The 1,153,433-nt window shown below is 39.8% G+C and overlaps 1 protein-coding gene and 2 pseudogenes across 3 annotated transcripts; 2 read left to right on the forward strand and 1 right to left on the reverse strand.

The window, feature by feature from the left end:
- Positions 85,506-949,431, forward strand: PLCB1 (phospholipase C beta 1). 2 transcript variants are annotated; one of them, XM_018056909.1, is made up of 33 exons: positions 85,506-85,724; positions 109,630-109,707; positions 362,513-362,581; positions 650,792-650,929; positions 683,215-683,294; positions 685,545-685,598; positions 686,622-686,697; positions 695,130-695,230; positions 696,449-696,615; positions 728,543-728,689; positions 747,844-748,001; positions 761,349-761,431; positions 768,160-768,244; positions 769,538-769,715; positions 777,823-777,890; positions 780,250-780,346; positions 782,633-782,717; positions 784,556-784,680; positions 789,828-789,982; positions 794,808-794,972; positions 796,683-796,782; positions 797,578-797,682; positions 798,692-798,801; positions 810,803-810,935; positions 812,793-812,846; positions 816,308-816,527; positions 822,820-823,000; positions 843,654-843,730; positions 843,835-843,924; positions 844,339-844,396; positions 845,216-845,302; positions 855,756-855,882; positions 946,140-946,246. In XM_018056909.1, exons 1-32 carry the CDS (start codon positions 85,626-85,628, stop codon positions 855,849-855,851), a joined length of 3,519 nt encoding a protein of 1,172 aa, XP_017912398.1. In that variant the 5' UTR covers positions 85,506-85,625; the 3' UTR covers positions 855,852-855,882; positions 946,140-946,246. The 2 variants fall into 2 exon arrangements, with proteins under 2 accessions (XP_017912398.1, XP_017912397.1); XM_018056908.1 differs by lacking the exon at positions 855,756-855,882 and having other exon boundaries at positions 946,140-949,431.
- LOC102187604 lies at positions 890,388-891,145 on the forward strand (annotated as a pseudogene).
- On the reverse strand, positions 977,120-1,029,348 carry LOC102188417 (annotated as a pseudogene). Its single transcript, XR_001918964.1, has 3 exons — positions 1,029,295-1,029,348; positions 986,001-986,067; positions 977,120-977,981 (listed from the first exon to the last, which is right to left on the reverse strand). The product of XR_001918964.1 is annotated as a poly(A) polymerase alpha pseudogene (transcript).

Raw genomic sequence — 1,153,433 nt, forward strand, 5'->3', positions numbered from 1 at the left:
TGAAGAATTGATGCTTTTGAACTGTGGTAATGGAGAAGACTCTTGAGAGTCCCTTGGACTGCAAGGAGATCCACCCAGTCCATTCTAAAGGCGATCAGTCTTGTGTGTTCATTGGAAGGACTGATGCTGAAGCTGAAACTCCAGTACTTTGGCCACCTCATGCGAAGAGTTGACTCATTGGAAAAGACCCTGATGCTGGGAGGGACTCGGGGCAGGAGTGGAAGGGAATGACAGAGGATGAGATGGCTGGATGGCATCACTGACTTGATGGGCATGAGTTTGAGTAAACTTGAGGAGTTGGTGATGACAGGGAAGCCTGGCGTGCTGCAATTCATGGGGTTGCAGAGAGTCGGACATGACTGAGCGACTGAACTGAACTGAACGGAACTAATACTTTCTAATTTTACAAAGTCTTAATAGGACTGGATGGTCCAAATTTGGGAAGAAGACAATGAGTTTACTGTGAGACTTTTTAATCTGTTAATTTAATTCCTTTGAATTTATTAATGCAATGAGAATACTGATGAAAAAATGTATTATCAAGATCAGAGCATTTGTCGGGGAAATAATAAAATATAGGAAGAAGCAGAAAAGTAAACATAAAATATGGGGTAAATTCATTAGACAAACAAATCTGGACATTGAAACAATAGAGATTCTATATTGATGACATGTTTTATGATAGACATCTAAAACATACTTAGATTTCTCTGTGAATACAAAAATTCTCCTTCATTATATCTTCATTCCAAAATCCCAATTGAATATGGAGTCATCAACACCATAAAAAATGAGTAATTAAGGGAAATCATATTAAGTAATTTCCATATTTTTGAATGCTCTTATATGGGAAACTGGAGGGCACAAACAGAACCTTGTGCACCAGGACCCAGGAGAAAGGAGCAGATCCACAAGAAACTGATCCAGACTTGCCTGTGAGTGTCCAGGAGTCTCCAGAGGAGGTGTGGGTTGGGGGCACTGAGTGTAACAGTACATGCAAGGGATCTTTTGAAGGAGGTCACCATTTCCTTCATTACCTCCACCATCGTGTGTGAAGTGAAGTCTTTCAGTCGTGTCCAACTCTTTGCGACCCCCTGGACACCAGGCTCCTCTGCCCATGGGATTTTCTAGGCAAGAGTACTGGAGTGGGTTGCCATTCCCTTCTCCAGGAGATCTTCCCGATTCAGGGATTGAACCCGGGTCTCCCACATTGTAGGCAGATGCTTTACCGTCTGAGCCACCAGGGAAGTCCCACCATAGTTTGGCCCCAGGTAAACAGCAGCAAGGGAACACAGCTCCAACCATCAACAGAAAATTAAGATTTACTGAGCTTGGCCCTGCCCAGGAGACCAACACCCAGTCCCCTCAGTCAGTCTCTTCCATCAGAAAGCTTCCATGAGCCTCTTATCCTTCTTGATTAGAGGGCAGATGGACTGAAAACCACAACCACAGAAAACTAACCAATCTAATCACATGGACCACAGCCTTATCTAACTCAGTGAAACTATGAGTCATGCCGTGTAGAGCCACCCAGTACGGATGGGTCATGGTGGAGAGTACTGACAAAATGTGGTCCACTGGAGAAGAGAATGGCAAACCACTTCAGTGTTCTTGCCTTGAGAACTCCATGAATAGCATGAAGAGACAAAAAGATGGGATGCTGAAAGATGAACTCCCCAGGTCGGTGGTGCCCAATATGCTACTAGAGATCAGTGGAGAAATGACTCCAGAATGAAGAGACAGACCCAAATCAAAAACAACACCCAGTTGTGGATGAAACTGGTGATGGAAGCAAGGTCCAATGATTGTAAAGAGTAATATTGCATAGGAACCTGAAATGTTAGGTCCATGAATCAAGGCAAATTGGAACTGGTCAAACAGGAGATGGCAAGAGTGAACATTGACATTCTAGGAATCAGCAAACTTAAATGGACAAGAATGGGTGAATGTAACTCAGATGACCATTATATCTACTACTGTGGGCAAGAACCCCTTAGAAGAAATGGAGTAGCCACCATAGTCAATGAAAGAGTCTGAAATGCAGTACTTGGATTCAATCTCAAAAATGACAGAATGGTCTCTGTTTGTTTCCAAGGCAAATCATTCAATATCCAAGGCCCCGACTAGTAATGTTAAAGAAGCTGAACTTTAATGGTTCTATGAAAAACCTTGAACAAGACCTTCTAGAACTAGTACCCCCCAAAAAATGTTTTTTTCATTATAGGAGACTGGAATGCAAAAGTAGGAAGTCAAGAAACACCTGGAATAACAGGCAAATTTCGGCTTTGAAGTACAGAAAGAAGCAGGGCAAAGGTTAGTAGAATTTTGCCAAGGGGACGAACTGGTCATAGCAAACACACTCTTCCAAAAACACAAGAGAATACTCTACACATGGACATCACCAGATGGTCAACACTGAAATGAGATTGATTATATTTTTTGCAGACAAAGATGGAGAAGCTCTATACACTCAGCAAAAACAAGACTGGGGGCTGATTGTGGCTCAGATCATGAACTCCTTATTGCCAAATTTACACTTAAATTGAAGAAAGGGAAAACCACTAGACCATTCAGGTATGACCAAAATCAAATCCCTAACGATTGTACACTGGAAGTGAAAAATAGACTTATGGACTAGATCTGATCGACAGAGTTCCTGACAAACTATGGATGGAGGTTTGTGACATTGTACAAGAGACGGGGATCAAGATCATCCCCAAGAAAAAGAAATGCAAAAAAAGCATAATGACTGTCTGAGGAGGCCTTACAAATAGCTATGAAAAGAAGAGAAGTGAAAGGCAAAGGAGAAAAGGAAAGATATACCCATTTGAATGCAGAGTTCCAAAGAATACCAAGGAGAGATAAGAAAGCCTTCCTCAGTGATCAGTGCAAAGAAATAGAGGGAAACAACAGAATGGGAAAGACTAGAGATCTCTTCAAGAAAATCAGAAATACCAAGGGAACATTTCATGCAAAGATGGGCTCGATAAAGGACAGAAATGGTATGGACCTTACAGAAGCAGAAGATATTAAGAAAAAGTGGCAAGAGTACACAGAAGAACTGTACAAAAAAGATCTTAATGACCCAGATAATCATGATGGTGTGATCACTCACTTAGAGCCCGACATCCTGGAATGCAAAGTCAAGTGGGCCTTAGGAAGCATCACTATGAACAAAGCTAGTGGAGGTGATGGCATTCCAGTTGAGCTCTTTCAAATCCTGAAAGATGATGCTGTGAAAGTGCTGCACTCAATAGGGCAGCAAATTTGGAAAACTCAGCAGTGGCCACACGACTGGAAAAGGTCAGTTTGCATTCCAATCCCAAAGAAAGGCAATGCCAAAGAATGCTCAAATTACTGCACAATTGCACTCATCTCACACACTAGCAAAGTAATGCTCAAAATTCTCCAAGCCAGGCTTCAGCAATATGTGAACTGTGAACTTCCAGATGTTCAAGCCAGATTTATAAAAGCCAGAGGAACCAGAGATCAAATGGCCAACATCCACTGGATCATTGAAAAAGCAAGAGAGTTCCTGAAAAACATCTATTTCTGCTTTACTGACTATGCCAAAGCCTTTGACTGTGTGGATCACAAGAAACTGTGGAAAATTCTGAAAGAGATGGGAATACCAGACCACCTGACCTGCCTCTTAAGAAATCTATATGCAGGTCATGAAGCAACAGTTAGAACTGGACATGGAACAACAGACTGGTTCCAAATAGGAAAAGTACGTCAAGGCTGTATATTGTCACCCTGTTTATTTAACTTATATGCAAAACACACCATAAGAAATGCTGGGCTAGAGGAAGCACAAGCTGGAATCAAGATTTCTGGGAGAAATATCAATAACCTCAGATATGCAGATGACACCAACCTTATGGCAGAAAGTGAAGAAGAACTAAAGAACCCCTTGATGAAAGTGAAAGAGGAGAGTGGGAAAGTTGGCTTAAAGCTCAACATTCAGAAAACAAAGATCATGGCCTCCAGTCCCATCACTTCATGGCAAATAGATGGGGAAACCACGGCAGACTTTTTTTAGGGGCTCCAAAATCACTGCAGATGGTGACTGTAGCCATGAAATTAGAAGGTGCTTACTTCTTGGCAGGAAAGTTATGACCAACCTAGACAACATATTAAAAAGCAGAAACATTACTTTGTCAACAAAGGTCCATCTAGTTAAGGCTGTGGTTTTTTCAGTAGTCATGTATGGATGTGAGAGTTGGACTATCAAGAAAGCTGAGTACCGAAGATGCTTTTGAACTGTGGTGTTGGAGAAGACTCTATGAGTCCCTTGGACTGTAAGGAGATCCAACCAATCCATCCTAAAGGAAATCAGTTCTGAATATTCATTGGAAGGACTGATGCTGAAGCTGAAGCTCCAATACTTTGGCCACCTGATGCGAAGAACTGATTCATTAGAAAAGACCCTGATTCTGGGAAAGATTAAAAGTGGGAGGAGAAGGGGATGACAGAGGGTGAGATGGTTGGATGGCATCACCAGCTCAACGGACATGAGTTTAGGTATACTCCGGGAGTTGTTGACGGACAGGGGGACCTGGCGTGCTGTATACATTGGGTCGCTAAGAGTCAGACATGACTGAGTGACAGAACTGAACTGAAATGATATGAGAAAGGAGATCTTCCAAATAATTTGTCTTTTTATTATTTTATTAGTGCTTGTATCACTGTAGTTCATTCCTCTGAAAGATAATTTTAAATTTCTTAACTGTTTCAGGGATTGTTCTAAGCACTTGGATATAGGAATGCATACAATCGACCGCAAATCTTAATCTTTCTCAAGAACCTTTGTGCGGTTGGTTATCCAAAAAGTAATCCTCCCCCCAAAATCAACATTAACTGATCTGTTTGTTTATACTCTTCCTCCCATTATTAAAGGTAACCACAGCCAAAATCACCCACGATTGTAATGTACAACCTGCAACAGACTTGGCAATCACAATGGGCAGTGTGATATCTAATAGAGATAAATTGGTATTGAGATTTCAGTACAACTATGTTAACTGTAAAATGCAAATAAACATTTAAAGTGCCTCCAGTGATTCAGTAAATGAAGTCAGTATTTTGTGAGTATGTATTAATCTATGTGCATGATTGCTCCAATTTTTCTCATCGTGAGAGCTTTAAACTTACACTGTTCATTTTCCCAGAAAGGACAGTGAGTCCTTAAAACAATTATTTAACTAACCTCTGGGTGAACTGGCTCTGCTGTCATTGTGAAAATTTGGATGTTCTCATTGTATTAATAGGCTTTGGCTCATTTCTCTTCTTTACTTTCATCTTTTAAGTCTGGATCTTATTCTAAGTGGTCTCCTTTACAAAAATATAAAAGGCATATTTTGTTTGTTTGTTTGTTTGAGAGAACAGAATTTATTAGCATGAGAGTTACTGTTAGAACAGCAGGCCTGCTCAAGGGAAAACAGACCCCTTTTGAGGGCTAGCAGCCCATTTCAGTGGTAAAGAACCTGCTAACAAATGGAGGAGATGCATCCCTAGTTCAGGAAGATACCTGGAGTATAAAATGGCAACCTTCTCCAGTATTCTTGCCTGGAAAATTCCACGGACAGAGGAGCCTAGCAGGCAACGGTCCATGGGTCACAAAGAGTTAGACTTGACTGAGTGACTGAGCACAGACACACACACAGCCAATTTCATAGCCTTAAGACAGAGAAAATTCCTACGGAAAGGATGTCATTAGGTGATTGGTTAGGATGCTATACTTTAAATAAACTGCATTGCTGCTTTTTTTTTACTATTATTTCCCTCTTTGAATTTGATTCTGGAATTCTACATCGTTAAGTCATAAAATACAAGGCACTGTGGAGACTTCACTGTCAGAAATCCCCCTATAAAATATTGACTCACACTATTAAAACTGGCTGATGCTTTATCTTAGTCCCGGAAAAGTTCCCAGGATTTGAAAGTAAATATATACTTTCCTCAATTGTCACTAAAAATCAAAATATTTACAAACAGGATGTTAGTAAATACTTATTTTAAAATCATATTCAGACATACTTTTATCCTAGTTGAACTATGGCCTCTGTGTGTTGTAAATCTTGCCTTGAAATTCATTAGTATTGCTACTTATTTTGGGCTGCTTTAACTAACACAGTTCAAGGCTCACAGATGTAAAAGTTGCCTAAAATACTAAAATGTAACTGAAATAAGACAAAACATTTCAAAATAGCCATCTGAAAGAAATCTAGAATTTAAGAGGATATTCTCACCTTGAATGAGCACTATTTTAGACTTAAAAGATTCTGTTCATTGTATTTATAGGTTTTACAGATGTCTTGAAATATGTGTTTTTCCTCTGAGAGAATATAAAGAAAGCCAAATATCTACCAGAAGTCTTGAAAAAGCAAGTAAAAAAATAGAAACTATGTGAAGAGGTTAAAAAAAAATAAAAGTGATGGATACATTTTTTATTTTTCTTAATGCCAACTAGTTTCTCTTGAAAAGATTCCAGCAGGGGAAATCATAAAATAAAACTATAAATAAGATAGCTTGCTAAATTTATTTTGCATGAAAAGCTTCTTCTATAGTGTGTCAGTCATACATTAACTACATAATCTATTCCTTGTCACTACATAATCCAAAATCTTCAGATTAGATCTTGAATCTTTTTATACATTATACCTCCAAGATTTTATTTGGGGTATTGGCTTAATTTTTCAAAACACATGATTAAGTTGGCTTATCTGCATGTTTATTTTTAACACCACACTGATGCTTTTGAACTGTGGTGTTGGAAAAGATGCTTGAGAGTCCCTTGGACTGCAAGAAGATCCAACCAGTCCATTCTGAAGGAGATCAACCCTGGGATTTCTTTGGAAGGAATGATGCTAAAGCTGAAACTCCAGTACTTTGGCCACCTCATGCAAAGAGTTGACTCATTGGAAAAGACTTTGATGCTGGGAGGGATTGGGGGCAGGAGGAGAAGGGGACGACCGAGGATGAGTTGGCTGGATGGCGTCACTGACTTGATGGACATGAGTCTGAGTAAACTCCAGGAGTTGGTGATGGACAGGGAGGCCTGATGTGCTGCGATTCATGGGGTTGCAAAGAGTTGGACATAACTGAGTGACTGAACTGAACTGAAGTATGTCTTTAGAGGCTTAGATGTGATTGTTTCATGAAAAATACTGAACAGTTTTGAGTAAAGGAATGACATGCAGACCATTTCTCTCTCTTTACTGGAGTTCAAAGTTTATTTCTCACCTTACTGAAGTTTTGAATTTATTTGTCACTCTACTGAAGACTGCAAGATATAAACAAATCTTTTAAAAAATTAACTGCCAAGAGTGCAGTGGAGATGAGCAACATTTTGGTATTTCTTTTAGCAAAAGTCAATCGTGTGAATAGAGCTTCCATAGTCTTCAAAAACAAGTGGCTTTCAAGTGTTGTTCGAAATAGCTGAAAAATATTGAGGAACGTACATTTTGGCCATGACCTGGGATTTTAATAGTGAGCTAAAAGCTTCCCTGGTGGCTCAGACAGTAAAGCATCTGTCTGCCTGTAAGGTGGGAGACCCAGGTTCGATCCCTGGGTGGGGAAGATCTCTTTGAGAAGGGAATGGCAAACCACCCCAATACTCTTTCCTGGAAAACTCCATGGACAGAGGAGCCTGGAAGGCTGTACAGTCCATGGGGTTGCAAAGGGTTGGACATGACTGAGCTACTTCACTTTCACTTTTAAAACTATCCTAGTCTTGTAAACAATCAGATTGGTTGACCAAAGCTGCCAGGAAGGTGTTCCTTAGTTTATGGCTCCTGCAAGACCACCATATTTTGAGGCTGCAGGACCTAGATAAGTAGCAATCCAGGTACTTATTTCCATAGTTTGCATCACTGGAGAAGGTAACAGGCTTTCAGCTGGGCATGGGAGGTGGTGGCCGGGAAAAGTCACTTTTATTTTCAGAGAACACTGAGATGTATAACAATTGACAGAAACTCTCAGACTTGGTTTTTACCAAGGCAAAAGAAACATTTTCAGTTTTTAAATGGCAAATAGGTAAAATTCAGTGAATGGTCATGGATGCATTATTTTAGAAGCTTTTGGTAAATATTGCATAGCTCAAAAATACATTTCTACATTCTTAATTTTTAAAAATTATTATTTCTAATAGAAAAGTTTATAATGCTACTACTTATTGTTCACTTTATATTGGCTTCCTTCTTATTTTGTAAGGACCCCAACTCTTTTTATTAAAATCAAAGACAAGTACATTTATAATTCTTAGGTGTTAAACTTTGAGAACCATCCATTTCCTTTATTTAAGGCAAGCAAGATAAGCAAATTACTTTTGGATGTCCACTAAGTGTTAGGTACTGGGCTATAGATATATACATCAAGATGTGAGAAAATGGGTGCACCAATGTATAAATAATATTACAAAGGAAAACATGGCTGTTGCTAATTAGTGGTACAGACAATAAGCACTATGTGGATTTAAAGGAGACAGATTTCTTGATGGTAGGCAGTCAGAGAAGGTTTTATGGGGCAGGAGAGAAAGCAGAAACTAAAGAGAAAATAGATAATTAAAATATGTTGTGACAATTTTCTGTGATAGTGGTATATATATAAGAGTTTTGGCATCGTTGATATGAGAGGTCTTGTAGGATTAAATCTTTAGTGAATCACATTATTTCTCACTTGTATTTATTCTAGGACATCCTGAGACACAACTGGATTGTGGAGCAGATGTCACCACTATGCTGTTACTCCTGGATCACCTTCCAAATATACTTCTTGCATTCAAATCTTTGTAATTGAGCCTGCTAATGCAGGAACCCAGATGAAGAGAGATGGGATGGGTTATGTTTAATTGATTTAGTGTTAGCTGATGGAGTCATGTTTGAGTAGTGCCATGCATATACACAGAAGTGATATAAATTGCTAAAGAACAACTTACTGAAATGCAATCACTTTTATTAACTTTCTGTCTTAAGATGCTAAGTGCACTGCTCTATCTTCACCAATAAATTTAGAATAATATTATATTTTGTGGATCAAGGATATTTCATTTTATCTCATTATCTTAAAATTGAAGCCTACTAAAAGTGATTTTAAAATGTAAAAAGATGTAATCTGAAAAAAACCTACAATTCACATTGTGTTGCCTTTTTTTTGGTTGTTGTTCCAGACATTACAAGCTTAAGGTGGAACATGGTGACAGAAGAATAATATTATTGGTGATAATATTCTGTGGTAAGTGAGCCATTAACATGAAGGGAAGGCTGTTTCCCATGTGTATGATTTGTTTCATAGTCTTTATCTTTTAGCCAGTGGATTTCCAGATAATCACAAATTTCATTTTATAGGAATGATATCAGATTCCACTTAGTAACACTATTAGGTTTATATATTTTTGGTGAAATTCTAATAATTCTCTCATCTCATGTTAGAAGAAAGGAAGTAGAATTAAAGACAGAAGCTATTACAGGGGCCGACCTGAGAAGGCATGTTCAGTGGTCTTACTTAGTTATAACCTAAGGATTATAGATTACACAACAGGTAGAAAAATGGACTTTTATCAAATTATATTCCCAAATCATATTTACTTACCTAGTAAAGCTCATATTCATTTCAAGTCACTTTTATTACCTGCACTTTGCAGCTCTCTTGACATTAGCACACACAGAAGTAGTATACAGTGAACAGTCCAAGCGCTGGCAAACAAATCACTCATTCAAATGACCAAGATGATAAAAAAGTAGAATGTGACTTCTGCCCTCAAAAAAAGAAAGGAGGAGAGGATGATCTATAAAAAGTGTGATGACTTCATTCTTATCCCTGGAACATATTCCTGTCAAAAACTAGATTGATTTCCTCCTTAGCTGTAAAATGTAATGCCTGCCTCAAATCAAATTGTAAAGAAACAATTTGTAAATATTAGTGACTCTTACATAGCATAACCTAATTAAACAAATTACCTTTAGAAGTAAGCTGAGTCTGTCAGAGACCCAATTTTTACAGAAAATGAAATCAAGAAGCTAGCCTAAAATCTCAAAGCTGATAAATCTGGATCTAGAAACTGCCCTTTACCATTATGGGATGGCTAAGGAGAAGTAGGACCCAGGACAAATGTGACCTAAGGTCTGTTTATTCGAAAAACTGGAGATTGAGAACTTGAAGTTCTGCACTCATAAGCAGCTGCAACATTTTTGAACAGAGAAGAAACTAGTGTTAAATTCATTAGAAAATTCATAATTTGTGTACTAGTATCCAATTTACAAAAATAATAAAAATTCAAAACAGACACTGTTATTAGACTTTGAGAATATAAGTAAGTATCTTCACTTCCTTTGCTGTGTCTTTGTTCTGGGGCCAATCACCTATATTTTGTGGGAAACACAAACTAGTGAAGGGAATCTCATTCCAGAAACTCTGCTCAGTTATTTTTCAACCTTTCATTACTTAGGTCAATCTTGAAAGCAAAATCTCATCTGATCATATGGCAGTTTCTCTGTTAATGAATTAACTGTGATGACATCTAAATAGTCATCAAAAGGGACCATAGTTCATATTTTTATTTAGTTCCCATTCTTCTTCTGTTTACTCGCTATGTCTTTGAAATATAAGTAACTGGGAAGGAACAACCCAAGAATGCATTTTTAATCTTTTAGTGATATTATGTAGTTCTTGTGTAAAGCAACAGAAAGTAATAAAACTGTGCCAAATCTACTGATTAAGCTGTATCAGAATTTTCATAAATTCAGGTAACTCTGTCTAGCAGGAGCTACATATGTGTTAAAGAAAAAAGCATATTAAAATCATTTAAAGTAGGAACAATTATGCAGGTCTTGCGGGCTTCTCTGATGGCTCAGAGTTTAAAGCCTCTGCCTCCAATGCAGGATACCCGGGTTCGATCCCTGGGTTGGGAAGATCCCCTGGAGAAGGAAATGGTAACCCACTTCAGTATTCTTGCCTGAAGAATCCCATGGATAGAGAAGCCTGGTGGGCTACAATCCACAGGGTCACAAAGAGTCGGACATGACTGAACGACTTCACTTTCACTTTCACTTTCTCTCCTGGTAACTTTCTTCCCTCTAGTGACAGGAAGACTAGTCATCTCTACTCCGGAGTATGTCTCAAATTGCCTATGGTATCAACAAATGACAGAGGGCCGAAAACTGAGCCCTGGGACGGAAATGAACTAGGTAATGACACTTGACTTAGTGCCTTTGTCGCTATGTCACATGAAGAGAAAAAATACATAATAAGTTTAAAAGTTGTAGAAAATAAGCACTTACAAAATATATGTCCATTCATAATTTTTAAAGAAAACAGTTCACAAAAACTGGAGTAGAAGACAATTTTAAGTTCTGCCAAAAATTAAAAAACAAAATCTAAAACTAGATTAAACATCATTCTACATGAAGCAACATTTAAAATACCCTCTAAAAATTAATTATAATGATCTCTGGCATCTTTACTTTTACATATTATATTGGAGGTCTTGTCTAGTGCAGTAAGAGAAGAAAAAGAAATGAGACACATAAGGATTTGAAAGTTAAGAATTGCATTTTTCACTGTTTACATGGGATGTTTGTTTCACTGTTTACATGGGTCACAGAACCCCATATTATCAGATGTAATAGAGTTGCAGCTCAGCTGGTAAAGAATCCACACGCAATGTAACAGACCCTAGTCCAATTTCAGGTCTCTCACATTGCAGGCTGATTCTTTACTGTCTGAGCTATAAGAGAAGCCCTTAAATACCTAGGAAACATAATTAAAGAAAAAGATACCATATACAATAATGTCAGAGAATACCAAGGACCTAGGAATGAGTCAAGCAAAGGATACGCATGACCACCACAGAGAAAATTATAAAATTGCATTGAGATAAACCCGTGGTGTTGGAAAAGACTCTTGAGGGTCCCTTGGACTGCAAGGAGATCCAACCAATCCATCCTAAAGGAGATCAGTCCCGGGTGTTCTTTGGAAGGACTGATGCTAAAGCTGAAACTCCAATACCAAAGAGTTGACTCATCAGAAAAGACTCTGAAGCTGGGAGATATTGGGATCAGGAGGAGAAGGGGATGACAGAGGATGAGATGGCTGGATGGCATCACCGACTCGATGCACATGAGTTTGGAGGGACTCCGGGAGTTGGTGATGGACAGGGAGGTCTGGCATGCTGCAGTTCATGGGGTTGCAGAGAGTCGGACACGACTCAGCGACTGAACTGAAACCAAAGAAGTTATAAATAAAAGGAGAGAATTTTATGATTAAATTGTTGTTATAAGTATTCTAATCCATCCCCCACCCCAATTACCTATAGAGTTAATGCAATTCCAGTTAAGGTCTTGACAGAGCTTTTCCTGGAAACAGATAAGATAAAGCTTCAATTTACAGGGAAGTATAATAGACTGGGAATACTCAGGACTTGTTTGAAAATTCCTTCTGAAGCAGAAAGAGGCAGCTTGCTGTATCAGGAATCCACATATATTTTGAAGCTATGGAATTTAAAACAAGGAGGTAATGACACAGGAAGAGAAATATTAAATGATGAAATTTAACAAAAATGCAGACAGAGGCCTTAGTAAGCAATGAACTTTGGTCTATAACAGGTGAGAAATGGATAGATCTTTCAATAATAGAACTAGGTAAAGTGGTTGGTTATTTGGAAAATAATGAAGTTGAATTTCTAGCTCATATCATATTAAAAAAATGAACTCCTGCTGGATTAAAGTCTTGAATGTTTGAAAAAGGTTGAAAGTTTGAAAACCATCAGTAACTATGTTTTAAATATTGGGTCAGGGAGAGGAAATCAAAGGAAATTAAGAACATAGGATTTGGGATAATAGTTGTCTATGGCAATGAGAGGTAAAGGTGGGAAGGGAAGGGATCCTATTTAGATAGGTTATGATCAAGAGTTTAGCTTTTGGACTTCCTTGGCGGTCCAGTGGTTAAGAATCTATCTGCCAATGCAGGGGAGATGAGTTCAGTCCCTGGTCTGAGAAGATTCCACATACTGCAGGGCAAATAAGCCTGTGTGCCACGGCTACTGAGGTCATGCTCTAAGAGCCCATGAGCTGCAAATCCTTAGCCCATGGGCAACAACTCCTGAAGCCTGTGTGCACCAGAACCCGCTTATCTCTGGAACAAGATAAGCCACTGTTATGCCCAAGTCACAAAATCTCCCAATGACCACCAAGGAGCCAATATCCGATACAAAAGCAAGAGAATTTTTATTACCAAGCTCGAGCTGGGGCTCCCACCGTTACCGACGCAGCAGTTATAGGGAGGAGCCCCAGGTTTTGGATTACATTGCTTATATAGGGAGTGTTCATGAAGAAAAAAGAATTTCTAGGTAGGGAGACGTCTGATTGGTTACTTTCTTTCGAAGGGTTGTGTGTTGGTTTCTGATTGGTCCCCATTACCTAGGTAGACCACAAGTTCCTGAACGTTAAGTCAGGAGATTCTGGTCTGGGGTCTGATTGGCTCGTGGGTGGTGGGGTGAGGTCAGGGAATTTCCAAAGGCTCTTTTCCCGGAACCTCACAAAATGGAGTTTTTCTGTAAACAAAATGGGGTAGTCCCTGCTCAGCAAAACTAGAGAAGGCCTGTGCACAGCAACAAAGGCCCAACAGAATCATAAACAAATAAGCAATTTTTTTTTTTAAGTTTAGCTTTGGTTTTGGTGTGTGTGTTAATTCCTCAGTCATGTCCGACTCTTAGTGACCTCGTGGACTGTAGCCCACCAGACTCCTCTATCCGTGGAATTCTCCAGGCAAGAATGCTGGAGTGGGTTGTCATTTCCTTCTCCAGGAGATCTTCTGGACCAGGAATTGGACCCAGGTCTCCTGTGTTTCAGGCAGATTCTTTACCATCTGAGCCACCAGGGAAACCCCACTCTTTTTGGTAGTTGGCTGATTTATTAAGTAAACAATATAGCCACAAAGGTAAGCTGTACATGAGAGTGTCACAAATCTGGGTTTGTGATTAATCCAATTCTAAATAATCAAGGTCTTAATACAAAAAATAATACTTTGTCATTTTAAATATTTTTATGCTTTATAATTCAGAGTATATTAGCAAAGGAAACATTATAATCATACAATGCTGATAAGCATGGACTTTAAGTCAAGAAGACATTCTAATTTTATCATTTCAGCCTAGAATGCTAGTTTGTTACCAATTCTAAAGCCTCAGTTTCCTTATCTGGAAAAAGGGTATCCAAAATTGTCTTATGAGATTTAAAATAGGAACATGAGATCACTGATGCCACTGATACCCAAATATTTCATAAAAATTTTCCAAATAGAAAAAGACAGAGAATGGTTATCTCTAGGTAGAAGAAAAAGCACTTTCCACAAGCATGTGTTTTCTTGGGACTGTGGTCTATTACCTCTAAAATTTCATCTAATTTTGACTATTTTAGGTCCTCTTTGTAAAATGGTTTAAATTACTTATTAGCAATAATAGGGAAAAATAAAATTGTGACAGAAGACTCAGCAAGAACTCAATTTATGAATGTGTGTGTGTGTGTGCATGCAGGGATCAAACCTGCATCTCCTGCATTGGCAGATGGATTTTTTACCATTGAGCCACCTGGAAAGTCCCAAGAGGTGGGTACATGCTGCAGATCGAATCCTTGGAGACCTAACTTAAGAGATCCTAGCATCAATCTGAACATGGGAAGAATACAGTATAAGGCTTTGCAGGACCAGGAGAATCCCAGCACAGCATAGCTAAGTGGATTGGTGCATTTTGCATCAAGAACAAACACCAGCAAGAACCAAATTAGAGTTTAAGGTCCCATTATTCCTACCCACACAGGAGAGGAAGTTTGAGCTCCATAGCTCTTTAATGTTCATGAAGCCACAAGGATTTGATTCTACAGCTTCACTAAAGAGGGCCTGACACACATTTTAATTTAATTTTAAGCAATAAATTAAAATGAGACTCCTTGTACTTACATTTTCATGGAATAATTCTTATCTGTTTCTGTCCAATTAATAAGAGAAATTATGCTGACTCAGTCTTCCCATACCAGAAAACTGGGTCAAACTGAAGAGAGCAGATACCTTATACAGGCAATGTCCTTTTTCCATTTTTGTAAGCCAATATTGTGAAAACCCAGATTTACTCAAACAGAAGATTTGGATTATATATATGTGTGTGTGTTAATATACATATATAATCTATATAAAAGATAATTCAAAATGGTAACAAAAATTACTAAGTGTCTAAATAAATTTGAATAAATAATCTGAAACAAAAGCTATATAAGCCCTTTTTGGAGAAAAGTTGTTTTAAAAAATTAAAAAACCAAAAGAGAGACCTTATGAAATGGTGAAATAAATCCTGGATGAAATAATCCAATATAAAAAGATTTCCATTCTTTTTGTTTCTAACCATAACAGAGAATATAGTCAATTCCAATAAACAGTAAACACAGTTTAACAAATAGTTTGAAAAGCTTATTTTAAGACGTACAGAAGAGGAAAAGTAATGGAATAACTAAGATCATTTTGAAAAAGTAGAAGAAAGATGACTGCCTACCAGTTATCAAGATGTATGATAAAGATACCATAACTAAGATAATTTTTTTTAAAGTGTAGCAGTGGTACTTAAATAAATAAATAAACTGAATAAAACAAAAGGAAACAAAATCATGCATGGGACATTGATATGAGAAAAAAATAAGGATTTGAAATTCTGAGTGGCAGGATGAATTGGCATATTTGGTTTCCTATATGGAAAATATAATCCAAAATTCATATCAAAAATATGCTAAGTGGGTAAAGACTAACTTTGAAAAAAGTGAACCTATAACAGTATTATCTTTTCTACCTCAGAATATAGAATGATTTTTTATTATAGAGTTAAAGGAAAATTTAAAACCGTAAACAAGTCATTATTCAAAGCAATAGATTGACAGGTTGAATTACATCATAATTAAAAGCTTCTGTACAAATAAGACATCGAAGTAGGTAATTTCTAGTAGAGTCCCCAAATATTCATTTACCCTGGTATTCATGACCTTGGGTAATCCGCTCCCCTGAAGTAGCTTGCTTCTAACCAACAGTAAGCCCCAAGATACAGGCAACTCATTTCTATGATTAGATTACTAAATGTTCTGACAACCGTCTTGCCGGTACTTTCTCTCCCTTGATTGCTTTGATGAAACAAGTTGCCATGTTGCCTTTTCAACAGCCAGAAAAGAAGTGAGTCCCTTACTCCAGCCCAAAGGGAAGTGCATATTTTTGCCAAAAATCATATCAGTGGGTGGAGTCTTCTTCAGCTTGTCCTTCAAATAAGACCCTGACCCTGTGTGACGTCTTGATTATAGCTTTATCAGTTCTGCATGAAGGCACATCTAGATTGCTGATTCACAAAATTTGTAAGATAAAACACATGTGTAGTTTTAACCTAAGTTTGTGGTCATTTGTTTTACAGTAATAGATAACTATACAGACACCATGAACAAACAGACATGAGTCCAAGTGAGACAAGACATTATAACACACATAACAGTCAAAGATTTAGTACTGTATTCAGAAAGCATAGTACATATGAAAGTTACCTCAATTAACATAAAAATAATCACTCAAAATGTGCAAATGAAATGATCAGGCACTTCACAGAATGGAAACCTGCATTGATAGTAAACAAATGAAACTGGTTATTTTTGCTAACATTCAGGGAAATGAATGAAACTTAAAGAACAAGTAATATCTTACACCTGTTTGATGGACAAAATCTTTACAAGTTTGATAAAGTCAAATATGGCCTAAGTATGTAAAAATGATAATTCATATGCTCTGTTGGTAAAAGTGTAAGTTATCACAACTGCTGTGGAAATCAGTTTAGCACCATTTTGTAAAAATTAAAATATGCATAGCTAGGAAACAGGACTGCCATTTCTAGGCATATTCTCAAGAAGATATGAACAAAGATACATATTTTGGGCTTTTCTGAAATAATGAAAATAGAAAACAGCCCAAACGTCCATCAGTAGCCAAATGTTATAGTTATGCTTTGAAATTATATGTTAAAACATCAAAAATAATGAGATAAATAAAAATATATAATAGTAATTCTATATTATTATTATTTGAAAAATGACCAAATATATACCAAATTCATGATAACCATCACCTTGGAAAGGAGAGAAGAAAGTGATTCCAGAAGAAACCAATAAAAATTTTATTATTTTATTTTTAGGCCTATTTTTATTATTTCTTTAGACACATTATTATTAATATAAAATATAATCATGCTTAAATGTGGGGTGAATGATATAAACATTTTTCTTATCCTTCTATTTTATATTATTTTTCAAAATTAAAAATAAAAATGATTCTGTGTGGCAATTGTTTCTCTGTGAACAATGTTAGCCCAAGAAAGTAACTGGAGCTTCCTAGTGGCTCAGTTGATAAATAATCTGCCTGCAATTCAGGGTACCCAGATTCGATCCCTGGGTCGGGAAGATCCTCTGGAGAAGGGAATGACAACCCACTCCAGTATTCTTGCCTGGAGAATTACATGGACAGAGGAGCCTGGAGGGCTACTGTCCATGGGTTGCAAAGAATCAGACATGACTGAGTGACTAACACTTTCACTTTCTTCCAAGAGAGCAAGAGATTTTCAGAAAACTGCCTAAATTAATATACATGACAACATTTCTCACTGCTGTCAGTAAAAATGTCTATGATGAAAACTCCTTGCTTTGAAATCTTATCACATGTCACATCTCAGGCTGGAAAGCTGATGTGAGTTGGACTATTTGTTGCAGGGTTGGACACAATTAAATGACTAACACTTTCCACTTCTCTTCACATATAAATAAACAAAGAAACTCAAAGACATATAATCCTCATTATCAGCTTTTTAAATGTAACTGATAGCTTTCTAGTTCATTGCTGTAATCTGATTACATGTAATATCACAAATTTCAGGTTAACAAATCACTCCAAATCTTAGTGGCTTAAAACAATAATCACTTTTACTTTGCATGGATGTAGCACTCATCTTAGTAGGTCTGCTGATCTTGGCCGGGCTCACTCATGTGTCTGACATCAACTTCTGGGTTGGCTGAGTACTGGATGATGCAACATGTCTTCAGTGGGACAGCTCAGGTCTAGCCACATGTCTCATCCTCTGAAGCTTAATCCACACGTGTTCTTGAAGTTGTGCAGGGGTCCAAGAAAGAAAGTGAAATACCCAAGTGCTTTTTCAAAGCTCTGTTTGGGTCAATAACTACCTGTCCAAAGCCACAATTGGTGGAGGCAAGCACTACCACAGATACAAGGAAGTGTGAAACCTTCAGGATATTAGTAAGACTCATCTACCATACATACTTATAAGTACTCATGGTTTTTCTTGTAGCCTTATAAGAAAATTTGCTATATTGGTCAACTTCAAAAACCATTTTATTATTATTCAGTTTGTGACTCTACGTTATTTGCGGTACAAATAACATTCTTTATTCAGTTCCCGGACTGTTACATTTTATTCCCCACTGTTAATAATAGAAGTTCTGAAGTGAGTTTACCCAGCTCCACAATTCCAGGAATCTACTGTTCATAAATATCAAACAGACAGAGAGAAAGTAGTCCTATCCACTTTGGCCTTACATGTTGGAGGGATGCTGGCTGTCAGTAGAAGTTCCAACATCCAATTTTGAAGCAAGCATGATTGGTAGGGTTACACTTCTGAGCTACATTTTCCTCAAGATTGAATTGAGATCATGATGGGAGGCTTGATGTTCTTATTCAAACATTTTCTCCAGGTGTCATTAGACTCAGAATATTGGAGAGAGACTTGCTGTTGGATGCTCTTTGATGAAGACCCTAGGAAACCCTACTGAGAGTAAGCAAATGGATAATTTATGTGCAACTCACAAATCAAACATGGTTTGTAGGCCTACAAGGATTTTTAAATAAGAGTTTCAGGACAGAATTTATCAGAAGCAGCCTTATTGCATACTTGGAAGAGATAACCAAGGTTAGTCAGCTTCTGGCTTTTACATTTGATATAATTCAGATGACTGTGATTTTGCCAAAGTTATAAATAACCAACAAAACCGTGAAACACATTTTATCATGAAGTGTAAGTTTTACGTCTTCTACTTTGGTAAATTTTACAAATGCCAACTAGACACAGCCATTAGGGAGAAAACCCATGGACCCAAATAACTTTTTCTTCCTAGTCTCTTGAGTGACCCTTTATATACGGAAAAAAGAATACATTACCATTATTTTAAAGGACTGAAGTGCAGCAGTCATCCTTTAAACGCATATACAAATGCTTCTAGAAAACATGAGACGTTACACAAGAATGCAACTCAAAGCAGAATCAGTTCCCAATATTTAGGGAATTGATTTCAACATGTAAAGAATTGTGAACGGGTATAAGTTTGTCCCCAATAATTAATAATACACTTGGCAAAAATTATTTTTAAAAAGTAAAAAGAAAACGGCTGAGATCAACCAACCATTGGCAACTTTATACGGTCAGAAAAAGCAGTAACTCTTAGGATGTTTAATAGTGAATTAGGCCTGTGTTTTTAAAAAAAAAAATCTAGCAAACAGAATCCAACAATGTATTAAAAAGATCATATATCATGACCAAGTGGACTTTATCCCAGGAATGCAGGGATTCTTTAATATCTGCAAGTGAATCAATGTAATACACCACATTAACATATTGAAAGATAAAAACCATATGATCATCTCAATAGATGCAGAAAAAGCCTTTGACAAAATTCAACATCCATTTATGATAAAAACTCTCCAGAAAGCACTAATAGAAGGAACATACCTCAACATAATAAAAGCTATATATGACACACCCACAGCAAACATCCTCAATGGTGAAAAATTCAAAGCATTTCCCCTAAAGTCAGGAATAGGGCAAGGGTGCCCACTCTCACCACTATTATTCAACATAGTTTTTGAAGTTTTGACCACAGCAATCAGAGCAGAAAAATAAGTAAAAGGAATCCAGATTGGAAAAGAAGAAGTAAAACTCTCACTGTTTGCAGAAGACATGATCCTCTACATAGAAAACCCTAAAGACTCCACCAGAAAATTACTAGAGCTAATGGATGTGAGAGTTGGACTGTGAAGAAGGCTAAGCGCTGAAGAATTGATGCTTTTGAACTGTGATGTTGGAAAAGACTCTTGAGAGTCCCTTGGACTGCAAGGAGATCCAACCAGTCCATTCTGAAGGAGATCAACCCTGGGATTTCTTTGGAAGGAATGATGCTAAAGCTGAAGCTCCAGTACTCTGGCCACCTCATGTGAAGAGTTGACTCATTGGAAAAGACTCTGATGCTGGGAGGGATTGGGGGAAGGAGGAGAAGGGGACGACAGAGGATGAGATGGCTGGATGGCATCACGGACTTGGTGGGTGTGAGTCTGAGTGAACTCCGGGAGATGGTGATGGAGAGGGAGGCCTGGTGTGCTGCGATTCATGGGGTTGCAAAGAGTCGGACACGACTGAGCGACTGAACTGAACTGAACTGAACTGAATCAATGAATATAGTAAAGTTGCAGGATATAAAATCAACACACAGAAATCCCTTGCATTCCTATACACTAATAATGAGAAAATAGAAAGAGAAATTAAGGAACAATTCCATTCACCATTGTAATGAAAAGAATAAAATACTTAGGAATATACCTACTTAATTTTACGTGTTTATTTACTTCCGGGTGAGCTTTGTCTTGGCTGCTGTGAGGGCTTTTCTCTAGTTGTGGTGAGTGGGGCCTACTCTCTAGTTGTGGTGTGCAGGCTTCTCATTGTGGTGGCTTCTCTTGCTGTGGAGCATGGGTTTTAGGGTACGCAGGCTTCAGCACTTGCAGTACCATGGGCTCAGTTGTTGTGGTTTTAGAAGCACAGGCTCTGGGTTTAGTTGATCCGAGACTTGTGAGATCTTTCAGGATCAAGGATGGAACTGTGTCTCCTGCATTGGCAAGCAGATTCTTTACCTCTGAGCTACCAGGGAAGACCTGGCTTGCATTTTTAGAGGCATTTTTGAACACATGGTTTGATGTTTCATATTAAAAGTATTTAAAAATGAATATGGTAATTTTCCAGGATGAAAATTTTGTTTTGTTTTGATACGTTTATTGTAGCAAGCAATAGGAAAATTGGGAATTAAATCATTCAGTTCAGTTCAGTTCAGTTCAGTTGTGTCCGACTCTTTGTGACCCCATGGACTGCAGCATGCCAGGCTTCCCAGTTCTTCACCATCTCCCGAAACTTGTTCAAACTCATGTCCATTGGGTCAATGATGGCATCCAACCATCTCACCTTCTGTCATCCTCTTCTCCTCCTGACTTTAATCTTTCCCAGGTTCAGGGTCTTTTCTAATGAGTCAGCTCTTCGCATCAGATGGCCAAAGTATTGGAGCTTTGACTTCAGCAGCAGTCCTTCCAATGAATATTCAGGATTGGTTTCCTTTAGGATTGACTGATTTAATCTCCTTGCAGTCCAAGGGACTCTCAAGAGCACTTTGAGTAGTCACCAATACCAGCATTCCCACCATATATATACCTCTCATCTGTTTTGTGATGTTTGTATGTGGGCGCATAAGAGTGTGTGGATGTTTGTGAATACATTCAGACACATAAAAAAAATAGAAAACAAGTGTAGTTGAGTATATTTTCCACATACTGGCCATTTACATTTCCTTATGTATGGATTTCCTATTTCCTATGAAATTCAAAGGAAGACCTTATAGAAATATAAATATATAGGGATTTTTGATATATGAATAATTTAATATACTTTTATCTCTCTCTGGGTTACTTAGAAATGCCTCAGAGTTCTTGCTTTTCAGAACATAAAGAATTGTTCATCTTTTTTTAACCACCATGTATAGTTGTTTCAGAGAAGAGACTGGAAATGTTTTATTTAACTGTTCCTTTGTATTTTACGAAAGTAGTTTCTTGTCTAATTGTAAAAATCATTTATATATCCTGAATATCTATTTAATTTGTGTGATATATTGTTTCCCCTATTTTCTGACTTTTAACTTTAATCATCATATATTTTATAATTATTTTAATAATTAACTTTAAAATTGTATGATTAAAATTCATCAAACTTTCTCTGCATAGCATTTTCAGCATTTTGCCAAAGTCTTAAACATATTCTGTCACTTTTGCTATGTTTTGTTTATATATTTAGATGTTAACTCATCTGGAAATAACTTTCGTGAGTAGAAGGTAGGGTTCAAGCTTTATTTTTTCCAGATGAAAAATCCATTTCCCAATATCATTTAGTGACTACTTCATTTCCTCACTGATGAGAGATACCACCTAATTAATACATGAAATTCTCATAGATGTATACGCATTCTTGACTCTCTAGTTTACATGCGTGCACGCTCAGTCACTTCAGTCATATCCAACTCTGTGACCCCGTGGACTGTAGCCCGTCAGGCTCCTCTGTCCATGGGATTTCCCAGGCAAGAATGCTGGAGTGGATTGCCATGCCCTCCTCCAGGGATCAAACCCACAGAAGGATTAGGAATTTAATTATGATTGGCAACAATCATGTTCTTCGTTCATTTAACAGAGTTTACTGAGTGCCCATTATTTGCCAGTCACCCTCTCCTAAGCCCTGGGAGAAAGCAGTGACTGAAACAGGCCAAATCCCTGCACTCTGGCTGCAGTGCCCTGTGTGGGTCAGGGTGCCCCAAGAGGCCACACAGCCAATGGCTGATGACACAGCAGATCTGCAAGAGGTCAAGCTTAACAAGTGGTGACCTTCTCTTAGGTAGTGTTTAACAATATGGATCCATTTTAGCTACACCAAAGTCTATGTAAGGTACTTGTTTGTTTGTTTGTTTGTTTGTTTTAATGACCCCACATATAAACTTCACATCAGTAACAATCAATATGCAAAACTAAAACTACCAAAAAAAAAAAAAAAAAAGCCATGGCAAGTTCTTGACCCCCAAACAACTTAAACTCTATCTTGAGAAATGAGATATAAACAATAAAAATGATATGACATAAATAGAAAAAAGCAATAATAAATGAGGAGCTTCAAGACAGCACAGCATTAATTTTCAAGTAAATAAAATAAACCATAAAAACCATGCCTGTTTGGGAAAGCAGATTATTGTGCTGTGGAAAGATTGAGCTAGACTCTGAACTCTGACAGTAGCTCTGGAAAGGCAAGTACGTGGACACAATGGGCATCTGGTTCCTGATCAGGGGAGTTCCTCAATCCCTTGAGTCAGTTTATCTGAAACAGAATAAATGGAGGATGTGTTATTAAAGAAAAGACCGAAAAAACAGTGTATGTAGATAGAGTTTTAAACAGCTAAGAAAGGACTTTCTTGGTGGTCCAGTGATTAAGACTTCTATGCTGCCAATCCAGGAGACATGGGTTTGATCCCTATTTAGGATACTAAGATCCCACATGCCATGTGCTGTGGCCAAAAGATTTTAAAAATAAAAAATAAATAAATATTTAAAAATTTTTAAAAATAAATAAATAGCTAAGAAGTCGGTCATATGTTATATACATCAAAGGAAACCAAGAGAAAACTTTTACAGAAAGAGAACTTGATCCCCTTGTGATTTCATAGACTGACATACCTGAAAATCTTGAAATCAGGACTGCTCAAGACAAAAGACTCATCTTTCATTTGAGAAAGTTGAAATCCTTACTTCTCCTCAATGTGCTCCATGTTACTGGGCCAACCTTTTCTCCTGCACAGTGGCCTTCCATATTTTGATCGCTCTAGAAATGCTAACTATTCTTCTCTGCTTTTCAACCCTAAAGAAAAGCAAAATGACCTCTGTCACAGGTATAATGAACCTAAAGATGATCTGTCCTCCTAGCTTCTCATGTCTGCTCCTGAAAGTAACTCTCCTGTAAAACACACTGCATTTCACATAATTTGGGGATCAAGAGATAGAAAACTCTTTCCTAGAAAGTATGTCACAATATCAGCTTCTGGGACAGCCTGGGAGAAGAGATGCTTTTTGTCTTAGGGGAATTTCAGGTCCTACAGGAGCCTCTAACATGGTTCCTGATGACCACTCCTTCTGGAGTTTCATGGCTGATGTGATCCTTCTTTTGAGAGTGGGCTGGGCTCAGTGACTTGCTTGCAACTAACTAGGTGTGGCAAAAGTGACAGGATATCACTTCTGAGATTAAGCTACAAAAGATTAAGTTTCAACTTGCTTATCCATTCTGGCTTTCTCTTGCTCATTAGCAAGCAAATGCCACATTGTCAGTTGCCCTAAAATGAGGCCTGAGTGAAGAAGAACTCAAGCAGGACTCTGTCCACCAACCTGGGACAGAATCCTATCAGCGACCATACAAGCAAATTCTCCCCCAATGGAGCTCTGACTCATAACAGGATTGCAGCCCTGTGAGAAATCTTAAGATGTAAGACCAATTAAGCCACACACAGATTCCTGACCCACAGAATCTGTGAGATAATAAAGGTTTATTGCCTGAAGACTTATTACCTAAATTGGGGGTAATTTGTTATGCAGCATAGATAACTAATACAGGCCACCTCACAATGAAAAATTCTGTGGGTATTGTAAAGTATTCAGAATCTTGGGATAGGAAGATACTTTAAAATCAACTAGCTCCATGCCCCATTAAATGTTTGAGAATCTCTATAAAATTTGTGCTAATGATGGCTAAAGCACACTTGAATACCTCCCCTGTTCTGAACATTTTCAGTTGGGTTTGGAAATTCCCCTGTAATAGTTGCTTGATAATGATAAAATTTCATATCTTTGTGGTCAACTGTTATTGCGATAAAGCAAATTATATTATTGATTAAGGCTAATAGAAAAACTATGCTATTTAGGAGAAAGTCATGCATATTTGGTCTAATAAGTTTTTCTTTAGTCATGTTTCCTGTGTAAAACATGTCACTTCCAGAAAATGGAAATGGAAAACGGTAACATAATCATGCTCTGAAAAACATGATAGAGAGTAAAAAATGAGTTATCACCAGAATGGTAATAAATAACCAAAACTATTTTTTAAAACAGATAAAACATATGTGATGTTTGCCTAGATATGTCGATGATTTGGCTTCTTTAGGATGAAAATTTATACAATAATAATCCAGATCAGCCTATTCAATGAACTTGTCTTTGTTAATAACAAGCCTGAGACAGCTGCAATGCATCTTGGAATCCTACAGCTTTTTCCAACTACATTACTAACCAATTGAAGTCATACACCCAAATGTGGTGAAGCAATTCATTCAATAGCGGCTGGAAAATATTGGTAGCCTAAATGGACTCTAAAGATAATTTAACTGGGAAGGACACTTGAAGGAAGGCCACATTCCTGCTTGATTTATGTAGCTGAGGCTGTTGAGAGCCTGCTTTTTCTCCCATGGGACTCTTCTACACTAGGAAAGCTATTTAGTGCAAACACTTGCTGCTCTCTGCCTGTTAGCTTTCATTCTGGCCCATGCTCTTGGCAAGCTAGAAATGCCAGAGGGAGGATAATATTCTGGATGCAAAGTCCAACTGATGTTGGCACAGAGATTGGAAGACAGATGCACAATCTCCCTTGCTGCTGTGTTGGCATAATTCTAATATATATTCTACGCTGTCTCCAAGAGTTCCCCAGCTACACTGAAGAAACAGTTACCCACACGGTGACTTATTTGATGATGTAAGCTTTATTGCCTGATTTCCCACTCTGTGTCAGTTCCCTATTCCACTATCAGTGTTTCCTGAGATAACATCTAATAGCAATCAGTGTTCCCAGGGCCATCCATATCTGGACTCAACTACATGTCTCATGTTCAGTTGCTAGTTGGATTAAAACCATGTCTCAGGAACCCGACTTGACACCTTATTTGGCAATTATGCACATTTAAATCAGACTCTACATTATGAAAGAATTTGGGGAAGTTTCAAACACTCTGAAATGTTTTAAAATAGGGCATACAAAAAGCAGTACGTTCTCTTCATTTAGGAGCCAAATTCAGACTTGGTATGTCACCTTGAGTGTTACTTTACTAGCGTGTGAGATGAGTGCAATTGTGTGGTAAACTGAGCATTCTTTGGCATTGCCTTTCTTTGGAATTGGAATGAAAACTGACCTTTTGCAGTCCTGTGGCCACTGCTGAGTTTTCCAAGTTTGTTGGCATATTGAGTGCAGCACTTTCACAGCATCATCTTTCAGGATTTGAAACAGCTCCACTGGAATTCCATCACCTCCACTAGCTTTGTTGGTAGTGATGCTTCTTAAGGCCCACTTGACTTCACATTCCAGGATGTCTGGCTCGAGGTGAGTGATCACACGATCATGATTATCTGGGTCGTGAAGATCTTTTTTGTACAGTTCTTCCGTGTATACTTGCCACCTCTTCTTAATATCTTCTGCTTCTGTTAGGTCTATACCATTTCTGTCCTTTATCGAGTCCATCTTTGTACAAAATGTTCCCTTGGTATCTCTAATTTTCTTGAAGAGATCTCTAGTCTTTCCCATTCTGTTGTTTTCCTCTATTTCTTTGCATTGATCTCTGAGGAAGGCTTTCTTATCTCTTCTTGCTATTCTTGGGAACTCTGCACTCAGATGCTTATATTTTTCCTTTTCTCCTTTGCTTTTTGCTTCTCTTCTTTTCACAGCTATTTGTAAGGCCTCCTCAGACAGCCACTTTGCTTTTTTGCATTTCTTTTCCATGGGAATGATCTTGATCCCTGTCTCCTGTATAATGTCACAAACCTACGTCCATAGTTCATCAAGCACTCTATCTATCAGATCTATTCCTTTAAATCTATTTCTCACTTCCACTGTATAATCATAAGGGATTTGACTTATGCACAATTGCACTCATCTCACATGCTAGTAAAGTAATGCTCAAAATTCTCCAACCCAGGCTTCAGCAATACGTGAACCATGAACTTCCTGATGTTCAAGCTGGTTTTAGAAATGGTAGAAAAACCAGAGATCAAATTGCCAACATCCCCTGGATCATCAAAAAAACAAGAGAGTTCCAGAAATACATCTATTTCTGCTTTATTGACTATGCCAAAGCCTTTGACTGTGTGGATCACAAGAAACTGTGGAAAATTCTGAAAGAGATGGGAATACCAGACCACCTGACCTGCCTCTTGAGAAACCTATATGCAGGTCAGGAAGCAACAGTTAGAACTGGACATGGAACAACAGACTGGTTCCAAATAGGAAAAGGAGTACATCTAGGCTGTATATTGTCACCCTGCTTGTTTAACTTATATGCAGAGTACATCATGAGAAATGCTGGGCTGGAGGAAGCACAAGCTGGAATCAAGATTGCCAGAAGAAATATCAATAACCTCAGATATGCAGATGACACCACCCTTATGGCAGAAAGTGAAGAGGAACTAAAAAGCCTCTTGATGAAAGTGAAAGAGGAGAGTGAAAAAGTTGGCTTAAAGTTCAACGTTCAGAAAACGAGGATCATGGCATCTGGTCCCATCACTTCATGGCAAATAGATGGGGAAAAAGTGGAAACAGTGTCAGAATTTATTTTGGGGGGCTCCAAAATCACTGCAGATGGTGACTGCAGCCATGAAATTAAAGGACGCTTACTCCTTGGAAGGAAATTTATGACCAACCTAGATAGCATATTCAAAAACAGAGACATTACTTTGCCAACAAAGGTCTGTCTAGTCCAGGCTATGGTTTTTCCTGTGGTCATGTATGGATGTGAGAGTTGGACTGTGAAGAAAGCTGAGCACCAAAGAATTGATGCTTTTGAACTGTGGTGTTGGAGAAGACTCTTGAGAGTCCCTCGGACTGCAAGGAGATCCAACCAGTCCATTCTGAAGGAGATCGACCCTGGGATTTCTTTGGAAGGAATGATGCTAAAGCTGAAAGTCTAGTACTTTGGTCACTTCATGCAAAGAGTTGATTCATTGGAAAAGACTCTGATGCTGGGAGGGATTGGGGGCAGGAGGAGAAGGGGACGACAGAGGATGAGATGGCTGGATGGCATCACTGACTCGATGGACGTGAGTTTTGAGTGAACTCTGGGAGTTGGTGATGACAGGGAGGCCTGGCGTGCTGCAATTCATGGGGTTGCAAAGAGTCAGACACGACTGAGCGATTGATCCAAACTGATGTCACCTGATGTATTTATTAATTTCTGGTACATTTTCTCTTTCTTATCTTTAATTTTGAGGCGATCCCAGAAGGAAAACTCTTTTTGCTTTGGCATAGACTTCCAGCATGGTCTCTAAACTTGCATGAAACTGAGGGTAAACATATGATTCCTCAAACCAAGAGAATTGTGGATTGACAAAAAAATGGTTCACAACACACAAAAAAATCTAACTTGCTAAAAACTTACATGAATCAGGAAATATGCTAAGTGCTTTATATATGACAACCTATTCTATGGCTAATAAATCTTGAACTCTAGATACTGTTCTTACTGGACTTTTTTTTAATATATATAAATTCACTGTTTATATGAAAACTGCACATATTTACAATGTGCAGTATTTTAAGTTTGCGTATATCCATGAAACCATTACCACCATCTAAATACCCACATCCCTAGAAGTTTCTTCAATATTTTTTATAAGGATTATTTAAAAATCCTTTTTTATAAGGATTATTTCCTTCTCCCTTCCTTATCTCTTCTCCTCAGAAAACAGTCACTATAGATTAGTTTGCATTTACTAGAATCTTATATATATGAAATAATACAGAATCTATTCTTCTACAACATGGTGTCTTTCACTTGTGGCTATTTGGAGATGCATTCATATCATTGTGTATATCTATAATTCTTTCCTTTCCACTGCTGAGCTTAATCCATTATGTGAACATCCCACAGTATGTTTGCCCATTCATTATTGAAAGATACTTGAGCTCTTTCCAGCTTTAGATATTCAGTCAAGTTCAGTTCAGTCCCTCAGTCATGTCCGACCCTATGGACTGCAGCATGCCAGGCCTCCCTGTCCATCACCAACTCCCAGTGTTTACTCAAATTCATGTCCATTGAGTTGGTGATGCCATCCAACCATCTCATCCTGGCGTGCCCCTCTCCTCCTGCCCTCCATCTTTCCCAGCATCAGGATCTTTTCAAATGAGTCAGTTCTGCTTATCAGGTGGTCAAAGTATTGGAGCTTCTATTCAGCTTCAGCATCAGTCCTTCCAATGAATATTCAGGGCTGATTTCCTTTAGGGTGGACTGGTTGGATCTCCTTGCAGTCCAAGGGACTCTCAAGAGTCTTCTCCAACACCACTTTTCAAAAGCATCAATTCTTCAGTGCTCAGCTTCATTTATAGTCCAACTCTCACATCCATACATGGCTACTGGAAAAACTGTAGCTTGCGCTAGACACACCTTTGTTAGCACATTTGTTAGATGTTACAAATGTGAGCATTTATGTTGTTGTTCAGCCACACAGTTGTGCCCAACTCTTTATGACCCCATGGACGGCAGCACGCCAGTGCTTCCCCACCTATCATGAACTCCCAGAATTTACTCAAACTCATGTCCATTGGGTCAGTTATGCCATCCAACCGTCTCATCCTCTGTTGTCCCTTTTTCCTACTGCCTTCAATCTAGGGTCTTTTCCAGTGAGTCAACCCTTTGAATCAGGTGGCCAAGGTATTGGAGCTTCAGCCTCAGCTTCAGTCCTTCTAGTGAATATTCAGGATTGATTTCCTTTAGGATTGACTGGTTTGATCTCCTCTCAGTCCAAAGGAATCTCAAGAGTCTTTTCCAACACCACAGTTCAGAAGCATCAGTTCTTCAGTGCTCAGACTCCTTTATGGTCCAATTCTCACATCCATACATCACTACAGGAAAAACCATAGCTTTAACTATAGAGACCTTTGTTAGCAAAGTAATGTCTCTGCTTTTTAACATGCTTTCTTGTTTGCCATAGCTTTTCTTCCAAAGAGCAAGCATCTTTTAATTTCATGGTTGTAGTCACCATCTGCAGTGATTTTGAAGCCCAAGAAAATGAAGCCTGTCACTGTTTCCATTGTTTTCCCATATTTGCCATGAAGTGATGGAATTGAATGCCATGATGTTATTGTCTGAATGTTCAGTTTTAAACTAGCTTTTCCACTTTCAGCTTTCACCTTCATCAAGAAACTCATTAGTTCCCTTTCAATTTCTGCCATGAGTCCTGTCATCTGCATATATGAGTTTATTTCTATTTCTCCTGGCAATATTGATTGCAGCTTGTGCTTCATCCAGCCCAGTATTTCTCATGATGTACTCTGCATATAAGTTAACTAAGCAGGTACAACCTTGATGCACTCCTTTCCCAATTTTGAACCAGTTCATCATTCCATGTCCTGTTTTAACTGTTGCTTCTTGGCCTAAAACAGGTTTCTCAGGAGGCAGGTAAAGTGCTCCAGCATTCCCATCTCTTTAAGAATTTTCCACAGTTTTCTGTCAATCACAGAGTCAAAGGCTTTAGTGTAGTCAATGAAGCAGATGTTTCTCTGGAATCCCTTGCTTTTTCTACGATACAATAGATGTTGGCGATATGATCTCTGCTTCCTCTGTCTTTTCTAAATCCAGCTTATATATCTGGAAATTCTTGGTTCACACGCTGTTGAAGTCTAAGTTGAAGAAATTGAACATTAAGTTGCTAGCATGTGAAATGAGCACAATTGTACAGTAGTTTGAACATTCGTTGACATTGTCCTTCATTAGCATTGGAATGAAAACTGACCTTTTCTCATCCATTAGCCACTGCTGAGTTTTCCAAATTTGCTGGCATATTGAGTGCAGCACTTTAATAGCATCATCTTTTAGAATCTAAAATAGCTCAGCTGGAATTCCATCACCTCCACTAGCTTTGTTGGTAGTGATGCTTCCTAAGGCCCAGATGACTTCACACTCCAGGATGCCTGGCTCTAGGTTAGTGACCATACCACTGTGATTATTTGGGTCATTAGGACCTTTTTGTACAGCTCTTCTGTGTATTCTTGCCACCTCATCTTAATCTTTCTGCTTTTGTTAGGTCCTTACCATTTCTATCCTTTATGTGCCCATCATTACATGAAATCTTTCCCATTCCATTGTTTTCCACTATTTCTTGCACTGTTCACTTAGGAATAGTTTCTTATCTCTCCTTGCTATTCTTTGGAACTCTGCACTCAGATGGGTATATCTTCCCTTTTCTCCTTTGCCTTTCACTTTTCTTCTTTTCTCAGCTTTTGTAAGACATCCTCAGACAACCGTTTTGCCCCTTTACCTTTCTTTTTCTTGTGGATGGTTTTGATCACTGCCTCCTGTGCAATGTTGTGAACTTCCATCCATAGTTCTTCTGACACTCTATCAGATCTAATCCCTTGAATCTATTTGTCACTTTCACACTACAATTTTGACTTAGGTCATACCTGAGTGGCCTTGTGGTTTTTCCATTCTTTCTTCAATTTAAGTCTGAATTTGGCAACAAGTAGTTCATTGGCTAAGCCACAGTCAGCTCCTAGTCTTTATTTTGCTAACTGTATAGATCTTCTCCATCTTCAGCTGCAAAGACTATAATAATTCGGTATTGATCATCTGGTGATGCCCATATGTAGAGTCTTCTTGTGTCGTTGGAAGAGGGTGCTTGCTATGACTAGTGGCATTCTCTTGGCAAAACTCTGTTAGCCTTTACCCTGTTTCGTTTTGTACTTCAAGGCCAAACTTGCCTCTTACTCCAGTTGTCTCTTGACTTCCTACTTTTGTATTCCAGTCCCCTATGATAACAAGGACATCTTTTATGTTGTTGTTAGTTCTAGATGGTCTTGTGTGTCTTCATGGAACTGTTCAGCTTCACCTTCTTCAGTATTAGCGGTTGGCTCATAGACTTGGATTACAGTGATGTTGAATGGTTTGCCTTGGAAGCAAACCAAGATCATTCTGTTGTTTTTGAGACTGCAACCAAGCACTGCATTTTGGATTCTTTTGTTGACTATGAGGGCTACTCCATTTCTCCTATGGGATTCTTGCCCACAGTAGTAGATATAATGGCCATCTGAGTTAAATTTGCCCATTCTGGTTCATTTTGTTTCGCTGATTCCTAAAATGTCGATGTTCACTCTTGACATCTCCTGTTTGATCACTTCAAATTTACCTTGATTCATGGACCTGACATTCCAGGTTCCTGTGCAGTATTGTTCTTTACAGCAGTGGACTTTACTTTTACCACCAGACATATCCTCAACTGGGCATTGTTTCTGCTTTGACTCAGCCTCTTCATTCTTTCTGGAGTTATTTCTTCACTCTTCTCCAGTAGCATATTGGGCACCTACTGCCCTGGGAAGTTCATCTTTCAATGTCATATCTTTTTGCCTTTTCATACTGTTCATGGGATTCTTGAGGCAAGAATGCTGAAGTGGTTTGTGATTCCTTTCTCCAGTTACCATGTTTTGCCAGAACTCTCCATCATGATCCATTCATCTTGGGTGGCCCTACACAGCATAGCTCATGGATTCATTAATGTTAGACAAGACTGTAATCCATGTGATCAGTTTGGTGCATTTGCTATGATTGTGGTTTTTATTCTGTCTGCCCTCTGATTCATGAGAATAAGAGGCTTGTGGAAACTTCCTGGTGGGAGGGACTGGCTTTGGGGAAAACTGGGTCTTGCTCTGGTGGGCATGGCTATGCACAGTAGATCTTTAATTCAATTATCTGCTGATGGGTGGGGCTGTGTTTCCTCATAGCCTGTGAAAGTGAAAGTGAAGTAGCTCAGTCGTGTCTGACTCTTTGCTACCCCATGGACTGTAGCCTACCCGGCTTCTCAGTCCATGGGATTTTCCAGGCAGCAGTACTCGAGTGGGTTGCCATTTCCTTCTCTGGGGGGTCTTCCCGACCCAGTGATCAAACCAGGGTCTCCCACACTGTAAGCAGACGCTTTACCCTCTGAGCTACCAGGGAAGCCCTAGCTAAGGCTTCATAGCCTGTAGTTAAGGCCAAACTATGGTAGGGGTAACAGCGGTAATGGTGACCTCCTCCAAAAGGACTTATGCCAGCACACTGAGGCTCTCAGGACTGTTGTAGTCAGTGCCTCTGACTCCGTGGCAGGCCACTGTTGATCCACACCTCTACCAGACTCCTGCACACTCATAGACAAGTCTGGTTCAGGCTCTTGTGGGGTCACTGCTCCTTTCTCCTGGGTCCTGGTATGCACAAGGTTTTGTTTGTGCCCTCCAAATGTCTGTTTCCCCAGTCCTGTATTAGTTCTGTAATCAAATCCCACTGATCTCCAAAGTCAAATTCCCTGGGGATTATCACTCCCTTTGCCAGACCCCCAGGTTGGGAATCTGTTGTGGGCCCTAGAACTTTTTCAATAGGGTGAGAACTTCTTTGGTATAATTGTTCTCCAGTTTGCGGGTCATCTGCTCAGAGGCTCTATCATGGAGCTCATGACGACCTGCTGCATCTACAGCTCTGCTGCAGCCAGAGCCCCTGCCCCCCTGGCAGGCTATTGCTGACCCGTGCCTCTGCAGGAGACACTCAGATACTCAAAGACAGATCTGGCTCAGTCTCTTTGGAAGTCACTGCTCTTTTCCCTGGGTCCTGGTGCACACAAGGGTTTGTTTGCTCCCTCTGAATGTCTCTGGAGTGTATGAGATTTGATTTTAAATTCAGTTGTGCTCCTCATCATCTTGTTGGGGCTTCTGCTTTGCCCTTGGACCTGGGGTATCTTTCTTTGGTGGGATCCAACAATCTCATTCTCTTGTTGATGGTTATTCAGCAGCTAGTTGTCATTTAGGTGTTTTACAGAAGATGACAGCATGTCCTTCTACTCTGCCATCATCTGAGACACCGTGAACTTTTATGTACAATATCTTATATGCAAGGAAATGGCAACCCACTCCAGTGTTCTTGCCTAGAGAATCCCAGGGATGGGGGAGCCTGGTGGGCTGCCATCTATTGGGTTGCACAGAGTCAGACACGACTGAAGCGACTTAGCAGCAGCAGCAGCAGCAGTTGTGATTTAGGTGTTTTTACAGAAGATGACAGCATGTCCTTGTACTCTGCCATCATCTGAGACACCGTGAACTTTTATGTACAATGTCTTATATGCATTTATGCTTTCATTTCTCTTGGGCAAATAATCAGGATTGGAATAAGTGTATTGTATGACGAATGAATGTGTCATAGTTTAATAAAAGGTCATTTTGTGTTTTATATTCCACCAGCAATGTATGAGCATTCTAGTTTTTTCACATTCTCACCAGTACTTGGTATAATTAGACTTTTTATTTCCAGCAATTCTTGCAGGTGTGCTGTGATAGCTTATTGTAGCTTTAATTTGCCTTTCTCTAATGACTAATAATGTTGAGCATCTTTCCATATGCTTATTTCATGCACCTTCTATGTATCTTCTGTGAAGATACACTTCACTTTGAACTGTATCTTCACTGTGAAGATACAGTTCACTTTGTGTTTATTTCTATATATGTGTCTGTGCAAATAATTTGCCCACTTTAATTTGGTTGGGTGTTTTATAGTTTGGGTTTCAGGATCATTTGCTTATTCTAGATACACATCTTTTATCAGATATATGATTGGTAAACATTTTCTCACAGCCTGTGGTTTAGCTTTTTATTCTCTTAAATCTGTCCTTTGAAGAAAAAAAATTTTAATTTTGGTGAAGCTCAATTTATATTATTTTATAGATTATTCTTTAGGTCTATTATTTAAGAACTCATTGCATATCCTAAAGGCATAAACATTTCCTCCTATAGTTTCTCTTATAAGTTTAAATTTTTTAAGTCTATCATTGCAGTCTACAGTTCACTTTGTGTTTATTTCTATATATGGTAAGAGATATGATTCAAAGTTTAATGTTTGCATATCCAATTCAGCCAGTACTATTTGTTAAAAAAAATGTTTCTCCACGGATTTGTTTTTTCACTTGTGCCTAAAATCAATATGTGTATGGATATCTTTATGCACTTTTTATTTCAATGCATTGATCTAACACAGTTCAGTTCAGTCGCTCAGTTGTGTCCGACTCTTTGTGACCCCATGAATAGCAGCACGCCAGGCCTCCCTGTCCATCACCAACTCCCGGAGTTCAGTGAAACTCAGGTCCATCGAGTCAGTGATGCCATCCAGCCATCTCATCCTCGGTCGTCCCCTTCTCCTTCTGCCCCCAATCCCTCCCAGCATCAGAGTCTTTTCCAATGAGTCAACTCTTCGCATGAGGTGGCCAAAGTACTGGAGCTTCAGCTTTAGCATCATTCCTTCCAAAGAAATCCCAGGGTTGATCTCCTTCAGAATAAACTGGTTGGATCTTCTTGCAGTCAGAGAGACTCTCAAGTCTTTTCCAACACCACAGTTCAAAAGCATCAATTCTTTGGCGCTCAGCCTTCTTCACAATCCAACTCTCACATCCATACATAACCACTGGAAAAACCATATCCTTGACTAGACGGACCTTAGTCGGCAAAGTAATGTCTCTGCTTTTGAATATGCTGTCTAGGTTGGTCATAACTTTCCTTCCAAGGAGTAAGCATCCTTTAATTTCATGGCTGCAGTCACCATCTGCAGCGATTTTGGAGCCGAGAAAAATAAATTCTGACACTGTTTCCAGTGTTTCCCCATCTATTTGCCATGAAGTGATAGGACCAGATGCCATGATCTTCGTTTTCTGAATGTTGAGCTTTAAGCCAACATTTTTGCTCTCCTCTTTCACTTTCATCAAGAGGCTGTTTAGTTCCTCTTCACTTTCTGCCATAAGGGTGGTGTCATCTGCATATGTGAGGTTATTGATATTTCTCCCAGCAATCTTGATTTCAGCTTGTGTTTCTTCCAGTCCAGTGTTTCTCATGATGTACTCTGCATATAAGTTAAATGAGCAGGGTGACAATATACAGCCTTGACGTCCTCCTTTTCCTATTTGGAATCAGTCTGTTGTTCCATGTCCAGTTCTAACTGTTGCTTCCTGACCTGCATACAGATTTCTCAAGAGGCAGGTCAGGTGGTCAGGTATTCCCATCTCTTTAAGAATTTTCCAGTTTATTGTGATCCACACAGTCAAAGGCTTTGGCATAGTCAATAAAGCAGAAATAGATGTATTTTGGAACTCTCTTGCTTTTTCCATGATCCAGCAGATGTTGGCAATTTGATCTCTGGTTCCTCTCCCTTTTCAGAAACCAGCTTGAACATCAGGGAGTTCAAGGTTCGCATATTGCTGAAGCCTGGCTTGGAGAATTTTGAGCATTACTTTACTAGTGTGTGAGATGAGTGCAATTGTGCAGTAGTTTGAGCAATCTTTGTCATTGCCTTTCTTTGGGAATGGAATGAAAACTGACCTTTTCCAGTCCTGTGACCACTGCTGAGTTTTCCAAATTTGCTGGCATATTGAGCGCAGCACTTTCACAGCATCATCTTTCAGGATTTGAAACAGCTCCACTGGAATTCCATCACCTCCACTAGCTTTGTTGGTAGTGATGCTTTCTAAGGCCCACTTGACTTCACATTCCAGGATGTTTGGCTCTAAATGAGTGATCACACCATCGTGATTATCTGGGTCGTGCAGATATTTTTTGTACAGTTCTGTGTATTTTTGCTACCTCTTCTTAATATCTTCTGCTTCTGTTAGGTCCATATCATTTCTGTCCTTTAGTGAGCCCATCTTTGCATGAAATGTTCCCTTGGTATCTCTGATTTTCCTGAAGAGATCCCTAGTCTTTCCCATTCTGTTCTTTTCCTCTATTTCTTTGCATTGATCATTGAAGAAGGCTTTCTTATCTCTTCTTGCTACTCTTTGGAAATCTGCATTCAGATGCTTATATCTTTCCTTTTCTCCTTTGCTTTTTGCTTCTCTTCTTTTCACAGGTATTTGTACGGCCTCCCCAGATAGCCATTTTGCTTTTTTGAGTTTCTTTTCCATGGGGATGATCTTGATCCCTGTCCCCTGTACAATGTCATGAACCTCATGCCGTAGTTCATCAGGCACTCTATCTATCAGATCTAGGCCCTTAAATCTATTTCTCATTTCCACTGTATAATCATAAGGGATTTGATTTAGGTCATACCTGAATGGTCTAGCGGTTTTCCCTACTTTCTTCTATTTAAGTCTGAATTTGGCAATAAGCAGTTCGTGATCTGAGCCATAGTCAGCTCCTGGGCTTGTTTTTGTTGACTGTATAGAGCTTCTCCATCTTTGGCTGCAAAGAATATAATCAATCTGATTTTGGTGTTGACCATCTGGCGATGTCCATGTGTAGCACCTTCACTTGTGTTGTTGGAAGAGGGTGTTTGCTATGACCAGTGCATTTTCTTGGCAAAACTCTATTAGTCTTTGCCCCCTGCTTCATTCTGCATTCCAAGGCCAAATTAGCCTGTTACTCCAAGTGTTTCTTAAGTTCCTACTTTTGAATTCCAGTCCCCTATAATGAAAAAGACATCTTTTTTGGGTGTTAGTTCGAAAAAGTCTTGTAGGTCTTCATGGTCCACTGGAGAAAGGAATGGCAAACCACTTCAGTATTCTTGCCTTGAGAACCCCATGAACAGTATGAAAAGGCAAAATGATAGGATACTGAAAGAGGAACTCCCCAGGTCAGTAGGTGTCCAATATGTTACTGGAGATCAGTGGAGAAATAACTCCAGAAAGAATGAAGGGATGGAGCCAAAGCAAAAACAATACCCAGCTGTGGATGTGACTGATGATAGGAACAAGGTCCGATGCTATAAAGAGCAATATTGTATAGGAACCTGGAATGTCAGGTCCGTGAATCAAGGCAAATTAGAAGAGGCCAAACAAGAGATGGCAAGAGTGAACGTCGACATTCTAGGAATCAGCAAACTAAAATGGACTGGAATGGGTGAATTTAACTCAGATGAGCATTATATCTACTACTGTGGGCAGGAATCCCTCAGAAGAAATGGAGTAGCCATTATGGTCAACAAAAGAGTCCAAAATGCAGTACTTGGATGCAATCTCAAAAACGACAGAATGATTTCTGTTCGTTTCCAAGGCAAACCATTCAATATCACGGTAATCCAAGTCTATGCCCCAACCAGTAACACTGAAGAAGCTGATCTAACACAAGACACTGTCAACTATTATAGCTTTATGAGTATTAAAATAGAGTTAGTCCTTAATTTTGCTCTTGTTCCTCCATTATTTTGACTATTCTACACCTTCTCATATGAGTTTTAAAGTCACTTTGTCAATTTCTCCAAAGAAGTCTGCTATATTTTATTGGTACTGCATTGAATCCATTCATCAAATTTAAAAAAAAAAAACAATCTTAACAATATTGTGTCTTCTGATCCATTAACATGGGATGTCTGTCTGTCTTTCCATATATTTAGGTCTTTTTAATTTCACTTAGGAATATATTCTAATTAAATCTGTAGTTTTCAGTGATTAGGATTTCTGCATATTTTGTCAGTCTTATCACCAAGAATTTAATAGTTTGATCCTATTCTAAATGGTATTATTTAATTTCAATTTCTGATTATTAATTATCAGTATGTTAGTCTTAGTCACTCAGTAATGTCTGACTCTTTGCCACCTAATGGAATGCAGGATGCCAAGCTCCTCTGTTATTACTCATCTAGAGCCAGACTTGGACATGAGTTTGGGTGAACTCTGGGAGTTGGTGATGGACAGGGAGGCCTGGCATGCTGCAATTCATGGGGTTGCAAAGAGTCCAACATGATTGAGCAACTGAACTGAACTGAGAGCCACACTACCTGGAGTGTGAGAGCAAGACTTCCTAGACTGTGAGGTCACCTGAGCCTTAAGAAGCATTACTACACACAAAGCTAGTGGAGATGATGGAATTCCAGCTGAGCTATTCAAATCCTAAAAGATGATGCTGTGAAAGTGCTGAACTCAATATGTCAGCAAATTTGGAAAACTCAGCAGTGGTTACAAGACTGGAACAGGTCGATTTTCATTCAAATCCCAAAGAAGAGCAATGCCGAAGAATGTTCAAATACGGTACACTTGCACTCATTTCACATGTTAGCAAGGTAATGCTCAAAACTCTAGCTCAAGGTAGGCTTCACTAGTATGTGAACCAAGAACTTCCAGATATTCAAGCTGGATTTAGAAAAGGCAGAGGAACCAGAATTCAAATTGCCAACTCTACTGAATCATACAGAAAGCAAGGTAATTCCAGAAATACATCTACTTCTGCTTTATTGACTACATCAAAGCCTTTGACTGCGTAGATCACAACAAACTGGAAAATTCTGAAAAAGATGGAAACATCAGACCACCTTACCTGCCTCCGGAGAAACCTGCATGCAGGTCCAAAGAAACAGAACAGAACATGGAACAATAGACTGGTTCAAATTTGAGAAAGGAGTGCATTAAGGCTGTATATTGTCACCCTGCTTATTTCACTTCTATGCAGAGTACATCATGAAAACTGCCAAGCTGGATGAATCACAAGCTGGAATCAAGATTGCTGGGAAAAATATCAATAACCTCAGATATGCAGATGACACCACCCTTATGGCAGAAAGTGAAGAAGAACTAAAGATCGTCTTGATGAAAGTGAAACAGGAGAGTGAAAAAAATTGGCTTAAAACTCAACATTCAGAAAACTAAGATCATGGCATCTGGTCCCAACACATATGGCAAATAGTTGGGGAAAAATGGAAATGATGGCAGATATCATCTTGGAACTTGGGCTCCAAAAACACTGTGGATACTAACCACAGCCATGAAATTAAAAGACACTTGCTCCTTGGAAGAAAAGCCATGACAAACATAGACAGTGTCCTAGAAAGCAGAGACATCAGTTTGCTGACAATGTTCCATAGTCAAAGCTATGGTTTTTCCAGTAGTCACATACTGGAGTTGTGAGAGTTGGATCATAAAGAAGGCTGAGCGCTGAAGAATTGATGTTTTTGAACTCTGGTGCTGGTGAAGACTCTTGAGAATCCCTTGGACAGCAAGGAGATCAAACCAATCAGTCCTAAAGAAAATCAACCCTAAATAGTAATGGGTAGGACTGATGTTGAATCTGAAGCTCCAATACTTTGGCCACCTGATACAAAGAGCTTACTCATTGGAAAAGACTAATGCTAGGAAAGATTTAGGGCAGGAGAAGAAGGGAGCAATAGACCAAGAGATGGTTTGATGGCATCACTGATCGATGGACATGAGTATAAGCAAACTCTGGGAGACAGTGAAATATAGGGAAGCCTGGCATGCTGCAGTCCATGAGGTCACAGAGTCAGACATGAGTTAGCGACTAAACAACAACCAAAAGGCTCCTCTGTCCATGGAATTCTCCAGGCAAGAATACTGGAGTGGGTAGTCATTTCCTTTTCCAGGGGTCTTCCCAATCTAAGGATTGAACCCAGGTCTCCTGAATTGCAGCAGATGCTTTACCCTCTGAGCCATCAGGGAAGCCCAATTACTAGTATATAGAAATATGACTAATTTTTTACCTTGATCTTATATCCTGCAACTTTGTTAAACTCATTTAGTTTGAGAAGTTTTTTTTATAGATTCCTTTGGATTTTCAATACAGACTAGCTGATCTCTGGAATGAAAGCAATTTTGTTTCATTCTGTCCAATTTTGAGTGACTTAAACTTGTTTATCTTGCTTTACTCAGTAGATAGAATCTTCAGTGCAGTGTTGAATATAAGTGGTGAGAGTGCACATCTTTGTCTTGCTCCTAACTTAAGGGAGAAAGAATTCAGTTTTCACCATTAATTATGATGTTAGCTATAGTTTTGTCATGAGTGTTCTTTACTGGGTTGGGAAACTTACCTTTTATTCCTAGTTTCCTGATTTAGATTTTATCTAATACAAATTTATTGTGGTCCACACAGCCAAAGGCTTTGGCATAATCAATAAAGCAGAAGTAGATGTTTTTCTGGAACTCTCTTGATTTTTTGATGATCCAACGGATGTTGGCAATTTGATCTCTGGTTTCTCTGCCTTTTATAAATCCAGCTTGAACATCTGGAATTTCACAGTTCACGTACTGTTGAAGACTGGCTTGGAGAACTTTGAGCATTACTTTGCTAGCTTGTGAGATGAGTGCAATTGTGTGGTAGTTTGAAAATTCTTTGGCATTGCCCTTCTTTGGGATTGGAATGAAAAGTGACCTTTTCCAGTCCTGTAGCCACTGCTAAATTTTCCAAATTTGCTGGCATATTGAGTTCAGCATTTTCACAACATCATCTTTTAAGATTTGAAATAGCTCAGCTGGAATTCTATCACCTCCACTAGCTTTGTTTGTAGTGATGCTTCCTAAAGCTCACTTGACTTCACATTCCAGGATGCAGGATGCTAGGATGATGCTGGGAAAGATTGAAGGTGTGGGGAGAAGGGGACGTCAGAGGATGAGATGGTTGGATCACATTACCGACTCAATGGACATGAGTTTGAGTAAACCCAGAGAGTTGACGATGGACAGGGAGCCTGGCATGCTGCAGTCCATGGGATCCCAAAGAGTCGGACATGACTGAGCGACTGAGCTGAATTGATTACAAATTTACAGAATTTATCAATGCTTTTTCTCCCTCTATGGAGAAGAAAATGGAGCTCTTCTATTTTAGTCTATTAATATTGATAGATTTTTAAAATTTTATTTAGTTTAATTGGAGGCTAATTACTTTACAATATTGTAGTGGTTTTTCCCATACATTGACATGAATCAGCCATGTGTCCCCCATCCTGAAACCCCTCCTACCTCCCTCCCCATCCCATCCCTCAGGGTTGTCCCAGTGCACCAGCTTTGAGTTCCTTGTTTCATGCATCAAACTTGCACTGGTGATCTATTTCACAAATGATAATATACATGTTTCAATGCTATTCTCTCAATCATCCCACCCTCGCCTTCTCCCGCCTAGTCCAAAAATCTGTTCTTTGTATCTGTGTCTCTTTTGCTGTCTCAAATATAGGGTCATCATTACCATTATTCTAAATTCCATATATAAGCATTAATATACTCTAATGGTGTTTTTCTTTCTGACTTACTTCACTCTGTATAATAGGCTCCAGTTTCATCGACCACATTAGAACTGATTCAAATGCATTCTTTTTAATAGCTGAGTAATATTCCATTGTGTATAGGTACCATAGCTTTCTTACCCATTCATCTGCTGATGGACATTTAGGTTGCTTCTATGTCCTAGCTATTGTAAACAGTGCTGCAATAAACATCGGGGTACATGTGACTCTTTCAATTCTGGTTTCCTTGGTGTGGATGCTCAGCGGTGGGATTGGTGGGTCATGTGGCAGTTCTATTTCCAGTTTTTTAAGGAATCTCCACACTGTTCTTCATAGCGACTGTACTAGTTTGCATTCCCACTAACAGTGTAAGAGGGTTCCCTTTTCTCCACACCCTCTCCAGCATTTATTGCTTGTAGACTTTTTGATAGCAGCCATTCTGACCCACGTGAGATGGTACCTCATTCGGTTTTGATTTTCATTTCTCTGATAATGAGTGTTGAGCAACTTTTCATGTGTTTGTTAGCCATCTGTATGTCTTCTTTGGAAAAATGTCTGTTTAGTTCTTTGGCCCATTTTTTTGATAGGGTCATTCATTTTTCTGGTATTGAGCTGCGTAAACTGCTTGTACATTTTTTAGATTTATTCTTTGTAAGTTGCTTTATTTGTTATTGTTTCCCTCATTCTGAAGAATGTGAAAAAAAGAACTTTCATTTACTATCGGTGGGAATGTAAATTGGTACAGCCAATGTAAAAAACAGTATGGAATTTTCTTCAAAATCTAAAAATAGAACTACTATATGGCCTAGCACTTCTAATCTTTTGCATATATTTGGGAAAAAAAAAAACTAATTCAGACAGATACATGAACCCCAGTGTTCACAGAAGCATTATTTACAGTTGTCAAGGTATGGAAGCAACCTATCTATATCCATCAGTGAATGAATGGATAGAGAAGAAGTGGTGGAATAATATTCAGCCATAAAAAGAATGAAAAAATTTCCATTTACGGCAATGTAGATAGACCTGAAAGGTATTATGCCAAGTGAAATAAGTCAGATAGAGAAACACAAATATTGTATATTATTTATTTGTGTTTTCTAAAAAACACAGCTAACTAATGAATATAATGAAAAAGAAGCATACTCACAAGTACAGAGAACAAGCTAGTGGTTGCCAGTAGGGAACGGGAAAGGAGAAGCACAGTAGCATGGCAAGGGATTAAGAGGCACAAACTATTAGGTATAAAATAAGCTGTAAATATATATTATACAACAGTGTATAGTGTTTTACAGCAACTATGAATGGAGCATAACCTTTACAAATAGAGAATTACTATATTGTACAACTGTAACATATAATTTTGTGCATCAATTATAATTCAATAAAAAATAAAATAAATTTTAAAAGAAAACACAGCAAAAGTTCTTGCTTATAGAAAAAAAAGGTGTTTAAATAAATAAGAAAGATAATCACCATATAGTTACACATATAGTTATCATTTCCAGGATACTTCGTTCTTTTCTATAGATTTATATTTCTGTCTGTAGTCTTTTTTTTTTTTTTCGCCTAAAGGAATTTCATTAAGATTTCCTATAGTGTGGATAAGTTGCAAGAGATTTTTTTCAGTTTTCGTCTATTTGAAAAAAATCACTATTTTACCGTCATCATTAAAAGATATTTTCCTTATGTACAAAACTCTAGGTTGATAGGATTTTTCTTTCCTTTTTTTTTTTTTTTTTCCTTTTCTGACATGGGGATTGGGGTGGGTAGGGAGGCTTCAGTATTTTCAAGATGTTGCTCCATTGTCTACCTTCTTGTGTTGTTTCTGACAAGACATCTGCTAAATTAATTTAGTTTCCTTACACAGAACATGTTCTTTTTTTTCCCTCTTGCTACTTATAAGGTTTTATCTTTATTAGTGATTTAGAGCAATTTGATTATGCTATACCTAGGTATACTTTTAAAAATATTTCTTGAACTTGTTGGATTTGTTTTGTTTAATATTCTTCAAGTTGGGAAAAATGTCAACTTTTCTGTCTGTGAATAGCCTCGCTGTCTTTGGAATCTCTGTTTACACATACAAGTAGGGCAATTGACTTTGTTCCGTGGCCACTGATGCTATTTCCAAGTTTGTTTTTCTTTTCTCTCTTGGTATTTCATTGTGGATAATTTCCATTGTTATATCTTTAAATCTCTAACATTTCATTCTGCAATGGTCACTCTGCTGTTAATCTCATCCATTGTATTTTTCATCTCAGACACTATAGTTTTTATTCCTGGACTTTCAATTTAATCTTTTAAAATCTTTCATTTTTCTACTTACCTTTTCAAATGTGTGGGAACTATGTCTATGTCCTTCTCTACTAATTCTAACACTTGTATCAGTTCTAGATCCATTTCAATGGATTAATTTTTCTTCTTATGATCAATATTACTTTCCTGATCTAAAATGGATTTCTCCAATGAGTTTTCTGCTGAAAGTCACTGTTTTTAAATTTCCTACCTAGGAATTTTAATTGGATGCTTGGTTCTGATTTCAATTTAACTTTTCTGGGGATGCTAAAATGTTTTATATTACTTGAAATATATTTGAATTTTACTCTGGAAGAAAGTTACTTGAAAACAGTTGGATTTTTTTTTAGGGTCTTGCTTTTATAATTTTGTGTATTCATGGGATATTTAGTCTAGGGCTAAGTATTCCTGACTACCAAGAGGAGCTAAAAAGCCTCTTGATGAAAGTGAAAGAGGAGAGCGAAAAAGTTGGCTTAAAGCTCAACATTCAGAAAACTAAGATCATGGCATCCGGTCCCATCACTTCATGGGAAATAGATGGGGAAACAGTAGAAACAGTGTCAGACTTTATTTTTGGGGGCTCCAAAATCACTGAAGATGGTGACTGCAGCCATGAAATTAAAAGATGGTTGCTCCTTGGAAGAAAAGTTATGACCAACCTAGATAGTATATTCAAAAGCAGAGACATTACTTTGCTGACTAAGGTCCGTCTAGTCAAGGCTATGGTTTTTCCTGTGGTCATGTATGGATGTGAGAGTTGGACTGTGAAGAAGGCTGAGTGCCAAAGAATTGATGCTTTTGAACTGTGGTGTTGGAGAAGACTCTTGAGAGTCCCTTAGACTGCAAGGAGATCCAACCAGTCCATTGGGAAGGAGATCAACCCTGGGATTTCTTTGGAAGGAATGATGCTAAAGCTGAAGCTCCAGTACTTTGGCCACCTCATGAGAAGAGTTGACTCATTGGAAAAGACTCTGATGCTGGGAGAGATTGGGGGCCGGAGGAGAAGGGGATGACCGAGGATGAGATGGCTGGATGGCATCACGGACTCGATGAATGTGAGTCTGAGTGAACTCCAGGAGATGGTGATGGACAGGGTGGCCTGGCATGCTGCCATTCATGGGGTTGCAAAGAGTCGGACACGACTGAGCGACTGAACTGAACTGAACTGAAGGCCTACTACTGAGTACCTTCTAAGTACTGAACCAAATGTCTTGTCCTGTGAAGCTGGAGGTAGCTGGTACAGCTACTATTACCAGTCCTGAATGAATGCCAAACAATGTTAATGTTAACCCTTTCGTATGATTTTTTTCTGACCTTGGGTAATTCCTTTTTATGCACATATTGATTGATGCTTGGCTGAATAGTCTAAGGAGGTCCTCTACATATCTCCAGGGTTCTCTTTCTGTACAGCTCACCCGTTTACAGTGCTCTGTCAAGAGATGTGAAGCCAGCTTATTTTCCTTAGACTCAGCTATCTTGCCAATTCACAGAATCTGCTGGACCCTCCTGGGTTTCTCCTTCCTTGTGCTAGAATATGGAAATTCTCTCAAGGCTGTAAACTGGGCCCATTACAAGGCTCATCTCTTCTTTGTTGTTTCATGTCTCTTGAGGATTACCATTGTTGGGCTTCTGATGCCACTGTCTTGAAAACCATCACTTGTCTATTTTTTCCAGTTGTTTTATTATTCCTGATGGAAAGGTAAACCTAGTCCTTTTATTTTGTCTTTGCTAGAAGCAGAAAAAGGAATAAGTAATTTCTCATTATAATTTAGCAAATGAATAAACTGAAACAAAGGTAATAATTTCCTCAAGTGGTAAAGCCAGAATTCAAACACAGATTTTCAGACTCCAGAGCATTAATTCTTGACCCCTACTCCCTACAAATTATGTAAATAGCATTCCAGAGCTTGCCACCTAGTTAGCACTCAACAAGCAGTCCTTATTTTAATATAATAACAAAAACTATTACATTGAAGTAAAAAATTTTAATGGAACCAGAAATATTATTTTAAGGATCAGATTAGTTATACACAGACAAGGAACTTATAAACAAACTGTATGAAATTTGTGAAAAAGTCATTCAAGTGTAGACTTTTAAAAAGTGTTTTGAAGTAGCTAAGTTTGACCAAGAAGAAATAGAGCTAAATCCTAGCACAATGGATTCAGATTAAACTATAAGAAGTTTTTATTTTTGAACATTTAAGAACTCTTGGGTTACTGAAAGTTGTGAATCCAGGATCTCTCTCTCTCTCTATATGCATGTATGTATATATATATATATATATATAGAAAGAGATCTAAAATGGATTTCTTCAATGAGTTTTCTGCTGAAAGTCACTGTTTTTAATCTTATCAGAACTGATTAATGAGACATGGGCCAAAATTTCTGATTAGCTCAGTTTTGCGAAATATGTGAGTGAGAGGCCCAGGTGATTATTAGAGTTAAGACGAAAAAAGAAGGTAGACATCACCAATAAACTATTGTCACATATTTTTTATTTTTTAAAATGGGCATCTTTGTCATTTTTCTGAAGCATGTATATACAAGTTTGTACTGAATTAGTACATACATTTCCCAAACCACAAGAGGCTGATAAACCTAGAAGTGACATCTTAAAATCTCTTCTAGCCCTATGCTTCTATCTGATTAATTCTAACCATTTCTCATGACTTGCTTAGCTGACAGCTAATACTTTGCATTTGGCAGCTGATAAAGTGATGTTTATTGCAAACCTTGAAGTAGAAAAGTATATGAAATAGTTCCTCTGTTTTATCCCTTGCTGCCTCCATATAGCTAGAGAAACGTGCCTAGTGCCTGGTACAGAGTAGGCGCTAGGTGCCTAATATTTGGCCCCTTGTGTTTCTATAAATGAACATTTGAGGGGATAAAAATATTACTGGAGGAGAGTATGATGTGAAATTTGAAAGAAAGGAAAAGAGTAAGGGAGGACAGTGTACCATGGCTCAGAATAATTTAGCATTCACTCAGAAACAAGACCAGTACTCTTGCCTGGAAAATCCCATGGACAGAGGAGCCTGGTAGGCTCCAGTCCATGGGGTTGCTAAGAGTCGGGCACGACTGAGTGACTTCACTTTCGCTTTTCACTTTCATGCATTGGAGAAGGAAATGGCAACCCACTCCAGTATTCTCGCCTAGAGAGTCCCAGAGACAGAGGAGCCTAGTGGGCTGCCGTCTACGGGGTCACACAGAGTCAGATGACTGAAGCCACTAAGCACAGCAGCAGAAACAGGAAAACAGGCAGAAGGTATAGATAAAACAGTGGAGAATATAAGGAATCTGTTTTTCTTTTGGATCAATTTAACAACTTATCCAAAAACCCTAAATGGAAGGAAATATTTAATAAGAATGGTTAGCCACCATATCAACTGACACATGGGACCACCTTTATTTTCAAACTACTTTGGAGGATACTGAATCAAGAAAAGAAATGCAAGGCTGAAGATTTCAACAGGATTGGGGAGCATGAAGGAGAGATGAAAGTGCAAGTGTAGTCGCTTGGTCATGTCCAGCTTTTTGTGATTCCATGGACCTCCAGATTCCTTTGTCCATGGAATTCTCCAGGCAAGAATACTGGAGTGGATTGCCATTCCTTTCTCCAGGGGATCTTCCTGATCCAGGGGTTGAACCTGGGTCTCCCACATTGCAGGCAGATTCTTTACTGTCTGAGTTACCAGGGAAGCCCTGAAGGAGAGATAATTATATTTAAAAGTAGATATTTCTGGATAAATGATAAGTCTGGCTTGGACAACAGATGACTTCCCCATCTTTGGTGATTCTATGTGACTCTAATGTGTGGGTTTTTTTTCTAATTTACTTACCAATGCTTCAAAATTAAACAAAAAATATTTTGCATATTTAACATCACTGAAACAAGAATTGAGTATGTAAAATACTCCAAATAGTTAAAGGATTATCTACATATTTTATCAGACAATTTTATGCAGTGAGCATAAATCTTCTATTACTCTCTTTTCTTTAAAAAAAGTACTACTTTCAAATATTTTGTATCAACATCTCATGATTCTTCAGATGAGATTCACTCTTTCTTTTGGAATTTATTACTAGTTTGTTTGCAAGTCCACTGTACTGAGTGGATTTTAACTCACATCTGTAGTCCCCTTGTGTTTTTTTTTCACCTATTCAGGAAATAGAAATATGATTTTTGCAGGCAATGGTTTTGTTATCTGTAACTCCCAGAAGACACAGTTCCTTAGATATTCTAAGTATTTCATCACAGTCCCAACCAATGCACATTTAGGAGTGAACTGAGTGTCCACTTGAGCAAGATATTTCTGTGGTTGCAAAAATTATTCTGGAGAAATTACATTTTCCTCCTCCTTCTTATCATTTAATAGCATGCTTTGAAGTGCATACACTTTAAGGGGAGATACGCTTTCTATCCAATGGGGTTATTGCTGAAAGGGCCCCCACTGACCTTTTTCCATCAAACTGACATCAACTCTTTTTCTAAACTCATTTTTTTTAAAAAAAGAAATCATAGATGTATTTGACTCTGTATTCGAAAATAAATGGTATCCAAGGCTGAGTGACTTAGCAAACAAATGGTGCGTGGAAATTGCAAAGCCATCTACTCTCTTGAATTGTCCCACAAAATTGGCTTAATGGGAAGGAGATGACAATTAACTTTTTCCAATTATCATTTCTCTAATTCAACATTTGATTGCTGAGTGTCAAAGGGAGCACCACAAATCATTCAGGGGTCAACAATTAAACTCCGTGACTAGAGTTTTAATGATCTCACTTTCTCTTTTTAAAATGAATTTGATAATCTTTTAATGTGCCTACTTCCTTTTTAAAATATCAGGGCTGTGGGCAGTGCCTCTCATTTATCCCAAAAACACAAGGGAAAGATAGCTTTAGATCCTAGAGCTTCAAAGAACTCTTATATCTTTGTTGAGATGAGAAAAACCGCTGAGAACATGGCATTTGAGATCAAGAAAAACTAGATCTGACTCTCAGTTCTTTCCATCCTAGCTATGACATATTAGACAAGCTGCATCATCTCTGGTTCCTGTCCTGTAACTGGCTATTTTCTAGAGCTGCAATGAGGATTAGATGAACATGTAAAGTGCCTGAGAATGAATAAATTAACACATGTAGTGTCTGAGAATGAATATCAGTTCCTTCTGTTTTCATGGTAAAGCACATACTGTGAGTTTGAATCATGTTAACTGTCAATGGTGGAAGAATCAGGGAAGTATCAATACATATCTTCCCAGATTTATGGCTTAAAGTGATGTAAAGGACAATTTAGTATTACAAGGAATACTGTCCTCTCTTAGTAGATGTTTTCCCAAGGAACTTGTATAATTCATCTTAGTATTTCTCATCCATCACAGTCCTAAAAGCAACTAACTGCTGTGATGCATATAGAAAAACTGGGGGAAAAAAATCTATTCCTTGAGCTAGAGCTTAGCAGATCCTTTGAATCTTGCTAGGCTACCTAGAAGCATGCTCTGATTCAACTCTAGGAGGCCCTAAAACCACACCCTATCCTCAAAATTTGCAATATGCAACATTTTGATCCCCAAATCAGTAAAACAGTTTGTGCATACTATCTTTAAAATAAATGTATTTATAAATGACATATGTGCTCTTCCATACTAACACAGTACACACATTTTAAAGTATAGATAAAAAACAAGTAAAGTGGAAGTGTCAGGGGAAACACTAACTGAAACCCACCCATCCTAGCCAGATGCCGCAGTAACCATTTGTGTGTTATTTTACAACAGGAGGTCCTGGTTAGGAACACAGAATGACAAGCCATCACTAACTAGAAGAATTTGGAAAAGATCAAAAGGAGATGCCAGTCCACATTTTCTACCATTTCATCTTTACTGAGCAGTGCTTGGTCCTTGGAAGGAAAGCTATGACAAACCTAGAGAACATATTAAAAAGCAGAGAATACTTTACCAACAAAGGTCCCTATAGCCAAAGCTACAGTTTTTCCGGTAGTCATGTATGGATGTGAGAGTTGGACTATAAAGCAGGCTGAGTGCTGAAGAACTGATGCTTTTGAACTGTGGTTTTGGAGAAGACTCTTGAGAGTCCCTTGGACTTCAAAGAGATCAAACGAGTCAATTGTAAAGGAAATTGGTCCTGAATATTCATTGGAAGGACTGATGCTGCACAGTACTTTGGCCACCTGATGTGAAGAACTGACTCATTGGAAAAGATCCTGATGCTGGGAAACATTGAACACAGGAAGGGTGTGACAGAGGATGAGATGGTTGGATGGCATCACCGACACAATGGACATGAGTTTGAGTAAGCTCTGGGAGTTGGTGATGGACAGGGAAGCCTGGTGTCCTGTAGCCTATTACAAAGAATTGGACATGACTGAGTGACTGAAGTGAACTGAACTGAGCTTGCATACGCTACCAGGAAGAGCCCTGAGTCAGAATGATTGGACAGAGACAGCCTAGAGACGAATCCTGTCACCATAACAGCCAAGATGGTGGGCCGCGTGGCAGAGCAGCCCTCCTGCCGTCCCTTACCCTGCTGCTCTCGTCCCAGGCGCCCTTCCCAATAGTCTCTCACTCTGTCAGCACCTGCTTCTCCTCAGACAGTTCATTTCCAAGTGTTAGACAAGAGCCCGTTCTCAGGCGCCAGAAGGGGTTCCTCTTCCCGCGACAAGAGTTCAAGTCTTTTCTTGCCAAGTTGCAATAGATCACCCTGTGCTCTCCTTGGTGTGCCTTCCGTGTGGTGTGAGACCTGTTGCTTTTCTTGTTGAAACCTGCCGCATGGTGGAGCATGCATGAGCCGGGGCAGTGGACACTGGAGACTAGCACTGCTTTCTATTGGCCATACCTGCAGCATGGCAGATTCTCCTGACTTCGTTTCACAGGCGGCTGAATCAGGTTCCTTTACTTTGTCAACAAAGACTGGAGGAAACTGGACTTTTGGTCCAGGACCAGCCAACTCTTTTGTTGGCTTTATACTTTTCTAATCAAACATTACATCGTGTCCTTTGAGATTTACAAAACTGGCTTGAATTCCCACTTCAAGTCTTGTGTAAATGTTCTTTCCCTCCCTAAGATTTCCACAAGTTTCCAGGGAGGGTTTATATCCTCACAGTTAGCACAGTTAGCCACTTTCTTATTTGTGAAATTCTCTGTCTTAGAGTTTACTCTTGTAACTCAGCAGGGCTTCTCTTCTCTCACCTTGTGCCCCTCAGGGGAGGACAGGGGGCACTAGCATAGAACACAATTGTAACAACTGAAGAGGGTGTTACATCACAGCACGGAAGAGCAGATATTTATAATTACATATTGCCATCATGTGATCTTTATTTTTAGATTCCCTTAGTCCTTATCTAAGGACTGAAGGTCTTAGATATTCAGAGCTGAATTTCCTCTTAGATGTCTTTGACTTTTCACTAAAATGATATGTCAGTCTCTCTCAAGATTATCCATCCAACAAACACTATCTTGGGCAAATTTTTCAGAGGTGGATTACAGGACGGGGGGGGGGGGCTGGGGGGCGGGGGGGGCAGGATGAGACCTACCTGACAATACTTGATATAACAACTGTTGATCCTTGTGTCTTTGATGCTTTTGAACTGTGGTGTTCAAAATTTTGTGGTGTTGGAGAAGACTCTTCAGAGTCCCTTGGACAGCAAGGAGATCCTAAAGGAAATCAGTCCTGAATGCTCATTGGAAGGACAGATGCTAAAGCTGAAATTCCAATACTTTGGCCACCTGATGCAAAGAACTGACTCATTTGAAAAGACCCTGATGCTGGGAAAGATTGAAGGCGGGAGGAGAAGGGGACGACAAAGGATGAGATGGTTGGATGGCATCACCGACTCAATGGACATGAGTTTGTGTAAACTCCGGGAATTGGTGATGGACAGGGAGGCCTGGTATAGTGCAGTCCATGGGGTCGCAAAGAGTCGGACATGACTGAGAGACTGAATGGAACTGATCCTTGTGTCACTACACTGAGGTGCCACAATCTGTTGTGAAGCGAGAGCAAGTAATTTCTTACTATTGTGCTGTGAAAAATATTTATTATCAAGTGAGGATGGATTCAAGATTAATTCTGCAAAAAATATCATTCTTATTTCTTTGCATTGTAAAATAAATTCTAGAGTGGGAGAGAGAGGGGTAGAATTGTAACAAGTATGTTGGGAAGTGTGCATAAAAGTGGTATATCCATGAAAATGTGCTCCTTATGTGAACATCAGCCTCATTAAGGCTTCAGCAGACAAGTGTTCTCACTTATTTAGACCAATGCATCTCCAATGTGGGGTCCGTACCCAAAGACATGAGCAAGATGATTCAAGGGGCAAAAAGAAAATATTACAGCTTATGTTGATATTTATTTTTATCTCATGGTTTTTAAATTTGTTTTTTGAGTGTATGTAATGTCACGTGTAGAAAGGTTAAAGCAAAACCAGAAGTACTTTGACATTTCTCCTATGAAGAGATGATTCCTTGTCCCCTCCTCTGAATTTGAATTTACTTTACATTAACAGAGTGTGACAGAGGGAAGACTATGCAACTCCCAGGCTAGGTCACAAAAGGCCATGCAGCTTACATCTAGTTTGCTGAAACATTTGCCCTGGCAAACCTGAGCCACCGTGGAAACCACTATGCTGTGAGGGAGCCCAAGTTATAAAACACCCTGATCTTTCAAAAGTAGCAGCTAAGCTCAGACAAGGCATCAGGCATGTGATTAAAGAAGTCCTCTGATGATTCCAGACACAGGCAACTGAATTTCCCAATTGAAACTCCAGACATTACAGAGCAAAGAGAGACCATCATTCCCCATCCAAGTTCCTGATGCACAGGGTACATGAGCATAAAAAAAAATGCTGTCTTATATTATTAGATTTTGTGAAAGTTTTTAATGCAATAACTGATCTGAATAAAAATGTATAAATATATTAGTACATAGACAGATATGCTGTGATGGTATATGAAAACAAACAAACAAACAAACAATTTTTACTGATGGAGTGCAAGGCCAAAATATTTGAAGATTACTGAAGCTAGACATTAGATAGTGATCATGGGCATACAGACACTAAAGATAAGAAGTTTGCATAACCAGATAGTCTAGTTTGATCCAACTACAGAGCTGAACAGCAGAGAGAAAATACAGTAAACGCGTCAAATAAGTGGTCAGAAATCACACTGGACAAATGTAAGAATCAAAGTCTCCACAGAGATTAGAAAAATGCAATTATATAGGTGAAGTAGGCAAAATATTTCAGATAATTTGAAATGTAGAAATGTAGAAATAAACATCAGGCCAGTGAGGAAGTGGAAGTCAGTAGCGAATGCACCAAACTGGAAATGAGGACTGAAAATCAGCACTAAGTTAGGATTTTCTTGATCAGAACAGACCTGTTATTTTCTCCTCCGACTCTGCACATTTCCTTCAAACTACTAAGAAAATTCACCCACCATAAAGTTTACCCATTAAAATTCAGTGGTTTTATGTATATTCACAAGTTGTACAATTGCTATCACTATTTGATTCCACAATATTTTAATCACACCCTGTCCCCAATCCACAAAAAATTCATTTGAAAATATTAAAGTGGGAGGAATTGGAATTGATCTGTTTGGTTTTAAAATTTTTATGCAGGTACAGTGTGGTCAAGACTGTGGTATTAACAGAAGAATAGATGTACAGATCAATGGAACAGGATAGAGATACAATATGAATTTGATTTCAACAAATTTGTAAGAGCAGTTCAATGGAAGGTAACCCTTTTCAACAAATGTTGTTAAAGCCATAGGCAAAACATTCGTAAGCGAAAGAAAAATAAAATGATATAAGAACTTTAATTTAAACTTCACATTTTATTATGAAATTGCATCAAAATTGATCACAGACAAACATAAAATGTAAATCTATAAAATTTTAGATAAAAAATTATGAGAGGATCTTTGGGATCTAGGGCTAAGCAAAGAGTTCTTAGACCAAAAAAAACCGCATAAATTTGACTTCATTAAACACTGAAAAACAGTGCTAAGAGGATATAAAGTTAAGCTATATATAGGATGGCAGAAAATATTTGTAAATCATACATCTTAGTCCGTTCAGGCTGCTATAATAAGAAAAACATAGACTGTATGGCTTACAAAAGGCTGAAATTTATTGCTCATAATCTTGGAGGCTGAAAGTCTGAGATCAGGGTACCGATAGAGTACAGTCAGCTCACATATCAAAGGACTAGTTAGTATCTAGACTATATAAAAACCACTAAAAATTCAAAAATAAAAGATCAAGCAATCCAATTAGAATATAGTCTAAAGATATGAAGGAACATTGGTGCTTTGCAGCCTTGGGAGTTTACTCAGTGAAATTTGAAACTGGCTCCTGTTCTAGGAGGTCAAAGAGAAGAGACAGACTACTCTAGACTGGTCGGTGTCAGGGTTTGGGGATTTTTTAAAAATATTTTTTTAGTTGAAGCATAATTCATTTACAATGTTGTGTTAGTTTTATGTATACACCAAAGTGATTCACTTATATATGTACACATACACATGTGTGTGTGCTGGTACACATATATATTCTTTTTCAGATTATTTTGCATTATAGGCTACTATAAGATATTCAATATAATTTTGTGTGCTATACAGTTCAGTTCAGTTGCTCAGTCGTGACCAACTCTTTGTGACCCCATGGACTCTAGCACGCCAGGCTTCTCTGTCCATCACCAACTCCCAGAGCCTACTCAAACTCATGTCCATTGCATTGGTGATGCCATCCAACCATCTCATCCTCTGTCATCCCCTTCTCCTCCTGCCTTCAACCTTTCCCAGCATCAAGGTCTTTTCCAATGAGTCAGTTCTTCACATCAGGTGGCCAAAGTAGTCGGGTTTCAGCTTCAGCATCAGTCCTTCCAATGAACATTGAGGACTGATTTCCTTTAGGATGGACTGGTTGGATCTCCTTGCAGTCCAAGGGACTCTTAAGAGTCTTCTCCAACACCACAGTTCAAAAGCATCAATTCTTTGGTGCTCAGCTTTTTTTATAATCCAACTCTCACATCCATACATGACCACTGGAAAAACCATAGCCTTGACTAGACGGACTTTGTTGGTAGTGTCTCTGCTTTTTAATATACTGTCTAGGTTGGTCATAGCTTTTCTTTCAAGGAGTAAGTGTCTTTTAATTTCATGGCTGCAGTCATCATCTGCAGTGATTTTGGAGCCCCCCAAAATAAAGTCTCTCACTGTTTCCATTGTTTCCCCATCTATTTGCCATGATGTGATGGGACTGGGTGCCATGGTCTTAGTTTTCTGAATGTTGAGTTTTAAGCCAGTTTTTTCACTCTTCTCTTTCACTTTCATCAAGAGGCTCTTTAGTTCTTCTTTGCTTTATGCCCTTAGGGTGGTGTCATCTGTGTATCTGAGGTGCTATACAGTAGGTCTTTATTGCTTATCTATTTTATATATAGTAGTGTGTATATGTTAATCCCAAACCCCTAATTTAGCTCTCCCTCCCTCCTCCAGCTATTCCCTTTGGTAACCATAAGTTTATTTTCTGTCTTTGAGTTTATTTGTATTTTGTAAATACATTCTTTTGTATCATTTTTAAGATTCCACATATAAGTGATATTTTATGATATGTGTCTTTCTCTGTCTTACTTCATATAATATGATAATATCCAGATCCATCCATGTTGCTACAAATGGCATTGTTTCATTCATTTTATGGCTGAGTAATATTCCATTGTGTGTGTGTATATATATACACACAAACATATACCACACTCATCTGTTGATGGACATTTAGGTTGCTTCATGTCTTGGATATTGTAAATAGTGTTTCAGTGAATATTGGGGTGCATGTATCTTTTTGAATTAGACTTTTCACCTTTTCCACATGTACACCCAGGAGTAGTATTGTGTGATCATATGATAGCTCTATTTTTAGGTTTCTAAGGAATCTCCATACTGTTTTCCATAGTGGTTGCTGTATTAATTTACAGTCCCACCAACAGTATAAGAGGGTTCCTTTTCCCTCAACACTCTCTCCAAGTAGGTGTTTGTGTTTAATAACCAAAGAACTTACACATGAAACTTTTCTTGGGCCATCACAAGATAAGTAGGTCTGCACCTGCCTGCCAGAATCTTAAGAATTTATGTAGATGCCTTAACCGAGTTCAATCATGTATCCAGCCCAAATGGTGGATTGTGACCTTAAAGTGGCTTGTAGTGCAGAAATGGGGGGTTAAACTACACTGTAAGCATAAAGGAGGGAGTAAGCAGCCTGGTCCAGTGTGAGTTTGACCTAGCAGTCATGTCCTCTCAGCGACCTCCTCCAGCAGGGCATTGAATTAAAAAGATATACAGATGGCAAATAGGCACATAAAAAAGATGTTTAACATCGCTAGCCATTAGGAAAATACAAATTAAAAATCCAATGGATTATCATTAGAGGACTATCATAGTGACTAAAATAAAAAATATTGATAACACCAAATGTTGTTAATGGAAAGAAGTTAGATCACTCAGCTATTGCTAAATGGAATGTAAAATAGTATATCTACTCCTGGAAAGAGTTTGTTAGTTTTGTAAAAAAAAAAAACCAAACATGCAAAAACTATACAATCCTGCAATTTTATTCTTTGGTATTTGTCTCAGAAAAGTAGACTTATGTGTATACAAAAACCTGTACAAAAATGTATATACGACTTTATTCATAATAGCATAACACAAGGCAGATTTTCAACAAGTAAATGGCTATATTCTTTGTTATATATCCACACTATGAAATGATGCTCAACAATTAAACTATTGATACATGCACCCTTCCCAGGTGGCTCAGTGGTAAAGAATCCACCTGCAATGCAGGAGATGTGGCTTTGATCCCTGCTTAGGGAAGCCCGTTTAGAAGGGAGTGACCACCTGCTCCAGTATTCTTTCCTGAGAAACCCTGTGGACAGAGAAGCCTCCCAGGCTATAGTCCACGGGGTTGCAAAGACTCAGAGACAACTGAGCAGGTAAGCACACATTGATACGTGTTGTGCCATGTATCAGCCTAGGTGGATCTCCATGATATTATGCTGATGGGAAACAGCCAATCCCCAAAGGTTTTACATGATATGATTCTACTATATAATATTCTTGAAAAAAATTATAGAAATGGAGTACAAATTAGTGGTTGCCAGGGTTAAGGAAATGGTGGAGTTAGGAGGTAAGCAGGTGTGTCTATAGCAAGACAATTTGAGGGATTCTTGTAGTGATAGAAGTGCTCTGTATCTTCCCTGTATCAATGTCAATATTCTGGTTGTGATACTGCATTATTGTTTTCTAAGATATTACCTTTGGGGGAAATTGGGTAAAATGTACCAACGGTTTCTTTATATTATTCTTAAAACTGGATATAAATCTACAATGGTGTCAAAATAAAAAGTTAAATTAAAAAATATAAAGATGGGACTGACACTCTTAGTTGAAGAACTGCAGGACACTTGAGCCTGGATTCAATCATGATAACATCAGGATGACACAATGCTCGTCAGCTTGTCACTATACACCTCATTAAGCAAAGGAGGAAAAAGAACTAAACTTTCAGCCTCACAGGTGCAAAGCTTTTGTGTGAACAAAACAAGTATTTTCCTCTTATGATGCAACCCACTGGGACACTTAGCTTGGCAAGGCGAAAACAGAGTAGATTTTTGTCCCCAATAGCTAACCACATGAGGACAACAAAAGCCCTTCTGATCTTAAATGACAGGGATTAGACACAGAAAGAGCAGTCATTTTCAGTCAAAGAGAATGGCCAATAAGAAAACTGTTGCAAAGGAAGCATAAATTTCAGGGGGGTTCTTTAGGATGCCATTGGTAGAAGCCACTTTGCAAGGGCATTTGAACTAGCATAGCTTGTTAAAAATTCCCTCACTAACCAGTGCACACAGGCTGTTGGGGCTTTGCTTCTTTGTGACCCCATGGACTGTAGCTTACCAGGTTCTCTGTTCATGATTTTAGGGTGGAGTTCAGTGAGAAAAATTAGAAAGTGTTTTAACAACATTCACACTCCAGATACTCATGTGGTATTCATATCTTGTTTTTGCTATTTTAATAAATTTATTTCTAAGCCCAGTCTTCCTCCTCTGCAAAATGCCTATAAAGTATTTGGAAAAATGGAAAACATGAAGAAATTCTCTATGAACAAGGATTTATTCCTGTACTTATATGTTCTCATATATCTACTCCTTATCTTCTCTATTCCTGATTTTATATGTACTCAATAATGTTTAGAGTTATTCTCAATGAAATTATCTTCTACAATTAACTGTGACAAGTATGTGTTGGAGTATTGTGTGTATCTTTTAAACCTGTGTTGTTTTAGTTGCAAACTCATAGACTAATTATAGAATTAAAATTTTGTTATTAGTTCAAATAACTAGTTATTTCTGCCCTGATTGCCTATTATTATTGCCTATACTGCAACTTGACTTGGGAGAAAGTTTAAAAGTTGCCTTTTTCATAGACAGACTTTTCTATTTGTGTTGCATTATAACAGATAACATTTCTGGTGTTCATACATTAGATATTGCACATCACCTGTGAAAGTTTTCTTGGATATCTTTTCAAGATATTCTACTTTATTCTTTAAGTTTCAATGAAAATGAGAAACAGAAAACCAAACATTTAAATTTTGCTTATTTCTTATAAAAATGGCATATACATATAGAAACAAAAGTTTAAATACAATGTTACAGTGCAAATGAAAAGTAATTATTGACAAGAATAATGGAAACAAAAGCAAAAAATAAACAAATGGGACTCCCTTAAAACTCTGATGCTTTTGCACAGCAAAGGAAACAATAAACAAAACAAAAAGACAACCCACAGATTGGGAGAAAATATTTGCAAATGATGTGACTGATAAGTGATAGTCTCCAAAATTTACAACAGCTTATGACACTTAATAGCATCAAAACAAACAAAAACTGGGCAGAAGACCTGAACAGACATTTCTTTAAAGAAGACATACAGATGGCCAAGAGGCACATGAAAAGATTTTCAGTGTCACTAGTTATCAGAGGATGCAGATCAAAACTACAGTGAGGCATCACCTCACCAGAATGGCCATCATCAAAAACTCCACAAACAACAAATGCTGGAGAGGGCGTGGAGAGAAGGGAACCCTCCTGCACTTTTGGCGGGAATGTAAATTGGTACACTCGCTATGCAGAACAGTAGGAGATTTCTTAAAATACTAAAAATAGAGCTACTATATGATCCTGCAATCCCAGTCCCAATTCAGAGAAAAACATGGCCTGAAAAGATATATGCACCCCAATGTTCATTGCAGCACTGTTTACAATAGCCAACACATAGAAACAACCTAAATGTCCATCGACATAGGAATGCCTAAAGAAGACGTGGCACATATACACAATGGAATATTATGGAGCCATTAAAAGAATGAAAGAAAGCTATTTTCAGCAACATAGATGGACCTAGTGAAGTAAATGAAGTAAGTGAAGTAACTGAGCGGAGTCAGACAGAGAAGGAGAAACATTACATGACATCCTTTGTAGGAGGAATCTAAAAAGATACAAATGAACTTACAAAACAGAAAGAGACTCACAGACTTAGAAAACAAACTCATAGTTGCTGTGTGGGAAGGGATAGTTACGGACTTTGGGAAGGTCATGTGCACACTACTCTATTTAAAATGGATAACCAACAAGCACCTATTGTATAGCACATGGAACTCTGCTCAGTGTTATGTGCCAGCCTGGTTGGCAGTGGGGCTTGGGGGAGAATGGATACATTAATGTATATGGCTCAGTCCCTTCACTGTTCACCTAAAGCTATCACAACATTGTTAATTGGCTATACCCCGTACAAAATATTTTTGGTGTTTAAATTTTTTTTTAAATTTGATTTCAGCTATTGATCTTTTTAATTTATCCAAATCTCCAGGGTGATTTCAGGTAGAAGACTTGTGTTTTCATTTGGCAATGAGAAGTTTTTGCTATGATTTCTATGATTATTTATTTACCCTGAGGCTCCAACTCCTCATCTTCAATTTCTGCTTTCTTTTTTTGGGGGAACATCTATTATGTAGATGTTATATTTCCTAAACTGAACTTTGATGCTTTTAACTGTGCTTTAAAATAATTTTTCTCCTGTATATTCATGGTTTTAGTATTAGCATTTTACCCAATACAGTAGGCAGAGTGAACTAGGCTTAGCGTAAATCAGGTCATGATGTTCTTACTCAAACGTGTAGTGGGTCCCCATTTCTCTGAAAGCAAACACAGTCAGTCAGTTCAGTTCAGTCACTTTGTCATGTCCAACTCTGTGACTTCATGGACTGCAGCAAGCCAGGCTTCCTTGTCCATCACCAACTCCTGGAGCTTGCTCAAACTAATGTCCATTGAGTCAGTGATGCCATCCAACCATCTCATCCTCTGTCATCCCCTTCAATGTTTCCCAGAATCAGGGTCTTTTCTAGTGATTCAGTTCTTTGCATCAGGTGGCCAAAGTATTAGAGCTTCAGCTTCAGCTTCAGTCCTTAGAATGAATATTCAGGACTGATTTCCTTTAGGATGGACTGGTTGGATCTCCTTGCAGTCCAAGGGACTCACAAGAGTCTTCTCCAACACCACAGTTCAAAAGCATCAATTCTTTGGTGCTCACTCTTCTTTATGGTCCAACTCTCATGTCCATACATGACTACTGGAAAAAGAATAGCTTTGACTAGAAGGACCTTTGTCGACAATGTAATGTCTCTGCTTTTTAACATGTTCTCTAGGTTGGTCATAGCTTTTCTTCCAAGGAGCAAGTGTCTTTTAATTTCATGATTGCAGTCACTATATGCAGTGTTTTTGGAGTCCAAGAAAATAGTATGTCATTGTTTCTATTGTTTTCCCATCTATTTGCCATGAAGTGATGAGACTAGATGCCGTGATCTTGTTTTTGAATGTGAGTTTTAAGCCAGCTTTTTCACTCTCCTCTTTCACTTTCATCAAGAGGCTCTTTGGATTTCTTCACTTTCTGCCAAAAGGGTGGTGTCATCAGCGTATCTGAGGTTATTGATATTCCTTCTGGCAATCTTGATTCCAGCTGTGCTTCATCCAGTCTGGCATTTTGCATGATATACTGCATATAAGTCAAACAAACAGGGTGACAATATACAGCTTTGACGTACTCCTTTCCCAATTTGGAACCAGTCTGTTGTTCCATGTCCGGTTCTAACTGTTGCTTCTTGATCTGCATACAGATTTCTCAGGAGGCAGGTCAGGTAGTTTGGTATTCCTATCTCTTGAAGAATTGTCCACAGTTCATTGTGAACCACACAGTTAAAGGATTTGGCATAGTCAATAAAGCAGAAGTAGATGTATTTCTGGTTGCTTTTTCTATGATCCAGAAGATATTGGCAATTTGATCTCTGGTTCCTCTGCCTTTTATAAATCTGGCTTGAACATCTGGAATTTCTGGTTCATGTACTGTTGAAGCTTGGCTTGGAGAATTTTGAGCATTACTTTGCTAGCACGTAAGATGAGTGTAATTATATGGTAGTCTGAACATTACTTGGCATTGCCTTTCTGTGGGATTGGAATGAAAACTGATTTTTTTCTAGTCCTGTGGCCACTGCTGAATTTTCCAAATTTGCTGGCATATTGAATGCAGCACTTTTATAGCATCACTTTTTAGGGTTTGAAATAACTCAATTGGCATTCCATCACCTCCACTAGCTTTGTTCGTAGGGATGCTTCCTAAGGCCCACTTAACCTCGCATTCCAGCATCTGGCTCTAGGTGAGTGATCACATCATCATGGTTATCTGGATCATTAAGACCTTTTTTTTTTGTATGGTTTTGTGTAGTCTTGCCACCTCTTCTTAATAGCTTCTGCTTCTCTTAAGTCTATACCATTTCTGTTCTTCATTGTGCCCATCTTTGTATAGAATGTTCCTTTGGTATCTCTAAGTTTCTTGAAGAGATCTCTAGTCTTTCCCATCTTATTATTTTCCTCTATTTCTTTGCATTGACCAGTGAGGAAGGCTTTCTTATCTCTCCTTGCTATTCTTTGGAACTCTGCATTCAGATGGGTATATCTTTCCCTTTCTCCTTTGCCTTCCACATCTCTTCCATTCACAGCTATTTGTAAGGCCTCCTCAGACAAACATTTTGCCTTTTACATTTATTTTTCTTGGAAATGGTCTTGATTACTGCCTCCTGGATCACTGACAGAGTGTCTGAAAAACTATGCATGGAGGTTTATGACATTTGGAAGAGGTGGTGATCAATGCAGTCAATAATAGCCAATAAAACCTTACATGATCTTCCCTGGTATCCGGCTTCACATCTTGGTACTCTCACCTTGTTCACCCTAATCCAGCTACGTAGCCTCTTTGCTCTGTCTCTACCTTCCAAGGCACACTCCTGCCTTAGAGACTTTGTGCAAGCTCGTCCCTCTGCCTGGAACTGCCATATCCCCCAGATACTCACTTGCCCCACTCTCTACACTCTCTCAAGTCTTTGCTTATATTTTAATTAGACAGTGAGCTGTCCCCAGCAGTCCTGTTTAAGATGTAAAAACTTCCCCCCTCCCACAGTATTCCCAAGTTTGTTTTCATGCTATTGAAAGTGAAAATCACTCAGTCGTGTTGCAAATTTTTGTGACCCCACGGACTGTATAGTTCATGAATTCTCCATGCCTGAATACTGGAGTGGGTAGCCATTCCCTTCTCCAGTGAATCTTCCTGACCAGGAATCGAACCAGAGTCTCCTGCACTGCAGGTGGATTCTTTACCAGCTGAGCTACCAGGGAAGCCCTTCCATGCTCTTATTTGTTGCCTAATACTCTGATGTTTATCTATTGAAAGGTCAGGGCAAGGTCAGGATGAAAGGTCAGGGCAAGGTCAGGCGTGTTGAGGCATGCCTGGGCATGCCCGGGCATGTCGAGACATGTCCCGGCAGAGAGTGCTGCAGACAAGCCCCGTAGACGGCCGGCAACCAAGCCGACCAATCAGGAGCCGACATGAAGCCATCACTGTCCAATCAGGAGCTGACACGGAGCCCTTGGACACCAATCACCGCTGAGCCCGTGTTTTCTTCCTTATATGGGAGCCCCGGCCGGGCTATAAAACCCTTCCGCACCCCTCACACCTCGCAGACTCCGCAGACTGCCTTTACCCTGCAGACTCCCTTTGCTTCGCAGACCCACCACCCCTCCTCGCTTCCTTGCTTACCCACCCCCGGGAGTTCTGCCCTAGAGCGACCGCCCTATAAAAGGCCCTGATCAACGGTCCATAGGGGTGGCTCCTTCTTCCCGCGGCGTTTCTTACATCTATGTATTATGTTCATATTTATTGTCTTTCTCCAGCAGCTAGAAGGTCAGTTCTGAAGGACAGTGATCTGTATCTGCTTCCACTATTATAACTGAAGATCCTAATATATACTATCAAAACGAGGCACATAGTAGATATTTAATTAATAGTCATTGACTGAATGTGTCTTAGAAAATCAAATGATTTTTGTTCCAGTTTCTCAATGAAACATTTCATTCAATAGTTTTATTTTGAATTTACAGGAATCTTTTCTTTTTCTCAAATTATTCATTGATCATAGTTTCCTATGTTTGTTTTACAACTGCAAAATCATCTCATACTGTTTTGAAAATAGTAATTAGAATATTTCAAAGTTCTTTTTTCTTCAAATTTTTTAAAGCAAAAATGTGGATCTTAATTTCCAATTAATTCAGTTATTTTCATTTTAAGTTATATGGTGATAAGCAATAATTAAGACTTGATTGTCACTGCCAGATACATAAATCAAATTAGCTTAAGCAAAGAAAGGATTTTTATCCTCTTCCTGCTGATATAATTGAAAAAAAGCCCATGTGTTTATCTGGCTTAATTTATGGATGAATCATCTATCTCACTCTCCATCTTCTGAACACTCTCTATTCACGGGAGCAAGATGCCCGGGGTACATGGGAGTCTTTCCAAGTAATCGCATCAGAATCATTTCAGTGAAGATTTGATTGTCTTGCTTCGGGTCACACGACAAATCTTAAGCCAAACTTTGTGGCCATGTATTTGAGATTCTCTGATTCTTTTAGACCTGGATCATGTGTTCCCAGGTGAAAAGAGGTAAAAGATGGGCACCCTAACCTAAACTATGTGAATAAAGTTCTCTCAAAGAGATACTAATATTGCTTTAAAAAAGGGAAGACAAAAGTTGTGCATCAGACATACCATCTGTGTATTTTGAGGAAAACAACAGATTCTTAATTCTTTTGTAAAACAGTTCAGCTAGAAGCTTAAAGTTACAGAAGATCATTTATCTTCATGGAAAGCCACCTGAGTACAACCAGCAAACTATTTCATTAATTACTTTCTAAATTAGTTGAAGCAATGTCTTCAACTCCTATCTGGGCAGATTTATTTGTGGCTCAACAGGATTCCATTTACTTTTTGAATTAATTCTTATCATCCATCATAAATATTGCTCGCTGAAAATGAGACTAAAGTCATAAGGTTAGCTGTTCAAAATGTTTGTTCTTACTTCTTTAAATTCAAGTTAGTCAAAATTTTTCCTGGAGAGAAGTAATACCTAAGTTTCTGATAAAGATGGGGAGGAACTAACACTATAATTATTTCATTTTAAAAGGATAGGGCTTCCCTGGTCGCTCAGCAGTAAATCTGCCTGCAATACAGGAGATACAGCAGAGGTGTGAGTTTGATCCCTGGGTCAAGAAGATCAGGAGGAAGTAGGAAATGATGACTCACTCCACTATTCTTGTCTGGAAAACCTGTACAGAGGAGCCTGGTGGATTACAGTACAGGAGGTCATAAAAAGTCATAAAAGGATAAGGAGTAAAGCAGATGACATAAGGATAACATGATAGTAATACTTCTAATAACTTTACTGTTGAATATTCTTAATTCTTTCCAAGTGTTTTCACTCATAGTACCAAATAACTTGTTTTCTCATCTCATAAAATCAGCAGGACAGATATCATTGTGTTCGTTTACCAAACAAGAATACTGAAGGTCATGTAGGTAAACATAACACGTATAAACCATCATGTATTTGCTCATATTGTATTCAAGATCTTTATGTCTCTACCTCACTTGTTTGGATTATGAGCTTCACAGGGGTGGATATCTTGCATTATTTATTTTCGTATTCCCATATCCTAGCCAGTGCCTGGCATATGTCAGATGACTAGAAAAAAGTTTTCAAAGTAGAATTTAATCGCCTGTGGTCACAAAACTAAGTCACGTAAGACTGGGATGAAAACCAAGTTTTTGTGCTTTTCAGTACAGCATGTAAATGACTCTTTAAATTGCAATCAATGTGTCACATATGTTTCAAAATAAATGAACACAATAACCTTGAGTGGATCTAGAGAGATGCCATCCAACAAAAAGTGAGTCAGGGGTCCCAGCAGGAAGTAGATGACATACTCAAACTGAGTAAATGGGGAAGGCTGATACAAGGACTATTACATTATTATTATAAGGTTACTGAAGAAGACAAGGGTGAGTGCAGGACACTGGGCCAAGTGATCAGAACTCGGAGTTTCTACCACTCCTAGACCTGGAGAGGTAAAAGGGAGCTCCTGGAACCCGTGGGGAGAGCATCGCATAAGGGCGACTAAACAGGAGTGGGCTCTTCGGGAGATGGAGCCAGCTAACTCACGGAGATCTAGGAGGCAGGGGGCAGGAGAATAAACGCCCTGACTTCACTTTCCTTTCTGCCTTGCATCGCATCCTGGTGCATACCATGGCAGAAGCCAGAAAACGAAGGGAAAGGTATTTCTTTCTTTTTTTTTTTTTTTTATTTAAGTTTATTTATCTTAATTGGAGGCTACTTACTTTACAATATTGTATTGGTTCTGCCACACATCAACTTGAATCCGCCACGGGCGTACACGTGTCCCCCATCCTGAACTCCCCTCCCACCTCCCTCCCTGTACCATCCCTCCGGGTCCTCCCAGTGCACCAGCCCCAAGCATCCTGCATCCTGCATCGACCCTGGACTGGCGATTCGTTTCATATATGATATTATACGTGTTTCAGTGCCATTCCCCCAAGTCGTCCCACCCTCTCCCTCTCCCACAGAGTTCAAAAGACTCTTCTATACATCTGTGTCTCTTTTGCTGTCTCGCATACAGGGTTATCGTTACCATCTTTCTAAATTCCATATATATGCGTTAGTATACTGTATTGGTGTTTTTCTTCTGGCTTACTTCACTCTGTATAATAGGCTCCAGTTTCATCCACCTCTTTCTGTTGATAAATCCGTCCAGATTAACACCCCGAGGGCCAGGGCGGAGGGCAGGAAGAAGGATGGGGTGGGGGTCCGAGGGGGTTGACAGAAGACAGCGCGGAGCACCTGTCGCTGCCAGCCTTCCGGGACAGAGTGAAGCTGCCCTGAGTACTCAGCCTGTGCCTGCTGGAGACTGGGGAAGCCAGTGTACTCGGAAGGGTGTGTTGTGCTAATGAGGCTGGTGCCACGCTTTGGAAGAGTGACTCTTCTTGTCGAGGAGCGAGGAGCATAAACAGATGGGATCTGCGGTTTAACTCACCACTTCCAAGTTGTGCGGCTGTCAGTTGCAGCTGCAGTCCTGGGTTCCAGAGAGTTGCAGGCCGTAATCTGCACTGCAGATCTTCCAAAGAACAACTGGCATACTCTTTGTCCAGTAAGTACAATCTAGCCACACTGCTAGTATCAAAGGATATTCTTCATTAATTGAATAGGACAGTGCATTTACCCCTCTTTTTTTAGAGAACAAAATACTTATTCAAAGATTGTTCTGACTATGAACTCCAAACAACACACACCACAGAAGACAATGAATTAGTTTGGTCTATTGCTTCATGAGTAGATTCTTCTGTGTGGTGTGTCCAGATGAGTCCGAGCTTGAAAATTCTAAACACTGCTCATCCAGCAGTAGTTTCCCCTTTAACTTATTTGGCGTGACTTTTCCTCTTGGGCCCTGATGAGCTCAGCTGTGTTGGTGTGCAATGTGTACACACAGAATATTAAGGAAGTGACCTGAATAAATCTCTTTCAAGCAAAGGGTCAGACTCAAGCTTCTGGTAACAATATCTAAAAATTGGGATGAAATGCATCTGGTTCCACCACTGTATGACCCTGTGAACTTGTTACCTCTGCAAAGTTTGGTATTTCCATCTATGGATAGGAAGCATTTATTTTCCCTTCCTGAATCCCCAGGGTTTGGAAGTCTCTGAAGTGCTACCTAATTATAAGATAATATAACTGCATAATACGTAGTTATTAAATAATCTATAGTTATTAAACATAAATTTTAAATATTTGAAAGGGTTTACATTTGCCTTTTGTTTTCTCCAGAATAGTGCCTGGGGTTCATGAAGTAGCAAGGTATTAATTAAAATAAAGGAAATGTGCTTTTATTTTAACTAGTCATGAAAGTTGCATGATAAAGGAAAAATTACTTTACTTTTAAGATTTAGACTTTCTTTCTATGTGAGAAATTAGGGTAATCAGAATTTATTTCCTGAATTTTCTCTAGAACCAGAAGTGCTTTTAAAAAAATGAAGTCATAAAAATGAAAGTTACTTTTTAGGTTAGTGCAGATGATGAGTCATAATATTTGAAACATCAGTTTATTTTCATGTTGCGTAAATACTGTTGTGTTACTCTTGATCAATATTAGAGTCAGGGTTCTAATCTGTGCAAATGGAATCTTTCAGCATTTCTAAAAAGAAAATATGAAATTCATGACCTAAGTGACTTTGGTCAAGTGGAAGAAACCTGGATTTGCAAAGAGAAAGAATACTAAAGACATATATATATAAACATATACATATATTTAAGTTTTTAATAAGTTTAGCAAAATTTTGGTTTATAAGCTAGGGGTATCTGTACTCATAATTTATCTATTGCTGCTACAATTGTGTGTTATAAACTACTTCAAAACCCAGTGGTTTAAAAAAGCAGACATTTATGATTGCTTTTGAGTATGGGGTCAGCTGGCTTGGCTGGACACACTCATGTCTGTAGTCAGCTATGGGTTGGGAGGCAACAGTGTTGACCTTGGCAGGGGTCTAATGCATGTTTGGAGGTGGACTGGCTCTAAGCTGTTTTGGATAGGTTCAGCTGGAATGACTAAGCTTTTCTTCATTCGTTTCTTTCATGCATTTAGCAGGCTAACTGGGGCTTATGTTCATCATGGCTAGACAGGGTTGAGGCTTGGGCTCAAAAGTGGTCTATTGCCACTTCTGCATATTTTTTTGGAGGGGGGGAGGCAAAGCAAGTTACAACGCCAGGCTAGATTTGAGGGGTAGATAAAGACTCCACTGCTGGATGGGAGAAGCTCCAAAATCACATTGCAGTGTACAGACACAGGGGGAGTGAGAGAACTGGAGCCATTTTGGCATTCAGCCTTCCATACTACTCAACCTAAATTGTCCTGTGAGCAATAAGCAAGGGCTTATAAACATCTGGAAGGTTTCAGAATTTGGACATTGCTATGCCAACATGCCACTGCAACAAGCGATCTGCATGCAGCAAGCCAAATTTGTACTTAGAGGGATAAAACATGTCATCTCTTTTTATGGATGTACAAGTTTGGCTGACTTACATTTTCTAACATCTGGAATATTTCACTTGGGCAACTTAAGCAAAAAAATCAGATACAGTAACTGGTGGTGTGATACCTTTCTCCGACACCTTTATGACAGGATAATTCTTAAGACTATTTATTTTATATATTGGATTTAATTTCAGAATAAACATGTCATTTTCTGAAAACTTCCATCTCATTTGCTTATTTTTTAGAGGGAGGAAAGTTATCTTTACTTAATCATATTTGGAAATGCAGGTCTTTGTACAAAGGGTGGTTATATAGTGCAATCATTCATAGCTTAACACTAAAAGGTGTGTGTATAGACGGGGAAGCTGGTGGATTATTTGCAAGCCTTTGCTTCTGCAGTGTAGACACTTTCTTCATTTAACTATGGAGCTTCAAAGAGGAATTTAGGTCAATGGAAATGATATATTTTTGCTTGGCCTTTGTTAATAACAAAGTTTTTTGCCTGCATCTTCATAAATATGGAAAAAATTAAAAATATTATTAGGGTTCATCTATAGACGAATGGGTAAAGAAGCTGTGGTACATGTACACAACGGAATACTACTCAGCCATAAAAAGGAACACACTTGAGTCAGTTCTAATGAGGTGGATAAACCTAGAGCCTATATACAGAGTGAAGTGAGTCAGAAAGAAAAATATAAATATTGTATACTGATGCATATGTATGGAATCTAGAAAGATGGTACTGATGAATTTATTTCAGGACAGCAATGGAGAAACAGAGAGAACAGACCTATGGACATGAGGAGGGGAGGAGGGAGAGGGTGAGATGGATGGGGAGAGTAACATGGAAACTTATAATTCCATATGTAGAATAGATAGCCAGTGAGAACTTTCTGTGTGACTCAGGGAATTCACACAGAGGCTCTGTGACAACCTAGAGGAGGGGGATGGGGAGGGAGGCTCAAGAGGGAAGGGACGTGGGTGTACCTATGGCTGATTCTTGTTGATGTCTGACAGAAAACAACACAATTCCGTAAAGCTATTATCTTTCAATTAAAAAATAAAGTGGTAAAAATATTATTGCTGCTACTGCTGCTAAGAGCTTCAGTCGTGTCTGACTCTGTGCGACCCCGGAAAGTAAAACTAGATAATTATAATAAATTCAGCTAAATCAGATATAAGCTATTATATATAGGATGGATAAACAACAAAGTCCTATTGTATTGCACAGGGAACTATGTCTAACATCTTGTGATAAGCCCTAATTGGAAAAGAATATGAAAAATACATATATATAAAACTGAATCACTTTGCTCTATAGCAGAAGTTAAACACAACGTTGTAAATCAACTATATGTCAATGAAATTAAAAAAAAAACAAATCAAAGCTGAAAATTTTAAATATATAATTGAGAAAACAGTGACTATAACCCCACTGATGGTTTTAGATACTTCAAAATACAGCCTGGCCATGGTCATTCCTAAGAGAAAGTTTGAAATTATAATAAAATATAGCAGCCATAAAGTAGGAATAAAACTTTCATGTTATTCTGCAACCTACAGGGCTTTTACTCATTCTAGTCAGGATTAAAAATGTCAGATAGTGTATATAACATACACTTAGTGGCTTATATGAGGAAACTACTGTTACTCTAATATTTCACTGTCCAAAATTCTAACTGGAATTCTCGTTTCTCTCAAATTTTCCATCTCTTCAGCTTGTTGAACTGCCTTTGAACTCAAAGGCCTGTGACAATCTACAGGCTATGTTTGGGGATTAAAATCTTACGTAGCCTTCTGTTTCAGAGCTCTGTTTGGCTTTTATTTACTGAACATTAACTGATTGTCCATTGTAGCTTTTTGTTCACTGAATTCATGTATTGAGTGAGATATTTGTAACGTTTTAAAATAATAATAACCTTTAAGGATGCAGAGGAGAAAGCTGAGCTTAAGAGTTAAGTCCTAGCTCCTATGCTGCTAATTAGATAACACTGATAAGGGGGTGGGCTTCCCCAGTGATTCAGTTGCTAAAGAATCCATCTGCAATGTAAGAAACCCGGGTTTGACCCCAGGGTCAGGAAGATCCCCTGGAGAAGGGCATGGCAACCCACTCCAGTATTCTTGCATGGAGAAGCCCATGGACAAAGGAGCCTGGCGGGCTACAGTCCACGGGGTCACAGAGCGTCAGACACCACGAAGTGACTAAGCATGAAAACACAACAAGGGAGTAGTTCACCTTCTAAACCTCATCTTCTCCATCTAAATTGGGGATAATAATGTTACTTATTTAATATGATTATCATAATAATACATGAAGTAATATACGTAAGTCATAGTGAGCTTTCAATAAATGACGATATCTAGAATTTATGCTTCGTTCAAAATATACGCATAGTAACATGTGGAGAAATTTTTGCTTAGAAATCTAACTAACATAGGGGAAAGACTAAAAATATTGATACTGAAGTTACACAAGGAAATATTCCAGTCTGATCACCCTACAGAGCAAGCCACATTTCCTAAATTTTGCCCGTGACTTTGGAAGTCTTAATTAGTTTTTATGTTTCTTTGCTGCTGCCTCCATTGTTCAATTTCTAAGTCATGTCTGGTTCTTTGTGACTCCATGAACTGCAGTAAGCCAGGCTCCTCTGTCCTCCACTATATACCAGAGTTTGCTCAAACTCACATCCATTGAGTCAGTGATGCCATTAAACCATCTCACCCTTTGTTGCCCCCTTCCTCCTCCTGCCTTCGATCTTTCTCAGCATCAGGGTCTTTTTCAATCAGTCGGCTCTTTGCATCAGGTGGCCAAAGTACTGGAGTTTCAGCATCAGCCCTTCTAATGAATATTCAGGGTTGACTTCCTTTAGGATGACTGGTCTGATCTCCTTGCAGTTCAAAGGACTTTGAAGAGTCTTCTCCAGCACCACAATTCAAAAGCATCAATTCTTTGTTGTTCAGCCTATTTTAATGGTTCAACTCTCACATCCATTCACCACTAATGAAAAAAAAAAAAAAAAACCATAGATTTGACTATATGGACCTTTGTTGGCAAAGTGATGTCTCTGGTTTTTAGTACACTGTCTAGGTTTGTCAGAGCTTTCTTTCCAAGTAGCAAGCGTCTTTTAATTTCATGGCTGCAGTCACCATCCACAGTGATTTTGGAGCCCAAGAAAATAAAATCTGTCACTGCTTCCACTTTTTGCTCCTCGCTTTTAAATAGACCAGCACCCAGAAATCACCAGATATTTGTGGGAAGTTTCTGTTATGAAAGACAGACACAAAGTAAGCAGGAGAAATAACCAGGCAGGAACAAAGACCAGCCACCAGAAGACTTTAAAGATAAAAAGTCAGCTAATATCTTGGAGGGAATTGGAAACGAAGCCAAGATGCTATAAAAATGATTATTCAGAGAACAAAAAAAGAGCTCCTTAAAACTCACAACATGATAGCAAGAGGGAAACTGAAACAGAAGAGAGAAGGAAGGTAAAGTTGGAAAATACCACCAAATGTAAAACAAAAAGATAAAGCAGGCAGAGAGAAAAGATAAGAAAATTACACAAACAACCCAGAAAGTCCAACATTCCAGACAGGAGGTGTTTCAGAAGGACAGAAATTGAGATGTGGAAGTAATAAATAAAAAAATTTAGAACATTTTTCAGAACTACAACACCGTTTTTTAAATTGAAAGAACTCAATGGATGCCCAGTGTAGTGAATAAAAATAACCCAAACCAAAGTCCAAAATTCCTGTAAATTCAGAACATTGAGGGCAGAGAGAAAGTCCAACAAGTCTTAAGAAAGAAAAAAAAATTATTCATAAGGAAAATCAAGAAAGAGAATTAGCTTTTAATGCTGGAAGCTAAAAGACAAACCCTTCCAAATTCTGAGAGGAATAATTTCTAAATTAGAATTTTCTGTTCAGCCAAAATATCAATTAAGTTTGAAGGGTGGAATGAAAACATCAGTATGTTTATACATATCAGGTCCCAAATAATATATCTCTCTTCCATACTTTCTCAGGAAGCGTATAAAGATAAAATTCTTGAAACCAAAGGGTTAAGCAAAAATGAGGAAGAAAAGAATTGGAAGTTCCAGCACAGTAACAAAGCAAAGGTAATCCACTCTCAACCTTCTGAAGAATAAGTCTGAGAAGATAGTGGAACAAAGATCTGGACAGAGGATTCAGATTGGAGAGCGTCAGAAGTGCCAGGGAAGACATCTTCATGAAAAAGATTGAGAGACTGTCAACATGTTTCCACATGTCATGAGATGTCAGCTGAGGCTGCAACTATATGGAGTTAGCAATAAGTAAAAACACAATCTGACTAAATGATAAAACAAGGTATATGGGAAATAATATTGTGCAGGAAACAAACAGTAATTATGACAGTTGCTTGACTCAGCTATGACTATAATATATATATATATACATACACATATGTATGATTAGTATTCATAACATAAATATGAAATATAACATATTTCATAACATAAATATGAAATATAAAGCTGACCAAAGTTAAGATATACCTACATTTATAGTGGGATAATGAGGGCAGAGGAAAGACGAGGAAAGGATGATGATAAAAAGCAAATTCCTTATCTTCCATATTGAGAAGTCAACAGATAGGGGACAGAGTGAATCAGTTAGTCATGATCAAAATGTACTGTTCAGTGATACGCAGCTAACTGTCAAAAGAATCAGATGACACAATTAAAAGTACTTATATTTGAAGAGAGAGAAATTGGGTGGGGTTGGGACAGGAAGTTGCAACTATGAGAAGCTCTATACATTTGGCACTTAAAAACAGAGTTTGTATAATTCGATGAACATAAAATCTAAATAAAAGCAGTGTATCCATGACATTGCTTTTATTGGAAAATGAAGACAAATATTTCCCCAAATAAGCAGATGCTTGATAGTTTTTAAACATGAACATTCTCTCTCTCTCTCTCACACCCAGAGATATTCAACACTATCACCAAGCAATTACTAGTATTTTCTAGTCATGAAACATATATTCCCCCTATGTGTGAGTACTACAGTTCTTTGCCTAACTTTTGTCTGTAGATTTAATCTCACACTCTTGAGAACCCAAACCTGCCAAGCAACTTTATAGCTAAGGCTAGTCCACAAGAAGCAGTGACCAACCTTCTTTTGCCATTTCTCTGGAATAAAAAATAATTATGCAAATATAGAACATATTTTATTATTTAAAAAATGCTTCCAAAAACGAAACAAGATAATAATTGATCTCATCAAAATTTATATCTTTGCCTAAATGAGGGATCAGAAATTAAACGCATACAAAGGAAAAAAATCATTATGTAAACAGAAAATCTCAATATTTAAAAATTCAAATATCAACTATTAGCAAGTAGTGCATTTTTTGGAGTAGCACTGGTTATTTTACTACCAGAAAAAAATCAATACTCCCAATGCTCAGGGATGAAAAAGAGAGATTGCATCAAGACAAATAATTCTCTGAGCATAGAAATTAAACAGCATGTTAGCTTTCTCATGAGGTGCAACCTTAGTTTTCCACAATAGCACCATTAAACATATTCTAACATCTGCAGCTAGCCAGTTGGTATGTTGCCCATGGAGTGTGGAGTCAACATGGATATGTTGCTCAATTTTAACAGTCCATCAAAGCTTAAAGTGTGACATTATATGAAGTTGACTTCAGCTATTCTGTAAAGAATACATATCTCAGGAAGTGAGGCTATAAAGATGTATGCCTGGAAGGCACTATGATTTAATATTTTAGGTATAATAAAATAGATTCTCCTCAATGCCAAGATATTCCTTGGGAAGAAATTGGTTACTTAGGAAGTTGGAATCAGGACTCCAGGATACTGGGCAGCCGCTTGCCTATGACACTGATACACTACAGAGGCATTTCACTGCATGCATGCATGTCCCGCGTGCATACCAATCCCTTGGGCTTTGGATAAAAGCACACTATGACACAGTGGTCTGAGGTGGGGCCCAAGATTCTGCATTTCTAAAAAGTGCCCCAAGGCTGTTGCTGGTCTATAGAATACAAATTGAATAGTTAGGTGCTAAATGATATCATAAGATTCTCATTGACTAGATAGCTAAGTTTCCTATGCTGCCATAAAAGAGAGAAAAATAAGTATAGAGTTTAAGAGTTTAATAGATTACCTACCACACAGTAGGAACTCAGTTTATACCTTTTAAGAGATTGTGCTATCCTTGGGTAAGTATGGAGTCAAAGAGAAACCCAAGAGAACATATGTTAGCCATATTTAGTGAGAATTGAACTCTGTATCTCTATATGCTGGGTGCATATATTTATTCAAATTTATTTAATAACACTGAGAAGTGTTATTTTAACAACTGAATTTCGCTCATATTTGCAAGAAGGGCTAATCTGAATAATTACCAATTAGATATACGGATATTATTTTATGGGTAACACGATTTTGTAAGATGATTTCCTTGGATTTTCATTATTGCAGGTTTTGCTATCGCCAGTCTTTTTTTGTTGTTAGGGGTTGTTTGGGCCGCATTTTATATTCACTTATATTGACCTAGTTCAGACAGTTGCTTGTCTTCATGTATAGAATATATTTTGGTTTTGATCTGCTTTGATGTGGGCTTACTTCTTTATAGTTTACTAGTAGAATTTATTGGAGCTACACATTCCATGCCACAGAGAAATAAATGGGACATTTATGATGGAATAAATGTTCAATTACTTTCAGGGAAAGTTCAAGAAGTCTTGAATATTTTTCTTCCTATAGAACAGAAGTTTGCAGACTACAGCCTATGGGCCAAATCCAGCCTTCCACCTGTTTTGTAAATACAGTTTTATTGGAACACAGACACACTCTTTTATGTACATACTGTCTATAGCTATTTTCAGTCTACAGGGATGGAGTTGAATAGTGATAAGATCATGTGACCCACAAAGCTTAAAATATTTACTCTCTGACCTTAAAATATTTGCCCATCAATCCTGTCATACAACTAAAGATAGTCTTCTTAATAAATTAATTTGAAAAGTGACAGGAGAGAATATTACTATCTTCAGCTGGTAAGATTAGAATTAGAATACAGAGTGATTGCAAATCTTACGTTGTTTCATCCTTTGGAAGGTGCAGTGGCAACAACATAGCTCAAATAACAAAATATGCATTTTATTTGAAAGGAAGCAGTTCCCTCCATTGTCTATTTACCAGTTAACTTTTCTTTTTAACTGTTTTTCCAAACAAAGGTGACTACTTCTTTTTAGGGCATTTTCATTTTTTTCTCTGTAGTCAAGTAAAGTGGATGTTTTGCATCTTCAAATTTATAATTTGAATATTTTAACCACAATTTTAAGTAAAATATTTCCCAAGTTATTTTTCTTTTAGAATTTGTGACATAGTCACTGCCATTGGTTCCTTGGCTTAGCTGTTCTCTGCTCTTTGTACACATTTGTATAAGGGAATCTGCTATTTAATGCATACCAGTGGAAGTAATCTATATTAGGGAAATGCATATATGTTCACAAAATATCTGTATTTACCCAATAAATACATGTACAATTTGACTCAGTTTTTTATCTGCCTTAAAGTGCTAACCTGGTACTCATTTTGTGAATACAAAATTTCAGCTCAACATTATTCTTAATCTATGATTCAGTTTGGCATTACAAAGCTGGGTCGACAGAGATGTGGGATTATTTATTTATTTATTTATGTCTTTAAAATTAAAAGGAAGCTGAAATGTATTTCTTTCCTTTCAGTCATGCTATTTGTATGATAAAGAATGAAACCCTTATTCTGTCAATTCCCTGTATGTATGCTCAGTCGTATCCAACTCTTTGCAACCCTGTGGACTGTAGTCTGCCAGGCTCCGCTGTCCATGGAATTTTCCAGGCAAGAATACTGGAGTGGGTTGTTATGCCCTTCTCCAGAGGATCTTTCCAAATCAGGGATTGAACTCATGTTTCCTGTGTCTCCTACATTGCAGGTAGATTCTTTACTGCTGAGCCACCCAGGAAGCCCTGTCAATTCCCTAGCATATTATAATGTCAGCATTAAAGTAAAAGATGGTATGCAAGTTAGAAAAAGCACAAATTCACAGTCTCTATAAATCATCATAGCTTGACATACATGGCGATATCCATCTCTAATTATGTAGCTGCTATAGTAGCATTGGGACTTATTTTTAATAAAATGCATCACTATGCTATCTCTCTTATTACTTAACCTCACAAATACTTCGAGTATAATTCTTTTCCACGAAAACTAGTGTTTCTACCCTCATCCTGAATTTGGCGGAATGACTGAAAACCAGCAATTTCTTCAGGAATAGAAACCCCGAGGAAATACATGAAAAAACAAAAGACATTTTTCATAACCTGCTGGCACAGAGCACTGAAAGTCATTTAGAGAACTGATGAGGAACAAAACTAGAGAACCAGAAGCTACTAGCGTGTTCATGTTTGCTTCTGTATCAGTCAGGGCTGGCTGTGGCTGCAGAGGCGGAAACCCATGCCCCCACCCCCAAATTGTAGGGATTTAAACAAGATAGAATTTTTTTTTTTCTGAGTTAATATCTTGGTGGTCTTGGTGATGTGATTGTTGGAAGAACCAAGGACTTCTATCTTTTTGATCTACTTGTCTATTTTCTGACTTCCATTCTCAAGGTTACCTCATGGCTGCAAGTTCAGCCCTCAAGTAGGCATTCAGTGCAGCAAGAATCAGAAAGGAGGGCAGGTGAACAAAGCACACAGCCGTGCCTGATTTGATGGGAGTCTGTTGCAGGAGGTCATCAAGAAGATGTGACCTGTTTACCCACAAGCCAAATCTGAGCAACCGGAGACTTTTTAGCTGTCCCATCTCCTGTCCCTGAAATGTACATTCTGTCCAACTTTCACAGTGGGAGCAGTTGTCAAGAGTGCAGCCCCGGAAGGACTGAGTTGTTGAGACCATCTGGATGGGCCATCTGACTGAACCCCATTAAGTATAAAGTTTACTATTCTGGTGGGCCAGTGGGGAGATCCACTCTTCTTCCAGTGCTGGAGACAAACCAGGTATATGTTGGACTGGACAAAAATTTTGTTTGGTTAGTGAGTATGTTGTTCAATAAAGTTATTGGTGAAAACAAATGTCTATTACAAATGTCTATTGGTGAAAACAAATGTCTATTACTTGGGCCAATCCAATAGGTTCCCTTGGAGTGTCTGCCTCTTTCTTTGGTCTCTTCCTGCCCTCTGGTTTCAAATCCTACCTCCCTACCCCCACCCCCACCCCTGCCACTGGAAACTTTTGAAATTTGGAGCCAAAGAAATCTTTTTGCTTTTGATCTCTAGGAGAAAAGATACTGGATAGGCACTCAGACTCTCTCTAACAGAGACTCCATGAGGAGCATCTTTCCCCACTGTTTTTTTATGTTTTACATAATTGTATGATTGATTATAATGGAAAAGGTTGCTCTTAGACCCCTAAGGTGGAGCAACCATAGTGAAATGAGAGAATGCCAGAAAAGAGAAGTCCAGATGGGAACCAAAGTCATGTTCCTGTTTGTTAAAAGACTGGGAAAATACAAAAAGATGGTTATCCATATTTTATGTATGTCAATGTACCAGTAAATGGTGATTGAAATCTTCCCATAAGAAGAAGAGGCTCAAAATTAGAAAATTTAACTTCAGTTTAATTAGGTGGAGAATTATTATCTGAAACTAGTCAGTAAGCCAAAATATTTTTTAATGTTGATTAATTCATTCATATATTCAAAAGCTCAAAAGTAACACATTTCCTTTAAATTCTGGTGAGATATCCCTAGGGACCTAAAGATTGGTGGTTATGTTGATATTTGAAGTAAGAGAGGATTAGGGGGGTTCTGACATTACTTTATAGAACAGAGAAGATAAAATGATTCACGAGACCTGGGTGTCTCACCACTCTATCAAGGGGTCTGGAGATGGCAGGAGAGAAGCAGGTGAGGTGCAGTGGTCCCTCTTTGATGCTTCCTGTCCTGAGGCATTGCTTCCGGGGGCCATGCACTCTAACACCTGCATCTTCTGTGAAACTGAATTCTTAGACTGTCTCTCTTTAGACAATTTTGGATCTGTGCTTCTAATTTTTTTCCCCCAAAATGCTTTTTAAGATGATCAGACAGATTTCAGTGAAAGTTTTACTTTAAATGAAGGATAAAATAGAGTGTAAATGAATATCAGATCATTTTTCTTGTTTTTCAAGAAGGAAAAAAACCTACCATTTTTGTAACATAACTAAAGCAATCTGAAAGCTTTTTTTTTCTTTTGTGCGATAGAATTTAGAGAAAAACCATTGTGCTATTAAGAAAGGGTTCAAGCGAGAGCCCCTGGGGAAGGAAAAGGATAGTTTTTCTCCAGACACTGGTGATAATTTTAAGCTGTCTTTTTTTTTTTTTTTTTTTTTTGAGTCCTTGCCCCATCTTAGGGTTTTACTTGATAATAGAACTCACTGAGTCAGAACTTGGCAATGTCATCACAATGCCCATTCTTACTTACCATCTAGGATGTTCAAATCTTATCTCATATTGATGTGAAATTTAATAATGGTAATAATGATGGGAATGACATTTACTTATTAGCTTGAGTACTCTAAAAGTTTAACTCTTGTTTGCAGAATTGTACTGTGCAAGTGGTCGCATGACCTTCAGGCTGCATTTTTCAGGGACCAGGCTGGCTGAGGCTCTGTCTCTTCAATGCGTGATCCTCAAGGTCACTGTGGGGGTCATCTTCATTCCAGATAGGCAGGCAGGGGAAGGGCATGGAGCAGCACAGATGGAAGGTTTTGTGTACCAAAGACTATTTAATGTAACCGAGATGTGATTATGAGAAACCTGGTTCTGGCCACTTTTTCCTCCATATCTCTGTGTTATTTCCAAAAAGATAGAGGAACTCAATAAAGAACTGATTCATTGGAAAAGACTTTGATGCTGGGAAAGATTGAAGGCAGGAGGAGAAGGGGACAACAGAAGATGAGATGGTTGGATGGCATCACTGACTGGATGGACATGAGTTTGAGCAAGCTCTGGGAGCTGGTGATGGACAGGGAAACCTGACAAGCTGCAGTCCATGAGGTTTCAAAGAGTCGGACATGAACTGAACTGAACTGAGAGGAACCCTGATGCTTGGAGGCAATTATAACTCATTTATTGGTAATGGAAAAGAATTTTTGAATTCTAGAAGGTTAGAGATGAAAATGGATGTGATTAAAGTTTATAGAATCAGTGCAGGGAGAAATAAGTTCACTAAATCACAGACCACAGAATTAGGATGCTGTCTTTGAATAATGCTCATAAAACGTTATTCTAGAGCACACAAAAGCAATATAGTACAATTTTAGAATAATTATAAGTGCATTAACTATTATTGATTAGTACTGTGTAATAGAGACTAGCATACATGATTTCATTTGATATTCACAATAACTCTTCAAGATAGCATAGTGTGGCATTTAAATGTCTCCTCCAGGGCCAGGTCACCTGGGATTTATTTCTGGTTCTTCCACTTACTAGCTGGAAAAATCTTGTACAGGTACTTAACCCTTCTCTGACTCAATTTTCTCTACTATAAAATGGAGATGATAATGATAACCCAGTTCCTGGGGTTAATGTGAAGATTAATGCATTAAAAGTATAAAACTTTAGAAGTGGACCTGGCACATAGTAGGCTATCATCACCATTATTAATTACTATTAATATGTAAGGCTTCTGTATTTCAGAAGGGGGACGATACTCTCCCATTGTCACACAGCTAGTCATTGGTAGAGCTGGCTCTTAGAAAGAGCCAGCTGTTCAAATCAAAACACCCTTCCTTCCCACAGTGGCATGCCTCGAGTGAGTGATGAACTGCTGAGAGACTAGGCTACATACTAGTTTTCTAGAAGAATTGGGATTATTTACATTACACTGCAGTTCAATAGGGGAAAACTACTCAGATCTGAGTTGTTAGTTCTAGAGGTACCTAGCATGGTGGTTAAGAGTTAAGTTCTGAAGTCAGATATCATAGGTCTCAAACCTGGTTCCAAGTTGGGTAACCTTAAGCAGGTCACTTCACTTCTCCAAGTCTCAATTTTATAACAATAAAACGGCCCCAGGCTTAAGCAATAAAGACACTTAGTGCCTCATTTACCAGGAATTCTAGAGATGTTGAAAGGGTTAACAGTCTCATGAAGGACTGATCAGGCTTTTGCCTGTTTCTAGTTGGCTGTCCTCTTTACAGGGTGATGGAGACAGACAGAGTCAGGGAGAGGAACACACTCTATCTCCCTTAATCCACTGGGCATACCAGGGTCTCCTAATGGCCTTCTAAACCAACCATAGAGAAGGAGAAATGTGATTCTATAATTGGTTTAGACCAACAGACCTATCAGAGTTCATTTCCTGGGAAGAGGAGGAGCCCCTTCCCCTGAACACGTTGCTACCTGACCAAATCATGGTTTGCTTACCAAGGAAAAGAGGGTGGGATGCTGCTGTTGCACAGTAAGTGTTATGCTGTTGAATATCTGCGAAGTTCTTAGCCCAGTGCCCTGGCATATGGAGAATACTCAATAATGGTTAGCTTTGCCAACTCCCCAAGGCGAGCATTCTGGAGGGCAATTCTGTGCTGTCACATAAAACAGACCTTTCTCTTGTTTTAGAAACAGAACAGAGCACTGAACTTGATGGATCACAGGCCTGGCTCACACAATTTTGGATGTTCTTGCTGAATCTTTTGCATGGCAAAAATCCCCACCTTTAGAACTACTTCTGTTTTGTATCTTAAGCAGAGGTGTGGAAAATGAGGGAGTTGAAACAAGTTGCCTCAAGCCTCATCTTACATGTTGAAGAAGGTTATCCCACAGCTCTCCTGGATCAAACTACATCCTTCTGTTGGCAGAAGAAGCTCCCACAGTCCATGTCTGTCTTGAAGCCAAACACTGTTCAGAATTCTACAGCTTTACTCTCCTGACATTCACAGCAACAAGCAATAGCTGGGAAAGATCAGGAATACTAGCTGGATGACTCAACCAGCTACTTCCACAGTAACGGTGCATAACAAATGATCCCATAGTCCCTGGCCAGCTCGGTAGACTCAACAATGAGCATGTACTGTCATGCTCACAAGTCTGCAGTGGCTGGGTTCTACTGGATTTGCCTCCAGGCTATAGGTCGGGCCTATATCTGCCCCATATGGCTCCTTGAGACACATTTATCTCATGGCAATAATCAGAAATCCAAGAGGGCAAGTATACTTCAGCCTATCCTCATGAGTATATTTCAAACCTTTTCTTAGGTCATGTCTTCTAACCTTTCATTGGCTGATATCAGTGGCGTGAATACACAGGTCACTATAAGGTCACATGACAAAATGTGTGGATACAGAGAGGGACAGGGAATACAGAGAGATGATGCAATCGGCCACCACGAAGAGGCTGAGTCTATCTTCTCACTTACCCTAGAGTCTATTTCTAATCCTCCAAACCCCTCTTTTAGAGGGCATATTTCTGATCTGTCTTACCTTCCTATGTCACTCTGGTGTAAAGCCTAATAGACCACTAATCTTTTCAGTAGACAACTGTGAGATTGTGGCAGTCAGTGGAGGAATAACAGACAGAAAAGAGAGAAGAACAAGCCTGGTAGGACGAATTATAAGCACAACTGAGAAGGGCAGGAATGCTGCCAGTGGAGTTGCGCTGCTGTTTTCTAGAGCAGAGACGAGCGATGTGAGAATGTGATGCGGCTTTCTGCATGTGGCAAGCCAAGGCCACTGATAGAGGGTCTTTGGACAATATACTGATGTGAGAATGTGATGCGGCTTTCTGCATGTGGCAAGCCAAGGCCACTGATAGAGGGTCTTTGGACAATATACTGATGTGAGAATGTGATGCGGCTTTCTGCATGTGGCAAGCCAAGGCCACTGATAGAGGGTCTTTGGACAATATACTCAGGTTTCAGTTTAGGGACATATGATCAAAATGAAACAAGTCAGTCTTTAAAGAGATTCTTTGTAGCAAGTGGCTTCCAGTTCAGTTCAGTTCAGTAACTCAGTCGTCTGGGACTCTTCCCGACCCTATGAATCACAGCATGCCAGGACTCCCTGTCCACTACCAACTGCTGGAGTTTACTCAAACTCATGTCTATCGAGTCGGTGATGCCATCCAGCCATCTCATCCTCTGGTGTCCCCTTTTCCTCCTGCCCCCAATCCCTCCCAGCATCAGAGTCTTTTTCAATGAGTCAACTCTTCACATGAGGTGGCCAAAGTACTGGAGTTTCAGCTTCAGCATCAGTCCTTCCAATGAACACCCAGGACTGATCTCCTTTAGAATGGACTGGTTGGATCTCCTTGCAGTCCAAGGGACTCTCAAGAGTCTTCTCCAACACCGCAGTTCAAAAGCATCAATTCTTCGGCGCTGTTTTCTTCACAGTCCAACTCTCACATCCATACATGACCACTGGAAAAACCATAGCCTTGCCTAGACGGACCTTTGTTGACAAAGTAATGTCTCTGCTTTTGAATATGCTGTCTAGGTTGGTCATAACTTTCCTTCCAAGGAGTAAGCGTCTTTTAATTTCATGGCTGCAGTCACCATTTGCAGTGATTTTGGAGCCCAGGAAAATAAAGTCTGACACTGTTTCCACTGTTTCCCCATCTATTTGCTATGAAGTGATGGGACCAGATGCCATGATCTTCGTTTTCTGAATGTTGAGCTTTAAGCCAACTTTTCCACTCTCCTCTTTCACTTTCATCAATTGGCTTCCAAGGATCAGCCAAAACACCCAAAAGAGAGCAGGAGTTAGGAAGCTCGTTCACCAGATTATCCTTGGTGATTATCATAGCATCTAGCATACAGCTGCTAATCAATACATAGCTTTTGAATGCACTGACATATTTAATAGCAAATTTCCCCATCATATTTTGGGTAATATTTTGACCGAGTTTGTAAACACTGGGTCTTGGAAGCCTCAGGGGCAGAGGAAGAAAGAACAAACACTTAAAAGACTGTTTCTCTCCTTCTTTGTTCATATTCTGTTTCTTGTTTTTTAAAATTAACTTTATTGAGATATAATTTACCTACAATAAAACATGCTCATTTTAGGTGTACAGTTCTACAATTCTGTATTGTGTACACACATGATATGGAACATTTCCATCACTCTCAGAAGTCCCCTGGTTTCCTTCCCTGTCAATCTCTGCCCACTCCTGGCCACAGGCAGCCTCCTTGTGTCAACACAGACTGAATGCCTGTTCTGGAATCCCTCAAATAGAATTGTACTATATGTAGACTACTGTGTCCAGCTAGGCTTAGAGTCTGTGTGATTTGTCTGTGTGGTTGTATCCCCATTCCTTTTTTTTTTTTTTAATTACTGAATACTATTCCATAGTTGGACATACCACATTTTGTTTATCCATTTACTTGTTGACTGACATTTGTGATTTCCAGTTCTAGGGTATGATGAAGAAAGCTAGCTATGAGCATTACTGAACAAGTCTGTGTGAAGATACATTTTCATTTATCATGGGCAAATGCCTAGAAGTGGAACTTCTGGGTTTTGTAATAAGTAAATGTTTAACTTCATAAGAAACTGTTTTTCCAAGTGGATTTACCATTTTATATTCTCTGCAGCAATGGATGAAATCTCCAGTTCCTCCTCACCCTCTCAACCATTGGTATTTTAAATCTGATCTGTTCTGAAGGGGGTATCTCTTTCTTTGTTTTAAAAGAAATAAGCCATGTTTGTTGAATGAGTGCAAAAAGCATCTTTACCCCTGTGTTCCTAAATGAGCAAGTTTCTATCTGTAAGACACCTTTCTTTCTTCCGCTGTCTGTCACACACACACACCCACACACACCCCACACACACACTCCACACGCACTCACTCGGGGGCCTTCTGTCATCCTGGGAAATAAAAGCATTGTTTCTCGTAGAATGGGCTTGCTTTCTCACAAGCACAACAACCGGATGCCGGGGCTTCAATACTAGGGCGCTGCAAACTCTCAGGCGCAGCGAGCTTTCCCCAAAGAGCTCTCACTCCAAGCCTCTCAACTGCTCCCTTCTCTACTAATAAATAATAATTGTCTTTTCAAAGAGCTGGTGTGTGGTTAGCGCTGGAGAGCTTCAGCTCGAGAAGAACCCTGTGGGTTGCCTCTCCGCTCCCTCCCCACGGTTCCATTTTCCACCCCATTTGGACCCAGAGACACCCAGGGCTCTGGCGTCCGCTCCTCAGCCAGCCCGCGGGAACCCGGGCCCCCTGACCCCCGGCAGCGCGGGCACCGCGCCACCGGGCACCGGGCATGCTCAGAGGGCGGCGGCGCAGGCGTCGGCTGCAGTGGGGCCCGGGCGCCGGGAGGTGCCGCTGCATCTCCGCTTCCCGGCGCCTGACCCAGCGCGCAAAGTTGGGCTGGAAGCCGCCGGGGGAAGGAGGGACGGAGCGAGCGCGGCGGCGGGGAAAGGGGGCGGGAAGCGGCAGGGGAAGGAGCCGGGCGGGGGGGTGGGGGGCCGCCGGGCGTGTGTCACTCGCGCGCTCCCTCCGAGTCGGGAGGATGTGCTGAGCGCGGCGCCGGGAGGCGGCGGGGGCCGAGGAGCCGTGCCCGGCGGGGGCCGAGGAGCCGTTCCCGGCGGCGGCTGGCAGCCCGAGCTGCCGCTCGGCGGCTCTCCTCCCTCCGAGGCTCCACATCCCGCGTCCCGCCCGGGCATGGTCGGGCGCCTCGCCCCCGCGCGCCCCGGCTGCTGAGTCTCGCGGGAGGCGGTGCGGAGGCCGGGAGGCCGGCGAGGCCGGCGCGGAGCGGAGGCGAGCGCCCCCGGAGCCGGGCAGGAGCCCGCGCCCCGCGCCCCGTCCCTGCCGCGCGCGCCCGGGTCGCCCGGAGCCCCAATGAGCCCTGATGGCCGGGGCACAGCCTGGAGTGCACGCGCTGCAACTCAAGCCGGTGTGCGTGTCGGACAGCCTCAAGAAGGGCACCAAATTCGTCAAGTGGGAGGATGTAAGTGGGGGCGGCCGGCGGGGGCGCGGGCGGCGGGCGGCTCGCGGGGGCGGGGCGGGGGCGAGTTACGCAACGGGCGCCCGGGCCTCGGGGCGCGCGACGGCGGCGCTGGGTACCCGCTCCTGGGCCCTTGGGTCGGCAGTTGGGCGTCCGGGCTGGGTATGACCGGCGCCCCCTGAAGGTCTGGGATCTTGGGGCCAGTGGAGCAGAAGCGCAGGAGGGGCCGGTGTTGCCGGGTGACTGGTCCTGAGAGTTTGGAAAGTGGGGAGGGTGAAGTTGGCACCCGCTGGAAATCGCTGGGATGTGGACAAGTAGCGCCCTTCTCCGCTGGCAGATGCACACCCCGCCCCCGACCGGCACCTCCTTTGGCCCCTTTGGAGAAGGAGCTGCCCCGGAGTCTGAACTGTTGAGTGGTGGCTCACCTCTTAGCGCTGTTCTAGGTGCCCACGCGGCAGAGGCAAGAGGACACGGCAGCCCAGCCGACAGGTGGCTGGTGATGCCAAACTTCAGCTCTGGGCTCCGCAGGGAAGGGCCCCGAGGAGGCTCGGGAGGACGCACCGGGGGAGGGCACAGGGGGTCACTGAGGGGTCAGCGGGGCGCGCTGGGCCTGCAGGCTACACGGGAAGGCGAGTTTCTGAGAACTGAGCTGGCTCAGTCTTCAGTTCGAAATAGACAGAACACGAGACACTCCTTCGATTTACCTTCATCTTTTGCCAGGACGGGCAAAAGCCCAGCCCCGGATCTCCAGTGACCCTGGCTCCTAGGACTTAAAATGAATCCCCCCATTGCTTTCAAACATTTAAGTTAATAATTTTGTTGTATACATAGGGATCTTCAGATGGAGAACAATAAGTTCTAGATTTATGTCTTGAGTGTCATTCAAGGTGTCAGTCCTTAGATCCTTGAGGCGCTGGATCAAAGGGTAGTTAGGTCCAACTGACTAAGGCATCGCTTAAACAGGAGAAATTATAGGAGAATCTTTTCTTGTTGAAAAGATTTTCCACCTAGTAAATTATAGTCTGTTATTCTTCAGGGTATTTTTCTTTAATCTCCTTAAGACATTTTCCAGTGTCTGAAAACAATTTAAATATTCCAGGTAGAGAATCCAATTACTTAGCAGAGCTGGTCTGTGTCTGTATTTTGGAAGTGCCAACAGGACTTAGAGGCTGAGTCCACAGCTTTCCTGAAAGCTCATACCAATTATTAAATGCTGTAGGCAACCTTTTACTATGGACTTTACACCTTTCTCCTCTGTCCTAGTCTAATGACTGGATGTTTTCTGTAAATGGAATATAGTAGAATCTAAACAATAAGTTCAGCCACAGATGAAAGGCTTTATTTGTGTCAAGGAGAAACAAAGACAATGGAGTTCAGCAACAAATAAAATAGTCTTGCCCTTTTGGAGATCCTTAGATAGAGAGCTGATGTGATGATGGGTTTAGTGAGAAAAAGAATGAAGAGTAGAAGGAAAAGAGAGAGAGACTTTGCAGGATAGAGAAGGATATTCCAGTATAAGCTCTGGATTTATTCACAGCCATGATTTTAAATTGCTTTTTAAGTAATGATCCACAATGTCTTGTTTGGAAGAAAATATGAGTGTCATTGGAAGTGACAGTCTTCCTTAGAAACGCATTTTGATACATCCAGGTAGATAATTTTTATTATGTGCATTTATGTCACATATATTTCTTTCTTACCTACTAATGCCAGGCCCTGGACTAGAGCCTGGTGTGATACAGAAAGCAGTAACCCTTCTGCTGACCTTTTAGCAGACCTTATAGCCTAGGTGAAGGAGAAAAAAATGTTTTCGAGAGGACCAGTGATATAGAGAGTGAGGGATGCACGGAGAGTGTTGGAGAGCCTGCCAGTTGAATGCCGCCTGCAGATGCTAAGAAGGGCTCCCTCTGAGCATTGAACAGTGAGTTTCTGGGACGGCCCTGTAGGAGGACTGCGGGGACTAAGGAGAGGGCCGGTGGAATCTCAGAGTTTTCAAAGGCGAGAACCCAGGCTGCACCCAGGAGTCAAGTTATCTAGAATGCAATGATGTCTAGTCAAGTTGTCTAGAATGCAATTCAAGTTCCTTGTCTGGCCTTCTTGGTCTCCATGGTGATCTGTGGAGTGAGAGAACCCAGACTTTCTTAGGATGGTTTTTCCTTTCCCTAGATGTCACCCTTCTCCTCTTCCCAGTTCATATTTGTTCTTCTGGGATCAAACCAGTTTTGATTATCTGGCTAATTATATTGCATATTCATGAGACTGTGTGTTGAAGACAATGGAGAACTAGATTTTTCAGTCCATGAGTACCTTCTGATTCTTTTACCAGTCAGCTGTGTGACTTTAGCTTAGTCACTTAACCTCTCTGAATCTTCACTGTGTCTTGCACAGACTGAGAGTGCTACATTTCCTACCTGTTTCGTCTGAAAGTTGGCAGTAGCTGATAGTGTACTTCTCACACTTGAGCATACTTAAGAAGGCTCTGGGAACCAGCCTCAATTTCTGATTCAGAAGGTTTGAAATGAGTCTGGGAATCTGCATTTTTCATAGGATTTTGAGAATAGGATCATTTCTCACCAGATCTTGAGATCTGGTGCTACTGGTTTGGGGAACCACACTTTGAAACCACTGAGATAAGATTTGTCGGAAAAACAAACAAACAAACTTGGAAAGTATGGTAGAGAGCATAATCTTGTTGGCTTGCATATATTTCCACTGGTTTGTTGATTTCATTTTATCTCTGTGTTTGCATTTTGAGAATTCTTCCAACTGTTACCTTTGTGCCTACGCACAGAGTCGGACACGACCGAAGCGACTTAGCAGCAGCAGGAGGTAGAACAATCTCAGTAACATAATCATGGATAATCTTTTCAGATCTTCCGGGATATTTTAGGAAAGGTCTCTGATGCCCAGGTTAAGTTAACTCACATTCATGCATTTCTTTTGAATTTATTATAGTCAATGAAACGTTTTCAGCATTTTCATCTGCTTCTAGTGGGAGTGTTAGAAAAGGAAAGGAAGCAGAGAAGCGTTTTGAGAGGCTGTCTAGTCTGACTTCCTGCCTTTGAGCAGGGGAGGCTGCTGTGTTTTTCCTTTTGGCTCTGACTTTGGGAAATGCATGCTGCCCCCTTCCCCCAAGGGTGTGCCCCATCTGCTAACGAGGAAAAATAAATGCTGGAAATAATTTAAAATACCTCAAATATCTGACCTCACTTAAAAATTGTAAACCCTCTTCTCTGATCTTTAAGAGTAAGGATGGGCAACTCAGAACAGATTTTCATAACCCATTACAAAGTTTAATGGTACATTTGAAAATGATGCATTTGGAGCTATTTAGAATTGTGAAGAGATTATCCCTTGTTCCTTGAGTGGCTAAAGAACCGCAGTCACCAGTCCTGCTGTCCTGACCCCCATATAGAACAGAAGATGTCACCCAGAGGTTGCAGTGCCCGCATAGTCTGTTGGCTACCTACCAATGTCATGGTGAGGCTGTGGATACTTTAAGAGTGGTAGTTAAAAGGTTTGACACTGGAGTTAACCAATCACAGCAGACAAAAAGTGGGGGTGGAGCTGGAACCGGGTCCTGGAGATATCCTGTTCCATTAGGGCCAGGTATTAACCTTTCTTTTGCCCAATCATGGGAAGGCCTGGGGGTCCCCAGTGTCTCCAGGGGCAAATGGAAATATTTCCATTTTTGAACAACTGTTCTTGTTCAGTCTCTAAGCTGTGTTCGACTCTTTGTGACCACATGGACTGCAGCACGCCAGGCTTCCCTGTCCATCGTCAACTCCTAGAGCTTGCTCAAACTCATGTGCATTGAGTTGGTGACACCATCCAGCCATCTCATCCTCTGTCATCTCCTTCTCCTCCTGCCTTCAATCAGGGTCTTTTCTAAAGAGTTGGCTCTTCACATCAGGTGGCCAAAGTATTAGAGCTTCAGCTTCAGCATCAGTCCTTCCAATGAATCGTTTCATTTCAGTTCAGTCGCTCAATCATGTCTGACTCTGTGACCCCATGGACTGCAGCACTCCGTGCCTCCCTGTCCACCACCAACTTCCAGAGCTTACTCAAACTCATATCCATTGAGCCAATGATGCCATCCAACCATCTCATCCTCTGTTGTCCCCTTCTCCTACTGCCTTCAATCTTTCCCAGCATCAGGGTCTTTTCAAGTGAGTCAGTTCTTTGCATCAGGTGGCCAAAGTATTGGAGTTTCAGCTTCAGCATCAGTCCTTCCGATGAATATTCAGGACTGATTTCCTTTAGGATGGACTGGTTGGATCTCCTTGCAGTACAAGGGACTCTCAAGAGTCTTCTCCAACACCACAATTCAAAAGCATCAATTATTCGGTGCTCAGCTCTCAGTATAGTCCAACTCTCACATTCATACATGACCACTGGAAAAACCATAGCTTTGAATATATGGACCTTTGTCAGCAAAGTGATGTCACTGTCTAGGTTTGTCATAACTTTTCTTCCAAGAGCAAGCGTCTTAATTTCATGGCTCCAGTCACCATCCACAGTAATTTTGGAGCCCAAGAAAATAAAGTCTTGCACTGTTTCCATTTTTTCCCTGTCTGTTTGCCATGAAATGGTGGGACCAGATGCCATGAGCTTAGTTTTTTGAATGTTGAATTTTAGGCCACCTTTTTCCACTTCCCTCTTTCACCTTCATCAAGAGGCTTTTCAGTGTCTCTTCACTTTCTGCCATTAGCGTGGTATCATCTGCATATCTGAGGTTGTTGATTTTTCTCCTGGCAGTCTTTATTCCAACTTGTGATTCATCCAGCCTGTCACTTCATACGATATACTCTGCATATAAGGTGAATAAGCAGGGTGACAATATACGATCTTGACGTACTCCTTTCCCAATTTTGAAGCAGTTTCTTGTTCCATGTCCGGTTCTAACTGTTGCTTCTTAACCTGCATGCAGGTTTCTCAGGAGGCAGGGAAGGTGATCTGGTATTCCCATCTCTTAGAGAATTTTCCTCAGTTTTTTGTGATCTACACTGTCAAAGGCTTTAGCATAGTCAGTGAAGCAGAAGTAGATGTTTTTCTGGAATTCTCTTGCTTTTTCTATAATCCAATGGATGTTGGGAATTTGATCTCTGGTTCTTTTGCCTTTTAAAAACCCAGCTTGTACATCTGGAAGTTCTCAGTTCATATACTGTTGAAGACTAACTTGAAGGATTTTGAGCATTACTTTGCTAGCATGCAAAATGAGTACAATTGTGCAGTAGTTTGAACATTCTTTGGAATTGCTCTTCTTTGGGATTGGAATGAAAACTGACCCATTCCAGTCCTGAGACCACTGCTGAGTTTTCCAAATTTGCTGGCTTATTGACTGCAGCACTTTAACAGCATCACCTTTTAGGATTTTAAATAGCTTACCTGAACAATGAATAATGGTGTATAGGTATATATAGTTGAACATCAAGGCCAGGCCTTGCTGTCCAGAGCTTGGCCAGTAGATAAGGAACTAACCTACGGTGGCGACTTGTCTCATCAGTGTTTTGAAAGGATGTACCTTGCTTTTATTTTGCATTTGTATCTCATCAGACTCTGGTGGTAGGAGGTGTGTGTACAGGACTGGGCATTTGAGAGTGGTCTGTGAGATATGAGTTACTTTCCCCATCACAGCTAGGGAATTTGGGAGATTATGAGCTTGACCCCTCTCATTTCTCCATGTTGGACAGGGTGTGGAGGGAAAGGCAAAGGTTTCCCAGTCTTGGATTTGCCCCAAACTCATCATTTTCAAGTGCGCCATTATGCTTTCTAAGGGGTCATTGAAAATGTGTTTTCTAAGTTTGCCCATTTTTCCTCTTTAAGATCTGTGTCTTTGTTCCACAAACTTTGGAGCATGGAGGGCTGCTCATTTGATTGTTTCCTTTTCTCTACTCTCACCCTCCAGATTCAGAGCTCAGTTGTGGATGAATAGCTTAGCGCATTGCAACCTCGTTTTCCTCATGTGTAAGGCAAGGCTTGTAGTATCTCCTGCTGCAGGAGTAGCTGGTACCATTAAAAGAGCAAGGTACGTGCCCTGCTCTGTGTGGTGCCTGACACACAGCACTCAGTAAAGTATGTTTTAATCTTTATTTTCTGTCAACTTTTATTGGAATATAGTTGCTTTACAGTTTTGTGTTTCTACTGCTGTATGGCAAAGTGAATCAGCTTTATGTTTACATGTGTTGTTGTTGTTGTTCAGTCACCCAGTTGTGTCCAACTCTTTGCGACCCCATGGACTGCAGCACATCAGGCCCCCCTGTCCCTCCTCATCTCTTGGAGTTTGCCCAAGTTCACGGTCATTGCATTGGTGACGCCGTCCAGCCATCTCATCCTCTGAAACCCTCTTCTCCCCTCGATCTTTCCCAGCATCAGGGACTTTGCCAATGATTACCCCTCCTTTTCTGATTTCCTTCTCATTTAGGTCACCACAAAGCTTTGAGTACAGTTACCTGTGCTATGTAGTAGGTTCTTAAACTATCTTTTTAAAGTGATGCATACATACTAAGTCACTTCAGTTGTGTCCGACTTTGTGACCCTGACTGTAGCCCTCCAGGCTTCTCTGTCCGTGGAATTGTTGCCATGGCCTTCTTCAGGGATCTTCCTAACCCAGGGGTCGAACCCACATCCCTGGTGTCTGCTGCATTGGCAGGCAAGTTCTTTACCACTAGTGCCACCTGGGAAAAGTGATGGTCTCCCAATAGTTAGAGGGCCATGAACTTTATCAAGGGGGTCAGTATGTGTTGGATGACAGTTTTATTCTCCAAGTGGGAGGAGCTAGACCTTTCTTCCATTTCCTTTAATGTATGTTTTGATTCTCATGCTTTATAATTTGAAATGGAAAAAAAAATCCATTTTTTACCCTTTTGAAAAATGTAAGTATTTTAGAGAAAATCTATATAAAAATCAGCACTCTTTCTTTAAAGCAAGTCAGTTTCCAAAGTGTTCTAAATTTTTATTTCTACATAAAAATCTTAATATATACCACCCCACGCCCACACACAGAATAAGTACACAGGTTTGATGCCCAGAGGAGGTGGAAACAGTTAACAAAATTCTTGTGATTTAGCAAGAAAAAATTATGTATTAATAGATACATGTAAATCTCACATTGTATATTGTATGTCACAAGAGTAATCTGACATTGGAAAGTCATAATTGCTAGACTGGGTACATTGTTTGGGAAAATGGCTGAAGAACTGAAACAAGTAACACCCTCTCCTTTCTACACCACTCTGCCCTCTGCACCAGAAAACCCACAGCTAAAAGAGGTAACAATAATAAAAAACCTTAGTAGAATATTGCGCTTTTCCCAACATCCTACACAAAAGCTCAGTTAGAACTTTCAGATTATGTAGAATCTGAAGTTTGCAGTTTCCAAAGTGGTGACAAGATGACACTGACGATATTAATGAGGAAGGAGACGGGAAGGTTTCTGAGGTGGGCAGTCAGCAGCATTCACTTGGAGCAAGCTGTGTGAGAGAAAGGGGAGAAACAGTGCTGGTCGGTAGATGGTGGATCCAAAGGTAGTCCCAGAAGGCTGGCAGGTGCCCTCTCAGGGAAAGTCGCTCAGTCGTGTCCGACTCTGCGACCCCATGGAAAGTCCATGGAACTCTCCAGGCCAGAACATTGGAGTGAAGAGCCTTTCCCTTCTCCAGGGGATCTTCCTAACCCAGGGGCCAAGTCCAGGTCTCCCACATCGTGGGCAGATCCTTTACCAGCTGAACCACAAGGGAAGCCCTCTAAACTGTCACTTAAATATGCCCAGATATGTCCACTTTTCATTTCCAAAGAGCTTTTGTGAATTTCTCATTGACAGTGATTACTGCAGCCTTAAGTGTAAGAATATCACTTTTCCAAAGTGAGCAAATAAACCTATTTCAAGCTGTTGATCAAAGTGTAACATTCATGAAGTTAAACTTGCAAATCTTGTGTCCAGCTGGATCAGTTTTCACCAAATGAATGCTGTGATCAGCACCAGATTGAGATAAACTGCTTGCCAGCCCTCCCTTAGGAGCTCCTGAGCTCTCCCTTCCAGCCCTGCATACCCACTCTTCTGACTTACAGCCCTATAGGTTGGTGTTGCCTCTCTTTGATCTAAGAAAGCTATTTTCTTTTTATTTTCAATGAAAACAAAAACCTAAAGCACTTTTATTACTGCTTTAGGACCTTCTTCAGCAATAACAAAAATGACTTATCCTGGGTTTAGATGGACCTTGATTAGGTCCTTATCTGTCCTAAAGCCTGGGAAGTGAAGCAGGTAAATGCCCCCAAGGAGAAAACAGTTAAACAAAACTCTGGTAATTGAGCAAGGAAATTTAATGCCTACAGGCTTTTATTGGCATAGCAAAGCATAGTAGTAGAGTGCTGTTTCTGGAATGTGTTTTTCTCTAGTAGTTTTTCTCTTGTCTTTCCTGACCCGATATTCCCATCTGTGGTACATTAGGATAATTTACTCTGGCTATTAGCATATCTCCAATCCTTCCCAGGAAAGTTTTATCCTATCAGTAAATACCTTCAAACAATGTTTACCTGCAATGACTGTTTAAATGGGCCAGGAACAGTTTGCTTTTTCTATATCAAGCTTTGTTATCTATGGTTACCTGTTTCTTATCAGGATCATTTCATTTTATCATGAACAAGGAGTGCCGGTAGAAAATGGAATGGGATTGATTGTGAACTGTTAACTAACACTCTGGGTCTCCACCTAAACGACAAATCTTTTGTAACTGAAGACCTTAGTTTTCCTGTTACTGGAGCTAATAGAAGGTCTATTCAGCCTTTCTGGATCCTATCATAAATTCCATCTGCTCAGAGAGATTACATAACGCTCTCCTTTCCCCATCTATTCCTTCTCAGACCCCACAGTCAGAGCCAGAGCCCCTATATTGCACGAAGGAAAGGAACTAGGCCGTGTTTCTGAGATTTACACATGAGACCCTAAGGATGCCATCAATTCTGTAATTAAAAAAAAAAGTAAATGAAATAGAATATAAAGAAAGCTAGACTCTTGGAGAATTCTTCAAGTTCCCCTCTGACCACTTTGTGCTCTGAGATTTGATTTTATTATTTTCTTCACATGTTATTTTCAATTTGGGGAAATTTTTGTTTTTATTTTATTTTTTCTGAAAAATGCTTAGGTATATGCTGAAATATAATTGATGTTGATTAAATCCATATGCATTTATCAATAAAATTATTATCAATGGAGAAACATCATTATATAAAATTTTGAAAAATTTAGTGTTAAGGGGCAATTAAAAGCATCCTACATATGGTTTTCATTTCAAGGACTCTTTTTTTTTTTTTTTTCTTAATTCCAAATGTGTGTGTGTATGTGTGTATTAAGTCACTCTTTGCAATCCTATGGACTATAGCTTGGCAGGCTCCTCTGTCCATGGGATTCTCCAGACAAGAATACTAGAGTGGATTGCCATTTCCTCCTCCAGGGAATCTTCCTGATTGGGACTGAACCTGTGTCTCCTGCATTGGCAGGTGGGTTCTTTACCACTAGCACCACCTGAAAAGCCCAATTCGAAGTATACTTTTGTTTACTGTTATTTTTAAATAGGAATATAAGTGCTTTACAATGTTGTGTTTTTGCTATATAATGATGTGAATCAAATACACATATTTGCCCTCCCTCTTGAGCAAGGACTTTTTTAGTTCACAATATTTGCTCTTTTTTTTTTTCTTTTCTTTTCATCACAGTGAAGTTTTATAAACAAGTTCAAGGAGAACAAATTAGTTAGCAAAGTGCTTTTATCTAAACTAGTCATGGTGGCTATTTATATATAACATTGATACATAGATTAAGAAAATCTATTTTCAGCAAAAAATCTTTTTTGCTGTTAAAAATCAATTTTTCTTTGAAACATTTATAAAATAGGTAAAGGAAAGTTAATTTGATTCACTTTGTAGAAGAGGCCAAATAAGCTGAAAAAGAAAGACCCCAGAGCAAGTCAGCAAGTGGCCCAGTCAATTAAAAAATGATGAAGGAGGCTGACCAGGATTCTCTGTCAAGTGTGCTGTTTGGTTGAATGTCACTTATCATCCATCCCCTCATCCTCTTTGTGGGACTTTTTATAATACAGAGTCTGGGAATCTAAAGCCGTATTTACTGGACTTCCTGGAAATATCTACTATTTTGGCTATAAATTCAGCCCCGCTAGTATGAGATGCACTTGTATGGGATGTGGAAGGCTGATCTGTGAAGGAGGCCCCTTCTCTGCCGTCTCTGAGCTGTTTCTGCGGACACGTGAATTGCTGCAGGAAGAAGTGCTGTCTTCTGTGTCCTTTCCCTGTGTCTGATTGCAGAGAGGTGGTGGCCATCATGGCTGCTCCCTGTTCTCGGATTACTCTTCCTTCGTCTTCAGCTAAGCTGCTGTGTGTGTCACTTGAGGAGTTCTGTCTTGATTTCTCACCTTTCTGAATGGGGTGGAGGTAGCAGTTCCACTCTAGGGTCAGCGTATCACATTCTGGGGTCATTCACAGAGGCCCAACCTGAAGCCTGCTTCTCCGGTCCTATTAATGATGCCGTCAAGTGCCTGGGATTAAACTCCTTTGTGTACAAAGCTTCCAGAGAGATTTCTGTTTCCTTTATTAATACCTGCCCAACATGGCCTTTTACGGTTCTAGGATTCCGTGACTTTCAGTCCTGACATGCAATAATCATCCACACAGCCTATGTAATTTTCTCCTTCAATATTACATTTGAGTATAATGAGTTTTGCTATAATACTGCCTCTTAGGTTCAATGTTGAGAGTGAGTCCTAATAACTGGCCCTGATATTTACAAACCACTATCATTTATTTATGCATGCTAAGTTGTCTCAGTCGTGTCCAACTCTTTGTGACCACATGGACTGCAGCCCGCCAGGCTCCTCTGTCTGTGGGAATCTCCAGGCGAGAGTACTAGAGTGGGCAGCCATTTCTTTCTCCAGGGGATCTTCCCAGCCCAGGGTTTGAACCCTTGTTTCTTATGTCTCCTGCATTGGTAGGTGGATTCTTTACCATTGAGCCACTGGGAAGGCCATTATTTATGTATAGTCATGCCCATTCAGTCATGAAGACCACCTCAAGTGGTAGGGAAAGATCAAGTGTTGCTGCTGGTGCTAAGTCATTTCAGTCGTGTCCCACTCTGTGTGACCCCATAGATGGCAGCCCACCAGGCTCCCCCGTCCCTGGGATTCTCCAGGCAAGAACACTGAAGTGGGTTGCCATTTCCTTCTCCAATGCATGAAAGTGAAAAGTGAAAGTGAAGTTGCTCAATCGTGTCTGACTCTTTGCAATCCCATGGACTGCAGCCTACCAGGCTCCTCCGCCCATGGGATTTTCCAGGCAAGAGTACTGGAGTGGGGTGCCATTGAAGTGTTACTATTCCTATTTTATGTAGATGTCAGCTGGGGCTAGTGGGTGGTGAGTTGCCTAACTTGCCCACAACTAGTTAGAGGCAAAGTCGGGTCTTTAGGTTAAATTATGGGCCTCTTCCAGTCTCTGGAGAAGGAAATGGCAACCCACTCTGGTATTCTAAACTGGAAAATCCCATGGACAGAGGAGAGTGGCCGGCTTACAGTACATGGGGTCGCAAAGAGTCAGACACGACTCAGCAACTTCACTTTCCAATCTACTGTGGCAAACAGGTTCGAAACAGGAACCTTTCGGTAACAAAAGGCTTTTAATAGAATTCAAAAGAATACAAGTTGAAAGTGATTCACTGACTTTTCAAAAGAATCCCCCTGATTTTAGGATTCATACAAATGAGGCTAAGATCCTTGCAAACTCATCCCTCTTTGCTAGTGTCTTAATAAACAGCTGCAATATTTTATGATGTACACACAAAGTCCATTTTTATTATACAACATAGGACTTGGAAATGTAGGAAAACTTCATTGCTGCTTTGAGGCACAAAGACAGTCTTCTTCAAATGTTCTACATTAGTTAGTATAAAACATGCTTGTGGAAAGATATTTAAGAATGGTGTTTAAAGCAAAGTTAATTTTTTCATTACCTAATAAGTGACACTTCGTATCTAGCAAGACTCATTACATGTGCTTTTCCATCTTTTTCTCTTCCAAACATACTTGCAAATGCTGTCTTTTGTTGGATTCCCCTAAGGCTGATCCCACGGCTTCCTATAAGAAATTTTTTATCTTGGAAGATGGAAGATAAGTTGGGCATGAGGGAAGTGTAGAAGTTGCCCCATGACCCTAGGCAAGAGGCAGGATTACTTGGAATTCAAGGTGGTGTCAACTGAGAGGTCAGATATAAGCTGCCAGGACAGGAAGGTACCTCCAGGGAGGTGGTGATACCTTAACTGGACCAGGGCCTCTGTGTTATTCATCTTCTTTCCCTAAGACAAAGCAGAGGCTTGGCACTGACTTGGTGCTCAGGGAATGTTTGTAGAATAAAGGACTCATCTAGTGTGTGTCTCCCTCACAGTGGGTTCTTCTCCCTTACAGTGGGTTCACAGTGGGAAGGGAGGCAGGCGGTCTTAGGGAGACTTGGAGGACAGTCATGCTCCCAAGACCCTTTCATGCCATGTCGCGTGTGGTGCTGGGTCCATCTTTCCATTCCCTCTGAAATCTCCCTCTGTGGCCTTCGTAACTTTTGTTTCTCCATGTGGGTTCCAGAAGCAGAATGTTTACTGTCAGCGTGTAGATTGCTGTCACAGGCACACATTTCCTGTGAAGGCTAAATACGGCTTAAGGTTGAGTGTGCACTCAATTGTGATTCAATATTGGTTGAAAAGTACGATGCTTAGTGTATTTACATCTCTTATTCTGGATGTTACCAGTGGCTTCTGTTTTCTGAAGAAGATACACATTTACCCAGATTTTGCAAGGAAAATTGCCCTTAAAGAAACTCAGAAGTGTTGGGAGTGATGAACAAAAGACTGATGGTTGTGAAAACATCCTCTCTATCAGGATAATGATTCACAAGGAGAAAATCGAGTATGTGAGTTTTATTGCCAAAATGAGAAAAATATCAAGTAAAAGACATATAGTTTTAAAATATTATTTATACTAAAAATTCCACCTACACTGTTTCTTCTGTATAGAGGGAATGGAAGTCACCAGGACAATAGTATTGATGTTTCCCCTTCCCCACTCCTGGTTCAAGCACCTGGATCACCTCCGTGGTCCTGCCTTCTCTTCTGTTCCTGGGGAAGCAGCGTACTTTCTCTGTGCCCAGGGGCCCATGCCTGCTGGTTTCTCTGGATCCTGGATTCATAATTACCCTTCCCTTTGACAGTGTCTGTGAAAGATTCTTCTCTGCTGACGCTCTTCTAAGAAAGTGGAAATACGCCTTGTAGTCCCACAAAGGCTGGCGTAGACTCCAGCAGAGTCCTCCGCCCACCTTCCTCTGCAGTTGCCGCCCTGACCCTCCTCCCTTCCTCTGCAGGGAGATGCCGCTCCCCTCACCCTCTCCTCCCCTCCCACCTGTCCTCCTGAGCCTTGTTCTGCCTTTGCCACTGCTTTGAAGTTTCTCTCGTCAATGCTATTGGCAGGTGATATTTTGCCAGCTGATATTTTTCAGAATCGACCTTACTTTTTCTGCAGGTTCCTTCCATCCACTTTTTTGTTCAGAGTTCCTACTTTTAATGTGTATTGATGCCTCTTATAAGCTGGACGTTTTGCTAGTGTTGTGGATTGATGATCATAAATGATTTGGTTCCCATCTTCATGGAGTTGATATTCTGCTAGGGGAGATAGATGCTCAGCAAATAGAGGTAAGGGATGTCACTCTAATTGTGCTAAGTACTACAGAAAAAAGTGCAAAAATACAAATGAGTGTAAGAAGCTTGGAAGGAGTCCCTAGAGAAATTCTGTGTAGGGGAAGACCTGAGTTATAAGTAGTTCTTCAGCTAACAAGAGGATGGGAAGTGTGTAAGGTCAAAGGAACAGCACTGGTGAGCATCCGAAGGAAGGAGGGCACAGGGGACTTTGAAGGACAGAGAAGAATAAGCAGATGGGGAGCTCAATGGCTCGGATAATGAGGAGAGAGGGCAAGGGGCTGCATATATCCTGTGTAGGCCGTTGCAGGATTTTATCATGAAGGCAATGTGAAGCCGCTAAGTTATGTTTCTCAACCTCAGCACTATTTACATTTGAGGCCAGATGATTATTTGTTAAAGAGATTGGCCTGTGCACTGTGGGATGTTCAGCAGCATCCCTGGCATCTATCAACTAGATGCCAGTAAAAAACTTCCAGTATAACAACCAAGATTGTTTCTGGGCATGGCCAGCATTTCCCTGGAGAGCAAAACTGCCCTGGTTCAGAATCCTTGATTAAAATGTAAGCCACTGATTTAAATCTTAACTGATTAAGTGTTGAGCCAGGACCTTCCTGATACTTCAATGGTTAAAACTCTGTGCCGCCATTGCAGGGCCAGGTTTGATGCCTGGTTGGGGAACCAAGATCCCACATGCTGTATGGCACAGGCAAAGAGAGGGAGAGACAGAGAGAGAGAAAGGGAAAGAGGACATTATCATATACAAAAAGTATTGGGCCACTATATGTGCGTGCACATGCACCTGGCTAGCAACCGTGTGAAAAGATGCTCATCATTTGTCATCAGTCATCAGGGAAATGCATTGATATGATAAAACCACCAGTGAGATGCCACCTTACAGCCCCCAGACCTAAATCTATATTTTCCTGAAATGATCGGTTTACTCATCTGATGCCCCCACTAAACAGTGAGCACTTTGGGTGATGGGGGATCTGGATGTTCATTTGAATCCCTGGTACAGACCTGCAGTACCTTGTATGGTATTTGAAGGTGCATGCTTTCAACTGTTTGTTGTATTTTGTTAAAAGAGATTTTTATACTTGTCAGTAAAGGGCAGTTATTTTAATGGCGCTTCTCTCCACTTTTTGCCTGCTCCATCCTGGACTTTCTTCCCTCCTCCACTTTCCTGTTCTTTGGGAAATTTCAGACTGGACAGACCCCGGGGAAAAGCTTCTAATGCATGCTGTTGCACCTAGGTTTACTTCACTGATCCTAGTCTCATACTCAAACATCTAAGACCACTTTTGTTGTGTGTGTGTCTGTGTGTGTGTGTGCGTGCGTGTGCATGTGTATCTCGTAGTCAGGGCTGCGTGACTGACATTTGTTGGGCATCACATCTGATTTTCTGTGACCCTAGAAATTCTTTTTCCCTCACATGACTCTTCCCCATCATATATGTATTTTCCATCTTTGGCTCTGCTGCTTGTCTGAGGGAAGTCTAGGGTGATCCCTGTAGAGCATAGCTGGTTCTTTTCCCTTGCTGACTCTGAAGCATTGATTGGCCTAGAAGCACGCATCTCTTGCTGCTTGTGTTCTCTTGTTCAGTAGCACGAGGACGTGGGCTCACCGTGGAGTCAGGACCATGGTCAGCCGCGGTCGGTGGGTGGGCTTTCTGACAGTGGGGGCTGTGGGGCTGTGGGCTGGCCCTTGACAAAAGGCGAAATGGGTTACAGCCTTCAGGTTGCAGCTTATATCAGTTTTCTGAGGTGTCCCTAAAGTAGCATGGACTGAGAGACTTTAACTACAGAAATGTGTTTTCTTGTTGTTTTGGAGGCTGCACGTCTGAGATAAGACGTTGACAGAGTTGGCTCCTCCTGAGGACCCTGAGGGAAGGACTTGTTGCCTCTCTTCTCAGCTTGTAGGTGGCTGACTTCTCCCTGTGTTTCACGTCATTTTCCCTCTGTATGTGTCTGGGTCCAAATTTCTTTTTTTTTTCATAAGGATGCCAATCCTACTGAGTTAGGGCCCACCTTTAATAAATAATTTTAACTGAATCACCTCTGTGAAGATTGTCTCTAGATGAGGTTGCACTCTGAAGCACTGCATAGCACTTGAACATTTGAATTTGGAGAGGGACGATTCAGTTCATTATGCACCTGGCCTGGTAAAGGAGAGCTCAGAGCAGCAGGGTATTGGTTCTATGCAGATGCTTGAAGAATTGACTCTTGGAAGCAACTAGACTTTGGACTAAGATGCTAAAACTAAATGGTAGCTGCATACATACATAAAAAGTACTGAAACTATCTAGCTAGAATTATCTGACCGAGTTTACTTGTGAAAAAGATTTCCCTATTAAGGAGAATACTTACTGTGAGCTGCTCTGCCCAGTAGAAATATAAAATAAGTCACACTGGAAACTTAAAATTTTCTAGTGCCATATTAAACCAAGTAAAAAGAATAGGTGAAATTAATTTTAGCAATATACTTTATTTAACCCAATATATTGATTTTCATGGGCTTCCCTGGCAACTCAGACAGTAAAGAGTCTGGCTGCAATGCAGGAGACCCAGGTTCGATCCCTGGGTTGGGAAGATCCCCTGGAGAAGGGAATGGCAACCCACTCCAGTATTCTTGCCTGGAGAATCCCATGGATGGAGGAGCCTGGCAGGCTACAGTCTGTGGGGTCACAAAGAGTCTGACATGATTGAGTGACTAATACTTTCCCACTTTCATTGATTTAAATGTATAATCAATATAATAACAATCTTAGCCAAACTTGTCACATTTCAAATGCTCTGTGGTGTCAGGTGAGCCCATATTCAGCAGCATAGGTAGAGAGCATGCCTGCTCAATTGGGACCAAATCATCCCCAAAGAAGTGAAAAATGGTTCTTGAGAGGTAAAAAGCTTAACTCTTTTTATTTTATATAAAGCACAGTATACACACAACATCTAAATAAATATTCAGAACATCTGTGATATTAACATTTCATGGAGGATGATTAGAAAACTAGATGTCAAAAAAAGCTCTTCAGCTGGTCAGTAATGAAATAGCACTGAGTGGCAGTGGTGTAGAGTCTGTCCTAAAGGTTTAATCCAGTACTACACTTACTAGCTTAGCTAGGTTTCCTTGGACAAGTTAGTTAAGTTAAACCTAAGTCTATTTATCTGTAAAATGAGGATAATAACAGTGTCTACCTCTTAAAATTTTATAAATATCAAAAGAGAAAATCCATTTAAAGTTTAAACTGCAGCTCAGACAAAAGTGTTTAGGATGTGTCTGTTATTATTTGGTCAGGGAGCTTTGTAAAGAATACTCTGGTATCAGGAGGGAGTTTGGACTATTTCGTCACTGCTTACCAGTTTCTTTAAGACATTTGATTTATTTATTATTAACGTATAGTTGATTTATTATGTTAGTTTCAGGTGTACAGCATATTGATTCAGTATTTTTATAGCTCATACCGCAGGATATGAAATTTATTTTATAGTTATTCATTTTCATATTTCATCGTTTTAGTGAGATGTAATTGTCATATGGCATTGTATTAGCATATATTATTGCTTTAGATCAGCAGTTGCTGTTTAGTTGCTAAGTCAGGTCTGACCCTTTTGTGACTACGTGGCCTGTAGCCCATCAGGCTCCTCTGTCCATGGGATTTTCCAGGGAAGAGTACTGGAGTGGGTTGCCATTTCCTTCTCCAGGAGATCTTCCCAAACCAGGAATTGAACCCATGTCTCCTGCTTTGGCAGGTGGGTTCTTTACCACTAAGCAGCTTGAGAAGCCCTTATATCAGCACATTGATGAGCAAATCATGAGCAAATATAGCTGTCACAGGATTTTGTTGATTGTAATATTGATTCCAGTGATTTTTTCTTGCTGTGCTAGCTTTCATTTTTTTTTTTTTTCCAAATTGAGGTTTCATGGAGGCCTTTTACTTTGTTCCTTGACTGTCTTTTATTTGACCTAAAGTCTTTTTGGGGAACTCATGTAAATACCAAAACAGCAGCTTCTTATATCATTATAATACATTTCACTTTTGAGGCAATAAGATTGAGAGTGAAATGGTTTCTAGAAGGAAAGAGGTACATAGAAGTTTACTGTACACTATCCACAATTACTAACTTAAGACAGTGTGTTTATTAATTTTCCTCTTTTCAAGGTAGAAGTTTATTGGAAAAATACCCTATAACTTTAAATAAGCAAATTAAAGTTGAATTCCTAGATATAAGCCATTTACTTACAAGAAACAGGGACTTCTACATTTTAACCTCACTGGTGTTTCTTGGCATTTGCATCATTGTATTCCTGACATCACTAAAAACTTAAGTTGAAATGCAGATTCTCAAACTCTATTCCAGTTTGAGATTATCTCCTAAATGAGAAACTTCAGAGAAAGGGCTCAGGAGTCTGTGTTTTAACAAGACCACCTGTAAATCTGATGCACCAAAACTTTGAAAATCACTGTCCTATGGAATAGACATATTATAGTTGTTGATAGAGAAAGAATAAAAACTAGACCATGTGAGAGTTATCTCCATTATTCTGCAGTGAAATGCTGCAGTTGCCTTGGAAATGAAGGATGGCCATGTATTTCAAATTTCAAACTAGAGCAGATATTCTGACAATTAAGGATATTTGATCTCTGCATCTGGTGTCTCTATTTCTGCTTTGCCAATGAGATCATCTATACCATTTCTTTTAGATTCCATGTAGATTGTTCTAATGCATATATGCATTAATATACAGTATTTGTTTTTCTCTTTTTGACTTACTTCACTCTGTATGACACTCTCCTGGTTCATCCACATCTCTACAAATGGCACAATTTCGTTCCATTTTATAACTGAGTAATATTCTGTTGTATATATGTACCACAACTTCTTTATCCATTCCTCTGTTGCGAGTCATTTAGGTTGTCTTCCTAAATGTCTAGGTTGCTTCCTAAATGTTTATAGACATTTAGGTTGCTTCCTAAATTGGCTATTGTAAATAGTGATGTTATGAACATTGGGATGCTGCTGCTGCTGCTGCTGCTGCTGCTAAGTCGCTTCAGTCGTGTCCGACTCTGTGCGACCCCAGAGATGGCAGCCCACCAGGCACTTCTGTCCCTGGGATTCTCCAGGCAAGAACACCGGAGTGGGTTGCCATTTCCTTCTCCAATGCATGAGAGTGAAAAGTGAAAGTGAAGTTGCTCAGTCTTGTTCGACTTTGCGATCCCATGGACTGCAGCCTACCAGGCTCCTCCATCCATGGGATTTTTCCAAGCAAGAATATTGGAGTGGGGTGCCATTGCCTTCTCTGGAACATTGGGATGCATGTGTCTTTTTGAATTATGCATTTTTCTGGGTATAAGCCCAGTAATGGGATCACTGGGTCATATGATAGTTCTATTTTTAATTTTTAAAGGAACTTCCATACTGTTTTCCATAGTGGCTGTATCAATTTTTGCTCCCACCAACAGTGCAGGAGGGTTCCATTTCTCCATACTCTCTCCAGCACTTATGTTGGTAGACATTTTGATGATGGCCATTCTGACCAGGGTGAGGTGATACCTTATTTTAGTTTTGGTTTCCATTTCTCTAATAATGAGCAATGTTGAGCATCTTTTCATGTGTCCATTGGCCACCTATATGTCTTTGGAGAAATGGCTGCATACTCCATAGCACAGGGAACTCTATTTAATGTACTGTGTTGACCTGAATGGGAAGGAAATCCAAAGGGGAGGAGTTATATGTATACATTGACTTCCCAGGTGACCCAGTGGTAAAGAATCTGTCTGCAATGCAGAAGATGCTGGAGACGTGGGTTTGATCCCTGGGTCGGGAAGATCCAGGAGAAAATGGCAACCCACTCCAGTATTCTTGCCTGGAAAATTCCATGGGCAGAGGAGCCTCAAGGGCTACAGTCCATGAGGTTGCAAAGAGTCAGACATGACCGAGTAGCTGAGCACATCCATATAGCCGATTCATTTTGCTATGCAGTAGAAACTAACACAACATTGTAAAGCAATTATGTGCCAATAAAAGTTAATTTAAAAAAGGAATACCTGAGGTCTGGGTTGAGTGGCTACTTCAGTTGGGGGAGAAAATAGACACTTGCTGCTATGTGGGAGGTGGGAAAAAAACCAGTGGAATTGAAAGTGGATATTCATGTATTTCTGGGTAAGATCCTGCTTTGCATGGCAAGAATGCCAAGTCCCAGCTGATCTTGGAATATTAGAGGTGATTATGGAGGAAGTAGGCAGAGAGCCGAGATAAATGATCATTTAGCAGAAGAACTGTGGCAGGAAGAGTGGGGTCAAAAAAATATTGAACAAAGGAACTTTAGTTTTGGAGGAGGAGAAGGAATAAGCTAGAAATAGCAGTATCAGAAGCACCAAGGCAGCCTAACACAATGTTCCAGCATATAAATTTGAGTAGTTTTACTCTGCTAACTTTAAGTATTTGATTGTCTGGGATCCTGGCAGTGAACTGTCACCAAGATTTTGATTAGAATCTTACCTAATACTCTTGTCAGACACCCTGATAAGAAAAGGAACTGACATGAGAATGAGAAGTTACATCTACAGGTTAATTGCAAATTTACCTGGAAATGGGGTTGTGTGTTCTGTGAAGTCTGATGGAAACTTTTATTTTGCCCAACTCTGGAAGAGTAGGTGATATAATGGAACTGAAAATATTGCTATGATTTATTGGAAATATTGCTCTGAACTTTTATGCATGTAATCTTATAGGAGAAGCCTAAAATGTTTTAAAAATTATTCTTGCATTATAATATCAAATTTGCTTCCAAATGTCTTTTTTTTTTTTACATTTAGAAATAATTTTGGAATTTTAAAATTTCAGCTGAAGTTCTATGCAGAAGCACAAAGCCTTGTAAAGGATATTTTCAGACTGCACATTAAGTATGAATCTTAAGAATGTCAGGAAAAAACATAATGGCAGTTCCTCAGAAAATTAAATATAGAACTATCATATGATCCAGTTATTCCACTTCTGAATATATATGGAAAAGGATTAAAAGCAAGGATGCAAACAGTTATTTGTAGACCCTTTTCATAGCAGCATAGTTCACAATAAGAGGAGGTTGAAAACAACCCAGATGTCCATCGATGGATGAGTGATTAAAAATGATATATCCATATAATTGAGGAGTATTCAGTCTTAAAAAAGAAGGGCATTTTGACACCTGCTGTGACATGGATGAAGCTTGAGCACATTATACTGAATGAAATTGACCAAATACAAAAGGGAAAATACTTGTATGATTCTACTTATGTGTGTGTTAGTTGCTTATTCGTGTCTGACACTCTGCAGCCCCATAGACTGTAGCCCACCAGGCTACTTATGTGAGTTATCAAAGAGCAGTCTGATTATAGATATAGAAATGGTGATTATCAGGGCCTGGGGCAAGGAGGGAATGGTGAGTTAGTGTTTATTGAGTGTGGAGTTTGAGTTTGGAAAGATGAAAAAGTTCTGGGGATGGGTGGTGGTCATGGTTGCATAGCAGTGTGAAAACATAAAATACTTTGCTTAATGAACTTAATGAACCTTACACTTAAAAAGGGTGAATTTTATATATGTATATGTATATATATATTTACCCCAATAAAAAAGGATACTGTGATAATCATTTAATATTTTAATAATTCAACTTTTAAAAGTTACTACAATAATCTACTACAATAATAATAAATATTTTTATGTGCCAAGAATTGATCCAGGTGCTTTACCCAAATTACCCTATTTCAGTTCAGTTCAGTCGCTCAGTCTGTCCGACTCTTTGCGACCCCATGAACTGCAGCACGCCAGGCCTCCCTGTCCATCACCAACTCCCGGAGTTCACTCAGACCCACGTCCATCGAGTCTGTGATGCCATCCAGTCATCTCATCCTCTGTCGTCCCCTTCTCCTCCTGCCCCCAATCCCTCCCAGCATCAGAGTCTTTTCCAATGAATCAACTCTTAGCAAGAGGTGGCCAAATTACTGGAGTTTCAGCTTTAGCATCAGTCCTTCCAAAGAACACCCAGGACTGATCTCCTTCAGAATGGGCTGGTTGGATCTCCTTGCAGTCCAAGGGACTCTCAAGAGTCTTCTCTAACACCACAGTTCAAAAGCACCAATTCTTCGGCACTCAGTTTTCTTCACAGTCCAACTTTCACATCCATACATGACCACTGGAAAAACCATAGCCTATACTAGAAGGACCTTTGTTGGAAAAGTAATGTCTCTGCTTTTAAATATGCTATCTAGGTTGGTCATAACTTTTCTTCCAAGGAGTAAGCGTCTTTTAATTTCATGGCTGCAGTCACCAGCTGCAGTGATTTTGGAGCCCCCAAAAATAAAGTCTGACACTGTTTCCACTGTTTCCCCATCTATTTGCCGTGAAGTGATGGGACCAGATACCATGATCTTAGTTTTCTGAATGCAGAGCTTTAAGCCAACTTTTTCACTCTCTTTCAGTTTCATCAAGAGGCTTTTTAGTTCCTCTTCACTTTCTGCCGTAAGGGTGGTGTCATCTGCATATCTGAGGTTATTGATATTTCTCTTGGCAATCTTGACTCCAGCTTGTGATTCCTCCAGCCCAGCATTTCTCATGATGTACTCTGCATATAAGTTAGATAAGCAGGGTGACAATATACAGCCTTGACATACTCCTTTTCCTATTTGGAACCAGTCTGTTGTTCCATGTCCAGTTCTAACTGTTGCTTCCTGACCTGCATATAGGTTTCTCAAGAGGCAGGTCAGGTGGTCTGGTATTCCCATCTCTTGAAGAATTTTCCACAGTTTCTTGTGATCTGCACAGTCAAAAGCTTTGGCATAGTCAATAAAGCAGAAATGGATGTTTTTCTGGAACTCTGTTGGTTTTCGATGATCCAGCAGATGTTGGCAATTTGATCTCTGGTTCCTCTGCCTTTTCTAAAACCAGCTTGAACATCTGGAATTTCATGGTTCATGTATTGCTGAAGCCTGGCTTGGAGAATTTTGAGCATTACTTTACTAGCATGTGAGATGAGTGCAATTGTGTGGTAGTTTGCGCATTCTTTGACATTGCCTTTCTTTGCGATTGGAATGAAATTTAATTCTAACTAAAAACCTCTGAGGGAGGTATGATTATTATCTTATTTTTTTTCCCAGTTGTTATTGCTTAAATTGAAGTACAGGGCGGGCACAGGCAGTGATTTGAGCCCAAGGGCTGGCCTGCAGTTAGGAGTTGACCTGACTCTTCGAGTAAATTTTACCATGTACACAGAGCCTTAGATCCATTCTACCCATCAGGAAGATTACCCCAAATTCCAAAATTATCTCTGCAAGTTCTAAATTTTTTACAGATCTTTTTGATCAAGAGGATATGACATACCACAGTTATAATGTATATGAAAAAGTTGGAATAAACTAGTTATTTATGTCTCTTTAAAAAAAATGCAATCCCTGCAAGGACCTCAGTGTTTCAGTATAAAAATCCATATCCAGTGACATGTGTTTTTTGGTGCAGATGGTATGCCTCTGTGAAAATTGCCAAAAGAAAAGAACACATATTTTAGAAATGTTAAATATTGTAATTACAATGCAGGCAGTTTTTGCTTTGTAATATGCATGCTTAAAACTCAGAAGACTGTCTATGATGTTTTATTTTATTGTGTGAAATTTAAATTTGAAACAATTTTGTTTATAGCTTTCTGAATACGTAGAAGATGGCCTAATTTACTGTTACCTTGGAAATAGCAATACCTAAATGCTGTGTTAACTCTCTTTAGTACAATTAAGATCATTTTATAGAGCAAATGTAGTTTAAAGTAATATCCTCAAGCATGGATTTTAATTAATTTTAATCATATAAAGTATGTAATGTTTAGTGTTATATTTGGAATACTGAATATAGCTTTTTAATAGAAAACATGCCAATGCCTTTAAAAACATGCCTCAATCAATAAATACACGCATCACTGACCTTTTCCTTTTTAAATAGTATTCTAATTGTGAGGAGAGCATCTCCAGTTATGTAATTAATAATCCTCTGATGTTAAAGATATCACGTTTAGTTTTTTGAAAGTTTTAGTAAAAACTGATGGTCTTGGAGAAACTCCTAATTACTAACTTGTTAAGTCATCCCAGGTAAGACTTTCTACTTTGGCACATGTTGATACACACGTGTTTTCTTACACTTCTAGGACTCCACTATTGTCACTCCGATTATTTTGAGGACTGACCCTCAGGGATTTTTCTTTTACTGGACAGATCAAAACAAGGTAAGAGTGAGATATGTCTCTTTTACATTTTCCAGTGAGTTGCTGATTTGCAAAGTATTCAGGTTTTTATCTGTTTCATGGATGACTCTTAGTAATTTATTTAAAGATTCTACTTAAAAAGAATGCCTAAAATGGAAATGTCTGGAGAGTTTCCAAGGACTGTAGCCTGAAGTATTAGATGTGCTAAATCCTAGAACATTTGGCACTTTTCAGGACAAGAGCATGGAACCGTGAATTGCATTTGTTGTAGAGGGAAGTTAGTCGGTGTTACTGCTGTAAGTCTCCCCGCAGCTCTATCCATAGGGAGTGAAGAAAAGGGATGAGAAAGCCCCTGTGACCCCATGACTGTAACTGTGACTTTCGCTTTCTCTTCCTTTTGCCCTTTGTTGCTTATTAGGGTCTCTCAGCCTCAGCAGGAATTTGGCCTTGATAATTGGTTCACATTAGAAAATCAGGAATAAAATTCTTCCCATTTTCAGGAATTTTTTTCCTGTTTTAGCTTTCTGTTCACCATATCATAAATTTAGAATCTCATTTATTATGGAACCAATTGAGCTGATTCCATATTGAATTATTAAAAAGTAGAATGTCTGCAGATCATAAAATTTATTTGGAGTTTAACAGGCAGTTAGACCAGAATATTCATAGAAAGTGGTTATCATTTCAATAGACAATGCTATGGTTCTGCACTTGAACCTCCAAGGCCACCGACCACAGAATATTTTGGTCCTGTAAGTTCTGATATTTGGAAAGATGGGGCAGCTTTTATTGAGATTTGCCAAAATGATATTGAAATGATAAAATATCTGGGCCAAATTGTGAGGCACTATTAACCTTTTCACATCCTTGTGTTACTCCTCTCTGTCCAGGGTTATTGGTTGTCAGCCTAGCTTTCTGCCTTTGGGGGCAACCTGGACTTCATCAGTGAGTAATGGTTCAGAGACTGCTCTGTACAGTGGCTGGTTTGGGGTCAGGCTGGAGCCTGGGGAAATTCTTAGGGGGCTGGAAAGTAATATATGGCCCCCCAGGGTCAGTCCTGAATGTGTCTCTTTAACATATCTTCCAAAGGACAGATTTTACCTTTGTTGTCCTGGAGTTGCTTTCTGAATATGGGTGCCCTATAGTCACCTCTGGTGACAGACATGGGGCCACAGACATAGACCCCAAGCTAATGTCGAAAACGACGTTTGAGTAAGATTTCATACTGACTGTTCATGTTTATTACTGGGTGTGTTAATCACTTTGGCTTTGACATTCTGTTTGGTTTCCTGCTGTTATGTATAAAACAATGGCTTGAAAGGGTTCTTTTTCTTTTTTTTTTTCCTCCTAAAGGCTATTTTTAGAACTGTTGAAGCTATATTCATGAAAGATATATTTATAATGCCTAGAGCATTTTTAAAGTTGGGTATTTGTACGAGAGACTGGAGTGTCAGTTTGATTTTTCAGCTTGTAAATCAAGCTTCTACAAAAGCAGCAGAAGATATTTTGGGGATTTTAAATAATTCATAGCAACTCAGTTAAGCTCCCCTTTAAAACCAATCATAAATATTTCTTTGCTTGAGAAAGAGAAAGTGTTTAGGACCAGAGGCTCTTTGATGTACATCTCTTGTTCCCTGAACCCAGAATTTTGGCTAGTGCTTATTTTCAAATGTAGGAAAAAATCTCAATTTTTGAATGCAGACCGTTTTCTCTTGGTTGTAATGCAGTTTATGACCAGATGAAGCAGATGTTGTGGTAGCAATACTTCTGTCTTTTTATTACTTTCTTTTCATGAGCATCAATCTTTCAGATCCAGCCAAGAGATGGTAGTTTCGTTTTTCACTTTCTAAGTCAACCATCAGTCATATATCAGAGTTTGGAGGTTTGTTTTTTTAATGATCATATATTAATATCTAAGAGATGGCGTAGTTTAAGAAAAAAATGAAACTTTACATGATTCCAAGTTTGTAATCTTCTTCTGGCTTTAAGCCTAGTTCTAGAGCCAGAGAGAGTGATGAGTCCACTTCTAGGAGACGGACCCCTGTGAGTGATATATTAGCAGCTTAAACGCATGTGAGCAGAGACGGTGCTCACAGATGAGCAGTGGCAAGCAAGCTTTAAGTCCATGTTTTTGCATAACATTATTTGAAGGGATGGGCTGAATGTTGCAATCATGATATTGCTTAGAGGCCCACTTTCTTTAAAATATTTTAATTGACAGTTAGTCTTGGTGATGTGAATCTATCACATGTACTACAGAGTTTACATCTCAGAGAAAAAATATGATACTTTTTAAAGTTTATCCCCTGATTCCCTCCTCGCCTCTGCTTGAAAGCTTTCGTTGGTATCTGTGTGATTCACCTCTTCTCCCTGGAGCTTCTTCTTTTGTCTTTGTCCATGTTTCTCCTTGGCCCACGAAGTCTGTGCCAAAGTCCTTTGTTTTTTAAAAATTTTATTCATTTTTAACTGGAGGATAAATTTACAATGTTGTATTGGTTTCTGCTGCACAACAAACATTGGTTTCTGCTGACTCACCTTTCAGTATACATAGACCCTTCCCTCCGGAGCCCCTTCCCACCTCCCCCATCCCCTTGTCTAAGTTATCACCGAACACCAGCTGAGCTCCCTGTTTTATGAAGCTCTTTGATTAGTGATCACTTGAAGCCTAGACTGCTCAGAGGTGAGCTGAATGGCTTAAGAAGTAAAGAATATTGTTACAGGATTTTCTTTTTATAGCCCTAGTGGAGAATCCTCACATTTGATGGGTTCTTATCCAGATCCTCTCTCCTGTCCTGACCACACTGTACCATGGACCACTGATTTGAAGCCACTGATTTTGCTCTCTGTGAACCTTGACACGTGTCCTGTAACCCAGCCTTTGATTTGCCACCATAGAATTGGTAGGTGGCAAAGAAGATTGATAACCCAGATAACAGATTGAAGAACGGAAAAACCAGAGCTGGCTTTTAGGTAGCAGAAATGTGCTTCTGATGAAACATTGAAGGCATGTTTGGGGGTTGGTGGGGAGCAGATAAATAAGAACATCATCTTAAGGGAAATGTTCATACTTGGTATCAGCTCTGGGCTTATTCTAATCACTCTTTCCCTTTTAATGTTGGCTCTGTAAATTTTATTGACGGTAATTTGCAGAAACGAGATTCTGAATATGACTATCTTAAGCATGGGTGTTTTTCTTATGTCAGTACGTGTCATGTGAAGAGGATCAGGTTATTTGTGATCATGAGTGAGAAAGGGCTCTTGTACAGGCTGAGTATGGAAGAGGTTTCCTACATTAAATTATGACTTTTCTTTGGAGCTATGCCATGTCAGGACCAGAAACCAAAGTAGGAAGTATTATGCATGAAAAACATGTGAACTACAAGAGGAATCTGTATGGGAGCTAAAAAAAAAAGGGGGGGTCCATGTAAAAGGCAAACCCAAACATAGTCTGTTAGAATATGAAACAAAGTAGACCTCTGCCTTGCAACCTGAGGCCCTGACCCTGGGCCAAGATTGGTGTAAAAATAAAACTAGTCATCACCAGTTCAGATACAAGAAGTTCAGTATAGTTTATTAAACTCTTCCTTGTATCCCTGAAACAGGAGCTTGGGGAAGGGGAGAGAGGATCACATAATTAAAAAGGAAGAGGAGGAGAGATACGTGTTTTAAAGGAAGACTTCCTACTACTTGATCTTTTTCTGTTACAGATATTTATTTTTCTTTTTGTTGCTAACCCACAAATATTAATAGGTTCTTTTGTAAGAGAGTAAAGCAGTGTTGACGTCCTTGACTCCTTCCCACCTTTGACCACAATCCTGGCCTTGTCCAAAGTCAACTGCTGGTGGGACTTGCCTGGTGGTCCAGTGGATAAGACTCTGCAGAGGACCCAGGTTTGATCCCTGAACAGGCAACTAAAATCCCACCAGCTGTGCAGTGCAGCGTGAAGTCAACTGCTGGTAACAGCTTCATGGTATATTTCCAGGTCTCTCTTTAATGAATTTATGTGTGTATTAACTATGGAAATATTTTGTTTTGTTTATATCCATCTGTGTCCTAAATACCATCATTCTATTTTTACTTTTCCACACACTTGATTTTCACTTTACAGTATGTCTTACAGAACTTTCCATGTAAGTACATGTGTATCTGCTTTATTTTTCATACAACTCTATAATATCCCATGGAATGGCTGTGTGTTTAGTCACTCAGTCATGTCCAACTTTCTGCAACCTCATAGATTGTAGCACACCAGGCTCCTCTGTCCAGGGAATGTTCCAGACAACAGTACTGGAGTGGGTTGCCATTCCCTACTCCAGGGGATATTCCTGACCCAAAGACTGAACCTTAGTATCTTGCATCTCCTGCATTGACAGGTGGATTCTTTGCCACTGTGTCACCTGAGAGGCCCAGGGAATGGATGATGAAATTTTATTTAACAATAAAATATTCTCATTGGTGGACTCTTGGTATTTGTTTCTAGTTTGCGGCTACACGAAAACAATCTTGTACTTTGGAGTAATACTTTGTCTTATGTATCTCTCTCTGAGTATATGGGTCAGGCATCCCTGAGGTAAATTTTGAGAAGTACAGTTGCTGATTGAAGGCTATATATATCCTAAATTTTAGTTAATGGTTGTGTCATTTTATAGCTTAACCAGTCTTGTGTGAGAGGAACTGTTTCCTCAATTCCCACCAACACTATTAAGAAACATTTTAATTTTTGTCAATTTGATGCAACCATTGCATCTCTGCTCTAATTTGCTGTTGCCTTATTTGCTACTGAGCTGTGTACATTTTCCAACATTATGGGCAATTTCTGTTTCCTCTTACATCAATAATCTGCTTAAATTCTTTGCCTTGTGTTGAGAGTTGTCCATTTATTCTGGATGTTAATCCTTTAGCTGTTAGGGATATTTCAAACACTTTCTTCCTGTCTGTGGCTTATCTTTGAATTTCTTAACTTATGCATGACAAAAGATGACTTGACATTTTCAAATTTGATATATTCACATTCCAACTTTTTTTTTGCTTTTTGCTTTATTCAAGATTTTTCTTATTCATTATACTCTTACCCATCAAGTTCAGATTTTTAATTCATGTAAAATTGTCAGTCCATTTGGGCCGCTGTGACAAAACACCGTAGAATGGGTAGTTCATAAATGACATATTTCTTACAGTTCAGGAGGCTGGAAGTCCAAGACCAGGGTATCAGCATGGCCCAGAGAGACCCCTCTTCTGTGCTGCAGATTTCTTGTGTCCTTATTTGATGGAAGGAGCTAAGGGTCTCTGTGTTGATGCTTAATCGCTCAGTCGTGTCCAACTCTTTGCAGCCCCATGGAGTGTAGCCCGCCAGGCTCCTGTGTCCATGGGATTTCCCAGGCAAGAATACTGGCATGGGTTACTATTTATTCCTTCAGGGGATCTTCCCAACCTAGGGTTGAACCCGAGTCTCCTGCACTGCAGGTGGATTCTTTACCACTGAGCCACCAGGGAAGCCTGAGGATCTCTCTCTCGAGCTTCTTTTAGAAGGGTACTAATCCCATGACTCTGCCCTCAGGACCTAATCACCTCCCAAAGGCCCAGTCTCCTAATACCATCCTTGGGTATTAGGTGTTCAACATAAGGATTTGGCATGGAGTGTGGGGACATAAACATTCAGACCATAGAAATCATTCAGACCAATGATATGTATTTTGAGGACTGATGATCTCAGAAGTCTAATTTCTTCAAATGGTTAGTCCTGTCTTTGGATGGTCCCTGTTTTTTCTGGTTGGAACTGGCCCTGATATCACTGTCTGCCATGTAATTTTCTTCTGGCTGGGGTGTGGAGGGTATGGAAAGTGTGAACTGTGATGGCAGGGTGTCCTGATCAGATGTTCCCACTTTACTCCCAGTGCTGACACCTCCACCACCTGGTTTGGGTGGTCCAGATCTATTCCTGTTTTAATGCCTGTGAGTTTCTGGGGTGTCACCTTCTGCTTGTTTTTTATTCCATTTATCTTCTGCCTTCCACGCTTTTGGATTCAAGAAGTACAACCCCTTCTGTTTACCCATGATCCTAGATTATAGACATACATTTACACCTGTGTATTCAGTCATTTCTAGGGAACAGGACATGGGAGGACTCCACCATCTGTTCCATCTGTTGTCTTGTTCTGGCCTATTATTTTGCATGAAACAGTCATTGGGGATCCTTGTAAAGTGGTAAGTTTCTGTTAATGAAAACTATAGACTGCCTTCTCTTTTAGTAACCTTATATTTCTATACCGAGTTCAAATGCAAAGTTCAAAAATTACATCTTTACATAGTACATGGTGATATTTTTCAGCAAAGAAGTCAAGAGTTTGTAAATATTTAAGCTGTTGTATCATAAACCTCTATAAAGAAAAGCTAGCAATATCATCTTAAAAAATAGTCTGGGCTCCATAAAGAACCACCAGGCACCACAGATTTTATTAATCACTATTTATCAACAGCACTTCTTCTTTCACACACACTTCTCTAGAATATACCAGAAACATCAGTTTTGAACTTTCTTGTCTATGGTAATTGGGGTAGGACACTCAACTGTCCATTGAGTGCAACAATGTGATTATAAATTAAAAGATCAGCTCTACACGCTTTTATTTGGGAGCTTCCCCCAAACCCTGAAACAACAACTATTTATCTCAGAAAACAATGCAGAGCATGTGAGTATCACTGCTGGAAGGCCGGTATCTTTGCTAGGCCTGTAGCAGGACACCAGTCATTGCCAACAAGCAGCAGCATCTATGGATTAAGTCTTTTCCTTCACCTTCCCCAGATTTTCTTCACATAAAGAAATTAATAGAAGGAACACAGCCCCAAATCTAAAGCCAAGTCCTTACTGCTCCTGTGGCTGAGAGTTGGACCCCAGTGGCATTTGCATTCCTTTGCTTTTTCTGGCCTCTGGAGCTCATGACACCCATACAAGAGACAACTGTACACATGGATGTCACCAGACAGTCAATACCAAAATCAGATTGATTATATTTGCAGCTGAAGATGGAGAAGCTCTATAGAGTCAGCAAAAACAAGATTGGGAGCTGACCTGTGGCTCAGATCATGAACTCCTTATTGCCAAATTCAGACTTATGTTGAAGAAACCAGGGAAAACCACTAGACCATTCAGGTATGACCTAAATCAAATCCCTTACAAGGATACAGTGGAAGTGACAAATAGATTCAAGGGATTAGATCTGATAGACAGACTACCTGAAGAACTGTGGACGGAGGTTCCTGATGTTGCACAGAAGGCAGTGATCAAGAACACTCCCAAGAAAAAGAAATGCAAAAAGGCAAAATGGTTGTCTGAGGAGGCGTTACAAATAGCTGAGAAAAGAAAAGCCAAAGGCAAAGGGAAGATATCCCCATTTGAATGCAGAGTTCCAAGGAATAGCAAGGACAGGTAAGAAAGCCTTCCTCAGCGATCAGTGCAAAGAAATAGAGGAAAACAATAGAATGGGAAAGACTAGAGATCTCTTCAAGAAAATTAGAGATACCAAGGGAACATTTCATGCAAAGATGGGCTCGATAAAGGACAGAAATGGTATGGACCTAACAGAAGCAGAAGCTATTAGAAAAAGGTGGCAAGAATACACAGAAGAACTATACAAAAAAGATCTTCATGACCCTGATAACTGCAATGGTGTGATCACTCAGCTAGAACCAGACATCCTGGAATGTGAAGTTAAGTGGGACTTAGGAAGCATCACTACGATCAAAGCTAGTGGAGGGGATGGAATTCCAGCTGAGCTATTTCAAATCTTAAAATATGATGCTGTGGAAGTGCTGCAGTCAATATGCCAGCAAACTTGGAAAACTCAGCAGTGGCCACAGGACTGAAAAAGGTCAGTTTTCATTTCAATCCCAAAGAAAGGCAATGCCAAAGAATGTTCAAACTAGTGCACAATTGCACTCGTCTCACAAGCTAGCAAAGTAATGCTCAAAATTTTAAACATTCTTTGGCATTGTTTTTCTGGACCTTTCTTGCTTTTTCTATGATCCAGCGGATGTTGGCAATTTGATCTCTGGTTCAAAAAGCAAGAGAGTTCAGAAAAAAAATCTACTTCTGCTTTATTGATTACACCAAAGCCTTTGACTGTGTGAATCACAACAAACTGTGGGAAATTCTTCAAGAGATGGGAATACCAGACCACCTTACCTGCCTCCTGAGAAATCTGTATGCAGGTCAAGAAGCAACAGTTAGAACCAAACATAGAACAATGGACTGATTCCAAATCAGGAAAGGAGTACATCAAGGCTGTATATTGTCACCATGCTTCTTTAACTTATGTGCAGAGTACATCATGCAAAATGCCAGGCCAGTTGAAGCACAAGCTGGAATCAAGATTGCCAGGAGAAATGTCAATGACTTCAGACATGCAGATGACACCACCATTGTGGCAGAAAGCGAAGAGGAACCAAAGAACCTCTTGATGAAAGTGAAAGAGGAGAGTGAAAAACCTGACTTCAAACTCACTGTCCAAAAAACAAAGATCATGGCATCCAGTTTCATTACTTCATGACAAATAGATGGGGAAACAATGGATACAGTGACAAGCTTTATTTTCTTGGGCTCCCAAATCACTTCATATAGTGGCTGCAGCCACGAAATTAAACACTTGCTCCTTGGAAAAATAGCTATGACAAACCTAGACAGCATACTAAAAAGCAGAGATATTACTTTGCTGACAAAGGTCCATCTAGTCAAAGCTATGGTTTTTCCAGTAGTCATGTACGGATGTGAGAGCTGAATCATAAAGAAAGCTGAGTGCTGAAGAAATGATGTTTTTGCACTGTGGTGTTGGAGATGATTCTTGAGAGTCCCTTGAGCTACACGGAGTTCAAACCAGTCCATCCTAGAGGAAATCAGTCCTGAATATTCATTGGAAGGACTGATGCTGAAGCTGAAACTCCAATACTTTCGCCACCTGATGTGAAGAGTCAACTCATTAGAAAAGACCCTGATGCTGGGAAAGATTGAAGGCAGGAGAAGGGGATGACAGAGGATGAGATGGTTGTATGGCATTACCTACTCGTTGGACATGAGTTTGAGCAAGCTCTGGGATTTGGTGATGGACAGGGAGGCTTGGCATGCTGTAGTCCATGGTGTTACAAAGAGTCAGACATGACTGAGTGACTGAACTAACTAACACCCATCTGAGCAAACAAGTTTGATGGGCAAATACCACAAACTTCTGGGTGGCATAACTCGAAGGTCAAGCTTTCTGTTTTATCCTAGCGCACTCCAGGGGCAATAGGCCCCTTTTACCCTCAGAGGTAACTGGCTTGAGAACACACGCTTCATGGATTTCCTTCCTTTCCTGTCTCTATTCCACATGTGTCCTGGAGACACCTCTAAAAAAAACTCATTTTAGTAGAGTCCTCATTTAGGAACTGCCTAACATGGATCCTTAATGTCTAACAACTTAATGGAGATGCCCCATAATTAAGGGAATTAAAAGGATTTCTTACTAAGAGGCACCGTAACTGGAACCTGTTAGGTAAATATTTTATTTTAAGCCAGGGAGATTTTTTAGTTGAGTCTTCGTCTGAGAGGCCAGAACTTGAAATCTGACTGATGTGGATTGGAGTTCTAGTTCTAGCTCACATCCAGTGAGTCATATCTGGCGAATCTCTTCAACCATCTGAGCCTCCGTTTCCTCATCTGTAAGACTGAGTGTTAACTTTCTCAGAGTTGCTGTTAATTATGATACACAAAGTGTGTAGCACAACGCTTTGTTGTTGTTTAGTTGCTCAATTCGTGTCTGTTTGTGACCCCATGGACTGTAGCCTACCAGGCTCCTCTGTCCAAGAACAGTGGATACTGCTTTGTAGACTCAGTCTTTGTGGTGGCTTTTTTAAGATTTAATTTTTAAATTAAATCAAAATTTAAATGTAAGTTTTCCTGAAGTATGGTTGACAAATAAACTTGTAAGATATTTAAAGTGTGCATTGTGGTGATTAAAAAAAAATAAAAGTAAAGAAATTTATCCATTGTGAAAAAATTCCCTGCATCTAGTTAATTAGCACATCCATCACCTACCTTACTTATTTTCTTCTTTTTTGTATGTGTGAGAACATGTAGATTCTATTTTCTGCAAATTTCATTCCTATAATACAATATTATCAACTATATTCGCTGTATTACACATTAGATTCTCAGACCTTATTCATTTTATAGTTGAAAATTCATAGCCTTTTACCAACCTCTTCCTAGTTCCCCTGGCTTCCCAGGTCATCAGTGGTAAAAGAATCTGCCTGCTAAACAGGAAGACTCGGATTCATTCCGTATCAGGAAGGTCTCCTGGAAAAGGAAATGGCAACCCACTCCCTTGTTCTTGCCTGGGAAATGCCGTGGACAGAGGAGCCTGGCAGGCTGCCGTCCATGGGGTTCCAGTCGGTCACGGCTCAGGGGCTGAACCACCATCCCCCTGGTCCCACTGTGCCCCAGCCTCAGCAGCCAGATTTCTACTCTCTGTTCCTGTGAGTCTGACACCTCCCCACCTTTGAAGGTTTCACATATATGTGATGCCATGTCATATTCATCTCTCTCTATTTGGCTTTATTTCACTTGACATAATGCCCTCAAGGTCCACTGTAGTAGTTTGTATTATTGCTATATAATTAACAGTTAGTCTCTGACTAAACAGTTAGTCCCTAACTAATTTTTAGGGACTACAAACATTCTGTTTTGAAAGCCAAGTGACTTGTCTGTTTACATATATTTAAAAATATTTTTTCTTCTTCTTCAAGGCAATAGATTGTTTCCTCTCTAGACTCTGTTGTGGTCTTTGATCTAAAGCATTGAGCCTTAGGTCTGTTGGAGCAAACAAGATGTTTATGTCTTTCATAACATTTCAGGAGCAGAACTACAGAAGGCAAAAGAAGGGATTTATCGTTGAGAAGACTTTCCCACTGAGGGTAATCCACTAATAAATACTGCATCATAGGTGAAAAGTTTTTGACCCTCAGGAATTGAAAGTATCTTGTGGAATGAGCTTAAAGATGATTTAAAAGTCTTAGGTAGGAGAAATGCTATTATTCACAAGCAGAATTGGTTTCCACCATGGTTGTCTGTGTCTTTTTTTCCTAAGATAATCACTTTGGGATTTTCACTGCTGTATTGGCACCAGGCAGCTCCTCCTTCTCCATTCCAATAACATCCTGAGAGAGTAAGCTTGCAGTTATTTGTGAGTATAATTTAGATAGTGGTCTGTTGGATTACTGAGGAGTAAGCCACTTTTCATCAATTTTGCTTCCAGATTAAGCTTTATTTATTTCCAACCTTTCTTTCACTGCCACAAGTCCCAGAGTTTTTGCCTCAATGAGTTCGAGCTAGTGTAGGACAGCCAGATGCTATGATTGCTTAGCCTGTGTAGATACAACAGAAGAACGTGTTGTTAGAATGGAAGCCTTTACCAGATTGTGATTCGTGGTCTTTTAGTAAATGTATTTTAAAATCAACCTGATTATTATGAAATGGCATCACTGTACTTTCTTTAGAATCCTTTTGAGGGTGTTAGTGAATTAATCTGATTTTCATGTCTCTATCATAGCACTTCATCAGGCTGATACCAACAGCAGTGCTCATTTGAATATGTTGTAATATGAGTTTAGAAATATATAGCATCCTGGCTTTAATTCAAACTTCATCACCCCTAATATAATTTAATTACAAAATTTTGCCTCAGTTTTATGTGTTGCTTATATTTAGCTCTTCCTAGTCTTGTCAGTTCAGTTCAGTTCAGTTCAGTCGCTCAGTCGTGTCCGACTCTTTGCGACCCCATGAATTGCAGCACGCCAGGCCTCCCTGTCCATCACCAACTCCCAGAGTTCACTCAGACTCACGTCCATCGAGTCCGTGATGCCATCCAGCCATCTCATCCTGGGTCGTCCCCTTCTCCTCCTGCCCCCAATCTCTCCCAGCATCAGAGTCTTCCAATGAGTCAACTCTTCGCATGAGGTGTCCAAAGTACTGGAGCTTCAGCTTTAGCATCATTCCTTCCAAAGAAATCCCAGGGCTGATCTCCTTCAGAATGGACTGGTTGGATCTCCTTGCACTCCAAGGGACCCTCAAGAGTCTTTTCCAACACCACAGTTCAAATGCATCAATTCTTTGGTGCACAGCCTTCTTCACAGTCCAACTCTCACATCCCTACATGACTACTGGAAAAACCATAGCCTTGACTAGACGGACCTTAGTCAGCAAAGTAGTGTCTCTGCTTTTAAATATACTATCTAGGTTGGTCATAACTTTTCTTCCAAGGAGTAAGCGTCTTTTAATTTCATGGCTGCAGTCACCATCTTCAGTGATTTTGGAGCCCACCAAAATAAAGTCTGACACTGTTTCTACTGTTTCCCCATCTATTTCCCATGAAGTGATGGGATCAGACGCCATGATCTTCGCTTTCTGAATGTTGAGCTTTAAGCCAACTTATTCACTCTCCTCTTTCAGTTTTTAGCTCCTCTTCACTTTCTGCCATAAGGGTGGTGTCATCTGCATATCTGAGGTTATTGATATTTCTCCCGGCAATCTTGATTCCAGCTTGTGTTTCTTTCAGTCCAGCATTTCCCATGATGTACTCTGCATAGAAGTTAAATAAGTAGGGTGACGATATACAGCCTTGACGTACTCCTTTTCCTATTTGGAACCATTCTGCTGTTCCATGTCCAGTTCTAACTGTTGCTTCCTGACCTGCGTACAGATTTCTCAAGAGGCAGGTCAGGTGGTCTGGTATTCCCATCTCTTTCAGAATTTTCCACAGTTTATCGTGATCCACACAATCAAAGGCTTTGGCATAGTCAATAAAGCAGAAATAGATGTTTTTCTGGAACTCTCTTGCTTTTTTGATGATCCAGCGGATGTTGGCAATTTGATCTCTGGTTCATCTGCGTTTTCTAAAACCAGCTTGAACATCAGGGAGTTCACGGTTCATGTATTGCTGAAGCCTGGCTTGGAGAATTTTGAGCATTACTTTACTAGCATGTGAGATGAGTGCAATTGTGTGGTAGTTTGAGCATTCTTTTGCATTGCCTAGTTTTGTAGTAGCAATTAAATTGGATGCTTTCCATGCTATGAAGTTATTATGATGGTTTATTTGTACCTTTTGATAAAAAATTAGTTTGAGACACTGGATTACAGGAATGTGTAGAGGAAAGACTTCTGTATTGTTCATAATTCTATTCCTTGTTATGTGGAAAACCCATTTGCCCTTATTGTGAATAGAATTCCCAGACACTTGGTATTGACCCAATGTCATGTTTCTTTGCTTGAATTATAGATGTTGTAGATAGAAAAGCATATTTGGTTGTCCTCTAGGTCATTTTCTTACAAATGCAAAATTGTTTGATTCTACTGATGCAGTTCTTGTCATACTCTTTCCATATTTAATCAGCATGACAAGCCTCTTTTTTCCATCTGGTAAAATAAATAAAGGTGGACAATTGTAATACTTAAATTGTCATTTAAGTATTTACCAAAAATAGACCAAGATAAAAATTTTCCATTTTTCACATTTTATCCTTACTTTGTTTAAATAATTTTAAAAGGTTAAACAACCTGATTATTAGGAATTTGTTATCACATAAATTGCTTTTCATATGCACTAGTTCAATTTGCACACACCTTTTATCTATTGTTATTATTACTGTTATCATCATCACCAAAAATAGCATCACATATATGGAGTTTTCTGCACACCAGTCACTGCTGTGGTATATGTGTGCATGTGCATGCCGGGGTGTGTGTGTGCGTGCACACATACACATTCAGTCATTTCCATGAATCCACGAGGCCAGGCCTCTTATCACTCCCATTTCCAGGTTAGGACATTGACATGTACACAGAGTGCTGACCCTTGTTACACAGTTCATGAATAGAGACGGGACTAGAATCCAGGTAGCCTGGGTGTGTGTCCTGACCCTTAACTTCTTGCTTTTTAAAGATCTTGTTTAATTTGTAAAGTTGTTTTTCTCAGATTTTTCCCCCCTTAGATCTGTCTGAAAAGAAATCTCAGTAGGCATATTGCATGTGCAAGGAAAAGGCAAACAGTGTGAAGTGGTTCTCAACTTGGACTGCACAAGGAAACATTAAAATCACTGGGGGAGCTTCAAAAATTGTTGCTGCCTGGGTCCCATCCCCAGAGCATCTGATTTAATTGCTCTGGGGTGCGGTCAGGACCTTGGATTTTTTTTTTTTTTTAAACGCTCCTTGTTTGATTCTAACGTGCAACCAAGGTGAACACTGATAGGAAGCAAACTGACATTGCAAATCAATTCAGTGAAGCTCCTGAGGGCTTGTGTTCACTCTGCCTTTCCTTCTGTGGCCTCATTTCCATCAAAAATCAGACTCAGCTTAAGCACCCAGAGGCCCTACAAGACTCTGAATTATTTAGCTACAATTGAATAATATTCCCTATACTGTACTTAGGAAGGCAGGAAATTACTAACATTTTTTAGAAGGAGTCTTAGTATCCAAGATTGAATCAAAATAGATACTTTTGTTATATTCAGTTGATTAAAATTCATTTAATTTTCCATTCCCTGGATGTTCTAAGTACTAGGTATTCATTTTATTTTTGCTGAACATGTCGTCAGCATTCATGCCTGTTTATTAACCTTTATGTTTTTCTAGATCTTCTGTTAAACCAAGTTGCTATTTGAACATATTTAATTAAACTAGCTATACTTTTGAATGAACAAATGTGGTTTCAAAAATGATTTTATATAATTATATTATACCTTAAACTTATGGATACAAAGCAGGTATCATCTTGGTAAATTATGACATCATGTCATTTTTTTATTAATTTGTAGAAATTATTTCTTTATTGACACATTAGCCCAGCAGGGAAACCAGAGACAATGAGGTCATATACAGGGGTGATAGGAAGCTGTGATATAATCAGTTCTAAATAATATATTTAAGTGGTAAAAATCCATATTTCTCCCATAAGAATACTTGGTTTTTACTTCAGTCTTCAATATGCATTGTTATGAGAAAGATTTTACATGAGATTTCTCTTTAGTGTTGTGCATGGTGAACAATGCACCTGGTGAAGTGAATGCCTCAATGAAAAGTTTTATGGGGCAGAACCGTCTGCTATGCTAAGAAACTAAGTGTTGTGCTGATATACATAATGGATTCTATTTTTAGATGAACATGTGTTCCTATAGCCTGTCTTCCTTATGCAAGAGGCCAGCAGTTTCAGCCCCACATTGTGAATACTGAGACTTCGATGATCAGAGGAGATGGGACTTTAGGTTGTGAAATTTTCATCTATTTTAGCCCTAATATATTTCATGACTGGGGGAAAAATTAGAAACAAAACAGATTAACATATACACCCTACTATATATAAAATAGATAACCAACCAAGAACTACTGTATAGCACAGGGAGCTATAGTCAATATTCTCTAAAACCTATAAAGAAGAAGAATCTGTAAAAATATATATGTATAACTTAATCATTTTGCTGTACACCTGAAACTACCACAACACTGTAAATCAACTATACTTCAATAAACAAAACAAAAATCTAAACAAACAAAGTTCTAAAACTGTTTCAGCTTTTTGGTGTTTGTAGGGTGAGTTCTTCCAGAAGTTGACCTCAAAACAAAGATTCAAGTTCAAGTAGTTTATTTGGAAGGTGAGCTCCCGAAGCATGGACCAAGCAGTGGGGAAGTGAGACAGGCAAAGGAAGGCAGCGATAGAGGGTGAATTATCAGATACCCATGAACACTCTGGGCAACTAAATCTCCATCCCAGTGGGAGCTCTGGGCATGGAGCACACCCCAGAATTATCTCGATTGAGGTAAGAGAGCTTGGTATCTACCACCAGTTCCTATGTGTCTCTGAAGACAGCTTTGCCCAGGGCTATTCTGTTCGCAGCACCTCTGCCAGCTCTTCTCTGTGGCCAAGGAGCCTTCAGACTGGCGTCCCCAGACTTTGAGAAAGCGCTCAGACAAAGTTGCCTTTGGAAGCTGTCAGTGGGCATGCATGGATATACATGGCCACCAGCAGCAGCGACTACTCTGAAGGCTTTGATTTTAAGTGAGACTTAAAAAGTCTCTACCATGGATGCAGACAGAAGAGTAAACCAATTCACAGACAGATCTTGCTTTGTTTGCATAACATATTAAAATGTAAAAGCCAGCGTTAAAAAATCTGGAGAGTTCATATGCAAATCTGAATTTCTCAGAAAATCAGAAGGCTTGGCAACATTGGTCAGCATACCACCATGGCCACATGTGGCTACCTGCATCAGACAGGGCCTGTGGGATCCAGCCTCTTTCATTTCGGCTTTTGGGTGTACAATATCAGGTGTCTATGGCAATATCCTTTACTGGAAGCTTCAATAAGCTAATGATTATGAAGGCTCCTGTGGAATGCAGTCAGTTCTGCTACAGTGGGCTTGTTGGATTGCTATGGTGTAAAGACTGATTTTACAGTAGAAAATGGCTAAAGGTCAGCAAATCCAGGCCTTACTCATAACTGCCAGAGCAAAGTAATTGATGCCCCAAGCCCATTTCTTCTCTGTGAGATATGGATTTGAAGTGTGTGAGCTCTGAGGTCACTCTGAGCTTTAAAAGGTTATTATTCTAAAATGACTTTCACATGGCATTGTGCTGTGTTAGATTTATCAGTAAGACTCCTTGGCAAAAGATTTCATGTGGAGTCGAGCCATCAATCTATAGGAAATAAAAATGGTGGGCTATAGGACACCAGGCAGAATGACTTTCCTTTGTGGAATGAATGGGGTTTAATTCCATCACCAGCTCAAGGCAGTGGACACTGAGTCGCTAAGTCAGCTACACCCACCCATTCCCCACTGTCTATCTGTACTGTCCCATAAAGTGGCATGTTGAGTTTTAAACTTGAATTTTAATTAATTAAAATATGAAATGCATTTCCTCAGCCACACTCGGCCACATTCCAAGTGCTCCATAGCCACCTGTGGGCAGGTAAAGTTAAAGAACATTTCCATCACTAATAGAAAGTTCTGTTGGGTGTCACTGCATAGAGACTGGGTCAGGAATAGTCTAATCAAAGCCAGTGAAAAGTGAAAGTTTCTTTGAGTTTATGGGGAAAGACCTTTCTTCTCTTTTGTTGAATCATGTCCTGTAAAGATGTTTTGTAGACATGACTTTCATATTTTGTTCCCTTGGATGAAGACATTCGGATGCTTCAGATACTACTTTGGGAGCCTAACAGGTAGGCTGATCCCACAGAAGACAAACCAGTGAAGGACCAGATCCTCAGCGATGTCATTTGAGACATAAATCAGACCGTCTCAAATCCATGAGCGAGTGAATCTCCTTCATTGTCTAAGCTGGTTTCAGAAGGGACGTTGTCCCTTTTCAGTCAAGATTGCTAACTGAATCATAGGACATTCATGTATTTGAAGGAAGGCAGGGACTCAGATATCTAGGATCGAGCTGCATCTGGCCCATAAATGTGAAAGAGGAAAGAGAAGACAACACTTCTGCAATCTTCTCTACAATCCCCTGTGCAAGACATCATTGTATGTTGTTTTGTGCATTTTTCTGTGTGGAGCTGTAGCTCTCAGGAATGGTTGTGGTGCATAATTAGAGAAGAATATATATTGAGAAACAAGGAGAACGTGAAAATTTGTGCAGCAAATGGAACTTTGTATATTAGTCTAATATACAAATTGGATTTTGTAATTGGTTTCAATTGTACCAGAAGGGCTTCGAGGGAAGGAGAGGAGAGCTTATTGGTAAACCACTGTTTTGCACGCATCATGCCTGTGTGCCTTCTGAAGACTCTGTTGTTAATTACTCGGTTGGTTTTCCCCATTTTGCACTGGGAAGCCTAGGCTGTGGCAGTGTGGCTGCCCCAAGAAGACATCCCATGCTGCCAAACTAGATTGGGGCCCTTCCTCAGCCCCCCTGGTGTGCCTTGTGCTCCCATTCAGCTTAGCTGTCATTATGCTCTGCTGTTTGTGTCTCATTCATTATACTTGCCTAATACATCAGGAGGAGAAGGCAATGGCACCCCACGCCAGTACTCTTTCCTGGAAAATCCATGGATGGAGGAGTCTGGTGGGCTGTGGTCCATGGGGTCGCTAAGAGTCAGACACGACAGCGACTTCAATTTCGCTTTTCAGTTTCATGCATTGGAGAAGGAAATGGCAACCTACTCCAGTGTTCTTGCCTGGAGAATCCCAGGGACAGGGGAGCCTGGTAGGCTGCTGTCTATGGGATCGCACAGAGTCAGACACAACTGAAGTGACTTAGCAGCAGCAGCAGCAATACGTCAGGAAGTCTTTAAATTTAAGTACTTTATCCAGTAAGGTTGGCATGTCAAGTCCATTGCTAGCATACAATGATTGCTCAATCACCGTAGATCAAATGAACGAGGTCTAGCAAGGCTGTGCCACTAACCTAGGATCACAACAGGTGGGAAGCCAAGTCTATCAGGACCCAAAGCCAGTGGTTTTCCTGGCTCTTTCTTGTTTATTAACACCTTCTCCAGCTGCCTCACCCCCAGTAGTTTTTGTGACTAGCTTCCTGGAAGAGAGAGAGAGTGTGGCGGTGGGGGGTAGGAGGGAGAGTCTCTCTCTAGCTCCTTCCTGCCATGAGTCCCCAGAACCCACCTTCACCTTCATCTGCTCTCTCCTCCCATTTCCCTCCTCTTTCCCAGGCAGTTCCTACCTCTTTGGTCCTAGACCCTGACTTCCCAAAGATTTTGAACTAATATTTATCCCTTTTATTTCATGTATTATCAATATTCCCTCTTTCACCAGATCCATACAATCAGTCTCAAGCATGACAAGCCTGTCCCACCTCTAAAGAAAGCTTTAGGCACTCTCTTGACCCCAACTTTCTTTCCTTCTTCCTTGTCATTCACATGAGCATCTTTAAAGACTTGCCTGTATTCTCTGCTTGCCTTTCACTGCCTCCTCTGTCCATAGCAACCTGGATTCTGCACCCATCACTCCAAACTGTTCTTTCCGAAGCTACCAGTGACCTTTATGTCAGCATCAGTTCAGTTCAGTCGCTCAGTTGTGTCCGACTCTTTGCGACCCCATGAATTGCAGCACGTCAGGCCTCCTTGTCCATCACCAACTCCCGGAGTTCACTCAAACTCATGTCCATCAAGTCAGTGATGCCATCCAGCCATCTCATCCTCTGTCGTCCCCTTCTCCTCCTGCTCCCAATCCCTCTCAGCATCAGTGTCTTTTCCAATGAGTCAACTCTTCACATGAGGTGGCCAGAGTACTGGAGTTTCAGCTTTAGCATCATTCCTTCCAAAGAACACTCAGGGCTGATCTCCTTTAGAATGGACTGGTTGGATCTCCTTGCAGTCCAAGGGACTCTCAAGAGTCTTCTCCAACACACCACAACACCACAGTTCAAAAGCATCAATTCTTCAGCGCTCAGTTTTCTTCACAGTCCAACTCTCACGCCCATACATGACCATATGGAAAAACCATATGTCAGCATATATTGGCCATTTTTAGCTCTTTGTGCTTGAAGTTTCATCAGAATATTATTAGTATTGTTGATTGCCACATTTCTATGAAACATTTGATTTTCTTGGCTTCTTTGCTTTCATATATTTTCCTCTACCCCACTCAGTTTTCATGGTTGGCTCTAGGTCACCATTCTTTTCTACTCCCAGAATCACATCTGTACTTGCAGCTTCATTTACCATCTGGACACAAAGACTTGCAGATTTATGTCATCATCCAATATCTTATCCCCTTGAAACCCAGAAGACAGCATTTCTAAGGTGGGTAGTGATCTTTTCCTCCCTTCACCCTTGACCTGGTCCTGCTGCCTTACTGAAGGTGCCACCCCCTTAAACCTGCACCATCTGGACCCTGGAGAGCTTCCTCTCCCCTTCCTTCTCCACCTTCCAATCAAGCTCTTGGCCTCTTGCTTTCTGTGTTGCAGTCACACTAGCCATACTGGTGAGTCTACGCCTTCCCACTTCCTTCCACCTAGAGCCATCACAGTACTTCCCCTCTCCTTGCAGGATGTGTTCTTGCTGTTTGCATCACTCCCTGCCTTGCTTTGCCACACTCCTCATAGCTGTCACAAAATATTTTGCACAAAGTTATATGGTGTCTAGCACCCCTGTTAGAATGTTGACTCAATGAGAGAGGTGTCCATGTTGTCCTGGTAAATGTTTTAACAACTGGATCTCCTGCTGGGAAAAATGATTTGTTGGCATTTGCTGATTTCCATGGTGTAAATTCTTCCACTGTATTTTATTTTAAGCTACCATTACATCACCACTGGACGCAAATTTGGGAAGAGGTTACAGTTGCCTCTTATAAGCTTAAAAGAAGATTCTAGCATAGTACTCAGATATGGCCATCCTCTTCACTGCTGTGCGTGTCTTCATGCCTTGGGGCTGTGCTAGGCACCTTGGTGATAGTGACTCTTAATTGGAGGGTTAAATGCAGTGTCTTTATGTCATCATAGAAATGTAGTGGTAAAAATGCTAATATTTAAGACAAACCAGCATAAAATCTTTCATTTTAGAATTGGACTTGGCCTTAATTAAACTATCAGCTATCCCATCATTTTTGTCTCTTGTAATTGAGGGTCAGGGAATGGAATCTGGCACAATCATATAACTAGCTAGTAAAGTTACCCAAGTTAAAGTGCACATCTCTTAATTACCTGTGCGCATTCCTTCCAAAAGAAGTAAAATTTTATCATTCAGGTCATGTTATTATATAGTGGCAGAGTTGAACATATCATAAATAAACCTACTTTACAAGAGAAAAGGCACTGTTTGATTTTCTTATTAAATTTTAGGTTGTCTGTTCAGAGAGATTTCCCCTTTATCATTCCCCCCTTAATTATTTCTTGTAGTTATATGCAGATTAAATATATTAGTTAGCTTTTGCTGTGCAGTAAACCACTCCAAAATATATTGGCCTTTCTTTCAGCCACTGCTGTGTGGGCTGACAGTGTGGTGTAGACCCCTTTTCTGGTTTACCCAGGCTTCCCTGGCAAATGCAGGAAGCTGGGAATGGGTATGAAACTGTTGATCATGGCTGCCTCATGTCTGAAGCTGCAGCTAGGATGCTGCTGACTTGGTCTGATCTAGGTGGTCCCTGATCCTTCATCTTGTTTTTGTGTTGGGTTGGCAGAGTTCTGAGAGGGAACGGAACTTACAAGACCCTAGAATCAAAATTGCTATATAGGTACTTCTGCCCCAACTTACGTGTGAAATAAAATCATTCCTAGGGTGAGGAAATAGATGCCAGCTCTTGATATCAAGGTCTGCAAAGCCATACTGCAAAGAGGCCTTGAAACACAGAAGGGGATGATTTGTAATGGTTTTTGCAATCAAGTACAGAAAAGGAATCTTTTCCTCAAATGATAGGAGACTCTGTAATAGTGAAGTGTCCCAGTGGGGCAGAACTGACAAATGGCTTCCAAGGCTTCTTGAGATATTGAGGCAGTGCTAAATACCCTAGCCAGACTGTTGTGTTGACTGCATGCATGCAGCACTGAATCTTATACTGCTGTGAGGTGGGAGTCTCTCTTCATACCCTAGACTTTGGGTCTGCCATTGGTGTTTGGAGATGAAAGGATCCCTGTGAGGTGATGGAGCCACATTTCAACCCATGGTGACTTGGGCAGCACCCTGTTAGTGACAGTTGTCAAAATCTGGAAGAACACTGGGGAAGTGGAAATTAAACCTCAGGGTTCTTTACTGCTGGAAAATGATTGTGGGGGAATTTCCATAGTGGAGAGGTGGAAATCTTTCCAGATCACTTCTGTCCTAGGCTGCAAATGCATTTTTCTGGAATGAGAAACACATGAGTTTGACTGAGGACGAGTTAATTGGTTTTGAGGACGAGTTAGTTGGTTTTGTCAATGAAGCATGAGAAGGGATCAGTCCTTACTCTGAGCTCATCTTTTTTTAAGCTGAGTGTGCTCTGGGAAGATGCAGGCATCAGCATATTTGTATCCAACTGAGCCAACAGAGCCTGCAGTGAAAGGCAAGGAAGGCCATTATCCAGTGAGTGTATATTGGGCTGGGAGCCACTGAGGTTAAAACATTCACTTTATTGCCATCTCTTTATCTGTACTTTATAAAATTAGTTCACAATCTCCCTAATTGTTCTTTGGAGTAAGATCTTTGAAACTGTTCTTTGGAAAAAATGCCCTGAGTAAGATAATGGACTCTGAAATCCAACCCCCTGGGTTTGAAACCCATCTCAACATTGTGTGTGTCTCTGAGGAAGCTATTTAACCACTCTGAGCTTCCGTTTCTTCTTCTCCACAAGGAGAATAATACGGCTGCTTCATAAGAATCTGGTGAGGATTAAATTAGATCACACACCTGAAATGCTTGGTATAGCGCACAGAGTAAATGCTCAATGCTTCAATTCAGTTCAGTTCCGTTATGTTTGACTCTTTGCCACCCCATGGACTGCAGCACGCCAGGCTTCCCTGTTCATCACCAGCTCCTGGAGCTTGCTCAGACTCATGTCCATCAAGTCAGTGATGCCATCCAACCATCAAATTCTCTGTCATTCCCTTCTCCTCCTGCCTTCAGTCTTTCCCAGTATCAGGGACTTTTCTAATGATTCAGTTCTTTGCATTAGGTGGCCAAAGTGTTGAAGCTTCAGTCCTTGCAGTGAATATTCAGGACTGATTTTCTTTAGGATTGACTGGCTTGATTGCCTTGCAGTCCAAGGGACTCTCAAGAGTCTTTTCCAATGCCACAGTTCAAAAGCATCAATTCTTTGTGCTCAGCTTTATGGTCCAACTCTCATATTCGTACATGACTGCTGCAAAAACCATAGCTTTAACTATACAGACCTTTGTCGGCAAAGTGATGTCTCTTCTTTATAGTATGCTCTCTAGGTTGCTCATAGCTTTTCTTCCAAAGAGCAAGTGTCTTTTAGTTTCATGGTTGCTGTCACCATCGGCAGAGATTTTGGAACCCAAGAAAATAAAGTCTGTCACTGTTTCCACTGTTTCCCCCATCTATTTGCCTTGAAGTGATGGGACCGGATGCATGATCTTGGTTTTTGAATGTTGAGGGTTTTTTTCTTTTTTTTTTTTTGGGGGGGGTGTTATTTATTTATTTTTCCTTTCTTTTTATTTTTAAATTGTACTTTATTTTGCTTTACAATACTGTATTGGTTTTGCCATACATCAACATGAATCCGCCACGGGTGTACATGAGTTCCCAATCTTGAACCCTCCTCCCACCTCACTCCCCATACCATCTCTCTGGGTCATCCCAGTACACCAGCCCCAAGCATCCTGTATCCTGCATCGAACCTGGTCTGGTGATTCATTTCTTACATGACATTATACATGATTCAATGCCATTCTCCCAAATCATCCCACCCTCACACTCTCCCACAGAGTCCAAAAGTCTGTTCTATACATCTGTGTCTCTTTTGCTGTCTCATATACAGGGTTATCATTACCATCATTCTAAATTCCGTATATATGTGTTAGTATACTGTATTGGTGTTTTTCTTTCTGGCTTACTTCACTCTGTATAATAGGCTCCAGTTTCATTCACCTCATTAGAACTGATTCAAATGTATTCTTTTTAACGGCTGAATAATACTCCATTGTGTATATGTACCACAGCTTTCTTATCCATTTATCTGCTGAGGGACATCTAGGTTGCTTCCATGTCCTGGCTATTATGAACATTGGGGTACATGTGTCTCTTTCAATTCTGGTTTCCTCAGTGTATGCCAGCAGTGGGATTGCTGGGTCATAAGGCAGTTCTATTTCCAGTTTTTGAAGGAATCTCCACACTGTCCTCCACAGTGGCTGTACTACCAGCATTCCCACCAACAGTGTAAGAGGGTTCCCTTTTCTCCACACCCTCCCCAGCATTTATTGCTTGTAGACTTTTGGATTGCAGCCATTCTGACTGGTGTGAAATGGTACCTCATTGTGGTCTTGATTTGCATTTCTCTGATAATGAGTGATGTTGAGCATCTTTTCATGTGTTTATTAGCCATCTGTATGTCTTCTTTGGAGAAATGTCTGTTTAGTTCTTTGGCCCATTTTTTGATTGGGTCGTTTATTTTTCTGGAATTGAGCTGCATGAATTGCTTGTAAATTTTTGAGATTAGTTGTTTGTCAGTTGCTTCATTTGCTATTATTTTCTCCCATTCAGAAGGCTGTCTTTTCACCTTGCTTCTAGTTTCCTTTGTTGTGCAGAAGCTTTTAATTTTAATTAGATCCCAATTGTTTATTTTTCCTTTTATTTCCAGTATTCTGGGAGGTGGGTCATAGAGGACCCTGCTGTGATTTATGTTGGAAAATGTTTTGCCTATGTTATCCTCTAGAAGTTTTATATTTTCTGGTTTTATGTTTAGATCTTTAATCCATTTTGAGTTTATTTTTGTGTATGGTGTTAGAAAGTGTTCTAGTTTCATTCTTTTACAAGTGGTTGACCAGTTTTCCCAGCACCACTTGTTAAAGAGATTGTCTTTACTCCATTGTATATTCTTACCTCCTTTGTCAAAGATAAGGTGTCCACAGGTGTGTGGATTTATCTCTGGGCTTTCTATTTTGTTCCATTGATCTATATTTCTGTCTTTGTGCCAGTACCTTACTATCTTGATGACTGTGGCTTTGTAGTAGAGCCTGAAGTCAGGCAGGTTGATTCCTCCAGTTCCATTCTTCTTTCTCAAGATTGCTTTGGCTATTCGAGGTTTTTTTGTATTTCCATACAAATTGTGACATTATTTGTTCTAGCTCTGTGAAAAATACCGCTGGTAGCTTGATAGGGATTGCATTAAATCTGTAGATTGCTTTGGGTAGTATACTCATTTTCACGATATTGATTCTTGTGATCCATGAACATGGTATATTTCTCCAACTATTAGTGTCCTCTTTGATTTCTTTCACCAGTGTTTTATAGTTTTCTATATATAGCTCTTTAGTTTCTTTAGGTAGATATATTCCTAAGTAATTTATTCTTTTCGTTGCAATGGTGAATGGAATTGTTTCCTTAATTTCTCTTTCTGTTTTCTCATTATTCGTGTATAGGAATGCAAGGGATTACTGTGTGTTGATTTTATATCCTGCAACTTTACTATATTCATTGATTAGCTCTAGTAATTTTCTGGTGGAGTCTTTAGGATTTTCTATGTAGAGGATCATGTCATCTGCAAACAGTGAGAGTTTTACTTCTTTTCCAGTTTTGATTCCTTTTATTTCTTTTTCTGCTCTGATTGCTGTGGCCAAACTTCCAGAACTATGTTGAATAGTAGTGGTGAAAGTGGGCACCCTTGTCTTGTTCCTGACTTTAGGGGAAATGCTTTCAATTTTTCACCATTGAGGATAATGTTTGCTGTGGGTTTGTCATATATAGGTTTTATTATGTTGAGGTATGTTCCTTCTATTCCTGCTTTCTGGGGAGGTTTTTTTTTTTTTTTTTTAATCATAAATGGATGTTGAATTTTGTCAAAGGTTTTCTCTGCATCTATTGAGATAATCATATGGCCTCTTTTTTCAATTTGTTAATGTTGTGAATTACATTGATGGATTTGCAGATATTGAAGAATCCTTTCATCCCTGGGATAAAGCCCACTTGGTCATGGTGTATGATCTTTTTAATGTGTTGTTGGATTCTGATTGCTAGAATTTTGTTAAGGACTTTTTCATCTATGTTCATCAGTGATATTGGCTGGTAGTTTTCTTTTTTTGTGGCATCTTTGTCAAGTTTTGGTATTAGGGTGATGGTGGCCACATAGAATGAGTCTGGAAGTTGACCTTTCTCTGCAATTTTCTGGAAGAGTTTGAGTAGGATAGGTGTTAGCTCTTCTCTAAATTTTTGGTAGAATTCAGCTGTGAAGCCATCTGGAACTGGGCTTTTGTTTGCTGGAAGATTTCTGGTTACAGTTTCAATTTCCGTACTTTTGATGGGTCTGTTAAGATTTTCTATTTCTTCCTGGTTTAGTTTTGGAAAGTTGTACTTTTCTAAGAATTTGTCCATTTCTCCCACATTGTCCATTTTATTGGCATTTAATTGCTGATAGTAGTCTCTTATGATGCTTTGTATTTCTGTGTTGTCTGTTGTGATCTCTCCATTTTCATTTCTAATTTTATTGATTTGATTTTTCTCCTTTTGTTTTTTGATGAGTCTGGCTAATGGTTTGTCAATTTTATTTATCCTTTCAAAGAACCAGCTTTTGGCTTTGTTGATTTTTGCTATGGTCGCTTTTGTTTCTTTTGCATTTATTTCTGCCCTAATTTTTAAGATTTCTTTCCTTCTACTAACCCTGGGGTTCTTAATTTCTTCCTTTTCTAGTTGCTTTAGGTGTAGAGTTAGGTAATTTATTTGACTTTTTTCTTGTTTCTTGAGGTATGCCTGTATTGCTATGAACTTTCCCCTTAGCAATGGTTTTATAGTGTCCCACCGGTTTTGGGTTGTTGTGTTTTAATTTTCATTCGTTTCTATGCATATTTTGATTTCTTCTGTGATTTGTTGGTTATTCAGCAGCGTGTTGTTCAGCCTCCATATGTTGAAATTTTTAATAGTTTTTCTCCTGTAATTGAGATCTAATCTTACTGCATTATGGTCAGAAAAGATGCTTGGAATAATTTCAATTTTTTTGAATTTATCAAGGCTAGATTTATGGCCCAGGATGTGATCTATCCTGGAGAAGGTTCTGTGAACACTTGAGAAAATGGCGAAATTCATTGTTTTGGGGTGAAATGTCCTATAGATATCAATTAGATCTAACTGGTCTATTGTATCATTTAAAGTTTGTATTTCTTTGTTAATTTTCTGTTTAGTTGATCTATCCTAAGGTGTGAGTGGGGTATTAAAGTCTCCCACTATTATTGTGTTATTGTTAATTTCCCCTTTCATACTTGTTAGCATTTGTCTTACATATTGTGGTGCTCCTATGTTGGGTGCATATATATTTATGATTGTTATATCTTCTTCTTGGATTGATCCTTTGATTATTATGTAGTGGCCTTCTTTGTCTCTTTTCACAGCCTTTGTTTTAAAGTCTATTTTATTGGATATGAGTATTGCTACCCTGCTTTCTTTTGGTCTCTATTTGTGTGGAATATCTTTTTCCAGCCCTTCACTTTCAGTCTGTATGTGTCCCTTGGTTTGAAGTGGGTCTCTTGTAGACAGTATATATAGGGGTCTTGTTTTTTATCCATTCAGCCAGTCTTTGTCTTTTGGTTGGGGCATTCAACCCATTTACATTTATGGTAATTATTGATAAGTATGATCCCGTTGCCATTTACTTTATTGTTTTGGGTTCGGGTTTATATACCCTTTTTGTGTTTCCTGTCTAGAGAATATTCTTTAGCATTTGTTGGAGAGCTGGTTTGGTGGTGCTGAATTCTCTCAGCTTTTGCTTGTCTAGTAAGCTTTTGATTTCTCCTTCATATTTGAATGAGATCCTTGCTGGGTAAGGTAATCTGGGATGTAGGTTATTTTCTTTCATCACTTTCAGTATGTCTTGCCATTCCCTCCTGGCCTGAAGAGTCTCTATTGAAAGATCAGCTGTTATCCTTATGGGAATCCTCCTGTGTATTATTTGTTGTTTTTCCCTTGCTGCTTTTAGTATTTGTTCTTTGTGTTTGGTCTTTGTTAATTTAATTAATATGTGTCTTGGGGTGTTTTGCCTTGGGTTTATCCTGTTTGGGACTCTCTGGGTTTCTTGGGTGATTATTTCCTTCCCTATTTTAGGGAAGATTTCAACTATTATCTCCTCAAATATTTTCTCATGGTCTTTCTTTTTGTCTTCTTCCTCTGCGACTCCTATAATTCGAATGTTGGAGCGTTTCATATTGTCATGGAGGTTTCTGAGATTGTCCTCATTTCTTTTAATTTGTTTTTCTTTTTTCTTCTCTGATTCATTTATTTCTACCATTCAACTTCTATTTCACTAATCCTATCTTCTGGCTCTGTTATTCTACTGTTTGTTGCCTCCAGACTGTTTCTGATCTCATTTATTGCATTATTCATTATATATTGACTTTTTTTTTTTTTCTTCTAGGTCCTTGTTAAACCTTTCTTTCATCTTCTCATTCCTTATCTCCAGGCTATTTATCTGTGATCCCATTTTGATTTCAAGATTTTGGATCATTTTCACTATCATTATTTGGAATTCTTTATCAGGTAGATTCCCTATCTCTTCCTCTTTTGTTTGGTTTGGTGGGCATTTATCCTGTTCCTTTACCTGCTGGGTATTCCTCTGTCTCTTCATCTTGGTTATATTGCTGCTTTTGTTGTGTCCTTTCTGTATTCTGGCAGTTTGTGGAGTTCTCTTATTATGGAGTTTCCTCACTGTGGGTGGGGTTGTATCAGTGGCTTGTCAAGGTTTCTTGGTTAGGGAAGCTTGTGTGGGTGTTCTGGTGGGTGGAGCTGGATTTCTTCTCTCTGGAGTGCAATGAAGTGTCCAGTAATGAGTTATGAGATGTCAGTGGTTTTGGAGTAACTTTGAGCTGCCTGTATATTGAAGCTCAGGGCTGTGTTCCTGTGTTGCTGGAGAATTTTCATGGTATGTCTTGCTCTGGAACTTGTTGGCCCTTGGGTGGTGCTTGGTTTCAGTGTAGGTGTGGAGGTGTTTGATGAGCTCCTATCGATGAATGTTCCCTGGAGCCAGGAGTTCTCTGATGTTCTCAGGATTTGGGCTTAAGCCTCCTGCTTCTGGTTTTCAGTTTTATTTTTACAGTACCTTCAAGACTTCTTCTTCTATACCACACTGTTGATAAAACATCTTGGTTAAAGATGAAAAGTTTCTCCACATTGAGGGACAGCTAGAGAAGTTCACCGAGTTACATGGAGAAGAGAAGAGGGAGGGCAGATTTAGAGGTGACCTAAATGAGATGAGGTGGAATCAAAAGGGGAGAAAGCAAGCTAGCCAGTAATCACTTCCTTATGTGCGTGCCACAGTCTAGACTGCTCAGAGATGTTCACGGAGTTATACAGAGAAGAGGAGAGGGAGGGAGGAAGTAGACAGAGGTGGCCAGGAGGATAAAAGAGGGGAATGAAAAGGAGAGAGACAGATCCAGCCAGTAATCAGTTCTCTAAATGTTCTCCACCATCTGGAACACACAGAGATTCACAGAGTTGGGTAGAGAAGAGAAGGGGGAGGGTGGAGACAGAGGCGACCTGGTGGAGAAAAAGGAGAGTTTAAAGAAGGAGAGAGCATTCAAGCCAGTAATCTCATTCTCAAGTAAAAATGGGTGTTGAAAATTGGGTTTTTGAACGTACAAAATTGATAATAAATACCAAAAAGCAAAGATTAACAATCTAGAATAGAGGTTGGATTTTCAAAAATACAATATTAAAGAAAAGAAGAAGAAAAAAGTCACAAGAATTATTAAAAATATATATATATGAAGTTTGCTTTAAAAAGTCTTTTTATTGAAAAGTAATAGTAGGTTATAAAAATGAAAATTAAAGGAGAAATAGAGGACTTAAAAATTAAAAAAAAATGTTAAAAAAAGAAGGAAAAGAAAAGAAAAAAACAGACAAAAAAAAGAATGATTGTAAAAATATTAAAGATATATCTAGGACTTTCTCTGATGTTGTTGTGGGCAGTGTGGGGTCAGTTCACTTTCGGATAGTTCCTTGGTCCAGCTTATATTTCTCAAGATCTATAGGCCCCTTTCTATGTAGTCGGTACTGACGACAGGGTTTTAATCTATTGCACCTGTGACTTCCAAGGCAGTTCCCTCTGTTTTAGCTTCTTCTGTTTGCTGGTTTCTTCAATGTCTGATTTCTGCCCTGACACATGGCGGGCAGGGGGAGGGCGGGGGGCGGTGGTGGACACTTTTTTTTAGGCTCACTTGTTCAGTCACACTGTGGGGAGGGAGGGGTGCTGCAAACAAATAACGCTGGCGTGTGCTCGCAGTGTCTCAGCCCCGCAGGGCCTGCCCCCGCTCATGATGCACACAGCTCAGGCTCCAGGTTGCTCCGCCTGGAACCGTCTGAGGCCGGCCCTGGGCTGCATGCGCCTCCCAGGTCTAAGCCGCTCAGGCGCAGGCACTCAGGTAGTCCTCAGAGGCGCAGACTCGGTTGGGCCTGTGTTGTGCCCTTCCCGGGTCCGAGTAGCTCGGGTGTTTGGCGAGCGCGGTCGCTGCGACTTACGCCTCTCCCGTCCCTGCAGCTCAGTTCTCTGGGTGTACTGCTGGCGCCCCTTCTCAGGCGGATGGTGACCGTCCAGAACCCCAAGAAGTCTCAGTTAGCAAAGAAGCCTGCTTGCAGTTTGGCAGTTAATGTCTCTCTGGGGCTGCCATTGCCCTTCCTGCCCTTCCGGCTCTGGCTGCCTGTCACCAGAGGGGTTGGTCTGCAGCCGGCTAATTCTGTCCTGTCCTTTGTTCTGTGCGCAGTCCTGGTGGTGTCTTATGTTCAAGCTTTTCGCGTGGTAGCTATCCCACAGTCTGGTTTGCTAGCCCAAGTTAGTTCGCTCTGGTTACCCTCGGGGCATTCGGGCCCGATCCTTAAAAAGCACTGCAGCCCGGGCCTCCTTGCCCAGCCCCTGCTTGCTAGTGGAGGATGCAGGCATCTGCGCTGCTTCTTCGCTGGGAGAGTTTCCGTTGGGCTCCTAATCTGTGTGTCTTAATTATTTATTTATTTTTCCTTCCTGTTATGTCGCCCTCTATGCTTCCAAGGCTTGCCACAGACTCGGCAATGAGAGTGTTTCCTGGTGTTTGGAAACTTCTCTCTTTTTTAAGACTCCCTTCCCAGGATGGAGCTCCCTCCCTACCTCTTTTGTCTTTTATATTTTTTCCTACCTGTTTTCGAAGACAATGAACTGCTTTTCTTGGTGCCTGATATCCTCTGCCGGCATTCAGAAGTTGTTTTGTGGAATTTACTCAGCATTGAAATGTTCTTTTGATGAATTGTGGGGGAGAAAGTGGTCTCCCCATCCTATTCCTCTGCCATCTTAGGACCGCCCCTCTGAATGTTGAGTTTTAAGCTAACTTTTTCACTATCCTCTTTCACTTTCATCTAGGGGTTCTTTGGTTCCTCTTCACTTTCTGCCGCAAGGGTAGTGTCATCTGCATATCTGAGGTCATTGATATTTCTCCCGGCAGTCTTGATTCCAGCTTGTGCTTTCCAGACCAGCATTTCACATGATGTACTCTGCATATAAGTTAAATAAGCAGGGTGACAGTATACCACCTTGATGTACTCCTTTCTTGATTTGGAACCAGTCCATTGTTCCATGTTCGCTTCTAACTGTTGCTTCTTGACCTGCGTACGGATTTCTCAGGAGGCAGGTCAGATATTCTGGTATTCCCATCTCTTGAAGAATTTTCCAGTTTGTTGTGATCCACACAAAGGCTTTGGCATAGTCAATAAACCAGAAGTAGATGTTTTTCTGGAACTCTTGCTTTTTCTGTGATCCAGTGGGTATTGGCAATTTGATCTCCAGTTCCTCTGCCTTTTCTAAATCCAGCTTGAGTATCTGGAAGTTCATGGTTAATGTACTGTTGAAGCCTGGCTTGGAGAAATTTGAGCATTACTTTGCTAGCCTGTGAGATGAGTGCAATTGTGCTGTAGTTTGAACATTCTTTGGCATTGCCTTCCCTGGGATTTGAATGAAAACTGACCTTTTCCAGTCCTGTGGCCACTGCTGAGTTTTCCAAATTTGTTGGCATATTGAGTGTAGCACTTTAACAGCATCATCTTTTAGGATTTGAAATAGCTTAACTGGAATCCCATCATCTCTACTAGCTTTGTTTGTAGTGATGCTTTCTAAGGCTCACTTGACTTCGCATTCCAGGATTTGTGGCTCTAGGTGAGTGATCACACCATCATAGTTATCTGGGTTATGAAGATCTTTTTTCTATAGTTCTTCTGTGTATTCTTGCCAACTCTTCTTAATATCTTCTGCTTCTGGAAGAAACATGGGTCTTCCTTTCATGGAAGGAATATAGGAATATGGGTGGAATTATTTTATTTATTATGCCTTTCATATTCAGACTTTCTTATGATGACTTTGTATTACTTTTGAAAACCGAAAGTAATACAATAAATAGGGTTTTGTTTTTTTTTTAAAGGAAAATGCCAGAGCAAACAGAAAACTAGGGTATGGGGTGGGGAGATGAATTTGGAGGTATAGCTGGTACACCAAAAAGCGCCTGCACAATAACTCAAAGAAATTTACTGTTTTGCAGTTTACTTAGTTTCTAAGCAGGACATACAATGATTCTCAGTGTTGATTAAAGCCAATAGACTGGCCATTCAGAAGCTTTATGGTGACCGTAGCTAATAATATCACTGCCATTGGTATGGACTTTTCTTCAAGTGTGTCCCTACAAAGAAGATCATGCCATCTCTTTGTTAGTGAGTGATACCTGCAGTGAAATCTCTGTAAGCATACAGAAGCAGTAGTATTCACTCACAGTAAATATGAGTATTCACTCATATCTTTCTGAAATGTAGGTCAAAAACTACTCAGCACTAGCAGTTCTCTGAGAAATAAAGCATGTGAACCATGTATATAACAGCTACACTGTTGTGGAGGATATGTAGCCTCAAATTTTCCCTTGTCTTCACACCTCTGTAATTTCACTTTGTAGGTTCTCCCATTAAAAAAGTGGAGATTACTCCCTCACCTCTTGGATTTTGGCTAGCATTGTGACTCTCTTTGTCCAATGGAATGTGATAGAAATGATGCAGTGTTATATCTGATCCTAGACTATAAGAGTTCTTTTGTGCTTCTGCTTCTTTGTCAAGAGAACAAGCTCAGGCCTGCCTGATAGAAGCCAGCAGACAACGTGGAGCAGAGGTAAGTCCTGCTGGACTGTTGGCTAACCATGTGACTTGCTAGTTGATTGCATGTGTGTGAGCAAGACAGCTGAGCTCAGCTGAGGTTGGCCCAGATCAGTAGGTCCATTCATCTGGCCTATACCCTTATGAACAAAGTTAGATATATATTCTGTTGCCTTGAGGTTTTATGGTTGTTTCTTATGCAGCATTATTGCAGATAACAGATACAGCTGTCTTTACCCATTACAGACAAAGAAATGGACTGTATAGCCTTTGGGGTTCTAGTTCTCCATTTAACTAGATATTTGACTTTCAGGAAATATTTTAATATCTCTGATTGGCATATGTAAAATGGGAAAAAAAGACTTATCTAACTCACGAAATTGCTACTGTGAAATGAAGAGTTTGTCAAAGAATTTAGTAGCTATGAATTATAATTCAAATTTAGGTTAACTTGAAATTCTGTACTCTACACTTACATGTACACCATGTCTAAATTTTCTCCAATGCAGTTGATCTTTCACCTGCTAAATAAAACAAACAAGCATAAAGAGTATTTTAAAGCCATGCCAATCAGTTTTAAATTAATGCAGGTATGTTTTGATATACTGTTCTCAAATATGAAGTTAGCAAGAGAAGAAAAATTTTGTGTTTTTGTAAATATGGCTTATAGAAGGGGGCCTTTAAATAAAATGAAACAAAATAAGCTTTGATTTACTTTTTAGTTCAGAATGTGAAATATGACTATAAGGCTCCAGGTACATTAGGGTAAAATTTGCATGCTCTAGTCAGGTAATGGCATGTGCAAAGAGAGAATTAATTATAAATTGGCTTTTTAAAAATACATTTCAGTTTTTTTGCTTCATGGTCCACAGATCACTGTATGATTTTGAAGTATAGGAAATAATTTCTCAAATTAAATCTAAACAACATTCAGTTGTTTTATTTGTAGCCACATAGATAAAAGTGACCCTTGGTATCTGATTTATTTACTTTATTTTAAATAAAAATTAAATAAAATTTTAAGATAAATTTTTATTCTAATTAATTTAATTTATTTATTAGTATAACAAAAAAAATTACTGTTTTATCTTTATCTTTCCAAGAAAGGAAGATGGTTTTGTTGGTTTGACTGTAAATTACATATTTTGCATATATCATCTTGAAAATTCTGACTACTTCCAGTTTTTAAATAACAGCTTTTTTTGAATAATGGTATAGAATCATTATAAAATGTAAAATAATAATAAAATAATACACTAAAATAAAATTTTCTTCAGATACCTTCACCCAGAAACACATTAACTTTTGGAGAATATATTTCAGATACTGACTTTTTTATACTTATAGAAAAGTAACACATAAATAGGAATTCTTTTTAAAAAATGGACCATATGGTAATTATAATTCAATTAACATGTTAGATTTCATTTTACATAAAATTAGCATGAAAAATAAATCTGAATATAACCTAAAGAGTTGAACTCCAGATAACAATTTCACTGCAAAGCAAGTTGTTTCTAAAGGATCTCTCTAAAATTAAAGAAAAAATGTTATGAAAGAAATTGAAGTTCAAGTCAGTACTTATGTAACAAAAGTTTTTTCCCTTTAGCCGTGTGTAATTATTGCCATGAACAATTAAGATATTAGATAAATGTTGTATCTTTTTCACTTTACTCTCACAATCCCTATCTGTATTAGTTATAATATTAATTCTTATATTTTTAAGCCTTCTCCCATGCCACGGTACTCCATGGTCATTACTCCTGAAATTATTTAAAGTTAAAGACCAGTAATCAAATTAAAATGGGAATTGTAAAAAGTGCTTAGATATGACAAAGAAAACCCAAACATATTCATAATAGTAGAAATGCAAATTGTAACTGCAGTGAATTTCCATTTTTTACCAATTGTCAATAATGGTAATTGTCAATAATCAAGATTGTCAGTAATTGTGAAGTCTGCCATAGGCCTTATCATGTATTGCTGGGAAAAGTGCAATTAAGTGCCACTCTTATGTAGTGTAATTCAGTACTATCTACCAGAACTAAAACTGCATTTATCTTTCAATCCAGTAATTTCTCTTCTGGGTGTTTACCTTTTTTTGTATATCTCTGGTGTGTATGTGTTCCAGTCACTCAGGCTTGTCCACCTCTTTGAGACCCATGGACTGTAGCCCACCAGGCTCCTCTGTCTATGGGCTTTTCTAGGCAAGAATACTGGAATGGGTTGCCATTTCTTTCTCCAGGAGATCTTCCTGATCCAGGAATCAAACCTGTGTCTCTTGATTCTTGTGCATTGGCAGGTGGATTCTTTACCACTGCACCACCTGGGAAGTCATGTATATCTGTACATGTACAAAATGACATATGTACAAGGTTTTTCATCTCAGAGTTGCTTATCAAGTCTATCTTAAAACATCCTAAGTGTTCAACCATAAGGGACTAGTTGACATAATTTATTCTTTTATGTTTTGCAGCTAAGGAGGAGATGGGAGGAGGAGGGGAAAGGAGCAAGGAGAGCTCTTTGTATTTACTTAGAAAGATCTCTGAGATATGCTGATCAGTAAAATGTTCATGTTTAGAAAGTGTGCAATAAACAGAGATGATAAGAATGTTCCTTGTCTGTATTTGCATGTAGACAGTTATATGACATTAGTGAGTGTATTTGCCTGATGTGTGAATGGCTGGGCAGGAGAGGCACTAGTGGACTCTGAAAGTGAATTCGTTCAGTCGTGTCTGACTCTTTGCGACCCCATGGACTGTAGTAGACTACCAGGCTCCTCCATCCATGGGATTTTCCAGGCAAGAATACTGGAGTGGGTTGCCATTTCCTTCTCCAGAAGATCTTCCCGACCCAGGGACTGAACCCAGGTCTCCCATATTGTAGGCAGACGCTTTACTGTCTGAGCCACCAGGGAAGTCCTGTAGTGGACTCTAGCTCTTCAAAATCATTGTGATTTATTAGTCAGTGACCGTTAGTTATTCCAAAAAGAAAGTTAAAGCGTTAGCTGAATGGATTCAATTCTCAGCATCACTTCTTTTTTCTCAGACTCTTCTTTCCTGCCTTTTATCTTTTGGTTTACTTTTTGGTTAGCTGCATTTTTGTCATGCAGCTAATTTAAAAGGAGGATTCATGAGGATTCTAGGTCTTAAATTGCTGCATGAATGAGAATATTTACCTATCACAATTTTGTTTGTGAATCCTTACTTGAAAACACTTTAAATCCTTTGGTCTCACTTGTTTCTACCTCAAAATGTTTTTGGCATCATTTCACTTTCTTCTGGAATGAGATTGCGGTGTCTTTACCAAACTGGATTTTTTTTCTTTTAACCTTCTACTTTTCTTTTGTTGCTGTAGTTTTGGAGACTTTTTTAAAGATGAAATAATTCACTAAAAATGGCTCATATCCTTTAATTTTACCCAGAAGTTTGGATTTCTTTTTTAGGGTGTTTGGTATTGTTTCTTTATTTTGTGAATCTTACTTTTAACTTTTGAATATGAAATTTATTCATGAAAGAATTTTAGTTCTCAAGTGGTTTAATTAATATATTCTTTGTGAAATTATATATATATTATATATATATATAATATATATATATATATTCCATGAGTATGTGAATGAACTACAAGGATAATCTGAGTTTTTGTACTTGTTTGTATTGCATGTATCATGAAACTGATGCTAATATTCTTAACTCTTTACCATATTGTTTAGGTTTAGAATTGTATGAATGTTCTTTCAATAGAGAGGTAGGTTACTTAATAACTTTATTCTTTATTGACTATGAGATAAGCAGTATAGATAATTTTTTTTTTTCTGTGTGCAGAAGGTACAAAATGTCTTGCAAACCTCTTTGCCTGTGTGATGCTAAAACACTCTGATTGAAACAACAAGGGGAGGAAAGTCAGCTGGGTGCCTCCATGTGCCTGCAGTGGCCCAGATCTGAGAAGCAGATGCCAAGATGGGATTAAATCTGAAAAGGTTTAATTAGGGGAAACACCTCTGTGAGTAAAACTTGCAGAGAGCTGGGGAGGTTGGGAGACCCTTCAGCCTGTGGTGTAAGTTTGACCCTGAGTGAAAGAGAGAGGGAGAAGGGGTTGGTTGGAAGTATCCTAGACTGGCGTGGCTTTTAAGGAAGGTACAACAAACTTGAAGGAGTCAAAGGCAATTGTCAGAGGAGTTTCCTCTCCTAGGAAAGGGTCTGTATCCATCTCTAGGGTCAGGCATTGGTTGGGAGCACCAGCTGGGGCTGTGGCCTTAGCATAAGTATGAATGGCTTTCAGAGGATCTAAGCAGGCTGAGTCCATCTGTCCCAGGCTTACACTGAGCCTCTTCATTTAGTGTTTGTTCGTGGATGACCTCTTCCATTCCTAGCACATGGACAGTCATTATTTAGTCTCAGTCTGTAGTTTCGATCACGTGCCAAATTTATTTTCCCATTGCCTTTTGTATATATCCACTTTGCTGCCCTCTAGGCCCTCCAAACTCAACCCCTCACAGTGAACTCATATTGCTTCACCCCTCCCCAATTCTGTGTCCCTATATCCCTGTTTCAGCTTATTGCATTATCTTATTTTCCTTCCCAAGTTAAAACCTTGGAGTTATCTTCACCTTTTGCTGCTCTTCATCTCAACTATCCAACCAGCTGTCTGGACCTTTTTTGTCATGACCAAAATTCTAGATTTTGGTTCCTTCTTCCATTTATTCTGTCACAGTGCTGATGTAGTCTAGAAGTTTCTCTTCATGATTAAAAAGATTTAACTTAATTTAATTTCAGTAATTTGATTCACATTTTGGTAAGCTAGACTTTTGTCATCTAGCTAATTTTAAAGGAGTATTTATGAATGTTTCATTACCCAAAACACTGCTTAAGTGAATAAAATTGAATGGATAGGGCTTGCCACTCCGTTTCTTTTATTTATTTGGAATACAATTGTTTTACAATGTTGTGTTAGTTTCTGCTGTACAATAAAGTGAATCAGCTATGTGCATATATCCCCTTCCTCCTGACTCACCCTCCCACCTTCCCATCCCACCATCTAGATCATCACAGAATACTGAGCTGAGCTCTCTGTTTTATACAGCAGCTTCCAACCAGCTATCCATTTTACACATGGTAATGTATGTTTGTTTTTGTTCAGTTGCATTACCCTGTCCAACTCTTTGCAACCCATGAACTGCAGCACACCAGGTTTCACTGTGTTTCACCTTCTCCCAGAACTTGCTCAAACTCATGCCCATCAAGTCGGTGATGCCATTCAACCATCTCAGCCACTGGCGTCCCCTTCTTCTCCTGCCTTTAATCTTTCCCAGCATCAGGGTCTTCTCCAATGAGTCAGCTTTTGGCATCAGGTGAACAAAGTACTGGATCTTCAGCCTCAACATCAGTCCTTCCAATGAAAATTCAGGACTGATTTCCATTAGGATTGATAGGTTTAATCTCCTTACAGTCCAAGGAACTCTTAAAAGCCTTCTCCATCACCACAGTTTAAAAGCATCAATTCTTGGGCTCTCGGCCTTCTTTATGGTCGAACTGTCACATGCATACATGACTGCTGGAAAAACCATTGCTTTGACTATACAGACCTTTGTTAGCAAAGTAATGCATCTTCTTTTTAACATGCTGTCTAGGTTGGTCATAGCTTTTCTTCCAAGGAGCAAGTGTCTTTTAATTTTATGGCTGCAGTCACCATCTGGAGTAATTTTGGAGCTCAAAAAAATAAAGTCTGTCACAATTTCCACTGTTTCCTCATCTATTTGCCATGAAGTGATGGGAGCAGATGCCATGATCTTGGATTTTGAATGCTGAGTTTTAAGAGGCTCTTTAGTTTCTCTTCACTTTCTGCCACAAGGCTAGAGTCATCTGTGTATCTGAGGTTATTGATATTTCTCCCAGCAATCTTGATTCCAGCTTGTAAGTCATCCAGCCGGGTATTTCACATGATGTTATTTGCATTTAAGTTAAATAAGCAGGGTGACAATATACAGCCTTGGTGTATTCTTTTCCTAAATTGGAACCAGTCTATTGTTCCATGTCTGGTTCTAACTGTTGCTTCTTGACCTGCATACAGGTTTCTCAGGAGGCTGATAAGGTGGTCTGGTATTTCCATCTCTTTAAGAATTTCCCACAGTGTGAAGTGATCCACACAGTCCAAGGCTTTAGTGTAGTCAATGAAGTAGAAATAGATGTTTTCCTGAACCTCTCTTGCTTTTTCTATGATAAAATGGAAGTTGGCAATTTGATCTCTGGTTCCTCTGCTTTTTCTAAATCCAGCTTGAACATCTGGAAGTTTTAGTTCTTGGTTCATGTACTGTTGAAGCCTAGCTTGGAGAATTTTGAGTATTACTTTGCTAGCATGGGGAATGAGTGCACTTTTGCAATAGTTTGAACATTCTTTGGCATTGCCTTTCTTTGGAATTGGAATGAAAAGACATTTTTCAGTCCTGTAGCCACTGCTGAGTTTTCCAAACTTGCTGGCTTGAGTGCAGCACTTTAATGTATATATGTCCATCCTAATCTCCCAATTTGTTCCACCATCCCCTTTCCCTCCCCTGTGCCCACATATCTGGTCTTTCCACCTGTGTCTTTATTCCCACCCTGGAAATAAATTCATCTGTACCATTTTCCTAGTTTCCACATATATGTGTTAACATTTGGTATTTGTTTTTCTCTTTCTGACTACTTCACTCTGTATAACAGACTGTAGGTTTAATAATGATCTCATTTTGTTATTTTTTATGGCTGAGTGATATTCCATTGCATATAGGTACTGCATATTCTTTATACATTCCTCTGTTGGACTTTTAGGTTTTTTCCATCTCCTGGTTATTGTAAATAGTGCTGCAGTGAGCATTGGGGTGCATATGCCATTTTGAATTATGGTTTTCTTAAGGTATATGCCCAGTAATGGGGTTTGTAGGTTATTGACAGGTATATCTCTCTTCTTCCTAGAATTGTATAGCTGATCAGCTCCTTTTTGACAATTCCTCAGCACTTATGTCTGTAATAAAGGCAAAGTCTGCAATGATGAATGAGGCAGAGTTGTGGCAGATTTTCTACCTGTCATGTTGTTGTGAATGATAATTTTTCTGTGTCATGGGAAAGTTCCCAGTGCTAGAGCTGACAGTGCCTAATCCATATGTAGAAATACAGAAAATATCAAAAGTAGGTAATTAAATCAGTAAATGTATAGTACTGTTGCACATTTTATAGTGATCGTGGTACTGTGCCTGTGTATAAATATATGGACAAGATAAAGCATTGAATAATTGATTTCTGTATTAATAAGGTATTTATGTAACAAGCAACCACAGATTCTTTGTTGCAGACAGCTACAGTCAATGTTTCTAGCTCTCCTCTGTTGGTTGCTGGAGTTTAGCTGATTTAGGCTTGACTCAGCTAGGCCTTACTTCAAGTCCACTCCCAGGGCTTTCCTGATAGCTGAGCTGGTAAAGAGTCCACCTACAATGCAGGAGACCCTGGTTTTATTCCTGGGTCGGGATGATCTGCTGTAGAAGGGATAGGCTACCCACTCAGTCTTCTTGGGCTTCCCTTGTAGCTCAGCTGGTAAAGAATCCACCTGCAATGTGGGAAACCTGGGTTCAATCCCTGGGCTGGGAAGATCCCCTGGAGAAGGGAAAGGCTACCCACTCCAGTATTCTGGCCTGGAGAATTCTGTGGACTGTATAGTCCATGGGGTCGTAAAGAGTCGGACACGACTGAGCAACGTTCACATGCACTCACAGCGAGCCTTGACTTCAAATCCACTCCCATCCTGGCTGTGGGTTAGGCTCTGGTCTTTCCTGCATGTTTTCACTGTGGAGCCCAAGCTCCGGAGCCAAGCGCACAGACATCTAAAGAAGGCTCTTCTCAGAGTGAAAGCACAACCCACCAAACAAGTACATTTGCAGTCTTTCCTTATGTCATGTGCACGAACATTCCTTTGGCCAAAGCACATTACATGACAGACGTAACCTAGAGGGTCCAGTGAGAGGAACTGCAAAGGAAATAAACGGGGAGGGGTGAAGTACAGGAAACAATAATGCAGTCTAACACAGTTACAGTTATTGCTTTCCATAAAAAGAAAACAGTTATAAAAGACCTGGACTCTGTTGTGTGCACATGCCTTTCATGCTATATGTTTAATCTCATTAGGAGAAGAGATTCATTTTCCTGTGAAAATTAAATTGAAAACTAAAAGAATGTCATTTAGGTTTTTATACGATAGATTTATGGCATTATTACATGCTAATTCTCTGATAAGAATAGCCACCAAATGACAAACTAGTTTCACAGTTCTTGTGGAAACTTCCTGGGAATCATTCATTTTCATTCACATTTGTAATCCCAGACCAATTCAGAGATAGAATTGATTGATAATATGATGTTTTTCACTTTTCAAACTAGTCTCAGCCAGTTATGTTAGTGTCTCAGAAAATGAGATAAATAGTCAAACATTAACACATAAGCATTGGATATTGATTCCCAGGAAATGGATTCTCAGAAGGTGAACTCATAATTCTTAAAGTATTATATGGTTAGCTGTTACAGTTAGTATATGACTAGTGTGATTGTGATTTGATTGGTAATTAAAATATTTTTAAGTGTTTCAGAGAAAAACTCTGCACATCAAATGATTTAGAAATTAAAATGAGATGTGTCCCAAGAGGTGAGTGGTTGTAATATTTAAAAATAAGGTTACCTAAATGAGCATGATTTAAGTTTCCTATTAGTAGTATTAGGAAGAATTTTAATTTTCTTTGTAGGCAAAAGACACTTTCATTTGCATTTTATATGGAAGGAAAGACATTACACATAGAAAGTGTCTCTTCCTTCTATACCAGAAGTGTTGGCAGGTATACTTTTATCCAGTCATAGGAAACACAATGAACTTGTGGTTGAAAGTACTAGAATTTTCTATTAAGTTATGAAATTTGTCAGAATTGCAATACATTTTCATCTGTGTCTTCTTATGAAACATGGATATAATAATGTCATTAATTTTCACTCAGATTTTCTTCAGTCATTCATGGTGAAATTCATTCAATAAACATGTTTTTTTTTTAATGAGAAGGATTCAAGAAGTGACAACTTCATACCTCTTTGGTATTTGTCATTCTCCTCTTTCATAACTCATTAGCCTCAATACATAACTGTTTACTGTGCTGTCATTGAATGTTTTATTAGGAAAAGAATTGTACAGGTGTAGAATAGAAGAAAATATAAATTTTATCAAATATTTAAGAAAGGGTCATGATGTGAAAACCAAGTAACATGTCCTGAATTAATATGAGGAAGTGGCTTCACTGATCTTCTTTTCCCCGTATATGGATATATAAATGTATGAAAAATATAGACCCCATACAAAGCAGTAAAGTCAGAGTACTTATGTAGGTTAGTTTTTTAAAAAACTAAATTCTGAATGGCAGCTGACACTAGTACTGCTGTGTTCTTGAAGTGTGGTCTGCATTCCCCATTTTGTTTGTAACACATATTCCTAATCCCCTTTTTGTGAAACCTAGTTAATTATTAAATAGGTCAGAGTGTACACATTACTTGAAATTCTCAGATAAGTCATTTCTTAATATTTCTTTTGCATTTACTGTTTAAAAGTTAGCAGTTTTTGCTTGATTCTATGAAATTGTTCACTTTTACACTTTCTTTTTGAACTAATTGTTCCTGATTACTAATATTATAATTTTGAAGTTTGAAACACCCTGGGTCTCCCTGTCATGTACAAATTCTGTGCTCAGTGAGCTCAATATCCACATATAGCTCTGTGTTTATGAAGGCACAGCAAAGTGAAGGTTTCAGACAATCATCTTGACAGTAAGGCCTCTGGGCTGGCTGGCCGCTATGTTTATAGGCAAACCAAGTTGGACACTGGGTTACCTACAAACAGCCTGGTAAGTACGGAAACTCCAATGGCTTTCTGTTCTCAGTTCCTGAGTCCCTGGCTGGTAGAAGTTGGATATTTAAGGGTGAGCATTAACTCTCCAGGGTCACCACACAATCATTTAATAAGTAACCAGAGACCTGGAGATGTTCATGTAGTTCTTTAAATACCCAGGTTTTGTTAAGGTGCAGTTCACTGAAGGTCATTCCACAGTTTCAAATATTTAATGTTCTTTCCCAAGTGAGTGACCTAGGTCTGGTAGACAAGCTGGTTGATTGCTTATTTGTAGCCGGCCAGTACATAGTCAGCAAATCAAGTTGATGACTATAATAATTTGGCAGGGAAAAGCTGATCATTGGATGAAATAGAAGCTCAGAGAGGCTGAAATAAATCTAAGGTATAATATAGCAAACTCATTAGATCAGAGTATATACACACATAAGAATTTTTGAACTGAATATCTTTTGAAGGAATATCTTTCCAGCTGAATATCTTTTTGGGTAACTTTTAATTCTGATATATTTCAAATTTACAGCAAATTTGCAAGACTAAAACAAGGAACAGTTCCATATCCTTCATACATATTCAATGATGTTTTAGAATTTTTCCCACTGGTTTCATCATTCTATCTACCAAGTTACCAATCCACATATTTTTCTTCTCTGAACCATTTGAAGGTAAGGTGAAGGCATAATACCTCTTGACCTCTAAATGATTCCATTTATATACATATATATATACACACACATATATGTATATATATATTAAAATTACTAGAGTGTATAATTTTCAAAATCAGAAAATTTAATGATACATATCCAATTGTGTTTTTAAAATAAATTATATGATATATAGAGAAACAAGAAAATGCAAGTGAATGGCTTCAATTCTGACATTAGTTGCACTGGGGCAAATTGTTATGCTATATCACTGTGAAATAAAGTGAACTTAATTATTTAATGGTCACATACTAGGCTAAATTTCAGTTATAAACTTGCTAAATGGCCCAAAAGCTGATTAGATGAGAGTCACTTATTCAATAACTCCTTTGCTTCTCTTAGTCACTTAGACGTTTTCTCTTTTTTCCCAATGATTTGCCAAGGAAGTGATTATTGGCACGTAGTCAAGCACAGTTTTTACACTGCATTTGTAAAGCAGGTTCGAATTAAAGATCAAGGAAGGTTGACTTTGACCTTAATATCCAGCCATAACTGTTGTACCTCTTCGAAGCTGAATTTTCAGGTGAACTTCATTGCCGGTGTCCTGGAATTTGATCACTATATTGGATTTCTAATTTTAAGTATAGAATTTAGTGCAAATACAATTAAGATACAATAAAAAGTTGGCAAAATCTATCTAAAATAAAGAACATTCCTAACTTAACAGTACAACCTGTGGGAGAGTCAGTATAGCAATATTAAGTAGTACAAACTAACTTTTAGGAAATCAGATTTTTTTAAATGTCACAAATGTATTTAGACTTTCTAATGTAGCACTATTTTAGTAGTAATAAAGGTTAAATCCTTCTACCTGATGACTTTAGGGAGATGCCTGCCCATTAGAATCATCTGTTTCTACTGACTCTCTCACGTTCATTTTTTAAAGTCTGTTTTTCAAAAATGGTATTATGCCAAGTGGAGGTCTTCTGCCTTAGAGAGTAATTAAAAAAAAAAAAAAAAAGACTGAAGTGTAGATGCTAAGTGGTGGGGTTAAGATGAACAATGAAGCATCCCATAAAGGGCAGGTGTAGCCGGGAGGACTGGTTTGATCCCTGGGTCGGGAAGATTCTCTGGAGGAGGGCATGGTCAGCCACTCCGGTATTCTTGCCTGGAGAATCCCCATGGACAGAGGAGCCCGGTGGGTCACAGAGAGTTGGACATGACTGAGCAACTAAGCACAGCACAGCCGGGAGGATTACCCACCTGTGAGGATGGGTTAGAGGTGCAGGAGGAGGGCTCACCATCAGCTGTACCTCTAGAGTAATTAACATGAAAGCCTCTTAGTTGGCATTTGGAGTTTTCGGAAAACAAGTGTAGCATCACCTGGATGATCAGGTGGGCTATGGAGATATGACATGCATCAGTCTCAAGGCAAGTATGAAAGCAGAACTCATATCATGGACTGGTGGAAATGCCACCTGCCTAGCACCAGTGCAGTAACTAAGGGTTCAGGGGATGAAGACAGTGTCTTAGAGACAAACAGAGAAGACTTGGGAGGAATTGGACATGGACAAAGGGGAAGAAAACTTTCTAAGAAACAGTGTAAATAAAATGATATAGCTATAAAGAAGCAGGTAACTACTGAGTGTAGCCAAATACCATGGGAACTGGGGATGAATGTGTATGTTGGAGATCTCCAGTTTGCTCTCAGTTCTAGTGAAAATAGGGTGGAAAAGGAAGTGGTCCCTAACATCCTTTAACTATAATAGTGAAGTCGCTCAGTCGTGTCCAACTCTTTGCGACCCCATGAATTGAAGACTACAACGCTTCTCCGTCCATGGGATTTTCCAGGCAAGAGTACTAGAGTGGGTTGCCGTTTCCTTCTCCAGAGGATCTTCCCAACAGGGACTGAACCTGGGTCTCCCACATTGTAGGCAGTTGCTTTACCATCTGAGCCACCAGGGAAGTCTATAAGTATAATAGATTATCCCTAATGGGTGAGTGACTTCCAAATATCCATTTTTAGTACCTTATGTATGTACATTTTATTACATCTGTAACTCTGCTAGGATTTTTGTGCATGCCCATTACCAAAGCGATGTCCAGCCTTTGGAATTTTTGCCTTTGCATATAGAATTTATGATATAATAACAGGATACAGTAAGATGCTGACAAAAAAATATCCAGGATAAAGAGGACTGTTAATTTGACACATGTTTTGTAGAAAAGGCTGTGGGAAAACAGACACATTCACATGTTGCTAGTGGGAGTGAATCATAATGAAACATATGGAGAACACCTTGGTTATATCCATCAAAATTACAAATATGCCCTGTGTGCTGGAAGTTTAGCTTCTATAATTTTTCTTGCAGATTCACTTATGCACAGTGTAGAAAAAAAAATGCACTGTAGTCCATTGTAACAGAAAAGATAGCAGCTCAAACTAAGTTTAAGTTTGAAAATGAGGACTGAACAAATCAACCCTGGTAGATCCAGCCATGCAATACTATGAGGTTGTAAAAGAAAAATTTTAAAGGGAAGGAATTAAGACATGTATTACGTACTGTACATGTTTTGAAATAGCTCCTAGAGGGAAGGCAGGGATAATCTCATTTGCATGTACTTGCATGAAGAAACTGGAAGTAAATATAAAAAAATGAATAAAAGTGTTGTGTGGTAGGTGGAAACTGGCAGATGGAGCCAGGGGTGGGTGTGAAAGTTTCCACTGTGTAAACCTTATACTTTCAAATTTTGGAACTGTGTTCACATATTAGTTATTGAGAAAAAATTAAAAAGAGGACTATAGGATTCTTATAGGAATGGCAGAAACTGCTGATTTTCTGTCTAAACATCTATTCTGGTTGCTTTGATTTTAAATCAGAACATTGTCCTCTAGGGTTAAAATAATGTTTTCCCAGCTTCCCTTGCAGCTAGATGTGGTTCTGTGATTAGTAAGATATCATTAGAGTTGCTATGTACATATTAGTACTTTTACATGGATCTCTTCATCCATGAGGGAGGGTCTTTCTCCCTTGCCTTTTTCTTCCTAAATATAAGTTTGGTGTCCAGAGCCTCAACAGACATCTTGGACAGTGAGATGACCTTGAAATTAGAAACCATACGCTAAGCCAGCAGAGCAGAAAGATAGAATCATGAACCCCTGTGGGCGCTGTGGGGCCAACAGCATATGAGCTGCTTCCTGTTTTATGTTACATGCAAAAGAAAAAAACATCAAAACTAAAAACTAGCTTGTATCTTGTGTGCATCACTCTTACTTTGACCGTTGTGTTGTGGAGTATACGTGACAATCTAATCCAGTATTCACCCTCAATGTAGGAAAATCATGTTTTCCTTAAGATCTTTTCTTTTGTGAATTTCATTGGGGCACTCTCAGTTTCTGCCCTTGTTCCTTTTTCAAATTTTGTCCCTCTTTGGATTGAAATAATATGGTTTGTGATAAATCTTTCCAGAGAATCATGAGATGTGACTCTTTAAAACAATTTTTTTACTGAAGGATAATTGCTTTACAGAATTTTGTTGTTTTCTGTCAAACCTCAACATGAATCAGACATAGGTATACATATATCCTCTCCCTTTAGAACCTCCCTCCCATCTCCTGCCCCATCCCACCCCTCTAGGTTAATACAGAGCCCTTGTTTGAGTTTCCTGAAACATACAGCAAATTCCTGTTGACTATCTCTTTTACATATGGTAATATAAGTTTCTGTGTTACTCTTTCTGTACATATCACCCTCTCCTATCTATCATTGTGTTTTACAGTCTGAAGTGCTGGTCTTGGAAAGATTCCCATAAGTGCATCATGTCATTTTTTAAAATATAAATGTACAGCTGCATTTTTAATATTTAATGGCAGTTAAAATAACCATGCTTGCCATGTCAGAATAAATGTTCAGATTCTCAATCATGGACTTAAGGATGTGGAAATACATTGATTTTTGGAAAGGGACATGTCTGTGTTATTACATACCTATAATTCAAGCAAAAAGTATAGTGAGTGATAAAGAAAAATACATGGAGACATGGATGAAATTTATTTCTTTGATTCTTAGGATGTTTGTTTGATGGCGTGGAGGACTGATCTATTTTCACCAAGACATCTGTTAATGAGACTAAATATCTATTAAGTAAACATTATCTATTAAGTAAACATTAACCTTTTTTAAAAAGGTGTATTACTATGTCATTGCTGGAAAACGCATAGTTTTTTTCATATCAGAAGGGGCAGGCAGTTCTATCAGTGGTTGCACAGAACCGTTTGTCTAAATCAACTTCTGCTCACTAAAAAGTGTTGCAATAACTTCACTAAAGAGAAATCTAATAGATTGAAGAAGTAAACAAATTCAATTGGTATTTCATAATTTCTAATTTTCCGTAGACCTTGAATGACTTCTTCTGGGGTCCTTATACTGATTGTATTTTGTACATACTATTTAGAAGCCACTTTCTCTGCTTTAAGTAGGAAAAATATTCTACAACACATTCTTACATAATTATTCAACATTATGGAGATGGGCTTTCCCACATGCTATTAAGTGAAAAATATTTTAGGAAAGTAAAGAAGAAAGTATGCAGAAGGAAAATAGTTTGGGGAAAAGAAGTTTAGAAGATATAGTAGTCATTTGTCTTTATATCATTGAAGATAAGGCTTCTTCTCATTATAACACAATAACTTACACAGATAGAGGTGATATGATCTTTATATCAAGGATATTCTTTATTTATTCATTTCTGTATTCATTATTCTGAAGATACTTACTGATCATCTACTCTGTGCCAGAACCTTGGAGCTGGAGATAACAAAGTTGGTCTCTGATGTCATTAGAGCTATGTAAAGGAGTCTTTATCATTCAGTGAATGAATTCCTCAATAAATACTGGTGATTATAGACTGAGATAGGTGTTGGGGATGATAGACCATACTATAATAGTGCATAACAAAGGAACCTGAGTCTGCGGGCTCAGAAAGCATTGAGCAGGTGGGAGCTGAAGTCTAGGTAAAATGTGGCTCGAGGTGGGGTGCACCCCTGTGGATCTTTGCTTTGTAGGGAAGCTTTACTCTTGCCACACGTAGAGCTTACAGTATGAGGCCAATGAGGCTAGAGCTTAGAGAGCAAGAGAAAGAAGCAAATGAGATAAAGAGGGAGAGAGAGACTGAGCTTTAAAGACTTCCTTCATTATCCTACAACCTTATATATTTTGTAACCTTTTACTTGCACATAATTTTAGATCTACATAGATCTAAAGTTGCAAAGGTAGTACAGCCTGCTCTCATGTTACATCTCACATCATCATAGCATAATTTTAAAAGCTAGGAAATTAACATTGATTCAATACTATTAACAAATCTACAGACCTAATTTGAACATCACTGTATTTCAACTGTTTTTTGTTGTTCTTGTTCCAGAATCCAATCCAGTATTCTGTGTTGCATTTGGTTATCATGTTTCCTTAGCCTCCTGCAATCAGTGACAGCTCCTCTGTCTTCCATTGTCTTTCAGGTCCTTGACACTTTTGAAAAGTATGGGTCAGTTATTTTGCAGACTGTATCTCCGTTTGATTTTGGAGATTTGGGATGTTTTCTCATGATTAGATGGAAGTTATGTGTTTTTGACAAGAACATTACAGAAGTGATCACGTGCCCTTCTCATCATAATCAGGGAGAAAATTATCTTTTGCAGTATCATTTGACAAGGGGCTGTTTGACCAGTTTTCCTCTAATTCAATTTCTGCATCATTATTGAGCAAGCTTTTGGTGACCTGTAATTTTAGCTGCCTACTCTCCATTTTACTCACAAAAGAATAGAATAAGGGGGGGAAAGATGGAATTACAATTTAGCATTTTAGTCTGGTATTTTTTCCTATACATGTTGAAATAAGAAATTAAAATTTCATACCCAAATATTGCAAAGTGTTCTTATAAGAGGAGGGGTAAAGACAGTTGCTCGGAAGTGGGCTTGGGGAAGGGGGTGCCTCTCAAGTGCACCTCCCTTTGCAAACAGCCTCCAAGACATTCCTTGTAGTCTTGCTGTAGGTCAGAGCATTTTTTCCTTTTCTCAAGGACTCCTTTATCCATCCTGTATTGCCAACATTGTGGCCCCTGGGAGGAAGCAGTGGTAATGGACAAATGGATAGGTACAGACAGACAGATGCACCAGAACCCACTGTCTGGACAGAAACATGTTAACTTTTCAGTATATTTTGAGATTTTTTTCTATGTGTTTATGTAATTGTTTATACAATTACATTTGCCAAAAGTGAGATAATTATATATACCCACACTATTTATTTGCTTTTACTAATAGGAATATTTTCCTTGACTATGAATACAGAACAATAGATCATTTTTCAAGGCTCAGTAATGTTCCCTTCTGTATTCTGTATTCCATACTGTCTTGAATTGGTCACATATTATTGAAAATTTCACCATTCTCAACATTGTTGCAGTTGGCATCCTTGTATATTGATTTTGTATTCTGCCCATATATTTCCTAGGGTTGGATTATTAATGCAAACATATACATGTTTGAGTCTTTGGTTGCATATATTTAAATTGGCTTACACAATAAGATTTTCTCAATTTTAACTCCCACCAATAGGAAACTGTCCACTTCTGTGGACATTTGCCATAATAGGAAAATTTCAACAAAATGAAAATAACTCGTTGCTTTATTTTATTTCTTTGATTACTTTGAAGTTGAACCTCCTTGTTTATATTATACCTATTATCATTTTTCATAAAGTGTTGGTTATAGTTTACTACTTTTTTAACTAGGTTGTATATCTTATTCTTATAAAGTTTATAGATTTATGTTTTCATGATATATCAGTTATATTGCCAAAAATCTTCTATTTTGTAACTTATCTTTTAACTTCATAATTACTTAAATATTACTTACAGAAAAATTAAAAACAAATGACAGACATCTTTGTACCTATGACTCGTATTTAACATATAATAATGAAGCAATACTTGTACTTACTGTGACAGGTACTTCTCCAAGAATTTATGCATATTAGTTTATTTGATCCTCATAAAACTTTTTTAAGATAGGTCCTGATTTTATATCCACTTTATAAATCGATATACTCAGGTACAGAGAGACTGAATAAGTTGCCTAAGCTCACATAGCTACTGAATGGAGACATGGAAATTCAAAGTCAGACAATTGTTTTTAAAGATTATGATTTTACCACTGTATTCTATTATGAATTAATAATATGTTCATTTATGATAGATACTAATTTTTGTTGAATCATTTGCACTGTGAATCTCTTATCCCATTTGGAAGTCTCTTTAAAATTTTTTTTTATGTTATTTTTTGACATGAAGAAGTATCTTTTAACCATTATATGATCATAATAATGAGATGAGTTTTATGAATCTTTTCCTTTGTGGATTATGCTTTTTTTTGTGACATGCTTAAGAAATCCATCCCAGCTCTTGTATCATGAGGATAGGTTCCAATACTTTCTTCAGAAAATCTCTAATATTTATTTTTTAACATTCAGAGCCTTAATCAATATGGAATTAATTTTTTATTTGGTATGAAACAGGAATTTCATCATTTCACTTATGTGGTAGAAAGTATAGTTTCAGCAGTATTTGTTAATCTAATTTCTTTATAAAGGTCTTAGACTTCATATTTTATTTACTTCTAGGTGTTTTTAAAGTCTTCTTGTGAAAGAAAACGAACTCATTTTGTTTTTTACCTTTCCAAATTGGTTATTCTAGTGTGTAGGAAATGCTATAAAGTCTTAGAATGTTGCTTTACTAATCATGATCAGTTGTCTTCTACATTCTAATAATTTTTTTCTGAATATTTTCTTGGATTTTCTATGTAGGGAAGTAATAAGTATATAATCTATACATAGTGACATTTTTCTTTCCAAACCTTTTTACCGTATTTTTTTCTTGTCTCCTCGACTTAGATCTCTGGCACAATACTGAGTAAAGGCAGAGCTGCCTGGATCTGTGTTTTCCTTCGCCTCAAAGGAACTGCTTCTCATGGTTACTGTTAAGCATGATGTCTGCTTTAGATCTCTAGGAGATACTCCTTAACAAGTTAAAGAAATTCCCTTTTGTATCTGGTTTGCTAAGGGCTTTAGAACAGTAATAAATATGTGTTAATTTTCGTAAGAGAGTTCTTTGCATATCTTAAAATCAACTTTTATTATATGTTAGGAAAAATCTACTGCTCACTGCTAAAATCTGCTTGCTAATACTTTTGCTTCTATATTCACAAGTGAGACAGACATAGAATTATTCGTTCTTGTACTGTCCTTTTCCAATATCAAGATAATATATTTCATAAAATGTTTGAAATATTTTCTTATTGGTTTCGTTATTCATTGTTTTTTAAATATTTCCAAATCTTCTCAGTTATTTATTTTTTAGCCCCTGGTTTGAGTGTTATTAAGAAAGGGCTCCCTTGCCAACATGATAAAGAGTCACCTCCCTTTTTCTTATATTTTAGATACTGTATTTTACTGTGTTAACCTTTGAAAGAAAGTGAAAGTTGTTCAGTTGTGTCCAACTCTTTGTGGCCCTATGGACTATACAGTCCATGGAATTCTCCAGGCCAGAATACTGGAGTGGGTAGCCTTTCCCTTCTCCAGGGGATCTTCCCAGCCCAGGGATTGAACCCAGGTCTCCCGCATTGCAGGCAGATTCTTTACCAGCTGAGCCACTAGGGAAGCGTGTTGACCTTTAAATTTTAAGTAATAAGCTTTGCTTCTTATCTGTTATAGAATTTCCTTCTTTATATACATGACCAAGACGAGGTTATGCAATTTTTATTTTAAAACCAGGGAAAAAGTCCAAAGCCATTTTTAGCAGAAGCCTCAAATATATTCTTCATGGCACCAGCTGGGGTGCCCAAGAGAATTGCTATAGTTTCAGGCTCAAAATAAATCTAGGTGTCTACCTAACTCAACAATATGATTCCATACTTAACACAGAAGTAAGCCTTCATTTCAAAATATATTAAAAACAGACAAGAAAATTTGCTTCAGGAATCTTCCTAATGCATACAAACTATTACTCAGGTAGAGTTAAAGATTTACTTTGCAAGCAGTTAGAATTCCCAAGTTTACAGAAGCAAGGTGAATAGCTCAAAAAATGTGAAGTTTTGCACATCTAGAGCAGAATTTACTTTAAGGAATTGCAATAGCTGACACCAATGACATTATTTTAGGTTAATGTTGAATAAATTGAAAAGTGTAACTTAAAAAAAAAAGAGCAGATGCATGAGGAACACAGTTTACCTACAGCATGAATAAAAACTCAGTTTTACCTGTGCTGGGTTTTATAGGTCCTTTTTTTTTTAAAAATTAATTTATTTTTTTAATTGAAGGATAATTGCTTTACAGAATTTTGTTGTTTTCTATCAAACCTCAGCATGAATCAGCCACAGGTATACATATATCCCCTCCCTTTGAACCTCCTTCCCATCTCCCTCCCCATCCCACCCCTCTAGGTTGATTCAGAGCCCCTGTTTGGGTTTCCTGAGACATAGAGCAAATTCCTGTTGGCTATCTATTTTATATATGGTAATGTAAGTTTCCATGTTTCTCTTTCCATACATCTCACCCTCTCCTTCCCTCTCCCCATGTCCATAAGTCTGTTCTCTATGTCTGTTTCTCCATTGCTGCCCTGTAAATAAATTCTTCAGTACCATTTTTCTAGATTCTGTATATATGAGTTAGAATATGATATTTATCTTTCTCTTTCTGACTTACTTCACTCTGTATAATAGATTCTAGGTTCATTCACCACATCGGACCTGACTCAAATGTATTATTTTTTATAGCTGAGTAATATTCCATTGTGTATACGTACCACAACTTCTTTATCCATTCATCTGTTGATGGACATCTAGGTTGCTTCCATGTTCTAGCTATTGTTAAGTAGTGCTGCAATAAACAATAGAATGCATGTGTCTTTTTCAGTTTTGGTCTCCTCGGGGTATATGCCTAGGAGTGGGATTGCTGGGCCATATGGTGGTTTTATTCCTAGTTTTTTAAAGAATCTCCATACCGTCTTCCATAGTTGCTGTATCAATATACATTCCTGCCAACAGTGCAAGAGCGTTCCCTTTACTCCACACCCTCTCCAGCATTTATTGTTTGTAGACCTTTTGATGATGGCCATTCTGACTAGTGTGAGGTGATATCTCATTGTAGTTTTTATTTGCATTTCTCTAATAATGAGCAATGCTTTTGATCTGTGGTGTTGAAGAAGACTCTTGAGAGTCCCGTGGAGTGCAAGAAGCTCCAACTAGTCAATCCTAAATAATACTCATTGGAAGGACTGATGCTGAAGCTGAAACTCCAATACTTTGGCCACCTGATGTGAAGAAGACCCTGGAAAAGACCCTGATGCAGAAAAAAATTGAAGGCAGAAGGAGAAGGGGATGACAGAGGATGAGATGGTTGGGTGGTATCACTGACTCGATGGACATGAGTTTGAGTAGGCTCCAGGAGTTGGTGATGAACAGGGAAGCCTGGCATGCCACAGTACATGGGGTCACAAAGAGTCAGACACGACTGAGTGACTGAACTGAACTGAATAATGAGCGATGTTGAGCATCTTTTCATATGTTTGTTAGCCATCTGTATGTCTTCTTGATCGTTTATTCTATTATTTCCTACAGAAAGAGACAGACTTGTTTATTGAGCATACCCCAGGATACTCTATTCACCCTTTGTGTATGATTATTATTCATTCAACAAATACTATTTATAAAGCACACACTATGTGACACACTGTGATTTTCTGGCTTAAGAGACAGGTTCCCTTTCCATCTTTTTTCTTTTCCTTACCATTTATCTGATAGCACTGGTTGCTTCTACTTTTCTGACACTGAACTCAGTTCAACTTTTTCGACTTTTACCACCTATGATAATAAAGTATTATCTTGGAAATATTTTTTGCATTTAAATTGAATAGCCCTCTTGGAATTTCCTGTAAATTCTTTGTATTAAAATCCATTGATCATAATAATCAGGAAAGACAAAACTAAAAAATTAAATTATTTAAAATAATTGATTTATGAGTGTTGCTGTGAAATATAGCAGGACCTTCAGTTCAGTTCAGTCACTCAGTCGTGTCCGACTCTTTGTGACTCCATGAATCGCAGCACGCCAGGCATCCCTGTCCATCACCATCTCCCTGAGTTCACTCATACTCACGTCCATCGAGTCCGTGATGCCATCCAGCCATCTCATCCTCGGTCGTCCCCTTCTCCTCCTGCCCCCAATCCCTCCCAGCATCAGAGTCTTTTCCAGTGAGTCAACTCTTCGCATGAGGTGGCCAAAGTACTGGAGCTTCAGCTTTAGCATCATTCCTTCCAAAGAAATTGAAGGCATTAATATTCTAAAATTTGCCAAAATAAAGAAAAATAATTTTTTTTCTTGTCTAATTCTCTTATCTGGTTCTTCTCTGACGTCTAACATTATTAGCACACACATATTACCTTTATATAATTGAAAGACTTGTTGATACACTACCTTTGAAGTAGTCTTGCCAAAAAAAAAAAAAAAAAAATCACACCTGACATTTATAACACCTCTAGGTCCAACTATTGATTTTTTGGAAATACTAAGAGGAGAAGCATGTGACTAGTCCTTGGGGGATATAAAGGCACAATACATACTACAGAAAATAGGAAACTCTTCAGGACAATCAGCCTGGCTTAGTGAACAAATAAATTGCAAGAAGAAAGATAACAGAAAGAGAAATTATAGGTTAAAGTACTTAAAGGAAAGTAAGGGAAAGTGAAGTTGCTCAGTAGTGTCCAACTCTTTGTGAGCCCATGGACTGTAGCCTACCAGGCTACTCTGTATGCATAGCCTTTATTTAGATTGTAGTTTAAAAAGAAAATTATGACATTTATGAGATAATTTGAACATTGAGTACTTGATGGTATATAGGAATTATTACTAATTTGATGGTGTTTTATTATGTTAAAAGATAGAGTCCATTGCAAACATTATCCTCAGTGGTGAAAAACTGAAAGCATTTCCTCTAAAATCAGGAACAAGACAAGAGTGGCCACTCTCACCACTACTATTCAAAATTGGTTTGAGTCCTAGCCATAGCAATCAGAGAGGAAAAAGAAATAGAAGGAATCCAGATTGGAAAATAAGAAGTAAAACACTCACTGTTTGCAGATGACATGATCCTCTACATAGAAAACCCTAAAGATTCCACCAGAAAATCACTAGAGCTAATCAATGAATATAGTAAAGTTTCAGGATATAAAATTAATACACAGAAATCCCTTGCATTCCTATACATGAACAATGAAAAAATAGAGAAATTAAGGAAACAATTCCATTCAACATTACAACAAAAAGAATAAAATACTTAGGAATAAATTTACCTAAAGAAACAAAGAACCTATACATAGAAAACTATAAAACACTTATGAAAGAAATAAAAAATGAAACAAATAGGTGGAGAAATATACCATGTTCATGAGCTGGAAGAATCAATATAGTGAAAATGAGTATATTACCCAAAGCAATCTAGAGGGTTGAATGATTTGAGAGAATAGCATTGAAACACATAAATTAACATATGTAAAATAGATGACCAGTGCAAGTTCAATGCATGAAACAGGGCACTCAAAGCTGGTGCACTGGGACAACCCTGAGGGATGGGATGGGGAGGGAGGTGGGAGGGGGGTTCAGGATGGGGGACACTTGTACACCCATGGCTGATTCATGTCAATGTATGGCAAAAACCACCACAATATTATATAGTAATTAGCCTCCAAATTAAAATAAATAAATACATATTTTTTAAACAAGTGTACAAATAATAAATACTGGAGAGGGTGTGGAGAAAAGGGAACCCTCTTACACTGTTGGTGGAAATGCAAACTGGTACAGCCACTATGGAGAACAGTGTGGAGATTCCTTATAAAACTGGAAATAGAACTGCCATACGACCCAGAAAGATGATAATGACAATCCTATGTGCAGGACAGCAAAAGAGACACAGATGTAAAGAATAGACTTTTCGACTATGTGGGAGAGGGTGAGGGTGGGATGATTTGAGAGAATAGCATTGAAACATGTATATTACCATATGTAAAACAGATGACCAATGTAAGTTCAATGCATGAATCAGGACACACAAAGCCGGTGCTCTGGGACAACCCAGAGGGATGGGGTGGGGAGGGAGTTGGGGGTGTTCAGGATGGGGGGACACATGTACACCTGTGGCTGATTCATGCTGATATATGGGAAAAGCCACAATACTGTAAAGTATCCTCCAATTAAAATACATTAATTAATTTTAAGAAAACTAAAAAAGAAAAAAGCTGGAAATAAAAGTATTATTGTGAAAAAAAGAGTCCACACCTTTAGAGATGCATCTTAAATTATTTACAGATAAAATTACATGATATTTGGGATATAATTAAAACAGAATAGAGCAGTGGGGGAAGAGGATGATCTGTATATATGGTACAGATGGGCCATGGTTAGTAATTTGAGGATGGTTTATGGCTATGAGTATTCCTTATACTATTCTGTGTACTTTTGTGTATGTTGATAATTATAAGATGAAAATTAAATTAATTCTATAAGAATAAATCACCTTTGATGTTATATCTCTATGAAAAATGTCTTATCATATAATACCATGGATTTTTAAATTTTCTGTTTGATAGAAATAATTTTTAGTAGTTCAAGAATCAATTACAATCATACTATGATGTTTCATTGCAAATCCAGCTTTGACCTCTGTTCATAGAAGAAAAGAATATGAAAAGAACACATCGGTACATGTTCTTTCCCCTACTCATGGCTTGTATAGATATTAGTGATTTTTTTTTTTTTTTTGGCCGAAGGTATTTCATCCCTCTCACATCTTCCTGTTATCTTTCTTTATATTTTAATCATTACTATATATTGCCAGTATTTTGAATTAAGATGTTTAAATCTTATATATTGCCCCTCCATTAAATTTGCTTAGTTTTAGAATTGCCAAATTCAATAAAATGAGGTAGAAATGTTGGATGTTGGGTAGTTTAATAATAGAATGTAGAAATCTTTGTTAAATTTGTAAAGGAAATGTCCATATCTTGAGTTGGAAATTGTTACATTCGCTTGTGTAATAGAGCAATTTGGCAAAATTAATATAATTTATTTTTGGAGCTGCATCTAGATTTTGCTTCTACCTAAAATATGAGATACAAAATAAATAATGCATTGTACCATGTCTTCACTAACACACTGTTTTAAACTATTTTTAGTCCTAAGTATGGTAAGAATGCAAAATTATCAGAATTGCTATGCTGAATCATATAAATGTATCCCAAGAAAATATTTCAAAAAAGAAAAAATGTAAATACACATGAAGATAGTCACTACAGTATTTTCAAGACCAAAATAAGGAGATATGAGTTGAATAGTAAAAAGTTGCAAAAAGCAAATGTAATTCATGGTATTTCAGCAAAATTAATTAGTGAACTACTGTGAGAAATATATTTTAAAAATGAGGCAATATGGAAATATTTAGATATGAAATGAGGGGGAAAGACAAACAGAAGAAATATTGTGCTTTCACCCTGATAATAAATATATGAAATATGTTAATTTATAGATAAAGAGTGGGAGGGTATATTTACTAATGAAGCCAGCTTTTGCATTAGAGTTGTGGTATTAAGAATGATTTATTTTTTTCTTTAAAATTCCCTTCTGTTGTTATAATGAAAAAGAGTTGAAGTGAAAAAAATGTGTATAAAACAACCAATTCTACCATGAAAATCTCTAAGTTTTGCAAATAAAGTTCTAAAGGGAAGAAAATGGAAGATTAATCTTAAGTTAACACTAAGAAATACAATACATAAATTGCAATGGACTGGCTGGGTTTTAAATCTAGCTTGTATTATAAGAGACAGTGCAGGACTTGTAATACATGGCTCTGGCCTTAAATAGAAAGGGAAATGCTCTGCAAATTTTGAACTCTGAATGAATCACTGAATCACTATAAAGATAAACTCCATCCATTTCCCCTTCTGCAGTGACCCAGTACCTCTGGCCCCAGGTGGGCACTTGAACACTAGTGGGGAGGCTGAAAGCTTGGTTTTGAGGCTTTGCATCTCAGAGTCAGTGCTTCCCAGAACCAGTATTTTCTTCAACAATGTCACATTTTATTTCTCTTTAAAATTGCATTCCTTTTTCAATAATTGCCTTCTTTCTCCATCTACGTTACAACTTTGGAATTGTAGATAATGTTTTCAAGTGCTAGCCTTTGAGTCCTACTCTCCCCATAGTTTTGAGGGGTATTTGCAGTGCTGATGGATGGAAGAGGTTGGGGACGGATTTGGCTCTTTGTTGGGGGTTATTGTACTCCTCCAATGTTCTTGCCTGGAGAATCCCAGGGTCGGCGGAGCTTGGTGGGCTGCCGTCTGTGGGGTCGCACAGAGTCGGACACGACTGAAGTGACTTGGCAGCAGCAGCAACAGCATTGTTGTACTCCTGGCATTTACAGAACATTTGGTGGTTTGTTTCCCCTTGTCAGGATCCCAAAGAGTAGGCAGACATTGGAACCAAACTGTAGAAAACTATTTTTCTTTTTGTCTTTCTTTCTTTTCCCCTCTGAAACACTGTAGGTGGTGTTCTAGGAGCCAGTGGCTTGTTCCATTGACTTAAAGAAATTCTTGGAGTGTAGGATCATAAGGCAAGATCATGTTTTGGAGTGTTTCTTTGGCTAATACCTTTTTAAAAAATTTAATTTATTTTTTAATTGAAGGATAATTGCTTTACACAATTTTGTTGTTTTCTATCAAACCTCAACATGAATCAGCCATAGATATACATATATCCCCTCCCTTTTCAACTTCCTTCCCATCTCCCTTCCCTTCCCACCCCTCTAGATTGATACAGAGCCCCTATTTGAGTTACTGAGACATACAGGAAATTCCTATTGGCTATCTATTTTATATGCAAGTTTCCATGTTACTCTCTCCATACATCTTAGCCTCTCCCCCCGATCCCCATGTCCATTTAGCTAATTCATTTTTCCTGTACAATTAATTTAAAATTATTTATATTTAATATCTATACAACAACCATATCAAAAAACGTGTATGAAGTCCTTGGGACAGAGACCATATTTTTATACCCGAAGAAGAGTACACCCTAAAATGGATATAATGATATTGTCTATGTTTTATTAAGTCTTCTATGTGTGTAAGTGGGCTCACTCAGTTGTGTCTGATTCTTTGAGAACCTGTGATAAGGATTGGCAATGGAAGGGGAAGGGAGTAGGTGTCATTTTCCCATATATTAGCAAACACAGACATGCTTGGTTCATTCTACCACTCACATATTGCTGCTAGGAAGCAAATAGTTCCCTGTCTCTTGTTTATGTAGTGTATTTTAAAAAGCTAATGAAAGGATTTAACAGGCATTATTTTACTAATATACAGGAAGGGCTTCCCAGGTGGCCCAGTTGTAAAGAATCCATCTCCCAATGTAGGAGACACAAGAAACTCTGGTTTAATGCCTGGGTCAAAAAGATCCCCTGGAGAAGGAAATGGCAACCTACTCCAGTATTGTTGCCTGAACAAATCCATGAACAGAGGAACTTGGTGGGCTACAGTCCACAGGTTCTCAAAGAATCAGACACAACTGACACACATAGAAGTCTTAATAAAACATAGACTTAATATCATTATATCCATTTTAGGGTGTACTCTTCTTTGGGTATAAAAATATGGTCTCTGTCCCAAGGACTTCATATGCGTTTTTTGATAAGGTTGTTGTATAGATATCAAATATAAAAAATTTGCAAATCAAATTAGCAGTGAGGACTAAAGCAGTGTTTTTCATTTATTTCATGAAATTGTTGAAAATAAGGAAAAATGAAAATACTGTTTAAGATAAGTTAGTGTGCAAAATAAACATTTTTATCCATGAACTTAATTTATTTAATCAAATCCACAGATCAATTAAGTAAAATATACAAGAAATTTTGGTCCTGCTTGATATGAACATTTTTCTCAGCTTTTCTTGGCTTTTTCAGTGAAGATTATGATCAGGTAGTCAAGATTGAATTTATGTGTTTGTTTCTAAAAGTGCTTTTCTGGTGGTTATATTTGGAGAGGATGATTAATACTGGCAGAGATAATATTAAAGAAAAACTGGTTCTATGGACTGTACAGATGGTCTTCGAGGGGCAGCCGCCTTGACCATAGGAACTTTGATTACTATTTTAATTAAACTTGGAGGGCCGAAGAAAAGAACCTTTAAAAAAAATAGTATTGAGGTTACACAATGTGTTTAACCTTGAGGTTTGTCAACAGTTGTAGAATAAAATGAACAGTTCACAGGAAACAGTATGCAGTTTTTCAGTTCAGCAACCAACTGACTTTTCCATTGTAAATAAAAGTAGAAAGAACTTTCCTTGGCAAATGTAGCGTTTGCTCTCAGAGGAGTTAGTTATTGTCTTAAAACAATGAGTGTATGGAAAATGTAATTTTGGAAAATAAAAAGGATGTGTCATTTTATGGTAATTTTACTGTGATGTGTTGTATTATTTTACTTCTATAAGCATAAAAATGCTTTTGTCATTTTTTAAAAATTACAAATGTAGTACTTGCTTAATGAAAGTAGTTGATGATAGCCAAACTCCAAAGTCAAAATCTCTACTGGAAAAGAAAAACCAAATGTATCTATATGTGATATAAAGGTATAGTTTGTCTTTATTTCCTGACCTTCCCAGAAGTCATGTTTGGAGTCAGTTTGGTGTGTTGCTATACAGAATATTTTATTTTAAGTAAGAGGAAAACTTAGAAATACATATAATCATTGTATTTAACATTGATGAGTGTTTACCCTAGCCCTGCCTCTACTTGAATGCTTTTGTAAACATTTATCATTTAAATTTTACAACCTTTTATGATATAGGTGCTATTATAAACCTCCATAATATACAGGGGAAAACAAGACAGGGAGAAATTAAAAGTAATTTGTGCAAATTCACATGGTGAAAGCCTGAATTGGAATCCAAACCTGGGAGTATGTATGCCAAGTCAAAATGCTTAACTATGACACAGAACCCTAAAAAAATAAACTGAATAGCTGTGTATGTCCAGATGTAAAATATTTGTTTTTGTAAAAAAAAAAAAATATGGTCATTAAGTGCATCAGCTGCATCTTCCTTTTTTTATTTTACAATAAGTCAAGCCCCACTTTCCAATGTTTGTATACATAGCTCTATTTGTATTGTTCCTAAAAGTTTTATGACTTTTTAATAGTTCCATAGTTGGTATACACTATAATTTGTTTTAGGGATCTGCTCTTTCTTTAAGACACCTATGTTGTTTCTCTTTGAGTTCTATTAAAAAAGTGATGGGCTCTTTATTTTAATATACATCCTGGTGCTCAAGTTGGACCATAAAGAATCTGAGCATTGAAGAATTTATGAATTTGAATTGTAGTGTTGGAGAAGACTCTTGAGAGTCCCTTGGACTGCAAGGAGGTCAAACCAGTCAATCCTAAAGGAAATCCGTCCTAAATATTTGTTGGAAGGACTGCTGCTGAAGCTGAAACTCCAATACTTTGGCCACCTGATACGAAGAACTGACCCCTTGGAAAAGACCCTGATGCTGGGAAAGACTGAAGGAGGGAGGAGAAGGGGATGACAGAGGAAGACATGTTTGGATGGACTTGAGTTTGAGTAAGCTCCGAGAGTTGGAGATGGACAGGGAAGCCCAGCGTGCTGCAGTCCATGGGGTAGCAAAGAGTTGGACACGACTGAGGGATTGAAGTGACTGAACTGGTTCTCAAGTGGAGATATTGCTATAGTACTGACTCTTAGAAGTAATGTTGTTGAGTCAAAAACTGTGTTGAGGGATTTCATGGTTAAGAATCTGCCTTGCAGTATAGGAACATGGGTTGGATTCCTAGTTGGGGAACAAGATTCCATATGCCACACAACAACTAGGCCTGTGCACCAGAACTAGAGCATCTGTGTTCCACAATGACAGATCCTGCATGCTGAAGCTAAGACTCGACTCAGCCAAATAAATCAATTTTATAAAACTGTGGTGACTTGAAATTTGTGAAAGATACTCTAAATACTTTGCCAGTTTACACTGTCACCAAAGGGTAATTTGTAATAAAGTAGGAAGGACCATCCAAGAGAAATTTAATCATTTATTCAATAAGTTAATTGCCTCATATGCCATGCATTCAAGAGTACTGTCAAAGAAGAACAAAACATGATTCTTTCTGCCTGGAAGCTTCTGATTTACACAGGGCAGAAATGTAGTCAAACTGACACAGGCAATTTTTTCAGGAACGCCAGTCCATAGTTAATGATGTCTCACAGTCTCTTAACTTTGACCTACTTTAGAGACAACCATTATTGGTAGCAGAGACTTGAGCTCCACTTTGCCTGTCTTTTAGATCCAAGGTGACCAAGTGTTTTAGCTAACATACCCTTGAAAGAGCCTTCTTGTGCAGACCCTCAGTCATGTCTGACTCTTTGCAACCCCATGAACTGCAGAATGCCAGCCTTCCCTGTCCTTCATTGTCTCTTGGAGTTTGCATTGAGTCGATGATGCCATCCAGCCATTTCATCGTCTGTTGCCCCTTCTCCTCCTGCCCTCAGTCTTTCCCAGCATCAGGATCTTTTTCAGTCAACTCTTCCCAGTAGGTGGCCAAAGTATTAGAGTTTAGCTTCCAAAGAATCAGTCCTTCCAATGAATATTCAGGGTTGATTTCTTCTAGGATTCACTGGTTTGATGTTCTGGCTCTCCAAGGGACTCTCAAGAATCTTCTCTAGTTTCATGCCTGACCAGGGATGGATCTTAGTTCCCATACCACGAATTGAACCTGTGCCCCCTGCATTGCAAGGCAGATTCCTAACCACTGGATCACCAGGAAATACCTCAAAAGAGCCTACTCATTAGAAAATATCCTGATGATGTGAAAAATTGAAGGCAAAACGAGAAAGAGCCAGCAGAGGATAAGATGGTTTGGTAGCATCACAGACTCAATGGACATGAATTTGAGCATACTCCAGGAGATTGTGGAGGACAAAGGAGCCTGGTGTGCTGCAGTCCATGGGATTGTAAAGAGCTGGACGTGAAATACCCACTGAACAACTACACCACTCTTGAAAATAACTTTGATAATCCGTTTGTCTCTTTACAAGTGTTTAAGGTAATGTCTACATTTTAAAATCTGAGCTTAAGTAGCTGCAAAAGATGTAAATTCCACCTTTGTTATAAATACTAAAAAAATTGATCTCCCAAAAATTGACCCTCCTGCTATCTCCCATGGAATCCAAAAACATTTTTTTTTTAATGCCAACATTATCCAATTAGAAAACACTTAAGCTGGGACTTCTCTGGTGGTCCAATGGCTAAAACTCTATGCTCCCAGTGCAGAGGGCCCAGGTTCAAACCTTGGTCAAGGAACTATATCCCACATGCCACAGCTAAATATCCCACCCGCCTACAGTGACGATCAAAGATCCCATGTGCTGTAACTAAGACCTGGTGCAGCCAAATAGATAGATAAATAATAATACTAAAAAATGGAAAACATTGAAGTCCCCTTCTAATAAGAGATCTCTGATTGGTTTTTGCTTTAACTTGAACTTCTATACCACTCCTATAGAATTTTAATTAAGATATTATATTTGAAATGCTTATATTGATTAGTTTATTATTTTTTTCTGCAGCAAAGGTATATATATATATGTGGGTATTTCTATGTGAATTTAAAAAATTCTGTGAACATAGTCTCCAAGTGTTGAAAACATTATACTGGATGGAATAGTTTAATTATTGTTATAATTGACAAACACAGCTATTTCTTGATAAATGATGATTAAATACCTATAATTATATATTATAATAATTCTAAAATAAAAAGTAAAACTTTATTGGAATTATACCTATTAGTGAGACAAACAATGCTGTCTTTAAAAAATTCATGTTTATGCAGTGAAAATTATGATTGCTAAAATGAAATAAGTTCCAGCATCAAGAGTATTCCTTTTATTAACATACATACTGATAAGTATGCTCATAGATGGACGCTAATAGAAATACTTTTCTTATAGCAATGCCCCTCAATTCTTTGGACTCCTATGCTATATATATAAAAAAAAGTTACTGATATATCACTAAAAGTCATTTTATTATTCTCTTGACTGACAGACTCTTAGTAAGACTCTCTCTAAATTTTGTTAAATTATTGGAAACAATTTTACTTGTAAAATGATTTATTTGCCAATTTTAAGGTCTTTTACTTTCTGAATTTAAGGGAAAGACATCAAGAGATAATTCTCTCTACCAGTTAGACTTTCACTTAGAGGCAGCAAGTGTAACTTTTGCAGGTTTTGGAAAGTCAGCTTGTTGGTAATCTCAATACACTTTGAATATATAATATTTTCTGAGAAAAGCTTTTATCATAATTTTATTTCTACCCAAAGCTTGGTACTACAGTCTTAACTCATTCAATTTATGGGAAATGTTCATCATGTAGTCTAATTCAGAAACCTGGCCATCATTGTCAGAAAAAGACTGATTTAATTTTATGATTCAAATAAACATGTTAATACAAACTGCCATGATATGCATCTAATTTTTGAATTCTGAGTGGGAGACAGAAAAGGCGTAAAGCTTTGCTGTGCATTTTTGTCTTGGTGAAGGGGCCCTATGCTGCTGTTTAGACGTATTTCCACTTTGTTTCCATTTGTTCTCGTGGGACGCCTCCTCAGGATGGGTGCATTGATTCTCTCGGGTAGGGATGGGAGAGACACGTGTGTTAAATGAATATTGTAGCCCTCAAATTGCCTTACTTGATTGACAACATATCTGAACTTAGAGTGTACTCATGACGGACGGTCCAAAGCACCGTTACAAGCCTATGAATGATGTCTTGGATGCAGGAGCCTGTTATCATCCCTTTGTTTGGGTGCCTATGGGATAATACCTTTTAGTAAGATTCTGACTGGATGAGGAGCAGGCTTTGCTTGCTAAACAGTGCGTTTCTCTTGGAAAATGTTGATTTGTTCACACATCTCCATTTGAGCAACAACATGCTAGATCACATGTCAGACGAGTTGGTTATTAAGAGGAAAATGCCAGGGATGAGCCTTAATATATTTTCTTGAAGTTGAACTTTCAGATTCCCTATGCATAATTATATTCAAATGAAATAGTCAAGGGTGTGGACTGGTCTATAAAAGTCTTCAAAAAAGGAAAAGATGCAAAACTGTGAATATTAATGATGAAATGAATTTGGAAAATATTGACCAAGTTGTCTTTGCTTGCTGAAATTTTTTGTTTGTATTTTATAGTGGTACATATTTTTATTCCAATTCTTACTGAAATCTATTGCAGTTCTTTCGTGAATTATTATTGGGAAACATTGAAGAATCTCTTATATCAATTTTCCTAAAATAAATTATTCAAAGCAGTTCATTATCTATAGTTCTATCCTGAGTTAAAATAAAAATCTGCTTTCTAGGTCAATCTTCATTAAGCTATTAATATCCTTTTCATATTATAAGACTTTTATTTCCTTTATTAGCAACTAAAAGCTGCTGAAATAAGAATGTTGTTGCTTTGGGCATTAACTGAGACTTGAATCCTCTTCAGCAGATTTGCTCTGATGTTAGCAGCCTTCAGTCTGGTATGCATGGGCACAAGATTTTTGTTTATTGAACCATTTTTTAATTTATTGAATCATGCTTTTATTTAACTTCTGATGATGGATGTGCCTCTCTTGTATAATTTTCATGACAGCAAGATTTAGAATTGTTACAGAGACACTTAATTATGGGTACATTAGAAAAAGCTGCAATTTTATTACCCTACTTTATGTTCAAGAACATCAAAACCTTGAGCATAAATAAGTGAGAAGCAACTTGCAAAGTTTAGAATGGCATCTGATTTTTTGGCTCACTCTGTTAATTGATATGTAGTTTCTTCAAAAAGAATATCTATACACTTTAAGTATATTTTATTCTAAACAAAATTTATATCAGGGAGATATGATTGGTGTAAAGAGCACTGGAGTGAGAGTCCAGCTTTTCTTTCAGTTTTGTGGCCTTTGCCCAACAAATCCATCTTTATGTCTGTTTGCTGAGTCTCTTTGTCTCAGTTTATAAAATGAAATGATTGAATGATGCTGATTATTCTTATAGCAAGTTCTTATTTTAGGACCTCATGGAGTGGCAATTTTAATTATTATTGTGTCTTAGGCTTATACGTTCAATTCAGTCTCTCAGCCATGTCCGGCTTTTTGTGACCCCATGGACTGCAGCACACCAGGCCTCCCTGTCCATCACCAACTCCCAGAGCTTGCTCAAACTCATGTCCATTGAGTCAGTGATGCCATCCAACTATCAAATTCTCTGTCATCCCTGTCTCCTCCTGCCTTCAATCTATCCCAGCATCAGGGTATTTTGCAATGAGTCAGGTATTCACATTAGGTGGCCAAAATGTTGGAGTTTCAGCTTCAGCATCAGTCCTTCCAATGAACATTCAGGACTGATTTCCTTTAGAATGGACTGGTTGGATCTCCTTGAACAGTCCAAGGAACTCTCAAGAGTCTTCTCCAATACCACAGTTCAAAAGTATCAATTTTTCAGACTCAGCTTTGTTTATAGTCCAACTCTCACATCTATACATAGGATTATATTTACGATTATAAAACTGATATCAAGTAGAAAACACAAACCATATAGACAAGATAACACAAAAGGCAAAATATCTCTACAGTTTCTAACCTTGGATAAAAGGTTGTTCACTGTTTGCTTATGACAGACAGATGTGTCCTTGCATGAACACACCATTGCTTATTTACCTAAGAAAAGACATTTAGAGCACTTTTTAAAGTTTCAGTTACACCCCACATACAGAGATTCCTAAAGAACATTCTTTTATATTGTTTGGAGTTCTTATGTGAATTTTTTTCTTCAGAATATGTGAGAATTTAATTTTTTACATGTGCTGCAACAAAAGCCATTCTAAAAATCAACATTATGAACTTTTTATTGTTTGCAAATTTGAAAATTGTAAAGCAAGTCACTTCTTGTGTTCCTTTCTCCACTCTCTAAAGGCTCTTCAGCTGCCCTTCAGATACCATGTTTGCGCATATAACCTCTATATTATCTCAAAACTGGGTAGTGATCAAAACTATATTCAATAATTCACCCAAGAATTTATTGGGTCCAGAATTGCACTGGAGGCTGAAGCCACAACTGTGAACAAAAGCAGTATCTTCCCTAGCTTCCTTTATGAAACTTACAGTCCAGGTGGTCAGGGACACAGATGGTATGGAGATAATTGTAGGAAGGCATGTGTATTTCTTACCTGTGGGAAAAGGCCTGGGAGTACAGAAGGAACTGGCTCAGTCTGATGCTGGTGGCTGGCGGGGAAGGGCTCACTGGGGACAGATCCTACCTCTGAAGATGCCTTAACAGAGAATTGTCCATCATGGTGGGGGGTGTGGGAAGAGCTCTGTAATCAAAGAAGACTAAAGGTGCAAAGGGAAGGAGGCAGCCAAGTGAGTTTGGGACTGAGCTGAAAGTGAGCTGAAAGCATGTTTGGGACTGAGCTCAGAACACCAGATGAAGGTTGGTGCAAGGCCAAGCCAGAACAGGGACTAGAATAAAGACTGCCTGATTGGCCATGTTTATTTCTTCGGTGCATAGGAAGCCAGGGAAGAATGTAAGCGAAGGTGGAGGTCAAGGTGGAGTTGATGCATATCTGCGTGTGTTTTCATAAGCAAGTAACATGATTCAGTTCAGTTCAGTTCAGTTCAACCGTCAGTCGTGTCTGACTCTTTGTGACCCCATGAATCACAGCACACCAGGCCTCCTTGGTCCATCACCGTCTCCCGGAGTTCACTCAAACTCATGTCCATTGAGTCGGTGATGCCATCCAGCCATCTTATCCTCTGTCGTCCCCTTCTCCTCCTGCCCCCAATCCCTCCCAGCATCAGAGTCTTTTCTGATGAGTCAACTCTTCTCATGAGGTGGCCACAGTATTGGAGTTTCAGCTTTAGCATCATTCCTTCCAATGAACACCTAGGACTGATCTCAATCAGAATGGACTGGTTGGATCTCCTTGCAGTCCAAGGGACTCTCAAGAGTCTTCTTCAAAATCACAGTTCAAAGCATCAATTATTCGGAGCTCAGCTTTCTTCACAGTCCAATTCTCACATCCATAAATGACCACTGGAAAAACCTTAGCCTTGACTAGATGGACCTTTGTTGGCAAAATAATGTCTCTGCTTTTCAATATGCTATCTAGGTTGGTCATAACTTTCTTTCCAAGGAGTAAGCGTTTTTTAATTTCATGGCTGCAATCACCATCTGTAGAGATTTTGGAGCCCCTAAGAATAAAATCTGACACTGTTTCCATTGTTTCCCCATCTATTTCCCATGAAGTGATGGGATCAGATGCCATGATCTTAGTTTTCTGAATGTTGAGCTTTTTCACTCTCCTCTTTCACTTTCATCAAGAGGCTTTTTAGTTCCTCTTCACTTTCTGCCATAAGTGTGGTGTCATCTGCATATCTGAGGTTAGTGATATTTCTCCCCACAATCTTGATTCCAGCTTGTGTTTCTTCCAGTCCAGCGTTTCTCATGATGTACTCTGCATAGAAGTTAAATAAGCAGGGTGACAATATACAGCCTTGACGTACTCCTTTTCCTATTTGGAACGAGTCTGTTGTTCCATGTCCAGTTCTAACTGTTGCTTCCTGACCTGCATACAGATTTCTCAAGAGGCAGGTCAGGTGATCTTGTATACCCATCTCTTTCAGAATTTTCCACAGTTTATTGTGATCCACACAGTCAAAGGCTTTGGCATAGTCAATAAAGCAGAAATAGAGGTTTTCCTGGAATTCTCTTGCTTTTTCCATGATCCAGCGGATGTTGGCAATTTGATTTCTCATTGCTCTGCCTTTTCTAAAACCAGCTTGAACATCAGGAAGTTCACGGTTCACGTATTGCTGAAGCCTGGCTTGGAGAATTTTAAGCATTACTTTACTAGCGTGTGAGATAAGTGCAATTGTGCGGTAGTTAGAGCATTCTTTGGCATTGCCTTTCTTTGGGATTGGAATGAAAACTGACCTTTTCCTGTCCTGTGGCCACTGCTGAATTTTCCAAATTTGCTGGCATGTTGAGTGCAGCGCTTTCACAGCATCATCTTTCAGGATTTGAAATAGCTCAACTGGAATGCCATCACCTCCACTAGCTTTGTTCGTAGTGATGCTTCCTAAGGCCCACTTGACTTCACATTCCAGAATGTCTGGCTCTAGGTCAGTGATCACACCATTGTGATTATCTGGGTCATGAACATCTTTTTTGTACAGTTCTTCTGTGTATTCTTGCCACCTCTTCTTAATATCTTTTGCTTCTCTTAGGTCCATACCATTTCTGTCCTTTATCGAGCCCATCTTTGCATGAAATATTCCCTTGGTATCTCTGTTTTTTTTGAAGAGATCTCTAGTCTTTCCCGTTCTTTGTTTTCCTCTGTTTCTTTGCATTGATTACTGAGGAAGGCTTTCTTATCTCTCCTTGCTATTGTTTGGAACTCTGCATTCAAATGAGAATATCTTTCCTGCTCTCCTTTGCTTTTTGCTTCTCTTCTTTTCACCACTATTTGTAAGGCTTCCTCAGACAGCCATTTTGCTTTTTTGCATTTCTTTTCCACGGGGATGGTCTTGATCCCTGTCTCCTGTACAATGTCATGAATCTCCATCCATAGTTCATCAGGCACTCTGTCTGTCAGATCTATTCCCTTAATCTATTTCTCACTTCTACTGTATAATCATAAGGAGTTTGATTTAGGTCATACCTGAGTCTAGTGGTTAGATATATATTAACATATAAATTATAATAAAATAGGAAAATAATGCCTAAAGTTTAAAAAGTTACTGTCTTGCTCACCTTGTCCCAGTTACCTATGTTAGCTGATAGTTCATGATTGTTTTGGAAATAGTTCTTTTCAACAATGCAGTAATTTTCCAGAGGTTAGCAAAGAGATAATGCTAACATCAATTTCCTCCTGGGCAGAGAGTCCCAGTCCAATTTAGTGTCCGCAACTAACAGTGTCAATATAATTTAATCCTTAAGTACTTGACCAAAGCCAGGACATTGGTAACCATGTTTTTAAAATCCTCCTCCTTAAGGCTGTTAGAAAGCAAAAGTTAAGCAAAGGTGGTGGGAGGAAAGTACCATTTTGGATGGAATGTTTCTACTTTGTGAACAGTATGCAAATAATATTGGTAGAAATAGGTCCAATATCTGCTGATGGAAGTAGCTGTGTCTTTATTCATTAAAGGGCTCCTGAAATGTACCTTGTACTTCATTTTGCAGTATTGCTTTCCTCCAATTTAGGGCTAATGTTTTTTGGTTTAAGGACTAAAGTAGCCTCATTCCTATTTATGTGATAGTATTCTCTGATGTGGCCTTTTTGTTGACAATTAAGTGATTATGGGGTTTGGATGCTGGTTTGGGAATAATGTGCTATTTAACTTGTTTTTTATTTTCTCAGATACAAAGGGCCCAGCACTGCTTCTGAATTATTTCAGAGACTCTTTGCACTTTCTTGCTTAAGGATTGTGTCTGTGGGATTGCTAAGCCTCTTCAAAAAAAATAAGCCAATTTGAAAACGGTGCAGTTATGGATGAAATATGTCTCTCAGCATCTAATTTATTTGTTTGCTACTAACTAATAAAGTCTTTTGTGAATCCAACTGCACTTCAACTACTTCAGGACTGATTTACATCTAATCTACTAGGCCTAATGCAGCAGCTAGGGTTTCCCTGGTGGCTCAGTGATAAAGAATCCGCCTGTGACGCAGATGATGAAGGAGATGTGGCTTCAATCCCTGGGTCAGGAACATCCTCTGGAGGAGGGCATGGCAACCCACTCCAGTATTCTTGCCTGGAGAATCCCATGGACAGAGGAGCCTGGGAGGCTACAGTCCATAAGTTCGCAATGAGCTGGATATGATTGAAGTGATGGAGCACACACTCAATGCAGAAACTGTGTGCTTGCCATGTGTGTTTAAGGCCACTTAAATGGCTGTTTTGTTTTCGTGATCTCTTGACTCCCAGAAAGCTCCCATCCCCGTTTTTGCCTCCTACCTACTGCCACCAGATTATGAGTAGAAGCCAGCCCATAGGCTTTTTACATTGATGAATCTTGTGAATCTCAAAAGGCTATAAAAATCTGAAAACTTCAACAGCTACCAGAAAAACGAAAGCTAAATTCCTGGATGACTTTGAAGCTAGGATGTTTGGGGAGCATCTTTGTTGTTTGTTGAGGGCCTAAAGGTGACAGGGTCCTGTCACTGAGTAGGACATACGGTCCCTTTGAATTACAGCCATACTGTGTTTTGTAAGGTGGTGAAGTCCAGTTTTTTTCCCTTTCAAAGAGCTGACATTTCACTGCCTCTGTTCCCCTTGGAGTACTAGATTGTGCAATCTGTTTGGAATTCTCCTTCAGCAGTCCTAGTTTGAGGCTCAGGCAGGCCTGTGAACACCGAGAGATCTGGGCCTGTCTTGACAAACTTGAATTTGCTGGATGCTTTGTGACTGTCAGCCTTGTTTTGATTATATAGACCAAGTGCTCTGGGCACAGATCCAAAACTTGCACAAAATGATCAACCCTGGAAACAAGTTTGAATATCTTAGAGAAGGACTTAAATGGGGCAAAATATTGAATAGTCTGCTGTATTTTAAATTTTATATGTAGTATATGCTTACATAGATATACTTACACTTATATGAGGGAGTAATACACACACCATGAATATAAGAGAAATATCTACTTTATGTATGGTTAATGTGATAATACTCTAAGCACTCAAAAATTCAGTGTTGAACTTTCTTTTATTCTTATCATTTAAACAGCTATTTACATGATTTTGAAGAGTTTGTTCAAATTAGCTGATATTTTAAGATCCTTTGACATTTTGCATAATTCTAGGACATGGGGACATAAGTTCAGAGAAGCTGGAAGGCTCCCACAGTCACAGAGCTGCCATATTTGGGAGTTCTTGCAAAGTGTTATGTAAACTGTATGTTTTTGACCCAGGGAGTCTCTATAATGGAGCTAAGTCCGTATCTTGTACATAGACTTCTAGCCAGAGGATGAGTATAGGAAATTTATTGGGGAAGATAGAATTTGAGGTTAGAGAATGAGAACACTGCACAGACCTAAGGGTGTCGTGTGTCTCGAGCTCAGCATCAGGCTGTAGGACTTTTTCTTGACACTGGAAACAGATGGGAGCCTGGGGCTGCCCTGGAATGGTGAAACTGTCTTCCAAAGAGCCAAAGCAGAGTTTATTGTGTTCTGTTTTGGTCTCCACAGTTTGAGAGGTATTTCTAAAACTGGGTTAGGGTTCAGAGATGCATCTGAGTTTCACAAGAAAATTTGGAGAAAAGATATGAAGTGGGTATATTTAAGTAGGAATAGAAATCTGATCAAGATTTATGGTGTCCACTCTGCTCAAGATAGATTTCTGGGAAGTAGAAGATCCTTGCTATCAAAGAGGTCAATGTATACTATAGAACCATGCATACGAAAGATAGCATAAAAGAGAAATTGAGATGATCCCCCTCATTATACATGGACACAAAAATATCTGTGGTGAGTATGCACGTACTTGGAGTTCTCTCTGCTAGTGGAACATTCAGAAGCCAGAACAAAATGAAATGGTGTTAAAGTCAACCCGTTTCTCTGACCTGGCATGATTAGGAGTGGATCCTCCACATCCTCCTCCCTCCCCAGAGACATTCTTCATGACATGTCACTGGTACACAACTTGCCTCCAGTGCGGTTTGCCTCACTCTCTTTCTCTGCATAACCTCTCTAATCATGTTGACATGATGGTGAGCGACTGCTGTGCAGCCTTGGTCTACCTCTCCTAAACCTTGTTTTAAATACACTGTGCTTTACTAAAGGTGACATTATTCCCAGTCATTCCCAGACCACATCCCTTATCCACATCTCCTTTCTAAAGTAGTTGGGACCTTGACCCAGAAGCGAAAGTATGTTCTGTAATTCTGAGTAAAGACCCCTTCTGATGCAAGGGGGCTAGGATTAGTTATTAGCAGAGGGTCTCCGCCACAAGTGAGGGTGAAGAGACTGGGTCATGGTGTTCAGAGATGGAAAGAGCTGACAAACAGTAAGCTGACTGATCAGTTCACAGGGAAGAAAGCTCAGAGGAGGCTGAAGGGATGTGGTTCCAGAAGGAAATAGGTGGACAGAAACTGGGTGGATAGAGAGCAGCACAGTGGGACCTGCAGGTGGGAGAGTGGGTGGAGCTACGTGGTAACCTAGAGGTGATGGGAAGGACTTATGGGCTTTTGATGTCCATGACCCCAAGTTTCTTACCAAAGTAAGAGATAAAGACATCTGACCAGAGCATGAGTCATAAAACTGAGGATTCTGAGGAAGGTTGGAAAGAGTTGGATTAATTGTTGAAAGAGATGAACTTCTTCCCATTTACTCGCCCATCCATTCAGCAGTATTTAGATTGCTCATCGTATGGCCAAGGTTCCGAGGGGCTCACGTGGTGAACAAGGCAGGTGTGTGTAGTCTTTGCTGACATCAGTGGGGAGTGCAGTGTGGTACCTTGCTATTCCAAGTCTAATAAACAGATGAGCAGCATCTGCTTCCCTGGGAGGATGTACAAGATGAGCAATTTAATGAATGTTAAATATGGGCAACACTGGTGCAGAGTATTGATTCTAGGTTCAAATCTCAGTTTCTGCTTCTTACTAGTTGTGTGGTCTTTGTCAGGTTTCTAAATCTTTTTTTCCCCTTACCTAAACTGGCAAGAACAATAATACTTATTTCATAGAGTTTTGAAGATTAAATGAATTAGTGTTGATATTTATAAAAATGTCTTGGCACATAGCAAGCATAATGTAAGTATTGGTAAATAACAATAGGTAGTTAGCTAAACAAAATCTGGAAAATAACAGAGAACACGGAGTGTGAATTAGTGGGTCTGAGATAGTACCATGGTCTAGAATGTGTTTCAGGATTTTGTGGAGGGTGGTTGTTCTATTGCTTGGGGAATATGATGGGAAAGGGCTAGCATATCCTGTACAGTTTTCAAGTTTCCTAGCAGACACGCAAGTAGGTAAAAAAAAAAAAAAAAAAAGCTTAGAATGTTCTGAAGTTACATATAACTCCATCTTACATATAATTGCAAGAGTAAGGTGTTACAGAGTTTTATTATACACTGAGCTTTCCAGGACTGCAACTACCTTGTGGATTGAGGGATGATCATACTTTATTTGGTTCAGAGCATTACCAAGAATTATTCACCATTTCAGAATGTCACTAATGCAACATCAATCCCAGCATATGAATCCCGATGCAAGGCAGCTCCATCAGCCTGAAGCACTCAGTGTGAATCTCCTTATTTGTACAAAAATCCAAAGACTTCCCGTGTCGTCTAGTGAAGCTGTGCCAAGCACTGATATATTGAAATGCATGTGCTTTCAGAGTAACTCACTTTCTTTTTATTTATTTGTTCTTAAGCCATTTGTAAGTGGATGGCTAGATAATGGTTACATTCTAAGCAAATTTTATTTTATTGCCAATATTTGTTAGATGGTGGCAGAACTGGGACTTATATGGGTGGGATCCACTGGTACAAGCAAGTGCCCTGGGGAAGCGTCTGTGAGAGGTGTGGAGCCTGGGCAAGTGTTGGAGGCTGGACGGTGGCCTCTGTCCATGAGGAAGGTATTTGTTAAATGGGCACAAATTGTCCCATGAGGGATTTAATGTAGTCTTAGCTTGCCAAGCTCTGTTTATTTGAGGATGATGTTGATAATTCTCTCTGAACTTTCATAAAAAAGGTAGAGGTTAGTGTCTGGTGGAGAATAGGCACTTCACCTAAAGTAGGCTTGAATTTATGTCTAAACCCATTCACATACTCATGCACTTCTGTATTTAAGCTCAGTTGCTAAAACAAGATTGTTTCCCTAGATACTTTCCTTCTGCCTAAGAGTGTGACATTAGACAGATAGATAAGAATTTGAATCGTTATATGTTAGAAACTTACTCTTTCACAAATGTAATACATTGTTACTTCTAATGGGTATGTATGGTCAGCTTAAAAAATCTGGATTTCACAAGTGATTTTTTTTTTTTTTTTGTCTAGATTGCAAACTGTTTGCAGACAAGTAGTCAGCTTTGAATATCATTGTGCATCTTGTGATTAAAACAGTGCCTGGGGTAGAATAAGAATGTAGTTTATCTTTGGGGAGTGGATGAACGCTTGCATGGGGCACTGGTGGGTTTGGGGAGGTAAAATGAGTTGGAGCTATATATTATAGGTATCACTTCCAGATATGACACTGAACTGAGTGTTGGACTTCGAGTGACTTAAAATTTTGTTTTCATCATCTAAAAGCTGAGGTATATATATTTAAATATATTTCTTGCCCAGTTTATGTATAAGATTTTTAAAATCAAAAGAAATCAGATAAACCATAAAGTCCTAACCTAACTTGAAAACCATAAAGTCCTAACCATTCAGTTCAGTTCAGTCACTGAGTCATGTCTGACTCTTTGTGACCCCATGGACTGCAGCATACCAGGCCTCCCTGTCCATCACCAACTCCTGGAGTTTACTCAAACTCATGTCCATCGAGTCAGTGATGCCGTCCAACCATCTCATCCTCTGTTGTCCCCTTCTCCTCCTGCCTTCAATCTTTCTCAGCATCAGGGTCTTTTCCAATGAGTCAGTTCTTAGCATCAGATGGTCAAAGTATTAGAGCTTTAGCTTCACCATTAGTCCTTCCAATGAAAATTCAGTACTGATTTCCTTTAGAATGGACTGGTTGGATCTCCTTGCAGTCTGAGGAACTCTCGAGTCTTCTTCAACACCACAGGTCAAAGTCATCAATTCTTCGGTGTTCAGCCTTCTTTATAGTCCAACTCTCACATCCATACATGACTACTGGAAGAACCATAGCCTTGACTAGATGGACCTTTGTCAGCAAAGTGATGTCTCTGGTTTTTAATATGCTGTCTAGGTTGGTCATAGCTTGTCTTCCAAAGAGGAAGAGTCTTTTAATTTCATGGGTGTAGTCACCATCTGCAGTGATTTTGGAGCCCCCCCCCCAAATAATCTCTCACTGTTTTTATTGTTTCCCCATCTATTTGCCATGAAATAGATGAGACAGGATGCCATGATCTTAGTTTTTTGAATGTTGAGTTTTAAGCCAGCTTTTTCACTCTCTTCTTTCACTTTCATCAAGAAGCTCTTTATTCCTCTTTGCTTTCTGCCATAAAGGTTGTGTCTGCTGAGGTTATTGAGGTGTATCTGAGCTTATTGATATTTCTCCTGGCAATCTTGATTCCAGCTTGTGCTTCATCCAGCCCAGCATTTCACATGATTTACTCTGCATATAAGTTAAATAAGCAGCATGAAAATATATAGGCTTGATGTACTCCTTTCCCAGTTTGGAACCAATCTGTTGTTCCATGTCCAGTTCTAACTGCTCCTTCTTAACCTGCATGTAGATTTCTCATGAGACAGGTAAGGTGATCTAACTAAGCATAAGGTTTAATAATTCCCATGGAAAACATGGAATAGAATTTGGGTTTATTCACAGAGAAATGTTGCATTCATAAGGGGTATAGTGGGCTTAATAGTTACAAAATTCACACATGCCTGTAACCTCAGACTCTAACCTTATATAGAAACCTTATATATTATTGTTTTTTGCAGGTTAATTAGTTAAGATGAGGTTATCCTGGATTAAGATGGGCTCTAAATCCAATGACTGGTGTCCTTATAAAGAGGAGAGAGAGCAAACAGGGAAGGGTCCCATATAAAGACATCATAGAGATTGGCATGATTCAGCTACAAGCCAGGGAATGCCAAGGTTGTCACTGACCTCCAGAAGCTAGGAGGACTTCCTCTCTAGAGCCTTCAGAGGAGCATGGCCCTACTGACACCTTGACTTTGGGTCACTAGCGTCCAGAACTGTGTGAAGTCACCCAGTGTGGAGTACTTTGTGAAGGCAGCTCTAGGAAACTGAAACAAGGTGTGGTTGTTTTTTCCTCCTGTGAAGAACAGGGCAGGACCAGAGGTGACTTCATGCTTCTGGAAGTTTACCTAGCATCTTTGGCACCATTATCATTAACCAGACATTCATAGAAAGAGAAGCAGTAAGCATAAGATTTAAAAGCACGAGCATTTGAGACTGACATAGATGGGATCTCGGTTCTACCATTGGCAATGCTGTGGGAGCTTGGGTATACTCCACCTCTCAGCTGTAAAATCCAAGTGGTAATAGCTGTATCCTATTAAATGATCTGAAGATTAAATGAGGCTTGGAAGGTATGTGTACATGTCATTTGGAATATTTTTTTGAGATTGCTGGTTATTTACTATACTAGGTAACTTGAGACAAAAATGAAAGCGAAAGTCAATCAGTCATGGCCGACTCTTTACAGTCCCATGGACTAAGATTCTCCAGGCTAGAATACTGGAGTGGGTAGCCTTTCCCTTCTCCAGGGAATCTTCCAAACCCAGGGATCGAACTCAGGTCTCCTGCATTGCAGGCAGATTCTTTACCAGCTGAGCTACCAGGGAAGTCCTATAGTCCAATTCCATATATTTCTTCTCTACCAAGGTATCAAAAAAGAGCTTAAACAAATGACATTTTCCATTTTGATTTCAGTGTTCTTAAACACCTTGCCTTCAAAGCATCAGAATATGCCTTTGTTGTGAGGATGATAACCCAAACTGGTCAATTAAACTCATTTGATTGACTTTCATTTAATTCTGGATGTATTTTTCATTACATTTTTAAAGTAATTGCAATAGCTTTTTGCCATTATTGAGTAGGAACCCAGGAATAGAAAGTTAGGAGGAATTTTAAAAAGTCCTTGCCCTTGCAGTTGCTTTGAAGTCTTGGTTTATGTTTCAAAATAAAAGCAAGACTTTAAATGTCAGCTCCCAGAATGGCTTTTTCCAGCATTTTTAATTGAGAGAGGAGCAAGCCAGACCCTCCTCATGTACTCTCACTACCTTCTGTGAGTCAGGCCAGGCTCTCCCATCTCTCTGTCAATGAATTGTTCTCAAACAGCAGTAAAGTGTCAAATAGCAACCTGAATGCATTTACAACATAAATATTATGAGAAACTTGCAGAGGAGATTAAAGTCAAAGTTCAGATTCACAAAAAGTTTCAATATTTAAAGAGACCTGAAAATTCCATATTCTGCAGGCTTGTATATTTAGCAATACTTCTCAGACATCTGTTTGCTTGGTTTGGTAGGCTGAAGAGAAAAGACCAAATGTCTGGAAATTTAGGCTTAGCTTAAATTTTTTTTCATTATTTTAATATTGTGCCATGTTGTATAGATTACCTTGCAACCCTATAGGCCCATTCATGTGGTTCTTGGTTCCCTAGTATCAATAGTTGTGTGCTAATTACATCTACATACATTCTGATCCCAACAGGATAATGTTATAATTTTTCTTGAGCAGTATTATATATTTTAAAGAAATTAAAAAAAAATTATCTTAAGAATTTACCCCCATATTTGCTGCTTCCAGTGCTCATTATTCATTTCTGAAGATTCAGGGTTTACATTTTGTGTCATATCCCTTGACTCTGAAGAGCTTCCTTTAGGATCCATCCTCCAAACATCAGAATTAGCCTTTGTCGTATGGACAACGAGAACTGGTCACTTAACCTCATTTGACGACTAACTTTCCATTTCAATTCTAGATGTCTTTTCATTACATTTTTAAAGTAAGATCTGAAGAAAAAAATCTTAGTGTTTTTGCTTTGGAGTGTCTCTATTTTCCTTTCATTCTTGAATAATACTCTTCTTGGATTTAGAATTCTAGAGTGACTTTTTTTTTTTCCTTTCAACACTTTAAAGATGTTTGTCCAGCTCTTGTCCACATGATAGTAATTCAAATCATTGTTCATCTGTAGGTAGTATCTTGTTTTACTCTTGTAGCTTCAAGATTTTTTTTTTCCCCTCTATCTCTGCTTTTCAGCTTTTTAAAAATGAAGAGTCTAAGTGTATTTTTCTTTGTATTAATTCTGCTGAGGTTTTGTTGGGTGTCTAACTGCAAATTCATAACTTCACCAAATTTGGCAAATTTTAGCCTTTTTTTTTTTTTTTAATGTTTTGATATTGATTCTTTCTTCTCTCTCGCTCCTTTCCTTCTGGGGCTGCAATTGAATATATGTTAGACTTTTTTTTTTTTATATTGCCCCACCTTACATTATTTTAAGTTTTTTTTAAACTTATATCTTCAATATTGTAATCAGATACAAAAAACTGGTCTTTCTCAACCTGGGTTACTCTGCCCTTCTTGGTGAAATAAGTTCAATGCTTTCACTATATTCTTTTCATGTTGGGTTAATATTTGTTTGTTTTAAAAAATACTGTTCAACTGTCCAACAAGTATGTGTGACCAGTCATTTATATAAACCAGCTAAACTACCACTTTACTCATGAGCAAAATATATGTAACTCAATATTTATTGACTTTCTCAAGCAGATTCACTCAATTACATGATCAAGCTTCCACTAATAGGTAAATGTTCCAATCTCACTGAAGCACTGAGCAGTGCTTCTTTTAAGTGGCATTCTCTTCGACTCCATCTTCATTAACCTTTCTTGTTTTTGTTCCATATACAGACTTAGTTGCATTTCTACTGTAGAAAACAGGGCAGTTCTCAGGAGACTTACCCTTTTAGGATACTTGTCAGTCAAGTAAAATGTCTTCTTTGAACATTTGTATTGTCTCACAGCTCTATTTAGAAGGAGGCTATAAGACTGTCCTGAACAAGACTTAAAGATTCATTCTTACCATCACATTGGCAAATACCCTGGAGGCCAGCCATTTGGAGGAACCCAAGTTGAGCTTTCAAGCCTGAAGGCTTGGTAAAGTCCCAACACTGACCTTTCAGTCTTTCTTTCTTTTCTTAAGGAAAGAGATGAATGGCTTACAATTGATTATAATGTGTATCAACTTTTAAAATTCAGCAGTTGAGCATTAAACTTGTTTTACTGTGCACATTTGCTTTTGTTGAATTAAGTCCAGGTCTCTTCATTTCCCAGGGTATAAAATCTTGGTTAAATTCCATGGGAAAGGATTAAGTTCTGGATATATAAATATCCAGTCAGATACTTGTAAAATTTGAAAAGAGCATACATTCTTAACAGTGACTCAATTCAAACACATGCATGTAGATTAAACTTCCTTTTCAAGGAGGCGTATTGTGTTAATAGTTTTGAAAGTGACTTTTCCAAGTCTGATTCAAAGAACTCCCATTCTTTAGAATAAAATGCATGTTCAGTTAAGGTGAGGGCATTGGCATCAACCCTAAAGTACTTGCTTGGAGAGAGACAATTAAATTTTAGAAATTACAAGAGGCCTAGAGTCAGTACATGAATTTGGGAGACTCAGAATTCATGATTTGCATGTGTGAGGTTGATGGAATTTTTTAAACCAAACTATTGCTTACAGTTTCAAATTGTTTTCATTTTGAGTTATTTCACTTAAAAACAGAAACCCAAATTTAAACAAACATTCTGCTTAATGTAAAATAAACATGTAACTTAATTTTCACATTTGATGGATGCTTGTTTTGGAAATCATTGTGGTGAAATGGAAATAGTCACATAGTTTTCTGAGCCAGGTAAGTGTGGGTTTGAATTCTGGATGACTAACTCTGCGGCTTTGATCAACTAACTTAACTCCTTCGAGTCACAAATTCCTTTTTTATATATGAAAAATAATGCTCACATCCTGGGTGGATTGAGGGGTTAGAAATTCAGCCAGCACCTAATGGGTCTCCAATAAATGCTATCATTATTGGGAATAGATAAGACCAGAACATGAAAGCATTTTGTTTATGACTAACACTTTTTAAGTTATTTTGTTTTCATAGTTATGATGTTAGGTTGAAACAACTGAGACTATATATTAAAATTTCTTAGTGAACCATGTACATGCTAAGTTGCTTCAGTGGTGTTTGACTCTGTGACCCTAGGGACTGTAGCCCTCCAGGCTCCTCTGTCCATGGAACTCTCAAGGCAAGTGTACTGGAGTGGATTGCCATTTCCTCCAGAGGATCTTCCCAACCCAGGATTGAACCTGCGTCTCTTATATCTCTTGCATTGGCCGGTGGGCTCTTTACATGTAGTGCTACCGGGCAAGCCCACATAAACCATAAATGTATGTTTATGGATTGAATGGTAGCCAATACTCAATGTTTCAGATTTTTGAGGAAATTTTAAAACATTTTAATGGAGTTATACATACAGAAGAGTATGTGGGTCATGAGTGCTCAATTCAGGATAATTTTTACAAAATGAACAAATCTTGTCCAGATCAAGAAATCGACATTCTCAGCACCAACCAGAGTCCCTGACTGCTCCCTCCATTCCATCTTCTCCTCACCAAGAGTATTGTGACTTCTCTTACATAAGATTGGTTTTTCCTGTTTTTCAACTTTCTATTTGTGGAATCATATCATGTGTACTCTCTGATGTCTGGCTTCTTTAGCTTGGTATCATATGTTTCTGATATTTATTTATTAAAATGTTTTTTTACTGAAGTATAGTTCATTTACAATGTTGTATTAACTCTGCTGTATAGCAAAGTGATTCAGTTATATATATATATTTTCATTATAGTTTATTGCAGAATATTGAATATAGTTCCCTGTGCTGTACCATAGGATCTTGTTGTTTATCCATTCTCTGATATTCATTTTTAAAGACTTACTTATTATGAAAAGTTTCAAATGTACTCAAAGAGAAGCACAACAAACTCTAACATGTTCAGTTCAGTTCAGTTCAGTTCATTTCAGTCACTCAGTCGTCTCCGACTCTTTGCGACCCCATGAATCGCAGCATGCCAGGCCTCTCTGTCCATCACCATCTCCTGGAGTTCACTCAAACTCAAACATCCATCAAGTTGGTGATGCCATCCAGCCATCTCATCCTCTGCCGTCCCCTTCTCCTCCTGCCCCTAATCCCTCCCAGCATCAGAGTCCTTTCCAGTGAGTCAACTCTTCACATGAGGTGGCCAAAGTATTGGAGTTTCAGCTTTAGCATCAGTCCTTCCAAAGAATACCCAAGGCTGATCTCCTTTAGAATGGACTGGTTGGATCTCCTTGCATTCCCAAGGGACTCTCAAGAGTCTTCTCCAACACCACAGTTCAAAAGCATCAATTCTTCAGCACTCAGCTTTCTTCACAGTCCAACTTTCACATCCCTACATGACCACTGGAAAAACCATAGCCTTGACTAGACGGACCTTTGTTGGCAAAGTAATGTCTCTGCTTTTCAATATTCTATCTATGTTTGTCATACCTTTCCTTCCAAGGAGTAAGCGTCTTTTAATTCCATGGCTGCAATCACCATCTGCAGTGATTTTGAAGCCTCCAAAAGTGAAGTCTAACACTGTCTCCACTGTTTCCCCATCTATTTGTAAAAGTAAACACTACCTTTTAAAACCCAAATTTAAGTCATAAATACTTTGTTTCATCAGAACAGCCACCTAATTTCTGCTGCCCCAAAGCACTAGATGACTTTATTGAACTACCCTATCATTTCATCCATAAATATTTCAATTTGAGTCACAAGAAGAGGATTCTTTTTGTCACACCTAAAAGTGTTACAGTAATTACATTAGATCAGTATCCTATTAGGAATCAAATATTTCCCCATGGTTTCAGGAGTGATTTTTTTTTCCCAGTTGGATTTTTAACAACAGGGTCTGAATAAAGTGTGCATAAATTGTTTTTTAAAATGCCCAGTGTAAGGCTGGGAATTGTGTTTTATTTATATACACTGAATATTTGAGTGGTTGTATGGTTCTTTTTTTTTTTTTTGCCACATCTTCTTAATGTCTTCTGCTTCTGTTAGGTCCGTACCATTTCTGTCCTTTATTGAGCACATCTTTGTATGAAATATTTCCCTGGGGTCTCTATTTTTCATGAAGAGATACCTAGTCTTTCCCATTCTATTGTTTTCCTCTATTTCTTTGCACTGATCACTGAGGAAGGCTTTCTTATCTCTCCTTGCTATTCTTTGGAACTCTGCATTCTGATGCTTATATCTTTCCTTTTCTCCTTTGCTTTTCGCTTCTCTTCTTTTCATAGCTATTTGTAAGTCCTCCCCAGACAGCCATTTTGTTTTTTTGCATTTCTTTTCCATGGGGATGGTCTTCATCCCTGTCTCCTGTACAATGTCACGAACCTCCGTCCATAGTTCATCAGTCACTCTATCTATCAGATCTAGGCTTTTAAATCTATTTCTCATTTCCACTGTATAATCATAAGGGATTTGATTTAGGTTATACTTGAATGGTCTAGTGGTTTTCCCTACTTTCTTCAATTTAAGTGTGAATTTGGCAATAAGGAATTCATGATCTGAGCCACAGTCAGCTCCCAGTCTTGTTTTTGTTGACTGTATAGAGCTTCTTCATCTTTGGCTGCAAAGAATATAATCAATCTGATTTCAGTGTTGACCATCTGGTGATGTCCATGTGTAGAGTCTTCTCTTGTGTTGTTGGAAGAGGGTGTTTGCTATGACAAGTGTGTTCTCTTGGCAAAACTCTATTAGCCTTTGCCCTGCTTCATTCTGTATTCGAAGGCCAAATTTGCCTGCTACTCCAGGTGTTTCTTGACTTCCTACTTTTCCATTCCAGTCCCCTATAATGAAAAGGACATCTTTTTTAGGTGTTAGTTCTAAAAGGTCTTGTAGGTCTTCATAGAACCGTTTGGAGAGTAAAAAGTTGGCTTAAAGCTCAACGTTCAGAAAACTAAGATCATGTCATCTGGTCCCATTACTTCATGGGAAATAGATGGGGAAACAGTGGAAACAGTGTCAGACTTTATTTTGGGGGGCTCCAAAATCACTGCAGATGGTGAATGCAGCCATGAAATAAAAGACGCTTACTCCTTGGAAGAAAAGTTATGACCAACCTAGACAGCATATTCAAAAGCAGAGACATTACTTTGCCAACAAAGGTCCGTCTAGTCAAGGCTATGGTTTTTCCAGTAGTCATGTATGGATGTGAAAGTTGGACTGTGAAGAAAGGTGAGCACCGAAGAATTGATGCTTTTGAACTGTGGTGTTGGAGAAGACTCTTGAGAGTCCTTTGGACTGCAAGGAGATCCAACCAGTCCATTCTGAAGGAGATCAGCCCTGGGTGTTCTTTGGAAGGACTGATGCTAAAGCTGAAACTCCAATACTTTGGCCACCTCATGCGAAGAGTTGACTCATTGGAAAAGACTCTGATGCTGGGAGGGATTAGGGGCAGGAGGAGAAGGGGACGGCTAGAATGAGTTGGCTGGATGGCATCACTGACTCGATGGGCATGAGTTTGAGTGAACTCCAGGAGTTGGTGATGGACAGGGAGGCCTGGCCTGCTGCACTCATGGGGTTGCAAAGAGTCGGAGACGACTGAGAGACTGAACTGAACTGAACTGATGGTTCTTTTTGACACATATGAAGAGAGAAAAATTCTTAATCTAATCAGATTAGATCAGTTACTGGGCTTTATAATAGCTTGGAGTCCTAAAAATTGAGTAGGTCCTTAATTTCCTGACATCTTATGTCTTTGCATAAGATACCTCTTTAGATACCTCTTCATCTTTGGAGGTGAGCTTTCAGGCAGATCTGTGGTTTTTTTTTTTTTTTTTTTTTTGCCTTTGGTATTGTAGTGTCTTTTTTTTCTCCCCCCTCCTGTTTTACTGCTTTGATTTACCTACAAAGTGATAATTACAATGGACTATTTTAGCTCTGCTTGTCTGGAGAGATTCTTCACTGATCCCTGAGAAGGTTCCTTGAAAGGAACTCTGTAGAGATAGCCAATGTGTTCTCACCTTAAGTTCTCACTTCTCCAAGTGGGGCTGGAATTTAAAAGTAAACCTGAGTAAATTTTATCTTATTTTCAAGCTGTTAATATCCCTGAACACAGAAAACATTTGAAGTTTCCAGGTAAATATCTCTCAGTTTTTTTCCAGTTGAAACTTCAGCTCACTCATTGGTCTTTTAAAGTTTCTACTTCATCACCTGTCACTTGTGTGAGAATTTGGCTTTTTGTCCCTCCCATCACAAGATGATACTTGGGTGCACAGGGAGGGGCATCTTCCCCTTAACAATATTCACAGGTTGGTGGAGGGACCTTCACATCATCTTGTTTGATGTGAAGCCAAGTCTCTGTGGTCACTGAGAACTCAGTATCTTTTGGAGGTCACCCTGGCCCCCGTTGTTAATGACCTTCTCAATTGCCTCTAGTCACAAGCTCCCCTCCGGATCTGGTCTTCCCCGACCCCAGTCCTTCATCTGTGCACTGACCCTTGGAACTTGTGTGCTCTTGGCTGCTGTCTCCTCTCCCTGTGTGGTATGCTGGGCTCTGTGAGGTCACCCTTTGCCCCAGTCATCTCTCTCACCTTTGCATTGCATTGTGCCTGGGTCATGCTGAGAACACTGTCATGGGGATGGCTTGTTGCTGTTCTTCAGTTACTCAGTTGTGTCCAACTCTTTGCAATGCCATGGACTGCAGCACAGCAGGCTTCCTTGTCCATCAACAACTCCCCAAGCTTGCCCAAACTCATGTCCATTGAGTTGGTGATGCCATCCAACCACTCATCCTCTGTCATCCCCTTCTCCTCCCGCCCCCAATCTTTCCCAGCATCAAGGTCTTTTCCAATGAGTCAGTTCTTTGCATCAGATGGCCAAAGTATTGGAGTTTCAGCTTAGCGTCAGTCCTTTCAATGAATATTTAGGATTGTTTCCTTTAGAATTGACTGGTTGGATCTCCTTGTGGTCCAAGGGACTCTCAAGAGTCTTCTCCAACATCACAGTTTAAAAGCATCAATTCTTCGATGCTCACCCTTCTTTATGGTTCCACTCTCGCATCCATACGTGACTACTGGATAAATCATAGCTTTGACTAAATGGACCTTTATTGGCAAAGTAATGGCTCTGCTTTTTAATGTGTTGTCAAGATTTGTCATAGCTTTTCTTCCAAGAAGCAAGTGTCTTTTAATTTGATGGCTGCAGTTACCATCTGCCAACTCTTTTTTTCCGTCTCCTCTTTCACTTTCATCAAGAGTCTCTTTTGTTCCTCTTTGCTTTCTGCCATAAAGGTGGTGTCATCTGCATATCTGAGGTTATTGATATTTCTCCTTGCAATCTTGATTCTGGCTTGTGCTTCATCCAGCCTGGTATTTCACATGATGCATATAAGTTAAATAAACAAGGTGACAATGTGCAGCCTTGATGTACTCCTTTCACAATTTTGAACCAGTCTGTGGTTCCATGCCCAGTTCTAACTGTTTCTTCTTAACCTGCATACAGGTTTCTCAAGAGGCACATAAGGTGGCCTGGTATTCCCATCTCTTGAAGAATTTTCTAGTTTGTTGTGATCCACAGGGTCAAATGCTTCAGCATAGTCAATGAAGCAGAAGTAGATGGAGATGACTAAGCTTAGATTATACACTGTGGATTATACAAATTACTACTTAGATTATATACTTATACTATATTATTATTATATACATTATTACTTAGATTATATATTTATATTATACTATATTATTATTATTATACACATTATTATTTAGATTATACACTTAGTTTCTACACTATGGAGAAGCAGTATGTGTATATATATATAATGTATATATAGATATAGTGTATATATATATATAGCAATAAACTGTAATTGGGTGCTTCTCTCACATCTTCTAGGTTATACTTGGAGAAGTTCCCAGGACTCTTTGAGCTTTTTCCTCTTTATCTTCTTTACATTATAGCCTCCTACTTCTTTCTTCAGGGCTTACTGTTAAACACTGTGCATTTAAGTCTTTCAGGATTGGTTCGGTGCTTTCCTTAAAGTTACATGTGCTTGCTGAGTCGCTCCACTTGGGTCTGACTCTGCTTCCCTATGGACTGTGGCCCGCCAAGCTCCTCTGTTCATGTGACTCTCCAGGCCAGAATACTGGAGTGGGTTTCCATGCCCTTCTCCAGGGAACCTTCCTGACCCAGGGATTGAACCCACATCTCCTGTGTCTCGTGCATTGGCAGGTGGGTTCTTCACCACCAGGTTACATAAGTAATATTAAATATTCTTGTTGCCACATTATAAAAAAATTAAAGGAAATAAGTGAAACTAATGTAAAAACATTTTTGGCTCAACTCCACACCTAAAGCACTTGTAACTTCAGATGAAGATGATATACACTAAGGTTGAAGCATGCTACGTTTCCTTGAACAGAGGCTTTGAGTTCCAGTGCGTATGCTTTACACAGATGGCGAATGTCGATTTGAACCAGCAGCATTCAGGGCTAATGGCCAGCAGCTTAGACAGCCGCGGGTCAGGCGGCCCAAGGTCCCCTAGAAATCCTCCAGATAATCTAAAAGAAAAACGAACAATACGTAAACTAAACAATTTGAATAGTGCTGTTTTCACTGCCTAACTTGACTTCTGAATGAGTACATTTTAGTTATTTAACCCTAGATTCCCAATTCTGTACCTTCCCTTTTTTTGGTTTAAGGTTCATACAGCCACATTTGGAGAAGATTTCATTATGCTGCGTTTGGGAGTTAATATAGAGAACTTGAAGTTGTGCAATAAAGGTGGACATTTTAGGGCTTGAATGAAGAGTGCCTCAAGGATTCAGAAGTCAGAAGCGGTCCCTCAACTATGTATAAAATAGATAACTAATTAAAACCTAGTGTGCAGCACAGGAAACTCTACCCAATGCACCGTGGTGACCTGAATGGGCAGGAGGACCAAAAGGGAGGGATTGTATGCATATGTGTGGCAGCTTCATTTTGCTGTACAGCTGCTGCTGCTGCTAAGTCGCTTCAGTCATGTCCGACTCTGTACGACCCCAGAGACGGCAGCCTACCAGGCTCCTCTGTCCCTGAGATTCTCCAGGCAGGAACGTTGGAGTGGGTTGTCATTTCCTTCTCCAATGCATGAGAGTGAAAAGTGAAAGTGAAGTCACTCAGTCGTGTCCAACTCTTTGGGACCCCATCGACTGCAGCTCACCAGGCTCCTTCGTCCATCAGATTTTTCAGGCAAGAGTACTGGAGTGGGATGCCATTGCCTTTGCTGTACAATAGAAACTAACACAACATTGTAAAGCAACAAAGCTCTACTAAAACTTAATTAAAAAAATAGTCACTGACTTTACCATTCACAGAAATTCAAGTAAAATAAATGGTATCAGCAAACAACTCACTCAAAAAGATGACTTATCAATAGAAGGATGAGACTGGATTAAACCTTATTTAAAAATAAGATATGATGATATATGAAAGTGATAATTCTAATTAAGTACATTTCAATATGACTGAGTTACTTTCACTCCAGTAAGTCAGCTACATCTGGTGGTTTAGTGACTAAGGCCTGTCTGATTCTTTGTGACCCCATGGACTATAGCCTTTCAGGACCCTCTGTCCATGGGATTTTCCAGACAAGAATACTGGAGTTGGTTGCCATTTCCCTCTCTTCCACACTCGGGGATTGAATCTTGGCCTCCTGCGTTACAGGTGGATTCTTTACCACTGAGCTAGCAGGGAAACCCCACATCTCTTATGAGGTATTACTCTTATTACAAAACAGATTCTGCCCCTGTAGAGGATGCTGGGTTCAGTGACCATACAAGCACATGCCCTCCACCCACACTCATGTATTCAGTCACCAAATCTTGGGGATTATGCCCCTTCCATTCCTCTTGGAACTGCACTTGCTTCTCTATCCTCACTGTCCACCTGGATTTCTGGAATGGCTTCTAAAAATCCCTGTGACTTCTGTTTGTATCCCTTCCTCCATGTTTGTCCTCAGGGCTAGTGATTTGCAAATGCTCACTGGAGAAGACCACTCTGTGGAGGAAACTTTGATTGGACAGTGCTAGTATAGTCTCTAGTTCAGCATCCAGAGGTCAGCATCATCTATCCCCTGCCTACCTCTCAAGCTCCAAATGCTGCAGTGCCCCAGCTTGACCTTCTCTCTGTCATGAATGATTGTGTATAAATAGTTGAGTTCTCATGTGTCTTCATACCTGCTGATCCTTTGTCTTGAGCACGATTGTTTCCTTTTCTTCTCTCTACTGAAGTCCCCATATTCTTCAATTAACCTGTATGTTCATCTCATGGGTAAACTGCTCCAAAAAGCTTTTCTAGAAGACATCCATATATCCGCACCACCACACACATGCACAGTTTTAGATTGCCCCCTTTCATTTCTTAGATATAAGGCTATGTATGCAGATGTTGCATTCTTTATTGTGGTTGATTTGTTCTCTCCCTTTAGATCAGCATTTCTCAGTGTTGATACTTTTAACATTTTGAGCCAAAAGGAGGGAGGTACTCTGTGTATTGCGCAATGTTTAGCAATGTCTTTGACCTCTACCCACCATGTGCCGGGTAATACCCCCAGGTGCAGCCACCAAAAATGTCTCCAAGCATTGATGTCTGTTTCCTGAGTGACAAAATTACCAGTGATTGAGAAGCACTACTTAGATTTATAAACTCTATAAAGGAAGTCTCTCAAGGTGTATGTGATACTTTGAATCCATAACACTTCAGTTTCTGCATGTGACTGGTGCTGTGTTGGTACGAACATTGAATGAATGATTGTCTGTAAAATCTACCATCAGGTCTTTCTTTACTTTCTTCCTCTGTCCCCTTCTTCCTTTTTCTTTTATTCTATTATTTGCACAGTAAGCAATGTATTCTCATGTCTATAATTTGATATCCTGAGTGAACTCACCAACCCAGAGGGAGGGTCCCACAGAAAGGATCGTCTCTGGTCAGATGTATCTCCCAAAGTCAGTTAGTTTGGTTGGCTGATCCACAGTAGAAAGATGGACAGTCATCAGTCTCCTAAACTGAAGACAGCCTGAGAGTGAATCAGAGGTGACAGTCCCCCTGTGATGCTCAGTTTTATTGTTTTGACTATGATCCAGTGTTGGCATATCTGTTAGCTTTTTAAGCAGCTATTAGCTAAAGAATTTAGAATTTGGAGGAACCTCAAAAATCATGCATTCCAATCGCCTCATTTTATCCTTGGATGTATGGATGTTTTGTTAGGTCCTACTCTGGTCACCAATAGCATCCTAGATGAACATAGAGTTTTGTGGCTCCATCATTATAGCTAACTAATACAAAGTTACAGGACAGTGAAATTCATGATCCGAAAGTCCCAAACATTGTATTCTGCTGCTGGTCTGCTCTCCAGGAAGGGCCCTGGCACTGGAGAAGGGTTATGGGATGGTGACCCAGCTTAGCTCTCTGGTACTGCTCCAGCCAAGCAGAAGGGACCCAGGAGTTATATCCCAAGTCTCCACCATCGCTGGGGTCTGCTTTTCTGCTTTGCTCTTCTTTCTAGAATCCTCTGAGAAGACTGAATCAGCCCTTCTCAACATTCTGAAAACCTGGGCTTCATAATGTCTGCCCTTCAGGCTGGGCACTGTTTCTCCCCAGAGGTCTCCCATGTCTTTATGCCAGGCTCTGATGGGCACGACATTGCTGGTCTCTTGTTCTGGACTGGGAAGATGATGAAGTCCTCTTCCCATCTTAGATCCTCACCCTTGCCACTGCCTGTCTTTCATATTTGATCCTAGCAGTCTACCTGTTGATCATATTTGATCCTAGCCGACTCTGGGATCACCTTGCAGCATCTTGTGTTGGCATCTCGCTCTGACATTGCCTTGATGCTATGGTCAGAGCTCTAAATGGAAATGTATCAACATTTCTTTTTCATGTGTGGTGGGTAAAATACACATAATGTATAACTTACTATCTTTATCCTCAGTTCAGTGGTATTGTTGTTCAGTCACTGCCTTGTTTGACTTTTTGCAACCCTATGGACTGCAGCATGCCAAGCTTCCCTGTCCTTCCCTAATTCCCAGAGTTTGCTCAAACTCATGTCCATTGAGTCAATGATGCGATCCAGCCATTTCATCCTCTGGTGCCCCCTTCTCCTCCTGCCCTCAACCTTTCCCAGCATCAGGGTCTTTTCCAAAGAGTCAGCTCTCTGCGTCACTTGGCCAAAGTATGGAGCTTCAGCTTCATATCAGTTCTTCCAATGAATCTTGAGGGTTGATTTCCTTTAGGATTAACTGGTTTGATCTCTTTGATGCCCAAGAGGCTCTCAAGAGTCTTCTCCAGCACCACAGTTGAAAGCATCAATTTTGGGGCTCTCAGCCTTCTTTATGGACCAACTCTCATATCTGAACATGACTACTGGGAAAACCATAACTTTGGCTATAAGGATTTTTGTCACCAAAGTGATGTCTCTGCTTTTTAATATGCTGTCTAGGATTGTCATAGCATTTCTTCCAAGGAGCAAGTGTCTTAATTTCATGGCTGCAGTTCCCATCTGCAGTGATTTTGGAGCCCAGGAAAATAAAATTTGCCACTATTTCCAGTTTTTCCCATCTATTTGTATGAAGTGATGGGACCAGATGCTGTGATCTTATCTTCTGTTTTTTTTGAATGTTGAGTTTCAAGCTAGCTTTTTCACTCTCTTCTCTCACCTTCATCAAGAGACTCTTTAGTTCCTCTTCACTTTCTGCCATTAAATTGGTGTCATCTGTATATCTGAGGTTGTTGATATTACTCCTGGTGGTCTTGATTCCAACTTGCAATTCATCCAGCCCAACATTTTGCATGAAGTTAAATAAGCAGAGTGACAATATACAGCTTTGATGTACTCATTTCCCAATTTTGAACCAGTCTCTTGTTCCATGTCCAGTTCTAACTGTTGCTTCTTGACCTGCATACAGGTTTCTCAGGAGACAGATTAGGCGGTCTCGTATTCCCATATTTTAAGAATTTTCCACAGTTTGTTTTGATCCACACAGTGAAAAGCTCTAGCGTAGTTAATGGAGCTTCTGATAAATCACCATTCTACTTTCCATTTCTTTGTATTTAACTCTTTATGATTTCACATGTAAGTGAGATCAGGCAGTGTTTGTCTCTCTATATCTGGCTTATTTCACTTAGTAGAATATCCTCCTGGTCCATCCACATTGTTTTAAAGGGCAGAATTTCCTTCTTCTTTTTTTTTTTTTAAGGCTGAATAATGTTCCACTGTGTGTGTCTGTGTGTGTGTGTATTCTTTTTCCATCCATCTGTCCATGGACTTTTGGGTTATTTCTGTATCTTGGTCATTGTGAAGGTGGCGATGCATATGACAGTGCACACACTGCTTTGAGATCCAAAGGAAATAAAATCACTATCTTGAGGAAATGTGTATACATTTCCTCATAGCAAAGTGAACTTCCTCTCCAACCCAGGATGTACCTTTCTCAGCCTGAGCACACTCTCATTTCTGGATGGCAATTTTTGCTTCCTTTGTAACTCAACTACATGGTCAGTTAAGTGGACTGAGAAAATAACTCACATGTCACCTGGGACCTGCTAAGCAGTCCTGGAGCTTTGTTACAGACTTTCATTCTATCCCATCAAATATTTATCAGATACCCACTCTGTTCTAGCCCCTGTGGGTATGGTGAAGATGTTGTCCTGTGCTTCAAGCTGCTGATCATCTAGTGGGAATGGAAATGAAGTAAAAACATGATTACAGCACAGTAGCAAATAATTATACAAAGTGATGTGTAACACGGATAAGGTGGGAGTTAGAGAATGATAAGAATAAATATACTTTGGAGGGGCAGTCTTTATGCCAGGGTCTGTACTAGTTATTTTATACAATATTTACACTTCTGTTTAAACTCTCACAACCTTTTGGTAGGTGGACAGGTGTCTGAGATAGGGGAAACCCCCTTGAGAAATTGATATCTGTCTGAGCATTCATCTTTCTTTCTTGTATATATTTTATTAAGATACAAAATACAGTTAGAAAAATACACAGTTCTTGAACTTTTACAACCTGAGTACGTCCATGTAATCTCATTCCCAGCATACCAGAAGTCCTCACTTCCTCCCAACCTAACCCTCAGTACCCCCGCCCTCCTTGCCCTGCTCCCTTCCAGATGCTCCGGCCCCTCTGCCCAAGGGTCACCTCCTGCCTTGAACAGCACAGACTAACTGTGTCTGCTTCATACTTTATATCAATGGAAACATAATGCAGGACCTCTGTTGCTCTGGGTTCTTTCACTCAACATACTGCCTGTAAGACTGATCCATATTGTCATATGCAATTGTAATTCTCATTGCTGAAAAGTATTCCATGGTGTGATTGATCCAATATTCATCCGTCCATTGTAAAGTTACGGGCATTTGGCTCGATCTAGTTTGGAGCTGTTGTTAATAATATTGCAGTGGATTTCCTAGTGCATATCTATGTTGCACATGTGGAGAAAGCATGTCTTCTGGGCATGTCTGTAACTCAGAGTGAAATTACTGAGTTATAAGCAGTCATGTACTCAAACATAGAATGGAGAGGCATGTGTACAGTGTGCTCATGAGCTGGTGGATGCCAGCCTGCACACCACTAATAAATAGACAGTGCGTACATACAGTTTCAGTAAATATTAACAGTTTTCCAAAGTGGTTTTACCTAGTGCTCAGTTTCAAGAAGCAAGAGCCATAGGGTTAAAAAAGAAACAGGAAAGAGTTTTCCAGCAATGCACAGTGTGTGATTGTCAAAATTGGTTGTTACTGGTTTAGCCATGTGCATGAATTTGAAATCCTGCCATGAGTTTGCCTTGCTTATTCTGGCCTGAAATTTCCAGCCATAATGGAATGTAACACTTTACCCTTTTTGAACTTCTTCCTTCTCAACATAGTACTACATTAAAGGTCAACTGTAAAATTTCCACATCCTACTAAATCTTGTTCCTGGAGCCTGATATAATGTTTCACAATGCTACTCCATTCAAAGACATACACATACTCATTGTCATGGAAGGATCTAGTGAATGTGAAGTTTTTTGTTTGAAAATCCAGGGGTTTTTTTGGCCTCTGTTGTTATTCCTTTGACTTTGTGGATCTGGCAACAATTGGTAAAGTTTTATGGAGTAGTGGTTTATTAGGTTGAAAGCAGTATTTTACTAAAAATAGACCTCTTGGCTGATCCTCAGTGTCTCAAGAGATAGTGTGAGTGAGTGTCTGCCTCTGTATACCACGATATTAAGAATCACCAGGAACAGAATCCTGACAGCTTAACCCGTTTTTGTCTACGATGTCATGGTTAGAACTTATTTTTCTCTTTGTTAGAATCTATCTTTGGGAGGTTCAAAACTACCTAGTGAATGTGTCAGATGAATAATGATTTCTGAGGTAGTCATTTATAATAGAAGTAATTTCCCCTAAAAGGAAGCACGCCTTTAGTGCTATTTCACCAAGTCCAGTTTGTGTAACTTCTTTTGGGGCTAAGAGACTCATTATTGGACATTTCTGAATATGTACTTTATTTATGATTTTCTTGGAAATCATTACCTATGATAATTTTAAAGCCTTTGTTCCAACAATGTTGAAATATATGGGGAGCATTGAGGAAATGAAAATATTACCTGTGTTACTTCCTGTTCATTCATATAATGTATTTCATTTGTAAACCATGATGCAGAATTAGTCTATTAGGTGAATAAGATTGAATGTGTCTATACATACAATCTAGCAGGATCAGAAAAATACGATATAATAAAGTAGAGATTGATCCTGAAGTGTAAGAATATTCTAATACTGGGAAAAGTATCCATATTAGCACTACCTCAACAGACAAAAGGAGGAAAATGATGAGATCATACTGTACTGTGCTTAGTCGCTCAGTCGTGTCTGACTCTCTGTGACCCCATGGACTGTAGCCTGCCAGGCTCCTCTGTCCATGGGGATTCTCCAGGCAAGAATACTGGAGTGGGTTGCCTTGCCCTCATTGAGGAGATCTTCCCAACCTAGGGACTGAACCCAGGTCATACTGATAAAGTGACAAAAAGATGGAATAAAAGTCAACATCTACTCCTGATAATCTTTAAGAGATCTTACAAATTAAGAATGGTAAGATTCTATGTCAAACTAGCAACCAACATCATATGTGATAGTAACATTCTGGAGATATATTCCCATTAAATTGATAAGGAGCCAAGTTTTTAACTGTCATTCATATTAGTGAACATTGGCCAATAAAATGAAATTGAAAATTATAAATATTAGAAAAAAATCCATTTTATAATTTGCATATAGTATGATTATCTACTCTAAGAATACAGGAACAAGTAAAAAGATTAATGCTAATGAAGAATTCAATTAAGAGAATATTTCCAAAATAAATTTATGAAATGAGAAGCTTCCTTATGTTTGGTAATGAAAATTTTTTGAAGATGATAGTCAAAGCAGCAACCCAACCCCCAAAATGAAAAACCTACATTAAAAAAAAAATCTTATGGAGTGGATGGAATCTATACATTAAAAAAAAAGAGATTCCTTAAACAATTGCAAATAGAACTGCCTTATGACCCAGCAATCCCACTGCTGGGCATACACACTGAGGAAACCTGAATTGAAAGAGGTACATGTACCCCAATGTTCATCACAGCACTGTTTATAATAGCCAGGACCTGGAAACAACCTAGATGTCCATCAGCAGATGAATGGATAAGAAAGCTGTGGTACATATACACAATGGAGTATTACTCAGCCATAAAAAAGAATAAATTTGAATCAGTTCTAATGAGATGGATGAAGCTGGAGGCAATTATACAGAGTGAAGCAAGCCAGAAAGAAAAACACCAATACAGTATACTGACACATATATATGGAATTTAGTAAGATGGTAATGATGACCCTGTATGCGAGACAGCAAAAGAGACACAGATGTATAGAACAGACTTTTGGACTGTGAGGGAGAGGGAGAGGGTGGGATGATTTGGGAGAATGGCATTGAAACGTATACTATCGTGTAAGAGACGAAGCGCCAGTCTATGTTCAATACAAGATACAGGATGCTTGGGGCTGGTTCACAGGGATGATCCAGAGAGATGATATGGAGTGGGAGGTGGGAGGGGGATTCAGGATTGGGAGCTCGTATACACCCATGGCGGATTCATGTCAATGTATGGCAAAACCAATACAGTATTGTAAAGTAAAATAAAGTAAAAATAAAATTTAAAAAAGTAAATTAATTAATTAAAAAAAGAAACAAAAATGAAAACATTTTCAAAGGAATAAAAAACAGTTTTAAATAGAGATACCACATTTATAGATATAATAAAATGTTAAAGATATACACAATTCCCAAATTAAATGAATGCAAATTCAAAATTAAAAAGTTATTTTATAAATTTGGAAAACAACTCAAGTGAACATGACATATTTTGGAGAAGCTACTTGAGAAACACCAAGAGGAAATGTTGGTGATTAAATTTTCAAACAGTGTAAGACAGCTAATGCAGCATTTTATTGACAATGGAAATCAGCACACCAGTAAAACAAAATGGAAAGTTCATAAACACACCTAACAACTATAAAACAAATAGACAAAACTAACATGTAATAAAGACACTAAATCAGTTGGTTAATAGTAGATTATTCAATAAAAGGTAGACTCTACAAAAAGAAAGTTAAATCTGACAGCATTGTAGATTTGAATTCAGAATTTACTCCTTCTCTGAGGACATAAAATCTTTCTCAAAAAGAAAGTGAATGATCCAAAGACTTGACAAAATACTTTCTGAGTTATGCCCTCATGATGACCCTGGTAGGATTGAGTTGAATGAAGTGAATAAGTGATGATTTGTGCTCTTGAGAAACTTATTGGAAAGAAAGGTGACTTGAAGTGTGTAGGTGGGACTAAGTGATGTAAGACTGGGATTTCAGTTAAGTTGACTTGAGGAGCTGGCAGACTACCCAGGTGATATCCAGCAGGCATTTGGGATTATGGAATTGGCTCTTGAGTCAGAAGTAACAGGGCGATGATCCTGATGTGGGAACCAGTTGCCAAAAGTGACAGTGGACGCACTGGGGAAGCAGGGGATCCACGTGGGTTCAGAGACCCCTGATTGCACAAGTCCAAGTCCAAGGACAGCTCTTCTCATTCTCGAGGGCAAGCCACTTGGATAAGCTATAGTAAGATCAGTGTCCCTTTCTGCCTTCTTCATGCAAGGTGGCACATACTAGATGAGTTCTCTAAACAGAGCAAGACAGAAGATGTGTAAGGACTCTCACATTACATGAAAGATGAGAGAGGGGGAGACAGGAGGCAGTGAGCTCCTGGGAAGAAGGAAATGGGGCAGATTTCAGGGAGTGTTAGGACCATGGTGTCAAATGATTTTAGGCAGTAAGGGATGAGACAGGCCACTGGGCCTGAAAGTATAAAGAAATGGACAATCTTGGAGCTAGTGGAGTCTACGGAGTAACAGGAAAGAAGCCACCAAGGCACCCAGGAGCAGAAGCCAGTCCCTGAGGAGGGAGAAGGACGCTGTATTCAGAGGGGAGTGTCCTTGATTGAAGGGCCTTTATTTCCGTTTAGAGAAGCCTGAGCGTTCCCATGAAGAACAGAAGGAATCAGGGGAAAGGGGAAATTGGAGGTGCAAGAGAAAGAAAGGAAGTTTCGTAATTAAAGTCCTGAGGAAATCAGGATGGGATTGGATTATTATGTCAAGCTCAGTATTGAACCTAGAAAAAAGGAGAGACTCTTTCTCAGGATGAGACTGAGAGGGACAGGGAACTAGCTTCTTCCAGAAGAGAAATCAGTTAGGTCATGGAATCCAACTTAAAACCTAGTTGGAATGTGAACTAAAGTCACGAACAAGGTCTCTCACAAGTTCTCAGACACTTATATTTCTTGTGATAGATGCAGAAATACTTTTAAGCCGTTGCTTGCAGTACTAATAATACTCTTTCATAGTGTCACCATCATCAGGTGTAAAACATAGGGGACCAATTTAGAGAGTTTCACAAATGGGCCGGTAATGGGCATGGAGACATCGGAGATTGTGCCAAAGGTAATTTGCAAAAGTCTTACATTTTGCCTCCAGTAAATTGTACTTAGTTTTACCAAATAGTGCTTCAGTGTTTTCTATAATTGTGTTTCCTCTCTCTAATACTTGGGGAAGAAAGATAAAGTCAAGTTAGGTATATTCTGAGATAAATCTTGAGAAAAGAATATTGATTGTTTTATTGAGTTGATTGGTTAACACTTTAGAAAGATATGATGCTTTATAGCAGTCCTTTTTCTTAAACACAAAATAGCATTTCATTCTCTGTGTTAGTAATTTGTTATAGAATTAGCAACACCAGTGTACTTTGAGCTGTTTCAGTCCAGAAGAGCCCAACACTGTAGCCACTAATATGCTATAAAGTGGGTCCTTTGTTGATGCTAACTTGGAAACTGTGTTAAAAATCCTGTCCAAGGCTCGAAGAATTTGGTTACAAATCTATAAAACTATTTCACATTTATGTCACTTCCTTTTGAAATGATAAGTAACTATCTGCAACTGTTTGCTTATAAATCAGATATGGTTTTACAAAATACTAGACTAACAGATGTTAAAGACTAGTTAAGTTTGGTGTTAGTTTCTTAGTTGTGTCTGACGTGTGACCTCGTGGCCTGTAGCCCATCAGGCTCCTCCATCCAGGCAAAAATACTGGAGTGGGTAGCTGTTCGCTTCTCCAGGGCATCCTCCCGACCCAGGGACCAAGCCCTGGTCCTTACATAGCAGGCAGAGTCTTTACCATCTGAGCAGCAAGGGGAGTTCAGGTATGTTAAGATGTGAGATATGTTAAGATTTCCAACTAAGAAATATCCGTACTTTCTCAACAAACATGGGACTCAGAAAGGGCTTTGAGATTGTCTAGACTAAGACTTTAATTTAAAAAAAATGGATTGTAATTATACATAGAATCTATGAATGCCTTCTTCATCTAAAAGCCGAAAGCAACAAAATGAAGTCAGTGTCCACTTTGGCACTTCTCAGCTTCCCAAACCAGCACTGGCTATGTGATCAGTCTACTCTGCAACCTTCTGAACTTGTCTTGAACATTGAGATACGAATAGGTGTATCTACAGAACATACGTATTACCATTTAGTCTGTGTGTAATAAATAGCACCATGTTTTATGTAACTTGCTTTTTATATTTAATGATATGCCTTAGAGACATTAACTGCGTATTAACAGACAGAGCTGTTTCACATGTTTTATCAGATGTGGTGACAAATGTTACCCCTTGTTTTAACACTATATTTCATCATATGGATGCCCCATAGTTTGTTTCATGTCATTCTGTCAGATGGATATTTGGCTTGTTTCAGAATTTCCCCTCTTACGCATAGTGCTGGAATGCACAAGCCTCTTTGCACTGGCTTTTTTTAGGATACCAAAGAGAAGGGAGATGCTGATATTAAAATGTAAGTAGTTTATATGGACTTTACATTTTAATAGACATTGCCCACTCCATTACTCTTGCCTGGCAAATCCCATGGATGGAGGAGTCTGGTGGGCTGCAGTCCATGGGGTTGCTAGGAGTCGGACACGACTGAGCGACTTCACTTTCACTTTTCACTTTCATGCATTGGAGAAGGAAATGGCACTCCAGTGTTCTTGCCTGGAGAATCCCAGGGACGGGGGAGCCTGTTGGGCTGCCATCTCTGGGGTCACACAGAGTTGGACACGACTGAAGCGACTTAGCAGCAGCAGCAGCAGCAGCAGCAGCAGCAATTATCTTTTAAAGGGCTTCCCTGATCGCTCAGTGGGTAAAGAACCTACCTGCAATGCAGGAGACCTCGGTTTGATTCCTGGGCTGGGAAGATCCGCTGGAGGAGGAATAGGCTACCCACTCCAGTATTCTTGGGCTTCCCTCATGGCTCAGCTGGTAAAGAATCCGCCTGCTAATTTTCTCTCCCACCAGCAATCTTTTTATTTTAGGAATGAGGAAAATGAGGCACAAAATTATATAACTTGGCAAATATAAAAGTCTAAGGAATAGGAATCAGGTGTCCTATCTCCCTGATAGATTTTTAATGCCTGCACTAGAGAAAGAAAGTGAAAGTGAAAGTCACTCAGTTGTGCCTGCTCTTTGAGACCCTATGGCCTGTCGACTGTCAGGATCCTCTGTCCATGGAACTGTCCAGGCAAGAATACTGGAATGGGTTGCCATTCCCTTCTCCAGGGGATCTTCCTAACCCAGGGGTCAAACCTGGGTCTCCCACATTGTAGGCAGATTCTTTACGATCTGAACTACTAAGTAAGTGCACCAAACTGCCTCCAAATTTATAAAAGAAGAAATGTATGTAGGAAATTATTAATGTAAATGTATGTTCAGTTCAGTTCAGTTCAGTTGCTCAGTCGTGTCCTATTCTTTGTGACCCCATGGACTGTAGCACACCAGCCCTCCCTGTCCATCACCAACTCCCAGAGCTTACTGAAACTCATGTCCATTGAATCAGTGATGCCACCCAACCATCTCATCCTCTGTTGTCCCTTCTCTTCCTGCCTTCAATCTTTCCCAGCATCAGAGTCTTTTCCAGTGACTCAGTTCTTCACATCAGATGGCCAGAGTACTGGAGTTTCAGCTTCAGCATCAGTCCTTCCATTGCATAGTCAGGACTGATTTCCTTTAGGATGGACTGGTTGGATCTCCTTGCAGTCCAAGGGACTCTCAAGAGTCTTCTCTAACACCACAGTTCAAAAGCATTAGTTCATCTACAAAAGAAGGAATGTATGTATGAAATTATTATAGGAATGTATGTAGGAAATTATTAATTCTTGTAGGAAATGTGTATATGAAATTATTAATATGTATTAAGCTGCTGCTGCTGCTAAGTCGCTTCAGTTGTGCCCGACTCTGTGTGACCCTATGGACAGCAGCCCACCAGGCCCCTCTGTCCATGTGATTCTCTAGGCAAGAATACTGGAGTGGGTTGCCATTTCCTTCTCCAATGTATTAAGCTAGCCTCCTTGAAACTTTGCTCTATATTTGTCTTATTGTTTGCTAACTTACAAAACCATTTCTGATTGGTCATTTAAATCAACAAGTTGAAGAATAATATAATTAGTTTTCAATTTAGGAGTTATGGGAAACTATTCAAAACAAGATTCTTATTGGTTTTATGTTTTCCAGGTTGTGTGATCCTGTAATCTTGTGTCTACTAAAATTTTCATGGTTGGAGTATTTCCTAATGTAATTGAAATTCTTCTGGTTTAGAAATTTCATTTTCATATACTTATCAACCAAGTCATCTTTATTTTTTCACTTGATGTGTTTCCAAGTGTAAGAAAATCTGAAGAATGAGTTGATGGGAAAAATACAAACAAGTAATATACTTGAAAAATGAAATCTTTAGCTTCTAGAAAAAAAACCATTTTAATGGAGTGAGGATTTACTCTCCAGAAGTCCTTTCATATCCTGGGGTCAGGATGGGTCATAGACACCTAATGATCCAGGGTAGGCATTCAGTCAACCTCACTTGGGTTCTCTTCACTTCTTGATGTGGAAGAACATATCACTTGAACTTTCCAATACTGGAAGAAAATTGGGCCTGCATCATACATATTTCTGAAGAACTGATATGTCTTTGTTGCTGCCTAGTGGCAGCTTGATGTTGAACCAAAAGTTCAACCAAAAAATGCAAGGCCAAAAAATGCAAGAAATACAATGAACTTTTCAGTAGACCCTGAATAGAACCAGGAACTGACTAGGCATTTTCATGTATGTTGTCTAATGTAGGCTCACAAGAGACTCATGTAGGGAATTTTATTTTATTCAAGTTCTGTATTAGGAAATAGAGTCTGAGAGAAGAAAGGAATATATAACAAGTAAATATAAAAGTTCTTAAGCCTTTTCTCCTTCTTTCTACCACCTTGCCTCCCATCTCAACAGAAATCAGTGAAAGCTGGAACAAAGAGTGCCTCTAGGAAGAAGTGGAGTGGCGCTTGAGTTAAATCTGAAAAGGCGCTGTTAAGAGTCTGATGAAGAGGGGTGGGTAGCAGTTAAGGCAGAGGAGGAGTCTTTACAGAGACACACAGCTGCAAGCAGGTATGGTGTCAAATTTGGCTTACTCAGCTTTAACAATGAGGATCAGAACCCTGTGCACCTGGCTTTGGGCAGCATGATTTTGGAGGACAAAGGACTTTGGCGAGAAACCCAGTGGGGACTGATGAGAAATAGCAGCTAGAAATGCGGAATGCAGAGCTCACATAACTACCTGTGTCTCTCGAGGGAATTAGTGTCTCTTCCCTCCTTCTTCTGACCTTGCTGCTGCTTTCTACTTTGTCTCTCTAGGAGAGCTCATTTGCTTTGCCCTGAGTATGGCTGCCCCACTGCAGCAGAGGTGCACTAGCATCGGTGGGCCTCGGTGCCGGATTCCAAGGGCCAGAGGTCCACCTTGAGTGCAGTCAGCTTCCAGTGCTCACTTCCCTTTCCTGGGAGCAGGATCTTGTATACCATGGCACGGGCAGCTCCTCTAAGAAGGCGTTTGAACTACAGGAGTGAGAGATGGGAGGTCAGTGTGGTCAGACTTATGGAGGATCTTGAAAGCCGGTGAAAACACATGCACTTGGCTCTCTAACTGAGAGAAGAAAGTGTGCAAGGTGAAGGAGTTTGGTGAAGGGTAATTTGCAAGGGTGAGAGACTGGCACAGAGATGAGCTAAGAGATAACAGAATAGGGCGTGGCGACTAGCTTTGGAGAGATGGGAGTGGAGCGGGGATGGCAAAGCAGACAGAAGCTACTTCGAAAGGACAAGCAGGATTATTATAAAGAAAAGGCAGCTTTCAGGTCCAAGTATTAGACAAAGTTGTGAGCCTTTGGGAGATAAAGGAGTAGACGGAGTGCAGTTTTGAGGAGAGGGAGAACACATCTGTCAGGGGAATGTGGTCTCAGATCTGTCTGTGGTGGGTGAGCGCTGGCCATAGGCTACAAGTGCAGTGGGCAAAGGGGATTTGGTAGGGTGGGAAGCCATGGTAGTTTGAAGTGAAAGAGATGAGATGGGGGATGGGTTTTGGCGGACAATGAGGAACTGAATCAGAGGCCAATTGCCTTCCATCCAAATCTGCATCATTTTGTGCTGTCTCTGCATTTGTTGACTGAGCTTCCAGGTGGACAGGTCAGTCTTGAAACACCTGAAAAATATCATGACCTAATATTGTACTGAAACAGTGGTGATAAATGAGGTCCCTCCAGTAGGGAAAAATCTGGAAGCAAGTCCAATGTTACTGTGAATAAGACCGGGAGGTGAGATGGTGGGGATGTGAGGCAGGCTCAAGAAGGAGGAGGTATATGTATACTTAAAACTGATTCATATTGTTGTACGACAGACACCAACACAGTTTGTAACAGGGTAAAGCAGTTACCCTCCAATTACAATAAAATGGCCAATGGCCAGTGGTTCCCAAACTGTGTCTTAGACTACAAAGGCAAACAGGAGATGGTTAACTTTCAAATACAGGGGTAAACATTTCTTCCACTTCTACTAGTGGGACTTAGCCTAACGCAGATAACATTGGTCTCAAAAAATGATTGTGTTTTGGCCAAGACACGAATTCCCTTTTGAGATTCTGCCAGTTCCTGGTGCAAGCCAGGAAATATATTTTTAGATCTCTATAACTCGAGCTAAGAGGACTATGTACTGCTTAATGGTTGTCATCCAATGTGTATAAATAGAACCTTTACGGAGACAAGCCATATGCTTTGTAGTGGTTACCTTATTTAACTACAGATCTGACTTACAATCACTTTAATTCCTAAAACCACTCAATTTTATTCATTAAGAATATGATTGCACAGAGGAATGCTTTGTAATTTGGCTGTGGAATCAAAAACCAAGAATATTTTCCTCCCCAAAACTTGTAATAAGGTCAAACACTAAAGGCTTATAATAATTGTTTTTAGCTGTTCTCTTAGAATTGAAAACAAATGTCATCTAGTTTCCAAAGAGCAGTGTATTGCTAATCATTTATTTGTATAATATAATTTCAGTTTCTTCAACCTTTTTATGCATTACCTCAAAATTAAATGGGGTAAATGCTTTAGTTCTCTAATTTTTGAAGAATTAAAACAGTAGTCTTTTACACATTAAGATCAGATTTATCCTTTGTATCTGAGATTTGTATGGATTTTGTATGGTAAAAATTAATATAGCAAACTAATAATGATATACACTTTTAATCAGTATAAAGATATGCTGCATGACCACCAAAATGACAAAAAAATTGAAAAGACCAACAGTACCAAGTTTTGCAAAGATGTGGATAATTGGAACTCTCATGCATTGCTAGTGGGAGTGTAAATTGGTTAGGACCACACTGGAAAACTTTTTATTAGTATTTGTTAAAGGAAAGCATATGTCTGTCATATGAATTTAAGATAAATGAACATGTGTTCTTAAGGAGACATTTATTAGAATGTTCATAAGATTTTTTATTTGTAGTAATCCCAAACTGCAAATACCTAATCATCTATCAACAAGAGAAAGAATAAACACATTGTTAGAATGAACTATTAATACATGCTATATTATGAAGGAAATCTCATAAATGTCATATTGAATGAAAGAAGCCAGATGCAAAAGATACAGAAAATTCCTTTTGTGTGAAGCTCAAGAAGAGGCAAAACTAACTCTGGAGATAGAGATCAGCATAGTGATTTACTTTCCTTCTGGGGAAGATAACGTTGGCAAGTGGCACCTGAGCAACTGGGAGTGATATAGAGATGCTGCGCATCTCAGTTCAGATGGTGTCTCCATGAATGTAAACATATGTAAACATTCACCCAGCTGTGCCTTAGAGAATTTCACCACATGCATATTATACCTCAGTAAATGTATGGAATTCATGATGCATTTTCCTCTTTCCAGTTCTGGTCAGCATGGACAAGCTAATTCTAATGCAGAAGGTTGCTGCTTGGCTACATTGAGGAGATGGGTGCAAATGAGACAAATACAGGAGGCTTTAACTTCCTTGTATTTATTGCAAAGAAGTACATTGGTTCTACTGGGAAAGTAGCAAAATGATGTGGCTTTGGAGATATTATAATTTTTTTTGGCCTGTAGAATAAGTAATAATATTTTTATATTTTATACCATATTACATACATTCAATAAAAGAGTATTTTCAATTTTCAGTATATTTTTATTAAAAAATTTTATATCTATGTATACATACATACATACATACATATCTATATACCATGTCATGTAAATAGGATCATATGCTTACTTGTAGGATTTTTTTTTAGTGCAGTTTATTTGAAGTGTTTCTTCTCTCCATGTCACTTCCTCATTTGGTGTCACAATCTACTGTGTATCTTACCTAATTTTCTTATGCTTATGTGGCAAGGCACATTTATTTTATATATATACTTAGATGTGTATATGTATATGTATGCATATGCCCATAGGTACAAATTTCTTTGTCCTTGTGCTGCAAAAATAGTATAATATCATATACATATTCTTACATCTTGCTTTAATTCTCCCAATAAAACTCCATGAAAATGCCAGCAAATCAAGTGATATATCATGGTGCCTAATTGTCCATAGGGTGGATATGCCATAATTTACTCAAACAATCCTGTGTGCCTGGGCTTTGGTTGGGCAAGGTCTTTTGTGCACTGTGGTGAGAAAGTCTTGACTTCAAAAGCAGTGAGTAGGATTATGTCACTTACATTGTCTGAGCCTGTCTCTTCATCCATCAAAGGGGGAAACATTTATATCTGCCCCCCCCAACAATACAGGGAAGATAAAAGAATAAAAACCATGGTATATAGGAGTTTACATGTTTGATGTGAGCACCAAGTGAGGTGCTCTATGTTATTATTTTCCCATTTTCTAGATAAAAAAGTTGGGGTAACTTATACAAGGTCAACAGGAGATGTCAGATTAGAATTGTACATGTCCCATTTTGAGAGCCTATAATTTTAGCTGCCATGAAACACTGCCTCTCAAATGTAATGCTCACTAGACATTTTATTTTATACATAAATATCTACAGAAAACATAAAATAGAATGGTTCTCAAAAAAATGTTGGAATTACACTGTCAGTTGTCAATGTTCATAACAAAAGCAGAGGTTTGTATCACATAACTATTTATGTGTAGGAAATCATCCAAAATTCAGTGGCTTAATACAACAGCCATTTATATTGGTCATGATTCTGTGAGTCAGCAATCTGGGCTGGGCTTAGCTGGATGGTTCTTCTGGCTTAATCTGGGCTCACTCAAGAATCTGTGTTAGCTGCTGGGTCCGCTGAGCAGTGCAGCCTAGAGATTTCCTGACTCTAACTAGGACTGTGGGAACAACTGAACCATGGGGTGTCAGAGTTTGTCAGGCGTATGCAAACAGTTACAGTGTAATTTCAGGAGGGAGAATGGGAACACAAAAAAAACTCTTGAGGCCTATACTTAGAACTGTATCACCATGGTTTCTTCCAAATTCTCTAAATCAGAGCTAATCACAAGCCTATCCCAGATTCAGCCACTTGATGGGAATTGCCACCAACTCACAGGGCAGGAAGACTAAGATCTAGGGTGATGAAAAATTTCTCTCATCCAAAATGGGGAAAAAAAGGAAAAAATAAGTTTTACTCCATTTATCCCATAGCACTTGGCACTGATTTCTTATCAGTGCTGTGTTTGTGTTTCTGCTGAAAATGAGATGTGTATTCTTTGGCTTGCAAACAGCTGGTTTTCTTTTGGCTCAGTCTGTATATCTAAGCTTAATCAAATCTCTCAGGCTTTAGAGCCATCCTCATGTTCTTGATTGAAGTCCATCTATATTGAATGATTTTAATTTCTATTTCTCAGGAAGCCAGAGTACATGCCATTATTTATGGCTTTTCAAAAGAATGTAACTATTTGACTACATAATCGTTATATCACAACCAAATTCTCTAATTCATGTGGCTTATAATGTATATAAGTTGTGCATTTCCCAAAGAGCACTGTCATGCTTTCTTTGCAAGACAGGTACCCTTCCTACATCTTCAGCATCCTCTCGTAATACTGTCAGTTCCCAGCATCCTTGCCCCACTGTTCCAAAAAAGGACATGCATTTAACAGTTAAATAACCTGAAGTATAGGAAAATATGTCAGTTTCGTATAGCATTCATTGATTGAGATGCAAGATTTTCTCACTTCTTGGTTGTTGGCCATATACACTGTCTAATTGGATTTTCACATTGTTTGAGGGTTTTCTAGGAACCATCTCTCTTTTTCTTTTGGAAGCTTAAAATGAGATATTTGTTAACTCATCCTTTCAACATGATATTTCCACTAGCTGAAGTGAAGTGATGGAGGCATAGAAAACCATGTAAAATTTGTTGTTTTAGTAAATGTTCCTTTTTTGTTTTAGTCACATGGTATAGTAGATGAAGGTATGGATTCAGGAATTGACCAGACTGAGATTCATATTACAGATTTTCCACTTATAAGATGTGTGACATTAGGCAACACACACACGTATTAGTCTGCCACATTGTGGTGAAAAAAAAATTAGTAAATGTTTATCATTATTATTATTACTCTCTTATTGAGAAGTAGTTAATGTTATTCCCTGGTGGCTCAGAGGTTAAAGCGTCTGCCTGCAATGCAGGAGACCTGGGTTCGATCCCTGGGTCGGGAAGATCCCCTGGAGAAGGAAATGGCAACCCACTCCAGTATTCTTGCCTGGAGAATCCCATGGATGGAGGAGCCTGGTGGGCTACAGTCCACAGGGTCGCAAAGAGTCGGACACGACTGAGTGACTTCACTTTCACTTTCACTTTTCATAATATATAACACTGTTAGTTATATATATATATATGTATAGCATTATATCAGTTTCAGTATACGATATAATGATTAAATATTTGTGTATACTAAGAAATGATCACCATATTAAGTCCATCCGTCATCATATATAGTTAATATTTTTTTCTTGTGGTAAAAACTTTTACAGTTTACTCTGAGCAACTTTCAAATGTGCAGTGCAGTTTTTACTATATTAACTATGATACACATTACATCCTATGACTTTTATAACTGGAAGTTTAGATCTTTTGGCTCCCTTCACCCATTTTTCCCACTCCCTGCCCACTGCATCTGGCAAAGAACAATCTGTTCCCTGTGTTTATGAGGTATTTTTGTTTTTCAGAGCAAAAATATGTTAGAGTGTATTGTCTGACTTATTTCACTTAGGTCCATCCATGTTTTCACAAAGGGCACAATTTCCTTTTTATGGCTGAATAATATTCCGTTGTATATCAGTGCCATATTTTCTTTATCTACTCGTCCATCAGTCCACACTTAGGCTGTTTCCCATACCTCGTCTATTGTAGATAATGCTGCAGTAAACCTTGGGTGTGTATAGCTATTTGAGCTAGTAGGGTTTTTTGGCTTCAGATAAATATTTAGAAGTGACATTACTAGATCAGACGGTGGTTCCATTTTTAATTTTTTGTGAAAGTTCCATACTGTTTTCCATGGTAACTAAACCAATTTATATTCTTACCAATAGGGCAGGAGGGTTCTCTTCTCTTCACACTCTCACCAACATTTGTTGTCTGTTTGATGATAGCCATTCTAACAGGTATGAGATGATCTCATTGTGGTTTTGATTTGCATTTCCTTGATGATTAGTGACTTTGAGCATCTTTTCATGTACCTATTCCCATCTGTATATCTTTATTAGTCTTACTCTTGAAAACCAGGAGCAGAATAGATGTATGCCCTTCTCATGTCAGGTATGGAGGCCACAGGACAGTGGATCACTTGTGCAGACTTTCTTGTGCTTCTCTATCTTAGATTTAGAGTTTTCTTTTACGTGTCCAGACACTCCATGTATCATATTTTGGTAAGATCCAATGAAATAATGCATATAAAGCACCTAGTGCAGGGTCTATAAATACTGACTTTCTTTCTCTTTTACTCCCTCCCCTCCTGGCAACTGAACAGCCCTTACATCAGCCTTTTGTATTAGTTTGGGTTCCCCATATTCAGACTCTGAGATGTGGGTTTTGTGCAGGGGAATATCAGGGAAGGATCCCAGGAAACAATGCAAAAGTGTGGTGGCCACAGGCCAGGGGTGGGGAAGAAGCCAAATAACGGCTTCATTTCAGGGGTAGTTTGAGCCTTAGCATGGTCTGTGGGGTGCTCTAGAGTGTACATGTGTCTTGGAATGTGTCCTGCCTTGAGGTGAGAAAGCCTCTTTTCATTCTCCTGCACCAGTCTCTACTGGTCATGGGTCATCCTGGTGTAACTTCCAGGCCCTTCCAGTTCTCCATACTGCATGGGCAGCCCTAGTGACCCTGGGGAAACCCCCGAGGAAGGCTATGGGCGCAAGCTTTAGAAACAGAGCAGATAGAAGCTGGAGGCAAGTGCGTGGAAGGTACAGAAAGGATGGAAATGGCAGATCTTGGTGGGCAACAGCAGTGTTCACTGCACCCTCTCTAGGGAACAGGAAGACAAATCTCTGGTTAGATGGTGGCCCTCCAGTGGCAAAGGCAAGGTTATTGCTTAGGTCAAAGTCACACAATATTCTGGGGAGCAGCAACTAAAGCAATATCAATCAGTAGGAACAAGTCCATCTCTGAATATCAAGCACCCAGGAAGTCAGTGTCAAGCTTCAGTCTCCCTTGTTAATCTTCTGGCAGGTGTGATCTGAGTGTGGCTAGTGATATTTGATGAGGGGATTAGAGATGAAGGAAGATTGTGTTCAAGAATCAGCTTTCTTACTATTCTTTTTAAGGAAATAACTGGTGATTAGTTTTCAGGTCATATTGGGCTCTTCCTCCTAAAAGAATGGCTAACCTGAGAGATTTACTTCTGAAAGAGTGAACTTTTAACTAGAGCTTTTAGGAATGGGCAGCTTAGAAAGCAAAGAAAGTTTTAGGATTGAGAAGGAATTCTAAAATTCCTCTTTTAGAAAATGAAATACTAAGTTTCATGAATATTTGTTAAAATGAAATATTCTAGTTACAGAAATTTTCCATTATAGTCTTTTAGTTGAGAAAATTAAATAATAAAAAAATCTGAGGGCTGATTTAAATAAGAGAATTATTAGAAATAGGAAATTGCCAAAAAGCTGCTCATGGTGTTTGACATATTTAAAAAGGCACTTATATTTGTGAAAAAAAAAAAGAGCTATTTAAGATATAATTATTTCTAATGATCCTTATCTTTGGCTCTCATGATAAAAATTGCCAATAACCAATTTTGAGAATTTTGGAGATAAGTTAGTAAAACACTTTATCTGTGACTCATGGCTTTTGGCCCATAAAGAAGGTTGAGTACCAAAGAATTGATGCTTGCCAATTGTGGTGGTGGAGAAGACTCTTGAGAGTCTTGGACAACAAGGAGATCAAACAAGTCTATCCTAAAGGAAATCAACCCTGAATATTCATTAGAAAGACTGTTAATGAAGTTGAAGCTCTAATACTTTGGCCACCTGATGTGAAGAGCTGACTCACTGGAAAAGCCCTTGTGATGCTGGGAAAGATGGAAGACAAATGCAGAAGTGGGCAGCAGAGGCTGAGATGGTTAAATAGCATCACCGATTCGATGAGTTTGAGCAGACTCCGGGAGAGGACAGGGAAGACTGCAATGTTGCAGTCCACTGCGGTTGCAGAGTCAAGCATGACTTAGCAATTAAACAACAACAACATGGTTTTTATTCCTTGTACATTATTCTTGTCTGAATTAAGAACTTGTCTATCACTGGAAGCAGCTGGAAAAAAATACTTTGGCTAAAGCTGCTTGAGAACTGGAATCAGAATCTTAAATAGTGAATGGTGGCAAGATTCCAAAATTAATTATGAAGGTTATTGAAATGATGTGGCATTTTCAACCTATTTTGATTGACAAAAGGTATCACAAATGGAGAGCTCATTTTCCACTTCCCCTTGTTTCCTGTGATTTTGGGTCTCACCCACTCTGAAATCTGAGCCTCCATGGAAGCTATATCTTCATGTATGTTAGTCTGAAACAACAATGATGAGATGGCTTGTCTAAGTATCTGACTCCATCAGTTCTCATACTCAGAAGGCCTTAAGCTTCAATTTATTTCTTTTGATTATTGGCAGATTGCTGTCTGTGCCATCTCTCTGATGTGACTGCTTGAGTGTATTAGCTATGCCCTCCCTAATTATTCATGCTTCCGGTGTTACCCATTCAAAATTTATGACAATGAGGACAGTGGATTAGGAGCCTGAGGAACCGAGGCTTAAGTCTGCTGCCAGAGAGTTACCGTCATTGTTTTCGGTGCAGAGTACTAACAGACAGGACAAATCACTCCAATTTCTGGCTTGATAGGTTTAGTGTAGAATTATCTAAAAAAGAGTGCATTTTCTCTGATACACCAGAAAATCAAACAAATCAGGAATTGTTGAAAACTAGGATTTAGGTCTAAGCCTATTATTCTGTATCTGATGGGCATCGCCCTGTATATGTAAGAATCTGAAGCCAGGGATTTGACATGCAAGCTTAGACAGATGTTTCAAGGTATGTCTCAAAGGCTGTCTTAATCCTTTGTGTTCCCCATTTAACACTTGGCAATTATTCATTATTTGATTAAAAAGAAAATTATTGACTACTCATATAGCATCAGTTCTGTGCAGTCACTCAGTCGTGTCCAACTCTTTGTGACCCCATGGACTGCAGCACACCAGGCTTCCCTTTCCATCACCAACTCCTGGAGCTTACTCAAACTCATGTCCATTGAGCCAGGGATGTCATTCAACCACCTTATCCTCTATTGTCCCTTTTTCCTTCTGTTTTCAATCTTTCGCAGCATCAAGGTCTTTTCTAAGAGTTGGCTTTTTGCATCAGGTGGCCAAAGTATTAGAGCTCCAGCTTCAGAACAACTCCTCCCAATGAATATTCAGGATTGACTTCCTTTAGGATTGACTGGTTGGATCTCCTTGCAGTCCAAGGGACTCTTAAGAGTCTTCTCCAACACCACAGTTCAAAAGCATCAATTCTCTGATGCTCAGCTTTATGGTCCAACTCTCACATCCATACATGACTACTGGAAAAAGCATAGCTTTGACTAGGTGGAACTTTGTCAGCAAACTAATGTCTCTGCTTTTTAGTATGCTGTCTAGCATATAGCATAAATCACCACTATAAATACTTCACCTTCTGTGATACAGTCTGATTTATTTTACTTTATTATTGTATTTATCAGAATTGCCAGGAGAAATATCAATAACCTGACATATGCAGATGACACCACCCTTATGGCAGAAAGTGAAGAAGAACTAAAGAGCCTCTTGATGAAGGTGAAAGAGGAGAGTGAAAAAGGGAGTTGGCTTAAAACTCAGCATTCAGAAAACTAAGATCATGGCATCCAGTACCATCACTTCATGGCAAATAAATGGGGAAACAACGGAAACAGTGAGAGACTTTAATTTTGGGGCTGCAAAATCACTGCAGATGGAGACTGCAGCCATGAAATTAAAGACTTTTGCTCCTTGAAAGAAAAGTTATGACCAACCTACACAGCATATTAGAAAGCAGAAACATTACCAAGAAAGGTCCGTCTAGTCAAAGCTGTGGTTTTTCCAGTAGTCATATATGGATGTGAGAGTTGGACTATAAAGAAAGCTGAGTGCCAAAGAATTGATGCCTTTGGACTGTGGTGTTGAGGGAAACTCTTGAGAGTCCCTTGGACTGCAAGGAGATCCAACCAGTCTATCCTAAAGGAGATCAATCCTGAATATTCATTGGAAGGATTGATGCTGAAGCTGAAACACCAATACTTTGACCACCTGATACAAATAACCGAATCATTGGAAAAGACCCTGATGCTGGGAAACATAGAAGGCAGGAGGAGAAGAGAACGACAGAGGATGAGATGGTTGAATGGCATCACCTACATGATGGACATGAGTTTGGGTAGACTCCAGGAGTTGGTGATGGACAGGGAAGCCTGGTGTGCTGCAGTCCATGGGGTTTAAAGAGTTGAACACAACTGAGCAACTGAATTGAACTGATTGTGGTCTGTTGGCTTTTGTGACCTAGTGCTCCAACTGCTTTTGCATCTGTAGCATACTTAGTAATTAGATACTCTTCATTATAGCTTTTGGAGAAGGCAATGGCACCCCACTCCAGTGCTCTTGCCTGGAAAATCCCATGGGCAGAGAAGCCTGGTAGGCTGCAGTCCATGGGGTCGCTAAGAGTCAGACATGACTGAGTGACTTCACTTTCTCTTTCTACTTTCATGCATTGGAGAAGGAAATGGCAACCCACTCCAGTTTCTTGCCTGGAGAATCCCAGGGATGGGGGAGCCTGGTGGGCTGCCGTCTATGGGGTCGCACAGAGTTGGATGCGACTGAAGCGACTTAGCAGCAGCAGCAGCGTTATAGCTTTTGTCATCTTTAAATGGCTTTTTAATCCTTAAAAAAAAAAAAAACCCTTAATCTATAGTCTATGCAAACTAGGAAAAACTACCAATAAAATACAGTTGCAGAAGTTCCACTCAAATTTTTTCAGTGAACTATTTAATCTTCCTTTCTCTGTGTCAGTCAACAAATATTCATTGAACCCAACAATATACTGGAGGCATTGCTAGACGCTGACACATTTCATCTTACTTTGAGGTTGTCAGTCTTCAAATATTTATTGAGCCCTAACATATGCCAGGGACTTTGTTAGGTGCTGGGGATTCAGAACTTGAAAGACACAGTTCCCTTTAGTCACTTACAGCAGAGACAAAAATAAAACAATGTAGACTTAAGGTATATACTCTGATGAAGGGCTAGGCCAAGTACAGTGAAATTCTCACGAGGGAAGGTTTATATCTGTCAGGGAGAGTAGGAACATAGGCTTGGAGCTGAGACTTGGTAGATGTAGAAGAGTTCACCAGGTGGATAAGAGCATGGGGGTCATATCAGGTATGGAAGCAACACCTTCCCTACCAGATCAAAAGAGCAAAACCCTCCAGAGCTGCCATAGCTACCAGTGACTGCTTTATTGAAGAATGAAGTGTATGTCAAGGAGCAGCTCCCCCACCCCCCCCCAAAAAAGTTAAGCAAATCTAAAAAAAAATAAATAAAGAGTAGATGCAGTAGAGAATAGGTGGAGCTCAGATCACAAAGAGCTATAAATGCCGTTGCAAGCGGTTCCTATCTTCATTGCCTGGCAGATTTTGGAAGGATGTGTCTCCTTCTGGAAGGCATCTGTTATGGTTCAGACAGGAAAGAGAATGTGCCAGTAGCAGAACTTACATACTTATACTCAAACCCAAACCTGTAGAGGTCGAACAGATTTTGTGATGATGAAGTTTGAGCTCATTTTTTTGTTTCAGTAGCAATTATTGGAGTTGAGAATGGCCATAAATGAATGGTAGAGAGGAAGGTAGTCCACAAAATATTGATGATGAGAGAACAAGGCTAGAGTGATACATCCACCATAGACTGGAAAGGGAAAAAAGAAACCTAAGGTGAACTTGGGGCCTCCATATACAGCTGCTCAAATAAACAAGGAGATACTATCTTTGGCTATGCTTAACTCCCAAGGGGCAATACTTGGAATCAGGCATCTGGTGGTCCTATGTCCAACGGGAACACAGTACTTTCAATTTGTAAGGAGTGATATCCAGGTCTTGCAGATGGCATGAAATGGCTGGCTTCATTTGGGAAAACTATGTCTAATTCAACACAAGTTTTAGTGTTACTAACACCAAGAACACCTTACATGGTGCACACATGCTGTGCTTAGTCGTTCAGTTGTGTCTGACTCTTTGTGACCCCACGGACTGTAGCCCGCCAGGACCCTCTGCCCATGGGATTCTCCAGGCAAGAATACTGGAGTGGGTTACCGTTTCCTCCTCCGTCTTATATGGTACCTCCTTTCTGTTATGCCTGAAGAGTGTTGAGGAAAATAGGATGAGAAATGGGTCTTACAGATCTGTAATGGCTAATTCTGATCTAGTGATCTCATGTATCGGTAGAGAAAATATGAGCTTCATTTTGAAGACATTTCAGATTTATTCAATAGCTGTTTTCATGTGTAAGCAATGCAGCTGGACCACACTATTCCTGAGATCGCTTTAATCATACCTCATTGACACACCGAGGCAGATAAAATTCTCACTTGATTAACTCTCCCACCACCCTTCATTTAACTCTGCAGCACAAAGCTCTGAGTATTGAATTCCACGAGCCAGTACACTGTGTATTTGATGGAAAAGCGCATGAAGAGAATGCCCTTCGTCTACATCCTGTCTTCCTCTCAAGGCTAAAATTAGTATCAATTCAATAGGTATGAGATAAAACCATATCTATGGTGCCATTGTAGTTTCTGTTTGACTTGTTTGTATTTAGGTGACCACATATTTAAATTTATTGGGGACAGTCCCATTTAAGTGACTTTATATGTGTGAGTTTATGCACTCCCTTCTATTATATTGAGCTGTGTCTTTTACATTGATACAAGATGACTGTATTTATCCCCACATGACTATAATAAGCCATCAAAGTTAGACAAGTCATGACTGATTGCCTATGGCAGAATGCATTGCTGATCTAACTGAAATTGGGATTTTATTCATCAAGTAGGGATATCGAGTTGACAGATAACAGGGACTGCTGCATATATATTCAAGTCAAAGTTTGTATTTAAGAAAAAAAATTTTATGTATAATGCTTTTATTCATTTCACAGAACCTCCCCCACCCCCCAAATTGTCACATGACTTTTTGGAACATAGCCTTTTTTTTTAAGCCACTGGAGCATCTTTTGGAGTCCTCTACTTGAGTTTTGAGCTTCCCGGGTGGTTCAGTGGTAAGAATCTACCTGTCAATGCAGGAGCTGCTGGAGATGTAGGTTCGATCCCTGGGTCGGGGAGATCCATTGGAGGAGGAAATGGCCTCCTGCTGCAGTATTCCTGCGAGGCTGACCCTGTGGGGAGAGGAGCCGGGAGGACTGAGGTCGCGGTGCTGCAGAGAGTCAGACACTGAGCAGCTGAGCGCACACGCACGCAATCAAGTTTTCCAGGGTGAATCTATCCAGTTCTTTTTATATTATTTGAAATGCAGCAGTTTTTGAAACCTCAAATGATACAGCCACTGGAAATTTTAGCCCAAGCCATAAATATCATTTGCAAAAATTAGGATAGATGTTTTTGGCCATTAATCCTGCATATATTAGAGGAGATCTGTGAAACTACTTTATGTGTTTATTTTTAAAATGATCCTGAAAAGGCCCCTTTAAATTATATACAATATTTGCAGTTGTCACATCATGCCCACCTGGGAACAGTCTCCTTACTTTCTGTTATACTAGTTCTATTTACAGAAACCTCTAAAGGTGTCAAAACTAGGATTAATAAGAGGAAATTACAGGCTAAGTCATCATTCCCATATATTGTACTATTATTCAAGTTAAAGTAATTAAGAACCCATGGTAGCATTAATGCCTTTATTCAGTTCCGTTTAGTTCAGTCACTCAGTCGTGTCCGACACTTTGTGATCCCATGGACTGCAGCACAACAGGCCTCCCTGTCATCACCACCTCCTGGAGTCCACCCAAACTCATATCCGTTGAGTCAGTGATGCCATCCAACCATCTCATCCTCTGTTGTCCCCTTCTCCTCCTGTCCTTAATCTTTCAGAGCATCAGGATCTTTTCAAATGAGTCAGCTCTTCGCATCAGGTGGCCAAATCACTGGAGCTTCAGTTTCAACATCAGTCCTTCCAATGAACACCCAGGACTGATCTCCTTTAGTATGGACTGGTTGGACCTCCTTGCACTCCAAGGGCCTCTCAAGAGTCTTCTCCAACAACACAGTTCAAAAGCAACAATTCTTCAGTGCTCAGCTTGCTTTATAGTCCAACTCTCACATCCATACATGATTGCTGGAAAAACAACTATCTTTTACTAGACAGACCTTTGTTGGCAAAGTAATGTCTGCTTTTTTATATGCTGTCTAGGTTGGTCATAAATTTCTTTCCAAGGAGTAAGTGTCTTTTAATTTCATGGCTGCAGTCACCATCTGCAGTGATTTTGGAGCCCCCCAAAATAAAGTCAGCCACTGTTTCCACTGTTTCCCCATCTATTTGCCATGAAGTGACAGGACTGGAGGCCATGATCTCAGTTTTCTGAATGTTGAGCTTTAAGCCAACTTTTTCATTCTCCTCTTTCACTTTCATCAAGAGGCTCTTTAGTTCTTCTTTGCTTTCTGCCATAAGGGTGGTGTCATCTGCATATCTGAGGTTATTGATATTTCCCCCAGGAATCTTGATTCCAGTTTGTGCCTCACCCAGCTCAGTGTTTCTCATGATGTACTCTGCATAGAAGTTAAATAAGCAGGGTGACAATATGCAGCCTTGGCATACTCCTTTTCCTATTTGGAACCAGTCTGTTGTTTTGTGTCCAGTTCTAACTGTTGCTTCCTGACTTGCATACAGGTTTCTCAAGCGGCAGATCAGGTGGTCTGGTTTTCCATCTCTTTCAGAGTTTTCCACAGCTTATTAGGACTTGACTATAAAGTAGGTCCTTTGTTTCTGAGGGACACTTGTCAAGAACAAATTTGCCATTTATATCTAGGCTTATTGTTTTCTAACTACAGACATTTTTTAATTGGAAGATAATTGTTTCACAATGTTGTATTGGTTTCTGCTGTACAACAATGCGAATTAGTCATAATTATATATGTCCCATCCTTCATTATATAGGCTCCCATTGGGAGCCTCCCCCTCCTCCCAATGTTCATTAACAGATCTTTTTTTAAAGATTTTAAAATTTAAAAAATAAAAAAAAAAATTAAAAAAAATAAAAATAAAAAAATTAAATTAAATTAAATAAATTCTGAGCCCATAAAAAAAAATAAAAATCTTTATTGAAATATAGTTGATTTACAGTGTTGTGTTAATTTCTGCTTTATAGCAAAGTGATTCAGTTATGTTCACTGAAAAATAATTTTCTTATTTTTTTCTATTATGGTTTATCACAGATTGTTGAATATAGTCCCTGTGCTACACAGTAGGATCTTGTTGTTTATATATCCTTTATGTAGTAGTTTGCATCTGCTAATTTCAAACCCAATCCTTCCCTCCCTTATCCCCTTCCACTTTGGTAAACACGGCTTGTGACTATAGGTCTTTGACTTTGAGAATTCTTTTGACCATGGCTCAAAGTAGTTACTGCTAAACAATTTGAAAAGTGCAGTCTAACATGGTTGACTTATTTTATATGGCTATGAGAAACAGAAAGTGAAGAAGAAGTAAAGAGCCTCTTGATGAAAGTGAAAAAGGAAAGTGAAAAAGTTGGCTTCAAACTCAACATTCAGAAAACAAAGATCATGGCATCTGGTCCCGTTACTTCATGGCAAATAGATGAGGAAAGAGTGGAAACAGTGACAAACTTTATTTTTTTGGGCTCCAAAATCACTGCAGATGGTGATTGCCATGAAATTAAAACATGCTTACTCCTTGAAAGAAAAGCTCTGACCAACCTAGACAGCATATCAAAAACAGATACATTACTTTGCCAGCAACGGTCTGTCTAGTCAAGGCTATGGTTTTTCCAGTAGTCATGTATGGATGTTAGAGTTGGACTATAAAGAAAGCTGACAGCCAAAGAATTGATGCTTTTGAACTGTGTTGTTGGAGAAGACTCTTGAGAGTCCCTTGGGACTGCAAGGAGATCCAACTAGTCCATCCTAAAGAAGATCCATCCTGGGTGTTCAGTGGAAGGTCTGGTGTTGAAGCTGAAACTCCAGTACTTTGGCCACCTGATGTAAAGAGCTGACTCATTGGAACAGACCCTGATGCTGGGAAAGATTGAGGGCAGGAGAAGAAGGGGACGACAGTGGATGAGATGATTGGATGGCATCACTGACTCAATGGACATGGGTTTGGGTTGACTCCAGGAGCTGGTGATGACAGGGAGGCCTGGCGTGCTGTGGTTCATGGGGTCACAAAGAGTCAGACACGCCTGAGCACCTCAGCTGAACTGAAGAATGGCGTTTTGGTTCAAAGACCTTGTATTTCTTCTAGAAAATCCCTGTGCATCACACATTCAAATCTAAATTACTATGACATGTGAAAATGGTATGAGGTATCTTACTTACTGAAGCTTCACTTTATCTTGAATAATAAAATTACAAGATCTACCACAATTAAACTTAATGGCAGAATATTGTGTTTCATTTGCCAATTAACCCAACTGAGGTTTGAAGTAATATATATGAAAATGCTTTCTAATCACAAAACCACTAGACAGTTGTGTTTTTTAAATTTATTTATTTTACTTGGAGGTTAATTACTTTACAATATTGTACTGGTTGTGCCATACAGCAACATGAATCTGCCACAGGTATACACGTGTTCCCCATCCTGAACCCCCTCCCTCCCCATACCATCCCTCTGGGTTGTCTCAGTGCACCAGCCCCAAGCATCCAGTATCATGCATCGAACCTGGACTGGTGATTCGTTTCATAAATGATATTATACATGTTTCAATGCCATTCTCCCAAACCATCCCACCTTCTCTCTCTCCCTCTCCCACAGAGTCCAAAAGACTGTTCTATACATCTGTGTCTCTTTTGCTGTCTCGCATACAGGGTTATTGTTACCATCTTTCTAAATTCCATATATATGTGTTAGTATACTGTATTGGTGTTTTAATTGTTGTCATTACTGTGTTGAAAAAACTGCCCATGGCCACTCAGAATAGAGAAAAAGTCTTAATTGTGAGCAAAGAACAGCTTAACCCTTAGGCAAGTACTTTATCATGAAAATGTTTCCCAGTGACTGTGATTCATAGCAGATGGAAACTAACTCCTGAGACAGTGTTTTTCAAACCAGAGGTCTTGAGTAGGTTGTAAAATCAGTTTATTGGTTAGAGATCAGCATTAAAAGAAAAAAAAAAAAACAGTAGAATAGAATACAAGTATAACAGATTTTAAGTATAGATATTTTTTTGAGAAATATATACATATTTATATACATATATTTATTTATATCTCACCAAAGAAACTAAATTATCATTTTACATATAATATATATAGGGGGGCTTCCCAGGTGGCACTAGTGGTAAAGAACCCGCCTGCCACTGCAGGAGACATAAAAGACATATTTATATAAATATGTATAGATTGTGTAAATATATATATGTTTACCCAAACACTGGATGGAAATTAAAATATCCTTATTGAAAATCATTGCTCAAAAGTAAAGCAAAACAAACCCAATAACAATGAATACAATTGCCATAATCTTTGTTTAAAAATTTTTATTTTTAGATAATTATTTTATTAAATGTAAATTGTGACAAAAAAATCTTAAGGTATTTGTAGGTCATAAGCCTATTATTTCTGAATCCAGAATAAAGGTTATTGTCTTTCTTTTTTATACCTTTTTAAAATTTATTTTTAATTAAAGAGTAATTGCTTTGTAATATCTTGTTGATTTCTGCCATATATCAACATGCTTCCCTGGTGGCTCAGATATTAAAGTGCCTGTCTGCAGTGGAGGAGACCCAGTTTTGATCCCCGGGTTTGGAAGATCCCCTCTAGAAGGCAATGGCAGTCCACTCCAGTAGTCTCACCTGGAAAATCCCATGGACAGAGGAGCCTAGTAGGCTATAGTCCATGGGGTCACAAAGAGTCGGACATGACTGAGTGACTCCTTCACTTTCATAAATCATTGAGTGATTGACAACCAGATATCCAGTTCAGTTCAACACATTTTTTGAGAATTAAATATATATAAAAGTTACATCAAGCAAATGAAATTGAGATTATATGATTGTTTGCATGCCAAGTCACTTCAGTTGTGTCTGACTCTTTGTGACCCTATGAACTATAGCCTGCCAAGGTCTCTGTCCATGGAATTCCCAAGGCACGAATATTGGAGTGGGTTGCCTTGCCCTCCAGGGGATCTTCCCAACCCAGGGATCAACCCTGCGTCTTTTATGTCTCCTTTATTGGCAGGCAGTTTCTTTACCACTAGTGCCAGCTGGGAAGCCCCCCTATATACTATATGTAAAATGATAGTTTAGCTTCTTCTGTGAGATATAAATATATCTTAAATAGATGATATTTAAAAGGCTGTTATAGATTTTGAAATATCATTTGAATTATTTTTACATGTATTTTCCTGTGTCAGTTATTGCTGTGTAGCAAACCATCCCAACGCAAGCCACTTAAACAACAGCCATTTATTTAGTACCAGCTCAGCGGGGCCATGCTTTAACCTCGGCTATCCTGGGTTGCTCCGGTCTTGATTGGCTCCCTTGTGTGTGTGGTCAGCCCTGAGCCTGCTAAGCTCTGGTTCTAAGGGTTGGCTGGCTGTTGACTGGGGTGCTTCAGCTCCTACCCACCCCAGTTGCCTCTCATCCTCGAGTAGTCTGTTCAGAAGTCAGAGACAGGGGTGTGAATGAGAGAGAAAGAAAGAGGAAGATAAATAATGGAAAGCATGCTGAGGCTAAGCTGGATCTGGAACAGAATTACCTTGACTACATCCTGCTGGCTAAAGCAAGTCACAGTTCAGCCAGTTTTAAGGGAAGAGCGAACAGACTACCTCCTCATAAGAGAAATGGCAAAGCAGTCACAGGGCAAAGGACAGAGACACAGAACGTCATTAACTGGAACCATCAGTGCAACCGACCTAACATTGTTTTTCTCTTGCTATCCTCTTCTTTGGAGCAAGGTAAACAGATTTTCAGATAATTGTCCATAAGGACCAACTTTCCTGCTTCTGTCTGAACTTCTAGTAGAAAGAAGATAAATGTGGAAATTAATGTAATTGATGCACTAATAAGTAGCTTATTTACTTAAACTGGTCAGTTTTTCCTCTCAGTTTGATCGCAATAAATACTGTGCTTTAAAAGTTGACTGTTTCTAATGGAAGGACTGTGTTTATTCTCAGAACATTATAAAGCGTGCCTTACTGAATAAATGCTTTCTTAAAAGAGTGTGGGTAAATAGGATGTAAGTCAAACCAGATTTTGATATTGAGGCTAAAATTTAAAGAGGTCCTTTTACATATGTTCTCTTCCCACAGATGTATCTGGAAGTCCTAGTTTTTGCAATGACACGTTCTCCAAAGTGACCTTCACCTGTTGAACATAATTGCTATATATAGCCCAAAACTTGGGCCAGAAAGGCTAATGTGTCATTTAAAACTTGCAGATAAAATGAATATAATCTGCTGAGAATAGTTTCATCAACTAAGTCTAGAAATAACTAGGTACTCGAGTGATTTTTACATAATCATTTGTTTCATTTTGAACAAATTAGAAAGGAAATTAGAGGCAACTAGAAGGGAAATTAGAAAGGGTGGTGCTAAATGCCTATTTATATGGCAACAATTTTATAAGGAAAACAAGCAAAATATGGCATTTGTGTATACTTTTCTTGCCTGTGACTATTGTATGTAGTCTAATATAATTAGCAAATTAGTCTTATGAAGTAGAGGAAGGTGACTGATTCCAAAGACAGACTGCTTGGATTTGAATTTGAATTCTATCACGTGTTACCTGTGTGTCCCACGTTATCTTATACACCTCCCAGTAGAATGGGGATTATACTGGTGCCTGGTTTATAAGTTTTTGTGAAGATTCAACAAGAACAGTGTAGTGACCATGTGTGGTACACATTCAATAAATGTTAGTTCTCACTATCATTTTATTTCAACCCTCATGCATTTTCACTGATTCATTCCAGACTTGCTTGAACTCATGTGTTCTGTCCTGTATCAGGAGTCTGAGAGACAGAAACAGAAAACAAAGGTATAGGAGCTGGAAGCATTCGATGAGTGCCCCCGCCCCCAACATGGATGCGCTCGTGGAGCTGCCACCCATAAAGGGGATGCTAGCTTGAAGGTCATTGAGAATGTCCATGAAACTTGTTTCTTTCTTAAAAAAAAAGATTTCACAATACAGTTCTCTGAACCAAGGTGTGTGCTCTCAGCCGTTAGCTAAAGTATCTTGAATTAGCTGGATTTACTGAAGTTTACCCTCAGCCTCTATATTTCTCAGAAATATACATAAAGTATATCATTATATTATTAAATATTACATTGTTAAGTATCTTAAATCATTATGAAGAAATGTCTCAATATTATATAAGGCATGCTTTTTACATAGAGTATATTAAGCCTTGGACACGTGACTCATTCTTCACTCTTGCAGTGTTTAAGGACTTTAATCTTCATTTGGTGATTTCTAATTATCCCCTGAAAATGACCCCTCCATACCGAATTTAATATTGACTGAACTCTGCCGCAAAGAAAAGGAAGTGATTATAATTCTCTTCATAGATCCTTCAACCCCAGAAAATGCATTGGTTGGTTGTGGAGCTGGCCTGGATAACAGGTTATGTCAATACCATAAAATTTTTACTACTAACTTTGCTACTCTTGATTTGGTTCCACCGCCTTCCCTGCTGTGGATTTGTTTTGAGAGTGGTGAGCTATGTGGTAGGAAAAATTGTGGAGCATGACTTTCATTTGCTGTTTGAAGAAATGGGTCTCGAGGTCAGCCTTTTCCTGCCATATACCGTCTCTGCATCAGTCCCCAAAACATAGAGCCGACAAAGACCTCCCGTACCCCATGCCTGTGGAGAAATCAAAAGATGCATTGACTTTGGCTTTTATCTGCTCCTGGTCCATGAGAACAGCAAGCAGTGTCTGAACAACTTCCTTGTCAAAGAGATATAGTGAAATAGGTATTTAGATGGGATTGATTTTTTGGAGGGCTACTTTAAATGTTTTTTCAATAAATACTCCAACAATCTGATATGCAATGGATTAGGATTAATTAATTATGAAGAAATATGCATTATAAGTTACAAGTAATTTTTGAGGACCCAATGTTTTGGAATGTCTCTTAGAATTCAAGATTCTGATGCTCACAAATTGAAAATGGGCAGAGATTCTTAAGGCTATAAATAAGTGAATGAATTATGTTTTTAATTTAATTGTGTTATTTTTTGCTTATATAATAAAGAATTTATTGGTAAACTGTGCATTATTTTTAAAAATGTAGGTATAATTTACATAGAGTTAGATTTGCCTCTGTAAGTCTACATTTCCGTATGTTTTAAAATACTAAATGTTAAGTTCTTGTAACTGTCACCACAACCAAGATATTGAACAGTTCTGTCATCCCTCTCCCCAAATTCCCATGGACCCTTTCGCAGTTAGCCCTTTCCCCTCAGCCCCAGGCAAAAGCGGCCTGTTTTCCTTCCCCATAATTTTGCCTTTGCCAAAATTAGAATAAGCGGAACCATACAGTATGCAGCCTTTTTAATCTGGCTCCTTTCATAAAGCATAAGGCATTTGTGATGCATCCATATCATTCCTTTTGTCAGTAACTCATTCCTTTTCTTGCTGAGTAGTATTTCATTGTATGGATCCAGCAGGGTTGGTTCATTCATTTTCCCATTTGAGGGACATTTGTTATTTGTTTCTGATGTTTTTACTCATTTTGGAAGCAGTGAAATAAGATGGTAAAAGAAGTACTAATACTTTTTGTGAGGGGAGTGAGGGTTCTGGTGAGGAAGTGTTAGTCCAAAGGTGTTATAAGAACAGTGTATGTTTGCCAGCTGGTGTAATCAGGCACATCAACAGTTCTCAAACTGTGCCCAACAATCACCACTGCTCCTTTGTTGCTTAAGTTCAAAACTTGCTTCTCTTTTTCTGATTTTCACAATGTACTTAAAATGTTGCATTTTCAAAATATTGTTTATCTCTAATGAACTATGTGAAATACTTTTGTCTGTCACAGAACATAAAATGATACCAGGTTTGACACAAAAGCATTACATCGGTTTTACTGCAATTGCATCAAGGAATTTGGGGGTATAACACATAATCATGTAACTGCCAGGTGCTCTGTCCCTCAACAAGAGGATGTCATGTGGAAAATATTCTAGTTCATCAGGATGTTAAAATAGGACTCTTCTTGTGGCCTCTGATGGAGAAGGATAAGAGGCTTATGGAAGCTTCCTGATGGGAGAGTCTGACTGTGGGGAAGACTGGGTCTTGTTCTGATGGGCCGGCTGTGTTCCTGCCCTGTAATTTGACCTGCGGCCAAACTATGGTGGAAGTAATGAAGATAATGGCACCTCCTTTAAAAGGTCCCATGCACGCCCTGCCACACTCAGTGCCCCTACCCTGCAGAGGCCACCGTTGAGGCACACCTCCTCCGGAGACTCCTCGACACTCACGGGCAAGTCTGGCTCAGTCTCTTGTGAGGTCACTGCTCCTTTCTCTTGGGTCCTAGTGTACACAAGGTTTTGTATGTGCCCTCCAATAGTCTGTTTCCCCAGTCCTGTGGAAGTTCTGGCAGCTCTCTGGTGGGGTTAATGGTGACCTCCTCCAAGAGGGCTTGTGCCATACCGAGGTCTGAAACACCAGAGCCTCTCCCCTCATGGCAGGCCACTGTTGACCAATACCTCCACAGGAGACACTCAAAGCCCAGTCTGACTCAGTCTCTGTGGGATCTCCTGGTGTGCACAAGGTTTTGTTTGAGCCTTCTGAGTGTCTCCGGTGGGTATGGGATTTGATTCTAAATGCAATTTCACCCCTCCTGGGCCATAAGAAGCATCACTATGAACAAGGCTAGTGGAGGTGATAGAATTCCAGTTGAGCTATTTCAAATCCTGAAAGATGATGCAGTGAAAGTCCTGTACTCAATATGCCATCAATTTGTAAAACTCAGCAGTGGCCACGGGACTGGAAAGGTCAGTTTTCATTCCAATCCCAAAGAAAGGCAATGCCAAAGAATGCTCAAACTACCACACAATTGCACTTATCTCACACGCTAGTAAAGTAATGCTCAAAATTCTCCAAGCCAGTCTTCAGCAATACGCGAACCATGAACTTCCAGATGTTCAAGCTGATTTTAGAAAAGGCAGAGGAACCAGAGATCAAATTGCCAACATCTGCTCGATCGTCAAAAAGGCAAGAGAGTTCCAGAAAAACATCTATTTCTGCTTTATTCACTATGGCAAAACCTTTGACTGTGTGGATCACAATAAACTGTGGAAAATTCTGAAAGAGATGGGAATACCAGACCACCTGACCTGCCTCTTGAGAAACCTATATGCAGGTCAGGAAGCAACAGTTAGAACTGGACATGGAACAACAGACTGGTTCCAAATAGGAAAAGGAGTACGTCAAGGCTATATATTGTCACCCTGCTTGTTTAACTTCTATGCAGAGTACATCATGAGAAACATTGGGCTGGAAGAAGTACAAGCTGGAATCAAGATTTCCAGGAGAAATATCAATAACCTCAGATATGCAGATGACACCATTCTTATGGCAGAAAGTGAAGGGGAACTAAAAAGCCTCTTGATGAAAGTGAAAGAGGAGAGTGAAAAAGTTGGGTTAAAACTCAACATTCAGAAAACGAAGATCATGTCATCTGGTCCCATCACTTCATGGCAAATAAATGAGGAAACAGTGGAAACAGTGTCAGAATTTATTTTTTTGGGCTCCAAAATCACTGCAGATGGTGACTGCAGCCATGAAATTAAAAGATGCTTGCTCCTTGGAAGGAAAGTTGTGACCAACCTAGATAGCATATTCAAAAGCAGAGACATTACTTTGCCAACAAAGGTCCGTCTAGTCAAGGCTAGTCAGTGATCATGTGTGGATATGAGAGTGGACTGTGAAGAAAGCTAAGCGCCTTAGAATTGATACTTTTGAACTGTGGTGTTGAAGAAGACTCTTGAGAGTCTCTTGTACTGTAAGGAGATCCAACCAGTCCATCCTAAAGGAGACCAGTCCTGGGTGTTCATTAGAAGGACTGATGCTAAAGCTGAAACTCCAATACTTTGGCCACCTCATGCGAAGAGTTGACTCATTGGAAAAGACCCTAATGCTGGGAGGAATTGGGGGCAGGAGGAGAAGGGGATGATAGAGGATGAGATGGCTGGATGGCATCACTGACTCGATGGACATGAATTTGGGTGAACTTTGGGAGTTGCTGATGGACAAAGAGGCCTGGCGTGCTGCGATTCACGGGGTCACAAAGAGTCAGACACGAGTATGCGATTGAACTGAACCATCTCACTGGGGCTTCTGCTTTGCCCTTGGATGTGGGATATCTTTTTTTTGCTGAGATCCAACGTTCTCCTGTCAATGGTTCTTCAGCAGCAAGTTGTAATTTTGGAGTTCTAGCAGGAGATGAGCACACATCCTTTACTCTGCCATCTTGTAGTCCAGCCTTGTCTAACTCAATGAAAGTATGAGCCATGCCCTATGAGCCGTGCCCTATGAGCCATGCCCTTGGGTGTAGAGCCTCTCAAGGCCAGTGGGTCATGGTGGAGAGTTCTGACAAAGCATGGTCCACTGGAGAAGGGAATGGCAAACCACTTCAGTAATCTTGCCTTGAGAACCCCATGAACACTATGAAAAGGCAAAAAGATAAGACACTGAAAGATGAACTCCCCAGGTCAGTTGGTGTCCAATATGCTACAGGAGATCATTGGAGAAATAACTCTCGAAAGAATGAAGAGATGGAGCCAAACCAAAAACAACACCCAGTGTCTGATGTGTCTGGTCCAATGCTGTAAAGAGCAATGTTTTATAGGAACCTGGAATGTTAAGTCCATGAATCAAGGTAAATTGGAAGGGCTCAAACAGAAAGCAAGAGTGAACATTGACATTTTAGGAATCAGTGACTAAAGTAGACTGTAATGGGTGAATTTAACTCAGATAACCATTGTATCTACCACTGTGAGCAAGAATCCCTTAGAAGAAATGGAGTAGGCCTCATAGTCAATAAAGGGTCCAAATGCAGGGCTTGGATGCAATCTTAAAAATGACAGAATGATCTCTGTTTGTTTTCAAGGCAAACCATTCAGTATCACAGTGATCCAAGTCAATGCCCCAACCAATAATGCTGAAGAAACTGAAGTGGAATGGTTCTATGAAGACCTTCAAGAACTCACACCCCAAAAAGATGTCCCTTTCATTACAGGGGACTGGAATGTAAAAATGGGAAGTCAAGCGATACCTGGAATGACAGGTTAATTTGGCCTTGGAGCACAGAATGAAGCAGGGCAAAGGTTAACCGAGTTTTGCCAAGAGAATGCACTGGTCATAGTGAACACCCTCTTCCAACAACACAATTGAAGACTTAACACATGGACATCAACAGATGGTCAATGCTGAAATCAGATTGATTATATTCTATATAGCCAAAGATGGAGAAGCTCTATACCATCAGCAAAAACAAGATCAGGAGCTGACTATGGCTCAGATGATGAACTCTTTATTGACAAATTCAGACTTAAATTGAAGAAAGTAGGGAAAATCAGTTGACCATTCAGGTATGAACTAAATCAAATCCCTTATGATTATACAGTGGAAGTGACACATAGATTCAAAGGATTAGATCTGATAGAGTTCCAAAAGAACTATGGATGGAGTTTCTTGATATTGTACAGGAGGCAGTGATCAAGACCATGCCTAAGAAAAATGCAAAAAGGCAAAATGGTTGTCTGAGGAGACCTTACAAATAGCTGTGAAAAGAAGAGAATCGAAAAGCAAAAGAGAAAAGGAAAGGTATATCCATTTGAATGCAGAGCTCTAAAGAATAGCAAAGAGAGATAAGAAACACTTCCTCAGTGATCAATACAAAAAAAAAAAATAGAGTAAGATAATAGAATGGGAAGTCTAGAGATCTCTTCAAGAAAATTAGAGATACCAAGGCAACATTTCATGCGAAGATAGGCTCAATAAAGGACAGAAATGGTATGGACCTAACAGAAGCAGAAGATATTAAAAAGAGGTGGCAAGAATACACAGAAGAACTATACAAAAAATCTTAATGATCCAGAAAACCATGATAGTGTGATCACTCACCTAGAGCCAGACATCCTGGAATGTGTAGTTAAGTGGGCCTTAAGAGGCATCACTGTGAACAAAGCTAGTGGAGGTGATGGAATTCCAGTTGAGCTATTTCAAATCCTTAAAAGAGGATGCTGTGAAAGTGCTCCGCTTAATATGCCAGCAAATTCAGAAAACTCAGCAGTGGCCACAGGACTGGAAAAGATCAGTTTTCATTCCAATCCCAAAGTAAGGCAATGCCAAAGAATGTTCAAACTATCACACAACTGCACTCATCTCACTCGCTAGCAAAGTAGTGCTCAAAATTCTCCAAACCAGGCTTCCAGAGTTTGTGAACTATGAAATTCCAGATGTTCAACCTGGATTTAGAAAAGGCAGAGGAACCAGAGATCAAATTGCCAACATCTGCTGGATCATCAAAAACACAAGAGAGTTCCAGGGAAACATGTACTTCTGCTTTACTGACCACACCAAAACCTTTCACTGTGTGGATCACAAAACTGTAGAAAATTCTTAAAGTGATGGGAATACCAAATCACCTGACCTACTCAAGAAGCAACATTTAGAATTGGACATGGAACAGACTGGTTCCAAATTGGGAAAGGGGTACATCAAGGCTATATATTGTTACCCTGCTTGTTTAACTTATATGCAGAGTACACCAGAGCCCACCAGGCTCCCCCGTCCCTGGGCTTCTCCAGGAAAGAACACTGGAGTGGGTGGCCATTTCCTTCTCCAATGCATGAAAGTGAAACGTGAAAGTGAAGTCGCTCAGTCCTGTCTGACTCTTAGCGACCCCATGGACTGCAGCCCACCAGGCTCCTCCATCCATGGGATTTTCCAGGCAAGAGTGCTGGAGTAGGTTGCCATTACCTTCTCGGTATGACAAACCGAGACAGTATCAAAATCCGAGACATTACTTTGCCAACAGAGGTCCATCTAGTCAAACCTATGGTTTTTCCAGTAGTCATGTATGGATGTGAGAGTTGAACTATAAAGAAAGCTGAGTGCCGAAGAATTGACGGTTTTGAACTGTGATGTTGGAGAAGACTCTTGAGAGTCCCTTGGACTGCAAGGAGATCCAACCAGTCCATCCTAAAGGAAATCAGTCCTGAATATTCATTGGAAGGACTGAGGCTGAAGCTGAAACTCCAAAAATTTGGCTACTTGATTGGAAGAATTGACTCAGTGGAAAAGTCCCTGATGCTGGGAAAGATTGAAAGCAGGAGGTGAAGGGAAAGACATTTCATGCAAAGAGGATGAGATGGTTGGATGGCATCATGGACTCAATGGACATGAGTTTGAGCAAGCTCCCAGAGTTGGTGATGGACAGGGAAGCCTGGTGTGCTGCAGTCCATGGGATCTGCAAAGAGTCATACATGACTGAGTGATGGACTTCTTGTAAGCCAGTGTAAAAACAATGTAAAAAACGTAAAAAAACAAGGTGTAAAAACAATGGTTGCTACATTGCTTCATGTAGATCACCAGGAATAGCCCAGATGCTTGGAAATGGTGAGAAAGTAGAGACTAGAGCTTGGAAGAAAATTTGTGTGAGAGCTCTTAATGTTCTCTGATTCCAATCATACATATCTAGTGTCATGAGACAGGATTCAGTTGGGCTTTTTTTCAGAATAACCTGTGGCTGACATGGGGTCTCTCTCTATCTTTTCCATGGGGGCTGTCAGGAGGGGCAATTGGAACCCAGCAGAAAAGAGCTAGGATTATCTATGCTTAGGGACTTCCCTGGTGGCTCAGACAGTAACGAATCTGCCTGCAATGCAGGAGACTGGGTTTGACTCCTGGGTTGGGAAGATCCCCTGGAGGAGGGCATGGCAACCCACTCCAGTGTTCTTGCTGGAGAATCCCCATGGACAGAGGAGCCTGGCAGGCTACAGCCCATACGGTAACAAAAAGTCAGACTCGACTGAAGAGCTAAGTATAGCTCAGCATGTCTATGCTTAATGTCAGGGAGGGAATAGAAAATGAGCTGCTAGATAATACGTCGTACCCATCTACAGAGTTGCAGGTAGAAGAGTTCTGGGCAGGGAAGAGAGGTTAGCATGTGCTCTGGCCTCATCTTTACCTGAGGAGTTGCATGCATCGGCAGGCGACTGTGGGTGCCAGCTGCTAGCAATTCAGTTGCTCTTATGCTCTGAAGGACCGCCCTGGCTGACAGGAGCCTCCTTGCCCAGAAGTGCCTTGTGGTTTATGGCTCCCATCAATCTGGAAGCTGCCCATGGCCATTGACTGAAAAATACAACAGTGTGAAAACTCAGCATCTTTGCCTCAAGGCATTAGAGCCGTGCTCCAGAGCCCTCCAGGGACCAGGCTGATAATAAACTTCAGCTGAAAAAAGCTCTTTACCAACCTCCTTCTTCTGTCTCATCTTACTCTTAGTTGTTTAGAGGTTTCTTTTGAGAGCTCTCCCTCGAAAATCGGTGCACAAGAATCCCTGTCGCAGGCTCTACATCGAGAGCACCTAACCTACAATAGGGATCTCTGAAGAATCCACAAAAGCATGAGAGAGAAAGTGAGAATGAGAGAGACAGACAGAGATGTAGATTGTGTGTTTTGAACATGTGCAGAGTTTACAGAAGTTAATTTCAGCCTACTACTAAAGCAGTTAGGGAAGAGCTGTCCGGCCTCCCCCAAGTCTTTGCCGTTTCTCAGTTGTCAGGAACCATGATGGAAAGGCAAGAAGGCAGTGCCTGACCAAGCTGCTCAGTGAAAGAGAACATCACGAACCTTTCCTTCCTCCAAGATTCCAGTTCTGTCACTGGCCTTGTACCATGGGAGGTGAAGCCTTGACATGAAATCAACGTGACATTTTTATGATCCGAGGTACTGATTGGGTGCCCTTGGAAAATGTAACTGAAAGTCCGTGGAGTCTGCCTAAGTTTTCATCTAGCAGTGAGAGAATAACCCACTCTGTTTGCTTAAGGAGGTTGTGGGGAAAAGTGAATCTTGACCATTTGGTTACTTGTTACCGTGGAATAATTGAAAGGACAAAGTGTAATGAATTGCTGGACCCTGACAGATGAAGGCAGAGAACTCGCTTTCCTTCTTAAGCAGAGGGTATGAGTATTCTAATTAGTACTAACGTTAACTATCAGTGAGATATATTCTATCAAACACACAAGTCTCTATGTCTTGGTCATCCTGGCAGACCCAGAGGCCTCTGACAGGGAACTCAGTGGGTGTGGGGAGAATGCCTGGGATCTACCCAGCACCCTCCAAGTGTACAATGATGCATTATTAATTACAGTCACTCACAGGGCACTCTTGGTTGCTCTCTTCTTGATAGCAGCTGGATCTTTTCCTTCCTCTCTTATCAGAAGAAATACCTAGACACCTGGAGGAAAGAAAGAGTGGGGAATGCATAACCATGAGGTCCTTGCTTTATGAAAACCTTAGTGAAGGAAACAGGAAGACAGTTTAGAGCACAGAACTGAGCAGAAGAAGATAAAATTTAGAATTGCCTTCAATCATTGGAAAACCTTTGGTGTGACTGATGCTCTTAGATACCTAGAAGCCCAGTTTCATTTTGTGAATTTCTTATGTTCCCCTGTATTTCTGGTTTTAATGCAGTATAGAAATAATAGAGTCAGCATTCCAATCATATACATTATACAGTCATAAGTTGACTACCTGAGGACCTTGAATAAGTTAATCTCTCTAAGACTTGATCCATCCTCTGTTAAATGGGGAAGAATTAGTAAATGTCTATAGCAACTAAACGGAGAAGGCAATGGCGCCCCACTCCAGTCCTCTTGCCTAGAAAATCCCATGGACGGAGGAGCCTGGCAGGCTGCAGTCCATGGGGTCGCTAAGAGTCAGACACGACTGAGCAACTTCACTTTCGCTTTTCACCTTCATGCACTGGAGAAGGAAATGGCACCCCACTCCAGTGTTCTTGCCTGGAGAGTCCCAGGGACGGGGGAGCCTGGTGGGCTGCTGTCTCTGGGGTTGCACAGAGTCGGACACGACTGAAGCGACGCAGCAGCAGCAGCATAGCAACTAAGATTGTGTGTGACACATGCTAAACATTCAGTGTTACTGCTGTTACTGAGTTGTGTCTGACTCTTTTGCGACCCTATGGACTGTAGCCTTCCAGGCTCCTTTGTCCATGGATTTCCCAGGCAAGAATACTGGAGTGGGTTGCCATTTCCTTATCCTGGGGATATTTCTGACCCAGGGATCGAACCTGCATCTCAAGTGGCTCCTGCATTGGCAGGGAAATTCTTTACCACTGAGCCACCGGGGAAGCCCTGTTGTTACCTTAGATTAAATCCTGGAGTAGTTAACTGAGAGATATTAATAACAATTATTTCATCTTTAAGGAAATGCTGGACATCATATTGTCAACAAAATATTCAGTTGATCCAATATTTCAAATTGTGACATTAAATATCCTGAGATTGTTTCCTTAAATACAACATCAGTTGACTCAATAAATTCAGAAGAAATTTGACTGCCTACACTATGTAACACAAAGTTGATAATTCAATTCTTGCTTTACATTTATAAATATATAATATATATATATATATGTATATATATGTATTTCTTCAGTTTAGTCGCTCAGTCATGTCTGACTCTGTGTGACCACACGGACTGCAGCATGCCAGGCCTCCCTGTCCATTACCAACTCCGGGAGTTTACTCAAACTCATGTCCATCATGTCGGTGATGCCATCCAACCATCTCATCCTCTGATGTCCCCTTCTCCTCTCACCTTCAGTCTTTCCCAGCATCAGGGTCTTTTCCAATGAGTCAGTTCTTCCCATCATGTGGCCAAAATACTGATGTTTCAGCTTCAGCCTCAGTCCTTCCAAATGAGTAATCAGGACTGATTTCCTTTAGGATGGACTGGTTGGATCTCCTTGCAGTCCAAGGGACTCTCAAGAGTCTTCTCCAACAACACAGTTCAAAAGCATCAATTATTTGGTGCTCATCTTTCTTTATAGTACAACTCTCACATCCATACATGACTACTGGAAAAATCATAGCTTTGACTAGATGGACCTTTGTTGGAAAATTTGTGAATTTGTCTCTGCTTTCTAATATGCTGTCTAGGTCAGTCATAGTTTTTCTTCTAAGGAATAAGCATCTTTTAACTTCATGGCTGCAGTCTCCATCTGCAGTGATTTTGGAGTCCCAAAAAAAAAGTCTCTATCACTATTTCCACTGTTTCCCCATCTATTGGCCATGAAGTGATGGGACTAGGTGCCATGATCTTAGTTTTCTGCATGTTGAGTTTGAAGCCATTTTTTTTCACTCTCTTTCACTTTCATCAGGAGGCCCTTTAGTTCTTCTTTGCCTTCTGCCATAAGGGTGGTGTCATCTGCATATCTGAGGTTATTGATATTTCTCCTGGCAATCTTGATTCCAGCTTGTGCTTCACTCAGCCCAGTATTTCTCATGATGTTCTCTGCTTGTAAGTTAAATAAGCAGGGTGACAATATACAGCCTTGACATACTCCTTTCCTGATTTGGAACCAGTCTGTTGTTCCATGTCCAGTTCTAGTTGTTACTTCCTGACCTGCATACAAATTTCTCAAGAGGCAGGTCAAGTGGTCTGGTATTCCCATCTCTTGAAGAATTTCCCACAGTTTGTTGTGATCTACGCAGTGAAAGGCTTTGGCGTGGTCAGTAAAGCAGAAGCACATGTTTCTCTGGAACTCTGGAGCTTTTCCAATGATCCAATGGATGTTGGCAATTTGATATTTGGTTCCTCCGCCTTTTCTAAATCTACCTTGAACATCTGAAAGTTCATGGTTTACTATATAGAAGATTAATATTTATTGGCATTAAAGGATGTTTCATCTTAATAGGAGTCAGATTTGAAGTCTCATGCTAAAGATTTTTGGTATTTTCTTCATATTTTCCTAGGAAAATCTAGCAGTTCTTCATGAGTCACCAACATCTATGATTGTGATGCATTATGAGAAATGATTAATAGGGAAACCTTGAAATGTGGATCCAGATTCTCAACTCCTTGAGCAGAAACTCTTCATAAGGCCAGGACCTGGCCATGTCAAGAATTACCAAAATTCAAAATATCAAAATCATGTCAAGAATTGTCAAAAACTTATCATTTGTCTAACTTTATATATAATTCTGAATGTTTAAAAGCAAACATACTTGAGTTCAATTCTACCAGTTATTAGCTGTGTGATTTTGGACAGTGTCAGTTTTCTCATCCATAAATTGGGAATAGCAGTGCCTAGCCTATAGGACAGTTGTGAAAATTAAAAGAGTAATGCATATGGAACAGTTGGTCTTGAATCTGGCATATGGTGGGACTAGGATAGTTATTGTTGGAATTATCTAATTTAAAACATTTTCATTTTAAAAGGGAATGACTAAATATCATTTGAGATTTGCCAAAGGGTGGGAGAGCTATTTAATATCCAATAATGATATCACTGATAATTTCTAAGTTGAGGTCATTCCATAATTTTTAGTACCAGGGATCTTTGCTGGAATGTAGAGCTAGCTCTTTCATAAGCATTTTCGTCCTTTCATCTATGCTTTCAAAAATATTTTCAGAGCACCTATTACTGTTGGTAAATCCCAGGTTTACATCTTAATGTTATCTTGTACTTAAACTTCTTTGGTTCTGTACTGCCTATACTTTTGTAATTTCTAAAACAGAGAATTGTGGAGCATAAATACGATTTTCAAATATGTTGCTATGTTATCACAATATTATTAACAAAATCATAAACTTTTCACCATAACAATGACTTAACAGGATGAGCATTTGCCAAGATAGAAGTAACAGGTTTTAATGATTTTTGAACCATTTTTAAATTTTTTTCCACAATAACCATTAGGAAATCATGTGAATGTCATCATAAAAATAAGTCATTAAGATTAGAATGGAGAATTCATTTTTTAATTGTAAAAATAGCCATATTGACCTGGATGTTTATGTACAGTTTAAATAAGATTGTGTAACTTTTAAAGTTCCTTACTTTATTGAATGCTGTCTTAACATGCTGACAAACTTCTGAATTCTCCTTGGTCAATGCTAATGCCGAGGCTTTGTGTGTTGGCAGTTGAATTGTGTATCAGTTTGCTATTGCCTCAGTAATGCTGTGTAACAAGCTACCCCAAAACTCAGGGCTTAAAACAACAACTACTTGTTGCTTCTTGCAGTCCAAATGTGGTGGTCCTGCTGATTTGAGCATGTTTCAACAGCATATATGCCAGTGTCTGCAGTCAGCTGTCGTTTAGCTCTTAATATGTGGTACCATTGAACTTGGCTGGGCATTCACATGGCCTAGCCTGACACTTTTCTTGGTACCACATCAGTGATAAAAGTTATGTGTACTTGGAGTCAAAGTAGGGTTAAATTGAAAATAATCTTCAGGGTTGTGGCCAGAATGATTGGTAAACAATTTACCAAAAACAATTGTTTCTCCTTCATGAAAATCAAATGCTAATGAGGATTTTTCAAAACACTGTGCACCAAATTCACATACTCAGAGTGCCAGTGTCTGCAAGCAGATCTCCTCTTAAAATCACTTTTCTAATTACATTGCATTGGCTTATTCATTCTTTCTTTTCCCTCCCTTTTACTTGGTGAAATGCACACTGTATGTCCTTTCTTAAATACCTTTTTTGTTCAGAAATATTTTTTCAGAAATTTGAAAATTTCAAGAGAAGGGAAAAGTGTTAGCAGACTTAGATTCCAAAAAAAGTTGACACTGATTATGACCTAATGGTGGATATGACATAAATGGGCTTGAAAATCTCCAAGATTGTTGATACTGGCTAATATTTGGGGGTCTTTGGACACAATTGTCCACATGTAGTACTATAGCTTCATTTAAGGAAGGAAAGATATATGTTTAGATCAAGCAATAGATTGATTAATCTGGGGAAAAACAAGAGAATGCAATTTTGCAAAGGAAACCTTGGATTGAGAATTATTAAGGTTAAGATTTTAAAATTCTTTTTCCTTGAATTTGCTGTCTGGTGTGTGCTAATCTTGATGTCTATGATTAAAACCCAATGTTCTTCTTCTTCTTCTTTTTGAAAGCGAACACTGGTGGAAGATTTTTGTTTCTTTGTCAATAATGTTTGGAATAAGTAATCTGTTTTTGGATGAAATGCCTCAGTCATTTAAAATTTATAGAACTGCTGTTATATAACTGACTTCAGTCTCATCTTGTACCACTTCTGCTGATAGAGCAAAACAAACCTACGCAAATATGGAAGAAATTATCCACAGCGGACACCAACCCCTGTGCCACACAATAGAATGCATTGTACCTAAACACTGAACATTCTTCAACCAGGACCATGTGTTACTTGCCATACCATTGTGTTTTGTTTGCTATTTAAATTTTTTTCTTTACAATAAGTTTCACTGAAGGTGGTAGGAATCATTCCCTTTGAAGCTTTGGTTTGCCTAGAAGAAGTGTCAGGGAAAAAAAAAAAGAGAGAGAGAGATGGAAATAATAACATTCTGGCTAACTCCCATTTACCCCCTGGGATTTGGTCTAATCTTCTCATCATTTTTTTGTCAATTGTATAACATGAACATTTAAGGCATTCAGTAGCAAGTTACATGGTTGAAATTTCTGGCCATCTGTTGTATATGTCTTGAGCTTTCATGAAGACTTTGCTGCATCCCTCCCCAGTATAGTCACAAAATCACATTGCTTTATTGCCACCCTTGAGAGAATTAACCATATTCTAAAATTAATTAAAACTTAAAAATTAGGGTTAAATTATTTTAAAGAAAACAATGCATGTTGCCTTAAACTATGGTTTGTCCTTGTTTCTTACATTGTTATTACTTTCTGACTCATTTGATCTAAGGTAGAGACATTTCTGCATAAGATTATTTAAGAACTATAGCATATAAAATAGCTGGGGTATAAGAGAGCTTGGCTTATGAATTGTTTGATTGATAGAAAAAAAGGCAGGGCAGAGTGTCTTGTATTCAAAGAAAGTTGTCCTTAAAAGTGTAAAATTAGAGCTTGAAAGCCTTGGAATCAAAAGACAGAAATAAAACTAATATTAATGTAGATGTATGGGCTTAAGTAGATCTTCCCTGGTGGCTCAGATGGTAAAGAATCCACCTGCAGTTCAGGAGACCTGAGTTCGATCCCTGGATTAGGGTGATCCTCTGGAGAAGGGAATGGCAATCCACTGCAGTATTCTTGCTTGGAGAATCCCATGGACAGAGGAGCGTGGCGGGCTGCAGTTTGTGGGATCTCACAGAGTCGGACGCGACTGAGTGACTTAACACTGCTGCCACTGCTATGGGCTTACATATCCTACAACTCGCTTACAAAACAGGGGAGAAATGAGGTGACTCTGGTATAACATCTTGTAAAAGGAGAAGTGTAGTTATATAATTAGTCTACATTTATCAAGCAGCCCATGCCACCTACCTAAGCTCTGAAGATGGAGGAGGTGGATAGGGAAGAATTTTTAAGGAATGATGACTAAGAACAGTTTGTTATGTGCCTTGGTTTCTTTCAAACTTTTTTTTTTTTTTTGTATCCTGCATAATATCACTCAGTTGCCTGGTGATCTACAGTTTTATTCTTTAAAGTCCTTGATTAGACAGCATTTGAAACAAAAAAACAAACAAAAAAAAAATGAGCTCAGTGATTTGAGAAACACCCAATACTTGCCCTTTAAGATCTGAGTCTAGGGAAGAAAAGCAAGAATCTCTACCTAAGAATATATTTTATTTGGATAGATTGATTTTTGTACTGGGAAGGAGAGTACTAGGTATATGGAGAGCACGTTATTGTGCTTTGGCATGTGTGAGCTAGAAAATTGGACTAATATATGATTAGCACAGTAAAAAATAATGCAGGTAATGGCGTATGTTTTGTTAGTCAGACAGCATCTTGGGAAGATAGAAAAGAGAGGGAAAAAGGAAGATGATAATAAGCGGTTTTATTGTAGGAATCAACAGTCCTGGTTCAAAGGGGCAATTGGTACAGCAGAATGATTCCAACTACCATGTTTATAGTTCTCCAATTCAATAGCAGTCTTAATAAGACTTTTCTCTCTCCTGTGCTCTTAAGTCGGAAACAACAGTAATTCCTGATGAAAATATGTTTTCCTAATAGTCCTTGAGTACACTCAAATTGGAAAAATCTGAACTACTTTCTAGATTTTTTTCTACTATTTTCTCCAAAGTTAGAGTTTGTTGACAGCGTTGAACGATTTAGAAATATGTCCCGATACCATTTCTGTCAGATACCAGGAGTTTAGTGCCTTATGTTTGCCTCAAATTTGGGGTGACAACTTTTAGTTTAAGAAATAAAAAATTAAAGTGTCTGATGAATTAAATGCTGAAACTGACAGTGTTGTAATTCATACATAGCCATTTTGGTACCTTATGCATTTGTGCTCCTCTGAATGCCAAACATCTGGTGATGAAGATACAGTGCATCTGTGACTTCCCTGTTTTCAAGGGAATTATTCACTCAGTGACAGAATTTTGAAACTCAAAGGAGAACAAATAAGAGTTAAGCAATGACAATAAACACATGAAAACAGTTCCAGAAACCAGCTAAAGAGGTAGTAATAAATAGAAAATAAAGATGATCAAACAGGTAAGAAAAATTGCCTCAATTTCTACCCTTTAGAAATTACCATCATTAGTGTTGGATGAACTAAATTTTAATAAGGGAGGTTGGCAAATAACCAAATTCATATTTAAAGATATTTGGTGGGTAATATAATCATTTCCTAGTATTTATCTCTCATTTTATGACTTGGCTTTTTATTTCATTAATATTAATGAACAGCTACTTACTTTTGGCTCCAATGGACTTCAATCTGAATGTCTCAGAAATTGAAACTGGCAAGAATGAATTGCTTTTTAAACTCATTTCTGATTGTTAATTTGATTCATTTCAAAATGGGGGCTATATTTTCCATATATGCCATTTGGCAACAGTAATTTGCTTATAAACGTTCACAGTAGAAAATAAATTACCAACTTGGTGGTAATGTAGGGAGGCCCTGCTCAGTGAAATGCTCCCACTCTGCTGCTTCAAAGCATCCAGACTGAAAATGTTTGTTGTTGTTGAGTTGCTAAGTTGTGTCCGACTCTTTTCTGAGCCCATGGACTGTAGCTTGTCAGGCTCCTCTGTCCATGGGATCTCTTTGGCAAGAATACTGGAGTGGGTTGCCATTTCCTTCTCCAGGGGATCTTCCTGACCCAGGGTTCAAACCCGCGTCTCCTGCATTATCTGGTGGATTCTTTACCACTGAACCACCTGGGAAGCCCTAAGACTGTTTATAAGCAGGCAAACTGCCCCGTGGCTGAGCCAAGTCAAAGAATTGCCTCCCATGTGCTCCCTTCTATACGAATTTTTCAAAGCTCCTTCAAAATACTGGATTTTAGGAATATTAAAATTTTCCACTTATTTCATGAATTTGATTTTCAGTAGATTTCAAAGGTATTAGCTTTCTACATGGATTCATTAGAAAAAATAGAGTAAGATAATAAATTATTTCTAAAATAATATGGTAAAAACACTATGGGTTGAGACAGATCTGGGTTCTGACGTCACCTCTTCTGTATAAGATGTACTTGGACAGGCCTGTTTCCTGATCTGTGACATTCAGATAACAACAGTTCAAGGGGTAACAACATAGAAGATGTAAATATATCTCCATATATAAACACTACTGAAAGTGATAGAAAAGGAAATACAAGACAAATAATCCTATATTAATAGATGTGACGAGTGAAGACAGGAGAAACTGATTGAGATTTTTCATATAAAAACTTATTTTAGATGATAAAGAGCCAGCATTAACAACTTTCCACAATAACTTCAGATACGCAGGTGACACCACCCTATGGCAGAAAGTGAAAAACTAAAGAGGCCCTTGATGAAAGTAAAAGAGGAGAGTGAAAAAGTTGGCTTCAAACTCAACATTCAGAAAACTAAGATCATGGCATCTGGTCCCATCTCTTCATGGCAAATAGATGGGGACACAATGGAAACAGTGAGAGACTTTATTTTGGGGGCTCCAAAATCACTGCAGATGGTGATTGCAGCCATGAAGCTAAGACACTTGCTCCTTGGAAGAAAAGCTATGACCAACCTAGACAGCATATTATAAAGCAGAGACATTACTTTACCAACAAAGGTTCATCTACTCAAAGCTACGGTTTTTCCGGTAGTCATGTATAGATATGAGAGTTGGACTATAAAGAAAGCTGAGTGCCGAAGAATTGATGTTTTTGAACTGTGTTGTTGGAGAAGACTCTTGAGAGTCCCTTGGACTGCAAGGAGACCCACCCAGTCCATCCTAAAGGAAATCAGTCCTGAATATTCATTTGGAAGGACTGATGCTGAAGCTGAAACTCCAGTACTTTGGCTACCTGATGTGAAGAACTGACTCTTTGAAAAATATCCTGATGCTGGGAAAGATTGAAGGTGGGAGGAGAGGATAACAGAGGAAGAGATGGTTGGATGGCATCACCGACATGATGGACATGAGTTTGAGTAAACTCCAGGAGTTGGTTATGGACAGGGAGGCCTGATGTGCTGCAGTCCATGGGGTCGCAAAGGGTTGGACATGACTGAGCGACTGAACTGATATTTACTTTCAGTCCTTTTTTTAAACATGGCATTATATTTGTATTGCACACACATATATTCATGTATGTATATATGTATATGTTTGTCAGATAATAAAATAAGACAAAAATGAAATTTTAAAATATCACCTGAAATCCTAACGCCCAGAAATAGCCATCATTAACATTAGGTTAATGTCATTCCAAATATACATCTAAGCATTTATATATAGATAAAAATATAGTGAGAAGGATTAAAAATATTTGTATAAAAATAGGATCATTTTGAAGAAACTGTTTTAACATGGAGTCTTAAAATTTCGATCTTGTACTGAATGCCTGTCTATGAAGCATGAAAACATTCACCCCCAGTGTGTCCCTCCCTTTCCACCTGGCCCCATCTCTGTATTTGTTACTTGTGTCATGTTTTCATTGAAACAATCAGACTTTTAAAAAATCACATTGTCCTAGAACTATAATTTCCATGTCTGATTAGTTTTAATCCTGTATTTCAGTGAAATCAATATTGTCCATCCACCATTGACCATGGCTTTGCATTTCTAAATTGTTTACTGTCCTCTCTAAACTGGCTCTCTTTCATGGTCAAAGTCTATGTAAAGATGTATTTCAGAAGGGTTCAGAAGTGGATGTGTTTCATGAGGGCTTCCGTTTTTTCCAGTGTCACTCTTTTATTTAAACTACACCTTGATGTGAAATTCTTGGGTCACATTTGCAGCCATTATTCCAGTATCTTCTAGCACTAGATGTTGCCTGGCAAAAAGTCTAAGGAAAACCTGATTTTCCCCGGCAAAAGGATACAGTATTTGTTTTTGATGCCTAGATGTTTTAAACATTCTTTTATTTACTTGTATCCTGGGATATTTTGCATAGTTCCTTTGCTCTTTTCTTGATTGAATGGTCCTTTTGAGACTTTCTGGTTTTTTCCTAATAAAGTATTGGTGATGTCTGGACTTCCTTCCTTTATCTGAGACCAAAGTGTTTTCCCTTCACAGGCTATGGTTTGAGAGCTGAGAGTTCTGAGTTCTTTCTGTTTTTCTTCAAAAAGAAGGCTGGATGAAGTACTGATGGGCCTGTACATTCTTTCTTTGTATTCTCAGGTTTATTTTCCCTTCTGACACTTTGGTAAATGTCCTGTATCAAGGACAAGGGGTACCTCCCTTTCCTATAGGCAGGCATCCTCAGTCCTGAGATAGCTTTCTCAATTCATTCTGCAACACTTGATGGATTCCTCCCTTATTTCAGGGAGAATCATTCTCTATCGTGTTCCTCACCCAGAGGCATGTCTGTATTTCTCAGACAAGGGAAACTATAAGGAAAACTTATTCAGCCTCTTTCTTTCTTGATTTGTGGGTATGGACACAAATTCCCAGTAAGTTTGGACTCCCCCATCGGCTTGTGGGAAGGATTGGTGTTTGAAGCTTAACAGTGACTCACAGCAACGCTCTGCACCAGAAGTTTCTCTTATTTTCATAGCTGTATGAGCTGTTGCACTGGGTCAAGTTTCATTTCTTGTTTATTTGCTTTGGTTGTATCTTGTGTTTATCTGTTTTTGTTCTTTTAAAATAATTTGTTCTCCAAAGCAGCTTTCATCCTTCATCTTAACCTGAAAATCAGTACAGGATTTTGACCTAAGCCCAGAAAGCTGCTTCTCTGGCCTTTGAAGGTGGTGTGTTGTCTCTGTGGGGAGGCAGTCTGGACGAGTAGAGTCTCCTGTGTGAGCTCAGCTTCTGAGAAGGATATTTAACTGAACAGCCTCTTTCATATTTTTACTCTTAGCTCTTGACAGTGTCAAGGGTCTCATATCTTTTCCAATTTCTCTCTTTTTTTTATTGTTGTTGCCTCTAAGAAGCTGGATAAGAAAGAAGATTCACACCTCCTTGACTTTTCTGTGGTTGGAAATTCTTATTTTTCCCTCTTGATTTATTTTTCTTTGCTGTGAGATTTGTAACCCTAAAGGGAAATGGTAAGCAGTCAGATAAGACACATTATCAAGATGGTTTAAAACTCCAGCACCTTTAATGCTTTGAAAGGAAAACTTTAGAAAAGAAGTAGCTATTGTCATATAATAGGAAGTTACTGAATCAAAGGTTTAAAGAAATCAGTGGCCCAAATCAAATGTAGATGCTGTAACAAATCCATTGTTAGATAAAGAATCAGAGTACAGTAAGTGCAGTGACCAGCCACACTTAAGAGGCAGAATTCTTAATCACAGTTTTACAGAAAAGATGCAGTAGTTTCTATCTGTACTGTTTTATCAGCTATAGTACTTTATGTTTGCTTCTCATTATTAGTTCATCAGAAGAGGAAAAGCTCTTTCTAAGCAGAAGTCTTACTGGCCCTTGTTTTGCATATGTTATAGGGGCCACTCCTATACACTTAAAAGCATTTTCTTAGCCAGTTAAGGTAATCACCTAGATGTGGCATTTACCTCATTTTAAAAAAGCCTCAGAGTTGGGAAATCTAAGTTCCTATTCTCCCAAGAAGAATAGAGAGAAATATATAAGATGAAGGGAAATATCTCTCATTTTGTACCACTTGATTATAAATTATAGATGAAACCATCATTGTCCCTGGATATTATTATTGCTTATTAAGAATTCAGCAGTACTAACCAACTGTACTCAGGTTTATCAGTTGATTGTTTTTAACTCTTACATGACATAATATTACAAGTGGGTGTAGCTTAAAAATTCTGTTTAATTCATTATACTAGTACTTGATTAAGACATGATGGCAAAGACTATACTATAGGGTTGTTCACATATTGAGTGTTGAAACTTCTGTAGGTTTTCAATTCTTATTTCTTTTATCTGAAATTTTCAAAGATATTGATTCAGCACGTAATGGTTTTTCAGTTGAAATTTAATAATGCACAATTAGTGTTGCTCAAATGCTTTATACTTATGAACAGACACAGCCATATTAAATGAGTATTGAATACTGTGCTGAGTATATATAATAACGATTACAATTAAAGAAAAAAAAAGAAGTAGCTAAAATTAAGTATGTCTAAAATTGGAAGATCTTTTTCTTTCTGAAATATATTCTGCAGGAATTCTCACTGATTTGAAAGGCAGAATGACACTGGATTAGTATCTCCAGGTGAAGAGCTAGGACTTTCTGTACTTTCAAATGCTAATTGATTTTTTTTTCCCCCTTGAGTATCCATTTGTTTACATGTGAGAATAACAGGATACAGTTAGATTTTCTTCTCTTCTTCTTACTCTGTGTGGAGCGCTGCTTGAGAAACCTGCCTCAGACTGCAGCTATGAGAGTGAGTGAGCAGATATATAAAAAGCACTTGGTAAGGGCTTGATGAGTATTATCTATAGCAGCAACAACTGTAGTTTCCTCATTTGGCTTTGTTATAATAAAAACATTCTCTTTGAGGAGTTTTGGCCTTCAATGAGATTTTGCATAATATTTAAAGTGTAAACTCTATGTTTTCCATTTGAACTTTTGTCTGGAACATGTTGGTTTCACTGGTTAAAACATGATGTAAGTAAAGTCAATGGATTCTGTTGGGGACGGACCTCAGATGCACTTTCTATCAATACAGTGGTCCCCAGGAACAGGTTTAGTTTTCTCAACCTGTGTCCAGGCCCGGGGCAGTAAGGAAATCCCATATGTGACCACACACCCTTGGCCCTTCCATGAAAGGTCTCTAGAGTTGAGCATTTGGATTGCTAGATCCTTGCCTTGATCTCAACTGCACTTAAGCATAGCTCACTGTTCATTATGTTGCATTTCTCCAAGAGGTTATTCCCTTTGCGCACATGGAAACTATACATAGAGTCATTTTTTATGAGGATGCCATCATACTTAGCTACATAAAATGATAAGGTATTTTGAGTGTTGTCTTCCCTGGTTTGGGAAGATACCCTGGAGAAGGAAATGGCAACACGCTCTAATATTCTTACCTGGGAAATCCCAGGACAGAAGCTCCTGGGGGCAGGGCAGGGAGCTACAGTCACTGGGGTCACAGAAGAATTAGACATGATTTAGTGACTAAACAACAAAATTTTGAGTGCAGCATCTTAATAAATCCGGATTATTTTAAATGAATGACTGTTTTACTTGATTTGCTGTGAATTGCTTCTCTAAGTTGCTTTGAATGTTTTGTACCATTTATGCTACTCAGCTGGGCACTTAGATCTGCAGTGTTAGCACTTCCTGAGAGTGTGTCAGTAATACAGAAGCTCACACCCCAGCCTAGATATTCTGAATCAGAATTTACATCTTTCCAAGATTCACGAGAAATTCACATATTATAGTTCAATATTATAGTTCCCATGTATCTAGACGTTCTTTGATAAGGGAAGTCACATCACTCAAAAGAAACCTGGATATAAAAGACTTAAGTCTATGATATAATGATATGCTCATAATGATATTGAATTTTATACTTAAAATGGTTAAAATAGTCAGTGTTATAGTGTGTATGTTTTTACCATAGGAAAACCCATTACAGTATATTCATAGAAGAGAACAGAGATGAAAATAAAGGTGATACAGCTGTAACTCAGTATGATGGTGTTACAGCTGCACTCAGTATGATGAATCTTTCAAACCCAATGTTGCATACAGGGAACTCTACAGGACATATGCATAACATTAAATGTACATAAGTCCATTTATATCAATGACAAAATGGGAAAAGCTAAACTATAGAGTGTAGGGGTGGAAGTGAAGGGACGCGTGTAACGCAGGCTCTGCAGGAGTTGCAGCAGCAGCAGGGTGGAGGCTGCCTGTTATGAGGGGGTAGGGTCAGGACGAATGACGGGTCCTTCGAGGTGCTGGCAGTGCTCCGTTTCTCTGGGCACTCACTTTATAAAATTTTAACTGTACATTTTGAATCCAGTTTTCTGTTTGTGTTATATATCACAATAATTTTTTAAAAATAATAAAAGCGGTTATGTGGTAAAGATAACAGTGGAAGAACTGGATGGAGTGAGTACAATTTTCTTAATTTTATCCCATTCTATTTACTATTTTAGCTATGTGATTATTATGTTTAATTTTTTAAAATTTAAATAGTATATCAATAAGCAATCAATAACCTGAATTATTAGGATAATAATTTATTGGGATAATAATTATTGGGACTTCCCTGGTGGCTCAGATGGTAAGCATCTGTCTACAATGTGAGAGACCTGGGTTCGATCCCTGGGTTGGAAGATTCCCTGGAGAAGGAAATGTACTCCAGTACTTCTTGCCTTGAAAAATCCCATGGACAGAGGAGCTTGGTGCAGGCTACTAATCATGGGGTCGCAAAGAGTCCGGGCATGACTGAGCGGACTTCACTTTCACTTTCACTTTAACCTGAATTAGATAACTGCAAAAAAAATTCTTGATTTTACATATTCAATCTCTATCACTTTCCAGAAAACATAAACACTTGTGCAAATATAAAAAAATATGTATCTCAACTATAAATATTAAATTTTATTTCTCTTCAGAATCCAACTTTCTGTATTAAGTTCCCCTTGGAAACCCTGTTTGACCTAAGTCATTGAACATTAGGCATTTAATTATTACAAATAAAAAAACTGTGAAGGAAGATGGATTTCTTTCTTTCTTTTTTAGACTCAACACTATTTGGCCAGGGCCTGAACCAGAGTAGCAGTTCTCCCCACAGACAGGCCGCAGAGCAAGCCAAATTGACTTCTTTGTTTGGATCACACATTAAATTTCTGAATAAAGTCATTTTCCCCACTGAAAATGTCTCATTTTGCAGTAAGATGGCATTGTTGAATTAAAAAATCAAGGTAAACAATGTTAGCATCTTTCTTTTGAAAATATACATTTAGCTCTGAAAGCAACATCCTGTTGGAAATCTACAGAACAGCTTATCAAGGACAGTCAGTTTAAGAAGAGGTGCGGTACTTTAGGAAGCTCAAGGGTTATATGTAGGCAGCCATTCTTAAAATCACTGGGACTTTTTATTTATGTTTTTTAAAAAGTCATCTAAGTAAACCTAGGACTCTTTTTTTTTTTTTCTTTTTTAAGTGTAGTTGATTTACAGTGTTTCAGATAAAATGATTCAGTTTTATATATATATTCTTTGTCAGATTCTTTTCCATTATAGATTATTACAAGACACTGAATATTGTTCCCTGTGCTATGCAGTAGGCCCTTGTTGTTTATCTGTTTTATATATATAAGTACGTGTCTATTAACCCCAAAGTCCTAGTTTAGCCCCTCACCTTCTTCCTCTTTAGTAACCGTAAGTTTGTTTTCTCTGTAGGGATCTTGTAAAAGCAGTTTCTTCCTGTTTTTCTGAGAAACCTCCATTTCTCTTTATTCTCCCGTTTGATTAAATTATTTTGGAAAATCATTTTGTTGTAGACACCAAGAACTCTCCTCAGTAAATAATTCTGCAGCAAAGATCAGATTTTTAAACGTGCATGTGAAGTGACGATGTTTGTTTACTGGGTAACTTTAAACTGTCAGACTCATTTTACCAATAAATCTTCACACATCCAAAATTAAATATCTACACAGAGATTTCAATTAGGTAGCCCTTCTTTTTTCCCCTCAATTCATTTCCAAATAGACTTTGTGTCTTTGGCCTTAAAAATTCTCAAAAATATAGGTAGAATTTGGATGAAGATGTTGCCTGCTGTTATTTTATTTTATTTTATTTTGGTATGCTTGTTTTCAATTATTCCCTTTTACTTTGTCCTATTTTTCTTTTAAGTTAACAAATAATAACTGATATGCTTGTCTCCATTTAGAATACTCCCTTCCTTTAATCCTTTACCATTCTAATTGTGGAAGGTATTGCATATATATTACTGTAACAGGCAGTATTCTAAATGCTATCTACTTAATAATTCAGAATTTAGAGATGTTTGATTTTTCACTTTATTTTTGTGTTTTCCTAGTATGTTTGTTGTACAGCCACTAATTATTTTCATTAAAAAGAAAATTTTAGGTAAACTATCATAGTAAAATCTAACCAGGAAGTTTTAAAAAGCCATTTAAAAATTTGGTGTTCAAATGCTCAGGTTTTCATTTCATATTTAATACCTTGTAACTGTTATGTACATTGGTTTGCATTTGATGTGGGTTGCTGTGATCTCCTATCAGAATGTATCATTTTTATGCAGCAGTTTCTCTGGCAGCATAGATAATACCTACTGTGGGAATCAACTGTATGTCAAGCATTAATGTTGTCCTTCCTGCTGTTTTTAGTTATAATAAAAGGGAGAAGAGGATAAAGATGAAACATAAGCAACCTAAAATCATGTAAATCATGCTTTCTCCCTTATGATCTTAATCTTGGTTTTTATTGCCTCTTTTGGGGACAAGGTTATATGTATATATACATATATATATCTCCAGGCTATTTGACGTAGGTTAGGTCAGCTAGCCATGTTGGGTAAGAGAGCTCTTTGGCTGTCAGCTTTAAAGTCATCTGATATTTTAAATTTGCATTGACAGACAATCACGAAGTATAACTCATATTCTCTTTTCCTTTCTTCATCAGGAAGCTATTTTGTCAACTCTTTGTTCATATTTTTGGTTATCAATGAAATAACATTTATTTTCTGCTATATCCAGCAAAGAAAATGACATCAACAATATGGAGGAAGTATGTAGATAGATTTTACTACCTCAAATCTACTTGTTTAAAAAATAAACAAGCAAAGTAAAAGAAAATAATCTATCATAAGTTTATAATTTGTTTTATTTTTTGACTATGTGCATCCAAGTTGTCAGACAAGCTGCTTTCAATTAAACCTCCATTTCTCTTTATTTTGAAACTATATTTTCTCCCATAAAATTAATAAGGTTTTCTGGTAGAAATTTTTAAAAGTGTGAATATTGGTAAGAATATCATCTAGTTGCTATAAAAAAGATTCAAATGTCTTAGATTAGAATTTATTTCTGTCCCACATTACTCTGAGATAAACAGTCAAGAGCTGATGTGGTGCCTTTGGTACTGAGGACCTGGACTCCTTTCATGTATTATGTTGCCCTCATCAAACACTGCTTTTGCCTCATGATCTAATACGGCTGCTTCCACTCCAGCCTTCACAGTTACCTTTCAGCGAGGAGTAGAATAGAGAGAAGAATATTCTGGACATTCTTAGAGGTATTATACATTGCTTCCATGTAAATTGCATTAATATATGCTCAGTCACACAACAGAAACTGGAAAATTTAGTCTTAATTTCAGATAGTCATGTACTTAGGTACAATTAGTGGTTCTGTTACTACGGGAACAGCTGGTGATCTTTGCCACCATACATAAAAGTATAAAGAAGAAAATAAGCATCTCTCATAAACTCACCACCAAAAGATAATCTTGCCCTTAACTTTTGAAACATTTTTTTTCATTACTTTAATGAAGTCGATATTGTAAAACAGAATTGTACTACATGTTAAAATATGCTGTGTTCATCTTTTTATAATAGCTTATTATGAACACCTCTCCCCAAATTTAATGAACTTCACTATATTCTCTTAATGACTGCATGATATTTACATACAGATATGATAAATATATCATATATTTAAATGAAGTCATACTTTTGAATATTTATATTTTTTAAGATCATCCACGTTTATAAATCTTTTCATGTCAAAATCATTAGAGATGAAATGACCATTTTAAACTTATTAATAATTTCCAACTTGTGATACAAAGTTAGACTCTCACAGTTATATCTAAGAGTATATATTACACCAAGTGTTTCCTTCTACTAACTAGTATAATTTTTTAAGATTGAAAGTTAATAAGTGATCTCTTATTATTGTTTTAATTTCAAATGCCTTGATAATGAACAACACTGAACCTTTATAAAATATTTCATAGTAATTTGAGAATCTAGTTTAAATTTCCTCTTTATGGCCCATATTTCTGTTTATACTTAAATTAGGAAAGTTCTTTGTATAATAAAGATATTAACATGTCTTTGCTGCTGCTGCTAAGTCCCTTCAGTCGTGTCCGACTCTGTGCGACCCCATAGACAGCAGCCCAACAGGCTTTCCCGGCCCTGGGATTCTCAAGGCAAGAACACTGGAGTGGGCTGCTGTTTTCTTCTCCAATGCGTGGAAGTGAAGTTGCTCAGTCGTGTCCGACTCTTAGCGACCCCATGGACTGCAGTCTACTAGGCTCCTGCGTCCATTGGATTTTCCAGGCAAGAGTACTGGAGTGGGGTGCCATTGCCTTCTCCATAACATGTCGAATAATTTCCCAGTTTCAGTTGCTCTTTTGTTTCAAGTATTCTTCGAAATGTGTTTTGTCACCATATTTACAAGTCTTTATTCACATTTAGTAAGCAACTGACAAATGTTTATTTAGAAATAATGCCATTTGCAGAAACATGGGGGACCTGAGATTATCATACTAGGCAAAGTAAGTCAGAAAGAGAAAGACAAATACCATATATCACTTATATGTGAAATCTAAAATACAATGCGAGTCACCATATCTATGGAAAAAAATATATGCAGATTTGCAGACGACACCACCCTTATGGCAGAAAGTGAAGAGGAACTAAAAAGCCTCTTGATGAAAGTGAAAGTGGAGAGTGAAAAAGTTGGCTTAAAGCTCAACATTCAGAAAATGAAGATCATGGCATCCGGTCCCATCACTTCATGGGAAATAGATGGGGAAACAGTGGAAACAGTGTCAGACTTTATGTTTTGGGGCTCCAAAATCACTGCAGATGGTGACTGCAGCCATGAAATTAAAAGATGCTTACTCCTTGGAAGCAAAGTTATGACCAACCTAGATAGCATATTCAAAAGCAGAGACATTTCTTTGCCAACAAAGGTCTGTCTAGTCAAGGCTATGGTTTTTCCACTGGTCATGTATGGAGGTGAGAGTTGGACTGTGAAGAAAGCTGAGTGCCGAAGAATTGATGCTTTTGAACTGGGTGTTGAAGAAGACTCTTGAGAGTCCCTTGGACTGCAAGGAGATCCAACCAGTCCATTCTAAAGGAGATCAGTCCTGGGTGTTCTTTGGAAGGACTGATGCTAAAGCTGAAACTCCAGTACTTTGGCCACCTCATGCAAAGAGTTGACTCATTGGAAAAGACTCTGATGCTGGGAGGAATTGGGGGCAGGAGGAGAAGGGGACGACAGAGGATGAGATGGCTGGATGGTATCACTGACTCGATGAACGGGAATCTGCGTGAACTCCGGGAGTTGGTGATGGACCAAGGAGGCCTGGTGTGCTGCGATTCATGGGGTCGCAAAGAGTCAGACATGACTGAGCGACTGAACTGAACTGATGGGGGGAAAAAAAAAAGACTCACAGGTACAGAGAACAGACTTGTGTTTGCCAAAATGAAGAGGTGGTGGGGAAGGGAAGGGTTAGGAGTTTAGAATTAGCAGAGGTAAACTATTATGTATAGGAAGGATAAAAGCAAGTTCCTACTCTATAGCTCAGGGAAGTATATTCAATATCCTATGGTAAAGCACAATGGAGAAGAATATGAAAAAGAATACATATATATAAATAATATATGTATTTTATATATATATATATATATATATATATATGTGAAAGTTACTCAGTCGTATCTGACTCTTTGAGACCCCATGGACTGTATGCTCAGTCGTGTCCGACTCTGCGACCCCATGGACTGTAGCCTATCAGGCTCCTATGTCCATGGGATTTTCCAGGCAAGAATGCTGGAGTGGATTGCCATTTTATTCTCCAGGGGATCTTTCTGACCCAGGAATCGAACCCGGGTCTCCTGCATTGCAGGCAGATGCTTTACTGTCTGAGCCGCCAGGGAACCCCCGGACTATATAGTCCATGGAATTCTCCAGACCAAAATGCGAGTGGGTAGCCTTTCCCTTCTCCAGGGGATCAAACCCAGGATTAATCTGCCTGCAATGTACAAGATCTGTATTCGATCCCTGGGTTGGGTAGATCCCCTGGAGAAGGGAAGTATTCTGGCCTGGAGAGTCCCCTGGACAGAGGAGACCAGCAGGCTATAATCCATGGGGAAGAAAAGAGAGTCAGACATGACTGAGCAACTAACTATATATATTACACTCATCTCACATGCTAATAAAGTAATGCTCAAAATTCTCCAAGCCAGGCTTCAGCAATATGTGAACCATGAACTTCCAGATGTTCAAGCTGGTTTTAGAAAGGGCAGAGGAATCAGAGATCAAATTGCCAACATCTGCTGGATCATGGAAAAAGCAAAAGAGTTCCAGAAAAACATCTATTTTCTGCTTTATTGACTATGCCAAAGCCTTTGACTGTGTGGATCACAATAAACTGTGGAAAATTCTGAGAGAGATGGGAATACCAGACCACCTGACCTGCCTCTTGAGAAATCTGTATGCAGGTCAGGAAGCAACAGTTAGAACTGAACATGGAACAACAAATTGGTTCCAAATAGGAAAAGGAGTACGTCAAGGCTGTATATTGTCACCCTGCTTATTTAACTTCTATGCAAAGTACACCATGAGAAACACTGGGCTGGAAGAAGCACAACCTGGAATCAAGATTGCCAGGAGAAATATCACTAACCTCAGATATGCAGATGACACCACTCTTATGGCAGAAAGAGGAACTAAAAAGCCTCTTGATGAAAGTGAAAGAGGAGAGTGAAAAAGTTGGCTTAAAGCTCAACATTCAGAAAATGAAGATCATGGCATCTGGTCCCATCACTTCATGGGAAATAGATGGGGAAACAGTGGAAACAGTGTCAGACTTTATTTTTTTGCACTCCAGAATCACTGCAGATGGTGACTGCAGCCATGAAATTAAAAGACACTTACTCCTTGGAAGGAAAGTTATGACCAACCTAGGTAGCATATTCAAAAGCAGACACATTACTTTGCCAACAAAGGCCGGTCTAGTCAAGGCTATGGTTTTCCAGTGGTCATATATGGATGTGAGAGTTGGATTGTGAAGAAAGTTGAGCGCCAAAGAATTGATGCTTTTGAACTGTGGTGTTGGAGAAGACACTTGAAAGTCCCTTGGACTGCAAGGAGGCCCAACCAGTCCCTTCTAAAGGAGATCAGTCCTGGGTGTTCATTGCAAGTACTGATGTTGAAGCTGAAATGCCAATATTTTGGCCGCCTCACGCAAAGAGTTGACTCACTGGAACAGACCATGATGCTGGGAGGATTTGGGGGCAGGAGGAGAAGGGGACGACAGAGGATGAGATGGCTGGATGGGATCACTGATCAATGGACATGAATTTGAGTGAACTCCGGGAGCTGGTGATGGACAGGGAGGCCTGGCGTGCTGCGGTTCTTGGGATTGCAAAGAGTTGGACATGATTGAGCAACTGAACTGAACTGATACACACTTATATATATGTATGTATGTATAACTGAGTCACTTTGGCTTTAGAATCAAGTAACATAAAATCTGATAATAAATCTAATTGGTTACTCTTTCAGCCTTTCATTAAACAAACATTTATATTTTAAAATCTTATTCAATATAGTTGATTTACAGTGTTGTGTTAAATTTCTGCTGTACAGCAGTTTTTCATCTTTTTATCACAATTCCCCCATTCTGAAGCTGTAATTTTGATTTGTATCTATTGACTAGAATATAGATTTTAATACTTTTGAGAAATATTTCATATATATTAAATTTGATGTTCTCATGCATATCAAAATATCATTCTATTAATTTTGCCAAAGTACTTGGATAATTCTATAGACTCTTTCATTACAGGCATTTCTCTCTGAAACTTTGTTGACCTGTTATGTGATAAAAGAAGTGCAGCTATCCTGATTTTTATTTCTTTGTAAGAAATTCTTGCTGCTTTTACCTTCCTGAAAGTTCTAAGGACTTTTTTTTTTAATCCCCTTGAAGTATTTTTGTAAAAATCAAGTCGTTATCATATGTATTGACATTGATAATATTTTATAACTTTCACTTGGAATCTCAGGAATTATTTTAGATGGACAGATTTGGAAACGTTTCCATCTGCTTTTTCCTTAATTCTTAATCCTGCTGGATTTATCTGGCCTTAGCCTCTGGAGTATCAGTTTGCACTATTTGGGTGTACTTTTCATATTTGTTATCTTCTTTCCCATTGATTTTATCTTTTTAAAATAAAAACACTCTGAGTTTAAAAGATTTTTTTTTCTGTATCAGTGGTTTAATTTTTCTGCTCTGACAATTAGGCACCCTATTTGTAGCAAAGACTAATTTTGCTATGGTTCTTTCTTTCTTACTGTTGTCTTGTTTGACTATTCAGCTCTGATATTATTTCTGCCTGTCTGTTTTATCTCATCCTCTGGCCTTGTCTTTTCATTATTTATATAGTTCTGTTTCAAGGAATTTTATTGATTCATTATTTATATACTTCTGTTTCAAGGAATTTTATTGATGCCATAAAGCAGATGCTTCACTTGTTTTGCTCTGTTAATGTTTCCCCAAATATACGTTCTTGTTTGTTTTATATGTATATGTGTGTCTTTACCACCTGAGTCAGTAGGGAAGCCCTATAATGACCATACTTCTATATTATTTGGTATTCTGGCAAAAATTATTTGAATGATTTCTTTCTAGTCTATGAAAGTACCATACATTGTTTTTCTACCTCCTCCTGTTGCTTGGACATCTTTCACCCAAAAGAGTCACTGATTAGCTGAAGTTCTGTTGGTTCTGGGTGAGGCAGCTCACATTTGGTTGAAGGCAATTTTCAGAAAGGGCCACTAGGAGCTGTCAGCGGGCAACACTCAAGAGCTGGGTGATGGGGATCAGCAGGGGCACCCACGGCACCCCACATGTGGATCCTGCACATTGCCTTCCCTGTGAATTGTATGTGTGTGCTCTCTACCCATTTCCTTGTTTGTTGGTTAAGTGTTAATTATTGAAAAAATAAGTATATAGTACCTATTATATGTTAGAGATCGTGAATATTCCTAAAAGATTTACTTCAGTGCAACTCCAGAGGTCCAGAGCTCTTTATATTGAGAGGATCTCTTCACAATAATAATAACCCTTTTATCTATTAGATTTGTAGTAAAACATCTTCCTGACTTCCTGTTTTCTTTTTAAGACATACGATGGTTTAGCCTAAAGAATTTGAAAAACCTTTTCCTGTTGAAATTATCCGTGGCTTTCTTTATAATTCTTCCATTTGTTCTATGTATGAAAAAAATATTCAAATGACCTATAAGACTGATATATATCCAGATCTGTATTTTTCATCTTTTGTTTTAATAGTTACCTTTAAAAAAGTTCTACAGGACTTTATTAAATTTTTGTGATAAGTAAGATTCAGATGAATGTATTTTCTTCAGAAATCAGTAGCCAATTTTTACTGTGCTATTTCTTTTTTTTTAACCTGTTCATGTGTGACTTTCCTTATCCTGTACTCCAAAGGATCACACTTCAATATTATATATATATATATTTATATTTATGTATGCATATATTTCTGAAGAATTCCATGGACAGAGGAGCCTCATGGGCTACTGTCCATGGAGTTGTAGAGTTGGACACAACTGAGCAACTAACACTATACACTATGCATATATTTGTGTATTATTTATAATACTGACATATACTATACCTATGATATAATATTATTTAATGTAATACGAACATAAATTTATAAATTTGTGTACATATATTTAGCATTGTGTTACAGGTGTCAGGAATGTTTAATAATATAAAATTTGTGATGTGAATAAAGAAGGAGATAGGGTATCCCCAGCTTATTGATGAGCACTGCCACCCAAAATGTTCATCTGTCCCAGGAGGCTTGCTGGGCGTGGACGGAAGAGCCTGGTAGGCTGCAGTCCATGGGGTTGCTAAGAGTCAGACATGATTGAGTGACTTCACTTTCACTTTTCACTTTCATGTTTTGGAGAAGAAAAAGGCAACACACTCCAGTGTTCTTGCTTGGAGAATCCCAGGGACGGGGGAGCCTGGTGGGCTGCTGTCTATGAGGTCGCACAGAGTCGGACACGACTGAAGCGACTTAGCAGTAGCAGCAGCAGTCACCTAAAATGCTTCATCTGTCCCGGGAGGCTTGCTGGGCATGTGGGGAGGGCAGGGAGCCAGATGGCACCTGTGGTTCTGTGCCTCTGATCCTTATGGGGTGGAGAGCAATCCCTCAGCACTGGTCCCCTGGGAAGCTGCTGGCAAGGCAAGTATGTTCCCTGTGTGTATCTCCACCATGTGTAAGGAGCCAACAGAATCATAGCATCTGTTTGATGGATGTACAGAAAATCAGCCTGGACCCTCTCAACCTGTTCATCATCTCAGCATCACCTATACAGACTGGTAATTGATTAAGGAATTTATCGCATTGACCTGTGACCACGAGTTTTGCCTCCCAGCTGCCTCAGAAACCTAAAGTACTCTGGACAGTTAAAAACTTGTTAGTGACCAGTGAAGCTTAAGCATTAAGGGTTGAGATCTTCCCATCCTTTGAGAAAAGGGCCACAGGTACGTGCTGCCTTTGGTGTTTTGGTATGTGTAATTGGCACCTGTGTGTGTTGAGCACCCTGTAAGCTAGAGGATTCCTCTATTCACACTGTAATCGTCAGTTGTCTGTCTCTCCATGACTCAGGCTGGTCTCCAGTAAGCTGGACAGCAGCGCACCCTCCCAACCAGGACGTCAAGAATTCTTGGCGGACCTTGAGGTCTGTCTTGTAGGTCTGCCCTTCTCCGCTCCTGCCTTTCCATCAGGAGGCCAGTGCGAGTGGAAGTGGGGCCTTTCGCTACCCTGATTCCTCTCCTGGAGGGCCTGGAGGCCGTAAGCAAGTGAGATCAGTGGCTGCTTATTTACGGCTGGGACTGTTGCCCAGGGCTGTGTAGGGAAAGAGAATTCTGGGGAGAAGAGAGGTGGCTGTCTTATGTCGGGTCCCTTGGAAGCAGAGTGGGATTCCCCCATAAGCTGTGTATTGAGGGGATGCTCTCAGGGGAAAGAGAGTGAGGGAATCCGAACAAAGTAGGCCTGTAAGGAAGTGAGGAAGGCATCCCACCTCAGCCTGGTCCCTCAGCAAGCTCCGGAGTAGGAGTTGTCCCTCATGGACTGCAGCCCATCCTTGGCTCCCCACAGCCTCTCTGACCCAGGGGTGGGTTGCAGCTGCCTCCTCCCAGAGTGGTGCTCTTCTGCCAAGGTGTACTCCTCAGAAAGGGACCATTCTCCCCAGCAGAGTGTGGGTGGGGCTGGTAGCAAAAACCCGCCGCGTCTGTGGAGTTGGGGCTCCTGTCCAGCAGAGGGGATGCGTGTGGGGTGCTGCAGTTCCAGCTTCACTTCCTCTCCAGGCCCCAGAAGTCAGTCTATTACTCTGCATATGCAATCTTGGCAGGTATGAGTGGTGGGAAGTATCTTGTACATCTGTGTGCTTGCTGCTTATTATTGTCTGTTCTCCACTAGATTTCATACGCCCCATATTTCATCACTGCTCTATCACCGGTTTCTAAAACAGTACCTGGCACTCAGTACATAATCGGAACATAATTTGTTGACTACATGAATGAGTGGCTGGGGGTGGGGCGAGGTAGGGTGTCAAAGGGGCCCATCTGGGACCATCCGACGTCTGGGTAGTGCCTGGCTGTTTTGGACCACGTCAGCTTTGTGCCCAGATGGTCTTGGGTCCCTGCTTCTCGGTCCTGGGTTCCCATCCCCCTCCTTTCACATGCTTCACTCCCAACACCTGCTCCCTGTTCAGAAGACAGCCCTTGACTCCTCTTCAAAGGTGCCAGGAGTGCCTGGGAGTTTCCTCCTGGGGACGTTGTTGGCCAGCAATTGACTGGGGTGTGAAGATGAATGTCCAGCTTCCTCGCCTCAAAGCTAGAAACACTGATATAATCTACACTCTGGAGCTCGCTATAGGATCAGGCAGAAGCAAACTCAAAATGGCCTCCCTATCCTCCCTCCACTATCTGTTTCTCCTTTAAGTCAACAAATCACATGTCTAAGTACCTTCCCCTCAAGATTTCGTTTTAGGCAACTGGATCTGTGACACGAGGTAATAAGTTAATGAGAAAGACGTGAATCAAGTAACTGGAAAACATGTGACAGGGTGACTGTAGCATGTGCCGTGAAAGAATGGTTTCACAGAAGCACTTACGTAGTTTTTGGAGATCACTAAAGACTTTCCTAGGGTAACATCTCATTAGCTGAGATAATAATAGTGAAAACTGGGCACTTTTAGCCTGTTGAGCTCTGCTTCAAGCACTTGACATGTGTTAAGTCAGTGCTTCTCAGGCTTGAATGTGTACGCAGCCAGTCCCCTCGTGATTGTAAAATGCAGCCTCTGGTGTAGGCGGTCTGGTGTGGGGCTTAAGGAATTGTATTTCTATTCAGTTCTCTACTGCCAATGCTGCTGGATGTAGCTCAACTCATTAATCTTTATAATAGCTCCATGATGTCGATTCTATTATTTCCATTTTATAGATGAGAAAAGTAAGGCACAGAGAGGTTAAGTAATTTGCTCAGTTACACAGCTGGTTAGAGGTGGAACCATGGTTTGAACCCAGGCATACTGACTCCTAAATATGCCATCTTAAATGCTATTAAAAGGAAAGTCTCTGCTGAAAGATGAAGTTCTGAGTAGGGTTGATCAGGCCAATAAGTGAAGCCTGTGTGTCTGATCTCAAGATGAATGAAGCCTTGATATGGCCCCGGAAGCTCTGACTCATTGAGTGTGTGTGACTCAAAGAAAGAATTTCCAGCACTGTAACTTCCAGCCTCCATGACTTGAGCCCATTAGGTGCTGGGTTCTGATAGTGTTTCCCAGCTGCTTAAAAGTAACAAATGAGTGAGCGCCAGTGCCTAATAGAGGTGAATGATAACAGTTATAAATAAGTTCTCCAAGATCATTTGATTTGTCTTCTGTGATATTTCAACATGTAATGTTAAACAGCAGGCAACTGGAGATTTATAACCCGATTCACTCTAATTGATTTCTTGGCTTCCTTGTGTCTCATTAACTTTTTCTGTGTACCTAAAATGGTGCAGTAGGCTTCCTGAAAGCTGTTAGAAGGCAGCTATATAACAGTTATGAAAAATTGAGACTTGCCTTTTATTTGAAAAGTAAATAGAAATTGATTTTACTATTGAGGTACAGACAAAAAGGAAGAAAATTGACTCCAAAACCTCAACAGTGCACCCTGGATTACCCCCATCCTGGTTTAAGTTTCTCCAGCAGGGTGGAGGGGGAGGAGATTCTGAGATAAGGATCTTTGTGTGTGTAGTTTTTTTGGAAGGCAGTGCCAGGAAACCTCTGTAAGTAGTGGGAGGAGAGAAAGGGAAAGAAGACTCTGTAACACTCATTCATGGTGGGTTCATTGTCAAACTAGTCACCACTATGGGAGCTCCATCTCTGGGCTTCTCTGAGAGACAGCATAGGTCTTCCACTTTAGAGTGATTCCAACTAAGGAACAAGTCAGCTAGGATATTCATTCACTGCTCCCATCAGCCATGTGTGGAGGGCTAGGTCTTGGGGGAAAGGTGTGAAGCCCCAGCCCTTCTGGGCATAGGCCTGGCAAGCTAAGGCAGCCAGAGAAAACCATCAATCGAAGAGATGGAAGTGCTTTGGCACTTAGGGCAGTGGCCTCGGGCCGACCTGAGGATGGTTAGTGTCGAGGGGGTGTGGGCAGGGCACCTTCAGCATCTGTTAGTGTCTTATTTTGTGTACCAGCAATGCCCTGCCTCCAACACCAGTCCCCAATCTCTTGCACCTAACCTTGCGTAGTACCCAGAGTCTGACTGTGTCACTGACTCGGAGATATTTAACTAGGGCTGTTACTTATCTTACATTTTATAATACAACTCTGTCTCCCAGTCTAGAATAACAGAGTTAGACTCCGTCTATGGGTGAGATTATGTAGACTATAAAGTGCTTTGGGATTTTTATTTCATCAGTTTATTCAGAAAGCTATTATGATGGCAACTTGGCTTCAAGTGGACCCTTGAAAAAACAAAGTATTTCCAGCCAAACTGAAAATTGAATAGAAGCTTCTATGTTGTAATATTTTTAATGGGTTTAAAAATTAATCTTGCAAATGCAACATTTATGTTTAGCACTGTCAGAAGAGAAGGAGGAAGAAGAAAGTACATTCCAGGCCAAGGAGAAATAAATTCAGCTCATTCCTAGGGACTGCCAGGCCTGTGGTGTCATTACCGGCTCTCCTGACTGGCACCACATGGGCAGTCTTGCCACCTCTCAGACCCAGCTGCTGTTTGCCCACCTGTGTGCCTCTGTTCTGCCCACAGGAAGAAAATAAAACAGAAGCAGTGTGGTCTGGCACCAGACTCAAGGTTCGGGGAAGTCTCTCCCCTCTGACTGTATTGCCCCCGCTGTGAGGGTGCTCAGGCCCGGGAGCACTCGTTGTTGACCTGTATGCCCAGCCACCCCCTAAGAACACGTTCCTGATGGGCCCGACAGGCCCGGAGGATTCACGACCTCTCTCTGATTTACTCTGAGATAGGAGAAATGTATGTTCACTTTTGTGTGCTTCATTGTGTAATTCAGTAACACAATTTCATTTTCATTATATTTTACTCAACAAACCACAATTGTGCACCATATGCCAGACAAATATCCCAAGCATTTGTCGAATTATCCTCATTTCAACTTCATCACTTTGCCATGACGTAGGTGCTGTTTTTACCCCCATTTTACAGTCGTGGAAATTGAAGCGCTGAGAAGTTAGCACTCTGGTATTCTCATGAAAGCAGCATTATGACTGATGAAATGTATTTTTTAAATAATTCTGTTTTTGTTGTTTAGTCTTTAAGTTGAACCCAACTCTTGGTGGATTGTAGCCCACCAATCTCCTCTGCCCATGGGATTTCCCAGGCGAGAATACTGGAGTGACTCGCCATTTCCTCCTCCAGGGATTTTCCTGACCCAGGGAGCAAACCCATGTCTCCTGCGCTGGCAAGCAGATTCTTCACCACTGAGCTGCCACGGAAGCCCTTAACTCATTTTGACTACTCGGTTAATCCTCTGTCCCTCCTTGCTGCCACCCCACATGGCTTTAGGAGTGTTTTTTTGCTATAGATATTAAAGGGTTTTTCTGTGTTCTCTCTGGATTATTGTAAGAAAAAATGTTGCTCTGATTTAGTTACAGTGAAGGATGATTGTAAAGTCAGTCCATGGGGGAGAAAATGCCACATAGTCCAAATTGCCCTTGAACATGCTCCCAAATGTCTCCAAGCCATTTCTACGTAATTTTAAGTGCACAACCCTCTGCTGAAGCTCTAAAACAACAGAGCTCGACTAAAGAAAGGAACAAAAAGAAAATCTAGAGAGACTTTTGCTGACTTTCTCAGATCAGCAAATTTTAAGGTAACCATCAAATCCCTAAGTATCAATGAAGGTTGGATGAATGAATCAACAAAGGTTTTGCTTGCCTGCCAAGCTGATTCCTTTCTATTTTCACATCAAGCTTCTCAAATCTTAATAACTGGTAATTGGCTTGTCATTTCTGAGAATGTGAACCCAAGAACAATTGGACTTTACAAGAAAGTATAGCCGGCTGCTGCTGCTAAGTCACTTCAGTTGTGTCTGACTCTGTGCGACCCCATAGACGGCAGCCCACCAGGCTCCCCCATCCCTGGGATTCTCCAGGCAAGAACACTGGAGTGGTTTGCCATTTCCTTCTCCAATGCATGAAAGTGAAAAGTGAAAGTGAAGTTGCTCAGTCATGTCTGACCCTCAGCGACCCCATGGACTGCAGCCTTCCAGACTGCTCCTTCCATGGGATTTTCCAGGCAAGAGTACTGGAGTGGGGTGCCATTGCCTGCTCTGAAAGTATAGTCTAATGGTTAACAAAAGGATCTCAAGGGGCAGAAGGGCTGAATTTAATGCTCATCTTCTTATGTATTTAACACCGACAAATTACATAAAGTTTTAAACCTCAGTTTCTTCATCTGAGCTATCAGGGCTTCCCTGATAGCTCAGTTGGGAAGGAATCCATCTGCAATGCAGGAGACCCTGGTTCGACTCCTGGGTCTGGAAGATCTGCTGGAGAAGAGATGGGCTACCCACTCCAGTATTCTTGGGCTTCGCTTGTGGCTCAGCTAGTAAAGAATCCACCTGCAAAGCAGGAGACCTGGGTTTGATCCCTGGGTTAGAAAGATCCTCTTTAGAAGGGAAAGGCTACCCACTCCAGTGTTCTGGCCTGGAGAATTCATGGGCCGTATAGTCCATGGGGTTGCAAAGAGTCGGACAGGACTGAACAACTTTCACTTTCACTTTTCACTTTCACTTCTTTGTAAAAAGGGCACATAATCTGCACTTAACTTCCTAGGATTAACTTCCATTAAGCTGTTTAAAGGGTACCTAGAACTTGCTAAGGATGCTCTGAATGTTTGGTGTTATTGTTTTTCTAAAGTCAGAGGGTAATTTAAAGCATTTGTAATGAGATTAAACTGTATCATATTGTCCTGCATAATAGTACTATGATGAATAGACTTAATAAGCTCTTGTTTCCATTCCCTGAAAGCTTGTGACCTAATCAAGATACTCAACCTCCCTATGGCTCATTTTCCCCAACTGTAAAATGAGGTCATTAATACTGCTTTTCTCATAACATTATTTTAAGCACTAACTTAATTAATATTTAAATAATTACAGAACTTTTCTGAGGTTTCTGGAATTTTTATCTTTTTGTTATTACTAATCTATACCAGAACCTAGCTCAATAATGAATGGATGGTCAATAGCCACAGTAGAGATGAACTTTCCATATTAAAGTATATTCTTTGGTTGTTGCTGTAGTTCCCAGGACATATTATTTGGTCTTAGCATGAACTGATTTCATATATGAACCCATTCGTTAATATTATTACTACCACTGATCTCATCAGATAAGTGTATATACACTGAAAGCTGTGAAGCTCATGGTGGTGGATACAAGTTTTTCAAAATACTTTTTGTTTAGAAGCTTGCATTTTATCTTTGGCAACAAATACTGTCAGTTATTTACCTCGAAGTGACAGACTCCTTTCATTTTCAGGAAAATGTCTGCTATGTCCTCAAGTCTGAATAACCATGATTTTCCTGTCAGGCATTTTTTCAAGTAAAAGCAAGGTTTCACATGGGAAGAACAGCTTTATTTTGCAATTCAGTCAACCCCGTTATGCTTCAGTATCCTACAGGAGTAATATTTCTGCATACTTCCTGTTTGCCACACAAAATATTTTTTAAAACATACTTTAAAGAGTCAAGTTTTCATAAAATTGGTAAGTGTTACTACTTCAAGAAGGACATATTTTCTAACAGTGTGTGAGAAAGAAGAATCCAATGACTTCTGGTACCCTAGAAGCTGGTGCCTTCATCTTGATTCATGTGACGTTACCAGCAGTATTATCCACTGTTGCTTTTGTATAAAAAAAAAAAGGAATGACCTCTGGGGATCCATATGGAATATTTTTGACCTCAGGGATGCTCCAAAAGGGTCCTAGGATAACCCAGTGTCTATGGACCATGCTTTGAGACTCACTGAGATTCAGATGCAGTCAGGAGGTAAAACTGTCAGGATTCCACCTTTAATAAATGGTATAACAGAGTCAAGGTTATATGAAAGGTATATGAAAGGCATGAAAGGTATAACAGAGTCGAGTGTGACTTAGTGTTCCATTCTGAGAATGTGTGTCGGCACAGACAGCACTGCAGAGAAAGCAAAGGCTAGAGGAAGGAAAGCAAAGGCTTGGAGCAGAAAAGATCATTTCCACTTTGGAGCCTGAGGTGGTTGGAAGATATCCTTTTTGAGTTGCTCATCTTAGGGCCTCTTATGCAAGTTTTCAGTCATGAAAGATTTCATGACAGAGCAGCCACTGGTGCTGGGGACAATAAGAATGTACTTCATTCTGAACCTTGTTCATGCAGGAGTCATTTTCTTAGTGAGATTGTAAGCTTCCTTAGAGGATGACCTAAATTATATATTTAGAAAAAAAAATATTACCTGATTATGGTGCAAGGCAATGACAAGGTATCCCAGTTTACCAAAGACAGCATTCTCCTCCCTACCTCCCCACAGTGATGTAAATTTTTCCTCCCTCCTTTGTCGCTAAACAGATCAATATATAGTCATTCTAATCTCATCATCAGTCAGAGAAATGCAAATATCCCAGGAAATACTGTCTACTTAATAGAATGGTGAAAATGTAAAAGGTGGTCAATCCCAAGATGGTGTGCATTATCAAGACTGCTTTTAGTCTTCCAGTTGTGTGAGGGGATCACTCTTGCAATTTGGAAAACAGTTCCACAACATTTTGTGAAATTGAACATTATATTCTGTACAATCCACAAAATCCACCAGGGATAGACTACCAAAAGTCTGGCACAGGTTCACCAAGATAACTACAAGAAAATGGATAATAGCATGCTCATGATGGCAACAGAAAAAAAGATGGTAAAAATCTAAATGACCCTCAGTTAGAGATTAGTGGTATATTCCTACACCAGGATACTACACTACAGAGAAAATGAGTGAACTGCTAAATGCAATAATATCTGTAAATTGAAGAAATACAAACTTGAAAAAAGAAAATTCTAGAAAACCACATACTGTAGATGCACTTTTTATAAAGTTCAAAGCAAACAAAGCTTAAGTATGCTATTTATGGGTATGTACCTATTTGATAAAACTGTACAAGAAATAACACAGGCCTGCAATCAACTCAGAATTTTAAGGAAATGTTTTCTTCTGGCAGTTGTGTAGACAGAAAGTTGTGATATGGAAAGCAAATATAGGTCGTGCAATGGTATTGGTAGTCTACATTTTCAGTTGGGGAGGTGGATAAATGGGTGTTTATTTTAATTATTTAGAGTATATGCATATATATAATATATGTATTTATAACAAAACATATACAAATTTTATACATATATATTTGTAACACAGTATTACATCATGTTGGAGAAGGAAGTGGCAACCCTCTCTAGTATTCTTGCCTGGAAAATCCCATTGAGAGATGAGCCTGGCAGGCTACAGTCCATGGGGTCGCAAGAGTTGGACTCAACTTAGCAACTAAACCACCATTATATCATGTAACATGTCATTTCAGATAAATATATATATAGTAACAAAATAGTATTAACATGTAAAAAAAGAAAAGTTTCCTTATTAAGGTTGTCCCTCACTGTTTAGTCATTTCATGTTTTTTGCATTGTATTGTGAATTTGAGTTTATCTGCATGTTTCCTGATAATTTCCAGAGCTTCCAGGCAAAACGTGACCTTATTTTAGTCATGTTTATGTCCTGCCTTAAAATAAAAAATATTGTTAGGATATATAAGGCACCAAATCTGTTTGTAACCAAAAATAATTAATACAGTATACATAAATACATAAATGCATAAATAAATAAATCTAATATATTTTTCTGGGTTGATCTGTAAGTACAAGATTCACTGGTTTTTCAATTATGTCTTTGACCTAAAGACATTAGCTATCATTTGGCTGCATTCAGAATATATATAAAATCCTCAATTATTTTTCCCACATAGGATTTCAGGTACATATTCTGTGGGTTACATTTTACATGCATTCACATAAGAAGGAATGTCTCTGTGTTTGGTTTAATACGATTAAATAGTTGTTCAACATACTGAGACGATGAATAAATTTTAACTTTTTTTTTTAAATAGGAGAAAGATTGCTGAACTGATTTTGACTGTTTACTGAATAAGTTTGCCTTGACCGACTAAGTCAGGGAATTGACATCTATGCTAAGATAGTTACTATAGTTGTTTTCATGGTAAGACCATCTGTCAGAACAATGCCATATTTTACAAACGAATATGTGTTATAGTAACCAGCCATTGAATATGTCAATCTAATTGCATCCGCTAAGCCTTGGTGCGACTTGACATGAGAAATACACAGGTTTATTTAGTGCAATGCTGTATCTTAAATAATGTGTGTATATGTGTAGCATGTCCAGCTATCTGGCAAAATTATCTGCAGTCATTCCCCATCGCCCACCAGTGTTATTCGGGCCTTGTAAGGATTATTGCTGTCCTCACTCCTCTGTGCCCTGCCCTCTTAACCTTCATACAGTAAGGACAGTGGGGCATAGAAACAAATATATACTCACCAAGAGCCAGGAGTTCTCTACATCTTGTCCAGCTGAGGCAATAACACAAGCTTATTTCCCTAGCAAAGTTCTAGGTCCTTTTACCTGTTAAACTTCGGAGTTATAAAGACCAGTGTTGCGGTTAGGAGGAAAGGTGACTTGAGGAAACAAGGGAGAGGATGGAGGGAAGACATGAATAGTCATTTTCTCCTGAATTACGTCTCCTTGTTTTGTGTTCCTTCCTCTGGGTATTTTGTTAAGTCAGCCAAGGTGTGTCCAGCCTTTATTATCGTGTTCTTCTACCACCAATCATGGCACAGAGGGAAGGTCTCTGGTGTAGTGAGGGCTCTTCATAAAGTGTGGGGCAGGTACAGAGAGAGGTTGTGAGAGTGTGTAGTAACGCACGTGCTCCAGCTTCACCTAGACATGAGCTGTAGGTGATGGAAGTATCATATGTTTGAGTAGCCATTTATATAGAAAATGAGAGAGTTTAAATGTTTTTTTTTGTATAGCAGTTCTATTGATTTGGGAACCAGTTAGAAGTGTCCTATTCTTTTCATTGTCTGATTATTATCTCTTGGGTTGACTTCCCCTACCCCCAGATTTATTAAGGTATAGTTGACAAGTAGAAATTGTACATATTTAATAAAAATGTGTATATTTAATATTTAATTATATATATATTTAGTTGTGTGATGATTTAATATGTGTATAAATCACTAAATGATTACCACAATCAAGCTAATTAATATAGTTATCACCTTATTGGTTCCCATTTGTGGAAACATTTACTTTTTGATACAAAATAATTTTTATTCAGATATAGCCTGTGTTATATTAGTGTACCAACTTTTCCCTTACTTTGAACAGACATGGGTAAAATCAAGGATTAGATGGCCCTGGTATTGAACTATATCACTTGAGGATTTCTTTCTTATATTAAAAACTATCAGCCTTTTTCATTATCTGCAAGGAAAGATGAAGCTAAATTCAAAAAAGGAAAATAGCCATGTGAGTGGTAATAATGTCCAATATACAGAGATCAAACGAGTATACTGATGTTCGAAATTATCAATACCTAAGTACTAGGAAAAAGTATGCTAAGTAATGTGTCCTCTTTAATTGTGTATTGATAAGAAATTCCAAAGAGGAATGGGAGAAGATGGGGAAGAGCAATTTAAAGGCAAATCATAATAATGATGACCACTGAGGGATGGCTGAGAGAGGATGCTATTGATTGGCCAAAAAAAGCTTTCCTGGGACTCAGGATGTCGGTATCATTAGTACATGACCATGGGGAAGGAGTTTTGACATTGTTCAGGAAGTCTGAGGCATTCTGGTCAGTAAAGACCTGTTAATTTCAGTACATGCTGCCGATGTTATATGAGCAGCTCCCATATGGGGCCACCTTTGATTTTTAACCTCCACGTGCATTCTCTGTCTCACTACCTAGGGGTGTCCTTTTTCATTTTGTTGCCCAAAGCTTCTCTGTGTGATTTGGCAGGTTCTCCCACTCTTCATTTGTCATTTTGAAACACAATCCCACCAATCGCCGGTTTTCTTTAATAAGGTGAAGTAAGAATTTGAATCAAGATTGTAAAGCTGAAAACACAGAAGAGTCTTCTGTTTTCCATTCAACAGTCCTTGAAGCTCACAGGTACTGAGGAAAAAGTACATATGGTTTTCCTGTTCCTCAAAGTATTCATTATTTTAAGAGATAGGACTCAGTCATAGTTATAATATTTGTTGTTTAAACTGATATACTTTAAAGTACTGAGAAAAGGCTTTATTCAGTGACTGAACAGGGACTTTCATATAGAAGTCTGGAATCTGGGTTTCTTTTTCCCCATGGCATGAACCAGTGGGAAACACTGATTCTTTATTTAAGTATTTGAATTTTGTTCTTTTTACTCTTTGTATGTGTTATAATTTTTTACTCAGAAAAATAAATCAATTCAGTTCAGTTCAGTTGCTCAGTTATGTCTGACTCTGCAGTCCTCAGGATTGCAGCACACCAGGCTTCCCTGTCCATCACCAAATCCAGAAGCTTGCTCAAACTCATGCCCATTGAGTCAGTGATGCCATCCAACCATCTCATCCTCTTTGCATGAAGTCTCTTTCCCTTCGTCTCCTGCCTTCAATCTTTCCCAGCATCACAGTCTTTTTAAATGAGTCAGTCCTTTGCATCAGATGGTCAAAGTATTGGAGTTTCAATTTCAGCATCAGTCCTTCTAATGAATATTCAGGACTAATACCCTTTAGGATTGATGAGTGTAATCTCCTTGCAATCCAAGGGACTCTCAAGAGTCTTCTCCAACACCACAGTTGAAAAGCATCAATTCTTCAGCACTCAGCTTTCTTTATGGTCCAACTCTCACATCCATACATGACTACTGGAACCGTAGCATTGACTAGACGGATGGACCTTTGCTGGCAAAATAATGTCTCTGCTTTTTAATACGTTTTCTAGGTTGGTCATAGCTTTTCTTCCAAGGAGCGAGTGTCTTTTAATTTCATGGCTGCAGTCACCATCTGCAGTGACTTTGGAGCCCAAAAAATAAAGTCTGTCACTGTTTCCATTTCCTCATCTATTTGCCATGAAATGATGGGACAGGGTGCCATCATGTCTTAGTTTTTTGAATGTTGAGTTTTAAGCCAGCTTTTTCACTCTTCTCTTTCACATCCATCAAAAGGCTCTTTAGTTCCTCTTCACTTTCTGCCATAAGGGTGGTGTCATCTGAGTGTCTGAGTTTATTGATATTTCTCCCGGCAATCTTGATTCCCGCTTGTGCTTCATCCTGTCCAACATTTCCCATGATGTGCTCTGCATATAAGTTAAATAAGCAGGGTGACAATATACAGCCTTGACATACTCCTTTCCCAATTTGGAATCAGTCTGTTGTTCCATGTCCAGTTCTAACTGTTGCTTCTTGACCTGCATACAGATTTCTCAGGAGGCAGGGAAGGTGCTCTGGTATTCCCATCTCCTGAAGAATTTTCCACAGTTTCTTGTGATTCACACAGTCAAAGTCTTTGGTGTAATCAATAAAGCAGAAGTAGATGCTTTTCTAAAACTCTCTTGCTTTACCTGTAATCCAACAGATGTTGGGAATTTAATCTCTGATTCCTCTGCCTTTTCTAAATCCAGTTTGAACATCTGGAAGTTCACAGTTCATGTACTGCTGAAGCCTGGCTTGAAGAATATTGAGCATTATTTTGCTAGCATGTGAGATGAGTGCAATTGTGTGGTAGTTTGAGCATTCTTTGGCATTGCCTTTCTTTGGGATTGGAATGAAAACGACCTTTTCCAGTCCTGTGGCCACTGCTGAGTTTTCCAAATTTGCTGGCATATTGAGTGCAGCACTTTCACAGCATCATCTTTCAGGATTTGAAATAGCTCAACTGGAATTCCATCACCTCCACTAGCTTTGTTGTAGTGATGCTTCCTAAGGCCCACTTGACTTTGCATTCCAGGATGTCTGGCTCTAGGTGCGTGATCACACCATCGTGATTATCTTGGCCATGAAGATCTTTCTTGTACAGTTCTTCTGTGTATTCTTGCCATCTCTTCTTAATATCTTCTGCTTCTGTTAAGCCCATACCACTTCTGTCCTTCATTGTGCCCATCTTTGCATGAAATGTTCCCTTGGTATCTCTAATTTTCTTGAAGAGATCTCTAGTCTTTCCCATTCTATTGTTCTCCTCTATTTCTTTGCATTGATCACTGAGGAAGGTTTTCTTATCTCTCCTTGCTATTCTTTGGAATTGTGCATTCAAATGGGAATATCTTTCCTTTTCTACTTTGCCTTTTGCTTCTCTTCTTTTCTCAACTATTTGTAAGGCCTCCTCAGACAGCCATTTTCCCTTTTTGTATTTCTGTTTCTTGGGGAATGGTCTTGATCCCTGCCGTCTGTACAGTGTCCTGAACCTCTGTCCATAGTTCTTCAGGCACTCTATCAGAAAAATAAATAATTGCATGTAAAACCATTGCTTCCTTAATTTCAGAAGTATTTATTCAGCACTAATTGTATTCCAAGCCTAGATGATATTACACAACACATGGAAATTTAAATGCAGTGGAGCATCCCAAAGGACCCAACAGATGCATGGGGCATATGTTCTGCTAAAAGAAAGAGATATCTGAAGTACCATTCTAACTATAAACATGCTTCATTACAATTAGAGAAACGCAGGGAGAGAGAAAGAATAAAAAGGGAGAGTGAAGGAGGGAGGGAAGGAGGGAAGGTGAGGGAGGGTAGACAAACCTCATTTATTCATTAACTTTTTACTGAAGAAATAGCAAAAGAGAGACTAAAACTTCCTCAGTTATCTTAGACAAAGTCCCATTGTTGGAGCAGCTGCTCTTCCCCTGATTCAGTCCCACTACCATGGCTCTCTAGATCTGTTTTCTTCCAGGAGTGTCTCCATGACTTTTCTGAAAGAAATCTGTTTGGACTCTTTCCTTAGACTATGCTTTGCATTATGCTGACCAACTGTAATGGCTAGGAGGAGCCAAGCAACCCAATAACTGTGCCTTAGAATGGTTTCTTTGAGCTTTTGGGTTTTGTTTCTGATTGAAGTTGCAATAAAACATATTCCTCAATGTACCTCGATGTACAAATGAACAACAACAATACATGCGTGCATGTGCGTGCACACACACACACACACGCACACACACACACACACACACACACACACACACACTTCTCTCAGGCCCAGACATTCCTTGATTTTCAGCCAGCAGTTTTGCTCAGAGGCGTGTCGTTCGGTCTCACAGTGGAGATAAACCTGCTGTCCTCTCGCAACCACATTTGTAGCGCCTTCCTTCTCGGGCCTCCTGATCCTGAGGCTCCAACACTGCCACCCCTTGTCTGCCACTCTCCCTGGCTCCATGTCTACGCTGAACCCATAGTCTCCACACACCCCAAATGGCTGCTCCTCGATCCCCCTTCTAGTAAATTCCATGCCTGTCTCCTGAGTGGCCTACCCTGGATACATAGGGTCCTCCCCTGTCTTCCACTATCTGATCTGTCACAACGTCCTGCTGATTTTACATCCAATATCCATCCTGAATCCACACATGGCCCTCCATGTGCACTTTCTCTGAATGCCAAGGACTTCCGGTGGATTTTCCTGGCTGCCCCTTCCTTAGAGCTCAGCACCAGTGTAACCTTGTGTGTCAGTGATCTCTTGCCACTTAACGCTGTTTCATAACCGTGAAGCCTCCCTGGCATGCAGTGCAACAGTGGGCATTTGTTGTGCACGTCTTTTGGGGGTGGTGTTTGCCCTGCTCACTCTGCCAGGCTTAGCTGAGCTCACTCGCCTGTCTGGTGCCTGGCGATGTGTTGGCTGATCTAGGATGGCATCCGCTAAAAGACTGGGTTGTCTTGATCCTAATCTATGTCTCATCCTCCAGCAGCCCAGCTGGAGAATATTCGCCATGTGGATAACAGAGCTCAAGTAGAGACCCCAAATCTGTTACTCTGGGTTATCACATCTCCTAGCATCCTATTCCTTAAAGCAAATCACATTTTTGAATTTGAGATCAAAGGGCAGGGTATCAGACTTTGCTTCCTGTGTAAAAACCTGCAGATTCCATGGCGAGAGGCATGGATGGCGAGAGGAGAATGAAATGGACCCATTAATGCATTAAATCTGCCATACCAAAGTCAGATGCCCTTTCCCCCAAATTAGAGTCTTGCCTCTCTAGGACACCCTTTCAATTACATCATAGCCATATGTTTGGAAGTGGTTATTTTAAAGTACCCGTTTACTACTTGCGTTTATGATCCCTGAGACAACGGGCAGAGATGAGCTTCCTTTTGTTTCTTCCATCTCAGAGTCTAGCACAATGCCTAGTTCATGGTTAGTGCTTGTTGATGTGGAATATGTTCCAGGACAGAATCCGCAGCGAGGGGTGGGTCTCATCATGCCCCAGAGTAGGGTGCTGTCACATCCACAGCTAGAGATAAGGACTTCAGGCCCAGGGTGAATTGGCCCATTTCCCATGAGACCCTTCATCATGAGCCTTTGAGAAATGCCCCACTTCCTGTGGCTGTAACTGTGATGTCTTTTCTCCCTGGACCAGCGATGCGGGCAGGAATCAGTACTATAATACTGAACTCAGAGGAGTCTTCCCTGTCTTTTTCTGCCTGTTATGCTCCTGGCTAAAATCACAGGAACCAGTCAAGGGAGCTGGAGAAACCCTACTGTTATCTGGAAATTCGACTCTCCTTTCAGGGAATGTATCCTAAAGAATGTACACCCTGCTAATGGTGAGTGAGGCAGTATCATCTTCCACTGAAAGGGCAACATTTTTGTTAGTAAAACTTTCTGGCAGTTCAAAAGCAAGCCATTTTCCAGAGCTGAGTTTGGTAACTCATAATTTAATAGTTAAGTCATCCTCTGTCTATTGTAAAGGGTTTTCAGAAGAATTCATTAAGAACTAAGAAGCCCTTGAAAGATCCATAATACTCATTTTTTTTTTAACAAATAACCAGTGCAAATTTCACAAGTGCAATTGAGCAGTTGCATGGATTCAAGAGGAATCTAAATCCTTTAGTCTAAAGTCATCGAGAAATGTGGTACTTGAGCCCCATCCACTGCTCTGCCAACCAGCCACTACGCATCCCATTCCACCCTCTGTACACTGAGCAAATGAAGCTCCTATTGCTGCTGGATCCTGAGCCCCATCATCCTGCTGCTCATGCTGTTTCCGCCATCTGGAATACCCTCTGCCTCCCTTCCTAGTCTATGCGACAGGAAGCACCAGATATTATGAAAATTCTGTGCATATGCTTTGAGCCAGTGGATTTGTTTTGAAGGATAGAATTGAGTCTGTTGCTTTGAGATTTCATGGTAAGACTCCAGAACATCAGCAGTTTTTCTATCATTTCCAGAGTGGAAATCTGTCAACCAGGGATGTGACTTTGGCATCACATTGCCTGGGTTTTTCCAGTGGTCATGTATGGATGCAAGAGTTGGACTGTGAAGAAAGCTGAGCGCTGAAGAATTGATGCTTTTGAACTGTGGTGTTGAAGAAGACTCTTGAGAGTCCCTTGGACTGCAAGGAGATCCAACCAGTCCATTCTAAAGGAGAACAGCCATGGGTGTTCTTTGGAAGGAATGATATTAAAGCTGAAACTCCAGTACTTTGGCCACCTCATGCAAACAGTTGACTCATTGGAAAAGACTCTGATGCTGGGAGGGATTGGGGGCAGGAGGAAAAGGGGACGGCAGGGCATGAGATGGCTGGATGGCTTCACCGACTCGATGGACGTGAGTCTGAGTGAACTCCGGGAGATGGTGATGGACAGGGAGGCCTGGTGTGCTGCAGTTCATGGGGGCGCAAAGAGTCAGACATGACTGAGCGACTGAACTGAACTGAACTTCCTGGGTTCAAATCCTGACTCTGCTATTGGCTAGCTGTGTGACCTTGGGCAAATCACTTAACTTTTGCCCCAAATATCTTATACTTAAAATGAAGTTAATATTAGCATCTTCCTCCCAGGAACAGTTGGGAAGATTTGACGTGTCAGTAAACATGATATACTTTGAATGGTGCCTGGCACACAATAAGAAACTTTGCACATGTGAATACTTATTGTTTTCAGATGTGTTTTCAGTATTTGTGGATCTTTCTACTTTTTTTTCTTGCTGCAGTTACTACTACTAACAGAATTACATCCTACTCTTTGTATTCTCTGAAACATTTTACCTGGGGCTTTGGCTAGTATACATGTTCTACAAATAATTCTTAATTTGTCAAGAAAAATAATGAAGGTCTAAAATTAAACTAATTTCTCTTAGAGGAATGCATGCCAACTCTCTAATTTGAGGAAACTACTTATCTCTTTTTTTTTTTTGAAAGGTCCTATGAAGACCTACAAGACCTTCTAGAACTAACACCAAAAACGATGTCCTTTTCATCATAGGGGACTAGAATGCAAAAGTAGGAAGTCAAGAGATACCTGAGTAACAGGCAAGTTGGGTCTTAGGGTACAAAATGAAGCAGGGCAATGACTAACAGAATTTTGCCAAGAGAACGCACTGGTCATAGCACACACCCACTTCCAACAACGTAAGAGATGACTCTACACATAGACATCACCAGATGATCAATACCCAAATCAGACTGATTATAGTCTTTGCAGCCGAAGATGGAGAAGCCCTATACAGTCAGCAAAAACAAGACCAGGAGCTGACTGTGGCTCAAATCATGAACCCCTTATTGCAAAGTTCGGAATTAACTTAAAGAAAGTGCTTTTTCTGTGAAGACAATACGTCATTCCTACAAACCATTCAGGTATGACCTAAATCAAATCTCTTAGGATTATATAGTGGAAGTGACAAATAAATTCAAGGGATTAGATCTGTTAGATAGAGTATCCAAAGAACTGTGGATGGAGGTTTGAAACATTGTATAGGAAGCAGTGATCAAAATAATCCCAAGAGGAAGAAATGCAAAAGGGTTGTCTGAGGAGGCCTTACAAATACCTGAGAAAAGAAGAGAAGTGAAAGGCAAAGGAGAAAAGCCATCTGAATGCAGAGTTCCAAAGAATAGCAAGGAGAGATAAGAAAACCTTCTTAAGGGATCAATGCAAAGAAATAGAGGAAAACAATAGAATGGGAAAGACTAGAGATCTCTTTAAGAGAATTAGAGATACCAAGGGAACATCTCATTCAAAGATGGGCACAATAAAGGACAGAAATGGCATGGACCTAACAGAAGCAGAAGATATTAAGAAAAGGTGGCAAGAATACACAGAACTATTCAAAAAAAGATCTTAATGACCCAGATAATCACGATGGTGTGATCACTCACCTAGAGCCAGACATCCTGGAATGTGAAGTCAAGTGGGCCTTAGGAAGCATCACTACAACAGAGCTAGTTGAGGTGATGAAATTCCAGTTGAGGTATTTCAAATCCTAAAAGATGATGCTGTGAAAGTGCTGTGCTCAATTTTGGAAAACTGAGCAGTAGCGACAGGACTGGAAAAAGTCAGTTTTCATTTCAATCCCAAAGAAAGGCAATGCCAAAGAATGCTCAAACTACCGCACAATTGCACTCATCTCACATGCTAGTAATGCTGTAATACTCAAAATTCTCCAAGCTAGGCTGGAAGTGAACTGAGACCTTCCAGATGTTCAAGGTGGATTTAGAAAAGACCGAGGAACCAGAGGTCAAACTGCCAACATCTATTGGAGCATAGGAAAGAGAGTTTCAGAAAAACATCTGCTTCTGTTCTATTGACTATGCCAAAGCCTTTAACTGGGTGAATCACAGCAAACTATGGAAAATTCTTCAAGAGGTGGGAATACCAGACCACCTTCCCTGCCTCCTGAGAAATCTGTGTGCAGGTCAGGAAGCAACAGTTAGAATAGAATATGTAACAATGAACTGGTTGCAAATTGGGAAAGGAGTGTGTCAAAGTTGTATATTGTCACCCTGCTTATTTAACTTATATGCAGGGTACATCATGAGAAATGCTGGACTGGATGAAGCAAAAGTTGGAAATAAGTTTGCAGAGAGAAATATCAATGACCTCATATATGTAGATTATACCATTCTAATCGTAGAAAACAAAGAAGAACTAAAGAGCCTCTTGATGAAAGTGAAAGAGAGTGAAAAAGCTGGCCTAAAACTTAACATTCAAACAACAAAGATCATGGCATTAAGTCTGATACGTTATGGCCAGTAGGTGGGGAAACAATGGAAACAGCAACAGACTTTATTTTCTTGGGCTCCAAAATTACTGCAGATGGTGACTGCAGCCATGAAATTAAAAGACGCTTGCTCCTTGGAAGAAAAGCTATGACCAACCTAGACAGCATATTAAAAAGCAGAAACTTTACTTTGCCAACAAAGGTCCATCTAGTCAAAGCTATGGTTTTTCTGATAGTTGTGCATGGATCCGAGAGTTGGACCATAGAGAAAGCTGAGTACCGAAGAATAGATGCTTTGAACTGTAGTGTTGGAGGAAACTCTTGAGTGTCCCTTGGACAGCAAGGAGATCCAACCAGTCCATCCTAAAGGAAATCAGTCCTGAATATTCATTGGAAGGACTAATGCTAAAGCTGAAACTCCAATACTTTGGCCACCTGATGTGAAGAACTGACTTATTTGAAAAGACCCTGATGCTGGGAAAGATTGAGGGCAGGAGGAGAAGGAGACAACAGAGAATGAGATGGTTGGACGGCATCACCAACTCAATGGACATGAGTTTGAACAAGTTCTGGGAGTTGATGATGGACAGGGAGCCCTCTGTTGCTGCAGTCCATGGGGTGGCAAAGAGTCGGACACGACTGAGTGACTGAACTGAACTCATCTTCTCTTTTATGGTACCATCTGAAGAGTTTATGACAGTTTTTCAAGGCCCTGGTAACTTGAAATTAGGCCCAGATAAGTGGTCAATTTAAATAAGCTATGAGTCCAATTTAAACAGGCTAGGTTAAGTCAAAATTAGCCTTTTAAGTATACTGTATGTAACATTAGAAGTCAGTGTTGTACTTTATGTATTTGAAACTTTGGCTTTCCATGAGAAATGTAATAGTAATGCATTGTATCTTCTTATTGCATGTGCAGAATATAGCTTTCTAGTTTTTTTCCCCCTTCCATTAAAGAGAATTCAAATCACAGCTGCTGGCAGAAGTTGATAGTTGCATGCTGTAATGACTCTTCAATTTTTAACTTTCATTTCATTTCATAAACTCTTTATTCATATATAGGTTGGTGCTATATGGGCACCAATATTTGGAACGTCTTCCTAAAAAACCCCAAACTTATTGCCAACCAAATATGAACTCTTCAAGACAAATTATTTCTGTCTTCTCTTTCAGCTAAAAAACCTAGGGTCTTTTTTTACCCTAAGCAACAATTTCATTGATCAAATACTGTACTATGTCATTAATATAGTATCTGGACAAAGGGATAGAGGCTTGAAAGTGGTAGGAGACAGTCCTGGTATCAAAAGATGAAAAAGATAAACAGATATATAGAATTATAACAGATTACTTGGATTGCACCGTTATATTGTGAGGTGGGTACACATGGCTTGGTACTTGTGGAGAGAGTCAGTGGTCTCTACAAGGAGAACAAATAGAGAATGTTCTTTCCTGGAGCAGGCAGGATTGGTCCATCTCAGTATCCTGTGTACATGCCTAAAGTGGAAGGTCTGCTTCCGTAGACACCCCCTGAAAATAGAAGAGTGTCTGGGCAGAAAGAAGGGTTCCTGTTCCCTTTATGTTACATTACTCTTTATATAGATCTGGGATTTCAGAGGAAAGATCATGATTTTATTTCCTGGGTTGTTTTGTCTCTTGGTCAGTTTGTCTTTGCAGCAAAGGAGCTGCTGCTTCCTGACCCTGCCAGGAAGGCTGGGCTTCTCCTCCTGAGCAGATGCACATAAATTTTAAAAGGGGTTTGGAAAAAAAATGAAATAAAAGGGATTTGGGAGAGAAATGAGGGAAATTCAAAGCAGATAAATCATTAACTTTTTACCACCCTTCTTATACATGGTACATTACTTCTTTCATAAAAGAACTAGAGAAGCATAATATTAAGAGGGTCATTTTAAAATTTGCAAATGGGATGTTCTCATATTTTGTCCTCCAAATTGGCCTTTTATGTCCAGTCTTAGGTAGACTTTTTTTTTTTTTTTTTTTTCTGGCAAAATCAGCAGGAACTTCCAGGTGGCTAAAATCCACCCTGCGCATTGTCTCTGAGAACATTTATAGCACATTGTTCGGAACAGAATAGCTGAGAGCGACAGGGGGCTCTTGAAATGCCTCTTTGAGTCCTAAATTGGAGACATGTTTTCGTCATTTCAAACTTTCAATGGTGGGGTCTAGTATTCAAAGCAAATACCACTCCTGTGGAACACCAGCTTTAATTAATTTCCAGCAGGAGATGAGCGATTGCCAATAAGCCATGAATTAAAATGGAATGGTGCACCGAAGGCCAGGTTCTCATCTCAAATGAATAGCATTTCTTGCTGTTTTCTTGAAAGATCGTCTCAGACAGAGAGGTGAGCAAGCTTCCACGCCAGGTCCCCAACTCTGAGGGGTGAGCAGTAAGTACCAGCAAGCGCAGAGAAACAGGTTCTGGTTCCAGCAGGAAAGGGGGAACAAATCTGACGGGCTCAAAGGCATTTTGTGTCTGTAACATTAATCGCTGGGGTATTTATGGAGCATCTACGTTCCTGGACTCATTATTTCTAATATCATCATAAACCTCAGGCTCGGGAGGATTTGTGAAAGTTGTCTGTTCCCATCACTCTGTTGATGCTTGCGGGGACCACTTCTGCCAAAGGCGTATCCAGTGCTGCTTGGATTCTCCTGTGACCTGAAACTCCCCCTCCAGGAGCAGCCTGTTTCATCTCTGAGTGGCTAGGCCAATTTCCTTTTTTTTTTTTTTCTTAAACTGGAGCCAAAATGAATCCCCTGCTGCTTTAATCCACTGAGGCTGATTTATCCCTGAGGGCCAAACACAATGAATCAAAACCGTTGTTATGCCCAATAGCTCTTTAATAAAAGGGAAGGCATGTCTCACACTCCCTCTTCTATGGGCAAAACATCCCTGAATCTTTCAAACAGGCTTCATGGGGCATGGATGTGTGTGTGTGTGTGTGTGTGTGTGTGTGTGTGTGTGTGTGTGTGTGCACCTGGTCTTGTGCAAATGATAATAATTATTATTATTATAATAAATAGTACATACAGTGGTCCAGATAGTGTTCAAAGAGCTCACATAAATCCCTACAGCAATCTTCTGAACTGATTACTAGGATTATCCCATTTTACAGATGAGGAGAAATGAGACAAGGGTTTGAATCCAGAATGCACACATTTCAACATTTCCTGTGCTCTTATCTGTCTGTTTCAACCATACCTTTTCAGAAGACAGAAACCATTTACACTTTCCTGTGGGAAACTCATGTTTCTAAATTTGTTCCACATGAACATGTGCTTGCAACTTGCAATGTGTTGTCCTGATTAAGCCTCTCAACACTCAGCAAACACTATCAGCCCTGTCTGTCCTGCTGAGAAATAGACTCAAAGTGGTTAAAGAATAACAATTCAGTAGAGGGAAAAAAAAAAAAAAAAAAGATTTGAATCAGGCACTTCTGGGTCAAAACCGTCCTTGGAGGTTCCATTCTACGGAGGTTTGCCCTGGGCTCCAACTACCTGTGGTGAATGAATGAGGAGCCCCTTCCTACACTGTATAGCCAGGCCCCCCATGACTAGTGACCGCTAGCGGTATGAGAATGGGGCAAGGGGCTTTCTGGTTTGTGGTTTGTTCTCAGGCATTCAGAAGAAAAATCACCCCCAAAACTGGTTCCCTGAACCTCCTTCAGCCTTGCTATTTATCTTTTCCTTAGTCCTAAGGTCCTCAGCTCACATGCACTGCCATGTAGATTCTGCCTTTAGAAGCTGTCCAAATCATTTACTGAAATGCTCATTTCTATTCCAGTGCAATGGGTAGCTTTGATTTTTTTATAGCTGCTTACAAAGAGAAAATCTGAATGTAGGAATCTTGATTTGTGGATTGCTAAAGTAACTTACATAGGGGTCTATGCAAGTGGCCCCCTAATGATGAGGGACCAGAAGTGGTGGGTAGGGATGCTCCCTGGAGTGAACCCCAGGAGTCTAAGTGAGGAGCTATTCTTCCATGTCTACCACCAACAGGTTGGATAAGGGTTTGTTGAGATTAACACTTTTTTCTTTTGAGGTGTAAACACTTTCAGACAGTATAAAGCAAGTGGATAAATCTTATAGAATAAGTTGCTTTATTGGGTTACAGTTTACAGAGACAGACTGCAGGGGAATAAGTGATTTGTTGGAAAAGGAGGAATCAGAAAGGGTGGAAAGTGTCTCAGGCTTGTCTTCTCTTGGCTTTCTCCAGCTCTTTCCTCTCCATCTTAACTATAAATCATTAGGTCTAGAAGGTTCCACTTGGATTCCTGGACACATTTAGGTGCAAGTCACTAGTCACTTGATCATGCCAACCTGTAGAATCTTGTATATAAGGCAAGTGTAAGAAAGACACTCATTATCTTTTGATCAAATTTACCCAAATATTGGATTGAATGCTATGTCAGTTTCTCACTTTGGGCAAATTCTTCAGTGTCTGCAGTCCACAGTGTTTTCTTCTGAAAGTGAAACTAATAGTACTGACTTTTTGAGACTTGGGAATTGGGCTAATGTCTTACATTGTCAGAGAAGGAGTAACGCTTGGCACATGGTAGATGCTCAGTAAAATACAACACCATTACAATTATTGCTGTTTATATTAGATTGTGGATATTAGATTGTGTATTTATTGAAAAGTGAATGAAGAGTTGTCCTTTTACATAGTTTCCTTTTCATTTTAAATAAATATTTGATTTGGAAACAGAGAATCCTTAAAAATTATGTTGAAATGGTACATCAGAGAACTGCCCCTGCAGTTTACAAGCATTAACTAATCCTCAAGAATTAAACTAGAACTGAGTGGTTTCTTAGCAAGGAGGTTTGGAGTTTTCAGACACATCGTTTTTCTTTTACCTCATTTGCAAATACTTATCTCTGATTTAAGTCATTCAAATGACTTCAGAAACACAATGGAAGCAGAGCAGGACTAAGTGTTTCCAACTGTCAGGTCTGGTGAGGGATGATGTAAAATGGGACATTTAGCTGGCATCCTGCAATGATCTGTAAATAGAATAAACAAAGCATCCACATTTAGTGGTTAAAAATAGTGTTTCTTGTAAATGCAGTGTGCCTGGAGACCTCAGGGTTGACGTGGGTGCCCGTGGGTCTGGGCAAATGTGCTTGCAGGCAAGGGCACTCTGATGGGTCAGGTAAAAGGTTCTTAGTCTCTGGATTCAACTTTACTTTAATAGGATAAAATGAAGTAAAACTGGCCTTTCTTCTTTCTCCGATGTCATTTTCAAATGAATTAGGGACTTAATCTGCAGAGGCAAATCTAGTGGAAGAATTGAACAATCCATTGCTTTACTACCAATTATCAATTGAAATAGTCCACTGAAGACTTGACTACAAAGGCAAGACTGCTCCCCTTCATCCTGCAGACAGTATTTCTGTGTTAATAAGGTTTTGAATTTTCGTTGTGTGTGTGTGTGTGTCTTTAGCAGACTCCCTTCACTGTCCTGTTCATCGTTAATCGTGTTGTTAGTTAAGAACTCATGTAGTCGACTTATGGTGCTTTATTTCTTTTCTACAAATTATACAGGAGAGCTATTTATTGTCTGCTTTACAGGGAGCTTTAAATATAAAAGTAGTTAATCCAGAAACTTTTGCTTTGATTCAATAAGCAAAATACATTACTACTTTATGCATGAGACCTTCTTTCAACAAGGGGACAGTGTTTCACAGCCAACAATGAAAAGCCACATGAGATAGGAAGGCCATATCATTTTTTTTTCCTGAGTAAAACATTTGCTTTTAATTTATTATTCCATGCATGTATATATAGCACTTACCATCTTCCAAGTAATCTCTGCTCTTTGCAAATACCATTTAATCTGCATAATGATTAAATGAATAAAACACTGTAAATTTTCCCATTTTACATACGGGAAAACAAAAACACAGAGTGAAGCTGAGTAACTTGTCCAAAATTGTACAGATACTAAGTGGAAGAAGTGACATTTGAACCCAGGCAGTGTTCATGAGCTCAGTCAGCACTCTACGAGTACCTTTGTTCATACCTCTAAATTTAGTCTAATAAAAGCTATAATAATCACAGTAATAAATCCTGCCAATGTAAACATTGTCACTCTTGTGCCTTTATAATGCTGTTCATTTTGAATCCCATATACAGATTCTCATCCATGGTTTCTTTTTGATATGAAAATAGCATCAAATTTGGTGATTTTGAATAAACATCCAAATAGGAAATTTTGAAAAGGTGGACCTAAAAGCAAGTAGTATTGGGAAAAAACACTGTAGACTTAGAACTGGGTGTTATTGGGAATCGCTTTATGTTTGGATCTGTACGGAAAGAACAGATTGGCCAAGATGGCCTTGGTCAGGCTCTCTCGCCCCACGATTTGTAAATACATGGTAATGTAACAGCTGAGACCACTTATCGCACTGTGATGCACCTCACGTGTACCTGCTTGGCCACGGGCCACTTTTGCTCTGTAAACATATGTAAGCTCCACCTGAAAAGCCCTTGTGGCTGCATTATGGCCGCATTATGGCTGTGTTATGGCTATGTGTCCAATGGGTCAACCGCAAGAGAATATAGCATCTCTGCTTCTACTACAGCTACTGTGCCAGCCTGGAGAGAATAAACATGTCTGTGGTTCCTATGACTCTGTAGTTTTCTTTCAGCTTCCCCGCTCATGCCTTGCCTACCCAGAGTTCATAAACAGTGAGATACAGCGATACCTGGTCAATAGTGTGGCCCTTGGGATCATCAACCTGATGGGGCTGGAGGCTCAGTATTTTTTTAACTTTTATTTTTGGAGATGAAGAACCCGAGGTAGGGAAGGGGGAGTGACTGAACCAGAGTCATGCATCCCCCTAGAGACAGAGCTCCATCTGGACACATGACTTCCAGCTCCTAAACCAGCCTTTCTGTTGGACCATTCTCCTGAAATAGCTTCAGACATCACAGCCCAGAAGACAGGTCAAAGACATGCTGAAGGCTGAATCCAACAGATGCCCTTGGTCTTTTCCATATTCTCCAAGCAGTTTAACAGTTTTTCCATAGAATCTAGAACACTATGTGTGCCAGGTGCACAGGTTGTCTGGCTCTTGGGCATGGAGGAGACATCTATCTTTTGAAAAGATAAACAACTGGTGATTATCACCTGGATTTGTCTTCTGTTAATTGATGATGAGTGTTTTCAGTTCATTTCAGTCACCCAGTCGTGTCTGACTCTTTGTGATCCCATGGACTGCAGCACACCAGCTTCCGTGTCTTTCACCAACTCCTGGAGCTTACTCAAACTAATGTCTGTTCAGTCTATGATGCCACAACCATCTCATCCTCTGTCATCCCCTTCTCCTCTTTCCTGCAATGTTTCCCAGCATCAGGGTCTTTTCCAATGTGTCAGATCTATGCATCAGGTGACCAAAGTATTGGTTGTAGCTTCAGCTTCAGCATCAGTCCTTCCACTGAATATTCAGGACTGATTTCCTTTAGGACTGACTAGTTTGATCTCACCACAATTCAAAAGCATCAATTCTTCAGTGCTCAGCCTTCTTTATGGTCCAACTCTCACATCCATTCTCACAGGCTTCCCTTGTGGTTCAGCTGGTAAAGAATCTGCCTGCAGTGCAGGAGACCTGGGTTTCACTCCTGGGTTGGGAAGATCCCCTGGAGAAGGGAAAGGCTACCCACTCCAGTATTCTGCCCTGAAGAATTCCATGGACTGTATAATCCATGGGATCACAAAGAGTCAGACATGACTGAGTGACTTTTTCTTCACTCACATCCATACAAGACTACTGGAAAAACTATAGCTTTGATTATACAGACCTTAGTCTGTAATGTCTCTGCTTTTTAAATATGCTGTCTAAATTTTGAGAGAGTTAATTCTTAGGTAGATTGATAAGAAGTCTGGGGTCCCCGCGGAGGAGAAAGGGGTCTGGGCTCTCAGAGAGGAGAAAAGGACACATATTTTTGCTACATTGCTTTGTCTTAGTCAATATAGCGATGTATCTTGCTCAAGGACATGTTTCTCCTTCTTTACAGGAACCTTCTGACTAATCTTGTTATTTTAAGACTATGTTGTGAGAATGGGTCTGGTAAAACCTTTCTATTGTCAGTTCTAATCTTGTTAACTTAAGATATATGTTGTGGGAGTGGGTTGGTAAAAGCGTATAAGGTCTTGATAAGACTAGTGAGGGGGCTCTCTTGCCCCCCTTCTGTGTCTGTATCTCTGTCCCTTTTTATACTTTAATAAAACTCTGCTACACAGAAGGTCTTGAGTGATCAAGCCTGATCCCTGGTCCCAAAGCTAAATCTTCTTCAGAGATCACGAATCCGACACCATTCACCGTAAGGTATCAGTTTGTCATAGCTTTTCTTCCAAGAAGCAAGCGTCTTTTAATTTCATGGCTGCAGTCACCATCTGCGGTGATTCTGGAGCCCAAGAAGATAAAGTCAGTCCATTGTTTCCATTGTTCTCCATTGTTTCCATTGTTTTTCCATCTATTTGCCATCAAGTAATCCTTTGGCCACCTCATGTGAAGAGTTAACTCATTGGAAAAGACTCTGATGCTGGGAGGGATTGGGCGCAGGAGGAAAAGGGGACGACAGAGGATGAGATGGCTGGATGGCATCACCAACTCGATGGACATGAGTTTGAGTGAACTCCGGGAGTTGGTGATGGACAGGGAGGCCTGGCGTGCTGCGATTCATGGGGTCACAAAGAGTCGGACACGACTGAGCGACTGAACTGAACTGAATAGGACCGGATGCCATGATCTTAGTTTTTTGAATGTTGAGTTTTAAGCTAGCTCTTCCACTCTCCTGTTTCACTTTCATCAAGAGGCTCTTTAGTTCTTCTTTGCTTTCTGCAATACAGGTAGTGATAAGTTTTTTAAGGTGGTTGGGTCCGTCTAGTCAAGGCTATGGTTTTTCCTTTGGTCATGTATGGATGTGAGAGTTGGACTGTGAAGAAGGCTGAGCGCCGAAGAATTGATGCATTTGAACTGTGGTGTTGGAGAAGACTCTTGAGAGTCCCTTGGACTATAAGGAGATCTAACCAGTCCATTCTGAAGGAGATAAACCCTGGAATTTCTTTGAAGGGAATGATGCTGAAGCTGAAACTCCAGTACTTTGGCCACCTCATGCAAAGAGTTGACTCATTGGAAAAGACTCTGATGCTGGGAGGGATTGGGGGCAGTAAGAGAAAGGGGCGACCAAGGATGAGATGGCTGGATGGCATCACGGACTCGATGGACGTGAGTCTGAGTGAACTCTGGGAGATGGTGATGAACAGGGAGGCCTGGCGTGCTGCGATTCATGGGGTCGCAAAAAATCGGACACGACTGAGCGACTTAACTGAACTGAACTGAACTCAATTCAGTTTTCTCAACCGTCAGTGATGATGTCAGATGAACTTCTAGAGTGAGCCTGACTGGAATTTGATTTTGAAAAATCAGAGTGAAGACACCCTTTGGTGGAACACAATTATCAGTGTCCCTTACCATTTTCCAGAGGTGGGAAGATCATTACAGCATTGGGGGCTCTGCTGCGCCAGGTCTCAGTGTGGGATGTCACTTGCCTTAGCTGGAGGGGGGATTTTCTCTCAATCCACCGTGGCCTTGCAATGTGTCCAAGCATCCGCTCCCATCTGTTTTGGGCTGGGGGGTGTGTGGAACACTGAGTTTGAAGATTGTTCATGCGGAGTGGGCTAATTGGATGGGGGCCTGGAGAGACTCTCTGAGCAGGGCTGTCTGTGGGTGCTAATCCTGGGTCCCTTATGAGGTCTGGGCAACTCAAGGGCCAGTTTGATTCTGATGTGGCTTTCCTGCAGCTCCAAGACACTGTTGGGAGATTAGGGATTGTTAACCTCTTCTGAGTTGTTGGCACCTTTGATGAAGCCCCTGGAATAATATTGTTGTTGTCAGCATTTTATTAAGGTAAATTTTCATATTGTAGAATTAACATATGTTATGTGCAGTTGTGACAAAGGTATGCTTAATCACACCCTACCTTAGAGACAATCACTGTTGATTTCTGCCACCAAAGATAGTTGTGAACTGCATGCTGTCTGCAGTCTTTTGTGTGTTGCATTTTTCCCTCCTTATAATGTTTTCGGGCTTCTTCATGTTATTGTGCATATAGCTGTTTGTTGTTTTTATTATGGCATAATTCAATAAGATTTTTAAATAAGATTTTTAAGTATATAATTTTATACATGAACAGGAAACTATTCTGAAATACAGTTGTCAGCATATTTTTGGAAAATATTAATTATGCAATATTTGGTCATTATACCTCTTTCCTAGTGCATCTGGTATGTATTTGGTATGTATGCCTCTTTATTAATGCATTAATAGTAAGCTCTAGCCATGGGTCTAATAGTCGAGTAACTACTGTAATCGTGAAGTAGCCCTGAGCATGTGTGGTGGACATCTGGCAAATCTGTAATATCATATGAAAACATCTGTCATGGTTTTATTGGTGGCAAAATAACAAATATTACCAATATTAAAGTGGTTTATTATCTACACCCTTAAGTAAAGAAATTACTTTGTTAGAGGCTACTGGAAAGAAAGCTGTTTCCCTCCTGACCATGGGCCACTGACTTCATGGACAGCATGCTGTAAGCCCTGGTGACTCATGGTTGGTGCACGCGCTGGCTGTCTTGGCTGCACTGTCCCTGTCACTGTCTTTTTGGCTTTTGGAATCTCTGATACAGTCTTTGGCGGCTGGACGGCTGTCTTCACCACCTCTTCTCTTATGTGTGGAACAGAAGCTTTTAGTCAAAAGGTCTGTTCAGGTCTCTGGTTTCATACCGCAGTAAGTTGCCCATGCAGTCTAGGTGAGTGGACTCAGGGAGGCACTAGGGATATGAGAAATACTTCTGTCAACAAGAGGGTCACATACGGTTTTCTAAGAGAGCAATGATTAGTCCTTGGAAATATCTCTTCATGAGGCAAAAAGAGAGAAATTCTCTCTGCCCGCAGAAGAATGCCCAAGACATTCTTAGACCACAAGGGTCATGCCAGTAGAGCCAAGGACAAGAGAATTCCTGTTGCCCACATAACAGCTGACATAGAAAAGCATTTATTTTATTGTTTGAATGCAAAGCATAACATTATATTTGTACAAATATGTTCCTTAGATCTGGAAATAGTAACTAAAATAATGTCACACTTTGATGTCTATATTCTAAATGACTAAGAATTTTGTTAGCTGAGGCTACAAATGAGAAATAGATGCCCCATAATGATCTAGTCCACTGAAGTGTCAAGTTTAAGTTTCCTAGTTCAGAATTAAGGGAGCCACAGGGTGAGAAGCAATCTGTGTCCCTAATCCTGTTGACAGCACTTTTCTTCAGGCTCTGATTCAGAGCTCATCTGCTCCCCGCAGATAGATAGCCCTGAGCTCAGCATTGCTAGGCTGGTTTCCATGGTGCTGATTTGCATACCAAACCAGGACTTGTATTTTTGTGTTTGCCTCACACATTTCCAGTGCTAAGTGTTCTTCTAAGAAAGGGATTAGCGTGCTAGCCAATTAAGAGAGTATGCCAGAAATAAAGCACCCAGGGAATTATTCTTCAAGTTATATTACTGCTGTTATGCCCAAGAACAGAAAAACAGTTGGTTGGCTTTCTTAGGCCAGCCCTGAGTCTTAAAGATAAAATGTCTCCGGTGAGATCTGGAGTGGTGTTTTTTCTTACTGTATGTTTTAAGCCATTTGCAAATGATTAAAACAGATTGTGTGTGTGTGTGTGTGTGTGTGTGTGTGTGTGTGATCTTATTGTGGAGCAGGAGTGGATTTATGGAAGGTTAACTTTCAAGATTTTGTTTGTTTTTGCGGCTGTGGGTCTCTCTAATGGAGACATATTGCCCCATTCACTTTGAGATATTTTCTTAAAAGACATCATGTTTTTTAGAAATTTCCCAAATTCTCTGAATCAGCATTTTAAATCAGCTTTAATCATCAGAACTATCGCTGGAAAATGTTTGGTTCTAGAATGTCTCTATTGAATACTACCCAGCAACACAAAAGATTGAAGATCTGATACAACCACATGGATGAATCTCAAAAACATGGTGCTGAGTGAAAGAAGCCTTTGACAAAAGAGTATATACTGTTTGATTCCATTTAAGTGAAGTTCTAGAACACGGAAAACTAATTGATGGTTAAAAAAAAAAAGGAGCAGTAGTTGCTTTTCAGTGGTAGGGGCAAGGATTGGGGTGATAAATATGTTTCATATTTGGATGGGGTTTGAGTTACATGTGTATACATTCAAAACTCAGGAAGGTATAGTTAAGATTTGTATGTTTCACTATATAATGTATATTCAGTTTTATCTCAAGAGTATGCTTTCCTCATAGCTCAGTTGGTAAAGAATCTGCCTGTAATGCACGAGACCTGGATTCAATTCCTGGGTTGGGAAGATCCCCTGGAAAAGGAAATGGCAATCCATTCCAGTGTTCTTGCCTGGGAAATCCCATGGACAGAGGAGCCTGGCAGGCTATAGTCCATGGGGTCGCAAAGAGTCAGGCAGGACTCAGCGACTAAACCACCATCATGAATTAATAAAATCTTTTATTGCAAAATCTGGGGTTATTGTATCAGATATCTAGAAAAACTAAGAGCTCCATGGTGCAGTTGTTTAGCATGCAGTACTTAACACACAAAAACTGGACTTTGAACTAAAGTAGCAAAATTAGTGGCAGTTCAAGCAACAGTACTTGGAAATCATGTGTGGATATGTTGATTCTGTCACTTCAGATATTTACCTGAATCTGTAGATCCCTGTAGAAAGGTGTCTGCTTCCAGAAACACTACCTTGGTTTATAATTTTTATGTGCTCAACCATGATTTGATTGGATTGGAAAGTGGACCATTTGGCCTTCGTTTTGATCCATCTTCCTTAACCCTGTTTCTCAGGGAAAGCTTAGTTTTTAATCTCTGTAAAGTGCATCAGTTCTCAGACAGTGAGCTGATTGATGGTTCAGAAAATCTTGGCTTTCTAAAATGCTACTATAACTCTGGAGTGATCTTTTGCTTTTACCAATGCTTTGGCTTTGAAAAAAGCCACTTGAACTTGGCAAGGAACCTGAGGAAGTGGGACATGAGGCAGATGGGTCTGATGGAAGTTGGCTCTGAGTTCTTGCCTTGAAGTTACAGTTGGTCCTTATGACATAGTTGATAGAAACATGAACGCACTGATGAGGGCTAGGAAAGTGAGCAATGGAACACACCGTAAGTAATGTCGAGGTGCAGAGAGAAGGGCTCCTCACTGTCCATCTCCTTGGTGGCTTTTTTCCCTCTGCTGATGCCTCTCTCTCCTCTTACTTCATGCTGCTGGAGGAATCACAGGGTAGCTCACCCAGATTTCCTATACAAGGCTGTGCGTTTCCCTCCCAGCTGTGATGCTTTCTGAGGCTTCCTCCCTCCGCAGAGAATTACCCTTGTCTGATGGAGCTGTCTTGTCAGAGAAATACAGATCCACCCCCAACACACACACACACACACACACCCCTCTCCCCACACCCCTTCCCTCAGCCAACAGGCCTGTTCAAGTAGTCCAGCTCCAGAGTTCCCTTGGGGATCAGGGCAAAGGCTGTGCTCAGACACTTGTTTTCCTATTTATCTTCCCCATGAGAATGGTGAAGGGCCTCAAAGGAACTCTAAGGGAACTGATAATAATCAGGCTTCTTGGCCTTCTCCAGTCAATATAAATTGATCAGAGGCTAGTCAGGAACTTCAGGCAGGGCTTTACTGGAGCTACTGCACCCACAGGAGGGAGTAAAAATAAGTCGTTTCCTTTCTTAGCTACCCAAGGCAGGCGTGGGAGAGCTCCTTATGTGGGATGAGGTAGAGGTGTGTCCAGGGTTGGAACGGGACGGGGTGCTTGGGTGGTTTGCCCACCTCTGTGGTGGTGTTGAGTGCAAGGTGCGTGTGCAGACCCTGCTTTTGCTCCCAGATTTTCAGAAGTGGCAGTTGGCCTTTTTGGGTCCTTTCATATCTTATTGTCCATAATTTGTCCCGAATGTTCACACACACAGTAATTTTTAGTCGCTTGTAGTTTCTTTGTATTTTGTTGCTTGAGGAGATGTTCTTCCAGGTGCAGGCACTGCGGCCAAGGGTCCCAGGTTCCAGCCTGTCTCAGGACCAAGGGACCCACCTTGAGGCAGCAGTGCTGACTGCCTCTAATATGAATTGGCATGTGGTGCTTAGGTCCGTGTAATTAGGTATTGGCCATTTTCATCTTTTCCTGCCCTGAAGCCAGCTGCATCTTATACTTGGGGAGAGTGACTTTTCTTGTATGAAACAGAACCAAGAATAATCACCCTCCCACATATTATTAATAATAAGTGAGAGAAAAACAGGAAAAGCATGTTTTCAACATTTGACTTGTCTCCCTTCCTTACACCATCTGAAAAGTCTTCATTTACACTCATTCCATCTGTAGAACTTTCAACAGGAGGGACACATACAGAAGTATAAATCCTTGAGTCATTAGCATATTCATTCCAGACACTTTGTAATTCCTGGGAGCCAAGAGCCTCTATGTTTTCTCTCTGGGGAAAAATGACTTCATCCTTCAGTCACCTCTGCTGTGTCTGAAAGGGCCACCATTTGTTGCAAAGTGACTGTTCTCTTCAAAATAACTGATGATAGAGTCATGGAAAAAATTTAATTTTACTCTGCTTACTTACTTTACATTGAAAATGATGTTTATGCTCATTTGTATTTTAATGAAATGTGAAAGGAAGGGAAATCCATTTCTTTGTCTCTAGAGTAAAAGTTGGGGTGCCCTGGAGGGCTTCTCAGCCTACTTGCAGCATGAATTTTGTTTAAAGCAGAAACCCTAGCAGTTTCTTTTTAAGTAAGGAGAATCAACAAGAACAGTAAAAGACTGTCTCAAATAGCTACAGAACAGTGCTGCGTGATGATTGCAGCGTCTGCATTTCACCAGGAGGGACGACGCTCTTCCGGCTGTTCTTCCGGTCCCGGCGGGCTCACTCGTGTGCCTGGTGGTCAGCTGGTTATTGTTGGGAGCCATCGGGACGGCTGAACCGTCTCTCTCTCTCATTCTCCAGCAGCCATGTTCTCCTGAAAAACAAGGATGAGAGCAAGCAAGTTATCCACTCTTCATGACTCTGCCTGGGTCACATTTGATGAGATCCCACTGGCCAAGCTATGTAACATAATCAGGCCCAGGGTTACTGTAGGAGAACCTGCAAGATGAGTGGGCAAAAGTGTGAATACTGGGAGGGATTAATAATTATAGGCATTGATTCATCAGGTTTACACAACTCTAGAATTTTATCAAGTGAAATGCAAATCTCCCTAGTTGGAACCTTAAAGCTCCAGTTTTAACTTCATATTTTCTTTCTGTTTTTTTTTTTTTCGCTATCCAGACACCTGGCTCCTACTCATTTTGATCTTTTTCATTTACCATTAGAAATTTTGCACAAATCATTTCTCTTCTTGGAATATCTTTCCCCATCTTCTATTTATCTATACAAGGCCCAAGTACTTCTCAAAACCCAGCTCAAATTCACACTTTCCTGGAAACCAAATGTCGGTATCATTGCTCAACACTGACATACTACCTGATATTAATGATCATTTTTATGTGTGTAAATGTCTTATTACTTCAATATAAGTTCCAGTAAGTTTTTTAAATTCAGTGTCCATGTCTTATAATTATTTGTGTCCCCAAAATGTGTTTATTCTATGTTGTTGTTCAGTCACTCGGTCATATCTGATTTTTGTGACCCCATGGACTAAAGCACAGCAGGCTTCCCTGCCCTTCACCATCTCTGGGAGCTTGCTCAAATTATAGTAGTGAGTAGTGAAGTTGCTCAGTCGTGTGACCCCATGGACTATAGCCCACCAGGCTCCTCCATCCATGGGATTCTCCAGGCAAGAGTACTGGAATGGGTTGCCATTTCCTTCTCCAGGGGATCTTCCCAACCCAGGGATCAAACCCAGGTCTCCAGCATTGTAGGCAGATGCTTTACCATCTGAGCCACCAGTAAGAGCTTAATAAGTATGTTGATTAACTGGAGGTCTGTTCTCCATATTCAATGCTGATTTCCTCTTCCTTGTCTCTACCTACATTATATTCCTTCTCTAAGCCTCTTGAGTATCACCTTCAGTCAGTACCAGCTGCCTTAGCTATGATATTGAGAACAACTCTACAGTTATACGCAGAGTACGTCATGTGAAATGCCTGTTTGGATGAAGCAAGCACAAGCTGAAATCAAGGTTGCTAGGAGAAATATCAATAAACTCAGATACGCAGATGACACCATGCTTATGGCAGAAAGTGAAGAAGAAATAAAGAGCCTCTTGATGAAAGTGAAAGACGAGAGTGGAAATGTTGGCTTAAAACTCAACATTCAGAAAACTAAGATCATGGCATCCAGTCCCATCACTTCATGGCAAAAAGAAAGGGAAACAATGGAAACTGTGACAGACTTTATTTTTGGGGGCTCCAAAATCACTGGAGATGGTGACTGCAGCCATGAAATTAAAAGACACTCGCTCCTTGGAAGAAAAGCTATGACCGACCTAGACAGCATATTAAAAAGCAGAGACATTACTTTGCCATCAAAGGTTTGTGTAGTTAAAGCTATGGTTTTTCCAGTAGTCATGTGTGGATGTGAAAGTTGGACTATAAAGAAAGCTGAGCACCAAAGAATTGATGCCTTTGAAATGTGTTGAAGGAGAGTCCCTTGGACTGCAAGGAGATCCAACCAGTCCATCCTTAAGGAAATCAGTCCTGAATATTCATTGGAAGGACTGATGCTGAGGCTGAAGCTCTAATACTTTGGCCACCTGATGTGAAGAACTGACTCAGTGGCAAAAACCATGATGCTGAGAAAGATTAAAGGCAGGAGGAGAAGGGGACGACAGAAGATGAGATGGTTGGATGGCATCACCGACTCAATGAACATGAGTTTGAGCAAGCTCTGGGAGTTGGTGATAGACAGGGCAGCCTGGCGTGCTGCAGTCCATGGGGTTGCAAGTAGTCTGACACAACTGAGCAACTGAACTGAAGTGAACTACAGTCATAACCAGAAAGAGCTGGAATGAGCATCATCACTGTTTACTAAAATCTGTTATGGATGCAAGAAGAGGATGAGCCATTCATATTTGGTACCAAAGCAATTCCTACTTCTTCTTTGAGTAGCTGTATATTTTCTAAGCTCTGGAGGAAAGTGGTGATGATAATCATTAAAATCATTCAAGCAAAGTATCTTCATAAGAGGCAGTAAAGTGCTAAGGGTGGGGCCTCAGTTGACCAACCTGTCTATAGATTTTGGTTTTGCTGATTTTTAACTCTGTGTCTTTGGGAAAACTATATAATCTTAGGTTTCTGGAGTTTCCTTATGTACTAAGAAATAATACTATATTACACATGATTAATAGGGTTGTTCTTGGTCCCTGAGTGAGTGAGTGAAGTCACTCAGTTGTGTCCGACTCTTTGTGACCCCATGGACGGTAGCCTACCAGGCTCCTCTGTCCATAGGATTCTCCAGGCAAGAGTACTGGAGTGGGTTGCCATTTCCTTCTCCAGGAGATCTTCCCAACTCAGGGATCGAATCCAAGTCTCCCACATTGTAGGCAGACGCTTTACCATCTGAGCCACCAGGGAAGAGCCCTCTTGGTCCCTAGTAAGCACTCAATAAATACTAGCTACTAATTTATTAGTAAGCAGCAGAAAATTTTCAAATGAGGAAAATGTACGTTTAAAATAAAAATAAATACAACTCCTAAGTTGGAAGTCTTAGATGATGATAATTGATGAGAAGGATGGAAGATCGTTGAACCTGGGTCTAATGACATGTAAACCACCTGCAAGATACCTTTAACTACTTTGAGCAATGATTCTATCAGCACCTAATTTCAGTCAAGTTTAATTCCAGATGGAGCACCACCAACTCAGATTTGTTACAGGGATTTATAGCAATTGTAACTTGGACAATTGTGGGGGCTACTAAGCAGTGTCTGTCGGTCTGTCATTTGCACATCTGAAGCTGGACCTTGAAACCTACAAGGAAGGGAAGACAAGTGTAACATGGGCAAGAACAGTACAGGCTGGAACTCATGACCAGGAATGGGACAGATGCCACCAAAACAGACTGAACCTGTGACAGTTCTCACTGCCTCTGACCTTGATAGGCAGGTATCCAGGAGAAGCCTCTTCATGGAGCTAGACACATGACTGACCAGGAGGCGTAGAATGTAGGAGCAGAAAAAGGCAGAATCATTGCCGATCCATTAAGTGACCCATCAAGTAAGTGGCAATGGACTTGAACTAGAAACATGGTGTGTGTGTGACCTTCTGAGTGTGAGGAACAGTATGGTTGTCGCTCACTTCTTCCAGCTGCTGCACAGCATCTCTTGGGACCCACCCTCATCAGACATATGCAGGGAAGGAAGCTGGGACTTTCATTCAGCTCAGCTAAGCTGACGCATGACAGAGTGGCCACTAGTCACCTTGTCCTACAACAGGAGGAGAACCAGCTTCAGCTTAGGAGATCTGTCCATGTGACCTTAGGCACAACCATGTAACCGCTCTCTCCATTTTAGGTCTTAATACTCTCATGTGTAATAGGGAACACAAGGGTGACTTTTTCAACCCTCGAGGCCCCTTCCAGCTCTAAGTCTATACTTTTGTCATCCTGCCTTTGTTCCGTTTCTTGTATCTGTCAGTCTTGCTTCCACACTTACTGCAATTCTGTGAGCTCAGCCGGGGGAAAGCCAGGCAAGAACAATGGAAGGAGCCCGTGTGCTAGTCTAAGCTCTCAGAGCCGCTGAGGTAAACGGTGGGGTCAGAGGGCAATTGTCAGTGCTGGAATTAAATATTTACTGCGTTAACCGTGACCACTCATGGGTTTCTGGGGGAACTGACCATATTGACTGAGACGTTTCACTCCGGTTTTTCTAATGATTAGCAATCCTGACTCAGTTTGCCAGCTCTCAGGGGACTGCATGGTATTCATCTCCATTAATTTCTTTGCCTCCCTCCAGTTATAAGCGATGATCATCCTGGCAGTTTTGCTCCTTGAGTAAGCACTGGCGCACCTCTTGACGTCCACAGGGCTGGTGCCCTCCATGCAGACACTCACTTAGGTTCTGACATGAACTCAGCAGAGTGCTCCCACCGCACAGCTGCCCCAGGGTCGGGGGGTGGGGTGGGGGCGGTTCTGGGGGAAGATGCTATCATGGAATACTCTGGAGCAGAAGATTCCAGGAAAGCTGAAGGAACTGTTTTGGGGGCTTTTACTTACATCTTTCCCCTCTCACCCCAAAATGGTGAGTTAACCAGTCCTAGTTACTGGTTCACAGTCTCCCCCTGGCAGTCCCCTGTCTGGGGATGGGTGTTGTGCAGAGAGAGCTGTCTTGCCTATCATTACATCCTTTCCTGCTGCAGACAACCAGTAAGTGTTGGTTCCATTACAGGAGGCCCCACCCCCCTCTCCAGTTCAGGACAAAACTCTGTAGGGTCATCTCAGTTCAGAGCTCCAGTAGGATTGGCTGAGACTTCTTTAGCGACTGCATCACAGACTAAGTTCTCCCTCCTGGACCTGCTTCCTTCCCTTCCTACTTTTTCTCCTTTTCCCTCCCTTCTGTAGGTGCTGATCCCATAGGTATCTCATAATAAATGCTTGTGTAGATATCTCTATCTCAGTGTCTGCTTTCCAAGTAAGCAAAGCTGCAACTGCTATAGCATGGAGAGACATCAAAGTTGGGGAGGCAGAGACACATGGGATGGAAGCTACCTAGTAACTCCTGGTTGCTGGATGTTGAGTTTCTTTTTCCATTTATAAATTGGCTTTGTTGAGAGGATTAAAGGCCACTTGCTTACTAAACAAGCACTCCGCTTATAAACACTCTCCTTTTAGCCCCTCACAACACTTATCACCTTCCAGCCTATCTAATTTGCTCAGGTATTGGACAAGGATCTTTGTTTTGTTTGCTAATATGTTATAAACAAATAGTAGGTGTTGAGAAATACTGAACGAATGAATGAGTAACTGAGTAAAAAGACAGAGGCAGTGAGACGCTGTGAAAGTGAAATAGGGGAGAGGCCGCAGAGGCTGAATGACACAAGAGAATGGAAATGAGAAAAAGCAAAGTCTCTGAGGATTTGGGGGAAGTACAGTACACAGAGGGCTTCCCAGGCGGCGCTGGTGAAGGAACCCAGCTACCAACGCAGGAGGCACAAGCGACGTGGGCTCAATCCCTGATCAGGAAGATCCTCTGGAGGAGGGCATGGCAACCCACTCCAGTATTCTTGCCTGGAGAATCCCTTGAACAGAGGAGCCTGGTGGGCTGCAGTCCATGGGGTCGCAAGAGTCACACATGACTGAGCGACTAAGCGACCAGCACACATGCAGAGGACACTGAAGGGCTTTAAAAACAACCTCAGTTTCTCAACTTTAAGGTGCATCCAATTCCCCTGGGCTCCACCCCAGAGGGTCTGATTCTAGAGGTCTGGGTGGAGCCTGATGATTTTCATTTCTGATGCCTTTCCAGGTGAGGTTACTGTGCTGGTCTGTGTTCACACTGGCTGAGAGCTGGCCTCTGGCTTCCCCCACAGTTTCCAGCCTTGCCCTCTGCTCTTGTCCGCTGTGCTTACCCTGCTCCACTCACTAAGGTCTCCTTCTGGTTCCTTGGACTCGTCAGTGTTCTCACTTGGCAGAGGTTGTGTCTCCTAATCTTCCTTTGGCTCTGAGGCCTTCCCACTGTTGAGATCTCAGCTCACTTGGGGAGTTCTTGGGAAGCCTTCTTGAGACTCTCAGACTAGAATAGACCTTCTGTGAGTCACTGCAATAGGCATTCTGTAATCACGACCTCATTTCAATAATGATGTCTTTAAGGAAAGTCCACCATCATGGACTAAGAGCTCCATGGTGGCGGGGGCGGTCATGCTTACCACACTCTGTCTCCTGGTACCTACTGGAATGCTTGGTGTAAACTGCTTAAATGAGCGGTTTTACCACCCCTCCCCCCAAACCCGTGCAAGTATGTGAAATTAGAGAAATTGCAAATCCTTTGTATCACAAAATTAAAATAACAGTTCCTATACCCCATTTGATCCCAAAATTGATATATAAGAGCTAAAAACCAACCCAGGTTATTGTTAAAGCTGTACAACAGGAGAGGATCCTCGGCTTCTTCTGGTACCTGCTTTCACTGTTAATTGTTTACCCATCTTGATTCAGTTTAATTTTGGTTGTTTTGTTCATTAAAGACATAAAGCATAAAATGTTAGTATTCACCTTGTAACAATAAAACCATAGTTTTAAAGATAATTATTAATAACTCATTCATCTGTTCTCTTTTAGTCTGTTTGAAACTCTGATTTCTTATTTCCTCTCAAGCATTATTAGCATTTTTTTAATTCCAAGGAGACTACATTAAGAGTTATTTCTATTGTTTTCTTCTTTTTTTTTTAAATTTAGTATCTCAACTTCTATATCAGAATGCACAGGCCAACAATGAACTTAGAATTCATAAATAAAATGGCAGTTACAACCAGGCATTATTTCTCTAAAGCCTGAGCTCTATCATAATACATCCTAGTATTCATTCCAGAACTTAATAAAATTTTTTTTTATAATTTTTATACAGTTTATAAGACCTTTAGGGTTTTTATAAAATTCTTTAATCACGTCAAAGATAAGTATTTGTATTTTACAGTAACTCAAGTTCATTATTAACTCCTCCTTTGATGTTCCTGGAGAAAATTTTTACTGAATACAGTACATCTGAATTAAGACCATTTGACTAGTCAAAAGCAGATCTTCTGAACCTTTCATTTTGGAATATTTTTAAAGTACTAGGCTAAATGTTATTTTTTAGAAACTCCCCCTTCTTTTTTGTAAAGTAACTTCTATGTTGCTACTCAGTTACACAGAAAACTCAGGAAAGGACTAAAGCTACTTTATTCATCCCTGGGGTAGCACGGTGCCTTCCACATGGCACATGCCCGGTCAATGTTTGACGAGTGCCATTAACAAAGTTTCATTGTTTTTGCTTTACCCAAGGGCACTGTATATTCTTATGTGTGTATTTTGTGGGTTTGCATGACAGTATTATGTTCCTTGAAGAGCAGATAAGAAAAAGGTAGGAAAATGATGTTTTTGATAAACCAATAAAATGCTTATCTTTGTATATAATTCTGTGGTCTGATTTTCAAATAATATTGAGTCAAATAGTAAAATCCTTAAATTTAATGCTTTATAATCTGTTAAGTATTAAAAGTAAGAGTTATACGCTCTCGTTTTTAAAAAATTGTCACTTAATTTTTGTTTGGCCAAAGTGATATATTTTTATTCTCCTTCCCGCAGCTAATCCACCCCACTTCAAGTAGGTTTTGTTTAGTTGTATGCTTGGTTATTTTTATCTGCTTGTGTGTTAAGCTGCTTAGTCATGTCCATGCCCATGTCTTTGCAACCCCATGGACTGTAGCCGGCCAGGCTCCTCTGTCCATGGGGATTCTCCAAGCAAGAGTACTGCAGTGGGTTGCCATGCCCTCCTCCAGGGGATCTTCTCTATCCAGGCATCGAACCCATGTCTCCTATGGCTCCTGCATTGCAGGTGGATTCTTCACCCCTGAGCCACGGGGGAAGCTGTTATCTGTGTCTACTCAATGTATACTTCTGTAATGTATGGTATTTTATATATACATGCATGTACACATATATTTTAATTATGCAGTGACTGTTTTTGTACAGCTTCAAGGACGTAGGTCTTGGAGTTATAAAAGCTACTATCAGAATCTTACCTTCACTATTGTATCAGTTATCTATTGCCAAATAATGCTGCATGACAACTTATTCCAAACCTTGGTTGCTTTAAACAGTAAGCATTTACTTAGCTCCTGTACGTGCGGGTTGGAGTGGGCAGAGGCCAGCTGGGCAGCTCTGGCCTTCTGGGGTGGCTCACCTCTGTGTCTGGCTGTTGACCTCTGTCTGTCACTAGTTGGCTGACTACAGTGGCAGGGGTGAGTGAGTCACGGGTCTCATCCTTCAGCAGGTTGGTCCAGGGACGTTCACACATTAGCTAGGCTGGGCTCTGAGAGAGACAGAGACAGAGACACAGGAAGATTGCAGGTCTAGGCGCCACATGACACGCTGCCACTTCTGGTGCATTCTTATGACCAAAGAACATCACAAGGCTGGCCAGATTCAAGAACTGTTGGAAAGAGACCCAGTTTCTTGCTGGCCAAAGGTGTGGGTACAGAGAGGCTGCTGACCTGGGGCCATGCGTGCAGTCTTCCAAGCTGTTCATGAGCCAGTTGGAGCAATGTCCTCACACCTCTTCTGGGTAAGGAGGAATGGTTAATGCTTTTCTTTTCCATATAGTGGTGCTTTTCCATCATGGTAATGCATTACTTTGATGAAATAAAGACCCTCTCACTCACCACTAAGGCACAGAGTGAGCCCCATGCCCAGGGTCACTGCCCATGTGACGTGAGGAGGGGAGGAGCAGCTTATTGAAAGTATTAGCACCAGGTTTGCAGTGACAGGGTGAGATGCGTGACTTGGTGTTTTGGCTACCTGTGTGCGCCTGGATTTAGATCAGTGCAGGGAACTTTTCTCAGGAGTATACAATGCATGAATGAATGTGCTTCTCTTTATATTATTATTGTGTTGTTATTAATAAAGTAAATACATTTTCACTTTAGGATCTTTCAAAAGAACATGGACACACATACATACAAAACTGAGGATTGTAGGAATCAACCCCAAATATCTGAAAGTCCACACAACAGCAGTTAATGCTTATGGAGTATCTGTTATATGCCAGGCTCTGTTCCAGGAACCCCCTGTATTAGCACATTTGAGTTTTAGGAGATACATATCAGGCATCATGAGTGTTCCCTTTTTGCAGATGAGGAAATTGACGTTCATAGACACTGTGTTGTTACAAGTTACACAGCTTATAAACGGCAGTGGCGAGATAGTCTCTCAGACAGGATCGTTCCAGGCTCAGAGCCCTAAGCCCTTGCTCCAGGGAGGACTGCCACACGTGGTCCCCTCACTGTTCCGGCCATTTTCCTTTAGGTCACTGCTCAGGGAAACCCAGCCATGACTGCCAGCTGATTCCATGGGCACTGTTCACCCGGCTCTGACTCTACCCTGTTACCCGCTCAGTACCTAACTAACAAGACTTTCCTTTGCCATCCATTCACATGTTATCATGAAATGGAAAAGGATTTTAATGAGAAATAGTTTCTTTCACCTTTACTGATTTATGAGTGACAAATAAAAATTAAATATACTTTAGTGTATAGCATGATGTTTTGATATACAAAGAAGTGTTTACCATAATCAAGCTAATTAATAAATCCATCACCTCATATGCCTTTTTTATGGTGAAAACATTTGAAATCTAATTTCTTTACAAATTTCAAGTATATGTTAGTATTGACCAGAGTCACCATGCATGCAGTAGGTCACAAGAATTTAATTTTCTTGGAACTGAGTTTACATCTTTTGATCCACACTTTCTCTTTTTCCCTGCCTCCTAGTTTCTGGTATTCTCCATTAAAAAGAAAGAAAGGAAAGAAATAAGGGAAAAAGAAAGAAAATAAAAATAAAAGGACAGAAGGATAGGAAGAGATGGAGGGAGAGGAAAAGACAAGAGAAGAAAAGCAAACAGAGTGGATTTCAGTATTTTTCTATTGTCCTCAGTTTGGGGTTCATCCACCCATCACTCTGAGCTTCTCTAAAAGCACACATCATTGCAATAAATTTTTTAGGTAGTAAGCTGGTTTTCCATGTTCGAAAGAAGATGGTATACCGTCTTGCAACTTGCAAAAGTATTCTCCTTGGTTTATTTTGTTTTTATGGTTCTGTACTTATTTCATTTTATAACAGAATGTAAACACATGTGAAAAAATTGTAATTTAAAACAGATTTAAAATCAAGCAGCCCTTTGCCTGCTCCCAGTTGTTACTCATCAAACCCCTTATTGTTATTGTCCAAGTACTTCATAAATTTGTTTTTCAGTCCTCTGTTTTCCTCATATAAACTTTTATGTTCTGCTGCCTGTGTGTTTGGCATATTTGTTAGTAAAAATAAACTTTTTCAATAAACAGTTTTGCTGCCCTGGAGGTTAGGAGAGACTCTGAAGCAAGTGGAGGGGTGATATGCGTCCTGGTATGGAGACAGTAGGCTTCTGATAATAAGCCAAAAGGGCAAGGGATCCTTTAAATATTTCTATCAATACTCCCTGGTTCTTAGAATATCACATAAAATATGCTCCATTTGTACTGGATTAACAATAAAATTAAACTGACTTTGGTAGCAATAGAGCTATGTTAACCAAGTCATCAAGATGTCTCCATGGAAGTGAAAATTCCTAGTTAATGATCACCACCATACTCTGGTCTACCTTGCATATGGGGTTGGGGAGGAAAAGCGTTGCTGCAGCAGAGGTGTTGGTTCCCCCGCCCATGGTCCCTTGGCAGTGTTGCTGCTTCTTGCTGTAGGTACTTGTGACTTCCTAGCTAAGAGATCTCTCTGGCCTCCGAAATGTTCTCAGCATGTGCTGGACAGGCCGAAAGTGTATAGTTAAAGCACTTGGAAGCAGTCCTCTGCCAGTACAAATGCGTTTGGTAGAAGCCCATGTCCCCAGGCTCTGAGCTGGGCAAACCCGTGGTGCTTTCTCCACTCACCTCCCTGCCCCACAGCCCCACTTTCCTAGACGAACTCCTGGCACGTCAGGGTTTATCTCAGGTGTGTTTCATAGGGAGCCCTACTGAAGACATCTACCATAAGATTCCAACAATTAAATGAATAAACCATCCTAATTTTTCAATTAATTTTTCTATCATTTTTTTTCCCTCTGTCAACCTTCTCCTTTTCTCCATTTCCCTTGCATTCTAAGGTTACTTAGCCTCATCCTATAAGGTAAAGATCATTGAGATAATGTGTAAGAACACTACCTGTGAAGGGATAATATATAAATTGAGACAGTAGGCAGGTAGAATACAATGCTGTATATAGAATGTGACGCTGGAATCTTAATAATTCTTATGGATGATGCCCTTAAGAAAAAACATAACTCATTAAATTATAAGATGGTTATAAAAATAGAATAAAGAGATAGGAGATATTCTACAAGCATTTCTTAAATTACTTTTAAAGAGCTTTTATGCCATCAGACATAAAGTAGAAAAACACTTATACTTAAGATCAAAACATGGTGTTTCTCAGAATGTAGAAGTGCCCATAAATTTACTTCCAGTGTTTTGAATGAAAAATGACAGATGAAGGAGAACATTCGGGAAGGTTTCCTCAGAATTCTCCTACACTGAGTAGGGTGGGCAGCCTCTGTGGTCTGTCAGAGGAGAGGGAGTCTCTGCTACTGACCAGACAGATGTTGAATTGTTCAGGGCTGGACTGCATGTCAAAGTCTGGCAGACCTGACATAAAAAATATACCTTGTGATGTGTCAGAATTGAAAGGAGCTGTTTTTGTTCATTAGAGAAGTGAAGCTTTTCTGAAAAACTTGCTGCAGTCAAATGTCCATCCCACCACGTGAAAAGAGTTTTCAGTCCACACCAGATCACCAACTGCTTTGGAAACTCAGTCCCAAGACTGACTCAATGCCAGAACTACCTTTGTTACACATGCATTTGAAAAGTCTGGCCATTCTTTTCTTTCTGATATTTGGCATCCTTTCTAAAATATAGTCATGGGTACTGTAAAGTAGGACAATTTATTTACAGGTACACAATGTGACTCTTAAAGGAAATAAACCCTGAATAGTCACTGGAAGGACTGATGCTGAAGCTCCAATACTTTGGTCACCTGATGTGAAGAGCCAACTCGTTGAAAAAGACCCTGCTGCTGGAAAAGGTTGAAGGCAAAAAGAGAAGGGAGCAGCAGAGGATGAGGTGGTTAGATAGCATCACTGATTCAATGGAAATGAACCTGGGCAAATTTGGGGAGATAGTGGAAGACAGAGAAGCCTGGCATGCTTCTCTGGGGTCACAAAGAGTTGGAAACAACTTAGCCAGTGAACAACAACACATAATGTAACAGTTATCTATGGGTATGTAATTGTATTGTATATGGATATATAACATATCATCTCAAATGTAGTTCTGTAAAACAGCAACAATCATTTGTTACTATTATTTATTATGATTCCAGGTCCAAGTAGTTAATAATCGTAGGAAATCTGTAAGGAATCCTCACTCAAAAGGTGTCTGGGGCCCAAATTACCTCAAAGGCCTCCTTTTCCACTCATACATTTTTCATGACTCGTTTTTATTTACTTGTTCTTATTTATCTTTAAAAAGTCTTTACTTTTTGTCTGTGCCATATGGCATGTAGGATCTTAGTTCCCTGTCTAGGTATTGAACCCATGTGCCCTGCGTTGGAAGCTGAGAGTCTTAACCACTGGAATGCCAGAGCAGACCCTCCACTCAAACGCTGGTTGTCTGGCAGGGAAGACACCAGCAGCTGGGGCTCCTGGGCGTGAGCATCTCTGTGTCTGTTCTTTTCATGTGGTCTTTGAGCAGTGCGGATTCAGGAGAGCTGGGCTTCTCACCCGGGGCCCCAGTGTTCCAAAGGGGCAATGTCAAGAGTGAAAAAGAGAGAGAATCAGGCAACCAGCTGATTTATGACCTCGGCTTTTGTCAGTTAGAAGCAAATCATTAAAGCCCCATGTATAAGGAAGAGACTCCACTTTTTTTTTTTTTTAATAATAATTTATTTATTTTGGGGCGTGCTGGGTCTTCGTTGCTGCTTCTCGCTGCGGTGGCTTCTCTTGTGCAGGGCACGGGCACCGGGGCCCTCCGGCTTCAGCGCTTGTGGCACGTAGGTTCAATAGTGGCAGCTCCCAAGCTCCGCAGAGCCAGCTCCGTAGCTGTGGCACACAGCTTAGTTGTTCCATGGTATGTGGAATCTTCCAGGATCAGGGGTTGAATCTGCATCCCCTGCATTGGCTGGCAGATTCTTTACCCCTGACTCACCAGGGAAGCCTGAGACTCCACATGCTGAGGAAAGGATTATCAAAGAATTTTAAGATTCTCAAAACCCTGTGTGCAGTGCTCTTTCATCATTACAGGGCCTTATCAGTTTTGCAGTCCCATTGCCTCTGGCCTAACGCTGTGCTTGGTCATTGCTGAAAAAAAAAAGGCTAATTTATCAAAATTATTATACAGCAATACTTTTGCTAATTTGAATGTGGTGTCTAGCTGTTCTTTTAAATATATTTATCTAGAGGGCAGTGTTAAACAGGAAAACTGGAGATTCAGAAGTAAGATGTTGACTTCTAAATCAAGAAGAAACACATACTCTTGCTTTCTCCCTTGAATTCAGCTGACATCTACAGTGGGTGCGACAAGCATAACACTGTGCCAGGCTGCTGTGATGAAGACAGCTATCTAACACTGCAAATCAATATTGAAATAATTTTTTAACTCAAAGAACATTTATAATATAGAGGAACTAAACATGAAGGAATGCTGGTGGGGACTAAGGAAACAGAAAGAACAAATAAAAATAAGATAAAACTATGAATAGAAGTAGTCCAAGGTCTTTCAGGAGCTCACAGTTGTTTGTCAGCTCATTAACAAAGATTATTTACTCATCACTGCAGAAGTCACACTAACAGAATATTGCAGAAAAATGAGTCTTAATATCCTGTAGAAGCACCAAGGAAAACTTCCCAACATTCTCCCAAATCCATAATCAACCCAAAGGATGCTCTAAACAATAGACTTTATTAGAGAGGGTACGAAAAAGGCTAATCACATCTGCCAACAATTACTTGGCTGATATTTTTCTGTCCTGTAAATTATAATTTATGTATCACAAATATCAAGCAAATGTTTGCTGAATGAGTGAAACTTTGCCTAGTATTATTGGACAAAAGCTGCCATTGAGAGGTCTTCTACCTGGGGGTCAAGGAGTCCTGAGATCTCTTGAGAAAGAAGTGTTGAAACAGAATAAGAGCACTAATATCCTCTCACTTTATTTTATTAAAGTGTAATTGATGTGAAGAGGCATTTTCTCATTGGTCTTCAGTGTAATTTTGGTCTCAGGGGTGGGTAGGCATCAGCAGCCCAATCCATTTCCGGAATCACTTTCTCAATGAGCAGACACAGGTTGTGTTTATTTCTTAGGTTCTTTCTCCTAATTATTAAATTATTTTCCTTCTGGCACTTATAAATGGACAGAGGACTGACCAGGCATAGTGGATGCCATCAGCACCTGCTCCCTTTCCCCTCAAACTTGTCAATGTGCTCAGTCCCTTTCCAGCTGCTTGGATATACAATGTGTGTCTGAGTTCTGCTCCTTTTATTTTTTCTCAAAATTCTGAATTGCTCTGCTAGAATGTGTAGCAGCTGGATGTGCCATTGAGTGTTGATAACCACTGGAGCAGGCCTCAAACAGGAACTTTTGTAAATGGATGTGCAAGTGCCTGGCTCCCTCCAGCCTTGGGCGTGACAATTTGACACGTTTTACTCTGGCTCTGAGAGTTCTAATGAGATCCTTCCAAAGGTCTGCAAAACCAGTCTTTCTTGATATCACACGTTTATTGGCTTTCAGCCCTCCCTCCCTCCCTCTCTCTCTTCACATTCCAAGAAAAAATGACTGTGCTCAAATCCTTGTCACAATCACTGCTTCTAGAAGAAAACCCAAACTGCGATGCTATGACTGGGGTGCTAGGTATTTGCCAGGTACTCATAGGGACTATCTATATAAGAAGAATTTCCTAAATGATTTTCAGAGAGGGAAAATACCATTTTTTAAAAATAATATTAGACACTGACATAATAAGGAGACATGCTTTCAGTTACTTTTCCTGTGAAACTTTGCCTTTAAACAGAAGTTTTTCATGTAACAATCATGATATGAGCAGTTAGAAGATACTCACTATTCACAAACGATTCATAGAAGTGGAAGTCATGAGAGTTAACAGGAGAGGAGAAAAAGAAGAGAGATTTCAGACTTTCTCTGTAATAAGTAAATGACTTAAAACTACTACAACTTAATGTCTTGGTTAGATATATTAATGTTTTAAAGATATATTCTTTAAAGCAGTGTTTTAGATTTCAATCACAGGGCTTCAAAGGAAGGACAGACATTCTGAGCTCAGATTTTGCATTTCAGACCATCCTTCTGGAATCTACTCTTGAGATAATTTTGTTGGGTTGTGGCCATCCCAGTGTTTCATGGAGTTGTGTTTCCATTGGAAAAGTTTTAAATATTTGAACAGTAATACTTGCTTGTAAGATTCATATTATCCTTGAAGCTAGCTTGCTTAATCTGCCTTTGTTGTTTTTAGGCATTTATGAAATCAGGAACTGATTTAAAAAAAACACTTATATGGCACTTACTATGTGCCAGTAATTTGTCTGAAATATTTATTATTAATTCATTTAACCACAGACTTGCTTGCCAATTTAATAATGTTACCTGTTTTAGAGATCAGGCTGTGGAAGGTAAGGTAACATGCCTAAAGTCACATGCATATGACTTGATGTAGCTAGGATTTGAATGCTGGTTGTCTTAAAAGTCCATGCTCTTGAACACCTAGAGCTGTTTTCAAGGAAGTCCTAGTTAAATGGGATGGTGGTGGACAAACAAATAATCACTCAATTAAGTGGTATAGCATAATGTTCAGAAAGAGCTTGAAAATGCAGATGATGGAAGGCTGACTTTGCCTGGGGATTTGTGAGCTCCAGGAAGGACAGCACCCTTGACCTGAATTGCAAAGGACACACCATCTGCAGTGATTTTGGAGCCCAAAAAAATAAAGTCTGTCACTGTTTCCATTGTTTCCTCACCTATTTGCCAGGAAGTAATGCATATAAGTTAAATAAGCAGGGTGACAATATGTGTTGGATCATAGAAAAAGCAAGACAGTTCCAGAAAAAACAACTACTGCTTTATTGACTACACCAAAGCCTTTGACTGTGTGAATCACAATAAACTATGGAAAATTCTTAAAGAGATGGGAATACCAGACCTCCTTACTTGCCTCCTGAGAAACCTGTATGCGGGTCAAGGAGCAACATTTAGAACTGGACATGGAACAACAGACTGGTTTCAAATCGGGAAAGGAGTATGTCAAGGCTGTATACTGTCATCCTGCTTATTTAACTTATATGCAGAGTACATCATGCAAAATTCTTGGCTGGATAAAGTACATACTGGAATAAAGACTGCAGAGAGAAACACTAATAAACTCAGATATGCAGATGACACCACCCTTATGGCAGAAAGCAAAGAAGAACTAAAGAGCCTCTTGATGAAAGTGAAAGAGGAGAGTGAAAACGTTGGCTTCAAACTCAACATTCAGAAAACTAAGATCATAGCATCCAGTCCCATCACTTCATGGCAAATAGACAGAGAAACAATGGAAACAGTGACAGACTATTTTTGGGGGGCTCCAAAATCATTGCAAATGGTAAGTGTAGCCATGAAATTAAAAGACACTTGCTCCTTGGAAGAAAAGCTGTGACCAACCTAGACAGCTTATTAAAAAGCAGAGACATTACTTTGCCAACAAAGTATAGTCAAAGCTATAGTTTTTCCAATAGTCATGTATGGATGTGAGAGTTGGACTATAAAGAAAGCTGAGTGCCAAAGCATTGCTGCCTTTGAACTGTGGGGTTGGAGAAGACTCTTGAGAGTCCCTTGGACTGTAAGGAGATCCAACCAGTCCATCCGAAAGGAAACCAGTCCTGAATATCCATTGGAAGGACTGATGCTGAGGCTGAAGCTCCAACACTTTGGCCACCTGATGTGAAGAACTGACTCATTTGAAAAGACCTTGATGCTGGGAAAGATTGAAGGTGAGAGGAGAAGGGGACAACACATCATGAGATGGTTGGATGGCATCACCGACTCAATGGACACGAGTTTGAGTAAGCTCCGGGAGTTGGTGAGGGACAGGGAGGCCTGGCTTGCTGCAGTCCATGGGGTCTCAAAGAGTCGGGCACGACTGAGTGACTGAACTGAGCAGTTTATTAAAGAGGCTGTTTTTTCCAAGGAACAAATCATTTTAGAATATATTTAAAATCTGTATGAAGCTATAAAGTACTTCTACTTGCTTTTCTACTCTAGTTAAGAGTAATTAAAAGTTAATTCTTTTAAAAGCGATTTACCTTTTTGGATAGTGTAGGTAAATATTTTGCTCTCTGTTACATGTTCCTACTTGGAAGTGTAAATATCTCCGCGTGTGTTTACATGGGCCTCTCTAACTTCAGAAAGATTCCTAAGCTATTTTCTTAAAACTCTTGACACTAAGAATTAATTCTCTGGGAAATGGTGGAGTAAATATTGACCTCTATGTAATAGATTTTCAATACAAAGCAATTTATGTGGTTTTAATTTTGTATTATTGCTCATTTGTCAGCTTATAAATGTTGACCCATGTACCAAGAATAAGACTGCAGGAGGGCTGGAAGATTTGCCTTCCAGACCAGCTCCTGAAGCAGAGAAGAATGATGGCCAGAGCTGGTAATTTGCAAGTGTTCTAAGGCTTTCTAGGAATGACAGGTTATGGTTTTCCTTGGCCTATGGTTTAACCAGTCCTTAAAAATATATTTCTTTCTCATGATTCAGAAAATTGTTCTTGGTATAGGCTGTTTACTTCAAATTTCTACTCTGACTTAATTCAGCTACCAAACAATGACATTTTGAAGGCACAGAGTACCTGTTACTAGACATATCTTCTCTCCAGGTAACCCTCAATGTCTTCTCCTTTTAAAAACAAATTTTAAAAAGAAATCAAGAACCAGGTCACATCATGTTTTTATTTGCTTCTGTGCCTTTCCAGAAGTTCCTCAAAAGTATACCGGATTATCGAGCCTGAGACATACACTGAAGCAAAAGTTAATATTTGATATTGAGTAAACATTGAATGTTGGTGGCTCAGATGGTCTGTCTACAATACGGGAGACCCAGGTTTGATCCCTCGCTTGGGAAGATCCCCTGGAGAAGGAGATGGCAATCCACTTCAGTACTATTGCCTGGAAAATCCCATGGACAGAGGAGCCTAGTAGGCTACAGTCCATGGGGTTGCAGAGTCAGACACGACTGAGGGACTTCACTTTCACTTTCACTTTTCAAACATTGAATGTTGCCATGGATACTTTCCTGGGACCCAAACAAAAGATGTAAACAAGATGGAAGGTTTCTTTCTTTTCCATGTTCTTTCCCATGTGTGAACCTATGGGCAGTTGAAGGTGACCCTGCCCCAAGTAGTACAGATATGCTGTGTACTTTTACCTGGATTCTGCCCTATGTGTGCTGGAGTAGTTATGTGGCTGAATATGGGTCACAGCACCATATGCTTGTTCCAGCTGTGGGAAGGGAGAAGAAAGTGGAGGACAAGTGGTTGTCTTTTAGAGGCGTGATTTAGAGTCTTAATAGATCATGGTGTTCACATACTATCAGCAAGAATAGAGTCGAATGACCAGGCTTAGCTGCAAGGAAAGATGGGAAATGCAGTCTCTAGCTCAATGGCCAAGAGTCCAACCAACACTAGACATTGCATTTGCCAAATAGAAGAAAAGCAGCCTGTGTATTGGAGACCAGTTAGCAGTCTCCACTAGAGAAAGCTTTCCCATCATAGTTTAGGTTGGTGGATAAAAGGGTTTTCCTAATTCGGCTTCATGCACAATTCTATATTCCAATTTTGAAATGCTCTTATGGAATACTTAGGCCTCCAGATACTTTTCTGAGGCTTTTCTGTGGGCTTCCCTCTTGCCTCAGTAGTAAAGAATCTGTCTGCCAATGCAGTAGACGTGGGTTCAATCCCTAGGTTGGGAAGATCCCCTGGAGAAGGAAATGGCAACCCACTCCAGTTTTCTTGCCTGGGAAATCTCATGGCCAGAGGCAGGCTACAGTCCATGGGGTTGCCAAAGAGTCAGACATGACTTAGCAGCTAAACAACAGCAAATTATTTAATAGATAGTTGAAAAGGTTATTGTGTTCTAGGTTTCACCATATAAAACCAGTTATCTTTAATTCATTTCACTAATACATATTGTATTATAATAACTGGGATTTCTTTGGAAGGAATGATGCTAAAGCTGAAACTCCAGTACTTTGGCCACCTCATGCGAAGAGTTGACTCATTGGAAAAGACTTTGATGCTGGGAGGGATTGGGGGCAGGAGGAGAAGGGGACGACAGAGGATGAGATGGCTGGATGGCATCACTGACTCGATGGACGTGAATCTGAGTGAACTCCGGGAGTTGGTGATGGCCAGGGAGGCCTGGCGTGCTGTGATTCATGGGGTTGCAAAGAGTCGGACACGACTGAGCGACTGAACTGAACTGAACTGAATACATATTGTATATAATACATAAATACTGGTGTATATATATGCATATGTGGTAATACACTTGCATGCACACATAACCACACACATGAGAACATAATTAGGGGTAATTTTCTTATATTGTTCACCAAAACCCTGTTCCTCTCATTCCTTTTGCTGAACTTCTTTGTCATAGCTAAAATTTGAATTCTGCTGCTTATGCAGAGTGCTCAAAATGGAAAGAGGAGGCAGATGCAGGAACTGCTGGTGTCTGCAGCCATCCTTTCTTGCCACTGTGTTGGCTTTTCTTATCTTAATTTTGAAGCATATGACTCGTGTTTCTTTCTTTCTTTTTTTTTTCTTGGTGCATTGCTTGATAGTGGTCTTAGCCATTCCATTTTAATTTTTGTTGTTCTGCATAATTTCTCTTGGTTTGCTTTACTTATTATGTCTTTATTCTAGGAGGACATATATTTTGTGCCCAGTGCCCAATCATGTTCAACTGTTCACGACCCCATGGACTGTAGGGTACCAGGCTCCTCTCTCCATGGGATTTCACAAGCGAGAATAGTGGAGTGGGTTACCATTTCCTCTTCCAGGGGATCTTCCTGACCAAGGGATTCAATTTGCACCTCTAGTGTCTTCTATGTTGGCAGGCAGGTTCTTTCCCACTGTGCCACCGAGGAAGATGAATATACTTAAGCATTATTATATAGGAATTATATAATTTATGAATTAAATAAGTACATAGACATGTAAAAGCATAGCCTACTACAATTCTACTGCTTTGCTACCTTGGGGACATTAAAGTCGATGCTATTTTGAGTTGTAATATGCTCTGAGGTAGACTTCCCAAAATAAAATATCTCAAGAGAGTTCTTGCTGCTCTAGGGTTCCTAGAAGACTCCCTGGGGAAGAAGCAGAGAGATTGCTTAGAAAGAAAAATGAGCCATAAGCATAATATTATATTATGATATCACCAACTAATAATGAACATCTATTCAACTAATTGGGCTTCCCGGGTGGCAGTAGTGGTAAAGAACACACCTACCAATGCAGGAGATGTAAGAGAAGCAGGTTTGATCCCTGGGTTGGGAAAATCCCCTGAAGGAGGGCATTAAAACCCCCTCCAGTATCCTTGCTTGGATGACTTCATGAATAGAGCAGCCTGGTGGACTACAGTCATGAGGTTGCAAAGAGTCAGTCATGATTGAAATGACTTAGCACACAGCATGCATTGAACTAACTAACTAGATACAAATAAAACAGTCTTGAGTGCAAAATCAGGAAATGCATTCAACCTTCAGTTCAGTTCAGTTCAGTCTCTCAGTTGTGTCGGACTCTTTGCAACCTCATGGAGTGCAGCACGCCAGGCCTCCCTGTCCATCACCAACTCCTGGAGTTTACTCAAACTCATGTCCATTGAGTCGGTGATGCCATCCAACCGTCTCCTCCTCTGTCACACCCTTCTCCTCCCGCCTTCATTGTTTCCCAGCATCAGGGTCTTTTCAAATGAGTCAGTTCTTCGTATCAGGTGGCCAAAATATTGGAGTTTCAGCTTCAACATTAGTACTTCCAATGAACATTTGGGACTGATTCCTTTAAGATGGTCTGATTGGATCTTCATGCAGTCCAAGGGACTCTCGAGAGTATTTTCTAACACCACAGTTCAAAAGCATCAATTCTTTGGCCCTCGCCTTTCTTTACAGTGCAACTCTCACATCCATATATGACTACTGGAAAAACCATAGCCTTGACTAGATGGACCTTTGTTAGCAAAGTAATGTCTCAGCTTTTTAATATGCTGTGTAGGTTGGTCATAGCTTTCCTTCCAAGGAATAAGCGTCTTTTAATCTCATGGCTGCAGTCACCATCTGCAGTGATTTTGGAGCCCCCCAAGATAAAGCCTGTCACTGTTTCTATTGTTTCCTCATCTATTTGCCATGAAGTGATGGAATCGAATGCCATGATCTTCGTTTTCTGAATGTTGAGCTTTAAGCCAACTTTTTCACTCTCCTCTTTCACTTTCATCAAGAGGCTATTTAGTTCCTCTTCACTTTCTGCCATAAGGGTGGTGTCATCTAAATATCTGAGGTTATTTATATTTCTCCAAGCAATCTTGATTCCAGCTTATGCTTCATCCAGCTCAGCGTTTCTCATGATGTACTCTGCATAAGTTAAATAAGCAGGGTGACAATATACAGCCTTGACATCCTCCTTTCCCTATTTGGAACCAGTCTATTGTTCCATGTCTAGTTCTAGGTGTTACTTCCTGACCTGCATACAGATTTCTCAAGAGGCAGGTCAGGTGGTGTGGTATTCCTATCTCTTTCAGAATTTTCCGCAGTTTATTGTGATCCACACAGTCAACCTTGAATGGCTCCAAACTTTTCAAAATCCAGAGTCAAATAAGAATGCAACATTCAAGTGATATCCTCACTCAATACTACTACTTAGTTGGATAGCTTTGGGATACTTTAAAGAACATTTAATTCTGTGTTCCTGCACTTATAGCCAGTATTCTATAAAGGGAGAAGTTTGGTTTTACATGTGTCCCTGTTAATATTAGTGTCTTTCAGAGATGACTTCTAGAATGTTTACTTGCCTTTCTACCAGATGTTTTTGGAAATGATTGAAAGTCTCTCAACTAGAGCTGCCAGATGTGGGGTCAGGCAGCAATTTTCCTACCAGCCTAAAATAAAGACTCATTTCTATCAGCCACATTTGCAGCCATTGTTTTCTTTCTACCTTGCATGCAGATAACAGTATCATTCCCTTCTTTCAACTGCAAGAAAAATCTCAGTGATCCAGCTTCCTCTTGAAGCTACCATATTTTGTCATATATACAATGATAAAGGCAATGACATCATTCTCTACTGGTGGAGCCCAAAGCTAGATTTGCAGTGAGACTGTTTAGCATCATTTTTTTTGTGTGTGAAAGTCACCATTTGAATGGGTTGTGGTTCACTGATAGAGTTTGCTTCAGACTTGACCTGAACAATAGTCAGAGCTGTGTCCCAGCATATACACTAGAGTTAGATCTCTTTAACTTTAGACCAGCTCAACATAGTGCCAAGTCATTAGGACCCAACATTATGAATTTCTTGAAACCTCTGACAGCAGAAACGGGCATTAAAATAAGCATTACTTCAGTGTTTGTAAAGGAACTGTGTTTCAGATTTCTTTCTTGTCATTAAATGCTTTTTTTGTATTTAAAATAGAAAAATAGGTAAGTGACAAGGTCTTCAGGAATAATTCTTTCTTGGTTGCGAAACCCACTTAATTAAAGACCCTCTCTCACTCCTGCTGAAAAAAAAATGTAGGATTCAATTTGGGGCCTTAGAATGAATGGAAATAGTGATATCAAATCATTAATAATAGCAATCATTTATCAATTGCTTATCCTGTGCTGAGTTATGTTCTTAGAACTTTACACTGTATTAACTCACTTCATCATTGCAGCAACCAGAGGGGGCATACCTTACTCTCATTTTCAGTTTTAGATGGGAAAGTGGAGAAAGGAGAGATTAAGTAACTTGCACCAAGTCTCACAGCTGCAACTATAAAGCTGATATTTGAACCCAGACAGTCTAATTCCTGAGTCTATATGCTTAACAAGGACTTAGTTCTTTCTTGTTGCATGTAAATATTCAAGAGGATGAATCTTCTAGCCATAGAAGAGCCATGCTGCCTTAGTAAAGAGGGTCCATCAGAAGCCTCAGGAGTGTTGCTCTAGGTGACTGGATGGGGCTAACCAATCTCCTTTCATTGGTTCAGCTGCATCAGACCAATGCTCATATCTTATATCCACTGATTAGCTCTAAGTTCTGTGATTCTGATGAACATGTCATTGTTTAGAGCTTTCCTGTTTCTGTAGAAAAGACTAGTTCAGATTTCTATTTTCTCAATAGTGTTCAAAGCTTCCTGAAGTCAACAGAGCATTCTGTAGGCCTACTTTAAGGATAAACTCATTGTCACGTAACAGATTTTGAAAGCCTGTGTCTGGGCATTTTGATGGCATTTGTTATTGGTTGAGTCTGAGGAATATTATCTGGATCTATGATAAAAAACCTTTAAGTTCTTTGCTGTGTCATAAGGGATGGATGTAAAATAGAATGAACTATAAAGGAGAGAAGTAGGAAGTATGATGTCATATTCTTCTAGGGCATGAAGAAGGTTTTCAGTGTACATTGAATTTTTCATATGTATTAGGCATTTCTTGAATATGTGGAGTTGAGCCCTAAGAAATAGCCATTTTTGTAATTCAAAAACAGTGGACTAGCAGAAATTTAACTCACATACACATGCACACATATACACAGACCCACATATACATACACATCAAAAGATATTTATCCTGTAAACTCAGTCAATAAAACAAATAAACAAAGCTCAAATACACCTACTGGGATTTTCTTGACTTCTAGACGATATTAAAATCTTGCATAGCTGAAGTTAGGAGTTGGCCCTGAGAACCAATTCTTAGGGTTTTATCTGAGACTTGCTTTTGGAATATTATGGTTGCTATCATACTCTCAAGGCCAGATTTACACCCTAAAAGAGTGAGACTCAATCCATGTGAAATTGTTTCTTATTAAAATCAGTGGAAGCATACTACCCAGAGCTGACATTTGAGATTTTTCTTTTTTACACTATTCTGCTGAAGATGAAGCCTCTGTTCTTGGCAGGCTGATGCTGTTCGTGAGGTTTTGTGGTTGGGGGAATGTGTTTGCCAAACTGATGAGAGCTGTTTTTCATGTCCATCTTTTTGACAGAAGTTACTGAGGTGTGACGTCCACATCCACCAGACCATTTCATTTTTCATTATCAAGCCTCCAGTGGAAAGAGGGGCTTTGGAGTACTTTGATCCTTAACAAAGAGGTTGTTATTGGAGTAAAGTTGCTGGTTTCTGTTTTGTTTTGTTTTTATTAAAGGAATAAGGTCAAATGCTCACAGAAGGTGGGGACTCACTGTATTTTGGAGAAATATCTCTTAAATTGGAAGAGGTGTTTGTGTATGGGAAAAACTGACAGCTTCTGCAAAGTTACTCTGTAGACCTCTGTATTTGCCTCATGTGGCTTAATATAACTTTCTTCTGTAGAACATGGAATATAAAGTAACATAGATATGAAAGCAGCATAGATAAGGCAATTGGCCCAAGAATTAGCAAACGTGAGTTTGGGATTCTTGTCTCTTATTTAAGCACCGTTCTATCTGGGCCTTTGTTTCCTCATCTGCAAAATAAGATAATTCAAAACCACGAACTGGAAAGTGAGGTTGGGTGCGGGGTTTCTGTTCTCAGCCCTAGAGTTTCTGGCCAATTAATTGACAGAAGAACACACAAAGCATTTGATCTTGCTTGCATCTTTCATAATGCTGAGTGCTGCCCTTGGTATTTAAATGAACATGATTCTACTGCCTTGCCATCAGTGGGGCTTGTACTCTGGGCTGCATTCCAGTGGGGGGAGTGAATTTGCACTGATTCATCTGCACTTTCTTTCCCAGTTGCCTCCTCTCCTGGTTTCTACTGTAACTAGCAAATCTGCCAAAGTCAATGAGCCTTTACTTGTTCTTTGTAAATGTGGGTGAACCTGAAAAGTGAAAGAGAAAGTCGCTCAGTCGTATCTGACTCTTTGTGACCCCATGGGTATACAGTCCATGGAATTCTCCAGGCCAAAATACTACAGTGGGTAGCCTTTCCCTTCTCCAATGGATCTTCCCAACCAGGGATCGAACTCAGGTCTCCCACATTGCAGGTGGATTCTTGGATTCTTTACCATCTGAGCCACCAGGGAAGCCCAAGAATACTGGAGTGGGTAGCCTATGCCTTCCCCCTGGGATCTTCCTGACCCAGGAACTGAACTGGGGTCTCCTGTATTGCAGGGGGATTCTTTACCAGCTGAGCTGCAGTAGAGAAGCCCTGTGGGCAAACCTAAATAGTCTTCCAAATTCATAGAACTAATGTGTGATTTGTATTGGCTAGACGATTCTGTAAATTTATATATACATCATGTATTATTTCTTGTGGTATAAAATCAATAACCAAAATTTTAGGCATTGTATTAAGTACTTTCTATATATCATCTAATTTAAAGTTCATCTCCACCTCTGTGATTATCCCTAGACGTGGAGATGGAAGTCTGAGGGACTAAATTACGTGTCTGATGGCACATGTAGCCGTTAATGGCACAGACAAGTCAGACTCCAGTGACAGTGCTTGTAACACCGTTCCTCTTTTTAGCTAATGCCACTCTCTGTTATTCTTAATACACATCACCTGTCCTGTAGTTGGAAACCCTCCACTGAGACTCAGATTCTGGGGTTCTGTCTCTATGATATCACCCTCAAGTCACAGGAACTACCCATGTCTAAACTTTACCATATATAAAATGCAGAAATAAGACATATACAAGTCCAGTCATATTTGTCTAACTTACTGGGTTCTTATTAGGCTGGAGTATTTATGTGGCTGCCTTTGGAAAATACAGAATTGTGGCACAGATGGCTAGAAAAACACTAAAAATACATACGCCTTTTCACGATGTTGGAAAAAGTTTTCCAATAGTGCAGGACTGCCTGACCATTTTCCCCCTAAAGATGTGAGGGCCTATGTGGATGTTTCCTGGTTGATGTGGTTGCAGAGGATGTGCCCTCCTCACCATCCCTTGCTCACTCTCACTGGCCAGATAGAATGGAGGGGGTTCCAGTCATATGTTAAAGATGATGGGACCAAAGACATCCGAAGATGGGGGTCCTGAGTGAGCACCTGGAGGAACGCCATCTGACAGGCACACCTCACTGGATTATAAGGACGAATCTTGCAATGAGATGAGATACTGAGATTGTGTCTGTTATGGCATCTGGAGTCACTTAGTCTATCTTCTATGAAGGCCCAGTACAAGGGCACTGTTGCCTTAATCTAGGTCCAGAGTCAAGAACCAACGATTCTGTTATTGTCCACCCCTTTAAATTGCTGAGCAAGTCATTGAATTTAGCAATGTCTTATGCCACTCTTCTTAGAGAAGGGGCTTCCCTGGTGGCTCAGTGGTAAAGAATCTGCCCGTAATGCAGAAGACTCAAGTTCGATCCCTGGGTCGAGAAGATCCCCAGAGAAGGAAATGGCGACCCACTCCAGTATTCTTGCCTGGCAAATTCCACGGACAGAGGAGCCTGATGGGATACAGTCCAAGGGGTCACGGACAAAGAGTAGGACACAGCTGAGTGACCAACACTTTCCCTTATGTTGCTCTTCAATGAAGAAGATGTTTGTTTCGTGTCTTCAGGGCAGTGTTTCTCCAATCAGAGCAATTTCGCCCTCTCCTTCCCTCTGCAGGAGGCATTTGGCAAAGTCTGGAGACATTTTTTGTTGCCACAGCTTGAGGGAAGGCATGTCATGGGAGCCAGGGATGCTGCCCAGCACCCCACAGTGCATGTGACAGCCCCTTACAACAGAGAGACCATGCGGCCCACGGGTCAGTAGTGCTGAGACTGAGACAGTGTAGAAGCGCATTTCTTTCCAAAGAAAAACTAAATTAAACTTAATATTCAGCTGCAACTCATATGGTTCCAGGTTTTACTCTAGGCCCTTGACCAAGAAGTAGGAAACCCTCTATCAGCAGTGACTTGGAAACATGTTGCTATCCTGCCCACTCCGCCTGTGGTCCTTCTCGCTTGTGGGCTCTGGCTCTGTCGTTTCTCATTCACATCCTAAGCTAGCCTGTGCCCGTGCGTCTGCTCTGTGCTTTTCCATGTATGGCTGCTCCTGTCCTTACATCATGGTTGCTAAGGCCGCGCAGACCGTGCCCAGGTGCTCTTTGCAGGGGCTGCAGGTTCAGGCACTGGGTTAGAATCCTCACCTGCTTCCCACAGCCACTGCTATTTCTGAACGCAGTGGTGTCAGCCCAGATTAACACAGTATTAGGCCTTAATGAGTCTTCTCTGGTAGCTCAGATGGTAAAGAATCCGTCTGTAATGCAGGAGACCCGAGTTTGATCCCTGGGTCAGGAAGATCCCCTGGAGAAGGAAATGCCAACCCACTCCAGTATTCTTGCCTGGAGAATCCTATGGGCAGAGGAGGCTGGCGGCCTACAGTCCATGGGGTTGCAAAGAGTCAGACACGACTGAGTGACTAACACAGGCCTTAATGAACAAGAGTCTACTCATCAAGGCTTGCACTATAAATGTGTCTTTCTGTTGCTTGGGGCATATTTTCTTTGCTCCACTGCTATGATATATGTTTTCAAAATAGCCTTGAAAGTTGACAGGAAAAAAAATATCTTTTTATACCAGGGTTTCTGAATAAATATTTTTGTTGGTGGCAGGGGGAAGGTGGATCAACACACACAGGAAAAATATAATGTGTCTGCAATTCCCTTGGTGCTAGAGGTGACCAGCTGGGGTCTTCAACTGACCAGGCCTCACCAAGTTATAAGAGGCAGACCTGTCACAGCCCATCTGTGTCACGCTGACTTGTTCGAGATTTCCTCGACATTGAATTACGAAAAGACAGTTTCACACAAAGTTCTACGTACCCACTTCTAACCCTTGGCCCCCTATTAAAGTTTTTTTCTTGGTTTATATTTTCTAGGCCGTTACATCAATTGTCACCTCATTTGTAGGAACTCAATTAAATGTTCTCGACTGTTCTTGTTGGCTAACCTTGAGTATGTCTGTGTGCATATGACCAGATCTCCCCCATGACACCCCAATTCTTGCGCTCTTCCTGTCTAGGGCTCTTCCTAGCATTGGCAATACATTTGGAGCATCTCAAATGAAAATGACTCAAATCATTTATGTTATTTAGGACTAATTTCTGTCATGGCTTTTAAAAATGACATTTCCAAATGAAGAAGTTATTAGCTAAGAAGAAAGCACTCCTGGATATCAGCTGATTGCTAATGCTTGTCAACATGACCTGGATTCTGGCATTGCTTCTAAGAGACCTGTTTTCAGCATGGAGGGATCTAGAATGGGGAGGTAAGGATGTTGCAACAGCAGGAACCACTGAGAACATTTGGAACCTTTAGTTTGGAGAGAAGAAGTCCAAGGGGAAGCAGGGAGTTATTTCAGCTCTCTGAGAAAGAATTAATAGAAAACTGATCTTGAATTTTCCAATGGATAAGAACTAACAGTATAGGGTTAAAAAAATGTAGTCACAGTTAGAGATTCAAACAGCATATTTAAAAGTTATTTACTAGCAGCAACAGTTGGGTGATATCTTTCTAGAAGTTTTTTTTTTTTTTGCATAAACTTAAACCTACATCTATTTACTTATGCTGCTACTGCTGCTAAGTCGCTTTAGTCGTGTTCGACTCTGTGCGACCCCACAGACGGCAGCCCATCAGGCTCCGCCGTCCCTGGTATTCTCCAGGCAAGAACACTGGAGTGGATTGCCATTTCCTTCTACATATATATATATTATATATATAATATATAATATATATATAATAAATATAAAATATATTTATAAATATATATTAGGTTAAAATATATTTAACCTAATGTATGGATCTGTGAAATAGGCACTATTATCCCATTTTATAGCAAAATAAAGTGAGGTAGAGAGAAACTAATAATTTGCCCAAGGTCACCCAGCTCTAAGTGGCAGAATTAGGATTTGAACCCAAGAAAGCTAGCTCTGCAGCTGGTGATCTCAATCATTATAGCCACACTGGGATAATTCATTAGGATGATCTGAAATAAGATGTATCACAGTGTGAATTTTCATTTTATTATCAATAGAGTATATTTTTGTGATAACTCAGTCTTTTAAATATGCTTTGCTTAGCCTTTGAGAGATCTGTGATGTGTTTTGTAAATTCTGATTTATTGGTGAAAGGTCTTGAATGCATGGGATCTTTTGGACTAATGGTTCATGAAATAAAACTTAAAATAGCATTTGTAGGATGCCTATGAGACTTTTGTAAATTTATAGATATAATTTTATGACATTTGCTAAAACTAAAGGATATCTGCATCTCAGCATTGGTTTGAGTAATTTAATTTTTTTTGGCAAAATTACACATAATGCCGGAAGTATTCTATATCATCTTTAAGAAAGAAGTTAATTCAGATATGCAATTATTTTTCCAAAGAGGCTTATTTTCTTAGTAAGTTAACTATGCTTAAAATTTAGTATTCACTCTTTAATTTTTTTTTTTTTTCCTGTAAGCAAGATGAAAAGGAGTAATTAAATAAGAGTGAGTTCCTGGTACCATAGGGCTTCCCAGGTGGCTCACTGGTTAAGAATCTGCCTGCCAATACAGGAGATGCAGGTTTGATCTCTGGGTTGGAAAGATCCCCTGGAGTAGGAAATGACAACCCATTCCAGTATTCTTGCCTGGAAAATTCCATGGACAGAGGAGCCTGGTGGGCTACAGTCCATGCGACTGCAAAGAGTCAGACATGACTGAGTGACCAGGCACAACCTGATATCTTAAGCCACAAATGTGTCCATAGCAAGAAAGTATCCCCATTTCAACACATTGTGGCCACTGCTAAAAGTTGGAGAGAAAGATGAGACATGGAATAAGGCCAGTGCCCCAAAGGTGCCCATGACGAAGGTTCTCATGCCCAGCTGTGCTGTTGACATGGGGACATCGGTGTTCCTTGTGGAGTGAGTCATGGTTCTAGGAATTAGCGGAGGCTGTTGGTTTCTATTTTCCAAATGCTGACGTTTATTAAATTTTAATAACAGATAATACATTCCCATGATTCCAAAACCATTTAAGGCAGGATTTTAACAATGAGAGGCATGTTGATTGTTCATAGAGCTTGGCCCATTCTCAGGAATGCTCATGTACCGTCCTGTTTCTCTGCAGGAGGGTAACCCGCCAGTGGAGACCCAGCATGATCATTCGATTGTTAATGTTAATGGTGCATATGTGTTTTTATCAATACCGTCATATAGGGAGAAACCGGTACAATGATCCAGGGCAAGATTAGTTGTTGCTCTGGTGCAGGTTCCGTGATGCGTTGGTTTCTTTGCATTTTCTGATGTGTGATGATGCTGTGAACTTGATCAGCAGGCCTGAAAAAGGATTATAAGGTCACCAGGGAAGTCACTTAAAAGTCACCAGGGAAGAGGTTTTCTTTCCCCAGTTCCCTGAACAAGGACAGTTTTTAATATTTTTATTTTACATGCTAATGGTCCTTCTTTGGGACATAATTTACATATAGTACAATGCACAAATCTCAAATATGTCACTGAATTTTGACAAACGTATACACCTGTGTAACCATCGAGTAGCTCAAGAAAGAAGACTATCTTGACCCCAGAAATTTCTATCTTGCTCTTTCCAGGCAGCGTCTCTCCCACTGCTCCCACACATTCCTAATAACCACCCAGCTTCGTTCTACCAATTCTTAACCCTCCTTCTGAATGGAATTACACAGCATATTTTTATGGGTCTGGCTTCTTTCACTGCACACATTGTTTTCGAGATTCATCCATGTAGCTTCATGTTCTGTTGCTCATATTTTTTGCTGTGTCATATTCCTTTGTGTAACTTTGTTACACAAAGTTTGTCAATTCTCCGGTGGATGGCTGTTTGGTTTGTTTCCAGTTCTGAGCTATTATGAGGAAATTTGCTATAAACAATATATACATACTTTTTGTGAAATACAGCTTCACTTCTTTTGCATAGGGGACTTGTTGAGTCATAGGGTGGGTGTCTATTTAACTTTATTAGAAACTCCTAGTTTTCCAAAGAGTCTGTGTCACTTGTATTCTCACCAGTAGTGTGTGAACATACAAGGATGGTCCTGATCACAGTGATAAGCTCCCTTTGCTCCTAATGTGGGAGAAGGTGATGGCTACCCACTCCAGTACTCTTGCCTGGAAAATCCCATGGACGGAGGAGCCTGGTGGGCTGCAGTCCATGGGGTCGCAGTCAGACACGACTGAAGTGACTTAGCAGCAGCAGCAGCTCCAATGTGGGCAGCTCCTCAGCCTTATGTATCCCTGAGCTGGACAGAGTAGGAAAGAGAGAAGGCTGGGATGGGAGACATGGAATGAGAGTTAGTGCCCAGGAGAGGTAGCTGCCCTTTCCCATCAGCAGAATGAGCTCGTTTGCTTCCGTAATCTCTTTGCAGACCAGTGATGCTTGCCAACCTTCCATTAAAAATGACACCATTGGCAGACTGGCTGTGTTACAGAATTAATTCTGGGACTGGTTTTCATTCCACTTGCACCTTGACCTCATCTCTGCTTGTTCTCTCTCCACACCCACATTGCATTCTTTCAGCTTCACAAAATCCCTGTCCTATTTTTGGTGATTAAGTTCATTGGCCCTTTAACCCTGAAGCGCTGGAGTCACATGGTCACAGAAGCATGTAACTTTAAGTGAGTCACTGACCATCTCAGTGGTTCTGTGCCTCACCTGTGAGACAGGGCTGAGGATGCTGTGAGTGATGGACAGTGGGTCCGGGGTGCTGCACGGGCTCTGGTGACACAGCCTCTGCTCAGCAAGTGCTGAAGGCGTTGGTCCCTGCCCGACCCCTGCTGCTCTGCTTCTTATGTGTGGCCTCTCCAGTCCCCTGGGTCTCCTTAATGATCATTCCTGTCAAAATCCCTCCTCGGAACTGCTCTATGAATACTTATCCAGGTCCCTTCCCTTTTCAAGGCTCAGCCAGAAACTTACTCTGAAAAATAAGACAAAACAGGAACCATTTCCACTGCAGACTTTCAAGTCCCTGCCTGTTTGATCTGGGGCCCTTCAGAGTTCCTCTTCCCTATTTGCCAGGATAAGGATTAAGTTTTAAGCACCTCAGGCTAAATATAGATCTCTCTTTTGCATTTTCTAGGATTTTAATACATCGGTTCACTCTGTTCTTGACATGTAAAGAGTACCTCCCATTGTTAGCACATGCTGAGCACATACACACGGTTACCCTACGTTATCATCATCCTAGGATCACACAGATGCTAAGGCTGCCTTACAGATGATGGCAGAGGGCACTTGGTGAGTCCTGGGGACAGAGAGGTCATGGCTTTTATGTTAAACTCTGCCATCTAACAGCTGCTCACTTACCCAAGCTCTTCATCGTGCAGCGTTCAGGCAAGAGGCCTGTCCCCAGTCTGGCTCATGTGCTCACGCCCTGCTGCCTCCTACTTCAGCTCTCCGGAGTCTGCTCGTGGACATCCCTCCTTCCCCTGTGATCCCCGCACCCTGGGGACACAGTCCGGCCCTGTGATTCTTGTCTCTGTGCCTTAGGTCGCCTCACCCCATCTCTGGTTAATGCTTCCTTCTCACCGTCTTGGAGTCAGCTGACTTGCCGTATCCATCATCTCAGGACTCCAGTGTGCCCGTCTCTCACCATTTCTTCTTGTTCCCCTTCTGTTTCCCTCCCAGCTCTGCTGAAAAGGTTTTTTCACAGTCACCCTTTCCTACGCCTTGTCATCTGTTTTCCTCTCACTTGACTTCTTAACATCACTTGACACCTTAATATCACTTGACATGGGATGTGGCTCAGGGACCTACTTCTTCCATGAAATTCTCTCTTCTTTATCATTTCTGAGGCACCATCCTTGCCAGTTTCTCCTCCTGAATTCTTTTCTCCCAGATTGTCATGGCGATGTTACTTCTTGTCCATTTAACCTGCTTGCGGAGGCTTTCTTAGTTCTGGACTGTCCTAACCAAAGCAGCTTCTGTTGTTTCTTTGCCCCACTTTCTACCTATAAAAAAACAGCATTTATCTGTACTTGGCACTCTCATTGATTGATATGCATGCTAACATTTCATGGCATACTTTCTGTCAAATTGCATATCTGGCAATACTGATAGGTGACATTTATGACCTGCTGCATGGAGGTTACTATTCTTAACACTTTGCATACTTTCATCTATTTCATATTCACAATGACCTTGGGAAGTAGGAACTATTATCTTCATTTTATATATGTGGACACTGAAGTACAGAGAAGTTCAGTAACTTGTCAATTAACTGTAGGTGTCAGAGCAAAGATTCCCATCTCGTCATTCTGAGTCCAGGATCTATCAGCGGAGTCGCTGCCGTGAAAATCCCTGCATCATGCTGCTTCCACGTGCTTTCTGAGAGGACGGGGAAGACTTGGTGGGTCAGAACATCTTCTGTGACAGCAACTGGGGAGAACCAACATTTTATGTTTCCTTGGGAGTGAGCGCTGAGAATTTCAAGGTTTGGCTTTATAGTGACTCAGAAAGGAGTATATCAGACACTGAGAGGCATTCATCTCATTTTGCACTGAGTGTGGCAAAGAATCATTACATGATGAGGCAGTGCATTATAAGTCCTGTAATAAGTTTTCAAGTAAGAATATACATCTGTGAAAATTGCAGCTTATGAATTACAAGACATATGTTAGTTTACTTGTTAATGAATCAATAATCTAGGATGAACTGGAAGTAGCTTTTAATTAAAGCAAAGAGAGGAAGATGAGCCAATCTCCGTTTTCTTCCCTCTGACTCTAGTTAATCATGAGATCCATACTCTCTGTGAATTACTGGCATGGAGCAGCTGGCTGTAAGACACTCTGTGGCAAGAGAGAGCAGGTGTTTTCCCTATCAGGTTCTGTCTCCCAGGCTGGACTTTGCCTTCTTTACCCGAATGTGCAGCACACTCCCCTGGCTTGTTCACGCTCCTGTGAACTGTTGGCCTGTGGCTGGCAAGCGAAGGTAGCTCTGAGTCATGGCTCAGAGCTCTGAGCTGGCACCCCAAAACCTCAAACTGGGGCTCACCTGATCACAGCAAATCCCATCTCTGCCTCTCTGGTGGCCCCACATGGCACCCTCACCTTCTGCCTGTGCTTCCCAAAAGAGAGACAAAAAATTCTTTGTCTCAGATGCGTTATATTAATGAATTCATATGTAACTTCCCCTAACCCCAAAATGTTTGCATTTCAGGCAAAGAGGACAATTAGAAAGGCTGATTGTGGAATCCCACAGGAGGAAAAATTGCTGTCATACAGCTATGGTAGACCCTGGGGATCCTCAAGTCTCAACAGGCCAGCAAACCCAGTCCTCATGGGTATCTGAGGGGTAGTTTTACATTTTGTATTGAATTAGATTATAAATGAACTATCAGTGCTGTTCACTAACCTCCCAAGGCATTCTTCCAATCTGTGTGTCCTCCCCACACCTACAGCGACTCCTTCTTCTAGGATCTTATTTACTACCTGGTCCAGGTTTTCAAACTAATAGACCACAAGCACCTGGACTCGGGATAAGACAGAGATGATGACTCAGCAGGTGTGGGGTAGTGCCTGAGATTCCCCATTTCTAACCATCTTGCTGACTGGAGCCCACACATTGAGAGCCACTGCCCTCAATTATTGTAGCAGCCCCTGTCTTGTCTCTCTGCCCCCTCTACTTTCTTCATCAAATCACCAGAATGCTGCTTAAAATCCTAAAAATGAGGATTTTCCCACCTTGTTTATACAACTGCCAGTGAAACTCAGTGGGCCATTGAATGCATTTCTAGACACTTCAGCGTGATGTCACATATGGCTGGGGACAAGCATCCCGAGACGGGATTTTGTCAGAAACCTGCTTCTTGGGCTCTCTATTGGCAGCGGTAGCCACTGTCTGCTGGGCATTCATGCCTGTATGTATCAGGGCCTCAGGCAATTCTTTATTTCAGAATAAAAGAATGTATTCTGCAGACAACAGAAGACTTTGTTGAGAATGAATAAACATACGTAAAGAATGATGTCTGTAAACGTTTTAGCAATCTGTAATAAAAACATAATACCAGTGATGGGCTCATCAGACCATACTTCAGAATTTTACTGCCAGCCCTGAGTCCAGTGTCTTGGGAAACTGACAAGTGTCAGCAAGAGACACTTCCTCCCTGGCTCCTGACCTGAGCTGTTCTATGCTCTGCAGTAGTTTGGCCAGTTCTCTCCTGTGAGACCCCAGCTATTACTTTTCCAGACTGCTAGATGTGAGGCTTATTTGTTGCTGCTGCTACTGCCTGTTTTGTTGTGGGGATCTTGGTTCTAATACCTTTTCTCTGAATCTGTAAATACTCCAAATGCAGCCCATAAAGAGGCTTGACTGGCCTCCAGGACGCACTGCCAGATGCAGGCTTCCAGCTTTCCTGACCTACCGGAGAGCTGGATTTCGTGGGTTTGTTTGGTCTTGCAGTCTGTGCCAACTGGGCACCCTGTCCTCGGTCCAGCTTCTTCTTTGCACACAAGTAAAAGGGAACATGTTATTCTTTCCTGTGGGTGGAAACAGTCCCTTTATTTATGGAGCCGTACTAAAATTTGGTTTCCTGATGGCTTTGTCTGTCAAATGACTTTCTTTCCTAGGTTTCCATTTCACGGCCAGGTTCTTCTAGGCTTCTGAGAGCATCTGAGCCTGTGGCTCTGGTCTTCCCCCAGCCCCTGGCACTGGGGTTCTGCTTCCTGGGACCCCAGATGTCACAGACTGATAGCTCCCTTGCCTCTGCTCCGGTTCCCACCTCAGCCTGCTGATGCCCACACGTGCAGGCCTCCTCGGACAGGACACTAAGCTCATTGGAAATCATGTGGTTTGCCCCAGAAGGCGATAGCCTCTGACGTGTCCCCGTTTTCCTTTGGTCTGGTTTTCCTAGGAATGTGGGAGGGAGGAAGGAGGTATTCGCTGCAGGCGAATGTCTGACCATCAGCAGACTGAGGGGAGCAGGATGTGGGGGTCTGTCACTGTGGGCACAGCTGGCGCAGTCTTGGCACACCGGGAGGACCGTCTGCTGCTTCGTGATCTCCACGTTCTGTTTGTAAGACCTAAGGCAATTAAAGCGGGAAACTGCTCTAACCAAACTGACGTTTATTTTTCAGTACATGTGGTTCACTCTATACTCATTCTGCATATTTTGTAGAGTTTTTGGAAAGTAAACACTTGAAAACTGTCGAGAGCTGACTCTCCGTTTACTCTTCACTGGGCCTTAGAAGGAAAAAGGACAGAGCTGGGCTGTTTGTTCTGGGTTTTTTATGCATTGACACAGATGCAGTTGAAAGATTTGAAATGACTCGCAGGTTGAAATTTGAGTTTCTTTTGCTCTTTACATTCTTCTGCGTTTTCGCCCATCAGTACCCTTGTCGTACAGTCTCTCAGGCGTGTCTGACTCTGCAGCCCCGTGGACTACTGCACGTCAGGTTCCTCAGTCTTCCAGTGTCTCCCGGAATTTGCTCAGATTCATGTCCATTGAGTCAGTGATGCCATCCAACCATCTCATCCTCTGTCGTCTCCTTCTCCTTTGCCTTCAATCATTCCCAGCATCAGGGTCTTTACCAATGAGTCAGTTCTTCGCATGAGGTGGTCAAAGTATTGGAGCTTCAGCTTCAGTGTCAGTCCTTCCAATAAATATTCAGGGTTGATTTCCTTTAGGATGGACTGGTTTGATCTCCTTGCAGTCCAAGGAACTCTCAAGAGTCTTTTCCAGCACCACAATTTGAAAGCATCAGTACGCTTGATTAATATTATACATTGTTCATGTCAGGGAACAGACTATGTGCTTAGGACTTTGATGTTTTTAAGGAAACAAGCAGAATGTCCTTACCCCCAAAAGGGAGCTAAACATCTTCACATCTGAGGTTTTAAGATAGTATTTTTTAAATTATGCACATATTAATGAGTAGTATCTTCACTCTTTAGGACTATAAATTGGGAAGCCTTGAGCAGCTGATGACATCAGTCTCCTGACCAGACCCTTTGGGGTCAGTGCACCATCCGTCTGCTGGTACAGGTTCTGGTCTGGGCATTTGAGGAAGGGCAGCCATACCCATGTCCTTTACCCAGAGATGCCAGTATCATGCTGGCAACCAAACTGTCTCCAGGCTTTGCTAAATGCCCGCAGCTCGAGGTGGGGGAGCAGTGAGCAGCAAAGCTGTTCCCTATGGACAACCACTGGAGAAGGAAATGGCACCACTCCAGTATTCTTGCCTGGAGAATCCCATGGACAGAGGAGCCTGGCAGGCTCTAGTCCACAGGATAGCACAGAGTCAGACATGATTTAGCGACTAAACCACCACCAGCACGGAGAAGCACTGGTCTACTGAGAATCTAAAAGTGAGCTGGACAAAAGTCAGGTCTTTCCCTAAAATTTTTCCGAGAACAAAGGACAGAAGAGATAGTCTGCAATTTCTCTGCTCTTCAGTTTTAACCAAGCTTTAACAATGATGATTTCCTCACACATTCAAAATGACTGGAGAGAGAAAGTGGATGCTTTCTAGTTTAATGAGTATAAAGAGGTTAAAAATGGTCCTGATATAAAGTAGGGAGGCCAGGGATATTCATGTTTTATGTTAGATTGTGGCAGGGTACAAAATTGTAAAAGAGCTTTAATAGTGTCACATACTTCTACGATATTTTTTCAAAGAAAAGAACTTACTGAACATAATTGCCTGATGTTATAAAGATGGAGACACACTATTCAATGTTACCCCCAAATCATGGGCCTGACTAAACTAATCTTAACCTTTTCCTGCTGATAAATTTCAACCTTCCGTGTTCTTCTTTAGTTTTTATCTGCCCCTGCAACTCAGTCCTTCACGTATATCCTGATGGAAGGCCTACACGTGGTAGAGATAATTAAGCCAATCTGATTTTCAAGGCTTGAATAATTAATTACTACGAATTTGACATTTTAAGACTGTGATGTTGACCTTGTACTTTGCTCAGTAGTGAAATTTAAATCTAAGAGATACGCATCAGAACAAGGCCCTTCGCATAATAAAGATTTAGTTTATATTGTTTCCTGGTGTTCTGTTCTTTTTGGTTTGCACGGCCCACATTGTGCCTTTTCCCAAGGTAATCATTAGTTATTGTTCGAACTGTTAAGCATGCACCTCTGTCATTTTGTATTATGTCATTACATTAATCAAGGCAGTAACAAGCAAAATTTTCGTCCCCAAATCCTGGAGAAGGCAATGGCAACCCACTCCACTACTCTTGCCTGGAAAATCCCATGGATGGAGGAGCCTGGAAATCCTAACCTGCTTTAAAGTAAAACTGATGTTCACTTTTTAAATGAGCCATTAAGCATATCCACTGATTTGGGGGGTGAAAAGTATTCTTTCTTGGGAGCTCAAATTGCACTTGACAGTTGCCTTTGGAATGTGTTCCTTCTCCCAAAGAGACAAACAACAGTAGGAATTGTGTCCTTGGAACACTTCTTCGGTTCCAAAAGGCAACTTCTGTCCTCTCTAGAGAGAAATCAAAGAGGAAAGGCAAGAATCATCTGGAAGAGAATTCAAAACGGAAATGCACAGCTTGGTAAAAAGCTGGCCAGTGAGAGAGACAGAGGGAAGATACAAGATTATAAGAGAAAAGGGAATTTTCAAGTTTTTGTGGGGCGGAGGAGAGAAAACTATAAACAAAGCCAAGACTCTAAATATAGAAACTATGAAAATAAATAGCCTGTGCTCCCTGGATAGTCTTAGCTTTGATGTTAAGCAGTAAAACAACTCTGAATGGGCTCCTGTGTAAAGCTACAAATAGGAAAGTGTTAAGAATATGCTGATTAAGAAAAGCAAACATGTCTTACCTTTGAATTTTGCTATTTATTAAATAAAAGGCAAGAATGTCCAAGCAAGCGTTTTTGTATAGTTAAAATTCTAGTGTATGCAGGGTCAAAGTATACTGTCCATTGTCTTGAAATGTCTATTATGCAATTTGTTGCAAAAGAGTAGGTGTCTTATTTTAATTGTCTGTGCTGACCAGGAAAGAAACCATGGTTGTGATCTCCGAGGAGCAAGGCTGAAGCCAAAGCTGCAGGCAGAGCTGGACTAAAGGGAATCTAACTGGAGCTAGATGACGAAGCTAAAGTACATGTCACGCGTGCTTTTTTATTGCCTTGGATTGGTTTTCATGGAAATTTTCATTAGTTGGATGATACTGGGTACATAATGGATACAGGCACTTCTTTATTTGCTGTTAGTTGAGAATGTGGCTATTTTAGGGGAGTTGGAATGATTGAAAAATAAATAGAACAGCTCATCAAAATATTGTTACACTTACTGTTTCTTTTAGAGCTTCTTCCAATGTTTACTGACAGTGTTACTATTACAAGGGACTGACTTAGACATTAGAGTTAAGACAAAGCATAAGGATGATGAATTTTAAAGTTAAATTTCCACTTAATTCTATGATGAGAGATTTATGAAATCTCAAGTTTCCTTTAGTTTCAAGTAGTTCAAAGACATAAAAGTCATAGGTCCTTAAGAAGCCACGTGCTAAGATGGTCAATTTTTCGCCCAAGAGAAAAAGATTGGGAGTACTCTGGCGGGGAGATGTAGGCACATTGCAAGTTTCTATTGGAAAAGAGGTGTTTGCAGTCATCTCTGAGAGATCATGTACTTGAGAAGGTCATAGGACAATCCCAGAGAAAGGGGATTCATGCATGATTGTTCATGCACTGACTCTATTGTCTTTTAGCAAATGCTTATTTCATTACTGTTGAACACACAAGTTGTGTTAACACACACATGCACAGAAATGTCCTTCTTCCAGACAGAGGAAGTCAGCTAGTAACTGAGCTATATACATCCCCTCTTCACACTTCCTGATGTCTCTAGCAGCTAGTGTGTGCCCGTGAGAGTAAATTCTGGCTCAGAGGTGTAAGCAGAAGCCTGTGAGCCTTCGCAGATATTTTCTTAGAAGAAAGGGCATGTACTGTTTAACCCTCCTTCTTTGCTGAAGTGGGAGGGTTGAAAACTCCATCACATATTGGCTGAAGTGTTGCCAATATAAATTGTGTTTGAGCAGCTATCCCTACCATGAGGTCTATGTCACACACTGAGGACTGAGACACTGTCAGACAGAAAAGGTGGGACATCAGCCACCTTGCGGTGCAGCCCTCCCAGACTGTGCTCCCAGACTTCTTTACCTGAGGAGGAAGTGAGTCTCTAGCCTGTCTAAGCTAAACTGTTATTTTCACCAGTTTTTTTAACTTATTGCTGAACATACATTCATTATGATTAAAAGTAGGATTAAATGACATTTATACTCAGAAATTTACATGATTTTCCCAGTTCATGCTAAAATTAGGGCAGAATCTTGGCTTAGAAACAGATATTAATCAATTAAATGTATTTGTATATGGATTGAAAAGAAGTGTGAAATGGAATTTTGGCCTTTAAGAGATTTTCTTTAAGGTGAAAAAGCACTGAAAAATGTGCACACACACGCACACACACACGCAGAGCAATAGAAAGCATCCCGCTGTGTAACAGTTCAATCCAATAGAACCAGTGGAGCAAAGAGCAAAAGATTAGCACAGGAAATGAAATCCTCAGCCCTTCAGAGGAAACAGAGGAAAAAGACTGAAAGAGATCAGGGAGTTTGGGCAGAGAACTAGATGTTGAAGATTAAAAGGAAAGATTAGATAGGTGACAAAAAGAGGAAATGGGATACAGTGAATACATTGTCAACAGAATGAAGGGGTTTTAGACGTTTATCTTAGTGTGATATGTACTCCGCCTACATCCTGGTGGAGGACCTCCTGCTAATGCTCGTTTCCTTCAGCTGCTCTTGATGGAGTGTCACACAGCCATGATAGACCATGCAGTTCCCCTGGTGGTATTTTCAGGAAAACTCTGCAACTGGTGTCTGGATTCTTTCTATGAACAAACCTTACTGTTTGCATTTCGACTTGCAATTCTGTGGTCAAAGAAATGAGTGGATGATTGCACTGTGATGACTGTGTCTGCAAAGTGAAGCAGGGTGCTTTGGTGGGGGTTGGTGGCATTTCTCATGGAAATTGGAAAGCTGGGGCATTTAAAATGATCAAGTGGGAGGAACAAAGAGAGATGGAGAAATGTGGCAAGCTGGTTTGAGGGGACCAGGTGGAGAGACAGTACTCTGAGGAGAAATATGGGGTTGCTGGTCAATAGAAGAAGTACCATTGAAGTTTGGGCAAGTATTCTCTGATACCAGTGTCGTAATTGCTATAGCTTTATAGTAAGACTTGAAATCTGGCAGTGTGAATTTTCCAACTTTATTCTTTCCTTTTTGTGTTGTGTTCGCTAATTCCCAGTTCTTTGCTTTTCCGTAAACTTTTTTAAGTGTGTTGATATCTTTAAAAAAATGGTTTTTATATTTTTAGTTGGGAATACATTAAATTTGTAGTTTAGTTGGGAAAAACTGTCATCTTTACCATATTGAATTTTCCCATCCATGGGCATGAAATATTTCCCAGTTTATTTACAACTTCTTTGACTTCATTCATCAGTATTTTGTAGTTTTTCACATGTAAGATCCTTGACATAGATTGTCAGACTTAACCTGAAGTGTTTCAATTTTTGGTGTGACTATAAATTTTATATATATATATATATATATATTTAAACTTTCAATTTTTATTGCTGGGATATAGACTTCTTATACATTGACTGTGTATGCTACAATTTTACTGGAGTCCTTATCCAGATGTAGTTTTTTCATAGCTTCTTTGGGGGTTCCTGTTTAAAATATCTTGTCACTTGTGAGTAAAGACAATCTGAGTTCTTTTTTTTTTTTTTTAATTCAATTTTTTTTTCAATTTTCTTCTTCCTCAGTTGGGCCATCATTGGTACTGTTTCCAGGCCCTTAGAGGATTCAGTGATACCCAGCCACATGGGGAGGGCAATCTGCTTCTCTCAGCCTGTGTGTGTTAGTCTCTCAGTCATGTCCAACTCTGCGAAACCATGGACTGGGGCCACCAGGCTCCTCTGTCCGTGGATGTCCCAGGCAGGAGTACTGGAGTGGGTTGCTATTCTCTTCTCCAGGAGATCTTGCTGACCCAGGAATTAAACCAGGGTCTCCCACATTGCAGACAGATTCTTTATTGTCTAAGCCACTAGGTCAGCCTACTGATTCTAATGCTCACGTCATTCCAGAAATACCCTCACAGACACACCGAGATGTTTGGCCAATATCCAGGTATACTATGGCCTGGTCCAGTTGACAGCACATGTGATTAAAATGACAATGTGTCTCTGATGTTTTATGATCTGAAATGGTTGGGTTTGTCTTTTACTTTTTTTAGATAAAAAAGTTCATATGAGCCTTATATTACCTGGAGTATCCTAACTATTCAGTTCAGTTCAGTTCAGTTGTTCTGTCATGTCTGACTCGTCGCAACCCACGGACAGCAGCATGCCAGGTTTCCTTGTCCATCTCCAATTCCCAGAGCTTGCTCAGCTCATCCAATCAGTGATGCCGTCCAACCATCTCATCCTCTGTCGTCCCCTTCTCCTCCCACCTTCAATCTTTCCCAGCATCAGAGTCTTTTCAGATGAGTCAGTTCTTCGCATCAGGTGGCCAAACTATTGGAGTTTCAGCTTCAGCCTCAGTCCTTCCAGTGAATATTAAGGACTGAGTTCCTTTAGGATGGATTGGATAGATCTCCTTGCAGTCCAAGGGACTCTCAAGAGTCTTCTCCAAAACCACAGTTTAAAAGAATCAGTTCTTCAGTGCTCAGCTTTCATTATAGCCCAACTCTCATATCCATACTTCACTACTGGAAAAACCATAGCTTTGACTAGACGGACCATTGTTGGCAAAGTAATGTTGCTACTTTTTAATATGCTGTCTAGGTTGGTCATAGCTTTTCTTCCAAGGAGCAAGCGTCTTTTAACTTCATGGCTGCAGTCACCATCTGCAGTGATTTTGGAGCCCCCAAAAATAAAGTCTGACACTGTTTCCACTGTTTCCCCATCTATTTGCTGTGAGGTAATGGGACCGGATACCATGATCTTCGTTTTCTGAATGTTGAGTTTTAAGCCAGCTTTTTCACTCTCCTCTTCACTTTCATCAGGAGGCTCTTTAGTTCTTCTCTTTCTGCCATAAGCGTGGTGTCACCTGTGTATCTAAGGTTATTGATACTTCTCCTGGCAATCTTGATTCCAGCTTGTGCTTCATCTGGCCTAACATTTCTCATGATGTACTCTGCATATAAGTTAAATAAGCAGAGTGATGATATACATCCTTGATGTACTCCTTTCCCAATTTGGATCCAGTCTGTGGTTCCATGTCTGGTTCTAACTGTTGCTTCTTGACCTGCATACAGATTTCTCAGGAGGCAGGTCAGGTGGTTTGGTATTCCCATCTCTTGAAGAATTTTTCACAGTTTGTTGTGATCCACACAGTCAAAGGCTTTGGTGTAGTCAATAAAGCAGAAGTAGATGTTTTTCTGGAACTCTCTTGCTTTTTTGATGATCCAGCAGATATTGGCAATTTGATCTCTGGTTCCTCTGCCTTTTCTAAATACAGCTTGAACATCTGGAAGTTCACGGTTCCTGTACTGTTGAAGCCTGGCTTGGAGAATTTTAACCATTACTTTGCTCCTGTGTGAGATAAATGCCTGACTTGGAGAATTTTGAGCATTGCTTTGCTAGCGTTTGAGATGCGTGCAATTGTGCAGTAGTTTGAGCATTCTTTGGCATTGCCTTTCTTTGGGATTGGAATGAAAACTGACCTTTTCTAGTCCTGTGAGCATTGCTGAGTTTTCCTAATTTGCAGATGTAGTGAGTGCAGCACTTTAACAGCATCATATTTTAGGACTTGAAATAGCTCAACTGGAATTCTATCACTTCCACTAGCTTTGTTCGTAGTGATGCTTCCTAAGGCCCTCTTGACTTCACACTCCAAGATGTGTGGCTTTAGGTGAGTCATCACACCATCGTGGTTATCTGGTTCATGTTGATCTTTTTTGTATAGTTCTTCTGTGTATTCTTGTCACCTGTTCTTAATATCTTCTGCTTCTGTTAGATCAATTGTGCTCATCTTTGCATGAAAAGTTCCCTTGGTATCTCTAATTTTCTTGAAGAGATCTCTAGTCTTTCCCATTCTATTATTTTCTTCTATTTCTTTGCACTGATCACTGAGGAAGGCTTTTTTACCACTTCTTGTTATTCTTTGAAACTCTGCATTGAAATGGGTATATCTTTCCTTTTCTCCTTTGCCTTTAGCTTCTCTTCTTTTCTCAACTATATATAAGGCCTCCTCAGACAGCCATTTTGCCTTTTTGCATTTCTTTTTCTTGGGGATGTTCTTGATCCCTGCCTCTTGTACATTGTCACGAGCCTCCATCCATAATTTTTCAGTCACTCTGTCTATCAGATCTAATCCCTTGAATCTGTTTGTCACTTCCACTGTATAATCATAAGTGATTTAATTTAGGTCATATCTGAATGGTCTAGTATTTTTCCCTACTTTCTTCAATTTAACTCTGAATTTGGCAGTGAGGAATTCATGATCTGAGCCACAGTCAGCTCCTGGTCTTGTTTTTGCTCACTGTATAGAGCTTCTCCATCTTTGGGTGAATGTTTGGGTACTATTATAAAAGATAAAATCTGGAATGTCAAAGTAGTAACGTAAGTATTCTAGTATTTCTCATTCACTTCAGAGTTCAGCATCAATGTATCTGATCTAAAGATGCCTATTCTCTACTGATGACCAGGGACATAGGCTGTGTTCAGTCTTGTGGTTTCAGTATCTCTTAGGCTCTCTTTGACCTCTGTGTAACATAAGAAGGGGGAGGAAAGGCTCGAAAATGGTCCTCATCCTTTCCATTTATGTTCTGCTTATGAAAACTTCTCATGTGACCCTCCTTAAATTAAAAGGGTGCTCTGAAATGTGATTTATGATTAGGTGGTGAATTTTCTGCAATAGCCTGCAATTTGTAAGGCAGAGTGCAGACTTTCAGTGGACAGTTATCCACACTGCCTTAGACCCTGCACTGCCCATTAATGCTGATCTTCTGGAGCCCACCCACCTGGGTACAGGGAGCAGTCAGCACTATGAGAACACAGTCCTTCAGAATTGCCAAGTGGCATGGTGCAGTTAACCCTTTAGTTCTGTGCCTTGTAAATGACTTAATAATAATTCTATCAGAAAGTGTTGTTAAACCTCTTGGGAATGCTTTCATATTACTAAAATAATATTAAGGAAATCACTCACTCCAGTCTCAGCATCAAATGATAATTTATGTAACAAAGAACCTCTTTGCGCTGTACTTTTCTTTTTTAAATACAGACTCAGAATGAATGTGAGATAAATGAAGACTGCCGTGTCTGTAACATACTTCCCTTTGAACTTGAACTGGTAGATTTTCTTTCCTCTTTCTCTTACTTCCTCTCTTCCCTGGCATCTCAATTTTCAATTATTCGCATATTTTTATTTTAAAATAGCATCTGATCACTATTAACATCAGTGATTTTCTTTAACGAACATGAGGCACTTTTTCTTTAATTGGTGTGCTTTAATTTGAATATGAGCTTTTATAAGTGAAGCAATACAAGCAAGAAAGCCACATGCTATTTATTTCTGATCTATGTGTGGCCATGTCACAGTGTTCCTAAACCTTGAGAGTATATCAGGATCATCTGGAAGGTTTGTTAGAACACAGATTTCTGGATCCTACTGCCAGAGTTTCCTCTTCAGTGAGTCTGGGATGGGACCCACAGATTTCTTTTTCTAGCAAGTTCCCAAGTGATGCTGCTGCTGCCAGCCTAGGGACAGTACGTTGAGTAAAATGATCTTTCTATCAAGTAATACCAAAGAGGGAGGGATAAAGTTACTGAATTTATGCAGTTTCTTGAGGGTTGGAATATTTGATATGTCTCAGCTTTTGTACTAAAAATAATAATAATAATGCCAAAAGACATTCAGTGCTTAAGACTAAGGTTAATTTAATTCCATAATCATAAGATAGAACAGTACCAAATTCGGTACATGGAGATTTCTGTACTTAATTTTGACTGACCCACATAGAACAAATGTGATTCATCTGACTTAAAATTGAAAACCCAAATAAGCTAGGTTGGAAAACACGACACATTTTTATTATGGGGCCTAAAAGGAGACAAACTGGTTATTAGAATTGTAAGAGTGATTGGACCAAAGCTACAGGTGAGTAAGTTGCTCCGACATTAAGCAAAATAATCAGAAAATTATGCAAATCTTATGAACAAGCAAGCTAGAATATTTTCCATCAGCATGAGTGCAGGGTCTGAGCTATACAGATTTAAGAATTTTCTCCTAGGCATTTACTTTCTTAAGTAATTCTGAAGACAATTTATTTTTAAGGCTTTCACCTAAGCAAGAAGAAATCTGTTGTACAATAATGAAAAAAGAAAAAGAGCTCTGTTCTCTGGATGTTCAACAGTTCCATTAAGGGTTCATAAGTTATTTATTTGGAAAATCATATACCCAGGGGCACTGAACCTGGTCCAGGTGGTGCTGGTGGGAAAGAACCTGCCTGCCAATGCAGGAGACATAAGGTGGGTTGAATCCCTGGGTCAGGAAGGTCAGCTGGAGGAGGGCATGGCATCCCACTCCAGTGTTCTTGTTTGGAGAATCCCATGGACAGAGGAGCCTGGCAGGTTATATTCCATGGGGTTGCAAAGAGTTAGATATGACTGAAGTGATTTAGCATGCATGCATAGAAGATTATACAATTCAGTTGGAGAAGGAAAGGGCAACCCACTCCAGTGTTCTTGCCTGGAGAATCCCAGGGATGGCGGAGCCTGGTGGGCTGCTGTCTATGGGGTCGCACAGAGTTGGGCACGACTGAAGCGACTTAGCAGCAGCAGCAGGATACTCTAGAGAATCGAGTAGTTTAACCTAACATGAAAAACTGTGGAATGAAAGAATAAGAATTACATTGGGTTGCTTTTTAAAGTATGAAGCCTGCCTAAAGTCAGCATATAGGACTCGCTTCAAAAGGTGACCAGTGATGACGATCAATATGTGATTCTTCAAGGAGATGATCTGGAGCAAAAAGGCAATTTACACACCAGAAAGGTAACATTCAAGCAGCCAAGGATAGTCAGAATATTTCTTCGGACTTTTTTCTTCTCATAAAAAAATGAAAATTTTTATATAATTATTTTTCTCAATTGTATTTACAAAAGAGGCATTAGCAAGGAAAATATCTTGATTTGAAGGAAGGAAAGGATACTAAGAAATTCTGCCCTGCCTTTTGCCAGTTTTATTTGGGATCTATTCCATTCTCCCTTGCTTCTTCTTTTATCACCTGATTTAACATTTCAGGGAAGTCATCCCAGGAAGGGTTTTTATGGTTGTTTTTCTTGGCATGAGTCTACACTTCCTCTGTGTAGTCAGAGTGTTCTGCCTTGAGGAGGTGAACCTCATGCCAAGGCATGGACAGAAACCCAGGACCCAGTGCCCCTTAGTGCCTCAGAGTCAGTTTTCAGGGAGTCAAATTGGCATGCTTGCTATCATTACGCAGCTTCATCACGCAGCGAGGTTGTCCTGGGCCCCCTGCTTCTTTCCTCCTTCCCGATTTTAGTCTGGGGTTTGCCCATTCTGCTGTGACTCTGCCCGGTAATGGCCAGCCTGGGAGCTGACCCCAGCACATCTGATCTCCTGAGATGAAATGCCACATGAATTTCATATGAAGGTCAAGACAAAGATGAGTTGGAAAAAGACAGCGTCTTCTATTAATTTTCCTTCCGTCTTGTTTCTACCTGCTGTTCTGAAGCTGTAATTGGAGTAAACATTAGGCCTTGTGAAAGAAATTTTACAGAGTATGAGTACCTTTTTTATGTCATGGAGTGCAAATGCGGAGGATATAGGTATGTTGCTCCAAGCTGAAAAGGTCCAGCAAGTTCATTTACTCAAGCTTCCTTTGAACAAGTAGCCTACTTCCCACCTCCCAATGCTGTCCACATCTGACTCTGGTAATTTAAAATTCTATAATTCCTCCTTAAAACATTTTAATGTTTAGTGACCTTTTAGAGTTCATTAAACTTTATGTTTAATAGAATTCCCTCTTTCCATGTTAGCCACTAAAGTCTGATTCCTATAAGTGTGTAAATCCCAATTTTATTTCCCTTCTAAATCTGTGCTATCTCCATGTTATCCCCAAATTTCTGCGATAAACTTCATGTAGCCACTTGCCTTCTTCTTGATCTTTATCCTTGTCTGACCCCTTAATGGAAGTTAGGTCTTTTCTTTCCCCTCCTGCAGGGGTCTCCCCTCAAGAGCGGTAAGTTTTCAGTTTAACAGTCTTCCCTACGTCGTCTTTCAAATCTGCCCCATACTAGGTCTTACTGTGCTTGCTCTTACTTACTCCCTCACCACTTATAGAGAAGCAGTAATACCAAAATAATAGGATTTGTGAAAATAGCTAGAAAAGTGATGTTGTTTATAGAAAGGTTTTTTTAAAAAAATTCATCTTTATTCACATTTAAAATTTTGATAAAATTATGAAATGAATTATTTGTATTCACCTTTGGAATAAAGTGTGTATGTTCTCCCTAGGGATATATATTTTTTAAAGAAGGGAAACCATAGTAGGTGGTTGAAAATAGAATAAATCTTTACCAAAAAGAAATTGACCTAAAATATAGTGGATATGAATATATTTCTTTTCAGCCCTAAATGTGACAAAAGGGAACTCTAGTTTGGAAATTAGGTAAGCTGATGTTTTTTATAATCTTTTTCTCACTAGGAAAAGAGAAAACTATTTACACATTAGATTAGATGATATATACTCATATAACTATTTCCAGGAAATAATCAAAATATTTTAACACTGGATTAAGGATGATACAAGATAAAACACAGTGTACAGTGACCAAGAACTCACTGTCTCAAAAAATGCTCATTTTAGTAGATGTATCATAATAGTTCAGCCTGTTTTCAAAGAAAATTTAAGAATTCCAAAAGTACACTGAATATATCAAAAGTCAAAGACAATAATAAATGTAAAAATGTGATTTTAAGATTTGTATGCACATGATTCAGAATGCTTCTAACATTAATTTCTAAGTTGATTATTTGGAAACGATAGCTGTCTTGGATCATGTCCTCCAAACAGACCCAAATACAAGTGGTAGTGAGCAAGAGATTTATTAAGGTAGGGCTTCCCCAAGACAACAAGAAGAGAGAGGGAAACAGGACCGTGAAAGAGCAGACGCCAACCCAAGGAGAGCCTTGGCCTGGGAATGTGCTCGATCGGAGACAAGGTGGCTGGGCTACAATGCTCCTGTCCCTCCTGAGCTCTCACCCTCTGCTGCATTGCCCCTCAGGCTCTTCCAAGTCTCTATGCAGATGGGCCGAGTGCTCCAGGAGGCCGACAACAGTCAGGGTCAGTGCTTAAGAGAGAATCACACAGGCACTGGGAATGGTGTCCAGTCAGGAAAGGGAACTGGCGAGCATCAGGGTGGGCATCAATCAAGTTTCCTACAGGAAGTTTACTAGAATTTCCTGGTAAGCAGGACATGACCCTGAATTTAGTGAACGTTTTCTGTTATTTGGGGGCTTCCCTGGTGGCTCAGAGGTTAAAGCATCTGCCTGCAATGCGGGAGACCTGGGTTCGATCCCTGGGTTGGGAAGATCCCCTGGAGAAGGAAATGGCAACCCACTCCAGTATTCTTGCCTGGAGAATCCTATGGACGGAGGAGCCTGGAGGGCTACAGTCCACGGGGTCGCAAAGAGTTGGACACGACTGAGCGACTTCACTTTCACTTTCACTTTCTGTTATTTACAGTTCTCAATATGAATACCTGGCTTCTTTATGTGTACTTGCATTAGGTTGATCAACAGGCAAATAGAAAGGAGTTTACCTCTGATGAACTTAGAGCACACAGTCAAGACCTTAGGAATGATGTGTTCACTGACTCAATGACTATTCGTCTTCTAGGGACAATTCATTAAGCATGTTACTCCTCATTGGACATACCCACACCTTATCCCTACACATGAACATTGGAAAGAGCTTTGTTGGCTTCCTTTTGTCTTGCCAGAAAATGAAAAGTGATCTTAAGAAGGAAGTCTTCTTTGAAAAGAAAATGACCTGTTATTGTATACTTGTCAACTTCAAATATCTCATTTTAGAAGCTACATTAACTCCTTGCATGTTCAGGATGTCACATGAGATTAAAAGATCACCAAAACCCTAGGGTTGTTGCTTTTCCCACATCCGATACATGCTGATATGTTGTGTTTTCCTTCTGTTTGTTTTAAATATTGTCTATTTTCACTTTTGATTTTCTCTTTGATTAAATTGTTTTTCAAAAGCGTGTTGTTTAATTTCCATGAATCACAGATTTAAAAAGGCTTTAGAATATCCTTCATGAACCCATAAAAATTTTATTGAATCTTAAAAAAGCAGATGTGTGGTTGCCAGAACACTGGGAGAGTCATAACAAGATAAAAGCAGACTTTTGGACAGAAACATTTGTGTTTCTGTGATAATGTGTTGGAATGAATAGCTGAGGGAGAAAACATGAGACTGTGATTTAATATTGTTAATACAGTGTGATTGCTCGGGAAAGCAAGGACAAATGACGTTTTTGTATACTTCAGAAAATTTAAAAGTCATCATACATGCCATGACTGTGTGATTGAAAAGAAAAGGAAGTATTTCCATTTCCAACCTTGCTACAGGGCTGAATCACAACATCTGGCAATAGGCCACGCATCTTTAGAACCTCTCCTTGACTTTGTCCAGTCTCTAGGGCATGATAAGGAAATCACTGCTTTAATCTGTAATGATGCTGATGCTATGGATAAGCTCAGTAGTCTGAAGACTTTTCTCAAACAGTCTTATTATCAGTTCTCTCATTGCTTTTGGGACTCTGATGTGGTTATTTCATATTACATGGATATAGGCAATTTGTCCAGCATTCTACAGAATGTTTCACAAGTTCCAGCCCTGGTGAAGTAGCCTTCTCTATGGGCAGCTGTTGTCTCCATTTAATACCTAGGACAGAGGTTCTCAAACTTAAGATTACTTCTGAATCACCCCAAAGCTTAATTAAAATACAGATTTCTGGGCCCCACCCCAGAGGTTCAGATTTAGTAGGTCTAGGGTAGGGCCAGAGAATTTGCGTTTTGCACATATTCCAAGGTGATGTTGTTGCTGATCCTACTGGTCCAGGAACCACATTTTAAGAACTACTAGTTTAGGGAAATGAAAGAGTTTAGTTCATGAAAGCAGATAAATGGTATGCTCAAATATTCTAGTATGGTAAGATTAAGAGACTAGAAGCAGCTTGAACTACCAGATAAAAAACTTGGCTGGCTGTTCAGCCATAGGGAAATAGGTGTAGACCAGAGATAACATTTTAGATGACTTAACGGAAAAATCTGACTATCTTTAAATTATCTGGACTTTTCAAGTGGAAACAGCTTGTTTGCCTGATTAATCTATATCATTTTGGTATTTCTTTTTAAGAGATATTTTATGGAGATTGGATATTATGCTCACCTAAATATCCATAAAGATAGTTTTCTACATTTATGAAACTATTTGCCAAATGATAAATGCTGTTTCTAGTTCATCCGATTAGCCTGAAATTAGGACATTGGCTGAAAAAGAGCATAATAGAAAAATTTGACAATGCAATATTTATCACCATAATATAATTTTTAAAAAACCCTGAGTCTTTAGCAAATGCAGTATCATTATTTGTCCATAAAAATGCCATGAATCCCTCCTTGGGGATTCATATCCTGTTAATAGATATGAGTTAGGAAAATAAAACATATTTTCATAAACTTTCATTATACTCCTGAATGTATCTTTAGTATATGTATAGATTTTCCCTGTTGATTATAGTCTTTTTCTCAGTTTTTAAAATAATAAACAAATAAGTTAAAAATAAATCCAGTTACTATCCATTTAAGTCTCTCCAGGTTTTCATCCATCATTTTAAAAAATTGCCAAAATATATTTTCTGATATTATAAGCTCTAGATCTCTTTTCTCCCATAGTCTTACATGCATGGAGTTATACATGTGTCGTTATAAACATGTATGCTGTTAGAATTGAGTTTTATTAATGTTATATTATAATATAGGTTTGGTGCTATGGATATAATTTTATGTTCAGTTGCATTAACTTTCAACTTAAGCAGCTTTTTTATTATTAGATGAATATATAAAAGTTTTTCAGAGAGTTGAAGAAGGAAGTTAGAAGGAGGAAATGCGGCTGTTGCTTAACAAGGGACTGAACTATCCTTCTGGTTATGTACAAAGGAAAAGTTAAGTAGGTATTTGTCAGAATACTTCACGTATTTGACCCAGCTTCACAGCCTCTTTAAAATTCTGTTACATTGGAGATATTTATCATGAGAATCATGATAAAGAATCATTTATCATGAATTGAACTGAACTGAAAGACACATGTTTGTTTTCTACTTGTATTATTCTGTTAATATTCCTGCTATTTTTTTAATACTGAAAAAGATTTCTTTCAGTTCAGTTCAGTTCAGTCGCTCAGTCGTGTCCGACTCTTTGCAACCTCATGAATCGCAGCACGCCAGGCCTCCCTGTCCATCACCATCTCCCCGAGTTCACTCAGACTCACATCCATCGAGTCCATGATGCCATCCAGCCATCCCATCCTCGGTCGTCCCCTTCTCCTCCTGCCCCCAATCCCTCCCAGCATCAGAGTCTTTTCCAGGAGTCAACTCTTCGCATGAGATGGCCAAAGTACTGGAGCTTCAGCTTTAGCATCATTCCTTCCAAAGAAATCCCAGGGTTGATCTCCTTCAGAATGGACTGGTTGGATCTCCTTGCAGTCCAAGGGACTCTCAAGAGTCTTCTCCAACACCACAGTTCAAAAGCATCAATTCTTCGGTGCTCAGCTTTCTTTACAGTCCAACTCTCACATCCATACATGACTACTGGAAAAACCATAGCCTTGACCAGATGGACCTTAGTTGGCAAAGTAATGTCTCTGCTTTTGAATATGCTATCTAGGTTGGTCAAAACTTTTCTTCCAAGGAGTAAGTGTCTTTTAATTTCATGGCTGCAGTCACCATCTGCAGTGATTTTGGAGCCCCAAAAAATTAAGTCTGACACTGTTCCTTCCACTGTTTCCCCATCTACTTCCCATGAAGTGATGGAACCAGATGCCATGATCTTCGTTTTCTGAATGTTGAGCTTTAAGCCAACTTTTTCACTCTCCACTTTCAGTTTCATTAAGAGGCTTTTTAGCCCCTCTTCACTTTCTGCCATAAGGGTGGTGTCATCTGCATATCCCAGGTTATTGATATTTTTTCCAGCAATCTTGATTCCAGCTTGTGTTTCTTCCAGTCCAGCGTTTCTCATGATGTACTCTGCATAGAAATTAAATAAGCAGGGTGACAATATACAGCCTTGACGTACTCCTTTTCCTATTTGGAACCAGTCTGTTGTTTCATGTCCAGTTCTAACTGTTGCTTTCTGACCTGCATACAGATTTCTCAAGAGGCAGGTCAGGTGGTCTGGTATTCCCATCTCTCTCAGAATTTTCCACAGTTTCTTGTGATCCACACAGTCAAAGCCTTTGGCATAGTCAATAAAGCAGAAATAGATGTTTTTCTGGAACTCTCTTGCTTTTTCCATGATCCAGCGGATGTTGGCAATTTGATCTCTGGCTCCTCTGCCTTTTCTAAAACCAGCTTGAACATCAGGGAGTTCATGGTTCACGTATTGCTGAAGCCTGGCTTGGAGAATTTTGCGCATTACTTTACTAGCATGTGTGATGAGTGCAATTGTGTGGTAGTTTGAGCATTCTTTTGCATTGCCTTTCTTTGGAATTGGAATGCAAACTGACCTTTTCCAGTCCTGTGGCCACTGCTGAGTTTTCCAAATTTGCTGGCATATTGAGTGCAGCACTTTCACAGCATCATCTTTCAGGATTTGAAACAGCTCAATTGGAATTCCATCACCTCCACTAGCTTTGTTCATAGTGCTGCTTTCTAAGGGCCACTTGACTTCACATTCCAAGATGTCTCTCTCTAAATTAGTGATCACATCATCATGATTATCTGGGTTGTGAAGATCTTTTTTGTACAGTTCTTCCATGTATTCTTGCCACCTCTTCTTAATATCTTCTGCTTCTGTTAGATCCATACCATTTCTGTCCTTTATCGAGCCCATCTTTGCAGGAAATGTTCCCTTGGTATGTCTAATTTTCTTGAAGAGATCTCTAGTCTTTCCCATTCTGTTGTTTTCCTCTATTTCTTTGCATTGATCGCTGAAGAAGGCTTTCTTATCTCTTCTTGCTATTCTTTGGAACTCTGCATAGAGATGTTTATATCTTTCCTTTCCTCCTTTGCTTTTCGCCTCTCTTCTTTTCACAGCTATTTGTAAGGCCTCCCCAGACAGCCATTTTGCTTTTTTGCATTTAGATCTGGGGGAACATGAATTCTTTTGCTGTCCTGTATTCAGTCTCAGTGATCTTTGGCAGTGAATATATGTTTCTCTGAAACTCAGTTTCCTCATCTATGATCTCCTCCAGTACCAAAAGTCTACAGTTACATTATAGTCATTGCTTCCTGTAGGATGTGTCAAAAATGATGACAGCTTTGCAGTCATTTTTATGCTGGGGAGAGTGCCAACATATGTAAAGTTATTTAGATTTTAATTAAATGCCTAGAATGTGTAAACAATGCTATAGTATATTAGTTATCCACTGCTGCATAGCAAATGACCACAAACTTAGTGGCTTGAAGCAATTCACGTTTTTTAATATTATCTCAAAGTTTCAAGTGGGTCATGGTCTCATCTACTTAGGGTCTCACAGGCTGCAATGAAAGTGCCTACTGGGCTGTGTTTCCATTTGGAGCTAGAGTTCCTTTAGCAAACTCATTCATGTTGTTCCCACAGCTGATGAAGGTCTGTGGTTCTTTGTCACCATAGGACTGAAGCCCTTAGCTCTTAGAGGCCTTCTCTTTCCAGAGACAATCCAGAACCGAGCCAGCACGTGAGCATCTCTGTGGCTTCGAGTCTATCACTGCCGGTCACTTCTGAAGGACTCACCCAAGATGTCTTTGTTTTAGTTAAATTTAAGTTATCTGTTCAGAGATTTCATGACGCCTGTAAGATTCCTTCACATTTGCCACATAAGGTAACATAATTGTGGGAGGGAAGAATAGCCTTTGCTGTATTCTGTTGCCTTGAAGCAAGTTTTAGGTCCTGACCACAGTCAGTGGGAGAGGTTTCCAAAGAGACACAGAAGTCAGGGGCAGGAGTCCTGGTGGTCAGCTTGGAATTCGGCTTGCTACAGGTGGGCAAAAAGTTGAGATTCGTGATGCAGTTATTCATCTGATGAGCAGTAGTCATTTAAGGTCTCCGTTAGTTCTCCTGTCTTCAAAGTAGAGGAACACAGTACTGATGTTTCAGTAGTGCAGTCAAGACTAACGAGATAATGTGTACAAATTATCTTACGATTTTTGGCACATCGTCGGCTCTCTGTTATTAGTTAAAATTATTATTATTGTTGTCGTATTAATTATATTACTTGATTTTGGTTCCTTTTATCTCATTCAATAATTTTTAAGTTTTATTCGATTGGCTGAAAATTATGTCAATACTTATAGCACGATTCATAAGACATGCTAGTTCATGTGTTCTCGATTTCAAATATTAATTTTGCTTTGCATTTAACTGTGACACTGAAAGTAAATCCAACTTCCTCTCCAAGCTGACTCAACATTCAATGAGCAATATCTCAGTTGCTAGATTTCCATTTTTGCTTGTTTTCTGGCTTGGTTTCTGTGCTTTTCTTCTAGGTGCTTTACGTACACGTTGCTGGCTCTTCTCCTGGGGCCCTTTCCCTTTCACCTGGCATGGCAATTATTGCCAGCATAAGAATTTATATAGATGCAGGAGTCCCTGCTAGCCAAGTGGAGATCTCCGTTTGGTATCTCAATAGGTTAAAGAACAGCCCACTGAGAAAGATATTGATAGCATTGGCATCTCTGTTTGACACAGAAGGACTGAAGGAACAGGCATCTGTAGTAACTGACTTAATAGTACACAGATTACAAAAGGTAATTCCAAGAGACAGCTTAAGGGTTCCGCCTTCTAGTTCTATGAAATTGGCACGATATTAAACCAAGAATTGTTAAATAAAGAAATGCAGATGTGTCATCTTTCTCTTTCCTCTGCTGTGGCTGGTATTGGTGACCTGGGCATCTCATTTCCTTGTATGGTTCCTACTGAGGCTCCATTGCAGACTGGGGAGGGAAAGACACCTGAGGCTGGGGAGCAAAGAAAGCAAGAGACCAGGTGAAGGTGGGTGCAGGGGATCTTTTTTTGAGAGGTATACTAAACAGATTTTCACTCCCTCAGGAGTGAAATCAAGTTAAAGAACACAGAGTCTATTTTATCTGCTTGTCTTTAAATTTAAACACTTCATTAAATGATGCTCAAGTTGCTTTATTTAAACATTGGACATTTTAGGGGGTTGGCAGCCAATAAAACATAGTAATGTCTTCTACTTTTGGTAAATCGAGGTTGAACAACTTAATGAGTATAACACATGGGGAAGTACACATACCCAGCCATTAATATCTTCCCTGTGTAATATTTATGACTTTAATTGCTGCTCTGATTGTATATTGTGTGAACTTGAAGCACATTAATGTATTGGATGACTAATAGAATTTGGTGGCAATGCACAGTAATTGGTATTCTGGAAGAGGGCTGAGTTTTAAATTGCATTCTTTCCTGAGTTTGCAGTGCATTTTATGACTCATCTACCTCACAGTGTGTTGGTGGCTGACAAATTGAAGTCTTTTTGCTGAATAGTAAACATCAGAAACAGTTTGGTCTTCTCCTAGCTTTTCTGTTTGAGTTTTCTCATCATTCATTGAAAGTATCAAAAATAAATCATTGATTACTGTTAATTGACTTTTGTCCATTCTGACCTAGAGAGAAGGAACATTTGTCAATACGTCACTGTATGTATTGGGGGTGCTAGGAATGTGGTCTCTAAGCTCTTCAGGGGCCATTGTATGCCTTGGAATAAAAGGGGGTCTATTAATTCATTCTTCATTGACTGTTCCAGGTAGATCACAGGTCTTTGGGCACCCCAACCCTCTTTCCTTGTTGGGTGGGCTTAGAGGTAAGAGAGAAGGACATATTTTGTTCTTTTACTTTGCTAAATGTCTTTATTGTTACAAAGTGTAACACAAAAGTTGTATAGTGTAGCAATTTTCATCAAAAATCAATGATTGCTTAAATTTACAAACAGGGACACTTATTCTGTGGAGTAAAATCTAATGGTAAGGACACATTAGAATAGGAGAGAGTGGCTTTTGTCATTCAATAGTTCATCTTTAATAAATAAAATCTGAGCCTAGGTTAGTCACCACTAGTCACACTTTTGCTTTTAATAAGTGTACATTTTAATTTGCCCATTCCGTACATAAAGAAGTAAGCATTTAAAATTTTTCATGCAACATAATATAGCATATAATGCATAGTTTTATCTCTCATGTTCACCTAAAAAGCCTTATAATAGCAATTCTATGAATGAGTACATCAGCATTTTCCATTATGGTCCATGGAACAGCATCACAGGAGAGCATGTTAGAGATGTGGACTTTTAGGTGTACCTAAGTCCTGCTGAACTAGAAATGCTGATGACTGGTGCTCAACTGGTCTATGTTTTACACGTGTTCTAGGTGACTCCAGTGTAGTCTATGAGAACCATTGATGTAGAAAGTATTATCATACTCATTGTAGAGATGATACAGTTGATGCTCACTGTGGTCTGATGATTGCAGAAATAAATGGCTAGTTCATTTTAGGGCCCTTCCTCAAACCCAGAAAATAAATAAAGAATTAAATAAATAAAATAAATAAATAACTAAAGAAAATAATAAAGAAATAGTGAATTCCATAGACCTGGAAAACAGTCACTCGTAAATGAATTGAGAAAGGGGCCATTTCCTTGCTTTCTCATCGTGAAAGTGGGTTTTAAAACTATTAACGCCAGAATATTAACCTAGAAAGAGTTTTAATGATGCAAGTAACATTTTGCAGTCCCTCCATTGTGTTCCTCATTTTCTTTTTAGTGGAGTGCAAATAGGATGTAGTTAAATCCCAGAGAGGTGGCGGTTGCATGTTAATAGAAGTGGGAGACTGTTTTAATCATGTCTTCCTAGCCCAATGAGTCTGTGGATAGATTTCCACCAGGGCCTTTCGCACACCACATTACCCATGCTCAGAGTGCCCTGTGGTGGTTTTCCTGCATGCACAATTTTACACACGCGAAGTTTCTTAGTTGCTGTGGTATCAAAATGAATGTTAACTACCCCTCTGTGACTTAGGCAATGAATGTTTCCTCTTGCACTGAAAGCAGAAAACAGTGGCCGTTATCTGTAATAGGAAAGTCTGTAGAGTGCTGCCTGCTGAGGCCTGTTTCTCTGTGAACTCAATTTGGGCTTTGTGTGAAAAACAAATAAGTAGAGTTTAAGTCTATTGTTTATTCAACTAGGAAGAATTTCCTTGAATAGAAGATGTTAGTGTGCAATTAGGTGAATGTACCATGTATTTGGGTATGATTTTTATTCTGCATATATATAAAACATGATGCTACCTTTATGGGGAAAGAAAGCTTGATAAACATGTCAGTATTTCATGAATAATTACAAAGAGAACATGCAGGTAACAACTGCTAAGTTTGGAAGGGATTGGTGACTCTCTACGCACTTCTGCTGTGTGTCCAGAGTGACTTGTTTTCTGTTCAGGACTTCTGCCTCTTTGCATTTGCAATTGCGGTTTCCTTTCCCTGGAGCCCTCCCCACAAAATGCAGAATTATAAGGCTGGCAAACTCCTTTTCATCCTTATGTGTTGGCTGAAAAGATGCCTTAGCCCTTTCTGGTTCATGCCTGCAATGCACTTTGAAATGTCTCCTTCAGAGGATAATCATTAGCTATGTGCATGAGTGTCTCTTTATATTTTCAGGTGTCACTCCTCAGTATCTAGTCTGTACCTGACATATTGCAGGATTCAATAAATAATGCTTCTGTGAGTTAATGACGGGCATTTCCAAATGGATAAAGTCCTCAAACCAGCATCTCCTCTATGCACTGTCATTTTTGCCCAAGCTTCCGAGTCCCAGTGAGGAAGCTGGAATCCCTAGAGCTGTCAATGCCTTCTCTCTTTACTTTAGTCAGTTCTACCTCCTATCGTCAGTTTGGCTCAGTTCAGTCCCTCGGTCGTGTGACTCTTTGCGAGCCCATGGACAGCAGTACGCAAAGCTTCCCTGTCCATCACCAACTCTCAGAGCTTGCTCAAACTCAGGTCCATCGAGTCGGTGATGCCACCCAGCCACCTCACCCTCTGTCATCTTTATTCCTAACACCCTGACGTTTATCTGATGTCTGTCTCTCAACACTCCACTCAGTTCTTGCCTAAAAGATTAAGTTTCTTCGAGCTAGGTTCTTTTCCTGTTTCTCCTCTTTCAGTAAATGTTTTGGCTGTTGTTGCCATGAAGATGAAACCTGGGCCAGTTGCCCCACCTCCTATCTCCTGAATCCTCTGTATGCCTTTGCCTGGGTGAAGTCTTAAGTCCCGCATTTGAGAGCTGTTGGTTCCTAACTCTCACCAGGTGACCTTCGATACTGTGGCCGGTACATCCTTGGGGGAAGGATGACTCCCGCTACTCTGTCCTGCAAGATCCTTGCTGGTTTTGCTTCCTGTCACACACCAGGGTATGGGAGGTTCTCCACAGAGTCATGCACAATAATGGGTTAAGGAATTCACTAAAATGGGGGAAAGCAAATTGAGAAGGCCAGTGTGAGTGAAAGCAGAAAAGGCATTGTTTGCTGTGCTCTCTTCCGCTCGTGGAGAGCTGTGAAGGGCCCGGGGTTCTGTTGTACCTGCTGTGGGGTTTGCACCCCAATGTAGAGAGTCCATCATATCTTTGACCCTTATTGTCCTGCAATCATGAAATCAACCTTCAGTTCAGTTCAGTTCAGGAAAATAATCAGACCATTTTGCACCAAACGTTTGGGGTTGGGGGCTGTTTGAAGGAACTGGCTGGGAATCCCATGTGCTGGTCCTCATAAAAGCCAGGGCCTGTGAGAAATTACCACCCCTCCTGTGAGGGTGCAGCACCTCCCGCTGGGAGAGGGGGCGCGGAGGAGCCATCCCAATGGCTCCTTGTCTAGCAAACAGCTTGGATGTCTCTGCTCACTGCGCCAGTCTCATCTGGCTGGTGGCAGAGTTCTCTGTGTAACTCGGTGATGTGCATGTCCCAGACGCCATGGTTCAGTGTCCCTGAGCAGACTTTTAGGGTTTCTATCCTTTTGCCCAAATCCATTTCTGGTCTTCTCGCCCCCTTTTCTTCATATGCTCTGTGCCCACAGTGGAATTCTGCACGCCGCCTGTGCGCGCCCCTTCCTGCGCTGCCACTGTGTCTTCCCATGTGCCTTCCCTCACTCACTCGTTTTTTTTTTTTTAATTAATTTAATTTTTTTAAATTGAAGGATGATTGCTTTACGGAATTTTGCTGTTTGCTGTCAAACCTCAACATGAATCGGCCGTAGGTCTACACAGATCCCCCTCTCATCCCTCTCTTTCTTTGCGTCTCCCCCTCCCACCTGCTTCCCACGCACTGTCCTCCTTCTCTGAGCAACTAAGAGGCATGAAAACCTCAAGGTTCTGCTCAAACCTCTGGTCCTCTCTTCGCTGGATGTTTGCCCATGAGGGACCTCCAGATGAGGGAGACCTTTATCTCCTCACTTCTCTTCTCCAGTCTCAATGATGCCTCCACAGAGTATTTTTTCTGAGCCTCTAGGGGAAAAGTAATCTTTCTTTTTAACCCTCCTCTGTCATAGCAGTTAACTTTAAAGTTGGCATTAACACACTATCCCTTGTCTTATGCATATATTTATTTCTTTACTTTGCAAGTTCATTCAGAGAAGCTGCCATATCTTATGTGTCTTATATCCTGGAGTAACTTGAGTATTATAGACATTCAATAATATATAATGAATAAATGAAAAGATAGGTGCAAGGGGTGTGTGCAAAAGGCTTGAGGTGCAGGTATGGGAGGCATACCCATCTCTTTAGCTTGGCCACGTGGGCCGGGTATGCTGCAAGCTGGGGGTGACACCTCCTCCAAGCCCCACTCTAACCCCTCACCCCACTCACAAATCCTCAAAACACTCAGAGTGACTCTCAGGATTATATTTCAGCAAGGGAACAGGAAGGCCTGACTCATCATGACTTTGGAGTGGGTTATAGGATAGACTGGGGACCCAAAGCATTGTACTTTCAGAATGCATTATGATATATGAAGCTGAGAACTAGCAGGTAGGTATCTTTTCGTTTCCACTCCCATTCCATTGACAGGCAATGCCTGTAAGAGGAGAAAAATATCCCAACCGCAGGGAAATTTTCAGGCAAGTCTCAAGATAATATTATTTTTAAAGTGATGTCAATGCTATGAAACAAAAGAAAAAAGATCTGTGTGGATGCTTAACGATCTCACACTTTTGCCTTCCAGGAGACGGAACTGTTAGATCTCAGCCTTGTCAAAGACGCCAGATGTGGGAAGCATGCCAAGGCGCCCAAGGTAGGAAGTGGAGCATGCTATGCACACCAGATGCTGCCTTGATTATTTAGCTGTGTCATGGTATCAATTAATTGCCCCAGTTAAAAGTTTTTTCTGTTGTAGATGTTGTAAAATGCAATAAAACAGCCAATCCTTCCAGAAGCCAGTACGTCCAAACAGTACCATTTTTGATAAAAAATGGAAACAATGAGCAAATATAGAATCAGTGGACATAGGACTTGCTTTATGCCCTTGGATTTTTTTTTAATAATAATGCAAAAGTTATTGGATAATTCTAAACACTCAAAATGTGCTTTGAAGTATTTGAAAAATTCCCTGAGCCTTGTAAGCATACGTGAACCTACCTTTTAGACAGATAAACAGGATCTTTTAGCTCAAATGTTTTGCAGTTGGAGTCATTTCATCCCTGAAGCCAGAGTGTCAAATCTTTTTGCAAATGTTCCCAATGAACACCCACAAACATTGGGATCAGTTATACGGAATGTCAACTTACTTGCCTTTGAAAAACTTACTGAAGAAACATCTATAGCAGTGTTTGCAATTTATTTAGTTTTGGAAGATTGTTTTAAAATGTTGAATATAGGACTTCCCTGGTGGTCCAGTGGTTGAGATGCCATGCTTCTACTGAGGAGGGTGCAGGCTTGATCCCCAGTCAGGGAACTAAGATTCCACATGTCATGTGGTATGGCCCAAAAAGTGTTGAATAAAACATTACATATATTTTAAAAATTTAGATTGTCTAGTAAGGTATAGTAGCAGGATGTATTGACTTGTTATCAAACTGGGAAACTATGCTTTAGTGTATTTAAATTTTAATACTTTAAGGACTTCTTCTGTAGCACAGAGAGAATGTTGGCAAATAGGGAAGTACAGGTGCCATTCAGGGACTCGCCTCCTTCCATAATTGATATAAAACCAGCGATTTTCTATTTGAATATCTACCTGCAACTTTTGCTTTATTCCTTAAAAGTCAAAACATATACTTTGACATCAAAAATTATCTGTTGCTGTGGAGATGCGGCGTGAAAGTCACCTAGAGTGTCTTCAGATACCTAGCAATGTGGTAGTTGCTGGCAAATTGTGTCATAGAGCAAACAGCCAAATACAATACAAATTTTATTGCTGAAGATGTTAAAATACCTACAGAAAAATGTGGTAAATGAAAAGAAAGAAAAATCAAAATTATTTTCAGAAAGATTTCTGTGCTTCACCTGAAAATGGTCCATTATTTGCATCAATCACTTAGAAATATGCTTGCAATGCAGAAGACCTGGGTTCGATACCTGGGTTGGGAAGATCCTCTGGAGAAGGGAAAGGTTACCACCCACTGCAGTATTCTGGCCTGGAGAATTCCTTGTACTGTATAATCCACGGGGTCACAAAGAGTCGGACACGACTGAGCATCTTTCACTCACTCGCTCACTTGAAAATACAATGGTGTTTCACTGACTTAGAAATACGATGGTGTTTCAATAGTTTGGTCTTTCATTTTTGTATCAAGCTTATTGTCTTTAATGTTTTGTTGCTGATTCAGAATTGTTCAGTTTTCAGGGTAGACATTTTATTCTTCTCCCAAGATTTTAGACAGGTTTCACATAAGCCTATTAGTTCCAAGAACTATATTGATAACAATTACAAATGTTGTCTTTTAATGCAAATTCATTGGCCTAATTTGAAGTTTCCTAGTCATTATTGGCTAAAGTCAGTTGCCTGCCCTCCATTGGACCCTTTTTGTTTCCAGGCTTTGGGTGTTCAAGTCAGTTCCTCTGGCACACGGAGACCTTCTTTTAGGTTTGATTCTTTTTCTACAGCCCACAGCCTACTTAAGTTAAATATTTCATATATGGCACAGTTTGATAAATGTCTACTGAATGTTGAGAAATGAACAGCACTAGGGTATGTACTCTGCTTGGTTGATAAACCACTATTTGATCCTAAAATGCTACCCTTCAGGACAGATTTCAACCTCAGAATACTCTGGCTTTTAAAGTTTGTTCAACCTGGTTTGTGTTCTCTATTTTATTATCCACATTATTGATTTTTTTTTTTTTTTTTACTTTACATTCCTTGCTGGAGTTCAAGCATCTCAATATACTTTAACATTTTCAAAGCCAGTTTCTTTGCATATTGTTGTGGTTGTTCAGTCACTCAGTTGTGTCCGACTCTGCAACCACATGGACTGCACCATGCCAGGCTTCCCTATCCTTCACCATCTCCGGAAGCTTGCTCAAATTCATGTCCATTGAGACAATGATGCCATCCAACCATGTCATCCTCTGTCATTCCCTTCTCCTCCTGCCTTAAATCCTTCCCACTATGAGAGCCTTTTCTATGAGAGTTGGCTCTTTGCCTCAGATGCCCAAGTACTGGAGCTTTAGCCTCAGTCCTTCCAATGAATGTTCAGGACTGATTTCCTTTAGGATTGACTGGTTGGATCTCCTTGCAGTCCAAGGGACTCTCAAGAGTCTTATCCAGCACCACAGTTCAAAAGCATCAGTTCTTAGGCACTCAGCCTTCTTTATGGTCCAACTCTCACATCCATATATGATATTGGAAAAACCATAGCTTTGACTATACAGACTTTTGTTGGCAAAGTAATATCTCTGCTTTTTAATATACTGTCTAGATTGGTCATAGCTTTTCTTCCAAGGAGCAAGTGTCTTTTAATTTCATGGCTAAAGTCACCATCTGCAGTGATTTTGGAGCCCAAGAAAATAAAGTCTGTCACTATTTCCATTGTTTCTCCATCTATTTACCAGGAAATGATGGGACTCGATACCATAATCTTCATTTTTTGAATGTTGAATTTGAGGCAAATTTTCACTCTCCTCTTTCTTCTTCATCAAGAGGCTCTTTAGTTCTTCCTCACTTTCTGCTGTAAGGGTGGTGTCACCTGTATATCTGAGGTTATTGATATTTCTCCCAGCAATCTTGATTAAAGCTTGTGCTTCATCCAACCTGACATTTCACATGATGTATTCTGCATATAACTTAAATAAGCAGGGTGACAACATACAGCCTTGACATACTCCTTTCCCAATTTTGAAACAGTCCATTGTTGCATATCTGGTTCTAACACTTGCTTCTTGACCGACATACAGGTTTCTCAGGATGCAGATAAGGTGGTCTGGTATTCCAAATTCTCTTGAAGAATTTTCCACAGTTTGTTGTGATCCACACAGTCAAAGGCTTTAGCATAGTCAATGAAGCAGAAGTAGATGTTTTTCTGAAATTCTGTTGCTTTTTTGATGATACAATGGATGTTGGCAATTTGATCTCTGGTTCCTCCGTCTTTTCTAAATCCAGTTTGAACATCTGGAATTTCATGGATCACTTACTGTTGTTGAAAGCCTGGCTTGGAGAATTTTGAGCATTATTTTGGTAGTGTGTGAGATGAATGCAATTGTGCAGTAGTTTGAGCATTCTTTGGCATTGCCTTTCTTTGGGACTGGAATGAAAACTAACATTTTCAAGTCCTGTGGCCATTGCTGAGTTTTCCAAATTTGCTGGCGTGTTGAGTGCAGCAACATATCAGCATCATCTTTTAGGATTTTAAGTAGCTCAGCTAGAATTCCATCACCGCCACTAGCTTTGTTTGTAGTGATGCTTCCTAAGGCCCACTTGACTTCACCTTCCAGGATATTGGGCTTTAAGTGAGTGATCACACCATCGTGGTTATCTGGGTCATCAAGATCTTTTAATAATTCTCCTATGTGTTCTTGCCACCACTTTTTAATAGCTTCTGCTTCTGTTAGATCCATACCATTTCTGTCCTTTATTGTGCCCATCTTTGCATGAAATGTTCCCTTGATATCTCTAATGTTTTTGAAGAGATCTCTAGTCTTTCCCATTCTTTGTTTCCCTCTATTTCTGTGCACTGATCACTGAGGAAGGCTTTCTTACCTCTTGCTATTATTTGGAACTCTGCATTCAAATGGGTATATCTTTCCTTTTTTCCTTTGCCTTTCACTTCTCATCTTTTCTCAGCTCTTTGTAAGGCCTCCTCAGACAACCATTTTGTCTTTTTGCATTTCTTTCTCTTGGGGATGGTTTTGATCACCACCTCCTGTACAATGTTACAAATCTCCGTCCATAGTTCTTCAGGCACTCTGTCTATCAGATCTAATCCCTTGAATCTATTTCTCACTTCCACTTTATAATTGTAAGGGTTTTGATTTAAGTCATGCCTAATGGTCTAGTAGTTTTCCCTACTTTCTTCAACTTAAGTCTGAATTTTACAATAAGGAGTTCATGATTTGAGCCAGTCAGCTCCCAGTCTTGTTTCTGCTGACTGTATAGAGCTTTCCCATCTTTGGCTGCAAATAACATAATTAATGTAATTTCAGTATTGATCTTCTCATGATGTTCATGTTAGGGTCACCTCTTGTGTTGTTGGAAGAGGGTGTTTGCTATGACCAATGCATTCTCTTGGCAAAACTTTCTTAGCCTTCCCCTGCTTCATTCTGTACTCCAAAGCCAAACTTGCTTGTTACTCCAGGTATCTTTTGACTTCGTACTTTTGCATTCCAGTCCCCTGTGATGAAAAGGACATTTTCATAGAACCATTCAACTTCAGCTTCTTCAGCATTGGTGGTTGGGGCATAGACTTGGATTACTCTGATATTGAATGGTTTTCCTTGGAAACGAACTGATATCATTCTGTCATTTTTGAGATTGTACCCAAGTACTGCATTTCAGACTCTTTGTTGACTATGAAGGCTACTCCATTTCTTCTAAAGGATTCTTGCCCACAGTAGTAGATATAATGGTCACCTGAATTAAATTACCCATTCCAGTCCATTTTAGTTCGCTGATTCCTGAAATGTCAGTGTTCACTCTTGTCCTCTCTTGTTTGACCGCTTCCAATTTCCCTTAATTCATGGACCTAACATTCCAGGTTCCTATGCAATATTGCTCTTTACAGCCTCAGACTTTCCCTTCACCACCAGCACATCCACAACTGGGCACTGTTTCTTAGATACTAGATAATAATAATAAAAATGAATACTTCATATACATTGTTGTAAGGGTTAAATCAAATAATTCATTAACAAACCACTAGCAGCAGAGAAGTTCTCAAATTTAAGTGCTTATAGAATTAAAGGGTCAGCCCTGGGGAGTTTTAAAAAATGCTGACCCTTGTTTTCTACTCCGAGAGATGCTACAAGAATATAGTTAATATGTGTAGTGTGGACACTGGGTTTTGAAAAGTAAATTTGTCACAAAATTTGAACACCACTGCCTGAAGTTATCATTACTATATAATCAGTACTCATTAAATAGTAACCACTATCATCACTATTATCATCATTATTTTTTTATTTATCATTATTTAAATTTCAAATTTCCAGAAATCAGTTTCATTTCAATCAAACCAGAAAAGCTTATGTTGTAAAAACAGTTTGGAACAGACACTTGGCTGAAAGGGACTTGGTGGATGGACAGGCAAGAAAGAAGTAGGTTATTAATACCAGATTTAAGATCTTTAAATTGCAAAAGAAAATCTTTTCTTGAACTGAATAAATGAAAAGTTAATTTATTAAAAATGATTGGAATGTGTTGAACAATTCAATGAAATTTCTGAGTTTGCATCGAGTCTCATTCAGCTGCTCAAGAACTGTTACCAAATAATAGATGTCTTTTTCTTTCACCGGACTGGCTTCTAAGGTGCTGGAAGGAATTCCTTTTTTATCCTCAGGGTCCTCGTGGTGGCCATCTCTACACACCACCCCTGGCAGCACACAGCTTCCCACACTGCAGCAATTCTGTGTAGCAGGCAGCAAAAGAGAGGTTAGCTTCCTACAGAGTACTCCAGAAAGACTGAAGCGTAACCGCCTCATAGAAGGAGGTGTCTGGTCCGGAGGAAGAAACCTCAGTAGGAGGGGACCATTGTGTTGGTGAGACTAGATGCAGTGGGATGATGATTAGTGAGAAAAGTTGGGAAGCTTAGGACAAGAAGGTGGTGCAACATGGAGACAGACTGAGTGGAAGACTTCCTGTGGACACAATGATCAGAGGAAGGCAGAACAGTGGAGCAGATAGTGTTTATCAAATACGCAAGAACCCCGCAAGTATTTATCCATATATTCCTATTATTTTTGTTTTTCACAACAAAACAATTATAGAAAAATTCACAATCTAGTTGAAGATGAACTGTTTCCTATGCCTGCTGTGATATGAAATAACATTTATAGGACATGAAAAAGCGTCTATGTGTTAATGAATTTTAAATGTCTACTCCTGACACAATGCATTCAATTCCAGATCTGCTTTGCTGTATACAGCTTTTGTTCAGGTTAGCAGGTCTGCAATTTCTCACTGGAGAGAAATTAGGAAATGTTTATTCAAATAGAAAAGCTAAACTAAAAGTACCTAATTTTTTGAGATATAAAATGTGTTTATGCTTCCCTTTTTGTCCTCTCCCTCCCCCCCCTTTTGCCTCCTCTTCTGCCCCCTGCACCCTCAGGTTTATGAAGCGTGTGTAAGAGAAAGAGTCTATGTTACATGCGTCTTATCTATGCTGTATACACACACTGGATCTTCATTTCAAAAGGAGCTTTGATTTTTAAAGGAGAGCGTATCACTATGGTTTCTGATCTATTAGTGGTATAGCATTAATTAAATAAAATAGGCTTGACTAGAATGATAAAGATCAGTCTTGTGCAGAGCAAATTTTGTGATACTTTTTTGTGTGTGTGAGTGTATGCTCTGGAACAGAACAGAAAGTATATTTTTTGTATGGGCTACCCCAAATCCTGATTGCATGCATGCTCAGTAGTGTTTGACTTTTGCGACCCATGGATTATAGCCCACCAGGCTCCTCTGTCCCTGGGATTTCCCAGGCAAGAATACTGAAGTGGGGTGCCATTTCCTTCTCCAGGGATCTTCACAACCCAGAGATTGAACCTGCATCTCCTAGGGTATTCTTTACTTGTCCCAGAAAGGTTTCAGAAATGCTGCTTAAAAAGGTAATTCCTTTACCTCTTAGGAAGTATCTTTCCTTAGGAGTGTTGAAAAGTAGATGGGCCTAGGGAAGTGGAGTTGTGGTCTCGATGCCTGCCCTGCCATTAACGAGCTCAGGTTGTTCCATGCCTCTGCTTTCTCATCGAAGAAATCAGTGTCAGGGGAGCACATGATTTTATGCATGTAAGTTTTGTTCACTGCTTATTCCAACATTTAAGGGCAGTTAATCAAGCCAAGGCACTCCATCTTACAGATTATAAAACTGAGGTAAAACTTCCTACCCTGGTCATAGCAAATCATGAACTTAAAAAGAAGAAAGACATGTCAAATTTTGTGCGTGTCTTCTTGGAAGCAGTTCTAAGATTGCCCTGGACTCCAGAAGGAGCAACACCACAGTTACATGCTGCCGGCTTTATTCAGGTCTCGTGATACCTATGCAGCAGTATCACTGACAAGGATTTCTGTGGCTGTACTTTCAAACTGTTTTATGCAAAGTAACCTGCTTCTCTTGCTCAACGGATAATTACCCAGGAGATGCAAGAGATGTGGGTTTGATCCCTGGTTGGGAAAGATCCCCTGGAGAAGAAAATGGCAACCAACTCATTTTCTTGCCTGAACATTCCATGGACAGAGGAGCCTGGCGGACTGCAGTCCATGGGTTTGCAAAGAGTCGGAGACGACTGAGCACCGCAGAACCTTGTATATATCCAGGTTGCAGTTAAATTCTAAGTGGTACGGGGGTGCTGGCACTGCAGCGCAGTAGCCCCGTTCAGTGGTACCGTGGCACAGCCCAGGCGCACAGCAGCACAGAACAGGGCGCAGTGGTATATGACATAGTCAGCAGTGAAGCGGCACAGCACCGCACCGTGGCGCCGCGGCACAGCAGAGTGCAGCAGTATAGGCACCCCACGCTTTTCCAAGGTTCGCTTTACACTTCATTAGACCTACATTAGCACCTGCTTTGGCTCAATGAAAGACATCTGAAGAGGATTTTCACTTTTACAAAAAAGAATAAAAGCAAAAAGTGGGAAAATACCGCTCAGCACTTGTTTGCAGCAGAGGAGCCTTTACAGAGGCAGTATACTGTGAACTTTGAGGGGCACCACCGAGCTCCTTCCCTGGGAACCGTCCTCAGCAACTCAGCAGGCTTTGCACTGCCTCTGTGAGCACCAGTGCTTTATCTCGATTTATTTTGTGCCTGGCTTAGCAAGATGTGTCTGAAGACAACTGCTTCTCCACTTTATGCCATTTCAGCTTATGAAAACTTTCACAGGAATGGTCTACTTTTGGATAATGCAGGAAACCTGTGCATATATCGCCACAGTCACATAAGGTAGGTTCGAGTAAAACTAAATACAGAAAGCTGGTCGGGTGTTGTTTTTCTAATCCTTATAGCAGAATGATGCCTTTTCAATTTCACTGTTGCTTTGACACATGACCATTGACTTTCTGCTTCTGCCAGGCACTGTTCTGGGCACTAGGGGAAAAAACAACTCTGTTCTCAAATAACATTCTTTTTAGGAGCAAGAAACATGTGGTGGTGGTAAACTGGCTTTCCAGGAAAAAAGCAAAAGAAAGAAAGACAGGGAGGGAGATAGAGAGAGAAGGAGGGAGGGACGGAGGGGAAGGAAGGAAAGAAGGGAGGAAGGGAGGAGGAAATCCCTGATCTGCTGTGTTTCTTCATTTCCTTTGGGTGAATATTCCAAACCTGGGTAGTTTCAGACCAGATCCTGCTATCACCTAGAGCTCGAAAGCAATGTGCACGCAGCCTAGAGCCCTGTGAGCAGGCTCCCTCCAGCACCCCTCGGGGTCCGGAAACGGATGGCAGATACGTCCCACTGAAGTGAATCAAGCAAGGATAAGGGACCACAGATCATGAGTGGCAGAGAGGGTTGCTGGTTTTTTGAGCCCTGGCAGAGTAGGCTCTCTTGCTGAGATCAGATGAGCAGAGACATGAATTAAGGGAAGGGGAAGGATTCCATGCAGAGGGTGCAATAAGAGCAAAGACCCTGAAGTAGGAACAAGCTTGGCATGTTTGAGGAACCAACTCTGTGCCCAGTATGGCTACAGCAAAGTACAGCAAAGAAAAGCAGAAGTCAGATAGGTGGCTATAGGTGGCTGGGGGCCACATATTTTGGGCTTCATAGGCCATGCTAATGATTTTGGCTTTTCCTCTGAGAGACATGAGCAAGGATCTGAATGTTCTGAGCAGAGGAGTGACAAAGATCTGACCTAGCTTTTAAAAAGCATCACTGGCCACAGCCTTGAAAACAGACCACAGAGGACAAAGGAAGAAGGGTACCAACCAAATGGCTGTTGCCAGTGCCCAGGCAGTGTTGATGACGATTTTTGACTAAGAGGTGTAGACAAACGCCGGAATCTAATGTGTTTTAAAGACAAAAGGTTTTGCCAGTGCCTTCGGTGTGAGGGATGGGGTAAAGAAGGGATTCAAGAACAACTTTTAGTGTTTTGACTTCAGAAAGTGAGGGAATTGGGTTTTCATGCAGATGGGAAGGAAGAAGCTCATTTAAACAGAAAAATTTAGTTTGGTTTTTGGATTTTTAAAGCTTGAGATGCTTATCAGACTTCCACCTGGTATCGTATTTGAATATATAAGGAAATGTTGGCCATGGAGTTAATAACTTTGATTCTTCAAAACTCAAAGTCAAGGGAGGCCTTTAAGGAATATAGGTATCAAAGAAACTTCTGATATCTAAACCATGCTCTCTCCAGCATTTAGGCTTCAAGGGGATGAGGAGGAGCAGTGAAAGAGACTGAAACTGGTATATTCCCCAAGGAATGGAATGCAGGAACTGTAAAGGTACTTATATGCCAGTGTCCATGGTGACGTTACTTACAAAAGGTGGGAAAACCCAAATGTCCATCAGAAGATGAATGGATATACAAAATGCCCTACATACACACAAGGAAATAGTATTCAGCCCTAAAAAGGAATAGAATTTTAACTGCTACAGTAAGGATAACCCTAGGAAAAGATATGCTAAGTCCAATAAGCCAGACACAAAATGACAAACATCATGTGATCCCTCTTAGAAGAGGTACTTAGACTAGTCGGATTCATAGAGTCCAGAAGTAGCATTGGCAGTTTCCAGGGGCTGGATTGAGGGAGCAAGGGGAGTTCCTGTTTAATGAGGTCAGAGTTTCAGTTTGAGAAGATGAAAGATTCTGCAGATGAATGGTGGTGATAGTGTATACCAATGTAAATTTGTTTAATGTCACTAAACTGCAACACTTGACAATCACTAAAATAATAAATTTTATGGTATGTGTATTTTGCTACAATAATAAAAATAGAGACTGAGAAGGAAGCAGAATGAGAAAAAGGTATACCTTGGAAGCCTAAGAGCGTTTAAAAGGAGGAAGGAGTCATCATTTTAATAAAGTGGTAGTTTCCTGCTACTCGTTTTCTTTTTAGTTTTGCTTACTTGTAACTTTATTGAAGATAAAACTTTATATGCACTTTTAATATTTTCCCTGTATGATTAGCATTCCTTGCCAATATTCAGAATAGGCTATTTATTTAAGGGTTGTCAAATCTTAAATAGCTCATCATAGAATCTGGATGCCAATATATAAAATCTCATAATGAGCTGTTATTTGGATGTTATACAACAGTGGTTTTAATTAATCATCCTTGAGGCCCGGAATTGTGCTTTCTTTACTGTCTCCCTTTGCTGATTATATGCTATTTCCCTGATTTGTGAAGATTCCACCATTATTTGAAACCACAGTCATGATGTGATGCAGATATTTGAGGTTTACTAAAGAATAAGAAAACCCTTTATACAACAAGATAAAGGTTTCTCTCTTTCCACTCAATTGCTGAGGAGATTTACCTTTGGCCCATAATCTTGGTTCCAACTGTTTCGTAATTTACCCGACATGGTGCCACAGCTGATTTGGGGTAAAAGGGGTACAAGATTTTCTTCTGCCATTTTATTTACATAAATGTTTATTTACATCTTTACCAAATGGAGAGAAAAAGGGTTAAAACTTCACAGAATTATCAATGTGTGCGTAATCATTTTGACAGCTAATCACATTTATCTCCAGATGTAAATTATATGGCATAGCTCCTTTTTCATGTTCATTAAATTCCATAGATGTCAGTGGTTTCCTTGGAAACAAAAACCTTTATGTAACTAGTTGGAGATTTACTAGCAGAAATATCAGGATGCTAAGGAGGATAAGGAATGGTTCCTTTGGCAGATCTTTCTGTTTAAAACTCTTCGGTCTCTTCCACCTGCCCCTCAACCTCATTGACATTCTATAATGAATAAGTGAAGGCTTTTAAAGCTACCATTAAATTACAGAATATCTTCTCTAATGGTTACAAGTTTTTAACTTCTTCATAACCAGTCACAGATAGGCTAAGTCTCTTCTGGGATGTTGGTATAAATCACTAAATTTGCAAAGGGATTGGTGTGTCTCTTATCAACAATTAAATTTGAATATTTGAGTGATGCCTCCATTACTCGGTGTACATATGTGTGTGTCCATCTGTAAGATATGGTGAACTAAATATGTGTATGGCTGAGTAAAGATTCTGTTTTTAAAAAATAATAGCAAGCCTCTGTCTTAGTATCTACTGCCAAAGAATTCCAAAGGCCCCTGAAGAGTTCCTGAGGGGCCAGGGAGAGGTCACAGTTTTGGCAAAGGCTAATAGTGGGTGAGAGACTTGACGGCTAGGAGCGTTCTCCTTCTGGCCTGCGTGGACCTCCTGTTGAAAGCAGGGGGACAGGATTAGTATCATGAGTTAACTAAACTTCAGGTCTTTTTAGAAGGTTCTGACTCATTCCGTCATTGCTCCTGTCTTGTGTAACTGCAACCTAAATGCAGTCTGCTTTACATGCAATGGTACAGAGTTGCATTTTGGAAACATTTCTCAATTCTAATTCTTTCAAATGCCATAATACGCCACCTTGTGGATTTAGCTGATAATACTTTAATGCTACACAGTGAATTTCTCTCTAAACCAGGGTTTTCAAACTTTGTTTCCAATATAGAGATGTGAGAAACACTGGGGAGTTTTAAAAATCTCAATGTCCAGGCCTCATCCAGATAAATTAAATCAGAATATCTTATGTGGGGCTCAAGCACTGATAGTTTCTTTAAAGCTCCCCAGAGATTCCCATGTTTAAGTTTCCTTGGTTAAAGTCTACACTGCTCTCATTAAAGAAAAAAAAATCGGCTTAAATAGATGTTTCTCTTTTTCAAATAAGGACTTTACACAGTAAGGTTCTGAGAACTTTCCTATAATATTCCCTCATTAAAAGTCTGGTTTTCAGTCTAGTCTTCCCTCAACTTTCCCAGCTGTACTTAATATAACAAAAAGTGTGCTTCTTGTAGGAGTGTTTTCCAGGTGCCTAACAACGTTCCAAAGATAGGGTGAATTAAACAATGGAAACTTGTATTCTCATTATTCTGGAGGTTTGAAGCCTGAGACCAGGTGTTGGCAGGCATGGTTTCTTCTGAAGCCTCTCTTGTCCGCTTGTAGATGGCTGGCTGTTCTCTCTCTCTTCACACGGGCCTCTCTCCCTGTACTTACCTGTGTCCTGATCCTCTTCTTGTAAAGACTCAGTGTATTGGACTAGGACCCAACCTAATTACCTCATTTTATCATGATTTCCTTGAAAGATTAAGGACTTTAATGAAGTGAAGTTGCTCAGTTGTGTCTGACTCTTTGCGACCCCATAGACTATACAGGCTCCTTCATCCATGGAATTTTCCAGGCAAGGATACTGGAGTGGGTTTCCATTTCCTTCTCTAGGGGATCTTCCCGACCCAGGGATTGAACCTGGGTCTCCTGCACTGCAGTCAGGCTCCTTACCATCTACATTCTGATTAATAGATATCTGTGGTGAGGGTGGTTACGAATACAGGGGAAGGGTGGAAGACACAATTCAGGCCATAACAATATTTTCTTACTACATGCAAAGGATTATTTCATAATGGATCTAATATAAATAAGTAGACTCTTTCTTTATAATCAATTTGATTGTTAAAGTGCATAGAAATGTATAGTTGGAATTATTTCAGAAATACACATTATTTATTGCTTTTACAGAGGCTCCGTATTGCAGCTTGCATTATTTTTGTATCATTACATTTGTGCCCGTTCTTCTATACCCCAGGCCCCCAACATGTGTCTTTGCACATCTAAGTGCCTACTATAGTGTAGTCATTACTTATACAAGCTTTGAGTCAAATGGTCAAGCCTCAAAGCCAATTACTAGCTATATATAACCCAGGAAGTGATTCCACATCCCTGAGATTTAGTTGCCCCATATGAATTATGGAAATAATCTCTATGTTTATCTTATTTGGTTGCTGTAAAGACTCAATGGTAAAATGGGTCCAAAGCAGTTGACACAACTCTCATGTCCACTATGTACGTTAAATACACTTTAGCTTTCACCCTTAATGACTTTAAGTGAGTCAAATGTAGAATTGATGTTCATGCCATGTATTGTAGCAGGTAAAAGCAAGTTAGTTACCTATTTACAGCAGAATTCAGGTACTGCTGTGGCTTACTCTACATGAGAGATTTATACCTTTGTAGCTCTACTTAAACCTATCTGTAAACATCTAGTTTTATATATTAACTGTAGAAAAATGAACTTGAAGCATACTTATCCTTGCAGCCAAACACCTGTCTCTAGTGGACCATCACAGCAACTTGTTGTGCTAAGACTTAAAATTCTTATTTAGAAAACTGCCTAGGTTTGTAAAGAGTTAAACAGATTTTCTCAACAATCAAAATAATATTCAGTTCAGTGCAGTCACTCAGTCATGTCCGACTCTTTGCAACCCCATGGACTGCAGAACGCCAGGCCTCCCTGTCCATCACCAACTCCCAGAGTTCACTCAAACTCATGTCCATTGAATCGGTGATGCTATCCAACCATCTCATCCTCTGCCATCCCCTTCTCCTCCACCTTCAATCTTTCCCAGCATCAAGGTCTTTTTAAATGAGTCAGTTCTTCACATCAGGTGGCCAAAGTATTGGAGCTTCAGCTTCAACACCAGTCCTTCCAATGAATATTCAGGGCTGATTTCCTTTAGGATTGACTGGTTGGATATCCTTGCAGTCCAAGGGACTCTCAAGAGTCTCCAACACCACAGTTCAAAAACATCAATTCTTTGGCACTCAGCTTTCTTTATGGTCCAACTCTCACATCCATACATGACTACTGGAAAAACCATAGCCTTGAGTATATGGACCTTTGTTGGCAAAGTAATGTCTCTATTTTTTGATATGCTGTCTAGGTTGGTCATAAGTTTCCTTTCAAGGAGTAAACGTCTTTTAATTTCATGGCTGTAGTCACGATATTAGAGCAATTTACTTTCAGTTAAGAACAGTTAAGAACATATTGGTATCTTTTTCTGTACTTTGAAACCACTGAAGTAAAATTGGAAGCACTGTTTGGAAAGGGAAGACCAAAGTTATTTAAAGAAACCCAGATTCAAATCCCAGTGCATTATCTTAACTGAGAGATCCCGAGAAGGTTTCTTAGCTTCTCTGTGAGAATAATACCGGTTAGATATAAGGTTGTCTGGGGAGTTGAATTATCACTGGTAACAAGACACACATCCTAATGTTGGATACACTCTAGGAGTTCACTCCTTGTGACTTAATTGCCTGCCTGCCTTGGGTTCAATGTTGGTTTATTTTTCTTAACTCTCAGTGAATCTGAAGGATAATTAAGCACATATATTACTTGAATTACCTTCTTGTTGGAGATTAGCTTCTAATGTGCTTTTCATGTAATTTAACATGTGCACAAACAGGGTGAAAAAGTGGAATGTAATTTGACCCATGATGTAAGAGAAGAAAAAGTTGAGGGAGTGAAAGTAATGTTTATGACTACCACGGAGTCATTGTGAGAATTAAATGATGCGTATACCTGAAATGACTTTGCCAGCCACAGTCACAAGCAGCTTGGTATAATGGAAGGAATTTGAAAATATATACAAGATAGATAAACAAGGTCTTATTGTATAGCACAGAAAATTATATTGACTATCCTATGATAAATCATAATGGAAAATTGCTATATTTAAGATTGATGACCAACAAGGAACTCCCTGTATATAGGATAGGGGACTTTGCTCAATATTATATAGAAACCTAATAGGTAAATAATTTGAAAAAGAATACATACATGTATATGTATAACTGAATTACTTAGCTGTACAACTGAAACTAACACAACATTGTTAACCGACTATACTGCAGTATAAAATAAAAGTTTTTAGGAAGGTCATCCTGAAGGTTAAAAAAAGAATGTATATAAATGTATAACTGATCACTTTCCTGCACAGCAGAAATTAACACAGTATTGTAAATCTAGTATATTTCAATGAAAATAAATGCAAATAAAAAAGAATATATAGTAAAAACTCACTTTTATTACCCTTCATTGGAAAATGACTGAAAATTCCTTAATTCCTTTTGTCTACCACAATAGCACAAAATCCCAGATTGCAAATTTTTTTTTAATTTATTGTTTTAATGGGAGGATAATTATTTTACAATACTGTGTTGGATTTCACCATATATCAACATGAAGCAGCCGTGGGTATACATGTGTCCTCCCTTTCCTGAGAATGAGATACCTGACACTAAGGTATTTTCAGGGATGAAAGATTGCTTTCACTGTAGTTTTCTCTTGTTCCTGAATATGAACATAATTAGCATTCTTGCTGTCTAAAATATAAAATTTCAAGTACCTTAAGAAATAGCCTTGATTTTGTGTAAAAAGTGACATTTAAAAGACAAAATAACATAGTGAACTATTTGCTACTTAACAGATCATTGTTAATGGCAGAAATGAGGTTTCCAGAGGCTATTGAAATTAACATCCATAGAGGTTTATAGAAGGTAGAATAGCCTAACTAATTAAGCAAAATATTTGTTGTTTACCTGTGAAACAGGACCATTGGTCCTAAGAGGTCAGGAAATTCACCTTTTATTCTCACACCAGCACATCTTCTCAGTGCCATTTCATGTTTTAGCATCCAGGTGTTTCCTGATACTGTAAGTTGCATCCAAGCTTTACAGATTTTAAGAAGACCAGTGGAGTTGGAAGAACTTGTTGATCACTGTTGGCCGTGAATGGATAGATGTAACTTTGTGAAGATTATGTATTTTATTTTTTCTTAGACAGAAAATTAAAAAAAAAAAAATAGGACCGTGTTTCTCCACGTGAGTTCTGGGATACTAGCAGTTGTTATGAGTAAAAATGTCGGCCTGGATGCCACGATCTTAGTTTTCTGAAAGTTTAGTTTTAAGCTAGCTTTTTCAATCTCCTCTTTCACTTTCATCAAGAGTCTATTTAGTTCTTCTTTCCTTTCTGCAATAAAGGTGGTGTCATCTGTGAATCTGAGGTTATTGATATTTCTCCCAGCAATCTTGATTTCAGCTTGTGATTGATCCAGCTCAGCATTTCATATGATGTAGTCTGCATATAGGTTAAATAAGCAGGGTGGCAATATACAGTATTGATGGACTCCTTTCCCAATTTGGAGCCAGTCTGCTGTTCTATGTCCAGTTTTAACTGTTGCTTCCTGACCTGCATACAGATTTCTCAGGAGGCAGGTCAGGTGGTTTCCTGTTCCCATCACTTGAAGAATTTTCCAGTTTGTTGTGATCCACACAGACAAAGGCTTTGGCATAGTCAATAAAGTAGAAGTAGATGATTTTCTAGACCTCTCTTGCTTTTGCAATGATCCAGCGGATGTGTCAGTTTGATCTCTGGTTCCTTTGCCTTTTCTAAATCCAGCTTGAACATCTGAAAGTTCACAGATGACTTACTGTTGAATCCTGGCTTGGGGAATTTTGAGCTAGCGTGTGAGATGAGTACAGTTGTGTGGTAGTGTTAGCATTCTTTGGCATTGCCTTTCTTTGGGATTGGAATGAAAACTGACCTTTTCCAGTCCTGAGGCCATGGCTGAGTTTTCCAAATTTGTTGGCATATTGAGTGCAGCACTTTCACAGCATCATCTTTTAGGATTTGAAATAGCTCAACTGGAATCCATCACCTCCTCTAGCTTTGTTCGTACTGATGCTTCTTAAGACCCACTTCATTTCATAAATCAGGATGTCTTGCTGAAGGTGAGTGATCGCACCATTGTGGTTATCTGGGTCATGAAGATCTTTTTCGTATAGTCCTTCTGTGTATTCTTGCCACCTCTTCTTAATATCTTCTTCTTCTGTTAGGTCCATACCGTTTCTGTCCTCTATTGCACCCATCTTTGCATGAAATATACCCTTGATATCTGTAGTTTTCTTTGAGAGATCGCTGGTCTTTCCCGTTCCATTGTTTCCCTCTATTTCTTTGCATTAATCGGCGGGGGAAAGACTGTCTTATCTCTCCTTGCTATTCTTTGGAACTCTTCATTCAAGTGGGTATATCTTTCCTTTTCTCCTTTAATGTTCTCTTCTCTTCTGTTCTCAGCTATTTGTAAGGCCTCCTCAGACAGACATTTTGCATTTCTTCTTCTTGGGGATTGTCTTGATCACTGCCTCTCCTATACAATGTCGTGAACCTCTGTCCATAGTTCTTCAGGTATGCTGTCTATCACATCAAATCCCTTAAATCTATTTGTCACTTCCACTGTATCAACACAAGGAATTTGATTTAGATCAAACCTGAAGGGTCTAGTGGTTTTCCCTAATTTCTTCAATTGTTATGATTATTATTCTTCAATTAAAATGATTATCTTTGCCATAGGCAAATCCTTGCTGTCTAAAATAGGAATTGAAAGAAATTTATTTTTATTGAAGACTCTGAAAACACTTCCACTGTATAATCATAAGGGATTTGATTTAGGTCCTACATGAATGTTCTAGTGGTTGTCCCTATTTTCTTAAATATAAGTTTGAATTTGGCAATAAGGAGTTCAATACAAATAGCTGTGGAAAGAAGAGAAGTGAAAAGCAAAGGATAAAAGGAAATAAATTCCAATTTGAATACAGAGTTCCAAAGAATAGCAAGGAGAGATAAGAAAGCCTTCCTCAGTGATCAGTACAAAGAAATAGAGGAAAACAATAGATTGGGAAAGACTAGAGATCTCTTCAAGAAAATTAGAGATACCAAGGGAACATTTCTTGCAAAATGGGCATAATAAAGGACAGAAATGGTATGGACCTAACAGAAGCAGAAGATAATAAGATGTGGCAAGAATACAGAGAAGAACTATACAAAAAAGATCTTCACTACCCAGATAATCACGATGGTATGAATACTCACCTAGAGCCAGACATCCTGGAATGTGAAGTCAAGTGGGCCTTAGAGAGTATCACTATCAACAAAGCTAGAGAAGGTGATGGAGAAGGCAATGGCACCCCACTCCAGTATTCTTGCCTGGAAAATCCCATGGACAGAGGAGCCTGGTAGGCTGTGGTCCATGGGGTCCCTAGGAGTCGGACACGACTGCACGACTTCACTTTCACTTTTCACTCTCATGCATTGGAGGAGGAAATGGCAACCCACTCCATTGTTCTTGCCTGGAGAATCCCATCGACTGGGGAGCCTGGTGGGCTGCCGTCTATGGGGTCACACAGAGTTGGACATGACTGAAGCAACTTAGCAGCAGCAGCAGCAGAGAAGGTGATGGAATTCCAGCTGAACTATTTCAAATCCTAAAAGATGATGCTGTGAAAGTGATGCACTCAGTATGCCAACAAATTTGGAAAGCTCAGCCATGGCCTCAGGACTGGAAAGGTCATATTTCATTCCAATCCCAAAGAAAGGCAATGCCAAATAATGTTCAAACTACCACACAATTGCACTCATCTCACACGCTAGCAAAGTAACGCTCAAAATTCCCAAAGCTAGGCTTCAACAGTACGTGAACTGTGAAATTCCAGATGTTCAAGCTGGATTTAGAAAAGGCAGAGGAACCGGAGATTATATTGCCACCATCCGTTGGATCATCAAAAAAGCAAGAGAATTACAAAAAAATATCTACTTCTGCTTTACTGACTATGCCAATGTCTTTGACTGTGTGGATTACCTCAAACTGTGGAAAATTCTTCAAGAGATGGGAATAACCTGACCTGACTCTTAAGAAACCTGTATGCAGGTCAGGAAGCAACAGTTAGAAATGAACATGGAACAATAGACTGGTTCCAAATTGGGAAAGGATTACAACAAAGCTGTATATTGTCACCCTGCTTATTTAAGTTATATGCAGAGAAACGTTTCTCTTACATCATGAGAAACGGTAGGCTGGATCAATCATAAGCTGGAATTAAGATTACTGAGAAAAATATCAATAACCTCAGATATGCAGACACACCACCCATATGGCAGAAAGCAAAGAAGAACTAAAGAGCTTCTTGATGAAACTGAAAGAGGAGAATGGAAAAATTGACTTAAAACTCAACATTCAGAAAACTAAGATGATGGAATCCATTCCCATCACTTCATGGCAAATAGATGGGGAAACAATGGAAACAGTGACAGACTTTATTTTGGGGGGCTCCAAAATCAGTGCAGATGGTGCCTGCAGCCATGAAATTAAAAGACATTTGCTCCTTGGAAGAAAAGCTATGACCACCCTAGACAACATATTAAAAATAGAGATATCACTTTGCCAACAAAGGTCTGTCACGTCAAAGCTATGGTTTTTCCAGTAGTCATTTATGGATGTCAAAGTTGGACTAGAAAGAAAGCTGCGTGCCAAAGAATTGATGCTTTTGAACTGTGGTGTTGAAGACTCTTGAGAGTCCCTTGGACTGCAAGGAGATCTAACCAGTCCATCCTAAAGGAAATCAGTCATGAATATTCACTGGAAGGACTGATGCTGAAGCTGAAATTCCAATCCTTTGGCACCTGACTCGAAGAAATAACTCATTTGAAAGGACCTTGATTTTGGGAAAGATTGAAGGCAGGAGGAGAAGGGGATGTCAGAGAATGAGATGGTTGGATGGCATCACTGACCCAATGGACATGAATTTGAGTAAGCTCTGGTAGTTGGTGATGGACAGGGAGGCCTGGCATGCTGCAGTCCTTGGGGGTCACAAATAGTCATACACAACTGAGCGACTGAAGTGAACTGTACTGAAAACACACTTCTATATTAATCTAGTTCCACCCATGTCATTTTATTTGAAGATTGAAGATTCTTTAGAAGTCATTGTCTACATATTTATGCTTACAAATATGGATACCAGATAAAAATTAAGTAAAATTAAGATCTCATGTTAGTTTGTTTCACACATACACCTAAGAATGTGGAATAGCTGAACAATGAAAGAAAACTTCTTTACGTATTTTAATAGTTAGTGATGATTTCAAATAAATTATCAGTGCCCAATATTGAAAGAGAAAGTTCTTAAAACATCAAGAAAGATGATTGCATGAGACATTTCATGAATTAATGATTGACAGATATTTGGGAAAATATGTTAAAGAATAAATTGTGTCAATAATAGCAAGCTAGATTGGATATCTAATTTTATGGCTAGCTGCTCAAAATTTCATGTTTCTAGTTGATAATTCTTAGTCATATAATTTGTTTGAAGGATACTGTAGAGCATAGTGGAGATGTACAAAAAGATCTCATATTTTTTCCATGAAAAAAGCAAAATAAATTATTATTCTAGTGCATAAATTATAAGAAATCATATAGGTTGATTCTCTGCTCTGTACATTTTTTGACTGATACTTAGCTTTGCTACATTACCCTATATTATTTAGCTAAATTTTCAGAAACGCTCCAAGAACTGAGAAATTTATCAAGCTTCTTTTAATTAGATTTTAAAATGTTTTGGTTTTAATTTAGCAATATCTGTGCCCAATTTGAGATTATGAATTGAGAAACTATGAAGTTGCGAGAGTAAAGTAATATGTTGTACTGAACCAGGCCTTGCCTTTGTAAACTGAGCTAGCTTATCTGGCAACAAGATGTTAGATGATAAATAATGCATCAAAACCGTGCAGTCTAGGAGGCAGGGAGGTGCAGGAAGTTCAGGGCTGTTGCTTGGCTTATGTTGATGGTATCTTTGCCACAATGAATAAGGTGTGGTCTGATTAGCTCAAGGGCAGAAATGCAGACAGTGGTGAATCAAAGTCCATCACAGTATTTTCTTTAATCATAATAAAACATATTGCTTTAATAGAATTTGTTGCTATTAGTTGCATGAGGCAAAAAATTCATGCACCATTAATTCTAGCACTACACTGAAACACTAGAATTATGCTGCCTTGACTCTAAATAAATCCTCTTGGCTCTGAGTGAGGAGCGAAAGCCAATTATTTTAGGGGCCAGTTCTAAATTATTGCCTTAATAAAGACTCAGTCACCAACAATGAGAACTTGCATAAAGAATAATTTAAGAACAAGCTAGAGAGAGTGATGGAAGGAGATTCTGTCTTCAATTTTGGCAACACTGAAGCTATTACAAAAATGTATTTAAAAAAAAAAAAAACTTAAGTTACCTTAAGGCTTGAATAATTCCAAATATGTAAAAAGAAAAACCCAATCATGTGTTTATCTTCCAAAAGATCACGCTCTGTTCATCTACGCATTTGCATACATGACATAGTAAAGTTCTTTTATTTAACATGACAAGGTAGGTACAGCCATGGTGCTAAATACTTTTCATACTTATCACTTTTATGGCTGAATAATAATCCATTGAAATGTAAAATATTTACCATCAATTCACTATGTAATAATTACACAATTTCCATTTTATTTCTGTTATAAATAACTCTGAAACAAACATCTATTATTTTGTGTCTTTATTGTTATTTCCTTAAATTGTAGTCCTAGCAGTGGACTTACTTGTTCAAATACATCTGATCACACCTGTTATCATGGAGTTCTTCATTTTCTCTCCTTCCACGTGCGTGTGTCTTTTTTCTCACAGTGGCAGTTCTGTTTCCTAAGGGCACCCTGTGGTTACCCACACCCCCTGGTGTACAAGCAAGGAGGGCACTCTGTGCTCGTCCTGGGGTCTTTCTCATTCCTTTGTACAACAGTGTAGTACTCCACTGTGCCGTGCTCTGTAGTTTATTCAGCTGGTCTTCTGTGGATGATCATGTAGGTTGTTTCCAATAGTTTACTGTGTGAAGCTGCAATTTCAAAAACAAAACCAACAAGCCCGCAAAACTTTATGTGTGTCTTGCCATACATATGCAGAGGTTTCCTTTCAGGAAAAATTCCTAGGATTGATTATTTTGCTAAGCTCTCCTTCATAGGATTTTTACTTTGTTTCATTTGCTTTATACCCCCTGTAATGTATAAGGATATCTTCCCCCCCCTACCCTCAGCCTTAACACAACATATTTTGTTAAGTTTTATATTTTTGTCAGTTTGATATGATATGTTATTAATACAGTTTTAACTTGTATTTTTCTTACTCTGCTTGAAATTAAGCATTCTTTCGTATGTCTAAGAACCATATTTATTTTTTCTGTCAACTTCTGTTCATCTATTTTGCATTTTTCTACCTGCTCTTTTAGCCTCCTTAGTTTTTTTTTTTTTTTTTGCAGTTCTTTAAGATAGTTACCTCTATCTATGATAAAGCTGCAAAAATGTTCTCCTGCTTTGTCTTTTGCCTTTTGCAATTGCTTATGATTTTTTTGCCATGCAAGTAAGTCTTCACTTGTTATTTTCATGTAGTCAACTTGTTAAATTTTTATTTTATTGCTTTTGGATTTTGAGTCACAGAAAGTCTTTTTCTGTATCTAAAAACATTCACCTGTAGTTTTCTCCTAGTATGGTTTCGTGTTTTTACACTTAGATCTTGGATCATCTAGAAATATTTTATGTTGTATTTTTTGAGGTATGGATCCAATTTTATCTTCTTCCAGCTTGATATCCTTTTGTTAAAACACTGTTTTTTAAATTTTAAATTAAGTAATTTATTTTAATTGGAGGCTAATTACTTTACAATATTGTGGTGGGTTTTGCCATGCTTCGACATGAATCAACCACGGATGCACATGGGTCCCCATCCTGAACCCCCCTCCCTCCCACCCCATCCCTCTGGGTTGTCCCAGCGCACCAGCTTTGAGAGCCCTGTTTCATGCATCAAACTTGCACTGGTCATCTGTTTCACATATGGTAATACACGTTTCAATGCTATTCTCAGAATCCTTTACACTGTTTGTGCGAATGCAAACTGGTACAGCCACTATGAGAAAAGTGTGGAGATTCCTTAAAAAACTGGAAATAGAACTGCCATACAACACTATTTTTTTAAGTCCATGTTTTGCCTTAATCTGGTGTCAAGGTGTTTCAATACCATTTAAGAATCCAGTTGTATCTTTTTTCACCTTGTTGTGCACTTGTGCCAACACCATTTATTATAAAGGCCATGTTTTACACAATTTATTTAGCTGTCTAACTTTTGTCCTGGTGAGTTGAGGTTCTACTCTTTTCATATATTAATGTAATCTTTTGACATGTGCCTGAGCCTATTTCTGGACTATATTCTATTTCACTGTTCAGTTGGACTGTTATGTATACTGGAGTACTTTAAATTCGGATTCTACAAGGGAAAAGTGAAATATCAGTCCAAAATGACAAAAAAAAGGAAGTTATAATTTTTTTTTTATCAACCCATATGTCTGCTGAATTTTGCACTCAATACTATTCTCTCCTTTACTCTAAACTTCTCATAGAAAAAATACTTTGCCCTTAGGCAATTCTTGTTTGTTTTATGTATTTTGTGTAGTTATGACATGACTTTGCTAATTTAAAAATGTTTAATTTTTTATTTTTATTTTTTAATCCCTAGAAATCAAAAACAAAATCATTATCAGATAAGCAATTGATATTGACATCTTGTAAATTTAACCACGAGATCCAAGAAATGAAAGCAAGAGAACATGCGTGGTTTTCTGCCTTACAATTTTGGCTTTTAGAAAACTATGCCGTCCTCGAGTTGTCCGTTCTATAACTTTTGAGCACGTTTTATGTAAAAATAACTCCTGCGCACTATTCATGTTGGCAGGCCCTTTAAATAGCCATAAAACACGTGGGAGCAGATGAATGCTGCATCTGCCCTGTGCTTTTTAAGTCTGTCAATTTTATGGAATACAAATCTTACATAAAGTCTTTTTTACATGCCCTTTTGCTTCTGGTGGCCCAGGGAAGTACTGGAGCTGCATTACGTAGGTGAAAATGTCACATTTTCTGATTGGATTTTCATCTAAGGAAGGTGAGAGCTGTCAGTTTCCCTTTCTAACTGTTGAAATGATGTTCCAGGTTGACTAAGTTTTCCTTTCAAAGAATAATAGGAGTAGCAAGTGTCTGTGACCTGTTTATTTGAGTCAGAATTTTTCTAAACAGTGATCACCAGGAACATAACCATTCTTACCATTTATAACCTTTGAGATGTCAGCATTCAAATTATATTAGTCATTTGAATAACAGTAGAATTGGTCTAGCTTAATGTATTTAAATTGTTTTTATTTTTGGAAAAAAAAGCAATACATGCATCTAACTAAAAAAAATGTTACATGCATCTAACTAACAATGTTAAAGGGTTCATTAAAAAGTATACATTCTACCCTTATTTCTTCTGCTCCCTTCCCAGAAGCAACAGTTCATACTTATTTCCTTCCCACCAGTGCTCCCCCCTCCCCCGCCCCACACCCCACTGCCCAGGAAATCTATGCATCTACCAGCCCAATTAAAAACATTTTACTCTATATAAATGATGGCATACTATCAAATGTTAAACTCCAACAATATGTCTCAGAAATTATGCCTTATATCTACTTCATTAGAAACTCTATTTTATTTTATAGATGCACCAGCATTTATTTTTTGAGTTACTTCTTAATAAGTATTTTATTATTTCTAAGTTTTTGCTGCTCCAAATAATGCTTCAATATGGATTTATTAAATATATTTTGGGATATAATATGGGTACATTTGAATTTCCTACAACTGAAATTCTTGTATCCACCTGTATTTTAAATTATAAAACATATTACCAATTTGCTTTTGAATCATTTATGCTTCCATCAATAACATTCAAATTGCCTATTTATTTACATTGTTAATAGTGTTTTACTAACCTTTTTTGATTTTTGTAAATATGCTAGATGAAACACTGATAGCTCTTTATTATTTAAATTTGTGTTTCTCCCATGATGAGTGAAGAACTTTTTCTTCTCTGCAGTATATTTGTATTTCTTCCTATAACCTTTGGCCAACTCTATGGGCATGAGTTTGAGTAAGTTCCTGGAGTTGGTGATGGACAGGGAAGCCTGGCGTGCTGCAGTCCATGGGGTCGCAAATAGTTGGACACGACTGAGTGACTGAACTGAACTGAACCTTTGCCCATTTTCCAGTGGATTATTTACTTTTTTAAAAATTGCTTTATATTTTGATATGTTAAGAGCTGTCTGTCATGTGTTATTTCCAACTTTTTAATTTGATTTTGTGGAATTTTTGCTTTCCAGATTTTTTTGGTCATATTTGTTAATCATGTTCTTTATGAGTTTCCGATTTGGAGTGCTACTTGCAAGAGTCATCCATTCTAAAATAATAAAGAAAATTTTGTGATTTCTTCTGATTTTTTTTATGTTTTAATTTTTTATGATTGTCCTTTAAGCCATCTGGACCTTATTTTATGACAGTGACAAAGGGATCTTCATTAGTCAGGATGGGCTAAGATAGGCCTGAAAACAAACAACTGCTCAATGTCAGTGGAATAGCACATCAGAAATTTCTTACTTCCTCTGTTTGCTGGAGGTCTGAAACCTTCCAAACTACCCTCAGCAATATAGGCTACTTCTATTTTGAGCTCTGCCATCTCAACAGAAGGCCTTTGCTTTTTCTGGGTAAGGAGATGAGAAGCAGCTGTGGAAACAATGGAGACTTTTCAGTGGGTCAGCCCAGAAGTGACCCATATTCCCTCTACTCACATTTCATTGGCCAGATCTAGTCACATGGTCCAGCTCAACTGCATGGGGACTGGGCAATATAGTTTCCAATATTCCCAGAGAAGAAAGGAAGACCGAATATGGTAAGTCCACTGTGTACAAACCTTCAAGTTGCTGACTTTCAAAGATCTGACCTTGTGTTGGCATGTCCAATCACGTAAGTTAGTTCATGCGTCTCACACAAAACATCACGTGCATGCATCCTGTACAAGCGGTTGTGCTTTCGTCTACTTTGCAGTACTGTATACAACATAGTATTACAGTATCTTGATTTCAAGCCCAGGAAGTCCAGAAGCAAGCATAAAAACAGCGGTGATGTAAGTGGTACTGCTAAGCAATATGTGTGCTTATGGCTGATTCATGTTGAGGTTTGACAGAAAACAGCAAAATTCTGTAAAACAATTATCCTTCAATAAAAATGATATAAAAAAGTGAAAATAATTGAGAGATTGAAGTGAGGCAAAAAGATGGTAGGCTTTACTTGTTCTTATAACATAAATCTTTCAACCATTGGCATGATTCTAAAGAACAGGGACAAAATCATGGAGTGTGTGAAGTTTTCCATGCTGATTATGTCAGAAATAACACTGAAGAAACATGGAAAAGGATGGAGGAGATGGAGAAGGGTGGAGCAGATGGAGAAGCTTCTCAGTGTGTGGAGGCAGAATCAGTGTCACTGGTGAGTATTGTCCAGCTTAATGCTGATTCAAGAGAAAGCGAAAAGCCTTTACAAAGACTTGAAGAAGAAGCATGGTGAAGAATCAGACTGTGCATCTTTTAATACAAGCCATGCAGGTTTCATCAGTTCAAGGCTAGAGCCAAACTTCATTATGTAAAAGTAAGTGGCAAGGCAGCAGGTGCAGATATGGTTGCTGCCTGGGAATTTCCTGAAATGCTTCAGGAAATTTTTGATGAAGGCATGTATTTACCCAAGCATATTTTTTATGTGGTGAGACAAGACTGTACTGAAAGAGTATGCCAGCGCAAAGTTATTCTATATCAGTAAGGAGGAAAAGTTGATGGGAGGGTATGAAGCAGCAAAGGATAGGGTCAATCAGCTGTTTGGTGGCAGCACTTCTGGCAATGTAAAACTGAAGCCTGTCTTGGTTTATCATTCAGAAAACCCAAGAACCCTTAAAAATATAGCCATGGGCTATTTTCCTATTGTGTGGGAGAGTAACCCCAAAGACTCAGTTACATAGGCCATTTTCCAAGACTGGTTTTTCCACCACTTTATCCCAGAGATAGAGAAATATTGCTTGGAATAGAACATCCTATTCAACATTCTTTTGCTGCCTGACAAATGGGCCACACTCCCGACACATGGCTGACTTTCATCCCAGTGTCAAAGTAGTACATCTATCACCCAGTGCTACATTGCTCAGCCAACCTATGGGCCAGGAAATTATAGTGACTTTTGATAAATATTATTTATGTCACACTTTTCATCAGTCAGTAAAGGTGAGTGACAGATCAGGAATAGCCTTGCAACAATTTTGGAAGGACTGTAACATCTACAAGGCTATAAAAAACATTGGCTTTCCTTGGAGTGAAGTTATGGCCATCACCATGACTGGAGTTTGTAAGAACCTTTGCCCACAGCTTGTTCATGAGTTTCATGGATATGCAAAGATTGACAAGGAGTCCGAAGAAGTCTTCAGCGACTTAGTGACCTCCAGTGAGAAGCTGGAGCTAGACCTCCAACAGGACAGCTTCACTGAACTCCTTGTGCAAGGTGAGGAGCTTATGAATGAAGACCTGATGGAATTGGACCCTAGAGAAGGGAAGAAGAGAGACAGGAGGGAGAAGTAACTGAAGCACTGAAGAGATTCATGGTACAGGAAATGGCAAGCGGATTTTCTTTATTTGAGAAGGCATTGTTAGATTTTGTGACACGGGACCTGAACTTAGAACAATACACAAAGGTTGCAGCAGCCATTGAGAATGCAGTCCACCACTACCGTGACATCTATGACAAGACGAAAACAAGAGCTGCTACCTCGATATCACTGGATCATTGTTTCAAAGGGGTAGATGCAATTGGATCCAGCAGAACCTATGTCGTCAGCGTCAGGTGTGAGTGAAACCCCAGCTCACTTCACATCCTGTTGCTGCTGGTCTCTCAGCTCCACCATCTCCCGCCTCCTCCCCCTCCTCTGGGCAGAAACTCTTCCTGCCTGTCGCTCAGGGTCAGCCCCTGTGTGCCAGCTGTTGTACTTTGCAAGGCACTGTACTATAAAGTTAAACATGTTTTCTTTATTTTTGTGTTTGTTTTTTATGTATTATTTGTGTGAAAATTATTATAAACCTGTTACAGTACAGAACTATATAGACAATTGTGTTAGTTGGGTACCTAAGCTGACTTTGTTGGACTTACAAGCAAACTGAAACAGAACTCATTTGTATAATCTACAGGGAACTTACTGTATTACTGACCTCGTAATGTCTACTACAGTATCAATATTATTGAACTCTATATGGCTACCTTGTTGTCCAACATTAATTATTGCATAATCTCTCTTTTTCTCACTGGTTTTAAATGCTATCCTGATTATATTCTGAAAGCCTCTCTATGTTCTGGTATTTTTGAACTTTCTATGTAGTTTAGACTAATACTGAAGTGTTTTAATTTTTATAGCTTTCTAATACATATTATTATTTAATGGAGGTAGTCCTACTTCATTAAGTTTTTTTCACTTATTTTTATTTTCATATGAATTTCAAGATCAATTTATATTATTTTCCTAAAATTCCCGTTGATTATTTATTCTGGTCTAGTCTGCATCCATGCTGAGTCATGTCCAGCTCTTTTGCAACCCCATGGACTGTAGTCCACCAGACTCCTCCGTTTATGGAAATTTTTAGGCAAGGATACTAGAGTGGGTTGCTGTTTCCTTCTCCAGTGGTTCTTCCTGACCCAGAGATTGAACCTGACTCTCCTGTATTCCAGGCAGATTCTTTATCACTTAAGCCATCGGTAAAGATTATTTATTGGTATTACTTAAATGTTTAGATTAATATGCTGCTGCTGCTGCTAAGTCACTTCAGTCGTGTCCAGCTCTGTGCGACCCCATAGATGGCAACCCACCAGGCTGCCCCATCCCTGGGATTCTCCAGGCAAGAACACTGGAGTGGGTTGCCATTTCCTTCTCCAATGCATGAAAGTGAAAAGTGAAAGTGAAGTTGCTCAGTCATGTCTGACTCTTAGCGACCTCATGGACTGCAGCCTACCAGGCTCCTCCGTCCATGGGATTTTCCAGGCAAGAGGACTGGAGTGGGGTGCCATTTCCTTTTCCATTAGATTAACATAGTAACAGTTTATGTATTTAGCATACTGAGTGTTTCAAGTAGAGCATGTCTGTATTTTTATTCAGGTTGTCCGTTACATGCCTTCTTAATGTTCTCAAGGCTTCATTCAGTGGTCTCCAATATTTCTGGCACCAGGGACTGGTTTTGTAGAAGACAGTTTTTCCGCAGGTGCAGGGTGGTGGTTTCCGGATGGTTCAGGTGCATTATACTTATTGTATAGTTTATTTCTAATATTATTACATCAATTCCACCTCAATCTTTAGGCATTAGATCCCAGAGGTTGGGAGCCCATAGAACATGCACATTTACGTTGTTTTCTTGGATATTCCATCACTTTGATGCTTTTCTAAGTAGAGCTTTCTTTCATATTTCTAAGTGCCTTGTATTTAATGAAGAAAAACTGATTTGGAGTATATTGTTGTATATCCAGGAACTTCACAGAACTCTTTGCAGTCTTTTTCACTTGATGTTTTTCTGTCTAACAAGTATATAACGATACCATATGTAACAAATGATAATGTTGTCTCTTCATTTTCAAATTTTATATCTATTTTTCTTTATATTTGTTTTGTTTTCTCTTTTTTTCTCTCTTTTTTTTTCTCATGGTGTTTATTGTTTTTTTTTTAATTTAAATTTTTATTTTTACTTTATTTTGCTTTACAATACTGTATTGGTTTTGGCATACATTGACATGAATCCGCCACAGGTGTACATGAGCTCCCAAACATGAACCCCCCTCCCACCTCCCACCCCACATCATCCCTCTGGATCATCCCCGTGGACCAGCCCCAAGCATCCTGCATCCTGTATCAAACATAGACTGGCGATTCGTTTCTTACGTGATAGTATACATGTTTCAATGCCATTCTCCCAAATCATCCCACCCTCTCCCTCTCCCTCAGAGTCCAAAAGTCCGCTCTACACATCTGTGTCTCTTTTGCTGTCTTGCATACAGGGTCATCATTACCATCTTTCTAAATTCTATAATATGTATGTGTTAGTATACTGTATTGGTGTTTTTCTTTCTGGCTTACTTCACTCTGTATAATCGGCTCCAGTTTCATCCATCTCATTAGAACTGATTCAAATGTTTTCTTTTTAATATATTTGAACTTAAGCATGTATTTTGATGATTTGATAAAGTTCTCCTCCCTTTATTGCTGGGAAAAATTTAATCAATGTTGTATCCAATATTTTACTAGATTCTAAACTCTTTTTGAATTAGAACTGTCTAATTTAATAAAGGCTTTCTCTGGTGGCTCGGGTGGTAAAGAATCCGCCTGCAATGCAGGAGACCTGGGTTGGATCTCTTGGTCAAGAAGATCTCTAGAAGAAGGGAATGGCTACCCACTCTAGTATTCTTGCTTGGAGAATTCCATGGACAGAGGAGCCTGGTGAGCCACAGTTTATGGGGTCACAAAGAGTAGGACATGGCTGAGCAACTAACACACACACATACACAATTCAATAAAAATTTTAAACACCTCCCACTGGAAAATCCCTATGATTTGTCCCAAATGATATAAAAAGAGAAATGAAGCAAAGTCCTTGCTCTCATAGTTCTTATGCTTGAAACAAGAAAGCCAGAGGTAGTATGCAAATGTCCATAATTCAAATTCAGATATGGAAAATGATAAAATAGGAAGGCAAAGAAAGCATTCAGGGATAACATGATTTTAATTTTGTCCTTTGGGGCTGGGAACTGAGATGGCAGGAGTGGGAGAAAGCAGGCAAGGCTGCACTGCAAACATAGCATTTAAGTGGAATCTCAATAGATGCTTGAGAAGGAGACAGGGGTGCATTGCTCTGGCGGCCAATCTAGGTCCAGAGGTCAATCAGGACTCATTTCTGAAGGATAATTTTATTCAGCACCTAGAAACGGTCTGCCAGTGCACATTCACGATCATCTGGAGACTGCATCTCCGTGGGGATGAGACGCTAGTGGCTCATTTTTCTTAATTTGGATGGCCATTCTATTGGAAATTAGAATAATTTCTGTTTCATTAATTGAGAGCCAGAGATTGTCTATAATTTCATTTGTTGTTCAGAATCCATCCTGAACTTTGACTTGTAAATCAGGCTAATTTGGTCTCATAGATATTTATGTATGAACAGAAGTTTTCTACTTTTTACCTGTTTTTAATAAGTGAAAAGGGCAACATTCATTTTGTACGAGTAAAATTGTTGTTTTCTTTGCAGACAAATTTTAGTTTAAGGAATATTGCCAGTCTACCATCATTAAGGTATGACCTAAATCAAATCCCTTATGATTATACAGTGGAAGTGAGAAATAGATTTAAGGGCTTAGATCTGGTAGATAGAGTGCCTGATGAACTATGGAATGAGGTTCGTGACATTGTACAGGAGACAGGGATCAATACAGGGAAAAGAAATGCAAAAAAGCAAAGTGGCTGTCTGGGGAGGCCGTACAAATAGCTGTGAAAAGAAGAGAGGTGAAAAGAAAAGGAGAAAAGGAAAGATATAAGCATCTGAATGCAGAGTTCCAAAGAATAGCAAGAAGAGATAAGAAAGCCTTCTTCAGCGATCAATGCAAAGAAATAGAGGAAACAACAGAATGGGAAAGACTAGAGATCTCTTCAAGAAAATTAGAGATACCAAGGAAACATTTCATGCAAAGTTGGGCTCGATAAAGGACAGAAATGGTATGGACGTAACAGAAGCAGAAGATATTGAGAAGAGGTGGCAAGAATACATGGAAGAACTGTATAAAAAGGATCTTCATGACCCAGATAATCATGATGATGTGATCACTAATCTAGAGCCAGACATCTTGGAATGTGAAGTCAAGTGGGCCTTAGAAAGCATCACTACGAACAAAGCTAGTGGAGGTGACAGAATTCCAGTTGAGCTATTTCAAATCCTGAAAGATGATGCTGTGAAAGTGCTGCACTCAATATGCTAGCAAATTTGGAAAACTCAGCAGTGGCCACAGGACTGGAAAAGGTCAGTTTGCATTCCAATTCCATAGAAAGGCAATGCAAAAGAATGCTCAAACTACCACACAATTGCACTCATCTCATATGCTAGTAAAGTAATGCTCAAAATTCTCCAAGCCAGGCTTCAGCAATACGTGACCCATGAACTCCCTGATGTTCTAGCTGGTTTTAGAAAAGGCAGAGGAACCAGAGATCAAATTGCCAACATCCTCTGGATCATGGAAAAAGCAAGAGAGTTCCAGAAAAACATCTATTTCTGCTTTATTGACTATGCCAAAGCCTTTGACTATGTGGATCACAATAAGCTATGGAAAATTCTTCAAGAGATGGGAATACCAGACCACCTGACCTGCCTCTTGAGAACTCTGTATGCAGGTCAGGAAGCAACAGTTAGAACTGGACATGGAACAACAGACTGGTTCCAAATAGGAAAAGGAGTCCATCAAGGCTGTATATTGTCACCCTGCTTAGTTAACTTCTATGCAGAGTATACCATGAGAAATGCTGGACTGGAAGAAACACAAGCTGGAATCAAGATTGCCGGGAGAAATATCAATAACCTCAGATATGCAGATGACACCACTCTTATGGCAGAAAGTGAAGAGGAGCTAAAAAGCCTCTTGATGAAAGTGAAAGTGGAGAGTGAAAAAGTTGGTTTAAAGCTCAACATTCAGAAAATGAAAATCATGGCATCCAGTCCCATCACTTCATGGGAAATAGATGGGGAAACAGTGGAAACAGTATCAGACTTTATCTTTTTGGGCTCCAAAATCACTGCAGATGGTGACTACAGCCATGAAATTAACAGATGCTTACTCCTTGGAAGAAAAGTTATGACCGACCTAGATAGTATATTCAAAAGCAGAGACATTACTTTGCTGACGAAGGTCCATCTAGTCAAGGCTATGTTTTTTCCTGTGTTCATGTATGGATGTGAGAGTTGGACTGTGAAGAAAGCTGAGCACCGAAGAATTGATGTGTTTGAACTGTGGTGTTGGAGAAGACTCTTGAGAGTCCCTTGGACTGCAAGGAGATCCAACCTGTCCATTCTGAAGGAGATCAGCCCTGGGATTTCTTTGGAAGGAATGATGCTAAAGCTGAAGCTCCAGTACTTTGGCCACCTCATGGGAAGAGTTGACTCACTGGAAAAGACTCTGATGCTGGGAGGGAATGTGGACAGGAGGAGAAGGGGACGACCAAGGATGGGATGGATGGATGGCATCACGGACTCGATGGACGTGAGTCTGAGTGAACTCCGGGAGTTGGTGATGGACAGGGAGGCCTGGCATGCTGCGATTCATGGGATTGCAAAGAGTCAGACACGACTGAGCGACTGAACTGAACTGAACCATCATTAAAAGCAATGAGTTCTATGATTTTATGGAAAGAATACTCTGTGCTAAGAGTTTATTGGCATAAGTTTTTATTTCGGGGAAGTATTTGTGGGCATGAAACCTGTTGCCATCAGGTTCCTATTGTGTTCAATAAAGAGATGGAATCATAATGTTCCTAGGTCTCGTCTCTCCTGAATGGTTTTAACCAACCCCGATTTTGCCTTGTACGTCCAGTGGTTTGTATTTTTCTATGCAGAGAAATGCATAGAGAAGTTCTGGTACTGACCTAAATATAAGAGATTGAAAAGAACCTTATACAAAGGACAAAAGGATGATTCCCAGGATTATTTTCTGTTATCGTCCTTCTTTGCTTTTTATCTTACTCCTCCCAGAAGCAAGTTATTAAGCAATTTGGGAAGTTAAAATGTTTTGACAGATTATTAAACCTCAGTTTATCGTACACATGACAATCTTCTCCACAGCACCTGTATCTCTTAGTACTTTTTTTTTCTTAATTGGGGTATAGTTGCTTTACAGTGTGTGTTAGTTTCTGTTGTACAATGAAGTGAATCAGGTTTTTTGTATATGCCCTTCCTCTTGGACTTCCCTTCCACCCCCAATACCATCCATTTAAGTCTCTTAGTGTTGTTCGAGACATACTTTGCCTTTCCATAAATATGTCTTAGCAAGACAATGCATAAGAATCTGCAAAGATCCAATCATAGAAGGGAGTTTGAGTATTCTAAGACTTTGCTGTTAGATATTTGAATTTATTCCTCATCACACTGTTTATTTCAAAGCTTAAGACATCTAATCTTCTTTGTGATCAATTAAAATCACTTGTTACTTATTTCCCTTTCCTTTTCAATACTCTGCATGATAAGAAAATGTATATTATAGGAAGAAAATCTAAGAAGTCTTACTCTTCAAAAATCTTACCACATTAAGAAAGAATGAGTGAGATATTTTCCTGTTATTATGTCATTTTTACTACTAATGAGGGAAATGGTGCATTTTGAACTAACATATAACCCAGCATTCGCATATCTGGATGTATACCCTGAGAAAATCATAATTTAAAAAGAGACATGCGCCCCAGTGTTCACTACAGCCCTATTTACGATAGCTAGATCACGGGTGGTGCGTGTGCTCCGTTGTGTCTGACTTTGTAACTCCATGGACTGTAGCCCACCAGGCTGCTTTGTCCATGGAATTTTCCAGGCAAGAATACTGGAGTGGGTTGCCATTTCCTATTCCAGGGGATCTTCCTGACCCAAGATTGAACCCACATCCTGTGCCTCCTGCATTGGAGATAGATTCTTTACCACTGAGCGACCTGGGAAGCCCCTAGCCAGGACACAGAAGCAACTATATATATACACACACAACAGAATGTTACTCAACCATAAAAGTAATGAAATTGGATCATCTGTAGAGACATGGATGTACCTAGAATCTGTCATATGAGTGAAGTAAGTCAGAAGGAGAAAAACAAATATGATATATTGATGTATATATGTAGAATCTAGAAAAATGGTAGAGATGAACCTCTATAGGGCAAGAATAGAGATGCAGACATAGGGAATGGACATTTGGATGTGGGGAGGGGGCATGATGAATTGGGAGACGGGGATTGGTGTGGGGACACTGCCATGTGTAAAACAGCTAGAGGGAGCCTGCTGCGTAGCACAGGGTGTTCAGTTCAGTGTTCTGTGGAAACCTAGACAGCCGGCTAGGGGGAGGGTGGGGCAGGAGTGAGACCAGAGAGGGAGGGGATATATGCATGCTGTGCTTGGAGCTCTTTCACTTCATTGTTCAGCAGAAACTAGCACAACATTGTAAAGCAACTATACCCCAATTTAAGAAATACATATCCTTTTAATTACCCTTCCCCTGAAATACTAGTATTTACTAGTGATATTTCTTAAAGAGCAAGTCTTAGTTTTCACAAGCTATTAAATTATATCAATTTTAAAGAAAATGCATTACCTTGAAAGAAGGTAAATTTACTAAATAAAAAAAAAGTAAGTACCCCCTTCCATGTCCTGCTTATTTTTATTTTTATCTATGCTCTCAGTGTTATTTATAATTATAATATCTAGATAGTGGAAATGCTATATAATGGATCACTGTTGCATATCACTGCTCAAATCTGTACCATCATGTTGATAGCTTGACATTGGCCACCAAAGTATTTACAGGTCTAGAATTAACAAACACTACTAATCAGGGCCCTTCTTTTTTTTTTTTTTTTGTTTTTTTTGATATATGCTTTTTAACATTAATCAACACATCAGTGACTGGAAGTGTGATGGAGGATTTGGAGGCTTAAGTCAAGTCCTTCCTTTGTAGCATGAGTTATAAATTCACCTTATCCTTTTTTTAAATTGAGATATAATTGACATAAACATATTAGCTTAATATTTGTATGTATTGTGAAATGATCATCGCAATAAGTCTTTTTAACATTCATCGCCACATGTAGCTACAGAATATTTTTCTTGTTATCAGAACTTTTAAGAGATAATCTCTTAGCAACTTTCAAATGTGCAATACAACACTGTTAACTACCCTCTGCAATAATCCCATGACTTGGCTATTTTATAACTGGAAGTTTGTACACTTGACCCTCTTTACCCATGTCATCCGCCTCCCAGCACCACCACCCACCTCTGGTAAGCACACTTCTGATCACTTTTTCTAAGTCGGGCTTTTGTTTAGTTGTTTTAGATTACAAATACAGGTAAGATCATATATGGTGCTTGACTTTCTCTGTCTGATTTACTTTACTTAGCATAATACCTTCAAGGTTCACCCAAGTTGCCACAAATTCACCTTATTTATTCCTATATGTTCTGTTGCTTCAATTTAAGAAAGCAAAAATACAGAGTAATTGCAGAAACTAAATCTCCTAAATGTGCAGTTTAAAGTCAATGAGGACCATAGTGGGAAAAGATGCTTTTGTCTTTCTTTGGTGAACTCTAATGTTTAGAAATGAAAACGTAAATTAATTCAAGTTACTAAGGTACAAGCCTAACATTAAGGTTGTGTGGAGGAATAAGATGGCATGATTTCACATGATAGCCACGGTCATAGCATAGGGTATGCACATCCAGGAGAAAATTGCCTTATATGAAGTGTTTTCAACACATTATTTTAAGATGAGTTTTATGCCTTAAGAATCAACAAAAAGCAAGTTACTATGTTTTATCTCCTTGTGAATAGAGACCAGGTCTTATTTATTTTCCCGAGTCAGATGGGTTGACATTTGCCTTCCAATATTCCTACACAGCAAAAGGTCATTCCATCTACACAAAGCCTGTCAAGCAGAAAGCCTTTTCAGAAAGAAAGCTCACTGAAGAAGCACTAGAAAATAGATAAAATACAAAAAGTAAGGCTACTCAAATCCTATAGTTTGATTGTATCGACTTCATTGTGAATCCCCAGAAAAAGCAAGAATTGCAGCAGTTCTGTGTGAGGATCAGCTTCACTGGGCTATTCATTCTTTTTTAAAATCCTTTTATTAAGAGTGCTTTGATGAGTTGTTGGACTATGGTATTGCATGGTGAGAACTTAGGATAAATGATATAATGTTTTAGAGTAGAAAAATAAGAGACTGGTAACTAAGTAAAGAATCAAGATTCAGTTTCTAGCCTCTAATAGCTCTTAAGAAGGTCATTTTAACTTTAAGTCCATTGCATCTCATGTGTTTGCTCAGTTGTGTCCAACTCTTTGCAGCCCTATGGACCGTAGACCACCAGACTCCTCTGTCCGTGGATTATCCAGGCAACAATACTGGAGTGGGTTACCATTTCCTTCTCCAGGGGATCTTCCTGACCCAGGGATCGAATTTGCATCTCCTGTGTCCCCTGCATTGCATGCAGATTCTTTACCATTGAGCCATTAACTTTCAGTCCATAATCTCCTAATATTTTCATTGCTACAGATAGCCAATGGCTGGAAGGTAGAATGAATCTTGTGATACTAGAATGAGACATTGGTATGAACCCATGTTTAGCTTAATATAGATACACATGACTAATAGGTAAATAATATAGATATGTGTACATAAACAAAGTGTTATATATATATGTAAGTTGGGAAGATCCTCTGGAGAAGGAAACGGCAACCCACTCCAGTTCTCTTTCCTAAAAAATCCCTTGGATAGAGGAGCCTCATGGGCTACAGTCCATGGGGTTGTAATGAGTTGGACACAACTGAGCGACTTCATTTTCACACAAATGTGTGTGTGTGTGTTAAAAGAATCCACCTGCCATTTCAGGAGACATGGGTTTGATCCCATGGTTGGGAAGATCCCCTGGAGAAGGAAATGGTAACCTACTCCAGTATTCCAGCCTAGGAAATTCCATGGACAGAGGAGCCATGTGGTTGCAAAGAGTCAGGCACAACTTAGTGGCTAAACAACCACCAGAACAACATATGTATTTATATGTATACACATACACACATATATTCTCAAGCTCTGCCCACTAACAAAACTTAGGAGCAATAATACCCGCCAGAAGCAATAAGAACATCAAGTTGCCAGAACTTGGTTTCTAATACCATTCTCTAATAACTAGAACAGGGCTCCTTGGAGAAGTGGCTGATCCTGGAGCTATGACAGAGAATTGACATGATAAGCTTGGCTCATTTCTGAGTCCATAAAGTAAGCAGTCAAAAAATTAAACAATGAGGGTGTATCAAAGGAACACCAAAGCAATCTGAAATAGCTCCAAGGGAACCATGTGAGCAAGAAAATAAATATTGTAATATTGGTTTATAACCCAATATATTAAATAAATTTCCATGAGTATATAACTATATGATTGAATAAAATTTTAGAATGGGAAATAATAGATAATAATAGAAAATTCTCCCATAGAGAAGAGTCCAAATAATTGATATAAATAATGATCCCTTAATATGGTAGAATATTAAGACTTTAAGTGTAGGCTTCACATGTTGCCTGCATTCCAAAGAGAAAACTATGGAAAGGGGGAGAAAGAGAAACTTTACGTTAGGGCAACCCACCAACCACTGCCTCAAAGTAGCCAGGGTCAGGATATCAGCACTGAATCAGGTTGATGACTGCTATTCTATAGTCACTCAGCTGTGTCTGACTCTTTGAGACCCCCCTGGACTGCAGTATGCCAGGTTTCCCCATTCTTTACTATCTCCTGGTTCACTCAAACTCATGTCTTTTTGAGTCGGTGATGCCATCCAACCATCTTATCCTCTATCCCCTTTCTCCTCCTGCCCTCAAACTTTCCCAGCATGACGGTCTCTTTTGATGAGCTGGCTCTTCGCATCCGGTGGCCAAAGAAGCATAAGTCCTTCCAATGAATACTCAGGATTTATTTCCTTAAGGATGGACTGGTTTGATCTCCTTGCTGTCCAAGGGACTCTCAAGAGTCTTCTCCAGCACCAGTGTTTGAAAGCATCAGTTCTTCAGTGCTGTGCCTGCTTTATCGTCCAAATCTCACATCTGTACATGGCTACTAGAAATACCATAGCTTTGACTATACAGACTTTCGTTGGTGAAGTGATGTCTCTGCTTTTTAATATGCTGTCTAGGTTTGTCATAGCTTTTCTTCCAAGGAGCAAGTGTCTTCTTTTAATTTCATGGCTGCAGTCACTGTCTGCATTGATTTTGGAGCCCAAGAAAATAACATTTGTCACTATTGCTGTTTTCCTCCCATCTATTTGCCATGAAGTGATGGGACCAGATGCCATGACCTTAGTTTTATGAATGTTGAGTTTTAAGCCAGCTTTTTACTCTCCTCTTTCACCTTCATCAAGAGGCTCTAGGCAAAGCAATCTTGAGAAAGAAGAATGGAACTGGAGGAATCAACTTGCCTGACTTCAGGCTCTACTACAAAGCCACAGTCATCAAGACAGTATGGTACTGGCACAAAGACAGACATATAGATCAATGGAACAAAATAGAAAGCCCAGAGATAAATCCACACACATATGGACACCTTATCTTTGACAAAGGAGGCAAGAATATACAATGGAGTAAAGACAATCTCTTTAACAAGTGGTGCTGGGAAAACTGGTCAATCACCTGTAAAAGAATGAAACTAGATCACTTTCTAACACCGCACACAAAAATAAACTCAAAATGGATTAAAGATCTAAATGTAAGATCAGAAACTATAAGACTCCTAGAGGAGAACATAGGCAAAACACTCTCAGACATAAATTACAGCAGGATCCTCTATGATCCACCTCCCAGAATTCTGGAAATCAAAGCAAAAATAAACAAATGGGATCTAATTAAAATTAACAGCTTCTGCACAACACAGGAAAATATAAGCAAGGTGAAAAGACAGCCTTCTGAATGGGAGAAAATAATAGCAAATGAAGCAACTGACAAACAACTCATCTCAAAAATATACAAGCAACTTATGCAGCTCAATTCCAGAAAAATAAACGACCCAATCAAAAAAATGGGCCAAAGAACTAAATAGACATTTCTCCAAAGAAGACATACGGATGGCTAACAAACACATGAAAAGATGCTCAACATCACTCATTATTAGAGAAATGCAAATCAAAACCACAATGAGGTACCACTTCGCACCAGTCAGAATGGCTGCGATCCAAAAATCCGCAAGCAATAAATGCTGGAGAGGGTGTGGAGAAAAGGGAACCCTCCTACACTGTTGGTGGGAATGCAAACTAGTACAGCCACTATGGAGAACAGTGTGGAGATTCCTTAAAAAATTGCAAATAGAACTACCTTATGACCCAGCAATCCCACTTCTGGGCATACACACCGAGGAAACCAAAATTGAAAGAGATACGTGTACCCCAATGTTCATCGCAGCACTGTTTATAATAGCCAGGACATGGAAACAACCTAGATGTCCATCAGCAGATGAATGGATAAGAAAGCTGTGGTACATATACACAATGGAGTATTACTCAGCCATTAAAAAGAATTCATTTGAGTCAGTTCTGCTGAGATGGATGAAACTGGAGCCGATTATACAGAGTGAAGTAAGCCAGAAAGAAAAACACCAATACAGTATACTAACACATATATATGGAATTTAGGAAGATGGCAATGACGACCCTGTATGCAAGACAGGAAAAAAGACACAGATGTGTATAACGGACTTTTGGACTCAGAGGGAGAGGGAGAGGGTGGGATGATTTGGGAGAATGGCATTCTAACATGTATACTATCATATAAGAATTGCATCGCCAGTCTATGTCTGACGCAGGATACAGCATGCTTGGGGCTGGTGCATGGGGATGACCCAGAGAGATGTTATGGGGAGGGAGGTGGGAGGGGGGTTCATGTTTGGGAATGCATGTAAGAATTAAAGATTTTAAAATTAAAAAAAAAAAAAAGAGGCTCTTTAGTTCCTCTTCACTTTCTGCCATATGTAACCTTTATATGATGTCATAAAGGTGACACTTTAGCTAGTGGTCTTTCTCCTTAAAATTGACAATTTCAGTCCAGTCGTAAGCAAAACATCAACAAAACATATTTTTCAAAATGCCTGAACGGTACTCTAAACTGTGAAAGTCATCAACAAAAAGGAAAATCTAAGAAACAGTCACAGTAGAGTACACTATGGAGACTTATAGGCTAAAGATAATGTAGTATCCTGGGTGGAATCCTGGAACAGGAAAAAAAAAAAAAAAGATAAAAGTTAAGAAAATTTCACTGAAGTATGTACGTTAGTTCAAAAAAATGCATCAGTATTTGTTCTTTGCGTCTGTGTGTGTGTCATTCGCTCGTTTGTGTCCAAGTCTTTGTGACCCCATGAACTGTAGCTCGCCAAGCTCCTCTGTCCATGGAATTATCCAGGCAAGAATACTGGAGTGGGTTGCCATTCCCTTCTGCAAGGGATCTTCCCAACCCAGGGATCAAACACAGATCTCCCACACTGCAGGCAGATTCTTTACCATTTGAGCCACTCGTGAAGCCCGTTGGTTCTTTAGTTGTAACAAATGTATCATGCGCTTATAAGATAGTAATAACTGGGAAAACTTGATGTGGGGTATAGTGAGATTTTCTCAACCATCTTGGCAATAGTTTTTGTATGGCCATTGACTAACATAGTTGCTGTAAAAATATACCAAATTGGAAATTTATTATTTTTATATTATTGATGTACAATTGACATATAACATGTTATTAGTTTTAGGTGTATAGCATAATTATTTGAAATACCTATAAATTCTGAAGGAATTTTTATTAAAAAATTACAATGACATGTGGGACTTCCATGGTAGTTCAGTGGCTGGGCATCCACCGTGCAGTGCAGGGGACACAGGTTCAATCCATGGTCAGGGAACTAAGATCTCACATGACGTGGGGCAGCTAGCCTGCATTCCGCAACTTAGAGAGCCTACATGCAACAACTGTGACTCAACCAAAGTAAACAAATAAATATTTCTTAAAATTGCCATGATAAAAATGCTAGGCTTCCGTTACCAATGTTCTTATATTTTAAAGAAGATGTTTGGATATATTATCTTATTCAATTTTAAAGTTAAGTGTATTATAAACCTGTAGGTAGTAGATGATAAGACATCCTCAATACAATGATGCTTAATTTGGAGAAGCTTTACACCTTGAAGCATATTAGCACTTTAACCTAAGTAGCTGAAATCACACTGTAAAAAACACAGCTTTGTTTCAGTCTGTTTCTAGCTGTGCCACTACCAAGCATGGCAGCTGAGACAAATTTCTTAGTCTCATACTCATCAGCTTTTCTGCTCACGTTGTTGTTTTTCAGTCGCTCAGTCATGTCTGACTCTTTGTGACCCCATGGACTACAGCCCGCCAGGCTTCCCTGTTCTTCACCAACTCCCGGAGTTTCCTCAAACTCATGACAATTGAGTCAGTGAAGCCATCCAACCATCTCACCCTCTGCCGTCCCCTACTCCTCCTGCCTCCAATCTTTCCCAGCATCAGGGTTTTACAGATGAGTCAGCTCTTCACATCAGGTGGCCAAAGTGTTGGAGTTTCAGCTTTAACATCAGTCCTTCCAATGAACACCCAGGACTGATCTCCTTTAGGATGGACTGGTTGGATCTCCTTGCAGTGCAAGGGACTCTCAATAGTCTTCTCCAACACCACAGTTAAAAAGCATCAATTCTTCAGCACTCAGCTTTATTTATGGTCCAACTCTCACATCCATACATGACTACTGGAGAAACCATAGCTTTGACTACATGGATCTTTGTTAGTGAAGTGATGTCTCTGCTTTTTGATACACTATACATGTCATAGGTTTTCTTCCAAGGAGCAAGCAAGTATCTTAATTTCATGGCTGCAGTCATCATCTGCAGTGATTTTGGAGACCAAGAAAATAATAATAGTCTGTGAAGCAGTGGTGGGTGATTTTTGGAATTCCCTTTGCTTTTTCTATGATCCAACAGATGATGGCAATTTGATCTCTAGTTCCTCTGCCTTTTCTAAATCTATCTTGTATATCTGGAAGTTCTTGTTCACGTACTGCTAAAGCCTAGCTTAAAGGACTTTGAGCATTACCTTACTAACATGTGAAATGAGCCTAAAACTCAACATTAAAAAAAATAAGATCTTGACATCTGGTCCCATCACTTCCTGGCAAATAGATGGGGAGACAGTGGAACAGTGGTGGACTTTATTTTGGGGGGCTCCCAAATCACTGCAGATGGTGACTGCAGCCATAAAATTAAAAGACACTTTCCCCTTGGAAGAAAAGCTATGACCAACCTACACAGCATATTAAAAAGCAGAGACATTACTTTGCCAACAAAGGTCCATCTAGTCAAAAGTATGATTTTTCCAGTAATCATGTATGGATGTGAGAGTTGGACCATAAGGAAAGCTGAGCACCGAAGAATTGATGCTTTGAGCTGTGGTGTTGGAGAATACTCTTGAGAGTCCCTTGGACTGCCAGGAGATCCAAACAGTCCATTCTAAAGGAAGTCATCAGAGGGACTGATGCTGAAGCTGAAACTCCAATACTTTGGCCACCTTACATGAAGAACTGACTCTTTGGAAAAGACCCTGATGCTGGAAAAGATTGAAGGCAGGAGGAGAAGGGAACGACAGAGGATGAGATGATTGGATGACATAACTGACTCGATGGACGTGAGTTTGAACAAGCTCCAGGAGTTGGTGATAGACAGGGAAGCTTGGCGTGTGGCAGTCCTTGGGGTCGCAAAGAATCGGACATTACCGAGCAACTGAACTGAACTGTATGGTAGTTTGAGCATTTTTTGGCATTGCCTTTCTCTTGGATTGGAATGAAAACTGACCTTTTCCAGTCCTGTGGCCACTGCTGAGTTTTCCAAATTTGCTGGCATATTGAGTGCAACACTTTCACAGCATCATCTTTTAGGATTTGAAATAGCTCTGCTGGAGTTCCATTACCTCAACTATCTTTATTTGTGGTAATGCTTCCTAAGGCCCACCTGACTTTGCACTCCAGGATGTCTGGCTTTAGGTGAGTGACCACACTGTCTTGGTTATCCAGGTCATTCAGATCTTTTTTGTATAGTTCTGTGTATTCTTGCCACCTCTTCTTAATCTCTTCTGCTTTTGTTAGTTCCTTGCCATTTCTGCCTTTATTTTGCCCATCTTTGCATGAAATGTTCCCTTGGAGAATACAGGCCCATTATTTAACACCTTCTGCTTCCTCATCTTTAAAGCAGAGATAACACAGTGCCTGTCTTATAAAGTCCTCAGACGATTCGTGTGGTTAGACCTATGTGGAATGTGCATAGCACCTGACACAAAGATTATAGTCCTTGTCTGCGTCTATTTTCTTGTTCACTTAGCTAATTAGTTTGCCCTTAATTTAAAATAATGAAATATATGTATATGTTTATGAACTTTTCAAAGAAAACCAATATAGAAGACATACACTAGCATGTTAATAGTGCCTATATTGGGTTTTAGCATGATTTTTTTAAATAAATTTAGATAGTTTACAAAATTTCCACAGTGATCTATATACATTTTAACAGATAATTTACCCAGTGTATTGACTCACATGGGGAAATTCCAGCTCCAATTTTGTTTACTTCCTAAAGAATTTCACCAAATTATGTAGATAATCATGCAAACACTGAAGCTTGTTTTGTTTTCGTACATTGGATTCTCTAGAAAACTTCTATTATGTACATATATATGTGAATTTGATTTCTAATAATTGATTCAAAGTTTTATATTACATCTTTTCAACTGTGTAACCAGTAATATCATCCATTTCTTTCTTGCCTTACCCTCTTGTTTAAAATGATACAGGGTTGCTTGTTTTCCTCTCTTGGGCAAAGATGGGTATACTGCCACAGTAAACCTTTACTATAAGCAGATACTCTCAAGTTTGTTTTAATTATTAAAATTTAACAGCAGTAACATAGAACAGTGAACAGCCTGGGTTTTTCTTTTTTTCAAGTTGTCAATATAAATAAATTAGGACCTTTGAAAACATGAGGTTCTGCTTCCACTACCAATCTTTGTAATTAATGTGCAGGAAGTTTATCAAACACTTGAAATAGGCTGAGGGTTTTGCTGAATTTGCTCCAGATCTTGGAGTTGAGTTGATACCTACTTGCTACTTTTCACAGGCTCTTTCAATGTACTCTAATCAAATATGAAAGGACTAACTTTGGCAGGTTCCCATCACTGCTGTTTGACCATGAAGGTTAAGGACAACCAGGAGACAGTGCAGTTCTAGATCCTTCTCTATTTGCAGGATCAGAAATATTATGTTCTTTTTTTTTTTTTTTTGAAACGCTCCCTGTCTCCAAATTGATTTTAGAACTCAAGAGCTAGAAGGATTGAACTGGTGCCGTTTCAAGCACCTGCCATAGAAGAGTTGCCTACAGCGTATTCTGCTATCTACTGTAGTTTTCTAAACCTAAGTGCTTTTCATTATAATCAGGCAATTCATGCTGCATCTAAACTTTGGGTGTATCTATATATTCTAGAAAAACTGTTATCCAACAGCCAATCCTAACTTTCTGAGACATTAACAGATTAACCGAGAAACAAACAAGTTTATTTCTGAAGCATTTTCAGCTTAGAGAGATAAATTACAATATGAGTCAATTACAAGTATCATTTTTATGAAAAGGCAGTTTGAGAGAGCACTATCAGGACAAAGGCAGAAATCTTTCCTTTTTGATTAGAAGTGCTTTATCTTCTCAGTCTTGACACTAAGACATGAATGGCTTGTACAAATATTGTAATTTGGTTAATAAAACTGAGAAAGATTATTGCTGTGGCTAGTATTCTGAGATGACATTTAAGCCATATCATATTTAGTGTGTTTGCCCCAAACTGTCTAACTGAATATGCCATTCACTAAATCTTAAAAAAACAGACTAGAAATACGATAGTTATGGAGGGTCCATTGTTTAGATGGCCTGTGGAGTTTCAACCAATTCTTTGAGAAGAAATGAATTCAGAGAATGCCTCTGAGTCCCCTATTGCAGAATTTTTATGAAAGTGTAAAAAGCAAGAACAAAAACTCCACAGTGTAGAAAACTGGAGGGGAGTAGGGAGTGGGGAAGGTAGGAAAGAAAGATTAAAAGAGTGATAAATAAAAGATATCTGAGAACATCTCTCCAATGTTTAAAGTAATGAATTCAATGAACTTTTTTGCACAGCTGGAAATGTTCTCTGTTTGTGCTCTCTAGTATGGTAGGGCCACTTAGCCTCATGTGGCTATTGAACACTTAAAACATAATTAATGTTGTGGGATGATTTGAGAGAATAGCATTGAAACATGTATATTACCATATGTGAAATAGATCACCAGTCCAGGTTTGATGCATGAGACAGGGTGCTCGGGGCTGGTGCACTGGGATGACCCAGAGGGATGGGATGGGGAGAGAGGTGGGAGGGGGGTTCAGGATGGGGAACACATGTACACCCGTGGCTGATTCATAGCAATGTATGACAAAAACCACTACAATATTGTAAAGTAATTAGCTTCCAATTAAAATAAATAAATAGATTTAGAAAACGTAACTCATGTGACTGAGGAAAATGAATTTTTAATTTATTTAATTTCTAATTTGAATAAGCACATGTAGCTAGTGGCTGCCTTAGGGGAAGGCACAGGTTTACAGCTTTGCAGCTCAATGTGTGGTCTTTGCATCAGAAGTATCAACATCTGGGAGCTTATTAGAAGTGCAGAACCTTGGCTCCCAATCAGTCCTACTGATTCAGAATATGCATTTTAACAACACCCTAAGGCAAGTAGTATGAAAGCTTGAAAGGCCCTGCCCTGGAGCAATTTTCACTTTGCTATAATCACCCATTCAGAAAGAAACTCTATTCTCTATTTTACCACAGGCTAAGACACATTAGAAACATGCTCATTTTACCCACAGAAGAGTGAGGCCGTAGGGGTGAGCTGTAATAGTGCTGCAACTGCTTACTTTAAATCTTTTCCAAACGTGAATAAAATGTGCCCCCTTGAATGATCCGTTGATTTATCCATTTATGAGAGAAACACAAAGTCCTTACATAGGAGGTGCTGTCAGATATTTACTGAGCATCTTCAGTTAAATCTGAGCGTGTTCTTAATTTCTCTGAAGTGAGGGGAAAGGCGGGGAGGGATAAACAGGTTACCAGTTTCATTCTTGGGACTGAGATTTTAAAGTTATCATTTAAAAATTCAAATATTTTCTCCCATTCAGAAGGCTGTCTTTTCACCTTGCTTATATTTTCCTTTGTTGTACAGAAGCTTTTAATTTTAATTAGATCCCATTTGTTTATTTTTGCTTTTATTTCCAGAATTCTGGGAGGTGGATCATAGAGGATCCTGCTGTGATTTATGTCAGAGAGTGTTTTGCCTATGTTCTCCTCTAGGAGTTTTATAGTTTCTGATCTTACATTTAGATCTTTAATCCATTTTGAGTTTATTTTTGTGTGCGGTGTTAGAAAGTGATCTAGTTTCATTCTTTTACAAGTGGTTGACCAGTTTTCCCAGCACCACTTGTTAAAGAGATTGTCTTTACTCCATTGTATATTCTTGCCTCCTTTGTCAAAGATAAGGTGTCCATATGTGTGTGGATTTATCTCTGGGCTTTCTATTTTGTTCCATTGATCTATATTTCTGTCTTTGTGCCAGTACCATACTGTCTTGATGACTGTGGCTTTGTAGTAGAGCCTGAAGTCAGGCAAGTTGATTCCTCCAGTTCCATTCTTCTTTCTCAAGATTGCTTTGGCTATTCGAGGTTTTTTGTGTTTCCATACAAATCTTGAAATTATTTGTTCTAGTTCTGTGAAAAATGTGGCTGGTAGCTTGACAGGGATTGCATTAAATTTGTAAATTGCTTTGGGTAGTATACTCATTTTCACTATATTGATTCTTCCGATCCATGAACATGGTATATTTCTCCATCTATTAGTGTCCTCTTTGATTTCTTTCATCAGTGTTTTATAGTTTTCTATATATAGGTCTTTAGTTTCTTTAGGTAGATATATTCCTAAGTATTTTATTCTTTTCGTTGCAATGGTGAATGGAATTGTTTCCTTAATTTCTTTTTCTACTTTCTCATTATTCGTGTATAGGAATGCAAGGGATTTCTGTGTGTTGATTTTATATCCTGCAACTTTACTATATTCATTGATTAGGTCTAGTAATTTTCTGGTGGAGTCTTTAGGGTTTTCCATGTAGAGGATCATGTCATCTGCAAACAGTGAGAGTTTTACTTCTTCTTTTCCAATTTGGATTCCTTTGATTAGCAAATGAAACAACTGACAAACAACTAATCTCAAAAATATACAAGCAACTTCTGCAGCTCAATTCCAGAAAAATAAACGACCCAATCAAAAAATGGGCCAAAGAACTAAATAGACATTTCTCCAAAGAAGACATACGGATGGCTAACAAACACATGAAAAGATGCTCAACATCACTCATTATTAGAGAAATGCAAATCAAAACCACAATGAGGTACCACTTCACACCAGTCAGAATGGCTGCGATCCAAAAATCTGCAAGCAATAAATGCTGGAGAGGGTGTGGAGAAAAGGGAACCCTCCTACACTGTTGGTGGGAATGCAAACTAATACAGCCACTATGGAGAACAGTGTGGAGATTCCTTAAAAAATTGCAAATAGAACTACCTTATGACCCAGCAATCCCACTTCTGGGCATACACACGGAGGAAACCAGAATTGAAAGAGACACATGTACCCCAATGTTCATCGCAGCACTGTTTATAATAGCCAGGACATGGAAACAACCTAGATGTCCATCAGCAGATGAATGGATAAGAAAGCTGTGGTACATATACACAATGGAGTATTACTCAGCCGTTAAAAAGAATTCATTTGAATCAGTTCTGCTGAGATGGATGAAACTGGAGCCAATTATACAGAGTGAAGTAAGCCAGAAAGAAAAACACCAATACAGTATACTAACACATATATATGGAATTTAGGAAGATGGCAATGACGACCCTGTATGCAAGACAGGAAAAAAGACACAGATGTGTATAACGGACTTTTGGACTCAGAGGGAGAGGGAGAGGGTGGGACGATTTGGGAGAATGGGAATTCTAACATGTATACTGTCATGTAAGAATTGAATCGCCAGTCCATGTCTGACGTAGGGTCCAGCTTGCTTGGGGCAGGTGCATGGGGATGACCCAGAGAGATGTTGTGGGGAGGGAGGTGGGAGGGGGGTTCATGTTTGGGAACGCATGTAAGAATTTAAGATTTTAAAATTTAAAAAAAAATTAAAAAAAAAAAATTCAAAATAAGATAATGTCCTAAGAGCTAGAACTGGAGAATGATGTTGGTTAAACAGTTTATTGTATTTGAGCCCTTACTATATGTCTTACTTTGATTTCCCCTAAATCTGATTCTGAGACAAGAACTTGGGGACGTCTGTTTGCCAGTGATCCCGAGAACCACTGTGAGCGCAGTGGGGGGAGCCAAGCAGGGATAGGAAGGAGGGCAGTGCAGGGCACACTGCCACCTGGGTCACGGATGTGGGTAGCTGGGGTTCAGTCCCTCTGGGGGACATCTGAGAGGCTGTGGGTGTTCGAGGGAGGAAGACACCAGCATATCTGGGAACTGTATGCCTCAGATTCTGGTGACTTCCTAAGTGGTGATGATGGGAGGGGCCTGCAGAGTCTTGACCATAGTGGACATTGCTTCTGTAATAGGCTGTTACCCTGGAGAAAGATAATGAGAGCTACTGGGGAGTGAGGACTAAGAACCAAGACAGTTGAATGTCACTTAGGTCTCCTAGTCTTTAATTATTTGGCTTAGGTACGTTGCTCTGGGCCCCAGAGCACAACAGTATTCCCGGCTGTAATGTCACTATTCTTCTGTACCCTTCCTCATCAATATCTGTGTTATCTGTTATCTGAGATATCTGTTATCTGAGATAACCATCAGTTATCTCTGTTTTACTGAGACTAACCCTTTCCATCTCTCTCCCTACTCCTCCAGAGAACACAAAACAACCTAGATGCTAATGAATGTCAAAAAGCATAGGCATGATTTGGGTTGAAGTTCCATTTGGCCTGTGTGTGGTTTAGCTACTTCTAAGCTCAAGATATTGTATTTGAATTATACTTGCAGAGTCAAGAGAATGGACATGCATGGTATGGTAAAGGAGTTCTTTATTCCTTGTGTGCCTTCATTTATGTTTATCTCAAAAATTACTGAAAGCCATTTGCATAAGTTCCTAGTACAATAAGTTCTGGATGGGTAGAAAATAAGGGCAAGTATTTATAGAAAAAAAGTCCTTTAGATTTAAAAATATTGCATAAAATCAGATTTAGCTATATATTATCAGGTTGACTTTCCTACATAAAACAGAATTCTGAAAGCTCTACAATAAAACCCAGGACAAGTAGTCATACTAATTGCAAAGGATGCGAAGATAACATTCGCTTCCTTTAAGTAACCTATTGTCCCTTTGGGAGGTAAGATATTAATATATCCCTAAGAAGAACAACCTGGATAGCATATTCAAAAGCAGAGACATTACTTTGCCGACGAAGGTCCGTCTAGTCAAGGCTATGGTTTTTCCAGTAGTCATGTATGGATGTGAGAGTTGGACTGTGAAGAAGGCTGAGCACCGAATAATTGATGCTTTTGAACTGTGGTGTTGGAGAAGACTCTCGAGAGTCCCTTGGACTGCAAGGAGATCCAACCAGTCCATTCTGAAGGAGATCAGCCCTGGGATTTCTTTGGAAGGAATGATGCTAAAGCTGAAACTCCAGTACTTTGGCCACCTCATGGGAAGAGTTGACTCATTGGAAAAAACTTTGATGCTGGGAGGGATTGGGGGCAGGAGGAGAAGGGGACGACGGAGAATGAGATGGCTGGATGGCATCATGGACTCAATGGACGTGAGTCTGAGTGAACTCCGGGAGTTGGTGATGGACATGGAGGCCTGGCATGCTGTGGTTCATGAGGTCGCAAAGAGTTGGACACGACTGAGTGACTGAACTGAGCTGAACTGAACTGAAAGAAGAAGAAACATAACCTTTGAGTGAATATATTTTACCCACAATCACGAGTGGGACCAGAAGGAGATTCTGTGGATATTTGGGAGAGTGTGTGTGTGTGTGTGTGTGAGAAAGCCCAGGGGAGCACCATAGCTGTCTTTTTTAGCATCCTCGGTAAGGACTCTTCTGGACATGGGAGTGTTTGAACCAATGCTTGAAGAATTAGAAATAGATAATAGAGACTTCCAAGAGGATCATGCAAACTGAGCTGGGTTTGATTATGTTGGGTTTAGAGGGCTGTGTGTAGATAGCCTGACTGAAGGAGACTATTTGGCAGAAAAGGCAAAGTTGAGCATGCCAGGGGAGCACGAGTGCCAGGAGTAGGACTCGAGTGCTGCAGTCCTCGGGCCCTCTTCCACAGCTGAAAGGACCAGGTTCACTGCACATATAGTTTTTGCAAGGTGGTCTTGATCGTGGCAATAGGACGTTATTGTCTCAATAGTTCTTTTTTTTTTTTTTTTTTTTTGTCCTCTATAAGACCAGTGTTTGGGGGTTATTCATTAAAGAGTTCATCCATTTCTTTACTTTTGTTGAGTCCTTGAACTAGAACTGCAACACTGAACAGAAGAGCTCACCCTACAGGTTGACAAATGATTTCAGTTCAATGCAATAAACCTAAAAAAACAGTGCCCATGAAACTGTATACAGCCTAATTAGATTCTCTAATTGATTTGTTATTTAATTCCTATTTTCAATGGAATCCCACATACTTTCTAACAAGACAGAATGTCTGAGCAGAAAATCTTACAAGAGAAAATCCAGTTTATCAGATACTAAAAGCACATTTTTATTCTTGCATAATAGTTCTTCTAGAAGGATGTTCTGAGGCATGCTTAAATAGCCTGCAGACCTACCTGTAGGAAAGCCAGGCTGCCCACGAGCATGATACATGGGTGTCACTAGTCTGCAGTTGCCCAGTTGGAGTGGGTGGCAACTTGCCGTCCTTGAACTCGGGGTGGATCCTTTTCATCAAGTTCAAGCCTGAAGCTCATGGGCGTTCCCGTGAGGGATGCTGGGGTCTTCTGCAGGTCCGCTGAATGTAAGGTTGAAGGTGCTGGGAGTCAGACATAGATTCCTGGTTGCCCTCACTGTCTCCCGCTTCATTCCCATCTGTCTTTCTAAGTTGCCTGATGTACAGCCATGTGGGTCCCGCCAATAAATGCAAAAGCACGAATCTTCCATAGACCTCTTCACCAGCTCCCACAGTTTTGTGAGATAGACTTGCTCTAGTAACCCTGCTTCCCTGTCACTCTGAGTGGCTCTGCCTCCTGGATCTTGTGCCAGCTTCATTAGCATCTGTTCCCTCCACCCCACTCGTCAGGCCGCCTCCAAGCCTTAAAGCATCATGTGATCAGGGACACTTACAAAGTCAGAAACTCTGGGATTGAATATCTTCAGAACATGTAGATCATGGCTTCTGTCCACATGCCCTAAAAGAACTTAGAAATGAGCATATATAAGTTCTTAGTTTATTGAAATCTGTAGTGAGTGATGAAGGGCAGTCTCTTAGTGAAACACCTTCTGAAAGCTTTCTTTGTTCTTTCTATTTTCTTTGTTTTTTCAAAGATGATCTTTGGGTTTTGAAAAAGTAGGCTATAATGAGAAAATAAAAATCTACATTTTAGAAAAAGGATAACTACTTTGTGACCTTCTTCTCTAATTATAGTCTAATTTTCATACAATGACTAAGTGTTTTTGATGTCTGGGTTGACTCAAACACACTGATGATTCTGATTATCTTAACCTAGTCATCCTGGAGAGAGACTGGAAGAAATGGTTCTGGGTTTCCCCAAAACCCCCAAAGCTACCTTGCCTACACAGAGAGGAGGGAACAACACTGAGCTTTCTAAGGGTCCCATGAACCTTAAAATCCCCATCAGTATAAAATACTTTTAAGATATTTCCATTAGCTCACTAATACAATTTACACATGATAATTGCAGTTAAGCTCATTAGTGTAATTTTCACATGATTATTGCAACTATTATTTATGTAAGCATCACTGATCATGTGGAAAATTAAAGATGTTAAAATATTGACATTGATGATAGTAAGTAGTGGTTGTTTATAAGATGTCTAAGTTTCGAAAGCTTTTTCATATAATCTTTTAAAATCAAAGTTAACGTGTCTTTGATGTATAAAATTAAACTTGTAACACTTACTCTGAACTTCACACAATGTTTACCAGCTTCTGTAATGCTTTTTTCTTTTTTCTAAAGTTGAACTACAGTTGATTTACAGTGTTGTGTTAGTTTATATATGCAACAAAGTTATTCAGTTACATGCATGTATATATGTATATGAATATGAATATATATGTATCTGAATAACTTTGTTGCATACATATATATGCATATGTATATGTACATATACATATATACACACATATATATACTTTTTTCAGATTCTTTTCCATTATAGATTATTACAAGATATTGACTATATTAAATAGTTCCCTGTGCTGTACAGTAGGTCCTTGTTGTTTATCTGTTTTATAGATAGTAGTGTGTATCTGCTAATCCCAAACTCCTAATTTATGCCTCCCCTATTCACCCATTTGGTAACTATAAGATTGCTTTCTATGTCTGTCAATCCATTTTCGTTTTGTAAATAACTTAATTTGTATCATTTTTTGATTCCACATGTATGAGATATCATATAATATTCATCTTTGTTTGAATTACTTAGTATGATAATGTCTAGGTTCATCTAGTTCAGTTCAGTTCAATTCAGTCTCTCAGTTGTGTCCCACACTTTGCGACCCCATGGACTGCAGCACACCAAGCCTCCCCGTCCATCACCAACTCCCGGAGTTTACTCAAACTCATGTCCATTGAGTCTGTGATGCCATCCAACCATCTCTTCTTCTGTCATCCCCTTCTCCTCTCTCCTTCAATCATTCCCAGCATCAAGGTCTTTTCCAATGAGTCAGTTCTTCACATCAGGTGGCCCAAGTATTGGAGTTTCAGCTTCAGCATCAGTCCTTCCAATGAATATTCAAGACTGATCTCCTTTAGGATGGACTGGTTGGATCTCCTTGCAGTCCAAGAGACTCTCAAGACTCTTCTCCAACACCACAGTTCAAAAGCACCAATTTTTCGGGGCTCAGTTTTCTTTATAGTCCAACTCTCACATCCATACATGACTACTGGAAAAACCATAGCTTTGACTAGACTTTGTTGTCAAAGTAATGTCTCTGCTTTTTAATAAGCTGTCTAGGCTGATCATAACTTTTCTCCCAAGTTGCAAGTGTCTTTTAATTTCATGGCTACAGTCACAATCTGCAGTGATTCTGGAACCCCCCAAAATAATGTCTATCACTGTTTCCACTGTTTTCCCTTCTATTTGCCATGCAGTGATGGGACCAGATGCCATGATCTTAGTTTTCCGAAAGTTGAATTTTAAGCCAACTTTTTCACTCTCCTCTTTCACTTTCATCAAGAGACTCTTTAGTTCTTCGCTTTCTGCCATAAGGGTGGTATCATCTGCATATCTGAGATTATTGATATTTCTCCCAGCAATCTTGATTCCAGCTTGTGTTTCATCCAGTCCAGCATTTCTCACGAGGTACTCTGCATATAAGTTAAATATGATGTTAAATAGGTTCATCCATGTAGCTGCAAATGGCACTATTCTTTTCATGACTGAGTAATATTCCATTGTGGGCTTCCTTTATAGCTTAGGTGGTAAAGAATCTGCCTGCAGTGCAGGAGACCTGGGTTAGATCACTGGGTTGGGAAGATCCCCTGGAGGAGGGCATGGTAACCCATACTAGTATTCTTGCCTGGAGAATCTCCATGGATAGAGGAGCCTTGTAGCCTATAGTCCATGGGGTCACAAAGAGTCAGACATGACTGAGCAACTAAGCACGGCACAGCACAGTATTTCATTGTATATATCACATCTTCTTTATCCATTCCTCTCTTGTTGCACATTTAGGTTGCTTCCTTGTCTTGGGTATTGTAAATAATGCTGCTATGAAGTTGGGATGCATGTATCTTTTCAAATTAGATTTTTCATCTTTTCCACATATATGCCAGGAGTGGGATTGCTGGATCATATGATAACTCTATTTCAGCTGTTTAAGGAATCTCAATACTGTTTCCAGTGGTAGCTTCCTCAATTTATATTCCCACCAGCAGGGTAAGAAGTTTCCCTTCGTTTCAAACCCTCACCAGCGTTTATTGTTTGTAAACTTTTCAATGATGGCCATTCTGATCAGTGTGAGGTCATACCTCATTGTAGTTTTGAAGTGTGTTTCTCTAAGAGTGATCTTGAGTACCTTTTCGTGAGCCTGATGGTGCTTCTCTAACACCGTTCTGTAGCTTTTGTGTCTGTTATCGGAAACATCTTTTTACTAAGTAAGCTTGTATTTTCAGAAATGGGACTTAAATAGGCCTGGGACAGTGCTTACCTTATAAAAAATATCCAAAAATGTTAGTGATTGTTAGGGTAATTTCACAGGGAAGTAATAGTAGAAAAATGGACGATTTGCTCAAAAATATAGTTTATTTGTAACTCAGATATTTATGTATTCAGTTTGCTTATAATGTTTGTAAATTCTGAGATAACTATTCTCTTAACACTGTGGTAGGTTTGTCATTGTCTTTGATTTGTAGGCCTTGGTTATCTATGTGAGCATCAGTTTGTATCTGAAATTATTATGAATGTATTTGCATATTAGAAATGAGCCTGTCGAAGTTCCATTATTTAATAAGGTCACAGCAGTAATTCTGATTAATGGAGCTGATTCTTGAGAGCTCTGAGGATACTGCTAAGACATTTATAAATATACATTTTCATAACAGAAAATGCCCTTCATTTCCTTGCCTGAATTAGCTCAATGAGAACAAGCAAGCAGAGCCGAGCTGCAGGTAGTGGGCCATCAGCTGGTCACTTTCACTGGTCTGCCTGTCCTGTTCCTGCCCCTGATCGTTGCAGAGGACATGACTCCAGTTTATAATTTTTAAATATTCTGTGACCTCCCAGGTTTGTTTGGGAGTATTTGAAATATAAATATGAAATCTTAGAGTAACCAGAGTTTACTGAATAGCTTTAGTGATGTTTTTAATGTTATCTTCAGTAAATACAATTTTGAAAGCCTGTACATTAAATCAGTGCACTTAGGTAGCTAAAACAAGACTGTCATAAGACAATGCAAGGCTGTACTTCAGAAATCCAAGTGTGTCTGTGACAGCAATGGAAAGATTCCAGTCAGAAAGAGAAATTTGCCATCACAATTCTGAATTTCTTAAATTTACTAGAAGTGCATATTTTAAAAGTTTGTTTGTGTTTTAAATACCTCAATAAGATAGACCAGTTTGACACTCTGAAAGAAATTTAAAAACTCAGCTGTCGTCTGAGTCATGTCCCAAGTAAGAGGCATACTGAGGGAAAGTCATTATTTAGAGAAATGACAGAGGATTCAGTTTCCCAGTTGAGCTAGTGAGAGGAATGAACAGCATTGTTACAATGTGGGGAAAATGAAGCCCATAAGCTAACCATTATTTGTGAAGCTCATTGATGCCAATAATTTACTTTCATAGGTTATATGTTACACAGCTTTCTAGGTACCCACTTTTATTTGTTTTTAGGCATTAAGTTGCCAGCAATGTAGAATCTTAGCCTTCTGGTTCTGAAAGTTTGTGGAATCTGTAATTTCAAAAAGGCATAAAAAGAAATAAGGAATATGAAACAATGGGAAGTTTTTCATTGTATTTACTTTGTCAAGATAATCAAATCCTTGAGAGAGCTTCCTTAGAAATAATAGAAGTTTAGGTTCAGAAGGATCTACAAGGTCCTTTCACCCTGCTGGATAGGCAGTGGACCTATCAGATGCTCTTCAAAAAAAGTGCTCCTTGATCTAATAAACGTGGAAAACTTCATATACCATAAGTCACAATTTGCATTAGCATGTTATGGGTTCTATGAGTCCTATCTTAAAGAAACCATTTTAAATTTAACCCAATAACCCCTAAATTTATTTTAGCATAGTCCCTTTTATGCCCTAGAACTTGGCTCATTGGTAAATGTTTATTTAATCTGACCTTAAATTTGTCCTGAGTACTCAACTTGTGGTCTTTGGACTACTAGCATCAGCATCACCCAGAACTTTTTAGAAATTCAGTCACAGGCCCAGCCCCAACCTGGTAAATGGTACTTTGCATTTTTATTTTTTATTTATTATTATTATTTTTTAAGTTACAATATGGTATTGGTTTAGCCACACATCAGCATGATACATTGCATTTTAACAAGATCCTTAGGTAGTCCATAGGCATATTCAAGATTGAGAAGCACAGGCCTATTTCATTCTGATTTACCACCTTCACTTCCATGAGCATGGCATCCGGTCCCATCACTTCATGGCAAATAGATGGGAAACAGTAGCTGACTTTATATTTTGGGGCTCCAAAATCACTGCAGATCATGATTGCAGGCATGAAATTAAAAGCTGCTTACTCCTTGGAAGAAAAGTTATGACCAACCTAGACAGCATATTAAATAGCAGAGACATTACTTTGTCAGCAAAAGTCCGTCTACTCAAGGCTATGGTTTTTCCAATAGTCATGCATGGATGTGAGAGTTGGACTATAAAGAAAGCTGAGCACCAAAGAATTGATGCTTTTGAACTGTGGTGTTGGAGAAGAGTCTTGAGAGTCTCTTGGACTGCAAGGAGATCCAACCAGTCCATCCTAAAGGAGATCAGTCCTGGGTGCTTCATTGGAAGGACTGATGCTGAAGCTGAAACTCCAACACTTTGGCCACCTGATTGAAGAGCTGACTCATTTGAAAAGACCCTGATGCTGGGAAAGATTGAGGGCAGGAGGAGAAGGGGATGACAAGGATGAGATGGTTGGATGGCATCACTGACTCAATGCACATGGGTTTGGGTATACTCCAGCAGTTGGTAATGGACAGGGAGGCCTGGCATGCTGCGGTTCATGGGTTCGCAGAGAGTCAGACACGACTGAGTGACTGAACTGAACTGAACTTCCATGAGTTAGAGATCTGCTGAGAAAATACCTCATGTGCAGATTTTAAATAGTTTGGGAACTTCAGGGAAGGTGTGGAACCCAAATAGTATCTGCCTGTGCTTTCTCTCTAGATTTTAGGATGGTAGGACACATCTTCAGTGGGCTGTGCATGATGAGTCTCTAGATTACCAACAGTGGACAATGGAGCCCAAGCCTTTGCCCAAGCACCATGTCAGCAGGTGGAGTGTATGGAAACACATGTACTGAACCAAAATCAAAGCGCAACTAACACTTCTGAAGAAAATATGCTTATGAATATTATGAAATGGCAAAAAGATATGATACTGAAAGATGAATTTCCCAGGTCAGTAGGTGCCCCAGTACGTTATGGGAGAAGAGTAGAGACATAACACCAGAAAGAATGAAGAGATGGAGCCAAAGCGAAAACAACGCCCAGTTGTGGATGTGACTCATGATGGAGGTAAAGTCCGATGCTTTAAAGAGCAATATTGCCTAGGAACCAGGAAAGTTAGGTCCTGAATCAACTTAGGAGATGGCAAGACTGAACACTGATATTTTAGGAATCAGTGAAATAAAATGGACTGGAACAGGTGAATTTAAGTCAGATGACCATTATATCTACTATTATGGGCAAGAATCCCTCAAGAGAAATGAAATAGCCATCATAGTAAAGAAAATACTCCAAAATGCAGTACGTGGGTGCAATCTCAAAAACGACAGAATCATCTCTGTTCGTTTTCAAGGCAAACAATTCAATATCACAGTAATACAAGTTTATGCCCCAACCAGTCATGCTGAAGAAGCTGAAGTTGAATGGTTCTATGAAGACCTACAAGACCTTCTAGAACTAACACACAAAAAAGATGTTCTTTTCATTATAGGGGACTGGAATGCAAAAGTAGGAAGTCAAGAGCTACCTGGAGTAACAGGCAAATTTGACCTGGGAGTACAAAATTCAAAGTCAAAGGCTAACAGAGTTTTGCCAAGAGAACGCACTGGTCATTGCAAACACCCTCTTCTAACAACACAGGAGAAGACTCCACATGGACATCACCAGATGGTCAATACCAAAATCAGACTGATTATATTCTTTGCACCCAAAGATGGAGAAGTGCTATACCATCAGCAAAAACAAGACCAGGAGCTGACTGTGCCTCAGATCATGAACACCTTTTTGCCAAATCCAGACTTAACTTGAAGAAAGTAGGGAAAATCACTTGACCATTCAGGTATGACCTAAATCCCTATGAATATACAATGGAAGTGACAAATAGATTCAAGGGTTTAGATCTGATAGACAGAGTCCCTGAAGAACTATGGATGGAGGTTTGTGACATTGTACAGGAGGCAGTGAACAAGACCATCCCCAAGAAAAAGAAATTCAAAAAGGCAAAATGGCTGTCTGAAGAGGCCTTACAAAGAGCTGAGAAAAGAAAAGACATGAAAAGCAAAGGAAAAAGGGAAAGGTATGCCCATTGGAATGCAGAGTTCCGAAGAACAGCAAAGAGAGATACGAAAGCCTTCCTCAGTGATCAGTACAAAGAAATAGAGGAAAACAATAGAATGGGAAAGACTAGAGATCTCTTCAAGAAAATTAGAGATACCAAGGGAACATTTCATGCAAAGATGAGTACAATAATGGACAGAAATAGTATGGACCTAACAGAAGCATAAGATATTAAGAAGAGGTGGCAAGAATACACAGAAGAACTATACAAAAAAGATCTTCATGACCTATATAACCATGATGGTATGATCACTCACTTAGAGCCAGACATCCTGGAATGAGAAATCAAATGGGCCTTAGGAAGCATCACTATGAGCAAAGCTGGTGGAGGTGGTGGAATTCCAGCAGAGCTATTTCAAATCCTGAAAGAAGAGGCTGTGAAAATGCTGCACTCAATATGCCAGCAAATTTGGAAAACTCAGCAGTGGCCACAGGACTGGAAAAGTCAGTTTTCATTCCAATCCCAAAGAAAGTCAATGCCAAAGAATGCTTAAACTACCGCACAATTGCACTCATCTCATATGCTAGTAAAGTAATGCTCAAAATTCTCCAAGCCAGGCTTCAACAGTATGTGAACAGTGAACTTCCAGGTGTTCAAGCTGAATTTAGAAAAGGCAGAGGAACCAGAGATCAAATTGCCAACATTTGTTAGATCATTGTAAAAGCAACAGTGTTCCAGTAAAACATCTACTTCTGTTTTATTGACTACGCCAAAGCCTTTGACTGTGTGAATCACAAGAAACTGTGGAAAATTCTTGAAGAGATGGGAATACCAGACCACCTTCCCTGCCTTCTGATAAATCTGTATGCAGGTCAGGCACAAACAGTTAGAACTGGACATGGAACAACAAAATGTTTCCAAATCAAAAATGGAGTACATCAAGGCTGTATATTGTCACCCTGCTAATTTAACTTATATGCAGATTATCGTGCAGAATGCCAGGCTGGATGTAGCTCATACTGTAATCAAGATTGCCGGGAGAAATATCAATAACCTCAGATATGCAGATGACCCCACCCTTATGGCAGGAAGTGAAGAACTAAAGAGTCTTTTGATGAAAGTGAAAGGAGAGTGAAAATGTTGGCTTCAAACTGAACATTCAGAAAACTACGATAATGGCATCTGGTCCCATCACCTCATGGCAAATAGATGAGGAAACAATGAAAATAGTGACAGACTATTTTGCACCAATCTCTGCAGATGGTGACTGCAGCCATTAAATTAAAAGACTTTTGCCCCTTGGAAGAAAAGCTATGACCAACCTAGACAGCATATTAAAAAGCAGAAACATTATTTTGCCAACAAAGGTCCATCTAGTCAAAGCTATGGTTTTTCCAGGAGTTATGTGTGGATGTGAGAGTTGAACTATAAAGAAAGCTGAGGGCCGAAGAATTGATGCTTTTGAACTGTGGTGTTGTAGAAGGCTCTTGAGAGTCCCTTGGACTGCAAGGAGATCCAACCAGTCCATCCTAAAGGAAATAAGTCCTGAATATTCATTGAAAGGAATGATGCTGAAACTGAGACTCCAGTACTTTGGCCACTTGATGCGAAGAACTGACTCATTGGAAAGGACCCTGATGCTGGAAAAGATTGAAGGCAGGAGAAAGAGACGACAGTGGATGAGATGGTTGGATGGCCTCCCCAACTCTATGGACATGAGTTTAAGTAGGCTCCGGGAGTGGTGATGGACAGGGATGCCTGGAGTGCTGCTGTCCATGGGCTCGCAAAGAATTGGACACAATTGAGCAACTGAACTGACTGATATACACAAAAAAGGGCAAGAAATACAGAATTTCAGCTTGCTTTTGAAAATTGCAATGGATATTGTAACTTTCAAATATGACTATTGGCTTGTACTGGCAGGTGAAACATTGACGAGAAATCTAAACACTGTTTGGATGCAAAACATCAGCAGAAGCAACTAAAATGGATACAGTTGATTGAGACGGGACAGAATGGACTTTTCTTAGATGATGGAAATGGTATCTTGATAGATGTTCCATGCGTATATGTATTTGTCAGATTTGGTAATTTTTTCACTTAAGGCCTGTATATTTTATTATATTTTAATTACTTTTGAATAAAAAAGTAAAAGATTTTGTCTTATGAAATTTAAATACAGTTAATATTAGATTCAGCAATGCATTTTTCCCTTGAAAATGTGCATTTGGTAATCCCCATTACTCGGTATAGGGAAAGTATTTCATTGCAGGGCATAGTCACATGGGTTGTGTAGGCTGGTTTATGTTAATGTTATAGGCAGGCCAAGTGGGGTGCCAGTTCTCCAGGGAAGCCATGCCTAGGGGTTAGAGTTCATGTATAAAATGGCAGTGATAAATGTATTTTTTGGTAATCATATTTTCAAGAATGAATGATTTAATATTTTTAAAGAACTTAGAGTAGTCCTTGTTGTATTTCACTGGCCAAGTTGTGTCCAGCTGTCTGTGATCCCATGAACTCCAGTATGTCAGGCTTCCCTGACCTTCACTATCTCCCTGTGTTTGTTCAAACTCATGTCCAGTGAATCAGTGATGCCATCCAACCATCTCATCCTCTGTCACCCCGTCTCCTCTTGCTGTCAATCTCGTCCATCATAAGGGTCTTTTCCAGTGAACTGGCCAAAGTATTAGAGTTTCCACTTCAGCATCAGTCCTTCCAATGAATTCCAATTCAGGGTTGATTTCCTTTAGGATTGACTGGTTTGATCTCCTTGTTGCCCAAGGGACTCTCAGGAATCTTCTCCAGCACCACAATTCGCAAGCATCAATTCTTTGATGCTCAGCTTTCTTTATGGTCCAACTCTCACATCCATACATGACTGTTGGAAAAACTATAGCTATGACTATACGGACCTTTGTTGGTAAAGTGATATCTCTGCTTTTTAATACACTCTCTAGGTTTGTTATAGATTTTCTTCCAAGGAGCAAGAGTAATCCTAGCACATAGCAAAGGTTATATATGTTAGGTAAGTAAAATGGCTCAAATAAAGTAGCTACTATTAACACCATTTCTCTCATCTTCACCAGTTTTATTTTCTTAACAGCACTTTGCACTGTTTAAAATGATCGTTTGTGAATTTTTTTGCATGTTTATTGTCAGGTATGCGCCCAGCTATTCCATGAGCCTCAAGATATAGTGAACCAATCTATATTGTTCATTGCTGTACCTACCACCCCCATCCCCTATAACCACAACTTTGCACAGAACAATGCCTGACACATAGTAAATGCTAAATAACATATTGAATGAATGAATATGTGAATAAAGTTTAAACCAAACCAGTTCTTAAAGAAGTTAATTCTGAGATGTAATCTCATTTTCTTCAATAGTGAATAAATTATTATGGACCTATCACATGTACTTAGTGATAATGGCTCCTGAAGCTGAGGAGTCTGTTCTGATGGGATTAAGAAAGCATCAATGAAAGAGACAACATTTTGAAAGGCCAAGAAATGGGTGTTTCAGGTAGAGGGCAATGCCATTGCCAAGCCCTGAATCTCCAGTGATAGTAGCTCATTCTAGAATCTGAAGAAATTGTGTTTATCAATATTTAGAATAAGATTTTATTTGTCTCAGAGAAACAAAAACTTCTGCTTTTCAGAATACATAAAAACTTAGCCCAGACATTTATTATAGCATCTAGTTATGCTAGATTTACTTTTTTTCCCTTTAGGATAATACGCCATCTAAGATTAGGTGGTTGATACTATGATTGGCAGTAAAGCCAAACCAACAACGGAAACGTTTTGCCCTTCAAATTTGGCAAGGACTATATTTCATTAATCTTTGCACTTGGCTTCAGACTCCAAGGGTCATTCCTCTGTGTACCGTTTAGAAGCTTCCCAAAGTACTTTGTACATCATAAGCACAATTAATATATAATGAATGTATATGAATTGAATTTGAAAATGTAGACCACAGGCCCAAGAGCTTGAGACCCAGGATTTGCAAAGAAAGGTTTAGTGTTTTACTAAGATTCTGCCTACTGGGAGGACAGAAGCGTCACCCTACAATCCAGGAATTAGACACACTCGTTATAGCTTACAATTTCTTATTGACCCTGCTTGGCCTACGGTTTATCCCCCTACTCTCAAAACACTGACCAAACATAGTAATGAGCATGGAGTTGATTCCACAGCTGTGAGTTATAAGATAAACTGCAAGATTTTACAACACGACAGAATATGTTGTGAAGATCTATGTTTGAGTCAAAGATCAGGAACTCAAACATTTATTTCCACGGAGCTCAGATAACACACTTATGTTTCAAAGACAACAAGACATTTGTTCAGTAACACATTTATTATTTTGTTGAGATGAACTTAATTTCTCTGATTTTCACTGTGACAGCATTGTTTTAATACAGGTGGTGGAGGGGGCTCTTTTTAGCATTTTTAGAATGTTTTAGGAAAAAAAGTATTTGATATAAGACCAAATCTCCCTTTTGACTCTCTCGTCTCACCTGAATTTCTGAATATTTTTATGGTAAGAATACATTAACCCTCTAGGCTGTCTTCCAGCTTCACCAATATCATTTTTAATAGCCTGAGTTAAGCACAGATGGTTTAGTTTAGCAGAACTCTTCCACCTCTATACTTACCAACACTCAGAGAGACCCAATCTAGTCAGCTGAGATAACTACAAAGTGTATCCAGCTACTCAAGCTACAAAGTGCATCCAGATCCCCTGGAGAGCCTTTTAAAAGGTCTTTCTGCTTCCACAAGTCTGGGCTAGACCTGAGATTCTGTATTTCTAACAAGGTCCCAGGTGATGCCATGGACCAGGTCTAGAAGGAAATACATCTGTCACTTATCTGGAACTGATCCCTTTTTCTTTTTCATTTTTTAAAGAAATCTTGTATCTTCATCTTTGAAACATCATTGCATATTCTTTGCCTCTGAAATGGAAGGATATAAAGCTCCTAAGCAATGTATGCAAAAGTCTTACACACCATCAGCAGCTATGTCCAGAAGAGCTGAGCCCTTAATTTCTAGACTTTCCATTCCACTGAGCTGGTGTGTTATGTCTATACTACACAAGTTTAGAAAAAAAAAATAGTTTTTGCAAGTTTTTCAAGAGAGAGCCCTTCTGTGCTGTTTTTAAAACTTCCTTCTCATTTTTCTGGTATCTTCCAGCAAGCAGTGGGGAAACCTGCTTAAGCTCATCCCTCTTTCACTTTGAATTTCATGGTGACACTTTTCTGGCACGACTGTCAGGAGAGTCTGCTTTTATGCAAAGTTGAAAAGACATGGAAAGTACTGCTTCTTCTCTGGAAAAGCAAGAGGCTTGGTGACAACGTGATTTCTTTCCCTGAAATGTAGAAGGATGATTGGAGAGAATGAGACAGAGCACAGTGATCATTCTTCCCTGGGGCCCAGGCCATGAGTCTGTGCTACTTTAGCTCAGTAGTTTCTGGACAAGGCTTAAAATAAATCATAATACTCAGGAAGGAAGAGTTCTATTTCTTTCCAGTGGTATTTAAGAAAATAGGAAATCTATGCAATTTGATTTCCACTCTATTCATGAAAACCAAAGAATTTAACTAGTTTCCTTGGTACACACACATGCTTGTGTATGTATACACACACACACACACACACACACGTACACATACCAAATATGAAGCTCAAAAAAGAAATGATGAGGAAAATGGAATTTAAATGTAAGCCCATTTACAGTTCTAAGCTTCAGACTGTCAAATAGGCTGAGATGTTCAGAACACAGAGGAAAATAATAAGGATGAGAAAGTGCCCAAAGTGGAAAAAAAGATTATTGTCACAAGAGAATAATAAAGACCAGGAACGTGGATACACCCAGATTCCCAGTGTAGACTCATGAAAGATGAAAGTCCAGTCTGTTCCCCCAACTAAAGGGTCTAAAAGGAAACCTGGCATCTGAGCACCTTGAAATTTGATTCGCTAATCATAATTGATCTTCACTGAGTTAGAGAATAAAGGGGGACAGGGGTCAGATAGAGCTTGAGTGGGAGTGAGGGGTTCACAGAAAGCTGTCTGAAGAGGGAGGTGTTTAAAAACTGTTTGAATAGGCAGAAAACTCAATGACATAAATCAAAATAAACATAAAGCAAAATCTTCTTTGGCTTACCTCCTAAAATAATGGAAACAAAAACAAAAATAAACTTGTGGGACCTAATTAAACTTAAAAGCTTTTGCACAGCAAAGGAAATTACAAACAAGGTGAAAAGACAAGCCTCAGAATGGGAGAAAATAATAGCAAATGAAACAACTTACAAAGAACCAATTTCCAGAATATACAAACAGCTCATACAACTCAATACCGGGGGGGGGGGGGGGGAAAGCCCAATCAAAAAGTGGGGAAAAGCCCTTAAAAAAGACATTTCTCTAAAGAAGACACACTGATTCTTGTTGATTTATGACGGAAAATAACAGAATTCTGTAAAGTAATTATCCTTCAATTAAAAAAAAATAGTGGCAAAAAAAGCAACAAGTTCCAAAAAAAAAAAAGAAAAAAAAAAAAACAGCTCAATCAAAAAGTGGGGAAAAGACCTAAAAAAAGACATTTCTCCAAAGAAATTCTTGTTGATTTTTGTTGATATATGACAGAAAATCACAGAGTTCTGTAAAGCAATTATCCTTCAATTAAAAAAAAATTTTAGTGGCAAAAAAATGCAACAGGTTCCAAAAAAAAGAAAAAAAAACTGTTTGAAATAAAACTGAGGCAGGAAGATAAGACCAGAGGTGGGCCCAGATGGACATACTCAGCTGAAGCTTTCATGGCCTGAGTCTCAAAAAGTAAATCTGAGGTCAGTGGTAAAGGTTTTTATGACTATGTTTAAATTTTTTTGAAAAAGAAAGAAATTGCACAGTAAAGAAATGTGTAGGGTCAGTAGAATGTGCAGTAGGATTGTTCGTCTCTGGTTTGTATTCTGTATCCTCCCAAAACACTTAAATTGCAAAGACATACTAAGCATTATGAAGAGGGAAGTGTGACACATTAAATACTAAAGATGAGTTCAGAAACCTTAGTGAAGGGGTGACTGCAGACTCAGGCAATCCACACTGTCTTTGAGAAGTGATGGAGAATAGGAGTGTGTCAGAAGTTAGGCGCTTCTTTGACTTCCATCTAGAATTTTGCTTGGCATCTTTGTCAAACAGTTCTCAAAAATATTAGAATTAAAGAGGAAAAAGTTTTCATTCTGTGCCGTGGCAGTTAATAAAGAATTTGTGTACTGTGGGTTAGATTTTTGATTCAGCCATCAGTGGCTCCTCAAAGAGAAACGGTCATAAAAGCCTCCAGGACGTGACACCCAGCAAGAAAAGAGGAGATCCGTGTCTATACAAGCATTGTCTGTGGATCAAAGTTGTAAACAACTCTACTCATTTCTGTCCTTTCCTCCTCTGACCTGGGAACGTGCTTCAGATAGGAGATGTCTGGATATACCTTCCTGCTTGTCTTCAACATTTTAGGAGTTTGCTAGTAACATCGAGTAGGTACCCAGTCACTTACTCATTCAATTTTAATTTCCAGAGAAGGAACAACTGTCTTGGATTTTTTTTAAACTTTCTAAACTCTTTAATAACTACACAAAATAGCTGAAGGTATGAAGACAAGGTATGAAGACTTCCTATAGCTTTTCTGAAGTAGCATCATAGATTTCAGTGCCATCCATCTCTAAGGTCATACAATGAGGTTATCTGTCAGAGCTTTTCAGATCCTGACCTATCTGTGGGTTATAAATTCAGTTGTGAGGGCTGTCTTTTAAAAAATGAAATAGAATACAATGGAGTATAATATAGTAGGAAACAACATAGTGTAACACAGCTTATAAGGTTAAGTGCTAGTTTGTGTATGTTTCAGGTACATATATATCTGTACGTATCAGTGTACTGAGCGATGATGTGCATTTTGACTGAGAGGGATGATCAGAAAAATGTAAAACCTCTGACAAACATCAATGTATCTCAGTTAGGAAGATTTTTAAATGATGCTCTTTAGAGTAAAAGGAAGGAACACCAAAAATGGGAGGATCTCTTCTACAGTCCTTTTAACCTCTACTCTCTAATCCTCTTAACCTGGGATTGTTAGGTATTATAATACCTAATAAATACTAAATGGACTGGAATGGGTGAAGTTAACTCAGATAGCCATTATATCTACTACTATGGGCAAGAAACACATAGAAGAAATGGAATAGCCATCATATTCAACAAAAGAGTCCTAAATGCAGTACTTGGATGCAGTCTCAAAAGCAACAGAAGATCTCTATTCATTTCCAAGGCAAACCATTCAATATCACAGTTATCCAAGTCTATGGCCCAACCAGTAATGCTGAAGAACCTAAACTTCAATGGTCCTATGAAGACCTACAAGACTTTCTAGAACAAACACCTAAAAAAAGATATCATTTTCATTATAGGGGACTGGAGTGTAAAAGTAGGAACTCAAGAGCTACCTGGAGTAATAGGCAAATTTGGCTGTGGAGTACAAAATGAAGCAGGTCAAAGGCTAACAGAGTTTTGCCAAGAGAGCGCACTGGTCATAGCAAACATCCTCTCTCAAGAACACAAGATATGACTCTACACATGGACATCACCAGATGGTCAGTACCAAAATCAAATTGATTGTATTCTTTGAGCCAAAGATAGAGAAGCTCTATGCAGTTAGCAAAAACAAGACCAGGAGCTGACTGTGGCTCAGATCATGAACAGCTTTTTGCCAAATTCAGACTTAAATTGAAGAAAGGAGGGAAAATCACTAGACCATTCAGATATGACCTAAATCAAATCCCCTAAGATTTTACAGTCGAAGTGACAAATAGATTCAAAGGTTTAGATCTGATAGACAGAGTACCTGAAGAACTATGGATGTAGGTTCAACATTGTATAGGAGGCAGTGAACAAGACCATCCCCAAGAAAAGAAGTGGAAAAAGGCAAAATGTTTGTCTGAGGAGGCCTTACAAACATCTGAGAAAAGAAGAGAAGCTAACAGCAAAGGAGAAAAGGAAAGATATACCCATCTGAACGCAGAGTTCCAAAGAACAGCAAGGAGAGATAAGAAAGCCTTCCTCAATGATAAATGCAAAGAAATAGAGGAAAATGGTAGAATAGGAAAGACTAGAGATATGTTCAAGGAAATTACAGATACCAAGGGAACATTTCATGCAAAGGTGGGCACAATAAAGGACAGAGATGGTATGGACCTAACAGAAGCAGAAGATATTAAGAAGAGGTGGTAAGAATACACAGAACTATACAAAAAAAGATCTTTATGACCCAGATAACCATGATGGTATGATCACTCACTTAGAGCCAGACATCCTGGAATGTGAAGTCAAATGGGCCTTAGGAAGCATTGCTATGAAGAGCTAGTGGAAGTGATGGAATTCCAGGAAAGCTATTTCAAATCCTAAAAGATGATGCTGTGAAAGTGCTGCACTCAATATGCCAGCAAATTTGGAAAACTCAGCAGTGGCCACAGGACTGGAAAAGGTGTTTTCATTCCATTCCCAAAGAAAGGCAATGCCAAAGAATGCTCAGACTACTGTACAATTGCACTCATCTTACATGTTAACAAAGTAATGCTCAAAATTCTCCATGCCAGGTTTCAACAGTACGTGAACTGTGAATTTCCCAGATGTTCAAGCCAGATTTAGAAAAGGCAGAGGAACCAGAGATCAAATTGCCAACATCAAAAAAGCAAGAGAATTTCAGAAAAGCATCAACTTCTGCTTTATTGACTACGCCAAAGCCTATGAGTATGTGGTTCACAAGAAACTGTGGAAAATTCTTAAAGTGATGGGAATACAAGACCACCTTCCCTGCCTTCTGAGAAATCTGTATTCATGTTAAGGAACAACAGTTAGAATTGGACATGGAACAACAGACTGGTTCCAAATTGGGAAAGGAGTATGTCAAGGCTGTACATTGTCACCCTGCTATTTAACTATGCAGTGTACATCATAAGAAACACTGGGCTGAGTGAAGCACACGCTGGAATCTAGATCAAGATTACTGGGAGAAATATCAATAACTTCAGATATGCAGATGCCACCACCATTATGGCAGAAAACGAAGAAGAACTAAAGAGCCTCTTGATGAAAGTGAAAGAGGAGAGTGAAAAAGTTGGCTTCAAACTCAACATTCAGAAAACTAAAATCATGGCATCTGGTCCCATCTCCTCATGGCAAATACATGGGGAAACCGTGGAAACAGTGACAGACTTTATTTGTCTTTGGGTTTCAAAATCACTGCAGATGGTGACTGCAGCCATGAAATTAAGAGTCACTTTCTCCTTGAAAGAAAAGCTATCACCAACCTAGGCAGCATATTAAGAAGTAGAGACATTACTTTGCCAACAAAGGTCAGTCTAGTCAAGGCTATGGTTTTTCCAGTAGTCATGTATGGATGTGAGATTTAGACTGTAAGAAATCTGAGCACTGAAGAATTGATGCTTTTGAACTGTGGTGTTGGAGAAGACTCTTGAGAGTCCCTTGGACATCAAGGGGATCCAACCAGTCCATCTTAAAGGAAATCAGTTCTGATTATTCATTGGAACGACTGATGTTGAAGCTGAAATTCCAATACTTTGGCCACCTGATGTGAAGAACTAACTCACTGGAAAAGACCCTGATACTGAGAAAGATTGAAGGCAGGAGGAGAAGGGGAGGACAGAGGATAAGATGATTGGATGATATCACCAACTCGAACATGGGTTCGGGAGTTGGTGATGGACAGGGAGGCCTGATGTGCTGCAATCCATGGAGTCACAAAGAGTCAGACACGACTGAGCGAATGAACTGAACTGAACTGATTAGGTATTATGTTTGGCTACATTTATGTGTGAACCCTTAATGGCTTATAAAGGTGAATTGATGTCTGTGGCTTAAAAAGTAAGTTAACTTTAGTCTCTTTGTTGCTTTTGTCAGAGCCTGAATTCAAACATGTATCTGCATTAGCCGCAGTAATCGGTTGTTAGAATTCAAGATTGGGCAACAGAAGCACAGATCAGACTGAGAAACTGGAAGCCTTTGATGAGGGCTGAGAGTCTAAAACCTAGAGTAAAGCCAAGGGCTATTTACTTTATGATTGGGCAATTAAAAGTGTGAATCTAAAGACAGGTCTAAACTAGAACGTAAGTCCATGAGAGAAGCAGAAAAACGTGCAATGTGTTTTCAGTTAAATTTGCAAAAGAGCCAAGTTGGGTTCAAGATGGAAGAATTTCTAAAGTAGAGAGGGTAGAGGTGATCAGCAAAGGTTTAGGTCACTGGAGAGAGGCTGAAGTTGATTTGGAAACCAGACATAGAGGCAAAGGAAACAGGAGGTTCTCCCAGATCGCTTTTAAGGCTGAGATTATACTTCTCAGGAAAACTGGGTGCATGGCTAGAGCAGGCTGAGCTGGTGCACCTGTGCACAGTAACCTCGGGACCACCTTGCCAGGGAGCAGAATGGACACAGAGCTGGGCTGAGAATACAGGTTGCAGGTAACATGTTTGATGAAGCTAACTGAGAACAGTAGGGCACCAAGGATGTTAGCACTCAAACTGACTCTGATGTAAGAATTTACTTTTCAAAAACTAAGCTATTAGAACTATAGCAGTGCTGATCAGGGAAATTTCTATTGTACTTTTTCATCAAAAGAAAGATGAGAAAATGGAAATTAGGGGGAAATATTTTCCCACAATTTCTCATTGTTTGCTGATTGTTGTGGTTTAGTTTCTCAGTGGTGTCCGACTCTTTGCAACACCATGAACTGCAGCACACCAGGCTTCCCTGCCCATCACTATTTCCTGAGTTTACTCAAACTCACATCGTTTGATTTGGTGATGCCATCCAACCGTCTTATCTTGTCATCCCCTTCTCCTCTGCCCTCAATCTTTTCTAGCATCAGACTCTTTTGAAATGAGTTGGCTGTTAGCATCAGGTGGCCAAAGTATTGAAACATTCAGCTTCAACATCAGTCCTTTCAATGAATATTCAGGACTGATTTCCTTTAGGATCGACTGTTTGGATCTCCTTGCAGTCCAAGAGACTCTCATGTGTCTCTTCCAATAGCACAGATCAAAAGTATCAATTTTTTGGTGCTCCGCCTTCTTTATGGTACAACTCTCACATCCATATATGACTACTGGAAAAATTATATCTTTGACTAGACAGATCTTTGTCAGTGAAGTAATGTGTCTGCTTTTTAGTGTGCTATCTAGGTTTGTCATAGCTTTTCTTTCAAGAAACAAATGTTCAATTTCATTGCTTCAGTTACCATCTGCAGTGATTTTGGAGCCCAAGAAAATAGTCTGTCTCTGTTTCCATTGTTTCCTCATCTATTTGTCATGAAGTGATGGGACTGGATGCCATGATCTTAGTTTTTTGAATGTTGAATTTTAAGTCAGTTTATATAATTGTGTATTGATTTAATATGTATTGTTTTATTCAACATTAAGCTTATATATATTTTTTTAAATACAAATTTATTTATTTGAATTGGAGGTTAATTACTTTACAGCATTGTATTGGTTTTGCCATACATCAAAATGAATCCACCACAGGTAAACACGTGTTCCCCATCCTGAACCCCCCACCTGCCTCCCTCCCTGTGCCATCCCTCTGGGTCGTTTCAGTGCACCAGCCCTAAGCATCCAGTATCATGCATTGAACCTGGACTGGCAATTCGTTTCATATATGATATTATACATGTTTCAGTGCCATTCTCCCAAATCATCCCACCCTCTCCCTCTCCCACAGAGTCCAAAAAACTGTTTTATGCATCTGTGTCTCTTTTGCTGTCTCACATACAGGGTTATCATTACCATCTTTCTAAATTCCATATATATGCATTAGTATACTGTATTGGTGTTTTTCTTTCTGGCTTACTTCACTCTGTATAATCGGCTCCAGTTTCATCCATCTCATTAGAACTAATTCAAATGTATTCTTTTTAATGGCTGCGTAATACTCCGTTGTGTATATGTACCACAGCTTTCTTAGCCATTCATCTGCTGATGGACATCTAGGTTGCTTCCATGTCCTGGCTATTATAAACAGTGCTGCGATGAACATTGGGGTACACGTGTCTCTTTCAATTCTGGTTTCCTCGGTGTGTATGCCCAGCAGTGGGATTGCTGTGTTCCAAACGAGGTAGAAAAGAAAACCAATCAAAAAACCTACTCAGTTTGAAGCATTCTTCCAAATGTTTAAGTTCTTTAATGTGAATAACAAAACCTCTAAAATTCTTATCATTAGGCTATTTTCACTGTCATCAGATAGACATGAACAGTGGGTTATGATCATTATCAGAATGCTATACTAGAAGAATGTTTACCTGAGTGGGAATGTCACTACTTTTTGCTTTTCTAAAAAGAAACAGTGGAAAGGCAGATGGAGAGGGAGGAGAAAAAATAAAAATTATTTCCAACCAAATGCAATAGATGTATGGATCCAAGTGTGATTTTTAAGTACCGTAAATTGTTTTTCATTCTTTCTTGATAAGTTTTGCCACCAAATGAATTTACTGCAAACTCTCGGCCATATTTGTGGCTCCCAGGGATTTTAGAATTTCCAAATTTTAAGTGGTAGACTTCCGACCTGTATTTGGTGCGTGCAGTGTGGGGAGGGCTTCAGTGTTCTTTGCGATATCCCCTTTCTGGGTTTTTGTCCATGTCAGCACATTCTGCACAATGGTATGAAGATCTCCTGATAACAGTGTCAGTAAAGCTTACTTTGGAGTTCAAGTTTTCATGTGAAGGTTTTGCAAAGAACAAATTCTTAGATGGAGTTTAATTTAACAGTTTGATTTGAAAAGGCTTGGATGCTGTAATTAGTCTGCTTGGGCTGCCAAAACAAAATACCAGAGGATGGATGATTTAAAAACAGAGATTCATTTCTCATATTCTGGAGGCTGGGAAATCCAAATTCAAGGTGCCAGCAAGGTGAGGTTCATTTACAGGCTCCTTACCTTGACTGGCAGATGGCCGCCATCTCCTGTGTGTGCCTTGTGAGTACAGAGAGAGAAAGAGGGCCTTCTCTGGTGTCTCTTCATGTAGGACCACTAGTCCAACAGCCCCGATACTGCACTCTTACATTCATTTGATTTTCATTAATTCCCTGTTTATCATCACGTTGGCGCTTAGGCCTTCAATGTGTGATTTGGGGAAGTCACAAATCAGTCTGTAGCATATGCTAAAATTCAGAAGTGACTTTCACTGTTTGTCAGATGATTAGGGGCTGTGGTTAATGGTAGTCTTTTTAAAATCCTATTTTCTTTCAATTCCATGTTTGCTTCTTTTCTAAGAATCTCTTTCCTGCATGATCAAAGAGACAGGAACCCAGAAGTGTCATTTGAAGTTGCCAGCATTAAACCTGTGATGAATGGTGCCTATCTCTCAGTAGAAAAAGGAGGAAAGATAATCACTTGGCCTTCTAAATTCACAGCTGTTGCTGCTGCTGCTGCTAAGTCGCATCAGTTGTGTCTGACTCTGTGCGACCCCATAGACGGCAGCCCACCAGGCTCCTCTGTCCCTGGGATTCTCCAGGCAAGAACACTGGAGTGGGTTGCCATTGCCTTCTCCAATGCATGAAAGTGAAAAGTGAAAGTGAAGTCGCTCAGTTGTGTCCGACTCTTAGCGACCCCATGGACTGCAGCCTACCAGGCTCCTCCGTCCATGGGATTTCCCAGGCAAGAGTGCTGGAGTGGGGTACCATTGCCTTCTCCGAAATTCACAGCACAGAGGCACAAAAATTCAGCTGGCATGGAAACTACTTCCTGTCTTGAGTTAAATTTAGTGCTGAACCCACCATTTCTGACTGATTTCTCCCCAGAGTGTCTGCAGGGGTGTGCGCTGTGATTCCCCTTGCCTGTGCCATCTGCAGGCTTTTCTCATCACACATGGGATCCGTTCACCAGCCCTGGCTAGAACCAGTTTCCTGGAATGAATGGGTTCAGCATCATGGGTACAGTCAGCTGAGGTTAACCAAACTTCTAATGTGACCCAGAATGGTTTATTAACACAATTAACTTTCTGGAGGACAGTTACAATAGGAAGTAAATTTCTTGCAACATACTCTCCTTTTTTTACACAATGTTAGTTGATCAAGAGAGAAAACCTCAAGCTTCAGAATCAGGAGTGCAATTGTTAACATCTGGGAACTTAACTTTTTAATAACTGTAAAATTTTAACTATAAACTTTCTAGTAACTGTAAAGGAAAATCTAAGTTTCTAAGAACTGTGGAGTAAGAATGGATTCTAGAAAAATTGCCTGGAAATTAATTGTTAAAGTGCTGATGGTTTTAAATTTGGGGAGAATATGGTTATTTTGATTTGCAACATCGAAGAAATTTTTGCCCATGCTTTCTGAAGGTCTCTCTAAAAGAGAGGACCTATGAATTCCAAAGTCAAGCACAAGTGGTGTGGAGTGACTTTGCTGTTGTCGTATTCTGTCTGTGTGAACTTTGGCAAGTTTTCTAATCACCTGTGCCTCAGTTTCCTAACTTTTAAATTCAAGAAATAAAAGCAACTGTCTCCCAGGATTGTTGCAAGGATTAAATGAGAAAATATACAAGGAACTTAGAGGAAGAGTTGGCACTGAGTGAGTGATCAGTAAATGATGGATACACCACCATCATCATCATTATCTTCTGTACCATCGGCATTACTATAATAGGTGGGTTTTATCAGATGATAATGGTTGTATCCATCTTATAATAGTCCACTGCTCATTGTCCCAGGAAATAGTGTGAAAGAAGCCTGTATATAGATGCTAAAAGTGTTTAATTCTAACGCTATGAATCTAGGACAATTGTGGGTGGCACCAGGGGGTAAGCTGATTCTCTGCAAGAATAGTAAACATCCGCCTATTGAAAAAGATGTATTAGTCAGCCCATCATGTTTTTTATTCTTTCTCTTATTACCAGAAAATTACAAGATGATCTTCAATCACAGTGACTATTAGTTTATGTGATTAACATGCTTATTTCTTCTCCTTCTTATGAATTTGATTTTCTATTCATAAACTAACAAACAAGCACACACATTCTAAAATGTGTGTCCCTGGAAAAGACAGAAAGTTAGTTGACAATTATTTAATTCCTGAATTTATTCCAGTTAGTTAGTGTCTGCACTTCCTCCTGAAATGTAAATATTTTTGATAGCATGGTCTTCATCTTGTGTTTTTTTTTTTCATTTTTTCATTCATATGAAATTTGGATGAATGTGTTCGAAACACTAGACACTAAGGTTGCACAGTAATGAAGTACCAAGCCTCTATCTTTTATGGTATAGCATGTAGCAGAGGACATAGTTAAAAAAAAATAGTAGTTATAATATCTAAACTCTCTATGTGAACATGTAGGATCAGGAAAGTGGGCAGTTCTTTCTTATTAATTGCTTTATCTCTACTCCTAAAACAGTGCCTTGAATAGATTAGATGCTCAGTTAATATTTCTTTAAAAATTACGATACCAAGCATTTTGTATATATTAAAAATATAAGAGCTAACATTTATTGTGTAATTCGTATCTATACACTATGCACTGTATGTGGCATTTCAGCAATACTATGAATCAGAAGCCATTATTAGTGTTATAAAACAGAAGTGAGCATCAAGGTCTTGAGAAGTTGTATAGTTCACGCGTGGTCATCCAGCTCATAAGAGGAAGATATCACTTCCTGGTTCCAGAGTCTGTAGCCTTAACCAGTACTGCCATCTTTCACACTGTCTTACCCTAGTAGCACAGAGGTGGAGGGACTGTCCCCTCCCCTTTATGGGTAATGCAGCTGAGACTTCCTAAGGCAGGACTGTTTAGTGGAAAGGATGTTCACACTGACAATGTCAGGACTCCAAATGTGCACTCTATCTACCTAGCCTCTTAAGCACATAGACAGTAGACACACACACATTCTAGTGAAACTGTGTACATGTTGTACTGGGACTTTGTCATGTAGTCACAGCTCTTGATCCCATGGCATGTGACATGTCTGCGGTCGGATACCTGTGGAATTAAGCTACATAGTTAACCCATCGGGGATGGAATTTGGTGTGAAACTTACAAACTACCTGCTGATTTGAATTGGGCACCGTTTGCTACTCTGCTTAGTTCTTGTGTAGTTATCCTCTAAACAGTAAGACATTTTGTATTCTCATATAAAACTGTAGAACATAGATGTGGTAGGTGGAATTCTAGATGGCCCCCTGTCCCCCACCCTCTGTTTCCAAATCTTCCATAAATCTTCCCTGGCCCCTGGAGGGTGGGCAGAATTAAGGACTTGGTTGTAAAATATGACAAAGATGAAGGGATTCTGAAGACATAATTAAAGCCCCAAATCAGTTGACTTAGAGTGATTTAAAATGGAGATCACACTGGGTGGGCTTGACTTAAGTGGAAGCCCCCAAGAAAGAGACTGGGCCATCCCTAAGGTCATAGACTGTCCTTAGAGAGTTGATGAAGATTGTGGCCATGTTGCAGGGGTCCACATGGCAAGGACCTGGCAAATTCTAGGAACCATGGGCAGCCTCTGGGATCTATGGAAGCCAGAAAAAATCCAGGCCCTTTAAGCACACAGGTTACTCTTCTTAATAACTTAGCTTGGCTGATACCTTAGTTGCAGCCTTGTGAGCCTCTGACAGAGGATTCAGCAAAGCTTTTGCTCATGCTCAGACATGGAAACAGAGAAAATGTGTGTTGTTGTAAGCTGCAAGATTTGTGGTAATTTCTTACACAGCAATGGAAAGCTAATACTTGTGGTTTAGTAACACATCAGTTGTAATCCACTATGTTAGCAAATATCACCATTATGTCACTGTTTTTTTCCCTATGGTTCTATTTCTCACAGGTAAGCTTTTGGATTCAGAGAAGTTAATATTCCATTTCTCCCTATCAGATAGACTAAAATTCAAACAGTTTTTTTTTTTTTTCCAAAGAAGCTGTTTTTCTTTTTAATTAATTATTTTAATTGGAGGCTAATTACTTTATAGTATTGTAGTGGTTTTTGCCATAGATGGATGTGAATCAGCCATGAGTGTACATGTGTCCCACATCCTGAACCCACCTTCCACCTCCCTCCCTACCCCATCCCTCTGGGTTGTCCCAGAGCATGAGCTTTGAGTGCCCTGCTTCATGCATCAAATTTGCACTAGTCATCTGTTTTACTTATGGTAAAAATACATGTTTCAGTGCTATTCTCTCAAATCATCCCACCCTCCCCTTCTCTCACAGAGTCCAAAAGTCTGTCCTTTACATCTGTATCTCTTTTGCTGTCTTGCATATAGGGTCATTACCATCTTCCTAAATTCCATATATATGTGTTAATATACTGTATTAGTGTTTCTCTTTCTGACTTATTTCACTTTGTATTATAGGCTCCAGTTTCATCCACCTCATTAGAACTGACTCAAACATGTTATTTTTTATAGCTGAGTAATATTCCATTGTGTATATGTACCGCAACTTCCTTAAGCATCTGTCTGCTGATGGACATCTAGGTTGCTTCCATGTTCTAGCTATTGTAAACAGTGCCGCAGTGAACATTGAGGTAGATGTGTCTCTTTCGATTCTGGTTTCCTAGGTGTGTATGCCCAGCAGTGGGATTGCTGGGTTGTATGGCAGTTCTATTCTATTTTCGTAAGGAATCTCTAAACTGTTCTCCATAGTGGCTGTACTAGTTTGCATTCCCACCAACAGTGTAAGAGGGTTCCCTTTTCTCCACACCCTGTGCGGCATTTATATTTTGTAGACTTTTTGATGACAGCCATTCTGACCAATGTGAGATGGTCCTTATTGTGGTTTTGATTTGCATTTTGCTAATAATGCGTGATGTTGAGCATCTTTTAATGTGTTTGTCAGCCATCTCTATGTCTTCTTTGGACAAATGTCTGTTTAGTTTTTTGGCACATTTTTTGATTGGGGCATTTATTTTTTGGTATTGAGCTATATGAGATAATTGTGTATTTTGGAGATAAAATCTTTGTCATTGTTTCATTTGATATTATTTTCTCCCATTCTGAAGGCTACCTTTTCACCTTACTTATAGTTTCTTTTGTTGTGCAAAAACATTTAAGTTTAATTAGGTCCCATAGGTCCCATGCAATATGCCAGCAAATTTGGAAAACTCAGCTGTGGCCACATGACTGGAAAAGGTTAGTTTTCATTCTAGTCCCAAAGAAAGGTAAAGCCAAAGAATGCTCAAACTACCACACAATTGGACTCATCTCACATGTTAGCAAAGTAATGTTCAAAATTCTCCAAGCCAGGCTTCAACAGTATGTGAACCAAGAACTTCCAGATGTTCAAGGTGGATTTAGAAAGAGGAACAAGAGATCAAATTGCCAACATCCATTGGATAGTGGAAAAAGCAAGAGATCCCAGAAAAACATCTACTTCTGCTTCATTGACTATGTCAAAGCCTTTGACTGTGTGGATCACAACAAGCTGTGGAAAATTATTAATGAGATGGGAATACTAGACCATCTTATCTGCCTTCTAAGAAACCTGTATACAGGTCAAGAAGCAACAGTTAGAACCAGACATATAACAATGGACTGGTTCCAAATTGTGAAAGGAGTAGGTCAAGGCTATATATCGTCACCCTGCTTACTTAACTTATATGCAGAGTACATCATGGAGAATGGAGGGCTGGATCAAGCATAAACTGGAATCAAGATTTCAGGGAGAAATATTAATAACCACAGATATGCAGATGATACCACCCTTATGGCAGAAAGGGAAGAGCAACTGAAGAGCCTCTTGATGAAAGTGAAAAGGAGAGTGAAAAGCTTGCTTAAAATTCAATGTTCATAAAACTAAGATCATGGCATCTGGTCCCATCACTTCATGGGAAATAGATGGAAAGCATCTGTTTGTGGCAGATCTTATTTTCTTGGGCTCCAAAGTCACTGTAAATGGTGATTGCAGCCATGAAATTAAAAGATGCTTGCTCCTTGGAAGAAAAGCTATGACCAACCTAGATAGCATATTGAAAAGTAGAGACATTACTTTGCCAACAAAAGTCCATATAGTCAAAGCTATGGTTTTTCCAGTAGTCATGTATGGATGTAAGACTTGCCCATAAAGAAAGCTGAGCACTGAAGAATTGATGGAGAAGACTCTTGAGAATCCCTTGGACTGCAAGGAGATCCAGCCAGTAAATCCTAAAGGAAATCAGTCCTGAAAATTCATTGGTAGGACTGATGCTGAAGCTCTAATACTTTGGCCACCTGATACAAAGAACTGACTCATTGGAAAGACCCTGATGCTCGGGAAGATTGAAAGCAGGAGGAGAAGGGGAAGACAGAGGATGAGACGGTTGGATGGCATCACTGATGCGATGGAAATGACTTTGAGCAAGCTCTGGGAGTTGGTGATGGACAAGGAAGCCTGGCATGCTGCAGTCCATGAGGTTGCAAAGAGTTGGACATAACTGAGCAACTGAACTGAGCTGAACTGAAGTCCCATTTGTTTATTTTTTTAAATTTCCATTACTCTGGGAGGTGGGTCATAGAGGATCTTGCTGTGATTTATGTCAGAGAGTGTTCTACCTATGTTTTCCTCTAAGAGTTTTATAATTTCTGGTCTTACATTTAGATTTTAATCCATGTTGAGTTTATTTTTGTGTATGTTGTTAGAAAGTGTTCTCATTTCATTTTCTACAGGTAGTTGACCAGTTTTCCCAGAACTATTTGTTAAAGAGATTTTTTTTTCTCCACTGTCTATTTTTGCCTCCTTTGTCAAAGATAAGGTGTCCATAGGTATGTAGATTTATCTCTGGGCTTTCTATTTTTTTCCATTGATCTATATTTCTGTCTTTGTGGCTGTACCATACTGTCTTGATGACTGTAGCTTTTTAGTATAGTCTGAAGTCAGGAAGGTTGATTCCTCCAGTTCCATTCTTCTTTCTCAAGATTGCTTTGGCTATTCGAGGTTTGTTGTATTTTCATACAAATTGTGAAATATTTGTTCTAGTTCTGTGAAAAATACTGTTGTAGCTTGATAGGGATTGCATTGAATCTATAGATTGCTTTGGGTAATATACTCATTTTCAGTACCTTGATTCTTCCAATCCATGAACATAGTATATTTTTCCATCTATGTGTGTCATCTTTGATTTCCCTCATCAGTGTTTTATACTTTTATATATATATAGGTGTTTTATTTCTTTAGCTAAATTTTTTGTGAAGTTTTTTGTTCTTTTCATTGCAATGGTGAATGGGATTGTTTCCTTAATTTCTGTTTTCTCATTGTTAGTATATAGGAATGCAAGGGATTTCTTTGTATTAATTTTATATCCTGTAATTTTACTATATTCATTGATTAGCTGTAGTAATTTTCTAATGGTGTCTTTAGGGTTTCTTCGTAGAGGATCATGTCATCTGCAAACAGTGAGAGTTTTGCTTCTTCTTTTCCAATCTGGATTCTTTTTATTTCTTTTTCTTCTCTTATTGAGGCTGTGAATTTTGAAATACCATTATTGTGATTGACTAACTCCAGGTGAAAAGATGAACTATGAGCAATCCCACTGCTGGGCATACACACCAAGGAAACCAGAACTGAAAGAGACATGTGTACCCCAGTGTTCATCGCAGCACTGTTTATAATAGCCAGGACATGGAAGCAACCTAGATGTCCATCAGCAGATGAATGGATAAGAAAGCTGTGGTATATATACACAATGGAGTATTACACAGCCATTAAAAAGAATACATTTGAATCAGTTCTAATGAGGTAGATGAAACTGGAGCCGATTATACAGAGTGAAGTAAGCCAGAAAGAAAAACACCAATACAGTATACTAACACATATACATGGAATTTAGAAAGATGGTAACAATAACCCTGTATGCGGGACAGTGGAGCAGATGCGGATGTGTCAAACGGTCTTTTGGACTCTGTGGGAGAGGGAAAGGGTGGGATGGTTTGGCATTGAAACATGTATAATATCATGTGGGAGCCGAGTCACCAATCTAGGTTTGATGTGGGATGCGGGATGCTTGGGGCTGGTGTGCTGGGATGATCCAGGGGCGTGGTGTGGGGAGGGAGGTGGGAGGGGGGTTCAGGATTGAGGGTATGTGCGCACCCATGGCGGATTCATGTTGATGTGTGGCAGAGCCAATGCAATATTGTAAAGTAAAAAAACAAACAAAAAAAACTGTTCACTGTTACCAGATCTTTTCTGTGCTCATCAATCTCACTTTGGACAGTATCATTCAAGGGGGAGGGGGACTCGAAAATGAAAAAAAAAAAAAATCAGAAGCCTTAACTTACAAATAAGTGAATAAAATGTATTCATATATTAAAAAAAAAAAAGATTTCAAGCATCTTTAAGGATAAATTAGCAAAATGCTAGATGATCCCTAGATGAGTTGGGTTAAATTTCATTTCCCTATGAGAAAGATAATGATGTGTGATTCTTTACTTCTTTTGAAAGCTCCTTCATTAAGAATATTGAATATGTGAGTACATGCATTAATTTTTTTGATCAATGCCTATTTCTGCTTCACTAAATCTAGAAACCTCACTTTGTGTTCCAAAAAATGAGCATGCAGGCACTTCAAGGCAATGCTTTTGCTTTGTTATTACATGGGAAGAGGTTTGTAATTTTTTAAAAAATCAGTTATCTATCATCTAATATGTTTCTGTTCCTTCTCTCCTTCTTCTCTCTCCCCTCCCCCATCATCTCTCAGATCTTAATATTTGTTAGCTCCCCTCCATGCAGTCCTCCTCAGTGCTAGACTTACATACTTCCAGCTCCAAATTCAAGAAAGAGCCTTGGTTCCTTTTGCTCCAACAAGAACCCTGGTGTTCCTTTCCTTGGACCAGCTTATATCATGGACCAACCCTTGACCTAGTCACTCTGGCCATGGGCTTTGATGATCTGGTAGCCTGGCTTGAAATCTAATCCCTTCGTTGTAGCCAGAAGCAAGGTTGGTTAATCAGAACCATGTGGACTGCAGTTCTATTTGCAAATAAAGGGAAATAAATGATTTTTTTTTTTTTTTTACTGAAAAGACTTCAAAAAAATAAAAGTTTTTTCAAGGAGTGGAAGTTGGAAAACATATTTAGAATCATCTGAAGGTTTTGAGGGAGTTAGGGTTAGAAGAAAGAACATTCCAAAGAGCTTATTTACTAAAATATTGATATCACTTACTAGTATAGGAAGAGAAAACTAGAATAGTGGAGTAGAAGAGATTAAAACCTATTCAGATAGGCATGACTCATTTAGAATGGCTGCACTGAATGCTAATTCATTATAAAGCTATTGTTTTAGAAATGTTTTTTAATAACCTATATACAGACACATGAACACACATCTTGTTGTCCTTAGTGTGTTTAATATATATTTCTCAAATAACCAGTCATCTAGTAGAGTGAAAGCCTATTGCATTCACATCAATTTATTCTCTCTGATGTGGTGTCTATTTCTAGCAGTATTTTTGTATTATCATGAACATTTCTGAGCCAAGATGGCTAATAAAATGTGCATATGTTAGCTATGGCAATGTGCACAAAAATGGAAAGAAAAATATCCAATTTGATGTTAAATACTACTTTTACTGGGCCCTTGGGTGCTCTCAAGATGATTATCAGGAAATATTAGGTAAAATTACCAATTATATAGTTATTAGGTATTAGGAAGAATCTTTGAGAACTTAGTAGGTCATATACACATTGCTGCAGCCCCAGAGGATTGACAGCTGGGGGAAAGGAATTACCCATAAGGGATACTGAGATCGCACCTCTTTATAGACTATACAACCTATGCAATGTTTGAACGCCATGCATTCAAACATCAGTAAATTGCACGAATAATTTAATGCACTTTATATGTTGATAAATATCTTACTTCATATATTTATTTGTTATTTATAGAATTCTTTTATTTATGTATTTTATACCTTTATGTCACATTTTATTTTGTATATATTAGTATTTTATATGGGCATGCATGGAGAGGGAAATGGCAACCCACTCCAGTATTCTTGCCTAGAAAATCCTGTGGATGACGGAACCTGGTGACCCCATTCCATGAGGTCACAAAGAGTCGGACACGACTGAGTGACTAACACAACATATGTATGCATAATTTCATATATGTTTAGTTTTGGTAATTAAGCATGAGCTGGTTGGATGGCACCACTGATTCAATGGACACAAGTTTGAGCAAACTCTGGGAGACAGTGAAGGACAGGAACCCTGGTGTGTTTTAGTCCATGGGATTGCAAAGTGTTGGACATAACTGAGCAACTGAACAACAACAACATAAGTGACATTTCCAATTATTTGGGAAATTGTATCTTCTGTAAGGGTTTTGGGCAAAACTTCTATATTTTGTTAGATTTATATGTAATTCAATTCATTTTGGCACCCTGCCTTACACTATGTAAATAAATAAGTTCCAGAAGGAATAAATTTCTAAAACACTGGGGGAAATCCAAAATTACTAGAATATGTAGAAAATATGCTTTATATTTGTGGAGGGGAAGAAGACATTTCTAGACATAATATAAAACTCAGAAATCCGAAAGGAAAACGCAGGCAGGTTGTCTGTTTAGGACCGTCGAATCTTTGTTTGGCCAGTCATGCTCAGTCGTGTGCTCAGTTGTGTTCGACTGTTTGTGACCCCGTGGACTGCAGCCTGCCAGACTCTTCTGTCCATGGAATTTTATAGGCAAGAATACAGAAGTCAATTGCCATTTCCTATTTCAAGGAATCTTCCTGACCCAGAGATCAAACCCACATCCCAACCCAGAAATTGTCTCCTGCATTGACAGGCAGATTGTTTACCACTGAGCCACCTGGGAAACCCAAAGATGCAGACAAAGGTAAAAGATAAGTTATAGATTGAAATAAAACCTTATGTGATATATAGATAGATACAGATGTTTATGGCTTATATCAACATGAAAGGAGGTTCTTGGGCATCTCAGTGCAACCCTCACTGTCTTCTGGCCACAGGGTCTTTCAGCAATCAGTTCCTTCTGGCTCTGGCTGGATGCTCTGAGGTCTGCCTTTCCGTGGCTTCTGTACAGGAATCCTTCCCACAGGGTCCTTGGGACCCAGCTCATCTCCTTGCTTCTTCAGTTCAGTTCAGTCGCTCAGTCATGTCCGACTCTTTGCGACCGCAGGAATCACAGCACGCCAGGCCTCCCTGTCCATCACCAACTCCTGGAGTATACTCAGATTCATGTCCATTGAGTCTGTGATGCCATCCAGCCATCTCATCCTGGGTCATCCCCTTCTCCTCCTGCCCCCAATCCCTCCCAGCATCAGAGTCTTTTCCAATGAGTCAACGCTTCGCATGAGGTGGCCAAAGTACTGGAGTTTCAGCTTTAGCATCATTCCTTCCAAAGAAATCCCAGGGCTGATCTCCTTCAGAATGGACTGGGTGAATCTCCTTGCAGTCCAAGGGACTCTCAAGAGTCTTCTCCAACATCACAGTTCAAAAGCATCAATTCTTTGGCGCTCAGCCTTCTTCACAGTCCAACTCTCACATCCATACACGACCACAGGAAAAGCCATAGCCTTGACTAGACGGACCTTTGTTGGCAAAGTAATGTCTCTGCTTTTTAATATGCTATCTAGGTTGGTCACAACTTTCCTTCCAAGGAGTAAGCGTCTTTTAATTTCACGGCTGCAGTCACCATCTGCAGTGATTTTGGAGCCCCCAAAAATAAAGTCTGACACTGTTTCCACTGTTTCCCCATCTATTTCCCATGAAGTGATGGGACCGGATGCCATGATCTTCATTTTCTGAATGTTGAGCTTTAAGCCAACTTTTTCACTCTCCACTTTCACTTTCATCAAGAGGCTCTTTAGTTCTTATTTGCTTTCTGTCATAAGGGTGGTGTCATCTGCATATCTGAGGTTATTGATATTTCTTGATTCCAGCTTGTGTTTCTTCCAGTCCAGCGTTTCTCATGATGTACTCTGCATAGAAGTTAAATAAGCAGGGTGACGATATACAGCCTTGATGTACTCCTTTTCCTATTTAGAACCAGTCTGTTGTTCCATGTCCAGTTCTAGCTGTTGCTTCCTGACCTGCATACAGATTTCTCAAGAGGCAGGTCAGGTGGTCTGGTATTCCCATCTCTCCCAGAATTTTCCACCATTTCTTGTGATCCACACAGTCAAAGGCTTTGGCATAGTCAATAAAGCAGAAATAGATGTTTTTTTGGAACTCTCTTGCTTTTTCCATGATCCAGCAGATGTTGGCAATTTGATCTCTGGTTCCTCTGCCTTTTCTAAAACCAGCTTGAACATCAGGAAGTTCACGGTTCACGTATTGCTGAAGCCTGGCTTGGAGAATTTTGAGCATTACTTTAGTTGCATGTGATGAGTGCAATTGTGCAGTAGTTTGAGCATTCTTTGGCATTGCCTTTCTTTGGGGTTGGAATGAAAACTGACCTTCTTAAGCAGCCACAAAATTCTCAGTCCTCACCCCAAACCACAAGGAGAGTGCTGCTTACTCAGTGACCACTGGCTGTCTCATCTGGCCCTGAGGTGAAGGAAACCAAATCCCCTGCTCTTCCTAAGGAACTTGGCACAGCACTCCTGACATTACCTGTGCCCTCCAGACGCTGGCTGTTTGCTCTCTGGTTGTTGAATTCACTCCAGAAAGAAAACTAGGGAAATAAGAGGGTCAGAACACACACTCAGAAGACCATGTTCTTCAGATCCCCCTCTCAACAGTAATTTCTGAGCATCTCCTGAGAGCCTATAAGGTTCCTTTAAACTACTTAGCATCCCCAGTTCTTTGCATAGAGCCGACATGCAGTCAATATTTTGGCAAGACTGAGCACACAGTGTAACCCTTACCAGAGAGAAAATTGCTGGCTCCCTCTGTCTTTTCTATCCACAGGATTCAGAGTCAGTGGCTGAAGCAGCTGTGGTAGAGATGTCGGGCTTTGAGGTGAACATTGGCACACTAGCGTGTTTCTTAGGACCAGGGAATTCTTTTACTGACCCTTTCCAAACAATACCTAAAACAGAAAGCTCTTCTCTTATAGCCTGCAAGAGATGGCAGGATGTGATTTTTCCCTAAATACATAAATACAATCAACATAAGCTTACTATTTCAGAAGAAAAACTGTGCTACATAAATACTCAGATACTTAACCAAGGAAGCTGGATTCTCTGTCAGAAATTTTTTTCAAAGGTGTATATAGCTCATACTATTCAGACACATCCCAAGCAGGCCTTTATTACTCTTTAAAATCACAACTTGGCATTTGGATATTTAGATGTATGACATTTAGATATTTGGGTAGATGATATGTGGATAGGGGATCTGTAAATGAAACTTGAATCTTTTCTGATATTATCCTCTTCTACTATGTTTTCTAAATTCTGCCTTAAATTTGATTTAAATCTTTCCCCAATTCTTTTGACTGGCTAGATTTTTTTTCTTTCCTTTTTTATGTATCATGTACCAAAGTTCTTAAAGTTTTAAAAATTTACTTTGACTAAATCATCCCTTGTTCATTTTTGAAACTATCATGACCTTTACTTTCTATTTTATTTTACAGTGTCTTAGAGATTTGCTAGTTTATTTGTAGGGACATATATATTATCTTGTTAAATGTACAGGACTGATTCATATAAAGGATTATGTTAGTTTCAAAGCATGTTGTGCAAAAGAAGCAATGGGATCCTGAAAAGCAGCATTTCACATATTCAGAGCTTTCATTAGAGCATTTGAAATATAAGCTGATCACATCAAGGTCACCATGAAATAGGATGATTTAAATTAGCTGTATTTGGATAGAAATGCCTTGTACTTGAAAGCCAGAAATCAATCAGTGACTGGAAAACATATCTCTAAAGCTGGAAAGTCATTTTAATGGTGACCAATATTTTGCTGGTGAGAAAGCCTTAAACATTTGAGAGTCCTATAGTTAATATTGTTATAGATGATGATAAATAAGAATTTATCACTTTTATCTTTGTTTTTATTCTTCAAAAAACTTTGAACTATTTTATTCACATTTTATTGTCTAAGAAAACTGCTTAACAGTTAGCTGGTTCACTGAAAAGAGAAGGTGAACTCAGAGCAAAGGCGTCCCCAGAGATTACTTGTTTTCTGGACTTTCCTCAGGAATTGACTGCTATTGTTGCTTCTTCTCACCCTTTTAACCAGTAAAATACTTGTCTCTTCAGGGCTTACTTGTGTTGCCAAATATCTGGGAAGTCTGTGTATTACAGCTAGCACACAGCTAAAAAATTAACACCTTTGCATTATTTTACAGTAGAGAGACTTTAAACAGGACAAATTCAAAAGTCTTTGCTGTCATTTAATAGTCTTTTCAGAAAAAGCATCTGATACAAGAAATCTGATTGTATCCCTGCAAATAAATAGCTACATCTCTTGATTACCATCTTCCAATTATTATTATTGTACACAGTTCAGTTCAATCTCTCAGTCGTGTTCAACTCTTGCAACCCCATGGAGTGCAGCATGCCAGGCTTCCCTATCAATCACCAACTCCTGGAGCTTACTCAAACTCATGTCCATCGAATCAGTGATGCCATCCAGCTACCTCATCCTCTGTCATCCCCTTCTCCTCCTGCCTTCAGTCTTTCCCAGCAGCATGGTCTTTTCTAGTGAGTCAGTTCTTCGCATCAGGTGGTCACAGTACTGGAGCTTCAGTTTCAGTATCAGTTCTTCAAATGAATATTCAGGACTGATTTCATGATTGACTGGTTGGATCTCCTTGCAGTCCAAGAGACTCTCAAGAGTCTTCTCCAACACCACAGTTCAAAAGCATCAATTCTTCTTCGGCACTTGGATTTCTTTATAGTCCAACTCTCACATCCATAACATGACCACTGGAAAAATCATAGCTTTGACTAGATGGACTGTTGTTGACAAAGTAATGTCTCTGCATTTTAGTAAGCTGTCTAGGTTGGTCATAGCTTTTGTTTCAAGGAGCAAGTGCCTTTTAATTCCGTGGCTGCATTCACCATCTGCAGTGATTGTAGAGCCCAAGAAAATGTTTCTCCATCTATTTGCCATGAAGTGATGGGACCAGATGCCATGATCTTAGTTTTCTGAATGTTGAGTTTTAAGCCAAAGATAAGTCCTTGTTTCTAACTGTTGATGATGCAATTAAGGCAGTATCACCATTTGTTCATTGGTTTCAAGCATGGTTAGTTCCGAATTTGAGTGAAAAATTTTACCCATGTGATTCTCTTTAATAAAAAGAATAAATTCAGAATTAGATGGTAGTAGTTGAAATCTATAGGAAAGTATCTATTTCAAGCTTACAGACCATAGTAGGATACTTACAGAAGAGTCTGATAATAAAGGCCATCAACCAAAGACTTCCTGAATATGACATAAATTTCTAAAGGGTAGAGAGATTGACTATAAGAAAGAATTGCTTTGAGTTCATTTTCTAACCAACACTTTTGATATCCTGCAGTGTGCTGGTTGCAAGATAACCTGATCACAGAGTAAGGAATTTAATCAGTGTAATTCCAACTCATGTCAATAGGAAATAATAAATACTCCTTAATCTGGAACTCTCTTGCTTTTTCCATGATCCAGCGGATGTTGGCAATTTGATCTCTGGTTCCTCTGCCTTTTCTAAAACCAGCTTGAACATCAGGAAGTTCACGGTTCATGTATTGCTGAAGCCTGGCTTGGAGAATTTTGAGCATTGCTTTACTTGCATGTGAGATTAGTGCAATTGTGCGGTAGTTTGAGCATTCTTTGGCATTTCCTTTCTTTGGGATTGGAATGAAAACTGACCTTTTTCAGTTCTGTGGCCACTGCTGAGTTTTCCAAATTTGCTGGCATATTGAGTGCAGCGCTTTCACAGCATCATCTTTTAGGATTTGAAACAGCTCAACTGGAATTCCATCACCTCCACTGCTTTATTCCTAGTGATGCTTTCTAAGGCCCACTTAACTTCACATTCCAGGATATCTGGCTCTGCTTTATTGACTATGCCAAAGGCTTTGACTTTGACTGTGTGGATCACAATAAACTGTGGAAAATTCTGAAAGAGATGGGAATACCAGACCACCTGACCTGCCTCTTGAGAAATCTGTATACAGGTCAGGAAGCAACAGTTAGAACTGGACATGGAACAACAGACTGGTTCCAAATAGGAAAAGGAGTATGTTGATGCTGTATATTGTCACCCTACTTATTTAACTTACATACAGAGTACATCATTAGAAACTCTGGATTGGAAGAAACACAAGCGGGAATCAAGATTGCCAGGAGAGATATCAATAACCTCAGATATGCAGATGACACCACCCTTATGGCAGAAAGTGAAAAGGAACTAAAAAGCCTCTTGATGAAAGTGAAAGTGAAGAGTGAAAAAGTTGGCTTAAAGCTCAACATTCAGAAAATGAAGATCATGGCATCTGGTCCCATCACTTCATAGCAAATAGATGGGGAAACAGTGGAAACAGTGTCAGACTTTATTTTGGGGGGCTCCAAAATCACTGCAGATGGTGACTGCAGCCATGAAATTAAAAGACACTTACTCCTTGGAAGAAAAGTTATGACCAACCTAGATAGCATATTCAAAAGCAGAGACATTACTTTGCCGACTAAGGTCCGTCTAGTCAAGGCTATGGTTTTTCCAGTGGTCATGGATGGATGTGAGAGTTGGACTGTGAAGAAGGCTGAGAGCCAAAGAATTGATGCTTTTGAACTATGGTGTTGGAGAAGACTCTTGAGAGTCCCTTGGACTGCAAGGAGTTCCAACCAGTCCATTCTGAAGGAGATCAGCCCTGGGATTTCTTGGAAGGAATGATGCTAAAGCTGAAACTCCAGTACTTTGGCCACCTCATGTGAAGAGTTGACTCATTGGAAAAGACTCTGATGCTGAGAGGGATTGGGGGCAGAAGGAGAAGGGGATGACAGAGGATGAGATGGCTGGATGGCATCACTCACTCGATGGATGTGAGTCTGAGTGAACTCTGGGAGTTGGTGATGGACAGGGAGGCCTGGCGTGCTGCGATTCATGGGGTCACAAAGAGTCGGACTCGACTGAGCGACTGAACTGAACTGAATGAACTGAATCTGAAGGTTTGCTAAGTAACTGAACATTTATCTAAATATAGATGGTTATGCATGAACACTTGGAATTAAGTTTCCTTACTAATTAATGAACCAAGTAGATATGAAACATGAGCAATGACCAAACAGGACAGAAGATGGCTCTGAAAATATTCATGTTTCCATGGCAGTAAGAATTCCTAAAGGGGAGGTGGGGGATGTGATCGTCTTCAAATTCTGGTTAGGAAGAAGGACCATTCCCCTTGGCTTGCTCAGCTATGAAGCTCTTTGTGTTGGAAATTTTTCTTAAACCAATTTAATAATCAGTACAGGAGGATTAGCTGAGCAGTAGCAATAAGGTACCTTATCTTTACCTGTTATATAATTAATATAAGGAAGCACTGTATCAAGGTAAATAAAAGTAGAAAGAAATAAAGATTTGGTTTTAAGAAATACACTTTGTTCTAGTTCTGATTTCATGTAGAAGAAAAGATAAGACACACTGAGTATAACTGAGTTTTATTTTGAGAATTTTCTAAAGAAGTCTGTATGTATCTGAAATACTTAATTTTTCTCTTTATTTTAAAAATAATTTCCTAATTTTAAAAAAATTAAAGTCCAGTTCAATGAATAGCTATATTAAAATTTAGTGAAAGCCCCAATCAAAATTATCTTCTTTTGCAACTAATTTAGTAGATATTTCTTGACATCAGTTATCAAAATATATGATATTATCTTTTCAGTTCTTCTTGGTTTTATTGATGAAACCCAGGAGATTCAAGTAGTTCTGCCATGCTGTAGAAAAACTAGTAAAACAGCCAAATATCAACAAACCAAGCATGCTGGGATAATGCTATTTAATTATGAAATAGCTACTGAGTCATCTTTATTTTCTTGAATATTAGTACCACCCAAAATGACTCAATAAAGCTGTTTTCCAGAGGACAGGAAAAAATTGCATTTGACATTTTGGTTCTAAAAGTGCATTGTGAAGTTTAATGCAAATGGCACTTGATGGTGGGTCCTGGCCGTAGCCTCTATTTTTCCCTAGAATTGTTGGCTGGTGTGGAAGAGGCCAGTTCCTGCATCTTGATGAGGTGAGACCCCTGATTTTTACCTGGTAATGGAAGAGTATGTCATTCAGTATCAATTTAAAAATCACATTTACCAATGTGATAAAGAAATTGGCAAGAAAGTTTTTGACCATTAGCCAAAAGTAGAAGGGACAGATGCTGATTTTTCACTCTTTGCTGCCTCCTACTCATTTCGCCTCCCCTGAGGTCAAGTCTCCACCATTGCCTTCTCGGCTGCTTGCCCTGGGATGGTGACTCTTGGGGAAAGTTTGAGTTTGGCCAGGAGGAACCCCTCAGGCTATTGGAGGGCAGGGGGAGGGAAATGCAGGGTGTTTATCGTCTACTCCTCTCTCCTTCAGCACCGCATTTCTGGCACTGGTGGAATATCTCCTCACCTGTATCTCCCCAAAGGCAGCCCGTCTTTTATGGCTGCAGCTCTAACCACAGACAGTCCCTCTTTTCCCATCATACCTCTCCTTCCACTTCACCCCATCTGTTCTTACCCAGCTCCCCACAGGGGCTCATCCTGCCTATACCAGCTTCCCTTATTGGCTTTCCTAACCTGCCTAGAACACTGTGTTCTATACCTTCATTAAAGTCTCTTTACTTCATGTATATTCTAATTAAAATTGGGAGGGGCGCATGAGTGGGTGGGATCTTGACTGATATGGGGTTTTTAAGTCCCTTGTTTGGGAATACTTAGACAAGAACAAGATGACCATTAAGAGACTGCAAGAGTAGGTCATTTAGCCAAGTAAATTAGTATCTCTTTGTATAGTCATCTCCAATGAATGGGTGTTTATGATGGCTTATATCTCAGGAGTATAACCTTCTTCTTCTGATCAATTATTTTTACCAAGAAAGTCTATGAAGCCATCATGGAAGATGTTATTTTCAAATGTTATGTGATACACAGTTTTGGAGATGCAGTTTATACAATGAAGATTCAAAGAGGTCTCAATGTTATAGAATCCTGGATATGTAGAATTGGAGTTGCATTGAAATTGGACACAAATTACAATGTGCATATATGACTGACAACAGACTGAGTGAATTGTTTTGATCATAAATCCAGTGTCAGGTAACTGTGATTTGGCTGTTTAGAAGTATTCATCACATTCTAGGTCTCATTAAAAGAAATCAAAAGCCAGCTATACACAGTACCAACCAGACCACAGCTAGAGACATACTTCTAGTTTGGCACACTCCCATGAACAGGTAAACAAACAAGAAAGCTGTATAGCAAATGGTTCCAAGCAGAGAATTTGAGTGCTGGATTTTGGTAGCCTAGATTTTACTCTCAGCTCCCTCACTTACTGGCTGTGAAATTTGGGACAGAAGGATACCTCATATTCCTCTTCTCTGAAGATCCCAAGACATAATGATTATTCAGTGAGAAAAAAGTTACATAAAGCTGTGCTGACGACATACTCTGCAAATTATACCTAGAAAACTGCTGATAATCACTAAGGGTGTGAATGGTCTGCAAACCAAGTTACGTGAGAAACAGTCCAGGATATTGGGGAGAGTTTTGTTTCTGGTTGAAAAGACATACTGATGAGTGAAGTTGGCTTTATGAAAATGTGAAAGATTGTTCAATAGGAAAGATGTTCTAGAGAGTCAGAAGGAGACACAGTGGAAATTACAGGGAATGTCATTTTGCCTGTCATCACAAATACCTTTCTAGTTTCCTGATGTCCAGCAAGAAACAGACTAATGAAAGTCTTTTTGTCATTGTCAGTAAAACTGGATAATTACTATGTGGAATATGATTTTAGCAGAAAATCCTGCAATAAAGATAGGACACGGAAAGATGAACACCCCAGGTTGGTATGTGCCCAGTATGCTACTTGAGATCAGTGGAGAAATAACTCCAGAAAGAATGAGGAGATGGACCCAAAACAAAAACTATACCCAGTTGTGGATGTCACGGGTGATGGAAGTAAAGTCTGATGCTGTAAAGAGCAACATTGCCTAGGAACCTGGAATGATAGGTCCATGAATCAAGGCAAATTGGAACTGGTCAAACAGGAGATGGCAAGAGTGAACATGAATATTTTAAGAATCAGCGAACTAAAATGGATTAATGGGTGAATTTAACTCAGATGACCATTACATCTACTACTATGGGCAAGAATCCCTTAGAAGAAATGGAGTAGCCATCCTGGTCAACAAGAGAGTCCACAATGCAGTACTTGGGTGCAGTCTCAAAAACAACAGAATGATCTCTGTTTGTTTCCAAGGCAAACCATTCAGTATCTCAGTAATCAAAGTCTATGCCCCAACCAGTGATGCTGAAGAAGCTGAACAGTTCTATGAAGACCTACAAGACCTTCTAGACATAACACCCAAAAAAGATGTCCTTTTCATTATAGGGGACTGGAATGCAAAAGTTGGAAGTCAAGAGCTACCTGGAGTAACAGGCAAATTTAGCCTTGGAGTACAGAATGAAGCAGGTCAAAGGCTAACAGAGTTTTACCAAGAGAACACACTGGTCATAGCAAACACCCTCTCTCAACAATACAAGAGAAGACTCTACACATGGACATCACTAGATGGTCAATACCAAAGTCAGATTGATTATATTCTTTGAGCCAAAGATGGAAAATCTCTATACAGTCAGCAAAAACAAGACTAGGAGCTGACAGTGGCTCAGATCATGAACTCCTTATTGCCAAATTCATACTTAAAATGAAGAAAGTGGGGAAAACCACTAGACCATTCAGGTATGACCTTAATCAAATCCTTTATGATTATACAGTAGAAGTGGCAACTGGATTCAAGGGAGTAGATCTGATAGACAGATGCCGGAAGATCTATGGACAGAGGTTTGTGGTATTGTACAGGAGGCAGTGATCAAGACCATCCCCAAGAAAACAAAATTCAAAAGGCAAAATGGTTGTCTGAGGAGCCCTTACAAATAGCTGAGAAAAGAAAAGACATGAAAGGCAAAGGAGAAAAGGAAAGATATACTCATGGGAATGCAGAGTTCCAAAGAATAGCAAGGAGAGATGAGAAAATCTTCCTCAGTGATCAGTGCAAAGAAATAGAAGAAAACAATGTAATGGGAAGCACTAGAGATCTTTTCAAGAAAATTAGAGACACCAAGGGAGCATTTATGAAAAGATGGGCACAATAATGGACAGAAATGCTATGGACCTAACAGAAGCAGAAGATATTAAGAAGAGGTGGCAAGAATACACAGAGTTCAGTTCCAGTCACTCAGTCACGTCCAACTCTTTGTGAATGCACAGAGGAACTATACAAAACAGAAACTCCTGACCCAGAAACCACGATGGTGTGATCACTCACCTGCAGCCAGACATCCTGGAATGTGAAGTCCAGTAGGCCTTAAGAATCATCACTAGGAACAAAGCTAGGGGAGGTGATGGAATTCCAGCAGAGCTATTTCAAATTCTAAAAGGCGATGCTGTGAAAGTGCTGCATCAATATACCACCAAATTTGGGAAACTCAGAATTGGCCACAGGACTAGAAAAAGTCAGTTTTCATTCTAATCCCAGAGAAAGGCAATGCCACAGAATGTTCAAACTACCACAGAATTGCACTCATCTCACATGCTAGCAAAGTAATGCTCAAAATTCTCCAAGCCAGGCTTCAATACTGTGTGAACTGTGAACTTCCAGATGTTCAAGCTGTATTTAGAAAAGGCAGAGGAACCAGAGATCAAATTGCCAACATCCGTTGGTTTATTGAAAAAGCAAGGGAGTTACAGAAAAACATGTAGTTCTGCTTTATTGATTATGCCAAAGTCTTTGACTGTGTGGATCACAACAAACTGTGGAAAACTCTTCAAGAGATGGGACTACCATACCACCTTACCTACCTCCTGAGAAATCTGTATGCAGGTCAAGAAGCAACAGTTAGAACTGGACATGGAACAGCAAATCAAGAAAGAAGTACAAATCAGGAAAGAAGTTCATCAAGGCTGTGTATTGTCACCCTGCTTATTTTATTTTTATGCAGAATACATCATGAGAAATACTGGCTGGATGAAGCACAAGCTGGAATCAAGATTGCTGGGAGAAATATCAATTTTATTTATATGCAGAGTACATCATGAGAAATACTGGCTATATGAAGCATAAGCTGGAATCAAGAATGCTGGGAGAAATATCAATAATCTCAGATATGGAAATGACACCACCCTTATGGCAGAAAGCCAATAAGAAGTGAAGAACCTCTTGATGAAAGTGAAAGAGGAGAGTGAAGAAGTTGACTTAAAACTCAACATTCAGAAAACTAAGATCATGGCATCCAATCACATCACCTCATGGCAAATAGATGGGGAAACAATGCAAACAGTGACAGACTTTACTTTTTTTGGGGGGGGGGGGCTCCAAGATCAGTGCAGATGGTTCCTGCAGCCATGAAATTAAAAGACACTTGCTCCTTGGAAGAAAAGCTATTACCAACCTAGACAGCATATTAAAAAGCGAGACATTACTTTGCCAACAAAGGTCCATCTAGTCAAATTGTGGTCTTTCCAGTAGTTATGTATGGATGTGAGAGGTGGACTATAAAGAAAGCTGAATGCCAAAGCATTGATGCTTTTGAATTGTGGTGCTGAAGAAGACTCTTGAGAGTCCCTCAGGCTTCAGGAAGATCCAACCAGTCCATCCTAAAGGAAATCAGTCCTGAATATTCATTGGAAGGACTGATGCTGAAGCTGAAACTCTAATACTTTTGGCCACCTGATGGGAGGAACTGACTCTTTGGAAAAGACCCTGATGCTGGGAAAGATTGAAGGCAGGAGGAGAAGGGGATGACAGAGGATGAGATGGTTGGATGGCATCACCAACTCAATGTACATGAGTTTGGGTCAACTCTGGGAGTTGGTAATGGACAGGGAGGCCTGGCATGCTGCAGTCAGTGAGGTTGCAAAGAGCTGGACCTGACTGAGCTACTGAACTGAACTGAACCTTAGTAAAGGCTGGCATGGGGGAGCGGCATGATAGAAGGAAAAGGTGACAAGATGACCTTTAATTTCCCTTTGGGACTCTGTGATTTACGAGTTTAGTGTGTTGGACAGAATATCAGGAAAATGGCTGCAACCTTTGTTTGTATTTATGTTGCGTTCTTCACATGGGCCCTTTGGCAGTTGTCCTGAGACATGTTGTCCCAGCAAGTCCTGACTGTCCTAGTTATATTTTCCTGTAAAGAGGATTTTTCCTTCTGGATTTTGCCTTTGGGTGGCACACAATGGCTTCTGTGTCACCACCTTTGCAGACTTCTTCAAGAAACTGTATTTGGTACTAATATCTCACTGACTTGGAACAAACCCCTTTGAAAAGGGATTTCTTTTCTTGACCAGAACGAAAAATATATTGAGTGGGAAAAATACCTCACAATGTTTGTGTTTTCCTTTTGGCCTCACCTGGTATTTTTACCCTGATGGAGCAGCCTCTGGAAACCTGTGGCTCACATCAGTCTTGCATCTATTTCTGTTTGTACCATTAGGAATGGATAATTAAAGCTTTTCAAAGATACTCAACACATGACATATTTTTGGTGAAAGCAGACTTTTGTTTGGAAAAGTGGCTAATATACTTTCAAGCAAATCTGTAGATGTGTTGTGTTCAGGAGGCAGCAGAAGAGATCTGAGCTGGCAGATTAATTGCTGTGCTAGGGCACCACTGAAGACAAGCAGTGGATCCAAGACCATGAAAACCCATCTTATATAGACTTGTTTCATCATCCAGGTGGAAATAGCATGCCTACCATTTCTGAACAAATCTGGAGAAAATGTCAGTGTAATATCTCAAGGGTAATTCATTTTTGAAAAATGAGTGTCCTTTCTACTGACTACTTCTTTTTGGAAGAACATTTTTAGCTTTTCAAACTGTGCTTTCCTGCCCTGTCTGGATTTTAGCTGTTTGTATGAGAGGTGATGAAAACAAAGTAAAGAAATGGCTCTCACCCAAATCAGTCTCAATTATTGAGGTCAACAGTCTTCTAGTTAAGAAAGGAATTTTCATCTGTGGAGAGGCAGGGCACAAGCCTCTGGATGGGCTGGTCTTGGTGCTCCCTTTCTTTTCTAGTCTTTTCTGATTCCATAGCATAGCAACTTCCAGGGGGTGTGACATTTCATAACCCATCAATAGGCTATTTCAAATGCCAACTAAAGGGAAAAGGAGCATAGAATAGACTTCAGGGAAAATTAAAGTAAAAACATTAAAAGAAATTGGATACATTTTCTTGGCTTGGTGAGCATTTCTGGTGATCAAAAAAGATGTTTAAAAATATTTCTTTAGGAAAATGAAAGCAATTCATTTCCCTTGACTGCTTCCTATATGCTAGGTCCTCTACCAGACATTTTATGTGCATTGTAGACTCTAGTATTATCACCATGTTATTGATGAGGAAACTGCAGAGTATAGATAATCTGTAACAGTGTCATGGAACTGACACTGAACAAACACTATTTCAGCTACTATTTCATCCTTCATCTCTATAACTGATGGTAGTGATTCACCATTCATCCTTGGTGCAATGTCCATTGCACCGTGGTGTCGACTACAGAAAACCTAAGTTAATTATTTCTGATTATTTCTGTGGCATCAAATCTCTAATTATATAATAGTGAATATATTGAATTTTGCTCTTTGGAATTCAGTTATTCAATAAAATAAAAGAGAATCTTTACCCTGTGAAATCTTCAAAAAGCCTAATGATTTAGCAGGAATATCTCAAGATCATTTTTCTAGGCTTCCTATCAGCCCCTTCCCAAAACTGTCTGCTATTTATTTCCTTTGTGGTCTTAGATGAGTCAGAGATTGTAGGTGAAATGATTATGTTCTCATTTCTTTTGAAAAATTGCATGCCAAATCTCTTTCCACATACTTCAAACCTTGATCTAATAGATTAAAACAGCTATAAAAAGTTTTATTGAAAGTAGTGAACAAAATCATCCTATATATTTTTCTTTCAATTTATTGTCAATCTCTGAAATTAACGAGCAGGTAGAAGTATCCATTGGGACCATTTCTTTTCTTCTGCATTTCTGGGCTCTGTGTTGTCTTCCGTTGCATTGGGACCATTTTTAGATGTTGTTTTCTTTTTCTTTACATGAAAAAAGTACGGTTCTGGAGTGATGAAGCTTGTCCACATTAGTCACATCAGAATTCTGCAAATGTACCACTGTTTTTATCTTTTCTTTCTTTAGCCTCTGCTCCTCTGGTATCTGGGGACTTTGCTTTATGCTTCAAGAAGAGTACTGGACTATGCATACCTTTTTCCTTAGGCTTTAGGAAGCATGCTTCTTTCTAAGGACTCTGTTTTTAGTAAAGCAGCCACCAGAGATTCTACATTTTGTGCCAACAATGAATCTAGCTGGAAGATTTTCTTTGAGAAATTCTACCATCCTCCACTAATCCTCCACTAATGTCTCAGTGAAAGTGAAAGTGTTAGTCGCTAGCCATGTCCTACTTTTTGTGACCCCATGAACTGTCAGGCTCCTCTGTCCATGGGATTCCCCAGGCAGGAATACTAGAGTGGGTAAAAATAAGAACTGGTTCCTGGTATCTATGCTACCTCAGACAGTTGACAAACATTTTGTGAAGGAACCCCAAACTAATAGAAGTCCCCACACTGGACTTCATCACTTCGCTGCTAAGTTGTAAAGAGAGAGTTTGTACCTAAAGGAAATACTCTACAGATTTGGATGCGATGCCCGTGGGAGATATGTACCAAAGGGCAAGGTGAGATAAGGTCCTCATGCCCCCTGCCCTAGACCTATCCCAGCAGTTGGATGAATACTAAACTTTGCAATAATACAGAAACCATAAGCTTGCTTCTCATCAGTGGTAACACAGTCTTCATTTTCGAAACACGGTATTCATTTATGGATTCTGTATTCAGCTATATCTTTTCGTGTTCGTATCAAATGTTATTTTCCTTTTAATAATGCACTCTAACCTTGTGATAACTAAAAGAGTTAGTTACAAGAAACTATTGCAATTTGTATTTAGATACAAATTTTAAGTGGACTCACTTATTTCTGACTCATCCTATAAACCTGCAAGAGCTTGCCTTCTTTAAAAAAAGCTTATACTTCTTGTGAGAATTTCTTCCCTTCCTTCTTTCCTTATTTCTTTCCCTCATCTAAAAAAAAAAAAAATTCTGTGATATAGATGTTTGGGGGATTTTTATCCTCTGCAAAGTTTCCCCTTGCAACTCAGTTTTAGAGTTCTGTCGTATTTTTAAAATTTCTACCAAGTAAAGTGAGATCTACTAGGAAAATTTAAAACCATTTCAATGGTGAATTTTTGCTTAAATGGTAATATTCATGAAACAACTGTACTTCAGATGGTTATTAGTTTGCAAAACATCATTCCATTTAACTTGAACTCTCTTTTCTTATGCCTTTGCTAGGAAATAAATATTATCTGGTAGAAAGAGATTATTCTTTTTAAGTTTTCTTTTCTGAAGATGATTTTCACTCAACTCTTAATCTTCTTTGCCAGAGCTGGAAGTTCAAGGTAAAAGGTGAGTAGGACCCTCCTGGGAATTTGTTAGCCCTGTGAGAACATATGCTGAAATGACTTAAAAAGATGCAATATAGCATATTGGAAAAATATTGAAATTTTAGGGAGAGGAATTAGATTCATACTCCAGCTCTGCTATTAGTTAATTATCTTGGGCAAGTATCAAGATTCTCATTTGGAAATTGAAGTTCAATTTCCGAACATTTATGGTGTTTCTCAAAAGTGCTAAGCACATGTTGGCATGCTGAAGATGTGAGTTGAATTAACATATAGGTGATGTATTTCAGCAATATTACAGAAGAGAGTCTGAGCTAAAACAAATAATGACTTATGTGCCAGAACACAGCCAGCTTCTACAGTGGGAAGTTCTGTTAACACAGTTCAGTGAACCCTGGAAGAGTAGCACTTGTTTCTGTACAAGATGAAGAGGCAGAAAAAAACAAAGAGAATAAATATTTCTAAGGCCGCAGTGTCCACCTCTGACTGCACCCTGGTTGAAATTATCTCAGACCTGTAACTCTTGGTTCTGTGGCTCTGGGGTGTGTGGTGGGGAAGCAAGCGGTGAGGGAAGTGGCTGTGGATGGTCTTTGTCCTTGGGCAGCCTCCACTCACCACCGTCACGCAGATGGATGCTTATGCAGATTGCCTGCTTCCTTCCTAAGTGCTCATCCTTGTGCTGAGTATTAATTCTCATATGTGTTCAAGGATTGTAATCAAGCCAGGACAGTAATCAAAATGATGTCTACATCAAAATCAAGGCTTTTTACATCAAAATCAAAATTGCACGGTAAATTAGAGGAATACATATTATAGTTTAATCAATGATTCTGATCTTGCTTTCACGATTGATGCAGAAGGAACAAAAGATTAGGTTTAAAAGTGGCCAAGAGGAAAGTATTAAGAATTTATCTCATAATCTTAGCTTATTAAGACTTGTTTATAAGCAGGAAAAGTTTTGCTGTATGTCTTACCATGCTATCCTTCTCCTTTGAAACATGGGCCCCCCCCAAAAAAAATCCATAAAACAAAAGAACTTTGAGTATCTGCCTTTACTCAGTTTCTTACAGAATAACCTGCACCCCCAGGGCAGAAAAAGTTCTTTACAAGTGAAATGATACAGGCATGAGATAAAAATGGCTAATATGCTTATTCACAGTGTTAAGTAGATTCCTGTCTTTGCTGTGCTTTTTGAGCAAAAGATTTGAGGTGAATTTTTTGCTTCTTTCTGGTAAATGACAGTGTTGTTAGTTTGCTCCCAGTGCCTTATCTTCACAAGGCACTGTGATTTTCTTTTTACCTGATCACGCCCTTTGAAGTAGCAGTTAAGGAATAGGTTTCTCTGCTTTTAAAAGCATGTACTTCACACAGGGAAAATTGAATAAATTCCAATATGAAAGAAAAGAATTAACATGCATAGAAGGGAAAGAAAAACATCTTACTATCTTTATATATGGTACATTTTATCCAGAATTATCCTCCTTGTAGAGGGCATTATTTCTTAACCGATTACTCTCTTATACAAGAACATGTATTTATGTATATATCACCTCCACCAGCAAAGGGAAAGAGAGTTGAAGTTGAGCACTGTCCATTGTCAGTCAGCATCTAAGTCTGCCTGGAATGTAGCATGTTCAGGGGTGATGTGAGCTTTCCAGGCTTCCGTCATCTTGACCTTGTGCCCCACCTCTACCACTTAGCAGATGTACGTAGTTATTGTTGGGCTTTACTTCATAAGTTCTTATTCTCCGTGAGCACGTGGCCTAGAAACCTGGAGTTATTCTTGGTTTTCTCTGGTTCACTCTGCACCGTGGCAGTGGTTTGTCTCTAACATAAGTGTCATTTCTATCACTACTGCCAGTGTTTAGGCCTTTAGCCTCTGTCGTCTGGACCACAGTGGTGATTTCCTAGGCATACTCACCTCATGGATTCCCTGCCATTCATCCATCCTCCATCCTGTTGCTACAGTAACATTTTATAAATTCAAATGAAATCCCATTAGTTCCTATTTAAGTGTTTTCACTGTTCTTATAATTAGAGGATAAATGTATATAGACTTGCACGTTTGTCATTAAAGTCCTTCACGGTCTTCCTGGCTTCTTTGTTCAAAGTCATCTCATGCTTATACTCTCAAGCATACACACACACACACACCCCTACACAGCTCTTTACCCTCCAGATACGCTCAGCTATCAGTACTGTCCTTAGCATGCCATCCTGTGTGTCACTCCGAGTGCCTTCCCTCTTTGTAAAATCACTCTCTTCATTCACTTTCTGGATCACTTTTTAAGGTTGTTTTAAATATGAGTCTGTGGAAATAAATGAAGACCGTGCAGATGTGAATTAACAACACTATTCATTTAGACCTGGCGAGGGTGTCAGCAACAATTACTTGTATTTGGCAGAGACTCCAAGGCAGGCAGAAGAATAGGAAGCCTTTACAGTAAAACAAAGAAGTTTTCAGGTAGGGTTTTCTGGAAGGATCTGAGCATGGGGAAGCTGGAGGTCAGCTGACTAGAAGTGGGCATCTGATGTGCTTGAGGAAGCACACTTGGCTTCCTCTGGTTGGCCCTGAGTTGGAAGGATGGTGGGGACGTAAGTAGGAAAGATGAAAGTCATTGGCCAAATACCGATTGCTTGTAGCCAGTTGTTGCAGAGCATTTGGGTTTGCTTCATGGTCTGGTCACCACAGAGGTCATGGTCAGAGTTGTCTTGTCATATATGGTCTGGCTGTTGTCTGTTTGTATGTTCAGTTTCTCTGGTCAATCAATATCTACTGAATAAGCAGATGAACATTTTAGCTCATTAAGTGTTCATTCTCTCCACTTCCAACTTAATGATAAATTCCAGTGTTCCAGCTTCTTTATCTGTCAACAATTATAAGTCCTTTGCTTAATGTATAGAAAGGGAACCTCCGCATAGGTCTGGACATGCTGATTCCAAGGGGAAGGAGATTTCCTTGCCAAAGAAATGTCTGAAGCTTTTCCCTTAAGCACTAGGCGACCCCACCATTCTCGGATGAAATGGGAACTTGAGTTCCACAGTCCATTACTGCCGCTTGTCCCGTTTGGTCAGTGATAACCTCACTGACATCACTTGCCTGAGATGAAAGATGTGTAAGATTGTAGTTCTCTATTCTTATGTAACTTCTTCCTTTACAGATTAAGAATTTGACCTTCAAAAATAACTTTTCTTACTTAAAAACTGTGATAATAATGTGCCATTCACTCCAGAAAGATCACTCAGTTGCATGAAATGTTTGTATAAAGCTTGACACTCTACCAAATATACTAATAACATAGTGTCTACTCTATGAAATGTTTAGATTCTGTTTCAACAGAATTAAAAGTCAATGTAGGATAAAATGTAAATTGCTTGTCAAGATTTTGCATGGAGGTATAAGGCTACATTGATGTTGTTGTTGTTGTTTTTCAGTCGCTAAGTCGTATCTCTTTGTGACTCCCTGAACTGCATCACACCATATAGAGATAGTCCTTCACTATTTCCGTGAGTTTGCTTAAACTCACGTCCATCAAATCAGTGATGTCACCCAAGCATCTCATCTTCTGTCACTCCCTTCTCCTCTTGCCCTCAATTTTTTCCAGCATCAGGGTCTTTTCTAATAGTCAGCTCTTGGCCTCGAGTGGCCAAAGTATTGGAGCTTCAGCTTCAGCTTCAAAGCTAAGTCTAGCAGTATCTCTGAAGAATGTGATTGGTTTGAAGGGAAGGAGGTGACAGTGGTATTTATTCATATCCATCTGTGTAGGAAAACAATGGGCTACAATGTGAACCAAGAAACCCCTTATGCAGCTAAATCATGGAAATCTGTCTACTTATCTCCAAGAAAAAGTTTTGGCTAAGCAAGTTAATTTTATCGTAAGGTATTTGCATAGTGATTGTATTGGATCTGAGTGTGCATCAGTCTGGAAGTCATCCTTTGCTTTTCAACCATATTCTTTGGGCAGGGATTAATATAGTTCCTAGAGAATTGTTCTGTAATAAATTATGGATGTTGAGTACTGATTTACTTTGGTGGTTTGGTCCTGTGTAATGTGATGCTTAAGACTCTAGTCTGCTATGTGTTGCAGCTGCCTTTATTGTTGCTACCAGGTTCTGGTCACTTGAATTTTGTGTGCAGACTTGATTTAGGGTCACTAATAAATGCTCTTATGTAGTATAAGGTTTCAGGTATTAAGAGAATGATAGTTAAGTCTGCTTTTATGAAATAGGTGTGTGATATTGTTTAACATTTTTAATGTGGCTACCATGATGCTCATGAAAAATGTGACCATGGTAATTATCTATTGAGATTGTTCCAGGAACCTCAGATGACCTCAGATCATTGAAGCCATTGCATCCCATGGTCTGCCCTGCAGGTCACAACATTTCTACATGCCCCCACTCTATTCAAGGTTATTTCACAAACCACTACTTTGAATGGTACAACTCTTAATCAAGGTTTCTAAAGATTACCTTAGAGTGATGAATGAGAGTACATTCACCAATAGGATTTCCTAGAATTCGTGAAAGACGTGTAATCAACTTACTATGTAATATCTTCCCCAACTTTAATGAATGTAAATATCAGACAACTGAATTACATTCATATTATGCCAATTTCATTGGTAATTCTTGGTTTAGAAGATGTTTGTGAACTAATGTATTGTGTTCCTAAGCCAGTTTGGTCTCTATGGATAGAAAAGACTTATTTGTGCAGATCTTCTTTGTTAACAGGAAAGTGGTAGAGATTTTCTTCCATACTCAAGATTAGAATGAGGCAATAGCAGAGACATTATCATGGTGGGTTGTGATTTCCAGTACATCCTTCTTAATCACAGCATTCACAGCATTTTCTAGACCTCTTGGCTATAGTCACAGTTGACATCACCCAAGAGCAATCAGAAGGGGCCCCACAACTACTTTCCTGGCCTTCCCTCAGAGCTGGGAAGTGATCCTCTTCTTACTCAAGGCTTCGAGCATAATTTTTAGATACATGCTTGCTGACCCTCAGTGCATCTACCTCCAGTACACCCTGCTCAGACCCCTGTGGATGCCTCCTGGAGATTGTTCTGCTTGCTCAAGTTTCATTGAAAATATTCCATCTTCTCAAACATTTATCAGAACACAAGGTGGATATACTATCTGCACCAAACACAGTTTAAAATTCTGTCCACAAGAAGTGATTGCTTTTGACATGAGCAAAGTTTCTGTTTGCTGCTTGATATGTAGGTTATCCATATTTGATGACCATTATTTTTATTATTGACCTTTAAAAAATTTTATTTATTTATTTGGCTGAGCTGGATCTTCACTGCTGAGCACGGGCCCCTCCAGTTGCAGTGAGAGGGGGCTGCTCTCCAACTGAGGTGCTCAGGCTTCTCACTGTGGTGGCCTCTCCTGTTGCAGAGCATGGGCTTTAGGCATATGGGCTTCAGTAGTTGTGGTGGGTGGGCTCAGTTGTTGCGGCTCACAGGATCCAGAGCACAGGCTCAGTAATCTTTGCACACAGGCCCAGTTGCTCTGCAACATGTGGAATCCTCCTGGACCACAGGTCGAACCCACATCCCCTGCATTGGCAGGTGGATTATCAGCCACTGGACCACCAGGGAAGCCTGTTATTATTGACCTTCTAGTGTTTGTTCTGGATATAAAATCCCCTATAGTCTTCTAAATATTCCTCACTGCTGCCCTCTTCCACCCACTCACCATCTCACATATTTTACTTGGTTTGAGTGGGGAAAGATTCAAGCTTTTCTATAAAACACCCCATTTAAGATTTGAACATTCATAGGAACCGCTGGGGCCTTTTGCAATTGTTCTGATTCAGTAGGTTTGGTTTGGGGCCTGAGATTTTTCATGATAAACCAGCTCCCAGGTGACGAGACGATGCTCAGAGCAACTGTGAGTCCCAAGGCCCTCGAGCAGTGCCTTTTCATAGAACTTTCTGCAGTAGTTAAAATATTCCATATCTGCGTTGTCCAAAGCAGTGACCACTTCCCTGTGTGAGTACTGAGCACTTGAAATGTGGCTAGTGTAACTGGGAAACTGAAATTTTATTTTACTGAATTGTAATTAGTCTGTATTTTAATAGCTGCCACAGTATTTGACTACTTCAGAGGACTTACAATAAGGTCTTTACAGTTCATTGATTTTGCCCAGTCTCGAGAAGGGTGATCTCAAGATTGAGGGCTTTTTACCTAGACAGCATATTAAAAAGCAGAGACATTACTTTGCCAACAAAGGTCCATCTAGTCAAGGCTACGGTTTTACCAGTGGTCATGTATGGATGTGAGAGTTGGACTATAAAGAAAGCTGAGCACAGAAAAATTGATGCTTTTGAACTGTGGTGTTGGAAAAGACTCTTGAGAGTCCCTTGGACTGCGAGGAGATCCAACCAGTCCATCCTAAAGGAGATCAGTCCTGGGTGTTCATTGGAAGGACTGATGTTGAAGCCGAAACTCCAATAATTTGGCCACCTGATGCAAATAGCTGACTCTTTTGGAAAGACCCTCATGCTGGAAAATATTGAGGGCAGGAGGAGAAGGGGACAACAGAAGATAAGATGTTTGGATGGCATCACCAACTCAATGGACATGGGTTTGGGTTGACTCCGGAGTTGGTGATGGATAGGGAGGCCTGGCATGCTGTGGTTCATGGGGTTGCAAAGAGTCGGACACTACTGAGTGACTGAACTGAACTTATCTCTGAACTTCCATAATCTTGCATAGTGCTAAGAACATTATGTGTCCATATAAACAGCATCCCTAGTGAAAGATCTATCTCCAGTTATGAAAGCAGGTTCATAGAACTGTCATACAACAAAAAATTATTTTACTTTAAAGCTACATGGCATAGCATGTAGGTAGTTCTGCCTCCACCAATTACAGGATAATTTCTGACAAGTCACTTAATCCCTCTAAGCATCAATTTACTCATCTCAAAATAGTAATCATGATTATGGTAATACCTATCACATAGGGTTGCTATTCACAGGTGTTATTCACATGGAATTTTTGTCAAATCACTTTTTCAAGTGATATTTATTCTGGAAATGCTAGTTTTTGTTGTTATATTAGCATGTGTTCTTTCCCTCCCCTAAATATTTTTATTTCTAGTGAACTAACAGAGAAAGATGCCTTATACCACAAACTCATGTGCAGTTGGTATATTTCTTCATGTGGAGAAAACAGGTCAGATGGTCAAGGAGGAAGGCTTTTACAAGTTTCTCTCACTGTATGGCATTGCATTGCTTTTTTTGTGGAAATGGGTGTAGTATTTTTGCTTGGGAACTGTGTGCTCTTTGATTAAATTTGCTAATAAATATGGGTCATAAATGTCTTGCTAAGTGTAATTGAAGTTGTATGAATCCATTTCATCTTAAATATACCCCACTCCAATTTGCCAAAAACCTAATGTCACGCTTGTTTATAGTGATGAAATGAACAACAGATATATTTTCTTGAGCAGATGGGCTTTGGAATAGCCTTTTTTTCCCACATCCTTTTTTGATAAAGCATTGTTTGCTTCATGAGCATAAGAAAAATCATAATAGCTAACATTTAGCAAGTATACAGATTATTTTAAACACTTTACATGTATAAACACATTGAGTTGCCATTGAGACAACTTTTTAAGCTCTTTTTTTTGTTTGCAAATGTGTTGAGTTCTGAAAATATTGATGGCTTTCTTACTACTGGTGGTGGCATGGAGCAGCCATCCAGTGACCTTTGTACAATCATGATTTATAAATGTGTTGAACTGAGAGCTTCAGCAGAATGATTTAAGAATGATTGATTAAGACAAATCAAGGCATTTCTGAAATAGGATGGATTGATTTTATGTTTCTCAGTTAAAGTGTTTATAGCTTATAATGCAGCTGTCTGATTTTATATATTCTTAAATAAGCTCCATGAACGTGAAAGTGAAAGTTGCTCTTTGCGACCCCATGGACTATACAGTCCATGGAATTATCTAGGCCAGAATACTGGAGTGGGTAGCCCTTCCCTTCTCCAGGGGTTCTTCCCAATGCAGGGATCAAATCCAGGCCTCCCACACTGCAGGCAGATTCTTTACCAGCTGAGCCACAAGGGAAGCCCATAGACCTTATTAAATAATTTAAATGTTTTGTTTAAAACTTGATATTGCAAAATTCATCTTCCTCTTTGCCTTCATCAGCGTTTCTTTATAGACATTTTACCTTCACTATAGATTACATTTTAAAGTAAATCAGCCAGTCTGGATAAAGTAAAAACCAACATGATGTGTTAACTGTTAACAATTTCTCAAGACTGAATCAATACTGTCTTTGGTCTGAGTTTTTATGGCAGGAAAAAGGACCCAAACTCTGTCTCATCACTGCAGTGTGTTTTCTTTCCACCTCCCTCCACAGTAAGACTTGAATGAAAAATACTTTATTTTCCTAATCATGTCTCAAATGTGATAGACCATGAACTACTACTGGTCAATAAGCAGAAAACACTATGGAGAACCTCTTTCCATGAATGATAAAAAAATAAAGAATTCTGAGAATACCTTTCTGTGTTATTCCAATCTCATTCAAATGAAAAAATGGAGGTCTGGTAACCATCTTGTGATCATGGAGACAAAATCCACAGTGTGAAAATATCAGAGCAGAAAAACCTAAAACCCAGAACCCTAAACAACTGTAACAGCCCTACAAACCTGCAGACATTGTTATGTAAGAAAAAGAAAACCCTATATGTTTGCTGTTTTTTCTGCATCAAGCATCCATAATTAGGAGTTCCACCATCAAAGAGGAAACCAGAGAATTGCAGGCTATTGTAGAAATATCATGTGAAAAATGACCATTTGGGTATAAAACATGACCATAAAAATGTAAAACATAGTTCTGGACAGCCTCTGAAAGCCTGGTATCTGTAAAGCAAGAGAGATGTTTCCATGAAGTGTAAAGTGACCCAAAGGGAAATTTTCGTATCTGAAGATTGGCTATGCATGCGTGCATGCTAAGTCGCTTCAGTCATTTCCAGTCTTTGCAACCCCATGGACTGTAGCCCGCCAGGCTTCTCTGTCCATGACATTCTTCAGGCAAAAATACTGGAATGGGTTGCCATGTTGCCTCCAGGAGATCTTCCTGACCCAGGGATCAAACCCGCATTTCATATATTTGCAGGTGGGTTCTTTACCACTAGTGCCACCTGGGAAGCCTGACCGTTGATTATGTGCTCAGTCTCTTAGTCGTGGCCGACTGTTTGCAACCCCATGGACTGTAGCCCGCCAGACTCCTCTGTCCATGGATTTCTCCAGGCAAGAATTGTGGAGTGGATTGCTATTTCCTTCTCCAAAGACTGACTATAAGGTGTTTCAAAAGTTATCTATCACCAAAAATCCCATAAGAAGGCTAAATCTGTCCTTATGCAAATATTTTAACTCTTCCTGAGTTGCTGAATTTCAGCTCTGGACCGTGTCTGAGACAGAGAGCAGAATGTCTGCCCTTTAATAAACCCGAATCTATATGACTTCATAAATTGCCGTGGATCACTACTAACGTTTTCCATGGATCCATCTAACCAATTGACTATAAAAAGCACCTAAATGCTATAAAAAGCATCCTGACGCCGTTTTACTTCTCCATTCTTTGATGGAAAAACTGCTGTTAGTTCATGTAATGATATTTCCAATGCCCTCTGATTTCTAGACACCTCCCTGACATGATGACTTTTATTTTTCCAGATTGTGTTCATTTGTCTCCTTAAACTAAGGTTTCTACAAATAAAGGCATTTTTCTCCAGGAACAATCTGACCTGGCACAGAACAGCATATTAGTGTGTGTGTCTGTGTGTGTTTGTACTTGCACACACATGCTTTTAATTTTGTTTTGAATATATACTGGAATGTTTCTAATACATATAAAATATTCAAAGAATAATAATAAAATGGGGCTTCCCAAGTGGTGCAGTGGTAAAGAACCCACATGCAGTGCAGGAGATTCAGGAGTTGTAGGTTCAGTCCCTGGGTCAGGAAGATCCCCTGAAGAAGGAAGTGGCAATCCACTATAGTATAGTTGTCTGGAAAATTCCATGGACAGAGGAGCCTGGCAGGCTACAGTCCATGAGGTCACAGAGTTGGAAACGACTGTGTGACTAAGCACACACATGAACACCACCAACTTGCCCTATCTTGAAAGCTGTCTGTGTATCCCACCCCATCTCCAGCTTTTCTTCCCCAGCAATCACCACTGTTATGAGTTCCATGCTTATTTTTCCCATCCTTCTCTTTATAGTTGTACTACAAACCAAAAAGCTCTAAAAATATGTTGTTTAATTTTACATGTTTTAGGAGTCTTTGACAAAAAATCACGCTGAATATAAATGAAATCATATTGTATACATTCCTGTGAAGCTTGATTTTTCATTCAGTAGCGCTACTTGCAATTTATTTATGTTGATGCAGTTAGCTACAATCATTCATATTTGACTGTTCTATATTTGTCTCAGTTTTTCCAGGTTTGTTCTTTTTCTTTTCCCTGTTGAGTTAGTTTGAATTTGCATATTATATTCTTTAATCTCTTGGTTATCCTGGAAATTTTAACCTAATACTTAATTCTTATTTAATCAACATCTTTATATTTGTCTGAAATAATAAAAATGTCAAACATTCAAATTTCAGCTATTATCCAATATTTATTTATTTTTATCTTCTTTAGCCACACAAATAGGTGTTTTAATATAATCAATGCTTATTTAAACTACTTGTATATTTACTGGTTTCTTAGTTTGCCTCTCTATGTGTCTCTGATTTTTCATTTGCATTTGGAATTATTTTCCTTCTGTCTGGAACATTCTGTACAAATTTCCCTAGTTAGGATCTGTTGTTAAACATTTACCTTTTCTTTTTAATGAAAATAACTTAATTTTATCCTTTATACTGAAAGGTTCACTGGGCTCTGGTTCTGGGTTGACACTGGTTAGCTCTTGGCACAATGACACGGATCTCCCAGTCTGGGACCCACTGAAGCTGTTGACAAGTTGGCTATCAGTCCAGTTGCTCTACCTGAAGTTGCCTTTTCTTCTGGTTGCTCCTTAGGAGAAAAGCTATGACAAACCTAGGCAACATATTAAAAAGCAGTGACATCAGTTACCAACAAAGGTCTGTATAGTCAAAGCTGTGGTTTTTCCAATAGTCATGAACAGATGTGAGAATTGGGCCATAAAGAAGGCTGAGCGCTGAAGTATTTATGCTTTTGAACTGTGCTAATGGAGAAGACTCCCTTGGACAGAAAGGACATCAAACCAGTCAATCCTAAAGGAAATCAATCCTGAATATTCCTTGGAAGAACTGATGCTGAAGCTGAAGGTCCAATGCTTTGGCCACCTGATGCAATGAACCAACTCATTGGCAAAAACACTGGTCCTGGGAAAGATTGAGGGCTAGAGGAGAAGGGGTCGACAGAGGATTTGATGATTGGATGGAATCATCGATCCAGTGGACATGAGTTTGAGCAAGCTCTGGGAGATAGCAAAGGACAAGGAAGCCTGGTGTGTTGCAGTCCACAGGGTCACAAAGAGCTGGACACAACTTAGTGACTGGAAAACAACCTTTTTATGGTGTCTTGCTTGTTCTGCAGTTTCACTGTTATGTCTCCAGATGTGGGTTTCCTTTTAGGTATCCCTCAGGATTTGTTCACCTTCCTAAAATGAGGAGGGGTCAATCAGTTCTGACATTTACATCTGTGGTGTCTTTGTTGCCTCTCTCCCATGTCATTTCTCTCTGCTATATACCAAGGAAAGTGTCATATGGTAACTCTGAGTTTAAATTTTAAGGAAGCTCCAGATTGTGTACACAAAGGATTGTATTTTTTACTTTCTTATCAGCAGTCAGTGGGGTCACAAAGAGTCAGACATGACTGAATGACTAACACACACACACATCAGCAGAGCATTACAATTCCAGTTTCTCCCTATCCTCAGCAACACCTGTGATTATTTGTCTTTTTGTTTATAACCGTATGCTAGCTATGAGTTGATGTCTCATTTGCATTTACCCAGTCTTAGAGATGGGGAGCATCTTTACATGTGCTTGTTGGTCATTCTGTCTTTCTTTTTGGAGAATATTTATTCAGATCCTTTTCTCATTTTTTTTTAGAACTGGGTTAGGTATCTTTATAATTGAGTTGGAAAAACTGAGTCATGGTTTTTGTAGGTTTGTTTACTTTGCTCTGGTTAACCATTTGCTTTTGTTTGAAAGTGAGTAATTAATGAAATGACTACAGTGAAATAATAAAGGAAGAGGTAAGGGGAGGGGAGAGTTCTCCTTTGTAGCTCAGCCAGTAAAGACTCTGCCTGCAAGGCAGGAGACTCGGGTTTGATTCCTGGGTTGGGAAGATCCCCTGGAGAAGGAAATGGCAACCCACTCCAGTATTCTTGCCTGGAGAATCCCATGGACAGAGAATCCTGGGGCGGGGGCTACAGTCCATGGGGTCACAAGAGTTGGACACAGCTTAGCAACTAAACAACCACCACCAAGGGGAGAAGAGAGAGAACTAAACAGTGTGGGACAAGTGCAAGCAGGATAACTTTGTTGCTGTTCCGTTGCTGGCTTATGTCCGACTCTTTGAGACCCCATGGACTACAGCACGTCAGGCTCCTTGGTCCTCCAGTCTTCTGGAGTTTCCTCAAATTCATGTCCATATTGTAAGTGATGTGATCTAACCGTCTCATCCTCTGCTGCACCATTCTCCTTTTGCCTTCAGTCTTTCCCAGAGTCAAGGTCATTTCCAGTGATTTGTCTTTTTGCATGAGGTGGCCAAAGTACTAAAGCTTTAGCTTCAGCATGAGTCCTTCCAATGAATATTCAGGATTGATTTCCTTTACGATTGGCTGGTTTGATCTCCTTGCAATCCAGGGGACTTGCAAGAGGCCTCACTGGCACCACAACTCGAAGGATCAATTCTTTGGCACTCAGTCTTCTTTATAGCACAACTCACATCCATATGTGACTACTGGAAAAACCATAGCTTTGACTATACAAACTTTGGTCAGCAAAGTGAAATCTCTACTTTTTAATATGCTGTTTAGGTTTGGGGCTTCCCAGGTGTCACTAGTGGTAAATAACCCGTTTCCCAATGCAGGGGACACAAGAGACATAGGTTTGATCCCTGGGTCAGAAAGATCCCCTGTAGGAGAGAGAGCATGGCATCCTACTCCAGTATTCTTGCCTAGAGAATTCCATGGACCGAGGAGCCTGGTGGGCTATGGTCCAAGGTTGCAAAGGGTCAGATATGACGGAAGTGACTTAGCATACACACAGGTTTGTCATAGCTTTCCTTCCAAGGACCATAATCTTTTAATTTCATGGGTACAGTCTACAATGATTTTGGAGCTCAAGAACATAAAATCTGTCACTGCTTCTACTGTTTCCCCTTCAATTTGCCATGAAGTGATGGAACTGGGTGTCATTATCTTAGCTTTTTGAATGTTGAGTTCAAGCCAGCCTTTTCACTCTTCTCTTTTACCTTCATCCAGAGGCTTTTTAGTTTCTCCTCATTTTCTACCATTTGAGTGGTATCATCTACATACCTGAAGTTGCTGATATTCCTCCCATCAGTCTAGATTCCAGCTTGTGATTCATCCAGCCTGGCAGTTCGCTTGATATAGTCTGCATGTAAGTTAAACAAGTAGGGTGACATTATACAGGCTTGTCTTACTACTCTCCTGATTTTGAACCAGTAAGCTGTTCCATGCCCAATTCTAACAGTTGCTTCATGACCCACATACAGGTTTCTCAAGAGACAGGTAGGGTAGTCTGATACTCCTGTCTTTTTAAGAATTTTCCACCATTTGTTGTGTTCCACACAACGACTTTCAGTTCAGTTCAGTTCAGTTGCTCGGTTGTGTCCTACCCTTTGATACCCCATGGACTACAGCACACCAGCTCTCCCTGTCCATCACCAACTCCCGGAGCTTGCTCAAATTCATGTCCATTGAGTCGGTGATGCCATCCAACCGTCTATTCCTCTGTCGTCCCCTTCTCCTGCCTTCAATCTTTCCTAGTATCAGGGTCTTTTCCAATTAGTCACTTCTTCACATCAGGTGGCCAAAGTATTAAGTTTCAGCTTCGTATCAGTCCTTCCATTGAATATTCAGGACTGATTTCCTTTAGGATTTGCTGATTTGATCGCCTTGCAGTCCAAGAGACTCTCAAGAGTCTTCTCCAACACCACAGTTCAAAAGCATCAATTCTTCAGCACTCAGCTTTCTTTATAGTCCAACTCTCACACCCACACACGACTACTGGAACAACCATCGCTTTGACTAGACAGACCTTTGTTTGCAAAGTAATGTCTTTGCCTTTTAATATGCTGTCTAGGTTGGTTATAGCTTTTCTTCCAAGGAACAAGCATCTTTTAATTTCATGGCTGCAGTAACCATCTGTGAATTTTGGAGCCCCCAAAATAAAATCTGTCAGTGTTTCCATTGTTTCCCCATCTATTTGCCATTAAGTGATGGGACCAGATGCCATGATCTTAGTTTTCTGAATGTTGAGTTTTACCAACTTTTTCACTCTCCTCTTTCACTTTCATCAAGAAGCTCTTTAGTTCTTCTTCGCTTTTTGTCATAAGGGTGGTGTCATCTGCATATCTGAGGTTATTGAATTTCTCCCGCAAAGACTTTAGTGTAGTCACTGAAGCAGAAGTAGATGTTTTTATAAAATGCCCTTGCTTTTTCCATGATCCAATCAATGTAGGCAATTTGATATTTGGTTCCTCTGCCATTTCTAAACCCAGCTTGTAAATTTAGAAGTCCTCAGTTCCTGTACTGCTGAGCATAGCTTGAAGGATTTTGGAGCATAACCTTGCTAGAATGTGAAATGAGCAGAATTATATGGTAGTTTGAACATTTTTGGCATCGTTCTTCTTTGAGACTGGACTGAAAACTGACTTTGCCAGTCTTTTTGCCACTGCTGAATTTTCCAAACTTGCTGACACACTGAGTACAGCATTTTAATAGCATCATCTTTTAGGATTTTAAATAGTTCACCTGGGATGCTATCACCTCCACTAGCTTCATTTGTAGTAATGTTTCCTAAGGCCCACTTGACTTCAGACTCCAGGATGTCAGGCTTGTAGTCTTCTGTGTATTCTTGTCACCTCGTCTTAATCTTAATCATGATAACTAAGATTTGCCAATTAGTAACAACAGGTCAATATTTGATCTACTAGAGTAGGGGAGGAAAGCATTTTCTTTGACCCACTTAGAGTCCCTGGCTAGATCTGAAAATTAAAGTGATAGAGACAGATTAACAGGAGAAAAGCATACAAATTTATTTAATGCAAGTTTTACATGACACAAGAACCTGCATAGGAAAAAAAAAAGACCCAAAGAACTAGCTGATTAGTATTTTATGCTAGATTTGCTGAAGAGTGACAGCTGTAAAGACATATGATAGATCCAGGGGTACAGGTAAGTGTTATAAACTGGGGCAAACTTAGGAAGGCCTGTTTGTTCAGAATCTTCTGGACATCTCTTTGTCTTTGGATATAAGGATGCTCCTTTCCTCCAGGAGAAGGGCACTTCCCTCTGGATGTTTCTAAAACCTGTTTCATGGAAGAAGAGCAGAGGAGAAGTCAGAATTACCATCCTCTTTATGCTACTTTACAACCTCCTTTCATTTAAAATATTTAGAATGTCATGGTCCCATATTTTGGTCTGTGACCCCATGGACTGCAGCACACCAGGATTCCCTGTCCTTCACCAACTCCTGGAGCTTGATCAACCTTATGTCCATTGAGTCAGTAATGCCATGTCCTCTGTCAACCCCTTCTCCTGCCCTCAATATTTTATTTTTTTAACTTCTATGATATATTCAGAACAACATTAATATGACCTACTGTTTAACACATGAGAGTTTTTTCATTTTCATAGCTGTAGTCTTGGAATGTTTAAACTGCGAACTTTTTGTATAGTTACTCTTGCAGTCTTTAAACTTCCACTGTAATATCAGAGCATCAGTTACAAAGAAGCAGGTTTTACTTAATGTCATTATCTAGAAGGGGAAGTAAATATTCCATAGATCTTATTTTTAATCATCCCCAAATAAGAAGCTTGTGATTTTTGTACAAAACTTCCTTCATAAGTCTTTAGAACTTCTGCAAGATTTTAAATAAAGGAACAAAATAGGTAGAAAATTTCCATAATATAAATAGTTTAGATTCTGATAACTTCTGTTGATGCCCCAAACACTTGATAATGATTCTGGAGCCAATGGGATTGATTATTGTTGTTATTCAGTCTCTCAGTTGTGTTGGACTCCTTGCAACACCATGGTCTGCAGCACACCGGGCTTCCCTGTCCTTCACCATCTTCCAGAGCTTGCTTAAACTCACATCCATTGAGTAAGTGATGCCATCCAACCATCTTATCCTCTGTTGTACCCTTCTCCTGCCTTCAGGCTTTCCCAGTATCAAGGTCTTTTCCAGTGAGTCAGTTCTTCTCATCAGGTGGCCAAAGTACTGGAGCTTCAGGTTCAGCATCAGTCATTCTAATGAATATTCAGGACTGATTTCCTTTAGGATTGACTGGTTTGATCTCCTTGCAGTCCAAGGGACTCTCAAGAGTCTTTTCCAACACCAGAGCTCAAAAGCATCAATTCTTCACTGCCAATTCATAGTTCAAAAGCATCGATTATAACATTGATAATTGTATGGAACTGAACTGTGGTGTTGGAGAAGACTCTTGAGAGTCCCTTGGACTGCAAGGAGATCCAACCAGTCCATTCTGAAGGAGATCAGCCCTGGAATTTCTTTGGAAGGAATGATGCTAAAGCTGAAACTCGAGTACTTTGGCCACCTCATGTGAAGAGTTGACTCATTGGAAAAGACTCTGATGCTAGGAGGGATTGGGGGCAGGAGGAGAAGGGGACGACAGAGGATGAGATGGCTGGATGGCATCACTGACTCGATGGACATGAGTCTGAGTGAACTCCGGGAGTTGATGATGGACAGGGAGGCCTGGCGTGCTGCGATTCATGGGGTCGCAAAGAGTCGGACATGACTGAGCGACTGAACTGAACTGAATTGTATGGAAATAGCTATTGTCAGTCTTTCCCAGCATCAGGGTCTTGTCTAATGAACCAGGTCTTTGTATCAAGTGGACAGAGTATTGGAGTTTCAGCTTCAGCATCAGTCCTTCCAATGAACACTAAGGACTGATTTCCTTTAGAATTTGCTGTTTGGATCTCCTTGCAATCCAAGGGACTCTCAAGAGTCTTCTCCAATAACACAGTTCAAAAGCAATAATTCTTCAGTGCTCAGATTTATTTATACTCCAACTCTCACATCCATTCGTGACTACTGGAAAAACCATAGCTTTGACTCAATGGACCTTTGTTGGAAAGTAATGTCTCTGCTTTTTAATGTGCTGTCTAGGTTGGTCATAGCTTTTCTTCCAAGGAGGAAGTGTCATTTAATTTAATGGCTACAGGCACCAACTGCAGTGATTTGGGGGCCCAAGAAAATAAAATCTCTCACTGTTTCATTGTTTCCCCATCTATTTGCCATGAAGTGATGGGACTGGATTGCAAGATCTTAGTTTTCTGAATGTTGTACTTTAAGACAGCTTTATCATTCTCCTCTTTCACTTTCATTAAGAGGCTCTTTAGTTCCTCTTCAAATTCTGTGATTCAAATGGTATCATCTGCATATCTGAGGTTATTAATACTTCTCCCAGCAATCTTGATTCCAGCTTAGGCTTCATCTAGCCTGCATTTGCATGATGTATTCTGTATGTAAGTTAAATAAGCAGGGTAACAATATGCAGCCTTGAAATACTCCTTTCCCAAATTGGTACCACTCCATTTTTCCGTGTCCAGTTCTAACTGTTGCTTCCTGATATGCATACACGTTTCTCAGAAGGCAGGTAAGGTGGTCTGGTATTCCCATCTCTTTAAGAATTTTCCACAGTTTGTTGAGATTTACACAGTCAAAGTCTTTACAGTAGTCAATAACGCAGAAGAAGACTTTTTTCTAGAAGAAGTAGAGTAGCCATCATAGTCAACAAAAGAGTCTGAAATGCAGTATTTGGATGCAATCTCAATTCAATAACATGGTAATCCAAATCTATGCTCCGACCAGTAATGCTGAAGAAGCTGAAGTTGAACTGTTGATGAAGATGTACAAGATCTTCTAGAACTAAGACCCAAAAAAGATGTCCTTTCATTATAGGTGACTGGAATGCAAAAGTAGGAAGTCAAGAAATATCTGGAGTAACAGGAAAATTTGGCCTTGGATTACAGAATGAAGCAGGGCAAAGGCTAATAGAGTTTTGCCAAGAGAACGCACTGGTCATAGTAAACACCCTCTTCCAACAACACAAGGGAAGACTCTACATGGACATCATAGATGGTCAACACTGAAATCAGATTAATTATATCCTTTGCAGCCAAAGATGGAGAAGCTCTATACAGTCAGCAAAAACAAGATCAGAAGCTGACTGTGGCTCAGATCATGAAGTCCTTATTGCCAAATTCAGGCTATAAATTGAAGAAAGTGGGGAAAACTACTAGACCATTCAGGTATGACCTATATCAAATCCCTTATGACTATATAGTGGAAGTGGGAAATAGATTTAAGAAACTGTATCTGATAGATAGAGTGCCTGATGAACTATGGATGGAGGTTTGTGACATTGTACAGGAGACAGGGAACAAGACCATCCCCAAGAAAAAGAAATGCAAAAGGGCAAAATGGCTGTCTGAGGAGACCTTACAAATAGCTGTGAAAAGGAGAGGCGAAAGGCAAAGGAGAAAAGGAAAGTTATAACCATTTGAATGCAGAGTTCCAAAGAATACCAAGGAGAGATAAGAAAGCCTTCCTCAGCCATCAATGCAAAGAAATAGAGGAAAAGAATAGAATGGAAAAGACTAGAAATCTCTTCAAGAAAATTAGAGATACCAAGGGAAAATTTCATGCAAAGATGGGCTCGATACAGGACAGAAATGGTATGGATCTAACAAAAGCAGAAGATATTAAGAGGTGGCAAGAATACACAGAAGAACTGTTCAGAAAAGATCTTCATGACCAAGATAATCATGAAGATGTGATCACTCCCACTCACCTAGTCCCGGACCTCCTGGAATGTGAAGCCAGGTGGGCCTTAGGAAGCATCATTACGAGCAAAGCTAGTGGAGATGATGGGATTCCAGTTGAGCTATTTCAAATCCTAAAAGATGATGCTATGAAAGTGCTGCACTCAATATGCCAGCAAATTTGGAAAACTCAGCAGTGGCCACAGGACTGGAAAAAGTTAGTTTTCATTCCAATCCCAAAGAAAGGCAATGCCAAAAAATGCTCAAACTACTACACAATTGCACTCATCTCACATGCTAGTAAAGTAATGCTCAAAATTCTCCAAGCCAGGCTTCAGCAATACATGAACTGTGAACTTCCAGATGTTCAAGCTGGTTTAAAAAAGGCAGAGGAACCAGAGATCAAATTGCCAACATCTGCTGGATCATCGAAAAAGCAAGAGAGTTCCAGAAAACCATCTATTTCTGCTTTATTTACTATGCCAAAGCCTTTGACTGTGTGGGTCACAATAAACTATGGAAAATTCTTCAAGAGATGGGAATACCAGACCACCTGACCTGCCTCTTGAGAAACCTATATGCAGGTCAGGAAGCAATAGTTAGAACTGGACATGGAACAAAAGACTGGTTCCAAATAGGAAAAGGAGTCCATCAAGGCTGTATATTGTCACCCTAGTTATTTAACTTATATGCAGAGTACATCATGAGAAACACTAGGCTGGAGGAAGAACAAGCTGAAATCAAGATTGCCGGGAGAAATATCAATAACCTCAGATATGCAGATAACACCACCCTTATGGCAGAAAGTGAAGAAGAACTGAAGAGCCTCTTGATGAAAGTGAAAGAGGAGAGTGCAAATGTTGGCTTAAAGCTCAACATTCAGAAAACGAAGATCTTGGCATCTGGTCCCATCACTTCATGGGAAATAGATGGGGAAACAGTAGAAACAGTGGCCAACTTTATTTTTCTGGGATCCCAGATCACTGCAGATGGTGATTGCAGCCATGAAATTAAAAGACGCTTACTCCTTGGAAGGAATGTTATGACCAACCTAGACAGCATATTAAACAGCAGAGATATTACTTTGCCAACTAAGATCTGTCTAGTCAAGGCTATGGTTTTTCCAGTGGTTGTATATGGATGTGAGAGTTAGACTAAAGGAAGGTGAGTGCTGAAGAACTGATGCTTTTGAACTGTGGTGTTGGAGAAGACTCTTGAGAGTCCCTTGGACTGCAAGGAGATCCAACCAGTCCATCCTAAAGGAGACCAGTCTTGGGTGTTCATTGGAAGGACTGATGTTGAAGCCGAAACTCCAATACTTTGGCCACGTGATTGAAGAGTTGACTCATTTGAAAAGAACCTCATGCTGGGAAAGATTGAGAACAGGAGGAGAAGGGGACAACAGAGAGTGAGATGGTTGGATAGCATCACCAACACAATGGACATGGGTTTGGGTGGACTCCAGGAGTTGGTGATGGACAGGGAGGCCTGGCGTGCTACGGCTCATGAGGTTGCAAAGAGTCGGACATGACTGAGCAGCTGAACTGAACTGATACGTTTTTCTGGAATTCTCTTGCTTTTTCTGTGATCCCATGGATATTGGCAGTTTTGATCTCTGGCTCCTCAGCTTTTTCTAAATACAGCTTGTACATATGAAATTTCTTGGTTCATACACTGTTGAAGCCTGAACTGGAGAATTTGGAGCATTTCTTTACTAGCGTGGAGATTAGTGCAATTGTGTGGTAGTCTGAACATTCTTTGGCATTGCCTTTCTTTGGGATTGGAATAAAAACTGACATTTCTAGGCCTATGGCCACTGCTGAGTTTCCAAATTTGCTGGCATATTGAGTGCAGCACTTTCCTAGCATCATCTTTATGATTTGAAATAGCTCAATTGGAATTCCATCACCTCCACTAGCTTTGCTCGTAGTAATGATTCCTGTGACCCACTTGACTTCACACTGGAAGATGTCTGGCTCTGAGTGAGTGATCATACCGTCATGGTTATCTAGGTCATTAAGATCTTTTATTTACAGTTCTTCTGTTTATTCTTGTCATGCCTTCTTAAAATTATCTGCTTTTGTTATGTCCATACCTTTTCTGTCCTTTTTTTGCTCATCCTTGCATGAAATATTCCCGTTATCTCTAAGTTTCTTGAAGAGTTCTCTAGTCTTTCCCATTCTATTGTTTTCCTCTATTTCTTTGTATTGTTCATTTAGGAATGCTTTCATATCTCTCCTTGCTATTCTTTAGAACTCTGCATTCAGATGAGTATATCTGAATGAATGTTCCTAGGTGTTAATAGCAATTCTGTAGCTTGAAAGTCTGTAGAACCGTAGATTCAATAAATAGAATGTAATGTCTTAGCTAAAAAGCTTCCTAAAAACTTTAATATGTAAATGAGCATCATAAGTGTTTTCGGTGGGGGCTTGCATCTACAATAGTCTCCCCATATCTTGGGGAATATGTTGCAAGATCCCTAAAGATACCTGAAAGTTATATATATTCTTTTCTCCTATATATACACATTATAGTTGTTAGTCTCTTATGATGTCTTATTTATAAATTATACCATAGGTATAATTTCCTACTGTAGATCTTAGCAACCTCACCATACATATATTTTCCCTTTCTTTAGGAAGTCAAAAATTTTTATTAATACCTTTGCATGTAAAGGAAGCACTTTACCATATAATTTATATATAAATTATATGACAAATATAAATATACCTATGGTGTAATTTATAAATAATACATTATAAGAGACTAACAAGAATAATAATAAAATATGACAAAGCAATATATTATAGAACAATATATTGTAATAAAAGTCATGAGAATGCGATCTTTCTCACAAAGTATCTCATTGTCCAAATTTAATTCCTTTTCTCTTTTAACTATGCAATGACCAAGCACTGTGGCTATTACTTTTGCATTGTTATAGCAAAATTAGCAAAGATTTGTTTTTCCTTGTTCACAATATCACAGTTAGCAGATATCTTCCTAAAACCTGAAACTGTTAGTCACTCAATCGTGTCCAACTCTTTGTGACCCCCATAAACTGTAGCCGGCCAGGCTCCTCTGTCCATGAGGTTTCCCAGGCAAGAATACAGGAGTGGATTGACATTTCCTTCTCCAGGGGATCATCCCAACCCAGGGAGAGAACCTAGGTCTCCTGCATTGTGGGCAGATTCTTTACCATCTGAGCCACCAAGGCAGCCCTTAAAGATACTAGATTCTGTGATAGAAAGGGACTTGCTATTGGGAGCTCTGATGGTGATGATAGGACAGGGATGGCAGCCAGCTGGAGAAGCAGCAATTGATAAGTTGCCTGCTACATTATCATAATTAATATTGGAAGGAGCCTGAGATTTTACCAAATGAAAGTTAATATTAATTAAGCAGAAAGGAAAACAACCAGGAATTTTTGAGACAAATAGTTTGTGATTCCTCTCTGCTAGCTGCCATGTTGATTTTTCACTAAAGTTGTGATTGACCTCTTGGTAAGTGAATTGGAATTTGCAGGCCTTCTTTGTTAGGTATGTCAAAGAGCTTGAAATTCAACACATGCTGATTTTCAAGGTGTGAGCTTTGACCAGCCTTCCACTTATGGGCTGTAGTCTAGCTGGGAAAGTTTCTCTGTCCCTATTAAATTAGACCAAAAACTTCTTTTCAGTGAAGCCAATGTAATTCTGGGAAATATCATTTACATATTATTTTGGTGAACCTGAAATTTTCTCATAAATGTGTAGGGAATAAAGCTATTTCTGGAAATAGGAATTGAGAGTTTATTTGTTCCTGACTCTCTTATTGCCCTCACCCAAACCACAAAAAAATAGCTTTTGCCAGTTACTGTTGCTTCAGGTTGAAGATATAAAAGATTTTTAAATGATCCGATGTTCATAATACTTGCAAAAATGATCGTTTAACAGATTTCCCCTAAGGATACGAGTGATGGGCTCCTTAGGAAATTCAGCTTTTAATTTTTGTTTTATGTTTGGCAAAGTAGTTGAATTTTTGTTTCAAGGCAAATTAACCATAGATAACTTGATTCTAAAGATATTATTGTTTGCAAACCTCTAGGATTTCTTTCTTTCTCATTCTGAATCCCCCAGGGTATACCATTGGGGGCAGGTGCCCTGGCTGCAGGCTTGGCAGCTGGCAGCCCATTTTTCTCCATACTGAGTCCCCTCAGGGCTCACTCTGGGAGAAACTGTAGTGAATTGATGGCGGTGACATTCTTTCTTTGTAGAATTTATTTTCGGCCAAAATAAATTACTGCATATAACTCAGCAAAGTTTTTTTTTCTCTCTCTTTTTGTTATTTTATTTCATTTAACTTTAACGTTTTGCTTATTTCATGTGTTATTCATTTTATTTTTGCGCCCATGGTACTAGTGATGGTGTTCTGGTGATTAGTTTTATTATTACGTAGAAGGTAGATGTTGTGTAAACCAAGTTCTGATATAATAGTTAAAGCCATCTCAACCAGCTACACTAATGCCAGGAATACCATCATTTTGTAGAATGACTCTCTGAAATAAAAAGTTATCTTAATCATTGGGATTTGTTGATTGAAAAGAAAAATCACAACCTGAAATTTGAGAATCATGTTTTATTTGGTGGACTTTCTGAGGACTCTAAGCCCCAGAGACAGCTTCTAGAATAGCTCTGAGAGACTGCTCCAAAGATGTAAGAGGGGAACCAGAATGTGTAGGGGGTTTTGCAACAAATACCAGGTAGCTGGAACATCAAAACATTAAGATTAAAGAAAACTAGACATCTCAAGTTGATGAATTTAGCACGTTTCTGTGTCTGGGAAGATGCAAGAGCCTGGGCTCCTTGAAATCATTCCTTTGATCTGCGCCTCAGCTGTCTGGGGCTAGGATCTCTTCTTTCTCATTCTGAATCCCCCAGGGTATACCAGTGGGGGCAGGTGCCCTGGCTGAGGGCTTGGCAGCTGGCAGCCCATTTGTCTCCATACTGAGTCCCCTCAGGGCTCACTCTGAGGGAAACTGTAGTGAATTGAAGGTGGTGACATTCTTTGTTATGGCAGGCAACAGTTTTCATTTACAGATCTTATAGTGATTACTCAATTATTCTGGATGATTAAAGGATGACATCAAAGCACTAGATTATAAAGACAGGGTGTAGGTAGAAGAAGGGTAAGGAGGGAGTCCATTGTCCTCTGTGATGCCAGATGCTAGAAAACATGAACCTCCAAATCTCAGGAACTTGACACATGTGTTGTTTACAAAATGCCCCAGATGGTGGATTGTTCTTTTCAGGCCATGACTTACAGACCCAGGATTCTTACATTTTATAGCTCATCACCTTCAAATAGAGACTTCCAGTTTACCCTGCTAAGCTGCAGCAGGCCAAAAGGGAAAGGAACATGGAGGATCACCAATGGAAGTTGGTTGTGAGCACACACTTTAGGTCTTATTCCACTAGTTAGAGGTCGGTCACTTGACCACATCTTCCCTCTGGAATATGTACCCCATGAGGATTCCTAAAAGAGGAAATGCAGCTATGTTTGCCTCAACTCTCTCTGGATGTTTGCTTTTTTGTATTTTTTCATGGTGTTGAAATTAATTTGAGTCATGAAAAGGAGTTAGTTATCTAGAAAGGAAATAAAACATATACATTAATTATGCATTTAAAATTCAGCCTAATAATTAATATATACCATTTTAAATAATTTCCTAAATAAGTTTTTTTCTAATTGCTTCAAAGTTTTTTTTTTTGTTTTTTTTTGTTTTTTTTTTTACATTCCTGGTAAGGCAAATTTTATTGAGCAAAGGATCTAGTTTCAATTTACAAACAAATAACCAGCTCATTTTTATATCTCTGGAATCCCTTACATCAGACTGAGTAGCTGAGCATCACACCTGGCTAGAGAATGGATTTTGACAGCCCAGCCTAGTTATGATCATTCAAACAGCTGCCATTAGCAGGAAGATCCCGCCACCTGCCATATCTCCAGTGTGCTAATGGAAGTAAAGACCTACACAAGCACCCTGGCCTCCTTTCTGAAATAGAAAATGACGTCATGTAATTGGTTTTGTCTGAACTGCCCAGTGGCTGAAAATGTGATTCTGAGGAGTTAAGACATGATGTCATTATTCCCAAAGCAGATTCTCAGGGAGACTGGGCACTCAGCAGCCTGATTGTTGGAGCCAGAAGCAGTACATAAACCTTGTGAAGAACTTTAATCTCTTTTGTACAATGTAGTGACTTTTCTCAAACGGAAATGTTACCAAATCCACGGTTTGTTGACTCACCACATGACTGGCCAATAATCAGACGAGGTGTTGAGGCAAGGAATAGTAACTTTATTTGGAAAGTCAGATATCCTAGAAGATGATGGAATCATGGCCTAGGGCACCCTCTTACTGGGCTCTGGATGACAGTTTGTTTCATAGACAGAGAGAGTGAGGAGGTGAGACTATTAAGTAAAAAGGCCATAATCTTGCAAAACATCTCCTGGCTTGGCTAGCATTGGGGGAGGGGGTATACTGAGTTCTTTTCTGCAGCCATTCACAGGTGAGCAGGGTCAGAATGTCTCCCTGTAAGCTGGACAAAGGCACTTTAGCTTAACATTCAGGCAGAGGGGCAGGGTTTCTGAGGCATGCCATTATATGCTTACAGCTATAGACAGAATCCTGTTGGTGACTGTATTAACAAAAGCAATGAAAAGCAAATGTTAAAGTAAAGGAAACAGATACAACATGTAGTCAGGTTTTGTTCCTCCCTATTACAGAAACACGGTGGGTTATTTTTAAACACAGGAAATGTGCTCCAGAGCACCACTGATGCCTCTAAGAGAATTTGTTGGATTGAAAAATTATGTTATGGTGCTGACTCTGGTCAGTGTCTCACCTGAGCACATAGTGAAGACTAGGTAGGCACATCATGACAGCCTTCCTCTCATTCCAATCCCAGCTGGCAAAGAAGGACAGAATATGGAGATGGTTTTTAGTTACATATTTAGCAATACTGACCACCTGCTATGTGTCTGATAGTAACCTAAGTGCTGGAGATTTAGCAGTGAATAAAATAAAATATCTCTTCTTATGGATAATAAGCAAATAAAGCTGTTGTCTAATGCCAGGTCAGAGGTACATGACAGGAATAAAAAGTGGTCTGAGTGTATGACATTGAAGCAGAGAGAGAAGCAAGGAAGTGAGGGGAAAATTATGTGGAAATCTAAGGGGAGAAGGTTGCAGGCGGTGGGAACAGCTGGAAGACAACTCCGTGGGCTGTCAGTGTGCTTGACAAGTTTGTAGAGCAGCAACAGGGAAGGAGAGGGAGAGGGGTCGGGAGTCTGCTTGGGTGAGGTAGGACACAAAAAAAGCCTGTAGCTGCTGCTGTTGACCGCCGTAAAGATCCACAGTGCTACCCCACTGAGGCTTCTCTTTGATTATACTTTGTGCTGACATGGCTGAGGACTGCAGTTTGTCATTTCTGGGCCTTAGGTGATTGGAGAAGATGGAGAGGGATTGCGTTCAGGCAATAAGGACGTACATGATCCATGAAGAATTTAAAACAATTAAAAGTGGTCTTAGAGTTGGTCTACTCTTTATTATCATAATGCTTGAACAATTTCAGGGATAAAATACTCTTCCCCTCATGGCCAGACTGCCGGGAGCCAGCACAGGAGATCCCACCCATGACAAGGTCATGTGGAGGAGACCTGACAGGCAAGGCGGATCAGGACTCGAGGGACTCCCTGGACCTGCTTGAGCATCTCCCCCAAAACAAAATCTGTCTACCACATTTTGCCTTTCACCAACTCTTCTGACATTAACAGGGGGCTATCTCTGACCACCTTTCTCTGGAGAAAATCAGCTTTAGGGCTCTAGTTGATAAGTCTCCTGGGCATGAAAGGAGCATTTCAATTCAAACCCCCCTGTTAGAATTCTAGCTTGCTTGGCAGGTTTATCCAGACTCTTGCAACTCTTGATTATTCACAACATCCCAACCATGACCAGGAAGCCTAAGTATTCTAAAAATACAGAGCCCTTCAAGGGGTGAAAAAGTTTTATTAAAATAATATTGGTGAAGGGTTTCATTGTTGAGCCAATGCTTGCTGCCAAGTCACTATATCCCTTATCCATTGTGTGCCTGGGAGTGCATTAGTTGATATAGTTGGAATGTAAGAAAAACAAGTAGTAGCCTTGGTATTAACCACATCAGACCTTTGAGCTAATAAGTTCTTTTTTTGTTGTTGTACCCCACTGCACCTTTGCTCCATGAGAATGTAACTCTGTTTAGTACTTTCTGAGGCTGACACAGATTAGAGGTATAAAGAAAAAACACTTCGAGGAAAAACAAGTTTTCTGGTTGATCAACCTTTATAAAAAAAAAAAGGGGGTGGTCATAAAATGTCAACAGGCCTCCAAGGCCAGAAGATAATGTACACAACATAAGAACCTTGTTTATGGGAAAGGTATGCAGAAAAAATCCTGGTTTTGATAAGGGCAAAACTGCTGGAATGTTTGAGCTGACTCTGCATGACCTTGCATCTTTCATTTTCCTCTATGTAGAAGTCAGGGTATAAAAGCTATTTTTGAAAATAAAGTTACGGGCCTTGCTCACTGAAGCTTAGTCTCCCTGTGTCAGTCTTTCACCAATGGCATTCATCCTGAGGGTATCCCTGGACTCTGCTGACACTGGACCTCAGCACAAGACCACCGCCATCTCCCCGCATCCTTTGGTATGTCACTGCTTTCTCCTGAAGATTCCTGTCATAATCAAACATTGACTAAACAAAAGCCTCCATACATCTAACAACAATATATAGTTGTTTAAAAAAAGAAGACTATATGCACATGCACATATACACACACACACATACATATATATTCTTTAGCATATGTAGCAAGGACAAATCATGAAGTATTAATATAGAAATTTAAAATGAAATTTAAAATATTTGAAATCAAAAGATCTTACATGGAAGATATGAAATTATTAAGATAAACTAATATTTACTCAATACTTAGGATGTTCTAGGCAGGCTTTTCCTTACATTTTGATTTGTTCAAGAACCATTTTGTGACCTGTGGACATGGGGAGAGGGGAGGAGGGAGAGGGTGTGATGTATGGAGAGAGCAGCGTAGGAACTTGCAGTCCCACTTGTGAAATAGACAGCTGACAGGGAACTTGCTATATGGCTCAGGGAACACATGCATGGCCTCTGTGACCATCCAGAAGGTGGGACGGGAAGGCAGGTGGGAGGGAGGTTCAGGAAGGAGGGGACATGGGTGTAACTATGGCTGATTCTTGCTGATATTTGACTGAAAACCACAAAATTCTGTAAAGCAATTATTCTTCAATTAAAAAAACAAAGTGGTGGAAAAGGAAACCATTTTGTGGAACTTACCTGAGTTTCTGAAGAAATAAAGAACAAAAGCAAGGTGCTTGTATCACACCACAAAGTATGGCTTAACTATTCCAAATTTACAAATGAGGAAACTGAGATTTGGAGGACTTCAATCTGTACTCAATCCACAGAGCTAATAATGAAGAGTTGGAACTCAAGTGCCATTTTTTCTACATGTTTTCTTCTGAAAAAAAAAAACAAAACAAAACAAAACCAAAACAAAGTTCTGATACTTGCACTAATTGCACTAATTTAATTTTTTGAGATAATTGGCATTGTGAAATATCACTATCCATATGGAATGGGTGTATATTTGGATGGGTGTATAACATCTAAGAAGATATAGTTAACATCCATTTGGGAGCATTGTTTATATGCAGTATATAAACATACAGGATAATCCAATACAAGTAGAATCAGCTCACACAGAATTAATTAATACTGGGATATATGGCAAAGCATACATGATTTTCTTCTTTAAGAACAAGTCTTCATCCCCCTGTGATAGCTTCTATTAATTCTGTGACTCACAATCATACATATGGCTGCTTCACCACACTTCTACCTGGATAGTATCTAACACTGTATCATGTACCACTGCTTCTCAAATTTTAAGATATTTATGACTCTCTTAGGGATCTTGTTAAACTGCAGATTCTGATTTGCAGGACTAGGCTGGGGCCTGAGATTATAAATTTCTAACAACCTCCCAGGTGACACAGACGCAATGGTCTGGACACTTTGAGCTTAAGGTGGTTGCAATCACTTCTGGCACCAACTAGAAGCGGTGTCTGGGTGCCCATCTCCTCCACTGGTTACTTTTTCAAGAGTGTTTACTGGGAAGACTGTCCAGTAGAGCAACTTCTGAAATTTCAAGAGAGTATGGAGTAATGGGAAAGGGTTAAAAGAAAAGGTGTAAGTGTGCAAAAGGAAGCTGGACCTCTCTCCTGAAGGAACCACACCCCAGTCATTTACCCCTTGTTATGAGAGTCAGCACAGCCAATCTGAAGACATATGCCCTTAGGTAGAAAAGCTGTATGTAACCTTGAGGAATGAATATTCTGCTCTTTGCTGTCACCTCAGTTTTATTTTGCTGAAGCAAGACAAGAAGAAGCCAACAGTGCATTCCTCGTATTACTCATTCTGGCTGGATGCTAAAGTTAATTTTCTTAAGTGCTTTGGTCCCTATATTAAAATCATCCCATTTGTGAAATTAATTAATGTGAATCATTTGAAAACATGCAGGATAATTTCTTCATTTGAGCACTGTTTCTGAAATTTTAATGAGCAAACCTATCACCTTAGAATCTGATTAAAAATATAAATTTTGATTCATTGGGTTTGAGGTGGAGACTGAAATCTTGCATTTCTTAGAAGCTCCTTGGTAAGGCTAATACTGTAGACCCTTGGGTCACTATGAGTAGAGAGGTCTTATTTGACCTTGTCTTGCATTAAAATGGCTCATGTATCTATATATGTGTATGTGTGAGGTAGTTAAAGTGGTGAGGAAGTTATATACTGTCAAATAGTTTGAAATGTTAGAAGGGAGGCATCCTCCTTATCACACAGAGAAGTGATCAGAAGTTTCACAATCACAATATTTTCTTACCATGAAGGACTGTTCAAATACCAGTGTTACAAAAAAAAGATTTTTGTTAGTAAGATGAGAATGCATTCCAGTTTTTCTCAGTTCAAGATCTTCTTTAGATCACTCAGCATGTTCTAAGAGCATAGACACTCAGGGCCCCCCTGAGACCTCTAACTCAGAATTTTTGGGCCTGGATCTAAGAAGTCATCTCTAGACCTGCAGCAGCGGCACCTGCAAGCTTATCACGCGTAGAGACTCTCACACCCCATCCAGATCTACTGAACATGAATCTACAGTTCAAACAGTCCCCCAAGCATTCTAATCCATGTTCAATTTCCAGAGACACTACTGAGTGGGAGGCAAACCTGGATAGTTGCCACGGCAACATAATTGTAAGGTATTAAATGCCTCCTTTCCTGTCTGATAGTTTGGGCCTCTGCCTGATACTAAGACTAAAAGAAGACAGACAGACATAATGGTACTTTGACCTAACCTGAAGCTTCTGGGATGGTGTAAAATAATAGGAAGAAGATATGGAAAGTGCACCCAGGTCACTGTAACTAGTGCTTTTTATCAGCAATCCATCTCTTTTTAGCTCTTGTTTTTCATGATTTTTCCTCAACTTTTTCACAAACATTTTCATCACTTGCTTTCAGCTTCAAATCTACTGAGTAGAAGGTAATCTGAAGGAAACTGAATAGACAGTTGAAGTCTGGAATTTCTTGGCGTAAAGACAGCTATGCTCATATTCTTGCTACTTTGCAGGGAGGCAGTTCCTGTCACTTGGCTAAAACCCAGGAGAGGCAAGGAGCAATTTGGTGAGCGTTTGCTGAGGAACTACTTTATGCCTGGCCTCATACTAAAGATGATGGAGATAAATGGGAATAGTAGCCTGCTTGAAACTTGTTGAAGTCATGAGTGTTTAACTAACAAATAATGTGTAAATAATGCATTATTAAGTTCTGGAGTAGTGAAAAGCATCAAGGAAAGGCTTAACAGCAGAGTATAGATAGTCTGAGCAAAAAAATAAAATAAATTAGAGAAAGACAATGTCATGTTCTTTTGTTTTTGTTTTAAATACCAGCGGTATTTTTCACAGAGCTAGAACAAATAATTTCACAATTTGTATGGAAATACAAAAAACCTCGAATAGCCAAAGAAATCTTGAGAAAGAAGAATAGAACTGGAGGAATCAACCTGCCTGACTTCAGGCTATACTACAAAGCCACAGTCATCAAGACAGTATGGTACTGGCACAAAGACAGAAATATAGATCAATGGAACAAAATAGAAAGCCCAGAGACAAATCCAACATAAATATGGACATCTTATCTTGAACAAAGGAGGCAAGAATATACAATGGAGAAAAGACAATCTCTTTAACAAGTGGTGCTGGGAAAACTGGTCAACCACTTGTAAAAGAATGAAACTAGAACACTTTCTAACACCATACACAAAAATAAACTCAAAATGGATTAAAGAGCTAAACGTAAGACCAGAAACTATAAAACTCCTAGAGGAGAACATAGACAAAACACTCTCCGACATAAATCATAGCAGGATCCTCTATGATCCACCTCCCAGAATACTGGAAATAAAAGCAAAAAAAACCAAATGGGATCTAATTAAAATTAAAAGCTTCTGTACAACAAAGGAAACTAGAAGCAAGGTGAAAAGACAGCCTTCAGAATGGGAGAAAATAATAGCAAATGAAGCAACTGACAAACAACTAATCTCAAAAAATATACAAGCAACTCCTGCAGCTCAATTCCAGAAAAATAAACGACCCAGTCAAAAAATGGGCCAAAGAACTAAATAGACATTTCTCAAAAGAAGACATACAGATGGCTAACAAACACATGAAAAGATGCTCAACATCACTCATTATTAGAGAAATGCAAATCAAGACCACAATGAGATACCATTTCACACCAGTTAGAATGGCTGCAATCCAAAAGTCTATAAGCAATCAATGCTGGAGAGGGTGTGGAGAAGAGGGAACCCTCTTACACTGTTGGTGGGAATGCAAACTAGTACAGCCACTATGGAGAACAGTGTGGCGATTCCTTAAAAAACTGGAAATCGAACTGCCTTATGACCCAGCAATCCCACTGCTGGGCACGCACACCAAGGAAACCAGAATTGAAAGAGTCACGTGTACCCCAATGTTCATCACAGCACTGTTTATAATAGACAGGACATGGAAGCAACCTAGATGTCCATCAGCAGATGAATGGATAAGAAAGCTGTGGTACATATACACAATGGAGTATTACTCAGCCATTAAAAAGAGTACATTTGAATCCGTTCTAATGAGGTGGATGAAACTGGAGCCGATTATACAGAATGAAGTAAGCCAGAAAGAAAAACACCAATACAGTATACTAACACATATATATGGAATTTAGAAAGATGGTAATGATAACCCTGTATGTGAGACAGCAAAAGAGACACAGATGTATAGAACAGTCTTTTGGACTCTGTGGGAGAGGGCAAGGGTGAAATGATTTGGGAGAATGACATTGAAACATGTATACTATCATGTAAGAAACGTATCACCAGTCTAGGTTTAATACAGGATACAGGATGCTTGGGGCTGGTGCACTGGGATGACCCAGAAAGATGATATGAGGAGAGAGATTGGGGTGGGGGGGAGGGTGGTTCAGGATTGGGAACTCATGTACACCTGTGGTGGATTCATGTCAATGTATGGCAAAACCAATACAGTATTGTAAAGTAAAATAATTAATAAATAAATAAGTAAATTTTAAAAAAATGAAAAGAAAAAAATAATAAATTTTTTGTCTGCTTTGGGTCTGTTCATAGCAGTGACTTGTCTCTTGTTGCCAAGTACAGGCTCCAGGGTGCATGGGCTCAGCAGTTGTGGCTCAACTGCCCGTGTGTAATCTTCCAGGGGCCCTGGATCAAACTTGTGCCCCCTGTATTGGCAGACAGACTTTTAACCATTGGACCACCAGGGAAGTCCAGGGCAATGTCAGTTTAAGCTGAGCTGGTGGGCCTTGACTTGAGTAGATACAGGGTGGAGGACATTCCATTTAGAGGCAACAGTTTTAACAAAGGCAAAAGAATTAAGCAGCACATGATGATAGGGAACAAATAGTATGATAAATTACTCTTAAACATGTAACATTAATTCAGCACTCACATTTTTAATTGTGGGTGCAGAATTTTACACATATTGGGAAAATTGTAGCTGTTTTTCTAATTCTTATTAAGGAAGGGAGTTAGTTCTGAAATTAAATATATTTTCAATAGTTATCACTTTCATTATTTTTTTCCTCAAGGGTATGGATTATGGTGTTTCCTGGTAATTTTTGCTAACTTCAAAATGGAAAGTATAAAGATTCAATGAAATATTAAATTTTTTAAAAAGTTTTTGTCTAGTAATGATCTAAAAAAACTACAAATGTTAATTTAAGCAGGTTCTTTATATAAATTAAAATTGCCCAAGATTGCATGGATGTTATGGGCTGATATTTCATGAACTTCATTCTGTTATACTTGTAAAATCTTCACTATGTGGTTTATAGAGGCAATTTTGCAGTCTGGCAGTTATGCCTAATTCTTTAAATAAATGCTATTTGAAATCTCTGTTGTCGTCAACTCTACTATGTAGAGAATGGGATTTATAATTCCAATATAAATAAGTGTTCTCTATTTTGCGGTAATAATGTGTTAATAATAGTATTCAAAATAGTACAGAATGATATGATGAATAAATTCACATTTTTAAAATATCTTTACTTTTTTATTATCAACTGTACTTATTTTGCCTTATCTACTTTAGAACGCTAACAGTAACAAAGTATACTGTTTATAGAATAGATGTAGGCCACCAAATTGTGTATTTATATGCAAACATTTTATTTAGGCTGTAGAAAAATGCAGTGTGGAGAAGGAAATGTCAGCTCACTCCAGTATTCTTGCCTGGAGAATCCCACGGACAGAGGAGCCCGGTGGGCTGCAGTCCATAGGGTTGCGCAGGGTCAGACACGACAAACGACAGCACTCACGCAAATGCAGTGTATTCTCAACAATAAGAGTGCTGGAACGTATTTCAGGAGATACAGGATTACTAAAATACACAAGAACTTGTAAAATACTGGCTTACATGAAATAATTTCTGTGTCTGATCTTTGATCAAATAGCTTTTTTTTTTTTTTTTTACTTTATTTTACTTTACAATACTCTATTGGTTTTGCCATACATTGACATGAATCCACCATGGGTGTACATGCGTTCCCAAACATGAACCCCCCTCCCACCTCCCTCCCCATAACATCTCTCTGGGTCATCACCGTGCACCAGCCCCAAGCATGCTGTATCCTGCGTCAGACATAGACTGGCGATTTGTTTCTTACATGATAGTATACATGTTTCAATGCCATTCTCCCAAATCATCCCACCCTCTCCCTCTCCCTCTGAGTCCAAAAGTCTGCTCTACACGTTTGATCTTATAAAAATCTGTGACTATAAACTGGCAGTGGAAAGTTGTGGGAGAAAAAAAGTTGTGTGCTGTATCTCTGCCTCCACTAACAGAAGATGCTACAGAATGTACATGGTGGCTCACTAGACTGCAGGCTTGCTTAGAACAGACTTGTTTGTATGGTTCTTACTCTCACAGCCTGAATACCCATGTAGACAATATCATGAGTTCGCAATTCTTTTGCTCCCCATCTTTGCTATGGTTGGGTGGATGGAATAAATAGTAGTGGATCCCACCATAGTGCAGGTCCTGCAGACACCGGTCTGTACCCAAAAAGCACCTGTATGCTGTCATAGTTCTGGGATTTCTGTGAACGGGCATCCTCTAAGCTGAGCTCTAGCATGTGATGCTGGTAGGGAAATAGCCAAATATTGGTTTCTAGAGGTTTTATGCATAGTGAGACAGTAGCCAAGAAACAGAGGAGAAATCAACCAGCAGCCTTCCCCATCTCTGGGGCTCCTAAGTACTCAGTGATACAAAGGGAAAACATCGGGGTCAAGCACTTGCTACGGGAAGATTCCACAGCTGTGAACTGGTACTTGAGTGGGTGGCAAGTCAGAGTCCCTGTCCAATGCCCAAGCTGGGCCAAGGATAAAAACTCAGGGATGAGATCAAACTCATATTCAGCAGTGCAAAATGAACAGGAAACTACCAATATAAGTTGAGCTGACAATTGGTAGTTCAAGTGATAAGGAACAAACTTTAAGCACTGGGAAAAGGTTAGTCCAGAAACTGGAGGTGGAGGAGGTGGAGAGGGGCTGTTCCTAAGGAGATTACTGAGAAAGGCATGTTTATCCTTGAAGGAGTCCTCTGGGGCCTCCCTGCGATTGTGTACAACCTCTGTCACAAGTGGAAAGGGGAAGGTTCCATATCTACTGATAACTGCTATACAACGGGGGTTTCCTATCAAGTCCTCCAAATTGTAACCAGACAATGATCCCTGGAGTGGGACAGTGGCTGGGTGAAGGGAAGTTTCTGAAGATAGCTGAGAACCACAACAGGAACTGTGTTAAAGCTGGCTTTATAAAGTAAAACCAGGGAACTCTGCTCAATACCATGTAGCAACCTAAATGGGAAAAGAAGTTGAAAGAGATTAGATACTTATATATGTGTAACTGAATCACTTTGCTGTATACCTGAAACTAACATAGCATTGATAATCAACTATATCCCAATATAAAATAAAAGTTTAAAATTAAATTATAATGTATTAAGGTTTTGTGCATGTTATGTACAAAAATATTCACACATATTGCTTTCAAAGAGTCTTGTAGCATCTTCTGATATTAATTGCTAACAAATTCCTAGTGAAATTGAACTAATTTGAAAATACTAAATACTGTGAATTTTTGGATGACTTCTGATAAGTATATTTTAGTTTGAAAGTATTGTTTTCTTTCGTTTGTTAGTGTTAATAATACTAACACTCAATATTCATCATTTGTAGCTGATTAGTGCATGCTGTTTGCCTTGTACTTAAAAGGTAATGCTTTAGGAAACCCTAATTAGTTTCTGCTAACAGGGGTTGCATTTAGTCTGACGAAACTGAATCCTTAGTAAGCATTTCACATTGTTCTTTCTTGGCTGTACAATGAATTCAGTTCATTTTTGTTAAATTTTTGAAATGGAATCATAGACTACTTTACATGTGCACGCATGTGAAGTCTCTTCAGTCGTGTCTGACTCTTTGCAACCCTATGAACTGTAGCCTTCTAGGCTGCTCTGTCCAGGGGATTCTCCAGGCAAGAATACTGGAGTGGTTTGCTATGCCCTCCTCCAGGGATTGAACCCATGTCTCTTACTTCTCCTACATTGACAGACACTTTCTTTACCACTAGCAACACTGGGAAGCCCACCTTATATGTAATAGTCCTTAATTACTATTTTGGATGGAACTATTTTTTATTCTATTTGTTTTTGCCCCCACTAGATTCTGCCTTATTTGTCCTTTTTCATCCTTTAGTTTGATAATATTACTTTGAATGTAGTAGGCAGTAAACAAATAATTTGAATTGGTTCCTTGATCTGAAATTCATAGATAATAAAAGCAATTGAAAGCCAGTGCTTCTGTGAATAATATTTTACTTTAAGAAAGTAAAAGTTGGTGTCTATTATATACCCTTCTCTTATGAAAGAGGAAAAATTAAATATCAGGAAATCTTTCTGGCTTAGAAATAAAAGAAAAAATAAAGCTTAATAGTGATATGAATTTTCATGAATGGCCACAGCTAAGAAATTATTTGAGTATGTCATTTATTCACAGTTCAATAAAAACTGTTTTTCTGCAGCTCAATTTATTTTGTGCTTGAAGGAAATGATTTTAAAACTGTGATTCTGTAAGCCTAGGGTGAAATGTGTGTCTTTTGTCAAGCTTCACAAAGCAGTATGCCCATTAACCTAAGGTTATTTCTCAATATATTTGTATAACATTCTATAAATCCCCCTAATTGAAAGTGATAAGAGCAGTATTTTCAAAATTATTTAGCTCTCCAGTCAACCACATATAGTCTTGATTGTAGAGAAATGTTTGAGAATACCACCTGCAGATCTCATTTATACTCAGAAAACCAGAAAGCAATTTAATTACAAAGGACTTGATTTTATATATTGGGATATATATATTTATTTATTGGAATATATTTATATAAATGTGTGTGTGTGTGTGTGTGTGTGTGTGGTGTGTGTAGCTGCTTGCCAAATGGGACTGTACATAATAAAGTGGGTTTTGAAAAATTATGTTCAAAACATAATCAGAAAGTGACAGAGTATGAAACTGCTATAAAAGGCAAATAAATAGTTTGCCAATGGAAACAGAGCAGGATGTTTAACTTTCTTTTTTACCACTTTTTCTAAAGGCTCTCTACTAACTGAGTGAGTTATCTAGGCTGAGGAAATGGTGGTGGAAGGAGTGTGGGAGAAGCTTTCCCTCCACTTGTCTGAAGCCTATCAGTTCAGTCAGTTCAGTCGCTCAGTCGTGTCCGACTCTCTGGGACCCCATGAATCACAGCACACCAGGCCTACCTGTACAACACCAACTCCCGGGGTTCACTCAGACTCGTGTCCATTGAGTCAGCGATGCCATCCAGCCATCTCATCCTCTGTTGTCCCCTTCTTCTCCTGCCCCCAATCCCTCCCAGCATCAGAGTCTTTTCCAATGAGTCAACTCTTTGCATGAGGTGGCCAAAGTACTGGAGTTTCAGCTTTAGCATCAGTCCTTCCAATGAATACCCAGGACTGATCTCCTTTAGAATGGACTAGTTGGATCTCCTTGCAGTCCAAAAGACTCTCAAGTCTTCTCCAACACCACAATTTACTTATTTTATTATATTATTATTATTTTACAATATTGTATTGGTTTTGCCACACATCAACATGAATCCGCCACAGGTGTACATGTGTTCCCAATCCCGAAACCCCCCTCTCACCTCGCCCCATAACACCATCCCTCCAGGTCATCCCAGTACACCAGCCCCAAGCATCCCACACCCTGCATCGAACCTAGACTGGTGATTCATTTCTTATATGATATTACACACGTTTCAATGCCATTCTCCCAAATCATCCCACCCTCTTCTTCTCCCACAGAGTCCAAAAGACCTTTCTATACATCTGTGTCTCCTTTGCTGTCTCACATACAGGGTTATCATTACCATCTTTCTAAATTCCATATATATGCATTAGTATACTGTATTGGTGTTTTTCTTTCTGGCTTACTTCACTCTGTATAATCAGCTCCAGTTTCATCCACCTCATTAGAACGGATTCAAATGTATTCTTTTTAATGGCTGAGTAATACTCCATTGTGTATATGTACCACAGCTTTCTTATCCATTCATCTGCTGATGGACATGTAGGTAGCTTCCATGTCCTGGCTATTATAAACAGTGCTGCGATGAACATTGGGGTACACGTGACTCTTTCAATTCTGGTTTCCTCGGTGTGCATGCCCAGCAGTGGGATTGCTGGGTCATAAGGCAGTTCGATTTCCAGTTTTTTAAGGAATAGCCACACTGTTCTCCATAGTGGCTGTACTAGTTTGCATTCCCACCAACAATGTAAGAGGGTTCCCTTTTCTCCACACCCTCTCCAGCATTGATTGCTTATAGACTTCTGGATTGCAGCCATTCTAACTGGTGTGAAATGGTATCTCATTGTGGTCTTGATTTGCATTTCTCTAATAATGAGTGATGTTGAGCATCTTTTCATGTGTTGTTAGCCATCTGTATGTCTTCTTTGGAGAAATGTCTATTTAGTTCTTTGGCCCATTTTTTGATTGGGTCGTTTATTTTTCTGGAATTGAGCTGCATAAGTTGCTTGTATATTTTTGAGATGAGTTGTTTGTCAGTTGCTTCATTTGCTATTATTTTCTCCCACTCTGAAGGCTGTCTTTTCACCTTGCTTCTAGTTTCCTTTGTTGTACAGAAGCTTTTAATTAATTAGGTCCCATTTGTTTATTTTTGTTTTTATTTCCAGTATTCTGGGAGGTGGATCATAGAGGATCCTGCTATGATTTATGTGGGAGAGTGTTTTGCCTATGTTCTCCTCTAGGAGTTTTATAGTTTCTGGTCTTACATTTAGATGTTTAATCCATTTTGAGTTTATTTTTGTGTATGGTGTTAGAAAGTGTTCTAGTTTCATTCTTTTACAAGCGGTTGACCAGTTTTCCCAGCACCACTTGTTAAAGAGATTGTCTTTTCTCCATTGTATATTCTTGCCTCCTTCGTCAAAGATAAGGTGTCCATAGGTATGTGGATTTATCTCTGGGCTTTCTATTTTGTTCCATTGATCTATATTTGTGTCTTTGTACCAATATCATACTGTCTTGATGACTGTGGCTTTTTAATAGAGCCTGAAGTCAGGCAGGTTGATTCCTCCAGTTCTATTCTTCTTTCTCAAGATTTCTTTGGCTATTCGAGGTTTTTTGTATTTCCATACAAATTGTGAAATTATTTGTTCTAGCTTTGTGAAAAATACTGCTGGTAGCTTGATAGGGATTGCATTGAATCTGTAGATTGCATTGGGTAGTATACTCATTTTCACTTTGTTGATTCTTCCAATCCATGAACATGGTATATTTCTCCATCTATTAGTGTCCTCTTTGATTTCTTTCACCAGTGTTTTATAGTTTTCTATATATAGGTCTTTAGTTTCTTTAAGTAGATATATTCCTAAGTATTTTATTCTTTTCATTGCAATGGTGAATGGAATTGTTTCCTTAATTTCTTTTTTCTACTTTCTCATTATTAGTGTACAAGAATGCAAGGGATTTCTGTGTGTTGATTTTATATCCTGTAACTTTACTATATTCATTGATTAGCTCTAGTAATTTTCTGGTAGTCTTTAGGGTTGTTTTCTATGTAGAGAATCATGTCATCTTCAAACAGTGAGAGTTTTACTTCTTCTTTTCCAATTTGGATTCCTTTTATTTCTTTTTCTGCTCTGATTGCTGTGGCCAAAACTTCCAGAACTATGTTGAATAGTAGCAGTGAAAGTGGGCACCCTTGTCTTCTTCCTGACTTTAGGGGAAATGCTTTCAATTTTTCACCATTGAGGATAATGTTTGCTGTGGGTTTGTCGTATATAGCTTTTATTATGTTGAGGTATGTTCCTTCTATTCCTGCTTTCTGGAGAGTTTTTATCATAAATGGATGTTGGATTTTGTCAAAGGCTTTCTCTGCATCTATTGAGATAATCATATGGCTTTTATTTTTCAACTTGTTAATATGATGTATTACATTGATTGATTTGTGGATATTGAAGAATGCTTGCATCCCTGAGATAAAGCCCACTTGGTCATGGTGTATGATCTTTTTAATGTGTTGTTGGATTCGGATTGCTAGAATTTTGTTAAGGATTTTTGCATCTGTTTTCATCGGTGATATTGGTCTGTAGTTTTCTTTTTTTGTGCCATCTTTGTCAGGTTTTAGTATTAGGTTGATGGTGGCCTCAGAGAATGAGTTTGGAAGTTTACCTTTCTCTGCAATTTTCTGTAATAGTTTGAGTAGGATAGGTGTTAGCTCTTCTCTAAATTTTTGGTAGAATTCACCTCTGAAGCCATCTGGACCTGGGCTTTTGTTTGCTGGAATATTTCTGATTACAGTTTCAATTTCCATGCTTGTGATGGGTCTGTTAGAAATAGGTGTGATGGGTCTTTCTATTTCTTCCTGGTTTAGTTTTGGAAAGTTGTACTTTTCTAAGAATTTGTCCATTTCTTCCACATTGTCCATTTTATTGGCATATAATTGCTGATAGTAGTCTCTTATGATGCTTTGTATTTCTGTGTTGTCTGTTGTGATCTCTCCATTTTCAACACTACAGTTTAAAAGCATCAATTCTTTGGCACTCAGCTTTCTTCACAGTCCAACTGTCACATCCATACATGATCACTGGAAAAACCATAGCCTTGACTAGACGGACCTTTGTTGGCAAAGTAATGTCTCTGCTTTTTAATATGCTATCTAGGTTGGTCAAAACTTTCCTTCCAAAGAGTAAGCGTCTTTTAATGTCATGGCTGCAGTCACCATCTGCAGTGATTATGGAGCCCCCCAAATTAAAGTCTGACATTGTTTCCCCATCTATTTGCCATGAAGTGATGGGACCAGATGCCATGATCTTAGTTTTCTGAATGTTGAGCTTTAAGCCAACTTTTTCACTCTCTTCTTTCACTTTCATCAAGAGGCTTTTTAGGTCCTCTACTTTCTGCCATAAGGGTGATGTCATCTGCATATCTGAGGTTATTGATATTTCTCTCGGAAATCTTAATTCCAGCTTGTGCTTCTTCCAGTCCAGCAATTCTCATGATGTACTCTGCATATAAGTTAAATAAGCAGGGTGACAATATACAGCCTTGACATACTCCTTTTCCTATTTGAAATCAGTCTGTTGTTCCATGTCCTGTTTTAACTGTTGCTTCCTGACCTGCATACAGGTTTCTCAAGAGGCAGGTCAGGTGGTCTGGTATTCCCATCTCTTTCAGAATTTTCCACAGTTTCTTGTAATCCATACAGTCAAAGGCTTTGGCATAGTCAATAAAGCACAAATAGAGGTTTTTCTGGAACTCTCTTGCTTTTTCCATGATCCAGCGGATGTTGGCAATTTGATCTCTGGTTCCTCTGCCTTTCTAAAACTAGCTTGAACATCTGGAAGTTCATAGTTCATGTATTGCTGAAGCCTGGCTTGTTGAATTTTGAGCATTACTTTACTAGCGTGTGAGATGAGTGCAATTGTGCAGTAGTTTGAGCATTCTTTGGCATTGCCTTTCTTTGGGATTGGAATGAAAACTGACCTTTTCCAGTCCTGTGGCCACTGCTGAGTTTTCCAAATTTGCTGGCATATTGAGTGCAGCACTTTCACAGCATCATCTTTCAGGATTTGAAATAGCTCAACTGGAATTCCATCACCTCCACTAGCTTTGTTCATAGTGATGCTTTCTAAGGCCCACTTAACTTCACTTTTCAAGATATCTGGCTCTAGGTGAATGATCACACCATTGTGATTATCTGGGTCATGAAACTGTTTTTTGTACAGTTCTTCTGTGTGTTCTTGCCACCTCTTCTTAACAGCTTCTGTTTCTGTTAGGTCCATACCATTTCTGTCCTTTATCAAGCCCATCTTTGCATGAAATATTCTCTTGGTATCTCTAATTTTCTTGAAGAGATCTCTAGTCTTTCCCATTCTGTTGTTTTCCTCTATTTCTTTGCATTGATCACTGAGGAATGCTTTCTTATCTCTCCTTGCTATTCTTTGGAACTCTGCATTCAGTGGTTATATCTTTCCTTTTCTCCTTTGCTTTTTGCTTCTCTTCTTTTCACAGCTATTTGTATGGCCTCCTCAGAGAGCCATTTTGCTTTTTTGCATTTCTTTTCCATGGGGATGGTCTTGATCCCTGTCTCCTGTACAGTGTCACGAACCTCCATCCATAGTTCATCAGGCACTCTATCTATCAGGTCTAGTCCCTTAAATCTATTTCTCATTTCCACTGTATAATCAGAAGGGAATTTTTTAGGTCATACCTGAATGTTATAGTGGTTTTCCCTACTTTCTTCAATTTAAGTCTGAATTTGGCAATATGGAGTTCATGATCTAAGCCACAGTCAGCTCCCGGGCTTGATTTTATTGACTGTATAGAGCTTCTCCATCTTTGGCTGCAAAGAATATAATCAACCTGATTTCGGTGTTGATCATCTGGTGATGTCCATTTGTAGAGTCTTCTCTTGTGTTGTTGGAAGAGGGTGTATGCTACGACCAGTGCATTCTCCTGGCAAAACTCTATTAGCCTTTGCCCTGCTTCATTCCATACTCCAAGGCCAAATTTGCCTGTTACTTCAGGAGTTTCTTGACTTCCTACATTTGCATTCCATTTCCGTATAATGAAAAGGACATATTTTGTGGATGTCAGTTCTATGGGGTCTTGTACGTCTTCATAGAGCCATTCAACTTCAGCTTCTTCAGCCTTCTGTTTGGGGCATAGGCTTGGATTACCATGATATTGAATGGTTTGCCTTGGAAATGAACACACTTTTCATCTACACAAACAAAGATAAATGAGACTGGCTAAATCAAACTTTAGTTGATTAACCAGACCAGTATTCTTTGAGAGTACAATCTTCTGCACCAGCCCTCTTTTCTCATCTAATATACATTAAATTCGAACACATTAAAGCATGTTTGCTCTCTTTCTAATTCTGCTGTAAGCTCAAGATAAAAAGTCTTCTACTTTGTCCTCTTGACCAACAGCTGATACAGTATTTTATCCACAGAAGATCCTCCAGAAATACTTTGTGCTAAAATTATTGATCTTACTCTTCCTAAACGTGTACCTCTGAGCATTTAACCAGCCTCCCACCTCAGTCTGTTCAACTGTACAATGAGGATAATAAATTTCACCTGCAGTTAGCATTGCAGATAATGGGTGCAAAGTACATGGTGTATAGTAGGGCTCTATGAATGACTGATGGACCCTCTGTCTCAGCATAAAGTTTTCTGATTATTCTTGTTCCATCATTTCCTGCTGTTTCATCTTCCCTGCTCCATAATGTGGCACACAAACATTATATAAATATACATATAATTTATTTTTTTAAATTGTATTGTATCAAAGTATAGTTGATTTACAATGTTGTGTTGATTTCTCCTGTATAGCAATATTGTGTTATTTGATGCTTTATTAACAAAGTGATTCAGTTATATATATTCACACACACATTCTTTCCCATGTTCTTTTCCTTTCTATATTATAATAGGATATTGACTATAATTCCATGTGCTATACAGTAGGATCTTGTTTATCCATCCTATATATAATAGTTTGTATCTGCTAATCCCAAACTCCCAATCCATCCATTCCTCCAACCTTTTCCCTTTAGTAACCATAAGTTTGTTTTCTGTATCTCTGAGTCTGTTTCTGTTTCCAAGATAAGTTTACTCATGTCATATTTTAGAATCCACAGATGAGTGATATCTTACTCATATGTTTTCATAGTTTCATTAATTACATGCCACATGCTAATATACTAGCTTAAATTGTTTCATCAAATTGTTAAAGTTAACATTAGTGATATGAAGTTGGTCCTCAAAAATGTGGAACACATTTTTTCCAGTGATTTGCTGTTCAAGATTATCCTTCTAAATTCCTGCCAAGTGATTCACCTGATCAAACCTTCTCTGCTTCTGATCAAAGCACTTGAACAAATAGTTCTTTGAGGTCTTTCTGATTAAAATTATGGAGTTAGTACGTTAAATTTATAAGCAACTTTGGGCCATTTGATTTGAATAAGGTTAGAATAATACTTTACTTCATGGGAAATAGATGGGGAATCAGTGGAAACAGTGTCAGACTTTATTTTGGGGGGCTCCAAAATGACTGCAGATGGTGATTGCAGCCATGAAATTAAAAGATGCTTACTCCTTGGAAAGAAAGTTATGACCAACCTAGATAGCATATTAATAAAGCAGAGATATTACTTTGCCAACAAAGGTTTTTCCAGTGGTCATGAATGGATGTGAGAGTTGGACTGTGAAGCAAGCTGAGTGCCGAAGAATTGATGCTTTTGAACTGTGGTGTTGGAGAAGACTCTTGAGAATCCCTTGGACTTGAAGGAGATCCAACCAGTCCATCCTAAAGGAGACCAGTCCTGGGTGTTCATTGGAAGGACTGATGCTGAGGCTGAAACTCCAATACTTTGGCTACCTCCTGCGAAGAGTTGACTCACTGGAAAAGACTCTGATGCTGGGAGAGATTAGGGGCAGGAGGAGACAGGGGCAACAGAGGATGAGATGGCTGGATAGCATTACCGACTCGATGTACATGAGTTTGAGTGAACTCCGGGAGTTGGTGATGGACAGGGAGGCCTGGTGTGCTGCGATTCATGGGGTCACAAAGAGTCGGACACGACTGAGCGACTGAACTTCACTGAAAATAATACTGTCCAATAGAAATTCAGTGCCAACCACACATTCAAGCTAAAATATTCTAGGCATACAATGTTGCAGAAAAAGTAGTAGGGCTTTGAACAAAGAATTGTGTCTTGTTAAAACCATTTAACTCCTTTAGCAATCTTTCTTCATTCTATAAATGATCAAAGACAACTGAGGGAAAGTATATGCAATAAAATAACTATGAAGCAAGAATTAGAGCCCCTCCAAAAATAAATTAGGAAACCGAAAGCAAGGCAAACAAAACCCAGATACACAGACCTAACAGCCACGCTGGCTCACTTCTCAGAGCCTTTCCTCTTTCCTGTTCTGGGATCAGTCAGTTTCCCAGATCTTTTGATCACTCCTTTATGTGCTGTGGGTCTTTTTTCTGAGATATCAGTTTTTCAGAGATGGTCTCACTGACCACCTTGTCCGTATAAGCTTTTCAGTCACCTCTGTCACCTCCCTTTGCTTTATGTTCTTTGGCACAGTCATCAAAATCAAGTAATTTCTTGTTCACATATGTGTTTATGTGATGTTATCATTCTTCCACAATTGAAATACCAGCTCCAGGAGAGCAAGGGCCTTGCTCACTCCAACTTTGAAAAATGTGCCCAGGGCAAGAGGATTCTTTATAAATAATGTTAAGGGAAGGAATGTTCTTATGAAGCTGTCATGTGGCCCTAAACTTTCTGGAAGTCAAAACTGAGAGAAGGATGCTTCCCAGAGCTCCTACTGCATGGGACCCCATTCAAGGGGAACTGACTGAGGCAGTTAGATTCCTACAGTAAACGTGGAAACAGAAGCCTCCCGGCTATTTCTTAAGGTTTCTTCAGATAAAAAATAAAAGGAATGTGAAAGGCATAACTGTCACATAGAATGTTGCCTTGGAGACAAATTTACATATCTGCATCTGAAACTTTCTGCTAAGTTGGCTTTGTCTGAACATAGAACTTGGATTAAAGGAGTAAATAATCCATAAATCTCATTTCTCACCTCTGCAATTGTGACAGGAGCTGGAGAAAAAGCAAACAATAACAACTGAAACAAAAGAAAAGCTATTCAATATTTAACTTTTTGAAGTTTCCTTTTCTTCTTGCATTCATGATTCATTTTAATGCCTCAAATAAATTGTAGGCTGAGTAAGGGCAGAAACTATATCATATTTTATATTTCTTCTTATTCCTAGAACATAAAATAGTCCCTATACTTGACCAGTATTAGTTGAGAATCAAGGTTTGCTTTAGCTATTATATGCATTCATTAATCACATAGAAATCCGTTATATGCATAAGCAAATTTTATCATCTGTACCTTTTCAAGCCAAGTTCTAAGAAACAACATGAGCCAGAGTTGGGCACAGAACTTCAGAGCCAGAGGGCTTCAGCCAATGAATCTGGACCTGAACAAGCACAACTAGTTGTTGACAGAGGCTCATTCTGCTATGCCAGTGTTAACAGACAACATGGAACATATTTTAAAAGTTAAGATTTTATGAGCAAAAATCGTTTTGAATCAGCCGCATCAACTGAAAACGGTTAGGAGTACTCTACTAACAGGGGCTGGGGCAAGGAGTTTTATAGAGAAGACATGGAAGGAAAGTGAGGAAATTATTTGATTGGCTGTAGTGTTAGTGGTTGCCTTCTTTGGGAAACTCTGTTTGGTATTTGTCATGGGTTGTAATTAGGTTTCAGTTTCTTAACTTTGAGGCATTCCAGGCTTAGGTCTTTGGTTTGCTGGTAAGGCATTAAGGACACTTCAATCTAATACCCTTATTGTTTAATTAACTTAATACCAGTGATTCTCCAAAGTTAATGTACATCTAAGTTACAGGAGGAAAGCATTAAAAATGTAGATGTCTGGACTCTACTCCATATTCACAGATGCAGGATGTGCAGAGATAGCCTTTAAATTCTCTCCAGATCTTGGCAGAATACACTGCAATTCAAGGAAAATAGATAAAATATCTAGGAAAATTAGAGAAGCTTAGCTAGAAGGATCTAATTAGCTACTGCACATAAAAAACTACTCCAAAACTTAAAGACTTGAAACAACTGTTTTATTATTGTTATTACCATGGCTGTGGGCAGAGTATTGTGGGTAGAGACTTGTCATAGCTCCGCAGTGTTTGTTCCATCCTGAGCCAGAGTGGAAACAGCTGGGAATGGTTAGCATCACTGTTTTCCTGGAGAAAGAAATGGCAACCCACTCCAGTATTCTTGCCTGGAGAATCCCGTGGACAGGGGAGACTGGTGGGCTGCCATCCATGGGGTCGCACAGAGTCAGACATGACTGAAGCGACTTAGCATGCATGCATACATTGGAGAAGGAAATGGCAACCCACTCCAGTGCTCTTGCCTGGAGAATCCAAGGGATGGAGGAGCCTGGTGGGCTGCCATCCATGGGGTCACACAGAGCCAGACACGACTGAAGTGACTTAGCAGCAGCAGCAGCAAGACCTCTCTAGATGTTTCTCAGGTGACACTCCCTCCCAGCATGGCAACTTCAGATAGTCTGACTTCCCTTGGCTCAGGGTGTTCTGAGACAGGAGGAGGAAGCTGTCAGTCTCCTAGGAAGCTCGGTCTCAGAAACTAGTGCAATATCACTCCCACTGCATTCTGTTGGTCACAGCAGAGGCCACTGAGAACTGTGGGTGGGAGAGAGAAGAAACACCTCCTCTCCTTGGGGGTGGTGTCAAAGATTTCCTGACCTTCAGTCTACCACAGATACCTTAAACAAGCATAACTTTGGGAAACCTTAGTCCGACTTCACAGTTTTAACAGGACATTTGTTTTTCCACCTCACTGAATCAAGAGCAGGAGCTGAAAAGTTTTCTAACAATACAAAATATTGCTTTTACACCATAAACCTTAAAATATGTGGGACTGCAGACACTGTTAAAATTAGACTTAAAACGTGTGTTAAATTTTTTGGACTGTATATAACATAGGATTAGTAGGATAATTAGTCCTGTTTTCATTTATTATAGATTAGGTTTTTATTTGACTTGGTAACACAGAAAGAACCATTTAAATGATAGAGAAAATGTTTCAGTGTTGTGTTAGGAAATAGAGGTTTTGTTAAAGTAGCTATTTTAAGAGGTTTTTTTTTTTTTCAGTTGTTGTTCAAGCCCAAAAAATGTTACATTGTTATGAGGAAAGAAAATATAAAAATTAAACTTTACTGAATTGAATGCAAATGTCAACACATGCAGTGTTTATAGTATAAGTGTCAAGTGGAAAAATAATCTGGGTGGAGTTAGAAAATTTAATTTCAGTGTAGGCATAAAAACTCTGGAGTGTTTTATGCTCAAAATAAAATGCCAAAACATTTCAAGGCCAATGAGAATGTTAGTGTTGCTTGCCTGTGTTTTCTGTCCTACCCAGCCCCCTCCCTGTCCCTTAAACCTGTACACTCAGAGTTTTCACAGGCATGAATAATCATGTATTGTCTTAAACTTGCAGGATACTTTTAACTCAGCAAGATGTTTTAGTAGGGGTGGTTTCCCTGGCCATTGCACTTTAGGTAACTAAAAATTAGTCCACTTTCTCACACTTTAATCTCTTATCAGATTAGTCATCTATAATGGGAGATTTTGCTTTGATTTTTGGTGATGATATTTCATCTCTTTCATTAAGAGCATGTTTTAGAGCACCCTGAAATTCCCAATTAAGTGCCTGACTCACTGCTTTCATACCTCTCCTGTCTTTAACTGTAGGTGACTGTTATGGTGCATGGTTGTTTTGTTTTGTTTTGAATAATGATGGTTTTGTAACTGGCAGAGGCTCCCTATGTGGTTTTGGGATTAGAATGAGATTATAAAAACACTGAAGTAGATTATTTATATGAGTTAGACAGAAACAATCACTGCTTCCACTGGAAATGCAATAGTTGTAGACTTTTATGAGAAGTTTCTGTGTACTGTTTAAAAGTGGCTACACACTATTTCCAAATTCTCATCATTTGGAAATAAATGACGTGCTACTTGGTAATACAGATGGCTTTTTAAATGAGGACATATGACTTGGATTTAGGAAGAGTCAGTGTGAACTGACTCACTGTGCAATAATAGATGCCAAATACAGTAAGATCTTGATTGTTCCCTATTGGAGCTCAAATTATTGCTATTATCTGAACACATTCATTTTCTCTAACTGGCTTCCCCATTTTATCAAAAAATCTTTTGCATCGTATATTTGCCATCAGTTACTTTGTAATAGCCAAGTAAACAGTTATTATTCACCCTTATGGCATAAACTAAACATGTTCTTAAAAGATGTACTATTTTCCCAGATAGTAACAGATGGAGATCACATATAATTTGATGATCAAACAATGCCATGAGCTCTTAATAGTCAATCAGATTATGATTAAGACCTTCCCTCTAAAACATTAAAGGAACTATAGGCTTTTAATTCTAGAGTTTGTTATTAGTGGCATATTTAGAAGGATCTTTCTTTTGATGACTAATAAAAGATTAATTTCCATAGGAATCAATAAAAGAGAAGTAGCTTGATGTTGTCTATATGCCCATTACTTTGAGTTTCTGAATATTTTCTGGGCACACAGGAATTTGTTATGAAATTAAATAAATAGTCAAACCTGTTTTGAACAAGCCACTGCACGTACATTCCAGAAAAGCAGGATGGCCGGGAGCAGTGTGTTTCCACTGTGGCATCTCCAGAACCTAAACAAACGCCTGGCATGTAAGTGCCCGCTATCTGTTGGATGAATGACACTTAATGTCCTGGCAGTGGCAAAATCTGGGTGTTCCTATTCTAACTCTATAATTTAGCTACGATATGAGGAAGCACATTAGTTGATCAAGCTGTTCTTGTCCACTAATTTAAAAGAATCTTAATCTTTTCAGGAAAGATAAAGCAGAGAAAAGGCAAACTCCAACCGAGTATCTCAGATATCTATGATTCTAATCCATCCAAATCTATACCTTTGTTCAATGCGATAGTTACTTTCCTAGTTTAGACTTTCAAGGTTAAAAAAGAATTGAGATTCAGTAAGATAAAATAGCCATATAGCAAACTCATTTTTCATTTTTTCCTCTCAATTGTTTCTATTCTAAAATCTCCAGAGTTGCTGACACCTGTGAAGGTATATGTTAATAAAAGACAAATGGTATCTGTTTATGAACATTCTCTTTCAAAGTGCCTTCTAGAGCACTTTTGTCATTGTGATATGAACAGTAGAAATAGATCATTGCATCCTCATCAGGACTGAATGCAAGTGACTTTGGCTTTGCTATTTCAGATAATCCTTGCCGTCTAAACTCTACATGGAAACAAATCTTGTTGCATTTGCAGCAGTAGACATCTTTACAGAAATGTGAGCATTTCAAATGCTTTATGTTCACAAGTCCTTCCTAACACTTCTCTTTCATATTAAAAACTGAGCCATGTGACTTTGTATGCATGTGGATACATTTGCATGTGCACATGTGTGTGTGAATTCAAAATCTTATCAGTTACAAGATATTAATAGAATCAGAAGATGGAGTCTTTGCTATTCTCAGGTTTTTTTTTCTTTATTCATATATATTTTAAAAATTTAAGTAGAAATACTTATGCAGCACATGTTAGAGATGTTTTGTGACTGCTGCTGCTGCTGCTGCTAAGTCGCTACAGTTGCGTCCGACTCTGTGCGACCTCATAGACGGCAGCCCACCAGGCTCCACCGTTCCTGGGATTCTCCAGGCAAGAACACTGGAGTGGGTTGCCATTGACTAAATCCCCCAAATTGCAAAATAGGTCCAGCATGACATTTTTTCCCCCCTTTGGGTACTGGTTTGGCCATATCTGATTGCATTTCTGGAAGAAAGGAGTGGAGGATTGCAGCTACACCTTTATCAGTGCTTCCAAAATACATAGCAAAGACTCCAGATACTCTTGTACTGGACTTCTCCAGGAGATCAGGACTTGCCCTGCATCGTCTGTGGTGATGACCCAGATTCATTCAGAAGGGTTTGAATAACTACTTTGTAAGATGAGATTGGCTGTCTTCTACTTCCCCTGGGGTGACTGGCATTTTTCAACATAGGATAGGCACCAAGTCTTTCTTAACAGGTTTGATCAGATGCAGGTGGATGAGCAGACATATGGGACTTCCAAGCCAGAGCTCTTCTTATATTGCTGCAGCAACCCATGGCCCATCTCTTTGGACAAAGGAGACACGTTGATGAAATTATCTGTTTCAATAGATGACCCATTTCAGAGGTTGGCCTGGAAAAGTGGAGTGGTTTTTTAAGTATGGAACTGGCACAAAGACAGACATATAGATCAATGGAACAAAATAGAAAGCCCAGAGATAAATCCACACACATATGGACACCTTATCTTTGACAAAGGAGGCAAGAATATACAATGGAGTAAAGACAATCTCTTTAACAAGTGGTGCTGGGAAAACTGGTCAACCACTTGTAAAAGAATGAAACTAGATCACTTTCTAACACCGTGCAGAAAAATAAACTCAAAATGGATTAAAGATCTAAATGTAAGATCAGAAATTATAAAACTCCTAGAGGAGAACATAGGCAAAACCCTCTCAGACATAAATCATAGCAGGATCCTCTATGATCCACCTCCCAGAATTCTGGAAATAAAAGCAAAAATAAACAAATGGGATCTAATTAAAATTAAAAGCTTCTGCACAACAAAGGAAAATATAAGCAAGGTGAAAAGACAGCCTTCTGAATGGGAGAAAATAATAGCAAATGAAGCAACTGACAAACAACTCATCTCAAAAATATACAAGCAACTCCTGCAGCTCAATTCCAGAAAAATAAACAACCCAATCAAAAAATGGGCCAAAGAACTAAATAGATATTTCTCCAAAGAAGACATACGGATGGCTAACAAACACATGAAAAGATGCTCAACATCACTCATTATTAGAGAAATGCAAATCAAAACCACAATGAGGTACCACTTCGCACCAGTCAGAATGGCTGCGATCCAAAAATCCGCAAGCAATAAATGCTGGAGAGGGTGTGGAGAAAAGGGAACCCTCCTACACTGTTGGTGGGAATGCAAACTAGTACAGCCACTATGGAGAACAGTGTGGAGATTCCTTTAAAAATTGCAAATAGAACTACCTTATGACCCAGCAATCCCACTTCTGGGCATACACACCGAGGAAACCAGAATTGAAAGAGACACATGTACCCCAATGTTCATCGCAGCACTGTTTATAATAGCCAGGACATGGAAACAACCTAGATGTCCATCAGCAGATGAATGGATAAGAAAGCTGTGGTACATATACACAATGGAGTATTACTCAGCCGTTAAAAAGAATTCATTTGAATCAGTTCTGATGAGATGGATGAAACTGGAGCCAATTATACAGAGTGAAATAAGCCAGAAAGAAAAACACCAATACAGTATACTAACACATATATATGGAATTTAGGAAGATGGCAATGACGACCCTGTATGCAAGACAGGAAAAAAGACACAGATGTGTATAACGGACTTTTGGACTCATAGGGAGAGGGAGAGGGTGGGATGATTTGGGAGAATGGGAATTCTAACAGGTATACTATCATGTAAGAATTGAATCGCCAGTCCATGTCTGACATAGGGTGCAGCATGCTTGGGGCTGGTGCATGGGGATGACCCAGAGAGATGTTGTGGGGAGGGAGGTGGGAGGGGGGTTCATGTTTGGGAACGCCTGTAAGAATTAAAGATTTTAAAATTTAAAAAATAAAAAAAAATAATAAAGATAACCATTTTTTTTACAAGCTTTCTTAAGGTATTATTTATTTATTTATTTATTTATTTTAATATAAATTTATTTAATTGGAGGTTAATTACTTTACAATATTGTATTGGTTTTGTCATACATCAACATGAATCCACCACGGGTGTATATGTGTTCCCCATCCTGAACCCCCCTTCCACCTCCCACCTCCCACCTCCCACCTCCCACCTCCCACCTCCCTCCCCGTACCATCCCTCTGGGTCATCCCAGTGCACCAGCCCCAAGCATCCAGTATCATGCATTGAACCTGGACTGACAATTCATTTCATATATGAAATTATACATGTTTCAATGCCATTCTCCCAAATCATCCCAGCCTCTCCCTCTCCCACAGAGTCCAAAAGACTGTTCTGTATACATCTGTGTCTCTTTTGCTGTCTCACATACAGGGTTATCATTACCATCTTTCTAAATTCCATATATATGCGTTAGTATACTGTATTGGTGTTTTTCTTTCTGGCTTATTTCACTCTGTATAATAGGCTCCAGTTTCATCCACCTCATTAGAACTGATAATTTAGACACATTTTTGTAAAAACATTTGAGGACTGAAGACAAAGGACCTATTCATTATAGAAAATTTGAAAAGTACAAAGAAATATAAACACAATTTTCAGATAATACCCTCTTAAAAATTTTATTTATTAACACCACTTTTTTTCTCTATAAAACTATATGTGTGTGTGTATACACACACACACATTAAAAGTTATTGGGATAGCATTTTGTATAGATTTTTGTAATCTGAGTTTTCATGTAAAACATGGAATTTAGAAAGATGGTAACGATAACCCTGTATGCAAGACAGCAAAAGAGACACAGATGTATAGAAGAGTCTTTTGGACTCTGCGGGAGAGGGAGAGGGTGGGATGATTTGGGAGAATGGCACTGAAACATGTATAATATAATATAAGAAACGAATCGCCAGTCTAGTTTCGATGCAGGATACACGATGCTTGGGGCTGGTGCACTGGGATGACCCAGAGAGACGGTATGGGGAGGGGAGTGGGAGGGGGGTTCAGGATTGGGAACACGTGTACACCCATGGCGGATTCATGTTGATGTATGGCAAAACCAATACAGTATTGTAAAGTAAAATAAAAAAATAAATATGAACCTGTTATTTGAATAAAAAATTAATAAAGTTTAACAGTTCATCATAAATTCTTCAAAAATCTTGCATTAATGTTTATGATGAAAACATTCAGCTTGACATTTTCTTCAGAATAATCAGAGAAGGGGAGTGAGGCCAATGAAACAGGTCGAGAGAAAACAGGCTAGCACTTGCTTGATATTTGTTGAGTGCAACTACTTATGGGATCTTTATGTGCTTCTTCTGTACACGTGTGGGCTTCCCTGGTGACTCAGATGGCAAAGAATCTGCCTGCAATGCAGGAGACCTGGTTTCAGCTCATGGGTTGGGAAGATCCCCTGGAGAAGGGAATGGCTACCCACTCCAGTATTCTTGCCTGGATAATCCCATGGACAGAGGAGCCTGGTGGGGCTGCAAGGGTCAGACAAGACTGAGCAACTAACACTTTCACTTTTCTGTACACTTGCATAAGTTTGATATTTTCTATGATAAAACAATGTAAAGCCTTGTTTTGAGTAGCTATGCTATACTGCAATTTGGATGTTTATTAGAGATTTAGATTGTTGATAGTTCCTTACTATTGAAAACATCACTATCATAAACAGACAAGTTTTTTTTAAAGCAGCAAATGTGTTAGTGTCCAGCTCACATCCCTTTCACTAGGCTGATGTTCCCTGCTTTCAATTAGACCCCTCAGATCTTTTAAAACTTCATGGTTCTATAAGTAACCAATGAACATTTTTATAGTTTTTCTGTCTTCTCATCATAACATAGTGTCAAAATTTATTGAACTGCATTTGGTAACTATATTTTTGGTGTTAAACACAGTAAACCTCCAAATAAAGGAATTCAGTGAATCTATGTAAATTTCCTAGATTTAATGACTCTGTTTTAAACAGTGTTGTCATTGACATGAAAGTTTAATTGATAGCTCATATAATGACAAATGCAACACGACCAAGACTCATAGTCCTGTTTAATCTCAGCAGTGGCATGTTAAGAAGACAGATGGAGATTAGGAAATGTTTTCCTAAATAAAATACCTCATTTTACATGGTTCTGATAAGCAGTGTTTATAACATTAAATAATTTGGTGCTCATATATTTATTGAATACCTTAAAAGTATGTACACTCTGGTAAGGTCTGGGGGAAACCAGAAGAAGTAGAATATGGATCTTACTCCCAAGAAAAAATGCACAGTCTGTTGGGGGAGAGTAGGGGGGTGATTGAGGGTGATCTCAGATCTGTAAATAATTTATAAGTAAACACCTGTACATCAGACCTGTCTATAGCATGGCAAAACAGAGAATCTGAGCAAAGTGCAAAAGGAACTCAGAGGGAAGTTCTGCTATGAACTAAATATTATTTTTCTCAAGATCAGTATTACATAACTAAAATATTTCAGCTGAATGACCTAGAAAGATAAATAGTCATGGGAAATGAAAATGTCTTCATATCTTTATATAGCTGCTCATTTTGTAAAACACATAACTTGGCACACCTTTTCTATTTACCCTCTTCCTCCAATAAATTCTTGAAGTTCAAAAGCTATCTTTGATTTAGTAGGTTTTTCAAAATGTTTATATTGTATCAAGTTATGGATTGGATCAGGGAGGTGGTAGAAAACATAACTGCCTCCAGAAATCATGTGGGCCCTAGCCGTGGACTGGTGGGGTTCTGGGTGAACTGAGGTTGGCCAGAGCACAGATGCAAGGCCGCAGATCATATTAACAGCACCAGGGTATCTCCAAAAAGCTCTTGCTTTGGGGAAGTACTGATTTGAAGAGAATTTTGTAGGGTTATCATGTTTACCCTGGAACCTTCCATATCTGAATCTAAAGAGGAGCCCTTTCTTCTTTGCAGATTTGGGACTCTCAGATGAGGCTGCAGGAGTTCCACTGGGGTAATTCAGTTCAGTTCAGTTCAGTAGCTCAGTCGTGTCCAACTCTTTGCGATCCCATGAACCGCAGCATGCCAGGCCTCCCTGTCCATCACCAACTCCCAGAGTTTACCCAAACTCATGTCCATTGAGTCGGTGATGCCATCCAACCATCTCATCCTCTGTCATCCCCTTCTCCTGCCCTCAATCTTTCCCAGCATCAGGGTCTTTTCAAATGAGTCAGCTCAAATGAGCCTACCCCAATGGTGCTGCTACCACTGGGGAAGATGTTTGGCTTATTTGATTAAGAGTCTTGCCTCCTTGCTGGCATGCGAGGACTCATTCACAGTGATCCAGTCACCTCTGGAGGTAAAATAGAAGGAATCCAGGGAGAACACTCTGGAAAATGCCTTGAACCAGGCAAGAGAGGATTCCAGTTCTGTGGTGAGTTAAATTATTGTCAGATATTTGCTGCTCCTTCCATCTGTCTTCCCTGTTGAGTCCCTCCATGCTAAAGGACTATTCTCCATGCCCCATTGCTGTAAGGCTGGGACGCATGTCTTGCTTTGAACTCTGATATGTGGGAGAAGCAATGTAAACCATTTTCTCACAAAAATTTTAAGAGACAATTAGTGATTCAGCTGTGCAGTTTCGTTGGTCATGGATTTTGATTGGGATTGTGCTAACTATATAGATGAATTTAGAGAAAATTTACAATTAAAAAAATATTGAGTTACCTGACCCATGAACATGGTATGTCTTTCCATTTTAGTTCTTCTTTTTCAAAAAATTCTCTATTTACTTCAGGCTGTGCTGAATTTGTTGCTGCACTAACTTTTTTCCAGTTGCAGAAAGTGGGGACTACTCTGGCTGCAGTGTGCAAGCCTCTCTTTGCGGTGGCCTTTCTTACTGTAGGGCACTGACTCTCTAGGGATCGCAGTAGCTGAAGCCTGTTGGCTCAGGCTCTAGACAGAGGCTCAGTAGTTGTGGCGTCCTGGCTTGGTTGCTCCGCGGCATGTGGGATCTTCCCGGATGAGGGATTGAAAGCTAGTCTCTTGCATTGGCAGGTGGATTCTTTGCCATTGAATCACTAGGGAAGTTCCTATTTCGTTTTTCTTTAATTTTTTTCAATGATTTTTTTAGTTCTCAGTATACACATTTTTGCACCCTTTTTTTTTCCCAAGTTAGTGCTGAAAATTCCATGCTTTTATGCTTTGCTTTTTTCATTTCAATTATATGTTCTCATATACAGAAAAAAAATTTATAGAGATAAAATTGATTTTTATATCAGTTGTGAGTACTCCAATTATGCTAAACTTATTTGTTTGTTACAATAATTTTTAATAGATTCCAGTAAATTTTCTACAATCTTGTCATTCTTTCTTTCTAATCCAATTGCCTTGCTTTCTTGCACTGGCTAGAATGTCCAAGACAATGCTAAATAGTAGTGGCAAGAATGGCAATGTTCATCTTGTTCTTGTTCTTAAAGGGAGAGTATTTAGATTTTCATGATTAAATATTGATAATTACATGTAGATGCCCTTTATTTAAGAGATAAAAATCCCTATTTTGCTGAGGGTTTTTTTTTTTAATCAAGAATGTATGTTGGATTTTATCAATTTTTTGCATCCATGAGGTGAGCATATGATTTTTCTTTTTAGTTTGTTTTTATGATTAATTGCATTGATTAATAAGTCTACCTTTGCACTCCTAGAATAAAGCCCTCGTTTGATCATTCAGTATTGTTTTTTGCATATATTATTAGATTCAATTTGCTAATATTTTGCTTCCAAATTGGCATCTGTACTGATAAAGCATATTGAACTATGATTTTCTTTTCTCATGATTTTGTCTGATTAAGGCACTCAGGTAAAGCTGGCCTATGAAATGAGTTGGGGGTGTTCAATTTTATTTTAATGTTCTATAAGAGTTTGTAAATTATCAGTATTATTCATTTTTTGAATACTTGATAGAATTCACCAGTAAAGACATCTGGGCTTCAAGTGTCATTTGTAAGAAGATTTTTCATCTCACATAGTGTAATTTTGTTTCTAGAAGTTTTTTTTCTAATTTATATTTTTAAATTGAAGGATAATTCCTTTACAGAATTTTGTTGTTTTCTGTCAAACCTCAGCATGAATCAGCCATAGGTATGCATATATCCCCTCCGTTTTGAATCTCCCTCCCATCCCCCGCCCCATCCCACCCCTCTAGATTGATACAGAGCCCCTGTTTGAGTTTCCTAAGCCATGAAGCAAGTTCCTGTTGGCTATCTAATTTACATATGGTAATGTAAGTTTCCATGTTACTCTCTACATACATTCACCCTCTCCTCCCCTCTCCCTGTGTCCATAAGTCTGTTCTCTATGTCTGTTTCTCCATTGCTGCCCTGTTAATAAATTCTTCAGTACCACCTTTCTAAATCCATGTATATGCATTAGTATACAATATTTATCTTTCTCTTTCTGGCTTACTTTAGTCTGTATAATAGGTTCTGTGTTCATGCACCTCTTTATGACTGACTCAAATGCATTATTTTTTATGGCTGAGTAATATTGCATTGTGTATATGTACCACAACTCCTTTATCCATTCATCTGTCGATGGATATCTAGGTTGTTTCCCTGTTCTAGCTATTGTAAATAGTGCTACAATGAACAATGGGATACATATGTGTTTTCCAGTTTTGGTTTCCTCAAGGTATATGCCTAGGAGTGGGATTGTGCTGAGTCATATAGTGGTTTTATTCCTAGGTTTTTTTAAGGAATCTCCATACCATCTTCCATAGTGACTGTATCAATTTACATTCCCACTAAGAGTGCAAGAGTATTCCCTTTTCTCCACACCTCTCCAGCATTTATTGTTTGTAGACTTTGATGATGGCCATTCTGACCTGCATGAGGTGATATTTCATTGTAGTTTTGATTTGCATTTCTCTAATAATAAACAATGTTGAGCACCTTTTCATGTGTTTGTTAGCCATCTGTATGTCTTCTTTGAAGAAATGTCTGTTTAGGTCTTTCTCCCACGTTTTGATGGGGTTGTTTCTTTTCCTGCTATTGAGTTGTACGAGCTGTTTGTATATTTTGGAAATCAATCCTTCATCAGTTGTTTCATTTGCTATTATTTTCTCCCATTCTGAAGGATGTCTTTTTTTCACCTTGCTTATAGTTTCCTTTGCTGTGCAAAAGCTTTTAAGTTTAATCGGGTCCCACTTGTTGACTTTTGCTTTTATTTCCTTTACTCTAGGAGGTGGGTCATAGAAGATATTGCTTCGATTTATGTCATCGAGTATTCTGCCTATGTTTTCCTCTAAGAGTTTTATATTTTCTGGTCTTCCATTTATGTCTTTAATCCATTTTGGGTTTATCTTTGTGTATGATGTTGTGTATGGGTCTTTTTAAATATCTTCCATTTCTCTACTTGAGTGGCTCAATGGTAAGGAATTTACCTGCAAAGCAGGAGACACAGGTTCGATTGCTGGGTCAGAAAGATTCCCTGGAGAAGGAAATGGCAACCCACTCCAATATTATTTTAGCCTGGGAAATCGCATGGACAGAGGAACCTGGCAGGATACAGTTCATGGGGTTGCAAAAGAGTTGGACACAACTTAGCGACTCAACAATATGTCTCTACTTAACATTTTGCACATGTGTAATATAGTCATGAACATTGTTTAATATGTCATTGTATGCTAATTCTAACATTTGTATGTGGTCTGGATCAGTTTCAGTTGCTTGACTTTTCTCCTCTTTGGGTACTTTATATTTCTACTTATTTGAAAATCTGTCAAGGTTTAACTGGATTTCAGACATTGTGAATTTTACATTGTTAGCTGCCAGAAAATTTTCTATTCCAATGGCCATGACTTTGTTCTAGACACAATTAAGTTACTAAGAAACTATTTAGCCCTTGCGGGTCTTGCATTTAAGATTTTTTAGACCACAGGAGTATTCATCCAACCTACTGTTAGATATTTCTTATTATCAAGACAAAAGCCTTCTTGCTTTGCTTCTCTCTGCAGCTCTCCTTTCTCCAGTCCTCTTGACTTAGTCTGCCTGTTTACTCAGCCCTGCGTCCTCAATTCAGAGAATCCCCGGAATGTGCGTAGGTCCCTTCTCCTTGCACCACAGACTGCCAGCTCTCTCTAGACAATAGCTGGGTTATAATAAGACTCACCTCGTTTGTTTACCATCACCCAGATACCACTGTTCTTTATTTGATTTTCTGTGTCTTAAAAAGAGTGGCTTCATGCATTTTGACTGTTGTTGTTTCAAGTAGGAGGATTATTCTGATCTCTGTTACTCCATTCTGCTTAGAAGTAGAAATAACTAAATTGATTTAGAAATCAGTACATAGTCTTTATTTTTTAACACCAAAAATATTTTGTATTGGCGTATTGCCAATTAACAATGTTGTGATAGTTTCAGATGAACAGTGAAGGGACTCAGCCATACATATACATGTATGGTGGATGAAAGATAGGTCCAAATTGTATTATTTATCTTAGCCACACCATTTACTAGCAAGCCTTCTCATTTTTAATGAATAATTCCTTTGCCGACCATTTTTATCCAACCAGCACCTTAAACTTGTTGCCCACTTTCTGTTGACTTACATAGAGCTCCATTATTTAGAATTCTGAAAATAGTCTTTCTGTCATGTGACTGTGTGTGTGAGTTACTCACTTTTGTGTAGTTTGGATAGTCAACTGCATCTTCCAAATGGTGATGCCGAATGGAATTCTGATGATGTTGATAAACTGTTCAAATAAATCTTTTTAAAGTTTGCATCAAAGAAAGTTTTATGGATGTGTTTGGCCTAACTGTCTTTTCTTGCCTTTTAAAAAATAGCATGGCATAACAGTAAGTAATTTAAGCAGGAAGTTTTTTTTTAGTCAGATTTCCTCCTGTACCAGTGTTAAGGAATAATTTTAGCAGCGTATAGTTTCAGTGTGATAAAAAGGAGGAAAATGATGCATTTCCTCTGGGCTCAAATTATAACATAGACATAAGTCAGGATCTAAGAATATCTGCTTTGGAATACATAATAGGATTAAATTTAAGCACAGATATTCCCAGAAGTAGATTTTTTTCATGTAATGATTTAGTCTAAGTTGGGACTTTGTTTTCATGCCTTAATTTCCATAAAACAAAGGTTATTTTATATGTGCTCTCATTTTTCTGTTTATTTCTTGAATTACATTTTTGACTACATATGTACATGAGTAATAATAGCATTCTCATTGTAAAAAAGTCAAAAAATTCAGATAAAATAAAGTGTATTTTCTTATCTCCAATATCCTTGTATTTTCTTATCTCCAATATCTTTCTTTCCCAGGAAGTCATCATTGAAATGAGTTTGCTGTGAATGACTCCCAGTGGTAGTCCCCAAATCCCATTCTTCATCCACACCTGCCACCTTTGAGGTGTGAATTCTCATAGGCAGCTCTCTTCTTTTGTAAAAGTCTGTTCCTGCATTATGATTTTTTGTTTCAGTCAGTTCTATATGTCATTCATCTTTCACTGATTTCTTGATGTTTCTGATCATCAAGGGCCCTACATGTTCTATTGCTTGGAAGAGAAAGTGGCCAAAAAGGAACACAAACTTGGATTATTACAAAAGCAAGTTTTGAATTTAGAATGAAAGTAAATATATCATTGATTAAATCTTCTCTTTAAGTTGTACAATGAATTAAATTTTTATCTAATCCAAAGATTATGCATCATTAGAGTTTAATTGATTTTATGGCAGTTTCCAATTGTGGCACAGTTTAGGGTAGTTGGAGGACTCTGGTTTATTCTAGGTGTCTGGATAAGTTCTTAAATCTCTGAATGATTTTCAGGACCTAGCAAATAGGTAGCTTTTGATAGTTCATTTCTCGTACAGTTTTCAGCATTCTACGTGTTTTGGCATGATTAAAAGGTGAACATCAGGTAGTCCTTACCTTGATCTGCCTTTCTACTTTAGAAGATTTTGAAAATGAATTAACAATGATTTGAGCATTTGATACACTGGACAATTAATAGCGTTTTAGAAAACTGTTTTCCTTCTACTTTTTAAATGTTTCTATTTTGTTTTCTCTAGATTTTTCAGTATATATTCAGAAGTATTTTGGTTTGAATTATTGTACGTTCAAGGAATTCTAAGATGATAATTATCAGGAAATTAAATAATATAAGAATGCATTCGAGACAGGATAGGTCTTGTATTGTTGTAGTGGGGGAAATGCCAGGATCCATCCTAACATTTTAAAATTAGTAATGTATTTTAAGTACTTGAATATTTTCTTTCATCTCAGACGCTAGCTTGCTCTTAAATCAGAAAACAAAGGCCAGCTGCCAGAGTGAAGGAAGTACTTTAGGAACTAAGAGAGGAGGTAAAATAGACCATTCTCAGGCTGTGATTCCGGGAGTTGTTTCAACGTGTCACAATGCTCCCCTTGCTGACTTTTTACGTAAGTTTCTACTTCTTTCTTTATTAGGCAGCGTTCAATAATGCTTTTCCCCCAGGACAGTTGGCTTCCACCCTTTGGCTTTCTGGCCCTCCCTTCCTCCTGTCTCCCTCCGTCTCTCCCTCTCTTTCCTCCCTTCCCTCCCACATTTCTTTCATTCTTTCTCTTTCCTTCCTTCATGGCTTCCTTCCTTCCTTCCCTACCTCCTGTGGTTTACAAACCAGCTCTACTACTAGGTTCTTTTGGAGCTTGAACAATAACTTAACTTTTCACTTTCAGCCTCCTGATCTGTAAAATGCAGATGATACTTTTCTATGTCAGAAATTTCTTGTGATAATGATTGAGCCACAAAAAGTGAGAAAGCCCACCATGATATTTAGTACCTAGTCCATTCTGAAGGAGATCAGCTCTGGGATTTCTGGAAGGAATGATGCTAAAGCTGAAACTCCAGTACTTTGGCCACCTCATGCAAAGAGTTGACTCATTGGAAAAGACTTTGATGCTGGGAGGGATTGGGGCAGGAGGAGAAGGGGACGACAGAGGATGAGATGGCCGGATGGCATCACTGACTCGATGGACGTGAATCTGAGTGAACTCCGGGAGTTGGTGATGGACAGGGAGGCCTGGCGTGCTGTTATTCATGGGGTCGCAAAGGGTCAGACACGACTGAGCGACTGAACTGAACTGAACTCAATAAATATTGTTTTTACTTTTCCTTTCTCTTTTTTTTAACTCTGCGATTTTTTTCCCCTCATCTCAGATTTAGTTCAAAATCTTAAAAAAAAATGTTATGGAGAAGAAGAGGTATGAAACCATGAACAGAAGGAAAAGAAAATCACCAGCCACTGAGAATTGAACACTGACACACCATTTTAAGCCCTTCGCTTGCATAAATTTGTTTTATCATTGTCTGTTTTATACTGAAGGAAACAAGATCTTAGAGGGAGTAAGCCAGCAATTAGTGGAGTCAAATGTGGCATTTTGGTTTCAGACCCTCCAGTCTCTGTGCAGCTGAGCTTGGGAAGCACTGATATCTCCGTAAGGTGCTTTTGCTCTCCTCATCAGGCCTTACCTGCCTCTCCTGACAGTCATGCCACTGACCTGCACTGGCCTCAAAATCCAACTTCTTTCCTGCCTCAGAGCTTTTGTATATATTTGATTCTCACCACAAATTTTCCAGATCTTTGCAGCTCAGCAAAATATTATTTTCCCAAAACACCTTCTGTGATCACTCTCTTCAGAGTAACAGAGTCTCTTCCCACCAACCACTCTTATGCATGGTTTGCTTTATTCAGAATACTTATCACAGTAAGATACTATTGTCTGTATTTACTAGATTTTCTTCCTTGTCTTCTGTCTGCCATCTGAAGGAGGGTGTTACAGAGTTTGGACATTGCTTTTTTGCTTCCTGATTTCTTTTCAGTGCCAAGTATTGTCCCTGTCATATAATAAATGTCTGCTGCTGCTGCTGCTAAGTCATGTGCGACCCCATAGATGGCAGCCCACCAGGCTCCTCTGTCCCTGGGATTCTCCAGGCAAGAACACTGGAGTGGGTTGCCATTTCCTTCTCCAAATAAATGTCTGCTGCTGCTAAGTCGCGTCAGCTGTGTTCGACTCTGTGCGACCCCATAGACGGCAGCCCATCAGGCTCCCCCATCCCTGGGATTCTCCAGGCAAGGAAACTGGAGCAGGTTGCCACCAATGCATGAAAGTGAAAAGTGAAAGTGAAGTCACTCAGTCGTGTCTGACTCTACTATGAATGAAAAACTGAGAAGCTTGTATTTTATACTGCAGTGATGATTTGTCCTAGACTTAAAGCATTTAAGGAGAATTTACTCTTAAAAATATGGGGTCATTTATACGTATCACAACTTTGCCATAATTAATAACTAGCGATTGTCCTCAGTTCTGTCTTTCTTCTGGGCCTTTTGAAGAGAAGCTGATGTACAGTGTCAACAAACACCTTAAGGCCACTTATAGAAGTAGATTTTCTTCCAGGGTTAATTTTTGGCACAGAGTTGGCTAATGACATTTTCAAATGCTATCTACATTGATGTAACTTGGAAACTGGTCAATGACAGCCTATGGTAGAGTGGACCCTAAGTAAAAGAATGAACCCTGCAACATATAGTCTTTTGTTCATACCAAGCCTTCATACTGAAATGGATGCCTCAAAAATTATCCTTCATTTTTGAGAATAATACTAAAGGTTAGGCTAGAGGTTGAAGAGATTGAAGGCAAAAGGGGAATGGGGCAGCAGAGGATGAGACGGTTAGATAGAAGCACTGACTCAATGGACATGAATCTGAAAACACTTCTGGAGATAGTGGAGAACAGAGGAGCCTGGTGTACCGCAGTCCATGGGGCTGCACAGAGCCAGGCACAACTTAGAGATGAAGCAACAATTTAGAGACACAGTGTAGAGTACAGAAGTGTGGACATGGCAGGGTGAGAGGGTGGGTGAACTGAGAGACTGAGATTGACGCATGTTCTCGGCCAGGTGTGAAACAATATATAGTTGGTGGGAACCTACTGTAGAGGGCAAGAAGCTCAGCTCAGTGCCCTGTGATGACCTGAATGGTTGGGATCGGGGGTTTTGGGGAGGGAGGCTCACGCGGGAGGGGATATATGGATACATATAGCTGATTGACTTTGTTGTACAGCAGAAACTAATACACCATTTTAAAAGCAACCATACCCCAGGTGGAAAAAGAATAGTGCCAGGCACAAAACAAAAAGTACATAAATGTTAGCTCTTAAAAAAAAAAAAATGCTAACCTGTATGAGATCTCTGTGTACTTGGTCTGAACTATTTTGAAGATACTAGAAGCTTGCTTGACATAAGGTTGTAAAGGACCATTCTATTTCCAGGGATATTATATATATGTAATATATATGTCTCTGAGGAATCTGATACCTATTTATACATTAGATGTGCTAATGAATGTAATTGCTTGGAAAAAGGAAAGGTCTACAAAATTTTTATTTAAGCTCATGCATTTTATGTAGAAAAAACATTTAATTTTGGAAGCAAATAGAAAATATGCATATTACTTTGTATATACCTTCTGCTCACTTGTTAAGAGCAAAATATTTTAATTTATTCAGTGCATTATCAGATATTTGAAATACCCATATATTTGTTACTGAACTTAAAAATGATATGTAAGGATTAATGTAAATACTGTCTATCCAAAAGTAATTTTGGAAAGTAATTTAGAAGATAATAGTTTGAATACAGTTCTGGCAACAGTTACTAAATATGTTTTGAGGAGAAATTACTATCCAAATTATCCATCTTATCCTTGGCCTTTTCTGAAAAGCAAGGCAAATTTTTTTTTTTTTTCCATTTTGGAAGGCTGCTCACAGCAGTAACAAGCCAATTAATTATAAATGATTCAACCATGCACTTGACCATAGAATGGATTGGTTGTGACTGCTGGATTATACTTTTAGATGATTTTATGACGATCCAAGCATCACTTTGACTTTCTGATGAGTACAGTGATTATCTGTGCGTGCCCACTCAGTCACTAAGTTGTGTCCAGCTCTTTGTGACCCCATGGACTGTAGCCCGCAGGCTCTTCTGTCCATTGGATTTTTCAGGCAAGAATACTTGAGTGGGCTGCTTTTTCCTTCTCCAGGGTATCTTCCTGACAGAAGGATCAAACCCGTGTCTCCTGCATTGACAGGCAAAGTCCTTACCACTGAGCCACCTGGGAAGCCCAATTATCTGTATGAATGATCAAAAAAACTCAGTAAGATTAATAAGATATTTTTCCTGGTAAACAAACTATGTTTGAATAAATAAAGTTAAATAAATAAGGCATGGAAAATATCTAGGCTTCTTATGAATTTTTAAAATTAGTTAATAAATAGTAAACAGGTGAGAAGATCATTACAGACATTTAGTCTTATTTCTTAGGGAGTGTTTCTCTTTAATCACTACATTCATTTGTTCATCTAGGGCGTTATATTTTTCACAAACATGTAATTTCTGTCTGCATTTGTCTTTTTATGTGATGGTGACTGTCGTGTGTGTGTGTGTGTGTGTGTGTGTGTGTTTCCCCTTGGTCACTAATTATCTTTTAGGAAGACCATGAAGTCTATAACAAAAATATATTCTTATAGTAAGCTAAATGCCAAGAATTGAAATGTTCATTTTATAGGTTATTTCATTTAACCTTCAAAATAATTGTATGAAACAGATTCATTTTTTTTCACTCCACAAATGCTTATTGAGCTACTAATAATTATGAACTCTTTTGAGACTTTGGGGCACATGGTAAAATAAGGTTGCCAAAGGCCCCTGCCCTTATAGAAATTACGTTCTGAAGGGAAGAAACATCCAGAAGGAAGAGAGTTAGGACATATGACCGTGTGATAGTGACCAATGCAGTTATGCCTTACTGCATCACAAGCTGTCTCAAAATTTAGTGACTTAGGACAACTCTTCATTTAGGCTCATTTTCAGCTGGTTGCAGTGTGGCTAGGCTTAGCTGTCTGGCTCTGCTGATCGAGGCTGGGCTGAGTTTATCTCAGTTGGAGCAACTTCTGAAAGTGCTCTCAGCTTCCAGATCAGCTGGAGACTGGCCAAGAGTATCTTCAACTGAAACGGTTCATGTGTGCTTCTGATGGTCTCTCCTGTTAGATTTTTCACATAATGGTGGTTAAAGGGGTTTCAGCTGCAGCAGAGATCCTTGGGGAAAATAACATTCTTGCCTCGGTTTCATTCTTCTGAGTGTATGCTGAACAAAAGTGATCAGATTATCCACAAATCTTCCTGTTTCATTTGTCAGGGTTGAAAACTCATGAGAAAAACAAGACTCATTCTGCTGAGGGAGTGGTAGAAGTAAACTTTTGAAATCTACCCTTGTGCCAAGATGTATATTTGTTGAACTTCAAACCAGTTATGTGATTCTCATTTAGAGAAAAGCTATTTTACTACGACCACTCTAATGAGTCAAGTCTATAATAACGGACTTATGTGATATTCCAGGTAAGGGTAAAAGAAATAATTTGGGGGAAAATACAGATACTGCTTTTTTATAATATTCTCCTACATATTTCTCTTACACTTGTCTCAGTGAGATGCTTTCTCATCTATCCACCTGGCCTGTCAAACACTAATGCAATATTAAAAAAACACAACATTGAGCAGGACTTACATTGGGAGAAGTCAAAAAACTATGCAATTTTTATTATCGTAGGGAAGCAAGAAAGATATACAGATATCCTTAGAGATACTGCAGATTTGCTTCCAGACCACCACAATAAAGCAAATTCAAAATAAAGTGAATCACATAAAAATTTTGGTTTCCCAGTGCATGTTAAAGTTATGCTTAGACTACACTGTAGTCTATTAAGTGTACAATATCATTATATCCAAAAAACAATCTACCTAACTTAATTTTAAAATATTCTAGGCCAAAATATGATAACTGTCTTCCTGAGCTTTCAGTGAGTCATAATTATTTTACAATGGTAACATCAGAGATCACTGATCACAAATCATCATAACAAATATAACCAAAATGAAAAATTTAGAATAATGGTGGGAATTACCAAAGTGCAGCACAGAGACATAAGGTGAACAAATGCTGTTGAAAGATAGTACTGATAGAAATTGCTTGACAGAAGGCCATCACAAACTTTCAATGTGTAAAAAGGCAGTAAATTGAGATACAAGGAGGTATACCTGTACAGAATCAGCGCCAGACCTTTCATATAAGGTGTTCAGTGAAGAGAAGGTACAGAAGATCATCATATAGGGAAGAATCATATAAACACTCTAGAAAATTTAGAGTTATTTTGGTCCTTATTTTAAAGTGTTTTAAAATAAAATACTTTATTTTGTTGTGTGGAAATGCTACAATGTAGAAAATACTATAACGTTACATTGGAATTAGAAGTATCAATATTCACTCATGTACAACAAAATTACTTCTTTGTTCTGTTGAATAATCATCGTATTCCAGCAACAGCATCATGCCTAGCACGCAGATCATGGTTTCTCATATTAGCCACTTGGAAATCTTCCATTGTGAAATGTCTGCTCAAATCTTTTCCCTGTTTTTATTAGATTGTTCCTGTTTCTTGTGATGGAGTTTAAGGACCTCTTTCTGTATTCTAGGTAAGGGTTCATTATCACATTTATGTTTGGGGAATTAATAATTCTTAATTATGATGAAGTCCAGTGTACTTTTTAAAAATGTTATTTGTTGTTCAGGTGCTAAGTAATGTCTGACTCTTTGAGACCCCATGAACTTCAGCACCCAGGCTTCCCTGTCCTTCACAATCTCCAGAAGCCTGCTCAAACTCATGTCCCTTGAGCCAGTGACATCATCCAGCTGTCTCATACTCTGTTGCCCTCTTCTCCTCTTGCCCTCCATCTTTCCCAGAATCAGAGTCTTTTCTAGTGAGCTGGCTCTTCACATAACGTGGTCAAAGTATTCGAGCTTCAGCTTGAGCTTCAACATCACTCCTGCAATGAATATTCAGGGTTGATTTCCTTTAAGATTGACTGGTTTGACCTCCTTGCTGTCCAAGGAACTCTCAAGAGTCTTTTCCAACACCACAGTTCAAAAGCATTAGTTCTTTGGCATTCAGACTTCTTTATATTTTAATACTCACATTTATACATGACTACTGGGAAAACCATGGCTTTGACTATATGAATCTTTATCAGCAAAATGTCTCTGCTTTTTAATTTGCTGTCTAGGTTTGTCATAGCTTTTCTTACAAGGAGCCAGTGTCTTTTAATTTTGTGGCTACAGTCACCACCACAATGATTTTGGAACTCAAGAAAATAAAATTTGTCACTACTTCCACTTTTTCCCCTTCTATTTGCCATGAAGTGATGGGACTGGATGCCATGATCTTAGTTTTCTGAATGCTGAATTTTAAGCCAGCTTTTTCACTTTCTTCTTTCATGCTCATCAAGAGGCTCTTTAGTTCCTCTTCACTTTCTGCAATTAGAGTGGTATCATTTGTATATCCGTGGCTGTTGGTAATTCTCCCAGGAGTCTTGATTCCAGCTTGTGATTCATTCAGCCTGGCATTTTGCATGATGTACTCTGCATATTAGTTAAATAAGCAGGATGACAATATACAGGCCTGGTGTACTCTTTTCCCAGTTTTGAACCAGACCATTGTTCTTTGTCTATTTCTAACTGTTGCTTCGTGAGCTGCATACAGTTTCTCAGGAGACAGGTAAGGTCTGGTATCAACATCTTTTAAAAATGTTTTCCATATTTTGTTGTGATCCACACGGTCAAAGGCTTGGCATAGTCAATGAAGCAGAAGTAGATATTTTTTCTGGGATTCCTTCACATTTTCTATGACTGGTGAATGTTGGCCATTTGATTTCTGGTTTCTCTGTCTTTCTAAACCCAGCTTATATATCTGGAAGTTCTTGGTTCATTACTACTGATGTCTAGCTTGGAGGATTTTGACCATTACCTTGCTCAATGTGAAGTGCAGTTATACCATAGTTTGAACATTCTTTGCCATTTCCTTTCTTTGAAATTGGAATGATAACTGACCTTTTCCAGTCCTGTGGCCACTGCTGAGTTTTCCGAATTTGCTGGCATATTGAGTGCAGCACTGTAACAGCATCATCTTTTAGGATTTGAGATAGACCACCTTGGATGCCATCACCTCCGCTAGCTTTGTTTCTTATAATGCTTCCTAAGGCCTACCTGACTTCACACTCCAGGATATCTGGCTTTTGGTCTGTGACCACACTATCATGGCTTTCTGGGTCATTAAGACCTATTTTGTACAGTTTTTCTGTGTATTCTTGCCACCTCTTCTTAATCTCTTCTGTTCCTATTAGGTCCATACCATTTCTGTCCTTTATCATGTCCATCCTTGCATGAACTGTTCCTTTCATATCTCCAGTTTTCCTGAGGAGATCTCTAGACTTTCCCATTCTATTGTTTTTCTCTATTTCTTTCCACTGTTCATTTAAAAAAGCCTTCTTATCACTCCTTGCTATTCTCTGAAACTGCATTCAGTCGAGTATATCTTTCCCTTTCTCACTTGCCTTTCACAGCTCTTCTTTTTGCAGCTGTTTGTAAAGCCTCTTCAGATAACCACTTTGCCTTCTGGCATTTCCTTTTCTTTGGCTTTATTTTGGTCACTGCCTGTTGTATAGTGTTATGAACTTTAGGCCATAGTTCTTCATGCACTCAGTCTATCAGATGTAATCCCTTGAATCTATTTGTCACCTCCGCTGTATAATCATAGGATTTGCTTTAGGTCCTACCTGAATGGTCTAGTGGTTTTCCCTACTTTCTTCAATTTAAGTGTGAATTTGGCAATAAGGAGTTCATGATCTAAGCCACAGTCAGCTCCTGGTCTTGTTTTTGCTGACTGTATAGAGCTTCTCCATCTTCAGCTGCAAAAAATACAATCAATCTGATTTCAGTGTTGACCATCTGGTGATGTCCATGTGTAGAGTCTTCTCTTGTGTTGTTGGAAGAGGGTGTTTGCTATGACCAGTGCGTTCTCTTGGCAAAACTCTGTTAGCCTTTGCCCTGCTTCATTCTGTACTCCAAGGCTGAACTTGCCTGGTTACTCCATGTATCTCTTGACTTCCTACTTTTGAATTCCAACCCCCTCTGATGAAAAAGTCATTTTATAGGTGTTAGTTCTAGAAGGTCTTGTAGGTCTTCACAGAACTGATCAACATCAGCTTCTTCAGCTTTCGTGGTGGGAGTTCTCGAGGCAAGAATACCGGAGTGATTTGCCATTTCCTCCTGCAGAGGACTACATTTTGTCAGAACTCTCCACCATGGCCCATCCATCTTGGGTAGCCCTGCATGGCATGCCTCATAATTTCATTGAGTTATGCAAGCCCCTTAGCCATGACAAGGCTATAATCCATGAAGGGTGTCCTTTTATAGTTATTGCCTTTCTGTCTTCTGCACAAAAATCTTTGCCTACCAGTAGGTTACAGATATTCTTCTTATGTTTTCTTCTAAAAGCTTCATAGTTTTTCTTTCATGTGCAAGTCTAAAGTCTGTCTAAAATAAGCTTTGAATGTATTTCTTTTATTAAATACCATCAAGTGCTTAATAAAAAACCTAATAAATTCATATAATCTTGTTTTCTTGGTATGTGTTCCACCATCTGTCCTTTAAAGTCTGCTGTATTAAAGTATTTCAAAGAATGTATACAACTACCCTATACTTGTAATAACTGAATAATTATATAAATTTGCTGTGTTTTAACAAATAGAAATGCACATAAAAGTAAACATTTGTGGAGATTTTCGTGTGATTCACAAAGATTTTCTCTTTACTGATATTTTTCATTAAGTCTCTCAACAAATATGTGGTAAATGTTTATTATATACTTAACATTGTTTTAGGTGCTAGAGACACTTGAAAAATCAGGCAGAAAATGTTCCTGCTCCCCTTAGCTTACAGTTCAGTTCAGTTAGTTGAGTTCAGTCACTCAGTTGTGTCTGACTCTTTGCAACCCCATGAACTGCAGCATGCCAGGCCTCCCTCTCCATCACCAACTCCCAGAGTCCGCCGAAACCCATGTCCATCGAGTCGGTATTGCCATCCAATGATCTCATCCTCTGTCGTCCCCTTCTCCTCCTGCCTTCAATCTTTCCCAGCATCAGGGTCTTTTCAAATGAGTCCCCTCTTAACATCAGGTAGCCAAAGTATTGGAGTTTCAGCTTCAACATCAGTCCTTCCAATGAACACACAGGACTGATCTTTAGGATGGACTGGTTGGATCTCCTTGCAGACCAAGGGACTCCCAAGAGTCTTCTCCAACACCACAGTTCAAAAGCATCAGTTCTTCAGTGCTAACCTTCCTTTATAGTCCAACTCTCACATCCATACATGACCACAGGAAAAACCATAGCGTTGACTAGATGGACCGTTGTTGGCAAAGTAATGTCTCTGCTTTTTAATATGCTGTCTAGGTTGGTCATAACTTTCCTTCCAAGGAGTAAGCGTCTTTTAATTTCATGGCTGCAATCACCATCTGAAGTCATTTTGGAGCCCCCACAAATAAAGTCAGCCACTGTTTCCACTGTTTCCCTATCTATTTGCCATGAGGTGATGGGACCAAATGCCATGATCTTAGTTTTCTGAATGTTGAGCTTTAAGCCAACTTTTTCACTCTCCTCTTTCACTTTCATCAAGAGGCTCTTTAGTTCTTCTTCACTTTCTGCCATAAGGGTGGTGACATCTGCATATCTGAGGTTTTTGATATTTCTCCCAGCAATCTAGATTCCAGCTTTTTCTTCCTCCAGCCCAGTGTTACTCATGATGTACTCTGCATATAAGTTAAATAAGCAGGGTGACAATATACAGCCTTGACGTGCTCCTTTTCCTATTTGGAACAGGTCGTTGTTCCATATCCAGTTCTAACTGTTGCTTCCTGACCTGCATACGGGTTTCTCAAGAGGCAGGTTAGGTGGTCTGGTATTCCAAATCCTTTTCAGAATTTTCCACAGTTTATTGTGATCCACACAGTCAAAGGGTTTGGCATAGGCAATAAAGCAGAGATATATGTTTTTCTGCAACTCTCTTTTTTTTTTTTTTTGATGATCCAGCAGATGTTGGCAATTTGATCTCTGTTTCCTCTTCCTTTCTAAAACCAGCTTGAACATCTGGAAGTTCATGGTTCACATATTACTGAAGCCTGATTTGGAGAATTTTAAGCCTTACTTTACTAGCGTGTGAGATGAGTGCAATGTGCGGTAGTTTGAGCATTCTTTGGCATTGCCTTTCTTTGGGATTGGAATGAAAGCTGACCTTTTCCAGTCCTGTGGCCACTGCTGAGTTTTCCAAATTTGCTGACATATTGAGTACAGCACTTTTACAGCATCATCGTTCAGGATTTGAAATAGCTCAGCTTGAATTCATTCCATCACCTCCACTAGTTTTGTTCATGGTGCTGCTTCCTAAGGCCCACTTGACTTCACATTCCAGGATGTTGGCTCTAGATGGATGATCAGAGCATTGTGATTATCTGGGTCATGAAGATCTTTTTTGTACAGTTCTTCTGTGTATTCTTGCCACCTCTTCTTAACATCTTCTGCTTCTGTTAGGTCCATACCATTTCTGTCATTTATTGATCCCATCTTTGCATGAAATATTCCATTGGTATCTCTAATTTTCTTGACGAGATCTCTAGTCTTTCCCATTCTGTTGCTTTCCTCTATTTCTTTGCATTGATCACTGAGGAAGGCTTTCTTATCTCTCCTTGCTATTCTTTGGAACTCTGAATTCAAATGGGTATATCTTTCCTTTTCTCCTTTGCTTTTCACTTTCCTTCTTTTCACAGCTATTTTTAAGGCCTCCCCAGACAGCTATTTTGCTTTTTTGCTTTTCTTTTTCTTAGGGATGATCTTGATTCCTGTCTCCTGTAGAATGTCACAAACCTCCATCCATAGTTCATCAGGCACACTCTCTATCAGATCTAGTCCCTTAAATCTATTTTTCACTTCCACTGTATAGTCATAACGGATTTGATTTAGGTCATACCTGAATGGTCTAGTGGTGTTCTCCACTGTCTTCAGTATCAGTCTGAATTTGGCAACAAGGAGTTCATGATCTGAGCCATAGTCAGCTCCTGGTCTTGTTTTAGTTGACTGTATAGAGCTTCTCCATCTTTGGCTGCAAAGAATATAATCTCGTGATGTCCATGTGTAGAGTCTTCTCTTGTGTTTTTGGAAGAGGATGTTTGCTATGACCAGTGCATTCTCCTGGCAGAACTCTATTAGCCTTTGCCCTGCTTTATTTCATACTCCAAGGCCAAATTCGCCAGTTACTCCAGGTGTTTCTTGACTTCCTACTTTTGCATTCCAGTCCCCTATAATGAAAAGGACATCTTTTTTGGGTGTTATTTCTAGAAGGTCTTGTAGGTCTTCATAGAACTGTTCAACTTCAGCTTCTTCAGCATTACTGGTTGGGGCATAGACTTGGATTGCCGTCATAGTGAACAGTTTGCCTTGGAAATGAACAGAGATCATTCTATTGTTATTGACATCCAAATAGTGCATTTCAGACTTTTTTGTTGACTGTGATGGCTACTCCATTTTGTCTAAGCGATTCCTGCCCATAGTAGTAGATATAATCGTCATCTGAGTTAAATTCACCCCTTCCAGTCCATCTAAGTTCACTGATTCCTAGAATGTCGATGTTCACTCTTGTCATCTCCTGTTTGACCACTTCGAATTTGCCTTGATTCATAGACCTAAAATTTCAGGCCCATGCAATATTGCTCTTTACAGCATCAAACTTTGCATCTATCGCCAATCCATTCACAGCTTACCATTAGTTGAATATTAAGTGGATGACTCAGATTTTCTACTTTTTAAAAACAAGGTACTGATAACTTTTTTTTTTAATTTTATATTTTTTTTATTTTTTAAATTTTAAAATCTTTAATTCTTACATGCGTTCCCAAACATGAACACCCCTCCCACCTCCCTCCCCATAACATCTCTCTGGGTCATCCCCATGCACCAGCTCCAAGCATGCTGTATCCTGCATCAGACATAGACTGGCGATTCAATTCTTACATAATAGTATACATGTTAGAATGTCATTCTCCCAAATCATCCCACCCTCTCCCTCCCTCTGAGTCCAAAAGTCCATTATACACATCTGTGTCTCTTTCCTTGTCTTGCATACAGGGTCGTCATTGCCATCTTCCTAAATTCCATATATATGTGTTAGTATACTGTATTGGTGTTTTTCTTTCTGGCTTACTTCACTCTGTATAATCGGCTCTAGTTTCATCCATCTCATCAGAACTGATTCAAATGAATTCTTTTTTACGGCTGAGTAATACTCCATTGTGTATATGTACCACAGCTTTCTTATCCATTCATCTGCTGATGGACATCTAGGTTGTTTCCATGTCCTAGCTATTATAAACAGTGCTGCGATGAACATTGGGGTACATGTGTCTCTTTCAATTCTGGTTTCCTCGGTGTGTATGCCCAGAAGTGGGATTGCTGGGTCATAAGGTAGTTCTATTTGCAATTTTTTAAGGAATCTCCACACTGTTCTCCATAGTGGCTGTACTAGTTTGCATTCCCACCAACAGTGTAGGAGGGTTCCCTTTTCTCCACACCCTCTCCAGCATTTATTGCTTGCAGATTTTATGGACACCTTATCTTTGACAAAGGAGGCAAGAATATACAATGGAGTAAAGACAATCTCTTTAACAAGTGGTGCTGGGAAAACTGGTCAACCACTTGTAAAAGAATGAAACTAGATCACTTTCTAACACCGCACACAAAAATAAACTCAAAATGGATTAAAGATCTAAATGTAAGACCAGAAACTATAAAACTCCTAGAGGAGAACATAGGCAAAACACTCTCAGACGTAAATCACAGCAGGATCCTCTATGATCCACCTCCCAGAATTCTGGAAATAAAAGCAAAAATAAACAAATGGGATCTAATTAAAATTAAAAGCTTCTACACAACAAAGGAAAATATAAGCAAGGTGAAAAGACAGCCTTCTGAATGGGAGAAAATAATAGCAAATGAAGCAACTGACAGACAACTAATCTCAAAAATATACAAACAACTTCTGCAGCTCAATTCCAGAAAAACAAACGACCCAATCAAAAAATGGGCCAAAGAACTAAATAGACATTTCTCCAAAGAAGACATACGGATGGCTAACAAACACATGAAAAGATGCTCAACATCACTCATTATTAGAGAAATGCAAATCAAAACCACAATGAGATACCACTTCACACCAGTCAGAATGGCTGTGATCCAAAAATCTGCAAGCAATAAATGCTGATAACTTTTTTAACAAAAATCATCATATAAGAAATTTACCAGGGAATTGCATGACAGTTGAGCTGGATCAAGTATTCCAGTGCTTTTTAAAAAGTAGTTTATTCATTTAGGAAAAGGTTACTTTGATCTAAAACATCTATTAAAATCAGGCCATGAGCTATAAAGAAGCTAAGGAAAAAGAAGCAGAGTCTAAGCATTTACACAGAACATGTTAGAGATTGTTCAGTTTTCTTTCTTGTCATACAGATTGTTCTCTCGAGAGTTCAAAAATTCAGATATCTTAACCACCAATACAGCCAATGTTTGGGTATAGGTTCTATATACTCTTCTAGGCTTTAGGATTTAAAGACATTTAAGATACATGAAAGACCAGTCCTTGGTGACATATAGAGCTTTGTACGATCCCTTGTCCCGTGGGTAGTAATGGTAGCTGCATGCCAAGTCACTCAGTCATGTCTGACCCTTTGTGACCCAATGCACTGTAGCCCGCCAGGCTCCTCTGTCCATGGGATTTTCCAGGCAAGAATACTGGAGTGGGTTGCCATGCCCTCCTCCAGAGGGATCTTTTGGACTCAAGGATTGAACCCATGTTTTATGTCTCTTGCATTGGCAGGAGGGTTCTTTGCCACTAGCCCCACCGGGGAAGCCCGAGGAGTGATGGGAGAAATGACAAAATGAAAGGGATCATGGAAGTCATAGTTAGAATTCACTATGTGCACAATATGGAGAAGGAAATGGCAACCCACTCCAGTGTTCTTGCCTGGAGAATCCCAGGGACGGGGGAGCCTGGTGGGCTGCCGTCTATGGGGTCACACAGAGTCAGACACGACTGAAGCGACTTAGCAGCATGTGCACAAAGAGTTCATAGTCTTTAAGTATTGTTTTTTCTGTCAATTTAGGAAAGTAAACTTTCACCAAATCATTTATTCCTTTATTATATATCTCTTATTAGTGATTACAAGCCCATATGCAGATCAGATGTTATTTTTTTTTTGCCTGAATCCAAGTTTTTGAGTCATTTTTACTATTATTACCACTGTGGACAACTGGCTTAACCTCCCTAAGACTTAGCTTTCTCCTCTGTAACATGCAATTCTTAGGGTTGACTCTAACTTGCTGGTAGAGTGAATTTGAGGCTTAAAGGAGATCATGCCTGAAATAGTTTACAACAGGGCCAGGAGCATCACAAGCTAAAACTAACACAACTTCATAAATTAACTATATCTCAGTTTTAAAAATTCCAAGATATCCTAACCTTCAGGTCCAGACAACAAATTGATACCTAGAGCTGATCCCGGGCCCTCCTCTTCTCTCTCTCACACTGCCAGCTGCTCTGAGAGAAATGTAACGTGGACCAACCAGACAGAGGGCATATTCCCTTCAGGGCCTGGGACAGATAATGCCTTTTCCATGGCAAAGACCAACCTCTGCCAAACCAGATCACTTGGCACAATTTCCAACTCAAAATTCACTTCTTCATCGATTTGCTCAGGAACTCCCTTCTCGGCAGACAGCCTGGGAGAGACAGTGAATGTGCCTTGTACACAGCAGGTGCCTAGCAGAGGCCCTTAGTGTGCTGCTAAGAAACCAAGACAAAGGGCACGCTACAGTCGGATACAGTGTGCTCCTCCAGGCCACCTGCACTGTGCCCCTGCGAGGGCTTCTGGACGCTGCCCGCCTTCAGGGCTTGCTCTGCAGAGAAGGCCCTGCCCGCCTGCTGCACAGCCCCTCCTACACTGTGGGGCATCAACCCCAGCCCCACAAGATTTTCAGGCTGAAGCAAGTGGAGTGCCCATCTGTGGTCATGTCCCTGCTGTGGTCCTAGGCTGCTCCGTGAGTCTTCTGTGGAGTTGAGCTTCCCCTACACGAGTGCTTTTTGCTTGGTAGTGGACATGCTTACTGTCTTAACAAGTATTTCCAGACAGTCTCTTTTCTAAAAGATATTAAAAAGTACTGCAGTGTTTATCATATGCTACTATTTGTGGGACAAGTTATATATATATGTATATCTCCTTTGGGTTTCTCTTCCTTCTATAATGCCTGTGTTTTACCGCTTCTAAGGTTGGCACTTTCTTCTAGGGCATGAAGAATACAATTCAAAGATAAATAAATAATCAAATATAAAAGGATATAAAATTTATAATCAATGACTTCCCTTCCTTTGTTGAATGAATTTAACATTTATCTTCTTTATTACTGACTGCTCTCTATTTTTAATATATATAATGACTGCTGCATAAAAATACCGCTGCATAAAAATACCGCTGTATAAACTGAAATTAACAATGCTTATGCTAAAGATAGCATAACTATGAATATATGTATATATTTAAAGTATTCCAAAAAGGAAAAATACTTGACATGAACTGTTCTGACATTTAAATCTTTTCTTACTCCCGTCAGCTCTGTCACAGTGAATGACAAAGTTAGTATTAATAGCCATACATTTTTCTGAAAATTAATTTCCTAACATATTTCTAACATTGTCTAATTTTCTAACATTGACAAGGCAGATGTATATGTTTACACTTTAAAAATCTTTAATTTACAGTTAAATATCATATTTTACATGCATATGTGTCCTTATTTATAGGAAATAAAATGTTTATTTATTTTTTGACCAACTGATTTGAATTTAATTTAGTTTTTCCATATCTAAGTGCATTTATCCACTGAACATTTTCAAGTTCCTGTTATTCTTTGAATAATTGCATTCTCATAGATTATAAAATTTGCAAAGTTTCGGTTAATACTAACTCTGTTGTTTTGGTGAGTAGTTTTTCAAGTGCTACTCTCTGGACCTTGGAGAAAATATTTTGTTCTGTGTGCATTTAGCAAAATTCCTGGACTATTTCTTGGTGAATGTGTACAGATCCCAATCCAAGACAATATTTTTCCATTTTGTTGGTAAATCTTAGAAGACGTTCACAAAACTAATTTTATTTTATTACCATGTCTCATGTTTTCCTATTTCCTTTCTCCAAGTTATAGAAAATCCATAAATGTTGGGCATATTCAATGTCCTCTGCAACTCAATTTCAGTCAGTCTCTATACTTCCGCAGTCCCGGGCAGGGCTAAACAGGAAAGAGTGTGTGACCCTCTACTGACCAACTATGTGCTGGGAAATCTTGGAACCTGAGTTGACCATTATCTGAACAATGACAAATTGAGATCCACCGTAGAGCTTAATATGAAGATCAAGTTAGTTAATAGAGAAGAGGATACACTGGACACTTAACCATGAAACCCACCAATAGTAAAGGAATACTAAGAAGTAATCTTTCCAATCTCCAATTGATGAAATGTTTCCTTCAACACACCTCGAGTAATACAATGTGTCAAGACTCTTAGAACAACATTCAACTCTCTAACCATGGTGGTAGCTGCTCATATCAGCTATTTCTTTTATTTCTTCTAAGATGCTACCTTTCCCTGGGACACGTGCAATTAAAACTATGCCTTTGAAGTAAAGCTTTAGTTTTACTAAAAACTATAGCCTCTTCCTTTTCCTGGGATTCCTGGCAAGATGCTTCTGTCCAACTCCTACAGGTAGTTCAATCCCAACCCCTCCTTGACATCACTTCTTCCCTCCAACTCCGTTCATTTCTCTCTTACCTGAAGGGTCAGTAGACACTCTATCTGCTACATCAATATACATGAAAAATACTCCACAGACCAAATCTTAAGAATATCAGTTTTTGTCCCTTCTCTTTTCTTACCTAATGGACAACTTTTTGGATGAATATGGAGAGAAAAGAACGTTACTTAATTTCTTATCTCATAAACTTTTAATCAAACTCTATTGGTTTATTTTCCTTTTTTCCTCATAAATTACAGTGATTTAGATTGCTTATTTACAAATAGTCTCTCTTTAAAAAGATATTTAATATGACATTGTGTGGGCATTGCAGGCTGATTCTTTACCTTCTGCACTCTCAGGGAAACCCTGATACTACCACAAACATAAAAAGTAAAAGTCTCTGGAAGGAAACATGTGTATATTTAAAACAAACAAATGAACAAGGACTTCCCTGGTGGTTAAGACTTCACTTTCCAAGGAAGGAGACGTAGATTTGATGCCTAATTGGGAAACTAAGATCCCACATGCCGCTTGACCAAAAAACCAAAACATAAAACAGAAGCGATATTGTAACAAATTCAATAAAGATTTTAAAAAGAAATAAAAAGGAATTGAGGGTTAGGATTTGGCTGATAGAATCAAGGATTGGAGACAGACTTCACTGTTTACATTTTTAAAATTTTGAATCATGGGAGTATATTTCTCATTTAAATATTAAATAACAAACATTTAACATAAAATTTTAAAAGTCCAGGGGAGTCTAGTATGAAACTCATTCATCAAAAAGCCTGTAAACTCGTAAGTGTGCAGGAGAGAAAACGATGTAGCCGGTTTTGTCCCTGTTTACACCCTGACCTATTTTTCCTACATTACGCAGGATGACACTCTGACATCTCTGAAGGGCTGGAGCTGGGACAAGGAGGGAAAGAAGGGACATGAGGCTTTACTTCAAAGGCATAGTTTTAATTGCATGTTTGGCAGAAGAGTTTAGTACAAAGCACATTTCCCAGTCGAGCTGCACTGCAGTCGGGTTCCGCCTGTGCACAGGCAGGCGCTGTGCCCCGCGTCACGCTCACTCTGAGGACCCTGGGACGAGCAGCCCCCGTCTGTTGCATCCAGTCACTCTGCCAGTTTACTATAGCAGAAGGAAAGGACCAGTGACAAATCATGTCGTAGCTCTTGAAAGTGTCCACTCAGAAGTCACCCCGGCCACTCCAGGTGACATACCCTGGGTGGAGACTTGCAGTTCTTCCGTGTGTCCAAAAATATCAAACTGATGGCAAACACACTGATAAATATTTTCTGAGGAATATCAATCAAAAGCAGAAGTCTTTTTAAGTTTTAATTTGGTTGTTTCCTGAGCCCCAATATTTTGAGGGTTTCATATGAAATTCACATAACTAAAAAATAATATGCCTCTGCCTCAGCCCCTGCTCCAGACTTTCTCCTCTGCCTCTCTCCTTGTTCTCCTTCTTTTGAGTTTCTCTTACCTTTTTCTTTGACCTCATCCTGAAAACAGTTTTTCCCATAAGTCACCAGGAAAATAGAAAACAACATAAAATGGTACTATCTGGAGGCCCCCTAAAGTCTGAATTGTCCAGTATTGCCAGAACAGCATTGAGACCTGAGCAGCTCTGCTCTTCTGTAGCTTTTCTCTCCAGAAGGAGCTTACAGGGTAGTTCTTGCTACGAAGATGAAACTACAAGCCCTTCCTCAAGGAGGACCGGTGGCAATTATTTTTGCCCTATGCTTTCTTCCAGGGTCATTTCTTTTTCTTGTGTCTGTTGCCTCTTCTCTAAGTGAGGAGAAGACACTCTTGAGACTCAGTAACTTGCACTGTGTCAACCCTCTGTGACTATGAGGGGAACATGGGCTAGGATGTATGGAATATATATTGATTTTAGTTATCCCACCAGAGACATTTTGAATTAATGCAGTTGGTGAATAAAATAGAAATTAAATGTTTATGTCCTTTTCCAGTTAGTGGGAGAAAGAAGTAGAAAGAATAAAGAAATAGAACCTTGGTGTCTGTCTGGTGTGTTTCAGATATAAATTTAAAAGCCTATAAAGTCTTTACAATGCCAAATTTCTCATTGCTGGGATATCAAGTGAAATGCTCTGTAAAATATATCCTGTTTTGCTAGATTTGATGGAGACAATTTTCTGAAACTGTCAGATTGCTCAGTGAGATTAACTCTTCTCCAAGAAACCATGGAAATTTTAGCATCTAAAAAAGAGAGGAGGGGAAATACAGTGGCTCAGCTGAGAAGCAATCTTGGAGCTGGTAATTATGTCACATCTGTCTGGAGATACAAGTTGGCCTTTAAGGGAGTGAATGGGATAACAACTTAATTAAAGATGGGTTAGATTACATGCAAATTACTTGCTATTATTACTGGAGAAATCTGTTAAAACAGACAACTGGGAAAGCACTGTTTTTCATTTTTCTTGAGGGAATAACTCGACACAGCAGGAGAATTTAACTAGCTTTTCTGGATATAAGTTTTAACTCTGATGTGTGGATGGATATCATCTGCATATCTGATGTTGTTGATATTTCTCCTGGCAGTCTTGATTCCAGTTAGTATTTCATCCAGCCTGGCATTTCACATGATGTACTCTACATGTAAGTTAGAAGAACAGGATAACAACATACAGCTTTGTCTTAACCCTTTCCCAATTTTGAACCAGTCGGTTGTTCCTTGAAGGTCTTTAACCTTTGCTTACAGTTTCCCAGGAGACTGGTAAGTGTTCTGGTATTCCCATCTCTAAGAATTTTCCACAGTTTATTGTGATGCTTTCACATAGTCAAAGGCTTTCACATAGTTAATGAAGCAGATGTTTTACTGGAACTCCCTTGCTTTTTCTATGATCCAACAAATATTGGCAATTTGATCTCTGGTTCCTCTGCCTTTTCTGAGTCCAGCTTGTACATCTGGCAGTTCCCAGTTCATGTACTGCTGAAGCCTAGTTTGAAGGATTTTTAGCGTAACCTTACTAGCCTGTGAAATGAGCTAGTAAGATAGTTTGAACATTCTTTGTCATTGCCCTTCTTTGGTATTGGAATAAAAACTGACCTTTTCCAATACTGTGGTCACTGCTGAGTTTTCTAAATTTGCTGACATGAGTGTAGCACTTTAACAGCATCATTTTAAATATGATGTTATTATTGAAATTTATCTTTAAATATCTTCAATACAGCTGTTATATATGGCTATTAATATAATAAATCCTGCTCCTTAGTCAAAATCCTTTTAGTCTCACAAGTGTCATGATTTCAACCATAAATTATAAGATCATGGTCATACTAGGCAGGAATTTGTTGACCTCAGTAAATCTGATGTTACTTCATGGCTGATCTGAGAAAGTAACAGTAATATGTTGCAAACCCTTTGGGACAGTGAAAATGTTAGGGAGTATGTTTTCCCACATGCTGCAATCCATAGTAAGCAATTATTAAAGTCAAGGTAGAATGAGAATATATAGTTAAATAAATATTATGATCACATTATGGAACACTATTCACCATCATTTGTGGCTATGATTATAAATTCTGACCCACAGCTGAGAGCTGCATAATGCTTTATTTGATTGACTAATTAATGTAGATCTCATGGCCAACAAGGGGCAAAGAGTCTGAGAAGATTATCTAGGAATGTAAAAGTCATCATTTTGTCATCATTTTGTTGAGACCCAAACAAATACATAGAGTTATATATAGAGAGAGAATTGTATTTCATATGTGTCTTATGAAAATTCAGTAGGAAGCTCAGCAATTGTTTGAGCCAACAGACTTTTCTTTGTGGAAGAAGGGAGGAGGTGAGAGGGAAGTATTTTATCACTGACTTTGTTAAGAATTGCCAGGAAAGGATGATAGTAATAATAAAAAAACTTGTAGTTATAGATGTCTAGAAATTCTTTCAGATAATCCATTCCTCAGTTATCTGCTCCTGGGGCAGACAACTTCCTCCAATTTACCCTTGTCTACATGACTGCCTAAATATTTATATTTTAGTATTTTCTTTTAGGGTCTATTAAAAATTACAATTAATTGACTACCAAAGTTTTGCACTTTTTCAGTAGCAGCAATTCAGAGTTTAAACTTCACTGGTTATTACTAACGTTTGGGGTCTTCATGCTATATTGTAGCAGAAACATCATAGGAATCCTCGGCCTGGGTCTGGGTAGACAACGACGATGGCATCTTGCTTCAGAATGCCTCCAAACATATATTACAAGAACAAACACTAATCCTTGTAAGACAACTGGAAATGAAGTCATCACTTTGAGCTGAAAGCAGGGAGGTTATTGAATGCATTTTCCATGTGCTTTGTAAATAAACACAAATTCAAATGAAAAATCCTTCAGTGAGGTCTAATCAAAGGCAGTTGATGGTTACCATTTTGCTTATATTCTAACAGAAAGCTAGTTAATGCTATTCATTGAACTATATTATTATTTCTGCTTATAAAATATAATGAAGAAAAAATGACAGTAGCTGTAGAGTTAATTAACATTAAGTTGGTTTAGTTTTTAGACAGTGGCACCCTCTACTAAAGACACTGGCATGAGAAAAACCATTAAAAATATTAGATGTCAGTAAAAAAAAAAAAAGAAAATTTGTTTTGTCAGTATTTAGACTGTTGAGGTGACTTCAGTCTAGCTTTGCTTCTGAAGACCCAGGAGTAAATGTACATTTTCAGGTGAATGCTTGGTACACCATTGCTCCATTAAGCCACTTAAGGTCTGGTGGAGGCATGAAAAAGCATTGCCATCTGCTTTGTTGCTCATCTCTTTGTTTATATTTATGCTTTCTTTTGAGGAACTACATTAGGGAAAACTTACTCACCATTATTTCTGGCAGTGACTATAATTTTATGATCCACAGTGCAGGACTGAATAATATTTGACTAATTGATTAATACAGATCTTGTGTATAACAAGGGACAAAGAGCCTGAGAAGATTTTCTTGGTATGTAGACGTCATCAGTTTGTCTACTGTGTCTGATCCCTAAAGATTTGGTGATATTAGAGGGAGTTTAGTGTCGAGTATGATGAGGATCTTGTTTGTTCTAGTAACCAAATGACTTCAGAACTGGGACAGGTTGCTTCCAAGTGAGAAATTTTCACTAGTCAAAATGAATCCTCTATATTCATAACAAAATTAATTGTCTGAATTGTATTTTGGGGGATAATACTGATCTTTTTAATCTGTAATTTTTAAATTTACTCTTCTCACAGAAGAAGCGAATTAATTTTTAATTACTGTTCTGCAGAAGTTAATTAAACCTCAGCTGGACTACTTCTAAAGGAGAGGATTTTTACCATGTATGCACCTAAATTCTTTTAGATAGAACAACCATTATTTTAAGTAGAAGCAGAAAAAATGTTTTGTATTCTAAAATTTCAGTCCATATGACTTAAATTTTATTGGATTTGTGGTTAAGTGATCGATTATTTTGGAATTAAAAGAATGATGTTCTAATCACAAAACTATAAAGTATGCAATCACCACTTTTAAACTATTTCTTATTCATTGAGATAGTGTGAGCATTTACAGAAAAATATGTAAATATAAACAAGTTACTGTTTCCTAACAAAAATCACAATTTAGACATGGGTGATATAGTTGCAGTTTGTTGTTTATTCAGTTGCCGCGTCATGTCCAACTCTTTGTTACTCCATGGGCTGCAGCCAGGCCTCCCTGTCCTTCACCATCTCTCAGAATATGCCCAAGTTCATATCCATTACATCGGTGATGCAAGCCAACGATCTCATCCTCTGTCGCCTTCTTCTTCTGCCTTCAATCTCCCAGTATCTGGGTCTTTTCAAGTTATTTTAATCATTTCATAGAAGTTAGTGTTACTAAATAGTTTCTTTTCTTCGCTGTGATTGTGTTTGGGGAAAGTATTGAAGCTGTGTAAATATAAACTGACTACAACTTCTCTAAAATATTCTTTAAATGAATTGTTTTCGATTTTTGAAGGATTTATATCAACTTTTCTCCCCCTTTTTACTTTGTGGCTTCTTTCTTTAAATGTTGAAACAAAAGGGTTTAATATTTAAATCTGACATAAACAAGTCCATATGTCACAGCTGTGGTTTTTCCATTAGTCATGTGTAGATGTGAAAGTTGGACCATAAAGAAGGCTGAGCACGGAAGAATTGATGCTTTGGAACTGTGGTGTTGGAGAAGACTCTTGAGAGTCCCTTGGACTGCAAGGAGATCAAACCAGTCAATCCTAAAGGAAATTGACCCCGAATATTCATTGGAAAAACTGATGCTGAAACTGCAGCTCAAATACCTTGGCCACCTGATGAGAAGAGCCAAATCATTGGAAAACACCCTGATGCTGGGAAATGTTTAAGTCAGGAAGAGAGGGGGATGACAGAGGATGACATGGTCGGATGGCATCACTAACTCAAGGGACATGAGACTGAGCAAGCTCCGGGAGATGGTGAAGGACACAGAAGCCTGGGGTGCTGCAGTGCATGAGGTCACAGAGCCAAACACAACTGAGTGACTGAAATGAACTGAACTGTATTATTCTATGTATGTGATGGACAAGAACAGGCAAAATTAATCAAAGAGAAGAGACCAGAGATATTTTTTCATCTAAGAGAAAGTCACATGAGCTATAGATGGGGACAAATTTCTTAAGCCATGAACTCAGTCAGTATTAGAGTCTGGCCGTAATGAAGGGCATACACGTATACTCACTCATTTACCCCAGGAAAAGGAATCTATTAAATGACAATAGGGTACAGAATGCATTTCATGTTAAGTTTCAGTAAGACAAATTACATTTTATAAATATAAACAGTTATCTTTGTTTTAATGCACCAAGTGTGTTAGAATATCCTGAATAATTCAAAATGTTTGAATTGAACTATACTTACAGCAAGTGCTGAAAACAAGAGTTATATCCCCATTAAAGTCTTGTAAAAATTCTGTTCCCTCTACTGCTAGTTGCTGTCATTAAATAGCATAGTGTTTTCTAAAACTTACTGGGTGAGGATAGGGCCAAATTAATAGTTTCAGATGAATGTAAAGGATACAAGAGGTGAAGAAGCAAAATCATTTTAAATTTCATTATTAAAAAGAAAGATAATTTCATTATTAAAAAGAAAGATAAAAATAAGAAATCCTATCCCTAAGCAATATTATGCCTATTTTCCCATAATGTTGTTTCTGCCCTAACAAAGAAAACTATGGTTAAATATTAAAACAATAAATTTTAGTTTATTCATGATATAGCCCATATAGTATGGATAAATGAATATTCTTATAGTATTATATTTTGCTTCAGATGTAAAGAAATTCTTTAGAAAGGAAACATAGAGCTCAGCTTCTCAAACTGTAATATTCATACAAATCACCTGAGTATCTTATTAAAACTGAGCTTGTTCTACAGTCCTGCAGGGATGGGCTGAAGTGCTAGGTTCCTAACAATTCCCAGGTGATGCTAAAACGCTGCATAGACCACATTGTTACTATTGACTTTGATTCAATTATATAGAAATAAACCCTGGATTTTACCATGTAATTTTGGACATTAGATTTTAATACGTTTTTGTGATAAGGAGCTATTTTTACAGCAGTTTTGCATATTTTAATGTGCATATGAATCTTGCTGTAGTCAGACCCTGGTTCTGCAATTCTGGGTTAGACCTAGAGATCACATAGCTAGGTCTTAGGTTAAAAGATAATTTCAACTTACTGACATGAATTAACTTATAAAAGTCAGGGATGGCGGTGAGGGAGAACCAAAGGCAAACGTTAGTCAAGACAGAAAATGCAGTTGACCTTTGAATAACATGAGTTTGAACTGCTTGGGGCCCACTTATGCGCAGACTTTTTTTCAATGAATGAATAGCCACTACAGCTCCACATCCTTGGTTCCTTGAATCTGTGAATGCAGAAACACAAATGGGTGCCACTAACCCCCACATTGGTCAGGAGTTAACTGTGTATTGCTATGTTAAAAATGGTAGATGTTTAAATATATTCCGCCCTGGAGAAACAGTCCCCCACTCTAGCAGTACTGCCACTTCTTTAATGTTCCTGTTTTAAGGTGATTGTAATAATAGCCCTTCAATTAAAACACTGTTTCAGTACTAGCATCTGCTTTATTAGAGCAGTGATTTTATTAAACTAATAACTGTTAGCATGAAGACACCATTACTGTAATTGTATTTGTAATTATGACAATAAATATATTCAGGTCATATATAATTATTAGAAATGTTACCCTGATCATTTACCTCTCCCACAACTTTCTTCCTGTCATACACTCTGAATTTGTGTCAATGTTGGCCAGCTTTCAAATGTAGCTATTTTCCTGTGTCCCATAGAGTTATGCAAATTGATGCATGCTCTGTCCAGAAACTTATATCACCCCTTTAAAGAGTAGTTAATTAGAACTTCCTTCCCAACTTCTACTTCCCTCAGTGTGGATCAGGTCAGTGCTTAGGGCCTCAATCAGAAATAATTTGCTGTCTAGCTGGGCATGTCTTTGGCTTTGAGGGAGGCACCATATAAAAAAATGTCTTTATGGAAAATGCACATATTAAGTGTTAATGTGTAACACACACCCCTAAGTGCAGAGGTGTAAACAACATTTATTCTCACTTCCGTCAGGTGGGGAGACTGAGGGGCCATTTGCTCCTCATGCGCCTCCTCTGAGCCTTGCCCTAGCAATGGCTGCTGCATAGAAGAGGCACATTGCAAGCCTCCTCCGCATCTGCGAGTATTATTATATTGGTCAAAGCCAGGCTCGCAGTTCAACCCAGTGTTTAACCCCTCTGCTCCTGATGAGGTTAAACCAAGTCACATGACCAAGCCCAGATTATATGGAGCAGAGAGATGTCATCCTTTCATGGGTTTAAAGGATAATGAGTGATCCTTTCAGGACAACAATCTAACCCACGAGGGGCAGTTTTCCTTTTACATGTGTTAAGTACAAGTCATGTCTAAAGTCTCTGAGTCATTTAATTTTATAATATGCCAAATAGCCATAGCTATATTTAGCCAACTTGGAACACTGGGATTGAATTGTTTCTTTAAGAATCTCAGGTTTGTATAGGCAGAAAGAAATTAAGGCCCTAACATCCATTTATGCATTATTTTTTAGTTTAATTTTCTATATTACTAATTACAAATAAGGGTTTTAAATTTCAAAACTCTGGTAACTAAAATCTCAAGTAAGATGGATGTAATAGTCAAGTCATAGTCAAGGTGGCAGGTCATTCATTCAACCAGGAAACCATTCCTCAAAGCTTTTCCACGTCCCCTTTATTATGGCCAGAGAGGAATTCAACACAGTTCCAGGCTTCACAATTCTTACACATGAATGAGAAACACATTCGGTAAAAGGTGACAGGTCCTGTATACTGTGTGTATGCCACTTCTCACAGAGAGTGAGTTTAACCACTGAAGGGTGGGGACTGGATCCAAATCTTGAAAAGGAAGAAAAAAATCCATCAGGAGGTCAGAGGAGTTAGGCAATTTGCATAGAGAGATAGCATCACACTCCATTCAGGAAACTGCAAGGAGTGGATCAGGAGTATTTTGTTAGGACTAACAGTCCCCAGTCTTTTTGGCACCAGGGGCAGGTTTCATGAAAGACGATATTTCCACGGACTAGGGTGGGGTGGGAAGATTGTTTCGGCATGATTCTCATAAGGAGAATGCAGCCTAGATCCATCACATGCTCGATTCACCATAGGGTTCAGGCTGCTAAGAGAATCTTGTGAACCCACTGAGCTCAGCCGGTCATGTGAGTGATAAAGTGGCTGTAAATGGAGATAAAGCATCTCTCCCTGGCCCACTGCTCACCGCCTGCTGTGCGGCCAGGTTCCTAACAGGCCATGGACCTGTACCGGGGGCTGGGGACCCCTGTGATACCTTCTCCCTGGCATCTTGTCCCGAGGGTGTCAGACCTTGAAGGGACCTGTGTCAAAAGCCTGGAGCCTAGGGTTGCCAGAACATGGGAAGACTTGAAACAGAGATAGATCCTCTCAGAAGCATTGTCTAGAACTGAAACCAGTGTCAGGCTGATGAGACCACAGGGTCACCGGTCAGAGCCATGGGGTCTGACAACCAGTGAAAGTTCACCTTTCTATGAGTGGTATTAGTCCAGTTCAGGATGGAGAGCAGTGAAGTCTGTGTTGCAGAAATAGTTTCAGCAGCTCCAGCAGCACTCACATCCTGCCCTCCTCTTCCTAGGCTCACATTAGGCTGCATTTCATGCCTGCCAAGTAGTTATGGTTGTTGTTCAGTCACCATGTCATGTCCTTTTGTGATCCCATGGACTGCAGTGTGCCAGGAATCGCTGCCCTTCACCATCTCCCAGAGTTTGCTCAAACTCATGCCCACTGAGTCAGAGATGCCATCCAAACATCTCATCCTCTGTCGTCCCCTTCTCCTCCTGCCCTCAATCTTTCCCTGCATCAGGGTTTATTAGAGAGTCAGCTCTTGGTATTAGGAGGCCAAAGTATTGGAGCTTTAGCTTCAGCATCAGTCCTTCCAATGAACACTCAGGACTGATATCCTTTCGGATGGACTGGTTGGAACTCCTTGCAGTCCAAGGGACTCTCAAGAGTCTTCTCCAACACCACAGTTCAAAAGCATCAATTCTCAGTTCAGCTTTCTTTATGGGCAACTCTCACATCCATACATGACTATTGGTAAAACCGTAGCTTTGACTAGATGGACCTTTGTTGGAAAATTCATGTCTCTGCTTTTTAATATGTTGTCTAGGTTAATCATAGCTTTTCTTCCAAGAAGCAAGCATGTTTTAATTTCATGGCTATAGTCATCATCTGCAGTGATTTTGGAGCCCAGAAAAATAAAGTCTGTCACTGTTTCCATTGTTTCTCTATTTTGCCATGAAGTGATGGGACCAGATGCCATGATCTTCATTTTTTGAATGTTGTGTTTTAAGGCAACTTTTTCACTCTCCTCTTTAACTTTCATCAAGAGGCTCTTCAGTTCCTCTTTGCTTTCTGCCATAAGGGTGCTGTCATCTGCATACCTGAGGTTATTGATATTTCTCCCAGCAATCTTGATTCCACCTTGTCCTTTATCCAGCCCAGGATTTGACATGATGTACTCTGCTTATAAGTTATATAAGCAGGTGACAGTGTACAGCTTTGAACTACTTCTTTCCCAGTTTGGAACCAGTCTGTTGTTCTAGGTCCTGTTCTAACTATTACTTCTTGTCCTTCATACAGCTTTCTCAAGAGGCAGGGCAGGTGGTCTGCTATTCCCATCTCTTTAAGAATTCTCCACAGTTTTGTTGTGATCCACACAGTCAAAGGCTTTAGCTTAGTCAATGAAGCAGAAATAGATGTTTTTCTGGAACTCTCTTGCTTTGTCTATGATCCAACCAATGTTGGCATACATACAATCTCTGGTTCCTCTGCCTTGTCTAAATATAGCTTGAACATCTGGAAGTTCTCAGTCCACGTACTGTGGAAGCCTGGCTTGGAGAATTTTGAGCATTACTTTGCTAGCGTGTGAGATGAGTGCAATTGTGTGTTAGTTTGAATATTCTTTGCCATTGCCTTTCTTTGGGACTGGAATGAAAAGTGACATTTTCCAGGCCTGTGGCGATGGCTGAGTTTTCCAAATTTGCTGGCATATTGAGTGCAGCACTTTCACAACATCATTATTTAGGATTTGAAATAGCTCAGCTAGAATTGCATCACCTCTGCTAATTTTGCTCGTAGTGATGCTTCCTATGGCCTACTGACTTCGTACTCCAGGATGTCTGGCTCTGGGTGAGTGATCATACATCGTGGTTAATCTCAGACTACTGATTTATATCCCTCCCTCCTTTCCCCTTTGGTAACCATGTTTGTTTTCTATGACTGTGAGTCTGTTTTCCAAATAAGTTCACCTGTATAATTTTTTTTTAGATTCCACACATAAGTGATACACAATATTTGCCTTTTATTTAGTATGATAATGTCTAGGTTCGTTCATATTGCCACAAATGTCAGTATTTCATTCCTTTTTGTTTCTTAGTAGTATTCCATTGTGTGTGTGTGTGTGTGTGTGTGTGTGTGTGTGTGTGTGTATACCACATTTTCTTTATCCATTCATCTGTCAATTAAAGGAATTATTAGAAAAACCAGTTGGGTTCCTCTATTCATTCATATCAATGAAGTTTTACACAGACTTCAAATTTTACTTAAGTATTGGCTGCTTCATTTTAATTGATGATGTCATGTTTTCTAGGTGCATGCATTTTTATCAAATGTATTCTAACATTTTCTCAGTTTTTTTTTTTAACTGGGGCCTTGTTTCTATAATGTAAAACCTATTTGTAATTTCTAATATGTTATACATATTAATATCATCTTACCAGTTGGGATTAGAAAATCTCTTGGTTTATATGGTGCCCTAAGCTTCCAGGTACCTTCACCTCTAAGCCTTAGCTCTGATTTATCTTTGTATCATCCACTCCTGGGTAGTGAACATCTTTATTGTCCTCCAATATGGTAAAATTGTGTGAGAGTTGTCTTTAGTCAAAGTATATTTTTGAATTCATGCTGTTCTTCCAGGATACTCAATTCATTACATTCTGTATAATTTTGTATACTGATGTCTTGGGGGCAATAATTACATTTTAATGAAAAATGGCCCCAGTTAGCAGTAATATGATAAGTTGTGTTAACATTCACCCACAGTTTCAGTTTTCTAGTAAAGCTTGTAGTGACTGAAGAAAACAGTTTATTCTGAAAATCGTGCCTGGTAATTACATCTGTCATTAAATTGGCCTTTGATCCTTCATCTCTGGCACCTTGGCTTTAGCTTTTATTGAAGAGTGGAAAAAAGCAGGGCTAGTGCTAGCATCCTCTGATAATTGTTTAGATTTTTACCTGGTGCTCAAGCATTTGCAGTTCTAAAGGACTGATCTCAGATAATTGTTAAGCCATGGACAGGGATATTAGAAACAGCTGCTGCTGCGTCGCTTCAGTCGTGTGGGACTCTGTGCAACCCCATAGACGGCAGCCCATCAGGCTCCCCTGTCCCTGGGATTCTCCAGGCAAAAACACTGGAGTGGGTTGCCATTTCCTTCTCCAACTCATGAAAGTGAAAAGTGAAAGTGAAGTCACTCAGTCGTGTCCAGAAACAGCTAGATGATGTCAAATACACCTGGGTATGCATTCTTGCTGCGTCACATACTAGCCTTGTGAGATGTGCAATCTAGTTTCCACTCAGCCTCAGATTTGTTATCAGAAAATGGACATAACTGTCCCTTTCTTATTGGGTTATTGAAAAGATCAAATGAGATTATGGATGTAAATTTCTTAGATAGCACCTGGTAGGCAGCTCTGAGCTCCACAAATGATGACCATTATTTTTATGAAATACTAGGTGGTAGCTCATTCCAATCAAATTAAAAATTAAGCTCTACTTTTTCTTTTAAACCTTGCATATGAGAATAAATATGAATAAACATTTGGTTTAACTTATACGAAGTTTAAACAGAAGCACAGTCATTTTACAGGGTCAGTGTCAGAGTAGCAGTTGCTTCTGTGAGCCCTGGTATAGTCTAGGAGAGATGTAGTTTCTAAGGTGCTAAAAATATTCTTTCTTGATCTAGGCCATAGCTAGTGAATTTTATATTTGTAAAAAATTCATTGAGCTGTATACTTCAGTTCTATCCTTGTGAAAACCCATTAAAATAAAAACAATAGATTTCTCAAAATTTTGAGGCAGTGTAAATTACTGCAGATTTTTGTAAAGTAAAAAGTCATGATAATGCACTAACTCTTCCCCTGTTGTCTCAAATAAATATCCCAACAGCAGATATATTCCAGCCACAGATAAAAATTAATTCCACCAAGGCATTAATTGCAACATTGTCTATTTGTTTTAAGAAAATAGTATTGAAAACAATATAAATTAATTGTCTAACAATATAGAAAAATTACATATTTGATGATGCATCAATTCCAGAATTATGCAGTCATCAAAAATAACTGCAAAATAGTGCTGTAGCCATTTTAGAGGAAGCAGTATTTTGTAAAACTACACTGGACCTATGACCCAACAATTCCACTTCTGGATTTTTACCCAATAGATGTATGAGTGCACACAAAGACTTGCACATGAATGTTCATAGCAATCTCATTTCAACAGTAGCACAAAGCTGGACACAATCCAAATATCTATCCATAGGAGAATGGATAAAGAAATTACAGTATATTCATACCATGTGATACTATTCAGCAATTACTGTAATGTGGATGAATCTCCAAAAAAAGGTAAAGAAGCCATATATAAAAGATTAGATACTGTGTGATTCCATTCATATGAGATCCAGAAGAGGCCAAGTTAGTCTATAGTAATAGATGCTAGAACAGTGATTGCCTGTAAATGGAGAGCACGGAATTGCCTGATGATGCAGATAGTCTTTATCTTGTTTCGCAGGGTCTGCAGCAGACATACTGTGACCTTGAGGGTCTGCCCAGTAGAACTGTAAAGATGCCAGTCCTGAAATTGCTAAGCTGATAAACCAATGACAGAATCCATATACTTTCATACTTCTCATGTAAAAGAAGATAAAATCCTATTTGTTTAATCATTGTAGCTGATAACATCTTGTAAGAGAAGACTCAAGGAAATGCTGCTTTGATTTATGTCAGTGTAAAAAGGAGTTATTAATGAGAGTTGCAGGAATTCTAGAAGCCTCTAGTGGTCACTCTGGCATTATAGAATGATAGGCATAGAAGGGATGTTATCATTTACAGAAAATGACACTAAAACCCAGAGAGGTTATGTGTCTTCCTTGTGGACACATATGGCCAAGATTAGATCATGTAGTATTCAATTCTCATTCTCCCTAATGAGAAAAAATGGAGATTAAAAACTGTGACAATTCCTATAGAAACTGAAAGGGTATTTCCTATATAACTCTTAAAGATCACAACAGACAAGATAAAAAAGTTTGAGGAGATTCTGCTAAAGTTGTGATGGTTTGACAGTGAAAATAGAGCTCCACACACCAACCTCTTAATGATTTCTCATTGTGGAGGCACAGGTAGGTCCACATGTAGATATTTGCATGTCCAGTCTCTTTAATAATAGATTTTTATCGTATCTCAAGTGCACATCAGTTCAGTTCAGTCACTCAGTTGTGTCCAACTCTTTGTGACGCCATGAACCACAGCACGTCAGGTCTCCCTGTCCATCACCAACTCCTGGAGCTTACTCAAACTCATGTCCGTTGAGTCGGTGATGCCATCCAACCATCTCATCCTCTGTTGTCCCCTTCTCCTCCCACCTTCAGCCTTTCCCAGCATCAGGGTCTTTTCAAATGAGTCAGCTCTTCACATCAGGTGGCCAAAGTACTGGAGCTTCAGATTCAGCATCATTCCTTCCAAAGAATGTTCAGGTCTGTCTCTCCCCTGAGGAAGCTTCCATAAGCCTTTTACCCTTCTCCATCAGAGGGTAGACAGAATGGAAACCACAATCACAGAAAACTAACCAATCTGATCACATGGACCACAGCCTTGTCTAAGTCAATGAAACTATGAGCCATGCCATGTGGGACCACCCAAGACGGACGGGTCATGGTGGACATTCTGACAAAATGTGGTCCACTGGAGAAGGGAATGGCAAACCACTTCAGAATTCTTGCCTTGAGAATCCCATGAACAAACTCACATACTTGATGTTTTTACTTTTCACTGATTTATTTTGCCTGTTTGTTCTTGTTCTATTTTAAGAAGTGTTGATAAATTTTAAATTGTGTTCTCATCAAGAAATTTATGAAAATCTTCAGTAATTTCATGATTGTATTTAATTATATCTCCATTTATCATTTCCAAAAGACTAATATATACACAAATGTCACCTCTGTGTTCTTTATGGCATTATTAACAGTTTCTTGTATCTTTGAGAAAAAGATAATTTCAATTTTCTGTCCAGTTATTTTAAATATATGTTACTCCTTCTCCAAGACCCTATGAACAGCAACACTTCCTGCATAACTTCTGACACATGCCCAGGGAACATTTGTAGGGGTTTTCAGTAACCCTACTGCTTCTTGTGATTCCATTTCTATGGTATTTGGCTAATCATTGACAGATTTTTTGGTTCAGTCTCTTAACAGAGTCCTAGTGAATGAGAACTGGATGGTTTTATTTTTATTTTTTCATGGTCTTTTATTTTATCAATAGTTCATATTAGTGATGTATTGCAGTCACCAAATTCAAAAGGAACAAATAAATGATGGATGATAAAAAGCATGAGTCTCTCTCACACCCTTCTCCAGTCCATTCTGTCCTCTTCTCCAGAAATAATATCTTCAAATAGTTCAACATCCCTTTGTTGTCTGAAGCTATCAGAACACTGTTAATAGGCTATATTCCAATATAAAGTGAAATGTTTTTTACAAAAGGAAAAATGTGTAAAATGATGCAGAATAAAAAGCCCACTCTTAGCTGTTTCCCATCAACCCTGTTACTTTCCCTTCGAACAATTATCTTGATTTTTCACATAGTTTAAAATAATTTTAAATTTACAAGTCTATATATTTTTCATCCTATTTTATGCATATGCTGTTGACATATTATATACAATGCTGTAAATCTTTTGTCAGCAGTGCCTTTGAAGTCTTCATGCGCTAAGTCATAAGGCACTGGAGCGATCTTTCCTTTGGCCCCCGTGTATTTCATTGCGTAGCTGAACCGCAGCTGAGTCAACCAGCCCTCTAGGATAGGACTTAGAATGTTTCCAATATTTCACTGTTAAAAACAGTGCTGCAGTGAATTACCTTAGATGCACATTATTATGTATGTGTGGGGTTATTTTTGGTACTTGGTTTTATAAGAGTATGTGCTTTGGTGATTTTAGTAGATATTAGCTTGCTCTGTGGGTCAGGAAGATCTCCTGGAGGAGGAAACGATTCCAGTATTCTTGCCCAGGAAATCCCATGGACAGAAGAAACTGGTGGGCTCCAGTCCGTGGGTCACAAAGGGTCGGACACGACTGAATGAGTGCGCGCAGGCGCCATGCTCACTGTAGGGCGATTCTGTGCTGTTAGAGAATGTCCCTGGCGCCTGGACAATCCCCGCGGGCCCCTCCAAACCCATCCCGACGCTCCTCCCACCCCAGGAGACAGAGGCACTGTCCTGAAGGTTTATTTGTGATCCCCTGTTTTTTCTTTATATCTTTACCACTTCTATATATGTGTATATATTTATAAGTAGCATAGTGTAGTGTTAGTCACTCAGTCGTGTCTGACTCTTTGGGACCCAATGGACTGTAGCCCACCAGGCTTCTCTGTCCATGGAATTCTCCAGGCAGGAATACTGGGGTGATTTGCCATTCCCTTCTCCAGAACAGGTAGAGTAAGTATACATATATATATATACACACATACATATATAGGTTCCTAAATAATGTATTATTTTAAAATATAGGTACCTAAATGGAACCATTCAGTATAAATTCTTCTGCAATTTGCTTCTTCCTCAGAACATTATATTTCTGAGATCATTCTTATTGATCCGTGTGAGAGTAGTTCTTTCATCTTTGCTTATACGATATTCCATTGTAAGAACACACTGCAGTTCATTTATTCATTCTAGCAGTAGACATTTTTGTACCAATTAACATTTTTACTATTTCTGTATTGCATTAATCTTCTTGTCAACTGAGTGACTCACACTTTCACTTTTTTAAACACAATGTTCTTTTCCTCTAAATTGAAACTCAAGATTGTACTTTTTTTTGTTTATGTTTCTTTCTTTTTTTTATTAGTTTTTTATTTTTTAAATTTTAAAATCTTTAATTCTTACATGCATTCCCAAACATGAACCCCCCTCCCACCTCCCTCCCCATAACATCTCTCTGGGTCATCCCCATGCACCAGCCCCAAGCATGCTGTATCCTGCGTCAGACATAGACTGGCGATTCAATTCTTGCATGATAGTATACATGTTAGAATGCCATTCTCCCAACTCATCCCACCCTCTCCCTCTCCCTCTGAGTCCAAAAGTCCGTTATACACATCTGTGTCTTTTTTTCTGTCTTGCATACAGGGTCATCATTGCCATCTTCCTAAATTCCATATATATGTGTTAGTATACTGTATTGGTGTTTTTCTTTCTGGCTTACTTCACTCTGTATAATCGGCTCCAGTTTCATCCATCTCATCAGAACTGATTCAAATGAATTCTTTTTAATGGCTGAGTAATACTCCATTGTGTATATGTACCACAGCTTTCTTATCCATTCATCTGCTGATGGACATCTAGGTTGTTTCCATGTCCTGTCTATTATAAACAGTGCTGCGATGAACATTGGGGTACATGTGTCTCTTTCAATTCTGGTTTCCTCGGTGTGTAAGATTGTACTTTTAAACAATTCTACATCTTTACTATTAGACCAATTATTAAAAAGTCTTATCTGTCTGTTAGTAGCATAGCTAATGCTTCCAGGTTTTATATAAAACATATTTGGTTGTTCTGGATTGATTGTGATATAAAGTGTGAGTTTGAGATCCAGCTTTTTTCCCAGATCCTAATAATGACAGTAACTTTTATAATATATGTATTTATACAATAGAAAATATAAATGTATACAATACATAGTTATTTAATATATTTATGTATAAATAATACATGTATCTAATATAATAAATACTATTTTATAAAATATATTTATACAGTAGTGGAATAATTCATCATTTCCACTACCTACTTGTTATGTCAACTTTATTATGGACCAAATAATTGCATTTTGGTTTGCTTGTGGACTTCTATTCTTTTCTACTGATCTATTAATATAACTATGAATCTTTTTGATTAGATGACAGCAGTAAAAATTAAAACTGAGCTTTGATGGAATGATACACTGAAGGGCTAAGGATGGACAAGTGAAGTAAAGACTTTAGAAAGATAGGTAGGATCATAATCTTTTTGCCTAAAGAGGAGTGAACCCAGAATGGATGAAAATGCAAGTTTCATCAGAGGAAAGTACACACTGTCAGCAATTTATTTAAACTGTATAAAAAGGACTCTGCAATGCTTTCCCCTATAAAAGGCATGATGTTAGGGAGATAAACATCATACTAAATTACACTTGCAACGCATATTTGTGTCTCCAGAGAAACGGTGAATATGGTTAATGCATGTTTTATGCTGTTTTGACTCTAGTCTAAACCAATCAGATTAAAGAAATTTACGAACAAAAATGGCAAGACATAGTAGCTGCAATTAGAATGTTATGTTGAACTTAGTACCTGTAGTCCTCATTCCTAGAACACACCCGCCTAGTAAATGAAGCCGACATTCCACGTTTGTATTTATAACCTACTCTCTAGGATGTGTCAGAGAAGGCAATGGCACCCCACTCCAGTACTCTTGCCTGGAAAGTCCCGTGGATGGAGGAGCCTGGTGGGCTGCAGTCCGTGGAGTCGCGAAGAGTCAGACACGACTGAGCAACTTCCCTTTCACTTTTGACTTTCATCCACTGGAGAAGGAAATGGCAACCCACTCCAGTGTTCTTGCCTGGAGAATCCCAGGGGAGCCTGGTGGGCTGCCGTCTATGGGGTCGCACAGAGTCGGACACGACTGAAGTGACTTAGCAGCAGCAGCTAGGATGTGTGGAGCTCATGTAAAATTAATGCTCACTTATGTAATTTCATCAATGCTTCTTAAACCTCTGTTTCTCCCCTCATGCATTAAAGAATTCATCCTGACCACCCCAGTAGGGGCTTCCCTGGTGGCTCAGTCGGTAAAGAATCCACCTGCAATGCGGGAGGCCTAGGTTCAGTCCCTGGACTGGGAAGAGTCCCTGGAGGAGGTCATGGCATCCCACTCCAGTATTCCTGCCTGGAGAATCCCATGGACAGAGGAGCCTGGTGGGCTACGGTCCCCGGGGCCGCAGAGAGTCCAACGGGACTGAGCGACTGAGCGCACACGTGCAGCACCCCTGGGTATGGCCGAGTCCCTGCATTGCTCACCTGAAACTAGCACAGCACCCGAGCAGACTGTGGAGAGAAGGGAAGGGATAGAAAAAGGGGTCGCCAAGAGTTTACAAAATTTTCTAGACTAAAAAATATGTATCTTGAAAATGTTGTGATGATGTTATATCAAAAGCAAAATCATTACCACTTATCCAAGATTTTAGGACCCATGAAACTGTTAAAGCATAAGCCACTTTTTAAAAAAAAGCTTCAGTTTAATTTTATTTGACTTTATTTTTTAAAACTAAAAATTAAAAATTTTATATATATATATATATATATATATATCAATGTTCAAATAATAGTGGATTTTATGGTAAAGTCTGATCTACTGGGCTCTGCTTAACCTGTAAGTCGGGGTATGGAGAGACCCATTACCTTTTCTGAGACATTATTATTTTGTTTCCTTTCTTACTCTAGAAAGTGCCTTATTTGCCAATCTAATATGTTTTGTGAACCAACTTTACATTGCCTGCATTTATTTCTATTTAAATAAAACAAAATGAGCATCTAAACTGGAAACTTAGTGAGTTCTTCTGAACTATTGGTAATATTAGATTCTTCAGCAAGAAAGCTGTTTTATCAGTATGGCTGGATGGCATCACGGACTCGATGGACGTGAGTCTGAGTGAGCTCCGGGAGATGGTGATGGACAGGGAGGCCTGGCGTGCTGTGATTCATGGGGTTGCAAAGAGTCGGACACGACTGAGTGACTGAACTGAACTGAACTGAAATACACAGACACTGTATAATCTCTCCCATTAAAAGGTGGGTGAGGTACAAGCTTTGGTTGCCAGGCATCAGTAGGAGAAGCAGGTCCTCCCAGGCCCATGGCTCACAGGCCGGCCCTTCACACCAGGCTTCCCAAACTGGCCAGAGAGTCGCTAGCGAGGTCCTGGTGTCCCTGCCTTTGTTTGTCATTTCCCTGGCACAGACACACCATTTGTGTATCAGCTTTTGTCAAGGACATTCCTGGGTGAATCTACATGGTAAATTTATATTAACTGATTAGGAAGACTCACAGTGAAAAGAAATAAAATAAAGCCATAAAGCCATTTGTGGAATTTGAGAGTATGGATGAGAATATATTAGGATTTAAAGACAATCTATGTTTCACTTCTATTTTCATGAAATTTGGCAAAAAGTCTTCAGAAGGAAAGGAAAAAATGGGACAGTGAAGGGGAGAGAGGGAAAAAAAAGAAAAGAGATTTGGGGAAAGAAGAAAGGAAATACAGGAGGAAGGCAGGGGAGGTAGAAGGACACACCACCCTGATCAGTCCTGTATGTGAGCGTGGCCTGCCATGGAACATTCTCACGTGCAGACTTTTATGCTGCTTGTCTGCCTATACTATGTCAATTCCTTTCTTCAAAACACACTAAAAGCCATTCAGTTTTATGAATAAACATATATTAATTTCCCATATAGTCTAAATAAAGTCTTTTACAATCCACTGTATGATCCTCAATCAAAATTCAGATCACAGGAATTCAGAATCATTCTTGTTCCTCTGATACAATAATCTGAGAATTGTGAATTTTATGGTTTACATAACAGAGGCTATTCATTAAGTAAATTTGGAAGTGTACATTAATTTTGTGATCTCTTAGGGAAGGATTACCTATACTTTTCTTGGCTATCTGTGAATATGTCTTTATTTCAACAATGTTAACTAATATTTATGACTTCTATCTATTGCTTCTATGAGTATTTGTCAGAAATTTGATGAACAGTCATCTTTTCATCTTAAAAAGTAAATGGCACACTCTTTTAAAATTTAAACAGATCGTCTGTGTGCAGGCTGCAGTCCATAGGGTCACACAGAGTCAGACACAGCTGGTGACTTAGCACGCATGCACGGCCTTACTTTAATACAGAGACTGATTCCTTGAACTCTTACCTAATATTTACCTATAGAAATATTTTAGATCGATGACGACATCATCTCTGCTTAGCTTTTCACCTGACAACCCCACCTACCCAGTGGCTGAGGGCTTTGGCCATCATAGCTGAGCAGGAGTGGAGGGCGAGGCAGGCCTGTGGGAGGCGCTTGTGGCCTCCTCAGAGACAAACCCCACTGGGGCAGGCAGCTCAGAGAGGCGTGCCCTGCTCCTTCAACACTGGGCAACTGGCGTAAAGCAACAGGAGGTAATGTTTCCAACATGTGAGAAAGGGAGTCAGGCTTGAGAGATTTCTGTCAGAGACAGATGTTCACAGCAGGCATCAGAAAGAGCAAAAAAGCCATGCTTTAGATTCTCTTCCCGACACATAAAGAGTGAAATCTTTGTTGATCTGTGGGGTTGGGGGTTCAGGGGGACCCCAGAGCTGCAGTTCATTTCATTTTAGCAAACTAATATTTGGATTGAAAATTTTTGAAAGAGAAGATACAAATTATTTTCCACTGAAGATAAGTTTCTCACCCTTTAAAACACTGTCTTTCCATGATTGTGGAGTGCCTGGGAAAGTAGGTGAGGAAGCAGAGCTCACTAAAGGCCACCTGCATCAGCACTGACTCAATCAAGACTAGTTACTAGTGTTCCTCTTTGCAGGATCACTGGAGATTCACATTATGTGTCTAAATGTATGAGTAAATGGTATTTTGTTTGCATTGGGGATTGATATTCCATGGATTCAGTTAGTCTTACTTGTAATTAATGAGCAAACAGTCAATTAAAATATGTACATGTGGTGAAACAGACAATTTGCAAGTATCAACACAGAAGGACAGACTCAATCCACTTATTAGAAGCATGCTAGTACACCACAAATAAACCAGCACTGAGCTGTATTTTCGCTTCTTTGTACCATATTTCATGCTACATCTGATATTTTGTCAAAGCTCTCTAACAATCCTGTTTCTTGATATCAAAGGACAGTGCCTCAATTCTGGGACTGTAAGAGAATACATTTAAAATATCTTACCCTTACCAGTCCCCCACTTCATTTCATGGCTAACTTCTTAACTGCCTCACCCTAAACAAAGTCATCAAATATTTTCACCATACTCTTAATTCTCACAGATAAAGCAGAAGTACCATTTGCAAAGAACAGACAACCATTTCTTTAGTCAATTTTATGGCAAAAGAAACCATTTAGTAAAGTGCTAGGTCTGATATCATGAAGACTCTAAAGAAATGCTCCTGGGAAAATAATTTGAAATCATATTTCTCTGATTTTTGATGCATTTCAAATAAACTTGTGAAATATGTTTTCCCAGCCTGTACCATACCAGTTCATGTTCATTTATTCAGGGACCCAGTGAACACATATTTAGGTGCAATGCTGATGCTGAGGATAAACAGCACTAAAGATAATAAATTACAATCTCTGCCTTGGAGAGTAGGAAAAGACTCACCTGTCTTGTTTGCTGTTATATTGCCAGTGCCTGAGATTATACTTGACACAGAACAGATGCTCACAATGGTCTTTTCTTCCTCTCTCTCTTCCTTTCCATCTTTCTCTCTTTCCTTCTGTTTGTCCTGTTTTCTTTTTGTTGTTTAACTGAGTGACATTTTAAACACACAAACACCAATGGAAATAAACAGAGATAAGAATGTAGCAAGCTTATCAGACTGAGAGTTGACCAAATGGTCTTCCGTATCTTAGCAGCCCTGATGGAGTCGAGGTCATGTCAGTCTTATTCCCTACTGAACCTCCAGCATTACTTCAGTGCCTTGATAAAGAAGTAATCAATTAAAATTGATAGTAAAAGGGATGATTCAATATATTTTCCATCTAGGACAGCATACTCATGGATGCTCATAGAATGATATTAGTTTATTTTTTTTAAATGTTAAGTGCTCTTTACACTCTACTCAAGGCAGAAAAGAAAAAGGTTTACAGATTTTTTCATTCATCTGAAAAATTCATTTATATTGAAGTCCTTGTTTAACTTTGGGGTCCAATGAATGAGCGATTCCTTGATACTCTCTTTCTTCGTCAATAACCATTTCATCCAGAGAGCAGGGTGGGATTTTTCATCTCTCTAGCTTTCTTGATGTGGTGAAGCTTCTGTCAAAACATGTTATCTCACTGGCAACACATGCCACAGTTTGCAGAGGCCCACAGGTGGTTGAAACCTAACCCAGTTGTAAATCACAACATGGAAAAAGTCTTGCATATTTTAGAAGACAGAAAAGGAAATAACTTTTCAGCCAGCAATTAGAAGCACATTGTGTCTCAGAAAGCCTGTGCCTTGTACCTGTCAGGCTCAATGGCTCCTTTCACACAAACTTTCCTCCTGATTCATTTGGAACCTCCAGACAACTCCCTCCCTCTCATCTATCAAGTAACCCCCTCAAGCCTTAATGACCCCACAAGGCTGTTTTCCTTAAAAATGTTTCCAAACCACTGGAGCGCACCTGGTCATAAACCCCCATTGATGAAAAGTGGAATGGAGGTTGTGTCAGATACTCTCTGACTGGAATTATTCCCACCTTCTCCACATTGTTGACAGAGAGTGAATAAAGGCAGCATTGTTACACCTTCAATTGAGCTATTGAAGTTAGTACTTGGTTTTGGCTCATGAAAATACCACTTTTTTCCAGGGCTATTACAAGCCAATGATTTAGAACCCTGATTCCTTGTATTTATTTGTTTTTTTTTTTTTTAATAATTCTCCTGCTCATGCAGTGAGGCGTGCTATTATCACTTGGACTGCCTGGCCTGGGCAGTGCACGCGTGTCATACGTACAAACACATGACAAGAAAAGGCATGACAGACCCCACGTTCAAACTGAAAAGGAAAGTACAGCAACATTGCTTTTGTTCTGTCTCTTCTATTTGAAGTAATGAGGTTCTTGCCTCAGTCGTGTAATCACTCAGTCGTGTTTGACCCTTTCTGACCCCATGGACTGTAGCCCGCCAGGATGTCTGTCTCTGTCCATGGAATTCTTCAGGCAAGAATGTAGGAGTGGATTGCCATTCCCTTCTCCAGGGGATCTTCCTGACCCAGCGATCAAACCCACATCTCCCACGTTACACGCAGATTCTTTACCATCTGAGCCACTTTAATGGATCCCTTATCTCAGTTAAGCACTTCTAGAGTAAACACAGATTGTATGATAAGCTGTGTGATTAGAAATTACTTGTTAAGGCTTTAGAACCAACCCCATGAGGGATAGTATCTGGGCGCCATCATTTAGCAGTAATATGACTTCTGGCAAACTGCTAACTCTCTTCAAACCTTGAGGGAGGTTTTGAAGGTCATTCCAAGATGTTTAGACTTTCTTGAGAGCTGAGCCTTTGGTGGTCATGGGACAGAAGAGTAACATGCTAAGAGCGAAGACTTGCAATGACTTGCAAAGGGGAGATGTCAATGCCAGGGGTCACTAAGCCCCACTCTCCTGGACACACAAGTGTGCTCTGTTTCTGGCACTGTTGTTCTCCTCATTTTATAAACAAACAAATAAAAAGTGCTGCAAATGATTGTGATGGTTGAATAATTAATCAACAAATCCAAGTGAAGAAAGAAAGATGATGAAATGGGGGTGTGTACTGATGAGCATTCAGGACAAGGCCTATAATCTACTGTTCTTTTGGATGATTTATATTCGTTTTTTGAGAAGTAGCTGAGTAAAAACATAATTTGCTCCATGCCTCATGTAATGGTTTAATAATCCAGTACTGAATCAACACTGACCTTTAAGCAGGGTCTCAAATCCAGAAGCCACAAAGACTTCTGAGATGTAATTTCCCCTTCAAATTTCCCTCCCTTTATATTTGCATAAGATTTTGAAATAGCAGTACAGTTCAGATCAGATAAATAGGAATGAGGTGGTTTCAGCTAGCTACTGAACACAGATGTGACTTTGTTACCCAGCTGTGAGTAATTTTCCTCCCAATCAGAGGTAGAATTTTAAATAGACTGAAAGCACGTTCTGTAGTAGGAGCACTGCACGCAAGATGCCCTGTCAATGCAGGCACTCGTCTATTTCACTCATATAGTAGTCTCAGACGGCCCCCCTGCCTCTTCTTTCTGCCATGCTGAACATGCATATGAATGGCCAGGTCAAGATTTCAGAAGTGAATGGTCTCCAGGCTTCTATGTTTGCATGACATTTTCTAGACAAGAATTTGACCATGTAACAGTCCATTTGTGCCTCAGGTATTCACCTAATCTTTGCCTAAATGGAAAGGGTATATTTCTTAACCCCTAGCATGTAAAACACAAAAGCAAGCGTCAGTGGGAATACTGACAGTGAGCTAGTGAAAGTGGCAGCCACTTTGGATCATTCTGACCACAATAGATGTGTTCTTCCCACATTCTCCACATTAATGGATCACTTTTGTCAAATGTCTCAGTGGGTATTATGTAGATTTGCCTCAGTATCCTTGTGGCTGTGAATATGGTCTAGGACCTTTTTCTTTTTATAATCTTCAACAGACACCTGTTCTGAAATCACATGATGGAAGCTTTTGACCAGAAATGGTGGCGTGCAGGGGAAAGAACAATGGAATAGAAGGATTCAGTGACATGAGCAAACTTGCCTTTCTTTCTGATTTGGTTGGAAAATTATTTTTCAAATTCTAGGGAGTTATTGTTCTCTAATACTTCATATAATAACATACTTCAAATCAAAAAAGTCCTTAGAGGTGATGTTCAGTGTCTTTTGTGCAGATCAGTACATTGAGACCCAAGGCTAATTGACCTGCCCTACAGTTACAAATGCAAAGCACAGCTTCAAAGGTTAGGTAGACAGAGAGCGGATCAGTAGTGGCCTGGAAATGGGGCACGGGCTACAAAGGGTGATGGAAATAGTCTATATCTTGACTGTGGTAGAAACATGCATATTCGTTTGTCAAAATCCATCTATGCATCCATAGAGTGAATGCATTCTATGAAAATTATCCCCAAAAGTTAAAAATAAAAAAGTGTCAGGCACATCCTACCAAGGATAAATTTAAATAATGTAAAATAAAGCGGTGAGATAAAACCTTTTATGAAGCGTTACAGTTGAAGCCACACTTCCCTCCAAACTTGGGGAGAAACAGCATGTGTGGCATGTATAAGATTGTATGCTGCAAAAAAAATCATTCCTGGATCCCCTAAAGCTTAGGAGCTGGCAGAGTAATAGAAGAGAGACTCCAGTGAGATACTGAAATGAAGAAACACGTAATCAGCATCTAGAAGGCAGATTCTATTTCTGTTTCCACTTCTACTATTTCACAGCTTTGTGACCTTGGGTGAGTCACCTCTCCTTGGGAAGACACTTTCTTCTCTCTCAAGTAGTGATCAGAACCCCTGTTCCCACGTTACTCTTAAGGGTCAAGTGCAGCATCAGAGCTGGGAAAGTGCTTTGAAAGTTCAAAGTGACCATATACATGTGAGTGGTTACTAACATTTCCATCCCTGTTTACATTCATGTCAGTGAGACCAAGAAGCTGGAAATGACTCCAAATATAGGGTACTAGTGACAGTGACAATTTCAGGATGTGGTCAGTTTTTATTGATGTTCATGTACATGTGCCAACCCACTTCTAATACATATTTTAGGTAGATTCTTCTCAATAAAAGAAAAAAATAGTGAAAGGCAAAAATGTGTTTAGTAAAGAAAAGACACATGTAACAAATTTGAAAGTCACTAAGTAGATCTGAAATAGATATTTACATTCATGTATTCAATGACATTTTTTGAGAGTCTAGCATGAGCAAGTCCTGGAATTACATGCAAAGATAAATAAAACACAGTCAAGGAAAAGATAAATAAAACACAAATTCAGTATCATCTGGAAGGATGGATCATATATGTCTAAAAGTAATTTGAGTGCAAAACCATATGTGGAAAATATCATGAGAAAAAGTGTAGCACAATGGTGTTAGAAAAGGGATAAACACTTGTTTCTTGGAAGACTTCATGAGAGAGGTGGTGTTTGAAGTGAGCATTCAAGAGTGAGTAGGGATCCCCTGAGAACAGGAAAGGAAGCTCTGGTGGAAGAGTAGATTGAGATAGGTCATGGAGTCCAAGAAGTACAGGGCATTTTAGTATGGTGTTCAGGGCACCAGTGCGGGAGACCAGGCTGAAGAAGGGGAATTGAGGACAGGACCCTGGAAGGCTTTATGCGCCAGCCTTTCTTGGCTGGAAATGAGAAACCACTGGAGATTTCTGAGCAGAAGTATGACTTGAAGTATGCCAGTGGAAAATGAATTTGGCAACTTGGCTGTGTGTGCACTCGTGTTGGGAGACACCAGTGCTAGGGAGGCCAACTAGGAAACTAATGCAATGATCAAGGGGCGAGAAAGTGAAGCTTTGAACTAGTACAGTAGGTAGGGAGAGAAGGTAAGTGCTGCAGGAAACTGAGGTGCCAGAGGAGGGTCAAGTCCCAGGTCGCAGGTGAGTCCCTGGGATGGGCCACCACATAAGGGGCCTTGGTCTAGTGCAGGAAAGAATTCAAGAGTGAGTCATAACAAAGTGAAAGCAAGTTTATTCAGGAAGATACATACTCCACAGACAGAGTGGGGGCCATCTCAGCAGGAGAGAGTGGTCCCGAGGTGAAGGGTGATTGGATTGTATGGGCTGGGTTGTTTCACAGGCTAAAGAGCAGGAGGAATATTCCAACTGCTATGGGGAAAGGGCGAGGATTTCCAGGAGCTGGACCACCATCTACTTTTTTGGCCTTTATGATTAGCCTCAGAATAATCATGGCCCCCGTGGGTACATCGTTTAGATTCTAATGTATTAGAGTGAATATATAATGAGGCCAAAGGGAAGGGAAAGGGAAGTCGCTCAGTCATGTCTGACTCTTCGTGACCCCGTGGACTGCAGCCTACCAGGCTCCTCCGTCCATGGGATTTTCCAGGCAAGAATACTGGAGAGGGGTGCCATCACTTTCTCCAATGGATGAGTCTACCTATTTGTAAAAATGTGACTGATGAAAACAGTGCAATCACTAGGTTATCACCACTGTGCGAGTTCAGTTGTCAAGAGGGAGCAACTCGAAGGACATCACACAATCTATAAACCAGCTGGAAGGAGCCATCCAGACTTTGCCCTGCCGAACCCTTTCTGGGCGATGATTAGACAAGTCCTCATAGATGATATACTGTGTGCAGAGGCGCTGATCAGAATCAGGTTTGGCATGGTGCACAACTGGATTAAGGTCTCCTGGAAATCAAATCTTCTGCCATCTTGGGCCTAGTAGGTTGTAACTGGTTTTTGTGGTATTCTGTTTTTCTTAATGGTTGTATAATATTTTTTAATGGTTGTGCCCTGCACATTTCCTGTCTCATAAGCACAAATACAAGTAACATTGATATTAAAAAGGGGCTGGACTTTAAAACTTCCTGAGGGTGGGAGGTAAACAAGAAGTATCAAAGAAGATGTTCAGATTTCCAGCCAAAATGAAAATCCTTGAAAGAATGCTTTGGGTGAAAGATAGTATATTTATTTTTAACATGTACCAAGTTAGTTGTGCCAGTGGGACAGCTAATATTATTGGGTATTTTTTCTATACTGAATACATATGCATCTGTTATCCTATTTAATCTTCAAGATGGCTTTGTGAGAAGAGTAAGGTCATGTCAGTTTTACAGATAGAGGGATTTAAGCTCAAGAGTTAAAGTAACCTACCTAAGGTGGCAAAATTATCAAAAAAATAAATCTAAATGTTGCATTCTTTGTATATCACCATCGCAGAAAATCTAGCAGACAGCTGTATGTAGAATCCACATGGTGGCTTTACTGGAAATTATTGAGAAAATGCAGTTTTCTCCTTCCTGACACAGTGCAGAACACTAGAAAATCTGTTCAATAGATCTGCGTAGTCTTAACACAATCTAGAAAATAGAGATGATTTCCTGGTCCAGTGATCACTTTGGATGGATATCAAAGATCATTCCAGTGCCCTTCTCGGTTGTATTTTGTTAACATACGATACATTCACAAATTAGTTCCTAAACTGTGTATTGAGAGAACACTGTGATTCAGAACATTCTTATAATGCCAAGAATGCCACTCTGATTATACACACAAACTCATATCATACACTTAAGATGTGGGAGAAAGAGAATATAATGCAAACTCTGTATCAAAGCTCAAACACCCCCTAAACAGACCTTACTACAAAAATAAGTGTATTCAGAACATGGATGACAAATCTCAGATCTGTGGCTGAAATTAGCAGTTGATGATATTTTAATAAACATCATTACCATTGTTGTGGGCTGGCTGCTTCTTGTTCAAGTGGTGTGTTTGTAGGGAATAACTAGTACCATAAAGCTTCCTGACAAAAATCACATTTCTGTTTTGCAAATAAGAGGTTTTTATTTTTTTAATGTCGCAGCAAATGAGTTCTTCTTTGGAATTTGGCTGTGCTTTTCTTAATATTATCTGCTGGCAGTGGCTTTGTATACGTCACTGTTTCCACAGAACATATTTTGCTATATGTATCTGAAGCTGTATAATTGCATCTCCTGGTTGTAAATCAAGAGTTGGCATTAATTAACAGTTAGTGCTGTAATGCCCCACTGATAAAACAAATGTACTCATTTCTTCTCTGAAGAATCAGAAGTGGCAGGCTGTCACTTTGCAGAACTTTCTCATTTCCCTAAACCTGTAGCAAAGCCAGCCCATTGTCTCTTCCGGCTACTCAGTCAGCATCCAGCAGTTCGTGTTCTGTGCTCATTCTGTGTCTGCTCCCGCTCTTCTGTTTGCTGAAGCTCTATAGCTGACTTCAGGATCACTTTTTAAAACTAAAAAATGACAGTGCTTTCAAATTTTGGGTCTTACCCAAAAGAGGATCTAGTTACCCATCACAGATTTGGACCAGACAGTTATTCCTTATGAAGCCTAAGGTTGATTCAAAGGAAATTATTCCTGCATGGGGAAATGTGTCAAGTGCATTACAACAGCGCCGCCTCCTTGGTTTATATGGTGTCCCCTCCTTCCATCCGGTTTTGTAGGCTGGGGATTTAAGTGTCATCTTTTATACTTTGTCCTTCCAGTGCATTTCCAGACCGTTCAGTGTTCTTGAATGTTACCTCTGAAATCTATTCTAGCATGTCCTGGATGCACTCATTTTTCTCTTTTCCAACCATCCCCACTTTGTCAGTTAGTGTTTCACAGTGACTTCCTAACTGGTCTACCCGCCATTCACTTGTGCTCTTGTCTAGCATTTTGTCCACATTATAGTCAAAGTGATATTTTCAGATTAACTAGTATATCAAGTGAGCCCCAGATTTAAACCCCTTCAATAGCTTTCATTGCTCTAAGTACCAAGACCAAAGTCTTGCTCTAAACCCACTTACTTCTCCAGACAATCTGTTACTATTCTCCTCTCCTCTGAGAGAAGGAGAGCCCCTCTATCAAGCCTGCATTTTCTCTCCCATCTCTTCTCTTGGTTCATTCTTTTCCTTCACCTTTATATCTCTAGTGCCAGTTCCTCAGAGAAGTCTGTGTAACCGCCGAGACTCTGCCTCTAGGATCAATCTTTATCTGTGTGTCTGTCTATTTATCTATCCTCTATTTATCCTATATGTGCATGTTCAATGGACTGACTCATTGTACTTCAGAGCCTTTATTTTCATTTGTAAATTTATGTGTATTTGTGTCCACAGTCTCCACTACTAGACTGTAAATTCCATAAGAACATTGGTTGTATCTATTTAACTTTATATATTCAATATCTAATTCAATATCTGGCCCAGGTGGGTTCTCATGAATATTTGTAGAACAAGTTAAAGTGTTTTGCTGTGCCTTGAATGTTGATCAAGAAGACTTAACCACTGGAAAATTATTGGATTCCAAGAAAGTAAAGTATTTTACCATTTCTCAACAGTCTTCAGTGATGCAGAAAGGAAAAGGAAGACATATTTCTTGAAGATCAAAAGAAATTAAAAGGGATATGAGGAGATAAATTAAGCACATAAAAGTGAAACCCTTCCTTCAGCTACTCTCATATTTGAGAAAAAGTGGAATTAAAGAAGAAAATCTAGGCCCAGTTGTCAGTGGTTGCTTTTATGTATTCTTATTTTTTTAAGCCAATTAGTAACTAAAAACAGTTTAGGAGCAGTTCAGGATGCACTGGGAAGACCAGATGGCAAAGTGACATTTGACTTTTTAAATTTATTTCATTGAAGTATAATTGATTTACAATGTTGGGTTAATTGTGTAATCTCTGTAAAGCAAAGTGATTCCATTATACATACCATTTAGCTCTGATTACTAAAGTAAGCCCTAGCTCAGACTCTTTCCAAACCTCCCTTCATTCTCTGGACCATCACAGTGCCTTGAGTTATTCTTTAAATAACTTTAAACTTTAAAGTGTCAAACTTTAAACCAATGCTTTGCTTTTAAGTTTTTTCTATGGTTTCTTGTGCATCTTACATGAAATTCATGATGTATAATGAATTAAAAGAATAACCCTGAGCAGTTAAGATGTTGGAGAATCCCAGCTTACAGCTTATCCATTCTTTCTTCCCCTCTTTCTTTCTCTGAATGATGAAATTTTTACCAGGACCAGACTAAGAGCTTTACCAATTTAGATTCTAAAACAGAGAAGTGGGGTGGACAAAGAACAGACATTTAGACTTTGCATTAAATAAGATCTGGGCTGATTAAGAGGAATAATTTGAATTGAGTGTAATATCAAAATTGTCTTGAATGTAAAATATTAGTGACTGCATTTCACCACAAATCACTCATAAATTCCTTTCTTGCTAAATTGGGATTTTTTAGTTTTATATTACTGAAGGGTAGAAATTTTACCTTTAAGTTGGCTCTAACAAATGCTACCCAAAAAAAATCTTTATATGAGAAGAGATCTACTGTAATATTTTTTTATGAGTAAATCAGAGCAGTAAATAAATATCTGCTTTAAAGAGAGTAAATATCCTCAGACTTTTATTCTAATTTATGAGAATCATTTTTTGTATTTCTAAACACTTGGTCACTTTTCTTGGTTCCAACTAAAATGTGTACTCAGCTTTCCTCGTTCATGGGCCTCATGTCTTCTAAAGGCCTGATGGAGGCGTTCTGGGTGGTGGTGACCCTTCCTGTCTGTCCTGCACTCCCTGCTGTCTCCCACCTCGTAACTGGATGTTTTTTCCCAGGGCTTTCTCTGATGGGCAGTCCATTTGGGCGCTGAGGGTGAGCACTCCCAGAAGCAGCCTGCAGGCCGTGCTATCCGGGGGTTAACACTCGGTTCCTCTGCCCCAGCTGGCCATGGCATCGCAGAGGGCCCCAGTGACGAAGGCCTGTCGTCCAAGTGCTCGCTGCTGCACACCACCGCCTCACTGGCCCCCTTCCCTTCTCACTTCTGTTGCCCATCAGTATTTTCTGAATAAATTACTTGTCTTAGAATCTTTGTCTTGGACTTTAGATTTTTCTGTGAGAGGGAATGACTTTGGATTTCTGTAAGAAGGTCTACTTCTGAAAGAACAGTCCAAACTGAGAGAGAGGCCTTGGTATTCTTGAAAAGCTGAGATTAAGTTGAGATTTGAGGCTTAAGGTTAGGCTTATCAGACTATTATGTCCAACTAATTGTTAAAATATTGAAGTACTTTTATATCAGTTAGTAAAGAGCTGCTTCTCCAAAGTCTCTAGAGGACTTGGCCACTGCCCTGGTACCAGTTCCTACCCATGATTCCACAAATGAGGGTCAACAAAGGCCACAACAGGAGATTCCAAGACCCTCGTCTGGTGTTACAGACACCAACTGTTCTAGATGATGTGTATGCCTGTCTGTGTGGGTTACCAAATATTTTAATATTATTTGTGATTAATTTGGCACCTGCCCAACCCAGATTCAAAGTACATTTCTTCTGAGGACTTCCCTCATGGTACAGTGAGTGGCTCCGACTCCGTGGTGCCAATGCAGGATTGCCAGGAACTCAATCCCCACCTGTCACAGCTGAGTCCTCGTGCTGCAACTTAAAAATAAATACAGAAATAAAATCCCACATGTCTCAGGGAAGATCCTGTGTGCCATGCCAGAGACCCGGTGCAACCAAATAAGTAAATAATCGATAAAATAACTATTAAAAATGTAAATGCGGTTTAGAAAAAATAAAGGTAGATTTCTTCCTTTGCTTACTGTGTAGAGAAGACTTTGAAGTTCTGTTTCCCTAACTCAATATTTATTACTTCTCTCAACAGACATCCTTGGCTCTTGGTGTCCCACCATATCTGCTAGATTTTTAGGAATGTGGATAGAGGAGAGAAATAGAATGAAGGATGGGGAAAACAACCAATACCTGATTAACTTCTGGGAAATCGTGTCAGCATTTCAGGTTGAACTTCCCTTACGAAAAATAGGATGCTGACTAGAATACAATAGATTGGACTTTGCTGGGATTACATTTCTGCCTCTGCTTTGTTTTCTAAATTAAAAAAGTTCATGGGGAAAGAAATGGAAGGCCAACTCCCCCCACCACACACATACATATACAATTCCATAGTGAATTGACCAGGTGAGTGTGGTGGACTAAGTTCCAGGTGCATAGCCAGACGCCACTCCCCGCATCGCCACCCCCAGGCAGCAGACATTTCACATGTGGCCCAGCACTCCCAGTTCCCCATCCAGGTTGTAAGTTTTATACCTGGAAAAGCATTTTCAAGCTGATTTCATAGTGATTATGTGTTAATCACCTTGGGGAGTTACTAAGAATCCAGGATAATCTTGGGTTGGTAAGCAAGGAGCATGTGTCTAAAAAGCTCTTCCTGAGCTGCACACTCATAGATACAAAGCTGAACAAAGCTCAGCTTTGTTCCCAGTTCCCAAGTGTAGGCCATAGTTATGTCAGATATCAGGACCAGGGTGATTTTATAACCTGTGGGCATTCAATAGTTTCTCATGACACACACAGTAATCACAAAACTCTAAAGGTACACTCGTTACAACTACAAAAAAGGCAATTTCAGGGTTCCTTTGGGTTTTTGCTGTAAGGCAGAATGTGGACAGTTTCTCACTGTTTAGATTTGCCATTGAAGTTTTAGTGGAATGCCAGAAATCTCAGTTAGCGAATGTTGGAAAGTGAGGGCAACACAACTACAAGTTCAAAGTGAAATAACTTCCTGAAATAAAACAAGAATTTGATGCCTATAAATCTTTTTAAGATCCACAGAGTTCTCAATCTTTGAATGCTTTTTATTAAAATAACAAAACAGCCGAACTTCCCTAGTGACTGTACTCTCCCACTGCAGGTAATGCAGATTCAATCCCTGGTCTGGGAACTAGGGTCTTGCATGCCTGGAGGTGCAGCCAAAAAAGAAAAACAAAAAATCAACCGCCCCCCCCCCCACAAAAAAAAAAAAAAAACAACTCCAGATTCTTATACATATACAGGTATACTTTCTGTCATGTGCCTGTTTCTGATATTTGTACACATAAACAATGACATGTTTGTTTTTCTAATCTTGTGTGCATAATGTTTTTCTTATTCTTGTGTGCAACTGTTGATAGCATTTGGGAATGTGGAAATGTTTTAAAAACCAAAAAACAAAAAAGTAATCAAGCAAATGAATCTAGAGAAAAATACGAGCCTTAATAAAATCATTTTTAACCCCCTCAATAAAAAACTATTCTACAAATATATATTCACTAAAGTGGCTTAAATTTTTAAAGATACTAACAAGATTCAGTTCAGTTGCTCAGTTCTGTCTGATTCTTTGCTACCCCATGAACCATAGCACACCAGGCCTCCCTGTCCATCACCAACTCCCGGAGTTTCCCCAAACCCATGTCCATCGAGTCGGTGATGCCATCCAGCAATCTCAACCTCTGTCGTCCCCTTCTCCTCCTGCCTTCAATCTTTCCCAGCATCAGGGTCTTTTCAAATGAGTCAGCTCTTCAATCAGGTGGCCAAATTATTGGAGTTTCAGCTTCAACATCAGTCCTTCCAATGAATATTCAGGACTGATCTCCTTCAGGATGGACTGGTTGGACCTCCTTGCAGTCCAAGGGGCTCTCAAGAGTCTTCTCCAACACCACAGTTCAAAAGCATCAATTCTTCTGTGCTCAGCTTTCTTTATAATCCAACTCTCACATCCATACATGACTGCTGGAAAAACCATAGCCTTGCCTAGACAGACCTTTATTGACAAAGTAATGTCTCTGCTTTTGAATATGCTGTCTAGGTTGGTCATTACTTTCCTTCCAAGGAGTAAGTGTCTTTTAATTTCATGGGTGCAGTCACCATCTGCAGTGATTTTGGATCCCCAAAAAATAAAGTCAGCCACTGTTTCCACTGTTTCCCCATCTATTTCCCGTGAAGTGATGGGACCAGATGCCATGATCTTCATTTTTTGAATGTTGAGTTTTAAGCCATTTCTTTCACTCTCCTCTTTCACTTTCATCAAGAGGCTCTTTAGTTCTTCTTCGCTTTCTGCCATAAGTGTGATGTCATCTGCCTATCTGAGGTTATTGATATTTCTCCCGGCAATCTTGATTCCAGCTTGTGCTTCATCCAGCCCCATGTTTCTCATGATGTACTCTGCATATAAGTTAAATAAGCAGGGTGACAATATACAGCCTTGAAATACTCCTTTCCCAATTATTCCATGTCCAGTTCTAACTGTTGCTTCTTGACCTGCCTACAGAATTCTCAGGAGGCAAGTAAGGTGGTCTGGTATTCCCATCTCTTGAAGAAATTTCCACAGTTTGTTGTGATCTACACAGTACATTATCTGTATATCAATCACATCTCAATAAAGGAATGTTAACATTAACTAAAGATATTGCCCAGCTTCTTAGTTCCTGATTGACAATACTGATATTATCTGTTTTTTTTTGTTTGTTCGTTTGTTTGTTTTCTAGTTTAGCTTTTGGAGGCTAAATTCAAGTTCAGCCTATGGTGTGATCTAATTCATGTGAGATTACTGGGATCAGTACTGTTCCATTTAAGGAAACTCTCCAGAAATTTGACACTTTCCCTGTCAATGGCCAAGTTTAAAAAAAAAAGCAGTTTCTTGGTAAAATCTGTGGTTGCTTTTGTTTTGTTCCCCTTTAAAATAAGGCCTCATATTAAATATCTAAAGTTGCATTGAGAAAATTTTTCCCACATTTTAATATCCTTCAAAGTAGCCAGACGAATAAGTTCTACACACTAAGACATTTCATACATCAGAAAGACTGTCAATATGTGGAATATACCACATTTCCCTTTACTTGTGTCTTTCTCTAGTCCTATTGTCCTATTGCTTGATATTAATGAATAGGCAGAATTGTTTGTGATTTGAAAAAAGCAGAATGATTAAACTGGGAGAAGAGAGATGGGTGTGATCACAGGGTCAGGTTGACGGAATCTGACAGATACCCAAAAGATTAGACACATTACTAAAAGAATTTGTCTTTTTTTTCTTTAAAAAAAAAATAAACCTTATTGAAGTATATTTGATTTATAATGTAGTGTTAATTTCAAGGGTACAGCAAAATGATTCACGTATTTATATACATATATCTAGTCATTTTTAGACTCTTCTCCCATATAGGCCATCACAGAGTGCTGGGTAGAGTTCCCTGTGCCTTAATTAGGTCCTTGCATGCGTGCCTGCTAACTTCCTTCAGTTGTTAACCCCACTCTTTGTAACCCTATGGTCTGTAGCCCACCAGGCTCCTCTGTCCATGGGAGTCTGCAGGCAGGAATACTGGAGTGGGTTGCCATGCCCTCCTGCAGAGGACTTTTCCAGACTCAGGATCGAACCTGAGTCTCCTGCACTTCCTGCATTGCAGGCAGATTCTTGAGCCATCAGGGAAGCCCAGCACACCCTTACTAGTTATGTCTTATATATAGTAGTGTGTATAAGCCAATCCCAGTCTTCCCAGTTTTCCCTCTCCTGTTTACCTCCTATAACCATAAGTTTGGTTTCTACATCTGTAACTCTATTTCTGTTTTGTAGATATGTTCACTTGTACTCTTTTCTTAGATTCACATATAAGCAATATTATGTGATATTTATCTTTTTCTGTCTGACATACTTCACTCAGTATGAAAACCTCTAGGACCATTCATGTTACTACAAATGGCATTACTTTGTTCTTTTTTATGGCTGAGTATATGTGTACCAAGTCTTCATCCATCCCTCAGTTGGTAGACATTTAGGTTGCTTCCATATCCTGGCTATTGTAAATACAGCTGCAATGAACATTGGGGTGCATGTACCTTTTCCAATTATACTTTTCTCCAGATATATGCCCAGGATTGGATTGCTGGATCATATGGTAGCTCTATTTTTGGTTTTTTAAGTAACATCTATACTGTTCTCCATAGTGGCTGTACTGGTTTACATTCCAAGCAACAATGTAGGAAGGTTACCTTTTCTCTGCACCCCTCCAGCATTTATTGTTTGTAGATTTTTTGATGATGGTCATTCTGACCAGTGTGAGGTGATACTTCACGTACTTTTGATTTGCATGTCTCTAATAGCATCTTTTCATGTGTTTTTTAGCCATCTGTATGTCTTCTTTGGATAAATGTCTATTTAGATCTTCTGCCCGGTTTTGATTCATTTTTTTGTTTTTTAATATTGAGCTGCATGAGCTATTTATAAGTATTGGAAATTAATCCCTTTTTGGTTGCTTTGTTTGCAAATATTTTCTCCCATTCGGAGGGTTGTCTTTCATTTTATCGTTTCCTTTGCTGTGCAAAAGCTTTTATATTTAATTGGGTCCCATTTGTTTTTACTTTTATTTTCATTAACAGTCTCTTCAATACATGGTGCTGGGTAAACTAGACAGCTACATGTAAAAGAATGAAATTTACTCCCTACCACACACACAAAAAAGCTCAAAATAGATCAAAGACCTAAATGTAAGGCCAGACACTATAAAACTCTTAGAGGAAAACATAGGCAGTACACTCTGACATAAATCACAGAAAGACCTTTAATTCAAAGAATTTTTCAATCATAACATTAACCTAGATGTTTTGGTTATTATCAAATAGACCTTTGATCATGCAGAGATGGGGTGCTCAGCGTATCCACAGACACTCATGGTCACTGATTAAATTTCTCTTTAAAGTTCATTCTTATGACTGACTCACTGTTCTTTCATGTAATTTTAGTCGGGTCTAGAAATTACTCAAAAATTCTTTCTGAAAATAATATGCTAATTTTTAATGGAATAGAGAAAGTTGGATTTATCTTTATTGGTAAGAATTGTCTGAGTTGTCAGTAACTGATTATTTGAGGCAGACATGGAAATTATAGTCTATTCCCCTCCAACTTAAGCAATTTTCTGATGCTTGTAATGAAGCCCTGACAACCAATAGCTCCTGTAGCATTTATGATGACAGCACGTGCTATAACCTACCCTAATATACACACGGGATCCAAACTTACCATTAAAGCAAATTGTTTCCGCTTGCTTTTTACTTATCAGATTTAAAAGAAACACTTAAGAATTAAAATACAGCCAGAAATTTATAGAAAATGCAAGTGTGTGACCTTGCCAGAGAAGTCTTAAGACCAACTAGGAGGGAAAAAGTGTGTTTTAGAAGTACTTACATCATAAAAGCTGCCTAAAACAGTGCAAGCTAAGTTCTTACATTCAGTGAGGTGCCACCCTCCAGGTGGTGGTGGATGGTCTTAGACTGTGTGTTGGTGTTTACCTCATGCTTCTGAATTATATGATGTAAGTTGAGAGGAAGGGGGAAAAGGAGGGGATGTGTGTCCAGACTGTATCAGAACTGCCTCTTTTACGTCAAAGCTCATACCACTGGCTTGACATCATGATCCTTTGCTTGACCTGCCATGTGAATCCGATTCAACCCTATTAAAAAGGTTAAAACTGACTGGAAAAGGTCAGTTTTCATTTCAATCCCAAAGAAAGTGAAGTGAAGTCGTTCAGTCGCGTCCAACTCTTTGCAACCCTGTGGACTGTAGCCCACCAGGCTCCTCCATCCATGGGATTTTCCAGGCAAGAATACTGGAGTGGGTTGCCATTTCCTTCTCCAGGGAATCTTACCAACCCAGGGATCGAACCCAGCTTTCCCGCACTGCAGGCAGATGCTTTACCCTCTGAGCCACCAGGGAAGACTTCAATCCCAAAGAAAGGCAATGCCAAAGAATGCTCAGACTACCACACAACTGCATTCATCTCACATGTGAGCAAAGTAATGCTCAAAATTCCCCAAGCCAGGTTTCAAAAGTATGTGAACTGTGAAATTCCAGATATTCAAGCTGGATTTAGAAAAGACAAAGGAACCAGAGATCAAATTGCCAACATCTGTTGGATCATCAAAAAAGCAAGAGAGTTCTAGAAAAACATCTATTTCTGCTTTATTGACTATGCCAAAGCCTTTGACTGGATCACAATAAACTGTGGAAAATTCTGAAAGAGATGGGAATACCAGACCACCTGACCTGCCTCTAAGAAACCTGTATGCAGGTCAGGAAGCAACAGTTACAACTGGACATGGAACAACAGACTGGTTCCAAATAGGAAAAGGAGTATGTCAAAGCTGTGTAGTGACACCATGCTTATGTAACTTATATGCAGAGTACATCATGAGAAATGCTGGGCTGGATAAAGCACAACCTGGAATCAAGATTGCCAGGTGAAATATCAATAACCTCAGATATACAGATGACACCACCCTTATGGCAGAAAGTGAAGAAGAACTAAAGAGCCTTTTGATGAAAGTAAAAGAGGAGAGTGAAAAAGTTGGCTTAAAACTCAACCACCAGAAAACTAAGATCATGGCATCTGGTCCCATCACTTCATGGCAAATAGATGGGGAAACAGTGGAAACAGTGACAGACTTTGTTTTCTTGGGCTCCAACTTCACTGCAGATAGTAACTGCAGCCATGAAATTAAAAGACACTTGCTCCTTGGAAGAAAAGCTATGACCAACCTAGACAGAATATTAAAAAGCAGAGACATTACTTTGTCAACAAATGTCCGTCTAGTCAAAGTGATGGTTTTTCTAGTAGTCATGTGTGGGCTTGAGAGTTGGATTATAAAGAAAGCTGAGCACCAGCATTGATGCCTTTGAACTGTGGTGTTGGAGATGGCTATTGAGAGTCTCTTGGACTGCAACCAATCTCCCTTGGAGATCCAACCAGTCCATCCTAAAGGAAGTCAGTCCTGAATATTCACTGGAAAGACTGGTGCTAAAGCTGAAACTCCAACCTGATGCAAAGAAGTGACAAATAAAAGACCCTGATGCTGGGAAAGATTGAAGGCAGGAGGAGAAGGGGACGACAGAGAATGAGATGATTGGATGGCATCACTGACTCAATGGACATGAGTCTGAGTAAACTCTGGGAGTTGGTGATGGACAGGGAGGCCTGGCGTGCTGCAGTCCATGGGGTCGCAAAGTCGGACACGACTGAGAGACTGAAATGAACTGAATAACCCTATTAAAAGTATAAAGTTATGAATGTGAGGTTTAGTGGTAAAGGCAGCAAAAATAGCAGATTGGAAACTCCAAGGGTCCATTCCTCCACAGAAACACCAATAAAACTAGTAAAACTTACCATAATTAAATCTGAAAAATGGTCAAAGATTTAAAGGAACCAAAAAAAAAAAAAAAAAGATTTAAAGGAACCAAACAAAAAATAAATCAAGGCAAACGCCCCTTAAACACTATGAGAGCTCTGTGACATTTAACCTAGCCTTGCCCCATACCCCTCCTCAGCATGGTGGCAGTGGTAAAGATAGCAGCCCATGTTCTCAATATGGGTTTCTGGTTCTAGAAGGAAAAAGTGAATTTTATTATCAGAGAGTTATCCTTGTCCATTTTGGTATGTCTGGAAGTTTCCTGAAGGAATGACACAAGGCGTCTGCCTATTTTTGCTTAATTTGGGGTTCTCTCAGGACAGAAAAGAAGATATACAGGGGACATTCCTCAGAAATACTGAAAGAAAAATGAACAAGCTGCCACCACCAGGGGCAGTTGGGAATTCAGTTGGGGAAAACAGTAGCCATGCCCAAAGCCTGGGAGGAAACCATGCAGAGAGAGTTACTCTGAGGAATAATAGTTTTAAAAGTACCCCAATATAACAAGAAATCTAAAAAGCCATGAAGATGTCCAGGGTAGGATGCATGCTCAGAAAAGATTCAAGAAGATTCCATAACTTTCACCTCCAACTGATCTTTAGGTTTCATGCCAGCAGGAAGTCATAGCTGAGATAGAGTTGTATTTAGCGATCCAAATATTGAAAAAGTGTCTCAAAGGACTTGAACAGAACTTTCTCAAGAAGAAAATATGCAAATGGCCCATAGGCACATAAAAAGATGTTCAACATCACTTATGTGATGGTGCCTCACTTATGTGAGGTAGCACTTTACACCCATAGGAATGACTGCTGCTGCTAAGTCGCTTCAGTCATGTCCGACCCTGTGCAGCCCCATAGACGGCAGCCCACCAGGCTCCCCCGTCCCTGGGATTCTCCAGGCAAGAACACTGGAGTGGGTTGCCATTTCCTTCTCCAATGCATGAAAGTAAAAAGTGAAAGTGAAGTCGCTCAGTCATGTCCGACTCTCAGCGACCCCATGGACTGCAGCCTTCCAGGCTCCTCCATCCATGGGATTTTTCAGGCAAGAGTACAGGAGTGGGGTGCCATTGCCTTCTCCTGTAGTCAAACAGAAAGAGAAAATAACAGGTGTTGCTAAAGATGTAGATACATGGAAACCCTTGCACATTGCTGGTGAAAATATAAAATGTTGCAGTCACTATAGAAATAGCATAGATGTTTTGGAAAAAGATAAACATAGAATCACCATATGATCCAACATTTCACCTTCTGGCATATACCCCAAAGTGCTGAAAGTTGAAACTATAACAGTTGCAACTTTGTACAGTCATGTACATTTGTACAGTCATATTTATAGCACCATTATTCACAATAGTCAAAGGTGGAAGTAACCCAAGTGTCCTCTGATGGATGAATGGATAAACAAAATGTTGTGTGTAAATACAATGGAATATTATTCAACATAAAAAGGAAGGAAATTTTGACTTGCTACAACATGGATCATTATGCTATGTGAAATTAGCCAGACACAAATTCCACTTATATGAGGCAACTATAGTCAAATTCATAGAGGCTGTGAACTTAAAAAATATTCACAACCCAGAAGCTGAGAATTATGTTTTCTTCAGTGGGAATTTTTAGGACTTCAAGCCTAGGAGACAGCATCTCAAGTAACCCTGAGAGAACTGCTCCAAGGAGGCAAGGGGGGAAGCCAGATTTTATAGAACTTTTACAACAAAGGACAGGTAGTCCGAACTTCAAAAGGTTATTGTTAATTAAAGAAAACCAGATATCCCAAATTAAGGAATTTAGCACTTTCTTATGTATGGGAAGATGCAAGAGTCTGGGCTCACTGAAATCATTCCCGTGATCTGCACCTCTGCTCTCTGGGGCCGGTGTCCTGTGTTTCCACATCCTGAGTTTCCTCGGGGCTCACCCTAGGGAGTGGCTGCAGTCTGATGGCTGCTGGATGGCAGGTGTTCTTTCCTTCCTGTTCCCTCAGGGCTCACCAACTCACCATCTGCAATGGCTGTAATTGCTGATAACTGTGCCATCTTTGGTTTACTGATACAGCAGGCAATATCCCATTTCTCAAGGCAAAAAGTAAAGTGGTAGTTTCCATGGGCTGTCGAGGAGAATGAGGAGTTATTGCTTAATGAGGACAGAGTTTTGGTTTGCTAAAATAAAAAAGTTCCGGAGATGATGATAGTGATGATAGCAGAGCACAACAATATGAGTTCACTTAATGCCACTGGACCATATACTTTAAAATGGTTAAAATGGGAAATTTTACCACAATAAAATGGTATATTTTACCACAAAACAAATGCTTTATGAAATTCACTAAACAAAGAAACAATTCCAACCCATAACAGGCAGCAACAATGAATGCTGAAAAGGGAAAAGAATCTGATTTTCAGAGTCATCACATAATAATATTCAAAAATATTTAGTTTTCAACAAAGAGTTATGAGGGAGGCATGCAAAGAAACGAGAACATCTGACCATTCACAGGAAAAAAAGAAATTACCTGAAATTCTTCTCAAGGAAGAGCAGATATTGAACTTATTAGAAAAAGACTTTAAATCAACTCTTAAATATGCTCAAAAATATAAACAGAACCATGGTCAAAATGTTTGGCCATATGCTTATGTTTTATCCAGATCATACGTGTTGAAGTTTCAAATTCTGCAAGAATATCTTTAAGTAAGCCACAGGATGGTGTTTTTTTCACTATGTTCATTGAGGAATGACAATAAGAATAAACTCTCGTAACAGCAGGATAATTAGGGTTTTTCACTAGAAAGAGGGAGAAGGCAATGGTAACCCACTCCAGCACTCTTGCCTGGAAAATCCAATGGGCGGAGGAGGAGCCTGGTAGGCTGCAGTCCATGGAGTCGCTAAGAATCAGACATGATTGAGCAGCTTCACTTTCACTTTTCACTTTCATGCACTGGAGAAGGAAATGGCAACCCACTCCAGTGTTCTTGCCTGGAGAATCCCAGGGCCAGGGGAGCCTGGTAGGCTGCCGTCTACAGGGTCTCACAGAGTCAGACATGACTGAAGCAACTTAGCAGCAGCGGCAGCAGCACTAAAAAGAGCTTAATGGTCAGTAGAGTTAAGCTGTCCAAGAGATGAATGTGCTGATTAATCAAGTTATGGAAGACATGAGCACAGTCCTGTCTAAGAGGCCAAGTAATGGGGAAATTGCCATGGAGAGATGATCTGGGATTTGTCAAGGATGGTTTCATGTGGAGTGTTAAACACTATGGGTAGTAATTATTTGCCTATTCATATATCTTTTAGTTAGATAGACTTCTGTGTATACTTTCCCATCTTGTGGTGTGTGACTATATCTTCTAGCCTAAAGTAATGGAACTAGATTTACATTTTCTATTATAAAATTTGGTATCTTTAACACAGAACATAATATAATTATGACTTATGTAAATAAGATTTGTATTGAGCAGTGGAATGATGTATAATTCTGGACCCTCATTCTTGGTCTGTACTTCTAAGACAGTTGGGACATAAGCAGTTTGAAAATATGCCTATTAGTTAGCTCAAGTTGGTACCAAGCCCCCAAAACACTGGAAACTAGAAATCTAATAGGTTTGACATTTCAGGTAGATGTCCAAAAACACTTTCTGTTCTGTCATGTTAAAATAACTGCTAAGGCTTAATTCTGTCAATAAAAGTAAAGTGTTCTCTTTTTTTAAACTTTTTTCCTCTACTCATTACCTTTCATCGTTTGTGTTCATAAACTTGTTTCAGTGCCTCAATTTGCACAAAGATTAACTTTCATTAACAGATGCAATTAGAGACTGGAGTTTATAGAATAAACATGCTTTATATTGTAACCAAATTGACATCAAGATCATCAATGCCATTGATAAGAAATCCCTTAAAGAAAGTCCAGTCTACAGTTAATGGAATTTTTTGTATAAAATGAATAACATTCACTACAGTCAACACACATGAACTAATATGTCACCCTCCCACACATACTGCATCACTTGAAATTATAGAGCCAAGTCAATTTGGTATCCTTGCAGCAAGAAATTCTCCCTGGTACGAGATTGAAACAAAGTCTTCAGCATGCTTTCTGATTTCCTTTTAACAGATTTTCCCCTGGGTGAGGAAAGATGGAGGGGAGGGAGAGATCTTTGCTCAGTTAGCTCTTAGCCTGTTTAACCACACTCCATCATAGCTAAGTAAGGAAGGGCTGCCTGAGTGGGATGCATAAATTAAACCCACATTCTACACACATCCTGAACCTTGTCCTTTTATAGCAGTGGTGCTCGACCATGGCTGCACATTGGAATCAGCTTGGGTGCCTTAAAAGTTTTAATGTCCAGCCCCACTCCAGGAACGTGACGTACTTGGGATGGAGTGAAACCCAGGGACTAGGAATCTGAAAGGTTATTCAGTGATCCAAATGTATGGTCGTGTTTGAGACCTTCTACTTTATAGAAAGCAGTGCTTTATCTGTGGCCTGGTAAAGCAAGGGTGTATCTGAGAGTTTGGGAAAGGAAAGGCAGTTGTTTCAGTAAGAGCAAAAAAGCAGACTAAGTGTCCCTGCTCATTGAAATAGTTTTCGCTTTTGGTGCCTATTTAAGTAAAGACCATGCCAAAGCAATCTCGTTTGCTCTGGCTGCGTTAATTTGTATGAAGCCAACTCTCCCAACAGAATGGTATGCAGTCTTTTAGCCAAATGGTACACCGACTCCTCTGTGGACAGGAAGTAGCTCTTCAAAGAAATGGGTGGCATTTTTAATAAGCGTAACATGGATTTAAATTAGGCAACATTGGAGGTAATCTTAATATTAAAAACCCCTGAAATGAAGTAATTTCTAAAATATTTCTAATCTCAGATGACTACGTTTGGATGGCACTCTATTTTTACTTACTAGAATAAATTCTAAATCAGGAAAAGTACGTCATGGAGATCTGGATTGTTAAAGTAAACATCCTCTCACCTTTATGAGAGACACATTGCTGGCCAATCTGTGTACCATTAATGACATTACCTCTCCCACTTGCCTGAAACTGCACCTTCCTGGTGGCATATAATGTAGACCTCTGAGGCTGACAGCCGAAAACAAAGGAGTGTACATAATATATTAAACCATAAGATAGGAAAGCAGATAGTTTGTAAATGATTTTCAGTTGTAACCGTCCTTCTGTGAATTGGAAAATAAGACTCATTCACTCAATGAATTGAAACGTTGCTTAAGAATTAGAAAGCAACTACTTGATTTTCTTAAAATAGTATGGGGAGGGGTGGTATAACTTTATCAAAGGAAGAAGACACATCGAGTTAAAAGATCTCATTTGAAGAATAAGGAATTTCCATCTGTAAGGGTTTGGACTTAGCTTGAACAGGAGGAATAAAGGCTCTTTCACTTCCCTCCCCCCACTTTCAATCTCCCATTGGGGTGTCTCATTGTCCAAACTCAAAGGGAAGCCAGAGAGTGAAGGCTGGTGGGTATACTTCATTGATGTCTCTCTCCTGGAGCCCATAGCAGGATGAGGAAGACTGGAAAGCAGGTCTGAATGGGCACACATATATACACAAATATACAGTGTATTTGCTCAGCCAATATCCTTTCCCTCCTTCTTTTCAGTAACCTTCATGGTGGCAATGTAATCAGCTGAAAGACTGGGTTTGGTTGTGTGACTAATTTATGATCAACGTGATGTAGGCAAAAGCATAAGGTGGAACTTTAAAGTTTTTTCCAAGAGGGTATGTCTACCAAGGCCAGGTTGTGCCCTTTGTCCTCCCTGCCTTTGTTTTTCCTGATGCCCGTAGGACAGAGATAAAGGTTGAAGCTCCAACTGCCATTTTGGACCATGAAGTGACTTTGCAGTCAGAAGTCATTGCTAAGGATGGTAGAGCCGAAATTTACAAGGGATTTGCATGCCTACTGAATGAAGCCACCACATCAGCCTGAATCCCAATTCTGGGTTTGCTTCATAAGAAGGAAAATTAATTCTTATATATTAAAAGAAAACAAAAACAAACTCAACAGTTCCAAAGTTTCACCTCATTTTTTGCTATCAACTACATAACTTAAGTAATCAGCCTGCAAGGCAGGAGACGCCAGAGACATGCGTTCGATCCCTGGGTTAGGAATATCCCCTGGAGAAGGTTATGGCAACCCATTCTAGTATTCTTGCTGGGAAAATCCCATGGACAGAGGAGCCTGGCAGGTTAAGGTCCATGGGGTTGCAAAAGAGTCGGACACAATTGAAGTGACTTAGCACACACACACATAATTAAAATATGACATAGATATTTTTAAATAATTCTTTTTACATTTTTATATTAGTTTTCAACCTCCAAATTGTTTCTAATATTACATAGTATATTTGACAACCTTACAATAGCCACTGTCTACTCGTGAGCTTTATTTCTTTGAGATGAAGCCTGTACCTCATTAATAGATGGAGACATCATTATATATAAAGAACGTTTGGAAAGGGTGGGATGATTTGAGAGAATAGTATTGAAATACATATATTACCATATATAAAATAGATGACCAGTGTGAGTTCCCTGCATAATACAGGGCATCCAAAGCTGGTGCTCTGGGATGACCTAGAGGGATAGAGTGGGAAGGAGGGAGGTTCAGGACACATGTATACCTGTAGCCAATTCATGTTGATGTATGGCAAAAACCATCACAATATTATAAATTATCCCCCAATTACAATAAGTAAGTTAAAAAATATATGCCAAGTGAATGGGTGAACCCACACTTACAGTTTTTTTAGTCTATGAATCAAGTGCATACTTCACCTAAAAGTTGCTTTTTACTAATAAACAGAACAACAGATATCCCAACACCTTCAAAGTCAAACAGGGCTGAGAAATAATGGAATAATGTGTGGTTTATCCTTGGAAATGTGAAGCATAATGTTTCTCCAGAATCATGTGACTATGAGTGAGATGATGATCATTATTTAAATATCACCAAATAAATATAACATTTCCGTTGGCTACCTTTTAAGCAGTTGAAGTTCCCATAGAATCTATTTTAGCTTTGTTGTGCTTGCTTGATAATCATAGCATGAAATTTAATAAACAGGCATTATTGAGTTTCCTTGGACTATTCCCAGGGATGTAACATAAATTTAGTGCACAATTAGCTATGATACGTGACTATGTAGTACTTCAGGGTGCTGGAGCCTGTTTTAGAGTTTCTGGACCTCAGGTATCTAGCTTGAGCTATCTTGAGAGTATAATTCACTTCTGATTTTTAAAAACCACACATTCAGGAAACGTAACATCTATATAGAAGATCCTTTCTGTGATCCAGTCAGAATATGCTGATACTCCAGTTTTGATAGTGTCATTTGTACTTGGGGATTCCTCAGATTACTCTGCGATAGACAGTTTAGATTTGCCAGGAGGGCTGGAGCAGGAACAACAGCACTTCTGACTCTGGCTCTACATCGGGCAACTTGATCAGACTACATCCAGTTTTTCACAATGAAGGTATTATTGGTATTTGGAGCCATTATGTGATATGGACCTAAGAATTTGCTTCATAAACATTGGAAGGGAGTAGACTTTTCAGCCAGCTACGCTGCTATAGGTTTCCAGGAAGCCTCTTGATTGATGTGTTCTGAATCTTGAGCTCTGATTAGGATGGGGCAAACCTGGGATCAAGTATTGCAGTTACAAGATAAAGAGCAGGACTGTTAAAACAGCGGCTCTGGTGGAGGTCTGCGGTGATTTCATTCTGTCTCCCCCCTCTCACTTGAAGCCTTTCACTCAATTATACTAACAGCGTTTAGCTTAAATTATTCAGACATCCCAATCTTTACACCTCATTTTGGCCTTGTAGAAAGCCCGAGCCCTGAACACATGATGTTTATAAGTGCAATATTCTACAACAATTTAAGATCTGGATGGGACATCTCTCCAAATTATAATGTCAAAATCTTCCTTACAGGTTTCATACATTTTGAGTGTATATTGTGATGTCTATAAGCCTGTAACTTCACTAGTATACATCAGAAACAATTTCATTATGCTTTGAAATAAGTTAATCAATAATCATTATTAGTAGGTGGTACATGCTCCTGTTCACCTCAAAAGCAACAAGTGTTGAAATGCCCATTGAAGTTGTAAAAATTTCTCTAAAAATATTATTTAGAAGTTGTGGCTTAGCAATCAAAGACATGACTTTGAAGTTAATGTGTACTTTAAAGGGAATTTAAGATCAGTTGAATTATGGATCTCATACTGAAATATCCAAAGAAGTTGGAAGTTCTAAAATGCAGTATTTGGAAAGGATACACATGTAGAGCTGTGATATTGTCTTAGCAACAAACTATCTTTTGAAAGGAGAATTTCTTTTTATGTTATGAATCCTTAGAAGAGTAGGTCATATATACCTGGATAACAGACTCTTCATAAAATCTGTAAAACACCATCTAAATTCCAGATGAACTTCAAATAGGACAAACCAAATATATTCTGGAAAAAAGTGTATTGTGGTTGTTGGAAAACGTTAAAATATGAAAAGTTCCCATTACTCTTGCTATTTTACCTCTGAGAATTTCCTAGCCAAAGCTCTATTTGAACTGAGGTCAAAAATCTGTTACTGTGAGGACTTTTCTTACAGGATAAATTTAATGAAAGGGCCTACTTATTGCAACAGATGCTGCCTTCATTTCAAAAGATTTCCTTAAAGCATGATGCTTAAAGCCTAGGGAGAAAGAAATTTGTACTTATCAAAGACTCTAAGAATTCCCCCAGAGGGGGAATACAAACAAACAACTAAATCCCAAAGCTGCTGCTGCTGCTACTGCTGCTAAGTCGCTTCAGTCGTGTCCGACTCTGTGCGACCCCATACATAGATGGTAGCCCACCAGGCTCCCCCGTTCCTGGGATTCTCTAGGCAAGAACATTGGAGTGGGTTGCCATTTCCTTCTCCAATGCATGAAAATGAAAGGTGAAAGTGAAGTCGCTCAGTCGTGTTCGACTGTTTGCGACCCCATGGACTGCAGCTACCAGGTTCCTCCGTCCATGGGATTTTCCAGGCAAGAGGACTGGAGTGGGGTGCCATTGCCTTCTCCTAAATATTCCTTTTAGATTAAAAATCATAACAAATCGTTATCTATTTTTACTTTTTTTTCTTGAATGTGTTTTAAGAATTTTAAATAGCCAATGTACATTGTACAAGTACTTCTGTTTATTTTAAAGAAAAGTGAACTGCTTCATTTTAAACTTGCGGAGTTCTAATGTAGAGCAGGGAAGATTTCATATTCTCTTTAAGTATTAAGTTATTTTACCACAGTAAATCTCACCTGATGTGTGTCTTAAGTTGCATACCCTAGAAAGAGACAGACTGGGAGAAGGTTTTGAGCACAGAATTTATTTGGAAGGTGACGTCAATAAGCACCAATATAGGAGGGAGAAATGACGCAGGAAAGGGAAGGCAGCCAACATGATGTGAATCACCAAGAAACTAACAATATAGACAGCTGGAACTCAGTCCCACTGGGGTGCTCTGAGCGAGAATGTAGACTTGGCCTCACTGTTTTCCACGTGAAGGAGAGGAAGCTGGGGTAGTTATACGCCAGCTCCTATCAGATTTTGAATGATGGATGCTTCTGCCTCGTGTAAGGGCACTTGCCCTTCATGCTCGTCCCATTCTTGGATCAAGTGAGCACCAGCAACAAATCTCTTACGCAAAGAGCTTCTGTTGTTTTCTGTGAAAGTCATTTATCTGGGTACATGGGAGTGATGAGAACTCAGAAGATATCTCTAGGATACTGATAGCATTGGCCACAGTGAGTCTGAAAAGTTGACTATAAATTCCAACTACGAAGTGACAAATGTTTCCCAAAGGAATAAATATCAATAATAAAATATATATGAGAAATTATCCAAATACTAATAATCAGAGAAAATGCAAATGAAAATGTACAGGAAATCAAATATTAAATGCATTTAAATTTTTGTAAAAAGTAAAATTGTGACAAAGTCCAATACAAGCACAATGCTGATGGTATTAAATATTTAAATCATTTTTAAAAGCAATTTGGCATTGTCTTTCAAGAGGAAAACCAATTTTCATACATTATGACCTAATAATTAAATTTCTGAGAAAAAAGCATTAAGAAATTAAATTCAGTTCAGTCACTCAGTCATGTCCGACTCTTTGCGACCCCATGGACTGCAGCATGCCAGGCTTCCCCGTCCATCACTAACTTCCAGAGCTTACTCAAACCCATGTCCATTGAGTCAGAGATGCCATCCAACCGTCTCCTCCTCTGTCATCCCCTTTTCCTCCCACCTTCAATCTTTCCCAGCATCAGAGTCTTTTCCGATGAGTCAACTCTTCGCATCAGGTGTCCAAAGTATTGGAGTTTCAGCTTCAGCATCAGTCCTTCCAGTGAATATTCAGGACTGATTTCCTTTAGGAGCGACTGGTTGGATCTGCTTGCAGTCCAAGGGACTCTCAAGAGTCTTCTCCAACACCACAGTTCAAAAGCACCAAATCTTTCAGCACTCAGCTTTCTTTATAGTTCAACTCTCACATCCATACATGACTGCTGGAAAAACCATAGCCTTGACTAGACGGACCTTTGTTGGCAAAGTAATGTCTCTGCTTTTCAATATGTTGTCTAGGTTGGTCATAGCTTTTCTTCCAAGGAGCAAGCATCTTTTAATTTCATGGCTGTAGTCACCATCTGCAGTGATTTTGGAGCTCAAAAAAAGTAGTCTCTCACTGTTTCCATTGTTTTCTCATCTATATGCTATGAAGTGATGGGATCGGATGCTGTGATCTTAGTTTTCGGAATGTTGAGTTTTAGGCCAGCTTTTTCACTCTCCTCTTTCACTTTCATCAATAGGCTCTTTTGTTCCTCTTTGCTTTCTGCCATAATGGTGGTGTCATCTGCATATCTGAGGTTATTGATATTACACCCAGCAATCTTGATTCTAGCTTGTGCTTTATCCATCCCAGTATTTCACATGATGTACTCTGCATAGACATTAAAGAAGCAGGGTGACAGCATACAGCTGTCACCTTGACATACCCCTTTCCTGATCTGGAACCAGTTTGTTTTTCCATGTCCAGTTCTAATTATTGCTTCTTGACCTGCATACAGATTTCTCAGGAGGCAGTTCAGGTGGTCTGATGTTCCCATCTTTTTAAGAGTTTTTCACAGTTTGTTGTGATTCACACAAAGTCTTTGGCATAGTCAATAAAGCAAAAGTAGATGTTTATTTCTGGAACTCTCTTGCTTTTTCGAAGATCCAGCAGATGTTGGCAATTTGATCTCTGGTTCCTCTGCCTTTTATAAATCCAGCTTAAACATCTGGAAGTTCATGGTTTATGTACTGTTGAAGCCTGGCTTGGAGAATTTTGAGAAGAAATTAAAGCATAAGTGATAATACCCCTTGTGTCTGAAAAATGAACAAATGGTTAAGTTATAGTAAATGCAATCAGTGGATATTTATATAACCAACAAAATTATGGTTGTGAAGATAAGAATTAGCATGAAAGTCAATACCTATGCTATAACAATAATTAGAAGAAAATTATGCGAAGCTATATGTGCATTCTGGTTACAACTATCTTACCTTTTAACAGCTTTAAAATTTATTGGAAGAAAATACACCCAAAAATACTAATGGTAATTAGAATTTAGTACAAGTGTTTTATTTGCAAGTAATAGAAAATCCACTTTGTACTTGCTTGAGCAGTGAATGAATGAATCCAATGCCCTGGGTAACTGGAAAGCCCATGGTTGGGCTTCAGGCTTGATCCAGCACGTCAGTAAGTTTGTTGAATCTAGTTGGTTACTTTCTCTTCACTCTGCCTTCCAGAATGTCTGCTTCACATGCAAGCAGGCTCTTCTCTTGGTTGTCACTCTGATACCAGCAGAAACTAGAACTAGATGCTGCTATGGTCATGCTGAGTCTCAGAACAGGACTTCTCTTCCTCAAGCATTGAACAAAATCCCAAAGTTCTGAGTTATATGCCCACCACTGAGTTATATGTGAGAGTCGGACCATAAAGAAGGCTGAGCATCAAAGAATTGATGCTTTCAAGCTGTGGTGTTGGAGAATACTCTTGAGAGTCCCTTGGACTACAAGGAAATCCAACCAGTCCATCCTAAAGGAAATCAACCCTGAATATTCATTGGAAGGACTGATGCTAAACCTGAAACTTCAATACTTTGGCCACCTGATACAAAGAGTCGACTCATTGGAAAAGACCCTGATGCTAGGAAAGACTGAGTGCAGGAGGAGAAGGGGACGACAGAGGATGAGATGGTTGGATGGCATCACCGACTCAAATGGACATGAGTTTGAGCAAACTCTCGGAGATGGTGAAGGGCAGGGAAGCCTGCTGTGCTGCAGTCCATGGTGTCGCAGAGTCAGACAGGACTGAGCGACTGAACAACAACATGGCCATCACTGAATCAAAAGTATGGCCAGATGATAAGACTGACTTTAAGGCAATCAGGACACTGTTCTACAAGTATAGATGGGTTGATTCCATTCTAAATTGGTGGCTATTAGACAGTGAGCATAAGTGCTGAGGAGACAATGCCAATACCTACTATGGTATGCAAATATACATGTATACATGTAACATATATGCACAGATATAGACACACATACACACCCATCTCCAGAGGAAGCACAACTGAGCCACCAAGCTGATTCATTTGTTCGTACACATTTAGTATATACAGATTCACTATGTACCAGTCTGATTCCCGATACTATTCTAGACACTACGTACACAGCATTAGATAAGACAAGTAAGGTCCCTGATCTCATGGAGCTGATATCTCCATGGGAGAAAACCAACAATAAACAAATAAATGCATAAACAAGACACACAATGTGGAGGAATTAAAGAAAGATGCCTGTTAGAGTAACAAGATGAATTTCTTCTGTTTGGAGAGGTTGGTTAAAGGACTCTTGAGGAGAAAACATTTAAGTTGAGGTCTGCATGAAGAGAAGAGCTTTCCAGGCAAACATCTTGATCATGGTATAGATCAAGAAGGTCCATTGGTATTTTTTTTTAATCTTTTTATTTGTATTGGGGTATAGACGATTAACAATGTTGTGATAGTTTCAGGTGCACAGCAAAGCCACTCGGCCAGACATATACATGTATTCATTCTCCCCCGAACTCCCCACCCATCCAGGCTGCCACATAACATTTTGCCAAGTTCCCTTTACACAGAGACTTTGTTGGTTATCCATTTTAAATATAGCAGTGTAAGAAGGTCTATTAGCATAAGAGGCCTTCCCTGGTGGCCTTCCCTCAGATGGTTGCAGTAGAGAATCTATCTGCAATGCAGGAGACCCTGAGTTCAAACCCTGGGTTGGGAAGGGATCCCCTGGAGAAGGGGATGGCTACTCTTCCCAGTGTTCTTGCATGGAGAACTCCATGGAGAAAGGAGCCTGGCAAGCTACAGTCCGTGGAGACACAAAGTGCTGGACACAGCTGAGCAACCATATCTTATCTGACCTCTTATCTTAAAGTTCAAAAGAAACACAAATGTAAAGAACAGACTTTTGGACTCTGTGGGAGAAGGTGAGGGTGGGATGAATTGAGAGACTAGCACTGAAACATGTATATTACCATATGTGAAATAGATCACCAGTCCAGGTTCGAGGCATGGGACAGGGTGCTCAGGGCTGGTGCACTGGGATGACCCAGAGGGATGGGATGGGGAGGGAGATGGGAGGGGGCTTCAGGATCGGGAACACATGTACACCCATGGCTAATTCATGTCAGTGTATGGCAAAACCATTACAATATTGTAATTACCCTCCAATTAAAACAATTTTTTTAAATGCAAAGGATCCTGAGTTTCTGGAGAAACAACAGTCCTGTGAAACAAAGATACGGGGTATGAAAAAGAGTGTGGGCTGAGAAGAGTTTGGAGCAGTTCATAGATACCAGGTTATGTAGAACTTTGGAAACCATAGTAATTTCATCTGAGTTTCATGCAAAGAACAATGAGACATACTGGATTATATAAATATAATTGCAGGGAAGGGCAAATCTCTGTGTATGTCTTTAAAAGATCTCTTGAAACTACTGCAAATTTTATATATCTTTTCTAAACCATTGGACATTTAGACTATTTCTAAATATAATTTTTTTCTATTTTAAAACAAATATATGTATGGATGCTTACAAACACATCTGTGTTTCAAAGTGGTTGTACCAGTTTACATTTCCATCAGCAGCAAAAAGAATTCCCAGTTACTTACATTCTAATTCATGAGTGTTAGGCTCTGGCCACGTAATCCTTATGATCCCTCTGTAAAAAGATCAACATTTATATGGTTTCACTTTGAGCTTCATGTCAATCTCTGCTAATCAAGCCTTGCTCCTAGCTCCCAAAATCATGAGTTCTTTTTTTTTTTTTTAATTTTTGTTTATTGTTTCTGTCTGAGTGGAACTCTGGAGTATCAGTGGGTGATTACAGCAATATTTGCTGTCACGACTTTCAGGGAATGATCAAAGTTAGACAAGGCAAAAGGCCAAGAATTCCACTCCTTTTTAAGCCTATTTTTTCATGATAATTGAGCACTTACACTTTGTTGTCTGTAGTTAATGATCATCATTTAGTGGGCAAAAGAAGAGTAAGATAAGTGTGGATCTTTTTAAATTTCCTCTAAGAATTTGTTTTTATAGTCTGATTCATGTTTGAAGCATACATTAATAGATCTCAGAAATTAATAGCAATCAGTGTACACAGAAAATGCTAAGGTTAAGACTAGGGAATCTTCAGATCATAGAAAATAGAAAAATAAACATTTATGATTCTGAATTATTTTTCACTGCAAAACACTTAGTAGTGGAAAGTATCTTAGTTTGTTGTAGGTGCTAAGTCAAGGATTTGAAAGGAAATAGTTTATTCTGAAGGAATTCTCAAGAAATAGCACTGGAGGTTTGGGAAAGTGAGACAGGGAAGTGAAATAGGGAAGGAATATAGTCAATAAAGGATGTGTTATTGAGCTAGTTACCACCGTGGGCAACCAGAATCAATCCCACTGGAAACTGGGAGCTGGGATTGAGTACAAAGCTCAGGTTTCCCACCTGAGATGCAAGGGAGCTAGAGTATTTATCCACCAACTTCCGTCAGTCACTGGTTGAGGGTGTTTCTAGGGGATATTAATTCTGTGACACTCCCAGGCTGCTAGAAACTAAGCAGTCTCTGGACACAGAAAAATCACTCCAGCCAAAAAGATACAAAGGCTGGCAGTTGAGGTCAAGTCTAAACACACAATAAAATGGTAACGGGGGAATGATCAGGATGCCAGCAGAGGTTTGGTGGAAGGAGACACGTGGAAGTTAAAACAGAGTTCCTCCAGTGCTTGTTGCTAATAGTCCAGATGAGGCCTCCCACGGCCCCATTGTAAATCAGCCACTGAGGGACTTCCTTGGGGGTGCAGTGGCTAAGATTCCACCTGCCAGTGTAGGGGACGCAGGTTCAATCCTTGGTCACGGAACAGGATCCTTCATGCCACAAGGCAACCGGGCCAAATGGAGAGCCCATACCACAGCTACTGAGCCCACAGGTTACAACTAGGGAAGCCCATGCACCACAACGAGAGAGAGCTCACACACTGCAATGAAGACCCAGTACAGGGGAAAAAAATCAGCCATTGAGTCTAAATCACTGATCGACATATTGAGGTCATAGTGACACTTAGTGACTTGCTCCAAGATGCACAGATGTGACAGAGAAGTCAGACATCCTGATTTTTAATATATGAGTCTTATGGAAATCAGTGAATTATGCATCTTCAAATATTTAGAGACGAAGAAATTAGCTGTCTTGGGCTTTCAAGTGAAGCATTCAATGTGGGAACTGCTTAACTTATATTTATTCCCAACCAGAGTCAGAAGCAGACACGGAGACCTGAGTAGACAGCATCAGGACCCCATGGGGAGTTTTCAGTTGTCCTCTTACCATGACAGCTGATTATTGTGCCCACAGCATGTGTCTGGGGATAGACAGATTTCCTGTGACTGCCATGTTTTTGTTCTTGACTCTGACATAAATTGGGCAAAGAAAAGTTATAGGAAGTGGGGCTAACATTCCTTTTGTCCTTTGAACTAGACCTGGACCAAGTGGTGACCCCATCTTGGCACTTTCTCTGGAAATAAATTCTCCTGGATTGGTGTTTTGGTCATCACTTTGGTGGACGGAACTGATTGACCATAAGTAGGGAAACTCTTGGTTGTTTCTCAGCTCACCTGAGTGCTCACAGAGGGGCTCATGTTCATCTGCGCATAAGGATTTCAGTTTGAAATTTTGATATTACAAAGTAAGGCTGGATTTCAGGTGGAATTCTGACCTGTAATCATCTTGGTTTGATTTGCCTTTCCCCCAACATTGTATAAGAGTTGATATTCAACCCACCTTCAGAAATGGTCCCTGCTATGTTTTATCTCTTTATTTTACACCAATGACAAGTTTAGAGATGTGCGTCAAACACCATTTGAAACTGATTGATCAAACTGAGTGGGGACCAAATCTTCCTGCTTCATGGGGGATACCCATAATTCAAATATATGCATATTAACTAGGTCATTAACAGACTAGACTAATTTATACAATACAATAAAAATATCATCCCAGTTAAAATCACACATGCTCACATATATTCAGGGGCAGAATGCTTTTTTTAAAAAAAATTGTTTAAGAAATATAATTTCTTTATTTTATAAATGACTTCACAATTGTAATATTTGAAGAACATCTGATTGTTGGTGGGGATTTCTATCTAATTTTCATGAGAGGCAAGTAGCTTAGCTTGTCCTCCTGAAGCACTTAACCTGATTTCATATCTTAATTTTTTAAAATGCTATTTAGGAGTTCAAAGACGTGCCAGACTGTTAAAGGCATTCCTGTGAGCCTATCTTCATTATTGATGCAATTCCTCCAGTCTGGGATGAGCAGAGTATAAAGCAATAAATAAGATACGAAGGAGAATAAAAGAACTCTCTCTGACTAGATATTCTTAATTTTAAAACAGAGATTAAGAATCTCTTTTCTCAGTTTTAGCAAAAGGTTTGGAAACAACATAACACTGACATACCTTCAAACAGTATTTCCGGACAATATTTAAATTTATGGTTTCCCAGTTTTTCATGTAAGTACATGTATATTTATTTTCATAAGTATATATGTATATACATGGACACATAATGTATATACATATATATACACACTTAAATAATGGAAACTCATTTTAGAAATTTGTATAACATGGATCTATAAGGCTCAGAAAGAATTCATTACTCATTTTTCCTGGTAATATTTTTAGGCAGTCACTCATTTTTAACTTTATCTAGCCAAACTAAAATTGAATTGTGGGATCATGTTTCCTGCCATTTCTTGTTTTAATTTTTTAAGTGTTAGTCATCAATGAACGACATAATATTCTATACACCTCCTAAATTTCTGAGATTTTAAAAGCTATGTGTGATGGTGAATGATACCTCTAGTTGAGATGAAGACCAAACAGAGGTCACTATAGGAAGTAAATAATATTGCAGAATTTATCTTAATTCTATAAGACCAAGTCATGGAAAGAAAGTAGAGAACCTTAACAGAGGAGATGGGGATAAAGAATGAATGGTAAATAAATTCTGTTAAGGAAATACCAGCAATCAAATCATGTATTATATGTAGATGTATCACAGATAAATATTTTTCAGTCTTGAAGGTATAAGACAGTTTCACATATTCTTTGATGATCTTCTAGCAAAAGAAAAAATTAATTAAAATTATCTTATGATATAGTGTCCTAGTTTAGTATTTAAAGAGAATGAGGAGAGCTGGTATTAAAAAAAATGCTTAAAAATAAATTTAAAAGACTAAAAGTAAATGCGTATACAGAAAACCATGCTAATTCTCTTCTCTAAACTAATTTATAGGTTATGAATTACTTTTGGCTTTTTCCCTGTGTCGTCTTTGTTTGATTTTGTTTTCAAAGTTAAAATGCCAAGGAGCTCATTATTGCTAACTGTATTTAACTGCCCTGTGAAAACCACTAGTGCTTTTATATATACCAGATTCTCATTACAACTGGGTCCATGCAGTGTGGGCTGTGGGGCCTCTGCCTTTGTAACCACTTCTTAAAAATTTGCTCCAGCAACTAATAAACCTGGTCCTTTAGGCCATAGAGAGTTCTTTCATCTCTTTATTCTAATAAAACTTACCAACACTATAATCTTAACCTTTGTAAGCCTTTGTAATTTACTTTGGTGTACTCATTTCTTTGTCTTCACTGATGAATAGCTTAGTCAGGGCAAGGACAATGCCAACATTGTGCATGTATGTGGGTGTTTTCCAGAGGCCAGTCCAGTGCTTGGTATATATATTGGTTATATTATATCTGCCATTAATAGTTTTGCTGAATGAACCAACTTTCTTTGGATGGACTTGAGACAGTCACTTCTGTATGATACCTTTTTCTCTCCAGGACGATTAAAGCTATATTTCGGTGAAGGTTATGCGTGATCAGAACTGAACAGTCTTCAGTCTGTTGAAGCACAGTGAGTGAAGGGAACAAAGATATTGACCCATAAAAATTAATTAACAAGAAATAACTTCTCCTAAATAAGCAATGGAAAACAAAGGATGTGTTGACTGGTCAAAAGGACCATGATTAGAAGTTATGATAGAGAACATATCTAAGTTATTTGTAAGAGGAGTAAATATATTACAAATTTGTTCCAACCAGTATTGTTTAAAGGACTATCCAGAGTGTAGAAATGAGATTAAATTCTTAGGTAAAATAGCCCTTTCTTACTCTTCAGTTTTCTCTAGGTTTTTAAACAATACGCTTTTCTTCTATGTCCATTACCAGTCAGGGTCATCAAAAAAAGAACTCAACTGTGACCTGGATTCCTGAGAAATAAATCACAATTTCATGCAATGAAGCTCTTGATTCAAACTGTTCTTTAAGCAATGATTCAAGCTCTCTTTAAGCCTCTCATATATAATCACAAGTGAGTAGATCAATAGTAAAATGGAGCAGTCACAACATCTTGATAGGAATAAATATTAGTTCAGTGGAATTAATTTAATAAACATATGTCTGCATTCCCAAGCATTCGTGACAGATGGTAGAATATTAATCTAGTTTGTTTTCAGAGCACCTGTTTTCCTTTAGATATTCTTGCTGCTGTTTGCTTTGTTGGGAGATTGATTGCTTTCCTGGCCCCAGCTCTTCACTGCCATGCGCTCCCTCCCCCTGCAGCCATGCCCTTAGACATGTAACTTTATAACTGCCTTCTGCTCTGACTTCCAGCTTAACCAGTGTGATACATAGTGGCAAGTGAAATGCTGGCTAATGTGACATTCACAGACATGAATTCATAGTGCAGTCAGGCTTTACTCTTAGAGTTGCCCTCGGATGCCATAAGAACTTGCCCAGGCTAACCTGCTCGAAGAGGAAACATGTGGAGCAGAGCTGGTAGCCACAGCTGTCTCAGCCAAGGCCAGCCTAAGTCAGCTGACAGCACTTCTACCTGCAGGCACGTGGGCATGCCAGGTCGGGGCCAGCAGAACCACACAACCCACCCGCAGAAGTAAGAGCCAAAGAGCTGCCTGTTGTTTTAAGCTGTTCTTTGTTGCGGCAGTTCATTCCATGGCATTAATATGATAATTCCTACCGGATACAATTTGATTTCTCAATATGCAAATATATAATTAATTGTCACTTGTTAATTATAAGTATAAAAGCACCTGGGCAATGAACAGAAATTCTTCAAATATGCGCATGATTCTATTTTAAGGATATGGTATCAAATTAAAGTAAAAAATGCAATAGATTTTTGTTTAAGTTCTGAGACTGCTCAAATTATGATCTCTTCATTTTTTTTCCCGTAACAAGAATTGAGCAACTACAGAGGAATCCACCTGGCCTGCCTCTTGAATTCTCTAAAATTATATAAAGTTTTTCCATTTGCTAGTATGACAATAGACTTTAGTAATGCTCTGGAAGGCAGTCTCCTCAGCTGCATGGAATAGAATGGGACAATAAATACTTATTATTTCTCACTATTCTACAGGTTGACTAGGCAGATCTAATCTGAGGTAGCATCTTGCCGGTCGGTAATGACCTCACTCACATGTCTAGGCTCTCAGCTAGCATAGCTGAGGCCTCTTGCCAAGAAATCTTTTGTCTCCCAGTGGCCACCTTGAGTTTGTTCAGATGGTAGCAGAAGCATTCCCAGCAGCAAGGGAGGGTTTTAAAACCTCTGTTAGCTGTCCCATTGGCCAAACCCAGAGTTAGTCTTTGGGGTGGGAGAGACATGAGGGAAGGGAAGCTTGCATTGTTACAGAGAGCAGAGTCATGACAGCCATTCTGCAGATAATCTACTTCTTACATCACGCCTGTGTCTTCTTGATGAGGGACTAGAACCCTACATGCCCTACATGCCTATATGTCCTTCCTACCTTCTGGCTCATGGAAGATGATCCCACCCCTGTCTTACAATGAAGGTTTTACTGTTCATAGTTATGGTGAGACCGACAGATCAAAAGACAGCTGCCACTGGAAAGACAGTTTGCTACTCATAGCGCCTGAAAGGAGGGCACACACCATGGCACAGTGGGTCTTATGGAGAAGCAGCAGGGTCAGTCAAGAGGAGAAAGCAGAAAAGGGAAAATGTAGACAAGAGCCATTACTGTGGCTTGTGCTGGAAGGAATCGGCGAGGTGGGGTCAGCAGGCCAAGGATTGGCTGGTTTGAATAATTTCAGTGGGAGCTGGGGTGTAAGTGTTAGCCCTGGGTGGTCAGGGCAGGGAGTAGAAGGGCCCAACAGAGGAAGTGGGGTGGGCTTGGGTGGGGAGGTGGGGGGGTGGCTCTGAGTTGGTTGGTTTGTATATGAACCTTCAGCATGAACTGCTTACTCTTCTTGGTAAACTCTACTGGCCTGGAAGAGGCCAGGAAGTTAGGCCGGGAAGTTAGCCCTGGAAGGGGGACTCCCTTCAGTGCCATCAAGGCCGGAGGAGATGTCAAACATCAGAAAAGTAGAAAATAAAAAAGGCATGGTTAATACAACCCCCATTTGAAAATTATATTCCTAAAGCAATAATATATTAATGTTCTGAGAGAGTTCAGTAAGTCTCAATTTTATTTCATAAAATCATATAAACTGGCCCCCTGGTGATACAATGACCACAGCATTCTCAAAATATTTTTAAAGTATTTCTCAGTCCCATTTGACTTCTGGTATCCTGTCTTTTTTCTGGGATTTTTTTTTTCCAGTGTTCAACATTAACACAGGACCATCTTAGCATTCTGCTAAATACGTGTGAAAAATATATGACACACTCTCTGAATGGACAAAAATGTTTTCAGGGGAAGCTATCTCAGATAAGTAGAAGGCAGTGTCAGCTAAATACACTTTAATGATGATTTATTTAGTACCTGCTATGTGCCAGGCACTATGATAAATGCTGTAGGATTTTAATCAAATGGCACTTAGACTCTCAAGGGGCTCACAATTTACTGAGCACAAATTATAGGAAAACAAATTATTGAGCTACAATTAGAAGTCAACTCTGTTGAAATGAGTCACAGCTTCAGATAGATCTTCAAGATGGACCTTCAAGGATGAATTTGACACTTGGGTGTGGGTAACATCTCAGGCAGTGAAAACTATATATTCAAAGGCACAGAAGTGGAAATGAGCTAGTCATAAGGAGCTAAAAACACTTTCTGTATGACCAGACCCTGGGATGCCTATGGAAAAGTGGTGAGAAATTAGGCTAAGCAGGAGGTTCATGATCAAGGAGGGTCTTAAATGCTGTACTAAGAAGTTTACCCCACCAACAGTAGGGGACAATTTATGAGTTTTAATCGGAAAAAATGATGTGAAAAAGCTTCATTTTTTAAAGGTTTTGGGGGCTCTACTATAGAGGATCCTGTGCTCACTTAGGGTAGGGATTCTATCTGTCTATTTCACATCTGTTTCCCAGTACCTAATGAAGCGCCTGGTCCTTAGTACACATTCATGCAGTTGAGACCACTGTGCTAATTACATATCCCACATGCTTTCCTGCATTTCCCAGTTTTCCTTGCAGTTAAATTGGAGCCTTGTAATTAGCTCTGGCCAATGACTGTTAACAGAAGTGATTTGGTGACCATTTGGATATGGAAGGTGAAGATGAGAGATGAACCTAGAATGACTCTCAAAATCTTGCTTGGATCATTCAGAAATGATTATAAGGAATAAGTTTGGAATAAAGATAATTGGCTCCGTTTTGGATATCTTGAATTCAAATAACTATGAGATGAACTTTTCATCAGAATAGAGCTAAATGTTGCAATGCATAATATAGACAACTTCTATGGGCAATCAGAAAGAACAATATTAAAACATATAGCCCTTTATGGGGAATGCTAGCGTGGCCCACCAGCCAAGGTTGCCTGTCCAGGACTGAGGAGTTTCCCTGGGATGCAAGAGAAAATTTCTGTGCCAAAACTGAGATAGCCCAGGTAAACAAGGATGGCTGGTCACCCTTAGGTCTGCTTTGCTATACCACCTGAATTCAGAAATCTGGATTAGAGAGATCTAGACTCTTCCAAACTTCTGTATCTCAGCTACCATTCAGTTCCAAACACCATGGATCTTGATTTGGCAGGATAAGGAATAAAATGTGAATGCTGTAAGCCAGAGTCATGCTGGTACCAACTCGCATCAGCTCACAAGAGCGAATTCTGCTCATTTCTTCCCAACTCCATATGTAGGGAGTCAGGCTGGTAGGTCAGAATTGGCTATGCTGGTAGAATTCCTATGCTAGAAATTGGCAAATAGTACTACAAATCAGGGCCACCCCAGAACTGGGTTTTAAATGTTTACAAGCACACCACTGCCCAAGGCTGAGTTGAAAAAGTGTGGCAGACATTGCATCATGGGCTCGGTCATTGGAGGTGCAGCTGGTGCTCCACACCATCCGTTTCCTAAGGCAGTGCACCTATCCTCCAGATGCTGTGTGTCCTGGCTGCCAACAACTCTTAGCCACCCTCTTCATCTGAGAACTGTCCTCAGCTGACGGGAGCTGCCTTGCCTGGAAATGCATGGATGGTAATATCCTGCACCCAGTGGTGGCCTGTAGCCAAAGACTGACTCATAGGCGTAGCATCCAAGGTCAGCCCTCCTGCCACAAGCTGGGACAACGCTGTGGTACCCTGTGTGTGCCAGTACTCCCTCTGGGATCATGCTGAGACTAGCCACAGATGGAATCACATCCTTGCCCACCTGCTTCCCCTTCCCCATCTTGCTTCTCTTATTTCCTTATGTGTTTTTTCCCAAGAGTCTCTTTTAAAAAATCACTGGCTTAAGAGTTCCCATCTTGACCTGGAGATTTTCATACTCAGTGAAGTAAGCCAGACTGGGAAAGACAAATATCATATGATATCACTTGTATATATAAAATCTTTAAAAAAGGATACAAACGAACCCATTTACAAAACAGAAATAGAGCCACAGACATAGAAAACAAACTTATGGTTACCAAAGGGGAAAGAGGCAGGGAATAAATTAGGAGTCTGGGATTAACATAGGTAACTCCTATATATAAAACAGATAACCATTAAGGACCTACTGTATAGCACAGGGAACTCTGATCAATATTTTGTAATAACCTATAAGGGAAAAGAATCTAAAAAACAGCATAAGAGACTCCCTATTTTAGGCTCTGCTTTTAGGGAACATGACTTATCATACCCAGTCCAGAAGAACCTCCATTGAATGAACATATGATCCCTGGTATATCTCATGTGCTAACTAATGAACTGTCGAGAGAACTTTTGATCTTCATCCTTCCTTTGAGCAAAGAGCATCCCTTAGATTCTTGAGCTTTCTGGAATCTCATTTGTAATTCTCCCTCCTTCTTTGTACATATCTAGTAGTAACCTCAAAATGTTTTTGAGGGGAATTTTCAATTTTGCACTTTGAACTTTGGATCCTCCTTTGTTTAACTAAGTTGAGAAAGGAGAAATGAAACTCCAGTGTATTCGCATGACATTTAAGGTAGAGCAATTCAGTGGCAATAGGCAATCACGTGGAGCAGCCATTAAGGGCTGAATTATACCATCTGTAGCTACTTAACATGCTGAACCATTCCTCTCCGTCTGGAAAAATCATAAAAAGGGGCCTGTCAGCACTCTGAGTCACTGCTAAGAAGCTTATGCATCCTCACACCTGCATTTAAATGAGTGTTTCCGGGGCAAAATACAAAGACCCTAGAGAAATGAAATGAAGCACTTTAGCAGTGAAAAATAATATTAGTTTCCATCTGCATTTGTAAATTAACTGCAGGAAGAACACTTCTGGAATTAGTTTATTAATAAGAATCATTTTGAATAACTTTCTAAAAAATAACATGTATTTTAAAAACATGAATAGATCATATAAGGATTATAAACAAGGGGCAAAATTTGATGATATCCAAAATACAAAGGAATAGTAACTGGTAGGATGCCTTGCTCCATTCCAAATAGGAATTCTATAAATATGGAAATACATAAATCATATCAACAGTAGGATTAAGAACCAGTAATTGTGAATATCTCATCTTTAGTTTCCTCTTTCTTAAATTTTGGGCGGAGGAACCTGCTAGGCAACAGTCCATGGGGTTGCAAAGAGTTGGACATGACTGAGCAACTTCACCTTCTTAAATTTTATATTTTATCAGGGTATAACCTACATTGAGTATAGTGACTAAATCTTAGTGGTATGTCTTAATAAATTTATAGACACATACACACACACACAATCATCACTTATATAGAGATAGAACATTTCTAGTACTCCAGAAAGCTCCTTCAATTATCTCCCCACCAAAAGTAACCACCATCTGACCTTACACTGCAGATTTTCCTAGATTGTCATTTATCTGTGGAATAATTGTTTCCCTTAATACTATGACTAGTAAGTCATAGTAACCATTCATTGCCTATTTCAAGCATCTCTTTCATCCACCATTATCTCAAGACTCATTAGCCTTTTGCTTCGTGGAAGAGCTCACCCTCTCATCATCCCCACTGGGCACCCTTACCCATGTGATAGTCACAGTCATAAGGTGATCCTTGGAGATTTTGCCCACTTTCTGGAGCAAAACACATCCCAGACTCTTGGCACTTCTGTTCTGGATGCATATCTGCAAATTGTAGGACCCAAATCTAGATCCTTTCAGGATCTCTTAGCTGCCAGAGGTAAGTCACACCTCAAGCTAGTGCCACCATACCATCATATGAGCAAGGGCCATAAGGGATAGACGCCATTGCCACTCCTCAAGTTTACTGACTTGAATACGCACACCTCAGAAGACATCACTGTTTGACTCATCCTTAGACCAGCCACGTGCAGAATTGTTCAGGATGAGACGGAGTGGGAAAAAACTGCAACCTCTTCTCTTTGCATGGTGCTGTATACACGTTTTACTCCGTTACAACCCAGCAGTTTCTAATTTCTGGTATACCATGTTGGTTCATATCTCCACACCTTTAATCATATTGTACTTCTTTTTAGAACTACCAAGTTTTTACCTTTCTTGACTTCAGTTCTTTTCCTTTCCCTCAAATCTTGGGTGAATTGTCACAACCTAGAATGCCAAGTTTTTGCCTTTTCATACTGTTCCTGGGGTTCTCAAGGCAAGAATACTGAAGTGGTTTACCATTCCCTTCTCCAGTGGACCACATTTTGTCAGAACTCTCTACCATGACCTCTCCATCTTGGGGGGCTCTACATGGCATGGCTCATAGTTTCATTGAATTAGACAAGGCTGTGGTCCATGTGATCAGATTGGTTAGTTTCCTATGATTGTGGTTTTCAGTCTATCTGCCCTCTGATGGAGAAGGATAAGAGGCTTCTGGAAGCTTCCTGATGGGAGAGACTGACTGAGAGGGAAACTGGGTGTTGTTCTGATGGGCAGGGTCATGTTCAGTAAATCTTTAATTCAATTTTCTGTTGATGGGTGGGGCTGTGTTCCCTCTCTGTTGCTTGACCTGAGGCCAAACTATGGTGGAGGTAGTGGATGGCGACCTCCTTCAAAAGGTCCCATGCACGCACTGCTGCGCTCAGTGCCCCTGACCCTGCAGCAGGCCACCGCCAACCCACGCCTCTGCCAGAGACTCCTGGACACTCATGGGCAAGTCTGGGTCAGTCTCTTGTGTGGTCCCTGCTCCTTTCTCCTGGGTCCTGCTGTGCACAAGGTTTTGTTTGTGCCCTCTAAGAGTCTAGTTCCCCAGTCCTGTGTAAGTTCTGGTGGCTCTATGGTGGGGTTAATAGCAACCTCCTCCAAGAGAGCTTATAGCACACCCTTGCAGTTCTTTTGCCCCCGGAGTCCCTGCAGCAGTCCACTGCTGACCCGTACCTCCACAGGAGGCACACACTTCTGGCTCAGTCTCTGTGGGTTGAGCATGCGTTTTGTGGCTTCCCAGCTCTGAGCAGCTCAGATGACCCGGTGCTTGGCGAGTGCACTGTTCCTGGTGGGCCGTGTGTCTTAATCACTTTCCTGGTCCTGGCCACTCAGTTTCCTGGTGGGCCGCGAGAGCACCATCTCAGGTGTACTGTGTGTCTCCTCTGGGGAGCTGATCTCAGGCTGCTATCCTCCTGGAGGATATCAACCATTCAGGATCTGAGGAATATGTGGTCAGCAGCTGGGAGCCTGCTCACAGTTTGGTGGAAGATGCCGTCTCTGGGACTGAGATTGTAGCAGTCCCTTGTCTTCTGACTCTGGCTGTCATAAGTCTGCATCTCTGCAGGCAGGGGCCAGTACCAGCTGGCTAGCTCTCCTTCGGGAGTCACTCAGTCCTTTGTTCTGTCAGTGGGCCAGGCTACCCATTAGGTTGTTAGGTTAGAGTCTTTCATGGGAAATTTCTCTTTTCTTCAGTTGTGGTTAGCTGTGTATTATGTTGGTTTTTTGTTTTTTTCTTCCAGTTATGTTGCCTTCTGAGATTCCAAAACTCCCCACAGACCTGCCTGTTAGAGGGTTTCCTACTGTGTGGAAACTTCTTCACAACTCCCTCCCCAGGACAGGTTTCCATCTCTAACTCTTTTCTCTGTCTTTCTGTCTTTTATATTTTGTCCTACCTCCTTTCAATGGGAAGGCAATGGCACCCCGCTCCAGTACTCTTGCCTGGAAAATACCATGGACGGAGGAGCCTGGTAGGCTGCAGTCCATGGAGTCGCTGGGAGTTGGACACGACTGAGTGACTTCACTTTCACTTTTCACTTTCACTCATTGGAGAAGGAAATGTCAACCCACTCCAGTGTTCTTGCCTGGAGAATCCCGGGGATGGGGGAGCCTGGTGGGCTGCCGTCTCTGGGGTTGCACAGAGTCGGACACGACTGAAGCGACTTAGCAGCAGCAGCAGCAGCCTACCTCCTTTTGATGAGAATGGGCTGCCTTTCTAGGTGCTTGGTATACTCTGTAAGTGTTCAGAAGTTGTTTTGTGGAAGTTGCTCAGCATTCAAATGATCTTGTGATGAATTTGTGGAGGAGAAATTAGTCTCCCCATCTTATTCCTCCACCATCTTGGCATGAAAAGGTGAAAAGGTATGACACTGAAAGATGAACTCCCTTGGCCTGTAGGAGCTCAATATACTACTGGAGAAGAGTGGAGAAATAACTCCAAAAAGAATGAAAATAAGGAGTGGAAGCAAAAACAACACCCAGTTGTGGATGTGACAGGTGATGGAAGTAAAGTCCAATGTTGTAAAGAGGAATACTGCATAGGAACCTGGAATGTTAGGTCCATGAATCAAGGCAAATTGGAAGTGGTCAAAAGGAGATGGCAAGAGTGAACGTCGACATTCTAGGAATCAGCAAACTAAAATGGACTGGAATGGGTGAATTGAACTCAGATGACCATTATATCTTCTACTGTGGGCAGGAATCCCTTAGAAGAAAATGGAGTAGCCATCCTAGTCAACAAAAGAATCCAAAACACAATACTTGGATGAAATCTCAAAAATGACAGAATGATCTCTGTTCATTTCCAAGGCAAACCATTCAATATCTCACTAATCCAAGTCTATACTCCAACCTGTAATGCTGAAGAAGCTGAAGCTGAATGGTTCTATGAAGATATACAAAACCTTCTAGAATATTCATACTACCACACAATTGCATTCATCTCACACGCTAGTAAACAAATGCTCAAAATTCTCCAAGCCAGGCTTTAACAGTACATGAACCGTGAACTTCCAGATGTCCAAGCTGGATTATAAAAGGCAGAGGAACCAGAGATCAAATTGCCAACATCTATTGGACCATCAAAAAAGAAAGAGAGTTCCAGAAAAATATCTACTTCTGCTTTATTGACCATGCCAAAGCCTTTGGCTGTGTGGATCACAGCAATCTGTGGAAAATTCTTCAAGAGATGGGAATACCAGACCACTTGACTTGCCTCTTGAGAAATCTGTATGCAGGTCAAGAACCAACAGTTAGAACTGGATGTGGAACAACAGACTGGTTCCAAATCGGGAAAGGAGTACGTCAAGGTAGTATACTGTCACTGTGATTATTTGACTTATATACAGAGTACATCATGAGAAACGCTGGGCTGGAGGAAGCATGAACTGGTATCAGGATTGCCAGGAGACATATCAATAACCTCAGATATGCAGATGACACCACCCTTATGGCAGAAAGTGAAGAACTAAAGAGACTCTTGATGAAAGTGAAAGAGGAGAGTGAAAAAGTTGGCTTAAATCTCAACATTCAGAAAACTAAGATCATGGCATGCAGCCCCATCACTTCATGGCAAAGACAGTGAAACAGTGGAAACAGTGACAGATTTTATTTTCTTGGCCTCCAAAATCACTGCAGATGGTGACTGCAGTGGTGAAATTGAAAGACACTTGCTCCTTGGAAGAAAAGCTATGACCAACCTAGACAGCATATTAAAAAGCAGAGACATTACTCTACCAACAAAGGTCCATCTAGTCAAAGCTATGATTTTTCCAGTAGTCATGTATGGATGTAAGAGTTGGACTATTAATAAAGCTGAGCACCAATGAATCGATGCATTTGAACTTCGTGTTGGAGAAGACTTTTGATAGTTCCTTGGACTACAAAGATATCCAACCAGTCACTCCTAAAGGAAATCAGTCCTGAATATTCATTGGAAGGACAGATGCTGTAGCTGAAACTCTAATACTTTGGCCACCTGATGCAAAGAACTGACTCATTGAAAGAGATCCTGATGCTGGGAAAGATTGAAGCTAGGAGGAGAAGGGACGACAGAGAATGAGATTGTTGGATGGCATCATTGACTAGATGGACATGAGTTTGAGTAAGCTCCAGGAGTTGGTGATGGACAGGGAGGCCTGTCTTGCTGCAGTCTATGGGGTCGCAAAAAGTCAGACACAAGTGAGCAAGTGGACTGAACTGACCTGAGAATGCCAAGTTAAGTCTTTATCCTCTGAGTCCTCATGCTATTTTTTTTTTTAAGTATTACTTCCACTGTTTCCCAAACTTGAGGCAACCCTGCTCCTTAACATCTCCTGCTCCTTGACAGCTCCATGTGTTCAATATTCTCAATTCTTTAAATTCAATTTTGGACACTACCTCTTATTTCCAGTTCCTATCGAATCAAATTTATTGCTTCCTCTCTATGCAAATTTGACAGTTTGTTAATACCTCTTCATGGTTTTCACATTTTATATTTCCTTCCAAATTGTAAAAACTCCTTGAGAGAAGGAACCATGTCTTATTCAATATTGTATTTCAATCCACTCTAGCACCGAGCTCAGCACCCCCAGATTCAGTTAACACCCCCTGAATGCATGCAGACCTAGTGAATAAACATGACTCATTGATTAATCACCTCAATTAAACTGGGTCAAAGACATTTTATGATATTGTTTCCACTGTCTGAGTTTAGAAAAGCAGTATGACTTACAGAATTGCCATGACCTTGATATCACAGAAGATGTGTCTTACGAGTCAACTTTCTGGGTCATTTCACCAATCTCAGTCTTTGTCTTTTATTCTAGGCACATTTTTCACAAACAAAACATGTTAAACAACTAAATGTAACAATGGAATATTTCTTGTCAACATGAAACAGAGTAGAAAAGGAAATTTGCCTTTAAAAGCAGATGATGTTTTCTTGGTGTGCATGCCCAGCAGTGGGATTGCTGGGTCATAAGGCAGTTCTATTTCCAGTTTTTTAAGGAATCTCCACACTGTTCTCCATAGTGGCTGTACTGGTTTGCATTCCCACCCACAGTGTAAGAGGGTTCCTTTTTCTCCACACCCTCTCCAGCATTGATTGCTCGTAGACTTTTAGATTGCAGCCATTGTGACTGGTGTGAAATGGTACCTCATTGTGGTCTTGATTTGCATTTCTCTGATAATGAGTGATGTTGAGCATCTTTTCATGTGTTGTTAGCCATCTGTATGTCTTCTTTTGAGAAATGTCTATTTAGTTCTTTGGCCCATTTTTTGATTGGGTCATTTATTTTTCTGGAATTGAGCTGCAGGAAACTAGAACTGAAAGAGACATGAGTACCCCAATGTTCATCGCAGCACTGTTTATAATAGCCAGGACATGGAAGCAACCTAGATGTCCATCAGCAGATGAATGGATAAGAAAGCTGTGGTACATATACACAATGGAGTATTACTCAGCTATCAAAAAGAATACATTTGAATCAGTTCTAATGAGGTGGATGAAACTGGAGCCGATTATACAGAGTGAAATAAGCCAGAAAGAAAAACACCAATACAGTATACTAACGCATATATATGGAGTTTAGAAAGATGGCAACCATAACCCTGTATGCGAGACAGCAAAAGAGATGCAGATGTTCAGAACAGACTTTTTGACTGTGGGAGAGGGAGAGGGCGGGATGATCTGGGAGCATGGCATTGAAACATGTATAATATCATGTAAGAAATGAATCGCCAGTCTAGGTTCGATGCAGGATACAGGATGCTTGGGGCTGGGGCACTGGGATGACCCAGAGGGATGGTATGGGGAGGGAGGTGGGAGGGAGGTTCAGGAGTGGGAACTTATGTACACCCGTGGCAGATTCATGTTGATGTATGGCAAAAACCAATACAGTATTGTAAAGTAAAAAAATAAAATAAAATTAGAAAAAAAAAAAAAAAAGCAGATGATGTGCCAGTGGCTAGGCCAGGTTTGCTAATCTCCCTACTCCCTGATGGCCTTGTATAGTCTAATACTCACCATGACAAATTCCAATGTGCCATAGACCCTAGTGATCACTCTCAAATAGGAAAAGCTTGTGATATTAAATTTGCAGGTTCAACAGGTCTCCTTTTCACATTTGTTGCAATATTTGTTTTGATGAAGATTAGATTAAGAGCAATTTAAGTTTTCCTCTTTACCTTTTAAGCAAATAGCATTCAAAAATTTAATTTGTGAGTCCAGAAATCCAGAACCATGATATTAACTCAAAAGTCTGAGCTATAAAAACAGAGACCCTTATATAAACACACTGTGGAATCTTTGAGACATATGTCTTCAGCATCACATGGTTTGTTTTAGTTTAGGAGTTCCTAAAAGTATAGAAGATGAGCTTTCAGAAGTTATATAATGGTGATATTTTTATTCAATTTGCAGGCCTAAAAATATCTTTTAGTAGATGAAAGTATTTTTACTTAGCAAAAGCATTATATAGTTTGTAAAACTGTGCCAAAATTTTAAGAACAAAAAGTGATCTGCTTTCTTTTCTATTTTAGAAGACTAATGTCAAAGCTAATATAAAAACTGTTGGGAACTCTGAAAGGGGAATGATGAAGGATCCACTTAGCTCTGAGCATTACCAATAGAGAATTCTCCTAGGGCTTATACTAAATGAGTTGGGTTATTATTAATTGGTAGAATCTAAAACAATTATCTGACCATGCACAGCACTGTTCTTACTCTATACCCTGCCAGGGACTCTCTCGAGAGGGCGTGTGGTAGTTTAATTCTATTCTTTCTTATGTAATAATATCATTATGGTTCAAGTAAGGGGGAATTCCAACAAGAATATATCCCAGGGATTTCCCTGAAGATCCAATGATTAAGACTCCACACTTCCAATATAGGGGGTACGGATTTGATTCCTGGTTGGGGAAATAAGATCCTGTGTGACTGAAAAAATATATATATTCCAGCCCATCCAAGGGAGAACTCCATGGCATTCCAAGGAGTTAGGAAAAACCAAACATGAAGTAGCAAAATAAACCTGAGAGCAGAGACACCCCTTATTGAAGACCTCAGGAGTCTTTTGTTTTTCTATTTTCTAATTTTTCTTTCTGCTTGCATGGGGGAGAAATAACATAGTTGTACATTTTCACCATTGTGTCCCATGGCGTGCTGCAGTCCATGGGGTTGGGAAGAGTTGAACACAACTGGGCGACTGAACAACAACGACATTTGCAACCACTGTGTCCCAGTTAATAACACTCTTACCTGAGGTTGTAAGTTGTTCAAATTAGCGGAGCAGTAATACAGAATTGCTTATACTGGCATCTGTGTATGTAACATAATAATTAAAACCCAAGAAACAAGTTGCACATGAAGCCAGAGGTCCTGAGTTCTAGTTTTCCCAACCAGAGTGGCCATGGACTAATTATTAAACATTTCTGAATGTTCCAGTCCATGACTGTAAAACAGAAATGTTGAATCAGGTGACTTTTCAAGTCACTTTTGAAACTGTAAGATTTCACATAACCACTTCAATCTCCACCAAAATAATTTCAAAAAAAAAAAAAGATCGAAACTAAATTTACTTGTCCTTTTAAACAAAATTCCTTCTAGTCAAAGCTATGGTTTTTCCAGTAGTCAAGTATGGGTGTGAGAGTTGGACCATAATGAAGGCTAAGTACCAAAGAATTGATGCTTTTAAACTGTAGTGTTGGAGAAGACTCTTGAGACTCCCTTGGACAGCAAGGAAATCCAACCAGTCTATCCTAAAGGAACTCTATCCTGAATATTCATTAGAAGGACTGATGCTGAAGCTGAAGCTCCAATACTTTGGCCATTTGATGTGAAGAACTGACTCATTGGAAAAGACCCTGATGCTGGAAAAGATTGAAGGCAGGAGGAGAAGGGGATGACAGAGGTCAAGATGGTTGGATGGCATCAGCGACTCAGTGGACAGGAGTTTGAGCTAGCTCCAGGAGATGGTGAAGGACAGGGAAGCCTGGTGTGCTACATTCTCTGGGGTCAAAAAGTGTCAGACATGACTGAGCAACTGAAAAACAACAACAATGGGACAAAGCCAAACTCACCCAGGGTGTCATTTCTAAACCAGATGACTCTGAGCTAGTTTCCTTTGTATCAGAGTAAAGTGGAGGCATCCATATTTGTTGGAAAGCTTTTAGATGTTGATGGAGAGCCAAGTTTGAAATGACAAGTCTTCTAAACCTCTTTATGCTAACTGGTGTGATCTCCCCTTACTTTGAGACAAGGTTTGTTCTGAAAAACTTGTTACTTTAATGGTTCTATTTATGTCTCTCACCCTCCTTCCCTTTTTCCAGATCTACCACCATTGCCACTACTATTTAATCTCCTACAACTGTATGAGTTCAACTTTAAGGAGACCTGAAGTTCATCTAATTTCACATTCTTAAAAACACATTTTAGGGACTTCCCTGCCAGTCCAGCAGTTAAGACGTTCCCTTCTAATGCAAGGTGGATGTGTTCATTCCCTGGTCAAGGAGCAAGGTGGATGTGTTCATTCCCTGGTCAAGGAACTAAGATCCCATATGCCTCACAGCCAAAACAAATAACAAGAAAAAATAGAAGCAATGTTGTAATAAATTCAATGAACATTTTAAAAATGGTCCACATAAAAATATTTTTTAAGTTGTAAACACATTTTCAAGTGGAGCATCACATTTTCTAAGATAAAAATTCAATTTGTCTGATGAAACTGGTTTGGAAACTGATCATAAAAGACAAAGCACAGTTTTCTAATATCCATATGGATGTTCTATATAAAGGACAGTGTTTGACACCAAGTTTTGAGGCTTTTTTTTTTTTTTAATTAGACAAAGGCAAGTTTGACTGTCAAATCCCAGAAGAAAGCTTCTTAAAACAGACCTTAAACACCCTTAAGTTAAAGCTGCTGCTGCTAAGTCGTTTCAGTGACGTCCGACTCTGTGCAACCCCATAGACGGCAGCCACCAGGCTCCCCCGTCCCTGGGCTTCTCCGGGCAAGAACACTGGAGTGGGTTGACATTTCCTTCTCCAATGCATGAAAGTGAAAAGTGAAAGTGAAGTCGCTCAGCTGTGTCCGACTCTCAGCGACCCCATGGACTGCAGCCTACCAGGCTCCTCTGTCCATGGGATTTTCCAGGCAAGAGTACTGGAGTGGGGTGCCATTGCCTTCTGGTATATAAACTACAAAATGGCATTTAAAGAGGGTTGGAGATACTAATTAAAATAGGTTTACTGAAATGCCAGGAATATCATTGCTTCTAAAAATGGAATTAAACACTGAATGTCAATGGTGAATTAACATGAATAGACTTATCTATCCCTGTCCAAAAGTATTTTATCCACAAAATGTGTAATACACAACCATTAATCAGAGATCATGGATTCTAGCTGAAACCAAATCAAAATTTTTAGAATTCTAATAGAGGAATGCATTCAGGTCAAAGAATATTAACAGAAAAGCTTCCATTGCTGAAAGGGCAAACAGAGAGAGTCTTTAAAGAATCTTAGAAATTATGCTTAATTGTCCTCTTGATCTATTGTTCTCGATGATTTAGAAAACCTGTGTGCTGTGAGTTACACTACATTAATTACAGTAGTGTCAAATATGTAGGCCTTTCTTTTTCAAAAAAGAGCTTAATTTCTATGGCTTCTAAAAGTGAACTGAACAGTTTAAAGCTGGTATCTCAGTTGAGATCTTTCCTTGCTCTTCCCAAGCAATAGAATTTTTCTAAAGGCTTGCCTATTGGAGAACCAGGCTCCAAAAGCAGTTAAATCCCCCATTAGAGGTCCAGCATATGGCTTTTGTTTTGTTTTTTGTCCATAGCACACCTTGGCTTCAAACACCCCAGACATATAAAACTCAACTGTTAAAGCACTACATTGTTGGTATTGTAGGATCATTTGAACTGTATTAAGAACCCTGAAACCATAAAGAATGAAAGATTTATTGTCTATGGAAAACAGGATAAGTGCTCTAGCAAGAACCCACTCCAGTGTTCTTGCCTGGAGAATCCCAGCGACGGAGGAGCCTGCCGTCTATGGGGTCACACAGAGTCAGACACGACTGAAGCGATTTAGCAGCAGCAGCAGCAGCAGCTCTAGCAAGAAAGAAATTTTGATTTTCACTTATTTTGGAAAACTGAAATATTCCAGATGCTTTTGTTTATTTTTTATTATTTTTGCTCATTGACTTAACTCACTACGAAAGGAACTTGTCACTAAAAATACATTTCAAGAATCAAGTGCCCTTTTTCTGGTATACATTCCTCTAAGTCTATGATTAAGCCCAATGTTTAAGGTTTTCAAAGTGGCTCTAATCCAAAATCAAGTTAACATTTGCACTTTCCCTGAAGTGGAACTCCCAAGATAGCTTTTTGAGCTATCCCTGATGGTGGGTTTTAGCATCACCAACTGGCTCCAACTGGGCGATTTGCTCTCTCTACGAAGAGGAGGGAGTCTTAAACACTGAAACAAGAGTCAAAATTTGTCAGTTCAACTGTTTCTGAATTCATAGATCAGTGGTTATCAAATTTTGGTCCCAAGACCAGTATCCTCTAGGAACTTCTTAGAAATGCAACATCTCAGGTCTCACCTTATTGAATCACACGCCTGGGATGGGGATCAGCAATGTGTATTGACAAACCCTGTAAGTGATTCTGATGCACATGTAAGTTTGAGAGCCACTTTTGCACTAATAGATACTTGAGTTTCAACTTGATACTAACCAATAATTCCATCGTTTAGAATTAGCAGCTTTCACTTTTGCTTTTTCTTTAATTTTAATATTTTATTTAACCTGGCATATCCAAAATATCATTTCAGCATGTAACTACTTTTCAAATAATTAGTGGGTATTTTATATTCTTTTTTATAGAGTTTTCAAAATCCATTGTGTATTTTTTTTAATTTATTTTTTATTGAAGGATAGTTGCTTTACAGAATTTTGCTGTTTTCTGTCAAACCTCAGCAAGAATCAGCTGTAGGTATACATATATCCCCTCCCTTTTGAACCTTCCTCCCATCTCCCTCCCCATACAGAGCCCCTGTTTGAGTTTCCTGAGCCATATGGCAAATTCCCATTGGCTATCTAGTTTACATATGGTAATGTAAGTGTCCATGTTACTCTCTCCATACATCTCACCCTCTCCTCCCCGCTCCCCATGTCCAGAAGTCTATTCTCTATGTCTGTTTCTCCACTGCTGCCCTGAGAATAAATTCTTCAGTACCATTTTTCTAGATTCCGTATATATGAGCTAGAATACGATATTTATCTGACCCTCCTTCTGATACTGTAAAGCAATTATATAAACATCTATATATATTCTGTGAGTAGAGTTTTATTCCTTATGGAATCTACTTTTTTATTCTTTTCCATAGTGATTGATCACAGCATGCTGAATATAGTTCACTCACTGTGCTGTAGAGTAGGACCTTGTTGTTTATTGTTTTTAAGGACTCTAATATAGATGTTATCTTTTATGATATGCTCTCAGAGTGTGCCCTGCAGTTATGCATCACAAAATTCTTGAAGCATTGTCTTTTGTGGGTAAAGGATTTGTTAGCTACTGAGCAATATCAGTTTCATTAGATTTTTTTCAGTAAATAAAAAAATCTTATGAAGATTCACTTAAAGTGAAAAACAAAGATTAAGTTTTAAATTAACATTTTATTATATAAACCTCCCAACTATTTATTTATCTATCTCTAATATAAAAGCATATTTTATATTAGAAATATTATAATTTATATGTTAGAAATATTATAGAGACAAATTTAAAAAAATAGAAAACAATTTTCCTGAATCTTCACAACTAAGAAATGACCCCCGCTATATCTTGTGAGCACAGAGCACACGTGCACGCAGTACACTTAATAATGCACAACATATTCCAGTTTGAAACCTGTTTTCCCCTTAGCATATCGTATTTCCCTTGACAGGAAGTGTTCTTCCATATTATCAGTACCACTTTAAAGGCTGTCTAGTATTCCAGCCTACAGATTTAATGTACTAGATTAATTGATTAATTCTCCACAAATGAATATAATCCTTAGTTGTCATTGTTCAGTTGCTAAGTCATTGCCAACTCTTTGTGACCCCCACAGGCTACAGCATGCCAATCTCCTATGTCCTCCACTGTCTCCCGGAATTTGTTCAAATTCACGTGCATTGAGTCAGTAATGCTATCTAACCATCTCTTTGTCTGCCACCACTTTCTCCTTCTGTCCTGTCTTTCCCAGCATCAGGGTCTTTTCCAGTGAGTCAGCTCTTCGCATCAGGTGGCCAAAGTGTTGGAGCTTCAGCTTCAGCAGTAGTCCTTCCAATGACTGTTCAGAGTTGATTTCCTTTAGAGCTGACTGGTTGGATCTCCTTGCTGTCCAAGGGACTCTCAAGATTCTTCTCCAGCACCACACTTCAGAAGCATCAATTCTTTGGCACTCAGCCTTCTTTATGGTCCAGCTCTAATATCCGTACGTGACTACTGGAAAAACCATAGCTTTGACTATAAGGACCTTTGTAGGCAAAATGATGTGTCTGCTTTTTAACACAGTGTCTAGCTGTCTAGGTTTGTCATAGCATCCTTATACCTAAGTTTTTGTGCTTTTACTGATTATTTTTCCACTATATTGATATGTAAGGTCTCTGTTTACACTAAAAATATCAACCTTTCTCTTTATCTGTCAAATATTTTTTCCAATATTCTTTTTAATATTGTCTTCCTATCTGAATATTATATGAAAATATGTCTGATGCAGAATAAACACTTGATCAGCATTAGATCACCACTACTGCAATGAGAAGTAATATTTAATTATTATTGCCCTCTCCAGCTCAAAATGCTACTATTCTTTCTAAGAGATTTATATACATATATTCAGAAGTCAGTGGTCTGTTTTTTGTTTATGTTAGCTTTGTCAGGCTTTTAATAAGGAACTTGGTAATTTCATTTTTATTTCTAATTATTAATGTAAAATTGATTTTACATTACATTTGACAGAATTCCTCTCAAACTTGTATGAGCCCTGAAACTTTCGTTAAGAAGTTGAAAACTATTTCAGAGTTTTCTTTGATTTGGAGATCTGTTTTCTTTGATTTTTTAGATCAGCTTTGGTAAGTAAGATTTTTGTCTAGAATGAGTTGCTAGAAACATGCTCAAAGGTAGGCATCACTAAGGAAGTTTTTCTAACAGTCTATTCAGGCGATATTGGTCCTGTCTCCTAAATTCATCCCTTTTTTGTAATCTCGGTCTCAGTAAATGGCAGCACCTTCATCCCTATTAGAAGGCTCCCTGGAAACCTCCCTAATTCCTTCCTTTCTTCAGCACCACCTGCCACTGTGACTATATCCCTCAATAATGCCTGTTGCCTCTTGTCCAGATCACATCCAGAATGACTCCACTGCCATCCCTATTGATTCCACGTTAATCCAACCACCATGAAATAGACTGAAATAGCTTCCTAATTGGCCCTCCCGTTTCCAGCTTTTCACATAGCAAAGTGAATTTCCAAAATTGTAAATCAAATCATGTCAACCCCCTGCATTAAGCTTAACAGCTTTCCTGTGTTCCATACAAATGGACTTCCATACAAATCCAAACTCCATCCTGACAAGAGCCCACATGATGGCCCAACCCAATTAACCTCACCATAGGTCACTGTGCCCTTCTCCTGCTGTGTTCCAGCCTTTTTGACCTTTATGTTCCTAGCATAAGCCAGTGCTTTCCCACCTCAGAGCACCGCCACTGCCTGGAACATCCTTTTCCAGACTTCTGTGTGGCTCCTTCTTGTGCAGTCTGGGCTTTGCCATGGATCCCTCACTTGTCACTCCATCTAAAATTGGCCCTGTAACCTCAATCTACTCGCTATTTCACCTTGTCTCACTTAATTTTCTTCATACAGTTATCTCTTTCTGGAATTTTCTTATTCATTGTGGTTGTTTGTCCGTTGCTCGTCTATCTATAAACATTATATGTGTTGTTCACATGTCCCTGGCACACGTTTGCCTTCAATAATATGCACTGAATGAATGACTGAATGAGTGCAGTCAGGATGATAAAACACGAGTAAATTTGAGAGACTGAAAAAGGAGAATATTTTTAAAATAGATATAAATGTGACTAGAAAATAGGTATATCAAGCTGTAGACTTAAAATCAGTGCACTCTGTACTCTTTAATGTGCATAGGTTATCTCTTAAAATAAATTCATGAATGTTTCCTTAAAATAGTTAGAGAAAGCACGAAACATAAGTAACATGCCTAACTCAGAAGATTCCATTTTCACATACTCTAAGACCTAATACCCTCCTATACAATGTCACGAACCTCCTTCCGTAGTTCTTCAGGCACTCTGTCTATCAGATCTAATCCCTTGAATCTATTTGTCAGTTCCAAAGTAAGGGATTTGATTTAGGTCATACCTGAATGGTCTGGTGGTTTTTCCTACTTTCTTCAATTTAAGCCTGAATTTGGCAATAAGGAGTTCATGATCTGAACCACAGTCAGCTCCTGGTCTTGTTTTTGCTGACTATATAGAGCTTCTCCATCTTTAGCTGCAAAGAATTTCATCAATCGGATTTTGGTATAGACCATCTGGTGATGCCCATAGTTGAGTCTTTTCTTGTGTTGTTGGAGGAGGGTGTTTGCTATGACCAGTGTGTTCTCTTAGCAAAACTCTATTAGCCTTTGCCCTGCTCCTTTCTGTACTCCAAGGCCAAACTCACCTGTTATTCCAGGTAGCTCTTGACTTCCTACATTTGCATTCCATTCCCCTATAATGAAAAGGACATCTTTTGGAGGTATTGTTTCTAGGTCTTTTAGGTCCTCATAGAACTGTTCAACTTAAGCTTCTTCAGCATTATTGATAGAGGCATAGACTTGGATTACTGTGATATTGAATAGTTTGCCTTGGAAATGAACAAAGATCATTCTGTCATTTTTGAGATTGCATACAAGTACTGCATTTCGGACTTTTTGGTTAACAATGATGGCTACTCCATTTCTTCCTAAGGGATTCTGGCCCGCAATAGTAGATATAATGGTCATCTGAGCTAAATTCACCCATTCCAGTCCATTTGGGTTCACTGATTCCTAAAATGCAAATGTTCACTCTTGCCATCTCCTATTTGACCACTTCCAATTTATCTTGATTCATGGGCCTAACATTTCAGGTTCCTATGCAATATTGCTCTTTACAGCCTTGGACTTCATTTCCATCACCAGTCGCATCAACACTGGGTGTTTTTTTAACTTTGGCTCTGTCTCTTCAATCTCTCAGGATTTTTCAGACCATCCCCAAGGTAAAGAAATGCTAAAGGGCAAAATGGTTGTCTGATGAGGCTTTACAAACAGCTGAGGAAAGAAGAGAAGCTAAAGGCAAAGGAGAAAAGGAAAGATATACCCAACTGAATGCAGAGTTCCAAATAATATCAGGGAGAGATACAAAATGTTCCTCAGTGATCAGTGAAAAGAAATAGAGGAAAACAACAGAATGGGAAAGACTAGAGACTAGAGTTCTCTTCAAGACAAGATACCAAGGGAATATTTCATGCAAAGATGGGCTCAATAAAAGACAGAAATAGTATGGACCTAACAGAAGCAGAAGATACTAAGAAGAGCTGGCAAGAATACACAGGAGAACTATGCAAAAAACATCTTCATGAACCAGATAATCACGATGATGTGGTCACTCACCTAGAGTCAGATATCCTGGAATGCGAAGTCAAGTGGGCCTTAGGAAATATCGCTAAGAACAAAGCTAGTAGAAGTGATGGAATTCCAGTTGAGCTATGTCAAATCCTAAAAGATGATGCTGTGAAAGTGCTACGCTCAAGATGCCAGCAAATTTGGAATGCTCAACTGTGGCCACAGGACTGGAAAAGGTCAGTATTCATTCCAATCGCAAAGAAAGGCAATGCCGAAGAATGCTCAAACTACCGCACAAGTGCACTCATCTCACACTCTAGCAAAGTAATACTCAACATTTTCCATGCCAAGCTTCAACAGTACATGAACTGTAAACTTCCAGATGTTGAGCCAGATTTATAAAAGGCAGAGGAACCAGAGATCAAATTGCCAACATCCACTGGATTATTGAAAGAGCAAGAGAATGCCAGAAAAACATCTACTTCTGCTAAAGCCTTAGACTGTGTGGTTCACAACAAATGGTGGAAAATTCTTCAAGAGATGGGAATACCAGACCACCTGATGTACGTCCTGAGAAATCTGTATGCAAGTCAGGAAGCATCAGTTAGAACCAGACATGGAACAACAGACTGGTTCCAAATTGGGAAAGGAGTATGTCAAGGCTGTATATTGTCACCCTGCTTATTTAACTTATATGCAGAATACATCATGTGAAATGCTGGGCTGGATGAAGCACAAGCTGGAATCAAGATTGCAGAGAGTAAGTAATATCAATAACCAACCTTGGATTTGCAGATGTCACCACCCTTATGGCAGAAAGTGAAGAGGAACTAAAGAGCCTCTTGATGAAAGTGAAAGAGGAGAGGGAAAAAGTTGGCTTAAAACTCAACATTTGGAAAACTAGATCATGCCGTCCGGTCCCATCACTTCATGGCAAGTAGATGGGGAGACTTCGGAAACAGTGAGAGATTTTATTTGAGTGGGCTCCAAAATCACTGCAGATAGTGACAGATCCATGAAATTAAAAGACGCTTGTTCCTTGGAAGAAAAGCTATGATCAACCTAGATGGCATATTAAAAAGCAGAGACACTGCTTTGCCAACAAAGGTCCATCTAGTCAAAGCTATTGTTTTTCCAGTGGTCATGTATGGATGTGAAAGTTGGACTATAAAGAAAGCTGAGCGCCAAAAATTGATGTTTTTGAACTGTGGTGTTGAAGAAGACTCTTGAGAGTCCCTTGGACTGCAAGGATTTCCAAGCAGTCAATCCTAAAGGGTATCACTTCTGAATATTCATTGGAAAGACTGATGCTGAAGTTGAAACTCCAGTATTTGGCCACCTGATATGCAGAACTGACTCAATGGAAGATACCCCGATGCTGGGAATGATTGAAGGTGGGAGGAGAAGGGGACCACAGAGAATGAGATGGTTGGGTGGCATCACCAACTCAATGGACATGAGTTTGAGTAAGCTCCAGGAGTTAATGATGGACTAGGAAGACTGACATGCTGCAGTCCATGGGGTCACAAAGAGTCAGACACGACTGAGTGACTGAACTGTACTGAAGACCTGATAGCACATGCAAATTAACAATTTCTTTGAGAATAAGCTTGTGGATTTTGTGAAGATTTGGGGTTCTAACATAGGGTTGATATACAAAATTCCTCACCTTATTCAAGGTAGTAAATGGGCCTCAAAATGTAATCATCTCTAGCTTAAAATAAAAGGATGTACCCACAGGACAAACTTGTTTCAGCCCCAAAAGGACTTTATCGTGCTCACCTTAAATTAGATAGCTCTACATTACCATGTGACATTTGCTAAATATCCAAGTGAAATATTTTTCTGACGTTTAGAAAATGATACTTTGATTTAGTAGAGTGGTTTGTTGCATGAGACACTGATGCTTTTCATATGTCGTTTCAAAAACATTTTATAAAAACATAAATATGAGTCATTTGGCATAGGGAAATGCACACTGTAGAAACTCAAATATTTTCTGAATAAATAAGTAAATGAGGGTAAAAAATTTTTAAACTAGAGGTAGTTATTTGGGGTTCCTAACAAAGCTTTGTTTTATTTAAAGATTCAAATATTTGAATGAATTCAATTTTCACTTAATCATAACTGGAAGACTGCCACAATTGTTGATCAATTGTACAAGAGTGGTGAACTGTGTACTTTGGTAAATTTGCTCCTAAAATATTTTGAAACATAAATAGACACCCTAATCTTTAAATATACCTTAAAGAACTGACCTCAGCATTCCTAGGACTTTTAAGTTTAGGGAAAGTTAAATGCCTTTCTCTGATTCCCTTCCCAATGAGAGAAACTTTATTGGCTGGTAAGTGTTCTTTTCCTCCAACTTTTTTGCATTTTTTCATTCATTTACAGAGCAGGCTGGACAGTAAAACAAAAACAATGTTGGTTACTGGGGATTAGATTCCCAGTAGATAGACATAGTCTGTGACTATATATTTCGCAAAGAAGTTAGTCCTAGTTTGAGCATTTTTACCTGTGGCTTAGAGCTTAAGTATGAGGAGACTGACAGTTTGGAAGCTTCTCAGTTCAGTTCAGTTCAGTTGCTCAATCGTGTCCGACTTTTTGCGACCCCATGAATTGCACCATGCCAGGCCTCCCTGTCCATCACCAACTCCCAGAGTTCACTCAAACTCATGTCCATCGAGTCAGTGATGCCAGCCAGCCATCTCATCCTCTGTCGTCCCCTTTTCCTCCTGCCCCCAATCCCTCCCAGCATCAGTCTTTTCCAATGAGTCAACTCTTCGCATGAGGTGGCCAAAGTAATGGAGTTTCAGCTTTAGCATCATTCCTTCCAATGAACACCCAGGACTGATCTCCTTTAGAATGGACTGGTTGCATCTCCCTGCAGTCCAAGGGACTCTCAAGAGTCTTCTCCAACACCACAGTTCAAAAGCATCAATTCTTCCTCAGCATTTGGAAAAAAAGTGGGAATGGTGAAGATTAGCCTGAGTTGTCATTGAGCCAGGCTAACAGTATCCATCAAAATTGTAAAGTAATTAGCCTCCAATTAAAATAAATAAATTTATATTTTAAAAAATAAAATAAATTAATTTTTTTAAAAAGCTGTGGTTGTTATAAGTGCTGACCCCAAGGCATCTTCCTAGTTAGCCTCCACTGTTTTAAGCATCTTCTTTCCCTTCAATTCACTATTAGTCCAAGAAAACTCTTCACTTACCAAGAATAACAATATTTTGACACCTTCTCCAAAAACACTAAATTCCGTATTTACTCATGTCTTCTGTCTGAGAGATAGAGCCGATTTTTTCACAGCATCGTGGAGGTACACAGATACTTTAGGGGGCACCTGGGTGAACACTTGTATTCTCACACCAATTACTTCACCCCAAGAATATTCTGATCATTATAAAAAGAAATTCTGTGCTCATGAACAATCGCACCCTTTCCTGCCTCCAACCAGACCCTGATAATTATTAATCTACTTTCTTTCACTATAGATTTGACTATTCTAGAGATTTAATGTAAACGGAATCATACAATACATGGTCTTTCATGACCCGATTCTTTAGCTTAGCATAGCGTATTTTCAAGATTCACCCACGCTGTGCTGTATAAAATACTTTGTTGCTGTTCATTGCAGTATACTATTTCACTGTGGAGACAGACCACGTTTTACCAGCAGATGGACATTTACTTTGTTTCTACTTCTTAGCTGTTTTGAATGATGCTACTATGAGCTTTTATGTACAAGATTTTGTTTGTACATGTTTTTATTTCACTTGCATAAGTACATAGGAGTGGATTGCAGGATCACGTGATCATGTTATGTTTAGCAACTTGAGGAACTGCAAAGCTGTTTTCAAAAGTGATTGCAGGATTTTCCATGGCCCCCAGAAGTGTATCTATTAAATTTCTTATCATATAGCATTCACAAATATTTTCTCTCCATCTATCAGTTATCTTTTTACTTTTATATAGTGTTCTTTGAAGGACAAAGTTTTCAGTTCTGATGAAATCCAAATTATCTCTTTTTTCTTTTGTTGCTTGTGCTCTCAGTGTCTAAGAAACCAGTGCTGAATCAAGGATCACATAGATTTTTCTTCTAAGATTTTTATAACTTTATCTTTTACATTTCAGTCCAGTTCAGTCACTCAGCCATGTCCACCTCTTTGCGAACCCATGGACTGCAGCACACCATGCTTCCTTGTCCATCACCAACTCCTACAGCTTACTCAACCTCATGTCCGTTGAGTCGGTGATGCCATCCAACCGTCTCATCCTCTGTCCTCCCCTTCTACTCCTGCCTTCAGTCTTTCCCAGACTCATTGAGTCTTTTCCAGTGAGTCAGTTCTTCACATTAGGTGGCCAAAGTATTGGAGTTCCAGCTACAGCATCAATCCTTCCAGTGAATATTCAGGACTGATTTCCTTTAAGGTGGACTAGTTGGATCTCCTTGGGACTCTCAAGAGTCTTTTCCAACACCACAGAGTCCCTTGGGCTTTTGAAGGGACTCTCAAGAGTCTTCTCCAACACCACAGTTCAAAAGCATCAATTCTTTGGCCCTCATCTTTCTTTATAGTCCAACTCTCACTTCCATACATGACTACAGGAAAGACCATAGCTTGGACTAGATGAACCTTTTTTGGCAAAGTAATGTCTCTGTTTTTAGTATGCTGTCTAGATTGATCATAGCTTTTTTCCCAAGAAGCAAGTATCTTTTAAATTCATGGCTGCAGTCACCATCTGCAGTGATTTTGGATTTAGTGATTTTACATTTAGATCTCTGAGTTATTTTGAGTTAATATTTTTTTATATAGTGTAAGTTTTAGGTACAACTTCATTATGAGCATGATAATAAGTTTCATTTTAAAATACTGTATTTAAGAAATTTGACAACCAATAAAGAAAAAACCTTAAATGAAAGCTAAACCATAAGCATCCAAGAAATATATCATATTTTTTAAGCTTTATAGAAAAATCAATCTTTGTTCCATATTACTGAGGGAATTTATACTGAAATTTTTACTTTATTTTAATTTTAATTTATAGAGGGCTATGGCAGAATATAACCCTCTATATTCTTGAGAAACCTGTATGCAGGTCAGGAAGCAACAGTTACAACTGGACATGGAACAACAGACTGGTTCCAAATAGGAAAAGGAGTACGTCAAGGCTGTATATTGGCACCCTGCTTATTTAACTTCTATGCAGAATACATCATGAGAAACGCTAGGCTGGAAGAAGCACAAGCTGGAATCAAGATTGCCAGGAGAAATATCAATAACCTCAGATATGGAGATGACACCACCCTTATGGCAGAAAGTGAAGAAGAACTAAAGAGCCTCTTGATGAAAGTGAAAGAAGAGAGTGAAAAAGTTGGCCTAAAGCTCAATCACCAGAAAACTAAGATCATGGCATCTGGTCCCATCACTTCATGGCAAATAGATGGGGAAACAGTGGAAACAGTGTCAGACTTTATTTTGGGGCGCTCCAAAATCACTGCAGATGGTAACTGCAGCCATGAAATTAAAAGACATTTACTCCTTAGAAGGAAAGTTATGACCAACTTAGATAGCATATTAAAAACAGAGACATTACTTTGCCAACAAAGGTCCATCTAGTCAAGGCTATGGTTTTTCCAGTGATCATGTATGGATGTGAGAGTTGGACTGTGAGGAAAGCTGAGCACCGAAAAACTGATGCTTTTGAACTGTGGTGTTGGAGAAGACTCTTGAGAGTCCTTTGGACTGCAAGGAGATGCAACCAGTCCACTCTAAAGGAGATCAGCCCTGGGTGTTCTTTGGAAGGACTGATGGTAAAGCTGAAACTCCAATACTTTGGCCGCCTCATGCGAAGTGTTGACTCATTGGAGAAGATTCTGATGCTGGGAGGGATAGGGGGCAGGAGACGAAGGGGACGACAGAGGATGAGATGGCTAGATGCATCACTGACTCGATGGACATGAGTTTGAGTGAACTCTGGGGTTGGTGATGGACAGGGAGGCCTGGCATGCTGCAATTCATGGGGTCACAAAGAGTTGGACATGGCTGAGTGACTGAACTGAACTGATGGTGGAATAGAGAAGTATATATACATTATATATATGTGTGTGTTTGTGTGTGTGTGAAGTCTGTATTACTGCATAATTTTATTTTAAAATAAAAGCCCTTGTGTTTTAAAGGTTAGGAGAACATGTATGCAAGATGGCCTCATCAGGCTCTATCTTCTTGAGTTATTAGTTATGAAATAAAGAGAGAGTTCCATGTACTCATTTCATTCACATCAAGTTATGGCTACCTGATTATCAGAACCTTGAGAGCAAAGAGTATGCCATGATACTAACATAACACTGCTGCTGCTAAGTCGCTTCAGTCGTGTCTGACTCTGTGCGACCCCATAGATAGCAGCCCACTGGGCTCCCCCATCCCTGGGATTCTCCAGGCAAGAACACTGGAGTGGGTTGCCATTTCCTTCTCCAATGCATGCAAGTGAAAAGTGAAAGTGAAGTTGCTCAGTCCTTAGCAACCCCATGGACTGCAGCCTACCAGGCTCCTCTGTCCATGGGATTTTCCAGGCAAGAGTACTGGAGTGGGGTGCCACTGCCTTCTCCAAACACTAAGACAGAGTAAACTCCAGGCGATAGTGGAGGAAGGGAAGCCTAAGTGCTGCAGTCCCTGGGGTTGCAAAGAGTTGGACAGGACTGAGTGACTGAACAACAAAAGTATAGAGAAGGAAAATAGAAGCGTAAAGTTTGTTAAATTAATGGCGGGAGTACAACTGAAAGAATACCTCAAAAAAAGCATTTTTGTGATTATTCTAAAGCTCTCAGAATATTGATTTGTACATAGGTGAATCAACTCTTATACTAAAGATCACCAGAAGTAAATACTCACAGGTTTCCTAGGATTCTGTGATATAAAGATACAGAAAGCGGTTTTGAAGAAGGCTGACCAGAAGGCCTCATCTTTGTTGCTCATTGGATGGGCACAGTAGAGAAAAGGTGGTGGGTAAGCCAAAGCTAGCTGACCCTACTCAACCCAGTACGCTATACATTCCAGGTCCTGTCTTCTTGTGGCCTTATTTTCCTGTAGCCGAGAGCCCTGTCCTCTACCATGACCGAGCGGAGTTCTAGAGTTGCAGGAGGCCCATCACCTTCTGCTTATAGATCCTGGAGGCATTACACGGAGCACCCTGTGTTCCCTGAGTGCCCTGGGATATCGCAGACCCACTGAATACCGCAGCTCTGCAGGTTACCACTGACTCCTCTGCCCCAGTTACAGCTGGGTCTCAGCATCTGTGGAACCCCATAGCCTGCCCTGTGAGCTTTAAGCCCCTTCCTGGCAGAGCTCCATTATGCAAAAATGAAACTACCAACTGAGTTAATGAAAAAGCCACCCTTCCTTCTGAACAAAGGGCGTTTTCTGAGACGATCTGGAGAAAGTTACCTTCTGTTAAAGACCTTCCAGGAAGAATGTGTGGGTCCTACATGGGTGGTACAAGTGTGTCAGCCAGACAGGTTAGGGCTTCACAGAGAAATCAAGTAGAAGTGAATCTGGATGTGAGGTGGGTGCAAGGCCATTCTAATTGCTTTCTTTTTAACCATAAAGCAATGAAGCTTGAAACTGTGAATACTGGCTCTACTGTATGTATTAAATGTCCAAATATGAGTCTCTTTATTTCTCTAAAAGAAAAAAGATGTTTAAAGGTCTTCAAGTTATGTCCAATACTATGTTGAATTTGTAATTTCCCCTGTACATTATAAAGCTGTGTGCCACACACATAGGAAAACCAGCAGTCATGTAAAATGACCACCATCAAGTATTTTTTTTTTCAGCATACCATCTAATGCTTAAAAGCTCTGTATATGCATACATGTATATACTTCAAGTACTCAGATATTAGAGCATGATCATTGCAGAGCCATTTCAAGGACTTCTAGAAGTGATATATTCAACAATGATGACATTTGGGTACTGACTTCAGGGACATTAGCTGTATTCATTAAGCAACCCTAAGAGTATTGCAATAACCTCAAAGGGGAAACTCAGAATGCATGTTCACAGACTGCTCCCTTCTATACTAATATGTAACCTTCAGTCAATAGCAAGATTCTCTTACAAAGTCTAACATTTGTAAAACCCCATCTATCAATGGAAAAGAAAATGGTAGCACAAGTTCCCATTTAAAAGAAAACTTGATTTTTAGTTTTTTTAAAAGTGTTTTCCTCATTATATTTTTCTTGTTATTTCAGTAATGTATTAAGAATGCATGATTCTTATAAACATTTTCAAATTACAGAGAGGATAGAGAAAAAACAAATTCTTATAAACTGATTATTTCTGTAATATCACACATGATGATATATCAGAAAATAAACGAAACGACTGAAAGATATGAATATCAGAATCTGAAAATTTTCTATCAAAGAAAAATGCATCATGACAAGCATTTATGACAAATGGCACATTTAGAAAAAGAATATTGGAACATATATACCAGGCAAGTGTCAATAAAAGCAAGATCTTCTTATAAATTAACCAGAAAGAGAAGTATCCTACTAGAATGAGATAACAGCCTGGACAAATAGTTCATACTATAAAAGACATCTGAATAGCCAATAAATAGATAGATACTTATCCTCACAAATAATTTTAAAAATAAAACAATAACAATATATTTTTCCAGTAAACTATCAAAGATGAAATTGCCAACAACCTGTGTTTGAGACCTCATCAGGCATTTATGGCGTTATAAGCTAGTAAAAACTTTAGAGGGCATCTAGCAATATGCATCCCAGTACAGATTTTGTATTGCAGATACCCGTAACCCTACCTCAAGCAGATCTTCAGTCAAGTACATGATAATGTAGATACAAAGATGTTTGTTAAAGTATTGTTCATAAAAGTAAAACCTATCCAGTGATGAAAGATATACTAAATAAATTATGGTAATTTATATAATGGAATATCGTGGGGTCACTTCCTCAGTGGCCCACTGATAACGAGCCCACCTGCAATGCAGGAATTCTAGAATTGTCCAGGCAAGAATTCTAGAGTGGGTTCCCATACCCTCTTCCTGGGGATCTTCCCAACCCAGGGATCAAACCCAGGTTTCCTGCATTGCAGGCAGATTCTTTACTGACCACCAGGGAAGCCCCAAGTATTCAGTGCTTGAATACTAATTGTGGCTAATGGCAACCCTACTGGACAGCAGAGACACATAACAGTGCCATCAACACAGAAAGTTCTATTAGGCAACACTGACCTAGAAAGGTGCTTTCTGACATATTTTTAGTGGTTACTTCAAGCTGGTGGAATTTACAGTTAATTTAGTTTCATTACCCTTTTCTGAATTACTTGACTTTTTTATGAGTATGCAACATCTTCACATTCAAAATTTATTTTCATCTGAAAAAAAATAGCATCTCAATGTAGGCATGAGCACTGCTAACACTGGGTTTGCCAAAAAGGTCATTAGAGTTTTTCTGTAACACCTGATGGAAAAGCCCAAACAAACTTCTTGGCGAACCCAATCAGTTCAGTTCAGTTCAGTTGCTCAGTGATGTCCGACTCTTTGCAACCCCATGAACTGCAGCACGCCAGGCCTCCCTGTCCATCACCAACTCCTGGAGTTCACTCAAACCCATGTCCGTTGAGTCAGTGATGCCATCCAACCATCTCATTCTCTGTGGTCCCCTTCTCCTCCTGCCATCAGTCTTTATTAGCCTCAGCTTGTGATTCCTTCAGCCCAGCGTTTCTCATGATGTACTCTGCATGCAAGTTAAATAAGCAGGGTGCCAATATACAGCCTTGACGTACTCCTTTTCCTATTGGAACCAGTCTGTTGTTCCATGTCCAGTTCTAATAGTTGCTTCCTGACCTACATACAAATTTCTCAAGAGGCAAGTCAGGTGGTATGGTAGTCCCATCTCTTTCAGAATTTCACACAATTAATTGTGATCCACACAGTCAAAGGCTCTGGCATAGTCAATAAAGCAGAAATAGATGTTTTTCTGGAACTCTCTTGCTTTTTCCATGATCCAGCGGATGTTGGCAATTTGATCTCTGGTTCCTCTGCCTTTTCAAAAACCAGCTTGAACATCTGGAAGTTCCAGTTCACATATTACGGAAGCCTGGCTTGGAGAATTTTAAGCATTACTTTACTAGCATGTGAGATGAGTGCAATTGTGTGGTAGTTGAGCATTCTTTGGCATTGCCTTTCTTTGGGATTGGAATGAAAACTGACCTTTTCCATTCCTGTGGTCACTGCTGAGTTTTCCAAATTTGTTGGCATATTGAGTGCAGCACTTTCACAACATCACGTTTCAGGATTTGAAATAGCTCAACTGGAATTCCATCACCTCCACTAGCTTTGTTTGTAGTGATGCTTTCTAAGGCCCACTTGACTTCACATTCCAGGATGTCTGGCTCTAGGTGAGTGATCACATCATCATGATTATCTGGGTCATGAAGCTCTTTTTTGTACAGTTCTCCTGTGTATTCTTGCCACCTCTTCTTAATATCTTCTTCTTTCTTTAGGTCCCTACCATTTTGTCCTTTATTGAACCCATCTTTGCATGAAATTTTCCCTTGGTATCTCTAATTTTCTTGAAGAGATCTCTAGTCTTCCCCATTCTATTGTTTTCCTCTATTTTTTTGCATTGATCACTGAGGAAGGCTTTCTTTTCTCTCCTTGTTAGTCTTTGGAACTCTGCATTCAAATGGGTATATCTTTCCTTTTGTCCTTTGCTTTTCTCTTCCCTTCTTTTCACAGCTACTTGTAAGGCCTCCTCAGACAGCCATTTTTCTTTTTTCCCTTTCTTTTTTTTGGGGGATGGTCTTGTTCCCTGTCTCCTGTACAATGTCACAAACTTCTGTCCGTAGTTCATCAGGCACTCTATCAGCTCTAGTCCCTTAAATCTATTTCTCACTTCCACTGTATAGTCATAAGGGATTTGATTTAGGTCATACCTGAATGGGCTAGTGGTTTTCTCCACTTTCTTCAATTTAAGTCTGAATTTTTCAATAAGGAAGTGATAATCTGAGCCACAGTCAGCTCCTGGTCTTGTTTTTGCTGACTGTATAGAGCTTCTCCATCTTTGGCTGCAAAGGATATAATCAATCTGATTTCAGTGTTGACTATCTTGTGATGTCCATGTGTAGAGTCTTCTCTTGTGTTCTTGGAAGAGGGTGTTTACTATGACCAGTGTGTTCTCTTGGCCAAACTCTATTAGCCTTTGCCCTGCTTCATTCTGTACGCCAAGGCCAAATTTGCCTGTTACTCCAGGTATTTCTTGACTTCCTACTTTTGCATTCCAGTCCTCTATAATAAAAAGGACATCTTTTTTGGGTGTTAGTTCTAGAATGTCTTATAGGTCTTCATAGTACTGTTCAACTTCAGCTTCTTCAGCATTACTAGTCGGGGCATAGACTTGGAAATTCGTGATATTGAATGGTTTGCCTTGAAAATGAACAGAGATCATTATTAACATCATGTGTATAACTTCTTAGATTTGCTCTTACATATAATATTGAATCATAAATATGACTTCTAAAAGCTGCATAAAATTCCATTCTATGTGCTTAAGTGATTTTTGTTTTACATGTTGACTTGAAATACCACTAAAATACTTAAGAGTTTTGCAAATCACTTGGACTTTGGAAAATCAAATTCATAATAAAAACACTAATTCATAGTTCTTTTGTTATAGTTACATAAATATCTAATATATCACTCTTTGAAGATGCTTTGTTTATTCTAAATCACTATTCAAAATGACCCTCTTAAAATATAATGGCCTTAGAAATCAGTATGTTTGATGAAGTGCTTTATAATTCAATCATCCACTTCCACTAACTAAATGTAACAATGCGCAGAAATCTTTGTTAACCTCTGTCTTGTGTGGAGACCTATTCAAAATGTGTCACCTCTCTTTAAGTCATTTAAAAATTGTTCTTTAAATGTATCTACTTCATTTGGTTTCCTTAGGCTACATTTTGATAAATATAAAATGCTTTTAATGATATGAACCAAAGGAAAAAAAAAATCTATTTGACAGGTTAAAGAACAATGATCTGAAAGCCATGGATGAGGAAAAGTATAACAAATCCATTTGACATCTTGCTCTGCAGGTTGTTTTGCTGTATTTAGAATCTAATCCAGGGTAAACCTGAAGTCAGGGGCTTGCTTTCTGTAACCATTCTCTGGTAGAGAGGACTCTGGCAATCAGATTCCTTCACAAAGAGGAATGATCTCCAAGGCACCTCAGACTCACATACTAAAAACCCAGTTCATGACATACCAGCTACTCCCCCCAGACCTAAATTTGTTACTGGTTATTAAACATAGCCATTATCACAAATTTAAAAAGGTGAATTTATAAGCAAAGAAATTATATTAAAAACAAAGGTAATAAATGCTCAAAACATTGCTTTCTATTTATTTTGTTACATTGTATGATTATCTGTGATCTCGAGGCTATTTGTAGCTCTTATATCTGTACAGTGAAATATTATATAACAGTGTGCTGCTTGTTATGCCCAAGTCGCAAAATCTCCTAATGACCACCAGGGAGCCGATATCCGATGCAACAACAAGAGAGTTTTTATTACCAAGCTCCAGCTGGGGATCCCACCGATACCGACGCAGCAGCTATAGGGAGGAGCCCTGAGCTCTGGGTTACATTGCTTATATAGGGTATTATCGTGCAAAAAATTCGAAAAACGGGAGTCTCCGGGTCTGATTGGTCACCTTCTGGTGAAGGGTTAGGTGTTGAGTTCTGACTGGTTCTCCTTTCCCGGGCTTGATTCGAATTTCCCGGGCTGGCCAAGGGTTCTGATTGGTTTGCAGGTGGTGGGGTGAGGTCAGGGGATTTCCAAAGGCTCTTTTCCCAGAACCTTACAAAATGGAGTAGCTTTGATTCTTCACTGCTGTACATCTCTTTCCATGTCTGACTTCAATGGTGTTATTCAGGCAGCTCACATATGCTGTGGTGACAGTATTCGCACTATGAAAGGCAGGAAATGCCACAACTCAGGGCTGTGGGGGCTTTGTTCTTGTTTTTGTTTCTTTTTTACCTTTGAAACCCTTAAATCTGTAGCAGCATACCATGAGAGGCGACCGATTTCTGTATGCGTGTGTGTTAAGTTGTTTCTGTTGTGTCCACTCTTTCCAACCCTGTGGACTGTAGCCCACCTGGCTCCTCTGTCTGTGGAATTCTCCAGGCAAGAATACTGGAGTGGGTTGCCATGCCCTATTCCAGGGGATCCTCCCAACCCGGGGATTGAACAAGCATCTCTTATGTCTCCTGCATTGGCAGGGGGGTTCTTTACCACTAGCACCACCTGGGAAGCCTAACCTATTCATGGTTCAGTGTAATTCATTTTTGTCCTTAATTGTTGAAATTTCCAACAATGCTGGGAAATCACTAGACTGAAATGAAACTCTGAAGAAATCGTCCAGTATTGTCTAAAGCATATTTTGTACAAAAAGTAGTGAATGGGAATCATTAAAGAAAAATAAAAAGGAAAGTGCATGAATCAGTCCTCTTGATTCCATTTTATATACTGCTCTATTTTTGAGCCCCCAAGTCAGTTTGTTATGAATTAATCATAAAGCAAATATTTGAATGAATTAATTGGAGAACTCAAGAAGTGTAATAATTTGAGCTAATCCTTGACAATAGGATGATTTCTCTTGATATGAAACTGGGTTACTTTAAAATTCATCCTAAAACAGTCCATGCATTAAATGTTAATCTTCTTAAGATAATGTCAAAACATTTAGTTTGCCAGTTTCCAGAGGATTTAAAAAATCCCCCAGGGCCTACTTTGATAGAGGAGAGAAAAGATGACTGAAAAGAGTAGGAAGGAGCAGAAGAGATGAAAAAGAGGGTAAGTGATATTTGAGAACAAAGTTAAAGTAAATTACTTTAAAATTGATCAAGCGGGGCTGGCAAAACTGGTCAGCCACCTGTAAAAGAATGAAACAAACCCTTTCTAACACCATACACAAAAATAAACTCAAAATGTATCAAAAATCTAAATGTAAGACCAGAAACTATAAAACTCCTAGAGGAAAACATAGGCGAAACACTCTCTGACATAAATCACAGCAAGATCCTCTATGATCCACCTCCCATAACAAATGGGGCCTAATTAAACTTAAACGCTTTTGCACAATGAAGGAAACTATAAACAAGGTGAAAAGACAGCCTTCAGAGTGGGAGAAAATAATAGCAAATGAAACAACCAACAAAGAATTAATCTCACAAATATACAGGCAGCTTATGCAGCTCAATACAAGAAAAATAAACAACCCAGTCAAAAAATGGGCCAAAGAACTGAACAGACATTTCTCCAAGGAAGACATACAGATGGCTAACAAACACATGAAAAGATGCTCAACATCACTCATTATCAGAGAAATGTAAATCAAAACCACAATGAGGTACTATTTCATGCCAGTTAGAATAGCTGCTATCCAAAAGTCTACAAGCAATAAATGCTGGAGAGGGTGTGGAGAAAAGGGAACCCTGTTACACTGTTGGTGGGAATGCAAACTAGTACAGCCACTAGGGAGAACAGTGTGGAGATTCCTTAAAAAACTGGAAATAGAACTGCCATACAACCCAGAAATCCCACTGCTGGGCATTCACACCAAGGAAACCAGAACTGAAAGAGACACGTGTTTTCCAATGTTCACCATAGCACTGTTTACAATAGCCAGGACGTGGAAGCAACCTAGATGTCCATCTGCAGAGAAATGGATAAGAAAGCTATAGAACATATACACGGTGGACTATTACTCAACCATTAAAAAGAATGCATTTGAATCAGTTCTAATGAGGTGGATGAAACTGGAGCCTATTGTACAGAGTGAAGTAAGTCAGAAAGCAAAACACCAGTACAGCATATTAATGCATAATATGGACTTTAGAAAGATGGTAATGATGATGCTATATGCGAGACAGCAAAAGAGACACAGATGTAAAGAACAGACTTTTGGACTCTGGGGGAAGGTGGGATGATTTGAGAGAATAGCACTGAAACATGTATGTTACATATGTGAAATAGATCACCAGTCCAGGTTCAATGCATGAGACAGGGTGCTCAGGGCCGGTGCACTGGGATGACCCTGAGGGATGCGATGGGAAGGTTCAGGATGGGGGACACATGTACACCCATGGCTGATTCATGTCAATGTATGGCAAAAACCACTACAATATTGTAAAGTAATTAGCCTCCAATTAAAATGAATTAATTAATTTTTAAAAACTGAGTGCATGGACAAGTAAAGTGCAAAGAATTGGCTAATAATGTCCTGGGAATACTTAATTGCTTGTTTGTACAATTTTTGTAAAGTTTTGAGAGCATCAAACTCATTTAATTCTCTTTTCAATCCTGTTTAGAAATGTACTAACAATCTTGGTGATATCATAATGGCATGGACATATTATTGACCTGCCTAGTATTACTGACTAGAAGCATTCAAATAACTCTCAAGATAACTGTTTTCTCTTTGAAAGTTGTAGTCTTAGAGATGACAACTTTGGGCTTCAGGGAAAATGTTGGATTATTTTGAAGGATAGATAGCAAAGAGCTTTAGAAAACATTTTATTACTTTCAAGGAGAAGCATGTACATAAAAAGGCATGTTTAATATGGACTTGTTTAGATGCTATTAGTTATTTCTTGTAAAAGTAGTCATCAGACTTCCTCCAGACTTTGAATTATAAAGAGCTCTATAGCTCTATGTTCCTGAATGAATAATACATTATTGATCTTTATTCATTATGGAATGTAGTTAATTTATCTAGAATAATGGAAAAGAAAAGAGATATGAATAAAACTAGGTTATAAATCTGAAAATTTGAAATATTTTTAGATTCTTTAATAGACACATATTCCATCTATTGGATTGGCCAAAAAGTTCATTTGCGTTTTTCTATAAGGTGCTATGGAAAAATCTAAATAAACATTTTTGCCAACCCAATATATTTGGGTTCTAGATATATCATCCAATTTACTTCAAACTCCTTCAGTTTCCTATAACAAATTGACAGGAAAATTTCTCTCCTATAAACTTCTATGCATGCATGCTAAGTCGCTTCAGTCATGTCTGACTCTGTGCTACCCCATGGACTGCAGCCCGCCAGGCTCCTCTGTCCATGAGATGCTCCAGGCAAGAATACTGGAGTGGGTTGCCATGCCCTCCTCCAGGGGATCTTCCCAACCCAGGGATCGAACCAGTGTCTCTATGTCTCCTGCACTAGTGCCACCTGGAGAGCCCCTAAGCTTCCTATTGCTTTATAATTTTAATAAGGAGAGATAAGGAGATAAGCAGCTTACAGTCTTTTCACTGCTATTTTTCATGCGATACTTGAAATAAGTTTATCATGTCAGTCATCACAAGAAATATATAAATTATTTCTTTACATGTGACACAGTACAGTTGCAGATTTAATTTTGATCACCACACTAATACTTTAAGGTGAGTAGGCATCATTATTGAGTAAAAATTAAGCTGAAGCTCAGAAAAAATAAGTCAAAGCTGGTTATACATAGGAGTCAGAAATGCAATAGTTGTAGAAGTGTCTTTTAGCACTCTTTAAATTATGCTTCCTGTGGAAGAGCAAGTTAAGGAAAATATACAAGTTAAGTGTGTGTGTGTTTAAATATAGGTAGAAGCTGTAAGTATATAAATATAAATATAAATATAAATATATGTCTTTCTTGGTAAGTCACAAAGTAGGTAAATATATATATATATATATATATATATATATATATATATATATATCCTATATATAGTAACATGTTCTGGTGCCCTTAAGAAATTAAATTATCCAGTAGATACCCCCATATTGTATTTCATTTTCAGGCTATTGATTTCTTTTTCAAGTATTGATTTCTTATTATGTGCTGCCCTGAGCACTTAACATATAGTTATTCATTTATTCCTGTAACGAAGAAACTGAATCACAGAAGGGTTAAGAAAACTCAAGAAGTTGCATTACGTTTAGTTGACTCACCCAAAACTCAGTCAGTGAAACAGGATACAATTTCCGCGGTCTCCCTCCAACTGTCAGAAGTCCTTAGCATCTATGCTAAGCACCCAGATTTTCCAGAAATGGCAAAGGGAGCATTGTTTGTATTTGTCATTGGTAGGGAATTGTTGGACCTTCTGTTTTTATATGCTTGATTTAAACTTACATTCTGAGGTTTCAGAAACCCCATGGGTGCCCTCTAACTGTGTCAAATGCCATATAAGGAGGCAGATCCCACAACAAAATAGGAAAAAAAAAGTCTCACCAATAAAGTACTCATGGCCTAGAGACAACTTAGTAAACATTATCTGCATTCTTTTAACAAACAGGCCTCATTATTCTAAAACTTAGGCACAGTGGTATTGAAACTGACCTAGAAGCAGCTCACACGCACAAAGCTATAATGCATATTACCTTTCTATGGTGGATTTTAAACGGGAAGGAAGATACCAGGGCTAATTGCCTGATTTGCACAGACCACTAGCCCTCCGGACAGGTGGCTCTTCATGCATTGGAGTGAAAATGGCTGTGCATATGAATTTAGCTGACAGTTAGGTGGTAGCTGCATATGTCAAAGAAGGCCATGGGGAGAGTTTGAGGAATGAATGACAAGCTATCTATACTTCAGAATTTTTCAGTTTGACAAATACTGACTAGATGAGGTGGAGGAAACTGACTACTTTTCCCACTGACTTTTCAAAAAAAAAAACACTGCTATATATTTCATGCATTCGACATTCCATAAAGATGATTGACAGGGAGGCCTGGCGTGCTGCAATTCATGGGGTCGCAAGGAGTGGGACATGACTGAGCGAGTGACTGAACTGAACTGAACTGAAAGATGATTGTGCTAATAATGATTGAACTTGGCTGTTGAGCTTCCATTCTTTCCGAGCAAGGCAAGAGGTGCCATTAGACCATATTTCTTTCCTATTTTAATTTCACATTTGGATTATTTTGTATTTTAAGGAGTTGCCTAAAATATCACTACGAAACATGACTTGAATGGATGCCAGTTTATTTCAGTTTGTTCTGCCATCTGAACTATTTGCTCGATTTTTATATCAACTCCATCAAATTGTATTTATATTTCAACAGTTTGTTAGTTTTTAGCTCAACAAACTAATATCTGGCATCTTCAAGGCACTTTATTTTGGATGGATATGCATAGCCGGGCCAACTAAACTTTCTCTTCACCACTGAAAGACTTCTTTACTCGTACATGGAAGTCTCCCATATGCAGTGGAGATTGTATGCAACTTCATCACCACTATATCCAAACAAGCATAAGGATTCTTGCTATGATAATGCCTCTGTAAGATAAGGAGGTCAGTATCCGTTCTTTTTCTTTCTAGTATTTGCTGATAGTCACTTTCCTTTGCTATAGTCAATCTATTCTCATCTAACTCTTCCTTCTATCTAAAAGAATAGCTGAAAATAGTCAAGCTCCCCCATTGTCACTTACAAGAAAAATTGAATAAACAACATCCACCTTCCCTGGTGGCTCAGAGGTTAAAGCATCTGCCTCCAATGTGGGAGACCTGGGTTCAATCCCTGGGTCAGGAAGATCCCCTGGAGAAGGAAATGGTAACCCACTCCAGTATTCTTGCCTGGAGAATTCCATGGATGGAGACGCCTCGTAGGCTACAGTCCACGGGGTCGCAAAGAGTCAGATACGACTGAATGACTTCACCTTCACCTTTACCTTCACCTTCACCTGGGCTTTCCAGGTGGTACTAGTGGTAAAGAACTCACCTGCCAATGCAGGAGACATAAGAGATGCAGATTCGATCCCCGGGTCAGGAAGATCCCCTGGAGGAGGGCATGGCAACCCACTCCAGTATTCTTGCCTGGAGAATCCTAGGGACAGAGGAGCCTGGGGGTCTACAGTCCATAAGGTTGCAGAGTCAACCACACTGAAGCAACTTGGCACGCACGCACAGCTCGAACATACTCCAAGTCTACCCCTCTGTGGAGGGGGGTGTTCACGGCACTGCATTTTGGTGTTCAGTCCACACATATGGTTAGTGTTTATCCAAAAAGCCTTGCTGGCTGTGTGAGCTGCCTAAACTACTGGTATATCCTGAAGAAGAGAATGGTATTCCTCATGACATTTGTAAAAAAGAGAACAAAACCTTACAGTGAAGAATAAGTACTGATTCCAAGGGGATTCATTCATCTATTTTTTTATTTTCCAAAAGTCAAAAATTAAATTCCTGACTTTGATGGAAAATCATCCTGGGCATAAGTTTATATCTTTTCTTCACAACAGATTTAAATAAAGCATAAACATACTAACATCACTTTAGTTTAAAAACTAATCTCTCTTTCATTTCCAATTGCTGTGCTGAGTTTTAATAGACTTTTACACACCTGGCTTTTAAGTAAATGATGGATTAAAGTTACATCCATTTAACTGTAATTCAGGTTGAAAACCCTGTATTAAGTGATAGGAATGAAATTAGCCTAATATGCAAATTGCCTCCATAAGCCTAACATCCAGTCAAGATGTATTTTATGGGGGTAAAAAATGAGTGAGGTACGTTTTCTGCACCAAGAGTGTTTTCTTGTGTCAAAATGAAATCTAAAGGTATTGAAAAGACTTTTTATTTTGTGAATATCTGAACTACAAATAGTTTTTCTTTAAAAGTCATATAAATCAAAGAATGAACATTGAAACTCTTTTAAAAATCATCCTTTAGCTTGTGATGCTCTCTTTTATTAATTTCAACCATGTTGAATGATATAATTATAGTAACACACAGTATCTCAGGTGTAGACTAGTCTTGACTTTTTCAGTTGCCTTTTACCTGGAAATGGGAATCATTAATCTGAGCGATTTAGCTTTCTTTGCAGTAGAACTGAAGTAATTTAATCATGAATCCTGATGATTGAGAGAAAATGAGTTTATTTGGTAGGTCTCTATTTTATAACTTTTGTGGCAACAGAGATGATCCAGTACTTAACTTTAAAAGTACGCTTAACTGCCAGGAGTCTTTGTTGGTCTGGCTAATTCCAGCTGTGGAGACACATGGGGGCTGTTCTCTGGGGAGAGTAGGCCTGAGTGACAGATTCCTGAAACTAGAAATTCCAAGTTCACCTCACCTGATTTTTTTCTGAGCTATACTCTTTCAGGCTCTGCAACAGAGAAATTTAATATTTTTATAGAGTTGTGGAGATAGCTTGTTTTTTTTCTTTGTGAAAATTTCAAAGAATGTTTACCATTTCAGGAACCAAGAAATATGTTTGAATCTCGTAGTAACCCATGTAGGTAAATCCTTTTCTGAAAACTGGTCAGGAGATTCCACCAATGAGAAGCAAGATAAAAATTTCCTTAGTAGAATAGGTTTGGGGGAGGGGTTTTATGCAAATTGTCTGTAGATTTTTGTTACTGTTACAGCATAGTTTTATTTTGTTTGCTTTTGATATGCAGCCACTCATGTCCCCAGATCTGAGAAACAGTCCCCCAGAGATAACCACAGTTAAGACATGCTTATTTTATTTTTTGTTTGTTTTTATTTGTTTGTTGGCTGTGCTATGTGGATCTTTGTTCCCAGACCAGGGACTGAAACTGGCTGGGCAGTGAAAACACCAATTCTAGCCACCGGACTGCCAGGGAACCCCCTAGACATGTTTACTTTTAATCCCTTCCACTTACAAGTTTCCGCGAACACTGGGTGCTTTGCTCTTTATTCTTCTAGATAATTTCCCTCTTTTGCCTATTCTCCTAGGATTTCCTCTGCGGAAAACAATAGAGGGCAACTTTTGGTACTTGAAAAGATAAATATCTTTTTCGAGAATACCCTTCACATATCAATCTGCTTAGGAATGAAGAATGAGGCTTGAAGCCACCACGTCAGATTGGGCTGTTGTGTTCAAAATGAGAAAACTTTGAGTTTAGGGGAAAAGAAAAGTGAAGTCATGTCTTAAGGAAGGTATTTCTAATATAACGAAGTTTGGTGTTGATAAAAATGAAATAGATGAAGAAAAGGGTCCATTTTAAAGAGAAATAAAATGATTAAGGATGGAAAAGAAAGATACAGTTCAAAAATTCTGATCCATCACCAAGAAGGGGTATTAGAAAGAAAGTTGCTTCTTATATATTTAAATGATTTCTCTGTTTACTTTCAGAATGACGTAACTCTAAACTAGTGTGGTTTCCCTTGAAAAAATAGCTCCAAAATGTCTTGCTTCTCCATGTCATGCTCAGTAATCTTTCTTTAATTTATTGTATAATTGTTAACTGGCTTCCCTGGTGGTTCAGCTAGTAAAGAATACGCCTGCAATACAGGAGACCTGGGTTCTATCCCTGGGTTGGGAAGATCCCCTGGAGAAGGGAATGGCTACCCACTCCAGAATTCTGGCCTGGAGAATTCCATGGACTGTATAGTCCATGGGGTTGCAAAAAGTCATACATGACTGTGTGACTTTCACTTTCATCTCAGATACATAGAGATATAATAATAAATCCTCAAATAACTACCCCTCATATTCAATCATCACTGTCATTTGCCAGCCTGCATTATCCTCATAATCCTAGATATCACTTCTAAATACTTCATTAGTTACATAAAACCAATACTTTTTTAAAATATATGTGAACAGTCACTAGTGGGAAAACTGATGGAAATTCCACAGAGTCATCTTTCTTATAATTCTGTACCTAACAGTATTGTTAGGGAGAGTGGCAATTCTAGAAGACTTTTTCCAGGATTATTTTCTATTCTGGGCACATTCTCTGGATGCTTTCTACTTGCCTGTTTCTCAAGGGAAATTCTGATGAATTACATGAATCAATCATCTATTGATTGATTTAATCAATATTCAACTATTGATTTAATAAGTGGGCAAAAGTATTTTTAATGGACATGTGAATCAGGCAGGAAAGTGTATAGAAGGAAGAGAAAATACTTGAGAGAGGAAAGAGCCAGAGGATGGATAACGTGGCTTTCACTGGAAGGAAGCAACGGTACAAAGTCAGAGCCCTTTCATTTCCCCAAATTGTCCCATTCAGTGTAGAAATAAGGATATCAATGAACTCTACAATCACTGATTTAACACTAGAGATTTATAATTACAAGTTTCAGGTGGTTTCTGAGGATTATAATTTTCTTCAAGTATACACAAAAAAATTTAAGTACTGATCAATGTGCTTTCTGTCTGAACCTTGCCTCAGTGGTGTTCAAAACCTGGGATGCAGTTAATTGTTTCACAGAACAGCTGGTATCATTCTTTAATCAACCTTCAGAAAAAGTTCATTCTTTCTGAACATTTTTCCTTAATCTTTCATTAATGGTAAAATGATTAAAAATTTCCCTTTTTGCTATGATTGTTTTGTTTAGTATTTTTTTTTTTACTGTATTCCTTTCCTTTTCTAGGTCATGCAAATTATGCTTTTGTGATAGCATTTGATCTTTCACAGAGACCTGATGTTCTTGATAAAATTATCAACGTGTTAGTCAAGTTGAAGTTTCTGTTATATGGAGTGCAGCTTTGAAATGGGATTTTCTCTCTTCTTAACTTACCTGAAAGGGCTCCTCTTCATGCAGCCAAACAGAGGAGAAAGTTTATTAAGTAAAGGGAAAATTAATGTAACCAAATAAAATAACTCAGCTGGAAAGATATCGCTTTCTTCTTTTTTGTTTGTTTGTTTTTCTAGTTCTCTATTTCTTTACAAGGGCCTGTGTATAAAAACCTCAGAAGGGAGATCAGAATAACCAGCCTAAGTCATTAAGCTGTGTTGGTCCAGCATGTAGCTAAATAAATAAGAATGTGAGTTATTCCTTGCTCAGAAGCTGGCTGCAAATTTGCTAAGTGATTCATTTGAGGCTAATTTTCTGCATGACCCTCTCATTTTCTTCAGGACCTGTCTTATGAGCGGAAAATAAATTCAGCCAAACCAACAGAGCCTTATGGTAGATTTTATTATGAATTCAGAAACTTTGGAAACTTCCTTTTCCCAGCAGGTCTAGGTCTCCAAAAAATACATGCTTCTGATGTCCTAAAGAACATCTGCTCTGCAAAGACTGCAGAATTTCTCTATCTCCAAATCCCAGTATTTGTGAGGCTAGAATAGAGATACCAAGGGAACATTTCATGCAAAGATGGGCACAATAAAGGACAGAAATGATATGGACCTAACAGAAGCAGAAGATATTTAGAAGGAGTGACAAGAATACACAGAAGAACTATACAGAAAAGATCTTAATGACCAATATAACCACGATGGTCTGATCACTCACCTAGAGCCAGACATCCTAGAGTGCGAAGTCAAGTGGACCTTAGGAAGCATCACTAAGAACAAAGCCAGTGGAGGTGATGAAATTCCAGCTGAGCTATTTCAAATCCTAAAAGATGATACTATTAAACTGCTGCACTCAGTATGCCAGCAAATTTGGAAAACTCAGCAGGGGCCACAGGACTAGAAAATGTCAGGTTTCATTTCAACTCCAAAGAAGGGCAATGCCAAAGAATGTTCAAACTGCTGCACAATTACATTCATCTCACGTGCTAGCAAAGTAATGCTCAAAATTCTCCAAGCTAAGCTTCAACAGTATGTAAGTCAAGAATGTCGAGTTGTTTGAGCTGGATTTAGAAAAAGCAGAGGAACCAGAGACCAAATTGCCAACATCCGTTGGATCATCAAAGAAGCAAGAGAATTCCAGAAAAAACATCTACTTCTGCTTAACTGACTATATACTAAAGCCTTTGACTACATGGATCACAACAAGCTGTGAAAAATTCTTAAAGAGTTGGGAATACCAGACCACCTCACCTGCCTCCTGAGAAACCTGTATGCATGTCATGAAGCAACAGTTAGAACTGGACATGGAACAACAGACTGGTTCCAAATAGGGAAAGGAGTATGTGAAGGCTGTATATTGTCACCCTGCTTATTTAATATATATTCAGAGTACATCATGCAAAATGCTGGGCTAGATATGTACAAGCTGGAATCGAGATTGCCAGGGGAAATATCACTAATCTCAGATATGCAGATGATACTACCCTTATGACAGAAAGCAAAGAGGAACTAAAGAGCCTCTTGATGAAAGTGAAAGAGAATAGTGAAAAAGCTGGCTTAAAACTCAACATTCAGAAAACTAAGACCATGGCATCCAGTCCCATCACTTCATGGCAAATAGATGGGGAAACAATGGAAACAGTGACAGACTATTTTTTGGGCTCCAATATCACTGCAGATGGTGACTGAAGCCATGAAATCAAAAGACGCTTGCTCCTTGGAAGAAAAGCTGTGACAAACCTAAAGAGAGTACTAAAAAGCAGAGACATTACTTCGCCAACAAAGATCCATCTAGTCAAAACTACGGCTTATGGAAGTGAGAGTTGGACCATAAAGTAGCCTGAGAACCGAAGAATTGATGCTTTTGAACTGTGGTGTTGGAGAAGACACTAGAAAGTCCCTTGGACTGCAAGGATATCAAACCAGTCCATCCTACAGGAAATCAGTCCTGAATATTCATTGGAAGGACTGATGCTGAAGCTGAAGCTCCAATACATTGGTCACCTGATGCGAAGAACTGACTCATTTGAAAAGACCCTGATGCTGGGAAAGATGGAAGGCAGGAGGAGAAGGAGATAACAGAGGACGAGATGGTTGTCTGGTACCACCAACTCAATGGACATGAGTTTGAGCAAGCTCCAGGAGATGGGGAAGGACAGGGAAGCCTGGCGTGCTGCAGTCCATGGGGTCACAAAAAGTCAGGCAAGGCTGAGCAGCTGAACAGCAATAATCGCTTGTGTTCGCAGCCTCGCTTTCACCATTGCTGAATGCTGGAGGCGGCCCGCGCTGCGCCCTCAGCTAGCTTCCTGCCCCCCCAGATGGCAGTGCTGTGCTCTGATCCTGCCAGAACCACCTTTTTCATGTAAAATGTGTTCATGAGGAGAGGGATGAGATTTTTGCATTTCAATTCATGGGTTGATTGGAGGAAATAGATGTGTTACTAAATGACAGTATGATCTTAACTGCAGACGTCTTTCTTCAGTTCTATTGAGATATAACTGACATAACCTTGTGGAAGCTTAGGTGCACAGCATGTTGGTTTGTTACACTTATATATTGCAAAATGGTTACCAGCAGAGTGTTAGCTAACACCTCCATCACCTCACATAATTATCACTTCTTTTCTTCTGGTAAGAGCATTTAAGATCTACTTCCCTCCTATTTTTCAAGTATGTAATACAGCATTATCAATATTAACTATAATCACATGCTGGACAATAGATGTTCACACCTTATATCTGGAAATTTGTACCCTTTGACCAACATCTTCCCATTTTTTCCCATCCTCCAGTTCCTGGTAACTACCACTCTATAGTCTCTGTTACCATGATTTCAGAACTTTTAAATTACAGGTAAGTGATATCATGCGGTATTTGCCTTTCTCTTTCTGACTTCTTTCACTTACCATGATAACATGAGGATCATAAATCTTGATCCAGAAATCCTTTCTCCAAAATCTTTGGGCAAGCTATTTCACCTCTCTGGACTTTTCTGGGGTGAGAGACTTCAAGTCATACCAATTTCTGTTAAGAATAAAAGGCAACTTTGTCCTGAGATTATCATTCTAAGTGAAGTAAGCCACACAGAGAAAGACAAATATCATATGATACTGCTTATATGTGGAATCTAAAAATATGATACAAATGAACTTATTTACAATACAGTCATAGAAAACAAACCTGGTTACCAAAGAAGAAAGGAGGGAGGAAGGATAAATTGGGAGTTTGGGATTAACATATACACACTAGATATTCTGTAATAATCTATGAGAGGAAAAAAATCTGGAAAAGAATATATACATATGATAAGTGAAAGTGTTAGTCGCTCAGTCATATCTGACTGTTTGCAACCCATGGACTGTAGCCCAGCAGGCTCCTTTGTCCATGGAATTCTCCAGGCAAGAATACTGGAGTGGGTAGCCATTTCCTTCTTGAAGGGATCTTCCTGACCCGGGGAATGAACCTGGGTCTTCTGCATTGCAGGCAGATTCTTTACTGTCTGAGCCACCAGGGAAGCTTTATATATATATATATATATATATATATATGTATATATATATATGCCAAATCACTTTACTATACACCTGAAACTAACACAACATTGTCAATCAACTATACTTCAATAAAAAATTTTAAAATTAAAAAAAATCAAAGAATAAAAGGAAACTTTGTTTTGGGGCATTCTAGCTCTAATTCTTTTGAAATTATGCTGCCATGTTGGGATCTCTAGCTGACTAATTTTTTCAATCTTTGTTTATTATCCAGGACCCTAAATTACGTGAACTTCTGGATGTGGGGAACATTGGGCGCCTGGAACATCGCATGATAACAGTAGTGTATGGGCCTGACTTAGTGAACATCTCCCACTTGAACCTCGTGGCTTTCCAAGAAGAAGTGGCCAAGGTATGGTGGACTGAAATCTTTGAAGCTGATCACCTCAGTCTGAATTCGTATTATATTATCCTGATTCCTTTGAAAGACTTTGAGTTTTCAACATATTTATCTTGTGTTAAAATTCTATCTAAAAATCAACTCGTTGCCAATTAGAAGTGTGATTCAAATGCTTTCAAATCATGGTGTTAACTTAAAATTATGGATTTTTTCCTTAGAAATTAAGCATTTGATATCATTTCTTTTCAAAAGAAAATACAGATGAAACCACATTCCATTTCATCTAAACATCTTATCCCAACTCATTTTCTCTTAGCCTTACCATCTTCTTTCCATCTGTCTCCTCAAAGGCAGACATTTTCAATACCTATTCAATTTCTTTTACAATGGACAGCACCTAATCTATGATTATATACATAACTGCTCAATTAATATAAGAAAGATGAAAAATTCTTAAAAATTTAAATAAAAATCTTAAATAATAAAAAATATTTATTCAGCTATGTACTAGAAAGATGAATTAGATAAGGATTCTTCATTAAAGAGTTGCTAATTTACTAAGATAGTGGGCCTTTTAGACGAATACAGAAATAATCAGAAGAAAGGCAGGATATATCAAATAAGAAGCTATGAACTTCTGGGCAACTTGGACTCAAGTAATTTGATGCTTTCTCTAAAACTGTTCAATTGCCATTAAAAGAGCTTGAAATGAACATATCGAAAGGGAAGGTTTCTTTTTCCATGATTATAGTTTGTAAGAAACTAATCATAGTCCTGGGTCTTTCAGCTGGTAAAAAATCTGCCTGCAATACAGGAGACCCCAAATTGATTCCTGGGTTGGGAAGATCCACTGAAGAGGCATAGGCTATCCACTCCAGTATTCTTGGGCTTCCTTTGTGGCTCAGCTGATAAAGAATCCACCTGCAATGCAGGACACCTGGGTTCAGTCCCTGGGTTGGGAAGATCCCCCGGAGAAGGGAAAGGCTACCCACTCCAGTATTCTGGCCTGGAGAATTCCATGGACCATATATAGTCCATGGGGTCACAAAGAGTTGCACATGACTGAGCGACTTTCACTTTCAGTGTTGATCCTGACCCTCATACAGTTTCTTTCAAGAGGGGACATGGCTGTAACTATGGCTGATTATTGTTGATGTTTGACAGAAAACAACAAAACTCTGCAAAGCAATTATCCTTCAATTATAAAATAAATAAAGTGGCAAAAAAAGTATATGAATCCAAGTAAAAGTTGAAGTCTGCATGTCATATCTGTGGCCTTATATAGCTTCTCACATCATGGATGACAACTATGGGGTCATGTCAGGCCAGTGTTCATTGTCTGAGCATTACGATCTATAATTTTTTGACCTTCAGTGCTCTGGCATTTTTCTGAGCTACATACACCAAATAATATGTCCTGACCTCTAATTTATTAGTGATTATTTGTTGTTGTTCAGTCACTCAGTCATGTCCTACTCTTTGCAACCTCAACCCCGTGGACTGCAGCATGCCAGGCTTCCCTGTCCTTCACCATCTCCCAGAGTTTGCTCAGGCTAATGTCCACTGAGTTGGTGATGCCATCCAACCATCTCATCCTTGTCATCCTCTTCTTCTCTGCTGCCGGGGTCAAGCCCCGGTGGATCCAGGGAATTCGAAGGGTGGACGGCGTTGGCGTGGAAAGACTTGTTTATTTATTAGTATAAGATTAGATTAGGAAACTATAGTGTAGTAAGAAGATTAAGTGGAGGAAGAGGGCTGAATAGCTTGGTTTACACGGAAGGCCAATAAAATTCCAGACAAGGAATTTGCACCATCTACGTTGGGCCACCGGCGCCCGCTTGAATATCTAAGGGTGCCTCGCCTTAAGCTCCCTTTCGTGCGGGTCTTAACAGCCAGGGCAAGTAAGTAGACCTGGCGAGCCTCCGCGCCCCAGATGGAGATTCAGCCTGAAGTTAAAGTAAAGAGCAGAGAGAGGGAAAGGGAGAGAAGAAGAAAGAGAGAGAAAGACATGGGGGGAGCCAGAGTCCCAAGAAACCAGGCCGAGAGACTAGTTCGAGAAGCTGGTCCGAGAAACTGGCCCGAGAAACTGGCCCCCTCCTTTATTGTTCAGAAGGCCTTTTATACTTTTGATAAAACACGGAGATCAATGGGTAATACAAAATTATGTAGCATTCGCAACCCAGATTCTTTCCGTATATCATTTTGTATACAAAAGGTCTCAGGTGATTTACATTATCTTCTGGCCAAGAGGCCTGTTAACACTTTTTGGCTCTCTTCCTTAATAAATGTTAATTTTGTTTCCCCTGAAGTGTTTTTCTTTAATCTGCATCTCCTTAAAGCATTAAAGTTACATCTCTATAGAACAAAGGCAGTGGGATATAATAAAGAAGGTACTTAACTCAAAGATCTAATGTTGCTAATACCAGGTCTACTACTTGTTTTTCTATATACCAATTATATCTAAAAATAAAGGATATGAAAATTTGGCAGCAAGCATTGACTCAACAAATGAAACTTTTAATCAGTCCTATGCTAAAGATTTTGACTCCTCGGAAGCCCCTACATTCCTAGGATGTTTTAAGCTTCCTGTGCCTCCTGCGGTCAGGAGGCCTCAAACAATCACACTCCAGAGTCCTGCAGCAGGCTAGAAAGCCATCGGAGGGGTTGTTGGATTGAAACACTCTTTCAAATGCAGAAGACTAAAGCCCTGAATTGACTTTTTCCAGAAAATGTCAGAAGAGTGGAAAAGCAGAGCACAAAAGCCGGCAGATTTTTGTTGGGGTACATGCTTAGGAATTTCCAGAGGGGTCCCTGAAGTCTGAGCACGCCTTGCGTATGTCAGCTTCCTTCCTCATGACCTTGTCACGGGCGGGATTCCTCACACTGGCTCCCGGCACTCTGCCTTCAATCTTTCTCAGCATCAGGGTCTTTTCTAATGAGTCAGCTCTTCGCATCAGGTGGCCAAAGTATTGGAGCTTCAGTTTCAATATCAGTCCTTCCAATGAATATTCAGAGTTGATTTCCTTTAGGTTTGATTGGTTTGATCGCCTTGCAGTACAAGGGATTCTCAAGAGTCTCTTCCAACACCACAGCTCTAAAGCATCAATTAGTGATTATGGTAGAGGTTTATTTCCAAAAGTTGCATAATAACAACTTCAATTCTTACAATGGAATGAATAAAATGCTATCTAGCTTTGATACTCTGAAGTCTTGAGAAGCTATTTTTTAAGGCTGTTTTAAAAACTCAATCTATTTTATATCTTCAAGAACTAAGTCACCCGTTTACGTCTATGGTATAATTTGTGCTTAGAGATGCTTCAGTTCAGTGAAACACTGTCTGTGTGGCCACATTGTACTTGCTTTGCAATCATTCTTATTCCGGTACCAGCTGGTAATCTGTTGAGTGTATACACTTCACTTCTCAGTATAAGTATGTATGATTGGATGGGTGAATGAACATAGATAAATAAACACTAAATATTTCTACAGTAATTTTAAAATATCACTGCTAGAATACAATCATATTCAGTTCTTAGTAAAATTACCAACTTATAATATTCATTAACTCTCAATCAGAAGGATTTACTAAATGAGAGTAACTTACAGGGAGGCTTTTACTATGAGTGAATATAGATATCATATTACAAACCAATCTGCATATTTTATGTCACAATAAACCTTTGTGCGCTTATGTTCTAAACATTTTCATTTTCTCCTCTCTGTGGTCTTCTGCTCATTAATTTCCTTTAGAGATTGTGATTAGCAAGCCCTGTAGTATTCCCTGTCAGAACTGCATCTATAGACATTTTTCCAGCAGCTACTTGCCTGGTACAATTAATGAAGCTACAGAATATGTTTTGCCTTCCCTGACTGTGATATTCTGTAGGGTATTTTTCCCTCATTGAAATTGCTCATCCAGAAGGTTTAGATTTGCAAACACCATGTGCTCGGAAAACTTAATTTCCACCCTTCTAATTGTCAGTACTGTCTCATAACATCACACCTTCTATTTAGTCTTGGGAGCCAACATACATAGTACCTTGTATAGTGGCCACACTGAAGGAGACAGTTTACCTCATTGTGTAGAATGCCCAACAGGAACCTGAGCTTCTCCAAAAGTCAGATGTCTCCAGAAGAAATTGTTGACAAAGGGATTCGGACTCATTCATTCATTCAACACACGTTTGCAAGTGCCTTCTCTGCACCAGTGTCAGGGACACAGCATTCTGTAGAAAATAGAGAAATCATGATGATGAATCTGACTGATTGTGGGTCAGATGGAGGCCTGTGTGTGGGGATAAAGCAGACGAAGAGTGTGTGATGGTGGAGGAAGGGGATCATTTCTTGATAGAGTGCTCAGAGAAGGCAAAAATCTGAAGGAAGTTGCTCAATGGAAACAGTGTCATCAATTTCTGAGAAATCTGTTCAGTTAATTAATTTTTTTGTCAGAACCAGGACTTCAACTTTCCTAAATATATTTGTCCAGATTTTCATGCTTTCTTTCTTACATAAATCACTTGAGATTGAATTTTTTATTTATTCTTTTAGACAAGTGACTCCTTTCAAAGATGGATTGGGGAGAAAACTGTGTCTTTCAATTTTTCCCTCTGTGGTTGGACTACAAAAGTGGTATCTTTTGTAGTTAAACAACAGTATTCCTCTTGATAAGTGAAAGTGAAGTCACTCAGTCGTGTCCGACTCTGCGACCCCGTGGACTGTAGCCCACCAGGCTCCTCTGTCCATGGGATTCTCCAGGCAAGAATACTGGAGTGGGCTGCCAACAATTTGCCTACCCTGTGTGTCCTAAGGATCAGATCTCTCTGCTCCCTCAAGGGATACCTCCCTTTAATAGACCTGGAAAATAGGGGGTTTGTTTCACATCTGTCCGCTGAGTCTCACACTTCTTCCTGCATCTCCTACTGCCTCGAGGACCAATGAGCACATCCGTGCTTGTTGTCCCTGACTTCAGCACCCCTCTCTGGGATGCCCTGACTCCTCCTCAGAGCTGCAGAGAGATGCAGGGCATCATCATCCTTCCCTTTACCCTCCACTGTTAGCTCCCAACAGTCCTCCACACACTCCACACACAGGCATTAATACAGGACTCCTGGCAAAGTTGGAGGTACCAGCAAAGGAAACTAGCAAAGGCAATAGAAGTTGATTTCTTATTTTGTGGTGTAAGCTTTTGAAGGACTCTGGCTTTTATTTTAAGGGATATAGAAGCCCCTGGAGGGTTTGGAGCAGGTGATAGACATGATCTGACGACTCTTCAGTCAGTGATTGACTGAAGGGAAGAGGCAATAATGGAAGCAGGAAGATCAGTTAAGAAGCTATCGAAATATTTTAATTAGATTGTTAGTGTCTTGAAGGAAAAGGGAGCTTGTAGAGATAAGATAATAGATAATAAGATAATAGCTTGTAGATAATCTGATTATCTATATCTGCATCTACTTAAGTGTATCATTGAGAGCATGGACCGTTGTGATTGTATGTTGCGTGTAAGAGAAGGAGAAGAATCAAGAATGATGTTAGACTTTTGACCCAACAGACAGAAAGGATGGAAGTACCATGTACTCCATAGGGAGAATTTAAAGTAGAGCACATTTGGTGGTGTACAGCAAGGGTTCAGCTTTGATTGTGTTTGGTTTGAGATTATTATTAGATACCCAAGCAGATATGTTGAGTAGGCAGTTAAATATATGAGCCTGGCATTGAATGCATCAATTTGGAAGTCATCAGATTATAGATAGTATTTAATGAGCCAGGATGAGATCATCCAGGAAGCAACTGTAGATGGAGAAAATTTTCAAGGCCTGAGTCACTGATACTCCAACTTGAAAAGATTGAGGGGATAAGAGAGAATGAGAAGAAGCAGTCTAACAAGGAGTGGTCAGTGGCCTGGCAGTGAGGCAAGTCTGTGAGTTTGGAAATCAGGGGAAGACAGCATTTCAAGAAGAGAGTGATCAACAGGGCCAGCTGTTGCTTTCACGTCAAGTAAGATGAAGGCTGACAACTGACTGTCGGATTCAAGGGTATGGAGGTCACTGGTGACCTTGATTAGAGCAACTTGGTGGAATAATGGAATCAAAAGTCTATTGGAGTGGGCTATGCAGAAGGAAATGGCAACCCACTCCAGTATTCTTGCCTAGAGAATCCCATGGACAGAGGAGCCTGGTGGGCTGCCATCTGTGGGGTCGCACAGAGTCGGACATGACTGAAGCAACTTGGCAGAAGCAGCAGCAGCTCAGGAATCAGTGGAGAGAAATGAAGAAGACAAAAGAGATTGTTCTTGTGCGAAGTTTTGATGTAAAAGGCAGGGAAAAGATGAGAAGATTGCTGGAAGAGGGAAGCAAGATCAAGAGATAGTTTTAAGATGGGAGAAACCACAACATGCATGTATGCTGGTGGCAATGATCCTGTGGAGGGTAAAGAATATAAGAGAGCTGGAGAACTGCTGGAGCGTGTCCTTAAGTAGGCAAGCATGGCGGGATCTAGTATAGGATTCAGGAAAGTATAGCCTGAGGTCAAGCCTGACCTATCACTTGTTTTTATATAATTTTATTGAAACGCAACAAACCCATTTATTTACATATTGTCTATGGCTGCTTTCTCTAGACATAGTTGAGTCATTATGACATAAACCATATAGAGTACAAAGCCTAAAATATTTACTCTCTGGTCCTTTGTTAAAAAAAAAATTGTGGAATCTTAGTTCACAAATAGAGGGACTGGGCTCAGACAGGAGCAAGGACCAGTAAGTAACTGATAAGAGGAGGAAAAGTGGAGTCCATCAGTAGAGATGCTGGTAGGTGGTCCATGTCGTAGAGGGAATGATAGAGGTTTTCTGGTTGCCTCTGTTTTCTTGGTGATGAAGGGGATAGAAGTCAGTAGCTAAGCATAAGTAAGTTTCCTAAGTAACTTTTAAATCCTCAAGACTTTTTCTGCACCAGTTGGTGAATTTCTTTAAAGAGCTGGCTGGTGAGGACTTTGCTAGTGGTCCAGTGGTTAAGACTCCATGCTTCGAGTGCAGGGGATCTGGGTTGAATCCATGGTCAGAGAACTAAGATCTCACATCCTGCAGAGTAACTAAGCCCACGGGTCACAACTACTGAGCCTGTGCACAGCAACTAGAGAAGCCAGGTGCTGCAATGAAGACCCAGTGCAGCCAAAATAAATAATTGAAAGAAAATTATATATAAAAAAGATCTTACTGATAAGGTTAACATGGACTGCAAAAGACAGATCATTTACATCAACCCAAAATCTATATCATGTGAACAAGTTAATCATTTATCAGGTCCATGCAAATTTTTCCATTGGTCAAAGAGTCTGAAGATAAAATAATTCTCTTCTTCCCGCCCAGTGTTAGTGCCTCTTTCTAATATTCTGCTTTCCTTTGAGGTGGGAGGTGACACAGGGGCATCTAATTCTGCTACTTCTTCCTGCGGTCATGCAGCCTAAACACCATTGTGTGGTTTGGAAAACAGATTGCTCTGAACCAGGGGCAGGATTCACAGGATTGCAATATGTTGGTGTTTACTATCAGGTCTCAAGGATTCAGTGGGAAACCTCTCTTCATCAAAAAATTTCAATAAGAAATGGAATCTGTCTCATAATTAGTGAAGAAGAATCTCTGTGTGCAAAGGCAGCAGAAGTGAAGCCTTCCCTATTTGGATTAAGAAATCTAAAATTATTTTCTGCATGTCTTCCTCTGGGTTCAGGTCCCTTTCCATGGCTGGGTCCCTGGACGCTCATCCGCCTGCCCATTTCCTATCTGAGATCCTTGTTCAGTGCATTATAATAGCGAGATAGCCCATCACCCCAAGAGACAGGATTCAGCTTTGGCATGAATACTGGAGTGGGTAACCATTCCCTTCTCCAGGGGATTTTTCTCAACCCAGTGATCAAACCTGGGTCTCCTGCATTACAGGCAGATTCTTTACCATCTGAGCCACCAGGGAAGCCCAAAGCTTAGATGGATATTGCCAATTTTCCAAACTGTTTGAGTCAGTTTTTTAAATGTTAACTCCCTCGTGCAAAAAATAAAAAAGTTTAATAGAGGATCTCTGTTAAATTGTTAGCTATTGAAGTAGCTGTCACAAAATAAATGAGCTGTCCAAAAAAATGTTTTATATACTGACATCAGCCTTCAAGGTATATTTTAGAATTTGGGGGTAACATCTGTTACTTCAGCAGGTATGAATATCATAGAGAGTCTAGTTCAGTCATTTGGGAAGTGTCATCTGGAAGCTTGCCTTAACTTCATCCACACCGGTTGGTTCAGTTCAGTTCAGTTCAGTTCAGTCGCTCAGTTGTATCCGACTCTTTGCAACCCCATGAATCGCAGCACGCCAAGCCTACCTGTTCATCACCAACTCCTGGAGTTCACTCAGACTCACATCCATCGAGTCGTTGATGCCATCCAGCCATCTCATCCTCTATCATCCCCTTTTCCTCCTGCCCCCAATCCCTCCCAGCATCAGAGTCTTTTCCAATGAGTCAACTCTTCACATGAGGTGGCCAAAGTACTGGAGTTTCAGCTTTAGCATCATTCCTTCCAAAGAACACCCAGGGCTGATCTCCTTCAGAATGGACTTGTTGGATTTCCTTGCAGTCCAAGGGATTCTCAAGAGTCTTCTCCAACACCACAGTTCAAAAGCATCAGTTCTTTGGTGCTCAGCTTTCTTCACAGTCCAACTCTCACATCCGTACATGACCACTGGAAAAACCATAGCCTTGACTAGATGGACCTTGGTTGGCAAAGTAATGTCTCTGCTTTTCAATGTGCTATCTAGGTTGGTCATAACTTTTCTTCCAAGGAGCAAGAGGCTTTTAATTTCATGGCTGCAGTCACCATCTGCAGTAATTTTGGAGCCCAAAAAAATAAAGTCTGACACTGTTTCCACTGTTTACCCTCTGTCCAAATATGTTGCAAGCTCTCTGAATTTCCTAATTAGCTCCCACCTCTCTTTCCTCATCCTGCTACCCTCTCCCATCTTGTTCAAATCCATGACAGGTCTTCTCTGTAACTACCTTCTACCTCCTTTTCTAGAATTCTCTCCTTTTTCTCCAACTCTGTGTGTCTGTCTGCTAGCAATGATCCTTAAAAAGCCTCAAACCTGATCAGACTTCAAATCATTTCTGTGGCATTATTACCTACAAAATGAAGTTTTCTGTCTATTTAATTGTCATTCATTTAGTGAGTAAATATTCTTTGAAGGCCTAGTAAGTGCCAAGCACTAGGGAGTTACCAGTGGTGAAAACAAACATAGCCTGTGCCCTTAGGAGCTTCTGAATCACCATCTGGACCCCAGCACCATTCCACCTCAGCAATTTCTAACCACTTGCAATTCCTCCTGCCTTCATAACCTGAGTGCATTCAGACTTACATGCTTTCCTGATGTCCTTTCTACACTCTGTCCGTCAGCAGAATTTCCAAACCTCCTTTAGGGACTCACCATGTATACAACTCACCTGTCTCCCCTCTGTCCCATGATTTCCATGAATAACTGACAGTTTCTTCCTTTCCTTTGATCATCCAGGCCTGTTTTCTATTGCATTTATTACACTATAATTATCTGTCACTATGTCTGACACCCTATCCTGGATTTGTGAGCTTCTCAGTGAGAAAATATAGTTTAGTCATTTGTGTTCCCAAGATCTATCTTAGTCTCAACTGATAATAGGTACCCAATAAATGCGTCTTCTGCAGGGGCAGAGGAGGGTGTTTAAAAAAGGAAAGAAGAAAGGGAAACAGGAGAGTTCAGGAATGGAAGGACCAAGAAAGGAAGAGAAAAGCTTATGGGTCCTTGAAAACAGTTAAGAGCTCATGGAATATTATAGAGCTCCAGAGACTTTGAACATCATGTGCTCTAATCCCCTTATTTTTGAGTTGAAAATATTGAGGCCCTTGAACTAGTTGTTCCAGATTTCTTGCTCTGAACAAGGGCCTTTTCCAAGGTCTGCCAGGATGCCCAGTGGCTTCCACCTTCTTCGTCCTTCCAAGCACAACTCAGAGTCACTGTTATTGTCCCCCTCCTCCTCTGCCCATCAGTTACCACATTTTTCTGAAGAAAAGGAAAAATATCTTCAACTGGCCAAATAAGTTGAGATGGTTCAGGGAAAGGAATAAGAGATTGTGCCACAAAAGGGGCGGTTTTTAAGAAAAAGAAATTATAGGCTACTAAATGAAATAGAAAAGAGAAAGAGGGACTAGTGAATGGTCCTGCCTTAGTCCTCTGACCATCCTGATAGAGAACTTGATTCCTCAAAAACTTTCCACTTTTCTTAGACTTCCCTCCAAATTAATAGTATAGATATTTAAAAATAACCTCAAGAGACAGGAAGTTCATATATTTCTTTTTATTCTGGGGACATATATGTTGAGATAGAATTTTCAAACACTAACAGATTTTTTTGTACACAATTAAGTCTATCTCACTTTCTTTTTGAATTTAGCACCAACTTATGGTGGATGAGCAGTGGCTATAAGTTTGACTTTTTAAACAAAAAATGATGAAGAAAAAGAGAATAAGGTGCCATATATTCTTTTCAGCAATATACTTTGGAACATAATGGAAAACTGTGCTGATCTCCTTGGAGGTAGAATATACATGCCAAAAATATTACTGTATTGAATATATATTGTTTTCTACACATGTGAAAAGTTAGCCCTCTGGGTTATTGTATTTCATAAGATCTTCATTTACTGGCATTCTCACCTTCTCATATTAATAAGACATACCTATGTCATCTCAGGATAGTCCTCCATCCTGTCATAAATAAGGCCCAGGTTCTTACCAGGTCCATATATTGCTCTGTTAGTGTTAGGGTTTGATAGTCATGGGTGTTCTTTTTTGGAAAATGAGATCCACCCCACATTCTGCACTTGAATTTTGGATGATTATGGGGCAGATAAAGGATATATATTTTAAACTTCTAAATTGTGAAAATGTCACCTGTTTGGAACACACATATAAAGGTTTAAAAGTCACCTCCTCCCCCCAAAAAAATTCATTTTAAAAAAGGAGGGAGAAAAAGAGGCAGTTCAGAAATTAATCTCTTCTTACATCCAGATAAGAACAACCAATTGCTATCCTGTTGACTGTGGCAGAAATCATACCTACCCACCTTCCCCAAGTGGCTTTCCTGATTCCTTAAAGGAGAGCTTCTTTTGAGCCAGGCAGGGTTCAAGGGTGCCACAAAGAGAAATCAATGCCCAACTTAAGGGAGGATATATATTCCAAGACTCAGAAATAATCATGATTTCAGACTGTGGGCTACTGCGTGCAAGTCTGCTTTTCCCCAGGAAAAATTTAGAAACTGATTAAGCAGCAGCATCTTCCCTTTCTTTCCAGTCACCCAATAACACAGAAATAAGCTGCTTCCTCATTCCTCTGCCTCTCTGGAAGCTGAAAAAGCCCTAATTGTATTTCCTGTGTATCTAGCCTTAAAGAAGGCACAAAAATACTTTTTAAAAAGCTATAATTTTTGGAAAGGAAGAAGAAATCTAAGAAAATTTGGCTTCCATGCTTAATTATTGTGGAAAAATATCTGACACCCTTTGAAAGTGGCAGGTTGATCTGTTTCATCTACTGCCTTAATATCAGTTGTTATGTTTCCAATGCATCAAAATGCTCCCAAGGAATAAGCTGCCCTTAGGAATAAAATTTTTTTAATTATATATTAATGTATTGGCTATATAATAATAATCATTCACTCATTCACTTAACAGATACTTCATTGCCTACTCTGTACCAGCCACAGTTTTGAATGCTGGGGATAAAATAAACAGACAAAAATGATTGTCTTCATGAAGCTTACTTAATGGTGGGGGAAGGGTGATGATAAACAAAATAAATAAGATGGTAATAGGAGCTAGGAAGGAATAAAGCAGAGAATGGAGATAGGAAGCATTTGGGGGGATACATATTCCAATTTTAAATCAGTTGGTCAGATACAGTCACACTAAGACATGGTGGTCTATGAGGGAGACCATGCGGATGGTGGAGTGTGTCAAGGGGTCATCACAGGGGAGAGTGGTGCTGAGGCAGGTGTGACCTGGCACACTGGTGGAGGGAGTGATGAGCAGGGAGAAAGCAGCGGGAGAGCCTGGGTGTGTCGGCAAGTGACCCAATTAGCGGTAGGTGGCCACTGTGAGAATGATTTTACTCTCAGTGACACAAGTATTACATTGTTTTGAGCAAGTGATGGATTTGGGCTGACATATTTTGACAGGATTGTTCTAGTTCCTCTGTTGAAAAGCTGTAAGTACAGGTATAGAAACAGAGATAGGCAGAGCAGAGGGCCTGGAATAGAGGTGGTGAGAAATGGTTAGGTTCCTGATACATTTTGAATGTGAAGCCAAAAGATTTACTGAATGAACCAGATATATGACATGAGGGAGAGAGCTAAGGATGATCTCAGAGGTTCTTTTAATTTAATTTACTGAAGTGAAGAACCAGACATTCCTATCTGGGAAGATCAGAAATTTGGTTTTGGACACAAATTTTAATATAGTATTAGCCCAAAACAGCAAAACAAGCGCAAGTATGACATCTTATCTCTCTTGAGGTACTGTGAAAATAATGATAAAGGAACATAAATACACAATGATGAAGAGGACAAGATAGGTCTCTAGGACATGACATATTTCACTAAGTTTGCCAGGGGGGTGAAAATGAAGAGATGTCATAGTAGAGAAAACCACAGTCTGGGTTATATAGAGAGTAACAGATGAGAAAGCCCCTGACCTGCTCAGAAACAATCAAGAGATGCTCCAGGCTTGAGTTCTACCAGCCCAGCAGAACATGGAGTAAGATGTGGGAGTGAAAAAAACAGGCTTTCATTCCCTACTCCTGATCCTCATATAGAATAATCAATAACCAGTTACTTTCTGCATCAAAAATTTGAGTGGTGTGTCTTTTATGAAATTGAATAAATGATTGAAAAGTATCATTGTGGGTGGCACCGAAGTTCAGGATCCAGAGTAAAGTTCTTCTCATTCTAACATTTGTGGATACCACACCATGGTGGCTGGAACCCACATGCTCACTGGAAAAGAAGTCTGCTAGCTGGTCAACCCCACTCCCATGCTCAGGGCTCCCAGCCAGCACTTCTGTTGCCCCATCTAAGATGGGGACTAACAAATTCTCCACAAGCTATTGAAAAAAGCTACAATACTGATTGATAAGGGATGCAAAGATGAACAGAAAATAGAAGTAATAATGAAGTGAAGTTGCTCACTCATGTCCAACTCTTTGCGACCCCATGGACTTTAGCCCACCAGGCTCCTCAGTCCATGAGATTTTCCAGGCAAGAGTGCTGGAGTGGGTTGCCATTTCCTTCTCCAGGGGATCTTCCTGACCCAGGGATCGAACCCAGGTCTCCCACATTGTAGGCAGACACTTTACCGTCTGAGGTACCGGGAAAGCCCCATTAGTATATGTAAGTAAACAGTTTAAAAAAAACTGGGAAGTATCTTCAGAGAGAATATATTTTACCCTTAAGAAAAGAACAAGATGCTATGAAAAATGGGTAACAAATATAAGACATTTCTGTTAGAAATAAAATATAAGATAATGGAACAATAATAAAAATTCTCCTGAACTACTGAAAGAGGAGGTAAAGGAAATCTCTCCGAATGTGGAACCAAGCAAAACAACAATGAAGGCAGCAAACAAACAACTAGAAAGTGAAAGATTAAAAAAAAAGGGTAAGAAAAGTGAAAATATAAGAAATACAGGTATAGTCAGTCCAGCTAGGGTGCCAATGAAAAGAGAAAGCCGAAGAGAGGAAAATATGAAAAACATAATACAAGAAAATAAGTTAGAGCTAAAGGAAGGTGTATTCTTGAGGCTGACATAGAAAGTGTAGGATTGGAATAGGTTCAGAAAATATGAGTAGGAAGCTAGAAGATACTGGAGAAGGCAATGGCACCCCACTCCAGCACTCTTGCCCATGGACAGAGGAGCCTGGTGGGCTTCAGTCAATGGGGTCGCTAAGAGTTGGACACAACTGAGCGACTTCACTTTCACTTTCCACTTTCATGCATTGGAGAAGGAAATGGAAACCGACTCCAGTGTTCTTGCCTGGAGAATCCCAGGGATGGGGGAGCCTGGTAGGCTGCCGTCTCTGGGGTTGCACAGAGTCGGACACAACTGAAGCGACTTAGCAGCAACAGCAGCAGCAGCTAGAAGATATAAGATAAATGCAAATGGCTTAAGTTTCTTCTCCCTAAAAGAAAATTAAGGTTGAAAAAGAGATAAATGTATAAGAAATGCATTATTTAAACTCAAGCCATGCTGAGAATATCAGGATTTTCAACAATAGAAGGAGCAGTCAAAAAAGATCCATATTCTCTTGGTATTAAGAATGTTCTCTTTTGAAAGTCATGTAGTTCATGGTGTTATAACTACAGCAAGTAAAATAATAAAAGTCTAATATATGGCCCAACAGAAAAGTATATTTACTTTTTATACAGTCATGTAAATTTTTATTTTTATTAGTTTTAAACTTTTAGAATCAATCTATATGCAAAATATTAAAGTCAATTATGGATACTGGATAAGACAAACGTATTTCAGCTTTGACAAGTTAGAAAGTAAATTTAAACAAGAATCACAGGTGAAAAGATTTGCAGGTAAATGTCCTCCTTTCACAAACAGAGAAGCCAAATGATACTATCTTTAACTGTGGATTACGAAGTGGTTTGAGTATGTTGCTTGAAGTTATAGTGATGGGGAAAAAGAAGACTAGTGATAAGAATTCTATCAGGAGGAAGGAGAAAGGGGAGATGGGAGATATGGTAGCAGATTTAAACCCTCATCAACCTCATCAGTGCAGAGTGTGTAAGTCAAAGAGAGAAAGACAAATACTGTATATGAACACATATATATGGAATCTAGAAAGGTGATACCAGTGATCCCGCATACAGGGCAGCAAAGGAGACGTAGATGTAAAGAACAGACTTTTGGGCTCAGTGAGAGAAGGAGAGGGCGAGAATAGCATTGAGATATATGCATTCCTGCTAAGTCACTTCAGTCGTGTCCGACTCTGTGCAACCCCATAGACGGCAGCCCACCAGGCTCCCCCGTCCCTGGGATTCTCCAGGCGAGAACACTGGAGCGGGTTGCCATTGCCTACTCTGAATATATCCATTACTATACGTGACATAACTGGCCAGTGGGAGTCTGATGCGTGAAGCAGTGCCTCGGGAGCCTGTGCTCCGTGACAGTGTAGGGGATGGGGTGGGGAGGGAGGAGGCTTCAGGGTGGAGGAGACACGCATACCTACCGCTGATTCATCCTGATGCATGGAAAAATCATCACAGCGTGGTAAAGTAATTACCCTCCAATTAAATAAATTAAGAAAACCTCATCAACCAGAGTGAAAATCAATAGTTAAGTTCTAAAACCAGTCAATTAAAAAAAAGCACTGCAAATATATTATTTATAAATATGAAAGAAATCCCACAAAATTTAAGAAGGAATGCCTCTGCCACTCCAGCTATTTGTGTCCCCAGCAGCAAGACGACAGGACCCCTACCTCAGGAACCACACTTTCCCAGAGCCTCTCAGTAGACTCCTGATGGCATGAGACTCACCATGTATCACCTTGCCACTTTCACTGCTGGAGACATTGGGAAAAAATAGATTTTTCAGTTATATTTTCTGGCCTGAATAATGTCAGGTTTCACTCAGGACAGAAGGAGAAAATGGAAATTTGGTAGCTCTCAGTAGGGGGTTCCACAGCTAGACAGTGGCAGAATAGGGTTCTGAAATCCAATGAAATATATGTTTAAGTAAACTAGTAAAAGCATAAACAATATGAGTCAATGAGAAGCATTAAATAAACAGGTATCAGTAGTGTAAATTTAAATCAAAAGACAAGCACAGATTGTGTTTAAGACTCACCCTTCCTTAGCCTTCATAGGCAGTGAGAATTGACCAAAAGTGAGTGAGGCCATCAGAACCAAGGACGAAGACTAGTTATCAGAGAGAAAAGACTAACAGGTGGAGTCAATTACCAAGGGCCAAATACTCCTTCATTAAAAAAAGAAGAATCTGGCTTGAAAAAAGTTAACGTGGAGGTGGGCATAATTAAGTTTATTTAAAACAAATTGGTTTCCAATTGAGAAAATTATATTTTAAAATTATGTGTACTAAGTTTTAATGAGCAAGTACCTGTGTGTAGTTACTAATCAGTTTCATGGAATGCAGTTTTGATTTTGTCAAACAAATTCCATTTAATGAAAAGCAGCACCACTTAACTCCCAAGAAATTGTGATTGCTCCTCTTTTTCCAGCCTTGATATGCATCTTACTAAAGAAATTAGCAGTTGTTTTTTTCTTTTAAATTTTTTTCATTTGATCTCCTCAAGTAGACTTGCTTAAAAAATATAGTATCAATTATAATTTCAGAACCTGGTTACATACGTTTTTATTGTCTACAATACATAATACCTTGGTAAATGCAATCAGAGTAGTAATTTGCATGGATGCTGCTAGGCTTAGGGTTCATAATAGCAAATGTTTCTGTAAAAGTGAGATGAGCATTTTGGACAGAACCACTTCAAGAATATGGTGGAGTGACATGAACGCCATGGAAACAGAGCTTTGGAAATTTCATCTGAGGCATTTGATGGACATTTTCTCAGTTATACAAATAAACAATGACTCAGGAACTAGCTGGAGAGAGAGGTGGATGTCTCCTCAGCTAATGCTCAAAAATGCATGAGACTCACAGTGGTACAACTGAAAACCTCTCATCATGAAACATAACAAAACCAAACATTTTTCTCTTTTTCCACTCTGTAGCAAGTATGTTGCTCTTTTCCCCCCTTTGAAGAATTCTCTTAAGATTTTTTTCAATTTGCTGTTACCACATTAAGCTTTTCCCATTGCTCAGGAGAATGTCAAAAGGTATAAGAGCAGGATTAGGAATATACTAGACTATTAGCTCTCAAAGTGTGGATTCTTGTATCCATATCTTGAACACTGCACTTGAACACTGAACTCTTCCTTAGACCATCAGGGTACCATTTATTACAGCGTGCTTCACTTATCCAGGGAAAAATAATTGAGCAACAAGTCTTCAGAAAGCAGCCCCAAACAGAACAAAGCATAAAGCATATCTATGAAGCCAATGCAGATGCTCTAAGCCCTAAAACTAAAGCTTCTGTACTTTATTAATTAGAAATCGCTACACACAGGACTCAGTTCTTATAACCTATTCTAGCACAGTCCATGGGGTCGCTAAGAGTTGAACATGACTGAGCAACTTCACTTTCACTTTTCACTTTCATCCATTGGAGAAGGAAATGGCAACCCACTCCAGTGTTCTTGCCTGGAGAATCCCAGGGATGGGGGAGCCTGAAGGACTGCCATCTATGGGGTCGCACAGAGTCGGACACGACTGAAGTGACTTAGCAGTAGCAGCAGCAGCACAGCTCAAATTACAATAGGAAATGCGTGAAGCTATTATCCAAAACACCAGAGCAAACCATGGTGGTTTAATACTTATAGCAAGGGAGACATAAAAATTAATTTCACAAAGCATAAATTATATAGCATGGATGTAACCCCTTTCATTTACACATTCATTCACTCATGCAGTCAACTCAGGTCATCAAGTGCATATCTATTTCTTGGGATAGAAAACGAATGGTTACAGAGCTATGAGATCCCGCACAGGTTGTGGGAATACCCATATCCTTTTTCCCACCTGCTTTTTCATATACTCCCGTGAATGGCTATATGCAGTGTTTCCTATACTCTTCATGCTTCTACTCACTGCTCTCGTCCAGGCCCAATGATCTGATTCTCATGGACATCCAAATGGATTGTTCTAGAGGTAGAGGAACCAGGCAGAGACCTTCCCCAGGATTTTTCATACTAGAAGTAGGAAATCAGTCAGACTCTCTAGTGACAAGAGGAGCCATATGTGACAATTCTTGGTGCAGTTGGTGACTATTGAGAAGAAGCTGTTCAATCAGGAAGAAAGTAATGATATCAGGAAGAGAGAGAAGTGAAAAAGCAATGAAGAAAGTCTTTCTGCCATTCAGGCCCCTGGTTCCTTGTGACCTTATAAATACACAATTTTTTGCTGCAGTTTGTCTGATGTTTCCTCCAGTTACAGGAACGATCCAGTGTCCTTGGCAAATTCTCATATTTCCTAGGCTAATTTGAGCTGTGGTTTTGGCAACTATAGACTAAAGATATTTGAATCACATGGTCTGAAAATCACTATGCACCTTTCCTTGATATTATGTCATTTGAGTAATATGATTTTTCTAGTGTCCCAACTCTGATAATATTGGGTTGTTATATGCTCCTTGGTTTTTGTTTTGTTTTGGTAATTATATTTGTATCAGGTAGACATTTTGAATGTAAGATATAAGATCATCACTGCCACCTAAAACAGGGGAACTGTATCAGAAATTTTGCCAAAATTCTAAATACTCAATGTAGACCCATAAACTTGGCTACTACTCAGACAGTCTTTTCTGCTTTTAATGAAAGTCTTTGCAGCTCATATACCATCTTTCATGATGAAAACATTCTTTACTGTGCCATTAAGACAAATGCATGGCAAGATGAATTCTGATGCCTGCCAGCAGGTAAGAGAAACATGCTGAGCCAGGCAATGCAACCCTGAATGAGCCATGCATTGTTCTTTCTTACTCAAATCCCAACCTGCTGCCTGCTGATGAGCAGAGGTAATGGAAATGACATCATTATCAATTATGGCAATAGGAGTTTGCCAACAAACTAAAAAATAACGGAAAGCTATTAAAATTGTTAGGACTTTCATATATCTCACAAATATTAAAATATTCCACTTTAAATTATCATTTATTCCAAGAATCTTTTATTTTAAAAAATAGATTGACGTTTCCAAATAAGGTACTTTGAAAATACTTGCTTTTAGATTATCATTTGTGAGTCCTTTTATTTCATTAGGGTAACCATTGGCTCGTAATTGGTTATATTCAATATATACAGAGAGATTGATTGAGTATTCCTTTTAGAATGTTTTTATTTCCCCAAAGATCTCACAGAACAAATACATGCTTCTGAGGACAGAGTTCACACTCTGCCTTTTCTTTGTAACTCCTGCTGCTTGGTATCAGGAGCCATAAACTGGGAACCTGGCATGACACGATCGTAGGTGGTATTTACAAGATGTGTCTCTGTTTTTGTCAGTAAGACTGAGACTATCACTCTGTGTTTGAGCACAAGCCTCAAACAAACAAAACTTTCCTCTTTTTAAAGACAATAAGCACAGATAACCAAAAGAAAAATGAATGTTAACAGGGAATTTGCAGAAAAGATAAAGTGGAACAGCCCTGACAGGAATTAAACAAAGCCAACCAGACAGGTAAATCAGTGATGAGAATTCAGGCCAACCCAAGGTCCCACATTGCGTCTATCAGATTTGCAAACATTTTCTGAAAGGCTGATAATAGCAAGTGTTTTTTAAAATGTAGGAAAACACAAGCTCTCCTACATTGCCAAAAGGAACATAGAAGGTCCTTACTGCTTTGGTGAGCAAGCAGCGGCATCTGGTACTGCTGAAGATGCCACATCCAGAGAAAAGATCACGATAGTAGTTACCCAAGAGAAACCTCTAGATGTGGCTTGAGGCAGCAGGAAGTTGGTTTGTGCAAATAAACCATGTGTGTCCATCAACAAAAGAAAGGATTAATAAAGAGTAACTGAACATTGTGAAACAATTGTTAGTAATGTTAAACAAACACATAAATCCTGTGACAAGAATGACAGAACTGAAATAACTTTAGAAATAAAAGCATAGTAACTTTGTGAAGCAAAAGGCAATGAAAAATGGGAAAGGTGTACCAAACCGAATGCAGAGTTCCAAAGAAAAGCAAGGAGAGATAAGAGAGCCTTCTTAAGGGAGCACTGCAAAGAAACAGAGGGAAACAGTAAAAAGAGAAAGAGTAAAAATCCCTTCAAGAAAACTGGAGATATCAAGGAAATATTTCATGCAATGATGGGCACGATAAAGGATAGAAACAGTAAGGAGCTAACAGACTCAGAAGACATTAAAGAGAGATGGCAAGAATACACAGAATGATGTAGAAAAGGTCTTAATGGTCCAGATGACAATGATGTGGCCATCCACCTAGAGCAAGACATCCCAGAGTGTGAAGTCCAGTGGCCTTAGGAAGCATGACTACAACTCACTGGAAAAGACCCTGATGCTTAGAGAGACTGAAGGCAAAAGGAGAAAGGGGCAGCAGAGGATGAGATGGTCAGATAGCATCACTGATTCGATGGACAGGAATCTGAGCAAACTCCGGGAGACAGTGGAGGACAGAGGAGTCTGGTACACTGCAGTCTGTGTGGCAAAGAGTCGGACGTGACTGATCGACTGAACAACAACTTTGTGACAGGTTTGGAAAATTTAATAATGTCAAGACTGGGATCTCAGTAACGACTCTGGGGTGAGGGAACTGCAGAAGTCATCTTACAGAATACATGCATTTAAGCTCCAGAAGAAATTCCATTTAGATCTGTTTTCTCTAGTTCAGGCCTCTGTAGTCCTCATCAGGAAAAGAGATTGATCCTAAGGCAGAAAACTTAAAGAGCTTCAGGATTTAGACAGCAGGGGCTGAACCCAGCTTAGTGGTAATCATCAGAACTTTGCCTTTGAAAGTTGAAATACAAATCCTCCAGATTAAATAAGAAGCCATCCTTCCAAAGCTATACTAACTAGGGCCCAGCACTGGATTTATGAGACACTGTCAGCGTAGATAGATCCATCTACCCTGAAGCAAAGACTATGTCATAATCTCATGATAAGCCAAGGCTGCTCTAAGCTGCTTTGCCCACACTTCTTAGCCACATTGTTCTTAATACAGCTGGAAGGGCTTTTGGGTTCTTCTAAAGCTAACAGCCAAAATAATTTCCTTCTTTGCTTGGGAAGCAAGTAGACAAAGATTAGAATAATGCTTCCTAAGTCAAGTCCTGGAGCAGGTTGCTCCTCAAAGTGCTGCCCCTGGCCCAGAAGAATGCTTAAACCTTAACATGCATGAAATATATACAGGTTTCTTGGGAAAATGCAGAGTTTCAGTCAGATGATTTGGTGTGGAGCTTAAAGTCCAACATTTCTATCAAGTTTCTGGTCAGGGCTGTAAATCCTCCTGCTTCCAGCATGGCCCTCCCCTGGGATAAGGATTCTCTTCCTCCAGTCCCCAGCATCCGCGTCCGCATCTATCTACACAACACGAATCATTGTTTAAGTGATCTGTGTGCACATGGAAGTCTGAGAAGGCTGGTTCCAGAACCTGTGTGAACCAGTTCTCCGATCCTGTGGTTACCCATCTCCCACTTAACACAGTGTAGTTACTTCCGGTACACAAACAAACCTCCTGGAATTTGTTATCCTGCTGCTGCCCATAGCAGTGCTCTGTCCAGATCCCCTCCAACCGTTTCACCGATTCACACACAACACCTCTGTGGGGACTGGCTTAAACTTTCAATAACCTGCACCATGTCTCTTTGTTGGCTGTGCCCTCTGGATAGCAGAACCCCCTTTGCTATGAAGGAAAGCAGGAAAGGCCTGGGGACTGCCATCCCCTTCAGCAGCCCTGACCCAAGACTGACAGGCACAGTTCAGTTCAGTTCAGTCGCTCAGTTGTGTCTGACTTTGCGACCCCAAGGACTGCAGCATGCTAGGCCTCCCTGTCCATCACCAACTCCTGGAGCTTGCTCACACTCATGTCCATCATCAAGTCGTTGATGCCATCCAACCACCTCATCCTCTGTCGTCCCCTTCTCCTTCTGCCTTCAATCTTTCCCAGCATCAGTCTTTTCCAATGAGTCAGTTCTTCCCATCAGGTGGCCAAAGTATTGGAGCTTCAGCTTCAGCATCAGTCCTTTGAATGAATATTCAGGACTGATTTCCTTTAGGATGGACTGGTTGGATCACCTTGGTTGGATCACTCACCCTTACAGAGTCCAAGGGACTCTCAAGGGTCTTCTGCAACACCACAGTTCAAAAGCATCAATTCTTTGGCACACAGCTTTCTTTATAGTCCAACACTCACATCCATACATGACTACTGGAAAAATCATAGCTTTATCTAGATTGACCTTTGCTTACAAAGTAATATCTCTGATTTTTAAATATGCTGTTTACGTTGGTCATAGCGTTTCTTCCAAGAAGCAAGTGTCTAATTTCATGGCTACAGTTAACATCTGCATGTGATTTGGAGCCCCACAAAAACGAAGTCTGTCACTGTTTCTATTGTCTCCCTATCTATTTGCCATGAAGTGATGGGACAAGATGCCATGATTTTAGTTTTCTGAATGTTGAGTTTTAAGCCAACTTTTTCACTCTCCTCTTTCACTTTCATCAAAAGGCTATTTAGTTCTTCTTCACTTTCTGCCATAAGGGTGGTGTCGTCTGCAAAACTGAGGTTATTGATATTACTCCCAGCAATCTTGATTCCAGCTTGTGTTTCATTCAGCCCAGAGTTTCTCATGATGTACTCTGCATATAAGTAAAATAAGCAGGATGACAATATACAGCCTTGACATACTCCCTTCCCAATTGAGAACCAGTCTGTTGTTCCATGTCCAGTTCTAATTGTTGCTTCCTGACCTGCATATAGGTTTCTCAGGAGGCAGGACAAGTGGTCTGGTATTCCCATCTCTTTAACAATTTTCCACAGTTTGTTGTGATCCACACAGTCAAAGGCTTTGGCATAGTCAATAAAGCAGAATTAGATGTTTTTCTGGAGCTCTCTTGCTCTTTTGGTGATCCAGTGGATGTTGACAATTTGCTGGTTCCTCAGCCTTTTCTACATCCAGCCTGAACATCTGGAAGTTCGTGGTTCACATATTCTTGAAGCCTGGCTTGGAGAATTTTGAGCATTACTTTGCTAGCTTGAGATGAGTGCAATTGTGCGGTAGTTTGAGCATTCTTTGGCATAGTCAGTAAAGCAGAAATAGATGTTTTTCGGGAATTCTCTTGCTTTTTCAATGATCCAGCGCATGTTGGCAATTTGATCTCTGGTTCCTCTGCCTTTTCTAAAACCAGCTTGAACATCTCGAAGTTCACAGTTCACGTATTACTGAAGCCTGGCTTGGAGAATTTTGAGCATTACTTTACTAGCATGTGAGATGAGTGCAATTGTGCGGTAGTTTGAGCATTCTTTGGCATGCCTTTCTTTGGAATTGGAAAGAAAACTGACCTTTTCCAGTCCTGTGGCCACTGCTGAGTTTTCCCAATTTGCTGGCATATTGAGTGCAGCACTTTCACAGCATCATCTTTCAGGATTTGAAACAGCTTAACTGGAATGCCTTCACCTCCACTAGCTTTGTTCGTAGTGATACTTTCTAAAGCCCAATGACTTCACATTCCAGGATGTCTGGCTCTAGATGAGTATCACACCATCGTGATTATCTGGGTCGTGAAGATCTTTTTTGTACAGTTCTTCTGTGTATTCTTGCCAACTCTTCTTAATATCTTCTGCTTCTGTTAAGTCCATACCATTTCTGTCCTTTATTGAGCCCATCTTTGCATGAAATGTTCCCTTGGTACCTCTAATTTTCTTGACGAGATCTCTAGTCTTTCCCATTCTATTGTTTTCCTCTATTTCTTTGCATTGATCTCTGAAGAAGGCTTTCTTATCGCTTCTTCCTATTCGTTGGAACTCTGCATTCAGATGCTTATATCTTTCCTTTTCTCCTTTGCTTTTTGCCTCTCTCCTTTTCACAGCTATTTGTAAGGCCTCCCCAGACAGCCATTTTGCTTTTTTGCATTTATTTTCCATGGGGATGGTCTTCATCCCTGTCTCCTGTACAGTGTCACGAACCTCCATCCATAGTTAATCAGGCACTCTATTTATCAGCTCTAGTCCCTTAAATCTATTTCTCACTTCCACTGTATAATCAGAAGGGATTTGATTTAGGTCATACCTGCATGGTCTAGTGGTTTTCCCTACTTTCTTCAATTTGAGTCTGAATTTAGCAATAAGGAGTTCACGATCTGAGCCACAGTCAGCTCCTGGTCTTGTTTTTGTTGACTATATAGAGCTTCTCCATCTTTGGCTGCAAAGAATATAACCAACCTGATTTCAGTGTTGACCATCTGGTGATGTCCATGTGTAGAGTCTTCTGTTGTGTTGTTGGAATAGGGTGTTTGCTATGACCAGTGCATTTTCTTGGCAAAACTCTATTAGTCTTGCCCTGCTTCATTCCGCATTCCAAAGCCAAATTTGCCTGTTACTCCAGGTGTTTCTTGACTTCCTATTTTTGCATTCCAGTCCCCTATAATGAAAAGGACATCTTTTTTGGGTGTTAGTTCTAAAAGGTTTTGTAGGTCTTCATAGAACCGTTCAACTTCAGCTTCTTCAGCATTACTGGTTGGGGCATAGACTTGGATTACTGTGATACTGAATGGTTTGCCTTGGAGACGAACAGAGATCATTCTGTCATTTTTGAGATTGCATCCAAGTACTGCATTTCGGACTCTTTTGCTGACCATGATGGCTACTCCATTTCTTCTGAGGGATTCCTGCCTACAGTAGTAGATATAATGGTCGTCTGAGTTAAATTCACCCATTCCAGTCCATTTTAGCTCGCTGATTCCTAGAATGTCAGCATTCACCCTTGCCATCTCTTGTTTGACCACTTCCAATTTGCCTTGATTCATGGACCTGACATTCCAGGTTCCTATGCAGTATTGCTCTTTACAGCATTGGACCTTGCTTCTATCACCAGTCACATCCACAGCTGGGTATTGTTTTTGCTTTGGCTCCATCCATTCATTCTTTCTGGAGTTATTTCTCCACTGATCTCCAGTAGCATATTGGGCACCTACTGACCTGGGGAGTTCCTCTTTCAGTATCCTATCATGTTGCCTTTTCCTACTGTTCATGGGGTTCTCACGGCAAGAGTACTGAAGTGGTTTGCCATTCCCTTTCCAGTGGACCACATTCTGTCAGACCTCTCCACCATGACCTGCCCGTCTTGTGTTGCCCCGCGGGCATGGCTTGGTTTCATTGAGTTAGACAAGGCTGTGGTCCTAGTGTGATTAGACTGACAAGTTTTCCGTGAGTACGGTTTCAGTGTGTCTGCCCTCTGATGCCCTCTTGCAATACCTACCATCTTACTTGGGAAATCTGTATGCAGGTCAGGAAGCAACAGTTAGAACTAGACATGGAACAACAGACTGGTTCCAAATAGGAAAAGGAGTACGTCAAGGCTGTATATTGTCACCCTGCTTATTTAACTTCTATGCAGAGTACAGCATGAGAAACGCTGGACTGGAAGAAGCACAAGCTGGAATCAAGATTGCCGGGAGAAATATCAATAACCTCACATATGCAGATGACACCAACCTTATGGCAGAAAGTGAAGAAGAACGAAAAAGCCTCTTGATGAAAGTGAAAGTGGAGAGTGAAAAAGTTGGCTTAAAGCTCAACATTCAGAAAACGAAGATCATGGCATCTGGTCCCATCACTTCATGGGAAATAGATGGGGGAACAGTGGAAACAGTGTCAGACTTTATTTTTCTGGGTTCCAAAATCACTGCAGACGGTGACTGCAGCCATGAAATTAAAAGATGCTTACTCCTTGGAAGGAAAGTTATGACCAACCTAGATAGCATATTCAAAAGCAGAGACATTAATTTGCTGACGAAGGTCCGTCTAGTCAAGGCTATGGTTTTTCCAGTGGGCATGTATGGATGTGAGCGTTAGACTGTGAAGAAAGCTGAGCGCTGAAGAATTGATGCTTTTGAACTATGGTGTTGGAGAAGACTCTTGAGAGTCCCTTGGACTGCAGGGAGATCCAACCAGTCCATTCTAAAGAAGATCAGCCCTGGGATTTCTTTGGAAGAAATGATGCTAAAGCTGAAACTCCAGTACTTTGGCCACCTCATGCAAAATATTGACTCATTGGAAAAGACTCTGATCCTGGGAGGGATAGGGGCCAGGAGAAGGGGACGACAGAGGATGAGATGGCTGGATGGCATCACTGACTCAATGCATGTGAGTCTGAGTGAAGGTGATGGACAGGGAGGCCTGGAGTGCTGCGATTCATGGGGTCGCATAGAGTCGGACACAACTGAGTGATTGAACTGAACTTGAGCATTCTTTGGCATTGCCTTTCTTTGGGATTGGAATGAAAACTGACCTTTTCCAGTCCTGTGGCCACTGCTGAGTTTTCCAAACTTGCTGGCATACTGAGTGCAGCACTTTCACAGCATCATCTTTTAGGATTTGAAATAGCTCAATGGGAATTCCATCACCTCCAGTAGCTTTGTTCACAGTGATTCTTCCTAAGGCCCACTTGACTTCACATTCCAGGATGTCTGGCTCTAGGTGAGTGATCACACCATCGTGATTATCTGGGTTGTGAATATCTTTTTGTATAGCTCTTCTGTGTATTCTTGCCATCTCTTCTTAACATCTTCTGCTTCTGTTAGGTCCATACCATTTCTGTCCTTTATTGAGCCCATCTTTGCATGAAATGTTCCCTTGGTATCTCTAATTTTCTTTAAGAGATCTCTGGTCTTTCCCATTCTGTTGTTTCTTCTATTTCTTTGCATTGATCACTGAAGAAGGCTTTCTTATCTCTCCTTGCTATTCTTTGGAACTCTGCATTCAAATGGGTATATCTTTCCTTTTCTCCTTTGCCTTTCACTTCTCTTCTTTTTTCAGCTATTTGTAAGGCCTCTTCAGACAGCCATTTTGCCTTTTTGTGTTTCTTTTTCCTGGAGATGGTCTTGATTACTACCTCTTGTACAATGTCACAAACCTGCATTCATAGTTCTTTAGGCACTCTGTGTATCAGATCTATTCCCTTGAATCTATTTGTCACCTCTACTGTATAATCATAAGGGATTTGATTTAGGTCATACCTGACTGGTCTATTAGTTTTCCCTACTTTCCTTAATTTTAGTCTAAATTTGGCTCATAATCTGAGCCACAGTCAGCCTCTGGTCTTGTTTTTGCTGACTGTATAGAGCTTCTCCATCTTTGGCTGCAAAGAATATAATCAATCTGATTTTGGTGTTGACCATGTGGTAATGTCCATGGTTGTCTTTTGTTGTGTTGTTGGAAGAGGGTGTTTGCTATGACCAGTGTGTTCTCTTGGCAAAACTCTATTAGCCTTTGCCCTGCTTCTTTCTGTACTCCAAGGCCAAATTTGCATGTTACTCTAGTATTTCTTGACTTCCTACTTTGCATTCCATTCCCCTATGATGAAAAGGACATCTTTTTTGGGTATTAGTCTGGTAGGTCTTGTAGGTCTTCATAGAACCGTTCAGCTTCAGCTTCTTCAGTATTACTGGTCAGGGTATAGACTTGGATTACTGTGATACTGAATTGTTTGCCTTGGAAATGAACAGAGATCATTCTGTTGTTTTTGACATTACATCCAAGTATTGCATTTTGGACTCTTGTTGACTATGATGGCTACACCATTTCTTCTCAGGGTTTTTTGCCCACAGTAGTATATATAAATGTCATCTGAGTTAAATTCACCCATTCTAGTCCATTTTAGTTCACTGATTCCTAAAATGTCAATGTTCACTCTTGCCATCTCCTGTTTGACCACTTCCAATTTGCCTTGATTCATGGACCTAACATTCCAGGTTCCTATGCAATATTGCTCTTTACAGCATCAGACCTTGCTTCCATCACCGGTCACATCCACAACTGGCTATTGCTTTGCTTTGGCTCCATGTCTTCATTCTTTCTGGTGTTATTTCTCCATTCTTCTCCAGTAGCATTCCTTTTCATGATGTTCATGGGGTTCTCAAGGCAAGAATACTGAAGTAATTTGCCATCCCCTTCTCCAGTGGACCACGTTTTGTTAGAACATTCCACCATGACCCATCTGTCTTGGATGGCCCTATATGGCATGGCTCATACTTTCATTGAGTTAGACAGGGCTGTGGTCCATGTGATCAGATCAGTTAGTTTTCTGTGATTGTGGTTTTCAGTCTTTCTGCCCTCTGATGGAGAAGGATAAGAAGCATATGAAATCATCCTGATGGGAGAGACTGACTGAGGGGGAAACTGGGTGTTGTTTTGATGGGTGGGGCCATGCTCAGTAGATCTGTAATCCAACTTTCTGTTGATGGGTGGGGCTGCGTTCACTCCCTGTAATTTGACCTGAGGCCAAACTATGGTAGTGGTAATGAAGATAATGGTGACCTCCTTCAAAAGGTCCCAGGCACTGCTGCACTCAGTGCTCCTGACCCTGCAGCGGGCCACCACTGACCCATGCCTCCACCAGAGACTTTTGGACATTCACAGAGAAGTCTGGGTCGGTCTCTTGTGTGGTCACTGCTCCTTTCTCCTCGGTCTTGGTGTGCACAAAATTTTGTTTGTGCCCTCCAAGAGGGTTAGGCACAGGGATCTTCAAACTCCAGCTCCCTTTCTGCTCATCAGAAAGTTCAAGTTTTATAGTGGTCTGCACAGGGAAGAATTATACCAAAATTACCATCTGCAGAGTTTTCTTGGTACTTTACCATTCTGCTTCTTCCCTTCCCAGTCCTGCTCACTTCCTGATATTGTTGCCCAAGAACACTTCATAATAAACCCATTTCTCCTAAATCCTGTCTCAGGGTTTGGGGAGCCCAAACTAAACACATGCTCTTTTTTTGTTGTGCAGTTGTTAAGTCATGTCCCACTCTTTGTGACTCCATGGACTACAACATACCATGCTGTTTTAGCTCCATATAATATGAACTAACACCAGTACATAGCCAAGGATTGTGTTGTTTCTAAAGTTGTCTTGGTCACTGCTTGAGACCTTGAGTCTTTGATTCAGGCTGGATCAGATCTTCTGCGTACCTCAAAAGGCTACAGGAAATCAGTGGAGTCTAGGAATTCCATACTTGGAAATTTAGATGCTCACATTCTAAGAATGTGATGAAATAAGCTATGCCTTACTTTCTGAATGAGCTGTGGCTGTTCAGTGAATGTGATGATGATGCAGTCCTTCAACTGGCTTTATAAAGAACCCATAGAAAGAGCAAAGGATCTAGAAGACATGTCCTGACCAATAATGCAGCCGCAACTCCCAACTATGTGTGGCTGTTGAACCCTTGAAAGGTTGCCAGTGCAAATTACGATGGGCTGTAAGTGGAGAATGCACACCTCATTTCAAAGATCAAGTGCATAAGAAGAAAAGAAAATAGCCCAGTAATCTTATGTTGATTATATGGCAAATAATATGTTTGAAATATTGGGTTAAATAAAATTTATTATTCAATTTATTTCACCTGTTTATTTCTACCTTTTAAAACAGTGGCTACTGGAAATTTTAAATTATTTGTGCACCTCCCATTATATTTCTGTTGAACTGAATGGAATAGAGGTCATAGCTTTCAACTCTCCCTAGTTCTTCATAGTATCTTCACTGTACCTATTTCTGGTGTGCAATTGGCCCCCAGTAAATATACAAAATGGTACACTGCCCTCAATTATAAATACTTTTATCAATGCATAAGGTTGTCATGGACTTCCCTGGTGGTTCAGATGGTGAAAAAGAATCTGCCTGCAGTGTGGGAGACCTGGGTTTGATTCCTGTGTGGGAATATCCCCTGGAGAAGTCCATGGCAACCTACTCTAGTATTCTTGCCTGGATAATTCCATGAACAGAGGAATTGGCGGGCTACAGTCCATGGGGTTGCAAAGAGTCAGACATGACTGAGCAACTAAAACACACACACACACTCAAGGTTGCCTTGGAGTTGGAAAAGTCTGCAGTTTGAGCCCTAACCTGAAAAATATTAAGTATTATAACAGAAACATATTTTGAAAATCAGTGCCAGTAGTTATTATTCTTAGTTTAAAATAATCTAATCTGAGGACATTTTATTTTAAAGCTATTAATAGTTATTCCAAAGTTTTCCTCTGTGTCCATCAAGTTTACTTCACTGACAGCTCTTCTGTCCTGTCTTCCCCAAGCCCTCCACCAACAATCTGTAGAGTGCCAGTACTTCTCACCTGGACTGTGACAGCTTCATAACTGAGCCCCCATAATTGAGCATGGAGTCTTAACCAGCGGACCACCACAGAAGTCCCCAGACTCTACTTTTCTTGTCTTTTTTAATTTATTTTTTCCCAACTCTACTTTTCTTGTTACAACTTCCCTTCTTTTTTCCAATTCATTTTAGGCTACTCCCCATTCTCACTAAATTCTGCCAGTAAGTTATAACCCACAGAATAATGTGAATCTTTTTACAGAACATATAGTGTTGTTATCTGAGATTTTTCTTTGAAGTCCAAGGTATTTCAGGTGATAATTTAAGTGGCTTGATTACACTTATTTGTGCAAACTTGATCTGTGCTTAATGTGAATGTTTTTTGCTTAATTTTATATAACCCCAGAATTTATAAGTCTTCAGGGAAAATTCAGTTCAGTTCAGTTGATCAGTCAGAACCAACTCTTGGACTGCAGCACACCACGCTGCAGTCAGTTCTTTTCCAGTCAGTTATTTCTTCATATCCTGGAGCCAAAGCATCTGAATCAGAGCTTCAGATTCAGCATCAGTCCTTCCAATAAATATTCAGGACTGATCTCCTTTAGGATGGACTGGTTGGATCTCCTTGCAGTCCAAGGGCCTCTCAAGAGTCTTCTCCAACACCACAATTGAAAAGCATCAATTCTTTGGTGCTCAGCTTTCCTTATGGTCAAGGAAAATTCAGTTCAGTTAAGTTCAGTCGCTCAGTTGTGTCCGACTCTTTGCGACCCCATGGACTGCAGCACACCAGGCTTCCCTGTCCATCACCAACTCCTGGAGTTTACTCAAACTCATGTCCATTGATTCAGTGATGTCATCCAACCATCTCATCCTCTGTCATCCCCTTCTACTCCCACCTTCAATCTTTTCCAGCATCAGGGTCTTTTCCAATGGGTCAGTTCTTTGCATCATGTAGCCCAAGTATTGGAGTTTCAGCTTCAGCATCAGTCCTTCAAATGAATATTCAGGACTGATTTCCTTTAGGATTGACTGGTTGGATCTCCTTGCAGTCCAAGGGACTCTCAAGAAAATGAAAGATCTTTAATCTAAGGAGTTACATATCTATATTTGAATGGATAGGAGCATCTGTCATTGATAACTATTTGTGTGGCAGTTTATATTGTGCTGATTTTTCTAAACAAACTCAATATTTTAAAATAAAACACACAAAACTCTGCTTAGAGTGTCCCTTTCCCTCCCCCATCACTTGGTACCCCAAGTTTTACCTCAATTATTTCTGTATTACATGATGGCATATTATTTGCATATTATCATAAACCAGGAGGCAAAACACAAAATAACAATAAAAGCTATAGTAGAAGTAACAAAATTAGATGGAAAAGCTGTTGAACGTTGAAGAGGGAGCCAAGTCAACTACAACATCAGATGATTACATTACTTAGCTCTTATCTCATCTTCTCTTAGAGACTTTTTTTCCAGCCCAGAATGTTGAGTGTTCCAAATCATCATTTGTTATTTTGCAGTTGTTTTTTTTTTTGGATGCCAAGAGAAATCAGAGGTGGATGGTGTGAGGCAGGGGTTGGGATTAGGGCAGCAGTAAGGAATGGACAGAGCTGAGGGGAGGGAACGGTACTGAGTATTGTGTGACACTGGGACTGCAGCTCATTGAGAGACTTCTAGAACATAATTAACATTTAAAGATTCCCTGGTGTAGCTGTTTTGACTTGAGTAGTAAAATAGGAAGATCTTATTTGCAGATGTGTTGAAAACACGCATATGTGCTAAGTCGCTTCATTCATATCCGACTCTTTGCTACTGTACGGACTGTAGCCTGCCAGGCTTCTCTGTCCATGGGATTCTCCAGGCAGGAGTACTGGAGTGGGGAGCCATTTCCTCCTCCAGGGGATCTTCCCAACCCAGGGATCAAATCTGCATAGGCAGGTGGCTTGTTTACTACTGACGCCACCTGGGAAGCTGTGTCGGAAATATAATTGACTATATTTTAAAATTCTCTATGTGTTTATAATGCAACAAAAGGAGTGATACATACTTGGTTATTAAAGGCAATATACCAGTTCTCTTATCTGTAGGTATTTTAAAAAGCAGATAAAATTTTGTTCATGGATAAAGAACATTTCCTTAGGAAAAGAATAGTCATTCAGTGATTTAAATTTAATTATTTCATTTTAACAGAGGAAAAAAAAGGGAAAAAACCCTTAGGCATACAAATTGAACTAATTTGTCTTCCTAGTAGCCTCGCTAAAAACATATGTCTAATGACTGCACAGTATTTAAGCTGATGAAAGTGTGATTCACATTTTTCAGGAATGGACAAATGAGGTTTTCAGTTTGGCAACAAACCTGCTGGCCCAAAACATGTCCAGGGACGCATTTCTGGAAAAGGCGTAAGTAGCTCTAATTTTATTGCAAAGGGTGTTGCTTCATCTGAGTCAGTTTCCTTTCTCCTTTGTGAGTCTTTTGTTTATGCTGCACTGGCTTCTCACATTGATAAACATAAATTTCCCTCTGGGACTTGTTAGAGAACTGATAGATTCACTGCTTGGAATTGGAATACTTCCAGTAAAGATTGCTCTTTCCTCTGAGCTCTACATCTGTGTTACACTGAGCTTGCCTGAATGTCAATGCCTTTGACACGCAGTAAGGAGATGCTTCTAAATCCTGGCAACTATGCCCAGAATCAAAAATTATTCATCTCAGAGAGTCTTCAGCCCTTCATCTGCCTGCATTGTATCAATTATTAATCTGAGGAAGAGAACGAACAACATATGGGACTGAATTTTCCAGAGTCTAAGATCTCTGATAGATGCAACTTAAATCAGTAAGCTGATGTCCAGATTCCTGTGCTTCTAGACAATCATAGCAACTGTTAGTAAGAAAGGAGAAAAAGAATGTAAAGGAAAAAGCAGAATGAAAAGGAAAAAAAAAAGCAAATCAGAGGAGTACCTAGTCACTCTTGAATTACATAGTCTTTCTGAAATTTATTTGACCAAGGAAAATAATGATTTCTGCCAGATGAGCAAGTAGGAAAGCTGGTTGTGATCAGCTTGGACACTGGATGTCCAAGAGGTTGGAAAGCCTTGAAATCAAAACCACAAATGGAAACATTACTAGGTGGTCCTCTATTTTTATTTAATAACTTTCTGTCTTCCCTCTTCTGTAAGACATACCCATCATTCCAAACCAAAGACTCCAGTCCACATTGCTTTCCTACTCTTCCATGAATTTCTTTTGCGGTTAACCAGGACCTCATGGGTTTACTCAAATGGTCTTTCGTGTCATCCTCTCATCTCATTACTTTGTCACCTTCAGGATCCTTCCTACATGCCTTCCCCTCTCCTCCTCCCTTTATTCTGCTTTTTTGTTGTTGTTTCAATTGTCTTCTTACCATTCTTCCTCTAACAGACTTTCTGGAAAATCTTCTGTGCCACACAGAATGTTAGTGGAAAGTGACACATAGATATAGCACATTACAGCTAGAAAAACAGCTAGTTGGCTCATCATACCTATTGGAGATGTCCACTTCCAACAGGCATCTCCCTATGAATAGCTGCTATGGTCATTCTAGAGCATGCCTTTTGGGGAACACACTGTAAGCATTTCTGTTGCATCGACACCTAGGAATGGAATGGCTGTGTGCATGAGCAGTTGGTGGTCCCAGTTATATATTCATCAATAGAGTTTGTAAGCATATTAAAAAGCAGAGACATTACTTTGTCAACAAAGGTCCATCTAGTCAAGGCTATGGTTTTTCCAGTGGTCATGTATGGATGTGAGAGTTGGACTGTGAAGAAAGCTGAGCACCAAAGAATTGATGCTTTTGAAGTGTGGTGTTGGAGAAGACTCTTGAGAGTCCCTTGGACTGCAAGGAGATCCAACCAGTTCATTCTAAAGGAGGTCAGTCCTGGGTGTTCTTTGGAAGGAGTGATGCTAAAGCTGAAACTCCAATACTTTGGCCACCTCATGCAAAGAGTTGACTCATTGGAAAAGACCCTGATGCTGGGAGGGATTGGGAGCAGGAGGAGAAGGGGACAAAAGAGGATGAGATGGCTGGATGGCATCACCGACTCGATGGACATGAGTTTGAGTAAACTCCGGGAGTTGGTGATGGACAGGGAGGCCTGGCGTGCTGTAATTCATGGGGTCGCAAAGAGTCGGACATGACTGAGTGACTGAACTGAAGTGAACCGAACTGAAGCTCTCCTGCGCCTTCTCTTTGTCTACACGCCCAGAAGCAGTGAAAGAGATAAGTGCAGTTTTATATTCACACAATGGAATACCATACAGCAATGAGAACGAAAGATTCACAGTGAAAAGCAAATACATGGATGGATCTTGAAAACATAATATTGAGTGAAAGAAGCTATAAAAGACTGTAATTCTATTTTGTAAAGTGCAAAATTAATCTGAATGTTTAAAGGCAGGATAATGGTTTGCTCTTGGGGGACCAGCTCTGGAAGGGGCATAAGAGGGGCTCCTGGGATTCTATCTTGATAGGGGTGCTAATTGCAGAAACTTGGACAATAGGTGAAAATTCAGCCAACTGTACACATGAAAACGCCTTTTTCTATGCATTTGATTCTTCAATAAAAAGCTTTTTTAAAAAAATTAGACACTGTTCTCTGCTTCTCCAACAGGTATACTAAACTTAAGCTGCAAGTCACTCCAGAAGGACGCATTCCTCTGAAAAAGTAAGCCGAGCGAGCAATTCCCATTATTTTGTATTTCTGCTTCCTCAGAGACCTGAATGTGTGCCGTGGCTCTGCTCTGGTCCAGGGGAGCCTGGAGCTGTGTGGTCGCCAGGCCCCACATGCACCGTGTGTGTGGCGGTGCAGCTGCTTTCCTCACAGAGGCTTCCTGGGCTTCCTCCTTCCCTGTGGCATCACTTTCAAGGAACACCAAAGCAGGAAGGGGGTGGAGGGGATGGGAGACCTGCGCTGTTAAACCTAAAAGAAGCTCTGAAACCCAGATCTAGTCTAGGAATGGGAATTAGGCAACTGTGATGCCTCTTTCTTCTAAGATGACACTACCCTTGAAGAAAGGGTTGCAAACTCAAATGTCAACAGAAGTTAGGCAGGGAACATCCATGACAAAGCAGGCCCAGGGGCAAGAAGGAAAACTGAAGAATGAAATCTGTCTCAAAGAGACAAGGATAACTCAGCTCTACCAGATTCCCCATGGGGCTGGTAGTTTCCGGGTGATAGATTTCCTAATGTTTCAATAGAACCCATAAATCCAAATTATTAAACTGTCCATTATTTAAGTTATATATTTTAAAGCAAAGTCATTGACCAAAAAATGTGCATTTTTAGACCTGTATTCAGTCAAAAGCCTTCAACTTTTGACAGCTACCAGTGAGCTTCTGCTCATAAAAAGTTGTTTATTAATAATAACATTAGCAGTGTACACTTTCAGAGCAGTGGGTAGCAGCTAGGAAACAAAACTGTTAAGATATTTATTTTAAAGCTTAATACTAGAAGCATTTTTAATGCAATGTTTTTTAATCGGGTCATCATTGTCTCAAAATATTAATTTTCTGTTAGACACTTTGACTTTGAAAAGCACACACATATATGTTTCAGAGCACAGATGCTGATACTGGAGCAAGTGTTATATTTTAAGTCTTTGCAGATGAGGGATGCCGAGGTTTGAGGGAGTAGGGTGTTGCGGCTGGCATCTGCAGCTCTCTCACCTGGCCTGCTTTCCCTTCGCAGCATATACCGCCTGTTCTCAGCAGACCGGAAGCGAGTCGAGACAGCTTTAGAGGCTTGTAGTCTTCCATCTTCAAGGGTGAGCATGACGCCTTCCTAAAATTACCACTGCTTAATAGCTCTGGATAATCATACTAAAATATATCATGCCCCAATATTACCCAAACATTTTTAAAGTTAAGAATATGACTTATTTGTTAGTATTTACAATATATGGGTCTCTATATATCTTTTTCAATCCTGTAATCCCAGTATTTTCAATAAGAAAGCCCCTTGTTCTTTGTAAATTTTTTAAAAAATAACCAACTAATGCCAAAAATGTATTGGCAAAAAAATATTAACATTATCAAGAATTTAAGCTGCTCATTAATAACAAATCCTTTCTTGATTTTCCTTGAGATATTAACTGATGATTAAGAATTATGATTAGGAGAATTTTAAAATATTAATTTCATTTTATCCCCCTTTTAAAAGTCTAGGTTTAAGACTGATAAGTTAATAAACAGAATGGCAGTACATTTTTATAAATAAATGTTATTTATGTACTATGCAGGGCAGTGCTTAAAAAGCTTTGTCTCGGAAAGGTGGAGAATCAAAACATTTTGGATATTGCCTACTTTGCACCTAAGTAACAGATAGATGAGAGGACAAAGATGTGAGATGCTTTTGGTTTTTTGCCTTGAGGCACTTAGTATACGTTAACCTCCTAACAAAAGTAATTTGCCTTCCTTTAAATGAATTTCTACATACCTGGTTCTAAAACAATTTACTGTTGTTTCTGGGGTAACTGGGTATAGTGCATAAAACCTTTTTCTTGTCCTCTATGCAAAACACCCCTTTCTGTTACAAATTATTTTTATCCTGGTATCTAAGCAACAAGTAAGCAAAAATAACACTTATGCCCAAGGAAGAACCTCTGAGTCTCTTGAAACATACTGGCAACATTGAAGCTGCACTGAATGAAGCTGAGAAAACATTCTTAAATTGTGAATAAGTTATGAAAAGTGTCGAGAGCTGTTGCATTGACCAGTTCTTATTGAGAATATTTTTGAAAAAAATAAAACATATTAAAGACTTTTGTAGGTAACAGAAAAGAAAAGAGTGACTGTTTGCTGTCAGTTTTTTGCTGTCTGGAAAAAGTTGCTGATGCTGCAAACACTGGGCAGAACTATGGAAGGGCTCCCCAAACATTTCCCCATCACTTTAATAAGCAAAAGAAAATGATCAAGCTTGTTATTATTGTTCTTTTGTTTCATGCTTTGGAGCCAGAAAGCTGTAACAGTTAAGATCCTGTCCTTGGCTGAACAAATATTTCTTTTTTAAAATTTGACCTGTAGTATTTTTTATTTTTTTAATTGAAAAATCATTGATTTATGTATGTTGATTATGCTCTACAGCAAAATGATTCCACTATGAATATAGATTTTTCCTATGCTATAAGTAGAGCATTGTTATTTATTTATCCTGTATATTAATATAATAGTTAGCATCTGCTAATCCCAAACCACTAATCCACCCCTCCCCCCATTTCCCCCTCACCTCACCTTTTCCCTTTGGTAACCCTAAATTTGTTTTCTATGTCTCTGAATCTGTTTCTATTTTGTAGGTAGATTTATTTGTGCCATATTTTATACTCCATATATAAGTAAAATCATATAGTATTCTTTCTCTGTCTGTTTTATTTCACTTAGCATGACGCTCTCCAAGCCTATCCATGTTGCTGCAAATAGCATTATTTCATTCTTCTTTAAGGATGAATGGTATTCCGCTATATATACCACATATATTCCACTATATTTTTATCCACATCTTCTTTATCCATTCAGACTCAAGGAGTATCTCTTGAGCTCTTACTGTGGGCCCTCCATCCCTGAGAATATGGTAGTGAGAAAAATGAAATTCCAGTCCCAGATTCAAGGACACATTCTCTAGGGGTGCCAATTAAAAACTTCAACTGACACATGTAAATTGGGGGAAAATGCCATGAACAAATGGAATGGAGCTTTGCTATTGAGAATAAGAGAAATTCGTTCCAGAAAAAGAAGACTGTGTGCGGCACCCTGAGGCTGGAAAAAGTTTACCAGTTTAAGTAACTGTAAAAATATCACTGTATTTAAGCATGAAAAAATAGCATGAAACATGAATTTAGAAAGAGGTGCAAAGAATTTGTTTCCTCTAAAGTTGCTCCTAATTTGACTTTTACCTGATTTAACCTAACATCTTGTGGTGGGGGAGGAGATAAAAAATGTTAACTTGTTACTATAAATCTAGCTAAGGGAAAAAAGAAATAGAAGAAGCTGAATAGAAAATCAAATCCATCAATCAGTTCTCTGTAAATTACAACTTTCTAAACAATTGGATTGTGAGAATTCAGTCAATAATTACAAGTTGAGTCTTTATAATCCACTGTGTCTTTTATTTATAGGTTTGCCCTTTCAAACAGTGTCAACTGGAGACATTTTTTAAAGGAAAATGAGATTCAAATAGCAGGAGTTGGGTTTAAATTGAAATGATATTTATCTTTAGTAAATCAAATGTTATGACAATTTTCTGCAAACAAATTGGAGATTTAAAAAAAAAATCAACCTCCATCATAAAGTTTTTAAAGCTCATTATTCATAGTAAAGTATACTCTACTTGGAGGAGTGGTAGAATTAGATGCTGTGAAAAGATCTATATGGGGTGGGAGGTGGGAGGGGGATTCAGGATTGGGAGCTTGTATACACCCGTGGTGGATTCATGTCAATGTATAGCAAAACCAATACAGTATTGTAAAGTAAAATAAAATAAAATAAAATTTTAAAAAATTAAAAAATTAAAAAAAAAACAAACAGAAAAAACAAAATCAGTTTCAGAGTGAGGAAACACATGTTTCCTGGAACTGGCTATATATGTTGAATCTTTGCTGTAATTTCATATCTACAGAACAGTGGCTCTAGAAAATATCTACTAATTACCAAAGGTATACTGAAAAGGGGTGTTTTAGACACTTCACAGAAGAAAAGGTTACACAAATGGTAGGTGTATTAATTACAGTACATATCGGGGAGCCTCATATAGCCAGTGGTTGTGCAAACTCATTTGAAAGGAGCCTGATGCTGGGAAAGGTTGAAGGTGGGAGGAGAAGGGGATGACAAAGGAGGAGATTGGTTGGATGGCATCACCGACTCAATAGATATGAGTTTGGGTAAACTCTGGGAGTTGGTGATGGACAGGGAGGCCTGGCGTGCTGCAGTCCATGGTGTCACAAAGAGTCAGACACGACTGAGTGACTGAACTGAACTGAACTGTTCAACTAGGTTTAATTGTGTTCTGTAAATAGATAATTACCAGAAATACTGTGGACATCCTGTTGTGATTTTTTAAACATTATCTTTGTGCACATTGTTAGGGATAATTAATGTGCTTGAACTTGTATCCTGACCAACATGATCCATTGAAATAACACACTCCTTAATGGGTACTCCTTTAGCTATTTCAATTGCTTGTTAAAGTTACCTTAATTGTTAAAAAGTAGTACTGTATGTAAAAAGAGAGGTAAAACAATGACTATCTTCTATTAATAATCCAAATATATATTTCAGTGAGAACTTTGAGACCTTTCCATATTCATAAAATTGCTACTTTGCCCACAAGCTTTCTGAGAACAGAAAATAATTTACTTGCACCAAATTCCCTTTGATTTAAGGCTTTTTTAACTTGAAAAAAAAGCTCAGTGACATTTGGAATCACATTATAACCTTTGCATAGCACTGGCCTTTTAATGAAGAAAATAGGAATAAATCTATGTATTTTTTTAAATAATAAATTTTACTATAGCTATCAATATACATGTAATACTACCCCCCAAAAAAGTGATTATTTTGGGTTTATAGAATTTGATATATTTTAGTAAAGAATAGTATGAATGAAATTTACAAAAGAACTTCTCCCAGAATAACTGCAATATGTTGCGTTTCTCCTATACCTTATACCCAGAATGTAAATCAGAAATATAGTTACTTATTCAGCTGTGAATCTTAAAATCACTAATACACGATTCCATTTTAGAACCACATTAAGTATTTGGTTCATTATCAGTAGCTTACTTGTAATTATTTCATGTCCTCTCTGGCTATAACTTTTGTTTTATCTCTTTAGAACAAAAATATTAAGAGCAGGTTGAAATACTGAATTTACTGGAAAATGATTCATTTATTAGGCAAGATAAAATGTGCATGTGGACTCTTTATTCATTAGAGTCTGCTGAAATTAATATGTTTTAGAATAACACTTCTGAATGTTAAATACTTATTTATTACAGAGTATAAATAAGAAAATACAAACAATATCCAGAAACTGGCATGAAATTTAGTTTTCTGGATTACAGCATGAGTTGAGGAATCAAGAAACCTTAATTTAAAACATAGCAAACCTGCCCCCACCAACTTGATGTCATAGACAAGTTTTGTAAACTCCCATCTCCTTAATGTTTGTATCTGTAAAAGGGATCACTAACCATTCCAACCTCATAAAGCTGACAAGGTGTTAAAGCATTCAAGTAAAGCTCCTGGAACTATATGCTTAGCATATAGTAAGTGCTCAATAAATATTTATTCTTATTATCCTCTGAGAATTATTTATCTGCATATACATGACTTTCTCTCTTTTTTATGTACATGTATTTTTTTCCAGATTTTTTTTTCCCTTATAGATCATCATGAAATATTGAGTATAGTTCTTTGTGCTATGCAGTAGGTCCTTGTTGGTTATCTATTTTACATACAGAAGTGTGTGTATATTAACCCCAAGCTCCTAGTTTACTCCTCCTTGCCTTTCTCCTTTGGTGACCATAAGCTTGTTTTCTATGCCTCCAGGTTTATTTCTGTTTTGTATGTAAGTTCATTTGTATCATTTGTTAACATTCTACATATAAATGATATAATATTTGTCTTTGTCTGGCTTACTTCATTTTGTTATTTTTAATTTGGCATGTAGATATTTCATAACCTGTTTTTGGAATCTGGAAATGTAAACACCACCAGTACTACCTTCAAGTTGAACTGAAGGTAGATTCTTTGTATTCAACCATAGGATTGAAGGAACTTCATTTTTAATGAAAATACTTTGTAGTTTCTGGAATAAATTGGCCTGATTCAGACTGTATTGGCCTTCTTAATCCTTCCTCCAGTAAAGTTTGATAGTAATGGCAACAAATAATCATTGATAATCTGTTTTGTCTTGGAGGCATGATGAGGTAAACGAAGTCCTGGACCATAAGACAGATCTAAGGTCTGGTGCCATATCCCGAGTGAATTCAACAAACATTCATTAGGTGTATATTATCTGCCAGGCATTATTCTGGAGACACAAAGGAATTAAATAAGATAGTGCACTTTATTCAAAAACACACAGTCTAGTTGATGATCAGAAATATAACAACTACAGGAAAACTGTGTAGTGGATTCTATAGAGAAGGTATATGAAGGTGGACTGCAGACACACAAAGCAAGAATGTATCATCTCTACCTGGTTGGTTAAGAAGTGTTCACAGAAGAGTATTTGACGTTCTGGTATGCTCTTGAGCATCATCCTTGGATTTCGTCCTGCTCAAACTTGGCACAATGAGTCTGTTCTATCCACTTTACCAAACCATGAGATCCAGGAAAATAAAAAATGTGAATGATCTTTGCACATTCCAGCCTTATTTAAAATGTAAGGAATTGTTAACTGACCATAGCTTTTCCCTCAATATCTCCTCCATATTCTTTCACTTTAGCTTTCAGCCATGCTCATTTCAACTTATTCCTCCAAAATGTTTTTCCCTCATTTTCACCCACTGACCCCAAAGGGTATCCTCATCATTCAAGTTGGGCAAAAGAAAAATGAAACTGTATTGAAACATTTTCCATTTTCTAGGTACTAACATCTGACTGGTAATAAAAGTAATACTGTGTTTATTCAGATTATTTCATCAATGTGTCCCCTCTAATAAGAAGTTCTAATTTTTAGATAGTAAATAGAAAAATAGAGTTTTAGTAAAGCATGTCATTTTATGAGATGATGTGTATGGACTCTTTTGTAAATGGCTTTAGTTGAATCTGATGTCTGTGGGAAGCATATTTGCTATCAACTTCCACCTTTTTCAGAAATTACATTCATTCATTTAGTAAATATTTACTGTGGACCTGCTATATGTTACAGAGACTGAGCAGCTAACACGTAACACACAGGTCCTAATTTGTGTCGGTCTGCAGGTTAGCAAGTAACACAGAAAACTGTGCAGTTGGAAGCAAAAAACTAAGAACTGAGACAGGAGACAAGCATGGTGTGATAGTAGCACAGACTGGAAATTAAAACCTGGTGTAGGAGGAAGAGGTTTTAAGCTAAGACAAGAAGGGAGAAAAATAAGAAAAGGTAAGAAAAGGAAGACAATGATTGATGCCTTAGACAAAATCTGCTTGTATGCTTTTAGTGAGATCAGGAGGAAGGGAAGTTGAGTGAGCTCTAAATAGTAACTAAACAGTGGGGAGTATAAGAGAACAAATTTGGGGTTCATCAACTCCAGTAAAGCCTGATGCTTGAGTTGGCCAAACGAGGCACTGAGTATTTCCTTGAGATTTGTTTTTATTTTTTTTTTAGTTTTTTATTTTTTAAATTTTAAAATCTTTAATTCTTACATGCGTTCCCAAACATGAACCCCCCTCCCACTCCCCTCCCCATAATATCTCTCCGGGTCATCCCCATGCACCAGCCCCAAGCATGCTGTATCCTGCGTCAGACATAGACTGGCGATTCAATTCTTACATGATAGTATACATGTTAGAATGCCATTCTCCCAAATCATCCCACCCTCTCCCTCTCCTTCTGAGTCCAAAAGTCCGTTATACACATCTGTGTCTTTTTTCTGTCTTGCATACAGGGTCGTCATTGCCATCTTCCTAAATTCCATATATATGTGTTAGTATACTGTATTGGTGTTTTTCTTTCTGGCTTACTTCACTCTGTATAATCGGCTCCAGTTTCATCCATCTCATCAGAACTGATTCAAATGAATTCTTTTTAATGGCTGAGTAATACTCCATTGTGTATATGTACCACAGCTTTCTTATCCATTCATTTTTAAATCTCTCTTCCCTGTATCTCTCAGCCAGACAATATGATAGCAATGCTCATTGTTGGCTATTTTCAAAGCTACTTATAAGAGACTCAGAGAGTGTGGCAATTAAAAAAGTGTACATTATCCAGTCAAAAGGATTTCTCTCACTTTGTAAATTAAATGGAATTTTGGAAACTTATTCATAGGTTAAGCTTTTCCCCATTTTATGAGTGGCAAAACATCATGAAACAATATGTTGGAATTTCCTTCTTGGAACTGGCTCCTTGTACTCATGATTTCAAAGTTAGTGTCCAGGTAACTGAACTTAACCATATAATGCTTCTTGCTATATATAAATGATATGAATTATTTGATTGTCTCAAAATGCTATTTTGCAAAACGGATTTTTTTTCCTGCTCTATAAATCAATTTAATAAAGAAAATGTTATTTTATGTGTTCATTTCTCAAATATAGGACTCCTGCTGTTTGCCAAGTGGCAAGCTGTTTTCTTATCTGTTAGCAAGCAGTGCGGTCTCAGACAATATTTTTTAGATACTTCTATAAAAGTATATTTACAAAAACATGAATATGGTAAAAGGAAGGATGTTTTCTTTAAGGGCTTAAAAATAAAAATAATCACATAAACACATACCCGAAATAGGAAAAGCGGCATGAAGAGTGTCCTTCCTGTTAACAAATGCTGGAATACATGCTTCCAGTTTCCATGGCAGCCGCACTAAACAGAAAGTTAAGTCACAGAAGTCAGTTTTTATATCAGTGACTTGCTTTCTAAACAGTAGAACTGAGAGGAATCAGTGACAAATAATGACTGGTGTCCTACTTATGAAAACTGTGTTGCAACTTATCAGTTTACTTAAGAAAGAAAGAACACTGTTTAAAAAAAAAAAGACACAAAATTGGAATCTTATGTTTTCATTTTGAAAATATCTTTCTTCAGGTTCTTGAAAGAAAAATACATTCATTCAAATGTCTCCTAAACAGCACATAAACAATGTGAATGTTCTTCATGCCACTGATCTGTACACTTTAAAGTGGGGAAAATGACATATTTAAGTTCTGTATATTTTATCACAATTAAAAATGAGATTAAAGTCACCAGGAAAAGCAACCTAAAAAAAAAATTGCTGAACAGATCATGTTTCACTAGGTCTAACTTACTTTAGAAATTGCCTTAACATCCCTTCAGAAGGAGAAAACTCTTAAGCTTACAATATAATGAGAAAACAGAAAATGAGCTTTTAATACCTCAAAAACTAGTGTCCCTATAATCCTAGCCCCATAGATGCTTTTTGAATGCTTACCCTGAGCTCTTAAAAGAAAAGAAAGAGGGAAGGAGGAAAGAGAGACAAAACAGGGAGGAAAGATAATGAGGAAAAAGACCATTTACTGACCCTCTTATTTTATTCCCCAGAATGATTCGATACCTCAAGAAGATTTCACTCCTGAAGTGTACAGAGTTTTCCTGAACAACCTTTGTCCTCGACCTGAAATTGATAACATCTTTTCTGAATTGTAAGAGAATACATTTTAACCCATTTGTTCCTGCTTACAGTGGTACTCAGTGGTACTCAGTGTGGCTGTAGCAAAGTGGTAGAGGGAGATGTCATAAATTCTTTGTACAATGAGTAACAGCAGTGTTTCTGCGTCATTTGTTGGAGACAATCACGCATTCCTACCTCTGAGGTTCAATCACTGCTTGTAATGAGTGAAATTTGCTGTGACTTATTGCAGGGTGTCATTGTCTTAATATTCTCGGGGTCTCTGCATAGTTTGAAGACTATGGCTAGAACTGAGTGGCATGTAGGCAAGAGTCTTTGCAGAGATAAACTCATGTTGTAGAAAGAATGCTGAACCGGGAACGGGTCATCATACTTCTCTGCATTGCATCAGTGAAATGAGAATTTCAGATCACTAAAACCACCCCCCGGCTGAATTTGCTTTTATATTAGAAATTATACAGACATTACTTTTTGTAAATGATTTTTTTTTAAGAAACAAATCAAAACACCAAGGCAAATATGGGGAAGTAGCAATTTAACCTTAATAGAGTGAAATCTACATGCTGACAGACCAATCCAAAATTGATAGGCTAAATAAAGATTTTTTTTCATATGGAAATCAAGCACAGTACTTTGCTGAGTTCATTGCCATCAGTTATTGATAGAACATCTGCAACATGTGTGCCACTGAACTTGTCTTTGGTTGTCAACAGGATTGAAATGGGAAGTTTGAATCATACGACACTGCAGAGTTATAGACTCTTGCTAAAGCATAATTTTAATGAAAAGGAGAATGTGCCCAATCATATTGGTTCTTTTTAGTAATGAGTAATAAATAAATCTTTAGGTTGATTAAGCAGAATATGAGAAATTGATGACTAAACCAGTTTAGCATCATAATCAAAACAGCAACCCATAACCTGTGTTCCCTTGAGAGTGCCGCACCTTCACACACAGAACGCATGCTCCCTACTGTGGTTTTCTTTTGTATCTGGTATAGTTCAAGGGCATTGGGATTTGGTGGCAGTCATTGCAAAGTGTTTGCATCCCACAGAGATACGGCGGTTGTGATGGAGCAACGCAATGTGTTTAGGGCAAGATAGGAATTCCAGTATAGCATGCTCTTGCCAGGTATGGCAGGCGATTATTTCTACAGCGCTGCTAAATGCAAATACATGCATGAGACTTGACAGAAAAACCTGCTAATTTCCTGGTGTTTAACTGTTTTTAGTGGTGCCAAAAGCAAACCATACCTTACAGTTGATCAGATGATGGATTTTATCAACCTCAAGCAGCGAGATCCCCGGCTAAATGAAATACTTTACCCACCTTTAAAGCAAGAGCAAGTCCAAGTGTTGATTGAGAAGTATGAACCTAACAACAGCCTCGCCAAAAAAGGTCAGTTCACTTTTTCCCACACCAGAATGAGGCTTGAGTTCTAACTGTGAGTGGGCCACTCTTCATAGTCACGGACATCAAGGGTCATTTAGGTTTTTGTTTTTTTTTCTAAGTTTGGTATGTGATGTTTATCTGGTGGCTCATTTGGTAAAGAATCTGTCTGCACTACAGGAGAGCTGGGTTTGATCCCTGGCTTGGGAAGATCCCCTAGAGAAGGAAATGGCAACCTGCTCCAGTATTCCTGCATGGGAAATTCCATGGACAGAGGAGCCTGGTAGACTACAGTCCATGGCGTCACAAAGAGTCAGCCACAACTGAGCAAAAAAGCCATCACCATCACTATGTGATGTTTGTGTTGTTGTTATGTATACATGTGTATGTAACATTATTTGGGGGACTTCCCAGTTGGTGCTCATGGTGAAGAACCCACCTGCCAATGCAGGAGACTTAAGAGATGCGGGTTCGATCCCTGGGCTGGGAAGATCCCCTGGAGGAAGGCATGGCAGCCAACTCCGGTATTTTTACCTGGAGAATCCCCTGGACAGAGGAACCCGGTGGGCAACAGTCTATGGGTTCGCAAAGAGTCAGACACAACTGAAGTGACTTAGCGTGCATGCAACATTGTTTTTTAAATGTCTAATCATTTGTTTTGTTTTAAATTTTGCTCATGACTGAATGCATCTTTCTTCAGAGAGGAAACTCACTATCTTAAAAATTACCCTTTTGGTTCTGTTTCTAGTTCTGTGACATGACCCACAGGTATTTCTAAATCACTAAAACTGAAGAGAATATTCAGTCCATTAGAACCTTATCTTATTCTCGCTTACACTATTGAATTTTTCCACTTGAAACAATATTTTAAACTTTGTCCTTTGGTGCTTAAAAAAATTAGTGTTTGTAAGGGGAAAAAACTGGTATCAGATAGATGAACTAAATTGCCTGAAAGTTATTGAGATATTTCTGTCTTTGATTCTGGAGAAAAGATTTGCAAAAATAAGATCGTGAAAATTCAGTTTCAAGGAGTTTCCAAGTGTATTACTATGTGGCCTCATTGTCTCTGAACTGGATCATCAGTTCTCCCTTTATCACTAGTGACCAAGTCTCATCTGGATTGAAATTCCTTCCCTGAGACAATTAGTATGTTATTACTGCTGTTACTGTAAATTTCCTAGGTATTTTCCAACTTGGACAATATTCCATAAGGAGCAAAGAAAATAAAGTGAAATTAAATAATTATTAAAGAGAAATAGATTGCCTATTAATATGCAAGTAATTCATAAGTAACAGTCAGCTCTGGCAAGCTTATGGTCATTAATAAGAATAGTTATCATAAAAGTGAATTAAAAAGTTATTTTAGCATATTGCATTTTTTCTGGAACTAGTCCTCTAAATGAGAAATGGAAGTATTCACTAATATCAAAGTAATATCTTATCATGAATTCTATTCTACATGTTATTAGTTGAGAATTTAGAGATGATTTACTTTAGTTTTTAGTTTTATTACTTTACATATTTTCATTCTAGTCTAAGTCTCTTTGTCAGGCACTTTGCCTTTGTTGTAGCATCATTCTTACCGTTGCTGACGTCGAAGGAAACGACTGACCCAACAGCACATGCTGGTGTTGCCAGGCCAGCCCTCCAGCCTCCTCAGATCTGATGCTCTTTCTTCCCTGATGCCATAGAGTTGGGAGTTCTCCCTATCATTAAAAAAGAGACGACTCGGAAATTTCTCATGGATAGCTTGACAGTTCCCTTCTGAAATCCAAACTTCACCAAAAATAACTAACAGTGTTTTAACAAGTCCAACAAGACTTCTAAAAACAACCCATGACACCAGGAAAACAAAAAGCTTTTGTGAAACCAATGAGGCACTTCAGAATCTAAACTGTGCCCTTTTTTCATCCCCTCACACCACATTGCTGATGGTCCATACTTCATCTAAGGTGTGACACCCCCATACGTGACTCAGACAAAGTAGAGGATACAAAGGAAAACATTCTGATAGGTTGTTGTAAAACTCTGTCATCCGGGAGAAACCAATTTTGATTCTAATGGAAATTAAGATTAGACTCTTGCAGATGCAAGAGTGTTTAGTCCTGTTTTACAGCCATACTAGATATAAATTCCATAATCATGCAGACATATATAGTTCAGGTATATTTAATCCAGCAACTCTGGGGACTTACCTGGTGGTCCAGTGGTTAAGACTCCATGCTTCCACTGCAGGGGGATTGTGTTCAAAGTCTGGTCAGGGAATTAAGATCTCACAAAACAAAACCAATAAATAAATAAATAAAATTTAAGAAATAAAATAGCAATTTAATTTATTTTTCTACAACTTTATTTTTTCTACACCTTAATATGGTAATTGATTGTGAGTCTCCATGTCAGCCTTGATGTGATTTTTTTTCCAAGTAGGAAAGGAGAATTTAATATATTAATAGAAGAGTCTTTTGATCTAAATGAAAATTTATGCTTTACAGAGTGGTAAGTAAACACACTTTTCTAAAATACAGACGATAAATTATTTTTCATTTCACAGTATTCATTTCTCAATCCCAAAACTTCAATAGGAAGATAAACTTGTAATGTCTCACACCAAGTCATTTTGTTTGCTGCTTTGGCTCTGTTTATGTGAACAACAAAGATTAGAGAAGATTGTTTTGCTTTTCTAGCAACTGTTGTAACATTGTCAAAAGGATAACAATTTTGAAATATGTGTCTGTAGTAATAAGAAATAGTTGGATTAGACCTCAATTTTTTAGTAACCAAGACTTTGAGAGATTTTTCCCAAACTTTTTCAAAGTTTTATTTGACTTTGCAGTTCATATTATTTGATGTTTGACTTTTAACATATTTTTAGGAACTCCTTTATATGTCCAACAAAGTACATTTTAATAAAGTATTTATTATATGGCTTCATTGATTGATATGCAAGGAAATTAGCTTTCATTTATTATGTGACTTTCAGAATATACATTATCATTTTGCAAAGAAGGAAACCAAGTCTTTGAGATCAAATGACTTACTTAAGATCTCATACCAAGATACTCTTCAGAAAAGCAGTTTTTAATTTTCAGTCAATGAGCTAATATCTTTTGTTAATTAATTAATTTTTTATTGATGGATGATTACTTCACAGAATTTTGCTGTTTTCTGTCAAACCTCAACATGAATCAGCCACAGTTATACATATATCTCTTCCCTTTTGAACCTCCCTCCCATCTCCTGCCTCATCCCACCCCTCTAGGTTAATACAGAGCCCCTGTTTGAGTTTCCTGAGCCATACAGCAAATTCCCATTGGCTGTATATTTTACATATGGTAATGTAAGTTTCCATTTTAATCAATAAACACCTAAGAGAATAAGTAGTGAAATTTAATATTATATTTTTTTCTGTTGTGCTTCACATTTTGCCTAGTTCTTCAAATGTGTTCAAGCATTAATTAAAATGACCCCCAAACTCAGTCTCATTAATCTGAAAAAATACACTTCCATATTTGTCTATATTTGATATAAAATGATGGGAGTAAGATACATGCACACTATTCAAGCATGCATGCTAAGGTGCTTCAGTCAGGTCCAGCTGTTCGTGACCCTATGGACTGCAGCCCATCAGGCTCCTCTGTCCATGGGATTCTCCAGGCAAGAATACTGGAGTGGGCTGCCATGCCCTCGTCCAGGGGATTTTTCCCACCCAGAGATCGAACCCGCATCTCCTGCGAATCTTGCATTGGCAGGTTGGTTCTTTACCACTAGCACCAACTGAGAATACACTTATACTCTCTGATATCAAGAAAGCATTCTAAAGTTAGGTGTGAAACAAATAGGCAACACACAAACTTGACATATGCTAATGTTTAGTATTATGTGCATTTTATATAATTTCAACATAGAGGGTAATTTTTATTTAAGTGAAAAATTTTAAATGTAGCTAAAAGCCTAATGGTTAAGACTGAGCATATGTAAGCTGACTGATGGCACAGCACCTGGAAGCATGAAATGAAAACCTGGAAGAGCTGACCATTGGTGATGCTCTGTGCTGCTATCATCAGTGTGTTATCCACATTCCACGCTGGAGTTTTGGTCTCTGTGGATATGCACTGGTTATAAATAATTGGAAGGTTTCTGTGCTGTCTAAGGCCAAACGTTCATGTGTTTGGGTTGCACAGAGTTGGAATCTTGTTGCAGAAGCTACTGTTCTCAAGGGAGTTAGATTAATTTCTACAATTTAAAATCACCCACTAAAAAATTCATGCGACTCCAAGTCAGCAAATGTTTCTTCCTTACCATGTTGTTTGTACTTAAGGCCTAACTATGCTTAACATAGGGCTACACAATGACCCCTGCCTCTAGTGAACGGTCATGAATGTAAGTTTGAAGACTAATGTTTCTTAAACTGTTAATTTTTTTTATCACTTCAATTCTTTAAAAGGAAGGCAGTGAGTAAAATTCATATGAACAGACCTCTAGATTCAGCAGTTATGTCTGTGAAAGAAGACCAAATACTGTTTAAGCTGCCAAACCAAAAGAAAACAGTTTAATTTGCTCATAATTTTATTCTTCTGTGAAAAACAGTTGTTTGTAAGTATTTGTTAAGCAATTGAATTAATATAGTAGATTATAATATTAGCAAATGTTTCAAAGTAATTTTCTTTTTTAACATGTTCTTTCCCTTAAATTTTTACCAGGTGTGGCATATGAAAGCTTCCCTGCTTTGTTGCAATTAAATTATTAATATACTCTGAGTTAATAGCTTAATAGGTGAACTCAAAATGAATAATAGCAGAGCTATTTTGTTTTAAACCAAGCAAATAGAAGTTCAGATATAGAAAGCATTTTTGTTCCAAATCCACCTACACTTAGAAAAAACCTCATTGTATTTTCCATATCATTTTAAGAAACTCCTGCAAGTGAACTATATTGTGTCATTATTATCAGCAGCAAGAAGCACTCAGAGTGTGCTAGATTGGGCACTGCGTTTGGGAGTCTTGCTGACTGCAGTATTAGGTGGAACTCCTTTAGCTGAAAAATGACAAAGTTAACTGAAACTGAAGCACAGAAAGAAATTAGTGCATATAAACATATATGCTTATAATTAGTGCATAAAGGCGAAAAGCAAGTGTGTTAATGACTTGCAGCATAACTATATCCAGGGACTCAAATGATGTCCTCAAGACCCATCTTTCATCTCCCAGTGACGTTCTCTGTACTGACTATAATTCTTGAGCAGACTCCCCTGGCAAGATAGCCACCAGCAGCTCCAGGCCCACCAGTCTCAGTATGTAGAAACTCCTCTTATGCATAGTTCCATCAAAATCCCAGAAACCAGAGCATGGCTTAACAGCCACCCAGGACCACTCCTGAACTAGGACCCCTGGGGGATGGAGTATACCAATTGGACAAACACTGGTCACATGACTCCCCCTAGAGCCAGTAAAGAGTCAGATACCTGAACTACTTGGACTGAGAGTGGGAGAGAGGTGGTTCCCTGAAATTCAGCCTGAGTGTGCTACCTGGAAAAAAGACTACTCACCAGGCAGATAAAACAGCTGGTCTCACTAAAACTGGGCAGAAATCAACAACTTATCATCACTGTTTATCCACCTATTATGATACCTTAAGAAGCCATTAAAACCTTTGACCATTTCCACCCCCTAGTTTGCTCATCTTTGAAAATATTCTGAGAGATTTACTGGAAGAATTAAAAAAGTTGCTAATGATAAGAAGGTTGCATATCTTAACTGTTGCCCATTGAATTCTTGTTGGTCTGAACTAATGAAAAAATAAGAATTAGTATTTATGCCAAATAATTTCAACCCATTTATGGGTCTGAAAGTGAGATTCAGTGCACTGGGCAAGACTTTCCAGAATGCTGCTGTGTCTTGGCTAATAGGCTTATTTAACATTGCAATTAATAATAAATTAGACTCATTTGATGATGAAACCTGAAAAAATATGGCAAGTCATTTCTGTGCAGAAATGTTCATTTCTGACTCAATAAATATTTTATCTATATTTTTATTAAAGTTAAATTATAATTATAAAGTATAAGGATTTATACTGGAATCTTACTATTTACTTTATCACTTAATTTTCCTGCTAGAATTTTAAAAATCATTATTTTCTCAGCACCATTTCTCTTTACTAGGTAGAAGTTATCAAAATGATGATTATTTTTATAAATGTGGATTATTTATCCTCAAGAAGTAAAACATGCCATAATTTAAAAAAGAAGCTGGTGTTGTGTTATGGTTAAGCCAGTTAAGTGACTTTGACTTGCCTTGTTGAACTTCAGGTTCCTCATCTATAAAATGGGATGATACCAACACTAGTAAACATCAGTGCTCATCCCATATCCCTTGGCATTCACGGTTCCAATTTAGTCCACAGCATCTTCTGCAACTCTCCAGGTCTTTCTCTCAGCCCAACTACAGCCAGCCTCCAAGTGTCCAGGACTTCATGTCCCCAGGAGTAAGTTTCCCCCAGGAAGTAGTACCTCTCTTCCTCGCCCACTGTGTGGGACAGTTGAATAAGTATTCTCCGTATCCTCCAAAGCTCTCAAGTAGGTTTGAAACCCAGTTACCAACAACTGTAACCTACTTTATAACATTCCCTTTATTAGCTGCCTTTTCTTCCCTTCTCGTTTCTCCACTCCCCTAACTGTTAGTTCCTAGGTTACCTGCCACTATTGCACTCAAATTCTTATCTCAAAGCCTACTTTTAGAAGAACCTAAACTAAGGCAAACACTTTCCTCCAAATGGCCTTAACAGAATCTAAAGTGAAAGATGGGTAAGGTCAGTGTAGCTGAACACTGAGAGGAAAAATAAATAAATAAAGGCTGCGCTCATGGCTCATCCTTTCTCACCTGTCACTAAGGTCTTAGCTGTTATCACTCCTGAAGTCCTGGCTGGAAGCCTCAAAATTACAGGATCTCTTGTCTACAAGCAACTTATCCTTTTAGCCCCATCTCACAGGTGGTAGAAGAGGCAGCTAAGGAAGTAACAATGTTGAGAGTAGAACTGTATTTTCTGTGTCCCAGTGCAGACTTCTCTGCACTATTCTGGATTCCACGTGGAGCCCTCTGTTAGGACTTGCTCAGAAAAGGCAGTGTCATCTGTTTAGAAGTTAGTAATTTGCATCCGTAGCAGTAGTTCTCAGATCGCCATTGACACAGCATACTTTTATTTGTGTCTGTTTCTTCTAATAATGGCTCACTCATTGGTCAATGTGTAAAAACACCCTTCAGTTTTTCCAACCAGTAGAAGGAAGCACTGTTTGGTTGAATTGGGGATCATGCATTGCTACTGAAGACAGCTGCCCTACTCTTGTTTCCTCTTCTGCTCCATATCTTCCTCGGAAGGCACTTCTGCCAAACCCCAGGAGATTCAAGATGCTCAGTTTAAAACCATTCATCTGGAGGAGATATTGACTGGCCTATTGATCTGTCTCACCATTAAGGTGGCATTCACTTAAATATTTTTATATGGATGATCTGTGCAGCACTACAAGAAATAAAAGAGCAGAAATCAACTCAAATAAGATAGTTTTTCTTCCCAAAAGACAAAGACAGATAAAAACTGTGTGACAAAGCCAGTTCTTTTCATGCCTTAATTAAGTTCCTATGCTGAGAAAGCTGCTGAAAAGCCACTCTAGTATTTTACTGATTATGATCCCCTTTAAATCCCACCTATTGACTTTCTAGCCTCTGTGGAAGGTCATAGAAGAATGACATTAGCTTCTGTGAGTATTCCAAGCTCCTCTTAACTCTGTGTTTCATCTGTTCATAGACTTCTCTGAAATATTTGAGATTGGCAGAAATGAAAAAAATGTTTTTTTTTTCTAGAGAGCCATTATGAGTCCATTGTTTGTTGGTTCACTTGGTAACTTCCTTGGATTTCCTTTTCTGATTGCATTTCCTTGTTTCCCAGGAGGCAGGAAGTGGGCTTGAGGAAGGCAAATGCCTGGTCCAGGAGTCCTGGTCTTTTTCTCTCAGTAACCTCAGTGTCTGCTAAGAATCACAACTCTAGCCAGAAAGCCACAACTGGGTTCATTCACAGCTGAAATGGCCTCTGTTCAGAAAACAACCAGTCTGGTTGTTTATATGATAAAAGACAAAAACAAATGCAAGTTTTAAAAGGTGGGGAAGGGAATTGGTAGTGTATTCCACCCCAGTCTGCCAAGTCTTTTTAAAAACCTCTTTCCCTCATCAGATTATGCCTTCCCAAGATATGTTGCCATTGCATGTGAGAACTATTGGGACAAAGCAGATAATGGCTGTTTTCCTCTAGATCTCTAGCGCTCCCATCTCAAAAAAGCATTAGCAGTCAGTATTACATCTTTTCCCTTCTCAGCAGGGGTAGGGATGGAGGCCAATGACTCAGTTAGAAGAAACAGCTTAGCAGTCGCACTGTGCTGTAGAAAGGCCTTGAAGCCACAGGCACTTGGCTCCAAAGTGTGCCAGAGCTGGGTTTGGCTGATAGTTGATTTTATACCAAATAAGTGGGAAGGAAATTGAATGCAAAGGGAATCAACTCCATGGAAAATATATGATGACCACAAGGAAGCCAGATGAAGTGAGCTGTGTGCTGTCTACCCTAATGCTTCACAAACAAGCTGAAATATATGCCATGGCAAAGGGTGAATTAATGTCAGAAAGCTGAGACTGACCAATAATTTCATTCATTCATTGGAGAGATGGTAGGAGGCCTGTCTCTCTGAACAAGTGCCATCTGTAGGACTCCAGTTACAGAAGCAAAATGACCTGCAGAGTGGGGATAGCACAATTTTAAGAAGACAAATGAGGATGTTTGTAAAAAATCAAACTCCTCACCTAACACTCTACCTTAAATGTAGAAAAGGACCCTAAAATGCTTGTTATTCATGTTGCTACTTCTCTTTGTTTAGATTCTTCCAGAAGCTGACTCTGGGAAAAGAATCGAAAGAGTTTATTTGAGATGTGATCCCAGATAGCACAAATAGAGTAATATAGGAAGTGAGAATGAAGAGAGTAGGCAGCCATTAATAATGCATCATCATCTCAGTCCTGGGCAAAACCAATGTCCATCTTAACCAAGGAACATGACTTCCTGGTGGAGGATCTAGAACATTTTGGTTTCCTTTGTGTTATTGTCAGTGGGCTTCCCTGGTGGCTCAGATGGTAAAAATTTGCCTGCAATGCAGGAGACCCAGGCTCGACCCCTGAGTCAGGAAGATCCCCTGGAGATGGGAACAGCTACCCACTCCAGTATTCTTGCCTGAAGAATCCCGTGGACGGAGGAGCACGGCAGGCTACAGTCCATGGGGTTGCAAAGAGTTGAACATGACTGAGATTCATTGTGAAGGGTCTCCTCTGATAGAGCAATGTGACGGTGCACTAATAAAATGTGATAGACTACCCTCTGTGTACCTCTAGCTTTAAATGATCAATCAGCCCTTATATAAATTTAGTGGAAAAAAAAAAAAAACCACTCCAAACCCATCTTTAAGAATGTGGAGTTTTAATCTGGATTTTGTTCTTATCTAATCATGTCAACTTAAAAGAACTGTTTAATCTCACTCAGTCAAAATTTATCTGTCCTGTTAAATAATAAAATGCTGTCTTACCTACCAAGTAGAACAGTGAGATGAAAAGAAATTGCAGATGTAAGAATACTTTGAAAAAGGGAAAGTGCTAATTCAAAGTGAGGTGTTATTTATTATTAAGAACTTTCATACAAACCACATTAATAAGTTCAACTGAATGCAAGTAGAACTACATACGGGGGCACAGAAGCCATGAGAGCTGGGTCATGAGGTTGACCTGCAGAACACATATCCGTTTAATGGATATTATCATTGGTATCTTGGGCTTATATTTTTATATTGTTATGGTTATAGAGAGAAGGAAATGACAACCTGCTCCAGTATTCTTGCCTGGAGAATCCCATGGACAGGGGAGCCTAGTGGGCTACAGTCCATGGGGTCAGAAGAGTCGGACATGACTGAGCGACTAGAGACAGAGAGAGAGAGCAGTTTTTGCCATCAAGATAGATTAAGAATGCATGACACTTTCCAACCTAAGATAAAATAATAATGTGTGAGGACATTCATAGAGTATAGTAACTCCAGGAATGGAAAGAAATGGGTAAAATAGACAAAGAAGCCAGCAAAGTTCACGTACTACCTAAAAACACAGCTAGTTGGCAAACAGAAAAGTTTGTGCCTGAGTAAAGATAATTAAACAGGGAGCATTTAATAGATTATTTCTGAAATCAGGCAAATAAATTTTGGTGAGCCCTGGGATATTGAACCATCTGCACTTATTTCCTCCTAGCTGGTCTAGCAGAACACACATCACAGTCACAGCACTGAGAACCAATATGAGCCAAGGAAATTAATTCTGAGGGCTCTGCTTGGAAATGGTTTTAGGAGGTGCTAAGCCGTTGGACCAGTAACTTTCCAACATGCTCTGGTATCATTACAGTAAGAGCAGGGGTTGAATGATGATGAATGGATTTTCAACTCCCTAATCCCAGTGACATCCAAACATGTGAGTGCCAGATCCTGCCCAATTGGCATTTGACTCAAAAAAGTGAGGCTGGTGGCCACGCTAGCTGGCAGACATATTGTCCAGTTTGCCCAGCTCAACTGTGTGATAATGCTGTGAGGATTCTTAGGCCATCTGTCTTCCAAAGCATAATTTGTAGAGATTTCTCTGTGCTTCCAGCCTTGAAAGATATTTGCAAGCATTTGGCTATTCCTTTTAAAAAGGTTACCTGCATATTTTTTTTCAAAACCCACAAAGCAATATCACAGCCTCTGTTTAGCACTTCTGCTGTCCTTACCTTGGCACAACATGTTTTTTTTGTGTTTTATTTTTCTTTCTAAGAGTTAGACTCGTGAGTGGGAGAATAAAAATGCTAGCGGTTGCCTCTAAGTTACTTGCAGAGAATAGAATGTAAATTAAGTCTGGAAAAGAATTTTAGACCTTGATAGACAAAGCCAAATCAAAGAGCTAATCCTTCCTTATGCCTCTGCCAGATGGGTCATTTGTCCTGCCTGAGCCCAGCTTCTTTTAACAGAAAGATTAAAGTCACACGTTTTGGAGAGATAAGTAAATCACAGGAAAAAATGCTTCCTTGGTCACATTTGGAGCTATTTTTAGGACTAATCTGTGGTGCCCAGATTGAAGCCAACTGCTACAGAGGCAGGGTTCTCTCCTTTTCATCATCCTTGTTTCTCATCCAGGCCAGTGCTGGGAAAGTTATGGAGATTAAGCATCGTCAGTCACACTCATTACCATCTGCCTTTTTGTTGCCCTGGCACTGCCTCCAGCACTCACATTGAGTACCCCTGTGACCTTAGACAAGTTGCTAACCTCTCGAAGCCTCAGTTTGCCCAACTGAAAATGGGAATTAAAAAGTACCTTTCTTATAGGATTTCTGTGCCTGGCACATGATCACTACCCAGGTAATGCTAGCCCTTCCTGTTGGGATGATGATGATGGTGATGATTTTTTGATGCCTTTTCCCAGTACTAGAGTATGTGCTCTACAGCAGGATAGCATAGTAGTTAAAGGCATGGAACACAAAACCTGGCTTTGCATTCAAATCCCATTTTATTCACTTGTAAGCCACGTGACCTTGAGCAAGCTACTTGCCTGGAGTTTCTCATTCATAAAATAAGCATGAAAATAGTACCCACTTCATAGAGTTACTGTGAGGATGGAATGAATATTTGCTTATAGTAAACAGTATATGGGGTTCCCTGGTAGCTCAGACTGTAAAGAATCTTCTGGAAATGCAGGAGACCTGGGTTCAGTCCCTGGGTCAGAAAAATCCCCTGGAGAAGGGAATGGCAATCCACTCCAGTATTCTTGCCTGGAGAATTCCATGGACAGAGGAGCCTAGCAAGCTACAAATCCATGGTGTCACAAAGAGCTGCACACGACTAAGCGACAAAGCACACAAACAGTATATAAAGATTTGTTAAGTAATATACAAGAGATAGACTAAATTCACTAAACTCTTCAAAAGCTGGTTCTCTTTTTCTTTACCATCTTGCTTGCATATATATAGTACATTTCCTTTTAAGTCAGAATACATTCTTTTTTTTTAGTGTTTTTATTTATTTTTTTAACGCAGACCGCCATATCGTCTTTTTTTAGCCCTTCACAGCATTATCATTGTTTTTTACTTTAGCACTGTGCCACTGTTCCCTTATGTCTGCTTTCAGGATGAACTCAGCAGCAGTCCCATGTTGCTACCTTGATGCCATGATGAGGTCATTTCCAAGGTAACCATCCCAGTAAAACACATACACTGAACAGGAAAGAGCCTGACCAGGAACTTTCAAAACAAGGCACCTTAGTAATGAATCCTGAATTCTGTTTAGAGATTAGCTTACAACCATTCCCTGCTGTCCTTTTCCCTCCTGGTCAGAGAGCCCATGTAAAGTATCATGAGTGAGTCTGGTGCTACAGACTTGCCATCAGCCTCCTCATCATTTCAAGGAGGACCATCAGCTTTTGTTATCTAACATCACTGAAAGTCACTTTTATAAGCTTCTGGGTAGAAGACAAGGGCCTATGGATTTTTTCAAATAAACTTCTTGTGAATTTCAAAAGAAATTCTAGCAATCCTGATCAAAGAAGTTAGGAGGAGAAAGTATTAATAGAGCAGCTAACTATGGCAGTGTCAGGCAGGACAATCAACTCTTTTATTGTTTGAAGACTGACTTACTCTATTGTGAATTATTTTAGTCCCCTGCTTCTATTTTCATGGTTTTAGACTTTTAATGCTGTCTGATTAGTGCTTCCCTCAGGGGCTAGGCAGAGGGAAAGAATAAAGATAAAACTTTCCCTGTGGTCCAGTGGTTAAGACTCCATGCTTCCAGTACAGGGGGTGCAGGTTAAGTCTCTGCTCTGGGAACTAGGTCACCGCCTTGCCAAAGGGCCAAAAAATAAAATACAACTCTTCTGCTTTTCCAGCTGCTGGGGAATATGAGGGCCTGGAAATTTCTGGAGCATCTCTGGGGAAAGGAGTCATAAGCTTCTTTCTTCAGGACTTGGGATGTCCCCTAGACTTGGGGACAAGGAACCCAATAGAATATCCTCAGAACCAAATAGAAAAGATATTCTTTAGTTTCCCTTCTCCTCTGTCCCTCCATTCCCTGAGACAAAGTTTTAATGCTTTGTTGCCATCTGTATTGGAGAATGGTAAGAGGGTCTTAGAAGAAAGGAAATATCTCACCTGTTAAATACTCCCACCTGATAAGTACCTGGGAGCTCAGGCTGCCTTTGTGACTGACCTCCTACCTGGGAAAAGATACAGCATGGAAAATATGGCTGACAAATTATCCATACAATGCCATCTGTGGTGATAGGAATCACTGCATACTTTTCACCAAAAATAGATGAATTAAAGAAAACCAAGGAGATTCATCATGAACCCCTGGCTAGGTAAAGCAGGTCTGTGACAGAAAGCCTTCAGTTTTTCTCATTTTATTTCTTTTTGCCTAAAAATAGTAGGATTAAAGAACAAAGCATATGAAATCTAACTTTTTAAACTTCATTAGCAAAAATTTGCAGTCTGGTGTAGTAGAAAAATCATGAAACAGGATAAATAGAATGGTCCAGACATATTCATATAATTAAATTCTCTCTTAAAACTACATGAAAATTGCATTTAAAGAGATATTTTAAGGCATAATTGAGCAAGGGTGGAAATAATAATAGGATGAGAGACAATAACCTCATAATTTTGGCAGCTACATATAGGTTTCTAGCTATATCGTATCTGAGAAAACTGATCATAGGTTACTGTGTGAGACTTTGGGGACCAACCTAAGTTATTCTGTGAAACCTTAAAAATCTCAGAAATTGATCATGTTAATTTCCTCTGAATTCAGTTTAGAGCCGCAGTCTAAAATAAGGAGTATCTGTTGAAAGCTATTTAAGGAATAATCAGAACTCCCTGAACTTGCCTGAAAAATTCCGTGGACAGAGGAACCTGGCAGGCTATGGTCCATGGGGCCTCAAAGAGTCAAATAAAACTGAGCGACAAAGCATGTGCACGTGTGTGCATGCGCACACACACACACACACACACAGAATTCCCACCCAGAAGGAAACTAAAGGTTCACTTATTGGAGACAAGAAAACAGAGGGTCTGGGGAAGAACCCCAGGTGAAAGCAGAGCTACCTATCATTTGAAAGCAAAGCAATATAAGGATCATAAACATACTGGCTACCTCTTCCCACATTTGGCTCTGGAAGGCTGGCCTCCAGGGTTTTATTCTCCCTGCAAATAATTAGACAGATTTCTCAGGACTTGATCAGCTCAAGGTATTGACATTATGGGTTACTCCAAAGAGACAAAGACTGATGATCCCTCTACAATAATGCCTTATTAGCTCTCATACTTTTAACATTCACTTTCAGATATATTGATGATTTAAAAATTCCAATTTACTTAATAGTCCACCGATTTGAAATATGAATAGACAATTAAAATCACTAGATATATAAGGAAAACTTCCTTAAATAGTAGAAATAAGTAGGAAAAAAACTACCTTGGGGAAAACAATGAATATGTAGTGAGAAGAAAACTTCAAATATACATATATCATTAATATCCTTAGAATGATAATAGAATATATTAAGCCATTGGGGGGAAAAATGCTATTTTTAAAGGAAATGTCAGAGAACATAAACTGACTTTTGGATATTAAATAGAGGGTAACAGAAACAAAGCATTCAAAGAATTGGAAATAAAGTTGTGGAAAGCTCCTAGAGAGTAAGACAAGGAAATAAAAAAAACTTGGAGGGATATGTATAAAAATGTAAAATTTGATCAAATATTCCAGAAGAGAGAGATCAGAAATAAGTACAGAGATAATTTATAAAATGTTCCAAATAGGAAAATAGCTTTCCAACTCCAAAGGCTCCAAGAATATCCAGCACAGGGGATAAACCGATAGCAAAGCACATCAATGTGAGTTTTAAGAAACTGGGACTGAATAAGATATTTGAAATTTCCAAACAGACAAAATAAACAAATAAGAAAACAGGAAAGTGAAAATGAAGTCACTCAGTCATGTCCTACTCTTTGCCACCCCATGGACTATAGTCCACCAGGCTCCTCCATCCATGGGATTCTCCAGGCAAGAATACTGGAGTGGGTTGCCATTTCCTTCTCCAGGGAATCTTCCCAACTCAGGAATCGAACCCAGGTCTCCCGCATTGCAGGCAGATGCTTTAACCTCTGAGCCACCAGGGAAGCCCCAAGAAAACAGGGCATATATATTTTCAGGATGATTGATCAATAAGTCTTTAAATCTCTTAATAGCCATACTAGAAGTTAAAAGACAATGAAGCAAATTTTCTGTCAAAAATCTAAAAGAAAATTTTCTCCAACCTACAATATTATACCCAACTAAACCATCAGTAAAGGATGCAAAAGTCATGAAGTGATTTTTAAGGCATCCAAGGCTCAAAAAATTTAAAAGCCAGGAACCCTTTCTCAGGAAGCTACTGACAAATGTGCTCACACTAAAATGAAAAAACTAACTATGAAGGAGGAGGACATGGTCTAGAAGAAATGAAAGAGATTCAACAAAGAATAGAAGTGGGAAAAAAGTGACTGAAAATGAAACTGAGAGAACACTTATTGTGTTTGAACAAATTGCAAAGAGGTTTAGATAACTATGTCTTCTTGATGTAGAGACTTAAGCTGAAATATCTTTTCTTAGATGCCTGGAACAGGAAGTCAAGCTTGAAAGTTCTGTGGGAAGTAGGTTTCTAGGGGTTAATATATAATGAGTGTCAGAACTTGAGAAAATAAGAAAAGAAGTCCACAAAGCTCTTTAGATTGTTCCATTCTGTTCTCCAGAGCTCCCTTTTCTGGACACAGATCTTCCTATTCTTAATTGTTCCCAAGGTCCACAGGATGCTTCCAGGTTTAAAGAAGGCAATTGAATAGCTTGTTCCCCAGTATATAAACATGAAATGCATCCAGCTGAATGTCTTAGATTTACTGTAAGATATAGAAGCTTCTCTGGTGGTCCAGTGGTTAATAATTTGCCTTCCAGTCCAGAGGACATGGGTTCAATCCCTGGTCCAGAAACTAGGATCCCACATACCATGGCTCAACTGAGTTCATGTGCCACAACGATTGAGCCAGCACTTTAGAGCCTGCAAGTCACAACTACTGAGCCCACGCACTACACCTATGGAAGCCCATGGCCTAGAGCCTGCTCTCTGCAATGAGAAGCCACTCCCATAAAAAAAGCCCTGCAGCTAGAGAATAGCAGTGCTTGCTGAAACTAGAGAAAGCCCTAGAGCAGCAACAAGGAGCCTGTGCACCACAACGAAGGCCCAGCAGAGCCAAAAAAAAAAAAAACCAAACACTTTTTTTAATTAAAAAATAAATAAATAAAAGCATCCCTGGAAGGTCTCCTTTAGTCACAACAGAATTTTAAATTTCCGTCTTCCTGACATGTTCAGGAAGACACCAGTGGAGCCTCAGTCACTATCTACAAGGGGACAGAGAGAGGTCAAAGGAGGCAGAGGTCCAGTTCCTGGCCATGGCATTTGACATTCCAAAGCCACCTGACATTTGCCAGTTTCTTTGCAGTAAAGATATTGCTGAGAAATGACAGGTTGTATAAATGGCCATTAGGGACCATCATTTTGTCATTCCACTTTCCTCTCATATCCCTTTATAAGATGGTTCCTCCCCATTGAAATCAGATCTTTTCACTTTTGATCACCAGCCTTTTTTCTCAATATACGTGAGAACGTCTTTTGAACCAAAAAGCTTTGTAGAGCATTGTTTCTACATTCTGTGAGAGACATATTTTTCCTACTTTGTTCTAAGAAGTTCAAATAATGTATATGCTTATAAAGGTCTTTAGGTGCCATTATAAGAGTGATATGTCCACTTGGAAGCATGTCAACCTCTTATTAAGAAAATATGTAAAGCGCTTTATTTTTAGCCTTTGCCAGCTGGCATTATCCTTCTGAACTTCTTTTCCTGTTGATTTTAATCCAGAAAATCATCACATTGCTTTTAATTTTGATGTTTCATAATCTCATTCTAATACATGACATTATGTTTTATCTGGTAATTATCACTAATATATTTAACCACTTGAATTCATAGAATTTTAGAACTGAAAGAAACATACGAGCCCATCTAGTTTTCTCTCCTGTAGTTGAAGCATTTGTCACTGATCAGTTACCGCTGGCAGGAAAGGAAGCCACATATCTTGTTCTGTTACTAATTTTGACAAATTTGTTTAGAAAAGCACTGTTTTCCCCATCTTAATTCACAAGGCTTTTCTTTTTTCTGCGTGCCTCAGTGGACCTGAAAGAAAAAATCGTAAACAGCTTTGCAAAAACTGTAAGACATTGGTGGAAAAGTACTGGTGCATTTAAGTCAACGGCAACAGCAATATTCCAGCTGTTAGTTACATGGAACGAAAGAATATCCTCTAAGGGTGTGTTTTCTTCTGAAAGCCTTTACTAGTCAGAACTTTATTTTTAGGCTAATTCATTATGCCAAACACATCTACATTTTTGCAAATGAACTTTTGACCCCTTTAGCTGATGCCTTGTAACTTACAAACCTCCAACTCCCTATCTTTACTTTTTCATTGGCTTTTCTTGATTTCAACATATCCCTGTCTAATTATTTGACACATTAAAAGTCTTGCATATTTGCTCTCTTAGTTAGCAAGACAAAGCGTTGGGGTTGAAAAGTTACTCCCAGGTGTCTGCCTACTTGCAGTCTGCAATCATATTCTGAACTGTCCTCCAAACTAACATGTCCTTATTCAGTGAAGGCAAATTCCTTCACTGAGGCTGTTGCTGCTGCTGCTAAGTTGCTTCAGTCGTGTCCGACTCTGTGCGACCTCATTGACGGCAGCCCACCAGGCTTCCCCATCCCTGGAATTCTCCAGGCAAGAACACTGGAGTGGGTTGCCATTTCCTTCACCAATGCATGAAAGTGAAAGTGAAGTCATTCAGTCATGTCCGACTCTTAGTGACCCCATGGACTGCAGCCTACCAGGCTCCTCCGTCCATGGGATTTTCCAGGCAAGAGTACTGGAGTGGGGTGCCATTGCCTTCTCTGAATTCCTTCACTGGGGATTTTTAAATTATTTGATATAATTAATTGTAAATAATCCTTACAAACACTGACTCACTTAACTCTGTTTTTTACTGATGTCAGTCTATACTAAAAATTATGTTAAAATCTTTGATTTCCAGGAAACAATAAAGGTAGAGTAGCTAACACAAAGGATTCATTTAATTAACCTGTAGAACTTTAACCAAGTTTATATTAAATTTAGCAATATTTTTATGTTTGTTTTTGGTGTTGTTTGTTTGTTTGAGGGGGGTGCTGCCATACATATATGTATGTGTCAATATTTCATAGCCTCTTTTGAAATGGATTAATCATGTTTCTGATTTCCTCATTAATGAACTAAATAAAATTTTCACACGTGTTCTTTGGCATGTTTCAGAGCACAAATTGACCATAATGTTAATATACTCACTTGGGCATAACTTTTCTATCCTGTACCCATTACTGTCATAAAAAGTAATCACAAGCATGGTTCAGAATCTTTCTCAACATAAGGTACTAGAGGCAATACATAGAAATTGAAGCTAAAAATTTAAAATTAACTTATTACCTGTACCATATTGGCATACAGTTTGTTTTAATTCCTTTTACAAGTTGCTGATCAGATCAAAGAATGTTTATTCTCAAGATATCAGACACAAACACAGCCTCAGGGTCCACTGCAGCACCATAAAAAGTAATATTTCTGGCCACACCATATTTGCATGCCTTTAGAAGAAGTGTACACTTGTGAATTTTCCTTGGGGCACACTTTATTCAGGGAGTCATATTACTTTCCTTCGTTGGCCCCAAAGACACCTGCACTTACTGTGTGCTTTGAGGAATAGCAGTAGAGATTGGGTTGTATGAAACTGTCATTTACGTAGGTTAAAAATGCCAGATTTTAACAATTTTGTATGATTCGACCTAAGCAGATAGAAGAATCAAAATTATGCCATCCTTGGTGATCTTCCAGATTCAAAACCATTTCTCTTCTATTTTGAATCACTAATTATCAAAGTAAGTCCTGACTTTGTACCAACTGTGCACAGAGAATCATGGTAGTTCCCAAGGATGACAAAGAGACATGAATGTCCTACTCTGGAGTAGTGTATGCCTGCTGTTCAAGGGGTGAATGGTCTTATTTTCTGTTACATTATGATCTACTTGAAAGCAGAGGCTTTGCTCTGCTTTATATTTCTCTGTATTCGTTACATTGCAGAGATTCAATAAATGTTAAGTGAGTCGAAGGTAAGCAGACAGAGGAGAAGGAAGAGATGAGGGAGAGAGGAATGGAAACTCATTTGAGAAGAAGCTGGCAAAATGGCATTAATCAGAGTAAAATGATTATTGTACTCAATGCAGATGAAGGATGACCCCAAACTTCAAATGACAAACTGAAAATCACTTTACAAAAAAATAAGTAAAAATAACACCCATTTTTTTCTATTTTAAAAAGTCCTAGTGAGGCAGAGCATGGAAAGACCCAGGACCTGGCGCCCCAGTAGCCCTGATCCTAGCAAGGCTATTTAACCCTGGCTTCTAAAGCTTAATTTAAGCATCCCAGATCTTTATCTTTTGTACTCCTGCTATATGATCTTTATTCCTACTAATAAAAGGGATGAAGTAGAAAACTAGGAAGAAATCCAATTATTTAAATAAATGTTTTATCTCTACATGTTTTAAGTTTCAAAATATTGTTGGAAACTACCTACTGAAATAACTATGGTCCTAAGTGGCATTGACTTTAGTTTGCTTACAAAAATTGAAACCAGTCTGAAAAAATATAGGCATTCCACTGTAAATGAATTTCAAAGGAAGGCTTCAAAGGTAGTAACTGAAGAGTACTCATCAATCAGCATGATTGAAATGATCACCCTGGTAGGTGACGGTTATTTGAAGATACAAACTATTGCCTCTATTAGGAATTGGTCACACAAATACACCAGTGTGAGGAATGTTGTGTCACATTTCTCATTTCTAATGCAAGAGAAATATCTTAGCACTTTTTCCTCTTGTAATTATGGATATTAATCAAGGTGCATGTTAGAGTAGATTTTTATGCAGTTTGTAGATCAGATAATTGTTCCTATTTAAGATTTCCATTTAAATAGCTCCACTCATTCAAAGCCAATAACCAGATTTCTTCTTTTCATTTATTTATTAATTCCTGGAAAATATAAAAGATGATTTAACTATACTGTTTCTAGAATTAGGGAATGTACTGATCAGTTATTTTGAGAAATTTATTGGATGTAAAAAGATTTACACTGTGAGTAAACAGTTTTTCCATTTACAGGTGATGTATCTCTTATCATTCAAGGATAGTTCAGTTCAGTTCAGTTCAGTCGCTCAATCGTGTCCAACTATTTGCAACCCCATGAATCACAGCACTCCAGGCCTCCCTATCCATCACCAACTCATGGAGTTTACTCAAACTCATGTCCATCGAGTCGGTGATGCCGTCCAACCATCTCATCCTCTGTCATCCCCTTCTCCTCCTGCCCCCAACCCCTCCCAGCATCAGTCTTTTCTAGTGAGTCAACTCTTTGCATGAGGTGGCCAAAGTATTGGAGTTTCAGCTTTAGCATCACTCCTTCCAATGAACACCCAGGATTGATCTCCTTTAGAATGAACTGGTTGGATCTCCTTGCAGTCTAAGGGACTCTCAAGAGTCTTCCCCAACACCACAGTTCAAAAGCATCAATTCTTCGGCACTCAGCCTTCTTCACAGTCCAACTCTCACATCCATACATGACCACTAGAAAAACCATAGCCTTGACTAGATGGACCTTTGTTGGCAAAATAATGTCTCTGCTTTTGAAAATGCTTTCTAAGTTGGTCATAACTTTTCTTCCAAGGAGTAAGCATCTTTTAATTTCATGGCTGCAATCACCAACTGCAGTGATTTTGGAGCCCAAAAAAATAAAGTCTGACACTGTTTCCACTGTTTCCCCATCTATTTGCCATGAAGTGATGGGACCAGATACTATGATCTTAGTTTTCTGAAGGTTGAGCTTTAAGCCAACTTTTTCACTCTCCTCTTTCACTTTCATCAAGAGGCTTTTTAGTTCCTCTTCACTTTCTGCCATAAGGGTGATAATGCTCAAATCAATAAAAATGAGAATTATTTGCTATGTGTTTTTTTCCAAAAGAAAAAAATTTAATGAGTGGCGTTTGTTTATAATTTTGTTAGTCTTTTTAATTTGTAATATTTTATAATCTGGATTCTCACCTCTGCTTATTTCCTCTTCTTGTTTGTTTCGATAAATTTATTTATTTTAGTTGAAGGCTAATTACTTTACAATATTGTAGAGGTTTTTGCCATACACTGACATGAATCAGCCATGGGTGTACATGTGTTCCCCATCCTGAACCCCCCTCCCACCTCCCTCCCCATCCCATCCCTCAGGGTCATCCCAGGCCACCAGCCCTGAGTGCACTTTCATGCATCAAACCTGGACTGGCAATCTATTTCACATATGGTAATAAACATGTTTAAATGCTATTCTCTCAAATCACCCCACCCTCCCCTTCTCCCACAGAGTCCAAACGTCTGTTCTTTACATCTGTGTCTCTTTACTGTCTCGCATATAGGGTCATCGTTACCATCTTTCTAAATTCCATATATATGCGTTAATATACTGTATTGGTGTTTTTCTTTCTGACTTACTTCACTCTGTAAAATAAGCTCCAGAACTGGATCCTCATTAGAACTGATTCAAGTGCATTCCTTTTAATAGCTGAGTAATAGTCCATTGTGTATACATACCACAGCTTTCTTATCCATTTGTCTGCTGGTGGACATCTAGGTTGCTCCCATGTCCTAGCTATTGTGAACAATGCTGCGATGAACATTGGGGTTCACATGTCTCTTTCAATTCTGGCTTCCTCGGTGTGTATGCCCAGAAGTGGGATTGCTGGGTCATATGGCAGTTTTATTTCCAGGTTTTTAAGGAATCTCCACACTGTTCTCCATAGTGGCTGTACTACTTTGCATTCCTGCCAACAGTGTAAGAGAGTTCCCTTTTCTCTGCACCCTCTCAGCATGTATTGTTTGTAGACTTTTTGGTAGCAGCCATTCTGACTGGTGTGAAATGGTAGCTCATTGTGGTTTTGATTTGCATTTCTCTGATAATGAGTGATGTTGAGCATCTTTTCATGTGTTTGTTAGCCATCTGTATGTCTTCTTTGGAGAAATGTCTATTTAGTTCTTTGGCCCATTTTTTGACTGGCTTGGTTATTTTTCTGGTGTTGAGCTACATGAGCTGCTTGTATATTTTTGAGGTTAAGTCTTTGTCAGTTCCTTCATTTGCTATTATTTTCTCCCATTCTGAAGTCTGCCTTTTCACCTTGCTTATAGTTCCCTTCATTGTGCAAAAGCTTTTAAGTTTAATTAGGTCCCATTGGTTAATTTTTGCTTTTTTTCCCATTACTCTGGGAGGTGTGTCATAGAGGATCCTGCTGTTATTTATATCAGAGAGTGTTTTGCCTATGTTTTCCTCTAGGAGTTTTATAGTTTCTGGTCTTATATTTAGATCTTTAATCCATTTTGAGTTGATTTTTGTGTATATTGTTAGAAAGTGTTATAGTTTCATTCTTTTATAAGTGGTTGACCAGTTTTCCCAGCACCACTTGTTAAAGAGATTGTCTTTTCTCCATTGTATATTCTTACTCTTTTGTCAAAGATAAGGTGTCTATAGGTGCATGGATTTGTCTCTGGGCTTTCTATTTTGTTCCATTCATCTATATTTCTGTCTTTATTCCAGTACCATACTGTCTTAATGACTGTAGGTTTGTAGTATAGTCTGAAGTCAGGAAGGTTGATTCCTCCAGTTCCATTCTTCTTTCTCAAGATTGCTTTTGCTATTTGAGGTTTTTTATATTTCCATGAAAATTGTGAAATTATTTGTTCTAGTTCTCTGAAAAATACCGTGGTAGCTTCATAGGGATTGCATTGAATCTATAAATTGCTTTGGGTAATATACTCATTTTCACTATATTGATTCTTCCAATCCATGAACATGGTATATTTCTCCATCTATTTGTGTCATCTTTGATTTCTTTCATCCGTGTTTCATAGTTTTCTATATATAGGTCTTTTGTTTCCTTAGGTAGATTTATTCCTAAGTATTTTATTCTTTTTGTTGCAATGGTGAATGGAATTGTTTCCTTAATTTCTCTTTCTGTTTTCTCATTGTTAGTGCATAGGAATGCAAGGGATTTCTGTGTGTTAATTTTGTATCCTGAAACTTTACTATATTCATTGATTAGCTCTAGTAATTTTCTGGTGGAGTCTTTAGGGTTTTCTATGTAGAGCATCCTACATCTGCAAACAGTGAGAGTTTTAGTTCTTCTTTTCCAATCTGGATTCCTTTTATTTCTTTTTCTGCTCTGATACCTGTGGCTTAAACTTCCAAAACTATGTTGAATAGTAGTGGTGAGAGTGGGCACCCTTGTCTTGTTCCTGACTTTAGGGGAAATGCTTTCAATTTTTCACTATTGAGGATAATGTTTGCTGTGGGTTTATCATATATGGCTTTTATTATGTTGTGGTATGTTCCACTATTCTCGTTTTCTGGAGGGCTTTTATCATAAATGGATATTGAATTTTGTCAAAGGCTTTCTCTGTATATATTGAGATAGCCATATGGTTTTTAATCTTTCAATTTGTTGATGTGATGTATCACAGTGATTGATTTACAAATATTGAAGAATCCTTACATCCTTGGGATGAAGCCCACTTGGTCATGATGTACAATCTGTTGTTGGATTCTTTTTCCTGGAATTTTTTTTAAGGAATTTTGTATCTATGTCCATCAGTGATATTGGCTTGTAGTTTTCTTTTTTTGTGACATCTTTATCTGGTTTTGGTATTAGGGTGATTGTGGCCTCATAGAATGAGTTTGGCAGTTTACCTTCCTCTGCAATTTTCTGAAAGAGTTTGAATAAGATGGGTGTTAGCTTTTCTCTAAATTTTTGGTAGAATTTACCTGTGAAGCCATCAGGTCCTGGGCTTTTGTTTGTTGTAAGATTTTTGATTACAGTTTCAAATTCCATGCTTGTGATGGGTCTGTTAAGATTCTCTATTTCTTCCTGGTTCAGTTTTGTCCATTTCTTCCAAGTTGTCCATTTTACTGGCATATAGTTGCTGAATGTAGTCTCTTATGATCCTTTGTATTTCTGTGTTATCTGTTGTGATTTCTCCATTTTCATTTCTAATTTTGTTGATTTGATTCTTCTCACTTTTTTTCTTGATGAGTCTGGCTAATGATTTCTCTATTTTGTTTATCTTCTCAAAGAATCAGCTTTCTGTTGATTTTTGTTATCATCTCCTTTGTTTCTTTTTCAATTATTTCTTCCCTAATTTTATGATTTCTTTCCTTCTACTAACCCTGGGGCTCTTCATTCCTTCTTTTTCTACTTGCTTTAGGTGTAAAGTTAGGTTATTTCTTTGATTTTTCTCTTGTTTCTTGAGGTAAGCTTGTACTGTTATGAACCTTCTCCTTAACACTGCTTTTACTGAATCTCATAGGTTTTGGATTGTTGTGTTTTCATTTTCATTCATTTCTATGCATAGTTTGATTTCTTTTTTTATTACTTCTGTAATTTGTTGGTTATTCAGAAGTGTGTTGTTTAGCCTCCATATGTTTGTATTTTTAATAGATATTTTTCCTGTAGTTGACATCTAATTTTGCTGCATTGTGATCAGAAAAGATGCTTGAAATGATTTCAATATTTTTGAACTTACCACGGCTAGATTTACGGCCCAGGATGTGATTTATTCTGGAGAAGGTTCCATGTGCACTTGAGAAAAAGGTGAAATTCATTGTTTTGGGGTGAAATGTCCTATACATATCAATTAGGTCTAACTGGTCCATTGCATCATTTAAAGTTTGTTTCCTAGTTGATCTATCCATAATTGTTAAAGTGAAAGTGAAGTCACTCAGTCATGTCCAACTCTTTGTGACCCCATGGACTGTGGCCTACCAGGCTCCTCTATCCATGGGATTTTCTAGGCAAGGGTACTGGAGTGGGTTGCCATTTCCTTTTCCAGGGGATCTTCATGACCCAGGGATTGAACCCAGGTCTCCTACATTGCAGGCAGACGCTTTACCATCTGAGCCACCAGGGAAGCTGGTTTATCCATAGGTATGAGTGGGGTATTAAAATCTCCCACTATTATTGTGTTACTGTGAATTTCCCCTTTCATACTTCTTAGCATTTACCTTACATATTTGCAGTGTGCTCCTATGTTGGGTGCATATATATTTGTAATGGTTATATCTTCTTCTTGGATTGATCCTTTGATCATTATGTAGTGTCCTTCTTTGTCTCTTTTCACGCCCTTTATTTCAAAGTCTATATTATCTGATTTGAGTATTGCCACTCCTGCTTTCTTTTGATCTCCATTTGCGTGAAATATTTTTTTCCAGTCCTTCGCTTTCAGTGTGTGTGTGTCCCTTGTTTTGAGGTGGGTCTCTTGTAGACAGCATACATAGGGGTCTTGTTTTTGTATCCATTCAGCCAGTCTTTGTCTTTTGGTTGGGGCATTCAACCCATTTACATTTAAGGTAATTATTGATAAATGTGATCCCGTTGCCATTTACTTTGTTGTTTTTGGCTCGAGTTTATAAACCTTTTTCTGTGTTTCCTATCTAGAGAAGATCCTTTGGCATTTGTTGAACAGCTGATTTTTCCTGACCAGGTTCTGAATTCTCTCAGCTTTTGCTTGTCTGTAAAGCTTTTGATTTCTCCTTCATATTTGAATGAGCTCCTTGCTGGGTTGTAGGTTTTTCTCTTTCATCACTTTAGGTATGTCCTGCCATTCCCTCCTGGCCTGAAGAGTTTCTATTGAAAGATCAGCTGTTATCCTTATGGAGATCCCCATTGTGTTATTTGTTGCTTTTCCCTTGCTGCTTTTAATATTTGCTCTTTGTGTTTGATCTTCATTAATTTGATTAATATATGTCTTGGGGTGTTTTGCCTTGGGTTTATCCTGTTTGGGACTCTCTGGGTTTCTTGAATTTGGGTGGCTATTTCCTTCCCCATTTTAGGGAAGTTTTCACTATTATCTCCTCGACTATTTTCTCATGGCCTTTCATTTTGTCTTCTTCTTCTGGGACTCCTATGATTCAAATGTTGGGGCATTTAACATTATCCCAGAGGTCTCTAAGGTTGTCCTCATTTCTTTTAATCCTTTTTATTTATTTTTTTATTCTCTGCTTCATTTATTTCCACCATTCTATCTTCTACCTCACTTATCCTATCTTCTGACTCAGTTATTCTACTGTTGGTTCCCTCCAGAGTGATTTTGGCCTCAGTTATTGCATTATTCATTATTGATTAATACTTTTTTATTTCTTCTAAGTCCTTGTTAAACAGTTTTTGCATCTTCTCAATCCTTGTCTCTAGTCTATTTATCTGTAATTCCATTTTGTTTTCAAGATTTTGAATCATCTTTACTATCATTATTCTGAATTCTCTTTCAGGTAGACTCCCTATCTCCTCCTCTTTCGTTTGGTTTGATGGGCATTTATCATGTTTCTTTACCTGCTGAATATTTCTCTGCCTTTTCATTTTGTCTAGGTTGCTTCTATATGGGGTGGTGTTTCTGTATGCTGTAAGTTTGTGGTTCCTCTTTATTGTGGAGTTTTATTGTGTACTAGTGGCTTGTCAAGGTTTCCTGGTTAGGGAAGCCTGCATCAGTGTTCTGGTGGGTGGTGCTAGATCTCTTCTCTCTGGAGTGTAATGAAGTGTCCAGTAGTGAGTTTTGAATTGTCTATGGGTTTGGTATGACTTTGGACAGCCTGTATTTTAATGCTCAGGGCTATGTTCCTACTGGAGAATTGGTGTGGTATGTCTTGCTCTGGAACTTGTTGGCTCTTGGGTGTAGCTTGGTTTCAGTGTAGGTATGGAAGCTTTTGGATGAGCTCTTGTTGATTAATGTTCCCTGGAATCAGGAGTTTTCTGGTGTTCTCAAGTTTGGGGTTTAAGCCTACTGCCTCTGGTTCTCAGTCTTATTCTTACAGTAGCCTCGAGACTTCTCCATCCATACATCACACATGTTAAAATATTTAGGTTAATGGAGAAAAGATTCTCCACAGTGAGGGACACCCAGAGACGTTCACAGAGTTACATGGAGAAGAGGAGAGGGAGGAGGGAGATAAAGGTGGCCAAGAGGAGAAGAGGGTAAATCAAAAGGGGAGAGAGCAATCTAGCCAGTAATCAATTCCCTATTTGCTCTCCACAGTCTGGAACACTCAGAGAGGTTCATGGAGTTACATAGAGAAGAGAAGAGGGAGGATGGAGATAGAGGTGACCAGGAGGAGAGGAGGGGGAGTCAAAAGGAGAGAGACAGATCTAGCCAGTAATAAATTCCCTAAGTGTTCTACATAGACTGGAACACCCAGAGAGATTCACAGAGTTAAGTAGAGAAGAGAAGGGGCAGGGAGGAGATATAGGTGACCTGGGGAGAAAAGGGAGAGTCAAAAGGGGAGAGAGCAATCAAGCCAGTAATCACACCCCTAAGTAAAAATGGGTACTGAAGATTAGATTCTTAAAGGTACAAAATTGATAACAAATGCCAAAAAGCAAAGATTAAAAATGTAGAGTAGAGGTTAGACTCTCAAAAATACAATAATAAAAAACAAAAGAAAATTGCAAAAATTATAAAAATATATATATGAATTTGCTTTTAAAATGGGGTCTTTTTTTAAACAAGGTAATAGTAGGTTATAAAAATGAAAACTAAAGGAGTAATAAAGAACTTAAAAATTAAAAAATGATAATGTTAAAAACGTATCTAGGAATTTCTCTGGATCTATTGAGGGCAGTGTGGGTTCAGTTCAGTTTCAGATAGTTCCTTGTTCCAGCTTATACTTCTCAAGGTCTATAGGCCCCTTCCAATGTAGTCAATGCTAACTACAGGGTTTTAATCTGTTACACTTGTCACTTCCAGAGCGGTTCCCTCTCCTTTATTTATTTTGGCTTCTCTGTTTGCAAGTCTCTTCAGTGTCTAATTTCCACCCTGACACAAGGGGCAAATGTGGTCACTTATTTAGGCTCACTTGTTCAGTTGTGCTGTGGGGAAGAAGGAGCACTGCAAACAAATATACTGGCGTGTGTCGGGGGTGCTCGCAGTGCCTGGGCCACACTGGGTTTCCCCTGCTCATGGCATATGTGCTTTCCCAGTCTACACTGCTCAGGCTCCAGGTTGCTCTGCAGAGAACTGTCTAAAGTGGGCCCTAGGTTGTGTGCACTTCCAGGTCTAAGCTGCTCAGGTTCAGATTTTTGGGTACTCCACAAAGGCACAGATTCGGTTGGGCCTGCAATTTGCCCCCTTCCCAGGTCCTAGCAGCTCAGGCGACCAGGTGCTTGGTGAGTGCAGTCTTCCCAGCTGGGTGGGGCATTTTAACACCTCCCCTGTTCCAGCCTCTTGGTTTCCTGGGTGCATCGTGAGAGTGCCGTCTTAGGTGTGCCATGTGTCTCCTCTGGGAAGCTGATCTCTGCAACCCTCCTGGTGGATGTCAACCATCCAAAATCCCAGGAAGATGTGGTTAGCAACTGGGAGCCTGCTTGCAGTTTGGTGGAGGATGCCGTCTCTGGGGCCAAGATTGCCCCTTGCCTTCTGCCTCTGGCTGTTGCCCACCTGCCTCTCTGCCTCTGGCATGGGGTGGGCCAGTCTGTAGTTGGCTGGCTCTCCTCTAGTGATCACTCAGTCCTTTGTTCTATGAGCAGGCCAGGCTGTGCCTTAGATTTGAGCTTTTCACAGGAAAATTCTCTCCCTCTCTCTCTCTCTTTTTTTTTTCTCTCTCTGGCTATCCCACAGTTTGGGTTGCTATCTCACATTAGTTCCCTCAGGTTGTCCTCAGGGCATTCATGCCCAGTCCTTACCCTAAGCATGCAGACTGTGTCTCCCTGTTCAGCCCTTGCTTACTGGTGGTGAACGCAAGTGTCTGGGCTACTTCTCTGCTGGGAGTTGTGGTCAGGCACGAAGTCTAGGTTTGTTTGTTTTTTTTCCTTCCCCATCCCAGTTATGATGCCCTCTGAGATTCCAAAACTCCCCACAGACCTGCCAGTGGGAGGGTTTCCTGATGTTTGGAAACTTCTCCTTCAGGTTTCCCTCTCCAGGACAGGTCTCCATCCCTAACTCTTTTGTCTCTCTTTTTATCTTTTGTATTTTGTCCTACCTCCTTTCAAAGAGAATGAGCTGCCTTTCTGCATGCCTGGTGTCCTCCGCCAGCATTCAGAAGTTGTTTTGTGGAAGTTTCTCAGCATTCAAATGATCTTTTGATGAACTTCTGGGGGAGAAAGTGGTCTCCCTGTCCTACTCCTCTGCCATCTTAGGACCGCCCCCCTGCTATCATGTTTTTACCTCTGAGTTTGACATCTGGATGAAGAGAAGACAAACCATTGGTGAAAGAGTAAATTGCTAGAACTTTTAACAGAAAGCAAATTGATTATGTATATTAAAAGTCTGAAAAATATGCAGTCTTTGAACCAGCAATTCTATTGCAGAGGACTCACTCTGAGGAAAAAGTTTATACAAAGATTCAGCTACCAGAGTATTCAATACAATATTATTTATACTAGTGAAAAATGAGAACTCAAAAGATAATGGAATATTAGTTAGTCATGTTATAGCTGTATATATTTTATAATACAGAGATTTAAGCCTCTGCCTACAATGTGGGAGACCCAGGTTCGATCCTTGGGTCAGGAAGATCCCCTGGAGAAGGAAATGGCAACCCACTCCAGTATTCTTGCCTGGGAAATCCCATGGATGGAGGATCCTGGTGGCCTACAGTCCACAGGGTCGCAAAGAGTTGGACATGACTAAGCAACTTCACTTTCAAAATATTAATATTATATGATGATGTTCATAATATATTTTTCAGTGTATATATATATATATGATTGCATCTTGATAAAAGAACTATACATACATATGCATACACACATTTCTTCCTCTGGAAGTGTATATACTAAGATTTTAATAGTAATTCTCTCTGAATGAAGAGTTAGGCATGTTCAGAAAAGTTTCAGTTTTCTTCCCTCTCTGCTCATCTCATTTCCTAATTTTTCTTCCATAAACATATACTACTTTTATATTAATACAAAACTTTTTCAACAAGGAAAAAGAAATACTATCCTCAGATATGCAGATGACACCACCCTTATGGCAGAAAGTGAAGAAGAACTAAAAAGCCTCTTGATGAAAGTGAAAGAGGAGAGTGAAAAAGTTGGCTTAAAGCTCAATATTCAGAAAATGAATATCATGGCATCTGGTCCCATCACTTCATGGGAAATAGATGGGAAAACAGTGGAAACAGTGTCAGACTTTATTTTTCTGGTCTCCAAAATCACTGCACATGGTGACTGCAGCCATGAAATTAAAAGATGTTTACTCCTTGGAAGAAAAGTTATGACCAACCTAGATAGTATATTCAAAAGCAGAGACATTACTTTGCCAACTAAGGTCCGTCTAGTCAAGGCTATGGTTTTTCCAGTGGTCATGCGTGGATGTGAGAGTTGGACTGTGAAGAAAGCTGAGAGCTGAAGAATGGATACTTTTGAACTGTGGTGTTGGAGAAGACTCTTGAGAGTACCTTGAACTGCACGGAGATCCAACCAGTCCATTCTGAAGGAGATCAGCCCTGGGATTTCTTTGGAAGGAATGATATTAAAGCTGAAACTCCAGTACTTTGGCCACCTCATGCGACGAGTTGACTCATTGGAAAAGACTGTGATGCTGGGAGGGATTGGGGGCAGGAGGAGAAGGGGATGACAGAGGATGAGATGTCTGGATGGCATCACTGACTCGATGGACGTGAGTCTGAGTGAACTCCGGGAGTTGGTGATGGACAGGGAGGCCTGGCTTGCTGCGATTCATGGGGTCGCAAAGAGTCGGACACGACTGAGCGACTGAACTGAACTAAACTGAACATTTACCAGAAAGATGTTCTCTATTCACAAATGCACTGGTGGTTGTGTTTGTTTTGTTTCTTTGGTTGGTTGGTTGGGTTTTGAGGCTTTGATTGTTAATGAAGAAACAAGCTATGATGATGAACCAAAATCAGGAAGATGGCTCTCTCCATGTATTATTTAAAGACTACTTTAGTAACGATAAAGAATTATCTCAATATTCTGTATTAGTCACCTCAGAAATATTACAACAAAAGAAAAATTCTAAATAGAATCTGAGTAAACTAAAGTGTGAGTCATATTTCTTTCATTTGAAGTAAAGTCATTCTAAATAAGAAATGTTAAGGACCTTCATTTTTATGAACATTCAGATTTTTATTCCTTAGTTATGGTCATATTTATTTTCCTTTTCAGAGGAAAAAGATTATTATTTGAAAACATTTTCACTTTATTTTAAATAATAAAACCATGTGTGAATAAGTCTTTTGATCATAAAAGTAACATGTTTTTATGAGAGAACATTGGGAAATGTACCCTTAACTTTACTACCCAGAGATAAGCACTAAAAACAGTTTGGTGTCCATGCATAGGATTTTAACCGTTCTATATTTTAAAAACAGTTGATCCATGTTTAGGTATTTAAATTCTCTCAAAGTCTGTGAGACTCATGTAATTACATTTTTCTCTATTATTTCTGGCATTTGGGGATAAATATAGTAAAGCAGGATGATGCTAGACTACTGTTTATCCATATCAAATTGCAATTGTGGCTAATGTTTTCCATCTTGGATGCTACCAGAGTTTTCTTCAAACTAATAATAATAATATGATATCAGAAACCCATAAAAATAATACATTCACATTCCTCTTAACTCTTCATTTCCTCTAGGACAGATATCAGTGGATGGATTTATGCGCTATCTGAGTGGAGAAGAAAATGGAGTCGTTTCACCTGAGAAACTGGATTTGAATGAAGATATGTCTCAGCCCCTTTCTCACTATTTCATTAATTCCTCACACAACACCTACCTCACAGGTATGAGTTACAGTTCTTTGACAATTATTGTAGTCAGTCTCACCGAATGTCACCAACCTCTGCTTTCTGTTGTTCAGAAGTACAGGTGGATTTCCTTTCACTTCCTGTGAGACCTGGGGGCTCCATGACTAGAGGCTCTTCCCAAAAGTAACAATATCATTTATTCACATGTCCTTCTTGCCTGGAGATCACCATGGACAGAGGAGTCTGGCAGGCTACAGTCCATGGGGTCACAGAGTTAGACACGACTGAGCAACTAATACTGTAACACTTCCTATGTTTTCAACTCATCTGAAATGTATCCATGTCTGATATCTTCAGACCAATGGAATTTTTATGTAACTGAATTCATCTTCAATGGACTTCAATCCATTTATTATCCTGTCTAGTTCCCTGGACTGTTTTCATCTACAGAAAATTTCCAAAACCCTAAATAACTTCGGCTTTAAGGTAAATTAATAATTTTGCTCGAAGTGGACAGGGCTTTATTATTGCTGTTGTCTAGCTGCGAAGTTGTGTCTGACTTTTGTAACCCCATAGACTGTATCACAACAGGCCCTTCTGTCCACGGAATTTCTCAGGCAGGAATACTGGAGTGGGTTAGTGGGTTATCATTTCTTTCTCCAGGGCATCTTCCCGACCTAGGATCAAACCTGCATCTCCTATTTGGTTGGCAGATTCTTTACCACTGAGCCACCAGGGAAGGTACAGAGTTTTAGACATAAACAAATTTCTTGTGAGCAACAACTTATACTTTGTTGTAAATATTATAATAAAGGAGAAAAAAAGCAACACTCTGTTTCTTAACTTGGCCCTAAATTGAGGATTGTCAATTGAGTAGACTGACAATCTAGTTTTTAGTAGATTGTTAAATAGAAAAAATATTAAAACGTATCTATATATTACCTCTACATAGTTTAGAATTAAAAGTTTAATAAATACCAATTTCTATAAGCTAAAAATGTTTTTATAATCAAAATATATTTCTTGCAGAATACTCTCTGATTACTAGCTTTGGAAAAACTTTAAAAAAAAAAGACCTACTAGTTAAAAAAAAAAAAAAAGACTTTTAAAAACCTTACATGCTCTTGCTTCACACAATCCATTATCCAAATGAATATAAGATAGACAGACCTTAAGACCCATAATGCAAACAAAGTAAAGTCTGGGGTCTCATTTGGTATCTGTACGTAGTAGCTGCTTGCCATGCCTTAGGGGTGGTTCTGGTGCATTTATGGCTTACTGTCTGGGGGCATGTGGTTTGTGTAACAAGACAGACCAGCAATGCCATGCACATGATGGCAGTGAGATCCAGGCACTAAATGTGTGTGGGATTTTCACAGGGTTCAGGCATCTGACAAATAAGTAGTTCTTTCTTCTAAATTCCTTAAAGGAATTCATTCCTCTAGACACAAATGTATGTTGGCTGGAATCAAATCCAGCGTTGGCCTGGTAGCCCATACTTGGTGAAAATAGCTTAGAGTAGAAATGCCTCTTAGACAGATACGTGGCTGCTGGAAGGCTGGAATGGGCACTCTCAGGATGGTTCCATATGATCCTAGACCATTTGTTGGAATCATACCCTGAGTTCTGCCATCAACTGAACTGGAATGGCATGATTTTCTTGAAAATTGGGTGGCTCTCAGACTATTTGTGTGGCCTGTTTTGTTTCAACCACATTGCCTACTAAGCGAGATTCATGGTATAAAACTAATTAGATTCATCATAAACCCATTCTGGTCATCTCTTCTTGTATAACAAATCACATAAAAACTCATGGGCATAAAAGAGCCACCATTTAATTTTGGTCCATATTCTATAGGTCAAGAACTCAGACAAGGCACAGAGCAGGTGGTTTGTTTCTGCTCTCTGTCATCTTGGGCTCCAGCTGGGAAGCCAATGCCTGGGGTGATGCAAACACCTTGGTTGTGGGAATCATCTGGAAGCTTCTCCACAAGCATGTCTGGCACCTGGGCTAGAGACACAATAGCTGAGCTCAGTTAGGACTGCTGACCTAATCGCCTGTAAGGCTTCCCTGTGTGGCTTGGACTTCCAGGTTAACTGGGCATCTTACATGGCAGCTTATAGCTGCCAAAGCAAGTGTCCCAAAGAACACGGAGGAAACTTAATTGTCTTTGTGCCCTTAGCCTCTGAAGTTCCATACTGTCACTGCTTTATTTGTCAAAAGAGTCACAACCCTACCCAGTTTCAAGGTAGGGGACGTAGACCACAGCCCTTAATGGGAGGAATGTTAGAATATTTTTAGTCTTCTTTTAAAATTACTACAGGTTTCACAGCTTCAAGAAGAGTCTCCACTTAGCCCACTTTCTTGGATTCAGTTTCCTAGGCTTATTACAAAAGTTTTGCAGCTCCCACTCAAATTGCTAACACTTTTGTAAAGGTTTTTTTTTCCCTCTGAGATCCTTAATCTTATTTGGTGTCATTGATGTATATGGCACTCTGGTGAAGCCTGTGAATCCTTTTAAGGATGTTAAATGCATAAAATAATGTATGTAAAATTAAAGAGGAAATAAATTCCATTGAAATATTTTTATCAAATATTAAAAAACAAATTTGTGATACAGTTGTGTACATTTTATTAACACAATTTAAATCTCATGTATTTTATTACACAATTTTTAAGAATCATAAATAATGCATGTGATATTTGTAACTGTTGAAATACGATATGAAAATGTCTGTGATTTCTAGTAGTTACAAAGTCACAGTACCACTAATACTACAGTGATTTGTGACCTACATTCATACGTTAAACTATGCATGGTGGTTTGCATTGAAGATATAATCATTTTTCTCATCTAAGTTTGAAGAGGTCTATAGAAGCTCAAGAATCAGCCTGCAATGCAGGAGACCCCAGTTTAATTCCTGGGCTGGGAAGATCCACTGAAGAAGGCATAGGCTACCCACTTCAGTATTCTTGGGCTTCCCTGGTAGCTCAGACGGTAAAGAATCTGCCTGCAATGTGGGAGATCTGGGTTCAATCCCTGGGTTGGGAAGATTCCCCTGGAGAAGGGAAAGGATCTACCCACTCCAGTATTCTGGCCTAGAGAATTCCATGGACTCTATAGTCCATGGGGTCACAAAGAATTGGACAGGACTGACCGACTTTCACTTTCACTTTCATGGAAGCTCAAGTTAAGAGTCTAGATCTTTGACTTAATAGGATACTAAGAAATGTAACTGTGAAGACTTTGACACGATTGAATCTTGCATTCATCATGTACTTAGGACCACAAAACTCATAAAAATGTATGTTCAGGTGAATTCTAGACGTTGTTTCATCTAGAAGTCACAATATGCAGTAATTTTACAGATAGCCCCTTTTAAGTCCAAAATTGAATATATTTATGTCCATTAGTATCTATATTATTTGCCATATAATAAGAGAGGCAATGGTACCAAAACAATTTGAGTTGCAATATTGACTGGTGGTGTGTGTGTGTGTGTGTGTGTGTGTGTGTATAGTATTATGGACTTAAAGTTTTCAGAGTTTATGTAGATTCACTCAACCATAGCCTCTATTCTCCTTTTGATGTCAGATTGTCTCAGCTGTGGTCAGTGGGAACATTTTTTAGGTTGGCTGCTCTCTCTTCTTAACATGACCCATTGATCTTTGAAGATGTCCTTGTTTCCTGGCACATAGAGGTCTTACAGACTCACCTTGTTCCTTCCTGCACCATGCATGGAATCAGACTTTTCCCTCAATAAGCCCTTGTTGCTTTTAGTGTGAAAAATATGTGTATGGGTAATGGCTCCCCACTCCAATACTCTTGCCTGGAAAATCCCATGGATGGAGGAGCCTGGTGGGCTACAGTCCATGAGGTCGCTAAGAGTCAGACATTACTGAGCGACTTCACTTTCACTTTTCACTTTCACACATTGGAGAAGGAAATGGCAACCCACTCCAGTGTTCTTGCCTGGAGAATCCCAGGGACAGGGGAGCCTGGTAGGCTGCCGTCTATGGGGTTGCATAGACTCGGACACGACTGAAGCAACTTAGCAGCAACAACAGCGGCAACAGCAATTTGAACGCTGTGCTATGGAATGTTGTTTCTGGACCATTTCAGTGAACAAAGCAAGAATAGATACTTTTTGTTTTCTTGTGAAGGCACAAGAGTTCACCATTTCTATTCCTTCCAATTTAAATTTTTGATTCTATAGCTGTGCTTCCTTTATCAGTCTTGATTCCTTGCAAATTACACATAATCACTCATTTGCTTTACTGGTAACACAATAATAACTGTAAGAAAATTGTTCAATATCAATGCAAACAATAAAACTACAAAATACGGTTAACTTTTTCTCAGCAGCTATGTTTTTTTTTAACTGCTTTTTACTAAGTATTTTTTTTTAATTTTTATTTTTACTTTATTTTACTTTACAATACTGTATTGGTTTTGCCATACATTGACATGAATCCACCACGGGTGTACATGCAATCCCAAACATGAACCCCCTTCCCACCTCTCTCCCCACAACATCCCTCTGGGTCATCCCTGTGCACCAGCACCAAGCATGCTGTATCCTGCATCGGACATAGACTGGTGATTTGATTCTTACGTGATAGTATACATGTTTCAATGCCATTCTCCCAAATCATCCCAACCTCTCCCTCTCCCTCTGAGTCCAAAAGTCAGCTATATACATCTGTGTCTTTTTGGCTGTATTGCATACAGGGTCATCATTGCCATCTTTCTAAATTCCATATATATGTGTTAGTATACTGTATTGGTGTTTTTCTTTCTGGCTTACTTCACTCTGTATAATCGGCTCCAGTTTCATCCATCTCATCAGAACTGATTCAAATGTATTCTTTTTAACGGCTGAGTAATACTCCATTGTGTATATGTACCACAGCATTTTTAATCCAATTAATTTCTTCATTTGCCCTCCCTCTGATTAACTTGTTCAAGCACATATAAGGTAAAGAACTTGGCTTCTTTGTTTCAATTGGGTTTGGGATGTTAGCATATTAATGGCCAATAGTTTTCAGAGAGTGGGTCTTTCAGGTACTAAAAAAGTGAAGGGTCCACTCTATTTTTCATTGAAGAAAGAACTCCAATAGCTATCTCCAAATTTCTGAACAATGATTTCATATCACCACCATCTGATATACATGATTTCTGACCAAGTATACCAACTCTCCTCAATTTTTAAATTTCTAGTAGTATTAGAATTCACATATTTTTAAATATTCAATTTTTAGAACTGTTACCTATGTTAGATCGTGTTTTGATCTTTAAGGTTGTTTTTAAACTTCTTCACTTTTCAGAGCCATATATTGTCAAACTAAAGTTTACATTATGTAAATTTCCATGCTTAAAACATTTTGTCCCACTACCAGTCAAAATTTCTTATTTTCCTTCTGCAGAATTAAGGAGAATTCCATATTATTAATTTTTAAAACAGCATATAAATTCTAATATAGGATCTTGAGATTTTGACTGAAATCCTCTTTTGAGGTAAAATTTGGTTTTACCTTGTATGATATTCATATGATATTATTAGTGTCCTTGTTCTAAATATAGATAAACCTCATGTAGAAATCATCTTTCAGAGATCTTTGGGTAAATGTGAACACCTACAATATAGATATTCAAACTTCCAAAAGCCAATCATGAATATTATAAAATTTTAATAACATCATAGAATCCAGCTAAGTGTTAAAATCAGTATCTAGAAAATGAGTTAGATTTTATAGTTTACAAGCAGTTCCAGAACAAGTAGAAATATTTTCTATAGAAACATTATTTCATACAAGGTGTATTTGATGGAAAAAGAAAAGTTTTTCTATTCACATGAGCCTTTAAAATGCTAGGCACAAAGAAAGTTTGGCACCTACTGCAGTGTTTCAAATATAGGAAAAAAGACTTACAGAGACACTCTCACTAAGGTTAAGATCAATCCTCCCCCCCAGTCATGACCACACTACTTATTTCCTTGGAACATTTTAAGAACTTATCTCCTTGGAGTATTTCCTGAGAAATGCCAGTCTAAATTCAAAGGAGAATTTCAATATTTCAAATGTTTTCTTTTGAGCATTCAAAGGAAGTGTAAAAATTAAATATACAGTATAAAAACCAATCTATTTAGCAGTGCATTATTAATTATTATGTCTATTTCCCTGCTCATTATTGCCCCTTTGTTGACTATCAAGACACCCAGAAGGAAAAATAAAATTGGATCACTAAGAGAAATACACACATGAAATAAGTAGATTTTTAATTACAATGGTCATTTTCTAGGGTTTTGGATAGGCTTGGCAGTACATCAAGTAGTGACCATGGTTTAAATTATTATTTTTCCTTGAGGAATCTACCCTTATGACTCAAAACAAGATTGTTTCAGGACTGAACTGGAGAAGGCAATGGCAACCCGCTCTAGTACTCTAGCCTGGAAAATCCCATGGACTGAAGAGCCTGGTAGGCTGCAGTCCATGGGGTCACTAAGAGATGGACACGGAGTGACTTCACTTTCACTTTTAACTTTCATGCACTGGAGAAGGAAATGGCAACCCACTTCACTGTTCTTGCCTGGAGAATCCCGGGGACGGGGGAGCCTGGTGGGCTGCCATCTATTGGGTTGTGTAGAGTCGGACACGACTGAATCGACTTAGCAGCAGCAGCAGCAGGACTGAACAGTGTCCATTCATTTCAACCTAAAATTTTTCAGCTTTAAGTAAATCTTTCCATACTCCAAACAGTTTGGGAGATGTTGTTGTTCAGTTGCTAAGTAATATCTGACTTTTTGAGATCCCATGGGCTGCAGCACCCGAGACTTCCTTGTCCTTCGCTATCACCCTGAGTTTGCTCAAACTCATCTCCATTGAATCGGTGATGCCATCCAACCTGTCGCCCCCCTTCTCCTCCTGCTCTCAATCTTTCCCAGCATCAGAGTCCTTTTCAGTGAGTCAGCTCTTTGCTCAGTTGTCCAAAGTACTGGAGCTTCAGCTTCAGCATCAGTACTTTCAATTAATATTCAGGGTTTATTTCCTTTAGGATTGACTGGTTGGATCTCCTTGTTGTCCAAGGGACCCTTGAGTCTTCACCAGCGCCACAATTCAATAGCATCAATTTTTTGTGCTCAACTTTCTTTATGGTCCAGCTCTCCATCCATACAGGACTACTGGAAGAACCATAGCTTTGACTATACGGACCTTTGTCGGCAACATGATGTCTCTGCTTTTTAATACATTGTCTATATTTATCATAATTTTACTTCCAAGGAGCAAACATCTTTTCATTTCATGGCTGCAGTCACTGTCCACAGTGATTTTGAAACCCAAGAAAATAAAATCTGTCACTGTTTCCACTTTACCCCCATCTATTTGCCATAAAGTGATGGGGCCAGATGCCATGATCTTTATTTTTGGAATGTTGAATTTCAAGCCAGCTTTTTCACTGTCCTCTTTCACCCTCATCAAGAGGCTCTTTAGTTCCTCTTCACTTTCTACCGTTAGAGTGGTATCCTCTGCATATCTGAGGTTATTGATATTTCTCCCAGTAATCTTGATTCCACCTTGTGGGAGAAAATGGCTCCATATACTCAGGAAAAGCAAAGTGATGTTATCTCTGAATAATTAGCATTTTTTTTATTCCACTTAGGAAATAAAGCATTACATTGGAGGTTTTAGCTATCAGTCTAATGAATTAAACTATCTGATTATTCAACTCTCGAGGTGTATGTTCTTGACTGCAGAAAAGCTCTAAAAATATACCTATACCCTTTAAAGTAGTTTCAGTCTTGTCAGAATCAGTCATTCCAACCTTGGTTGGTTGTCAGTCACTGCCAACCCTGGCTTACTGTCACTCTCTCTCTTCATCTCTTCTACTCATTTAGTCCTTGGATATGCAACCTTTCATAATTTATTTTTTCTTTAAAGAGCACATATGTCAATTGAAAAAATGCACAAGATGGAAGTTGTGAATTTTTATTGGGAGCAAAATCAGGACGATAGCCTGGGAAACAACATTTCAGATAGCTCTGAGAAATTGCTCCAAAGAGAGAGGGAAGACAGTATTATTTATGACTTTATTGAAGATGTATGTGTGGTCAGAGGCTTATGGAGGCTTTGACAGAGGCTTGCTGCTAGTCACAAGGAGCTCATGTCACTGTTAGACATTTTAATGGTGTTCTAGGGATGAGAAGATGCAACAGTTGGGCTCATAAGATCTTCTCCTGAAGATATCTAACTATCTGAAAACCAGTTCTGCCAGTTTTTTTTTCCCAGAGCATAGAGTCGTCTCCACCCTGAACTCCTTTCAGTGTGTATTGAAGGTCTACAGTGACTAGTGACCTAATTCTTAATAGAGGCAGGTGGCAAGTGCCAATTTTTAGTTAGAACACAGACCAATGAAAGTTGGATGATAGAATGTAAAGAGTTGAGCTTAGCAAATAAACAGACCAAGTTTAATTTTGTGTTTAAGTAAATGAACTGTTCTAAACTTTTAACTTCTTCATTTAGAAAATGAAAGGAAGTTGAAACAGCCATTATGATTTGGGCGATAAGTGTGTACATGTGTGCCAAGTCGCTTCAGTCACATCTGACTCTTCATGACCTGATGGACCAAGGCTTACCTGTCCATCCCATGGGATTCTCCAACCAACATTACTGGAGTGGGTGGCCATGCCCTCCTCCAGGGGATCCTCCTAATCCAGGGATGGAACCCATGCTTCTCATGTCTCCTACACTGGTGGGTGGGTTCTTTACCACTGGTGCCACCTGATTACATAAAAGGAAACTATTACTCAGTGGTTTAAACATTAAGGAATTTATTACCTCATACAACAAGAAATCCAGAAGCAGAGTGATTGAGGGTTGATTAAATCAGGAATTGTTGGTGTAAGAGACCCAGATGCTTTCCATCTTTTCGTTCCTCTTACAGTTTCAAGATGGCTGTGCACCCGGGGCATCGCCTCCTAAGAAATAAGCTCCATGTGTGGCCTAGGGACATCTCTGTCTTGTGGCCCTTTGTGTGAGTGAGGTTCCCCACACCCCACCCAGTAGACTTTCCTTTATTCCCTACTGGATGTAGGGCAGAGTTACACCGTATAGCAATGACATACAAATAGCATTAGCAGGGGCTGCAGAATGGCTATGATTGGCTGAGAAGAATTAAGATTTACCCCAGACCTGGGAAGGAGACCCTAAAGCTTATCAGAACCTAAACAGATTATTCTGTTGCCAAGGAAAGAGAGAAAGAAATGACAACCAGAAGTGTGATAGTGGGGTGAGAGTTTAAATTCTCTGACACATAAGAATGTTCTCCTTTCTTTATACAATACTTACCTCCCTGCCTAAACGGTAAGGGTAAGGAATATGTCCTGTGTCATTTTTGTATCCTAAGCCACCAATATTTGCCTCCCATGGAGAATGTTTGAGAATATGCATAGACCCTAGTGGTGAGGCTCCTATAATCAATAAGGAATATGCTTAAAGTTGTTTTCCCACTTGCCTAAGCCATCCCATGGCAATTGGATCTATTTCAAAAGAGCTTCATGATGATAAACCATAATGGAAAAGAATGTAATAAAGTATATAAATACACATTGTGTGTGTGTGTGTGTGTGTGTGTGTATAACTGAATTACTTTGCTGTACCATTAACATGGCATGATAAATCAACTATACTTCAATTTCAGTATAAGTTGGCAGATAGATAATATGGAAGAGAGAGATCACATCAAACCAATAGTCCTAGAGATGGTCAGGATGAACAACACTTCCTGTGTATTTTGAATATTTTCCTCAAGTGTAGCTGTTGGTTTCACAGAATTTAAAGCAAGGAGAAATGGTCCCATCTCCATTTTTTGAAGGAGACAGTGTTTATTGAAGAAAGCCACTGAATTAACAAATGCATCACATTCTATAACCTTCTTTCCCTGAGGCTGAAGAAAAGACAATAAATAATAGTAAATATAAATATAGGCAATCAATCATCAAAGTCCACAAGATGAGAAATTTCTCAGAAGACTGTGTTAATGGAGGAATTGTTATTTTCAATTTTTGGTCTCTTCCATCTATGGATGCCTTGGATAATCTGAGAGAAAGCTCAAGTGAATGGAACCAGCTGCCCCAAATTAATGCAGTCAAGTGAGAAGTTGCAGAGCTATGTCTCCGGGTGGTATTATGAATTAATCTGAGATAGAGTTTCAGCTCCAAAGTTCAATCATGGGCTTGGAATGTACTCCAAAATATGTTCACAGCCAGGCAGAGATGATGTCAGATACTAGTTTCAGAAACAACAAAGGTTGAGTGACTCATGACATATCATTAATCCTAACCCACAGCAATCCCCTGGACCCAGAAGGTCAATTTATTGGATCTAATCAAATGAAAATATAATGAGTGGATGGAATATAATAATGAGGAGTTACAAATTTTAGAGAAGAACAATAAACCAGCTTTGAGGCTTTAAGCAGAAATGGAGTAGGGGAGAATATCAGTAATGATTCATATATTTGGAAAAAAGCTCCATAAATGAAGGAAAAGATGGAGAACCAAATATGCATTCCAAGCAATAAGACAACTATGGATAAATGTATGCTTTTTAATGCTTCCTTTGAGAAGTTTCCATTACAAATACAAATTGTTCATTTTGAGAATGAACCAAATTACCTTAGAGAAATTTTGGGAGTCTTAGATATTGAACAGTAAACACCACACAGACACACACACTCACACACAAACGAACACATATACACTCTCCCCCTTCCCTTTCTTTGTTTTGATTTGTTTTACTTTTCAGAATCTTTCTGTCTCACAAACTCAACTCCATGCCTTACCATGTCTTTCAAAATATTAACTGGTCAACATTCAAAAAGTATATCAAATCCCTTCTATTTGAATGATAAAAAATATATAGGACATTTCACCCCAAAACAATGAATTTCACCTTTTTCTCAAGCACACACAGAACCTTCTCCAGGATAGATCACATCCTGGGCCATAAATCTAGCCTTGGTAAATTCAAAAAAATCGAAATCATTCCAAGCATCTTTTCTGACCATAATGCAGTAAGATTAGATCTCAATTACAGGAGAAAAACTATTAAAAATCCCAACATATTCAGGCTAAACAACACGTGCTGAATAACCAACAAATCACAGAACAAATAAAAAAAGAAATCAAAATATGCATAGAAATGAGTGAAAATGAAAACACAACAACCTAAAACCTGTGGGACCCTATAAAAGCAGTGCTAAGGGGAAAGTTCATAGCAATACAGGCATACCTCAAGAAACAAGAAAAAAGTCAAATAAATAACCTAACTCTACACCTAAAGCAACTAGAAAAGGAAGAAATGAAGAACCCCAGGCTTAGCAGAAGGAAAGAAATCTTTAAAAATAGGGCAGAAATAAATGCAAAAGAAACAAAAGAGACCATAGCAAAAATCAACAAAGCCAAAAGCTGATTCATTGAGAAGATAAATAAAATTGGCAAACCATTAGCCAGACTCATCAAGAAACAAAGGGAGAAAAATCAAATCAATAAAATTAGAAATGAAAATGGAGAGATCACAACAGACAACACAGAAATACAAAGGATCATAAAAGACTACTATCAGCAATTATATGCCAATAAAATAGACAACGTGGAAGAAATGGACAAATTCTTAGAAAAGTACACCTTTCCAAAACTGAACCGGGGGAAATAGAAAATTTCAACAGACCCATCACAAACACGGAAATTGAAACTGTAATCAGAAATCTTCCAGCAAACAAAAGCGTAGGTCTAGACAGCTTCACAGCTGAAGTCTACCAAAAATTTAGAGAAGAGCTAACACCTATCCTACTCAAACTCTTCCAGAAAATTAAAGAGGAAGGTAAACTTCCAAACTCATTCTATGAGGCCACCATCACCCTAATACCAAAACCTGACAAAGATGCCACAAAAACAAAAAAATCTACAGACCAATATCACTGATGAACATAGATGCAAAAGTCCTTAACAAAATTCTAACAATCAGTGAAGTCGCTCAGTCGTGTCCAACTCTTTGCGACACGTGGACGGTAGCCCACCAAGCGCCTCCGTCCATGGAATTCTCCAGGCAAGAATACTGGAGTGGGTTGCCATTTCCCTCTCCAATCAGAATCCAATAACACATTGAAAAGATCATACACCGTGACCAAGTGGGCTTTATCCCAGGGATGCAAGGATTCTTCAATATCTGCAAATCAATCAATGTAACACACCACATTGACAATAAAAGACATATGATTATCTCAATAGATGCAGAGAAAGCCTTTGACAAAATTCAAAATCCATTTATGGTAAAAAAAAAAAAAAAAAAAAAAAAAAAACCCTCCCAAAAGCAGGAATAGAAGGAACATGCCTCAACATAATTAAAGCTATATATGACAAACCCACAGCAAACATTATCCTCAATGGTGAAAAATTGAAAGCATTTCCCCTAAAGTCAGAAACAAGACAAGGGTGCCCACTTTCACCACTACTATTCAACATAGTTTTGGAAGTTTTGGCCACAGCATTCAGAGCAGAAAAAGAAATAAAAGGAATCCAAATTGGAAAAGAAGAAGTAAAACTCTCACTGTTTGCAGATGCCATGATCCTCTACATAGAAAACCCTAAAGACCCCACCAGAAAATTACTAGAGCTAATCAATGAATATTGTAAAGTTGTGGGATATAAAATCAACACACAGAAATCCTCTGCATTCCTATACACTAACAATGAGAAAATAGAAAGAGAAATTAAGGAAACAATCCCATTCACCATTGCAACGAAAAGAATAAAATAGTTAGGAATATATCTACCTAAAGAAACTAAAGACCTATATATAGAAAACTATAAAACACTGATGAAAGAAATCAAAGAGGACACTAATAGATGGAGAAATATACCATGTTCATGGATCGGAAGAATCAATATAGTAAAATTGAGTATACTACCCAATGCAATCTATAGATTCAGTCCAATCCCTATGAAGCTACCAATGGTATTTTTCAGAGAACTAGAACATATAATTTCACAATTTGTATGGAAATACAAAAAACCTCGAATAGCCAAAGCAATCTTGAGAAAGAAGAATGGAACTGGAGGACTCTACCTGCCTGACTTCAGGCTCTACTACAAAGCCACAGTCATCAAGACAGTAAGATACTGGCACAAAGACAGAAATATAGATCAATGGAACAAAATAGAAAGCCCAGAGATAAACCACGCACCTATGGACACCTTATCTTTGACAAAGGAGGCAAGAATATACAATGGAGAAAAGATAATCTCTTTAACAAGTGGTGCTGGGAAAACTGGTCAACCACTTGTAAAAGAATGAAACTAGATCACTTTCTAACACCATACACAAAAATAAACTCAAAATGGATTAAAGATCTAAACATAAGACCAGAAACTATAAAACTCCTAGAGGAGAACATAGGCAAAACACTCTCCAACATAAATCACAGCAGGATCCTCTATAACCCACCTCCCAGAATATTGGAAATAAAAGGAAAAATAAACAAATGGGACCTAATTAAAATTAAAAGCTTCTGCACAACAAAAGAAACTATAAGCAAGGTGAAAAGTCAGTCTTCAGAATGGGAGAAAATAATAGCAAATGAAGCAACTGACAAACAACTAATCTCAAAAATATACAAGCAATTCCTGCAGCTCAATTCCAGAAAAATAAACGACCCAATCAAAAAATGCGCCAAAGAACTAGACAGACATTTCTCCAAAGAAGACATACAGATGGCTAACAAACACATGAAAAGATGCTCAATATCACTCATTATCAGAGAAATACAAATCAAAACCACAATGAGGTACCATTTCATGCCAGTCAGAATGGCTGCTATCCAAAAGTCTACAAGCAATAAATGCTGGAGAGGGTGTGGAGGAAAGGGAACTCTCTTACACTGTTGGTGGGAATGCAAACTAGTACAGCCACTAGGGAGAACAGTGTGGAGATTCCTTAAAAAACTGGAAATCGAACTGCCTTATGACCCAGCAATCCCACTGCTGGCCACGCACACCAAGGAAACCAGAATTGAAAGAGACACGTGTACCCCAATGTTCATCGCAGCACTGTTTATAATAGCCAGGACATGGAAGCAACCTAGATGTCCATCAGCAGATGAATGGATAAGAAAGCTGTGGTACATATACACAATGGAGTATTACTCAGCCATTAAAAAGAATATATTTGAATCAGTTCTAATGAGATGGATGAAACTGGAGCCGATTATACAGAGTGAAGTAAGCCAGAAAGAAAAACACCAATACAGTATACTAACACATATATATGGAATTTAAAAAGACGGTAATTATAACCCTGTATGCGAGACAGCAAAAGAGACAGATGTATAGAACAGTCTTTTGGACTCTGTGGGAGAAGGCGAGGGTGGGATGATTTTGGAGAATGGCATTGAAACATGTATAATATCATATAAGAAACGAATCACCAGTCTAGGTTCGATGCAGGATACAGGATGCTTGCGGCTGGTGCACTGGGATGACCCAGAGGGGTGTTATGGGGAGGGAGGTGGGAGGGGGGTTCAGGATTGGGAACACGTGTACACTCGTGGCAGATTCATGTTGATGTATAGCAAAAGCAATACTATATTGTAAAGTAAAGGAAAAAAAAGAGAGAGAGAATGTGTCTAAGATATGGTAACTTTTTCAAATTATGAATGAACTGCACATGATAAGGCACAAGTAATACTTAATTGAAAATCTAATGAGTATAGTGTTCATTGTTAAGGAGATAATAACTCAGGTAATTAAAATGCTTAATATCCATTTAAAAAATATATGCAGCAAGCAAATTTAAAAAAAAAAAAACTGTTTTGGAAACATTTTGAATCTTTTATGACAAACTCTCTGCTGTCGGTTAAGTAAGATATACCTTCAGTGTGAAACTATGCAACTCAGGTTGGAATTTGAGCCCACAGTCTTTTAACTGAGATCACACACCTGGTCTCAAGACTTAATGAAGTTCTGGTTCTTGATGTCTCATTGTAGAAAGAATTCAGTGAGAGACAAAGTGATAGGTAAGAAGTGGACTTATTTAGAGAGAATTACACTCCACAGACAGAGTGTAGACCATCTCAGAAGGCAAGAGCAGCCCTAAAATGTAGTGTGGTTAATTTTTGTGGGCTGGGTAATTTCATGGGCTAATGAGTGGTAAGATTATTCCAACTATTTGGGAGAAAGGGCAGAGATTTCCAGAAATTGAGCCACTGCCCAACTTTTTGATGGTCAACCCTGGATTTTATCATGCAAAGTGCCAGGTTGGATGAAACACAAGCTGGAATCAAGATTGTGAAGAGAAATAACAACCTCAAATATGCAGATGACAACATGCCTATGGCAGAAAGGGAAAAGGAACTAAAGAGCCTCTTAATGAAAGTGAAAGAAGAGAGTGAAAAAGCTGGCTTAAAAATTAACATTCAAGAAAAGAAGATCATGGTCCCATAACTTCATGGCAAATAGATGGGGGAAAAATGGAAACAATGGAAACAGTGAGAGACTTTATTTTCTTTGGCCCCCAAACTACTGTGGATGGTTACTGCAGCCATGAAATGAAAAGACACTTGCTCCTTGGAAGAAAAGCTATGGCAAACCTAGAGACATGGACTTCCCTGGTGGTCCAATGGTTAAGAATTGGCCTGCCAATGCAGGGGAAATGGGTTTGATCCTTGGTCCAGAAGGATCCCACATGCTATGGAGCAACTAAGCCCTAACCACTGAACTCATTCTCTAGAGCCTGTGCCCTGCAACAAGACAACCAATGAGAAGGCTCTGCACCACAACTAGAGAGTAGGCCCCACCACCACCACAACTAAAGAATGACAACACACAGCATCAAAGACCTGTGCAGCCAAAAATAAATAAATAATGTAAAAAAAAAAAAAAGGCAGAGACATAACTTTGCTGACAAAGGTCTGTATAGTTCAAGCTATGGTTTTTCTAGTAGTCATGTAAGGATGTAAGAGTTGGGCCATAAAGAAGGCTGAATGCCGAAGAATTGATGCTTTCAAACTATGGTGTTGGAGAAGACTCTTGAGAGTCCCTTGGACTGCAAGGAGATCCTAAAGAAAATCAATCTTGGATATTCACTGGAAGGACTGATGCTGAAACTCCAATACTTTGGCTGCCTGATATAAGGAGCTGAATCATTGGAAAAGACCCTGATGCTGGGAAAGATTGAAGACAGGATGAGAAGGTGACCACAGAGGACAAGATGGTTGGGTGGCATCACCAGCTCAAAGGACATGAGTTTGAGCAAATTCCAGGAGATGGTGAAGGACAGAGAAACCTGGTGTGCTGCAGTCCATGGGGTCACAAATAGTTGGACATGACTGAGTGACTGAACATCTACTTGGAGCTGTCATGGTGCCTGTGGGTGTGTCATTTAACATGCTGATGTGTTACAATGAGTGTATTCTGAGGTTTGAGGTATAGTGGAAGTGGACTTGTCTACCATTTTGGATGTGAACTGGTTCTAATCAGTTTATGTCATGTCCTTGGGCTATGTCACTCTTCTAAAGGTTGTTTCCCACCAACAACTTCCTTACCAAAGTTAGTAACACTTAACAAAATATTAATGAAATTGCACATTATGTAACAGTATTGGATATAGTCAGTAATATACTTAAAGAATATCCTAGGTAGTACACAAGAAAATCTGCTCTACTGTTGAATAGCTGTGCAATTGTCTGCAGGAGCTAGCATTTTTAATGAGTCAACCTGATTAATTATTTGAATTCTTCACTTTAGCTAAAGTAGCCCTGCTTAAGTTTAACATGTAAATGAACATCAGTTCTCCTTCACTCCCACTTTCCCTTTTTTGTTTAGGCAGAAAGCCTTTATCACAACAAACTTTGAAGCTATTATAAATAGCAAATAAATTATCTAGCATCAGAAACTTTCTAGGTTATTTTGTCAGCATTTCTGCTTTTGCAAATATTGTGTATTTAAAATGCCTTATTTTTTCCAGTAAAGAAAAGTGATTTTGCAAACCTACTTAATCAGCCTTTCCAGGCATAAGGGCTCTATAGAACTGAAAAATGTCACCCTATTGCTATGCTGATACTGGATGTTGTGAGATGCATATAAAACTAAAATTAAGTCAATAGGTTTAATCCCATTTTCTCTGTCCTGTGTGTCTCCACTGAGCAGATCTTGTCCATTTCAAAATCATTTTGACAGTTTTCATTGATATATCAGTTTTAAATTACTGCTGAAAAAATGGAGGCATATAGAAGATAACTCACAGGAAATCTTAAATGTGGAAAGCCAAAAACTTCCATTTGTGTGCTGATGGTAGTGGGCTTGCCTCAAAACTTATTTATTATTAATCTTTAAAAAATTTTTATCAAAGAAATTTCCTGGTAATCCAATTGTTAGGACCTGGAGCTGTAACTGCCATGAACCGAGTTCAAGGCCTGGTCAGGGAACCAAGATTCTGCAATCTGCAAGGTGCAATCATAAATAAATAAATAATTTATCAAGAAATTACAACCTTCCATTGACTTCTTAAGTGAAACAGAAATAGTTGGGCTTCTGCTCCTGCCCACAGATTTCTCAAGTGCTTGTGACTACAATTCATATCACTTTACTAGAGAATTTCAGTTCTGTTTCCAAGGGTTTTTAATTTTGGTAAATTTTGTCTATTTTCTTTCTTTCCTATTTGTACTTTTGGTGTCATATCTATGAAACAATTGCCTAAGTCACAAAAATTTACCTCTACATTCTCTGTTTAGAGTTTTATAATTTTAGCCCATACAGTTAAGAGCTTCATTGATTGTGTGTGTGTGTGTGTGTTCTGTGTATGATGTAATAGGAATCCAACTTCACTGTTTTCCATATGGCAATCCAGCTGTCCTAGCACCATTTCTTAAAAAGATGATTTTCTGCAGTGAATTGTTTTAGAACAATTCACTAGCTGTCAGTCAGTTTAACATAATTGTGAGGGCTTATCTCTGGAGTCTTAATTTTATTCCATTGACCTATGTGTCTAATCTTATGCCAGTACCACTCTGCCTTGATAACTGGAGTTTGTAGTTAAGTTTGAAGCTGGGAAGTCTTCCAACTTCATCCTTTATTTTTTACAATCATTTTTGCTATTCTGGGTCCTTTAAATTTCCATATAAATTTTGGGATCAATTTGTACAAAAAAGACAGATATGATTTTTATGGGAATTGAATTTGTAAATCAACTTGAGACGTAGTGCCACCTTAACAATTTTAAGTCTTGAACATGGGATGTCTTTCCATTTACCTGCTGCTGCTGCTAAGTCGCTTCAGTCATATCCGACTCTGTGCAACCCCATAGACAGCAGCCCATCAGGCTCTCCCATCCCTGGGATTCTCCAGGCAGGAACACTGGAGTGGGCTGCCACATTAACTTAGGTCTTGTTTAATTTTGTTAAACAGTGTCTTATAGACTACAAATTTTACACTTCAGTTGTCAAATTTAAATTCATTTCTACGAAGTTATTTCCATTTTGCAAAGATAATGTTTAGCTATGCTAAGTATTTGTGCCTTGGACAAAAATGACAGAAGGTTTGACTTGTATAATACAATAGCCTGTCAATAATACTTATGCATAGGGAGGGCCAGAATGACAAGACTGAGTTTTATTTTTTTTATTTTTTTTTTAATGTTTTATTTTTTATTTTTTTTTAAAATTTTAAAATCTTTAATTCTTACATGCGTTCGTTTTAAAGTTATAATCCTGATCTTCCACTTACCAGCTTTGGGAACTTGGACAAATAAAATGTTCTATGCTATTTTTATTATCTGAAAATAAGCATTTAATAACAAAGATAGTTATATTGGGCAGATTTTTGTGAAGATTGAATGTAGTGATATATATAAAGTTCAAAGAATTATAACTGGCACATGGTTAGCAGTTAATAAACATGAGTTGCCGTTATTGTTACATATCCTTCTAGTCTCTCTTCTCCAAACCACTGCTAGGGGGCCCCAGTTCCATTTGGGATTATGGTACTACCTTCTGGTATGTTGAGACAGAAGAAAGGCTGAGAACTACTCAAGGTCTTGAACTCTTTGTTTTCCCATTGTTGAAGATCTCTTCTAGGAAACCATCAGTGTGTTCCTTGCTTTGTATGAGTCTGACATTCATTTTATTGACATTTTACAGCTGGCCAGCTGGCTGGAAACTCCTCTGTCGAGATGTATCGCCAAGTGCTCCTGTCTGGTTGTCGCTGTGTGGAGCTGGACTGCTGGAAGGGACGGACTGCAGAAGAGGAGCCAGTCATCACCCATGGGTTCACCATGACCACAGAAATATCCTTCAAGGTAGAGTGAATATTACTAAGAGAAGAAGCTAGAGAGACCTGACCCCCGTTTTCGGTAAAATCTCATTCAGCAGGTTTAGCAGTATAAGGGTCACAGTTAAGTCCATAGGTTATTAATCATATTTGCAATTTCTGAGGCTAAAATTTAGCAGTTTTTACATGAGTGATTGGCATCAGATGAACTGGTCACCAAAACCTAAGGAAACTGTCTTATAAAAGGTAATATCAATTTATTTGCCTATTTAGCATATTCTCTTTTTTAATTGTATTTTGTCATTGTGAAATACAACATATATAAAGAATGTGCTGCGCTAAGTTGCTTCAGCCATATCTGACTCCTTGCAACTCCATGGACTGTAGCCCACCAGGCTTCTCTGTCCATGGGATTCGCCAGGCAAGAATACTGGAGTGGGTTGCCTTCTCCACATTGGGAGCATTGGGAGCAAAAAGTTTCCAATTCCCAGCTTTTAGCCCTGGAACACTTGGGATGTGATAAAATGAACATCTATAATTTGAGAGGGAAGCAAAAAGAACCAAGATTTTCAAGGGACAACCAGGATTCAGTTTAGACAAGTGGATTTCCTGATATTTTACTTGACAGCAATATATATATATATATAGATAGATATAGATATAGATATATGTTCAGAAGGAATATTTACACCTTAAAATGTATTTACTGTTATGAAATTGACTTTTCATGATTTCTGAAACTTCAGTTCAGTCGCTCAGGTGTGTCCGAATCTTTGCGACCCCAGAGACTGCAGCAGACCAAGCTTCCCTGTCCATCACCAACTCCTGGAACTTGCTCAAACTCATGTCCATTTAGTCGGTGATGCCATCCAACCATCTCATCCTCTGTCGTCCCCTTCTCCTGCCTTCAGTCTTTCTCAGCATCAGGGTCTTTTCCAATGAGTCAGTTCTTCACATTAGGTGGCCGAAGTATTCTGAAACTTCAGTTCAGTTCAGTTCAGTTCAGTTCATTTCAGCCGCTCAGTCGTGTCCGACTCTTTGCGACCCCATGAATCGCAGCACGACAGGCCTCCCTGTCTATCACCAACTCCCGGAGTTCACTCAGACTCACGTCCATCGAGTCAGTGATGCCGTCCAGCCATCTCATCCTCTGTCATCCCCTTCTCCTCCTGCCCCCAACCCCTCCCAGCATCAGAGTCTTTTCCAATGAGTCAACTCTTCGCATGAGGTGGCCAAAGTACTGGAGTTTCAGCTTTAGCATCATTCCTTCCAAAGAAATCCCAGGGCTGATCTCCTTCAGAATGGACTAGATGGATCTCTTTGCAGTCCAAGGGACTCTCAAGAGTCTTCTCCAACACCACAGTTCAAAAGCATCAATTCTTCAGCGCTCAGCTTTCTTCACAGTCCAACGCTCACATCCATACATGACCACTGGAAAAACCATAGCCTTGACTAGATGGACTTTTGTTGGCAAAGTAATGTCTCTGCTTTTGAATATGCTGTCTAGGTTGGTCATAACTTTTCTTCCAAGGAGTAAGTGTCTTTTAATTTCATGGCTGCAATCACCAACTGCAGTGATTTTGGAGCCCCCCAAAAATAAAGTCTGACACTGTTTCCACTCTTTTCCCACCTATTTCCCATGAAGTGATGGGACCAGATGCCATGATCTTCGCTTTCTGAATGTTGAACTTTAAGCCTACTTTTTCACTCTCCTCTTTCACTTTCATCAAGAGGCTTTTTAGTTCCTCTTCACTTTCTGCCATAAGGATGGTGTCATCTGCATATCTGAGGTTATTGATATTTCTCCCAGCAATCTTGATTCCAGCTTGTGCTTCTTCCAGCCCAGCATTTCTCATGATGTACTCTACATATAAGTTAAATGAGCAGGGTTACTATATAGCAATTACCCACTCCAGCATTCTGGCCTGCAGAATTCCATGGGGTCACAAAGAGTCAGACATGACTGAGTGACTTTCAGTTTCACAAAATTTTACAACAATGTTTAATATGGGGTTGACCTTAATTCTGATGAAAATCTTCAGAAGTTTTATCTGCTCCTGAAGTTGAGCACTCTTTCTTTCTTTCTTTTTCTTTTTTTTGGGGGGGGGGGTATTGCACTGCTCAGACTTTATTGAGCTGGTAATCAAAGAAAAGCAATAGAAAACTATTCAATTCTATCTCACTGTGGAGCTATGAATTTAGGCATCAACAGAGCTAAGTTCGAATCTTGTCTTTGCTTTTATCAGTTGGGTGTCCTTAGACAAATTATATTAATTGTTCTGTAAGTTAACTTTTCATCTGTAAAATTGATACAATATTACCTTTGCTAGGTCATTCATGGGGTGAGCACTCAATGTCTTTTGGGTTTTCTTTAATGGAAGATCCATGTATTTTGGTTCCATTTCTGTAGTCCCCCACCCTCCCATCTCCCGCCATGGTCCCTTGTCAGCTAAGATACCAGCCTTAACTGTTGGGCTCTTTAAAAATGGGGGGACACACAACTGTTGTGTGGAGTGCATGCAATTTGGGTTCATCCATCTGTTGATGATGAAGAGGATCATGCAGTGGGAGACAACATATCCAGATGGAACCCTTGTGAGCTAGGGGACCAATGCACGTGTGCACATACCCACTCCAGGAGGGCCACTCACAGCCCTGCCCACCACCCCCTCATGAGTCTATGTGAGGAACAATTTTATTTTCTTAAACATTTATAATCCTCAAGGTTGTTTGAGTTCCTTTAGGGGTAAGGGGGACTACAGGGGTAATATAAACACCAAGCACATTCTAAGGCATATTTATTTTATATGAAGCTTTTGCTTCTTGCCTCAGCCATCAAGTCAGCTTGGAATGACTCTCCCTGTTCACCCGACCTTACAAGTGGTCCTTCAATCACATTTGTGACCCCAGAGTCACGGGCTGGTGAGCATCTATTCCTGGGCTCCAGAAGCACAGTTTTTCAACCACATGCACACACTTGTTGACAGATTTAGAGACTAAAAAAACTAAATCTAGCTCAGAATTCTGCTTCCTCTTTCTGCCTACTGCAGTTGAGGGTGAGGTGCGGCCAAAAAAGAGCAGGAAACTCGTCATCCTGGTGGCTGATTGGCACAGCTCTGCTTCCTGCTATTGTGTGTTTGCAGGATAGATAATTCTGTCAGAGATGTGAGTGAGTGTGTGGTGGTGGTGCTGGGTGGGGATGAGTGTGAGCAATAGAAATGCCAGCCTGTTTTGTAGAAACAGAGCAGGAATTCTCTGCATCAGGATTAGGACTAGAGGGAGGTGAGTGAAATGCCTTACATGCAAAATGTATAGAGGGGTCTATTCTCACTGGTGTGTAAATGCAGAGGTGGCACCTGAGATTGAGCATCTCTTTAAATTTTGTACTTAGGCACCTCATCTGCCTCACCCAAGTCCCAGCTCCGCTCTGCCTAATTGTCAGCATGCAGCCTGCTTTTCCTGAACCGACTGGGTACAGTGACTTTTTCATAAAGGAGAAGAAGAGAAACGGGGCCACAGCCCTGTGCTCTCTCACCCTCAGTACCCCTGCCCTTGATTCCCTGGGCTGCAGCTCCACAGGCCTCTGTGCCATTTCCTGACCAAGCTAGGCAGAGATACCTCACAGCCTTTGCCAGTTTATGCCTCTGCCTAAGACAGTCTTCCCCCAGTTATCCGCATGGCTCACTGCTTAACTCCTTGAAAGTGTTAGTAGCTCGGTCATGTCCGACTCTTTGCCAGGCTCCTCTGTCCTTGGAATCCTCCAGGCAAGAATACTAGAGTGGGTTGCCATTCCCTCCTCTAGGGGATTTTCCTGGCCCAGGGATCAAACCTGGGTTTCTTGCATTACAAACAGATTCTTTACCATCTGAGCCACCAGGGAACTCCTTGAAGTCTTTCTCAAATGCCACCTTCTCAAGGAGGCCTCCTGGGACCTATTTAATACTGTAACCAGCCATCACACCCACTCCCACCTTCCTGGTCTGCTCCCCATCACTGTATTTCTTCCATTTACCAAGTGGCACCTTCTAACACTCTGCTTAATTTACTCAGTCATTTATTGAGTTCCTTCTTTATTGGCTCTGTGTGTGTGTGTGTGTGTGTGTGCGTCCACTCAGTCATGTCCAACTCTTTGTGACCCATGGACTGTAGCCCACCAGGCTCCTCTGTCTTTGGAATTTTCCAGGCCAGAATACTGGAGTATGTTGCCATTTCCTTCACCAGGGGATCTTCCCAACGCAGGGATCGAACCTGTGGCTCTCATATCACCTGCATGGGCAGGCAGATTTTCTACCATTAACGCCATTGGCTGTGTCCTTCTAATTGCATTGAGCACCATAAAAACAGGGATCTTTGTTTGGTTTTCTGCTCTTTCCCAAGCACTTTAAAAAGAGTCTGGCAAAGTGCCTTCCCAGGCAGTACAGTGGCTGAGACTTCACCGTCCTACGCAGGGGGCATGGATTCAATCCCTGGCTGGGGAGCTAAGAGACCCCCATGCTCATGGCCAAAACACCAAAACATGAATAGAAGCAATATTGTAATAAATTCAATAAAGACTTTTAAAAGTGGTCCATAAAAACATCTTTAAAAAGAACTGGCATATAATAGGTACTGGTGAAGGGAAGCCTGGCATGCTGCAGTGGGGTCACAAAGAGTTGGACATGACTGAGTGACTGAACAACAATAAAAATTTTTTATTAATTTATTTTTATTGAAAGATAATTGCTTTACAGAATTTTGCCACTTTTTCCATCCCTGGTGGCTCAGACTATAAGGAATCTGCTTTCAATGTGGGAGACCTGGTTCGATCCCTGGTTTGGAAAGATCCCCTGGAGAAGGGAAAGGCTACCCACTCCAGTATTCTGGCCTGGAGAATCCCATGGACTGAGGAGCTTGGTGGGCTACAGTCTATGCGGTCTCAAAGAATCAGACACAACTGAACAACTAACACTTTCTCACTTTATTTCTATCCCCAAGCAAATAGACAAATTATAGTGGAGACTTCATCTTTAGTCTTCCTTGTCTCTGTTCATCAGGTACATGAACTTTGTCTTTCTCCATTTTTGCTGTAAAATTCCATATGTTGATAGGTGGTGAAAAAATTCTCTCAATGTTTGCCTGTCTGGGCTATCCTGTATGTTTGGACCTGATCTGCATGGTGTAATTAGACTATATTCTATAGCCTCAGTGTGTATTGCAGCAGTGAAATAAACCAAGTGCAAAAGTCCATCATTTTTATGTCACACAGTTTATCTGCTCTAAGTCTATGTGATCTGGAAAGCTTTGTGAGGTCTATGATATATACCCACAGCAAAAGTTCCTATTGGCATTTACCACCTATTTATTGTTGAGCCAAAATAAAAAGGTGTGTTCTGGGAAAGTGGACATGCTGTAATTCAGCCTCTTTATGGAGGACTTTTTATTTTGCATTCTGGATTTATTTATTACACACCCCATATATCTGCCTGCTGGTGTCTTTGCCTCACTGCCTTAGTCTCTCCAATGGTCATGACATAGTAACTCGCCGTCTGGTCTGCATTCTCTCTGCTCCCATGCAGTCTCCTTCCTCCCACACTGGACGCCCACCTGCCTCCTCTACCCCCAAGCTGCTCCTGCCCCCTGTCCCCGCCCAGGCAGCTCCTTTGTAACTACCAGCAATTATATAAGATGGAAAACAGAGTCAAGTGATGAAGTATATAATAAAAATATATTAAATATGAGTATGTGGTTAAATGGAGCATTTCTGGAAATAAAGCATCATTATCTAAGATAAGTAATAATAATTTAGGATGCAATTTAACTGCTACATAAATGCTCACATAAAATGGATATCCAAATACACCCTGCTATTGTCTGTCAAGGATAAAGGATTTCAAGGGCAGTTTTCCCACTGGAAGCTAGTAAGTGAGACATATAGTGTTTAGATTATTGGATCCAGTATTATAAATCTATGAAAAAAATGATTTTGGCTTAATAAGGGGCAATCAAGCAGTAAGGTACTTTCAGGCCCATAGTCCACTAAGGACAGCTTATGTGAAAGAACCAAACTTAAAAATTATGACTGGTCTCATCCTCAGCAGAATCCTCATCCTCAGGTGCTCCATGCAAAGTATTCCAAAGGTATGAAAAACCAAAAGCCCTCTAAGGGAACTTTTTTTTTAAGTTCTCTCAAGTAAAATTGTTAGGGTTTCCCAGGCGACTCAGGTATAAAGAATCCTTCTAACATGCAGGAAACACGGGTTCTATCCCTGGGTCCAGAAGATCCCCTAGAGAAGGAAATGGCAACCCACTCCCAGAATGAAAATCCCATGGACAGAGGAGCCTGTCAGGCTACAGTCCGTGGGGTTACAAGAGTCAGACATGAGTTAACAACTGAAAAATAACTAGTAAAATTGTACGATGAAATTCGGTCAATGTTTAAAGGTTCAGAAAGGTTTCCAAGACTAGAGTTATGGTGGAGACGGGGAGAGGGAGGAGGGCGAGGCTGGGAGGAAGAGAGCAAGGAGACTGTTGAGGTTCAGAGTGCAGTTCTGGAGCTGCCAGCTGGGGTTCCGGCACTGACTGCCTGCACGACCGGGGGAAGCTCCCTTACAGATCCAGCCTCTTTCTCAGGAGAATATGGGGGTGATAACAGTGCTTACCTACCTCCTAGAGGTGTGCTGAGCGTTCAGTGCTGTGCTTAGTCGTTCAGTCATGTCTGACTCTTTGCGACACCATAGACTGTAGCCCACCAGGCTCCTCTGTCCATGGAATTCTCCAGGCCAGAATACTGGAGTGGGTTGCCATGCCCTCCTCCAGGGTATCTTCCTAACCCAGGGATCGAACCCAGGTCTCCAACATTGCAGGTGGATTCTTTACTGAGCCACCGGGGAAGAATTCAGTGACCCTACTTAATATACAACATGGCTTAGAATGATACATGGTACATAGTGAGTACTCTATAAATGTTAGCTACTGACATTATAATTGAAACTTTTAAAGCCATACTTTTAAATAGTAGCAGTATTAAATATGCAAGGCGTTATTAAGTCAGGGTGAAGGTGGGGGGTTGAATAAAGTCATTTGTAAAGCTGTCATGATAGAGGATGTGAGGAGTGCCCAGACACAACGTTTGGCCTCCACTTCACCTCTAGGAAGAGGCCAGAAGGCCACACCACGTGGCAAATGAAACACAGCCCAGTCTTGGTAAGAGGCCCAGTGAGAGCTGAGAAGGGTGTGACTGGTGCATTGGGAGGCTTCAGTGTGAACATGGGGCCCTCAGTCAAATGCAAAGACCAAATGTGTACAGTATCAGGGCAGGAAAGGGGCAGGCAGGATACACAAAGGGCTTCCCTGGCGGATCAGTTGGTAAAGAATCCACCCCCAAGGCAGGGTTTGATCCCTGTATGGGGAAGATCGCTTGGAGAAGGGAATGGCTACCCACTCCAGTATTCCTGCATGGAGAATTCCATGGACAGAGGAGCCTGGTGGGCTATGGTTCATGGGGTCGTGAAGAGTTGGACACAACTGAGTGACTAACACTTTCACTTTCTCAGGATAAATGAGTCAAGAAGGTCTAGGAAACCTTCAATTCAGCAGCATTTCAGGGCACACCAGAACCTCTACTGTGGGAATAGAGAGAACGCCACCCAGAGAACAAGAAAGACAGGTGGGGACATGGATGCTACAAATGTGTGTGAGAGCAGGCCCAGAAAAAGACACGGGCATTTCATTGGTCAAACACAAAGAGAGATAGGCCCTTGGGTTTTCACTCACCTTCAGGCCCCTCATTGGCCTAAATGGTGATACACAGCTCTGGAATTCAGTTCAGTTCAGTTGCTCAGTCGTGTCCGACTCTGAGACTTCATGGACTGCAACACACCAGGGCTTCCTGTCCATCACCAACTCCCAGAACTTGCTCAAACTCATGTACATCGAGTCAGTGATGCCATCCAACCATTTAATCCTCTGTCGTTCCCTTTTCCTCCCCGCTTCAATCTTTCCCAGCATCAAGATCTTTTCTAGTGAGTCAGTTCTTCACATCAAGTGGCCAAAGTATTGGAGTTTCAGCTTCAGCATCAGTCCTTCCAATGAATATTCAGGACTGATTTCCTACAGGATGGACTGGTTGTATCTCGTTGCAGTCCAAGGGACTCTCAAGAGTCTTCTCCAACACCACAGTTCAAAAGCATCAATTCTTTGGCGCTCAAATTTCTTTATAATCCAACTCTCACATCGATACATGACTACTGGAAAAACCACAGCTTTGGCTAGATGGAACTTTGTTGGCAAAGTAATAATGGCTCTGCTTTTTCACATGCTATCTAGCTTGATCATAGCTTTTCTTCCAAGGAGCAAGCATCCTTTCGTTTCATTCTGGCAGTCACCATCTACAGTGATTTTGGGGCCCAAAAAAATAAAGCCTCTCACTGTTTCCATTGTTTCCCCATCTATTTGCCATGAAGTGATGGGACCAGATGCCATGATCTTAGTTTTCTGAATGCTGAGTTTTAAGCCAACTTTTTCACTCTCCTCTTTCACTTTCATCAGGAGGTTCTTCTTCAGTTCTTCTTCACTTTCTGCCATAAGGGTTGTATCATCTGCATATCTGAGGTTATTGATATTTGTCCCGGCAATCTTGATTAAAGCTTGTGCTTCATCCAGCCCAGCATGTCTCATGATGTACTCTGCATATAAGTTAAATAAGCAGGGTGATGATATACAGCCTTGACATACCCCTTTCCTGATTTGGAACCAGTCTGTTGTTCCATGTCCAGTTCTAACTGTTGCTTCTTGACCTCAATACAGATTTCTCAGGTGGCAGGTCAGATGGTCTGGTATTCCCATCTCTTTAAGAATTTTCCACATTTTGTTGTGATCAACACAAAGGCTTTGGTATAGTCAATAAAGCAGAAGTAGATGTTTTTCTAGAACTCTCTTGCTTTTTTGATGATCCAACAGATGTTGGCAATTTGATCGCTGGTTCCTCTACCTTTTATAAATCCACCTTGAACATCTGGAAGTTCACAGTTCATGTGCTATTGAAGCATGGATTAGAGAATTTTGAGCATTACTTTGCTAGTGTGTGAGATAAGTACAATTGTGCAGTAGTTTGAACATTCTTTGGCATTGCCTTTCTTTGGTAGTGGAATGCAAAGTGACCTTTTCCAGTCCTGTGGCCACTGCTGAGTTTTCCAAATTTGCTGGCATATTGAGTGCAGCAGTTTCATAGCATGATCTTTTAGGATTTGAAATAGCTCAACTGTAATTCCATCACCTCCACTAGCTTTGTTCGTTGTGATGCTTCCTAAGGCCTACCTGACTTTGCACTCCAGGATGTCTGGGTCTAGGATAGTGATCACACTATCTGGGCCATGAAGATCTTCTTTGTATAGTTCTGTGTATTCTTGCCACCTCTTCTTACTATCTTCTGCTTCTGTTAGGTCAATACCATTTCTGTCCTTTATTGGCTCATTTTTGCAGGAAATGTTCCCTTGGTATCTATATTTTTTTTGAAGAGCTCTCTAGTCTTTCCCATTCTGTTGTTTTCTTCTATTTCTTTGCATTGATCACTGAGGAAGGCTTTCTTATCTCTCCTTGCTATATTATCTGTAATCCATACAGAAAAAGCAGTGCCAGTCTGAGATATCACCAGGCTCATTGCAATCAGAAAAGAAAAATGGCAAAAACCAAGATGGCTCTTTAAGACCCTGTTCAACAAAACCCTGTGCCATTTTCACATGCATTTCAGCAACCAAAACAAAACATAAGGCCATGCCCACTGTCAACAGATATCACAGGAAGGGGAGTGAATATGTGGGGATGACGACAAAATCTATCCCAGCGGTTAGTACAAGGACTTTTGACCAGGATGATAGAGGTGGAGGTGCTAATATTTGGTTATATTCCAAATATATATCTGGACAAAATTACATATGAATTAAAAGATGTGATAGAAGGAGGAATCAAGAGTGGCTCTCATGTGCTTTGCCTGTAGCCAATAAACAGTGCCAAACTTAGGAAATAAACAAAATCTAGCCTCCTTTCACCCCATATATGCTACTCACTTCTCTTATGATATCTATTTGCAATTCTTTTTTTTAATTGAAATATAGTTGATTTACAATATTTTGCCAAACTCTGTCATACAATTTGACTCAGTAATATACATATATGCATTCTTTTTTTATATTCTTTTCCATTATAGCATATCCCAGGAGATTAGATATAGTTCCTATGCTACACAGTAGGATCTTGTTGTTTATCCATTCTATAAGCAATAGTTTGCACCTGCTGCTACTAAGTCGCTTCAGTCGTGTCCAACTCTGTGCGACCCCATAGACGGGAGCCCACCAGGCTCCCCCGTCCCTGGGATCCTCCAGGCAAGAACACTGGAGTGGGTTGCCATTTCCTTCTCCAATGCATAAAAGTGAAAAGTGAAAGGGAAGTTGCTCAGTCGTGTCCAACTCTTCGAACCCCATGGACTGCAGCCTACCAGGCTCCTCTGCCCATGGGATTTCCCAGGCAAGAGTACTGGAGTGGGGTGCCATTGCCTTCTCCGAGTTTGCACCTACCAACCCCAAATTCTCAATCCACCCCTCTCTCTCTCTTCTCCCCTTTGGCAACTACAAGTTTCATCTCTAAGTCAGTGAGTCTGTTTCTGTTTCATATATAGGTTCATTTGTGCCATATTTTAGACTCCATATATAAGAGATATCATATGGTATTTGTCTTTTTCTGATTTATTTAGTATGATAACCTCTAGTTGCATCCAGGTTGGTGCAGAAGGCATTATTTTGTTCTTTTTATGGCTGAGTAATATTCTATTGTATATATATACCACATCCTCTTTATCCATTCATCTGTCAACAGACATTTAGGTTTTTTCCATGTCTTGGCTGCTGTGACTACTGCTGTGTGATTCTTTCGAGGCCTTTGATCTTAGGTGGCTAAGGTCATTAGCTGCATGCTGCTGCTGCTAAGTCACTTCAGTCGTGTTCAACTATTTGCAACTCCATAGACAGAAGCCCACCAGGCTCCCCCATCCCTGGGATTCTCCAGGCAAGAACATTGGAGTGGATTTCCATTTCCTTCTCCAGTGCATGAAAGTGAAAAGTGAAAGGGTAGTTGCTCAGTCATGTCCGACTCTTAGTGACCCCATGGACTGCAGCCTACCAGGCTCCTCCATCCATGGGATTTTCCAGGCATGAGTACTGGAGTGGGGTGCCATTGCCCTCTCCAATTAGCTGCATGGGAGTTAGCAAAATAGTTAAGCGCACAAACTCTAGAGTCAGACAGATTTTCCTGGGGTTTCTTGGACTCTCTTCTCTGTGATCTTGGGCATATTGGTTAATATCTCTTGAGTTTTCATTTTATAATCTGTAAGATGACATATAGTGTTTTCCTTAGGGAATGTTTATGGCACGAGATAAGATCTTTGTCTGGAATGTAAATGCTCATCTAATGGCAGCTATGTTTGTATTAGTTGGGTTTAGGGTGAATGGAGAGGCAGGCATCAGCAAGGTAAGTAACACAAGCTGCATCCTTTACCTCCTCTCTCTGCATCCTCACAACAAGCTTGTGGAATGAGGCTTATTACTCCCACTTTGCAGGCCAGCAAGCTAAATGGACAGAGGTATTAAGTGATTTTTCTCAAGGTCACACAGCTTGTAAGGCTAAGAAGAAGGATTCAAATACAAGCCTGTTTGAATCCAAAGCCCACACTCAAATAAATCAAATAAAGAGTTTTAAATCTGACCAATGCTTGCTATTTATAGCACACTTATTTTTGATGGTATCAACTAAAATAATGTATGAAAGGCAATCTGTGAATTCACTGTTAAGAAACAGTGAGTGATTCTTTTGCTCCATGCAGTCAATTCCTTCTTAGAGGGTATATGCAAATGCAGTCTAGAATTAGAAAGCCTTATTTATACTCTGCGGCCAGAGAAATAGCTTTCTGGCATGGATAGAAAGCAAGCTATGAATTCTTCAAGGAAGGTAGAGAAGATAATGGAAAGGCTCAGGCATAAGGAATCAGAGTAAAAATTCTTACTTGGAAGGAGAAGATGTAAAGAATAAATGCAAACAAAATTTAAAAAAAAAAAGGATGTGAAGCCACAAGAGTATTAACAGTGATATAATTAAAAATAAATGAGATCCATCCTTTAATACCAGCTCAATAAGGAAAACATTTTGAAAAACTAATGTCCAAAGTTGGTGAATATGCATTGAAAGCTGCTCCATTATTCTAGGTAGTCTAAGATGAAAAGTAATTTGGAGAAACACAGGAGACTAGAAAAATATTCTTATTTTTAATTTGATAATTCTCCTTCTGAGAATTCATTCTTTAAAAATAACTCAAAATTTAAGGGAGAAAATGAAGAGTTTCTTTGGAGAATTATTTGAATGATAGCTCTTAAAATATGTCTATCTAATAATTTGATAGTGGTTAAATAAATTATGATACTGCCACTCCCTAAAATTGTATACAGATATTAAAGCTGTGACCTATACATTAAAAAAAAATAGATTGGAAAATGAAGTACTGACACATATTACAGAATGGATGAACCCTGAAAGTAGGCTCAGTGAAAGATGCCAGACATAAAAGGCCGCATGTTGTATGATTCATTTATTCGAAATGTTAGGAGTAGGTGAATCTATGGAGACACAACATGGGTTAGTGGTTGCCTATGTCTGAGTGTGTGGGATGGGGTTGGGAAAATGCAGAGTGACTGCTAATGGGGACATAGCTTTGTGGGGGGTGATTAAAATGTTTTAACTTAGATTGGGGAGATGATTGCAAAGTGAGAAATTAAAATTTTTCAGCTGTATACTTTGGATTTAAATATTAACAATACATAGCAATATTAAACAATATAAACAATAAACATAACAATAAACAATATCCATAACAATATAAACAATATAAAATAAACTAAACAATATACACAATATTAAAAATACAAATAAAATATTTACTAAGTTATGCAAATACACGAGAAACGTGGAAATAAATATAACAAAATGTCTGCAGTGGTTTAATTCAACAGGTGAATTTATGGATGAAAAATTTTGCCTTCTCTTTGTCCAAAATTCTTATAATGAGATTAGAATTCTTTCATTATTAAAAAAAAAATGGAATTACCAAAGAGGAGAACCATTCCCCTTCACAATTATGACTCCCCTCCACCCAAATCCAGTTTTCTTTCTTTTATCTTGCTAAGATAAGAGTAATAAAATTTACAATCCAGCAGCCTGCAAACCCCCTCTAGCTATTTCAGGCCCTTTGATACAATTCTATGAATGAAAAAGACAATGGTATTAAAGAGTTTAACTCAAAAAAATAGACACATTAAACTTCTGGCTTATTGAATATGTATGTTCTCATTTTTAGGAAGTGATCGAAGCCATTGCTGAGTGTGCATTTAAGACTTCACCTTTTCCAATTCTGCTTTCATTTGAGAACCATGTGGACTCGTAAGTATTCAGCAGATTCAGTAGGGAGTCTTTTCTCCAGATAGAGCATGTTTAATCATTGTTCATCAGATTTAAGATATTTGACATTATTTATGCTATTCCTCAAGCTGTATATTAAGTGGCATATGTTCATCTGTATATGATGGGATTCATTGGTTTAAATTTCATTAATATTAGAATGATCCATTGGACTTGTGGAATCTATTTTCTTGCCATGATAGGGTTTTAATTTAAGGACTCCTCTTTTTACAGTGAAATGAAACCCATTTCCTTATATAATACATGTCTCTATTTCAGTGGCTGCTCTTATAACCCTCCTTCGTTAGCTCTTTCTGCTGCTGCTGCTGCTAAGTTGCTTCAGTCGTGTCCGACTCTGTGTGACCCCATAGACGGCAGCCCACCAGGCTCCCCTGTCCCTGGGATTCTCCAGGCAAGAACACTGGAGTGGGTTGCCATTTCCTTCTCCAGTGCATGAAAGTGAAAAGTGAAAGTGAAGTCACTCAGTCGTGTCCGACTCTTCACGACCCCATGGACCACAGCCTACCAGGCTCCTCTGTCCATGGGATTTTCCAGGCAAGAGTACTGGAGTGGTACTGTGTGCAAATTTATAGTCAGGTTTGCCACCCTAAAATGGCCAGTTCTGTACACACTAGAGCTGATGGAGGGTGAGTTTAAAATATTAATTATATTTTGCCACTTTGTACTTACACATAACTCAGACCACCAAATTCTTCCTCCTTCCTATTTTTGTTGGTTTCCCATTTGTTAATATTTGTATTTTATTTCAAAACAACGTCAGTTTTTTGCTGAGCCACATAAAAAATAGGTAATTTTTACTTACCTCTTTCATTCATTTTAAGGCAAAGGATCAGAGTTAGGCACATTTACATCAGATATTACATATTAATTTATCATACAGTTACTCAATCTAAAGAGCTTCAACATGAACGATGCTCATCTACATTGAATCAAAATTCAAGAAACTAAAATTCTAGTCTCTGGCATTAATGTCTGAAGACTAGTCAGACACTATGGTCACTAGCACTGACCATCACTGCTCACAAGAGTGTTTGGGAAGCTCTCTGTTTCATTCAAACATCTAAGCTACCACCTAAGCCAGTTTTCTCCACTAAAAGCCTACAACACCTATCCCAAGTTGGCCCACAGATTTCTTAGATCCCTTTTTATCCTGCTTTCAGTAGAAAATCTTTTCCAGGCCACTGATTCCCTTTGTCCAACTAATTTGCAACACAGGCTTCAATTCACTAGTTCTTAAAGAATGCACTAAACCTTAAAGAACCAGTTAGGTAGTGACCAAATTTCAGCTTGAGCAATTTCAAAATAGTTAAATCATTTGTTTACATATACGTGGAGAGAGACCTTATTTAGAAGTAACCAAATTATAATTATTTGTATTTCTAGTTTGCCCTCGGGAAATCTATACTACATTTACCAGCTCATGACTCTATTCCATTAGGAAACAACCAGCCAGTGAATAATGTAATCATTTGGCACATAGTTTTTCTAGCACTCCTGCACTCCCAAGGGGCAACTGAAGAGAAAAGCATTTATTCTGTTTCATTGCAATTTCTTTTCTAATGAAAGGAGAACCTCTCTAGTTGCTGTATTTAGTACTTCCTTTGCTGTGACAGCTCTGATGTGCATGTGACTTTCCTCATCTCGGCCCATCTGTTTGTAATTGGGCTCTAACAATGCCTTAGCACCTCTTTTTCAAGAACCGTACTTCCTGGAAAGACTGACATGTCACTTCTTTTTGCAGAAATATCTCCAAGTCTAGTGCACTCATTTGCTTCAAGAAACATTTCTATATGAATTAGACAAAAGGAAAAATTCCTGTATCATCCTTGAGTGTCATAACCTTGAGTGTCCACCCTTGAGTGTCACTGGACTTTACCATGTAGCCAGAGAGGCATCAACAACCACCAGCACCACAACCTAAACAACAGCTCATGTTTACTGACTATATATTATGTGCCAAGCAAGGTTCCAAGCCTTAGTTCATGCAACCTCACCACAAACCCAGGTGCTCCTAGAAATAAATATTTTTATCATTATCCATATTTTACAAGTGATGAAACTGAATCCCAAAGAGGGTGAGTACCTTGCCCAAGGTCATGCAGCTAAAATATGAGAGTGGGGACTTAAATTTGGCTAATGTGGCTTCAAAACTCATCTGTTTAAGCAATACCACCCCCAAGCCTCAACCAAAGGATCATGAGCATTCCAAACATGGATAAAGTCAAGCAGAGCATCCCACAAGGCAACAGCCTGCAAGTGGTCATGTTTTTGTGGCTCATGACCTTAACCACAGCATATTTTTTTAGTCTTCAACCCCAATCATACAGAGAGCCAAACTGAGCATGAAAACTAAATCTACAGTGGACATAAAATAAAAAAGATTGTCCCCTAATACAGCCCTTTCAGGTTGAAAAAAAAAAATGAGAAATTGAGCTGTTAAAAGTTCATTAATAATGCATGAATAACAAAAGAAATCAGGAAAATGGCCTTCCTAGGATGCTATGATATTGATCCCAAACCACTGAGATGATGGAATGGCAGTGAAATCCTGAGATGGTAAATTCTATTGTGGGAGGAAGTTTTTTGCTTCCTATTTCCATTGTCCTTGAGCCTCACACACATATCAACACCATTCAGCTGCAGTTCTTTCCTGGGAGGACTGTCACACACCCAAAGAAAATTGACAAGCTTCCCCTTTGCCGGTAAAATGTTATGCTTGACTCATGGGCCATCCCACCTCATTGCTGAACAAACCAGTGGTGGATACCATTCATCAGTTATAGCACTCTTCTCCACTGAACTAGATACACTAGATACAGAATCTTACTCAACACAGGACACACACACCCAAAACATCTGAAACCTATATACCATCTCTAGCAACAGTTATTTTTTTCTCCTTCGTGCTGTGTATACAAAATGCCAGAATCAGAACCCTAGTCCCAGCCCACTTGAGCCATGCCTTCAAAACAAACCCACATTGGAAAAAAAAGAAGGAAACCTCTAAATTTTTTCATTTTCTCTCCTAATATTTGAAACTACCTATCAATGAGTGACAAGGAGAAATCTGCAGTGAGCAGCTGACAAATTTTCTTCCACCTGCTATATCACAGCCCCATAAAATGCAGAATTCCTGAGCTTCACCTCCACACCTGTATTTGAATTTGTATAGCGAGACTTTGAATAATATTTTTTACAAGTCTCAGTTAACTGATGAGCCACCTACTTTTAATTTGTAAACTAGCATTTCACTACAAGAATTCTCCACTACACTCAAGTGAAGAAACCACTACATCTGGTTCAACCACAGAGAATGTAAGATTTTGGATGAAGTCCTTAATTGCCAGCAGCTGTAAATCCTTCCTACATATTTCATATATAGAGAAGGAGGTTGGTTTAGTTCACCTTGGATGATGTGGGCTTGCTCCTTGGTCAGAAAACTGATCTCCTTCCCAATGTTTTAACATGTCCATATGGGTCTGGTGTGGCCTGAAGCTCAAAATGTATTTGTGAATAGTTTCCTCTCGCTGTATCTCCTTGGTAGCCAGTGTTGATGTTCTAAATGCTTTAGGATTTTTGTTTTGTTTTGTTTTGTTTTTTGTTCTCTCATGGCAAATGTAATGTCTTGTTTCTGCAATGATGACCCACAATTAAAGTTGCTTTGTTCTCCTCTGACTTCTTCTGTTCAGCTTGCTTTCTGTTCTAGTTAGGTCCCCTCTAGATGTGCATGTGTGTTTGATCTTCAAACACATTTTCCTTTATCCGTGGACACTGCCTTTTGTTCTCCCCATCTTGGCTCATGGTGAAGCAGGTTTTAGAGTTTAGGTCAGACACAGATCCTTGCTCTCCAAAGTGTGGTTGATCCATGGACTAGCAGCATCTACAGGATCAGGGAGCTTGTTAGAAATGCAGATTCTCAGGCCCCACCCCAGTCTTTGCCTTGGAGTCTTCATTTCTTAAGACCCCAGGTGATTTGGTAAAGTGTTAGCGCACTGCTCTAAACACTGAGGTTCATTAGCAGCTGTTTATTACCTGCAGGTTTGTTACAAATGCAAGTTCCAAGGCTCCACTACCAGCTCAGTGAATCAGGGGCCTGGGGACAGAGCTCTGACACCTGCAGCATTAAAAGCCCAGGTGATTCTTTAGTGACTTTACTCTTTACTTGAGTAAGATTTTGGTTTAGCAAAATCCTCCCCAGGGTCTGATTTGGGGACCGCATGACAGAGAACAGAATCTACCTGTCACCTGTTTAGGGGCACCTGGAACATCACCCTGAAGTTCCTCTAAGAGTGAGAATACAGCTCACTAGAAATTTCAAAAGTGGGGTGTTAGGGAATAAATCCTTCCTTTTCACTCCAGGCTTCTGAGCAAAGACACTTGGGGCTCTCAAGTTCGAATCCTCAAGGAAAGTGACATCTTTGAGGAACCTGGTGAGTTAGTTCACCCATCACATGGGTTCACCAACTTGAGTGTATATGAGAATCCTCCAGAGGGGGCCTCTTGAGACCCCTGAGCCCTGCTCCCTTCTTTCCTTCCTTTCTGACTCAGAACCTGAGATTCCAACATGGAACTTGTCCGTCTTCCCAGGAGGCCTTGAATCTGCTTTTCTAACCAGCTCTAAGCCCTGTTGATGCTGCTAATCTGTGGACCACATTTGAAACAGAAAAACTCCATTTAATAGCATCATTCCATGAAAGTGAAGTGGAAGGGTTGGACAGTTTCTTTTGTGCAACCTGGAAAGTAGTTGTTGTTGTTATTCACATTGTTGTTGTTGTTCATGGGCCACAGCCTTGCCATGGTGAAGAGGCTTGTGTAACTCAATGAAGCTAGGAGCCACACAGTGAAAAGGGCCACCAAAGATGGACAAGTCATAGTGAAAAGTTCTAAGAAACTGTGGTTCACTGAAAGAGGGGATGGCAACCCACTCCACTTGCCTGGAGAACCCTGGGGCAGAATGGAACATGTAGGCCCAGGCTCAATGGGCTTTTCTAATCTACAGCTGCAGAGCCCACTGGCTTGGTGGAGCCCTGGGACCAGCTGTCTTTTGGGCAAAGATGTCTGAACTGTGAATGCCCAGGGACGCTCTGCCAAATCAGCCACTTCTGCTTGTTCCTCAGCTATAACACATTATCCTTTAACAACCACTCTCAGTGCTTTCAGGATCAGTTCTTCAGTTGGCAGGGTTTCCTCCATCAGTGATACTGCTGGGAGAATTGCAGGATATTCCAAAGGCTGCATGAGTCGCACAGGATAAATCCAACTGGTCAAAACGGGTGTCATGAGAATTTGGGAGTTGTCGTGTAGAGTTTTGCAAGTTCTGTGAAGCTCTGCTTTGCCTCCCCTTGCAGTTCAAGAAGGTAGTGAACTTGGGTTTGAATGTGAAGCCCAGAGAACTCATTTGACACCTCCTCTAAGTATATGTTTTTTAGAAAGGGGATATGAAGAGTGCTTTCCCTATGGATCCATTGCAATATGATTTGAACCCCCAAAACATCACCCTTTTGGAAAAAGCACTGTCCATGATCCAGGTATAATAGTCATGGTAAAAGGAATAAAAATTAGAATTACATTTGTTAATCAACTTGAACTGTAGTAAAGAAGTTTTATCACTTACTTATTCTTACTACAGCCCCAGTTCTGCTAATATGTATTAACATTGCAGCACGTAGAGACAACTATTGGAAATCGAATCCAACAGCCTATAGATCAAAATCACAGTCCATAAAACCTGATGGAATTGGATACCTTTATAATGATATTTAACATCCTACAGAATGAGAATGGCTTTTTAAAAGGTCAAGGGAAGCAGTTTTGAAAGATTACGGCTGTTCCCTCGTATCAACTCTGTTTATATATGAGCAGGCTCTCATTCCTCCTGTCTAGCTGGCAGAGGCTTCCTTGCAGCACTGGGATCATCTTCCACTTCAAAGGTGTTTGCATCTATTACTTCACTTCATCTCCTCAGCATCCTCTGCCCCTTTCCAAGAACAATTATTTTCCTCTACTTTTTATAGATCCTGAGAGGTTGAGAGCCTGGAACTCAGCTCCACCAACTCAGCTCCAGCCTTTTCCCATCAGATCGAGTTCCCCTGGCATCTCATTAGGCTGACACCACCTTTGCACCCCTCTTGTGCACAAAAGGGCTGCAGACACCCTTCCCCAAGATGCCTGCTTCACTTGTCTTTCCTTCAGTGCCCTTTCCCAAGCGGACACACTTCTGCCTGTCAGCCTTTTCGCTTCTGCATTTTTAGATTCTCTCTTTCTCTCTGTCCACCTTCTTCCCTCTCCTGTTTCTTCACCTCCTTGTAAATACTTCTTTGCAGTGCAGCTCTGTCTGGTAGACAAATCTCACCCAAAAATTCACAGAGTCATGAATGAGTTCTACCCCCAAGTATCTGGCATTTGACTTAGAATTGGGAAATTAACCAAAAGGGACTGAGTCTCTAACCCTGGGACATTCAAGCATCCAGGGATAGGCAGGTGACCTGCTGTCCCCTCCATCTGTGTCCTCGGTGGAAGAGCCTCCTCCCTCCACCTGCCTGTGGCATTCGCACCCACACAAGTGGGAACTGCAAGCAGGAATTTAGAAAGATGAAAGGGGAGGAACGCCGTCTGTCTGTGACCGGTACGGTGCAGCCCTGCTGAGGCTCTCTTGCATCACCCGCCCGCCTCCGCATCTCTCCCCTCAGGCCGAAGCAGCAGGCCAAGATGGCGGAGTACTGCAGACTCATCTTCGGCGACGCCCTCCTCATGGAGCCGCTGGACAAGTACCCGGTAAGTGTTCTGAGCCCATCCCGCAGGGGCGCACGCCTCCCTGTGACCCGGTTCGCGGGGCTCCCTTAGCCCGCTCCGTGTGTCTGTCTTGGTGTGAGTCACGCAGTGGACCGTGAGCCCTCGGGAGGCTGGCGGGGAGCCCCTGAGGGGGCAAATCCCCGTCTGATTCCTCCTCTGCCCTCACCCTCCTCCGCTCCCTGCCCCTCGAGAGCCAGCCGGGGCTGCAAAATCCCCACCACAGCATCCGCCCACAGAGGGAGCCCGGGGCACAGGCTCTGAGCACGTCCAGGAACCTCACCTCTGAAAGACGCGGGACAGGAAAACAGCACGCTGAAGGCGGTGCGGGAACATTCCAGCCTGTCCCTGCTGGCCACGCTTCTCTTTCCTGCATATGCCCAGCACAGTCCAGGCCGCCCGGTAGCTGTCGCTCCCTGCTTTGGGAAGGAAAGCAGCAGAAAGATGGTCTCATAGCCTCTTCCCTCCTCAGCCCCTGCCCCAGTCTCCACCCGTCTCTCCTGTTTTCACACCAGTCCTCAGACTGGTTGCAAGTGAAGAATTGAGGACCCGCTTACAGGAGCCCATAGACTGTCTAAAAATAACTTGTCTTGAGACTTGCACACATGCTCTCTGATAAAATATATAATATCCTTCTCATGGGAAATTGAGTTTTCCCATTAGATATACAAGCTGAATACACTAGAAAGAAGGCTTGCAAACAGCTTGATCTCAGGGCAGTGGGTAAATCTGAGGCCACCCAGTCCACTTCTGCTGAGGCCAAGAAGATGTGCCACTCTACAGTCTCCTGCCAGGATGGGGACTTTGCTGCTTTTAAATTGCATCCTCTGAAAAGTCGATTCTGAAGACTTTCCCAGAAGCTCCTGCCTGTCTTTGCCATCTTCCTGGCAGGAATCACACTGTGACAAGTTTCTATCCTTTGATAATCCAAGCCAAGGCCTTCCAATCTGTTCTAAATCAAGATGGTTGGATTCATAGGGCCCAATAGAAAACTCATGAAACTTTAGGTTAGCAGGCCAAATCACCCAATACATGTCTATGGCTATATTCATGTATACTTCTGGTGGAAAAATAAAGGGTACAGTATTTAAAATATACCTTTAATGTGAAAAAAGGAAGAGCTAAGAACCAGCCCCTATATTAAGATACTTTAATGAGCTGTGTTGAAGGTAGTAAAGAACAGTCTAGAAGCTTGTGATCTAATGCAGTCCTTGGGTTTGGGGATAGACTGAAAGGAAAGGTCAGTGTTTTTAAAGAATGTGTTTTTCTTTCTGTTAGTTGGAATCTGGAGTTCCCCTTCCAAGTCCTATGGATTTGATGTACAAAATTTTGGTGAAAAATAAGAAGAAATCACACAAGTCAGCAGAAGGAGGTGGCAAGAAGAAGCTCTCAGAACAAGCTTCCAACACGTACAGCGACTCCTCCAGTGTGTTTGAGCCCTCGTCCCCAGGAGCCGGTGAGGGGCTGGTAGACTCTCATTCCTCTGTTATGTGTGGGTTTAAGAACGGCTGCTCTGGAAGGAACTTAGAAGGACTTTTAACATTTCCACCTGGGCACAGTAAACTGTGTTTGTTTTCTATTTCTGTTTTAAAGCTGGTGGGTTAAAACTGCACAAATATGAGCCCCCAGTTCTGCAAGGCAGAGGCCCATGTGATCTCACCAGGCTAAATTCCAGGCATCAGCAGGGCTGCTTCTCTTTCTGGAGCTTGAGGGAATCATTCCTTGCACTTTCAGCTCCTAGAGGCAACCCACATCCATTGGCTCATGGCCCCCTTCCTCCAAGTTCAAAGCCAGCAAGGTCCCATTTCACTTCTTCTGTCACCAACAACAGTTGGAAAGGTCCTCTGCTTTTAAGAACTCACGTCATTAAGTTGGACCTATCCAGATAATCCAGAAAAATCTCTCCCACTTCAAAGTCCTTAACTTAATCTCATCTGCAAAGTCTCCTGTGCCATGTATTCACAGGACACAGGAGATGTTCACAAGGCATGGACATTTTGGGGAGGTCGCCATATAAGCCAAATAATCTCTGGAGGAGCAAGGTGATTTTAAGCTTCTCAGGACATTGATCCCTTGACATTAACAGCAGATCTGGACCCAAGATGTTCACCAAATGCATTCTCATTGTTGAAGAGTTCTGAGTCATTAAGTTCATCCATATTTTCCAGAACTCTTTTAAAATGTAAATGGTAAGTTACTTGAATTATATACCAGAGCTACTAGATGATGTTTCAGTTCAGTTCAGTCGCTCAGTTGTGTCCGACTCTTTGTGAACCCACGAATCGCAGCACGCCAGGCCTCCCTGTCCATCACCAACTCCCGGAGTTCACTCAGACTCACGTCTATTGAGTCAGTGATGCCATCCAACCATCTCATCCTCTGTCGTCCCCTTCTCCTCCTGCCCCCAATGTCCCCCAGTGGCAAAGTCTTTTCCAATGAGTCAACACTTTGCATGAGGTGGTCAAAGTACTGGAGTTTCAGCTTTAGCATCATTCCTTCCAAAGAAATCCCAGGGCTGATCTCCTTCAGAATGGACTCGTTGGATCTCCTTGCAGTCCAAGGGATTCTCAAGAGTCTTCTCCAACACCACGGTTCAAAAGCATCAATTCTTCAGCGCTCAGCTTTCTTCACAGTCCAACTCTCACATCCATACATGACCACAGGAAAAACCATAGCCTGGACTAGACAGACCTTTGTTGGCAAAGTAATGTCTCTGCTTTTGAATATGCTATCTAGGTTGGTCATAAGTTTTCTTCCAAGGAGTAAGTGTCTTTTAATTTCATGGCTGCAATCACCATCTGCAGTTATTTTGGAGCCCAAAAAGATAAAGTCTGACCCTGTTTCCACTGTTTCCCCATCTATTCCCCATAAAGGGATGGGATCAGATGCCGTGATCTTCATTTTCTGAATGTTGAGCTTTAAGCCAACTTTTTCACTCTCCTCTTTCACTTTCATCAAGAGGCTTTTTAGTTCCTTCCTCTTCAGTTTCTGCCATAAGGGTGATGTCATCTGCATATCTGAGGTTATTGATATTTCTCCCGGCAATCTTGATTCCAGCTTGTGCTTCTTCCAGTCCAGTGTTTCTCATAATGTGCTCTGCATAGAAGGTAAATAAGCAGGGTGACAATACACAGCCTTGATGTTCTCTTCCTATTTGGAACCAGTCTGTTGTTCCATGTCCAGTTCTAACTGTTGCTTCCTGACCTGCATATAGGTTTCTCAAGAGGCAGGTCAGGTGGTCTGGTATTCCCATCTCTCTCAGAATTTTCCACAGTTTATTGTGATCCACACAGTCAAAGGCTTTGGCATAGTCAATAAAGCAGAAATGGATGTTTTTCTGGAACTCTCTTGCTTTTTCAATGATCCAGCAGATGTTGGCAATTTGATCTCTGGTGCCTCTGCCTTTTCTAAAACCAGCTTGAACATCTGGAAGTTCACGGTTCACGTATTGCTGAAGTCTGGCTTGGAGAATTTTAAACATTACTTTACTAGCATGTGAGACGGGTGCAATTGTGCCGTAGTTTGAGCATTCTTTGGCATTGCCTTTCTTGGGATTGGAATGAAAACTGACTTTCCAGTTCTGTGGCCACTGCTGAGTTTTCCCAAATGTGCTGGCATATTGAGTGCAGCACTTTCACAACATCATCTTTTAGGATTTGAAATAGCTCAACTGGAATGCCATCACCTCCACTAGCTTTGTTCATAGTGATGCTTTCTAAGGCCCACTTGACTTCACATTCCAGGATGTCTGGCTCTAGGTGAGTGATCACACCATCGTATTATCTTGGTCATGAAGATCTGTTTTGTACAGTTCTTCTGTGTATTCCTGCCACCTCTTCCTAATATCTTCTGCTTCTGTGAAGTCCATACCATTTCTGTCCTTTATCTAGCCCATCTTTCCATGAAATGTTCCCTTGGTATCTCTAATTTTCTTGAAGAGATCTCTAGTCTTTCCCATTCTGTTGTTTTCCTCTATTTCTTTCCACTGATCGCTGAGGATGGCTTTCCTATCTCTTCTTGGTATCCTTTGGAACTCTGCATTCAGACGCTTATATCTTTCCTTTCCTCCTTTGCTTTTCACTTCTCTTCTTTTCACAGCTATTTGTAAGGCCTCCTCAGACAGCCATTTTGCTTTTTTGCATTTATTTTCCATGGGGATGGTCTTGATCCCTGTCTCCTGTACAATGTCATGAACCTCCATCCATAGTTCATCAGGCACTCTATCTATCAGATCTAGTCCCTTAAATCTATTTCTCACTTCCACTGTATAATCAGAAGGGATTTGATTTAGGTCATACCTGAATGTTATAGTGGTTTTCCCTACTTTCTTCAGTTTAAGTCTGAATTTGGCAAGAAGGAGTTCATGATCTGAGCCACAGTCAGCTCCTGGTCTTGTTTTTGTTGACTGTATAGAGCTTCTCCATCTTTGGCTGCAAAGAATATAATCAATCTGATTTTGGTGTTGACCATCTGGTGATGTCCATGTGTAGAGTCTTCTCTTGTGTTGTTGGAATAGGGTGTTTGCTATGACCAGTGCATTTTCTTGGCAAAACTCTATTAGTCTTTGCCCTGCTTCATTCTGTACTCCAAGGCCACATTTGCCTATTACTCCGGATGTTTCTTGACTTCCTACTTTTGCATTCCAGTCCCCTATAATGAAAAGGACATCTTTTTTTGTGTGTTAGTTCTAAAAGATCTTGTAGGTCTTCATAGAACCGTTCAACTTCAGCTTATTCAGCATTACTGGTTGTGGCATAGACTTGGATTACTGTGATATTAAATGGTTTGCCTTGGAGACGAACAGAGATCATTCTGTCATTTTTGAGATTGCATCCAAGTACTGCATTTCGGACTCTTTTGTTGACCATGATGGCTACTCCATTTCTTCTAAGGGATTCCTGCCCGCAGTAGTAGATATAATGGTCATCTGAGTTAAATTCACCCATTCCAGTCCATTTTAGTTCACTGATTCCTAGAATGTTGATGTTTACTCTTGCCATCTCCTATTTGACCACTTCCAATTTGCCTTGATTCATGGACCTGACATTCCAGGTTCCTATGCAATATTGCTCTTTAGAGCGTTGGACCTTGCATCTATCACCAGTCACATCCACAACTTGGTATTGTTTTTGCTTTGGCTCCATCCCTTCATTCTTTCTGGAGTTATTTCTCCACTGATCTCCAGTAGCATATTGGGCACCTACTGACCTGGGGAGTTCCTCTTTCAGTATCCTATCATTTTGCCTTTTCATATTGTTCATGGGGTTCTCAAGGCAAGAATACTGAAGTGGCTTGCCATGCCCTTCTCCAGTGGACCACATTGTGTCAGACCTCTCCACCATGACCCTCCCATCTTGGGTGGCCCCCTGGGCATGGCTAAGTTTGAGTTAGACAAGGCTGTAGTCCTAGTGTGATTAGATTGACTAGTTTTCTGTGATTATAGTTTCAGTGTGTCTGCCCTCTGATGCCCTCTTGCAACACCTACTGTCTTACTTGGATTTCTCTTACCTTGGATGTGGGGTGTCTCTTCTCGGCTGCTCCAGCAAAGCACAGATGCTGCTCCTTACCTTGGACAAGGGGTATCTCCTCACCACCGCCCCTCCTGACCTTGAACCTGCAATGGCTCCTGGGCCCTCCTGCGCCTGCGCAGCCACCGCTCCTTGGATGTGGGGTTGCTCCTCCCGGCGGCTGCCCCTGGCCTCGGGTGTGGGGTAGCTCCTTCTGGCTACCACCCCGGCCTCGGACGTAGGGTAGCTCCTCTCGGCTGCTCCTGCACTGTCGCAGCCTGGCACTCTCGACCACCGCCCCTGAACTCGGACGTGGGGTAGCTCCTCCCGACTGCCACCCCTCACCTCAGACGTGAGGGGCACGGGCGGCTGCGACGGCGCACATAGCGCGGGCAGCTACGTTGGCGCACCTAGCTTGGCCGAGAGGAGCTACCGCACATCCGAGGCCGGGGCAGAAGCCAGGAGGACCTCATGCCCAGGAGGCTGTGGCCGGGAGGAGCTACCCGGCGTCCGAGGTCAGGGGCAGCAGCCGAGAGTGTCAGGCTGCGACAGCGCAGGAACAGCCGAGAGGAACTACCCCACATCCGAGGTCAGGGGCGGCGGCTGGGAGGAGCTACCCTGCATCCGAAATGACGTTTAGTATCATATTGATTTTCATATTAGATTTAAGTTGAAATAGACTTTTGTGATTGGTTATAAAAGAATTCAAAGCGGTCACCCATTTCCTTTGAATCATTTGCCATTTAGTCTTAGTCCTTTTCCAGTTCTAGGCAGTATCTTGGCAGTCTCAAAAGGTCTGACATGATGGCATTATGAAGAGCTCCTGATTGGAGGCTGAATATGTGAAGCAAACTTTAAGCTTGAATCTAGAAAGTTCTTCAATAAAAAATTAGCTAACATTGGGACAGTGGCTTTGGAAAAGTATTTGGCAGCATCTACAGAAGCTAAGCTGAACAGATGCATATGAGGCCCCTGTACCCCCGAGAATTCTGTTCCTAGGTATATAGCCCACAGAAGTGCATGGAGATATTCATCAAGAAGTATGGGCGAGAACTGCTTAAAGCAGCACTACTCAGAATAGCACATCAACAGATAGATACATTGTGCAGCATTCTCCTCATGGAATAATGTGTAGCAGTCTTCAGTGCACACAACAACATAGATGACTCTCATTTAGAAATATAGTGTTGAGGAAAAGAAGTCAAATGCAAAAGTAAGTATCCACTGTCTGATCCCATTTATATACAGTACAAAAATGCCAGAACTAACCAGGACTTTAAGAGGTCAAGAGAGGGTGACTCCTGGTGAAGAGGTGACTGGAAGGGACCCAAGGAGGCTTCTGAACACTGGTTATATTTTGTTCGCTGATCTGGGTACCATTGCTGTACACATGTGGCATGCATAGTTCTCTGTATATCTATCATATGTCAATTAACAGATTTAAAAATAAAATTAAAAAATTAAAATATAAACTCTAGGTAAATCAGAAAAAAAAAAGATTCATCAAGAGCCTGATTTATCTTTTCTTCTATTTTTCCATCATAGTTACCAATTACTTTTATTGTTTACATTAAAATCCTTGTCCACAGATATTATGTAATTCCTAGAAAGATTTTTTTGGTAGTTTTTAAAAGTGTGTTTAAAACATAACTACACAATTCTGATTCTTTTTTCAAAAATAACTTCTATTCTCAGTGAGAATGTTCTTTTTGAAGTTTTGGAAAGCAAGTCAGTGACAGGCCACCGATTTCCCAGCACAATTCTATCCCTTGAGTAAACCAAGCAAACCAAGTCTTCCCTTGTTGTGGGAGCTTGTTGTTTTACCATCTGCCTTCGCCAGTTCTCTCCCTCTTATTAACGGGATGCGTAAGACAAATGATGATTTTTATAGGCGATGAACGTTATTGCTTAATTCAGAGAAGGAGCCCCAATCTGTTAGTAATTCAGCGGATTTCCTAAACTAGCCCAATTCTCTGTTGTGCAATATTTATTTATCGTGATGGAAATTTTTTGACATTTATATATGTAAGTAGGCCCCTGAATAAAGACCGCTACTAATTTGCCATTTGGCTTGTTGATGTGCTCAGTATTGGGAAATCAAGTAACTTGAAAAATGGAATATTTCTTATACAAAAGCTAATCTACTTTTCTTAGCACCTGTTGGTGAGATCTTCCCCCAAGAGATCCAGCCCTTTGCCTGTACACTTGTTTAAAGAACTAGAATAATTTATTATTATTAATATTATGCAACAGGATTTCTTCAAGTTCCCTCCAAAATCTAAGGGAGAAACCACATCCCTGCTCATAGAGTAAAGGATGACAAATTCTTTCTTTCCCACATAAAGCAGAGAATGGCATGATTATTTGAAATTCTGGTGTGTTATACCATGAAGCACCTTAAATTACTCAATAAAAAGAACCTCCTCTCTAATTAAAAAAAAAAAGTGGTTACCAAAACTTGAGACAATAAATTTGACTCTAAGAAATTTTGCATCGACCTCTTAAAAGAATGTATCTCTATAGAATAAGCAGTGTTTTCTATTCAAAGTGGAATTGATTCACCCTTATTAACTAACACAATATTAGCTTCATAAAACAGTTATATGTGGCTCTCTTTAACAAACAAGCCGTAAATAATAAACCATGTTGGTCCCAGACAACTTTTTCCTCTAAAGATTATTTCATGAATACTTTGCCCGCTGCTCTCCTTGTCAGCCAAATGAAAACATTAATAAGCTTCTTGGAGGCAGTGGCAGTGCCCTTTACAGAGCCCGAGCAGGGGAGTTAATTTATAGATGGCAGGAAGGGGAGGTACTGGCCCGTGTAAGCTGCCTCGTTGTTGAGCCAAGGTTGCCATCTACTGGGCTTATTATGCTATTGCACTGTCTGGATACGGGAAGTCAAATCAAACAATTTAGAAGTATGCTTTTTGTTACTTTTTACTTGAAAATCTTGTTATGTAACTGATATCACTGGGTCTAACTGAATCCCAGAGCTGTGAAGAACAGATTGCTGCATGCCAATATGACTCTTTAAGTATGTAATGATGATTAAGGATGTAAACATCCACCTAAACTTTGGAGACAAAAACAATCTACTGAAATGCCAGCATATTGGCTAAATATGAAACTGCATGAGATCTGATTGAGGGAGATTCCCATGCATAATTATTTAAGATTCACCCAGTTTATTCTTCCCTTTTAAATAGAATATGCCATTTGTAAAGATACATGCACTGTTTAGACAACAGTTCATGCCTGTGTGCCTGCTAAGTTGATTCTGTCATGTCCGACTCCTTGCAACCCCGTGGACTGTAGCCCGCCAGGTTCCTCTGGCCGTGGGATCTTCCAGGCAAGAATACTAGAGTCGGTTGCCATGCCCTCCTCCAGGGATCTTCCCACCCGAGGGATCAAACCTGCATCTCACGTCTCCTGCATTGGCAGGCAGGTTCTTTACCACTAGTGCCACCTGGGAAGTCCTTAGACAACAATGCCTCCATCAAATAAGCCTGCAGGCAAATCACAGGATACAGTCAGTACCTTACAGTTCTGGAGAGTCAGGTTGCTGCTATAGCCCCTGATCCTGTCCCATCTCTTGTCCTCTACTTCCACTTCCATGAGGTCCTCTCTGGCCAAGGTCACTGAGCGCTGGCCAAGAATCACATGAAGAGTTAGGGCTGAGAAGAAAAGGGAAAGATGGAAAAGTAATTGTTTATCTATTTTAGGTCATAGAGACCCTGAAAGAGGATATACCTCAAGAAAGGATATGTGGACTAGAGAGAGCTAACTGTAAAAGATGCCATATGCTTTGCAAAACATAGATAAAAATGCTAAGACAAGCATCTTTTATAGAGTTTGGAAATTTCACACATCAAATTTAGAAAAAAAGATTCAAGCCCAGTATAATGCTTTACAATTAATAAAATTTAAATATCCGAAAGGATAATTTTAGTGAAAGGCCAACTTTCAAGGAAATGTTTGGTAAATATGCATGTCACTTGTGCTTCAAACCTGTAATTGCTTGTTTACTTCATGATCTGTTGTTAAAATTTGACAGGAGAAGCTGATACAGAGAGTGACGATGATGACGATGATGATGACTGTAAAAAGTCTTCCATGGATGAGGTAGGTTTCCAGGGCTTGACTTCTGGTCAGAGATTTTTCACCAACTTGCCATTCCAGTCCGCTCGCTCTGAATGTAGTTCTGGTCACCTTCTGCCATCTAGTGGTAAAAATAGTTTAAAACTGAAAATGCAAAATTGATCACTAAACCAAGTATTGTGTTAAGCAAAGTTATCTCTAAGGAACAGTTTTGCTGAGGCTGTCTTTCATCAAATGTAGTATCTTGAGGATGAATTCAAAATTTGTGATCTCCATCTTCCCACTTCAGTTTTTGAGGCAGTTAAATGGATGTCATGGTCCAAAGTCCAGAGAAGACATGAGGTTTGGAAAAATGTTTGTAAACTTGGCATTAATTTCCTCGTGATGATTTTGACCTTTGTTTGGCTGCCTGGCTTGTAGGATCTTAGTTTCCTGACCAAGGATTGAATCCAAGCCCCAACAGAAGAAGCCTGGGGTCTAACCTTCATGGAATTCCCCATTCTTATAATTTTGGAACCACCAGAGATTTCTACTGAATATTTATGTATATTTAATATTTAGAAGTTCAAGATTCCCCAAATAACTCAGAAACATTAATTGCACAGACTCTAGAAGAAAATCAAGGATAGGTCAATTGACATTTTAAAACATTTAGCAGGAGTCCTGTTCAAAAAATGTATACCAAATCTGCTTTCAAATATATTGAAAAGTATGCCTCAGTAATTGTATCTTTACAATTTAATTAATAAAGATAAATAACAAATAATAAGCTGTTCTGACATGGAGTTCTTCCTCTTATAATTATTTCCTTTAATGTAGTCTAAATTCTTAATTATATTTTCCCCACAAAATTTCAACTTAATACCCAGAAGAAAAACTATTACAAAGTAGCTTTTCCTGAGAATTATTTCAATTGTCTAAACTTTTTATCAGTAACTTTGATCATTTTAAAACTATCTTACTAATTGGATAACCATTTACAATGGATATTTCCTAATTAACATTTAATCTTAATCTTGCTACAGAAGTTTTCAAAAGAAACCTTGTCTCCCTTGTATTCTGCCTTCTGAAAGTGGGAGAAAATGTTAAATCAGCCTACAAAGATCTGCCCATATCAGTACTTCACTGTAGGCTTTCTTCTTTATAAAAAGCTTCATCAAAGTGGTATTTATATAATAGCTAATATTAGCTAAAGTAACATGAAGCTTTAATATGCCAGGTACTCTTCTGAGCTCTTTCATATAAGTTAACACATTTAATAATCACAATAACTCTATTTGTTATTGAGACTAATTTTTTCCTAATTTTATAGGTGAGCAAACTGAGGCACAGAGCAGTTAAGTAACTTGCCCCAGACTGGCTCTAGAACCTGAGCTCCTGACCTTCTATGTATTGTTGTATAGTCGCTAAGTCGTGTCTGACTCTTTGTGGCCCCACCAGGCTCTTCTGTCCATGGGATTTCCCAGGCAAGAATACTGGAATGGGTTGCCATTTCCTTCTCCAAGGGATCTTCCCAACCCAGGGATCGAACCTGTCTTTTCCCACACTGCAGCCGGATTCTTTACCACTGAGCCAGCGGGAAAGATGCATTGTGCTGCTTGCTTAATCAGCGCCCAGGAGCTAGGAAGGGAGGCCGAGTGGAAAGGTTCTAAAGAAAAGCAATATTTGTTTGTCCACCCCAACCCACTTTCACTGGCGACCCTTTTCAATAACAATTTTCCATTCATCCAGTGGTCACCTACATGCTCATTTTCGTATTGTATGATGACTTCTTTTTTAACTATTTTATTGATTTACCTGGCTGTGTCAGGTCTTAGTTGTGGCCTGCAGGATCTTGGTTGTGTCAGAGGGACTGTTCCCTGGCAGCACACAGACTTTGTAGTTGCAATCCAGGAGCTCCAGAGTGAGCGGTCTTCGGTAGTTTCGGGGCACAGGCACAGTGACCCCCCGGCATGCCTTGTCCAATGAATTCTCGATATATTAACTTCAGACATCACCTGCAGACTCCCTGTTTTGACAGATGGGACACAGCTCGAGGCTTCTTTGACTTTGCTGTGCGTTTGGGTCACCTTAGTACATTACAGATCCTGGTTCAGGAGGGTTGGGAGGCTGCTCTCCCGCGAGCTTTCGGGTGGTCCTGATGCTGCTGGCACTGGGTGCTCAGGGAGCCACCCAGAGACCTTCCTCCTCCCACCCCTCACCATGTAATGCAAGGTGCTGCTTTTCCTTTCTCCTCTGATCCATTTTCTGTTGGCGATAACTGTTTTCAGAAAAGGAGTGATCCTTTTCTGCCCTCATGGGTCATTTGATCATTGCCCTGGGAAAAGAACCCTCACTAACATAATGCTGACTCTGGGAACATTGCTTTTACTCCTGCTTCCAGGGGACCGCAGGGAGCGAGGCCATGGCTACAGAAGAGATGTCTAATCTGGTGAACTATATCCAGCCAGTCAAGTTCGAGTCATTTGAAATTTCAAAAAGTAAGTTTGCCCTGGAGAAAAACCCCTGGTGTAGTATATAATGAGTATATTATACCCACAGGATAATTAGACCAAAAAAATCACCCTTATTAGAACTATTCTATGAAGTTTTTAATATATGTATGTCTTTACTATCTGATTTTTATATATCTAAATAAACATACATGGTAAGTAGCTTCATCATGTCCAACTTTTTGAGACCCTATGGACTATAGCCCACCAGGCTCTTTTGTCCATGAGATTCTCCAGGCAAGAATACTGGAATGGGTTGTCGTGCCCTTCTCCAGGCGACCTTTCCAACCCAGGGATCAAACCAGAGCCTCTTAAGTCTCCTGCATTGGCAGGCAGGTTCTTTACCACTAAGGCCACCTGGGAAGCCCCAGATATACATAAGTATATATTTATATGTATTGTATATATCTATATAACCATATAAGAACATATTCCACGATATTTTCCCCAAATTCTTTATAGACCTACAGGCTGTACATGATTATCTAAAAGATACCTGATCAGAGTACAGTTAATTGAGGATTTTACATTGTTTTTCATTCGTGACCACACAGGGCAATTGTATAAATGACAGTGTTGAAATAAACTATTTCGCCATCCTTTAAAAGGAAGCAGAGACTTGATCGATCCTGATAAATAGAAATGGAACCAAATCAATTGACCCACATTTCATTTGTTCAGCCTATGTTTTATATACTTAGGGGAATATATAATTAGCTTCACATCACTTGATGTTTTACTTCATCCGACAACCCATCCATACTGGATGCAAGTGCTCAGTCCTATCTGACTCTTTTTGCGACCCCGTGGACTGTAGTCCACTGGGCTCCTCTGTTCAGTGAGTTCTCCAGGCAAGAATAGTGAAGTGGGTAGCCATTCCCTTCTCCAGGGATCGAACTGGGGTCTCTTGCACTGCAGGCAGATTCTTTACTGTCTGACTTACCAGGGAAGCCTAACTTTCAATAAGGTTTAGACATAAAAATTTCAACAGTTTGTTTGATGTTATAATTACTAGTCTTCTTACCACAAGCTATGAAACATCCTATAAAGTAGTTATTTTTATATTACTATGACTGTCTTTGGCTGTTAAATGTTTGCTTAATTCATGATTCAAAAGCTCCCAGACAAGTAGCCAAACTGGGAAGGAGCTGATACATTTAGGCCCTTAAGAACCTCATAACAACAGCACCAGCCAAAGATTTACAAACAAGTACTTTCTTCTTGTATTTTACACCATTTTCTCACTTTTTTCAAAAGAACACTGCACATAGTTTATAAAGAACCTATTAAAGCCACTTAATTTTAATTAACAGCTGTGCTTACAATAGTCATATGAAAGTAGAATTTTGATGGACCAAAATAAGAGAAGCAAGCGTTTCCTTTAGAGTTGACTAAATAGGGGAAGGTGAAGAGGTGGATAAAGGAGGAATGTGGGAATGACTAGGAAGAAAAATGAGGCTTTAATTCTGGAAAATGGGCATCAAAGAGGGAACAATGCCTGACAGTAACTTGGTTTAAATCACTGAGCTCCAAGTGACATGTCTTCATATGTAGCAGTGTGATTTCTAGTTGGAAAGGGGTCAGAGAAGCTCTTTGGCTCTTTGCCTTTCTAAACTAAGATAACTTCTTTTGGTTTCTCTCACTCTAATTGGAAGCTTGACTTCCGGTTTCAAGATGTTGCTCCATGTCCAAGAATATTGAGACCTTCTAGGATACTCACCTCTGTGGCCCCTGACATGTAATCTGAAAATGAGGCCATCCAACTGGAAAATGTTCAAGGATCCTTCTGCTTTAAAATAACAAAATTCTAAGGTCACATTAGTTCTTTCAACCAGAAGGGTACCTACAAGCTTGAGGTGATGACAATGTGGGTATAGTCAAGTGGAGATAATCAGCATCTGGCAGGAATGTACATGAGGTCGTGGTCTGTATTGTTAATTATCAGTGATGGCTTCAAGAAACCAATCTAAATGGATTTAGAACAAAAGGTCCTTCCTCTTTTGACAGATCAGCATGCCTAGCCACACTCTCCACGTCTAGAATTCATCTTCTAACATTGAGGCCACCATGTCCCTAACTTGCACAACACCTACCCAGGTAGCAAATATTAGAAGACACAAATAAGACTGAAAATTAAAATTAAAACAAAATTAAATATAAAAGTTATTTGCTGGTCTTTGCCCTCAGTTTCGTGGGACATTTGCCTGCTTCTTATATGCTATTATTTATAACACTGAATTTTATTTCTCACTTTTTTTGCTGTCGTTAACACAGAAAGAAATAGAAGCTTCGAGATGTCTTCCTTTGTGGAAACCAAAGGTCTTGAGCAACTTACAAAGTCTCCGGTGGAATTTGTAGAGTATCCTTGATTTGACGGACGTGTGCTGAATTGACATTAATGAAGTCTTGTGCTATTGGTTTAATTTTTGTCTTTAATAAGGAAAAGGTGCATGAAATGGCTAAAGTCTGTCACTTGGGAGTGACAAATAGTTTCAGGTTTCATATGCAGTGGTGAGAGGGATAGTCTGGCCTGTGGAAGAGAACTAGCCTTGGAGTAAAGGACGATTTCAAGGTTACCTTCACAATATCAAGCTCTTTATCCCTTGGCAATCCCAAGTTTTCTCACCTGTAAACAGAAATGACGATACCAGCTTTGTTCTTGCTGTTTGGGTTAGGGATCACATGTATAAAATGCGTGTGTATACAAAATGTGTGTGTGTAGTTTATACATACATAAAATATGATGTGTGTAAAGTATATATTATATAGATAATAGAGACACCTTTCTGGTGTCTCACATGCTTACATGTAATAGACATCCAATTGGAAAATAGTTGGGATGATAATATAAATATATATTACTAATAATATATAATATATATCATAAATATATATTACTAATAATGGCTTTGTTGAGATTCCTGATGACAATTTTTTTATTTTATTCCTGAATTAAAATAAAATGGCATAAACATTAGAATTTTTTTCATAAAATTAATATTAAATGTCCTAGTTATATGAAAGAAAAAATATCATCTTTAAAGTTCATTAACAATAGGAAAGGAAACAGAGGTAAACTCCAAAAACAAAGTGCCGATAGACATACTCATTAGCAATCAATGAGTACTAACTACATGGTAGACCTTTGTTATGTCTTACTGTAATCCTCACAACAGCCCTATGATGTATGAATCATATATCTTTTATAGATGAAGAAACTGAGGCACAGAAAAGGGAAATAACTTGTCCTGGATCATACAGCTAACAAGTTTCAGAATTAAATTTCAGACCCTCTTTGGCCTAAGTCCCCTGTCAAGCCCAGAACCTGAGCTAACCTCTGCCAAACTTGGTAATTGTGTGTGTGTGTGTGTGTGTGTGTGTGTGTGTGTGTGTGTGTGTGTGTGTGTATTCAGTTGCTCCACTGTGTCTGACTCTTTGCAATCCCATGGACTGTAGCCTGTCAGACTCCTCTGTCCATGGGATTTTCCAGGCAAGAATACTAGAGCAGGTTGCATTTCCAGGTTGCTCTCCCCAACCCAGGGACCTAACTTGTGTTTCTTGCATTTCCTGCATTGGCAGGAGGAGTCTTTAAAGCTTGGTAATAGCAATAGTTAATTGTGTTTTAAGAACATAGCATCATTCAATAACCAAAAGGTTCTCAGGATGGAAAACTGATGATGGTAGGAATCAAAATATGAGTAAAAATCTTCTGTGCTATATTAACCTTGTTATCAATCATAAAGAGTACCATAGTTTTGGCAATGAGCATTCCCTGAGAAGGTTAAGAAAATGAGCAGAGAGCATTTCAAAAATAGCTGTACAGTTCATGCTATCTGCTTCTGCCAAGCACAATATCATCCTGTCCCATGATTTGCTCCATTCGGATTTCCTTTTATGTCCTTAATCACTAGGCCAGTCCTTAATAATCTCCAAAAAATTGCATTGACTCAACCATTTTTGCTGCTTCATTAGTTTTTACCCACAAGGCTCTGCAAAGATGATGCTCCATTTGTATTATAAAAGCACATTTATTCTGTTTATTCAGAAAGCTTTTTACATATTTTACTCACTAGTTCAATGAGATCATCCATCTTTAATTCATTTCCCCCTCAGAGAAAGATGGGAAGCAGCTTCTCAGTTGGTATTATTGGCTAATTCTTTTTGTAATTGTATTCACTACTTAACATGATGGCCCAGATATAACAAAATGCAGCTTAGCAGGATATATCCAAAGGGAACACGCGTGGATTCATCTAACTATATGCCTCAGCTTTTCTGGAATGCAGGCTGCCAAATGGTTGCCCTTAATTTCCAAACAGTGGGTAAGTCACACAGTATTCATTTCCATCCTACAAAAGCCACATCTCCAAGTGCCTGAAAATCATCCTAAGGAGGAGAAAGACTGCCAGACTGGATTGAATAAACAAACAAAATACATTTTCATAAAGAAAATATCACTACGAAAAAGGCAAATTTTGAATATTGAGGAATTATCTCTGATAGTTTATAGATGTCTTTACTTAGATTTGTTTTACTTATTTTCAAACATTAGAAGTAATACACATTTATTCTAAAAAAATATTATAAATTCAAAATAAGTATAAAGAAAATAATAAAACTTCCAGGAATGTTACCACTCAGAGATTCTCTCAACATTGTTAACTTCTGGCTTTGTGATCTGTATTTTGGCAATGCATATACATGCTTTTTCACTTAATACCTTATTAACATATATATCTTCATATATATTTATTATATGGAAACATGAATTTTAATAGCTATATATTAAGTACATCTCAGAATTAACTAAAGCACACTTCCTATCACTGAACTTTAGGACATTTTTTTTCTGCTATAAATAATGCCCTGAGAACAGGCTGAAATATAAATTGTCACGTTTATCTCCTAATGTTCTTTTGGAAAAGTTCCTAAAATAGAATTAAGTGAAAGTTTTAAGAGCCTTTGTACAATGCCAATTTGTACATCAAAAATGCGGCACGAGATTTCTTCTCAATCAGCAATGTATGGTATGTTTTTCCCTCACATTTGTGTTCTTGGTTAAGTATTATTATTAAATAATGGTAATAATTCAGACAAATATCTCCTTGTTCTTTTTCGTTTCATTTCTTTGAGTGTTGAAGTTGAGCATTGTAAGTTTGTGTTTTTATTTTTGTTGTTAAGTCACTAAGTCTGCAACTCTTGGCAGCCCCATGGACTGCAGAACCCCAGGCTGTCCTCCACTCTCCTCACTGTCCACTGTCCTCCACTATCTCTGGGAGTTTGCTCAAATTCAAATTCATCATAGTCAGTGATGCTACCTAACCATCTCCTCCTCTGCTCCCCTTCTCCTTTAGCCTTCAATCTTCCCCAGCATCAGGGTCTTTTGCATTGAGTCAGCTCCTCCATCAGGTGGCCAAAGTATTGGAGCTTCAGCTTCAGCATCAGTCCTTCCAATGAATATTCAGGACTGATTTTCTTTAGGATTGACTGGGTTGGTGTCCTTGCAGTCCAAAGGACTCTCAGTTCTTTGGCCCTCAGCCTTCTTTATGGTCCAACTCTCACATCCATACATGACTACTGTAAAAACCATAGCTTTGACTGTAGGACATTTGTCGGCAAAGTACTGTCTCTGCTTTTGAATATGCTGTCTAGGTTTGTCATAGTTTTCCTTCCAAGGAACAAGCATATTTTAATTTCACGGCTGCAGTCACCATCTATAGTGATTTTGGAGCCCAAGAAAAGCAAATATGTCTCTGCTTCCACTTTTTCCCCTTTTATTTACCATGAATTGATGGGACTGGATGCCATGATCTTAGTTTTTGAATGTTGAGCTTCAAGCCAGCCTTTTCAGTCTTCTTTTTCACTTTCATCAAGAAGCTCTTTAGTTCCTCTTCACTTTCTGCCAGTAGAGTGATATCGTTTGCATATCTGAGGCTGTTGCTATTTGTCCCAGCAATTCTGACTCCAGCTTGTCATTCATCCAGCCTGACATTCCACATGATGTACTCTGCATATACTTTAAATAAGCAGGATGACAATATACAGCTTCGTACTTCTTTCCCAAATTTGAACCAGTGAGTTTCCATGACTGATTCTAACTGTTGCTTCTCGACCTACATACAGGTTTCTCAAGAGATAAGATAGTCTGGTATTGCCCATTTTTTTTAAGAATTTTCCAGTTTGCTGTGATCCACACAGTCTAAGGCTTCAGCATAGTCATTGAAGCAGGAGTAGGTGTTTTTCTGGAATTCTCTTGTTTTCTCTATGATCCAATAAATGTTGACACTTTGATCTCTGGTTCCTCTGCCTTTTCTAAACCCAGCTGGTACATCTGAAGGTTCTCAGTTCACATACTGCCGAAGCCTAGCTTGAAGGATTTTGAGCATAAACAGACTAGCATGTGAAACGAGCACAGTAGTACAGTAGTTTGAACATTCTTTGGCATTGCCCTTCTTTGGGATTGGAATGAAAACTGACCTTTTCTAGTCCTCTGGCCACTGCTTAGTTTTCCATATTTGTTGACATATTGAGTGCAGCACTTTAACAGCATCCTCTTTTAGGATTTGACATAGCTTACCTGGGATGCCATTACGACCACTAGCTTTGTTCATAGTAATGCTTCCAAAGGCCCACTTCACTTCACATTCCAGGATGTCTGGCTCTAGGTGAGTGATCACACCATCGTGGTTTTCCAGGTCATTAAGACCTGTTTTCTACAGTTCTTCTGTGTATTCTTGCTACCTCTTCTTAATCTCTTCTGCTTCTCTTAGGTCCTTACCACTTCTGTCCTTCATTGTGCCCATCCTTGCATGAAATATTCCCTTGATATTTCCAGTTTTCTTGAAGAGATCGCTAGTCTTCCTCATTCTATTGTTTTCCTCTGTTTCTTTGCATACTTCATTTAAGAAGGCCTTCTTATCTCTCCTTGCCATTGTCTGGAACTCTCCTTTCATTGGGTATATCTTTCCTTTCTCCTTTGTCTTTTGCTTCACTTCTTTCCTCAGCTGTTTATAAAGCCTGCTAGACAACCACTTTGCCTTCTTGCATTTCTTTTTCTTTGGGATGATTTTAGTCACTGCCTCCTGAATAGTGTTATGAACCATTGTCCTTAGTTCTTCAAGCACTGTCTACCAGATGTAATCCCTTGAATCTATCCATCCCCTCCACTGTATAACCATGAGGGATTTGATTTATGTCATACCTGAATGGCCTCATGGTTTTCCCTACACTTTTCAATTTAAGTCTGAATTTTGCAATAAGGAACTGATGATCTGAGCCACAGTCAGTTCCAGGTCTTGTTTTTGCTGACTCTCTAGAGCTTCTCCATCTTTGGCTGCAAAGTATACCATCAATCTGATTTCTGTATTGACCATCTGGTGATGTCCATGTGTAGAATCCTCTTGTGTTGTTGGAAAAGGGTGTTTGCTATGACCAGTGTATTCTCTTGGCAAAACTCTTTTAGCCTTTGACCTTTACCTTTTGTACTCCAAAGCCAAACTTGCCTGTTACTCCAGGTATCTCTTGACTTCCTACTTCTGCACTGCAACCCCCTATGATGGAATGATATGATTTTTATTTTTGCATTTCTGCTTTTATTCAGGACTGCTGTCAATTTTTCTGTTCATTTATAGCCGTACTTTTAATATAAAAGTCATGTTGTCTTATTTGGGGGGACAGATGAGATCAGATTGATTAATGTTTTATTTTATGGAATCTTAGTTTACTCTCACAATTACAAGCTCCACATCTGAAACTCAATCCATGCTTACTCCCATTTCTTTCATAGTTTCTTTTTCACATGTAATTTAACCCTTTCATCTACACAGATTTAGTTTTCATGTATAATCTTGGTAAGAGACCAGTCTTTTATACTAGAGGTTGTCTTTTTCATTGTTAATTTGGGTTCATTTTTTCAATTTATAAGTCTTCTCCATTAATAAATTGTTTACCTTCCTGGAGCCAATAACCTTGTTATTATTATAATGTTTAATAATATGGTTTAATATGTGGAAAATGAAATTCTCCTTTTCTATTACCATTCAGTGTTTCTTTGCCTTGGACTGGCTGTTCTAAAATAATATTAACTAATACTATTAAGAATCATCTTGACACTTCATTTGATACTAATGAGAATTTCACATCATGATGCCAATGAGTAGATGCTGGCTGTGACTTTGAGACAGTCTTTTACACACTAAAGGAATCTACTCTTGGCCTAAATGACAACACTGGTTTTAGGAATTTATGTTGAATATTATTAAATGTCCCTTTGGCATCTATCAGGGTGATCATATGTCCATTTCTTCTTTGTGAGAAATGTGATAAATTTTATTAATATATCTCCTAATATGTAAGTATCCTTTTGTTCCTGAGAAAAATTCTACTTGCTTATGTATTGTTTTTTAGAAAATATGACTTGGCAATTAATTTTTAGGCTTTTGAAGTTAATTTTTTCAAGCTTAAATTTGGTAGTTTATCCAATTTTGGTAGCACAGTCATAATAACTTATGAAATGATAAATAAAACTTCACTTTTTTTCCCTGCTCTAAAAATGACTTGTTACATGAAACTTTGAAATAGTTCTACTGTCACTTCTTTATTGTCCATCTAAATAGAGATGAGTCGTAACTCAGACAGTCTGGAACAAATTGATAGCTTCTCAAATTCATTATGACTTTAAAGCTTGTTTGTTTAGCTCTAGCAATTGCAAATAATGTAGACATTTATTTCATATATTGATCAAGTCTTAGCAAACTTTGACCAGGAATCTTTGTCCATTAGAAACGGGTCAATGAGTGATTAGTAATCAAACAAATAAAAAAAATTAAAGGAAAACCTTTTTCCTATAAATTAAAAAAAGAATTATAGTATCTACTGTGGGTTAAGTATGAAGAAGTCTATCCTCAAAAACAAGGATTGGAGATTTAAACTTTCTGAAGGGTATCTTAGTAAGAATTATCAAAAGGCTTTTCCAATAAACATATTTTCTGACCTAGAAAATTCACTCCTAAGAGAATCGTTAATGATATCTTCAAAGATTTCACCACAACAATGTGGTAAAATCAAAACATTATATGTAATGATAAAAATTTGGAAGAGACATAAATATGTCCAGAGTGGGGCCTGGTATAATCTGTGTTTGGGTATATTTATCCAAAAGTATTTTATACAGTTATTAAAATTAAAGCAGATGAATATTTAATGAAATGGACATACTGCAAATAATTTATATATTCAAATATATGAATATGTTTTAAAAAGAAAAACAGAATATACACCAACCTGTTGGCAGTCGTTTACCTCTGAATTTGGAGATGACAGCTTGGTTTTTTTTTCTTATCTGTTTCCTAAGTTTCTATAATAAGTCTTTCTTCTTAAAGAGGGAGCAGAAGTGTACTGTAATAAAATCTTATGTTCTTGCTCCAAATGTAAATACAGTCCCAGTAAGGTTTGTGTCTTTTATTCACAGACCTGGCTATGCAGATAAACATGGGGATGTATGAATACAATGGGAAGAGTGGCTACAGGCTGAAGCCGGAGTTCATGAGGAGACCTGACAAGCACTTTGATCCATTCACAGAAGGCATCGTGGATGGCATAGTGGCCAACACTTTATCTGTTAAGGTATATTCATCCCATCACACAACTGTACCCAGCAAATGTCTTCAACAACACCTATTTTGTGTAAAGCAGTTTAGTCATTAAGCGTTTACTTCCCAGTAAAGTCTTCACTTCCTTTGTATTTTTTTTAATTTGAAGACTGAATTCATATTAAAAGTTTTCAAAAGGTATATGCACAAGATGCCCCACTTTTAATGGGCTAAAAATTAGATCCAAAATCAGTGAAGCAAGTTGCTGAGATTCACCATGGCTAGTCCTTTCTTTAGGTGCAAAGATCCTACAGAGAAATGTACCACGAAAACTCGTGTGTGTGTGTGTGTGTGTGCGCGCGCGCGCGCGCACATGCACTTAGTTACTCAGTCGTGTCCGCCTCTTTGCAAACCCATGGACTGTAGGCTACCAGACTCCTCTGTCTATGGGTTTCTCCAGGCAAGAATATGGAGAGGGGATTCCCTTCTCCAGGGGATCTTCCCGACCCAGGGATCAAACCCAGATCTCCTGCATTACAGGTGGATTTTTTATTGTCTTAGCCACCAGGAAAGCCAAAACCACAAAAATTAGTGACTCATATTGGAGAAATCTGGTCTTCCCTCCCACTGTTAGTTTTAGAAAAATAGCCACACTGAGAAAAATTAGAAAAAATAAAGATATTCTCTAAATAAATTATTAAATATTGAATAAAAGTTCTCCAATTACCATAGCATGGCTTTTGAAAATCTATCAGAGTATTCAGGAATTTATAACACATAATGAGTAACGATATTAAGGCCTTCCCTCATGGCTTAAATACAAGAATCACATCATTAAACATACATCTGACCCTCAAAAAATTAATTGCAAATGATTTCTGCAGTCTTTGAAATTGATTTTACAGGCGACACAGGGTATTATTTTAGCTGTGAGAAAATATACTATAAATGGGAAATCATTTTTATAAAAAACTTTTTACGTGAACCTTATAAGCCATTGGTTGTTGTAGCTAAGTTTCATTTACTTTTTAAAAGTTCCATTTCTTTTCTGTTTAACTGGATAATTGCAGCACTAAGAAACCTTTTTAATAAAGCATAAATGCAATTTTCCAATTGCATATAAAAAAATGTGTTAAAAAAGTACTCTATATAGTCCACGAGGTCACAAAGAGATATGACTTAGTGACTAAATAATAACAATAACAATTTCACTAATTTATATCTATTCTAAGCTTGTTGAACCCTTTTTTACTTTAAAATTTATGTTACACCAGAGATTAAAAATAAAGTTGCACTGGAGTGTCTCTCAATGATATCATTTGAAATTATTTCACCCCATATATCTGCCAAGTGGAGTTGGCAGAATTAGAGCTTCAAGATTATATTTAGTTTAGGAAATTGTTTTCAGCAAAGGATGTTTAATTCCTGTCAAGTTTGATTAAGATAAACTCAGACATCACTCACAGATAAAATGCTGTTTAAGAATTGTTGTTAACTATAGTTGTAGTCAGGTCAAACTGATAGTAATATTTTATCAAAATAATCTTTTGTCCTTGTTTGCCGATTCATCTCATTTTATATGTTTGCTTTGCTGTTTATTCTTTCTTGAAAATTCTACCATGACAGTGTAAGTGATTATAGACAATCACATAGAGAAACTGGGGAAAACAGTTGAGTCCCAGACAGGTGTACACTGCTGCCCGAGTCTGGAGTGGAGACACTGCTCTGGAGATGTCAGTGTCCTCTGAAAGGACAGGCCATAATGCCTCAGAGACCCTGCAGAGAATCCTGCCTTCACCATGACGGCTGGAGCCAAAATGCAGCTCACATGACCCAGTATTGCCTTTGTTTCGATCCCCTGACATAGACTTTATAATGCCAGAGTAGACCTCTGAGCTCTGGGTTCCATGATCCTGTTTTACTGATGAGAACATTGAGGCTCAGTGTTATTAATTTAGTTAAGACGTCTGTTTTAATCAAAATCTTGAGCATATTGTCACTTCCCTGGGGGACCAGTGGTTAAGATTCCACACTGCCAATGCAGGGAGTGCGGGTTCAATCACTGGGTGGAGAACTAAGATCCACATGCTGGGCAGGTAAAGATAAAAACAAGGAAAAGAAAAAATTTAAACTCAATTCTAAAAAATCTTAAGCACACACCATCTTTGATGCATCTGAATTCCCAGCATGACTCATTTAACTTGGAAGTTTCAAACCTGCTATAAAATGTCTGCTCATTGTTCTCATGTAGAACCTCAAAGGAAACACAGAGATTGTTCCTTGCAGGACTCATGCACTCAGGCACAGAGAACATTCAGGAGAAATGCATTTTCCCAGGGTAAATGCGGACACCCTCCTCCTCATAACTTTCTTTCTAACTTGTGTGGCATCTCTAACCACATCAGCGTGCAGCTGCCTTTGGCCTCCCCAGTCGCCATGGCCATCCCCAGGCCGCCGTTGTGTCTGTTTCCAGCCCACCACCATCTTGGTGATTCTGTCTCCTTTCACCGACTGGAGCTCAGAAAGTGAAGCTTTGTCAATCAGATAACACAGATCACTGAGTCTGCTCCACCAACACTTGATTTCCACGTTTCCGTCTCTGTTGTTAAAGCAGAAGGACATTGTGTCTGTCTCCATTAACTTTTTTTTTTTAATTTTTATTTTTACTTTATTTTACTTTACAATACTGTATTGGTTTTGCCATACATTGACATGAATCCACCATGGGTGTACATGCAATCCCAAACATGAACCCCCCTCCCACCTCCCTCCCCCCAACATCCCTCTGTGTCATCCCCGTGCACCAGCCCCAAGCATGCTGTATCCTGCATCGGACATAGACTGGTGATTCAATTCTTACATGATAGTATACATGTTTCAATGCCATTCTCCCAAATCATCCCACCCTCTCCCTCTCCCTCTGAGTCCAAAAGTCCGCTATACACATCTGTGCCTCCTACACTGTTGGTGGGAATGCAAACTAGTACAACCACTATGGAAAACAGTGTGGAGATTCCTTAAAAAATTGCAAATAGAACTGCCATATGATCCATTAACTTTTATAACATTCGAGAACCTCTCAGATTCTGAAAATTATGAATGTATAGTTATAAAATCTCATTTAATTCCACAATATTCATTAGCTTTATATCTAGGCAAAGGATACCACAATCATGTGGATGGTTAACCAGTGCGGTTAGGAGTGATAATAAACTGAGTTTAATAGTTTAAAATTGGTATTTGTTTTTACTTTTATCATTATTGTGGCTTTTTATTAAACTGTAACAACTTTGAGAATTGGAGTAGCATGGTATTATAACTACTCTCTCAAGTTGAATTTTATGAACAAGATTTTTTTTTTAAATGCTAAACTTTCTACTATGCTATGTGTTAAATTTGTACTCTTAAGCAACCTTTTAATTTCATCTACAACCACAGTTCAACATCAGTCCTTCCAATGAATATTCAGGACTGATTTCTTTTAGGATGGACTGGTTGGATCTCCTTGCAGTCCAAGGGACTCTCAAGGGTCTTCTCCAACACCACACTTCAAAAGCATCAATTCTTCAGTGCTCAGCTTTCTTTATAGTCCAACTCTCACATCCATACATGACCACTGGAAAAACCATAGCCTTGATTAGACGGACCTTTGTTGGCAAAGTAATGTCTCTGCTTTTGAATGTGCTGTCTAGGTTGGTCATAACTTTCCTTCCAAGTAGTAAGCGTCTTTTAATTTCATTTCATTTTCATTTTCATTTTGGAACCCCCAAAAATAAAGTCAGCCACTGTTTTCACTGTCCCCATCTAGTTGCCATGAAGTGATGGGATCAGATGCCATGATCTTAGTTTTCTGAATGCTGAATTTTAAGCCAACTTTTTCACTCTCCTCTTTCACTTTCATCAAGAGGCTCTTTAGTTCTTCACTTTCTGCCATAAGGGTGGTGTCATCTGCATATCTGAGGTTACTGATATTTCTCCCGGCAGTCTTGATTCCAGCTGTGCTTCATCCAGCCCAGCGTTTCTCATGATGTACTCTGCATAGAAGTTAAATAAGCAGGGTGACAATATACAACCTTGGCATACTCCTTTCCTATTTGGAACCAGTCTGTTGTTCCATGTCCAGTTCTAACAGTTGCTTCCTGACCTGCATACAGATTTCTCAAGAGGCAAGTCAGGTGGTCTGGTCTGATGTTGAAGGACTGAGGTTGAAGCTGAAACTCCAAAACTTTGGCCACCTGATGCGAAGAGCTGACTCATTTGGAAAGACCCTGATGCTGGGAAAGATTAAAGGTGGGAGGAGAAGGGGACAACAGAGGATGAGATGGTTGAATGGCACCACCGACTCAATGGACATGAGTTTGAGTAAACTCTGGGAGTTCTTGATGGACAGGGAGGCCTGGTGTGCTGCAGTCCATGGGGTCACAAAGAGTCAGACACAACTGAGCGACTGAATTGAATTGAACTGAACTGAACAATCATGCTAAATTGAGAATTTTTTTTCTCTTATGAAGTTATTAAGTATTAGAAAAATCCTTATATTCAGTTGGCTCTAAAAATCAACCTTTAACTTTTAATAGATAGTATGTCTCAAATATAAAAGCCATAATCTCAAGCTTTCATGCTTGTTCATGTATTTCACCCTATACAACTTTGTCTTATTAATTAACCCTTAACCCTGGCATTATCATTATTCTTCTAACAATTCTTTAACCAGAAAGGAAATAATATTTGTACTGTTGTTTCTGTTTTACTTTGATTATTGCTCAATATTCATCATTAGCATTTGTCCCTCTCAGAAGTTTTCTCTTGTATAATTGTTATTCATTTTTTAGAGGTTTTTTTTTTTTTTAACTTTCTAGATTATTTCAGGTCAGTTTCTCTCTGATAAGAAAGTCGGGACTTACGTGGAAGTGGATATGTTTGGTTTGCCTGTGGACACAAGGAGGAAGGCATTGAAGACCAAAACATCACAAGGAAACGCTGTAAATCCCATCTGGGAAGAAGAACCCATTGTATTCAAAAAGGTTGGTCTTGTGTTCTTCACGTCAGATGTTAATGCATCTTCTAGGTGTTTTATGACTTCCCTGGTAGCTCAGACGGTAAAGTGTCTGCCTACAATGTGGGAGACCTGGGTTCAATCCCTGGGTCAGGAAGATCTCCTGGAGAAGGAAATGACAGCCCACTCCAGTATTCTTGCCTGGAGAATCCCATGGACGGAGGAGCCTGATAGGCTATAGTCCATGGAGTCGCAAAGAGTCACTTTCAGGTGTTTTATACTGGAAAAAATATGAAATGAGGACTTACTTATTGTTTCATTTGGGAATTTACACATTAATAATATAATAGCATTTTCAAAACCATCTTGAAAACTTCAAAATTTCTGTGAATTGCTTGTTTGGATTTTTCATAATTATGAATCAATTAATTCTAGGATACCTCATTTGGAAGACCAGAATAATATGTAATTTTAACTCATAGCCTCTCATAATACAAGTGATAAATGATATGTCTTCACTATAATTCCAATGAAGTAGAGTGGTAAATAGGGAGTAATATGGTAGCCAAGAGAAAGGAAGTCCATGCTTCCTTTAAAAAAGCATAGCAATTAAACTCCCTGGAATCTCCAACCACTGGTGTTGGTCTTTGTAACCTGTCTGGATTCTATCTGATAGTTAATACCTTTCACATTTGACTTGTCTTTCCCTCTCCTTTCACAAAAAAACAGATCTTTTTCACTTCTTTTTTAAATAAAAAGGAAGACATTAAATGCAGTGGAAAGTAGAGCGCACTCTTATCACTTTGCTTTTATCTAACCAAAATATCTACAAAGGCAGTCTTCTGCAAAGGGGGTATCCTATCTGTGGTAAAGATCTCTATACTCCAGCTTTTTTTGTCTTATGTTAATTGGATTTAGTTATACTTAAAGTTATAAGACTTTAGTCTTATAAGCATTCTTATATGAGTATTTTCTAATATACTGAAAACATTTAGAAAATACCTAACCCATTGAAAGTAGTCAATAAATGTTAGTTTTCTTATGTTCCAAAGAAATACATATTTAAGGTATAATTGGCCTCATGGTCTTGACATGTTGATATAGTATAGCTGCATATGTACTCCAGATGTTTTACACTGAGAGAAAAAAAAGTAAGCAATTTTTTCTTTTTAAGTTGCTCAATCTTGTCCAACTCTTTGCGACCACATGGACTATAGCCTACTAGACAGGCTCCTCCATCCATGGGATTTTCCAGGCAAGAGTACTACTTATGGCTAATTTGGGAATTTACAAATAAATAAAGTAATCTCATTTTGAAAGCTATCCTTGAAAGCTACTTTATAATTTTTGCATTTGCTCTGAAATACAAAGGTAGTTTGCTTTGAAAATATAATAGTGAATGCTCAAACTGTGATTAAACCATTAACTCACAGTATTTAAATGTAGAACTTTTGTCATTTCTGCCTTGAGAATGTTCATGTCAAAAGAAAATGGTCTGTTTGTTGAACAGATTCCTCATTTTGAAAAGGTGATAAAACACAGATGAAGCCGTATCTCTGGAAATCCTTCTCTTTTTGAAAATCTAAATTATAGAGCAGTAACTTAACTTTTTATCAATTTGCTCAGCAGAAACTTCTACTTGGATTTGGAAAAGTAGGGCCTGTTTGAATATTACCTTTCTAATTCTTTCTGGGAGTCACTCCTTCTTGTAACCACATGTATTCTTAATGTCCTATAGGTGGTTCTTCCTTCGCTAGCCTGTCTGAGGATAGCAGTTTATGAAGAAGGAGGTAAATTTATTGGTCACCGAATCTTGCCAGTACAAGCAATTCGGCCAGGTATGGATAGCATTGTGGGAAACTTTTTAGCAGAGTTGTAAAGAAAATCATCACTGCCTTATAAGATTATTAAAGAACAATATAGGAAGCTATTTGTTGTTTTGGTGTTTTACTCTGTAAAAAGGATTATAGGATTATATATTTAAACCTGGCAATATTATGTTTTTGTGATGCGCTATGACTACTAGGCCAGTCAACTCTTGCCAGATGTTATGTGTAACAAACTACCTGAAAATTAAAAGGCTTACAAGAGGTGTTTCATCTTCGTGCTCACAGGTCTGTGGAGTGGTAGGGCTTGGTGAGGTTTGGCTGTGCAACTGTGCTTGAGGCTGTGGGCTTCCCACACCTGCTCACTTAGGGGCTCCAGGTGAAGAAGCAGTTGCACTCCCAGGCATCTCATGGCAGCCCAGTGGGATGCACGCTTGTATCTGCAAGTGTGTGTGAAGACTCTGCTTGTACACATCTAACATCCCATTGTCCAAACAGGCTAACCCCCAAATCAAGAAATCATATACAGGATACAAATTTGGACTGATAATTCAGTCTATGACACATGGTTTCAAATTCTCTCTTGTGGGGAAAAACATGGTTGGAAAGGGAGAAAAAAAATCAGAGTCAACATTATTTTCCTGTTTGATGAGAAAAATAATACCCTATCACTCAAGAGCATATGATTAAGATGAGGTAGAAGTAAGCTGTTGGTCATCCAGAGTTACCTGAAATAAGTACTCCGATCGAGTAGATGTTTTGCATTATAAGAAACTATGATGCACAGTATCATGTCACCCCCCCCAGGCTATCACTACATCTGTCTGAGGAACGAGAGGAACCAGCCTCTGATGCTGCCAGCCCTCTTTGTCTACATAGAGGTGAAGGACTATGTCCCAGACACATATGCAGGTAAACCACCTAACCTGGAAGGATATCTCCATCTGGGGTCATCCATATTTTTGTGACTCAGTGGAAAGAAAACTGGACTAAACAAAGGCAAGAGAGTGTGACCTCAGAATCACCTCTGTTTGTATGCATGTTTAGAAGTAATTCATCAAACCTTTGTAAATAAATTTTAGTTTAAATCTCAATAAACTATTGAGCATTTTTATCCATTGGTAATATTATTCTCATGAGTTCAGTACTGTGTAGTATCAGGTAGCTGATATACAGACCTACTATCTAGGTCTGTGCAGTGAATTTGCCTTCAGCCAGTTTTAGAATCCTGACCTTTTCTATGAGTGAAATCGTAAACTATAGAAATTAACTTATGATGATGTCAGCCTGGAATCATACATTTAAATTCTTGTGGTGCCAAGGTACCTGAGTGGAAGATCCTGGGAAGTGGTGGAGACTATGGCAGTCTTGGAGCGGGTGTCCAATCTGAAGACGACAGCCATAACTCATTCCAGCTAGACAGCATCATGTTCAAATGATACCCATATTGCCAAATCATTGGGTTGTTTCAACAGTCCATAAAGCAGCTTTTGTTATGGGAAATGTCTCCCCTGTGAATCACCAGTGTGGGAAACAGGACAAATTTATGGGCCGTTTCTGAATTGGATGAAATGCTCAAATAAAACTTAAAAATTTGGAGCACTGACACATCCTGAGTTGGAGCTTGTCCAGTTTGACTCAGAGATGACCTTTGAGTTCTCTCTTCCTGAGGTTCAGCCAGTGGACTCTTGTCCATTTCCAAAGTGTTGGCTGGATAAGTAGATAGTTATATGGGTATATGGAAAGATAGAAGATGGATGGTGAATCAGTAAATGGATGGACAAGTAGAGAGATGATGAACAAATACATGGATGGATGGGTGATTGGATGGGTGGATGGAGGGATGGATGGATAGACTGATTCATGGTGGATAATCAGTATCTCCAGGACCATCAATCTAAAATGTCTCTTTCCTATTTAGACGTGATTGAAGCTTTGTCAAATCCAATCCGATATGTGAATCTGATGGAGCAGAGAGCTAAACAACTGGCTGCTTTGACCCTGGAAGATGAAGAAGAAGTGAAGAAAGAGGTGAGAGGGTTGTTCTAGTCTTGTGTGTGGCATGAAGCATGATTTCCGAATCTTGTTGCTAGCTTTTCCTACATAACTTCACCCTCAGGAAAGGAAAAGAGAACACTGGAAAACCACTTTGGTGGAGTTGAGCCTCATCTCCCAAAACATCTAGAAGATACCCTGAATTTTTCATATTTCATTCTCTTTTGGCATTCTGTGGCCACCACCAGCATCGTCTTTTGTGACCACATTAAACAGTAGACATCTTGCTGTTTCAGGGGAAATTTTCTAGATCATTTCATGTTGATTAAAGGTGAATAAAACATGTAGAAAAGAAGTTGATCATCAAGTCATTTGTTGTTTTCTTTTGTCTTTAAAGTGCAGGGTTTTCAAAGCGCTTTTGTGATTTCTTACAGTACCAAAGTTACTTAACACAGTACCTGTTGTGTAGTATAGGCTGCAAAGTGGCAACTATTATTACTGTATATTTCTGTATTATAATATATATTCCCAAAATAATTGGTGTGTTATTCTAAATTAGATGCCACAATGCAAACAATAAGTAAGAAAGAGCTTAGAAATATTAGAAGTGAAGTTTAAAAATATGAAGTTTCCTCAAGATCCTGGTGAATTTGCCTTGTCATCTGATTGACTTAGTCACTAATCAATGAGTTGAATAAAATTTTTGATGTGTTTATTTTAAGAGAAAATATGAAGTTTCCATGTAGACCGAAAAATTTCATGATTATTGGGGATGACATAAACACTATAAATAGTGATAAAAACTAGCTATTTTCATACTTCACTTGAATATTCAGAGGATAGATTCAGGGAAACAGATGAGAAAATTGGAGAATTATCAGTATAGGAAAAAACCTTGAAAATTGTTTGGATGACTTTAATAGCAAGTCTACTCAAGTTGATATTACTAAATCAGCTTTTTCTTATTCCAAAAGAATAAAGAAACCTAGGCTTGTCACAGAAAATTTTTTAAATGGAAATGAGAAATGAAAAATCCCAAATACATCACCTTTAATCCAAACACCCAAGCCAGACAGAGATAACACTGTACATGCGTGCACGCATGTGTGCTAAGTCACTTCAGTCGTGTCTGACTCTTTGCAACCCTATGGACTGTAGCCCTGCCAGGTTCCTCTGTCCATGCGATTCTCCATACAAGATTACTGGAGTGGGTAGCCATTTCCTCCTCTTAGAGATCCTCCCGACCCAGGGACCGAACCCATGTCTCTTATGTCTCTTGCATTGGCAGGTGGGTTCTTTACCACTAGTGGCACCTGGGACACCCAACACTGTACATATAGGGTGTACATGCAGCTAGTCTTTTTATGCACAATTAGTACTTTTTCATCTAATGGGATAATATTCACAATCTGTGTTTTAACCTTTTATTTTCACTTAATGCAAACAGTTCCATGTCATAAAATATTCTATGACATGACTTTTAATAACTTTGTAATCTTCCATTACATAGCTGCACATTATCTTTCTAATCTCTATTATTGGATGTTTTGAATACTTTAATATTTTAAATAGATCTTCAGTAAACATCATATAAGTATGTTTTATAGCACATTTATGATTATTTCTTCGTTTATTTTGTATAGAACTTTAGAAATTTGTGATCTAAGATGTCGAGTTAATTGAACATGAGAGAAAATGAAAGGAAAAAAAGAAAAATATGGTTTTCCCTGGTAGTCCAGTGGTTGAGAATCTGCCTTGCAATGCAGGGGACACAGGTTTTATCTCTGGTCAGAAAACTAAGATCCCACATACCTGAGGAGCAATTAAGCCTGTGTTCCACAACTAGAGAGTCCATGCACTGCAGTGAAAGATCTTTCATGTCACAATGAAGATCCTGCATGTCAAATAAATAAATATTCTTTAAAAAAGAAAAATAATGTCAAAATAAAAATTTTTCAGGCTCTTATTTACACTGCAAGCATCATATTCTATAGAACCAATAAATATATTGTCCTGTTTGATGAAATTTAAAGTTAGCCTGGAAAGTTTCATAAATAATATTTTTCTTTGTATGCAGAAAATGGAGTTACAGGGAAATTTTACACTTCTGGAAAAGTACATCTAACAGTAGACATGAATTACTTCCAACGTTGTATATTTGACACCTATGCTTAGCATATGTTTCTTTTTCATATGTTAAAAGCCACTTAGCTTTTACCTGTCTGTAAAGCTTTTCCTTGTATACCTGTGGCCAATTCATGTTGTTGCTGTGCTGTGCTTAGTTGCTCAGTTGTGTCCAACTTTTTGCAACCCCGTGGACTGTAGCCTGCCAAGCTCCTCTGTGCATGGGGATTCCCCAGGCAAGAATACTGGAGTAGTTTGTTAGGCCCTCCTCCAGGGCATCTTCCCAACCCAGGGATCAAATCCAGGTCTCCCACATTGCAGATGGATTCTTTACTGTCTGAGCCACCAGGGAAGCCCAAGAATACGGGAGTGGGTTGCCTATCCCTTCTTCAGGGATCTTCATGATCCAGGAATCGAACCAGGGTCTCTTGCTTTGCAGGCAGATTCTTTACCAGCTGAGCTACCAGGGAAGCCCAGTTCATGTTGATGTATGGCAAAAACCATCACAATATTGTAAAGTAATTATCCTGCAATTAAATAAATTAATTAATTTTTTAAAAAACTGAATAAAAAAACACCACTTAAAAAAAAAAGACACCACCAGTTAGGCCTACTGCTTGAATTTGAGCAGTTAGTCTGAGCACTCACTGCTTGGCTGGTCCAGAGAGCACAGAGAGAGCAAGCATGTCATCCATGCTCTAAGCAGATTTTGCTGGTACCAGCCCAGAGTTCCTTTGCAGGGCTGCTGCAGGGTGGGCTGAAAACAGCTCACAGCCGCACATTTCTCCAGAAGCCTGGCCTAGGCTGATAGGAACTGCCTTGCTTGGGGATGTCTAGCAGATTCTTCTTTCAAGGAGGTGACTGTATCCTGTGACTGTCGCATGTAGAATAACAGCCCAGGTCTTTCACTGCTGGATGGGCACCTTCAATGCTGCAGTTCAAGCTCCCATGCCCCACCCCACCCCCCACGCTATAGGATCAGGCTGAGGCTAGACTCCAGCTGAAACCACTCTGGGTTTATCTTGTTTCCCTGTCTCAGCCTGTTTTCTTTACTTCCCTGCAGTTCTCGCCTGAGAACATCCTCTCAACTTATCACGCAGACAAGAATCCCAAGTACAATTCTGCCAATAAGGAATCCCACAATGCTAAATAGCTGCTGTTTTAGAATTAAAGATTGAATACGCTTTCTGATTTTTTTTGTTTGTTTGGGAACTAGAATTTAAATGTTTGACAATAGTTACATCTTTAATTTCAGTGTTTCTTCAAAGATAATAGTGTTTTTTTTTTCTTTGTAATGGCCTTTGAAAAGATTAAGACTAGAGATTTCAGGGAATTTCTTGTTTTGCTCATATAAACCCCAATATGAAATTAAAGGCTCTCCTTAGATATCAATGGGTTTCCAAGTTCTGAAACTCTTTTCTATTCTACTGACTTTAACTTAATAACATATTTCATAAAATATAATTCACAGTAAAGATAATTTATGGAGATATAATTAGATTACTATTAAGCCTTCTCTAATTAGAAAATAGGAATCTCTTTAATCAACTGGATGCAGTTTATTTTCTAAAAAAAATAGGTATTTAAAGAAAGCATTTTCAGATAAAATTATGTTTTGCTACTATTTCAAAACAATACTTTCTATATCATCGACTTGTACCTAGATATTGGCCATCTTCTCCAAGGAGTAAGCTCTGACTTGAAGAGATTTCAAGACACCACCAATTTCAGCTTATATAATGTAGCAATAGAGGTAAAAGCCTTGTAATGAAACAGAGACCATTTCTCTAATGAGAAAAATGTCACTTTGCAGAGTAGGAGACCTAAGGCCTTTGAGACTGCAGATCTTTTACGTCACTGTCCTTTCAAAGCATATAAAAAAGCGATTTGGATTCCACGTATGTGTGATATCATGTGATTTTCTATTTTTTCTGTCTTACTTAACTAAAAAGTGATACAAATGAACTTATTCACAAAACAGAAATAGACCCACAGAGGTAGAAAACAAACTTATGGTTACCAAACAGAAAGGGAGGCGGGACAAATTAGGAGTTTAGGATTAACAGATACACACAACTATATATAAAATAGATAGACAACACAATAGCAAACAGAACTGTAACAGCCTATAATGGAAAAGAATCTGAAATATGCATGTATATAATTGAATGCTTTACTGTAAGCCTGAAACCAACACAACATTGTAAATCAACTATACTTTGATTTTTTGAAAAAATAAAAGCTATTTGTGGAGAATGTAACAGTAATGGATACAAGAATACAGAAGTAGAATTTTAGGTCAACATTACTTTCGTTTCTCGTCTAAAATGATGGTCATAAGGATTTTCAGTAAATGTATACTGTTGGTTACACGCAAATAATATTTGAACATTTTCAGTTTTAGAAATAATTTTAGAAACATTGAATCGCATAAATTTCACATTGAATTGCATAAATTTGACATGGTCCTGTAGAAAATACATTTATTTTTTTCCTTTGAAATGTCTAAACCCTTAACTGACCTCATTTCTAAAGCTCAAGAAGAAAAATTATTTGCCCTTACCATATAATGCTGGGAGAAAAATGGCATTTCACACCTTTGAACACCAGCATGCCCTTTATCTTGTCTTGCAATAATGTAAGTTTGTTGAACGAGGCCACTGAAAAGAAGTAACTATGGTTTTCTCAAAAGAAAATTCTATCTAGGACATGGCAGACACTGGAGACACTATTTTAGCAGCAAAGACTTTTTTAGTATAATCCTTTTAACTTGGTAGTTATAAAGGTCATTTCTATTTGAAAATGAAAGACATTATTGAACTATAAAATATTCCCAGAATTGTAATAGTCTAATAAATTATCTTCATAAGTAATTGACAAACCAAAAAAGTAGGAAATTTTAAAATTCCCCCATTGCTTTGAACAATAGACATTTGTTTCAGATCATGTGAAAAAAATATATATAGTTACATATATATATAATTCCAGTATATAATTGGAAATTAAGGAATAATAGATTTGAGTTGCTGAATTTATTTTGTCTCTTTTAAAGTCATAAATCAGGATCGTGGGTGAGTAAAGTCGTAGAAAGTTACCTAATCTGAGTCATTACAAGGCTTTATAATATTTTTAGTTACTTCTCTAAATAAAATGGTGTATAAAAATTTTAAAACATAATAAAGAAACAAAAAGTCCTCTCAGTAATCTTGCAGCTCAGGTTAACATTTTTGGTGGTCATCATTGTAGCACATTTTCTATGAATGTATAGTATTCCTTTATAAAAGTTCTTAATTAAAGATAAATTTTCCACAGCTCTACCAGTTTAATGTGGTTATTAGAGATGACTAGTGAGCTCAGATGGTAAAGTGTCTGCCTACAATGCAGAAGACCTGGGTTCAATCCCTGGGTTGGGAAGATCCTCTGGAGAAGGAAATGGCAACCCACTCTAGTACTCTTGCCTGGAAAATTCCATGGCTGGAGGAGCCTGGTAGACTGCAGTCCATGGGGTGGCTAAGGACTGAGCAACTTCACTTTCACTTTTCACTTGCATGCATTGGAGAAGGAAATGGCAACCCACTCCAGTGTTCTTGCCTGGAGAATCCCAGGGACGGTGGAGCCTGGTGGGCTGCCCTCTGTTCTTTCACTATTCCATCTGACTTTTGATGCATTTAAAAGTAGGCTGCAAATATTAACATACATCATCCCTTCAGTGCTTTAGAACACATACATCAGGGTACAGGTTTTAGAAATGTAGGGCAGATACATAATCTAATTTTACTCAGGCAAGATAAACTTAAGATACCAATTGTACAGATATTTAAGAAAGCTCTTTCTTAAGGGAAAGACTGGTTTTGATGTAGCCACTTCCACTGCCTGAATTAATCCTGAGTGGACTAGATCTCTATATGGTGAAATTATGAGCTTGACCTAAATATTCTAGAGACACTAATGACTTTGCCCTTGCCGTCACCCATCCGGCATCCGAATGAAGATAGTATTACCCTAACAATGACATGGAAGGCACTGTGTTTTTTTTAATTTTTTTAATTAATTGATTTATTTTAATTGGAGGCTAATTAATTTTGTATTTTTAGATGACTCAGGCAGAACCCCAACACCACCAATAGCCCAGTCACACATCTGGTATTTGGAAAACCTTTTACTTTACCATAAGAACCTCCTCACTAAATTCCCTAAATCCTAGTTCTCTATTGCTTCATCGTCAGACCCAATTTTTAATGCCTGGGACTGAAGTCTTTTTAGCTAACATTCCACGTAGCCTTTCCTCCTTCTCTAAAACTTGTAAAAATGGTCTTTCTAGTTATATTTCTTGCTGATCCACTTATGTTATATTTTAAGGTTTTTCTGTTCATATTGGAAATAGGAAGGATACAAATATTTTTTATAAAATCTTGGCTTTAAAAACATCTACTATTTCATGTTTTTAAAGAAAAAATAGTGTAATGCTTCCACTTGGTCACTGGAGCTGTAACTCATTTTTCTCTACTCACCTAAGCAAAATTTAGTGCAACTGAAATAAACTTCTGAAACTTCTTTCCTTGAAAATTTAATTGATCCCAAGAGTCCTGCCATTAAATTGAGAAAATATTTCTAGTTCTTTTGTTGCTATTGTAATTTCCAGTGCAGTGAGAAAGGATTGCAGGTTTATTTCATTCTAACTCATGAAAAAGAAGATTTGGACTGGGGAGAAATAAAGTCACAAGTATTGCCTTCCACTTATGCTTGTGAGTGGAGCAAGGGATCTGTTTTTGGCATTTCATCTCATGTGAATTATTAAACCTTTCAATGATATTGGAAATTATAGTATTGTACTGGGGTCCCCCCCAATTCTTGTGTTTAGCTGCTTTATTTAACATTTTTAATACACAAATGATTTTTTACTGCAACAGAGTAAGCTCTTTGAGAATAATGTTTACATTTATACATCTCTGTATCTCATCAATAGAGTAAGTTACTATTATGGTTGCTTAAGTTGCTCTTAACAGAATAGAGGGTGAACTAATGCAGTAGAAAAACCTAGACTTTAGACTGTAACATATATTCAAACATTAATGCCCCTGTTAACAGTGTGGCTTCCAGCAAGTTACTAATGACTTTTAACAAAGTCTTAATAAAGACACTTACTATGACCAACCTAGATAGCATATTCAAAAGCAGAGACATTACTTTGCCGACAAAGGTCCATCTAGTCAAGGCTATGGTTTTCCCAGTGGTCATGTATGGATGCGAGAGTTGGACTGTGAAGAAAGCTGAGCGCCAAAGAATTGATGCTTTTGAACTGTGGTGTTGGAGAAGACTCTTGAGAGTCCCTTGGACTGCAAGGAGATCCAACCAGCCCATTCTAAAGGAGATCAGCCCTGGGTGTTCTTTGGAAGGAATGATGCTAAAGCTGAAACTCCAGTACTTTGGCCACCTCATGCGATGAGTTGACTCATTGGAAAAACTCTGATGCTGGGAGGGATTGGGGGCAGGAGGAAAAGGGGATGACAGAGGATGAGATGGCTGGATGGCATCACCCACTCGATGGATGTGAGTTTGAGTGAACTCTGGGAGTTGGTGATGGACAGGGAGGCCTGGCGTGCTGCAATTCATGGAACCGCAAAGAGTCGGACACGACTGAGCGACTGAAATGAACTGAACTGAACTGAATGCCCCTGATGGTTTGAGCAAGCTATGGGAGATGGTGAAGGACAGGGAAGCCTGCATGCTTCAGCCCACGGGATCGCAGAGTCGGACACGACTGAGCGACTGAACAACTAATCTCTGCCGTCTGATGGAGTTGAACTACCTCCCCTGATGGCTGAGATGAAGCTGGCATATGTGGCAGTGTCTGGCACACGGTGATCTACAGTCGCTTCTACGATCAGTCTTCATCAGGGAGATACCAATTCAAATCTGTATATACTGCCCTTCGTTGGCAACATATTTTAAGCATCAGTCTGATGCTTATGCCACTATAAATTCTCACTAAGCTTATAATCAGTTTCCAGGAAACCCTAAGAGGTCTCTGACCAGAGTAAGTCTACACAAGGGGCCTCGAGTCCTTAGCGTTCAGTGTTCTGCCCTTTGCTGGCCCCATGAGGAAAGTGGGCGGGGACCGCAGGCAGGTGGCCCCGCCCCCTCGGTTTCCAGCCGTCGTGTGGGCCCACAGCTGACTCCGGCGATTGAAATCTGGGCGAGCTCTCTCCTCCGAGCGCAGGGCCCAGGTGCGCAGCTTCTCATCCAAAAGCACTCTGAGGATGAGCTTGTTTGGCTTCTCGGTGGTTTTAAGATGGGAGACACCTGACAAAAATGCAGTTTTCCAACTTTCCTGGAAGCCCGGGCTGAAAGCAGCCGCTGCTCTAAGCGGCTCCTTCTCCAGGTCTGGGCACAGCCTCGCTTCGGCCTGTGGCATTCCATCTCGTCTGCTTTGCTCATTTCCATAATTTCTATCAACTGCTTGTTACATGCGAGGGGCCCCACGTGACCCTGGGATTATGTATGCGATGCAGCCTGCCCTGCCTGGAGCAGGACCCCCTGACCAAGCGTTTATCCAGAGCTTGCCCCAAATCCAGCTCCAGGCTTTGACGATCTCTTGATCCTCAGTTGTAACTACAAAATTTTTGTCAGTTATATTTCCTCAACGTTAATCTGCTTTTTTTTTTAATCTGTTTATTTTTCAGCTGTGCTGGGTCTTCCTTGTTGCACACGGGCTTTCTCTAGTTGCAAGGGGTGGGGGCTTCGCTTCGTTGTCCTGTATCTGGGACCCACTGTGGTGGCTTCCCCAGAGCACCGGCTCCTGGGCGCGTGAGCTCAGTCATTGCGGTGCACAGGCTTAGTTGCTCCAAGGAATATATCTTCCTAGATCAGGGATCCAACCAGTGTCCCTTCCATTGCAAGGTGGATTCTTAAGAGAAAGCCAACATGTATCTGCTTTTTAAAAAATGTCTTTGAATTCATACATTATATCAATTTCTGGAATGTAAGGGCTTTGGACACACCCTTGATAAGCAGAGGTTTCTATTTCCTGCATCTCAACTAGAGTTAATTATTGAACTTGATTTCCCAAGGGCACGCATCTCCATGGAATACTTGCAAACTGGATATAGGTGAAATAGCCTTCTGCGTTCATTTTGAATATGCCTCCAGCCTGAGTGCCCCTGACACTCCTCCTAATTGCCAAAAAGCAGCCACACATGATTGCCTTCATGGAAACTGACTTCCCACTACCTCCATTCTTTGCTCCATCAAAATTGTCCTCCTACCTGTCTTCCTCCAGACGGCTGGTATCAGCCAGCTGTCATACCGGAAAAAATCGTTTATTCCCCACATGGTTCCAGAAACCTGCCCGGATATAAACAGGTTCCAGATTGCCCATGGAACAGAGCACCTTCTGTCCCTACTTCCCAGGTGGCTGAGTTTGATGACTGTGGAGACTCCCTACAACTGGGAGGCGGAAGAGTTTCCCTCACAGTATTCAAGCCAGAGGACAAAGCTGGGGGTAACTTTGCTGATGACCCAGTCCTCTTTCCAGCACTCCCTTTACTTCAGCTCTCTTCTGTGCAATGTAAATACACTTTCTCTAGGAATTTTGTGGTCAAACATCTCTGATACTTCATTCTTCTCAAGTGTCTCCTGCAAACCCAGTGACTACAGGACCAAGGCAGGTAAATGAGTAAGATGGAATTGTGCTAAAGGAGCAGAAACTCCTCTGTTCTCACCCAGATTGACATTGCAGGTCCAGTGGTGCCCTATATGATTTTTCAAGTGAAGTAGGAAATCCATTTTATTAAGGTAAAATCTCCTTCATTTTAAAATCTGGCAACACTTAGCATTTCCATGCACTCTAGGAACCATAATCCTTCAGGTTGCAGTCTCTTGCTGAACAAAAAATATGCAATCCCCTCCTGAGCATCATGATTCTAATGAGAATTTTCCTGATGGATGTAACTGAATAACACAAACACACCAGAACTTCCCCATTCGCAGCAGCTGTCTTTCAGAAGCCAGCGTTCTGTATCATGAGATCCACAGGCCTAGGCTCTTGCCTCCCTGCCCCATCGTCACCACTGACCCCAGCACATCTCTTGCACCTCAGCGTCACAGCTCTGAGCAGAGCAGGCTGTGGTAGGTAAACAGGGATTGTTCACTGAATTAAAATAAGTTCGCCATCCATCACCAAAAGCAGTGTTGGAGCATGTTTTAAAGATGCTTTGGGGGGACAGATTAAAAGCCACTTGTATGGCAAAAACCATTACAACATTGTAAAGTAATTAGCCTCCAATTAAAATAAATTTTAAAAAGCCACTTGTTACAATGAGAGTAATTATTTTCATTCTCATCTTACATTTTCTAAAAATGCTATTGTAAGACAACCTGCTTTCTGTAATTACATGACAAAATATCATAACATTGGGCTCCAAATGACTTCTGGCCATTTCCTAATTATATTTTTAATGATACTACAAAGTAGAGCATTGGGGTAGCCTCATTGTCAGGAAAATCTGCCCTGAACTCAGAAGGTAATTCTGAGAAAAGAACTGTAGAACCCCAGAAAGCACCACTGAGATGGTACATAATTATGGAGGCAACTGTTTTATTAAGATCAACATTTATTCATCAAACATTAAATGTTTGCTCTACACAGTGCATAGCAGACTAGCTGCTACAGGGAATGCAGTAGAGATTTCATAGAAAGTGAAAGTGAAGTCATTCAGTCGTGTCCGACTCTTCGCGACCCTGTGGACTGTAGCCTACCAGGCTCCTCCATCCATGGGATTTTCCAGGCAAGAATACTGGAGTGGGTTGCCATTGCCTTCTCCAGGAGATCTTCCCCACCCAGGGATCGAACCCAGGTCTCCTACATTGTAGACAGACCATCTCAGCCACCAGGGAAGTCTCGAGATTTCATAGGTGTTAATGTATTTGTTACTATTATTCATTAGTAGTGTTATATAAGCTTAAATGTTTTGTCTCTTTAACATGCACATATATGCTCTGTGCCAGGAATTATTCTAAGCACTTTATAAATAGTAACTTATTTGATTCTCTAAACAACATTACAGTGTAGATAATATTATAATCCCCAGTACATATTGAGTTGGCCAAGAAGTTTGTTTTTTTTGTAAGGTGTTTCAAAAATGCAAATGAACTTTTTGGCCAGTCCAATACATATTCTCATCAATAAACATGAGAAAAATGAGTGGCAGACAGTTAAGTGACTTGCTCAATATCACACCATTAATAAGTGGCAGAGCCTGATAGCCCAGATAAGTCTGACTCTAAAATCAATGCTTATAACCACTGTCAATTGGTTACTGCTGCATAACAAATAGTCCTCCAATTTAGTGGCTTACAACATCAACTGCTTATTATTGTTCATGAGTCATTTGGTTAGCTGCGCAGTTCTGTTGATCCGGACTAGTCTCAGCTCATCTGAGCTGGACTCACTTAAGTTTCCATGGTCAGCTTGGGGCTGCCTGGTCCAGGATGTCCTTGCCTATGTGACTCAGCTCACCTTCACGTGGATTCTCATGCTCCATGACTATAGCAGGAGTCTGAGAAAGAGAAGGAACATTTGCACATGGCTTTTCAATCCATTGCTTACATTAAGTTTGCTACTCTTTCATCTGACCAAAGCAAATCACATGCTCAATTCCACTGTCATGTGGGATGACACACTCAAGGGCCAGAACACAGGAAGGCATAGATATTGGGACTTTAATACAATTAACCTACCACAATCATGGTTCAAAACCATGCTGTTTTTACCCTGCTTTCCACAGTTTCAAATGTGATATTTCAGAGTCCAAATGAGTTGCGGAAATGGCATCAAATGTAACTTTGTGGGTTTCAGAAGGTAACAAAAGAACAGGAAGAGGTGTGGAAAATGAAAATATGTCTATTATTTTAGGCTGATCCTGGGGAAGCACCATCAGAAGCTCCGAGTGAAGCCAGGCCAACTCCAGCAGAAAACGGGGTGAATCACACGACGTCCCTGACACCCAAACCACCCTCCCAGGCTCTGCACAGCCAACCGGCTCCAGGTAAACATTCCGAGGAAAGAGCTGCACTGCGTAACCAGCAGCCTCTAGTTTGTCCACACTAAAAGCGGGCAGCATGACTGGGTTAGCATCATCAGGCAAGGGAGACACAGGGGCTTAGGAGGCAGTCCAGAAGTGTTTGCTGAGGGATGAATAGCAGAAGGAAGAAAGAAGGACTCGTAAGTCCCTCTAGGAGACTCGTAAGTGCTCATCTAGCTCTGCCGGTAGCTTGTGAAACCAAAACAAAATATCACCCAGATTCCCCGTGTCTTCATTTAGTGATGGATGTTGGTCCATCTGCTGGCAGGGTGTGTGAGGGGTTCTTCAAACACCTTATACTTTATGCTTTAGAAGCACCTTCTTAGTTGTGCTTCACTAAATTAAGTCTCTACCAAGAATTCCTTCCCGTCTTTCTCCAACTCACTTTTCACTAATTTTAAGTGCCAACCACGTGCTGAGCGTGCTCAGCCCTTCACATGGATTATCTCATTTCACTCTCAGAACTGGCCTCTGAGGGCTGATTCCACCATCGTCCCCACAGTACAGATGAATAAACTGCAGGTTTAAATTGCAGAAATAAGTTCCTTCTTGAAGGCCACGTTGCTAATGAAGAGTGAAGGCAAAACTGACACCATTCTCCATGATCCTAAAATTCTTCCCTTTAGCTCCTTGCTCCTACTGAGGCCACTTAAGAAAGGAGACTGTTGAGATTAATAATATTAAGGAGTGACTTGAGTATAAACAAGACGTGATATTTTCAAATGGAGATTTTATGTACCAAACACAAACACTGTGTGTTTCTAGAATATGAATAAGTCATTTAAATAGCGAATAACCTTGTGCTTTTGAGAGTAAGAGAGAACTTAGCATTTTAGCATTTGACTTTTTTAACTGGATGTTTTAGAATCATTTGACTTACAGAATCATTTTTAAAATAACACAGAATACATTACAAAAATGGATCCCTCTTCTCTGGTGTTAACATCGGTCAGAGTCGGACCAGGAAATTAGCATTGGCATAATGCCTTGAATTAAACCATAGACTTTGAACTTCGCCTGCCTTCCACTACTGACTTTATTGTTCCAGGTTCCAACTCAGGATCCCACACTATATTAATTGTCATGTGTCCTTAGCCTCTTTGAATCTGCAACAGTCCCTCAGGCTGTTCATTTTTCCATGACCTGTGCACTTTTAGAGTACTGGTCCGTTATTCCGTAGATGACCCCTCAATTTGGATTGGCCCAGTGTTTTCTCACGGTTAGATTGGAGGTGTGCGTTTGGGACAGGAATGTCACAGAAGCGATGCTGTTCTCAGAGCATCATGTCAGGAACACCTGATGTTGCTGTACCTCATGGTGGGTCACTTGATTAAGGTGCCACCTGCCTGATTCCTCCACTTAGAGTTGTACTTTTCCCCTTTATAGTTAATAAATATCTTAGGGGGAGAGACTTTAAGACCATGAGACTATCCTGTTTGACCAGTGACTTTGGCACCCAGTAGGTCTTGCCTGCAACTTTGTTCCTGCCCGCTGACCTACCAGTGGTAAAAGACCACTTGTCACTCCTGATTTTGCCAGAAGGTGGCAGTAGCATTGTCAAAACCGAATTTGTTGACAGAGTTTTGATTCAAAGTGGAGAGATGTCCTTTCTCTCTATAAATGGAGCATATAGGTTCACATTTAACTTGTTTGACCCAAAATTACAAAATGAAGACATTTCTTAGAATGTTTTTAGGATAATTGTCTTCAGGAATTTGTAATCTGTAATAAAGAAACTTAGAGACCAGAGCCAAACGTTTTACAGGAAGAAGATAATTTTAAAAGTTATAGGAAGCTATTTATTTTGTCTTTTTATTTTAGGTTCTGTAAAGGCACCTGCCAAAACAGAAGATCTTATTCAGAGTGTTTTAACAGGTAAATACCATCTTCCCCTCTAAGGATTTAGGCACCTGAATATTACACAGTGTAAGTATTTAGAGGGGAGGAAATTTTATCTTTGAAATATAACATGATTGGTATTTCTTTTCTAAAACCATCTACAGATATATCCTGGTTCAACTCATGTTACGTAATGTAATCACAGAGACGTAACCATACTTGGCAGATAGGACCTTGTTGATATAAAAAATAACATACTTTCATATATTTTGGAATCAAGGAATAGTTTCATGTTGGAAATGTGACCCAATGAACAGGAGTGCAGTCTTCCTGAAGTACCCACAGTAAAGCATGTTTTAGAAATGCAGAATATGGACTATTTTTGACCATAGAATACACAGTGTTTAAGAATGATGATACGGTTTGGAACTACTTTATAGTCAGTAAGTTTCTTAAACTACTAGGACTAAAATTGGTATGAGCTTTCTTTAATAAAGTGAGCAGTATGTAGCAGTATGTAGCATACTGGCCCCGATATACAACAGAAATGTACACCAAAAGCGGAACTACGGGTCAGAAGCCCAAACTGTAAACAACCCAAATATCCATAACCAAGAGCGTGGAGAAATAAGTTGTGGTTTAGTGACAGAATAAAATAGGATTCATCTGTAGCTGTAAACTACAATTACACAGAACTACATGGATAAAATTTATAAGCATAGTGTTGGAGAAGGGAGGACAGGCACAAAAGGGCACATTCTTTATGATCCCAGCTACATAAAGTTCAAAAACAGGCAATGGTGATTTGTGTCTTAGAAACAACGGTTTGGATTCTACATTGAGGGTGGGTGCAAGGGCAGGAGTCACAAAGAGGCCTCTGGGGTCTGATAATATCCTGATTTGGGTCTAAGTGGTAGCTATAGAAGCCTGTTCACTTTGTGAAAATTGAAAGGAATGTGTATGTATGATTTCACCAAAATAACACATAAAATATGCATCAAAAATTATTTTAGTGATGTATGAAAAGAAAACATGTGTTTATAGACTTCATTCCATAAGACACAATAAAATGTTCGCACATGAAACGAGAAAAAAATAAATCAGAGCATGATTGCAATATTATTTAAAAATACACAAATGCATAGATGAAAAGTGGGTATTTGTATTGATATATTAGCAGTGATTATATCAGGATGGTTTGCTTATGAGTGCTATGTATTTCCTTATATAAATGGACATTTTCTTTATGTTCAAGGACATATTCAAAAAGTAGCCTTTTATCCACAGATTTTTTAAAAAATAGTACTTTCAGTGGGATTGTTTTTAATCATACGTTAGAACACCTGGAACCTTGTCCCTAAACTTGCCATAGCTGACACATTGCACATCATTTTTTAAAGAAGTGGGGTTGAATATGTCACCAAAACAGCAGTGATTCCTTAGAATTATAAATTTTAACATAATAAGTCATTATGCAACCATAATGAGTCCACTCGGGCCTGAGGGAAACCGTTAAACAAATGGACCTGTTTCTCTCCCTGGCCTCCTTCTCAAAAGGAATTGAATGTCAGGAGAATAGATCCATTATTAAAAGGGAAGCATATTTCAATTCCTTAAAGACCTTAGCATTTAAGAACATAAATTATTACTCTGATATCAATGTTTATCCACTAGACATTCCATTTCCTATTTAGGTCTGTTGTTATTCATGGCATATATTATATCTGAATCTCTTGACATTGCTAAATATTTATAATAACTTATTTTTGTTCCCAGAAGTGGAAAGTTCACATGCAAGGATTGGAAACATGTGAACCATGACTTAATCTAGGTCTAAATAAATGATAATTCATTGAATTTAAGGCACCATCCATTTTCAGGTATCCCGTTACTCATGGAGTGCCAAAAAGGAAAAGCACCAACAAACTGTGACTATCCATTGACTGTATGATGCATCTTAGTTTTAGAATATTAACATATTTTTAAATGCATATTCTAAAATTGATTAAATAAGTCCATAAAATGCAGACTGTTTTAAGATCGAGCTCTGTCACATTAAGTGTTTCCTTAGCATTAAATAAAATACTATGTAGTCATGTAAGCTACCACTAACCTCATGGTGCGTTTGGGCAAATCACAGTAAGGACCTTCCTTCATCTTACTGATTTATACTGGAGCAATGTTGTGAGAAACATACAAACCTACCACGTCCATCCTGTGAATAGTGCCCCTGAGAAATGGTGTTCAAGAACCTGTGCAAACATTTGTTAAGCGAGAAACTGTTAAAAAACTGCATTAATTCTTTCATTTCATCATCACCATAACCACCTTAAGAAATAGACATTGTGTGATCCTTAAAGTGAATCCTTTTGGTGCCCACCCAAGTTGCTTCTACCGTCTGGTGCACCCAGTTCCCAGCTGTAGTGAACGATGGTTGCTAACAGCTCAGAACTTCCTCTGCTTTTGAAAACTGTCTTCATAAAAGGAACACTGATTGGGAAGAGGGATTTCTCATCTGAGAAATATCTAGGGGCTGTGTCAGGTACTGGATCATGCAGCATGTCTCATTATGTCTCTTTGAGCTGCTTGTTACACAGTTGTGTCTCTGACAATGCCCTGATGCATTTGATGTTCTAGGCATCAAAGATTTGTATCAAAGCAGGTGTAGTGCTATTTGCAAGCATTCGGAGAAGGCAATGGCAACCCACTCCAGTACTCTTGCCTGGCAAATCCCATGGATGGAGGAGCCTGGTAGGCTGCAGTCCATGGGGTCGCTAGGAGTCGGACACGACTGAGTGACTTCACTTTCACTTTTCACTTTCATGCATCGGAGAAGGAAATGGCAACCCACTCCAGTGTTCTTACCTGGAGAATCCCATGGACGAGGGAGCCTGATGGGCTGCCGCCTCTGGGGTCGCACAGAGTTAGACAAGACTGAAGCAACTTAGCAACAGCAGCAGCAAACCACAGGGAGAGATGAAGATTGTGTAGGAGGTCTTTCATTAAAAGAAAGAAAATTGCCCCCAGCTGAAAGGAAGCCCCCTCTCCAGGGAGCTTATGCCTCTCCCACTGACATTGCCAAGTATGCTGCTTCAAGGTGAAACTGACCCTATAGTACAGTTCACAGCGGCAGAGCGCCCCCTGGGGTCAGGCAGAAACAGACCCCGGCCGAGACCGCATCAGCTGCTGCTGCTTCCGTACCTGCTGCCCTCACTCCCCTCCGGAGGGCCCAGCGGTAGATCACACAGAGCCTTGGGCTCTGTTTCTAGGGAACTCTAACCTTTAAAAAACTTACCAGTAAAGAAACTGAGTCTGAGAAATTTGGTAACATAGTCACAAAGTTAGCAAGCAATAGCCAGCACCCGGGAGCACCGTCCAACCTCCAAGCCCTGTCCTGCAGCCGGTGGGCCAGGGTCAGACAGATAACTGCTCAGCAGCCGCGGCTCTGCCCACCCAGCCCTCCCAGCCTTCTCAGCTCTCATATCCATTTGTTGCAGAAGTAGAAGCGCAGACGATTGAAGAGCTAAAGCAGCAGAAGTCGTTTGTGAAACTTCAAAAGAAGCACTACAAGGAAATGAAAGACCTGGTTAAGAGACACCACAAGAAAACCACCGACCTCATCAAAGAGCACACTACAAAATACAATGAAATCCAGAACGACTACTTGAGAAGGAGAGCAGCTCTGGAAAAGACAGCCAAAAAGGACAATAAGAAAAAGTAAGTTGAATGGGTATTTTTTCTGTGTTTTATAGTATAAAGGAAGAAAGTCATTTGCGTGGATTTTCAGTGTTTTTTTTAATGGACAAACTACAATTTATCTAAATGATTTTCTATTGTTGAACATAAGGGTTATTTTTTATTATTTGCTGTTGCAAGAAATGTAGTGATAAATATGTATGGATAAATCTTTCACATATTCTTAATTATTTTCTTAAAATTCTAGAAATGAGATCCCTAGATCAATTTAAAGACTTTTCTGTTTCAGTTTGTAGCTATCAGCAAGATATGAAAGTGCAAACCGATCGAGGAAAAATTGATGCTTTTAGTATCTTCATCTGCACTTCTTTGTTAAGTTGAATTTTTGGCATATTTATTGTCAATTTATTTTTCTTCCTTTGCAAATTGTCGTATTGTGGTCTTTACTTGACTTTTTAAATTGAAATATAGCTGATGATTTTCAGTGTTTCGTACCATGTTTTGCATCTATACCGCTGCAAGAAGGAGAGCCACCCAACCCCCTCCTCTCTCTACGGCTCTGGTGTCCCCTCAGTTTGCTTTTGCTTGTGAATTTCTTTATTTGACCAGATTTTGAGACTAGATTCACAGGAAGTACTGCCCTTGAGTTCTAGCCTGTAGGCCCAAGACCAGCTGGTTGACTAGCCATACTGCAGCTGATATACAATGCAGGAGACACAAGGTCGATCCCTGGGTCGGCAAGACCCCCTGGAGGAGAGCATGACAACCCATTTCAGTATTCTTGCTGGGAAAATCCCATGGACAGAGGAACCTGATGGGTTACATATGGTCCATGGGGTTGCTAAGATTTGAACATGACTGAAGCAAGTGAGCATGCAACTTGCAGCCTGGGGGATATGACATTTTGCTGTGGTCCAGAACCTCACTGAAGAGGCAACTGGTCTTATTGAAAAGAGAATCTCTACTACCCTTTGCTGCCCTATCTGCAACCCACAAACCTCTGTCCAGATAATGCCTTTTCAGGGCCTAAGCCCCACAGTTCCAGGTACTCAGATAGTTCTGGGGAGAAGCATCTCTCACATATTCATTCAACCAATGGGGGCATAGCAATGAACATGACCTATTCAGTTATCACCCCAGCGTGCCTAAGATGGTAATGTGGGAAAATATGAGAGCATGAAAACTGAGTCAGGAAGGCTGTACCATTCCTTCCTTTTACTTCCTTACTCCATATTCCAATCCCGTTGCCAAGTTAGAGCGAGGTAAGAGGCCTTTTCCAGATGCATCTTGTGACATATGCTTTAACATGTGCTTAACTTTAAAACAATCGAGATCTAGTACATGGGTTTTAAAAATCTGAAAAATCATCCCTTTTTTAGGCCTGGAGCAGCCTTAGAAGCCATCTAGGTGAACTGCTGTCAATTCTTCAAGGAGGAATCTGAAAACTAAAGGCTTAACATTTACCCACAGTTACAAACAGTTCAGGCAAAGCTTGGCCTAAAACTTCTCCTGAATGTCTATATTAGTGCTAAATATTTAGTCATTTGTTTATTCTTATATTTATTTACTTATAAGTCATATCATGCAAACTTCCAATAGAATACTGAAGTAACTTATCATAGAAGACATAAAAAAGCAAATCCTATAAAAGTAGGAGAACAACCCAGAAAGTACACACATGCGCATGCACACAGCCTGTCTACCAGCTGCCAGACCTGCTGCCAAGTGCGTGAGTCGATAGCCGCAAACAGTGACGCACTGCAATTAAAGTGGTTTTCAAGGGCAAGATACACACCAGAGTTCAAAGACTTCACTAAGAAACTCATGTTTTAAATTAGCATATATTGATTTTACTTTAATTCTATACTGAAGTGATCAAGCTATGCAAAATACATTATTAAACTCTATTTTACCCATTTCTTTTTTCTTCTTAAGATAGCTATGTCAAAAAAAATCAAATACATGGCCCATATTATATTTCAACTGGACAGCACTAACCTTTTAATGTAATTTCTGTCCTTGAACCCCGACGTTAGCTCTTAGCTTCTGAGAAAAGGAAATGTGGGTTAGATAATTCTCCTTATCTGGTTAAACGAAACTGGCTTTCTTTTCTAAGAGGAAGAAACATTTTCTTGGTATCACTAATAAATCACAAAGAAAAAGATTCAATGCATCACTTGGATCATATGCAGGCAACATTAGGCAACAGGGAATAATGTCTTCAACCTTGTTTTTGAGGATGATGCAGAAACATCATCCCTTGGTTATTTTTCTATACTTTCTTTCAACAAACAAACAAAAATTCTTAAGCATCAAGCATCAGAAAATACATCAGGAGAAACTTTTTTTCCAAGAGGCAAAGCCACTGAGATCTGATTATGTTTGTCCATCTCCCTATGATACATGCGAAAATCCTGAGAACACCTCAGAGTAATAAATGGACATAATGTCCATAAAATCCCACTGACTTTGTGTTTAGAAAGTATAGTTATTTTCACAAAATATATTAATGTGTGTGTGTGCTGTGCTGAGTCACTCAGTCGTGTCCGACTCTTTGCGACCCCACCAGGCTTCTCTGTCCATGCGGACTTTCCAGGCAAAAACACTGGAGTGGCTTGCCATGCCCTCCTCCAGGGCATCTCTGCAACCCAGGGGTTGAACCCAGGTCTCCCACAGTACAGGCAACTCTTTACCATCTGAGCCATCAGGGAAGCTCAGGGAAAGATATAAGCATCTGAATGCAGAGTTCCAAAGGATAGCAAGAAGAGATAAGAAAGCCTTCCTCAGCGATCAATGCAAAGAAATAGAGGAAAACAACAGAATGGGAAAGACTAGAGATCTCTTCAAGAAAATTAGAGATACCAAGGGAACATTTCATGCAAAGATGGGCTCGATAAAGGACAGAAATGGTATGGACTTCACAGAAGCAGAAGATATTAAGAAGAGGTGGCAAGAATACACAGAAGAACTGTACCAAAAAGATCTTCACGACTAAGATAATCACAATGGTATGATCATTCACCTAGAGCCAGACATTCTGGAATGTGAAGTCAAGTGGGGCTTAGAAACCATCACTACAAACAAAGCTAGTGGAGGTGATAGAATTCCAGTTGAGGTATTTTGAAATCTGAAAGATGATGCTGTGAAAGTGCTGCACTCAATATGCCAGCAAATTTGGAAAACTCAGCAGTGGCCACAGGACTGGAAAAGGTCAGTTTCATTCCAGTCCCAAAGAAAGGCAATGCCAAAAGGTGCTCAAACTACCGCACGATTGCACTCATCTCACACACTAGTAAAGTAATGCTCAAAATTCTCCAAGCCAGACTTCAGCAGTACATGAACCGTGAACTTCCAAATGTTCAAGCTGCTTTTAGAAAAGGTAGAGGAACCAGAGATCAAATTGCCAACATCCGCTGGATCATGGAAAAAGCAAGAGAGTTCCAGAAAAACATCTATTTCTGCTTTATTGACTATACCAAAGCCTTTGACTGTGTGGATCACAATCAACTGTGGAAAATTCTGAAAGAGATGGGAATACTAGACCACCTGACCTGCCTCTTGAGAAACCTACATGCAGGTCAGGAAGCAACAGTTAGAAGTGGACATGGAACAACAGACTGGTTCCAAATAGGAAAAGGAGTACATGAAGGCTGTATATTGTCACCCTGCTCTTTTAAATTTATATGCAGAGTACATCATGAGAAATGCTGGGCTGGAAGAAGCACAAACTGGAATCAAGATTGCCAGGAGAAATATCAATAACCTCAGATATGCAGATGATACCACCATTATGGCAGAAAGTGAAGAGGAACTAAAAAGCCTCTTGATGAAAGTGAAAGAGGAGGGTGAAAAAGTTGGCTTAAAGCTCAACATTTAGAAAACGAAGATCATGGCATCTGGTCCCATCACTTCATGGCAAATAGATGGGAAAACAGTGGAAACAGTGTCAGACTTTATTTTGGGGGGCTCCAAAATCACTGCAGATGGTGACTGCAGCCATGAAATTAAAAGACGCTTGCTCCTTGGAAGAAAAGTTATGACCAACCTAGATAGCATATTCAAAAGCAGAGACATTACTTTGCCAACAAAGGTCCATTTAGTCAAGGCTATGGTTTTTCCAGTGGTCATGTATGGGTGTGAGAGTTGGACTGTGAAAAAGGCTGAGAGCCGAAGAATTGATGCTTTTGAACTGTGGTGTTGGAGAAGACTCTTGAGAGTCCCTTGGACTGCAGGGAAATCCAACCAGTCCATTCTGAAGGAGACCAGCCCTGGGATTTCTTTGGAAGGACTGATGCTAAAGCTGAAACTCCAGTACTTTGGCCACCTCATGCGAAGAGTGGGCTCATTGGAAAAACTCTGATGCTGGGAGGGATTGGGGGCAGGAGGAGAAGGGGATGACAGAGGATGAGATGGCTGGATGGCATCACTGACTTGATGGACATGAGTTTGAGTGAACTCCAGGAGTTGGTGATGGGCAGGGAGGCCTGGCGTGCTGCGATTCGTGGGGTCACAAAGAGTCAGACACGACTGAGCGACTGAACTGAACTGAACTGAGTATGTAATGGGATTGTTCTTTCTAAATGAATTAATAACTACATTTCAGATTTATTTTTTACTGAGGTAACATTGGTTTGTAAGTTTCATGTGTGCAATATTATATTAGATTAGTTTCTTATTCAAATACCCATCATCTCAACTGAGCTTCCACCTAATGCAAAGAGCAGATCATTCAAAGACAGTTTCCACCGGGCACTGTGTTGTTCCCAGAGCATAGACTGCAGTTTCCAGATGGCTGTCCTATGGGAAGCAGCACTGCCGCTCCCTCATACCGTGTCCTCAGAAAAACTGCCTCACTGAACCTGTTTCCTCAGATACAAACTGGAGGTGGTTGTGCCTTCTAGTTGGCTTATCGTGAAAGCCAGAAGCCAAGCAGAGCATCCCTGTTACCTGCTAGGTGGTCACGAAATGTAACCCTGGTGCCTCTGCTGTGGTGGCTGTCCCTCATTCAAGCATCACCTTTCTCTTCTGGCTGCACCAATTTCCTGCTACAGAAGATGACAAATATATCTCACGTTCGTGCCAACACAGAGGTCGCCCCAGCAACACTCTGATGCTGATAAATAGACTTATATTCGTGCAGACTAGAGGGCCACTTCAATCCTGCCATGCGATGCCAATGTTTAGATCTTTGAGGGAATTCTGAGTGCTTTATTTGACAAATTAGGATCTTAACACTAGCTTCTACCAACTGCTTCTCCATATGGCACTATTGTGTTGGCCTAATTCAAAGAGAAAGCAAGAGGAATCAGTACCAGCTGATCCAAGAAACCTCTTCCACTTGGTCACAAGTGAAAGCACAGAGACAGAATCTGATGTTCTGGGTGGTTCTTCCTGCAGAGGTTTCTATGTAAATTAAAAGAACAGACCTGCTCCTCGTACTGTTTCCAACACTGCCTCTCTTTCTATTTGACCTAAAGAAGTAAGAGCACAAAATTTGAAGGAACCACACTATATACTTTAGCACAATAATAAGTTAGTGAGAATTGCTTTGTTTTGTTTCAACATTAGTCCTAAACTTCTAAATATCTGTGTAATTCTCTATGAATAACTCAAAGGAACTCCCCTTGCACAGAGTGAGCTCTTGACAAATATATTATAATGAACTCAATTCATCCTCCTTTCTCTTGGAACCCAAGTGACATTTGGGTGGAGATATCAATGAAGTTGGTTCAGCTCCCAGAGAAAACTATGTTAATGACAAATCTTTGCTATTAAAAGATGTCAAGAAACAGAACATGTCAGGTGGGAGTGTTGCCGTGCCGTCTGTGTATGCTTTCTGTTGTCAATCTGCATCATCTGGAAGCAAAATTCAGCACCTTTTTAACTTCCCCTACAGCATTATCAATGCTGTATGGGAGAAATGTATAGGAAATGCATACAAGAGATGTAGCTGGGAATTGCGTTATACATTCTATGTTAAAAAAAAACAAAAGCCTCAAAAAGTCCTTATTAGACATTGTCTTTCCCAAAGAGGCTTATCCTCTTCAGCACCACCATGAGGAAACCTAGCTACCTGGCTTTACTTTTCGGCCCCTACCTCTTTGTAGAACAACCCAGATTTCATCTACTTTCCGTGTTTGGAGACCCTCTGTTGCTAACCTTGTCCTTGGGGTATCAGCCTCTGTCTCAAGTGGTTTATTGACTATTTATTTCCAAACACATTCCTCTCTCTAGGAAGGACTTTGCTGAGCAGCCCTCTCTCTACCTTGCTCTGAACTGCACATTTTGTGAGCCGATTTCTTTGTCTCTGCAGATCAGAACCCAGTAGCCCTGACCACGTCTCATCAACAATTGAACAAGACCTTGCTGCCCTGGATGCCGAAATGACCCAAAAGTTAGTAGATCTGAAGGACAAACAGCAGCAGCAGCTGCTTAATCTTCGACAAGAGCAGTATTATAGCGAAAAATACCAGAAGCGAGAACACATTAAACTGGTAAGCCTGAAAAATGTGATTGATGTGTCTATACCCAAAACTTTTTTTCTATAAAGAATATTGTTAAAATTAATTTATTTAATTGGAGGGATAATTACTTTACAATATTGTGATGGTTTTCGCCATATGTGGATTGGCCATAGGAATACATGTTTGATTCTCTTGGATAATGTTAACAGGAGGCAGCAGCAAGTTTGGCTGGCACTTTCATTTTGCTTCCTTATTGAGTAATCTTATTTTGTTACCAGGTTATGGAGAGAGGTAAGATGCATTTCTCATATCCATATTGTGACATGTGACTTAACACATGCTTGACATGAAAGCATAATCAAAACTTAGGAGCTAGATTTTAAAAAGCAACAAAGTCATCATTTCTTAGAAATGGAAATTACATGAGGCAAATAGCATCTACTATACTAATATTTTGCAAATTCCATTATTCTAACATCTTTTCTGAACTCTTCTCTGTTCTCCAGTGAGGCTATCCTTTATTTTTATTTTCACTAATTCATTTTTTGGCTATAATCATTTGGGGGGATATTTTTAAAATCTTACAAGGAATTGGAAAACACTTATATTCAAGAAAATTAAGAACATACTGCAAATAAAGGTTCACTTTTTATGCAGTAGTGTAGTTTTGCAGTGGTATAAAAAGAGCAGAAAAGTTTATACAATCCACTTGCCTAGATTTAGAATCTAAAAGACAATATTTAAGTGGCCAGTATGGAATGTTGTCCACTCAGTTTCTGAGGCTCCCTATAAAAGGAAATGCCATCATTTCCATAAATGATCAGTTTTGTCCAAACATTTTCTCAGTAATTGTGACAGTCCATTTTTTTCTTTTTTTTAATGAAAGTGAAAGTGTTAGTTGCTCGGTCATGTCCGACTCTTTGCAACCCCGAGGACTCTAGCCTGCTGGGCTCCTGTGTCCATGGAATAATGGACAAGAACAGTGGAGTGGGTTGTCATTCCCTTCTCCAGGGGATCTTCTCAATCCAGGGATGGAATCTGGGTCTCCAGCATTGTGAACAGATTCTTTACCATCTGAGCCACCAGGGAAGCCCTTTATTGAAATATAGTTGATTTACGATGTTGTATTAATTTCTGCTGTACAGCAAAGTGATTCCATTATATATCAGTTCAGTTCAGTACAGTTGCCTAGTCGTGTTTGACTCTTTGCGACCCCATGGACTGCAGCATGCCAGGCTTCCCTGTCCATCACCAACTCGCAGAGCTTGCTCAAACTCATGTCCATCAAGTCAGTGATGCCATCCAACCATCTCATCCTCTGTCATCTCCTTCTCCTGCTACCTTCAATCTTTCCCAGCATCAGGGTCTTTTCAAATGAGCCAGTTCTGCACATCAGGTGGCAGAAGTATTGGAACTTCAGCATCAGTCCTTCCAGTGAATATTCAGGACTAAATATTCTTCCTTTAGAATTGAATGGTTTTATCTCCTTGCAGTCCATGGGACTCTCATGAGTCTTCTCCAACACCACAGTTCAAAAACATCAATTATATATATACATACATGTTTTAAAAATTCTTTTCCATTATAGCCTATCACCAGATTTTTTTTTTGAATTTAGTACATTTGTTTTTATTATAATTACCTATATTGGAGAGTTTATTATTTTTTGAGAATCTTTTTAAAATTTTACTTTATTTTACTTTACAATACTTTATTGGTTTTGCCATACATCAACATGAATCTGCCACGGGTGTACACATGTTCCCAATCCTGAACTCCCCTCCTACCTCCCTCCCCATACCATCTCTCTGGGTCATCCCAGCGCACCAGCCCCAAGCATCCTGTATCCTGCATCCTGCATCAAACCTGGACTGGCGATTTGTTTCTTATATGATATTATACATGTTTCAATGCCAGTCTCCTAAATCATCCCACCTCTCCTTCTCCCACAGAGTCCAAAAGACTGTTCTATACATCTGTGTCTCTTTTGCTGTCTCGCATACAGGGTTATTGTCACCATCTTTCTAAATTTCATATATATGCGTTAGTATACTGTATTGATGTTTTTCTTTCTGGCTTACTTCACTCTGTATAATAGGCTCCAGTTTCATCCACCTCAGAACTGATTCAAATGTATTCTTTTTAATGGCTGAGTAATACTCCATTGTATATATGTATCACAGCTTTCTTATCCATTCATCTGCTGAGGGACATCTAGGTTGCTTCCATGTCCTGGCTATTATAAACAGTGCTGCGATGAATATTGGGGTACACATGTTTCTTTCAATTCTGGTTTCCTCAGTGTGTATGCCCAGCAATGGGATTGCTGGGTCATGAGGCAGTTCGATTTCCAGTTTTTGAAGGAATCTCCACACTGTTCTCCCTAGTGGCTGTACTAGTTTGCATTCCCACCAACAGTATAAGAGGGTTCCCTTTTCTCCACACCCTCTCCAGCATTTATTGCTTGTAGACTTTTGGATCGCAGCCATTCGTTGGTACCTCATTGTGGTCTTGATTTGCATTTCTCTGATAATGAGTGATGTTGAGCATCCTTTCATGTGTTTGTTTGCCATCTGTATGTCTTTGGAGAAATATAGTTTCCTGTGCTATACAGTAGTACTTTGTTGCTTCTCCGTCCTCTACATAATACTTTGAATCTACTAATCCTAAACTCACAATCTGTCCCTCTCCCACCTCTTCTTGGCAAACACAGGTCTGTTCTCTGTGTCTGTGAGTCTGTTTCCTAGACAGGTGCATTTGTGTCGTATTCTAGATTCCATATGTAAGTGATACCATGTGGAATCACACAGTATTTGTCTCTCTCTGACTTACCTTCGTTTAGTATGATAATCTCTAAGCCGATCCATTTTGCTGCGCATGGCGTTAGTTCGCTCCGCTATGGCTGAGTAGCACTTCGTCGCATACGTGTACCACATCCTCTTTATCCATTCATCTGCAGATGGGCACTTAGGTCGCATCCCTGTCTTGGCTGTTGTCAGTAGCCAATGTGCTGCTGCTGTGCTGTGCTCAGTCACGTCCAACCCTTTGCCACCCCCTGGAGTATAGCCCATCAGACTCCTCTGCCCATGGAATTTTCCAGGCAAGAATATTGGATTTCCTACTCCCCGGGGTCTTCCTGACTCAGGGATTGAACCCACGTCTCTTGTGTCTCCTGCATTGGCAGGCAGATTCTTTACCACCATGCCATCTGAGAAGCCCCATTAGCCAGTAGCCACTGCTGTGAACACACGGGTGCATGTATTTTTTTGAATTATGACTTCGTCCAGATATATGCCCAGGAGTGGTATTGCTGGATCACACGGCAAGTCCCCTTTTACTTTTTTGAGCGACCGCCAGAAAGTTTTCCATAGTTACTGCACCAGCTTGCATTTCATTGTTGTTGATGGCTTGACACATAATAGGGACATGATAAATGTTTGGTGACAGATAAATTAAATGAATCAAGTAATAAAGTAGCCTTGAAAATAAGTTCATGCCAAAAACAAAACAAATGAGTAAGTGTAATAAAAATTAGTGTACCTAGGGTAAATGGATTCTAAGAGGCGTTTATATGTTTTGTTCATTTCATTGCTGGAGGCCTCTCCATGTAAGAGAATTCTGAAGCTTTCTCTGCTGGTAGGTGGTAAACAGTGAATAGTTTAGTCATGACTGTGTCTTAGATGATTCAAGGTAATGCTCTTGTTCTATTACTAGTCTAGCTTGCAATGCTAGTATGTGAAAGAGGAGGTCAAAATCACAAGAGGAGCTTGTCAAAAATCAGACTCCACTTGGTCAGCTAGTGTCAACCTGAGCAGGCATCAGAATCACCTGGAGGGTGGTTAACTCACAGATTGTTGGACCCTATGCTGAACTGTCAATTCAGCAAGCCTAGTGTGGGGCTGGCAATTCTGACGCTTCTGGTCCCAGGCCCCCCTTTTGAGACCCACTGCTCTAAACCTAAACATTGGGCTCAAGGATTTATTTTTAAAAGCTCCACATGCTGCTGAGGGGCTGCCTTATCTTTGAACTATTGAAATAAGATCAAGCAGTGAAATTATGGTTGGGTGGAAGTCAGGTTTCCTGTAAGCTAGAGATTGCCTTGCCGGACCTGAGAAAGTACAACTGAATTTTAACAGGAGAGAATGGCTTTGGGAGCTACAGTCTACTACCATTGTTCTTCTCAGTCCCCCATATCTAGGACTCCAGAAATAATAACAATCATAAAAATTAAAGTAGCAACTGTGTATTGAACACTCCCCATGGGACCATACGCTGTGCTAAATCATTTACAGAAAGTATCCAATTTAATCTTCAGAACACTACCAGTTGGCACTATTGTCAGCCCATTTTGCAGTTTAAAAACTTAAGAGAAATGTAGTGACTTTCCCAAGTTTCTGTGATGAACTAAAGTAGTTAGTTTTTGAACCACAAAGACTAAGCAATGCAGGCGTAATCATTTGGAGTTTCCTCAGAGCACCAGTCCACAGCAGGATCCTTTTCCCAAGAAACGAAACATGGCTATTCAGAAGAGATATGATGGAATAAGAGGGAATCCCAGGATTCATAGCAGATTCCTAAAATAAAAATTAGGGGTGTGAGTAGAAACAGAAACCCAAACATTCCAGAAAGGCCTCCTGGGGATAAGGAGACTTGAGTTTCAGAAATGAGGTGCAGAAATCCCAAGAAACAGCTACACAAGCTCAAAGTCCCAGGGGTAATTTTACGTGAGTGTTGACACCACATCAGATACCATCAGATGGAGCATAAAAAGCTGCTGGACAGACTTTCCCCTGAAGGAGAAGGTTGGCAGGAGCTGTAGAAGACCAAGCTGAACTTATAGGAGGGAAAAGCCACCGGAAGGGCCACTGGAGCAGGAGAGCTGGTGAGACTCCCAGTGCAGGTGACAATCCCAGAGCACGTGCTTCTGCCTCCTTCTCCCCAGGAAGGAACGAGTGAGTCCATAGTGAAAGCTTTAAAGGGTTTTCAGAGAAGCAAATGCATGTGTCCAGGCCAATCTGACCTTTCAGGCCAAATGTATGGAACCTACTTGAAATGCTGCCTCATTCACCACTGTGATTGTGGATCTGGGGTTAGAGAATGCCCCAGTGCCTTTGAACACACTTGTGTGGGCCCTTTTTAAGAAGGCTAAGATCCAAACATCTAGGATTTAGAGCAACACAGAGTTTATTTTAAAGCCATTTCAGAGCATCCTCCATTTATATGACATGTCCTTAGCTGACATGTGGATTAGAACTTTGTATTAACCCCACTTGTGGTAACTAGAAATTGTTCTACCAGGAAGTATTTTGATTGAAAGATACCTGGAAGTGTCAATTCTATCTTTGGTTATGGTTCTGAATTAAAAATGTCCTTTTAGGCTAAATGAGACTAATGGAAGTGTAATTAAACAGCAAGAAGGCCGCAGGTAAAAAGGAGTATTTGGGTGATGAGGAAAATTAAGCAGAAGATATTTGATCTCCTAAAATTGCTTTGGGAATTAAATGCAAATGTAAACCCACAGTTCAAGGATTGAGAAAGAAACCACATCTATAAACTCCCTGCCAAATATTCATTACAACTTAATATCTGCCAAACCCTCTGATAGACGCTGGAGATACAGATGAGAAAGACGTGATCAGCACACACGCAGGGAACGTGTGCTCCAGTCATGACACCACGTGAGAAGTGACGCCACAGAGATATCAGCAAACTGATACAGAGACACAGGTGTGAGGACAGTTTGCCTAACCGTAAAAATTGATAAAAACCAAAAGAATATTCTGAGGTGACTGTTCATGTTTTCATAGGAGGCACACCAAGCTTGATACACTCTGTAGCTTCAAAGGACTTATTCTACTGTCCAAATAGGAATCATTAGCCTTAAAATCCTATGTGCAAACAGCTCTGTAGCCTAATTACTCACAGTGAGATCCCCAAATCACCTGAAGCCAGCCTGTTAGACATGCAGAGTCTCAGGTCCCACCCCAGGCCTGCTAAATCACAATTTGCATTTTGATAAGAAGCCCAGATGACTTGCTATACATTAAAGTTACAGAAACAGGTTTTAGAGCCTTTGCTCAAAATGTGTTTTTGAATAAGCATAATGTTCTTGGCTGAGATAGAAAATATGTCTGTACTCCTCACACCTTGACCATCAAGCGGAATAGTTATCTCTTAGTTATAAAAGGGACAGATCCTATGGAAATCCCCTCTGTGATTTCCTGCCTGTGTTCATGATAGAAGCACTTTCAGTTGGGCGTAAGTGAAAATAAAGATGTCAGTTCCCTGACCCCAAGCAAGTATTTGCACCCCCTGAAAAATTTTCATAACTATCTTGGGGGTTTGTGGAGCCCAGTGAAGGCTCTGTGTTCAGGAAAGAACTCTTATGTTTGGGGAATCTGCTCTAACTTACCTGTTTTTCATCAGCTGCCATAGGCTGACCCTGATACCATTAGGAAAAGGTCTTAATTTTAAATATGAGTTTGGTAAGAGAAATTCTTAGGGGGTCCCTCTGAGGGTTCTTGATTACTCTCAGAATCAGCCCCAGCATCACATTCAAGGCACAATACCCACAGCTCAAGGAGAAGAGGTTTTACGGTGACATCCACAGGGTCGCTTCTCAGTTGCCACAGGGTTAGACCCACTGTTCCGTCTTCCATCCTCTCTCTCCCTCTCAGGGGCATCCCCTCTCACAGCACCCTTCTCTTTACCCTCTGCAGAGGCTTAGTGCGCTTTCCTCCGCACCTTTCCTCCACTTTCTCATACTCTGTTTCCCACGTGTTCCAAGCCATGCATTTCTCCTTCCTTCACGTGGATCTCCTGGTGGGGATTATTCTCATATACCCTCCTGTCCGTCCCATCGGCAAGCAGTCTTGGGCCTCAAACCCACAGTAGCACCTGCTGAGTGTTCACTGAGTGCTCCAGTTCCCTGTCAACTCTGGGGAATGAGGGTTATGTTTCACAGTGAAAGCCCTGGGTAGATACTGACCAGCTGCTAAGGGAATGGCCCATCAAGATGTAAGCGATGATGAGTGAGGGTGTGGGGTCAAATGTCATCATTTCTGGCCACCAGTCCCCCACCGAGGGCTTCTGTTTTCTCATCTGTCCAGTGAAGATAAGAATATTGATGTCCTGTGACTGAGGGAGCTCAGCATCTTCTTTTCTGATGATTTCTATCAGCATTATTTGCTGCGGCAGCCTTTCTGGAAGCCAATCTTGAATTTTCTGCTGTCTCTGGTTCTCTGTGTACCAGGAGTAACTTCAGTGTCAGGAAGTAACTCATCTACTGTGGTTGTGGTGGTGTGATCTGTCTTCTTCCAATATTCTGACTTTGATGTAGGTCATTTTTCTGGGGGAATAGATGATCTAGCTTTCCTGAAAACTTTACTTTCTCTACCAAAAAAGAAATGACAAATAAAAGGCTTTAGTAGTGAAATAAAGAATGAAATAATTGTCAACATGTGTTCTGATTTGTCAGTCTTCCTGATCATCATTGCATAACTCATTGAACTGACGTTGTCTAGGTTAGACAGATTGATTGAGCGAGTGCGTGTGAACTAAGAACACTGGAGTGGGTTGCCGTGCCCTCCTCCAAGGGATCTTCCCAACTCAGGGATTGAACCTGAGTCTCTAAGTCTCCTGCACTGGCAAGCAGGTTCTTTAACTCTAGTGCCACCTGCGAAGCTCAGATAGATAGATAGCTATGGATAAATATATAGACATTATATTTATTGTCATTTCTATTGATTTAATTATGAAAAAATGAACATATTTCCATGTGTGTATTGCCCATTTGTATTTCTTTTTTCTACAAACAGTTTATATCCATTGCCTAGTTTTCTGCTGGACTGTCTTATTCGTTTGACCTACAGAGGCTATGCTATGTCTTTTAATTGATTATTTTGGGAAGTTGGGCAAATTAGAGAGTGTAAAATATGCTTATGTAATCATATAAGCTAAAGTTACTGAAGGCCTACCACAGCTCTTATACTGGTGGGGGAATTCCCGAGGCCCCAGCCTAAATGTAGTCCCTACCCTCAGAGGCTCACCATGGTTAAGAACACAGTTGCGAAGACAGACAAACCTTCTAGTAGTATGCCTGTCCATATTCTTTAGCTATGTTGCATAATACACACCTCAAAACTTAAAATAACAACTATTTATTTAGCCCATGTTTCTTTGTGTAGCAATTTGAACTTGACTTTTCTAGAAGGATCTACTCTTGGCTGAGCTCATTCATGTGTCTGTGATTCACTTGCCAGTTACCTAGAGACTCTGCTCCTGAAGTTTGGCTGACTGTCAGCTGGTCCGGGCAGGTGACTAACACACATCTCTCATCATCCAGCAAGGCTATCCTGGGCTTGTCTGCATGGTAGTTGGAAAGGATTCTAATTGAGAGCAGCAGAAGGGGGCAAGTTTTTGACAGGTCTTATAATGTCTTCCTCCAAGCAAGTCAGAAGGTTCACCCAGACACAAGGGGTAGGGAAATAGACTGTATCTCTTTCACGGGACCTGCAAGTCATTGCAAAAAGTGAATGCAGGGAATGGTGGAGAATTAGGGCTATTTTTCTTTGCAAAAATCAACACATAGCCCTCATAGTTTGGATGTGAGAGTCAATAAAATAATCCACGGAAAACTTAACACCGTGCCTAGAACATAGTCACCATTCTTTATCAAAGGACAGTTTGTACAAGATTTACAATGAGAAGACATGGCTTCTATTTTTAGTTATGCAGCTTGAGCTAAATCATTTCACCATTTCAAGTATCTGTATCCTTATTTCTAAAAGAAAAAGTTTGTATAAGAATACTGGTTAAGTTTCCCTCGGACTTCTATAGACTACAGAGAGAATTCAACTCTCATATCTATTAAAATGATGATTAGGGATTTCAGTTTAAAGCAATAAGCAAATGTTGTTGTTGTGTGTGTGTGTGTGTGTGTGCACAGTATGTCTTAGTGTATTTTTTGTGTTAATTGATAACTATTTAGGTAAGATGAAGGGAAAAGAGTCAGTAAACAGAACCCATCCCCAAGGCAAAGAAAATAATAGCCCTGTCTAGTACCAACTTAAAGGAGCTTAGAGAACGGAAGAAATTTTGCTGAAAGGATAATTCCAAAATAGAATCCACAAGTCTGATAATTTAGTTTGTGCCCTCTGGAATTACAAGACTCATTGCACTCCATCTGGTAAGTGAGAGATGTTTGAAATGATGTATTTTGCATTAAGGAAAAAAGGAGCTGACATGCTGTGCTGTTTATCTTCATGGGCAGATCTTCTGGGTCTAGCTTTCAAGTGGACTACTGAAATATTAAGGGCTTCGCAGGCAGTGCAGTGTTAGAGAATTCTCTTGATAATGCAGAAGACGCCAGAGAAGTGGGTTCAACCCCTGGATCAGGAAGAAGCCCTGGAGTAGAAAATGGCAACCCGCTCCAGTATTCTTGCTTGGAAAATTCCACAGACAGAGGAGCCTGGCAGGCTACAGTCCATGGGGTCACAGAGTCAGACACAACCAAGTGACTATATATGAATTATTTTTAATGAAACTTTTTATCATAAAATAAATTCCCTTTATCATTAAAATAAATATTTTATGGCCATAAATATCTACTTTTATTATTTTAGGACATTTTAAAATCATCATTGTATTCTAAAAAAATATTTATAATGATAGAATAACATAATTTTATAATTTATGAAAGGAATCTTAGAGATCATTTAGATGCCATATTTTACTGATGAGGAAACAAGGCTCAAGAGTTAAGATAGAAAACGTAAGCATCATCTACGGTGATAAAACATCTCAACTTCATTCAGAGTTTCGTTTACCAAATTTCTTGATTTTTTTCTTTCTTTTTCTTTTTTTCTTAAATTATTTATTTTAGTTAGAGGCTAATTACTTTATAATATTGTAGTGGTTTTTGCATACATTGATATGAATCAGCCATGTGTGTACATGTGTTCCCCACCCTGAACCCCCCTCCCACCTCACTCCCCATCCCATCGCTCTGGGTCATCCCAGTGCACCAGCCCTGAGCACCCTGTCTCATGCATTGAAACATTTCCAGTTGATAGCCTTATAAAAGGATACCAGAAATATCATTCAAGGGAGTATGCTACATTGACCCATTTACATTTCCCAGAAAGCTAAGAAACTGACATTTACTTTGGTATATTTCAAAAGTGAAAAATAATTTTAAATGTTATAGATTCATTAGGCCAACTTATTGACATTGATTAGGAGTTGCAGTCAGATTTTCATTTTCACTTTTTGCTTTACCCAGCAAGTAAAAAATAAAATTTCAAGGATTCTTTAAATCTTTAGATTCAAATAGGCAGCTCCAAATTCTGTTTAGCTATGGAAATGTAAAGTGTAATTTCATAGGTATGACAGACTGCCTCAGAAATGATCAAGATGGTTGTTCATTTAGTCCAAGACTTTCTCCTCCTTTGGAGAAGAGAAGAGAGCTGGTGGGTGAAATGAGCTCCACCTGGACAGGACTTGTCTGCCAGCTCCTAGTTGGAGCATCACACAGTATCCAGCACATCATAAGTGCTCAGAAAATATGAGTGGAATGAATAAATGAATATTTCTCAATTTGAAAAGCCAGTTTACATCCCAGTATAAACATTCCCCTTGTTTTTAAATTATCAATAATGTGTTTAATACATATATTGTTATTTAGTTTAGAAGCAACATAAATTAATTCTTCATAGAAAAAAAAAATTATGGTGAGAGCGCAGCATGGATGCTTTGACTAGCACAAAAGAAAGTGCTCTCCAGGGAGGACTGCTCAGCCTTATGTGGTGGCCTGGTCAGGAAGGGAATTTGGGGGAGAATAGATACATGTGTATGTATGGCTGGGTCAGTCTGCCATGGCCTGAAGCTATCACAACATTGTTAGTCAGCTATACTCCAATATAAAATTTTAAAGTGTCTAAAAAAGCAAGAGTACGTGCTCTCTCTTCCAGCTGTGAGTGGAAGGAGAAGGGAAATGAGTTTGCCTGAGGATGAACATTCTATTGGGCTTCTCAGATGGTTCGGTGGTAAAGAATACACCTGTGATGCAAGAGACACGAGAGATGTGGGTTCGATCCCTAAGTTGGAAAAAACCCCTGGAGTAGGAAAGCTGCTCAAGTATTCTTGCATTAAATTCCATGGACAGAGGAACCTGGTGGGCTGCAGTCTATGGGCCACAAAGAGCTGGACAAAACTGAATGCAATCATGAACATTCTATAATTGGCTCTTTGCCCACTTCCCCAAATTATCCTTCTTAGAAGAGTTTCCAAACAGGGCAATTTCTGTCCACATACTTTTTACTTTTAATCCCTTTCAAGTTAGAGTTAAGGAGTTATTATTCTCCTTGGAAACCATTCTTTCACCCTCAAATGACTAAACCAAATGAAATTCAGCATGGAGCTGAGAATAAGCATGACATTATATTCCCAAGGGCTTTTCTTTTTCATTCCTTAGAAGGTTTGGAATACTTAGCTAGGAGAGTTGTCAAGAGTGGTAAATAAATAAGAAAAATAATTTAAATGTGCCTATTCCTTTGGGTCAGAAAAAAAATCATATTAAAAGTTAAAATTAAATGTTATTTACTGCATTTCAGTTTACTGTGTACTCTCCTGATTTTTCTCCCCTAGGAATTCTAAACTAATCTTTTGTTCTTTTCTATCTTTGGTGAGTTTTGTGACTAATATATGATGTAACGGCTCTTTGAGTAGAGCCTGTCTGCTTAAAAATACATTGAAATGAGGGTACCCTTAGGTTAGTTAAAAAGCACTTCAATTATTGTGTGAAAAATCCTTCTGGGTTCAGTTTTCATGCCTTATGCAATAGAAATCCTAGGCCTAATACTCAGAGATTCCTTCATCTTATTTAGGATTTAAGAGGTGAAATGTTTATGTATTTATTTATTTTTGTCAAGATTCTCTCAGTTGCAAGTGTTGGGAACCTATATTGGACCTGGACAAGATGAGCATATGCTATAAAATTACAGAAAGTAGATCACGTGAGAAAGGACTGACCATTCACAAGGGAGGAGGGAAGGGGTGGATAGACAGTTGCCAGAAATCACTCGCAGCTCTTTCTATGTCTGTCTGCCTATCTACCTCTCTCTCTCCTGATTTTCTCTGTATATTAGTATTATTGTTGCTGTTGTTTAGTCACTCAGTTGTGTCCAATTTTTTGTGACCCCCATGGACTGCAGCCCACCAGGCTCCTCTCTTCATGGGATTTCCCTACAAGAATTTACTGGAGTGGGTTGCCCTTCCCTCTCCAGAGGGTCTTCCTGACCCAGGGAACTAACTTGTCTCTCCTGCATTACAGATGGATTCTTTACTGCTGAGCCACCAGGGAAGCCTGTATATTAGTATTATTCCTTTCCAAAGAAGCACACAGGCTTCCCCTTACCAGAAAATATATGCATAGATGTAATCTCATTGCGAGTTTAATGGGAGGACAATGTTGTGGTTGTTGAGTTGCTCAGTCATGTCTAAACCTTTGTGACCCCATGGACTGCAGCCTGCCAGGCTTCTCTGTCTTTCACCAACTCCTGGAGCTTGCTTAAACTCATGGCCATTGAGTCAGTAATGCCATCCAACCATCTCATCCTCTGTCGTCCCCTTTTCCTCCCACCTTCAGTCTTTCCCAGCATCAGGGTCTTTTCTTATGAGTCGGCTCTTCACATCAGGTGACCAAAGTATTGGAGTTTCAGCTTCAGCATCAGTCCTTCCAATGAATATTCAGGTTGTATTTCCTTTAGGATTGACTGGTTTGCTCTCCTTGCAGTCCAAGGGACTCTCAAGTCTTCTCCAAGACAACAGTTCAAAAGTATCATTTCTTCAGTGCTCAGCTTTCTTTATAGTCCAACTCTTACATCCATACATAACTACTGGAAAACCAGTATTGTTAACAAATTTATGATATTAATCACTCTGCCTCCTGGAGTTTAAGTAGAAGAAGTTTAAATGAACACAGTAAATGCTATAAGGGGAGAATTATAGTAAGAGTTTTTAAAAATAGCTGGAAAAGGCAGAATGTTACAGGGAAGGGTCTATAGTATGGGAGTGCTGGGGGGACACAGGGGAACTGAGCAGAGTGGAAGGACATTTGTCATATTAAACACAGATATTATCCTTTTTAAAACATTTTTGGGATGCTAGGGAAATACTATTTTCATTAGTTGCATACAAAAGCCGCATTAAAAAAAAAGAAAAACACATGCCTAGATTTCACAATAAGGCATTTGTTCCTAAAGGAACAAAGCTTAGGTTGTTAAATATCAAAATTATGTAGCTTTAAAAGTATTTTCAATAAGACAGACCATGGCGTGGACATGATGCACCAGAGCTATCTCCAAGCTCAGGGTCAGTACAGTTCAGTTCAGCCACTCAGTCGTGCCCAACTCTTTGAGACCCCATGGACTGCAGCATGCCAGGCCTCCCTGTCCATTACCAACTCCCAGAATTTACTCAAACTCATGTCCATAGAGTCAGTGATGCCATCCAACCATTTCATTCTCTGTCATCCCCTTTTCCTCCTGCCTAAAATCTTTCCCAGCATCAGGGTCTTTTCAAATGAGTCAGTTCTTTGCATCAGGTGGCCAAAGTATTAGAGTTTCAGCTTCAGTATCAGTCCATCCAATGAATATGCAGGACTGATTTCCTCTAGTATTGACTGGTTGGATCTCCTTGCAGTCCAAGGAACTCTCAAGAGTCTTCTCCAGCACCACAGTTCAAAAACATCAGTTCTTCAGTGCTTAGCTTTCTTTGTAGTCCAACTCTTACATCCATACATGACTACTGGAAAAACCATAGCTTTGACTAGACAGAACTTTGTTAGCAAAGTAATGTCTCTGCTTTTTACTATGCTGTCTAGATTGGTCCTAAGTTTCCTTCCAAGGACCAAGCATCTTTTAATTTCATGGCTGCAGTCACCATCTGCAGATGATTTTGGAACTCAAAAATAAAGTCTGTCATTGTTTCCACTGTTTCCCCATCTATTTGCCATGAAGTGATGGGACCAGAAGCCATGATCTTAGTTTTCTGAATGTTGAGTTTTAACCCAACTTTTTCACTCTCCTCTTTCACTTTCATCAAAAGGCTCTTTAGTTCTTCTTCACATTCTGCCATAAGGGTGGTGTCATCAGCATATCTGAGGTTATTGATATTTCTCCCAGCAATCTTGATTCCAGTTTGTGCTTCATACAGCCCAGCGTTTCTCATGATGTACTCTGCATATAAGTTAAATAAGCAGGGTGACAATATACAGCCTTGACATACTCCTTTTCCTATTTGGAACCAGTCTGTTGTTCCATATCCAGTTCTAACTGTTGCTTCCTGACCTACATACAGATTTCTCAACAAGCAGGTCAGGTGTTCTGATGTTCCCATCTTTTTAAGAGTTTTTCAAAGTTTGCTGTGATCCACACAGTCAAAATCTTTGGCATAGTCAATAAAGCAAAAATAAATGTTTTTTTCTGGAACTCACTTGCTTTTTTGATGATCCAATGGATGTTGGCAATTTGATCTCTGGTTCCTCTGCCTTTTCTAAATTCAGCTTGAACATCTGGAAGTTCAAAGTTCATATACTGTAGAAGCCTGTCTTGGAGAATTTTGAGCATTAGTTTTCTAGTGTGTGAGATGAGTGCAGTTGTGCGGTAGTTTGAATAAACTCTGGCATTACCTTTCTTTGTGAAAGACAGACTGAAACCACAATCACAGAAAACTACCCAATCTGATCACATGCACCACAGCCTTGTCTAACTCAATGAAACTCAATGACCCGTGCCATGTAGGACCACCCAAGATGGATGGGTCATGGTGGAGAGTTCTGACAAAATGTGGTCCACTGGAGAAGGGAATGGCAAACCACTTCAGTATTCTTGCCTTGAGAACCCCAGGAACAGTTCAGTTCAGTTCCGTTCAGTCCCTCAGTCCTGGCTTGGAGAATTTTGAGCATTACTTTACTAGTGTGTGAGATGAGTGCAATTGTGTGGTAGTTTGAACATTCTTTGGCATTGCCTTTTTGGGATTGAAGTGAAAACTGAGCTTTCCCAGTCCTGTGGCCACTGCTGGGTTTTCCAAATTTGCTGGCATATTGAGTGCAGCACTTTCACAGGATCACCTTTTAGGATTTGAAATAGCTCAGCTGGAATCCCATCACCTTCACTAGCTTTGTTTGTAGTGATGCTTCCTATGCAGAGTACATCATGTGAAATGCCAGGCTATATGAAACACAAAATTGAATCAAGATTGCTGGGAGAAATATCAATAACTCCAGATATACAGGTGACACCACCCTTGTGGCAGAAAGCAAAGAGGAACTAAAGAGCCTCTTATGAAGGTGAAAGAGGAGAGTGAAACAGCTGGCTAAAACCCAACATTCAAAAAACAGATCATGGCATCCGGTCCCATCACTTCATGGCAAATACATGTGGAAACAATGGAAACAGTGATAGAATTTGGGGGGGGTGGTTTCCAAAATCAATGCAGATGTGACTGCTGCCATGAAATTTTAAAATGTTTGTTCCTTGGAAGAAAAACTATGACAAACCTGGACCACGTATTAAAAAGCAGAGACATTACTTTGCTGACAAAGGTTGGTCTAGTAAACTAGGGTTTTTCCAGTAGTCATGTGTGGATGTGAGAGTTGGACCATAAAGCTGAACACCGAAAAATTGTTGCTTTCAACTGTGGTGTTGGAAAGGACTCTCAAGAGTCCCTTCAACTACAAAGAGATGAAACTTATAAATCTTAAAAAAAATCAATCCTGAATATTCATTGGAAAAACTGATGCTGAAGCTGAAGCTCCAATACTCTGGCCACCTGATGCGAAGAGCTGAGTCCTTAAAAAGACCCTGATGCTGGGAAAGATTGAAGTAAGAGAAGAAGGGGATTACAGAGGATGAGGTGGTTCAATGGCATCCATCCAAAAATGGATATGAGTTTGAGCAAGCTCTGGGAGATGGTAAACGACAGGGAAGGCTGGCCTGCTGCAGTCCATGGGATCACAAAGAGTCAGGTGCTACTAAGCAACTGAACAACAACAACAGATAACAGTTGAGGATAGATAGCCAGTTAAGACTCTGGGACCTATGAAAAATGCAATTTGGTATGCAGTAGAAAAGTTCAGAAGAGACTGAAGGCAAGGAGAGAATGCTTGCCCCCCAGACAGAATTAATGAGAATCTGCAGAGTATTGTGAACACAAAGCTCAGAGATACATGATGACGAGATAAATGAACAAATTCCCATGACTCACTAGATGGGAAAATCACTCAAGGGGTCAGTCAAATGTGATGTACACTTTTTAAACTAAGTGATGCTACCTAATGGGAAAATACAATGATTTGTCTTCTATGAGAGATGTTGAGATGCTGGGGAGCCGTCCTCAGCTAGAGATGCTCAAAGGCCATTGACACAAAGATGTACTGAAGCAGTTAAAAGAGTCGGAGAAGACTGATGTGAGAAATGTTGAAGATCTTGTAAATGAAGAGAAGAGAGTTTCTTATGAGAGTGGTTGGCAGCTGAGATACTACCAAGAAGATAAAGTCGTGATTCCCAAACCATGTGCCGTGGCACCATGAGATACTGTGTTAAACTCACAAGGGCATTGTGAGATGTTTTGCATTTTCAAAAGAAACAGAGCAGCATCTATTGGAATCTGTTCAAAGTACTTCTATTGAGTTATTTGAACCTAATCTTTTGATAAATGGAACTGGTTCCTTCTTTCTTTTGGCTTAGGGATGCCATGAAAAAATTATTGAGATCTTAAGGGTACAGTGAACTAAAAAAACTTGTGGATCTCTAGAATAATAAAAAGTTCACTACTGAGACTTGGCCAATGGGTTCAGTAACAAAAGAGTTTTTGTAATCTTAAAGTGAAATCAGGTAAATGCCAGTGGTTGGAGTGGAAGCGAGATGGTGGGGTTGAAGGGAGTAAGTAGGGTGAGGCATTACAGTTGCGGAAGCAGCCGCCGGTCTTCCATTTTAGGCACAGAAAGAAAAGGAAAGTCAAAGATGGAACAAAAATTCAGTGCTCTGAAGGATAAGAAAATAGAGATGTGTTTTTAGGCAAAAGGAAAGAATGTGTCCAATATGAAGAAAGTTTGAGAGAAGAAAGTGAAATGGTAGTCCTCCTGCAGGAGGGGGAAGATGGGAAGCAATGCGAGGGGCGCCCCTTTTTCAGGGAAGGCGGGGTAAGGAAGCCAGGCCAAGAACCTGTGACGTGGTGCACATGGAATCGCATATCTCTCTCCAGCTTTCACGGCCACCCAAGGAAGAAAGCATTATCCCTGCCTCAGAGGTGAGGAAGCTGAGTTTAGGGTAATGAAGACAATGAAGATAAAGTTTCACAGCTCTTTTGAGACAGAGAAGAGGGAATTTGAAAGGGTATCTTAGAGCCTGGGTGGCTTAAACAACGCACATTTATTTTTCACAGTTCTGAAGGCTGAGAAGAACAACATCAAGATACCAGTAGATTTAGTATTTGGGGAGAGCCCAGTTCCTGGTTCATAGAGAGCTTTATTCTGTGTCCTTATGTGGTAGAAGGGGTATGGGAGCTGTTCGGGTGCTTTATAATTATGGGCACTAATCCATCCATGAAGGCTCCTAATCACCCAAAGTTCCCACGTCTTACATTGAGGGTCAGGATTTCAATATATTTATTGATATTTGGGAGGGACACAACATTCAGTCCGTAAGTTTCTATACTGTTTCGTCTTCTTCAATAACGTGCACATGAATCTCCCGGGAATGTTATTAAAATGCAAATCTTTATTTAATCCAAAGTGGTCGGGGCTGAGAACTTGCATTTTTTGTTGCATTCTCTGGCAATGCCAATGCTGATGAATCCTGTCCCACACTTCAAGTAGCAGGATCTATAAAGCCAACGCATAGCTCAGAGTTGCTAGAATAATGCCAGGTATTAAGTAAGCATTTGACAAATATTTGCTGAATTGTGGCTGATTTGAATAGTTTAGATGAATGTGTGTGTTCTGGGAGCACAGGAGGTGGGAACCAGCTCTGAGAAGAATAAGCAGCAAGTGCAGCTGGTCCAAGGGAGGGGCAAGGAGGAAGGCCAGGGTGTGCGGCACATGGGAAACTTCTGCGGAACTGTGTGGGAGGGTGGTGCTGGCAGCTGTGGGGGTGCTGAACACAGATGTAAGTCAGCCTCAGAACTGAGTGAGCTGAAGGGCTGAGTGATCTCAGGCTCAGTGGCTTCACTGCCTGGGTGTTGATGTTGCTGAGAAAGAGGGTGGGAGGGAGCTGTAAATGTGAGCAGGAGCTGGCAAAATCGAGAAATGACCCTGGACGACGCTGAACGTTGGAGATGAGAACATGGAAACAGAAGCATGGATATCACTGAATTCAGAAGCACTGCTGAGAGACTTAGCAGGAGCTGTAAAATGAGAGACCACCGAGACCCCCTATGTCTGGCAAAGAATCCAGAATCAACGGAAGAGGCTTTGAAAACACTGATTCCCCAGCCCTGTCCCTAAACATGTAGAGGCCATAGGCCTAGGGACAGGCCCTGGAATCTGTGTTTTCAAGCAGTTGCTCACAAGAGATTCTGGTGTTGCCACCAAGGTTGGGGATCCCTGGATTACCCTCTGTAATTCCTTGGGCTGAACTGGGGAGGAGGAAGGTCACCTGTGGAGGGGAAAACCCTGTGGGTATCTCTCAATTAGAATAGAGGTGCTGTGAGAATCCTCAAGGAAATGGCAAGAGTCTGCACAGTAGAATTTTACATCTAACTCATTTGATAAATAGCATTAGCAGGATATAAATATTTCTTGATTTCTTTAATTGTGACAGTCATGATCAGGTACTGTCTTTTGAATGATCAAATAGGTTTTCTGCTGCCCTAAGCTCCAGTTAATATTTGTTCAGATTTAATCTGCCTCACAGATGAGTGCATTGAATTTCATGTTAATGTCAAGTTAATGTGGATTCTTTATGGCAATTCTGTAAAAGAATTTCTCCCTCAGCTTCTTTTATTCTCTCAGATAAGAAGAGGTTATTAAAAACAATTTCTAAAATCATAACAAAAAGGCAGCTTGGGAAAGTGGTAGCAACCACAAAGTGAGGAGCCTAATTTATCTGGGTTTGTACAAAGTTCTGGTCTTCCCAGGTGGTTGTTCTGGTGGTAAAGAACCTACCCGCTAGGAGAAATAATGAGACACAGGTTTGATCCCTGGGTCTGGAATATTCCCCAAAGGAAGGCCTAGCAACCCACTCCAGTATTCTTGTCTGCAGAATCCCATGGACAGAGGAGCCTGATGGGCTACAGTCCATAAGGTCTCAACGAGCTGGACACAACTGAAGCAACTTAGCATGCATGCACACACACATACCCAGTTCTGCCAAGTACTTCTCTCATGTGTCAATATGACCTCATAGGACAACTCTTAGGACTGAATAAGTTAAATATTATGTTAGTACATTTAAACTTATCAAACTGTGCCTGGCATGTGTAAATTATCAATGAAAGTTTGCTAGTGTTGTGATTATATTGCCTTGGTACTGTTGTAGCTACCACATATATGTAACTGGCAGCTGTATATGAGAATCTCCATCTCTGGGGGACAGGGTGAATGAATCTCCATCTCTGGGGGACAGGGTGAATGTTCAATAGGAAGTCCACACCATCTGTTTGGTGCACCAGTAAGAAGGCTTAAGTCCGGTTGCTAGTGCTGCCTAAGCAATGGCAGAAGGTTCCATAGGTTCTTCATGTAGAATAAAGAAAGAGAAGTGCTTGGAAGGCACAGTTACTCTCCCATAATTGACAAGCATTTATTGAGCACCTACTGAAAGCTAGAAATTGTGGAGAGCTGGGGATTTGAAAACATAGTCACTGCCCTCTTGACGCTTAGTCTGGTAAGCAAATAAATGCAAGACAAAATACTTGCTATCATAGCAATGTGTCCAAAATTCAAAATGGTAGCACAGAAGAGAATTTCCAGCGCTCTTTGGAAGTTACCCACATAGGATACAAAACATCAGTTTCCAAGATGGGTAACTCATGTCATCCTTGAAGTGATTAAGCAATGAATAATAACTGGAAACCAAGAATTATAAATCACAGTTGATTATAACTTACATTTGTATCACACTCATTTTTATTTTAAACTTCATAGTACCTCCAAGATAGAAAGGCATTGATTATCTCATTTATAACCAAGAAAATGTAGGTTCAGGAAATGTAGGCTCTATGACCAAAATCATAGTTTTAGTAAGTCATAGAGTGGGAATTGTTACCTGGGTCCACACTGTTAGCTATCATTGCATTTGGCAAAAGCAAGCCCAATAATCTAAGAAATCCTGTTCAATTAGAAAGAGATAGTAAGAATTACATATTAAAACCTACATAATGTATAGTCTAAAATTATTTCCTTATTACGTATGTGTTGTAAAATGTCTGACGATTTTACTCTTGCTAACCTGGAGAAGGAAATGGCAAGCTGCTCATATTCTTACCTGGAAAACCCCATGAACAGAAGAGTCAGAAACAACTAAAGCGACTTAGCACACACAGCACAGAAACATCAATCACAGATTTTTCTAACCTCAGATACTGTTTGATGTGGCGTGGGAGAGGGAAAGGGTGCTTTGCTTGTGATCATGTAAAATAGCCACCTGGCGTTTTTTGTTTTTTTTTTTCCTCCCCCCCCCCCCAGCTTATTCAAAAATTGACTGATGTTGCTGAAGAATGTCAGAATAATCAGTTAAAGAAGCTCAAAGAAATCTGTGAGAAGTAAGCCTCCATTTTCTTACAATGGATTTGTACATGTAAATGTATTAAGTACAAATTGCTATTGGATTGATCATTTTTCCCTTTTGCTTCCATTTTGCCTTCAGAGAGAAGAAGGAATTAAAGAAGAAAATGGATAAAAAGAGGCAGGAGAAGATAACAGAAGCTAAATCCAAAGACAAAAGCCAGATGGAGGAGTAAGTAGAAAGAACCCTTTTCTCTCACCTTTTACCCGGGGATTGTCCTATACAGAATAACAGCAGCTCAACTGTACAAAGACCTGTCTGTGAAATTTCTCCTCAAATTAACCTGCCAAAGACCCACTTTGTAAGGGTTTTCAGTGAAGCACTGAGGTACCCACAGGCCCTAAGGAAAAAGCTCTATCTTCTCTTCTGATATTGTCAGACAGCCTTCCTGCCATTTAGTGAAAATAGAGCTTGTGCCTTGGGTAGAACCTGACCTCTGTCAGAGCTGACAAGTTGTATCTCCCTTGCTGCAGCAGTAAGAAGGAAGTTGAGAGTTCTATAAACTTTCATCTGGAAACCTGCAGTTCCCATGTTTGTCGAAGATGGATGAGTTCATGTAATGATTTCTTTGTCATTCATTTTCAGGGAAAAGACGGAGATGATCCGGTCATACATCCAGGAGGTGGTGCAGTACATCAAGAGGGTATGTCATGTTCATGAATCCCTCTCTCTTTTGCAAACCATGTTTGATGAGTACTGTATGAGTCTCTGGAGGGAAATGCCACACTGCATGGTGACTCTTTATCTCCAGCCCCCAGCCGAGCAACTGCCCAGAGCAGCCAGTCTGTAATCAGTGTTTCTGCAAGTTTAACTGCAAACCTCTGTATAGAAAGGTTCATCTAAAGATGGATGTTAAGAATCTTTTCTAGAGTCAGGAACCTAGCAACATGATGTCAAGGGGACCTCCCTGAAAAGAACCTTTTGTTACTGCTGTTGTTAAATTGCTAAGTCGTGTCTGACTCTTTCGCGACCCCGTGAGCTAGCCTGCCAGGCTCCTCTGTCCATGAGATTTCCGATGCAAAGACACTGGAACAGGTTGCCATTTCCTTCTCCAGAGCATCTTCCCCTATCAGGGATCAGACCCGCATCTCCTACATTGGCAGGCAGACTCTTTACCACTGAACCAGCAGGGAAGCCTCGAAGAAACTTTAGTCGTCACCAATGGTAGATGACAACTTCTAAAGGCTTTTAATTAATTTTAATTGGTATTATGGACATTTTCAGACATTAACAAAGCTGTGAGAATGGTATATCCAGTGGTCATATCACTCTCACGCCTGTGTGCCCTTCACCCAGCTTCAGCACTCACATGTCTCCTATACTTATAAGGACAGTTCTTGACCAGGATGTGAAATGGTTAAACGCATGCCATAAATCTGAAAAGGTTGTTTGTTTGTTTTTTTCTAAAAACATTCACTAGAATATTTAGATGAAAATGACTTTTTCTGTAAATGTCTTACAGTTAGAAGAGGCACAAAGTAAACGGCAAGAAAAACTCGTGGAGAAACACAAAGAAATCCGCCAGCAGATCCTGGATGAAAAGCCCAAGGTAAACTGAGCCAAATAATCATACACAGTAACTTCATTTTCTCTCCATTTAATTAGAATAAAACCTCCCTAGTTCATATCCCTCTTATACAGTCTCAGACCAGTTCTTGCACGTGAAAGTCATGTAACTTTCTCAATTATGGAAAAAAATCTTGACAGCAGTATTCAGTAAGCATTTATCATCACTGCTGCTGCTGCTGCTAAGTCGCTTCAGTCATGTCCGACTCTGTGCAACCCCATAGACGGAAGCCCACTAGGCTCCTCTATCCCTGGGATTCACCAGGCAAGAACACTGGAGTGGATTTCCATTTCCTTCCCCAGTACTGGTCAGCTTTAAAAACTGCAAATACATGAAACTCAGATCCTAAAGTTTGATTTTAGTTAGTCTTGGATGTAGCTCAGGCATAGATATTTTTAAAGCACACCTTCCCCCTCCACCCCCTCACCCCCTACCTCCCTTCCAGGAAAGAAAAGAAGTTAGCTAAGCCTCTTTAGCTCTAAACAGATGATGTAATATTGTAATGTCAGGCTTTGTCCAGCAGAGGATGTCTTGTACCAAAATCACCCTGGTATTTAATCTAACAAAATATCCTCTTAAACCAAAACAAAAAAAAAAAGAAAGAAAATAATTTTTCCCCATAATAGTTTATTGGGGCTCCACTTTAAAATAACCTTATGTTTATTTGGTGAAAATCAATTGTTTCATGAATATTAACTTTAAATGAACTAAATATATATAAATCAAATACTCTCAGGTTACCAAAACCTCAGTTTTAGATCATTCTATTAATTTTGATTTGTCATTGACTATTGTTCTGTTTGTGAAAAGTGTGCTTTTCAGTTTTCCTGTTCTTCCATCTACAATTTAAAATACCTTCTTTAACAGGCTCTGCTGTTAAGTACCTACAAAGATCAAGTGTCACTTTTGTTTTGTTGTATAGTCCATTCATCAATCTACTTCTTAAAGGTTTCTTGTGGCTAATTTAAAATATTAATACATTTTTGTCATTGTTTCTGATCTTATCCTTTCATACTTGTTGGATGGAAGTTTTATTTAATGTTTCTAATTCAAAGTTTTTTGACTTGGGAATATAGATTCTCTAACTGTGAGGAAAATCCAAGAATTAATCATTTGAGGCATGCTGTTAATTTTTATATTTTTATGTAAATGTACAATTTAATACTGTTTCAGACAACAAGGATTGAAAATGTATGTATTTGAATATATAACTGTGGAATCATCATTGTTAAGGTGTTTCTGAAATTTCAGCCAAACCTGGATCTCTTGCTCCAAACATTTGAGCATTTAACAAATAAAATCAATCCTAAATAGAGAGCATTGCAATGTCTAAAATTATGTTAAAATGTATTCCACCTTACTAATGCATAATCAAGAGGTTTATGAATATTTATGTTTTATGTTTAAAATTTATGTTTAAAAATATTTATGTTTTTGTTCAGTTGCTAAGGTGTGTTCAACTCCTTGCAACCCCATGAACTGCAAGTATTTGGAACAAAAGATCAAAGTTCAACTGAAATTTCAGAAATGCCTTAAACAAGAATGAGTCCCCAGTGATATATTCAAATGCATACATTTTCAATCCATGCTGTCTGAATTCCAGTTTGTCATTGCTTTGTATACTTGTATGATATACTTAGCTTAAGATTGATATTTCACTAGCCAGTTTTTATATTTCTAAAAAATCTCCCTTGGAAAACATTGTTCTTCCCATATAGTTTTGCTTCACTTTCATTTTTGTCCAAAAATGTCAACTACTCTACGTGTGTGTGTGCGCGCGCGCGCGCGCGCACGCGCGTGCTCAGTCACGTCCAACTCTTTGCATACCTCTGCCTATGGAATTTTGCAGGCAAGAATACTGGAGTGGGTTGCCATCTCATACTCCAGGGGATCTTTCTGATTCAGGGATCAAATCCATCTCTTGTGCTTCTTGCACTGGCAGGCAAATTCTTTACCCCTAGTACCACCTCGGAAGCCCACTTTACTCATAAATAAAACGCAATCACAAATGTGTTTAAGTTACATAAATCTCAGTATGAATAACCCTACAAAGGTTTTATGTTACTGCTCTGGTTCACCATGATTAAAATCAACTTCAGTAGTAAATGTCTTCATTAATATAACCACACATTAGACCAAATAACTGTTGGATAATATATCAGTCAGTGTGCATACAGCAGCAACTTTACAGAAAACCCAGTTAAAACTGGATTAAGCAATAATGTTTAGTAAATCACATTACTGGAAGTTCAAAGGTGGTGAAAGTTCAGGAATAGTTAATTTAGTGGTTGAATAACCTCATCAAGAATCAGAGTATTTTCAGAATTTTCACTGTGTTATCTTATATTGTTGCCTTTCATCCCCAGGCTGCAAACCCACAGTTACAAGATAGCTGCCATAGCTCCATGCATTACAACCTTACATAAAACTATTCAAAGGCAAATAGTCTTCATCTTGTAACTGATTATAGGTTTGAAGAAAACTTCCTAAATCTCCTCAATAGGCCTCCCCTCATTGGCTAGAATTGTGTCATATACCCATTCCTAAACTAATTACAAGCAGGAGAGTGTAATTTTCACGATAGGCTTAAAGTAATTAGAACTTACCCAGAAGGGGAGAGGAAGTTCACTTTCTCCTCAGTTCCACACTCACTAGGCTCCTGAATAAAACTGATGTTTTCTTGTTAAGAGGAGAGACACCAGTTGGGTAGGTAATTAACTGTGGGTGTCCTACCACATGTATAGCAAGTTTCCATTTCTTTATTGGCCCCTGAGAAAGAGATCTGAAGTGTTTATGAATTTTTAGTCATTCTGTTTTCTTTATTTTTTATTGCAAATAGGTACCATCATGGTTTCTCTTTGCTTTTCACTCATGAGGTTGCTCTTAATGACCATCCTGTTGTGTCTGGATTTGAAGGTTGCCCTTGAAGATCATTGGTTCTATGGCAAACTAAAGCATTTATTGAGAAGTGTTCTTCAGGGCCTAAAAAATTTGTGCTTTGAAAGCATGACATGTGCTTTGGAACCATACTGTAATAAGAAACCATGATTTTTAATATTGTAGGACACAGTGACTAATAAAGGGAAATGACCATGACCAGGAGCACTAATAAACAGTGGAATAAAACAATAAGGTCAAGTGCCTGTCAAATGGAGGACCAAAACACAGGATGGCAAGCCGAGCAGGTGAAAGGCCAGGCCAGAGGAGCAGTCCTCCTTGCTCATGTAACTGCTGGATGTGGACCAAAAATAGAATGGCACTGGCTTTGAAATAATCCCTGCTCACATCTGGTATTGGAATGGCCTTTAAAACCTGACATAGATATGAGGGACACTAACAAAAGTAGAAATGAAATAGAAAGAGAGGCAACTCAAGGAAATGAAAGTGACCAACAGTGTCTAAGAGAAAGGTTAATTGACTGAGTTCCATTCAGTCAGAAAGATGAGAAGACAGGGTGATTTTATGACATGTAGAAACGTATAAACTGTTTCATCACTCAAAGTTGGACAAGGAAATTGAGTTGACAATGTAGTAGATAATAGTAAGATAGCTGCAATTTTATGAATCCAATTCGATGGACGTGAGTTTGAGCAAGCTCCAGGAGTTGGTGATGGCCAGGGAAGTCTGGCTTGCTGCAGTCCATGGGGTCTCAAAGAGTTGGACACGACTGAGCGACTGAACTGAACTGAATTTTATGAAGAGGAAAGATGACAAACTTTGCCAGAAGTTGCCGAAGAGAATAAAGTTCCTCCTTCAAGTGTTTTTTTCAGGTGGGATAAGCAATTTTTAATTAGAAACCAGGAAAGGCTAATCTTTCACTTAGAGCAAATCATACACTACATGGCATCATATTTCTTCCCATTCATTAGTGTCTTTTGCCGTACTGTTGATTACAATCATTTTCTTCCTCTTCATCCACTTATTCTAATGATTGTGATCATGTTTTTTCTGTTCTTAACCTCCACGTAAACAAGGAAGGTGCTCTGTTTCCATTCCTACTTTTCTCCTACTGCCACTATTTGCAGTTTTCCTGAACCGCAATCATGATCTGTGTGATTTTCCAAGTGTTTGGTAACCAAGTAGTTCCTTTAAAAGTGAACTAACAAGTATAATTTTTTTTTTTTTTTAACCAAAGAAATTTGAAAATCCAGTTGCTCAAAGACAACCATTCTTCAGAGGCAAGGAATTCCGGCTAGATTTAGAGCTAGTTAACAGATGTAGATTAATTGAAAATATAGCCTTTTATTCAACCATGTACTTATGATCTTGAAGGATCAATTCAAGTTCCAAACATTTTTACCGTTGCACAACAGAACAGAATAAGGTGCCTCAGTCAAAACCAGGTTAAAAATCCATTTCATTTCCATTCATGGGCAAGAACTTTCATCCTGCTGATATGTATTTGGTAGGGGACCAAATTTAGCAAGCTTCCTCTGCCCCCGCCCAGTGTGAAAGCTTATGTGTAGAATCCATTTTTTCATATTTAAAAGGAGATGCAATAAGTCTGTTTCTTTCGTATGTAATTTTTGAGAGAGTTGAGGAAACTGGAAGTAAATGATCCCTAGAGGCAACTTATATAATAGATAAACATTTTGGCTCTCAATTGGGTATAACATTATATTGTACATTCCTATATGTAAATCCCATGGAAATTTATTAAGTTCTTAAGAGAGAATACTCAGCTCCTTGTCAATGGAGTTCTAAATTCTGGAGAAATGCTCAAAGTGAAGTCTCTCAGTAATGTCTGACTTTTTGCAACCCCATGGACTGTAGCCCATCAGGCTCCTCCGTCCATGGGATTCTCCAGGCAAGAATACTGGAGTGGGTTGCCATTTCCTTCTCCAGGGGATCTTCCCTACCCAGGGATCGAACCCAGGTCTCCCACATTGCAGGCAGACGCTTTAACCTCTAAGCCACCAGGGAAGCCAGAGAAATGCTCAACTGCATGTTTATTTGCAGCCAGGTATTTGATTCAGTCTTTGAATGTCTGCTGTTTTCAGATTTGTTCTCTTTTTGAAATCTATACCTTCAGAATTCTTAAGATGAGTGCAATAAACCCTAACTAGTCTTTCAACTCAGTGACATAACTGGTTTCCTTGGGATTTCCATACTTGGGTTTGACAAAGTCAGCAGGAAAGGGCTTATGTGTACAAACAGTGTCAGAAACAACTCAAGGACCCAACTGCCAGTGCAAAGAAATAACACCTTTATTGCGTGTGACGCAGAATTGATTCATTCTGAAAAAGATATCTGCCTTTTTCTTGAACACTTGAAAGAGATTTAGTTTAACTTGTTGAAGCATTATTAATCAGGAGTTGCCCTGAATCTGCTGTGATTCCTCCAATGTCTATTGATCATTTTGCAGCTATGGGCTATCATTATGAGAAAAATCATCTTTTCAGGGGACTTTTTAATGAACCATCTCCATAACCTCATAAAAGTCGATAAATGTGTAATTTACTTTTTCTCTGACACTTAATTTGTTTTTGATGCTTCTTAGAACACAGGTTTTCTGTTTTAATTTAGCTCATCAGCAAGACAGAATTCCAGGAAGCTTTAGGGCATTTTAATTTCTACCCAAAGAACATTTCATCATGCAGCTACTGTTGTCCCCCCCACACACACACACACCCCTTCACCAGGGAATATAGACTGATTTTCCTCATTTCTCCTCTGACATCTTTGTAACAGGGTGAGTGACTCATCCCTCTGGGTGAAGTTAGTCTTGTCAGACCCACCACTGGTTCCTGAGGTAGAACCGTACATGCAGTTATTTCAGTCTGCCTTCCCAGTGTTCAGAGAGAGACCAATTTAGGGATTTAAAGTAGATGCTCCTAAATTCCATGATTCATTTGTGCCTTCTCTGATCCTCTGGAGAAATGTGCATTCTCTCTGCCAGCATTCATTGGGCCCTCTCGTAAAAGCCAGGCCAAAGAGTGCAAACTGGCTGCTTATCAGTTTTACTTTTTGTCAAGTACTGGATGATCCATCCGTTGGTTTGGTTTTTTTATTTTTCTAGTTGGAAGAAATTTCCTTTTCATTTTTATCAATGTGAAGACTTGACTTTTAAAAATATATACAGCTATTCATCATTTTCTTTAAAGTAAAGCTTAATCATGCTTTATTTCCTTTGGGCAATATTCAAACATTAAAACAGTTTTTTAAACTCCATTTGTCTCCTCTTGATTTATTTTTGAAATTTCATTATATTGATTTCTACACCCACAAGACATTATTATTTTGTGTTATATAGGCAGCATTCATTTAGATTTATCTTTATTTTTTTAACTTTTTATTTTTACTTTATTTTACTTTATAATACTGTATTGGTTTTGCCATACATTGACATGAATCCACCACGGGTGTACATGCGATCCCAAACATGAACCCCCCTCCCACCTCCCTCCGCACAACATCCCTCTGGGTCATCCCCGTGCACCAGCCCCAAGCATGCTGTATCCTGCATTGGACATAGACTGGCAATTCGATTCTTACATGATAGTATACATGTTTCAATGCCATTCTCCCAAATCATCCCACCCTCTCCCTCTCCCTATTCACAAACTTCTTAGCTGGATACGTGTGTCTCAGATCATCCATTTGGGATCATTATCTGCCACGTCCTTTAGAAGTTCCTTTCATAGAGTCTACTCATGATAAACTCCTTGGTTTTGTTGTTCTTTGTTTTCATTTCTCTGTGTTAATGTCTTTATTTTACCTTCATTCTGCAGCTTTCACTGGGTATAAAATTTTCACTGGGTATAAAATTTTAGGTTGGCAGTTATTTTCTTTTAGCACATTGAAAATAAGATTCCTCCAGTTGCTCCTGTTACTGAGAAGTTAACTGTAAATCTTAGTGTAATTCTTTTGGTGATAACCTGTATTTTTCCTCCTTTGCATGCATTTAGACTTTTTTTAATGTTTTATGTAATTTTCTTTATGTTTTATGCACATTCCTTTAATGTGTCTATATAAGCATTTGAGGGGACGGGATGGATAGCTTTCACTAGTCCTGTAAGAGCTCAGCTATCATGTCAGTAAAATGATTTCTGATACATATTCTAAAAAATTCCTTCCATCACATTATTTACATATAAGATAGAATGGACCTTCTTAGTCTGTCTCCTTTTTTTAACTCTTTCTAGTATTTTCCATCCTTTGTGCTGTGGACAATTTTATCTCTGGTCCTTTTTCTAATTCCCTAATTCTTTGTTTATACTGCTATTTCACTCATCCACTCCATAAATTATAGCTTTTGTATTTCATTTAATTCTAGAAATTCTATTTGGTTTATTTTCAAATCTATGATTCGTGTGTCTGGCTTATTGTAGGAAAGGTTTCCTGTGAGATTCCTCATTCCTGCAAGCCACAGGCTTTCTTTGAATTTTGTCCTTATCCTAGAAGGCTGTCAAAAGATGAATTCAAAATTTCCAACAGTAGAAAAAGCCCCTTAGGAAAAAAGCAACTTCCCTGCTAATTACCTATATAGGTTTTGACATCCCTTGGAATTTAGGCCTTCCTTAAATTTTTGTGATTCTTAGTTTCTTTAAAGAATATAGTGTTAATATATAAAGAATATAGTGTTAATATCAAATTCAGCTTTTCTAGTTGTTTTTCAATGAGAATAATGGTCCAAATAACCTAACCATTACTAGAAATAGAAATTTTCCATATAGTGTTTCTAAAATGCATCAGATTTAGTATCAGTTTGGATATCATATGAGATTGTATTATATGATTACAGGGATCCAACATGGAAACACATTTCTAGAACTGAAAGGAACCCTCTCCTCAGACCTGCAGGGCATTCCCCAGGTTGGCCCCTACAAGACAACTGAGTTTGAGATTTAAACAGATTTGAAACTGAGATTCTCCTGAGCACCATTGAGTACTCCCCTTTTCCTCCACCCTATTACCTTTCTTTTCCCTTCCTTTGTCCTTATTTTCCTTTCCTAAGGATGAGAAAATGTGTGGGAGTGTGGTGATGGGTGTAATGGATGGAGGAAAGTGGATCCGAAGACAACACTCAACACCTGCGAGAACAGACAACATTTATATTGGTGGGGTTGAGTCTTCTCAACAGGCACTGAGTTTAGCATCAGGAACAGGATGAGATGGACTTCAACCCCACTGACTTTCTTTTACCCACCTGCCATAAACCAGAAGTCCAAAACCATGGATGGCCCACAGAACCTTTTGGATTTACTTTTATTTCTACACTGTGTGCCTATCACTGTGCATGATTGACATGAATTTTGCCAACAGTCATTAGATATTTTGTTCCTAATTTAGCTCTAGTTTGTTTTTAAAGCCCTGCTCTGATATAACTAGCATAGTAAAAATAATCAAATAGACTATTAAATGTAAAATTTAATTGATCTCAGGATACTAATATCTGATCTTTCTATGACCTTCAACATTTTCAGGGTGAGAATGGCCAAACTCAATCCAAGAGAAATATTTATTTGTAGAAGTTCCAAAAGGAATTGTGTTAGTGCTTTGAAATTTTTGATGAAGTGGTATGTGGAACCAGAGAAAAGGCGAGTGCAAAAGGGCACATACTGAAGAAAGTTTCTGTTCAGATAGGAAAGCAATTTCTCAGAACAAGAAACTAGAACTCTATTTCCCACATATTAAGGCCAAATTAATGTAACAAATCTACCTACTACTTAGAGTCCTGCTTATACATTCCCTGTCAACAAAAATCAATTGACATAAGCTCCTGCATTTATTATAATCATTTGCTGAGAATAATCTTTGAATTTGACAAGATCTTTGATTTTGTAATTGAAACCGAGACGAATAATATTTTATATTTCAAATTTTATCAAAAAGTTTTAACTTTTTCTGACTCTACAATAGAATAGTTAAACAGTTTATCATGTTTCTGATAGTTTGGATGGATTTTCCACTAAGTACTTTTTATGGCCATTTCTCACACACATATACAACTTGATGCACGTAGGGGGAAGCTTAGTGTGCCTAATCATTTGGGCATCAAAACAGATTTTGACCTAATTATGCTAAGACATGGAAAAATCACATTTAAGATAGTAGTCACAGCATGTAATATATTTGGTGACAAATGAAAAATAAGTATGTTGTCTTCTAGCTTTGGTTGAAAATGATTTCACTAGGTTTGGGGAAATATGTAATAAGCTGTTTCAAGTCTTAACTTTTTATGGAGTCTCTGTTTTTGATGGAATGAAAATAACCCTAGGACTTGAAAAATATTATAAAATCAGTTAGGACATGTTTATAATCATTAAGCTACTAACTGCAGATCAATCATCCAGTGCAAAGTCACTGCCATCTCTCCCCAGGATTTCTTAATAACCTCCTAAGGGGTCTTCCTGCTTCCATGTGTGCCCAATCACAGTCAGTTCCCAGCACAGCAGCCAGAGTCACCCTCTGGGAACATAAACCAGACCACTCTTCAAGATCCTTGCACAGCTCCCTGTATATCTCAGAATCAGAGTCAACAAGGTGTGACGTGATCTGACCCCGCTTAGCTGCAGCCCTGCTTCTCCTGACTGACCTCCTCTCTGCTCAGGCCATCCTGGGCTCCTTGCTGGCCCCCAACAAGCCAGGCCAATTCCACCTTGGACTACTGCACAGGTTCTTTCTGCCAAGAATATTCGTTTCTCACATGTCTGCTTGGATAACTGTCCCCTGTCTTTCAAGTCTTGGCAAATCTGTCTTTTCAAAGAGGCCTTCCGTGACCACTTTAAGTTTACACTCCCTGTCCACTCTCCCATCCCTGGCATCGCCTCTCTCCTTTATTCTGCTGCACTTTCTGGTTTTTATAGCATTTATTACCTCTCTTTAGGTCACCGACTTCTTTCTTGTTACTCAGTATGGGTTTCTCTTCATTAGAAAGTAAGCTTCATGGTGGCAGGGCTTTGACTCACTGATGCTCTTGAGTTCTAGGCATCTAGGAACAGTGCCTGGCTCACAGCTGGTGCTCAATACATAATTTTTTAATCCAACTTATGCTGATGGATAACGAAACTAATTTTGCATATTAAAAAATAGTTCTGTCTTTTCCAGAGGCAAGTATAGTCCCTAAATGTATAGCTCTTAAGCGAAGACTCACTGGACTGTATTGTTCAACTACTCTCTGGGACTCAGTGCAGTCTTTTCTCGGGTTTCTCGACAGTAGTGGACTTTCATGGAGAATTTCTCAAAAACAGTAGTTGTGATCATATTTAATATCTAATTCCTACAAAGGGAGGGAAGAACCAAAGAAAATTCCACTGCCTATTCCATTGCATCTGTGACAGAAGTGCTGAAGCATAAAGGCACTGGAGGTTTTAAATCTCCATTCTAGAAGGCACTCCAACAGAGCTCCCAGACAGAGAATTTGAAACAGCAGATGACGCAGAAAGCAGTTTCAGTGTCACAAAAATGACAGCCTCGCTTTTTTTCCACACAGGGGGACGGTTCCTCCTCATTCTTGTCGGAAACTTGCCATGAGGATCCCTCTGTTTCCCCCAACTTTACTCCCCCCAACCCTCAAGCTCTCAAGTGATGACCAGTGAGACCGGTGTCCTTCCGGCCAGGTAGGACACGATGGGAGGGGGCACTTTCAAGAGAAGGATGGCGTGTGGCCGTCCGGGTTACAGGCGCTGTGCGTGGCCCTGCACCTCTGCTCCGCACTCTCTACACTCTCACCACTTTCCTGCCGTGGTCGGGTGGGTGCTGTGTCTCTCATCTTCGCCTGTCTTCCTTGGGTGTTTACTGCTTCCTCACTGTTCTCTCTTCTGTCGTAAATTCCCTTCTTCCATATTGCTGTCTTCTGTCATCCTTTTGTTTTTCTCTTTGCAATACTGGCTCCCCCTTTGTCCTTGATCTTTCCTACGCTCACACTATTATTTCCACTTTTGAAACATGTTTTAAATTGCTCCTTCTCAAAGCACTGGTTTCCAGTCTTATGACCTTAAAATCCAATGGGGTTAAATTAACTCTGAGGAAATCTTGACTCACTCCACTCAATTCATCACACCTCTCCTTTTAAAACTCCAGTAAAAGTCGTTGTATCCCTGCATGGTACTTTGACTTAAGGGGATATCTCAGGATTTACTGATTCTTTAGAATCAAGAACTCTTGTAACTCTCTCACCAATAGGGAGCTTGGGCCAGGAACTTCTAGTTGGAACAAACTGAAGCTTGAAAAATTAAAGAGGACTTTAACTTGCTAGAGGAAATACATAATGATATCTATTTGCTAATAAGAAAATGAACTATGCCATTGCAACGGGTGTGCATTTCAGGGATAAAAGAGGCTTTGTTATGATTACAGAGAAAGCAAACTTCTATTCTGATGCGTTGAAAATAGATTTGTAGTGAGATTTATAAGAGTTTTGTCTTAAAGTACTTGTTGATCTGTGAAGCAGTGCAGTTTAGAAACATGTTGAGGAATTAATGAGAAACAGCTATTTTACTGAGAAAGAGGTAAAAGTTTTTGGTCATCCTCTACATCAATTGCCACATACAGTGATGCTGTAGCTCAGAGCATCATGAATTACCTGGAGGTCCTAAAAAAAAATGCAGATTCTGATTCAGGAGGTCTGGATGGGATCTGAGATGTGTATTTCTGACTCACTCCCATTGGTATCCTGGCTGCTGCATCTCCAGGACCACATTTGAATAGCAGGGATCTAATGCTTCTGGCTGAAGCACCTGGAAGGAAAAGCTTTAAGCTGCCTTCATGATGTTTTATCGTGTTTTAATTTTGGGGCCGAATCAAGAGTCTGACCCTTTGATATCTTTTTATTTTGTACTATTGACTGTGACTGTGTAAACATCAATAACCTCAGATATGCAGATGACACCACCATTATGGCAGAAAGTGAAGAGGAGCTAAAGAGCCTCTTGATGAAAGTGAAAGAGGAGAGTGAAAAACTTGGCTTAAAGCGCAACATTCAGAAAACTAAGATCATGGCATCCGGTCCCATCACTTCATGGCAAATAGATGGAGAAACAGTGGCAGACTTTATTTTGGGGGGCTCTGAAATCACTGCAGATGATGACTGCAGCCATGAAATTAAAAGACGCTTGCTCCTTGGAAGAAAAGCTCTGACCAACCTAGACAGCATATTAAAAATCAGAGACATTACTTTGCCAACAAAGCTCCATCTAGTCAAAGCTACGGTTTTTCCAGTAGTCATGTATGGGTGTGAGAGTTGAACTATAAAGAAAGCTGAGCGCCAAAGAATTGATGCTTTTGAACTGTGGTGTTGGAGAAGATTCTTGAGAGTCCCTTGGACTGTAAGGAGATCCAACCAGTTCATCCTAAAGGAAATCAGTCCTGAATATTCATTGGAAGGACTGATGTTGAAGCTGAAACTCCAATACTTCGGCCACCTGATGAGAAGAGCTGACTCATTTGAAAAGATCCTGATGCTGGGAAAGATTGAAGGCAGGAGGAGAAGGGGATGACTGGGGATGAGATGATTGGATGGCATCACCAACTCAATGGACATGAGTTTGAGTAAACTCTGGGAGTTGGTGATGGACAGGGAAGCGTGGCATGCTGCAGTCCATGGGGTTGCAAAGAGTCAGACATGACTGAGCTACTGAACTGATTGACTGTGACACTAGAGAGGCAGAGAATGTTATTTGGGAGTCAAACCATAGCATGGCTATGAATTCTGTCCATGTCCTCCCAGCAGTGATGATTTTGTCCCTGTAGTGACCTTGTGATAAAGTTCACATTGGAAGATGGGGTGTAGGAGGGGTGAATAGATTTCCCCAGGAAGGTGTCTGGGAGACCTTTAAGAAGTCTTCCTCATTGGGTTTTCAATGTTTAGCTGCCTTTAAAGTCATTTATTATAAGCACTGGATTGCCTTTTTGTTGCACTTGCTGGTCCTGGTATTTTTGAGTTATTGTGAAACATTTAATACCCCAGGTAGAGTATTGAATTCTCTCAGAATGACAGTGAATCACAGACACATGACTTAGGTTTTGTCTTTCAAAACAAATGCAATAGAGACTTAAAGGTTACAGTGTTGTCACTGTGCTCCATCAGACTTGTAATGGCTGGTTCACAATTTGATTTCCCTTCAGAATGTGAGCTTCCTGCTTAGCAACAATAATTATTTTCAAAAGAGAGAGAGATTCCCACAATACTTGGACATTAAAAAATTATCTAATCACATAGTTTGACCCCTTTAGCTTCCCACATATAAAAAGGCAACATAAAAATAAGCCAATTTCATACTTTCCATAGAAAAATAGATCTCATTGCTAAAATTTAAAACAACCACACCTTTTCTGTTTGGAAAAGAGCAAAATTTTCTTCTTTTATAGCAGTATATGGAAAGTATATTTTGTACTGATAGCTTACTGTGAAGAATATCAGATTCATGGTCTCTGAAGAAGATTTAACTTCCGAATCAAGGACCAGGCTTGACCTCTCAGAGCTTTTGTGTGGCAGAAGTTTTGTTAGTGAAAGAGGACAGAGGAAGCTTCCAACACAGATGTCAGAGGGGAACGGAGAGTGCCCTGTCACTAGCCTTAGCAAGGGAGTTCTATATTTTTTCTATCAGTTATTAACAATAAATCAGAAGAATGTCTCAAGTTTATAAAGGTCTTACTAGACCTGCTTCTACAACTTACATTTCAAGACGACAGGACTAGTCGGAAGGTTCTTAAGAAGGACTTCCCTGGTGGCTCAGATGGTAAAAGCCTACAAGGCGGGAGACCCGGGTTCAGTCCCTGGGTTGGCAAGATCCCCTGGAGAAGAAAATGGCAACCCACTCCAATACTCTTGCCTGGAAAATCCCGTGGACAGAGGAGCCTGGTAGGCTACATACAGTCCATGTGGTCTCGAAGAGTAGGACACTGCTGAGCGACTTCACTTTCTTAAGAAGGAGAAACATGTCCTCAAGCAGAACATATTATTGTGATATAATCATTGGTACAGAGTTTAAGGAAAAACATACCCTCGAGCAAGATGAGTTGTTTTGCTGTGTAATCATTAGCTCTTGGCTTAAAGAAGAAAAAAAAAAAAAAAAGAAATGTCTATGTGACTAAGGTGAGTGAATGTAGAAAAAAAGTTTGTCCTTTTCTCTCCCTTGAGAGCCCCAGACCCCTTTTTCCTTGAACTTCTTATCAACCTACCTAAGTCTCTCAGGACCAAGTTTAATATTTCCCTAAATGTTCCTTCTTCACCTTAAATGTATCTCCACTGATAGACTAAAGTTAAAAACAAAATGAATAATGAAAAGTAATAGTACTTAAAACTATCATATATTTGCTGGAAAGGAATGAGTTTTTTTGGTATGAAATTGATCCCAAGAATATTCATCATATAAACACTTGAAATTTCACATCTTTTAATTTGTGAATGCAAACCTTCAGGGATAACAAATATATTTCTTGTTATCGACTAAAGACTAATAGGTGAAGCTGACCAGGTTAATCATTTTTTTAACCCTGTTAACGATTTTTTTTTCAATAAATATAAACCACTAAATAGGGCAAGATTAAAAACAAAAAAGGATGTTTTCTCATTGTATGTATGCATTAACCTTTAGGTAGAGTTATAAAATGATCAATTTAAATAATAATGAAAACAAAAATAAATAAGTTCAGTTCAGTTCAGTCGCTCAGTCGTGTCCAACTCTTTGCAACCCCGTGAATCGCAGGATGCCAGGCCTCCCTGTCCATCACCATCTCCCGGAGTTCACTCAGACTCACATCCATAGACTCCGTGATGCCATCCAGCCATCTCATCCTCTGTCGTCCGCTTTTCCTCCTGCCCCAATCCCTCTCAGCATCAGAGTCTTTTCCAATGAGTCAACTCTTCTCATGAGGTGGCCAAAGTACTGGAGTTTCAGCTTTAGCATCATTCCTTCCAAAGAAATCCCAGGGTTGATCTCCTTCAGAATGGACTGGTTGGATCTCCCTGCAGTCCAAGGGACTCTCAAGAGTCTTCTCCAACAACACAGTTCAAAAGCATCAATTCTTCGATGCTCAGCCTTCTTCACAGTCCAACTCTCACATCCATACATGACCACTGGGAAAACCATAGCCTTGACTAGACGGACCTTAGTCGCCAAAGTAATGTCTCTGCTTTTGAATATGCTATCTAGGTTGGTCATAACTTTTCTTCCGAGGAGTAAGTGTCTTTTAATTTCATGGCTGCAGTCACCATCTGCAGTGATTTTGGAGCCCCCCAAAAATAAAGTCTGACATTGTTTCCACTGTTTCCCCATCTATTTCCCATGAAGTGATGGGACCGGAGGCCATGATCTTCGTTTTCTGAATGTTGAGCTTTAGCCAACTTTTTCACTCTTCTCTTTCACTTTCATCAAGAGGCTTTTTAGCTTCTCTTCACTTTCTGCCATAAGGGTGGTGTCATCTGCATATCTGATGTTATTGATATTTCTCCCGGCAATCTTGATTCCAGCTTGTGTTTCTTCCAGTCCAGCGTTTCTCATGATGTACTCTACATATAAGTTAAATAATCAGGGTGACAATATACAGCCTTGACATACTCTTTTTCCTATTTGGAACCAGTCTGTTGTTCCATGTCCAGTTCTAACTGTTGCTTCCTGGCCTGCATACAGATATCTCAAGAGGCAGGTTAGGTGGTCTGGTATTCCCATCTCTTTCAGAATTTTCTGCAGTTTATTGTGATCCACACAGTCAAAATCTTTGGCATAGTCAATAAAGCAGGGATAGATGTTTTTCTGGAACTCTCTTGCTTTTTCCATGATCCAGCGGATGTTGGCAATTTGATCTCTGGTTCCCCTGCCTTTTCTAAAACCAGGTTGAACATCAGGGAGTTCATGGTTCACGTATTGCTGAAGCCTGGCTTGGTTTTGAAAACAAAAATAAATAAGTAAATAAAATGAATTTCTAAAAATGACAATGGTAAAGCTTTGGAAAACCATAAATTTGCATTAAGTGTCTGCTTTATGCCTATTTTAATGCAAACTTATGGTTTTCCAAAGCTTTACCACTGTCAATTTTAAAAATTCATTTTATTTACTTATTTATTTTTTGTTTTCATTATTATTATTATTTAAATTGATCATTTTATAACTCTACCTAAAGGTTAATGCATACATACAATGAGAAAACATCCTTTTTTGTTTTTAATCGTGCTTAAAGCAATCTTGCTTTAATCTTGTTTAAACCATAAATTTGCATTAAGTGTCTGCTTTATGCCTATTTGGACTTCCCTCGTGGCTCAGACAGTAAAGCGTCTGTCTACAATGTAGGAGATCTGAGTTTGATCCCTGGGTTGGGAAGATCCCCTGGAGAAGGAAATGGCAACCAGCTCTAGTACTATTGCCTGGAAAATCCCATGGACAGAGGAGCTTGGTAGGCTACAGTCCATGGGTCGCAAAGAGTCGGACATGACTGAGCAACTTCACTTTCTTTCACTTATGCCTATTTTAATAGGGAACACAAAAACCACAGTTCTTACACACTCTTAAAAAAAAAAGAGCAATTCAAGGCCATAGAAGCATATTAACATTTTTTCCTGACACTTAAATAATAAAAACAAGAACAACCAGCATTTACTGAGTACTTACGATGTTGCCAGCACCTTCAAAATGTATCTCATGTGTCCTCTTATTCTTGCCATTATACAGTTGAGTGAAGTTTGGAAAGTTTAATTACTTTATTAAAGTCATACAAGAAGTGTCAAGCCTTGGAGACTCCATGTTTTGAATCTTTCAGCCTCCCCAATGAATATCAGAAACTATGATTTTGTGATCTAGATATTGGGGTGTGATATCACTTTCTAACATCTCATGGACAGGCAAGCAATAAGAGCACACCATCTGTGCCTCAGTATACACATCTGTAAAATGGATAGACTCCCAGCCTCTCTGCTGCAAGAAGTATGTCTCTGGGTGTTTAGAAGGGCCAGATGCCAGTTACATGGAACAAAGCCTGTTTTGTTTGCTGGTGGCACACCCCAGCCTCTACAAATAACCACCAAATGTTGCCAGGGGCTTAGTCCCCAAACTGGTCACAGCAAGAGGAATTGGCAGGACATTAAGTTTCTCAAAATCACTTGTTGTTAACAAATGTCTTGGAGAAGAACCTCTCCCAGGATTAGATGTTAGAAAACTTCCAGCCCAGTGAAAACAGGCCTCATCTCCAGGAAACCTGTCCTTGAGGTATGGGTAGCTGTTTTCTGTGTCTGATGCATCCAGTGGGAATGGTAGCAGGGGGTTGTGGGAGGGAATCAGACATGGTGGGGCCTGCATGAGTGCGTTCAAAGGATCCATGCTTGCTGAACACCCTCCACCCTGCTCCTTAAAGCACTGGGATTGAGGTCAGACATCCTTACCTCCTCCCAATCTTGTCTTTCCTCCTCCTCCCCATATCTCCACTCACAGTCACCCAGCTTGTGTGTGTCGATGCTGAAACCAACCAGAGACTGAGGGGCCTTGCTTCCCTTGACAATACCTTTCTTCTCATCTCTTCACACTCTCTGCTCTTAAATCCTTCTCTTTGCCCAGCTCTAGAAGAGCATCCTTGTTAACTTACCTACTTCTCCCACTTGGAAAGTCGTATCCTGGATTATGAGAAAGGAGTTCAGGTCCACACACGGCTCTGCTCTGTGGTCTATTTGTGTTTGTTAAAGAATTATTTTCATGGCTTTCAGTTTTTTATTCAAATAATATTTCTACTCAGTCCTACTATTTACCCTGAGATTACTAAGAAATCCAAAGCAACATATTGGAAGGGCAATATCTCCTTTCAGATTGTTTGGGTTGGCCAGAAAGTTCCCAAATGAACTTTTTGATCAGACCAATGTTCATGTCTGAGTTAAAGCACAGAAAGGGGTTTCTCCAGAGCATAGGACAGGGGGCTCTTGTTTTCCTTTTGCCCTGGAGTTAGAGTGAGGAGAACTGCTTTGGGCTAAATTATGAAAGATTTAAGCAAGAAAGAAAAGTTTCTGAGAGGTAGAATATCTAAATACCCAAAGAGATTCCCAAGGGTTATTCCGTGTCTTTTTGGAGATCTTCAAATGTGGCAGCAAAGAGATTGTCTGAAAGTTGTGTACCAATTGCGTGACTTTTTATGGTCTCCTTTAGTCCATGAAGAATACAGTTAATTAAACTCAGAAGTTTGCCACTAAAATAATAGGTATGAGATCCAGAGAATTCAAGGTGTTGGAGGACTCATTAAATAGGTTTGCATAAATATCGTGCTGAAAGATTTAATGAGTCCATAGGGTCAGTTATAGAACAATGGAGCATAGATGACCTAGAAAAAAGAAATTAGAATCGATACTGGGCTTCTGAGTTAACAGCTATAGATTGCTACATGAATACCTGAGAGAGAAATTCTATAATTATATCTTAATGCTGCATATGGGTGTTCTCATCCCAGGGAAATGAAATTGCTTAGTTTTCATTTACTTGTCAGTAATAAAAATAAATGTTTGTATGTGTGTTCATTTCTCTGGTCTCTAGGGACCATGAATACTTAAGGAGCTGCAACTATGAAAATAGCATCAGTTTTTTTCTTTTAATTCAATTATTTATTGAATGCTACTGCATAGCAGGCACCGGGCTACATGCTGGGAAAATAAAATGATGTAATAAGATTGAAGCCTTACCACACACACCCTCATTGGCCCCACCACGAATTGCTTACAGTCTAGTGCAACCCTATCCAATAGAACTGTCTGCAGCGATGGAAACGTTCCATGTCCCAGAGTTCAGTACAGTAGCCACAGGTGTTAATTAATGTTTAAAATGTGATTAGTGTAACTAAGGAATTGAATGTTTAATTTTATTTAAATTTAATCATAAACAGCTGCATGCTGCTAGTGGCTAACATATGGACAGCCCAGAAAGGTAACATGCTGAATCTGGATTTCTAATGTATAATCTACCTTTCTACAAAGGATTTGTGTTGGGACCAAACTCTTATTATCATCATAACAGAGCTGTTTATAGTGGAGGAAGGGCTGACTCTTCCTGGGGAAACCTAGGAACGTTTCCCAGAGCTGGTAATCCCTGACCTACAGGATGAAGTCAGAGTTTATTCAGCAGAGGAGCAGATGGGAAAGAACTCCTCATGACATTATGAAAAAGCCTGTGGTGCAAGGATCGTGCAACTGCTGTGGAGTTGCACATAATTTCATAATTTAATGTTGTATTCGTTAGCTTAAGCTGCCATCACAAGATATTTCCAACAGGGTGGCCTGAACAAGAGAAAATAATTTTCTCACCGTTTTGCAGTCTGAAGTCCAAGATCAAGGTACCAGTAGGGATGGCTCCTGTGAGGCCTCTTGGCCTCTCATCTCCTTGTAGGCAGTGGCTTCTTGCTGTGTCCTTACCCAGCACTCGAGAGAGAGAAACTCTGTACATCTTCCTCTTTTTATAAGAACACCAGTTCTGTCAGGTTAGGGCCCTATCCTTATGGCTTCGTTTAACCTTTGTTGCTCCCCTGTGGTTCAGACAATAAAGCGTCTGCCTGCAATGCAGGAGAGACCCGGGTTTGATTCCTGGGTCGGGAAGATCCCCTGGCGCAGGAAATGGTAACCCACTCCAGTATTCTTACATGAAAATTCCATGGACCGAGGAGCCTGGTGGGCTACAGTCCACTGGGTCACAAAGAGTCGGACTTGGCTGAGCAACTTCACTTCACTTCACTTCCTTAATGGCTCCATTTCTGAATACAGTCAGTATGTTGGAGGCTTCAATATATGAATTTTGAGAGGACACAGTTCAGTTCATAAAACACATCATTCAGAAAACAAATATCTTTTTTCTGTTTTTTTTTTCCCCTGAGAGGAGATATATACCTCACACTCAGTTAATATATGCATGCAGAAAGCTATCACCTACTGATCTAGCAACCCATGATTTTAATTCCTGTATTTTATTGGTCTATTAACATATAACATAGGGTCCTGGAAAATTAACAAGCTAAAAAAACATCTAAAGCAAAGTGTCCACCTCTCATAACTTGAATGCAATTAAATATTGCTTCAGTTCAGTTCAATCTCTCAGTCATGTCCAACTTTTTGCAACCCCATGAACCGCAGCACACCAGGCCTCCCTGTCCATCGCCAACTCTAGGAATCCACCCAAACCCATGTCCATTGAGTCAGTGATGTCATCCAAATATCTCATTCTCTGTCGTCCTCTTCTCCTCCTGCCCTCAATCTTTCCCAGCATCAGGGTCTTTTCAAATGAGTCAGCTATTCACATCAGGTGGCCAAAGTATTGGAGTTTCAGTTTCAACATCAGTCTTTGCAATGAACACTCAGGACTGATCTCCTTTAAGATGGACTGCTTAAGCAATATTACTTAAGCAAATATTAATATTAATTTTCCTGTTTTCTCTGAGGAAAAACCATCAGTGAGCTAGAGTTGATTATACTAGCTCACAGGAACGCACTTAAAATTTTTCCAGGGATTCCATGAGCTGGTTGTTAAACACAAACACTATGAAAAAGTGAAAAGAAAGTGAAAGTGAAGTTGTGAAATTGAAGTTGTTTAGTTGTGTCTGACTCTTTGTGACCCCGTGGACTGTAGCCTACCAGGCTTCTCCATTCGTGGGGTTCTCCAGGCAAGAATACTGGAGTGGGTTGCCATTTCCTTCTCCAGGGGATCTTTCTGACCCAGGGATCAAACCCAGGGTTCCCACTTTGCAGGCAGACCCTTTACCCTCTGAGCCACCAGGGAAAAAATAAATTATATAAATTTACAGTTAAATCATACTAAAAGCAAAGGGATCTACAAGGGAAAAGATTCTGAAAAAGAATATACATATACATATATATAAATCACTTTGTTATACACCTAACATAATATTGTAAACTAACAATGTTGTACTTCAATTTATAAAAAAGAGAAAAAGGAAAAGGACAAAAAACAAAAGAAATAAATATGCCAAAGTCACCATTGCTAATTAGGTAACACATTTCATTGTCGTTTGTGCCCTGGAGATAAGTGACATCTATGGTGGCTGTAGCATCACTACACAGGATTCCTACCACACACCTCTTCCTAACTCTCAGTTCAGGAGCATCATGCTGGAAACTTGAAATAGGCTACAGGGGGTATACTTACACCACAGAAATCAACAAATGCTACAAATCAGGCTATTTTTCCCCCAGGAGAATGGCCTATTAATATTGACCAGCATACCACTGACACAAATCTTAACTGTTTCGGGCATAAGTTTTTGTCAGAATTATGCAGAGCTCCTTTTGCAAACATTCTTACTCATCTTTTGTAAACTAAACTTTCTACTAAAATGTAATATTGATATTGTTGCTGTTCAGTTACTCAGTCATGTCCAACTCTTTACAACTCGACTGCAGCACACTAGGTCTCCCTGTCCTTCACCATCTCCGAGTTTGCTCAAACTCACATCCATTGAGTTAATGATGCCATCCAACCATCTTATCCTCTGTCGTCCCCTTCTCCTCCTGCCCTCAATCTTTCCCAGCACCAGGGTCTTTTCTAATGAGTCAGCTCTTCACATCAGGAGCTTCAGCTTTAGCATCAGTCCTTCTGATGAGTATTCAGGGTTGATTTCCTTTAGAATTTACTGGTTTGGTCTCCTTGCTCTCTAAAGGACTCTGAAGCATCTTCTCCACAGTTTGAAAGCACTCAGCCTTCTTTATATATATTGATCTATTACCTTTTAAAACCTTTTTTCTATATTTCCTCCACGAGAGTTAATGCTGCTTTTTGACCTGTGAACTCTCAGGCTCTGCACATATAAAAAATTTGGAGAGCGACAGAAAAGGCCCCTCAAAACTAAGCCAAGCATTGACAACATTTTTTCTAACCCACTTAGAAATGTCTTCCACTGGAAAACTGCCTCACCTATAACATAATATCCCCCCCACTGCTAATACTGCACCATAGTGAATACTAAGCCAACACTGGCCTCGTTTATTTTAAAGAGGCCATTTTTGTCTCTACTAACAGTTTTAAGTAACAATAAATGAAATAAAATAGAAAACTACTGGGGTAAATAAACAGCTTTCAGATGAAGTTTTATTTTTTGTAGTAAACATTTCACTCCAATGTTATCCTTTTCTTCCAAGCCAGTAAGAAGTAGCTCAGACTTTGAAAATGAAATGTCACTTGGCACAATTCTCATTCAGTCTTTTATTAAAACTAAAAATAAGTCACACCTGTGGCCTCTAAACTCTGCAGCCCAGGAGGCAAACATGGTTTGTCCAAGTCACAGAGGAACAGTACTCATTTCTTCCCACGTCTTTCACTCCAAATTGACGCCCCAGTACATCTTGTTTTCCGACTACAACCCTGTTCATTTACAATTCATTTTATCATCAGCATATTGTATGAGGCTATCACGAGGGTGGTGAGAGAAGAAGGCATTCAACCAGAAAAGATTAAGTGACTTGAAGTTTTCACCCTTTCTCCAGTTAACCTACATGTGCAAATGTTTGAGAATTGTGAATCTAGGTTGAACTGAACTATAGAATGGATAAGATCCTTGGCATAGAGAGGGAAAAGAGAAAATACCCTAGGACTTGGGTTCCAGACAACTCTTCATTTTAAGAAATTTGGTAGAGGAGAAAAAGCTTGAAAGGGACAGAAAATATACATCCTGTGAGTTGGGAAGGAAACCAAGAGAAATAAAAGGCTTCCCTATGAAGGGAGTCACCCATAGTGTTTACGGAACTGAGTAGACGCTACTTCAGTGACCAGGTGTCACGAGTTTAGTGACCAGAAGGTTTCTGGTGCCCTGGGTTTGAGGTAGGGATCACAGGAAAGGTGGGAGCAAAGTGAAACAGGAGTGGGATGAGCCGGAGGCAAGGAACAGTAGACAGCTTGTCTAACCCTCTTCTCAAAGCCCAGACTTGAAGGTACCCAGAAATCTGGAATAGTAACAAGGGATGTCAGGAATCAAGGGAAGAGACACTTGAGATGAGTGAGCACATGTAACCTGTGATCCAGGCTAGTTAATCATGAGATTACTAAATAAATGACTGCCAAGGAAGTGGTTGGCAGGGTTATGTTTTCATCTGATGAATCAATATTCAGCAGAAGAAGGATATCTTAATGAGTGTGCAGCACCAATTCAGTTCAGTTCTGTTCAGTCGCTCAGTCGTGTCTGACTCTTTGAGACCCCATGGACTGCAGCAGGCCAGGCTTCCCTGTCCATCACCAACTCCTGGAGTTTACTCAAACTCATGTCCATCAAGTTGGTGATGCCATCCAACCATCTCATCCTCTGTCGTCCCCTTCTCCTCCCACCTTCAATCTTTCCCAGCATCAGGGTCTTTTCTATTGAGTCAGTTCTTCGCATCAGGTGGCTGAAGTATTGGAGTTTCATCTTCAACATCAGTCCTTCCAATGAATAGTCAGGACTGATCTCCTTTAGGATGAACTGGTTGGATCTCCTTGCAGACTAAGGGACTCTCAAGAGTCTTCTCCAACACTGCAGTTCAAAAGTATCAATTCTTCTGCACTCAGCTTTCTTTATAGTTCAATTCTCACATCCATACATGACTATGGGAAAACCAGAGCTTTGACTAGACGGACCTCTGTCAGCAAAGTAATGTCTCTGCTTTTTAACATGCTGTCTAGATTGGTCATAGCTTTTCTCCCAAGGAGCAAGCGTCTTTTAATTTCATGGCTGCAGTCACCATCTGCAGTGATTTTGGAGCCCCCAAAAGTAAAGTCTCTCACTTTCCATTATTTCCCCATCTATTTGCCATGAAATGGTGGGACCAGATGCCAGCAAGGAAGAAGACCCTAATTAACAAGGCGGAAATTTTGGAAAAGAGAGATTTCAAGACAGAAAGGAATTTCTCCAAATTCCTTTAGTTTCTTTTAACTCCAGGCCTGAAGGGCCAGAGCCTTACTAACCACCCACCCCAGGACTCAGGATATGGCATGGGGAGAGGAGGGCCTGCCTTTTCCAACCCTAGGAATTGTGGGGAAGGAAAGGGCAGTGAGGACAGAGCAGGAGGTGAGATGTGTATGTACCCTCTCTGATTTCCTCTCTCTGGGCCAGCATCTGGAAGATTCTGGGCAAAGCCCTTGGCTCCCATATCATGTGTGCCTTGGAAGGACTGGGATGTCTCTGAATGCCCCAGTGATGGGAAATGGTGGTGGTGGGAGTGGCCGGTAGAAGCTTAAGAACAAGACAAAGTGGCTCCCCCAGGTCAGTTAGTCCAGACCATGGACTAAAGCAGCAGCCACCAATCAATCATCCCAAATGGGCAGTAGCCATTAGTCCATGGAAAAACCTAGAGCAGCCGCTTCACAGCAGAGACCTGTGGGATGTAAGGGAAGCCTAGTGGGTCTCAGCCACCACCTACTCTTCCCCTACTTTGAAGACCCATGATCTATAGAGATTTAGCCACCATCTTGGAGAATTAAAAATAGGAAGAACATCTTGAAAGACTGCACTTTAGCTAAAGAGAGTGATACATGCAAGAAACATAAGACTAACCCTATAGGGAACTGGACTTTTGAAGCAACTCTAAGGAAACTGACATTTCCTTTAATGGAAAGGCTAGCACAGCTCCTCTCAGCGTCATTGGAAGAACAGCTCCTATGCCTCCAGGGAGAGTGGTTTGGGGAAGTGCCTCCACTGTGACTTAAATGACAGCCACGTCACAGGCAGGGAGCTCAGGCGCTGTGCTGTGCAGGGCCAGCCGCTCAGAGGCATTTGAAAAGGAATGGGTCACCTGGGAGTTTTCTAACCTGTTTGCCGGTTTCCTGGACACCATGTCCTCTCCTGACCGAGCACTTGCTGTGACACAGAGATGTTTGTAGTGAGGTGGATGACAGACAGTTTCATGAAGGTTAGGTCACACAGGAACAAAAGGCACCCGTGCCTGGGTGGCGCGAGCCTTTCCCTGTTCTCGCCCGTCAACTTCTCTACCAAACTGAACTCTGCTCAAATGCTTCAGCAAGATTTGTAGTCAAAACCTTTTAAATGCTTATTTTAGAAGAAGAAATGTTTACTGTTTCGGGGCTGAAAATTATGCTCAATTCTGCTGAATTTAATTCTGCAGAAATTTATTTTTAATACCCATTTCATATGTAAGAGCTCAGAATATCCTTCTGTTAAGAGCAGCTCTAAAATTAGATATTCCTAATAGATTAATAAGATTGGCTCTTGACAGCCACTTCTCTGCTGTTATTTCAAGGGGTTAATCCTGTAGGTGCATCCATAGGTGAAGGTGTGTCCCAGCAAGGGCACAAAGCCAGCAAAGCTTTCGGTCTGGCCTGCCAGTCTCCTCTCCATGCTGACATAATCCCCAGAACTGTGGCTCAGCTGCAACTTTCAGAAATAATCACTTCTTTTTTTTTTAAGCTTTGTACCTAAATATACAAAGTGTGTTGGCCAGAGTTTTATCATGATCATTTACATACTTACAATTCCTGCATATTTAAATACTATTGGCAAACTAACATGGGTAAAAGCTATTATGTGAGATTTTATAAGAGCCCAAGATGAAGAATAAAGACACTTGGGATGGGTCCTCAATGCCTTTCTATCATTGTGTTACCAAGATTCTGGCTTTCAGGAACATTCTCTCTAAGGATTAGAGCTAATTTAGTTGAAAAACCTCGGAACTGTTTATTGAGAACTGTTTTATCATACAGATTTCTAATCTAGGAATTATAGTACTCACATGTCAAGGAGTAAAATAGAAAATGGGTTTTCTTTTTAATATTTTTTTTATCTCTTGAAACTGGAGGGCAGTGGATTTGAAAGCAGTCCATTTGTCCATCCATCCATGATGCATGCTTATACATATAATTATTTATTTATTTAAATATGTTATATATATTTAAAATATTTTCTCTACATATATTGCATGTATTAGTATATATAAGCAGAAGCAGACTTACTCATTGTTTGGGTACATATCTCTAATCTAAAGAAGCCTGTGTTGGAACTTAGTAACCTATTATCAGTGGAATTGTATTATAATACGATGAGGGTATGAGTGCCCCTAAATAACCTCTTACTCAGTTTGAGTTTTGTACCATGTGTATTACCTGTCTCTTAAACTGGTTAGTCCATTGACTTTTTTAAACATGTGTAAATGTTATTATACACATATTTCTACTATGGCATCAGCAAACATGTTCTAAAATGAGCGCATCTTGCTGTGTCCTGCTACACAGCTGTATCCACCCTGATTATACCCAGGTATAATGCCCACTGCTTGAAAAATCCAGCTTCCTTTGATTTCAGATCACGTTTCCCTTCTCTGTCGCGCAGATGTCAGATAAATGTGATTTCTGCTCTATTTTGTTGTTTGTTCCATTCTTCTTCCTTCTGTGTTCTTTTCTGTATTCATTCTCAGCTGCTATTAATTTATACACAATTAAAAGGACAGAGAAGCATATTAATTGAAAAATTGATTACATAACCTTGAAGGCTTGCTTGCAGTGTCCAGGAGCAGCATTTTCCCTGATTGATTAATCTGCCCTGACTTAATAGAGGAGTTTTCTACCAACCTGACAACATCTTGTGTTCACACTCTGGTGTCATGCTCTGCTCTTCTCATTATTCACGGAAACATGTGTTCATGGACTGTGGACAAATTGAATTTATAATCATTCAAATGTGGGATAACAGAGCTATTGCTAACTCTGGTGATCCTAAGGTAGAAAATTTTAGAAAATTACATAGACAGCAAGAAGTGCAAGGGGTTTTGAAATAAGCTGAGCTGACACCTTCACTTAGCAGATGTAAAAAGAGGCCCAGAGGGTCCTCTTACAGGTAGTGAAGGGACCAGGCCAGAAATCAGCCTCCTGCTTCCTTACTTTGTCTTCCTGAGCCCACTCCTTTCTTCTCCCAATCACGTTGCATCTTAGTGAGTTATAGTGAGACCATACATTTTGAATATTAAATTATCTGTTGATCAGAGGACAGCTGAAAACTTACATAAGAAAAAATATTTTTTGCATCCAGACAGGCACTGGATGCAATTTAATTATTACAAGTCAACAACTTTCTTCTGTAGTAGCAATAATCACATATACCTATGTACATACATATAATAATCATGTAAAATATAAAACAGCAGAAGCCATAAGATATGGTTTTACACACATACTTATGGAAACTATGTATAAATATTCTTAAGGAGGCTTGTATATTTCTGTGGGACAGATTCCTAGAAATGATGTTTTAAGTGATTTCTCATAAATGATAGTGAAAAAAAAAGAATACAAAGGAGTAGATAATGGTGGTTAGAAGATCAATATACAGTTGGAAGGTGGAAGGAAAATAGAAGGGAGGTGACTGATTTTGCGGGAAAAAAGAGGGAGAAAACTAAGCACCCAGAGCATAGGACCCCCTTGTAAGACAAACCAAAAGAAAACCAAGGGAAGCAAATTATCAAAGAAATCCAATAGGAAACCTTTTCACAGCTGAAGGACATTAGTTACCAGATTGAAGGGCTCAGCAATAAGAAAGGAAAACTCAACAGTAAGTTCCAAAGCTGGGAAGTTTTGGAGCACCAATAACAGAAATTTCTGTTTACTGAAAGAAAACTATAGGTCACAAGTTGAAGGTCAGAATGGGATCAGGCTTCTCTAAGAAAATGTGTAAGTTTGGAGGGAGTGAAGCAAAATCTCCATTAAGTGATTTAATGCAGAATTATATATCTGGACTATTAAGCAAGAGAGTAGAATTTTAAAATATGTGCAGACACCACCTATATATTTTTTAAAAGCAGAACAAACTGTATTTCTTTCTGTGTATACGTATACATATGACTATGAAGTATAGATATAGAAGTTCTGGACATTTACACAGCAAACTTTTTTTAAATTTAAATTTATTTATTTTAATTGGAGGTTAATTACTTTACAATATTGTATTGGTTCTGCCACAGAACAACATGTATCCACCACAGGCATACACGTGTTCCCCATCCTGAACCCCCCTCCCACCTCCCTCCATGTACCATCCCTCTGGGTCATCCCAGTGCACGAGCCCAAAGGATCCTGTATGGAACCTGGACTGGCGATTCGTTTCTTATATGATATTATACATGTTTCCATGCCATTCCCCCAAATCATCCCACTCTCTCCCTCTCCCACAGAGTCCAAAAGACTGTTCTATACATCTGTGTCTCTTTTGCGGTCTCATATACAGGGTTACCGTTACCATCTTACTAAATTCCATATATATGCGTTAGTATACTGTATTGGTGTTTTTCTTTCTGGCTTACTTCACTCTGTATAATAGGCTCCAGTTTCATCCACCTCATTAGAACTGATTCAAATATATTCTTTTTAATGGCTGAGTAATACTCCATTGTGTATATGTACCACAGCTTTCTTATCCATTCATCAGCTGATGGACATCTAGGTTGCTTCCATGTCCTGGCTATTGTAAACAGTGCTGTGATGAACACTGGGGTACACATGTCTCTTTCAATTCTGGTTTCCTCGGTGTGGATGCCCAGCAGTGGGATTGCTGGGTCATAAAGCAGTCCTATTTCCAGTTTTTTAAGGAATCTCCACACTGTTCTCCCTAGTGGCTGTACTAGTTTGCATTCCCACCAACAGTGTAAGAGGGTTCCTTTTTCTCCACACCCTCTCCAGCATTTATTGCCTGTAGACTTTTGGATAGCAGCCATTCTGACTGGCATGAAATGGTACCTCACTGTGGTCTTGATTTGCATTTCTCTGATAATGAGTGATGTTGAGCATCTTTTCATGTATTTGTTAGCCATCTGTATGTCTTCTTTTGAGAAATGTCTGTTTAGTTCTTTGGCCCATTTTTTGATTGGGTCATTTAGTTTTCTGGAATTGAGCTGCAGGAATTGCTTGTATATTTTTGAGTTTAGTCGTTTGTCAGTTGCTTCACTTGCTATTATTTTCTCCCATTCTGAAGGCTGTCTTTTCACCTTGCTTATAGTTTCCTTTGTTTTGCAGAAGCTTTTAATTTTAATTAGCTCCCATTTGTTTATTTTTCCTTTTATTTCCAATATTCTGGGAGGTGGGTCATAGAGGATCCTGCTGTGATTTATGTCAGAAAGAATGAAACTAGAACACTTTCTAACACCATACACAAAAATAAACTCAAAATGGATTAAACATCTAAACGTAAGACCAGAAACTATAAAACTCTTAAAGGAGAACATAGGCAACACTCTCTGACACAGCAAACTTTTAAACTGTGTTTAACTTGAAGAAGGGGCTGAGATTGGAGAGGGCGGTCAGGGTGCTATACGCTCTCTATATTATGTATTTGCATGCATTTCTTAAAATAATCTATCTCTATATATTATGTGGGTGATCAAAAATATTTTGAATTTTAATGTAAAAGACTCCATTACTGGTAAAAGTTAGTTCTAAATAGGAGATGGTTTGAAACTGTAAGCCTTTCTATAAGTGTTCATCTGGATCCACTTCTTTGTAGTGCCCTCTTTGTCTCATTTTCTAGCTTTAAAAAAGCCAGTTTAAGCTAAAAGGAGCCATTATGGTTTCTGGATATCACTGTATTTCTGATAATTAGCCCTTCAAACTTGATTAGTTTTTAGTAGAATTACAGTGATTCTGAAGCAATCCTGAAGCCACCTGTTTTCCTCTGCCATATAAAAACCTACATCTGCTGTTGATAGGATCTAAAATGTAAAAACATCACAAAGCAAGTTGGAGAGTCCTGAGTTTCCAATGAAAACAAAGATTCTGCATAACTTTTAAAATGTGTTTAAATAAGCCAGTGAATGGAAAAGAAATCAAGGAATGCTCAAAGAACAAGCTCCTAGTGAAAGCAGGTACCCAGAGGGGTGCACAGAGCAATAAAGCTGTCTTTCGTCTTGAAGTTATCTGCCAGTTACTGAGCTTAGATTTTTCATGATGCATGAGGAATGGGAAAACAGGAAATGAAGCCAAAGTGAGAAGTCTAGTAATAGACTCACCACGTAAACCTGGGACTACAAGAAGCCACATAATCTCAGGGAAGGCAGGAATAAAGAAGTCATCATCTCATGATACTGGATGCTTGGGGCTGGTGCACTGGGAGGACCCAGAGGGACGGTATGGGGATGGGGGAGGGAGGGGGGAACACGTGTATACCTGTGGTGGATTCATGTTGATGTGTGGCAAAACCAATACAATATTGTAAAGTAATTAACCTCCAATTAAAATAAATAAATTTATATTTTTTTAAAAATTAAAAAAAAATAAGCCATCATCTCAAAGAACTGCAAGAAAATTGTTACTTGCACAAGTAGGTTTTTAAACAGAGGTAGAAAAAAATCCTTCCTGAGAATTTGTGATTAAAAGCTCTCCCTCATGTGAACTTGAAGCCTGAATTCAATTCACACCACCTGACAAATTCAGAATTTAGTGTAAATCTGTCTCATGTTGGAAATCCTCTGGTGTCCTGGTATAACTAATCAGTTTGTCTATAAAAAAGGCTGTTTTCAAATCAGGCTTTAAGTTATTACTACCTTTAAAGTTCCAAGAAATGTCAACCCATCAAAGCAATTACAGTGAATATAGAGAAAGTTCATGAGTGAGAACCACAGCAGAAACAGAAGACTGTAGAATGAGCCCTATAAAAACTTAGTATTTTGATATTATGAGAACAGGATGTTAAACAAGTACTTTTAAGACTGACAATATGAGTGAAGATCAGTCGACTAAAAACAATGATGTATGTTTGAAAACAAACTGAATTTCTATAATTGAATAGATAATTACATTTAAAATTTAATGCAACATGTATACTATCATGTAAGAAATGAATCACCAGTCTAGGTTTGATACAGGATACAGGATGCTTGGGGCTGGTGCACTGGGATGACCCAGAGAGATGATATGGGGAGAGTGGTGGGAGGGGGGTTCAGGATTGGGAACTCATGTACACCCATGGTGGATTCATGTCAATGTATGGCAAAACCAGTACAGTATTGTAAAGTAAAAAAAAATAAATAAAGTAAAAAAAATTAAAAGACAAAAATAATAAATAAAATAAATAAATAAAATTTAATGCATCATTCCAGCAATAGAGAGAAAAGTAGTAAATTTAAAAAGAGGTCTATAATATTACTCAGGAATGTAGAAGAATGTCAAAGAGTAAATAAAATAGAGAGATTAAGAGGCATGAAAGATAGAGTGAGAAGAAGAGGTGAGCAAAAATGAGGATAGTAAAATATTCAAAATATGTCATGGACAGAATTGATGAAAGACCCAAACTCATAGATTCAGAATCCTAATCAAGAAGCATTTTAAACATTTCTATATCTAAATACATCACATGGATATTTCAGCAGGGAAAGGAAAAAGTTTAAAATCTTAAAGGACATATCTTAAAAACAACTCAAGAGAAGTGAAAATTAGACAATTGATTTCTTGGCAGGAAAAAAAAAAAAAGAAAACAGAAAAAAACACCAGTGGGATGATATCATCAATGTGCTGAAGGAAAATCTTTGCTAATCTAGCAATTTATATCTAGGAAGAGTATCACTTAGAGTGAAAGCAATAAACGCACCTTCAACCCGACTCAAGATGATTGTAGATGTTTAGGTGAGAGTGTGGCAGGAAGGGCTGAGTGTTTGCCACAAGAGGACCTTCACTAAAGGAAATCACAAATCTATATCCTAGTTAGAGGAATTAAATAAGTATGTCTGCTAAATTTTTCCATTTATAAACATAAAAGATTTTCAGCTCAGCTTTTTTGTTATGTTACTGTTGTTGTTATTTTTAGTTAGTTATTTTGTTTAATAAGAACATAGGTGAAGGATGAGGGCTAGGAAAGGAAAAGAAAAAATATACCAGGAAAATGCTAATCTAAAGAAACCTGCTTGGGCTATGTTTGTATCAAATAAAATGAATTTTAAGGCAGAAAGAAAGAGGGATGTTATGTCATGGTAAAATTTTCAGTTCTCTAACAGACTATAACAATTTTAAATTTCTGTGCACAAAATAATGTGCACTCTTATAATGGATAAAGCAAAAATATTGGCAATATTGAATCTACCTCTCTAGTAGAAAATATTCATATTTCTTTTAGCAATCAATATTTCAAGCAGACCCCTCCAAAAATATCATTAAAGTATACAAAATTCAGATAAAACAACACAATTGGAAACTTTAATAATGTTTTTATGTGCATGTACAATAAGACAAAACTCAAATCCAAGGGAAATTTCATACTTAAAATATTCCTCTTAGATAAAGATGCCCACTGTTATTCCCTTCTATCAAAGAAAAAGAAAAAAAAGTGGTATAGCAATTAGACATTATGTGAAGAAAAATATAATTTGCAATTGCTATGACTCTCTATAGGAGAAGGCAATGGCACCCCACTCCAGTACTCTTGCCTGGAAAATCCCGTGGGCAGAGGGGGCTGGTAGGCTGCAATCCATAGGGTCGCTAAGAGTCGAACACGATTGAGCGACTTCACTTTCACTTTTCACTTTCATGCATTGGAGAAGGAAATGGCAACCCACTCCAGTGTTCTTGCCTGGAGAATCCCAGGGACAGGGGAGCCTGGTGGGCTGCCGTCTATGGGGTCTCACAGAGTCGGACATGACTGAAGCGAGTTAGCAGCAGCAGCATGACTCTCTATTAAAAAGGATTTCCATATAAACTATTTTAATCAATAACAGTTTAGCAAATTTACTGAGTATAATATCAATATACAAAAATCAGTTGCCTATCTGTAAGTAAGCAATAGGCAGCTAGCATAAGTTTAAAATTTCTAATACTGTAGCAGATATACAGTACCCAATAATAACTTTAGCAACATGTATTAAATAAAGATCATGAAAAAATATATAACGCTCTATTCAAAAACATCAAAGAAGACCTATTATAATATGCTAATGAATTAGAAGAGTCAATAGCATAAAAAATGGGTTCTTCCAAATTGATCTATAGATTAAACGCAATGCCAAAAAAAAAGTCCCCTCAATATTTGTAGAATTGGACAAACTGATTCCAAAATTTACATGGAGAAGCAAAAGCCCAGAAGTTGCTGAGTCTCCTAAAAGGAACAAAGTATGAGTATAAAGACTTATCATATACAATCATCATGAAAATATAGTAATTAAGATATTGGTGGAATTTGGCAAGTTGAACACTGACACAAATAGGTGGTCTATAAACAAATGTACTGAGAAAATTTGACTTATGATATAATTGGCACTCAAAATTTTATCTAAGAAACTAAGGGTTTTTGAGAAATGCTGTCAGGGCTATTGGTTACTGATATGCACAAAAAAATATTGGATCCTTACCTCACATCATACACAAAAATCAAGTCCAAATACATTTAAGACTTAAATATGAAATATAAAACTATGAATCTTTAGAAGGTAATGGAGAGTACGTTTATGAACTGTGGAAAGGGAAGGCTTTTTCAAACAATATCAAGAAAAAAGAACAAGACATAAAAGGAAATACTGATAATTTGGCCTAAATTAAAAGATATTTTGTTCATCACAATACTCTGGAGGGCTTCCCTGGTGATTTGGTGGTGAAAAACCCACCTGACATTATAGGATACATGCGCGCTATCCCTGGTCTGTGATGATCTCACACGCCAAAGAGCAAAACCAAGCCTGTGCTATTGAGCCTGTGCTCCAGAGCCCAGAAACCGCAGATACTGAGCCCAGCACCACAGCTCCTGAAGCCCCAGAGCCTAGAGTGCATTCTCCGCAAGAGAAGACTCTACAGTGAGGAGCCTGCGCACCACAGCGAGGAAGCAGCCCCCACTGTCTGCAGTGAGAGAAAAGCCCACGCAGCAACCAAGACCCAACAAAGCCGAAAATAAACAAGTGAAATTCTGGATATGCATACATATATATATATAATCCTTTAAAGAAAGTGGAAAAATGAAACAGCAACACATAACATCGAAAATTAATGTCCATAAGATATATAAGATTTCTATAGGTTAAGAAAAAGTATGTCAATTAGACTTCAAAAATAAATAAATTATAAAATTAAAATATAAGTACTATTGAAAAAATCATGACAACTATATAATCAAAATTTTAAAATAAAAATATAAACTGAATTTCTATTAAAAAATGAAAAACACAAACAATTGGAAAATGTGCAAGAACTTCCATGCTTCTGTTGAGAGGCACAAATGGCCAATAACATAAGTAGGCCAAACTTCACTGGTAACTGCTGTGCTGAGTCTCTCAGCCGTGTCTGACTCTCTGTGACCCCATGGACTGTAGCCCACCAGGCTCCTCTGTCCGTGGGATTCTCCAGGCAAGAACACTGGAGTGGGTTGCCACGCCCTCCTCTAGGGGATCCTCCCAACCCAGGATCACACCCAGGTCTCCCACATTGCAGGTAGATTCTTTACCATCTGAGCCACCAGGGAAACCCTCTTTGGTACTTAAGGAAATGCAAATTTAAGCCATAACATTATATTACTGTATACTGTCAGACTGGTAAAAGTTTTATGTCTGCTGATGTCAGGTGATTTTCAAGCAAATGGTGCCCTCCAGGACAGTTCTAGATTGCTATCACTAGCAATGTAAACTGGTCCAGATACACTGGGGAACAACTTGACACAATCTAGGAAAGTTGAAGATAATACATTCCCAGGACCAGAAATTCCTGGCCAAGGTAGAAACTCTCTAGAGAAGTTCCCACTTATATGCATCTGGAGAACTGGGCAAGAATTCATAACAATACTCTTTATACCAATAAAACACTGGAAATAACTATGCTTCAAGAATAGAATGAAGAAATTTTAATAGTATGTACACAAGAATATTACGTGGCAATAAAATAAATATGAAGGGGTCCCCGATGGCTCAGTTAGCAAAGACTCCGCTGGCAATGCAGCAGACCACCTGCAATGCAAGAGACACGGGTTCAATCCCTGGGTCAGGAATTCCCCTGCAGAAGGAAATGGCAGCTCACTCCAGTATTCTTGCCTGGGAAATCCCATGGACAGAGGAGCCTGGGGGGATGCAGTCCATGGGGTAGCAACAGTTGGACTAAGCAACTGAACCACCACCACCAAATAAATTTGACTTAGAGCCACAGACAGCAACCTGGACCACAGTATTTAGTGGAAAGCAAGTGGCCAGAGAACATGCTTCCACTTTTATGAGTTTAAAAACCTGCAAAGCAGATTAGTATGTTGCTTAGGAATGCAGACTTGGTAAAATGCTTTTTAAGTGTGGGAATGATAAGCAAACAACGAAACACTAGACTGCTTTTCCTTCTGAGTCATCAGAGAGGAGATGAGATCGTGGAGAACTTGAAGCCCAATGTTTTATAAACTGGTCAGTGGGTATTTATTAGTAATAAACTGTTCTTGGTATCTTATGAGTATTTTACCCACTTTTATATTTATTTAATATTTAAGAAACACCGGTTTTAAATAAAAAGGAAGAAAGAGAGTAGTCATGATGTTTTGGTGCACTAAATTCAGTTTGACAGGTGAGATTCTTCATATGCTGCCATCTTTAGTATTTTTCCTGGGATTGAAATGATTTGCCATGATTCCATGTAGAAAGTGGAAAATAAACTCACCCAGATCAAGTCGCTGCTTTGCTAACCGCCCTGTGGGCGGGTCGGAAAGTATTGAATGAAGCCCGCCTCCTCCACGGCCTTCTCCGCGGCCTCGCCCCCTCTGCAGTCGGCCCCCTCCCTCCTGCTGCGGCGCTCCGCCCAGCGCGCGGGTCCCCTCTGTGCCTTCTGCTGCCAGCCACCACACCTCCAGACTTCCCTGTGGCTGCTTCCTTTTTCTTCAGTCCTCAGTGCAAATAGCAACTCCATACAGAGAACTTCTCAGACTACGTAATAGACTCTTATTGCTTCTGTCTGTCTGTTTCCTTTTATTTGTGGCACTATCCCCTATCATGTTCACGTGGTTACGTGTTTGTTAGCGGCCTTACTTCCGCGCAGGGGCCACATCTCTTTAGTCTTGCCCTATGCTTGGCAGATTCCCGAGTACCTCAAAAGGTAAAGAGTCTACCTTCAATGCGGGAGACTTAGGTCAGGAAGATCCGCAGAGAAGGGCGTGGCAACCTACTCCAGTATTCTTGCTTGGAGAATTCCATGGACAGAGGAGCCTGGCAGTCCCTGGGGTTGCAAAGAGTCGGACTCCCCTGAGCAACTTTCACTTTCACTAAGGTTGGCATATAGCTTGTCAATTAAAAATAATGGGGACTTGCCTGGTGGTCCAGTGGCTAAGACTCCATGCTCCCAATGCAGGGGACCTGGATTCGATCCCTGGTCAGGGAACTGGATCCCACATGCTCCAACTAAAGATTCCCAAGTGTCACGACTAAGACAGAGCATAGCCAGATAAATAAATACTTCAAAAAAATAATGGCAGTAATTAATATTTTTGCTAAATATTTTGGGCAAAAAACTTAGCCCTTTTTATTTTTATTGGAGTATATTGATTTACAATATTGTGTTAGTTTCTGCTATACAGCTAAGTTATACATATATTCACTCTTTCTTAGATTATTTTACCATACAGGTGATTCTAGAGTATTGAGTCGAGTTTCCTATGCTATACAGTAGGTTCTTATAGATACCTGTTTTATATGTAGCAATGTGTATATATGAATACCTATCTCCCAATTTAACCTGGCCCCTTCTTCCCTCTTTTGGTAACTGTAAGTTTTTTCTCTACATCTGTGACTCTATTTCTGTCTTGTAAATAAGGTCATTTGTACCATGTTTTTAGATTCTACATATAAGGAATAACATGATATTCGTCTGTCTCTGGATAATTTTTTTTTAATTTGGTAAACATTAAATTTCAAAGAGCCATTTCCTTCCTTCATTCATTCAACAAGTATTTGTCATCTTTAATGTGTTAGACATTATACTAGATGCCAGGATGTAGGTTAAACAGGCAGGTGCTACCAGGAACCTCATGCTGGGGATGGACAGGGCTCCAGCTGTTAGGTGCAAAGGCTTGTGGAGGTCAGTCTAAAATTAAGAACAGAGTAATTTAGAGGCCAAGATACTGAAGAACTAAGGACAGGATTCTGGGTATTTCCGTTTAACGGCATTTGGGGGTATTTCCATAGTGACACCTCGAGACATCATGAAGATTAAAGGATGAGAATATCAGAGAAAATGAAAGCTTTAGGACAGAAAGGCCATCATAGCACCAAATGCCAGAGCTTCCACCAGAAAGCAGAAAATAAGAGGCAACAAAACATGAGTCACTGCATCAGTTTCTGAATAATGGTCCTACGTCTCTCTAAACATTTCCTCATAAATGTCATTGAAAAACCCAGCTGAGAAAACCCTTCTGAATTCCAAGACTGATTAGTGAAATCATGCTTCTACTTTTGGTCTGTTGCAAGAAAGATGAGAAATGACCCAGGGAGAACAGAGAAGTTGCTGCAATATCCCTGACACAATGCTACATTAGCTTCCTAGTCAATACACTCTACCCAGTTTTATATCATGCTAAAATATTACTATTTGATTAGAGATATTTGTGTCCAGTTTTGAACAAAGCCATTTTTGAACATAACTGGTTCACTGGTTGATGTAGGGACACTTGCCCCAACTGTATCTTTGTTTTTATAGAATGCTCTGATTCCATTCATATTTTTTTTGTTATTTACACCCTTTCCAACAGAGAACATGCTCAAAGCAAGAGGGCTCTCTATATAAAGGGTACAGTTACCCTCTACAATCTCTGTGAGATAGATCAGAAATTCCTTGAGGAATTTTTGCTCTCTAACTACTGTAGGACACTACTGACACTGCCATAAGGTTATCACAGTTGTCTGCTAGTGACCTTTTGCTCCTTAGGTGCTAAAATGTACACTCTTGGTTATTGATTTTTGTTACCACCACACTAGATTGGTAATGACACCTACCAACACATCCCATCACTCAGATGTAAAATTAGTTTTACATCTTACCTCCTTGCTTATTGAAACCGATGCATTCAGCATTCAGACTATTCATGCTGAGTATAAGATAACCACAGACCAATCTGCATTTTTAACTCAAAAGCTCAAGCCTTTTATTTAATATTAAATCACAGATTGTTCAACTTCTAAGTGGGTCACACATTGTGTTAAGTGATCCAGCTCTGTCCTCTGCCATCTGGCTACATGAATCAATGTCAGATGGATGCAAATATATCTCTGAGAGGGAACCTTGGGAAAGAGTGCTGATATACCAAGCATAGACCCTAGGACATTTACCCGCTCCCAGAAGAATGCACTGAAGGTAAATCCAAAGATCACGGCACAGGTTTAAATACTGGCTGTATGATTTCACTATTACTTTCATTGGATGCTATGAGTCTGAGTAAGTCCTATCTCTGCTTCATTTACCTTAATTTTGTTGCATGCCCAGAAATTCAGGGACACTCAAGGACAGCAGGGAGCAGATCAGAAAGAGTGTGTGATAAAAACTACAAGTAGCCTCAAGGACAAAAATAATAATAATAATACTAAGACAGAGAGGCTTGTGTATCCAACTGGCTACCGGGTTTTTCTTTGACCATCAGAACTGGTTCCCAATTTGAACTTCAGAGCTTTACTGATACAGTAAGGACTGAGATTAATAAGTATAATTATAAATGTCATTTTATTAAAAGGTTCCAATAAGATGGAATACAGATTAAAATAGTGTGTTCATAAATAGAAAGACAAAAATCAATAGGAAATAAATGAGGGAAATAAGATCAAGGGAAAATAAGAAAGGTAATTTAGAGGCAAGAAGGATTGAGTTTATAAACTGTACACAAAAGCACACACCATAATAACCTGTATATTAATTGGTGTTGGGCCACAGAGTCCACAGGTCAAAACTAGCTATAGAGGAGAAAACCCCTTGAAGACTTTGGGCTTGCAAAGAAGGTTGATATTATACACTGTCCCGTATCCAGAGCCCTCCATGTGCTCAGTCACACTACCTCCAGGTCTTCATTGCTGCACGTGCTCATCCACTCAAACATTTCGTAAATGTATTGACGTGCCAACACCATGTCAGGTTCTTGGGAAACCATGGTTTGTAAAAGTAGGCATGATCCCTGCTCTAGTGGAACTTCAGAGACGTGTCAGAGATAGACAAAAAGCAGATAATCACAAAAATGTATGAGACAAAATAATCACATAAATGAATGAGACACCTCTGTAGGAAAGAAACATGGTTCTAAGAAGAAAAATACAGAATGATCTAATAGAAAGATAAAGATTAGGGGGAATTTCTTGAAGCAAATAATGTTTAAACTGAGAGCTGAAGCTCAGTAGGACGTAACTGAGTAAATGTTGTAGGATCCGTGGAGCAAGGGGGCGTGTGTGGATGGAGGGAGGCCCTTGCTGCTGCTGCTGTTGTTCAGTCCCTCAGTCGTGTCGACACTTTATGACCTCATGGACTGCAGCACGCCAGGCTTCCCTGTCCATCACCATCTGCCAGAGCTTGCTCAAACTCATGTCCATTGAGTCGGTGATGCCATCTAACCGTCTCATCCTCTGTTATCCCCTTCTCCTGCTGCCTTCAACCTTTCCCCAGCATCAGGGTCTTTTCCAATGAGTCGGCTCTTCACATCAAGTGGCCAAAGTATTGGAGCTTCAGCTTCAGTGTCAGTCTTTCCAGTGAATATTCAGGATTAATTTCCTTTAGGATTGACTGGTTTGATCTCTTTGCAGTCCAAGGGACTCTCAAGAGTCTTCTCCAAAACTGCAATTCAGAAGCATTATTTCTTTAGCGCTCGGCTTTCTTTATGGTCCAACTCTCACATCCATACATGACTACTGGAAAAACCATAGCCTTGACTAGACAGACCTTTGTTGGCAAAGTAATGTCTCCACTTTTTAATATGCTGTCTAGGTTGGTCATAGCTTTTCTTCCAAGGAGCAAGCATTTTTTAATTTCATGGCTATAGTCACCATCTAATTTAATTTAGGTTTCATAGCTTCAGTGATTTTGGAGCCCAGGAAAATAAAGGGAAGCCCTTCTAGAAATAAGAAATAGTACATGCAAAGGCACTGTAGCTGTAGGGACCATAGTGTGTTCAAGAAACTGAACCAGTAGGGCACAGAGAACAAGGAGGAGAGTGTATGATGAGAAAAGAAATGTTGACCGAAGTGAAACCCATACAACCTTGGTTGCTGCCTTAACAAGGTTGGTTTTTATTCTAATAAGCCTTAACCCTGGGTAGAGGTAGTGATATGATCAGATTTAGGTTTTGAAAAGGTTTCTATTGACTGAAGTGGAGAACAAATAGAAGGGTGGAAAGATCAAACAGGATGCAAGAGATTAGTTAGGACTCTTAATGCATCAAGAGACATTCACAGTATGGACTTGGAGATGGAGAGAGGTATAAGAATGTGAGAGTGAGAACTTAGTGCTGGGTTGATGAGACAGTGTAGCGCAAGGAAGAAGTCAAGGAGTGATGTGGGTTAGTAGTGTGTGCAACAGGGAGAGTGTTGTCATCTAACGCTGGCCTAGAGAATGGCAGGATACAGCAAAACTGGACATGAGGAGAGGGCAATACTGGACATGGTATGATTGAAATCTAGGTAGAGAAGTTAAGGAAACGGTGAGATACATCCATTTGGAATTGAGAGAAGTCTTCTGGAGAAAAAAAAAAAAGATTTGAAAATCATATATAATATAAAGATGGAAGAGTGCCTGAGCATGAAACGAAGTTTCCAAGAGAAAGACTATGAAAAGAGAGAAGAGACCACAGATGGAGCCTTGAAGAGATTTTAAGATGCTCCTTGGGTTGGGGTTATTCTAAAAACAACACAAGATTGCAGGAGCAAGTCTTTTTCTTTTTTTTTTTTTTTCCAAAACTAACTTACACCTCTTTCCTATTATTTTGTTTTATTTTGTGTTGTTTTACCAAGGATGGACAACTATCATCCATCTCTCACTCTAGAATTTCCTTAGTTAGCCATGAATTGCCTCTTCCAGGGATGATAGGAGAAGTTTCACCATAAATGGGTTTAATCAAAATAAAGGATATTTTATAATTGGGTTAGAGTTTCATGAATAGGACTTTATAATATGCCTGCTAAATGATGCTTGTTATCAAACCCATGTGAATGTTAGTGACTTTATGCTTTCGTCTTTTAAGGGTCAATTGCTCTCTCCTTGATCTATCTGTGAGATCTGCATGAGGTGCTGCCCAGAGACGCTCTGAGATTTTATTTGAGATGACCTGGAGTTTTCACTGTCATTTACCTAGAAATGATCCTTTTGCATATTTTAGAAGAGGACACCCATTCAGTCAGTTTTGCAAGTTCATTATTGCAAAGTACAGCTAAAGAAAGTATAGAATTTTGTGACAGATAATTGAAGAAACCAACAGAAAAGCTTAAGTTCATGCTATAGAATGGTTTTCATTGTCCAATATTGTATTCACATAGTAGGCAGTGCATGAGATGGAAAGATCCTTATTGATAAACATGGTTTTCTTTCCATGATTATTTATTCACTGAACATGATAGTAATGTCATGCCAAGAAAGCTGCATTGTGTTCATGTGTGCACAATGGATATTCACATGTTCTCTGTGTGTTTGCCCATGTTTACTATGTAATTAAAACCAAAACACCAACCTGTGATATCCCCAGAAGAGCACTAACTGTATAACTTAAGCAGCAGGTAGGATTCCTTTTCTTTTGCTGTTCATTTTAATATAGGTAAGAGGAAATAATGTTTTTTCAAGATAGTAGGAAAGAATATAATGGAACTGCATGTCCAACATGGAAGCCACTAATCCACAAATAGTGACTTAATTTTAAATTAACTAAAATTAAAAATTAAGTTATTCCATCATACTGGCCACAATTCAATAGTGTCTACAGTATTGGACAGTGCCAATATCCAACTTTTCCACCATCGCAGAAAGTTTTATGAAACAGCTCTGAACCAGGGATCCAGGCTGCTGCCAGTTTTTGCAGAGCCCACAAACAATGATTTTACATTTTGAAATGATTGAAAAATAATCAAAGGAAGAACGTTTTAATTTTTTAAATATGTATTTATTTACTGTGGTTGCACTTAGTTAGTTGCAGCAGGGATCTTTGATCTTCATTGTGTGGCATGCAGGCAAGATCTTTAGTTGTGGTGTGGGAATGCTTAGTTGTGGCACGTGGAATCTAGTTCCCTGACCAGGGATCAAGCCCAGGGCCCCTGCAATGGGAGCAGAGAGTCCTAACCACTAACCGCAGGGAAAGTCATTCGAAATTCAAAGTTGAGTGTCATTAAATAAAGTTTGTTGAATACAGCTGAACCCCATCCTTTTCACTCTGTTTATGACTTTTCCCCTGGCAGCAGCCCCACTGAGTAGCCATGATAGAGACCTTAAAGCCTGCAAAATCTAAAATATTCACTCTGGCTCTTCAGAAAAGTTCGCCCATGTTTGAGTTAAAGGAGGGAGGGTAATAGTGTTGTTACCAAGTCCAAACTCACTCTGCTCACCACATGACAGGCCAGTTCACTGGAGACGAGGTATTGAGGCATGGAATAATGACTTTATTTGGAAAGCAGGCTGACTGAAAAGATGGTAGACTAATCATCTCAAAATCACCATTTTTGGGGGGTCTGGATGCCAGGTTCTTTTATAGAACCCAGCGGGGGAGGAAGTGGAACAGTAAAGTAGAAAGGTCACAAGTCTTGCAAACATCTCCTCGAATGGCCAGCCTCAGGGAAGAGACATGTTAATTTCTTACTTCCTGTATGCATTCACAGGAGTAGGGGTCAGGATGTTACCCTGAACAAAAGGCATTTTGGTTTAACATTCAGGCAGAAGTGCAGGGCTCCCTGAGACAGGTCATTGTGTATAGACAGTGTCCTTGCAGTGAACAGAAGCAATGAGTAGGAAAGGTTAAAATAAAAGAAACAGATCCAACATGTAGTCGGATTTTGTTCTTCTCCGTAACAGTGTCACAACCCACTTTACTAGAGACTGACCTGTATGGTTTGAAAAAGGACATCAGAGGAAGAGAACACGTGTGCAGAACCCATGTCTTGACTTGATTGCTGTAGGACACCACCCTGCCTTTTAGGATTTGACTGGAGTGTTAAGCCTCCAGAAATACTGGGAGGTCACCTTTAACATGAATCCTAAGGGCTTCATGAAACCCTCAGCTTTCTCAGTGTCTTTTTGTAATTAAAAAAAAAAAAAATACTGTCTAAAGCTCACTTCTCTCTGTGGTCCACTATCCTCCTCATTGTCAAAAGGCAAATTATATTCTCTCAAAGGCTTGACAATATGAAACAAGGAAATTCACTTACCCTCTTGACAGCAATGCCAATTATCTTTTTAACCTTTTCTTAGGCTAATGGCTGAGACAATGAAAAATTAGTTTGCAGTGGGACCTGAGCCAACTCGGCATCCTTCAGCTCTTATTCTATCCTCTCTTCCCACCTCTTGAGAATAGTACGTTCACTAAGACGAATTTGTAATCTCTTATTAGGCCAGGCTTAAATCCGTGCAAGAACTTAATAAAGTCATTCTCTATTAGAAATGCCACAAGGCTATCGAGCATTTCTGTAGGAGTAGGATTGTGTCTTCTATACCTGTGAGTTGACTGGTCTGTTACAAAGCACCCTAGGGAGCCCAGCCTACGCATTTGATATGTTGCTGGACAAGATTGTATCTGAGGGGCAGAGGAAATCCTCAGCAAATGTATTTCTTGTTTAAGCCTCTAATTCGTTAGCATTAGCTTTAAGCCTAACTGACTTCACAGGAATAAATCATTAAGAAAAGTCCATGACCCCAAAGATTGCTGTCTAGGTTTTCCTGGGCATGACTCAAGTTCAGGCATGCGTACAAGTCTCCCCTTAGAAATGTGCGCCCACTGACCTCTCATGTCAGTTGACCTCAACCTGTCCTTGGCTGCTGGAGGAAATTCAGGCTAAGAACAAAACACTTATACTTCAGTCTCTAAGATTTCAGAGCCCAATTCCTGTATACCTACCTTAGTTTGTACTTTCTTTATATCCTCCGGCCAACAGATATATCCAGTGTCCCTGATTCATTAAAATGTTAAGAGGAACACTCGCAGAAGGAATCATTGATCCAACATTTCCATAGTAAAAGGGAAGTTGTAAATATCATCCATTTTGACATTTAAATTTCCCACTGACACGCATCTGATTTATTTGATTTAATATTAAAGAATGGGGAGAGTAGAAGAAACTAGATATGTATAAGCTATTTGGCTTTATTTTAGCCATTTGATTTTTAAATAAAAACAAAACAAAAACCTTAGCATAAAACTTTTTATTACTGAAAGCATTTTGAAATTATTATCGAGATCCCTGGAGCACAGAGTATGGACATAACAGGACCTAACAGAAGCAGAAGATATTAAGAAGAGCTGGCAAGAATACACAGAAGAACTATACAAAAAAGATCTTCATGACCCAGATAACCAGGATGGTGTGATCACTCACCTATGGCCAGACATCCTGAAATGTGAAGTCAAGTGGGCTTTAGGAAGCATCACTACAAACAAGGCTAGTGGAGGTGATGGAATTACAGTTGAGCTATTTCAAATCAAAGTGCTGCACTCAATATGCCAGCAAGTTTGGAAAACTCAGCAATGGCTACAGGACTGGAAAAGGTCAGTTTTCATTCCAATCCCAAAGAAGGCAATGCCAGAGAATGTTCAAACTACCGCACAATTGCACTCATCTCACACGCTAGCAAAATAATGCTCAAAATTTTCCAAGGCAGACTTCAACAGTACATGAACCATGAATTTCCAGATGTTCAAAGCAGATTTAGAAAAGGCAGAGGAATCATAGATCAAATTGCCAACATTGCTGGATCATTGAAAAAGCAAGAGAGTTCCAGAAAAAAATCTACTTCTGTTTTATTGACTATGCCAAAGCCTTTGACTGTGTGGATCACAATAAACTGTAGAAAATTCTGAAAGAGATAGGAATACCAGACCACCTGACCTGCCTCCTGAGAAATCGGTATGCAGGTCAGGAAGCAACAGTTACAACTGGACATGGAACAACAGAGTGGTTCCAAATGGGCAAAGGAGTATTTCAAGGCTGTATATTATCACCCTGCTTATTTAACTTATATGCAGAGTACTTCATGCAAAATGCTGGGCTGGATGAAGCACAAGCTGGAATCAAGATTGCCAGGAGAAATACCAATAACCTCGGATATGCAGATGACATCACCCTTATGGCAGAAAGTGAAGAAGAACTAAAGAGACTCTTGAAAATGAGAAAGGAGAGTGAAAAACTTGGCTTAAGAGTTGCAGACAGTAGCGCCCGGTGGGAGTCAGTATGGCGGCCGAGCACAAAACTAAGTTGTCCAAGAACTTGCTGTGCATGAAGTTCATGCAAAGGGGACTGGACTCGGAAACCAAGAAACAACTAGAAGAGGAAGAAAAGAAAATCATTAGTGAAGAGCACTGGTACTTGGATTTGCCTGAACTGAAAGAGAAAGAGAGTTTCATTATAGAAGAGCAGAGTTTCTTGTTGTGTGAAGAACTTCTCTATGAAAGAATGTCATTCAGAGGATTTAATCCTAAGGTTGAGAAATTAATGCTTCAGATGAACGCTAAGAACAAAGCAGAAGAAGCTGAAGAGCGAAAAGTGGAGCTCGATGTGTCAGATGAAGAAATGGCTAGAAGATATGAGACTTTGGTGGGGATAATTGGGAAAAAGTTTGCCAAGAAAAGAGACCGTGCCATTTACGAAGAAGATGAAAATGGAGACCTAAAACCAATTAAAGTAAAGAAGATGTTCTTAAAGCCCCAAGGTTAAAGTGGAGGCCTTAAGATATGGTTCAGGGATAAGAGCATATTTTGGAACTCAACTCTGTAGGTTCCTCTATAGTTATTAATGTCATAATGTGTATTTGTAAAGAAATGTATACTTTTGGAAACATCCTGCTTTTGGAACAGACGTGTGATGGATGTTATACATCCTTTGCTTAATGGTGTTCATCAAGAGTGGACTTTTAACCCTTGATCTTCAAATGTACATAGGTATGTGGTACCTTCCTAAAGAATATTTTATCTCAGATTTTTTTTTAAAATATAACTCTCCAGTCATTGACCTTAAATTGAACTCATGAAAACTAATACCAGTGTTTAAATTGCCCTCATGTTTATAAACATGTCAAGTCAGTTCATACATATATTTTGGAATCATGTTATGAGAATTTATGATATGTTAATTCATCAAGAACAAAGTTGCCTCTTCGGGCTAAGGATTTTCATGCCACAAAGTCAATGTCAATGTGTGGAATTATGTTTTTCATTGTTGTTTAAGCCTTTAATTATTTTTTAGACATTGTTCTATAATAAATACCTGTTTTCATATTTTTAAAAAAAACTTGGCTTAAAACTCAACATTTAAAAAATGAAGATCATGGCATCTGATCTCATCACTTCATGGCAAATAGATGGGGAAACAATGAAAACAGTGAGAGACTATTTGGGGAGGTAAGGGCCTCCAAAATCACTGCAGATGGTGACTGCAGCCATGAAATTAAAAGATGCTTGCTCCTTGGAAGAAAAATTATGACCAACCTAGACAGCATATTAAAAAGCAGAGACATTACTTTGCCAACAAAGGTCCATCTAGTCAAAGCTATGGTTTTTCCAGTAGTCATGTATGGATGTGAGAGTTGAACCATAAAGAAAGCTGAGTGCTGAAGAATTGATGCTTTTGAACTGTGTTGTTGGAGAAGACTCTTGAGAGTCCCTTGGACTCCAAGGAGATCCAACCAGTCAATCCTAAAGGAAATCAGTCCTGAATATTCATTGGAAGGACTGATGTTAAAGCTGAAACTCCAATAATTTGACCACCTGATGCGAAGAACTGACTCATTGGAAAAGACCCTGATGCTGGGAAAGATTGAAGGCAGGAGGATAAGGAGACAACAGAGGATGAGATGGTTGGATGGCATCACTGACTTGATGGGTCCATCAAACTCCATGATGAGTTTGAGCAAGTTTGAGATGGTGATGGACAGGGAATCCCGGCGTGCTGCAGTCCATAGAGTCACAAAGAGTTGGACACGACTGAACAACTGAACTGAATTGAACTGGAGCACAGAATGGCAGTTTTGGAAGCACTAGGTGTTTTTTTACCACGTACAGTACCTGAGACCAGATATATGGATGGCTTTGTCAGAAAATATCATGAAGCCAAACTGTCTTTCATAATTATTTCAAATTGTCTATATTTATAACCCTAAGTCTCTGTTTAAATGCTTATTGGACCAGTGGTCTTTGGCATATAACTGTTGTATCAAGAAATAACCTGTTAATATCAATAACGAAGCAGAGTCTTAGCTTCACCAAGTGTCATTTCTAGAGGATGTGAATGCTGAGGCACTAGCAGGTGTGAGTAAGAGTGAGGACTCTGGAAGTGTGAGAAGAGGTCCCAGGTAGAGGGAGAGCAGGTGTGGCTGCCCAGAGGCGAGGGGACTGCTGGTGGAAATGAAAGAAGTCCATTAGGATGGCGATGAGGCTGAGGAGGAACATGGACCCAGAACAGGCAGATCATTGTAAGAAGCCATAAGGGCTTTGGAGTTTTACTCAGAGGACAATAGCAACCATTGAAGATACATGGTCCAATTTCCATTTTAGTAGAAAAGAGAACCAGGAGACTAGTTAGAAGGCTATTCGCGTCTATGCCCTTGAGAAGAAAGCAGAAGTAAGGGTCACCCAATATATCTTTTGTAGAATAAGACTATTCCACAACCAATGATGAAGAAAGATAAAGAACATGTTAGGGGACTGCTAACTCATTACTTTTGCATTCCTTTATGTAACAAAACAACCATCCTTTTTAAATGAAACAAAACTGTATAATTGCTTTTTAAAAATATCTAAGTCTCATGGTTACCTCTTAAATGTGAATCTCCGCCTGTTATTGCAATCAAATGTATCCAAAGGCTTGCATCAGTATATTCTAGCCCAGATTCCACAGGGATGACCCTGAGATCAGATGCAACCTTTAGAAGCAATGCTGTTCTCCGCAGGTGGGGCACTCCACGCTCAGAGTTTATGACATCTGCTCAAGTTCAGGACAGCCTGCGTAGGGAGAGGGTGGCCCGGCTTTGTCACTGGCTCACACACCTGCCTGCCACATGATAAGCCATCCCGTCAGGTTTCATCCTGATATCGACCGCAGGCTAACCAGTGACCTTTCGTCTTCTCAAGACTTATTTAGACTCTCTCTGCTGTTTATCTAAATCACTACACGGTTTGACCTTGGCTTTCAGTGCCTTCAGGTTATCAGCATGAAGGTCAGGTCATTATGAAAGAGTGAGGTCCATCACTAATGACCTCAGGACATATCTTAGATATTGGGATGTTGAATAAATCTCACCAGTTCCTTTTATTATAATGTGCCTCTTTTTCTTAAAAGCTAAGCCCTGAAATAAGAGAGTTTAAGTCAGAATTTATTTTTTGATAAATGAATTTTGTGAAGTAAATTTCACAAATACTTCCCCATTCTTCCAGTTAAAATGTAATTTTCAAAGTTCAGGCTAATGAATTCACTCGGTAGCTATTACTTGCCATTTGTATATGACCTTGTAATAAACATGTTATTGACCTAGGGATGATGAGGACTAAGACTTAGGTGGTTCCATTTCTAACAGCAAAATAAAAACTATTATTGGCTGCAATAAAATTTAGTGGTCTTAAAATTTAAATAGAACTGTTGTTTATACTTAATCAGAGAAATGGAGAGTTAGTTATATACGATACTTAAATTGTGGAACACTTGATCCTAAAAAATATCCATTATAATACTTTAAACAAATTAAATTCTATTTAAAAGTTTCAGGTCTCCTGAATGTCAGGGGAAGGTGAAAATGCAGTCAAGAGATATAAAGGCTAGCACCAGGAAATACAGCCAGAAATTCTGAACTTGGATTTCTTTGCATGTCCTTGTACGGTATCATGCCTTGAAAGATGATCTTGACAACTACTGACATTTTGTAAACTTGAGTGGAAAGTGCAATGTATTCCTTTTCCATGGACTGAAGCACATGATAGCTCTTGAGCCAGATTATAAGAATCCCTATCATAAGATTATGGAAAATAAGTGGAAAGAATCCAGACTGAAAGCCTGACCCACACTTGACTCCTTGTTTTAAGGACAACGTTTGATAATGCTTTCAACACATGGCTTCCTGAGCAAAGATCTTCAGTATGTAGTTGTTTAACATTTAACCATATGAATTAATCTGAGTCCTTAGGGAAATCCGAGCAGATGTGGACAAAGACTCACATCCCTCAGAAAGCACCCCATATTGGCAGCTGGAAACAATAAAGAATTGTTGTGTAATCATAGCAAACTCCAATTCTTTTCAAAACTATGGTGGCCTGAAGGGTGGTCCTCTAAAAGATATGTCCACATTCTAATTCCCTGAATCTATGAATATTACCTTATTTGGGAAAAGGACCCTTGGAAAATGTAATTAAGTGAAGAATTTTGTGATGAAGAGGTCATCCTAGATTTCCCAAGTGGGACCTAAATCCAATAGTACGTGTCCTTGTAAGAGTGAGGGAAGGATAGGTTTGACACATAGAAAAGAGGAGAAGGCAATGTGACCACAGAGGCTGAGACTGGTGTGTTGAATGCCCAAGTCAAAGGAAGCTGGCAGCCACAAGAAATTGGAAGAGTCAAGGAACGAACCAGTTCTCCACGAGAGCCTTTGGAAGTGGGGTGGTCTTCCCAACATCTTGATTTCAGACTTCTGGCCTCCAGAACTGTTAGAAAATAACCCACTTAATGTATGATAATTTGTTACAGTCCCCACAAGAAACTAATATGCTATCAGCGGATGCTACCCTCCACCCTATAGGAGGTAGGCTCTCCTAATGTCTGCTTTTCTGGGTGAGATATCTTGAAGGTCTTTCTCCCTTCCTGCACTTGCACATCCCTGTCTGGAACATTCTCTATGCAGTAGTCTAAACCATTACAACCTCATTTCTTATAAATTGTATGTGTGAAATCTCTAGAGCTCAAAAAACAGTATTTGGCAAAAAGCAACTCTTGTACTTTTTTCTCAAGTGCATTCATTCAACAGATATTTATTGAGCATCTACTGTGTGCTAGGCATAGTTCTAAGTGGTGGGGATACAGCAGGGAAGAAAATGGACAAAAATGTCTGTTTCCATGAAGTGTTCATAAGCAAGTAATAAGTAAAATAATGAAGCAAAATATATAATATGGATGGAAACAGAAACTACAGAGAAAATTAAAGGGAGAGACGGGATGGGGAGTGGAAGTTCTCCATTCTTACTAGGATGGTCTATTGTTGTTGTTATCCGCTAAGTCGTGTCCGGCTCTGCAACCCCATGGACTGTAGCCTTCCAGGCTCCTCTGTCCATGGGGTTTTTTCAGGCAAGAATACTGGAGTATGCTGCCATTTCCTTCTCCAGGAGATCTTCCTGGAACAAGGGATTGAACCTGCGTCTCCTACAGTGGCAGGCAGATTCTTTACTGCTGATCCACCTGGGAAGCCTGACTTCTAGGATGGTTGGGGAAGGCATAACAAAGACGGTGACCTGGTGAAGGTGGCTTTCCAGAGAAACTGAACCAACAGGAGATATAAAAGGATTTATTAGAAGGAATTGGTTCACATGTTTATGGAAGCTGGCAAGTCCAAAATCTGCAGAGTAGGTGTCTTAGTTCAAATTCAAAAGCCAGAAGTTGCTGTAGAACCAGGAAGATACTTCAGTTTAAAGACCATTAGACAGGAGAATTCTGTCTTACTTGGAGGAGGGTCAGCCTTCAATGGATGATCCAGCAGGATCTGGATTTAACGTGCCATGTCCCAGTAAACCAGGGAAATAGATATTATCACAACTACGCACACACACACGCACACACACACGCACGCACGCACACACACACACACCATGAAGAAACAAAGAGCTCAAACCAGCTAAGTGACTGATCTTACAATACACAGGTAGTCGGAGAAGACATCAGACATGATTATAGCAGGCTCCAAAGACTACTTTCTTTTCATTATTAGTTGTTTTTTTTTTTTTTTTAAGTACTTCTAAAAGAAACTGCTAGAGCTGTGAATTCCAACACATTCAAGGCTGATGTGTGTGTTGCTTTTCTTACATACTTTGCCAAGTGTTTTGTTCTCATTTCACTGCTGAGAATTCTTCAGCATTTGCGGTGCTGTCATAAGGGCGCAAAAGTATCTCACAGACTATTCTGAAGCAGCATTAATAGGCCTTCTCCTGTCTGAGCCCATGCACAGCCCTGCGCCTCAATCAGCCAATCCAAAACTAGTGTGAGCATCTAAAGATGAAGGACCTGGTCCCTGCTTTCAGTTGGCTGGTAATCTCATTATGGTGATATAACAAAGTGAAATGATGAGAAGAGATAAGAGCCAGGCTGTGTGACTCTGACCTTAGGTAGAGAAAAATTTAATAACAGCAAAAGAAAGAGTGATTAGTCTATGGACGCTGCACAGGAGAAAGGGCATTGCAAGCTGGGTGGAGGATATTGCAAACATCTAGGGAAGGTGTGAAGTCTTCAAAGAAGTTGAGTGAATTATCTCAGAGCAAAGCATGGACTCTGTCTTTTAAACTTCCAGGCTTTCAAAACTTCCCAATAACTTTGGTCAGTATTCTTTTTTTTTTTTTTTTTTTTTGGAGCAATAAATTCACAAATGCGGTAAGAGCAAATTGAACATGAAATCCTCAGTTGATTTCATTTTCTTTTTTAATTTAGTAAGAGACCTCTTCAGAATGAATCTCATCAAGAATAATGTGACTTGAGCCACCCATTGTACTGAATGACTTCCCCTTCTTTTTAAAATGGAAATCAGTTTTTATTTTATATGCAGCTATAGCATCCACAATTATAAGTAAAAAAAAAAGAAAGCAACTAATAAAAACCTTTCTATCAGCATTGCTAGGATAGCAGTCTATATGCAGAAGTAACCTGTTGTTAACTCATGAGGCAGTTTCCTTAAAATAAGTGAGTAATGGCAATTAAGTCACTATATGGAGTGATTTCTCAAACAATACACTCCATCATGTTACCTTAATTACCTTAAGCTATGGCTGTATTTTAAAGAAAGGAACCTCTTCTCATGACTGTTACAAAAACAGACAAGTTATTTCTCCCCTTGTGGGAATCATGAGGCTAATGTTCTCACCTTTTTCCTTCTAAAACCAATCTTGATTTTTAAAAAATCGGAGCAATCATAGTAACTGGGATCAGCAGTTCTGTTGATTCTGTGTTCAGGTGGATCCCGAGTGTTTTCTGCCTTCATAATTCTGTTCTTCCATAAGACAAATCCTTTTGCTGGCAAGGGCTTTTCAGCAAGCACCTGGGTAAACGTGTGCAGGCAACTCTTGGTTTGTAATTTCCATTCTTAACACCTGTGCCAGTACACATTAAGACCAGGATTCCAGGGTAAATGTCACTAAAGGAAATAAATCTGAACTATGCAGGTCATGATATCTGTTGGTTGTATATATATATGTGGGAGGCTCTCAGGTTCTGCAGTTTCAAATTCAAGTTCTCCACTGACTGAGCCAATGCCCTTTAATGTGTGATTCATGCTTGTTGTAACATCTTGGAGTCATGTTGTAGGGATGTTGAACTTGTTTGGAGCAGCTTTGACTGGATTCTTTTGCTTGGTGCCAAAAGCTAGTTATTTGATGTGGTCTCTGTTTTAGAGTAACAAGGGGGTAAATGTAAATAAGACATTAGCATTGTCCAACCTTTCTCATAGCTGGAATGAATACCCTTTGTCAGTAGTTTTTGGCTTGTGTGGCCACTATTGCCAACTGTAATAAAATAAGGACAAAACAAGGAAATGATGACATCAGTGTAAAATAGAATGAAATTTGACCACTGCAAATACCATACTTTACAACATCCTCAAAGCCTGAATAAAATGACCAGGGCCAGCTTCCTCATGGCTGAGTAATATTCCATCATGTAGGTGTGTATACATATATACATGCATATGCATACATATATATGTATTAAAAAGAAGAAGAAACTTAATTCTCTAAGCGTCCATCTTAAGAAAGTAAAAAGGAAAGAGCACCTTAAACCCAGAGAAAGTAAAACGAAGGAAATACAAAAAATGAAACTAGGAATCAGCAAAATAGAAAATAAGCAATAGTCAAGAAAGTCCACAAGGCTAAAGGGTCGGTTCATTATTCTAACATGCTTAATGAAACTGATAAACACACCACTCCAAGACTGATATCTCTCTAATGAACTTAATTGCATTGGTTGCCCAGATACCAAGAAGTTTACTTTGAAATTGTAGTTGGCTAAACTTTCATCCAAGTCAATTTTCTTTCCATTATGCCAGGCTTCTGAAAGCCTGTTTTTCATCAGTTAAGTTGAATCATAAGATAAGAGCATGATCCGGATAGCAAAGGTGCTGAGAGCTGGAAGAATGCTTGGGAAATAGAGTGAACACTAACTGTGAACATGCTGTGCGCAGGGAGCAGGACGTTTAAAACAAAGCCTTCTAGGGGCCTCAGTGGACAGTGCAGGGAAGGAGGAACAACTAAATGTGAATGTTTTAAAGATGAAAAAGAGCTTCTCTTACATTTCACCTTTCAGAAAAGTAGGAGAGCAACATGAGCACCAGACCACGAATACCGGTCTTAACAGCGGAGACAGAGCAGAGCCGTAGGTGCCGTCTGATGCCCAGTCCCCTCCCAGGGCAGGCGCTGGTTGTTGAAGTAATGCAGCAGGAGGTATACGATTCTACAGCCAGGAAACTCGGGCAAACTGGTGGCACATAAAGGAAGCAGTCCTACACGTTGGTCTTTGCTGTCACCATACTGTTTAAGCTGCTCATCAGTGTTTCTCAAACTTTAATGTGCATGCAAATCTCCTGGGCAATCCTATTAAAATGCAGGCTCTAATTTAGTAGGTCTGTGTAGCTGCTGCTGCTGCTAAGTCACTTCAGTCATGTCCGACTCTGTGCGACCCCATAGACGGCAGCCCACCAGGCTCCTCCGTCCCTGGGATTCTCCAGGCAAGAACACTGGAGTGGGTTGCCATTTCCTTCCCCAATGCATGAAAGTGAAAAGTCAAAGTGAAGTCACTCAGTCGTGTCCATCTCTTAGCGACCCCAGGGACTGCAGCCTACCAGGCTCCTCCGTCCATGGGATTTTCCAGGCAAGAGTGCTGGAGTGGGTTGCCATTGCCTTCTCCAAGGCATGCATGCACGCTAAGTTGCTTCAGTCGTGTCCGACTCTGTGCAACCCCATAGACAGCAGCCCACCAGGCTCCTCTGTCCATGGGATTCTCTAGGCAAGAGTGCTGGAGTGGGTTGCTGTTTCCTTCTCCAAGGTCTGACTTTATAACAAGCCTGCTTTTATAGTCTGACTTTATAACAAGCTCTCAGGTGAAACTGATGCTACTTTTTGGACCACACTGCGAGCAGGAAGACTCTAACTCAGACGCCCAAACATCAGATCATGACAGTAGCTGTTTCACTACTGCTGTGTAGAATTAGCTACTAACATATCCAAGGTGTGAAATAGCATGTAAGCACCTGGAGCTTCCCTTGAAAATTGGGACGAGCTGGCCAGAGCAAGCCTTCTTCCTGCCTGGCCTCAGTCAGCTGGAGCCAGGTGGAGGCTGCCACTTTAGGGATGCTATGATTTACCCTCTAAAATAATCCCCAGCTCTGTCACACTGAGCCTCAGCCCACAATCCATCTAATCTTACTAACCTCAAGGGCTCTCACCCTTGGCTAAATACTGCAATCACAGGCGAGCTTTGAGAAGGGCTGATGCCTGGGCCCCACCCGCTAAGAGCCTCATGTCATTGGTGTGGGATAAGGCCTGGTCATTTTGAAAGCTTCCAGGCAATTCTAAAGTGCAGCCAAGGTTAAGTACTTCTGTTTAAATCAATTTAGCAACCACTCCAGAAAGGTTCTCAGCCACCATCCTTAGATTGTGATTCAGAAGGTCAAGACCACCCATTTCATAATATTGGCAGGACCCAAGACAAAAGGAGACTCTCAACCCATGGCCTTCTCCCTTCCCTTCCACTGCCTCACTACCCACTCAACTCATTTTCTTATATCCCAGAGGATCTTCTGTCCACAAGAGGGGGCACCCCAGCACATGTGTCCAAGATCCGTCCTTACTCCCATCAAGCATCCTCCCTCGGTGATAGCCCAGACTTAGGTATATGCAAAATGGCAGCAAGGTCTGCCCTCAGGAGGACTAAGGAAAGAAGACTGTGTGGGCCTGGAAAGGGCACCCAGGGCCACTTGGGAAGGAAAGCCTGGTTTCCCAGTGATGTGTTTCATGACACCAGCCAGTTTTCTGAGAGCAGCTGGGGTCCTCCCATTCAGTTCTGACCCTAACTTTCCCAAGTTAGCACAGACTCCACAGCTTAAGATTCTGTCCGCCAGTTTGCTCCAACTTGAGATGCTCATCCCCAGTCTTGAGCTCCCCATACTTCTGACCGATGAGCTATAAATTGGGAGTTTCCTCTTCAGGGTTGACAGTTTGCTAGAATGGCTTATAGAATTCAGAAAGGCAAGTCACTTTCGTTAACCAGTTTGTTTAAAAGGGTACAGATGAACAATGGATAAAGAGGCACACAGGGCAAGGTCAGGAAGCACCTAGACTACAGGACCTTCTGTCCCCAGGAGCTAGGGTATACCCTCCTCCCAGCAAGGTTTCTCCAATGCAGAAACTTTCTGAACACTGTTGTTCGAAAGTTTTTGTAAACCATTCTCAAGCTAACTCCTTCCTTCCCTGGTGGTTGGTACTAGGGCCTGAAGTTTCCAACCCTGTCATCACTTGGTCCTTCTTTTGATTAGTCTCATTCAGAGATTACCCAGGGGCCCTACTCTAAGTTACCTCATCAGTATTAACTCAGATATAAAGACACTCCAATCACTTGGGAAATTCCAAGGGTTTTAAGAGCACTGTGTAAGAACCAAAGACCCACTATATTTCTTCCAACACACCACCTGAGTGTCCCAACACTGAGGAGGCCACATGTGGAATGTCACACCAGGAATTCATCATGCTTTTTGCAGATGCATCATGTTTTGGGGGCTTGGTAGCCAAAGAGCTAGAGTTTCCAAACTATTTATTTGAGGAGAGTGGCCACAGGCTTTGAGAAAATTAGAGATTTAGGCTGGCAGCACCCTCAGCTTATGGGAGCTCTTTCTGCTAGAATGTTGTTATCACATGTGACTTAGAAATACAGGAGAAGCCAAACAGCCAACTGGGCACTGCCTTCAGCTGGATGTTCCCCTGGAAAGTAAAGCCTACCTTGGCTTCAGGATTTTGAATAAAGAGGGCTGAGTTCTTTCTAGGGGCTTAAGCACTGCGACATCTCCTGTGACCTTCCACTCTGTCTGTGGGGCTGATTCAGCATCTTCATGTTATGCATGGAAACTGAGACTGAGGCTCAGAGACTGGCCACTGGCCCAGGCTCCTACAGCTCCTCACTGGCAGAGGTGAGATGTGAATCAAGACACCTGGAACCTGGAAGTCCTTCTCCAAACCATTCCCTTCCATGGCCTCCTAGAACTCACATGTGCAGTAAATCTGCTGCCGTTTTCAACTGGGAGCTGTGTGACTCCCAGCAGAGTTTCTGTTCCTTGAGACCAAAGGAGGTGACACTGTGAATGTTAATGTTTGTCACAGCAAGAGCAGACCCTGTAGCTTCAGGGTGACCAAGTTGCTCAAAAATACCCACAAGACACATTTTCTCCCTGAGCTTATAGAGCCAAGAAATGTGCTTGGCATTTAAGAGGCTATAGTTGTACCAACAGCCCTCATGAATCATGGATGAGGCAAATGTTCCTTAGAAACAAGGCTAGGCTCCCTTTCCTTGGTTAGGAAGAGATGAAAGGCTAAACTCCCCAGGGCAATTGATTGGTGAGTCTCATCCTAAGTATCTGAAGAAATTACCCAGCCTGCTGTCAAAGTTTGTCTCTGAAAATCCTATTCCAACCAAAATCCATGAGCCAGATATTGCAGACAGACAACCAGGCTGAAATAAACAGCAGAAACAATTTAGCTGACTCACCGTTGTCAGAGTACTTTTTCTTTACTATAATTTTCTCTTTGAACGGGTTTCTAACTTCTAAAAATCAAGGGATTTCTTATTTTAAAATGTTTTCTGACTTCTTTTGAAATATTGGAGGTCACAGCTGCATTGAGTCAGTGTCACCAGCTGGCAGTGACTGGCTGGACCAGAGCAGTGGGTTCCCACTTTAGATGAGCATAGGAGCTCCCTGTAGCCCAAATCACCATCTTTCATTGTTGCCTTACAGACACATACCACCACCACCATCACCACTGCTTTATACTCCAAACTTTCCATCTCCTCCTTCTATAGAAATTCATAGTTAATAACTGCAAGTTTCCTGTTGTTCAAGATCCCTTGTCATTTATGATATGAGTATTTCCTTATGTATGAGCCTTGCTTCAACAGGTCACACTAGCCTGAGAGATAGTCATTGCTTGGCCACTGCTATACTGGGTGGCAAATAACCCGAAGTGCCCATCCAACCTTTAGTCCCCAAGTGTCTTATCCTGACAACATGTTTCTTCTTCCTTACCACCTCCAACATATCGTGGTAGATGTCTGGCACTTTATGTTGATGAGGATTCCGTGGCTTGCAGACTCACCCAGAAAGACGGCCACAGTTGATTAGTACTGTCTGCCCTGATCACCACAGCTGTGCTATCAGAGCCATCAGCTCTTTGCACTTTTTCCTGATTTTGTGCTTCTTCCCTGCCTCTCAATTATTCTGCCACTTCAGCCACACCTGCGATTACCAAGTGTCATTTCTACATAGTAACTACTGACATTGGCATCTTCTCATTAGGTCTCCCGAAAGAAAGGCTGATTATTTTTCTAACTGCTAATTGAAGAGCTTGAGCAAACTGCCCCATCACAGGCTGTACTTCTTCATTGACAACAGGGCCATGCTCAGGCCAGAACCCAGAAACCCTCACCCCCTCTAACTGGGAAGAGGCTGCTGCCGGCCGGCCTGGGCTGCTCCCCGGAAGTGACGCCAGCTCTCCTGTCCTCTTGTTCTATCACCCTTTTCCCCTTCCTCTGGAGACTCATCAGGCCGAGAAGCGGGGACCCTCACCCACGCAGGCGCAGCTGGCTGAATCTCAGCGTCCTCAGGGTGGGCCTGTGGGTCCTCACCTTTCCCTTGCTCTCAGAAAGCACGTCATCAAGGGGTCGGTCCTAGACAGATAACGAACCCCAAGTTAAGAGGCATTCCTTGTTCTGGGAAGTGTGAAAAGGGTCACTTTAAGAGCCTAAGAAGGGAAAGGGCCAGAAGTCCTCACAAACCTGCAGAAGCATTGTTGTCTTTCTGCTTTCCTCCACTCTTTCCTCTCTGGGTAATGTTTCTTCTTTTCTTATACTCTTTGCCTGTCATTTCTACCTCTCCAGTGCTAGATATCCCAGACAGAGGATGCTTAATATGCAAGCACTACATCCAAGCAGCCCCTGGGCCACCCCAGTGTCCGGGAAGTGAGCTCTGGTTTTAGCATGGCCCCTGGGTGGTGACCAGAAGTCACAGAGTCATTTACGGTGCAACAGTCCATAGGCCAGTGGGGAGATAAGGACCAGGGAGGAGAGATGAGCTTCCCTCAGCAGGGGAGTGGGAAGGAGCCCTCATAATCACCCCCACCAACCAGACGCATTTCAAGATGGCACAAAAATATGTATACACTTTGAAGTTTCTGAAAAGTAGCTCATCTAGGAAAAAGCATTTCAAATAAATGATGGACATATTAAAAGTAAAATAGATTATTTCCATGTTCACCTGTTTCCATAGGGAATAAACATGGGAAGAAACATTAAATGTCCAGGCCATAAGTGAACAGCTTGACAAATTTTTTTTAAATTAATGAAATTGCCACTCATATCAATATAAGATATTATAATGATATCATAATATATATAAGGTATATAATGTATTAATAATATATACAATACCATATATTAATATAATAATTATATTAATAATATAATATTGGTATAATATATTATATATAATATATAATAAAATTCTAATATAATATATATCAGAATATTATCAGTGTCCTAGAAGTCTCCTTTATTCTCAGCTCCAATCAATACTACCACCATAGTGAAGTAACCATTCCAACTTCAGTCAATTTAGTGATTTTTTTTTTTGAAGTTTTGAAACCCTACATTAGTAGACTCATGCAGTCTGTAAAAGTGATAGTCGCTCAGTTGTGTTTGATTCTTTTATGACCCCATGGACTGTAGCACATGAGGCTCCTCTGTGCATGGAATTCTCTAGGCAAGAATACTGGAGTAGGTAGCCATTCTTTTCTCCAGAGAATCTTCCTGACCAGAGATAGAACCTGGGTCTCCTGCACTGCAGTTATATTCCTTACCATCGGAGCCACCGGGGAGGTCCGTGAAGTTTGTAGTCTTCTGCATCTGGCATCATTTATTTGTTGTATGTAGCCACAGTTGGGTGTATTTGAATACATCACAATTTATTTACCCATTTCACTCTTGATGGTCTATTATGAGTAGTGCTGCTCTGAATACTTTACAGCAGAGAAAAGTGTAAAGACTTAAGGATAACTGCCTCTAAGTTATAAATTCAATACAGGCAAGGGTGTGAAATTTCCCTGGAAAAATTCTCTTACTTCTGTGTGAATCTGCTAAACAATGGCAGCCAGAATGGGATGTTTTCTGCCCCTTCAGCAATCTGCTGTGCTGAGACAAAGTATGAGTGGGTGGGGTCCAGCCAAAGCATTCTTCAAAGATAATGCTAACATTCAGTTCAGTTCAGTTCAGTCACTCAGTCGTGTCCAACTCCTTGCAACCCCTTGAACTGCAGCACACCAGGCCTCCCTGTCCATCACCATCTCCTGGAGTTCACTCAGACTCATGTCGATCGAGTCTGTGATGCCATCCAGCCATCCCATCCTCGGTCGTCCCCTTCTCCTCCTGCCCCTAATCCCTCCCAGCATCAGAGTCTTTTCCAATGAGTCAACACTTCGCATGAGGTGGCCAAAGTACTGGAGTTTCAGCTTTAGCATCATTCCCTCAAAAGAAATCCCAGGGTTGATCTCCTTCAGAATGGACTGGTTGGATCTCCTTGCAGTCCAAGGGACTCTCAAGAGTCTTCTCCAACACCACAGTTCAAACGCATCAATTCTTTGGTGCTCAGCCTTCTTCACAGTCCAACTCTCGCATCCATACATGACCACAGGAAAACCCATAGCCTTGACTAGACAGACCTTAGTCGGCAAAGTAATGTTCCTGCTTTTGAATATACTATCTAGGTTGGTCATAACTTTTCTTCCAAGGAGAAAGCGTCTTTTAATTTCATGGCTGCTGTCACCATCTGCGGAGATTTTGGAGCCCCAAAAAATAAAGTCTGACACTGTTTCCACTGTTTCCCTGTCTATTCCCCATGAAGTGATGGGACCAGAGGCCATGATCTTCGTTTTCTGAATGTTGAGCTTTAAGCCAACTTTTTCACTCTCCACTTTCACTTTCATCAAGAGGCTTTTTAGCTCCTCTTCACTTTCTGCCATAAGGGTGGTGTCATCTGCATATCTGAGGTTATTGATATTTCTCCTGGCAATCTTGATTCCAGCTTGTGTTTCTTCCAGTTCAGCGTTTCTCATGATGTACTCTGCATAGAAGTTAAATAAGCAGGGTGACAATATACAGCCTTGACATACACCTTTTCCTATTTGGAACCAGTCTGTAGTTCCATGTCCAGTTCTAACTGTTGCTTCCTAACCTGCATACAGATTTCTCAAGAGGCAAGTTAGGTGGTCTGGTATTCCCATCTCTTTCAGAATTTTCCAGTTTATTGTGATCCACACTGTCGAAGGCTTTGGCATAGTCAATAAAGCACAATAATAGGTTTTTCTGGAACTCTCTTGCTTTTTCCATGATCCAGCGGATGTTGGTAATTTGATCTCTGGTTCCTCTGCCTTTTCTAAAACCAGCTTGAACATCTGGAAGTTCACCGTTCATGTATTGCTGAAGCCTGGCTTGGAGAATTTTGAACATTACTTTACTAGCATGTGAGATGAGTGCAATTGTGTGGTAGTTTGAGCATTCTTTGGCATTGCCTTTCTTTGGGATTGGAATGAAAACTGACCTTTTCCAGTCCTGTGGCCACTGCTGAGTTTTCCAAATTTGCTGGCATATTGAGTGCAGCACTTTCACAGCATCATCTTTCAGGATTTGAAAGAGCTCAACCGGAATTCCATCACCTCCACTAGCTTTGTTCATAGTGATGCTTTCTAAGGCCCAATTGACTTCACATTCCAGGATGTCTGGCTCTAGATGAGTGATCACATCATCATGATTATCTGGGTCGTGAAGATCTTTTTTGTACAGTTCTGTGTATTCTTGCCACCTCTTCTTAATATCTTCTGCTTCTGTTAGGTCCATACCATTTCTGTCCTTTATCGAGCCCATCTTTGCATAAAATGTTCCCTTGGTATCTCTAATTTTCTTGAAGAGATCTCTAGTCTTTCCCATTCTGTTGTTTTCCTTGATTTCTTTGCATTGATCGCTGCAGAAGGCTTTCTTATCTCTTCTTGCTATTCTTTGGAACTCTGCATTCAGATGCTTATATCTTTCCTTTTATCCTTTGCTTTTCGCCTCTCTCCTTTTCACAGCTATTTGTAAGGCCTCCCCAGAGAGCCATTTTACTTGTCATAAACTGTTTCTAGTACAGGATCCCCCGCTTTTCCAAAGTTCACTTTATGCAACTACACTTTTATGAAAGACCTTCATTAGGACCTGCTTGGCTAACCTAAAGAAATCCAAGGAGGATTTTCACTTTGAAAAAAGGGGAGAATAGTGTCCAGCAGCATCTGTTTTGCAGCAGAACTCAACTCAGGAGAGAGGTACCACCAAGCCACTTCACGGAACTACACTCAGCATCTAAACGCCAGAGGTGTGAACTGTGTCTGTGAATGTCTGTACTCTATCTCGGTTTATTTTGTACCTCAGTTAGCAAGATGTGTCCTAAAGTAACTGCTTCTTCCTTCGCTGTATTCCGTTTATGCTTACAAAAATCTCATAGGATCGCTCTCCTTTGAGGATAACCGGGAGACCTGCACGTTAAGGTAGCCTTTCACCACTAGAGGGCGAGAACAACTCCGCAGCACTTCCCTTTGCCAGACCTGAAGTCAAAATGATTTATCGCAAAACAAGGCGAAAACATGAAGTCAGAGAGGAAAGGAGAGAGCTGCTGCTGCTGCTGCTGCTAAGTCGCTTCAGTCGTGTCGGGCTCTGTGCGACCCCATAGACGGCAGTCCACCAGGCTCCCCCGTCCCTGGGATTCTCCAGGCAAGAACACTTGAAGGCAAAATATACACCCATAAAGTGAAACTTTTTTGGAGGCGGCGGTGGGTATGAAAAAATTCACCTGTGAGTCACCTTCTAACTTTCTGTCTTTTCTTCCATCCTCCTTTTAAAAAATCAATGCCACGATTCTCAGTTGTTGAAACTACAGCTCAGTAGGGTGGGACTGAGTTGGACAGATCTCAGCGGGCATTTTTCAGCTCAACTTAGAGCCCTGATGAGGGTTAGAGGGAAGTTTATGAAACTTCCAAAGCGCCAGGGGTTTCAGCCAGCTGTAGGAAATCCTGCCACCTCCTCTTCTTTGTAAGTGATATTTCTTCCAATAAAGCCACCGTGTTTACTAAAATCGAGGCACTGATGGGTAAGGCTGCCGCGTCACACCTCTCCTCTCTCCATCCTCTTTACCTCCTGCAAAGTTAATCAAGATCACAGCCCAAGATGTGTTGTTTTTGCAGTGGGAGGAGAGGTTGGGAAATTCATTATGAAGGCGAGTTGCCTTGAGACTATTTATAATAAATTTCTCCTAGAAAAGGACATTTGGCTGACAACCGTTTTCTTCTGCCTTCGCATGACCAAATACAGTAAGAATTCAAAATGCGAATGGTAAAGCAAGGAAGAGGAGCCTACAGCTGGAGCAGTCTGCTTTCACATTTCACCCTGGCGAATGACAAACTGGGAAAGGAGCCCCCTGTGTATTCCCTGTCCCCATTAGCTCTCTCTGCTCCTCCGAAGGGCTAAGACGCCTTCTCTGTTAGCCAAGACTCCTTTGTGCTGCAGCTTAATTTTCCTGGCATAATTTTAAATACAGATCGTGTCTACAGTGCAGCAATTAGTGGATAGCCTAAAGACTTATTATTTCAAACTAATTGATATGTAGGAAAAGTTTAAATAACCTAACAGGGAGGGGGGATTTTAAATGCTGTGTGCATGATGAAATTTAGAATTTCTCTCTGCTTTGGAAGTAGCAAAAACATCAGATTAAGAAGGGAATGTGACAGAAGTGTAAAATTGATCTGGAAATCTTTCTCTATTGACATTCTTGAGCTTGTGATTAGAAGAGAGAAAGATTCAGACATTTCATAAAAGGGGGGAAGAGAGGCCTGGTCCTCCCTGAAATCCACCCCCACAAATTCTAGGGGATTGTCTGATAAGAGAAATGAAGGCCAGAGTATACTTTGAATTGTGCTCTTAGGTAAGCAATAAGTAATGGAAAAACGATGCCAGTTTTCCATTGAAACTCTGTGGTCAAATCTTCCTCTTGATTTAAACTTGAAGAGGGAAGTCTATAAAGGCCAAGTTTGTCCAGCTGCAACAGAACTTACCCCAAATCATCAGTGCTTCCCCAGGCAGGATTGCCTCCAACTTCTAAGAAATGTAAGAAATGTGATGCAATTAATGACATTACTGGCAAAAGAGAACAAAAAGCCCACTTTTATAATTTCCTCATTCTGCATTCCAGCAAGTTTGATAAGAAAGTTCAGAAAATTTATCTGAAGAAAGAATACACTTCAAATGGAAGAAAGCAGGAATATTTTATTTTAAGAAACAATTGAGACCTCCGATGCTAGATTATGTTGGCAACACTTTCAACATCAGAACTTGGCATTTGCAAGGAAACAGAATTCATGCCATGCATAAACCATAGAGGAAGAAAACCAAACTGTCTTTACAGTGTTGTTTCACAATGGATTCATGTCGTGAAAAATATCTGAATGACTTTGGCCGAGTCCTTTAAACTTCATGGTTTTCAATCTTTTCAAATATAAAATTGCCACATAGATTGGTGACTTTTGGGGAGCCCTTCTGATCAAACTGTATCCTTCATTTAGGTACCTCTACACATTTTTAAATTGATACTGTTCAGGTGTACAGAATTGTGTACACCTGATAATAATCCTTAGTTCACGACACACCCTTCTCGGTGGCTCATACAAGACCATACTGGTCTATTTGTTGTTTTTGCTTTTAGTTGCCAAGTCATGTCCAGCTCTTTTGAGACCACGTAGAGATGCAGCCCAAGAAGCTCCTCTGTCCTGGGACTTCCAAGGCAAGAATACTGGGGTGGGCTGCCGTTGCCTTCTCCAGGGGGTCTTCTCCACCCAGGGATCAAACCACATCTCCTGCATTGCCAAGCAGGTTCTTTACCACTGAGCAACCAGGGAGGCCCCATTGGTCTGTTTATAATATAATACAATATAATATATGCAGAAATGTGCACATATAGTCCCGAGAAGACAAATACAAGAATGTTTGTAGTTGTACTGTTTGTCCCAAGTTGAAAGCAGCCTGATGTCCATCAAATGTTATATGGATAAATAGAGTGTAATATAGTCACGCCATTGGCTACTGCACAGCCACGAGACTGGATAGTCTACAGTGGCACACAACATAATGAATGCTTTTTACAAGTGCTATATTATGTGAAAGGAGCCAGATACAAAAGCATGCACAATATTATTACATTTAGATGAAGTTAAAAGGATAGTTACTTTCAGTGGGGGACAGGGTGACTAGCAATTGAAAGGTGGTAAAAGGGAAACTTCTCAAATGCTGTTCTTGTTCTCCTGATCTGGGCACTGGTTAAATGAGTGTGCTTACTTTATGAAAGAGAAAGCACAAATCCATTGACTTATTGTATTATCTGTGGTTGCATGACAAATACCAGTCAAAAACTCAGTGCCTAAGCAATAAGCATTTAGCATTAGTCACAAGTTTTGGAGTTGGGACTCTTCTGGTCTTTCTCGATGTCACTCGTGTGTCAGCTGAACTCTACTGAGCTTGGCTGGACACTCTTTCAGGACTGGGAGTCGACTGGCTCTAGGCTGGTCTAGGTTGACTTCAGGGAGCTCAGGGTCTCCCCACCCAGCCTCTCATCTGACAACAGGCAAGCCCAAGCTTACTCATATGCTGGTGACGGTGTTCAAAGAGCAAGAACGGGCGCACGGGGGGCCTTTTGAGAAATAGAGCTAGTATACAGTGTCACTTCTGCCACCTTCTATTGACAAGAAATAAAAGGCACAGGTGAAGAATGAAGAAGTGTGGCCTTTTAAAGTATCCATCTATCACACTTAGGATATATGTACTTTTCTCTGTGCACACTATGACATCACTGGCTCAGTGGACATGAGTTTGAGCAAACTCTGGGAGATGGTGAAGGACAGGGAAGCCTGGGGTGCTGCAGTCCATGGGTCACAAAGTGTTGGACACGACTGAGCAACTGAACCACAACTATACATAATAATAAGAATTTTTAATAAAATGAATTAGATCTGCATATGTCTGTTTATACTGTTGAATGTGGCTCTAGTTTGTTTTGCAGTCCAACATTTTACTCCATGAGTATATTACAGTTTATCCACTCTCCTACTGAGGGGCACTTTAGGGATTTTTCATTTATTACTGTGATACACAGGTCTGCTATGAACATTCTGCACATGTACCCTAATATAAGTTTTTCTTTATATATATATATATATATATATATATATATATATATTTGAGCATGTCAGATCGTAGTTGCAGTATGTGGGATCCATCATTGCAAATCTCAGACTCTAGCTGCCACATGTGGGCTTGGGCTATGTTGCTCCACAGCATGTGGGATTATAGTTCCTGGAACAGGGATTGAACCCTCATCCCCTGCACTGCAAGGCAGACTCTTAATCCCGGGGTCACCAGGGAAGTCCCAAGAGTTTTTCTTGATTGTATACCAAACACTGAAATTGCTATGTCATAAGGAATACAAATCTTCAGTTTTACAAGAAAAAGCCAAATGTCTTCCAAAATAACTCTATCATTTTACACTTCCCTAAGCAGTATATAAGGAACCCTGATCCAGACACTTGCCAACAGTCAATATTCAAGTCAGATTTCTTAAGAGTTCCCATTAAGATGGGAATGCAGTGACATCTCATGGAGGTGTTTGCCTTACTCTAAAGAGTAAAGAGAATGAGCGTATTCTAATTTCTGTTTCTTTGCTGTAACTCTGGTTTTGGCTAGATGCGTTTCTTAAGTAAAATGCCTTTCTTATACTCATTTTAAAAACTGGTTATATTTTCTAATCTTATTGCTTTATAGAAATTTTTATATATTCTCAATACTATATCTTTGTCAGGTGTCTATTGTGAACATCTTTGCCAAATTTATAACTTGTTTCTTGCTTTGCTGACAGTGTCATTTGATTAACAGATTTCTTAATTTTCAGTGTTAAAATTTTTTTTTTAATGCTTAGTGTTAGCTATTGAGGCTTGTTTAAGCAATCCATAACTACCCCTACGGTCTGAATTATATTTATTTATATTGTCTTCCAAAAGACATATTTATGTCTCAGTTCCTCTTTTTCCCAATGATCTGTCATGTCACCGTGTTCATATATCTAAGTTGCATGCATACCTGGGCCAGTTTCTTAGCTACCTGTCCCGTTCCATTGGTTAACGTGTCTATCCGTGTGTCTGCACTAGCGTCTTGGTTACGATAACTCCATAACACCCTGTGTCTGGTAAAATACCCCTTCCTCTTCGTAGTTGGTTCATCCACTTCTAGGGCCAGCACTTAGGAAGAAAGGATTCATCCTTAACTGGCTCAATACCTTGAATTTATCTAAAAAAAGCCCTGTATTTGTAACTTTTTTATAAATAACATCTGTTGAAAAATAGAAAATATTTCAAAACAGCACAACTTAAACATTTTTCAGTTTAACCCTTCATATTCATATTTTAAAAATAATAACATATATTTAAATCCATGTTTCTCAAACTTTTGTGTACATATGAATTACCTAGAGATCTTGTTCAGAATGAAAATTCTTATTCTCTTGGTCTGGGGTAAGCTTGCTAAGATACTTTGAGTAGCAATGTACTTTGAGTACAAGCAAAAAAGTACTTTGAGTAGCAATGTTTTATAAGGTGATTTTATCCCACATAGCTGAGTTGGAGAACTTTTCCTCCTAGAGATGACATTCTGGCTTTCTTTGGAAAACCTCTTGAATTTTTTACCTCAGACCTATATTCAAGAACCTGCTTTTTTTTTCTTTATCTGTCTGGTTATTTGCAGAATCTCTAATTCTGAGGTATTGGTCAGATATTTCTTACTGAAGTATTTTTTGCAATGTAGACTCCAAGTTGAAGTCTATTAGACCATGTAAAATATTTTCAAAGATTATGGACTGTTCAGCAGAATAAATATCTACTTGAATGTGGTAAGACCTGGATAACACAGTGGGAACAGGAAAGGGAAGAAAAAAGAACATAATGTCCTGTCTCCATTCCACCTACCATGATCAGTTCAGTTCAGTTCAGTCGCTCAGTCATGTCCGACTCTTTGCGACCCCATGAACTGCAGCACACCAGGCCTCCCTGTCCATCACCAACTCCCGGAGGTCACTCAGACTCATGTCCATCGAGTCAGTGATGCCATCCAGCCATCTCATCCTCAGTCATCCCCTTTTCCTCCTGCCCCCAATCCCTCCCAGCATCAGAGTCTTTTCCAATGAGTCAACTCTTCGCATGAGGTGGCCAAAGTACTGGAGCTTCAGCTTTAGCATCATTCCTTCCAAAGAAATCCCAGGGCTGATCTCCTTCAGAATGGACTCGTTGGATCTCCTTGCAGTCCAAGGGACTCTCAAGAGTCTTCTCCAACAACACAGTTCAAACACATCAATTCTTCAGTGCTCAACCTTCTACACAGTCCAACTCTCACATCCATACATGACCACAGGAGAAACCATAGCCTTGACTAGACGGACCTTAGTTGGCAAAGTAATGTCTCTGCTTTTCAATATGCTATCTAGGTTGGTCATAACTTTTCTTCCAAGGAGTAAGCGTCTTTTAATTTCATGGCTGCAATCACCATCTGCAGTGATTTGGGAGCCCCCAAAAATAAAGTCTGACACTGTTTCCACTGTTTCCGCATCTATTTCCCATGAAGTGATGGGACTGTATGCCATGATCTTTGTTTTCTGAATGTTGAGCTTTAAGCCAACTTTTTCACTCTCCTCTTTCACTTTCATCAAGAGGCTCTTTAGTTCCTCTTCATTTTCTGCCATAAGGGTGGTGTCATCTGCATATCTCAGGTTATTGATATTTCTCCCAGCAATCTTGATTCCAGCTTGTGTTTCTTCCAGTCCAGCGTTTCTCATGATGTGCTCTGCATATAAGTTAAATAAGCAGGGTGATAATATACAGCCTTGACATACTCCTTTTCCTATTTGGAACCAGTCTGTTGTTCCATGTCCAGTTCTAACTGCTGCTTCCTGACCTGCATACAGATTTCTCAAGAGGCAGGTCAGGTGGTCTGGTATTCCTATCTCTCTCAGAATTTTCCACAGTTTATTGTGATCCACACAGTCAAAGGCTTTGGCGTAGTCAATAAAGCAGAAATAGATGTTTTTCTGGAACTCTCTTGCTATAGCATATATATCAATTTTGCCTTTGTTCTTCCTCCATTCTATAAAAAAGCTCCTACCAACTTTCTGCTTTAGTGAATCATTAAGGAAATACACATATGTGGCTTCTTCAGTTCAGTTCAGTTCAGTTCAGTTCAGCTCAGTCGCTCAGTCGTGTCCGACTCTTTGCGACCCCATGAATCACAGCACACCAGGCCTCCCTGTCCATCACCAACTCCCGAGTTCACTCAGACTCACGTCCATTGAGTCAGTGATGCCATCCAGCCATCTCATCCTCTGTCGTCCCCTTTTCCTCCTGCCCCCAATCCCTCCCAGCATCAGAGTCTTTTCCAATGAGTCAACTCTTTACATGAGGTGGCCAAAGTACTGGCTTCTTGCTCATGCTTAATAGAAGAGACGATTATTATAAGAGAAACTGTAGTGTAATAATAACAGAGTTTGAATTCTGACTTCATTATTTACCAGCTGTGTGACATAGCCACATAGTAGTATTTACCTCATAGAGTAATGTAAGAATTCAAAGTAAAATAGATGCAGATAATTCATGTTAGTCATTTAACCAGTACCCAGCGTATAATAAAAGCGTCATAAATATTCATAGTAAGTCATTTTTATTTAACAATATTACAGGAAAATCGCTAAAGGCCTAGTGGAAGGAAACTTCTCTGTGCTTAAGACACTGGTGATTATTTCATTCTCATGGTAACTAGAAGCTTTAATTTCATGGATTAGCTCAGAGGCAGGTCTCCCCACAGTGATTCACAGTTCCCAAATCAATAAAACATAGTGAACGGGCAGTTCATCTTGTATGAATAGCTCATGTTATTTTGTAACTTTGTCTTGGCTCACCAATTATATTTTAAGTTTCTAACCCTTAAGAGACAACTGTGAAACACTGTTCTTGATTCCTCAAACCAACTACCTCAAGCCAACCATTTACATTAGTAGGTGCTCAATAAATATTCATTAGCAATCCAATGATTAACTGAAAAAATTCATACATCTCAACAGGGACACAAGTGGAAAAAGCAGGAAAAGCATCTGCTTGAATATAACGCACTTCAAGACCAGTTAGATCTGTGTAGTTTCAGAAAGGAATGGCTGTTTTTCTGGCTAAATCTAGGCATTGGATGATTTATGGTAGATCTTCAGCTCAAGTCGTTTATAAGCAAGTCAAATAATATCAATGTGCATTAGACATTGGGACACATCAATCTCAATATTATAATAAGCCCCCTGCAGTTTTTATATGTTGTTGCTGTTTAATCACTGAGTCATGTCCAACTCTTTGCAACCCCATGGACTGTAGCCCATCAGGTTCTTCTGTCCATGGGATTTCCCAGGCAAGAAAACTGGAGTGAGTTTCCATTTCCTTCTCCAGGGGATCTTTCTGACCCAGGGATCTAACTCTCATCTCCTGCGTTGACAGGCATATTCTTTACCTCCGAGCCACCAAGGAAGCCCACCTAATATATGCCAGCTAATAATTCAAAAGCTAAGCTAATGTCTTAGTTTGGGTATCCGCAGAGGCAAACCCTGGGACATGGACTTAAGTACATGCAGTGATTCTGAGAAGTGATTCCAGGAAACTGGTGGAATGTAGGGAAGGGAGGTGGGGAAAGGAAGGTAGCAGTATAGGGTGTGTGTTTGTTAGCAAGTTAGACATCCTAGACAATGATGGAGCTGCGTAATGAAAAGGATATCATTCTCTTAAGTTTCCATGTGGAAGTATGCTGTCTACCAACCGGAAACACTCACACTGAATTGTTACATGACAAAGAAATAGAATTCTACTGTATTTTGGTGCAATTTGTTACAGCAGCCAATGTTATGCTAACGAATACATTCTCACATACATAATTTGTGTTGCATGATTTATGTTAAAGTTAAGGGAATATGTGTAGATATGACAAATGTTTCTCCTATTTATGATTCATATTTGTTAGGCAATTTTATACTGTAAAGATAGCCTCTTAAAGTTGCTTGAGAAATATTTGGTTATTCTGTATTTCAAGTAAAATTAGAGAATAATCCTAACAATAAATCTTGAGTACTTTATTTACCTACTTTAACAGTTAAAAGAAAGAGCTGATGTTATGAATCCCAAAGGCATTATCACTTTCCGTCAATCTTTGTTTCTCTTCTACAAGGAAATTATAGGAGTGAAAAGTCTCTATTTTCTTCCATTGTTACCACTGTATTAAAATGTATACAGAACATAGAGTCTATGGCTATCATGAAGCTATGCTTGTAAGGACAGAACTGAGTGACTTCCCAATTAAGTAGTATTATTGCAAACCAATGTTAAAACATTATTCTTTTTTTATCTGCTTGGAAAACAAGCAGAGCTAATTTACCTAATCTTACTTTCTGTTTCCACCTTCCCATGAGGTAACCATCTCCTCGTGTGTATAACCCTGAGGCTACTTTCAAAAACCTGGGTGATTTCTTCAAATCACCCAATCGAGGGGATTAAAAGCCCTTCTGATGGGTCATGGGCATCTTTATTTACACAGGAATAAGTGGCTATTTAGGGAAAGCCACTTGGTTCTACCAATCCAGTTCTAGTTCTCAGTTGACCTTGCCAGCCAGTGAGCCATCCTAATCCCAAATACGTCATGCAAAACTCAGAACTGGGGATGAGGTGGGGCCCCGGCCAGCTTAGCCCCCACCCTAGACTGGACTAAGGAGCCGCAGCTTGGACCCAACCGAGAGTCAGGGGCAATCTACTCCAAAGGAAGATTATAATGCTGCAGCCTCCATAATCCAGACTCCAATGGTATTGTATCGGGTACTTTACATCTGACATTGTACCTGAGGACAGTCCAATGTGTTTAGGTTTACAAAGTAGTTTCCAAATCTAATGCTACTTTCTAGCAAGACTTAATCATTTAATATATCAATGATTCTCAACAATAGTAGACAGCATGATTCCACATGGTAATTTAGATAACCATATCCTTTTCATTATGTAGATCCATTATTGTCTAGGACTCTGCTGGAAAAGGGAAAGAGACAGTAGAGATGCCCCTATATGCCTGGAAGAAGCCAATCCTTATATTTCATTTGCAAGAGCAGGTCAAATGCTTCCCCCCATCCCAGGGGCAAAGATGGTGAAGAGGGCCTGTAAGCACTGTCCCTGTTGAGGCAGCTGTCATCCAGGCACAGCAGACACTTTGGAGGGTGACTGTAAATTCAGGGGATGGCTGGTCATTTTCTGTGATGTAGACCAAGCTCCACTCTGAATTAACTGCCACTCATGTAAGGGCTTCCCTGGTGGCTCAGGCGGTAAAGAATTTGCCTGTAATACGGGAGATCCATATTCAATCCCTGGGTCAGGAAGATCCCATGGAGAAGGAAATGGCTGCCCTCTCCCTTATTCTTGTCTGAAGAATTCCCTCGACAGAGGAGCCTGGTTGGCTACATACAGTCCATGGGGTCGCAAGGAGTCAGACACGACTGAGTGACTCTCACTTTCAGTTTTTGCTTTTCATGTAAGACCCCAATTGTAAAGTTAGCAGAGTAAACACTTTGTGTTCCAAATCACTTCTGTAGACTTCATGAACAAAAAAATAAATAAAAGAAAGAAAGAAAGAGATCCATCAGAGAAAGAATCTGGCCCTAAAGACTTTAGAAAGAGGATTTCTATAAAAACACCTTGCAATTAGTTTTATCAGATTCCATATTCCAGACCCCATGGGTTTAGTAGTCATATCACCAGCTTTTGATAAAGAAGGAAATAGCAAAATAGACATCGAATTATTTAGCAAGTTCCTTCTGGAGAAGCTGCCTAGAATAGGGTCAAAAGCTTATCTCATATATAAGGATCTTCTTTTTCCCAATGATGAGCATCCTGCCACAGATTCAGGACACCAGCATAATATGATTATGTCTCCATTCATGCAGCAAAGAGGGTGGTAGCCAGTTCCTGAGTGGGGAGGCCTTGGTAGACTTCTGGATAGTTACCTATCAGGTCCAAAGACATACCCACAGAATATATTACCCAGATAGTCTAGAAGTTGCAAATTGACCTGCAAGGTGTTTTTTAAATTTCTAATATAGATGCTAACACTGACAAACCAGAAGATTTAACAGGACGATCCAGACTGCTAGCTTTCTTTGAAAAATCAGATGTGCCAACTTTGAGTAAACATGGAGCAGTCTAGTTGGCAAGATTGGGCGGCTCTCTTTGTAACCAAGGACCTGAGGACCACTGTCTGTGATCGTAGCCTGGCCCCAGCTTCTTATTTACCTTTCTTCTTGGCCTTGTTTCAGTTTGCTGTCTCTAAGAAAATTCATCATAGTTTCCAACTTGACCTTTGGTAGAGAATTCAGGAGTGACAACCAACTTCTCAAAACCCCTTTGAGGCCAAGAGATCAAATGTCTAGTTTCTTCTCAGATTGAGTTATAAATGGTCAACCTAAAACCACAGCCTTTTGAGGCAGAAGACATAAACATCATGTTTAGAAGGCGTGACTGTCTAGAAAATACTCACTCCCTAAACATTAAAATCAATTATCCTGATAAAACCCAAGTACAGCTAACCACTTGTGAAATACACATTTATATTTAAAAAAAAAAAAAAACCAAACTAATTTTAGGTGATCAGGAGAAGAGCATTCTCCAGGGACGTGGCTGAGTTCATTCAAGGACGCTTGACACAGTCTGTCTCTTGCTTTTTAAATGCACAGGCTTTAAGTCAAGAGAGAGCATTTTTAGCTGGAGATCAAGTGGGGCTAATTATGAATTAAAAGAAGTTAAGACAGAAGTGTGTACAGGGGAAGACACTGATCCGGAGAGAGGCCCATCAGGGCAGGACCTCCTTGAGAAAAAGCCTAGGGAGGCCACTCTGGCAGGTTTTAAGGGCTCCTATCCCAAGACTTTGCCAGGAGGACAAGTCCCTGGGACTCCCACTTATCTGAAACAATTACAGCACCATCTGTACCATAGACATTTGTTTCTAGTATGACTCAGCATAGGAATTGAAATCATAATGCAAGTTCAATTCTTCCCTGCTGGTGGCATTCCACTTGATAGAGAAAATGTACACACTTCATCTAAAAATAATTAGCCCTTGAATGGCCTTATATTTCCATTGACCAGAGGTTTTTATTGATTCAGGGTTTCTGTGGTTGAGAGAATGAGATTCTCCTGATGGTGTCTTCTTAGCATCCCTCCAGTAGACAGAAAACACCCTTTGTTGTCACGCCCTTGCTCTTTATAGAGCAGCTAAATCAGGAGCCACAAACTGCAGACTAAATTGAGCCTTCTATTGGGCTTTTGGTACATGTTACCGTTTTTTAATTTCAGTATTTTACACAGGAAATACAATTCCATTTGGCCACAGGTGTTGGTATTTCTCTATTGTCATATACCAAACTGCTTTATGCCATATACCAAACTGCTTTATGTAGCTTTATGTTGTTTCTGAATTTAGAGATTTTGAAATTAATGTTCTTGTATTAAATCGATTCATACATGAAAAGTCCTAAGAACTGTGCATGACAAACAGTAAACACACAGTAAAATTGCAATTACTACTTTCACTGTGTTACCATCATTATTTTTGTGGTTCCCTATTTCATTGCAATTTACTAGCTATATATACTGGATAGGTTCTATCCCAAGAGATCTTTATTTTCTCTTTTAAACTAGAATTTTTTAATTATTCCAATTTTCCATTTGCTTATCCTTTCTTGGAGTAGCTGACTCTTTACAGAAATAGTCTGATTAAATTAGACTGCACTTAATGGCAAACAGGAAAATAGCCAGCTGACCAAATAAACAGATCCTAAACTGAAAAATTGCATAGGGAAAGTGAACAGCCAGTGTCTTCCAAGCATGACAGACACAAACAGAAAAGCCCAGTGAAGGTTTAGAAATAAATCAGGCTAATTGCAGCCAGATTGGAGCCGTTATTATTTTCCATGAACCCATACAGGCATACCTTGTTTTATTGCACATCACCGTATCACTCTTTGCAGATAGCGATTTTTAATTCTTTTTTTTTTTTTTTTACAAATTGAAAGTTTGTGGCAGCCCTGTTTCAAGCAAGTCTATCAGTACCATTTTTATAACAGCATTTGCTCACTCTGTGTTTTTGTGTCACATTTTGGTAATTCTCGTAATATTTCAAACAGGTCACCAGCAAAAAGATTCTGCTTCATGGAACGTTTAGATGACTGCTAGCATTTTTAGCAATAAAGTATTTTTAATTAGGGTATGTACATTGTTGTTTAGATACAATACTTTTGTATACTTAGTAGACCATAGTATTGTATGAATGTAACTTTTATATATACTAGGAAACAAAAAGTTCATGCCACCTGCTTTATTGCAATATTTACTTATTGTGGTGGTCAGAGACTGAAACCACAGTGTCTCCAAAGTGTGCCCCTACTCTGTTGTTATTATTTTTTTAACTTTTTATTTTCTATTGGAGTATAGCCAATTAACAAGGTTGTGGTAGTTTGAGGTGAACGGTGAAGGGACTCAGACATACATGTACCAGGATCCATTCTCCCCAGTGTACTCTATTATTAAAAGAGCATGTCAGTTAGACCCTATACTATGAAACCCCTCCTCAGCATCACTTTTCTGTAAAAGACACTGCCCAGTTATTTGTGACAGCAACTTTAAAATCCTAGGCACATAAGGAAAATATGCTGAAGTTATTTGTTATACTTCTCTCAACATGCAGAATACTAAAATCTTCACAAACCATGTTTTTACAGAGGGAGGAGGTTGGCCTGGAATGGTAGGGATGGAGCCTAGGTTAGAAGGCAAGAATTTGATGTTTAGACCTTGAATCTGCCCTAGACCACTTGGATGGTAGGCTTCAGTTTCCTTATTTAAAAAATATTGGTTAATAATGTACAGAATGTGTGTTCATTCAAGTTGCTTAGCTTCCATAGCCTGGAGCACAGGTCTTCAAAGATTTAGACCATCTTTTGGTATTTTAAGTACAATAGCATCTTTCAGTTTGACAGAGTGTCTCTGGACCATGATTAATCATTTTGTTAAAATCAAAATTGTTTTTCTCTTTCACAGTCATTTTTATTCCCAGCTGTGATAGGCCCCATTTGAGTCTTCCTACAGAAAGCAGCAAACTGAAAACAGAAAATTCCTAGTGTTACCAAGCACACTGGGATTCACTTGCTTGCTGCACAGCAAAGCCAATCTATTAACACTGGGTTGTACTGAAGGAAAGTACAGCATTTATTTGCAAGGCACCAAGCAAGGAGAGTGTGCAGCTCAAACTCAAAAGGCCCAAACTTCCCAATGACTTTCAAGGAAGGGTTTTTTAAGACAGTATCTGAGGTGAGGGCTTCAGGTTAAGTGACTTTCTTGATTAGTAGGTGATGAGGTAACAGGGATCTTAACAAGAAACTTAACCATGAGCCTTCTAGTTCCAATCAGTCTGGAGTCTCTGTGCTTGTGATCAGCATATAGTCACCATCTTCCACTTGGGTGGGGGTATCTTACTTTTTACAGAACAACTCACAGGTATGTGTCAAATCATGTGTATATCTCTTGAGCAGAAACTAGGACTCTGTTTTGTCACTGACTATTGTTCAAATGATCATTTCTTTTCTTATTTAAATATGTTTCCTTCATTTCTGCATTCCTTTACTTCTCTAATTAGTAACTCCTTGTGCCTGCTCTTTACAACTCAGGAAGATATAGGAAACTAAAGGCTTTTTCTGCAAGCAAGAAACAGGGGACCAAGAGGGGCTTTTATATCCAGGAGAGCCCAGCAGGGTCCTGCTCAGTTTCAATCTCCCCTTTTCTTTGGTACTCCCCAGTCTTAAAGGGAACCAGGGTGGACAAGAAATGGAATAAAGTTTTGAGTAGAGAGATTAATCATAAACTCAGCAGGGGAACTCTGTTTTAGGAAGTGTCAACTTCACTAGGCTTTAAGAGCAGGCATTCCATAAGGCAAGAGTACCAAGGAACGTTCAAACTACTGTACACTTGCGGTCATTTCACATGCTAGCAAGTCATGTTCAAATCCTTCAAACTAGGCTTCAGCAGTACATGAACCAAGAACTTCCAGATGTACAAGCTGGGTTTCAAAGAGGCAGAGGAACCATAGATCAAACTGCCAACATTTGTCAAATCATGGAGAAAGCAAAACAGAATCCCAGAAAAACATCACTTCTGCATCATTGATTATGCTAAACCATTGGACTCTGTGGATCACACCAAACTGTGGAAAATTCTAAAAGAGATGGGAGTACCAGACCACCTTACTTGTCTCCTGAGAAACCTGTATGCAGATCAATAAGTGACAGTTAGAACCGGACATGGAACAATGGCCTGGTCCAAAACTGGGAAAGGAGTACTGTTGTACTTATATGCAGAATATGTCATGTGAAATGCTGGGCAGGATGAATCACAAACTGGAATCAAGATTGCTGGGAGTAATATCAACAACCTCAGATATGCAGATGATACCACTCTAATGGCAGAAAGCAGCATGGAACTAAAGAGCCTTTTGATTAAAGTGAAAGAGAGTAAATGGGCTGGCTTAAAACTCAACATTAAAAAAATTAAGATCATGGCAGCTGGTCCCATCACTTCATGGCAAATAGACAGGGGGAAAGTGGAAGCAGTGATAGATTTTATTTTCTTGGGCTCCAAAATCATTGTAGACAGTGACAACTATGAAATTAAAAGATGCTTGCTCCTTGGAAGGAAATCTGTTACAAACCTAAACAGCATATTAAAAAGCAGAGACATCACTTGGCCGACAAAGGTCTATCTAATCAAAGCTATGGGTTTTCCAGTTGTCATGTGCAGACATGAGAGTTCAACCATAAAAAAGGCTGAGCACTGAATAATTGATATTTTCAAGCTGGTGCTGGAGAAGACTCTTGAGAATCCCTTAGACTGCAAGGAGACCAAACTGGCCGATCCTAAAGGAAATCAACCGTGAATATTAATTGGAAGGACTGATGCTGAAGCTGAAGCTCCAATACTTTGGCCACCTGATGTGAAGAGCCGTTTCATTGGAAAAGACACTGATTCTTGGAAAGACTGAAAGCAGGAGGAGATGTCAGGGACAGAGGACGAGATGGTTATACAGCATCACTGACTCAATGAACATGAGTTCGAGCAAACTCCAGATGCTGGAGGACAGAGGAGCCTGGTGTGCTACAGTCCATGGGGTGGCTAAGAGTCAGACACGACTTACAGACTGAACAACAAAAACAACTCCAATTCTAACACAAAAATTTCAAGGTCTAGAACGCACAGGTTAGCTGGGATGAAGTGGCTTACCAAATGGCATAATTATTGCCTTACATTTTTGTATAGTCAACCCTTTATATCCATGAATTCCATATCTGTGGAGTCAACCAACTTCAAATTGAAAATCTTTGGGAAAAAATTCCAGAAATTTCCAAAAAGCAACAGTTGAATTTGCCGTATGCCAGCAACTATTAGAATTTACATAGCATTTACATTGAATTTACAGCATTTACATAGCATTGACATTGTATTAAGTGTTCAAAGTAATCTAGAGGTGATATAAAGGATATGGGAGAATGGTCATATGTTATATGCACCATTTTATATAAGGAACTTAAACATCCTCAGATTTTGGTATCCTTCACCAGAGTTTCATGAACACTTTTGAGAGAAATTATGAGGGTCATGGGGAACTGCATAACAAACCACAGATCTTCACTGACATGCAATATTTATTTAATTCATGACTTTGCAGAGTTCAGCTGATCTGGGCTGAACATAGCTGATCTTAGTTTGGCATGTTCAACATCTGTGATTAATTAAGTAGGTCATGTAGGTGACTCTACTAATCTCAGCCAGACTTGTTCACATCTCCGGGTACCAGTCAGCTGCTCTTTGATCTTTGGGCTGTGTGACTGGGATGATTGGGGTGACTAAGCTCTATTCCATAGGCCTCATCCTCTCCTAGACTAGTCCAGGCATGCTCCCATGCCCATGGCAGAATAACAGGAGTGAAAACTTTTCCAAGTGTCTGCTTGGGTGGTTTCTGCTAACATTCTATTGGCCAAAAATGATGTTTGATCACCTCATATTCCATTGGTGGAGAGGTAGATTCTATTTCCTTCCTAAGAGAAACTTAGAGTTATAAGGCAATGACTGTGGGTGGAAACAGGGGGAGGTAAGTATCAGGCCATCAATCCAGTCAGTCTATTGTAGAATCAACTAGGTTCTGGTCCTGCTTTCGCTATCAGCAAACTAAGTCCTTGAGAAAACGCTTAACTTCTTTCAGTCACAGGTTTGTACTAAGGGGTATAAAGGTTTGACTATATAATTTCTAAAATTCCTTTCCAATACTACCTCATCTTAGGAGAGCTGACTAGATAATTGCTAATGTCCCTTTCAAAGGTTTCTACAATAATCTGTTGACACCTGTAAATTGCTTACAAAAGAAATTATGAAATACATTTTAAGAATCAAAAAAGATATAAATTACAGGTTAATTGGGAAATTGCAGCATTTCAAGAGACATTTATTTCAGAAAGGACAGTGAAGAAGAAATGAGGTTGGAGCTAGGAAAAAGTCAAAGGAATCCATGGGCAGTTTCATGGAGCATATGTATGTATAGAGGAGTTAATACACAAAAGAATTACCAACTCAATGGACACGAGTTTGAGCAAACTCCAGGAGACCGTGAAGGACAAGGAACCCTGCTGGACATGACTCAGTGACTGAACAACAGCAACACATAAAAGCTATGCATTTGGCTTTTGGTTTGAAATAAAATTTAAAATGCAAATACATGTTTGGAACTATGCTTAGTAAACCACAGGATCTCTAGCTCCTGTCTTTCCTCTTTTATTGATTCAGTGTTTGGATCTACTGCTTGATTCAGTTTTGTTGGTGGGGGTTTTTTGGGGGGGAGGAGCAGGGAGGTGGTTGGCCATGCCACACAGCATGTGAGATCTGGGTTCCCTCTCCAAGGATCAAACCCATGCCTCTGGCAGTGGAAGCACAGTCTTAACCACTGGACCTTCAGTGAACCAGGGAGGCCCCTGATTCAGCACTTGGATCTGTTGCCTACTTTGTCCTTGATCCCTCCATCTTTCCTTTCTATCCAGTGGAAAATCCTCATTCTGCCTTTACTCAATAGCCACCAACAAATATTTTGAATCCAAATCTGAACACTGGCCAACTTCAGAGATTCAGAGGTATGAAATTTACAAAAAGAGGGTTTTTTAAAATATAAATCCAGATCTTGAAATAATATTTGAGGAGGGAAACCCAAAAAAGAGCCCTTTGTTGGACATCCTTTGTCTAAAGTGGTACTATTCAAACAATGGTCCTTAGACCAGAAACATCAGCACCACCCCAGAACTCGTTAGAAATGCAGAATCTCAACACCTCCACACCAGATCTACTGAATCAGAATCTGCATTTCAACAAAATCATCAAGTGCTTTGTATGTACATTAACTACTGAGAGGCACTGACCTGAAACTTGCTTATCATGTCGCTTCTAACAGGCAGCCATCTTTTTAAAAAGTGTTCTCAACCACAGACCATGAGATTCCTCCATTGTAATCTGTGGCTAATTACATACACTGAAGAAATTTGGTTAAGATTTAATTTATATATTAGAGCAGACTCAAAGATATAGATATATAGAGAGAGATCTTTATCTACTTACAGATGTATCCATATATAAATAAACTTGTACTTATACAAGAGAAGTTATAGCTAGAGAGCTCCAGCACCCTACCCTGGAAATTTCACCTATTATATGCTCCATGGGGAGAAGTTTGAAAGCTTCTGCCCCAGGATAGTGATAATACCAAGTGTATTAGCAGACTCCCGGAAAGCCCAACAATTTAAGCCCCACTTCCCTTGTGGCTCAGTTGGTAAAGAGTCTTCCTGCAATGCGCTTCAAACCCTGGGTTGAAAAGATCCCGTGAAGAATGAAAATGCTACCCACTCCAGTATTTTGGCCTGGAGAATTCCAAGGACTGTATAGCCTATGGGGTCACAAAGAGTCAGACATGACTAAGCGACTTTCACTTCCTTCATAAAGTATTTCTCATGTCACTTCAAGGCTCTGATCCACTTTTCATGTTTAACACCCGTAACACATCTTATGGAGAAGGCAATGGGACCCTACTCCAGTACTCTTGCCTGGAAAATCCCATGGACGGAGGAGCCTGGTAGGCTACAGTCCATGGGGTCGCTAAGAGTCGGACACGACTGAGCGACTTCACTTTGACTTTTCACTTTCATGCACTGGAGAAAGAAATGGCAACCCACTTCAGTGTTCTTGCCTGGAGAATCCCAGGGACGGGGGAGCCTGGTGGGCTGCCGTCTATGGGGTTGCACAGGGTTGGACACAACTGAGGCGACTTAGCAGTAGCAGTAGCAGCAGCACATCTTATCCTGGCAGCCATTCAGCCTGACTTATGTTGCATCCACATAGCTTGTCTCTCTGGAAAGATTCTAAGATTTTCATTCTTCACAGCATGAAACACAGGACCTTGCAGCAATTAGGGTGCTCAAAAATTTTGTTCGTTGATAGATGCTTCAAAAATCAATAGCAGCCCATAACACAGTCCAAAAAGAGAGATTTAACAAGTACCATAATTATCTTGCATTGACCAAATAATGCTCCAATGATATAAATGGAAACATCAAAGACCACTTAGTAAACAGGGTACTGGATGTCTTCATCTGTGAGTTCTTTTCTCTCTCTTCAGAGATAAAGTTACACAAAATTAATTTACAAGCAAGCACAATATGCTAGTTATTTAACATGCATTATCTTATTTAAACATTCCATAACAGCCTTGTCTATGGAAATTGTTATTATTATTCCCATTTTATATATGAGACTATTTAAATTCCAAGAGATTAAATAAATTGCCCAAGGTCAATAGTAAAATGCTACCACCCTATGTGGCCAGAGGATCTTATCTATCCATCAATGAAGAATCCACTTGTGTAGATCTATGGCATCAGTTTCATTTGTTGTTGCTTTCCTTGCCCTTTGCAACAGGCTCTATTGTTTGTTGGTGTTTGTTCAAAAGATGAAAATTCATTTTGACATCATTTTCAAGAAGATGTAATTAGTTAGGAAAGATCTGCCAAAAATATAAGCATGCACCACAGTCCAGCGCTTGATTAAAATCATCAGGAATATATACCCATTATGAATTAATTGTATTCTTTGACATTAGTGTGAACTATTCCATTTATTTGTATGTTGGTCTGGAGTACTTTCCATTTTGACCTAGAAATAAACGGATCACCATTTACTCATTTTCTTTAGATTTCCGTTGCTGATAGCAACCTTGATTCACAAGGTTGAACAAATGCTGCATTTTACCTGAGTGGTTTGTAATTTTGAACTTTGTGTTCAAGTTCAGTGGGAATTCTTTATCTACAGGGGTTATTCCTATCTTGGGTTGTAGAGAATCCAAATAGTCTGAACTTGTTGTGCCTCTGCTCTGAGACTCTTGGGTTTTATTAATTTTTGAATAGTTTTTAAAAAATATTTTATTTATTTATTTGGCTGTGTTGGGTCTTCGTTGCAACATGCAAGATCTGGTTCCCTGACCAGGGATGGAATCTAGGCCCCATGCACTGGGAGCGCAGGGTCTTTACCAATGGACCCCCAGAGACATCTCAATTTTTGAACAGTTATTTCTTTGTTTTATTGACACTGAGTACCCTTACACAGGGGTAAGGTGAATTTGGAAATTTCTCTCACTACTGTGCTGGTCTAGGTTATTGATTCCTTGTTGCTATCCACCATTGAGCCCCATTAATCATTAGCTTCTTTAACTTGCCCCCAAGATTACAGATTGTGTTTTCTGAGTCTCCATTTCAAGTGTGGAGACTCCAAGCTTTCTACAGGGACTTCAGTTTCAGCACTTCAACATCCCAAGTTCTTAGGCCTTCTCCCCATCACCTTAAAACATGAAACCACCCAAAATAGCCAATCTACTTTGCCAGCCATGGGCCTTTTGGCTTTGAGTTCCTCTGTATCCCCATGACTTTGGGGTTTCCTTTTTTCATATGAGAAATCATTTACAAATTTAAATAAATGAATATACTCTGTTTCATTTAGAATTTCCCTGTGTTTGGAGCAGAAAAAGGAATTGCTCAGCCATTTTTACTCAAAGTCCCATTGTAATTTATTCTATAGAAATTTAGAGGAAAACAAATAAACACAACCAAGAATGATTGGGATATATAATGTAGTCCCATTTTCCCATATCCCATTTTCTGACTATCCTCTGATAACCTGACTGACCTCACTCTGTAATTTTTATGTGATTCTGTTATTTCTATTCTTGGTCAAAGTATAAATTCATGAGATTATTCTAAAAATAAGACAAAACTTTGCAAGGTTGTTCAGACTAATTTTGAAACCATCCACTCTGAGTATGTACGTTTTTATGCTTTTGTTTTCGGTAGCCTCTTCGCTAATTAATTGATGTCGTTAAGGTTAAAATACCATAGTCTCTGTAATAATTTTTCATCAGGTTTTTCTGTTCACTCATCCACACTCAGCATTTTGTGTTTTTCTATTTTGTATTTTAAAGTATATATTAAATTTTGTTTTTCCTTTATAATGTTATTTTTGTACTAAAAATAAATAATCACATTATCATAAAATGAGAAGTAAAAAATAAAAATCTTCATAATCCCACCATAATTTATATATCAGGATTTCTTTTCAAAATCATTCTATATTCTTAGAATATATTCTCATAACCACAGTACATATACTCCTGTATGTCAACTTTCTTCATTTATCACAGTAACATAATTATATATCCTTGTTTTCAAGAAAATTTATTGGTGTACATTTATTGGATAAATTACATTTCTTTAAGTGGGAGCCTTCTGTTGTATTTTACACATATTCTAAGTTTCATTGATTTTTATTTGCTTGTTTACTTGTTTTATCATTTTCCTAATTTTTAGCATTAAATTTCAAAATACATTGAGCAAGATAATTGTAGTACCATACTACTGTATCTATTTCCTAAAGGCCAGAGATATTTTTAAAAGGTAAAAAGGCTTTGAGCACTTAAATGTTTAAAATATAGCAGGTGCTCTCAAAGAAAGAAAAAAGCAAAGTAATCTAAAATGTCTAATGGAAAACAAACTGAAACAATGACCTTATCTATGTATCAAAGCAACATAACTGTGCAAAGAATATAATTGTTTCAAGTGAATTTAGGAGTAATGTAATTACATTCTTAATGGGATGTATTCTGTGGGGGGGAAAAAAGCCTTCAAAAAAATCACAAGTTTCACTTCGTCATTTTATTCAGTCAGTTCAGTCACTCAGTTGTGTCCAACTCTTTGCGACCCCAGAAATCGCAGCACACCAGGAGTTCACCCAAACTCATGTCCATCGAGTTGGTGATGCCATCCAGCCATCTCATCCTCTGTCATCCCCTTCTCCTCCTGCCTCCAATCCCTCCACGCATCAGAGTCTTTTCCAATGAGTCAACTCTTCGCATGAGGTGGCCAAAGTATTGGAGTTTCAGCTTTAGCATCAGTCCTTCCAATGAACACCCAGGGCTGATCTCCTTTAGGATGGACTGGTTGGATTTCCTTGCAGTCCAAGGGACTCTCAAGAGTCTTCTCCAACACCACAGTCCAGAAGCATCAATTCTTCGGCACTCAGCTTTCTTCACCATCCAACTCTCATATCCATACATGACCACTGGAAAAACCATAGCCATGACTAGATGGACCTTTGTTGCCAAAGTAATGTCTCTGCTTTTTAATATGCTGTCTAGGTTGGTCATAACTTTTCTACCAAGGAGTAAGCATCTTTTAATTTCATGGCTACAATCACCATCTGCAGTGATTTTGGAGCCCCCCAAAATAAAGTCTGACACTGTTTCCACTGTTTCCCATCTATTTCTCATGAAGTGATGGGACAAGATGCCATAATCTTCATTTTTGAATGTTGAGCTTTAAGCCAACTTTTTCACTCTCCTCTTTACTTTCATCAAGAGGCTCTTTAGTTCCTCTTCACTTTCTGCCATAAGGGTGGTGTCATCTGCATATCTGAGGTGATTGATATTTCTCCCGGCAATCTTGATTCCAGCTTGTGCTTCTTCCAGCCCAGCATTTCTCATGATGTACTCTGCATATAAGTTAAATAAGCAGGGTGACGATATACAGCCTTGACGTACTCCTTTTCCTATTTGGAATCAGTCTGTTGTTCCATGTCCAGTTCTAACTGTTGCTTCCTGACCTGCATATAGGTTTCTCAAGAGGCAGGTCATGTGGTTTGGTATTCCCATCTCTTGAAGAATTTTCCACAGTTTATTGTGATCCACACAGTCAAAGGCTTTGGCATAGTCAATAAAGCAGAAAGATGTTTTTCTGGAACTCTCTTGCTTTTTCCATGATCCAGTGGATGCTGGCCATTTGATCTCTGGCTCCTCTGCCTTTTCTAAAACCAGTTTGAACATCTGGAAGTTCACGGTTCACACATTGCTGAAGCCTGGCTTGGAGAATTTTGAGCATCACTTTACTAGCGTGTGAGATGAGTGCAATTGTGCAGTAGTTTGAGCATCCTTTGCCATTGCCTTTCTTTGGGATTGAAATGAAAATTGACCTTTTCCAGTCCTGTGGCCACTGCTGAGTTTTCCAAATTTGCTGGCATATTGAGTGCAGCACTTTCACAGCATCATCTTTTAGGATTTGAAAGAGCTCAACTGGAATTCCATCACCTCCACTAGCTTTGTTCGTAGTGATGCTTTCTAAGGCCCACTTTACTTCACCTTCCAGTATGTCTGGCTCTAGGTGAGTGATCACACCATCGTGATTATCATGATCATGGAGCTCTCTTTTGTACAGCTCTTCTGTGTATTCTTGCCACCTCTTCTTAATATCTTCTGTTTCGGTTAGGTCCAGACCATTTTGTCCTTTACTGAGCCCATTGACAGAACGTGGTCCACTGGAGAAGGGAATGGCAAGCCACTTCAGGATTCTTGCCTTGAGAACCCCAGGAACAGTGTGAAAAGGCAAAATGATAGGACACTGAAAGAGGAACTCTCCAGGTCAGTAGGTGCCCAATATGCTACTGGAGATCAGTGGAGAAATAACTCCAGAAGGAATGAAGGGATGGAGCCAAAGCAAAAACAATACCCAGTTGTGGATGTGACTGGTGAGAGAAGCAAGGTCCGATGCTGTAAAGAGCAATATTGCATAGGAACCGGGAATGTCAGGTCCATGAATCAAGGCAAATTGGAAGTGGTCAAACAGGAGATGGCAAGAGTGAACGTTGACATTCTAGGAATCAGTGAACTAAAGTGGACTGGAATGGGTGAATTTAACTCAGATGACCATTGTATCTACTACTGTGGGCAGGAATCCCTTAGGAGAAATGGAGTAGCCATCATGGTCAGCTAAAGAGTCCAAAATGCAGTACTTGGATACAATTGAAAAATGTCAGAATGATCTCTGTTCATTTCCAAGTCAAACCATTCAATATCATGGTAATTCAAGCCTATCCCCTAACCAGTAACACTGAAGAAGCTGAAGTTGAATGGTTCTATGAAGACCTACAAGACCTTATAGAACTAAAACCCCAAAAAGATGTCCTTTTCATTATAGGGGACTGGAATGCAAAAGTAGGAAGTCAAGAAATACCTGGAGTAACAGGCAAATTTGGCCTTGGAGTATGGAATGAAGCAGGGCAAAGCCTATAAAGTTTTGTCAAGAGAACGCACTGGTCATAGCAAACACCCTCTTCCAACAACACAAGAGAAGACTCTACACATGGACATCACCGGATGATCAGCACCGAAATCAGATTGATTATATTCTTTGCAGCCAAAGATGGAGAAGCTCTCTACAGTCAGCAAAAACAAGACTGGGAGCTGACTGTAGCTCAGATCATGAACTCCTTATTGCCAAATTCAGACTTAAATTGAATAAAGTAGGGAAAACTACTAGCCCATTTAGGTATGACCTAAATCAAATCCCTTATGATTATACAGTGGAAGTGAGAAATAGATTTAAGGGACTAGAGCTGATAGATAGAGTGCCTGATGAACTATGGATGGAAGTTTGTGACATTGTACAGGAGACAGGGATCAAGACCATCCCCAAGAAAAAGAAATACAAGAAAGCAAAATGGCTGTCTTAGGGGGCCTTACAAATAGCTGTGAAAAGAAGAGTAGCAAAAAGCAAAGGAGAAAAGGAAGGATATAAGCATCTGAATGCAGAGTTCCAAAGGTTAGCAAGGAGAGATAAGAAAGCCTTCCTCAGTGATCCATGCAAAGAAATAGAGGAAAACAACAGAATGGGAAAGACTAGAGATCGCTTTAGAGATACCAAGGAAACATTTCATGCAAAGATGGTCATTTTGTTGATAGATCATAATTTTCTAACTATTTCAGTGTATTGCATGCAAATCGAATAAGTAAATAGCTTAATGTTATCAGAAAGCCAAATATATAGAGTACAAAATTTAAAAACCACAAATAAAAAATCTAAGTTAAAAAACTCTATTATGTAACATTTAAATTTGAAATATGTAGTAATGATTTTTTCAAAATACACATTCTGTCCCCTGAGATGGCCTAAACACAGTGAGAATCCAGTCGCAGTCAACGTTTTAGCACCCAGAGCTTGGCTTACCCACTGCACAGGCTCCTTCAAAAAGTGCCTGATACCAGGTCTGAGGCAAGGAAAATACACATGATGTCCGAGGTACCTTTTAAACCTCAAAAATCAAGCAAGTGCTCAAAAACTAAGAGGGGAGGGTGCATGGCAAAAGCACCCAGGAGGCAGCCTGAAAGGAGCCCCCTGATCACATGTGGCAGAATTTGAGCTTCAGAAAGAATGATGGCTGCAACTGACTTGGACAACAGAAATTAAAAATTAAAATATTATCTCCTGTTATTTTCAAAGGAAGAAAAGAAAAAGAAAAGTCAATTGCCAACTTTTGAAATAATTATTGTTCCAACTCCTTAACCACAATATATGTAATTAAACAAAAATCATTAAAAAATTGTCCTGCCTTTTGAGGAGGAATTCTAGTTCATCTCCACATCTTCCTTACAGAAAAATGCTAGCTAAATAAGGAAGAGTTTACCTCCAAAGAGATAAGCAAGACTCATCACATTCATGAAAGGGTTCTAAGGAAATTTTAGGTGGATTGAATTTTACCCCTCAGAATAACTGTTGATTTCAAAAGAAAAAACATTAGACAAAATTGAGGTCTGTTAGTTACTACTTTTAGCCAAGTGATAAGTCTTAGAACCAGATAATGCAACCACCTGGCACTTGGTGCCCCGAGGCAATGCGAGATATGTTGGGCTGGCCAAAAAGCTCACCCAGCTGTATATAAAACAGGTATTTAGTGGAGCCTGCTGTATAACCCAGGGAGCCTGGCCTGGCCCTCTGTGATGACCTGGCTGGGTGGGACGCAGAGGGGTTTAGTGGAAAGGCTCAAGAGGGAGGCTCCATGAAGCTACAACGGATTTGCTTTGTTTTACCCCAGGGGACAACACATTTGTGAAACAATTACCCTCCAGTTAAAAAAAATTTTTTTAATAAGTTCTTTTAGGCTTTTCTGCCTGAATAAACTTTTGGCCAACCCCCAAAAGAGTTCCTACTGACTATTCTTCCCCAAACAAATGTTTAATCTTTGTCTAACCAAGCCTATATTCTTAACTTCCAGTTTACAGACAATTTAGGGTTTCTAGGATCAACTTAAATGACACCATAAGGAAATAATCAGACAAATTCAGAATGTGGGAATTCCACAAGGAAGTTGAATAGGGTTCTTCAAAGAAATCTAAAGTCATAAAAAATGTAAAACAATAAATAATTCAAGTGTTAAGAATGAGAAAGACATAACAATCAAATGCAAAATGAACTTTGAATTTTATTAAAAAAAACTAGAAAAAACTAGGAAGAGTAATAATAGGGAAAATTGAACATGGATGGGTGTTAGCTAATATTAAGGAATTATTAATTTCTTTAAATGATTAAGATATTGCCACTAGGTAGGAAAATTTTCCTTATTTTTAACAGTAAATGCCTTGATGTCTGAAATTTATTTTCAAATGATTCACTCCCAAATATAATGATAAACAATGACAATACACAGGTGGCAAAAGATTAAAGTAAATTGAGGGTTTTTTCTGGGTATTTTAGGTGTTATTTTTTCAGTTTTTGGCTCTACATTGCTGCAGTAAGTAGGAGAAGGTGATGGCACCCCACTCTACTACTCTTGCCTGGAAAATCCCATGGACAGAGGAGCCTGGTAGGCTGCAGTCCATGGGGTCGATAAGAGTTGGACAAGACTGAGTGACTTCAATTTCACTTTTTACTTTCATACATTGGAAAAGGACATGGCAACCCACTCCAGTGTTCTTGCCTGGAGAACCCCAGGGACGGGGGAGCCTGGTGGGCTGCCGTCTATGGGGTTGCAAAGAGTCAGACATGACTGAAGCAACTTAGCAGCAGCAGCAGCTGCTGCAGTAAGTATGTTAGTGTTTCCATCCTTACAAGTTAGTATTTTTATTTCTCTGGGCCAGATTCCCAAACGTGGAGTCCTGAGTCGAGAGCTATGTACATTTTCCTTTTTATAAATATAATCAGATTATTGTCTAATGTTTGAAAGTGTCAGTTACCCACTAGATGTTATTGCTTCTCTCAAAAAAAAAAAAAATTTACCATATAATGCCCTTTAAAAAGACGTTGGGCTATTGCACATCCCTGATTGCTAGTGAGAGTGAACATCTTCTCATATATATATTGAATATTTGCTTTTCTTCTCCTATGAACGCTTGGGTTTTGCCCATTTTCCAGAAAAGGCTATTTTCACTTAGATGAATATACCTATAATACTTGCAGCTTATGATTTTTCTCTCTTGCTTAAACTGTCTCTGTGTGTGCATGAGTGCTAAGTCACTTCAGTCATGTCTGACTCTTTGCAGCACTATTGACTGTAGCCTGCCAGGCTTCTCTGTCCATGGGATTCTCCAGGCAAGAATACTGAGTGGGGTTTCATGCCCTCCTCCAGGGGATTTTCCTGACCCAGAGATTGAACCCATATCTCCTGTGGCTCCCGATTTGCAGGCAGATTCTTTACTACAGAGCCACCTCTGAAGCCCCATGGTTATACAATTATTTCCCTAAGTCTTCTCTGCAAATTCTTATTGCTTGATGTTTTATGTTAAGGTCTTTGATATACTTCATTGGGTAAAATGACTTGAATTGGACGTGAGGTCAAATTGTGACTATCTTCTTAATATCTGTGAATTTTTTGTAGCATTTTTTTTAAGCTTCAGTAGGTCTTCTATCTTCATTATCCCACTGTAGCTCATTATTCTCTGATTTTGATTTGTTTCCTTAAAAAATTGGTTTTGATTATATCACTTTAATAACTCAGTCATCTGGCTTATTTTTTATTTATAACACAATTATGCTATACTGAGTTTTTGAATTCATTTGTAAACGAATCTTTAAGAGTAACTTTGCTTTCTCCTTGGTTTTCACTTATATTTATGTATCTAAAAACCTTGCTTAACTAGATCAGATCTCTATTTCTTAAGGCAGATGAAAAAAATACCAGAGACAGAAGAGCTCTGAGTTTAAAAATGTTGGACAATATGATCAGGGAGCACCGAACACATTTGAACTTGACTGTGTTGCCTTTTCCTGCTTAACTTTCCAGAGTTCACAGAAGCAATGAGTGGGCAACATCTTTTGAAAAATCAAGTTAAGTAAGAAATTTAGAAATTGAGTCTAGCTAGTCAAATTGGAGAACTCAGTCTATAGAACAAACTCTGACTATGCCTTTATGTATTAATATCTGAGTATAATGTAACAATTTGCCTTAAAATTGGAGGTTAAATCTGACAGTGTTCTTCCCTCTTTTTTCCCATTTTCTAAAACTAGATCTTACAAACCTAAGGTCAAGGGAGCTCATGTTTACTAATATAGACAAGCTCCAAGGTGTATCCTGCAAAATCAACCTTCTCATGACGATCTGTTCTGTGGTGATTTTTCCCTCAACAATGTGTTTAGAGATCATAGCAATAAAAAGATGGCACCGACTGAATAAAATTGTGTGTGATTCATGGATTCCCCCCACTATATGTTATCGTCATAATACTGTTGATCTAACAAATAACCATGAAACTTTAAGGGGTATAAAGCAAGCACTTCCTGAGCTCATGAGTCTGTGAACTGGCACGGCAGTTCTAATCTGGGCCAGCTGATCCCAGTAGCCTGGCTCTAGTCTTTGTTTGGCTGAGGGGTCAGTTAAGGGCTGGTTGGTTTATAATAGCTCCATTTTTATGTCTGGTGTTTGAAGTGATGGAAAAGAGTATAACTGGGCCATGTGTCTCCTCCTCCAGCAGGGTAGCTTGTGCTTCTTCACAAAACACCTGAATAAGCTTCCAACAGTGAGAGTGAAAACACACAAAGCTTTTTGAGGTCTAGGCTCAGAACTGCATACTGTGTCTCTGACTTATTTTACTGGACAAAGCCAATCACAAAGCTTCCCCAGACTCAGGAAAATGAAAAATATGCCCCACTTTTGGTGGGAAGAGCTGCAAAGGTTATGACTACAAGGAGGGGTGAAGAATTGCTGCCCATTTGTACAGATCTATGCAGAACACAAAACTTGAGTTGCACAGAATTGAAGCTCAACATATTTGAGTACATGAACCATAAGGTGGCAATTAGATGGGAGATCATCCCCCTGGACACGAGCAGGGAGTAATCAAGAGCAAATGGTGGTGATCAGTGGAGCTCATGATTGTAGGGAGAAAAAAATGAAGAGGGATCCAAACTGAAATTCCGCAGTGGGGACCCAAGCTCTCAGGTCCTCTGATCTCAGTCACATTTAAGTCTGTGAGGAGAGAAGTTAGAAACTCTGCACAATAGGACTCATGAGTGTGAACTGAATTGATTGCCAATAATAAAAACTCCGGAGATCTTACATGAAAATTTGCATGTCTGACTTCTCTTGAAAATTAGAATCTGGCAAGCTTCTGTCTGAGCTGAGGGCCTGGCACCCCTGTTAGACCTTTTAGACTGGTGTGTCCTCCCCAACGCCCACTTCCTTGCACACAGCCCACTTCTCTTATTTTCCTGACTTGCCTTTTCCCCTTGAACACCTGACTGTGAAACCCTTGGACCAGAATAGCTCTAGATTCCTAATCAATGGGGCTTTTAGGAAACAGAGCCGGATCCTGCACTGCATAGTTTTCATGTTTTCTTACAATGAATAAGTGTTCCATTTACAAGAAAAATAAACAAAAAAAGGAACGCTCTAAGTTGAAATTCAGTAATAAATGCACTTTTGTAATTCACTAATAAATAAAATGACTTTTAAAAAGTGAAATATATGGCATTTAATATACATTTAATTTAGTTTATAAATTAACCGTTTTAATTTATTACAATAGTTTAGAGCATAATAAAATCTACTACTAACCCATGATAAAAGGAAGAATCTACCAAAATTATAGTTTAGCCACAATTGGATCAATTTTTAAATTTAAAAAATTATTACAATTAGATTATTATTATTAACATGATATTGTGATTTATAATAAGGAATATGCATTTGGTCTTCATCCCAGTTCCTGGCACAGAACTCCTGAAATCCTTGGAATTCCTAAGTATTAAGAGCAATAAATGTGTCTTCTGTTATGTTGTTGCTGCTGCTGCTGCTGCTGCTAAGTCGTTTCAGTCGTGTCCGACTCTGTGTGACCCCATAGATGGCAGCTTACCAGGCTTCCCCGTCCCTGGGGTTCTCCAGGCAAGAACACTGGAGTGGGTTGCCATTGCCTTCTCCTTCTGTTATGTTAGAGAAGTAATTTAGGGAAGCACCTAAGGATGGGACTAGTTATCAGGGGAACCATTCTAGTGATTGGAGGGTTGATACTTTCAGGTACTCCTCCCAACCTGTGCAGAGAGAAGAGGGTCTGGAGATGGAGTTCAATCACCAAAGGCAGGGAGTGACATCAGTCATGACTACATAGGAAACCTCCACAAACCCAAAGGACTGGGTTCAGAGCTCTTCAGGCTGGTGAGCAGGTGGAGACTGGGCAGAGGGGCCCGCCTGGAAAGGTCATGCAAGTTCTGTGCCTTTTTCCCATACCTTGTTCTATACATCTGGCTGTTCTTGAGTTATATCAGTTTATAATAAACCTATGATCTAGGAAGTAAAATGTTTCACTAAGTTCTCAAAGAAACAGATCCCAGTGAGGGGCTTCTGGGAGCCTCCAAACTAGAGCAGGTCAGGCAGAAGTACAGGTGGCAACCTGGACTTAAGATCGGCATTAAAGCTGGGTGGGGGTGAGGGCAGGTCACAGTCTTGTAGACTGGGCTCCTAAACTGTGTAATCTGATGCCATCTCCAGGTAAATCAGGTCAGAATTGAGTTTAATTGTAGGACACCCAGCTGGTCACAGAGAACTGCTTGGTGGCGTGTTAAAAAATAACCACATGTCTGAACTGGGTAGAAAATATAATTATTAAAATTAGATTATTAAACTATTATTAGAAAATGTTAGTTTAAGTGTTTTTTTGGCATTTTCTCACATTTCTTTTTTTTTTTTTTTCATAAATTAAAAAAAGTACCAGCCTACCAGGCACCATGGGGTCTTGTCTACCAGTCATCTAAGAGAAATCGGTTGCTAGGTCAGGTACAATATATTTATAGCTGAAGGCTGCCCAAACTAGCCTAAATGAAATCTGCTGTTTCTTAAATGCAGGGCTCCATGCTTTTTCTCCCTTTCCCTACATTCCTTGGAAGCAAAACTTTAATTGTCTGTGTTGCTGAACTAAAACTGAGGCAAATCCATGATAGGTCAGGACGGAGGTAAATGGAAAACATCAGACTCCGCACTGAGATTTCACTTATGCCTGAGTGTGACAGTGTAAAAACCCCAACCTGGGGAGGAACTGGCCATGGTCTTCTTGCGTCTGATCCTCCCACGGTTTGTCCCCTGACCCTGAGGGTGGAGCTGTGTGTGAAGGTGACTTGACCCATCATGGCAATGTGATTCTCAAGGCCCTATGGGTATCACTGTCATAGCACGTTTCCTTCCTGGCTTATTGGAATTCATATGCCAGCAAAACATACTTATAAATGCCCAACATTTGATATTTGAGGAGGATAGAGAACTTTCAATACTCAGGCCAAGCAACTTTATTAGGCACTTTTTGATATGAAAAGAAAAAAAAACAAGTCATTGAAACATATCCACAATTCAAGACTCTTGGGTCCTCTTGTTTTTCAAAATTCATAAATTTGCTGATTTTAGAAAGAATATGATGCATATACCATAAGCATGATATACCCCAAGGGGGCCTGGGTCACCCTCATAATCAAGCAAATTAATATAGCTACAGTACCATGTATGGATATTCACATGAAGTGGGGTTAAACAATGATTACAAATAGCCTTATGATTATAAATACCCTTACAATTATAAAGTAGAAGTGACCAATAGAATCAAGGGATTAGATCTGATAGACAGAGTGCCTGAAGAACTATGGATGGTGTTTTGTGACATCGAACAGGAGGTGGTAATCAAAACCATCCCCAAGAAAAGAAATGCAAAAAGGCAAAATGGTTGTCTGAGGAAGCTTTACAAATAGCTGAGAAACGAAGAGAAGCAAAAGGCTAAGGAAAAAAGGAAAGATATATCCTTCTGAATGCAGAGTTCTAAAGAATAGCAAGGAGAGATAAGAAAGCCTTCCTAAGTGATCAGTGCAAAGAAATAGGGGGAAACAATAGAATGGGAAAGACTAGAGATCTCTTCAAGAAAATTAGAGATACCAAGAGAACATTTCATACAAAGATGAGCACAATAATGGACAGAAATGGATGGACATAAAAGAAGCAGAAGATATTAAGAAGAGGTGGCAGAAGAACTATACCAAAAAAGATCTTAATGACCCAGATAACCATGATGGTGTGATCACTTACGTAGAGCCAGATGTCTTGGAGTTTGAAGTCAGTGGGCCTTAGGAAAAATCACTACAAACAAAAATACTGGAGGTGATAGAATTCCGGTTGAGCTATTTCAAATCCTAAAAGGTGATGCTGTGAAAGTGCTGCACTCAGTTCAGTTCAGTTGAGTTGCTCAGTAGTGTCTGACGTTTTGTGACCTCTTGAACTGCAGCACGCCAGGCCTCCCTGTCCATCACCAATGCCCGGAGATTACTCAAACTCATGTCAATCGAGTTGGTGATGCCATCCTACCACCTTATCCTCTGTCGTCCCCTTCTCCTCCTTCCTTCAATCTTTCCCACATCAGGATGTTATCCAGTGAGTCAGTTCTTTGCATCTGATGGCCAAACTATTGGAGCTTCAGCTTCAGCATCAGTCTTCTCAATGAATATTCGGGACTGATTTCCTTTATGATTGACTGGTTTGATCTCCTTGCAGTCCAAGGACTCTCAAAAGTCTTCTCCAAAACTACAGTTAAAGCATCAATTCTTTGGCAATCATCTTTCTTTACAGTCCAACTCTCACATCCATACATAATTACTGGAAAGACTATAGCTTTAACTAGATAGACCTTTGTTGGCAAAGTAATGTCTCTGCTTTTTAATATGCTGTCTAGGTTGGTCACAGCTTTTCTTGCAAGCAGCAAGAATCTTTTAATTTCATAGCTGCAGTTACCATCAATAGTGCTTTTGGAGCCCCGCAAAATAAAGTGTGTCACTGTTTCCATTGTTTTGCCATCTATTTGCCATGAAGTGATGGGACTGGATGCCATGATCTTAGTTTTCTGAATGTTGAGTTTTAAGCCAGCTTTTTCACTCTCCTCTTTCACTTTCATCAAGAGGCTTTTTAGTTCCTCTTCACTTTCTGTCATAAGGGTGGTGTCATCTGCATATCTGAGATTATTGATATTTCTCCCGGCAATCTTGATTCCAGCTTGTGCTACATCCAGCCCAGCATTTCCCATGATGTATTGTGCATATAATTTAAATAAGCAGGGTGACAATATACAGCCTTGTTGTACTCCTTTCCCGATTTGGAACCAGTCTGTTGTTCCATGTTTGGTTCTAACTGTTGCTTCCTGACCTGCATACAGATTTCTCAAGAGGCAGGTCAGGTGGTCTGGTAGTCCCATCTCTTTTAGAATTTTCCATAGTTTGTTGTGATCCACACAGTCAATGGCTTTGGCATAGTCAATAAAGCAGAAGTAGGTGTTTTTCTGGAAATCTCTTGATTTTTTCTATGATACAACAGATGTTGGCAATTTGATCTCTGGTTCCTCTACCTTTTCTAAATCCAGCTTGAACATCTGGAAGTTCTTGGTTCATGTACTGTTGAAGCCACACTTGGAGAATTTTGAGCATTATTTTGCTAGCGTGTGAGATGAGTGCAATTGTGCAGTAGTTTGAGCATTCTTTGGCACTGGCTTCCTATGGGATTGGAATAAAATTGACCTTTTCCAGTCCTGTGGCCACTGCTGAGTTTTCTAAACTTGCTGGCATATTGAGTGCAGCACTTTCACAGTATCGTCTTTTAGGACTTTAAATAGCTCAAGTGGAATTCCTTCACCTCCACTAGCTTTGTTCATAGTGATGCTTCTTAAGGCCCACTTGACCTCAGACTCCAGGAAGTCTGGCTCTAGGTGAGTGATCACACCATCATAATTATCTGGGTCATCTTTTTTGTACAATTCAAGTGCATACTTGCTACCTCTCCTTAATATGTTTTGCTTCTGTTAGGTCCATACTGGTTCTGTCCTTTATTGTGCCCATCTTCGAAATGTTCCCTTGGTATCTCTAGTTTTCTTGAAGAGATCTCTAGACTTTCCCATTCTATTGTTTTCTTTTATTTCTTTTATGTTGATCACCGAGGAAGGCTTTCTGATCTCTCCTTGCTATTCTTTGGAACTCTGAATTCAGATGGATATATCTTTCCTTTTCTCCGTTGCCTTTAGCTCCTCTTCTCTTCTCAGCTATTTGTAAGGCCTCCTCAGACAGCCATTTTGTCTTTTTGGCATTTCTTTTCTTGGGGATGGTCTTGTTCACTGCCTCCTGTATAATGTCATGAACTCCATCAGTTCTTCAGGCACTCTGTCTATCAGATCTAATCCCTTGAATCTATTTGTCACTTCCACTGTAAAATCATAAAGGATTTGATTTAGGCCATACCTGAATGCACTCAATATTGCAACGAATTTGAAAAACTCAGCAGTGGCCATAGGACTTGAGAGATCAGTTTTCATTTCAGTCCTAAAAAAAGGCAATGCCAAAGAATGTTCAAACTACCACACAATTGCACTCACCTCACAAGCTAGGGGTCACAAAGAGTCAGACACAACTGAGCAACTAACACACACTTCACACGTTGGTAAAGTAATGCTCGAAACTCTCCAAGCCAGGCTTCAACAGTACATGAACCGTGAACTTCCAGATGTTCAAGCTGGATTTAGAAAAGGCAGAGGAAGCAGAGATCAAACTGCCAACATCCATTGGATCATCAAAAAAGCAAGAGAATTCTAGAAAATATCTACTTTTGCTTATTGACTATGCCAAAGCCTTTGACTGTGTGGAACAAACTATGGAAAATTCTAAAAGAGATGTGAATATCAGACCACTTTACCTACCTCCTGAGAAATCTGTATGCAGACCAAGAAGCAACAATTAGAACTGGACATGGAACAACAGACTGGTTCCAAATTGGGAAAGAAGTATGACAAGGCTGTATATTGTAACCCTGCTTATTTAACTTATATGCAGAGCACATCATGCAAAATGCTGGGCTGGATAAAGCATAAGCTGGAATCAAAATTGCCAGGAGAAATATCAGTAACCTCAGATATGCAGATGACACCACCCTTATGGCAGAAAGCAAAGAGGAACTGAAGAGCCTCTTGATGAAAGTGAAAGACAAGAGTGAAAAAGCTGACTTAAAACTCAACATTCAAAAAATGAAGATCATGGCATCTGGTCCCATCACTTCATGGCAAATAGATGGCAAAACAATGGAAACAGTGACAGACTTTATTTCCCTGGGCTCCAAAATCACTGCAGATGGTGACTGCAGCCATGAAATTAAAAGGCGCTTACTCCTTGGAAGGAAAGTTATGACCAACCTAGACAGTATATTAAAAAGCAAAGACATTACTTTGCCAACAAAGGAGCATCTAGTCCAGGCTACGGTTTCCCAGTGGTCATGGATGGGTGTGCAGGTGTGCTGCAGTTTCAGGGAATCATATGAGTCGGACATGACTGAGCAACTGAACTCAACTGAATGTAAGGATGTGAGAGGTGGATCTTAAAGAAAACTGCGCACCGAAGAACTGATGCTTTTGAACTGTGGAGTTGGAGACTATCTGAGAGTCCTTTGGATTGCAAGGAGATTAAGCTAGTCAATAAAAAGGAAATCAGTCCTGAATATTCTTTGGAAGGACTGGTGCTGAAGCTGAAGCTCCAATACTTTGACCACCTGATGCAAAGAGCCAGCTCATTGGAAAAGACTCTGATGGTGGGAAAAATTGAAGGCAGGAGAAGAAGAGAATGACAGAGGATGAGATGGTTGGATGGCATCACCGAGTTGATGACCATGAGTTTGAGCAAGCTCTGGGCATTAGTGATGGACAGGGAAGCCTGGTGTGCTGTAGTCCATGGGGTTATAAAGAGTCAGACATGCCTGAGCGACTGAACTGAACTGATAAATAGCCTTATATCAATTAGTGTCACAAAGACCATTTGTGACAAATTTTTAAGTTTCTTAATTTCAGAACCTTGGAGATTTTAGAATTGCAGATAAGAGATTACTGATCAGTATTAAATAACAAAGTCTGGCCATACTTCCCTGGCATAGAAGCAAGAACAAAAAGCAAGTGAGCTAAAGGGGATCTTTTCAAGCTGCTGGCGCTGTCCAGAATATGAGTGAGAAAAGGGAATCAGGACATGGTGGGCCAGGTGCCCTGAGGACTGTCTGTGCCCTTGGCGTTCCAGGGTTCAGACTGCCCTGAAGTTGGAGATGGAAGACATACAGCCAAATCAAGACCAAAGCAAAACTGGGAGCTCAGAGTAGAACCAAGACAGGAAGACCATCAGGGTGTCTGAATCAGGGATCAATCAGTCACATCCACATGGGAATTACCCGTGAGTTGCTGAGAAATGCAAGATTTGGGGCATTTAGAAAAAGCATTTGGTCTCACACGTGGCTTCCAAGATTAAGCCCCCTGCTTACCATTCAATAAACAAAGGGAACTTTATTCAAGATTCTGGGTTTCAATTGAACTCTGCTCAGCAGAGCTTCCCAGCAGGCAGCACCCGTCTCCCCTCACCCCACTTCAGCCAGACTCCAGGCTTTTACCTGTTTTATGGCTGAGGCCACCGTACGTCTGCATTTGAAGAAAGGTTCTATAATTTTGAAATACTGAAAGTTCTCCAGAACATTAAACAGATAAATCTGAAGGCAGTTTAAAATGCAACAGAAACAGTTTACAAGGCAAATAAAAATTAGAATTAAAAAAGGAATCCGAATAAAGAGATGATAAAAGAAGTCACTATAGAAGTTCAGGTTGGTTGCCTAACTATGCCAGGTTTGTGAGATGCACTGAGCTCCTGTTTAGAAGTGTTGGCTCCCCAGCCTCTGGGTGAGGCTGCACGTCACACAGCCCGCTCCTTGGCCATCTGTTGACTCCAATTGACTCCTTGGCTCTCACAGCCTGACTTCTGGCTGACTTTGCAACCCCAGCTACCAGTAGTTGCCAGTCTCTAAATTTAAGAACTTCACATCATGGCAGATTACCTCTGTAAACTTTTTCAACAGACCCATCTCTGCATGTATGTATTTATATTAAATAAATGGCCTTTAACTTTATTTTGCCACACAACTCAGACTTGACTTTTAGGTAAGGACAAATGACATGTCCAACTCACCTCGGTTTTACATCTTCTCTGTAGGTAACCAGTTGTTATTGTTGCTATTCAGTTGCTAAGTCATGGTCAACTATTTGCAACCCCCTGGACTGCAGCAAGCCAAGCTTCTCTATCCTTCACTATCTCCCAGAGTTTGCTCGAACTCATGGTCCATTGAGTCAGTGATGCCATCCAACTATCTCACCCTCTGTCACCCACTTCTCTTGCCATCAATCTTTCCCAGCATCAGGGTATTTTCCAATGAGTTGAGCCTTCACATCAAGTGGCCTAAGTATTGGAGCTTCAGCTTCAGCATCAGTCCTTCCAGTGAATATTCAGGACTGATGTCCTTTAGGATTAACTGGTCTGATCTCCTTGCAGTCCAAGGAACTCTCGAGAGTCTTTTCCAACACCACAGTTTGAAAGCATCAGTTTTTCATTGCTCAGCTTTCTTTATGGTCCACCTTTCACATCCATATATGACTACTGGATAAACCATAGCTTTGACTAGATAGACCTTTGTCAGCAAAGTGATGTATTTGCTTTTTAATACACTACGTAGGTTTGTCATAGCTTTTCTTGCAAGGAATAAGCGTCTTTTAATTTCATGGCTGCAGTCACCATCTGCAGTGATTTTGGAGCCCAAGAAAATAAAATCTGTTAGTGTTCTCACTTTTTCCTCTTCTATCTGCCATGAAATGATGGGACTGGTTGCCATGATCTTCATTTTTTGAATGTTGAGTTTGAAGCCAGCTTTCTCACCCTCTCCTTTCACCCTCATCAAGAAGCTCTTTAGTTCCTCTTCACTTTCTTCCATTAGAGTGGTTTCATCTACATATCTGAGGTTGTTGGTATTTCTCCCTGGAAATCTTGATTCCAGCTTGTGATTCATCCAGTCCAGCATTTCACGTGCTGTACTCTGCATAGAAGTTAGACGAGCGGGGTGACAATACAAAGCCGTGACATACTCCTTTCCCAATTTTGAATCAGACCATTGTTCCATGTCTGGTTCTAACTGTTGCCTCTTGACCTGCATACAGGTTTCTCAGGAGACAGGTAAGGTGGTCCGGTATTTCCATCTCTTGAAGAATTTTCCATTGTAGGGAACCAGTGGATGACATTAAAATTAATTGATTCCTCCCCAGTCTTTGTCCATCTCTCAAAGAGCTCCTCCATGGGTGTTCACAGAAAGCTGCTAAGTCACTTCAGTCGTGTCCGACTCTGTGCGACCCCAAATGACATAAAATCACCTTCTCTCTCTTGCTGTCTCCCAGCTACAGGTGGAACTGGAGCAAGAATACCAAGACAAGTTCAAAAGGCTGCCCCTGGAGATTTTGGAATTCGTGCAGGAAGCCATGAAAGGGAAGATTAGTGAAGACAGCAATCACAGCTCTGCCCCTCCCCTGATGACCTCAGACTCTGGAAAACTAAACCAGAAGCTTCCTTCCAGTGAAGAATTGGAAGGAGAAAACCCAGGAAAAGAGTTTGATACCCCTCTGTGATCATTCCTGCCAGGCCTTCAGAACACGCATTGTCGCTCCAGCTCCATCAAACTCTCTCTTCTTACAAAGATCACTGCCCAGGAGCATCTTCCTGAGAGGCATCCCTTAGATTAAAATCCACCTGGAGGGAGAGTTCCAGAAGGATCCATGCAGCTTCCTGTGCCCAAGCTCCATGTGTCATGTGGAAACTACTGCAGATCTGCTAGTAAAGAGTGCATGTATGTGGGCTTCTGGTTTTCTTTCTAATAGTCCATTCAAAGCAGGTAACTTCCAGGCTCCATGGAACATGTAATGAAGGATAGTGTCTTCTTTGAAGAAAAGCAAGCTCATGTTTTTATTTGAAGCTCTGTTGTAAAGTATGTCAAAGTAATAGAAATAGTTGAGAAATGCATAGCATTATTTAACACTATTGCACAGCCAAGTTAGAGCTTTTTTTTTCCCTAACTGCCCCTCAACTACCATATCTTTGGGTTAACATGCATATTAAATTGTTTCATCCTTTGCTTTGCAAGCACTGGTGGCTTGCTGTTTGCTGATTTATTTATCATAGAAGCATCAATCTACTTGTTGCTGACATGGCTTTATTGGATACCACAGTGACTTAATAAGCTGGCTTTCTGCCTTGATGGTCAGTGAAGCCATCTCCAGACTTGACAACATGGCTTGTACATTTGGCTGTGTGAGCAAGGTGGCCGCACACTTCCAGGCAGTGTGCTATCTGAGTCAACTATTGCACTCAGAGTCTGGATATTCATTGGTCCTTGGCCTAAAATCATTAAAAAACTGCAAAGATCTGTTCAATTGAATAAAACCCATTGAGCCAATGTCTGTTGAGCAGAGATTCAATCAGAGTGAACAGGTTCCAGCAGTTATTTTGCTGTCTGATTTCTTTATGGTTCCTTTATTTTAATACAGAGATAAAGATTGAATATTTATCTAGAGACTACACAGATCTACATATAAATGTTACAAGTTAATCTCCATGTAGATATATATGCACTCAGCCATATAAGTGCGTACACATGCACAACACACACACACATTCCTATGAGTTTGGATATGAGTTTCTTAATTGGCAATGACCCAAATCTCTTCCACAAGACTTCAAACCAAATTCAACATAGAGAAGAAAATGGTCAAACATTTAGATTATATGGTATTAAATTATATCAAAATTCTAAGAAACAGTTGACGGAGATTTTGATGCAAGTTGAGGTAGATTGAAAACTTATGATTTTGATGTGTATTTTGCAAGATCAAAAACTGGATTTTAAGTATTTTAAGCTTGTTTTAATGGAAAAAATATACAAAAATATATAGGACAGCAATATGGAAATGTATTAGTATTGTCCATAACTTTTATGTCTGACAGATTTCAATTTATTTCTCACATTAAAAAATCTTTCATTATATATTTGCTATGTACATTTAATTCACTTAACTGTTTTTTAATTAAGTTCCTATGTTAAGTGGTGTAAGAGAAACATATTATAATAAAATTGATCAAAAACATTATTGAAAAGTCTTAAGTAAGAGAGAATAATTATATAGAGGAAAATATAATTAAGAGAGTAACACAAGTAACATTGAAGTTAAAGCCCTGAAGCAAGATGCTCGGTTTTATTTTACTTAAAAAAAAACAAAAAACAAAAAACAAAAAACCTGCCTGATTGTAGCTTAGCAAAACATTTTAAAACACAAAAGCTAGTTGTGTCCTGAAAATTGTGTTTTAAGAATTTCATATTTTTATGAAAATTATTCTATTTAACTTTAAGCAATAACTAGGGATCACAATTAAGTTTTAATCAAAATGAAGGCTTAGTTCAAACATTAGGAAAGAGTATTTGATTAAAAAAACACATCTAGGGAGACACAAGGGGAAAAAAATCCCATCCCCTTTGGAGATGATTATATTTTGATCTGAAGGATTTGGGGTGTTAATTAGACACTTAATAAAGCTTCACTTCTACTGAATGAGAACACTTTTGTAAATCATTCAACTTTTGCACTTTGAAAGAAAGGCATAATCATAAGGAAGCAAGAACGGTCAAAATAGAATGCTGCATTTTTATAAACAAAATTACAGACTGTATAAAATTGCAGAAGAATGAACTAACAATAGCATTAATAACCAAAACACACAATGGTGATCATTACAGAACATCGTATCACATTTTAGTCCAGAGACAGACTGAAGTTGAATAACCTTGATTTACACAAAACTGTCTTAGTAGTTGGATTTCATTATCTTAGTGACTGTAATCATTTTGCAATACGTTTGTATTTGGCCATTTCCTGTAATCACATTTTTAAATCTGTACAGTAACACTTTTTGCAGTTGTGGGGGTAGTATGTAACACTGTCCATCTTGCATCATTGAAACTACTACAGTGATACTATCATTTAATAATATTAATATTACTTGAAATAGAGTAAGATAAAGAAAAAGGGTCTATATGGTGTGCAGTTTGTGCCTTTCTGTATTTGCCTTGTTCCTTGTTGAATGTGTGAAATTCTGTACTGTGGTTTTCCTATAATAGAGAGTGGAACTGTGTATTAAATTAGACTGTGCCCCTCTGATCCTCTGCACTACTGAGAATAGCGTGGTTTTGGCAGTGTAAACCAATTTTCAAAGTTCTAATGACATGCCATGTGGTTTTGGTTTTTAACAGTTCATTATAACATTTCAGGATCGCCATACATTAATTAATACTCCTGTGATAGATAAGTAGTCATTAAATAATTCCAAAAGAAAGGGCCATTGCTTGCATTACTTTGAATTTAATGTTCCGCTTGTGCACTGTATAAATATTGTTTGTGATGGATTGGACATTGTGACTTTTGCCTTTTCAGAAGAAAAAAAAAGATAGGACAAAATATTTGAAGCTCTTATAATGTACATATTTTGGTTCTTCTATCTCAAATTATTTAAAATGCATAATTCACATTTTTGTAATAATTCTATGCAATTTTGTGGCATGATGTTTCTTCCACTTGTAATTTTATGTGCTTTCATCACAAATCCAAAGGAAACAATAAAAATTTCTTAACACAACCCAGCTATTATTTCGTGGTGTTGGGAGCAAGCTTCTTTTGATGGGCAGGAAGGTGGGAGCAGCTCTGATGCCAGTTTTTAGGGCCATAATGCCCACCCTCATGGGGGCGCTTTAGTGCCCTTGCAGGAAATCCAGAGGCTGCAATGCCTGTACTCAAGGGCCCGGTTGTCAGCACTCCGTCAGTCCACCCCCTCCATCCGGAGAGGCACTGAACTTACCGATTGCTCCGATACTCAGGACTCTCCCTTATTCCCTTCCTTCCTCGACCAAAGGTAAGGAAGGCGAAACTGCCAAAGGATTTTTGAAAAATACAGGATGTGACAAGCACTGACAGGGCATTTGACATAAGTTTTCTTATACAAAAGATAAAAAAGAGCCTGCCACATTGATTTTTGAAAAAGAAATACACATATGAGCTATGAGAATGTCCCATAGACCTCCTAATGCTTCCCAGGTGGCTCAGTGGTAAAGAATCCGCCTGCCAGTGCGGGAGACGCAAGAGATACGAATTCAATCCCTGGGTTGGAAAGATCCCCTAGAGGAGGAAAGGTCAATTTGCTCCAGTATTTTGCCTGGAAAATTCCATGGACAGAGGAGTCTGGTGGACAACAGTCCAGGGGCCACAAAAAGTCAGACTGAGCACCTGCACGCAAGCATGGACACACACACACACCCATTTCACTTTGCGAGCAATATCACTCACATTGAAGTACATGAAAATATATGCACGGCCATCTGTGGAAAATTCAACATGCCACATACTGTATGCACCAAACCGAATTTCTTTACACTCAAACCTGCTCTATAGCCTTTGTTTTCTACATCAAAGAATAAAATCATTATCAATTCAGTTGCCCAAGAAAAAGGTGGCCATCATCCCTGACAGTCCCCTCTCCCTCATCCCCTTTCCAATAATCCACCAACCTGGGTCAGTTCTGACCCTGTGGAATAGCCTGCAGATCCATTCTTTCTATCCCCTCTGCTAATGCTAGTTTCAGCCTCCATCTCCTCCCACCTGCCAAGGTTCTAAATGGTTTGCAGCCTCTGGTTCTAAATCATGTAACCATTTCTACATGTTGGAGCCAGACTGATCATACAAAAACAAAACTGAAATTAACAGCCTTTAAAGAACCCCAGCCGTCTTCAGGATAAAGTCTAAATTCCATAATAAATGTTTAAGATCTTACATGATTTGGTTTGTACGTAACTCTCCACTCCTGCCTTATGGACAATCACCTTCTGGGCTTTTTAAATACTATTCCCTCAACTACTTAGATTCGTACTTTCTGTTTCTCTTTTCCTTGAACCCCCTGAAAACACACTTATACACACACTCAAGTTCTCTCTTTTTCCTAACTCTAATTGAACTTCAGGTTTATAAAATAAATGTCACTTCTAGGAAGCTTTTGTTGACCTGCCCAAGCTCCCCCTCATCTGTGCTTCATCAGTTATCACTTGCTGTATTACAAACATCTCCAACATTCAGTGTTATATTTTTAAAAAATGTTCTATTGATCGTGAGTCTACAGATAAGTACCTGATTCTGCTCACCTGGGCTAGGCTGATCTCATCTGGGCTCATCTGTTAACCTGCAGTTAACTATGAGTTCCTGGTGGTTAACCCTGGCTGGGCTATTTTACATGTCTGGAATGTTGGCTGGAACAACTAGACTGATTTGGCTCTTCTTTATGTGATTTTTTTCACCCTTCAGCAGGCTAGCAATGGGTTTTTCACGTGTCCAAGACAACAAGCAGAGAACAAGCAAAAGCCTTTCAAAAGCCTTCAAGGCTTCTTGAAGTCTAAACTCAGAACTAGCACACCATTACTCCCAACACATTCTGTTGGTGAACATAAGCCACAAGACCAGTCCTGTTTAAGATTAAAAGGATACTATGGTGCTATAGAAAAAATGATGTGGACACAGCGTGGCCACTGACACAAAAAATCCATCAAAACCATGTAATTTCTCTCACACATAGAATATGTACCAACTGCAATGCACTGGCCCATCCTCCATTGACAACCTTTGATATCAGAAGTCACATCTCATCCCCAAACACACCATAATTAAATCCCTCAGTAAATATTGCATTTATTGTGAATAAATTTGTTTACTTATCCAGTTAGTAGTGCTAATGTAGAAAGAATAATTTATATATGAAGAATAAGAGTTACTAACTCAAAACTACAGTATTATTTATTCACAGCTCTCTGATAACAGGGCTAGACTACACAGAACCACCCTTACTTGCAACACCAACCCCAAAACACAACACTGCAAGAGAGAGATGAAAGTACATCAGTCACCAAATAGTAGATTCTGGAACACAGATGGAGAAAGCTAGTCTCACTTTGCACTCCAGTGCATATACCAACAGCTCCGTTTTGCCCACAACTGTGAACTCAAGAGCCATTCTTTGTCCCCTGGAATTCACGTTCAGTTCAGGTGTTTCTTTGGGCATTCTGCATATATTTTTAATTACAGTTTTATTTAGTAGTTTATTCACATACACAAAGTTCATCTTTTGAAAGTATACCTTTCAATAGCTTTTAGTGTAGCCAAAAGTTATTCATCAATCACCACTCTAATTTCAGAACATTTTCATCTCCCCAAAAGGAAACCCCATCTTCATCAGCAGTCACTTTCCACTCTTCCTTTTCCCTGCCTCCTCTCTTTAACCCCCAGAAAGCATTAGGCTATCTTCTATCTCTGTGGATTTATCTACTCAGGACATTTTAAATGATCAGATTTATATAATTTGTGGCCTTTTGGATCTGGATTGTTCCATTTAACACAAAAATGTTAAGGTTCAGTTTACAACATGAATCAGTAGTTCTGTCCTCCTAATAGTTGAATAATACACCCTTTTATAGACATTTCATTCCTTCATTCATCACTTGATAGACATTTTAATTATTTCTACTTTTTGACTATTATAAATAATGACTTATAAATAAACAGTCATGTACAAGTTTTTGCATGGAAATGTTTTCAGTTCTCTTGGGTATATACCTAGAAGTAGAATTGCTCATTTGTATATTAACTCCATTTAACTTTTTGAGGAACAGCCAGAGAGTTTTCCAAAGTGGCTGCACCATTTTAGAACCTAGCAACGTATGAAGATTCCAGTCTCTCCTCATCCTTGCCAATGCGTGTTGTTCTCTGTCATGATGATTGTCACCATTCTAGTAGATGTGAAAGGATTTCATTGCAGTTTTGATTTGCATTTTCCTGATGACTAATGGTGTTGTGTGTCTTGACCATATCCATATCTTTTCTGGAGAAATGTCTATTCAAAACCTTTGTGAATTTTTAATTGGGTAAATATTTTAAAATCTAGGTCCTCTTTCTTGATTTTTGTCCTCCAATCCCTTATGTGCTTATCTATTCCAAAGCTTTTCTAAGAAGCCTTTCTCAATTATCATTCCTTCCTTGGTTACTGAATACCTGGAGTTAATTTGGAATATGCTCCTGGTTATTTTCTATGTGAAGCCAAAAAGCAATTGGTCTGCTTATTTTTTTTTTTTCACTAAATCTCATGTATTTGTTTATTTTCCAAGATTTGCCTCTGCCTTTCAAGAACAAACTAAAAATTAAGTCCCATAAATATGGGTTGAATTCACTGGGATTTAGTGAATTTTTTATGGAAGGAAATTTATTAAGGACAAGTGAAAGTTTGACTATTGCTAAGGAAATATTTACCACAGAACCTTTGAGAATTGAAGCTAACAATTTATGTTATCAAATTTATGAAATCAAAAAACTCAATGTGTCAATAAGAAATATATCAATAATCTAGAAAAATCTTGCCAATAAAACTATGACTTTTCATCAAACATATAGGCACACCCCAACACACCCCAAAGTTAAAAGTAAAAGTGTATCCCAGCATACTACTCAAGAAAATCATCAAACCATAGAGGAAGAAATAAAAAGAAGAAGAAATAAATGGAGAACTATAAAAACAAAGAGAAAACAACAAAATGCCAAAAGTACATATTTATCAATCCCTTAAGTGTCAATGAAATAAACATCCCAATCAAAAGACAAAGGGTGGCTTATTGGTTTAAACGAAAAAAAAAAACCATCTATATGCTGGCTATAGGAGACTAATTTCAAAGCTAAAGACACACACAGAATTAAACTGAGGAGGTGGAAAAATATTTCAAGCAAAGGGAATTTAAAAGAAAGCAGAGGTATAACTGAAGAGAACAAAAAAACCTCTTGATGAAAGTGAAAGAGAAGCATGAAAAAACTGGCTTAAAACTCAACATTCAAAAAACAAAGATCATGGCATCCGGTCCCATCACTTTATGGCAAAAGATGGGGAAACAATGGAAACAGTGACAGACTTTATTTTCTTGGGCTCCAAAATCACTGCGGATGGTGACTGCAGCTATGAAATTAAAAGACCCTGCTCCTTGGAAGAAAAGCTGTGACATACCTTAACAGCATATTAAAAAGCAAAGATGGCACTTTGCAACAAAGGTCCATATAGTCAAAGCTATGATCTTTCCAGTAGTCATGTATGGATGTGAGTGTTGGACCATAAAGAAGGCTGTGTGCCAAATAACTAATGCTTTTCAACTGTGGTGCTGGATAAGACTTTTGAGAGTCCCTTGGACTTCAAGGAGATTAAACCAGTCAATCCTAAAGGAAATCAACCCTGAATATTCACTGAAAGGACTGATGTAAAGCTGAAGCTTCAATACTTTGGCCACCTGTTGAGAAGAGCTGACTCACTAGAAAAGACCCTGATTCTGGGAAAGATTGAAAGCAGGAAGAAAAAGGAATGACAGATAATGAGATAGTTGATAGTATCACTGACTCAATGGACATGAGTTTGAGCAAACTCTGGGAGACGGTGAAGGACAAGGAAACCTGGCGTGCTGCAGTCCATGGGGTTACAGAGTCAGACACAACTGAGCCACTGAACGACAGCAAGCAAAATTGGTCATAGCTTTCTGGGTTCCCTCATAGCTCAGCTGGTAAAGAATCCACCCGCAATGCAGGAGACCCCAGTTCAATTCCTGGGTCAGGAAGATCCACTAGAGAAGGGCTAGGCTACCCACTACAGTATTCTTGGGCTTCCCTTGTAGCTCAGCTGGTAAAGACTCCTCCTGCAATGTGGGAAACCTGGGCTTGATCCCTGGGCTGGGAAGATGCCCTGGAGAAGGGAAAGGCTCCAGTATTCTGGCCTGGAGAATTCCATGGACTATACAGTCCATGGGGTTGCAAAGAGTTGGACAAGACTGAGCGACTTTCACTTTCTTTCCAAAGAGCAAGTGTCTTAATTTCAGGGCCACAGTCACCATCTGCAGTGATTTGGAGCCCAAGAAAATAAAACCAGTCACTCTTTCCACTTTTCCCCCTTTTATTTGCCATGAAGTATGGCAAGATGCCATCATGACATCTTGATTACAAGATATCATCATCTTAGTTTTTTGAATGTTGAATTTTAAGCCTTCTTTTTCACTCTCTTCTTTCACCCACATCAAGAGGCTCTTTCATATCTGCATTTCTGAGGTTGTTATTTCCTCTGGCAATCTTGATTCCAGCTTGCAATTCATCCAGCCCAGCATTTCACAAGATGTCCTCTACATAGAAGTTAAATAAGCAGGGTGACAATATATAGCCTTGACATACTCCTTTTTCAATTTTGGACGAGTCCATTATTCCATTGTTTTGTTTCATTATGTCCAATTTTTGTGACCACGGGGACTATAACTTGCCAGACTCCTCTGTCTGTGGGATTTTCCAGGCAAGAATACTGGAGTCTGTTGCCATTTCCTCCTCCAGGGAATCTTCCCGATCCAGGGTACAAACCTGCATCTCTGTATCTCCTGCATTGTAGGCAGATTCTTTACCCACTGAGCATGGGTTATAATTGTTGTTTCTTGAGCCACATAGAGGTTCTCAGGAGGCAGGTAAGGTTTTCTAGTATTCAAATCTCTTTAAGAAATTTTCCACAGTTTGTTGTGATCCACACAGTCAAAGACTTTAGTATAGTCAATGAAGCAGAAGTAGATGTTTTTCTGGAATCCCCTTGATTTTTCTATGATCCAATGGATGCTGGCAATTTGATCTCTGGCTTCTCTGCTTTTTCTAAATCCAGCTTGTACATCTGGAATTTCTCAATTCACATATTGCTGAAGCCTGACTTGAAGGATTTTGAGCGTTACTTTGCTAGCATGTGAGATGAGCACAATTGTACAGTAATTCAAACATTTTGAACATTTTGGCATTGCCTTTCTTTGGGTTTAGAATGAACACTGACCTTTTCCAGTCCAGTGGTCATTGCTGAAGTTTCCAAATTTGCTATCATATTGCAGCATTTTAACAACATCATCTTTTAAGATTTTATAAATGGCAATCCACTCCAGTACTACTGCCTGGAAAATTCCATGGACAGAGGAGCCTGGTAGGCTACAGTCCATGGGGTCGCAAAGAGTTGGACACGACTGAGAGACTTCACTTCACTTTACTGGAATTCTATCAGCTCCACTAGCTTTGTTCATAGTAATGCTTCCTAAGGCCCACTTGATTTCACACTCCAGGCTGTCTGGCTCTAGGCGAGTGACCACACCATCATGGTTCTCTGGGTCATTAAGACCTTTTTTGTACAGTTCTTCTATGTATTCTTGACACCTCTTAATCTTTTCTGCTTCTATTACGTCTTTGCCATTTCTGCCCTTTCAGTTTAGTCACTCAGTCATGTCTAACTCTTTGTGACCCCATGGGTGGCAGCATGCCTGGCTTCCCTGTCCATCCCCAACTCCCAAAGCAAACTCATGTCCATCAACTCGATGATACCATCCAACCATCTCATCCTCTGTTGTCCCCTTCTCCTCATGCCTTCAATCTTTCCCAGCATCAGGGTCTTTTCCAATGAGTCAGTTCTTCACATCAGATGGCCAAAATATTGGAGTTTCAACTTTAGTGTCAGTCCTTCCAATGAATATTCAGGACTGATTTCCTTTAGGATGGACTGGTTTGATCTCCTTGCAGTGAAAGGGGCTCTCAAGAGTCTTCTCCAATGTGGGAGACCTGGGCTTGACCCCTGGGTTGGGAAGATCCCCTGGAGAAGGGAAAGGCTACCCACTCCAGTATTCTGGCCTAGAGAATTACAGTCCATGGGGCCGCCAGGAGTCAGACACAACTGAGTGGCTTTCACTTCTGTCCTTTACTGTGCCTATCTTTGCATGAAATTTTCCCTCAGTATCTCCAATTTTCTTGAAGAAATCGCTAGTCGTTCCCATTCTATTGTTTTCCTCTATTTCTTTGCATTGTTCACTTAAGGCTTTCTTATCTCTCCTTGCTATTCTCTGGAGCTCTGCTTTCTGGTGGGTGTATCTTTCCCTTTCTCCTTTGCCTGTCACTTCACTTCTTTTCTCATCTATTTGTAAGGCCTCCTTAGACAACCACTTTGTCTTCTTGAATTTTTTTTTCCTTTGGGAGGGTTTTGGTTACTGCCTCCTCTACAGTGTTACAAACTTCCATCCAAAGTTCTTCAAACACTCTGTCTACCAGATCTAATCCCTTGAATCTATTCATCACCTTCAGTGTATAATGTGTAATCCCTTATAAGGGATTTAAGTCATACCTGAGTGGCCTAGTGGTTTTCCATACTTTCTTCAATTTAAGCCTGAATTTTGTGATAAGGCATTGATGATCTAAGCCACAGGCAGCTCTATACATTTTGCCTAATGTATAGAGCTTTTCCACCTTATGATCTATGATATGATCTCTATCATATGATCTACCATATGCTCAAGCACTTTTACTACTGGGTATATAACCAGAACAAAACAAAAAACACTAATTCAAAAAAATTGCATGTTCTCCAATGTTCATAACATCCTTATTTACAATAGCCAAGATACAGAAGCAACCTAAGTCCTCTCAACAGATGAATGAGAAAAGAAGATGTAGCATATTATTCAATCATAGAAAGAATGAAATTCTCCTGTTTGCAACAGTGTGGATGGACCTAGAGAACATTATGCCTAGTGAAGTAAGTCAGACAGAGGAAGGCAAATATTCTATGATATCACTTATTCTTGGAATCTAAAAATAAAACAAACAAGTGCATATAGCATAAAAGAAACAGACTCAAAAATATTGAAACCAAACTAGTGGTTACCAGTGGGGAGAGGAAAGGGAGGAGGGGCTAGATAGGGCCATGGGACAAGGAGGTATAAACTACCCTGTATAGAGACAGGTAACCAACAAGGATATATTGTACAGTACAGAGAATTATCTCCATTACTCTGTAATTACTTTTTTTAAGAATTTATTTTTTATTGAAAGATAGTTGCTTTACAGAATTTTGTTATTTTCTGTCAAACCTCAGCATGAATCAGTCATAGGTATACATATGAACCCTCCCTTTTGAACCTCCCTCCTATCTCCCTCCTATCCCACACTTCTAGGTTGATTCAAAGCCCCTGTTTGAGTTTCCTGAGCCATACAGCAAATTCCCATTGGTTGTCTATTTCATATATGGTAATGTAAGTTTCCATGTCTGGGGAGGCCTTACAAATAGCTGTGAAAATAAGAGGCGAAAAGCAAAGCAGAAAAGGAAAGATATAAGCATCTGAATGCAGAGTTCCAAAGAATAGCAAGAAGAGATAAGAAAGCCTTCTGCAGCGATCAATGCAAAGAAATCAAGGAAAACAACAGAATGGGAAAGACTAGAGATCTCTTCAAGAAAATTAGAGATACCAAGGGAACATTTTATGCAAAGATGGGCTCGACAAAGGACAGAAATGGTATGGACCTAACAGAAGCAGAAGATATGGCAAGCAGAAGAGGTGGCAAGAATACACGGAAGAACTGTACAAAAAAGATCTTCACGACCCAGATAATTCATGATGATGTGATCACTAATCTAGAGCCAGAAATCTTGGAGTGTGAAGTCAAGTGGGCCTTAAAGAATCACTACAAACAAAGCTAGTGGAGGTGATGGAATTCCAGTTGAGCTCTTTCAAATCCTGAAAGATGATGCTGTCAAAGTGTTGCACTCAATATGCCAGCAAATTTGGAAAACTCAGCAGTGGCCACAGGACTGGAAAATGTCAGTTTTCATTCCAATTCCAAAGAAAGGCAATGCAGAAGAATGCTCAAACTACTGCACAATTGCAGTCATCTCACACGCTAGTAAAGTAATGCTCAAAATTCTCCAATCCAGACTTCAGCAACACGTGAACTGTGAACTCCCTGATGTTCAAGCTGGTTTTAGAAAAGGCAGAGGAACCAGAGATCAAATTACCAACATCCGCTGGATCATGGAAAAAGCAAGAGAGTTCCAGAAAAACATCTATTTCTGCTTTATTGACTATGCCAAAGCCTTTGACTGTGTGGATCACAATAAACTGTGGAAAATCCTGAAAGAGATGGGAATACCAGACCACCTGACCTGCCTCTTGAGAAACCTTTTTGCAGATCAGGAAGCAACAGGTAGAACTGGACATGAACCACAGACTGGTTCCAAATAGGAAAAGGAGTACATCAAGGCTGTATATTGTCACCCTGCTTATTTAACTTCTATGCAGAGTACAGTACGCTGGACTTGAAGAAACACAGCTGGAATCAAGATTGCCGGGAGAAATATCAATCACCTCAGATATGCAGATGACACCACCCTTATGGCAGAGAGTGAAGAGGAGCTAAAAAGCCTCTTGATGAAAGCAAAAGAGGAGAGTGAAAAAGTTGGCTTAAAGCTCAACATTCAGAAAACGAAGATCATGGCATCTGGTCCCATCACTTCATGGGAAATAGATGGGGAAACAGTGGAGACAGTGTCAGACTTTATTTTTGGGGGCTCCAAAATCACTGCAGATGGTGACTGCAGCCGTGAAATTAAAAGATGCTTACACCTTGGAAGAAAAGTTATGACCTACCTAGATAGTATATTCAAAAGCAGAGACATTACTTTGCCGACTAATGTCTCTCTAGTCAAGGCTATGGTTTTTTCCAGTGGTCATGTATGGATGTGAGAGTTGGACTGTGAAGAAGGCTGAGCACTGAAGAATTGATGCGTTTGAACTGTGGTGTTGGAGAAGACTCTTGAGAGTCCCTTGGACTGCAAGGAGATCCAACCAGTCCATTCTGAAGGAGATCAGTCCTGGGTTTTCTTTGGAAGGAATGATGCTAAAGCTGAAACTCCAGTACTTTGGACACCTCATGCGAAGTGTTGACTCATTGGAAAAGACTTATGCTGGGAGGGATTAGGGGCAGGAGGAGAACGGGATGACCCAGGATGAGATGGCTATATGGCATCACGGACTCGATGGACATGAGTCTGGGTGAACTCCGGGAGATGGTGATGGACAGGGAGGCCTGGCATGCTGTGATTCATGGGGTTGCAAAGAGTCGGACACGACTGAGCAACTGAACTGAACTGAACTGAAGTTTCCATGTTACTCTCCCCATACATCTCACCCTCTCCTTCCCTCTCCCCATGCCCATAAGTCTATTCTCTATGTCTGTTTCTCCATTGCTGCCCTGTGAATAAATTCTTAAGAACCATTTTTCTAGATTCCATATATATGTGTTAGAATATGATATTTATCTTTCTCTTTCTGACTTAATTCACTCTGTATAATAGATTCTAGGTTCATCCACCTCATTAGAACTGACTCAAATGTGTTCCTTTTTATGGCTGAGTAATATTCCATTATGTATACAACTTCTTTATCCATTCATCTGTCAATGGACGTCTAGGTTGCTTCCATGTTTTAGCTATTATAAATAATGCTACAGTGAACAATGAGATGTCTTTTTCAGTTTTGGTTTCTTCAGGGTCTATGCCTAGGAGTGGGATTGTCATGTCATATGGTGGTTTTATTCCTAGTTTTTTAAGGAATCTCCATACTGTCTTCTATAGTTGCTGTATCAATTTACATTCCCATCAACAGTGCAAGGGCATTCCCTTTTCTCTACACCCTCTCTAGCATTTATTGTTTCTAGACATTTTGATGATGGCCATTCTGACCAGTGTGAGGTGATATTTCACTGTAGTTTTGATTTGCATTTCTCTAATAATGAGCAGTGTTGAGCATCTTTTCATGGGTTTGTTAGCCATCTGTATGTCTTCTTTAGAGAAATTTGTTTTAGGTCTTTTCCACACTTTTTGATTGGGTTGTTTTTCTGGTATTGAGTTGTATGAGCTGCTTGCATAGTTTGGAAATTAATCCTTTGTCAGTTGTTTCATTTGCTATTATTTCTCCCATTCTGAGGGTTGTCTTTTCACCTTGCTAATAGTTGCCTTTGCTGTGCAAAAGCTTTTAAGTTTAATCAGGCCCCACTTGCTTGTTTGTTTTTATTTCTGTTCCTCTAGGAGGTGGGTCATAGAGAATCTTGTTTTGATTTGTCATCAACTGTTCTGCCTATGTTTTCCTCTAAGAATTTTATAGTTTTTGGTCTTAAATTTAGATCTTTAATCCATTTCAAGTTTATCTCTGTGTATGGTGTTAGGAAGAGTTCTAATTTCATTCTTTTACACGTAGTTGTCCAGTTTTCCCAGCACCATTTATCAAAGAGGCAGTCTGCCCCATTGTATAGTCTTGCCTCCTTTGTCAAAAATAAGGTACCCATGGGTGCATGGATTTATTTCTGGGGTTTCTATCTTGTTCCATTGGTCTATATTTCTGATTTTGTGCCAGTACCATACTGTCTTGATTACTGTAGCTTTATAGTATAGTCTGAAGTCAGGAAGGTTGTTTCCTCCAGCTCCATTCTTCTTAAGATTGCTTTGGCTATTCAGGGTCTTTTGTGAATCGATATGAATTGTGAAATTTTTTGTTCTAGTTCTGTGAAAAATGTCATTGGCCATTTGATAGGGATTACGTTGAATCTGTAGATTGCATTTGGTAGTATAGTCATTTTCACAATATTGATTCTTCCTATTAAGGAACATGGAACATCTCTCCATCTGTTTATGTCATCTTTGATTTCTTTCATTAATGTCTTACAATTTTCTGTGTACAATTTGCTTCCTTCAGTAAGTTTATTCCTAGATATTTAATTCTTTTTGTTGAAATGATGAATGCGATTGATTCCTTAATTTCTCTTTCTGATTTTTCATTGTAAGTATATAGAAATGCAAGTGATTTCTGTGTATTGATTTTGTATCCTACAACTTTGCTAAATTCAATGACTAGATCTAATAATTTTCTGATATTATATTTAGGGTTTTCTATGTACAGTATCATGTCATCTGCAAACAATAAGAGCTTTACTTCTTCTTTTCTGATGTGGATTCCTTTTATTTCTTTTTCTTCTCTGATTGCTGTAACTAAGACTTCCAGAACTATGTTGAATAATAGTAAGTGGACACCCTTGTCTAGTTCCTGATCTTAGAGAATGCTTTCACTTTTTCACCACTGAGAATAATGTTTGCTGTAGGCTTATCATATATGGCCTTTACTATGTTGATGCTGGGAGGGATTGGGGGCAGGAGGAGAAGGGGACGACAGAGGATGAGATGGCTGGATGGCATCACTGACTTGATGGACATGAGTCTGAGTGAACTCTGGGAGTTGGTGATGGACAGGGAGGCCTGGTGTGCTGTGATTCATGGGGTCACAAAGAGTCAGACACGACTGAGTGACTGAACTGAACTGAATTGATGTTGAGGTAGGTTCCTTCTATGTCCATTTTTTTAAGAGTTTTAATCATAAATGGGTGCTGAATTTTGTCAAAGGCTTTTTCTGCGTCTTTTGAGGTTATCATATGGTTTTTATCTTTCAATTTGCTAATGTGGTGTATCACATTGATTGATTTGTGTGTATTGAAAAATTCTTGCATCTCTGGAATAAACCCAATTTGATGATGGTGTATGAGAGTTTTAATTCTGTTTGCTAAATTTTGTTGAGGATTTTTGAATCTATGTTCATCAGTGATATTGGCCAGTAGTTTTCTTTTTTTGTGTTGTCTTTGGTTTCAGAATCAGGGTGATGGTGGCCTTGTAGAATGAGTTTGGAAGTGTTCTATCCTCTACAATTTTTTTTGAAAGAATTTTAGAATGATAGACATTAGCTCTTCTCTAAATGTTTGGTAGAATTCTCCTGTGAGGTCATCTTGTCCTGGGCTTTTGTCTTTTGGGGAGGTTTTTTAAATCAAAGCTTCAGTTTCAGTGCTTGTAATTGGGTTGTTCATAATTTCTATTTCTTCCTGGTTCAGTCTTGGAAGATTGAGCTTTTCTAAGAATCTGGCCATTTCTTCCAGGTTATCCATTTTACTGCCATATAGTTGTTCATAATAGTGTCTTATAATCCTTTATATTTCTGCATTGTCTGTTGTAACCTCTCGTTTTCATTTCTAATTTTGTTGATTTGATTCTTCTCTCTTTTTTCCTTGATGAGTCTGGCTAAAGTTTGTCAATTTTGTTTAGCTTTTCAAAGAACCAGCCTTTAGTTTTTTTAATCTTTACTACTGTTTCTTTTATTTCTTTTTCATTTATTTGTGCTCTGATTTATTTCCTTCTACTAATTTTGGGGGCTTTTTTGTTCTTCTTTTTCGAGTTGTTTCAGGTGTAAAGTTAGGTTGTCTATTAGATGTTTTTATTGTTTCTTCAGTTAAGATTGTATTGCTATAAACTTCCCTCTTAGAACTGCTTTTGCTGCCTCCCATAGGCTTTGAGTTGTCATGTTTTCATTGTTGTTTGTTTCTAGAAAATATTTTATTTCCCTTTTGATTTCTGCAGTAACCTGTTGGTTATTTAGAAATGTATTGTTTAATCTCCATGTGTTTCTGCTTCTTGCAGTTTTTTGCCTTGTAATTGACATGTAGTTCATGGCGTTGTGGTTGGAGAAGATGCTTGATATGATTTCAGTCTTCTTAAATTTACTGAAGTTTGATTTGTGACCCAAGATTTGGTCTATCCTGGAGAATGTTCCATGTGCATTTGAGAAGAAGGTGTGTTCTTCTACATTAGGATGGAATGTCCTAAAGATATCACTTCCATCCCATCTAATGTATCATTTAAGACTTGTGTTTCCTTATTAATTTTCTGTTTTGATGATCTGTCCACTGGTGTGAGTGGGGTGTTAGGTCTCCTATTATTATTGTGTTACTGTCAGTTTCTCGTTTTATGTTTGTTAGTGTTTGTCCTATGTATTGAGTTGCTCCTATGTTGGGTGCATAGATATTTACAATTGTTATGTCTTCCTCTTGGATTGATCCCTTGATCATTATGTAGTGTCCTTCCTTATCTCTTTTAATATTCTTTAAGGTCTATATTAACTGATACAAGGATTGCTACTCCAGCTTTCTTTTGCTTCCCATTTGCATGGAATATATTTTTCCATCCTCTCACTTTCAATCTATATGTATCTTTAGGTCTAAAGTGAGTTTCTTGTAGACAGCATATATATGGGTCTTGTTTTTGTACCCATTCAGCCAATCTGTGTCTTTTGGTTGAAGCATTTAATCCACTTACATTTAAAGTAATTATTGATAAACATGTTCCTATTGCCATTTTCTTCATTGTTTGGGATTGATTTCATAGATCTTTTTTCTTCTGTTATATTTCTTATCTGTATAAGTCCCTTTAACATTTCTTGTAAAGCTGGTTTGGTGGTACTGAATTCTCTTAACTTTTGCTTGTCTGAAAAGCTTTTTATTTCTTCATCAGTTTTGAATGAGATCCTTGCTGGGTAAGGTAATCTTGGCTGTAGATTCTTCCCTGTCAGTACTTTAAATATATCCTACCATTCCCTTCTGGCCTGCAGAGTTTCTGCTGAAAGATCAGCTGTTAAACATATGGGGTTTCCCTTATATGTTACTTGTTGCTTCTCCCTTTCTGCTTTTAATGTTCTTTCTTTGTGTTTAGGCTTTGTTAGTTTGATTAGTATGTGTCTTGGCATGTTTCTTCTTGGGTTTATCCTGTATGGGACTCTTTGTGCCTCTTGGACTTGAATGACTCTTTCCTTTTCCATGTTAGGGAAATTTTAAACTATAATCTCTTCAAAAAATTTCTCATACTCTTTCTTTTTCTCTTCTTTTCCTGGGACCCCTATAATTTGAATGTTACTGCATTTTATATTGTCCCAGAGGTCTCTGAGACTATCCTCAGTTCTTCTCATTCTTTTTACTTTATTCTGCTCTTCAGAAGTTATTTCCATTTTATCTTGCAGCTCACTGATTCATTCTTCTGCTTCAGATATTCTGCTATTGATTCCTTCTAGAGTATTTTTAATTTCAGTAATTGTGTTATTTGTATGTTTATTCTTTAATTCTTCTAGGTCTTTGTTAATTAATTCTTGTATTTTCTCCATTCTGTTTTCAAGAGTTTTGAAAATCTTTACTATGATTATTCTGAATTCTTTTTCAGTTAGTTTGCCTATTTCCCCTTCATTTATTTGGACTTCTGTGTTTCTAGTTTGTTCCTTCATTGATGTAGTATTTCTCTGCCTTTTCATTGTTTTTTAACTTATTGTGTTTGAGGTCTCCTTTTCCCAGGCTTCAAGGTTGAATTCTTTCTTCCTTTTGATTTCTGCTCTTCTAAGATTGGTCCAGTGGTTTGTGTAAGCTTTGTATAGGGTGAGATTTGTGCTGAGTTTTTATTTGTTCATTTGTTTGTTTGTTTTTCCTCTGATGGGCAAGGCTGAGTGAGGTGGTAATCCTGTCTCCTGATGATTTGGTTTGTATTTTTGTTTTGTTTGTTCTTTAAATGAGGTGTCCTGCCCAGGGTACTACTTGTCATTGGGTGATGCTGGGTCTTTTCTCTATGTGAGTTCTCACTATTCAATACTCCCTAAGGTTACTACTCTGGCTGTCTAGGGTCTTGGAGTCAGTGCCCCCACTCCAAAGGCTCAGGGTTTGATCTTTAATCAGGAACAAAGATCCCACAAGTGGTTTGTTATGGCATTAAGTGAGATTAAAAAAATACCCAAAAATGAGAAACCAAAGATGAACCCCAGACAAATGGCAGTTACAAAATCAGGCAAATAATAATTAAAATAATGGAATATACACATATACATATACCCTCATAAGCAAAGTCAAAACAGTCCAACAAAAATAAAGTACAATAGATTGAACCAGTGAACAAAGGAAATAAAAAATTATATTTACCAGTTAAGAACAAAACTCACTAAAGCACAAACTGGAAAAAGAAACTAGAGCAAGGTGCCAAGTGGGGAATAAAGCAATGAAGATAAAACTAACATATATGTTGAGAGGAAAGGACAGAAAAAAGAATAGCTATTAAAAGTTAAATAGAGGTGGATAAAGAAGATTTATATACATTAAAGATTAACCGCAAGGGGAAAAGAACAGCAGCAAAAGCAAACAAAGGAATAAATGCAGAAAAAAATCATAGATTTAAAAATTTAAGATTAAGAAAAGAGGAAACTCCACAGAACTGCAAAAGCCCAATGTAGAGGCAGAGGTTTATAGCAGCAATAAAAAAAATGTGACTGAGCGGGGAAAAAAGCTCAAAAGCTTAATTAGATTTCATAGTGCCAATAAAATCGACAACTACAATGTGGGGAGTGGGGGGGGGAGGGGAGAAGGAAAAAATCCAAAACAATCTACAGAACAAGTCAAAACATCAGAATAATAAATGTTTTTCTTGAGTCACTGCTGTCAGAGTCCCTCTCTGGGAGTCACAGTCCACCTCACCTCCATAGGGCACCCTGCAACACTGTGCTGATCTCTGGACCTGCTGCAGGGGCAGCTCAGATTCTAATCTGGTCCTACTCCTGTGTGTTCTGGCCTGCAATGACCACAGCTATCAGAATTAGTGTGTTTTCTTTTGTCTGAACTTTTCTTTTGTCTCAATGCGCTTTTATATAATCCATAGACACAGAGTCTGCCTAGTTGATCATGTGGTTTTAATCTGCAGTTTGTACAGCTGGTGGGAAGGTTTGGGGTCTTCTTCCTTAGCCACACTGCCCCTGGGTTTCAGTTGTGTTTTTATTTCCACCTCTCCATGTGGGTCATCCAATGGGGTTTGCATCTGAAGCTGCCCTGGAAGACTTGGGTCTGCCCATCTGAGGTCCAGGTGTGGAGGTGGTACAGCTGCTTGGGTCACAGGGTTTCTGGCAGCACCAGGTACTAAAGAGAGTTGGCGGCTAGGGCAGCAGGAAATACAGTGCTCTAGAAGGATATGAAGCACAGCAGCTGTGATGGACCTAGCAGAAGCGTGGCCAAGAGGAGCTACACAGTGTCCGAGGGGCGGCGGCCAGGAGAAGCTACCCTATGCCTAAGGAGTGGTGGCTGCAGGAGGGCCGAGAGGAGCCACGCCACGTTCAAGGTCAGGAGGGGCAGCGGTGAGGAGATATTCCTCATCCAAGGTAAGGAGAAGCAGCTGCACTTTGCTGGAGCAGCTATGAAGAGACACCCAACATCCGGGGTAAGAGAAACCCAAGTTAGACAGTAAGTGTTGCAAGAGGGCATCAGAGGGCAGACACACTGAAACCATACTCACAGAAAACTAGTCAATCTAATCACATGGAACACAGACTGGTCTAACTCAATGAAACTAAGCCATGCCCTGTGGGGCCCTGAAGATGGGCGTGTCATGGTGGAAAGGTCTGACAGATTGTGGTCCACTGGAGAAGGGAATGGCAAACCACTTCAGTATTCTTGCTTTGAGAACCCCATGAACAGTATGAAAAGGCAAAATGATAGGACACTAAAAGAGGAACTCCCAAGGTCAGTAGGTGCCCAATATGCTACTGGAGATCAGTGGAGAAATAACTCCAGAAAGAATGAATGGATGGAGCCAAAGCAAAAACAGTACCCAGCTGTGGATGTGACTGGTGAGAGAAGCAAGGTCCAGTGCTGTAAAGAGCAGTATTGCATAGGAACCTGGAATGTCAGGTCCATGAATGAAGGCAACTTGGAAGTGGTCAAAGAGGAGATGGCAAGAGTGAACGTCGACATTCTAGGAATCAGTGAACTAGTGGACTGGAATGGGTGAATTTAACTCAGAAGACCATTATATCTACTACTGTGGGCAGGAATCCCTTAGAAGAAATGGAGTAGCCATCATGGGCAACAAAAGAGACTGAAATGCAGTACTTGGATGCAATCTCAAAAATGACAGAATGATCTCTGTTTGTTTCCAAGGCAAGCCATTCAGTATCACAGTAATCCAAGTCTATACCCCAACCAGTAATGCTGAAGAAGCTGAAGTTGAACGGTTCTATGAAGACCTACAAGACTTTTTAGAACTAACACCCCAAAAAGATGTCCTTTTCATTCTAGGGGACTGGAATGCAAAAGTAGGAAGTCAAGAAACACCTGGAGTAACAGGCAAATGTGGCCTTGGAATGCAGAATGAAGCAGGGCAAAGACTAATAGAGTTTTGCCAAGAAAATGCACTGGTCATAGCAAACACCCTCATCCAACAACACAAGAGAAGACTCTACACATGGACATCACCAGATGGTCAACACCAAAATCAGATTGATCATATTCACTGCAGCCAAAGATGGAGAAGCTCTATACAGTCAACAAAAACAAGACTGGGAGCTGACTGTGGCTCAGATCATGAAATCCTTATTGCCAAATTCAGACTCAAATTGCAGGAAGTAGGGAAAACCACTAGCCCATTCAGGTATGACCTAAATCAAATCCCTTATGATTATACAGTGGAAGTGAGAAATAGATTTAAGGGGCTAGATGTGATAGCTAGAGTGCCTGATCAACTATGGACGGAGGTTTGTGACATTGTACAAGAGACAGGGATCAAGACCATTCCCGTGGAAAAGAAATACAAAAAAGCAAAATGATTGTCTGGGGAGGCCTTACATATAGCTGTGAAAGAAGAGAAGCAAAAAGCAAAGGAGATAGGAAAGATATAAGCATCTGAATGCAGAGTTCCAAAGAATAGCAAGAAGAGATAAGAAAGCCTTCCTCAGTGATCAATGCAAGGAAAGAGGAAAACAACAGAATGGGAAAGACTAGAGATCCCTTCAAGAAAATTAAGAGATACTAAGAGAACATTTCATGCAAAGATAAAGGACAGAAATGGTATGGACCTAACAGAAACAGAAGATATTAAGAAGAGGTGGTGAGAATACACAAAAGAACTGTACAAAAAAGAGCTTCACGACCAAGGTAATCACGATGGTGTGATCACTCATCTAGAGCCAGACATACTGGAAAGTGAAGTCAATTGCACCTTAAAAAGCATCACTACGAACAAAGCTAGTGGAGGTGATGGAATTCCAGTTGAGCTGTTTCAAATCCTGAAAGATGATGCTGTCAAAGTGCTGCACTCAATATGCCAGCAAATTTGGAAAACTCAGCAGTGGACACAGGACTGGAAAAGGTCAGTTTTCATTCCAAACCCAAAGAAAGGCAATGCCAAAGAATGCTCAAACTACTGCACAATTGCAGTCATCTCACACGCTAGTAAAGTAATGCTCAAAATTCTCCAAGCCAGGCTTCAGCAATATGTGAACCGTGAACTTCCAGATGTTCAAGCTGGTTTTAGAAAAGGCAGTGAAACCAGAGATCAAATTGCCAACATCCGCTGGATCATGGAAAAAGCAAGAGAGTTCCACAAAAACCTCTATCTGCTTTATTGACTATGCCAAAGCCTTTGACTGTGTGGATCACAATAAACTGTGGAAAATTCTGAAAGAGATGGGAATACCAGACCACCTGACCGGCCTCTTGAAAAACCTATATGCAGGTCAGGAAGCAACAGTTAGAACTGGACATGGAACAACAGACTGGTTTCAAATAGGAAAAGGAGTATGTCAAGGCTGTATATTGTCACCCTGCTTATTTAACTTCTATGCAGAGTACATCATGAGAAATGCTGGGCTGGAAGAAGCACAAGCTGGAATCAAGATTGCTGGGAGAAATATCAATCACCTCAGATATACAGATGACACCACCCTTATGGCAGAAAGTGAATAGGAACTTAAAAGCCTCTTGATGAAAGTGAAAGAGGAGAGTGAAATATTTAGCTTAAAGCTCAGCATTCAAAGAACAAAGATCATGGCATCTGGTCCGATCACTTCATGAGAAATAGATGGGGAAACAGTGGAAACAGTGTCAGACTTTCTTTTTTGGGGCTCCAAAATCACTGCAGATGGTGATTGCAGCCATGAAATTAAAAGACGCTTACTCCTTGGAAGGAAAGTTATGAGCAACCTAGATAGCATATTAAAAAGCAGAGACATTACTTTGCCAAAAGGTTTATTTAGTCAAGGCTATGGTTTTTCCAGTGGTCATGTATGGATGTGGGAGTTGGACTGAGAAGAAAGCTGAGTGCCAAAGAATTGATGCTTTTGAACTGTGGTTTTGGAGAAGACTCTTGAGAGTCCCTTGGACTGCAAGGAGATCCAACCAGTCCATCCTAAAGGAGGTCAGTCCTGGATATTCTTTGGAAGGAATGATGCTAAAGCTGAAACTCCAGTGCTTTGGCCACCTCATCAGAAGAGTTGATTCATTGGAAAAGACTCTGATGATGGGAGGGATTAGGGGCAGGAGGAGAAGGGGACAACAGAGGACGAGATGGCTAGATGGCATCACTGACTCAATGGACGTGAGTCTGAGTGAACTCTGGGAGTTGGTGATGGACAGGGAGGCTTGGCGTGCTGCGATTCATGGGGTTGCAAAGAGTCAGACATGACTGTGCAACTGAACTGAACTGAGAAGGATAACAGCCAGTGTTGGCCAATACGTTCCAATATTCTTGCCTGGAGAGCTCCCATGACAGAGCAGGCATGCAGGCCACAGTCTACAGTGTTGCAAAGAGTTGGACACATCTGAAGCGACCCTGTACACATAGACACAGACTTTTTTTCCTGTGGCAGCTCTGCCCCAGTGAGATTTGAGTGTGCAGGTGGTGCAGCTGCTTGGCTTGCAGGGACCCTGGCGGTGCCAAGTGTGCAGGGATACGGACTGCCTCCACCACAGGAGTTACGGCCCTATCAGAGTCTTTTTGAAGCCCCTTGTAGCTGCGGATCAGAAGGCCTCTTTGGCCAGTCTTTCTCCATAGCTCTGACAGTTCGGGGACTTCGAGGGCTCCCTTGCCTGGAGTCCTTCTCTGTTGTTCAGTCCATCAGGAACATAGAGGCCTGCCCCCTGGGTGGGGTCCTCCCCTTCAGATGGATGCATCAGTCACTTAAAGCGGCACCCTGGGTGGGGTCCTGCTCTGTGGTTCAGTGCATCAGGCATTTGAAGGGCCAGCCTCTCTCTTGTTCAGCTCCTGATGCTGGTGTGTGGGGAGAGAGAGACTATGGTGATGGCTCCACCCTCTGCATGTGACTCAGCAGTATCACCTTGCTTCCATGGCTGCCTGGCTTCCCTCCACAGGCATTTCCCACCACAGTCTCCTCCCTCACATCCCCTTGATTCGTCTCTCCACAGTCAACAGCTACCTTTTCCCTGGGACTGCTCCACAATCCCCAAGATCCAGCTCCCAGCCACTGCACTTTGCACAGGACCTGCACCCCTGTCTGGGGTATGCAAGGCTGAGGCAAGGACTGTCTGATTCTCATTCCATTTAGGCTGCCACAGATCAGCTGTTTCACTCTCAGCCTTAAATGACTTCTCCTCTGACTTAGACAACTGCCCTGATGTGGGGATCGGACCTCTGCTTCAGTTCCCCGCCCCCTCCCCCACTGAGGGCGGATCCAGTCCTACTAACACTCCTGTTTTTCCCCCTAGTTCCTTCATCCTACCAAGTTTTCCATGGTTCTATACATTCTTTTCTGCTAGTCAGGTACTCCTGTCCACTCTCAGCTGCTGTTCTGCATGCAGTTCTGTGTCTAAAGGTGTATTCTTGATGCATCCGTGGAGAGAGATGTACTCCACATCTACCTACTCCTCCACCATCTTGCTCTCTGTAATAACTTTTGAAGGCAGTGGCACCCTAATCCAATACTCTTGCCTGGAAAATCCCATGGACGGAGGAGCCTGGTAGGCTGCAGTCCATGGGGTCGCTAAGAGTCGGACACGACTGAGCGACTTCACTTTCACTTTTCACTTTCATGCATTGGAGAAGGAAATGGCAACCCACTCCAGTATTCTTGCCTGGAGAATCCCATGGACAGGGGAGCCTGGTGGGCTGCTGTCTATGGGGTCACACAGATTGGGACATGACTGAAGCGACTTAGCAGCAGCAGCAATCTATAAAAATAATGGATCACTGTGCTGCATACCTGAAATCAGTATAATACTGTAAATCAATGAGACTTCAATTAAAAATGTTAGCAATTTTTAAAAAGTAAAAGTGTGTTCTAGAATCAATAAGACATCATAATTTCTTTCTTTCACTTTATTCCAAAGAAATTTCTACTTCACAAGAACCTACAGTTGTACATTTCATTTATTTAAAATTGCTAGAAAGCTCAATCTCCAGAGAGCACTGCATTCAAAGCAGCAACAGTCCAAGATCCAAAAAATAGCTGCAAAGGAAATAAATTTGTTCTGAAATATCTATAAAACGTACCAAAATAGGATTTGGTTCATAACATGCTACAAAGTCTCTTAAAACTCTTTCTGGAAGTTCCCTGGTTGTCTAGTGGTTAGGACTCAGTGTTTTCACTGCTATGGCCAGAGTTCAAACTCTAGTTAGGAAACTAAAATCCTGCAGACAGCATGGCACTGCTTAAAAATTAAATAAATAACTACATGCATACATATATATGTACATAAATTCAAACTGAAAAAGAAAAAGCATTTCTCTCCAAATTTCAAGCTCTTGCCTTCTCTCCTCCATACCTTCATCTCTGGATTTATCCTATTTTCTTTAACCTTTTGAGTAATCCTTTAACCTTCCCAATGTAAATCATCCTGTCCTTCTTGAATGCTCCAGTCTTGCTTAATTCAGCCCCCAAAAGACTCATAAGTGAAGTGGGCAAAAATGGAATTATTCTTATACTGGGAGAGGCTTTAAATACTTCAGTAGCAACATTTTTCATACATTCAGTTAACACAATTTAATAAACACCTACTATGTTCCCAGGAACCAGTTCTGCCCCAGACTCAATTGGATTGGAAGCTCAGCTTTTTTGTTGATTGTAATTGTTCCAAGAAAAGTATATCTTTAAGGTTATCTCCTAAAAATGAATCATATTGTATGGCTGTACCCCAGTACAGATAAAAAGGGAAGGTTTACTTCCCTTTTATTGTGAGAGTGCCCCACATATGCATACGCACTCACACTCACCCAAACCGGGCAGAGGGTCTTCAGCATCAAATGGCATTTAATACCTTTTGATCCTCCAGGAGTTGCTTCCCTAAGTGGTTCCCCAGTTACCTACAGCAAAGGGCAGACCCAGACCTGGGCACACCTGAATTTTCTTTTGAATATGCTTGATACTATACTTTGCCTTTTCTATTCCAATAGATGTAGACTTTGGCAAAATGTAAATAATGTGTAAAGCAATCTGTTTTGATTAAGGAATCAAATTTATTGAATTTTATTACTGAAAGTTAAGACAACAGGTGTGAACAGAAATAAAAGAGTATATTCTTTTCATAAAAAATTCAGTATATTGAATTATTCGTATTATGTGCCAGATTCTAATTCTGAGGTTATAAGGTTATGCTTTTTGCTATTTGTCTTGTTACCTCCCTTGCCTCCACATAGTTCAGTTCAGTTGCTCAGTCGTGTCCAACCCTTTGCAACCCCATGGACTGCAGCAAACCAGGCTCCCCTGTACATCATCAACTCCCGGAGCTTACTCAAAGTCATGTCCATCAAGTCGGTGATGCCATCCAACCATCTCATCCTCTGTCATCCCCTTCTCCTGCCTTCAATCTTTCCCAGCATCAGGGTTTTTTCCAATGAGTCAGTTCTTCCCATCAGGTGGCCAAAGTACTGGAGCCTCAGCTTCAGCATCAGCACATCCAATGAATATTCAGGACTGATTTCCTTTAGAATTGACTGGCTCGATTTCCTCACAATCCAAGGGATTCTTAACAGTCTTCTCCAACACCACAGTTTTAAAGCATCAATTCTTCAGCACTCAGCTTTCTTTATAGTTCAACTCTCACATCCATACATGACTACTGGAAAACCATAGCTTTGACTAGATGGATTTTGTTGCAAAGTAATGTCTCTGCTATTTAATATGCTCTTTAGGTTGATCATAGCTTTTCTTCCAAGAAGCAAGTGTCTTTTGATTTCATGGCTGCAGTCACCATCTGCAGTTATTTTGGAGCCCAAAAGTAAAGTCTGTCACTGTTTTCCCATCCATTTGCCGTGAAGTGATGGGACCGGATGCCATGATCTTAGTTTTCTGAATGTTGAGTTTTAAGCCAATTTTTTCACTCTCCTCTTTCACTTTCATCAAGAGGCTCTTTAGTTCTTCTTCACTTTCTGCCATAAGAGTGGTGTCATCTGCGTATGTGAGGTTATTGGTATTTTTCCTGGCAATCTTGATTCCAGCTTGTGCTTCATCCAGCCTGGCATTTCTCATGATGTATTCTGCATATAAGCTAAATAAGCAGGACGACAATATACAGCCTTGACGTACTCCTTTCCAAATTTCTTCATTTCCCAATCTCCTCATTACCTGTAAGCAAATATTTTGGTTTCTACTTTATCTAACATTTTAGTTGTTCTCTGCAGGAGAGTTACTCAGTTTCTATTGGGTATATTTTGAAAATCTTAAGCTATTTGCCTAAAGAACATCCTCAGTCCTGCCTAGACCAGGTCCTACATCTGGATAACATGAAAATATTGTTACCAATAACCAGTTCAGTTCAGTTCAGTTCAGTTCAGTTGCTCAGTCGTGTCTGACTCTTTGCAACCCCATGAATCGCAGCACGCCAGGCCTCCCTGTCCATCACCAACTCCCAGAGTTCACTCAGACTCACGTCCATCAAGTCAGTGATGCCATACAGCCATCTTATTCTCTGTCATCCCCTTCTCCTCCTGCCCCTAATCCCTCCACGCATCAGAGTCTTTTCCAATGAGTCAACTCTTCGCATGAGGTGACCAAAGTACTGGAGTTTCAGCTTTAGCATCATTCCTTCCAAAGAAATCCCAGGGCTGATCTCCTTCAGAATGGACTGGTTGGATCTCCTGGCAGTCCAAGGGACTCTCAAGAGTCTTCTCCAACACCACAGTTCAAAAGCATCAATTCTTCGGCACTCAGCCTTCTTCACAGTCCAACTCTCACATCCATACATGACCACAGGAAAAACTATAGCCTTATTAGTCAATCAGAGTCTAAAAGTTAAGTGGCTCATTTGTTGTTCTACAGTCTCCCTCATACATCTCACCTGAAATAGCAACTACATAGTGAAATATCAAATAGAAATGGCAAAAACTCTCCATATAATCTAAAGACCTTCAGATTGTCAAATGTACCTATGATATCCCTGGAAGCTAAATTTAACATTTAGGGCTCCAATTTCTCCTGAGATGTGTAAAAACTCATCTAGCCTGACAGTTCCCTGTTGGTAGCACCTCTGAGAAGTCAATTAGTCTCACTAAAGTCGATTTTAATTTATGCACACTATTTTACTCTTGAATTTTTTGTGTGATTTTTAATAGAAGGTGTAATATCAAATTTAAGGGCTAAAGACTTTCAGGACAGTGATTAAAAAAAAACTTATCCTGAGTTACCAAATTACCTTAAAAAAAATGATTTGGTTATATGATATTTTTTACTAAGAAATAAGTAGAAGATTGACTTTATTCTTTATTATATCCCTAATGCTTATTGTAGCACTAGGCCAGATACAATCAATAAAGTGTGACAGAAGACAATAAAGTTTGAATGAATTATTTAAGTTATGGTAGATTGATTAAAGGGCTTCTCAGGTGGCTCAGACGGTAAAGAATCTGCCTGCAGTTCAAGAGAGATAGGTTCAGTCCCTGGGTGGGGAAGATCCCCTGGAGAAGGGAATGCAACCCACTCCAGTAATTCCATGGACAGAGGAGCCTGGTGGGCTACAGTCCATGGGTCTCAAAAAGTCTGACATGACTGAGTGATAAACACACATACACAAATTGATTGAAAGCAAATGGCATTAATTTTTTACAGCTTCTCTATGTTCTGGTATTGTGACTTAGTAGATTCTGCCCTCAAGGGGGTGATGTCTCATCTTCAACCATGAATCTGGGTAGGCTTTAAGACAGGCTTTGGATAATGGAGAGGGATGATTCCAATAATCCATTTCACAGACTAGATTCTACCTTTTGGAACCCTGAGATCACCATGAGTAAAGGTCTGTGTAGCCTGCAGGAGAATAGAACCTCATGAATTCAGAAGTGACCTCATTTTCCCAGCTGAAGCATCAGATGTGACATTATATCAGATAATGTGTGATAGAGCCCAACCGAGACTGGCTAAGCCACCAAGCCAACCAACCACTGAACATAGACCTGTAGTGAGCCCAGTTAAAGAGGCAGAGAGAGCCCAGTGCAGCAGAACCACTCATCTAACCTGCATACTTGATTTGTTTTCAGCTGTTAAAATTTTAGGTGGTTTGTTACACAGCAGTAACTAACTGATACAAAATCTTTGTTACAAACCTTCCTGAGGTGTTTCAGAGGCGAGGATACCACACTGAGAATAAGAAGTCTTCAGTTTCAGTTCAGTCTCTGCCATAGCTTGCTAATCTTGTAAAACACTTCACCCTTTCTAAGTCTCAGATTTGTGGTTTCTTTAAGTTCTAATGTTCTGGAATCTAAGTTCTATTGTCTGGAATCTCCCAAAATGTTTTACTCTACATTTTGCCTAAATAGCAAGAAAATAGTGAGAAAAGTTGTTTTTTTTAAAATAGTAAAAAGTTGTTTTTTAAAAACAACTTTTTTTAAAGTTGTTTTTTTTAAATAGTGAGTTAAATCAGCTCCAAGGAATCTACTTATGCATCAAGTATTGGAAATTGTAGAAACCTGAGCTGAATGTGGTTTTATTCTAAGCCACTCTCACTACAGAAAGAGTATTTTTAGAACAAATCCTTATTGGAAGCTGCTGTGATTTCTGTTTTCTTTTGATGTTGCCATTCTGTTCTCAAAGTAAAAGTTAAACAAAAATCTATTAAAATAAGCATTCTTGTTAATCAAGGCTTTCAGTTCAGTTCAGTCGCTTAGTCATGTCCGACTCTTTGCAAATCCATGAATCGCAGCACACCAGGCCTCTTTGTCCATCACCATCTCCCGGAGTTCACTCAAACTCAAGTCCATCGAGTCCGTGATGCCATCCAGCCATCTCATCCTCGGTCGTCCCCTTCTCCTCCTGCCCCCAATTCCTCCAGCATGAGAGTCTTTTCCAATGAGTCACCTCTTCGCATGAGGTGGCCAAAACACTGGAGTTTCAGCTTTAGCATCATTCCTTCCAAAGAAATCCCAGGGCTGATCTCCTTCAGAATGGACTGGTTGGATCTCCTGGCAGTCCAAGGGACTCTCAAGAGTCTTCTCCAACACCACAGTTCAAAAGCATCAATTCTTCGGCACTCAGCCTTCTTCACAGTCCAACTCTCACATCCATACATGACCACAGGAAAAATCATAGCCTTGACTAGACGGACCTCAGTCGGCAAAGTAATGTCTCTGCTTTTGAATATACTATCTAGGTTGGTCATAACTTTTCTTCCAAGGAGAAAGCGTCTTTTAATTTCATGGCTGCAGTCACCATCCGCAGTGATTTTGGAGCCCCAAAAATAAAGCCTGACACTGTTTCCACTGTTTCCCCATCTATTTCCCATGAAGTGATGGGACTGGATGCCATGATCTTTGTTTTCTGAATGTTGAGCTTTTTTTTTTTTTTTAGTGTCTACAATCAATTTTATTTTAATATAATCTAAACACATACCATTTAGAAAATACCAAGAAAAATTTATGTACAAGAGTTGATGCTATTGCATTTGGATAAAGCTGGCAAGTTCTTGCTACTAGCATAGCCCAGGAAACACCACCGAGGAAACCTAATATATTGGAATAGATGTTGTGGCGTTTGGCCCACAGTTTGATAGCTCTCAGGGTTAACCTGAAGTTGTCAATGTTTGGTACTAGATGTAAAATTTCATCGGTTACCCTGCAACCGTTAAGACTTCTTATACATCTTATATCTAAGTTTTTAAGCAGACTGTCATCTCTTAAATCCAAGTCTTCTGGAATAGTCTGCAGTGCTAATCTTGCAAACAAAATATCAATCTCTATCCCATCAAAACACAGTTTGATAACTGGTACAAATGCCTCTTCAACAGCTCTTAAACCTTTTACTTCTTCCTGTAATTTCAACGTATCATAGAATGAGGTGAAAAAGTCACTTCGATCAACATGTCTCGGTGCAACACACAACGCATCCATATCAGCACCTTCTGTATGTGCTCCTAATCTGTAAGGTCCAGATGTAAACGTTTCCCCACCAACATTTTCAATTACAGACTGTGGAAGATTCTTGCTTTCACTGATTTCTCGTATCCACTCTTTTACCAGGTTATTTAATTTTCCCAAAATTAAAATCCTGCGCTGCAGTTCCTCTTCCTCTTCAAAAACCCCGAAGGGCTTCAGAGTCTCAACCAGTTTCTGCGTGAGTAGGCAGTCAGTCTCCTTGGGGGCTGCTAAGCTGATGGGAGAAGTAATGCCATAGTGCTTCTGTGGCGGCTGGGTCCTATCCCCTGAATGTTGAGCTTTAAGCCAACTTTTTCACCCTCCACTTTCACTGTCATCAAGAGGCTTTCTAGTTCCTCTTCAGTTTCTGCCATAAGGGTGGTGTCATCTGCATATCTGAGGTGATTGATATTTCTCCCAGCAATCTTGATTCCAGCTTGTGCTTCTTCCAGTCCAGTGTTTCTCATGATGTACTCTGTATAGAAGTTAAATAAGCAGGGTGACAATATACAGCCTTGACGTACTCCTTTTCCTACTTGGAACCAGTCTGTTGTTCCATGTCCAGTTCTAACTGTTGCTTCCTGACCTGCATGCAGGTTTCTCAAGAGGCAGGTTAGGTGGTCTGATATTTCCATCTCTTTCAGGATTTTCCACAGTTTATTGTGATCCACACAGTCAAAGGCTTTGGCATAGTCAATAAAGCAGAAATAGATGTTTTTCTGGAACTCTCTTGCTTTATCAATGATCCAGCAGATGTTGGCCATTTGATCTCTCGTTCCTCTGCCTTTTCTAAAACCAGCTTGAACATCTGGAAGTTCACGGTTCACGTATTGCTGAAGTCTGGCTTGGAGAATTTTGAGCATTACTTTACTAGCATGTGATGTGAGTGCAATTGTGCGGTAGTTTGAGCATTCTTCGGCATTGCCTTTCTTTGGAATTGGAATGAAAACTGACCTTTTCCAGTCCTGTGGCCACTGCTGAGTTTTTCAAATTAGCTGGCATATTGAGTGCAGCACTTTCACAGCATCATCTTTCAGGATTTGAAACAGCTCAACTGGAATGTTATCACCTCCACTAGCTTTGTTCTTAGTGATGCTTTCTAAGGCCCATTTGACTTCACATTCCAGGATGTCTGGCTCTAGATTAGTGATCACACCATCATGATTATCTGGGTTGTGAAGATGTTTTTTGTACAGTTCTTCTGTGTATTCTTGCCACCTCTCCTTAATATCTTCTGCTTCTGTTAGATCCATACCATTTCTGTCTTTTATTGAGCCCATCTTTGCATGAAATGTTCCCTTGGTGTCTCTACTTTTCTTGAAGAGATCTCTAGTCTTTCCCATTCTGTTGTTTTCCTTGATTTCTTTGCATTAATAGCTGAAGAAGGCTTTCTTATCTCTTCTTGCTATTCTTTGGAACTCTGCATTCAGACGCTTATATCTTTCCTTTTATCCTTTGCTTTTTGCTTCTCTTCTTTTCACAGCTATTTGTAAGGCCTCCCCAGACAGGCATTTTGCTTCTTTGCATTTCTTTTCCATGGGGATGGTCTTGATCCCTGTCTCCTGTACAGTGTCATGAACCTCCGTCCATAGTTCATCAGGCACTCTATCTAAGACATCTAGGCCCTTAAATCGATTTCTCACTTCCACTGTATAATCATAAGGGATTTGATTTAGGTCATACCTGAATGGGCTAGTGGTTTTCCCTACTTTCTGCAATTTGAGTCTGAATTTGGTAATAAGGAGTTCATGATCTGAGCCACAGTCAGCTCCCAGTCTTGTTTTTGTTGACTGTATAGAGCTTCTCCATCTTTGGCTGCAGAGAATATAATCAATCTGATTTTGGTGTTGACCATCTGGTGATGTCCATGTGTAGAGTCTCCTCTTGTGTTGTTGGATGAGGGCGTTTGCTATCACCAGTGCATTTTCTTGGCAAAACTCTAGTAGTTTTTGCCCCGCTTCATTCTGCATTCCAAGACCAAATTTGCCTGTTACTCCAGGTGTTTCTTGACTTCCTGCCTTTGCATTCCAGTCCCCTATAATGAAAAGGACATGTTTTTTGGGTGTTAGTTCTAAAAGGTCTTGTAGGTCTTCATGGAACCATTCAACTTCAGCTTCTTCAGCATTACTGGTTGGGGTATAGACTTGGATTACTGTGATACTGAATGGTTTGCCTTGGAAACAAACAGAGATCATTCTGTCGTTTTTGAGATTGCATCCAAGTACTGCATTTCAGTCTCTTTTGTTGCCCATGATGGCTACTCCATTTCCTCTGAGGAATTCCTGCCCACAGTAGTAGATATAATGGTCATCTGAGTTTAATTCACCCATTCCAGTCCATTTTAGTTCGCTGATTCCTAGAATGTCGACATTCACTCTTGCCATCTCTTGTTTGACCACTTCCAGTTTGCCTTGATTCATGGACCTGACATTCCAGGTTCCTATGCAATATTGCTCTTTACAGCATTGGACCTTACTTCTCTCACCAGTCACATCCACAACTCGGTATTGTTTTTGCTTTGGCTCCATCCCTTCATTCGTTCTGGAGTTATTTCTCCACTGATCTCCAGTAGCATATTGGGTACCTACTGACCTGGGGAGTTCCTCTTTCAGTATCCTATCATTTTGCCTTTTCACACTGTTCATGGGGTTCTCAAGGCAAGAATACTGAAGTGGTTTGCCATTCCCTTCTCCAGTGGACCACATTGTGTCAGACCTCTCCACCATGACCCGCCCATCTTGGGTTGCCCCACGGGCATGGCTTAGTTTCATTGAGTTAGACAAGACTGTGGTCCTAGATTGATTAGTTTTCTGTGAGTATGGTTTCAGTGTGTCTGCCCCCTGATGCCCTCTTGCAACACCTACCATCTTACTTGGGTTTCTGTTACCTTGGGCATGGTGTATCTCTTCACGGCTGCTCCAGCAAAGTGCAGTCGCTGCTCCTTACCTTGGACAAGGGGTATCTCCTTACCACCGCCCTTCCTGAACTTCGACGTGGGATAGCTCCTCTAGGCCCTCCTGCGCCCGCGCAGCCACTGCTCCTCGGGTCTAGTGAACTTTATATTTTACCATTATCCCACAGGAGGACACAAAACAGGTTTAGCAATAAACAAAAATGCCACTCTTGTATCCATCTGGCTTCTACTAATGAGTTATGTTATTGGAGTAGAGAGATGTAGAAAACTGAACCTCACAATCGTCAATTCTAAAATGTATAAAGGATTCATGTACACATATGGACACAAACACAGATATGTGTCTCTGCAAGGGAAGTCCATATAACAGTGATTCTTATTAGGTAAGGATTAGGACCCTCTCTGAAGATATCATGAAAACTAGGAAACCTTGATTCAGAAAAGTTCATGCATGTACACATTCACATGGCGGACTTTTTGTGTGTGTTTTTTGCCTCCTCAGTACCTTATAAACATTGTTCTTGAGGATTTTCTCATCTTATGAATCTGCATATCCCCAGAAGAAATGCTAGAAATTCACTTCCTATGGATAGATGCAACCATGGTACAGACACATGGCCTAGTACCAACCATTTGTACAAGGCATTTGGAAGCAGCGATGTCCCAGATTCATTCTGGCTAGGACAAAGGCAAAGATTGTGAGCTTTCAGAAACAGCATGGGTAGAGGTCCTGGCACTGTGCTCCGTGGCAGCTGGTGAGGTGTGGTGAGTTCATCTAAGAGCAGGGGCAGGAGTTCTTCCCCAGAGCAGTCTGAGCTGTAACGTTGGAGTTGTTTCTAGCTGTGTAGTTTCCAAGCCTCGTTCTCAGACCCTTATAGGGATGTGATGAGTTATCTAAACCCTTTAGTAAAGTCTTAAACTATGTCTGTACCAGAGAGCTCTGACTGTCCCACACATAAAAAACAACTTTTGCACATAATTCCAATATTTTGAAAGGCCTTTAGAAGACCATTCTTGGCTTACTTCTCTTAGAATACACAGGTGCTCACTCATTAATAATATAATATATGTAATAGTGTAATGCAAGTGGAAAAATCAAAAGTGAAATGGAGAATGGAGACAGATAGGGCTTCTTGGAATGAAAGAATGTACATCAAGTGGAATAACAGATTTGGCTCTGGTCACTAACTGCCTAGTCATTCAGCACTGGGTGGTATCTAAGTCCTGTTCCCTGAATCTGGGTGATATCCTGACCGACAGAACGAGATGATAGTAATTGCCCATCACTACCAAGGCCAGTGCCATCTAGGTGTTACAGCCTCTCCCTTGAGCATCATGTAAGACTTTGAACAACCAGAGACCATCAGGCTGTGAGCAAAAGAATGAATGAATGGGCATGTGAGGTGCATCTGAGGTACTAAAAGCTAGTGTCACCCACCAGATGGGCCTCCATAGCCTTTCATGCAAACTGATAAACTAACCCAGAACAGTAGACATCAACCTGGACTATCCTGGGCAAAACTGATGTAGGCTCACCCTACTGAGAATCATCTCTGAGCTAAACACGGCGTCTTTCTTTATCTCTCTAGATTTCCTTAAAAGGAAGAGAGGGTTGTTGAGTTAGGAGATTACACAGTTCCAATGCCTGGTCCTTAAGGATGAGACAAGCAGCTGAATCACACAAGACAGCTGAAAATGAGTAACAGAACACAGCAGGGACTTTACAAGCTGAAAAGCATAACTAAGGGGAGCAACTCAGCTCTCACAGTTGTTATTGGCAAGAAATGTGAGCTCACCATTTTCTGGCATTCTGATTTTTTTTAAGAGATGCTAGAGATTTTTAAATTTAAGTTAAATTTTCAACTTACATTTGACTTAAGTTACAATTTTCAACTTAAGTTCACATTTTAAATAGTTTTTAAGGTAGTCTGTATGGGCCAGAGGAGTTCTATGAATTTTTCAGGCTTATAGACCAAATTAACTTAAATGCTCTGACACTGCCTTTCAGTGTCTGCTAACCCTGGCTCTCTGTGGACTCACTTCAGGGCAACTGGTGTTTGTGTTAGAGTGTGGCCTGCTGTGTCACAAGCCTCTGTTTTCTTTGGTCTCAGAATTCTAGATGGAAGCTAACTGAAGCTCGCTTCCATACCTTGTGTGAAAGGAGTTTTAACTCTATCATCATGGTCTACATAAACCTCCAACCCCAAGCAGAAAAAAAAAATAGAAAATTTTAACTCCATGTATTAGTCATCTACTCTTATCATAATGCTGTGTAATAAACATCTTAACAGATCACAGATCTGGGCTGGATTCAGGTGGATGGTTCTGCATTAGGCTGTGGGTCCACTAGACTATGCATTGATTTCAAATTTGCTCTTCATAGGAGAGGCAACTACCCAAAAGAAGCTCTTCTGAAAAATCACCAGGGTGAAAGAACCATGCTGAACTGCACAAGTTCAGTTAAGACCTCTGTCTGCCTCCTACCTGCAAACATTTTATAAACCAAGTAAGTTACGTGGCCAACCCCAAGATTAAAAGAGCAAAAAAGAATCCTCTGCCCACAACAGAAAGGGGAGAGAAGAGAATACTTACTGAAATAGAATCCAAATTCTAATACCCAAGAGGTCTTTTTCAAAAGCTCATTTTCTTTCTAAATAATTCCCCAAAACAAGCTCTCTCCCAGGCTTTTCTTGCTCCCTGTGGAGCTGACGAACTCTGGGACTTCACCACCAGCGGACTCTGGCCTGCTGCAAAGCACGCGGTGGGTGGCAGCGGACGCCGGGGGCTTGGAAGCTCCCAGCACAAGTGCTCTAAATTAGGAACAAAGCATTCCTCGGACTGCGTCAAACTTTAAAAATAAGATTTTGCTCCATACACAGCTAATGACCTTGGTAAGGACATTCAAATGCCTCAGATGAGATGTTCAAGTAATTACTTACAAGCAGTTTCCATAAGGTTTTCCCATCCCATCTGTCCCTGCCTCCGAGGTCTCTCATCCTCCTTTTGTCTTGGTCTCTGTTCCCAGGCAGGCTGTTCTGCACAGAACGTGATCCTTGGCCAGTTTCACAGATGTAATCTGTGCAGGCGAACTTCTTAGGCACATCAAGAGATGTCCTCCTAATGGAAGAAATCTGAAAGTAGGTTCTTGGATATGAATGTTGCTTGCTTATTCTACTGGCACGGTGCATTCTAAGGAGAAAAGTCATCCACTTTCATGGTGTCATTTCTCTAAGGCAGAGTCAAGGGACTAGGGGATAGGACACAAACTCCTTTAAAATATCCTTTTCTGAGGAAATTGTGGGGCAAGGTGAACTTATTGTGAATTCAAGCCTGAGCGGAAGTGCCTTGCCCCACGAGATTCCCTAATGTTTCATAGAGAACCCTGGAACCAAGCTGCACAATAAAACCTTGAAGCAAATATTAGTCAGAGTGGATTGACAGACAGGACGGACCTCCTCAGCGACTCTCTATTCACTGCAGATCCCAGAGATAACTGGACGACCATGGCCAGCTATCAATCAGTGTACGTGATCACATTCCAAAGAAACACAAATCCCTAATATTTTTAGAAAAAGTTAAATGAACTTAAACCTTCCAAGAAGATGATAAAGGTGTCAAGGTAGAGGTAAATATTATCACATGAGATAGTTTTCTCCCCATCACCAACTTCTTGAAGTCCTAAATATCCCAGCAACTATTTAACCATATGTGTTTCTTCCAGTTCTTTCTATTTCTCCAAAAATCACACACACACAAGGCCTAGAACCTAAGCAGACAAACAGGAGATTTCTTGGTAGGTACAGAGGCAATGAATACATTATTGGTGAAATGTATGTCCTAGGCACCTTGCTCTAGTCAATTTCCACACCTCAGACCAGTGTTCTTTTTCACACTGGGCCCTAAGCCCCTTTGGTCAAGCATCATATTTAAAGTCACACTGTGTGTTACATGAAATAGATAATCAACAAGGACCTACTACATAGCACAGAGAACTCTACTCAATACTTTACCATAACCTACATGGGAAAAGAGCCTGAAAAAGAATATTGTATGTATATGGATAACTAAATCACTCTGCTGTATGCACCCCTGAAACTAACACAACAGTGTAAGTCAACTATACCCCAATATAAAATTTTTTAAAAATTTAAGTCATATTTGTGATTAACAAAATGAAAATGCAACCTAAGATCTTGGGTCAAAACTCAGTCCCATCACTTAACTAGGTGTTTGAATTTGTACAGGTTCCTTTGTTTTTGTTAACTTGTTTCCTCAACTACAAAACAGGAATAAAAGTTCCTACCTCACAGTATCATGGCTGAGATTAAACAGACTTCCCCAGTGGTCCAGGGGTTAATACGCCATCTTCCAGTGCAGGGGCAACGGTTCAATCCCCAGTCTGGGAACTAAGATCCCACATGCTGTAGGGCATGACCAACAATTTTAAATAAGTAAATAAACAAAAGTGGATCTATCATTAAAAAGTAACAAAAAATTAAATGATATAGTAAACATGAAATCTGGAGACAAGTGGGCACTCTATAAACCTGTGCTAATCCTGAGATAGTCCAGGTGTGAAATATTACCTAGATAAATCATTTCTTGAACTTGCTCCCTCACTTTCCTCCTGACACTTAAGAAATATCAAAGCTCCCAGAGAAAAGGGCTTCCCAGTGTTTCAATGGTAGAGAATCTGCCTGCCAACACAGAAGATGCATGAGACACAGGTTCAGTCTCTGGGCTGGGGATATCCTCTGGAGGAGCAAGTGGCAACCCACTCCAGTATTCCTGCCTGGAAAATCCCATGCACAGAGGAGCCTGGGGGACTATAATCCATGGGGTCGCAAAGAGTCAGATAGGACTTAGCAACTAAGCATGCACACACAACTTCTATAGGCAGGACATCCATTGTTGAGAGTGCTTCCCCATGTACTAGGAGTATAGTTAGAGTTTAAAAAGATGGTGGGGGATGAGTTACACTCCTTGGATCATCACTGACAGAAGGGCAAATTCCAAGGAGCTGTCTGAGTCTCTCCATATACCTGCTCAGTCCCACTCGGAGGTTTGCTCTGTTGGTGGCCCTTGTAAACTTCATTGAGCTTCAGTTTGTCTTTCCCTCCTTTATATGACTATCAAAACCATGCCTGAAATGTCTAGTCCTTGGAGAGCATTAACCAAGATATCCGGATTTGAGAATAGATTGCCATTTATCCAACTTGGTGTCAAACCCAAGAGGAGGTTTTCTGAATTGAGGAAATCGGGACAGCCCCATGAGCATATGGAATCTGTGGACCCAATGAAGGGGTGCTGGAGGATAAAATGAAGCCTTGAGACATAACCGCAGCAGAAGGGATGTCGTTTTCATAACTCGATGCCTGTATTTCTAAATTACTCTCACAGAAGTTCTGTAGGAGCTGGCCACAGTTCTGGAGAGCTTGATAAACCTTCTGATCACTGATCTGAGAATATTAGAGAAAGGCTGAAACTTAGATCTTCTTAGAGGAAAGAAGTTATTATGTGGACACGATCCATAATTGACCTCAGGGCTTTTCATAGAAGTCATTACCTCCCAAGGAGAGAGAAAGCTGAGCAAATGGCCATAGACTAAACTCACATACTAAATAGAGGGCCTCAAAAAAAGAGAAAGTACGTTATTTCAAAACAACAAACATTAGTTTTCACAGGAGAGTCAATCTGGCAGGTCGTCAAGAATTTGTGATTTCATTTCATTCACTTAAGCTTCTGACGTTTTCTCACTGTTAGACAGTTTCCTCTACTAAGAAAACAGTCATCTGCTGGAGCCATATGCTTTCCAGGGTAAGAATTCTTTCTCATTTTGCACCTGCTTTGTTGAAAGTCTCAATAACAAGTTTGTAAACAGAAATGTCTTCTCAGACATATGGAGAGAGAACTTCAGTGGAGCTATCTGTTATAAAATTGCCACACTGCTTAGAAACGGGTATCTGTCTCTTGCACAAGACTTGAATCACCATCCCCCACCCCAAAGGTAAGGACATTATCTTAATTCGCTTCCAATGATTGAGACACAATAGATACCCAATTCATTCTTGCTGATGTCATAAACGAAAGGACTAAAGTGGTGCAATTAGTTAGCATTGTCTTTCTTTTCAAAGCCCACTGTGAAACTTGTTCTACACTAGTTTAACAGGAAAGTATAAATGGCACATTCTTTTTAAAATTTATTTATTTTTAACTGAAGGATAAATGCTCTACGTTATTGTGTTGATTTCTGCCAAACCTCAACATGAATCAGTCATAGGTATACAAATGTCCCCTCCCTCTTGAACCTCCCTCCCCCCTCCCCATTCCACCCCTCTAGGTTGTTACAGAGCCCCAGTTTGAGTTCCCTGAGTCACACAGCAGACTCCCATTGGCTATCTAGTTTGCATATGGTAGTGTACATGCGCCCATGTTACTCTCTGCATACAGCCCACCCTCTCCTTCCTCCCCTCTCCAGCGTCTGTAAGTCTGTTCTCCATGTCTGTGTCTCCACTGCTGCCTGCATAAGGGTTCATCAGTGCCATCTTTCTAGATTCTTAAATGGCACATTCTTGATGGATGGAATAAGTTTTATATTTAAACATATATGCGTGTTTGCTTTAGTATATTAAATATTATATAGTATATTCTTTATATATATATATACATGTATGCATAGAGTCAGGCTTTGGCTCAGATGGTAAAGAATCCGCCTGCAATGCAAGAGTATATACAGAACCTCTTCCATTTTTTTAAAATCGGTACTTATAACTACTAATTAACCTTGTCTAGCCACCAGTAAGTATTAGAAAGTAGATGGAATTTGTCACTGTTTCCAATTGAGGAGCCAGAAATTCCCAAGTACTCCCTTCCTTGTTCAGGTGGTTGTAACCTGGTAAATCAATGCATTCAAACACTCTAAGGATGTCTCTCTAAACACTTTGTCCCCAAGTGTGGTCTTTGGACATCATCTAGGGGCTTATTATAAATATGGGACGTTGTCTCTACCCCAGACCTACTGAATCAGGATCTGCCTGTTAACAATATTTTGGGCTGCAGGCCATGGTTGCAGCGAAGTTTACAGGACTCTGTGATGGACTGCCCCACTATACCTGGAGAGGTAGCTTGGGCCTAAGAAAAGGAACTTCTAACAAAGAGGAGACTCCCATAGCCCAGGCACAGATCTTGCATCTCTCTTCTTGGATTTGAAATCAGTGCAAGGCTGGTCACTCCCAGTCTCATTCACCTCTCTTAGAACTGTTGCCTGGGGATATTAAGTACTTTGGATAGAATAGATTAAAAATGTTAATATTAACTCTGAATTTGGGGAATTATTTCCCCCATGCTTTGTTTTTTGTGCCTTGTCAGCCTGGGCTGTTTTTCCTTCAAATGAGGTAATTGTTTACTTCCTCTCTATTTGACCTTGTATGGAGCTTATGAACATGCAGGTTTAGGTTTTTAGTGTTTCTAAAGATGATTACAATAGTGATATTGTAATCATCCCAGTGTAATCATCATGTAATCATAATGATAGTGATGGTAACGCCATGCAGAGAGTACTTCAAAAGCTCCCTCCTAATCATTCTTACCCATCTGCCCAGAATTCTAAGGAACCCATGATTTTCAAACCAAGTTCTGTGGAGCCCTGGGTCTTATGGTCACACAGGGGAGGAAGAGGAGACAGACTGAGGGAGACAGACATGGGAGAGGAGACAGCTGGACAGCTTGGCAAACCCCACACAATGAGGCTACTATCCAGAGGATGAGGATGAGTGAGCATCTTGGCAATGATCAGTTTTCTATATTAAAGACTGACTGTTTCTTTGCAAGTAAGTTTTATTTGGACATAGATTCTCCTCTTAAAGTAAGTCTGCAGCTTCAATTATTTGGTGGCTGTATGGTCAGCAGATCTTGGAATATCTAGTATTCATGTTAGAGGAAACACTGAAACCACCCACCCTGGCGGGACACCATAGAAACCACTGGCATGAGTTATTTTACAACAGGCTGTCCTGATAAAGAACATGGAATTAACAAGCCACAGCAATGGGAGAAATTCAGAAAACATCGAAGGGAGACACCACATGTCCTAGAAAACTCCCAGAATCCTACTTGCTGGAACCCCTTTTGGCTGAGCAATGCATGAGCCACCAGGAAGGGCCCTGGGTCAGAATGATGGGCAGAGACAACCCAGAAACTAACCCCTCACCATAAAACCTGAGACTGCAAGCCATGCAGTGAAGCAGTTCTCCTGGGTTGCCTCACCCGGCTGCTTTCTGCCCAGGGAGCCCCTTCTCAGTAAAGCCTCTTTGTCAGCATGCATGTCTCCTGGGATAATTCATCCCCAAGCATTAAACAAGAGTCCACTCTCCAGCCCTGGAAGGGTTCCCCTTCCTGCAACAGTAAGATATTTCTGGGAGGGAAAGAGAAACATTTAAGAGAATGAAAAGCTACATTTTGGTTTAGAGCAGATTTTTCACCCCATGGATATTGACAGGATCTGTTGGCATATTTCAGATTCACACCTGAATCTGAAATTGCAATGATACCATGAGATGTAATGGTGAGGGAAATATAAACACTGTTAGCATTTTAAAAATGTTAAAGGTTTCAAATTCTATAATAAACCTGCAACACACAGTCAAAAATTTCTGTAGACTCTCCATGTATGGGTACATTCCAGACAGGGTGATTTTTAAATCTCTCCTTGGTGTTACACTTGGTTTTGTCTGAGATGGGGGAATGTGCTGGATATTCCCTAATGACCTGCTTCACCTCAGCAGTTTTGTCATTCTGAGTTTACTTTACTTTTACTGAGGTAGAAAGCTGTATCAGTCCAGAATATTCAGTTCAGTTCAGTTCAGTCGCTCAGTGGTGACCGACTCTTTGCCATGAATCACAGCACGCCAGGCCTCCCTGTTCATCACCAACACCTGGAGTTCACTCAGACTCACATCTATCGAGTCAGTGATGTCGTCCAACCATCTCATCCTCTGTCATCCCCTTCTCCCCCTGCCACCAATCCCTCCCAGCATCAGAGTCTTTTCCAATGAGTCAACTCTTCGCATGAGGTGGCTAAAGTACTGGAGTTTCAGGTTTAGCATCATTCCTTCCAAAGAAATCCCAGGGCTGATCTCCTTCAGAATGGACTGGTTGGATCTCCTTGCAGTCCAAGGGACTCTCAAGAGTCTTCTCCAACACCACAGTTCAAAAGCATCAACTGTTCGGTGCTCAGCTTTCTTCACAGTCCAACTGTCACATCTATACATGACCACTGGAAAAACCATAGCCTTGACTAGATGGACCTTTGTTGGCAAAGCAATGTCTCTGTTTTTAAATATGCTATCTAGGTTGCTCATAACTTTCCTTCCTAGGAGTAAGCGTCTTTTAATTTTATGGCTACCATCACCATCTGCAGTGATTTTGGAGCCCCAAAAAATAAAGTCTGAAACTATCTCCACTGTTTCCCCATCTATTTCCCATGAAGTGACGGGACCAGAGGCCATGATCTTAGTTTTCTGAATGTTGAGCTTTAAGTCAACTTTTTCGCTCTCCACTTTTCACTTTCATCAAGAGGCTTTTTAGCTCCTTTTCACTTTCTGCCATAAGGGTGGTGTCATCTGCATATCTGAGGTGATTGATATTTCTCCCAGCAATCTTGATTCCAGCTTGTGCTTCTTCCAGCCCAGCGTTTCTCATGATGTACTCTGCATAGAAGTTAAATAAGCAGGGTGACAATATACAGCCTTGACATACTCCTTTTCCTATTTGGAACCAGTCTGTTGTTCCATGTCCAGTTCTAACTATTGCTTCCTGACCTGCAAAAAGGTTTCTCAAGAGACAGGTTAGGTGGTCTGGTATTCCCATCTCTTTCAGAATTTTCCACAGTTGATTGTGATCCACACAGTCAAAGGCTTTGGCATAGTCAATAAAGCAGAAATAGATGTTTTCTGGAACTCTCTTGCTTTTTCCATGATCCGACATGTGTTGGCAATTTGATCTCTGGTTTCTCTGCCTTTTCTAAAACCAGCTTGACAATCAGGAAGTTCACGGTTCACGTATTGCTGAAGCCTGGCTTGGAGAATTTTGAGCACTATTTTACTAGTGTGTGAGATGAGTGCAATTGTGTGGTAGTTTGAGCATTCTTCTGCATTGCCTTTCTTTGGGATTGGAATGAAAACTGACCTTTTCCAGTCCTGTGGCCACTGCTGAGTTTTCCAAATTTGCTGGCATATTGAGTGCAGCACTTTCACAGCATCATCTTTCACGATTTGAAACAGCTCCACTGGAATTCCATCACCTCCGCTAGCTTTGTTTGTAGTGATGCTTTCTAAGGCCCACTTGACTTCACATTCCAGGAGGTCTGGCTCTAGATGAGTGATCATACCATCGTGATTATCTGGGTTGTGAAGATCTTTTTTGTACAGTTTTTCTGTGTATTCTTGCCACCTCTTCCTAATATCTTCTGCTTCTTTTAGGTCCATACCATTTCTGTCCTTTATCAAGCCCATCTTTGCATGAAATGTTCTCTTAGTATCTCTAATTTTCTTGAAGAGATCTCTAGTCTTTCCCATTCTGTTGTTTTCCTCTTTCCTTGCATTGATCACTCAGGAAGGCTTTCTTATCTCTTCTTGCTATTCTTTGGAACTCTGCATTCAGATGCTTATATCTTTCCTATCTCCTTTGCTTTTTGCTTCTCTTCTTTTCGCAGCTATTTGTAAGGCCTCCCCAGACAGGCATTTTGCTTCTTTGCATTTCTTTTCCATGGGGATGGTCTTGATCCCTGTCTCCTGTACAATATCACAAACCTCCATCCATAGTTCAGCAGGCACTCCATCTATCAGATCTAGTCCCTTAAATTGATTTCTCACTTCCACTGTATAACCATAAGGGATTTGATTTAGGTCATACCTGAATGGGCTAGTGGTTTTCCCTGCTTTCTGCAATTTGAGTCTGAATTTGGCAAGAAGGAGTTCATGATCTGAGCCACAGTCAGCTCCTGGTCTTGTTTTTGTTGACTGTATAGAGCTTCTCCATCTTTGGCTGCAAAGAATATAATCAATCTGATTTCGGTGTTGACTGTCTGGTGATGTCCATATGTAGTCTCTTCTCTTGTGTTTTTGGAAGAAGATGTTTGCTATGACCAGTGCATTTTCTTGGCAAAACTCTTTAGTCTTTGCCCTGCTTCATTCTGTATTCCAAGGCCAAATTTGCCTGTTACTCCAGGTGTTTCTTGACTTCCTACTTTTGCATTCCAGTCCCCTATAATGAAAAGGACATCTTTTTTGGGTGTTACTTCTAAAAGGTCGTGTAGGTCTTCCTAGAACTGTTCAACTTCAAGGTCAGGAAGGGTGGTGGTGAGGAGATACCCCTCGTCCAAGGTAAGGAGCAGTGGCTGTACTTTGCTGGAGCATCCGTGAAGAAATACCCCACGTGCAAGGTAAGAGAAACCCAAGTAAGATGGTAGGTGTTGCAAGAGGGAAGACACAGTGAAACCATAATCACAGAAAACTAGTCAATCTAATCACACTAGGACCACAGCCTTGTCTAACTCAATGAAACTAAGCCATGCCCTGTAGGGCCACCCAAGATGGGCAGATCATTGTGGAGAGGTCTGACACAGTGTGGTCCACTGGAGAAGGGAATGGCAAACCACTTTAGTATTCTTGCCTTGAGAACCCCATGAACAGTGTGAAAAGGCAAAATGATAGGATACTGAAAGAGGAACTCCCCAGGTCAGTAGGTACCCAATATGCTACTGAAGATTAGTGGAGAAATAACTCCAGAAAGAATGAAGGAATGGAGCCAAAGCAAAAACAATACCCAGTTGCGGAAGTGACTGGTGAGAGAAGAAAGGTCCGATGCTGTAAAGAGCAATATTGCATAGGAATCTGGAATGTCAGGTCCATGAATCAAGGCAAATTGGAAGCGGTCAAACAGGAGATGGCAAGAGTGAACATCGACATTCTAGGAAGCAGTGAACTAAAATGACTGGAATGGGTGAATTTAACTCAGATGACCATTATATCTACTACTGCGGGCAGGAATCCCTTAGAAGAAATGGAGTAGCCATCATGGTCAACAAAAGAGTCCAAAATGCAGTACTTGCATGCAATCTCAAAAACAACAGAATGATCTCTGTTCATTTCCAAGGCAAATCATTCAATATCACAGTAATCCAAGTCTATGCCCCAACCAGTAACACTGAGGAAGCTGAAGTTGAATGGTTCTATGAAGACCTACAAGACCTTTTAGAACTAACACCCAAAAAGATATCCAAAATCTTAAATCTGGTTAAATTATGGCAACAATTCATACTTCTGATCTCTCCTTTTGTTGTCCATTCATTTTGCCCTCATTCTGGTTCACGTTCTTAACAATTCTTAGAAATACACCAAAAAAAAGAGAAGAAACAGGAATTACCTCCACTTTTGAATTGTTGTTACTGTAGGTGTGTAGCAGAAGGAATTTTTCAAAGATGGCCACCAAATCCCATTCCATATGTTTTTCTTACAATGTGATGGTGACATCCATTCCATCAAGTCATGAGGCTGTCCTTTCTCCTTGAACATGGACAGATGTTTTGTGATTGCCTTTACCAACAGAACAGAAAGAAGTAACACTGTAAGACTTCTGAGACTGTATCATAAGTAAGGCACTTACAGCTGCCTTGGTCTGTTGGGAAACTTGCTTTTGAATCCAGCCACCAGGCTTTGAGGAAGTCCATGCCACAAGGGAAGAGCATATGTAGGCGTCTCAGCTGACATTGTCAACTGAGCTCCCAGTCTCTGACCACCAGACATATGCCCAAGGAAGTCTTCAGAGGACATCAGCCTCCCTGACAACATGACCGCAGCCCTCAGAGCCCTCAGAATCATGAGAGATAACCAGAAAATCTTCACAGTTATTTTAAGCCACCAATGTTGGGGTTATATATTACACAGCAATGGATCAAACCCTCAACATCCTATATTTATTAGGACAGAAGAAGCTGTGATCTGTGCTCAGTTGAATTTTCTGTCCTGAATAAGTGATTCATCATTAGAAATGGATGGTATTAATTTTACACTTATGCTTATAAACCAAGCATCACTCTACTCTCATAACTAATTTGACTAATTTCTCCACTTTCATCATGACAAACCATTCAGTTGTCAAGGTCTTCAGATACTTGATATTTGCAATGTCTTCCAAATATCCACATGCTAAAATTTCTCCACCCGCTTAGCCTCCTGTCTCCATATTCCCAGTTCAACACACCACTACCAGACTTCTTAAAATTGCATTTATTTTGTCATTCAGTTGCCCCCAAATCCCCCCAAGATACATACATTATTTAAACTAGAGTTGCAAACTCAGATAAAGGCAGAGATGAAAGACCAAGAGTCTTGACAGTGTTCAAGTCTCCGCTTCAGCCTCCTTCCCATACCTTAGTTCAGACAAAGAATAAATATATTTCTGTGTTTATTTACAGCAGTTCAAGTTGAGTTTCCTTTACTTGCAAGTAGAGAGGTCCTGACGAATACATTAGGAGCATCTCTCAGAATCCAGCATAGTCCTAGGCCCATACCAAGTTAATAGGAAGGAATGCAATGTGATACCGGACAACTGAAAAGACTGACTGAAGTTTAAATAGACAAATAAGACCAACGTTGTCAAAGATGTGGAGAAACTGAGACTCTCCTACAGTGCCATGAAAATGAAAATTAGCTCAATCATTTTTGAAACCTATTTGACATTATTGAGTAAAACTGAATATGTAGGTATATTTTGGGAACCAGCAATGCCAACTTTAAGTACAGACACAATAGAAATGTAAAAGTTGCTGTTGTTTAGTTGCTAAGTCATATCCAACTATTTGCAGCCTCATGAACTGTAGCGTGCCAGGCTCCTCTGTCTTCCACTATCTCCCAGAGTTTGCTCAAATTCATGTCTGTATAGTCAAAGCTATGGGTTTTCCAGTAGTCATGTACAGATATAAAAGTGGGACCATCGTAAAAAAGCTGAGTGTCGAAGAACTGATGCTGTTGAAGTGTGGTGTTGGAGAAGACTCTTGAGAGTCCCTTGGACTGCAAGGAGATCAAACCAGTCAATCCTAAAGGAAATAAACCCTAAATATTCATTGGAAGGACTGTTGCTGGAAGCTAATGCTCCAATATTTTGGCCACCTGATGTGAAGAAAAAGACCCTGATGCTGGGAAAGATTCAAGGCAAAAGAAGAAGGGGGTGGCAGAAATGTAAATAGAATTCACAAAGACATACAAGAAACCACTCTCTTCTTAGTAGCCTCAAGCTAGAAATAATTCAAGTGTCCTATAGTAGAATGAACAAATAAGTTGTAGTGTATTTATACAAGGAGATATTGTACAGCAATGAGGATGGATAAACCAGTTAATGTAACAATGTAGATAAGTCTCACAAATGCAACGTTGAGCATAAGAAGTCAAATACAGAAGTGTACATATTGCATAATTTTTCTTATAAAATACAAAACAGGAGAGACTAATTTTCACTGTTAGAATCAAGGAAAAGCATTAGCCTTATGGAGGAGTTTTAATGGGAAGGGGACTCCAGTGTGTGTAAACACATGGTCTGCAGCACTTTTACAAACTTGTTTGAAAAATGTATTTACAAAATCAGAGTAGAAATGGTACTGTGGTTCCCTGGACAGTGACATGCCAGCCAGCTTCCTCAATCCCCCCTGGCACATCCTCTCCCTGCAGCAGACAGGGGAGGAGATGAGAACTGTGAGAAGCACAACTGTGCCCATAAAGGAGCAAAGCCATCAAGAGAAAACACGTCTGTGACAAGGGAGGAACACATTCCCCGATTTTCCCATCTGTCACACCATATGCAGCAGCATCTATCAACACCCAATTTGCTGTGTGTAGTTAAGGATGCTCCTTCCGTGTAGGAGAATAACTCATCTCAATTAGATCTTAAGATTTACATTTTTGAAGTTTGATGTTCTGTGAGTCAAATCATTATCATTTCAAGCAGCCTCAAGTCAACAGAATCGGATCCTGGACTTAATCAAACTCAGAACTCCACACTTACAATCTAAAATCCCAGTAACACCATCTCAGTCCACAATCTTTCAATTTTCCTTCCTTTTCATCATTTTTCTACACTTATTTATTTATTTATTTATTTATTTATTTATTTATTTATTTTTAAGACCTTGACCCACAGGCTGTTCAACTCTCAGGCCTTATGTGAATACCTTCTACACATGGTAATTCCCCTGACCCATCCTCAGGGATTTAGAAATTCCTGCTAGTCTGATTACTAACTTTTATTCTTTTGTTCCTTTGATCTTCAATAACATATACCTAGAAAAGCCTCAGTCCTACTATTCAGGTTGTTTAAAGCCCTATAACTAATCTTCTGAAATCCAATAGTGAAAAGTCACAACCGTATTCTTACAAAGTCAGGTTCTCTGACAAATGCTGGGCTTTTATCTCTGCCCAGTAACTCTCTTTCAAGTCCATAGGCAGTATTATCTCCAAGTCCCCTGAAGGACAATTCCAAATTTCCACATATTCCCTCATTTCAGCTACTCCAGTGCCTTCTCTTCCTTCCTATTTCCTTAAAAAAAAAATCCATCCAGTGAAATCTCCCTCCTTTAGTCTGGTTTCATGGGTGTTCAGCCCATGTAGGCACACAAAGGCCAGGCTTGGTTTAGTGCACTGCTGACACTGTCTTAAATTGTTAATAATTTTTATACAGACTCCCACACTTTCATTTTGCCCTGAACCTCACAAATCATGTAGCAGGTACTGCCCCCTTCCATATCTGAACTCTAACTTCCTGTGTGATGGTTTTTGGCAGCAGGGTCTTTAGGAGATGAAGAGGTCACAAGGGTGGAGTCCTCACAAATGGAATAAGTGCCTCTATAAGAACAGGCCACAGAACTAGCTTGCTCTTTTTCAGCCATGTGAGGATACAGTGAGAATGAAATAATTTCTAAAACCCAGTTGAGAGGTGGGCCACTGTCACAGTGGCTATAATACTCTGGAGTCACACTGGGGCTAATATGGAAGCAAAACCCCTCCCCCTCCACCAAATACCCTGGTCTATAATGACCCAGCAAGGACAGCTTCTGCGCTGCAAGCATGTGTCCTCTAGCATAATCTGAATACTGAGATGACATGAAGGCAGGAGATAGGACTTCTCACAATCAAAGCTGTAAGTGTGCAGTGATCCCTGGGCAGACCCTTTGGAGGGCGTGGAGGCTTGGAGGAGGAGCCAGGTGGCCACTGTCCTATCTACTAGGACATTTTGAGGTTTGAAGGGAAGGTAGGACATTTTTCTAAAAACAGCAAATATTTTCAGTTTTGTGGGCTTTATGATCTCTGTCACAACTGCTCAATTTTCCCTTTGTAGCAGAGAGCAGCGCTAAACCCTCCCTAAAGGCATGGGCATGGCTGGGCCTGGCCTCCTGGGCTTTCTTTGCCAACCCCTGGGAGTGAGAGCTGCATTCTGGGAAAGTGCTTCCAGGCACTGCCGTAGGAGCTGGACCACACAGGGACGTTCCATCCTTCCAGCAATGTAGCCCTGGTCCTGTCCACAGGGAGACAGTGAAACCATGTACACTGAAATAAAAGACTGACTCGAGAGTTAATGGCTGGGAAATGTGAAGATGCAGAAACAAAATAGCTCTTGGGCTGGGAAACTGCTAACAGTTTAGATCATAATTCTGCCACATAGCCGAACCATCACACTCTCAGTTTCCGGAACAATATAGATAAAGGCCGGACACACATTCCTAAGTTGTTTTCACAGGAAGCAGACCTCTGGATAAACACTGTTGACCACAAGAACATTGACCCAAGACTGGTTGGAACCAGGAGATTGATAATGCATGAAACTTCAGCTTGAAGCCAACTAATCCTAGAATTGTCCACGAGCTGACCACACCCTGCTCCCTGAACACTGTAAAACTCACCAACCACTCCAGGTGGGCCACACAGTCTTGGGGACATTAGCCCACTGTGGCCCCCTTTGTAGGACAAAGCAAGAAAAGCTACTCTTTTCTACTTCACCCAAAACTGTCTCCACATTTCTATTCAGCACCAGTGAATAGAGGCCAAGTTTCGGCAAAAAAAGGAGATGTTCAGATTGCTGCGCCTCTTAAACTAGCAGATTTGGCTATGCTAAGTCCAACCCCAGGCGAGTGGATTCATTTGCACTGGAGATCTCATGGTCATTTTAAATTCTCCAAAGTAATGAATACCTCGCATTCAATACCTCTGGGGAATGGCTGGAATTTACTTCTTTGTCGGAAGTGTTGAATTGCCAGTAGTATCTAGTCACCTTGTTATGGTGTAGAATGTGGAGAGAGGAGGTGAGATAGTAGGACTCGCCTGATACGGTGCCAAATCTCAGCCCAGTCTCTAAAGTTTCAGGAACCATTTGGTCTCTCATCTTCAACCAGGTATTAGGGAACGTGCCCCCAGCACCCACAGAGCATCGCAAGACTTGAGTAAGAGCCCAGGGGAAACGCTCTGCAGAAGGGGGAATCCTGACTCTTAGTACCAAGGGACTCAGGATGCACAATGCCCTCTGCTATTTCATCTTTAACATAGAGAGTGCGTGCTCCCCACTGAACTGTGATGAGGACTAAACAAGGAAACCACATGAAGGCTGCAACATGGTCTCTGGCACATTCTGAACCCGACTAGCTGACAGCCAGTCAACCAGCAACCAGCTGCTTGGCCTCTGCCAGATGAAACCACCACAGCCCCACCCATCAGATCATCCCCTGGATGAGCTGAACTTAAAAAAAAAAAAAAAACAAACCCCTATACTACCTTCTGAACCATCTAGGTTAGGAGGCAGAAACTTAGAGTTGTTTCATTGCTTCATTTGGCCTCAAAAAGAACTTTTAATTGTTTATTATTGCCTTCTATTTCCATGGGACCAACAATATCCTCTAAAGCAAAATCTGCTATTTTAGCCTATGGAGGGTCTAAGGATGATTTTTTTTTTTTTAATTTTAAATAGGAACTGCCATTTCCTACCTATCTTTAACTCTCACTTCGGTACTTAAGTATCTCCTCCTTCATTCACTCATTACCTTATTCACAGTAGGTGTCTGAGCAGCTACTGTGTGCAGGACCATTCATAGCAGTGAATGGACCTTGTATTACAATGTAGCTAAGACATAATAAATAAAAATCGTGAGTGTAAAGTATTCAGATGCTGGTAAAGTGCAGTAGAGGAAAGGCAAACAGAGAAAGGGGGACAGGAAAGCTAGGATGGGGGGAGTCTGGCTACTGGATGCAACGTGGCTGAGGAAGGCTGCGCTGGGAGCTGAGCAGATAGAGGCAGGAAAGGTGATTCCTGCGGATGTGAACAGGGAACTTCAGAGTGGTTTGCTACCATATTAAAGGGTAAGGAAGTCAGTGTGAATGGAGCAGAGCGAGCAGGAGTAAAGTGTTGAGGTCAGAGAGGAGGAAGCAAGGGGCCATTATGTAGTGCCTTGTGGGTTTTGATCTGAGTAGGCTAGGAAACTATGATGATTCTAAGTAGAACAACATCCTCTCTTCATAGGCTGGCTGCTGGTTGGGAGACAAACAAAAAGACTGAAGTAGACAAGGAGTCTACTGACAAATCCAGGGAGAAGAGATGGAGCTTGAGAATAGGGTGATATCAGTGGGGGAGGTGAAAGAGTATTAGATTCTGAATGTATTTTAAGTAACAGTTGCCAGAATTTGCTGATGGCTTGGATGCTAGGTATGACAGAAGGAAAGGACTTTAGGATGACTCTAAGTTATGCAAAGTTAAGGTGAGCAGACGTATACCACTCTGGAGCAGCACTCCTCCAATGTGAACGCGCCCCCAAAGGAGACAGATGGGCTCCGGGTTGGACATTTACAACCTGCTAGCCTCCTCTTTGCATTTCCTGAGACAAGAGAGAGGTGAGCTCCAGTTGAGGAATTTACAACCAGTCTCCTGTTTGCCCTCTGAAATGGAAGTAATAGCAGAAATAGGGTAAATAGCCAGTCTTTGTCTCTTGTAAGCATCTCAAGAAAATAATCATGGCAAGGACAAAGAAAGGCAAAATCCTGTCTGAGCAAAGGATTAAGGGATCTCCACTTCCCCCTTTCTAGGATAAGGGAGACACGACACATATGCAGAAAGGTTCCTTGGAGCCAGAAGTCAGAGGATAATTCCAGGCCGTAAGGAGTCTTGCCCCTCCCAGAAGCCTTCACTTCAAGATCCATCTTGGCTAAGGGGTGTGCACACCCCAGGGGAGGGTCCTAAGGCAAATTAACCAGGGGAGGGGACAAAGCAAGAGATGGACCTGAGGGAAGACAAGTCCCAGAAAACTGCCCCTTTTAAAGAAGTTAAATTTCCCAAGGTGTGACTCTCTCAGCCTGCCCATGCACCTTTCTGCATGCACTTTTCAAAAGCTTACTTTACTCTTTACCTTGTACCTCCTCACCCGAATTCATTCTTGACTAGGCAGGCAAGGACTAGGGACACTAGCCCTCACTGCCTGCCCCTCTGGTCCAGTGGTTAGGACTCCTGGTCTGGGAAAGTGAGACCTTGCTTCCAGCTACTGCTCACTGCTGCTTGCTGCAAGCTGCCATTTACTGCTATGCATGTCCAAAATCAAAGTCACCTGGGGTTAAAATTCAGGGTCTGAATCAACAGCTTTTGGAAGGGCCTGAGATTCTTCATCTCTAACAGGCTCCCAGGTCCTACTGGTGATGCAGGTCCATGGATCAAACTTTGCCCACTGTTAAAGGATGCCATTCAGCTAAGTCCAGGTAAAAACCTGAACTCTGGAGCCAAAATACCTAGTAGGTCCATGGCCTGGTGCCATTCCTAACAATGTCACATGGACAAGCTGCTGCCCTGCTCATGTTTCAGTTTCTTCATCTGTTAAGATAAGAAATCACTGTGAGAATATAATGGGTTAGAAATATAAAGCGCTTAGAACAATGCTTCAGTTCAGTTCAGTTCAGTTCAGTCACTCAGTCATGTCCGATTCTTTGCGACCCCATGAATCGCAGCACTCCAGGCCTCCCTGTCCATCACCAACTCCCGGAGTTCACCCAAACTCACGTCCATCAAGTTGGTGATGCCATCCAACCATCTCATCCTCTGTCGTCCCCTTCTCTTCCTGCCCCCAATCCTTCCCAGCATCAGTCTTTTCCAGTGAGTCAGCTCTTCACATCAGGTGGCCAAAGTATTGGAGTTTCAGCTTTAGCATCAGCCCTTCCAAAAAACACCCAGGACTGATCTTTAGGATGGACTGGTTGGATCTCCTTGCAGTCCAAGGGACTCTCAAGAGTCTTCTCCAACACCACAGTTCAAAAGCATCAATTCTTCAACGCTCAGCTTTCTTCACAGTCCAACTTTCACATCCATACATGACCACAGGAAGAACTATAGCCTTGACTAGACGGACCTTAGTCAGCAAAGTAATGTCTCTGCTTTTGAATATGCTGTCTAGGTTGGTTATAACTTTCTTCCAAGGAGTAAGCATCCTTTAATTTCGTGGCTGCAGTCATCATCTGAAGTGATTTTGGAGCCCAAAAAAAATAAAGTCTGACACTGTTTCCTCTGTTCCCCATCTATTTCCCATGAAGTGATGGGACCAGATGCCATGATCTTCGTTTTCTGAATGTTGAGCATTAAGCCAACATTTTCACTCCTCCGTTCATGAGATTTTCCAGGCAAGATTACTGGAGTAGGGTGCCATTGCCTTCTCCAGGGATGGACCTAGAGACTGTCAAACAAAGTGAAGTAAGTCAGAAAGAAAAACAAATTTTGTATACTAATGCACATATGTGGAATCTGGAAAAATGATAGAGATGAGCCTATTTGCAAAGCAGAAGCAGAGACACAGGTGTAGGGAACAAATGTATGAACATCAAGGGGGAAGAGGAGGCAGGATGAATTGGGAGACTGGGACTGACATGTATACACTACTGTGTACAAAATAGAAAACTAACGTGGACCTACTGTATGATACAGGGAACTCTCCTCAGCGACCTTCCTGACCCAAGGACCGAACCTGCACCTCCTGTGTCTCTTGCATCACAGGCAGATTCTTTACCCACTGAACTGCCTGGGAAGTCTATCATAACCCAATAGTGTTCCCCTGAAAATCATGTTGAAGCTCTAATCCCTAATGTGATAATATTTGAAGATGGAGACTGGTGAGCTACAGTTCATAGGATCACAAAGAACTGGACCCGACTGAAGCAACTTAGCATGCACATACATGCATAAACACTAAACAAAAGTGATTTTCAGAGACTAACCTGGCGCATAATGCCAGCACCTATAAGGTTGAGACCACCATCCTACATTAGCAGGCAGTGTTCAAGGAGCTGTGTTTAGCAATGACACCGCATGATAGCAGTTAAAGCCTTAAACTGACCAAGTCCTCTGGACCCCTCTCTGCTTGGTCATGGGAAATAATGCTGATCCTTTGACCTGAGCTAGTGACCCATCTGCACTGGAATTCTAGACAATTTAGGAAGGAGAGAGGAGCCTTAAGAGGTTTCTTACTTCCTGAGACTGTGGCAAACGTGATATCCTGTAAATCCCCTACATACAAACCTTCAGGCTGTAAACTTACAAAGATGTGAATGGCATGCGCATGTCCAATCACATCAGCTGTGAGAGAGACTGCAGCTCTCTCTCCACCTCCTACTGCTGATGTTCCTTCAGCTGTACGTCTCCACCTCCTCTCCCTCCTCAGTGCCAGCCCCTGAATGCCAGCTGGTACTGCACTACTGTACTTTTTAAGGTACTGTAATGTAAGATTAAAAATGTTTTCTTTATCTTTTGTGTTTGTTTGTTGAGTATCGTTTGTGTGAAACATATTATAAGCCTACTACTGTATACTACTATATGGCTGATTGTGTTAGCTGGGTACCTAGGCTGACTTTGCTGTACTTATTGGACTTACAAATGTGCTCTCAGAACAGAACTTGTTCATATGTAGGGAACATACTGTAATATTAAATAACATCTCTACCCCCAATGAGGTCAAAATGTTATATTAGTAATAAAAGATTTTCTTAAATAAAAAACTGAACTCTCAAAATTTCATCAGAGAATGTCTTATTTCCCAGGAAAGTCCTTCCAGAGTGGAAGGCATCAGGTGGATGTGAGAAAGTCTACACTTAGAAACTAAAAATGGTTATAGGTAAAAATAGAATGGCTTGGTGAATATACCTCAGGGGTGTTTTCTGTAATATGACAAGCATATGACACGTGCTGTCCTTAATAACTGTTAAGTTCTCTGCTCTTAATTATACTAGTTCAGAGAATAAATATGCTCATTTGGGTTTTGATTGGCAAATCTGAAAAAGAAAGCTCTTGTTTCAGCAGGGCAAAATTTCCCCTTTTCCAAAATGCTACAAGTATCAGTGCCAGTACTGGTTGTGGTAGCGTAGGCTTCTATCCCAAAATAGCTATTAAGCTTGATATCAAATGGAATCAGTAGAGAAGTCATTGCTTCAATTAGCTTTATAGAAACTGTAGAGGGAGAGAGAGTGGAGGAGGCTATCCTGGTGTAGATTCAAATTCCAGTCCTGTCTGAGTATGGTCTCAGCCTTCTCTGCTGTAATAGGTTCCCTAACCGGTCAAATGGAGAAGGAAATGGCACCCCACTCCAGTACTCTTGCCTGGAAAATCCCACGGACGGGGGAGCCTGGTGGGCTGCAGTCCATGGGGTTGCGAAGAGTAGGACCCGACTGAGCGACTTCACTTTCACTTTTCACTTTCATGCATTGGAGAAGGCAGTGGCGACCCACTCCAGTGTTCTTGCCTGGAGAATCCCAGGGACAGGGGAGCCTGGTGGGCTGCCGTCTCTGGGGTTGCACAGAGTCAGACACGACTGAAACGACTTAGCAGCAGCAGCAGCAGCAGCAGCAGCAGCAGCAGCAGCAGCAGCAGCAGCAGCAGCAGCAGCAAATGGTCATATAAACCATGGGAGACCATTTACCACCTGAAAAATCTCTCTTTCAGATTATGATTGTGGTGGTTTAAAAACATGACCCCAAATTCTTTGAGACCCTTCCCATCAAAAGGTGAGCTCTATGTCTCCTCTACTTGAATCTGAGCCAACTATGGTAACTTGATTGAAATCAAAGAATACCGCTTCCAAAGCTGAGTCAGGAAAGGTTATCTAGTTTCTGTTGCCTCTCTTAGTGCCCTTGTTCTGGGAAAAAGAGTTACTATACAAGAAACACAACTTCTCTGAGACTACCATGCTGGAAAGGCCATATGGAGCTACTCTCATCATCAGCTGAGATGAGCTTCTGGCTGACAGTCACGTGAGCCCCCTTGGACCTCAGACCCATCAGGCATCAAACATCAGTCAGGCCATCAGATGACTCTTGCCCCAGATATTTGACTTCAACCATATGAGAAGCCCCAGGAGAACCCTTCCCAATTCCTGAGCCACAAGATAGTGAGCAAAAATTAAGTGACTGTGTTAGACTGCCACATTTTGTGGCAACTTATTCATGAATTATTGAAACAAAATAGTGATTATGGGGAAAGAGTAAATAGTTACTGGAATGACCATCAGCGCTGCAAGCAAACGCTCTGCCAGACTGTGAGCTCTCTGAGGACAAAACCACATCCACTCTGTTCCCCCTTGTATCCTCAGGGTCAAGCCCACAGCAGATGTCCATAATAAGTTTGGAAAATGCTTTATTGCTCTTGTGCTTTAAAATAAATTAGCTTTGGTTGTCTTTTTAAATCACAGAAATAAATGTTTACTAAGATTCCCTAACTGACTTCGGGTGGTAATTTTTCTGCTTATAGCTGAAATAGGCATTACAAATTAGGGCTTTGCCTAACTGCAGAGACCTTGGAACATAAACCTATATATAAGAATAAGAATAAACTGGGGTTAATTTCTTGAACATTGACCTACGCTTGCTGATTAGTCAGCTTACACTCCAGCTGTAGTCATTTGTTTATTATGAGAGCACACCTCCTTTGATATTGATCTAAGGTACCGGTCAGTGTGTAAATCTTCACATCCCATTCTGGGATACATACACACACAACTGAAATTTGTCTCAACACTTACAAAGTAGCCTGAGGCAGTTTGAAAAATTAAGCAAACTGCCAAATAGCTGAAGCCACTTTGAAGGAGCAAAGGCTGAAATTCCTGGATACAGCAGATGGGTAATCACCATCCTTCATCAAGGACTTGACCCTGAGGTTACTGGCTGTGAGGAAGAAAAATGTGTCCGTTTCATGTCCTGATCTCATATTCACCTCTTCAGGCAAGCTTCTCCCAGGAACCAAACTCTACTTTTGTCTGCATATTTACAGCCAGGACAGTGTCTCCAGACACAGCTTTGCATAAGCATAGAAATATGTCACTTAGATGAGTCATTCTTGCTCATTTAGAATGACTGAGACGATGGCCAATGAGCTAGACACCCATGGCAGAGAGGGTATCTTCACAGATGCTGCCGTGATCCTGCCCTGATGGGTTAGTGGTCCAAATGCCAACTCCTGGTGGGGCATCCTTGAAGTTGTTTCTAGGGCACAGGTTCCTGGCAGGAAGAGGCTCCGCTCCCAGGGGAGCTCATCAAACACCCCTTCATCTCCCCATCTCCAGCTCCCACAGTGCACTTCACAATCTCCTTCTGCTGGGGTCCCTCTGCCACCCGAGTGTTCAGGGTAATGGAAAGATGGCTCCAGACCAGGCCCCCACTGGGCAAATGACCCAAACTCAAAAACTCAAAACCTTCTCTGTGCCCAAAGTGGAAGCAGGGCTGCTCTACTCCACCTCCATGTCTTGCCAATTACCTTCACTTGTGCAAAGTGTCAGCGATCAGAACTACACATGCATGGAGCTGTCAGGCACAGTGAGCAAGTCCCTCTTGCTTCCAGGTAACAAGTCTTGTAGGCCCTTCTCACCTGCTGTGGGGAGGAAAGAGTATCTCCTTCCCACATCTCATAGGAGGGAGTAGTTTTCCACCAAAAACTCAATCCTTGCGTCTCCAACAAATTCACTAAGACTGTTTAGGCTGCAATAGGGAAGGGATGAGAAGATAGTTGAAGCAAAGTTGGTCCTGACCCTCTGAGATGTGTCTGGCAGCTCCTCAGTGTCTATGTATTATTTACCTCCTACCATCTGCCATTCAAAGACAGCAAGAAAAGTCCTGGATACTATTCTGCTTATTGTAAATGCCCTGGTTTACTCTCTGTATGGGTCTAGTTCTTTGTTTCCACTTTTAGACTGTTACCTCCTTGAAGACAGGCACTGTGTCTCTCTGTCCAGCATCTAACATATTGATAAATATTTCAGTGAACAGACACCAGTTAAGATTGGGGTTTCATTTACTTTGAAACCTTTACTTTCAGCTTTTATTTTAGCAGAGTTTTGATGATGCATGTTCTGGTTCTACCTACTAAGTCTGTAGGTATTTCTGAACTTGTCTGGAGACGGAAATGGCAACTCACTCCAGTATTCTTGCTTGGAAAATCCCATGAATAGAAGTGTCTGGTGGGCTAGACTCCTTTTGTCATTTTGAAAGGGGATCAATAAAAACCATAGCGTGAGCAGGGATGAGTCTATCTGACTCTGGGGATCTGGGTGTATGTGGCCCCATAGTGACCACAAATGTCATCCCCGGGGGTTGGATTGGCCAGATGTAGATCTAGAAAGTACCAAGGAGCTCCGGTCCTTTAGAGACAGGCTCAGAAAAGATCCAGGCACCATTTTAAATCCATATGGAAACATGTGCAAACTGGTACATGTTTCTAGAGAAGAATTTGACAACTGGTACACTGAGAACCTGAAAGTGTGCACTTTAGATCCAGCAATTTTAATTCTAGGAATCATCCCTAAAAAAATTATCAGGAATAAGACACAGATGTGTGTAAAATGATGCTCATCAATGTGTATTAATTAAGTTACTATATTAATTAATACAATGGGATATTATGCAGTTGTTAGAAGCCACATTGTACTTAATAAAGCATGGGAATGCTCATGATACATTAAGTGAAAAAAACCCAGCAAGAAAGAGTACTACGGTATGATCTAGTTCTATGGAGGATGTGCAGAAGAAGATAGGGAAAAATATTAACAGGTTTTATCTCTCAAGTACAGAGAGATTTTGGATGGTTTTACTTTATTGCCTATACTTTTCTGTTTGTTTCCCATATTTTTTGTCAGTAAGTGTATACTACTTTTACAATCAGAAGAAGACAATAAGTAATATTTTAAACAAGAAGAAATAAAATACAGATGAACAATTAATTTATCATTTATAGCTGAAGGCAATAGGATTGAAGGAGATTTGGCCCAGAAGAGATTTGTAGGGAGGATAGAAAGATTACCAAAAGGGATTACTTTGTTTTGATGATAAGGACATTCTTATCATCTGGAGTTAGCTCAAGCAACATTCCAATTGTGTGTGTGTTCACAGGAGAATTATGAAAAGGAAAAAGAAGATGAGGAGGAGGAATTTCCTGGGATTTAGCATGGCAATAATATTGATAGGTGAGGCTCCAGGCTAACCTCACGATAACCCTGAATTATATTTAACAGTCAATATTTATCCATGGGTTACAGAGGCTAAGAGCTTGATCTCTTAATTGAGTTTGAATTGCAGTTCTGTTACTATCTATCATGTGATCTTGAAAAATTGTTTAATCTCTCCCAGTCACTACCTCAGCAAATAACAAAAACAATAACATCTACTACATATGATTGTTTTGAATATTCAGGGAGTTAAAACATATAAAGCATTGCAAACACAGTCTTGCATATAATACAAGTCTAATAAAAGTTACCTGTTACAAACAATTATTATTGCAAATAAGTCCCTGTAACACACTGCAGTGGAAAACAGCAGGCCGAGTGTCAAAAAGTCTGAGCTGGAGGACAGATCCCACGATTTCTGAGGAGCGTGACTTGGACCAAGCACTCACATTTTCAGAACCCCCTTCTCCAAGATGGCTATAGCAGTATCTGTCTTCCCTCTTCCATAACTCTAGTGAGGAGTCGGAGTGAGGCACAATTATTGAAAATGCCGATGAATAGAAGAAGGCTAGGGAGTTCCCACCCATCTTTTCCCTGGAATATAGATTTTCAGACTTCCCTGGGTAGAGAACTTCAGGCTGGCTTCATTAGGATAAATCGAAGCTCTGGGATAATAACCAGGTGTCTGGTTTAATAGCTTTTAAACTCTATCCCCTGCACAGTGGAAACATTGAATGCAATGACAATAACTCATCTGTAAGAACTGGTTTGGAAGAGGCGATGGCACCCCACTCCAGTACTCTTGCCTGGAAAATCCCATGGACAGAGGAGCCTGGTAGGCTGCGGTCCATGGGGTTGCGAAGAGTTGGACACAACTGAGCGACTTCCCTTTAGCTTTTCACTTTCATGCACTGGAGAAGGAAATGGCAACCCACTCCATTGTTCTTGCCTGGAGAATCCCGGGGATGGGGGAGCCTGGTGAGCTGCCATCTATGGGGTCACACAGAGTCAGACACGACTGAAGTGACTTAGCAGCAGCAAGAACTGGTTGCAGAAATATGACATTCAGAACTTTCTCCTTCATTTATGAACATGACAAACCAAAAAATATCTAGGTGCTCAACAAAAGACTTGGTTAAATGAATTTCTGTCCATATGTGCAAAGGGATGTTGTGTTAGGACACTATAGGCAAAAATTTATTGGAGAGGGAAATTGCTCATTATTATATAGTCAACAAAGCAGGTTATATAACATGGGTGGAGTATGTATGGGAAAAAAGACAAAGTTAACCTATTGAAGCCTTGCTGTACAGAAAGGGATTTAGGGAGTGGGTTATTGTTAAAAGAAATTCTCATACATTGAAGTATGATGAAGTTATTTTGGCTTGCACATGAGTTAACTGAATTTTACATTGACTAGAACAATCTGTTTGTGGCCTAGCAAACATATATTGCACACCTTCTTTAACTATTAAACAAAAGGGCACATTGACCAGAAGCAAATAATGTCCATGTTAAAAATAAAGATTAAATGCCTCTCTTCCTGGGAAGAATTTCTGGCACTTCTTTGATAATAAGACTCCCTTCTCAGGTGCCAAGGCCATACTGACTCTCTGTATATATGTGCTAGTGTGGTTTTCCAGTTGTTTTTTTTTTTTTTTTAATCTTAATGGAACATATCCTTGACTTATTTAATGTTCTTTGTTCTTTTTGAAAACTAATTTTTATTGGAGTACAGTTGCTTTACAATCTTGAGTTCGTTTCTACTGTACAGCAAAGTGAATCAGGGATACATATACAAATACCCTTCATTTCTGAATTTTCTTCCCATTTAGGTCACCACAAAGCACTGAGTTCCCTGAGCTGTACAGAAGGTACTCACTAGTTTTCTATTTTACGCATATTATCAAAGAAGAGAAAAATGATCAGTCATGTCTGACTTTTTGCAACCCCACAGACTGTAACCTACCAATCCTCTGGAGCCCAACAGTCTCCTCTGTCTATGGGATTCCCCAGGCAGGAATACAAGAGCGGGTAGCCATTTCCTTCTCCAGGGGATATATATATATATATTTCCCCAGTGGCTTAGGTTCAATCCCTGGGTCTCAAAGATCCCCTGGAGGAGGACATGGCAATCCACTCCAGGATTCTTGACTGGAGAATCCCATGGACAGAGGAGCCTGGTAGGCTTCAGTACATAGGGTCACAAAGAGTCAAACATGACTGAAGCAGCTGAGCACACCCATAAATATGTATGTGTGTATGTGCGAGTTCCCATATAATTGATCCCACTCCCTCTTCCTCCCTTGGTTTTCATACATTTGTTCTCCACATCTGTGTCTCTATTGCTGCTTTTCAAATAAGATCATTAATACCGTTTTTTCTAGATTGCACATATATGCATTAATATACAATATTTGTTTTTCTCTTTCGAACTTCCTTCACTCTGTATGACAGTCTCTAAGTCCATCCATGTCTACACAAATGACCCAATTTTGGTCCTTTTTAATGGCTGCACTGGGCTTCCCTTGTGGCTCAGCAGGTAAGGAATCCTCCTGCAATGCAGGCGACCTGTGATCAATCCCTGGATTGGGAAGGTCCCCTGGGGAAGGGAAAGGCTATCCACTCCAGTATTCTGGTCTGGAGAATTCCATGAACTATATAGTTTGTGGGGTCGCAAAGAGTCAGACACAACTGAGCAACTCTCGCTTTAATGGCTGCATAATATTCCATTGTGTATATGTATGTGCCCATCCTCTTTACCGTTCCTCTGTTGATGGATGCTTTGCTTGCTTCCATTCCTGGCTATTGTAAACAGTGCTGCTATGAACACTGGTATGCATGTATCTTTTTAAATTATGGTTTTCTCTGGGTATCAGTAGTGGGGTTACTGGGTTATGGTAGTTCTATTTTTAATTTTTAAGGAACCCCCATACTGGTCTTCACAGCAGCTGCATCAATTTTAATGTTCTTTGTTTTGACAAGATACAAAACTGTACTGAAAACCATGCTTCTCAGGAGCAGTTTCTCAGAGTAATCTGGGGATAACATGGCTTCTAGGTTACAGTCCTCAGTTTGGCTCAGATAAAAGTGTTTTCTATTAATACTGATTGCTTATTGATTACTTTTAGTGACCCTATAAACCAGCCCTACCCACCTACAGACCTCAAAACAATTAGGAAAATCAGGTGAAGTGTAACAAAAACTTAACAATGAAGGCCAGAACAGGTAGGAGACAAATTCTCTTTCAGCAAACCCTGTCAGAGAAATTTGTTCACTGGGGGAGAAAAGTCATAGTTATGTTACTACAAGGATTACAGATGGAGATTTCAGAAGGAAATCAGTCTTGTAAGGTGGGATGTGTTTTACTTCAGATACTCTGTTAAAGAACAAACAGGAGTCCAGAGTAGAAGTGCCTATTGCTTCTTCCATTATCCCATGATCTTGGAGCTCACCTAACCTCATAATGTCTTCAGAGACAGCATAACAGAGAAGGGTCAGGAAGTGAGCACGTCCACTAGAATACCCAGGGCATGCTCACTAGACCCTGAGACAGTATAGGAAGGAGCTTCTTAACTGTCCTAGATACTATACTGATGGGATTTCTGCCTGGCCCTCTGAATATAGAAGTGCTTTAAGTTTATTTAGAAACAAGAGAGTGACTTTTCTCTCACTGGGAGAAATGACAGCATGAGATAGACATTGGTAATTTACTCACTGTGGATTTTCAGGCAGTAAGGGGCAGTCTCCAGTTAGATGAGTGGGCCTTTCTCCACTGAGAGGTGTCTATCCTCTTTTTCCCCTTCAGAAGATAGCTAGAAACTCACCCTATGGAATGGGAAAGGAAGAAACTAAAGGAGTTAATGAAACTGATTCCAGAATAACTGTCACACAGATTCCAAGTTTTCTAGTGTGCCCAAATGCCCCTCAGATTGAACTAAACTTTATGGATCACTACAGGAAATATTGTGTTAATGGCCCAATTGTTTTTCCTCTCTATAGACAAGCCCTTGGCCCTGTAAATTGCCATTCTATTCCCTCTGCTAAAGAAATAGAGTCAATATCCCCAGTCTTTAAGCCTGGACTAAGCTGTATGACATGCTTCAGTTAGAAGAATGTAGTAGAAGCAATGTTGTGCTACTTCTGAGCTTTGGCTCAAGAGCAATTTCTTGTTTCTGTTACCCTCTGTGCCCTTGTTCTTACCATAATGACATTTTCAGGCTCACCTGCTAGGATGAGATATAAATGGAAAAGAACCAAATTACTCAGTCATCCCAGCCAAGGCCAGCCTAGATCAGCTGACAGCCAGCCTAACCCCAGATACATAAATGAGTCCAGTCAAGAGCAGAGCTGCTCACCTGAACCCCAGCTGACCCCATATATGTAAGCAATCAGTTTATTGTTGTATGCCACTGTGGCTGTGTGGTTGTCTGTGTGGTTGTCACTGTTATATATTGTTGCAACCACAGACACCTGACGTAACTGCCTTAACTTACCACCTGGAAGAGGTAATGGCAACCCCTCTGATGTTCTTGCCTAAAAAATCCCATGAATGGAGGAGCCAGGTGAGCCACAGTTCATGGGGTCAAAAAGAGTTGGACACAACTAAGCATGCATGCATGTACAATCATTTAAACTTTCCAGTCGTCAGTAGGAGATGCATCATTATTTCTAGTCTGCAGATGAGGAAACTGAGACGTAGTAAGACTAAGTGATTTCCCCAAAATCACAAATATACTAAGACAAAGACTTCCAATATTCCAAGTCCAGGAATCTCTCCAAGGCACTGCAGATGAATTGGGACAAAGCAACATATTATACATATATATGTGAATGCAGATTGACTGTCCAGGTTAAAATTCTAGACCTCTCAGGAGGGAGTAAGAAGCTAGTGTGTGGATGTATCTGTGAATACCTGAAGACAGAAGCAAGATCAACTTGCTAGAAAGCAGCACTCAGCTAAAACCTCACAAAGCCCAGAACTACAGAAAGAAAGCATTGTGGGTCTCCTAGTTCTCCATTATCATCACACTGGCCCTAGTGGTGGCTGCCTTTATTTTAAAAGGTGAAAGTTAGAGGCAGAAGAAGATGGTGGAGGAGTAAGACAGGGAAATAACCAGCTTATCCATAAATACATTAAAAATTCATCAAGATATGGAACAACTCCTACAAAGCAACCTCTAGGCAACAGCAGAAGACCTCAGACCTCCAGGGGGACAGGTTAAGTTCCTAGAAATGAGAACATGGGCACAAGTCACCCCAACAAGAAATCAACACAAACCATTCAACCAACCGTTCCCTCCAAGGGCAAAAATCAAAAGGAAGAAGGACTATAACCCTAAAGCCTGGATAAAGGAGACCTCAAGTGGAGCAAGTTAGAAAAATGATGAAAAGACAGAAAAATATAGCACAAAGGAAAGAATAAGGCAGAAACTCACAAGAGCAAATAAGCAATCTACCTGAAAGAGAATTCAGAATAATGATAGTAAAGATGTTCTAAAGACTTGAAAATAGAATGAAGAAAATGCAAGAAACATTTAACACAGTTAATACAATCACCAAGGACACAGGAGAAACAAAGAATAAGCAAACAGAGATGAATAACACAACTACTGAAATTTAAAATACTCTAGAAGGAACTAATAGCAGAATAACTGAGATAGAGGAATAGATAAGTGAGCTGCAAGATAGAACGGTAGAAATAAATGAAGAACGGAATAAAGGGAAAAACATGAAAAGAACTGAGAGGATAGTCTCAGGCATCTTTGGGAAATATATTAAATACACCAACATTCAAGTTATAGGGGTCCCAGAGGAAGAAGTAAAAAAGAAAGGCACTGAGAAAAATTTTGAAGAAATTATAGTCGAAAACTTCCCCAACATGGGAAATGAAACAGTCAGTGAAGTCCAAGAAGCACAGAGAGTCCCTTACAGGATAAACCCAAGGAGAAACACATCAAAACATATTAATCAAGCTAAGAGAGATCAAGCACAAAGAAAGTATGTTAAAAGCAACAAGTAACATACAAGGGAAAACCCATAGGGTTAACAGCAGATCTTTCAGCAGAAACTCTACAGGCCAGAAGGGAATGGCAGGACATAAAAAGTACTGAAAGAGAAAAATCTACAACCAAAATTATAGTACCCAGCAAAGATCTCATTCAAAATTGTTAGAGAAATCAAAAGTTTTATAGACAAGCAGAAGTTAAGAGAATTTAGCACCACCAAACCGTCTTGAAATAATGCTAACAGGACTTATATAGCCAGTAAACACAAAAGAAAGAAAAGAACTACAAAAACAAACCCAAAACAATCAAGAAAATGCCAATAGGAGCATATGCATCAATAAACGTAAATGGATTAAATGCACCAACCAAAAGATACAAACTGACTGAATGGATACGAAAACAAGACCCATATATATACTTCCTACAAGAGATCCACTTCAGATCTAGAGACTCATACAGATGGAAAGTAGAAGGATAGAAAAATATATTTCATGCGAAAGGAAACCAAAGGAAAGCCGGAGAGGCAATCCTTATTTCAGACAAAGTAGACTTTAAAATAAAGAATATTATAAGAGACAAAGAGCAGTACATAATCAAGGAATCAATCCAAGGAGAAGACATAACAATTGTAAATATTTATGCATGCAACATAGCAGCACCTCAATACATAAGGCAAAGAGTAACAGGCATAAGAGAGGAAATTGACACTATCATAATAATGGTGGGGGACTTTAACACTCCAGTTACACCAGTGGACAGATCATCAAAACAGAATCAATAAGGAAACACAAACCTTATATGAAACATTGGTCCAAATGGACCTAATTGATATCTTCAGAACTTTCCATCCAAATGCAGAAGAACACACTTTCCTCTCAAGTGCACATAGAACTTTCTCCAAGATAGGCCACATCTTGGGCCACAAATCAAGCCTCAGTAAATTTAAGAAATTTGAAACTGTTTCAAGTATCGTCTCTGACCACAAAGCTATGAGACTAGATATCAACTACAGGGGGAAAAAAAACCTGAAAAACACTAAGTTATGGAGATTAAACAATACAATACTAAATAACAAAGATGGTGCTGAATAAATAAAAGGGAAATCAAAAGATTCCTAGAAAAAAATATCAATGAAAATACAACAACCAAAAGTCTATGGAATTCAGCAAAAGCAGTTCTAAGAGGGAAGTTTATAGTGATATAATCATACCTCAAGAAACAGGAAAAGCATTGAATAGACAACTTAACTACATCTAAAGCAGCTGGAAAAAGAAGAACAAGAAAGTCCCAAAGTCAGCAGAAGGAAAGAAATCATAAAGATCAGAGCAGAAATAAGTAAAAAAAGAAATGAAGGAAACACTAGCAAAGATTAATAAAACTAAAAGCTGGTTCTTTGAGAAGATAAACAAAATTGAAAAACCAATAGCCAGACTCATCAAGAAAAAAAGGGAGAAAAATTAAATTAACAAAATTAGAAATGAAAAAGGAGACGTTACAACAGACAACACAGACATTCAAAGGATCATAAGAGAATATTATGAGCAACTATATACTAACAAAAGGGACAACCTAGAGGAAATGGACAGATTCTTAGAAAAGTTCAACCTCCCAACACTGAACCAGGACGAAATAGAAATCATAAACAACTCAGTTACAAACACCTAAATAGAAACTGTGATAAAAAAAAAGGTCTCCCAAAAAACAAAAGCCCAGGGCCAGATGACTTCACAGGAAATTCTAGCAAACATTTAGAGAAGAGTTAATGCCTATTTTTCTGAAACTCTTCCAAAAATTGCAGAGGAGGGAACACTTCCAAACTCATTCTATGAGGCCACAATCACCCTGATACCAAAACCAGGCAAAAATAACACATACAAAAAGAAAATTCCAACTGATGAACATAGATGAAAAAATCCTTAAAAAATTCTAGCAAACAGAATTCATTAAAAAGCTGATCAAGTCAGATTTATTCCAGGCATGCAAGGATTCTTCAATATACTCAATCAATCAATCAATGTGATACACCATATAATAAACTGAAAGATAAAAACCATATGATTATCTCAATATACGTAGAAAAGCCTTTGACAAAATTCAGCACCAATTTATAATAAAAAATGGGCACAGAAGGAACCTACCTCAATATAGTAAAGGCCATAAATGATAAGCCCACAGCAAACATTATTCTTAACAGTGAAAAATTAAAAGCATTCCCTCTAAGATCAGGAACAAGTCAAGGGTGTCCACTCTCATCACTATTATTCAACATAGTTTTGGAAGTCTTAGCTATGGCAATTACAGAAGAAAAAGAAATAAAATAAATTCAGATCAGAAAAGAAGTAAAACTCTCACTGTTTGCAAATGACAGGATACTATATGTAGAAAACCCAAAAGAAACTACCAGAAAATTGCTAGCGCTAATCAGTGAATTCAGCAAAGTCACAGGATACAAGGTCAATACACAGAAATCACTTGCATTCATGTATAATAACAATGAAAAATCAGAAAGTGAAATTAAGGAATCAATCCCATTCACCATTGCAACAAAAAGAATTAAATATCTAGGAATAAACCTAAGGAGACAAAAGACCTGCATATAGAAAATTACAAGGCACCGATGAAAGAAATCAAAGATGACATAAACAAATGGAAAGATACTCCATGTTCCTGGGTAGGAAGAATCAATATTGTGAAAATGACTATACTACCAAATGCAATCTACAGATTCAATATGACCCCTATCAAATTACCAACGGCATTCTTCACAGAACTAGAACAAAAAATTTCACAATTCATATTGAAATGCAAAAGACCCTGAATAGCCAAAGCAGTCTTGAGAAAGAAGAATGGAGCTGGAGGAAACAACTTTCCTGACTTCAGACTATACTATAAAGCTACAGTCATCAAGACAGTAGGGTACTGGTATAAAAACAGAAATATAGACCAATGGAACAAGGAAAAGAAACCAGATACGGGTACCTTATTTTTGACAAAGGAGGCAAGAATATACAATGGACAAAGTTAAGACACTTCAATAAGTGGTGCTGGGAAAACTGGACAGCTATGTGCAAAAGAATGAAATTAGAATGAAATGAAACATTTCCTAATGCCATACACAAAGATAAACTCAAAACGGATTAAAGACCTAAATATAAGACCAGAAACTATAAAAAGCTTAGAGGAAAGCATAGGAAGAACACTTGATGACATAAATCAAAGCAAAATCTTCTATGACCCACCTCCTAGAGTAATGGAAATAAAAACAAAAATAAAGTGGAACCTAAGCTTTTGCACAGCAAAGGAAGCTACAAACAAGGTGAAAAGACAAACCCCAGAACGGGAGAAAATAATAGCAAATGAAACAACTGATAAATAATTAATTTCCAAAATATACACACAACTCATACAGCTCAATACCAGAAAAACAAACAGCCCAACAAACAACCCAATCAAATGGTTAGAAAAGGACCTAAAAAGACATTTCTCCAAAGGAGACATACAGATGGCTAATAAACACATGAAAATATGCTCAATATCACTCATTATTATTAGCAAAATGCAAATAAAACCACAATGAGATATCACCTCACACTAGTCAGAATGGCCATCATCAAAAAGTCTACAAACAATAAATGCTGGAGAGGGTGTGGAGAAAAGGGAACCCTCTTGCACTGCTGGTGGGAATGTAAATTGATACAGCCACTATGGAAGACAGTACGGAGATTCCTTAGAAAGTTAGGAATAAAACCACCATATGACCCAGCAATCCCTGAGGAAACTTCAATTGAAAAAGACACATGTATCCCAATGTTCATTGCAGCACTATGTACAATAGCTAGAACATGGAAGCAAACTAGATGTCCATCAACAGATGAATGGATAAAGAAGCTGTGGTACATATACACAATGGAATATTACCCAGCCATAAAAAGGAACACATTTGAGTCCGTTCTAAAGAGGCTGATGAACCTAGAGCCTATTATACAGAGTGAAGTAAGTCAGAAAGAGAAATATAAATATATACTGACACATATATATGGAATCTAAAAAGATGACACTGATGAATTTATTTTCAAGGCAGCAATGGAGAAACAGACATAGAGAACCAATCTATGGACATGAGGGGAGGGGAGAAGGGTGAGATGTATGGAGAGAGTAACATGGAAATTTACAATACCATATGTAAAATAGATAGCTAATGGGAATTTTCTATATGATTCAGGGAACCTAACATGTCCTCTGTGACAATCTAGAAGGGGGGGGTGGGGAGGGAGATGGGAGGAAGGTTCAGGAGGGACGGGACACAGTTGCACCTATGGAAGATTCTTGTTGATGTATGACAGAAAACCACAAAATTCTGTAAAGCAATTATCCTTCAATTAAAAAAATTCTGGACCTTTCATTTGCTAGTTTTAGACATTTTTTTGCAGATCTCTTAGCATTATGAAGTCACAGAATTTATTTCTGTAAAATGGGAATTGTATGATCTGTCTTGAAAGTAATTCATTCCTCACAAATTAATGACTGATGACTAGGTCCCAAATACTGTTTTTAAGTCTTGGATATCCATTATTGACGGAAAGTGCAAAGGTCCAAAGGCAGTAATATAGTTGGCAAACTTGAAGAATCATCTAAACTTCAGGAAAAAAGAGAGGATCTCGGTTTACACAGAACATTTTGGCCAGAAACTTGAAAGAAGAAGGATTTCTCTTGCTAAGATTTCTAACTAAATTCCTCTATTTGGAATTAGGATTAGGAGATTAGTGCCTGAGAGCATTCTGGGATCTCAGCACAAAGAGCAACAGAATGCCATCCCTTCAGTATTTCTTTTCTAAGAGAGTCATTTGTGGGAAAACCCATGAAAATTCCCATGCTCTGAGAAGAGCTAAACTTTCTGCTATAGAGGAAATCTCTCAAAGACCTATGTCAACAGATGAATCAATGATAATATTCCTGCCCTGCTGCCTGCCCTCTAGAATTCTAGAACTCTAGAATTTTTCCAAATAAATTTTGGAAAAGGAATACCTTGGATAGCTGCCCCCACCCCCAAATTAAATGACTGTGCTATACTAGAGGCATAGAGCTTCAAAATGTAAGTTATTCTGAATTATAAAAGGTAAAATTATATAGTTTTTCACACTCAATTTTTATTTATTTATTTTTTAATTATAGGATAATTGCTTTACAGAATTTTGTTGTTTTCTGTCAAACCTCAACTTGCAGACCCAATTTTGAAGTCTTAGATCTTATACTTTACTTAAAATCCACGTTGGCTTTTATAATTTTTCCTTATAAGATAAAATGTACTATCCCATCCTTTCTATAGAAGAGATGGATAGCTCTCCACCAAAATTTGTGCTCCCTACTTAACTGAAAAGCAGCTTCCCCAAAGAGACTATATTTCCCAGAGTCCTCTGCATGGAGGCGATGGATGTCCTTTCCAGATTCAATTATCTTCTCTATTTTTCTTTCTTTGTTTGCTATCTAAGTTGCAAAGGTCTCTAAACTTCTTCCTCTCTGGAGAGGGAGAAGCACCGAATGGGACTCCTGGGTGTTACCTTCAAGGCTATCTGCTGACCAAGGATACTTGCATTATACTACTATGTGGGCAAGAAATAAATGTCTATTATCTGAACCACTGATGTTTGGGGCTTATTTGAAATAGCAGTTAATATTCCCTCAGTTAATACAAAATCACCCCCAGCAAACCACAAAATGACACAAGCCAAAAAGCAATGTCTAGGTTTTAAAAAACTAACTTTAGGAAAAAATGGATTCACATTGTGGCAACATGCAGAATTAATGCTAGATTAATTAGAGGGTGTAGAAGTAGAATCCTTCCTAAAATAGCACTGCATAAAGGTGTGCCTTAAGGAGTCTGAGTAAAGAGAATCTTTAGGTTTGGCACAATGTTTCCTAGTTTTATACAAAAGAAGAGTCAACTAGTCAGATAGGGGTCTAAGTTGTAGGGAGACATCACAGCCTGTTTCCATCCCATACCCTTGCTAATCCCGAAAGATCTCCTTTGTTTATCACAATCATCATTGCTGTTGGAAAGTGTTATTGAGCTTACTTTTTTCTAACAGGTGTGAATTGCATGGATTCTATTTCCTAATATGAGTGTAGTATCATTTGATATTTTCACATAAAGAGAATTAGCGCACAGCTTGGCTTCTGAAGCTAACATTAACTTGTTCTTCATGAGTCCACTAACACTGTAAACTGCAGTCAGAACTTTGATTTGGTTGGTGCTGTGAAGCCTTATGAGCTCAATGATTTCCTTAGTTCAGTTTTTTTCTTGCCATAAACTTACCCTCAACAGAAAGCATAGACATTTTTAGAGCTGTATGCTAATGGATGCTGGGTCCAAAGGATTTCCGTAACTCAACTAGGATCATTAACAAGGCACACAAAGAGTCAGCTCTACATCTTTTGCCATTAAAAAAAAAAATTATCAAAGACAATGGTTTCCATTCAGAAATTCTCCATGGTGGGAGATCAACAATAAGATCACAGTGAGCCCATATTCCAAAAACTATTACATTGGATGTTTAAGATCTTCAGTGTACTTACTCCAGCTAAAGCAGAAAATTCTTCATTAAGCTGAATGAAATACTATAAACCCATTGAGGCCATCAATAGAGGAATGGGTAAGTAAATTATGGTATTATATATTGGCATACTGGTGTACCATACTGCAATTTTGTATGAATTTGCTGCATCTGACCAGATGTGCAAATTTCACAAACATAATACCAAGTAAAAGAAATCCAGACAAAACATTACATAATTTATTACATTTTTATATGATGTTCAAAAACAAGACAAATTAATTTATTGTGTTAAAGGTTAGAACAGTGGTCAGGTCAGAGGAAGATACAGAGAGACTCCTAGGGAAATGGCAATGTTCTGTTTTCATACCTGGGCTCTCATTTCCTAGGAGTGTTGAGCAGTTAAAAAAAAAATCACTGAACCATATTTAGTAAATTTATATATATATATAAATGCTATTTTCAATAAACAACAAAAATCAAACAACACACTTAATGACCCTTGTAGAGATCTCTCAACTTTGAGAGATCTCAGGTAATGAATCAGGTCTCAGGTAATGAATGAGCTCTCAGATACTCCCCATATACTTTTGAAAAAAATTGCATCTTGAGCTTTGTTATATGTCATCTTTACATTCAACCAGGTTAAAACCATTTTACAAAAATGGAGTTTATACAAATGTTTTTGAAATTGGAATCCTCTTCTTCCTTCACATCTATTACAGTTTTCTTTTGTTTTGTAAGCAAACATCACATTTTAAAGTGGTTACTAAGGTTCAAACGTGGTCTATGTTTCATAGATAATGCATGGAAGCAAAACCAGTCCTTGCTTGACAATATGAAGCAGTCATGATATTTATAAGCTCAAAGAAGTCAATACTGCGAATAAAATATTATCTCTAACACCCTAGTGGGGATGGGAGGCCACCAAGGCTTGGCCCTCAACCCAGTGCTTCTGTCATGCTTTTTCTTTGAGTTTACACTGGTGACACAACTGAGTCACAATCAGTAAGTGTAACTATAACATTTAAAGCTATGTTATTTCACCATCACTTCCAGCATCTTTACCAACATCTTGGTATGGTTACAATCATATCCATCTGGTATTGCTACTGCACTTTTGGTTTTTACTGCTGGCAGTATTGCTACATAACAGGTTCAGTTCAGTTCAGTTCAGTTGCTCAGTCGTGTCCGACTGCAACCCCATGAATCGCAGCACGCCAGGCCTCTCTGTCCATCACCAACTCCCGGAATTCAACCAGACTCACGTCCATCGAGTCAGTGATGCTATCCAGCCATCTCATTCTCTGTCATCCCCTTCTCCTGCCCCCAATCCCTCCCAGCATCAGAGTCTTTTCCAATGAGTCAACTCTTCGTATGAGGTGGCCAGAGTACTGGAGTTTCAGCTTTAGCATCATTCCTTCCTAAGAAATCCCAGGGCTGATCTCCTTCAGAATGGACTGGTTGGATCTCCTTGCAGTCCAAGGGACTCTCAAGAGTCCCTGGAGAACCAACACCACAGTTCAAAAGCATCAGTTCTTCGGTGCTCAGCCTTCTTCACAATCCAACTCTCACATCCATACATGACCACAGGAAAAACCATAGCCTTGACTAGACGGACCTTAGTCAGCAAAGTAATGTCTCTGCTTTTGAATATGCTGTCTAGGTTGGTCATAACTTTTCTTCCAAGGAGTAAGCGTCTTTTAATTTCATGGCTGCGATCACCATCTGCGGTGATTTTGGAGCCCCAAAAAATAAAATCTGACACTGTTTCCACTGTTTCCCCATCTATTTCCCATGAAGTGATGGGACCAGAGGCCATGATCTTAGTTTTCTGAATGTTGAGCTTTAAGCCAACTTTTTCACTCTCCTGTTTCACTTCAAGAGGCATTTTAGTTCCTCTTCACTTTCTAGCATAAGGGTGATGTCATCTGCATATCTGAGGTTATTGATTTTTCTCCCAGCAATCTTGATTCCAGCTTGTGTTTCTTCCAGTCCAGCATTTCTCATGATGTACTCTGCATAGAAGTTAAATAAGCAGGGTGACAATATATAGCCTTGATGTACTCCTTTTCCTATTTGGAATCAGTCTGCTGTTCCATGTCCAGTTCTCACTGTTGCTTCCTGACCTGCATATAGGTTTCTCAAGAGGCAGGTCAGGTGGTCTGGTATTCCCATCTCTTTCAGAATTTTCCACAGTTTATTGTGATCCACATAGTCAAAGGCTTTGGCTTAGTCAATAAAGCAGAAATAGATTTTTTCTGGAACTCTCTTGCTTTTTCCATGATCCAGCAGATGTTGGCAATTTGATCTCTGGTTCCTCTGTCTTTTCTAAAACCAGCTTGAACATCAGGAAGTTTACAGTTCACGTGTTGCTAAAGCCTGGCTTGGAGAATTTTGAGCATTACTTTTTTTGTTTTTTTTTGTGTGTGTGTGTTTCCATACAAATTGTGAAATTATTTGTTATAGTTCTGTGAAAATTACCATTGCTAGCTTGATAGGGATTGCACTGAATCTATAGATGGCTTTGAGTAGTATACTCATTTTCACTATATTGATTCTTTCAATTCATGAACATGGAATATGTCTCCATCTATTTGTGTCATCTTTGATTTTCTTCATCAGTGCTTTATAGTGTTCTATATATAGGTCTTTTGTTTCTGTAGGTAAATTTATTCCAAAGTATTTTATTCTTCTCATGCAGTGGTGAATGGGATTGTTTCCTTAATTTCTCTTTCTGTTTTTTCGTTGCTCATGTATAGGAATGTAAGGGATTTCTGAGTCTTAATTTTATGTCTTGAAACTTTGCTGTATTCATTGATTAGCTCTGGTAACTTTCTGGTGGTATCTTTAGGGTTTTCTATGTAGAGGATCATGTCATCTAAAAACAGTGAGCATTTTATTCTTCTTTTCCAATCTGGATTCCTTTTATTTCTTTTGCTTCTCTGATTGCTGTGGCTAGGACTTCCAAAACTATGTTGAATAGTAGTGGTGAGAGTGAGCACCTTTGTCTTGTTCCTGATTTTAGAGGAAATGTTTTCAATTTTTCACCATTGAAGATAATGTTTGCTGTGGGTTTGCCGTATATGGCTTTTATTGTGTTGAGGTATGGTCCCTCTATACCTGCTATCTGTAGAGTTTTTATGATAAGTGGGTGCTGAATTTTTTCAAAATCTTTCTCTGCATCTATTGAGATAATCATATGGTTTTTATCTTTCAATTTGTTAATATGGTGTATCAAATTGATTGATTTGAGAATATTGAAGAATCCTTGCATCTCTAGAATAAAGTCCACTTGGTCATGATGTATGATCTTTTAGTATGTTGTTGGATTCTGTTTGCTTGAATGTTATTGAGGATTTTTCTATCCATGTTCATCAGTGTTATTGGCTGGTAGTTTCCTTTCTTTCTTTTTTTCCTTTTTTCTTTCTTTCTTTCTTTTTTTTTTTTTTTTGTGGCATTTTGGTCTGGTTTTGGCATTAGGGTGATGGTGGCCTCATAGAATTAGTTTGGGAGTTTACCTTCCTTGGAAGTTTTCTGGAAGAGTTTGAATGGGATAGGCATTAGCTCTTCTCTAAATTTTTGGTAGAATTCTGCTGTGAATCCATCTGTTCCTAGACTTCTGTCTGTTGGAAGACTTTTTATTACAGTTTAAATTTCCATGCTTGTGATGGGTCTGTTAAGATTTTCTGTTTATTCCTGATTCAGTTTTGGAAGGTTATACTTTTCTAGGAATTTGTCCATTTCTTCCAAGTTGTCCATTTTATTTGCATATAATTGCTCATAGTAGTCTCTTATGATCCTTTGTATTTCTGTGTTGTCTGTTGTAATTTCTCCATTTTCATTTCTAATTTTATTGATTTGATTCTTCTCCCTTGATTTCCTGATAAGTCTGGCTAATGATTTTTCTGTTTTATTTATCTTCTCAAAGAAACAGCTTTTAGTTGTTGGTCTTTGCTATAGTCTCCTTGTTTCTCTTTTCATTTATTTCTGCTCTGATTTTTATGATTTCTTTCCTTCTACTAACTTTGGGGTTCTTCTGTTCTTGTTTTTCTAGTTGCTTTAGTTGTAAAGTTATGTTGTTTATTTGATGTTTGTCTTGTTTCTTGAGGTAGGTTTTCATTGCCATGAATCTCCCTCTTAGCACAACTTTTACTAAATCTCATAGATTTGTGGTTGTATTTTATTTTTTTATTATTTTTTTTACTTACATTCTCCTTTTTTTTTAATTTTTAAATTTTTTTTATTTTTTATTTTTTATTTTTTTTTTAAATTTTAAAATCTTTAATTCTTACTTTGTTTATTTCTATGCACATTTTGATTTACTTTTTTATTTATTCTGTGATCTGTTGGTTTTTCAGGAGTGTGCTGTTTAGCTTCCATATGTTTGTGTTGTTTATAGTGGGGTTTTTTTTTTTCTGTAGTTGACATCTAATCTTGCCTCTGTGATCAGAAAAGATGCTTGAAATTATTTTGATTTTTAAAAATTTAACAAGGCTAGATTTATGGCCCAGGATATGATCTGTCCTGGAGAATGTTCTTGTGCCCTTGAGAAAAAATGTGAAGTCCACTGTTTTGGGGTGAAACACCCTGTAGATATCAATTAGATCTAACCAATCCATTGTATCATTAAAGCTTTTGTTTCCTTGCTAGTTTTCTGTTTGATTGATCTATCCATAGGTGTGAGTGGGGTATTAAAGTCCCCCGCTATTATTGTGCTATTGTTAGTTTTCCCTTTCATACTTGTTAGCATTTGCCTTATGTATTGAGGTACTCCTAAGTTGGGTGCACATATATTTATAATTGTTATATCTTCTTGGATTGATCCTTTGATCATCATGTAGTGTCCTTCTTTGTCTCTTATTGTCTTTATTTCAAAGTCTATTTTATCTGATGTGAGTATTTCTACTCCTGCTTTCTTTTGGTCCCCATTTGCATGAAATATCTTTTTCCACCCCCTCACTTTCAGTCTGTATGTGTCCCTGTGTTTGAGGTAGGTCTCTTGTAAATAGCATATATAGGGGTCTTGTTTATGTGTCCATTTGGCCAGTCTTTGTCCTTTGGCTGGAATAGTTAGCCCATATACTTTTAAGGTAATTATAGATAGTTGTGATCCTGTACCATTTACTTTGTTGTTTGGGGTTCATATTTATAAACCTTTTCTACATTTCTCATCTAGAGAAGATCCTTTAGCATTTGTTGAAGAGCTGGTTTGTTGATGTTGAATTCTTTCAGCTTTTGCTCATCTGTAAAGCTTTTGATTTCTCCTTCATATCTGAATGAGATCCTTGCTGGGTTGAGTAATCTTGGTTGTAGGTTTTTCTCTTTCATGGTATGGCCTGCCATTCCCTTCTGGCCTGAAGAGTTTCTATTGAAAGATCAACTATTATCCTTATGGGGATCCCTTTGTGTGTTATTTGTTACTTTCCCTTGCTCCTTTTAATATTTGCTCTTTGTGTTTAATTTTGTCAGTTTGATTAATATGTGTCTTGGGGTGTTTTGCCTTGGGTTTATCCTGTTTGGGACTCTCTGGGTTTCTTGGACTTGAGTGGCTATTTTCTTCCCCATTTTAGGGAAGCTTTTGACTGTTATCTCAAATATTTTCTCATGCCCTTTCTTTTTGTCTTCTTCTTCTGGGGCACCTACGATTAGAATGTTGGGGTACTTTACAGTGTCCCAGAGGTCTTTGATGTTGTCTTCATTTCTTTTAATTCTTTTTTCTATTTTACTGTAGGCTTCAATTATTTCTAGCATTCTATCTTACACCTCACTTATCCTATTTTCTGCCTCAGTTATTCTAGCGTTTGTTCCCTCCAAAGTGCTTTTAATCTCAGTTATTACATTGTTCATTATTGACTGACTCTTCTTTATTTCTTCCAGGTCCTTGTTAAACATTTCTTGCATCTTCTCAATCCTTATCTCTAGTCTATTTATCTGTAATTCCATTTTGTTTTCAAGATTTTGGATCATCTTTAATGTCATTGTTTTGAATTATTTTTCAGGTAGACTCCCTATCTCCTCTTCTTTTATGTGGGTTGGTGGGTTTTTTATCATGTTTCTTCATCTGATGTATATTTCTCTGCCTTTTCATTTTGTTTAGATTGCTGTGTTTGAGGTGACCTTTCTGCAGGCTGGAAGTTCATGACTCCTCTTAACTGTGGACTCTACTCCCTGTGGGTAGGGTTGGACCAGTGGCTTGTCAAGATTTCCTGGTTGGGGGCACTTGTGCCTGCATTCTGGTGGGTGGAGCTGGATCTCTTCTCTCTGGAGTGCAATGAAGTGTCCAGTAGTGTTTTGGCGTGTCTATGGTCTTGGCATGGCTTTGGGCAGCCTGTCTTTTAATGTTCAGAGTTGTGTTCCTGTTTTGCTGGAAAATTAGCATGGGGTTTCTTGCACTGGAACTTGTTGGCTCTTTGGTGGAGTTTGATTTCAGTGCAGGTATGAAGACTTTGGGTGAGCTCTTGTTTATTAATGGTCTCTGGAGTCAGGAGTTCTCTGATTCTCTAAAGTTTTGGATTAAGCCTCCTCGCCTCTGGGTCTCAGTCCTTCTTGGTGAACACGGCAGCAATGCTCCTGTGAGCACAGCACTGGCAGCTTTGGATTTTTCAGCAAACATTCCCCAGTGTGGGTGAGCGAAGAAGAGGGGCCATTCCAGCCACTGCGGGACAGGGCAGACAAAAGGAGCAGCTGCCCAGTCCCACTCCAGGTTGCGCTCCAGCAAGAACCCATTTTCTTGGCTTGAATGTTCCCTCAGAACCCAGGAGAACTGACGCGGACTCAAGATGTGCAGCGTCACTACTGCTGCATTCTGCTGGTTACACGTGAGACACAACCCCATCCAAGTTAGATGGGAGGGGATCAAACCCCACTTTTTGAGGGGAGGAACAATAATGAATTTCTAATCATTTTGGTCATGCTATGTGACCAAAACAATAACTATGTTAAATGTAACTGACTGCTTCCTTATACTGATGTTCCCTGGGGTCTTCATCTAAAATGTAACAAGTAGTCACAGAAATGCAAAACAACTAACAAAATTTCAATATTTACCATCAAAGAAGCAACAAGATGCTCCCCTGTAATGAAAACAGATCCTTGATCTGATAATGTAGAAGAAGCATTGTTATCTAACTGCTCCATTTGAAGAAACTAAAACCTAGAAGGGCTCACAGTCCCCTAGCTGTTAAGTTGCAGGGTTAAAATCTCAACTTACGTTTTCTGACCCTACGTCCAATGTTTACAGCTACAATTCTGTGAATTCAGAGTTTACATGAGTATCAGTCATTTCAGTGACTAATTCTGCATTAAGCCCCTAGATGCTTTGAACATGAGGATATCTTACTTGCTTGCACTGTATCCTGGGAAATTCTGACCCATTTGCTTAAGCTGGGCATTGTACTAGTGCCAACTAAATGAATTATTTGCTGCCTTCTGAGCAAAGAAAATGGAATAAGCAATCCTTAGGTTGTGCACCAGAACTATGCACCCAAGAGGGAAGAATATTTTACTCTGGATGCAGAATATCTTAATCAATTACCTAGCTGAAGGAATTGAGAATTAATAAGGACTAAAAGAGCAAGCAAGATGAAACTAGATGGAGTTCCAAAGGGCTCAGGGGACAAGACTAGAATTCAATATAATCCTGGAAAAATTAAAAAGCAGCTGGTTAGAAATGAAATAAACTACAGTGGCATCCAGTCCCATCACTTCATGGCATATAGATGGAGAAAAAGTGGAAATAGTGGCTGACTTTATTTTTCTGGGCTCCAAAATCACTGCAGATGGTGATTACAGCCATGAAATTAAAAGATGCTTACTCCTTTGAAGGAAAGTTATGACCAACCTTGATAGCATATTAAAAAGCAGAGATATTACTTTGCCAATAAAGGTCCGTCTAGTCAAGGCTATGGTTTTCCCAGTGGTCATGTACGGATGTGAGAGTTGAACTATAAAGAAAGCTGAGTGCTGAGGAATTGCTGCTTTTGAACTGTGGTGTTGGAGAAGACTCTTGAGAGTCCCTTGGACTGCAAGGATATCCAACTAGTCCATCCTAAAGGAGATCAGTTCTAGGTGTCCATTGGAAGGACTGATGTTGAAGCTGAAACTCCATTACTTTGGCCACCTGATGCAAAGAGCTGACTCATTGGAAAAGACACTGATGCTGGGAAAGATTGAGGGCAGGAGAAGGGGATGACAGAGGATGAGATGGTTGGATGGCATCACTGACTCAATGGACATGGGTTTGAGTGGATTCCGGAAGTTGGTGATGGACAGGGAGGCCTTGCATGCTGCAGTTCATGGGGTCGCAAAGAGTTGGACACAAATGAATGACTGAACTGAACTGAACTCAACAGTGGAAACAAATGTAAAGATAGCTCATCTCAGTGAAAATCCAAGTAGCTGCAAAGGTGGATAAGACTATCTGGATACAATTGTAGTGTCAGGGGCCAGTGTGAGGAATCCCGCCCATGACAAGGTCATGCGGAAGGAAACCTGACAAAATGCAAGGACGTGATCAAGCTTCAGGGGTTCCCCCTGGAATTTCCTGAGCATCCACTCCCCAAAAAATAAGAATCTGCCTGCTTTTCCACTCTTCTGATATCCTCTGGGAAAAGTCAAATCAAGGCTTTAGTCTTCTGCATTTGAAAGGGATGTTTCAGCTCCAACCCCCTCTGATAGCTCTCTAGCTTGCCTAACAGGTTCCCCGGACCTCTTACAGCTTGTGAATTGCTTGCAGCCCCCAACCTCGAGAGGCACGAAGCTTAAAAGCATCTTAAAGATACAGAGCCTTTTCTAAAGCACTAAAAATCATATTGGTGACAGGATTTCACTGTTGACTCAATGATTGCTGCCAGGCCTCCATATTCTTTATCTTTTAGGCACCTGGGAGGATGTTAATCAATGTAAATGGGATATGGAAAAAGATATATAATAGTTTTGATGTTAGCAACTCTAGACTTTTGAGTTAATTACTTTTCTCCTTGTTATATATCACTGCACTCCTCTTGTGTCTTTGCTATGTAAGAATATAACTTTATTTAGTGCTTTCTGAGAGTGGCACCAGACTTTGGGAAGATCAACACAAATAAGTCTTCTGGTTGACAAACCTTTATCAGAAAAAAAGGCTGTAAAATGTTAATTGGCCCTTTTGGCCAGCAGATGATGTAAATTACCTAAGACTTGTGTATGCAACTAGGTATGCAGAGAGAAAAGCCTGGTTTTGATAAGAGTCTGGGCTGCTAACGCTGCATAACTTTGTGTTACCCATTGATCTCTATGTATAATAAAAAAATATAGAAGCCTTCTGAACAACAGAGGACAGGCCAGTCACTGGACTGGTTTCCCCCATGTCTCCTCTCTAATTTCTGGCTGAAGTCCCATCTGGGGCGTGGAGGCTCACCATGTCTACTTACTTGTCCCAACTTTTAAGATCCACGCGAGGGGGAGCCCAAGGCGGGGCACCCCCCGATATTCAAGAGGACGCTGGTGGCCTAACGTAGATGGTGCAAGCTCCTTGTCTGGAACTTTATTGGCTTCCCACATAAACTGAGTTATTCAGCCTTCTTTCTCCACTTAATTTTCCTACTATACTATTTCTCCCTAATCTAATCTTATATTAATAAATAAATCTTTCCTCACCAACGCCATCCTCGCTTTGAATTCCCTGGATCCACCAGGGCTGGACCCCGGCATCGTAGTAAATAAACCATTTGTCCCAGAGCCAATGGCACCATGTGATGGTGGCAGCCAGGGAGGTAGAGGAGTTAGCAATGTTAATTTCATTTGAGGAGCCCATGGGATAGACAAGAAACATTACCTTAAATACATAAGAGCTTTCTCTGATTCCCTTCAATTAGATCACCTACCCTTGTAATACATATTCAAGTTCCTCTGTCTTTTCTTTGGTGGCCTTTATCACTATTGAATTTTTAAAAATTTTTGGCATGATTACTTGACTAATATTGCATTCCCACTAATGGTGAGCTGCAGAAAAGCAAAGTCTAAATCTATTTTCATCATGTATGCAGTACCCACCACAATGCCTATTATGTAGCTGGTGTCTTCTCAATGTTTAATAAACTAATATTAGGATGAGAATAATTAAACCATGGGTTAGCAAAATATAGCCCACTAACCAAATGTAAACTGCCACCTGTTTTTGTTTGATTTCTGAACTAGGAATAGTTTCTACTTTATTTACTTTCTTTAAAAAAATCGAAAGAAGAATGTTACCATGTGATGTATGAAACTGTCATACATCATACGTCATATGTATGACAATTGTATGAAATTCAAGTTTCAGTGCCCACAAAGAAAGTTTTTTGGATCACAGTGGTTCCCATGCACCCACATACTGTCTTTGTAACATGAAGCTTTTATACTTCAGTGATTTTCTGCTAAAAAAATAGTGTTGAGTAGTTGTAATGGAGACCCTATGGCTCACAAAATCTAAAATATTTACTACCTGGCCCTTCACAAAAAAGTTTGTTGATCCCTTGATAAAATGTTACTTTCATCATTCTTGGGGTTCCATCTGTAGGGAATATATTCCTAACCTTTCAGCTGAACCCTAATAGTTAAAATGATTCTGTGACTCCCATATTGAAATACAGAAAGTCACTCCTCTTTTCTAATAGGATAGAGGTTATTTTAAAAATGTACTCAGCCCTCCAGACTTGAGGGAACAATTATTGAATTAATAGATTAAAGATTGAGAATCAGAACTTCATTCACATCCTCTACATATGCAGTCCTGGCAATTCTCTGAGCCTCTGTGAAACGTTTTGTAAAATGGGAATAAAATTGTCTTCCTTGTGAGATGCTAGGGTGATTAAATTAGAGACGAGAAACACCTTCTAGGTGTGCTTTCTCTGAGAACTGTCCCCAGCTCCCGAGGTAGCTGGGGCAGGTCTCTCAGCTTTCTCTGCTCTGGCCACAATCGACGGCATAAAGCACAAACACCAAATGCCAAATCTGTCCCGGGCCAACCATACCCTTCCCCCTCAATTACTGAAAATGGAACAGAAATTCTAGTTCGTTCATTTGTGGCATTTAGATTGAGCCACCTGTTTGGCCACAAGCAAAGGTAGAAGAAACTGGTTTGTAGACTGAGGATAATGAACAGACATGTAGCAAGATATTTTATGTGGAGAAAATGAAAGCTGTCTCTTCCTGCTGGATGGAACACTCTTGAACCATTCCCCTTTTCTCCAAGCTGCACACTCATCTCGGTCCCTCAAGCATCCACATCCTCTCATGGATAAGCTGTAGAAACCAAGGAAAGAAAGCGTTTCCTATGCTTCACTATTTATGCTAAACATTTACTGCAGAGCCCTGCTTTTGGAATCCTCCAGTATCAGAGACATGAGACGGGGAAGAAAACAACTGTACCCAGAGACAGATGACCCCATAAAACCAGAGCTTTGGAACTTGAGCATCAAGACCAGTGAATCTCAGGAATGGTATAATCAGCAACACATTGTTAAAAACTGAGCTTCAGATTGAAGTTGTTATAACAACTTCCTCACCACATACCCTCAGGTTTTGAGGACTGTGTAGGAGTAGTGGATACATGCAAAATTTGATAAGAAAACAAAAGCAGAGGGGCCAGAGATTTCTCTTGCTATAGATTTATCAGGGAAACACATGACAGCTCTGAGAAACTTCTGTTACTGACAACTTTGCATTTCCTGCTTTCATGCCTTTGGGTTCAACCAGATACTTTTGCCCTTGGTTCAGGGAGATAATGATGCACAGATGCTGCTTTTAAAATTAGTTCTAAGAAATTCCAGTCTCTTGTCACAAACATGCCCTGACTGAAGCAATACGTAGTTTCTAGATCATAACTACTCAATAATGAAATGGTGGTTATTATTTTTATTATTAGCTGACATTAATCCTGTGGAAATCAGTGGCCATAATTTTTATAGATGCATATATATAGTACATAGTACTACAGTTTATACTGCAGTGTGTAGGCACAAAATGACATTTCTGATATGCTTCATAATAAATTCATACAAGTACATACATGTGTTAGTCACTTAGTCATGTCCAATTCTCTGTGACCTCATGAACTATAACCTGCCAGGCTCCTCTCCCCATGGAATTATCCAAGCAAGAATGCTGGAATAAATCTATAATAAAACTTAAAAAAAAAAAGAAATAGATGAAGCAAGTTGGGCAAAATCTTGGTAATCATTGAATCTGGTGGTGGGTATATGGGAGTTCATTGTACTATGCATGGTACTTTGTGTGTATTAGAAATTTTCATTAGCAAAAGTATTAAAATTATTTTTAGAGTCTAAAAAATTAGATTTTAAACATATTAAGTTGATTAAACAACAGCTCCAAAAAACCAATGCTTGTGTTTTGTTTTGTTTTGTTTTTAAAATACCTTTAGAACAATTTATATACCAAAAAAAGAAAAAGAGAGAGAGATCACTCATGGATGATGTGGACTGGCCCAGAAACACAGAAATGGACCAAAAGATGTTTTAGAATTTCTCCTTCTGTACACACCACACACACACACACACACACACATACACACACTCTTTTCAGCTCCACTACACTATCTTGGAAACTGAAATGTTTCTCCCAAAACAAAGGCCAAGGTATTCTCCTGCCTGAGAACACGGAAAACCATCAATAATGCAGCATGTGCCTGAAATCTCTAGGTGGGAGAGGGAAGCATATTACTGATTTTTCCTTTTTCCAATACAAGATGCCATTGGAAATGAGAGACTTAGCATCTATGTCTTCAACTATTCTTGTCGATGGTGGATAAATCATCCCCTGGAAACTCCCCGTGCTGCCCTGCCCAGCTTCCTTTCGCAAGTACAACCACCAATCTCCTTTGAGTATTGGTTAATTAAATCCAATTGCTAGGCACACTGGGGTTTTCTCAGTTTGAAAAAATGGGAGAAATAGAGACCAGATATGGTCTAGCCTTAGTCAGAGAGTATTACTTTTCAGCTGCATATCTGAGGCAAAGAAAGGGAAACTGGAAAGAAAGAGGGAGAAAACCAAGGCTGCAGCAGACTGAACCCCGAGATCCTCTGTAAGGCACTCACACTCTCCATGCCAGAGGAGACAGGGGAAGAAGATCCACCCATCCCCAAGAGGGAGAGGCTGCCTGAAGTTGGCACAGGATGAGCAGGTGGGGGGAGGAGGGAGCTCAGTGCCTCTGTGACCCCCTCATTTGGCCACTCGTGGCTGTGGCCTGAAACTCCAAACTTCTGCCCATCCAGGCTGGAGAACTGACATGAAAATTTTCTACTTGAAAAAACAGATGATTCCTGGAGGCAAGTCAACAGAGTGAGTTGCTGAAAGACATCCTACAGAAAGGAGCAAGGTGACACCCAGGATAGAACCCGGCCCAAAGGGACTTTCTCCATAAATTCATTCATTCCTTAGAAACGATGCTGAGTGGGTGTCTACTATGGTTCTGTACTAGAAATTCAGCCGTGAATAAAAGGGCGTTTCCTGGAACAGACAGTCAGCTTGGCGGGGGTGGGGGAGTGTGGGGGCTGGTGATCTCACAGATGAACCCACATTTACTAAGAGTGGTAAGCAGAATAGCACTGACCTAGAGGAACTCTGGGATTCTCTCAGCGTTTTGTGCCCAGAGGCCCCCAGTGGCAGTATAACATGATAACAAGGAGTTCAGAGTCTAGAAGGATACTCTCTGGGATCAGAATCCCAGTTTCTATCACCTGGGTGACTATAGGCCAGTTATTTAACCCGTTTCCCTATAAAATAGTGATGATAACAATAAAGTGAATATGAGATCCTGCCTATCCCAGCTCTGTGCCCCAGGACACTGATCTGTAAAGACTATACCATCCAGCTCACTTGGCCTCTGGATTCTGGTAGGATTTTCCCAGTGGGAAGTCATTCCAGGAGACTGGACAGCCAAAGAAACGCCCCTGTTCTCCTGTCTGGTGGTCCTCTCGGAGGAACTTAAAAACTCCACCTCCTTCAGGCCAATGAGTGATAAAGACTATCGCTAGCAGGACAATATCCACTGTTACTTTACCCAAATATTTCCCCTCATTAAACTCCCTTCAATCACTGCTTTTGAGTGTACGCTGTGCTTTACACTGAGCTCCTGACCAGAGCAGCTTAAAATATTCTCTGGCCCTAAATAAGAATTTAATAAACAGAAGATAATATTATCCAAGTAAAACTTTGTTTTAGACCTGTGTTATTTCATAGAGAATATCTATGATCCCCACACTAAAAATACACTCAGGGGAGGTAGCCCAGCTTTTCCCAAATTCTCCAGGAACATATCAAAAGAAAATAAGGAAGTTAGGACCCCTTGAAAGACGGGTAAATGCTGGGATTAAGAACTAAGGAAAATCATGGTTCAATATCTTCTGGAATTCTCCTTTATCTAATTCATCATTTGTAATGCAGTGAAATTTCTATTTAATAAAAGTTTCAACTGTCTTCTTTAAAAAAAAAAAAAAAAAGTTAGGACCCTGCAAAACACTAACATCGAGCAGCCAGACCAGCATAAAGCGTTCATCATTTTGACCCCTCACAGCCTTTGCCCTGCGTCCAAAGATCACAGAGTCACTGTAAGAAACTAATGCTGTGGGCCCTCTGACAATGATGAGGAAAGGGAGATTTTCCAGCAAGGCAGCCCGGTTATTTAAGGCAGTTATTTACCCACTTAAGACAGAAACCGTCCTCTCCCGGCTCCACATGATCTAATCCCTTAAGCCTCCTGCTGGCACTAGAAACAATGTTAAGCTTTGGGATCGGGCTTTTCGGCTTCTATAATCCATGGGAATTTGAAGATGATAAACGTGTGGAAAGACTGAAAGCCCCCGACATGTAATTGGGGCCCAAGGGAAAATAATTAGGACCGAGGCATGCAACTCCACCAGCTCTTCTCCAAAGCTCTGAATTGTGTAACTCTCTTGCTGCAGCCTCCCTCTGCGTGCCCTATTTTGCCACGGAACAAGGAGAAAGGCAGAAGCGATGAAAGGCAGTGAGAAGATACTACTACTTATTAGCATCTGGGCTGAGGGATCTGATAGGGAACGAATTCCAACTGCTGTCACAAATATGCAGCAGGCTCAGCATCACCCTGAACTTACTCGGGTTTTCCCAGCCATTCCCGACCCTTGGTCACTCTTGCCAAGGATAACTGGTGTGTAAGAAAGAGGATGTCTGATCTAGTGAATAAGATTTGTAGGGGCAGGCTAGTCCTCATCATGGTGGCTAAGACTTCAGTACTGAACTTCAGAGGATGAGGAGAGGTTCCATTCATTTTGGCAGTAACTGTCGCTGTGAATTGTAAATAGGGCATCTGCTAGGAGGACGGGCTTCTGCAGGATGTTTAAGCAGTGGCCATGAAAGGTTAAGCAAAACCTCAGAAGATGAGCTCTTATTTCTCTAGTTGTCACAGACACTAACCTAAATTTGTCATCCAACCCGAGCCCCAAAGAGAGCCTGGGAAGAGCTGGGTAGGCACTGCCAGGGGGTCTGAAGTTGAGAGTATTGGCTGGGGTCAGAAAAGAGGGTGATGCCCCACATCTTGCCTGGTGATTGCATCTATTTCATCTCTCTCTCACCTACAGTCTGATGAGACATTATCTGACTCATTTTTATTCCATCAGCTTCAGTTACAGCCTACATTGAGCCAGAAAGGAGAGATCTTTGAGAGCCATCCCTGACTTTTAAGCCCAAATAGCTCTGAATAATATCTGGCACAGAGTGTGTTCTTTAAAAATGTTTGCCAGATTCAAATGGTGTCCTTATGCAAGACCTGTGGATGGACCAGCACCTGCTAGTTTAGCTGTTGGCTTGTCTCCTCTGGAGACAACCATCATTCTGGGGGGCTTTCAAGCCCTGAGGAGAACAGGCTCAGCCACAAGCAAGGATGGAATCAGCACATTCAGGTATAAGGCTCAATCTGAAGAATTAAAGGCCCACCCTATTTCTAGGCACATGAGCTTCCACTACTGGCAAATCAGTTTGGCTGAAAGATGGGACTCCTCTGGAGAGCAAATCCCATACAATGACATTTTATCCCCCAGCACTTTGGACTTTTCTGTTTTCTCATCCTTTAACTTTTTTGATTCCCAAAACTAGGTGGAATCTTTATTGGTAACCACTGGTTTGGGGAAAAACACCATTTTAGCAATTTGACTCGGGGATTTTAGAACAGGTGGCATTCAGAGCGTGCATGTATTTGGCAGAGCAATGTCTTTCATCATTGGAGATTTTAAACACTAGAAAGCCTCATGATCCCTGTGTTGGGAGCCAGAAGCCAAATCCATCAATGACTGCAAAAGAACTTGGCACTTCTGCCTATAGTACATTCTGAATAATTTAGTAAACTATTCTCAAATTTAAAACAGAGCTTAGACCACAAAATAAAGAACCAATTTTAAGAACACCTCACCTGGGCACTGTGTGTGCACTGTCGGAGTGCAGCTCTCCTTCCACCTGGCTGGCAGTGAGTGTCCTGTGGTGGCCTCATAGGGGAGATTGACGCTTGTGTCTCTGCCGGCCCTGCCACCTGCACACAGGATTCATCAAGTGACTTGATTAAATATCCTGATTAGAGAGATTCTAAAAAGTTGCTGTGTAGAGCATGTCTGTATAGCCTCAGTTCCTTTTTTCAGTTCAGTTCAGTTGCTCAGTCATGTCTGACTCTTTGCAACCCCATGAATCGCAGCACACCAGGCCTCCCTGTCCATCACCATCTCCCAGAGTTCACTCAGACTTACATCCATCGAGTCGGTGATGCCATCCAGCCATCTCATCCTCGGCCGTCCCCTTTTCCTCCTCCCCCCCCAATCCCTCCCAGCATCAGAGTCTTTTCCAATGAGTCAACTCTTCACATGAGGTGGCCAAAGTATTGGAGTTTCAGCTTTAGCATCATTTCTTCCAAAGAACACCCAGGGCTGATCTCCTTTAGAATGGACTGGTTGGATTTCCTTGCAGTCCAAGGGACTCTCAAGAGTCTTCTCCAACACCACAGTTCAAAAGTATTAATTCTTCGGTGTTCAGCCTTCTTCACAGTCCAACTCTCGCATCCATACATGACTACTGGAAAAACCATAGCCTTGACTAGATGGACCTTTGTTGGCAAAGTAATGTCTCTGCTTTTCAATATGCTGTCTAGGTTGGTCATAACTTTCCTTCCATGGAGTGTCTTTTAATTTCATGGCTGCAGTCACCATCTGCAGTGATTTTGGAGCCCAAAAAAATAAAGTCTGACACTGTTTCCACTGTTTCCCCATCTATTTCCCATGAAGTGAAGGGACCAGATGCCATGATTTTCATTTTCTGAGTGTTGAGCTTTAAGCCAACTTTTTCACTCTCCTTTTCACTTTCATCAAGAGGCTTGTAATTCCTCTTCGCTTTCTGCCATAAGGGTGGTGTCATCTGCATATCTGAGGTTATTGATATTTCTCCCAGCAATCTTGATTCCAGCTTGTGCTTCTTCCAGTACATCAAGGCTGTATACTGTCACCCTGCTTATTTAACTTATATGCAGAGTACATCTTGAGAAACGCTGGGCTGGAAGAAGCACTTCCTTTTTTAGTTTAATTTTTATTTTGTATTGAAGTATAGTTGATTTACAGCATTGTGTTAGATTCGGGTGTATAGCAAAATGATTCAGTTATGCATATGCATACATCCACTTTTTGGATTCCTCTCCCAAGTAGGGAATATATACTCATATACAGAATATTGAGTACAGTTCTCTGTGATATACAGTAGGTCCCTGTTGATTACCTGTTTTACATATAGTAGTGTGTATTTGTTAATCCCAAACTCTTTTTATCCATTCCCATTACCTTTCCCCTTTAGTAACAATGTTTGTTTTTGAAGTGAGAGTCTGTTTCTGTTTTGTAAATAAGTTTATTTGTATCATTTTGTTTTAGATTCCACATAGAAGTGATACAATGTGGTATTCATCTCTGTCTCCTTTACTCCACCTAGCATGATAATCTCTAGATGTTACGTTCAAATATTTATCTACAGGTAGACAGATAGCATATTCAAAAGCAGAGACATTACTTTGCTGACTAAAGTCCGTCTAGTCAAGGCTATGGTTTTTCCAGTAGTCATGTATGGACATGAGAGTTGGACTGTGAAGAAGGCTGAGCGCTGAAGAACTGATGCTTTTGAACTGTGGTGTTGGAGAAGACTCTTGAGAGTCCCTTGGACTGCAAGATCCAACTGGTCCATTCTGAAGGAGATCAACCCTGGGATTTCTTTGGAAGGAATGATGCTAAAGCTGAAACTCCAGTACTTTGGCCACGTCATGCGAAGAGTTGACTCATTGGAAAAGACTCTGATGCTGGGAGGGATTGGGGGCAGGAGGAGAAGGGGACGACCGAGAATGAGATGGCTGGATAGCATCACAGACTCGATGGATGTGAATCTGAGTGAACACCGGGAGTTGGTGATGGACAGGGAGGCCTGGCGTGCTGCGATTCATGGGGTCTCAAAGAGTCGGACACGACTGAGCAACTGAACGGAACTGAACTGAGACAGAAAGCAGCGGGCTCAGAAGGAAGAAGTGAAAGAATTATTGCCTAATTCAGGGTCTTAAAAAATCGGCTCAGTTCAGAGGAAGCAGAGTGAGCAGCTACAAGGGGCAGCGCCCAGCTGAGCTCTAGAGACAGTCCTGGGGAAACATTCGCTCAGGAAGAACTCACGTTTGGATCTGTGCCTTTAGACATCTTGCCCTGCATTTCACCCTTTGGCTTCTGGTTTGGCGTGACCTGAGCTAGTAGTTAGTTGCCTTTGTTAATACTGTGGTCTGCTTCCTCCTCTTGGGCCTCCTTCCCCACTGTCTTCTTTTTCTTTTTTTTAATATATGCTTTCTTTTTTTCAGTTTTATTGAGAAGTGATTGATGACCACCACTGTATGTAAGATTTACCCTCAACAAGTTTTCTTACGGATCTGTCTCACAGCAGAGTTATTGTTATCTTGTTGTACACTGCATCCTCAGTACATTTTTATCTTAAAACTGGAACTCTGTACCTTTTGACCACCTCCCTACAGTTTCCCTTCCCTCACCCTTTGACTCTGGGAGCCACAGATCTGATCTCTTCTACTATGACTTTGATTTGCTATTGCTAAATTTCTGCATATAAGTGAAATAAATAGTATTTGTCTTTCTCTGTCTGACATTTCACATAGCATAATGCTTTCAAAGTCCACCCATGTTGTCACAAATGTTAAAATGTCCTTCATTTTTATGGCTACATAGCATTTAATTTGTATTATTAATAACTATTAAAATTTTATTAATGTAATTAATTTTAGTCATTAATTTATGGCTAAACTGTACTTAATACCATGTCCTTATTCATTCATCCATCAGTTAACACTTGGGTGTTTTCATGTGTTGCCATTATAATGCTACAATGAGCATGAGGTTGCAACATCTTTTTAAGTTAGTGTTTTTATTTCCTTTGGATATAGTTCCAGAAGCAGAATTGCTGGCTCATACAGTAGTTCTATTTTTAATTTTTGAGGATCTTCCATACTGTTTTCCACAGAGGCTGTACCAATTTACAATCCCACTGATACTTTTCAAGGGTTCCCTTTTCTCTACACCTATGCTAGGGTTTGTTCTCTCTTGTTTTTTTGTAAATGGCCATTCTAACAGGCATGATGTGATATCTCATTATGGTTTTAATCTCATTTCCCTAATGAGTGGTAAACCTAAGCTTCTTTTCATGTTACCTGTTGGTGTTTCTTACATCCTCTTTGAAGAAAACTCTGTTCACATTCTTTAGCCTTTTTTAAATTGAGCTATTTGGGCGTTTTGCTATTTAGTTTTATGAGCCCTTTATGTATTTTAAATGTGAATTCCATATCAGATATATGGTTTGCAAATTTTTCTGCCAATTTTGTAGGTTGTCTTTTCACTTCATTGCTGATTTCTTTTGATGTGAAGAAGCCTTTGAGTTTAGTCAGTGTAGACCCAGTTGTCCATTTTTCAGTTCGTTGCTTCTGCATTATGTGTCGTATCAAAAAAAATCAATGCCAATTCCCTTGTCGAGGAGCTTTCTACCTGTTTTCTTGCAGGAGTTGTACAGTTTCAGGTTTTACATTTAAGTGTTTAATATACTGTGAGTTAATTTTTGTTAGTGGTGTAAGGTATAGATCTAGATTTATCCCTTTACATATGAATATTCATTTATCCAAGCACCATTTATTGAAGGGACTGTCTTTTCTTCATTGTGTTCTTGGTTCTCTTGTCAAAAATTCATTGCCCATACATGCTTGGGTTTACTTTGGTCTCTTGATTCCTCAGTCTATTTTTCTGCTTTTATGCCAGTACCATACTCTTTGACTATAGCTTTATAGTGTAGCATGAAATCAGGAAGTATAATACCTCCTGATTTGATTTTCTCAGTATTTCTTTGTCTTTATAGTGGCTTTTGTGGCTCCATATAAATTTTAGAAGAGTGTTTTCTACTTCTGTAAAAAAAAAAAAAAAAAGCCTTTGGAATAATGATAGAAATTGCATTGAATCCATAGATGGCTTTTGGTCAAATTGACATTTTAACAGTATTAATTCTTCAAGCCCATGAATATAGGCTACCTTTCCATTTATTTGTCTGTCTTCTTTTATTTCTTTCTTTCATCAGTGTCTTACAGTGTTCAGAGTAGATATCTTCCACCTCCTTAATTTTATTCATAAGTATTTTTGTATATTATTGTAAATGGGATTGATTTATTTCTTTTCAGAAAATTTGAATTCATTAATCAGATCTACAGGTTGTTTTTTTTTTTTTTTTTGGTTGAGTCTAGGATTTTCTATGTACAAAATTATGTCTTACATAAATAGAGACAATTTTACTTCTTCTTTTCCAATTCTGATATCTTTTATATCTTTTCCCTGCCTGATTGCCTTAGCTAGGACTTCTAGTCCTATGTTGAATAGGATAGGGGAGAGTGGGTATCCTTGTCTTGTTCCTTATCCTGAAGGGAAAGCTTTCAGCCTTTCATCATTGATGAAATGCTAACATCATTGATGTTAGCTGTTAGCTTGTCATGTATGGCCCTTGTCATGTGTGCAGGTGTGCTCTTGTCATGTATGGCTTATGTTAAGAAATGTTCCCTCTATGCCTTAACTTTGTTAAGCGTTCTTATCATGAATGGATGTTGAATTTTTTTCAAATGTTTTCTCCATCTACTGAAATGATCATATGGTTCTCTTCTTTCATTTTATTAATTTGATGTATTATATTGACTGATTTGTCTGTGTTGAACCATTCTTGCATCCCATGGATAAATCTCATTTCATCATGGTGAGTGATCCTCTTAATGAGCTGCTGGATTCAGTTTGCTAGTGTTTTACTGAGAATTTTTGCACCTTATACAGCAGGGATATTGGCTTATAGTGGGTTTTTTTTCCAGTAATGTCATTTTCATATGTTGATAATGCTGTTCTTATAAAAAGTTTGAGAGTATTCCCTCCTCTTTGTCTTTTTGGAAGAGTTTGAGAAGGACTAGTGCTAATTTTTCTTTAAATGTTTAGCTTTTTTTTCTGTTGGGAGATTTTTGACTGCTGAAATAATCTCTTTACCAGTAGTTGATCTATTCAGATTTTCTATTTCTTTCTGATTCAGTCTCAGTAAATGGCATATTTCTAATGGCATGTTTGGTTTTTTGTTTTTTTTTTAATTTCTTCTAGGCTATCCAATTTGTTGGCTATGGTTATTCCAATTGCCTTCTTTGTAACAACTGACATAGCAGGGAAATTTCATGTCCCACTTTTACCCAGGTCTATTCCACTGTTTTCCTAATCTGGGGGCCAAGAAAGAGTTCTCAGAGTATCTTTGAATTCTACTGATGGAAAACAGTAAACTCTGCAAAGGAACCACCACAGAGATGATAATTCTTTTCAGAAAGCTTCTGCTTCTTAACACATTATTGACCAGAGATATAATGGGAATACCAGACCATCAGACCTGCCTCTTGAGAAACCTATATGCAGGTCAGGAAGCAACAGTTAGAACTGGACATGGAACAACAGACTGGTTCCAAATAGGAAAAGGGGTACATCAAGGCTGTATATTGTCACCCTGCTTATTTAACTTATATGCAGAGTACATCACGAGAAACACTGGACTGGAAGAAGCACAAGCTGGAATCAAGATTGCCGGGAGAAATATCAATAACCTCAGATATGCAGATGACACCACCCTTATGGCAGAAAGTGAAGAGGAGCTAAAAAGCCTCTTGATGAAAGTGAAAGAGGAGAGTGAAAAAGTTGGCTTAAAGCTCAACATTCAGAAAACGAAGATCATGGCATCTGGTCCCATCACTTCACGGGAAATAGATGGGGAAACAGTGGAAATAGTGTCAGACTTTATTTTTTGGGGTTCCAAAATCACTGCAGATGGTGATTGCAGTCATGAAATTAAAAGAGGCTTACTCTTTGGAAGGAAAGTTATGACCAACCAAGGCAATGGCAGCCCACTCCAGTACTCTTGCCCCGAGAATCCCATGGATGGAGGAGCCCGGTGGGCTGCAGTCCATGGAGTCGCTAAGAGTCAGACACGACTGAGCAACTTCACTTTGACTTTTCACTTTCACGCATTGGAGAAGGAAATGGCAACCCACTCCAGTATTCTTGCCTGGAGAATCCCAGGGACGGGGGAGCCTGGTGGGCTGCCGTCTATGGGGTCGCACAGAGTCGGACATGACTGCAGTGACTTAGCAGCAGCAGATAGTGTATTAAAAGGCAGAGATATTACTTTGCCAACAAAGGTCCATCTAGTCAAGGCTACGATTATTCCAGTAGTTATGTATGGATGTGAGAGTTGGACTGTGAAGAAAGCTGAGTGCCGAAGAATTGATGCTTTTGAACTGTGGTGTTGGAGAAGACTCTTGAGAGTCCCTTGGACTGCAAGGAGATACAACCAGTCCATCCTAAAGGAGATCGGTCCTAGGTGTTCATTGGAAGGACTGATGCTGAGACTGAAGCTCCAACACTTTGGCCACCTCATGGGAAGAGTTGACTCATTGGAAAAGGCCCTGATGCTGGGAAGGATTGGGGGCAGGAGGAGAAGGGGACAACAGAGGATGAGATGGCTGGATGGCATCACAGACTCGGTGGACATGATTTTGGGGGAACTCTGGGAGTTGGTGATGGATAGGGAGGCCTGGCCTGCTGTGATTCATGGGGTTGCAAAGAGTCAGACATGACTGAGTGACTGAACTGACCTGAACTGATATTAGTATGTCTTTTGTTACCTGAACATTATTGATTAGAAACATTTCAACATCCACTTACATAACAAATTACTGGCCACAGATGTTAGTTTCTGCAAAAATCCCTGGTCAGTAATGAGCTAACTCTGCTGCTGCTGCTGCTAAGTCGCTTCAGTTGTGTCTGACTCTGTGCGACCCCATAGATGGCAGCCCACAGGGTCCACTGTCCCTGGGATTCTCCAGGCAAGAATACTGGAGTGGGTTGCCATTTCCTTCTCCAACGCATGAAAGTGAAAAGTGAAAGTGAAGTCACTCAGTCATGTCCGACTCTTAGCGACCCCATGGACTGTAGCCTACCAGGCTCCTCTGTCCATGGGATTTTCCAGGCAAGATGACTGGAGTGGGGGCCATTGCCTTCTCCACCAATTGTATATTATGCAAAGGACCATGCAAAACTTCCTGGCTTAAAATGGCAAGCATTTTCTCTCCCAATTTTAGGAGCTGGCACTTGGACTGGGCTCAGCTAGGTAGCTCTTCTGAAGTTAAGGCTTGGCTTAGGCATCTACAGACTGGTGCTAATCAGCTGGCAAATCATGTCTGCAGGGTCTGGCTCATCTAAGATGTTCTCATTCATATAACTCAGGGTTGGCTAATTATTAGCTGGGTTGATAAGAGCAAATGAATCGTGCGCTCCTCATCCTCCAGCAGGATAACCTGGGCTTGTTCATAAGGCAGCTTGATTCAGCTCTGGGAGACAGCAGCCAAGTATAAGACCTTTTGAAACATTGGTTGGAACTAGCACATTACTTTCACTGCATGCTATAGGCCAAAGAAAGTCAAAAGACCAGCCTAGAATCAAGAGTTGGGGAAGTGAATTTGATGGAAGGGAGTTAGTGCAAAGGCAGATAGATGGAGGGAAGAGGGAAGAACTGAAGCCATTTCTTAATGACGCACACATGAGAATAGAGCTACTGACCTAAGTCATCTTTCTCCCTGACCGCATAGACCTCACATTCCGCCCTCTGAGCCTGCAGGAGTGGTTCCAATGGCCGACACCGTGGCTCTATGTGTAGACGTCCTTCAGGCCACTAGAGCTGCTTTGTCCCCATTTCTCAAGAGTTCTAAGTGCCTCAGAGTCAGTGTGCTCACCTCTCTCCTTGCCCCCTGTGACCGTCAGTCTGAGTCATGTAATGTAAAAGCCAGCTCCCTTCCTTCTGGTGGGGACAAACTCTGAGGTGTGTGTATTTTATGCTCCAGAGCCGCCTCACTGGATCAGCCTGAGGCTGGAGCCTCACCGGAAACCACATCCTCTCTGGCTCCTTCCCTGTCATGCACCATTTCTTGTTTCTCCTGAGCAAGCTGCCTTTTGAAGAAAAAAAAAATCACTGCACACAAATCCTTCTCTCAGGGTATGCTTGTGGGAAGCCCAGCCTAAGACAAAGAAGAAGCTACATGCATCTATGTAGGTTATGATAGACTCTCTGCTGGAATTATAACCACATGCATGCCTTCTAGACAGTCTGGGTGAAATGGTCAAAGATGCCCATTTCAGAACCTGTCACTGAGAGTTAGCTTTCTATATCATCTCCACAGTAAAATCAGTTTCCTCCATGAATTGTGGGATGTGTGACTTCTGGGGGGAAATGTCCCCACTGACAGGCTCACAGAGAGGCCTCCTTTCTCTCTCTCTCCAGACCATAGCTTATTGCATCCATCTTGATCCAGAGCAGCCCATTGGTTGGTGGAATATAATGATGTGAGCCCAGAGAACCCATATCATTTGACTAAACCTCCTGTGATGTTTTGATTCTATCCTTCTTGTGTGTGAAGAAATCCAATCAACATTACCCTTCTGCAGTCTTCTCTTGGTATTTTTCACAGAACTAGAACAAATAATTTCATAATTTGTATGAAAATACAAACAACCTGAAATAGCCAAAGCAATCTTGAGAAAGAAGAATGGAACTGGAGGAATCAACCTGCCTGACTTCAGCTATACTACAAAGCTACAGTCATCAAAACACTATGGTACTGGCACAAAGATAGAAATATAGATCAATGGAACAAAATGGAAAGCCCAGAGATAAATCCATGCACCTATGGACTCGTTATCTTTGACAAAGGAGGCAAGGATACACAATGAAAAAAAGACAATCTCTTAAACAAGTGGTGCTGGGAAAACTGGTCAACCACCTGTAAAACAATGAAACTAGAACACTAACACCATACACAAAAATAAACTCACAATGGATTAAAGATCTAAACGTAAGACCAGAAACTATAAAACCCCTAGAGGAAAACATAGGCAAAACCCTCTCGGACATAAATCACAACAGGATCCTCTATGACCCACCTCCCAGAGTAATGAAAATAAAAGCAAAAATAAACAAATGGGACCTAATTAAACTTAAAAGATTTTGTACAATGAAGGAAACTATAGGCAAGGTGAAAAGACAGCCTTCACAATGGGAGAAAATAATAGGAAACAAAGCAACAGACAAAGAGTTAATCTCACAAATATACAAGCAGCTCATGCAGCTCAATACCAGAAAAATAAACGACCCAATCAAAAAATGGGCCAATGAACTAAACAGACGTTTCTCCAAAGAAGACATACAGATGGCTAACAAACACATGAAAAGATGCTTAACATCACTCATTATCAGAGAAATGCAAATCAAAACCACAATGAGGTACCATCTCATGCTGGTAGATGGCTGCTATCAAAAAGTCTACAAACAATAAATGCTGGAGAGCGTGTGGAGAAAAGGGAACCCTCTTACACTGTTGATGGGAATGCAAACTACTATAGCCACTATGGAGAACAGTGTGGAGATTCCTTAAAAAACTGGAAATAGAACTGCCATACGACCCAGCAATCCCACTGCTGGGCATACACAGTGAGGAAACCAGAATTGAAAGAGACATGTGTACCCCAATGTTCATCATAGCACTGTTTATAATAGCCAGGACATGGAAGCAACCTAGATGTCCATCAGCAGACAAATGGATAAAAAAGTTGTAGTACCTATACAGAATGGAATATTACTCAACTATTAAAAAGAATGCAAAAAAAATAAAAATAAAATAAAAAAAATAAAAAGAATGCATTTGAATCAGTTCTAATGAGGTGGATGAAACTGGAGCCTACTATACAGAGTGAAGTAAGTCAGAAAGAAAAACACCAATACAGTATATTAACACATATATATGGAATTTAGAAAGATGGTAATGATGACCCTATATGCAAGACAGCAAAAGAGACACAGATATAAAAAACAGACTTGTGGACTCTGTGGGAGAAGGCAAGGGTGGGATGATTTGAGAGAATAGCATTGAAACATGTATACTGTCATATGTGAAATAGATTACCAATCCAAGTTCAATGCATGAAACAGGGCACTCAAAGCCGCTGCACTGGGACGACCCTGAGGGATGGAATGGGGAGGGAGGTGGGAGGGGGATTCAGGATGGGGGACACAAGTACACCCACGGCTGATTCATGTCAATGTATGGCAAAAACCACCACAATATTGTAAAGTAATTAGCCTCCAATTAATATAAATAAATAATGGTCTAGACAATCCTGTGACCACTGTCTTGTTTCTCTGGGTACATTGTATTTTTCTGTAGGAAAGATTTTGAGGAATAACATGTCCAGAGAGCTCTTTCAGGAAAATGTTGAGGCAGCTGCAAATGCTGCTGCTGCTGCTGCTGCTAAGTCGCTTCAGTCGTGTCCGACTCTGTGCGACCCCAGAGACGGCAGCCCACTAGGCTCCTCTGTCCCTGGGATTCTCCAGGCAAGAACACTTAAGTGGGTTGCCATTGTCTTCTCCGGTTGCAGATGCTAAGGAACTTTAAAACTGAGGGAGAATAAGACACAAGTCCACACACTGGACTTCCCTGGTGGTCTAGTAGTTAAGAGTCTACTTGCCAACGCAGGAGACGTGGATTCAGTCCCTGGTCCAGAAAGTCCCCACATGCTATGGGGCAGCTAAGCGCACAGGCCACGGCTCCTGAGCCTGTGCTCTAGCGACCACGCAGCCCGTGTACCCTAGAGCGGTGCGCCGCAAGAGAAGCCGCCTCCGCCAGAAACCTGCACACCACAGCTAGGAAGCAGCCCCCGCTGCAGCTAGGAAGCAGCCCCCGCCGCTGCTAGAGAAAGCCCACGTGCAACAGTGAAGACTCAGCACCACCAAAAAAGTCTATGTACTTACTGTAAGATAGCATAAATTTGGCCCACCATCAGGCAAGACGGATGGCAGGCTGGGTGTGGAAGATACTCCCAGCCGCACCTCTACGACATGGACCTGCCCTCGGCGTCTTTGTTCCTTCCAAGCAGAGGGATATAGAGGAGGGAGAAGGGGGCCACGGAGCTGGAGTGCTGTCATATTGGATTTTTTCCTACCTTTCAGTTCTTCATCCCTCTCCCTCGGGGCTTGAGATATCCTTTGCAGGTGGTTGACTATAAAGCCTCAATGTTAATTTATTTGAAACACTGAATGCAAGAACATTTTCCTTCCTTATACCAATTCTGAGTCTAATTAAATAATGATCACAGCAGCTGTATGGCCCTTACCTTGCCCCTCAGCCCACCCCTGACTCATCGGCAGCTGTGGTGAAGACAGTTCCTGATTGCTCCTTCAGCTCCCAACCTGAAGCATCTGCTTCTCGCCTTTTCACTGTTTGAAGCCTTTTGCCAGAGCCTCGAAGCTGCCTCAGCCTACCTGCAGTGCAGCCCAGAAGTTTAATGCCCAGCTAATGAAAGACAGAAGTCAGTAGAGAAACACCCTAGCTTCTTTATTTCTTTGGGGTATATTATTCAGGGTTTTCCAGAGAAAGAAATCCAATAAGATAGTACTAATATATAGAGATATGGCTTATACATACTGGGTTACTATATATATATATATATATATATAAAACATTACAGAAAACCCAAATGAACTCTTTGGACAACCCAAAATATTTGAGTTATTACAAGGAACTGGGTCACATGATTAGCAAGGCAGAGAGCCAGGAGAGCCAGTGGTTGAACTCCAGCCCAAATCTTAAGGCTTGAGAATCAGGAGAACTGAATATGTAAGCCCCAGATTGAGGACAGATGAAGACCAGTGCCCCAGCTCAGCTGTTAGGCAGACAAAACAAATTTGCCCTTCCCCTACCCTTCTGTTCTTGTCAGTGAACTGGATGAGGCTCACCCACACTGGGGAGGGCAATCTGCTTTATTCAGTCTACTGACTTCAATGCTAGTTCTTTCCAGAAACACTCTCATGGACATGATCAGCCATAGGCCCACCCAGCTGGGCCCCCTGTGCATTTGTGCATGTATGTGCAGCCGCTAGGTTGTGTCTGACTCTTTGTGACCCCATGGACTGTGGCCTACCAGGCTCCTCTGTCCATGGGATGTCCCAGGCAAGAATTCTGCAGTGGGTTGCCATTTCCTTCTCAGGGGGATCTTTCCAACCTTGGCAGGTGGATTCTTTACCAATGAGCCATATGGGAAAACTAGTCAAGCTGAAACGTAAAATCAGCCATCACACAAGGCAACCTGAGGCATAGGTCATGCCTGGTCACAGAGGCCCCCAGGAAACTGAGTCCCGAAGCCACCTTCTCATTGGCTGCCTTTTATTGGCTTCTCTCCTTTTCCTGTTTTACTTCCTGACTTCTTTCCTTATACTGTCCTGGGGTATCCTTCCAAATCAACTACTTGTTACACTCTGCCTTTGGGGGGAAACCCTAATTAAAACACTGATGGTAAAGTGGAAAAAAATGTGATCCTTCCCTCAAAGACCATTAACTTTCACCTAATACAATGCACCAAGCACAAGTTGAAATTAGGAAAAACTAAACATACTGAATAACCTGAGAAAGTCAGTTGATCAAAGAGATCAGGAGAGAAATCAAGTTATCAAAACCACTACAGGCACATATGTGCCTTTTGCAAATTTCAGAGAAGTTTCATTTCAAGACACTTTGCTTTCATTTACAAAAATATTTTATAATATAGGACAAGGCACTTTTAATGTCATCTGCCAGAAAATTGTCATGATAAATACAAAATGTGTAATAGACAAGATATGTGAAGATAACCCTGAGTATCCAGCTTCCACAATCAAATGTGGCCACTCTGCTTTTACCTTGGTTTCAGTGTCAGTTCTTCTTCCCCCACAGATCAGCTAAGCCAGGTTCCTGCCCTTGGATTCTGATAAGAATCCTCATCACATTCATCCTGTCCTTAAACACAGTTTGAGTGGGTCTCTGGCGTTAGAGCAGAAACAGAAAAGGTCCTCTGTCACTTCTCGCAATTACTATGAAAGGGCAAGACCCTTAGGACCAATGGTAAAATCAGTTACTAGGTCTCAAATTTGCTAAATGGACATTGATGAATTCTAGATCGGAAAACAATTAAATAACTTAAATCAAGTTTAATTAAATGAAAATTTTCAGGAGCATACAATTCTTAACATAGAATATAGCTTTTAATAGTGTTGTTTCTTTATTTAGAAAAATCATTTGTGTGTATTAGTCAGGTTTCTCTGATGAAAACACTCTATAACAAACAATTTAAACATCTCAGAAGCTTGAAAAAACAAGCACTTGTTTTACTATCCCAAGTCTGGTGGGTGACTGTGGTTTAGTCATTTGGGACTGGATCGGGCTGGGCTAGACCCCAGATTAAGTGAAGTTTGAGTCTGCTCTACATTCTCTCCAGGACTTAGGCTAAGGGAAAAACAGGTACCTAGGACACACTTTTCCGAAGGTCAAGAGTGCAAGCGTAAGAAGCCAAGGCAAAACACACAGGCTCATTTAAAACATTTGGATATTCCATGTCAAATCTACGCATATTTCATTGGCCAAAGAATGTCTTTGGATTGAGGCCAGTATCCAGGGAGTGGGGACATACACTATGCCCAGGAGAGGGGGGAACAACACAAATAGAAAAGGGCGTGGACGTGTGCGCATGTGATTGTGTTACTTAGAGGGAGTGAGGCATTGGAAATTTACCGCAATGTGGAAAATTTTGAACATATCCAAAAGCGGAGAGAATGTCATAACAATTCCCAATGTACCTATCATGTAGCTAAAAAAACCATCTCACCACTAATCTTGTTTCATTCCCCTCAGTCCCTCATTATTTTGAAGCAAATCCTGGATATCATGAGTGTCTTTTAATGGAAGAAAGTGAATCTATATTTTTGCAGGACATGGGAGATTACTTAGGCCTCTAAGAGTTTACAAAACAATAAAAGGGATTTACTGGTAAGTTAACTTGATGTGAAATAAAGCACAAGAACAGTCTCAACAATATTGAGAACTGATTCCAAGATGCTGTCATGGGCAGTTTACACTGAATATTGATGAATTTTATATTTAACTGCCTGGTCTATTTGGAATAATGAATAGCACACACACAATTAAAAAAAAAAAACTAAAAGTAAATGCCTACTCTTTATCTAGTTCATGAGTCTTAGTGACAGAAGAGGAGGAAGAAGAAGAAAAGAAAATTTAAAGCAGCAGACTTTTAATCCATTTATCTCTGGACTAGAATTGTATTCCTTTTGGCTAAAACATCACTTCCTCTAAGGCTTCCCTGGTGGCTCAAATGGTAAAGAATCTGCCTGCAATGCAGGAGACCCAGGTTCAATCCCTGGGTAGGGAAGATCCCCTGAGAGGGAAATGGCAGCCCACTGCAGTATTCTTGCCTGGAGAATTCCTTGGACCAGAGGAGCCTGGCAGGCTACAGTCACAAGGATCACAAGGAGTTGGACATAACTGAGCAACTAACTAACTTCACTTCCTCAAGACACTTAATTTTCATCTATTGGACCATTTTAAAATAAGGGACAGTTACAGAAATGAACTTAAAATGAATAGCAAATGTCAAAGGAGAATGAGACTTTTTTTAGCACAAAAATGAGATTTATAGCAAAGTGTGTTTAATGAAAAAAATCCCCAAAACAGTTTATTAAAATATTATCTTTTGCTCATATTTTAAATATCTCTATTTCTGTAATGGCCAATGGAAAGAAATTCTGAAATCATATGTATGATTACTGCACTAGTTTACAAGAGATTCCATAGCAAAGTGCCTCAGATTAGGTGGCTGAAATAACAGACTTTATTTCCTCACAGATCTGGAGGCTGGAAGCCCAAGACCAAAGTGCCGGTAGGTTCGGTTTCTCTTGAGGCACCTTTCCTGGGTTTGTAGACAGCCACTCCTTGCCTTGTTCTCATGTGGTCTTTTCTCTATGTGCATATATCCTCAACGTTTCTCCCTCTTTTTATAAGGATAAACAGAGCAGTCATATTGCATTAGGATCTCATTCTTATGACTTCATTTAACCTTAATTACCTTTTGAAATCCCCTGTCTCTATGTAGAGTCACAAGGGGTTTTTAGGGATTCAACATGTGAATTTTGAGGGAAAACAGTTCAGTTCATAACAATTACATCAGTCAGGATTGTTACAACTACTTATAACCAATATCACTACTATTAATAGTTAATTAGCAAATGACATAACTAATGATGGTTAATAGGCAGATATATCACACTTAATTACATGCCAGGAACTTTTCTATGTGCTTTCAAATATAACTTCTTAAAAAAAAAAATCCTGTTATCTAAGTACTATCATTTCCCCTTTTACAGATGAGGATTTTCATCTCATTACAGATTAAGGCACAGACAGGCTCAATAAAGAAGTAGAGGCTTCCAATTCAAGAAGCAAAGTAGAAGGACATATGCTCATCTTCTGCTGTGAGAAGACTGAAATTGCAACTGGCTGTTGAAGAACCATTGACGGGAGGATGCTGACAGTAAACTGAAAGTCACTCAGTCGTGTCGACTCTTTGCGACCCCTGGACTATACAGTCCATGTTATTCTCCAGGCCAGAATACCAAAGTGGGTAGCCTTTCCCTTCCCCAGGAGATCTCCCCAACTCAGGGATCAAACCCAGGTCCCCTGCATTGCAGGTGGATTCTTTACCAGCTGAGCCACAAGGGAAGCTGGGAGGATGCTCGAACCCACCTAAAAAAAAAAAAGATACCCCATGTCCGAAAACAAAGAAGATGCTGTAGAGAGACAGTAGGAGAGGTGCAACCAGGATAAAATCAGATCCCACACCCGTCAGGTGCGTGCCTCACAGACTGGAGAACAACAATACCAAAGAAGCTCTGCCACTGTTGGGAAGGTTCTGAACCCCATGTCAAGTTTCCCAGCCTGGGGATGCAAAGAAGAGACTGGGGATCCCTAGGGAAACTGACCTTGAAGGACAGAGGGATTTGATTACAGGACTTCCATATGACTGGGGGAAACAGACTCCAGTCTTGGAGGGCACAAACAAAATCTTGTGCACACCAAGACTCAGAGGAAAGGAGCAGTGACCCCACAAGAGACTGAACTAAAACTTCCTGCTAAGCTAAACTAAAACCCCTGAACTAAAGGGTCTGCTATAGTGATGTGGGCCAGCAGAGGCTCAATGCAGGGACAGGGGCACTGGCAGCATCATGCCAGGAAGGCTCCCCTTGGTGGAAACCCACTTAGAGTTCCCCATTAACCCTACCATAGAGCCCATAGACCCCAGGGCTGGGTCACCTCAGGCCGAACAACCACCAGGAAGGAGCACAACCCCACCCATCAGCAGATAACTGGATTAAAGCTTCACTGAGCAAAGCCTGCCCACCAGAGCAAGACCTAGTTTTTCCCATCACCAGTTCCTCCCATCAGGAAGCTGGCACAAGCCTCTTAGCCTCATCCATCAGAGGGCAGACAGAAGCAAGAAGAAGCACAGTCCCACAGCTGCTGAAACAAAAAGCATATTACAGAGAGTTAATCACAATGAAAAAGCAGAAAGTTGTGTCCTAGATGAAGGGACAGGATAAAATTCCAGAAAAACAACTAAATGAAGTGGAAACAGGCAACTTTCCAGAAAAAGAATTCAGAATAGTGATAGTGAAGATGATCCAGGATCTTGGGAAAACAATGGAGACAATGCAAGAGATGTTTACCAACGACCTAGAAGAACTAAAGAACAAATAAACAGAGATGAATAATACACTAGAAGGAACCCATAGCAGAAAAACTGAGGCAGAACGGATAAATAATCTGGACAACAGAATGGTGGAAATCACTGCCTCAGAACAAAATATAGAAAAAAGAATGAAAAGAAATGAAGACAGCCTAAGAGACCTCTGGGACAACATTAAATGAACCAACATTCACATTATTGGGGTCCCAGAAGGTAAAGGGAGAGAGAAAGGACCTGAGAAAATATTTGAAGAGATAAGAGCTGAAAACTTCCCTAACATTGGAAAGGAAAGATTCAACCAAGTCCAGGAAGCACAGAAAGTCCCAGGCAGGATAAACCTAAGGAGGAACACACCCAGACACATAGTAATCAAAATGACAAAAATTAAAGACAAAGATAAAATATTGAAAGCTACAAGAGAAAAACAACAAATAACATACAAAGGAACTCCCATCATGCTATCAGCTGATTTCTCAACAGAAACTCTACAAGCCAGAAGGGAATGGCATGGTATATTCAAAGTGATGAAAGGGAGGAACCTACAACCAAAACTACTCTACCCGGCAAGACTCTCCTTCAGATTTGATAGAGAAATCAAAAGCTTTCCAGACAAGCAAAAGTTAAGAGAATTCAGCACCACCAAACCAGCTTTACAAAAAATACTAAAGGAACTTCTCTAGGCAGGGAACACAAGAGCAGGAAAAGACCTACAGAAAATAAACCTAAAACAATTAAGAAAAAAACAATAGAATCATACATATAGATAATTACCTTAAAGGTAAATGGACTAAACGCACCAACCAAAGACATAGACTGGCTGGGCAGATGAAGACATGTGTGTGTATGCATTTCCATTCTACCACATCAGTCTGTTCAACCTCCCAAGTTGTATGTAATTATTTTATATTGTTAAGTTAATCATGTTCCTATTATGGCTTCAACTGTAATATTCTTTTATTTTTTTGTCTGGCTATTGATTGTAAAAACTGACAAACATCTTTTACTATTTAAATTTAAAAAAGAAGAAGAAGATATAGCCTTGCTGTTTAATTGCAGGATGTCTGGTTAAATTTGACTTTTAGATCAATGACAAATAATTTTTTAGTTTATATATGACTTTATTTTGGGGGGCTCCAAAATCACTGCAGATGGTGACCACAGCCATGAAATTAAACGACGCTTACTCCTTGGAAGGAAAGTTATGACAAACCTAGATAGCATGCTGAAAAGCAGAGACATTACTTTGCCAACAAAGGTCTGTCTAGTCAAGGCTATGGTTTTCCCAGTGGTCATGTATGGATATGAGATTTGGACTGTGAAGAAGGCTGAGCACCGAAGAATTGATGCTTTTGAACTGTGGTGTTGGAGAAGACTCTTGAGGGTCCCTTGGACTGCAAGGAGATCCAACCCGTCAATTCTAAAGGAAATCAGTCCTGGGTGTTCTTTGGAAGGAATGATGCTAAAGCTGAAACTCCAATACTTCAGCCACCTCATGTGAGAGTTGACTCATTGGAAAAGACTCTGATGCTGGGAGGGATTGGGGGAAGGAGGAGAAGGGGACAACAGAGGATGAGATGGCTGGATGGCATCACTAACTCGATGGACGTGAGTTTAAGTGAACTCCAGGAGTTGGTGATGGACAAGGAGGCCTGGCGTGCTGCAATTCATGGGGTTGCAAAGAGTTGGACACGACTGAGCGACTGAACTGAACCGAACTGATGTTCCACCAGATACTTATCACATACTTATGCCAACAAAAGTGTAACTTGTTGATCTGAAATTCAAGTTTAATTGGACATCCTGTATTTTTATTTGCTGAATCTTATAAACTTAATTAGAGGCAAATGTATATTTTCTATTACCCTGTAGCATTTTAAATTTTAGTCAAGAGATTCCAGAACTTTCCAGAAATATATCTGAAGGTTTCTGAAAGGGCAAAGGAGAACAGTAATTAGATCTCCCCTTTCAAATAGAGGTACTTCTTTTTAATCCCTTTTATATACTGAGATTTTGATTTGAGAAAAAACATTTTTGACCTAAGAAAAGTCTGCAAACCATCATTTTCCAAGTAAAGCTAACAAACAGTTTAGGTAGGTTTTTCTTTTTCTCTCTTTTTTTTTTTTTTTTTTTTTTTTTGGCGGGGGGTGGGGGTGGGGGTCTGTGATTTTTTTGCCAAGTGGGTATTTTCCAAAAATTTTACCTTTGGCTTCTCCAATCTTGATATTCTCTAACTCACTGTCCTCCATGAAGAAATAACCAAGGTTGGCCACTTGCTTGGAGAACTCTGAAAGACTTTGCAATGATGGTCTAAGGTCTACAGGCCACCTGATTTTTGTAAAGTTGTATTGGAGTAGAGCATCATTCACTCATTTATGTATTATCCACAGCTGCTTCAGGGCTACAAAAGTAGATTTGAGTAGTTGAGAGAGAAATCATACAGCCCAGAAACTTACAATCAGGCTCTTCACCAGAAATTGTTTGCTAATTCCAAATCTGTAAGAACCTGCTTCTGATGGCTGATGACATAGTTTAGAAACAAGTTGTCATGAATATTGTTCTGAGTTTAGAAGAAGTGAGATTGGCTAGATTGATTTTTTATGATAACTCTTAATTACTTTATGTCACTTGGAAAAATTGTCCCATAAGATAGCACAGCTATCAGACCAAGTGTTTCTATTGAAGATTCAGTCACATGGATTGTTGCTGGTAATGACCTGTAATTCTGCAGAGAAAAAATAGAGATGAAGCATTTACTGGGACAAAATCTATCAACATTTTCTGCACTACTTGTGTTTCTTTTCAAAAGTGATCTGTGAAGCAGAAACTCCATCATTTTTTCCCTGATTTCAGACCACTGTCTGCATCAAGTCTCTAACAAATTACAATAATCAGCAGCATTAGAATTCCAGACAAGGCATTCAAGGCCGCTGGATACTTATGATAACCAAAAAGGATTTAGGTTGACTGTTGCAGGATTAGCACTGAAAATTTTAATAGAGCTTCTGTGTCTTTGAAGTTATATCTTAGCATTTCCTTCATGAAAAATTGTCCATAACTCCATAAATGCATTATCCACCACTTGAGCCTGGAAAACTCAGTTCATCATTTGCTGCTTGGTGTAGCATTTTAAACAGTTATTCCTGTAGCTTCCCAGATTCTTCCTGAACAATCAGTAGTCATAGTTATTTTAGGGCCATGAGGGGAAGTAATACCATATAGAAAAATTTCCTCCCTTTATACTTAATACTATGAAAATCTGATGGTGGTACTAGCTGGTATGTGTATCAGTGACATTAATTTTCTTTCCTTCTATTTATTCATCCTTTCTTGTGATATGGATTATTTGTGTTTTAAAAAAAGAAAGAAAATATTTTGAAGGAAGGATATTATAATACAATTTCATTTTTTAATTCATGAAAAGATAAAGAGTCATAGTCACTGAAACACAAATTTTTGCACTATTATCATGATTTGAATTTCCTTCCCTTTGAAGTCTTTAAAGGAGCTACATTAATAGCAAATTTCAAAAACCTATTCATTATAAATGAAAAGACAGGCTCTTTACACCATTTACGATGTCTACAGAAATGTCTCCCTGGGAATGAGACATCCTTTGGTTGAAACAAGGATCAGTCATTTTAGAGACTTTCTGAATGTGTAAAAAATGGTTTAAACAGGTGGAGTAGTTAGGGAGGTCAATGTCCCCTATCAAGTCCAATAAGTCTTACCTATAAAAACCTCATCTGTATCTGCCTTGGTGTCTCATTTGAGACTGGCATTCATCTGAAGGCACCACTTCAGAATAAGGAAAATTGATTTATGTCCAGGGTTTAAAGAATTCTTTCTCCCCTAGGACCACAGTAAGGTTTCCAGGTAGAATTTGAAAAGATGTCACCTCAGGAGACCCATCAGGAGGCTGAGCGTTTTCCAGACAGAATGAATGTCCACTTTTTTCTACTAATAGAAATGGAGGTAAATAATCAGCTTGTGAGAGTCCACGCTTAAGGTAGAAGAATGAGGGGATTCAAATACCCAGACACAGCCCTAGTCAAGCCATAACCTTCACTAGATCAATAAGTTGTCTGGGACGGCCCAGAGCCACTGCATACCGTGGTGTGATTTGCATACTGCATTCCAGTTAAGACTCTTTCATTTGGACAGTGCTATTACATCTGCCTGTGCCTGGGTTATTATTATTTTTTTAATAGTTTTTTCTTCTGTTCATTGTGAAAGAATAACTCATTCATTCATTAAAGAAGATGTGAATTGAGAGTCTTCTATCATGCTGCAAGATACCAAGTTGGTGGTCACCTTGATAGGAGCAGTCTCCAAGGAAGGCAGGTCAAGCATGGGCTGAGTAAGGAGGATGAGTTCAAGGAGGGGACACAATGAACCACTGTCCACAGAGGGGAACAGAGGCCTTGCACAAGAGCAGGAGGGAGAGTGATGGTACTTTGGGTTGAATCATGTTACATTCAAGTCAACTCTTGATTCCTGTGAATGTGAACTTACATGGAAATAGGGTTTTGCAGCTGTAATTAGTTAAGATGAGATCATATAGGTGTCAGTGAGTCCACACTGAATGCGTGGCTGTTGTTCTTGGAAGAAAAGGGGAAGAGACGATGACACACAAGAGGAGAGTTTGGGGTGATGCTGCCACCAGCCAGCAAAAAGCTGAGGCCACCAGATGCTGGAAGGAGCAGGGAAGCATTCTCCCTCAGAGCCTTCAGAGGGACGGCAGCCTAGCCAACTCTGATTTCTCACAGGAATCTGAAGCAGGTTCTCAGCGAAGCAGGTGGAAAGGTGTGTGTGTTGGGGCTGGGGAAGTAATTGAGTGGGAAGCTTAAGGAGAGGCAAGGAGGTGTGAGTGGGTCATTAGGGAGGCCAGGACATTGAACATTCTTGGGAAGTATTAAAGGATTTCAGACCATTTGGTATTTGTAGCCTTGAATTTGAGGTAAGGCTAGTCAGCATGGTGGTGCATCTCACAAACATTCTGTGGTTCTGCAGCAGACTGGGCAGGTATTTATGTTAACTGTGGTTTTGAGTTGCGTGGTTTATTTTTTTCTTTTCTTGCCAGGTGACTGTGAAGAAACTGGAATTAAATAGCTTGCAAAGAGTGATTTTAATAATTCACAAAAATGAACAATTTATTGGGGTTTGGCGAATTTGCGGAGAGGACGGAGAGCAGACTAGCAGAGCCCAGAAGAACCAGCCTCAGGAGAACCATCAGACACAATCTGTGTGTCTCAGGCCCAGGCCAGGCTACATAGAAACTGCTGGAAGAAAGCAATCTCATTCCTGGCTTTTGTAAAAGTCAGGGGAAAGTAAGGGATGAGGACACGGAGGCAGATTCTGCAGCTGGGAAAAGGAGATTGCTGAGACAAGGCGGCAGAGGCAGGGCTGAGGGCCTCAGGTTTGGGATCTCAGACAGAGCCCTGCACAGGGACAGGCCTCCCCAGCAGCTACAAGGGCACCTGACGCCCTGGGGGCCTCAACAGCTCCTGCAAACCCAGGGTGTTGGATTTCCAAACTCTGGGCCAGCTTAGATGGTGGGTCAGCCATGGACAGAGGAGGCACGGGGCCCCAGCAGAAGCCTGAGACTGCCTGTCCCCCAGCCCAGGTTTGCTGTGACCTTTAGTGGATGTGCACGGGAGGGCCTTCCTACTAACTCAGAGGACTGTCCAGCAGTCCAATACCATAGGGGCTCAAGATCAGGTCATTCGATTTTAAAGACTAAGAAAGGTGCCATCTGAGTCTCAACACATACACACAGTGGAATATTACTCAGCCATAAAAAGGAATGCATTTGAGTCAGGTCTGATGAGGTGGATGAACCTAGAACCTATTATACAGAGTGAAGTGAGTCAGAGAGAGAAAGATAACGCACATATTCAGAATTTAGAAAAATGGTTCTGAAGAATTTATTTACAGGGCAGCAGTGGAGAAACAGACATGGAGAATAGGCTTATGGACATGGGCAGAGGGGAGGAGAGGATGAGATGTATGGAAAGAATAACATGGAAGCTTACATTACCATACGTAAAATAGTAAACGGGAATTTGCTATATGTCTCAAGAAACTCAAGCAGGGGCTCTGTATCAACCTAGAGGGGTGGGATGAGAAGGGAGCTGGGAGGGAGGTTCAAAAGGGAGGGGATATATACCTATATATATATACCTATGGCTGATTCATGCTGAGGTTTGGCAGAAAATGACAAAATTCTGTTAAGCAATTATCCTTCAATAAAAAAATAAATTAAAAAAAATCCACTATGTTGAATAAGCCAGGTATTTATACAAAGTTCAAAAGTAGTTGCCGGGGTCCAGCCCTGGTGGATCCAGGGAATTTGAAGGTGGGGACGGTGTCGGCATCTTTGGAAATAACTTATTTAATTACAGATAGAGAGGGATTAGAAAATTAGCAGAGAAAAAGAGGCTGGATAACTTGGTTCACATGGAATACCAGTCACCACCTACGTAGGCCATAGGCGTCTTCCCATTCTCCCAAAGGAGAGGAGGCACTGAGGGCCCGCCCCCACCCTGGTCCGATCTTAGAAGCCCAGGCAAAATTAATAGGTTTGGTGGGTACCCATGCACCAGATGGGAATTCGGCCAGAAAATAGTAGGAGAGAAAAAAGGGCTGAATAACTTGGTTTACGTGGGATACCAATAAAATTCCAAGACAAGGAATTTGCACCATCTATGTTGGGCCACCGGTGCCACTTGAATATCGGAAGGTGCCCCTCCTTGGGCTCCTTCTCGCGTGGGCTTGAAAACCAGGGCAAATAAGTAGACTTGGAGGGCACCCACGCTCCAGATGGGAATTCAGCCAGAAAAACAGGGAGCAGAAAAGAACAACACGAGGGAATCAGTCTTTCCGGAAGCTGATCCGATTTCTTTATTTTGGGGTTTGCTTATATAACTTTTGTTACATATAGGGATGAATACAGAGTCACGCGGGGGTCAGCAGTCCTGACCTTTATCCAAATCAGGTGCTTCACATAAATGTATAAAACAAGGTCTTAGGGATATTACATCTTCTTCTGGCCATGAGACCCACTGACATTTTATGATCCTTTCTTTCTGATAACCAAAAAACTTATTTTTTCCAAGGGTGTTTTTTCTTAAACCAGGCACCACCCTCCAAATAAAGTTATATTCCTATAGGATGAGGGTGTAGTGAGTTACAATCAAGAAAGGAATTTATTTAACCCAAGGTTAACATGATTAATCTTAAAGGTTAATACTTATTTCTCCTATATGCTTAAAGGTTAATGCTTATTTCTCCTATATGCTAGTTATATTGGTTATAAGGGCAGGGAATATGGAGATTTAGCAGCAAACATCAGCCCAACAATTGAAAATCCTTTCACCAATGTTCCCCTTTAGATCTATTTAGTCTTAAGATAGTGATAACGTTACATTTTTACATAGCAAGGACACAGTGATTTATAACAAAGTACAGTGATCTATTACAAAAGAGAAAATCCATTAACTCAAAAAGTCTAGTATTGCTAACCTTAAAAACTACTATATTTCCTTTTCTATATTCCAAATACATTGATAATATATTCCCAGGTGCCTAAGGATATGGAGGCCTGGCGGCAATCATTGACTCAACAAGAAGAAAAAGTCCTATGCTAATCAAGACTCTCAAAATACTCCAAAACTCTCTGTGCTATTTGGTTAAGAGGTAGTAAACAATCATGTGCGTAGTGGCAGCAGTATGGATAATCCTGTCACACAAGCTAGTCTGTCAGCAGAGAGGTTTGACCTGAGACATCCCTGTCCTACCCAGAGCAGGGAATTAGCAGCAATTATTGACACAACAAATGAAAAACCCTTCACCAATATAATTCCTAACCAACCCACTATACTAATAATTTCCAACTCCCCAAAAGAATTTCCCTTTAGTAAGTCTAAAACATCTCGTGCCTCTCAGGTTGGGAGGCTGTAAACAATCACATGTGGCCGGACGAACCTATATAGGCGGGCTAGATAACCTTCAGAGCAGTCCGTAAGCTGAAACATTCTTGTCACGCCCAAGAATTTTTATTTCCTTGGAGCTGCATGTTTACTCCTTCTCCGAGAGAAACGGTTATAGGGGAGAGCCCCCCGTAAAGTCAGAGGTGTAGGTGAGAGCATAAAACAGACTCTGGTTTTGGGGTAGATGTTTGGGAACAGGGGGTTTCCTGAGCTTGATCATGCCTTTGCGTATGCCAAGCCTCCTTCCTCATGACTTTTGCCATGGGCGGAGTTCCTCACGCTGGCCCCGGCAAGTAGTAAGTGACTGAAAATGGAACTGGGGGTCTCTCTGGGGTAAGATGAATATTTTTAATGATAAAAGGTACAATTCACAAAGAAGATAGGCATCATAAACCATTAGACATCTTAACAGCAAAGATACATTAAGTAAAAATCAGAAGAAATTTAAGAGAAAAGAAAAAACATATAATCATTGTGAGACATATTAACATTTCTCTGAGAGTATTCTATCAAGTGCAGAAAAAATAAGAATAGGAACTTCTTGAATGATGTCATTAATAATTTAAACATAATAGATTTATATTTAATTAGCTTATATTGATCTTATATCCTACATAAATATATTTAATATTTTGTGTCTCATATGTTGTTATTAGATGTCCATAGGACATTTAGAAAAACTGGCAAAAAGATAAACATTACTAAATTTCAAAAAGTAGAATAATTTTTTGTGTGTGATTCAGTTATACATATACACATATATTATTTTTGAAATTATATTTCATTATAGTTATTACAAGATACTGACTATTTCCTTGTGCTATATAATAAACCTTGCTGCTTGTTGCTTATCTATCTTTTTAAATTAGAACTCTAGCATTGTAGCCATACTGAGTCAAGCAAGTGGAATCAAAATATCATAAATTTTTTAGTTAGACAAAAATTCATGTTTTCTAAAATATATATTGTATATGTTATATATATATGTATATGAAAGCTTTTCTTCTACACTTGATAAAGACTTGAGAAAGAACATAAAAAAAAAGAAGAAATGGAGAATTTGGAAAATATAAACTAAATTAAATGGGAGCACTGAATATGAAATAGGAAAAATGAAACAAACTAGATAAAAGTAAAAGAGCCTCATATAGTCCAATTGTTTTTAAACATGGCTGCTCATTAGAAACACATCTGGAACTCTAACCCCCCAAAAAAGCAATACCTGGGCATTTGTATTTTTCAAAAAAAGTCCAAGATAATTCTGATATGCATCTGGATTTTTAGAAGTGATTACAGGGTTTTCTATTAAATAGTAGTTTTCATGATATAGAATTCTATAATTTTTTGTTGACCAATCATGATACAATGGTATTAAGTGAGTAATAGTTACATAATCACAATAGTAAACCCTTGTACAATTGTGGCCAGTTTATTTCACAAACTTTTATTGAGCACCTGGTCTATGCCAAGTAGCCAAAGAGAAAAAGTAGAAGCAGATTGGTAAGCACACAGAGCTCTGACCTGGTGGGATTAGTTCTGCCTGAAAATGAAAGGTCTGAAGAGGAGAGGAAGAAGCAGATGGTCTAGAGGGACTGGGGGTTCCTAAGACCGGAACCACCTCTGCTTGCACTTCTCTTTCTCCTTAAAGACCTGAACCCAAACTCAGGACAATAAAGCCCAGGACTTTCTGGCCAATATCCCCACGTAAGTTGCTCATGATGAACGCAGATGTGACGTTAGCCTGGGAAAGGACTCACAGAGATGCCTGCCCCAAGGAGACTTGGGAAAGTGACATTCCCTCAGACTGGAAGGCTTCCTGAGGTGACTTTCCAAAACACTAGTTTAAATTCACCTGAAAAAACATGTCCCTCAGGATCTTGGTGTCAATAAAGAGAACGTTTGAGGCTATTATGAACATTGATGGACATTTGTTTGGGGTAAGAGGAAACAACAATGCCTCACATTGAAAATGGCGACACACAGCCTTCTGTGGAGCCATCTCTCTGCCCACGAACCTTGAAGCCGAATGATGTCAACTCTGGCCTCTCAGCATTTTGCTCTTCGAGAAAGACAGCAAGACCATCCTTTCATGCTCATTTAAATGAAAACTTCCCAGGACACCATTCATCAGGTGTTGGGCAGTTAAATTTAAATTTTGCTGACACCCTATAATCTAGGTTGTGATACCATTTTGCCAAGAGGCATAGGTTTCCTTCTTCCTGTTCAAATGAATTAGAGATGTTCTGAGACAATGGTTCTCAAAGTGTGGTCCCCGAGCCAGCACCATCAGCATCACCTGGGAACTCATTAAAAGTGTGAATTATCTGACTCCACCTCAGACTTACTTAATCAGAGTCTCTAGAGGTATACCAGTAATCCATGTTTTAACAATCTCTCTAATGCATGCTGAAGTTTGTAAAATACTCTTCCAAGAAAATCAAAAGCTAGGCTCTCTCTGGTACCCATTCAGTGAATTCAGTTCCTTTAAGGACTTTCAAAATAACATCCCAACATAATGAAGTTCAGAGGTGGCTATGCTGAGCTAATATGAAAGCTTCATGGTGTCAGGGGAAACCTAGGTTCTTTCTATTTTTTTTTTGCTCTTCCGTCCTTAGTATATGTTTTTCAACCTTGAGATGTCTTTATGGTTCAAAATGGTTGCTGTAACTCCAAATATTTCATCTCTGTTCCAGGCAAGGAGCAGGAGGAAGAGGGGAAAAAGAAAGTAGGGTGCAAAAATTTCTAAAGGAATATTTCCAGATCCCACCGAACAGTTCCCACTTATATTTTTTGGCCTTCCATAACTTTTAAGAGAAGGTTTGGAATACAGTCTTTTTCTTGGGTTAAAATCTCAGTTATTGATAGGCAACTCACTTTCTCTGCCACCACAGGTCCAGATCCTCTTTTATAAAATATGCACAATTCCACTTATAAATCAAGGTCTGACTCTTCTATCCCAAAGACAGATCAAATATGGTTATTACTGCATTTTATGAATTTCATGAAAGAATATTTAATCATATAGTCAGAATTTCGTAAATTGTCTTATTCAGACTTTGCATTTCACAGATGAACAAACTGTGTCCCCAAGAGCTAGATTTTCATGTCCATAGGGACAGAGGTGATTAGGATCAGACCTGTGGCACTAGAACCCAAGGGAGATTAGAATAGATGTGTGATGGTTGATTTTATGTGTCAACATGACTAGACCATAGGATGCCCAGATACTAGATCCAACATTATTCAGGATGTGTCTGTGAGGGTGTTTCTGGATGAGATTAGCATTTCAGTTGGTAGACTGAGAAAACTAATTACCCTCCCCAATGTGGGTTGACCTGAATAGAATAAAAGCCTGGGTTAGAAAATTTTCTTTTTTTCCTGTCTTCAAATTGAGAAGTTCTTCTCCTGCCTTTGGACTTGAAGTCACATCAAAACACCATGGTTTTTCCTGATTCTCAGGCCCTCAGACTCAGACTGGGGCTGTGCCTTTAGCCCTCTTGTGCCTATTGCAGACCTTGAAATTTTCAGCCAACATAATCATAAGAAAATTTCATATAGTACCTCCCCATGTATCCATCTCGGAGAAGGCAATGGCACCCCACTCCAGTACTCTTGCCTGGAAGATCCCATGGACAGAGGAGCCTGGTGGGCTGCAGTCCATGGGGTCACTAGGAGTCAGACACAACTGAGTGACTTCAATTTTACTTTTCACTTTCATGCATTGGAGAAGGAAATGGCAACCCATTCCAGTGTTCTTGCCTGGAGAATTCCAGGAACGGGGGAGCTTGGTGGGCTGCCTGTCTCTGGGGTTGCACAGAGTTGGACACAACTAAAGCAACTTAGCAGCAGCAGCATGTATCTATCTATCATCAATCATTTCCAATCGGTTTTGTTTTTATGGAGAACCTAGACCAATGTAAAATATGAGACTTCCCAAAATATATTCTGAAGCAGTAATCTCATGAGTGACTCCACAGAAAAGAACTCTCTGGTCAGGTGTTATCAGTCAACATAGCAAAGAATCTGGAACACACTATAATTTTGTTTTAAAGACTGCTCTTTCCAGAAAGGATATCTACATACATAACAGACATATTGTTTATTACTTACAGTGCATTCTTAGAACAATAAGAAATAAAATTGTTGCATTGGGAATCATTTTTATTGTAAGTTCTCAGGAATTCTTTCGGAACTCCTGGGGCCTGCTTAGACTACTGCAGGTTCCATTCATGGCCCACAGCCGACCAGTCTCAGTCTGGGGAGAGGGGAAATGCTGTACAGAGGAAAACGGTGTGGACAAGGAGTGAGTAAAGGAAACGGGGGCACCTGCCTCCAGATCATTTTGACACAAGAATCCTGATTAATTCATTCCTGATTAAGCCACTTCCAGATTTTGCATAGCCTGATCCTTGCCTTCTCTGAGTCTGAAGGACACTCAGTGGTGCCTCCCCGTGGGGTGACTGCAGCAACTCGCTCATGTAGACTGACTCGCTTCCTCATGGGGACTCTTGCCAAGGCAGCTGCAGCTCTCTGGCAGCTGTTTAAATAATCAGCTGGACGATAAGGCCAGGGCTGTCCTTTTGTTATTTCCTTGGGACTCTGTGCTCAGGAAAAATCTCCCCTGAACTGATGGGTGTTACCAGGGCAGGACCACATGAAAATCAAAAGTGGGAAGGAAGGGAGCCACCCCAGGAACTTCACCTGAATGCAATGACAAGTAAGCAAGACACTGGGTGGGAATAACCAGGATCCACTGGGAATTTTGTTTTCAAGAGCAGAAACCAGTGGCTGCCCACACTAGCAGTATCCAGCAACACTTTGGAAAAGAAAATGGCATCAGGGTAAATTGAGGGGGTTAAATCAAACAGGAAGGAGTCTCTAAGTGAAAGAATGACATTATGGGAATACCAGTGTTGACTACTCCTATCTCAGTCTGTAGTGAAGACTGCTTTGCACACGCAGATGTCCTTACTGGCTGCTAAGAGGATTCGCTGCTCACAAAGAAGATTCATTTCTCCAGTGAATTGCCCTGGGGTGAACAGGGACCACATCACCCAGAGGTACTAGCCCCGCAGTCATCACTGATGGCTGGCTGAGCCTTAGGTACTAAATGTTCTCATCTCAAGGTGAGACAGCTCTGTGGCAACACCCATGCACCTGAGCTCCCTGTGAATCAGGCCAAGACTCTCCCTAAGGACACATCCTTGCTCAGCTCCCAGCCTCATCCTGCTTCCTTCACTCCCCATCTCTCAAGGGGCCCCTTAATAAATTGTGTGTGCCCGCGTGTGTGTGTGGGCTCAGTCATTCAGTTGTGTCCAGTTCTTTGTGACTCCATGGACTGTAGCCTGCCAGGCTCCTCTGTCCACCCAAATCCTTATCTCAGGCTCAGCTTCTAGGGAACCCAACCTAAGACAGTCACTGAGTCTAGAAATCTTTTATAGAGCTATTCTAAATCCTTCCTGCTTTAGTTGAATATCTCACATAAATCTTTGTTTCTATTTTGCAGTCACTACACAAAGTTAAAAATTCAAAGTCTCATCATATATCTGTATCTTTATATTTACCCTAATATAGAGCCTGAAATGGTCAGTGGTTTCCCTGTTGAATCACAAACTCCCTGAGTCACTTTACATTGCTCTGCAGTCGGCGGCATTCACATGACGCTGGGGATACAAAGCCATCGTGAATAAAAATATACTACAACTTCCTAAAGCCTCCAGTTTCATTCAAAGATTTTGTAGGTAAAAAGCAACCAGTTTTAGGTTCAAGTAAACACCAATATACATGGAATAAAGTGCAACATTCATATGAATTTCTAAGATGAAACAAGACATTTTTTTAAAAAAGTATGGGTTTCCTAGAACTGCTTTTGGTTCTGTCCCGAAAATTCCTGGACAGCATCTAAAGGGATATAAAGACATGTCCATTCCAAACTATGGCCATAAGAGATCAGCAAGTGTGGGAGACAGAAGCCTAAAATTTGAGAAAAAACAGTAAGTGACCTAAGGGATTGTTTGCTAAAGCTGAACTTCTGAGATTGTAATGTGCATAGACATCACTCAGGGGTCCTGACTCAGCAGGGTGAGAGTGTACCAAAGTTATTGGTGTCCCAGAACACCCTCAGAATAGCACAGCTGTAGAGCCAGCCTCCTGCCTGTGCTTCCACCAGGCTTCAAAGCATGGATTTCCCCGGCCTGCAAGCAGGGATGGGCTCAGGGAGGTTAGCATCCTGCTGCAGAGCGCCTGCCCTTCTGGCATCAGGGACTGGTGGCCACTGGGTGAGATGCTGGCAGGACCGCTGGTGTGAGCTCTGCCCCTCCCCAGACACAGCCAGGCTGTAGCCACGCCCGCTTTGTGGACCCTGGGCTGGAAGAAGGAATTATTCTCAGCACAAGACCCTGCTGGGCTATAGAATACATCCTCGTAGCTTATTTTAGACATAATAATTTGTACTTTTTAATCGCCTGTTCCTATATTGCCCCTTCCCCTTTCTCTCTCCCCTCTTCCCACTGGTAACCACGGATTTGTTCTCTAAATCTGTGAGTCTGTTTCTTTTTATTTCTAGTTTGTTGCACCTTTTAGATCCCACATATAGCCAATATTTTATAATAATTTATGGAGTATGACTTTTGAAAATTGTGATTCACTATATTGTACACCTGTAACTTATATGATATTGTACTTTAGCTATACTTCAATTAAAAAAATAAAAGATTCCACTAAACACATATAGATGTCAGTCTTTCAACAGTCCCCTGGGAGAAGGGGGCTCAGCCAGTGAAACTTAGAACTGTCTAGTTGCTAAAATCTTGAGATACTTCCACTGAGAAGTGAGTAATCACTGCCCCCAACCCCTGAAGAGCCCCCCTGATTTCTCCATAGAAGAAGGCCTGCCTCCCAGGCCGGATCCAGACCATCCCTCCTGCAGCACGGCTGGTCCACAATAAGGTTGCTAAATAGTCAGAATATGAGCCCAACCTGCAGTATCCTACATTACCACTAACTAATAAGATCTGTAAAGCATGCCTTTTCAAAATTGAGGGAAAATTCATATAACATAGAATTAACTATTGGAGAAGGCACTGGCGACCCACTCCAGTACCCTTGCCTGGAAACTCCCATGGACAGAGGAGCCTGGTGGGCTGCAATTCATGGGATCGCTAAGAGTCGGACACGACTGAGCAACTTCACATTCACTTTTCACTTTCATGCATTGGAGAAGGAAATGGCAACCCACTCCAGGATTCTTGCCTGGAGAATCCCAGGGACGGGGGAGCCTGGTGGGCTGCCGTCTATGGGGTCGCACAGAGTTTGACACAACTGACATAGCAGCAGCAGCAGAATTAACTATTAACCATTTTAGAATGTGCAATTCAGTGGCATTTAGCATTAATACAATCACAGTATTATATAATCATGACCCTCAATCTGTTTCCAAGATGTTTTCATTACCCTAAAAGGAAACCTCATATCCATTAATAAGTCACTCCCCCTGCTCCCACCTCCACCCACCTCCTGGAAGCCACTAACCTGCTTTCTTTCTCTATGGATTTATCTCTTTGGGATGTTTTACACAAATTGAATCGTACAGGATGTGATCTTTCGTGTCTGACTTTTTTCCCTTAACTCTTTCAAAGTTCATCCCAGTTGTAGCATGTACCTGTCAGTATCCTTTTTTCGTACTGAATAATATTTATTGCTTGTAAGAATAGACCACATTTGCTTATCCATTTGTCACACGGGCGACATTTGGATTGGCTTTATGGCTGGTGTGAACTGGATGATGCTTCCTCCCCCTGAGAGCCATTTGGGATGCATACAAGGAGAATTCTATCACCTTACTTGAACCAACCTTGCTTTTTTGACTTGGCCAGAATTAACTTCTGGTAGTTTAAAACAATTTTCAAAAAGAAAACACAATTTGCTTTATGTTCAATATGTGAAAATTTGTGCAGTTCTGAATACAATATTTTGTGGGATCCGAAGGCAATTAAAAATAGCAGCTCCACAAAAGTCTGAGTGATGGCAGTGTTCATGGTCCAAGGAGCTGACATCCCAGAGAATCTGCCTGGCCCTGAGTTTGCTGCTCAGTGGGCCCCCCTGCCTAACCTGGGTCCCCCCTCAGTCAACCCTGAGATGGGATCTTCAGTGCAAAGAGGGGTGTTTTTTTTTTTTGGAGATGCTCTTAACAAGCACTATTTAGGGGGAGAGGGTGACAAAGTAAGACAGGGAAGGAAGGAAAGCTGGTTTAAAAAATGTATTTATGAGCAGATTACTGCTTGGACATCTGAGGCTCACTCCTGGGAATACACTGCAGAGTAATCTCCCTGGGGACTGAAGAAAATGGGCTGTTTATCTACCAGCTCCTGTCCTCAATTTATTGCTGACTGTTTCTGGGGCTCCTTAAGGCCCTGGCTGGTCCATGCTGAGCCTGGCCAGGCTGAGCACCCTTCTGAGGTGAAGGAAACACTTCTAGCCCAAGAGCAGAGCAGGTGCTCAAGATGAGAAGCTGTTCTGAAGGATAGAAAGCGCCCCAGAGCTGCTGCAGGCTCGGGGAGGAGCTGACGCTGGAGAGGAGGCGGCCACTTGGCCGGGACAGTGTGGCAGTGGGCATCGAGGTCTCAGACCAGGAGAGGCCCCATCTCGGAGCTGCTGGCAGGAAAGCCACCATGAAAACAACTCATTCAGGACTCAGTGCCGATCCCTAGGAAACAAGCCACAGGAGTCTGCTCTGCCAGTGAAGCGGCAGAAGCAACTCCATGGGATGGGGGGAGGCGGGAAAGGAAAGGAAGTCACTGTTTCCTGCCCCTGGGGCTTCCTGAGAAGCAAGGTCTTAACTGGAGAAGTGAAAGGAAATTTGATGCCCTGATAAAAGAGCAACGGATATTTGATCCGTTGGACACCAGGCCCAGTCCTCTTAAAGTGACCTGGGAGCTTTCCCCTGGTGTTCACATCAACCTGTCAATGGTTTATTTCATTGTGTCAATCCAATTACTTAAATTCATGATAGCTAGCACTTTTTAGAAAATTTAACTCAGAACATCCCTGCATATTCATCAGGCACAGCCGCAGGCTGGGATTCTGAATTTGCATTCCCACCAGAATCTGCAGAGGGACCCCACCGGATTCTGCAGAAGCCTGTGATCCCCTTCTCAGAATAATGTGCTGTTGTTTTCACAGTTCTATTGAGATATAATTTCTGTGCTATATGTGTTTAAAATGCACAATTCAGTTGTTTTCAATATAATTACAGAGTGCAACCATCACCAGAATCTAATTTTGGAACATTTTTCTTCATCCCCACGTGAAGCCCCATATTCATCAGCAGTTGCTTCCCATCTCCCTTCCCCTAGCCTCTGGCAAGCACTGATTTGCTTTTGGTCTCTACGGATTTGCCTACTTTGGGGCATTTCATATAAATGGAATCATATAATACCTGGTTATCTGTAGCTAGATTCTTTCACTTAATATGATGATTTTGAGCCATGTTTCAGTGCTTCATTCAGAATATTAAAATAGACAACCAACAACAACCTACTATATGGCACAGGGAACTCTTTTCAATATTCTGTAATAACCTAAATGGGAAAAGCATTTGAAAAAGAATAGATTCATGTATATGTATAACTGAATCACCTTACTGTACACTTGAAACTAACACAACGTTATTAATCAAATATACTCAATATAAAATAAAAATGTAAGAAGGAATGATTTTTAAATGTGTAAATTTAAAACAAAGGATTACAAAGAAAAACAGTTTCTTCAAACAGTTAAAATATTTGAAAAACAGCATGGAATGATAGGTGTAATAACTACCGTAACTACTAATTACTAGTGGAGAATGTAAGCAGTATTTTGAGAGAGCAGCCACAACTGCTACGTGAAAAAAAAAAAAAATCTATGATGTGTCCCTGTGACAAAGTTCCAGATTCTGCAAACATGGCTGTGGTTTGCAGGCTACATTCACAATCGAAGGAAGTGCTACAATTCAGTTAAAAGTATTAAAAGACAGAATTTTCCCCATTCCTATAAAAGGGCCCCCTTGAATTCTATTCACGGACTCAGGGGTCTGTGAATGCCAGGTGAGGAACCCCTGGTAAGATGAAGAGCTCCACTCGGAAGCCACACTAGGCATTCTGCTTAATTTGAAACCTGTTTTAGCTGTCTCCTGGCTACTTGACCTCCAGCAAGTTCCTTACCTTCTCTGAGCCTCATTCCTCATTTACAAAAAAAAAAAAAAACACACATTATAAAATGCTTGAAAAGGTTAAATGGGTTAGTGTAACATTCTGGAAATAGTGTATTTCTGCAGCAAGTGCTCAGTAAACATTATCTATTCTTATTGTTATTTGACTTTCTATACTCCAGGCTGAACTTTGCCCTGAGGAAGCTCATAGTGTATTTTTAGGGTGAGCCATAAAGAAGAAAAACTCCAGGTGATTCATTACAAAGCATGGTGCATCCACCTGAGTTGGGGGCAGCTCCCAGAGTAGGTACTGCATGATAAAGTAGGTAGTATCTGGTAAACAAAACATGGAAATAGAGCAACACTAGGCATCTAAGACGGAGAAGGCAATGGCACCCCACTCCAGTACTCTTGCCTGGAAAATCCCATGGACGGAGGACCCTGGTAGGCTGCAGTCCATGGGGTCACTGAGGGTCGGACACGACTGAGTGACTTCACTTTCACTTTTCACTTTCATACATTGGAGAAGGAAATGGCAACCCACTCCAGCATTCTTGCCTGGAGAATCCCAGGGACGGAGGAGACTGGTGGGCTGCTGTCTATGGGGTCGCACAGAGTCGGACACGACTGAAGCAACTTAGCAGCAGCAGCAGGCATCTAAGCAGCAAAAACTACTTTATCATCTGGTAAGGACACTATCAGTGGAATAAATGTGGGGTTTTGTTGTTATCATTGCTGTGTTTTTTTGCTTAGTATTTTAGATCGTCGCTTTTCTCCACCGATTAGATCTGTGCTCTGAGTGACACAGGTTCTAAGGCTATGTTTAAGACCCTTATGTTAGGTGCCCTTTGCTGTAATTAGTAGTGTAACAAGCATCCCTAAATCTCAGTGCCCTTCAAAAGCAAACCTTTGTATCTTACTTGTGACTTTGCAGTTTGGTCATGCAGGTTCTGCTCCAGACTAAGAGTAAAACTCAGTCTGCTCCACTGTCTTTCTTTCCAGGCTTAGGGAGCACTGTGCCTGGGGCATACTTTTCTCACAACAGAGTCCAGGAGTGCAAGACACAAAGTCATTTCGACTGTGAAAGCTGCTTTTGAATGTGAAGGATGGCATGTCTACTTCTCTTTCATTGGCCAAAGCAAGTCCTTGCTTTGTAAGCCAGTCCAACATCAGTGGCGTGGTAAAGTATACTCTCCCATGGGAGGGGTAGAGGAGAGGGAGTCTTCTCTGAAAAATAACGTAATAGAACACACAGAACTCCTACAGAATGAGATGCCAGGACCTGAGCTATGAGACTTTAAGTTGACCAGATTTGGATTTTTAATCCCAGCTCTACAATTTCCAGCAGAGACACCGTGGACATCCTCCCAGTGTCAAAGGCAAACATCTGTCCAAGGCCATAAGTGCTAAGGCTCTCCTATCGCTTCCAACACTGAAGGGATAAAATGCATGATGGGGCCCCTGCCTGGCCTGGTGGTGATATGACTCGGATGAGGAAGGCTGTCTGTGCTCAACCGTGTCCCTGGGATGTGGGAGAATGCACACTGTCTGCAATACCGTTCAACTACTGGTTTGCCCTTCTCTCCCACTTTCCCTTGGCAAAGTGAAGGGACTCAGGCATATACTCATCTGCCCTAGTGGAGCATAGACTTTTTGAGGGTAAGGTTTACTCTTTTCATGTTTATTTCTACCCAGGCTGACACCTCACACCTCTTTTCCACAGCACAACAATGATCCTACGTGCACAGCAGGGACTCTGTAAATGGTTATTAATTAAATAATGCTTTTTCTTCTTATGACGCAGAGGCAGCTTTTTGGAGAAGACCTGACTTCAGCAACAATTTCCCAGAAATTTTGAAGGTCCTTAAAAGTAGACAGGAAAGTCATCTGCCATCTGCAAAGTCTCATTTGCAGATACTGGTCCAACCCAAATATACAGAAACAAAGAAACACTTAGAGTTAGTCAAAACTATTAGGGCCTTTGGCTCTGATTTCAAATAAGCAAAATAAACAAACTCCAGTCCAAGTAGGAACTGGTTCTGCTGTTCTTCCAGCTTTTGAAAGCCAAGTATATTTGAATGTTTCCTTCTAATGGATTTCCTTTTATTATATCTTCCAGATGGCCAATGGTACATAGACATGACCATTTAAAATTCTGACTTCATTTGTGTAGCACTTTTCTGGCATTACTTGTGCATATAGGGGGAAAGTGTGGCTCTTCCATTGTTCTATGATAAATCCAGCTGTGTTTTACTCATTTAATTACTCTAAACATTGTGACTTCCAGACTTCTGGTCACACACAGGTTAACCACAAGAGCAGAAGGTATGTATACACACATATCCTCCACCCAACATTCCTGGTAAGTAACCAGATCCACCCTCCACCCTGGAATTCAACAGCCTGGTGGTTAAAATGGATGCTTTGAGACACAATGAAAGATTCATGTCAACCACTCTGGTTGACATTTCCTTCCATATCATCCCTATGAACCTTATATGTACTTCCACTGCCGCATTAACCTCATTGTATTGTCATTTTTTAATTTACGCATCTCTTTCTTCTATTAGCTTCTCATCTCCAGGTCAAGAATTGGGCCAAGCTACTCAAAGAACTTAAAATCAGTTCCTTAGTATACAACTGTGGGGTTTTCAAGAAATTCAAATCACCTAGTGTTAGTAAATTATTTCTTCCCTTTGGAACAGTGAAAACCAGGAATTAGCAACTGTAACTTCTTCTGAGGGTTTAGAATTGAGAAAAAGTAGACACAACTCAGTGAAAGTATGAAAGTCGGACACAACTGAAATGACTTAGCAGCAGCAGCAGCAGACACAACTCATTAATGCTTGATTCTGTGGAGCTGAGATATTACTTTGCCTTTTCCTTCTTAGTTTAGCCTGACCCCACCCTGCCCCAACCCCATTGTTATAGCCACAGATGAGGGAGTATGCAGGCTCCTGTTACCAGGAGTACCATATGTGCCCTCCACAGCCACAGTTCACAGGATAGCATGATCATTTAACCCATAAAATGGGGAAACTGGATTAAACGACTGAGGATTTGAATGAAGAAGCCTGGAAGTTAAGAATCACTTGGTAATAATCCCTGTATCTAAGGTCCTATAGACTCAAGATGAAGCATCCAGTTACTATTTTATGGCCATGTGTGATGAAAGATTTCCCAGGAAGGCAGGACAATGAAACAGAGAGACAGACAGACAGAGACATATAAAAAGAGGTGATTGTCTATAGTTTTATTTTTCCCAGTCCTTTATGCATGGTAAGACTGCTATTCTCCAGAATTTGAATTCCATGAACTACCCTTCTACCATTTATTCAATAGTTCTTTTAGCTAACTTGTGTGGTTTTAATCTCTCATAGGTAATAATGGATCCTGCAAGACAATTCAGTCTTGATCCAATATAGCCATTATTGGTTGGTCCCTAGAAATTGGGGCCTGATTAATTACATTCAGAGCAGTGAAAAAAAAAAAAATCAAGAGTTCACCCATGGAAGTAACTTTAACAACTAGATATCATTTGTCTTGTATCCTACACTTCATACTGTAAAAGTCACAGATTCTTTTCAGTCAAACTAATCTGGGTTGTAATCCCAGTTCTGCTCGCTTAATAATTAAGTCAATTTAAACAAGTTACACAACACCCTCCTGTCTTAGTTTTTTTTTTTCATTTATGCCTAGTGAAGAAATTTTCAAACATGCCCCAAAGTAGAAAGAACACTATGATGAAATTCTAGATTTCCATTACCCAGCTTCAATAGTTATCAACATAACTTCAATCTAATCATGAGAAAACATCAGTCAAACTGAAACTGAGGACTAGTCTACAAAATAACTGGCTAGTACTCTTGAAGTGTCAACGGCAAGAAAATAGACTAGACTGAGGGACTGTCATAGAGTCAAGAAAACTAAGGTGAAAGGACAACTAAACACAGTGTGGGACTCTGGGTTGGATCCTGCAATAGAAAAAAGACTTGGCAGGATGAAAGGGAGAAGAAATTAGAATAAAATCTGTAGGTCAGTTAATAATGTTATATCAATGTTAATTTCTGGATTTTGACCATTGTTGCACAGTTACATCAGAAAAGGCAATGGCACCCCACTCCAGTGTTCTTGCCTGGAGAGTCCCAGGGACAGGGGAGCCTGGTGGGCTGCCGTCTATGGGGTCGCACAGAGTCGGACACGACTGAAGCGACTTAGCAGCAGCAGCACGGTTACATAAGATGTTTACATTAGGGGAAGTTTGGCAATATATATTCAGGACCCTGTGTTAAAAAATAGCACAACTTTTCTTTAAATCTAAAATTGCTTCCAAATAGCTTTAAAAAGTAAAATCAATCAATATTCTGCCACTCTTGATTCTTTCTTTGATTCTTATTTATACTCGTTTTTATTTTTTAATTTATTATGTTTTTGGTGGAATATTTTAAAGCACATCCAGACAAGATATAACTTCACCAATCATCCTCTGACAGATAAGAGCTCTGTTTTGTAACATAATTGTAACAGTGCCACACCTGATGAATCTCTTAATAGCTGATATTCAGTCCCCAATTCATTTTACCAGTGTCTCAAATGTGTCTGACATGGGTTTTGTGGGGTTTGTTTTGCTTGCTTTTGGTAAAATCAGGTTCCAAACAAAATCTTGATTTTGTTTGCTTTGTTTCTTTTAGGCCTTTATCTGTGGCAGTTCCTGCTCCTCTTCCTTTTTTCATGCTATTTTTTTTTAAAACAAATGAGGTCATTTTTCCTGTAGAATTCCCCACATTTTGCTTTGGATGGTTATGAGCTTATGATTTGGCTCCTTATTATTATAGAATGGGGACAATAATGCTTACCTCAGAGTATTTTGGGAAGACTTACATGAGAAAAATGTATGGAAAAGTCCAAAGGTTAGTGGTGAACAGGAGTTGAAGCGTGTTTGTCTCTGTTCCCCATTCATTGCCTTCTCCAGTCCTTTCCAAAGATTTCTAACTTATTTAGTTTTGAATAGTCACAATTTATTTAACATTAAGCCTTCATTAGACTCACTCTGAGAACTCATGTGAGTAACAGATGTTTTCACAAATGATGTATAATAAAGACCTGATCCTAGAAAGCAGCAAATGAGAAAATGCTCTCCCACCTCTAAAAGTGACCAGGTAACTGTGATACCAAGTGCGGCCCATGGACCAGCAGTAGCACATTCCCTGGGAGCTTGGTAGATGCATACTGTCAGTTCAGTTCAGGTCAGTTCAGTTGCTCAGTCGTGTCCGACTCTTTGCAACCCCATGAATCGTAGCATGCCAGGCCTCCCTGTCCATCACCAACTCCCGGAGTTCACTCAGACTCATGTCCATCGAGTCAGTGATGCCATCCAGCCATCTCATCCTCTATCGTCCCCTTCTCCTCCTGCCCCCAATCTCTCCCAGCATCAGAGTCTTTTCCAATGAGTCAACTCTTCGCATGAGGTGGCCAAAGTACTGGAGTTTCAGTAGCATCATTCCTTCCAAAGAAATCCCAGGGCTGATCTCCTTCAGAATGGACTGGTTGGATCTCTTTGCAGTCCAAGGGACTATCAAGAGTCTTCAACACCACAGTTCAAAAGCATCAATTCTTCGGCGCTCAGCCTTCTTCACAGTCCAACTCTCACATCCGTACATGACCACAGGAAAAACCATAGCCTTGACTAGGTGGACCTTAGTCGGCAAAGTAATGTCTTTGCTTTTGAATATGCTATCTAGGTTGGTCATAACTTTTCTTCCAAGGAGTAAGAGTCTTTTAATTTCATGGCTGCAATCACCATCTGCAGTGATTTTGGAGCCCCAAAAAATAAAGTCTGACACTGTTTCCACTGTTTCCCCATCTGTGAAAAGAAGAGAGGCGAAAAACAAAGGAGAAAAGGAAAGATATAAGCATCTGAATTCAGAGTTCCAAAGAATAGCAAGAAGAGATAAGAAAGCCTTCCTCAGCAATCAATGCAAAGAAATAGAGGAAAACAACAGAATGGGAAAGACTAGAGATCTCTTCAAGAAAATTAGAGATACCAAGGGAACTTTTCATGCAAAGATGGGCTCAATAAAGGACAAAAAGGCCCTAACAGAAGCAGAAGATATTGAGAAGAGGTGGCAAGAATACACAGAAGAACTGTACAAAAAAGATCTTCACGACCCAGATAATCACGATGGTGTGATCACTCATCTAGTGCCAGACATCCTGGAATGTGAAGTCAAGTGGGCCTTAGAAAGCATCACTACGAACAAAGCTAGTGGAGGTGATGGGATTCCAGTTGAGCTATTTCAAATCCTGAAAGATGATGCTGTGAAAGTGCTACACTCAATATGCCAGAAAATTTGGAAAACCCAGCAGTGGCCACAGGACTGGAAAAGGTCAGTTTTTATTCCAATCCCAAAGAAAGGCAATGCCAAAGAATGCTCAAACTACCGCATACTCTCAGACCCATCCTAATACCTGCTGAACTATCAAAGGCATCACACTGAAATCCCATCGCTAACTTTCCCTGAATCAGAAAAGAAAAATCAAAATATAAAAATGCCATGAGGGCTTCCCTGGTGGCTCTGTGATGAAGAATCCACCTGCCACTGCAGGAGACGGGGGTCGGATCCCTGATCCAGGAAGATCCCACGTGCTGAGGAGCAGCTGAGCCCGTGTGCTGCAACTGCTGACTCTCACACACCCTGGAGCCCATGCTCCGTAACAAGACAAGCCACTGCACGGAGCAGTCCGTGCACCGCAACTGGAAAAGAGCCCGTGCTCACCACAGCTAGAGACAGCCTGTGCAGCAACGGAGATCCAGCACAATTAACAATACATGAGTATTTTTAAATGCCATGAAATACCAAGACAGCCATCTTAGTGACAAATGGTGACTTCAAGATATCCATCTGGCCTCTTTCCACATGAGCACACCAAAGACCCCATCTGAAAGTATTTCTTGGTACTAAGAAGAAAATATAAGGCGTGTGTAAATACAGGAGAGGACACACCATTTAAGGAGTTGTAATTGGATTTGAGATAAATTTGTCAGAAGGCAATGACAAGTTTTACCAAGATCCCCCAGTGGCAACCATCTCAGGATAAATCGGATATAAAGAACCAGGATTTATCCTTTGAGAAACACAACACTCCTGGGCCCCCGACCCTAACCAATGTGTTGGTACCCAAGTAGCTGAAACAAAAATCAGATTAGTCACAGCCTGGCATGTCCAGAAAATACTCAAGAATAGCTACTATAAGATCTTACAGAAAACCAGAATGAAATGTTTGGCCAACCCAATGCTATAAAGGCTATCCTAGAAAATATGTAAATAAATAAGCATGACTGTGTTCCAGTGAAATCTTACTTAGAAATCATGGGCTGGCTGGATTTGGACAACATGCTATAAGTTGCTAACTCTTGTCTTATGTAATTTTCTATAATTTTCTGCCTAATTAAGGCAGAATTTCTTCTTTAATATGCACACTCACATTTACAGAAAAAAATAAAGCCAAAAAGATAAGCAAAGCTCAATAACATAAAATTGGTTGGTTTGGAATAGCAGATAGCTTGGTAATTACTTTTATATTATTTTATTTGGGAGAATGATAGAAACATGATTTTAAGAGAATCCCAGGGACGAGGGAGCCTGGTGGGGTGCCATCTATGGGGTCGCATAGAGTCGGACACGACTGAAGTGACTTAGCAGCAGCAGCAGAGATTTAGCTACACGTTGGAATGGGCATGACATGTAATGTCCATAATTCTTGATATATTTTAGTGGGGAGCATTTCTATTCTGAACGTTTGCATTCCGCACTCAACTTTGGATTTGTAACATGAAATAGATTTTCTTCTGAGTTGATCGAATTGAAGTCTGTGTTTTTATTGTAAGCATTTGATAGAATCAATGCATGAGATAACTTTTTTTTTTTTTTTTTGAGGCATAGCTCTGAAAAAGCAGCCATTGCAATGATGGTTTTGGTTCTAATGTAAGTTGATAAAATTTGAGAATATATCATATTTCTGACTTTTATTTCCACTGTAATTGTGAACAAAAAAGGTTAGGAACCACCATTTTGCACAAAGATGATACAGAATATAATGTGAAGGAGCTGCCTACTTTGCATTTTATTCTTGTTTCAAAAACCATGGTAAAAGATATTTGAAATTCATGAAACCAATAAAGCATTCAGATTAAGAGTACATAATGATACCTAGAAATCAGTAAGAAAAGCAGGCAAAGCTAGGAGTTGAGGGGGATGGGCATCTAGGGAAAAGAATTGAATAAACATTTCACAAAAGAGAAGGAAATCCAAATGACCAATAATCATTGAAACATGCTGTGTCATTAATAATTAGACAAATTAAAGTTAAATCACAATGGAAGCCACTGCATACCAACAGATAACAAAAATTAGAATTCTGAGGGTCTTTCTTAGGATTTCTAAGGGTTTAAGAAAATATGAAGCAAATATAAAATTGTGCCACTGATAGAATATAAATCGGTACAATCAATTTGGGAAATAATTTGCTATTATCTATATAGGACAAGTAAAAGTACAACATGGTGAGTAGAGTTAACAAGATGGTGTTGTCTATTTGAAATTTGTTATGACAATAGATTTTGAAAGTTATCACTACAAAATTGTACCTATGCATATTTTAACTAACATTATTGTGGTCCTCATTTTGCAATAAATATATCTGTCAAATCACTGTGTTGTACACATTAAACAATGTTATATGGTGATTGTATCTCAATGAACTGGAGATAAACAAATAAATAAAACCCTGTGAAGGAGGATTTTGTTCTGAGTCAATCAAGGGAGATCCACGCATGCTGAGACTAAGTGCTATTTTGTGTAGAATGGTGGTTCTCCACCAGGAGCACTTGGCTAAGCCTGACAGACATCATCGAAAGACATTTTTCGTTGCTACAACTGGGGTGTTCCTGGCGTCTAGTTGCCCCACAACCTGTGATGCACAGGACAGACTCCACAACAGTCATCTGGCCACAGATGTCCGTGTAAGGAGGCTGCTGCTCCTAGGCCAGGTTCACCAGGCCCAGTCCTGGCCCGTGCCTCAGGGGCCTTCCTCCTGTTGTTCTAGTCCTTGTGGAGCAAGAAGTCTAAGTCCAGAGGATGGACCCACCCAGAGCTCATGCCTCCTCTTGCACCTCTGGGTGCCCAGAGCTCAGAAACACCTCCTCAGGGTATTTACCTGTGGGGGCCTCTCCTGCATCTGTCTCTCTTATGGCAGACCTACGTTGCAGAGTATATACTCCTAAGTGCAGTGAGGAGCATGCCAGCTGCTGTGGGGGTGCACGCTCACAAAGGCCCTCACAGTTAGGTACAGAGAGAGGAGGTTTGAACACCACTATCTTAGCCCAACTATGAACTGTCTGAAGTGGTCCTGAGCAGTTTCTCTTCTGGAGAGTCTATGGCTCCATCCCACACCCCACAGGCATCAGGGGTCTACACACCCTCATGTTTCCATGTTGTGTGTGTGTGTACTTGGTGGGTGAGGATAGGATTTGCAGGGTGTGCCAGCCAAAATGTTGTTTCAGGCCAAACTGGACCCAGAGCCACCCATTGGGCAAGACCCAGAACACTGCAGAAATCCCCAGACGGTCAAAAGCCACCAGGGGTTCTCAGAGCATCTTTGATCCAAATAACCTGACTTCTCCTGAGATAGTTCTGAGGGTCCTGGAGTAGGCCTAAATTCCAGGACAGAGATTTGCAGAAAGAAACATGAAGACTCAGCATGGGTAAGCTATAGGCCCAGTTTCCAATTCCAGTGTTCTGCTGTGGCCCCGTTCTACATATGACTGAAGAGTCCACATTCTCCATCCTTATGATGGGTGAGCACTTTTACTACTTGCTAGTTTATACTCAGAAGAGGTGGCAAGAATACACAGAAGAACTGTACAAAAAAGATCTTCATGACCCAGATAATCATGATGGTGTGATCACTTACCTAGAGCCAGACATCCTGGAATGAGAAGTGAAGTGGTCCTCAGAAAGCATCACTACGAACAAAGCTAGTGGAGGTGATGGAATTCCAGTTGAGCTATTTCAAACCCTGAAAGATGATCCTCTAAAAGTGCTGCACTCAATATGCCAGCAAATTTGGAAAACTTAGCAGTGGCCACAGGACTGGAAAAGGTCAGTTTTCACTCCAATCCCAAAGAAAGACAATGCCAAAGAATGCTCAGACTACTGCACAATTGCACTCATCTCACATGCTAGTAAAGTAATGCTCAAAATTCTCCAAGACAGGCTTCAGCAATATGTGAGCCAAGAACTTCCAGATGTTCAAGCTAGTTTTAGAACAGGCAGAGGAACCAGAAATTAAATTGCTAACATCCGCTGGATCATCAAAAAAGCAAGAGAGTTCCAGAAAAACATCTATTTCTGTTTTATTGATTATGCCAAAGCCTTTGACTGTGTGGATCACAATAAATTGTGGAAAATTCTGAAGAGATGGGAATACCACACCACCTGACCTGCCTCTTGAGAAACCTATATGCAGGTCAGGAAGCAATTGTTAGAACTGGACAGGGAACAACAGACTGGTTCCAAATACGAAAAGGAGTATGTCAAGGCTGTATATTGTCACCCTGCTTATTTAACTTCTATGCAGAGTACATCATGAGAAACGTTGGACTGGAGGAAACACAAGCAGGAATCAAGATTGCTGGGAGAAATATCAATCACCTCAGATATGCAGATGACACCACCCTTATGGCAGAAAGTGAAGAGGAGCTAAAAAGCCTCTTGATGAAATTGAAAGAGGAAAGTGAAAAAGTTGGCTTAAAGCTCAACATTCAGAAAACGAAGATCATGGCATCTGGTCCCATCACTTCATGGGAAATAGATGGGGAAACAGTGGAAACAGTGTCAGACTTTATTTTGAGGGGGCTCCAAAATCACTGCAGATGGTGATTGCAGCCATGAAATTAAAAGACGCTTACTCCTTGGAAGGAAAGTTATGACCAACCTAGATGGCATATTGAAAAGTAGAGACATTACTTTGCCAACAAAGGTCCATCTAGTCAAGGCTATGGTTTTTCCAGTGGTCACGTATGGGTGTGAGAGTTGGACTGTGAAGAAATCTGAGCACCGAAGAATTGATGCTTTTGAACTGTGGTGTTGGAGAAGACTCTTGAGAATCCCTTGGACTGCAAAGAGATCCAACCAGCCCATCCTAAAGGAGACCAGTCTTGGGTGTTCATTGGAAGGACTGATGCTGAGGCTGAAACTCCAATACTTTGGCCACCTCATGCGAACAGTTGACTCATTAGAAAAGACCCTGATACTGGGAGGGTTTGGAGGCAGGAGGAGAAGGGGACGACAGAGGATGAGATGGCTGGATGGCATCACCAACTCGATGCACATGAGTTTGTGTGAACTCCGGAAGTTGGTGATGGACAGGGAGGCCTGACGTGCTGTGATTCATGGGGTCGCAGAGTCAGACACAACTGAACAACTGAACTGAGCTGAGTTTACATTCAAGGGTGCACTTGCCAGTTATGAATGCTAGCTTGTACGTGTGCTTTGCTGAAAGCAACAAAAGTGTTCTGAAAATATGACCTGCAATGAATTATTGTCAGTGGAATCCTATTCAGGTGCAAGTAAGAAGACTACTATTCCAAGTAAATTACTTACTGAATATCTTGCACCCCTGGACTAATTTATCTTGTCTGGATTGTCATAGATAATGTTCATTTAAAGTGTGGTTTGATGACATCACTGACTCAATGGACATGAGTTTGAGCAAACTTTGGGAGATAGTAAAAGACAGGGAAGCCTGGCATGCTGCAATCTGTGTGGTCGCAGAGAGTCAGACATGACTTAGTAACTGAACAACAAAGTATAATATAACAGGGTTGCACTGAGGATATTTTAGAAATAAACATATATCCCTCTACTGAATCCACCTTAAAGATATTTCTCTTTCTTGAAGAAAAAGGTATTAAATCCACAAACACACACATAAACATGGGCCTTCCACTTGTGCAGGAACATTTTCAAGTCGAAAATTCCTTTTGAGACCCCCCTGAACTACTTTTACACTAAGTGTTACAAAATGTTATTTTTTGTTATTATAAAATAGTCTCTGAGAGTGACAGGAATTTCATTCAGAATGAAAATCATCATTGATCTGCCCAAATTAACTTGTAAGATACAATTTTAATTATATCCTGCCCAGATTGTGATCCTTTGGGATCCCATGTGATGCCAGCCACATGGCCCATAGACTAATATCTTTGGCACACCTGCAACTCATTAGCAACATCTGGTTGAGATGTTCTGACCCAGGGGGTCTTAAAGTGCATCAAAATTACCCAGAGGGTTTGTTAAAACACAGACTGTGGGCCTTAACTCCAGATACTTTTATTCCCTAGGTCTGAGATGGGGCTGGAAATTTTGCATTCTATCAAATTCTTAGATTCAGTAGATGCTGAGTCTGCTGGTCTGGGACCACCCTTTGGAAAATAACATTTGGCTTTTAGCTGGGGTCAGCAAATGTTTTCTGTAACGGGCCAGATAATAAATATTTTAGGCATGGCGGGCCATATGGTCTCTGTCACCACTACTCAACTCTGCCATGGTTCTCTGAAAGCACCCATAGATCATATGTAAATAAATGGGTACAACTATATTCCAGTAAACCTTTACTTACAAAAAACCCAAGGGCGGGATTTGGCCCATGGGCTGTAGCTTGCTGGCCCTTGACCTGTGGCATAATGGGTCTCCAGGTCAGGTCTTTATCCTCATTTTTGATTATTCCCCACTGGGTTTCAGCCACAATAGGCTCATCTTGTTCATCGTGTTCTTTTGTGTGTGTATACTCTCTTTAATGTTGTCAATATACCATCATGTAGCAGGAATGGAAGACCAGAGAGATTAGTGAGAAAAGAAGAAAGAGAATTAACAAGGAAGAAAGCATTCTAACTAACTGAACTGAGCCCCAAACTGAGATACTTCCTAGTTGTAACAGACATTTAAAAGGTTTGAAAATATCTTTTCAATGTCCCCATTCCTCCAATGCTTTTTCCTACTCCTAACTTGGGGATCACACATCCTTTCCAGGATGATGGTCTTCTGGGTTTAATGCATGAACACTTTCCTAAACCTTCAGTTTTCAACCTGAATGAAAAGCTTATTGTGAGTTATATGCTGCTGCTATAACAGGAGAAAAGTGGCTCCAAAAATAAAACAGGAACATCTCATGGGGAAAAAAGGGAGGCTGTGGAGTTTCTGTTACTGATATTGTCTTTGCAATATATCTAAAACCCTTCAGTGTTTCTGAGTTTCATCTCCTAGCCTCTCAAGAAAAGAAGGCAATTTCAGTTCCACCCTTGTCTTTATCCTTCCATTCAAACAAACCAAAAATATTTTATAGATAACTTGTATTTTTAGTTCTCTCAAAGGCACTAAATCCATTGGATCAAAAGTCATTTTGTTTCTATAATTTCATTAAAATTGTAAAGGGAAGGAAAGGCATGAGGTAATCGAATGAATTATTCACTTATGTGACCACAGTCTCTTACTTTAGTGCACTGTATCTGCAGGTAAGAGTCACAAATAAAACATGTTAAATTGCTGTGAATGTTTTCACTATTTTTCATTTAAATCAAAAATAGAAAAAGACCAATGCTATCTTCCTAGTAGAGAACCAACTCAACAGAAAAAGAAAGGTAACAAACATTAATAAGAACACCAAGCTGAATACAGTTTTGCGATTTCCTTTTTATGATGCTGCCTCATGTTAAACTACACACCCTATAAACATATATTATATAACATCTTCTTCTGGCTTCAGTTCAAATTGAATAATAATATTTCTTGAGAGAGGGCTATGAACAGCAGTTCCCTTCACTCCTTTAATCTGGAATGCCTTGCAGTTTATTGCGAGTTTCTATTTCCCTGAAACCGACAGACACTTGCTTAATTCAGCTGCTGACATTAGTACAAGCAATTGGAACAAATGTTGAGCCACTCATTACAGAGCCTTGAGTAATCAATATAGTTTTAAAACAAATCAGAAATGTCCTGAAGTTAGACATCATTATAATGCAGTTGATATAACATAATTAAGAGAGTACAATGTACGGAGTGGTAGGATAGAGATGTTTAAAATGTTCAAAACCACTGTCTGAAAAATTACTCTGGAGCATGATATGATTCAAAGACAGGACTGAATGAATGCTTGATTCCTTCTAATCACATTATCTATACTTACACAGAAGACAGAACAAACCAGGAAACTCCACACTTGGAGGCTTATAGAATCAATATCACTTACCTGTTTCTGCTTGTCAGTCCATTAACCTGTAGGAGTCCAGAGATTAAGCACCACTGGCAGCTCTTTGTCTTTCTTATTCACTTCGGTTTCACTTTGGTATGAAAATCAAACATATTTGTCTTTCGCTTTGTTATGAAAATCAAATTCCTCAAGAGGAAATCCTCTGGTAATTGTTCCTCAAAAGTATCACAAGGACTGAGCTTTAGTTCTACTGAAATGTACTGGTTGGCAAAGCTTGGGGAGCTGGGCTGCTGGAGATGTTGCTTGTCTTCTGTGCTTGGATGTTGAAATGTCCTTCTAATAAGCAATATCCTTTTTGTTCATCATAACTGGGATTTTAGTTCTAAAGGGAAATCATATAAAAAGTAGGTTACGATATATCACTGTTCGTGTGAACTGTATAGGATCACCAGTCTTATTCCGTAAGTAGACAAGTAAACTTTTGTTTTGTTTTGTTTTAGTATGCCTTTTCTTGACCCAATCTTAATTTTATATATTACCTTAAGTTTTATTTCCAGATGTGTGACTTAAAGGTTTTTGAGATTGTTGATCTGCCAGATACGTTCAGATCTATATGTCCTGTGTTTCACAATAAGCCAGTGATTCCTACCACAGCTTTGTGGGGCACCACAGCATTGACCCCAATTATGCAGTTATATTAGGGAATGTCTCAAAGCCCTAAGTTCATTTATTTTCTCCTAATTGAAACATGTGTGTATGTGTGTGTGTGTGCGCGCGCGCGTGTGTCTCCATATAGTACAATTTAAAGGCAAAAGGATGAGGAACTTTCTGCAAAATTCAAACCACAAACTGACATATTCTAAAGAAACTACAACTGTGCCTATGGACGTGAAGTACTACTCATTCTCAAATCAGCTATTTTTAAAACTATTTTTTAACATCACCAGATTATATACAAAATGGGCCTGTGTGCTTCAAAAATATCAGTGTCTTGAGAGACAAAAAAAGGTTGATGATCTTTTCCAGATTAAAAGAGACTAAAAAGATACAACAATTAAATAAACTACCTGATACTATAGTAGACACTGTAAGAGGAAAATATTGCTATTAAAGACATCAAGACCATCAGCAAAATTTGAATATATATTCTACATTAGATAATAATCTTATGTCAATGCTGTATTTTCTGATTTTGATCACTGTACTATGGTTATGTAAGTGAACACACTTGTCTGGGCAAATACTAGCAAAAGTATTTAGGAAAGAAGATAAGGTTAGCAATTTACTTTCAAATGGTTCATAAAATATATATGTGTATATATGCATATAGACATACATATATATAAACAAACAGAGAAGAGAGAAAGAGGAACAGACAGAAAAAGAGAAAGAAAGGAAAAGTAAATGTGGCTAAGAGTTAACTGGTGAATTTAAGTGTTTAAGTGATGGATATATGCAAGTTCCACGGTGTGGCACTTGAGTGACTGTGAGGAGATACCCCATGTTAAGAAACAAAGGAGAAGCCCCAGCAAGAGGGTAGGAGGGGCAAAATCCCCTTTAGAATCAAACCCCATACCTGCCAGAGATGCTTGGAGGGTTCAAACGAACCTTGTGCACACCAGGACCCAGAGACCCCACACAGACTGAGACAGAACTGTGTTTGAGTGTCTCCTGTGGAGGTATGGGTCAGCAGTGGACTCCCGCAGGGGCAGGGGCTCTGGGTGCAGCAGACGTGGGTGCGGCATAAGCTCTCCTAGAGGAGGTCACCATTAACCCCACCATAGAGCTGCCAGAGCTTACAGAGGACTGGGAAACAAACTCTTGGTGGGCACAAACCTTGTGCACACCAGGACCCAGGAGAAAGGAGCACTGACCCCACAAGAGCCTGACCCAGACTTGCCCGTGAATATCCAGGAGTCTCCAGCAGAGGCATGGGTCAATGGTGGCCTGATACAGGGCTGGGGGCATGGACTGTAGCAGTGCGTGCATGGGACCTTTTGAAGGAGGTTGCCGTTATCTTCATTACCTCCACCATAGTTTAGTTAAGTGCCGGGAGCCAGCACGGGAGATCCCACCCACGGCAAAGTCATGAGGAAGAGCCCTGATGGGCAAAGGTGGGTCAGGACTCGAGGGACTTCCTGACCCCACCCATGACAAGGTCATGCGGGCAAGGTAGATCAAGCCTCAAGGGGTCCCTTAGATCTGCTCGGGCATCTACCCCCGAAACCAAAATCTGTCTGTTATACTGCACTCTTCTGACATTAACAGGGGTTATCCCTGACCACCTTTCTCTAGAAAATTAACTTAGAGCTCCAGTTAATAGTCTCCTGCATATAAAAGGAGTGTCTCAAGTCAAACCTCTCTGCTGGCAGTCTAGCCTGTGTGACAGGATTATCCACGCTCCTGCTACTAGTCACATGATTGTTTACAACCTCTCAACCATAAACAGCACAGAGAGTTTGGAGTATTTTGAAAGCCTTAGTTAGCATAGGGCTTTTCTAAAGATAAAAATCATGTTGGTGAAGGGTTTCATTGCTAAGTTAATGATTGCCACCAGGCCTCCATATCCTCAGGCACCTGGGAGTATGTTAATCAATGTAACTGGAATGTAGACAAAGAAATATAGTAGTTTTGATGTTAGCAATACTAGACTTTTGAGTTAATGAATTTTCTCTTTTTTATAAATCACTGTACTCCTCTTTCTTTGTTATAAACCACTGTATCCTTGCTATATAAGAATGTAACTTTATCACTATTTTAAGACTAAGTAGATCTTAAGGGAAAACAAGTTTTCTGATTGACTAAACTTTATCAATAGAAAGAAAATGGGGACCATAAAATCTTAATCAGTCTCCAGACAAGAAGATATAAACAAACGTAAGACCCTTGGAAGAACAAAGATATGCAAAGAACACTCTGTCTTTAGATAAGGGTCAGAACAGCTGACCCTGCATGACTCTGCTTCTTGCATTTATCTCTATGTACAACTTAAAGTATAAAAGCTTCCCTGAAAAATCAAGAGATGGACCAGGACCAAGACCAGTTCCAAGAAAGCCTGGTTTCCCTGTGTCGTCTTTTCTTTCTTACTCTCATTTTCAGGCTAACTCCCATCTGGAGCACAGAGGTGCACCGTGTTTACTTATTTGCATGGGCTTCTAAGACCTGAACGGGAAGGTGCCCTGTGTCTTTACTACTTCCGGAGACCAGGAGGGCTCCTGCGGCCTATGTAAATGGTGCAAGTCTCTTGTCTCAAGACTTTATTGATTTTCTGTGTAAACCAAGGAATATAAGCCTCTTTCTCTCCTCTGTTTTCCTAACTGCTGTATTCCTTCTTTATCTCTTTCTATATCTCTAAATAAATTATTCGTCTAGCTCATGACACTGTCCCCCTAAGGATACCCTGGATCCAACCGGGGCTAGACCCCGGTAGTTAAGTTGCTCAGTCGTGTCTGACTCTTTGAGACATGGACTATAGCCCACCAGGCCCCACCATCCATGGGATTCTCCAGGCAAGAATACTGGAGTGGGTTGCCATTTCCTTCTCCAGGGGATCTTCCCGACCCAGGGATCGAACCCAGGTCTCCCTCATTGCAGGCAGAAGCTTTAACCTCTGTTTGGCCCCGGGCTTCAGCAGTACATGAACCGTGAACTTCCAGATGTTCAAGCTGGTTTTAGAAAAGGTGGAGGAACCAGAGATCAAATTGCCAACATCTGCTGGATCATCAAAAAAGCAAGAGAGCTCCAGGGAAACGTCTATTTCTGCTTTAGAAAGAGATGGGAATACCAGACCCCCTGACCTGCCTCTTGAGAAACCTATATGCAGGTCAGGAAGCAACAGTTAGAGCTGGACATGGAACAACAGACTGGTTCCAAATAGGAAAAGGAGTACGTCAAGGCTGTATATTGTCACCCTGCTTATTTAACTTATATACAGAGTACATCATGAGAAACACTGGGTTGAAAGAAGCACAAGCTGGAATCAAGATTGCCAGGAGAAATATCAGTCACCTCAGATATGCAGATGACAACATCCTTATTGCAGAAAGTGAAGAGGAACTAAAAGCCTCTTGATGAAAATGAAAGAGGAGAGTGAAAAACTTGGCTTAAAGCTCAACATTCAGAAAACGAAGATCATGGCATCTGGTTCCATCACTGCATGGGAAATAGATGGGGAAACAGTGGAAACAGTGTCAGACTTTATTTTTGGGGGCTCCATAATCACTGCAGATGGTGATTGCAGCCATGAAATTAGAAGACGCTTACTCCTTGGAAGAAAAGTTCTGACCAACCTAGATAGTATATTCAAAAGCAGAGACATTACTTTGCCAAGAAAGGTCCGTCTAGTCAAGGCTATGGTTTTTCCTGTGGTCATGTATGGATGTGAGAGTTGGACTGTGAAGAAAGCTGAGCGCCGAAGAATTGATGCTTTTGAACTGTGGTGTTGGAGAAGACTCTTGAGAGTCCCTTGGACTGCAAGGAGATCCAACCAGTCCATTCTGAAGGAGATCAGCCCTGGGATTTCTTTGGAAGGAATGATGCTAAAGCTGAAACTCCAGTACTTTGGCCACCTCATGTGAACAGTTGACTCACTGGAAAAGACTCTGATGCTGGGAGGGATTGGGGGCAGGAGGAAAAGGGGATGACAGAGGATGAGATGTCTGGATGGCATCACCGACTCGATGGACATAAGTCTGAATGAACTCCTGGAAATGGTGACCGACAGGGAGCCTTGGCGTGCTGTGATTCATGGGGTCGCAAAGAGTCAGACTGAGCGACTGAACTGAACTGAAAATAAGGGAGGGAACACAGCTCCACCCATAAACAGAAAATGGGATTAAAGATTTATTGAACATGGCCCTGCCCATCAGAACAAGACCCAATTTCCCCCTCAGTCAGTATCTCCCATCAGGAAGCTTCCATAAGCCTCTTACCCTTCTTTATCAGAGGGAAAACAGACGGAAAACCACAATCACAGAAAACAAAACAAACTGATCACATGGACCACAGACTTGTCTAACTCAATGAAATTATGAGCGAGCCATGCCGTGAAGGGCCATCCAAGACAGACAGGTCATGCTGGAACATCTGACAAAACATGGTCCACTGGAGAAGGGAATGGCAAACCACTTCAGTATTCTTGCCTTGAGAACCCCATAAACAGTAGGAAAAGGCAAAACTATAGGACACTAAAAGTTGAACTACCCAGGTCAGTAGGTGCCCAATATGCTACTGAAATCATTGCAGAAATAACTCCAGAAAGAATGAAGTGACAGAGCCAAAGCAAAAACAACACCAAGTTGTGGATGTGACTGGAGATGGAAGTAAAGTCCAATGCTGTAAAGAGCAACACTGCATAGGAACTTGGAATGCTAGGTCCTTGAATCAAGGCAAATTGGAAGTGGTCAAACACTTCCACTTCCATGTGACAGTGTAACATCGACAATTTAGGAATCAGCGAACTAAACTGGACTGGAATGGGTGAATTTAATACAGAAAACCATTATTTCTACTACTGTGGGCCGGAATCCCTCAGAAGAAATGGAGTAGCCATCAGTCAACAGAAGAGTCTCAAATGCAGTACTTTGGTGCAATCTCAATAACGACAGAATGATCTCTGTTTATTTCCAAGGCAAACCATTCAATATCATGGTAATCCAAGTCTATGCCCTGACCAGCAATGCTAAAGAAGCTGAAGTTAACAGTTCTATGAAGACCTATAAGAAATTCTAGAACTAACACCCCAAAAAGATGTCTTTTTCATTATAGAGGACTGGAATACAAAAGTAGGAAGTCAAGAAACACCTGGAGTAACAGGCAAATTTGGCCTTGGTACAGAATGAAGCAGGGCAAAGGCTAATAGAGCTTTGTCAAGAGAATGCACTGGTCATAGCAAACACCCTCTTCCAGCAACACAAGAGATGACTCTATACATGGACATCACCAGATGGTCAACACCAAAATCAGGTTGATTATATTCTTTGCAGCCAAAGATGGAGAAGCTCTATACAGTCAGCAAAAAGAAGCCCGGAAGCTGACTGTGTCTCAGATCATGAATTCCTTATCGCCAAATTCAGACTTAAATTGAAGAAAGTAGGGAAAACAACTAGACCATTTATGTATGACCTGAATCAAATCCCTTATGATTATACAGTCCAAGTAACAAATAGATTCAAAGGATTAGATCTGATAGAGTGCCTGAAGAACTATGGCCAGAGGTTCATGACATTGTACAGGAGGCAGGTATCAAGATCATCACCAAGAAAAACAAATGCAAAAAGGCAAAAATGGTTGTCTGAGGAGGCCTTACAAATAGCTGAGTAAAGAAGAGAAGCTAAAGGCAAAGGAGAAAAGGAAAGATATATCCATCTGAATGCAGAGTTCCAAAGAATAGCAAGGAGAGATAAGAAAGTCTTCCTCGGTGATCAGTGAAAAGAAATAGAGGAAAACAATAGAATGGGATAGTCTGGAGATCTCTTGAAGAAAAATAGAGATACCAAGGGAACTTTTCATGCAAAGATGGGCACAATAAAGGACAGAAATGGTATAGACCTAACAGAAGAAGAAGATATTAAGAAGAGGTGGCAAGAATACACAGAAGAGCTGTACAAAAAAGATGTTCATGACCCAGATAATCACAAACGTGTGATCGTCAACCTAGAGCCAGATATCCTGGAATGCGAAATCAAGTGGGCCTTAGAAAGCATCACTACGAACAAAGCTAGTGGAGGTGATGGAATTCCAGTTGAGCTGTTTCAAATCCTGAAAGATGATGCTGTGAAAGTGCTGCACTCAATATGCCAGCAAATTTGGAAAACTCAGCAGTGGCCACAGGACTGGAAAATGTCAGTTTTCATTCCAATTCCAAAGAAAGGCAATGCCAAAGAATGCTCAGACTACCACACAACTGCACTCATCTCACATGCTAGTAAAGAAATGCTCAAAATTCTCCAGGCTTCAATAGTATGTGAGCTATGAACTTCCAGATGTTCAAGCTGAATTTAGAAAAGGAAGAGAAACCAGAGATCAAATTGCCAACATCGGTTGGATGATCGAGAAAGCAAGAGAGTTCCAGAAAAACATCTACTACTTCTTTATTGACTATGCCAAAGCCTTTGACTGTGTGAACCACAATAAACTAGAAAATTCTGAAGGAGATGGAATACAAGACCACCTGACCTGCCTCTTGAGAAATCTGTATGCAGGTCAGGAAGCAATAGTTAGAACTGGACATGGAACAATAGACTGGTTCCAAATAGGAAAAGGAGTATGTCTGCCAGGGTCCAGCCCCGGTGGATCCAGGGTGATTCGAAGGTGGGGACGGAGTCGGCGTCCTGGAAAAAACTTATTTAATTACAGATATAGAGGGAAATTAGAAACAGATAGTGTAGTAGGAGAATTAGTGGAGAAAAGAGGCTGAATAACTGGTTTGAATCCCAATCACCACCTACGTAGGCCACAGGTGTCTTTCCATTTTCCCAAAGGAGAGGAGGCACTGAGGCCTCCCCAGTCCAATCTCAGAAGCCCAGGCAGAATTAGCAGGCTTGGTGAGTACCCACATTTCAGATGGTAATTCAGCCAGGAAAGCGGAGAGCAAGAAAGAAACGACACGGGGGAATCAGTCTTTCCAGAAACTGATCCGATTTCTTTATTTTTCAGGTTTGTTTATATACTTTTTTGTTATACATAGGGATGAATACAGAGTCACGCGGGGGTCAGCAGACCTGACCCTTGTCACAATCAGGTGCTTCATATAAAATCATACAAAGGTCTTTTAGCCATGAGGTCTGCTGACATTTTATGGCTTTTTCTGATACCGGTCAGTTAACCAGAAAACTTTTTTTTCCAGGGGTGATTTTTTTCTTAAATCAGGCGCCACCCTCCAAATAAAGTTGCATTCCTATAGGGTGAGGGTGTAGTGAGTTACAATCAAGAAAGGAATTTACTTAACCTAAGGTTTAACAAGATTAATCTTATAGGTTAATACTTATTTCTCCTATATGCTAGTTATATTTATTATAAGGGCAGGAATATGAAGTTTTAGCAGCAAATATTGGCTCAACAAATGTAAACCCTTCACCAATGTTCCCCTTAAGATCTATTTTGTCTTAAGATAGTGATAAAGTTACATAGCATAGTGATTTATAGTGATTTATAACAAAGTACAGTGATCCATAACAAAAGAGAAGATTCATTAACTCAAAAGTCTAGTATTGCTAACATCAAAAACTACTATATTTCCTTTTCTATATTCCAAATACATTGATTAATATATTCCCAGGTGCCTAAGGATATGAAGGCCTGATGGCAATCATTGACTCATCAATGAGAAAAGCCCTTTGCTAATACTCCAAACTCTCTGTGCTGTTTATGGCTGAGAGGCTGTCACACAAGCTAGTCTGTCAGCAGAGAGGTTTGACCTGAGACATCCTTGTCACACCCAGGGCAGGGAATCAGCAGTAATTATTGGCAGGATAAATGAAAAAACCCTTCACCAATATAATTCCTAATCATCCTACTAATACTATACTAATGATCTTCTAACTTCTCAAAAGAGTCTGTTTTTAGAAAGTTTTAAAACATCCCGTGCCTCTCACAGTTGGGAGGCTGTAAACAATCACATGCGGCCGGACAAGCCTGATCAGGCAGGCCAGAGAACCTCCAGAGTTCGTAAGTTGAAACACTCTTATCACACCCAGGAATTTTTATTAACTGGAGCTGCAAGTTAACTCCTTCTCTGAGAGAAATGGTTATGGGGAAGAGCTCTCCATAACGTACTCTGGTTTTGGGGTAGATGCTCGGGAAAAGGGGGTTTCCTGAGGCTTGATCACGCCTTTGCGTATGCCAAGCTTCCTTCCTCGTGGCCTTTGCCATGGGCGGAGTTCCTCACGCTGGCTCCCAACATATGTCAAAGCTGTATGTTGTCACCCTGCTTATTTAACTTATATGCAGAGTACATCATGAGAAACACTGGGCTGGAAGAAGCACAAGCTGGAATCAAGATTGCCGGGAGAAATTCAATAACCTCAGCTACGCAGATCACACCACCCTTATGGCAGAAAAGGAAGAAGAACTAAAGAGCCTCTTGATGAAAGTGAAAGAGGAGAGTGAAAAAGTTGGCTTAAAGCTCAACATTCAGAAAATGAAGATCATGGCATGTGGTCCCATCACTTCATGGCCAAAGTTGGGGAAACAATGGAAACAGTGGTTGACTTTATTTTGGGGGGCACCAAAATCACTGCAGATGGTGACTGCAGCCATGAAATTAAAAGACGCTTGCTCCTTGGAAGAAAAGTTACGACCAACCTAGACAGCATATTAAAAAACAGAGACATTACTTTGCCAACAAAGGTCCGTCTAGTCAAAGCTATGGTTTTTCATGTGGTCATGTATGGATATGAGAGTTGGACTATAAAGAAAGCTGAGCACCAAAGAATTGATGCTTTTGAACTGTGGTGTTGGAGAAGACTCTTTTGTCTCTTGAACGGCAAGGAGATCAAACCATCCATCCTAAAGGAAATCAGTCTTGAGTGTTCATTGGAAGGACTGATGCTGAAGCTGAAGCTCCAATACTTTGGCCTCCTGATGTGAAGACCTGACTCATTTGAAAAGACCTTGCTGCTGTGAAAGATTGAAGGCACTAGGAGAAGGGAACGACAGAGGATGAGATGTTTGGATGGCATCACCAACTCAATGGACATAAGTTTGAGTAAACTCCAGGAGTTGGCGATGGACAGGGAGGCCTGGTGTGCTGCAGTCCATGGAGATGCAAAGAGTCAGACATGACTGAGCGACTGAACTGAACTGAACTGAACTGATATGCAAGTTCGCTATTCCTTGAAGATTTGAATTTTTCAAAATAAAATAAAAATTCTTAAAATATAAGCACAATCGATAATTAGTTTTTATGTTAGAGAAATGTCATCAAGCTACTTTCACATATATCTAGGTTTCTTTTAATCTTTTCTTCCTCTACCATGATTATAATAAATGTCTTACATTTTTCCAGTGGATGAGCTAAGCTGAAAAGAAATAGCCAGCCATGCAAAACCGGGGCCACTATGCGTGGAATCACAGAGATGAACACTGTAACTTCTACTTAGAAAATGCTCAATGACTGTTCTGTTCATGGGTGAGTCTTGTGAACATTGCTGTGGACATGAAAATTTTTTGTAATCACCGTGGCTGATTCCCCAGTGGAAAACAGCAAATGATATAAACACGTATTCAATATGGAGAACTTTGCTTTCTTCCCACGTTAGCTACCAGATGGCAGGAGAGTAGAAGACAGTCTTCAGGGAATATCAGCAGCCCAGGAGAAAAGACCCAAAGAACCATACCTAGGAACTTCCCAAAGAAATAGCCAGAATGTCCACCAGCTGTACCTCCCTGTGTGTTGAGTGTTACCATCTTGCTCGAAGGCTGAGCAGCTTCCTGAGGCTTCAGCCAAGGTTCCAAAGCAAAGAGCTGAAGTCACAACTTATTTCGGATGCAATGTTGTCAGCAAGGTGGCTGAGCTCACACAAAACTCTCCACAACAGCTGTAGCTGAAATCAGAGCTGAGCCAAAAGACGGCTGATGTGGGAAACCGCAAGTGTCTTCTACAGACCGTTTTTAGGAGGGGACTTCTGCCAATATTTTCCCTCTCTCCTTTGTTTCTCCCCAAAAGAAAAAGCTGGTTAATCCAACTGGGCATATATTGATTTTTATTGGGCCCATTTCACTAGTGGGCCAAGTTACTGTGTCCCCAAAGCCTCGTCTGTATTTTCTATCTTTAACAACCTGTTTAAATGCAGACACAGATGGTCCTCTCACTTCTTCATTGCTCAGTTTAGTTATTATAGACACCATGCTTTCTGTCTGTATGTGGCAGGAACATCAGACAAGGTCTGTCTAAGGAGACAGTCCTTTCTCTCCGCTCTGGCTTCTTGCTCTTCCCCTGCTGAAGTTTACCAAATAGATCTGTAAAGCAAGTGAAGAAGTCTTTAATTTATTGGAGGGAGCAAAATCTTGGATCTTTGGTTTTAATGGATGGATAAAGGACAAAGCAGGATAAGGGGTCACCAGAATAAGACTGACAAATACAGCAGATGTTTATTTTAACCAATAGGGAATAGGAAAGAAATTTTTAATGTTACTTTTAAAAATCCAAAATGATATTGAAATAATGACAATGGAACAAGAGATTTTTTATTAGGAAAATTTGGGAAATTACCTGACGTCTAATGGATAGATTAAACATTGAGGCATCAGCTAGATCTAATAAAATTATCTAAAATACAACTCATAGAACAAAAGATGGAAATTATTAATGAAAGGTTAAGAGTTATGGGTGGTAGACTGAGAAGTTCCAGCACGTGTCTACTGAGTTTCAGAAAGAGAAAATCAAGTGGGTGAGGGCCAGGAGAGGCAAAATGTGACCCGTCAAGACATTGTGGCTATCATTTTCCAAACTTGTTCAAATCTCATTAAGTGCAATAAATTCCATACACTTTGATGTATTTTAGTAAGCACAAGATAAAAGATCTAAAAAGCAACCACAAAGGAAAGACACATTACCAACAAAGGAATAAAACTTAGACAGCCAATTTATTCTGAAAAATAATGGAAGACAGAAACAAGTGTGATGATAATAACTTCAGAGAGAGAAGATATTGGTCAATCTTTAATTCTATATGCAATAAAAAAATTTTCTCAATAGCAAGGGCAGATATAAACAAACAGAAACTGACAAAGTTTAACCTGAGTGGGTATTAGTTTAGACATTATACTTTAAACTACACATTTTCATTACATCATTCATGGCATACTTCATGAGAGAGAGAAAGAAAGTCATACACAAATGAGTGGGCTTGCTCACAGCAATTCCACTCTAAAGACTGCCTAAAGGATGTGCTCCAAGAAGAAAATAGATGATTCCAGAAAGGTAGAGCTGAGGTATGAGAGGGAATTGTGAACCAGAAAAATGAATAAATTACACAAAAGCCAAACAAATATTCACAATGTAAACAATAACAAAAAACACAAATTCAAGATAGACCCAATATCATGAGCAACAAAACATATAACTTGAGTGAGTGATTAAAGTGTTTTAAAAGTATTATATTTTTCAGGAAGCAGATAAATGTACTGATATTCATTTTAGGCTCTTATAAGGTTAAATGGTGATATTAAAATTTCCAGAGTATTTTCTAAAAAAACCCAACAAACTAATTATTTGTTTAGTAAAAAGAAAATGAGTACAGAGAAAAGGTTAGAATTGGGTGAACCTTATTTCAAAACAAATTAAGAAAAGAGAACAAAAAAATCAGTTTTAAAAATAGGTCAAGTATAAACAGCAAAATGAAATTTAATAAGTGAATTCAAATATATTAGCAATGACAATAAATGTAAATGAACTAAATCTCCAGGTAACAAACAAATATTAGGAGATTGAACACTATTAAAAGCTTAGTAAACTTTTTAACCAAACATTCAAACTGGTCTCATCTGAGTTTGCTTTAGACAAAGGGAAAAAATACGGAATTTAAAATCCTAGAAAGATATGATAATTAGATCTTGCAAATTGTTGAATCTACTCTTTTTTACTTTTGAGAAATTGACTAAATATTGAACCAGAAAGTCCATTTGAAACAATTTCCTCAATCTCCACATTTTGTTTTGTTCTATACAGTGTGGTTCCTATAAAATTCAAAATAGCTCCAAGTTGATCAGCTTGAGATAAACATGTTCATGTGGCTGATGGTGTTTATTTATTAATCCACAGCGTATTTGTGTACGTAGTCTCCAGACAAGTGGTTATTTCATCCAAAGCCGCTTACTGTGTACAGTAATGTTAATATTATCAATTGGCTTAATTTCTGGGTTACACACATTTTATTTGACTGATATTTTTTAAAGAAACTACCATCATGAGACTTCTGGTGCATTGGCCCAGGGATTAGATGTGATAGTCAGAAGGAGCAGGTGGTCTAAACCCCAGGCATGCTCTACTATACTCCGTTACCATCGCTGGCACAACACACCTCCTAAGAGATTTGTGAACCAGTGTGAGTGTGAAGAGAATAACTTTACCTCTGCCTAGACTGAAACCTCACAACTAAGAAATAGGCAAGTATTTGAGATTATTATTAAGGGGGAAAAGACAGAGTTGATGTAGAAGAAAAAGGGTGGAGGAAGGGGACAGTGCTGCAGGAATGGAAGGAAAGTGAAGGAAGCTAAGCCCAGCCTTGCTGAGGTTTCTGTGCCGGGAAACTTGCCCTTTCCTGCTTTTGTCCAAACCTGAAATACTTGGGAATGAGTTGACGTATTTTGTTCCACTTACTACAGCTGGTAAACAGACTCCAGAAATAAAGCAGATGTGGTGGCCAAAGGAGGGATGCAGGAATATATAAACATGCTGGTGGGAGGAGCAAAAGCAAGCTTCTGAGTCCTAGGGGAGCCCTCCCTGACTGGGGACCTGAGTAGAAATTGATGTTATTAACGTAGACGTGGAGATTGTGATTTCCCTAATAATAATTCTTGCTGTATGCACCTGAACTGGTGCCCCTATGGTATTCCTATATGCACATGGAAGGGGAGAGAACTCATGGTAAAATGGAAATAACCATGTTATTTGAGGCCAAAACATCTCTGCTATAGGGGCTTAGCCTCAAAAAAGTTTAGGAGAAAGTGTGTCCTGACAAAATATATATATATATATATATATATATATATATAAAATCAAAAATCAAAAAATGGGCAGAAGACCTAAATAGACATATCTCCAAAAAAGACACATAGAGGTATCACCTGACACCAGTCAGAATGGCCATCATGAAAATTCTATAGATAATAAATGCTGGAGAAAGTATGGAGAAAAAAAGAAACCCCCTACACGGCTGATGGGAATGTTAATGGGTACAACCACTATGGAGAACAAACAGTACGGAATTTCCTCAAAATACTAAAAATAGAGTTGCTGCATAATCCTGCAATCTCACTCCTGGGCATATATCTGGAGAAAATTCTAATTCAAAAAAATGCACACACCCCCAATGTTCATAACAGCACTATTTGCAATAGCCAGAACATGTAAGCAATCTAAATGCCCATCAACAGATGAACAGTAAAGAAGATGTGGTGCATATACATATAATGGAATATTCAGTTCAGTTCAGTTCAGTTCAGTCGCTCAGTCGTGTCCGACTCTTTGCGACCCCATGAATTGTAGCGCACCAGGCCTCCCTGTCCATCACCAACTCCCGGAGTTCACTCACACTCACATCCATCAAGTCAGTGATGCCATCCAGCACTCTCATCCTCTGTCGTCCCCTTCTCCTCCTGCCCCCAATCCCTCCCAGCATCAGAGTCTTTTCCAATGAGTCAACTCTTCGCATGAGCTGGCCAAAGTACTGGAGTTTCAGCTTTAGCATTATTCCTTCCAAAGAAATCCCAGGGCTGATCTTCTTCAGAATGGATTGGTTGGATCTCCTTGCAGTCCAAGGGACACTCAACAGTCTTCTCCAACACCACAGTTCAAAAGCATCAATTCTTCGGCGCTCAGCCTTCTTCACAGTCCAATTCTCATATCCATACGTGACCACTGGAAAAACCATAGCCTTGACTAGATGGACCTTAGTCTGCAAAGTAATGTCTCTGCTTTTGAACATGCTATCTAGGTTGGTCATAACTTTTCTCCCAAGGAGTAAGCGTCTTTTAATTTCATGGCTGCAGTCACCATCTGCAGTGATTTTGGAGCCCCCCAAAATAAAGTCTGACACTGTTTCCACTGTTTCACCATCTATTTGCCATGAAGTGATGGAAACGGATGCCATGATCTTCGTTTTCTGAATGTTGAGCTTTAAGCCAACTTTTTCACTCTCCTCTTTCACTTTCATCGAGAGGCTTTTTAGTTCCTCTTCACTCTCTGCCATAAGGGTGGTGTCATCTGCATATCTGAGGTTTCTCCCGGAAATGAAATATTACTCAGCCACAAAAAAGAATGGAATACTGTTGTTTGCAGCAACATGGATTGACCTAGAGATTATCAAATTCGGTTAGAAAGAGAAAGACAAATACCATACCTCATTTATATATGGAATCTAAAGAAATTATACAAATTAATTTATTTACAAAACAGAAATAGATTCACAGGCATAGAAAATAGACCATGGTTACCAAAGGGGATAACAGGGAGGAGGGGACATAAATTAGGAATTTTGAATTAAAAGATGCACAATACTATATATAAAATAGGTAAACAACAAGGACCAACTGGATAGCACAGAGAACTCTACTCAATACCTTGTAATAACTTATAATGGAAAATAATTTGAAAACGAATATAAATATAGATAAAATACAAATCACTTTGCTGTACACTTTGAACTAGCACAACATTGAAATTAACTGTATTTCAGTCTCTTAAAAAAAAAAATGGAGTCTAAGATAAAGTGTGTCCTGAATGATCGCAGAGAGAAAAAATGCCCAGGATATTCAGGGGCACTGGCATAAAGAAAAGGAGCCTCAAGCTTCAAAAATTACTGGGAGGGCCAAGGGTAGATCGGTAACACTTCAGGGACCAAGGCTGAGCACTGGTTAGACTGCAGTTAGAGTTGTGTCGAGCTCTGGCAAAGCTAGTAATGTTGCTATGATTACCAAGCAATGGCTTATATATTAAGTAAAACCATCCTTCTGCTTTTGAGATTCCCATGGAGAGTGAACTGTGTGCATAACAAACTCCTGAAGTTGAGATTCCCATGGAGAGTGAACTCTGTGCATAATAAACTCTTGAAGTCGCATTACCTAGAATTGGGTGGGAATACTTAGATGGCGTGTGTACTTTATCCATAGGTGGGTGATTACATAAAAGAATAGAAAATAATTTTCTGGCCAGTGCTGATAAGAGTCCTTTCATTCTCCATTGCAATTATCAGGAAAAGTCAGAGTGTTTTGTTCCTTATGCTCAAGGCATGGGCTGCAAACACTGCAGTTAAAACGCATTGGCTCTTATCTCGCAAAAAGCGAGTGGTTTTCCTCTATTATTACTAACTCTCTCTTGGTATCAGGTAAAGTTCATAGACTCCACAGGCATTCATTTGAGACCTGTTGAGGGTTCGGATTGAACATTGTTAACTGGATGAATAAGTTCTCTGTAATGTCTCAGACTTTCATTGTTGAGACTGGAGATTTCAGGCTGCTTTGCTGCAGCTACTCCAAATCCCCATCTTTTCCCATCATTTAATAGAAAGCTGGGAGGGAAAGCACAGAAATGGATTGTTAGTCAAGTGAATGCTCTAGAGAGATCCATGAAAGGCCTCAGGAATTGGCACAGTCTTATCCCAGCAAAGGACCTGCTAACCTATGACAGAGTGACTTACTCTCTAGCTGTATCTTAATGTCCTGGAGTAAAAGATTTTAGGAACTCCTGCAAAAGTCACTTCAACTCACAGTAATAACCACAGTCCTTTCACAGGACAATGAGACCACCTTAGTTAGATGCTATATCTAGCTAAGGCCAGGGCTTCCCTGGTGGCTCAGATGGTGAAGAATCCGCCTGCAATTCGGGAGACCTAGGTTAGATCTCTCGGTTGGGAAGATCCACTAGAGAAGGGAACGGCCACCCACTCCAATATTATGGCTTGGAAAATTTCCTGGACAGAGGAGCCTGGCAGGCTACAGTTCATGGGGTCACAAAAGATCAGACATGACTGAGTGACTAGTAACACTGTATGTCTACATGTGTAGTTTCTCAAAATGTCCTGTCCAGTTAGCGGCAGCAGCACCTGAGAACTTCCAAGGCACATTCTTGGGCCTCACCCCAGACCTATTTATCAAGGATCTCTGAGGATGGGGTTCAGCAATTTGTGTTTTAACAAGCCTTCCATATGATTCTGATACACACCAAAGTTTGAGAAAATCTGATCTACAGGGGCCAATTTTAACTGGATTGACATGCCCAATCAGCTGGGCCAAAACAGTGTTTGTGTATCAGAAAGTCCTGAATTACTGAAGAGTTCTGTTGTTGTTTAGTCACTAAGTCCCGTCTGACGTTTTTGTGACTTCACGGACTGTAGGCTGCCAGGCTCCTCTGTCCATGGGATTTCCCAGGCAAGAATACTACAGTGGGTTGTCATCTCCCTCTCCAGGGGACCTTCCTGCCCCAGGGATCAAACCTGAGTCTCCTGCATTGGCAGGTGGATTATTTACCATTGAGCCACCTGGGAAGCCCCACTGAAGAGTATGCTCACTATAAAATAAGTCTCTTAAAGGAACTTCCTACAGTGTTGGTAGGAATGTAAATTGGTACAGCCTCTATGAAAAATAGCAGGCAGGTTCCTTTAAAAACTAAAACAGAGTTGCCATATGATCCTACAGTCCCACTCCTGGGCATATATCTGGACAAAAACTATAATTCAAAAAGTTACATGCACCCCTGTGTTCATAACAGCACTGTTTACAATATCCAAGGCATGGACCCAACCTAAACATCCACTGACAGATGAATGGATAAAGATGCGGTACATAAATACAGTGGAATACATTCCAGCCATGATGGTGTGATCACTCACCCAGAGCCAGACATCCTGGAGTGTAAAGTCAAGCGGGCCTTCGGAAGCATTACTATGAACAAAGCTACTGGAGATGATGGAATCCTGGATGAGCTATTTCAAATCCTAAATGATGATGCTGTGAAAGTGCTGCATTCAATATGCCAGCAAATTCTGAAAACTCAGCAGTGGCCACAGGACTGGAAAAGGTCAGTTTCCATTCCAATCCCAAAGAAAGGCAATGCCAAAGAATGCTCAGACTTCTTACCACAGAACTGCATTTATTTCACATTTTTGCAAAGTAATGCTTAAAATCCTTTAAGTTAGGCCTCAACAGTATGTGAACTGAGAGCTTCCAGATTTACAAGCTGGATTTGGAAAAAGCAGAACAACCAGAGGTCAAATTGCCACCATCCATTGGATCATAGAAAAACTAAGGGAATTCCAGGAAAAAATATCTGCTTCACTGAATACACTAAAACCTTAGATGGTATAGATCACAACAAACTGTGGAAAATTCTTAAAGAAGTGGGAACACCAGGCCAACTTACCTGCCTCCTGAGAAACTTGTATGCAGGTCAAGAAGCAACAGTTAGAACTGGACATGGAACAATAGACTTGTTCCAAACTGGGAAAGGAATATGCCAAGGCTGTGTATTGTCACTCTGCTTATTTAACTTATATGCACAGTACATCATGAGAAATGCTGGACTGGAGGAAGCACAAGCTGGAATCAAGATTCCTGGGAGAAATATCAATAGCCTCAGATATGCAGACGACTCCACTCTAGTAGCAGAAAGTAAAGAAGAACTACTCTTCCTGATGAAAGTGAAAGAGGAGAGTGAAAAAGCTGGCTTAAAACTCAACATTCAAAATACTAAAATCATGGTATCTGGTCCCATAACTTCATGGCAAACAGATGGGGGAAAAATGGAAAAAGTGACAGATTTTATTCTCTTGGATTCCAAAATCATTGCAGATGGTGGCTGCCCTCTTGAAATTAAAAGGTGCTTGCTCCTTGGAAGAAAGCTATGACAAACCTAGATAGTGTATTAAAAAATAGAGACATTACTTTGCTGACAAAGGTCTCTATAGTAAAAGCTATGGTTTTTCCAGTAGTCATGTACAGATGTGAAAGCTGGACCATAATTCTTTCTTCAGTGAATTCTTTCTTTCTTCAATTCACTGAAGAATTGATGCTTTTGAACTGTGGTGTTGGAGAAGACTCTTAAGAGTCCCTTGGAACAGCAAGGAGATCCAACTAGTCCATCCTAAAGGAAATCAATGCTGAATATTCATTGAAAGGACTGATACTGAGGCTGAAATTCCAATACGTTGGCCACCTGATGCCCAGAGCTAACTCTTTGGAAAAGACTCTGAGGCTGGGAAAGATTGAGGGCAGGAGGAAAAGGGGGCAACAGAGGAGGAGATGATTGGATGATATCATCAACTCAATGGACATGAGTTTGAGCAAACTCTGGGAGGTGGTGTTGGTCAGGGAAGCCTGGAGTGCTGCAGTCCATGGGATCGCAAAGAGTCAGACATGACTGAGCAACTGAACAACAATAACCACATCTTAACCATTAAAAAAAAATGGAATAATGCCATTAGCAGCTACATGGATGGACTTAGAGATTATCATACCAAGTGATATAAATCAGAGAAAGATATTATATGATATCACTTATATGCGGAATCTAAAACATTATACAAATGAATGTATTTACAAAACAGAAATAGACCCGTAGACATAGAAAACAAACTTATGGTTACCAAAGGGGAAAGGTGGGAGGAATAAATTAGGAGTTTGATACCATGGGATCACAAAGAGTAGGACACAACTTAGTGACTGAACAAAGACAATTAACACACACACACTCCTATATATAAAATAGATAGCCAACAAGGACCTCCTGTGCAGCACAGGAATATTTTGTAAGAACCTATAAGAGGAAAGAATCTGAAAAATATATGTATAAATCACTGTGCTGTATACCTGAAACTAACACAACATTGTAAATCAACTATCCTTCGATTTTTTAATAATTAAATAAAAATCATATATCCCTACTGAAAAATAGTTTCTTGGGAGGCCCAACTCTTCTGTAAACTGGTGCCCCAGAGCTGGAGATAGAGCCCTAGACCATTGGCAATAAATAAATAATTTAGCATTGATCCCAGGTTCTACTCCCAGAACATTCTGATATAATTGGCTTGGTGTCCTGCCCAGGAATCAGGCACAGCTAATTTTAATGTGTAGCTGTAGTGTCTTATTGCCAGAGATGGCCACTGGTTAAGTACCTCCTATTATCTGTATTCTTTCCAACGTGCCTCTGTTATTCATTGCTCCTCTCATTAAGAGGAGGAATATGACCTTAGACAGGTAGCAAGCATAACACAAGCAGAGGCTTAAAACATGCTTACACATCAGTGCTTTCTTCTTTGTTGCTTTTGAACCTGAGGCATCATGTAAACCAGGTTGGAGGATGAGAGACCTCAGTGGTCCAGCTGTTAACAACCACAATCATCAAAAATGCAGGTGGTCACAGCCCAGTAGCTATCCATAAATGCATGAGCAGAGCCAACCAGAATAAGCCAAACTTGAACCAAGAACTGAACTTTTATAATGAGTTAAATAAATAGTGGTTGTTTTAAGCCACCAAGGTTTGAGGTTTGTTAAGTAATCATGGGCAGGTAGAAGGTAAAACTTGCAGTCAATGAAATGGCAACTCCTGGAAGAAGAATCATGAAGTCGAAGAGCTCATCCCAGACACCCCCTAGCTGAGGGCTATTTGGCTCAGCTCACTAGGCCACACTGTGAGTCCTCCTCTCCTCTCAGGCAAGAATGGCCACCTACAAGTACTTTCCACAAGTCCCCTCATTTCACTCAGCTATCACAAAAGGCACCAGAAGAACCAGGCATGAAAGCATAAAGAGTTTGGAGAATTTCAAGGAAGATAGAGCACAGATTTGGTGTCTAAAACATGTTTTCTTTAAAAGAGAATATTGAATAGAATATTGTTAAACATCTGAGACAAAGCTTGGCTTCTGAATTACCCCCAGCTAAGATTAAGGAAAGCTTATGAAATTTGTATACTGAATCATCCCCAAAATGTTCAGTACATGTAAGGAGATATGTTTCTTGATGAAAAGGAGACCAGTAGGAAATAAACAATGATTGGACATAATCTCCTGTCTACAATGCATCGTGGCTACCATACAGTTCTGCCATTCAGCATAGAACAGGTGTGGGTTGGGGCAGATTTGATCTGATTCACGCCTTGCCCTTGGCTCTCTCTTTGTCCTCATCTGGCTTCATTCCTTTCCTCTCTTCTAACTCTACTGTCTTGTTGCTATTGCTTGTACTTGTTGCTCTAGAACACTAAACCCTACGTTTTTCAGCCACTCAGTCGTGTCCAGGTCTTTGTGACCCCATGGACTGCAGCACGCCAGGCCTCCCTGTTCTTCACCATCTCCCAGAGCTTCCTCAAACTTATTTATTTATAAATCTCCATAGAGTAGGTGATGCCATCCAGCCATCTCATCCTCTGTCATCCCCTTCTCCTCCTACCTTCTTCTTTCCCAGCATCAGGGTCTTTTCTAATGAGTCAGCTCTTCACACCAGATGGCCAAAGGATTGGAGCTTCAGCTTCAGAATCAGTTCTTCCAGTGAATATTCAGGACTGATTTCCTTTAGGATGGACTGGTTGGATCTCCTTGCAGTCCAATGGACTCTCAAGAGTCTTCTCCAACACCACAGTTCAAAAGCATCAGTTCTTTGGTACTCAGCCTTCTTTATGGTCCAGCTCTCATATCCACACATGACTACTGGAAAATCTACAGCTTTGACCAAACGGAGCTTAGTCAGTAAAGTAATGTCTCTGCTTTTCCAGGTTTTATCCTAGATTTAACTATTCCAAAAATTCTACCCTTGACTAAATTAGGGCCCATTTTCTATTTGCCGTCTTCCTGTGTTTACCTTTATCATAATGTTTCTCACTTCTGTTGAGGTCACTCTAGACTATCAGCGACTTCAGAGGAGGAAGCAGATCCACTGTTGTCTGTCATATATCAGGAAGACATTTGACTGCGAGTGACAAAAGGCCTGACTAGCAGAGACTTAATAAATAATATGTATTGCCCCCACAGAGTGAAAAGGAATCTGGAGGAAGGCACTTGATGGCTTTGACTCCTATCATTTCAACTGCCAAGAGGAGTTCTGGCTCTTTCTGTCTTCCTGCTTCAACACGCTCAGCTCATGATTGATCTCGTCTCACCCTCATTGTTATAAAATTCATGGTGCAGGAAGGCAGCTGTGCTTCCAGGTCCACAATTAAGTAGGAAAAGAAAGAAATGCCAACCAGGTTTATACTTTTTTCCATTAAAGCAGAAGTCTTTGCAGAAGTTGTGCAGCAAGTTTGTTTAGGTCTCACAATTTAGAAATCTGTCTCACATGCATCTCTTGCAGTAAGAGGCAGGGTAGCAAAGGCAGAGTGCTTGTGGTGTGTGCGGCACGTGTATTTGCTGAATAAGTGTATGAAGGAATCGTTTCCAGATAAAAGAAGAGAGTACTGAACTTTCCCTTTTAAGGATTCTGGACTCTCCATCATGAGCTCTGCAGAGGTATTTAACCTAAGATTGTCATGCTTGACCCGTTTGTGGTGATCTTAATGTATTCTGTGGTTTGCGTGTTTCATACACAGGAGGTGGTTAGCCATGTAGGAGGCATAAATTATGGAATCCAGCCATTCTAGGTCTAACTGAAGGGCTGTGTAAAGAAGTTGAACTTGAGAAGGTTATCTCAACTTTAGAAAAGCTTCATCTAAGGGAAATTCATGTGAAGATTTAAGGAAACAAGTATCTTGCACCCATATTTGTACCCACCCAAGCCTGGAGCCAATTTATAGACACAGGCATCAAATATCAAAGGAAAACTTTTATGACTGAAAAAGGCTAGTTCAAGAAAGTACCTTCTCTCTGTTGCCAATTGGCTCCTTTGAAACTTACATATGAGTTACAGGTACTTGGGGAAACACCATCCTCCCCACTGGGGGATGTTCCTGAAAACCCTGACTAAGGAACAGATGGGGATTGAACACTCTTTGCTGGCAAGCTGATACTGCAGGGCAAAACTTGGGCCAAGCATTCTCAGGTTCTTTCAGCCTCACTTATTAGTTGAGTCTCTGCTCTGTAAGGGATAAGGGGGAGGAGACGGAGAGAGGCCAGAGGGTTACTCTAGCAGAAACCCTTGCCTCCCAGGAGACCACAGTATGAAAAGATTCTCTTACCACCTTATCTGGGTACATCAATCAGCTGTTTTCTCTCACACTTGCTGCTAAACCAGCCAGGTGTAAGGGACTTGCATCTACGGGGACTCTATGGAAACAAGGCTAGAGAACGCTGTAGCAGATGGAATATATTTATCCAGAGAGAGTGTTCGCTAGTGGTTCCTTATAAAAAGTAAATAATTAATGATGGTGATGGTGAAAATATTAGCAAGGATTCTACTCTGGAAGCTATTCCAGAAATGAGGAGAAATGGATTTCATTTTGAGTGAAAATGGAAAACAGAAACCAGAAGCATCATTAAAGGCGATAAATTAAGAGGAAAATAAATAATGTAAGAGAATATGTTGAAAAAAATTATTGCCCATTACAATTTGGTGCCAACTTCTGCTTAGAACAATGTTTTGCAACCTTTTTTTTTTTTTTATCACCTCCCCTAAGGAGACTTTTTAGACTTTTTTATACTAGATCATCCCTCTCCTCCCCAAGTCTAATGTCATGGATATACTATATATTTATATGCACTAGGGCTTTTCAGAAGGCTACATGCCATTGTAACATCTAAGGTTTTTGCCCCCAAATAACCAATTTTCTTTCCTTTAGGGGCAATATGGCTCCCACTGAAAATGTACAGCTTAGTATAATAACTCTTATTCCACTCTATGTTCTGGACTCATTTGGATTCCTTATAAATAAATCTGAAATGTATGGAACAGGGGATTAAAAGCTGTTTTAGTGAAATGACTGGGTATTTTTAAAACAATGCACTATTCATCAAAATATTAACAGCCAGGTAGGTTTTCATGTTTAATAATATTCAGTCAGCTGGCCCACCTTGAACACATCTTCAAATTATTTCTATACACAAAAATACACCATCAATCAATCAGATAGGCAAGTGGTCTTGCAACTTTAAAAAAAATGTAAAGTTTTTTTATTTGGAAGTCAGATTCCAAATATATTATCTTTTAAAACCAACTGAGTGGTTTGCAGAAACTGTGGTGGTTTGTCTATGTCAGATCGGTATCACTAGTCCCCAAGACAAGGTTTTACATCATTTAGTTACTGCTGCATAACAACCAACCCCAAATTCAATATCTTAAAGTAATAAACATTTGTTATTGCTCACAGGTCTCCAGGTTAGTAGCGCATACTTGTAACCTTGCCTTCTGCAGGCAGTTATAGCTCAAGGAGGCCCCTCTGTTGATCTTGGTCAGGCTCTCTCACATATCTGGGAGTTCCTGATGGAAGTCTGGTCTAGGATTGCCTCAGATTAGTACAGATGGGCTCATTAATCTCTTCCTCCAGCTAACTAGCCTGGGGTAGTTCACATACTTGCATCAGGGGTCCATGAGAGATGAGGACACCACATTAATGAAACTGAGTAGTTAATATCCTAAAACACATTAGCAGATAGCAAATTAGGAGAAAAAGAAGCAAATGAAGCAACGTTAGCTGCCATGAATATTGATTTCTTTATGAGAAAGAGAAACAGTGACATGTTTAAAAGCGTATTCAATTAATGATCAGAGACTGGATTTCTCATCTTAACTTTTGTGGGGTATTATTTAGGCAAAATAAGACAAATCCTCTGAGTCTTCGTTTGTCCATCTGGAAAGTAGAAATAATATCTTTTATTCCCATTTCCTAAGTTTGTTGTGAGGAGCAAATGAGGGAACTCATGTACACCCATGGCAGATTCATGTCAATGTATGGCAAAACCAATACAGTATTGTAAAGTAAAATAAAGTAAAATTAAAAACTAAAAAATATTTAAAAATAATAAAAAATAAAAATAAATAAACTGTGAAGCTTTATATAGATATGATATATTATCACCGTCACCTATATATTTACTACCTGAATTCCTTTTCTTAATGTTTATGAGTGAAGAAGTAGGGATTTTCTGTTATTTGAACAAAAGACAGAGGAAACTGTTCTACAGAAAGAAGGGAATGCTGAGCTTTAACATTAAGCTGTTCACCAAAAATCAAGACCTTGGGAAACCTGTGTGAACCTGGGAAAGCATGTGAGCTCAGCCCTTAAATTTTCCCAAGGTAGATTTGAACATTCCTAAGACCTGGGAGGGGTTGGGGGCAGGAGAAGAAGGGGACGACAGAGGATGAGATGGCTGGATGGCATCACTGACTCGATGGATGTGAGTTTGAGTGAACTCCTGGAGTTGGTGATGGACAGGGAAGCCTGGCATGCTGCGATTCATGGGGTCACAAAGAGTCGGACATGACTGAGCAACTGAACTGAAATGAACTGAAGACCTGAACTGCCTCTTGAGAAATCTGTATGCAGGTCAGGAAACAACAGTTAGAACTGGACATGGAACAACAGACTGGTTTCAAATCGGAAAAGGAGTACGTCAAGGCTGTATATTGTCACCCTGCTTATTTAACTTCTATGCAGAGTACATCATGAGAAATGCTGGACTGGAAGAAACACAAGCTGGAATCAAGATTGCCAGGAGAAATATCAATAACCTCAGATATGCAGATGACACCACCCTTATGGCAGAAAGTGAAGAGGGACTAAAAAGCCTCTTGATGAAAGTGAAAGAGGAGAGTGAAAAAGTTGGCTTAAAGCTCAACATTCAGAAAACGAAGATCATAGCCTCTGGTCCTATCACTTCATGGGAAATAAATGGGGAAACAGTATCAGACTTTATTTTGGGGGGCTCCAAAATCACTGCAGATGGTGACTGCAGCCATGAAATTAAACGACGCCTACTCCTTGGAAGAAAAGTTATGACCAACCTAGACAGCATATTCAAAAGCAGAGACATTACTTTGCCGACTAAGGTCCGTCTAGTCAAGGCTATGGTTTTTCCTGTGGTCATGTATGGATGTGAGAGTTGGACTGTGAAGAAGGCTGAGCACTGAAGAATTGATGCTTTTGAACTGTGGTGTTGGAGAAGACTCTTGAGGGTCCCTTGGACTGCAAGGAGATACAACCAGTCCATTCTGAAGGAGATCAGCCCTGGGTGTTCTTTAGAAGGAATGATGCTAAAGCTGAAACTCCAGTACTTTGGCCACCTCATGCGAAGAGTTGACTCACTGGAAAAGACTCTGATGCTGGGAGGGATTGAGGGCAGGAGGAGAAGGGGATGACAGAGGATGAGATGGCTGGATGGCATCACTGACGATGGACGTGAGTCTGAGTGAACTCTGGGAGTTGGTGATGGACAGGGAAGCCTGGCATGCTGTGATTCATGGGGTCGCTAAGAGTCGGACATGACTGAGCGACTGAACTGAACTGAGCTGAAGAGTGCTTCTATCATCCAGACTCTGAATGAACTGTTCTTTTACTGGAACAAGTTAAAATGTATTATTTATGTTAGCAAGGTTAAAAAGGAAAGTAGATGGAATTTTAACTGACCCAGGAATCCTGGTGGATTAAAGGAAAGAAATAAAAGGAATTTTTCTAGTTAAGAAAGAATCTTTGGAGCTGAGAGGCAGAAGAGGTGAACAAAGAGGGAATCAGAGTTGGGAGGACTGTAGGGAGCAAAAATGACAGGAAAAAGATGAAAAGTTCACCAGTGGGCACTCAGAATGGTTTTGCAAAGCCAACGCAATACTTAATTTTTAATTGGGGCAAACATTCTTTGTTTGGCCACTGTTCCTAACCCTCAATCCAAATGACACCTTCATGTTACCTATTTGGTTTCTTTTGGAATCTGATTGTTGATGAAAAATAATGAAAGCATGAATCCAAAGCCTCAGGCAATACAGACTGCAGCCTCCAACAGCTCTCAGTCCTACTGGGAGAGTCAGTCAGCCTCTTCTCTGTTTCCTCTAAAGTATATGGCCATGCTAAGGCGCTTCAGTCATGTCTGACTCTTTTGCGACCCTAGGGACTGTAGCCCCCTAGGCTCCTCTGTCCATGGAGTTCTCCAGGTAAGAATACTGGAGTAGGTAGCCATTCCCTTCTCCAGGGGATCTTCCCAACCCAGGGATCAAACCTGGGCCTCCTGCATTGAGGCAGATTCTTTACCGTCTGAGCCATCAGAGAAGCCTCCTAAATTATAAGCGGTAACATCTAATGTATGAGATTCTGTGAGAATAAATGGGGTTAATGGGTCTGAAGTGGATAGCAAAGTGGCTGGCACATTGAAGGTACTCATTCTAATTTTAGTTCACTCTTTTCTACTTCCTCTTTCTTTTCTGACCACCTCTCTTTATTTCATCTTGTTTATTTCCTCTTTCTTTCTCCATGTTTCTCTCTTCCCTTTGGCTTCTGCCTGTAACACTCACACTTTCAGCACATGTAAGCTCAGCTTCTACTCCTTATAAAGGACCTTGCTTCCTCCAGAATTTGACTGCCTCGCCCCCTCCTGCACCTGAATCTCAATGTAGGCTTTATGTCACAGCACCAAATGGAACAAGAGGGGCTTTCTTTCTGGACCAGGTTTTAGAATCTGTGTCATATCTGCAAGCAAAAGTTCCATTATGAAATCCATATTCCATGTAAGCTGGTGCAACCTCTATGGGAAATCCATATTCCATGTAAACTGGTATGACCTCTATTGGAGGTTTCTCAAAAAAACTAAAAATAGAGTTACCATATGATCCAGGGATCCCACTCCTGGGCATTTATCAGGAGAAACTCTAATTCACAAAGATACATGCATCCCAATGTTCATTGTAGCACCATTTACAATGGCCAAGATATGGAAGCAACCTAAATGTCCATCAACAGATGAACAGATGAAAAATATGTAGTTTACACATACAAAGGAATATTACTCATAAATTGAATGAAATGATGCCATTTGCAGCAACATGGATGGACTTGGAGATTATCATACTAAGTGAAGTCAGAAAGACAAAGACAGATACCGTATGATATCACTTTCATGTGACGTCTAGAATATGACACAAATGAGCTTATCTACAAGACAGAAATAGACTTACAGACACACAGAACAGATGTGTGATTCCCAGGGAGGAGGGAGAATGCGGCAAGGGTGGATTAGGGGCTTGGGATCAGCAGATGCAAAGTATTATATGTAGAGGGGGTAAACAACAAGGTCCCAGTGTATAGGATAGGGAAATATTTTCAATATCCTGTGGTAAATTATAATGTAAACGAATACAAAAAGGAACATACATATATATAAATATTTTCAGTTCAGTTCAGTCACTCAGTTGTGTCCGACTCTTTTCAAGCCCATAGACTGCAGCAGGCCAGGCCTCCTTGTCCATCACCAACTCCCACAGTTTACTCAGACTCATGTCCATTGAGTCAGTGATGCCATCCAGCCATCTCATCCTCTGTCGTCCCCTTCTCCTGCCTTCAATCTTTCCCAGGATCAGGGCCTTTTCAACTAAGTCAGTTCTTTACATCAGGTAGCCAAAGTATTGGAGTTTCAGCTTCAGCATCAGTCCTTCCAATGAATATTCACGACTGATTTCCTTTAGGATGGACGGGTTGGATCTCCTTGCAGTCCAAGGGACTCTCAAGAGTCTTCTCCAACACCACAGTTCAAAAGCATCAATTCTTCAGTGCTCAGCTTTCTTCACAGTCCAACTCTCACATCCATACATGACTACAGGAAAAACCATAGCCTTGACTAGATGGATCTTTGTTGGAAGAGTAACATCTCTGCTTTTTAATATGCTGTCTAGGTTGCTCATAGCTTTTCTTCCAAGGGGCAAGAATCTTTTAATTTCACGGCTGCAATCACCATCTGCAGTGATTTTTGAGCCCAGAAGAATAAAGTCTGACACTTTTTCCACTGTTTCCCCATCTATTTCCCATGAAGTGATGGGACAAGAGGCCATGATCTTAGTTTTCTGAATGTTGAGCTTTAAGCCAACTTTTTCACTCTCCTTTTTCACTTTCATTAAGAGGCTCTTTAGTTCTTCTTCACTTTCTGCCATAAGGGTGGTGTCATCTGCATATGTGAGGTTATTGATATTTCTCCCAGAAATCTTGATTCCTGCTTGTGTTTCTTCCAGTCCAGCATTTCTCATGATGTACTCTGCATATAAGTTAAATAAGCAGGGTGACAATATATAGCCTTGACGTACTCCTTTTCCGATTTGAAACCAGTCTGTTGTTCCATGTCCAGTTCTAACTGTTGTTTCCTGACCTGCATACAGGTTTCTCAAGAGGCAGGTCAGGTGGTCTGGTATTCCCATCTCTTTCAGAATTTTCCATAGTTTATTGTGATCCACACAGTCAAAGGCTTTGGCATAGTCAATAAAGCAGAAATAGATGTTTTTCTGAGCTCTCTTGCTTTTTTGATCACCCAACAGATGTTGGCAATTTGACCTCTGGTTCCTCTACCTTTTCTAAATCCAGCTTGAACATCTGGAAGTTCATGGTTCATGTATTGTTGAAGCCTGGCTTGGAGAATTTTGAACATTACTTTGCTAGCATGTGAGATTAGTGCAATTGTGTGGTAGTTTGAACATTCTTTGGCATTGCCTTTCTTTGGGATTGGAATGAAAACTGACCTTTTCCAGTCTTGTGGCCACTGCTGAGTTTTCCAAATTGAGGCCTTACAAACAGCTATGAAAAGAAGAGAAGTGAAAGGCAAAGGAGAAAAGGAAAATGTATCCATTTGAATGTGGAGTTCCAAAAAATAGCAAGGAGAGAGAATAAAGCCTTCCTCAGTGATCAGTGCAAAGAAATAGAGGAAAACAGTAGAATGGGAAAGTCTAGAGGTCTCTTCAAGAAATTAGAGATACCAAGAGAACTTTTCATGCAAAGAGAATAGAAATTAACATGTTATAAATCAACTAATTTTCAATAATATAATTTTTTAATATATGTATTTCAAACACCAAGAAGTAGAGAGCAAAAGTAATTTGAAATCACTTTTACTAAAGAAGATGAAAACGTCCAGCAGCTGCACCTGCTTAACCCACAAAAGCAAGGGAAGTTACTTTACTTTATTGTTTCTTCTTTTGGTTAAAATTGTTGAAATGGCCAAAACGCTAAAGCATCTAGGGTTTTTGTTTTAAGTAATGATTCTCTGGAATTATCCTGCACTCAATGCCAGTTGAATTGTTTCATTTATTTCTTGATGCTACTGCTCTTTATGTAAAGTTAATGGTGTGAAGTGCGTTAAAAAAAACACAGCTTGGATTTTTTTCCTTTTAAATAGTTTCTAAAACAATCTAGAAGATTGTTCTAACCATTAATGAAACTCCTTTTAATTTTTTATCCAATGAATCATCTATTCTCTCTTCATGGGTCTTTTCTGGGTAATTGACTGTTTTCATTCCACTTTTCAGCTGTGAGACTGATGCTTGTTCACACTGTCTGGGAACCGTTTTTATCTCTGTTGCTTCCCCATATCATTCTGGATGCCTGTGTGTGTACCTTTTTTAAAAATAAAGAATCACGGGATTTTCTTTTTTATTTATGTATTTGTTTACTCTGGGCTGCCCTGGGCTTTCGCTGCTTTGGCAGGGCCTCCTTGGTTTGGTGAGTGGGAGCTGTACTTCGTTGCGGTGTGAAGGCTTCCTGTTGAAGCGGCTTCTCTTGTGGAGCACAGCTCCAGGCACACAGTCTTCAGTGGTTGTCGTGGCCAGGCTCTAGAGCGTGGGCTCAGGAGCTCCCCGGCAGGTGGAATCTCCCTAGACCAGGGACTGAAACCATGCCCCCTGCATTGGCAGTTGGATTCTTATCCCCTGCACCACCAGGGAAGTTCCGTGTGTGTGTGTGTGTGTGTGTGTGTGTGTGTGTGTGTGTGTACTTCTTAAAGAACGAAATTCAAAATAAAGTTTGCTCAGTTTATAAGACACTAAGATGTCCTCCCTTCATCCCATGAGATTGGCCTTGCAGCTGCAAGCTGACTTTGACACCCTCAGGGGCCAGAGCCTTGCTGTCCAGCATAAAGCAACTCCAGCATAAAGCTCTACATATTAGGACTTGGACAGTGAAGGATGGGCCTCCTGACAACTAGACCATGACATTCCCCACTGAGTATAAACACTCACGGCATATAAACCGGACACGGTCAAGGCCACTTGGCACCCTCAACAAACAATTAGCCAGGGCCTCCTCCTGACCACCAACAATACATCAAGCCCTGTTTTAACCTTCCCATCTCACACAGGAAAATTATTCAGATACCCCAGTTTGGACAACATTCCCCCCAGATTAGCCCCTGTTTCCTTAAACCAATTGTAGCACCATCCACCATTAACACAAATCCCACAGAAGCGCCCCATAGCACCTCAGGGTAAATTATCTTTTGTTGCAAGTTAACTCAGTCTCACTTTGACTCAGGATGTGTTCCAGAAGGGCTTTGGTCAGTGAGCTTTAACAGCAGGTCCTTAATAAGTGCTTGATTAATAAATTTTCTTTTAAAAAAGAGAAAGCACATTTTTATGAGCAGTTTCCTCTTGTCCAAACTCCCTCTGATTTCATCTCTGCAGCTCCAGCCTCTTCTGACCTTCCTGCTGGCCCCTCTTCTCCTCTGACTCCCTCTGTGTTCCTTTTTCTAAATCTGCCCATTTTAGGTACCAACTTAGGATGACATCCATTTCCCTCTTCTTTTTAAAAAATTAGTTTTTTGGAGTATAGTTGCTCTAAAAGGTGTTAGTGTCTACAGCACAGCAAAGTGAATCAGCTACATGTGTATATATATATCCTACTTTTTTGGATATCCTTCCATTTCTCCTTTCTGTCACAATTTCTTCATCTATAAAATGAATGTACATTATTATTTATACTGTGGCTGAAATTTCTATTAATAGTTTCCTGCCAGTATTCATTCTGTCCCATAGATACTGATTCAAATCTTTATTACTGAAAATTTAAAACATATATCACAAGAAATTAATATAATGAGCCCTCTGTACCTATCATATAGTTTTTTAAATTTATTTATTTATTTTAATTGGATGATAATTACTTTACAATACTGTGGTGGTTTTTGCCATATATTGACATGTACCAGCCATGGGTGTACATGTGTTCCCCATCCTGAACCCCCTTCCCACATCCCTCCCCATCCCATCCCTCTGGGTCATCTCAGGGCACCAGCCCTGAGCACCCTGTCTTATGCATCGAACCTGAACTGGCGATCTATTTCACCTGTAATAATATACATGATTCAATGCTATTCTCTCAAATCATCCCACCCTCACGTTCTCCCACAGACTCCAAAAGTCTGTTCTTTATAACTGTGTCTCTTTTGCTGTCTTGCATATAGGATCATCATTACCATCTTTCTAAATTCCATATGTATGCATTAGTATACTGTATTGATGTTTTTCTTTCTGGTTTACTTCTCTCTGCATAATAGGATGCAGTTTCATCCACCTCATTAGAACTGATTCAAATGTATTCTTTTTAATAGCTGAGTAATATTCCATTGTGTATATATACCACAGCTTTCTTATCCATTTGTCTGCCAATGGACATCAAGGTTGCTTCTATGTCCTAGCTATTGTAAACAGTGCTGCAATGAACATTGGGGTACATGTGTCTCTTTCAATTCTGGTTTCCTCAGTGTGGATGCCCAGCAGCGGGATTGCTAGGTCATATGGGAGTTCTATTTCCAGTTTCTTAAGGAATCTCCACACTGTTCTCCTAGAGGAAAACATAGGCAAAACACTCTCTGACATAAATCACAGTAGGATCCTCTATGACCCACCTCCCAGAGTAATGGAAATAAAAGCAAAAATAAATAAGTGGGACCTAATTAAACTTAAAAGCTTTTGCACAACAAAGGAAACTGTGAGCAAGGTGAAAAGACAGCCTTCAGAGTGGGAGAAAATAATAGCAAATGAAGCAACTGACAAACAGTTAATCTCAAAAATATACAAGCAACGCCTGCAGCTCAATTCCAGAAAAATAAACGACCCAATCAAAAAAATGGGCCAAAGAACTAAACAGATATTTCTCCAAAGAAGATGTACAGATGGATAACAAACACATGAAAAGATGCTCAACATCACTCATTATCAGAGAAATGCAAATTAAAACCAAATTGAGGTACCATCCCATGTTGGTCAGAATGGCTGCTATCAAAACATCTACAGACAATAAATGCTGGAGAGGGTAAAGAGAAAAGGGAACCCTATCATATAGTTTTAACAATTATTGACTCATGACAAATCTGGTTTCATTTGTATCCTTCATCCCAATCTTGCCATATTATTTTGAAGCCAATCCCAGAAATATAATCTATTATGTCATTGTATTCAGAAATATACCTGTTCATATTTCTAAAAGATAATAACCTTTCTGTAATTATCACACTTAAAAAGTAACAATAGCTCATATCTTCCAATGTCCATCAGTCTTTGACTTTCCCTCAATGTTTCCTAACTCTCTTTGTTTCAATCAAGATCAAGGTAAAATTTATACATTGTTTACGGTTGACATAACCTACTCCTTGAATTTTTTTTACCCTTGACATTTTTTTATTGAATAAGCTAGATTTTTTTTGTCCTGTTTGGTTTCCCACAGTCTTGAGTCTGATGACTGGCATCACCTAGATGTTGTTTAACGTGTTCCTTTGTTACCTGTATTTCCTATGATTTGGTAGCTAGGTCTAAACACTACATGAAAATAGGTGCAAGTGTTTAAAAAGAGTTCTTCACAGTGTGCTGTATATGTGCTTGGAAAGCACATAATATTTTGCGTTTTATGATGCTAGCAGGTGTTGAGGACAGTTGCCTGGATCAATGTGTGCATAATGTTTAGGGATTATGAAGCAGCAATATTCCGATTCTAACTTTCCTTCTTCATTTCTTAGCTAGAAACTGTTAGCTATAATTCATTACAAAGATACATCTCCTCTGATCAACTGCGTGGTGACCTGAAATATAACTCAAGTTAAGTTGTTTTCAAAATAATCATTTGTTCCCTGGCAATCTTCAAAGATGAGAAAATAATGTTTTAATTTGTTGTTATCTGATTTTGGATTTTGAACTAATTGATATAGCTCAGTCGACTGCAGTTGCTAACCTTATTAATGGTCTGAATTTCCCATTTTTGGCCCGCAACTCTTCAAATTCTCTCCCGAGACCTTTGATATGCACTTAGTAGCTTTGATAGCCTCCTTGTTCCAGGCACATTGTGAACATTTCCTGCCCTGGACCCAGATTCAGCCATTTTCCTGGTGCCTTCAGTGGTGCAGTGGCATTTATAGAGAACACTCTCGTGTAAGAGGTACTTATTTAACTGAGTCTGCCATTGTATCCAGGTGTTTTCAGTGAGGAGGTCGAAGAAATATTCGTGTGCATGTGTTATGCACATCTATTTTTTAAAAAAAAGAAAATGCCATTAAAACTTCTGATCCAAATTCAGAACTACAGATTTTGGCATTAATTTTATTGATTTTTACCTCCCTATTTTCTTTCTATTTAAGAATGCTACATTGGGCAAAATTATTCAATGCTTTATTCCACTCTCTACAAACAGAATAACAATATCACCATCAATATATAATTATCAAAAATAATTTTTATTACAATTTTATTTTTTTCCTTGGGATATATCAAATGCCTGTGTTTTAAAGTTAGTTCAAAATAGGGTGTTATGTGGCAAAATTAATTTATAATCAGACTTATTTTCTTCATTTGGCATTTGGTGTTTAGGAATTAGCTTTTACTTTTCTTGTATAATTATGTAAAGTATTTACAAGTTTCCAAACCAACATGCAGTCTATTCAGAAAAGTCGACTTCCAGCCTCATCTCTTCCACTCTGTTCCATTCATCCCTCTATAGAATACTAATTTTTGAATTGTATGGTTCATCTTCCAGTTTCTTCTTAAAAGCAAATGTCTGTGTATATACCTGCCCCTTGTTAGATCAATGGTATCATGCTCTTCTCTGCTGTGCTTTTCCCCACCCGTCCAGAGATTCTTCGTAAGAGTTTTTTGAGCTATTTCTCACTCCCTTCCACAGCTTCATAGTACTCCCTTGTGTAGAAGCACCAGTTCCCTTTTGATGGACATGTGTGTTGTCTCCAATGTTGTTTTCATAGATAATGCTATAAGGATCCCTCAGAATGAAGACTAGCCTTCCTTGGAGCAATATATTGACACATAGTAAATGCTTATTAAAGAGTCAAAAGTGCAAGCGACATATTCAACTGCCAGTCGCATCTTTAATGGGATGGATATGTTCATCTGTTCCCCTCCCCTTTCTCCTGGATGTAGGCATTGGCAGTGAATTTTGGGGTGACAGAATCACAGAAGAGAAGGACTCCAGGTTCCTCAGATCATGAAGCATTAAATTTTTCCATGAAAGAAAAATAAATGTGGATCTTCTTCAAGCCAGTGTTGTTTGGCCTCAGTCACACATGGTGGTACCATGTTCTAACTAATACTTTAACTTACAGAATTGTTCTGAGCATTAATTAAAACAAAGCCTGTAGCTTGCCTAATAAAAGCAGGACAAGTCCTTAACCATCTCTCTAGTTGAATGGTTTTCTTTCCTGCCTGAATGTGAATGTGTTAATTGCTTAGTTTTGTGTAACTCTCTGCAACCCCATGGATTGTAGCCGACCTGGCTTTTCTGTCCATGGAGTTCTCCAGGCAAGAATTCTAGGATCGGTAGCCATTCCATTCTCCAGGGGCTCTTCCCAACCCAGGAAATGAATCTGGCTCTCCTGCATTGCAGGCAGATTCTTTACCATCTGAGGCACTAGGGAAGCCTTCTCCTATCAGTTGGCAAGTCCCAAATCTGTTATCCGTTTAAATCTTTCCAGGTGCCTATATCCAATTCCTTAGTAACATCTCAACTTCAGACACAAGGGGTCCAAAAATTAACCTCTCTCTGCTCTTCCTCCATTACCTGTATTCATGGAGAACAATCACCATCTAGTTCACCTTCATCTCATCTCCTGTGGCCAACTGGACTCCCTGTGGTATTATTTCACTTCCGAAAAGGCTCACGCATCCAGCCTCTCCTCTAACCCACTCAGCCGTCACTTTCTTATCTATTGTTTTAGTTCACATCTGTGGCATTTCTCTCTTTGACTCTTGCCATGGACACCTCATGGTTTCCTTGCTTCCAGTCTCAACATTCATCTTATTAAAGCACTTCTTGTCATTGTCAGCATGACTGTTTTCCTAACTAGAGGAAAACATTTGAGAATAGTAACCTTGTTTTCCTTCTTTGTATTCCTGGTACTTAGCAAAGTCACCAGCACACAGAAGTTACTCAGTAATGAAAATGAACCCAGAACACTAGCTACCAAGTACTAGGCACAAGTCTGAGACCATTCTATGAACTAACTTAATTCACCCTCACCATAACCCTGCAGGTAAATACTATCATTATCTCTATATAACAGAAGAGGAAACTGGTGCATAAAGTAATTAAGTAATTATCAAATGTAGTCATCTAGGAAGGGATAGAAAAGAATAAGTCCCAGGTGTTTAATAAACAAAAAACAATTTTATGAAAGGGTAAATGACTCAAGGAAAGAGATCATTCTCTATGATTAGAGCCAAAGCCTTTGACTGTGTGGATCACAATATACTGTGGGAAATTCTGAAGGAGATGGGAATACCACACCACCTGACCTGCCTCTTGAGAAACCTATATGCAGGTCAGGAAGCAACAGGTAGAACTGGACACGGAAAAACAGACTGGTTCCAAATAGGAAAAGGAGTATGCCAAGGCCGTATATTGTCACCCTGTTTATTTAACTTCTATGCAGAGTACATCATGAGATACACTGGGCTGGAAGAAGCACAAGCTGGAATCAAGATTGCTGGGAGAAATATCAATCACCTCAGATATGCAGGTGACACCACCCTTATGGCAGAAAGTGAAGAGGAATTAAAAAGCCTCTTGATGAAAGTGAAAGAGAAAAGTAAAAAAGTTGGCTTAAAGCTCAACATTCAGAAAACGAAGATCATGGCATCTGGTCCCATCACTTCATGGGAAATAGATGGGGAAACAGTGGAAACAGTGTCAGACACCTTATTTTTCTGGGCTCCAAAATCACTGCAGATGGTGACTGCAGCCATGAAATTAAAAGACACTTACCCCTTGGAAGGAAAGTTATGACCAACCTAGATAGCATTATTCAAAAGCACAGACATTACATTACCAAGAAAGGTCCGTCTAGTCAAGGTTATGGTTTTTCCAGAGGTCGTGTATGGACGTGAGAGTTGGACTGTAAAAAAAGCTGAGTGCCAAAGAATTGATGCTTTTGAACTGTGGTGTTGGAGAAGACTCTTGAGGGTCCCTTGGACTGCAAGGAGATCCAACCAGTCCATTCTAAAGGAGATCAGTCCTGGGTGTTCTTTGGAAGGACTGATGCTGAAGCTGAAACTCCAGTACTTTGGCCACGTCACGCGAAGAGTTGACTCATTGGAAAAGACTCTGATGCTGGGAGGGATTGTGGGCAGGAGGAGAAGGGGACAACAGAGGATGAGATGGCTGGATGGCATCACCGACTCGATGGATATGAGTTTGGATAAACTCTGGGAGTTGGAGATGGACAGGGAGGCCTGGCGCACTGCAATTCACGGGGTCTCAAAGAGTTGGACACGACTCAATGACTGAACTGAACTGAACTGAAGACCCTTATATTTGGGTTTATTTGCAAAACTTGCTATCCTATGCTACCAGAAAGGTTTCTGTAAAAACCCATGGGCCCCAAAATGTATTGTCTATCTTCTCACTAGACTGGATAGCTTGCCATCAGAACTCACGGTCCTATCTTGAAGCTTAGCTCTCTTAAATCATCAAGGCACTTTGAAAGAGAAATGTCTTTGCTCACCGTCATTTGCTCCTGAATGTGGATAAGTGAAGGCTAGTTTAGAAGGGATTGGGATGGGAAGGAGCATGAGGGTAGTGGTCTCCTGAGGGTAGTGGTCTCCTGGGTGTAGTGGAAAAGAAGGAAGCCTTTAGAATTTAATGATCAGCAGCATCAGATTCTATGTCTGCATTCTTTACGAATTTTTATTGCTATGTATTGGCTTTATGTTTGTTTTGATTTCTTTTTAACGAAAAGTTCTATATTTCCAGAACTGGAAATGAATGGTGATAACATGGAAATCTACTGCGTCCATAAACTCGCCAGGGATGGAGGAAATCTTGGAACACCAGAATTTATGAGACCAGACAAAGCCTGGCTACCCACCAGGAACTTTTCATCCTCGTGCCTGGATGATAAATTACACCATAATTTTCAGGGGCCATTTGCTCTAGAAAAGCAAATTAACCCAGTAATTTTTAAATTACACCTCTGAGGTTTCACAAAGACACATCCAATCTGGTAACGTTTTGGTCCTCAGGCCCTAGCTGCCTGATTCTTCACTAACTGTACTAACTCCAGTTGTTATTATTTAATTCTGAAGGAAGTTCCATTATTTTTATAGGCTTGAAGCCCTTGATGACAGAAAGCTGGAATTATGAATGTTTTAACTTCTCTTACCTTTCTCATTTCTGTGTGCTCTAGCTGTCGGTACTGAGTTCCTTAAACTAAGTTGATCCTTAAGATGTACATATTTTAAAGGTTTGGGATATTTGGTTTCATTATCTAACTTGTATTCATGTCCATGTGAAGGAAAACTTACAGCTTGTATGATTGTATGTTCTATGCTACTAACTGATGACCGTTGATAATGTAGTATTTGAATCAACACTACATGTTTTTCTTCTTTTAATTTTTTGGCCATGCTACAGTGGCATGTAGGACCTCAGTCTCCTACCCGGGGATCAAACTGGTACCCCCTGCTCTGGAAGCACGGAGTTATAACCACTGGACTACCAGGGAAATTGCAATACTGTGTGTTTTTTAAATTCTTTCCGGTTTTGTTGAAATATAATTGACAGATAAAGTTGTAAGATATTTAAAATGTATGTTGTACTGATTTGATATACATTATAAATTGTGAAAGGGCTTCCCCCATCTAATTAACTAACAGATCCCTCACCTCACATATCATCTGTTTTACGGGGAGGTGGGGGATAGTGGTGAGACATTTAGGTTTGATTCTCTTAGCAAATTTCAATTGCACTGCACAATGCTGTCAACTACAGTCCCGCATTTACATCAGATGCTCAGACCTTATATCTTACAGCTGAAAGTTTATGGTAAGTCTGTGCTCTTCCACTGAGTTCTCCGTACTTCCCTGCCCTCCAGCCCCTGGCAACCACTTTTGTACTCTCTATTTCTCTGAGTCTGACTTTTTTTTTAGACTTCCTGTGTAAGTGATCCCACACCCTATCCGTCCTCCTTTGTCTGCTTTATTTCACTTAGTATAACACATTTAAGGTCTATCCGTGTTGTCACAAATGACAGAATTTCCTTTTTTCTCATGCCTGAATAATACTCCTTTGTGTGTGTGTGTGTGTGTGTGTGTGTGTGTGTGTGTGTGTGTGCGCGCGTGTGTGTGTGTGTGTGTGTATACACCCTCTTTAACCATTCATCTGCTGATGAACACTTAATTTGTTTCCATGTCTTGGTTATTGTGAATAACATTGCAATGAGCATGGGGGTGCAGCTATCTCTCTGATATTCTGTTTTCATTCCTTGGGAAATACACCCAGAAGTGGTTTTGCTAGATTGTGCGGCAATTCTAGTTTTAATTTTTTGAGGAAACTCAATATTAATGAAAGTTTTTTTTTAAAAAAATATGAAAATGCTAAATTCCTTGACTCCTCAGCTCAGCTGGGCACCGTCCTTCTAGTTACATCGAAGCAAAAGAGGGTTTCCTCTGTGTGATTTTTTTGTTCTCAAAGTCATTCGCTCACTCATCCATCATTCTTCATTGATCGGATAAAAATTCATTGAGCACCAATTATGTCCCAGAGTCTGTACCCGGGGAGACAAGAAAGACCTGTCCTCGCTTCACACTTGAGTGGGTTTTGCAGAGCAAGCCATAGGCATCAGGCAGCGCAAGGCTGCGAAGGTGAGCAGAGCGCTCTGCGGGATGCGAAGGCTCCCGGTGGCCCGGACCAGGTCTCTCCTCGCCTTGCCCCTCTCCTTCCTCTCCCTGACCCCACAAGGCATTCCCTCCCTCTCAGTGCCAGCCTCACTTCATCTTCAGCCAGGTAAGCATCTTCAACCCGGCCACCCACTGCCATGCGCAGCTTCCCCCGCTTCACAACCCTTGTAGAAAGAAAACTGCTTTTTCCTCTGTGCGTGTGTGAATCCAGGAAACACTCTAATTAGCACTTCTTGAGTCATGTGTCCATTTTTTGGGGCCCATTGCTGTCACCAGAGCAACTATTTTTGGCCTGGCCAGCGCTATATTATTATCCGTGTGAAGGTGGGTGAGGTAATATGGCTGTGAATTCTAAAGAACCACGTGGAATGAAGAACACAAATTTCACTGTACCCTTTAATTGCTTCTGAGTACTTACCATGACTCATAACGTATTGCTGTGTCTTGGTTGCCTGTTAATTGCCCATTCCTCTAAAACTTAACATTCATGAGAGCAGAAAATGTGGGAAATACTGATACTGATACCTACCCCTCCTTACTCTGCTTGAATCCTATCTGTCAATCCACATATCCCTAGCATCTAGGATTCAGTAGGCATTTAAAACATATTTCATAATTGAATGAATACCTAACACTACTGATTTACTCCACTTGTATGGAACAGTTCTCTTTTTCATCCTGAAATTTTCTGTTTTAATTCTGCTGGAAGCTTCACATCATTTTGGACTAAGGTGTTAGAGTGTGGTAGATGAAAGCATTTAGGAGAGAATAGGGTTGTGTTGTAGATTCGGGCAGACCGAGTTTGAATCTGAGTTCTGTCACTTCCTACCTGAGTGTCTGATTCCTCTCCCAACTGGTAATGTCTACTTTGCACAGATAATTTGGAAATTAACTAAGGTAACGATGCAAGTGTTTATAATTGTTCCACCGTGGTTTTAAGACATGTCTCTAAACTCTTTGTCACTCTTCCTGTCGTGAAGTGGGGACTAATCCCCCTCCCTGAGGATGGCTGACCCTCTCATAACTTCCCACAGATGGCCAGGATGTGGTTGAAGTGCCAGGCTCTGCATGCTCTCTCAGGCCACACAGCTTTGAAGACCTGAGCCACGTCTGAGAAGTCTGCCCACCCCAAGCGGCCGTGTTGGAGAGATGGAGAGAGAGAGAGAGATCCATGCACTCAGCCCACAGCTGTATTCTTCTGGCCCAGACCCCGGCGTGTGAGTGAAGGAGTTTGCAAGTTGATTCCACCCTGTCTGCAGCCTGACCACCCAGCCACCATCAGTCTGCAACTCTCTGCAAGGCTACAATCAGAACAGCCCAGCTGAGCCCAGTCAACCTCCGGAACCAGGGGAGATAACGATCATAAGCAGTTGTTGTTTTACGACTGGAAAGTTGAGTCACTTTGATACAGAGCAATTTAAAATCAGAAGAGTGGCTGGCATCGTAGGTGGTCAGTAAATGGCAACTTTGAAGTATAAATCGTAAACCACATGCTACCATCTCAGAACAGAGCATGCAGTAGGTACCAAGCAAAGCAGGCAAATATTAGTTTAGCTGCCTTTGGGAGTAATTTCCTAATTGTTGTAAATAAACAAAAATTTGACTTTGCACTCTGCATATCTGATTTAAAATAACAGGTCTGTGACTGTGTATCCCAGTGGTTAAGGCCACCAGTTATGGACATAGACCACAGGTTTCAAAACATACTCTGCTATTTCCTAAGTGCAAGACCCCAGATAAGCTGCTTGTCTTCTGTAATATCAATTTTCTTATTAAACAGGACTTCTCAAAGTTTCTGTAATAAACATGAAGTTGAATAATTCACATAAACTTAGCCCACTGCTTGGAAAACACTGCCTGGTAAATGTTAGCTATTAATATCCTGGGAATCTACAACCAAGCAAATGCAAGCCCTGGGCCAAATGGCCTCAGACTGCTGAACCATGAGCTATGTGCACCTAGTGGAGAGATACAGAGGCCCACCCACGCCTGCCCTCATTAATTCCAAACTGTCAACTAGGGATGCCAGTCCACAAATAAAATATGTGCTTGATAAGATGGCCTGCAGATGCCATCTGAGGCTACCTAAATTACCCTAAGGTAACAATTAACATCCTTACAGCTTGTTTTTGTTGTTTTTTATTGAATAATATTGTTGTTGCCCACACTGGCATTCTGAATGTCATGTTCTTCCGGCTGTGAATTTTCTCCCTGCACTTTATAAACACTTTGAGAATTATATGAAAATGTTCATTTTCCTGGAACAAAATATATGTCCATGGCAAAATTCTTTCATTTAAGGTAGTGAAACCAGAGCCATAAAACAATAAGTTTTAGACTTCTGCCCTGTGAAAATAGATAATAAAGCTTTGTCTTACTCAAGTGATGCTTCAGATCAAGGCCAAAAGTGGCCAGAAGTGGCCAGAAGTGTTGTTTGTAAGTTTCCCCATACATTTGCGGAGCACACAAATATCAATACGGTGGTTCTTGAATGCGCCCTCAGTGTTTTGATACTGTGGCTATACTCAGATATTTGGTAATATTATGGATTCATGTCACTAAGTAGAATCTGTTTTTAAGTGACTTTTCTCAGTGTTCAAGGTTTGCTTCTTACTATATGGCTCAAGCTCAAGTTTTATTCCTCTTGTAAGACAAAAACAATACTGCTGTTGAAAACTGACAAAACAGATGAATAAAGGCAGTGACTCAACAGAAGGAAGACCCAGGAGCGCCCTTCTCTCAACCTTTCTTTTCCTAATTCTTCCTGTGATTTTGAAAAATAAAAAAGAACATTGTCTCCCTGTCTTGCTGCCTCTTTCACTTCTTAGTGAACCAAGTGGCTCCTCTGCAGGGAGTGGATAAATGTTGATTGTTGTTGAGTCACTACGTGGTGTCCAACTCCTTGAAACCCCATGGACTGCACCTTGCCAGGCTTCCCTGTCATTCACTATGTCCCAGAGTATGCTCAAATTCATGTCCATTGAGTCAACGATGCTATCTAAACATCTCATCCTCTGCTGCCTCTTTCTCTTTTATGCCTTCAATCTTTCCCACCATCAGGGGCTTTTCCAATGAGTTGGTTCATTCCATCAGGTGGCCAAAGTATTGGAACTTCAGCATCAGTCCTCCCAATGAATATTCAGGGTTGATTTCTTTTAGTATTGATTGGTTTGATCTCCTTGCCATCCAAGGGATTCGCAGGAGTCTTCAGTACCACAATTCAAAAGCATCAGTTCTTTGGCATTCATCCTTTTTTATGGTCTAACTCTCACATCAGTACATGACTACTGGAAAAACCATAGCTTTGATTATATAGATCTTTGTCAGCAAAGTAATGTCTTTGCTTTTTAATACACTGTCTAGGTTTGTCATAGCTTCCCTTCCAAGGAGCAAGTGTCTTTTAATTTCATGGCTGCAGTTAACATCTGCAGTGATTTTGGAACCCAAGAAGTTAAATCTGTCACTATTTCCACTTTTGCCCCTTCTATTTACCATGGAGTGATGGGACCGGATGCCATGATCTTCATTTTTTGAATGCTGGGTTTCAAGCCAGCCTTTTGACTCTCCTCTTGCACCTTCATCAAGAGGCTCTTTAGTCCTTCTTCACTTTCTGCCATTAAAGTGGTATCATTTTCACATCTGAGGTTGTTGATATTTCTCCCGGCAATCTTGATTCCAGCTTGTGAGTCATTCAGCCTGGCATTTTGCATGATATACTCTGCATATAAGTTGAATAAGCAGAGTGACAATATACAGCCTTGACATACTCCTTTCCCAGTTTTGAACCAATCTGTTCTAGGTCTGGTTCTAGCTGTTGCTTCTCACCCTACATACAGGTTTCTTAGGGGACAGGTAAGGTGGTCTGGTATTCTCATCTCTTTGAGAATTTTCCACAGTTTGTTGTGATCTAAACAGTCAAAGACTTTAGTGTAGTCAAGGAAGCAGAAGTAGATATTTTTCTGAATTCTCTTGCTTTCTCTATAATCTAACAAATGTTGGCAATTTAATCTCTGGTTCCTTTGCCTTTTCTAAATGTAGCTTGCACATCTAGAAGTTCTCGGTTCACGAACTGCTGAAGCCTAGCTTGAAAGATTTTGACCATTACCTTGGCAGTGTGTGAAATGAGTGCGATTGTGCAGTAGTTTGAACATTCTTTGGCACCGTCCTTCTTTGGGATTGGAATGCACTGATAGCCTGGGATGGGAGCTTTAGGACGGTGGGTGCTTTTACAGTCATTTTATAGGCAATGCACGTGGACATATGGCATGTCCCTCACGGCAGGAGCCGTGTTTCATCTATGACAGGACACAGAAGAGGTGGCTTTACGTGCTCCTCTAGCAGGAGACAGTTTTTGAGTGTTTGTCAATGGGTGATATATAAAAACAGAGTAAAAATTTAAAAACAATACTGGTGGCTCAGTAGTAAAGAATCTGTCTGCCAATGCAGGAGATGCAGGTTCCATTCCTGGATCAGGAAGATCCCTTGGAGGAGGAAATGGCAACATACTCTAGCATTCTTGCCTGAAGAATTCCATGGACAGAGGAGACAGGCAGGCTATAGTCCATGGGGTCAAAAAGACACACCACTAAAAGAATTCCAGTAATGTGCTTTTAATTTGTTTCAGTTGTAAAAGTGGGTGTTCTACTTTGCAATCAACAAAAGACCACATTAATAGTAAAACTACTGGGAGCATTTTGTGAATCATTAAAGAATGTTTTTTGAAGTTTTAGCAAAGGCTATCAAAAGCGACTGCGTCTTTGTTTTCTGTTGCAAAATACTTGTACTGTTGAAAACTAAGACACATTGTGACCATGCTAGTCATCAGAACTGAAATCTCTCTCAGAAACCCCCATAGGTGTAAAAGTACAGGCTGTCCCACCCATGCAGAGTAGGCATTCATTTAACCTGGTTACAGTCTACCTGAGATTAACATGACCACCATAAATTAATGTTATTCCCTTTGACACTGGGGTTTAAGGAGATCCCTTAACCTCTTACAGTCACTAAGACATCATCTAGCTTTTGTACTGTTTAATAATGTAAGCATAAAGCACCAAGCAGTGCAGCTACTGAATAATCCTCATAGAATTATGTATTTTAATGCATCCTCTGTATTTCTCCATCCTGAAGGACATTTTGGACATCGTATATTTCAGCTCAGTGATGTACTAGGCAGAGCAACATGCTGTGGGATGTTATGTCAATCTACACAACTCATTAAAAAGAAATAAGGAAATTTCAAGGAAGTGAAAGAAAATCATGACCTGTAAGTGTGTTTCATGGGCTGAATTCCACTGTGGTTTATAAGAATATTAAATTGTGATTTCGTTTTCCTGTTCAGTATTATTGCAAATAAAAAAATCATGGGTAGAAGCACAAAAGTGTGAAGGGTAAGTGGGAGAGCGGATTTTAGTTTGCAAAAATACCATCCGAACAAAATTGAAAAGTGTCTTGAAGAGAGATGTAGTTATCCTTATGTAACACTGAAAGGGACCCAGAAATGGTGACATGACTGTTTTCATTTTGTGCAAAGAATACTGTCTCAAAATAAAGTCCTAGGTGCCCCAATACTGGTCTGACTAGATCCTGTTACCGTAGAAGTTTCTGACCATAACTTCAGGGTTACCCTCGGGTATTATTCATGATTTAACTGTATATAAAAATAAACTGTGGAAAATTCTGAAAGAGATGGGAATACCAGATCACCTGACCTGCCTCTTGAGAAATCTGTGTGCAGGTCAGGAAGCAACAGTTAGAACTGGACATGGAACAACAGACTGGTTCCAAATAGGAAAAGGAGTACATCAAGGCTGTATATTGTCACTCTGCTTATTTAACTTCTATGCAGAGTACATCATGAGAAACACTGGACTGGAAGAAGCACAAGCTGGAATCAAGATTGCCAGGAGAAATAACAATCACCTCAGATATGCAGATGACACCACCCTTATGGCAGAAAGTGATGAGGAACTAAAAAGCCTCTTGATGAAAGTGAAAGTGGAGAGTGAAAAAGTTGGCTTAAAGCTCAACATTCAGAAAACGAAGATCATGGCATCTGGTCCCATCACTTCATGGGAAATAGATGAAGAAACAGTAGAAAGAGTGTCAGACTTTATTTTGGGGGGCTCCAAAATCACTGCAGATGGTGACTGAAACCATGAAATTAAAAGACACTTACTCCTTGGAAGGAAACTTATGACCAACCTAGATAGCATACTGAAAAGTAGAAACCACTTTGCCAACAAAGGTCCATCTAGTCAAGGCTATGGTTTTTCCAGTAATCATGTATGGATGTGAGAGTTGGAGTGTGAAGAAAGCTGAGCACCGAAGAACTGATGCTTTTGAACTGTGGTGTTGGAGAAGATTCTTGAGAGTTCCTTGGACTGCAAGGAGATCCAACCAGTCCATCCTAAAGGAGGTCAGTCCTGGGTGTTCATTGGAAGGACAGATGCTAAAGCTGAAACTCCAGTACTTTGGCTAACTCATGCGAAGAGTTGACTCATTGGAAAAGACCCTGATTCTGGGAGGGATTGAGGGCAGGAGGAGTAGGGGACGACAGAGGATGAGATGGCTGGATGGCATTACCAACTCGATGGACATGAGTTTTAGTGAACTCTGGGAGTTGGTGATAGACAGAGAGGCCTGGCGTGCTATGATTCATGGGGTTACAAAGAGTCAGACATGACTGAGTGACTGAACTGAACTGAACTGAAAAGTGCTTCATCCATTCTGCATCACTGGGTAAACTAAATCTTTAGATAATGGAATCCTCTCCCTTTCAAATGTAAAACTATTTTTTTTCTTTCCTAATGACATTATTCTACCACTGAGAGTCTCAGTGGCTCCACATTATTTGGGAGTAAAAAGGCCAAACTCCTGATACACCCTGTATTGATTCTCTCACTAAGTTTCCAGCATCTTCTCTTCCATACTTTACAGTTTTCGCCCCAGCCATATAGTTGTTTAATGACCGTATCTTTATTAACACTGGCCCCACTTACTGAAATCTACTCAGTGAAATAAAAGTCATATTTTAAAGCAAGAGAAGATAAATTTAAACATAATTTTTTCCCCTCTGCCCACGTGGACCTCTTTCCTCCCCTCTAATGTACATTATACATCTGTTATGCATTAAACCTGACCTCCCCCATGACAGAACTACCTGCTCAACCATAAAGATCACTTTTTTCTTATACCAGAGCCAACCACTTAACTCCTTAGAAGACAGCATTCCTTTCCGAATCCTGTAAGAAGTCACAGTGACCCACCACTCACCTTGTGCATGCAGACATCTTTGGTGAACTTTGTGTACAATGCCAGTTTATCATTTCCCTTAAAGACCTCATGCGAAGAGTTGACTCATTGGAAAAGACCCTGATGCTGGGAGGGATTGGGGGCAGGAGGAGAAGGGGACGACAGAGGATGAGATGGCTGAATGGCATCACTGACTCGAAGGACGAGAGTCTGAGTGAACCCCAGGAGTTGGTGATGGACAGGGAGGCCTGGCGTGCTGCGATTCATGGGGTCGCAAAGAGTCAGACACGACTGAGTGACTGAACTGAATTGAACTGAAAGACTGTCATTGGTGCAGAACAGACTGGCCAGATGAACTGGGGTGATGCTTGGCTGCACCTAATTGAAAATTTTAGCTTAAATACTTTCTTATGACCTTACTAATGTTGCTAGCTCTATTACTTGCACTCTGTTGATTTTATAAGATTATTGTTTCTTGCTCTACTAAATGTGTGACTGAGCCTCACATAAAAGTAATGATGATGAGGTGACTTGACCAATTATGTAATCCTGTAAGATCAGTAACTGTAACTGTAGATACGGGAAGAAGCAACAAGAGGGAACCATTTCCTAGACCATAACAGATTTAAGACAGGCAGTCTGGAGGATTTGGGTCACTGTGAACAGGGCTTAGTCCAGCAATAGCACATGGAGGGGCCTATCCACAAAATCTTTATCTTTGATCTTGGAATGAACATTCCTAGTGCCATGAGACAAATCAGTCAATAAATCCCTATAATTTGGTAGAAATTTGAAAGGGAAGGGATTGTAAGATAAATGAAGTTGCCCACCATCAAGTTCTACAAGATCAAGTCATTAGCACAGTAGTCACTGACCTATAACACCCTGAAAGGAAATCAAGGTAAAGATTAGAATGAGGCATTTTGTGCTCTAGGAAAACTAACAGAATTGGCCCTCAGAGAGTTAGATCCTCCCATGAAAACATTTTATAAAGCCAGTGTCTTTCATCTTACCAAACACAGAAAGGCAATAAAACCATTAACTAAAATATCTGTCCCTTGCAAGTAGCAGTCAACTTCTACAAGATGAGTCCTTGATTGCTCATCTTACCCATTCATCAAAATCACATATATACTAGCCAACCCTATACCTCTTTGAACAGTTCTCAGACCTCTCTGAGAAACTGTCTCCTGGGTTATAGTTGTCAGGTTGACTCAAATACAAATTTCCATTTCTTTCTTAGATTGACTACTGAATGATTTTTTTCATTGGCATACTCCTCCTTACACCTTTAATTCAAGCCTGAGCGATCCTAGACCTCTCTCTGCCTGTTCAGTACCTATGTTTCTTTGTTTATTTTCCTTTGTATTTTCTGTTGTCATCCGTTTTGCCCTTTGCTTCCTCCAGGACAGCAGAAGTAAAATTTGAGCATGCATTAGAATCACCCAGAGGGCCTGTTGAAACGCAGAAAGCTGGACCCCATCCTCCATATACCCAAGTCTCTGCATTTTGTTTTTTCAGATTTTTTAAAAATGTGGACCATTTAAAGACCCTTTACTGAATTTGTTAGACTATTGCTTCTGTTTCATGTTTTGTTTTAGATCAAAAACAATAAAATGGCAAAGACTAGAGATTTCTTCAAGAAAATAAGAGTTACCAAAGGAACATTTCATGCAAAGATGGGCACAATAAAGGACAGAAATGGTATGGACCTAACAGAAGCAGAAGATATTAAGAAGAGGTGGCAAGAATACATAGAAGAATGATACAAAAAACATCTTAATGACCCAGATAAACATGATGGTTACAAAAAAGATCTTAATGACCCAGATAACGATGGTGTGATCACTCACCTAGAGCCAGATATCCTGGAGTGTGAAGTCAAGTGGGCCCTAGGAAATATCACTAGGAACAAAGCTAGTGGAGATGATAGAATTCCAGCTGAGCTAATTCAAATCCTAAAAGATGATGCTGTGAAAGTCTGTACTAAATATATCAGCAAATTTGAAAAACTCAACAGTGTCCACGGGACTGGAAAAGGTCAATTTTAGTTCCAATCCCAGAAAAGGGGAATGTCAAAGAATGCTCAAACTACCTACCGCAAAATTGCACTTATTTCACGTTTGCAAAGTAATGCTTAAAATCCTTCAACATAGGCTTCAACAATATGTGAACCAAGAACTTCCAGAAGTACAAACTGGTTTTAGAAAAAGCAGAGGAACCAGAGATCAAATTGCCAACATCCACTGGATCATAGATAAAACTAGAGAATTCCAGAAAAACACCTACTTGCTCCATTGACTATGCTTAAAGCCTTTGATTGTATGGATCACAACAAACTGCGAAAAATTCTTACAGTGGGAATATCAGAACACCTAACCTATCATCTCCTGAGAAATTTGTATGCAGGTCAAGAAGGAACAGTTAGAACCAGACTTAAAACAACAGACTGATTCGAAATAGGGAAAGGAGTATGTCAAGGCTGTATATTGTCACTCTGCTTATAATTTATATGCAGAGTACATCATAAGAAATGCAGGGCTGGATGACTCACAAGCTGGAATCAAGACTGCCAGGAGAGAGATCAGTAACTGCAGATATGAGAATTACACCAACCTTATGCCAGAAGTGAAAAGGAACTAAAGAGCCTCTGCATGAAGTGAAAGAGGAGAGTGAAAAAGTTGGCTTAAAACTCAACATTCCAAAAATGAAAATCATGGCATCCGGTCTCATCACTTCACAACAAACAGATGGGGAAACGATGGAAACAGTGGCTGACTTTATTTTCTTGGGCTCCAAGATCACTGCAGATGGTGACTGCAGCCATGAAATTTAAAGACACTTGCTCCTTGGAAGAAAAGTAATGATTAATCTAGACAGTGTATTAAAAAGCAGAGACATTACTTTGCCTACATAGGTCCGTATAATCAAAGCTATGGTTTTTCCAGTAATCGTGTATGGATGTGATAGTTGGACAATAAAAAAAAAAGGCTGAGTGCAGAAGAATTGATCACTTTGAATTGCGGTCCTGGAGAGTGCCGGGGTCCAGCCCCGGTGGATCCAGGGAATTCGAAGGGTGGACGGCGTTGGCGTGGAAAGACTTGTTTGTTTATTAATGTAAGATTAGATTAAGAAACTATAGTGTAGTAAGAAGGTTAAGTGGAGGAAGAGGGCTGAATAGCTTGGTTTACGCGGAAGGCCAATAAAATTCCAGACAAGGAATTTGCACCATCTACGTTGGGCCACCGGCGCCCGCTTGAATATCTAAGGGTGCCTCGCCTTAAGCTCCCTTTCGTGCGGGTCTTAACAGCCGGGGCAAGTAAGTAGACCTGGCGAGCCTCCGCGCCCCAGATGGAGATTCAGCCTGAAGTTAAAGTAAAGAGCAGAGAGAGGGAAGGGGAGAGAAGAGGAGAGAGAGAGACATGGGGGGAGCCAGAGTCCCAAGAAACCAGGCCGAGAGACTAGTTCGAGAAACTGGTCCGAGAAACTGGTCCCCGGCCCCTGGCCCCCATCCTTTATTGTTCAGAAGGCCTTTTATACTTTTGATAAAACATGGAGATCAATGGGTAACACAGAATTATGTAGCGTTCGCAGCCCAGACTCTTTCTATACATCATTTTGTATACAAAAGGTCTCAGGTGATTTACATTATCTTCTGGCCAAGAAGCTTGTTAACACTTTTTATCTCTCTTCCTTAATGAATGTTGATTTTGTTTCCCCTGAAGTGTTTTTCTTTAATCTGCATCTCCTTAAAGCATTAAAGTTACATCTCTATAAAACAAAGGTGCAGTGGGTTATAACAAAGAAGGTACTTAACTCAAAGATCTAATGTTGCTAATACCAGGTCTACTACTTGTTTCTCTATATACCAACTATATCTAAAAATAAAGGATATGAAAATTTGGCAGCAAGCATTGACCCAAAAAATGAAACCTTTAATCAGTCCTATTCTAAAGATTTTGACTCCTCGGAAGCTCCTACATTCCTAGGATGTTTTAAGCTTCCTGTGCCTCCTGCGGTCAGGAGGCCTCAAACAATCACACGCGCAGCTGTACGAGTCCTGCAGGCAGGCTAGAAAGCCATCAGAGGGGTTTTTGGATTGAAACACTCTTTCAAATGCAGAAGACTAAAGCCCTGAATTGACTTTTTCCAGAAAATGTCAGAAGAGTGGAAAAGCAGAGCACAAAAGCCGGCAGATTTTTGTTGGGGTACGTGCTTAGGAATTTGCAGAGGGGTCCCTGAAGTCTGAGCACGCCTTGCGTATGTCAGCTTCCTTCCTCATGACCTTGTCACGGGCGGGATTCCTCACACTGGCTCCCGGCAGGAGAGGACTCTTGAGATTCCTTTGGACAGCAAGGAGATCCAATCAGTCAATCCTAAAGGAAATCAACCCTGAATATTCATTGGAAGGACTGATGCTGAAGCTGAAGCTCCAGTACTTTGGCCACCTGATGGGAAGAGCCAACTCATTGGAAAAGACCCTGAAGCTGGGAAAGATAGAGGGCAAGAGGAGAAGAGGGTGACAGAGGACAAGATGGTTGGATGGCATCACCAACTCAACGGATACGAGTTTGAGCAAGCTTTGGGAGATGGTGATGGACAGGGCAGCCTGGTATGTTGCAGTCTGGGTAGCAAAGAGTCGGATATGACTGAGCAACTGAACAACGACAATGCAAGCAAACCATATCTTAGCTCCCTGACTAGGGGCCGAAACCATACTTCCTGCATTGCAAGGTGAAGCCTTAATCTCTTGGCAACCATTTCTAACAAGTCACCAGGAAGTGCATATACTGCTGATCCAGGATTATAGTTTGAGAATCAGTACTCCAGGAAATCAGTTTACACCTTTTTAATCGCTCTCAAACTTGGCCTTCCTGGTGGCTCAGAGGATAAAGAATCTGACTGCAATGCAAGAGACCTGGGCTCGATCCCTGGGTCTGGAAGATCCCCTGTAGAAGGAACTGACCACCCACCCCAGTATTCTTGCCTGGAAAATTCCATGGACAGAGAAGCCTGGTGGGTTACAGCCCATGGGGCCACAAAGAATCAGACACAACTGAGCAACTAAAACTAAACTTGCAGAAGACTTTAAAACCAGATGCCTGAAACCCCTAGTTCTAGGCTCTTCTCTTGGCAGTCAAGGTGGAGAGTATATGAGCTCTAGATAAGTGAGCTTCTATTCCAACTTGAGCATTTGTTTTTCTGTGGATTTGGTCAGCTTCAAATTTTTACACAGATATTCACCATGCAAAATTCACCCTTAGGATATATTCAGGCACGTGTTCTCAAACTTTCTTGTGCATAAGGATCTTCTGGGGAATCTTATTTAAATGCAAATTCTGACTCAGCTGGCTTCAGGTGGATCCCAAGACTCTGCATCTCTAACAAACTCCCAGGTGAAACTGATGCTTCTGGTCCATGGACCAGACTTTGAGAATTAAGGTGTTAGGGTGCTTTCAAGGGAGAACTCCACCCAGACAAGATTTTGACTTGGTTAAAAATAAGGTACTGTGAAGAGACTCAGTGGACATTTCTAAAGGTCAAACATTTTGCAGATAGAAATGATCTTTTGTGAAATCCCTGTGATTGCTTGGTACTTTGTTTTAAAATGTATGTTGCCCTCTTATTGCTGTGGCCATAGTTAGGTAACATCTGTCTATAAATTCAGCCTTGAAGCAAGTACATGGCAATCAGGTGAACACCAAATACCAGCAATCCTCTCTTGGCTATATAATACATAGTTGCCAATGGTCTCCTGTCAGCTCACTCCCTGTGACCTTCATACACACCAAGAGAATTTGATTGACAAAACAAAAATAGCAAGAAAGAAATAGTAGGGTTTGCCCACCCTACAAGGTAAGATGTCAGCCTACACTCCTCACTCTGGGGTCAGGAGACCATTCTCTCAGATTCCTTACAAGCAGAGCCTCAGTCAGGCTGCACATAAGTTATCCAGAGAGTGCTCTCCGAAAACACCTGGAGGAAAACTGGAAGTAAGCTAGAGGAGGGGACTGAACCAGGCAAGGATGCGCCTCAAGACCCATAGCCTGGGGACTGCCCTGGTGGTTAAGAATCTGCCTTCCAGCGCAGGGGACATGGGTTCGATCCCTGGTTGGGAACTAAGATCCCACATGCCGTGGGGCAACTAGGCTCATGGACTGCAACTAGAGGATCCCATGTACCCCCATGAAAATCCAGCAAAGACAAAATCAGAACAAACAAAAGGCCCATAGCCCGAATCTCATCAGTGGGCTCCGAAGCACAGATTGCACAGCAGGGTCGTTTGCCTGTGGGGCAAAGGAGCCTAACTTTTGTGTTCTCTGATTAGTCATCGGCCTCTTGAGTGGGAGAGTTAACCAGCAAGGTTTTTCCCAGCAAAGTGGCCTCCATCGGCCAAGGGCAATTCTCCAGAGATGGGCGCAGTTGGGAGTCACTATCAGCAAATCTCACCACCAGGAGGCGGGTACGGGATGGTAAAATGGGGTGTGAGCTGGGCACCAGTGGACACAGACCACTTCAACTCAGAATTTTCCCCAACGTTGAAGTTAGAGGCAAGCAGAGATCCAGAAAGATGTGAGGAGCAGAGGGGCCTGAGTCCTTGTTCATGACAGAAGGAACATGGGTATGTTTAGGACTCAGAAGCAATTCTGGAACACCAGGAACTGACAGCGGGGAAACAGGGAGAGGCCCTGGGCTACTCTGGGCCTAACCGTGCAGTCCCTCCTCTGCAAAGTCTTCCAACAGGGCAAGCTTGGCAGGCCTGTGGGCCTTCTGTGGGTTTCCTCTCCTGCTCCCTTTCAGCTGGCTGCACCTCCTCCAAGTTTGTTTTCTCCTAGGAAATCAAAGAGGACTTCTGTCCTACCACATGACAAACATTTAATTTTCTTGGCACCACCCCAAGAACCAGCCAATGCCAGGCTCCCAGACTTAACTAAATGAAACATTCCAAAACCTAGAAAATCTTTTTCAGGGTGTTTTTTTTCCATGGGAAAAAAAGGAAAGAAAGAAAATTTTTTATCTTTTTAATCCAATGTCTATAAATTTCAAAGTGTTTCACATTTATTTTCTATAGCATGTCCTCCTACTTTTAAACAAACGCATGTAAAATAAAGAATTCATTTTTAAATGGCTTAACAATAGGCAATGCTCTGTCCCCAGGATACACATATTTTGGAATCACTTTTGCACTAAAATTGGATAATGGTTTCTAGCCTTGGAATGTAAGTACCTTGGGAAGCAAACACAATCTATTCACCACCTCACAATTAAGTTATTTTTAAAAAGGCAGAACTCGGTTAGTAAGGATTGAAAGATACTGTCTAGACAGCTTCCTTCAGGCAGAATAAACGGTGAGTGGGCTGGCGGGCCACTTTGCTCTTTGGGAAATGGGCCATCACACACAGCTGAGGGCGCAGGCAGGAACGCGTGTGGGGAAGCTCCACGTCCTGACAGAGCTGGGATCTTTACGCTTCTCTGGGTTCCCTGAGGTAGACAGTGCTCCTGTCTGCTGTACCCCTGGAACTGGGGATTCAGAAGCACATTCATCCTTCATTCTAGACTGGGACTCAGCAAATGCCAAAGGGAATTCCTCGTACACTCTCCAGCCTGCCCCAGCACTAGAGTCCTGCCCAGTTTGGGGAAGAGCCCTTTTACCAGTCTAGCTGCCCAAATCAAAAGAACTATGGTCGTCTTTGCCTTCTGTCTATTTCTCACAGCCCAACACCAATCCGTTAGCTTATGCTGTTGGCATTACCCCTAAAACGAGAATCTGGTCCTTCACATCACCTTTCCCACATTTGGGGTCCAAGTCTCTCCCCCTTGCTTGGATCACTGGGGTTTCTTCCAACATGGGTCTCTCCCTATCGCAGTATCTCCCTGCATCTGTAGTTGGCCCAAGGCAATCCTAACAGAGAGACTCTTTGAAAACTAATCAGATCATGTCACAGTTCTCTGCTCAAAACCCTCCAATAATTCCCATCAGTATTTAAAAAACTGCCAGGCCTTACGGGAACCACCTCCCCACCCTCACAGAGACCACTTTACTCAAAGAGTAAACATTAAGGCACACTGCCCCCTTGCTCTTTCTGGAGCACCACAGATATTATCTCACCTTGGGGTCTTTGTCTAGAATACTCCCTCGCAGATATCTATATGCTGACTTCCATGCCTCAGCAAGTCTCTCCTCAAATATCCCCTTCTTATTGTCTGATCTCCCCCACTTAAATGGGGTCACAATGAGTCGGACACAACTGAGCGACTTCACTTTCACTTTCCCCATTTAAATACCAAGCCCCCCTGCCAAACACTCAGCCAGTCATTGCCCTGGGCCCTGAAGGTGAAAGTGTTAGTCACTCACTCATGTCTAACTCTGCCGGACCCCATGGAATATGGCTCGCCAGGCTCCTCTGTGCATGAGATTCTCCAGGCAGGGATACTGGAGTGGGTAGTCATTCCATTCTCCAAGGGATCTTCCCAACCCAGGGACTGAACCCCGATCTCCCGCATTGCAGGCAGATTCTTTATCATCTGAGCCACCAGGGAAACCCTGCATTCAAAGTAAATAATTTGGCAACACAGACATGGTGTTTGCTTTTATGGAGGGTGATCACTTAGAGTTGAACTGTCTAATACAGTAGTCACTGATTACTTGTGGCTATTAAAATTTAAATTAGTTAAAATTAAGATTTAAGACTGATGCTGAAGCTGAAGCTCCAATATTTTGGCCACCTGATGTGAAGAGCCGACTCATTAGAAAATATTCTGAGGCTGGGAAAGATAGAAAGCAGGAGGAAAAGGGGACGACAGAGGATGAGATGGTTGGATGGCATCACTGACTCAATGGACAAGAATTTGAGCAAGCTCTGGGAGATGGTGAAGGAGAGGGAAGCCTGGCATGCTGCGGTCCATCGGCTTGCAGAGTCAGACAAGCCTCAGTGACTGAACAACAAGAAGAATGAAAGATTCAGAGTTTTAATCACACCAGCCACACTTCAAATACTCACTAGTCTCACGTGGCTGGTGGCTTTCAGGCTGGAAAGGCCAGATGTGGAGCAGCAGCATCACAGGCTGATAGGGACTTTGTCTCTTGTCAGATAATCTAGGGCTTGTGGACTCAAATTTCTGCATTTACAGGAGAGGAAACAGTGCTGTGACTAAGCACTTCCAGCCCTAAACCCAATTCTGATTCCTCAGGCCAATGTGCAGATAAGCACGATATGCGTGCAAGTCACCTCTGCTGACACTTAAAAATACGAAGCAAAACCCCCCAAATCCCTGCCTTTACCTTCAGCTATGAATATATTCAATTACAAAGACAGAAAGAAGGACTGTTGAGGGTACATTTGTCTCTTTCTTCCCACTGTTGCCTGAATCCCTTTCCTCTTGGAAATGGCCACCCACTCCAGTATTCTTGCCTGGAGAATCCCATGGACAGAGGAGCCTGGTGGGCTGCAGTCCACAGGGTCACACAGAATTGGACATGACTGAAGTGGCTTAGCATGCAGCACCTTACGTTCCCTCAGGCCCTAACTACAGTGTGGTAGAATCATCCTCCACCTGGGATTCATATTGTTCCTATTCATCTTCAAATCCCAAATACCTGTCCTCCCCCTACTCTATGTAAGATACTTACTATTCCTAACATTGTTGGCTCAAATCAGCCAGAGATCATTTCTTGCAGCTAAAAACCCTAATTCAAATACACCATGTAAATTAAACGTCATCTGATTTTTAAGTGACTGTTTCCTGGTATTTGGGTTCAGATGGAACTTTGAAAATCTGGCCATCTTTCTGGCATCCATGGAAGCTATTACTCATAGTGAACAGTAGCCATAGAAAATAAACTGCTCGTACACTCGAGCTTCTTATACCTTTAGAAGAATTAGCTGATTCAACTGGTTGTGTATTCAGTGACTAAGAAAAGCAAAATGCAACCATTTCCAGATTCCTGGGTCATTCGAGCTTTGAAAAGCCCTTCAGGGAAGTAGGTGGAAAGCTGAGGCTTAAAAGGCTCTGATGCTTCAGCAGTTCTGGTGATAAATGCTTGTGACCTGAAGAAAGTTAGGCGTCAACACTGTCAGTCATTCTCATCTGCTCAGGAAATGTTTCCAAAGGGAAAGTGAAGTGAGCAACGCTGAGGCAGTGAGAGAACTTACCGAGTTCGAGAGCATCCACAGGGTAAAACTGTTCATGAGTGCTTAGGAACAGAAGAGCCTCATATGTGAATTTATTAGGTTCAGTTTCCATTCCCCAAATGATTGGGCACTCACTTTTTTCCTAAAATGAAAGAGTCTGTAAAAACCACATTGACCTAATTGATATTTATCACCAACTTACCCAATAAATGCAAAATGCATTTTTTCAAATGTAAGATATAGGTCCATTGAGACAGACTAAATGCTGGGAATGAAAAAAAAAAAAAAAACTCTATAAATTTCAGCTGATTCAAAATCCTACAGAGTACGTTCTATGGCCGCAATGGAATTAGATTAATAATATAAGATAGCTAGAAAAATATCAAATATTTGGAAATGCAAATAAATAATTCATATAGATCACTCATAGGTCAAAGAAAAATCACAGTGGATGTTAGAAAAGATTTCTAACTGAATATTAAAAGCAAAAAGGAATTCAAGTGGTGGAATCTTTTAACATTATACTCCAAGATAAGAACAATAATGGAAAACCCACCTAAAGTTTGTATAGCACTTTACAATTTACATATGTTCTGACATTTCACCTTCACAACCCCTACAGAAAACATGTTCATATACATGGGCAGGACGTCTAACATCACCATACTTCCACGGCATCATAAAGAGGCCCGTGGTCTGCTGGTGACTCATGGAGGGCTCACCTTGGCCCCTTGCCTGGCTTCCGGCCTGGTCCCGTGATCTCCCCTTACCAGCTTCCACTGTCTGCACTTGAGCAGATTCTGTTGCTTCCCTCTCAAAATATCATAACATTCACGAACACTTCTACATGAACTTGCGTGTCTACAAATTTGCTGGATAGTTTGAAACAAGGTTATCTGGATTTAACTTCAAAACTCAGGAATGGGTCAGCCCACATCAAAGGTCACACACGGCTCATGGCTATCATGTTGGACAAAGCAGAAGCGGAACTTTTCCATCAACACACAAGTTTGACTTTGAATGCAGTCAATGACCAGTGTTCTTCAATAACTGGTAACTCTTGCTATTTGAACAGATTGGGTACAGAAAAACTTCATTCCACTTTAAATAGTGACCACATTTCCATTGAAAGCACAGAAGAAAGTGTTTAATATTGATCTAAGCCTGAGAAACGAAAGAGAAAAATTGTGAAAATTAATGTATTTCATATATTTTTTAAAACTTAGGCTAAATGATAGTTTTGCAATAGTTTTAGCCCAGACAATAAATCAAACGCTAACTTTAGTGTATATGTAGTTATAAAGATACATAGTGTATATGTATTATACATAGTGTATATGTAGTTATAAAGTTATCAGGGGCTTCCCTGACAGCTCAGTTGGTAAAGAATCCACCTGTAATGCAGGAGACCCTGGTTCAATTCCTGGGCCAGGAAGATTCTCTGGAGAAGGGAAATGCTACCCACTCCAGTACTCTGGCCTGGAGAATTCCATGAACTGTATAGTCCATGGAGTCACAAAGAGTCGGACACAACTGAGCGACTTTCACTTTCACTTTCATGGGTGATTCACCATTCAAATCACATTTGACTCTTACAGTTTGATTATAAAATTTTTTTTTTAATTTACCAAACTTTTGATATTTAAAGTGTTCCCCTCTAAAGTACATATTTGTTCAAAACCATGTTCTCATTTCTCTTCTTCACTTGCTAATCCTGTGAACTCTTATTTATGAGATTTGGGTAGGAGGTCAAAAATTCATCAATATCACATTTAGTGATGTCATAAAATTTGGCATTTTTTGCAAGATTTTTAATTTCCTTTGGCAACTGTTTGTAACCTATTTACATAATATTATTGTAATAATATTGCATATTATTGTATACTGAGAGTACTGTAATAATACTCTCAATCACAGGGTTGAGAGCAGAAGATAATGTGAAGCCAGGAGAAATGTTTGATTCAGAATTAATTTTATACATAGTCAAAGGCTCTCGTCTAACTGCAGGGAGGTAAGCCATATTCAGAACACAAGGATCTTTCACTGCTCCTTCCTGCAGCTACTGCAAGACATTAAAGACAAAAGAAATACGTGATTTAATTAAGCTTTATATTATTGAATGAGTGTCAATCAGGAGTCATGCATATTACGGCCAAGGCTGCCTGGGCTCACCGGTCTGTGCACTCTTCTCTTCCTCCTGGCACACTGCTCCCTCCAGCCCCCTAGCAGTCGCTGGATCTGTGTGAGCAGCTCTCACCAGGGGAACACAAGCAGAGTAACGGGGGTCCCTTCTGGGCTGAGGCAGAGAAGAACTGATAGATACTGCTGTGTCGTCTTGCTTCCCTCACCTGACAGCCAAGTGCAAAGGATCCAGGAGAGGGTTCCAGTACCCTAGGGAATGGCGGCTCTCTGCCTCAAGAAATAAACCTCTTTGGGTTAAGATACTGAGACTTCAGGGGCTTTAAATGATAGCTATCAGTCTACCATGAATAATACCCAGGGTGAGACCGTACACCCAACTGATATATCTCTAAGGGATTTATGTTACATGGACTACATCTGTCCTGGTATTTGGCATATTTTGAACAGTTACAGTGGTTCATTTTTCAAGAATGTATTGAGTATTTACTCTGTGTTTAGCAGTACATGGAACATGTGAAGGGGGATCTAGAGAGGAGAAATTCAAAGAGAAAGATAGATATTGAATTCACTGTCACACCAGCTCACCTACTATCATTCCTTTCCTAGTTCATTGTTAGCAGTCACTCACCACTTTTCTTGAGACCATACTGGCCTAACTTTAACCCAACCTTTTGGAATATATACATATATAATTGTTATATATATAAAAATATTATTATATATATGATATATGTTATTGTTATATAATATATATGCTATATGTTAACATTATAACATATGTTATATATATTATTTTTATATATGTACTTTTAAAGATTATTTTCCATTATAGGTTATCAAAAGATATTGAATATAGTCCCCTGAGCTACACAGTAGGTCCTTGTTGATTATCTATTTTATATATAGTAGTATGTATCTGTTAATCCCAAACTCCTAATTTATCCCTCTCCCTCACTCACCCTTAGTAATCATAAATTTGTTTTCTATGTCAGTTAGTGTATTTCTGTTTTGTAAGAGGTGAAGAATCTGCCTGTCACCACAGGAGATGTGGATTCGATCCCTGAGTCAGGAAGATCCTCTGGAGAAGGAAATGGAAACCCACTCCAGTGTTCTTGCCTGGGAACCATGGACAGAGGAGCCTGGAGGGCTACGGTCCATAGGGTCACAAAAGAGTCAGACATGACTTAGAAAACAACAAAAACAACAATATATCCTTTAAATCACACCACAGTGATGTCTCCACAGTGTCAATATGATCACATAATTCTCAATTTAAAATCACTCGGATGCCTCCTCCCTTTGCTTTTATTTTCATCTTTAAAAGTTTTTTTATTTCTCTTATGAAATCTATTTTTTATTTAAACTCTTTATTTTATATTGGAATATTACCTATAATAATATTGTAATAGTTTCAAGTGCACAGCAGAGGGACTCGATCATACATATACAAGTATCCATTCTCCTCCAAACTCCTGTCCCATCCCGGCTGCCACATGATCGTTACAAGGATTCCCTGTGCTATAGAGAAGGTCCTTGTTGGTCATCCATTTGGAATAGAACGGTTGTATAATCCCAAACTCCCTAATTATCCCTTCCCTGCCACACATCCCCTCTGGTAACCCTAAGTTTGTTCTCTAAGTCTATGAGCCTTTTTCTGTTTTGTAAATAAGTTCATTTGTATTATTTCCTTTTAGTTTCCTCATGTTTGCCTCCCTTTACTTATGAAATAAAGTCAAAACCTTGATCACAGTTTACAAAGGCCTCCATTCATGATCCAGCCTCTGCTTGCCTTTTGTTGTTCAGTCACTAAGTTGTGTCTGATTCTATGTGACTTCATGGACTGCAGCATGCCAGGCTCCTCTGTCCTTCACTATCTCCTGGAGTTTGCTAAAATTCATGTCCATTGAGTCAATAATGCTATCTAACCATCTAATTCTTCAAACTACAGCACGATTGCACTCTTCTCACATGCTAGTAAAGCAATGCTCAAAATTCTCCAAACCAAGGCTTCAACAGTAAGTGAACTGTGAACTTCCAGATGTTCAAGCTGGATTTAGAAAAGGCAGAAGAACCAGAGAACAAACTGCCAATATATGCTGTGGCATGGAAAAAGCAAGAGAGTTCCAAAACAAATCTACTTCTGCTTTGTTGACTAGACCAAAACCTTTGACTGTGTGGATCACAACAAACTGTGGAAAATTCTTGAAGAGATAAGAATACAAGACCACCTGACCTGCCTCCTGAGAAATCTGTATGCAGGTCAAGAAGCAACAGTTAGAACCAAACATGGAACAACAGACTGGTTCCAAATTGGCAAAGGTGTACGTTAAGACTGTATATTGTCATCCTACTTATTTAACATATATGCAGAGTACATCATGAGAAATGCTAGGCTGGATGAAGCACAAGCTGGAATCAAGTCTGCCAGGAAAATTATCAATAACCTTAGATATGTAGAAGACACCACTCTTATGGCAGAAAGTGAAGAGGAACTAAAGAGCCTCTTGATGAAGGTGAAAGAGGAGAGTGAAAAAACTGGCTTAAAACTCAACATTCAAAAAGCAAAGTATTGAAACTCCAATACTTTGGCCACCTGATGCAAAGAACTGACTTATTGGAAAAGACCCTGATACTGGGAAAGATTGAAGGTGGGAGGAGAAGGGGACAACAGAGGATGAGATGGTTGGATGGAATCACTGACTCGATGGACATGAGACTGAGCAAGCTCTGGGAGTTGGTGATGGACAGGGAAGCCTGGCGTGCTGCAGTCCACGGGGTCACAAAGGGTCAGACACTACTGAGCGACTGAACTGAACTGAACCACCTTATCCTCTGCCATGCCCTCTTCCTTTTGTCTCAGTCTTTCCCAGCATCAGAGTCTTTTCTCTTTGCATCAAGTGGCCAAAGTATTGGAGCTTCAGTTTCAGCATCAGTCCTTCCAATGAATATTCAGTGTTTATTTCCTTTAGGACTGATTAGTTTGATCTCCTTGCAGTAAAAGGACTCTCAACAGTGTTTTTCAGCATAACGATTCAAAAGCCTCGATTCTTTGGTGTTCAACTTTCTTTATGGTCCAACTCTCACATCCATACACGACTACTGGGAAAACGAAAGCTATGGAGACCTATGCAGATGTTTGTCTGCAAAGCAATGTCTCTGCTTTCCAATACTCTGTCTGGATTTATCTGTTTGTCTATCCAGTCTCACTTCTTGTGATTCTCCTGCCCCTTCTCTCTATGCTCCGGTTGGATCAGGGGCTACTTGATGTTCTTGCACAAACCATGCTCTTGGAAACCACTATGTCTTTGCCTCTTCTGTCTGCCCTATCCAAATGCTTCTCCCTCTCGTTTTCCAGAGCAGAGCAGTTCTTTCAGATCTCAGCTGCGTATCATCTGTGTTAGGAATCTCTCCCTTGTGTCCTGTTACATATTGTACCTTTCACTCACCCTGATGGGTACCACATCATGTTTCCTTAGTCTATCATAGTTGTGCATATCACCTACAATTTGATAACTCTTTTAAAATGGTGTGATTGCCTACTCTTTACCCTTATAGTCTCATGATACAGCAGCATAGTCTTGTCATGGACAACATGTTTAATAAATAATTGTTGAATGAATAAATGATTGAATGGTATCAGCATTATATACAATAGAAACATCCAATAGAGTTTAATACAAAATGATTATACAGTGACATTCTCAATTAAATGAAGTTAGCTTCCAACTTGTAGTCTATGAGGAATGTCTACAAGAGGCAAAAAAAAAAGTCTTTGTAGTTGTAATAAAGTTAAGCAATTTGAGATTGGAAGATTACTTTGCGGTAGATCTTATATTCTCAAGAATCTTCATTTACAAGAGGCAGCAGAAGGTAAAATGAGGAAAGAGCAGAGGGAGATTTGAAGACGCTGTCCTTGAAGATTGGAGTGATGTAGCCACAAATCAAGGGATGCCAGTAGCTACCAGGTGGTGGAGAGGCAAGGGATGGATTCTCCCTAAGAACCTCCAGTGGGAGGGCAACCCTACAAACACTCTAATTCCGGTCCAGCAGTACTGATTAAAGAATTCTATCCTCCCAAACTTGGGGGGAGGTGGATACACTGTGGGCCACCACACTTATGTAACTTGTTACAGTAGCCATAGGAAAAAGCCAAGGTCTATACTCTCTCAGTTATTAGCAAAACATTCAAAAAGAGGTGGCATTTGAACTTGACCTTGAGGTAACTGGTTTATTTAGTGAGTTTAGATGTTAAAGGTTCACTCCAGGCAGAGACGGATAGCTTTTACATCAGCAAAAGTTTACAGTTTTGAAGGAGGATAATAAGGATATAAATCATAGGAATGCTAGTTGCTGTAGCAAATAAACCTAATATTACAATGGCTCAACATGATAAAGGTTTATTTCTCTCTCACAACATCTAGTGTGGGTGTTCTGGTCAATAGCTAGTGAGTGCTTTGCTCACTCTCTGAGGGGCTCATGCTGATGGCAGCTCTGCCATTTGCAAGAGGTGGTTTTGAGAGCCGTCCAACATATTAACATAGAAAAATCCACAGGGGAAATCTTTACACTTCAGGCTTGAAACTTTGGAGAACATTCCATTGTCTGTTGCTATGGGTTGAATGTTTGTGTCTTCCCCAAATTCATATATTGAATCTAATTCCCAATGTGACAGTATTGGGAAGTGGGGTCTTTGAGAGGTGCTTGGGTCCTTGAAGGTAGAGCCCTGATGAGTGGGATCAGCGACCCTGTAAGAAGAGACAAGAGAACTTGCTTGCTCTCTTCCTAGCTTCTGATGACACAACAGAAAGTCAGGAGTTTGCCAGGCGGAAGAACATTCTCATCAGAATGTGGCCACGCTGGCACCCTGATCTCAGACCTCCAACCTCCAGAACTGCGAGAAATAACTGTCTGGTTTTTTATAAGCTGTACAGTCATGGTTCTTTGTTACAAACGCCTGAACTACTGTAGTCAGTCACAGAGCCACACCTCACTTCAAAAAAGACTGGGAGATGTAGGCCATCTGGGAGCCCAGACAGAAAATAGGAAGCAGATTGGTGAACACATCGTCTTTCTTTCGGTGTTAAATATTTACTTTGATTTTCTTCCCACACAAGAACATATTCCCTTCCCAAGAGAGACAACTCAAAGCTGCATGCTCACTCCATCCTCTCCATCCCAGGATCACAGGTGATGGCAGAGACCACTCCACCCAGAGCTGAAGACCTATCATAGCCCAATGACCTAGAAAAGATGGTTTATCTGCAAACTCCCACAGCACATGCTAACCAATGACCCAGCAGAGACCAAATAAATTGCCCTTTCATGAAAGGGGTACTGGGAGATACACACAGAGAGCATGCAATGAGTACCCTAGGGGTGGGGGGAGTGTTTGCCAGACCCTGATTCTGTTCTCTGGGAGCAATTTCCATGTCCATGTCCCCATTTCACTAGATCTGCCTTCAAAGAGTTTCTTTCTTCCTTTTAATTAGAGTATACTTCATTTACAACATTGCATTAGTTTCTACTGTACAGCAAAGTGAATCAGTTATACATATATATATATACTATGCCAAAGCCTTTGACTGTGTGGATCACAATAAACTGTGGAAAATTCTGAAAGAGATGGGAATACCAGACCACCTGACCTGCCTCTTGAGAAACCTATATACAGGTCAGGAAGCAACAGTTAGAACTGGACATGGAACAACAGATTGGTTCCAAACAGGAAATGGAGTACGTCAAGGCTGTATATTGTCACCCTGCTTATTTAACTTCTATGCAGAGTACATCATGAGAAACGCTGGGCTGGAAGAAGCACAAGCTGGAATCAAGATTGCCGGGAGAAATATCAGTAACCTCAGATATGCAGATGACACCACCCTTATGGCAGAAAGTGATGAGGAACTAAAAAGCCTCTTGATGAAAGAAAGAGAGGAGAGTGAAAAAGTTGGCTTAAAGCTCAACAATTCAGAAAACAAAGATCATGGCATCTGGTCCCATCACTTCATGGGAAATAGATGGGGAAACAGTGGAAACAGTGTCAGACTTTATTTTGGGGGGCTCCAAAATCACTTCAGATGGTGACTGCAGCCATGAAATTAAAAGACGCTTACTCCTTGGAAGAAAAGTTATGACCAACCTAGACAGCATATTCAAAAGCAGAGACATTCCTTTGCCAACAAAGGTCCATCTAGTCAAGGCTATGGTTTTTCCTGTGGTCATGTATGGATGTGAGAGTTGGACTGTGAAGAAAGCTGAGCACCGAAGAACTGATGCTTTTGAACTGTGGTGTTGGAGAAGACTCTTGAGAGTCCCTTGGACTGCAAGGAGATCCAACCAGTCCATTCTAAAGGAGATCGGTCCTGGGTGTTCTTTGGAAGGAATGATGCTAAAGCTGAAACTCCAGTACTTTGGCTAACTCATGCAAAGAGTTGACTTACTGGAAAAGACTTTGATGCTGGGAGGGATTGGGGGCAGGAGGAGAAGTGGACGACAGAGGATGAGATAGCTGGATGGCATCACCGACTTGATGGACATGAGTTTGAGTGAACTCCGGGAGTTGGTGATGGACAGGGAGGCCTGGTGTGCTGCGATTCATGGGGTCTCAAAGAATCGGACACGACTGAGCGACTGAAATGAACTGAACTGAACTGAACTCTGTTTTAGTCTTTTCTAGCATAGGCCATTGCAGAACACTGAGTAGAGATCCCTGTGCTATAGAGTAGTCCTTATTAGTTTTCTATTTTATCTGCACTAATGTGTATATGTCAATCCCAATCTCCCAGGTCACCCCTCCCCTTCACTTTTCCACCAGGTAATCATGAGCTTGTTTTCTCCATCTGTAAAGAGTCTCTTTCTTATTCATAAACATCATGGCCATATCCAAGATGTTCAGAGAGTAGACCTTCCCTGGATATACAGAGCTTTCATAACCAGATTCTAGCTAGTGCAACTTCCAGGTATCTGAACAATGTCTTGCTTCGTTTTGTTTCCCCTAGCACATACTTACTAAGCTTACACTCTGCGCAAGGCCCCATGCTAGGCACAGGGACAGTGGTTTAAAAACACAGGCGAGGTTCCTCTGTTCATAGATCTTACCTCCTAGTGAAGGAGACAGACTGAAGGTTGTTTGAAAGTTCAGCCACTCCAAACTTTTCCAGTCCTGGCTCACAGATTCTTTGGCAATGTAATTGCCTAAAAAAATTTAGTACACTCACGTCATTACATAGTTCTGGACGTAAACATAGATCTCAAATCTGCTTTTCATGAGTGTTTGCGTCCGAGCCCCCATGCCTTTCTCTTTAGCTAATGGCAGCTACTTAATGGCCATGTGAAACCTCAGGCTCAAGGTGAGAGGAAGGGAAAGCCGTTCACCTGGTCTTTACCTCTGTCTGAATCTCTTTATTCAATGATGAAGTCTTCCTGGAACTTCCACAGTCAAAACCTTTTCAGTTTTATTTATCCAAAATCCTCTAACAGGGATTCTTTCCGTTTCTTCTGACACTTGCACTGAAACCAGCGATTACTTGCCTGGTCCTACTGTGATCGTCTTAGCACGTTGCTAAAATCTGTTTGCATTTGCAACACACAAACATGCTGACTTTTCCACCCACTTTCCTTAGAGAGTCATTCTCAGACTTTGGTCCCCAGATCAGCAGCATCCACACTACCTGAAGGTCTTTTAGAAATGCAACTTCTCAGTCTAGACTTACCAAATCAAACGCTATAGGTATGGTGTCCAGAAATGTGTGCTTTTACAAGCTCTCTGGGTGTCTGATATTCAGCAAAGCTGAGAACAATTGCTGTATGACTACAGGGATGGGCCTTCCATGTTATGACAGTTGGAAATTTACATGGTTGGAGCAGGAAGTACATGGTGGTGGTGAAAGTGAAAATGTTAGTCACTCAGTTGTGTCCAACTCTTTGTGACCCCATGGACACACACAGAGGGGCCACCAGGCTCCTCTGTCCATGGGATTCTCCAGGCAAGAATACAGGAATGGGTTGTCATTCCCTTGTCCAGGGGATCTTCCTGACCCAGGGATCAAATAACACAAAATCATAAGAAGAAAGACAGTCATTTTGAGGCAATTATTTTGAGGTATTGAAAAATTCAACATTTCTTTTTCTCAGAACAAAAACGTTTAGGTAAGAATTACAGGCTCTTTGAAGATAATTCTGTTCTTCTGTGATCACTGTGCAAATAGTAGTTGATGTCATTGCTGTTGCTGCTGCTGCTGCTAGGTCACTTCAGTCATGTCCTACTCTGTATGACCCCATAGATGGCAGCCCACTAGGCTCCCCCATCCCTGGGATTCTCCAGACAAGAACACTGGAATGGGTTGCCATTTCCTTCTCCAATGTATGAAAGTGAAAAGTGAAGGTGAAGTTGCTCAGTCGTGTCCGACTCTTCAGGACCCCATGGACTGCAGCCTATCAGGCTCCTCCTCCATCCATGGGATTTTCCAGGCAAGAGTACTCGAGTGGGTTGCCATTGCCTTCTCCAATGTCATTTCAGCAGCTTCTATTTCCTCTGAGTATAGGTTTCTTTTGCATCCTTTATGGCCCCAGGGGTATTGTCACTCATGAGATTCCATGACTTTAGTCACAAGGGAAGGTGTCTGACTCAAGGCCCAGCTGAATCTGCAGTCTATCTCTGTGATATTAGCAGTTATTACAGGGAAGGACGTGAGACTCAAGCGTGATCAGTGAGATAGATTCCAATCAGAGCTAGTAACTAACACTTGGAACTGAAGGTCACAGCTGTTTGCTTACCTTTCCATAGGTCAGAACCAAACTCCCCCTTTATGGTGACCTGAACCAATAAGTTCCCTCTTCTTTCTAACAAGTT

This window comes from Capra hircus, chromosome 13, assembly GCF_001704415.2.
Source record: "Capra hircus breed San Clemente chromosome 13, ASM170441v1, whole genome shotgun sequence".
In the NCBI taxonomy this organism is placed as follows: Eukaryota; Metazoa; Chordata; class Mammalia; order Artiodactyla; family Bovidae; genus Capra; species Capra hircus.

Bases quoted from the DNA above. Each gene is read 5' to 3' on its own strand.
- PLCB1 (XM_018056908.1), top strand. From the start codon at position 85,626: ATGGCCGGGGCACAGCCTGGAGTGCACGCGCTGCAACTCAAGCCGGTG. The intron at 650,930-683,214 runs GTATGGTGGACT...CACATTTTTCAG, and splicing joins TCCAAGAAGAAGTGGCCAAG to GAATGGACAAATGAGGTTTT. The intron at 810,936-812,792 runs GTAAACATTCCG...TTTTTATTTTAG, and splicing joins GCACAGCCAACCGGCTCCAG to GTTCTGTAAAGGCACCTGCC.